At 38.8% G+C, this 1,072,329-nt stretch overlaps 8 protein-coding genes, 2 non-coding genes and 1 pseudogene across 18 annotated transcripts; 5 read left to right on the top strand and 6 right to left on the bottom strand.

Annotated features, from left to right (window-relative positions):
* Positions 1–30,880: 30,880 nt before the first annotated feature.
* On the bottom strand, positions 30,881–197,005 carry LOC124164339. The gene is made up of 8 exons (XM_046541619.1): positions 196,680–197,005; positions 98,820–98,905; positions 44,741–45,196; positions 40,660–40,896; positions 38,004–38,159; positions 35,708–35,871; positions 33,688–33,843; positions 30,881–31,753 (listed from the first exon to the last, which is right to left on the bottom strand). The coding sequence occupies exons 2-8, from the start codon at positions 98,895–98,897 to the stop codon at positions 31,312–31,314; spliced, it is 1,689 nt and encodes a 562-aa protein (XP_046397575.1). The 5' UTR covers positions 98,898–98,905; positions 196,680–197,005; the 3' UTR covers positions 30,881–31,311.
* On the bottom strand, positions 37,143–37,214 carry Trnam-cau. Its single transcript has one exon. It is a non-coding gene; the product is annotated as a tRNA-Met (tRNA).
* A 62,919-nt stretch (positions 197,006–259,924) lies between the features above and the next one.
* On the top strand, positions 259,925–718,739 carry LOC124164198 (segmentation protein cap'n'collar). Of its 4 annotated transcripts, none has more exons than XM_046541418.1 (16): positions 259,925–259,996; positions 260,244–260,352; positions 490,129–490,320; positions 524,849–524,921; positions 595,536–595,828; positions 600,054–600,254; positions 672,076–672,418; positions 675,405–675,664; positions 678,193–678,373; positions 707,396–707,633; positions 707,916–708,112; positions 708,599–708,841; positions 709,926–710,135; positions 712,135–712,382; positions 714,537–714,710; positions 716,148–718,739. In XM_046541418.1, exons 2-16 carry the CDS (start codon positions 260,269–260,271, stop codon positions 716,331–716,333), a joined length of 3,123 nt encoding a protein of 1,040 aa, XP_046397374.1. In that variant the 5' UTR covers positions 259,925–259,996; positions 260,244–260,268; the 3' UTR covers positions 716,334–718,739. The 4 variants fall into 4 exon arrangements, with proteins under 4 accessions (XP_046397374.1, XP_046397373.1, XP_046397372.1 ...); XM_046541417.1 differs by lacking the exons at positions 259,925–259,996; positions 260,244–260,352 and adding exons at positions 260,585–260,977; positions 261,755–263,087 and having other exon boundaries at positions 678,196–678,373; XM_046541416.1 differs by lacking the exons at positions 259,925–259,996; positions 260,244–260,352 and adding exons at positions 260,587–260,977; positions 261,755–263,087.
* Positions 399,768–399,839, bottom strand: Trnaq-uug. Its single transcript has one exon. It is a non-coding gene; the product is annotated as a tRNA-Gln (tRNA).
* Positions 718,740–722,658: 3,919 nt separating the features above from the next.
* Positions 722,659–733,492, top strand: LOC124164154 (transmembrane protein 169). The gene is made up of 5 exons (XM_046541347.1): positions 722,659–722,908; positions 723,103–723,371; positions 728,042–728,300; positions 729,846–729,986; positions 731,154–733,492. Exons 1-5 carry the CDS (start codon positions 722,786–722,788, stop codon positions 731,334–731,336), a joined length of 975 nt encoding a protein of 324 aa, XP_046397303.1. The 5' UTR covers positions 722,659–722,785; the 3' UTR covers positions 731,337–733,492.
* Positions 733,493–740,354: 6,862 nt separating this feature from the next.
* LOC124164079 (mitochondrial import inner membrane translocase subunit Tim16-like) lies at positions 740,355–741,371 on the bottom strand. Its single transcript, XM_046541251.1, has 2 exons — positions 741,284–741,371; positions 740,355–741,118 (listed from the first exon to the last, which is right to left on the bottom strand). The coding sequence occupies exon 2, from the start codon at positions 740,944–740,946 to the stop codon at positions 740,569–740,571; it is 378 nt and encodes a 125-aa protein (XP_046397207.1). The 5' UTR covers positions 740,947–741,118; positions 741,284–741,371; the 3' UTR covers positions 740,355–740,568.
* Positions 741,372–741,407: 36 nt separating this feature from the next.
* LOC124164074 (exportin-6-A) lies at positions 741,408–777,938 on the top strand. Its single transcript, XM_046541246.1, has 20 exons — positions 741,408–741,612; positions 743,513–743,722; positions 746,119–746,322; positions 747,218–747,395; positions 748,996–749,160; positions 750,064–750,224; positions 752,108–752,295; positions 756,597–756,821; positions 760,705–760,813; positions 761,713–761,805; positions 769,146–769,429; positions 770,173–770,316; positions 770,900–771,068; positions 772,071–772,263; positions 773,334–773,486; positions 774,153–774,324; positions 774,406–774,517; positions 774,765–775,037; positions 775,647–775,898; positions 777,282–777,938. The coding sequence occupies exons 1-20, from the start codon at positions 741,610–741,612 to the stop codon at positions 777,381–777,383; spliced, it is 3,390 nt and encodes a 1,129-aa protein (XP_046397202.1). The 5' UTR covers positions 741,408–741,609; the 3' UTR covers positions 777,384–777,938.
* Positions 777,939–779,207: 1,269 nt separating this feature from the next.
* Positions 779,208–787,248, bottom strand: LOC124164078 (HSPB1-associated protein 1). Its single transcript, XM_046541250.1, has 5 exons — positions 786,728–787,248; positions 786,391–786,527; positions 784,307–784,538; positions 780,482–780,592; positions 779,208–780,114 (listed from the first exon to the last, which is right to left on the bottom strand). The coding sequence occupies exons 1-5, from the start codon at positions 787,070–787,072 to the stop codon at positions 779,668–779,670; spliced, it is 1,272 nt and encodes a 423-aa protein (XP_046397206.1). The 5' UTR covers positions 787,073–787,248; the 3' UTR covers positions 779,208–779,667.
* Positions 787,249–787,284: 36 nt separating this feature from the next.
* On the top strand, positions 787,285–847,299 carry LOC124164075 (probable 26S proteasome non-ATPase regulatory subunit 3). Of its 4 annotated transcripts, XR_006865955.1 has the most exons (12): positions 787,285–787,375; positions 787,900–788,010; positions 788,271–788,476; positions 791,113–791,320; positions 797,306–797,426; positions 799,460–799,571; positions 800,001–800,183; positions 801,447–801,561; positions 805,414–805,637; positions 806,272–806,478; positions 807,725–807,806; positions 846,507–846,589. XR_006865955.1 is itself a non-coding variant. In XM_046541247.1 (11 exons), exons 2-11 carry the CDS (start codon positions 787,902–787,904, stop codon positions 846,582–846,584), a joined length of 1,563 nt encoding a protein of 520 aa, XP_046397203.1. In that variant the 5' UTR covers positions 787,285–787,375; positions 787,900–787,901; the 3' UTR covers positions 846,585–847,299. The 4 variants fall into 4 exon arrangements, 3 of the variants coding, with proteins under 3 accessions (XP_046397203.1, XP_046397204.1, XP_046397205.1); XM_046541247.1 differs by lacking the exon at positions 807,725–807,806 and having other exon boundaries at positions 846,507–847,299; XM_046541248.1 differs by lacking the exon at positions 807,725–807,806 and having other exon boundaries at positions 787,295–787,379; positions 846,507–847,299.
* On the bottom strand, positions 808,526–810,135 carry LOC124164076 (annotated as a pseudogene).
* Positions 847,300–915,426: 68,127 nt separating the features above from the next.
* Positions 915,427–1,072,063, top strand: LOC124163282 (NGFI-A-binding protein homolog). 3 transcript variants are annotated; one of them, XM_046540078.1, is made up of 14 exons: positions 915,427–915,950; positions 926,907–927,434; positions 1,014,370–1,014,471; positions 1,018,554–1,018,691; positions 1,032,487–1,032,686; positions 1,037,303–1,037,422; positions 1,038,371–1,038,504; positions 1,041,866–1,042,082; positions 1,047,064–1,047,254; positions 1,053,242–1,053,347; positions 1,057,150–1,057,266; positions 1,061,417–1,061,548; positions 1,063,996–1,064,445; positions 1,067,924–1,072,063. In XM_046540078.1, exons 2-13 carry the CDS (start codon positions 927,029–927,031, stop codon positions 1,064,149–1,064,151), a joined length of 2,019 nt encoding a protein of 672 aa, XP_046396034.1. In that variant the 5' UTR covers positions 915,427–915,950; positions 926,907–927,028; the 3' UTR covers positions 1,064,152–1,064,445; positions 1,067,924–1,072,063. The 3 variants fall into 3 exon arrangements, with proteins under 3 accessions (XP_046396034.1, XP_046396036.1, XP_046396035.1); XM_046540080.1 differs by lacking the exon at positions 1,057,150–1,057,266; XM_046540079.1 differs by lacking the exon at positions 1,057,150–1,057,266 and having other exon boundaries at positions 1,061,408–1,061,548.
* The last annotated feature ends 266 nt before the right edge of the window (positions 1,072,064–1,072,329 follow it).

The following is a 1,072,329-nucleotide window of genomic DNA, read 5'->3' as shown; positions in this document are numbered from 1 at the left end:
GCATAGCGATGGGGGTGGGGGGGGGGGGGGGGGGGTTCCGATCCCCGAAATATAAAAACTATTTACTTTCCTTCATAAATGAAAATAAAATATTGAAAAGTCATGAAAATGATGCTCAGTATTCTAATCAAAGTCTCCTAAAACAAAAGGTATTCAATATAACAATTGAAAAAATCTCGAAGGGAAATTATCTGTTAGATCATGTTATTAAAAGTGATGATTCTGAATTTCTGCTTTAAAGACAGGGTCATCCTTATACCGAATGGGCACAGAATATTAGACTTAATGTATAAATAGCAAATGTTAAAATTACAAGTTTTAAACTTTGAGGCTGAAATAAAGTTACAATTAATTTTCAGTGCTACAACTGCAATAACTATCATTTAATTATTCTCGTGGAATTAATTTGGCTGGCGATGAATGCGTGAGATGATGTTAAATTGTACGATTAGTGTAAGCAATGTCACCGTCAACAAAGAGCTCAACCTTTATGATACCATTTATCACAAATGCCTAAATTAATGGCCATTAATAGTTATTGAGAGTTAATTCAAATCAATTAAGAAAAAAATCATAGTTTTTTTTACGCTATTGTAATCATAGTTATTTTAATTTCAGTAATTTATCAATATTAAATCATAGTTAATGCAAACTTCTTGTCCGAAATGCGGCCTTCTTTTTTAATTCGTAATTCTTTTGTTTTTTACGCAGAGTTGTTTTGTGTTTAGTCCTGCCCTTACAAATAGCATGGCGAATCATACATTTTTCTACGATCTATAACTTACTTTAAAAGAAAACAATCCTCAACAAAACTTGCTACAGGCTAGTGGAAAGTGCCATATGTGTAATTGACTAAATTCTGCTGAAGAAAGTTGAAATACGACCATTGTATTGTTCGAAATCGCTGCGTTTGCTTAGGTGATGTTGTGGATGGTATTTTAGGCTATGGATGCCTTCCAGTGCAGCCGCTTGCCTTATTGAGAGTTTGGCTCCGCTGGAATACATTTACTGAAGATGTGTCAACGTTTTATTCGGTTAGCGGTATTGCATGGCCACCGCGTCTCCAGCAACGGAAAGAGGTATGTATGCTTAAGTTATTAGTTCTCTTCATCTCGTTTGGGAAGTGATGGTTGGTTTGAGGACGTTTTTGTTAAGTTAGCAGATAAATAAACTCGAATATTCACGAAAGCTGACAAAAATAAGCAGTCGTTTGTTCGAACTCTTAATAGTCATCATCAATACGATGTATTTATGCATTTACCACGAAATGTGAACTGATGGCAGGACATCATTGAAGGAAACCTATTATAAACACACTGTGTAGAACACGCTAAATTTATGTGCACATTATTTAGAACGATTCTTGAATTACTGATCCCAGATGTTTGAGTGGCTTTTTTAAATCATCGCCATATACCTGACTGACGCTGTTGTGATGTGGTTAAACTGAAGGTTGACGTTAAATAGTCGGTGGTTCAAGTCCACCAACTGGAATTTTTATCTGCCCTAAAATTGAGTATGTTAATTACTGTTGTTTTATTTTTATAAAATTTGATTTAAAATTCCCCTGAGTGAATTTTTTTAAATATAAATAAGCAGAAAAATTCAACCGTTTTTTCCTTAAAATGCCAAGCTTTAGCAGTCTTTTCAATCAGGGTCTGACACATCCATTAATTTTAGGGAGGAATATCTTCCAGAAAACGAGGTAAAATTTTATGCATAATTAAATCCTTAGCGATGAGCAGTGGATCCCCTGAATGACAAATATTTTTATTAATTTTGCGTTTTATCTTCGGAGCGTCGTCTTAAAAGCTAAATTACTAGCAAGAATATTTTTCCCAGGACTTAAGGTTGAAGACTGCTACTCCTTCCTCTTTCTCCCTCATTGCTTTGAATCCTTCTTTCATGCAGAAATGTCATATTCTACCGAGTTCGAAAAAAATTAATGGAACCTATGCGCTGTCGCAATTTTCGTCGTAATGAACGGAATTAGTTTATATTGCATATTTACGTATATCGTATGTCTATAAGACATGAATGACTGCATGAAGTAGTCAAAGGAGGGTGCATCAGAATCTAATGTGGGCTTCTATGTGAAATAAAACTTCCTAGTTGGGTTAAAACCTTGAGGTGAGAAGAGAGAATGGGTTCCTAAAAAAATTAATGTCCCTTAGAATGTTTTTTTTTCTGCAAATGGACTAGGCTGAAATGTTTCGACAAGAATTCACATTTCCGAAAAATTATTATTTCTTCATAACATGGTTAAAAACATGCAATCTCATATTAAAACTCACAAAATGCCGTTGATCCGAGGACATTTTAATTTTTTGTTTTCCTCTTTAAGTTATCCATTTCATGATTTTTTTTACGATACAATACTACAATGGTGACTGAGGAGCTTCAGAGGTCAGGTAAACTTATATTCTCATCTCTTTCCTTGCTATAAAAGCCCGTTTGGCCAGTAGAATAATAATTAGGTCATTCACTCAGAACCGAAATAGCTATTCATTAAAATACGGTGAGTGGAAGGTTAAGATAGCTATGGGGACAAAAAGTATTCCTTATTCAGCCATTATCTCATCAGTTAAGAATAGTAAAACGCGAATTTTGACACCCTCGTTTCACGAGTGGGTGGCGCCATGCAAGTTTTGTTTCATTTACACATTCAGGTGAATATTTCATTGAGGAAAGGAACAGCTCGTGAGAGTATCAACTAGAGTGAGGCACTCGCGACCCACGCACGAAGTCGAGGGTTAGTCGAGAAGCGATGACGTCTCGGCTTTTTGTTCGTGTCGCCATCAACTCACCTGCGAAAGGGTTAAGGGTGTGAACCAGTGGCGTAACTAGGAATATGCTTTGGGGGGGGGGGGGCGATGGGGAGTGTTAGTGGAGGTTACCCCCCAGGAAACAGGGAGTTCAGGAAATTTTTTGAAAAATAACATGCCTGAAAATGCATTTTACATCAATTTGGCACTTACATTTTAACTTTAAGCATATGCAGTTATTATCTAGAAAAGATATTTAAATAAGTTTTGACTTCTCTGAGGCTTTGGGGGGGATCTCTCCCCTCACCCTTCCCCCCCATAGTTACGCCACTGGTGTCTACTGTTCAACTGTGAATGGCTCGATATGCAGAAAACTACTACTTCCAAAAAAGAAAAACATGGTGCTCTTTATTTTTCAAACTATACCACTATACGGCTGCACGCTAGGATGGCGCCGCTAGAGACACGGAGGCTGAGAGCTAGGCTTAGTTAGATTGCTTGAGCAATTGAGACTAGATAACTTTAAGATCGACACGGAGTACATCATATTAGAACCGTAGTATATATCCTAGTCTGACAGAAACGATAAATTAAGAGAGATATTTCGCCGAACGAATAGGTATGGGAGTTCTTTTTTCCCCCGAACAATAAAGGGTTTAATAAATGCCAGTCGTAATTTCGTTAGAACATTTCCTTTTTATATGTTAACAACTGCAGTCCTAACACTGCCCACCACACGCCCATTAAGCCGGCTTGCGCTGTAGTATGTCAATTTACCACAAATGGCAATGTTAAAAAAGAAAGTGTGAGAGCTCAATGCGATATTCAAGTAAACAGGGGATGAATGATAAGGGGATGTATTTACCAACGCACTAGCAGCTCGTTCAGTTGTACCAATATTATATAAGTAATATTTAAAAAAAATAACGTATCATTCAGGCTTAAAATTAGGTCGACCTTAAGTCTACCAGGAATCCGTAAAATTTAAAGTGTACTAAGCGATGAGTTGAGCCTACATCTAATTAGCATATTTGCCAGCAGTATATATTTCGAGGTATTCCCAATATTTCGAGGTCAAACATGCTCGACGCCGTCTCTTTCCCATATTTGTTTAGGGAATGGAATTTTCCCCGGGAAGCCAACATCACCGCTTGGTAAAAAGTTCCACGGCCCGCCTCACTGAATCTTTGACCATGGTAATGATGTGAAAAACTCTTTTGGACTCTTAAGCCGGAACACAATAGTGCTTCCCTCCAACTCACTCTAAACTCAAACGAGAACTTTTCAAACACGAATCTTCCAAATTTCCGAACATCCGAGATTCTAAAAAAAAATTAATAAATAAGCTTTTTTTATAAGCAGTCCGTTAATTATTTTTCTTCTCGTGTGAATTTCCTTCGAGTTTAGATGAGAAGACGTATTTCTTCCGCTCCATCAGTCTTTTTTTGTGACGTATTGCTTGCTTAAAACTTAAAATTTTGAAATATCATTTTGAAATTTTCAGCTCATATAACTAAAACTTTTTGATCATTATGGGCCCCTTTCATTTTATCTTTACGCCTTTCTTAGCCCTCCGTTTATTATTTGTCTTCGCATATGAGTTCCCCTCCATTTTAGATAAGAGGACGTATGTATTTCGCTCCATCAGTCTTTTGTTGTGACGTATTAGTTGCTTAAAACTTACCATCATCTTAAAATTTATAGTCTACATAACTGTACATTTGTGATCATTATGGACCCTTTTCATTATCTCTTTACGTGTATTACACCAATGAAAAAATAAAACAATTAAAATTTGTTTGGTTCAGTTTTATACTGGGTGTTTCTAGAGGAATCTTCAATACTTCATGAGGTGGTTAGCGATTAATTTGTGTGCTTAATTAAACGGGAGATTTAAGCGAGTATGAACAATACGATTTCGAAATCTAACCCATTTTGAGATTAATTGCTTTTGACAATCATACTCGCGCATATTCGTCCAACCTTAATTATTTAATTCCCTTAAAAATCTGGAGTATTAAATAAAATCCTGAAAATGCTACATACCCAAGAGAAACCGTTTCCATGGTAACTGCAAGTCCATCCAGAAACATGTTCGCGTTGTCACAGCTCAGTAATTAAGGAGTTGCGACCACATGTTTATGTACAAAAAACGCTTTAAATTATCTCCCCTAGCACCTCCTGAAGTATTCCAGATTCCCCCTGAATTACCCGAATACCCTGCATAAGTGAACTCTGCACATTTGTGGTCACCATTGACCTTGTGGCGTAGCGAGGGGGGAGGTCCAGGAGGCCCGAAAAATAAACATTAAAAAAAAGTATAAATTTACAAAAGATTTCTTTGACAAGTGAAGTTTTTTCGGCTATGAAAAGTGTTAAAATTAGTGCAAACCCTCTACGTTTTTCAACCATTTCCCACCCTGGTTTTGGAACCCCCGGAAGAAATTCCTGGCGACCGCACTGCATGGACCCTTTTCATTTTCTCTTAGCGTCTACTGCATTTATGAAAAAATAAAAGAATAAAACTAAGATAGGTTCACTTGTATATTTAAATAGGCACGGCCCGGGTTCGTTATGAAACATGGCTATGTTGTGAAACCTGGGTCGTGCCTATTTAAATGTACAAGTGAATCTAACATAGCTTTATTACTATGTATTTCGGTAATGGAAAGGTTTCACATATATTTAAACCTGAAATTATCAGTTTCTATTACATCTATTGATCAAAACTACGGTTCGACGTTTTTGAAATTTTCATGTAAAGGGGCTTTGAATACTAATTCTTAACTTATCGCCATTTTTCCTCTCTATCTGCTTCTGTTGGATGATGTGCCGTTTTCGGTAGATGGGGTCGTTTTGGCCCCTCTGTTAGATGCAATGATCCTCACCGGAATTTTATTTATGCATCCAACTTTGACTAATGCCCAAAACAAAATACAGTCGGCGTTGTTCACAATAGAGAAGATCAAAGAACGCTCATCAAGATGGGAAGAGGTGCTATTAAGCTTCGAAAACTGCCACGCGGACTTGCTATAAACTATTAGTTATTCACATTTGCTATGAGGTGGCGTAGTTCTGCTTACTTCTTCGGGAAACACTAAACTGCATTATGGATGTGATATGACCCCTAATTTATGCAAAGAGCGTTGTTGAAGGGCAGAACTCCCGATATAAATATAGACGAGAAGGAAACACAGTGTTCCAATCCTTGGAATATTTTTCATGTCACAAATGAGGGGGTGAAAAGGGGTACAAGTGATTTTTTTATGTTTCAGAGTTAAGTACAGAAATTAACTAAAGAAAACAATCGAGATCAACTGGTTATTTAGTAGTGCATTTAATTGTCCACCTAATGTCAGCACATATTAGTGACTTATTCGGTTCCCTAGGCTCACAAGTTTTTGTACACTTGTTTTTATCAATTTTCGTAATTAACTCTCTGTAAAGAGAAAAATTACTTGTACCCCTTGTCTTATCCCCTCTTCATATGCGTTCAATTAAATTTCAATTCATGGACATTTTTGTCCCTTTAAGCCATTAATTTTCCTCAAGTTTACCGAAAAACTTTGTAAATTTCACGTTTTATTTTAGTAACAACCAGTTTCTCCCTGTATCCTGTATTTTAATCAGACGATGGCGCACAGCGACGCAACTGTTTGTTACTCAATTCATATGAGAATTTTACAAAGTTTTTTTTATTTAACATGAAGACATTTCACCAAGTCAAGCCTCAAACCATCAATTGCATAATGTCATTGCATAATAATTAGCAGGTGTCACTTTTGGCATTTTTAACATTCCCTTTTTAATGCATCGCCGAAAAGGAAAAATACGACCGGTCGAGAGTGAGGTATGTGTTCTCTTTATGTCCTGACGTTCATTTCCGTTTGTTGCATTCCACGCTCCTTAATAGCGCGTCTCACCTCAAAACCTCGCGGATATAGACGATGTGATTTGATAAGGTAGCCCATATAACCATTCGACGAAAAATTTAGACCCGTCGGTGACGTCACTTCCTATTAAGGCAAGGAAATCTTGGAGGAACTTGGGCTAAAAATGACCGAAACATAGCGGGAATCCGCTCAATTAACTCGCGTCTCTTGGTGAAAGCATTAATTATACTTTTATCGGACCACTGCTTTTCTGCAGTTCTGGGCATTCACAGAATAAGCAAGTTTAGCAACAAGAGCTTAGGTCGGAGGAATATTTGTTTATGAGTTCTATGGTGCCCCCGACCGTTCATAAGGTCCTAATACACGGAGCAGGTATAGCTTCAGAGATGATTCTTCCTCTAGGGCAATTATCTGAAGAAGCAATTGAAGCACGCAATAAAGATAGCAGAAAATATCGAGAAAGCTTTAGCAGGAAGCACTCTAGAATATCTACCAACGATGACTTATTTCGTCGGCTCCTCCTGCCCTCGGATCCAGTAATGTCCAACGCCGCACCTCTAATTACAATGAAATCCCGAAGAATGCCGATAGAAGTGAGGTATTTACTATTACTAAATGACGATGCCCCAGAAATCCTGCAGCCTCGGAGTGATGAAATTACATGTACATAGGGTTCATTTAAATATTCATTGATAACCTTTTATCAAAATGGAAGGACTGAGAAAGAAGCCTAAAAGCCTATACAGTTAATGATAACATTAAATACATCCTCAGCAAGGGCTTTTCATTCATAGCGCTTATAATCTACGCTGCGTCACGACATTCCATGAGCCCAGGGAGCAGCCGCGGACTGCGCGGCACGGTAAAAACATCGATTTTATTTAGTTTGTTGCTAACAGTCGCAGATTATTTCCGTGGATGAAGACTCTAAAAGGCTTGATGCAATTACGATGTAAATATCTGAGAGCAACTCGGTGTCCTCCTTTTTATACAGTCACACACGGGCAAAAATGTTACTGAAATTAGCGTCCGCCATTTTGTACTGCATCGACGATAAATATTACAAGACAGTAAAGAAAACAGGTTACAACATAAGGAAAATAAATGTAGTAATAATATATCATAGCTTTTATTCAATAAATTTGCTTAAAATGATTCACTATCCAACATCCGTCGAGTACGGCAATTCCCGTGGCCTGCAGCCAGCTCCGGGCGGTGCCGCACGTTCGAAAAATCGGTCTTAATTTCGGCATCGCAGGTGGTCGCAGCTGTACTTCCGATTATCATAATCTATATACTTTGTTGTATATGTGGTGCAAATATCTCGAGGTAACTCGGTGATCCTTTTTTTAAAATCCTACATAAACACAAAATTTCGACGAAAAACAGGGTCCGCCATTTTGTATCGTATTGGTCACAAATACAACAATTAAGTCGTGAAAGTTGATGGTAATCGATGATAACAAACCGTTTAACAATTTTATAAATTTTTGTTGCTATTGAATTACTACTAAAGGTGTGACATTAGTTTATACTTGCTGAATTTCGAAAAAAAATTCAAATCGGGCAATTTGCGCCAAATTTGTTCAACTTTGAGGCTATGTATTTTGAATAAAAAATTAGCCTAAGAAAAATATTTTGCTCAAAAAATGCACTAATGTGTTGGCAACAGCTGTGCAAAGTTTCAACTTCCATAGTCAAAAAAAACCATTTTCGAGGTTTTGTCCAGCTTTTTTCGATTTCAGCCCACTGTGTGTCGGGTCGGTGACGCTCACGCGAATTCTTTGCTTTTTCCCCATCCCCCAAAAGTGCTTAACGCCGCTAAAGAAGTTTTCACTTAAAAAAAAAAACATAAAATCTAAGTAATTCTGTTTTCCAAACCATTCTTTAATGGCTTTTGCGACTTCATTTCTTTCAACTTATCGCGAGTTTATAAAGGAGTAAAAACTCTTAAAGGAGGCTTCGCAATTATCTATCAAGAAAAATATGAAATTCCTTATGGGTCTAACTTCGCTTCGGTCAAACATCTTGGCTTTTCGTTTACATTATGGCATGAACGGTGCTAAGAGATATTTGCGATTTAATTATGCCTCATAATGAAGGAGCTGCCTTTCGCCAAAGAGTAGTGCATTGTGGTAACTTGGAAAACTATTCGACATTCCCTCCGTTCAGGAGGGCCGTTTGTTAGTTTATGAAACTAAGTTAGTAATTTTAAACTGCACCATAGAAGAGGCCTTGGGGTATCCTTGTTTTCAATGCGTACATTAACCTCATATTCATCTAGGCCCTACCTGACATCACCGATCTGTCAACACCAATTTAGATCTAAGCAGGATACGAGTATGAGATAGGGAGAGGAAAATCCGAGGCGCCGAAATCTCTTGAGTGACTTAAAATATATTTCTGCAGAGTCCTGACTGGCGAGATCATCTCTTGTTAATGTGGTCGTGCTTTGCATTGGCACCAAAACAATATTTATAGCTGCTAATGGTAGTCCTCTCTGTCTCGAAGATGAAGGAAACTCCTCCTCCGCAAAAGAATCGGTGTACGAAATTGACTTTAATGTTGTACTCTATCTAGACATATGTGAAATACCCTGGAAGAAGAATAAAAAATTCACTAACTCATGATTAAACTCTGGGGAGCAGTTAGAAATTTTAAAAATTATTGCAAGTCAGGACAGTACTCTTATAAATGAATATCTTTACCCATCCTTTTCCCCTTTTCTGGCGTCCGTTTTAAAATTCATCAAATAATTAGGTAACAATAATAAGATAATCAAATCATTATTTGCGGCTGAAGATGATGATAATTCATTGAAACTCGGGTCGCGCTTTGTAAAAATAAGTGGTAAAAGTAATTGTGTGATATCCAGGAAAACATAGAAGAATAATATGCAAAGAAATAAATGATTGGTTCGTCAATAAAACTTTTCGTAAGTAAAACGGATACGTTGACTGTGGCTTTGGGCTGTGGAATGTGGTTTCTACCATAGAATGTGGTAAAACAGTAGATTGATTCAATTTTTAGTGCATCTAAAACTTTTGTCGCAGTCTTATTAGGTGATAAAATTAATAGTCCTCTTAAGAATCAGTGAAGAGTCACCCTTTATTGTTTTGTAAGCGGTCATTATCATAATTAAAAAAGCTTATGAACGAGAGGGAACCGTTAGAAGTTATTTTGAGAACACATTGTCTGACCTTGCGCCATATACCGATATTTTACGCCACGTGATGATTTATTTAGGGTTTAGTTAAAGTATACATGAGGGGTTGAGAAGCCGAGGGATACGAGTGATTTATTTCTCACAACCGAGTTAGGTAAAGTTAATTGTTAGAATGAATACACAAAAACTTGGTTGCCAAGGGATACGAGCGAGTCTTTGTTCTGTGCTGACATCGAGTGGAAAATCAAATGCACTACTAAAAATCTAATTGATCTCGTTTGTTTATCATACCTAATTTCTGTACCTAACTCTGTTTAGAAAATAATCACCTGTACCCCTTGGCTTCCAACCCACTCATATGTTGTAACAGTTGATTTCAGGCTTTACTGTGTGAAACCTTTATATTATGGAAAATGGAAGCATGAACTTTAGGTTCAGTAATGTATTTGAAAAACTACGACCCTGATTACATAGAATAGTTACATCGGGTAAGTATGACGATTAAACTGTTATAACATTTGAGTCGTGCTTTTTCAAATATATTAGTCAACCTGACAGAGTTTATTCGTTCATTTTCCATACATATATTGTGCATATGAGCAGTCTTCTTTCCACATTTACCCTTGCCTATCCTGTTGCTATTACGCTGCCATCCGTAGGAGTGGAATGAATTTGTTTCGCTTCCTCGATGCTGAGACGGGATTTTTTAATTGGAGTGCAGTTGACGTCGATGGCATCGATTACGTCACGCTCTGTGCCTGCATAGCTGGACTTGCCACTATCGGGCACGAGCCGGTGGTTTCCTGGTTCGTGATCATTTCCGGTCGAGTCGCATGCCTCTGCTGCGTTTTTGATCCATTTATATTCTCTGTATGGAGGGCACACTGTGGGGAGAATAATTAATTGTAAAATTAATAGCATTTAAAACGATGCTGACCACAGTAATGAGTGACCCATTGATCCGTGAGGGTGGGTAAAAAAATCTTTGACGAGGCTTTGGTTCGGCCATGGTGACAGCATTGGTATCGATTTTCATTTCAAAATCATTTCTTTTAAATCAGTTTCTTCGTCGGTATTAATATAAGCCTTCTTATTTCCAGAAAAAGTAATTCATAATCGGCTTGATGTTCTACAATGGTGCAATTAAAGTTGCAAGTTTGATATATATATGTGAAAAGTTAGGGGTTATCAATTCTAGATTTTTTTTCTTCAACTGAGTCTCATCATTTATGACCTATTTTTCGACGTTACACATTATTATCTGATACATTTTCATCTAAAGCATAAAATTCATATTCTGTCTTTTCGATGCCAGATGATGACGTGCCACATCGAAACCTAGGTCGCACAGTATTAAATTTATCTTTTTTGGGGGTTGTCATTTCGCATCAATGTTACTCATTCTTGTTCCTAAAAAATTCTATTCCGAAGGCAGGCTTAAATATTTTGCAATGCTGCGCTTTAATTCGAAATTTAGAGCCCTTTTCTAGTTTTAGGCACACGTAAGCGTAGAATAATAAAGGCAATTATCAATAGAAATTAATGGCATTAACGCTATCCATAATTATAAGTGACCCATTGATCGGTAAGGGTACGATTAAATCAGTTAATAAAGGTACCTATCTGATCTCTTCCTCGACGTTACGTCCCTCTGTAGCCTTTACACTCATAGTCTCATACAATCATGGTCTCACACACATCTACATACTACCCCGCAAGCTGTTTAAAAGGCTTGTGGCAGTGGGAGTCAGTGCGCCAGCCGTTTACGCATAAAAAGGAAATGCGAAGTTACTATCAGCATTTATCGAAGTCCTTTATGGTTCGGGGGAAAAACCATTCCCATATCTATCCGTTCGGCTATATATCTCTCAGAGTTTATAGCTTCTGTTCGACCGGGAAATATAGTGGAGCATTGATATTATGTTCACCGTGTCGCTCTTAAAAATATCCATTCTCAATTGTTCAAGCAATGTAAGCCTAGCTCGCAGCCTCCGAGTCTCCAGCGGCACCCAGCCTAATTTCTTTAACATCTGGGTAATGCTGTCTGTACGTCCATAGTAGTTTTTGACGACCCGCGCAGCCTTCCTTTGTATTTTATCCATTTCACGGATTATGTCTTTCTGCACCGGATCTCATATGCTCGCTACATTTTCTAGGTGTGGTCGGACGAGTGCGAAATAACATCGCTCTTTTACTTTCTCATCCTAAAATATTCCTAAAATACGCTTGACGAATCCGAACTTCCTCAGGGCTGTTCCGCAAAAATATTCCTTATATGTATTCCCTACGAGAGGTTCAAAGAAAGGGTATTTCGCCATTGGCTAAAATATTTTGCTATAGTGCATTGCGATTCGCTTGTTGTACAAATATCTGTGAAAATTTACAATTTCTGTTCCTCTAAGTGCATTTCGTCCCTGCCTCTGCCGAATTTCGAAATGTGATACTAACGCCATCAGAGCTCGGATATTCGTATAAAACAATAAATTATCAGTCTTCATTGATCTTACGCAATCTTTTAATGGTCTAAAAATAGAATAAGCAATATTATCATGAACGTTGTCGCGATAGTGACCTTAAAACGCCTTTGAGAACTACCAGCCTTGTTTCACACCGAATGAAACAATACTTGATTGAAAAAAATGCATCTTATTCCCTTCCCTTCTTTTTTTGGGCATTTAATCATCAGTCCTTATATGTTTTGAAATCTTTAGTCTTTAAGTGTTCCACGGTTCATTGGACATGATTTTAATTTAATGTAACGCGGAAAGAATACTGCAGTTCCCAACTCAGATATATTTTTATAATTGGGGAAAATGTTTGAGATAGATTTAAAGTTGTTGCCTAATCAATTCCCGTAGTTTTTAACAGTTCTCATCTAAATATTTCACCATCTTTTTCCAGTATCTCATATCAGTTCATATTTTTCTAATCTTCCTAATATATGCATAAAAATACTCTATAATGTAGCCTGGTGGTTTAGATTTGCTCTCTTCTTCAGTGTAAAGTGAAGGGTCTGACGACACCGCAACATTATCCCCAAGGTGCAGATTCTAGAATTCCCAAAAATGCTATGCAAGATGCAGTTCGAGTTAAAAAAGTATCATTACATTCCCCGTGACAGTTATCCGAATGAAAGTCATTGTTCTTGTTCTCGATTCTCTCAGCCATTCCTTTTGCCGCACCAGCGGCTGTACCTGCCAGCGCCGTAACCTTTTGCTATATAGTTCGGAGGTCGGTCACGTTTCCGCGGTCGAGTTGCACGATCCGTGAATTGCGAGTGCTTCTTTCCCGAGCCACTTGCTTCTTTTCCTCCCCGATGCCTCCCCATATTTTCTGGCAAGGTCAACCTCGGTCCCACCCTCCCGCGGATAGCGAAGGACTTTAAGAGCGAGCATTGTCTTTCTTCCACGTAGATTCTTAGGCGTCCTCCAGCGTTTGAGTTTGGTGACCCCAATCGATGGTGTTTTTGGTCCTGCTGCCACGACTAGCACGACTAGGGGATAGAAAAACAACAGTTAATAAAACCAGCAACAATCAATACTCAGTTGCTGCTGGTTGCATTCAATAATCGATTTGGTTCGAGTATTTGCTTTTTATATGTAGATGGCTGGTGTCTTACTATCCCCAGTCACACCTTTCTTTAGGCGGCTTGCGGGGTAGTACGTAGATCCAGATGAATATGAGAATAGCCAACTTTTACCATTTGTTGAAATGAAATATTGTTTTCATTTCAATATATATCTTTCACTGTATCAGGCTTGAATCAGTTGAACTTTACCAACTGTTATTATTCGTTGCCTCGAGTGAGACTTCATGGAATCGACTAGACATAATCAAATGTAAAAAAATATAATTCCACATAAATTTAATACTGTACGACCTATAGGTTGCGACGTGGCACGTTTTCATTTGGTACATTTTTATCGAAGGTATATAATGTGAATTCTGTGTCTATGATAGCGTAGGGCTATAAGAGCGAGCATTGTTTGTGCGTATTCCACGTTCATCCTTAGACGCCCTCCAGCGTTTGAGTTTGCTGACTCAAATCGCTTGTGTTTTTGGTCTCAATTCCACGACTAGGCGATAAACGTAAAAACAGTCAATAATACAAACGAAAATCAATACGGGAACAACCAACTTTTACGAAATGTTATAACTCGTGGCTTCGTGCGTGACTTCATGGAATCGACTTAACTTAAGGGCGCATCCATAAATTGCGTGAGGCGTTTAAGCCGATCCTTATCCAATGTGAAGGTGAGGGGAGTCCTGGTATGTATCACGTATTTTTTTTCGCATGAAACAAAGTAAAAATGCGATCGATTAAACACTAGATAAGTTATTCTTAAATAAAAAATAATTAAATAAATTGTATTTTTTAACAAATCCAACGCAATGAAACATAGATTATCGTATTTACACTGAAAATACGCATTTTGAACAATCTGACGTGATAATTGAGGGAGGGGAAGGAGGTCGAGCCAAATCTCACGAAGAGGGGGTCCCAAAATCGCCAAAATCACTTCATGTTAGAAGGCTTCATCTAGAGACTTCATCAATCAACCCCCAATTGTAAAAAAAATTAATTTCACAAAAAATTAATACTGTGAGACATAGGTTTTCACGAGTCACGTCATCCTCTGGTGCCTTTGCATCGAAGACAAAGTCTGACACTCGCGATATTCCCAGTTATAGCTGCCCCCCCTTGCAAGAGACATTTAAAATTGAAAATCGGCTATAATGGCAGTCTTTGGAGAGAAGTTACATGAAATCTTTATCATAAATTATCAGAAATACGAGCCGTGTGAACTTGTTGATTTAAACGTCGATAAGAAGGATACAAGGGTACAAAACTGTGACATAAGGATACTAAATGACTGAATCATTTTTTTTAACTATCCTTAATCGCGTGAAGGTTCAATTACCTACAGCGATAATTTCTCTGTACGAATAAGGATAATCATCAGTATTTCCATTTACTATTGTAGATATTACTCAAACCTAATCTCATAACATAAAGTTTGAAGCCCAGCTTTTGGCTTTCGGGCTTGATAAATGCGCCGGTAATAGTGTTTGCCGAATTTTAGTTATCATATCCATCGCTGATCTTAGAAGAAAAATGGCGCCAATGTACAAATGTTTTGTTTTTTTATGTCATTCAGTACTTATATGAAGTAAAGTAATAAAGACAATAAAATTATATCAATAATTTCAAGTTGTGTTGAAACTGCTCGATGAACAGTACCTTCTGAGTAATTACACGGGACACTCTCAAAATCTCATCTGCTAATTCATCACCTCTTGATGTACCAGACGAGATACGTTAACAATGAATTTCAGTTATCATGAAGTTTATCAAATACACATACAGTTTTTATCACGTGGCGCATTTCTTAAATACTCAAAATATCCTCAAGACTTCAATACCGCATTGCGTGGGACTCGAGAAAATTAAATTCGCATTAAAAGTACCGGCACGCATCTGTTCGCACGCCATTAATTAGCTTGCCAAGTGTTGCACACATAATGGTCATGTTAATCACTTGTCTGTACGGTCTCAACGACCGACGCCAAGCCATCACTTCCGGCGGAAATAACACGAGATGTTGCCCTGAATACGCTCGGTAGGAGTACCTCGTTGGTTCACGTGCCACCCGACCGCGGCGCCACAAGAGCGCCCCGATGAGAAAGGTCCGCATCACGAATGATACATGTTGTCACCGACCGCGTAAGAAAAATGCATTACAAAAGCCGCCGCTCGCGTCACTGACGGACAAAGTGATCGGTATTTTACGGATAAATGAGGTGTAATTAGTGGTTTTAACCAAAATTTATATGAGGGGTTGAGAAGTCAAGGGGTACAAGTAATTACTTTTCAACAGAGTTAAGTAAAGTTAATTGTTAGAATAAATACACAAAAACTTGGTTTCCAAGGGATACGAGTGAGTCTCTGTTCTGTACTGACATCGGAAAATAAAATGCACTACTAAACACCTAATTGATCTCGTTTGTTTATTATCCCTAATTTCTGTACCTAACTCTGTTTAGAAAACAAAATCACTTGTACCCCTTGGCTTCTCACCCACTCATATACATGATGACAATCTATAACTTTAAAATGCTATTTATAATTTCAAGTTGTGTTGAAACTACTCTTTGAACAGTACCTTGATGTTAATCTATAACTTTAAAGTGTTATTTATCGCAATGAAAAACAAAATAATGCAAAATATTGGGAAAAAATCGAATCGCATTGCACTCATCACAGCGCCGCGGACATTTTTGAAAACTGTTTCAAATAGACTGTAGCGGCAACAGAAACCAATCTTCTATGGGATGGAATGGGCTTCATCTATACAGTTCTCTTGGTCCTTCTCAAGGGTACTTCGTTACTACTGTAATACTGGCAGCCTTTTCAATGAGATAACCGCTGCGATTCATTCTCCCGTTCCTCACTACAGTCGCCAGCATGTCGTCACCGCTGTAGAGCAGCCGAATGAGGTTCTTCCGCCTCCTCGCTCGGCGATGAACACCAATGCATGTTTCTACTAATCGCGCACACACATTGCACGCGAAAGACGCGCCTTGCGGCGTTCAGCTTGGATTTTATCACGTGCGATCCAAACGCCCACGTTTCGCGCCTTATTTGGGCCACGGTGAAGAAAGAAGGGTAAAGCGTGAGGAATCTTAGTGTCCACATGCCCATTACAGCTCCTCCATTTATATACTGTACTGTGGTAGACAATCGAAGGGAAATAAACAGGTATAGAACCGCGTTTTGGACACTACAGTCCATCAAATCGATTCCCAGGAGGAAAAGTAGGAAAGCTATACCACGAAAGGCGTGGCTAACTTTAGCAATAAAAACTTGTGGGCAGCATGGAAAACTGTCATTTTTCTCATCAAAGAGAGATAACCGGTGCGATTGATTGATTGATTCTTTGTGTGATTGTTATTTTATTGTCTTTTATCCAGTAAAAAATTATTGTGAGACTTTGATTACGTATTAAGCTTAAACGTTGTACTCACACAATGTTAACGGGGGTCTCCGCGGAGAGATACAGTAGGCGCAGTTAGGTCTCCGGGTTGTTCTCCGAGTCGATTCCTCAATGTGGCGGCAAACTGAACAATCAGGACGCACTTGACAAAAACTAATGCCAGTATGAGACATTGCAAAAGCTTACATCGGACACTTCAAACCTGAAGACGCTTACTGCAATGCCGTCAAAACTGTCGTCACGAAGATAAATCGACGCGGAGGACAACCCGGAAGCCTAGCTGTGCCTGTACACACACTGGTTTGAAAGGCCTGAAACGAAATTGCAGAAATGCGAAACATTTGCCTGAGAGCTAGGGGATATTTATGAACCGTCAACTGATATTTTTTCAAAAAAAGGGCATTAGTTTACGTGACGGAAATCAAAGCAATATATTTTTGACAGAACGTGTCCTAGCATATCATCAATCGATTTTTGAAACTTGACAATAATTCATATTGAAAGTATGACGTGAGGAAAGTATATCATATGACAGAAAGTAAAGCAAATTATTTTTAACAAAATGTGTTCGAGCATATAATTAATCGATGTTTGAAACTTTACAGTGATTCATATTGAAGGTATGGCGTACTGCACCCTGATGGGTCTTACACTGTAAAATATGCTACTGGTATGGTATTTGGAGGAGGGGACCGACAGCTGTGGTCATTTGCGCCATGAGGGTAGGGTATGGAAGGAAGGGTGGAGAGAAACCCGGCGTCGGAATTACCCTGCTCTTAACGAAAGGCACCAAGGTGACCACGGCTTAACGTCCCATCCGACGGACGGAGTGTTGAGCTTGAAATGTCCTCCACACAACATTCAAGCAGGGATCGGGCAGTCTCTGAAAATTCTCTGCCACTGCCGGGATTTGAACCCGAACCCGCCGGGTGGGAAGCCAACACACTAGCCACCACACCAACCCGATCCCCAAAATATCCTACTCTTTGCCCTATTTATTAGACTAAATTTAAACGTTTTGCATTAAAAAATTCAACCAATTAGAACCAACTTCCAGAGTGAAATACGAAATGATAGGTATAAAGGTTTTTTTATCGGACGATGAGGTCAACACCATAATCAAGCTCATTAGGTGTGCATCTTGAATTTTATTGAATTTAGCAGCACATACTATACTCCATATCCAGCTTCAGAGGCTCTGGGTTAGCGACCTCGACTACTGAACCGAGGATAATGGACTGAAATCCTTGAGTGGGTTTTTAATACCTACCAATACTTTTCTGTGTACGTGCAAGTATGAGTGGACTGAATTGTTTGAATTCCTCTCTCAATGATGGCCAAAGGCGGCACTGTCTCGAAATATTTTTAAAACATTTAGCATCGCAAACATGGTCATTAGTAGATCCTCATGACTGTTCTTGCGAATTAAACCACATTTTCTTGACAAAAAAAAATGAAGCGTCCTCCAATTTATCGATGTATCTCCATGATTCTGGCTAACTCCGTTAACTTAAGCAATGTTTTTATTTCTGAGCCCTCTCAAAAGACGATCAAGCAGAGGAAAGAACCAAGATATCGTGTTTTTCTGCCTTAAGAGGCAATAAATGAAGTCTTATCAATTATTTCTCTGTGTATCTCCGATTTTTTTTAAGCCCGAGTTGTTTTCTATCTCTCCCCTTTGCTCGTAGTAGTAATCTTCATAATTCATGTCTCTTGGCCTCCGTATACGCTTTTAATCCTCAGGAGAATTCTTCTACGGTGGCCACATTCTTCGCATGCCTCAAGCCTTCGTCATTAATTCATCCTAAAGAACTGTGTGGACATATGCATATATTTCCGTGGGCAAATGGAAGGGTGGTAGATAAAAGTTTCCTGCTGGGATCCATTCAAGAGTGCCCATTAGTTTCTGAACGGTACTACTTACCACTACATCGAGGTCTAATGGCCATTTCATTCAGTATTTTACAACCCGCGAATCTTCTGCCGCGGCTGCAACATTAGATATTCTCTGAAAATTGTAACTTATTTAAGAAAAGTTTAATACATAGGAGAAAGGATATGCATACGCAGAGGTAGCTTGGTGGCAATAGCAATGTACGAATGAATGAACGATTATTTGTACTCCGGGTTTCCCAAAAGAGCAAATACAACAATTTTGGGCAGACAACAAAATAAAAAAATAGTTCCTAACATTTAAATATAACTGACACCAAAAAATAAATACACCAGGCACGTCACTATTTACAACAAAAAGCAGAAAAAATACATCGAAATCAAAAATAACTCCTAGGTAAGCAAAGACAAATAAGCAGAAACAAACAAGACGAAGAAAAAAATCATAAAAACACCTCAGGTAACTTATGATCGCTCACCATAAAAGTAAATAAAGTATACTGGCGTAAATTATAATTTCCACCCTGCAAATATAATTGACACTTTAAAAATGAATTTAATTTAGTTTTTTTGTAATTTACAGGGCTATCAAAAAAGAATTATGCTCTCTTGAACATAGTTTAAATTAAATCAAAATTGCTTACAGTTTCTTTCTTTTATTTTTCCGATTAGTCGTCTCAAATAGTTTTTTTTTTCACACAAATAAATTTAAATAGGAGCATTCTTGGACGCTCGACTAGAGACAAATCCGGCGTTGACATTAACCTACCTCTAACAGAAGGCGCCGAGGGGGCCACGGCTTAACGTCCCATCCGACGGACGGAGTGCTGCGCTTGAAATGTCCTCCTAAAGACACTTAAGCTGGAATAGGGGAACCTCTTCAAAATATCTGCCACCCTATCCCCATTATCTTCCTATGAATTGCTGAAATGGCACCATTATTTTAAGATAACCCAGTATTTCTTCATTCCAGCAGCCTTGGTGGAAATAAGCTGCATTGGTATATAGCCAGACACATTAAAATGAACACCATCAATTTCAATAAGGGTAAATGTAGTGCCTCCCTTATTCCTTGATCCTATTTTATTAATGCGTTTGATACTCACCACCGAGTCATGCCACTACCATTCAATAAATTTCAAAATGAAAAAACCACCCTTGTATTTACAAAATAGTTAAGAGAAAATAGTATCCGCCCATAGCAGGCCCGCATGGCCTAGGGTGAGGCGAAAAATGTAATTTTTCGGGATCATATATGCCCTATGCGTAAATGTTGCCAACTTATATCAGGAGATCAGATCCAAAATTTCTTTATCAATCGGATTTTATTAATTACCGCTGCTCAGGCCCCATAGTTTAAGATTTTGCGTACTTTTAACGTTTATTTTATTAATGCGTTTGATACTCACCACCGAGTCATGCCACTACCATTAAATTAATTTCAAAATGAAAAAAACCACCCTTGTATTTACAAAATAATTAAGAGAAAATAGTATCCGCCCATCGCAGGCCCGCATGGCCTAGGGTGAGCCGAAAAATGTAATTTTTCGGGATCATATATGCCCTATGCGTAAAAGTTGCCAACTTATATCAGGAGATCAGATCCAAAATTTCTTTATCAATCGGATTTTATTAATTACCGCTGCTCAGGCCCCAAAGTTTAAGATTTTGCGTACTTTTAACGTTTATTTTATTAATGCGTTTGATACTCACCACCGAGTCATGCCACTACCATTCAATTAATTTCAAAACGAAAAAAACACCCTTGTATTTACAAAATAGTTAAGAGAAAATAGTATCCGCCCATCGCAGGCTTGGGGTGGGCCGAAAAATGTAATTTTTCGGGATCAAATATGCCCCATGCGGAAAAGTTGCCAACTTACATATGGAGCTCAGATTTTTCAAAATTATATTAAATTAATCACCGCTGCCCAGGCCCCAAAATTTATTTTACGAACATTCAGACTGATTTTAGATAGAAGCACCTATGGAAAATAAATCATTAAGCCCAACTACTGGCTCGTTTTGGCAAACATATCAGCATTAGTATATATCAATCAAGGTTTATTGACGAAGTTTAAATTTTATCTGAAGAATATTATGGTTACATGATGGGTGAGATTTATTCAGTGGCGCCGACTCCATGGGGCCTGAGGGGGCCCGAGCCCCCTCAAAGATTCGTTTGGGGGGGCGGAGCCCCCTCAATAATCCAAGAAAATAATTAAGTTATATTATGCTTTGTGAAATCACAAAAATATATTGGTAATTTCTTTCCCATGTTTGACGATAGTTACCTTTTAAAATAAATTCAACAATGTGTTGAAACAAATAATTATAAGGTTAAGCAGGTTAACTGAATCAGGTGGTGTGAATCATGATAGCTTTTCGGTGCTGCGACACACTTTGAATTTAACCTCTTCCCGGGGAAAGACCTCCGATATGGGCCCCCCCTATATTTTTTATAAGTCGGCGCCCCTGGGTGAGAATGACCAACTCTTATTGAGTGTGTGCAACCCTCGTGCGACCCATAAATGACTGCCTTGGGTGGCACGCGCGATATTCCGGGAACCAAGGGGCAGAAATTAAAGATATTTGAGGTGATACACTACAAATGTCTATCAAGTCGTTATAATAAATAGGAAAGAAATAGAATAATCCGTGAGTGACACCATCTTCACTCATGTCCTAAAAATACCCAAAAATATCAAAATTTCAAAACTTTAAGTGCGATGCGGCACGTTTTACCGGTATCCGATTGAAAAAATAATTTTCGCAATTTATTTTCTAACCAAATGGAACAAATCTGGGGGGCGCTTCAAAACAAATTCGAAAACTTTAAAAAAATGAGGATCGCTCCATTGGAGCATGCATAAACCTGCTGAACAGGTCTGGATGGAAACCAGAAAAAAGACCAATTTAATGATGAGAAATGTCGACTGAGGTTAATTTGACGTTTCCGAATCAAATGAACAGAGAAAAATTGTCAAAACTTTATGAACGAGAATCAAAGATAACAGTCTATTGTCCTACTTTTCCATCGCATCAGATTTTTATCTTCGACTTCCGTTCGTAAAGTGCCGATAATTTTTCTCTTTTCTTGAATTTTGAAACGTCAAATTTTACCCAGTTGACATTTTTCACGGTCAAATTGGCAGTCTCTGGTTTTTATCGTGTTCTGTTCAGCAGGTTTATGCATGCTTCATAGAAGTTCCCATTCCTAGTCATTTGACACAAATTATACGGCACTTATTAACTGGGGTTATTGAGAACTTATTTATCTATTATTGAGCTTTAGTTGATGAAGAGCTTCTCCCAGCTAATTTTTTACGGCGGAAAATTAAAGAATACTGTCCTCATTTTGCTTTAATTTGCCATTGAATCATTATAACTCTGAAAATATTTTTTAAATTGAAATTAGTTTTTTAAATGAATTCTAGATGTTTTTCCTTAAGTGGTATGTAATAAAATTTAGCATAAGGGTTTATTTGCTTTTTAGAATGCTTTCCACCAACTACGATATACCTAAAAATACCAATATTAGTGAGAGTAAAAGTTATAATTTTAGGTAAGTACGATCATCACGTGACTTTAAGACGCGCTAAGGTTTAATGATGCATATTTTCACTGTGTAGGATTTAAGATGAGCAAAAATGAAACCGTATCATTAAAATCAATGCGCTTAAATTTTAATTTGCGTTGATATCGCCCTCGTAAATGTATATATGAAGTATGAACATTAGCATGACCCAAACTTTCCTCAGCATCACACTTCATGCAGAGCTTAAAGCCACATATATAGGCTATAAAATCTAGTTCCGACCACTGACTGACTGATTCATACAAATATTTGGGTTGAACGAGTTGAGATACGACAAAAAGTCTTAGAATCAACCCGTTCTAAAATCATCTGAAACCAGGGGAAAAATTGTCGAAACATTTCATTTTCGATATATTATAGTGTTGCCAATTGCCTCTACACCTCTAATATTTCTATGTACTAGCAAGGCTAAAAAGTCAGGCAAAGGGCAGGTAGTAGTAGGCAATAATTATATGATTCGGCAGAGAGATGTGAAAAGACCGCAGATGAAAGCAAGTTAGATCTTAAAGTCGAGCTTTTTGAGTAATATGATCATTTATCAAAGAGATAGATTGTGCAAAGGTATGCGCGAGTACTTGAAAATTCGAGTCGAGTCGAGTAGTTGGTACTCGAGTAGTCGAGTAGGTGGTACTCGACTCGAGTGCTTCGAGTAGTATCACGAATTGCGAGTCGAGCAGTTTGTGTTACAGAGCTGTCGAGGCATGTAAGTTCAGAAATCTGCCGACAGGAGGTGCTATCAGAAAACTCATCTAATAAAACCGTTTTTATGGTCGATAAGCCGTTCTAATCCCGTAGCCTATGAGCTTATTGTATACGTATCAATCAACCAGCGTAGTAGTTGACGTGGGCGCCGAATACTTTTTTGTCAGACGCGGTGGCCGACCGTCTTCCAGCCTGTCGGCGTAATCGGAGTGCACCGCTGTACTGCCCATACATTCTTATGCGATACTTTAGTTTCCCATCATTTTTTGCTTTGCTAATTCTGACACGATTTGCATTAACGTTCCTTATTATCTTTTCCTTTTCACATCAAGAAAATCATTCAGAATAGAAAATTGGGAATAGGAAAAATGTGAATATGTTGGAGCATACTGAATTGCCTGGTTAACAATTGCCATACTTGACTCGATACTCGACTCGAGATGAAAAATTGCTACGCGCATATTCCTAATTGTGCATGAATAATGAAGAAATGCATTAATTTTTCTCTGACAGATTTGCATAGCTCGTAGCTGTCACTCTCGAGGGCGGTTTGTCTCCCCTCCGTGGAATCGCTCTTTTCTACCGGCTGTAACACTGGCGTCGAAGATCCTAGGGATGCGAGGAAAAAAGTGAAATTTCTTGCTCTCCGCTGCTCCCGGCCGCAAACTTACCCGGTCAATTGTGCGATGCTAATCTCTCTCCCCGTGTGAATAATATGCGGAAAGTTCTCAGGCGGCAAAAAATTATAGACATGTGCCTTTTGTTCTTTCCGACGAAAGAACTCGTTAAAATTCAACGTTCGGGAAACGGTTCTGCCTCCCCGAGTGCATTTGCCTGGTTGATATACAAAACCATTGGGATGGCATCGCTAACATTGTAGGTACTTGTGTACATTTCCATAAACCACGAGTCCATTTCCATATTGGCGATAAATATTCGATAAGGGTAGGAATTGAACCTATATTGCTATTCCTTGTACTTACCTCATTCTACCGGCTTTTCTTCTGGTTCCTTATCAAGGTGGCCGACTTCGTTCTGTACTTTTTTTTATCACCGCCCGCGTTTAGCAGCGTCGGGCGTCCCTGCTCACAATTACCAGCACGGGGTTAATGGTTATGGAGAATGGAGCAAAAAATTATTGCAGCGAAAATAACTCCGGAGAGATCTTTTATCCTACAAACGACGGCTTTTTTTCCTGCCAATGTAAATTTCAATGCACGATTATCTCGAGTGCTTACAACGCTCTCAGGCATTCGAATGCAGATTTTTATTATTTAGGATTTACAATGAGCACTTAAGAAACCTTTTTCTGGAATGGATAAAACCAAAGTTTAAATGACCTTTGTTTGAGTTTGGTATATTTATTTATCACCTTAAGCAGATAGTAAAGGCATTTTTTGGTGTTTCAGTGCGCCTAAATTGTAGTGTGTCGACCGAACTTGTTACGGCACTGCAACTTTTTTGTGGAGTTAAAAGAAGAAGAGGAAAAGACTTTAATATGGAATGAGCATTTTCCAAAGTGCTATCCAAGGCTATAAATGCTAATGACCAATAAAAATTGTAGAATACTCTTGGGGAAGGCAATCTTGCATGTCACAAACGTCTATTTTAGCACAATGACAAACAAATTTGGAGAATAAATAATTTAAGACATTTCCTTCGCCTTTTTAAGCATTGAAGTTTTACTTTCCCTCCGTTGTTATTAAAAACATCATGGTGACAGTGGAGTACCTGTCTCACGTTTTCCGTTTTCATTTCCTAGAATTCCTTGAATTGAAGACGGAAAACGTAAGACAAGATCACTGAGTGGAACAAGGGGACACTTCCCATCCGATATTTGTAAAGGTTCTACGAAAATAGATGAGTTTCAAGTTTCATAGCTGAGTTTACATATTTTAATTAACTTCCATAAAAAATTACTTGAATTTAAAAAAAGGTATTTAGCCTTGCTATAATAGCTTCCCTTCCTTCCTAGCAGAAAATTTTCTAAGGGATTAAAATTTTTTTACTTATTTCAAATTTTAACCTTTTTCCAATTTCAACATGAAAGAAACGAATCCATTACATTTTACCATCAATTGGCGTAATGAACCTTCACGGCAATTAGATTAAATTATAAGGAGGTTTTATTAATCTTCTTCAATGAAATGGAAGCTGAGTAAGAAATGCAATTTTGATTAATTGAATTTAAGTATTGATATTTTCTTTTCCACGGGCGTCATCACCGCGCGGAACAGGGGGACACATCTCATCCGATAATAGTAAAGATTCAATGAAAATAGCTGAGTTCAAAGTTTCATAGCTGAGTTTTTATGCTTTGATTAACTTCCATAAAAATGTACTTAAATTTAGAAAAAAAAATATTTAGCCTTACTATACTGGCTTCTCTTTCTTCCTTGCTGAAAATGAAAACATCCTCTTGATAATTTAATCCAATAACCGTGAAGGTGCATAACGCCACTTGATTATAAAATATTATGGAATTATTTCCTTCAAGCTTAAAATGCTAAGCTACATTTAGTTAATTTCATCTCGTAAATGCGTAAAAAAGTTTTTTGAAAGATATTTTTAGCCTTTTACAACACAGAGCTGTTTCTGGGAGAAATTTAATTCCATGACTTCTCATTTTAAAAATGGGAAATTTTTCTATTCAGTCATAATTATTGTATACGTAATTCGCCAGTAAACTTAACAGGACAAAAGAACAAGTAGTTAAAAACTTTCCTGAATAGACCTGAAAAATATAAATTTTTGATGCTACTTAGAAGCACTATTTGGTTATAATGGGTTAATTACCGCTAGAACTTTGGCATAAGTCGCCCAAATAAATAATAACTGACGACGCCAATGATTAAAAGTAGAAACTGCGTTGGCTAAAAAAAAGGGGACTGGGTCAGTAGTTATTGCACATAAAGCAAAGAGGTTAAGAGAAAGACTGTACAGGTACGCAGTTAGAATCTGATGAACCCGGTCAACTTATATTCTCCGGCCCTACTGGGTGAAGGGGGAAATAAAAAGATCGAGACTCTCTTAGCTGTCGTCGCTGATATTGAGAAAGCTTTTGACGGCGGAGGGTTGGAATATGATGCCTCACATCCTGTTGGGAATGAGGAAGGACAAAAACGATTGATCGATGCTCGTACGTAGTCGGGTGAGGAAAATGAGGCGGCGGCAAGCCATGAAAAGTGGTGACGGAGTGAAAATAGAAGAGGAGGAATTGAAGCAAAGAGTGGAGAAAGGTGGTGCTTCTCATTATCGCCAATGCTGTATGACTCATAGATGATCGTGCTGGAAGGGATATAGAATATTAGATGAAAGGCGGACCGCGAATGGAAGAATGTTAACATCTACTAGTTAATAGGCGGCTGCCATTCACGCCGATACAAAAGAAAACTTAATCGGGGCTGGGGTAGCAAGGGAAAATTAAGTTTTTTTTTTTTAGAAATTCCACGCGTAAAAAAATTAATTAGCTGCTATTTGTTCAAGAGATATGTATCAATACCTTGATGTGATCGGAACGGTAGTTGATTGATTTTAAAATAAGGATTTTTCTCTATTAAGAGGGTCGTGACATTGTTATCATAGTGACGATAGTGCAACCTCTTCTCTTTGAGGATCTTTAACCAATGTTTAAGGTCTCAATTTGTCCATAGGTATATTTTACTCCAATATTCTGTTCTAATACGCGGCGTTCCATGTAAGAGTAGTTCAAATATAGACGTTTGAAATCGTGATACAGTTGCATTTGGAAAACATTAAATATTAAACAACTATACTTAAATCCATTTTAATCCTTCAACTCGAATATTCTTATGTAAAATGCCACCGATTGCCTCTTTAATTTCAGTATAAGTGCAATCATGGTCGTATTTAATCTTCATGACGTCAAAACAAATTTCCAATGATATTTCTGAGCATACGTCTAAAAACAGTGTAAAATTTAAGTGTTATATGGGTTGAGATGCATTCAGTGTTAGGTACCCATTTCCCATGTATAAAAGGTTACACCAGTTACAAAGATCAGCTGCTTCAAATGTATGTTTTAAAGTATAATCGTTTTTATGGATTTTTTTTCACATATGCACACATAATTGAAGTCGTATACTACTGCTGCTTATATATCCTTCAAGAAGATCTAGCTTCCTGAACCAGAGAAATTTTTCTTAATATATAGTAAAAGAGATACAATTATTTTGTTATTTCCATTTTAATATCTGGTACAGTCCTTCATGAGACACTGATCTCCATACACATTGCTTCGGTGGTATACGTAGATCCTTATTTCGGAGGGGGGAGGGAGGATCACCCTCCGTTATATTGACTCCACGGAAATTAATACTATATTTTGTGCAAGTTATACTATATTTATCACTGATTTGTCCGCGCCCTCGTGTGTAATGCATTTAACAAATAGGTACGCATTATCGCACCTAATTTTTTTATTTAACTCCCTCATTTGGAGGTAGGAGGTGCGCACGGCCCCTTTTATCCCCTCTAATACGTCTCTGAATATATTTAATAAGATTTATATCTTATATTATTGTGTATAATTTTAATTACGGCAAAAATATTTCACTTCGAAGTTAGTTCATACATTTTCCCCTTCATGTTGTCCATTTTATTTTAGCAAGTGAGGATCTCAAACAATTCTCACAACAATATGAATTTTATCAAATTCAAAAGGATTGATATAAGTATTTTAATACTAATATTGATCTTAATTGATCCCAAATGGATATTTCATTGCATACCCTTTCCTCTCTTCGTGGCTTCTTGATTTATATACTGCTGTGTTTTCAGTTGATTTATTGAAAATAAAATAACCTTTCCAATGAAATTGCGGCTCAAATACTGACTTTTTGGGTACAATATGCAGCAATCTCTCTCCAAAATATATATGGGGCGAAAAAAAACAAATGAACCTTTTTTTTCGTCCCATATACATTTTTATTCATTTACTCATTATAACTCTATGTTGTTTCTAAGTAACATCAACAATGTATACATTTTCAGGTCTGTTCAGGAAAGGTTCAAACTACGTGTTCCTTTGTGCTGTAAAGTTTAATGGCGAAATATGTAGCTGTAAAAATAATTATGATTTAGTAGAAAATGTTCATATTTTCAAAATGAGAAGTCTTGAAATTTAATTTCTCTAGAAGTAGCTCTGGGCTAGAGAGGATTAAAAATAAGGAAGGGAAGAAATAAAAAAGACAAAATAATATTATTCCTATAATTTTATTTCAAAATAACTTAATTTAAGACAGTACATGACTTATGCTTATTATGTACACAATGGCATTTCTTATCATTCCCCTGTCCTTGCAGTTTATGTACATCAACGAATAGCTTGACTTGAAATGTTTGTACCTTTATCCGGGAGGGTTTAACCCTAAGATAAAGCAGTTGTTTTAGTAAGACTCAAAACCGTGATATGGTTTCTGTCATACTTCTTCTCATATTAGTGATTCATGCTGTAATTGACCTTTTTTTGTTCTACTGGTTGATCAATCCCGTTATTTCATGGAACTCTTCGTTTAGGATTTGTTATTCTGAGGGAAATGGAAAAATATTCCACAGTTTCATTGGAGCGAAACCAGCCTTACATGCAGCTTTGTCTGACCAATACATTTGAGGGAAATAGAAATTTCCTATGTGAATGGATGTATGATTCTATGGCAAACTAGAGCTCAAAGTATGTCCTAGCATGTCATAGGAGTGAAAAAATGGATTATGGATGATTTATAAAATTCTCCATTCATAATTGAATAAATAAATAAATAATTATTAGACACCATCAAAGCACAAATTACTTTCCCTGTCAACAAAAAGTTTAGAGAGAGAGGATATGTAAATTGTTGAATTTTAGTGAGGAATAATAGTCTTTGCTTCGGGTTCATACTAATTGTGAGAGGTTGCTAACAGCACCATGCTAATCCATGTAAGCTATCAATGACAATTTTTTTTAAGCTTTAAGCTATCAATTGTCATTGATAGCTTAAAGAATTGAAAGGGATGACATTTTTTTTAATTTTACGAGTCATAAGGTTATCTCTGCATGTACCTAGAGCAATTTGAACCTCGCATCAATGTCTTGTTGAGACTTTTGCCATGTCTATTATTATTCTTGATATTTTAATCATAGAGGCTTTTAAGGAAATTGTGTAAGCCAAAATCGTTACAAATAATCTTCTAATTCCCTAGTAAGCAAAAAATTTTCAATTAACCATGATGAGTCATTCTTTTTCACAAATCATCCAATTTAATGCTTAAAAATTTTAAATTATATTCTCACAGAATTAACAAGAACCTACAATTTCATTTTTCTTGCTAGCAGCATTGTATAGAATTGGTTTTCATCTGAGGACTAAAATGTGTAATTTCACGATGAAATCCAAAATTAAATTCAGCGATATAATAGTTACATTCTTCTCAGTGTGCTAAGTTTTTGCATGGAAAGCATTTGGTACTCTCTCTCTCTGATAAAGCATTACTTCCTTTGCAACTTGAGCAAATGAAAATTTCCTCATCTTCGGGAAACTCCTTAATTCCCATGATCAATTAGCATTGTAGTATTGAGCTTTGGGTATACATAATTGCGCAATCATACATTATTCTGGCGTTCAGCCAATGGATAATGAGAAAAATAGAGGGAAAAGTGGCTTTACTTTTCCCATCAGGCCCGTAGGATCGCTGCCATCTCTTTTCTGTACAGAGGTAGGCATGTCGCCTTTATGATGGCAGCGAGTCACATGCCAACATTTTTTTATGATATCTAGTTATATTCCCTAAGCTGTTGCGTCAATGAGCACTACATTTAAAATAAAAACTAACAAACTATACGTCTGATAATTATAAAATACACAAAATTCTGATGCAATGTTCGTCACAACACCAGCTTGAGACACTGATAAGCATATTTCACACGTGAAAACGAGGACCATTTGTTTACGCTGGGCAAATTGGCTTTATATCATGCTCAAACACGTTTCAAATAATTACTCTATGAGTATACAAGCCCAAGTTATTAAAAACATGAAATAAGAAGGTAAAATGTGTGTAAATAAATAGTGAAGGCACTTGCAATTCCCATTCATCTCACCAACAGAATTCACCCTAGATATATGATTTAATGTTACCCGTAAGGAATGGGCCAGCTATTCTTCTTTCCAGCCTTTGAGCGCAAATACCAACCTTTCAATTGAGCTTGGAAGTGAAAAAAACGATTAAAAGTAATGTATACAGCAACAACCATTTTCATCCAGAAGTTGGTAACTCTACTGCTCATATTAGTCAAAAATAGTATTTGTCGTTAGTAATAAGCGCCCATTATTATACATTTATGTGCTGAAATGGTAACCGTAATTGCTTTTATAAAATTATTTTAGCGGCAAATATTTAAGGTATCAATGTAATAATTGTAATATTGTGCCCTCAGGGCGACCTGTCAAACTTTTACGGCAAACACCATTGGTTAAATATCTACCAGTGTAGGAACAAGGCAAATTTAACAGAGGAAAATGTTCTTTTATTAATCTACCGCATGTATAATCCCCTATAATTTCTATCCTTTTAAAATATGGCCAATTTGAGACATAATGTCAGCTTTGCGTAGACAAAAGTGCCTCTTTTATCTCGTCGCGAGGACGATATCGTGTGAATTACACTTCACGACTCAAAGCCGATGACGGACGAAATAAACCATGCGTCTATTTCGTGATAAGTCGTTTATCTTCCTAACATATACGTCACTTAGTTGATGTGCTTGATGCTGGTATGTTTTCTTTACAGAGAAATTAGTGGGGGAGATTGTTGTGTTTTTTTAGCACGGATAATCTTGAATCATCAACTTTCCTTGTTTGCTTATACCGTTAAATCCTCGTGGGACGAGGGTGTATTTGAACAAACCGTTTACTAATGAGGAGAAAACAATGTGCCAACAGAAATTACAGCGGACGTCGTGGACGACAGAAGATGACGAATTAAAAAAAAAGAATATTAAAAAAATCCTCTCGAAAATAGTCCAATATGCTTTGCGCACCGGACAACCTAAGCTTCATCTCCGCATCGCACGACGTTCGTCGCTTGTTTTTCCCCATACCTCCCTCTCCTGTTAATGTCCATGTTTCTTCATCAGATACAACCATCTCTCGGCACTCTCACGTGATGAATTTACAATAAAAAAAGAAACATTGCCAAAACATCATTTTTAAACTCGACGAGTCAGACCTCAGACGGTCCTTATATGGAGGTCAGAGTGGGGCGATCAGGAGACGTTGGCCACCCCTTTTTAGGGGGCAGGTCACAGGCATGGAGCGATCCTCTTGCCCCCCCTGGGTCGCATGCAGAGTAGAACGGAGAGCAGCGCGGAGAGCAGTAGTAACGCCAGGGGCAGGATGAGGGCCGCTGCGAAGCCGGGGGTCGTCATGCAGACCAGCCCCCTCGGAGGCGGAGACGCGCCGAAGGTGAGGGTGGGAACTGCGGAGGAGGCGGCGGAGGCGGCGTCGGAGCCTCCTGGGGGCGGCACGGGGAAGGAGAGGTCCCCGGGAGAGACGACCCTGATGGCTCGGTCCAGCCCCACCTCGCCACCGTCGTCGGAGGCCCTTCGCACGCGCCTCCGCTCTTCCCGTGGGCGTCCTCCGCGGTATCCCTCGGGGGGAACGCCGTAGATCTCGGGTGGGGGCTCAAGTGGAGGCAGGGCCGCCCCTGGGGTGCCATCCGCGCACTGGTCGGGACACTGGTACCTGCGAAGGGAGAAAGGATAAAACGTTAGTCATGCGTATTTCCTTTCCCGAGGACTACCACCAGAGGCGCAGCCAGGAATTTCGTTCGGGGGGGAATCCAAAATCAGGGGAAAATTCTGAAAAACGGGGTACTAAGTAGAGGGTTTTAAAATAATTTTAGCAGTTCATAATAGGAAAAACTTAATTTTACAAAGTAATATTTTGTAAATTCGTGATTTTAAGATACCATGCTTTCTTTTATGAAGCAAAGTAATTGTGTTTTTATATTTCGGGGGGCTCCGGACTCGCTACGCCACTGACTACTGCCTTGTCGCGGTTGAAAGGCCTGCGCGTTCCTATGAATCCTATATTATATTATTTTTGCAATATGTGAATAAAAGTCTCGATTATTTTTTGTACATGTCTTTTAATATCAGTAAATGTATTCAGCCTTCCGTATTTTCATGTAACTTACATTTTAATGAATAATTTTTTTTTCGTATAAATTGAAAACTTATTTTAAGCATTCTTCTTAAAATGAGTCGACGCGGCGCTAAACTGAAAAACAATCAGCAATTTAATCACCGCGGAAGCCTCCGTAACAGTTTTAGCATTATTTCGAGATGTTGACATTTGTATTTTACCTGCTCAAAGCTTTTATGTGAATACATTTTACCATGTTCCCTTTCCGTAAATATTCTCTCACTAATTATGAGCTCCATATTATTCGGTATATGATCTTTATTAATAATTTACATGTACCTTGGTATATCAATTGACGATGGTCATGTTATATAAGCATTCTTTTAATGGAGCAGCATTACTGATGCATGTGCTACGCTATGAATCTACTCTACATATCCTTAAGAAAATACAGAATAGACAAGTTTAGTTTCATTTCCACTTTTTCTGAGGAATATAGTGATTGTAGCATCTTTTTTTAGGCAATGGATATATAATTCTCGAGAAACATGAATTCACCTATTTTTTCAATGTCCTGCATTTATATTCCCCTAAAATTTCTCTCCTTTCAAAAATATGGCCAATTTGTGACATAGCGTCAGCTTTTTGCTGACAAAAGAACCCCGTTCATCTCGCCATGATATAGTTATCATTCAATTGATGATCGTTACCCTCAGGGACTTGGAAAAATTTCGCATACTTCTGATCTCGGGCAGAGTCATACTATTATTGGAATCTAAGTTTCATTTTCATTAGCCTGTGGGTATTAATCTGGATAAATTCAATAGGCGTGTCTGATGGTGTGGGTGGGAACTCTGAAGGCAATGGTAGCAGGTTTGAAGAACGTGCGCGACGTAGTCAAATCAAGATCATAGACTAATAGTAGCATTGTTTTGCATATACATGAGGATTCTTTTGAGAGGAAAAACTGCATGAAAATAACTTACAGTCCGTCATCTATTTAGGATTAATGACATCGTGCTATTAACTAAGAAGTACCAAAATAATTTATTTCGAATATTTTACGAAATATATTATTTTTCAACTTTCTGCATGTGCTACTCTTGGATTTCAACTCCGATATCCTTTATTTTCATCATGCCCATATGAAAAATGACAAATTAATTTAATATTTAAAAAAAATGGTTTTGAAAAATTCTTACAAATAAACAATTATATTATATTTCATTTGAATTACATGGTGCTTGAGTCTTTTATGAGATGCACTAAGCAACTCACCATGTTAACTTATTAAATTCTATTAGCCTCAATAGCGTTGATAACCGTATGATATGGAGATGGATGCAGTTTGAAAAAATGCATAAACTGCTTGTAATTTTTAAATATTGGATTTCGCCACTTGCGAAGCATAAATAAGGTGCCATGGGCTAACAGTAGCTACTATACTGAGGACTTGACCGTAAAGTGTTTATTTATTTATTCATGAATCTTATATGGGACAGGATGACAGTCATCCCTGCCATAAGACTCACCTGCAGATTTGAATGGTACACTGGAAGTGTACTTCCATGGAGTCTGGGAACTTGAAGGCCTGGAAGTGTGCGTAGGACAGCACAGACGCGGATGCTCCGAAATTCTTGATCTTCGTAAATCTGGACATAAGCTTAGGCCTCACGACACAACCCCTCCTGCAAAAAAGAGCATAATTAATACCAGGAGTACTATTTTCCCTCGTTAACCCAAAATAGATTTTGCTCATCTCTTGCATTATTTTTAAGGAAGATGGTCACGAATAAGCACTATGAAGCAGTGAATTTGTGTCTTTCAACTGATTTATTTCCTTGCCGCAGCGTGTTTCGACACATCGGCGTAATTATCATTTTTCCAGGACATAAATCGTTGGAAGGTAACAACGTTACTATTTCATAATTCACAGTGTCCGGCGATATATAGTGGAATTTTTTAATATTCATGAGGATAAAATAAAATGGTTAGCTTCCACACACTTTTTTATTAACAAACTACCGACCCGGTTTCGATACCTTGATAATGACACTACGTGTCGAAACCGGGTCGGTAGTTTGTTAATAAAAAAGTGTGTGGAAGCTAACCATTTTATTTTATCCTCATGTTACTATTTCATTTGTCAAATATTTTTACCTGATGTAAGCCAAATTTATCTCAAGTGAATCAATGTGATAACTTAAGAAACACTAACGTTCTACATGCACTATCTTTAAAGAGAATGATCTCGGTGGATTGTGCTGACATAACATGAATGAATTCAGTCATAATTATTTTTACAACGGCAGTCGTAGCGAATTTTTAAGGCTCCTAAATATTAGATAATCACTAAGAACACTCTTTATCTTCGAATGTATTAATGTGCTCATATTGCATCATTTTTGGGCAACTAAATAGGTGATGAGGTAGAAGTTCAAATCGTTAAGATAATTTTATCATCATCATCATCATTAGTCAACAATCCTAAGATTGGTTTGACGCAGCTCTCCATTTCTATTTCCTATCCGCTAATCTTTTCATAGCTACATATTTCTTCCCTTTTACATACTTCATAACCTGTTAACTCATTCGGGGCCGTCCCTTGCCCTTCTTCCCTTCCACTAGCCCTTCAACGATTGTCTTCATCAGACCATCGTGCCTCAAAATGTGGCCAACTAAGTTGTCCCTTCTTCTGCATGAGGTTTTTAGGAGGTTTCTCTTTTCTCCCACTCTTCTTAGCACTTCCTCGTTACTTACACGGTCAATCCATTTTATCTTCATCATTCTTCTGTAGCACCACATTTCGAATGCTTCCACTCTTGACTTCTCTGCTGCTGTCAACATCCAAGCCTCACTTCCATAGAGAAGATAATTTTATACCTTCTTGATATTACGTGGTTATAGAAATTATATACATTTAGTTTTGCTCCTTGTTTACAGTATTAGGCGCGATATGTTGGAACAGCATGATAAATAAATCTAATAACACTTTTCGTACTGACCAGTTTCTCGAATGCAAAAACTTATTACGCGTTTCGACGCATATCGTCATCATCAGGTCTTTAAGATATTCTATATAATACTCTAGGTCAATATCAAATGGACCTATTGATGGTCTATCATACTGTATATGAAAGTCTAGGTCAGTATTTAATAGACCTGATCATGGTCTATCATATATTCTATACATAATATTCTATGTCGCTATCTAATAGACCTCATCATGGTCTACAGGATTCAACATAAAACTCTAGGTCAGTATCTAATAGACCTTATCATGGCCTATCAGATTTTCTATATAATACTCTATTTCACTATCTAATAGACGTAATCATGGTCTGTTGGTTACTACATAAAACTCTAGGTAAGTATAAAATAGACCTGACCATGGTCTATCGGATATTCTGTGTAATATTCTAGGTCAGTATCTGATATACCTGATGATGCCGCTATGTGTCGTAACGAGCAGTTAATTTTTGATATAAGTTGGACTGTACAAAAATTATTTGATTCATTCCTTTTCTCCGGAATACATAGAAGAAGGCTCACCTGTCGACGAGTTGGATCGGAGCTCTCTTCCCGTCGTGCGCCATGCAGTTCCTCACGAGCATGTCGAACTTCGAATCGTCGTCCTTGATAGCCAACACCATCGTCATGGTCTGCCCAATCTTCACCAATCCGGAAACTTCTGAAGCCCACGGACCTCGCCCAACCTGCAGGCCGGAAATGAAACACAATAATGAGCAACTTGAAAGGCTCGTAATTGAATGTGGATTTCAACTTCCAGTGTCTTACAAGTGACAGGTATTTTAAGTCCAATCACATTAACCATTTTTCCGTATATATATCGCACAAACTTTAGGAATGCTTAATGATAGTTACGCATTTCTTTCTGAAAATTGGGTTAAAATATGGTTTTATAGTTTCATATAGTGGGAATTTAAGTCATATCCAACTATCGATAGTTAAAATTGGTGCAATATTTTAAGCACTTAAAAAATGAACTGATAATACTGTGTTTAGCATTTTGTATTGGATGAAGAAAATAACAAACAGATTTAAAAGTAGTTTAATAGTATTATAATCAGTTATCAAAATAATATTGCTTTAAATAATTCGGCCATTGGCAGATACTTGTAGTCAATAGAAATCATTTAGTACATTCAAAGAGAAAGTCTTAAAATTTCGAAATTTATTATCCAATTCATCGAAGATTATTGAGCAAATTTTGATGGCTTGAAAGAGGACTAATCTTAGAAGGATTGATTTAGGATGAAGGATGAACGGTCAAATATTTGGTACGTTACTTGGCGGCATTCTTCGGAGTTCTAAGCAATATTAAACTTTTAAATAAGAATATCATTACTATTAGTAAATGGTATTTCTAGAATGCCTTCTGTACAATTGACCGGCCCCTGTAGACTAAAATTCGGAATTTTTGCAATTTTTCTTAATGCATTATTTTTACACTCTCAATATGCTTACCGGTCGTAGGTTTATCTGTGAAGAAATTTAAAGTTCATTCAATTGATTACTATGTTTTTATTATTTCCATTCATACAGTTTTAGGTTTACTCCCGAAAACCGATATTTAAATATCGAGGTTTTCTTTGTATTCCGATGACTTTCTATGTTCGTGACAACAAATTAAAGAGTGGCTCAGTAATTTTACGATATACCACGTTGAGCCATTATACTGTTCGAATTCGTTTTATGTGTTACAAACGCATATTTACACCCTACAAAGATAGTACTAAAATAGTAGTGGCAATAAAAGTCTTGTTTCAGGATCTTTTCAACCTAGGTTTCTCATCATAATTTATCTAAGTATTTCGATGCTCCTTAAAATAGCATTTTGGGCCTTTCTGCATCTTGACTAGAAGCAGATAAGAACGGAAAATATACGAAAACCTTAAATATTATATCGGCTTAAGTTTGTCAGGTAAGGAATTTATCCTGTCGCCAGCGAGGTCGGCAAAAATTTTAGCAGAGCGTGGTTTCGATCCACGGACCTCTGGGTTATGGGCCCAGCACGCTTCCACTGCGCCACTCTGCTAATGAACGTCAGTTAAGATTTTATTTCTGCAACATTTTAAGACGCTTTTACTGAATGTGACAACAACTCATATCTGTGAACATCCAAAAATTTTTACTTTGTCCGAGAAAGTGTGTAAATCCCGAATGCTCAAGTTAAACTTAGCACCTCCATGAATTCATTCAATATCCACTGGTACCGTGCCAACTGATGCGTCAAAAAATCCTTATCATATCTGTATGAATACATATATAGTTAAACAAAATAGAACCAGACATATTTACCGTCATATTTATAAGTAAAAAAAACTCGTAATTAAATTGTGAATGGTGAAGAAATTCAATTGAACTTTTCATTGTCATAAACTTTTTGGAAGAGATATCGCAGATTAGCATAGTAAAAAAATACACAAAGATATCTCACTGTCTAATTATATATGTACGATAAAAATAACGATAGATAAATATTTTAATTATTTATTTATTGATAATTGTAGACTATAATTAGGTTATTACAAAAATATTTATATATTAATAAGTAGACAGTGCGATATCTTATCGTATCTTTACAATTATGCTGTTCGACGATATATCTCTCCCAAAAAAAATTGATGTCAATGAAAAGTTAAATTAATTTTTATTATTAAGCACATAGTGCGAAATATTTGTGTACCTTTTTCATTGAAACCTCAGCCAGGCCATGCCTCGCTTTTCACAACTTTTGTTCTGAGGCACATGGATTTGCTCGTATTTTCACTTCGGCTCGATTGGGGGCGTACGCACACATCGTTTGTTGTGGCTGGTGACTCACCTGAATCTGCATCCAGCATCCCACGTTGTCTCCGGCGAAGTCTGCTCTCACGACGTCGAGCATGTCGACGGGGAAGGGGCGGAAGGTCACGGACTTCTCGTACTGGTCGTGCCAAGTGCAGCGGAGCTTGCGGGCCTGGTCCCACACCTCCTGGACCTGCGCGGTGGGAATTGCGGAGATGAGACACGGAAGGTATATATATGCGGCCGCTGCGAGGGTGTACCTACTCGGAGGGTCGCGTGATTAATCTCCCTATCGTGAAGTCAATCGTAGACCTACTATGAAAACTACTGCGTCCTAACTCAACTGGTGTTTGGTTGGGTAAGGAAGGAGGTTAATGTGTCCCAGCACCAGTATTCCTAACCTTAAAATAGCTAAGGGTTTTGAGCGCAATACGAAAAGGAGTCGAGATTTTGTATATTCCATGCCTGTGCTAAACATTTACACACCAGACATGATGTAAACCCCATTTTTAAGCGTGTAATATTGGTTCTTTTAATCGCGAAACGTGATGGAGTCGTTATTCAGGAAATATAATGCGTAATAAATAATGCCTTGAATGGTTAGGTTGAATGGTTTGGATAGTGAATGAATGGGTAGGATGTTGAATGGTTTGGAAAGGTTTGATGGTTAGGATAATGCCTTCCCAGGCAGCAATAAATATCCCAACAATATCCAAACAACATTGCCGGCGTTAACATGATATCCGTACAATATCCATTTTAATCCAATAATCCAATGCTTACACACCTGTGTCTTAATTCGGGGTGAGCCCTGCCATCACCTATTAAAACCAAATTTTTAGTTTAATCATTGATTGAGTGAAAGTTTTAGATCATTGAACAGATCAGGTAATGTGTCTCCAAATGGTAATTAGATTCTCTTAACTCTTAAAGATAGGAATTAGAACTCTTAAAGATAGGAAAGCATCGAATGACTGGAATAATACTTAGCAGCACTACAAGTTCTTGTGTGACAGTAAAGAGCAAATCCTTACCCTTTCTTTGTTAAAAGTCTCATGCATTAAGAAGACTTTTGAAAAATCAGAGCGACTCACTCTACTTTCAGGCTTAGATCCTTAATTAGTGCATTTTAATTATTTATTGATGTTCAAATCCTACTATTAAAACTCGCACATTGACGTTATCCATAGTACTCTTAGCTTTTAACTAAAGGATTGAATTGGTGAGGATTTAATAGAAAGCTTTCCTATCTATTGTTGACAATTTCTAGTAAATTGAGACTGATTTCGAAAAATTATAAAATACTCACTTTACTCTAAAGAACAGGTCCCAATGTTGTGTATTTTACACATTTACTTAGCTGAAATCACAGAACATGAAAGCGTTATATTGGCTTAGGCATGGGAAATAGCATAATATTGAATAGCTGGAATGATACTTTGTGATGCTACAATTTCTTCAGTGGGTTAGTATTAACAAAAACTGACATTTATTTAGTGTATAAGGCCATATACAATGATACTACACTTAAAAAAATGGCAATGGCTCTCTATTTGAAAAGGCCGCGGTGCTATTTTATTCTTTCTAACATACTTATTGAATATTGCAATATGTAATTTCAACAATATTACGAACTTCCACCACATCGTGCCGAACATCATACAAGATATACTTATTGAAATTAATTTTTTTTAACGCGTCATATTGTCTTAAGCTACTGTTTTAAAGAAACTTATGCTGGCTGTATGACAACTTGCACTTGCTACTGCAATTATGAAGCTAATAAATTGGATATTTCATAATGTGCAACAATTGCTACTTTTCTGATTCAAATTCAGGGCATACAATAATCTATTTTGTATAAATTTCTTCTATGCTAAGAGAAATTAATTATTAACACAAAAACATTTCATTATAAATCAGAGCGTGTAATTCATAAAGTGCACGTAGTGCGTGTAATTCATAAAGTGCAGAATGCATCCATACTCTTTGTTTAATCATTTTGAACTGTATATGAGTCACGAAAAAGGTAAATTTTCTCTAACTAGCATCATTGAGTTGTTATTCTTTCAGTGAATGACAGTTGCAGGTGTCTAGCTAAGGTGAAAATTAGGAGAATAGCGTGTTAAACTGAATGTAAAATAATAGTTTCCCAGCATTCATTACAAGTCTAATGCAATATTGTCCTATCAGCTACAGTTTGGGATATCAGCCGATATTTTGACGCAATCAAGGACTATGAAGTAAGATTACCAGCATGCATTTTGAAATGACAACGGCCTCTAAATTCTGAAATTAATACTTCTGCAATATGTCAATATTTTTGAAGTAGAAATTAAATTTTACATTAAAAAATCACAATCAGGTCTGGAGATAATATTTTTCTTACTATTGCACTATGCAAATTTTAAGCACCTAATTCTGTTTTCGTCGTCACAAATATCTTCGATGTAGATGTTGAGGAACAGGAAATGTCATCATATCGTTAAAAATGAGTCGATCTGTGATACTTTATGACTTAAAAACTGAACGAATATCTATCGGTAAGAAACCCTTCCACCGTGATAAGCAGAGAGCTTTTAAGCGAAAACATTGCCGTTTAGCTTTCATACACGAGCAAAGTTTACGCTCGATATGGAAAAAATGAGAAGTAGGAAGCGCTGAGGAGGGAGGGGTTGAAAGCGCTCACTCACCTGTGGGTCATATTGGATGACAACTGTATTCTCGAAGTACGTCCCAGAACCGGAATCCGCTCCGTATCCGTACAGGCCGTTCTCCGTGTTTCCAGTGGTTCCGCAAGACCTCACGCCGATGTCAAAGGTGGCCGACGTCCTGCCCAGTCCGGCCGGCAGATGGACACAGTGGCCGTTGGCGAAGTGGCCCTTGGAGAAGACGATGCCGAAGAAGGGCTTGTCGAAACCCAAAAACACCTGAAATTTGAGACTCATATGAAATAATGGAAGACTGGTTACATAGCTATAGCATGATACACCACTTGAAACCAAGCACCTATATTTAGCACGAAGGCTGAGGTATTTTATGCAAATTACAATATTAAAATATCATGAAATCTTTGAAATGTGTATATAACAGCTGATATATTTACGCAATCAAGTTCTATGAAGCAATCTCATCAGCCTGGACTTTTTGAGGATAAAACTCTCTCAATATTGTAGAAGTATTAATTAATTAAGTATTAATATAGCTAATATATATAATAAAATATACGGCTAATATTATTCCGAGTATTGTACTGTTCAAATTAAAAGTACCTAGTACACTCTTTTTCACTCCAAATATCTTCAATCTAGAGGTTGAAGAATATAAAAAGTCAACATATCCATTTATATATTTGATCGAAGAGGAAGTCCTCTGTAACAAGATAACAGATATAGGAGAGTTACAGAATTACAACTTCTAAAAAAATCTGAAGTAATAAAATGAAAAAACTTCATCAGTCTCCTCATATGATATGATGGCATATGATAGTGATTGGAACGTAAGTGGGCGGCTATAAGAGAAAAGGAATCCCTCGAATGAAATATATGGAATAAGTGAGGATAGATGTCAAAAAAAACCTAAATGTGAAATAATTAGCTGGTAGGATAACTCGGTGCAGAGTTGGATGAAACCAAACTATAATTTCCTAATTGCTCTGATGAGAGAAAATTATAACTTTACATTTTAGAGAAATCATAATTTATTCTCTAATTTTCGGAAAAAAATAATTCAATTTGTTTAAAAATTTTAAAAAATTTTAAAAAATTAAATGAAGTTATACATTGTTGCTAACGGCTTTCGGGTGCAGCTGCGAGTTGCGCTTTGTCGTGCAAGCTTTCGCGACCGTTACAGGGCGCATCATCAGGCATTGAATGAAATTACGGAATTGGTTGTCAATTAATATACTCGTCCAACCTCCCCCATCCACCGGAGTAGTGATAGATATTATGAATAGAGAAGTTATACATTAATTAGTAAATTCATGTTACGTAAACAATTCCATGACCGATCCCAGCTTGGGTCCTTTGTGGAGGCCATATCCTGATTGCTCTGATTGCTTTAAGTTTTTATTAGGTTAATTTTATAAGGTTATAATACATTAGGTTATAAAGATTTTCTTAGGTTTCTTCGGGTTTGTTAATCATATTTCGGGCCCATTTTCCGAACGCATTTTTTTCCAGTAGTATAGAAGTACAGCACACAGTCCATCAAAATGGAAGTAAAGCTGAGGTGCCTTTGGCACTTTTCATTAACGAAGGGGGCTAATGTCGTCACCGGGTTTCTCTCCACTGTCTTTCTCTACTCTTGACTACGAAAAAAATAACCTTCGCAACGAGTCACCTCATCCACGTACCTATCTGCATAAAAAATTATTCATAATATCTATGTATATAAAAGAGAATGTTTGTCTGCCCGCTATGAATTCCCATGCGACTGCAAGGATTGCGACTTTAGGTAGTACCTACATAGATGCATTCTCCTAAATTCCGCAGTGCTACTTTCGCTAACGTCCGACGTGTCCTTTTTTTGTCGTTTTCTCATTACTGTCTGCTACGTTATGCGGTTGGACATCCTGCCGAGTAGGCACACCTCTTTACATGCTCAAAGAAAACATTTAAATCCTATATGATTATGAAATCCATGTCTCCGACTTTCTGGGGACTATCCTTGCAGAACAAGGCCGGGCGATCTCTTAGTTTCTTAATCAAATTGCATTTACGGTGGTAATAGCTTTTGTAAGAATCATCCGAGATTATTCTAACAGCTTATAAGCTGCATAAGTAGTGCGTAAAGTATTTCTTGTCTCGAACCCCATATATATCCATGTATATTCTCACGTTCAACACAAAATGTATTATATCCATACTCCACTATCATTTTACATTTTTTAGGGCTTCCTTGAAGAGTAGCGGTGGATGTTGTATGACCTCTCAAGATAATGAAGCCGTATCAATTTTGTCGAAGCTACATTGCCTGCCTCATGAGGATAAAGCATGAAATTTATAGATGGCAAGGGTACTTAAAATTCTCATGGGATATCCAAAGGGGACGAGAATGAACTTGAGCAACTAAAGACACTTTGCCTGATACAGAGGAGCAAAAACTTCAATTGGCAATAGTATTGGGTCCGCGGCTCCCTTCCGACCCATGCGGTGGTAATTCTAAGTCTAGTCTTTGGCAAGCCAAACTGCCAGCGTCAAAATTTATTGGCGAGGATAGACGTTCCCGGTTTCGCCGCCCTGGATTCGGGCGCCACTGTTTTGCTCGAGCGATGCTCACATGAATCTACCATTAACGAGCCGGAGCGCGTGATGAAGTGGAAGAATTGAAATGCACTGTTTACGCTCCTCACTGGAAAAGTGGAAGAGCCTACATCCACATATAGTGACGTTTGTTGCACCGTAAAGAAAGACATCCAGTCCTTTTGTTACCTACCACTTTACAAAATAACCCCTTGTTGAACGAGATGCGAATAGCAATTGGATGAAAACCTCATTATAATGAATAAATTGAGATATTCTTGGCATTTTACCTCAAGCAATGTACCTCTATTACGCTTATCGGCCAACCGAGTTATGTGAGAAGTGCCAATAAACACATGGCCCATATAAATGTACGTTTTAAACTCAGTTTATTCCCTTCTAAATTTATGACTTTATTTCTGGAGATTCGTTCACAATTTGATTTTATTGAGCGGCAAATTATCTTTGATTTGACTGAAAATTTGCAAACAGGTGAGTCAGAGATAAAATGTGATCAGATATTTTGTTTTGGTAGTAATCAGCACAGAGTTTTGGCACAACATGTTGCCCTCTTAGTTTTTTCTAAGAGCAAAGCTAAAACTTCCTTTTGCCCCATTTTTAAGCTAATATTAAAAATCGCATAATTTTCAAAATTATAAATGTATTGCATATTACTTGAATTGATTTTTATTTTTTCATCGGTATCATTATGAATAAGTGAAAATGTTACTAATATAAACTTTTTATTTTCTACTTTTAAATATATTATTACTGAAATTCACACTTACTTTATTTGCCTTTTAAAATAAAAATTGCGGTACAGTAATTTTAGATAACGTTTCGCTCGTCTGAACTAAAACACAAAATGTCTCCTTTTGGGAACGGAAAAAAATTCATCTCATCGCACCGAGATAATTCAAACTTATTTTAATGCTACTTTTAAAGTCTTCTGAAATAAAAGAATGAAAATAGTGAATAATGAAATAGAAATTTCATCACCGGACTTTACCATTGCGAGTCCTGAGAAACATAAAGCATGGCAATTTAAACAAACTTCGTATATTCCGGAGAATTGCATTCAGTTTAGCTGAGTTCCGGAAACTATAACCATCACGCATCAATTAAATCCTAGAGTCATCCTTCTCTAATCAATTCTCCAGTAAAATCTAAACTAATGTAAACTCAACCTGAATCAATCCTAAAGTAATATAATTTAAATAAAAATATACACAATTAAATTAAAATCTAAAGTAATTTAAATGAATACATGCCTTTCAAATTTCCCGCTAATAATTATCTATGCATTGATGTGCCCAAAGTGCAATTGAATTTTAATTTTATTGTAATTCGCTGCCTTAAAAAAATTTTTCTGTAATTTAAGAATTTTTTTCACTCTTCGGAAATGTAACACAAAATAAAACCCTGAAATCAAACCCTATTGGGTGCTTTATTTTCTTCCAAATGCACCCCCAATAACACTAGAAATAAGCCTTATCGAGTTGTATACACCCTTGCACCCGTGCACCCTCACCTTCATGGAGTTCTTCTCGCACTTGACGTCCAGGGAGATGATCTTGGGCATATCGGTGGCGGGTGCAGGCCACGTGTCCGCCCCCGACGCGGATGATGCGGGCAGCGGCGGCGGTGGCGCCCCGTAGGTCCCCACAGCCGTGACGCCGTTCACCGAGAAATCGGCCACTCCGTCCTCGGCCACGTGGATCTTGTTGGAGGCCCCGTCGGCGCCCTTGGGGGCGTAAGATGGCCCCACCGAGAGAAGAGGGGGGTTGCCGATGCCTGCGGAGAGCGCTGAGGGCCCGAAGAAGGCGTCGCCGTCCGCAGACTCGAGGGCCAGCTGGTCTCCGTTCGAGTCCTCGCGGTTCTGCGCTTCTTTAGGTGCTAGGTCCATTGCGGAGGCGGGGACAGCCTCCACGACTTCCACTTTTCCGGAATCATTGCCGCCATTGCTGCCACCTCTGCTGTCCTCGGCCTGATAAAGGTAGAAAGAAATATTTTATTATTATTTGTAAAAAACCTATAGCTCGGCATCTCCATTTCAAAAATCAAAGACAATCTCTTAAGTACAAGACATGTATGACAATCTAAGACAAACACCCAAGACACTAACCAACCAACCACATTTTTACCAGATTTTTATTTTTGGCGTATTTATAACAAATTTTAGCCTGATATACTTTAATTATTTATTTCTCTCTGATTTTATAGTTCTAGTATTGAATGAAAAGCTAATTTACAAAGTTTCGTATTTCTTTATTGTAATTTTTCATAATATATTCACGGATTAAAGAACTTCATACCATTACGACTTATCACTCACATTTGTCATCATGCGTGAAAAAATACAATGCAAATTTTTTATTCAATGCAATACTCTTTTCAGTATAATAAAGGACATATTTAGCTTTAAATATTACCAAAACCACGTTATTAAAAAGCTATAAAAATAAAGCTGAAAGAATACATGACTTAGTATCAGCTCATAGTGGTCATTTTCAGGTGAAAATGTCATGCGTGCAAAATTTAATCATGTGCATTCACCAATAACATGTCAAATGGTTAAATATGGAAAGAGTCGAGAGAGTCTGTGCTAAGGGGTAAGGATTAATGATTTATTTCTAATTTAATTAACCCCATTTTATACCAAAAAATACAACTAAAAATTCGTGGTTGCTTATATTAGCGCCAAAATTAGTGCCGACGTGTCGATATTTAGTAGTTTTTCAGAGTCTTCACTGTACATGAAAATTCAGGTGTCAGGCATTTCTTACGATCTTGCAAGCGCTGAATTTGAAATGTCACGTCTCGTCGCTCAAATGCTTCGGGACGAAATGTAAATAATGGTTGGGAAATTTGGAAAATAGTTTTTAAAATAAATCATAGAATCCAAGAGTACGTAATTTTTTTATTACGGGAGCATCTTAAAACGGTCCTTGACTATTATCGCTTAAACCCACGGTACTTAAACCCAGCAGGGGCTTTAAATTGAAACTAATTCGTAATGCATGTGCAATTTCGTGCGCATGACGTGGAGACTTCGACGACCGATTTTTGTTGTCGTGCAATAAGCGCGGAAAAACTTGATGGTGTTGATTTTCTTTAATACATGTAAATCATTGATTTGGATATAATTCATGAATTAGTATCATTTAAATTTACATGCAATATTTATGTTTCTAATTGGAAGATTCATGCTCTAAACATATATAGTGTTGATGATGTAAGGCGTTGAAATATATTTTGGAATGTCTAATTCTTTTTGTATGGTCGATTATTTGGGGAAAATTAACTTCACCTACCAATATACTTAACAAATACATACAAAGTAGGCCTGTTCTGCACGAATGGCAAATAACTTACCGTCTTGTTAGGAATCATTAAATTCAGACGTATGTGTTTAAAGATTCTGCTGGGGATTACGTAACTGTGACAATCTATGACTACATCCGGTGACAATCTTTGTAATACGCAAGGAATAACATATCCGTCGTGTAAAGTTTTGCGTACATCACTTTCCTTGTAGTTCAATATGGACATGATTGATGGCATCGGTATTTCCAAAGAGAAAGTATGCCCAACTAAGAACGAGTTGTCTGGGGAGTATATCAGGTATTATTTAATTAATTATCGATAATTACCTTTAGGTACACAATATTTTCAAAGTGAAATAAATTCGCATAAAGTTATAACTATGCAAAATTATTTTCTCGTCTTTACCTAGGAAACTAAAATCAATCTATTCATTGTTATTTCAAGTATCATGTATATTTTACTAGAACTATTATTTCCTTTTGACTGTAGTTTTAGATTTCAAAATAATTATCAGGTATGTTTAAACCCCATGTGATGCCCGCGAGAGGCGAACATCATTAAAGATACTCATGAGATAGCGATGAAAATGAGTCAATTTGTCTTAAATGTGAAAATGGCTGTAGTGGAAATGGTGGAAAGTGGTCCATCAATCACCAGGAAATTCCCTGGTCCGTTGGAATCAGCCACTGGTAATTAGGGTATGTCCTTATAGGAAGCCCCTCGAAAATTATCCCGTAAGATAGGTATGCTGCAGCGGATCGTCGGGATAACTCCGTTAATTCCGCGCCAAATATCTGTTTCGCGGAACTTCTGCTGGTGCCTTTGAGTCGCGGTACAAGGGGAGTGGTCGCCGACAAAGGTCAATTCCCGAATGTGTAATAGCCGTACAAAGTACCTGCCATCATTGAATTTTTATGTTTTTCTCAGCAGATGAATGCACTTAAAGAATTGAAAACTAAGTGGTCCAAAATTTCCCTGTCTTTTATCATTTTCTAGTTAAAAAATGGTTTCCTCAATACTTTTTAGTTTGAAGTATTATGAGCAGAATATGGTTTTTATTGGTATTTCGAATTGAAAGTGAAGATGCAAAAAGTTTTATTAAACTTTGGAATAAATCCGCATTTTCAAATCATATACCATTAACTTCTTTTTCCCGTATTTTAACGCTTTGGTAGCATACCTTTCAACTTAGCTATAACTATCACGAACAGAACAGCGAGGAAATTTAATGCATTAATGATCTCGCCCAAAAATTGTATGAATTAAGGAAAATATAATTCGCGTAAACATGCAAGGATAGATTACAAAATTGGAACTATGCAATACTCTTTTCTCGTCTTTACCGGGGAAACTTAAATCAATTTATTCATTATTACATGTATTATTAGGTCTTTGTGACTATGCATTAAGTATTCAAAGAAGTGCTGATGGTATTGATATGTTTTAATGAAAAATATATCCCAAATATGCACTTAGATAGAGACGGGATAATATTAATTTCTTTTTTAATCGAACTCGAGATACGTAATAATAAAAAAGATATTTATTTTACTGCGCAAAATATACTCCTGGATAATCAGAGAAATCAGGCACCCCAGAACATGTATCTTTTATAAGGGTATTCAATCAAAATAAGACAACGCTAGGTAGTACATTTTACAAAATAGTTTTTAAAAAAGCAGCTCATCTACGATTCACTACAGTAACATGTGTCCATATAGAATGATAAAAATGAATAAAAAGTATGAGAATAAAAAATATTGCAAAATACAATAAGAATACAATAATAGGAATATGTCATGCGAATTTTTCAATATATCTCATGAGATTTTCTGTGGCATTTACCACGATTGCTTTAACTCTCTGATCGATGCTATTTATCAGTGAGATGATGTAACGTACTACATAAGTTTGAGAATATTTTGTCCGACTGAGAAATAACTGATCTTTGTAAATGGTATTACCTATTTGATTATCATATATGCAACCTGATGATGTTTTTCAATAAGTTTAAAATTTATAGAAAATGTTATATATGGTCCAATTTTGTTAGATAAAAGTGAAATGCTACATGAGAATGCATCCAAAAAACAAAATAATACACAAGTATAAATGAAAAGTTGAGTTTTATATGTTACCTCCTAAGCCTGCACAAAAATTACATTACTTAATCTGACAGATGAATTGAGTCTGAACGTGGTAAGATTTGTATTGCGTCAATGAGAAGGTTAAGAAGTACAACCTCAATGAGTCATCGCCCGAAAATACAAATTTCACATGTTTTGAATCGCAATATGGAATCTCCTTGAGAAAATCTCCCTTCGGACTCATGAATGGACCGGAGGAGGTTGCCGAAGGCGGGGAAGGGAGAGGAGCTGTTTTAAGACGATTCCGACGCGGAAATGGTGGAAGGGGAAAACCGCGGAGGAAGAGGGGAAGTGGAGTGAGAAGTGGAGAAGGAAGAAGGAGATAGGAGGAGGAAGGTGGAGAGAGAGAGAGAGAGTGAGGAAGATCTTTAAAAGCAGAAGGAGGAGGAGGAATTGAGTTTAAGAATCAAAATCCGGTTATATTCTCCGAATGAGATACAGTTAAGATCTCCCCGAGGGTTATATGCCTCCCGCAGTACAAACCGGCCCCGTGCCCATCTCCAACTTCCTGTACCATTTCCAGACTGAAAAGAGTTAACGGAATCCGTCGGCGAGGCAGACGGGCTAAAAGGGAAAGAGGCTTTGGAATGGGGGAGAGGGGGACGTGCGTGGTGCAGAAATGGTAGGAGGATGAGGAGAAGAGATGAGGAGGAGAGGGCATATGACGGGTTTTTTCGGGCTTAATTATCGAGGGAAGGGGAGGAGAGAGAGATACTTTGAAGTCGGGAATCCGTCGTCTTCAAGTGCGTGGAAATTTATGTGGGATCGCGCAATGTGGCGAATCTCAACTTCGTCGGTTCAGTGTGCTGTCACATGTGGGATATCAAACTGAACAAGCGTTAAATGCATCGCGTCAGCAATTGTGTCTGATCCTCCCAATCTACAAAAATATATCGAAATATATATAAAAATATAATATTTTAACGAGATGTCGGAATGTGGGACATCAAAATAAACAAGCATTAATTGCATCGCGTCAGTAATTGCGTCTGATCCTCCTAATCAACAAAAATATGTATCAATATATATAAAATTATGATATTTCGACGATATGCCACAATGTGGGACATCAAACTAAACAAGCATGAATTGCATCGCGTCAGCAATTGTATGTGATCCTCCCAACCTGAAAAATTATCGCTCACGATCATTTCTCTTGAGAAATAATGATAAATCGTTATAAATTTAAACCACTGAATAGAACAAGTAACTTTGTACGCAATCACGCGCACTGATACAAAGTTATATACCGAGGATGAAGTTTGCCTTGAAAAAAGGCGGGATTCTAACCCGGATTTCCCAATTTTCCGGTCAGGCGTGGTAGCCAGTTACACCACCAAGACATTTTCTCAGAGCAAACTTCAAATTCATTCCTTTTCAGTTAATACTTTGTAAAGGCATTAAAAAGCGGCAAAAAAGTTCGTGGGTATGTATATTTTGCTTCGAAATTTAGCCTCTAAATATTAACTAAATCAATACAATACAAGTGAAATCTTGACGTTGTTTAACGAATTAAAAAGCCAAAACAAATGTTCGTGGGTGTGTATATATTTTGCATAGAAATACAGTCTTTGCAATTTGCTTATATTGACATTTTATCGATTTCTACTTATTTACAAATTAATATGAATAAATTTTGCTCGGGTGGGAGTTTACACTCTTAATAAAACTTTTCACTTTCACTCATTTCATTTCAAGACATAGTTCTGAATTCTTTGTTTTATCCAAGTAAAATGCGGTTTATAGAAATAAATTTGCTGTTAAATATATTTTATCACTTGACGAAATTTAGCTCCGCAACATTGGGATCATTTTCCTGAAGAACTGACCGAAAACTGATTTGAGTGACTACTGAAATGTCTAGGTTTTCCGGAGTTCACTTCAACATTATATATTATAACCATGATATTATTCATCCCAAGATGCCTTCTTTCATGATAAACGGCACGAATATTACATAGGAGGATTCTCAAGCCCGCTGCCAGTTTATTTTTGTAGCTACGCGCGCATTAAAATCATATTTCAAAAATCACCGCTTGCGGCGCTACCAGTCATTGATATCCATTTACACAAATATTCCCTTATAATTGCTGTTTGCATAAAAAACCGCAATGTGCTCACACTTTATTTAGTTATCTCGTTTGAAGTACATCAGCATCTACATACTATAACGCAAGCCACCTAAATAGACGAGTGACGGGAGATATTAGAAAACCAGCCCTTATCAACATATTATAAGGAAATACTCTGACAAAGTTCCTTGTCGCCTACTAAAGTTCTTTATAGGTGTTGGGTGGAAGAGGTGACTTTGAAGTCTCAATCTCGCCCGAATAAAGGTATCTATCTATTATTATCAGTATTATTTTTCGGGGGATAAACGAAATCCCATACCTATCCGTTCGGTAAAATATCTCTCTTAATTCATCGTATCTGTCAAACCTGGATGTGTAGTTTTGTTCTAATGTAATATTCTCCGTGCCAGTCTTAAAGGTATCCATTCTCGATGTCTCACTCAATCTATAACCCTAGAGCGCAGCCTCTGACCTCCGATATTTGTGTAACTTCGACATACGTAATATGCCAAACTCTTATCCCTTGCGAGAGAGGCAAAACATCGAAAGCACAGGACTGTAGTGAGGGGGATCGGAGCGGTGAAATAACTCCACCTCGGAAAGTGGGCCAATGGAATTCTCACGACTGTGGCGATGCCTGATATATTTGCCTGGGGGCGGGCGGCGTGCCTCTGCCTTTAGTGCGTGGATGCTCTCGCGGACTTCGGTGCGTGCGTGTGGGAAGGATTGCGGGTTCTCGACTGCAATGCTGCGACAACTGACTCTCCGAGATGGATGGGTAACGGGCAGGCCAAGGGCGGTGGGGTGAGGGTTTCGGGGAAATCTTTGCGGTGCTCCTTTAATGACCGACCGTCCGTATGATGAGAGGGCGAACGGTTTGGTTGCATATCTGCTGGATATATTGTCATTATAAATTTTAAAAATTTGCTGTTTACTTATTCAACAATAGAGGGGGTGAGAAGCAAAGGAAAAAACTAATTCCCATATTTGGGCTTCTGACTTAATTGCTATTCTGGCGACATCTGTTGCTTTTATTGCTGATGAAGTCATTCTTTAATTCATTGTTAATCTAGTTTCATCATCTTTAAAATCTCTATCAGGAGGAGAAACACTATGCATTATGTCAACGGGGGTGAAACTTTGGCTGTGCCCAGCAAAGGTGAGAATTCTTAATTCGACTCTTTCGAATTAACTCACCCATACCTATCCGTTCGGTAAAATCTCTCTTAATCTAACGCATCTGTAAAACCTGGAAATATAGTTTTGTTCTAATGTAATATTCTCCTTCTTGATTTGAAAGGTATCCATTCTTAATTTCTCACGCAATCAAAGCCTAGCGCTCAGCTTCTGACCTCCGATACTTGTGTAGCTTCTAAATACGCAATATTCCAAGCTGTTATCCCGGTAAGGCCGGTGGGGTGATGGTTTCGTGGAAATCGTTGCGGTGCTCCCTTAATGGCCGACCGTTCGTATGATGAGATGGCGAACGGTTTGGTTGCATATATTTTATCACTATAAATAAAGAAATCGGCTGTTTACTTATCCAACAATGGATGGGGTGAGAAGCCAAGGGGTACAAATTATTTTTTTTTCTGTACAGGGTAAGTTACAGAAATTGGTAGAAAAAGTTGTTAAAAACTTAATGGCCAAGGGATGCAATTGAGTCTTCATTCTGTGCTGACTTCGAGTGGAAAATAAAATACACTCCGAGGTATCTAGTTAATCTCGTTTGTTTTCTTAACCTAATTTCTGTACCAAACTCTGTTTAGAAAATGAAATCACTTTTACTTTAATACTTTATTAATTCAAATTTTATAATAAAAATGATTTATTTAGTCAAATGTATTGTTTTTGTTAATGTTACATGCTCTTTTTTCCGCTATTTAAACCAATGCATGGAAGGTTATTATATAATTCTGGTAACATAAACACAGGTCCGCCTTCTAGGTTACCTAAAGCTCCTAATATTTTTTCTATGTCTTTGTTTGTATTTAATATGGAATAATGGACATTATTACTATTATTTATTATTATTATTATTTGTAATATTATTATTACATTTTACGTAAGTAAACGTCAAATTTTATTCAGAGAACACCATTTCACGCATTATTTCGGATCGACTGACCAGTTGCGAGGGAATCTGGGTATGATATGTGAGTGACCTAGCGATATAAAATTTTACGTAATTATTTTACAAATATCCGTAAAATTTTATGCAGCGAACAACATTGTAAGTAAAATTTCTAATCTTACTAACCGGTTGCTGGAAGGGAATCTTAGAGGGGACAACTTAGCGTCACGCGGCTCAAGGAGACCTGGATGGCCACCCGCGCGTAGCCTCCACAGAAGATGGATGGAGCACCGCTCCGCCATCGGAAAGTGAGTGACTCGAGACGGATGGGAGCAGGGGGAAAAGACTGCTTGACGACTGAGGAGTCGCCTCCTTCACCACGTGGTTTACAGTTAATGCTAGGTCCCCCGGCTCCCCTTATTCTCCGCGAATAAGAGGGGGTTGATAGGGTGGCAATGAGTCAGCAATCGCGGACCCCCTTCCTCCGCGTCTGCAAATCTTTGTTCCACTCAGCGGAGGCACTCGCGTGAGACGACGTGCTCAAGAAGTAGGCTTCCGAGAGTGCTCACGGGTCCGTGCTGATGGGGTGACGTTGCATCGTACAGCCTTTTGTGTCGGGACGAACACAGCAATCAATCTCTCTCTAGAAACGATACGATCCCGCGACCTTATGGTGGTAAGATTACCCGGTGCAATACCGCCTATGAGGGCTACCTACTTATTGGCTTAGGTGTGAATGTACGCGATACGCCATAAACAGTGTGTCTGACGGATGGAAGAGAAACATTTAAAGGGGATAGTGGAATACCAACGACGAACTTCGAACGAACCCTGGAAATTGTAAAGACCTTAATTTTTGTTTAAATTCATTTGTTTGCACAATTACTAAGGATTATATGATGTATTAGTTAGCGTGAATGCGTGATTTGAACAAATAAATTACAAATAACTGCAGGAACAAGTGACTTTGTACTGCAGCAACAAGTGATTGCAGTGCTTTGAAATTCGTCGTCTCAGACCAGCGACAAAATAAGGGTTTTTCACCCCGACAGTGGCTTAGTAAGCACGACCCTCGCCACATGTGCCACAGTGTGGACTTGTGACGTCAACATCTTGTTCAGTAAAACCCATCCCGAAGTTCGCTCAGAGAAAATGGCTTGGTGGTGTAACTGGCTAACACACCTGACCGGCAATTGGGAGATCCGGGTTTGAATCCCGGCTAAGTCAAATATTTTTCATGGCGAACTTCACTCGTTAGAGTATTTACATAAATTCCAATTTTGAAGGCAATGATTTCCATCTGTTGCCACTGAAGTTATAGATTTGCGGAGTTAGTGATAAGATAATGGGTGCCAATGTGGTTATCCACAGATCCGCAAAATACTGCCATAGCGATGGAATAGCTAGCTCTGCATCATGATATCCTCTTTATGAAGAACTAATTTCGTTCCCAGAACCTCTCAGCTAGTAATTCCAAAGATATAAAATTCTCTTTATTCCAACTTATTACGAGCGATGTTCGACATATTTTTAAGTAGGAATTCCACACTTTTTCTGGCTATCTAAGTACCTTTTTACCTCAAAATAATAGAAAGTAAAAAAATTTCCCCAATAAAATGCACAGGTTTTTTTTTAGTTTTCCAATTAAATATTTGTAGCAATTTTTTTAGGGCAGTGATTCTACTAATTCGTCACTTGACTGGTTGGAGTTAAGAGTAGTTATCTATCATAAGTTATGAAGCGGTATGCCTAGTAGTATCAAATCCATTCATAATGACAGAATGTTTGATTCTGGAAAGAATGTGTTACCGAAAGACTTTGGCATGCCATTGATATAAAAAAAATGCTGTTCTAAATCTTTGATGCGACTAGAACCGGTGTTAGAAGCTTTTTTTATCCCAACCATAAACATATGCTCCCGTGATGCAATGTAATATCTGCTGCCCTTCGATTCAGTGAAGGCACATTTTTCATTCCTCCTCTCACGATAACCTCGTCTAGATTTGCCGAACAAATTATACCCACCACCTGTCGGACTTTTCCCGTAATTACATAAGCCTAAAAGATTCACGATCGATCGATAGTCACGAAAACACCGGATATATATCGCGCGCAAATCTCGAACTGCCAGTATCAATGAAGGAATGATGAATAACCATGTGCTCGCTGGGAGCAAAAAGAATATGATCCCATCGTTGGCAGACGAAAAGGTGGGAAAGAGCCCGTTATCAGCTAGGATCCTATTTCTTTCACTGGGGCGAAGTTAAATTTCAGTGGGCACGTACCTTTAAACCCCTTCAGTGGGCCTTTAAACCTTTTAGTTTTTATTTCATACTAGCAGGCTACCTGGCGTTGCTCGGGAAGGATAGTACCCATGAGAGGTGTAAAAGCTGTATCTTGGAATTCATGGTCACATGGCAGTATTTTTTAGGTAAAGGAAGAAATCAGGCATGATGATGGTATACATACATAAATTGAAAACAATGGAAAATTCGATTTCCGTATGCCGCGCATGGGATAAGCTTATTCCTCAGTCCGAAACATTGATCATTATGTACCCATACGTGAGTCGACCAAAAACGTTATGTGAACGCATACCCCAGCAAAACGGTTTGCACCGAGAGGATTAATATAAGTGTAGAATCCTTACAGTAACATTTTCCCTATGAGCGTGTCAAGAGTTGTGCCTGGCCGGCAGTATGTCCAACCGCAGACGTTGTGTGACGTGACGTAACAAACTTTAATGAGAAAACGACTCAAATTACGCGTCGGGCACATTTAAGAACATTAGATGCATGTATGTGCTAACTTTGATAGTAATCTATGAAGCCGTATGGAAATACAAAGCGGACATACAAACAGACATGCTCTTATCCATATATATAAGATCATGTCTGTATGTATATACATCGAACCCAACTCCCCTTCAGGGGAAATAGTTGGCAATATAGTCACCGTAAACTGGACGGCCACCGTTACAAATTATTAAGCATTGGCATTCCACCGTTCATTGTGACGTTGCGATTGTTGCGATGCCGCGGCATGCGAATGGTGCGATTGTTGCTGAGCCGCAACGCACCACACCTTCGCCCAACCAGCATCTTCCTTCTCACCTCAGCTCCTCATCTCTCTCTGCGGTCCACCAAAACCGAGGAACGGCATGCGGGGAATGCCGATTCAGCAATTTTTCATCCTTTCGCGAATGATATATGGGCCATCTACCTCTTTCCCTCATCTCTCGCCCTCGACGTTATAATCTACCGCGAGGTACCGTGGGAAATCAGCAGTACCTACATACCGGCTCGCCTCTCAGGACATGTTGGTCTATAAATCCTATATGAATTGTAATTTCTACGCACAAACTCGCAAGCCGTTTCAATAGGCGTGTGGCGGGGGGGGGGCTTTATGGCACCAGCCGTTTAAAAATGAAATGTACATACGAAGTTCCGCCTATCATTTATTGAAGTCCTTTATCGTTTGGGGGAAAAACTGATCCCTATACCTATCCTTTCGGCAAAATAACCGTCTTAATTCATCGTTTCTATAGGACCTGGAAATGTAATGGGTTCAAATATGATGTTCTCCGTGTCGCTCTCGAAGATATCTATTGCTCTATCAATCTAAGCCCAGCACGTAGCCTCTGAACCTCTAGTGGACACCAGCCTAAATCGTTGAACAATTGTGTAAAGCTTTCTGTGCACCCATAGCAATATTTGGCCAACTAAGCAGCCTTCCATTGTACTGTTTTAAGCTCATTGAGTAAGTTTTTCAACGCTCAATCCCACACGATTGCCACATTTTCGAGATGCGCGAGAGTATGATGTAGCTTATCTCTTTCACTTTATCGCCAGAAAACTTTCCCATAAGACACTTGAGGAAAACTAACTTCTTCATTGCGCTCCCACAAGTATCGGAAGATCCCCTGAGGATGATCAGCAAGTCGCGGATCGAAACGTCGGGAGACATGGACGACATCAACCGGTGGAAAACCCGAGAAACATTTCTGCAACTGATACGCAGGGAAAACCTAAGATCATACAAGTATTTTTTTGTTTGCGTTCCCCACTACAAGTTTGACTTTGTCGTAAATCCCAAATACTAGACTTCATCTGGCACCTTTATGTTCATCACTCACGTCCATCATCCACAAAATATCTACATCTACATAATACCCCGCAAGCCGCCTAAAAGGCGTGTGGCAGGGGGTGTTAGGACACCAGCCGTTTACAAATAAGAAGGAAGTGCTCCAGGGAAATTACGACTAGCATTTCTTGAAATCCTTTATGGTTCGGGGGAAAAACGAATGCCCATATCTATCCGTTCGGCAAAACATTTCTCTTAATTTATCGCTTCTGTCGGACCTGGAAATATAGTGCGGCTCTAATATTATGTTCTCCGTGTCGCTGTTAAAGATATCTATTCTCAATTGCAACCTAAGCCTAGCGCGCAGCCTCCTAGTCTTCGGTGGCTCCCAGCCTAATTCGATTAACATCTGGGTAACGCTGTCTGTACGCCCATAGCGGTTTTTGACGAACCGCGCAGCCTTCCTTTATATTTTGTCCAGTTCGCGGATAAAGTCCTTCTGCACCGGATCCCATACGCTCGCTGCATATTCAAGGTGCGGTCGGACGAGTGTGAAATAGCAACTTTCTTTTAATTTCTAATATATGTAGGCATAGTTGGATAATTTACCAAAAATGTACTGCCGTACATTTTCTGGGATTTATCTCTGGACCCCAATTTCGGCTCCACGCATGAACTTTGTTTAGGTCTGGTGAGAGGCTTTCAAAGTCAGAGTGATCACTAGAATTCGCGAAAGATGAAAGAATGTACTCATCTTTCGACCTAGATGCTATTGCGCACCTCGAGGGACCGTGGGAAACCAGCGGGAGCATACCAGCTTGCCTCTCAGAACACGTTGGCAAGTATATAAATACTAATTTAAACTTTGGCGCGAAATTATCCCGCGTTTATTTTTATTAGCCTGACTGAAGAGGGTGTGATAATGGGTAGCAACCGCGTCACCGGCAGTGTTCATTCTTGTTTATATATATTTATTGGGATCCGAGCCACGCCCAATCGGCCGGTTGCTCGCTTGTCCAATACATCACGTGATCGAGTGATGCCCCGTGCTGACACTAATCACATGCCGCGGCGCCACTGCCGACGGTTAAATGGGACGAGTAGGAGACGTACCCAACTACCCCGGTCAAATTGGTCCTTTAGTAGGTACACGTGTGAAAACCGGTAATTTTTCGTCATATCGATAGAGTAAATTTCCCATTCTACTTGTCCTTTGTGTCCCCTGAATTGGCAAATTCAAAAGGAATTAGGAGAGGGTGTTCACATTGTATAATTAAAGCCTGAATCCAACGATCATTTTTTCCATCCCTCTCGAGGGACAGCTCAAGCGGTCGCTTCAGTGATGGCAGAAAAATGACAGTTTCACACGATCATATTCACGCGATGGCGCGAGGGATGGAAACTTTTTTTAATTTTTTTCCATTCATCGGCATGCCTCTTTTTTGTCGCTTGTACAGTCATTCAGCCAATCAGTGGTACTCCCGGATTTTAATGGAGGAATTCCCCCATTACAGTTTCAACCTTTTCATGTAATTTTTGTGCCATGCATTCTTAATTTGGCTTCGCAATAGAATATTGTTGTTAAATTCAAATAAGCTGGGTTCAACAAATCTAAATTGTTCAAGATAAATTATTCCGCTGTTACTAATGTATACATTACTTAAATAAAAGGTTACTTGAAAATTATCAAACGAGCAATTTCCTAATAATGCTATTTTTCAGTTACGAATTATGACCTGATTTCATTGTTACAGTGTAGGTACATATCTCTGTTTTTTATATTTTTCTCGAGGTTGGTTTAATATGTAAGGGTAGAGCTCCAAAAATGGCCTTTCCATGGCAGTTTTGAATCACATGTCTATGGTACCGGAACCACACTTAAGGATTTAAGCAACTTATCTGGGAAAGGAAGAAACGGAGAGCTTGCGGTATACCGCTCTTCATGGATAGCAATGCTATGAATATTTTTCCTAGCCCATCTTCTTAGGGGAGCAATTCGACTCTTTGGGCAGATTATTAGAGGAAAACGGATAAAGCATTGAAAACGTCACGAAGAGAATTATGCTGGAAAAGGAGTCGTTCATGAACAGGAAAGAGCTTATGAGAGGATCATTATGTAAGATATTAAAGAAAAGGTTAGTGGAGAGTGATATCTGTAGTGTAGCGCTTTATGGTGCGGAAACGTGGACACTTAGGAAGGCGGACGAAAGAAGACAAGGGGCGTTCGAGATTTGGGTGTGGAGAAGAATGGAGAAAGTAAAGTGGACGGAAAGGAGGAGGTACGACGAAGTGCTGGACATGGTGGGTGACGAGAGGCAGCTTTTAGATGAGATTCGGAGAAGATAGAAGGTATGGATGGAGCGAGTGCGCGCCTGGCCAGCTGCTAGTTGGCTGGGACTGAACGTGGCCGCGAACTACAAGTGGGCGCAGGCAAGCTACACCTCCGCCACTATATGTCTTATTCCTTAATTTATTATTCTTCTACTACATAATTATTTGAAACATTCTGTATTTTGTCATATAACTGTGTTCCACTACATTTTATCGTCATCTACCTCATTATGAAAATAAAAAATAGACGCTACAAAATGCGATAAACTGTTATTGAAAGTGCGATAAAATAAAAATGAAAGTGCGATTTTCACGTATCTCTGATCATGACCAAATGATTGAGGGCTCTTTGTTCTAGGCGGACATGGTGTATGTGCAATGGTTCATGGTCACTAAACTTCCTTACTTGCGCGCCTAACTTGACGGTAGAATACTGTAATAATAATTTCCTTTCGGAAACAAATGACGACTTTTTGGGTAAGGCAATGCGACGGAAACCTTATCCAAACCTCCACGGATGCGACGCCTTCCGCTAGAATGTTTACCTGGCCGTTCCTCTACATATATGTTTTCTGGCTGTTGAGTACCCACACCTAACCGGTTGCGGTTAGAGGAGAGTAATTTATGTCCACACCACTCACTATTCGAACGGTCTTCCTACGTAGTTGCGGTGCTTCTCTTCAGATGTGTCGAATCCTTCCAGAAGATGCGGCCTTATAATATTGGGGGGAGAACGATGGAGGCGAAGCTGTTGACCTCTATCGAAATGTTGCGGCGGTGAAATACGATGAAAATTACCGCGATGGAAGATTCAACCGGATGCGGAACCCAGCGTCGGACTTGGTCGCTGAAACAACACAGTTCACAACCTCGAAGGATGAGTGTTGGAGACACGGCTATTTTCTCATACGTTAAACGGTAAAATAAATGTGGAATTCAGTAATAATTCAGGAATAATTCAATAATAAAGCTGTGGAATTTTAGAATATACAGAGTGAGCATAAAGTCTTGACCTGATCATGAAAATTTATTACAGAATAACCATTTGACACAAAAATTTAAATTTGAATGGTTATATCAAGGACAGAAGGGGGAGCACGTTGAAGTTAACCAACATAAGCGGTCTAAAAAAATAGTAACACTGACCTATGCAACAGCATCAAATTTGAATTATTATGTAAAACGGTTATTCTGAAATAAATATTTATAGTCAGGGCAAGATTTTATGCTCCCTTTTATATTAATTTTTTTGTACTCAAGTTTATGTGCTGAATTTTTTGAATGCTTAACTATCATTCATGGATGAAATCGATTATTTGTTTTACATTTTGTTCGTATGTTGTTTTTAAGATAAAATTTTCCGTGATAGTAGTTTTATGGCCAATACTTCTTAAAAGAATTATTTAGAGAAATTTTATTGCTAAAATTTTTGAGGATGAAAATTGATTTTGCCTTGGGACGGTACGTTTAAAATCGTTCCTCTAATCTCATCACATCCAATATACTTAACGGCTTCGTGCCGTACTTAAAACTGCCTATATTTGCAACCTATCGTAATTTAGTCGTTGTTAGCAATGACAACGTCTATTTATGCTGACGAAAACTTGGCAGATACCACACATTTTATTGTCAAATTTTTAAATTATTTAATTTTTAATTTATTTTATTGATTGAGAGCCACCTGTTTATATAAGATTCATTGGAATCACATAGCCACGTATTTTTATGCTTCTCAATAATCAATTGAGTTATCATGAATTCACTATTTAGTCCTTAAACCTCTCTCCGATTTCAATGGTCGAACTTAATCTGGCATAGAAAAATATTTTTTTTAAAAAGCTGTAAATATTTTAGAGCTACGCATTTTTTTGAAAGGAGTATGAAAAACTATAGCTGAAAATTTGACAAATCCCACTGTCCACATTTCTTTGACAGGAGATTATACTTCGCACGAAAAGATAGGAGTCACCAAATGTAAAAAAGAAATAATTGCTATTATTTGTAGTGACGTTAGCGCAGTTGAAGCCAAGATAGATGCCGATCAAAATCCGCAAAAATCAACTAAATTGATATATTTTAATGTTTCACTGCCAGATATTTGTTTTGGAGAGTTGTTCAATATATTTTATTGCTTTAACTTTGAGGATGAATATTAATCATTTCCTTGGGACGACACGCTCAAAATCGTTTGCGCAACATTATCATGTTCTTCATCCGTGGAAAAAGTAAGTATAATTAATTTTCGACAAAACTAAGTAGGGGGTGATCAAAATTTACATGTTATATTTTAAGCCATTCATAAGGGCATAAGAAAAGAATTGAGAAAAATAGGACCATATAATTTTCCATTGAGTATGTTTATGAAAAATCGACGTTAGATATTGGCCAGTGGGTTACTGCAGTAAAACTAGCAATAAAAGAGAGACAAGATACTTGGAAACATCGATAATGACGATAAATATTTCAAATTTTTCGAGTATAAACCACTTTGTGATCGTCCGTCCCATTGAAGCTTGATTTAAGTCGCCATTAAAGGCGCATTTCAATCGGCTTTCAAAAATACTCCCAGCATGGGGATGAATATAGACTACGCAGTCCGATTCATATTTATTCCCAACATTTCCAATTGATTATTTGCATTCACGGGGAATAGCGTTGAAAAGTTATTTATTTGATGTATGGTATCAAAAATATACATCAATCGGAAGCTATTTTATATCTTATTGAAACACCCTAAAAATTTACTCTCGAAATTACATTTGCTATACTGTTCAAATACGCGAGAGGCGACTTTTGTAACCCCATTCAAATGCACGGATGGTAAAAGCAAATTTAGAGACCGATTGGTGAGTTCTCTGCTGTAATATTGTTTCACTATTTATACAAAACTCTTGTCGGGGATTTTCTCAGAGAAGTTGAAATACCGATGGAACCGTTTTCTTGCGGAAAAAAACTTTTCTCGGATGGACGCGGAACGGGAGAATAATATAGCGGGGACATACGATTTGAGGTGATGTCGAGGGTCCCTTTGTACGCCAATGACTTCGACCGGTGTAAAGGAAGCGAAGAAGATTGAGGTAAGATGCACGCGACGACAATTTTGTGCCCGTCCTCCGAGAATGGGGCCATGAGTTCGTTTCCAACGGCTTAAGGGATATCGTTTATAGGGGTTACCGGGGGCACGACAGCAAGCCGTCACAGAATCGGTACCCTCGAAGAGCCCTAACCGCGGATACTTTACGTGATAAACATTTTCGTGCCATCGGATATGCCGTTCTTCTTACGTTGTGCTGTCACGGGCGTTTTAATACGGCCGACTTGGAAATCTGGTCGTAAAAACCGACAGAATACGAGTTAATGTGTATTGGTGGGATAAAAAGTTTAGCTAACAGATAACTTGATTGGAAAGCTATGCTTGAACGATCTCAGCATCGTTAACCGTAGATCATAATGAATTAGTCCGAGGTATGATGTTAGCGGAGTACGAGTTTTCATATTGAAGGTAATTGAAACTTAAAATTACTTTTACCTAAGTTACGAAATCAATTTTATGAGGTAGTAATTTTTTGTTAGTTCAGATGCTAAATAAAATCGAATTTTCAATTCTCTTTTTCGGGATTTTTATTATTTTCATCGTTCATGTCATCAGGACACGTTCTTGCTGGAGAAAAGGAGGTTTGTTTTTGTTTCGTAAATCTGTAGACAGTTCAAAATTATTAAGTTTTAGCAACAGGAAATTTATGTTCCTCGATGCAATAAAAAGTGTAATACCTATGCATTGGTGGGATATAAAGTTTAGCTGATGGAAAACTTGGGTGGAGAGTTCTGTTTAAATGATCTCAGAATTGTTAACCATTGATTATGATGAAGTGGTAAGTGGGTTTGCGGAGGTGACTGGCAGCTTAAGTTTTATCTGTACCCCTTTCCACAATTGACTCAAATAGAGAGCCTCCATCACCGCTGAGATTTCAGCTTAGGGTTTACTAATGAATGGCCAGAAAATAATACCAACTAAACCCTTTAATCTTTTGGTTTAATTTTACTTTGTCCATCACAGAATGGTATTTATAATAAAATTATTGTAATACTTAGAGATTTTTGGTCACCAAGCATTAAGACTAATTTTCCCAAACATTGATGAGAGTGTTTTACCTTTTCTAGATATAAGGTAAAGAGAAATTCAAACGGGACGCGGAATGTGGGAGATTAATATCTTAGAAAAGAGCCGCTTCTATTTCTTCCGCAGCGTACAAGCACGGAATCATGTCCACATTTAAAGATTCTAGATGACCCGGCAACAGAAGAATCGTAATATCCGTTGACCTTCCACGAAACCTTTTGGGGTACATGACAGGAAAATAACAGAAATTGGTTTTTGAAAATACTGTATACGCCGCGCCGTCTTTTAACCTTCTCGTTTATAAGTGTCTTCGGGATAATATTACCCAAATGGTATACCTTAAACCTCCACAGCCGACTTTTTTCTCCAACGGTTTAAGAAAAAAACGCTTAAATTGTCCCTACTCACATTACACTAACTCACATTTGTTTGAAAAAAACGCGGAATATTGGGAAGTAAACAGCAGAGAAGAGTGTTTTTTCCTTGAGTTAACATGCTTTGGATCCTTACGACAACCTATTATGGAACTAAAAAAATTTAATATACCCGTAATCCCGTGCCTTAAAACCACGTATGTTTGAAAACATTAAACTTCTTCTGGATGCCACTATTCAGTGCGTTGGCCGCCAGGAAACGCTCTCTTACCCGTTGAAATAGGCCCCCAATATCTTTCTCTAATTGCTGTCCAATCATTGATATTTTGCGCCCATGAAAATTTTCTCCCTCTTGGTCGCCTTCCGTCGACTCTCCCTTTCAAATATGTATGAAACTAATGGAAATAAAAATGACAGGCAAGTGATTTTTCCCTTGCATTATCACAGTGGCGTAGCTAAGGGATGGATTGTTTTCCGGGTTACAACTCTTGAACCTTTAAGAGAGGCGGCCAAAAACAAGTAAAATTGCCTCGATGAATTAAAAACATACCTTATTTTAATAAATAATCGTACAAAGTTACTGTTTTTGAGTCCTAATGATCACGTTACCAACATTCAAAATCCCAAAAATCTTACGTTGCCCTGGGAAGCTTTCCGTACTCTCCGAAAGGGCCCCGAATTCTCTAGCAAACCCCTCCTCCCCCATTTCAAAATCCAGGATACCTTACTGCCTAATCATACTTCCGCTTCTTTCTTCAGCGCTGAATGGATCACAGAAAAAATAAGCCCAACCATACACCCGTATATCCAGTGGCGCCGACTCCATGGGGCCTGAGGGGGCCCGAGCCCCCTCAAAAATTCGTCATGGGTGTCATGTGTCAGGCTTTTCGATTTTCCCTGCAGTGTCGAGATATCGAGATTCGAGTATCAAAGCTCTAATTTTGATCACATTACTCTTCTAAAATGCTTAAAAAACTTAAAACTCTCTACTTATAAAATTTCCCGGAGCAAGATCCCTGGTTTGGGCTCCCCCAATATTTTTTTAAGTCGGCCATATTCCTGCGCATATCGCATTAAAAAAATGAAACGTTAATCAAAATAAAATAAGGATAGAGAGGAGAGATCCTTTCCCGGTTTTATCACCGCTCCCTCTCGCCTTATTTCTCTTCCTTATCTTCATCACTTCCTCCTTTTTCCATTCATTCTGAATCTCCGCGCCCACTTCCCGTAGGGTCACATTTCAGAGTAGAGGATGGGCCATCTCGGGCCTTATTTCAAAGCGGACGCGGCGGAGCAAAGACTCCTTAGATGGGAATCGCATCGGCTCGGCGTGACATAACTCTTTGAGTCAGTCGGGTTAACGTCTAGCCCCCAGGGGGTAGGATGGCAGGGGAAGGTACCGGTGAGAATAAATATAAAAAAATATGCGGAGAATATGAAATGAACGTGGGGAGGCCGAGGCTAGTTTGTTTGATTGGAAATTTCCTTCTTCTACTTGACCTCAAACTAGCCAACGCGTATAGTACTAAGCCAGCTTTACAAAGGAAATGTACTTGCTCAACCTCACGAGTACCGGCGAGAATGCATTAAATATTGCATCGTGTAAATCGGTGATTTGCAAGAGCACATGTGAGAACGCGACGTGGAATAATAGCGTATTTTCCGATTTCTTTCATACTTACTCGCAAATGCACGCCTGAATGAAACAAAACGCAGTTCTGAACCTTGGCATTTCATGCCCCGAGTAAGATAAACTTTGCATTCTCGTAGCTGAATTTACAATTACAATTTTTGGCTGCGAGTCAATAGAGTAAGCATTTTAAATGTGTTCCTACCAGGAATGATGAAGATAAAATGGATTGACTGAGTAAATAATGAGGAACTGCTAGGAAGAGCGGAAGGAAAGAAAAGTCTTCTAAATACCCCTAGAGGAGGACGGGTCGATAAACTTAGTCGGCCTCATCACAAGGCATGATGGCATAATGCAGACAATCGTAGAAGGACAAGTGGAAGGGTAGAATAGCAAGGGTCGTCCCCGAATGAGTTACATAGGACAGGTTATTAAGGATGGAAAGAAGAAAAAATACGTCACTGTGAATAGGCTAGTGGATAGGAGAGCGGAACAGGAGCATCATCAACGCATTCTAAGGATATTTGATAAATGACGATGAATTTTTTTTGCATGTTACTAACTTCAAGACATCTACGGCTTGCAGTATATCCTAATTTTTCCCGGCTATTAATGACTATTGGGATTTCCCACCGGGTAAGTACACTCATAACTGCCGACAATTAGGAGTTTCAAGTTGAGTTCAAACTTCAAGGCTAACTAAGGCTTCTACATGGTGCAAATACTCTTACTCATTCCGGAGTGGCAATAGTGAAGGACCTGAAACCAGTTCTTGGAGGGTCCCCTTCTTCACGAAGCGCGTCGTGCGAAAATAAATTCAGTTTAAATTATGCAATGTCTCACTAAACTAATAATTATACGTTCGATGAAGTATCACTTCATTAGCTGGCCTCATACGTCTCTCATTTTGAGGGGATACGGGCCCATCGTCCCCCTATATATAAGCCATTAAGTCATAGTCGAAGAGAGTAGGGCTGAGAAATTTGTCTTCGGCCACTTCTTTCCTCCAACAGTTTTGTTTAGGCACAAGGGCTAGGGGAGAAGAGAGTTAAGTGCCTCATATGATTAGAGAAATAGGGTTTGCTTGGGCAGGGGATATAAGGAGAGGGGATGTGATTGGTCGGTCGGAGTCTTGGCTGCGTGTTATTTATCCTTCTCTCTCTCTCCCAAAGGACCATCTCCGTTTCCTCACTGACTTGACCTACTTAAAATCCTCCACCATCCATCTTCGCCTGCCCCGACCGAATACTATCGGCTTCCTCCTCACAACCCAACCCTCCTCTCGTTAAGGAAACAAAACGGCCGTTCGCCGAAAAAAGAAACAAATGAGATGAAAAAAGCGGTGGTGCAAAATTGAATTTCGGCTTCCATTTGTATCGGAGTCGCAATTCGGGAAGCGTCCGGGAAGGAAATTTGGCGAGGAGTAAACATGCCACCTACCCCATTCCCTTATGCTCAAATGTTGGGCAGCGCCACGCCGTTTTTGAGGAAAATAGGAAGCTATATTCATGCTATACGACCCGTTGTGTTCAAGGCTCCCGGAAGTTAGTTCTTATGATAAGAATTAATGTGCACAAGAACCTTTTGGCATTTACAAGCGTCTTTAAATATCTCTTGAACAAAATTGAGACAATTAATCGGAAAATTATGATTCTCTATACCTTTATTGCTGCTTAAATCTTTGGTTGGAGATATATAGTACTAGACATTTAGGCTTAAAAGTGTTAGGCTCAAAGAGATTGTTCCATTTCCATTCAAATTCATGCAGGAGGTATGGGGAGACATTTAAGACATTCTTCAAAAAAATAATAAGGTTAAGATTATGGTTAAAAATTAGCTGTTTATTTATAAATTTACTTTTTATAAACTTACTACATTAATTTTTCAAGAATTCATGAGACCAAAAGAACACCTAATGTATTTTGGTGTTTTTCAAATAGGTTCCAATTAATATGCCAAAAAATCAACAAGCGGAATAAAAAAAGGATGTTTGCATTAAAGAGAAACGCAAATGACAAGGTTTTCCGATTACGTATTGAGCTTTAATTTAGTAAAAGAATTAGGCCATCTTCCCGCATTATTGCTGAGGGAGTTAATTTTTAACTGTATAACATATTTAATTAATTTGATTTAGTTTTATTTATTTGTACTGTGCCCTGTTTTATGACAATAAGTCATAGCGTTGATGCGAAAGGGTGACCTAGCTCTATGCAAAAATAAAATATATAGAAAAATTAATCTATAAATATAAAATAATTTAAAAACATCAAAATACATTTCGTGCCTTATAAATGGCTGTAACTTCATGAAAAATTAATTTAGGAAATATAAGAAGCTAATTTGACAATATTTCATGCCGAGCACATTACATTGATTAGATTTAGTTTCATTTCTTTATTTGTTTTGTGACCTGTCTTACGTGATAAGTCTTGCGGACCTTCCCCAACCTCTACAACCTACATACATTCCTTCACCATAGCGTACTCCTTTTTCTCTCATGCTCAACTCTTCCTCCTTTTCCCTCTTCTTCACAACTTCCCTCGACTTATCACCTCTTACCTACTAACCACGGAGTCTACAGCCCTCTCCTCCCCATTTCCACCTCCCCTTCGTGCCATTATAGCACCCATCCCTCTATCTTTTCCTCCACCTCCCTTGCTCTTGTAGTAGGTTTCCTCTGCCCTTATTTCCCCCCGGGCGAGAATCACGACTCGAATGGAATTCCTTATTTTTTTCCCAACCCCAGACCGCCTCTTTCAAAAGCCATTTCGCCCTCCAACATCATCCCTTTTGCCGTCGATGAAGGCCTTCATTTAAGCAAGTAGTGCCACCTGTGAGAGTACACTCAAAGTCTCCTCTTTCGTGGGAAACGTATTTTTAGAGTGACTCGTCTCAGCGCAATGAGCTTTCACGTTACCCTATTTCTTCTTTTTATTTAATAGATAAATATCAAATGGATTAGAACGAAGATTACAACATAAGATACACTTCTCGGTATCTAAATGTGTATTCACTCACTATTTAAGTGCGTTCATATGTCCTACTCGGGGCTCTGACGACAGGGCGATCCGAATGTCACTTCCCAGGAGTAAGGCTGGGTCAAGGAAGACAAATTAGCTTCATCTATATGTCGTGGAGCCGTGTTTTTAAATATATTTTTTTTCATTAATAGAAAACAAAGACATTGTTGCCAGTTTATTTATAGTATCTGATTTATCTTTTAATCTAGAAGATAAATTAGTTGTCACGCTTGTCGAATATGAAAATACCAGCATGAAAATATTTCTTCTTTCATTAATAGCCAAACTTTAAAGTAACCCTGGTACGTAGTACCTACCTAATGTCAAATCTCTCCCAGATAGAGTGAATAGTTAAAAGCCACTTTCACGGATGCGAATCAACAGATTTTATTACCCTTTGGTCTTCGGATTATTAAATCGTTTGATTCAGCTTCGCTTTGCGTTTGGCAAACGTAGCTTTTGCAGTGAATTACCGTTGGGTTATTTGAAGCACGTCCTTTCCTAAGATAGGAATCGTAAACATTTCACCGCTGGAATTTTTCATTCATTAGGTGCTGCTCCGTCATACACCTGCATGCGTTCTCAGTGATGAAAAGCATAAGGCTAGTTATCATAACTGTGCTACGACACTAATATTCACCCATCCCTAAAATTTACTCTCAACCGTCGCCGCCTGAACATGCGACTATAAAAATCCTGTTATTAGACGCGGTGGGATGGGAAAATATGGCATGAAGAAAGGTGCACATCTCAGATATATCGTGCTCCAAAGTAACATCGCCTATTGCTGTTCCATAAGAGCAGAATTGAGTTTTTTCTGCATTTACGTCCCCCCAATATCTCGGTCAACCGTTATAATTTCACTGCAGAGGGAAAAATGTGTGACATTCCGACTTGTGCTATGAAAAGAATATACGATAATTCATCTTTAGCGAGGCTGAGCAAACGTTTGAGGACTTTTTCTGCAATACTTGCTTGGGGAAAAATTGAGACAGATGTCATGCCAGACGTCAGCCGAAAAAAGTTACTGAATCCAAAAATACATGTCGACAATTGCTTAAAGCTTTAAGTTTTACAAGCTCTTTAGTATAAGTGTATGGTTCTCATGGCCTTAATTATACTCACCCTGTGTTTGATAGCTCTCAATTCATACATAATTAGGGCGTGTTAAATAATTATTCATAATTGGTATTCACACTTAAGACGGTTTTTTAAAATTTTATCTCAACAATCATATTATTAAATCCCTTTCCTTGATATTGAATTACCATTCTTTAAAATAGGGTAAAAGGCGAGTTATTTTTCATTTTACTCCATTGGAGTTTTTCATACTTGCAATGTATACTTATATATGCAATAATAAATATCCAGGCTCTATTTCAATTAACCTAGCCGTGCAGGATTCGAACAAGTGACCCTCTGGTAAGACCGTGAGGACATCATCCCTGTAACTTCGGAGGCTCTCTATTTGAGAGTTGAGGGACCAAATCATAGCACAATGTGTAAAAAGCCACAAAAAATAGGACCAGTTTTTGCCCGAAGTAACTTTTCCTACCTAAAGTATCATTTTATTCCATATTTTAATCATGAAATTGCATACCGGGACCTTCAGCTGAAAGATTGGTTTGGACATTATTCAAATCAATCTTAAGCGTATGGTTACCAATTACTTCAAGCTTTATCATGTGAAACCTCTCTATTGTTGAAAACGAAACATTATACTTCGTAAGGTTCATCATTATTGTTTTATGGGTAAACCGGAATATGTAACTATATTATAAAACACAGGTAATATCAGTTAAGCATAAACAGTGAACTATACAATGTTCAGCCCATTTATTTTCTTTAACTTAATCGCACTAACTTCATTTACGTATTGCATAGGTGAGGTCAGAGTTCTCCTAAGACCAAGCAGCGGATATGGGAATTTATCAAGTTCAGGGATGTGAGGCCAATTTCTTTCCCTGAGTCACCTATCGACTTGAGGATTTTCTGTTCGGGACCTCCAAAGACTTCGCCAGGGACGTTCATAATGGGATGGTGGAAAACTTACATCCTAACCACTAGGCTTCCACTCCTCAACGGAGGTAACTCATATTAACATACGTCTTGCATGCTTAACCCATAAATTGCACCGTTTGGTATTCCAATTCGAAAGAGAACGATGTTATTTAAACCCCGCTTCATATCAAATATGATAATCAACATTTATGTAATTTTCATCAAAACAATATTGATTCACTTGATGACGGTCGCATACTGTTGTATCATGGTACCTACGTGGAAAAGTGTACGTAAGATCTGAAGGGTGAAAATGATAGACGAAGAACGGAAAGCGAGCAGGTCGGGCACGCTTTTTCCTCTCGCAAACATCTTCTTGATAGTTGCGGGTCCAAGAGATGTTCCGAGAAGGCTTTTCTTCTTTTAAAGAAAAGGAACGAAGCCAGATATTCGATCTAGGACAGATGATGTTAAGAGAGGCTCAGAACTGAGAGAAGGAGCTTGCAAAGAAGAACAGATGGAGAAAATGAAACGGTGAGCGAAGGGAAGAACTCCGTTTCGATATTTTTAGGAAAGAGCACCTGTATTTTGCAAGCAGCTGCCAAAGAGGGTAAAAAAAGATATAAATGGGCGCAAAGCGCTTTCATTTCAGGTCTAAAAAAAGGTATTGAAATTCACAAAGGTACAAAAAGGTATTATAATTACATTACTTGAAAAAAACACCCTTGCCTTTACCCATACGTGCAAAACTCTTTGCTCACATATCAAAGAGGATCTAAGAAGCCAGAAGAAGAATGTAAGAGTGTAATTTTAATAATTTTGGAGATAAATGGAGATAATGGTTGGTGGAGTACACAATATTTTTATGGCAAAAGGATGTCTAAATATTGGGATATATTATAATAAAATAATGTGTCTGATATAAGTGAATCATTGAATATACATATTATAAATCCCTTTGCCGCAACAATTTTGTGCATCCCACCAATCATAATTAGCACTCCTAAATTATAAAAATTGCACTTGCACCCGTTGGCTTCTAGGGTCCTCATTTGAGGGTCCTTAGGGTCGTTCTGTCACACAGTGATTCAGCCGTAAGGTTGGCTTGGATGAGTGAATATACATATTATGCATACACACTAGAACAAGTCAGGGGAATGAAAAGTTCACCTGCCCTGAACAGAGGGGCCAGTTCCTTTACTTGGACCGCATCGCGCTTCGAGGACTTTATTTCGGGGGTATCAGAAGGCTTCACCCGAGATTTGAACCCGTTACCCTACGATCAGACGCCCTACATACTAGGCCACCACACTCCACTGCAGTTAGCTACATACAAAATCAATTTAAAATAATAATAATAATAATGACATCTATGCCCTGAAATGTTTTTTTTTTCTCAATTGAAAGTCACTTTGAAGCGATTTCAGGTTTTCACGTAGGTACTCGATTTGAGCTGATGTTGAAATCAAATGCCATTACGTATGAGAGTACTTGTTATGAACGTGAAAAGTGTTAGTAATGCAAAGGGCGATAAAATCAGTAACGGACAAAGAAAACACTCAAGACGGGGAAGCAAAAGATATTTTGAGCTACATTTACTTTTATCGTGATGAAAAATAATCAAATTACATGCAAAATTAAAGACTCATTATTATTTTTTATTTAAACTGATTATACGCATGTACAAGAAAATTCTATCCTATAATATAAAAAAGCTACAATTGTGGTTCTGCAATGTACGGCAATGTGGGCAGCCCGTATTATTAAGATGCTCCTGCAGTCAGGAAGTTACTCTATAGTTTCAGATTTACGATAAGTCAATCACTCTTGTTTTTACTTTCCTCGAGGATATTATTGGTACTTACAACCCTTAATTTATGCAGAGGGCTCATCGGTTCTGAGCACGGAACTAAAATTGAAATGGAGAATCCGAGATCAGGCAATGGATATAATGGGCCTATTTGGCTAACGTCGATAACCTTTAACATTTTGCATTTCAGTTGGAAATGTTATTGTAATGATAATTAATACATTTTGAGAAGTATAAGTATCAGGATGTTATTTAAATCTATTGTTAAGTAATAAAATTCCCATGCATTTCCATTTCTCAGAAAAAATAGGTAAGTTAGAGTTCTATTTTTTAACCTCCGTTTTTTATTACTGCCCTGCCATCAAGCGCGTTCCTGTACATATTTCTTTTGAGATCCACGCATTAACGAAGGGTAGGTATTACGACTATAGGCGGAAAACGAAATAAAACAGGGAAAGGTTTCAACAATTTTTGGCACCTGTATTTGGCAAACACCTGCCGTTGGGGAATTAAAAAAAAATATGAAAAAATAAAATTTGAAGGGGCGAATGACGCTCCCATTCGTGACACAGACGTCTTTCTCCCTTCTTCTGTTTCGGCGCTGCTGAGGCAGCAAGCAGCTGCCGGCGCGGGAAAATTGCCGGCGAGGAGGTCGGAAGGCCGACAGGAAAGAGATGAGGGTACTCTCTCGTGATGGAATCCCTTCGTCACGAGATCATGTTCCAATCGTCCGTTGTGGGCAATCCGAGTGGCACGGGTTCTTCCCTTCCATCTCTGGTCGTGATGTTTACGATCTGGAAATGACCGCACTTTGCGCCCGCTTCCTATAATCCCGCCCGCTGCTATTTTTTTTATATTTTTTTTAACTCTAACCTCCGACCTCATCCGGTTCAAAATGTGAATCTCGAGAAAGAAATAAACCTTCGCTGCCTATTTGGGCGAGAACGTGTCAAGACTGCCCCCTTCTGTGTTTTCAAGACGGATATGGATGGAAGGAAAGTCCATTTTGCGCCGCAATAGTCGAATATATGTCTGGGTTGTAAAAAAAATCGTGTGGATCGGAAGGAATGTTCATATTTTATGATTTTTATTTATTCAGTACAGTCTCAAACAAAACCATGCACCCACTTAGTTTTGATTTTTTTAACGAACTTTTTCAAGTTTAGGACTTTGAGGTTGTAACACTAACTGGTCATGCAGATGACTATGAAACGGATCAACAGTATTATTTTTTTGTAAATGACATTTAATTCCTTGTAAGTAACATTTCATCATTTATACGCATTGAAATAATGTCCAATGTGTATAAATGTGTTTATCATGTGCACCAGGCATTTTTTTCTCGGATTAAATATAAATACATCTCTTCGCATATGTAAGGGTACGTTTTTGATAGATTCAATCATAGATAAACTGTTTCCTAACAATAAGTTAGGCACTCTCCATTTCACGCAGTAATGTGAAACTTCTTTGTCAGATCATGAAGGCTGACCACCCAGATTTATACATTTTTTGTCTTTTGGAATCCAAATTTCAGATTCCTAAAAACCAGAGAACGGGAATCATAAAGTGACTTGTTCTATGAAGAGAGATATAGGGTTGTGTCCTAATTACGTCACCTTATATTATTTTTACTGTTATTTTTAAGTAGAAGCAGTAAGTCATGGCTGCAAAAGCTGGTTCAATTGTAAGAAGCGAAGATGACAGATTGGATTGGATTATTGGATATATTGGATTTATTGGATTGGATTGGATATATTGGATTTGATATATTGGATTTGATAGATTGGATATATTATTATTGGATATATTGGATTGTCGATATTATACATAGTGTACTTGATAATGACGCCTCAGCGTCGAAACGCGTCGTACAATAAATTTTCCAGTGAAAAGTTACCAAGGTTGTAATTTTCATTTCAACATGGATTTTCACAAAGTAAAAGCCGAATCAATTGAATTCAAGATGACAGAATTTAATTCATAAATGTTCGACCATGAGATGATTAACTGATAAGGTGTCTGTCTCCATTGCGCAATAGTTGTGGTCAAAAGGCTCTTCTCTCTGATTAAGTTGAAAAAATTGAATAAACCTGTAACGTAAAAGCATGGGGAGAATTGCTTCAGGGTGCTAAAAATTTAATTTTGACGGAGATTTTTCCTGCCCAACCGCCACTTTTTTTTTGCTCCTAAACATTCAGCGGATTGTAACGTGCTCTGAGCGCCAAGTTGTGCTGTTTAACGGCGCGCGAAAATACCATTTGGGGATATCCGGCGATATTTTTTCCGAAGGCCTTCATGAAACAAGGCGGTAAATACGATGCCCAAGAGGTAAAAATAACCTTCTCGGGAAACCGCATGTCAACTATGTAAAAACTTTTTGCCTCGTTTCCACATTTGGATTACCACAAATCGCTCTCAATGTCGTGATGTCTCAGGGCAACATTTGATGGGGTTTGGTTTTTTTCGGCTTAAATTTATTCTGCGAGTCGAGTAAGAAAGAGGAAAGCTTTTTCCTGTTCATAGAAAAACATATGGGTAAATATCATTAAATCTTAACAATATTGTCCTTTTTTACCGACCTTACAAATTTTCTTTTATAAATACAGCTTTGAATATTTTTTTTAGTTTAAAACAGCTTTGGTCATTAAATATTTTTACTCGAAACTTTTGCTGAGTATTTTGTCTCGGCTAGGGACGAGTTTATCTCGTCCCATTTTAGAGATAAATTTTGCGGAACAACATTAGAAATAAGTTAACCTCGGCAATATACATTAATGTTTTCTTGAAGCTAATCTTCCGAGAGCTAATATCTTCCGAGAGCTTCGAATATCGATACACGTATATCGTTATGCAAATTTTTTTTCATAGTGACAAAGCGCAGTAGTACATAATCCGAAAATAGACGGTCAACAGATAGCCCTAAATTCATTTTTTTTCTAACTAAGCTAATATTAAGCTCTTTTACGAATGTTAAAAGGTTAAATGCTGAGACGTAATACGCCTAAATTATAACGGCCGGTCATAGTTCATCATATCGGCAAAAAATTGGAACCCAAATTTTACAGGAGAAAGCAGTTTAATTGTTCTAATTATTAAGTACTTTTGCTATGCTTTGGGTGAAGAAATTATGAAAATAATCCCGTATGTTAGAGGGAAGAATGTTTATAGATGACTTCGAAATGTAGAGAGAAGTTAAAATTGGTATGGAAGACAGGCCGGAGTGAGTTCTTATCAGTTAATATCGCTTCATTAGAAGCTAAATGTTTTACCTTCTTATTTTTATTTTTATTTTTATTTTTATATTACTCTCAAACCACCGGATACAGCTCGTATTGGCCATTTTACACCGGGGTGTTCAACAAATGTAACAATTAAACGTACACAAACGACCATACCCTTGATCGGGAAAACCTACCCAGGCGGGACTCGAACCCGCGACCTCTTGTTTGGCAGGCGAGAACGTTACCCCGCCGCCACCGAGGCGGGGGAGAATTATATTATTAATATAATAATATAATTCTCCCCCGCAATAAAAAATTTTAGTATCAACTTATGGCTAATGCAGTTCTTCCCATCTACCCACTATCCACCGTCTTTATTATTTTATATTTAAATTAAAATATAAAGTATCATGTGTTGCGCATATTTAAAATACTATACGTATCCTTACGTTTATCTTGGTCATCCCTTATCGAAAATTAAATCTTATAGCCCCCCGTGTGGTATCCAATTTACATTAGATAAAATGATTTTGTGCTTTCCCGGCGAATGGACTGAGTGAAGAGTTCTCGGGTTCGCCACCGGGTCAGGAACTCCATATCTGCCGACGTTTCGATGTCCGACTCGGTCATCTTCCTCAAGGCTGTGAAATTCACATTCATTCACAGCCCTGAGGACGATGACCGAGTCGGACATCGCAACGTCGCGTCGGCAGATATAGAGTTCCTGACCCGGTGGCGATCCCGAGAACTCTTCACTAATTAGATAAAATGTTAGTTTTATGCAGTAGTCGAACGCATTCAGGAGATGAGAGCCCCGAATACGAATAAAAACGTAATTTATTATAGAAACACACTTAATATGCCATTTAATAACTAAAACTGTGCATTAATGTCATGGGCGTGACCAGCGAGGGGCAGGAGGGGGCAGTCGAACCCCCCCCCCCCCAGAAGCAAAAATTTCAAATGTCTTTAAGGAAAATAATATTTTCTTAAGGAAATAATTTTAAAACCAAATATAGAGCTGTTTCAGTTTCCTTAAAATGTTGATTTCATTCACCCTTTCCATGCTTAAATCTTACCTACAAATTGAACAACCATGGCTTGCCGCCCCCCCCCCCTGGCTTTGATCCTGGGTACGCTCTTGGTTGATGTTTGTTTTAAAAACTTAACTCTTTGGCATATTAGTAATGAGACAACCTTAAAAAAATTGTTACAAGCCTCGAAATTCTCAAACTTTTCGTAACCTCCTGGAACCCCACTACTGCTGGCAGATTTCTCCCTAGGCCCCCTACTTAAGCCCCCCCTTGTCCCTATCCTGAATCCGCCACTGGTATACGCCACTATCTCCAAAATACTCGGGCGCAAATCCGACCCCGCGAAAAACCCACCGGGCGAGAAAATGTGCGCTAGATCGCGAACCCGCACGTCACGCCAAAGGTGGCCGTTTCGTGAACCACTTAGTCCCCTCGGTGGCGCTCCGGTTCCTGCTCCGAGCGCCACCTGACGAGTCTACTCTTTCGGCGAAGCCAAGAAGTTTTGAAATACGAACTTTCGCGCCTCCAACCGCTGGCTCGTGGAGTGGGACATCTCAAGGCCAATCACGTGCACTTGTTGTTACGTATGCCGCGGAATGGGGTCTTCCTCTCTCTCCCTCTCTTCCACCCTCTTGTGCGCGTGGGAGTGTGGGACCTCTTCCACTCTCCGGGTCAGCACCCGACCGCCGGCGTCTGCCCACCCCCCCGGAGACGACCAAGTTCTCCCCCCCAAAGAATACTTCCACCCCCTCCTCCTCGTTACATAAAACGTGCGCGCAACTCCCTCGCCCCGTGGAATGGGAGATGCGTCTTCAATGGGGTGGGATGACGGATCGTGACCAGTCTGATGAGGATCTGCTATTCGGTCGAGGTAACATCCGCCGTCTGCCGAAACTGTGTCATTGGCGCCGCATCATACTTCCAGTCACATCAAACGAGGGCCCAAACGAGGGGGGGTTACAGGAGCAACTAAAACTGGGGTGCTTGGGGTATTGCATACCCGCCAGGGTAAGGGGGAGGTGCGGAGGCCTTCCGCCGGAAAAAAAAATAAGATTAATAGTTCAAAATGGTGATTTTTACGGCCTTCTGAGGGATATTTTATTAATCCTCACACTATTCTATAAGCAATATTAATCCAATCAAGTAAAATAGATTTAACTTAAAAATTTCTGTGAGCTCTGGAGGTTTTACCCCCAACAACCCCCCCTCGCTGTGCCACTGCACACCAGGGCCAGCACCCAGTAATTCAACTGACATGCCTGATCACCGGGGGAGGGTAATAGATGGGAATGAGAATGGGAGTGAAATTTTATTATTTAAGAGCAATTTAAAAAAATCCTTCAAAACGCATGAAGTGGGTGCATTCAAGAGAAAATGGCCAATGAACCGACATCCTTATCAAAAGAAGCTCGTTGGGAACCTTTAGATTCTATTTATCTAATCTAAACTATCACGATTTCTCAAACGTGCATCATGTCAAACTGCTCCTCCGTACGAAAGCCCCCTGTCAGAGTCTACAGTGATTTTTAAATCTTCCCTTGAATACCTTCTCTTTGCCAGATTTGCTTTATTTTCTTTTCCTCTCTTGCCATCCAAAACGACAATCCAATTCCTCTTCTTCCTCACTTATCTGGTATTCAATCTCCTATCACAGCCGTCATCAAAGCATTCCTCTACATCCATTTATCCATCCACACCTCCTTTGAATATTCCTCACCTCTACCAGTCCTGTTTCTTGACCTATCATATATGAGGTACACACACGACACGTTTTAATTTCAGTTCCTTCACCATTTCTATTTGGGTGAAAAGTCTCGGCAAATAATATCGCTGCTCTGACATTAAATAATTAGCTGTTTAAAAATAAGATATATATATACTCGGTCGCTCAAATGTTACGAAATATACTTCCCAGCGTTACGTGGTTAGCTCTGGAAATTTACTACTTGAATTCAATGCAAATCTTACCTAGGAAAATTTTCCGTGGAGGAAAAAGGAGTGAGGCGCAGCCGCGATAGGAGCCGTCGACGCCTCCAGGGAGAGGATAGGGGTGCAAGGTATCAGTGGCACAGCGAGGGGGAGGTTTTGGGGGATAAATCCCCCCCCCACAGAGCTCAGAGAAATTTTTAAGTTAAATCTATTTTACTTCATTGGATTAATATTGCTTAAGGAATAGTGAGAGGATTAATAAAATATCCCTCAGAAGGCCGTAAATCTCACCATTTTGAACTATTCATCTGAAAATGTTTGTGGGGTAGGGCCTCCGCACCTCCCGCTTACGCTAGTGGGTATACCACACCCATAACCCCCCCAGTATTAGTTGCGCCTCAACCCCCCTAGCCTTAATTCCTGCAAGGTATAGCATAGGGACAAAACTGCGTTGCCATGGGGACAACGGGGCCCACTATTAGCGAAGCCGTCACTTAATTTACCAACGAAAACGAAAGATTTTTGTATGAGGTGAAAAATCCACGATCATTTCGTTGGATACCTTCAGTCACAGGGACATCAAACTTCTAGCTGTTTAAATAAATATAAATAAAAGCTGTTTAAATAAAATACATTAGTTTGGAAAACAAAACATTATTGTGGAAAAGTGTTACCATCTTTTATTTAAATTAGTCGAACTTCCACCATATAACGCCTGAATCTGTTTAAACTTCTATCTATTATTCTTTAAGCATTCTACCGATTATTATTATTATCCAACCATCAAACCATTTCTCCCCACCGTAGCCATATAGTTACATCTCACTACTCTCATCATATGGGGCTCTTGAAGTGAGACCAAATTCCTTATTGCTGTCGAATTGCCACATATGTTTTATTGAAGATTGCAATAACTTAATAGCCCTCCTTCACGTACTTCCCTCTTCAATTCGCAATGAGGTTTGCTCCCTCTCACTCTATCCATAAATTCTATTCTCCTCCATGCTCTCCCTCCTATGCCCAACATTCTACTCTCTAACGCTGTTTACCAAATTCCCTCCCAGCTTGGTACTATCACCATCCATGCCTTCTGTGTCTCCTTATCTTATCTAGAACCTGCCTCTCCTCACCCGCCATGTCCACTAATTCGCCGTTCCTCCTCCTCTCCGTCCACTGCACCAGAGAGGCTCGACTGCACCTTCTCCATTCTTCTCCACACCCACGTCTTGAACGCCTCCAGTCTTTACTCGTCCCCCTTCCACGTTTCCGCACCGTAATGCGCTTCACTCCAAATCAAACTTGTTCACTAACCTTTTATTGTAACTCTTGGGAATTAATTTTTCACTCGAGCAATAAAGGACGGTAATGAATTCTAGGTAAGACTTTTCAATTCGCACATTTCCTTTTCCTATTTTTCTCATTCTTCCTTTTTTTTGTTAAACACTGGTGACCCCCGCCACTAGTCTATTAGGACGATTTGCGGGGTAGCATGTAGGTATTGATGCGATATTAAAAAGGGGAAAATAAAGAAAAAATACATTGCTCGGCAGATAGATGGTACCCGAGAAACACCCTTGGTATTGAGAAATACATGTCTTGTAGTTCAATCGGCAGGTCAGAGCAATTGGTTGGGTGTAAGGAATATTTTGCTATGGTACTGTATTTTGGTATGTTTTTCTGTGGGAGTGAGGGTTGCACGTTAACAGCTGCAGAGAAGTCAAGTCAGGTGGAAGCATTCATAATGTTGTGCCACCGAAGAATGATGAATATAAAAGGGATCGACCAAGTTAGTAAAGAGGAAGTGCTTAGAAGAGTTGGAGAAAAGAGAAGTCTTCTAAAAACCTTAAGGAGAAGGAGGGACACATAGTTGTCCAAATTATGATGCAGTGAAGTGTAAGAAGCCAATAAAATATATACCTATCAAAATTGGCTCATTGAGATGCTTAGATTATTTTTATTCAGTTAGTTTAATCTACAATCACATATATCACAATATCTTACAGGATGATATATCACGTCAAATGACCCTCCAAATGATTTGCGGCTCTTTGAAGATTTTTAAGAGTCCTTTGTGACTTACTTTTATCTAACTTTGCTTTTGGCTCCTCTTTGTCCAATTTATTCTCTATTTTTCCTCCTATGCTATCCAAATCCATTACTAATAAAAAAATACTCCAAAGCACATTAAGTGGGTGCAGTCAAGAGAAAATGGCCAATGAACCGACATCCTAATCAAAAGAAGCTCGTTGGGAACCTTTAGATTCTATTTATCTAATCTAAACTATCACGATTTCTCAAACGTGCATCATGTCAAAATGCTCCTCCGTACGAAAAGCCGCCTGTCAGAGTCTACAGTGATTTTTTAATCTTCCGTTGTATACCTTCTCTTTGCCAGATTTGCTTTATTTTCTTTTCCTCTCTTGCCATCCAAAACGACAATCCAATTCCTCTTCTTCCTCTTTTATCTGGTATTCAATCTCCTATCAAAGCCGTCATCAAAGCATTCCTCTACATCCATTTATCCATCCACACCTCCATTGAATATTCCTCACCTCTACCAGTCCTGTTTCTTGACCTATCATATGCGAGGTAAACACAAGACACGTCTTAATTCCAGTTCCTTCACCATTTCTATTTGGGTGAAAAGTCTCGGAAATAATATCGTTGCTCTAGCGTTAAATAATTTGCTGTGTAAAAATAAGATATAGTTACCCGATCGCTCAAATTTTACGAAATATATTTCCCAGTAATACATGGTTGGCTCATGAAAGTTACTACATGAATTCAATGCACATCTTACCTGGAAAAATTGCCAACATTTATCCATAAAAATTAAATTTTTTATATAAATACGAAAATAAAAAGCTAAAATAAATATATTTTCTGAATTATCCTCCTGAAATTATTATGATTACCGAATGAATATCAACCGTTTTCTAGCGTATTCAAAGCCATTTGATTGACAGCAGAAAATTAATTACTAATTAGATATTGTTGAAGGATAATTTCCTACTTCATGAGTCAGGATTTAGATTTAAATAGCTAAATTTATATTAAGTAACAGATATAACATGTTTCCATCGGGCCTCAATGATGACGAGGAATAGGCTTCTGAAAGGGTAAACCAGTGACTAATGTGCCCTAATCGGTTGACCTTTGCTTAAATTCGTTTTTAATGCCAAAAAAATGATTTTTCGCACTATACTCTGTGAAAGCAAATGTTTAGAATAATAGTATTGCTAATTATAGGTCTTTACTACTGTCTTAGTGATTTTGTAATATATATAATGTGGATGGGAGGAAAAAGCGCTTCAACAGAAATGACCACGACGTTATGTTCAAATTCTCACAACCAATGCATGAGTTTTATCCAAATGGAAGATGCCTATAATGCAGCAATAGGAAGTGAATATTGTCTTCGAAAAAATACGTTCTTCTCATTGTGGTCTACCTCTCGTGCAATATTAACATCTTTATCGGCTTTTACTTTATTGTGGTTTCGATACTTAAGACTAAGGCAAAATATAAATAACAGCTATAGCATATATTTTGTATTAAACAAAACACCATTTCTCAGTCCCAAAACCCCATAACACGATAATCAAAATGAAAATATAATTTAGGGCTCTTTCCATACTTTACAAGTTTTTAGCAAAGATAAAGCCTGACGGAAAAATCAAGAGATAGTTGGATGACAAAGGTGCTACAGTTGGCACAAACTGCTGGACCATCCACTAAAATTTTACATTTACTAATAATAATAATAATAATGTCGTCTTTATTTCACAAGCGAATTTAGGACTAGATAGTCCTCTCTAACAATTAACTTGCTTGACAATCACATACATCCATGCCCTGGATGGTGGTCAAACCACCCAGGCGGGATTCGAGCCCGCGACCTCTAGGGTAGCAGTCGGGGACTTTACCCCGGCGCCACTGAGGCCGGCTAGTCTGCATAGCAGATATAAAATAGCCATTTTTGAGCAAATATGTTTGCAATTTATGGCAATAGTATTTGTTTGAATTGACGAACAAATTGATCCGAATATCACGGGGAAATAAGATGCAATTCGGCGCATTAACCGAAATTTATACACATGATGATTTGATCTATCAAATTCATTACCTTTCAATGCTATTCCTCGACATGACAAAACATTATACTGTAAAATATTGGAAAATAGTCGACCGCATTACACCCATCACCGCGCCGCAGACATTTTTGAAAACCGATTAAAATGCGATCGTAGTGACTACAGAAACCTGTCTTCTATGGGTGGAATTGTGCCTCCTCTATGCGGCCCCCTTGATATACGCAGTCAAAGTTATGGCGGTTAAATTTGTAATCGATACTGATTTCTCATACCATAATCACACCACTCAACCTCTTCAAAATTAAAACTGATTTCTTCAGGAGTAATTTTGTGGAAATTTTGCGCATTTATAATGGAATAACCTTAGCTCAGCAATATCAAACACAGAAATTAATTTCAACTTGCACTTGGGTTACGAATTTTCGATAAAATTACGATGCTAGGATTTTTCCATCATCAGTGAAATAATTTTGAACTATTTACCACCTTTGTATTACTTTCATTGAGAGCAAAATGTCATTACATCGCCACCGCGTAAAAATCTCATTGGTGATAAATTTTTAATCAATACTTATATCATTTATCATAATCCTGCAGCTCAACCTCAGTAAAATTTCAATTTATTATTCCCGGAGTAATTCTATGGATATTTGAATATTTAAAATGAACTAGTCATAGCTGAGTGATTTCCCAGGAATTTTATTTTTACTCGCACTTGAGCTTTAAAGTTTTTGCTAGGAGTACTATGTTTGGATTTTTCCGTCAGTGAAATAATTTTCACGGTCTATTAACTTTGCATTAACATTATGAAAGTAACGTAATGAATAAACTTGTCTATTTCCACGCTTGTGTATTAAAACTGACCCAGATTTCAGTACAAGGTTTTTCAAGGTTCCCGTTGGCGTTGTGTGTTATTATGCCAAATTTGGATGAGGGAAATGGATATATCGTATCATATTCCTCGCTTCCTTTTACAAGGTTTATGTGCCGAAACCAGGGTTGATTGCATTAAATACGAGGGCAGTTATTTTTTCAACATCCGATCGCTCAGCAAAAATGCCATACAAGTAGCAGACGGGCACTGCGCGCGTAGAGCAACTGCGCATCCTCCGCACCACACGCTCAAGTCGTTTCTGATCGTAAGTAGTAACTTTAAGGTTATTCATAGGTGCATTCTCATTAACTACATTGCCTCAATTGATTCTCCCGCCAAGTGCTCATTGTGGAGCGACAGCCATAAAACTCGCCGAATTGCTTCAGCATTGACTTGTAACCTTTATGCAGATAAAAGAGAATTTATTCAATACACTGTGGAGAGAGTGTGATACAGTGCTAAACATTACGCCCATTCCCATTCAAAACAAAAGAGGAGTCGTGCTGACCTCCGGAAGTGTTCTGACCCATGACAACGCCCGTCATCTCGGCACTGATGTTGCCCAAACACTTCTTGAGCAATTTCAATGGGACATTTTCGATCGCCAGACGTGCAATTCCAACCTAGTGCTTCCATCTTTACGCTGAAATGAAGATGTGACAAGTACGGAAGCGTTTTTAAACGGAAGATGAGCTTAAAGACAAAGGCGAAATTCATTGGAAGTCATCGGCGGCAACATCCTATGAAAAAGGTACAGAAAAGAATGTCCGCAGACACGACCAATTCCTCAATCGCCGACGCCATTATGTCGAAATAACACAAGTGTGCTCAACATTTAGCAATAAATTAATTTTTAATTAATCACTTCGTCTTCTGTTTACTTAATTACTTCGTCAACACCCACCGAATGTTGAAAAAAAACCGCCCTCGTTAGTGTGGAAATAGACAAGTACTTTCACTATGTTAAATATCAAAGATTTACACCGTATTGCGCCGGAAACTGCACCTTTTAACCTTTGCATTAACTTTTAATTGAGAATAAAATGTCATTACATCGCCACCGAGTAAAAATCTCATTGGTGATATCGCTTCATGAGGATCCCCTGGTTCGCGTGATGTGTGGGGTGGGTGCAGCATATTTGTGGGTTTGAGGGGGCCCTTTGGACCAGAGGAGGCAGTTAACAGTCCCGGTTGAAATCCATCCCCGAAGGGGGCAAGGGGTGGGGACACGCGAAAATGCTTATTATGACCTCGGCGGGGAGCCTAACGGGAAGAAGGCCAGGCAGGACTCCGCCGCAGGCACACTTCATATTACGCAGGCGCATGCCTCATTACGATCCTCAGCTCCACTGCGAGTTATCTAATATATATTTAAACTTTTGAGGACATTAGATGCTTTCTTAATCATCATCACGGGTCAACAAAAATTACAATAATTATAATAATGAATCAAAATTTTTAAAGCCTAGTAAGGGGTTGAAGAAATAAAACTTGACTATTTCCACATGGTGATTTATTATGATCGACCATGGTTTCGTTACAGCGTAGCATTTTCAAGATATGTGTATGATACTCCTTGATAATGGTCCACCTCCTTGGTGTGGTACACAATGGTCGGTCATTATAAAGCACCATGTGGAGAGAAGCATTATCAAGGTGTTACGCTGTATCACATATCTTGATAAAGTTACACTGTGACGAAACCATGGTCGGTCATAATAAATTACCATGTACAGCGTAATATTATCAAGATGTTACGTTGTATCATACAGTAGTGCAGCGAGGGAGGGGTTTTGGGGGAATAAACCCCCCCCCCAGAGCTCAGAGAAATATTTAAGTTTAATCCATTTTACTTAATTGGATTAGTATTAATTATAGAATAGTGTTAGGATTAATCAAATATCCCTCAGAAAGCCGTAAAACTCGCTATTTTGACCCATGAATCTTAAAATTTATCTAGAGGAGAGCCCCCGCAATTCCCAATCACCCTGGCGGGTATGCAATACCCCCAAAACCCTAAGTATTATTCGCGCCTAAACCCCCCCCCCTGGACTTAATTCTTAGCTGCGCCCCCTGGTATCATACATGTTGATAATGTTACGATGTAATGAAACCATGGTAGTTCGTAATTGATCACCATGTGGAAACACTTTTTATTTCTTAAACTCCTACGATAGAGGATTTCCACCAAGTTACGCCCCCTACTAGTAATCATCTTGGTAAAGAATTGTTAAAGTTCGTATGCTTTCCCGGCAAATACTATAGATCGAATGAACAGCTAACGGGTAAATTCAAAAACACTATTTGCCAGCACTTAATTTTCGTCATCATTTTTAACAGAAAGGAATCATTCTAATATATATTGAATCATTCTAATGATGGCCATTTATCACAATGTTCAAATGCAGAAATCAATGGAAATATTTTTTAACTCTATAACAATAGATAAAATATTCTCGTCTTTGGCTCCGGGCAAGGCTGTTCAAGGCCAATGTTTCCATGAAAAACTTCCTCATTGTCATCAGATCTAAGACTGACTCATTGCTCTAACGTATATCGTCTGAACGTTGGTTTTATCATGGCGAATGTATTAGATGATTTCTCCATTTTTCGGGTTTTCGCCGTGTTGTTTGTCATAGGGAGACAACAGTTTCGTCGGGATTCCACCAGGCGTCATTAGGTTGAAGTGCCGATATCGGTATTTTCGTCGTGTTCTTGATAAGGAGGAAAAGTCATCTAACCCAGAATGCCACGGAAGACTACGAGATAACTTTAGCTATAAGGCATATTTTTAGAATTATTACTTTCCGTTGAAGGTGATGACGAAAATTAGGTGTTAGCAAAAAGAGCCATTTTTTAAAAACCTGTTATCTGTTATAAAAAAAAATTCTTAAATTTTTATTTCTTTGGATTGGCAAAGATTTGCATGATTTTTTAAATGTTTGGTGAGTTTAGTGTCGTTCCGTATCAAACTGAACTTATTCGTGAAATAATATCGTTATCATCATCCCTGTTCAGAAATCCTAAGATTTGTTTGACGCAGATCTCGCATATTGCATTCACTCTTAACCCTTTATAACCCAAAGTTGCTTCCAAGCAACATCAAAAATGTTTAAACTTCCAGCTCTATTTAGGAAGTATCTCAACTACCCATTATTTTGTAGAGTAAATTATAATGGCGAAATATTTATCTACTACGATAATTAAAATTGAGTGTTAAATTTTCATGTTTTCAAAATGAAAAATCTTCGAATTTGATTTCTCCCATAATAAGTTCTGGGTTAGAAAGGGTTTAAGTGTGTCGTCCGAATCTCTCTTTTGATGTCAGCGCTAACCAAATGTTTTCATTGAAATCTTTCCGATCGTGTAAATCAGACCTATTTGTGATTCGGCAAATTCAGCTGATCACTTAACAATAAATATATCTGTTTTTTCTTTATCATATTCGTCAAAGGCGGGGCTCAGGGCCCAGACGCTTGAAAAATAGACAAGATTTTAATACGGTCATCATTATGTTCGTTTTCGGAGCCTCAATCATTTAATTTAATATTGATAAATTTTATTTTTATACAAAGAGAATATTTTGTACAGTAATTGTTGCATGTTTTTTTAATCTCAAATATGAGAAGACCATTTTTGATAGACGTCCGTGTTAGGAATGGTATTACATGCTCCGGGAAAATTTTGACTCAAGTCTTTATTAAAAGGAATTATTCAAATCCTCGACCAAAATTTAAAAGAATAATTAAATTTTGAATAAAACATTTTTGTAAATATTGATGAAAAAAGATTTTAATGACTTCCAGTATTGCTTGGATTTTATGAAACTATCCATTTCTTACAATAAATTCGTCAAACCCATCAGCTCTTCAGAAACTCCATCGGAATCTTTTATTCTCAGTCACAAAATCCTAATAACTTTTTTGTGACCTTCAGCGTAAGACTATGCAGGGGATATTCAGCTGGATGACCAAATGAATTCTCGGGGAGAAAGTCTTCTCCCGTTCTTCCCATCGATCATTTGCCAGAGTTGACGAATATCGGCGCCTCCGTCCAAAATTATTAATACATTTCTTAACGGACTTCGCTGAGTGATGCACCGGGTTGAATTCCTCCCGCGTTCCAAACAAACGGCCGAGGCGTGTTTTTTAAAGCTCTAAAATTAAAATGCACGGCCGATGCCAAAATTGGCTCCAGCTACCCGGAAGAAGTGGAAGAGAGAGAACTGGGGTGGGGGAGGCTGAGGAGGAGGGGATTGGTAGCCTGTTACAAATCGCTGCACGCTGGGACCGCTGCATGTTTTAAATGTGGGGGGGGGGAGGAGGGGTAACAGGCCCCCTCCCTCTAGTCTTGGCCTTGAAATGGTCCTTCATACGACAGTCGTACTTGGTCCCCTTCTGATTCTTTTGACTTATCTTTTTGGTTAAAGGTGAAAGGGTAGAGAGCAGGTAATACTAGATACCCCGATATTGTTTACCCATTATTTAAACGATAAATTATTATTACAATAAATAAATACATAATGTATTTATATACCAAATATTATATAAGCCCGCTATTGTTTACTTATCATTTAAATCAGTTGAATGCTTCCATTCTTCCTTCCTTATTTGATAATACTGTAGAATATATCGTTTTTTTCATTATTGCATACGTTTTTCTTACTATTTGTTGACTATTTTCTTCGTTATTGTTAATCCTCTGTATTTGGCCTCGTGCTGTTTTTGGACCGCATTAAATAAATAAATATGATAAAACGCGGAAGTTATTACCCATTTTCTCAAAAGGTGGTGGCGTCATTACTTATGATTCATTTACTTGTTCACGGAGAAACTTCATATAGAGAAGTCAGAGCCAACAGAAGTGTCAGCAATAACAATGGAATAGAGGTTCATGCACGAGGCGAAGAAGTGGTCACACTCTCTGCGTGAGTTCGTGACGCCATCAACTAATCTGTGAAAGGGTAAAGGCTGTTGTTTAGCTTTCCCGAATACTTTGAGAAGTAGAAGGTGATGGATCAAAAACGGAAAATATGTGAGTTCCTTCATTTTTTGAAACTCTTAGATAATCAAGTGCAAAAAAATTGTGAACAGCGCAACTGTACTACTTGCCCAAATTTTTTATACTAATCTATTTTAACTCTTTTATTGCTTTTGCTCCACTGGCGAAAAGTGCCACGAGTGCACGATATATCGGCTTGCGGTTAGACCGGATTTATAATCACAATAATTTAATATATATGATTTTATCCTTTATCTAATGTATTGGAATATTATTGACAACAAATAACCCTTTTCAGTAAAATTTTAAAAATTACATTATTACCTAAAAAAGTAACTTCCTTTTCTATTTTTTCATGAAAGGCTACAAAATTCTTAAATTTACGCTGGCACTTTTCGATAGTATCACCAAATTTTCTGTGGCACTAACAGGGTTAATAGGTGGGTTGTTTTAAAATGGGATATAGTGTCATTGCCCAAATTATTACCGTAAATTTCACGTAAATTGTATTATTATTTAATATCTATAGTGAAATGAGCATTACACCATGTACTTAATATAATATTTGGCCTTGTACGAGCAAAATTCGCTCGATGATATTCGAATGAAACAGGCATATCACTGCGGTAGTGTATTTGTATGGGTTTTCCGCGGACTTGTTCCACGTGTCTATCGCAGCCTTACGTTCAATTTTTTTACTGTGGTGAAGCGAGGCGAATACGAATTGGAAGATTTGTGTTTCGGGACGGGGTCGATTGTGTGAAGGAGGCTTCCAAAAAAGATCCCGGGGCCGGTATCAATCGACTCCCGCCAGGTTCCGGCATGAGTCACGTTTTTATCGTCCCATCCAATCGACTGTGGAAGATGCGGCCTGAAAATAACTCGAGTCGAACTTGCTTCCCCGCCCGGCCTTTCTTGTTGGAAACAGCACCCGTCACATTCCGATCCACGAGCCGAAATATCATTCATTTCTCAGCAAGCAAGATGGATTAATCCGAAACTACATCGAAGATAGCCTCCCTTATTCCCATGCACGGCGCGCGGATCAGAAAACATCAAATGTTATCGGCCGAAAGATGAATGATATGAAGGACTCCGATGACGGGAACAACAATGAGTGGAATCTCGCGGTCGGTGTGATGGAAGGATAGGAATGAAAATATTTAGATTTCGATGGGGAAAAAATTGTTTCTCTGCGGACAGGATGAATTAATCTGGGACAGTGGTGACATAACATGCCCAAACCTATGAATGCACGGGGGAGAATCGGAAACATCAAGTGGAGCAAATGAATGAAAAGATTGTTGAAATGATTTATGACGAATGCTGGACTGCATTGAAGACAGGGATTCCGTGCGCTGATGCCTGAATGAAAGTCGGTGGTCCGTTATATGTGAGGAATGTTGTGCAAGTCATTAGAAAATCTACATCTGCATAATTCCCCGCAAGCCGCCTAAAAGGCCTGTGGCAGGGGGTGTTAGGACACCAGCCGTTTACAAATAAAAGGGAAGTGCTCTAAGGAAATTACGACTAGCATTTATTGAAATCCTTTATAGTTCGGGGGAAAAACGATTTCCTATATCTATGCGTCCGGCAAAACATCTCCCTTAATTTATCGCTTCTGACAGACCTGGAAATATAGTGTGGCTCTAATATTATGTTCTCCGTGTCGCTCTTAAAGATATCTATTCTCAACTGTTCAAGCAATCTAAGCCTAGCGCGCAGCCTCTGAGTCTCCAAAATGGGTCTTAGAAATTCTTAATGAATTCAAAGTGAGACTCAAAAGTGTTTGATAAATGTGATAAGTAAAGAATTTAGCGTATTTAGAATGAAATTTTACTGTTTTAGTAGTAAATCGCATGTTTTCAATTAAAGATTTTCTCACATGTTACAGTGAGTGGTTTTAACAAAACATCAAAATGCCATCTTCTTCTTTTCTTTAAGGCATAAACTGTTAGTTGAATTTATTGACTTAATGGGGCATTGTAAAAAATGCCCACTATTTGTATCGTGGAAAGACGCGTTGATTTCTGCTGGCTTCAATGTGTTTCGTAGAATACAAGTATTATTATTAAATTAACCCCGAGAGGCATTTTGATTTAAGGAGAATGATAAGAGCCACACTCAGTGCGGTGTAATTAACACTGCAATTAAACGATAAGTAAAACATTGGTGATTGCTTTCTAAAATAAGTATGGGGAAATTTTATGAAGATAATAAGTACACACTGACACTGACACAATCAAAACACAAAAGTATGCCACCTATAAGCCAAGACCAATCAGACCTAAAAAGTGATTTTTTAAACTCTAGAAACTTCTAATAATTATTTAATTATTATATAAAACTAAAATAGTATAATCCCTCCAGGCGTGCGTGATGTACTATATAAAAAATTGAAGGAACCTTTGTCTGTTTAAAGGATTTTTTGGAGGAGGACGCCTCTAAATTCCAAACGGTCCTTTCCGCGCGTTGAAGTTACCGACTCTGCTGAGGTCGACAGAGAAATATTGGCTGAGATTTTAATTTCAGCATCAAATCGCCATGTACACGGTCGTAAGAGTGGTGATATTTCGCACGCAATCGCAAGATATCGTATGAAAAGCGTTGGCGGAGTAATATAAATATAACACATGGTGGCTGACAATTTAAAATTAATTCTACCCCTGCTGCTTAATAGAACTCTCAAAAAAGTAATTTAACCACCTAAAAGAGAGCGCATCAATTCAACACAACCTGAATAATATGGTTGAGTGTAAAATTGGTGCAGTGTCTCATTATTCAAAATATTAAAAATTTCCACCATACCATACCGCAAACCGTATATAATGTTAAATGCATTTTAAATGAGTTTTCTATTGACGTGTCAAGCTAATAACATACACACAATTATCCGTAGTCATCTGCGAATACCTGCTGATTTGAATCTTTCATGATGCACGCATCATATTTTGCGTTCGTGGCTTATTCATACTGTTTCCTATTCTTGTTTTAATTATTCAATTAAATAAAGTAAATTATTCAATTTTTTCACCATTTCAAAACAATTCAAAATTTTCACCATTTTTGACGAAATATTTTCTTAATAACATTTTTAACTACCTTTCTTTCCTTAAAAGAAATATTTCACTATCCATGTAGAGTAGAAAAAAGGCTGTGCAAAATTGAACCTACAATACTCGTTCCATTGCAGGAGAATAAAAGTGAATTGCCTTCTCGGGAGAACATTAAAAGTTTATCATCTCCAGCGCTACAAGAAGAAACGGCGTGGAAGAAAAGAACGGTTTACGACTTCATCGGCAGAGGGCCAATTCCTCCCTTGCCCACCGACAGTTTGACTGCGGAGTCCATTCCAGCCCCTCCTCGTTTCCTCGCTAATACGCCGGCTACATATCCATGGCTTTCCCCCATGTCCAATAAACCCACCGCACAGCTGCCGTCCTACAGTGGATTGGCCATATCGTTCTCAAGGAGTCGTAAATTAGCCGAATTCAATGTGTACTTGCCGCGAAAACAAGGTCATTAAAACGCCAAACTTCAAGAAATGGGGCTGCAAAATGGGCGAGCTCGAAATAATATTCTGCCCATAAGATAACGATCATCGATAGGCACGTTATCAAGTATATGCACTAACGCACTCACATAGTTGATCATTCAAATGCATATTTAATAATTTGCGCCTTTAATAATGAATCTTTCAGTCGGTTATCAGTCACACTAGTCACCGTGACTTTTAGATTAGCATAAAATTAGAATATGAATACCTTTATAAACATTTTATGAAATTTACTCTTAAAAATGTAATTAATTTTCATGTGAGTACTCTAATCATCCTGCTTTTTCCCTTCTTTAACTCTTGATTTGTAAATTAGAGTTTGTAGCGCAGTACCGTCTCTACGAATGCATTTGATAAATATAATTATGGTAGAAAATATACTTTGTCTCATAGTCTTGGGATATTTTCAATAATTTCTAAAATACTTTGAAAGAAATAAGTATTAGATGGCTGCATGTAAATAATTAAGCAAATCATTTTCTTTTGTATTTAAAAAATAATTTACTACATGTGACGATAAAAAACATGGAAACGGTATCTAAATCGTTCTAAGTAAAGAAGGAAATTCAAAATAACTTTACCATCCACGTCTACATGAAATATCAAAGAGCACGTATGATCATGGGGGAGGCCTAGTGAGTATAGCATAGGACCCTGGGTGCTAGGTAGCCCGTGGATATATATTACTGATATTACGCAAAAGCAATCTCCTTCCTTTAATCTCTGAAATTCAAAAGCCTATGGATTAATATTGGATAAGTAATCTGCTCTGCAATTACAATCAGCCTTTTAGTTGACGGATTGAATAGATCATCATATCAAGAACATCTCCCAGCATCCTATATCCTCCTCACCTTCTCAATAAGAGTTCTTTGTTGTTCTGAATTCACTGCTTCTCATAAAGGAAACAACTTGAAGCCACGGTTGATCATAATCAGGCCGGGCATGGAAAATAGTGGGCTGATATTTTGTCTTTCTCCTACTTTGCCTGGATACCATTTAGCTACGCCAGCCACATTTCAGTGAAGCAGATAAGGTGTGCTTCGTTGGTTCTCTACGTTTATGTGGCAGCCCGTGACTTCGTGTAAAATACCACCTCCGTTTCGACCATGTACATTGCAATTTAATGGTGAAATTCAAATTCCTATTATTCCTCTGTTGACCTGGCTATGTGAGTCGGAGATAGCAACCCGTGGATGAACCATTTATAAGGTGGAAACGTCTCTTACACCTGATCGTCCTTCTCTTGCTCCGGCAGCTCATTTATTTTCTATCTCTTCTACTCTAATGCTAAAATAATTTCTTATAAACTAGCTTCAATATCGAAATATTTTATTCGCCATTCAACACCTAGATTAGCGGCCAAACAATCCGCATTAAAATGAGATTACAAAAGTCGCTACTGTGAGAAGAGAAGGATCACCCTTGGGTCATCGTCGCGATGTGGACATTTGTGTAAAGCTATGTATTTGAATGCGCCCTCAGAGGTAACGTAATTTAAGCTTCCACGAGACCATCGAAGGGCTCCTTTAAAAGTTCACTTTCCCTCCTAGGCGAGAATATTTCCTTACCCAATATATACCCTCCGTCACTACCATTTTAAATAGAATTCTCCCTGCTAACTTCATCGTACGAATAAATTATGGCCGGTAATGATAAATTCAAACACGGTGGCTGACAATTTAAAATTAATTCTACCTCTGCTACTAAATAGAACTCCCACAAAGGTACGCTCACCACCTAAAAGAAAGAGCATCAATCCAACTCAATCCGAAGTATTTGACTATGCTCGTCAAATGTTAGTTTATGTAAACTAAAGCCATGATCTTAAAATTTTAGGGCAAGCGGAAAACAGCCTTGCCAAAAACATTCCTCTTCCTCTATGCCAAATACAGGAATTTTACTTCTGAAAAAATATTGAGCTGACATTTTAAGAATTTGAGAAATGAATAAAATTTATGTAGGATCTAAATTATATGACCTGGAAAAATCATGAGGCCTAAAGTTTTAAAATAGTAACACGTCAGGAAAAAATACCGGTCGAGTGAGAGAGATGTAAGTTACGAACTCATACTCTTACCGAACCATCACGCTTTTTATACGGTACCTTGCGATAACGTGCGAAATATCACCTCTCTCACGACTATGTACATGGCGATTTGATGCTGAAATTAAATTCTCAGCCAATATTTCTCTGTCGACCTCTGCAGAGCCGGTGACTTCAACTCGCGGAGGGAGCCATTTAAAATTTAGAGACGTCCTCTTCCAAAAGGTCTCTCACACAGGCAGCAGTTTACTTCATTTATTTATAAAGTACATCATGCACGCACGGAGGGATTATTTGAGGTTTCTTGAGTTTTAGAAATTGCATTTTAGGTGGCTTAGAGGTGGGGTATTCATTTTTTTTTCCTGAATATATTTTTGACGAAGCGTGTATTGGTGACTATTCTTCTGAGAATTTTGTTTTCAGCTTGAAATTGGTTTTGTAATCAATTATGATGAGGTAGATATACAGACAAAATATCCATTTGTTTATAGATCGTAGTATTGAGGGATAAACTGTTTTTTTTTTCAAGGACCAGCCACCTCTTACCGTTGAGTAAAGGGTGTGTACAGCCGAGATAGTGGATATTGTTTTCTGAACGGCGCACTGTAGGTTCGAATCGAAAACAGCTGGCCAAAACCTGAAACATGGTTTTTTCAGTACGGAACTTGAAACCTTGCACAGTTGTCCCTGGCATACTCGTGAACGTGATGGCGCACACCATTTATCAAAGGTTTTCATTTAAAAATGCCGTACAAACTTTGGCAAAAATTGTATAGTGAATTCTTTTCCGAGATTCTTCATATTCAAGATAACCAAGAACTTTTGTAGCATTACAATTCCACTAAAATTCAAAAGTACTATTTTTCGGTTCTTTATTATTGTTAACCATTGGCGATGGTTAACAATAATAAATTCTGGCCGCATTTTTACAGATACCACACAAAATGGAGGACCCTACTTTTCGTCAAACTTTCGTGTTTATGTAGGATTCTTTAAAAATATCAATCGAGTTACCTTGAGATGTCCACACCACGACTACTACAGCAAAGCCGGATAAGTGCGAATCCGGAGGGACTATCTGCGCACCGAATATAAAATCGATTCGTCATCGCGGCGAATGGTGTCATAAAAGTTCTGCATGCTCACGCTTTTTATGCAGCACCGTGCGACAACGCGCAAAATAACACCTACGCGCGTTAAGTCTCTCGGGTGACTTCAACGCGCGATTTCTAGAGAGATTTCAATGTGCGGTGGGACAATTCGTATGGCGGAAGAGTCCACATCGTCCTTACCCACACCTGCATGCCAGCGGCAGCCGATTTGTATCCATATTTTTGGAATCCAAAAAGACTATTTACGTCACCGAAAATACCATAGATTATTCACCTCGAGGCATAGTGTCATAAAATTTCTGCATGCTTACGCTTTTTATGTACCGTCATGCGACAAAGAGAAAAATATCACCTCCGCGTGTTAAAGTCTGCTGGGAGACTTCAACGCGCGGAGGTACCATTTGGATGGTGGAAGAGTCCACATCGTCATTCCTCGCACCAGCGATTTATATCCATCGTTTTTCCTCTTACACGGAAGATTCCTTGTACCCTTGACCTCGTGAGAGAGCAATTGCCTCGTCATCCTATTCCCTCCCACCCTCTGCCCTCCGTCTTCACGAAGCTTCCCAGTCATTTGCCTCGCCGTGATACGGGGCGAATGTTTACCTGCCCCATCTCATTCCCGGCCCATCGTCAACAATCCCGCATCTTTTTACCCCTCCTCCCTCTCCATCCAAGCGTGTGTAAGCCACCGGAACGAACGAGCAGATTGCGTTGACTGGGTCTGTGGTGGAATCGCCTATCTCCATCTTGCTCTCGGGACTGTAGCGATTATAACCATTTGGAACGGCAAAAGGAGAGTAGAACACACCGTCGTGTAATAGTTATCGCATCATTCATGGAATAGATAAAGGTATAACTCTGAAACTAGCGTGTTTTGTCATTCATAGCATAGGCCAATCGATCAAATCTATCTATATATTATTCGTAGGAGTAGAAGGAGTAATAACTTTGCTATTTCCACCAGTGACGCAGCGAGGGGGGGGGGGGGTTTGGGGGATAAAAACCCTCCCAGAGCTCAGAGAAATTTTTAGTTTGATCCATTTTACTTAATTGGATAGATATTACTAATAGAATAGTGTAAGGATTAATAAAATATCCCTTAGAAAGCTGTTAAACTCACCATTTTCAACCATTTATCTTAAAATTCCACAATTTATTAATATTTAGTACCTAACGCTTATCCTGGAGGGTATTTCATACCCCGACACACCCCGGTATTAGTTGCACCTAAATCCCCCCCAGACTTAATTCCTAGCTGCGCCCCTGATTTCCACATGGTAATTTATTCATCCATATCCACATAGTAAATTCGAGATCGACCATGGTTTCTTTACAGCGTAACATTGTCAAGGTGAAGAATTACAGGTAAATTGACGATTATATATAGCAAAGGGTTGGGTAGGGAAATTACCGAGGGCTGTTGGTAGGAGAGAGAGAAGGGTTGGGTTTGGAGCTGGGTCAGGCGTCACTGTGGGTTGGGTGTTACCTTGACAATGTTACGCTATAGCGAAACCATGGTCGGTCTCAATAAATTACCATGTGGAAATAGCAAAGTTATTATTCATTCTATTCCTACGATTAAGGGTCTCCTAGTAGCTAATATTTTTACAACGATATAATTATTTAGTATGCTTGAAAAATTCTCGAAAATTTCATACTGATGGCTGATTAGTAGCGATTTATTGATTGTTTTTAATCAGGTTTGTGCTTCTCACGGTGATCGCTGATTACTCAATGAGTTTTTGCATTCCATTAAAACCATAGATAAAAGGAATTGCTAACGGAATGCATTGTAATACGGATAGAAGTAATTACGAAATGAAAGTGTGAATTAATAGTGGTTCGATTATTTTTCTGAATGTCGTGCCTATTTTTGTGATTTCTTTTCTAAGTAAAGTTTAATTTTTCCTAAATATTAGTCACAATATGGCTTAGTTAAAATGCTCTATCTTTGAAAAATGCATGTATCTGATAAAAATTACTACAGCGATTTATGCGTTAATGTTTCCTTACTTATGCATAAATATTATAACCATTTAAGAAATCATTAAGTTTCATTCATGCTGTTCTAGGAAAATTGATTTTTCAATAAATTTTAAATAGTTTTCACAGCTACAATATAGGCCGCCGTAAATAATACTTTGAATATTTAAACCTGAATCTTTATGATTTCCATGAGAGATTCAAAAAGGTATATGAGTCTCATGAATTCCGTTTAAAACAAAGCTAAAACCCGTTACTAAAACGACAATTAAAAAACATTAACTATATCATTCGACAAAGCTCGGCTTATCCATTTGGTAATTGATATAAGGATGAATTTGATAATAATTTGCCTTGCATTTTCGACCTCCACGAAAATAAATCTAAATATCAGCCGTAATATATTTTTCTGAGGTGATCTTTTCTTAGTTGTCCGGTTTTGTGGCAACCTGATACTGCACCTTCTCGGCAAGACCGGTCTTCCATGAAGAAATAAACTACGAAATATACAAGGTTAAATCCCCGATTCCTCTACATAAGATGCTTAAACTTTAGCGAGATATGGAACAAGTTTTCCATGATAACCTCAGTTGATCCAAATCTGTTTTTACACGTACCGAAAATTCTCGCATACTTTGCGAAGTAAATTGTCTTTTAAGATGGACATTTCAGACTCAGTACCTCGCGATTTGGAAAATATTTTTTGCGATTGAAATATGTTTATCTGAAGAGAATTTTAAAATTAATTGGCGCGATCTATTTTTTTGAGGCCATGTAAATCAATCCTAGAATTTCAACATACCCATGTACTTCCGCACTACGATGTATTGATATACTAAGATATTGTTTAATAATATTGCAAGGACTAGATGCTGTAGAAAGTTATTTACCATTTCCTTTTATCACAAAATTTAGATACAGTTTTTTATTCAAAACTGTGATATCTGAAGGATATAGCCGTCAATGCGACAAAAATTCTAACCATTAATTTATATATTATTGTATTAGGAAAACATACTTGAAAAGTCACTACTGTGTGTGATCCTTTTTGTTGTCTACTTATATACTTATGAGGTTCTGTGAGTGCTATTTCCCGTTATTTTGGAAATTGAAACCTCAGCGGCATTTCACTAACATCAAGGAGAGCTTCACGCTTAATTTTGCCGTGAACAGTTAAGTGCTCTATCGGGCGAAGAGTGTTATGCTCTCGTATTACTGGCCTTGAGGCTAACAGGTGTGAAGACGAGACAAAGTAATTTTTTTCGAGAAAAAAAAGTATTTTTCAGCTCAGAGTATCATCTAAACCAATGGGTGGCCATTTTGGTCGCATTTTAATCTGTTTTCAAAAATGTCCGTAGCGCAGTGATGTGTGCAATGCGATCCACATTTTCCAAATATTTTTCAGTACGTATTTTGCAGATGCGAGTATTTGTATTGAAGAGTTATGAAATTGGATTAATCACATCATCATTTACATAAATTACGGTTGAAACCGCTTATTATAGCTTGTTTCCCAATGAAAACTCGGATCAATTTATCCGCCAGTGACGCGGGTGGCGAATTTTGTAAACCCATTTAAATTCGGAGTGGTTGACAACACTTTTAGAGGCCGAATTGAGGATTCTCTTTTGTAATATTGGTGCTCTTACTATCCAACGATTTGCCCAATCCGTCTCATGCTAGTGACGGAAAACGCATATAGGTATCAGCCTAAGCATTTAGTTCAACGTTGTGAGTGATGGGAGAAGGGTCAGTAATACTCACGGAGGCTAAAGCGAAGGCGAGGATGAGCAACGATGTGTAGAGGATACTCCGGCAGGTCTGCCGGGAGATTGGCGTCATTTCTGCCCCTGAGAAGAAGATAAAATAACATTATTACCTGCCGTACATGTGGCACACTTAATGATAATATTTCAGCAGTGAAATTAAATTTCAAGATAAACAATAACGCTAGAAAAAAGTTTATCCATTCATGTGAGTCGAACTTTTTTTGTGTGTTCTTCAACGTTTTTTCTTCTATTTGGCTTTGTGGGAGACCTGAAGATGGGTGCGGAAAGCCACCTGAAACGTTATTCGCATCATCAACTGTTCCAAGTGCTATTGAAAGTTGGTCTTCATTGAGGCAGTAACACCAAATACAAATGCTCACAGGAGATACAGCTTGCAGGTACCGTGAGGTAATGTCTGTGAATAGTTTTGAGAATTTTCTTTTATTGCTAATTAGAGTCGCTAAAACCTTCAACTGTCAAAGGACAGAACAATGGGACCCATTAGACACTTTTATGTTGGTAGTAGCGGCGAAATATTGAGTGCACTATTTGTTTTACAGGCATGAGGCCACAAATGCGCGTCAGAGAGTGCTGGGGAAGCATGTAGGTTGAATATAATAATGTTTTAATATCAGTTCGCATGCATCAGAAAACTATACATTTCATTGAGTCAGCAATTTTTCGTTCGAATAATTCTGGAAGTTAAACTCATCTTTCGTCATGGGCAGGTATTAAGAAATTTAACTATATTTAAAGTAGGAGAAATAGGGATTTGACGATCCTGAGCTAGTGGTCTCCGAGGGTCGCTTAGGCAAATAAATCAGCGGGGTTGAAACCTTAATGCCTTCCCCCAGTTATGTGCCATAAGAGTCTACTTCTGTAAGAGTCTACTTCTTCCCCCAGTTATGTGCCGTGTAGGTAAGGCTGTAGGCCGGGAGATTGCATTAAAGGCATAACCATGGCAGATAGGCCATAAAGGATAAACCATAATGGATAAACATGGAGGTTGAGCGTTACATCTATTACCATTTTGCGCGCATTTTATTCGGCGCTGCCATCAGCTGTGTCTCGTTCAGTGTGACTTTCGCCGGAAACCGTAGTGGAAGTGGTCTTTTTAAGTTGACAATCGTCTCGCATACGTTAAATGTATGGCTTATATGATTTATTAGCTAAGTTACGTATTACTGCTGTGATTTTCCTCGTGAAAAGTGGAAATCGATGATGGCAGCGAGTGGCAGTTTTGAAATCTGATTTCAGTGCGCGCTGAACGAAAACAATTCCAGCGGCGGACTTGAGAACTCTGTAAAGGCCGTTGCACACGAAGCACGTAATTGCACAATTTGGCGTGTATGCGAAGAAGCAGTCAAAGTTTCGTCGTGTAAAACGGTGAATTGCTTGAACGCATGCGAGAATGCGTGGACGTGAGATGGCAAAATAGCCCCTGTTCTAATTTCTTTCGTGCATTCGCGTAATTACATGCCATAATGAGAAACTAATGCAGGTTTAACATGCGCAATAACGTGCCCCTAAGTGAAACAGCCGTAATGTAATATTCAAGGATACTGCATACATTAGGCCCAATTCCATCCCACAAAAGGTTGATTTCTGTTGCCATTTCGGTCGCATTTTAATCGGTTTTAAAAAATGCCCGCGGCGCGGAGCTGAGTTGAAATGCGATCTTCTTTTTTTCAATATTTTGCATTAAGATGTCTGTAATTGCAAGGAATAGCATTGAAAAGTTATGCATTTGATAGATTGCATCATCATGTGTATACATTTCGGTTGATACCCCTAATTATACCTTATTTCCCCGTGAAACTCGGATCAATTTATCCGCCAGTGACACGAGTGGCGACTTATGTAAACCCTTTTAAATGCGCGGTGGGTAACAACACATTTAGAGGCTGACATGTGGATTCTCTTTTGTAATTTTTTCGTGGCTGTAGACACGTTGAGCGATGATAACTCGGCCAGTGGATTTGAGGGTATTGCGGAGGTAGGTGGCGGATGTGTCGTCTTGGTTGGTTGGCTTCGCGTGGTGGAAGAATCAGGGCCAAGGTCACCGCGGCGAGGAGGAAGCGCGGATCGGCTCATCGACCTCGGGACTCTGGCACGACGGGCGGCATGCGGTGGTATCACTGCACTCACATGCAGACGCCACCATCAGAATTTTAGATTCGTTTATCACGGTGAATGAGAAGGGCTTTATATTTAGGTCATAAGCATGAGAGCACAGTTATGGACAGTATGGAAAACTTTTATATCATACTGATTTGTGAGGTAAATATTATATATAAGTTTGCCGGGGCGATCGGAGAAAACTTTCCTTGTAAACCTACCTTGAATGGTAGAAAAATTTTAAAATATCTTTAATAAATGTAAACGTTAATCTTTCAAAGGTGTCCAGGAAAATATATCAATCACCATTCCTCTATGAGCAATAAACAATGAGCGTAAAGTAGGAAAGAAAGTAAGAAGTTATTTTTAAGGTAAGCAGGGGAAATGATAAGTTGTTTTGCTATTTTAAGGTTTAGTAGTAAAAGAACTTATAGCTTCCCGTGGCTGTTATTGTTCAGTAAGGCTTGGTAACACATTATCAGCGTAGCAATGGCCATGAAGTGCAACATAATCTGCGGCACATTTTCTTTTTTACCGCTGGACTGCTGAAAAAATGCAATGTGATTCACACATATTTAATGAATGGCCCAAAAATTTTCAACGGAGTTATATAGGAAAGCAAATAATTCCTGCCAAAAAGTTACCGACTGCTTATTGCAGATAATTCATCTGCTTTCACGGTTCGAACCAAGATACCTAGACATGAATTCTGTACATAATCGACAAATCGATGTCGATTGTGTGTTAACCCATGTTCATCTCTTTTCATAGACATGACTGATTACCAGAAACTTTAACTAAAGATTGTACGGTGGAGCTGTTCCTCTTATAAAAATGATCATCACTGCAACTGTTTACCCAGGATATTGTTGAAAAATAAAACTTTTAGTGACCATAATTTAAATTTTGGCAAGTTTTCTTCATTAAATTCTCTTCCTAATATAAAATAAGTGCTTTCTTTTACTTCTTAGCTGGTAAACCTTTCTTGGTTCTAGCCCTTAACGTCATTTCATTATTAAGACAAATTTAAGTAGGAACCCAATCGACCGATACTACAAGGTTATCATTTGATAAATACCCCATATTATGAGGCGAATGGTGGTGACCAATGCACGAATGTATGGAATGGGAACGAAAAATGTTTTAATTTATTCTCGGATTCTTAATGATACGCTCTTTTTAATACATCAAATTTAAGAAATAAGAAACAAAATTTCTTTATATTTTGCGATTCAATTAGAGATTCAAGTTTGTCAGCGGCTACGGGAGTTTATATCACACATTGATTCACAAATCATGAAAATCTCTGGTTAATTGGAAGTAATACTCTTAGGAAACTTATTTTCAATTCCAGCAAAGAGGTGAATTTCAGCCCTTACAGTCTATCTCAGTCACAACCTTAACGCAGCATCGAGGATTGTATATCATATTTTAATTCATATTTTACACCATATTTCCTGAATGAGAGGAATGTTTGATCAGCTTTAATCTCCTTGGAATGAGGTAGAGAGGAAGCGAGAAGCGGTTACTCTTTCATAATACGATACACTTGAACGTCGCGTCATAATTTACAACCCTCGTTAACTTGAGCATCGGGTAAACATTAAGTCAAACTCAAACGGGAAAAGTATACATATTAACCGGAGCGTTCCCGAGAAATGCGAAGGTGGTATCTGTTAATTAACCGGACCCGCAACAAGATATTCTCACTGAAAGGCCGTTTAATGGATTGCCGGCGGAGGGATAGAGGGGAGGTCTTCTTTCATAGCATTCAGATGGGAGTTTATGGCACAATTCTTCACCGTCTCCGCGCGAAAGGGTATAGCTGGGAGGGCATTATTATGCAAATACTTGCATCGCTGGCTTTGCGGTGTTCAGCGGGAACTTGTGAGCGTGCGAACCCCTTCCTTATCCAAGCATTACGGGAAATGGGTGGATTTTAAAACGAAAATCAAAACACGAGTAAATTTACACTGCATTGAGGGCTAAGCGTTGTGACCTATTTGGTGTAACGATTTGCTACTGATAAAGGTCCTGAGGTTTGCCCGGGATTTGTATAATATTGTGTGGATTTTGAAACGAAAATCAAATCCCGAGTCAATTTACTCTGCATTATGGGCTGTCGGGTAAGCATGGTGGCTTGTTATTTAGACCGCTTTGCTACTGATGCGAGGGAGGGTCCTGAGCTTCACCTGGGATTAGAAAAATCCCACGTGAAGTCTTAGAATATCCCAAAACAAATCTTTAATGTTCTTGGCAGCCCAGGGTGAGGAATTGGGTCTCCTATTCTGATTTTGTAATATTCACATACCTCTGGCATAATCTGGCAAAAAGCTGAACCCTTAACTCTTGAAGACAACCTCTGCGTTGAATCACCTAGTGAATGATTGAAATGACTGCCCTATACTAATCCTATACCTCTATCCTCGAATAATAGGCAAACATAATAACGAAAAAACTAAAAATACTGTATCTAAACTGTATATGAATGAAATGATAGAACTATATTGATATTAGTGCCGGAACACCTTTTTCAGGTTTCTTCACCTCAAATTTGACAATTTTTTCGCGACCTTCAATAACAGTAATGTGCACTGGGGAAAATCTTTAATTGTTATTCAATGAACAATTATAAATAAACAAGGTAATATTCCCAGGATAAAAAAAAACAATGTATTTCAATATTTCGTAGCCAGAGGAATGACGAAATTGGATGTAAATTTAAAATTTACGCACACCAGCATATCACACCACAATCATTAGTATTATTAAAAATGAATTTGTTTGCTTCATTTGTAGTTTGTTGCATATATCTCTTTCACGGAAATTATGAACCTTTGAGACGGTATTGCTGATAATTTTCTCATGCGACTCCTCAATTTAAAATTCACCTCCTTTTCTTTGTCGAAAGCGAACGATTCTAGTCAATTAAAAAGAGATCCCCGACCAGATTCCATTTTCAAAATTTTATAGATTTCATTGAGGTTTTTTCACATGATATATCAAAACCGCTTAATTATATTAAGCCAAAGTTTTTTTCACTTCTGGGATTTGCATCTCCAAAAGAATTAATTTTATAAAACAATACTAAAATAACTATTAAAACTAAGGAAATCGTAATTGCATATTAATAAGGTCTTCTGTTCTTTAATTCCATCTTTTATTTACTAGTATGCAGTAGCCAGATTTTTCTACGCAAACGGCCGCAATGATTCTACCTTTTTATAAATAACCAAACCATGACCTTGCAAATGGAGAATACAATTGAATCAAATATAATTTGGGCCCTATCAACCAATTTCATTCCAAGCCACGCAAGGTGTGAAAGGTGTGAAACAATAATCCTTCTTAAAGCTTTGGTTAACGATTAATCCCGATAAAATTTACTTTTTACATATCATAATCCAAAATATATACTGTATAGGTAGTTCTACGACCATGTTCATTGCACCCGCGACTTGATTAAGGCTGAGTTTCGTTGAAATTCTCCAATTATATCAACGGAAAGAAATCTCCACAAGTACTTCTCACTTCCTCCGGTGTCGCACGAGTGCGAAAAAGGAAAAGGGCTAGCTATCTAAATCCCATATAGTTATATAAGGTATCAACATTGCTACTCAAACATAGTAAAAAAACTCAAAATAGATGTTTATATAAAATAGGATCTCCTTCTCCCGCTTCATCAATAAAAGATTTATCAATATTACGACCAGTTAATAGTATTGCGATTAGACTAATATTGAGTAGTATTGTGACCAGTTAATGATATTGTAATACCACCTCATTTCTCACAATTAGCGCCGAATTATGCTCAGCAAACTTTCGCCAAGTGACCATCGATTTGACTCAACTAAGCGAAGCAGAGCGGCCCCCGAGAAAAAAGAACAAAATTACTCTCGGGCATGTTTCTCGTTGGAGAAACATGCACCCGGGGGCAGCTAGGCGGCATGTCGTACATAGAAGTAAAGCCTTCCGTAATGGCGTGGTTTGCAAGCCAGAACACTAGGGGCTTGTTCCATTGACAAGATGAATGGGCAATCACCCCAGCAGTCTGTGGTTTGGTTTGAATATTGCAAACTAGGGGGAATCTTGTGGTTTTTTGACGCATTGAACTTTAAACGTATCATGTATTCTTCACATGTAAGTTTCTATGCATTTATACTTTCGCCTGAAGGCTAATAATAAAGTAATGTGAGGAACAGCGTTGATAAAGGAAGGTAAATGCATTTCAAGTTCGCAGAGGAGAAGTCATAATAAGAAAATGTGTTTGGGTGAATGGCTGTTCCGTTCCAATTATCTCTGAATTCTGACCGTGTAGATAATAGGCATGTCTTGTAGGTACCTGATTGTCGTAAATCAGCATCTTTCTTATCCAAATTGGTCTCACACTCTGAAATAACGTTGAATGAGTATTGATCATTCTCTTTGTGAACAGGAAATCATGCTCTTTTGATATTGTCTGATCGAACTCATGCAGAATCTCAAGTCTTCCCCTCTTAAAACGTAATTAATATCCAGCTTTTGACAAAATAGATCTTTCTTGGACATTCTGTTTGGAAGGCTGTTAACCTCGAAAAAATACAGAGAGATGGTTTTGGTTCTTATATGTATGACCAATATAAAAGTTTTTATCATTATTTTTAAGCTATCATGATTTATTTTCATCTTCTCTACGAAAAACGGCCAATATTTTGCAGCAACTGCGTGTTTTTTGGCGTACTTTCAGCCTTGAATTGACGTCCAAGTAACTGGCTAATTTTCCGTCTGTCATATACTCCAGCCTCTCAGTATGCTTGGCTATGACAAACGACAGAACTTATAATTCAATAAATTTACCAGAAAAAATGCCACTTTGTATATTAAACACACTTAAATACATTGATTATTTACGTCCAAACGGTTGAAAATTTCCTTTCTAATATTATTTTTGTAATATTATCATTTAAAAATATGCGTTTATTATTCGTTCTATCCGTGTTCGAGTTGCAGTATGAATTAAACAATATAACTTATTGTGACGTCTTAGTAATAAAATTAAGGACACCAAGTATTGAAAGGTAAGTAAGCCATTAATTCATCTGAGAAAATGTAAAAAAAACATCCCGATTATATTGATGGAATGGCTTTTTTTAATTCTCTCAGATGGATTAATGGCTTACTTCCATTTCAATACTTGGCGTCCTTAATTTCAATACCAAGATGTCACAATGAGGAGCCCTGCGCTTTTCTCAGCTCTGATTAGAAAATTTCATTTCTCGCTGATATTCAACCCAAATTTTCTGAATTCTGCATGCATACTGTGAGTCGAAGAAAAAACTTTTTCTAATTTTTTAGATAAAGATTAATGAATTTTACAAAATGAAAGATTTCTAAATATTTTAATGTAAAATTCATCGTTCTCCCGGAAAAAAATGAGTTTTTAAGCATATGCGAATATGATGTTATGAGAATGGAGTGAAGATCATTTCTCACAGATGCCTGATAGGCTTCAGAGTTTTTGAAAAGGACACCCGTTATGTTGCAGGGCCACCCGTCATGGTGTAGAGCAGAGCAGAATTAGTGCGGTCTCATTAATCACATTATAAGTTCTCACCTGTGCGGTTGAGCGGATTCCTTGGGCTACGCCAATCAGAGACGGCAATTTTGCCGAACATCGTAACGGTAAGGTTGCATTCATTTTGGATCTGGAGACAGTGCGAGTGAATCGGGTGATTTCGTAAAACTGTTCCATATTGGTGCGAAAATTCGACTTCCGTCCCAACAGGCATGAGAAATTAGGGTAACGAATGCTCACCGTTAGTGTATAAACGAATATAATCATTCCCTTGAAGCGATTCACAGTCAGTCAACACTCATGACTTCTGAGGAGTTCTTGGTCTTGAGGGTTGAATAATTTATTTAAGGAAAATTGGCCCAAAAAGCATTTATATTTCTCAAAACACCATCCTTGAATCTAAATTCCTGCTGGCTGTCTCATATCATTTTCTGCTAGCTTTCAAACATGTTTATGCATTTAATTTTAAATTATATATTTTCTCATTATATCATTTTATCCACAAGAACTATTTATTTAAAACTTCTCTAATCAATATTACCTGAACAGACGTCACAGACCAAAGAAATATCCGTACATAAGATGTTGTCAGACTTCATTAAGGTTCGCGAGAATGATATGTATAAAATTTAAAGGAATACAATTGCCATTCAACCTTGACCATCCTCTTGTTATTTTAAGAATATTCCTAGGTTAAAATACCTAATTTTCATGTTTTATTAACTTCTGACCCTAACTAAATTAATAGATATGCGTCGGTGCCTAAAATATGTTTAATTACCTTTTAGGTCCCATAAGTCGCAAATAGGTGTGATTTTTACAAGTTTTTTTCTCTGAAACTTCATATAGGTGGTATATTTAATCGCATTCACCATGTTGTCTATTTTTAGGTGCCTCTATTTTCTATAAAATGCTGAATTATTTTTAGTATGTCCGCTATCCTGGCATATCTTCCCTCACAGTCCTAGGAATTAGTCATCCTTTTATTCACTAGTCATTGTAATATCGCGATACCTAATCATTGGTTGCTCTATCCACATAAACAGCTAATTAAAAAACTGTCAATTATCTAACCAAAGCGAATGAATTTTATCAATTTCTTTAAAAAAATTCCTTATGCAGTATAAATAATTACCGTATGTAGCAAAGAGAATTTTAATTGATGTTTCAACGAGGTCTCTAATCAAGAAATTTGTACATATTCGACTGGCGTCTGAGGTTCACAATGGATAAAGTCCTTTGCCTCTCAAAATGAAGAACGTGGAAGAAGATACTTAAAAGTTTTCGGGCCAGATGTTACCATCAGTCGTTCCACTAGTGGGTCCATATAATTGGGAGCCATCGCCCCGGATTCGCAAAGGCTAATTTGCTCAAGACACAGATGAACACCCGTCATAATACCATGGCGTGGCTGGGATGTTCGTTGTTTCGTGGAGTAAAATGACTCGATGCTCTCACGACATTTGGGTGAGGAGAATTCCACAGAAACGGCGTCATTTCGTATACTAGAGGGTAGTACATGAAATTTCTCTGGAGATCTATAAATAACTCTTTCTACTTGCACTCTGCTGACTATCTGTGGTAGTAGGTAGGTTCTTTTTAAGTTAAAAGGATAATTAATTTAAAATTCTTCATATTTCCTTTGAAACGTTTAGCATTACGTGTATTTACATTGAAAAATAGATTGTTATTATCAAAATACTATATTTATTTCCTAATCAATGGTGTAATACACTCTATATTTTACTACCTACGCTTTTTAAGTGCTTATTAATAAAAAACCTCCAAAACTCAATTCTGAATTACTTTTAAAAATTCATAATAGTTGATTATTCAGTGAATGTTACCCCTCTTTCGTTCAGTCTCGAGTTCGAACCTTGAAAACGTATAAACGGCTATTCTTGTACCGACTAAGTTGCGCCATCTTTGAGTTAACCCTCTGTTCATAATGTGCGCTGAAAAATGTTTATATTCTAAATTTTGAACATTTTAAGGCATTATAGCATTATTTGTCATGAGTCAATATAAAAGGCGAATAGAAAATTCGACGTTTGCAGCATAAGATGGCCCATCCTCACGAATAAATCACAAATTGTGACGTTCTCTTATATTTTTCATGACCTCTAGTGAAATAATGCGAGGGCTAGACGTTAAACAAGACAACATTTTCTACAATGTAAGAGCTCATCATTTCTCTGCAAAATATGCCGTTTATGCGTGTTATATGATATAAAATTTGAAATCATCAGAAATTATTTCAATGGTAATATCAATAGTAAGTGTTTCAGTGCTAAATAGCTAAATAAATAAATAAAGATCAAGGCTTTGATTAACTTATAAATGAAGAAATCATCTATTTTTCGTTTAAATAAATTATCCATAAAAATTGATTAGACTACTCGGGTTTGATTCACGGAGAAGGCAAACAATTATTCCAACGATGTTACTTCACACTTGCTCCGAAATGTTTTACCACCGACTAGCCCTTTTCTACAGTTAGTCTCAGTGTGTCGTAATACACCCCACAACAATTTTACTCTATTCGACCATTTTAGACGTTCTTTGGCTGGACTAAAAGAATAATAAACAAAGACATAATATTGCCCAAAAGTTTAATTATAACAGGATACAACACGTGTTTTGAATCATCGTTAGGTACTCACCTGTATACCTGTACAGTGGGGCGAATCGGTATGAAAACGTTTATTTTCTCAAATCCATCGGGCCCACTGATAAAAAATGGTGGGATTGATCAAAAATAAGGCCTAAAAAATGTGAGACCTCTAGGTGAACCCCTGACCCTCACTCAAATGCCATTAATTAAAAAAAATCAAAATCAAAAACTAAAAATCAAAATCAAATGTGGGGGAGGATCAAAATTTGAAAAAAAAATATTTTATGGTCATTCCCTATAGATTTTGCCGAGTTATTGCCCCGCTTTCGATGCCCGAATACAGCAAAATTCACCTTGTGTGCTCTGCGAGGAAGGCTCTCATCTTTGACAGTATACATCTGCAGATGGTTAAAGGTGAAAAGGGCTGCTTAATGGGGACTTGTCCCTTTTTTGGCGTCTCGTCGGCATGAAACAAATCGATGTTACCAACTTTTAGAGAAGTGATGAAATATTTTTGTATTGTTCTTGATATATTTTTAGATTTGATAACGCAGGCAAGGTGTCTAACTGATGATGATTGTGTAGCAATCGAAACACGTGTTGCAAGCTGTTATGATTAAATTAGTGGGCAGTACTTTATCTTTGTTGATCATTCGAAATGTGCTCGACGATATCTCTCGGCAAAAAGTTGACTATAGGGCTAAAAGGGCTGTCTTTCCATTGACTCCAGCTTTTTTAAGCCCTCAATGCTTATTTTCCACGTGTGAGGTGTTCACATGGTGTTGTTGGGTGGGGGGAGCGGGCTATTCAGGGAGTGGCTGGTCGCGTCATCCGGAGTGGACCGTTGGGAGGAGAGGGCGTGGAGCATCCTAGATGACCACATTAAATCTCTTTCAGGGAGAGAAGAGGGGATGGGAATGGAATGGGCGGGAGGGTGAGAGCCTCAGGGATACCAACCGAAGACTTTTGCCGCATTTCTTGGTGGAGTTGGAAAAAAATCGCATTAACTTTGCCAAATGTCCGGCGATCTCAATTGCCTAAAATTCTTAAGTATAAAGCGCGCGTTGTTCACGTTTTTTAATGAACAAAAAAGGAGCAAGGAGCAAGGCAACCGAAAAAATTTCCCATATTTATTGGTAATGAAAGAAAGGCTTAACTTGACGATTGCCGACCCTTCACAAAAACTTCGGTAAATGCAATGACAAGGTATCTCAGGGAAGTGGAAGAGAAGTTCGTCTAGCTCTTAGACGAATTTGATGCCCCATGAAATAGAGCCAGTGGTCTCAGACGCGAACCTTCTCATTGAAGATGAGAAAATATTCTGATTTAAGAGAGAATATCACAGATTGGCCGCTGGTAAATCTTTACGCAGTCATTTTCAAATAAAGTCAAACAGCCAAAGTGTGCCCTAGAAAAAATAATTTTCATGGACTTAGGCTCGAACCTTGATCCCACAAATTGACAAAGTTGATTTACTAATCAACTACTACAAGAATGGAACATTATGTAGCATTGCGCGAAACGTTACCCGTGATTTTTCAGCCCGGTAAAATTCTAAAGTAATACCATAAATCAATTCGTAGAGCTTTTGTCTTGGGATTTAATCTCTCTGGCGAAAAAGCAAACAAACTTAGATGATTTAAACGTTCTGATTTTAGAGAAAGCCGACGACTAGCCAGCGATGAGCCTTCTCGGACTTTATCATCGAAAAATTATTTATTACCTTATGGAATATTAATCGATGTCTTATCTTATTTTTATCAGTATTGCGTGATAAAATACAAAAATTTGGGGAAAAAATAAGAATTGTAACTCTCTTGAAAGAATATGAACAAGAAATTACCAAAAATCACATTGAATTGGTGCTCATTCCTTGTAATTTTTCGTATGGTACGGGAAACGCATTCAAATAAACCCAATATATTTTTAATGCAATCAATAAAAACTGGGACTGGTGAGGAAATTTCCATGATTTTTTTCCTATTCTCTTTTTTTTGTTGAGCATAATATTACATAAGGCAAGGTGACTCCCGAGGCTGTCAGTTTTATTCGTGAATTCCATCGTTATTTTCGTACTTAGCAAGAGGACTGCGTTTTGCTCTTGTCTGTCCTCTCTGCTTTTCTCCTGAAGCCCTGAGGTATGTCTGACTTGGGCGATGTCTCCTGTTTTTTTTATTAAACCGCTATGGGAAGGCAAGGACAGAATGATTAAAAGTGAATTAGCTTCAAAGGGAAAGGAAAGAAGAAGAGATGACTCCTTTTGCGCTATGAAGGGGAACAGGGAGACTGGGATTTCTCCGAGTAAGAAAAAGTTCACGTTGCTAAGGGAGAAGATAATATTTCTGATGACGAGTCGACAAATTATCTTAGAAAATATTTATTTTTAATAGATTAAGACACCAAAGCATTGTAGGGGAACAATGTAAAACAGTACCTCACGCGCAAAATAATTGCATATTATATTTTCATTAATTCGAAACCACTATTAGTATGCTTCCTGAACAATATTTTTCTTGAACAATTTGCAATATAGAATAGATTAATTTATTCTTCAATGTCATCAAGAGCAATGGTAATCTAAAAATAATAAAATCGATAGGTTTTTTAATGGTGGTAGTAGTCTGTTAAATATGTTCCCACATTTTTAACAGTGGTAGATTTTCACTTGGTGATAATATTTGTATTCAGCTGAGTCATCGGTTTTGCCACTAATTGGTATTACTTGCATAATGAATTCTATTCTTCATAACCTTGTTCTTCATTTACTCCATTTTTGCTCTAAAACATTTAAAGTAAATAGGAGAATTCATTTTGAATGATTTTCCTAAAGAAAACATAGAACTATAATTTTCACTGACATAAATTGTTGAAAGTTATGACGACCATTACTTCACATAATGAAAGTACTTTTCGAATTCCACATGTATTTATTTCAACCAACCCAGGTTTCGGTACATAATGATATTTTCAAGGCCTATTTCTTAAGCTTTCAGTCAAGCATCGGGTGGTGAGCCTCAACATTATGATAAATATCAAATATTTCCACCGAATGATGCCGGGAACTTCATCATTTAACCATTATTTCATTGAAAAGCTCCTTTTAATTCCAGGTTCTACCCGTCATAAAATACCCAGATTCAAAATCCAACATTGTCTTTACTCCAAAGGGAACAAATGAAACATTAGTAATTATTTCAATCAATCCCTCATTAAGCTTTTGAACTGTGGTGAGTTGGTAGCTGAATTGCTTTGAATAGTAGTTTGCTGCAAGTTTTGAAGATATTTTCCTCGGTCTATCATGCTTCCTGCCTTGAGTCACACATTCCAAAAATGCCTATCCCCTTTTCCCCTCACCGCCTGGCCACAAAAATGTTGCGCGAACTCCGGTAATATTACAGAATTCAGTTGCTTATGTAGGCTTAGCTTAGGGAGCGCCCAGGATGACGGAACGGGAGGGGGAAAAGGCTAGGGGTTTGGGGGAGTGTTAGGGTGACGTCTAAGAGATGAGGGGGAGCAACATCCCAAACCGCACCCCAAAAATGCAAAACGCGGAATGGCCCCAAGGGATAGTGAACGGCACCTCGGCCCTCCTCGGCGGAAGGCCCGCCAACCACCGGGAGGCAGGACCCGGGCCAAGCCCATTAGAGCCATCCCGTTCACGAGTGAATCGCTCAAGGTGAACGATTCGTGGGCATAGTAGACCGAGTGAATTGAATGATACCTTTCGATTCGAATCAATGAATCATTATATTGATAACTAGCAGGCCAACCTTCTCGTTTCTCGCGAGGGATAGTATACAGAGAAATGGGAAACCTTGAACTTGGATGTAGTGATATTTTATGTTTTCTCTTTGAGCTTGTCAAGAGGTGTGCCTACCCGGCAGGATGTCCAACCGCATAACTTAAAATTAAGTGACGTAACAATCGTTAATAAGAAAACGACCCAAATTCTGCGTTGAACGCGATCGAAAGTAGTACTATGGGGTTTGGAAGCATGAGATTCACCTATGTAACAACTTTGGTTGCAATCCGTGCTACCTTATAGAAAGCATAGCGGACAGACAAACAGATATCCTCCTTTATATGCATAGCTGTGCTGTTGGACAAAACGAAATTTTCCACCATACTAGTCTAGCAAGAAAAAAGAGGAAGTTTTCATTTCATTAAACTATATATGATGGAACAGTCGCACCACTTCAGCCTTAGTGCATTAACTTATACTATATTTCTTTATTTAAAAATTGCATTTTTTTCGGGTGGAACGCTAATCGTTTTATATCGGGTCTGATATTATTTTGGTTGCATCAGATTTGCCTTTCCTTTAAAAGTTGAAGATTATCCGAATGTTCTACTTTCGTATTTTAGATGCAGGCAGGTACTTAGGGAGATGGTTTGGTTCGACCACACCATGCGAGTTTGCAAGGTACAATATGGAGATTTTATAAGTTGGCGATCCGGCTAGTGCAGTAATGATGATGGTAAAAACAGAGTGAAAAGATTTCACAGCCGGTCGGAGGCTTGTTCACACGATCTGATGAACCGAATCACACGGACCGAGTCACAGGGATGAGCCGAAATTCCCATCTCCGTTGGCAAGGCCCCCCTCTCCCATTTTATCACACTCGCTCGCACGGCATCTTGTGAAGAAGAAGCAGAAGATGGAGGAGAGAGAGAGAGAGGCCAATAACCGTGCATTGGGGCAGTGGGGTGGCCCGTTAAGCAGCCCCCACCTCCTGCACACTCCCAGGCCGGCCTCCGATACACGCCGATACGCGGTCCCCAAAGGCCACCGCCTCACGCGACACTGATCTCAAGGGGTGATGTCAACAGGGTGCTGGTACAAGGATGCTCGGGGTGTAAACAATGGAACGAATGTAGGTCTTCTAAACTGACCATTGTTTTCGACCCCAAACCGGAGGATTTTATGTGGCTTCTCTCGCCGTGATTTAACACAGCCGAAAATGATTTGATTATTATGTTGCTGCTTTAAAAATGTTCACCATTGACATCTTTTACCGGTACTTCCAGTATCACTCCTCGTGCTACGAAATAACCACTTTTGTCCTTCGATTACTTTGCCTCCTTACCCAACATCCCCATGTAAATGAAACTAATTTGTGCTTTCCGCACAGTTTTTTAATTGCGTGTTCAACGTGCGCGAATTCCATGAATGAATTTCATCTATTAATTTACTTGTATCTTCATCATATAACTCAACCCTATTATCCTTCAAAATCTTTTCCTTTCCTGATATCCTCAATTGTTTTTTTTTTGTCTCTATTAAACAATAACATTCACCTATGATTTTACTTTGTAATGTAACCTACAATTGTTTTCTCGTTGGATAACTTCTCACTCAGTTTCCTTATCATCCCATTGAGGGGCCCTGAGTAGGGTTAAGACTCTTGACTTGTTAGATCATTGGAAATGGCACAGGAGTGCTGACATTTTTTTGGTAGTAAATCACTGAGGAGCAATACAAATTCTATTAATACCTACCTATTATTTTACCGATAAAGTGGCTATGTTCATGAATTTAAGTTTAAGAAAGATAATAAATAATTATACAAGTTTGGTTTAAATTATGAAAAATATATATTTATTTTTCCTACCCAAATTGTGCTACTGTGTTTTTTTACATGCTTCATTAATATTTTTCATCTTACGCTTTTCAGTTTATGAGCTATGTAATGTTTTGTCCTACTTATTGTAGAAAAAAATGATTGCGGAATTATTTATGAGGATTCTGAAGCCATTCTTCTTCGGAGTATATTACTTTTTTACCCTCACAGGTGCTTACATCGTATTTTGGGGTAGCTAAGCCGATCTTCCATTATTGTCAAATAATGGGATATAGGCTTAGATACCACATAAAGCTTGGGCTAACACGCGTGGGAGCTAGGATATAGCGTTATTATTTGTAATTTTATTTAAGAAGTAATAAAATAATTATTATTAAAAGTTGAATAAACGTTTCGGGCACATTTCGGTGTGCTCTTTTGAGGGAAATACAGGCGGAGAGAGGGGGGAAGTGGGAATGTGTAGAGCAGGAGATGTGTTGCGTGCCGTGGGAGAGGGGAGTGGTCTGTGGCGGCGATCATAAAGATACTCTCCCAGCGGTCTAAACCCCCCTCCCCCTCCACTGCCCATCCTTCGAGAGCATACCCACTTCCCCTCCAACGATTAAGGGTGGAGTGGGGAGGCAGGGTAGGGAATGTCGAGGACATTGCTACAACGGTCGCAAAAGCTTTAAGGTGTAAGCATGATTATTTCCAAATTGGACATATGTATATATGAATGGGAATATAGAGATTTGGCTCAGTGCCTCTGGTGGAATTCTAACACGTGTATTAAAGGATGATTTTAATTTCTCTTGGTGAATACTATTGATGAATTCTTCTCGGGGTTTTAGCCAGGTTAATTCTGTGTTATGAACCGACGTTTCGAAATACGACTTGTCTCCCATCTTCAAGGCCGTGTTACTCTTTTAAAGTCCAATTTCACACATTTTGGGTGTAACTTGTGTGAAATTGGACTTTCAAAAGGCCATTTTACACGGCACACGGAATTGCGCATTCTGACGTACGTGCGAATGCGCAATCAAAATTGCGTCGCGTAAAGCGGTGAATTGCTAGAACAAATGCGTGGATGCGAGACGGCAAAATAGCCCCTGTTCTAATTTCGTTCATGCATTCGCGCAATTCCACGCCAATTTAGAAATTAATGCATCTCTAACCTGCGCAATTCCGTTCCCCGTGTAAAACGGCCTAAAGAGTCGGAGCGGTCTTGAAGATGGGAGACTAGTCGTCCCTCAAAACGTCGGCTTATACGGCAGAATTAATCTGGATGAAAATCCGGAAAGAATTCATCACATGTATTAAAGAATTAAAATTATTTAATTAATGATAATTAATTAAATTACTAATCAGGCGTCACTTTGTGGGAGTCCATCATGCTAGGAAAATAATGAAAAGCAAAAAAAAATTACATGTCACTTTCCCACAAGAAATTTTATGTTCCCATCCGATTTCAGCACTTCTGTGGCATTCTCAAAGGACTTGTGAAGTGCTGTTTCCGGTCGCGAAAATAAAAGTTTTTTTGGAAAAGTATCAAGTATTTTTCTTCTTAGTAAATTCAAAATTAACTTCAATTTTCCGTAAATATTTTAACTTCGCTTCACCACCACTTTCTTTACATTTTTTATTATCTAAAACTGTACAATCTGCATTAAAACCGGCCGCGAAGTGAAACTAAAGCATTTTTTTTTAAATAAGCCTTAAACTTTTAAATTATCAGAAGCATGTGATGGGGAGAAATGGATTATGTTCCGGCTGATAGTAAGCTTTAAGACACCACACTCAGTCTCCTTTTGTGGTCTGGCTACGTCACAGTCTACTTAGTGGTGGAGGGTGTCAGGATACCAGCCATTTGCAAAAAAGAAATCTATAGTGCACATTGGAGTCATTTGACAATAAGGCATCGAAATGTTACCTCTTTCTCGGGAAGTGCCGCAATGCCCTTAAAATTTATCCCGTAGAAACCCTCCATTACACCTCAAATAGAGAAATATCTCTGGGTCATCTCTTCAAAAAGGCGGTCTTCCCTTTCTCCAGGAATATTTCATCCAACTTTGCTAGTGGTAGCTCGGGTAATGATAATTTTATCATATCTAAAAAATCTTTGTAATATTTTTTTCCATTTTTCGGTACTTATATTTTCTAAAAAAAATCTAATGTTGAAATAGAAAATATGGCCATCAAAAAATGCATATGTTTGAGTAGTAAGATATATATTTGGAGAATAGACAGCGGTACTTACCAAAACCATAGTCAACTGTAAATAATGACGGACAAATGGATTAAAGCCGGAGAGAAATGCAGAGCAAATCTGAAGGGTGCCACAAATCACTCCTGGATTTTCCTACTCTTTCCAAGTGATACATGGTGGGCGTAAAACATTTCATCGCAATCCGATATGGAGAGAGGCCGTATAATATCTCAGGCGGCACAGAGCGGACACAAAGGAGAGAATGCAACTGGAACCACAATTCATCCATCTCACAAGATACGAACTCACCATTTGGAACTCTACTAACTTGTACTTTTGGACCACTGGGAATGCATTGAAGGAGGCCCAAGAACATGGCGGTTGAAAGTTACATCTGTTGCCGTTTCGCGCGCATTTTACTCGGCGCCGCCACGAGGCAGCTGTATCTCTTTCAGCGTGACTTTCGCCATTAACCGTAGTGGAAGTGGTGTTTTTCAGTTGGCAATCGTCTCGCATGCTGATTTATATGATTTATTGTCTCAGTTGAATATCACTGCAGTGTTATTCTTCGAGAAAAGTGGATATAAATGACTGGTAGCTCCGCGAGGGGCAGCTTTTAAACATAGGCGTGCCCAGAACCAAAACTTGGGGGGGGGAATAGCTGTGGTCGTTCAAGTTGTAACTTTTTTTTGCACAGAAAGGTTAATAAAACCAAAATTTTAAAGAAATTATCAGAGCAATTTATTAGTTTTTATAATTATTTGCTTGAAAAAAAGATTTTTTTATTTTAGTTCCATGTTTTATACCAATATCATTTTTCTTCAAAAGGAAAATTTGTTCATAACTTTTGTTTTGCACTAAATTTATTTTCGCTTCTAGGGGGAGGGAGTTACCCCCACACCCCCACCCCCGCCCTCCGCAGGGTACAGGCTGGGAAACCATGCTTTGAAATCTGATTTTCATACGCGCGGAGCGACAACAATTCTAGCGGCGGACTTAAGAATCCTCTAATGTAATACTCGTGCTTTGAACACCGTAGCGGACACCCACCGTCTTTTTACCCAAGAGGACTACGTGGAGGAGGCATTCCATTCTGTGGAAGCCTGATTTAAGCTGCAATTTCGATTTGTTATTTAATCGGTTTCAATAGTGTCCGAAGCGCAGCGATGATCGCAGAGTTATCCAATTATTCCTATAATTTCCAATTGACTACTTGCACTTTCGAGGAATATCATGGTTAAATAGAAAAATGTTATATGTGATAAAGAATTATTTTTAAAACCATATTTATTTTTTCACTTTTGAAAATTTGGTTTCAATTCCATTTTTTCTTACTCTATCTTTACTGTAAGGTACTTTTGTATCAAAAGTTAATCTGGACGAAATATTTTAATATTGCAATAATATAAACATTATTACGATTGTTTTCTGAAGGTGATTTCACCATAAGACATTATCCTCTGGGGTCACCTTAAGCACCAAATTGGTATATTTCAAGGATATTTTAAAATGTTGACATTTTTCAAGAAGCAATAAATACATTATTATATATTTATTAAGTTATGAATTAGCTTATTTCTCCATTGTATTCGCTTCGCGCTGCCATTAGCGACAGCAATTAATGGCGACTTTCGTAAATGTACTAAAAAGATAAGTGGATGAGAACACATTTAGGGGCCAACAGGAGAATCCAGAGTACCTTTTGTAATATTCGTGGTTTTATCTATGAACTCATTCATGGGGGAACGTATTGTCGGAGGGTTAGGAGGGTTCTCTTACCGGCCTATAGATGTATTGTCACCCACCGCGCATTCAAATTGGTTTACCAATTCGCCACTCATGTCTGAGCGACCCGAATTTCTCGGAGGAATGAGCAATGACTAGGGCTGTTAACCAAAATTAATATCCTTCTTGGTGGTATGATCTATGAAATTCATGACTTTTAAATCCTATCAAGTTCGATTAAGAATTAATTTCAAATATTCGTGGCCTTAACTATGATTTCCTTCAGGGCGGAGGATTATTTTCTCCATGCTTCGGCCTTGAATGTTACAATAAAAGATTCTCCTTTCGGCCACAAGATGCATTGTCACCCACCGTGCATTTAAATTGGTTTACTAATTGAGTGAACCACCCGTATTGTCACGATCCGAATTTCACGGGGAAATAAGCAATAATTAGGGCTGTTAACCACAATTCATATCCTTCTTATCGATACGATCGATCAAATTCATGAATTTTCAATGCTACACATTCTTATCGAGAGCAAATAATCAATTTCGAATATTGAGGATAAATAGAACACCCTGCGCTCATCGTTGCTCTGAAGATATTTTTGAAAACCGATTAAGTTACACCCGAAGTGGTGACATAAATCAAGCTTATTGGGCCTCCTCTATTTGTTCCCTTGTGTGCACCAATGGTATCCATATATGGCGGAACGGATTGTTTCGGGATGCCTGTCAGGGCGTGGCTTTCGAGCATTCGTCATCTTTGTCGCCTCTATAAAAGCAATTCCTTGCTAGATAATTCTCAACAAAGCATTCGATTGTAATACAATTCTGCACCTATTGTTAACAACTGGCGGCGTGGTATTTTTCCTTGGTGAAACGACATCTTGCATTCTACTAAATGACACTTTGATTGATTGTGACTGACTCTTATTTTGATTATTTTGACGCAATCCTTTTTCTATTCCGTGTAGCACGCCAAAGCTCAAAGAAGTTTTTTTCGTGATCATGACAAGGTGTAAAAGTTCTTATAATTCAATTTTCTCTGTTGACAGTGACGTACATTGCCTTTTCTTCTTGTGTAGAATCGTCAACATATATATACGTTCGTCAGTCTGTCTTTTGTGAAAAAGTTGACGCAGGTTTGTGACTCTGTCCTTGTAGTTAGTTGTATACACTTTTTTGATCCTCAATTTCGAGGAATTGTATTTTTGTGGCCATGGTAGGGAAAACAATTCTTTGATTTCTATAAGCGTACATTATATTTTCTACTTGTTTGTTATCACCATTAGTAACGCGAGTTTCTCTTGTGCTGTGGTGCAGTCTCTTGTCTATTTACCGTCTTTGCCCTAAGCTCTCCAGGCGTTCTATTTTGACAGGGTATAAACATAATACGATTTCCTTATTTTTTCACCTCTCATTCATCAGCTCAATCTTTTCCACTCCGTCGCCTGTAAACGCGCTTGTCAATTCAGTCGAGTCATAAGTTCTCGTCGGCGCCAGCGCATTAAGAGATTTGTGTTTAAAAAATTTCAAGGCCCTCCATAATTGTCGGTCAGAACTTATGAGTAACTGTAATTCTTTCCTTTGGGGCAGCCGTCGACAGGGTCAGCGGAGAATAAATAGCTCCCTTTGCGGTCGGCGCTCCTATAATTCTTCTCACGAGAAAAGGGCCCCTTTGTCAAGATACACACCGCCTACGCACCGAACCCACATCTCACGCCATAGCGCCCTCCACCTTTACCTCCCTCCTTGTGGGAAAGAAACTGAAGAGTTAATCACGGGAACCCTAACTACTTGGGATGAGGTCTTCATCAGGACTGGACCAACCCTCACGTCCTCAAAGACATGGGGACTGGGTATTTTTATTCCTTGCCATAAAGGAGACGTATCTCTCCCGCTTGATAGGTCTTTCTTAGTGACGTCTTGCTTGATTAAAATTTATGCTAACAGCTTGAAGTTCTCGCGTTTCACAAAATAGACCCTATGGACCAATTTTATGTGGTACATCAAAATTGAAAATTTTCCCTCAGTATTTTCTCATTAGTATTTCTGTAATATTTGAAAGGTAAATATTGAAAAAGGTCTAGGCCACCTACAGGGAAATTTTCAAGATGATACCGTTTACTTGTAAGTCAGTAATAGAATAACAAAAAGAAAAAAATATGACCAGTGTAGAGGGAGGTATCCATTCACCCCTATTCTACTTGCTTCTCATAAATGAGAATTTATTTACGATATATCTTATATAAAAGCACATTTTTAAACCAGGAATCAAGTTTTACAACGATCAAATCTTTCAATCTTAGTAACCTGGTAGTTTATATATGAATTTCTCACTTTATAACTTACTTTCAAGAATTTTAGTTCTTAGTATTTTTATGACTGGCTGTATTTCTTTTGCACAACATTGCTGACGTAATATATCTGGTCAATGATGATATTTACTTTATGCTCTTTCTTCCTGCTGGCTCTTGTTGGCGTATTGTTATATTATATACCATAATTTGAGCATTCTAACATGGCATTCAAGAAATATGACGATTCTTAAGATTTTCGGGAAGATGTTCCCCTATAATTTCCTTGGCCAAGGTCACCGCATCGTTGTACCACTTCCCAGTTAGTAATTGAAGAAGTCGTGCTCGAAAACAAAAATGGGATGGAATGATTTAATCGGGAAAAAATCTGGAAACGCCCAACGATTCCAAAATCCCAGGTGTCTAATCGGTGAGCTTTCAGAAAAAAAAAAGATCCAAAAATTTCGTGTTCGCAGATGATTTCAGTTCTCTTGTTCAGCACCGCATCACGATGTATGTACCTTTCGAGGCACAAAACCAATTTGGTTTACCACTCGGAAATCAGTCTTATTGCCTTCATACCCCTCGGCCTAAAATTTCTCAATTTTTCCTTTCAAAACTACCCGTACTCTTGCCAATTCCACGGGCCTATCAGGATTATCGATCGCATTTTGAAGCCATGCTTGCTTTTTCGTCCAAGAGTGAACCATATCGAAGAACCCAACAACCAATAACCATTGAGTGCACGAGGTATCTAGATAGCTCCTTTATGACTCCTTTCGTCATCATATAACCTAAATCCCCTTTTTTCGTGTTTACAGCATTTTTATGGACGCTTTACGTTTCAAAATGAAATACGTAACGTGTATTAGTATTCAATATCGAATTAAAAGAAATATTTTTTATGAAATCTGAGAATCCTAGCAAGATATGTAAAATAAGGACAAATTGGATGTAGTAACTGAAATTTTCAACAAAAACACCTGTGAATCCGTTCCAGGCTTAAATTTCACTGCAACATTTCATCACATTATTTCATCATAAAAAAGCTTTTTGATGATTTTGGCCAGAAGAACTGATACATTCAATAATCCCTAGAAAAATCAAGGAGAGAATACTCTGAGGATATGAAATTTCTCTCATAGGGTGTTAATGACAATATTCCGCTTTTGAGATGAATATATTTATTTTAATTTTTGTCGCACCCTGTAGAATATGGGTTAGTAACGTGTTACTCAATCATAGACGGTAAAGGAAACTTCTTGATAGCATACGGAGGAGACATATTTCGGATTAAGCAAGTACTTAGTGAGAAGAAGATACTGAAAACCCTGACAGAAAGGAGGATGTCGGGAAAATAAGTTAAAACATAGATAGAATGAAATCATCGTGAATGAAAGAGGTTTGGGAAATATGGGAGGAAGAACAGGCCGGTATAATTCTCAAAATGCTCTATGTAAACCAACCTCATACGGTAGAGTAATAAATAAAATAAAAAATAGGACAGAATATCTGAGATAAGCATTTTGTTAATTCATTAGGGGCGAGCTATACCCTAACCCACGACAGTCAATATCCTTAGGTTTTTCCCACGTTCACTAACATCTTTTTACACTTGGTCAATGGTAACTATGTTAACTTATAATTTTATTTGTTAATTGAAAATGGAACTTATATTTCTTTTCATGTAATTTCTCTACATGCAATTTCATGAGCAACTTGACAATGTATTTAACTGCATATATTTCATGTTTGACGAGGGGTTAGATCGAAGATGGGACTTTCTAGTCCCAATCTCGCCCAATAAAGACGTTTTTTATTATTGTTATCATCATTATTATTATTATCATTAAATATATTTTCACAGCATTTTTGCTGGTTTTAGGCGAGGTACGGGTATCACCAAGTAGGTACTCTCGTCTTTTTATTCTGTGTTGAAAAATTTTCTGTCAATCCGGCAAGTATTTAAAATTGCTGCTTTTTGTATTGTAGTAAACAAGTTTTTCGGCAGTCCAATAGTTTGAAGACCTTGATGGATTGAATGAGACACTACTCCAGTGGCAGAGATAATGATTGGTATTATGTGTAATTTATCTGATTTCCACAATCTCTTGATTTCATTTTATTATTATTAACCTTTCCAAATTAATCCTCGGGTTGAATCAGAGAGTGAGTGTATCTGGCGGCTTCCATCCGAACTCGTAGCCCAGAATGAGATCTACCTCCGCTGCACTTTCATGACGTCATTCTCCATCTTTTTATTCAAGGTACAACATGTCGAAAATAGGGAGCGATGGCTCGAGTCCCGTCTACCCTTATAACTGGAGGGCGGCGGTAGGTTTCGTGACTCGCGGAATGCGGGCTTCCGTCTTGTGTCCGGTAGAGGGAAGGAGGGTGGCCAAGTCACGTGACCCCTCCAGATAACCCCTCCCCCTCTCCCTTCGATCCCCTTTGATTCCCAATCCCCCCTTGAACGACAAGATCCGTGTCCATCCAACCAGCAACCCCTCCTGACGCCTCTATTTCGGGTGCCAAAATTCCGACACCAATACGCTCACTTTTGAGAGGCGATGAGCCGTTAAAACGTCGTTTCTGACGCCACAGCAACGGAGGATGCAGGTTGAGAATGCGGTGCAGGGTGGGCAATATAGACGGTGTTTCAGGAGGAATTTGAAATACTTCAGTAGGTATAAAATCGTTTCAGGCTTGACTTAATGCAAGTTCGATATATCCATGGTAAAAACTACAAATGGTAATTTCCACACTGCAATACAGAACTCAACTGCCGACTATGGTTTCAACATATAATGTCATTTTCAATGAAAATTTCCATTTTCATAATCTTCAACAAACGTGTTGAAACCATGTTTTCATGGAAAATTGCATAATATTTTAAAACCATGGTCGGTAATTGAGTCAAGTATTAAAGTGTGGAAATCAGTATTTGTAGTTTTTTTCATGGATACTGCAGGAGGCGATATAGGAGACAATTTTAAGCATATTTTGTCCATAAACAAGGGGTAGCATCTCCTTAGTTACTGAGCTATGGCAACGAAATTATTATTTTTTTTGATGCGCTTTGCAGTTACCATGAAAGCGGTTTTTATTACGCATCCAGCCGTTTTGGTAATTTATTTAATACTGTGGATTTAAAAGGAGATTAAATAATTAAGTTTAGACGAAAAAGTGCGATTGTAACCAGCAGCGACTACCTATGGGCCACACTTACGGGTCCTCCCGCATTGCCGAACATTGCAGAACCACATTTCTAACATTTTTATATCATAAGATGTCACCCCACCACCCAACCACCACTTTCCTCTTGAAGCACTCTGTATACTTCGTTTTGCTCATTACGATCATTTTAAAGAATTTCTTTACCAATATCAAGAATTACGATGCCATTTTTTCGACTATGATATTAGTACTGTTTGATTTGCACAAGGTAAATTTCACCTTTGGCGTAAATAAATTCCTAATATTGCTATCGTGTTGCAGAAAGTTTTTGGTATCACCAGAGAGATTTCAAAGCACAAAGAATTAGAGATATCATCGCTGAAAAAAGGGTAGTTTATCCTGCATCATACCGGATTTTTTATTGTAAAGTTAGAGTATCTCACAATCAATTAGAAATCAAGGCAAATAACTTAGAGGAAAATCATAATCTTACTCCTCCATAGATTTAAATTGTTTTACTCTTTGTTTTTGTAGGCTTTCATAGAGCGATGTATAGATGAAGACTCGTTGCTGATGGGGTTTACCCTGAGCGTCTTCCTTGTCTAGGTCGACAGTTTCGCCTACGTAGCGTTCGGCTTCTTCCGGTCAATGAAGTTTATTTTTTCTCGACTCGTTCACCCAACGCCTTTGTATAACTCACTCAGTAAGTGGCCTGAAGTGGGTTTTATAGTATAGATATGACATGATCCATCAAATTTATAACTTTTCAATTTCAGATTTCAAATGAGGAACTTAGAATCCAAGGGGGATAAGTGCAATTATTGTTTGGAGATATTTGCAGATTATGGTTGGCGGGGTACACAATACTGTTATAACAAAGACTTACACGTAAATCACTGAATCTATAAGGGATACAAGTGAATCACTGATAAGCATATCGATGGCTAAGTCCTAAAAACACGTAGATATCTCAAAATTTGGCCGACTTGATACAGGTATCTTAAACTAAGTGTAAAAACACTTAAAAATAAAATTCAAGCAAAAAACAACTCTTTGTTGGCAAAGCTTCTTTTTTAGTTTTATGAATTTTTGGTTTTTAATTGTAGCGTACAATTAGAAAAAATTAATATTTTTTTTGCTCTCCTGAAAAGTTGCTATTTTTGAGATAAGTACGTGTTGTTAGAACGCCATCGATATGCTTATCAGTGATTCACTTGTATCCCTTTGCCGCAACAGTTCTGTGTACCCCACCAACCATATCTGTACTTTCTGTACCTTCTCCAAAAATAAAAAATTGCACTCATCTACCTTGGCTTCTAAGGTCGTCAAATAATCTGTTGCAATTATATCTGAGTTTGTGAGAAGCCAAGGGGTACAAGTGATGTCTGTTTTCTGAACAGAGTAAGGTACGGAAATCAGGTAAAGAAAACAAAGGAGATCAATTAGATAATAAGCAGAGCATTTTATATTCCTTTCGATGTCAGCACAAAACAAAGGCTCTCTCGTATCCCTTGGCAACCATGTATTTGTATAATTCTTTAAATAATTAACTGTACCTAATTTTGTTTAGAAAAAAATCACTTGTATCCCTTGCCTTCTCAACCCCTCATATGATAAATGTATTTCTCTGCACACATTACCGCTCTGCGGATATTTTTGGAAACATATTGAATGCGCCGTATATGGTGGCGTGAATCCAGCTTCCGAGGGATGAACTTGAGCCTCTTCAGTGTATTCCTTTTGGGACCGAGGATCGCGAGGGGACATTCCTCCACCGGTCTTTTTATGTCTCACCGAGCCAGCGCCCTCTTTTATAAAGGCCACGATTGGGTGGGAAGGCGCCGCCAAGTTAAAAACGCCAAGGCGAGGTGCACATGTTAGCAGTCCTTAGCGGAAGGGATCGGGCGCGGTCATATATAATCCTCCTCCCCCTCGCAATTCCGCCTTCATTTTTTTTTCTTATTTTCGTCCGCCTTTGCTCGCGTTGTCCTCTCCCCAAAGGTGTCCCCTCCTTACGGAAACTACTCGTCCACTCTCATGGTCCTCTCGCACACTTCTCGTCTTGAGACGCCTTAATCCCATCACTTCATCCCCGAAAAGGAACGAAGACTTATTTTGAATATATTTTACCCCACGAACAACTACTGACTTAAGTAGCAAAATAATGATCTATATCTAAACTTGTGATAAAGTGTAGACTAACCATTGCACGGATGAATAGTTTTTTTTTCACCAGCCTTGCAAAAGAGGGATTATTTAACATAGATGTATAGGATCAATTATATTCAAAATGACCACAACCGTGGTAATAATAAATTATTAAACTCACAAAATGAAAGTTTTTTTTCTCGTAAAATGTTGTTCTTTTCTAGCCCAGCAACGCAAAATAAGTTTAGCTGCTCACTTTTAGCCATTATATTCACCGTTTCTTAAAAATAATACATTGACAGCTAAAAGCCACTGACTGGCCTTTTCACCCAAAGTATAGCTACCTCAACAAGAGTAGAAACATATTTTTTGATCTCTCCATCTTTCGCATTTTCACCGCGTCGTTTCTCATAGGGTGACCCAATAACATTGGTGACCCGATGACAAACAACGCGGCGAAAACCCGAAAGATAAATCAACGAATCAAAAAAAAAAGACTGAATACAATGAAACAAGAGAAAAAACATATATTTTACCAGCAAATCATGTACGACCTATACTCTAGGAATTATTTAATCATTAATTAAATGAGATCAAGATAAGGAAAAAAAGAAAATTTTGATTGCATCAACGGACTCGTCGTTTACGCGTTGCTTCACATTATAATGCATCTTTCCTTTTTTATTCATAGATATATATGGCAAGACCCAATTATTTGTGAAAAGGAATTTAATTTTAAAATAAAAAGCTTACCAGCATAAAGTATTTACTATTACAAAGCTTGAGAAAACATTTTCGGAAAAAAGCATATTCTTGGCTTCTCACCAATGAGAAAGTAGAGCAAATATTGTTGAAAAAAATTATGTAAAAAAGTTCTTGATAAACAGGTAGTAAGTAGCATTTAGGCAGGCATTAACATTTTAAAGAGATGTCATGGTATCACTACACGAGTTATATGTTTCTTTCAGTGAAAGCATATTAGCTTGAAACTGGTTCTCCTTCAAGGCAACCTAAAATTACTTGATACTTGTCATTGTAATGTATTTTATTGTATGGAGTAATAAAACTTATTATTATTTTATTCTTGCAACCAGAGCTTTAATGACCCACTGAGCTCAAGTCGAAACTCGGCCGTACACATATGAAAACACGTAGGATCTTGAAGAATTTCTGGACTCAACACGGGGAAAGGAACTTTTTTTCTCAGTGCCTATTGAGTGACTTCATTTCTTGAGGTAACATCTCCTCTAACCCTTCTTGACTAATTCCGTGTGTCACCTCGAAAACATTAACGCGCCTGAGATGGCTGCGCGGCCGGAGTAGATGTTCCAGGAGTGCGACCGCGCGTCCTGAATAAAGAAGGCTCATGGGCATTATTAATTTGTCGGGCAGGAGGCCTAGCGTCGGGCGGAAGGTGTGTGGAATGCGTGAACAGTTAACAAGTGGCAAGGGAATTGTGGGAAGGGAGGCGCCCGAGGAATGGTCGGCCATGGAGATGGGGGGAGAGGCGAGATTTAAAAAAAAAGCAACGCGAAACTCCAGAGATGGTTCTCGTGGCGGGGTGAGTGCAAATTTGGGAGGAAACCCGAATTAATTTATCGCTATTACAACTTTATCTGGGTCGCCAGGCGCTACTATTTTGTATGAAAGGAGCTAAGTGTATGGAATACGTACTCAGGTACTGGAATTCGATAAGTTATATTGGTAGCGTAACTATTAAGGCCGTTTTACACGGTACACGGAATTGCACAATCTGACGTACGTACGAAGGCGCAATCAAAATTGCGTCGTGTAAAGCGGTGAATTGCTAGAACACATGCGAGAATGCGTTGATGCGAGATGGCAAAATAGCCCCTGTGCTAATTTCGTTTATGCATTCGCGCAATTCCACGCCATTTTAGAAATAAATGCAGCTCTAACCTGCGCAATTCCGTGCCCCGTGTAAAACGGCCTTTAGAAAGGTAATCACTTGGGTCGCCAGGCGCTACTATTTGGATAGGACGAGCTACGTGAGTGAAGTTAGAACTCAAGTACAGGTATTCGATATGTTATATTGGTATTTTGACGCTTAAAAAGGTGCTAAAGTTTCCAGGTTATTATTTTATTCACCTCGGTATCTATGTGCTACGTCTTAAATTGCGAAATTAACCATTATAAAATATGACAATTATCTTACATAAAAAGATACTGTGCGGTTACTTTAATTTACCATGGTTTCTATGGTTCAGGTTGACGTTCAATTTACTTCTTCCAAAGGTGAATTCAAAAACGATGCGTGTCTGTTTAGTTATACGTGATCTACCTGCCAAATGAAATTCAAATATTTACCCGAGCACCCAGGTATGTCACCTAGTTCTTCAATTGATTCTCTTGTTCCCATTTATTAGTTAGGGTACTCGAGCAGTCACAGGAATCCAAGGAAATACAGCTGTATTTTGAGGAAATTGCATTTGAAAATCAAAATGTTCAACTTTAATTATATTGCAATGATGGGATATCTAATGGTAGGAAATTTTTTATTACATCCAGAATCTAAATTCTGTTGTACGAATAACCATGTAAAAAAAATCGGCTAATATAAGGGTTATGATCAAAATTAACCATAGACATGTAACTTTAAAGGTAGTGCCTACTTCATGCGAATTCACCTTAGTTATTTAAAAGCAAGATTTTAAATATATATCGTTGCCGTATTTTCCCCATTTTTATTGAACTTACATTGTATTAGCATCAATAAATATTATTTATAGAAGCAAACGTTGCTGCACAATGTTCGATTATATTATAATAATAAATTGTTTATTACTCCAATATTATTTCATTAAATTATTTCATCATGAGTTTCTCAATCACGACGAAATATCAGCTTTAGGTCGGTGCGAATTTTGGTAATTGTTTGTGAATTCACCAAGTTAACGATTATCTAGAAGAGTACAATGCCACACGACTGTCTGGGTAATCGAGTAACCTACCTATCTTTCGCTGCGTACGTACGTGCGATTACCCGAGTACACTTGGCAAGCATGTGGAAGGGGCGAATGAAATGCTTCTTCCCCTGAACAAACTGACCGGAGACTGGCAAAAATTTTTGACCTTATCATGTTGGTATGTAGCGGGAAACACATTTTTCGGGCAGGGCTGAAGCCGTTATCATTGGCGGACTGAAATATGCAAATTCTGGATGAGGAGGATCGCATATTTTTGCGAGCTCTCTTTTTCCTCTTCATCTTTTTTTATTTAATCGTATTCCCGCGGCTATTTCGCGCGCGCGCGGTCCAATTCCGTGACCGTTCGATGGAGTCTTTCCCCCATGAAATATTAAACGCCGGCAGCCACGCCGTCAAATGGCGTCAGATAGGGAGGGTGAGATGCGGTCAGAATGTGGTAACATTTCCTGGAGCGTCTGATAGACCAGGACGCGGTTTCTCACGCACCCTCAGATAGGACTTAGGTCACTGGAGCGAATTTCCAAGGCTGAGAATTTTTAAAAAATATCTGATCACGGTAGAATAGTGGAGAAGGTGAAGTGGACGGAAAGGAGGGATAACGACGAAGTGTTGGACATGGTGGGTGAGGAGAGGCAGCTTCTAGATGAGAGACGAAGGAGACAGAAAGTATGGATGACGGGCGTAGTACTTAGCGGGGAGGGGATGTTAAAAACTGTGTTAGATGGCAGAATATTTGGTAAACGAGGGAGCGGAAAGAGGACAAAGTGATTTTTAGACAGAATAAGAGGGAGTAAGTCTTATAGTGTTCTGAAGAGGGAAATAAGAGAAGAAAGTGTAGGCTCTCAAATTGCTTAAGTATTCCATGGAAACCGACCGAAATCGGTGGAATACTTTAATCTGATCGCACTCGTATAATTTTGTAACAAAGGGAAAAAATTACATTTAAATAAGCAAGCGCGTCAGAGAAAAATACTCATCCATGATAAACTCTAATCAAAGAGAACTGCATTGAGATTTTAATTAGAGAAGGGAGAGAAGTTATTTGAATTTATTTTGTGCTATTGCCGTTGAAACCTTTAATGCACCTTCAAGTTCTTTCCATTAAAAATGGGTTTAAAATTTTAAATACTTTGGTTAACGATAAGTTTACCATTGGAAAAAGTTTACCATTTTGATCCATTTTGTGAACACATTAGCCTTAATCTTTCTCTCACTTCTCGTTTTAGATTAAAACTATTCAGCAAATAGCTTACGAATCCCGTTCATATCTTTTCCCGAAAAATATAAATTTATGAAAAGTAATATTCGTTTCAATATCATTATAATTATTACTAATTAGCAATTTCCTGGCGTGCTCATTGACAAAAGAATTGATATTGTAGAATTAAATTGTTAATGCTTTTCCACTCGAGGAAATATTTTCCAAAATGTGGCACCCAGCGTAAGTTATGGGCCAGATGGATAACATCTTCAATAAATTATTTTCTTTCCAGGGCGGTCGTTGGCAAAGTTTTTATTCCTGATAAGTGTATTAATGCAATGGTATGAAAGCTCGAGAAATCAGCAATTCACCTGGCAAAATGCACCGTAACACATGCCTACTAGTTGATTATCAATTGAATATGAAAAATAAAAGTTTACGGCAAAAAAAAAAACTTTGCCTATCATATCGCCCATTTCACGAACTGAAAAACGACCGCGTCCATATCACGGATAACACCAACATTATGTATAAAAAATACATGATTATTCTAAATGATGGGCTCATTCAAAAAAATAGTATTTATTGATTGCTACAAATTATTAAATTAATATAATTAATTGATATAAACATTACGCAAAAAATTGAAAATTCCTCTTTTCATTAGTACAAAGCTTTTAAAGTTGGAATTTGTACTTGAATAAATATGAAGTCCTGAAATGAGTCCATCATTTAGAGTAATATATCACGAGAAGATTATGTTTGGACCTTTGAAAAATTGGCTGGCCGGAGACAAGATATTTGTTGGTCGCTCGGTCGCTTTGTCCACGTCTTTCTTCGTTTAGCCACGCGCCACATAAGAAACACATGTATGATATAGATTGATGCAGACTGGTGGTACCCCGGGCGACGTGGAATCAATCCTCGCTGTAAAATGGATTGAGATCTCACGACAGTATGGTACGTGGGCGTGAGAGGCGTTTATCAGTCCACGAGTTGAGGTGCCAGGAATTCCGACATGGTTCCGCCCATGCTGTGATATGTTCACGGCTTCTTTCCTGCCCCCGTATGCTGGTCGTTACATCAGCGGCCAAAGATACGAAGAGAGGTAACTCCCATGCCAAGAGACATTGTGTCCCTGCCTACGTGCGCTGTATTCGTGTTTTGCGAATAAAGGAGACTTTAACGTCTGTTGTCACCATTGGAACGGTGTCCTCTCTTCCGTTGTTGAGTAGCGGTTCGCCTTGGCGCGGATTCAAAATAAATAGATGCAAGCGCAAAATTTTGAACTTCATTACGGATGTATTTCACGTTCCAGTGATCACATTTATCGTTACTGTAATCTTAGGAGTCTCATAACCTCTACTCTTTTGAAATTAGAACAATTTTATGGGTTTAATTTTGATCTGAATATGTATTTATTCAATCAATCTACGGCGTAAAACGAAGTAAGTTATGCATGTCCCTTATCTCTTTCACTCTTTTAGCAATTTTGTTTCTGCCGGCTTAAATTCGCATTGCTATTTCGCATGAAGATGGTATTGGCGGAGGGGATAATGTTTACATTTAATTTTTACCGATGAATTTTGTGCTGCGGTGTTGTTTTTACCTATAGTTAATATTCAATAACTCTCTTCATCTATGGTCAAATGATATCCTTAGGTTAAATTTTATCAATATTTTATCAATTTTCAGTCTGTCTGCAAAATGAAAAGAACGAAGTAACTCCTCCACTTAAATAGTGTGTTGCTAATATGAGAGACTTTAACGTCTATTGTTTCCAATGGAACGGTGTCATTTCTCCCGCTGTTGTATAGCAGTGACTCTCTCCCCTATTCTGACGGAATCGGAGAATACCCAAGTTTTGTGCCTGATAACGGAAGTATTTTGTTTCCAACTTTTACTTTCAACCCTTACTTATACTACATTTTTTTAATTAATAATGTTCACTCAATCCTTACTTTATGCTTAGGCGGGTTATAAACTCTTTTATTTCAAGATTCTGACATGTTTATATGATAAATTTTGACGTAAGTTTGTTTTATTCGTTGAGTCTGCGATGTGTATTGAACGGATTGAATCATGCAAAATGTTTGTCTAGTCCACTCTTCGGCATATTTTTTCTACAGTGTAATTTCTTCGTAAAATAGAGAAATTCATGTTAATTGTTTAGGTAATAAATGCAACATACCCACAGTAAAAATCTTGACCTTTGATTTTTGATTTATTTTGATGCTTTGTTTTTCTGTTAGTAGTAAGTCCAACAGTAATGGTGGGTAGCAAGGGAAAGTTGCAAATAAGTCGAGTATTTAAAGTATGGGCTATATTGTGATTATGGATTTTTGAGGTGTTAAGTCGCGTATTTTTTCACAAAAACCTCGTCAAAATAATGCAAACTGTAATGGGCCTTGGTAATGAACATAAATATTTATAAAAAACTTTGAAACCCTCTGCCTCCCAAGTTGAAAAAGTTTCTCGACTTGGTTTATTTTGGAATTAAAAGCAATAACGCTAATACAACTTTTACTTTCGTCAAACTTTTTAATAGAGCTTACATATGTTCTAAAGGCTTTAAAAATTAAATTATTGCTATCTTAAACTTTCATACATTGAGTTGCGGTATTTATTTTTCACAGCTGTAATCATCGTCTCAGAAAGAGCATGGAATTCTAATTTAAAAAACTTATAGCTTTCCAGTCTTGAAAGGTTTTACTAAACATATCCATTGTGACCTCTTTTTGAAGCATTTAAAAGCAATATTGATGACTATATTGGCGCCAGCTCTTTTTCCTTATCCTCCATAAGATGTGAGTCCCATTTACTGACAATACTGTGAGACGTGTGGGTTAGTCTTCATTTGTGATGACGCAACCCATAACAGCTGGTCTTCCATCTCTTGTAAACGGGTTGGACGAGGAAATAAAAAGAATGAGACCCAAATATTTAAATTGCCCGATCCGTTGTGTCAACAATGTATAATGAAGAAAATGTCTAGCGTTTTTTTTATCGCCTTCGAGTACCGTTGTCTGATGCCCTTGAAATTTTCAGTACTCAAGAACACACCTATATGCTGAAGTGACGTGAAAAGTAATCTCTTAATGTTTATTTCTTCAAATTCTAAAAGATATGTATACTTGGTGGCAGTATAGTTTACCGTACGAACTTTCATGTATTTCCGATTATTTTTCTATTTCCAGCGCAGTTTAATGTTCATTTTTAGTTTTTTGAAAATTTAGCACATAAAAACGGAATATTCCAGGTGGCCAATTGGCATTATTGAACAGTGGAGAACGATATCCCTTGATGGAGAGTTATAAAATATTATGCTCATAATATCAGGGCCACTGAATACTAAAATAATGTTATAAACTGGGTTAATTATTCAGGCACCAAACGTCTTGACTGAGGTCAGGACAGAATTACCTCATATGAATCTATATTTTTAAATTGTCTTGAAAGTGGAAACATACATTCAACGTTTTAAATGATATGAAAAATCAGCACGCGAGAATGCAAGTATTCCTGACAATTATTTGCACCCCATGAGTGAAGGGAAGTTCAATCTTTGTGATATGATGATAAAAAAAGGTTTCACTTACAGACCTTGAATTTCATTCCAAAAATTAAATGATAGCCCAATGGAAAAAAAGACCAATATTATTTTTAATTTTTCGTTAAGCAGCGAATTTGTGTATCAAACTTAGTCCTATATCCGTTATTTAATGCTAGCTGAGGAATGTGGAGAGTAGAGGATATTTTAATCTACGGATTAGGACTCAAGATTTTATTTTAGCTCCTCTGCTGGATGAATTGACTTAAAAATTGGTTTAGAAACATTTAAAAGTATTGTCAATAAAAATAATATGTCATAATCTTAGGAATATTTAAATGTACGGTATATGACTCAAGATTTTATTTAGCACCTATGCTGGAGGATGGTTTACAAATTGGTTTTAAAATATTTAAAATTATTGATTAATTAAAATAGTGTTTCATGATGGAAATTTTTATAGAGTACTATCTGTAATTTATATTCTTCGTAAATCCATTGAATCCACTCCCTACGGAAAAGGTCTTATGGCACAAATCATCAGCAATTTTGAACCTATCGTGAGCACTCTATTCGTCCGAAGAATAGCACAGGTCGACAACGACCACGATTAAGGAAATAGAGTTGTAAATTCGACTCATTCCGATCAATTTGGTGAGAAATCGGAGGCGAAACCTAATGGAAAACTCCCTACCGTTTCATCCCGCGCCGAATAACGCTGTTTGCACTTCCCTCTCGCGCGATAACACGGCGTTAACTCATTAATTCCCTGCCCTCCGGTACTCTCCTTGTCAATTTTGCTCGTCCAGATTGCCATCGTTTCGTGAAATGTTAAATTATAGCTTCTCCGGTTTTTCTTTTTCTTCCCCACCCTTCCAAGACCGCGGCTGCCCGGATAAATACGAGAAAAGGGGGCCGTCTTAAAAGCCATAAATCTTTCAAACGTTGCAACCGCATAGCCTTGCCGGTCAGAGGGGCAGAAAAGCAAGAATATTTTCAATTATGCCCGTCTCTTCCTTTTTAATGCGTTATAAATTGGCCAAACTTGACATTTCATTCCTTCTGCCTTCCTTTCCTGCGGACTCCGTGTTACAACCACTCCCATTCTACTTCCATGAGGACCTGGAGCCTCTCCCACCTTACGGCTGGCCCCGCCTAACGGCTGCGACGTTCCTTAACGACCGTGCGATTACTAGCAATCGAGCCGGTGATGGGCTTAGCGAAACGGGCTTAAAAAATATGAAAAAGAAGAAATACGATAATAAAAACACGGTCGGGATTGCAGAGGAGAGATGCCTCGTTCAAAGTACGATTGTCCGAGCGATCGTCCTAACGATAGTTGGCCGAAATAGCAGTGTAAATGCATGTCCTGACAATAGTTCACGTAGTTCCGTGGTACTAGTCACGTAGTACTTTACGATGATTAGGCCCTGGGAGACCGGAAAAGGAAGCGACAAGAGAAAGACGAAAAGCTCGTGAAGCTCTCTTCGCTCTAATTTTTTTCATAGATTTGTCCTAGGAAGGAAGAATATGGGCGGAAGGAAAATTATTCGGTAAATACACGTTGGACACAGTAATATCTTGTCCCTGCATACCTCAACAGCTTTGCTAACCAACAACTTCCCGTTCGTTTTAGATGTCAGCACAAGTGGGCAGCAAAGGTTTTAACCATCGTCGTGTGAATGCACGATAGTTCCGACAATCGCTGGAACAATCGTAATGTGAATGAGGCAAGAGGAATAGGACCGGATTTGGGCGAAACAATGGAGGAATGGACAGCGGATAGCTTGAATGGAGAAGCTCATGAAGGGATAATTATGTTTACCCACTGTTTTGACATTATAGGGAGCCTATATGAGGAGCCTAGAAGCCAAGGCGTACTAGTGCAATTTTATAATTTTGGAGATTAGTACGGAGAATGGTTGATGGGGTACACAATATTGTTGTATATATCACAATATTGTTGTGGGTATACAAAATAGTGAATCACCGATAAGTATGTATTTACAGATTCAGTGATTCAGTTGTATCTCATCGCCACAACAAGTTTGTGTACCCCACCGACTATAATCTGCCCTTATCTCCACAATATTTAAATTGCAATTGTACTCCTTGGCCTCCAGGGTCACCATACATCCCCATACATGACATTAGAAAATCACATACTCGGTGAAACTCCCAAACTGAATCATTTTAGTGGATTGTGGATGAGCAGTACATTGTGCACGCACTATGCTGGTCATTGTCTCTATTTTTACGTGAGGAGCAAGTATACCTAATTGTGATCGTAATTTTATTTTTAACAATGTCAGTTAAAATGCTCTTAAAAGCATTATAAGCAATCAATTTTAATTTTCTCATTATATATTGTTTGAATTCGAAAATATCGAAACTATTACTTTATTTTTTGTGTAGGCTTTCGCGGTGTGGCGAAGATTCAGGGTGGAGGTTTTCGGGGTTAGCACCGCGTAGATTGGTCTCTGCATTGGTCTGCAGGGACCAATCTACGCGGTGCTAACCCCGAAAACCTCCACCCTGAATTACTTTATTGTTCGTGTAAATTTTGGAGAAGTACGATAAACCGTTCTGTCTGCGCGAGAAACGTTTTCAACCCCTCCCCAAATATGTCTAAATATATTTCCACGACAGTAAAAAATACTTCATTTACAATAACGATTTAACGGCATGTGTTCTGGTGTAAGTATTAGTGTGTGAGTACTAGGCATAAAAGTGATGTAAATGCAATCAAATTATTCATAATGTTTTTTAAAATTTGGGCGGCATGTAGGAAATCACATGACGGTTACACAAAGTCACGGTGAATAAGAGGACCACTATATCAAGGAGTTCTCCTCAGCTCAATATAGAACTGGTAGAGGAGGTTATCAGGAGGGTCAAAGGAGCATCATGAACTCGCTCCTCCTGTCTCGTAATAAAGCCACGTTGTTGAGAATTTCTCTTCCAGTGCAGCCGAAAATAAGAATATAATGAGTCGCCGGGTGAATAAGCCATTACACAACTGCTCGGAAACTGAGAAAGGGGAGTTATTAACATTATGGGGGGAGAGGCACCTGGTTCCCCCTTCCCATTTACATCAGCCTTACTATCGACCTGTCCGCGCATTTCCTGCGTGTTTAGCGAGTAAACGAGCACTTTTCAAATCAATATTAAATTGCTAAAACGCGGAATATATCTAAAATGATACTATTATGTAATTATTCTAATGTAAATTATTTTATGCATAAATTATACTAATGCGTAAATTTATTGTTCATTGAATCCACGGCAATCCACGGCACGATAGTCATTGAATCCACTGCAGCCTTTAACTTATTGATACCTCTGATTTACGGGTGGTTCTAAATTCCTTTGTATGATTACAAATGTTTTTCGATTGTATTTAACCTGGGGATACCTTTCACCAACAAAACTTTTCTCCTAAACCGTCACAACTAACCTAGTCGAGCCTCACTTGCGTCCGAAACGACAAAAACAACAATTATATTTGAGTACAGAAGATTTTCCATAGCACACGCAACTTCTGCAGCAATATCATTTAGCTATGTAATTTACTGTACCACATAACTCATAACTTCATTCAACCAGTGTACTAGTTTTACATAGAAGAGGATAAACCGCACTCCAGGATAGGCTACAGGTGTGTGAAATTTAGAATACCAGGTTAAGAGGCAAATTTCTTTCCCTTAGCCAACTAACCATCCGAGGGTTATTCTTTTGGTGGAACACCAGAGGACTTCGCCTAACATTTGAACCCGAGACCTTTAGGTCAGTTGCCCAATCCTCTATCCACTTCAACTGTGCATACATGATTCATAAAAACAATTTCATAAGTGTTTCTTGGATACCTCAGAATTGCGAACAATTTTCAACGGCGCTCATATTTTTCCTACCCGATGCTGTCCGTTAGAGAAAGGTTTCACCATGACGACTTGAATTACCTCCGTTTATTTCAATAACTACACCGTAATAGTTTATATAGAATTGTGAAAACTAAATCGCTGTCGTATTTTTTATAACGATACTAATATATATATCTTGGTTTATTATTTTATTCGAATAATTTTCGTGGTATTGTCGAAAATATTCCGATTTTCCACCACTGAAAACCTCTCCAACTTCCATGCTCATTTCTTGTTTGGCCGTTTGGGTCTTCAATAAACCCCTAAGCCTGGTTAGTGATGACGAAGAAAGAGTGTTCATTAGTGAATGCCAAGAAAATTACTTTTAAAAACATCAGACCACAATTATCTACATGAGCAGATGATTATTTATTCAAGTAGCATATTTAGGGAATGGGTCACTGGTAACACGGGGATAATATCAGCTACAAGCCCCCTCGCAACTTCAGATGTTTAAAATTCGTTAAGCAAACGGGTCTTCGCACTCATTTCGGCTCGTCAAATTGACCCACCCCATACGAACACATCATCGTCGACGTCGACGCGAATCATTTCCCGACAGGCCCCATTTTAAAGCCGCCTGGCGCCCCTTCGGACATCGTTCATGCAAATATCACTCATGCAAATGGGAGTGCGCGGGGAAGATTTCGGGCGCCCGACGATGTTCTTTTATTTATTTTTTTCTCGACGCGTTAAAGATGGTGGCCACTCGACGACATGACGGAAATATTTTCGCGGCGTTTGCCCTTGACCTCTCCCATTCCTTTCCCGCTTCACCCCTTTCCGCAAGGGCTGCCCAACCCTCCTCCCACCCCCTTATCCCAGATGGCCGGGCGAAGAGTCAGTTCTTCCCGCTGTTAAATTAATTCCGCCGACAGTGCTCCTGCTACTCTTCTGAGGGGCAGTGTTCAGGAATGACGTTACGTTCTCCACTGACCTCCTTTTACGCCCCCACCCATGCCCGGACTGTTATAAAAAAATTTAGACTAAAATTCGGACCGCAAGAAGGTGTGCAGAAAACGTTGTCCGAATATTTCGCACTTTAGGATGGCTAGAGGTTGGGGACGGGGATGAGCCGTTTTGATGTACCCCTTAAACCTCTCTAACCCAGTCTGGGGGGGAATTTAATTTCAAGACTTCTCTTTTTTTTATATATGAAATTTTTTACCCAATCATTATTTTTGTGGCAGCTACTACTTTCCCCATTAAACTTTATAGCACAAAATGACATGTAGTTGAAATCTATCCTGAATGGAGCTGAAAATTTATACATTTTTTATGTTACGTAAAAGCAGCATTGTGTTATGATGTGTTAAGGGGAGACAAACTTCGCGAAAAGAGTCAAGACCAAAGATTAAAACAACGATTTGTGATGTGGGCTGACTTTTCTCGGGATTGTCAGCAGGTCAAATAATACATTTTCGCCTACGTTTCTAACTCCCACTAAGGGATCATCCTCAGGGCTGCTTATGTCGTCTTAATCCCGAGAAAAGTTTACCCACATTATTTGCCGGGAAAGCATCTAATCTTATTTCACGGTTTGTACTGTTTATACGTAGTAGCACTATGTAATACTGCGTTAATACTGCAGATAACAAACATATAAACGCATATATCACTAATATCTTGCTACATTAAAAATTGATTTAAAAATTGCGCAATCAAAACTGCGAGAAAATGTTCATCGATTTTATTTATTTTTTGCGGTAAGTTCGTGAAATGTGCTAAATTTATTAGTAATAAATTTTAAATTAAAATTTGATGATACAAAATAGTTTACCGTAATAGTAATGTATATTGAATTATGATGACACTGATGAATCGTAAGAGGAAAAGGTCAAAATATACGCTTTCAGATTTCACCCTTTAGATTTCATGTGATTATAAAACGCAGCTATGCATGCCGTTTACTTATAAAGTTGAAGCGATAATCTTTGCAGTTGTGACATAGTTCCTTGGTTTTTGGCCTTAAACTAAATGAAATCGTATTTAAAAACGGAAAAGGAATCGTTATTTTGAAGTTTTTCTCCACTAATTTGGTATCAAAATGCAGTATTTTTCTCATAAATATTTTCTTTTCTTTTTCCACCACATCGTTATTTTTTGTGTTCGCTATTTGTTTTAAGCGTTTTCATAAAGTTACAATTATAAATTACCTAGATCCATGTGAACTATTCCTTGTAACAATCAAAATATTTCAGTTTTATGTTACTTGTATACCTAACTTTGCACAAAAACGTTGACTTGGCTGGTGACCTAACACCCTCTGCCACACGCCTTTTAGGCGGCTTGCGGGGTAGTATGTAGAAGTAGAAGAACTTATAATAAAGTACATATTTAATCATCTGCACAAAATTCATTAAGAAGTATCATGTATCTAGCATTCGCTGGTATTTTTTTCTAGACCCATTGTTTCCACTCCCTAATTAAACTGCACGTATCTCCACTGTTCAACTCGTGTAAAGTTCCCAACGGCTCCCATTACAGATGCATGACATGGCAGGCAGTAGTCTCATCATTATGCACCGGACACGCGTGTCAGTCATCAAGATATAACTAATTGCACCCTGCGTGAAATTGTTTCTCCCATGCTCTTGAATTGGAGGAAGTCCGAATGCTTTATGGTATAACTCACCATTCTCATTCGCCTTTCGTTCGTCCTATCACAAAAATCACGAAGCATCATTCTAGCGGCTTTCTGAATACTACTCTAAATTGTAACATGAGTAATTGTCTTTCGCGGTACATGTGGCAATTAAGGCAGCAGGGCAATGAATGCCAGAAAGTGATACTAAATGCTTCTCATTATGGAACTGATACTGTACAAACAAACTGAAACTGTACTGTAGTGAAACAATATCGTTTGTCGTTTTGAAAATGCTTGTACATAAGTGAAAATTGGATTAAAGATCTACCTCCCAAAATTTAGTAAAATGTTTTATATTCATGCAACAAATACATATAGATGAGTCCTATCGACTTTTGCTAGGTTATTATTTTCCCTAAAAAGAAGAAATATCCAAACGAATGTGCAAGCATATGCCTATAAACACTTTACCTGAATGATATCGCAATAGCGGGAGTGTACTATCGAGTCTAGAAATAAGAGGAAAGGCTCCACACTGTTCCTGGTGATAAGAATGCATAAAATAGGCGCTAGCTTCCTAGGAATGCTTACAATGCGACCGAAATAGAAAAATTCATTTTACCTGAACGTATTGCATTAACTTAAAATATTATTTAAAAGCACATTTTCCGCATACCCGTGATTATCTCGAAATTATTAAAATTTTAATTATTTTTGATCCGAAGACGGGCAACGCACTCTGATTTCCTCCAAGATCAAAAGACATGAAATTCGTATTGAAAAACATGGAGTAATATTCAAAATGGTTATAAATATAGTTTTAAAATTTACTAAAAAAAAAGTTGCATTTGCTAGAAAAAGTGATAACGCAAAATGAGTGCAGAATAAATTAATGTAAAATTATAGTCGTTAGCAGTGGCGGATCCAGGATAGGGATAAGGGGGAGGAGGGCTAAGTGGGGTTAAAAATTCCAGCAGTAGTGGGAGTCGGAAAAAATTGCCATTCTATCTGGTGTAAATTGGATACCCAACGGGGGGATATAGCCCCCTTAGCCTCCCCCCCATGGATCCGCCACTGGTTGTCAGTGATTTTCATGGATGCATGAAAAAGGGGAGGAGGCTGACAGCTATTTTAGCAGTTTAAACTCAGTACGCTATCCATTATAAGGAGCAAATATTGTTATATCTACTGCATCTCTCACTAAGTATTTGGCAGTTTTATCGATAATTTTAGTGAGAGGAATGTTAAGGAAAGATAATCATAGATAAAACTTTATCCTGCATCATGTCCCCTTCTAAGCGTCTCTGAGTTAGACATTTAGAACTGCTTCTTTATTCAGACAACTCATTGGTATTACTAGCAGTATTAGGCGAAACATGGGGTGAATAACTTTTCCGTAGCTATGAGTATTAAATTCAAGACACCTTTTAGAGGTAACAGTTCTAGACGCAGCCGCTAAGTCTACGCCACAAGGCTCAATTTATATCACTCATAATTCGCGTAACCTTCATCCCTTTAATCCCATTATGGCCTACATTGCACGCGGAAGCCTTGCGGCGTTGACTTTGTATCATTTTTATTAATTCCCTTCGTTACTGTCGAGGCACACTGTGAACCCAGAGCTATTCTTATTGCAGGTGGCCATTCGTTTTGAGAATTATTATTAACATTCCTTCCAAGTTTTTTTTCACCAGCTGAAAGTAACTCAACTTATGACGTGGCTGTGGATGTTATAGACCTAAAATCACAGTATGGATGCGCCAAAAAATATTTTATGGAGCAATTTAATTGTATTCCTTGAAAAGTATTACTGAAGTCAAACTAGGATTTTGCAGGCTATTACTGAGTTTTTAATTTTACGCTTGTGATGAAAGGGAAGTAATGTTTCATCTACACTGAAGGTGAAATTTTCCATAAAAAATTCAATTATCCGGGAATCGTTGGATCAGCCACTGGCCGGTCAGGTACCCGTTACACTACTAATACATTTTCCCCTGGCACCAGTTTCATGAAGAAACAGTAAGCAAATGGGAGTTATGGCCTTCACTAACCCCAGCTACGTAACATAACTATTTTTTATAGTGAATGTCTCCTGTGGTGTAAATAGCATTGCATCTGTTCGTAAACATTCGTACAAACTCACTAGTAGTTACTGTCAAAATTTACCTGTATCTCAAATATTAAAAACATCACTCAAAACTTACTGTGGAAAAGTTTCCTATTTTAAGTAAAGGAAATTTTTTCCCAGGATCTTCTTTGCCCAGCGTAAAAATTTCAAGATGATAGCGTAAGTTTCAAGGAAGTAATGGAGCATTTAAGTTATTTTTTCGTATCAGTGAGGTTAGTTTCACTTCATATATTGATTGGACTCAATGATGTCGTAGTAGAAGTTCACCACTTTCGCGATTGTTCCCTTAAACCTAAAAGCTCCCAGCCCACCAAGCTTCACACCTGTTCACGATGGTGATAAGAATCTCATCTGTTGCTCAGTTCCCTAAATAACCAACAGACGAGAGAAATGAAGGAAGAAGAAGAAGAGAAGAAGACAGATGGCATATGATGGGAGCTGCGAGGAAGAGAGCGATTGCCGTTTGCTTTCTCAGGAGAGGTTTTCAACGAAAACGGGATTCCAGTAGAGGCCGTTGGTCAGTTGTTGGCTCGTCCCTTTACTTGGAGAAGGCGGTTGGATGCTCCGAGTAAATATGAAAGAAACACAGCAAAACGCAGCTAAGGTCAACGTTGAGGACTTCAGTGTTATTGCGGTAAATGGAAAAATTTTGTAACATTCTAACTAAAACTTAGCTTACCTCCGTGTCCACCTTTAATATTTATTTTGGTAAGTAATCATTCGTTAAAACCTCATGGTATCATCTTCAAGAGTAGAAGCATTTGGAACGTGGTGCTGCAGAGGAATGATAAAGATATAATGGATCGACCATGTGAGTAATGCGGAAATGCTAGGAGTGGGAGAAAAGGGGAGTCTTCTAAAAACCTTTCGGAGAATTCGGGAAAACTTAGTTGGCCACATTGTGAGACATGATGGCCTGATGAAAACAATCGTTGAAGGGCAGATGGGAGGGAAGAAAAGCAAGGGAAGCCCCCGAATGAGTTACATAGGACAGGTAATAAAGGATGTGAAGCGGATAGGAGAGAGGAATGGAGAGCTGCGTCAAACCAATCTTATCATTGTTGACTGATGATTGTATCATCTTCAAAATGTCAGGGTGAGTAGAGTAAACTTTTTTCAACATTTGCCTGGTTTATGAACACAAATACAAACAAATTACGTCAAAGTATGCTGGGGATTTTTTTCCCAGCATACTTTGACTTTGAATTTTCAAAGAACAATTTCACTCATGGGTCGGCCCTGAAAATTTTTAAGATGGTAGCACAAGTTCCAAGCAAGTAATGTAACACTAAAAATGGCGGTTGAGCTAGGTAATGCATCCTTTCTTAATGCGTTTCAAAATCTTGCTACTCATGAGTCGGAACTTCATTTAATGAAAATTCTATTTCCAATCGAAGCAAGCAACACGAAAACAAGCTTTATCGTCGCAATCAGCAAATATGCTAAGTTTAATGAGTAATTCCCATAGTTAGCTAAGTTTAATACATCAGGCCCAGAACTAGGGCATAAGATGCACGGGCCCCGGGCGGCAGATTTTTAAAGGGTTGGCAAAATTTGAAAAGTTTATTTAAAAAGTTATCAAATTTTTCTAATTAAATTATTTAGCAACAATTATTAATTCTATATATTATTACCAAACAAAAATATTGATAAAACTTCTTATGAGCAAACCTTTGATGCGTAATTTTAACTGCCAAATCCCAAATCCCAAAATAGATTACGAATTTATATTATTTTAGTGGTGGAAGAGGGGGCGGAAAACTCATCTTTGCCCCATGACAAGACTCCTAGTTCCGACCCGTCACTGTCGTCATATTAAAATGGATAGTTTGAAGCGTAGCTCCGTGAAATTCCAACATGTTGAAGCAAAAAATCTTGTAGATTCCATATAAATAATTTTGATATTGGCCAGTTTTGCCGCTGTGCGATATCGTTAGAAGCAAATATAAAAGGAAAGTTTTCACTGGCTTATTGAAACTATTTATGTGAAATCTACAAGGTTTTCTGTTACAACTATCGTCAAGCAGCCTATATTAAGTATACCGGAACTAGCCACTTTACGGTGATAACTTTACGGAGTCACCCGCAATGAACATATTGTGCGAGTAAACGCATAGAGAAAAAAATCATTCGCCTTGACCGCGATTCGAATTCATATAGTCCTCAAATTTTCTCAAAGGATAATAACACCTCGGTAGCTAAACCCTTTCTAACCCAGAGCTGCTTCTGTGGGTAATCAAATTTCAAGATTTCTCACTTTGAAAACTTGAAAAATTTGCACTCTATCATAATTATCGTGGCAGATAAGTATTAATTCGTTATAATTTACACCACAAAATAATATGTAGTTCAAATAATTCCTAAATAGAGCTGATAATGTGTGCATTTTTTATGTTTCCTAGAAGCAACATTGGGTTATGATGGGTTAATTAGCTAAAGCAATCAACCGGAAATTGGGGGATCCGGGTTCGAATACCGATCGAGGTGAATAATTTTTCCTCTATGGATTTTTCGCACTATCAGCTATGCTTAATGTGTACTCCCTATGATAAGGTAAGGTTAGTGCGTGAGCAAAATAAAAGGGGTCAGCATGTGTTTAGTGTTTGGCGTGTGACCGTGTGTGGAGAGAAATGATGACGACCCTGCGTGAGCCGCGTGAAGCAATGGAATTTCCCGTTCTGTTTTATTATCCTCAAACGGCAGCCAGCCAGCGAGTCTTTGGCGGCCAGCGCTTCCGTTCGACCTCATACCATCCGTCCTCACCCTACGTGACTGCATCTGTATTATCTTCCCTCCCGGGCATAACTATGCAGCGGAGACACTTCACCCTCGCTCGGCTTCGATCGATCGAACGAGTTGTGTATTGACTAGGTATATTGGTGTTCCAGTTGCTCAGAATTTGTAACAATTTTAAGCATATCGAATATCCCACGGGATTATAGATGATCGTATCGATTATCTCAGGATCGACTTTGTGGAAATTCATTTGAACGGTAATGGATTAAAAAACTTTGTTGTATCCCACCAATTTATTTATTACCCTGTGCCTATTAAGTAACCTGTAGTACTGAAGTACCTCAATCATTACAAGTTCCTGTAGTACTTGAGGATTACGCCACTGCGTCGAAACTTAAAATAAATATGTGGAAGACAACAAAGTTTTTCATTTCATGATAGTATCAATATTTATTAGAGAGGGGAAAAGTGGAGAAATTTAATCCTTAGTAAACTTCGATATGTTAAGTGAGTTTTCAAATAAATAGATGACATATTTTGATTGTTCAGTAATTAAAAATTTGCATACATTCAATACCTCACGGGTTGCCAGACGATCATTTGAAAAAGGGTATTAACGCATAAGTGGTGCGAAGAAATAAAGGATAATTAATGCTTATTTGTAACGTCATTAATGAAGTCATTTGTTTAATAGCATCAAATACTTTTTTCTTGAAACACTCAATGTTTTTCTTTTAAACATTTTCAGGCAAATGAGTTACACTTATATATCAATCTTGATCTCAAATTACGGAGACGAAAATTCTCTGATTATGAATCAAATTGCGACGCTCGATTTTTAACACCGTTATTTCGTATTTTATATGGATATTAATCATCAAATTACACTTATAAATAAAATACCTTACCTAAAGGGTGTGAAATTTTAAAAAATATAAAATATTCATGAAATTAATATTTTAATAAGGTAATTGGTAAATTGGTATTCAGGTGGCATAATAATGGCAACTATTTAACCGTAATTATATTGCTTGAATTCTTCCTAATTCTTCAATTTTTTCCTAAAATCAGTCTCACATTTTCAAATAGCTTCGAAACCCTGGCGTGAAGCTTCATATGTATGAAACAAGCTTTGTTATGATATTTAGGAGGAAAAGTAGTCGTTTTAAATAATTATTGCCATGGCTCTTGAGTAAAAAGTGACGAAACTTATACTCTTTGGAATCAAGTAATTACTGTTCCGACATATTAATGTAAAAGTTGAAACCCCGAGCAAAGAAACCCATCTATTTGGATAATCTCATAGCATTCATCTTATCTCCTTTGCGGCAAAAGTCTCACAAGTAGAAAATCAAACTGTATTACTTTTGAAATGTTGCCTGTCCTTAATTGAATTTCCGAGCCATGTTCCTTCCTACTTCACGCAAAACAATGGCTCATCTCTATTCCCCTTCAAGGTCGTCAAATTCCTGCTTGGAGAACCATGAGAATTTTTAAATTGGAGCCTCGGGTGATTAAATTTCGTTTTCCTGAGACTCTACCGTTAAAAAATTAAAATATTCATCCCTCTCCCTCCATCACTGAGGAATTCCTCCTGGTAACCCATATGCATGTTTAGCGTGAGTTTTGGGAAAAAAATCTTTTCTTCGTAATTTGACCTCACGCTTTTCCTTCCCACCTCTCAAATATGCTATATAAGTTCTAAAAATATATAATACTAATATTCCGTTACACTCAAAATATGCACTAGCAGTGCAACGATGAGAAATTCCGGTTTTCGTAAGATAATGAATGTTAATGGAGTCGTAAATTTGAATTGATTCAGATCTCTGTGACTTGATCAAACTGTTTTCCTAAGTAAGACGAAATAAAAATGCTTGGTGTGGCTCAAACAATGCATTTACTCCACCGACCTAAATTTCAGTCTGCGAAGCAGGTGAAACTATGGTAGTTGCATTAAATAGTTTGGTACAAAGCATACCTAACATTTCCTTTCTACCATATTTCCTACCTTTACACCTATTTCCTACCATATCCTTTCACAATGTCAGATAAATCAAATTATCATAAATAAATGGTTTGCACTTAAATGCAACGTCAAAAATTATTTGGCACTTTATTTCTGTTTCTAAGTTTATCGATAAAAATGCGTACCTTGACATTACCTAGAAAAACTTTTGATCAATTATTAATATTATTAATGCTCAATGACATGAATAATTAATTTTAGTGAGCACTTACAGCACAACCAACTCAAATGCTAATTTCATTTCTTGGTAGTTGGCAAAGATGTACCCGAATCCTACAGTCTACTTATTTTGATATTGACTCCAAGACACAAAGTTAAGGGTTTGCTAACCCTGAAGGGTGAAGCATCATTTCGGTTGTTCTCATAAGTAGGTGGGTTGAAATTTCGAGGGAGGTAATTTCGAAAATTCGAGGGAGGAGGGAGAAAAGATGCGCGGTTATAAATTATTGGGTGTATGCATGGGAGTGGATTGGATGGAGAGGAAGGGGATGGTAAGGGAAGCCCGCACACCAGCCATCGCATCGAATCAACCCCTATTTTATATTATTGGAAATACGGTCTAGAGCCCTGAATATGCCTAAAACTGAAGTGGTAAGTTGCCTTCAAGGAAAAATTATTGATTTAAAAATTAATCGAATCCTAAGGCAAAAAAATAATTATTTGTAATTATGTTTTTATGACCCATTTTAAACTCTCATATTATATATACTGAATTAGCATATTACAGGGCATTAAAAGGAAGCACACGTTTTTAAAACCAATTCAATTTGGAAGGAGAGAGAAGTCTTGTAAAAATTGCTATAAGAAGCTAAATAACTTTGCAGGCAAAATCATAAGGCACGATGACCTTTGACAGACAATCTTAGAAGGACAAGTGGATGGAAGAAGGAAAAGGGACGTCCCCGGATGAGTTTCTTAGTACAGGTTATTTACGATATAAAAGAGAAGACAGATGCAAATACAAAAAGCGATTCATGAACTGAGTAAGCTTGAACTAAGCATCAACGCTATTTTCTTGAAAGGAAAACGTACTTTTTTTGAGAACTGAGTAAGAATACCCATGGCGATAGTGTCCATTTGAGAGTAAAATTGTTCCAAAAAATATGTCCGTATCCACAAGTTAGTGAGTACGTATACTAGCGATTTGACCCTTACACAAATTCATTTACTTCTTCTGGGGAATTGAATATGTCCGTAAGTCAGAGGTGTCCGTGAACCGAGGTTTCACGTTACCTGGATTCTACAAATTAAGTCAACTTTTTGCGGAGAGATGTCATGGAACAGAATATCGAGTGGTAAACAAAGATATCGAACTGCCCACTTATTTTATTTTAACAGTGTACAGCACGTCAAGTACACGATGATCGTGTAGCACTCGAAATACCTGATGCCGATAATAGTAATAATTTCGTTTATTTTCGTGAGCACTGAGACCCATGAGAAAATAAATGTACTACTTTTTACATTTTCAGCATTGGTACATGCAGAGAAGAAAAGGAATAAATAAATATAACTAAAGACAAATGCACCCTAGGCAGATCGCCAATATCATGAAAACAATTCAGCAAAATATTATTTTCAGCAAAAGAAAAAAATTATGATTTAGTGAGGAGTTCTCGGGATCGACACCGTGTCAGGAACTGCATAACTGCATAAAAATTATGATGATTGTGTAGAAATCGCAAAACGTCTTGTAAATTGTTAAAATAAAATAATAAAAACTGTTGATAAAATTAGTGGGCAATACGATATCTTTCTCACTCTTAACTCTACAGTTCGGTAAGCATAACTTAACATTAACTTATAATTTACGTGGCACAAAAATTTAGGTTTTGTTTATGCCTACAAGAGGGCCAGAGCATCATTTTAGTTTTCCTGTAGGTAGGAGGGTGTTTGAAGGGTTGAATTTTGAAACGGTGAGGAGAGGCGTGGTTTTAAACTGTTGGAAGGGTGGAGAAGTAGGGGCACGGGGGACGTCCGACACCGGAGATGAAGGCGAGACGGCATTCTTAAACCCCCTTCCCCTCCCACTGCCCCCGTGAACAGCCTATGGGGCCGATATAATTCCTCATCTTTTAATCGGCCTTTAGCACGCACGCCTCTTATCAAAAACGAGGATGGAGAACCAGTCCTTTTTGGCATTCCATGGAAATGAGCGATACCGTTGAAACATTTCCGTAATGCCCTCCTCGTCCAGAGAATAAATAATTAGTTTGCGTGAGATGGCGTCCTTTGTTACCGCTCAACGTTCCTCTTTTTTTTCCAACTTTTGATCCGTGTACGAAAATTCATCACCACCTACTTTATATCCTCCCTTGACAAGTTTCCGTTGTATTCATTCCGTTAATTACACGTCTCCACACGGGAATGTTTCTTGAAAGTCATTCTGGACTTGATTTTCTTTCCTTTGCCGAATACAGGTTGACGGTCGGTCTTTGTTTTTAAGCCAGCCACTTGGGAAGTGGGGACTAGTGGGTAAAGATTATGCTTGCTTACCCAAGAGTCCTGGGATCAAACCCAGAGTGAAGCCTACTGGGACCCCAATAATATCCTAAGTGTGAGCGGCACAGGGAAAAAAATTGTGCCCCACTACGCTGTGTGATGTCCACACGCCTGTGGTTTAGTCTGGGATGAGCTTTACCCTTTCCGATCCAAAACAACCTATTCCGTTTTTATTTTTATACCAGTCACTAGGGAATCTTAGAGTCTAATGGGGAAAGCAGTTGCCAGTTTATCGAAGAGTCGAACTAATTTTCCGAGCGGAAGAAAGAGAATCATGGAAACATCAAAAACCGCAATTTATTACCTAATCCGATGGAAATGATAAATTAATTTATATCCTTTTCTTGATAAATTTGTATAGGTATTCGATTTTATCCAAAAGGATAATTAGCTTTAACTAATGCTCGGTCGAATTCATGTAATGAAATAGTTTTGAAAGCAAAACTAATTATTTAATATTCTCAAACAGCTTCTAGGCTGGCGTTCTAGCATCTCCCGCCACACACCTACCCAGACTATTGGCGGGGTAGTATAAAGGCCGTTCTACACGGGGCACGGAATTGCTCAGGTTAGAGCTGCATTAATTTCTAAAATGGCGTGGAATTGTGCGAATGCATGAACGAAATTGGAACAGGGGCTATTTTGCCGTCTCGCATCCACGCATTCTCGCATGTGTTCTAGCAATTCACCGCTGTACACGACGCAATTTTGATTGTGCCTCCGCACGTACGTCAGATTGCGCAATTCCGTGTACCGTGTTAAACGACCTTAAGGATATGTTCACCAGGGTTATTTGTGAGGCCATTTCCGAGTTTTGAGGGAACATACAGAGGGTCATCCAGAAACAATTAACGCCTCCCGGTATTGTGAGACTCTGAAGAAGCTTCGTCGGGCAATCCAAAACAAGAAAAGAGGAATGCTGACCTCTGGTGTGTGCCTTCTTCACGACAACGCAAGGCCTCACGTCGCTCGATCCACTACGAAACTTTTGGATCAGTTCGGTTGGGATGTTCTGACCCATCCACCTCACAGCCCCGACTTGGCCCCTTCAGACTTTCATCTGTTCACCAAAATGAAGGAGGGATTAGCCGGAGAACGTTTCACAAGTGACGAGGAAGTGAAAGAAGCAGTCACCAACTGGACCAAGGTGGTGGCGGGAAGCTTCTATGAGGAGGGGATTTCAAAGCTGATTTCTCGGTATACGAAGTGTATTGAGGTCTCTGGAAATTATATGGAAAAATAATACATATTGTCAAAAACGTTTCCTGCAAGTTTGAATTTTTTTCAATAAAAACTCGATTTAAAAAAGAAAAACGGAACTTATTTTCTGGATGACCCTCGTATTTGTCAGGAGAGAATTCGCCCATAGTTTTGATGAGTTTGATGAGGAAGGGTTGATGAGGAATCAGTTGTCTTGTGTCTCTCTGTATTCTTAGCCGCAATCCTTTCGTGGGAATGCCGATCATAATGAGGACTCTTTTCAAGTGTCGGTCAAACGCGTGATCCCACCCGGAATCCGAAAACAAAGGACCATATGTTTCTCCGACAGGGCTAAGTGGACCACTCCTCCCTCGCTACGTCACCGCCCACCCTACCCCCACCCCCCCTTACGCCATTGGCGGAATCTCGTGATTCGCGTGATCGATGTCCCGGATTGATCTGGAGGTCACGTGGTCTCCCCCACCCCGTCCCTCCCCCCAATCGCTTTGAACTGTTGGACCCACATGCCTCCCCTCCCACCCCCCTCTCTCGTCGACCCCCTGGAAGGTTTGGCGGACACTACTACGCCGAGTGCAAACACGTGTTCAATCTATCCCACGTGGTAGTGCACTCAATAACAATGGACGGTGCCTTGACGTCACCACCAGATCGTTTTCAAACTTCGCAGTGTTTTGGGAAATAAAACTTTTAGTGGAGGTGCAGAAACTTTAAATAAAACTTTTGGGGCCCAATAGCAGAAAATCTCTAAGATAACTAGCCGCCGTGTCTTATCTGATCTCATGTTTCTTCATGGAATCTTTAGCGGTTCTCTCCGTACAAACGAAATTCTCCCTCTTTTCCGATTTTCACGTTCCTCCTCGCCCCTTATGTACTAACTCTCTGCTTCAATTTCCGCGATTCCGTCTTTTCATCTCTCAACGCTCTCTGCTCTATTGAATCCAGTCCTTATTTAACTCCATGGCTTCAACCGGACCTCTTTTCCTCTGCCACTGTTTACAAATCCTCATTAAAATGCCATCTGAATTATTCACCGCTGTCTAACGCATAATGTCCCATCTTATGTTCAAAAGTTTTGTTTTCTATTAGTTTTTATGTATTGTGCCATCTTTTAGCTATTATTAATTCACGTAAACGGCCAATGTAAAAGCATTTGTGCCGTTTTTGGTGGTGAAACAAATTAAATAAATAAACTGACTCAACCTTCAGCCCTCACGTCGTTGATCTCTCAATCTTTCGGGATTTTGCCGCGCTGTTTGTCATAGGATAGTGTTGTTTGTCACCCTTTGACAAACAACGCGGCGAAAACCCGAAAGATTTGTGGATCAACGAAGCAAGAACGCCACGGGAGACTATGAGACCACCTTGAGTCCTCACTCTACCTCCGTAGTTCACATCTCGAACTCAAGTTCCGTTTGAGTTAGAGTTCGTATTTTGGAAACTAATTTCAACTCAAATAACTCGAGCTAGGATAACAATACTAAAATATAAATTACAACGCATTTACCTAAACTATTTCCATTCATGGTTTCCTGCTCATCAAAAACTAACATTACTAGAGAGCGAAATCACACGTGAAATTATTTTTACGAGAGAGATTTCAATTTTAAAATATGATGCGAATGCGGCGGACATCTTGGAAGTTGATAACTCAAATTTGAGTTGGAACTCAAGTGAGGTCTCGTAATAGTAACCTGGAAACCGAATCGAGTTTGAGTCAAGATCAGGATTTGAGTAATTTTCAAGAATATGATCCTTGGTCCTGCGTTCAAAAGGCTTTATTTTTCGATATATTATCGCAAGAACACACTGATAAAACGCCTGGATTAATGCCACTCGCGATGCTACAATATCGCAGTGTAATGTCATTCACATAAACGATACCCCTCTACTCCGCTCCAAACCTTGTTGAAGAGCGCGGAAGGGGCTCCATTGGAATTATATTTCGTAATGTTGAATTTAAATTTTATTAGTATTTTGTATCAATTGTAACTCGAAATCACAGGTCCATTTTTAAGCGCTTAGATCGATGAATTTCACTCAAACCTTTAAAAAAAACACCCTCTTTTCAACTGTTTCCTTTTGCTTTTAATAACAAAGTGGCATGATATCCACGGCTAAAATCTAAGAGCACGATTTACAAAAAAATACAACTGTGAAGGTATAGTATACGTGTCAAGGCTCGAAACAGGAACAATGAGTAAATAAACAATTACGGGTATGCCTTGGTCCTGCGCTAAATTATGCTCTCCTTGATCTCATGAGACGTGCGTTCACGTGAAAGAAAATGTAAGCTGTAACCATTCGAGCGATAAATCTCAAAAATTCGATACAACCCTATAGTTGAAGTTTTTTTATTGCCTAACTATTGCCTTGATACCCAGAGTTTCAAATCCTCAAGAGCTCCAGTAGCGGTTCGCACAAAGTAAGCCTGCGTTCCACGGACGCATAAAAAGAAACTTTTTTCCTCGAGAACCGAATTACTTTACCTCATGCTGAGTATTTTTTTATCGGAGGAAGAGAAAAAGAAACGACTTGACCGTTCGAACGGAGGCATTGGCTGTTTACGGATCGTTACGCTTCACGGATAATGCGTACTTTAGAAAATATATTGCGAACTTTGCATGTTCCAGTGCAAAAAATATATATACACTCAAACGGTTTACGCACGAGGAACCTGATCTCCCGACGTTTTCCATGCAAAAAACGTGAATTTACGGCACGCGATTGGCTGATAAAGGGCGGGGGAACCTCGTGGGTGCTCCAATGTCCTCCCACTGGACTCTCTACGCTGAAATTTGACCCACATGAATACCACATCGCCCGTATTTTTTTAACACTATCACATTGGGTGGCATTATTAAGCCTGCTTGTCTATATTCTCTTCGGAAGCGCCATTCAGGAGAGATGTGACTTTATTTGCTGATGCTAAACTAATGGTTTGCGAGTTCACTTCGTGGAATGGTTGCATACTAGAATCAAAAATAAAATTTTATATTTCACACAGTATATGCTAAAACTTCTATTGGTTTCGACCGTAAGATCGGTGGAGACATAAAGTAGTTACGTTTATCTCATATTAAAGTATTTCAGCGTTATCTAGCTTTGAGTACCTAATCTGCTATTTTAGCTTTCTGGGTTTTGAAACCCACTAATCTAATCTTCTTAAAAGTACCCATTTGGGCGTTGAAAACATGATGAAAGATACTGATTGCTTATTGATTTTAATCAACACAATTTTTTGCTATTATCGAATTCTATCACATGTGTGTGATGAATGAGCGAAGGGAAGATCAGATATCCCCCGACTCCAGGAAATTGTTTTGTGTTCAAACTGTATATCGCCCACCGCTTAGAGCTATCATGGTACCTAAAATTCATATATAGGTACTTTTTTATTAGCGTGATTTCACTTTTATAAATATAAATATCATGGATTGCCCAAATGCAAAATTACTGAAACTAACCGTTTCTTGCAACCAAAAAAGTCTGAGAACGCTATTGTAAAATGAATGAAGTAATCGTTATTGTCTCTGTAGTTACATAGGTACAATTGGCAGACGAAATACTTAAAAACTTAAATTAAAAATTTGCAGACCGAAAAGTAAAAGCAATTTAGATCTAATATCAATCTATGTATTCGTGCTGTTCCAAAAATATACCCAATTTCCTTCCCACATCACAGAGAACATCCTCACACAGAATTTTCCACAGGCAAGTTCATTGACGGAAGTATATCACTTTGCGCCACTACGGTTCGCTTCTCCCGTAAGCTCCGGTCACCAGATGGCTGGAACGAGTTTGCCTGGTTTCAGATAGCCAACATAAAATATCTGGACGGTAGTTTGAATGAGCTCAGGATTGAGACGACTTAGGCCGATGAACCGAAAGGTAAACAGGCTTTAGGATTAATTTCACGCCGACATATATAGGTATTCAGACTGACAATTGGGCGGGTTGCTGAATGAAGACGTGGATCCCATATACCAGAACACGGGTGGTTAGCCTTGAGTTTATCGCCTGATTTTGCAATTGTTTTGGCAAATACAAAATTCAGTAATAGTTGAGAAAAAAATAATTTCAATCATACTTTTTTGCTATCGATGACTGAAAAATACTTTTTGATGCCAACAATTAATCTTTCACTTCATGGATAATTTTAGTGTTTACCAGGACTGTGGTGGAAAATGGCACCTTATATAGCATTAAACATGCAACTTACACCATTTTTCAAATGTGCTTCCTTACTTTCCGAAAAAATTGATAAATATCATGCAAAATTACATGTATGACGTGTTTCCGTAAGAAAAATTCTCTGGAATTGATTTTGAGACGAAATGCTAGATAAAATATATCTGCTTAGCGCAGTCAATACATTTTTACACATGATTTCCATAAACAGCCAGTTTTGTACGTAGTAATAACAAATATGCCGTTCATTTTTATTATTATCTTGAAGTTACTTCTCGGCCTGTGTTTTATTGTATTTGTTCTATTGCATTTACTCGCAGGTATAGCAGAATATAGTGAGGCTGAGCCTCTTTAGATGAGAATGATAAATTTGAGTAGAAGATGTAGTTATTACGACTTTTTGATACACCTGGGAAGATAGATTACCCCTTCTTGTACTTCAAATTTCATCTTAAATGAGAATATGAATATTATATTTATGCCCTATTTTTCGATTTTATTTTACATATGTAAATGGATTGCTCGGTGGCCCGAAAACGAGGCATTTAAGGAGTATTCTCGGGCGCTTAGTTACAAGGTTTTTTTCTCATTTTCAGATACTGCTGTTGATTGATGGTAAATGGAATATATAAGCAAGTAATGTCAAGGGGTATATTCGCAATTCATTGTGCGACGCCCTGATATCTCCAGAATCATTCCGCAACTAATTACGGGAGTTAAGTATCTCTTCCCGTCACGTATGCGAATAATTATGCGGTTGCAATGCGTCACTTCAATTTACTCCCCTCTTGCAACTCTTATCCTCTCGTGCCTTGAATTTCAATTTTTTGAGGATAGTTTAGCACTCGCAATGGTCTTAAGAGTTAATTTGATTCCCCCTGTGCTCCCTCTCTCAGATGAAAGTGGAACGTGAGCGATGTTGTTTCGCGAAGCATGAAATCGGCCTTTTAGGCATTGTGATTCGTTATCTGTCCTTTCATTAACAAGTGCAGTGCGCGAGACGTGGTTACAGTCTGACGTATGAGAACTGCTGTGTCTGGAAGCGTCATTAAGCCTTCAAGGAGTTCTTCTTCTTTTTTTCTTATCCTTGTAGAACGGTTGCAGTTAAACTGCTGCTCTTCGGGATATCTCACTTGATTAACTGGATCTTCCTCCTCGGGCAGTCACAAGTCGAGGAGGAGGATAAAAGTGACTCTCTCGAAAAAAATTGAACGGTTGAGAATCGAAATAGAGGCATAAGGAAAGCTTTTGCTTTGTCTTTTGATGCCAAAATGTTTTACGGATGTAAATAAGGAGTAAATGAGTAATTTCAAGGGTATATGCTTACATTTTTGATAATTTTTTTGTGAAACATTTCGTGTCATAAATGATTTCCCGATGATATGCTGAAAATTTTTGCTGTCTGAGTGAAGGCGTTTGATGTGACTCGATCTGCGAATGAAATTAATAATCTGTAACTCCGAAGGTTTTTCAGTTATTTTCATAGTTTTTTCCAGTTATTTGAAGAATTCCATGAATGCTCCGTATCAATTTAAAATGAACGCCTCAAATTATTCAGCATACAGTTTCGTTCATTCTTCATTTCCTGAATGTATTTCTTATGTAATACCCTAAAAGAATAGCTGAGGCTTGATTATGGAAGAAACAGATTCCGTAACGATGATTTGTGGTGTGATTCACGATACTCAGTTCATTTGATGCTCAAAATGACTTATATTTGTTTAACAGTCGTAAAAAAATTCAATAGAAAATATTTAATATTGAAATATCTGAATTTCGTACCCATGACTGCCCAAATGATTAACCTAAAAATTAAAAAAAAACACCACATAAATGCTTGAATAAAGACTCATTTATAACAAAGCGCATTATATAATAAATATTATAAAATTTTCTGTTCTGGGGAAACAGAGCAAAGAATGGTAACTCAAAATTAATAGTTATCAGTGTATTAGCTTATTAATTATATACGACCTGAATCCGAGGCATCTGAATTCGAAGAGGAAGAGCAATTAGTTAAATAAACAACTATCAGTATATGAGCGTTTTCACTGAGTCTTTTCATCCATACAACGTGAACTCTAGATATAATAAAATGAAAAAACATCGTTTGTCGAAATAATTCATACCATTAAAAATTGGTGGAATAAAACATTTTTTTTTTCATTTTAATATTGAAATGAACTTCCACAAAGTTTAGCCTGAAGCGATAGCGATAATGAACTCTAGATATCTGAAGTTGAGGAAACATAGCAAAGAATGGACATTTGGAAAATAAATAATGACCGATGTATAAACTTTTTCAGTGAAATACGACCGGAACTCGAGATATCTGAAGTGTTATGGTTAAGATAAGGTCAGATATACGTATTAGTAGCTGGATAGGTATCGTTTCGCTGAGAGATTCCATCCCATATATCTCTCCACAATTTCTTTCCACCGAGTCCGTCTCCGATGCAACCTGTTACTGCATCTGCCTTGGGCTTGAGAGGAACCGTTGTCAACGAGGGTGAACTTAGAGTGAAGGAGCGGGACGACGTTCATGACGGAGGAGCCGTCCATAGCGAGCGATATTCTCTCGTTTTAGAAGCGTCTCCGAGGGCACTCACTTCCTTCCCTCTTGCCCCACACTGCTCACCGCAACGAGTCTCCGGTTTTACGGGATCCACTCTCCTTCCGAAGTCTCCTTCCTTCCCCCCGACGACGTCCCCGCTATGCTTTCGCTGTCCTCTTCCGATTCCATTTCTAACTTTCAATATCCACTTCCCTTTTCCGCCCATCGAGACGGAGGTAATGTCCTTGGTCAGCATGCTTCGTTGTGTCCTCGACGTCAGTGAGTTTACTCGGGAACTTACCTGAGGAAATAATAAGAAAGCACAAAATTAATTTCAAACGCACCGAATTGTTGAGGTCTTAACCTTGCATAATTCCATTTTAAGTTAGGAAAAATAGCAACATTTGATTAATACAGTGTAGTGAAACTATTCGACGATTAAAGGATAAGTTCTAGAAAGCAAATTTGTTATTTTTCCTAACTTAAATTCAACTGATTCAGACATGATAAAGTGAAAGTTCGGCACATTGAAATAAAAAGTAGTTGTACTTCTCCAAAATTATTTCAATGCGTACGACACGGGCGCATTACTGGGAATACTGGCAGAGCCATTATTTATTTCAAGACTTCATCTTGTACAAGATGATGGCTCTGTGAGCCGAAGCGCGTCTTACGCATTAAAATCACTGCGGAAAAGTACAAATACTTTTTATGCAAATGCGAAATAATATAATATCATATTCAACAACTCATTACAAAGTGAATAAGTTTTTTTTAAATCTCGGTCCATTGTTTTCTTAAAATGGCTCATATTTATTTTGAGGAATTAAAAATTTCACAGGAAATATTTAGCATAGTAGCAACTGAATTTTGTATGTAATTTGCCCAAGTGGAAATCTTTGTCATCATAGCGTCATTAAATAAGCATAATTATGATGCGAGGAAATACCTATTATTAAATTATAGACATGAATTCATAAAGTCTGGACTGAGGAAACATTTACTTTTAAATTTGATTGTAAAATTACTGGATTGAGGAAAATAAATGTTTTCGGAAACGCAATAAGCAAGGTAATACTAGTCATATTCATAAAGTAAAGGCCATTTGGTCACAGGAAAAAATATTGTTTTTGCATCATATGTACATGTTACCACCAGGCCAATGGCCTACTTGTAACAATTTGATAATAATAATAATAATACCCATATAAAAAACATTTTTTTGGCACTTTTAGTCAGCTAGAAACCTACTTCATTTCTCTACCTAATCGCCGTTCACTTTTAAGGATTTTTTGTACCACGGCACCAGCATCTTTAACCCCTCTACATAGAAGCTCACCGCCTGAGAGTTGAGCCCATTGACAACGCCGATGATTTTCTCTTCGGTTTCGAAATTTTGACCACCGAGCCACTGCTTCCAGTGCAAGAAAAGGAAGTAGTCGCTAGGTGCAAGGTAAGGACTCTAGGGTGGGTGGTCAAAGAGTTTCCAACGAAAATCTTGAATAGGGTAGTTTCCTTCATCAAAGAAAACAAAAGGCAATAATTGCGATTCGCTACCCACCATTAGTGTATTCATAATATACAAATTATTTCGTTTTATAAATGCCGGTTTAGACGAATGGCAATGGTCCATTTTTATCCTCATTTGAAAAGGGCCAGATTGGCGCCCATGCGATGCCACTCCACGTGACGTCACAGGGACCTAGTTTCTATAGGAGAAGATAGGAGTTATACATCGTCTGAGGTTACCAATGCATGCATGAGTCACAGATCTCAGGGAAACATGTCTTAAAAATCACTTATTAAAACTGGCCAAGGTCGGAAAGTTTTCCTCGTTTGATAAGGTATTAATAATCCTTATTTAAGCCAAGCGCTACCAGGCGGCAGGGCACTAGGCTACCCGCTGGCAGCCTGCGACGTATCAGCGCTAAGCCTCGCCTCAAGGTCACCTCACCGGGCGGAGGGGGAACCAGAAATACAACGTACGGAGAGATTTCCCATCATTCCTACTTACGCGTCGCGTTTTCGCGCTCTTGTAAATTTTCACTTTTCATTTAATCACGAAAAATAGATATTGTCATTTAAAAATCTAAAAGCGTGAAATACGTACTCCAGGAGTAATAATCTTTCGATTTAGGCAATAAAAAAATAATAGGAAACCACCCTATTTTCAAATTGAAGCTCGCCGCCTTAGAGTTGAACCAATTGACTAAACAACACGCTCACACTGCCGTTAAAACCTTAGCAATCATCATCAGGGACTTCAGGAATTAGAATTGTAAGCCAATCGATACACGTGTAGTAAAGTTTCGGAATTAAATTAAGTGGGCGGTACGATATATTTGCGTATTATTTGGCATGCTGTTCCTCAGTGGCGGATCCAGGGGGGCTAAGTGGGGTTTAAAATTCCAGCAGTGGTGGGGATCGGGTAAAAATAACCATTCTATCTAGTGTAAATTTGGTTACCCAAAGGGGGGAGCTATACCCCCCCATAGATCCGCCATTGCTGTTCCATGATATCTCTCCGGAAAAGTTGACTTTATTTAAAGTTATGAAAGACTGATGATTTCAAGGCAATTGAAACACGAGTTGAGAGCTGTCGAATACCTTATCTTTGTTTGTTATTTGACTTTATTTGTAAAATTTAAACTTCAATTCGTAATCTTTCATATATCTATCCACAATTTCTTTTACAATTTTCGGCATCCTCTAGCCATCAGGCCCCCATAACGTAAATGTGTGATAGTCGCACGTCTGTGATGAAGCCCAGGTTAAGCTTTACCCTCTGAACCATCTGAACTCACCAATCTGAACCATCATTCGGGTGATATAGCTGAGTGAGCGAAGGTAATATATTGCATACTCATATTGTATACATAATTTCATCTTTGTTTTGCATTTCATTAAGATTGGAATTGGGGTAAAATGTAAACTTCAATCCGTAATCTTTCATACATATATCGATCCCACGTTTTGACATCCTGTAGCGATTCGTGGACCTCCCCTCCCAATACAGTCCCGAACAAATTCGCCAATCACGTTTCCTAATGACCCGATCACCGTCAAAAGAAATAGACAGGTTGCGTCAGTGACCTTCGCCTTTTTCCCTCGGATCATATATTTTTTCTCTCCATCCCTCAAGCAGCACTACCCCGAAACTTCAACATTCCTGACTCTGACCCCGTTATGAGTTCAAGTCCTTCCGGCCCGCCCAAGATTCACCCAATTAGTAGCGGCGAGTGGCCCAGCTCATTCCATTCCGGGCAAGAAGGAGAAGAGCGGGCATAAAGCGGTCCCGAAGACCATTTTCCCGCTTGTTTTTATTGCGGGGGGGAAAAAAAGAAGACGGTCGAAATTCTCGCCCGTTTTGATTGCATCATCGCCTTACCGTCTGCTGTTTAACCAGGAAAATCCACGTTTTGTTTTAATATCGTATAACACAGAAAATACTTTAATTTTACGGCAAAGTTGAGAGTTTTAATTTCTTAGCTCATGGCCACTATTTCTTTCTTAGTAGGTACCTCTTTTTAATTTTATTTACTAATAATTATACAGCGGCAAACAGCTCAAATTGGCATTTTACATCGGGGTGTTTCCACAAAATAACAATCACACGTGCACGAACGACCACGCCGTGGATAGGGGCAACCTTTCCACACGACACTTGAAACGTGACACACGCGGCCTCTTGCATAGAAGGAGAGGAAATTACCCCGCCGCCACCGAGATCACTTTTTTGTAGTACAAAATTTCATAAAAAATATTAAAATTTGTCACAGTTTTTAACAGATATTTTTGCTTCGTGACTTCCTAAATCATACTATCTCAACTGATAACAAACGTTATAGTTAAATGAATCTTTATTTTTTTTAATTCCATTAATATAATCAAAAAACACTAGCTTGAGAAAATGTTTTCCGGGGAAAATGACTCGCATGCAGAGTAAAAAAGTTACGGCCTGCGCATTAAGACGGTTGATATCTTTATTTGATGGAGTTATACATATCTCACTTGAAATATAAATCTACCAAGGAAATCCACTTTATTCTTTAGTGTCGTATGAAAACTGAAATTAAAAAGACTAGCGCTCGAGCTATTTTGTATTTCGGGTTAGTTTTATTTCCGTACAGATCGCGCTTTATACGAACTGCTGCCTCCTTAACACAACAAATACAGAACCGGGAATCCTACATTCATTACGAGTATGGCGGTGGAAACCTAAAAAATGATAACAAAATGGTTACCATCTTTCCGCATTTGTGTATACCCATCGCACATGGCTCGCTGCTTACGTTTTGGGCTCCCGAGGATAATGCTCAATGATTTATTTTGATACATCTTTGTCCCCAGGCTCATTGAACTCAATACAATGAAATAGCGATACCCAAGAAGAGTGGGACCAAATAACTGTCTTATAAAAACCTCTAAGAAGGTGAAGGCACGTCAAGGGACAGCCTCGAATGAGTTACATAGCGCAGGTTATTAAGAAAGTAAAAGAGAAGATCCATGATGAGTCTTCAAGTCTTCAAGCAAAATCAGTACTGAATAGAAATGAAAGTATTCAACAAATTTCTTTAAACCCACGAAAAATGATATGTATTAGTATAAGATATATAGCTAAAATAAAACCATATTTGCAAATGTCACAACTCCTAGACCATGGCCTGCCCCCTCCTAGACCTTGGCTTGCCCCCCTTCCTAGTTATGATCCTGGATACACTGTGTCATTTTCAAAGTGATACAAGCAACACTCTCTCAGCATTTATACCCAGGCCAAGGCAGGAGCATAAATACTGAGAGATTGTTGCTTGTATCACTTTGAAAATGACACAATGTGTTGAAACCATGGTCGGTTGTTGAGTTTCAAATTAAAAAGTGTGGAAATTACCAATGTGTTCTTCGTCATGAATATAGCGAACTTCCAAAAAATCAAGCCTGAAGTGATTTTATATATTTTAAAAGAGAAGAAATACATCGATATGAAAAAAACTATCTGACAGGAGAATGGAGAAAATAGGTGTGACAAACAAGCCTTCAGATTTTCGACCCATTATGATGATGCTAAGGGAATTTTTATGTCATATATTTGAATTTTACGCATTTTTTTACTTAAATAACATCGCTATCACTCGTATTGCGAATACCGGTCAAAATTCAGCTGATCCCATGCGTGACGAAGGGAGATCGTCCTTCTATTGAATTGAGATCAGTGTACCCGATAATCGTTGCGGGAGATATTGCTCTCCCATTTGAACCCTGTCGTCAAAAGTGGCATCAACCGAATTCATTTCGTAATCGACGTCCGTTAGGTCTTGTTGCTCTTGCTAGCCGATGGAAAGGAGTTCATCTTCACAGCTCCCATTGTTAAATCTTATCAGATTTGGAACTTGTTGAATGGGATACGATTCATAATGGATATTTCTCCGCGGGTGGGTTCAAAATATCAGGCCCATCGGCAATCGGTGGTCGCATTTTAAAATATTATTTTCAAAGTATCGTACCGGTTAATGTGAGTTTGCAAGGAGCATATTTTGTGAACCGATCAGGCCGTCTCCACTCCCATTTTTGCCTTCCTCCTTCCAAACACAATACGGCATACTCCCTTTCATACTATCAATGAAACCTCTTCTCTTCCTCCCCGACTACCAAGCATTTTTTCCTTAAGCACTGTGTTTTAACAGACCCGCTCACTACTCGCTCAATCCAAGCCGTCTGTATTTTCCGTCATCATCACTGGCCAACAATCGTAAGATTTTTTTATGCAGATCTCCACTCAATTCTCCTATCAGCTAATCTTTTCACACCTACGTATTTTTTCTCTTTCACATCTTTCTTTACCTGATCCACATATTAAATTCGAGGTCTTCCCTTTCCCTACCTCCCATCTACTTGTTCCTCAATGATTGTCTTCATCAGACCATCATGTCTCATTATATGTCCTATGAAGCTGTTCTGTCTTGTTATTAAGGTTTTCATGAGGCTTCTCTTCTCTCCTACTCTTCTTAGGATTTCCTCGTTAATAACTCGGTCGATCCATTTGATTTTCATCATTCTTCTGTAGCACCACATTTCGAAGGCCTCTACCCTTGCTTTTTCCGCTGCTGTCATTGTCCATGCCTCACTTCCGTAGAGAAGCAAACTCCAAATGTAAGTTCTGATGAACTGTTTCGTATTACTTTTGTTTCGTAAACCCCTTTTGTTTGTGTTTTCCGTGTATCATTTAAAATCTTTCTCTCCTGGCCCACCATTTCTTTTGTCGTGCCTCTTCCTCTCCGTCCCCTTTACCTTCTCCATTCTCCTCAATTTACCTCCTCCATTTACCTTCCTCATCCATCTCCACATTTCGATCCCTTCTAGTTTCTTTTCCTCCTCCATCCCAAGTGTCCATGTCTCCGCATCTTAAAGCACTACACTCCAAATCAGACCCTTTACTAGCCTTTTCTTTAAACTCTTGGGAATTCGTTTTTCACTCGATAAATTAGGGACTGTAATGAATTCTAAGTGAGTCTAGCCAGTACGCGCATCTTCATTTCAGTTTTACTTTCTTATTTATCCTTTTTTGTTAACGTCTGATTTCCTTGCACCTCAGGCCAATTGGGACGCTAGTGGCATGCAGATGTAGAGGTGATGTTAAACAGGCAAAAAGGAGGTAAAACAAATATATTGCTCTCCTGAACGTTTGCGTCTCTGCATTGCAAAGCTCTACACTTCCTATCAGACACTTCACTTGGCCTAAGAAGTCTATCTAGGCCTATTCTCAAGTTCTTAATTAACGATCCTCTCATCAACTTCTTCAAATCCATGATCGCCTCCTTTGCTAAAGCAATTAACTTCTCGATGCCTTAACTACTTTGCGCGTTTAACATATATAGCCGAAAATTTTCACACGGAAGTTCAGGAAAATTACTTGTGATCATTATCCCCGTTTCTTTTCCATTGCATTTCATTTGCATGTGACCACCGCTCTTTCGGTTAGTTGTTGTTTTATGCGATGTCATTAAATAATACTCAAAATGTTGGTTTTCATGTTATTACTCCGCTTGAGAAAATATTGACAGTTGCGATTTCATAATGCACAGGATCAAAATGAAAAGTAACCAAATTCTCATTGCAATTGCAATATTACTGATTACTTTTCAAAGATCCACATTTGATTGCAATTATTTCAAATTTGACGGTATAATTTTTATTTTGATTCGAGCCCTATAACATTTTTGATACTCTTCTCGTCACTGAAAGTCCACGCGATTTGTTTCACAAACTTTTTTTAACGTGGCTGTAATGGAATCCAACTGTGATACATTTTTCATTTTCCCATTTACAACACGATGATGAAGGCCCATATATTAAAGTATGCCGAATCAACATACTTTCTATGAATTTTTATGAATTCACTCGTCCATTTTAGAGTAATTATATTAGCCAATTGATGATTTAAGGATGACATAGCACTTAAACTTGTGGCATTGCTTTTTAGAAACCTGAAATAGGAAATGAAAATTTACTATTTTTCAATAGTAAGTCATTACATTCAATGAGCTTGATGAAGACATGCTATTATAGAATCATGCTCGTAAATGAAGTAACACTGAGGAACGTGTCAAGTGAATTACCTATCAGATAACATACTTAGCTTATTGTAAATTTACACATGTTGGGACCCACAGCCGCATTATAATATAACGAACATCGTCGTCAGTAGTTAAAGCGATAAAACTATCAAGGATGTAATTTTTCTCCTCTTGACAACTCATTTACATGTTAATTTCCAACCGCAGTGTGTATAGTGTGGTTTGTCAAGGTTCCCATGGAATCAGAGTAGAGGAAATGAATGGACGGTATTATAAATCGGATCTCCTTTTCGCACTCTAATGAATATGTTACGATACGGATCTTAACAATGCGTGAAATTCACTTAAACATTTTAAGGTCTTGACTGCACGGCACCCGGCACACAGGGCAAGAGATAAGATCAAGTCGGAAAAGCGAGTTGATTGGGGTAGACTTGTAAATACTTCCCTCTTATTTGGCCGCCATTTTTCAAACCGGTTGTAAAATTGCGGGTCCATAGACTCAAAAGGAGCCGACTGATCTCTTGTGGAATTTGGACCCCTATTCGCGCTCGTGTAACAGCCGGAGCACGCTGACGTCATTTCCTGCGAGGAAATGCGTTGCTAACGGAAAAGCGATAGCATTTGTTATTGCTGAGCAATCTAAGAGTCTATCCTTTTCTAATATCCCCCAGAGCATAAATGCCAATCATTAAATTATGAGTCATGATCGCTAGAGAGTTCATATAGTCATTGAAAACACAATACCACCATTTATACCCGTATATAAAATTTATACAAATCACTTTGCGTTCATTTTAAAGCCTATTATTTCCAAATTTCCGTTAATACAAGCAATGGATTAAATTTAAAGACAATATTAAAGCTAAAAAAACGCTTATTTATCATTAAACTCATATTTTCTATTTGCTACGCACAACAGCCCACGGAATACACGCCACTGACGAGGTTAAGTATTAATTAGAACTTTTATGAATTCCTCTGCATTTCTAGGTTTAAAATTCTATGCTTTTCATAAATCAAAAATTTTACTTTGTTCAATCATCTGTGATTTGTTGGTAAGCAACGAGAATTCAAATTTTTACTTTTTAGCATTTTTCAAAGGAATTAATGCCTTAGTTATCGAAATGTTTAGTTTCCACATACATGGAATCGACAAAAAATTACCAACATAGGCATCCTGATACAACTACAGCACCCCCGTAGTAAATATCAGGCTGCGCGCCTGATAAGGGGGATATTGATGACGATGTCACTTGCCGAAACGTATCCTTTCATCAACTTTGCTTCAACAGCAACGCGAGAGCGAGTTAAAAATATCATTTGTTGGGAAAGCCTACGGTATTTCATCATTCACCTTTTCGGGGAGTTGATGGAAAATAAATGCCAGTAAATTTGAATTGAGACATTCAAAAATTAATGGAAAAATATCACCAGTAAACTCGAATCAAGCACTTAAAAAATTAACTTCACGGCTCTGAGACGTTCATAGAAAAAAAAAGTAGACGCATACTCGACGCCATATACAGTGCAATCTAACGGCAAACTTCCGCAAACACGGTTTTGAAATTGAGTTATTTCTCAGTCGCATCGAAATCGTTTCCGGAGTAGGTATACTTCTCAATTACATATTACAACCATGTTATTTTTCATCCTGAGAGGTCTTTTTTTTTCAAGATTTTAAGGTCTGAGCGAACAATTTATGGATAAAATAGCGTATGGCTACGACAAAGCGCGTTCCAAAGTTTCACACTAATTTCCCCTAAATTTCACGCTAATTCAAAATTTACTAAACCCCTAGATAATTTTTTCAGTAAATTTATCAAGGTTCTTCGCCAAATTTCTACTAAAGTCGCCATTGATGTGTGGGTGCTGGAATTTCGTGCCAAGTGATTTATTGCATTTTTTCAAATAAACCAGCCATAAGTAATTCGACGCCGAGCCCGGGAACAGTTATATTCATAACTACAGATATCTCCAGGTTATGAGTTACATGGTAATATTTAATTTTAAATATTGTCCTCTAGCAGCGTTTCGTATTTCAACCTCAACCATAAGATACTTCTTATCTAGTTGACAATCCTTTTCAGGATATGTCGGCTCTCCAACTCTCTCTCTCTATTTTCTACCATTCTCTACATTTTCACATACGATCCATATCCCATATCCTCCATGAACTCATTTACAGTGTTCAAGCCAAGATTTTCATTCACAACTTCTGCCTTGCAAAATACCTTCAAAGATCTTCACATCACTCATGCCATAGTTTACGCTAATTCCATCCATTTCCTCCTCTTTTTAAAATTCCTCGACAGTTTCCGCATTTCCTTCACTTTTCTCAAAACTTCTTGATGATTGATTATTGTGTCAAACTTATGTTGCACATTCTCCTGCAACTCGCCATCTCAAAAAGCTCTAGTCTTTTCCTCTTTGACCCGACCCGACGGCCCATGTAAAACATCTGTACGACAAAACAATCCACGCAAAAGTCTTAACCAATTTTTTTCCTAAGCGACAATTTCAATTAGTTGGAATTGAAAAGTTTTCTTTTACTGTTAAAATATATCTTTGTTCTAAGTATTCTATTCCTTATTTGTACTCCTTCTTCTCCAATCCTTCGACTTCAGATGTTGTTTTGCTACCTAAGTAATCAAACTCTCTCGATAGTCTTATAAACTCTCCGTCCAACATAAACCTCATCTCCTTATGCCTCTGCCGGCAGCTATGAATTTTGCCTTAAGCCAATTCACCCCGAGATTGTCATCTCTGTTTAAAAATGTTTCAATACTCCCTGCGTCCAGGGTATGCGTCAGCTCTCCCTCACTATCTGCTAAAACCAATGTAACATCAGCCAGTCGAAGCATCCTTATTAAATCCATTAGGTAAAGCCAATCAAAATGAAAATGTACAGATAAAAAAACCATTGAAAATTATAGTACCGGTAATACTTAGGATAGTATAATATATCAGATAATATTTGTAAATTCACTCAATATAAGGCCCATGCACCATCATGTGATTTTTAAAACTATTAATCGGCGGCTAAAGCAATTTTAATGAACAATCCTACCAGGATTTTTGTAAAAACGACACGGCAATATAATGCACTACTTTTAATTTTTTATGAATATGAGTTATCTAACTATATTGAACAGTATCGTAATTAACACAAACGAACATTTTTATCGAGAAGTACAGTACTTAAAGCTACTGGGAACGTATCCCACGCAAGTTTTGACGGTACGTTTTATTTGCGAGCCGTTTCTTTTATTTTTTCGCATTACCAACCTATACTCGATCCATTCATCGATTCCGCTCTTGAATTCACGATTCCATTTCCCACTCTCATTCTCCGAGTAACCGCTATCGCATCAGCCATAATGACATAAGTGCCCACATCACCGTTCGCCGCCAAAGTACATACCATAAGCCAGAATACGGCCTCCACCTGCCTCTCGTGGTTTAGATCCGATGGGAATACATTCAAAGATGTTCCACGCCCTGTCTCTCATTCGCGAAACATTCGATGTTCGATCAAGGTGAGTCACGATTCTCGTTATTGAGTCCATCTTTCGGAATCCTCCAACGTTCAACGATACTGACTGATTACGACGACCTCATATGCTGGACGAATATCCCTACACATTGCGTCTTAATGTTCCCAGATTAATCATAGATAGATGGCTCAGCGTTATAGTGCAGTTCTCAAATGCTAAGTCCAGGATAGAAGAAAATTTACCTCTGATATTAGGTGCTAATTCCTAAAATTCCCATGCTTTTTATTATTTATACTATCCTGTAAAATATCAGCGAAATCTGACCTCTAAGGATGTGATAATGATATATAAAGAAACACTACTCGATTGAATCCACGTTATTCCCGAAACACGCTGACATAACTCGACTTTTTATGACACCCCGAAGACCTTGAAGGAGCATTGAATTCGCCACAAAATATTATTGCATTAGTAACATTATTATCCTGATGATAATGTGGTGCATATGTTTCAGCCGGTGAGAAAAAATCAAATAGTAAAGAAGTGTTACCAAAAATTCCGACGTATTTGATCATGAATACAATATTAATTCATTATATCCATTAAAATATCCATATTAGTAAAGAAAATGGAGAAAATATAGTGAAGTTGAGCCTTAAGATGAATAAAATTGTAAACTACATGACTACACTTCTTCTCGAGTGCTGAATTGATTGGAAATTCATCCTAAACGAAGAATGCTGGGGTGAAAACGATTAAAATGGTGGCTGGGGTGAATAAGAGGGACAAGGGGTAATGAAATTCATAAGTCAAGAGAGATTGTCGCAGAAGTGAGGAAACAGTGACGAGTACATGCTTGTGGAATGTGGTGGAAGAAAGACACGACGTTTCCCTCACTAAGTACACAAATTGTTAAGGGATAATGGTATTTATCGATTAAAAAAAAGATTTCAGGAAAATTATTAGCATGTTGAGATCACAGCTGGGAAACTATTTTCTTTCAGTAACGCACTAAAAATCACAATTTTTAGCTTTAATCTAAAGAGAAAACCCAAATTAAAATTAATATTGTATAGATTATTTTGATTTTAAAAAATCGCTTTCCTGTTCTTGACCTTCTCACCATGGATTACTGATATAAGTAACTTTTTCAGTACATATGTAAATAAGAGAGGTAAATAAGGGTAATAATGAGAGAAGATTTGCAAGGAACAGCAAATTCTCCTGTTTGGTTTGCGTTTTCACGCATTGTTCTAAGATTACATAGGTACTGGTGAACGTGAGGGCATCCGTAGTGTAAACGTGGTATTACTATGGCGACGATGATTGCCAGCATCAATGAGCTACGATACTGTTTTAAGCCTGATGCAGGTTAATGATATTTAAGCGGATCTACGGAATGCCGCGTCGGTTTTATGGCATGCTTAAAGACTCGGCTGATTGCGTCGTTATCCCGTGGGAAGAGACCATTCGCGGGTGGTATTCTCGGCGAACGGCCGATTCGCGACTCAAACCGCTGGCGAAGGCATTACGAGCGCCTCTAACATGTGCCGGAAGAAAAGGCGGCCCCTAGAGGCCTACGCAAGGGTGCGAATTCATGAAGGAGGCATTAAAACGAAGGATTACGACGGCTTTTTTTGTGCAGAATCCACGAGGGGAATTTTTGGGTGCAAAAAACTTGTGCCGCGGTGGTCTTCAATTGAAGCGGAAATTCCCTCCCAACGTCCCGATGATTTTTTTTCGCCCTATATACGGAATGGCACTTAATGGAATGGAAATTAAATGGCACATCTTGCCGTCGTGGTGAAGAAATGCAGCGAATTTTGCCAAGGAGATTGAAATACAACTTACAAGCGCTCTATATCTTCAATACCATCAAGCTGTATAAACTTGTAAGTACTCAAATTTGACAACCTAATTTTACAAACTTTAAAGTCTTATGTATAAAGAGGTTTAAAAGAGTCATGGAAATTTATTCCCAGTACGTTTTCCTTTGCAAAATATTACACCGAAAAAACAACCTTTGATTTACAGTTTATTCATTTACGCTATTCTTGAGTCTAATTTTTGTTGGATTTTGGGGCATGTATGATATTGACTATATAATACATTTGAACTTATTTTTATTTTCTATAACCTTTGACTTTCTATAACCTTGACATTCTATCTATAGGCACTCCTTGAGTTTTTGTTCGATTTTGTGAAAAGTATATTAATGCATTAATTATATCCTATAACATAATAGGTAACCATTTATTTTCATCCAAATAAATATCTTAAATGCAGCGTAGTACTCATATTTGAATCCTTTAAACATAACATTCAGAAACTATTCATTACTATTTAATCGTATGCAGTTCCACCATTGCAGTGCTTTCGAGAGAGAGAATACGTCGTAGGAAACAGTGATCGGGTGTCTTGCGATGAATTTTCAGGTTTCATGTAATTTTCTGACTGGCTAAAATAAGATTTAAAATTCTTTCTTTTAAGCATATCTATATTGCCAAAATAATTTGGCGACAAAAAAGTGCACTAATAAATTAAAGAGCAATATGACAAGGGCTTACTGCAATCTTAATCTAATTAATTCATGGATATGAATGTACCCCGCTGGTCTATTTCGATCAAATTTTATGGGCCAATTTCTATCACTGGATGGATAACCAGTTGTGGGCATTGCCCTACATCATTTAGGCGCCAAGGAGACCACGGCTTAACGTTCCATCCTCCGGACGGAGTGTTACGCTTGAAATATCCTGCTCACAACATTCAAGCAGGGCTTGTGAGGGTATGCATTAGAGGACGGCAAGCGAGAGAAAAGGGATCTTCCTGAGACCTGAAGAAGGCACCCACTCGTTCCCTTACCATTAAAGAGGGGCACCGCTGACTTCCGCCTCTCCCATTTGCATCACTCGGTCGCATTTTGTCTAGCTTCTCAATATACAGCGTCAATATATGTAGTACAGGAATATGGTATGGTGAGGTATGCTATTTGTAGGAGGTGACCGACAGCTGAGTTCATTTGTACCATGAGGAAAGGGTAAGGAAGGAACGGTGGAGAGAAACCCGGCGCGGCGTCGGCATTAGCCTGCTCTTAACGAAATGCGCCAAGGGGACCACGGCTTAACGTCCCATCTGACGGACGAAATGTTACGCTTGAAATATCCTGCACAAAACATTCAAGTAGGGATTGGGCAGTCTCTAACAATTCTCTTCCACCGGGATTGAAACCTAATCCCAGACGGTGGGAAGTCAACACTCTCTCACTAACTCTAGCCACCACATCAACCCGATCACCAGCATAATTCATAACCCTTCCCATAAGCCAGTTACTTCAACCCTTCACTGCATTTTTTATCATATGTATGATACACTACACTAAGTGCCGGTTACTATTGAAGGGAGCATTTCTTCCTCTCTAACGAATGGTTGTATAAGATATGATACAGCCCGTCGTTATACTATACGGTTCTCGAAGCAGTCTGTAGGTGCCATAGGAGATCAGCTTCTAATTATGTTGACGGAAGTCTTCTCCCCGTATGAGAAACGAGTGAGAGGATTCACCCGAGTGATATCTATATACGAGGGACGTTTTTTTCGACCTCCAATGGGTCATGAACAGAAGATGAAGTGAATGACTAAAAATTATTTCATTGCTAAGTATTGAGCACACTTGTGGTATCCTTTCGACATAATCGCCTCGTCAATTGAGATATTGGTCGTGCCTGTGGACAAGTTTTTCTATACCCTCTTCAGAATATGTTGGCGCCAGTGACCTCTAGTGAATTTGGCCTTAGTTCTGAAGCTCAAAGCCTGTTTGGAAACCCTTCCCTCCTAGCCACGTCTTCACTTCAGTGTTAAGATGGAATCACACGGCACTATGTCGACATTGCGCGGCGGATGATCAACAATGCCCCATTGAAATTGCTCTAGGAGCAGTTTGGCTGTATCAGCGCTAAGATGACGGTCGTTGTCATGGATCAGAACACTTCCTGAAGCCAGCATGTCTCCTCTTTTGTTTTGAATGGGAATCGGTGTAATGTTTCGCCCTGTTTCACACTCTAGCCACAGTGCATTAAAAAATTCTCTTTTATCGGTATAAAGGTCGAGACATGTCAATTCTGAAGCCATTCCGCGAGTTTTCTGGCTGTCGCTCCACAGTGCACACGTGGCAGGAGAATCCATTGAAGCAGTGTATGTAGTTAATGAGAAGGCTACTGACCTTAAACCGAAAGCTTAATACCAGAAATGACTTGGGCTTGTGGTGCGGAGGATGCGCAGCTGCCCTATGCGTGCAGTACCCGCCTATCGCTTGTATGCTGTTTTTGCTGAGCTATTGGAGGTTGAAAACTAATGTCCCTCGTATGTAATCATTAAGGGTACGAGCGCCAATGAGAAGTTTTCAATGAATATGTGAAATGAAAACCTCTTGTGAAAAATTGATAAATCTCAGATACACATCCATTTAATGTAAAAGTTGTCTATAACTGTAATGAATCATACGTGAGGCATGTTAGATCTAAGGATTCCGCGGCGTTTCTCCATGTGAATCACGGCTTTTGGGTGTTCCTGCGCGATGTGTTGTCCAGAGGTGGCGACAGTTTCTCCAGCTATCCTGCCGGCGTCTGCAGATCAGAAGACTTCACAGACAGTCAGAAGGTCACCTCTGACCTGAAGACGCCAGCAGGTTGGTCGGAGAAACTGTCCTCACCTATGGACAACACAACGCGGAGGAACTCCCAAAAGCCGTGATTCAAAAATGTGATACATATTGAAATCCTTAAAAATTAAAAAAAATATTTGATTAAGTTATTAAAACGAAGCGTTCAATGATATATTTTATAAAGAAAAAAGTTTTTGAATGTATTCAGAAATTCATGCAGTTACCTAAAGGCCTGTTTACACGATGCATTAACACGTACGATTTAATTTCTGTTTGCATGAATGATTTTTGTGGAACGGAACATGCACGAATGCTTGAACCAAATTAGAACAGGTTCTATTTTCTGTGCATGCATTTGCACAAGTTGGGTGGTTACGTGATGCATTTTGGCGTTCATTCTCGCATTCATACATTTAGACCAACCTGTACGTGTTAATGCACCGTGTAAACAGGCCTTAAGGGTTCATTTTCCCATTTTCGGCTTATACGTGACCCTGACAAAAATAAATGATGAAGATTGGCATTCATCAGTTTCGGGGAGATGTGACTCGAGGGAATGGGAATGGTATTTTTTTACGCGAGTTTGAAGCGCCGCGTTTCGGAGGTCCGCGTCCGCTGCCGTTAAGCGCGCCCACGGAATAGGAGCGTCCCTTCGCCGGACGGCCGGCTGTCCCAAATTCCAGCGGTGGCATAATCGCTGTCGACCGTTAGATGAGTTACCACACGGAGGTGGGGCGACAAAAAAATTGGCGCTAATAGTGAAATATTACTGGTCCAGGAAGGGGATGATATTAAGCGAGTCGAAATGACTGCGGAGGAGGAAGAAATTCTCATCCGAGCCAAATCGAACCTTACATTACGTATCTTATGCACACGGAATCACAATATACGCAGTGTAATGTGATGGAAAACGACATGGTAGTGATTATAATCAATATGCACTCTTTAAGTTTTTCTTCAATTTTGAGACAAGTATAATAATACATTTTTATATTCTTTAATATAATAAATCTATTATTATATTACCATTTATTTTCATGCAAATAAATATCTAAAATTTAAGGTAGTTCACATATTTGAATCCTTTAAGCATAGCATTCAGTTGGTAACTATTCATTATTATTTAAGCGTATGAGGTTTGATCATTGCAGTTCTTTCAAGAGAGAGAATACTAAGTAGGAAACCGTGATTGAGTGTCTTGCGTTGTGCTTCAAAGTAGGTATTTTGTAGAATTCCCCAGACACTATGTTGTTCTCTTGATTCCATATGGTGCAAAAATGTTTTAACCAGAAAAGTGACTTATTTATGTAGTCAGAATATCAAAGATTTCAATTAAGTCCATTATGAAAATTAGCTTTATCGGAGGAGACTCTTTCACAGCCTTCTGAGATCCCCTACGTTGTAGCTTAATGAATGCGACCGAGAGAGGATTCGGAGTAATTTTGCGGTTTCTCATAATTAAAAGAGGGAGTTTAAAAACCCATTTACGGAATGCTTTTTGCAATTTATTTTTAATTTCATAACATCCATAACAACCATACGAAATTAGATGCAAATTAGGAGTGAGATATTTTTGGAGTGGGGCACGATAGAGCAGAAACTGGAGGTCTTGGAGTATGCAGTACCTAGCGTATTACATATTTATGTACGCGGAATCACAATACACGCCGGTGCGGTGATAGAAAAGGACATGGGGGTGATTATAATCAATTTTTGGCCAGCTGAAAATTGCCATCTAATTTAATTCTCCAGTTATATTTTACCTTGCATGCATTGAAGGATTTCTCAATTAATCGCTTTTCAATTAATTTATTCGTTAATGTTTTCTACACAACTTAAAATTTCTTGACGGTGAGTATTTAGGTATCCAATCGTGTTCTAAGTGTTCATTTATCCAACCGGTCAGTTACGTGCCAGAGAAAATCATAGAAACACTCTTATACATAGAAAAGTTCTCCGTCAAAAATAGGAAGGGAATGGTTAATTATGGCTGGATTACTGGCAGATTCTAACAAATTTTAAATTGATAAATGGTGTAGTAGGAAACATAATATTTTAAAAGTACATAGTACGCTATTTTTTATTATTCGAATGGGATCATATTATACCCCGCTAAAAACATTAATCATTATGTGCATCAGACCAAAAACGTATGTGAACGCATATTCCATTAAAATGGTTTTTACTAAGAGTATTAAAGGTTTAGTGTAGAGACCTTTGAGTTATCATACCCGGCAGGATGTCCAACTACAAGAGTTGTATGACGTGACATTAGAAAGCAGTAATAAGAAAATGACGCAAAGGACCCGTAGGACACAACCAGAAGTAGAACTAAGAGCTTTGGGAGCATGAGATGAACCTACATACCAACTTTGGTTGAAATCCGTGCACCCTTGCGGAAATGCATAGCGGACAGAAAAGCAGACATCCTTTTTTTGTGTTAAGTAATGGTGTTCATCAACTTCCACAAACGTATATGCTCTTTATTTTTGTTTAATACTCTGCCTCATGGAATATTTACATGGATTATCTTGTGATTAGTTTTGATTCTATTGATTTATATCTGAGTAAATGATTAAGCTCTAGCTACACTAAGTCAGTGGCGAATTCTGGCTATCGAACTCGTACAGTTTCATATAGTCTTTGATAAATATAAAGGCTTTAACTTTGTATAAACTGAAATCATCCACATCTAGAACTAAGCAGAAGTTAATAAGATTCTTTCCAATGTGAGAATTATATCATTTTGCGTTTAATCTACTTGTGAGGGACTTTTCTTGCTGTCTGCTTTACAGTTTTTTTTCTGTTTTTTTTTCACATCCTGTTCAATGAGCCGTGAGATCTGCGCTTCGTTTGAAAAACAGGAAGCTTATTCAATGTAAACAGAAGGATTGCCTAGTAACGATGCTTTTTTGGTGAGCAATCATCATCTGAAAATTTATACAAATACCTGCGTACAAGTTTTAACACGAATTTAACGGCCCGAAAAATCTAACTCTATCATTCATATTGATAGAAAACGATTTCATAATAATCAAAGGTTGTTTTTATCAATGAATATCTAAATACATTTTTATTTAATTAATTAATTATAAAAATCGAGTATTAATGTTAATCGAATCGACTTTATCGATTTTGAATGAAATAATCGGATTTTGGGGAATATCGATTGTGAAATTCTGGTTAAATCTTAAATTTAGAAATTTTTAATCAATTTTCAAATAATGGTGGTTATTTTTTCTTATCTATGGGCCTTGTAGTAATAGCTTGCACGACTCTTAATAGTAGAAAGTGAAATTGAAAACATTCTATGCCTTCCTTCTTCACATATACACTACAGTGTCGTGCTATCCTAAGGCGGTTAATCATAGATATTATCGATTTTCAATGTAAGATATCTAATAAATCAATGTCAAATGTATCAGTTCATCTGACATATCATCAATTGCACCACAGAAAATCGCCAAAATGTGTAAACTTAATATATGTAAAAACTTCTTGTATGTGTACCAGCATTTGTTAAGTGATGAGAAATTGTTTAAGTATTTTTTTACATTTGCAGTATTATCAGGTGTACAATAAAATATCTCCATTATGAGCAAACTTAAAAGTCACACCCAGGAAGTAATACTTATTAAGTTGGAAGAAGGTGACGGGGTTTGGTATTTTTGTGGTACCCAGGCATCTATTCACTCATAACCAAATATTTTCACTCATTATTTCTGTAATGGTCTTCCGCTTTGTTTGGACATGTGAATGTGTAAATTTTTAACTGGGAAAATACATTGATGCTACAATTTTAAAATATGTCGAACCTAGAGTCCGAAGAACTAGATTCTTTAAATCAATACTTTTCTATCTTATAAATCAATATCAGATAGCAATCATAAATCGAGAAAAACACAATCAGTCCTATCTGACAGAATTCATATGCCATTAATTTTCCACCCCAATCCCTGTAGTGCCAAGTCTAGGGAAAAATCGAAGGCAAAAATCACTCATTATCTCATATTCGCCACTCTTTGTGTCTGTAATGGTCTTCTATACTGTTCGCATGTGTGAGTGTGTACATTTTTAACTGGAAGAGTACATTTATTTCACAACTGTAACATAAAAGGACTCTAGGTTCAACATATGTTAAGGTATGACTCAATATGTCAATTGGGTTAATGTTCATTTGTTAGTTGTCTTCTATTAGAATTAATGTATTTGATGGATTGTTTGAAATTGGTTTATTGGAAAAATGTTAAATTCTTAGTAGTAAGATATTAGAATGAATGTATTATTTTTTACCATGGGTGTCTTTTCTGTTTCTAAACTTTGTATTAGATTTTAACTTTGTATAAGAACTTGTTATTCATGTGTATACATCTAATGCTGCCACCAGGCGATAGCCTACTTGCAGCAATGCGTAATAATAATATTATGTCGTCAAAATGCGTATGCCATCGATTTTCCGCCCCATTCTCCACTTTGCAGTAGATTATTCAATGCTTTGTCTAACGAAAAGTCTAGAGGCAAAAATCGACCATCATGGAGCGAGGAGTCCACACCACGCACGCAAGGAGAACACATTCTCAGCAAGAGTGGCCATCCCCCTTCCTCGCGGCCAGGAGCCCATCCTCTTTCATAACAGTCCCCGATCGCCCCATCCCCCGACCCCCACACGCCCGTTCTAAACTTCATCGTCACCCGGGTCGAGGCACCGTTCGAAGCCGCCAGTGCCGCCGGCGGTGGCCGACACACTCACATCCCAGCTCTGCGGCAAGACCCCATCCACCACCACGCACGCTCTTGCCCACACGGCGGCCGGCAGCACTTATTCCACGCATCACGTTCCTTCCCATCATTCCTGCTCTTGACCGGACACCGAACACCCCCCCACCCCTATCCCCCCCTCCGCCGGAGAGATTTGCCCCGCCCTCTCTCTCTCATTCCCCTCCTCCCCCTCCTCTTCTCCCCCCTTCCCTCCCCCACCGACCCAGCATCACGTATGCCTTCAGAGGTCATCTCATCGACCCACTGCCCCCTTCGAAGCTCTGCCCCGCCACCGCCGCTCTGTGCAGCCTCCCCTGATTTCCCCATACCACACTGTGCCGAAGACTCTTACCCTCGCTACCAAACAGTGCTATACACACTGGGCCATCCGAGGCACTGATATATCGTTTATCGGTGGTTGGAGTGTCTTCTGCGAGTTAAATTTAAAATTTCACGAGAAAAGACAGGTAAAACTATTTGGGTTTTCCAACGATTTTAAACGCTGCTTTGTACAGCCCCCGTTAACTTCCCGATACCACCACCGCTAACACGCTATATAAGATTCTTACCCTTGCTACCAAACAGAGCTATTCACAAGCACTGGGCCATCCGAGGCACTGGTACATCCTTTTTCGGTGGCTGGAGTGTCTTCTGCGAGTTAAACTTAAAATTTCACGAGAAAAGACAGGTAAACTATTTGGGTTTTCCAACGATTTTAAACGCTACTTTGTACAGCCTCGGTTAACTTCCCGATACCACCACCGCTAACACACCCCTGAAGACTCTTACCCACGCTGACAAACACTGCTACACACACTGGGCCATTCGAGGCACTGGTTATATCGTTTTTCGGTGGTTTGAATGTCTTCTGCGAGTTAAACTTAAAACTTTCCGCGAATAAACAGGTAGAACTGAGTCGGTTTTCCAACCGATTTTAAGGAAACAGGATTTTACTTTGAAGGGATAATTCTAGGGTTTCCAAGCGTCTTTAGGGGTAGAATGTGAAGCCAAATTCTTGTCGGTATGTTATTTATTTTTATTCTTGAGTTTCCTGATTGGTTCTCTCTCGATTGTTGCTTTTGGATATTGTGATTGATTATGATATTCCACGTAAATGAAAAAGGAGACTTCGTTGGTTTCTACAGATTTATTTCGTCCGTACGACATGATTCGACCATAGAGGTCAATATCAAGATTTCGAATTTTAGGCAAACATATATACTCTTGAAGGGATTGGGGGAAAGAGTGGAAGGAGTGGGTGTCAGGAGGGGGGGGGGGGGAAGGTACTGGGTTGGAAACCCCAAGTGAGGGGTTGCATTAAGAAAACAACCGTTGGAGGACAGCGAAACATGTCGTACGGACGAAATAAATCTGTGGAAAGCAACGAAGTCTCCTTTTCATTTTCGTGTATTAATTTCCACAAAGTTGAGTCGAAAACCATTGAATGATATTCCACGTATTGATAAGTTGGAATCCTTTGTCCCTATTTGTATTCTTTTCTTCAAGGCTAATTTCAATCGCCTCTTTTACAATTCGTGCAGCATAGAAACTTTGTATTTCTGAAATTTATTCTATGTCCGATGTCCAAACAATGCTCTGCTACCGCTGCTTTCAGCGGTTTAAACAAACAGGACACTCAAGGATAAAATACCGACAAGAATTTGGCTTCACACTCTACCCCTGAGAACGATGGCAGATCTAACCTTCCAAAAGTTCGGACCAATTACCCTACCACACTCCTGGTGGGAAACCCGAAAATTATTCCCTAAAAATATAGGCCGGAAAAAACTCCAATTCTACGTGGTTATACTTACAATTAGTATCTATAATATAAGATTGGGTATTCGAAAATGCTCCAATAACTTTCTAACCAAAATATCCAAAACTTCTTTGCATGCTTTTGCACTTTCTCGGAGAGTACAAATAATAAACTTCCATCAGGTTTGCACGCGGGGAAGAAAAATAATGGCAGCGGATGTTTCGGGGTCCGTCTTGAAACGCATTCTCATTTAGTAATGTGGAGAATGGTTAACGAGGCGAAACCCGTAACGTCATCGACCTTAATTTTTCTTACCCGCGCGCAAACCTGAGAGAAGTTGATTCATTATCCATCACTTAATATTTAACATATCAGAAAGCTCACCCAAAACCTTTCCATTGGGATTCTCCATGAAATCCGGAGGATTTTTTTTGCTGTATCTGTTGTTTCAGTAATATGGATTCCTTCCCATGTTCATTTTTTTAGTTTAGTTATTGTTAATAAATTCCCTCAAACGTGAATACTTAGTTGGAGGACAAAATTTTGCAACAGATAGTGGAACCAATTGTGGCGTACTGTCGATCACTTTTACATTCCATACATGGTCACCGCGTAATCCTCCTCTGAATAAGAATGTGAAATTCAATTGACCAATCACTGCATGACCTATGTCATTAGTCGCACTTAAATGGAAATCGAAAAGCAATCTGAAGAGCAGGTCCAAAAACGGAAGAAATCACCATGAGATATGAATTAATTTAACTGAAAATATATTTTCTCCTGGTATTGAAAGGCGTAACTCAAATGTTTCTTGACCTTTTGCGTGGAAAAATTCGTGTATTCAGGATTCAGCGCGATGAATCTCGTTTCGACTTCGCTTACTCGTTGGTTTTGATTGAGGTTCCACCAACAACGAGAATGAAAGTTTGCAAAATACTGTTTTGTTTGATCACTAAGGTGTTTAGGAATGTAATTTTTAATTACATTCCTAAACATCTTAGAGATCTGAAAGGAATGGCAGAAGCAAATAAAGAGGTATTTGTATGGTTACTGGAGGAAATTAAAAATTTTAACTAGTTATGTTTTACATGAATGCTTGTGTGTTTCAAAATATGGAATGCCTAAATGTATCCCTATACTTAATTTTGGCTAGTAATATTAATATAATTTGTTGTAAAGTGTTTTTTATATCATTCTGCAATATTCCGCATGATATTTATAAGTGAGGAAGCATCTGACAAGCCATGTGGCTTATAAGGACCGTGTATGCTAAGCGTAGCAAATGGATATAGCGAATAAAAAAATAATCTTTCGATGGCGGACGATTAAATAGCATTCAATCAATTAGTAATGCATATTCAGACTCCTTTTATCGCACCGTTAATTAATGAGACAAATTCGTTTTCTTAACTAGCCCTAGGTTTTATTAAAAGTTCGAAGATTTGGAAGCTTTTGAACATTCTCCTTATCCTCTATGGATAGCCGAGCCTTCAGTTGAACCAGCAAGTATAAAGCTAACGACTTGAGGCTCAAATGAATAACGTGTGATAAACCAGATATCAAATCAAAATCCACATCTCATCACAATTCATTGATTTTCAAACTAACTTGAAAATGGTACAGTGTAACCGGAACTAGTCGGAAATAAAGTGTGTGTTTTTGTAGAAAAGCTAAGTAATTTCCTTCCAACCATAACTGACTATTATTATCATTTAATTATATTCGAAGCATATTAGCGTTGTTGAATTTATAGATACTACACACGCCCGTATCTGAAGCGAAGAAATTATTTCCTCGTAATGATGAAATTGAAACTGCACTACTTTCTTCGAAATGACATTTAGTACTTTCCCTTCTATTCTCTTTTCGTTTTTGCGTCTCACTGTTTTTCATTTGCTTCAGAATCTATGCTAGATGACTTCCCAATTTTGCGTTACTTTAAATGAAATTGAGTAAGTGAATTTCAACTAAAAATTATAGTACAACACCCATCAGAGTGACAGAAAAAGGGGAAAGAGTCTGAAAAGAATCTTGGGTTTTTGATATGCTTATATAAGTCCGAGGTACTCTTGATCCTTTTAAACATTGGTTATATTACAATATTGAAAAAATTCAATCTATCGTGAAACAACAAATTATCTATTATAGTTATGTTTACAAGTGCCACTTGCAACAAATCCTTGGCCATCAATTTACACAGCTTTCTTAGTTGAACTGCTTCAACGTCGCTAATAGACCGAATACATAATATAATAATCGACCTCAATCGATTCGTGCAATTTCCTCTATGCTTCGCAGTCGCTGTCCATACGCACGAGTCCAGCCTTGCTGTTGCAGATGATAACCTCTATGTTAAATATCAACACCACCCGCAAAAGTTTCAATAATTTTATTTACGAGGATGATTATCAATTCAATCCATCAAATTCCTTTCAATCCACCATATTCTTTTATTTTTCATTAGGGATGGACGGATCCAGGATTTTTTTCGGATCCGGATTCGAATCGGATCCTTGATTTTCGGAGCCGGATCATTCGGATCGGATATTTTCGGATCCAAATGCATTTTCAAATTCCTGTCGCTGAGATTCCCCCGATGATTGTTCAATTTCTTGGGAAAAGTCACACTATGTGCCAGTCGTATTTTGCTTTTTTTTATTTTCCACGGCTGAAATTCTCCTGCGTAACCTCTGCGAGAGCTTTCAAACAAAACGGTTCATGAGTAGGACAAGAATCGCATGCGACGGCGCATTCGAAGAGAGAATCGGAACTCTTTCCACCCTTATCCACTTTGATTGGCGTTGATTCCACTGAAGCAATTATTTAAAATTTCGGATCCAGATCCGACGTCTTCCACGACTTAGGATCCGATGTATCCGATGAAGGGCAATATACGCGGATATTTGGATCCGAGGTATCCGATCCGGCCATCCCAATTTTTTATTTATTCCTGTTCAGCCGAAGACAGCACCGTTGGCCATTACATCGGGGTTTTTATCGCAACAATGAAACTCACAACGAAAATCTGTGGCCTGGATAGGAGCAACCTACGAAGGCGGGACTCAAATCGGCGACCTCTTGTGTGGCAGGTGAGGACTTTACCCCGCCACCACCGAGGCCTGAAAAATTTACATCAATTCATTTATCATCGTGGGCCTTGCTGGCCCATGTGACATTTAACCGTAACACCACAGTTCAGGAGAATCAATAAATAGGGGGTACTTAAAACCACGAAAAAAAGGCTCAATAAGTGTAATTACGAAGTAAAAAATGAAAAAAAGATATACACCTATAAAAACACATACACACACTTGCATACATATATGAAATACATTGGAAACACTACCATTACTTATTAAAACAATTTGTTCAAGGCTAAAATCAAAACACAACACTGGTAGAAAATAAAATCCAAAGATGCCAATCCAAGCATGATGGAGTGGAATTTTTCCATGCTGAAATAAACACTTGCAATTTTCCGCGATTATATTATAATTCAGGAAATATATAAACAGGAATGGTAATGTATGTTTTATTTAAATCGTGGAAAATTGCTAGTGTTTATCCCAAAACTAGTAAAAAAACTCATGAAAACCATATCAAAAATATTAAAATATATTCTCCTCTCAATCACATCGGTAAGCCATCAAGCCATTAATGAATTGCAATTTGAGGTTTGCCTGACCGACCCCATTGCATAACATACGACCCAAACTCGAGCTATCGTATGTGCTGTGATTATTTCATTAAAATATTTTTCAGCACACCCTTCCCTCCCCACCTCCCACCCATAAACCTTATCCTCCCGCTGGGAGCGCTACCACTGGCGTCCGCGTATGTAGTTACACGCCTACTTCCTTGGTGGCCTTACCGGCTTGATCTCAGGGGCGTTCCGGGGTCACATAGAGGGCTGGACCCGTTCCCGAGTGCGAGGAAAAGGAAAGGGGCATTCCCTTATAGGAGGTTGCTCACAGCACTGGTTCAAGGAAATTGCCAAATTGAAAGGATAAAAAAAAGAACGACGATACTCGTATTCTTCACGCACGCAGTCTATTGATTTGATTCGCTCGGATACGCACGGAGCGAGTCTTTTTTTTCTTACTGGGACCACCCGGTAAGAGGGTGAATTCGATATTTTAAATTTTGACTTTGCAATTGGCCCGGCTGTCAACGCACCCATGAGACTGATCAACTAATTATTAGATAATTACATAGATTACATGAGATAGATATATATATATACTAATTATTAGATGGATTTACAAGCAGATAAGTACGATGGGTGCGTCTACAATTACTATCTACTGATTTAATAGTTTATCTTCACTTAAAAAAATGACGAAAATCGGCAAAATATGATGTAGTTTTTTTCTTGTATGATTCCACTGAACTCATTGGTAACGGGGTTAAATTCTCAAATAGGCAACGTTAAAATATTTTTATAATTAGCTTTGCCTTCGTATCTCCTAGGCTGTGTTGATCTATGTTATTTTGCATCATTTGAATGATGCAAAAAATGATGCAAATAAAAATATAATATATATAAAACACGACGTGGTTAATTTATCAACTACTATCCGAAACTAAAAATAAGTTTTTCAACAAATTACTCTTTTTAATGGAGGAGATGTTTGACTCACCTTCAACAATTTTTGGACTAACACTGAAAGTGATAGATTGTATATATTTAAAAAATTACCGTTAAAGTGCGGCAGCGGATTTCTGATAACCTGAATATGTATTGGGTTGAGCGTGCTCCGCATAAACTTGAACTCATGTTCCCGTCTTTTCCTAACTTACATTCTTGTTCTCTCGTCCTTCTGTTGCTGAATGGTGAGCTTCCCCAGTGCCATCTATTTGTCACTCTTGTGGGCCAGAGCAAATGGGGGGTTTCTGTTGCATAAAGTCCCGCCAAAATCATCGTGAGCCTAAGCGTCCTGGTAGCCTAACATGTAGAGCATACGACGCTTAATCGGAAGGTTCTAGTTTCGAGTCCCAGTCAAGGTACATGTTTATTCTCTGATGTCTGGCTTTTTCCATCTGCCAAACACTGTTGTCTTCTTCCATTCTCCTCCATGTGCTCCTATCCCCTTTTTCCCCTCCTATGAATACTGTCCTCTTCGATTAATGTATATTTGCATTTATCGCGCATTATTAATGAACAATGGATCGGATTATGTTAATTATTTTGGATTTGAGGTTAGGAACTTGATGCCTCGAATCAATATTGCTAAAATTTCAATCTTCTCAATGTTATTGGAAGTAGTTACTACGTCTTGAAATATACGTTCCTTCGTCACGCTATGGAGTGATTTAGCGATTATTTATCGTGAAGACAAGGTTCAATTTTACAAGTAGAATTATTGATTCAACAGAGACGGTTGGCTATGGAATCAGGTCATTTATGTAGCACTGTGTATAAAATATCGTGTAGTTAATGAAGCTCAATTATTAATAGAAATATTATTTCGGCATACATAATGTAAAAGGAAGCTCGGATATCTGTTTTTTTTAGCAAGACTTCTCCCCTTATAACATTTTGTACCTTTATTCTGGGAAACGCCCAAACCCTCTGCGTTCTAACAGTAAAATTTTAATACCTCCGTTAATATTTAGATCATATATCATGGTGGTTGGTGCATCAAAATTTACTGTTCATCAGGGTAGAAGATATATGGGAGATATGCCTATTTATAAGTGACGATCTCTGCTCCAGATCAAGCGATAAAACGTTCTTGAAAGTTTAGAATCATAAGCAGTATTTAAGCAGAGTACCAGAAAACCTAGTCACGCGATTGATCTAGGAGTTTTTTTATATAAAGTAACAGAAGCCTAGACTCCACGGTTTCACGATGTCATATTAATGAGGGCTGAGAAGATTGAGAAGATTCTTCTTACGTTGGCCAAAATAGTGAATTATGCGTATTCCTTGAATTGAACAATAAGGTTTTTCGTGATGCATCTACTCTTGTAGCCATACAAACAGTTGAAATATCTGATCTCGCGATAGCGTTCAAAGTTACAGTATTCTTCTACAAAATCAAATTTTTTCTCTTTACCGCAGCCATTAAAAGCGCGTTGCTTGGAACAAATATTTCGGCCCCTGAAGTCACTCTCACAAACGCAAGTGAACATTCTAATATCAATAATATGTCTTTAAAACTTTAGGCTTCACTGAATGAAAACTGTACATTATGGAAGAGAAAAATATTACACCTCGTAAGGTAGACTATTTATATTTAATTGGCGCGACCAGGGATTCATATCATAATAAAATTTTCAGGTCACACGAGGTAACTTATTGACTTAGGAGTATAGGGTGATATTTGAAAGTGCAGTGCAGCAGGTAATCTAATCAAAGACATTATATATTTATGTCACTCAATTTAACTATTTTATGTAGTGAAAGTTTTAGTGAAAACGTTAAATCTATTCATTTAAATAAAAGATATAATTAATAAGATGCAATAAAATAATATTTCTTGATAATTATGAGGGCTGGCATCGTTTAAAATCGACCGCAAATATTTCCTGGTCGATTTATCTTCGCTGGAAAGAAGGATCGAGTTTCAGACAGGGATCTATCGATTTCGTTAGCTGAAGTCTTAATAAGCCTATTGATGAACGAGTGACTGAAATCTGAGGAACAGATATCCTCTCCCGTTCTCATGAAAAAAGGGCTCCATTGGAATTCAGGTCAACCGTTAATTTTTGCTCCTTCCTATAGCTAAATAAGTATCAATTAATTGCGGTTTCCACCGGTGATTTTTAACTTCTCGCTTTCGGCAACGGACTAAAAAAGGTACGCAAAAAATGATGCTGGAATAATCCAAATTAATACCCTACAGGGAAAATATGCGGAAAAGGTTCTGAGAGTGTTGAAAATAATACCACTCGGTCTCATTTCATAAGGCTCATACCTCCCGTAATTACAAGGCATTCGAAGCTATGTTAATTACATGAATGGTAATAATAATAATGATTATACCATGAACCTTTTAATGAACTGATTTTACCGATCAATATTTAAAACTTTTAGCGGTAACGAAGCGGTAAAAAAAATTTCAAATTTAGCAGAAAGAATAAATGCATGATAGAGTTCTCTATGGCATTTAATTAAAACATGGGAACAAAATATCGTGGAAATATGCTCCTGTAATGTATGGATATTTACAATTTGCAAAGTGTGTTTCCACGAATTAAGTATTAATGAATACTCATTCTGGGAAAATGTTCCGAGATCAGTGAAGAGCTCGGAAACTACATTTTAAAAGACACCCTGATAACGTAGCATTCCCTCATTCCACATATAATTACTAGCATTATCGGTGGATTAATTAACCCTAATGAAATTACCGCTGGCCACTTTAGGTGGCGTTGACTGGCCCCGAAATCGAGCGGTAGACATACTGTATTCCGATATACTGCGTGGTCTACAAAAGGATTTAAAAAAATTATGCTTGAATATGATGGTATGAAAGCGTTGGTAACATGTCATTGTCTTTCTATGAGGACTGGTGAACTCGATATAGTACACCCGTAGATCAAAAGCCGGTCCAAGTGAATTTTACCACCGGAAATAAGTATGAAATGCGGCTTTCATCGGAATTTAAATTCCATTTTCACACTTAATATGATTTTCCTCTTTCACAGTATACCATTGCAACATATTCGCACAGAAAATTCAAAGTAATCCACTCTAAAAGGACCAATTCTATAACTTTTAATGCATATCTAAAGATTTTCATGAAGATGGCATTAAATTCTTAAAAATTATGGTAGAGAAACTGAGACATCTTATTCAACTTGCACGTGGAGACAGCCAGAGACCGTGCTTCAAGATAACTCGTATCTAAAAGTTGATTATCGATTGAAAATTATCACAGCTGTTAATATTATTTATTAAGCTATAAGTTCGCCGAGCCAAAAAATTCAGATTGGACATTTTTACGATCCTAATGGTGTAAAGTAAAATAAATATATTGCAAACATTATTTAATCTCTCGAGTACGATTGGATCTTTGGATGCATGAAAACGATCGTATCTTTTCCAAAACTGAAAGCAATATTTTGGAGACTCGAGCGACTGCATGACTTCGGAGACACAATCTAAATCCTCGAAGTGCGAGGTGGCCCAGGGATAGAAACTAAACCCCTCTAACCTTAATCTGCGAGGTTCACACAACTGTGGCTTCATCGATTCAAATCAATGTTCCGATTGAATCGCGGAGTGCGTGACCACTACCAGATTCTTTTCCGCACTGTCGAAACATCGTAAGCTGTTAGCCTAACATGGCCTCTCCGCCCTTGACCTTGGCTTACGGGTTTTACGAAAGCGCCTGTACTCAACATCACTTGATGACCAAGAGCAACAATCTCATACAACAATGTGCAAACTCCAACTGTGGCAACATCCAGCGGTCATCGCCGAGTTTAAAATAATGAGCATCGAATTTCTAATTGTTCCCATGGTACCGGATTCATTAATTGCCATGCGAGATCGTTGTCCTCAGTTATCGAGTGAACTCCGAATTGAATTAACTCGATTATTGGCGCTTTTAAAAAGACTCAGACTGATCAACAGCCACGCATTCGTGGGCCTTGCCTCGTTGGACCCATAGCATGGCGCAACAGACGTTGAAGTCTCCCGGCGAGCGTGACGCAACTGTTCGGGTTTTATTTTTATTTTTTCTTCTCGTAATCATTTTCGGATTTCTCTCCACACTTAAGCACAGCTCGATGTTTCCCTAACGGAAGTAACTGTAAATTTGCGTGTGCATCATTCAGGAGATTTGTAAAACGGCTCTCGAGGCATCGTGGACCTCCGGGACAGCGGTCGTCCCCGCGCGCGCGCATAACAATGGCGTGACTCTGTCGCCCTGAATGCTAGGCCGTCGGCAGAGTAATCTCCACATAAGGTCAGCGTCTGTTAAGGGCTGACCCACAAACTTACTGCTCGAAACAGCATGGCTAACCTCCCACTTCCATGCAAATGCCAAGAAACTGTGGGTTGGATGTGGGATGTGGGATGCCAATTCATTTTATTTTGCCCTTAATATCATCTTTGAGATAGTGAGCTTTTCTGCGATTGAATTGATCTAACTACGTTTCATTCAGACATTAAAGTGGGAACTTACGATAGGAATTGGTCAATACAAGTCCTTATGTCTTTGCAATAACTGAATTTTTGCTTATTAACCCCTTGCACTGTAAGTCCCAGTTCATGACGAGACTAGCTCGTCATGAACTTTCTACGCCAAACCGCGCAATGACGAGTGTACCTCGTCATCGGATTTTCATAATTTTAGCACTATTTTGAGGAACAATATAATTATTTAGCTTAAATGCTTAAATATAAAGAAAGCTTAAAAATGTGAAAACATGCATAGTAAACATTAATAATTAATTTTTCATTAAACATGATGCATTGGAAGGATTATAACGATTTTATTTGAGCAGCGATAGCTGTGTTCTCCATGGTTAGTAATCACATTTTATTTCACGGTTGTACGTTGGTTACAAATTACAAATTATCATTTCATAACCCACCATTTAAAAGAGAACCATTGAAAAAAATAAATACGGAATAGTAGCACGATATTCGGAAAATGATCGAAGTGGAAGGGGTTAAAAATAACAAATAGAAAAATTTTAGTGGAATTTATTCTTCAAACGCATGAGTGAAGGTTATCGATATCATAAATCAATAACACGTTCGAAAAGACTTCCTAATTTTCCACAAAATGACAAAAATTTATAATTTCAACTTATTTGAGGAAATTTTACATCATAAATGTAGAATTTTGTGCGTCGGTTAAGGTTTGATAAGATTTATAAGCATTATGGAGGCTAAAATAGGTTGAAAAATGTATTTTTTTTGCATAATAGTTATATATAGTAGTGGTGACTAAGAAAACTGTCTTGTTTAGAGTAATTTATTGGACTGCTTCATATCTGTCATTTTATATTTAAGTAATTAGTTACCCATATATATTTATTTAAATCATTGAGTTCAATTATATGCGTGCAGCACAATTAAAGTCATAAAGTATAAAAAAAGAGTAAAAGTTAATATGAAAGCTCCTAGAAAATACTTCGTGTCCTTTTTAAGTCTTACTCTGTTTTTATCCGTTACGCCTTATGAAAAACGTTCCCATTGTGCATTAATTGTCATTTCCTTGTCAATAGTATTGTTGAAATAAAAGGTAGTTGCGCTTTTTCACAATTATTTAATTCCTACGACGCGTTTCAGTGAATAGAGCCAACATTTTGTCTTGTACCACTTGGTGGTTCTGTGAGCGAAAACGCATGTACGCATCAAAAAATTGTGGAAAAGTTCTGCCACCTTTTATTTCAATATGTCGAGCTTCCACTATATCACGCCTGAATCGGCTGAACTTATTCAATAGTATTGTGGAGATATCCTATTCATGCTCTAAGCGTATTACAGGCAACGTAGAATAGACCTTTGTCTCTCTGATATCCAGTGGTGTAACTAGGAATATGCTTTGGGAGGGGATGGGATGGCCTGAGGCGGCACCCCCCCCCCCTCCAAGGCAACGGGGGGGGGAAAAGTTTTTAAAAATGACTTGCCCGAAATACATTTTACATCATTTTGTCCCTTAAAATTTAACTTAAAGCAGATGTAGTTATTATAAGTCAAATTTAGACAATATCTTTAAATATTTTTTTTTATCTGAGGCTTTGGGGGGGGTGGATCTATCTCCTCAACCCCCACCTCCCTCAACCTCAACCCCCACCCTCCGCCACTGCTGATATCCAAGGCACATGCTAGAACAGGGAAAAGTGTATGGGGATGTGAATGGATGTAGCAGGAGAGTCAAAGAGAGACTGCACGGGGAGAGTGAGGGGAGAAGAGAGGAAGTCTTCCCCGGCAGGTGTCTTTCTAGTGGGCGGCACCGCAGCATCGGACGGCGACAAAACGAGTTGCACTAGCGGTGGCAGCGAACTCGAGAACGAACGACCGTCTCGCGATGCGTAAATCATCTTCCGGAGAGCCATTCGGGGGAGGAAATGAGACATAGGACGGAAGTTTATGCCCAATGCGAATGGATTTCCAATGCTCACCTACCGAAATTCAGTCATTCATCAAATGGCAATACAATCCATGCATTCCCGACATAATTCATTTTGAAATATTCTACCAATTAAGGTAGATATTTGTAGAATATATAAGTAATATCCTGGCAGTCCTCTCTTCCATTTCCCTCTTCAATGAATACTTAGACTTTCATTATAACAAAATAAAAAAGTGAACTTTGTTGCATTCCACACAGAATATAATGCAACAAATTTTACTTCGTTATCTATCGTTTCACCATTCCACAAATTGAACTAGCAATCGATTGATTTCATAAGACCTACACACTCTCATTCTATCTAAAAACCCTATTATATTCCTATCTCTCCCTCGCTTACCCAACATTCTAACATCTTTCACTGTCTTCAGTATGCCCTCCCCGCTCAGTACTCGCTCCACCCATAACTTCTGTCTCCTTCGCATCTGATGGAGAATTTCCCCGCATTAAGTAAGTTAATTAATCAACTGCTTCTCTACGAAAGTGAGGCGCGTACAATGACAAACGCGGAGAAATCAAGGGGCGGAGGCCTACGAAATGTGCTGCAATAAGAGAAGGATGAGGATGAAATGGAACGACCGAGTAAGTAATGAGTAAGTCCTAAGAAGAGTACGAGAGAAGGTAAGCTTCATGTAAACATTCATAAGACGGAACAACCTCATAGGCCATATCTTGAGACATGACGGCCTAATGAAGACTATTGTTGAGGGACAATTGAGTGGAGAGATGTGTCAAACCAAGCTCAGGATTGTTGACCAGTAATGATTATTATTTAAGGATTATACCGATTAAGGTAGGTTTGTATGGAGTATTTAAGTAGTATGCTGGGAAAATATTTTTCTACTACATGAAATAAATCAAGGAATAATTTATAACATAGAAGCATCAATTGCAGTTGGAATGCACCTTCGGACTCTTCCTTAATCAGGTCATCAAGAGAATAAATCGGCATAAACATCTATACTTAAAATAAGTTTATACCAAAAAAGGGGTAACTTTAACCACTATAAAATTTATATTTCCTTTTTCTCTTCTTAAGATTGAGCCACGTCTCCATTGCAAGTTAAAGAAAGACTTCAAAATAATACGAAGCTTTCACAGCGTATATTTTTACATTTAAATCTAAGCACACCAGGACTTAAAGCGTGAAAGATTACTATGGGCTATTGTGTTATTGTATATAATAATTCAAAAAACACTTTAGGTATTATATAGGGTTTTCCTCGGAATTATTGGAGAGACCATTGAATGCTACACCAAAATTCAGCCACTGAAAACTTTAATCCAACTCCGCAGCAAATAATCAGTCATGATTTTGAGACTTGGAACACTTTCCTATTTGTCCATTTAACAGACCACCTTAAGCATTACGGTTTCCAAGAATAATTATCAGTGATGCGGAAAAAATGAGAAAGTTTACTCAAGAACTCGTAAAATCAACGTAAACAAAATCAAATATAATGCAAGTAAAGTTAATTTTTCATTTTTTTCCGTGGGCAAAATTCTGCTTATTTTCAGTGGTAACGGATTACATGTACAGCCATTTAAATTCATTATCCCACGGTACTTTCATGTGAAGGCTTACGTTAGCAAAATTGTTTCCCAAACAATAACTATCGGTGACACAATTTAACTTAGCTGATCCACCACGATCATAATGTGATGGTTTCCCCAAGTAGTTCGTACATACTGACCATTCTCTTATCGTCAGCCAATAACACTGAGGTTCAAACTGAGATTTTTTTCGGTCATTGATTTTCGCCGAAAATTTATCCCAGCTTTTTGAAAATATGCTGAAAGTTGCTTGTTGCATCGACCATCGCCTTTTACTTAGGTTGTCTTTATATTGAGAAAGAATTTAATTTTTGTGCATTTTCAATGAACAACGCTATGAATAAATAAAAGCGTGAATATAACGTTTTGAGATCCAACATCTCTGTCGCATTCCTTTTAATGAATTTTATTTCAGCTTTAGCTAAGTAACTATTCTTATTATTATTTTTTGTTTATAATTTTTATTGCTAATTAATAAACATTAGTGTCGTGTCATGAGATTAGAATTATTTTGTGGGATGGGAATCGCATAATTTTCTGCAATAAGTGCAAACTAAAATTTAAACTCGACTGTATACAGTTAAAAGGAGAAATAATGTTGTATCATAAACGTAATTGTTTTTATGATTTTTTTCTGATGGGCTATCAGTGATGCCTGCCGTCTTAGACGTACTGTGTATTATTATGATATAACTGAATCTGCAAGTAGGTTAACCATGGTAAATTTGCCACAACACTTTAAAACATGTGATTTATGATAGCTATGATGAAAAATTTGCTCATATTTATGCGCGCGAAATTATTCCGTGCGATAGTGAGAAAGATTCCGACTTTAACCCAGAAAACATATAACCTTCGCGTCTATTTGAGAACTTCCTGTTGTATTACGGCTGTATTGCATCATCAATAACCTTCTTCAGAATCGGGAAAAAGCTTTTTGCTGAGAACAATGCGTATATATAACATCACACAGGCTTCATAAATCAAAAGCGCCAAGTTTTTTTTTGGTGTAACGATTAGGGACATCATTTTCAAATATTTTATGACCAATACCGAATGAGTGGTTGCTTGCCTCCCGGATGACCGGATAAAAAAGCATGCGCCATAAGTAGACCATGAAAACAATCGCAGAAAGTATCGCTCCATGACCGATAACATATTGCCACTTCAATCTAACCTGGTGCTAAAGGCCGTGAACGGACTGTTCGCTCTTACGGAGTGAAGAATGATATCCCTCGTTTAACCATAAAATATCTTTCAGAGTTAAAAAGGGAAGTAAATTCGCTCGGAAACAACGGAGGAAAAAGGAAACTTTTTTTTGCTTTCCGAAGTCGAGATATTACATTGTAAATTTAGCAGAGACTAAGAATTGAATGTTCAGGAGAAAAGATAATCGTTTTCGCTTATAAATCCTTGAATTGAAAGTTACCTACCACCTTCAATGACGACGATAAACTACGTTTTATATCGAATGAATAAAATTCTCACGGGTTTGCGCGCGGGTAAGAAAATTAAGGCAACCTAGGTTTCTGGTTACGTCAAATCTAACTAAAGATATTTCCTTGATTATTTATACCCTCGCACAAATCCGAGAGAATTTTTTTATTCGTCGGGAAAGTGCAAAATCAAACTTAACGTACTACCTCGATCACAACTTAAATATCTCAATATCTTTTGAGAATTAATTTTTGCACAAGTAATATTACGTGGCCTCGGTCAGGGGTCGACACATAATCATACCCCATCGTGACGTAACTAGTTCTCGCAAAACTCGATACCGGTCTCTTCATCAAAGGAGCCGCCTAATTATCACTTACGAAGCAAGTTTTTTTTCAGGAAAATTGAAACTGTTTATCCCTTAATTTCCGGCGACATAAAGAGTTGTATATTTCTGGCTATATCGTTCTTTCACGATAAAAATTATTATAAAACAACTCGCTTCCCCGTGAAGAAAAAAATTGAATAATTGAGAAGTTAAATTCTGCAGAAAATTGAACACGAAGTTTTGGTAATTTCTTCCGATCGCCACTATGCACAAACTTTGATTGAGACTTGCATACCGCCTTGATGCATGCCTAATTACAAGCTATTGCTCTAGTATTGGGAAAGTGGCAGGCTGGTTAGTTTTGCTACTGTTCATTTCCATTTTTATCGGTTAGGTAAACAATAAGAATATTTTTCTGAGCCATTAAAAATTCTTATCTTATATTATTGGAACAGCATCAACTCAAGTAAAGAGATAACTTCATGTGACATCTCCTGGTAATCTCAGTGTAACTTACGTTATGTCATGAATTATCCACTCGTCCACAGGTAAGTTATTTCTTCACCTTACTTTGACATTACTTTTATGGAGAAGGTTTAACTATATTTCCGGGCATATAACATGGCTACTGACCGAAAGATCCTGAGATCAAATTTGGGTAGTGTTTCAGACCCCCAAAACAATCCCCGTGGCGTGAGGGAACCAAGGAAAGACAACCGCCCCCCTCAAATATAATTTGACCAACTCACTCGTATATAGGTTATTTCAGACTGAGTTCTGCCCTTGTATATCCAAAACAAGAACCAAATAACTGAATTAATTAACGGGATTGGAAATTAAATGGATACGTTAAAAAGAAGGCATGCGTTTGCTGGGTTACAATAATCTATTCTTTCGATTTTTCTTTCGTGCGATTTTGTCATGGTCGGAGGAATATATCGATAAACTTTCCAGCTGTCTTTTCCAGGTAAAATATATGCCTGAAGAGTTGCAATGGAATTTTTCGAATCGTTTCAAATATGAAAAAACTACAAAGGATTCCACCGATACACCAGGTTCTTTAAAACCATGAGACGCATTCCCGGGAAACTATCTCACACAATTGCTCCTGAATAGAATGAGCCTAGATTAGTAACGAGGTTCAATACAAGCTGACTATCTCGATAAAATCACCTTTTCACCGAGATTTCTAAGGCAGCTCCTCGCCCTGTAGATTTAAACAAGGAGTAATTTATGAGGACGCTTTAATTCCTTGGCCAACACGTGCGCGAGGCATCTCCACGCTCACTAGCGGTGAACGAAGACAGCGGTCACCTCGTAAAAACCGATCCACAACCGCAGCCTCATACGAGCAGAAAAACGGTCCCGTACTCACACGGAAAATCCCATTGGAGAACGTACAGTCCGCACCTGTTGCCCCGGACAACGCCTGTCCGTCACCAAAACAGCACCACTGGTCGAATATACCACACGCGAAGGATGTCGGGTTACTATGGTTGCTAGAGGCAGTAAGTTCTTCTCGGGATTTCACCCGGGTAATTTCCTCTATCTCCATCCCTGCCGACGTTTCGACTGGTCATGATGATGCGGGTAAAGGACTTCTTCGAAACGACGGCAGCGATGGAGATTGAGAAGATTACCAGGATGAAATCCCGAGAATAATTTACTGCCATCATTTGTCGGGAAAGAGTGAAGTCCTACATAGTAGCTTGAGTGTCAGCTTCCTACCCTGTGGTCTCGGGTACGAATCCCGGGCGGTGGTGAAGATTTTTCAAGCACTGCCCGAGCGCTCTTTGCGGGGTACTCCTAGCACAACTCTCCATGCGTAGTAAGGGACACTGAGCCGTAGTACCCTGTTGGCTACTGCGGACGCCAGGATTTATCCCCTCCCTCCTTTTCCCTACTGCGCTTATGACCTGAACGTCAGTAAAATTTCACAACACAAATTCCCACTGTCGGTCAGATTTTCGGGGAAAAAATTATCGATATGTATTCTCGACCTTAAAACTTCCAAGTGTCTTTGAGCGGTACCTTACGTTCGTCAGTGAGCGAATAAGTCGCGAGCCACCACGCCGGGGATCTGTATAGATCAACACCACTACGACCACCGTCTGCACAGTCACCCGTTCATGTCTCCGAATGCTGGACGTCTCCTCAAAATACGACACCATCAACACGAGTAACGATTGGGATTGGGCGATTTGTTTTTCGTTCTCTCACCTTTTTGTGGACGACGAATCCTTTATAGTCGGCAGGGTCCGATCCCTCGGCGCTGTCGGCCGCTGCTGCGGTTGTTTCCGGGAAGGAGAGCAAGTCCTCAAGGGTGTTTGGGAGGAATAGTGCGCCGAAAGTGCACAGGGGAGATCACTTGTCTCCTTTGCCCAAGGAGGAGTCCGAGAGGAGATGCACGAGTCGATCTTTGTGCGGCTCCAATGAGGCGAATGCTTTTTTCCTGTGAGAAACAAGGCAAATTCTTCTCCTCCTACCACTCTCTATCCCCCACTCCTGCCTCTCCGACACCAAACGGTCCTCAGGTTCCTCCCCTACCTTCTCTCCCCACCACAAGAGCCCCCTCCTTCTCCTACCGGCGCCAAGCTTACCTCCCCCTGCTTCTCCTTCACCAACCCCTTCAGCACTTCAACAGCACCCCCCCTTCCTTCAAGGTGACGACACTTATTTCGGGTGAGGGACCACTCTAGCTATAACCACCCCCTCTCATTCACTTCCCTGCAATCCGAAGTGGTGATAGAATGTGCCACTGCCCCCCTCACGTTCGTTCTTAACCTTCACGTGCAAATGTTTTGGAGAAGCGCGCCACTTTTTTTTCAGATCCTTCACGAAATAGTCTTTTCCTTCCTTCTTCCTTTATTATGTTTCCACAACTCTGCCCTCCTGAGTACGTGAAGAATATTCCACAAGCCCCTTCACGAGCGTTAAAGTCTCCTTTGCCTTCTCTCTCTGTGTGATCCACAAAATCCTACCTTACCACTTGAATCCTTCAGGACACACACCTAGTCAACTGGGAGATGAAAGCTATGTGACCCTCCTGATGGGAGTAGTTTTTCATTATTATTTCACCAGTTCAAGGACGCCTCAGTAAAATTTTCCACAACACAAATAAATCCTTACCCACTGTGTCGGTCAGATTTTCGGGAAAAAAATTGATCAACGTGTATTCTCGACCCAAAAAAACTTTCGGATGTATTTGAGGATGTACCTTACGCTCGTCAGTGGGCAAATGAGTCGCGGGCCGCCACGCCGGGGGTCTTTATAGAGCACCACCACTACGACCACCGCCTCCACAGACGCCCGTTCATATCTCCGGCAAATGCCTCCACCTCCACCGATCCCCCCCTCCTCACCCTCTGCACCAGCGGCCGGCCAGTTCCCTCCCCCCTCTAAGCCCCCCCCATCGACCCAGACGCGCGGTGGGATCGGCAGTGGGGTGAGAAAAAATGGATGCGAAGGGGAAGGACGAGATGGAGTACAGTTATTGACGGAATACTCTTTAAGAGAGCGATCCGATCTAGCAACTCACACTACCCCCACCACCTGCCGCTCCACCCCCCCCCCTCCTCTCTTTAGCGTGCGCCAAAGGAGGTCCGTAATCCCCCCACCGACTTCTTCTTCTGCCTCCTCATCTTCCGAGTCAGTTCGCCTTCCCCCCGGTTCCGTTGGTCCGCGGGAGAGGGGACACTCTCCACCTCGTCCATAGAGCCAGCCAAGCGACCCACACCGATCCCCGCGTGTGTATGTGTGAAGGGCGCCTCTGGGTAGGGTAGGGCGTCACGCGAAGGGACATTTTGCTTCCCTTTACGGCATTTTGATTTTTTTAGTTTATTCAATTATCCATATGTAGGGGTGAGAAGCTAAGGGAATCTCTAAATCTGCCTTCTCCTAAATCTCAAAATACAACGAATTTGGAAAATTGAATTAAATTTTATTATTATTTATCTTCACCACCCCGAAAATATCACATTTAAGGCATTAACAGATGCGGAATTAAGCAAAGAAAATTGTATGATCATCACAAAAAGCCATGTCCTGGATAGGAGCTACGCAAGTGAGATTCGAGCCCGCAAACTTCGGTTTTGCAGGCAAGAACTCTCCCCCCGTGGTATTTATATATTTTTTATTTTATTTAATTATTCATATGAAGGGGTGAGAATCCAAAGGGTACAAATAATTTATTTTTCTAAACAGAGTTAGGCAGTGTATTTGATTTTCCAATCGATATCAGCATGGAGCAGTGACTCACACGTATCCCTTGGCTACCAAGTTTTTGTGTATTTCTTCAAACAATTACTGTAACCCTCGCTGTTTAGAAAAAAAGATCACTTGTATCCCTTGGCCTCTCATCCCCCTCACGCACCCCGAAAACAGCACAAGTTTGGCATTTTATGACGGAGAATATTCAACAATGAACAATGAACGATCAATTCGAAATATTAGTTGCGTCGTCGTACGACGAACGATTTCCTCTTAATTAATCTTTCCCTCCTACAAACTGATTTCATGAAATGAAATGCGACTTGGTAAATGACCATATCGTTCCCAAAGATCAAATTTTCTTGGCTTGAATTAGTCGTGAATTTTCTCGTAATTGAAGAAGAAATAATTTAATTTGTCTCCTCCTAAAATTTAGAATTTCAGCATTACGAAATTGTAACATTAAAATCTATTTTATTTTTATTTATTTTCACCATCCCGAAAACATCGCAATGAAGGCATTAACAGGTGAAAATGTAACGACTAACAATGTAGGACGATTGCAAACACCCGAGTCCTGGAAAGAGCCTATCTTCCAAGGCGGGACTCGAATCTGCGACCTTTTGTTTGGCAGCCGAGAGCTCTACCTTTGCGCCCCCGAGGCCATTAGCTGAGGTTGTGTGATATTTTTGAGGAGGAGCGTGGCTGCTGAGGTTGTGAGGGTATTCAGGTGCTCCACCGGGTAATCTCCTTCATGGCTGCCGACGTTTCAGTGTACGAGTCGTATTCTATCCTCACGGATGAATGGCTCAGAAGGTGTTCGTCTTCTTATCGTTCCAGAAACGTCGGTAACCATGGAGGAGATAACCCGGCGGACCATCCGAGCAGCCTTCAATACCAGCATACGCCGGGAAAGCATCAGATCTTTTTTTGACAGCTGAGTTTATTTTCCCATTTATTATTTATTTATTTTTTATATATTTATTTATTTTATTTATTTTTTATTTATTTATATTTTTTCATTTATTTATTTTTTATTTTTTTTATAATTTTTTATTTTTTATATTTTTTTATTTTTTTATATATTTATTTATTATTTATTTATTTATTTCCACCCCTCCGAAAACAGCACTATTCGGCCTTTACATCGGAGTTTTTTTTATATATCCTTCAAACAATCGAAATAGATAAGATAGATAAAAATATATAAGATATAGAAAGTGAGTAAAACCTACATATACCAACCGAAATTAAAATCGGCAAGCGACTACCAACCTCAATCATTGGATGTCATCAATAAAAAATTATAATTTTTTCTGCAATTTTTCAATTTCATATAGTATAGCCGGTGTTGGTAAAAGTCCCGCGTAAGACGTAACTGGTCTCAATTATCGTTACTTAGTACAAAATGAATCAATTACGATTATAAAATACCAAAATTTTAATAAATAATCAGTGTAATTGGAGTAACAATTACAATTAACTTCTGGTAAAATTGTCCGCTCAGGATACCGCATGGCGATTTTTTTAATATTACAGAAAAAATTAGAAATAATTGTGACATAGAAATTGTTTATTTCCATTTCACTCTCGGTACATACAATTATAACTGATGTAACAACAGTAAGGGTGTCACATTGTGTACCCATCATAAGTAGGCTACAACATAAAAACGGCTAAACCTAAACCATCAAATTTTGGTAGTCAGGGACTCGAAGTTATTTGTAGACCTTGGTATGTCAATGAAACCACTAAGGTAATCGTCGATATCGAGCAATTAACGGTTGCAACGGAAGTTTTGATTTCTCTCTCACTGTATGTAGTAATTTACAAATTAAAAATTACATTTCGTAGGAAGTAATGGCAAAAAGTAAAAATTACTGCAAAAGTAATCGGAATACTTATAACGTTATAAGTATTCCGATTACTTTCACTCGATTACTTATCAACACTGGTAAGGGTCACTATTGGCATTAATTAGCTTAGGCATCCAATCAACATTGATATTGGATGACTTAATTTAAAGAACTAACGCCAATCATGAGTGTATGTGAAGGCAGCCTTAGTTGAAGGCGACATGCAACGGGAAACTTTCCCTCCATCACTTGTAATTACAGTCATAGTCCTCGAAGTCAGTCTTTCCTTCTCCATCTTGGACCAATATTTATATCCAACATTTCTTTCTTTTTTCCAACATTTCCAGTCATACAAGTTAAATATAATGTTTAAATATAGTTTACATTGGTTAAAACCAATTGAAATTGTATATATAAAAACATGCCTGTTGTTTAAAAAATCATCATATCCTCTTTTTTTGCCAAATATCATTTAAAGTGCAATCATATCATCATCATGTTTCCTTTACGAAAATTTAAAAAATGGAAGCATTGGGAAAAATCAAAACTATTAGGTATTTTCCTAATTTGTAATGTAATTTACAGCTTTTTACGCATACCTCCCCACTTCTTCCTGAAAAATTATCTCTAAAATTAGCGCGACCCTCTAAAACCATTGCCCCTTCAAATAACTTTGTAATAAGAAGCATAGTTAATGAGTATTTTCACTCAATTTACTTAAGCTTTTCCAATGGCTCCGATTTTCTTCAGACTTAGTGAATTGTCATGTAAAATGAAGAGGGAAAAATGTTTACAATTATTTCCAATATCCGTCGTGTATACAGCCATTATTGTTCTCTCTTTTATTTTATTATCGACCATTACGTAGCTCAAGGACCAACCCAAGTGATACTATCACTCCTGTGAATAAGGGTCGCCTCCTTTGAGGACACTGCGCGAAGGCTCAATTCCTTCGAATGACCAAGTTTTCGCCGCTGACAATTTACCACCTCCGCCAATCAGCTCAGTACTATTATATTGATCATTATCCAGAAATCGTCTACCGTCGCTAATTAGCAACTATCAGTAATCGAATTTGGGGGTGACATACCTGATTTTTGACACTAAAAGCCACAATTGCAATTCCAGTGGCCACTTTTTCTGTGATGTTATTATTGTATAGTATCATCTTACAACCCTCATAAGATAATCTACTGGTAATGCACCACATATAACCCTTGCAATTTAAGTGTTTATCGCTCACTTTTTAAAAACTGTACGAAATATATCTGAATCCATGTACTTATGTAAAATAATTTTCGATAATATACACCTGTTGATTAATCACTCCATATGGATCTGATGGACGAGTCTCAAGTAGTAAAGCCAAGGAAATGCTCTCTTGATCTAATTTTATTTTTATGCACGCTAGTCTCGTATGAAAAGACCTGATTTTTATTCATAGGAAGACTTAAGTATTTCCATTTCTCCTTGGATTTCTCTTTCAGCGGAACTCTGGGTAAGCATAACTCTATTGCCCGAAAGACGGCCTAATACCTATTACCTAATTGAAATTTCCGAAGGGATCGGGTTGGTGTGGTAGCTTGAAATTTGGCTACCTACCCCGTGGGCTCGGGTACAGATCCCAGCGATTTTTCAGAGAATTTTTAGAGATTGCCATAGCCTTACTTGAATGTTGTCTGGAGGACAATTCAAGTGCAACGTTTCGTTCGTCGGGTGGGACGATAATCCGGGTGTCCTTCGTCAAGAGCAGGTTAATGCTGACGCCGGGTTTCTCTCCACCCTTCCTTTCATAGCCATCTCTCATGGCGCAAATAACCTCAGCTACCGATCGCCTCCTCCAAACACCATACCGAAACTCCCGAAAGGCTTCATTAGGCTCCCATGTGATTACATATCTGTAACACTTTCCACCGAACATTTTGTGTTCATGAGAATTCGTCAATTTATAAAGCGTGGATCGCAAGATGACGCCTCCATTGTTTCTGATGACCCCATTCCGCGCATCAACGAGGCATCGCCGAGCAATATAGGATACTTATTGTTCGTCTCGCCCTCAATGAAGTCGATTATCTACCTATCTACCCCCTTTATCTCCAGCACGCCTTCCGAGGCGCAACGGCACACTCCCCTACCTTCCCCAACGCTCCACGCTACCCTCTCGCGATCCCGCCAACATCGCATCATCAACCGTCGCGCCTGCCACCTGGCGGGAGGCGAACGAAGCAGGAGGAAGGCTGAAGGACGCGCGGCGCAAGGCTCTCCCACATCTCATTCCTCGCGCGCCACGCCGCCGCATGCCGACCCTCTCTTGTTTTCTTCATTTTCTTCTTTCGGAATTTCTTGTTTTATTTCCTACCCCTCACACCCTTTCTCTCTCTCTCTCCGGTCCAAATTTTTTTACGTCATTCCCCTCCTCCATCTTTTTCAAACTCCCCCTCCTTCCGCAGTCGTCCTCAACTTTTTTCATTTTGTTTTTTTAATTTTTTGGGTCAGGAGTTCTCCTCGTCATGTAGTGGTGTTCGTATACGAGTGTGTTGTCGACCTACCCCTCCTCTGACTCCTTCGTGGGCTTCGCCTCGCGGGAAACCGAGCCATTCCCAATTCACACCCGAAATATTCTTCTCCTCCTCTTCAAAACCTCCCCAATCCCCCCTGTCTAACCTTTCCTGCTCAACCAATAGCGCCACTCGCGGTAATCTGGTCAATGGAGGAGGATGGTGGTCAGGTGAACAAAGGAAGTTATACTCCTCTTCCTCGTGTACAATCGAAGATAATACCTTCCCTATCGAATGCAGGCGACGAAAGGGAGCACAGTCGAGAAGTGGCATCTGCTCTCTTTCCTAACTTGCAAATCATCACTTATGAACAAATCGAGCAAATACGAATCCAGAGAGGGGCTAGAGGGAGTATTTTGAACATTAAACTGGAATTGTATTATCAGTAGCAAACTTTTCTGTGATATAATTTTTTTGATAGTCCCATCATACAACTCCCGTAAGATAAGCCTCTAGTAATACACCAAATGTAGCTCTTGCAATTTAAATATACATCGCTCGGCTTTTAAAAGCTGACGTAAATATATCCAAATATATCAATGTTAAATAATTTCTGAGAATATATTCCTATTTTTAAACCTACTACGCCAAATGAAATCCACATGGATTATACTCGGAATTTTACAGCGAAAAAAGCTATATTGAAGTTGAAACAATTTAAATTTGAACGCAGTAGGAGGCGATGGCTGAGGATATTTTCGAGTAGAAAATGTTGATTGAATTAGTCAAATAATAAAAAAAAAGCTTACTTATTTTTCATTTTATTGGGTATGAATGAGAAACGGCAAGGTAGAGCGCTATTTTAATTTCTAACAAAGAAAAGGAGATGAAAAACTTTTCTTTTCACCCTCATAATTTGTTTTTTCTACCACTGACGTTGCGATGCGTTTTCGCACTCTTTGTCACTTCTATTTTGTATATATCGTTTCTGAACCACTGCAATAGCAATAAACTTCGATGCGTAAGCCAAAACTTTTGGCGAGAAATCATTGTTGAAATCCTTGATTACTTGATAATAGAAATCTTAGCTGTACGGCCGAATTGGTGTTTATTGATGTTTATCAAATTACTCGATATTTCTTTTGATATTCGTCAATTTTCATTCATTAATATATGTCAACATTTTTTATTCTAAATTGCAATTGATTTTAGCGGATTTAAATGAAAATTTAAACGATTGACCAACGTGACTGTTAAATGAATATCTTGAATCATGGTGAAACGACTTATGAATACAAGGAAAAGGTTTTTAAAACAGCTAAGTTTGATTTTTCACTACTTTGATACCCTATAAGTGTCCACATTATTTAGAACATAGTAGAAATGCCAAGATCAGATTAGGTGTGCAGCTGCAATGAAATTGTGATTAGAGATGCCCATATATCATTTCGAAGATAAACGTTAATAATTCAGATATTTACTCATAAAATGTGGAGACTTCAACGCCCAAATTTAGCTGCAATTTCTGGCACTAGGAGTATATCGAAAGAAGACACAAACTTATGCCATGAATGTCGATCAAGCATGTACAATATTTACTGCCATATTTTCTATAGTATGTTGCTCAATAATATCTTCGTGTATGCCGGAATTCAAGGATATACTGGAGGTAAACCGTGAAAGTTAATCTTCCTAATATCCATTATAGTATAGTCTTTCTGACTCTCCGTCATTCTTCTGTCCATGGTGAAACAGAGCTAAGAGTTTAAACAGAGTTTATATTAGCCTTTTTTCAGGTGAGATCTGGCGGATACGGTTTCTTCCTGCGTTATATCCGGCAGGTGTCTCTGAGCAGAGTAAAAATATACAGAACGGACAGATTTTGTGGTTTTACAGTAGCCGAAAGCGGAGGCCCGCGTTAAAACCACGTGACTTAAGGAGTAACACTACCTCGGAGGACTTTATAACACTTAATGAATAATATCAGCGCTGAATAAATAGTTTAATGCGCGCGCATTAAATTATTGTGGAAATTATCTTATTATAAATTAAATTATATAGTACGAATTAAATTATTGTGGAAAAGTGCAACTACCTTTGATTTATTATGTACAACTTCCACTATTGAACACCTGAATCAGTTGCACTCATTTCTTTTATTTATATTAAAAATTCAAAGCTACATCTATAATTGAAGCGTAAAATGTAGACTATATTGACACACCTTTTGATTTTTGTCAAAAACGACGGAACAAATTCACTGAAAAATCTGGATTGTAGAAAGAGAAAAGTATTTTGTAAAGTACTTTGGATTAATTAATGACTAAAACATGAAGATAAACGAACATTTTCATCTATTACGTAATATGTTCATATTTTTGGTCAAAACTCAATGAAAATATGTGGTGTAACCAGAGGAAAACCTTAGTTATAAGTCAATTTTTTTCGAATTCTATTCTTAGATAGAAACGTCTCTAAATGGCGGCGCAAACTCATCGTTGCCAGAGAATCTATTAAGAAGTATGAGTGCAAAATGGCCATTAATTAGTGACAAAAGGGTGAATTGTGATTGCTCGTGGTGACGATCTACCGATTCGATCGATAGGTTTTTCTTCCTCGTTGGAAAATCTACTAGAATTGGTAGAATATTAATAGCGTATGCTTGGTTTCGCTGATGGTAGGACCTTCCCGCCTTGTGACGGTGCAGGATTCCTCGTCCCCTCCCTTCCTTCCCCGTCCTTCCCCTGGAGGCGTCGTCGGGCGCTCATCGCGGCGGCGCCTCCTTTCCTTGATCCTTCCCGTCCTTCCCCTTCTGGTGGTAGAGGAGAAAAGCTAACGCTTACAGTCCCTGCCCCAGGAGTGTACCCCGCGAGCCCGTCCTAAGGGTTTCGTTCCACCTGCTCGTGGTGACGATCACGTTCATCTAACGATCTGATTGTTGGATTATTCTTCCTCATGGAATAATCCTCCAAGATCATTAGAACAATAATGGCTTTGCCTGGTTAGCTTTTTAGTGGGGCCCTCTTTGCTTCTATAGCGTTGGGGTGTTTTTCCCTCTCACGTTCCTTCCGCACCTTTCCTCTCCCAGAGGCGTCGTCGGGCTCCTATCGTGGCGGCGCCTCTTTCCTTTTCCCTTCCTCTCCTGCACCTCCCCGGATGATCGGGTGTATAAGCCACTGGCTTGGCTCCCGGTCCCGGTGCGTTGTATCCTCGAAGGGTTCGCCCAGAACCCTCATACTATCTGCTCGTGATGACCATCTACGGAAAATCGTTGAAATTTCCTTCCTCATAGGATTTTTTTCCTTTCTGTAGAAACATTAAATCATGGTTTCGCTAGTAATGGGCCCTAGTCGCTTCCATAGCGGCGAGGGTTTTTTTCCGTCCCGCCCTTCTATCCCTATTTCTACCCCGGAGGCGTCGTTGGGCTCCTATCGCGGCGGCGGCGCCTCCATCCTTTGTCCTTCCCTTCCACTCCCCCCCCCCGGGAGCGCGGGAGAATCAGTTAAGTCCTGGCCCCGGTGTGTTGTAACCCTCAGAGGACCCCCCTTAGGTCCTGATCTCTCTACCCGTGGTGACGTAGTGACTCGCGCCTGACGAAAATGCCAATATTGTTGTGAAAAACCAAGTGTATAAAAATATCTAAATGAAAAGATTCTACGCACATTTTTAAATCTTATAACTTGTATGTGCTTAATTTAATACTTTTATTTATTACATATTGTCGCAAGTGGACTATCGCCTGGGGTAATATGAGATTTAAAATTAATGAATGAAAAGCCTAGCTACCTTAGAGCAATGGAAAGGGAAAAAAATACATCTACAGGAAAAACATCTAAAGGCAAAAAGTCACGTATAAGTACTAATAATTCATTACAAACAGATACAATTTGAACCAAATAACCCAATTTCAAATGCTCCCTAATGAAACTCATTGACATCCACCAAGAATTGAGGAACACTTAAAAATTAAATATTAGCGGGGAAGATCGTAAAATACCTTCAGGTAAGTTATTCGACTCCTTCATTCTTTTATGCACGAAAGATTTCTTCAAAATGTTCCTTTATTGCTTCTTGAAATTAATTTTGAATTTGCGATCGTTCTTTCATATGTAGCAGGTCGAGTCCAGCTTTTAATCAATTCCTTCCATGCCCACTCTTTTATCAACGCTTTTTAGATCCCACATTACCTTTATATGATTCACCTTAATTTCAGTGGCTTCCATCCCAAACACGCTATCATAGCCATTAAGTTGTCCCCCCTTTTATGTCTCATTAGAGCAGTAGCTCAGCGTGGGGGGTTTTGGGGGATAAACCCCCCCCCCCCCAGAGCTCAGAGAAATTTTAAAGTTTTATCCATTTTACTTAATTGGATTAATATTACTAATAGAATAGTGCAAGGATTAATAAAATATCCCTCAGAAAGCCGTAAAACTCACCATTTTGAACCATTTATCTTTTTAAATGACGCAATTTATTTATCTCGCACCTACCGCTTATCCTGGTGGGTATTCCATACCCCCACACACACCGGTATTAGTTGCACCCAAATCCCCCCAACTTTAATTCCCAGCTGCGCCCCTGCATTCGAGTATGCCTCGGTACATTTCTTAGAACTTGTTTAAGCTTTGAAAAATCTGTTGTGCTATGAGGATTCAATACTAAAGAAGCATATTCTAGCTCAGGACGGGTGATAACCATGCGGTCCATTGCTTTGGTTTCTTTTGCACGCTCTTCCATATTTCTCATGACCCAACGCAGCATATCAAATGATATTCCCGCCACCTGATTAATTTTTATTCGCCAATCTAGTTTAACTGTGCAATTAACCCGCAAATATTTGCAATAGTTGCAGGAGGAAATATTCTCCCCGAAAAAATGTACGATCTACTATCCTTGTTTCTTCTTCTCGATTATAAACGAAATAAAATAAATCAACAAATACACAAGAAAACTCATCGAATCAATTCTAAAACTGCTTTCGATGTAATCGACCAACCGACAAACGAGGATAAAAAGACAAGGTATTTGCACGCAGGCAGGGAAACCGTGGGTGGCAGAAGAAAGGAACGGAGTAGCTTTAGGAAAATGGGTTCCTCCCAGTGCCACCACATGGATATTCTACCTGGGAGGATCAAAATTAGCGTTATATCCTATTATTCATAAGAAAATTAGGTTTTTTGAGAAGTCATTGCAGCAGAAATATGTATGATTGATTAGATTAGGGTGAGTAGGTACTCCTTAGTGAGTAGTAAATTTTGGTCGTATATGCCTCGTTACTTAATTAAACTCCTCGTCTTTTTAAACATCCACACATTTGGAAACGATATTTTTATGCAAAAATAAGCCACTTGATTAATAAACTCTTTTGGAGGGTTCTCCTCCTCCAGCAATTTGATCCTCATCATTCTAATATAGCATCACATTTCGAAAGCCTCTACGCTTAATATCTCCGCTGCTGTCATTGTCCACGCCTCACTTCCGTAGAGAACCATAATCCAAATGTAAGTTCTGATACATTGCTTCCTTACTTTGATAGAAAAATAAAATTGGAGGTATTTCCCAGGTCTCCGTGGCACTGAATATATGAAAACGGCAACCTCTTCCACTCACCGTGTCATTGACATGGGCTTGTCCGCACGGAATCCGGCATTCTTTCTTTCTCTTCTTGGAGGGTCTCCATGACCAGTGGCGTCACGCACTGTGGAGGGAGGTATCGGCATGTCTGCAGGCACTCATGTTGCTCTCAGCTCGGACAAATTGGCGTGAAATTAGCACAAAAAGCCATCCCGGTGCAGTGTCCCGCTTCTGGTCGAGGAATTAATTACGCTAAAATTGCCCAAAATGCAACTTTTATTGCTATACCGAGAGAGACGAATTCCTCCGAAGCAAAGATTACGTTGAATCTGAGATAATTTGACATTTGAGGCGCAAAGGCGTGTTTCCGCGATTCATCGGCCCGCGTGGATGCTTAAATATATTCACCACCTTTCACCGATTTGATACCAAAAATTGCAAAAATGCATTACTTCACGCTCAAGAAATTGTCCCTGTTCTAATTTCGTGAGTTAATTTGATTATTAGTCCCTCCGAATCGTTGCATTGTAAATAAATCGAGTGAGCATTGCTCAATATCCATCAACCATTTACTGTCATCTCGTTCTTAGCCTGAAGACGAAATACGAACCATTTCGACCTGGAATTGAACCAACCTCCCGAAGTTTAGCATCACACACTTAAATTAATTGACCATTATTTACTCATCATGGGCTCGCTTACAAATTTTTTCAGAATGCAAAAGGTCAGTGGTTAAATACCGGGTCGGGATGAAATTATTTTCATGTATTTTCGGTCATATTTTATCTCCGCGTCCCATTTTTTGTATTTCCATTTTACCTCTGTGTTCCGCCTCCTGTTACTATTGATTCTTTTTACAAAAATTCATTCTATTTACGATGTCATTCATATTTTCTGCAAAGAATGGAAGGTCATTTTGATGTTACTGCAATTGAAATTCTTGGTAATTCTTTTGACATAGTACGTATTGCGTGAATTCCTTTGACATCTTCAATTAGTATTGAATATTAATATGCTAGTTATAGCTAACGCACTCTGATCATAAAATAATTAATGCATAGTTGAGGAAACTACATTGCACGCAGGAGAATATTTCCATCATATTGAAATAAACACTTGCAATTTACTACGATGATAAAATTTATTCCTATATATTTAAAATTATTGGAATAGTTTTTATAATCATGAAAAATTGCAATATGGAAAAATATCACTACTAAGATCTATGACAGGATAAGAGAATATAATAATAGGATCTTCGGATTTTATTTGTTCCGTCATAAATGAAATTAAATTTTCTACTTTTTTTGACTTATTTGCTTAAATTGCTTTAAAAATTGCATGATTGCATTTCATTCACCAATACCTAAGTTATACTGATGCAATGTCTAATTTTGAAGTGGATTCAGCTGTATTGCCGCTGGAAATGAGTTGGACTTCGATCAAAAAAATATCCTACAATAATTTGTTATTGACGAAGAATGTTATCTTTCCCGCATCATCTTGAAGATTTAATTTGCCAGCTGCGATCGTATGGAAATCGCATGGGGAGGGGTCATTAGGCCCGAGAACGATGGTCCGTTTTGAGTTCCGTATCACGCGAAAAGTTTTGGCGCAGCCTTGGCCTTCGAGATGTAGGGGAAGGAGGAGTAGGGGGGGGTTGGTGGGTTAGCGTCGCCAGTTAGAGCGCTCAATCATCTGCTGGAATCGAGGCCAAAGGGTGACATAAGAATGAAAATGGAATGGCTCCCATTGACGACGTCCGAGGGTAATCATCATTTCCAGGAAACACTGCGATTGTTTCCTGACCGAAGGATTGAACATTCCAGCTCACATACTCGATTGCTCAATGATCTGTGATGGAAAGCGGATGCACGAGTTGTGACAACAAAGGCTGTATAATTTTACTCGGGGACTGTAATATAATATTATAATATTTATTAGCTCAGGGAAATGCACCTGAGAGCTCCAAAATTTACTAAATATTCCACAATAGAAATTCATTTTTGATTTCACGAATCAAATTATCAAATAAATAGAAATGAAGATTGTTAAATGAAAGGAAAAACTTTGCCGTTATCCTCCAATATATTTTTAGGTACGACTAATTTCAACGCAGCACCTGAGGATGACGGCGTCGGAAATAGTCGCGCCTAAAAATAAATTGGTGGATTACAACAAAGTTTCTCATTTCATTTAACGATAAATTGAACTTCCACAAATTTTAACCTGAGACGATAGAGGTGATGAACGAAGATATAGAGGTGATTATAAAAATCAGGATATAGAATAATAATACTTTTTGGAGCAAAATTAATATTAAATACTGTCCCTGCACACTGAGACAGAGAAGAATATAGGTCAATAATATTCATACCAAGTATCCAAGGCTTAATTCTCGGGGATGGAAATACACGTGAATTAATCTCCAAAAAAAACTAGCCTATAAAAACCAACATCACGGATCCATAAGACTCTCAAAACTATATTATAAAATTATATTTTTTATGAAGCAGATGCAAGTGAAGTATCGATTTCAATGTCCGTTTACTCTTACTCAGGCTTAGATTTACTCTCTCTATTACTACAACAGAGCATTCTCCAGTCCTCCACTACATATGCTGTCTCCTACCGCGTATTTACATGAGTAAACATAGTTCATTGCTTACATTTCTGGCGGTAGAACGATTCGAATTTCACGGCGATACAGGTGACGTGTCTGAGTATTATTTTTTCATTTTTGCCTGCGTTATGATGCACCTTTTATCAGTCAAAACGATTCATATATTTCGGTTTTAATGCAAATTTTTGGTGAGCAGGCGTTTCCCGTGAGAGCCAATATTAAAGCGTGAATTGAAGTCCAGAGTGCAAGAATCTGATAAAGACTAATTTTTGCAAACATGAGATTTCCACAAATATATTAATACCTTATAACATAGTAGCGACAAGAACCACTGGCTACATTTTGACGACGCCAAATTACTTGGCCGATCCAATGGCTACTGGGACCGGATAACGAAGGTCCGAATGGAAACAAAAAACTTCAACCGCGTCACAGGCTACACTTTAAGTGCCGCGCCGCCTGGAACCCACCACTACGGAAAATCAAGGAAGAAAGGCAAAAAATAAGTTCGAGCCAAATAGGAGGAACCTGACAAATTTTGGCACGAAACAAACTCCTACATAAAAAGGCACCATTTTTGCATTGTCACGCCTTGAGGATGATGGCAGAGGCAGTCATCGAAACTTCGGCTTACAAGCAACTCACCCGTTGAAAAGCCCGAGATTTCACCAACATGAATATTCTCCTTCCCTTTATAATAATAATAATGCTCAATCATCGGGATTTCGCCCTTTTTTACAGATTACAGAACAACATTAAAAATTGTGCATATTAAATTTAATTAATTTGATAATATTATCATTGAAATTGAGATCTAAACTGAATTGACTTATTGACTTCAAGCGCGTCTCCAACAGACTTCTACTACTTTCAAACTGGTCTGGTCGCACTTGCAGAGGGATACGTCATGAATAAGTTGGAAATCACAAAAAAATTGAAAAATAGAAAATTACCAAAAAATATTTAATTACAATAATAACTGTCGATTTATCAAATATTAGATATGTACTTATGAAATGCTTTTGTACTCAGTTAAAAATTTTAGATTTAAGATTCTATTTCTCACAAGCAACACGATACACCAACAACGATACACTTGCGCTTTTTTGCATCAACTATTGTAAACTGGCTGGTTGGGGTGAGCCAAGGCACTCCGGTACAGAAAGAATATTCGCGCCTTCGGCGGGGTCATACAGTGAGATTTGATTTGTTTCATAGTTGAATCCACAATTCACTCTCAATTCGCGTTAAAAAAAAAAGTCTATTCCTGAACCGAGGTGTCTACCTACACAATAACCTGGATCAAATTTTCTGGCATGGTATTTAAAGGAGGCGGCCCACAACTGAGGTCGTTTGCACCATTAGGGTAGTGGAGAGAAATCCGGTACCGGCATCAGCCTGCTATTAATGAAAGGCGCCTGTCAGAATTAATGCAAAATAATCCATTTCTCAAAAATAATATACAATTGACCTGAGTTTTACTTTGCATAATTTTTCTATCATAAGGGTAAAAGAAAATAACTACTCCATTCTCCCGGCGTATAAGTTGCGGAAAAGTTTCTCGGGTTTTCCGCCGGTTGATTTCGTCCATGTATTCCGACGTTTCGATCAGCGAATTGCTGATTCAAACGTCGGGAGTCATGGACGAAATCAACCGATGGAAAACCCGAGAAACTTTTCTGCAACTACTCCATCACTTAACCCTCAGTTTTTTGACCACTCTAAGATGTATTCCACACAGAGTTTATTAAAATACTTGACCGGTTTCAACATTTTCAGGTCATTATCAAGAAGTGAACAAATATATATTCAGACAGAGCGGTGTATTTACTGATGTAGAGTCTCAAAACTATTGAACGGGGGGAAAAATGGGGGAAACTTCAAGTACGGTGGTAAATATGTGATCGGGAGCTACGAAAATGGTGGTAGGAAGGAAGGTCATGAAAGTATGTGAACAGGCAAACAACTGGTGGGTAATTGACAATCTGACTATGAAGGTGGTGGTAGAGGAACGGGTACTGAATGGAAAGGTGAGGGGTTAGAAGGGATTGGATCGTGTAACAAATCATTCTTATATACCTGCAGACATGATAAAATTCCAAATTTCTCTATCAAATGCATTTTCTTTCCTTTATCATAAACATGTAAAAGTTTTGGGAAGTTTGTCCCGCCTCTTTTAAAATGCCTCTAGGCCAAGCACCTGGGTGCGTGGGCCTCGGGAGGTTTTTCATTGCTTACGCTCTTATACGGGGATTGTTTTCCCAGTGCAAGACTCTCCCGGAAAGAATAAATTTACCATACCTCTAACTATATCTCCAACTCATGAAAAGTGAGCGAAGTAATTTTATATTAAAATTTGTCATATTTCATGTCATTTTATGTATGCATGATATGGAGAGAATGAAGTGGATGGATAAAGTGATGTATAAGGAGGTGCTGGAAAGAGTTGGGGAGAGGAGAATATTATTGATAACTATACTAAACAGAAAAGGGAATTAGAAAGGACTTGTTTTAATAGGGAAGGAGACTTTACGTGCAGCAATCGAAGGAACGGTGAAAGAAGAAAAGAGAAGAGGAAGAAGAAGGCTGACGATGACAGAGGAAGTGAGGTCACGAAGAATGTATCAAGAAACCAAGGAGGAGACCTTGGACAGGAGGAGATGGAGACAACTTCGCTGTTTGGGACCTGCCAGTGGGCAGAAAACCAGTTGGTGATGATGATGTCATTGTTCATTAGTTACGTATACAGTGCCTTTATGAGTGAGAAAACATAAAATTGTGCAATCATGTTGAGCTAAATTATAGAAAACCCTGGCAGCCTGCGATATTCTAACTGAGAAAAGTAAGATGACCTCGAAGAATTAGTGCTGTCAAAGTAAGGTTCCCAAGCTTCACCAAAAGATCGCAAACTTCACAAACTGTGATATAAAATAAAATTTTAAGTAATGCAATCATGTTGAGCTAAATTATGGAAAACCCTGGCAGCCTACGATACTCAAATTGAGACAAGTAAGAAGAACTCGAAGAAGTAGTTCTAACAAGGTAAGGTTCCCAAACGTCACCAACAGATCGCAAACTTCACATACTATGGTAGAAAATAAAATTTTAAGTAATTTATTTCTCAAGCTCCCAAAAGGGCCTTACATTTCGAGATGACATCAATGAAAAGTACATTTGTAACGCCTGGATTTATGAAACCCGCGAGACATATATGACGCTACTCAGAGCCACATTCATATTTACGGAAACTTTTCTATCCCGCTGCCAGGATCGAGGAATAGCGCGGAATGCATGGTACCACCAATACAAAATGGTAGGTCGTTGCGCATCAAGTGATGACGTCATTGGAGTATATTTACAATATTGTTCAACAGGTGCATATTAGTACATTGGTATCCAAGGAATGCTGTTTACTTTCACGAGAAAAAAGAGCGTTAATTCATACTTCCACCAGGGTTAACCTACACCATTAATGTAGCTGACGGAGAAATTTAAATAATTCTGCATTATTTTAGATTCAGAACTAATAGTGGAAGCTACTTTGAATGCAATGGTTGGATCTGTGCGTTGAAAATTATGGTATTCGTACTACACAAGCATATTAATGTCGTTATGGCCTAGACTCGATGCGGAATAAAAAGAATTCAGAAGTGAAATTTTCCCTAAATAACATATTTTTTCTACTAATACAATGACTCAGGAATTTTTAAGCAACTAATACCATAAACCAGGAGAATTTTTGACGAATCGCACAGCCTTTTATGAACTCTTTCTGCTCCGGATTCCATATGCTCGATGTGGATTCAAGATGTGACCTTAGGAATGCGAAATAACACCTCTTTTTCTCTTTTTCATCCGAAAACAATATGCACTAAAATGAAGTTTTAAATCGGGATTGGCTCTCTTAAGATATAAACTCTCGCTGACGACTCTATATCTCCTTCACTCAGCGCTATTTTCTAATCCTTACGAATACCCCATTTTGGATAGTGCCAAAGTTCTGAGCAGGCATAAGAGGACTGGAAGCTTGATATAGATGATGGAAGGGAGTAGGGATAAGGGGGTAGGGAGTTCACGAAGTACACGGAAATAAAGTATAATTTTCAGGTTATAGAGCAATTAAGAATTGATTAATGGATTAAGAATAATTAGATTAATGGAGTCTGGGGCGAGACTCGAAAAGAACTTGAAGAAACTTCTTCGGCAAAAATGGCCAAACAGAGATACTAAAAATACTATTGGCCAAAAGTTCTCATTCCTCAACAGGGAAATTATGAATTGGTCCCAGTTACCGGGAGAGTTTGTTTAAACCCTTACTTTTTAGCATAGAGGCATTTGAAAAATAAACTATGATAACTGTATGCACAGTTTATGAGCACCATTTTTGAAATTATAACGGTGATATTAATATCTATGTTGGTGTGTCATAGTATTTTTCTTTTCTTCCAATGTAACCTTAGATTGCCTCATGACCATTTTCAATTCGCAATAATCTGTGTAATAATTAAATAAATAAATAAAATACTGTTTGTTAGATTCAAAAATAAACTTTATAATATTCCATTCAGTATTTGTTAAAAATTCTACCGGTTTCGACCATTTCAAGCCATTATCAAGGGATAACAATTGATGTGATTGAGGTGATTCTGTTTCCTCTTGATAATGACCTGAAAAGGTGGGAACCGGTGCAGTTTTTAATGACTGCTGTGTGGAATTTAGCAAAGTTTATTTTGGAATCGATCCCCCAGCAGCAGACGATATCCATCGGGTATCTAAATGAGCGTGATATATCCAAAAAAACGTTGTTATTGCACGATGGATATTTTAATAACTTTACAAAGTTATCATATTTGTAACATCCACGATGAGTAATAAAATATCGTTTATAGATATCCAGCAGTAACAATACGTAGCACATGATCAGCAAGGAATTGAAGAGGACAAAATGTTTTGTTTGCATGTCTAGGGATTGCCAAAAACCAAATTAACCCCACCCATTATCTACTCATTAAATATTGTGAAGCAACCTAATAGATGTTGTAATATGGACCTCCATTGCTGGACATCGTTGCCAGTGGCGCAGAGAGGGGGGGATTCATCTACATCTACATAATACCCCGCGATAAAGGCGTGTGGCCGGGGGTATTAGGACACCAGCCGTCCGTTTTGGGGGATGAACCCTCCCTCCAGAGTTCAGAAAAAATGTTAAGTTTAATCCATTTTACGTATAAATATTAATGATGGAATACTTTAAGGATTAATAAAATATCCCTGAGAAAGCCGTAAAAATCACGATTTTGAAGCATTCATCTTAAAAATGTTCTGTGGGATGGCCCCCGCACTTCCTGCTTACCCTGCCTGGCGGATACTCCATGTCGCCCAGCCCCCAGTATTAATTGCGCCTAAACCCCTCCCCCCTAGCCTTAATTCCTAGCTGCCCCCCCTGATCGTTGCAACGTTTTTTGGCGGGTCCTTCGGATATTCGTGCAGATGACCTTAAACCGCTTATTGGATTAACATGGATATTGCACGGATGTCATATATTAACACCGATATTGTTGTGTGGATGTTATTGGGATATTGATTGCTGATTGGGTCATGCCACCATACTATGAAGTGAACTCGTGAACCATCGATTTGACCCTGCTAGCATCGATTTAGAGACAAAAGCAAGAATTCTTAGTGCGTTACATTTTTCTGTGCCTTTGATAAGTGTCCAGGTTTCGCTCGGACGCCAAAAAACCTGCGTGTAAGAGGGGAGTGGGGGTAAAGGGTGTTTTTGGAGTGGAGTGGGGAGGGAGGGTAGGAGGGATGGGGGGGGAGTTGGCGTGGAGCGGGATAGACACCGTTCCTTTGAGAAGAAGACGAGGCGATGCGCGTAACGGTATAGTTTAAAGGAATTTCATTAGTGGGGCGGGGAGAAAATTTTTTTTAAATTTTCGGTCGGTTGTTGTCAGGTTAGCTACAATTGCCGAAACAGGATTACCCGAGGTGTGACGCGTGATCTAAACTCGGTTTTTTTTCGTCGTCGTCGTCGGCGATTTACGTGTGAGAATACAAGCACTCATGTGATGCACATCATTTCCTCACAATGATAGGAATTATCTGCGGTGAAAAATATGGCGGAACCGCATTACCATGACGATTCATCCGCGATTTTCACTCTATTACCTGGTCGATTTTTTCTGGCTACGAACATGTTGCCTTCAAAACGAATTTAAGCCCTCCTTTGAGCATATAATTTGCTATGGAATGGTAATGAAAATATGAGAAAATAATTTATTTCACATTATAAATTAATATATTCCAAGAAACTCGTGCGAAATTTTCGTGGACGTTATCTTTTAAGGTACTTATAAAAGATATCTCTTCTATAGAACGTTCAACGTTCTTCATACTTCTTAGATTTTATTTTTCATATTTTTTCCCACTTATATTACGTTTCCTTTGTTTAGTTAATTTTTTAATGGGGTTTTAAACCTTATTTTAACCTTTAAAAATTTAAAATATATAAACTTTAAAAGTAAGAAAATATATTTAAAAATATAAATCCATATAATTAAAGATTAAAAGGAAAAATATGTAAAAAAAAATATAGACAAAACTATAAATTCTAATTTAAGTAAAGTAGATAATAAATGCTTACGTTTACTAACAAAAGGAAATAGACCAGAAAAAAATAAAAAAATCTTATAAAGCATTAACATTAGTTACAGTAGTTTATTCAAAACATTGGTCTTGTAAACCAAAATTGAGAACAAAGTTCTTATCATAAAAAAGGTGTGGAGTCTATTTACCTTGATCGAGTAATCGAAATGATAAAAACGAAACTTTTAAGCCAAATCAATTTATATTTGTTATTGTGTGGTTATATTGTTTTGATTGAGATTGTATTTGTCATCAGAAGCCGGTGATTTAGCGTTTAAAATGATACCTCATTTATCACTGTAGGTGCCGCATTAATGAATGAGAGAAAAACGCCTTTCTATAATAATATATAAGATGATTTTGAAGGTATCACCTAAAATATGCATTGTAAGTGGAAACTGGAGCCTGTAAAATTTATTTCATTCATGACGGAACGGCTTCAACACATCTCACCGGATGTTACAAGTTTTATTCCACATTCCTGTGATTCATAGATCATTAGCAGTAATTATATTGAAACTTTATATAAGGCAACCGTGAAATTATTGCAAATAGGATCTGACATTCATTATTTCGCAGGTAGAATTTATTATTTTCCGGTATATCCATTGTATTAAGTCAACTCTTCTTTTAAAGCGAATTTTTCATTTAGGCAATTGTAAGGATGTTCCAGCTAGTATTAAGCCCCATTTTTTTAAAATCAGTGTGGTAGGTAGAGAGTTAATATTCATCTTCACCCTTTTGTGAAATGGATGTTATATTTCATATCTGAACTAATAGTTATGCATCCCATCTAATTTCATGCTCAGAATAATTCATATTTCAGCTTAATATTGCCTCCGTTTGATAAGCTTGGTACCTAATTACTTAGAGATTAAATTGCTGAAACCAAAATAGCAAAAGCATTAATCCACTGGATAGAGCAATCTGTAATGAACAGTTTTTGACATCATGAATATTGCAAATACTGTCAAACAATCTCAAAATAAAATTATAATAAATACCGAGATAAAATCAATTGAAAAATTTGCCGTTCTATTCTAGTAACTGTTTTATTAAAAATTCAGTCTAGGAAGATTAACTGACAATGCCCTTTGATAACATATACGTATTCTTCAAATTATCAACTTAAGTTATTTTAGACGTGATTCTCCATATAATTTTAACGAGATTCGATAAGTTATTTTCACGGTCTTCAATATACATGTTTATGTTTTCATTAAACTATTTTTGGTAATGAGGTCGATAAATTTTAATAAGAAAACAGCAAGAGCAAAGGTCAAGAGTATTTAATTAAATGAACCAGAATTTTCATTTTATCGGAGTATTAATATTTCCTCCCGCGTGAAACTTTATTTCGCCAAGGAAACAGGTTCCGACCGAATGTGGAGTTCAGCGTGTAAAATTCTTCGCGAACTATTTTTTAAACGATAATGACCTCAGGGATGTGACCACTTTGGCCTTTGGAATCTGGGTCAATTCCTTTGACTTAATATCTCGCGGGCAAAATCCTCGTCCAACAGCATAATCATATTAAAAATCTGCTTGTTCTCAACATTACAGTCAGAATTTAGATGAAAATATTTTGATTCTTACAAGGGCAGTTCCCCAAGTGCCACCACCGGATCTCGTTAAAATTTTGATAGGTGATCGGAAATGGGTACTCAAGATATGTAGTTTTTATTATACCCACCAACGCTCAATACTTTTCGAGATATTAGCGACGTTTAAATAAACCAGGAACAATCCTAAGATTATGCAACCCACATCACAACAATACACTGTTGATGCTTCCAAGTAAGCTTCCGCGGGTATTATGACGGTACGCAGCGATTCTTCCGGGTTTCCTTCCGCGTTTATCCATTTTACTGGACAATATTTCTCCAACTCTCCAGTTGGCTTCTTCCGGTCCACTGAAGTTTCGATGCAGAAATTATGTGGTCTTAATATACACCCTATTTGGCGCCTATTTTGTGGAGGTGTGCCCTGATTGCTCAAGATCTTTAAAAGACCCGTTTCCTCGCGATGGCGAGAGTCTAGCCGTCTTCACGGTTGAAGTTCTTGGGTGTTTTGTCGATTTCAATTACCTCACTCATGATTAGCGATACGTGAAATCGCATATGCGATAAATGCGATATTGATGCGATACTAGTGAATAAATGCGACATAGGCGTGATGACTGGACTTTTATGATATTTAAACCGCAAATTTGCCTTTCCGATGGCAAAATTCGTAAATTTAGTGCCGCGCCCACCCCTCGCTACGCCATTGGACGTTCATAGATGGTTACTTGTATTTTCATCCGCAGCTACTAGAGAGGTTGAGAGAGAACCCTGGTGGCTTCTGCGATGTTAAGCAAATATTTCTTGCCATCCTGCTAGAAAAAAATTGAGTTTGGTAATGCTGCACTCCACACTATCTGGACACCAGTTAGCATCGTGGATGCAGAGAGGTTTATTTTTATTTTTTATTTTTTTTTTTTAAACTTTATTAACAACTTTATTTGCAATATACAGCAAAAAGAAAATATGATACAATGTCTTGCATGAAAATCATTATTATATCAGCCAGTACAATCTAGTTGTGACTGACAGACGCAACGGGTTGAAGGAAGAAAGTTTTGAAACTTGTTCAATGTTGATGTTCAACTAGTGTAGATGATATTCAGGCTACTAATATCATTTTAAATTATTTACTTTATATCTTATCCCTTCATTTATATTTTATTGTATACCCCATAATTATGTACTCTATTCCGTATTTTTTCAAATAACTCTGTTTCATCACACTTTTTCGTCAACAACTAGTGCTACATTATGAAAATAAAGAAAAATATAAATACTACAAAATACTATAAACTGAAATTGAAAGTGCCCTAAAATTAAAATGCCTTATATACAGGTTGAAGAAAAAAGATATCACGAAATTTTTACTTTGGATAGCTGACGCAAATAGGAGCTAGGAGCGCAAATGATTTTTAGGTTGTAAATACTTTTTACACTACAGAATTTGTGCCAAGTGCTCCGATTAGTCGCGAGTTGGGCCTACCGGATGCCTTTGATACATTGGCGATTTCTGGAAAAGTATTGAAAGTCATGAGCTATCTAGAGCATTCGTCAATAGGGCAAACTCGTGGCTAATTAGAGCGCTTTGCTGAAATTTTCTGTAGTTTAAGAATGGCACGTTTTCGACCTAAACATCTCGAGTAATTTTAGTTCCTTCTGGCATCAGGTCCAATGAAATGATCTTTGGATTTTTCTCCTCATTGAATAATCTTCCAATTTCGTTGGCAAATTAAGTCATGGTTTCGCTTGTAGTGGGCCCCGTTGTCCCCATGGCAACACAGGTTTATCCCTATTCCTAACGCAGGTTTGTCCCTATTAAGTATGCAGCGAGCGTTGCAGAAAGACTTAATCCGCGAACTGAATAAAATACAAAGGAAGTTTGCGCGGTTCGTCAAAACTGCTACGGGCGTACAGACAGCGAATTAGGCTGGGAGCCGCTGGAGACTCGGAGGCTGCGCGCTAGGCTTTTGTTAGAGTGCTTGAATAATTGAGAATGGATATATTTAAGAGCGACACGGAGAACATAATATGCGAGCCCCGCTATATTTCCAGGTCCGACAGAAGTGATAAAATCAGAGACTTGTGTGGAAGGTTACTCGGGAATTCCACCGGGTCAGGTTCTCCAACTCCATCTCGGCCGACGTTTCGATGAACGAGTTGTCCATCGTCATCAGGGCATGGCGATGCCCTGCGCTGGCTGGCCCTGGAAATCCCGAGTAACCTTCCACAATTCTATACGGCGGGAAAGCCTGCAATCATTCTAAAGAGAGATGTTTTTCCGAACGGATAGATGTGGCAATTCGTTTTTCCCCGCACCATAAAGGACCTTTTATGAATGCTATTCGTAATTTCCTTAGAGCACTTCCTTTTTATTTGTAAACACTTTTTCTGGTGTCCTAACACCCTCTGCCACACGCCTTTAAGGTGGCTTTGCAGGGTATCATGTAGATGAAGATGTACCTTTCTCCCTGGAAGCGTCGACGGGCTCCTTATCGGGCGGCGCCTCCCTCCTTCCTCCCTTCCAATCCAACCCCCCTCCCCGGGTGATCCGGCGTATTAGTTTTTGGTACTTAGTCCCCGCCCCGGCGTGTTCTATCCTTGTAAGGGACCCTCATTCGTTGGACTCAGATATCCAGGGTTAAACTTTCGCGATAAAATTTTTCTCCCCCCTGTATACATTTTTTGCTTTTCTAGCGCACAATTATTTACCCGTAGTTTTTTCGGTCTAATTTTTACCTGCTAATGTGATTAAAAAGGCCATATATCATTACATTAGCGAAAAAAAAGTGAAATGCGTCTTCCTCTCTCTCTCTCACTCGTCATACTCTCTTGAATGCCTCATAATTAATGACACGTGTGGTGGATCATTGATATCGGATTGGTGGACAATATCGGAAATGTTTTCTCTGGTATGCAAATTGAATACTTGGGAACACATCAAAGGATAAATAATAACCCCAAATGGAAAGTAAATAAACCAAGATAAAATGATATAGTTGATAGAAAAAAAATATCCATATGGGATTTTCTATGATAATGGTATAGTAACTAAAACCACTGAATTGAAACGGATTAACTATCATTGGAAGCAGCAGAAAAAAATACGAAGTATTTATATAATAAAGGGAAGATCCCCGAGTTATATTTTTTAATGGTTCTTATTTCATGGCGCGTATTACATAAGTTTTCGTCGCATTGATATTTATAATATAATATAATGATAGCATGGTTAATATGGGTAGGGTAATGGGAAATATTAGCTGAAAATAAACACAAAAAAAACGAAAATATTAGTATAGAGTAGAAGAGAAGAATTCAAGACTAGCATTAACATAGGGAAGCAAAAACTGGGAGAGGTGGATGAATTCTGTTATTCGGGAAGCATGGTAACTAGTGACGGCAGAAGCAAGAAAGAAACTATAGTTATGATGATAATTATCAGCAGAATAGCCCAAGCGAAGAGAGTACTCCACCAAAAGAGGGACCTGATTGCAGCGGGAAACTTAAATATGGAAGTAAAGAAACAATTTACAAGAACCTACATTTGGAGTATGCTCCTATACGGAAGTGAGGCATGGACAATGACCGCAGCGGAGAAAGCAAGGATAGAGGCCTTCGAAATGTTGTGCTACAGAAGAATGATGAAAATCAAATGGATCGACCGAGTTAGTAACGAGGAAGTCATAAGAAGAGTAGGAGAGAAGAGAAGCCTCATGAAAACCTTAATAAGAAGACGGATCAACCTTATAGGCCAAATCTTGAGGCATGATGCTCTGATGAATACAATCGTCGAGGGACAAGTGGAAGTCAAGAACGGAAAAGGAAGACCTCGAACAAAATATATGGAACAGGTAGAGAAGGATGAAAAAGAGAAGAAATACGTAGGTGTGAAAAGATTGGTTGATAGGAGGATTGAGTGGAGATCTGCGTTAAACCAATCTAAGGATTGTTGACCAGTAAGGATGAATGATAACTTAAATTTTATTTGCATATAAGTAGTCATTCATTTTCTGTTATAACCAATGGAGATTGATGGTATTTAATAAATATTTTCAAAGTTAAACAAAGAAGGCCAAATTTTTGTGATACTCCACGAAACATTGCCACTACCGTAAATAGTACAGAAAGAAACTGGAATCCTTATTGCATAAGGTTCGTTCACCAATTCTATTTTATTGCCAATAGTGATAGTGACTGAGTTTGAAAGATTAAGAGACAAGAATGTATCCATTTTTTGATCCGTTACCTATTTATACAGCTAATCGCGATAAAAAAAATGGGAGCCTGGACCCTTTCGCAGATACTTCGATGATGTAGCGAACGGACGTTTAAAAGTGTGTAAACAGAAACAAACGGGCGTTTTTTGAGCCACTCTTTTGAGTGAGTCCTCGGCTCAATGGTTCTCCCTGAACGTGCACTCTTCGGTGAATCTGCGCCTCACCAAAAAAGGTTCTCGGTTCACGGGAACGGGTAAATGAACCAGAACTCTAATGACGTCACCAACTCATGAAAAAGGGGCGGCAACTTTGGCATTCTTTCGTTAGAATGGCTGAAAGGGAAAGACTAATTTCGTCGTTACCTTACCTTTTCCTTCCATTCAGAACTACCATACATTTCCCTTTCATCCCAGAAATTGCAATAATTTGCGATTTCTGGTTTGAGTGAACCCCAGGAAATCTTCCTCAATGAACAAACGGGTAGGGTACCGATATCAATACCTTAAATAGTTGAATTTTCCTATACGAGAGTTAACGAAGTCATTTTCAAGCACTCGATATTATAGTATTTCTGTACCCATCACTAAGGCGGGCATGACCATCATCTCCTCGATATTTAAATACATTTTTGGTCGAAACTATGGTAGTTGAAAATTATCATTAGAATGCATGTACAGATAAGCTTGCGGCATGCTATTGAAGACAATATTTTGACATAAAATGCCATTCTATTTTAGGAAATAAGTTTTCTGTGCGCCAGATTTTTTATGCATTTGTTTTAACACTTATAAGGTCACAGGGCCGAGTTCTTAAGGAGTAGACAACAGTCTTTTCTTTGAATGCCTCGCCGGAATGAATGACAATGTTTTGACTGGAGATATCAAAGGTCATCGCTAATTTTTCGGTCAGTGGCACTGTTTTCTGTATAGATTAGCGTCTATTTACATGTTTCCGACCCTTATCTCTTCTCGTTTTTCTCTGGACTCACCAGTTAGCGAGGTTAAGAGAGGTTTTGTGTATACACGCCTTGTTTGGACGGTAGGAGTCTGCGCTCCCGAACACCTTGTGACGAATTTGGAATTTTAAATGTTTATTCTTTCATCGACAGTAATCAAGGGATCAGAAACCATTAGGTGCATTTCCGGCATATCAATTCCATGAGCATTGAGTACCGAGTATAAACATCCTCTCAAACTCTTACATTACAATCATCACATTAATTCATTTCTATCCCCAAATTACTCTAGAGATTCTACTAGAATTTCTAACGCAAGTTTCTTCCTGATACTTGAAAATGATGCAGCAGTATTTCTCTATTGTTCTGCACATATACATGTATGTGCATGTATATAGGAGTATGTAATTAATTATATATATTCTTTATAATGGATCTTATTTACGTATTTATTTCCTTTGTACATAATTTAAGTATACCGGGACTAGCCACGGTGATAACTTTTACGGGAGTCACCCGCAATGCACAATTGTGCGAAAAATCCACAGAGAAAAAATCATTCGCCTTGACCGGGATTCGAACCCGGATCCCTCGATTTCCGACCGAGTGCTTTAGCCAGTTAAGCTACCGAGGCGTCATTCTTCCTTGTGGAAATTTGTGGACTATACCGGACAAGGTGGTATCGACTGCTGAGCATATTATGCGACGAGCAGTCCAAATCGTGCGCACGGCGCCACAGCCGGAGAGTATAGTCCGAACTTTGAACACATATAGGTGTTCTCTCTTTGACGAATTTAAGTATACCGGGACTAGCCACGGTGATAACTTTTACGGGAGTCACCCGCAATGCACAATTGTGCGAAAAATCCACAGAGAAAAAATCATTCGCCTTGACCGGGATTCGAACCCGGATCCCTCGATTTCCGGCCGAGTGCTTTAGCCAGTTAAGCTACCGAGGCGTCATTCTTCCCTGTGGAAATTTGTGGACTATACCGGACAAGGTGGTATGGACTGCTGAGCATATTATGCGACGAGCAGTCCAAATCGTGCGCACGGCGCCACAGCCGGAGAGTAAAAGTTATCACCGTGGCTAGTCCCGGTATACTTAAATTCGTCAAAGAGAGAACACCTATATGTGTTCAAAGTTCGGACTATACTCTCCGGCTGTGGCGCCGTGCGCACGATTTGGACTGCTCGTCGCATAATATGCTCAGCAGTCCATACCACCTTGTCCGGTATAGTCCACAAATTTCCACAGGGAAGAATGACGCCTCGGTAGCTTAACTGGCTAAAGCACTCGGCCGGAAATCGAGGGATCCGGGTTCGAATCCCGGTCAAGGTGAATGATTTTTTCTCTGTGGATTTTTCGCACTTTGTACATAATATAAATTCACAATGTCATGTAAATATACTTTTTCCGCTTAGAACTGGACTGGACAAACGAACCCTGAGGTAGAAATGCTATAATTACCAGTTACAGCAGTGATCAAACCATCCATTTTTTTGCTTTTCTTTTGTTCTTTTCAGCCGTTTTAGAGCATGTATTTAATTTCTGTTTCAATGTAAAATTTGTGTACGTTTTCTTTTTTTCCTCTCAAAATGTCATGTAGGTTATGTATTTGATGCTTTTAGAGGTGTGTACCCAGAAAATTGAATAAATCTTTTGATTATAGCTGATAAATGCTCACCTCCCGTTTTTGACCACCTACTTCAACCTTGAGCCTCAAATTCCTGGTTCGCGATGGGTTCCATAAGGTCACGCCTGAAACAACTAGTTAAATAAATGCTAGGCTTGATTGTGTTGCGTACTTGACACAGTGTACTTGAAAATGGGCACTGGATATAAATTGCATTTGAAAATGAACTAATGGTCGAAAAGCAATGTGCATTATCCAATAAATATGGGGAAAATTTTTCATCTTACTATTTCATTAAATCATAATGTCATTCCACTATATTACGCCTGCCTAAGTTACATTTATTAAATAAAATTCATATTCCCAGCAAGATAAACTCATCGAAGTGCCGCGAAATGTTGAACAATCTATATCCATGAAAATTTATAAATCCATTCCGAACAGAATGTATGAGAACGCCGAGTAAGATGACAAAGCGGGTAAAATGACGAGCTGGGTTTTACTCTTACGCATTTTATAGATATCAGCATGAGTCCTAGCTCCACCTGGGACTCAGGCGATTAGTTACGAAATTCTCCCCGATGAACGGCGGGCCAGATTGATAAGCGAGCATGATGTGTTGTTTTTACTCTCTCCGCCAATAGTCTCAGAATATAACTTGCCAAGTAAGGAACCATGTCAGAAGTAGTAGCGTAGCCAGGATTTTGAAATAGGGGGTTTACCGAAGATTTCGAAAATGTAGTATGGAAAACTCTCCAGGGCAAATGGAGGTCCAAGAGTCCCCTTTTGACGGCTCAAGGGGGGTTTTGTAACCCGGATATTTTAACCCCCGTAACGGCTCCGCCATTGGTCTGAAGTAGGTTTTAAAGATAAGCTAGGGTAATGATAAATAACTTGTTAACCAAAATGGCGAATTGGGTTAAGATATTGGGAAGTGGAGATGACGGGATGCTGCATGCTCTGGAGTAATAGAGAAGCGAAAGACGTCCTGGAAATGTTATTTTTCTGTGCAAAGTGTATTGCCCAGTTACCGGTGTAGTTCGAAAATTTTTTCCAAGACTGAGGTTTCAATGTTTCTTTCCATTAACTTCAACCAGTTCTTGTATTTTTGTTTTTAAACTTTGACATTTTTAACTCATGTCACAGGTTAGCAAGCTGGATGTTTTAATGCATTTTTTAAATAAAATTTTTCTGTCCTTACCTACTATTTCTATCTGATCGTCATCTTACCCCTCATATGGGGATATATGACGAAAATTATTCTGTTATTTTGATGATATATTTTTCATAGCTCAAGGAAGGAATACGTGGTATCAATTTTTTTTTATAGAATCTTAGGATTGATTGAATTGTCCATTCAAAAATCGGGCATTTAAACCTTTTACCTTTTAACTAAGGGAAAAACTCTTAAGCTTAAGTTCGCCATCTTAGCCCATCTTCCGCTACTGTGATACCGAATTCCATCAACTTATTACACTCATTAAAATGAATAAACCATTCAGCCTAATTCATTCGAGATGTCATTTCTAGCTTCCCTGATTATTCGGCAACGGTATCACGGGAATGGGAGTAATTTTGACGTTTAATCGTCTTAAAAAAAAAGTGTACATACACACATGCTCACGCACTCCTCCCTTGTGGACAAACCAGGGAGTTTTTTTTAGAGTCGGAAATAAATTCAAATGAATCACTCGAGGTTGAAGGACAGCTATTCACCCCGGAGGGACACTTCATAATCCGGCGACGAAGGATTCAAGGACGATTCCGAGAACTGAGGCCCATTAGGGACGGCGAAGTCCTGCAATGTCGGACAGAGAACGATGACTGCGAGGTAAGCCGGAATATCCATTAGCCCTCTGTCCGAGGTGAAAAATCGCGATAATCTAGAATTAAGGGGGTCCCTTATCCATTGGCCGGCTTTAATGTATATTATATATATATTCGGCAATATAAGAGTCCATTTCAAATATCTTTGCGAATGAGAGGCAGGCCATAATATCCGGGAGAATCTCACGAATACTGGAGAAACACAGCATACAGACTGTGAATTTACCGGCGAATAAACTTAGGAGCCACTTAGTTCGTGTAAAGGGCCTTGCCGGCCTGAGAGTACATGGTGTCTACCGCTAGGAGGGCTAAGATGGTGAACTAAATCTTAAGATATTTTCCCTTAGTTTATAAAAGGTTTAAATCCCGATTTTTCATTGGACAATTCGATCAACCCTAAGATTCCAAAAAAAAATGATACCACGTATTCCTTCCTTGAATTATGAAAAATATTTCACCAAAATATAAGAGTAATTTCGTTTTGTTTGCACATCAGGGTAACAAACATAGAGATATTTTTCAAAAAATGAAGTTTAGACTTTCGCGATTTTTTGGCACTTTTTGAGGGTAATATGCATACAACGAACATAAATAAATAAAAATGAGTGAACATATTTGGGTACCTAGGCATTCTAGAGCAAAACTATGCAACTTTTGAATCAATACAAAATGGTAAAAAATTAAGTTTAAGCCAGCTTTTTTCGATTTCCGCCCACTGCGGGGCGTTGCCATGTTTTCTCAAAAAGCTTTATCAGTGTATAGAAACGACTGTCTCAAAAACCCTTTTCCCACTTGAAAACACAGCTAACTTCACGTCAGTAATATTTAAAATTTAAATTGCTGGATGTATTACAAAAATACAATGCTTTGTAGGGGATGCCCTTTTCAATTCAATTCCATTAATTTATTATCGTGGGCTTTTTAGTCCAATGAGATATTTAACAAGTGCACAGCAATTCAGGAAAAAGCATTTGACTGAGGTAAAAAAGAAAAACCACGATAGCAAGGCTCATTATATACTAAAAATGAAAAAAACTAAGGAAAAAGTACATAAGGTTACACCAGGGTAAGCGATTTTTTTAAGCGCGAAAAAAGGTGCTGCGCAAGCGGCAATAACCATATCTAGTCCAGATTGGTGTTGCTTATAAGTTAAGCAACACCAATCTGGATTAGTTATAGTTATTGCCGCTTTTTTTCGCAGTAAAAAATCATTACCCTGTTCCTCCCTCGGTTCCCCTGCATACCATTGGATCCCGCATGCGGTTACACGAAAATCAAGCCGCGCAACATTTCCAGACATTTTAATACATTTAAAATAATATCACTATTTATTGGAAGGAAATGTTTCAGGTCTAAAAGAAAAACGTTTGTGATAGAAATAATATCATGGATAAAAAATATATTCTCCCCTCATCACATCAACAATAAATCACGACAGCATGGCTAGTTAAACTGGGAATTGCCATGAACTATCATGAAACATCTTATACACTATAATTTTAAATACATGTATTGTTGGCAAATTTCTTAGTTCTATTGGTAGTTAGTTCCATATTCGACGCGTCGCTTAGTTTAAATACGGCTATTTCTTTCTCTCTTCGATCATTGTTGGTCATTCGGCTAACTTGTCCTCCCCTACTCCCATAGAACCTCCTTATTTCCTAAACTTAATTTATTAATACGCTTATCTACAAGTGGACTATTGCCTGGTGGTAGCATGAAATTTAAAATAAATTAATGAAAAGTCTACCAATCTTAAAGCAAAGTAATGTGACAGAAAATACACTAATAAGATACAAAAATATATTAATTCGAATGCCATACATTTATCAAATCACGTTTGGACAAAGCGACCTAATATCCACTCTAACAAATCACGATGGCATCAACCAAGAATCGATGAACACTTACCTAAAAATTTCAGTGTTTGCGGGGATTATAGTTTCCAAGTTTCAGGTTGGTCTTCGCTCTTTAATTGTGCGATGCAGCACGGAATCGAAAATCGATCCTCTAAATTCGATTCCGACTCCGTTGCTTCCAGAAAGATAAATAATAGACTGAGTTTGGGCCACGCACCTGAGCCATTGTGCAATTAACGTTATTAAATTAACAATTTAAGTATGGAAGAGTTAAAGCGTTTATTATTTCATTGAAGCTGAGAATACATTTTTATAACACTAATACACTATTTTTAATAGATATACTTTTTGGGCAACTTAATTATCTATGTTATTTTATTCCATTCGATTCTTAAATTTGAATGGCTACAATGCTACAAACAAATCAATATACCCCCAGTTAGTCAGGGATGACAAAAAAAACTAAACGAAAGGCAAAACCAGTAAAAATTTAATAGTTTCGTTCCCGGTAGCGAAATATAGAAACGAAACGGAATGGATTTAAACCTTGGGAGCTAAACTCAGGATTGAAACGAAATCGAACTCAAAACTACTTCGGGTCGAAACTAAAGTTAACCTCCGGGACGTAACGTAACTCAGATAATTTTCGCACAGGAGGGACCACTGGCTTCACCTTCAAACGGTTTAGTTTCGACCAACACACCGATTACGAAGTATGGTTGAATGAAGTAGAGGTTCGGCCTACCGCCATTAGATGCATAGGGCGCTCATATTTTTACCACAAACAGGAGAACGGTGAACGCAAACTGGCCATTCGATTTTTAAACTCAATGTTTTAACCTCTCTACACTTATGTCAAACGTTATGGGTCGAAACTATTCCCTCTTATCCCCATCCACTCAACTTCTGGAATCGAAACTTAACTATGAGCAGCGGAGTTTCGATTAATTTAGTTTCATTCCCGGGAGTAAAGTTTCGTCCCGGGTCGAAACTGAACTCCTTGGTGATTATAATTTCATGCGGGAACGAAACTAAACATAGGCCTCGTATTTTCGTTTCCCTCCGGGTCGAAACGAAGTATTTTGGTTTCGTTACACTTGCCATCCCTGCTGTTTAGATGATCTAAAGGGTTGAAGCACGTGTGACCCAATTCCCTGAGTTGAGGGTGTCACGGGGAGTCGCTGCAAGGGAGGAGGGTGCGCAAAACTGCCCCTCCCCTCCCATTTTGGGTGACCAGGTCGGCCTTGAGGCTGCTCAATTTTTAGGTTCGCCTCCTTCCCCCCCTTCAACTTGGTTCGCGAAAATCACTCTCCGACATGATCGGCCGCGCTCTGGAATTTCAGGGGAAGAATGCCTAAGAGGTATAGGGAAGAAGTTCGGTCAACACATTTGTGATGAGTGAGGATCAGTCATAAGCTTAATAAATAGCCTTTTCATCGGACGGAACGAATATTTAGAACCCGAGTTACAGAAAACTTAAGTTCCTATCAAGGGGACTGCATAGAGGAGGCCCAATTCCATCCCATACAAGGGTGATTTCTGTTGCCGCTTCGGTCGCATTTTAATCGATATTTTTTTATTTCCGCAGCGTAGTGTGCGATCCACTCTTTTTCCTTATATTTTTCTGTATGGTCTTTGCAATTGTGAGGAATAGCATTGAAGAGTTAGGAATTTGATAAATAGCATCATCATGAATGTAAATTTCGGTTAACACCCCTAATTACACCTTATTTCCCCTTGGAAGTCGGATCAATTTTCCGTCAGCAATACGAGCAGCGACTTTTGTAAACCCATTTAAATAACCTATAAAACACATTTAAATGGTGGGGGACAACACATTTTGAGGCCGACTTGAGGATCCTCTTTTGTAATATTCGTGGTTCCTTATAAATGGAAATGTTAACTCAGCAGTGGATGAATATTTGTTTTCACAACCATTTTTACAATTTGAACATGAAATTTTAAATACTGCAGCAGTATGACTTGTGATCATGCGTATTGCAGTGCTGATTTCGGGCAAAATTTGAATTTTTAGAGCATTTTCAAATTTTTAACTGTAAATTTATTTTATACAATTACCGTCTAATTTTCTCCACACAGTCACCTCTCCTTGTAGTCACATCTCCCCTTCCCTACAATCTTCGACCCTTCAGCTGTTTTCCTTACCCCGCTTGCTCATACTACTGCACAAACAACTTCATGATGAGTCACCTTCCGTTTCCCTCTTTCGGCCCTTATTCTCTTACTACTTCATCAACTCCCACTGCACTTTTGCTTTGTTGCATCCCAAGATACGCTTTTAAGCAGCCTTTCCCCACCTTATGTTTTAATTAAATCAAATCATTTTATTTTCTGTTACATTTGCAGATTTAGGAAAAAATACATATTTATTTTGCCTATAAGCATAGGATAAGTTTTTTTGATTTATGCTAAAAAAAACCGCAAACTGTTTCTCTGTCATTTAGTTTGTGCATTTAAGAAAAAATATTTATCAATACCTACTGTTCAAGACCTAACCACTACATGACTTTTTGGCTTTCTCCTGTTCACTCAGCTGCCAAAACCCGGGTCTGTCTGTTTTAAATTAAGAGTGGAGCTTAAACTACAGTGAAGCCTCAGTTGAACGACCTTAAGTTGTAAATATCTCAAATATGTAGGACGAAAGTGGTCTTGCCCGGTTTAAATGTATGCATTATTACAGTAACGAGTTACAAGCGAGTCACTCTGAAATCAAATGTACGACCTTCAGTTGTACAACTTTCCCAGTTGTACGACGCAAATAGCCTAACCACGCATATCCGTTTAAAACCATATAAATGTTAGTTGTACCACGCCGCTAATTCACTTTAAAAAATTTCGCCTTTCCAATGGAGTAAGATGTCTGAAATCTCATCATATGCCTACAGTCTTTGAGATAGGGTTTTTAAGCAACCTTTCCCCGCCGTTATGAATTTTTTAAATCCAATAATAAAATGCTTTACATTTAGTGATTTTGGGAAAAATAATTTTTTTTCCAAAAAGGGTAGGATGTTTTATTAATTTCTTTTTTCCAAAGAAACGCGCAAACATTTTATTTTATTTTTTTTATGCATTAAAGAAAATTTTCAATCAGCACTAATCAAGACTACCAAAAAGGTAGTGTCATATGGTGCAGTAAACTTTAAAAATACTTTATTATGCTCTCCGTATCCATTTATATAGTCCAGACAGCCTATAGTATAATATTGTTTCCAATTGATATTATCTTCACAGTAGAGTAGGGATCTGAAAGCAATATTTGTCACTTGTACGACTTTTTTTCTTTTGATATGTAACGTCGTGCAACTGAGTGTGTTTCATCATGAGGGCTTTCGTCCAAGCCCTTACCTCTTATGAAGAATGATCCAAGTTCTATATTTCCGGTGTGCTGCTTGAAAAACTAGCATCAATGCCACACGCTTGTCTTTTGTTTTTCGATGAGGTCCCTTGAGCCATTTTATGGTCCTCCGCATGACGTCACACTAATCAATTCCAATCTGCTCAGGATGAACTGGATTTTTTCGTCGGTCAAAAGTTCGCCAGCGACGATAAGGTGGAGAAGATTACCTCAGCATATCGTAAATAAATCACAACCGGTGGAAGTAGATCGTCCTTTAAATTAGTCTCTCTTCGTCATAAATGCATCAATTTTGGCATAAAATATGCCGAAAATCAGATGAAATGCATAATATTGAGCCCTAATAAAGCTATCATTTTTCAATCTATAACTAATTTGATGCAAACGGTACTTCGTGGACACACAATTGACAATAACTGTGAAGAAATCCGTTATTTTGACATCGTATAGCTCTGAGACAGTCCTTAGGAACTCATAAATTTGCTCTCTGGAATTTTGGAAAAATATGAAACTTGGAATAAATGCGTGAGATATTTTAACATGAATTCACCATGCAAAGTCCAATGGTGTGCTATAGCTATTGTGAACTCCTCCCGATGAAGTAATCCTTTCATCCCTTGATTGATATTTAAGCGCGTTTAACATTTTAACAATCTCATGAAGTGTTTACAAGAATTTTGTGACGGAATATTTTTTGCATAACTTCTAAACAAAAAAAACTCAAACAGATCTGTTGATGATGTGTATAACTACTTGATGGCATTGCTATATTACCGGCTGAAGTAGATTTACGTGAAGTGCTTTGCGAATTATATAGATCTCGTCCTCCCTTCCACATGAAGCTCCAACTTTAAAATTCGTAATCACGCCTAATTTCTTTCACTCCGCACTGCAGTGGCGGATACAGATGGGGGGCGCAGGGGGCGCGCGCCCCCCCTTTGCGGGGCCGCCCGTATTGCCAAACATTGCAGAACCACAATTATAACTTTTTGTATCATAAGATGGCATTGCATTTTATATGTGTGTAATAAATTTTATTAAAATTGTCTCAAACTCTACATGCGACTTGATTATTTTTTATCAGGATAAAAGTAAAGGTAACTCAAGATATATTTTGCGCCCCTCCCTCGAGTTTTTTCTGAATCCGCCACTGCTCCGCAGCGATGGGTAAATTCGTTTTGGCTACTTAAGAAGACTCATCACTCCCTCTTGACCCTTCTTTTTCCGTTATTTGGAACTCGTTTATGACTAATACCATCATTCTGACATTTTCAAGGCATAAGGAAGACTTTTGTAAACATTCCATCTGTACCACCAATTTGACACAAATGCATATCTTTGTTTTTTCCCCCTTTTGTGGTGTGGGCTTGTTAGTCCTTATTTTCATTTTCGGTATATTACCAGTTACACGCAGCTGCATGGATATTTATTCACTTATATAAAAAATACAAATTATTTTTTATTTTTTTTTTGTAGGTTGGTGTCAACTTGCATGGAGCAATAGGGTGGTTTCTTATTTTTTTTTTATTGCCTAAATCGAAAGATTATTACTCCTGGAGTACGTATTTCACGCTTTTAGATTTTTAAATGACGATATCTATTTTTCGCGATTAAATGAAAAGTGAAAATTTTCAAGCGCGCGAAAACGCGACGCGTAAGTATGAATGCCGGGAAATCTCTCCGTGTGGCGTATTTCTGGTTCCCGCTGCCACCCTGTGAGGTGACCTTGAGGCGAGTTGAGCGCTGATACGACGCAGGCTGCTAGCGGGTAGCTGAGTACCCTGCTGGCTGGTAGCGCTTGGCTTAAATAAGGATTATTAATACCTTATCAAATGAAGAAAACTTTCCGACCTTAGCCAGTTTTAATAAGTGATTATTAAGACATGTTTCCCTGAGCTCTGCGCCTCATGCATGCATTGGTAACCTCAGACGATGTATAACTCCTATCCTCTCGTATAGAAACTAGGTTCCTATGACGTCACGTGGAGTGGCATCGCATGGGCGCCAATCTGGCCCTTTTCAAATGAGGATAAAAATGGACCATAGCCATTCGTCTAAACCGGTATTTCTAAAACGAAATAATTTGTACATTATGAATATATTAATTGTGGGTAACGAATCGCAATCAATGCCTTTCGTTTTCTTTGATGAAGGAAACTACCCTATTCATGATCGGTTAGAGCTCACACCGCCTACTGGCATGTGTTATGGCCATTTTTTTTCGATGACTTCGACAACTTAGCGATTTGCATGCTGCATGTTGGTGCACACTCTCTTCCCCTGCCAAATACCCTTGAGGCGTCAAGCATGTTAATACGTAAATACCAAAACTTTTACCTCAGTAGATGTAAAATCTTCATAAGTCAAATGTATGCCAATTCTGGCGAAGGTCTACTCTATGAAGCCTGACAATACGTGATGAAAACTTGAGTCATTCTCGGGTTTCCGACCGGATCAGATCGGACCGGAACATTTACGCAGAAATAGAGATCTTGACCCGGTTGGAAGCCCAAAAAAGATTCGTCGCCGTAGATCAGCCGGGAAAAAATAAAATCTTTCTAAACAAGCCATTACGGGGAGTGATCGTAAAATTAAGTGTAAAAATTTCCAGCTCTGGTCATTAAAGTATTTCATTGAAACATTATCATCCTTCAGCAAAAAATGAGAGCCGGGAAAACGTCACAACCTCATATGTATGAAAACGTAAACTTAGAGTTAAGTAAGTGGTCGTGAAATAATGAAGATATACCCACCCTTATCTGTAAAACCGCAACTCCTCCAATTGGTCGTGAGCGCAGTTTATCAACCTATACTAGCACCTAGAAATGTACAGAGTATAAGAATATATTAGACCGTTATAAAGATTAGCCTTTACCGATCTCTACAACCAAAGCTTTTCCTTCCATTTGAAGCGCAGTAATATGCTGAAAAAGGTGTATTTTATGCACCCAGGACATTTTGGTGATGTAAACCTAGGTTTACAATGAGCAATATGTTACAAAGTTTTTTTGTAATTATAGACGGCATCTGCAAAGCTGATGCGAAGGTTTCCGCATAACGCATAATAATTAAGGCCCGGAAAATGCAGCCTCCATTCGGCATCTGTCGGGGCTAAAAAGCTAATTAAGGGCATACATAATGTTAATCATGTACTCGTATGTTGAGGGGAATTTGGAAATTGTCGTTACTTTTCTTATATAATGAAGTTCCACAAAGTATCGGTCGCTTTTCCCTTATCAATTTTTTCGTTAGCAATAGAATATTTTCTCTCACAAGAAATATAATTGAAATTTTTAAAATTTGATAGAGTATATCAACACAAATACTATTTTCTTTTGTGTGCAGTGTATCCGTAATTTTCGGATCGCTCTCCCGTCAGCGTCGCTAGTGGCGATTTTAGTAAACCCATTTAAAGTCGCGGTGGGTGATAACATATTCCATTTCCAATTGGGAAATCGTTTATTGTAATTAGAAATAAGTCGATTCCAAATGTCGATTCTCGATTAACCGATTCATGGAATCGCAAATCGGTCTCCTCGAAGTTGAATCCGATTCCATCGATTCTAGGAAGATAAATATAATGAAAATGTACTATAAGCTTGATGCATAAAGGCCGCCACACAACTGAGCCATTGTGCTCTGTACGTTACCAAATTAAAAATTTTAGTATGAAACAGTTTATTATTTCGTTTTTAAACAGTTTATTTAAGTCTTAGTATGAAAGCGTGTATTATTTCATAGAATCTGAGAATGTATCTATGTAACACTAATTCGCTATTTTTAATAAATATACTTCTTTTTGGGCGTCTTAAATTTCTTTGTTATTTTATTACATTCGATTCTTAAATTTGAATGACTGCAATACTACAGACAAATCAATACACCACCTGTTAGTATGAATGAGATTCGACGGAATAGGAATTGTGAATCGGGAATAGATTTGAAAGAATAGGATCGGAATCGAAATTGAAATCTTAAATTCGAAAGAATTGGAATCGGATTCGAAAAGAAGTTGAACGAACTTTTTTGTCCTAATTGCAATACTTTTGTCCACTTGGCACACTATGGAGGGTGGACTTCATTACTGCCTTTCCCCCCACCTTCTTTCACAGTCGTGGGGTTGATACACAGTTATTCTCGCAGTACTTATAAGACATTGACCGTTCTTTTGCACCGGCACTTGAGAAATAGAACCTTTTAATTGCTTCGGATTTTTTGGCTTGATAGCTTGGTAAAAAGCCCCGAATCACATCAGTGCGCAGAAGTAATGAGATTGCACTGGCGTTCATACCGGATTGGTTTGGGAACCAGTAAATCGTCAATATCGAAGTGACCCCCGAAGAGGGTGAATACATTCAAAATGCCGGTACGTCCTCTTTTCAATCACAATTCAACTGCTGATAGTTTAATGACGAAACGCTGTTTTTCTACCGAACTCTTGCTTTGCAATAAATTCAATCGGTAATTAAAAAATCATTAATTTCAATTATTAAATCAATCAAAAAATAAAAATTAGTCAATCAGAAAACAAATGTCTAAGCTAAATTTTAGGTTTCCAAAATCAAATGCGCTCGTGAAATTTCTGCTAATAGTAGTTGACGTCATCAACTTATTACATTAATGAATATGTCAATCATGAGTGAATAAGCAATTGGTTAATGTGCCTCGTAAACACGTAGTACTGTGAAATTTTTATGACAATAATAATTTAATTTGCCTTTATTGAATTTATAAATCCGGACCTTCTAAGCCACATGGCTTGTCAGAAGGTTCCGTAGTATTCATACCAGCGGCAGGTTACATGGTGGAAAATGATATTAACATGCATAAAACAGAACTCAAGACACACCTCATTTGAAAAAAAAAACTTTAAAAACCTGTAACATGAATAAATTTGCCATAGTATAACATAATATTGCAATGATATAAGTAAAAATAAATTCACAAATGATCACAAAAATGTAACACATTCATAAATATAGTGCTTAGCTTTCAGAGATTACAAATTCTTAATTTCATTAATTAACCACTCCTTGATACTTTTTTTTTATTTCTGCCATTCTTTTTAAAGTTCTCAATTGCTTAGGCATACAATTAAAAGTATATGGTATAATATGTGTAGGCAACCTTTTTCCATATAAATGTTGATGATTATAAGTTATCAGCATATGAGTATTTCTTTTAGACGTGCAATGTGTATTCATATAGGGAACTTGGTAATCTTTCAATAATTTTCCACAATGATTAACCATTTAAATGATGTATATACTGTCAAAACATTATATTTTACACAAAGTGATTCCAGGTCAATATGAGAACCCATCCAAAGCAATTGATTTTAAAATTCTTATTTGGTTTCTAATTATTGTACGAGTATTAAACAGTGTATTACAGGCCATTCCCCACACTCAGTATGCTCTCAACCAATGCAAAATAAATAATTAATTTGGTCTTCGTTGGTACAATTTGTCTGAGCATAAACATTTGATAAGCCACAGTTCTTAATTTTTGTTAATGTGAGGAGGGAATTTGAAGTGCTCATCAATGATCACACCAAGGTAAGTGTACTTTTCTAGTTGATCCAAAAATCCAAAAGTTGAGAAAAAAATTAGGGTTATTATTGAAGATTTATTAAAATTCCTCAAACTTGCGAGAATTATTTCCAAATGCGTAACTCATTTTCGTATTCCATTTTTATCTGGTTGGCTATGCCTCATAATGAGTTATTGTCGTGGATCAGAAAATAATCACGCCCCGCAACATCTTTAAACCAATTATCTTAACGGTAACTCACTCTTAGTATGAAGGGAAACGACTTCTTTTTAAGCCACTGCAGTCAAATTATCCGGTCATTTTCAATCGTGATTACATCGTGGCATTCCGCTTTAAATGCCATGGTTATGTCTGTGCCAATCCAATCGATATGTGCCGGATACCTACACATAAATATGCCTCTAAATTTTTATCATTCGATTCCTTTTATATTTGAGAATTAACCAATACAGCGCCCACACATCAATTGCCAAGATGTAATCAAAGGACCTCGTATTAAGTTAGTACCTCCTGGGGATGGGAAAAGACTTCGGACACCATAAATTATGATCTTGACGCACGAAGAAATGTGTTACTATGTGCTACTAATATTCTGGCGGGCAAGTTGTGTATTCAATTGTACGTTCATATCGCATGCGATCTGATTCAAAAGTTCTTCCGTTATATTTCCATGCAATATCTCCGCAATTTAGAGCATAACCCAATTATCTCTAGCTACTTTTTCCTATCTATTGGGATAGAGGATAATGCAATTTTATATGGTAAGTATTTGAGTGACGTGATGTAGGCAAAAAGTCATCAGTAATTTTAGAGTTAAATATTAACGCGTATGTTTATGAAAGAAGAATGTAAAATAATCGCTAGCTCAATTTTTTTTATATTTGATGCGTCATCAAAGTTTAAAATTTGCCAAAATTTTCCTTGCAAACAATTGATTTCAAAATGGGTAAAATTTCGCAATCGTAATTTTGATACTCGCACAAAGGTCTCGTTTAAATAAGCTCAAAGATTATTTGTTCAAGACAATCATAATCGCACATTTTCTTCCACCCTTAATTTTTGATGTCCTTTAAAAACCTAGAATGTCGAAATGTGTTAAATAAAATGCCGAAAAGGTTGGATACCAAAGAAAAACCGTTTTCATGGTACCTGCAAAGTGCACCCATCCGAGGAATGCAGCATAACGGTCATGACATCACTTAAGTTTCCATATCATCCGGGCGAATAATGATATAGAAATGATGTTTACTGCAATAAATAAAATTAAATTTTCAAAGACTTAATTATGAAAATTTTAACGTTATCTTTGAAAATAAGGCTTTCTTCGTAAAAAAAAGTCCACCTTTGAAAGATGAAATGTATACGATTATTTGGAGTCCGTTCTGAAAATAAGCTGCCATTCTCTTTGAGGATAGCATAATATGAATGAAACGCATCTCTAGCACAATCGCCACAAGTTTCAGATCCCTTCCATCACTGCACATTACGCTCTTCAGCATTTTCAACTGCAAAGTGAACCCAACAAAATGTTTACGTTGCCATAGCTCAGTAACTAAGAAGTTGTGACCTCATTTTTATGTGACAAAAATGCTTAAAATCGTCACCCCTACCATCTCCTGAAGTATTGCAGATTTTTCATGAAATACCCTGCACACTGTTAACTTATGGGGTACGCAAAGTTATGTTATGGTGACGAACAAAAAACATTAAATATGCTGCTGATTCAATATCGATCAAATGGAAATATGCGCAATTCCAGGGGCGCAGCTAGGAATTAAGGCTAGAGGGGGGTTTTATGCGCAACTACTACTGTGAAGTCTGGGGGATATGGAAAACTCGCCTGGGTAAGCGGCAGGTACGGTTGCCCTCTCTCAGGAACTATTAAGATAAATGGTTCAAAATGGTGATTTATATGTCTTTCTGAGATATACTTTATTAATCCTTACACTATTCTGTAATAATATAATCCAATTAAGTACAATGGTCTGAACTTAAAAATTTCTCTGAGCTCCGGGAGGGGGGTTTATCCCCCCCCCCTCGCTTCGCCACTGCCCAAAGCAACAACTGTGCATCAGCATTGTGATTCATATGTATGGAGCGCTGTAAACAGCGTTAATTTTGGTATCAGAAAGAGACTATAATATTTAGACTTGCAAAATACATTATTTTGATGCAACATAAGACTGCATCCAAATAATGTTTTAACTGCATCCAACTTAATGTTTTAAATAATAATAGCTCGGTAACTTAGGAGTTGCGACCCCATGTTTATGGACAAAAAAATTCTCAAACTTGTCTCCCCTACCACATCCTGAAGTATTGCAGATTCCTCATGAAACACGCTGTATACGAATGAATGAATAACATTTGATTAGCCTGATGTGCCGTTTAAATTAATGAAGTACGTGCACTGGGACTATTCCCGACATAACCTTTGATTGTATTGTTATGGCTCACACCTTCAATGGAGCGGGATCGTAGCACAGTTATTTTTATGACGGTCCAATGAAAAACTCGGTCATTATCTTCTTCCCAGACAACCAATTCGACAAATTTTCCCTTGGACGTGGAGCATGCATTAATTACGTGAGAAATTTCGTGGATCAAGGTCATGGGCAATAGGATTTTATTGCAGGCACTGGATGAAAAATATATATGCTCGGATGAGCAGATTCTTTCCTATTTCGAAGGCAGTGGGACACAACGATCGCTGAAAAAGGCAGTTTTTTTGAAAAACCGACAATCCGATGATATATATGATACTGCATTCAATCATTTAGATCAACGGCCTCCGAATATTTCAGCCAAGGAGCCGCATTAAATCTCCTAACAACAGTTTAGTGCCAACGACACATCGACATCCAAATTTTTAAAAACACGTTTTTATGTATCGGTGCATTCTCATTTTATTCGGCTATAATTTAATAATACATCTACATCAACGAGGCACTGTGCAAACCACCACCAGGGTGAGTGGCATGGGGTGATTCCACGCCAGACATGTAGCAGTGCAGCACTCATCCAAGCCTTATTTAAAAACTTGCTGGTATATTTTTCGACCTCATTTGCCTCTCCTCCCCTATAGATCCGCCAATGTAATTTTACTGACTGTTGTCGCAAAATCGAAAAAGCTCTATTCACACCGGTAGTTAGAGATCAAAACCATTGCGGTAACATTTTTTCACTAGATGATACGGGTAAAGCTTTTGCTAGGGAATAGAGGTGTTTCCAAACGACCGGTGCCGCAATTAAAAACACCTCATTATCATTACGAATTCTCAGTGAGCGAAACGAACTTGGGTAATAGGAGTAAAGTTTCATGATTTGACCATAATTGAGGCAGAGTACAGTAAAAGATATTTTGGATATCACGCTGAGTGCAACGGTAAAGAAAGCAAAGTAACTAGCGCATGACGAAAAAGTAAATATATTATTAAGAAAAAAAGGAATAAGTCACATTAAAGTAGCAATGCTAGCCACTGAATTAACAATTAAAATTTATTGAATTGATCCAAATTTATTATATTTACTAGCATCAAACGGAGGTCTATAATTGCTAATTAAAAATTAGTCGTTCCAATAAGTTTTATTTTGATTCACAATTCAAATCTGCTATTTGATTAAACAAATATAAAATTAAAGTCCTTTAAAAAGTCCATGAAACTACCACTCTACAAAAATGAGAATAAAATAAAATAATTTACACATTTCGCAGTTCGACAAAGAAGCAAAATGTGCATCCCCCAGCAAAAAATAGTGTACCCTGTGAGCCATGTTGCTACAGCGTCTCGTTTATTGCGAAATTTGCGCAGTTAACTGTATTAAATTAATTAAGCACAGTAATTAATCACGTTACCGATGCACACATTGTAGCAGAGTGAGTATTTCCATTTAATAGATATTGCATAAACATAATAACAAATTTGCCATTACACTGTTCTGCAAAAAAAGAAGTTAAAAAAATGCCCGGCTACAATTTAGGGTGTTTCTGGCTAATTTTGGGTCGCTGAATCCGAAAATGACCTCCGTTTTTTTCTATCACCCTCCATTTTTCCGAACAACCCCTAAATTAGGTAAAACAACCCCGTATCTAAACTTATCGCTTTTCAAGGGACTTTTACTAATGTTATCTGCTTCTGGTTAAAAAAAAATGACGTTTTAAGGCTATCAGGATAACGAGTGAGACAAACTTGACTGGGGTTGAAAAAATTAAGGGGGTGAAAATTGAAAAAAAAATTGAAAAATCATTGAAATAACCATTTTTCTTTCATAATTATTTGTCGTTCGTCTCCATAAAGTAATATAACATTGCCTAGCCTAAGAGTTAAGTGTATATGTATCACCTGTAAAAATACAATGATCGGTTAACCGAATCAGTTATCTCACTGAGTCAATGGCGTAACTGAGAATATGTTTTGGAGGAGGTAGGATGGCTTTGGCGTGGGAACCCTAGGTTCGGGAAAAATTTTGAAAAATGACATTCCTGGAGATACATTTTACATCATTTTGGCACTCAAAATTTAACTTTTAACAGATGCAGTTATTATATGTCAAAACTAGACGATAGTTTTTAATCATATTTTCATTTCTATGAGGCTTTGGGCAGTAGCGGATACAGAAAAACTCAAGGGGGGCCTAAAAGATATCTCCATCATTTACTTTTATCGTAATAAAAAATCAATCAAGCCACGTGCGAAGTTGCAGAATGTTTTATTTAAACTCATACCATCTTACGATATAAAAAAGTTACAATGGTGGTTCTGCTATGTTCGGCAATGCGGGCGGCCCTGCAAGGGAGGGGGGATCTATGTATCCACCACTGGCTTTGCGGGGATCTACCCCGTCATCCCCCGTAGTTACGCAACTGCACTGAGTAAGTTGTTACATACGTTTGAATGAGACAGAAATTAATGTTAGGGTACGTTTTCAATGTATCATATAATTATTTGAATGCACTTTTATGGCATCTTGTCGGCACATATTCTGCATTTTTACCTTGATGGATTTCAACTACAAGTAGCGTATTTACTTTTAATCACGTATTTAACTCTGCAAAATCTTACACTTGCCTTACATTTTGCAAACTTGCCTTCAATTTCTCAAACGCGCCTAGATGATAACTCGATGGAAACTAAATATCCTGTTATTTCAACCGCATAAATGTTTTGGCGGAAATTTCTTTGATAGCTCTGGTTAAATCGATTACATGACTCACCATTAAAAAGTAGAAAATAAAAAAAGACGTTTTTTTCCAAAATCATTATAAAATTCACCTTAAAGTAAAGAAAAAAAACTTTTCATCATCCGGAGATGACGCTGTGTGTGTGCTGTTTAGGTGTGGATATAAATTTTGCGGGCCGATCCTAACTCACCTATCAGGCTCTTCTTTGCCCACTTCAAACAAACCTATCAGAACCGACGCTTTCTTCTCCGAGGGATGAAAATCTTTTTTATTAAACTTTTTAGTGCACATTCCACTGTTTTTGGAAAAAAAAGTTGTTTATTTTTATTTTTTTATTTTCATTTTCTTCAACCTGATATCGTGAGTTTTAAAGGAGTAGTGCTTGACTAAAAAAGACTCCGTTCGGAAGTGATACGTCCTCCCATGCATGCTCCTTGCCAACTTTTACGGAAACCAAGGCAAAATATACGGAAATGATTTAAGTGCTAGAGGTGTTTCGTACTTAACGTGGGGTAACCGTAATGCATCGGAGCCTAATCTTTTTTAATGCAGAATCAACAAAGTGCAGTCAGGAGAGGAAAGAGCGGGGAGTGTGACCTTTATCTCTCTCCTCACAACGAGTGGAGGCGCAGATTGTGAATCCAGCGGATCCTTATGGTAAGGAAAGCCATCAACTGTTATTTAACGGAATCCGGAATCAGCATGCTCAAAGTATCAATTTCAAATGTAATGAATGCCCTTGCTCCGAGCACCAGGGGAGCAGCTAGGAATTAAGGCTGGGGGGGGGGGGGGGTTTAGGTGCAACTAATACCGGGATGTGCGGGGTATGGTATAACCACTAGGATAAGCGGTAGGTGCGAGGTTAATAAATTGCGGAATTTTAAAGATAACTGGTTCAAAAAGGTGAGTTTTACGGCTTTCTGAGGGATATTTTATTCATCCTTACACTAATATTTAAGTAAAATCAATCAAATTAAGTAAAATGGGTTAAACTTAAAAATTTCTCTGAGCTCTAGAGGGGGGGTTTAACCCCCAAACCCTTCCCCTCGCTGCGCCACTGCCGAGCACTAGTAATTGGTATGCGTCTTGAAGTTGTTGGACTTCAGAATCCGAATAACCCTTTGAGAGCAGTTAATAATAATAATAATTTTGTCTTTATTATTCAAGCGAATTTAGGAGAGCATTGTCCTCTCTTACAATTAATTTGATTGACATTCACAAACATCCATGCCCTGGATGGTGGTCAAGTCACCCGCAGGCGGGATTCGAACCCGCGACCTCCAGGTTAGCACACGGGGACTTTACCCCGGCGCCACCGAGGCCGGCAAAAACTTTCCGGTACTGGGTATCGAAACCGGGTCTCCCGGGTGAGAGCCGGGTATCCTAAACACTAGACAATACCGGATCGTAGTTGTGGGTTTCTTAAACGTCCCGCCTTATTAATGTGCTTTATCTTCATTTTAATACGCTACATAATGGGTGCTTTCCATTCGTCGACGCAAGTTGACAAGCGTCGACACAAGTCGTGTTTTCTGCTTTCAATTCGTTGGAGTTGCCGACACAGGTGGACTCACACCGACTCTGACGAAAAGCTGAGTTTGAGACAGCGGACAGAGGAATTGCGCATGCATAGTTGTTTTGGCGCCTTTCACCTACATTGGAGATAACACTATTTTTATAAGAGATCAATTTTTGTACTGGAGTTGAAACATTTTTTTAATAAGTTATTGGCAAGTGTGCGATATGTTCAAGGTATGACGTTTTAAATAAATAGATTATATGCAGAGATAATAATATATTTTTTTTAAATTTGCAAATGACCAATGATCAGAATCCAATATTGGTCAATAATATAAACAAAAAACATTCCTAGAGTTGACTAGAGTTAACACAAGGTGACACGAGAGTCGCCTGAATGGAAAGCACCCAATGTCGGATGTTTACAATGTTGAGGAATCTTATGATATTTTAAAGAAAACTAGCCTACCACCCGGCATTGCTGGGGAAGGATAGTACCCAGAGAAGGGGAAATTTAGATCTTGGAATTAATGGTCATATTGACCTCCATATGGGAAAATATGAAAGATTGTGAGAGGAAATACGATTTGTTGGAATGCACATTAAAAGGGCAACAAGGTTATTCGTGATCCATTTACCTGTGAACTGTGAAGTTGCGAGAAAAGGCAGTATTGAAACTGGATGTCGCAAAATCGGCCTTCGCCTCGCACACAGCGCGCACAAAGATATATACAAACATGGCTGAGATAATGGGGATTTTATTGGAAGGTGGGGGAGTAAGCAGAGGGTGGGAATGGTTGCTAGGTGGCGCTGAGTGCACTTGCAGGGTTCGGCAATGAGAAAACGAACCAAAAGATGAGTTGGACGCAACAGAAAGTAGCATTTAAGGGTTCGGGAGCATGAGATGCACATTAGTACTTACTTTGGCCGCAATCCATGCCAGTGACGCAGCCAGGGGGGGGGTAAACCCCCCCCCCCCCCCAGAGCTAAGAGAAATTTTAAGTTTAATCCATTTTCCTTAATTGGCTTGATATTACCAATAGAATAGTGTAAGGATTAATAAAATATCCCTCGGAAAGCCGTAAAACTCACTATTTTGGACCATTTATCTTAAAATTCTGCAATTTATTAATCTCGCACCTACCGCTTATCCTGGTGGGTATTCCATACCCCAACACACCCCGGTATTAGTTGCACCTAAACCCCTAAAATTATATTGATAATAATTTTCACAGTAGTTATAGAATAATTATCATTTATTTTTTATCCAAATGTGATCAATTTTTGATGAATGAACTTTTTGGAAATCATAGTTCATAATAGATAAGAAATTTTATAATTTTTTCTGATTTTCTTCTTCCTTTTTCACTAATTTTTAAGCATTAACATACAAGCCATTATTTCATTGCGATTTATATCAAATTACAGAACTACATTAGCCAAGGAGACATTCATGAATTTGAAACAGATGATGAGATGATCGTTATGCGTGAGTGCAAAGGAAAGGCTGGTGAAGGGTCTCATCTGTAGAGTCATTTGGCAAGGACATACCCTGGATCAAAACTAGAGGGGGGGAAGCCGAGGTCATTCAGGTTGTAACACAGAAAAGGGTATGGTAACCAAAATTTAAAAAAATTATAACAGCGCTTTATTAGATTTTATAATCATATACTCAGAAAAAATATTTTTATTTTTATTATAACACATGTTTTATACAAATATCATTTTTCTTGGATTTAAAGAAGAATTTACGAAACTTTCTTTGAACCAAATATAGTTTTGCTTCTAGGGGGAGCAGCTTCCCCCTCCTGCCCCCCGCTGGGTACGTCCATGTCATCTGGACCATCTGTAGGGTAGGGTGTGGATTGTGGAATCACCCGGTGCCATACGATGGTAACTTGCATGACACCTCGTAGATGTAGATGTAGCGCTTTTGGGTGCAGATAAATGGGCACTTCATAGGATAAGAAGTTACTATGGAGGCTTTCAAGATATGGATGCGGAAAAGATTAGAGAAAAAGATAAGAGGATAGAAGTGCTGGACATTATGAGTGAGGAGAGGAAGCTTCTAGTTGAAACATGAAGGAGACTGAATATCTCATCTGAGTGAGCAGAGAGGAGGGAGAGAATTTAAATAACAATTTAAGTAGCATGGGCAGATTTAGGGGGGGACAGGGGCACGTGCCCCCCACCCCAGACACTTAAAAAATAGGCAAGATTTTTAATACGGTTATCATTACATTTATTTTATTTTGTTTATTACAGAGCCTCAATCATTAAATTTAATATTAATAACTTTCATATAAAAACAAAGAAAATATTTTCTACAGTAACTGTTGTATTTTGATTTTAATCTCAAATATGAGAATACCTGTCATATCCTTGTGCCCCCCCAGAAATAAATCCTGGATCCGCCCCTGGTAAGAAGGAAGAATATTTTACAAGCTAGGGATATGAAGGAATATATTTTGATTCATAGATAAAATAAAAGTGAGGAAGCATCATTGTTAATAGAAGAGGGAAGTCTAAGTTGGGAGGGGAGAAAGGGCGGAGGGTCTCAACGGAGTGGTCTTTAAAATGCTCCATGCAAACCTACCTTAACGAGTAGAATACTTAAAATAAATATGTACAACATACAAAATAAAATACAAATACTTGTAGGAGTACAGCCAATGTTTTTACATTGAATGTATAAAAATGTATTCAAATTAGAAGAATTTCAGAAAGAAAATATTGGTAAATTTAATCAGTTGACCCTGAAAACACAAAAAATAAATATATTTTTATGATAAAAAATTTTTATACAAAACTTTTAAACAAAGGAATTGGAACCCTGTTCCCATTCATTAGTGAGAACAAAAAAGCATGGATCTCAAAAAACAATATGATGAAAGGTCTGGAAACTAGGTATTGCGACTAGGGTGCTCAAGGATCCCTGCAGTGGAGCCCTCTTCTTTAGGAATTGCACCCAAAGCTGTTTCCACAGCAAAAATCTCATCTGTACACTCGCTGCTTATGGGATGTAGCTTTATAATGATTATTCCCAGCACAGACAAAAATGTAGCACATGAACACACCAAATTAGACTTTATCTCATAAGTGTACACTAGATGAAAGTCCAAATTTTACCACATATTAGCTAAGAAAAAGTACCATATGACTTAAACAGGAATAGAGCCTGGATCTCTCAATTTCAATTAACAGATACAAGAGTAAGTGATAGCATCATATCGGGAGACCCAGAATTAATTCCAGTCTTATGTATGTATATTTTTTGCAGCAAAGTAACTTCCATAATCAGTATTTTTACCTATAATTAAGTAAGTATGCATTCTAGTGTGACTCTGCCCAGTGAGAAATGGGTGGTGGAATCCACGTGGAACCCACGTGGATATGTAACGTGGATACCACGTGTTTTTGGTCGTGGAATCAACGTGGAAACCACGTGGAAATTTGGTGGAAAAATTAAAACAGCAGTAGGTGCTGTCCTAAAACCATTAAAACCTCAACCACTCTATATCTAAACCTTCTATATATGTGTCTACGATTTTTCATGTGCTCTCATGGCTGCCTTTCCACGAATTATATAAAAATAGAATGTGCGATACATTTTCACATAACTAGCGTGGTTTCAGGATGATAAATGACGCAATGTCACCAGAGAGTTAAGTTCCACAAATTAGAAATTCTGTTTAACATTTTATGCTAATCACCACAAATCCACTTGAAATCAACGTGGATTCCACGTGGGTCCAACCACTCAATATCCACCACCACCATATATCCACGAGTCAATGTGGATTCCACGTGGGTTCCACGTGGATTCCACCACCCATTTCTCACTGGGTGATTAAGGCATTAGTTAAAATAACTCTAAAATTATTGATTAATTTGAGTTTTTCAATGCAGAAATAAGATATGACTGGATATGTATTTCCCGTCGCATTAACAATGGAACACTTCACCACTCCCCAAGTTTTAATTCGATTAGCAGCCCTAACCCATGTTTTCCTCATTCTCCCTCCCATTTTACATTCTTTCCAATGATACGTTTTACCATTTCCTCTTCAAATTACAGACTAATCGAAATCGTACCACAGAGACTTCCTTCCATCAACTCATTAATCTCTTCATTTCCTCTGAATTTACATAAGCTCATTGTAAGCGTTGAAGCAACAACAAAGGGCAAGGGCAGCAGTTACGATAAGTACCACGGATTTTTGAACCAGGAGGTCTGCAGAACAACTTTCCTTGGAGCATAAAATGGTGAGTAAACAATTGGGACACCTTTTTGCACAAAAATTGAAACTATTTCTCCATAGTGGGAGAGCATGCTAGCCTAATTTAACCATTTACCACAGAAATTAAGACAAAAGTCAGTTAGCACTGCTAGTTGCCTAATGCCCTCCAAAACAATCTGCTGGGGCACATAATTCAACATCATCAACAGTAAGCAATCCAAAGATTGGTTTACTGTATTCCGCCACTCAATAACACTCTTATCAGCTAATCTTTTAGCACTTAAATTATTATTCTGTACAGGGGCGCAACTAGGAATTAAGGCTAGGGGGGGTTTCAGGTGCAACTAATACTATGGGGTGCTTGAGGTATTGTATATCCACCAGGGTAAGCGGGAGGTGTGGAGGTCTTCTGCCAGAAAAAAAATTAAGATAAATGGTTCAAAATGGTGAGTTATACAACCTTCTGAGGAATATTTTATTAATCCTCACACTATTCTGTAAGCAATATTAATCCAATTAGGTAAAATAGATTTAATTTAAAAATTTCTGTGAGCTCTGGGGGGATTTTATCCCCCAAAATCCCCCCTCGCTGCGCCACTGATTCTGTCTGCATCATTGAACAACTGCTCCAGATACCTCATCCTAGGTCTTCTTTTACTGTAATAACCTTTTACCTGCCATTTAAAAATTTCTTTCATGTGAACTTCATGTCATATGATGTGGAGGACTTAGTGGTCCAACATCTTTTCGATACAGTGAGCATTCAGAGTATATTGATAGTTGAAATATTCTCTAATTTATCATTGTAAAATTTTGGTATTTTATTGATTGATTCAAACTTTTAAGTGAAAGTAGGTCAAAATATTAAAGTAATTGTCTTCATGATCAAAGGGGACAACAGAAATCACATTTATCTCATGGCCTCCGATGGCCTCATAAAAATCACAACAAATAAGTCTATAGACACATTGCAAAAACAATTTCAGCAATTCTAAAATTTCCTACTGATCTGGAATTCCATTAAAAAATTATGCGTATTTGAATATAGGTATTACTTCTGATACAAGCTGCATTTTTGCCTTATGTTATTGCTTTTGCAGAGCTGTGATAATGATCATCCACTTGCACTGATTGACTTATGAAATTATTTGCATCAAAAGATCGCTACATGGGAATCCAAATTGTTTTAGTATTATTTTCACGCCAGCGTTTGTTCACAAAGTGCACTCTGGTTATGAGGCATACAAATTGATAAATATTTCTTCAAGGGCCAGTGTTATTAAAGATAAAAAAGGTAACTCCCTATTGGAAAATTATTAAAAGAAAATTCCTATATAATTCAATCCAGATGATTCTAAGAAGAGGCTTATCGCTGTTATTGCTGACCGGCCACGTTGAGTGCTGGGACTTGTTAAGTAAAGCAGTTGCTCCATGTCCCACGTTGGTGTTGAAGTCAGCTAAACGTAAAACTTTGAATTGAACCAATACCAACTCCAGATAAATGTGTTTAGGTTTGGCTGTGTTTGAAGACTGTACTTCAGAAGAGTTCCTACAATCTATTCTGCCAAATATTTTCTTTGCTGCATTGCAGGCTGACGAAATTGAGACGGCCTCAGCAGACATCTTGATACACCTTCTCTCCCATCACATACTGAGGGCACGCTATACGGGTTGTAGAAGAATCAAGGTCCTTTCTGTAGTAGCCTACAGTCACAGCACTCAATGTGGCCAGTCAGCAATAACGACAATAAGCCTCATCTTAGAATCATCCGGATTGAAAGGAAAATTTAGGGAAACAAATTGTAGATATGCTAATGAGCCATTTTTCCACTGGTTCACAAGTTTTAGCTCTAACAGAAATAGAGGGTATGGTTCTGAACTTCTTAGGCACACACTGGAATATCCAAAATTCAGTTTCTGGGCTAACACCAGCCTCGCTGGTCAAGGGCGTACCTTGGATCAAAACTGAGGGGGGGGGGGGGGGGGGGGGGGGGGCAAGCAGTGGTCGTTCAAGTTCAAATACCATTTTATCACAGAAAAGGTTAATGAAACCAAAATTTTAAGGAAATTATTACAGCGATTAGTTTTTATAATCATTTGCTTGAACAAATAATGATTTTTATTTTAGTTCCCTCTACTATACTAATATCATTTTTCTTCAAAAGAAAATTTGTTCAAAACTTCCGTTTTTCACTAAATTTATTTCCGATTCTAGGGGGGGACAGCCCATGTCCTTGGTACTTAAGCATCAGCCAAGGTCGTATTTGTCAATGTTGAACCCCAAAGCCGACCCAACAACCCGACAACCATGCCAAAAACTGGACGTCCCTTATCTGTGGAAATGCCGTGCCTTCCTAAATATTCCTTATTTGAACAAGTGTGGATACAAAATCCCAAACCAGGTCCAATGCGATATGGGAAAGGTCAAGTGTTAGGGTGATTGAGTGCCTCTAAATACCAGGCCCAACTCACCATGGGGGAAAGAACAGTGCATGGTGATCAGCTGAGGAAATGTTCAGTCCGAAGAAAAAAACCACACAATTCAAGGTCCTCCACCAGCACTGAAGGACCCCTTGTCCCTTTAGTGCCCAACCCCCTCTGCTGAACCAGACACCTCCCCCACTCCCAATTTTACCAGGTCAGGAACACTGCCTGATAGACAAATGAACTGTGCATCCGAGAAACATGTTTTGATTATTAAATCAGCAGTGGATAAATATGGACTTATCCAGAAGGAAAAGAAAAAACACACCAACTTAGGAAACCATCACTGGAAGACGACACTGTTTTTTTATTGACAAAAAAAACAGAAGCACACAAATCAAAAGAAAGTGCTGAAACACACTGTGCAAAAAGAACTTGGCACGAGGTTAAATCTAGATTACCATTTCCAACAAAACACAGCAGCCAACCCTGGTGTTCAGGAGGAGTGGGAGACAGCAAAAGCTGCTGGAACGACTTAACTTGTGACATGCAAATTGAGCTTCAGAAATTCTGATCGTGGCAGGAAAATGTTCTAATGATTGATATGGGTTCTTCCCCTCCTTCCTCTTCTGCCTATTCTCAACAGTTATTTTTTTGTTGTTTGTCTTGTTCTGATGTCTTTCTTCTCCTCCCTTCTCTCATGCTCAGTGGTGTAACCAGGAATTTTGTTTGGATTTGGGTCCAAAATCAGGTGGGAAATTTTTTTAAAAACAGGGTATGAGGTAGAGGGTTTTAAACTAATTTTAACACTTTTCATAATCGAAAAAACTTCATATTTGAAAGAAATCTTTTGTGAATGCATGATTTTTCAATATTTGGTTTTCTTATGTGATGCAAAGTAAGCATGCTTTTATATTTTGAGGGGTCTGGATCCCCGGACACCCCCTTGCTACGCCTCTGCTCATGCCTGTCCAATTCAGTGACCAATTGGAGTATTAAGTAGCCATTTTTTTATTCATCCAGGTGTGTATAAATGCATACATATAATATTTCTCTCTTCTATCGTCTTGTGACACTGATAGGACCAATGGGCTACTTTGCTGATATGTGATCTTAAGGACATTCTATGGAAAATGACTAGCCGCATCTCTACTTTTTGTGTATGTTAGGAATAAGTAAGGGTATTTGAAGGGCCGCCATAATCTACTTGAATCAATCATATTGGACAGTGGAGTATCGATGGATCAGCAACCCGACGATTCCCGGAATCAAGAGCAGAGCACATGGACAGAACTTAGACATTGATGAGAGTATACATTTAAAATCTGGTGTCAGCCATGTAATGAGGGAGTATACAATAAGCACCTCTGATCCGTTTGTCTTTGTTTTATTGAAGTGCAATGTCACTGCAGCCACTATCACCACTGTACTTTAGTTAGCTCCCCACAGCATCTTTGCTTCTCAACTATGTAGTGATACCATATTGTGGGTGTTGGCCCCTGCATAAAAGGATACTATCGAAAGATTCTTGGATAGAAGATAATTATCTCATGGATATCCATGATGACCTGAAGGTTATAGAGACCAAAATGGTGGCATTGATTGATACCCAAACGGCACAGAATCCTCCGTATCTAATTCGTATGCAGATAGTATCCATTGACAAAAGGTGATGGAGCGGTAGTCAATGGATACTATCTGCATACGGAGGATTCTGTGCCATCTGGGTAGGAGGGGAATTCTTCCCAATCTTTAGCTATGTAATATACTTCAAACCAACCACATGAATGATGGTGAAATTAACATAAACTGCCATGAAAAAATAGGACTGGGAATCATACCATTGACTTTTGACTTTCTGATTCTCTATGTAAGCCACAAGGATATAGCCAGAATAATATTAAGGGGGTCATTTACTTGGAGGCTAAATGCATTTTAGGTTATATGTGTTAAATCTAAGGCTGTATCTCAAGAATAATTCTGGAGACTTGAACCACTTAACCCCACCTTATATTTGCAACATATGTTCATATTACAATCCTCCTTTGTGAACAGCTGTGAAATTCACATTAATTGCCATGGAAAAAATTACCTTGGACTAGGAATTGAACCATGGACCATATGCTATCCAAGGCACTGCACAGACCAGGGACTGATTTAGGGGAGGGGGAGGTCACAGGGATCATGATCCCCCCAAATTTTATCAAAAATTTTCATTTTTAATTAGATTCGTAGTTTTTCTATACTCATACAGGGAGTGTGTATGCAAATGCATGGATACAAGTCTCAAACATGAGAGAAGTTTGAGTTGTATTTATTGTAGAATGCAGCAGTCACTACTGTGAAAATGCCCCTCTCTTCCAGGGCGTATTCCATACTCTCCAGGCCCAGGTCATTTCCCCTCTCCTAAAATCAGTGGTGCCGACTCCATGGGGCCTGAGGGTGCCCGAGCCCCCTCAAAAATTCGTTATGGGTGTGAAGAAAAAATGTGTCAGGCTTGCTGATTTTCCCCGGAGTGTCCATATATCGAGATTCAAGTTATCAGGGTTCCAATGTTGATATTGTGACTCTTCTAAAATGCTTAAAAAACTTAAAACTCACTACTTATAAAATTTCCCGGGGCAAGATCCCCAGTTTGGGCACCCCCAATATTTTTTGAAAGTCGGCGCCCCTGTCTAAAATTGATGCTAAATCCACCCCTGGCACAGACCACTGGCTTCTTTGATTCCCATGGCAATTCATGTATTGAGGTCATATGCTTGTCTTGTGGTCCATCAAATCAAAGGTCCATGGTTTCTTTCCCTGCCAAAGGGATTTTTTTCCATTGGCAGTAAATGTGAATTTCACCGCTGTTCACACATCAGGATTGAAGTATCAACAACTGCAGGCAAGGGCAGCTATGGTGCTGATATGAGGTTCATCATTGGTAGTAGCTCCGTGTAATCCCATATTCCCTTGCCTTGCCATCCCTGATGGATTGCAATGGCCAAATGTCTAGCACCTCTAACTGAATGTCTCAGTATAATGACATAGGAATCAAAGACCCTGGATAGTGTAGTATTCTGTACAGTGGCCTGGAAAGCTCAGGGCCCGTGATTTACTGATAAAGGGGATTTTTTTTCACATGATAATCTTACTTTTATGGCATGGAAGGCAATTGACAGTGTTGTTTTTGTGATTATGTATGCAATACAACAGCTGCTAAGCTATTTGTAATGTATGCCATAGTGCAGTGCCTCGGCAGCTGAATTCTGCATCTATATTTTAACACTTACTTGTCTTTGTGCTGCGTCTCCTGTCTTCATGTGTGTGGTGGCGTTGGTCTCATGACCCACATGTATAGATTTATGTATTAAGTGTCAAATACATCCATTAATAGTTTGGAATGGTTTTCATTAGTTTTTCATTTCCCCTGCCATATCCCTTGACAGCTAGAGCCCCGAGCCTCCAATACTTAATCCAGGTTCCTTAATTCCCATTGCAATTTTACCTAAGTTCATGGTTCGGTCAGAATTCCCCAGCTGTCCATCAAAGATGGCAACTCATAGGAGAATCGACTCTGAATACACCACAATGATTGCTAAACCTCAAATCAGCACTAAAGCTGCACATGACAGCAGCAGCGCAGCAATAGGGTTTGGGGCATAAACCCCCCCCCCCCCCAGAGCTCAGAAATTTTTTAAAGTTTAATCCATTTTACTTAATTGGATTAATATTACTTAGAGAATAGTGTAAATATTAATGAAATAAAATATCCCTCCGAAAGCCGTAAAACTCACCATTTCGAATCCTTTATCTTGAAAATTTTCTAAAGGAGTGCCCCCGCACCTCCCGCTTACCCTGGCGGGTATTCCACACCCTAAGACACCCCAGTATTAGTTGTGCCTAAAACCCCCCCAGCCTTAATCCCTATCTGCGCCCCTGATGACAGTAAATGTGATATATTGTAGTTCAAACCTGCAATGAGGACAGAAAGTTAAATTCAAGCATATAAATTATTTTGGTACTCACGCTAATCGCCATGAGAAAATATGCTCCATGCAATGACTCCAAACTCTGCTTTCTGATTCAATATGTAAACCAATTCTCCACTCATTTTCATTCAATACCAACAACAGAAATAGGCAATAATCAAGAACAGTGGGTATCTGTGATGGAGACCCTTGATAAAGTTGCACCGGTAAGTCTAATTCTTAATTAATCCCTGGAAGGCTACTCACACCTGCACTGCACACAGCAAATGCAAAGAAATAGTTGTCCCCACAATGGTATCACTCCCAAAACAATGCCACAAATGACAGAGTATGAAAGTATGGCAGATGAGGACATATCCAGGGTATGCATTAGAGAAGATATACGATGATGAAAAAGGACATGAAGTTCAAATTAATGCTGCTAAATGGCACTGAATGTATTGACAGACTAGGATCCTGAGCGCAATTAGTGTAGGTGGCAGCTGCACTACGTGCGAGTTACTCACCAAATATGCATGTGCACACTCTCGTCGTGATGAGTCTGCTCCCAGCACCCATTTGAACATGGCATGCTTACCTCGTTCCCCCCGAGCACCCACAAACGATCGCATAGACCGAATATGCACCCTGCACGATGCCATGGGATCGCGCACTTGCAGAGCAGTGAATTCGCCAAGGAGATAACAGTAGCGTTTAGAGCTTCATATCCCATCTTTGTGTGGACAGGATTTTTTATCTTTCCCTTTGGAAAGGAATACATAGTTTCCTTTTATAATTCTTTCATCTTTGGGTTTGCGGTTGCTAATATAGGTACGTCTATGCATGCACTGCCTCTGATTACAAAATATGAAAATTTAAATACTTTGAAGGGCATATTCATAAATCAGTCTCCTTCAGATTAGCACAAGTGTCTGTGGTTATCACAGAGGCAGATTCAGGTCATGAAACTTTGGAACTGAAAACATATGAAGTTACAGGCATCCCTCGCATAACATAAATTTTCTTAACAAAGTTTTTGATATAACATGATTAGGTCTCAAAGATAGCTGTCATTTAGTTCAAGGAATCTTTCTGCTTTACCTCTACTAAACCAGTAAACTCTCACATCACTTTTTAACCCTTTTAGTGCTGCGGGCTGATATATCGGCTTTTGCCACTCGGATGAAAAGTTCGGCGGGCCGATATATTGGCTCTTAAGTAGTAGGTACATTATTTAATTTGTTATAATTTTCTACTTTGATATATTTTATTTCAGTAAAGGTAAAATTATTTTGTCTATATTAACCAGTTTAACCTCCATAATTTAAAAAAAATGCTTATGGATATGTAATAATATAGCTTTGTATTGTTTTTTTTCCTAGTTGCTGCATTTTATTACATGAAAATAACCTCTACATTTCTTGTGAGTACCCCAAGAAGAAAGATATCTATATCTTAGTGCTATATAGCACTAAGAGGGTTAATAAACTGAGCAAAAGCAAATAAGAGGGACTGATCATCATTTACCAAAATGTATTCATGAATTGCTTCAGAGTGACTCTATGCCTTAGTAGCACAATTTGTGTTCAGAGTATGCTCAAGGCATTTTCAACACATATGTAAGATGTGTTCAACATAATTTGAGCACATGCTGAGCATATGTAAATGTCCGGCAAGGCATATGCTCAACATATGTTCAACACAAGTTTTCAACATATGCTCAGCATGTTTTCCACACATGCTCAACATATTTTTTTAACATATGCTCAGCATATTACCCACTTACGCTCAACATATGTTTTTAACATATGCTCAGCATGGTATCCAATTATGCCCAACATATGTTTTTAACATATGCCCATCATTCTCCCAAAATATGCTCAGCATACCCTAGTGAAAATATCTACAGGATTTTTTTCCAAAAGTAATTTGACAACGGGAAACGTTTGTTTCTATAGGAAATTTTTATGTTCCTACAGGAAAATTTTATTTTCCCATAGGAACCTAAAATTTTCCTATAGGAACAATCATTTCCCATTGTCAAATTACTAAAGGAAAAAGAAATCCTATGGAAATTTTCACTTGGGTGAGGTTGCATCCATTTATCCCCCTTATGAAAAGTATTCCCTTACAACCTTGCAATACCTATAGATGCACCATGGTGACTCAAGAACAGTGGAGGATCCAGGACAGGGACAAGGAGAAGAGGGCTGGGTGAGGGTCTGGTGGATAACCTCTTAGCAGTAGTGGGGTTTCAAACAAAATTGCCATTTTATTTAGTGTAAATTAGGTATCCCAGAGGGAGGATCCTGATTTGACTCTCCAAAATATAAAAAATTTTCTGATTGAATTATCACCATACCTTAACCATTAGAGTGAAGCACATGCGCAGTGATATCAAGAATGTGAAATCATCATGAAGAGGGCATGAGTATGTGCAGACTAAACAACACTGTCAAATTATGCACACTTGGCATGCTTTTATTATATGATCTCTGTCACAGGCTATTTTCCACAGGATATGGTATGATTAAGCAAAAAAAAAAGCAAGCAAAGCAACCATCCCATTCATAGATGGATATAGGGGGGGGGGGGGGAGGTAACCCAGATGCTTAAAAAATAGACAAGATTTTTAATACGGTTATCATTACGCCAGCGGTTATCATTACGTGAACCGGATTCAGAGTGAAGGACAGTAATGTCTTAAAAGTTCCTTATTGTATGCATAAAAAGAGATTGTAGAATTAATGAAAAAGGAGTCAGTCATAAATGTTTTTGAAAAAGTGAATTGTTATATATATTATGGTTGATTTTCTTTTGGATAAAAGTGGCCAATTAAGTCTCACACATTCATACTGTTTTCCTTACCTTCTTGTTATGGGTAGAGGCGATCACTATATGATATTATTTTTACATTTACTATCTATCTCTCAGGTGCCATTTGAACAAATATCAAACTTCCTCCTTTGATAATATTTGCTAGTTGAATAATTGCATTGGATTTCTCTCGGAATTTTCTTAAAACAACAACGAGAAATATACTTGGACTTAAAAAAGTAAAATTTTAAAATATTAAAATGTTGACACTAAAACATTTTTATGGGATTGAATGAAAGAAACTGGAAGAATAGTAAGGAAGTAATGAAGCAACGACAATAACCGTTGATATGAACAAAATTAATGAATATTAAAATTTGATAATGTAAATCAAAGTAATTCGAAAATATTGATTGTATACCATTCTTGTGAGTTACGAAAAATGAGTATTTCAGCCATTTAAGGTTGAAAATACCGCCAAATGAAGATACCGTCCTAGTTACATTTGATAATGACAGATGGCAGTCACTGAGCTACGTATGCTGCTGCCACCTGTATCCCACATAGCAAATGCAAGGCCGTTGTGAAAAGAATGGACAGAAGATCATGATCTCATATCTTCATTAATTCCATGTAAATTATGCTCGATATTTCAACTGCCATTAACATATGTAAATATACAAGCATTGAACTCTATTGTCCTGGTTGACCGGCTAAAAAGAAGAGTTCAGAAGATCATGTACGGCGAATACAATTAGCAGACGCAAATCTTGCTCTTCCTTTGTTCTTTTATCCACAAATCAAACAACTTTAGTTTAGTAAATTATTAAGCATACAGAAATTCCAAAAGATTCTAAATAAAACATAATAAATAAATTAATTACATGTATCAAAAAGGTTTTCTGATTTTTGATCACTTGCGGAAGAAAGGAAATAAAAATGACGTCATTCCGAAGATCATAACCTTGGTAGGAAATCCGTGAGGAAAGTCAGCAGCACATGCAGGTAAAGGCATTGTCAACTAGATTTAATTGAAATAACTAAAGTTTGAATCAAATTACTGTCTTAAATTAAGCGAAACGTAAACTGTAAGGTATACACTAAGAAATAAAGCCGACAGTGAATCATATCACGTCACTAAAGTCTGGAAATGTGGAAAAATATTGTTCAATAGTTAACGTCTTCGCCGCCCATTGGCGCTAACTTGAAATCAGTCAGACTTTTATCGTGTTTGTTTATTCATTTTAAACAGTGACAGCTCTTCTGCATCTTCCAAGATGTTGGAGCTAGAAGACCTCCCTCGAATGCGAAGTCTTTCTCCGGGTTCTCCGGTTGAAATTACAGAAAACATCACTCGCAAGGTATGTGCACGGCAGAAGTGGTTCCATTATCAGTTTATTTTGTTGGTGAAAGCTTTCAACGTTTAGAACGTCACACAGTTAAATATGTTTGATGAATTTTGAATTATATTTTGGGTATTTTTGCATGATATGCCATTGTGTGCGTGTGTGCATCGATAACGTTTCTTTCTGTTTACTTGGTTTCGTCATCTGCTCTCCCATGATTCCATGCGCGAGGCATGTGGTGGGGGAAGAGGTAGTTGGGCGGGTTGCCTAACCAACTGTGCTGAGTCATAAAGCTAGTGAGCGTGCCGGGGTTGTTACCTGATGAAGGCGGGCTGCCTGTGGAAGAGGTTGTTGGTCGTAGGCAGTGTTGTTGTGGTTGTAATATTGGATTTATTATCGTGTGGTGTTATTGTTGAGCTGTGGCGAGTTTAATTTGTGTTGTATCCATCGCATGACAATGCGGCGTTTAGCAGGACCGTTCATATGTATTTCATCATCAAATCGTCTGCTGTCTTTATTGAAAGTTCTGGATGGCATACTCGAGTGACCGGGAGATGTTTTTCCTCAAGTGAAGCTGAGAAGTGAGTAGTTACTGGCCGTACTTTTGCTGCTGCATGGAAGAAACCATCGTACTATAGAGGTAAGATTTGTTGTACTTCATAACTTTGGAGCTACTTTTGCCTCGTGATTTCTAGACGTTAAGCGTCGAATATTAAAGTTTATTTCGTTTAAATGTAGTGTAGCCACCAACTTTATCTACACCTTCCCATATTTTTAACTAAAGATTATGTTTCATGCTCTATATTAGTCTTGAATGCTGTGTTCTCGTGATGGATTATTCCATTATCACCCGATGTTGCTTTGTTATTGTTTAGATAAACACAATTATAATACTAGGTTGTATGGGAGAGTAGTTACATTTTGAACTACTTTTTATGGGTTGCAATTTGCAAATATTATTCGATCAGAAAAAGTTACGCAGGTGAGCTTTTATTTTTGTTTACATTGTAGCGCTCTCAGTACGATTGCCGGTTCCGTCTTGGCGCTCCATCGTGTTCGTTATATTTTTAAGTAGGGATTTTTGTTTGCTGTGGCCCATGAAACATAATATTCACGTTATTATATGCTAACTTTACTCTTGTGATAATTTTTCCTCCCTGTTGATTTTTAATTACTGTCGTAGTCGATTGATCAATAGCTGTCATCTCCCGCTTTTGTTATTAACTATAGTTTAGTGTCAGGGAATGTAAATATTGAATTAGGTTCTTTATCTTAACTTAATATATGTGATTACCTTTGGCTAACTCTTAGTTCTTTATAAAATTCCAGGGTTTGATAATTCATAATGTGTTTTTCGAAAATGGTAATAATGCTGTTTTATCTAGAGCTTGAAATTAACGGTTGGTTTATTTTTCAGGTTTATCGCCTAGCAGTTATTGTGAGAACAGTGTCTACGTCGTTTGGTGTGTTGTGGTGGATGTTATAGTGAATCAGAGAAATAATTAAATCAGTATATTAGTCTGATAACTAGAACGTTGATGGTGTTTAAGGTATAGTTTTATATCATCGTTTAACCATCAACACTCGTAGTCAAGTTGTGTTGTATCTCTACAAGTATAGTGTTTACTTGTGCTTCATTCTGTGGATTCCACATTAGATTCTGCTTTGCAGATTTATCAAATTGTTAAAAGTGATGTGGCATTCGCCCCAGTAATACCTCAGCTATATTTTTAATTGAAGAGTATAGTTTAGGGTGTACTGTGGTCTCCGGGGCGCCACTAACTTAGAAGTCCCCGGGGTTGATGCTGTAATTCACCAGTTGGCAAAAGATACTTGTTACAATGATCTTTCCTAATCCCAAGAAGATAAGAGGAGAAGATGTTTTCCATCTTGTGTTGGCACTCTCCTTGCTTGGTGCTCAACATCCATTCCAGGGTGTCATGTATGCTGGTACGCTCAAAGATCCAGCCGTTCATTCATCCCTCCTGATAGGTGCTTACCAGTCGGAAGTGTTCCATGATCTCATCGCCCTAGGGCGTTACTCTCGCTCAAACTCACCCTGGTCCAGGAATTGCTGGGATCCCAGGAGTGATTACTCAAGAACTACTACCCCTGGAGGGAGGGGGGTGAGCAGTTGGCCATCTGAAGTCGAAGACTTGAGTAGTAACCGAGGAATGTACCACAATGGAAGGAATAGCCCCATGTCAGAATACGGTTGTGATAATTACGATTCTCCTCACGAGTATGCCTTGGGTGGCAGCGTGACTGCGTACCTCTTGGATGTGGAGACAAGTGTGAACAGTGAGGATGCGGGGGAAGGGGAAGGTGGTGGTGAAGCCACCGGTGGTGGTGCAGAAGCACTTAAGGTTGAGGAAGAACCTCTCGAGGACCTTCAGTTTGGGCCGCCAGCAAGGGAAGAGGAGGTTGAAGATGAGGGTTTTGATTCGTCGCCCCTGATCAAAGTGGAAGAGGAATTGGAGGAAGAGGTTGTGGTTAAGGAAGAAAGTGACGATGAGGCTGTCGGTTGGGACCTAGCGGGCCCCCACTGGGTTGTTGACGATCCCTCTGAACGGCTGGTGGACTGGGGGGACGTGATACTGAAGACCGAGATAGAGGATGAAGAGGAAGCTGTGCCATCCTTTGGAATGAATTTGTCCATTGACGAAGAGGATCATTCCTATCTGCCTGAGGATGATGTGCTGTCTCCAGATATGTACGCGGCCTCGCCCTCTTCGGAACTCAGTCGAGAGGTACAAATTAAACTTATCATTGACCAATCCATGTCTATTTTCAATATGTTATTCCTAATTTTCTTACATGAGGGCTAGTTTCCTCCTAAACACCTTACCTTAGTGTGATTTTAAGGTGTTATTATTAGGTGATGAAAGCGTTCATGGACACTTGCAGTTTTTGTGAATTGATCATTGAAAGATTTCGTTTGTGAATGTTTAACCTACGTTTCACTTATAAACTAAATTAATATGATGATAGGAAATCCAAATGTCATGTAAAGATGGAAGAAAAATATCGCCTTAGACAGGTTTATGAATATCCTAGGAAAACAAAAAAATGTATTTAATAAATATTTTCCTTTGATCTTTAATTGTCATTTGGTTTCATCTGTCTTTGGACTTAATAACTATAGCTAATTAGCAGCTCAACTTCATTAGTCTATGTATTGTCATAACATTCCTTGAAATGGATTTCAACTAAATTTTAATCTCTCTGATTCAACTTTGAAGAGAGAACCTACCATTTTGGTCATTTAGTGATTATCTGTCTTTTATTTAATGCTAATAGCTTTATACACATAGTTACAGTGGGTGCAGTGGTCCAAGAAGTACATAAGTAGTCTTGAAAACCCGAACAATTTAGTATATAAAATTGAAACATATTCGTTAATACAGGAAGCAAAAATATATTATAAATTGTTTATTATAGGTCAACAGAAGGATGCTAACTTCAAGATTATTCATATGAGGGGCTAAGTTAATGCATGTGGGTACTCATAAGAACTCTTGTAACCCATGTGGAGAAATCTCAAACACCCCTACAACATCACACATGGTTTTTGGGTCAAATGTTATCCATATTATTGTGATTTTTATTATATGTACTTATCTGACTCATATGTGCATAGCATTATGCCACCCAAGACATAATCAATGAAAAAGTGAATTATATTGGTTTAAACCATATTCTTATGCAGAATTATCCCTTGTATTATATTCCTTCGTCACGATGTGAGTCCTTGACATCTTTTGGCCAACCGCTTAATTCTCTTCCATTAGGGGTAATAATTCTAGTTATCACCTCCAGGGTGCTGGGGTCTCTTTATGAACTTAAAAAAAAATTCTTCAGGAAGTGAATATGATTTACCTCTAAATACCATTACATAACCATTCTTTCAGTATAGTGCAGTCGTGACTACCTGTTGACATCAATTATGGTCACACGTTATAGTGTTTATGGAGTTGCAAACTAGGCATGAAAATGGCCCTTCCAGTGTCTATCTTATATCTACTGTATCATTGAAAAGTCTTTCAGTGTTGAAACCTAATCTTCTTTATAATTCTCTCAAATTTAATGATTAGATTTGTAAAATTGGCAAACTCAAGATATTTTTTTGGATTTTAGTATACATTACCAATTTTTAGCATAGTTCAATTGAGTATTTCTGGTAGTCAGCATTATGCTTACTGTGTCCGAACTCATTTTACTTTATAGGTATGATATTATGTCCTGTAAAATTTATTACTAATCGCAAACTTCACCCATAATCAGTTTATTACCTACGTCTTGTGACAGTTTCTAATGAAAATCAATTGAATTGTTTAGGTTTAAAATGAATTCGGTTTTTGCAGTTTTATTTTAAAGTATCATTCTAACAGTTATCTTCCCTGAGATATTTTTTCTATTATTTTTCTTATTTTTTTCCACTTTTCTTATTCTTACTAGCCATGCAAGGCTAATTCCAATGCATGCATCAAATTAATGCAATATGTAATTGTTTTTCATTATATGCATTATGGCAATCATTTTCTTAGTTCTAGTGTAATGAATGATAACTCTCTTCATTCATTTTACCATAGGCTAATTTCTTCTTGCTCCTCTATGTCTTATTCATTTTAAAGTTATTGTAGGGTCGGTTATTAAATTATGTAATCAAATTTGGACATTGTTACACCTCTTCATGACAGTTTTCTCAGGGAAGTTATGATGATCAATTATGATGAAATACATAGTTGTACATGAGGTATGTTGTTGAATGGAATGAGCATTGATGATATAGTTTTCTACAAAAATGAAGTTACAATTGTCTAAAATACAAGAGTATCAATAGTTTTAGCTTATGCAAAAGAAATCCAAAGAAAAAAATTTCATACGCCTTGACCAGGATTCGAACTCGGATCCCCTGATTCCCGGTCAAGTGCTTTCGCTTAACTGTCTAAAGCGCTGATTTTTTTCTGTGGATTTTTCGCACAATTTGTGCATTGCGGGTGACTCATAAAGATATCACCATGGTATTCTTAAATTAAAAATTTTTTAGCTTAGTTTTATATGTTAGGATATTGAAATTGTAAGGTTTAATAGTTTGATCGTTTTTATGTCGGTTCTGTGTACACTGCGTTTTCTGAGGTATTTCCCTTTCATGTCATAGTAATCAAATATATCACCCTTACTCGGGGCTGTTTGCCTTTGGTGACTGTTTTACATAAGACTCTGAATGTTACCCATTGGTAAATAGATTCCATTGTTCATTTTGATGACCAAGATTTCACTCATGCATATTAATGCTTCCTATCACTGTCTTAATTCTTTCATGAGAAAAAGTGGTGTAGTTGGTTTGATGTTTGTCATTTCAATACTCTCAGTACCATATTCATAATGAGAATATCTCCACATGTGAATTTTTAAGCTTTTAACACCTCTCGATGTTCAAGTGTTGATCTTAGCGTCACTTTGCTCTTGTCATAGCGCAGTCTCATGTGGGCTAGGACTAATGAATAAAACTATAGTTTCTGTCATCAATCTAAATATAAAAATAGTTGTGCAGTTGATTGAGTAGTGCTTTGTATCATTCCTCTAATTTCTGGTAATAAAATGTACCTAAATATCTCATATAGCTAGACTGCATATTTGATTTGTGAGCATATAAACTCCTCGATATTTTTGTAATGGCTTAATGAGATAGTAAATCGTCCAATGATAAGGTACCCTGTTTAGTAAGTTACCTCTCTGTGAAGAAATTGTTTTTTGCATTCTATGGTTGTTTCTTTGTGTATTTTTATGCATACAGAATACTTTGAAAATCCCCTGTTTGGCAAGAGATATAAATTAAATTAGAACAGTGTAAATTTATTTAATTGATGGGGATGTTTTAATTTTTTTACCAGCCTCTTGCACAGTTTCCCATCTGAAAGATTATTCTTATAGGCTGGGTCATATATCTCTTTATGTACTGTGTCATTGATGTTTTAATTCAAATTTAGGGCAGGGAAAGTTCCTTTCCCTTGATTATCCTTTAGCACTCTCATAAACTTCTGAAATGAAAATTACACAGCAGGGATACATATTTGAGTCGTGTGAATCCAAGACCCTGTAGTCCAGTGGTTTTCTACTATTGTGCTGGTGGTCTCAAGGAGCCTCAGTAATATTTGGCTGGAAAATAAAATAGTAGCCTGTAATGAGGGGTTTTGAAATCAATGAGCATCAAATAACACGAGATGGATATCAGTCATAATCAAAGCTGTGCTGCTTATGTCATTAACGGTTGATTACAGTCGTAGCTCTTCCACGCTTAAATGCATTGGTGGTACGTTGATATTTTTGAATCTGCTAGTTTTACTTCATCAATTTTTTATTTCATTATGTGGAAGGTCATCTCGATATAAGAAAATTCATATCATCCTTCTAATGGGATGAACAAGACCGAGGAGTGGCTGAGAAGTGGGGTCACGCTCTGCATCAGCTCATAACATCATTTACCTATCTGTGAAAGGACTGTAAGGTCTACAAATTTTTCTTTTTTTTTTAGGAGTAGGTGACGAATTGAGGATCGGGAAAATAAGGGTCTTTTCATTTTCAGTACTTAAGCAAAATTGATCATTAAATATGTTTGGTGAACCTGCCCATCGGTTGCCGTTTCACTGGTGATACATTTCCAGTTAATAGACCAGTGGTGGATCCAGAGAGAGGCTAGACCCTTGTAGGGTATCCATTAGATAGAATGGTAATTTTGTTCAGTTGTCCAATATATACAGGATAGGAGAGCCCCCTAAATCCGAAAGTTCACGGATAACTCCGTGAACCGCGCCAACGCACCGATCCGATTATGCCGCTGCTAACCTTTTATAACAAGGAATAGAAACGTAATGCATTATAGAAACTTAGCAAAAATGTACACTAATGTTTTTTTTTTAACTTCATTCTTTGGAAAATTAGTTGTATAGTTACAAGCCTCGAAATTCTCAAAATTTTTGTACCTTCCCGGAGCCCTATTGCTGGGAGGTTACCGCCTAACATAGCCCCCGCCCCCTTGTCCCTATCCTGAGTCCTCCATTGATGGAGACAGAACTTAATATCTCTCCTGCCCTATTGAAAAAAAACTTCCCTCCTATTTTAGCAGTCTTCACATTCGCTACTGTAAACGGTTACATATTCTATAGAGGGCCGACCTTGTTGAGGTAATTGTACGTATTCACTCCCCTTCCGTGGGAGCCTTGAAGATTCTCCCAGCTCTAGTACTCATTGGCGCTCTTAAAATAAGTACAGCTGACCCCTTTCTCTAAAGTGAATCTCTCCTCGACCCCCTAGCACTATCCCTTTCTCTTCTAGTCTGAATGGAGACACCATATCGACATGATTGTTTCGGCGCCATTGTCTTTTTATTATTTCATTATTATTGGTGTCGGACGCATTCTGACTGTTTATTCCTGTATTGTTCTCATGTAGCTCCGCATTTCAGTTTTGTCCCGTCATTGGATTTCCCCGTGGCCGGAGACTCTATTATTTGATGAAATACTCGGCGCTCTCGCATGTGGTTTACATTTACGGAGTCCCTATTTTCGTTGTCGATCGGTTCGCAAAAGACACATTTCCTTGGAATTCGAAACTTGTCGCAGATGAAATATCTTGATGTTAAAATATTGGCTTTCTGCATAATTCACGTCTTCCTGTATTGACACTTTCAAGCCGTGTGACCCGTCCATTATTATTACTTTTCTTATTTGAATTTCGTATTTTGACTTCAATGTTGACGTTTATTTTTACAAAAAGTAGCAAATAATTTTTGCTATTTTAATGATGTACATACTTATCTTGATTTTCATTTTATCATGCGTGTTAGGTATTAGCGAATCTTGCCTTTTTTTATTTGAACGAGTTTTATATTCGTATTGCACTTAGCACTTCTTCGACGGAGAGACGAGCACTAGTTTTTTGGCGAGAAATGCAGCCTGGGAATACAACGCAGTCTGCTCCAACTAAAATTCTAACTTCGGTCTGCCACGCTGGTTTGCTGGATACGTGGGGCATTATCATTAAAAAGGTTACCAATACATGCGTGTTCATGTCTCCGACTTTAAGTTAGCCGCTAGCTTCACGGGGTATACATACATTTTTCCGTCTTTTGACCAAATTTGGGGTTAAATTCCACTTTCTCTCCTTACTCTTTGGCATTCCTCCGAGGTTTTCCCTTTCAATAACGTTCTGTTGGCATGATAATTGCCCTGTAGGGATGGGAACGAAGCGAGCGATGGATAACGGCCAGCAGAGGTGCGAATTTGAGCTTTTGAACGTGCAAAACCACAAATGATGCTGATAGGCAGCGATTTTTTCCTGTGACCCCTTTGTGGTTCCCAAGAAGTGGTCGGTGTGGGATCGAATAAATGCGGTTGTTAGAAAGCGTGATTCCCACCCGAAATGACCCGGGTTCGACTATGCGTTAGTTATAAAAAATTTCTAGCAAACATTTTTACTTATCCCTCATATTTAACTTCAACAAATAGCGTGTACTTAGTATGCTGGGTTTAATATCCCCCAGGGCAATTACCCTTGCTCTATATCGAACATTTCCTGATGTTCGGGTCTTTGAACTTGTCGAATGTGACTCATAGTTCCCTTCTGTTGCATTGTTTTCTCTTAATCCGTCATTGGCGTTGCCTTTCAGGTTTTACATGCATCATTGTCGGGGTCGTTGCATTTCAAAACCGGTCGTTCGAGTCATGACCCTTCGTTCCTATTGTATACCGTGACGAATATTGATTTCCCTTGCCCGTGCTTGTGGTCTATATATGTGGCCTTATAGGTACTCTTTAGGTAGAGTACTACTCTGTGATACTTCCCGCCTGTGGTTATTGCTTCGTTGATTCAGCTTTCTTGGAATTTTTTTTTCCTGTGAATATATTTTCTTCTTTTTAGAATAAATACAAATGTGGTTTCTTAGGATAATTTTTTAATTTTTTTGATATATTTTTTCAATTTTATTTCATGAAAGGGAGGCCTATTAGGTTACCAAAAAGCTTATGACAGGGGGTGAGAAGCCAAGGGGTATAAGTGATTTTTTTTCTAAACAGTGATAGGTACAGAAATTAATAGGTAGTAGAAATATACCAAAACTTTTTGGCCATGGGGCACAAGTGAGTCTCTGCACTGTGCTGACATCGAGTGGAAAATGAATGCCAATACTAAATATTTACAGTTGATCTCGTATGGTTTACTTACCTGATTTCTGTTCCTAACTCTGTTTAGAAGAAAAATCATTTGTATCCTTACGCTTATCACCTCCCTGTATATAAAAAAGTGCGAAATACGAAAGCCTAAATCGATGGAAGACGCGCAAAGCCAATTTGTATGAAAAAATTAAAGGATGAGAAAAGCATTGCGACAGTGGCTGGATACGAACCTGAAATTTCTGATCCGAAAATTCATCCTGTCGCTAGTATACCGGGGAAAAGACATTAGTTCCGTACTCCTTTTTACGTTATAAAGTTGTATCGAAAACTACCCTGAGGTTTTCAGTTAAGCCCTGTTTTGTTTTTATGTGAATTTTCTTATTGTGGTATTTCTTTACATTCAGTACCATCGATTTGAATCAGGTAATGCGTTTAGGTCAGCTTAAAAACGTATGAGTCAATTACTGTATTTCTTTTTAAATTAAGCCGCGTCGATTTTGGAATAAATGCCGTAAACCGCTTCAACGTATCTGGGATTTACATTACTGTGACCTGTCATTTTGAGCACTTGCGTGCTGATCTACGCTACTGGTCAGTGGTTTATCCGAAGATTTTTCCTATTTTCATTTCCAAACCCAAACGCAACAGTTTAGGTCCTGAGCATGTAAAGATGTTTAAAAAAACAACTTGAAAGCCTATAAAAATTATTTTTATTTTATAAAAATATTAAAATGTGTATGAAAATCTAAAAAGCATTCGATTGTAAGTTTGTACGTTCCCAGAGTAAACTTGAATAATTACTTCGATTAATTGCAGGAATTTGAAAATACATTTGGATCCGAAAATATCCGATCCGAAAGATCCGGCTCCGAAAATTAAGGATCCGATCCGAATCCGGATCCGAAAAAAATCCTGGATCCGTACATCCCTAGATCCAATATTATATTCTAAATCATCTATAATCCAATCGCTATTTGCATTAATATTTGCAAGTATAAGTGTTTACTAGGCGTTTGCTTTTTTCCAGCATCGTCCTTGCGTGTCTCATGTCATTGACCTTACGGTTCTCATCTTCATCGAGCCTTGACGCGATGGAATGCTTGGAATTGCGCGTACATAATTGTGATCTTTCGAGGAAATCGCCCCTAATTTCCCTCGTTGAGTTTTTTTCTGTCCCACGCATTTATGTGGAGCTTCTTTAGTTTTTTTCGCAACGATTCCATTCGATGAACCATAATTGTAAATATTATTTGGCAAATACTTTTTAAATTGAAACTGGTTGATATTAAGGTTAGTTTAGGTTTATTTTTTAAATAACTGTTAATAGAGATATAGGAATCGGCTTTATTAGTTCTTCATAGTATCAATGTTTATGTTGATGTTGTATTCTACATTTTTTTCCAAGCGGAATGAATCAATGCCATAAGAGCTCAAAGGAAATTGTGGGCATAAAAATGCTATTTCAAAGAGAATAACAATCTGAGAATTCTTTTTTGGACGGCAGTATGCAGAGAGAGACATTATCCAAAGATTGGTTTCCCTCAGACCTCCATTCTTTTTTCCAATCAGATAATCTTTTCCCATTGACGTGTATCCCGTCCCTCTTTACCTTTAGCAATGTTTTATCGGATTCATTTTATTAATGTTTATGGTGTAACTCGTCTCTTAGACGGTTTTCTTCATTTTCCACTATGTTTCATATTGTTGATTTTGTTGTTCCGTCTTAATTTGAAGATATTTCTTCGAATTCTTTCCCCCAGTCTTCTTATCACTACCATGTTGTTCACTCGGTCGATCCTTTCATTTTTGCCCGTATTTAATCGTACCTAATTTTTTAGCCGTTTGGGGGATCGGGTTGGTGTGGTGGCTAGAGTGGCTTCCCACCCGGTGGGCTCGGGTTCAAATCCCGGCGGCGGCAGAGAATTTTCATAGACTGCCCGATCCCTGCTTGAATGATGTGTGGAGGACATTTCAAGCGCAGCATTTCGTCTGTCGGATGGGACGTTATGGCGTGGTCCCCTTGGCGCCTTTCGTTAAGAGCAGGCTAATGCCGACGCCGGGTTTCTCTCCACTCTTCCTTACATACCCTTCCCTCATGGCGCAAATGAACTCTGCTGTCGCTCGCCTCCTCCAATGCCATACCATAAGAAGCTCCGAATGGAAACAAAAAAATCAACCTTGTCACTGGCTACGCTGTAAGCGCCGCCTGGAACCCACCTCTACGAAAAATCAAGGAATACCATACCTACCATTTTTAGCCGTTTATTTTTCTTTTGCTGTTATCGTCCAAGCCTCACTTTCATTTGCTGATGATGTTCCTATGAAATTTTTCAATACTTATAAACTTCAATTTTCTCCTTCCAGTAGATCCTATGTAGAATTTTCTCTTCGTTTGGGTTAGTATGTTTTCTTTCCCATTTCTTTCATCACTCGCTGTCCCACTTCTTAGATTATAAAATTCTTTCAACTCTTCAATTTTTTCTATCCTTGTTTGGATTTACTGTTTGCCTCTTCTCATATTATACATGCTACTGACCCCTTTAAGTTTTTTTGCTATTGATAATCAATTAATTCCAGCTGATATTACGTTTCATATTTGCTATGACCTTTCAATTCTTCTGTCTTTCTCACGATTGCTATCTCTTAGGTAAATAAAAGTATGCGACATTTTTCCCTGTGAATATTCACATCACCTATTTTCGATCTCAATGATGGAGTTTGATCTAGAGATATTTTGCCTTTTACTGAGACTGACGTTAACTTGGCGTGGCGGTAAAGCTCGTCAAAGCTCTCCCACGGTGTCTAGTATCGGAAAACAGGGGTAATGTAAGACATTATTTTGATTAAAAATATCTGGGGAATTTCACTGTCTGAAAGGTATCTAATTGACTGTGGAACTTGTTTGTGGTGTCAATACATGAAACAGCTGCGGAAACAATATTTATTTTTCGCTTATTCGTTACGTCAAATTCCCTTTTTTCTATCGCATTTTGTTTTTGTTTGTTTTCACCGTATACAGGTGCAATGTTTTTTGTATAAGTTCATTATTTTCTCATTTGTTATCGTCTGTTAATTTATGGCGTACCATGTGACTTTATCGGCAAGTTGTGATACCAAATTTCCCTTGCGTTTTCTCAGTTTTGTAGCATTTTTTTATTACTAGGAGCACAGTGTATTTTTTCTGATATCGGCAATTTTTCTATTACTAGACCCTGACAGTTACCCTGGAAAAAATTTCCTTAATTTATTTATTGTTTTGTATCCTGTTACATCAAGGCTATTTTAACGTTTTATATTATGCTTTTTTTGTTTTCCTCCAAATGTGCACGTTAAAATTTTAATCCATAATTTTAATCGCTCAAAAGATTTTCCAATCATTGTCTTGTTAATCTTATCGTCTTGTAAATAGCGAGGCATAAATCAGCGTTTCTTTGGGAATATTGAAAAAAAATCCTTTAATCGACCCTTGACGTCTATTCTGGAATAAATTTGCCATCATTTTTTTCAAAGATGTGTATCCTTTTATATCAATGAGATTGCTTCGGCTTGTTCACATTGCTTGTTGTAGAAGGAACCATTTTGTACCTTGAAGATGACGTAGTAACATCGAAACATAGGTTGAAATAAAATTTTATAACCGTGTAAGATTTAGTTTTAATTTCAGTATGGAAAAATTCCATTCCATCACGCTTGGATTTTCAGATTTTTCTTCCTTGGGAAAATTGTAGGATTTTTTGGATTTGGCGGAATTTTCAAATACCCAGCCGTCGGACATCTTATCGCCGCTATCTCGTTGTGCTCCTCCGCGGTCAACGGCTCGGCCGATGCGAGCAGAAATCACGAGTTTTTGCCGCCTCCAAGCCCTCCCATCATCCACCTGGCTCCTCTTAGCGTGTCACCCGAGTTAAGTCGGCGAGCTCTGTTTGCGAGCGAGCGCGCGCCAAGCTAGGAGCGCCCTCTGCCGGCGGAAATCTCGCGAATCGATCTCGAGGAAACTCTGGGGTCAACGTCTCTGTTGACATCCTCTCTCGCGCCTCTTCGTTTTCGCTTCGTTGGCGATATTAATAGGACTCTCGGTGCCCACTCTGAGAGTCAATGGATGCTTGAGAAAATTCTAAAAAGTTTCCTCGCAGTATCGTTAACCAACATTACACGTAATATTACTGAATTCCGTTTTACACGTGCTTAATATTTGCACAATCTAAAGTATGTTCGAACCTACATTTCGAATTTCATCGTGTGAAGCGTGAGAAAATTCTAAAGAGTTTCCTCGCAGTATCGTCAACCAACATTTCACGTAATATTACTGAATTCCGTTTTACACGTGGTTAATATTTGCACAATCTAAAGTATGTTCGAACCTACATTTCGAATTTCATCGTGTGAAGCTTGAGAAAATTCTAAAAAGTTTCCTCGCAGTATCGTCAACCAATATCTCACGTAATATTACTAAATTCTGTTTTAACACGTGCTTAATAATTGCACAATCTGAAGTATGTTCGAACCTGCATGTCGAATTTCATCGTGTGTAACTTCAAATTGCGTGAAACCATGAGGAAAGTGCGTGAACGCAGGTTGAAAAATAATCCCCTCACCGGTAAAGGGTTTTTCATCCGATCTAGTGGTATTAAAATATATTGAAAATTTAAACTCTTGCAATTTTCCATAAATAATTTAATTTTCTTTGCACGACTGGTTTCATTACATTTGATTCAATAATTACTGATTTATATGAATTTTGACCTGACGATGCCACACAATGTATGGAATCCGGTCGTGTAAAGATAATTGAAGTGCAGAAAAGTTTCTCGGGTTTTCTATCGGTTGAAGTTCTCCATGTCTCCCGACGTTTCGAGCAGCGACTTGCTGTTCATCCTCAGGGGAAACGTCGGGAGACATGTGGAAACACATCAACCGGTGGAAAACACGAGAAATGTTTTTGCACCTGATACGCTGGGAAAACCTAAGATCAAACATTATTGAAGTATTTACGGAAATTTTTTATTAGCATTAGTTTACAACAGGGTTGATTGATTTAAATCACTTCGATTTAAATCATGATTTAAATCACGATTTAAATCACTCGATTTTTATTTTAAAAAATCAGGTGATTTAAATCATAATGTGATCTATACGTTTGATTTTTAAAGAGTCAAGAAAAGGAAGCTGTACGTGTATAATTTTGATTTTTATGTTTTAATTCATACAATGATTTGACAATTATCAGCACAGTGGTAGCTGTTAAATACAGTGAGTCCTCGTTTAACGTCACTTATCGTTCCTGAAAAATGTGACGATAAACGAAATGACATTAATCGAAACATAATATCCCATAAGAAACAATGTAAAAAGTGAATGTTTGCTCCTAGACCTCACAATTAATACGCGAAAAAATGTAAGCGTATCATATCTGGGGAATTTTTTACAATGGGAATGCCAAGCTATGGCATATATACGAGTTCCTGTCTTCATTGACGACAATATCAGCAGTGACGTAAATCCTTCTCCATTTTTGTATCTCCCCGCATTTGCTCTTCGGCTTCGTTATGGTGGTCGCCCGAGCGAGCGTCGCCTGGGCATCATCAACGCTGAAACATCGTCGCAGTTACAGGAACCAAAATTATAGTGAACACGGCGAAAAAAGTGGCAACAAAAACTCCAAGTTACACACGGAAAAATTCCTTGAAATGACTTTTTAGGTTCCTGAAAACCATTATGTCAAGTAAAACCTTGCGCACCTACCTAAGAATTCATTTTGCAGAAAATTTTGCTAAAACCGTAATCGCAATTAACAATAAACGCACCGTTTTCCACTTCGTTTAGACTGACTGTATTACCGCCCACAAAACGAACAGCCTGCTACGTCCGCCGCTTCGCGTTTTTTCTCGCGCGAAATTTGAAAGCCTTGACGTTATCGCGAAGCGAAGGTGCGATAAACCAATGACGGTCTCAAAATTTTCGTGACGTTATCGCGAAATGACGTTAAACGGGGTGACGTAGAACGAGGACTCACTGTATAAATGATACTGTAGGAATGCATGTAACATGAAAATTTTTAAAAATCTTACATTTCAGTTTTTTAATAGAAAATACAATTAGCGCAAAGAAAATCATCAGTAAAATTGACAGATAATAAATTGAGCCACATTTTATTCTAAGAAAAATTCCATGACCTGCGTCAATTTTTAATGAGAGTGAGTGTAAGTGAGTAGTCGGTCTGTCAGCCCAAAGTAAATGTGGGATCAAGGAAAAAATTGTTTTTTCTTCTAATTACAAGGGGAAGGCAGTGCACTATGTCACATAAATGAAGGCACAATAAAGGAAAAAGACAACATTCGACAATTAGATTAAACAAAAATTTTACAACGAAGTTGCATATTTTACAGCATGAAGAGCAAATATAAGTTGTCATGCACTATAATGATTTAGCCAATTACAGACAAAGTGAGTGATATAGGATATTAATAAATACCTCATGTCACTCACTAATCATGGTTAACAAGTGTTTTTATATTGGGAAGTTCGTATATACAAAGAGAAAACCATGTACTTATCATATAGTATTCCTATCAACACTGTGCAATGAGGACACCTACATTGGATGGCTATCATTTAAATGCTTCTATAAGACAACTAACGTTGCAGCTTTATTGTGTCCTAATTTATTCTGCAATTTTGAATGAACTAAGTTAAAAGTGGATAAGACTTTCACCTCCAGCTGATGATGCTGGGAAAATGAAAAGCTGTTCAATTATTCTAACGATAGAATTTCCTTGGTGCTTATCTGGTTTAGAGTATGTTGCCTCTTATTGTTTCTGCAAACGATCATTCTCCAATATGCTGCCCAAAAAATTAGTTTTGCAAATAACTGAATTTTTGGTGAATGGAGAATCATGAAGATACTGTTACATTTTGTATTTTTGGGTATTGGAGGGGTGAAGACTTCATATTGCATCACATAGCTAGTTGGGGCCAGAGATCACCTTACTTCGTCTCCCTCTTGATTTCTTAACTGCTGAGATCACATTATCTATACATTGTACTGCTTTAGCATTGCCATTTCAACCCATACTACTGGTTCATGGCTCACAGTCGAAGGCTTTGGTTAGAATACTAGTGTATCCATTGAAAAAAAATTGTTTTCTGATTTAACTTCTAAGCGTAGGCACCGTACAAAGTTGCAATAACAGAATTTTTCTAAACTTAATATGCTTTAGAACCGCGTCATATGTATAGCACATTTGATACTTCCAATGACAATTTTGTACTATGCTGGCCTAATTTGTAATTTGATACCATTTGCATTTCCATAGTTCTCTCCCCTGATTGACTAAATGTTGTATCAAGTTTAGAGTCTGTTGCCTCTTATTGTTTTAGCAAACGATCATTCTCCATTATGCTGCCCAAATAGTTAGTTTTGTAATTAACTGAATCTTAGATGGATGTAGAATCATAAAATCTCATTTAAATCAAAAAAAATCCGATTTAAATCAATAAAATCCGATTTAAATCAAATAAATCAGCAAAAATGATTTTTTTGAAAAAAATCATGATTTTTATCAACCCTGGTTTACAATAAGCCTCTGATCTAATTTTTAATTATCACACGCCCGCTGGTAGGTATATAATGCCGACGCCGAAAAAGGACGCAGCTTCATGATGCGTAATTTCATACGCCATGTGAAACAGACTTGCTTATTTTTTCACAATTGTACCATCAGTGTATACTTAGACAGTTGTATTTCCATGTTTGGGTGTTTTTGTATATTTTATTGAAGTTTTGTTTCTTTTCTCTCGATAACATTTTGGGACTTCGATTGAGAATTCTTTTAAATTACCTTCCATCGTCAACCGTACTTTAACGTAATACCTCTTGCGTCGGTCCTCATTGTGAAAGACCACCATCATAGCAATACGTTCGCTTTATCATAGGTTACATTATCAGTTTTTGTGATTGCGTACGCTCAACTTGCCCTTTGTTTTTTCTTCCCAACCCTTTGCAACTCGGAAAGTCTTTGATTTCTCCAAAGAATTCTTTGAAATTTCTTTCCACCATCTGCTAAATTCAATGTAATATATGTTACGTCAGTCATCATCATATTTGACGACAACATTTTGTTTGAAGGGTGACCCGCCTGAGGAAAATATATTGCTCGGATTTAAATATCGTGTTTGCATCTATTTCTCTCGTTGAGTGATATTAAATCATTAAAAAATGCGTTTCTGTTTTACGTCGCCGAATTAATCATGAATAACTGTCGGCTGCTTCAACTTATTTTGTCTCTTATTGCCCTTTGAATTTTTATTTTTTTGCATAGGCTGAAAACGGATACATTTTTTAAATGTCTTGGCTCTGCTGGTACACACTGAATTTGTAAAATTAATAGTAAAGATTTGCCTGGCAATTAAAAAGCTGGGGTTATTTTATGTCCATAACTATGTCCATATCCAATTATGTCTGAGGAAGAAAAAGGGATTATGATATAGTTTTTTGTATAAGTGATTAAATGTGATTACCGGCGTGATTATTTTCGCTGTTGGAGAGACAGTAATTTATCTCTGCTTAAGAAGATAATATCAATCAACTCAATGAGGCTAATAATGAATGCCTACTGATAGCAGAACTGGCATTGGTCCTAGAAAAATCAGGCGTTAGTAGCGTTGTCGGTATCTACAGCAACATAACATTCTGTGGGCTACCTGAAGATGGTTCGGCAAGAATCGAATTTATTTACCTAATACCGCATGCGATAATAATGTAGAGAAGAAGCAAATGAGGTCCTCTTGCACTTCCTTGAAGTGTACCTTATAATTTTTATTACAGTATTCCAGATAACGTCATCTAAAACAACCTCTGCGTTTTAGTAATCTGTGATCCAGCCTGTTTTGTGGGCGTCATGCGTTCTTATCTTTCTATCTCACGCTACCACCGTGTTTTACCCCAAAACTCGCAATGGGAAAGGTCTGTTGGAATTAGGAACAAAAGAGGTCCCCTAGCACTCCCTTGTAGTATACTTAATAGTTTTTCTTAAAGTATCCCAGGTAAGACATCTTTAACAACCTCTGCGTTCGAGTAATCTGTGATTCAGCCTGTTCTGTGGGTATCATGTGTTCCTATCTTTCTCTCTCACTCTACCACGGATACTTTTTTTCTGATGTTTTCCGCCGCGGCTGCTGAGCTCTCTCACGTCAGCTTCTGCGGGGTTGAGTGTCCCCGTAGCCTAGATATTGCGCGCGTACGGCCCGCTCTTTTCCCCACGAGCAGTGCCTGCTCTCTTCGCGGGACTAACGTAAGGTCGCCTGGGAGCCCGAACACGCCTTTTATGCCTTGTTTCTACTGCGTGAGGTGTACAGTGGTTAGAAGATTATGGGTAACCCGACTAGCATGCCGAGTGATCCAAAATGGGGTCGTTAACTCAAATCCGAAATCGCAATCCATTTAAATAATTTGGGGGTTGGAAGTGAAAGATAAGTTAAGGCGAAAAATGCTCCTAAATCAGCCATTCTCTCGTAAGCTTCAAATACGGTGACGCGAAAGTTGCCGCCCATGTTTCATGAGTTGGTGACGTCAGTAACGTTCGGGTCCATTTATTCACTGAGGGGAAACCTATCGTTGTGAGAAGGAACCGTTCAAAAGAGTGTGGGTTCTTAGTGGGTGCGTTATAATGTCACTCTGGGAAAATGTTCTCCGCTACAAAGATTAAATGTATGCTACTTATTTTGGGTATGTGGCCCAATGTGTCTTGATACAGGATAGAAAGTTTGACTTTTATGTGAAAGAGAGCTGCCTATTGAAGTACTGGCGAATGTAAGTTTTTCTTTGGGCTAGCATCCCACTTGTGAATACCTATCGAGGTAGATGGGAATGAATGAATTTGAAAGCAAGCGCTATCGCTAGAGTCAACGTGCTTGATCGTACTTGACCGGGAATGTTGAGAGAAGTTTGGGATCCCGTGTTCTAAGATGTAATCGCATGCGCGGAGTACGAAAAATTTTCTTGTTTATTTTTTATTGATGATTCTGGCCGCGGTTTAAGTTGCCTTTGTTCCTGAAAAATATTGCGCTCTTCATCGATAACTAGCGTTAAATAACCGTTTTGCATGTTATGCTGCATGGTGTGGCGGAAGTGCATTGCAATATTTCCACTGAATTTATTAGAACACCACGCGTTTTGTTGTTACAACAACATTGTGAATAATTGCCATGGGGATTAAAGAACCTGGATAGCGTAGTGGTGTGCGCAGTGGCCCGGAAAGCCAAAGGTCCGTGGTCCGATTCCCGGTCCTGGGGAATTTTTTCTTATGGCAATTCTTGTATATATTTCACCGCCTTTCACGCGGCAGGGTTAGAAATATTACGACATTATCAATCGTTTGGCACTTGATAATGCTTTAGAAACAACCACGCGTCATGCTCGCATAGTCCCTGTGAAAATATTGCTGTTTCATTAAACTCCTTCCCTTTCAATTTATTTTCGGAATATCTTGTTACTATCCTCTATTTTAAGTCGGTCTCGGTAGCGGCGGGGATAAGTCTTCCCCTACCTTACCGACGGTCGCGGGTTCGAGTCCCGCCTGGATGGGATGCCCCTTATCATGCCTGTTATCGTCCGTTGTTGATTGTTTAAAATCCCGATGTAAAGGCCTCATTGTTTTCAACAGCACGTTTTCGGGGGTAGTTGAGATAAATAAAAAAAATTGGTTCTGTGGTTCTTTTTAAATGGAATGGTGTGTAATTAAATTTTGTATTTTCTAATCAACGTAGAATGGTGTAGTGAAAAAAGTGATAATTAAACTATGAGTACACAGCTATTGCTGCTCGTATAAAATCATTTTGTTCCTTCCAATGCATCATATTTCATGGAATATGAGTTCTTTATGTACATTATTGAAGTTTTAACATTTTTAAACTTTCAAAATATCTGTGTTGTACCAGTAAATAGTGCTAAAATTGTCATAATCTGATAATGAGCTACTCTCATAATTGCGCGATTTGGCATCGAATGTTCATGACGAGCTAAACTTGTAATTTTAGCGCAGGGGGTTAACTCACATTATCTATAATTGACCGTGATGAAAATGGGTAGCCCCCTCTGCTATGCCGCTTCGGGAGAAATGTCTCATAGAGCGCACACTCGGCCTTCCTAGCATAGCGGGCGTCTTTTAGAAAGAGTGCGGAGTTGTCACCGTCGTCTAATTATGGTCAGCGACCTCCTTCGAGTCCGTATCGGTTCCCTTCCCCCTCCGCTCAACCAATACCCGATCCGCAATGGTAACGCGGTGTGTGAGCTTTCGGTTTCTGTGAGAGGACTCGCGATTCGCTGTTGGTAGCCGAGACCGTCTTGAGATGTGCGACTCTAGTTTGCAGAAGCAGCCTTCAATCATTTGTTATATTGTTATGTTTGGAAAGTATTGGATCAATTTTTAGCAAAGGTGACTACCTCAATTAATGCATGTTTTTCAAAATTTCTCCTCTTTATGCAAGGAGAAATTTGGCACACGTTGATTTTCTCTGAACTATTTTGACTGTGGCAGTTGACTGTACCTGTTCCTTAAGCTTAAAACCTTGCGCTGAAATGATGAGGCTATCTCGTCATTAACTTCTGATGCCAAATCGCACAATGACGAGTGTATCTCGTCATCAGACTTTAGCAATTTAGGACTATTTAGGGCAACGAATAGATATTTTGAAAAATTTAACAATGTTAAAAACATCCATAGTATACATTAAGAACTAATATTTCATGAAATATTATGCATTGGAAGGAATAAAATGGTTTTATACGAGTAGCAATGGCTGTGTTCTCGAGGTCCTTGAGGGAAGAGGATTCGTTGGCGAACAAAATGAAATAATAACCATTTTTTATTTCAGTGTTCCAGGTTGATTACAAACTACGAAATATTATTTCATTAGCTACCACTCCATTTAAAAAGAACCACAGACATATAAACAGAGGATAGGAGCACGGTATACAGAAAATAAATTGAAGTGGAAGGTGTTAATAAGCATTACTTTCCCTACCCAGAATCAATAGTTGCAAGCGTGACGGTACGTTCATACGTTAACACACTCCACTTTTTCGATGTAAGTTCGGAAGAGAGGACATCACGCGGTTGTGGTCCCTTAACTGGGTGATATGGGCGGCTAATGTCTTTCTAGATAATAATCCAGGTAGAAATATCTTCTGTGATTCGTGGAGGATTCGTAAAGAGTGGACTACTTACTTTGCCTGACTCCTTGTCTATAGTAGGTATCTTTTTTTTTCATTTTAATTATTTTACTATACCTCATTTTTGTATACTCTGTACTTGAAATTATTATAAAACTTGTAATTGAGGTCCTGTGGCGGATTCATATGGGAGGCGTGGGTGGCGCCCCCCCCCCCCTGAATTGCCGAACATTGCAAAACTACAATTGTAACTTTTTGATATCGTAAGATGAAACTGTCTTGTTTATGTGTATAACCAGTTCAAACCAAAGCTTCTTTATCTTTACATATGACTTGATTATGATATGTTACGGTAAAAGTAAAGGTAGCTCAAATATATTTTGCGCCCCCCTTGAGATTTTCCCATATCCGCCACTGTTGGGGTTACCTGATAGTGTGAAGTACGTTAATATTATTAGAACTTTACGACGAATAGGGGTATTGACTTCAGGATTATCACAAATTATCACAATTCACTCTCTGGATAAGAAAAATCTCTGGGTGCGTTTCACACTCGTACTTCATGATCGAATACGGTCTCGAATATTGTGGTTCCACTGAGTAAAGCCGCTAACGTTAAACAGAAACCGCTCCTATCTTTGTAGCAGACAAAATAACTGAAAATGAACCACCCTCATGCATGTATATACGCATGCATACATATGTAATTGAAATCAATACTAGCATTCCATACAAATGTGTTGAAAGTTAACTTTTGGGGTTTTATATTAAGATGCATATAGCATGAAATGTTTCCATCACTTCAGCTATAATAATCGATAAGTTTTTTTTTGGAATCACGATTATTCCTTAGAATATGCGATTTTCGTGGGCGTAAATAAAAATTCATGTATTTTTAACTATGTTAGAGCCAGGCATTTTTTAATTGAATGGTGAAGGCTAATGCTTTTTGGGAATCCATTTTAGGATATGATGTAAAATACTTAAGCACTTTACCTCATAAATATTTGTTTATCCTATATCAGTAGAGTCCTGTGCAGTGCTCTGAAACATGCTGACTCCTTTTTAAACAAATATATAAGTGGAACATTACTAAGTATTTTACTTCATATCGTAAAATTTTTAATTTTTTTTCACTCTTTCGGAATCCAAATTCAGTATTGCGAACCATTATATGAAAGCTTAGCTCTACTTTCATAATCTAGCGGCATTCATAATCGGCACGCGTCTACCTACCCGGGGATCGATTTGCCATATGGGGCCCAGCCTTCCGGGCAGGAGTCAGGGCCGGGCCAACGCCCCTGGCTCGCCAGCTCACGGAAATCCTCGGGCGCAATACTTACCGGCGTTCGTTAACCTTGCGCGGGACACGCATTTCCCTTTAACCCTTCCGTTCCCTTCACCAATTGTTAAGTGTAGTTTAAAGTATACCGGGATAACTTTTGATAACTTTTACGGGAGTCACCCGCAATGCACAATCGTGCGAAAGATCCACAGAGAAAAAATCATTCGCCTTGACCGGGATTCGAACCCGGATCCCCCGATTTCCGGTGCTTTAGCCATTTAAGCTACCGAGGCGTCATTCTTCCCTGTGGATATTTTTCTGACTCTACCGGACAATGTCCGAATTTTTTCTCTGTGGATCTTTCGCATGTTAAGTGTAGTTTTGCATATTTATTAATGTATTTATTTTCACACGTTTTAACGCCGACTACGATGTGATTTACCTAATAAATTTCTTCCCGCTCTCTTCCCTGTTTGCAGGGGCGGATCCAGGATTTTTTCTTGGGGGGGGGGGGCAAAAGAGTCTGACAGACAAACGATCTTCTCACACTTGAGGTTAAAAATAAGATACAACAGTTGCTTTACGAAATATTCTCTTTATTTAACGTGAAAGTTATTAATACGATATTAAATGATTGAGGCTCCGTAATGCACGAAACAAAACGAACGTAATGATAACTGCATTAAAAATTTTGTCTATTTTTTTAAGAGCCTGGGGAGGGCACGTGCTCCCGTGCCCTCCCCCCTAAATCCGCCTATGCCTGTTGGCATTGTAATATTTCATGAGCATAATATTTCGAATAAAAAAAATTATTTCATCAGCTCTAGCTTTCATAGGACAGGAGATATTTATATTTATAATGAATAATTGCTGTTTTCGATCCCGTATTTACCACCTTAGGTCGAAGTTTCGGTGTAAAACACCCCTTTTTAAGGATACTACCTGATTAAGTTCAACCGATTCAGGCGTAGAAGTTCGACATATTGAAATGTTAGGTAGTTTCACCTTTCCACAAGTATTGTGAAAAATTACAACTACCTATTTGTATTTCAATGTTCTACCTTGAAATTAATATCTGAAGAATATACTATGATAAGGTAATACGCAGAACACCTGTTCAGCGTGTGTTAGTTACGATTACCTTGTTACCTGTATTTATTTTGAAGAAGGCGTGAGTAATTATTATCCGCGTAGTTGAAAACGGAAATTTTCAATCACATATGTGTTTTATTTCGTATGGCGGCTTTTTCCCCCCCGTCGAATTAATGGTAATCTCCTTCCTTTTTTAGACTTCCTTATCAATGGAAGCATCACATACGGCTGTAATTCATGGTCGTCTTCCACATTTTAAGCTTAGGAAAAAGAGCGTATTGTCTAACTCTACGTCTGTGACTTTTAATCCTCCTACTTTTTGGGATTCCATTGGATACGGTATTTATCGAGCTGCGGTTCGATACAGCCAGCTGTAGCGCTTCAGTTCACACAGTTGGTTTTGATTCGATTTTTGGGCAGCTGTGCGCAAGTGAGATAAGGCATAATGGCGAAAGTTGTTGTTGACGATGGCTTTCCTTAGACTCTAGCTTCATACATTCGGGAAATAAATGACCAACATCAAAAAGTATGCTATTCCATGGCCAAATATGTCCATCACCTATTATTTTGTAAGAATGGCGGTACCTCCTTCAAAGCTTCAGTATTAATCTTTCTTGTTTGTAATGTTACCGTCATTTTATTTTGTGCTCCAAAAACAAATAAGTATATTTGTTTTTCTTATTTGGGTATATCTATGTTTTCGCTGTGAATAATCGCCATTACTCGTGACTTGACCGCTACCGTACGGCCATAATAAAAGGAGATCAATTTATAGAAAGTTTTTTACTGGGATTGCATGGTCGATTTGCTATTTTTCTCCGATTCTGTCTCCCACTCATAAGAAATTCCATCTCAAATGTTTTAGCCCTTTTTATTTAAATTACCCAATCAGTGAACGCCCTTATGCTTTGACACAAATTTGCTGTTTTTGAGTGGGGCGAGTGTCTGGGGACTGGAGAGGCCGGCTCATATTTACTCGGATGCATATTTGATTTTTTTCTCAAATGTTATTTCATAACAAAAGGAACGCCACCATACAGAGCAATTCCTTGCCCACGTTTTGGTGTATCTATGTGATGTAATTGTCATTAGTCCCTTATTATGTTATATTAGTTAGCCCAAATAAGGGGTTTAAACTTGCCCCTTGCGTGCAGGTTGTTTTTAATCCTTGATAGCGCAGAAATTTAACTTTTGTGACTTCCGAGTGCTTGTAATAGGATAGATTTTTTTCTGTTATACGTGCTCGAATCATGTGAAGGCACCACAAGAGTTGTCTGTAATCACTATATAAATATGAAATTTTCACGTGTATGCACGTAATATGTCCATGATTGTGTACGCTAATACTCGTAATAATAATATATAAACATCTCTCGCGTGTTCGAGTGCTTTTAATGGGAATGGAATTTTTTTGTACGTACCCAGGCCATCTAAATATAGGCTGAATATTTTCGTTACGTCATTCAGTTGCTAAGAGATTTTTTTCACTCGAGTATTTCCATCAGAACATACCTCATGAAAATAAGCCTTAGTGTGCTGATTAGTCTCTGGCGCTCCAAGGCGCCATCTGTAAACCACGACTGGCTACAAAGTGAGGGAGATAGTAGGGGAATAAAAAATCTTTGACATCAACTGCGTCTCGGAGAATTAAGCTCTTCCCTCTTCACAAGCGTATCACTGTATCGGAGTTATGTAACGTATTTTCTCCGACATCTGTTATCTTCCCGCCAGTTGTCGCAGGTCAGTGGTTTGGTGACGTTCTTAGGTATAGCTCTAATCGAATTCATTTCGTGTTTGTCATTTCCTCAAATATTAAGTCTCATTGTCTCCTGCGGTCGCCTGGTTTTTCAAAATCTCGATTCTTGTGTTTTTGGCGATTTCGGCTTAGTAAATCGATTCTTTGCTTGCCGAGTTGTCCTTCCGTCCAAGTGAAAGAGTATACGCGGACATATCCTTGCGGTTAGGTACCTCCTGCGGAAGATGACATCCCATTGTGGGTTTTTCCCTTGAGCTGTTTGCTTACCCCTCCATTCTCCCTTCCTCATTTAGATTCCGGATATCCTCCTCCAACCTAATTCAAGCCGCCATTTTGGGTAGGAATCCGGACTAGAGCTATTGATTGTAATCATTTTCGAGTTTCTTAAATTCTTCTAGCACGACATGGTTTGGCTCGTGCGTCCTCCATTGGTTTGTTCTGTGCACTAGTGACTCTGTCCCTGTTCCTGAGTGTCGCCTTTGTTGACTTTTCTTCCCGGAGGCATTATCTTCGTTTTGAGAACCTAGTGTGAGTGAAAGAGGGGATATCGCTGTCTTGGTGTGTTTTGATTGCGTAGTTGGAGTGGCTGTCGTATTTTTAGTCGCCTGTCGCGAGGATCCACGGATACATACTCTTTTTTCCTGCGTGCTGGATCCCTTGCAGCCAGATTTTCATTCGAAGAGGTACGTAGAATAAGAAAAATTCCCGAGCGTATGGATAATATGAGTTTGGATAGCGGTTAGTTTGCGTCACTCAAGGGTACCCGGCTCATCTACGTGTCGTCGGTAATATCCCCGCTCCGTTTTAATACTTTTTCTCTTTAAATACAGTACTTTGATCGAATTTAGAATACTTCAACTAGCTAACTTAAATTATTAACTAAAAATGTGTCCGTACCAGTCAGACTTCTTGGTATGTGCTTTTCAAAATTCATGATCCCTTTCATTACCCACTGCGTGTGTGGGTTTTTCAGGTACTGATTTTTCCGCGAAAGAATTCAGTCATTATTCCTAAGAATTTATTTTGATCTACGTAGATATTGCTCTTTTCTGTTTAAATAATTTCCATTTTTTATTATATTAATTTTTTAATTTACACGTCTCTCTCTGGTTTCCTTTATATTAAAGCTTCTTTTTTATTTTGCAAGTTAATATTCCAATGCGTATATTTACATGTTTTGTCAGTATGCATTTATCGACAAGGGTTTTGAGGAAAAGGAGGGGATATAAAGTATAATTTGAACCCGAATAATGGTGCACTAAACCTTCCTTGCGCAGACCGAATAATATCTTTACCTACCTGTCACTTTCGAAGCAGGTTGGGCGACTTTTTTATATTGGGTACATTTATTATTTGAGCATCACCTTGGCATTCATTTTAGGGAATAGTGTGGAGAATACAGCCATTCAAAACCAATATTAAGAGGGCATCCGCCTTTTTTAAATCTTGTTCCACTTACATAGTCACATCTACAATGTTTACTCCTCTGAGCAATCTGTCATGATAGTTTATGAAGGTGGGGAGATTGAATTATCTTTCACTCGGGTTGTTATCTGGACATACAGCAGAATTTACGCTTCACTTCGTATCGATGAAATGTTTTTGACGTAATGACTGCCCCGTCGTATTTTCTATCGTGAGAGGAGACAATATCCTTTGAAAAATATGTAAGGCATGCTGTATGTTTGGTTGAAATAAATAATATCAAGTTTGAAATTTGTATGTGTACGATATATAAATGTGAACATGTGAACAATGTAATACTCTAATAATCACTTTTCCTCATAAAATCCGCAATAATGGCAAAAGGTGCTGAAATCATGATCGCTCAGGCAGAGGTTATATTTAGCGTGGAATAATTCCCAGTGTTTTTATTTTTGGACTGTTTGGCACGTTCCGATATTAGCACGCCATGCTGTATGGGTTCGGGACAAATTTAGTAACAACAAAGGGAAAGTGGTTCTGATTGTGATTCCTAATTGATTTTTAAAATGATTTTTTCGAATATATTTTTTGACCATTTACTCTCCATTTTCTTTTGGCTGCTTGATTTTTTGTCTCTTTACTTCGTCCTTATGCTGTTTATCCATAAAATTGTATCTCGTTAGCTGAAGTTATGATATGCATGCATCACAGCGATTGAATGAATTGCTCCGGTCGCGCTATTACGTTTAGTGATTTCAGTTTGCTTCGCCGCAGCTGATGATTCCTGCGGTTTTTTCTCCTCGTTCGCAGTGTACACTCTTGGATTTGGCCTTTAGTTTTCGCACCGTAAGGCTTCCTCTGGTGATTGACGTCTCACTCCGTTGTGGGGATTTTCCTCGGTGGATGGAAAAATTCGACAGACATCTAGATTGCTTGGGTTTTTCGAAACAGCGTGGCTTATGTGAGGTGGTGAATGTGCTTTGCATATACATTAGGATATCGATTATTCGACCGTGTATCGAACCTAAAGCCTTTTTTTACCGGCATAGCTATCGACTTTGCTCGTACGTGTGGACAATGACTGTGAGTACGATGTAGGACGCGCTCGATCTTGATTCAATGAATTAATGTGTTTGGAGCAGTTAAACTTTGAACGCAGTAGGTATCGATGGCTATGGATATATCTTAAGCGGCAAACATTAACTGCGCAGACGGTGAATATATTTACAGCTTGCTGTTTTAAAATCATAGCTTATGAGGGATCAATGGCAGGCCCAAATATTATTTAATTTACTCTCGAAGGGATGAAAATATTTCTCTTTTGCCTCTGTCATTTCTTTTTTTCCTACATCTGACACCATTAAGCCTTTTACCGCTCTTGGGAAAATTTCTACGTTGATGATAGTAGTGAGAAATCGTTTTCGGGATAGTGCTAAAGCAGTTAACTTCTATGTGTGAGATTGGCTTTGGATGATAGGAGTGGAAGCCTTCTCTCATTTCTAAATTGACTGCGGTGGAGGTACTTATAATCAGTGTCTTCATCGGTACAATGAAGTTGTGTTCCAAAACCGTGGTTGATTACACAAAGCTAAGGTGTGGGAGTGAAAAATTGTACATTCTCCTATCACCGTTGGTCAATTTCAAGGTCTTAAAAGAGGGATGCCTTTGACTCTGTCTTCTGGAAATTTTCTTATCGTGAATTTTGTTGTGTGTGTGCTTCTGAAGAGTTTCAACTACTTATTTGATTGCCATATTTTTATATTGATCATGTGGTGTTGGAATTGCTTTCCTTTCGTCGGTAGTGAAGCCACATCGAAGACTATAACGCCTTCATACTTTAAATAAACGGGTTCCTTTTTTTTACAATGTCTACCATGTGTATATTACCGTACATATGCGGTGTAATTGCACTGACAGACACATTGACTGAGCGTTCGAAATCAAGTTTTCCTTTGTCGTTTGTGGTCCAGAAAATGGCGATTGCCTATTTTACCAGAAGGTGGAGGATTGGTGAGCGCCTGCCAGTGTAGTGACAATTGAGAACAACGAAGCAGAGATATCTACATATTCATGCTACTTCGCAAGCCTCCTAAAAAGGCGTGTGGCTGAGGGTGTTAGGACACCAGCCGTCTACGCATAAAAAGCAAATGCTCAAACAAGATTACGGCTAGCATTTATTAAAGTCCTTAATGGTTTGAGGGAAAGACAAATGCCCATATCTATTCGTTCTGCAAAATATCTCTCTTAATTTATCGCTTCTGTCGGACCTGGAAATACAGACTGTCCCACAGGTCCTGTGTCATTTTTGACCTCTAATTTTACTAACTTCGCATCGAGCAATATTCATGAAAATTGGCATACTTATGGTTAAAGTTACTATGTTTAGTTGAGTTAAGCAAAATATTACAATTTTGATCTTTTGACCTCAAAATTTGTATAGTGTATATAATAGTAGGATATAAAGTAGTAGCCTGTTTCCCTGGTCTACACGTTTGTGTATCAATGCATGCACTTGCGGGAAAAATCACATGGCCAGTGAACAGAAAATTTTGTGTTCACTGGCCATGTAATTTTGGAAATCAATCCTGGTGGCCATTTTAAATCATCATGGAGCTAATAAGGTAGTTTCCTTCATCAAAGAAAACGAAAGGCATTGATTGCGATTCGTTACCCACCATTAGTGTATTCATAATATACAAATTATTTGGTGTTAGAAATACCGAATTAGACGAATGGCAATGGTCAATTTTTATCCTCATTTGAAAAAGGCCAGATTGGCGCCCATGCGATGCCACTCCACGTGACGTCACAGGGACCTAGTTTCTATACGAGTAGATAGGAGTTTTACATCGTCTGAGGTTACCAATGCATGCATGAGGCACAGCACTCAGGGAAACATCTCTTAATAATCACTTATTAAAACTGGCTAAGGTCGGAAAGTTTTCTTCGTTTGATAAGATATTAATAATCCTTATTTAAGCCAAGCGCTACCAGCTAGCATGGTACTCTGCTACCTGCTAGCATCCTGCGTCGCACAGTGGGCTAGAATAGAAAAAAGCTGGCCAAAAGTCGCTAGAGTCTAAGTTATTAGTAAATTAACGAAACATTTTACAAATTGTGTATTGTAAATGTGCAATTTAACTTATTTAGGATTATGTAGGCCAAAACATTGTTTAGAAGGGCGATAACAATTAAAATAGGCGAATGTGATGCGGGAAGCAAACTCTACAGGGGCACGCCTATCTTCTGCTCAGGAAATATCAAGGGAAAAATAGAATTTTTTCTACTGCTAACAACGTTAAAGCTATCAAATAGTTTTGCATAAGGTAAATTTTGAGTAAAAAAGTCAACTTTTCTGGTATGTTTTACCCGATTTTTTCTAATCTTCTAATGTTCTAATCCTTGTGTCGGGCTTCCAATGCCTCTTCGAAAAGCTGCCCAATAGGAAGAATGTCATATTTCACGATTCCCGCTCCATGTATAAAAATTTTGTGAATAGTTCCCTCTCTATTTGCCAAGACGACACTATGTAAATCTTGACTAGTCACTGTCGTTGTATCCATAGCTGAGCAACTACTCTGTGGACGTCCTTCGGCAATTCGTCGAGGAATACTGAAAGGAAACTGACTCGGCTAGAAATGAGCGAGCCAATCGCTTAGACGGCTTATTTTGGGAAAATTAAACTTCTAGATTGGGAAAATTTGCACGTGTTCAAAGTAAAAGAACAAATCTGGGGACACAAGTGGGCAGCCGCCGAGTGAAAAGGTCTAGGAAAGCTCGCGAACCGTTAGGTTTATTACCGTCCGCACGCGGCCTCCGCGCGAAGACCCAAGGGTAAAACCGTCAGATAACGGTACATACCATTAAGTCACCGCAAATAATAAGTAGTTGAGTGCAATGCAACATAAATATAAACCAGTGGCAGAGACCATAATAATTTATATTTTTAATATTGAAGAAATACTAGCTAATAATTTCACTGTCAAAAACTTGAATCAAAAAGACATTAAAAAATATCAGGTAATCAGTTCCATCGAAAACCGAACTATCATCATTCTTACATGGGTAGCAAAAAAAAAATTGCGGACTACAACTAGGAATCATTTTAAAAATTTTGCTTAACTTCGAACTGCTTCTCGCTACAATGGAAAGTAAAATCTTTTTCGATGGATGCGACGAACACTTATTGAAGTCACAACGAAACGGAGGTGGGTGCAAGGAGGCTTTGGTTCCCAGGAACAAGTAGGTAACTAAATCCTCTTTTAAAGCGCTTCTGACGTTGAACAGATCAATCCAGTGTTATAGTGGATGTTCACTCGACACTCTCTCTAGGACAACTGATGGATGTGGTACGCAAAAACAACCGAAAAACCCTAACTAAGAATTCCATTTGTCGGAACAAGTGGCGGTAAGGGTCGGCAAAAAGAGACAAAAAAGTGTAAAAAGCATAACATGGGATAGCTACCGATGAATTAGGGGAAGTAGAAAAGAGTCATTACTGGTAAGGTTGTAAAACCAGCATTGTCGGGCCAGTAAGCACGGAGGGTCGCAAATCCTCAACCATTCGGCGTGGGCGCCTGTCGCTGCACGTGCATGACCTTCTCAAACCCCTCGACCGCAGCCTGCCCATGATGCTTTAGGGAAATCCGAAATTCTGAGAAAATCCTTTCAAATATATTTTAGCCATAACTCTGCCGAGGAACCTTCCAATGACCTAATCGTAGAATTGCCAGTCACCAATATAGCAAGAAATTGTTATTTGCGACAAGATGTTCGTTGAATTTAGCCATTTACAGTATAATGTGCAAAAACAATATGACAATTATTCATAAAATATGTATTCAAGTGACAAATGTCATTGGACTTTTAGTATTCCGTAGTCTTCATGCACGGATATCATATCCTTTCTTCGCTTAGTCCCGCCGCCGTTTCGTGGCCGCCACAGTGGACCGTGCGGTCGGGGTGGATTCACAGAAATATGGTTGTTAAAATTAGGATCGCAAGTTATCGCAAAAACTGCATTCTGGACGTTATTCTATATGCTTTTGTCTATCTCACAGTGCAAATAACTCCGTGTATTCTGATGTATAAACAAACGATAATTGCCGTTAAAAATGAAATTCAATGAAAAATCAACACAGTTTTTGAAAAATTATAAAAATATGAATTAACAAGTAAAATCAAACAAACACTGTCCATATTCATTTTATGAAGACAAATTTTATGGATAAAAATACATTGAAACCAATATTCGTAACAACGACACTGTAATGAAACTACAAATTTAGCAATTTTCAACGGAAAAAATTTGGTCGCTAAAATCACTCCGACATGCTCTACTTTAAACAGCTGTAAAAATTATATTAACGTATTCCATGCTCTGTATGGTATCCTATATTATAGAGTACATGCTTAATAATGAATATCAACTGTTTTTGGTTGAATTGCGCTAACTTCATTTTTCGACTTTTGGCCAGCTTTTTTGGATTTTGGCCCACTGTGCGTCGTATCAGCGCTCAGAGCCTCGCCCCAAGGTCACCTCACTTGCGGCAGCGGGAACCAGAACGACGTCAGACGGGAGTTTTCCCGGCATTCATACTTACCACCCTATTGACATTTGTTCTTATCCATCGTAGTTGAAACAGGCACGTAGGGGATGTTACTTGAAACTACGAGTCGCCTGTCTTCCTGTTGCAGACGATATGCGACGCTGAATAGCGACATGTTTCCTCCTACTTACAGACAGCGCGGAGCATCGCCCTTACTGGGATACTCACTAACAGTTTTATGTGGCACAGTTCATATAAGACGAGGCTACTGTATGCTAAGCGCCTTCATATTTTCTCCGCGACACACTTATTGCATTTCCTTTCTTGTTCCTCTGCGATGAGTGTCTTGGATGTCACGCGTCACCTTAATAAGAATGTATGTGTCGTTTAAGTGGAGAACTTTCTCTTGCAGTTCTGTATATTTTTAAACATTATGTTCCACCTTTAATGAATATAACGTATTTCTTTATATCATTTAATTCTTTTATCGTACATATTTAGAAGCCGCGCAGCGTTTCTCCAGAAATCCCGGTGAAAAAAATTGAGTGCGCGGCTTACACGAATCCTCCAAATTTTAATAATAATAATAATAATTGTCTTTATTTTTCAAGCGAATTTAGGACAGCATTGTCCTCTCTTACAATTAACTTGATCGACATTCACAAACATCCATCCCTGGATGGTGATCAATCCACCCAGGCGGGATTCAAACCCGCGACCTCTAGGTTAGCAGTCGGAGACTTTACCCCGGCGCCACCGAGGCCGGCGTTAATGTAAGCCATGTACCATTTTCCCTCTAATTCTTTTCATATATTTCTTCAGAGTTTAGCATTGAAACTAGGAAACATTCACGGGAATTACACTTCTAACATAAGTTAACCTTATTCATCACAGTGACGTAAATGTATCGGTTTATCAACGAATCTCGAGTTCCTATATTAGACCGCACCCAAAAAGCACTAGAGAGTTTTTTTTTCTCACGAGCCGGCCCAAAAATGGGAGCGCGCGGGATACAAGAGGCGCGGCTTACACGAGTACATACGGTATTTGGCGGGTTTTTACGATTACACGTTTCATTGTGATTTTTTGTACAATTTCTTGGAGTCGAGAATGATTTGTGATCTTTTCAAGGATATTTCTCGCTTTCAGCAATGGTTATCACTATACGGTGATGCCAATTCGCTCTTCGTCATCAGGGCTTTGAATGAATATTAATGTACCTATTGATATAAGCAGGCGTTAACTTAAGTCAGTGAATTAAATAAATTTGCGATTTCCGCTGCGGTTGTTGCATTGTCTTCATGCTGTTTGATAGCGTTATCCGTGGATAACCCAAGGTGACGAAAGAGCCGGAATAAATGCCCAATATTGGAATCGTGAAAGCTGATTAACTCCCAACTTATGAAAATCTTTGAAAATTTTAAATGTCATCAATGGGAATAAATCCTAAGGTTCGTTTCAAGCTACTCTCCACTTACAATGAGTTGTCTTTTGGGCTCTTCTTTTAAAATAATTATCTGATTCCGTCATTACCTGTTCCATTTGTGTACACAAATTTATTCGGTTGCAGTTCATGATTTCCCCTTGTCCTAAAAATCTGTCTTCTCCTGACCATGTAATAATTTTCAGAATCATTATTTTCATTTATAGTCGATGAAAATGAGTGGAATATGAAAACTTTCCTGCCTAACGATGAATCAAATGTTTAGCTATATTCCGTGGGGAATATAAACTCCTTATATAAGTTTTCTTAAATTGTTTCCTAAATTCTATGCTTAAATTTCCCGCTGTAAGTGGCTCTCTCTTTTGGTGGAACGTCCTTCGCCTAGCGATTCTGCTGATAATTTATTTCCTGCTTCTCCCAACTGTGGACCATGCCAGCGTTTTTCTATCATTATGCTACCTGTTTCATAGTTCCACAACAAGGAGGATAAATATGCTTAAAAGAATTGTTTCTAGTCGGGGACATCAGTCGTAACAGCTTTAAAAGTTTTTATTTTATTTTATCTACCTTCTGCATTTGACTATGTTAAAATATTTGCAAACGGTGGAAAATATGTGGATTTTCATTCTTATTGATCTTTTTTCATGGCCATAATGTGTCTGTTTCTTCACGTAAAAGTGTTTGAGTTTCATTTGCACGTTATATAAGGTCTTTTAGCTATTCGCGTGATTCAGGAGACTTCTTGACACTCGTGATAATGCTAGGCCGCTTGATGAATCCGGACAGGGTGATAGTTGATGGCGTGATTTCTATTCGTTCATGATTTAGCGTACTTTCGGTTGAGAGTTCAGCTCGATCAAGGTTAGAGAGCAGAGTCCCTTATCTTGAACGAGTAATTCATCGCCATGCGCTAGTTATGATCTAGGTTTCTTTTTATTTTGGATCAACCTGTGTAGTAATCTCTGCAAAAATGTTTCCTAGAGCAGGTTTCTTCAACCTTTTTTAATCCAAGGGCCAAAAATCGAGTTCACATCGTCCGGAGGTGCTCCACATAAATTTACCACCTCATTTTTTCTTAAAAATATAATAAAAAAAACATAGTTTCAGAGTGCAATAATCTTTATTGGTTAAAAAGTTCAATCAAAAAATGCGGTTTTTGACAATGTTTATTTTTGATGAGTGCGTCGATATATATTATATATTGTGTGGCGCACTATTTTCTTCAGCCTCTTGGGGCCGCAAAAAAAATCAGCCGTTGGGCCGCATGCGGCTTGGGGCCGCGCGTTGAAGACCTTTTTGTGAGAGCTTATTTGGTGGTGTGAAATGCCCACGTCTCAACAACTCTGGACCCAGAATTCTAGTAAAACATAATATTCAAGCAATTCACCTTACTCTTACACTCACCTCACTATAAACTACGGAACCAGTTAGCTCAGACCATGGATTGATGTCAACGTACCAGGAGTCTGCATCGTTCCATATGCATGTGGAAAGGAGTCAATAGGGAACTCTGAGAGAACCATAGAGATTAATACGGAAGGAATATCAAAGAATCCACTGATTTGGACAATTAGAAAAATCGGCCGTGGTGGAGCTCTGTATATTTGAAAATCGTTGCTAGCATTGGGAGGATTCCACCTAAATTGGTAGGACTAGCATTGGGATAGCATTCCCGAAGACCCTGTTTAGGTCCGGCTAGTCACAAAAACTGATTAGATAGACCCTATCTTAAAAAAGGCGGGGAATTTCGGAAAAAGAGAGACCAATTCGGGGCGATCACGGTGAAGGAGGAGGTTATACAACACATCAGTCGCCAGCATTCATCATGCAGACCGCAGGCGGATGGAAAACCCGATTCGAATTCACCCGTATGATCTCCTTAACTACGTTTTTGTTTTCACTGTACTTAAATTGCATGTAGTACGTAAGGAGGATATTTTTGTTTGCTTGATGAGCGTCAGATATCGTAAAACTTGAGAATCACACGATTCTGGTTATATTACATCCTTTTTTGCCTTTTCAACCTGGAGTTTGTTCATTGAGATCTCTATATCTTAGTGATGCGCTCCCGAATCTTATCTTCAGTTATCCCATGTTGTCAACAAGCGCTGTAGTCTACTCTGCGAAGAGGTTTCTAGAGGCGCGAATTGATATCTTAAACAAATATCGGTATAGCCTTCAACGCTTCCATAACAAGCCATTGTCTTCAGTGATAAATTGTCGCCGGACTTAAGCCTCAAATAGGTATTGTATATGGAACCATTATACTCTTTCGCTTAAGATTCGAGTTGTCTTTTGGAGACTCTGTTTGTTACATCTTAACCACCCCCTGTCTAGTTTTCTCGGCATTTATGGTCGATATTACTTTAAAGTTTTAAATACTTCTCTACCTTGCGATTCGCTGCTATTTTACTTTGTTTGCATTCTACCTCAATTTTCCGGAAGTTGACTCCTTCCATGTAATAGTCCAAATAAATAAACTCGTGGTTTTCACTAAATTTGGATGGATGGTGTTTTCTTTATCAAATCACTGACTACGAATATAAACTCGATAATTTTATGTGCGTGAAAGTGTGAAGAAATTTTTGCGTGAGTGATCCCTGACACTCCATGAGACACTGAATGTGCCAGGGTAATAGCCTAGATAAGAAGAAAAATCCGCCGTAAGACCTCAAAAGCCAAAAGCAAAAAATCACAAAAAATACTGTTGAACAGTAAGAAGTAAATGTTTATAATACAAAGGGTTGAATGTGGCTCTTGATCAATGGACTGTTATACGTACATTACACAAATGTGACAGTCAGTTGATGTGAATACAAATTACGCATGCTAAAGTTACATTGAGTTTCAAGGTAACTGTATTTAACCAACCTAAAAACTTTACAGATATTTCACATGGCCTTATGCCTTATTGCATAATATTGCACAGAACCAGGGGCAGTCGGTGGTGATTGGAGGCCCTCGACTGGGCCTGCCTTACCGGGGGTCCTACACCGGAAAATTTTGGGAAATTGCATGCCCCGAAATGGATTTTGACGCTATTCTGGCTCCTAAAACATAGAGAAATGTAATAAAAAGTAGAAATTTCGTATGAAACAAATACTATGGAAAGTGAGAATTTTACATCTTGTAAAATTAGAAAATATTGTGGTTCCATTGTCTATTTAGTGAACTTGTTCCTTGATACTTCACTGACATCCAATAAATGTCTAAAATAACCTTTTCGAATAACGCTTTCAAAAAATCATCAGGTTCTCCTTCATCTTCGGACACCTTCATTTAATGTATTTTTTATATAATCTTTTTCGTTGTGTATGTAGGAAATAAAGTGACTAAAAAACTTAGAATTTTATTATAGCAAAAGAATTTTGGTTCGAGTAATCTAAGCCTTTTTTTATTACACCTTTAATATACGTTACACGATAGACGAGAGCGTTGTGGGGACCCCCTAAGCTCGGGGCCCTCGGCGATTGCCGACTAGCCGACCTGACCAGACCGCCCCTGCATAGGACTGTTAACGAGTAATATTACACGAAAAAAGCAAAATACGAGTGATCGAGGAAGGTTATAGGATGTCTCACAAATTGGGTGGTTTCCTATTATTTTTTTATTTTCCAAGATGAAAGATAATTACTCCTGGGATACGCATTTCACGCTTTTAGATTTTGAAATTACGATAGCTATTTTTCACGATCAAATGAAAAGTGAAAATTTTCAAGCGCGCGAAAACGCGACGGCTAAATATGAATGCTTGGAAAAGCCCGTGTGACGTCATTCGCCGCCGTGGGAAGTGGCCTTGGGGCGAGGATATGTGCGCCGCTGCGATGCAGGCTGCTAGCAGGTAACCGAGTACCCCCCCAGTGGGTAGCGCTTGGATTACATAAGGATTATTAGTACCTTATAAAACGGAGGAAACTTCCGACCATAGGCAGTTTTAATAGGTGATTATTAAGAGATGTTTCCCTGAAGTCTGTGCCTCATGCATGCATTGGTAATCTCAGACGATGTAAAACTCCTATCTACTCGTATAGAACTAGGTCCCTGTGACGTCACGTGGAGTGGCATCGCATGGGCGCCAATCTGGCCTTTTTCAAAAGCGGTTAAAATTGACCATTGCCATTCGTCTAAGCTGGGATTTCTAAAACAAAATAATTTGTATATTATGAATGGTGGGTAACGAATCACAATCAATGCCTTTCGTTTTCTTTGATGAAGGAAACTACCCTAGTGTCCGTATTTTACGGTTTTCAGGTGTAGGCGATTTGTGGGTATCCGAACGCTTGGACTTTTTGTAGCGAGGTTTACCGCTTACTAATAGCTAACGCGTCACCCATGTGTTTGCTCTTTGCGGGGCATTCACTGCTCAGCCTCGAGATACGTTGCCTCTTATCACGAAGCCTTATCTCTCCAGCACTGCTGCACGCAGTGAATGGCTTCGCCTTTCCCTTAGATTAGGTATTTGTGATCGAAGGTTAAGGCATGCCATACTTGCGCCTGTACGCTGGTTCGAACCAGATCGCCCCAGCAAATTCGTTTCGATGCATCGTTACTCGATTTTAGGCGCGGGGAAAGAGTTGTTGAAGGAGGATCAGATGAGCTTCATGTGATCGTGTGCTCTAGCGTTTAGTGTGGAATCGATATTGGTTATCAAGTGAAGGGAAACACAGCCTCAGAGATAAGCGTTAAGCTCGAAAAGTAAATCTAGCGTTTGTCCTCTCTATTATCAAAAACACAACATTTATATGTTGAATGTGCTCAACATAATGTACGAATTATTTTTTTCTTAATTTTTTTGTAGAAGTCTTGACCAAATCAGGTGAAGCAATTTTATCATTATGCTATGCCTTAGTCAATGTTTTCTCCTCTGTTTTTAATAAGCATTTGTTCTCCAAATATTTTCCTATATTTATTTCATGGATTTTTTGTTAACTTCAACTTGTCTCAATCTCTACTTATAAAAATTGACAACCATATTTGTTGTCAATGCTAACAGTCAGTTTCTCACATTCATCTTTTCGACCACGTGGGTGTTTCTCGGAGCATTTTAACGCTATATGTTTATATCTTTTATTTCTCCGATTTTTTGTTATATTTTTCCAATTTTAAATTATTCTACGCGGAGCACGTAAGACGGTTTATGTAACGATAATAAAAACAGTACTTTTTCTGTAGGACGGTTTGGCTCTTTCTCTTTGCTTTCACTGACGCTTCAGTGATGTTGTTATATAGTATTTATACCTCATTATATCGTCTATGTATGTTTTACTGGTATCACCAAGATAATGTTGTACGCTACACGCAGGAACGAAAGGTTATGAAATCTTGCACATTTTTACAACTTCATTCTCCGCCTTGAGTGGCACTCAAATCTTCAGTGGTCACAGCGGGTGACTACTTCCAAAGGGTGCCTTAAGCTCTCCTTGTGCCTCTAAAGTGGGTTGCTTATATTTAGGCTAAAATTTCTTCACGCTTTGTAAGAGCCAGGACTTCTCAAATGGAAACGCAGAAATCAAAAAGTCGACCCATATGGGACTGGGCGTTTGCTCCAGTTCCATCTTCATGCAACCCATTTCTTTCCCATGTTCATACTTCGGTGATGTTGCGACGGCGTTTTTAGTGCCGCATTAGTTTCATTCGCTTTTCGGTCGTTGTTCGTGTGCCAAAAACGTGGCATAATCCCATGTTGCATTTAATGGGCTCAGACTGGGGATCTCCCTAATGAATTCAATGGGTGGTGAGTCAAGTGATTCACGCCCTGTGTTAGGATGATTTATCTCGGACGGATTTGGGAGTTGGGACTCGAAGAACGTTTTGTCATTCGGAACATTAGAAGACAAATGCCTCCCTAAGGACCTGAAGAATTTTTCGTTTATTGTGCCGCATTACTGGTTTATAAAAATGACGAGGAGGCATCGCGAGAGAGATGTTCGGGATCTGAATGCCGATGTTATTTTCTAAAACTATGCATGTAATGTTAGAACGTAGGTTTCCGCGGCGATGGTTTGATCTTTTAATTTCTTTAGGGCTTTCTTCCCTACTACTACTTCCTTCTACTGTTGTCTACAAACAAGCTGACGCGGAAGAAAACCCTATAGTCATGCATGTAATGCCGAAAAAGTGTCTCGGCTTTCTTCCCTATTGACCTGGATTCGAGATATAATCGCAAGTGTATATTTGGCGCCCCATTACTTCCCTCGGGCAGGCACTTATCTCCAGCTAGTGGTAAGGGTTGCTTTGTAAAAATGATGCCTCTAGTAATAAGAAAGAAAATAAAATTTTCTACTCTGGTACTTGAACCTATGGCGCCCGTGGAAAAATTAATGGGGAGCGCAACTCAACGCACTCGGCTACGCAGGCATTCAGTTGGCAAACATCACCCTCGCGATGCCTCCTTGTTAGGATATCATCTTGAAATTTTCACAGGTAATTGAGTAGGCCTTCGCAATACATTTGTTTGCGTCTCAAATGTTTAAAACATTTCATTTGAGAAAATACCCAGTTAAAATTCTAATAGCTTGCCAATACCTACCAGGGTCTACTTTGTGTAGTCTGAAACTTTCAAGATGATAGCATAATTTTTATGCGAGTGGGCTTTAACCAAAAAAGACAGATGGAGCCAGAATTGACCTATCTCCTAACTCACATTTTTATTTGAAGAGTGACTTGAAGGTTCTTACCTCCGGATTGTATGTGGAAAGTACGCCCCGATATTGTCAACTAGTGATTATTTATACTACTTAACATCCAAGAAATATTATCCTGTGCACATTTAAAAAATTTCACCCCCCCCCCCCCCCCGAATTTGTACCCCGACATCTCGGTGCTCATGATTCAAATTGTGTTTTTAACTAAAAAAATCCTAAATATCGTATAAGTTATAGGCGAAAGCATGAAATTAAAAAATGCATTCCCTTAGAAGCACCGAAGTTTATATCACTTAATCAAACAGATTACATCTTACGTGTTACATTGTAAACGCTTAATAAAACAGTTGTCCTGCTGGTCTGCACAAGGGTGGAAGAGGTTGATGTACGTAACAAGCATTTTTCTGTCATTGCATCCCATTCAAATATGAATAGCATAACATTTAGTTTCATCCCCATGTATCGAAGAAATCTCATCTCACTTCTCTTACTATCAACGATGGTGGTATTTAAACTTATATAAAATGTATATTTTGATCATAAATGTGTTTGAGATTAAAAAATGCTTAGTGCAGATATTTTAGTTAAAAATGCTAAAAAAATAGTGTTTCCGACTGGTACTGCATGTTGTAAAAGAATCCTAAATAACGTATTTCAAAGACATGTATTCTCCTTAATGCCCATCTGCTGTAGTCAGTGGCGTAACTAGGCATATGCTTTGGGGGGGAGTTGAGATGGCCTGGGGTGGCGCCCCCCCCCCAGGCAACAGGGGTTGCAGGAAAGTTTTCTAAAAACGACATGCCTGGAAATATATTTAACGTCATTTTGGCGATTAAAATATAACTTTAAGCAGATGCAGTTATTATGTGTCAAAACTAGACAATAGTTTAAAATAATTTTGCTAATTGCGTCAATCTTTGGGGGGGATCCATCCCCTCATCCCCCCCATAGTTACACTACTGCTTGTGGTCAAAACTTTTCCTTGGAAAATAGAATTCTGTTTGTCTTTTATCGACCATGCCTCTATTAGAGGAGTTGTTGGGAGTTCTTATTTTTGTCTCTCTCGTTCTTCACCCTTTCCTCAATCCATTCCCTCCCTTGGATGCTCTCGAGTTAGGAATATCTCCTCAATTTTTTTTCTCCCGCCCGTTTCTGCCTTCTCTAAGTGGCTCCGGTGATTCATTCAAGGGTACCGTCCTCCAGGGACGAACCTCGTTCCTTTTGCTTGCACCTGTGGGGATCGCGACACTTGTGACGCTGACAGAGAGTAATGTTCGTCTGAGGCGATCTGATACTCCCAGGGTAGTGATGGAACAATCGAGTTTTTAATCCCAAATATCGAAGAAATAGAAGTCGATCCTTACCCTTAGAGTTTCGATCAAAGCTCGATTTTTCGACTTCGATCTTGCGTATTTCATTTGATCTCAGCAGCGTAACTTTGTACGAACCGTGCGTAAAAAAAGAATCATTGATTTATTCGATCAATCGATCTTGCGATTCAAATTTCGTTTTTTTATGCACTTGTTTCCACCTTTCTTAAGTAATTTCTCACATAAAAACGATAGCGAAAGCCTAGCCTCTTATTCGATGTACAGGAATCGAGACGAATTCTCGACGATTTCTTTCGCCCTTGGAATTCTCTGTTAAAAAATAACTAGTAAAACTATCAGGTACATTTAGTGTTACTTGTTATTTTTTCCTATCTATACGTGGATATATATCGGCTCTCAGTATATCCGACGAACCTAATGGATATCAAAGCAGTCTCTTTATATATGCTGAAAACACGTCTCACATTATTACCGTGAAAAATAAGGGTTCAAAAGTAGTGCATGAAATTTAAGTAGCTATTACTTAAAAGGACTTGTCTGAGTAAATGATACCTAAAAGTAATTAGAAACAGAGCTTTTATGTATGTTTCTATGTTTTTGACATATTTCATGAAATTGAGTTTCACTTTTCAGTTAACCTTTTAAAGTGATTCTTTTATTTATTTTGATTTCTTTCGCTTAATTTCACCATTCTTATTTTAGACACTCATTTCAATTCCTATCAATTTATTTTTTGTTACTTCGTCAACGATTATTTCCAGATAATCTTCGGCGTGGTCTTCCTTGTCTTCCTCGTGTAAACTATGGGATTGTGACTGAAACGATGTGCCCATAGGGAATGGATGTCTTTTCTCCTCGATGGCCTTCGTGTGTCAGATGAGTATTGATAGCTCTGGAGATTGAACCCGCTTATCAGTTAATTGAGCGGCCCTCGACTGCATCTCGGCCGCATGTTCAGTCGTGATTCATGAGCAGCTTCGAGCTGTGTGGTTTGTGGATTCCGGTTCGAGGGCCAATGAGGGAGAAGCCAAGCGTCGATCGCGATATCGTCAACCGTCATCGAGATCGCGAATTTTAAACGAACATAATATGCATATTTCTTGGAAGTTTTGGAAACGGGAGAAAAAAATCTTCAGCCGATTTTGCAAAATTTAGGTGCCGTTATTTTCAGTGCCGATTTATAGAAAAAATGGGCTAAACATTAGGTTAAGCTATTTTGCGAAAAGAAATACCTTCACAGCTTTGGGGCGTTAATAGAAAATATTAGCCTGAGGTGGACGCTATGTATTATTCCTCTCCAGAACTACAGCAAACTGCCGAACACAAATGAGTGAAATTGAATGTTGGTATGGTATTTGAATCAAGTGACCGACAGCTGAGGTCATTTACGCCATGAGGGAAGGGTAGGTAAGGAAGTTGGAGAGAAACCCGGCGTCGGCATTAGCCTGCTTGTAACGAAAGGCGCCAAGGGGACCACGGCTTAACGTCCCATCCGCCGGACGGAGTGTTGAGCTTGAAATGTCCTCCACACTTCATTCAAGAAGGGATCGGGTAGTGAAAGTGAAAGCTCTTCTTATAAAACTTGCGATGGATTACGTGTTTTAACATCATCAGGCAGTGAATTTCATCTGCAGGAAATAGAAACAAAGGAACGATTTATGATGCATCCGTTTACGATGGTGTGGGGTCAATAGATCGGGAAGATGAGTTCTTGTAGAACGTTGTAATAAAACCAGGTTCCGTATTATCAATAACAGACACTTTGTTACTTCCACAATGTATTTTTTTTTAATTCCGACCGGCTTCGGCTTTTACACCATTATCAAGTGCAGAAAATATATCTTTAAAATAATAGATATTTTCTGTACTTAATAATGGTGTAACAACCGAAACCGGTCGAAATAAAAAAAAATGCTGTGAAAGTAACGAAGTGTCTGTTATTAATAACATGGAGCCCTTCCACCACGTACAAGCTTAAAGTTTCGATTTAATCACCAGGTTCGGCGCCATTTTTTTTTCGCTGCCCTTAAACTTTAACGAGGGTTAAGTTCTATCAACACGTTTAAAAATAGCAATTTTTCAGGAGAGCAAAAGAAACGATTTATGTTTTTAATTGGACACTGAAATTAAAAACCAAAAATTCATAAAGCTGAAAAAGAAGCATACAAACAAAGAGTTGTTTTTCACTTGAATTTTATTTTTTAAATTTCATTACACTTTGTTTAAGATACCTGTTTCAAACCGGCCAAATTTTGAGACACGTCTTGTTAGAACTTAGCCATCGATAAGTAATTTAATCACACGCTAAGTGCTTCGTATGGGTTATTTATCGCTAATTTTATTCTATCCACTTCGTTTCGTTCCTCTAACCTTACCCCTCCCCGCGGTCGTGTCACTCTTTGCGCCCACCCTGCATCCGACTTGCCGCTCCTCTTTCATTCGTGAGTCTGGGAGTGGAGCGGCGCCAATTTCCCAACTGCTCGCAGAGGCAATCCCCCTGTACTCCTCCTCAACCCCTCGCATTGCGTGTGGAAATTCTTTGATTTCACTCGCTTTTGGCCGCTATTCTAGTTCGGAAGGAGATTATTTCCGACGGGGCCGCTCGTGCGGCTTCGTCTGTTTTTAGATCCGTCGAAGAATGTCCTTGCGACACTGATTAATTCTTTCCTGCATTCCCTCCAATCCGACACGACCGACTGAGTAAAGAGTTACTCTAGTCCTCCTTTGGTCTCAGTTTCGGGAATATAGCATTCGTTATGCTTTAATAAAACTGGCCTATAGGTAATTTTCCACGGATATCCTTATCCTAGAAACTGTTTCAATATAGTTTGTATCACATCATCATATAATTCTCACTTTATTGAAGTTTTTCCGCGTTCTGGCCTAGCCCCATTTTGTCCCTTCTTTGACCTCCATCAGGTAGATTTTCAATTATTTTTATGGATCAAATTCGCGAAAGTTAAAAGACTATAATTCGGGGAAGGAGTTCATTTTAATGGGAGTATATTTCTAAGGGAGAGTATATGATAATCAACTTTCCTGTATTTTTTATTCCCAGGGACATTATTATTAATGTATTCCATGAATTAAAGCAAAGAAAATATTTAGGAGATTTCAAAACGCAAGAGGTATCTATACAGCGCTAATATGCTGAGGGAGTTTCAAGGTCCTAAGATCATAATGATACAAAATGTATTGAACGGATTGTGTGATTAAACTTTTTGTTGAAATTGCCAGTCCGTTATATTAATAGTTTTATGTCCACCAGATAAATCCTTAAACTTTCTCTATGTTGCACTAGTATTTGAGTGGAGAGGTTGCAGACTTATAGCCATGAATCCTTCCTTGTTGCACGTAGCTCTTGCGGTCAAACCGATGTGCCACCCTTGGAATATTTTTTCTTTCAACTTAAGCTATAGCGCAGACATATTATTAAAATAGGCAGGGGAGTTTCTCTCAGGTAATACAGTAAATGGTCATATTAGCCTCCAGATCCTCCAGCTACAAACCCCATTACTAGGGTGTCTACTTCCTGAGGAATGATGGAAATTGAGTAATAACATCGCTAAGTCAATTTGATAGGTCACTCTGCTGTTCGGATTATTAAAAAAATGTTGGAGATTAGTAATGAAGTACTAGAATTTTTGTAGCAATTTCTATAATCTCGTATCTCTTTTGATGAAAGCCTTCGAATTCACAATCCCCTTAACAGCGAATTAATTTGAATTGAGTTGCGTAACGATGGAGTCGAGCGCTGGAGAAAAGTGATAGCTAATTTTAGGCAAATTAAAGTGGCGTAATTCGATTTTGCACTATTATTAATTGGTTATAACTCAATATCCTCTTTATACGTAAATATTAGTTGGATAAATAGCAAAAATTATTCGGAAATTTGATTGGTGGAATACATCTCATATCATTTTGGTCCATAAAAAGTAAACTTGAGTCAAGAACACGGCATTCGGGACTTCAATATTCACAAATAATTTCTATCAATGCTCTTATTCAATTACGTTGTTTTGAAACTATTCTTGGACTCATACTGTCTTGGAGATGTAAAATATGGACGGGCTCCCAAGTGCCCGGGCTGTGTGATGACGTGGTAAAAGCGGAGAGTGCCCGTTGCGTAGGTACTGAATTTCTCACAGCTTTATAGGTTAGGGAACGTCTTGTTTCTTCCTCGTTGAGATTCCACGGCAACATGTTGGTGTCTTAAGTGACTTTCCTCCGTGTCGTAAAGGATATTAGTGGCTTGGCACAGGTCGCGTACCAATTTCTCCCACTGTTATCTACGGCCCGCGCCTCTTAGTGGGGCACGTGAGTAATCTGCTCATAACTCGTTACTTGTTAGACTTCTACGTCACGAAGTTTGTTGCAGGCATAATTTGAGTGGAGATCATAGGATGCGTAGCCAAAGAGGTTGCACCCCTGCCGGTATGGTGGCTATTCGGCTCACTATTAGCCAGGTTCTTTATCACCTACCCATTGGAATGGATTTTGGGAAGATCACGTGAAGCGGCTTTCTCCTGGGAACCGTTTAGCACGATTGCTTTGGGGTGAATGCTATTGGCAGCAGCTATTCTTAATGGGGCATTTTCTACCGACATGTAAGGATATTTTATTGGCTTGTCTTTCATTTTTGTCGGTAAACTTCTGAGGAATGAGAAGAATTCAAGAATAAGGAAAGGAGTGAGTCAAGGCTATGCTTTGTCACCCGTAATTTTTAACGTTTACATCGATAAAGGCATCAATGAAATCAATAACAAGGCCTCGGGAAAAAGAAAGGGAAGGTTTTTAAAAAGATTCTTGTTGATAGGGGTACGGTAATGGGTTGATATCGGCACAAAATAAGCACATAAGAAACTATGATATTATAATGCAAGTCATCAAGTATTACTTACTTCAAGTCATTTATATCAAGTACCTTTTTCCCCATAGAGATCGCTTATAGGTGCCAAGTCAACCATTAACTGAAGTTGTCATCTTGTAAATCAAGCAATTTCTCCGCAATTATTTACTGCTGTACGACTCACGTCTCTCTCAATACCGCTTCTGGACTTGATTTTGACGCAAAAGTTGAAACGCTACGTAAACCAGTAAAATTTTCGGGAAAAAATAATTCTGCATAATTACCATTATGATATATTTCCGCTTTATCTCGCCTGCCACTCAGCTCATATTTGGTTAATCCCCTTTAAATATATATTTATTCCTCGACGGGTGTTATTGAGAGGATTTGAAGGGAGAGTGATCCTCCTTCCTCGCCTCTCGGGCGCCGAGAAATCTCCATTGCCATTAATCTCGAACAGCTGGAGTTGAGCCCCTCCCTACTCCCCCGGTAGCCGCTAAAGGGGACCTCGGTCTCTGGTGTCACTCAACCCGCGCTGGAGAGATGAGTCGCCGCTTGGCTGACAGTCTACTGCTTCTCAGATGGAGGGAAGAGAAATAAGAGGCTAAAGACCGCCACACGCCGAGTTACATGACTGAATCACTCGATCACGTTTTCTGTCCTTTTGGGGATAGGTCCTGCTAGGCTGATGGTTCCTGATAGGCTGTACCACATGTTCTCTAGTAAGAGGTATTTTGGTTCCCATGTATGTGTACTGGTTATCAAAAATATCGTATAAACACCCAGAGGAGTTAACAATCGATTCCTGACCGTCTCTTCTTCCATAATTTTCCCTCTTACCTTTATGCTGAAACTTCTCTTCTGTAGAAAGAGGAAATTCTCGTTGCAAATGTGATCTATGGGCTTTGATTTGCAAAATGACGTAGGATCTTGTTATAATGCCGGTCAATTCATACGAAAAATGTTTTTGTCAACTAGTTGATAAATATTTTTGCGCCTAAAATCGATCAATAGTTCATAGTACTATAAGAATTAATGATAAAAACGGGCGCACCACCTAAGTTTTGAGGTTTCAACAATTATCGTAGAAATTGAAGTAAAGTGATGCTTTTTACATGAAAATGCTACTGAGATCAGCTATGAATATTGAAAAATCATTCATTGTAATGTGTGCGCATTGAATATGATCGTCCCCCATTTTTTTTGTCAATTTTCGATCATGATTGTGAGTAAAAAATACAGAGATCCGTATTTTTCCTTTTCTCGATACGTCGCCTGCTTCTTGACCTACTCACGGCGAAAAAGCTACCTCCTGAATCACTTCGTAGATAAGTAGATGATGCCTCGAACTCATGCCGAACGGTGCATCGGTGGTTCCTTGGTGTTTATACTCTTGTGAGAGACTTCTTCCCTCAGTGGTAGAATCTCTACGGACGCGTAAAAGTGAACCGGAACAATGAAGACGTCATGCACTCCTGAAAATTGGGCGGCATCTTTAGCGTTTATTTATATTTAGCTCACGAGAGAATGGCTGAATGGTCAAGATGTTTTATTTTATTATGGTATAAAACACTGTTATAACCTTTTTTATTGTTTTTGTGTCATAATTGTGTTCATATTTTCATTCCCAGCCTCGGTGGCGGTGGGGTAAAGTCCTCACCTGCCAAACCGTAGGTCGAGGGTTCGAATCCAGCCTGGGTAGGTGATTCCTATCCAGGGCATGGATGTTTGTGTTGTACTTAGTTAATATTGGAAACCCTCGTTGTAAAAGGCCGTCATGTGCTGTTTACGGGGAATTTGATAATAAATAAAAAAAAATAAAAAAATAAATTAGCGAAACGTTTGCAATATTTTCATTTAAAATTTATCACGACCTACACTCCAAGGCGCTGATTGAATATATAATAAACCTTGCTGCATTTTTCCATAACATTTCTATTTTTGTTAGTTAAAAGGTTTTGAGCTATGTCGTCACGTCAATTTTCGGGTGACCCCAACGTTTCCAGATCGATGCTGGTCGCTTTTTCCAGGGTCGCTGGAATTGTTTTCCCTGCGGATTTTTGGCAGGCCGTAGATACAAGTTGTTTTCGGATCCTGTGGGTTAATTCCTCTTCTATCGGCGAGATATGGTGTTTAAGTCTTTATTATTTCGGTCACTGTCCTCTTGTATCCGGAGGTTTGGTTTCGGTCGATCTTTTTATAAGAGCCCTTAGCAAGTAGTTGTTCCATCTTCTTATCGTAATTGATCAACAGATTCACTTAAAAAATCGACCAGCATCTGTCGGGAAACGTAAGGGACACCCGAAAATTGACTCTGCGGCATTGTCCAAAAGCTCACTAACAACTCGGGTACTCGCAAAAGTTTTAACGAAGAATTATTTGTATTTGTGTCTGCTTTTCCATTGATATAAAGTCACGGAAATTTGTTGGTAATAATTATAGCGCGGAAAAAAAGTCTTTCGACCTTTTTTAAAAGTGGGAATTTTGTGATTTTAATTCAAATCTTCACCAATCTCATCAAATAAAACCGTTTTTAATGATTTTCTTAGAGACTTTTTGGGACTTCTTTTTGCTGTGGCGGGACTTTTTCGATTAAATAGACTTTTCTCGAACTTGTTATTGAAAATACCTGCCTAAGTTAATGTCATTTTCGACGTATAAACTTATTTTGACCGAACGTCGCACAACATTTACCATGGAAAACATATAAAAATACCTTAATCTGTCACTACTTCATTAAATCATTTTTTGGCAATACAACTCAGAGTGAATGAAAATACGTTTTTTTCCTTTATTTTATATCATGCATTTAATAAATAAAATCTGTTATCCAGAACCTGTACTTTGACTTTAATTTCCCTATTTCAAAATAAAGATAGATATTGATCAGCTAAAAAAAAATTACAGGGGTCAACTATATTCTTGCTGATCATCAAAGAAAGTGCTATTCAGAATTTAAAAAATATTTTGTAAATTATGGCGATCTCCTGTCTTAGAAGTCCATAAAATAACACGTAAACCCACGAATCCGCATATCTACCCTCTTTTCTCCATCAATTCAGTTGAATTCAGCCACTTTCTCATGGAAATAACTCAGACTTTTAAAGAGACTTTTTTCAAAAATATTGACAATTTTTAGGCGACTTTTTTTTTGAAAAATTGGAGTTTTTTCCGCGCTCTAGTAATAATATTGAAAATTTTGACTTGACATCAGGGAAACGTTCAGGGAAAATTGAAAAATTGGTAAGAATCCAGTCAGTGTGCGCGCTGCTTCGCTTTGCGTCGCATTCGGTTAGTGGCTGTTTCTGAGGAAATAGGAAGGGAGAAAGTATTTTTTTGAAATGTATTTTCTGTTGGACGTCGACCCCTTTCCGTAGCGAAGTCTCGCGTTTCCCCTCGAGACCTCTTGGAAAGGTGAATAACTCTCTCACCTTCCCGTGGTCGTTCGTCTCTGCCACGGGTAAGCGCTCCTCTGTGCCCCGTAAATTATTTTTAGAGCCGGGGTTGTTGTCAGGGGTGGCGAAACTTTCCCTTCGCGGGCGGTGGGGACATCATCCCTTGTTCCATCGTTTGCGGCAGGGCCTCGCGCAATTCTCCCGAGGGCCTTGGCGCGAGGGGTTTGGATTTGGCAATTTGTCGCGGAAGCGATAATGGTTCCTTCGTTTGCCAAAATTTATGTGATTATATTGATGTTAGGGGTGTGATCAAACTAGAAATTGCTCATCTACATCTATAGGGTACCGTTAAAGCCATAACCAGGGTGTGTGGCGTGGGGTGATTCCACACCAGGCATGCAGCACTCATCCTAGCCAATGGTCTTGACCCTTTCACAAATAAGTTGATGACGTCACAATTGCCGAGCGGGTCTCTACTCCTCGGTCTCGCACATCGTTCTCACATGGCTCGTTGTTGTTTCCGTTCTTGTTAACGATCATTTCCCTTAATAAGCGGTTTTTCATAAACGAGTCAATGAACCGGAATTCTAAATGACGTCAGCAACTCGTCATATGTGGGTGGCAACGTACGCATTTACTTTGTTTGAATGTGATGTGAGAATGCCTGAATGAGAAACGCTTTTTTGCTGACTTTGAAAACCTTAGCATGTTTCGCAGTAAAATACTCACCTCTCGTCCAGGTCATATTTTATCTTTTGTACTGTTCCGTACTTTCTTCAGATTCTCTCGTCTTGTTTTCAGTATGCCCGTAAATAACAGATGATGCTTCAACCACATTGTCTCTTAAAAGTAAATTTCGGTTAAACATGTTTATTAAACATTTTAAGTAGCAAAATCGATAATAAGGTGGTTTTCAGCGCCCAGACTCACTTCGTACATTGTTGCTATTCCTTAATGCCATATGACCATTTGCCTGGTCAAAAAATATGTCATCAGACAAATTTTGATTTTTTTTAAAGAAAATTGGTTAATGAAGAAACTTGGTGCCGCTGTCGTCTTATTTGGTTATTAGCTAGGACATTTTTGTCAGTTTGTGAGGTTAAATTCGATTTTTTTTCAAAGAAAAATCAGTCGTTTGCTTTAATTGATTGTTCACTTAAATTGCTGCTGAAACAAGTGTTCGTCGAAATTAAATTCTTCGGCTTGCGCTCTGCGGCCATTTCACGCTCACTAATTGTGTAATAATTTGTTTTATAAAGCTAAAGAATACGATGGGAAATTGCGCCGTATTCTAAACCGTAATAGCTAAACATGTGTTTTGTTTTATACTGAAGTAGGTACACCAGCCTGCTAATTTTATCACAAGAGGGCTAAATTAGATGTTTGTTCCATTTACTGCCTTCACTGTAGATTCTCTTTTATAAATGAGGAAAACATTCTCATTTTCGCTGGCGTCGCGGGGGTGTTGTATTTGGGTTGTGTTTTAATTAGGAATATGCGTTATGTCTTTCTCTAAGTTTGCTCCTAATTTACCCTCTCGATTATTGTACCAACATTACGTTACAATTCCCACTGCTCTTTAGCTCTCCGTTCTGTTCGGTTGACCTCTTCACTTCCATATATTTTTGTGTGCTCTCATTATGTTTTCTGTTTAATCATTTTTCCTGGCTGGCTTGACTCTTCGTTTCGTCTCCTGAATCCAAAATTTTTTGATCAATTCAGCAGATATATTCTGCAAAACATCAATGGCGAATAAAAACATATGCTTTCATTTCCTAATTCAATTCATTGAAAAGAAAAAGCGAAATTTTCGACCACTCCAAAAAATCTGTGACATCGTGAAAATTCTTCGTATTTGAGCTTAGATACACTTTTTCCCGTTTTACGTGAAAATTCAGCATTCTCCTCGGTTCCTCTGAACTCTTTCATAAGTATTTGATGCATCCATCCGTATATAGTATTGGTGTTTTTAACGTACCCATTTGGTAGTGTAATCCTGCTGATCATATCCGTCTTTGTTCTTCTATTTTTGGTAATTATCTATCCGTATAACTTCTTGTTCCAGTTCAGGCCTAGTTTCCCTATAGCTAAGAGATTCCTCACAAATATTTTTCTACAATTTCCTCCATTAACCCTACTGATTTTTATATATTTCTGCAACGTCTATTTTAGGTTATTTTCCGCATTTTATGTGCGTATTCCGCTGCTACGTTGCGGGAGGAGGAAACTAATTGTGCTCAGCGCATTCGGAAGAGAGAATAAGATTCAAAGCCTTCGCTCATAAACGAGTGACTCGAAATTTTATCCAGTCATTTTGAAAATTTTAAAAGTTCTGAAAATTTTAATTTTTTATAGGCATGCATCTTTAGAAGCAGCATGGCAAAAAATGCCCCTCGGTTGAAAAATGGGTGGACGTGAAAACATTTTATAGTATTTCGCATCCCTTGGGTTGGCTGTGGAAAACGCTCAAGGGGTAAAAGGCAAGGAATTCAGAATCAAAAAAAGAAGTATGAGTGCCCACGGTCTAATGAACACTTGAACTATTTCGCTGTGGCTACTTCTCGTCAATGCCCTGACATTTAAAGCTTCTGATTACAATTTTGATAGGAGCGTGCACTTTAATAGCATTGGAGTACCGATTTCTGAAGATAGGAAAAAAAACTCGTTCATAAATTTTGCGGGCCACGTGATAGGTCACAGGGTTGCTGAGTTGGGCAGCAATCTTTCAGAGTACAATGGCCTCTTGCACTAGTATAAATAAAAAACATATTGTCTTTATGGGAAGAGGATTTTGCATGTAAACAGCATATTACCAACATTGTTAGAATCCCTTAGGTTCTCCCGCCTCCTCCTGGCCTTCGAGATTTTAACTTTATTGGCTAAAACAATATTAATTTAGTTATTAGACAGTAAGTCTTATGAATGAGAAGAATGAAGTAACTTATTATTCATTTTGATTATATGAGACCATCACGATTTGGTATTTATTGGCCACTGTGCAAATACAGTTATCAGTATATTTTAATCTAAAAATGAATTTGTGCATCGAATCAGCGTTTAAGTTGAGAAAAAATGGGCTTAAACTTAGAATTTTCCCCTATTTATTACTTATATTTATGCATTTTCGACCACAAAAATTCACTTTTCACTCAAATGCTGCAAATATCGGTTCTCCATCGTAAATTATAAGCAGCATGCATTACTGCATAAATGATTAAATGGCTACATTTTAGAAAATTCCTACGGATATTTCGCGATTTTTCACTGATGTTCATGCGGCGTTGTCGGCAAAATTTTGCAATTTGCAAAAAAATTTATTTTATTGTACTCTTGTATATGCAAATCCAGTGTGGCAGAGAGTTTTTTTTAGAAAAAGAGGATTTATCGCTGCTGTGACTTTCCCAGCGTTACGCTTGCCGTCGAGGTAGGGGATACTTCACGGTTCCGTTCGGAATAGCCTCGTTCAGAAATTGTCGGCCACGTTGTATGGCGAGGTGTACGCCGACGCGCCACCGATATCGAAAACTTGTTTTAGATATATTTTTGAGCTTAGGATTGATAAATTATGATGATGATGACCGCGTTACATTTATATTCGATCTTCGATTTATATTCGCAGAGATGATCGTGTTTCTGAGTAATTTGTTGAGCACTTGAAGTGGCTACCTATTTGCTCCCGAAGGAACTACTTCATGGGGTCTTTTCTGTTCTCCCTATTTCACACTCATATTCCTAAATACCTCTACAACCTATTCACTCTCAGAACTACTGTTTCTGTCAGAAGAAACCGGGTAGACCTTAAACCTTCTCCTCATACCCCAAGCTCTTACCAACCAGTACCTAAATTCCTTCCCGATTATAGTATCCAAGTTTTGGAATTCATTACCATCCTCAAAAAAAATTCTCCTCCACCCCAGAATAATTTAAAAGGAAACTGTACGGATATTCAAAACAGCAGCGCTGTTGTTTTAAAATGTAATAAACATTGTGCTGATTAAATTAGTTTTTTAACCTTTGTCATAAATTACTCTTGCGTTTACGTTATGCTTATTCCATAATTATTGCATTTTAAGCATAATGTTGTCTCTACATATGTTTTTTGCTCATACGGGTTTCCCAGGGCATAAATAAAATCATTCGTTAATTCATAAGGGACAACTACAGAAGGAGAGTTCGGCGTGGACGCCGGCGTTCGCCGCACGCAGGAAAAATTCCATCCGCCGCGCTGCCGCCATAGAATTTTTACTGCCGCCTCACATGTGTAGTTATACGTCAAGGACTGAAGAGTTGGGCTTTTCTGTCTGGCCCGCCATATCACGTGTTCTCCCTTGAAGTGCCGGTCAATCTCAAAAGCGAGGCCTTCAGCGATGCGTGCTCACACTTCTCCCCTTCGGAGAAGATAAGAGTGCGTTAGAATTCCGGGCGACCGTATACGCGGGGCAGCCGTGCGTTACGAATAACCTGGGAAGTATCAAAAACGTTCGCCCCGTTGATGGAGAGGGCACCAGGAAGGAAGTGGTGCCACGTGGGTGTACGTGTGTACAGTGGGTGCTGCGGAACCCACCCGGGCGATCTTCAAGCTATGGTAGCTTTGAAAACCTACAGAATCTAGTATAAAATGTTACCGTGAATCCTAAAAATCCTAGGCAAAAACAGGCAAATACTTCTAAATGGTAATCCCCGCTTCATTACCTCAATATCTGCGATTAGACTTGCAATTAGTAAGTAAAATTTGTGTGAATTAACTTATTGGAGCATTTTTTCCTATTGCCAAGTTGAAGTTTGTTCCATAAAGAAAGCGCGTGCATTAAATTGTATTAAAATCCAAGATTAATGTAGGCAAAACTGTAAATTGAAAATGGCAGCCTGGAAACTCACACGCTTCAATATCTCAAGATCTGCAATAAGGCTTAGTTAGCAAATTATGCGTGTATTAACGTTTTGGGTCATTTATACCGAATTCAAAGTTAAAGCCTGCTCCATATGAAATGAAATACGATAAAATGAGTGCGATCAATAATTGCAAAAATTATGTCTCCATTATTCTCAAACTGTCATTATCTCGTTGCTAAATGTAACCTCTTCCTCCGTTGCCTTTGCACATTTTCTGTAATGTGTTCTTGATCCATTTATATCTCCATCTGAGAATTTAAATTGATTTATCAGTAGAAAGAGTTTAAAATCGATATTGAGTACATGATATATGGGTCTTTTGGAAGCAGTAGTCTGAATTTTGTCCTACTGATAACTGGTAATTCCAAACATTGATGATCTCATTCGCATCCAAAATGAAAATTTATCGTATTTTTCCTTCTAATTTTGTCATCGTATTTTAGCTCAAGTAAAAAAAAAATATTCTTACTTATCGATACAATATTAATGTGCTTAATTTTATTTTTATTTGGACCTGTTACATTGTGTACTTGTGAAAGAAACAGTGGGCAAATATTCCATCAGACTTGGTTGTGTTTGCATGCTATCAAACACTCGCGCTGTAACCCCATACTTCCCAAATTAATCAAACGAAGAACGTCTGTGTAATATATGCTACAGACTCTAATTACCTCTCTTTTTCATGTGAGTGGAAATTTAACTTCTCAACAGTTTGCCATCAATATTTTTTATTGTAATCAATCGGGGTTGTATTTATATACTGGTTCGCAGGCTTCCGAGGCGTTGAATAGATGAAATCAAAATTTTCCGGTTCCGTCCGCTCAAAGATTCACAGCAATTTCTTCGCCTGGGGATGTTAGCAGGATAGCTGGCGAAACTATGTATTGAATATTTGTTTATATACGCGGTCGGCGCCCGAAAATTTTGACTTCATCCATTATGCATTCTCACGCGGGAGGATTGGTATGTAGAACAGTGCTGGAAATGATTAGCCAGTTTATTAATTAAAACTGCTGGTATAGTTTTCGTTATCTAGTTTCCACTAGTGTGTACCTGTTACGATCATTTTGTCGATATTCGATGAGGGCATTACATGGATTTGGCTTCAATGTGGTACTCAAACAAGAGATTGTCCACAAGCCTGCAAATTCCTCATTCATTATTTGAATTATATGTTTTATTTATTAATTTATATTTATGGTTTTGAACCATAGACTTGAGTTTATTTAGTCAATGGCTGGTATTACCTAATGAACTATCTATTGTTTTATGGGAATCGCGTTGGAGGGGTGGCTAGAGTGTTGGCTTCCCTCCCGGGGGGCTCGGGTTCAAATCTAGACAGTGGCGGAGAATTTGCTGAGGTTACCCGATCCCTGTTTGAGTGATGTGTGGAGAACATTTCAAGCGCAACACTCCGTCCGTCGGATGGAACGTTAAGCCGTGGTCCCCTTGATGCCTTTCGTTAAGAGCAGGCTAATGCCGACGCCGGGGTCTCTCTCCACCCTTCCCTCCAAACCCTTCCCTCATGGTGCAAATGACCTCAGCTGTCGGTCGCCTCCTTCAAATGCCATACCTAATTGTTTTTTTTTTGTGGCTTTGATGAAATAATGATTAATTTGTACTCTTAATTTATCTTCGCAGGTAAGACTCGGACTCTTTATTCTGATGAAGTAGCTGTTACCTTGAATGCTTTACCTTTGGTGAGTACATGACGGAGGAAACGTATTTTAAAAAATATTCGTATTCACATTTTAAGAAGTTACCGATACGAATATTACATTCGGAGTCCACTCTAAGCTATACTATTTCGAAAATAATCTATTTTAGCTTGTATGATTCGTTATTATCTTCGAATATTAACTCTTGCGTCTTCGACATTTATGAAATTGACTGAAATCTTGAAACTTGAAGGTGAATAGAGCAATGCATCTGAAATGTTTTGTAGTTAATATTGAATCTCACCCACTCGCTCCGTGATTCAACTCGAAGGTTGGTTTGCATATGTGAGAGAAGAGCTCACCTCAGACTAACAATAAGTCATAGGCGTGTGGAATTCAGTCAGGCGTCGCAGGCCTTAGGTAAGGTACGCCGCTGGCAAGTATGCGGTATTTCCTTGATTGAATGAAATAGGCTTGTGTCTTTTTAAATTATTTTGTATGAAACCGTAAATCGAACTTATTCATTTCAATAGTGTACCTCAACATACACACCTTTTAAACAAATAGGGTTTATACAAATAAATTCGATTATTTTAACCGTCTTGGAATGTTAAAATAAAAATCTTCTCACTCAAGAACGGAGTATGCATTGCCGTAGAGCGATGCACAATCGAAATTAATTAGTTTTAAGATCGCTTGAGAATAAAAGAGCGTGTTTATGATCGAACCCTTTACTCTACTTTTTCGATATGTGAGTCATATGCAGCCGGTCTTACCGATATCTTTATAAATTTTCCTTTCTGTAATCAGCCGCGAATACTCGGGAAGCGAGGTGCCTTGGGTAGGAGGAAAATTCGTGGAAATTATCGCGACGCGACGCCAAACGAGAATGCATGGGCTAAGTCTCATATAATCATTTAGGGAGCTACCTCTGGCCAATTTCCCCGAATCGTATTATTTGGGTTTCCCTCGAGACAGTGATTAACATTGGGAGTACGAGGAAATATTGCGACCCGAGCCTCATAAGTAAGATTTTTATGCGACACTATTGGAATACAGTAGTGGCGCCGCTTTAGTTATTGTCTATTTTGTTAGAGTTTGATGAGCATAGTGAGCCTTTTTTCGTTTTTCTATATTCTTCTATCTCTTGCGCTATTCGCGACGAAGAATCGACCGTGTTAAACCTGAGCTGCTCATGAGTCATGACATCACTAACTAATTCCGAGTGGGTCACCGCTTCACAACTACACCTCAGACTTCTTCATGGACCACGCATGGTTCATTTTTGTTTACCCTCTTCTCAGAGATGCCTTCAATGAATGTAAGGCTCTGCATGAAAGATTGTATCAACCAGAACTACAATGACGTCACCAATTCAAGAAAAGTCGACGGCGATTTTTGTGTTTTCTTATTTTGAATTCGTGATAAAATAACCGATTGAAGAAGAGGATTTGATTTGTCGTAACTACTCTAACGCTTACATTTACCGAATTGTTTTCATTGATTGCGATGTTTGGGCTGAGCGAACGACCCCATTTGAGTTCTGTCGCTAACCACAATCTCTTTCGAACAAACTCGTTGGATATGCCGTCTGTAATGATGTTAACACTTTTAATTATTGAAAGATTTTTGGATACCTCTTACCAAGAAATGCTGTTTGCCTCAAGATTTTATGTTGAAAAAAATTCTCTCATTGGTAAACGAAATAACCGTAGTATTCTTCGATTTAGCATTCGTAACGAAATGATTCAACAAGCACGCTGCGGTCATGTTTTACATGCCTTCACCATGTTTATTGTTATGACGACAGGTTTTCTTTCTGAAGATGCCTGCTATATTGCCGGCGAAACTGTCGTCATCAGTCAACAAACAACGAAGCGGAAACCCGGAAAACATGATTGCATTAGCCACTTATTTTGGAAATATCTGCAAGAACTAAGAGTGATTTCTAGTAAGTTGAATTTTTAATTAAATCTAAATTAGCTTTGGTACTCATCACTTGCCCGTATTTAAAATCAATCATTCGTTTCGATATAAATGTCGAAATCTATAAATAATCCTTCATTTTTATAAATACGTTAATTTTTCATCCATCCTTGCAAAAGCTATCGGATTACTATCCTTTCGAGGTGTACATTTTTAAGTGAACTTATTGCTAGAACGAGCTAAAACATTGCATTATATTGGCGCCATGCCTGTGAAGCAATGACCGTAAAATCTTGCTAACACCCAGGTATCAGGATGTGAGTTAACGTGAAATTTCTATTTTTGCGCGGCATTAATTTGTTTTTGGGGTCGCTTAGAATTTGTATCCATTCGATAGCGTGTTCAGTAGTAATGAGATTACCGAAAAACTCCTAACCTCCGTGGTATTCTATGCGCCCATCATCCCGATTTTTGAAACCATGCTTATTTATCACCCATATTTCTCAAAATTTAATGCATTTTAGAATAATATAATGCAGTTCGCGGTTTAGAAATGCTTAGTATAATACGTTTAGTGAAAAATACCTCTTTCACGAATCAGAAGTATGCCAATGTAGGCGGTAGAATTGTTTTTGGTGCGAAAATATCTCGGTTACGGAAAAGGTCTCGGCTTAATAAGTTCCATTGGGTCGTGAAATTGCCTGTAGGCGTATTCCAGTGGAAGATATTTATACTCTCTGATGATTTTTTCCTCTGACTTGATCTCAGTTCGTTGCCTTTTGAGTGTGCTCTCATGTCATTTATTCTGCTGGCGTGCGATAAAAACAGTCGATAAAAATCATTCAATCGAGAATTCATGAGATTGCGAGGTTATCGTCGAAAACAACCAGCAGGGTTCATCGCTTTGGAAAGTTGAATCGAAGGTACTCGCTCTTGCGACATATCCCGCTTAGGTTTGTGTTTGTTTATCCTGACATGGACCGTTCCATTTGGTCTTCTTACTTTCCTTTCATGACAGCGTGTGGGCAGATACCCTTCGATGATGTATATTTCCAGTCTGTCTCCGTTCGGCGGTCAATATCCAATCTTTTGAATTCCTATCTGTTGATGAATTGTGCCACTTAGGGCCAGTTTTATAATGTCTGGTTAAACTGGAGTTTAAGCTAAGCGTCGGTTAAGTCCCAGAATTCTGTTTTATAATCGATGGTTAAGCCAAATCTGAGCGTTAAAGTGGTAGTCAAGCTAAACCATGGATTTCCCTTGGGTAAAAGGTTAACGTGAAGTTTAAATTGTTGAAAATGGCGGATGTTTTGAAATGCTGAAGTACCCTACGATAATATACGGAAGAAATAATCGACCAAGCGCAGCATCCTCCGTTTTTATCCGTGTCTACGATATCAGCATTCAATTTCCAATATTTTTAGCACCATACTAGCAATTTAATAAGTGAAATATTTCCATAAGACCGGTGATATATCCGGAACGGACCACTGTTTTCATGCTATTCGACGTATTCTACGGTATACGCTACGAAATCCTTACAAACATCTCAAGTTTGATAATAATCACCATCCAATAAATAATATTGTCTATTCTATGGACTGCAGTCGGAGATCGTGTGCCAAACCCCTGAAAATGTTGAAGTTATGCAATATTTGTGCCGGTGTAGGAGTTTGTTATGATTTGTGCCAGCCAAGTGAGATGATGAAAAATATTAGAATTACATATCGGAGAGAAAGAAGGAGGTGTAACAGGAGTGTTGGTATAGAAATCTGTTATTACCTGGTTTTGCTGACTTCATCAACGAATTAAAAATGTGTCGGTGTTTACAAAGACAGTTTGAATTAGAAGAACAGCCAAGTTTCGTATTTGGCAATCGAAAGAGAGAAAAAGATCGTACTTACTAATTGCATTCTGATTTACTAGCATTTGATGTCACTATAGAATTTATAATTAATTGTGAGGATATATGTTATGAGGTGAAAGTATTTTCGTATTTCTTTTTCCAAAAGATATGTTTGTCAAAGTACTACAAAAAAATTGTAGGTAAGTCCATTAACAATATCTGGTGTACGGCTTGGTATTTCTTGGAGATAAATATGTAGGAATAAGTGAGGCAAGTGAAAGATTGCGTGAAAAAGAAAGGATTTTGCACGTTTCGTACGTAATGTATACAAGATACTGTTTGAGTTTTCTTTGGAGGCTGAGAAAGGCAAATTGATGCAACCAATACAGCTCGTGTGGGTAAAAAAGTAAGAATGACTGATTTGCTCATGAGATGGTATGACATATTAAGGAATTTGTTAGGCAAATGAGCCTTTAGAGTGTGGAAGTTTACTAATTATTGTACTTTTTGTGACTAAGTAATGACCTCTCATTATTTTGATAGAAAAAGATTTGGAAAGGCACCGTAAGCAAGAGAAGTCTTCTCGTCTCTGAGTGTTCTAATGTGTAGCCTTCAACGGAAAAAAATGCGACTTTATTGCCTAAGTGCAGTTCGTAGCCAAACATAGGTTATGTACTATTAAAACCTCCTAGCAAATTATCTACCATCAAAAGTAGCTTCAGAGCTATAGAATCAGTGGTGCATCTGCCATCAAAAGTAGCTTCAGAGCCGTAGAATCAGTGGTGCCCATCTAGATACCTCATGTTAAAATATAAGAGTGCCAATTTGGTTACCAATACTTATCTTATTTCAGGTTTGAATATTTTAATATGGTGAAAGTAAACAATTCGATACTTTATCCTGAAAAAGTTTGATTTTATTCCACACATTTGAGCCTTAATTCAAGGAGAGAATTTGGACCCTTGCACCTGAAGACTCATGGAACATCAAAGTCAGATTAATCAAAGAAATATTATTTTAAGGTTCTTAAGCATTGTCTGCTAAGGGAATATATTTATTGAGGTTCTCAAGCATAGTCTGCTAAGGGAATGTTTGAAACAATCAGAGTCAGTTGTATTTCTTACAATATTGAGCCAGCTGGGCTACTCTTGCTTACAATTGGGGATAGCTGTTGTCTGTGTACATATGTATTTGCTCATGAGGTTGAAATTACAGGAAATGACTGCATTCACCACCATTACATTCATTATTTTCCATGCTTATCAGTGACTACTGAAATTTTTTCATCGATAAGCTCTTTCAAAGTATTTTGTATGATATTGAGCAAGATATGGTGAAGGTCTTCATATTAGTAAAATTAGACATTGCAGTATTTCCACTGAGTTTTATTATAATAAAATCAGTGGAAATATTGCAATGTCTAATTTTACTAATAACTCTTTCAAAGTCTTAAGTGGGATCCTTGGTATGGTTTCTTCCTAAAATATTAACCCTTACTACTACTTGTCAACGTTTAACTAACTAATGTGTTTAATAAGTCTTCAAAGGATAAGTGAAGACATATTCCTATAACAGCCAATTTATATCACATATCTGGTACACTCGTTAGTTTCTTGGGATGTCAATCCCATACGTAGCTTTTATTAATTTTTTCATGCTCCATCCATTGAACTGTCACTAATGAGTACATACGTTCAAAAAATCTATTAGGTATAATATCATCAACACTTATAATAATGCATGACTAGATATCTCATTCCATTACTTACTGTTAGAAGTGATCTACTCATTAAGGTTGACATAGTTTTTTGTAACATACATGGTTATTCCATTTATTCCAGAACCATTGTCTCCCTGCCCTTGCTTGTTACTCAAAATCCTTACCTTAATCACTGTTGTCAGCATTTCAAGCTTGATATACACTTCATCTACATCATTTATGTATATCTAATTCATCTCCTGCAATTATTCCCTCACCTCACTTATCAGGTCTAGCTAGCACTTCCTACTTCCTTTTCCTGTCAATATTATCTATACATTCCTGTATACCTCTATTCTTATCCTCCTTCTGGGTCAAAAATACCAGTTCCATAGCAAACCTTACTCCATATGTCTTAACCAGACTTCTATTTGCACTTTGGTACTGTGATTATCCCTTTAATTCTCCTCTTTTTATTTATTCCAAGGATTATCTCTGTCTCATCTGTCTCGCTCCGATCTGCATCACTAGAGATATATTTTAACATGCATAGCTGCAACATATGTAATGAGAAACAGTCTATGTTCATGTCACAAAGGCAAATTTTCTTAATAGATTTGTGAAAGTGGTGTGGATGTAAGGGAAATTGCTCCTATAATCACTTCATAAATAGAACATAGTACGATAAAATTCTGTGAGGAAGTCATATTATTGCATTTATGATAATGGAAGCACATATATTAATTATAAGTGAGTGATGTCAGTGTGGTGCATTCAGAGATTACTTGGTACAGCATTCATAAGGATTACCCCAGAAGTAGGTAGTAAAAAAAATTACTTACTGTGACAACATGTAACAACATAATTCCATTGAAAACCCATATCCCAAAAAGACAGTTGCAATGAAGGAGTCATCATGATGGAATCCTTACGCTTTGCATTTGATACAAATAAATTCTTTAAATGCTATATAAATAACAGAATATTTGTACAGTGACGGATACATGGGGGGGGGGCTAAGGAGGGTATCCAATTTGCTCCCCTTGGGTACCATCCACTTTACACTAGATAGAATGGTGGTTTATTTCCAACCCCCACTACAGCTGGAATTTTAACCTCACCTAGTCCAACCCCCTTGTCCCTATCCTGGATCCACTACTGTCTTTGTATAATTTAGTACTCAGCTAAATATTTAAAACATGTTCAATGAAAGCTTCATATTTTGTGCGCTGAGAATAAAAGAAAATATCTATCACATGTATAGTATAGTATTCATAAACACCACTGAGAGTTGAAATTTAATGCTTTCATTCTGATTAGATATGTTTTTTGACAGATTTTTTATAAATTGAACCCAGCAACTTTAATATCATTGCACCCCATCTCCTTTCCTTAAATCTTAAATACAATACAAGCCATTGCTGTTGATTAGATATGAAGTTAGTTATGTTAGCACTTAAAACTTATTCTTACACAAGGTTTTTCAAAAATAGTATTAACATAAAGAATAGATCCCCCATCCCAAGCTATGAGCCAAAAAGAGTTGCAATATTTGTTACAGATGCATATTTTTATAACAACATGCAGCCTGCTGGTAAAGTATGAAAGGTTTGCTGCAAACTGTACATTTATTTAATAATTGGATAGCAGGAGCCCTTGAAGTAACTGTGGTAGGGTTATGCATAAGTTATTCAAACTTTATTCATTCTTCTCTAATTTTAATGTTAGACTGTGAAGCTATGTTCATAATCAGTGATTTCTGAACATTCATTCAATTTAAAATGGCAATGAATACATTCTCAATGGCATTACCATAAAGACTCACAGTCATCCCTATTACAATATCAACTACACTATTGGCAGCCAGTAACAAAATATGTTTCACTTTATACTTCAATGGTAAGGGCTACTTGGTGTCATGCAATAGATTTTGGTCTCTCTAATGAAGAAATTTAAACTTAGTTCTGTCCCTTATTGAAAATTTATTTGCCAGAGATTATGGATTTCATGAAACATATTGCTTCTTAACAGTATATAAGTATATAATCATAAAAAAGATGAGATAATTTAAAGTTATGAAATATCTGCTGCTAGCTGACAATTATATGGCTCAATTCTTTTCGTGTCCGTAACACGAGTGGCACATGGCTGAATATACCTCCTCATTGTGAAAATTTTAATAAAACTGAAAATGCTCTATATAAACACAAAAATCATCAAAGGAATTACTATGAATTGATCATAACAATGACAGCATTGTGACAGAAGCCTCGTTATCGTTTTAATGAACACTGGTGAATTTTTCTATTAGACGGTGGTTGGTTATAAATTCTGTTATTTAAATTATGGCCATGGTGAGTACTTTGAAAACGGGAAAGGCTTTGATTATTCACAAATTGCAAGTTGTTCCTAATTCCGTAGGGAACACAGAGATGATAATAAATTAGCGTAGGGGCCATACTAACGCTAAGAAGATATATCTTACTGCAAAAGTATGATTAAAATTTATCGTCATTATGATTAAATTGTAGCCTCAAAATGCTCCTAAAATCGCTCTGGTGGCGTACTCAATAGAAAACCATTTCAATTGGTTTCATTATACAAATGAGAATCTTCGTTCTCGAATAATAAGCACAAACAAGGTTAATTTACCACTATTTCTTGCACTCATACAATTAACACTTGTACTTGCCAAATATTCACAAATCGAGGCGAGTATTTTTATTTTAACGACACACTGATGATTGACCATAAGATCGTCAACGATTAAAACCGAAAATATTGGCGTCATCTTCGTTTTCAAAGCTAACCATCACTTCTAGACAAACGTAAACAATTCTTTCACCACTCTCCAACTCGATTTTTTTCAATTTTGACTTTCGTCTGTTTCACTTTTCGCGATCAATTGTTGGTATGAGAATTACAGTAGCTGCGCTTTCCTCTCGTTAAAGTTCCCATCAGCCAACCGGCGGTAGGATTTGCTTTATAAAACACAACCTCTCGTTAAACTCCACGTTACCGTAATCTCCACGTCAAATTAACGTGAGGTTTAACCAGACATTATAAAACCGGCCCTTAATATAGTTTGGTTTAATTGTACATTCGCTTAAAAACTATGCCTCTGATCGATCTAATCTCCTCCTTTTGCGCTCATACGTAATGGCCCTGGTGAAAAATAGTGTCTCAGATTAATGTTTGAGGGAAATGCTTAAATGGTCAACCTATTCAGAGGTGATGTAGTGGTAGCTCGACGTTTGGAAATAGAAGGCATTTGTGAGCCGAAACTGGTCGTACCCATTAAATAGTGGTGGAAAAAGGCAACTACCTTTTATTTCAAAATGCTTACTTCCTTGCTCCTGGGTATTCTTATACGTGTGAAAAAACTTATTTTTAAAGACTCCGATTAATAATTAAAACTTAAAACCTATGAAATAATGTGAATAACTTGCTGGCTAAGGTTATTGATTTAGTCCTAAAGTTTATTTTGTAAAAATTAATACAATATCTTGATAATTTCCTCCTAGGTTAATTTAGTTTTTATGCATGGGCTAAAATTGTGGTCGGGGGAATGAATTTTGTCATTGCTGCCATTTTTTTATGTTTACAACTTTTGTGACTTCTCTCGAGTGTATAAGAGCACTGAGTATACAGAGATCCGCCCTTGTTGGAGAAATGATTCGCCTTTTTTCTTTCTGCTATTCTCAGATAGATGTCAATAATTTTCCCGAAAGATTTCCACTTGTTTTCTAAAGGAAAATTGCACTTCTCTTCCTTACCCGTGCTCTATGATAATAACTACAGGCTTGATATAAGTCGAGTATTAAGGCGCGAGCAGCGACGCAGTTCTACGCTGTCGCCGCTCTCAGCCACTGAGAATCCATCGCGTATGACTAAGCGCCTGGGACTCCCTGCGTATTCGTATTCCCCGTACGAGTGAGGCATTCGGATACGGAATCCTTTGGCAACTCGCTAGTATATTTTCGCGAGACATCGTGGAAGCTTCTGAAAATGACAATGGCCTTGTTCCAGCCTGAAATTGCTATGCTCTCATGGGAAATCCCGTACGAAATCGGGTTGGAGAGTACATGTTTGTTTTAGATTTTTGCTTCGTAGATCTTTCAGTAACTGGGTGGAGTTAATCCAAATATTTTTATCATTACGTTTTTGTATTGATTTATTGCTTAATTTTCTTCTCCTGTGCTAGGTGATTGGACTCAGTCATATTGTGTAGGTATCCTACCTGGGAAGACGTTTAAAAAAAGTTATTTATTATAATTCGTCTATTTTTCACAAGACTTTTCAATGTAGGTCTTTAAATTTCAAGGAATCAGTCTGTATGTGAATGAACGATTTTTTTAAATTGCAAGGATAAAGTAAAATACGCATTAGCCGAGTTCCAATCCGTGGTTATGTTAAGACAAAGAGATGTATAAAATGTTCGTGGTGGACCAATAAAATATAATATTGAGTGAGCGAACCCATAAAATTTAATGCTATCTATTACCCGTTGTAATTTAGTTGTTGGGAAATTTTTCCTACAACCCACTCAGATCTTTTTCTGATATTTGTCTCAGAATTATGTCGAATTTCACTTTGGTGAATAAAGGAAAAATGATTACCTAATCAAGTCGTGAAATTTACTGAAGTGTAATTATATTTCACATTATTTCGTTGCACTTCAAAGACAGATTCGCTTTATTTGCTACGCCCACGTTTTAAATCACAACTTTAATTTCCCTTTAATAGAGGATTCTATCATATTTTTTTGTTTTGCCATTTTCTGTTTATCAAATTCAAAATATCCAGGAATTTTTATTCCCTTCTTTTTTATGGCCTTCGTTAGCAATATAATGCGTTTCGAAGGAATTTATTTTGGGTTTATTTTTATGAAAAAATCTGCCTCGCAGAGTTCACACTCGCACTCTAACGAGAAATTCTAAGAATTCTCTCTCTTTCTCTTTATAACGCTTTCTAAGTTTTTAGGCTCGTAAATATATGTCTAGCGGATTCCATTCTTGTGCGCTGAAAGCATTTCGAGATGTCGACGCTAATGAAGTATCTTGAGCTATTCCAGTGGGATAGCCAGTTGCGGTGAGGTCAAAATTGTTTGATGTGCTACGTGTATCCTTATCATTTTCTTTCATTTCCTGTACTTCTTACTTTACCCGCTAGACCGGTCCTATATTTGGTGACCTATCATTTGTGTAAAAACTTACGCCACTATCTTGAAAGGGTCTAGCAGGTAAAGATTGTGAAAAGTGTCCCCAAATGTTTTGAAAAATAAGGAAAATACACTTCAAGTGCATCCAAAATTATGTGTTTCCCCAAAATTTCAGGCCTTAACAATGGATAATAACCCCCCAAAAAATTGAAACACGATTTTTAGTTTCCATATCTCCAGTTTTTTTTATCGTTTTCTTGATTTTTAAATGTAAATAATATTAAGTTCTACCATCCTGATTTTTTTCAAAATTTTTTGACCGTAATAGGGTAGGGGTAACAACATATATTTTTTTCGCCGTGTCTATTGTTTCCTAAAATTTTAAATTTAATTTTGAAATTTTCAAACTTATGTCTAGCAGTTTAGTATACGGTCAACAAATTTTGAAAAAAATCAGGTTATGCATTACTCCAAGGTTCTTCAACGTGCGGCCCGCCGGCTAATTTCTTGCGACCTCTCTAAAGAAAATATTGGCATTATATTGACACATTCGTCAAAAATATACAATGTTAAAAATCGTATTCATTGATTGAACTTTTTAACAGTAGGCCCTCGAGGTCCATTAAGGATGGCAACGCGAGGGAGAACATCTAGTGCCATGACCCTCGGTACAATTGCCATCAGAATTAATGAACCTGGATAGCGTAGTGGTCAGCGCATTATCCCGGAAAGCCGAAGGTTCGTGGTTCGATTTCCGGTCCAGGAGAATTTTTTCTCATTGCAATGCAGGAAAATAGCGTAAGTTTTTACAAGCATTACGTTACGATAATGACCGCTATAGGGTCAGTGATGCGTCGACCAGTGAGCCATTCCTTTCTTCAATGAAATTTTTCTCGAAGTGGGTGGCAGCATCGCGTTTTCACTATTTTTTTAACCTTTATTGTTAAGAGAATAAATGAATTGGGAAGGCTTTTTTCGCCGTAATTTATCTGTATCCAAAAATATTCCTTTCATCTACAGAGTTCTTGTTGCTCCGCTTTCCGAGCTCCTTTAGTCTCTTGTGATTCAGAAGTACCGTATTTGACGCCATATAATAAGGACCTTCATTTCAGTATGGCACGCACAAGTAAAAAATTCCAGGCGCGGCTCCCCATCAATTTCAGTTAGTTCCTTTTAGATCTTATTCGATCACATTAATCGAAGTGAGATGTAGAACAAGCTGATCATATAAGCATATCAAGCTCGTTCGATGTCTCGCTCCCAAATCCTTCGATATCACAGGAGTGAGAAAAACGATAGTAATATATAATATAAATAATACACGATAAATAACGCCAATTATCAGCGATGAACTTAATAACAATTCTAATAACCACAATATACTTGAATTACATTATAAATATATTTTAGTAAATATAATGGTGTGAATATGGAACATTAACCAGTGGAGGTCGAACCTTCACATAGAAGACGCAGGTGATTATTTTGAGCTATTATTTTTGAAAAAGGTGCGTCAAATATGGTATCTTGAATTTCGGGACTAACGTCAAACCAGGATGTGAGGTTGCGCTGTCGTCCGGGGCCTCACTCCAGATCATCTCTGCGATGGAGTGGATCGCCTTGGCTTTTCGCTCTCTTCTCAGACCGACCTCGGTCGGGTTTTATGCCCGCCCATGCATTTGTGCTCGAATTCTCGGTTTGGCCGGAGCGGGCGCTATTCCTGCCCGCGTGGGGTAGGTCGGAGGCGCCGAGCGAGATCAGATGTTGGGAGTGGGGAGGGGTTTTAAGCCCTTGAATCCTTCCCCCCTCCCCTTCCCCTGGACCGCCTGGGCGAGGGGTGGGGAGAGATGAAGTCGCTTCGGCTGGAGTGAACAGGAGAGAGAAGGGGAACTGTTGGCAGGCGGCCAGCGGGTCGACGCCCTGATTCCCTGACCACACCAATCTCTCACCCTCTTCCTTTCCCCTATCCTGCACTTTTTTTTTAGTTTTCCTTTTCGCGCCTTGGTGTGTTACCCTCTTCCTATTCCTTCGCTTCCAAATATTTACGCGTCAAGAACAGCAACGCTGCAGCGTGCGTTGTGCGCCGTGCGTTTTTCAAATTTTACCGAAAGTGTAAATCGACTAATATGATTTTTTAGGTAACCCGTGCGAAAATTTCGCATTTTCACGCTATAAGGGAATAAGTATGTTAAGGAAACGGTGTAACTGGATATTAAATAGAGAAGGTGTACCACAAAGTACTTTCTTTGTACTTGTTTTCTTGCAAACTCTAATCTTTTAATACATCTCTCTTTTTTTCTCTACATCTTTCCTTACGCACGATGTCTCACGTTTAGCAATCTTCATGCTTGTTAGCTTTTATTTTTAATATTTTTGCCAGCTTTCTTACGTTTCTTTGGTTTATTTATGGATTTAACCTTTTTTTTCAACCTATTTTTTGAAGTTAAGAATTTAAAAAAATGTGTGAAGTCGATATACCTCGAGCGAGCATTCGACCTGGAAAATTCGAAACTTTTAAGTCAAATTAATGAGTGAATAGTGAAATTTGATACTGAGATTGTATTTCAGTGAGAAGCCGGTGATTCAACGTTTCTTCTCTGAGCTAACATCGAGCGTAAATTCAAATACACTACTAAATATCTATCTGATCTCATTTGTTTTCATTACCTAATTTCTATACGAAACTCGGTCTTGAAAACAAAATCATTTGTAACTTTTGGCTTCTCACCCCCTCTTATATTTTATGATAGACTCTAGGTTGTCGTCATCGAAATAGGCTAAAAAAATTTGAATCTTTATTTGTTTATATTTGATGGTTTTCCTTTGTAGTCAGTCGTCATTGAGTTTAGATAGTTTTGAATGATGAACAAAGATATCCTACTGCCCACTAATTTTATTTTAACAGCTTGCAACATGTGCTTCGATTGCCACAATCATCATCAGGTGCTGATTTGTATCTGATGATGTTTGTGATGACATATTGCATGATCATGATTGTGTAGCAATCAAACACGAGTTGTAAACTGTTAAAATAAAATAAGTGGGCAGTACGATGTTTGTTTATCATTCGATAAGTGGTTGCATGACATCTCTCCGCAAAAAGTTAACTTAAGATGGTTTTGATGGACTTCGATAATCGATCACTATCGACATTGTCTTTGTTTATAATATGATTCGCTTTGATTTACGGATATCGATTGCATTTCGTCTTTATTTTCGACTGTTTTCAATTCTATCAGCTGTTGATGTGGTCATCGACCTTCAGGAGTCTTGATTTTCTCTGGAGGTCGTTAGTAGAGGTTCAACAAGCGTTGGCGTCAATTTAGGTCATTCATTTCGAAGCGAAATACGTATGAGTACGATACCGGTACCATATGTGTGAGTTTAACGGCATGCTATCGACGTCCATTTAATAAATTGGAAATCGAGTTTTTAATCGAATATCGTAAATGGTTTTTGAATTTCGTTGGTTGATCGTTTTTATCGGACTTATATTGTCGGTTAGCTTCGATTGCAAAAAAGACATTATAAAAACCGTAGCCTTTTGTCAAAAATCGTTGTTATAATACTGTTTGATTTCCGGGGTTCATCATCAGATGTGCTTTATCATAATATTTGATAAGCCTTCAATTATCACTTGGTGGTCTTCGATAATCGATAGTATTCGGTCATCTTTATTGGTCAGTTATCTAGCTCATCGCTTTTCGTTGTTTCATATCAATTTTTGATCTTGGGTAGTCATCATTGTTTTACGGTGGCTATTGTGCTGAAATATATAAAGTTTCATTGATTCACAGTTAGTGTAGAATCATGGTGTAGTGTCAGGTATCAAAGGCCACTTATGCGGCTTTGTTGAGAAACATTGATGAAGGTTTCGATAAATCCAGTAATCCAATTACAAAGATCGTAAGAGTTGGGAAAAGTTTTCGTCAAAAAACCAAAAATTGGCTTAATATTTCATATGAATGTATTTCATGCGTGAATTACATTGTTTCGCGATTTAGGGAACAAAGTTTAATTTGTATTTCAAAAATCGTAAGCGTATTTTTGAGGGCGATGCGTCTACATTGTTGCTAAAAACTTTAATTGTGACTAATGGAAGTGAATGTTTAATGCCACGTATGAGAGAAATTAAAAAATCGATCTCCTGTCCTTTCACTTATCACCAGCGCCATTATTAGGTGCTCTATCTGTTTTGTTATTCATTCTTGCATTTTATGGGGCATGCCAAGAAAAACTATCAGTGCACGATGTTTGGCATTCATGCTGGAAGATGCCTACTCCTGCCCTACGTCAACTGTTTTAATGGGGCAGATGAGCCAAATGGCGACATATAACCATCAAATGGCCGTCATGTTTTATGTTATTAATTACTTCCTTTACGACTTGTGTTTGCTAACTCAGTCGTCAAATTTTGTAAATGGTGCATGCGGGAAACATTGCTAAGTCTTTAAATTTCGCTGGAAATATATATTCAGAGCGTGTAACTACTCGTCGGGTTACAGAACCTTCAGCTTGGATAATGTACCGGTTTGGCCCCGATGATAAATTGTTTAGCTTTTATACATGACGAGAAGTTTCTTTAATTGTTTTTTATCATAAAAGATGCAAATTGATCAAATGCATTTTCTTTTCATCATTGGCTGAACTACTGTAGTGACGGATAAAATACAAATAGGACGCCGAGTAAAAAAAATATTTGAGACCGTGGAACCTAAAAACTGTGCTTATTGAGGCTATGCGATAGTATGTGAGAATGTGTGGTGGAAGTCCAAATGAGTGCGAAATTTTAAAAAATACTGTCATTTTAGTTTCTGTTGGATTCGGTATTTACGTTTGTATGATACTCGTTCCCAGAGTGGCAATGTTCCCGTGTTCCACATTGACGTAATTGTGAAACAGGTATTCTCATATGACTGTGGGATTAAAAAAATTTTTTTTCATTCTAGATTGAACTGCTACTTTTATTCGTTATCTGCGGGGAAAGTTGAAAAATTTTCGGTCGATTATTCACTATCATTACCTCGCAAAGTTTGTAACTAACAAACTTGTTGTAAGATCATAATTGTAATCTAACTATCTGGTTAAATTTTGACTTCTTTAACTTTCCTTGAAATGAATTCAAATGTCTCCTACTTTCCGAGAAAATATTTTTTCTGGTCGACCAAAAGTGTGCCGTATTTTACCATGAACTTAAAATTACGGAAAATAATTTTTCGATGGAGAGATTTAGGCATCACTTTATTCCGAGAACAGAAAACATTGGAGCGCTTTTCACCGAGTTTGAGAACCGTTCTCTGGAAATCAGTACCTGTTTGGTCTCTTCTGAATTACTATTTTCTGAAAAATGCTCTTATTATTACTGTATGGGTTGTTGCTATTTTTGAAGTACTACTACGAAGTCAGGATAGCGTTTATTGTAAATGAGAGTAGGGTGTCCACTTGTGTTGGAATTCAGGTCAATATGCGGGTGGAGATTTGTGTTTATCGCATACATTCCGATTAGATCGGCTAGATCGAAGATACTGGATAAGAATTCCATTTCTATCATTCCGAGGAGAGCGGTGTTATTTTTCATGTATTCGTTGATCAGACTTGTTGATGGTATACACCTAAAAATCTATTCAAGTCGAATGTTTGGAAATATCTCGGCGTTTCTGTTGTTATGACGTTCGTTTCATTGTTCCCACGCCTCCCACGCTATAGAAATGCAGGCCAAAAACCTCTCGCACGCCTTCCCTCCTTCTTCTGTTTTCAGTCGCCACTCCGATTCTTTTCGCGCAGGCGCTGGTCTATTTTGGAAGAGGAGGATGGGGCATGGGGGAGGAGGGGGAAGCGATTTCGTTATGGTGACATTGAAAAGGTTTTTGACGCCTCCTTCAAAGATCGCCAGTGGTTAGCGCTTAGATTTCCTCTTCGTCTCTTCTCGTATACCAACTGCCGCACATGTTTGAAACCCTAAAGTTGGTCTTTCAACCTCGAGACAGTGCAGCGAAATTGTTATTTTCAAACTGTCTTAGGCATTTTGTTTTTAAGGGGTATTAAAACTTGTGCTTTTTTGTGCATTGCCAGTACCATATTTCTACCATGGTAATAATATATTCAACTGCATTAATTAATCCATAGCCTTTTCTCTCTTTTCTCATGGTCTATCATGTTTAATGTTTTGTGGAATCTTTTTTTGTGTAATTGGTGTGATTTTCTTCCCTTTTAGCTTCATACCATTTACTATAAAAACGGGATGATTAGTCTTTTGATTAGTAATAGTTGCATCAACAAAATAATTGACTTCACTCAAAGCTTTTTTTTTCAATCCAAAGGATATTTGAAGATGATCTCTCTATGAAAAGGTTTATCTCCAAGTCCTGTTAGGAGCTGGAAGTATTCTTTTTGTAACATCGATAACGTTCTACAGCTTTGGAAAATTTTGAAGTCTTTTAAGATTGTACAAATTAAAGTGAGCGGAAAAAAATAGCCTTCCATTTCACACAACAATCCCCCCGCAGTAATCCCAATCCCAAACAAAAACCTGCCAATCTAGCGTACATAAGTCTCATGTCCTCAAAGTCAACACAAATGCCCACTTGCTGAGAGCAACAATTATTTAATCCCAGGAGTTGCGACACGTGAAGTTGTGGTAACCTACTCTCCTTGTCGAGTGTACATAAGTTATGATCGCATTACGGAGTTCTTGCGTCTCAAGGGAACCATTATTAAATGCCATTATTTATTTATGCCGTGTGATCATTCTCTGAAGTGATTCATTCCCATATTGTGCCCATGGTGGTAGCTTACTTAGAAATATTCTCATTACTTTTGCAAATTCATCGGCTTTCTTTCAAAAAGTATAAATTATAACGAAGATAATACCCCCTACTTCATGTGATAGAAATGCTGCAGTAGTGCAAAAACTGATGTTAAAGTCCATATTTATTTCTCCAAAAGCGTCCTGGTTTTTCTTAGGTGAATCCTCATAGCATATCCTAGCCCTCAATGAACTAATTCATGCTAGATGGAATAAATCTATATTATATACAACCCGATGTGTGACAGATAGCTCACGTACCACTCACTGACTGATTCACGTATACAAATTCCCGACCACTTCCGGACGTGCTGGGAAGACGAAATTTTTACAGGTCGTGGAGAAAAAATATTCATCGGGGGGAAAAGTCCGAAAACTCGAAAAAGTCGATCGGTTTTCGAGATATATCGATCCGAATTAACATTGGAGCCTTATGGGACTAAAACATATTCCATTTTTTGCCTACTTAAAAATGTCACGGGAACATGAAATGTCACTGACGGAAACTAGATTTTTTGGCCGAGTTTTTGATGTGAAACATTTTGCCATATTTTGTTTATAAGTATTTTTTATAATTTTTTTAAATTTCCAATGCTTTTCTTATGGGCCTATTTTTGGATTTTTTTAAAACCAACTTATAATCGTTGTAGGAAAAATTCCTTAACGTATGAGATACTAGATTTTTCGGTTGATTTTTTAGTGTCGTTTCCTTTGCAATATTTTGATTTAAAGTATTTTTTTTAACTTTTTCAAATTTTCAATGCTTTTCTTATGGGCCGAATTTCGGAATTTTTTTCACCAATTTGCAATAATCGTAGGACAAATTCACTTAAATGCAAGATACTAGATTTTTTATTCAATTTTTCGGCTATCTTCATGTATCCTTAAGACGAACGAATTTCGAGTTATTAACGATTATGTATTTCCATTGAAATTGCGACTCCTACAACGTTTGGTAACTTACAATACATCCGCCGTGAAGTTTGCATTCCCTCAACACACGATTTTAAATTTTTCCGAATTTTTTTTTACCCTTTCCCTACGTGGTACGGACACCAAATTCAGGTGATTGACGTCTTTCTCGTGCCCCTACGCGCCGCTACCAGGAGAACGCAGAATATTTAATATTAACGGGTGACACCGTCGAAAAAGCATGCTTACACTACAGCTACAGAGCAGAAATTTTTATCCAAGGTAAACGATGCCGCGTTATACAGAACAAGCACTTTAGGTCCCCCGAAAACCCCCTGTGAACCCCCCAAAAAAATAAAAATTACCTAATAAGTCGTATATTTCGTGTACCATTCATCCCAGGTGTATCGTTTTTATTGATTCCGAATGGGAATTGTGTCCGCTATATTTACGCGTCATGTTCAATTATCCTGCCCCAATTACTCACCCGCAATAAAACTTCAAATTTTTAAATGTACATTTCTTAACAAAATAGTAGAGTAATAAAAGGGGCTCATGGACATGGACACCTAAAGGCGAATTTTTTAAACCACTTCCCCATAAGGTACGGCTACGAAATTCACAGGAGTTATGCCTTATTAAAGCGCCTATGCACCGCTATGTGGAGAACACAGAATTGGAAATCTAAATATTATTAATACGGGAAAATTCATTGTTTCCCTACAGCTAGATCGCTGGAATTTTTATTGTAGGTAGACAAAGACCTTTTATGCAAGAAAACCCCTCTAAATTTCACGTGGCTTCCTAGAAGACCAGGGAAAAAATTATTTTCTTTCTGTAAATAGCATGTTCTTTGGTGTTTTAGCATATTTTAGCAGTAATTCCCTTCTCCTATGACTCATCGCTAAGTAATTTCTTAGGATGATTGTGACCGTAGTCAGTACACTCACAAAAAAAACCCTGGAAACTCCCAGGACCGCCTTAAAAACATCGTTATAAATTAAAAAGATGCCACAATCACGGCTAGCATGCGTCTACATACTCCAATATTATCCCCCGGCAGCCTTCGTAAACGATAGGGGATAGCCGGTAGTTCTCACTGCTTGGTAAGGAGTGAAAACCCGGGCGGCGAAGCTCCCCCAGCTCCAGGAACGTCGGACGCACTCCGAGGAGTCAGAGGCGAGGAAAAACTCCGAGAACCCTCGGGCGGCGAATCCGCCCCGACACGCGGAGCACCCGAACGTGTGTCTTACGAGGGGGGAGAGCGACGATACCCCCTGGGCGGCGAAGCCCGATGGCCCGGGGGTACACAGGTAAACCTTGGGCGGCGAAGCCGACCACGGGCGAGGAACGGCTAAGCCGTTCCCAGAAGTCGACGGCGCGGAGGGACCCAGGTAAACCTTGGGCGGCGAAGCCGCCCCATCACGACGAAGGGCGATGCCGTTCCCAGGAGTTGACGCCTCGGGGGGACTTGGGTAACACTTGTGCGGTCTTTCTCGTGCCCCTACGCGCCGCTACCAGGAGAACGCAGAATATTTAATTTTAACGGGTGACACCGTCGAAAAAGCATGCTTACACTACAGCTACAGAGCCGAAATGTTTATCCAAGGTAAACGATGCCGCGTTATACAGAACAAGCACTTTAGGTCCCCCGAAAACACCCTGTGACCCCCCCAAAAAAATAAAAATTACATAATAAGTCGTATATTTCGTGTACCATTCATCCCAGTTGTATCGTTTTTATTGATTCCGAATGGGAATTGTGTCGGCTATATTTACGCGTCATGTTCAATTATCCTGCCGCAATTACACACCCGCAATAAAACTTCAAATTTTTAAATGTACATTTCTTAACAAAATAGTAGAGTAATAAAAGGGCTTCCAGGACAAGGACACCTAAAACCGATTTTTTTTAACCACTTCCCCATAAGTTACGGCTACGAAATTCACATTAGTTATGCCTTATTACAGCGCCTATGCACCGCTATGTGGAGATCACAGAATTGGTAATCTAAATGTGAGTAATACGGGAAAATTCATTGTTCCCCTACAGTTAGATCGCTGGAATTTTTACTGTAGGTAGACAAAGACCTTTTATGCAAGAAAACCCCTCGAAATTTCACGTGGCTTCCTATAAGACCGGGGAAAAAATTCTTCTTTTTCTGTTAATAGCATGTTCTTCGGTGTTTTCGCATATTTTAGCAGTATTTCCCTTCTCCTATGACTCATCGCTAAGAATTCATTTGGATGATTGTGACCGTTGTCAGTACACTCATAAAAAACCCTGGCAACCCCCCGGACCGCCTTCGAAACATCGTCATTAGCTAAAATGCCACAATCACGGCTAGCATGCGTCTACATTCTGCCTCATTATCCCCCGGTAGCCTTTGTAAACGATGGGGGTTAGCTGGTAGTACGCATTGCTCTGTGAGGAGTGAAAACCCTGGCGGCGAAGCTGCCCCCGCCCCAGGAACGACGGAGACATTCCAAGGAGTCAGAGGCGCGGAAAACCTCCGAGAAACCTCGGGCGGCAAATCCGCTCCAACACGTGAAGCAGCCGAATGGGTGTCTTACGAGGGGGGAGGGCGCCGATAACCCTTGGGCGGCGAAGCCGCCCAAAGACGAGGAACGCCGAATGCGTTCCGAGGAGTCGACGGTTCGGGGGGACACAGTAAACCTTGGGCGGCGAAGCCGCCCCATCACGCGGATGGGCGATGCCGTTCCCAGGAGTCGACGCCTCGGGGAGACACGGGTAAACCTTGGGCGGCGAAGGCGCCCCATAGACAGGAAGCTTACGGGGGGAGGGCGCCGATAACCCTTGGGTGGCGAAGCCGCCCACAGACGAGGAACGGCGAAGCCGTTCCGAGGAGTCGACGGCTCGGGGGGACACAGTAAACCTTGGGCGGCGAAGCCGCCCTATCACGTGGAAGGGCGACGCCGTTCCCAGGATTCGACGCCTCGGGGGAACACGGGTAAACCCTGGGCGGCGAACCCGCCCCATTACGAGGAAGCTTACGAGGGAGGGCGCCGATAACCCTCGGGCGGCGAAGCCGCCCCCACGCGAGGAACGGCGCAGCCGTTCCGAGGAGGCGATGGCTCGGGGAAATAGGTAAACCTTGGGAGGCGAAGCCGCCCCATTACGACGAGATAACCCTTGGGCGGTGAAGCCGCCCACAGGCGAGGAACGGCGCAGCCGTTCCGAGTTGTCGAAGGCGCGGGGGAACACCGGTAAACCTTGGGCGGCGAAGCCGCCCCGCCACGAGGAAGGGCGATGCCGTTCCCAGGAGTCCACGCCTCTGGGGGACTCGGGTAACCCTTGGGCGGCGAAGCCGCCCTAACACGATGAACGGCGAAGCCGTTCCGAGGTGCTAGCTGGTGTCTGTTGGAGGGCTGCCTCAATATATGGGCGGCGAAGCCGACCCACAAAGAGAAACGGCGAAGCCGTTCCGAGGAGTCCCGGGTGGGACGGCGAAGCCGTCCGGTGGGGGCGGCGAGGAACGGCGCAGCCGTTCCGAGTTGTCGCAGTCTCGGGGGAACACCGGTAAACCTTGGGTGGCGAAGCCGCCCCGGCACGAGGAAGGGCGATGCCGTTCCCAGGAGTCCACGCCTAGGTGGGACTCGGGTAACATTTGTGCGGCGAAGCCGCCCTCACACGATGAACGGCGAAGCCGTTCCGAGGAACCAGCTGCTGTCTGTCGGAGGGCTGCCTAAATATATGGGCGGCGAAGACGACCCCTTGGCGAGGAACGGCGAAGCCGTTCCGAGTAGTCGCGGGGTGGACGGCGAAGCCGTCCGGCGGGGGCAGCCGGCGAAGCCGGATGCGGGGGGTTTTAGGGGGCGTAGCCCCCTAACGAGCGCGCGCAGCGCGGCGAGTCCTATCTATATACAGCCGGCGTGGTGACTGACTGACTCATGGATACAAATTCCTGGCCAATTCCAGAAGTGCTGGAGAGCTGAAATTTGGCAGGCGTGCGGGGATCCCGAAATGATCCGGAGGAAAAATCCGAAAACCGGAAGTTTCCGCCACGTGTCGTCGCTAGGTCGACAAAATGGCCGAAATCGCGCCTTTTCCGGGGACCGTCTTTCGGTTTTTATTTTACTGCGCGGGAATTGTGCGTGCCACCCGAGTCGTTAATGCATTTTTTAAAAGCTGATAAACGTGGCCATGTGACTGTGTAATGCTCTTAGTTTCATTTTAAGAAAATTGCAGCCAAAATGGCGTCCAAAAAGTGGTTTTTCGAAAATATTTTCATAACTTCCGCTCCCCTCGACTTAATTTCAGGTGTAAGATAACGAAAATGATTATTATATATGGTCATAACATCGTTTACGAAATTATGTTAACAATTCTTTTTCATCGTCCTTGGTTACTGAGAAAAAAATTAAAATATTCCGAAAATCACCGAAAATTACGATTTCTAAAAGATCAACACAACATTTTGTCTATTTCAACCTAACCGATTTCTTTCAAACTTTGTAGTTACATACAACTATGCATTGTCTTTCAGAAAACATAAACATTTGATAAATAATTCAATGTATTTAACCGCGAAAAATTAAAAATGGCGGACACTACTCACTTTTTTCAGGGACTGGTTTGCATTTTTATTGTATTTCTCTCGAAATATGGTTGTCATAGGGCACACTTCTTTTAGACATGACAGTAAATTAATGTCACCATATAGTATCGTCATCTTTAAACCCCCTGAAACCCCTTAAAAAATTAAAATTTCCATATAAGTAGCCTTTTCGGGTACTCTTCGTCCCAATTCCGCCGCTTTTCCAATCCTTACCACTCATCGCTACGGAATTGATGTGGACGATTGATGACCGCTGGCAGTAAAAACTATAAACCCCCTGTAAACCCACATACACCCCCCACCCCCAAAAAATAAAATTTTGCATATAAGTCTACTTTTTGGGTACTTTTCGTGACTATTCCACCGCCCCCAACGACTCATCCCCACGGAACTTATGTGAACGGATGGTGACCGCCAGGAGTACACACTTTAAAACCCCCGGTATCCCCCTGAAATCCCCCCCCAAATGTAAAATGTGTCATTTAGCCTCCTATTGGGGAACTTCTCGAAAACATTACGCCGCACTACCCGTCCCCTCTGAGCTCTAGATCCGGAATATTTGGTGAGAGCAAGCCACCGTAAACCATACAGGAAAAATACCAGAAAACCCCCGATCACCTCCTGGAACATCGCCGAAAAAAAAAAATTTTAAGTCGCCTTTCCGAATAGTTTTCGTCACAATTTAACCGGTGCCCCTACCACCTATTAAAACCCCCGATAACCCCGTGAAACCTCCCAAAATAAATCGCCGCTCTAGGTAAAAGAATCGTCAGACCACTGTTCCGGACCCCTAGGACATATCGGCACGGAATTTATGAGAACGATTTGTGACCACTGGTTTAACACAAGTATAAAACCCCCGGTATTCCGTTGGAACCCCCCGCAAAAAATGAAAAACTTGCCATTAAGTCTTCTTCTATGGGTACTTGTCGCTACTATCACTCCGCATTGCACTACCCTTTACAATCATCGCTACGTGATCACTGTGGACGATTAGTGACCGCATGCATAACACATTAAAACCCCCGAATCCCCCTGGGCACCCCTCTCGGTGGAGAAGAGCATTAATGAGGACTAAGCGGAGCAGCCGCGGGGGGCTCCTCAACCCCAAGGCGGCGAAGCCGCCCCGGTGTTCAAGCGGCGCAGCCGCTGTAGTGTCCCCCATCTCAACTCACATTCAACCCCTGGGCGGCGAAGCCGCCCTTCAGCGAGGAACGGCGAAGCCGTTTCGAGGAATGAGTGGGGCGCCTCCCTACCCCTAGGCCGGCGTAGCCGGCCCCTAGCTGAGGTGAGATTATTCGAACTTTAAAAGTCTTCGAGCGACCACAAATGTAGACGGCGAAGCCGGAACCGGGGTTTTTAAGGGGCGGAGCCCCTTAACGAGCGCGCGGAGCGTGCGAGTCATCTATTATGTAGCCCTGCGTAATAGTAGCTGGAACCTCTCCGCGATGAGAATTTCATATTAACCTAAAGGTGCATAATTCGTACTCGTGTGAACTCGTAACTCCCCTAAAGAAGGAAAAAACATTTTCCCTTACGTTCACACGCCAAAATCAAGCTCTTTTTGAGCTCTTACCTTTACCCACGAAACCAACCTTTAGGTCGCAAAGCCAAGTTGGTGATCTGAAAAAGCGTAATAGAAAAAAGGGCTCGTTTTGTAGGAATTCTTTTTTTGTAAATTTTCAACTCCAGTGTTCGAAGCAAACGTGTATGCGATTTTATTTCAAAGGTTCGTTTTGAAGCGAAGCACGGTTCGACGCGCTGCCCTCAATTTCGTCCGCACACCGTCAGGAATATATTTATCCCGTAAACTTGTTCCCACTCCTTACCTTCGCACTGGTAAACTCGTCCCCCAGTCCATATCCCGAATCTTGCTATATACGCGTATGTGCGTATGATGGTTGGAACAGTCACTTTACACTTCGGCCTTGGCTGCGGAGGCGAGCGAACGCTCTTGGAAGGGGTTAGTAGTCGGTTCAGTGGCTCGTAGATCATGCTCTCGGTGGAGTCGTTGCCCAATACATGCCCGCACCTTCATCCCTTTCTCATTTCCTTTCGCTTGTTGACTGTGCTAGTCGTCACTTTCCTCATCCTTTCCCACCATTGCACCCGTATGTCTTTCTCGTGTCTGTTCCTACCGTGTACGTACACTTTCGTTACCCTACTCAAAAGCGTTAAACTCTTCTCAGTCATCAGTGTGGTTAATTTTAATTACATACTATTGATGGTTTAATCGATAATATGTAGTTTCTAGGAGTCCATTTTAATTACTACGTCTATTCAATGTTACAGAAGGAGGACAGGTAATCATTATTCTGTATTGATCTCGTAGATATGGTATTTTATCATACTTTTGTATGATTTTTATTTTTAAATGTCAATGATCTTGGTTGGAAGTTCGTGTGATGTGTTTCTTTAAAGTAGATGTATACCTACTGCTCATACAATCTAATGACTGAATAATTGTCCCTGAAAATTTGGAAGTAGGTTATGATACTATTCGATGCTATTAATCGATGATATGTTAAAATTCACATACAAACTGGGGAAAAATCCCCTATTGGCTAAGGCTAATTTTCGTTGTACTCAAGCATTTCGAGGCTTTCCAGTCCTTTATGCAATCAAAAGTCATGTTTTTACCTGTAAAGTTCGGTATCATAAATAAATAAATCGGGCTCGGGAGTACTCCCAAAGATCGTATCAAGGGACGCAATAAAGTCCGTTGTTACGGTTAATGTGCGGTTGATTTCGTCCGTTTGAGTTGAAACGTTAAGAACATACTACTTTTCGCTTTCCTGGCGTACAAATCGGGTGAAGTCTTCTCTGGGAATACCACCAGACATTGCCGACGTTTTAATTGCTTGCTCCGTCATCTTCTTGACTCAACGCCCTGAGGACGATGGTGGAATTAGCCTTGCTAATTCGGCAATCCTTGATAAACTTACCTGGTGGTAAACCTGAGAAGATTTCATCTTCCATTTATAACTATTTTTCAATTTCAACGTCACATTTGCTCCTTAAAGAGCATTGGGAATTCGTTTTAGGGAACAAGATGTTTGTCTGCAGCGGTCCCGGTAACAATAGAATATAGTCAGAATAAAATCAACTGATTCGGGCGTTACTTGGTGGAACGATGAAATGTTCATGGTGAAACAAAACCCAGTACTGTTCCACAACCTTTTTATTATTAGCTGTCAACTAGTTTCGACGTCTATACCGTCACTGTCAAGAGTAACAGAAGATAGCCCTGAAGAAGCCCTGTTAGTCTTGATAATGGCGGTATAGACGTTGAAACTAGTTGACAGCTAATAACAAAAAGTTTGTGGAACACGACTGGGTTTTGTTTCAACATGAATATAGTCAGCACCTGTTCTTATACTCGCTTGTTCAAGTCCCGCCTGAGTGGGTTTATCGACATTCACGGCAATTCTATATGTTTTGTAGGTGGTTTCCGCTAGCCCGGTCGTGCGAATGTACCTCATTTTAATCCAAGACTAGGAGATTTTCTGTAGGGACTGATTGAAGAATCAATGCCGCTCCGACTTGAATGACTCGCATTTTTAAAATGAATTATTTGAAAATATCTAAGCTTTTTTGTCAACATTATATCCTTTTAGAGACTTTGATATTCGGTAATAGTCCTAAGTAGGCAGCCAGATGTTTTTTTCTTCGATAAAATTTCTATTCTTCGTTTTCATGAGATATGTGTTGGGTGACATGAGCAAGAATGTGAAATTTTTGTCAACATGACGAGGATTCCATCCGGGTAGAAAGTTTTTGAGGAATATATGCAAAGAAGTGGTCTGAGAAGTCGAGAAGGCGAAGCATATGGCCGCGGAAGTGTTTGTTTGAGATTAACGCTTGTGCCATTAATCCAGTTGTGCAGTCGTGAAATGAGAGTAAGTGACAGAATCCTCCATTATGAAGTTACAGATGAAGTTACCATCTGTTCCCGTTGTATGTTCGTATTGGCCAGCCTCCAGTTCTTCCCTTTCGCATTACGAGCCGAAACTAACAATCTGAGAGAAAGATCTTTGGAGTGCTGTTTCATCTGCTCTTTCTGATTCCCGAGGCCAAGCTTTCGCGCGCATGTTCGGTTTTTTCTGCAATCCCAAAATGTAAAATGGGAGCATGCTAACCTGGTGATCAGAGCGCTGCTGTTGTTGCTAGTTATAGACCGTAGTTGCGGACCGAAGGGTCTCGAGTTCAAACCCGGATGAAGTACTCCGGTTAGGAATCCTCAAAAATGTTTACCGTCTCAAATGACTTCGTTATACATTTTCGTCGCAGGATACGAAAAACTCCCGATTTCCGTCATTTTCAACTACTAATTCCAATTATCACTATAAGTATCGCACATATTTGTAATCTCCAAGCCTTCAATTTTTTTCTTGAAATGCAACGGTTGTCCGGAAATTTATATTCTACTGACGGATTACGAAAGCTTGTATCTACCATTTGAAATATACTAGTATCTAAACCCGCCTGTATCTACTGTTTAAAAGAGTTTTCAGTTTTTCAATCCGTCCGCGTCGCCGTTAAGTATGCATTAAGTTGCACAAATTACGGCAAATGCTGTCTTTTTACCTATTCTATTGTTTGATCTATCACCTTCTCGTCTCAAAGTATTGCTGCTATTGTTTAAAAGGTCCGATGTGCAAATATTTTAAATAAGCTGCTACCATGGCCAAAATTTCGAACATTCAGCTTTCACAACTCGTGAAGTGAACAAAGTGTTCTTTCTCCCTATTTTTCAATAGTGCTAGCGGAGCTTAATGTCTGCTGTACGTGTGAAAGTGAATTGTATATGATACGGTATCGCTGCATCTGCGATTATTTCAGACATTACAAAGGCTATTTCAACATGGTATAGAAACGGAATATTCATAAAGCAGTATAAAAAACGTGAAAGTATTAGCATTTTTAATACTATGGGACAAGATGCATTCAGCGAAATGTACAACATAGTTTTTCGTTTTATATATTTGTCACTAGCCATCTAAGATCTTTTATAATTTTTGGAAAGTATTTTTTCCAAAGTAATTTCGTTTACTCCACATGTTTCACGATGTTTGTGCATTCTTAAATATCGCTGCGATTGCAATAATGAAGAACATTGTGGTAACGAAGGAAGGCTATTTCAACTTGGCTAAAAAATAAAATATGCGCGAAGTAGTATAGATAACTATGAAATATAATTAGTAGGTTTTTCAAGCAGGACTGGACCAAATTTTCCAAGAAACATAAAACCTATTATGTTGCACGTATTTTCCACGAGCTATCGGAGATTTTACGATTTCCAAGTTTTCAAAAAAATCGTTCAATACTCTTAATACTTTAAAATGAAATTCGTAATGGTTTTGTAAATATTTTTACAATCTTTTACACTTGTGAAGCATCATTGAGGTAGGAAATACTCTGTGCTACACAGGTGCGTGGTGCCTATTTAAGGTCCGCGCTCATTCTGATGCGGTGGTATAATGGCGTTGAGTTATGAGATACAAGTGCCGTGCCGAACAGCCCTTCAAAGTTTCTCACGCATCGTGACTATTTCCATTCGGGCGCTCCCCTCCGTCGACTCACGTCATTCGTTCGTTAATCATTATTTTGGGTTTAAGTGTGTCACACACTCATCGGGCGTCAGTCTCACTGTTTGACCCCTCACCGTTTTGGCGGCGGAAAGTAACTTGTGAAGCATGTTACCGATATTATTGTGGCGTGAATCCTTGTCATGCTTAGAGCATACGTCATCATAATATCTAGAACATACGTCAGCAAAGTATGTATTATGATGACGCTTTTTCCTAGAATATATGTTTTACGTGTAAAATATATCGATGGCTATTCCTATTAAAGCAATTGGAAACTTGACCCTAGAACCTTATACTATTTGCAAGATTCCACGTGGATTTAAAATGAGAATTATTTTTTTCTGACCATTATGGTTCCCGAGAAAAATATTCTTTTTCAGCTGGGGAATTTATTTTTCGGATGGGGATGAAATTTGGAACTGCCAATTTTGAGTGTGACTGCTTCGTAAGTATTTGCTTGAAATACATGGGAAGTCATCAAGAATTGTCGTCATTCGTACAAAAGATAGTGTTACTGTTTGAAAGGATAGTCACTCTTTCGTTCTCTCTCTCTCGCCCCACTTGAATTTGAATTTTTCGAGAATTATACCTAGGAAATTCTCAGATTTTTTAATGAAAAAATTATGGATAAAATATTCACGATTTTATCGCACTTGCAGTCTTGGATTAAATATCATCTTTATGGTCACCATAATTGTGAGGAAAAATCGCGGGTTTGAGATTGAATAGTGAAAGTGCTTTCGTTCGTGCACGTTAAAGCTGGGAAAGTTCTACCAATGCCGTAATAGCCGGAATTGAGAAGAGAAGAATGACGACCGGCTTCTCTACAGATAATAACCAGCTGTTGCGGAAATTTGATACTGATAGGAGAAGAATCGGCCAATTAGTGCTGACTTGTGACAATTACGAAGATATATGAGAAATGAATCATCATGCAAAGAACAGACGAAATGTTATGTTACGATAACTTGTGAGAACAGAGATTTCCGCTGTGTGCGGTAAAATTCTTCATTTTTTGTTACTGCCGCGTCGGTTCCTGTGGCGAAGACAGCATTTTCTTCGACCTGAGGTCGCTGGTAGTGGTGCTAGTATCCTCTTCGAGTGAATTCCAATGCTGTGTAATTCCAGTGTAAATGGGGAAGTAGGTTGATAAGTTATAGATGATGGACGCATTTAGAAATTGATTTTCAAAGGTAACCATTTTGACAATGGCATTAGTAAGTAAATGCGAATTGCTGCAAGAGAAATTTTTAAATAAAAAAATGTTTTCCTGATTTTTTCTGCCTAATTAAATTGTCTGCAATCTGTATTTCACTGGGTAAAGTTTAGCTTTACTTTGATAGTTCTACTTCGTATGTGACACTGAAAATGAATATCTATCATATTACTCAAATGTTCCGTCATATATCGTCGTAAATTTAAACATAATTATATAAGTAGATTATATGAAAGCCTTCTATTTCTCTTCTTCCATAAGTTTTAAATTCAATGGAAATAAAATGTCAAATCGACACCAAGGGTGTAACTCACCGTGAAAATATCATTTGGCTTAGTCTGAATTCAAACGTAACTGAAAACCTAGCATGTGGGTATTTCTCTTACTTGTTTCATGTTACCGGCATTCTCCGTGAAATAGTTGTTGAAAAGTTTTCTCATAGGAGCTAAGGAGATGGTTGCAGATGTAATTTTTGTTTTGATATTAATATCTGATGAACTCTGTGTGCACGCTGCTCGCACGTCTATGTATTACTCTTCTTAACCGGCATGCTTGTTAATAGTCGTAGGCAAGATAATTTAGGAGTACCTCAAGGTTATTGCATGGAGCTGCATTGTTTCCAAGAGTTATGAACCGTGTACCGGCTATCGCCATGTGCCTGTAATTTAGTTTTTCTAGCATATACCCCAGTCTCAATTTATCGTTTACCTCCCCCCATACTGATCCCAAGTAGCTTGTTGACGTTCCAAGTTTAGCATTTATTCGTTTATACTCGTTCCCTGCTCTCTACTCTTCAGTTTTTTTCTGGGCTACAATTCCCCGTCGTTGTGAAATAGAAACGGCTCCGTGCCTTCGCTCTTATCCGTTAAAGGTTGTCCTCGTTTTACGCGTGTAACCAGCGACCGCTTGTGTGCGGGCTGTTATTCCTCGCCACTCCATCATACGCGCTCCTTCCCCGCTACTCCCCTTACGTCTCCCCCTGCTTCGAAAGAGGTTGGATGCCTTCCGTTGCCAGTCAGCTGTTCGATGCTTTGATTCCCCCTTCCGCAAGGATCATCCCTTTGCGACTTGTGTTCTCTAGTAATGGCACATCGATGATGTGTCACTTCTGGAACGATTAATCGCGAACGAAAATTAAATGAGAGTCGTTACGTATGCTTCTCCGTGATGTGTGGTACATTGCATTGTTGCACTGCAACGAAATATTTTGGCACGTAAAACTCACCAAACGCGAACTTTTTAAGAACTGCAAATGTTAGAAAATCGGTAATCTGTTTAGGGGCCTGTGATTAGCCTGTACAGTGTACACTCTACAAGCCATTGCGTATTTAAAAATTGTTGGAGCCAGGTTTTAGTGGAATCCCTCGATCTTCATAGTGGAATATACTAACTCCTTAGTGTTCGCAGGCTTTTATGCAGCTTGTATTACGCGTTCGCAACTCTTGTACCATCAAGTGTCTCAAATGTGTACAGCATGCCCCCTCATTTGTATAAATATTCATCTACGGTATCTCATGGGCTTCAATGCCTAGTAACCCGGCTCTATACGCGATTATAAAGTTCTGGTATTTCGTCGTTCGCGTAAAAAAAAACAATTACTTTTTCACATGGCGAAGAGAGCGTGTTGGCTCGATTGGTGGAGCGTTTGGCTGCAGAAATAAGGGCCCCTGGTTCTAATATCTGATGCTTTCCACCGCAGGTGGCGCCTATTCAAACTCGCATTCGATTTAAATAGCTGCGTGAGTCAACTTTGAGCTGAAGTATCTGAGGTTGTTATCTTCGATGGCTGTTTTGGGCATTACGCGAGTCAAGGCGCCAACGGTCTCTTCATTTGAGATCCTCGAAAGCGTTTTCATCTGCGTCGATCGATTTAGGTTAATCTAAACCCCGTCCGTCTGATTCTGTGCCAGGTAGGCATGTGGCGTCCGAGAGGCCATTCATTGCCTAGTATGGAGTCGGTCGGTCGCCGATCTTTTTCCCTCCCGGGGGGGATCTGAGTCACGGTTCACGGGGATTGAGGGATGGAAGAGGAAAGCGAGAACCTCACACTCCCCCCTCGGAAACTACCTCGTGCTCACTCCCTCGATAACTAATGTGTGATATCTCAGAGTAAATATGAACGTGAGCCCTGCGTATTCGACGGAGATTGAAATGGCCAAGTAGCGTTTGATGAGTGCGATTGACATCCTTCTACTATAGCATATCTTTTCGTCTTGTTTATTACGATTGAAAATTTAAGTTACTGTACTGGCAGTGAGAACCTGCTTGTTCCACACCCAGGTGAACTCTGCTGCGCTACCGGCCGTAGTCTTGTCGCATATCGTTGTGGCGCTGTTGCCTGTCATAGTGTTGCACCAGTAAGAGGCACAGCTAGGAATTAAGGCTGGGGGGTTTAGGTGCAACTAATACCAGGGTGTGTGGGGATATGGAATTCCCACCAGGATAAGCGAGGTTAATAAATTGCGGAATTTTAAGATAAATGGTTCAAAATGTTGAGTTTTACGGCTTTCTGAGGGATATTTTAATAATCCTTTCTATTCTATTAGTAATATCACTCCAATTAAGTAAAATAGATTAAACTTTAAAATTTCTCTGAGCTCTGCGGGGTTTATCCCCCAAATTCTCCCCCTCGCTGCGCCACTGGCACCAGTTGGTTGATTGAGTTTTTGCAAAGGAGAATCACTGTAGTTGGGAGACAGGAGTTAACTGTGGCTTGCCGCTGTTTGTCTCCCGTTTTTTGGACAGACTGATTTTGGTCCGTATTTGCACGTTTTTTTGCCCGCAACTTAACGTAGTGTCGAGTCATAGCTCTGGGAACAAGTCTAAAACGTGCGTGCAGAGATTCTACGTCGAAGGCACCAAACCCCATCCCTGTAGTGCTCGGTACGTCAGACATTCTCCCTGAAGTGTGACTGCGCAAAACTCAGACAAACTGATGCACTTCAAACGTATTATAAACGTAATATGGAACTTAGTATTAAACGTAATATGTAACAAGGAACTTAGTACGCAGTCACGTACACTGGTGCAAATTTACACAGATGGGGATATTAGCCAATATGAAATCAATCGCATCAGCCGGGATTCGAATCTCCGATCTTCCGAGCAGGTATTTACCAGTTTCTCCGCCAAAACATCTTCCTTCAACGCAATTTCAGGCTGAGTTTACCTTTGGACCTAGGTTTACCGTTTTTTTCGGTAACCCTGTATGAAATCCGCATTGGAAGGTTTTATATACATGTCAACTATAAAAAAATCGTAAAATATGTGGGTACCGTAAATATTTCATCAGCCGGTAGACGGCTCTGGGGGGTGTTTTCAGCAACGGCTTCCATATTTTATATTTCCGTGCGTGTCGTAGGTCAATCGATCCTTATCTAGATATGGTGACGCACACATTGAAAAAGGGGGCCCTTTTTCGCGTGGTCTCCAAGTTTTTTTTTACATGCAGCACCCCCGCCTCGTGCGTGGAATGTATAATAGACAAGGTTTGCTTCCTTCGCGCGTATTGGAGACCCGTGTGATTTTTAACTTTTTGTGTATCGTTTTTAAACATTTTTGAATTGATTTTTTTGCCGAATGAATGCTTTGACCCCTCTTTTTTAATTTTTTTCCTTCTTTTTTAAAGTATCTTCTATCGGAGGAGTAGTGAACCTGTACTTTTGAATCTTGGAGAATGCTCATTTTTCTCCAAAGGCTGAAATACTCATTTGCTCGGCGGCAGTGACGCTACGGAATTTCCATTTTCATCAAATTATTAGCGATATAGTGATTTGCAACGGTATAATTTTTCCTCTGTTCAATTTTCGCTCTTCCAAAAATGTGCGAATCTTTGTCTTCACTCTGGGTTGGGATATCATCATCACATATTTTTCAGTTCAGTGGTATGTGTGGAATGTTGTCACTTTTCAAACTCAGCTCGTCTCTCCCGACTCTCGGTGGTAAAGGGAATGCGCAAGAGTGCATGACGCCTTTGGAAGATGGGAAATAATTGCTCCCGGTTATTACGCGCTGCTTCGTGACTTCGAGGAGCGGCGTTGACTTGGGGTCAATTCGATGTTTCCATCCAATATGCGAGCGAAAGACGTGCCAGAGGAACTACCCGTTCGTCCCCCGTGAACTTTACCATCAAGCCCGTGAACGCAAGGGTCGGGCAGCCGCAGATCGATGGCAATTTTGGGTCGGTGTCCCTTATTTTTCTCCACTCCTCGACCCCTTTTTAATGTGACCCCAAAATTCAATGAAAATATGCTGCCTTAGGACGTGTGCTGCGATTTGTATACTTGAATCTCTGTCCTTCGCCACGTCATAAAAATGAAATATTTATATAATATATAATATCCAGTTTTTTCAATGCCGATCCATTTTCAAAGTCAAATTTAATGTCTTTTTCTGCTTCGGATCAATTTTTCACCGAAAAGCTACGTATCTTATGTTTACGATTCATTACAAGATTTGATTAAGTTTTATTGATTTACTCCTTGCTTTATTGAAAGTTATCTTATTTTATTGATTATCTTGCCATGTATCTACTCTTAGTCATCGTTCCATTTCGTCAAATGATTTCAAGGAAGAATTTCCGGGGAAAATTTATCGTGAAACATATAAATATGACGGAATAATTCTTCCTGTTGTAAATGTATCGACTATATGCCTGGTAACATTAATGGCTAATTTGTCTGGCTATTTAATCAACCCCGATTAAATTATATCCCGCTCAAAGTGGCGTCTCAGATTGAGACAGCTTAAGTGAAAAATCCCACTATTTGTATGAGTCTAATGTGTACTGCTAACCGAAAACGGCAATAACGTCCATTCGAGCAGATTTGATGATTCCGCGGACGAAATCCTCTTTACCTTAGTCGAGGTCTGATTGCCACTGAAAACTCCTTGTACGTTGTAAAAACTCGTTGTTTATTTCGTTGATGTTTATTATTATTTTAACTGTTCGTGTGTTTGTCTTATATTTTATCAAAGCATCGTATAAATCACGCTATTCGGCGTCGGCGGATATTTCACGATACTGTGCAGCGGACAATGAGTGATCCTACCCTGTGTTTAACCGATTAGCATCCGAAGATGTATTGCCTATATAAATCGATGGACTTACTATTGGGTCCGTAGTTGCCTTCTCTGCGGCATCTATGAGATTCTTCCTTATGTGTACTTGGGGAAATATTTATTTTGTAAAGTTATGAATTATCGACGCCCTATTTTGCGGTGAAAGTGCGTTGCGAATACGAGCGAGCGTAAGAATTTTGACTTGGAGGCTTAGGTCAGCAGGCCTATCCTTTCGTAGGCTTTTATCTAGTCGGCACAAAGCGTGGAGTGCCTTTTTAGAGCATACTGACCTCAAATACCGTTTTCATCCCTAACGAGCGCATTGTTGCTGTATAGCATTGGCTATACCTTCCACTTGAATTCGAATGTTCGCATTGTATACCATGTGTCTGGCATACGAAGCGTACATTTCGTAACGTAATCGTGTCGTGACCAATGGTGTTTCGCCTATATTTGTGAGATCGTGATATTAATTAGCTAGCAAACCCGTCAGGCGTTGTCCTACATGAGTATATCTCTTTACCCTGGTATGTATGGAAAACCAATTGTCTGAAGAGGAATAGTAATAATAAAGAAATCTCTAGTTGTTGTAAAAGAAAAACGAGTTATTTTCCAGTTAAATGCATAATTTTCCGATGAATACGAAGGGTAGAGCAGTATAGATTAAAATTATTAGAAACTTCATTTATGCATTTATTTTGTTCTTGACGTCTTTTTTTTAATTTGTTTACAGATGGAATCTTGAGCTTTAGATTCTTTTATGTAAAAATCTTATATGTAGATGTCTCAGAAATTTATTTCTATTTATAAAATTTAAAAATTTACATCAGAAAAAGAAACGAACAGTAAGTAAAGCCTTTTTCCGTGAAAAGCAGAAAAGTGAAATTGGCGGACACTATTTTTTTATAGTGTGAAAAATTCAACGATATTACAAACGCGTATGGATCAGTAGCTGTTGAAACTAGGAAAGGCCACTGGGGTTACCCAACTGGAAAGGGAAGCATGTCAGTGCTCTTTGCTCGCGTGGGCAGTTTTGTAGTCATTGCAGTTGCGGATGAAATTTTAATCCGAGACGACTCAGGTGACTTCTTCCTCGCATTGTAGCAAAATGCTTCCCACACAAATTATTTCTTCCATGAACATACCCCATACTTCGCAACGAGATGCATGGCTTCGTGCGTAGAATATATCCATGCATTTTTTAAGCATTTAACTTATCGTTTTTTTTACAGGTTTTTACGTTTGTATGTTTTTGGTCGGTATTCGAAATGATTACCGACTGCATGGTTTCGTAGAGTAGAATAGAAATAGAATATATATTATCATACTCTTGAGCATTATTCTTGAAGAAAATTCCACTGCAAAAAAGAATATGCCACAGTGGAAAAAATGGAGCAATTCATGAAATCGAATATTAGTTTAATGGTTTTATTACATCAGCAAAACGGGTCCAACAAGATACCAGAATCACGTTTTTCAATTGCAAAATTTGCATTCTGTAATTTATTTAGTTCAACCAGTCCTCGGTGGCATCGAGGTTATTTCCTCGCCTGCTGATCCAAAGGTCACGGATTTGAGTCCCGCCTGGGTAGATTTCTCCTCTCTTGGGCATCCGTTTTTTTGATTGCTCGTTGCTACTTGTTATCAACCCTCTCTCCCCTTATGTAAACGCCTATTTGCGATGTGTTCGGGGTAATAAGAGGAATACAATAAAAATTAATAATAGTACTGAATTGCAGTTTTCTCTGCAATGAGTGTCGTGAATAATGCATTTTTAACTGCGTAAATGAAACTTTTAGCTCCAAGTTGGTTTTCTCTTGTGGTAGCTTTTAGCGTTCTCATGTCATTCGCTTCGCGTTATGGGCTGAAGTACCTTTGATTCAGCGTGTGATTGCCCTCCGGGAGTTGAAGACCGCTTAATCACTTCGCGATCTCCGCAGTGTCTTTACCTGCCCGAGGCGTAAACGACCCTGGTTGTTTGTCTGCCGGCGGCGGCGACTATTGAAGAACCCACGGTCTGCGGGGTGCATGGACCCTGATGTTTTCTCTCCTTTCCTCCTACGCCTCCTTTCCCTTTCCACCCCCCTCGTTCCCTCCCCACCTCCGGTCGTTGCTTTATTTCTTGCGACATGCATTCATGCGCACATGTGCCTTCGTCAACTTAAGGCGATCATTGTTTTCGTCCCCGCCCACCGCATCTCCCCCAAGCCGATGGACTCTCATGCACCCACGCCCTCTGCATCCGTCGGGGTGCGCCAACCTTGGCGTCTCCGAATCATCTCCTTGGTTTGGCGGTCGTGAGGTCGTCGTCATCTTTCCGCAGTCCCCATCAAGGATGAGTCACCATTACTTGAAGCTTATAAGTCTCTCATATAGCATATGAAATTCATCGTTCCAAACAAAGCAACTGCACAAAAAAATAAGTAAACATTACATAAACTGAAGTCAACTTAAGGGCAGATGGCGTTATTTGGTAGAACTGTGTAACTTGAAACATAATAACAGATGCACTATTACTGCATGTTCCAAAAAAAATGTTTTATTAGTATGACCATGTATTGGCACCGTACTCTATGTTATTCCCAAATCTTTGAGAATGACGTAGTGTACGGTATCGAAACCTGGGTCAGACTAATAAAAAAATTTGTGGACGTACCATTTTAGTTTATCTGTGATTTTGTTGCATAAACTGGAGAATTAATTTACTAGATTTCTTATGAATTTTAAAAATGTATGCTTGTGAACTTCTTTTGAACATTTGGTTATAGTGAAATTCATCACTCTAATATCTGAACTTTTGAACTAATGAACTGTTCAAACTGCGAACCTTTTTACAACTTACAATTACCAAATTATTGAACCACTGATGTAAACGACTAAACGTTAAACAATGAATAATCAATAATCTATAAAATATTGGTTTGATGGTCGTAAGGTTGTTGTCATATTCCCGCAATCTCCATTAAAGATGAGTCACATTACTTGAAGTATGTAAGTATCATAATTTGAAGTACATGAGTCTCTCATTCAGCATATAAATCTCATTGTTTCAAACCAAAAGACTGCACAATCAGATAAGAAAACATTACATAAACTGAAGTACTAATTTATTAGATTCCTTATTAATTTAAAAATGTATATCGTTGAACTTGAAAATTTTATGATAGTGAAATTCTCAAATCTGAACTGAAACTGAGAACTTTTATGCAGCATAAAACTACCAAATTAGTGTACTGATGACTTTCTAAACAGCGGAACTTAAAACAGTGAACTATCAATAATCTGTCAAATTTAGACTTTTTAATTGATGTTTGCTGTTCTACTAACCTTTGGTAGTGATTTAAAAATTAAAATATTGAAATTTTATTTATTGATTTATAAATTTAAAATTTAATGAACATTTGCTAGCAGAATGGGTTATAATAAATATCAAACACCCTAGAAAAATGTCAAAGATTTTGTAGCATATAAGTGACTTGTCCTCAAGTGTTTCGTCTACGACGCTTTCTACGACGGTGATTACAATTCTATTCTAGTGGCAATGTGATGCCTAACAGCTTTAAGATTTATAAGAGTCAATATTAACTGAATTTCTACACGTTTCTCACTTATAAAAGATAACTTCTTGTTTCTTTTCCACGATTTAAAATGCATTTTTTAATGTTACATACATTAAATGCCGAATCACTTTTTTTCAACGACACGTAATGCTACGCTAAATGCGATCTGATGATGGCGTATTTGATTCAGAAGCGTTAAAAAAAATTCTTTTAGGATGAGTAAGATTATTAGATTTGTTCGATGATTGACTTTTATCAGCGATTTTTAATGGGTATATTAATCTACGCTTCCTAACGTCGATAGCAATTGTTATCCCATTTAGACGGTGATATAAAGGTTCAGCTGATCGTATGTTATAGCTATCTGTAGGTGAAGCTCGCACAACTATGGCCGTGGATGGTGGGATTTGAACCATGACGTTAGGTGGGCGAGCTAGAAAAAAGTTCATGTATCCGCCTGAAGAATGCACCCAACACGGGGTCCATTGCCTATTATTGTTGTTTATGAGTTATGAATGCTCGTCAACTAATGCGAATGGGTTGTTATTGCCATCTTGTTTCAATCTCTGATCGTAATCGTTCTCTTAATCAGTAAAAAAATTTGAGGACAACCAGTTACTACCAAAGTTACAGGTAGTCTTAGGAGCGGGACAGTCGACGACGATTGGCTGCCAAAATAGAAAATGGATAGAAAATTTAGTATTTCGACAATTTTTCCTACGGTTTCAGACGATTTTAGAGGTTGTCGATCCCATGACGTTTTGTGGTATCTCGCCTCGTTCACCATAAAACATTTGTCTGAACCAGTAAGTCAGTCAGTGGTCGGATATGTGTTCAATAGGATGGTGATTTCGATGTATTCCAAAATGAGCTCTTCGTCGTATTCTTGTTTTCGATGAGATTCCCAGTGAGTCTCTCCTTGACCAACCTCATTTTTCTCGGCATGGTCAGTGATCGGCGCGAGTAGCCGAGTCGAAAGCGAAAAAAAAAACTTTTATATCGCTTTTCATTGAAATGCATCGACCGAGCGGATGTTGCCCAACCGTTCCTACTCTTTGATGAATTATCTCGTTCTTATTGAATGTTATTAAATAATTACGTTAGTCATTACCTTATCTGGGAATTTTCTTGTTTCAAAAGAATAACTTTTTCTTTGTCCTCTTTCTCCTTTTTAATTGAGAGCGTCCCTGATTTCGCAATCTACTCTTGGAATCGATAAATCCTTACTAACTATAAGAAAAAACGGGTTTCTTTCACTAGTGACGAAGATCGAAGTTATTAATACCTTGTTCGGGATTTGACTTGTGAACAAGAATCCCCCGGAATAGAGGTCCTGTAACCTTTATCGGAGGATTAGAGTTTATTTGAATCGTATTTATGCAATATGGGATGTACTTACCTTCTTCCACGTATAATCCTGCTGGATATTATCTTAAGGATGACCATAACGTACACAGCCCGTTATTTTTCACTTAGTCTACGGATAATATTGATTGAGATCCCAGGAATTAGCCTGCTGACCAACTTTTTCTTTCTTTCTATGTTGAAAGAATTTGAAAAGGAAGAGACATTTATTATTCCGTCTATTCATTCGTCGCGTCTCATACTTTTCGAGCTATTCGCGATTAGTGTCAACGCCCGTAACTCTTTTTCTGATAAGTATATGATGTCACGAGCGCCAAATGGATATACGCTTCTTAGTCACTCCTCTGTTTTCTGCATGAGACTCGAATGATTCCTTGTTATTATTACTCTTGTTAGCGATTCCTTCTCTCAACGAAATCTTCCTGATCAAGTTAATGAACCAGATCGCTAATAACCTTTATTCAACAATTAAAATGCACAGAGGTTGACTGCAAATTTACTTTTGGACTGGAGAATCCTAGTATACGTGGCTCCGTTCTTGAAGTCTCAAATTGTTAGCATTTTTTTCATTCCACCGAACTTCCATGCGGGCTTATTTGAGCCCTGATCCAAATGTTTCGAAATTCAATGGCCTCATCGCTTCGCGTGTATCGGAAATGAATGACAATGGTTATTCCCACGCTGACTGCTGAATAACTACGTTGCCGTCTTAATAGTATTGTGTATTGGGATATTTTCCACCCGCCACGGGGCTTTGAACCTTTCTACTTACATACCTTGTCTCCACGTCCTCACATCCACGACGGTAAATTCTGCTTCATCCATTCCTGCGATTTTCTCTCTTCAGCTTAGGCCATCATTTCTATCAGGTAACCTATTGTTTGCCATATGATGCATCACTCTCGATGGACCGGTCATTGTTGGCGTATTACACGCTTTAAATTCCAACTATCGTTTTGAAATTTTCATATTATATCAAGTAGACCCCAGGTAACATTTGCCTTTGTCTCACATTTGAACACTTGAGGTCAGTATTGTAATTTATTGTAAGATATAATTATTTCATATTTGAGATTGGAAAATGTTGGCACAGATCTGTTAATTTTAAGGCGATAGTATAAGTTTAAAACAAGAAATATGACACTGAAATAGAAAAAAAATACGACCGGTCGTGATGGAGATAATAATTATTAAAAAAGGTCGCATTCTTCCCTTAATTATTGTATTATTATTTACTGTTTCTCTTTTGAGACGAATTTTATCACCTTGAAATCACATGAAGTACATAAAGTAGAGCCTTGAAAGCATTTTCCTAAGCACTGCTTGAAATAAGTGACTCCGTACGTAGTCACGCGCAGGGGTGCGAAGTTATATACACCAAGGATTATGATACTAGTATTATGACATGAATAAATATTTGGCTTAGCCGGGATCCGAACTCCGATCTCTCGAATTCCGGTGAAGCTTGTCAGCCAGTTACACCACCAAGCCGCATCCTCGACTATAGCTTAAGGATGGGTTTTACCGAATAAGGTTTAACCCAGTTACAAGGCATAAAGCCCAGTACGCTTTGAGAAGATGGCTTGGTGTTGTAACTGGCTAACACACTTGACCGCCATATCGGGAGATCTGGGTTTGAATCCCGGCTCATCCAATATTTTTTTCATCGCGAACTTCATCCTTGGTCTATTTAGCATTTTCCTAAGTTTACAATTTCAAGATTTTACTTCAGTTTTTCCTCAGATATTTTTTTTTGAATTGGAGGTGCAGACGATTGTTGAATCATGGGTCCTGCCCTGGTAATTTCAAGATGAAATCGTAAATTTTAAGTGAGTAATTCGTCAACAAAAAGAAAATATGGCTCACCAAAGGGAGTGATGAATCCCCTCGATTTATTTAATTTTCGGATGCTAGAAATCTTTATCCATTTCGGATTCTCTTCATCCCACCAGTTTTTTCAATGTTTTCTCAGTGATACGGTGTAGATTTTTTACGCTGAAGTTTTTTCACGTCTAATTTTTGATCAAATTGACCTGCTGTGGTGATGCGGGAGGTTGGCAACTTAGAAAAGAGGTCGCCCTTGTGCCGATAAGATTGATGCAAGAGGCCTGTTTGTTTTTATTCAAGCACGTGTCGCCTCGAGTTCGTTGTACCCGTCTAAGGTTGAAAGTTGTTCATGGACGTAACTTGCTCCCCGCCGGATGGGATTGATAGTTCCAATAACCTTCCTGGCGGGTGGTTGTTATTGTAACCGAAGAACGAAGTTAATGAACTAAACGTAGAACCATTTTGTGTGTATAGAATGTAAACGCACATATTTATAAATTTAGATATTAACAGATTTTATTCGGTTGATTTTTTAAAAGTTGTATATTTTGAATTTTTTAAGCTCATTGAATAGAATGACTCAATAATGTCTTAACATCTTTGATCATGCACGGCTAAGTACTCAACGCCCTGTTATGATTCGATCTTAATTCGTATTGTTAGTTATTTTTGAGTTTTATTAAAATATTCTAGGTTATAGAATTTTCTTTTGCTAAAAGTGAGGTTCAAAGTTGAGGAAACAGCGTGTACTAGGGTGTGCGGGATTCGTTATTCGATTTTTGTATTTGTATTGTATTTAAATTAAGAGTATAAAATAACAACGGCAGATTGAGCGCGCGTGATAATGACATTAAAAATTAATAATCTGACGGTAAGTAAGTCAGACTTTAAGGTCGATTCCTCGTCACCTATTTTAGTCACCTATCATCTCCGGTACTTCAATAGTACATAAAATCCATACCTGAATTATTAGATATATATCTCCAATATTTTCTTCACATTAATAACTCTGTTCGATATTGAGTACACGATCACTTGTACAGTAGGCCGGCCCTTATTTTTCAGAATTGAGAAAAGTTATGTTTTCCTAGTCTCAAAATGATCCAAATGAGGCTTATATTCACGTGTTAAAATTTGGTTACTTTAAAATAACGGGAACCCGTGCCCCAAGGGCCCTAAGTACTGAGGACCCTCAATTGAGTTTTTTGGGGCCGAAAAAGTGATATCCCTATGTTAAACGTAAAAGTAGAGTCCTTACATACGACGCACAATATCTCGTAAACTATTAGAGATAGGTCAAAACAAACAAAAATTCGGCTCTAAAGGACTCTACTTTTACGTTTTACATAGGGATATCACTTTTTCGGCCGCAAAAAACTCAATTGAGGGTCCTCAGTACTTAGGGCCGTTGGGGCACGGGTTCCCGTTATTTTAAAGTAACCAAATTTTAACACGTGAATATAAGCCTCATTTGGATCATTTTGAGACTAGGAAAACATAACTTTTCTCAATTCTGAAAAATAAGGGTCGGCCTATTGTACAGTATCACTTGATTTCACGTATGGAATGGGGACCATTATTTACATTTTTACCTACTAGTAGCTAGTGTTCCAAACATTTAGGACCTCATTCCTATCCCAAACGGAAAGTATCATATCTACTCCCTATAAATTTATCACAGTATATCAGCTTGAGTCGAATAAAATATTACTGTTGTGTTTTAATGTATTATGATCTTTTATTATGTTTAACTATGATTTTGGATTGGCCAGCAATCTTACACACTTTTGAAAGAAACAGTCGGCTAATTTTGCGTCAGACTCGAGTTTCCTGTGGCATCCGAGCGAATAGTCAGAATTCGCCGTTGTAATCTCATTCTCCTCATATTAATCAAATGATGAGAGTCCAAAATAGATGCGATTATCACTTATTACTCCTCGAATAATTCTGTTTTAGGATGTTTCTTTTTATAGCTCTCGTATTAATTCTTTTAACTTCGATATCTTTTATTGAATTAAATGGAATGCCAGTGTTGAAACCTGAGGGTGGATACAGCAGTTCGCCCGTAACGTATTTTTTGTCCCATATAGAATTTGAATGTTATTATATCCTAGAATGCTCGAATTTTATGTTCCAATTATCCTGTGGTATTTTCATCTGAAGTGATCACCGAAGTGACCTTAAAAATTTTATTTGATGCTTTTTTTTAATTGACTCCTTGTCATTGCACGCCGCGGGGCGCTACTGCAGTTGGAACATAATCGAAAAAACAGTCGCTATTACGAATGCGGCAGATCGTTACGGAAGCAGGATGACGAAGGCTTTTAGTTATTTGTTTCTTTGAAGGCTAGAATTCCTCTCAACAGTCTTCGCCTCAGGGCCCATGAGTCGCTGTGGATTTAGTTACATCCGCGGACGTGTGTTACAACTGCGTTAAGAAAACTTTGTTACGTATTTCTTTGGTGTTCCTCCTTACGTAGTAATAGTGAGTCTTCGGAGACTTTTAGCAAGGCTACACGTTTCCTAGAATTATCCTCATTTCTGATTTTATAGGTCTAGCCTGAAGCTGAAATGCAAAATAGAAGAATATCCTATTTATATCCCGTTTTGATGCGTTTATTTGGAGTCTAACTGTATGTCGCACTAAGCTGCCTATCAAATTCAGACAGGGGAGACGCAAGCTTATACTGGGGTATAACTCCCATGGGGCCTCTTTGTTAGCTAAGTGATCTGGTTTCTATTTTTTTGTTTTTAAATTGGAATAAATTGTTTTTGGGCAGAACCTTAAATCCATATTTACGGCGCCATATGTAGCACTTTATTTTAAATGGATTAAATATCCCCTAGCCTCTCCTCACTCTTAACTAACCACCTAAGGCCCCTTCTAAACTTCTATACAAATTCTGGGATAATTCATAATTCCCGTGCTTACAGTTCATACGTTCCTACTCGAGGAGCGCAATCATTGTTTAGTTTATAACTCTAGTTGCCGAGAATTTCTCCGGGTAGCACCTCCTTTCTTAAGCACTGGCCGTAATAACTTAATTTTGGGTAACTCGTCACAAACCACACTCATCAATGACGTATTCCATCAGTCACTGAAAAAATCGCACATCACTCGTGAAATCGATGTTAGAGGACTTACGGTATAATTATTACGGTAGTTTTATACATCTCGATAGATACACATATCGTATTTGCCCTTGGCTAATTTAGAAAAATATTTGAACACTCCTTGCCATTGGCTGTTCTGACAATAAGTCGAAGTCTGCCATTTTAAGTTGTTGTGAACCAACTGATGTTCTGCTTGTGTGTTCAACTCCATTGTCCTGGCAAGTTAAGTCGTGAACAAGGCTTTAAGGCTACAATTTGCTTATAATTTTAAGGTTTCCCCCCCTGACCAATTTGTATGTATTTCTGTTTCCAAAAGTTTCAATGGGCCGTGTGAATGGTCTTCCGTTCCGCTTCTTATCTCACAATCAGTTTATCTTCCGAGTGAGCGCGCCCACCGGTGTTGGGCTCGACAATAGACCTCTGGACAAAATTTTAATTTGCCTTCAAATATGTTCTAAAAAATCAATAAGGATAAATATATACGTAAAACGTTTATTATATATAATAATTTTCCATGGAATGTTTTTTAATGGCAAGAAAAGGAAGCTTTTCTCATCAGCAGACACTCCCACCTCAATACGTATTTCCATTGGCTGACGGAAATATGACGTCAGCTCATGCAACCATGCGGCGGTCCCATGAAATTCATGGGGGTTCGGCGGATTTGCAAGGAGATCTACAGCACGGATCGGCACTTTGTTACCGTTTCACTTTGAGAAGTGAACATAATATCGCCGTGACGTGCTTTTCCGAAGAGTGAAAAAGTTACTGGGGATATTATTTTGCTTCCGTGGGCATCATGGATCCTGGTTTAGATAAGGGAGACGCGAGAAACTTGCCTAAATTTTCAACTGCCTCAATGTTTACATTCATATGTATAAATAGTAACTACTGAATTAATAGTAACTACATAAATTCTGAGACCCGGGGAGTGAAGATGGCTAGGTGAGTGTATCACCACGAGTGGAAATTGATTTTCTTAGGGTATTAGTTGATGTCAACGTTTCTAAATCCTTTTATTCACATAGAGTCAGACGAGAAGAATACGGCGATGATGCTATAAGTTACGTGGTAAAGCGTGATAAAAATGAATGCATCGTCCGTGATCGTATTCGTAGGTTCGATCGAAGGCCTATGTTGTTGAAGCCCGTCTTTTGGAGGAGAGCGGCGAAAGCGAAGTTGTGACTCTTTCGTGTAAGGATTGCATAGCCTGTTTGGGTACGTAAGACTTTACTCTAAGCGGTATTGTATCTTTTTTATTTAGCATTATAAGGAAAACAAATTTTCCCGTTATTTATTCGTGTAACAAACCTGATGAAATTTTTAAGCGGTGAAATCTCCGATTTAATAGACATAATAATTAGTATTTCCTGAAGTGTGGAAAATATAATATGGAACTTCTTCGAAGTAGCCCACTTGCTCAAAATTTCACTTTTAAGTAACTTAATGGGATAAAAAAATTCCCCTTTTTCTGTTGCTGTTCCTTACATTCTTTACCTACAGCAAAAATATAGGAGATAAAACTATCCGCTTATTATTATTACATTTGTTACCTATCAATGAGCTGTAGGGTTCTACGGTACTTATTCATTTGGTTTTGTAAGCATATATTCGAGTTACTCTAACATTGTCCAGTCTTTCCCTAGTCTCAAGAAAGAATTACTTCAGTTAATTATATTAGAGTTTTCGTAGTAAGGACCAATAAATCAAGAGACTGAAATTCGTCGGCACTTTTTCATCCGAACAGTTCGTCATTCACCGTCTTGGGGGACCGTGTGAAAATACTTATTTGAGGCATTTCCACTAGTATTACTGCACATAGGCACAATACAGTACTTAAAGCTGCGCTTCGACAAATCGACGAAATACGTACGACAACAGAAACGGCGTGATATCCACAAAATCACTAATTCTTTACCTCCTCTACAGTAATGCGCACGGACGCGAACAACACTATTGCATGAGCTGACGTCATTCAAGATGGCAGTGGTGCGAATTACGTTCTTCTTGCATGGCAAGTGACAGCTATTTAAAATGCTCGAAATAAAAAAATGCAAGATTATACGGCCAAAGTGCTACGCCATTTAGATTAATATTTACACGTACTTTTCAGAAAGGTCTTTACCTTGATAGGTGTCCAGAGGTCTATTACCCGTTTTGTCGGCAAGCCGCCGCCGGAAGTCGTCGCCAAACGACACGTGGACTCGGTTGTTCTTGTGGGCACCTCAAGCTCGGCCAATGAGAGGTACTTGGTGTGGTCGCTTCGCTTGCAGTCCTCTGGGATAGGCAGTCGTCAGCGGTGCGAATTCCTCCTCTGTCTCCTGTTCCTCATACTACGGAAGAACTCACTTCCTTTCCCTCTCCAATTGCCCAATTGCGTAGTGGATTAATGGAAATAGTGAAGGTGGCATGAAGTCATCGGCATAAAAGAAATAGACTGCAAAACAGAGAGATTTAAAATGTCATTCCTTCCTCGCACTATTAAGGATAGCAACGGTGTCTTGATTAATGCAATAAATGGTGTTATTCACTAGGTCGACTTATTGCTTGTTTTTACGTTTTCCATTGTTCTAATCTTGCATATATTTGCTCTAGAAATTAGTATTCGTTGGCAAGTTTTGCCTCTTCAACAATTTCTACGTATTTTTTGTTATTATGCTGAACATTTTATGACCGTTAGTTGCGCATGTGGCGGTCCTCTTGCATGCTGCATGTTGGTGATTGATCACCTCCTGCCAAACACCTTAGATGTGGCTCGCAGGGATACCAATGAGAAACGCTGTTTCACGAGGTTAAGGCAGAGTGGGATGGGTAGCTCCAAAAAGATTTGCACCTCCAATATTGATTGCCCTTCATATTTTTTGTGAAAACCTGTATTCTAATGAAACAATAACACATTTTTATGGTTTTAATTTAAAACGTGCAACATAAAATAAATCCGCATCGTGTTGAAATAAATATTTTCTATAATCGTAAATGAGAATAAAAATCCTATTTCTAATGCCGGTGTCTACAATAGATGTTAATCGGAGTGCAAAAGCAGTCATTTAAAAGTAGCAGAAGTATGCGAGGTTGATTTCCTCTGCAATTTAATGAATGTATCAACAAAATGCTGACGAAATCATATTGTATTCTCAATAAATCCAAGAAAAATTATCGATGCTGACCTAATCATCCGATTAAACAAAAGCCGCTGTATTTGTTTAGCAAGGAGTCCCTCCCATACCTCACCCCATTTTATCAAACGGGCATCTAAGGTCTTCACCGATTGGCGAACTTGTTAACGGCCGAAGATCTATCTCCGTGGTCTCACTATGGTAATAAATTAAAAGGTGTCATTGACGTTTTTTATCATTATTTATTTATCATATGTCGTGCACATTTTCATCGCGCACATTTACCCACTTTTGGCTATACTTTTAATAATTATAATTATGAAATTAGCCCCCATATTAGCGGTATCTACTCCTTCTCAACTTGTTTAGGTCCGTTAATAGGATTTCAAATTCAATGTGTTCAATCTCGTAATATTGAATATTTTCTATATCCATTCCCAGTGACGTAACTATGGGGGAGATGAGGGGATAGATCCCCCCCACAAAGCCGCTGAGAAATTAAAAAAAAATATTTAAAACTATTGTCTCGTTTTAATACTTAATAACTGCATCTGCATAAAGTTAAATTTTAAGTGGCAAAATGGTCTAAAATGTATTTCCAGGGATGTCATTTTTTTAAGTTTTCCCTAACCCACTATTTCCTGGGGGGGGGGGTCGCCCCTCAGGCCCCTCATCCCTCCCCCCAAAACACATTCGTAGTTACGCCACTGTCCGTTCGTATGGGATCTTACAATGGATTGCGTTGAAATTATTTTGTTCATAGCATTTCTGCTACATTCCCTTTTCACCCGCTCGTCACATCCTTATAGTCGCGTATCCATCTGCTCCCATCATAAACTTTTCCTTGGAGTTCCGACTCGCTACCTTTGTGTAAAAAATTGGACTGGAGGAGGAGGAGGAAAGCGGCAATCGTCACGCCAAAAGGCTTTTCCCCCACCCTTCCACTTGGCCCAGCACGCTTCGACGTTGCCAGGTCGAGCCCACCTTGTCGAAAAGTGACAGCCAAGCACTTACCTATCCGTTTTCCTTCATCGTGCGTTGTCGTCAGGGTAATAGACAACTTCAGAAGAGTCGCGTCCAGTGCGACCCGCTGCGCCTTTGTCGTAGGAAATAAGTATCCCAGAGTCTATTTGAGAAAAAAGACTGTGATATGAGAATAGCTTGTATGTACTCGCGAGATTTCGAATACATAGTTTTTCCTTATTTCCCCAGTAAGTTGGTAAGACGGTACACTATGCGAGGTACTTCTTGTGTATGTCGACCATAAGCGATCAAACATGAGTTTTATGTTATTTGATTCGATTTGAAAACAGTTCATACGTGGTGGATTGAATCCGCTCTTTTTTCAATCTTGGGAGGGTATCGCTACCTTAAGTTACAATTTATTTTTATTTACATACATATGGTTTATGGCATGCACTTACAAACGTATGTAGAGGAGATCGACTTTCAGGTTGCAGTTGTAAATGTTGCGATTTTATTTTAATTGTGAAATTTTCGATATGTACTCATCGATAATAAATTTATTTATTTATTTTCAACTTCCCCGTAAACAGCACATAGAGGCATTTTACAACGGAGGAATTAATAAAGCACGACACAGACATCCATGCCCTGGATAGGGATTATCTACCCAGACGGGCTTCGAACCCGCGACCGGCAGGCGAGGACTTTACCCCACCGCCACCGAGGCCAGCAATGGTTCACTTAAGCCTATCTTATTATTACTGGTTGTGGTAAATTGTTTTGTTTTTCAATATACCGCGTGAGATAATATAGACTCTCTTTCGTGGCTCCACGAGTGTCGTCTGGGGGAAGTCGAATTTGAAATTGAAAGTCGACCATTTGGAATTGAAAAATGGAAACTTGCTGAGGACATCCGGCGTGATCTTTTCCCGCCTTCTTGCCCTACGCGCTTGCAGCTCTCATGAATAATTTTAATGTGTCGCACCGAAGCTTTCGCTTGAGTGAGGGTTCGTTGTGCTGTTTTTAGCCTCGGATATTTTAAATACCGCGTGCAAGGGTTCGATTTCATCGTTCATTTGAATGGAATAAGACTGGTGAGTTTGCCTCAGCTGCCGACAATCGGCGTGAAAACCTTTGTCGGAACTTCAGCTAGTTAACTCAAAGTAGGTTTATCACGCGGTGTAAGAAACTGAGAGGGAATATAACTTGGTGTTTCAGGAGGATACTAAAATATTTCAGAAGTGGTAGAGGAGACAATTTTAAGCATTTTTGACCGTAAACATAGGGTCGCCACTCCTTAGTAACTGAAGGCTATGGCAACGCAAAATTTTTTGGAATGCACTGTACTGTTACCACGAGAAATTATTTTTTCTTGTGTATCCAGCCTTTTGGACATTTTATTTAATAGTTTGGATTTTTAAGGAAATTAAATAATTAAGATTGGATGTAAATGTGTGATTTTATTGTCTGAAAAAATTAATATTTGAGCTTAATTAAGCGAGAGCTTTTAGCGAGTCTCATCAATAACTTTGCGCAATCTCTCCCATTTTGAAATTATTTGTTTCAGGCAATTATAATCACACTTTTTTGTCCAACCCAAATTATTTTCTGCTGTACATATACAACAGCGCGCATGATCATTCAGCGCTAGCCAAAAGATGAGGGAAACATCAGATTCGTAAATTCTGTACTATTATAGGTAATGGAAAATGTTGGTAGAGTATATACTTATATTTACTCTTTATTAATATCCTGATTGTTCTCTTTTATTGTGCGCACTCTCCCTTTTGACATCCTTGTTTTCTTATGCAAACTAGAGCTGTGCTGCCTTCTGGCAAATCGGAATTTTCATTTTATGTAGGGCAACTGAAGTTGTAGATTTAATTTTGTTGATACAGTGTTAGGAAATGTGGAAATTACGGTCCTTCGGGGGTTTAGTCGAGCGTAGTTTTCTTCACGATAGGCGATTCGAATCCGGGTGTAACGCCAAGGGTGTGCTGTCTGTTGGAACCATACACTGTCCTTCGTATCCACCGTCCCTTTCGTTAGTCTCCAGGTTCCCCAGCAACCTTGGAACTGAAATAGTTCCAAAAATCGAGTAAAACGGTCGCTTACATAATCCTCATGCGTAGTTATTTCGGGCTCACAATTATCAATACTTCTTCCATCTGTCGGACGATTAGACCAATTACTTAATGTTGTGTGGAACCTCCGAGGTGAGCGCACAGGTCGGAACACTTCGTCCCCCACTGACGGCTCACGAGAAGGGCGGGAAATACGTTTCTTACGATATTCTTATGGCACATTTCAGAGACATTTTACATTTTTATCTTGTCACACACCTCATTTTATGTGAAAATCCAAGTTGATTCAATTGTATTTATATTTATACGCCAAGGAAAGAAAGAATTTAGTATTATTCAAGGCGGAATTTGGGTAATTATCACCGGAAAACAATTAAATTTTCGTCAATTCTCACATTATTATTATGGGAGAGTTAGAAAAACATAAACAGTTAAATATTGTTGTGCGGCTTAGTTCATTTGCCACATCTCTTTCATTTCATATATCGATGCATTAGGAATGACTCTGGTATTATTATTTCAGAAGAGTTTTTAGGCATTATTACTAAAGTTATTTATGTATACTTGAGGGCAACCACTTTAAGGTCAGCCGATGACTATTCCGCGGTTATTTCCTGAATAACTTAACCACAGTGTTGTAAACATGGAACTATTGACACATATTGGCTGTCGGGATGCATGGACTTGTATCAGGTGCAGCATGCGGCCCGCGTGAAGCGTGTTGCGTAGTGATGAAAAAATTTTACAAATGCACAAACATTTATGTTATGGGATCACCGCTTAGAACCATTCGACTCCAGATAATTTTGTAAAGAAAGATCAACTGATTGAGATTCTTTCTTGATGATCGAGGGCGTGTCTTTCCAGTTTTACCGGCCCTAAGTCTTTCACTTGGGACCATGGGCGTACCCAGCGGGGGGCAGGAGGGTCAGCTGCCCCCCCTAGAATCAATAGTAAATTTAGTTCAAAACGAAATTTTTGAACAAATTTTCTTTAAATCCTAGAAAAGCGATGGTATTATTAAACATAATTAAAATAATTTTTTTTCCAAGCAAATAATTTAAAAAATCAAGAAAGAGCTGTTATGATTTTCTTGAAATTTTGGCTTCATAACATTTTGTGTGTTACAACTTGAACGACTGCTCTCCTCCCTCTAGTTTTGATACTGCGTACACCCTTGCTCGGGACGGATGACTTTATCATAGGCCGGTTGTTACGCTGCTGAGATCGAACGAAATGGTCAAGATCGAAGTTGAAAAATCGAGTTTGTATCGAAACTCGAAGATTGTGGCTCGGTCTCGATTTCCTCTTTGACTAATAAAAACTCGTTTTTCGATTTTAATCGATCCCGATTTTTCCTACACTTGTGCTGTGGTTTCTTAGCGTATAAAGTTTGTGGTGTCTTGGTGAAGATCTGGTGCTTTTAACACTCATGTCTTTTTGCCTAGTTTTTGTTTCTGCTACTCGCCAGCGTAGTCATATTGTGTTGGATCATTCTAGTTTCCTTCTCGACGGTCCTGTTTCTGAGAAATACCCTCCCGGCGCAGTTTTCCGCCGAATTTTCTCCCCCGCAGAGTGTGACGTGGAGCGGAAGTCTTCCCCTTCCCACTCCCCTCCCCTCTACCCCCACCCCTTCCGCTTTTGTCCTCCCGACCAGTGAGTGAGAATAAAATCTTTCAAGGTCGAGCACACCTGCGAACGTTAGCTGTTTTAACTCCTCATATCGCGGTCATTTCTCGGGGTAGGGTTGGCTTTTCCGGGTAATATCGGAATTATGATGGTTATTAGTTAGAACTTCTCGCAATGGCGAAAGGACATATCATTTAACTCCTATTACGTAACCAACAGTGATACCACTGTTGCGTCTCCAGGATTTACATTTGTGCAGAAGAAGGGGGAGAACTTTCTTTGTATGGGTTGGGTTATCAACTTTTTTGAAGTAAAATATGGAAGTAGACATTTGGTATAGTCTCACTTGAAAGCGCACCGTTTTAGAGGTGTGAACGGAGCTTTTATAGTGGCCTATTCTCTCAAAACCCGTATGAGTAATATGGTTCACTAATACCTAACCGAAGTTTAAATTGACGATTGGAAAGTAGCTTCTGCTGTTGGAACTCTTAGAAAGTAATTTTTGGATGCCGGAGCTACCGCAAAACAGGGGAGGATACGACGTTTTTCTGCGCCTTGGAGATAATCATCGCAATTTATTGACTAAGTGTGTTTGATGAAAGGTTACACCCATACTCGAAAATTTTAATTGGAAATTGCTTTTCTAAATGGAGCAATGCTCGATATACTTAAGCTGTATTATCTAAAGAGTCAAATAATAAACATTTGATGTTTTGTAGGCCGTAGATTATCGAACATTGGTCAAGCAAATACACAGATCGAAAATGCGTAGCATTCTCGAATATTATCTTTATTTTTCAATATGTAGTAATCAACTTCAGCCATGCCTTAATGGCTTTCATATTTTTGGTTGAGTTCTGCTTTTACCTAGTTGAGCCTGTTTGATGGTCTTTGATGATCATGTTTTCGCTATTGACTTGATCATCCTGTATTCGGACACACTATTTTGGAACCGTCTGTTTTTCATAATTGTAATTAGAAATTGCGATGATATTGACATATTTCGTTTTTATCTTAATATAATTTGGCAGGAAACGTTTTTGTATCGTGAGATTTTTGCTAATTCTTTGCGGTTGGCGGCGCAGATGACATCGTAATGCTCTGTGAACCGTCATCTTCCTCACGTGCGGACCATGACCCGGAAAAATGTTCTCGAAGGCCTTCAGTCGTTCTTCGACCTTTCCACCTCCGCCTTGCTACACCCCAGCTGTTGGCCTCCGTAGTCCGTCGCTCCCCGAAAATCGCGATAATAAGGGAAATCACATAGCCTTATATAATGGCTCTCAGCCAAATCCTTCTCCAGCGGTTTAGTGAAAATGAACGCGATCTATCCATCGAAACGAAGGATAATGTCCTCAAATTCCTCGCTGGTTTTGGACATTTCGCAATTTAATTTTTCTTGGAGTCTTTTGGCGGTCTTAGTGTCTTTGATTTCGTCATATTTTCGATGCGATTGCTTGTGAAAATTTCCTTCTTGGTGTCGTGTCTTCATGAAATATCATTTTTCCAATTTTGTCGTTTATGGGCACTTGTGGTGACTAATTTGTTAAATGAATTTTCACGAAATATTAACGAGTAATTAATTTCGTTTTTCCAATGACTTCACTGTGTAAGTGAATGTGTGCGAACTGTGAGGACGTCTTGTTTATCCCTAAGAATAACAAATTTTGATGCATATCATAATCTTGGTTGTGATAAAGACTTCTACGTTACGTTCAAATTCATGGTGTAATCTACGACTTATTTTACTACGTTGTTCCTTGCTTTGGCGACGATTTTTCAATTCATTCCAGCTAGCCTTTTCAGATATGAGCTCTTTTTTACATTCACAGCTTTATAATCTGCCTCACTGCTTTTTCATAATGTTCAATCGCAACAATTTTTGTTTCATCGTCAAAGCGGTAAACTTGCTTAATCGCGTATTGTCTTTAGGTTTCGCGTTAATTGCTTTCTTAAGCAGATGCGTTTCTATTCTTGGTACGTTATGCTCGAGTCATAATCTTATTCTCCTTGCTCAATGGATATTTTATCGCTGACAGATGTTTTCTTAGGGGTTTCTTAATGGAATGCATTTTAAATTCATAGCCTCCCTGCAGTTTCGAGGTGTGATAACCTCTTAAATTAGTATAGACGTGTTTTTTATCGGTAGCTTGGCCGCGCTTTTTATGAATTTACTAAATGGTCTTGCCATTTTCCACTCTTCAGTGTCCATTTTGCCATCAGCGTACGATGTTTGTCAATTAAAATTTTACTAATGTCCTGAAAATCTGAAGGAGATCAGTAACTAGGTAAATTTAATATCTCTCATGCGTCTACGATGTTAAATGTGTTGTTCTTCATGCTGAAAATTGTTTTTTCCCTCGGTTACTCTAATCATTATGTTCTAAACTGAAGAAAATTGGAAATTTTGAGGAAAACGTGTAGAGGCTTGAAGACAAAGTTCTCAATTAGAGACCTTGAATACCGGAGGAAATATCAGGTTTGACATCACTGTGAAAGTGATGATAATAATGCATAAATAAATGAGTGGAACGTAGGCTTGGAAACAGTTTTTTTGTATTATTAAGTGTTCATACAGCTATATACGTAAGGAGCTTTTTTGTAATAATAGATAGCGTGAATGATAATTTATAAAATTATTAATCACGTGAACACAAGATGTATAACCGGCCACTTGCTATTATTATTATTTGTATTACTATTATATTATTATTAGTATTCAAATACCGAAGGTTGTGAGAATTTTTTCTTCTTCACAAACTATATTGACTTGATTATTAGACAATAGATTAACGCAGCTGTGATAAACTTGGTCAAAATATTAGTGTATGTCGCGTAAGACGACGTGTCTCCACTCAACCTGCTTTGAATTCGATGAATGTCCGTAATAGTTGTGAAAATAGATTTCCTATTCTTGCCGTTAATCTTCATTCAATGCCATGCCAGTCTCTAATTGATAGCAGCTGTTCTGTTTCATTTTGGGATGAAGATTTCTTTGCCACGCTTAAAATTCCCAGGATTAACAGAAAGAATGTTTGGTATCGAACTAGTTACTGTATGGGGACAGCCTTGTAGTATTAATTGTTAGAATTACTCAATACTTGAGAAACTATTTTTTGATCAATAGGCAGCTTGAAAAATTACTAACAAAAGTAAAAATCACTCGAACAAAGAATGTACAAACATCACGTACTATTATTATTATTCAAATTTTCCAAAATATTTGTTTGAAATGTGGGTATATATTATTGGGCGGGTAATTCATCTTGAACACCTCGCGGGAAAAAAATGCTTTAATATTTTAAATAGCTTATGAAAGCACAAATCCCCTGTATGAATAATGCGCAACCGGCCACCTTCAATATTTTCGGGAGTCGGTGCGTCCAGCCGAGCCAGCCGACTCCAATCGAACGTGAGGGTGAGCAGTGCTTTGTGCGTCACGGAAAAAAAGTGAACTCGTCTCAATCTATCCCAGACGTCCTTGCCATGCGTCCCTTCAGCAAGACTGCCCGCGTGTGCGTCTGTCCTCCTGAACCGGGCCCTTATCTGTACTTCCCTCTCACGTCCACCCCCGTATACTTGCGATAGAGACTCGCTGGACTTGCTGCCTGTTTTCCCAGGTCTTGTCGCGATGAAATTATTAGGGGCAAGTATGTAAATAGTATCAAAGTCTACAATTTATTTCCATATGAGTACAAAAGGGAAAATTTCTAACTTTTTTTTCTAAAAAATGTTAGAAATTTTCTTTTTACTTATCCTGCAATTGAAGTAATAATTTGTGAAATCAAATTTGATAATTATATCAATTTAATCATTCGAATATATATTTTTTGTAAATGATGGTACATGCCCTTTTTTCTACTATTTATAAACCAAATGCATGGAAGATTATGATATAATAAAGGTAACCTAAATGCAGGTCCGACTTCTAAGCTACACAAAGCTCCTAACATTTTGTATACGCCTTTCTTTGTGACTCATATGTAATAATAAACATTATTATTAAAAATTCCTCCTTTTTGTGAATTATGTTAATAACAAACGATGTTACAAGTTAATGGTTAGTCCCCACTAAATGTAGTGGCTGGTTGTCTCATACAAATTTTCAGTTCAGCTATCGCATAAGGCAGCTAACGCATCGTCAGAAGCATATCGGCAATAGTACTGATAGCAAACAAATATTGACGGCGTTTAATCATTGAATGCGAAGCTGAGGTGAAATGACCTATATCATTTCTTCGGCGAAGGGACTATATTAAAGTGATATTTTCGTGATGAATATTGGTGGTAAATGCTCTCCTTTGTTTATTTTTTAAATCTTTAAACTTATTTTATGGTTGAGTATTAAATTTGCTTCTGTTAATTTTTTTAACTCCCCAGGAGACAGATATTGTCTGGAACTTTATTCCTATGAGTAGTTGGTGCAAGTACGGGAGTACGCTCTCATATGAGGGGTTGAGAAGCCAAGGGATACAAGTGATTTTTTCTCAGCAGAGTTAGGTTAAGTTAATTGTTAGAAGAAATACACAAAAACTTGGTTGCCAAGGGATACGAGTGAGTCTCTGTTCTGTGTTGACATCGAGTGGAAAATCAAATGCACTACTAAGCATCTAATTGATCTCGTTTGTTTTCTACGCCTAATTTCTGTACCTTACTCTGTGTGGAAAAAAGAAATCACTTGTACCCCTTAGCTTCTCACCCACTCATATGTGCTTTGATCATGATTTCATATTCTTTATTTTCTTCATTCAAAGGTCATTAGTAAATAGAAAAATAATCGAAGTCATATTTTTTTTCTATTTCCCAGAGTCGAATAAGGGTTCTCTATGAGAACTTCAGGTTGTTTAAGCCATTTGTGTTTACGCTGGGTTTTAAAACATTGAAAAGAAGACCTATTTGTAATAACGGAATTTTGGATGTTGCAACTGTAGTTTTTACGGCTTGTTGCGTGAATGAATCCATTGAATATTACGATTTGACACCAAAGCAATCTCTTCCGCGACTCGAGATGAGCCAATAAAGGTGAAGTCTTGTTTGCTCATTCCGTTATGAAGTGTGGCTCTGTGCATCCGCCATGTGAACAGAAACTGTTTGGAGGTTGCCAGCATTAATGTTACTTACATTAATGATACTTAGCAGGAAACACATTGGGTTTTTTCTTCGCTATCTATTCAACTTTTACAATGTGGGTATTTATTGGGTGAGGAATTCAATGCGTTCTTTTTATTTGCACTACGATTTTCTTATTTGCTTGTGAACTTTCTCGTGTTTCTTAGAAGATGCGGGATGAAACGTATTTGCGTCTTAATCCCTGTGGTTTCTTCTTAGAAAGAATAGGCGTACTTGTATGCCTCGCACGTTCCTTTTCAAACACTTTTTTAGGGAACTTATCCAGCATACCGTCTCATACTGTGTATATTCCGCAGATAGCCTTTTTGGAGCTAACGTAACGCAAAACGTAATATTCCAATTATAACTATGCATCAGCAATATTAAATGTAATGATTTTAATATTCATGCCTCAGATAATATTTTTTGATCATGTTATCCACTTTAAGAGTTCTGGAATCTTTTGTCCGAGGTCAGGAACACACATCCGGTATGAGCGCTTGTGATGAGGACTAGCTGAGCCCTCGAAGTTACTGTGCTCAGAGCAATTGCATGCGGGTCCATAAAATTTTTTCATAATTTTTCTATCCCCACTCCTGCTGTATCAGTGGTATTTTCTCTTTTTGGGGGACGCATTACTTGTTTAAAACCCACACCATCATTGAAAATTTAAGGGATCATAGAGAGAATATTTTCCTGTAAATATCTCAACATTTAATGTGCAAATTTTACTCCAGAGTTAATCATGACTTAAAATTTTCATATTTGAGACCAAGTAAACATTGTTAAGGATACACTTTGTGTACGGGACGTGTTTATTTATTCGTTTTTATCTTACACTAAACCCTTGAAATTTTTAGGCTACACGCAATAGACTTTTGTCTGCGTTTACCTGTATCTCTGATGCATAAAAATTGAGGTAAGGTATTCAAATTTGAGTGACAGGGTCTGCCTAATGTGTCAAGGACAGACATAATTATTCGCTCAGTATCTTCCTTTTTTTCTCATTTTCCTCTTCAGAACCAAAATATTTAATAGGTATGTTGATACACCAACCACAGTCCCGGACTATGAACACATGAAGTGCGTCATCTGACCTATATTGCCCCTCCCAAAGAACCACCTAGTATCATCACACTTTCCTGTTCGTATCTACAAAACTAATGAATTCCTTCCCTATTGACCTGAAGACTATTTTGAATGCGCAGACATTTAAAATAAAATTTTGCTCTTACCTTCAACATGAAAGCATAATTCAGCATACACAAAAAATGAGCTTGTGACGCTGTTGGTCAGTTATAGTTTTTCGTCTGTTTATGCCGAAAAGAATATGCGAAGATTTTCTTTACTGTTTTGTTATTGGTTTATTATTCATTATAACATCATTGATTGTAAATCTTTATTTATAAATGTGTTTTAAAGAATTCTTTCTTCAGTTAGCCAATTCAATTTCTGTTTTTGGTTATGTTCGCTCTAAAAGGAATATGTCATTTTGTTCATTATTGCACTGTACGCTTGGGTTTATTTTATATGATATATTTTCTATTGTATGTTAATATATCATTTTCATTTTCTTTTCTTTTTTCATAATTGCTTAATTCTGTTATTTTTTCAAGAGAATGTTAATTACCTTAAGCTCACCACTTTAGTTAAATTGGTGCTCGTAGGGGTATTGTACCCAGAGCAAATAAATAACTGTTGTCCTCGTCTTTTTCTGCTATGTGTTCTTATCTTTCCTTCTTTATGGATTTATTTGAATTCTTATTATTATTATTAATATTCTCTGAAAAAGTCATTACGATGGTATAAGTTTCAAGCGAGTGATACGTCTTCAATTTTAGTCCAGTAGAACGGCAGTGATACGTCATCTCAACTCCGAGAACATCTCTTTGTGAATTCCTCGCCACCATTTGATGTTCCTCCCGCACCGCCTCTTCGTGTATTATAATCACGCCCACGATGGCAATGCCGTGAGGACTGAAGCCCGCAGCTCGGGCGTAGCTCGTTTGATCAGCTGTTCACTCGCCGCCGTTTCGTTTCCTTCGGCGGGTTGTCACATTTCCCCTGTCGCCCCCGTGTATAATGCGCTGTCCCCTCCTTTGAATAAAACCAACGCTGCCACCGGATGAGTCGAGTCAAAGGGCAAAAGAGCAAGCGGGAGCCGGATTGTAGGAAAGGTTTGGAAGTGCCTTCAACCCTTCAACCTCCACTTCCCCTTTAGGCCCGCTCAATAATGTATAAGAATGCATTAGGCCACTTAATGCCTTGTCCCCTCATTGAGCTGTCGTAGATTTCTCTCAATTTCCTACTGGCACCTACGTATGTTCCTACTTGCTTCTTGAAAGCATTGTAACTAGATGGTTTTGTGTCATAGAGATCACCAATATTCCATGCACTCTTGGGTGAGGTTGTCGGCGAACAATTATCTTCAAATTTTTGTGCATTTTCGAGCCGTTTAATACTGTAAAGAAACGTTTAGATCATTGTAATTGCACTTATAATGGTTTAAGCGATGCAAACGTAAAATGGAAATGAATTTTAGTGGTTGTCAGAAACAGCAGGCGTGATCAATGATTTAATTCGATGAATACTTATTTCAATTTCCAGATTGGAATGATATTTAAGTTTTTATATTTCGTATCTCAAGTTAACCAGGGAGCATAGAAAGTATTATAGAAGGTTCCTGTTTTACTCACCGTGGTCGTAAATTCTCCCTTAAAAGACTTCCGCAGAACAGTGGCCAACGTTGGCGAGTTATGTGCGTAGCATTTTCAGCGTTGGATATCCAACCATGAGTAGTTTTTAGTATCGTACCCACTGCATACTAATGTTGTGCGGTTTGAAAGTTACCCTCAATCCGATAGTTGGTTTGACGCAGCTTTTCATTCCACTCTCCTATCAGTTAACTTTTCAAATTTAAGTGCGTACTATCTTTGACATCTTATATAACTTGTCCTAAGTAACTCATTCTTAGTTTTTCTTTTCATCGTTCCTATCTGCTTGTTCTTCGACATCAGATCTTCATGCATTATGTCTAAGTTCTTTGCACGAACCTGGGCCTTTTTGTGTAATTTTTTTGTTCACCAAGTTGCCACATTTTGAGACTACGAATTCATAAATCGGATCATTTTTTAAATATAAGCGCTGGCCTAATGCCTCAATATATGGCCGATTTAGCTGTTCCGTATGCTTCTTAGGATTTGTAGATCTCTTCTATTTCCTCCAAATCTTTAAGTATCCATTTTTATCTCCATTGTATCTATTTTTCTGTACCGCCACATTTCGAATGCCTTGACCTCTCTCTTTCAACGTCCATATCTTTGGAAAATTAGCCGTGTTCACAAGGCATAATGTCCAACAGAAAGCAGTCAACTACCGCTGACGCTGTCGATACTTACATTCGCCCCCATCTCTCCGCTTTGTTTCAGCTTCCAAGGGGTCGACGACCCGGCCCTCGCCGCGATTATTTCGACGATGCTCGAGTGGAGTTTCGTTTCCTCTCAGCTTTTTCGTTGCGTCAATTAATGGAAAAGGTCTGCAGTGATTTTGGTAGCCTATGGGACGCTGCAGTGGTGCCTATCGATGTCAATATCAGACCTCGTATGGTTGAGTGAACGCATCTCCCCCGCTCCACTGGTCGTATTTGGTATTTCTCATCACTTAATAGGATTTTAAATGTGTCTTATCTTGAAATTTTCAGAGTTCATATGGTGGACCCTTTTCTGCGTGTTCCTGTTTCTTAATTTAGGGATAATTTTGCAATTTCCATGGTCAAGTTATCAAATTCGATTTCATGCAATTGTTAAGAAGGGTGTGAATTTTTTACTTCCTAAAAATGTTAGTATGATATTTTAAGTGTAACAAAAGTTATATGCCATTAAAAAAGACCTTTCGAGCGGTAGTAATGCGTACTCTTAATTAAAATATGCCGTCTGAATCACGGTGTGATTCCCATCGGTCGCCTCTTGTAAAAATTAACCGGAACCGGGGTTCGAACCTGGTATCGTTGGATCTCAGGGCAACTGTGCCTACCCTTTCTCTATCCGGGTTCGGTAATTCCATTTCCGTGCTATAAAAATTTCCTAATCCTCCATGACTTATTTAAATTTTTTTTTTAAATAATAATAAACCTATCTTAATCGGTAGAATACTATAATAATAATAATGATAATAATAAAATATTCTAGTTATTTATTATTAGCTGCTTGAAAAGATGTGAAAAACTTGTGGTTACCATGGTTAATCAACGGAAAAAGAGTTGAAAATTTGCTTGCACTCCCAGATCAAGGTTTACAAAGCAAAATTTCTGGACTCGCCAGATAGAACTGCATAGTTATCATTAATACAAAGTACAATGATGCAAAAAAGGCAAAGAAAGAAACAATTTTAGTCTGTTACGGGAAAAATATTTCTCTTTCCTGAGATGTTGATCCCTTAAATTTGGATATTTCACTCACTAGTGAGGAAACGGAGTGGCTTCGAAGTAAAATCTTACTTCAAAGTAGATAGCAGAAACGATTTTTATCATGGAACACTGAAAACCTTTCTTTCATTCGCCATGTTGAGCACTTAAGTTCGAATATTTCACCCGTTAGTGAGCAAACGAAGCCGTTTCGAAGTAGAAAGCTTACTTCAAAGTAGAATCTCCTCAAGTACACGTTTACGCTGTCCTTGGTCCGTTTCCAGGCGAAGACAAGGGGTAGTGCTATTGGATTGATGCCTATATCCCTTTCCATTTTCTAAAAACGTCCACCGTTGTGAAGTCGTGAGCTCATTTGCGTCTAGGCGTTGTTGAGCGCAGTTGAAGAAAGGGGAGGAGGTTGGCGGGGAAAGAGCGAAAGTATTCATTGTGCAAAAAGGCATTTTCCCTTCGTCTCTAAGCCAGCCAGCTCTTTTCAATGTCGTCCGCTCGCTGCACGTGGGATTACAGCTTCTCCGGATCTCCGGCCGGTGTTCTTTCCACCTTTTATTTCAACTCGTGCATAGTGGTTTTTGCTTGTGTGTGGCTCCATCCGTTGCTATGAAACGGGTTGTTAAGCGGGATTCTTTCTTCCTCGTGGTTGATTTCCTTCGCAATGAAATATTGCCTCTCTCCATGCGGAAAAGTGCCTCTTTCCTTGCAGTATAACGCGTGGTACCATGTAAAGTCAAGTATCAGGAAACAGGTTCATTGGAAGAAACAGTGCATTGGTGTGCTGCCATGAGGCCAGTCAGATTAAGATAAATTTTATTCTACTTTGAATTTCGTTTAGCTCGTATTACCATCAGCCACCTGAAAGAAATGTAGCAAACTGATAAAAGAGCTGCACTTTTACTAGTAGAAATCATTGGAGTTCGAGATTAATTAGACGGTATGATTGTAAAATTCGCTAAGCCAAAAACGTTCTGATTAAATGATGTGGTTCATTTCTCATTTTGTTAAAATTTTATCCTCTCGTATCCTTGGTAATAATGTCAGTTCTCGAATTTAATTATTTTCGATATTTTAGCGTGCGTGAATGCTCCTCAGAAAGTTGACTGATCTTGAAACTAAATGGATATACCGATATCTGTTGTAAGTGAATTTTAATATTTTGCAAGGTGTTGCAGCCCCGAAGAGCCTTCTCAATGGCACTTTCTCGAAAAGCAGGTTTTATTTTTACCCGGTGATGGGCCCATTATCCGAGTTTTTTTTTTGTTCTTATGAGGAAACTCCTCCATTATGCGCGGGCACCGGTTTTTTTTTGCACATTTCTAAGCATCTTGCTATAGCGTAATATCTTGACGATTTTTTTCTTTCAATTTACATGGAAAGGTTTTTTTTTGAAGTTCTGAGTTTTAATTTTCATGCAAGAATAAATCATTTATTAATCTCACATAATTCACTGGCATGAAATGCATATACTTGATCATAATATATTGAATGTTTCTTTTAGTGGGGCATTATCAGATGTAGTGCTTTTGTAGGTACCTCTCATCCTCATTGATGGCACTAGGATTCTACGCTTCAATTGGTGATACATTATGCTCGGGTGCTCGAATATTATATTGTATGAGATTGATGTTCTGTATGACTGGCAAAAGTACTTCTGGGAATGTCTCTTTTCTGTTTACTTATTTACTTAGGCAGTCAAAATATCTTCAGGGTGCGGTATTTTAACCTTAACAATTCCATACATAAATTTATGTAGTTCTCTTGATTATGACATCAAATTTTCGTCTTCCGTAACTTTTTATTCATATTTGCATTTATAAATCCAAATTATTCTTTTCTCGGGCCAACAAGTTTTTTCTTTAGTATCCGACGTGTCCATTCATTATCATCCATCATTGTAGCGATTCTCTTTCTACACGAATACTTAGTTAAAAACTTTTCCACTAAGCATAGACGTGCTCACGGTAATTAAGAATACTTTTTCTTAGAAGTTTTATGTTGCAATCATGAGACATTAAACGTTACGGACGAATCCATGTATATAAATTGAGTACGTGTGTTTATGAGGTGATATAAATGTTCGCAACAACTTATCTTTTTTCTTCTTGCTCTAGGTGACGTAAATTATTGTGTTTTTTACTTTCTCGTGTTCTTCACGGCCTGCGATGAGGCTCTCTTTCTCTCTCAAGGTTTTTCTTACGACCCCCGAGGACGGTTATTTGAAGTGGGGCGTGCCATTGACGTCACCGGAGAGGTACGCTTTCTCATTGAACCGCCTGCATGTGCATTTTATGACTGCGGTCGTTATGGGGATCGTTATTCCATCATCATTGCATCGAAGCCATTTGAAGCAATCAATATCCTACAATAACGTCTACAAGCCTATACTTAGGGATGTATACCCGCTTTGTGAGCCTTTTCCGCTGCATTTTGCTGCCTTTTGCGTTTCTTTGGCCGGTATTTTGTCACAAAATGGTGTACAGTGCGATCTCCCTTATCCGATAAATATGCAGCCGTGGCATTTCCGGATTATCGAAAACGCCGGATTTATTGTAAGCGTACGGGAAATTAGCACAATGCACAGGAAACTTTTTAAGGTACTTATAGTTTTGCAATTAAAATTATATGTCGACGCCAACTCTCCCTACTGCTTAGGATGTGAATCAAGGTAGAAAACGAAGTTAATAATAACCATTATGGTCGATAAAGGCAGAATAAACCCTGGAATTTCTGTGACTCTGCGAAGAACACTACTTTTCCCGATTCAGTGGGTCATGTAACCAGAACTTCATGCAAATTAGGAACTGACGAACACCTACTTACATAATAAAAAAACAAATACTTACTTTGCATTGAAAATTTTTCATTTAAAACTGACGAAATTACGTTAGACGAAGTGAGGTCGCCAGCCCTGCACACCGGAATACTGGACGTGAAGGATTACCGCAAGGCCGACTTACAGAGATTGTACTGTAATAGATTTCTTGAGGACGCCTTCAAACGATAATATGCTGTTGCTAGTTCAAATTTTGCTGAATTTGAACGATAACTTGTCCCCTCGTGGGACATTGGAAACTAATGGATTCGGATGGTATCAAGGGATTCTTCTTCTCATGATCGCTCCGTTGGGTTTTATTTCTCTGCAAGAATATTTATTTTGAGATTTTATTCCTCTGTTAACATGTAATTTATGATTCTCCCGTGCATCTTTCCGAAGTTCAATTAATGCCATAAAATTCATCGCATATTTTTTTAATGTTCAATTTTATGCCTTTCAGGTAATGCTCATTAATTGTTTAAAGTAATTTTATGTCTTATTTTTAACACGTATTATTATAGGTTTGTCTTATATAGGACTGGTTATTATTAATGTTACCATTGTATAGACGTAATATGCCATGCATGAATTGCCATACCATTTGATGAGCGCCTTGAAAATTGTGAAAATAGCCTGTGAAAGCAAGGGAAATTCAGGTTGTCCCTTAACTTAGCCATCACAGTTAAATGATGATGCTGGTTCGAAAAATTCTACCTGTCGCTTGTGATATAAGTGTGTTAAATCAAGGATATGTGACGAAAAAGTTACGAATTATTGCCTTTAAAATCTTCCTTCTGCATAGTTTGAAGAAAATAGAGAAAGCGCTGAGATTTGAATGAGGTTTTCTAGGAGTCTTGGATGTCGGTAAATAACGGAAGCTTCCAGCTGCTATGTTATGCATACTTATTGGGAACTCGATTTTTGTGGAAAAGTTGGCGGCCCAATGGGATTGGTTTTGGTTTTTGAAGTACGTGAAAGGGAGTCGTGGTGATGCTTACTAATGAGTTTCGATAAGGATGCTTTGAAAAACTGGTGAGAGATTTTGGATGTTGTTTGTACTCTGCTCGTGTCTGAGTGGATTACTTTATTCAGGGCCTAACCCAAGAGATCTCCTAATTATAGCCAAGAGACGAATTTCATTGTCATGGCTTTTGCTAGGGAAGTTACTCCACGAAACAAAGTAGTTGTCATCAATCTGAGAATTTTAAATTTCAGTACTGAAAGGCTGTTTAATTCAAAGTCGTCTCTCTCCATCCGAGACTCGACCCGGACTCTCCACGTAATAAGTCAGTTGGTGGTAATATATATTCTTCCATACATATGTTCATGCAGGTAATTATTTCCTTTCAGGGAAGTAAGGTAACCTGTTAAGTAATAAATCTATAATAAGGGGAACTTCAACATTCTTTAATTCGAAAAAGGGAAAAATAGATAGAATCAAAAATACTCATTGCCTAAAGAAAAACATAGAAAAGAATTTTATGGGTTAAAATTAGTTCAAAACTGGAATGACTGTATGACTTACGGCATAGAATTTACATCACATACGAAGGAATAATGCTCGGGTTTACCACAGGGTTGGTTTCGGGAAATTGGTCTCAAGGTTTCGAAGGCTGACTTTGCCATCATCTTCAGGGGTAGGATGTGGAGCCATATTCTTGTCAGTATTTTAGTTATTTATTTTTTTAAACAAATAAAATCCCGACAAGAATTTGACGTTATATTCTACCCGTGGAGACGATGGCAAACTTAGCCTACGAAACCTCGGGACCAATTACCCAAAACCACACCCGATGGGAAACTCGAGCATTATTCCTTCAAATTTTATGCCCGTAAAAATTCTAAAACACATTAATTTAAGCATTATATGCACAATATACAGACCCGTTAGGTACAGTAGCTATCGTGTTGACAGTTTCCTTACTCGAGTCATTCGCTTTGTAGACCACTGTATTCCGTTGCCTCGTGTGTCCTTCTCCGAGGCTGATGAGGAGTCCGCTGAGGCCGAGAGAAATTCGCTGCTTGACCAGTTTCTGTAGAATGCAGGGACGCGTGCGCTGCGCTGCCGCTGGTAACAGGTGTTGTTGTGCAATGCCCATGTGTGGAATGGATTCATAGTTGCGGTGGTGAGCCGGCTCAGCTGGCGCTCTTAATAGCGGAGATATGATCTTCAACTGCTGAATGCTTTAAGGCTTTCAGAGCTTTGGTACGTATAAAAATTTTAGCGGTTTAGAGTCAGTCTTCATAAACCCAATATAACCCAGTGTTACTTCTAAGTAACATCAAGAATGTATATATTGTCAGCTCCATACAGGAAATATTGAAGCTACGTGTTCTTTTGTGCTGCTAGGTTTAATGGCGAAATAACCCACAGTAATTATGATTGAGTAGAACATTTTCCCATTTTTAAAATCAGAAGTCTTCAAATTTAATTTCTCCCATAAGCAGCTTTGGGTTAGAAAGAGTTAAAGTATAAGCATTATTCAACGTGAAAAAAAATAATTACTCATATGATATAAGTACAATAATGATAAGAATCAAATGGATCGACCGAGTAAGTAATGAGGAAGTCCTAAGAAGAGTAGGTGAGAAGATAAGCTTCATGGAAACCTTTATAAGAAGACGAAACAACCTTATAGGCCATATATTAGGGCATGAAGGCCTGATGAGGACAATCTTCGAGGGTCAAGTACGGAATGAGAAGATGGCAAGAACGGAAAGGAAAGACCTCGAATTAAATATATGGAACAGGTAAAGAAGGATGTGAAAGAGAAGAATTACGTAGGTGCGATAAGGTTATCTGATTGGAGAATTGAGTGCAGAGCTGCGTCAAACCAATCTTAGGATTGTTGACCAGTGATGATGATATGGTATAAATAAGTACCTCGAGAATTCAAACTAATGTCATTTATGTTAATCGGGTAGAGATTTTTCGAAAACGAGTTCTCCGGCTTGCGAAAAATTAATAGAAATTCTATTTTTCATCTTTGTATATATTATGGCTTCTATGAGTTATTTCATGCTCTTTCATTACTTACAGATAATGCATCTGTGTTTGTGAGGTTTACGCCTCTCGTAGCGCGGCAAATGGAGGGATTTGAGCTGGAATCTCAACTCACGCTTTGCGAATTTTCGAAACCCATCTATGAATCTTTTTTTTTTCTTTTTATGGTGACTCGATGCTCATTTTTTATTATCCTTTTTATGTCAAGATTAGTATTGGACTTAAAATAATGTTTACTTTTTCACTTACGAAGAGCGAGTTTCTCTTTCAAGTTTGAGAATTTAGCTCAAGAAACTATCCGCATTGCTCTATTGATGGCAACGTTTCTTTCGTTCCGATATGATTGCTGAATGGCTCTCATTTCAGCTCGCTATTCCGGCTTTAAATGTCTGCCCTAACTGGTCAATGGCGGTTTGTAAGGCTATGAAGCTTATATATCAAGAAACAGGGTTGCCACTGTAATGGAATCACGGAAAATCGAAAATTGTCTTGACGAACGTGGTGCGTGGATAACTAGTATTCTCTCCTGCACCTACTTGTATCTCTGAGCTACAGGTGAACAAGCTAAAATATTCTGCAGGAAGGCAGGTCATGTCAGTTATTGAACGGTAATCCTCAGCCCCACAGTTCGCTTGTGGTTTTGGTGAGGGTTATTGAAGGCTCTAAGTCTTCTGTGTCCAATTACATTGGATTCCCCTGTAAGACTCGTGATTTATTTGAAGTGTTTTAGTCAAGTATTTAACATTAGTAAAGGATTCTTAAAAGGAACTCGAAAGATTTCTATTGAAAATGCTGTTTTTCCTTATTTCGGGTGGAAAATTTCTTTTTTTTTCTGAAGTTAGTCTATGTTGTGACATAAATAATGAAATTTGCCCTTCATTCATTTAATAATGCATGTTGTGGTTTAAAATCCTCAGGGAAAACAGAAAATTTTGGTGTAGGAATCAGGGAAAACTCCGGTACTTTTTGAATAAAAATGTGTGACAACCCTGTCGGTATGATAGTGAAATTATTTTAATTGAGAATTAGAATGTAGCATGTGGAAAACTTGGATGAGGGTATAATCTCTCAGTCAAGAATAAACCAGCATTGAATTATACAATCGGTCATGGGTTTCTAGTGCATGTAACTGGTCGGAATGCATCTCATTGCAACTCTTTCGTGTTTTGGACGAGTGAAGGAGTGACTGAAGTTCTAATGTTGCAGTTGTTCTTGGAGAAGAATCCGGTCTTGAAAAGCAGGTTATGCAATCTTTGCCAATGCATAAAAACTTGTTTTCACGGTTGAAATACTCTTCTGATAAGTTGCGGCAATATTTCTCCGCGAATTAGTGCATACATGTTATCCCTTCGTTAGCATAAGTAGTGCGACTGGTTAGGTGACGTTGATGTTTTTGTTATCGCTCAAAAATGTTTCCCGTTTGAAATCTCAATTTGGTTAATAAACAGCGATAGTCTTGTTGAAGCCACAGTGATGTATTTTTGGTCAACAGGCATTATGCTTAAAAGATGGCTGGAATTTTCTTTAGGTTGTTTTCCAAGAATTTGGATCAACGTATTTGAAAACGGAAACTAATTTCGTCACATGCGATTTGATGCTTTCCCGGCGAATTATGTGGGTAAACTGTTCTCGGGATTCCCACGGGGTTAATTCTTTCATAACGGCCAACGTTTCAAGTTCCGTCTCGGCACTCATCATCAGGGCTGAATGTTCTACGCCGAGCTGAACATTCAGCCCTGAATGCATGAGATTGAGGTTAATGAGCCCTGAATGCTGATGATGAGCGCCGAGACGGAGCTCTAAACGTTATTATTATTATTACAGTATTCTACCGATTTAGGTAGGCTTCCATGGTGTACTAAAGAAGTGATCTGGGAGCCTCCCTTTCCTTCCAGCGCTGCCTATTTCAATTCACTGTAAGGCCTACTCCCTTTCAATCTTTCAAAAAATCCTATTCTTCTCCTTTCCCTCCCTCGTTTCCCTAAGATTCTACCCTCTAACACCATTTTCAACATCCCCTCCCCGCTAAGTATTCGCTCCATCCATTCATTGTCTCCTCCGTACCTCATCTAAAAGCTGCCTCTCCTCGCCAACCATATCCAGCACTTCGTCGTTCCTTTTCCTCTCCGTCCATTTTACCTTCTCCATTCTTCTCCATACCCACATCTCGAATGCCTCCAATCTTCTCTCGTCTTCTTTCCTCTATGTCCACGTTTCCGCACCGTAGAGCGCTACAATCCAGATCAAACTCTTCACTAACCTTTTCTTAAAACTCTAACATAACGATCCTCTCAGAAGCTCCTTTCTGTTCATGAACGCCTCCTTTGCTAATGCAATTCCCTTCCTAATGTCCTTACTACTGTATCCGTTTTCTTCTAACGTACTGCTTAAATAGTTGAGCTGCTCAACCTGATCAAGTTTTTCAACACCCACCTTTAGTTTAAGTCTCTAATTCCTCGCTCGTGATGCTTTACAAAACCGCCTAACCTTAGTTTTCTTAGACGTTATGAAAGAATTAACCCGGTGGGAATCCCGAGAGCAGTTTACCTACAAATTTCGTCACTCTCGAACGATTTCTACTATTATTCTTAACCCTTTAAAAATTCAAATCTGTCAGATAAAATTTGCAATAGACGTGGTACCAAAATGAAGCTCTGTATCTTCCGCGTTGTCCATGAAAACTTTCTTCTTCCATCGGGATTCGATCTTATAGGCATCTCATGGGAAAACTTGGTAAAGCATAGCGTTCCTGTCGTTCTCATCTCTATTTGAGTCGAAACGTCAAATCTGTCTGATATAATTTGTAATGGGCGTGATACTCAAATTAAGCTATATAATAGGGTGGTTTCCTATTTTTTATTACCTAAATCGAAAGATTATTACTCCTGGAGTACGTATTTTACGCTTTTAGATTTCTAAATTACGATATCTATTTTTCGCGATTAAATGGGATCTTAAATTTCACGGTTTAATTTTCACGGTTAAATGAAAAGTGAAAATTTTACAGCGCGCGAAAACGCATCGGCTAAGAATGAATGCTGGGAAAAGCCCGTGTGACGTCATTCTGGTTCCAGCTTCCACCGTGTGAGGCCATCTTGGCCCGAGGCTGTGAATGCCGCCACAATGCAGGCTGCTAGCAGGTAGCAGAGTACCCTGCTGGCAAGTAGCGATTGGCTTAAATAAGGATTATTAATACCCTATCAAACGAAGGAAACTTTCCTACCACATGCAATTTTAACATGTGATTATTAAGAGATGTTTCCCTGAGCTCTGTGCCACATGCATGCATTGGTAATCTCAGACGATGTATAACTCCTGACTTCTCGTGTAGAATCTGGGTCCCTGTGACGTCATGTGGAGTGGCATCGCATGGGCGCCAATCTGCCCTTTTTCAAATGAGGCTGAAATTGACCATTAACATGCGTCTAAACTGGGTTTTCTAAAACCAAATAATTTGTATATTATGAATACACTAATGTTGAGTACTGAATCGCAATCAATGTTTTTTTATGAAGGAAACTACCCTATCGTCGCTTTGTCCATGAAAACTTGCTTGCTCCTTCAGGGTTCGATTGTATAGACCTCTGCTGGGAAAAATTTGTAATATACAGCGCTCCTGTCGTTCTCATCTCCATGTGGGTCCGGGGCCGTTTATGTTCTTGACATTTTCAACCGCTCCTGCACGCCAGGAAAACTGGGACCTGACCAACTAGCCCACTGCTTCTTCTAAATATTTCTTCTCTGTTGACGTCAGGGGTCTCGCCCAACGGAGATGCTGACCTAGGTCAATGTGATTCCCTCCTATCCCAGCTCTCCTCTTCTCACTTGAGCCACTTCCCCTCGATTGATTCCTCTGAATGGACCTCCTCGACATGGACTATTTTGAGCACCAGATCCAATTGAACGTTTCTCCGAAATTTTGATATTTTTTATCCAGAAGTTGGGACTATATGTCTACTATAGGACTATCTATTGCGATTATGTCGGTGAAAATCCGAACACCAATTAAAAAAGGGATTCAAACCACCGAAACGGATTTTTAGTACAGCTATCGTTGCCGTACAAGTGTTTTTAGATGGTTGCTTCAGCTTATCGAAAAATCAGTCCCGGAGATTCTATTTTTTTCTGTTGTTTTTCTTATTATCCTCTCCTCTAGGTTTTGTTAAGCCAATTAGTTAATCACCTAGAATTATCAGCAGCGAAAATTGTCGTAATATTTCGGAGTTAAATGGAATAAATGTTATATTCCTTCCCGAAGTAAAGGCAACAGTTTTCCTACGGTATGTATCATCATTCCATTCCAAGTGAGACTCAGGAATTCTAGCCAGTCAATAACGAGTATGACCGCGCTGAAGTATCTAATAAAAGAAAGCATACGGCATTTATCATCATTTCGTATATTATCATGTATTTCTAGAGTTTTCCATGTGAGATTCAGGTACACTACCCAGCCAAGAACGAGTATGGCCGCGCCGAAGTCTCTCATAGCAGACACCAATTCCCAAATGATTTTTAAAAAAATGTAACTTCCAATATTATTATCATGTCTCAACGTTATATCGTTGAAGTTGTTTGTTATTAACGTACTGTTCACTCGATATTGTCTTAACGTTGCTCGCTCCTACTCTAGTAGGTATATAATTTTTCAAGCGGAATATTCGGTCAGGATCTCAAAACATGAGAATATATGGTGTTAGAAAAGCAGGTAAATGTTAGCAGTGGTCTATTGTATATGCCCTGAAAATTTCAATGTGATAGCGTAAATCTTAAATCAGTAATGCGACACTAAAATTCGACCTGTCGCGAGAATGGTAGGCGTCCCATTGTCCCCTTCCGCTTCCATTTATTTTCTGAATATCGAGCTCCTATACTCTATTTATTTTCTGTGTTTTTTTTTATGTAAGGGTAAGTTATGAAATGATATTTTGTAATCAACGTAGAACAGTGTAATATAAAGTAATTATTATTTCATATTGTTCACGAACGAAACCTTCATGAAATATGAGTTCTTTGTGTACACTATGGATGTTTTAATATTGCTAACCTTTCAAAATAAATATATTGTTCCCCTAAATAGTGTTAACTTGAAAAAAATGAAAATGTGATGACGATCTTTACTCGTCGTTTCAGCGCTAAGGGTTAAATAACAATGAAAAGTTCTATCTATATCTTTCGGAAGGGGACTTCATAGAGGAGGCCCAATTCCATCACATAGAAGGATGATTTCTGTTGCCACTTCGGTCGCATTTTAATCGGCTTTCAAAAATGTCCGCGGCGCAGTGACGAGTGTAATTCGATCCACTTTTTTCCAATTTTTTGCAGTATGGCCTTTACAAATGCGAGGATTGGAATTGAAAAGTTATGAATCTGATTAACAACATCATCATGAATGTAAATTTCGGTTGAAACACGTAATTATACCTTATTTTTCCGTGAAACTCGGATCGATTTATGTTAGATTTAATTATTTATCGATCGATTTGTCCGTCAGCGACGCCAATGGCGACTTTTGCAATCCCATTTAAATGTGCGGTGTGTGGCAATATATATCTGATTTCCTCTTGGGTATCCTCATTTGTTATATTCCTGATCTTACGAATAGGTGGGGACGGAAATCGCCTTTCAGCTGTTCATCGTGTATGCATAAATCCATTGCAGAGCAGGTTTCAATCGATCCGGTGGTTTTGAGCGACGTAGCCGGTAATCTCTCTGTCATGCTGAAGACTCCGTTAGCTCGTACAGATCATTCTCCAAGTCCGTAATACGCACCGTTCTTCACGCCCCGACGTTTTTCTAGGACGCGGAGGGAGTAAAACTTGGAACATCATAGGAAACTCGATGGTCCCTCGCCCTTTAGCCTTCTTTCACGTTTCGTTGCTCGTGGTTATGCAGTGTACTGTACTGTAATGAAGCTTTTCTAGTCTTGACCACCATTCATCATCCCTCGCTTTATTACGTTGCGTTTCATATTTACCATGCTTGGCTGATCGGGTGGACATGGTGGTAATTAAAACGTCTTCACGGGCTTTTAATAAATGTGTTCGTCCCCGGAAACGCATTAATTTGCCTCGTGATGATTCGAAAATGATTCGTTTCTTAATTCGGTATTCTCCACGGTGCTTATCTGTGCATCAAAAGTTGCCCTCTTCAGTTAATCATAATGGCAAATAGTATCGTTGGTACGTTGTCGAGATTTATTTTTAAGAAAAATGATTAAATATTGTAGTAAAGGACAAAGGAAATGTGGACACGAATGATCGATGAAATTTACTGTGAACATTTCAATTCATTTGCTTTGGCTATGATAGAAGATTCGTAAATATAGGGAAAATTGAAAGATTTAGGTTGTGTCGACGGTATGAATAACATTGAAGAAATATCTGCAATCTTGAGGTAGGTCAGAGTACATAATTTTATAACCGTTTCAAGTTTCAAACTTAAATGCTCATTAACAAGTTCTTTTTATTCTTTATCCTTGAAAGTTTATGACGTAAGTGTTCGTGATTGAATTGAATTCATGGATTTCTCTGTGGAAAAATACCAGCGTCAGAAATGGAAACCTAATTTATAGTGTAATATTTCGTGGCAGCATATGAATGTGAATGTTTTTTTGTATTCTCGGTATTGGTAGCGACTTATTTTTGCGTACCTGTGAGTCACTTCTTCAATCAACTTCTTCACTTCTTCATGAATCTTATTGGAACTCATGGAGGAGTAGTGTGTTTTTAAAATTTAAATTCGAAGCCTAATAATCAAATTTTTATTTGAATAAAATAATTGTACGTGCTAGAATTAGTGCAACTGCTGGTGGTTGAAAGGGAGGCGTGTCATAGTTTTCACTTTCTGGCTGAGTTTGTACCCAGAGTTAATTTTTAATCTTCCGCATTTATTAGCGAACAGAAGGCGCTGTGAAATTACAACTTTCGCAATAATTTGGCTGGAAGCCGCCACAGACTCGATGGCTACGTGTTACGCTTAGGTTGCTTGAGCAATTTCGATTATAAATCTGTCGGAGTGACTCGGAGAACATAATCTTATAACTAATTGTATTTATAGGACCGTCTGGAACGATGAATTAAGGGAGATAGTTTGTTGAGCGGATAGGTGTAAGAATATACCCCTCAGCAAGAAAAGACTTTAGTATATTTTAGGTTAGAATCAGTACGCCTATCTCGTTTTCCTTTTTTAAATGTTTTTTGTTGCCGGCTAGTGTCCTAACACCCCCCCTAGTGAGATGGCTCGCAGGGTAGTACGTAGAGGAACATAATCAAGTGATAATCATTTGATGGTGTTGTATAGTACTCCGAAACGTTTCACGTCATGCAAGTACAGGCGTGTCTACAGTGGGTGCCATAGCACCCTCGCGCGTTCTCCAATGGGCCCAAAAGTAATCATGAAAATCCAATAATTCTTTTATAAATTTACACTTTATGCATAAAAGATTGTTATAAGAAAGATAAAAACGCTGTAAACGATGTTCAAATATTTCCTACCCGCGAATACACTTGCGGCGTACTATTTTATCTAAGAGACTAAATTTATCGGAAGGTTGCCCATGACCCTTTTGGAACCAATGAAAAAATAATGCCAAGCACGCCAATGAAAGCAACTAAACCTTTCCATTGAAAATTCTGCGCGTTCCTCTTTAAATACTATTATTATGAAAATGTTACGTACACGCACATTTCATCTCGGCATAAACATTAATTAGCGATTCTATGGTTTCGTGGGCGAAATATGCGTCGTTGATGCGCAAACGTTTGCAATCGCCATCGAGGATAAATGTCGTGAGGGGAGTTGGTTGTGTCGCGAATACAGTATACGCCCGCGAAACTTCAAAAGAATCGAGGAAATCGGGTCGGATCCAAAGCGAGTACATCCGAAGTGTTTCACAAAGGTTATGCGTTCGTGTTTTGAGTTGTCCCTAGTGGTAAATGGGTTATTTGGAAATGGCGCGCGTTTATTTCTGATGCATCCATTGCAAGATCTCAACTCCTCCCTGAGAGGACGGAGAACTTGTTTCTCAACATTTCCACGATGCAAGTACGTTCGGATGTGCTTACTGCTCATGAAATAAAAATTCTTCGTCCACGCCTAGATACTTAAACCGCCAACCCCATTCCATTCATGTTTGCTCCATTTTGCTTGAAGTCTTGCGGCTGGTTCATAGAAAAAAATAGCTATAAAGGAACCGTAGGGAGCACTTAGTGCGAGAATCCAGAACCCACAGGCCAATGGAGGCGTTCGTAGAAAAACTTAGAGCGTCTCGTGGCTAAAATAATGGTGGTCGTCGATTTTGAATTATCGTGAACTTATTTCTGAGTCCAATGTAAAAAATCATAACATTTTATATTACCTAAGTGATATTGGCCAATTATATCATTTTGATACAAAATAAGTATCACCTGATGATATATATTTTAGATAAAAATTTATTTAAAATTTAAATCCCAAAAAGAAGAAATGATGTTTCATCAATTTCTGAAAATTAATTTCGCACACTGCTATGAAAAATATTAGCTGGCCACAGTTGGCATGGTACTATCAGTTTACCTCGAAATATTTTTGGTATCACTATTTCAGCACTTCCGCTCGTATCAAATATTGATACACAGGGTTATTTATTTAATCAATTTTTCATCATTTTTCGTATTTTCCAATTTAACTCTACAAATTTGATTTTAAATGATACCACTTTCATATTACCCTCGCGGTAGGGACGTAAAAGTGGTAGGTTTGATGTAAAATTAATATCTTTTTGACTTCAAAATTACGTATAAACACGCTTGGTTGCTGTAGCGGATCCAAGATAAGAACATAGGCATGTTTTGCGTGTGTTTGGTCGATTTGGAATTAGTGTGAAATTATTTGAAAGAAAGTCAGTGTTAAAAATTATCACATTTTTTGTATCGCGTAAGTGATGTTTACCCGTTATATCGTTTTGATATAAAACAAGTATCAGTTGGTGATATCTGTTGTAGATTTTTTGTATTTTTTATTTCGTAGCTAGGTGGGATATCTAGGGGTAATCTCACAGTAGTAGGGCGGGTCCGAACAAAACGAACGATTTTATCTGGTGTAAATTCGATACCACAAAGGGGGGGGGGGAGTTAAGCCCCACCTAGCCCCTATCTAGATCCGCCACTGTTTGGTTATTACTTAAATTTATGAAGCCGTTGAACTTCGATATGAATTTTGAAAAAACCGCTAAGATTTAATGCATGCATGGAACATTTCACGAAAGTGGCATGTGGTAGTTTCTCTTTGCGGAGCACCTCCTTAAGAAATTCCTCGCGGTGACTTAAAATTGACATATTTTTGACTTAAAAATGAGGTATAATCACGCTTGGTTAGTACCTTAACGTATTTTGCTATTTTGCCTCGATATGAACTTTGGAAGAACCCTTAAGGTTTGATGCATATATTGAACATTTCGCGCAAGTGGCATGTGGTTGGTTCTCTTGACGGAGCCCCTCCTAAAGGAATTCCTCGCGATGTTCGCTGTTCGTCTCGACTCGCGCCTTGCTCTCACGGCGCTCCGGCTTCCTCCTATTTGGGTCGCCGAGGATGGAGGAGACCCCCTCACTTATGGACACGTGCTTGGGGAAGATCGTAAATGGTGTTTACTATGGGGCGCCGCTTGGCCGTTGACTCGCAGTCTCTCCTCCGCTGCCTGTTTGATCCGCTCAAGACTCGCGTGTGTGCCGGTTCTACTACTTTTACCACTGATTAGTGGGGCATGCATTACAACTGCGGATAATGGTGCTACGGAATTCGTTCAAGGCCTCTCTCTAATACTGGGTTCTTACTAGATTCACCCTCTTGAATCGATTTCACCGTCTGTTTGATGTTATACTTTTCAGTGTAATAAGAGAGGGGATCTTTTAAGTGGTAATGTGCGTTACCGGAGCGGATTTGTGGTGCATCTTATCCTTAGTGCTCCCTCTGAGGATATGACGGAGGAGGTTTCAATGTCTTCCTTTGAGTAATTGAAAACCGCACTAGCTGCCATCGATCTGTAGATATCATATTATTTGAAAATTCAGGAAGTTGTTTTTTGCCTTATGTATCTATTCCCCTTTTATTCTTGTGATCCCGTTGCACTATATCGCTCCTTCCTGGAAAATGAATTACTTTACCTTTTGTCAGTTTCTTTCGTTCTGAATGTGGTGCTACCAAAAACAGTGATAAGGTGTTTTTAGTTGGTGAGGTTGAGCTCGTAAAATTTTTAGCTATTGGCAAGTGAATCTTACCCATTCATGTAAGGGTACAGTTTCTATCCGTGAGCCACATACGATTTTACTCAACTTTTTGTTAATCAAAAGCCTCGTACCGATAGTTATGTACTTTCTATAAAATATTAAAATATCTGGAGCCACATTGCAATTATTCCTATAAGAAATCGATGTTTTTATTTATTAACAGTTTGCAACAAAATGAACCAGGTTTTTGAGAAAAATTGAGGTCCCTGGAGTCAATTGAAAAGACGAAAGTCCAGAATGCGCTTCTTTGAGACAGACTCATTTACCGTTTTATCCGTAGACCTACTATCCTCTAGCTCGTCCTGTTTTCCTCCACTTTACCTACTTAAAAGAACTCACGATCCACTTGGTGTCGTGCTATCATTAGTTTGGATTCTTGGATGTATGGGGACGAAAAATGAGCTATTTTTATATCATCCGAGTGAAATGAGACTTAATTTCGAGGATCGCATGCGTATATGTTTGAATGGGATCGTATAAGCCGTTTCAGTCTTGCCCTCAAACTTAGAGTTGTCGATTATGTGAAACTGGCTGTAATAATATTCCGTAATAGCTGAATTTTCCCTCTATCTGTACAATGATTGCATAAGTCGTTCGGTTAGCGTATTTATCCTAACCAGTTTTTTATTTGAATTTATCTCCTTTATGTTACGCCTCTATCTCTTGAATTAATCTGGTTGATTTTAGTGGCCTTTCTGCTGAATTTTTGTATGTTTGACATTTCTGTGCTTTTGATTCTATGGCGGTGCTGGTTTTGTATTGCATTCGGCTCCTTTGGCCTCGTTATTACCTACTTTTATACTGTTTTTGATCGTGAAGTTACCTCAATTCATGTAGTCCGTGAATAATTTCATTGAAAGTGTTACGCGTAATATGTAAGAGATTTAAATTTACTCTTAAGTGCATTTTATTTTCACCTATACTTACTTATAATTGGATGAATTTTCCTGATACGGATATTCTCAGTTGATTTTTTAAGTTTTCAGAATGTTGAATTTCAGTTGAGTGTTACAACAGTCGACTGTTATGCTCATCTCGTACGTGTGGACATTGACAGCGAAGCACTGCGAAGAGGAGAATTGATTAAGTGCATGGTACGCGATTTAATCAAATAGCCAAATTTAACTCTGAACGTAATAGGGATCAGTGGTTGTGATTTTATGGCAAACGGCGAAGTGGGCTCAATTGCGGAGACAAGTAATACTTTTAAACGTCCTTTTTCAATTTATTAATCGTGAGCGGTAGCTTGGTAGACCAGGTAGAGCGTTGGACCATTAGTCGGAGGTACTCGGGTTCTAATCTCCGGTGAAACCTTCGGACACCCCTTACTAAATCCTCAGTGCTAGATGGCCCAGGGAAATTAACTGGACCCCCATCGTGAATCTGTGATTTTATATGCCTATTGCGTGGTCTGGGATGAGATCTACCCTCATCTAACCATACTCACCTCCGTGGTGAATCACTGAGTGAGTGAGTAAGTGAGAGAGACTTGTGACGGATCAATAGGGTGGTTTCCTATTATTTTTTTATTGCCTAAATCGAAAGATTATTACTCCTGGAGTACGTATTTCACGCTTTTAGATTTTTAAATGACGATATATATTTTTCGCGATTAAATGAAAAGTGAAAATTTTCTAGCGCGCGAAAACGCGACGCGTAAGTATGAATGTCGGGAAATCTCTCCGTGTGACGTATTTCTGGTTCCCGCTGCCGCCTTGTGAGGTGACCTTGAGGCGAGTTGAGCTCTGATACGACGCAGGCTGCTAGCGGGTAGCTGAGTACCCTGCTGGCTGGTAGCGCTTGGCTTAAATAAGGATTATTAATACCTTATCAAATGAAGAAAACTTTCCGACCTTAGCCAGTTTTAATAAGTGATTATTAAGACATGTTTCCCTGGGCTCTGCGCCTCATGCATGCATTGGTAACCTCAGACGACGTATAACTCCTATCTTCTCGTATAGAAACTAGGTCCCTGTGACGTCACGTGGAGTGGCATCGCATGGGCGCCCTTTTCAAATGAGGATAAAAATGGACCATTGCCATTCGTCTAAACTGGTATTTCTAAAACGAAATAATTTGTATATTATGAATACAGTAATGGTGGGTAGCGAATCGCAATCAATGACTTTCGTTTTCGTTGATGAAGGAAACTACCCTATTGCAATCTCATAGTTTCTTTTGTTTTCTCAAAAAGTAGAGAAGATGGACACACATCTCTTTCGCCACCGTCATTTCTTTAATTTTTTACCCCTGCCATCACGAAGGGTTTATTATAGCAATAATAATTAGGGTTCGTCAAGCGTATTGTGGGAAGATTTTCGGATAAGAAATTAAAAGAAAGGTGCTGTTTCGCACTCGTCCGACCGCACCTTGAACATGCAGCGAGCGTATGGGATCCGGTACAGAAAGACTTAATCCGCGAACTGAATAAAATACGAAGGAAGGCTGCGCGGTTCGTCAAAAACCGCTACGGGCGTACAGACAGCGTTACCCAGATGTTATGCGAATTAGGCTGGGAGCCGCTGAAGACTCGGAGGCTGCGCGCTAGGCTTAGATTGTTTGAACAATTGATGATGAATATCTTTGAGAGCGACACGGAAAACGTAATATTAGATCCCAACTATATTTCCAGGTCCGACAAAAGCGATAAATTAAGAGAGATATTTGGTCGAACGGATAGATACGCGAATTCTTTTATCCCCCGAACCATAAGGACTTAAATAAATGCCGGTCGTAATTTCGTTGGAGCGTTTCCTTTTTATGTGCAAATGGTTGGTTTCCTAACACCCCCTGCATCACGGCTTTTAGGCGGCCTGCGGGGTAGTATGTAGATGAAGGGTATTGGCATTCTTCTGCGATGATAGGAAGAGGATCATGTTGTTTTGTGCCACTATCATATTAGTCTACCTCTACCATGCTTAACTATCATACATCATTCATCGTTCAAAGCTCTCCGATCCCGAAGTGCGCTACATATTGCGAGTTCAGATACGCATATGTTTCTAAATGGCATCCAGTGAAAGCGATGGGGCGTGGAACGAGCATTCTCGGAGGCGGTTACTGCACCGCAGTCGAAAAAGCACTTACGCGTATCCTCTGGTGGTTCGTTCAAGAGGGAAGCGTATGGCGCGGAAGTTCTTGATGGGCAAATTTGGCTCGTTCCCCAGCAGTCAGTCACGCCTTTCCACGAGACGGAAGACATTACCAGTCTCGGTAGTTTGTTAAACATGAAGAATCTGAGCTTTTCCCGGTGAATAGCATGGATGAAAGTTTCTCGGGTTTCCAACCGGGTCAGGGTCTGCATGGTGTAGGCCGACGTTTCGTTGGGAGACTTTCCCAACATCCTCAGGGATGATGATTTTCATCATTTTGGGATTCGTATTCTCTATAGCGTAGAATGGATAATCCGAATTTTAGTAAATCGCAATAATTCTCCGTTCAGTTCGACACAGTTTTTCACCATAATTGTCGTTCAAACTAGCATGTAGATATTTTCTATTATCAATTACAGTTTGAAAAAAAATCTATGAAAATTGTTGAACTGAACTTATCGCTCCATCACTGAAATATGCTCGCGAAAATGTCTTACTGCTCAATTTTAATTCGTATTTGATGAAGTTTGAAAAATAGAGGAACCCCTTACCTATTTATTTAGCGTACGCGGCGAAAAAGTTGATGACATCAACAACTCCTATCGAGCGAGCCTTTACTACTACCCCACGTCCACATCGGTCTCGCGTGGTTCCTTGTTGTTTTCACCCGTTAGAGTGATTCCTTCCTGTAGCGAACGGTTTCTTCTGTGTGAGTTAGTGACCCGAAACTCGAATAACGTCACCAATGTATGAAAAGTGGGCGGTAGCTTTCTCGTTTTTTTATTTTCAAAATGAATGAGGAATGGCTAACCTTGGGAAATTTGTTTTCATCATACCTTGTCATTTTATTCCATCTACCGAATTCTTGTAAAGAATTTCATTGTCGATTCTGAGTGAACGACCTCGTGCGGTGCTTCTCAAAACATCTGTAGCACGGCGCTCGGTTTGAAATCTACGGATTATTCATCAGGCTTTGGTCAGTTGAGCGGATAAATCATGTCTATCACGAACAAATTGGAGGTAGTTATATTGTCAGTTCCACCAGGAATTTTTACCACTATTTTGGTTGTAAGATTTTATTTTTTCTTGATATAATATTCTTTCCATAATCCCTTTATTTATAGCATCATTTTTATATCACTTTTTCCCCTTCTATCACTTCTTACCCTTTTATCTCTGGCGGAGTGCCTGGGTACCTGTTTCTTTGAAGATAATAAATTTATTTTATATTGAAAACCTTCAATGCCATCCATCCTGTGCCATCTTCTGCCGACCAATTGGTTTAAAAAAATGTATGCTTCATCTACATAATATTCTGCGAACTGTCTTGATTAGCGTGATGAAGACCTGTGCTACATTAAAAAAAAAAAAACTTTTTAGCGTGGGCATTGTGGTAGTTTTGATTAAGTACCTTAGTTTGACTTATATTTGCGTACATTACAGTCCTTTATTATGCGAGGGATAAATGAGTTCCTATAAAAAACCGATTAATATATATTTAGTTTTAATTACAGAAAAACATAGTATGGTTACATATGTTTTGTATCGCCGAAGTGCTTTTAAGAGAAGATATTGAAGAAGTAGGCGATTGCTTAGTATAAAATGTTAGGTCCCACCGAGATTTGAACTCGGATCGCTGGATTCAAAGTCCAGAGTGCTAACCATTACACCATGGGACCGGTGTTTTTGTCTGTTTCTTTTTGAAACGACTCTGCCCAAGTTACACTCCCCCCCTTCATGACCTTTGTGGTATAGCATGCCAAAGTGAATATTTCATCGAATCGCTCATTATTACGCGTGATATATGAAGATTTATCTAGTCTACCAATCCTTCTCTACTTAATTTATTTCGAGCTAGTTTATGGGAATCTTATCTTTGCTTATAAATTCAAATATACGCTGAAATTAATAAGGCAGCTTTTATTATGGTGGGAATTCGTTCATGCAAATTTTATAGCCTTTAATGGAATCATATCGCGATTATACAATGAAATGTCATTCATTGCAGCATAAATAATTCTTCGGTCAAACAGCATTAATAGCTTACAGGGCAGTTATGACAGAGTTATTTTGATTCGGACTTCAGTCCAAGGTCATTGGTAGAATAAAAAATAGTTAATTATGGATTATCAATTCGGATGGCTTGCGAAGTTCTATTTTCAATTCCCGTTACAATAATTCGTAATGAGCTATTACTTTTTCTACATTTATTTAACATCGTGTGCATTTTATTCCTAATTATAGAAATTATTTCTTCAAGTTATGAAATGTTGTATAATACAATATGCGTTATCAAACTTTTTTCGCGCTTGGCTGTGGCCATTGTTATTGCATTTTCTTGGAGCGCAGCGTGTCCATGATTTCTTCTCTGAATTTCATTTCAAATTCAATCCGTAAGCAATAGTAATGTGGTTATAATGCTTTCATCGTTATTAATCGTTATACTTATACAGCCTATTAGACAGATGTGGCCTCCCTGGTTCACTTTTCTCTCTTTCGTAGTGCATTAGATTTTGGATGATTTTTCCCCTACTCATCGGTATTGTCTTTTGTGTGAAATAGATGTAGCTGCTAAATAGCCAACGGTGTATCTTAGTCCTTGGTATCGGGAGGCTTTCTGATGTGCGCTTTATCTACAATTTATTCTTAGAGGACGATAATAGTTTCCTTATTTGTCTGCTTGGAATGAGGATACGTGATCCAATCTTTGCCCTTCCAACGTTTTATTGCTGATAAATTTCTGAGTATAGCGTCAAGTGTCTCAAAAATCAAATACTGATTGTTGTTTGTATTCGTTCCAATTCTTTACTCAATATTCAGGTAGTTACACATGTAAGCTGCATTTTTCCCATGTAGTGGTAAACGAAATATGCTGTGGAAGAAATAAGTGCAATGGAATTTTTATTATTCGTTGGGGTAGTGCAACGCCAACGAAACTGAAACCATGAAATTCATTTCATAGTGAATGTAATGACTAAAAGTTGTTAATTTCGTTCATTTATACTCCAAATAATTATGGCATGTTAATTAGAAATCATAAGCTGCAATAAGGGAAATATAACCCATTCGTGTAGGTATAATGTAGGGCAGTTCCATGGTGTCGGACGTAGAATTTTTACAAATATTCTCATTGTTTTGTAATGTTTCATTTACTTAAAAGTATTAAAATAAGTTGTGAGTTATATCACTTGAAAGACCAGTTTTCTAGGAACATTTTGACATATAATCCATTACAAAAATATGTTTAATTATTAGTGGAATAAATAATTTCTTTGGTGTCGGACGTAAAGTGTACAAGTTTCACTTTATTCTTTTTCAAACTTTTATTCAAAACTCTACGATTTGTGAATGCCTATGCAAATGACAAAAATAATGAATATTAAATGGACTATAAGCTTCAAAATGGGACCATTTTCACATTTATTGATTGAGTAGTTATACTTCAAGAAATATTTTTCTAAGGTGTCGGACGTAGGATTTTTGGTGTCGGACGTAGAATGTACGCATATTAAATGGATTTTTGAGGAAAAAAATTGTAAACCCTTATTATATTTTTATTTTTACAATATAGTACTTATTAAAACAGATTATTACACAGAAGTAATTGGTATATCAATATTTAAACCCTAAAATATAATTATAACGTACTTATAGCTAGCCTGAACTAAATGAATCTGGTCCTATAATACTTTTAAATTTATATTGTTGTCTTCTTCTTCCGTATGGTTCAGGAGACACAATTTTCTTTATAATGTCTGTTTTTAAAGACTAATGCAGTCTTCATCGGCAGCCCAGAAGTAGTTTGCACCTGACTTGGAACAGTGCATTACTTTCACCACGGCTTCATTTTCCAAAACAGATTGAACTTCGCCCGGATAGTAGGTATCATCATACCAACAACCCAGTCCTGCATTGTTACTAGGTCCTTAAGACTTATGATTGTGATGAGTGTTGCGAAATCTTCACAAACTTCAGGTTCTGACATTTTACTGTCAGAATCAAGACTTGGTACTAGTCTTTCTTTGCGCTTCATAGTGTCGTCACTTGTTTCGCCAACTAGCACTAATTAGTTTGAACCAGCTGGTGTCGCAGAGTGCACTTTGTGTGTATTCAACATCGGAATGGCTGACTCCCAGACATGTTGCACTTCATGTGCCTTTTCTTGCACATCATTACTAGACAAATAAATTATCACAATGTTGGGGTTTCTTAAGGTTGCATCAGCAAATTTATCTGAAGAGCTGAAAACGATTTCTGTATTATTTGCTTTGGCATTATTCCAAACAACTCTCTTCATTGTTCCTCCTATCCAATCTACTACCCCTTTCCCATGGGAGGTTGCGAAGTAGTACCAGTGTAAATTAATGTCAAACTTACTCTGAAGTAAAGGAAGAACAGAAAAAATGAAACGATTCTTGAACTGGGCTGATGTTCCATCAGAAAAATTGTGTACCGTCGAAATATCCGCATAAACAGATTTCAGATGTGCCAGAAGAAAGCTCACATAACAATAAATTTGATTTTTTGTGTGACCAAGGTCATTGGATATAATAACAGAGCTCTGGCTGATTCCTTCAGAGATCCAAGCGTGTGTCATGAAAACTGTAGCCTGATTGTGAGTCCAATGGGCCGAATGAATTTTGTTTTGATGAATAAGGGTGACATTTTCCGAAAAATCCATCTGTATCAGTCTTTTACTTCCATTTACTTTTGCTTTAAGTTTTTGAAATACCTCAGCTTGTCTTCTTTTGATGTATGTATAAGAATATATTTCGTCTGGGGTTTTAACTCCTCAAATGCTTCATTAACTGAACTAACTATTTCAACTTTCTGTATCTGTCCATCAAACTTTTGCCATTGAATGTACTTCAAGGGTTCGTTGTCACCCATACGCTTGAACAGATATATCTATCTGATTTACGCAATCATTGCATTTTCTTGCATACAGGTTTTAGATTCTTAGTTACAAATAACATGGCATAAAAATGTACTGTATTTTGTTGATAGCCCTGTATGTGGCTCTAAGGCTGTTAGCAACAAGCGAACATTCTCGTGATAAGAGCAAACACAAACGTTATGTGGAATGTTTGAGAAACATTTAACATGTTTAGGACGAAGGCTGCAAAATTTTGATAGCCCTATTTTAACATTTGGGTTTTTATCTTTGAAAATTGTCCAAGCTTGTTTTAAACTCACAACTAGGTATCGAGTGTGATCGTGTATTTTATTTTTTGCTCATATTTTTTTCTGTAAATAACACGGTCCTTCCAACCCGGAACCTGCCAGGTCACAACATCAATGTTGTAAATTTCTACAACTTCATTATTATCTACAACTTTGCAGGTTGAAGGTTTATTTATAACTGAAATACCAACATGCTTGGCTTAACAATGTGAGCCTAATGTGGTTTACAACATTGCTGTTATAGTGAAGTATTTTTTCTTAGAGTATAATAAATTATTAATACCAGATTTCACTTTTAGGTTATCCTTTATGGATTATGCTTAACTTTAGTTTAAATAAACACAATTCCTACCAAGGACGATGATAGTCTAATAATTGAAACTTAATACAGCCAATATAAATTAAGTTTGCAGCATTTAAAGGCTGGTGTCGGACGTAGAGTCGGACGTAGACTTCTTTTTCTACGTCCGACACCAGTATAAAAACAAAACTGTGGGGCATAATATTTTTCAACTCCAGGATCCTTTAGCTATAAATAAACTCACTTTAAATCTTAACTTTCATGGTTTAAAAAAATTTTGTGTGACTGCTATAAAACTTAAACTCCTTTTTTGGTGTCGGACGTAGAACGAATTATAACTCAAAGTTAAACTACTCTATCATGGTAACTAAGAGAGTTAAAAAGTTGTAAATGACAAGAATGTTTTACTTGGTTCCTTAATCAACCAAAAACATTAACTTTGGTTTGATATGATTTTTCTTTTTTATTCCATTTATAGTAATATGACGTTATTGCAAAAACCAACTAGAAAAACACTAAATAAGATTGAAAAACAAAGTACCATATCTTTTTATTGTGGAAAATTTTCCTAAAACAAATACTAGAACTTTATAGCTGGTACTTTTAGCTTTCCAAAAATGTATAATACATAGGGGTTTGAAATTTAAAAAATAATAGTGTTGAGGTTTACCATTTTGTGGAATTGCCCTGTAGATCCTGTAGGTATGCTGTTAACTTGGAGTCATTCTCCCACCAAGTAAAGCTAGTAACTCTCATATTTATAGTTAGGGATCCAAGTAATTAAATCACTCTGTGGGTCAAAAAAGTTACTTCCTAGGAAACCATGTCTTAAATTTTTCCTACACATATTGTGCATGCAAAGTGCACTTTAACTTTCTTCCAGTCAGCCACAAGTTACAAGAAAACATGACCAATACATTGCTCAATTTATTTATATTTTCTTGTATGTACTCCATTTTTCAACCCTGCAATATTTTCATTAAAATATCGCCTGCTCTCGGTTCCCAAGTACAACCTTGTGTAGTAATAATAATGATTCATATATAAGGTACGCAAGTGGGTTTATTTTGCAAATTTTAAATAACTTTCGCTGCGTATGTGGGTATATTTTGAAGTCAGTAACATGTTCACTGTTCCTTGGTTGAAGTGCTCAAAATAAGTGATTGGCCCAGTTTCAATAAGATTTATGATTCCCTTAATGTACATACTTAATCTGTAGTATCGGCGGTGGTAATGAAATTTAGTTACTGCGCTATACAAGTACCTGTCGCAAATGGGTTACATTAAATTTATGAGCATTGTATTTGCCCAATGGGAAAGTTATTGTCGTAGGCCAGCCCACGTTGTTAGTTGCCCGTGTCATCTTTCGATGATCATTCCTTCGCGACCGTAGATAACCCTTTTCGTGTGGGATGCGGTGACCTCGGCACACTCACCCGTAACCTGCAGCTGTCCACCCACTGTCGGTCGGAGTACTATGCGGGCTAAACACCTTTGACATTTCCCTCGCCATCAGCTGTTGCTTGCCGGAAGCTTAACGATCGCGAGTATTGCGTTTCGCGTCGAGTCTTCGACCGCTTGCACGCCGGGGGAACACCAACCCACTCACCCTAGATTGAAAAATAGACTAAACCTTTAAGAAAAATTCAAAAGCAGTGTCTTTTCTGACGAAGTTAACCATATCTTACGGATGCGAACATACTACGGAAGATCAGATCATATAAAAAAAAAGAGAGATAGATTGTAGAACAGACAGATTCAGAATGTCATTTTTCCACGATCGATAAGAGATTATAACGTCAGCGATAGAACTCATAAATAGATTGCATGACTTGTGGTGTAGCCAACTAACCTATGTAAAACTTACTGCGTGTTTCTTAATTTTATTATTATTTCTAGCAGCATGTAGTAGCATAATTTGTTAGTATGCGTGACGTTTTTTTGTACTGTGTGGTTTGCATGTTGGAGTCCAATTGCATGCTGGTGATAGATCGCCCCCTGCCAAACACCCTAGAGGTGGCTCGCAGGGTATTATGTAGATGTAGATCCTGCTTAGCTTTCTTCTTCACGGTTACCCTTCGTCTCTTATTATCTTTCTTAGGTAAAGTTATTAGTTAAGCCTCTTTCACAACAATTGAATTTGGCGCAACTTTACTTACTGGGAACCAGATCAATGAAGTGGTTCACTTTAGTCCGAAATCCCATTTTTTAAAAAGTAATTCGCTCTAGTTCGGAAAGAGAAGTGTCGACACGAAAAAGTGTTCACCCACCTACTATTTTCCCTTGAATTTAAAGTGAAAAAATGGGCATTTGCAGCCCTTTTTTCATCAGTTGGTGACGTCATTAGAAAACTCTTTCACTCCTTTGAGGATTTCTTTTCACTGGGGGAAGGAATCACTCTCAAGAGTGTAATCAACATTGAAATCGAAGAGTAGCGGAGAAGCGGGGAGATACTCGACACGATTAGTGATGTCATCAGCTTACATGTGAAAGGGTAAACTGATGACGTCACGTTATGCTAAAGACCGTTGATTTGTCGTCCCAAACTGGTAGAGAAGAAGGCGATGGACCAAAAAACTTAATTATACGGGTCCCTTTATTGTTCACACTGTATTTAACTTGATAATCAAATACAATTGGTGAACGAGCCCATTTTTTTCATCATTAGGGCTATTTGCAATTGTTATACTACAATATAATTGAAGGAAAACTTAGCGTTTACATGATTAGTGCTAATTTCAACGCATGTGGCTAAGTCTGGGGTGAGCTTTGCCCTCGCCTATTCAAACTAAATTTTTGGTTTAATAACTGAGCGGGTATGTTGGTTTCTTTGGCGGATCTGTTGTAGCATTATCGCTCAAAACGTATTGTATTTCGCCAGTTAATATACGGACGAGAGTCTCTAAGTTTATCTATTTTCCATTTTCGGCTATGTATTTTTGGAAGTAGTTCTGCGATGTATTTGGTGGGGTACGTAGTAATTTTTTCGATATTTCTAGTAAAAATTAAGGAGCCAATACTATGAAATTGTTGTATGTGTATTGTTGTCAGATACAGGTAACATGGTTCAATGTTTTTTTTTAGGATATCCACTGCTCGTTGCTTGGATAATACATCAAAGGCATAGTGTGTAACTGATTATTAATATTTTCAAGGCATGCATTTTTCAAAATAAGCGAGCAAGTTTGAATGTTTTGCATCGCATTTTTTCTTTTATGACTGTATAGCAGTTTCAAATAGTCCTGGTGGTGCAAAACGGTGGCTAGAGGATTCGTTCATTTTTTTTTATACTGACCTATCTCCAGTAACTTCAAGATGTAAGTCTTTGATATAATTGGTTTTACCGTAATGAATCAGAATATAAGAAGTGAGGCAATAACTGTGGGAAATGGCAATGCCTTCAGCTCTCTGCGTTGGAGAAAGTGGTTCCCGCGTATGTCACAGCAGTTTTCATTTTCATGTTTCCTAGCTTGTCATGTTGCGATGGGCAGATAACGGTTCCGAGACTGTCGACTGGAGCTCGAGGAAGCCGAACCGTCTCATTTAGAATGGGCTGCTAATATTCTGGGACGTTATGAGTTAGGCCTTATTAAGTTAGAATTTGTGCAGTGAGGAGTAGCAAAGATTGTTGATTTCTTTGGTGACTCTTTTGTAGCATTATCCCAGAAAACGTATATGCAGATCATCAGGTAATTACGAGAGCCTGTAAGATCTCTTTTCCATTTGTAGCTATGTATTTGCGGAAGTAGTGCTGCAGCGTATTTGGTGGTTTACGTTATATTTTTTTCAATATTTCAAGTGGTAATTAAGGAGTTGTTTCTATGAAATCGTTGCATGTCTATTATTGTAAGATATAGTTGACATCGTCCGATGACTTTTTTTTTAATATCCTATACTTGTTGTTTGGATCATACATTAACTTTATATGCGTGAGCAACTGTAGAGTTTTCCAAAACCATTTAAGTTCAATGTTGATTCGTGTATGGCTTGTTTTAATCCCCGCTAAGCCAGCCAACCGCCTTTAATTTGACGGTGAGGGCACTGATGTTTAGTGTGTGTAGCTTATAGCGTAGACTTATCAGAGCATCGAATTCCTATTTTAGAATTGATTTCGGCTGAATGTCTGTTGGACCCAAAACGTACTTTTGCGTATATATTTCCTTGTTTTGGTTATTTAAAAAATAATAAATGGCTCGTCATATGCTTAGAAACTTTTCAGTAATCATTGCTTCGTGCTCAAGTTTATCCTTACACCCACTCACTCCTTGATTTAACCTGTAGTCTTAGTTTCAATTGGTGAGAGTAGAACTCAGACTTGTTTAAGCCTCAGTACTGTGAAATTCACTCATTCACCGCGAAAATTCTGCGAAGGAAAAAACTAATAGATTTTAGAATGTATGTTTGATTTTTCGCCTGCGGAAATTTCGCCTTTAAGTGCACTTGCAGGTGACACCGTAAATGTACGTTTCTGGATATTCCGCGGTTATTTCCTTGAATGGTCACATATTCAGGGTAGGGGAAGGTCTCATACTCCGAGGATTATAGTGTGGGGTGCCGAAGCTTTGTCTGGGATTTGAAGCCATGACCTTTCGGTCAATGGCCTGTTGATTGCTCTACCTACTGGGTCATCAATTTTTCATCCCTTCCAAGCTGACGTTCATCCGGGTATGGGGTGCTGTAATTGCGCTAGCATATTCCCTCGTGTTCAGTTCTGTTATAAATTTAATTCGATTAAGCAATCGGCTATTCCATTAAGCACTTCGCGATTCCATTAAGCACTTTGGTATTGCATCTAGTCCCAAAATATTTACTCCCACGGATTGGCTTCTGTTGCAACTCGTCTATTCCATTGGTCAAATTGAGATTTGAATTAATGCTGTAAATTACAGTCCCCCTTGGCTACTAGATTTTTCCCACCTAATCAAAAATGATCACTCCCATGCCACGAGATTTGTATTGTCTGTTGTTCGTTTTTTTGTAACACTTTATCTAAAACTCCCATATATTTATTATATTGTATTTATCATAGCAACTTTATTTATTATAAAATAAATTGGCGGATGTATTTATAGCGAAGTGTAACTTTTAGAGGAAAATTGAGAATAAACTAGTAAGCTAGTGGTTTGAATTACAATTAAAATCGATTAAGCAATTTTATGTTATGCATGTTGATGGCACATAAGTATTACGGCTTGCAAGCTACACTATTTTTAATCTCGTTTGAAGATGTAGATTCATGCTAACAGTACGATCTAGCATATAGTATGATCGCATTAATTCTCTTGCTTTTCTCATTACAGGTGAGGATTATCCCAATTCTTCTGAAGTGTCTGTATTTTCCGTTGTGCTGAATTGCTGGCAAGTACCTATTTACTTATGCAATAACCTTGGAGGTTCATTTTATTTCTTGGAACGATGTGGTGTAATTGATCAATGTTCCATGAAAAATTGCAGATTTACTGCGGAAACTGCTTTGCGTATTCGGTGGTCCATGGAGGCATTGCACGTTAATCGCTTCTTATATTTATTTAAGAAAACGTCTCAGGAAAATAAATGAGAAAACAGTGGTGTACAATGTTGTAGAAGTATTCTTTTGGGAAGTTTTAATGTTTATACACACTTTATAATTTCACCTTATGGATATGAATTTTGTCATATGCATTTGAAAATTCTTTCAGTCCTGAGACAATCTTTTGAATAGAATGTTTTGTTTCATTCCATGAGTGAGAACGTCAGAAGACATACGTTTCCTTCATCGAAAGAACTGACGAACGTTCGTCGCTTATCAATTGAAACATGATCAGGCTTGTCTGTGGAGGATAAGCATCTGTTTTGGGTGCGACTCGTTGTAGTCATTAAATGAAGGCTGAATAATAGCCTCATATGTATTCAACGGTGTTCGGCGAGATGTTGTGGAACATAATGATACAATGATAAATGAAGAGCAAACTTAGTGCATGTCCACAGTAATTTTATTTGGTACGACGCGTTTCAGCGACCTTACTTCCCTATCATCAGGTACAAAATGCCCTGTACCTGATGTTTTGTACATTTTGTACACAGGGCATTTTGTACCTGATGATAGCGAAGTAAGGTCGCTGAAACGCGTCGTACCAAATAAAATTACTGTGGACATGCACTAAGTTTGCTCTTCATTTATCATAGCCTCATATGGCGTTCACTCGCTGGCAGAAGTTCTAAGAGGCGGTGAAAGTCGAAAGTTTGTCTTTCTTGGCCGACGTATTGCTTAAGCTCTAAGTTGACAAGTATTTTCTGGTATTCTCCCGGCGTATAGCGTCTTGGGCCGGCTGGGTTCCCGAAAAGAAGGCAGTGACGTTGAGTTATCATGATCCTGTAAAAATTTTAATCCGTTGAACATAAGAACTTGAAGGTATTCCATGTTGAATAAATTTCATTCAAGTACGATTTCATTCAGTCTTGTTTAGTGACGAAATAAAATTCTTAGCCCAACTAAAATTTGTACTTTTTCATGGGACTAAATTATCCTCGAAAATCAAGGAAACTAAACCTTAATGAAAAGTGAGATTTAATCCGTTGTTGAGAAAGTATATGTCATACTGTCTTTGTCGCATTGTTGACTCTGATGCTGAACGCCCTGCCCTCGGGTCATTGCATCGTGTCGTCCACTTACGCAACACCTAAATCATAAGTTAAAAGATTGCACATACGAAAAACGATCTCTTCTGTAGCGTGGCATCGTCCTCAAATACCTTCTATGGCAATCAACCACTTTCTTTTCAATTCGGCGATAACATAATAGAAATACTCTCTCTGGAGCACCTCGAAACTTCACAGAGCTTTCAATAAGTCTTCTTGTATGGAATTTTCTTTGATGGAATACTGTATTCCATCATATATATAATTTTTAACTTTTTACTCCTTTGTCTTATCGAATAGTCTAAACTAGCCATTCCAAAGATAACTGAGAATTGGTAGTTACCTAACAAAAAAATAAACAAAAAATGTCACTGAGTTAACTCTGTGCCATGTGTAAGTTTATCATGTAACGAAAAAAATGGAGGTCGTGTATTTCAGCGGAATAGCAATTCCGTAAATTTTATCATTTTATGGTAAATGAACTATATCTCATATGGAGGTAGGGTTTGAAATTTGACATTTTTGGCTGTTACAGACACATTTTCTGCTCTGCAGAATTTTAATTTTCACAGTGTAGAGTTTGAAGGAATAATTCCCGGGTTTCCCACCAGGTGTGATTTTGGGTAACTGGTCCCAACGTTTCGAAAGCTGAGTTTGCCATCGTCTTCAGGGGTGCAATGTGGAGCCAAAGTCATTTCGGTACTTTGTTTATTAATTATTTATATCCTCGAGTGCACTAATTGGTTCTTTCTTGATTGTTGTTTTCTTATTTAGTGATTGATTATGATATTCCACGTATTGCTTAGTTGGAAGCCTTTGTCTCTATTTATAATCTTTTCGTCTCGGTTAATTTTAATCGCCTCGTTTACAATGCGATTCCAATAATTATTCTCGCGGTATATAATCTCTGTATTTTATAAATTTATTCTGTAACCGAAGTCCAAGCAATCCTCTGCTTTCGCTGATTTCAGTGGGTAAAACAAGCGGATGCATCTTCGATGTTCTGTCAACCGTATTGTGCGCCCAGTTTTCCTAATGTAGACGTGACCGCATTCACATGGGATGCTGTATACTCCTGAGGTTTTGAGGCCCAAGTCATCTTTCGGTGTCCCGATATTTTCTGTAGTTTCCCAAAAGCGAGCCAATGTTCTCCCTTGGCTCGTGCGTCAAATTATTTTAATTTCCTTGTAATCCTCATCTCGTGGAACTTGCACTTGTCGCTCGAGCCTGTGTTCTCGCATATTGATCCTGGATATACTGATAAGGTAAGTTACTTTGGTCGATGATGATCGTTGTTTTCGTGAATGACTGGCAAGTCTGTCCTTGTAGCGAGAGAGTCCACGGACCTCGAGAGCACATCTCTTTCTCCAACCTTCTAAGAATCTATAGTCATCCTGCATCTGCGTTTCATAATCCTCTCCCATCTCAAGGTCACAGCCTGTTGGAATTAACTTGTGTGCGGAGAAATGCGTTTAGTTTTCTCGATATCTGTTATAATTCACTAAGTGGTATTCGTTAATCTCGTGAAGAAATGCGTGTCTTTGTTTGTGAACACTGAAAGGTGGGCATTTCTTAATGCACTTTCATGCAATTTTAAGTAATTTTACGATTGATGTTGTTCATGTATGCTCGTTGAAATCTTTTGCACGAAATTGCTTTTAAGTGGCGACCATAATTTGTTTAAAATCTTCCATAATATTTTATGGCATTAAATCATGATCGAAATGTTCACTAACAATAAGTACCTACAGGAATAATATGTCTTGACCTGGGATTCCATTTTTAACTTCCTTTTTTATGATATTTTGCTCCTGTAATAAAGTTTGGTAACAGAGGGTCGAAAAGTTTTAGAAAAAATATATTTCCCTATACGTGCGTTGGGATGTTCAGATATATATCATTTTAATCGTAGCTTTTAAATCGTAGCTTTTAAACCGTAGCTATTAATGTGAGTTAGTCTACTTCATAGTTCTTTTGGCACTTATTTTCGTAAACGTAAGTATTACGTAAATTATACGTAAAGATTTTATTCCTCATTTCCCAGCGCTCCCATGAAATAATATTCAAGCGATATTTGTCTCAAGAAGAATTCGTTATCAAAACTTGACGGAAGGAGCAGTCATGCGCATTCTCTTCCTTTATTTCTCTCTTCTCCGGAGTTATCTTGTTTCCCTTCAATCCAGATAAACGAACCGCAAACATCCAGCTCGGAGGCCAAATTGATAGCCAAGGGTGGAAATCGGTCAGGACAAGGTGCGAAATTGCAACTCTACTCCTTTGCGGTTTTCCTTAAAGTTTTGATAGGAGTTTGCTCTGACACACTTCTGGATGGGCAGTTAAAAGGATAAGTTTAACTCAAACAAAACGCTTATCGCTTAATTGCAAATGTTTCGTCTATCAAATATTTTTATAAAAGTTATAACTTGTATAAAACCAGAGTCTTGTACCTTGTGTCCAAGCAGCAATACATAGAATAAAAAAATATCAATTGTACTAAGTAAGTTGCTTGAATTATGTATTTTGAGAGAACAATAATTTAATAAACGAAAACATCGCTGAATAAACTTTAAATAAGGAAATAAATTTGTCTTCACTAAAAATTACACATAAGTACAAGAAATTATATTCCATAGCAATTATTATTACAATATGTGGTAACGATTGGATAGAAATTAACTTCATTGTATAAAATATGATATTGTGTCAGATCGAATTATATATTTATTATTAGTTACATTTATTTTTTGTTTTAGCTTATTGAATTAAGGAGGTATTGAAATAAATTTTACCGAAAAAATGTTGCTCAAATGTTTTAGTGACTTGAGTATATATGTCTTCAGTCAATCGTCATCAATACACTTGCAAGTAGTATTAATTCATCATCACTAGGTAACTATCCTAAGATTGGTTTGACGTAGCTCTCCACTCAAGTCTCATGCCAACTGATATTTTCACGCCCCAAGTATTTACTCTCTTTCACACCCTTCTTTACCTGTTCCATGTAATTTATTCGAGGTTTATCTATACCGTATTTGCCATCTACTTATCCCTCGGCGTTTCTCTTCATCGGGCCATCATGTCTCTAGATATGGCTGATTAGGTTGTTTCGTCTTCTTATCAAGGTTTTTACGAGGCTCCTATTCTCTCCTATTTTTCTTAGGACTTCCTTATTGCTCTCTAGTTCGCTCCATTTGATCCTCATAATGCTTCTGTTCACCATATTTCGAATTCCTCCACCCTTGACTTCTCTGCTACTGTCATTGTCTTAGCCTCACTCCCATAGAGAAGCATTCTCCAGATGTAAGTACCGATGAATTGTTTCCTTACTTCTATTCCTAAATATCCTGTGTTAATTAGATCCTGTTAATTGTGGAATGATTGCCTTAATTATTATCTTAAGTTGGGAATACATATCTATGCAGGGACACAGACACAGTGTACATTTCTTGGCGAGTGAAATTCCTTAATTCTATGCTTCTGCATCGACGTACCACATATTCCGCTTGTCTAACGGAACTGTTTCGGTATGTCTCATTTAAGGCAATTAGAGATAGTTTAATGCTCAGCCAACCCTTGGCCCTTTCATTGCCGGTTCAAGTAAATTATAATCTCCCCAGCCTGTGAGCCCAATAATCCCATTAGTAACACAAGTACATTTAGGTATTTACAACGCTAAATTCTGCCAACGGTTAGCAATTAAAATAAGTCCTATCAGGAAAGATTTTATTTAAAACAAAGGTTAACCTTTAAGAAATAAAGTTTAAAAAATATTTTATGTACTCAAGAGTGATGAGATAAAAAAGCGTTGAAAATGCAAAGAGCACCAAAATAATTCAAATGGAAAGGAAATATAAGCAATCAGTCGCTCTGGCGAACTCCCCAATTAATTGCATGAAATTTGAAACTATTGCTATCCCTGATTGCACGAGCAAAGAGTTAGATCTTAAATCTGTCTGTTTTGAATTCTATTTCCTTTATCTTCTTCTTGTTATACCTCCTGCCGTAGTGCGTAGGTAAGCCGCGGATATTTATCGCGCGATCTTATATCACAGAAAATGATACGAATTCCATCTTCGTTTGGTTGATTGAAGTGTTTCTGTCGAGTTAGGTATAGGAAACGTATTTCTTCTTCTTTCCGATGAGGAAAAGGAGCTGAAAAGTTTTTTTTCACTCCGCCACGGATCTCTAGACCCCAAAGGCGCTTGCGTCATTGCTTTGGGATTCCCTGAATCACCGTGTCGTGATCATACCTCAAATTATTTCGTGTCCTCCCGATGATTTCCGACAAAATATTCGTTTCCCTCGAGATTTGCGTGGCACACAAAATGTACTTGTTGGTGATTATTATCGATCCTAATCCATCCTATTTCCAACGCAGCCGTCTCCGTATTTTTTTTCATTCACATTTGCCCCATGCATTTCGTAACGACCATTAAAAGGCTCACAATGCGTTACCTAATGATTTCCTTTTTTTTCGATAGCATTAGCTAACATCTCAGGATTTTTTTCTGTCACGTGGTGTTTTAATTTAATGACGGATTGTTCTAATCCTTGCCTTACGCCGCCGTAATCGGGGAGGGCTGGCCATCGCCAAACGTTCGGCGATATCGCAACGCTGTACTGTTCCTTGAAGAGTCGCGAGTTTCGTCGTTCGCGTGATGTCCGTTTGGACTCGAGATAGGATGACGATCGACAAAGGAACACATTGCGTTTGACTAACATTCTGACTATTATTTATTCGACGTTCTTGCTGTCTTAAGTTGCTACTCTAGACTTGAAATATGTTCTGTCTCCTAACCATGGCATTTTTTTTAGGAAGAATAGGAGGTAGAATGAATGAATACTTTAAAGTTCTCTATCAGTGAGTAAAACTCAATTTACCTGCTACTATTGAATCGGTAAACCCCAAGGTAAATCCGATGTCACCAGCGTAAACATTACCTACTACTTATAGACTACTTCATTTTTCAAAAAATCGCCAAATGCAGTTTAGCTGTGTTCTCTTGAATTGGCGCTGCTATGAACCGATGATCTAGCCATTTAGCTTTTGACTTCTTTTACATTAAGACTCTGTCTTTGCCTCAAATTTAAACGGTAATTAGTATTTTGGATAATATATTCCGCTCTTTTATTTTACTTAAATCAATAAAATTGAAATTCCATGGAATGCATTTTATCCTAAATTCCGCTGTACATAAATGATCAGTGCATACCTTAAATTATATTTTTGTTTATAGTATTTCTTCCGGCTATACGTTATGTCGTGTCCCGTATTGTCCACGCATTCTTCCTTAATTTTTATTCTAAGTTTATTATTTGCTACGGTTGACTTTTAACGCGGAAAGCGCAATAGTTTGGATTATTGTGTTATTTTCCAGTCCATTTTACCAGTACTTATGTTTGAAGGATGTGCTATTCAGGCCAATATTTCTAAAGTAATAATCTATTTGACCCTGTGTTGGATTTTTTATCTCATTCTGATTATAATCATCCATATTTCACCATATGCACTATGCATTATGTTGTATTATTTGCTGTAGTTCGTGGTTTCATGTGGATCTCGTAGGTTTTTTTTGCATTTTTCAATGCGGTTTCCGTTGATTATTTCCGTCAAATCAGGTTATCGGCTTCCATAGTAGGAAGTATTCCACATTCTTAGAAGTGAAAGCTTTCACCCCTGGTAACTATTCTCTGAAATATAGATTCACTGCGCTTTTGTCCAGTGTATACCTTGCGAACGCTTTATCGTGTATAATATTTTTTTTCCTCGGTCAGCTAAACATATGATTGTCGAGTATTGCTAAATTCCACTTTGTTTATCCGTCCTTCTCCGACGTCTAATTCCCCGGGGCCAAGGTCGTCTCTGTGGGAAGCCGAAGTAGTATGAGCCTCGGACGTGTGGCGGCGCCACTAGGTAGGTCGGTCTGGGAATTCGTTCACGAAGCAGCCAGTAGATGGCGAAGGTATTACTCCTTCCATTCTCTGTCAGGCAAGACGCGGGACTCCAGGGTTTTGAAAGGGTTGGTGAAGGTGAGGTCTTCGAACCTGTTTGAAGTACGAATATTACAGTAGCGGATTTTTTGTGGGCCAACTGATCAACTGTCACCCAGAGCGCCTTCAAATTGGTTGGCGGAAGTCGCGATTCGCATCTTCCTAGATAAAAGTTGTAAAGGTTGTAATGAGCACAAGCGCTGTTAATATTTTTCTAACCCAAGGAAAAGTGTAGTAAATATAAGACATATTTCGTGTGAAAAATCATGATCTAAATAATTTAGTTTTTTACAATTTAAAAGTTATCATTGCCAATTAGTAAAATCTAGGGCTATGAATCTATATCGCAAACCTTTCTATTTTTTTTAAATAATCTTACCGAAAGCTTTGCAGCGTTCCTTGAACATGTTCTAAGAATTGTTTTAAATTTGAGAGGAGAGGCATAAAATGTGGTCTGTCCTAGGCATCATAGCTTTAGAAGTCATTGGAATATCACCCTGGGTTTTTCTTTGGTAAAATCATTGGGCAATGACATATTTATTAATTAGCTTGATCCATTAATATTTGTCTAAAAATTTCAGGAAATTAGAACCATAGCCTTAAATTATATCCAAGAGGGGGCGTGGTAGCGTAGCAGATGGGAAGGTTGGCCTCCATCTGAAAGGTATCGGGTTCTGCTCCCTGTTTGTTTCCTGCGGAAACCCCAACATAAGCCCCCGAAGTACGAGGTGGCACAGGAAAATGAATTATCCCCGTTACCCCAGTTGACTGGAAATTCATACGCCTTCGTCGTAGTAGAGGGCATGGTGCACCTTCACCTATCCATACCAAACTTTATATTTAATCACTTGGTGGGGTGATATGAAATTTTGTATTTGCATTTTTTCATACTCTGTAGCTGTGCATGGAGCATATTTAATTTTCAATAAGTCATAGTTCATTCTTGAAAATTGATTTGAAACGTATCTACTTGATGGAATAGTCATAACGTCGTATTCAAATCTAGATGAGATTCTTCCATCATGGGTGTTCAACATTTCCTCAAATATACCCCTTCAAGTCATCAATTTCATTTAAATGGTTCGATTAAATGCATTAAAAGATATATTCCAAGTATATATTTAAGATTTATATCAAATATGTAGTGAAATCAAATATTTTGATTGCGTTTCAATGCTCTGTTTAAATTTTAAGATTTTAAAGTTGCAGTCGAAGCAATGCCTTTGAAGTTAGAAAACAATTATGTCAAACCTCACTTTCAATCGAATTTTGTTAATTATTCTTCCTTCAGGTGATTTTATGGCATACCAAACCATTTTCGCGTGCCTTTGATAAAACCACCAACTCTCCGAAGGTTCTAAAGGTCGGAGCGGATAATTTGTCGAGTTATCTGCTGTGGGGTGATACAAGTTGCTCTCTGGTCAAAAATCGATGGATAAAGAGCACTTGATGACGAAGAACATTTCAGATTTTCTTGTAAAAATTCGTCTTTATGCCTGTTATACCGTGATGTCTGCATACTTCATTTCATTTCGTGGTATATCTCACTGAGTTCTTTTGGTTGAAGGGAGAAAAATTTGCCATTAAGAAGGTAAGGGGTATTTTAAGTTGTTATGTGTTTAAATATAATTGGTGAAATGCCTTTGATGGGTTTTTCATGAGTGTTACTCTTGTGGAATTCGTCTTTTGGCGAATTGTATCTTGGTATCCGTACACTTGGGTAATACGTGGCGAAAAGTTAAATTAGCACTTAATGAAAAATTAGCTTCGTAATTCTGGAGAGGTTTCTGAGAAAAGTAACGCCTAACGAGCCCCAGATATCATTCTTCTAAGAGCTAACAAAGAACTGCCGCAAAGACTATATTATAATAGAGTAGACTATATTATAATGGAGTTCCTAAGCTGCCGCGAAGTCTTTTCCGAATCTTAATTCTCTTATGCGTGATTACTTCCTAAGTATTTTTCGTCCTGTTATCTTCTTCCTTGGTCTGAGTTAAGTCTGAATCACGAGATTGTTTTTTCCTTCCCTCTGAGAGGTAGCTCCAGCGATAGCTTTTCAGGGACCAAGGAAATGATCGCTTGAACCATCATTTTCTGAATCACTCGTTCATTTCCGCCGTCCTTCCCTTCGCTTTCTCCGTCACTTTCCGTGCTTACAACTGTATTTAATTTAAACCCGAGCGCGGCGTTACATCGCTGCTAGTGGCCGTAGTTTCTGATTGGCTGTAGGACGGTGCAAGCTATAGTTTCAGCAACGAAAAAAGGGAGGCGCCGAGTGATGGAAAAATGGGATGGAAATCCCATCCCTCGAACCATCGCGGAAAATGATGGCGAGAAACGGTAATTTTTTCATAATCGATGGAGCTGTCCGTCAAAAAGGATGGCAAAAATGATCGTGGGATTGAGGCTTTAAAAAAAGCGCGGGATAAAACCGCATGAAACGAATGACTACGATACTGCACGTTCCAAAAATCCCGCGCTAATTCACAATCAATTAAACCTCACGCTAATTTTCCCGCCCATTTAACTTGGTTCTGCGTTATTGTTTTTTTTATCGTCATTGGTACTGGAATCTCACATTAAGTGCTCCGTGAGACTAATTAACAGTCTTTTTACTCTTTAAGCTGGCCTTTATCAGGTATTTAACCTGTTAGTCGTAGAGTGGTACCTATCTTTTACATATTCCCCTCCCAGGGCGCCGGCTCTATTCCGCAAACATGGATAATTAACGAAAACAATTAATCTCGTGTCGAAGACGTGACGTGGGACGAAGCAATGGGCTCTTGCCTTCATGCGTTCTGATTGATGCTTCCTCTTAGGGCGTCGTTGACCCTTTGATGAAGACGGAGGAATAAATTCACTTCACTTCCTCTGCAAGTCGACCGAACGGAATGCGATTTGTTGCAAAAGTTAATGTGCGTGTACTCGTTCTATCTTTCCCGTCCCTTTCTCCTTTCCACGCCGATACTCCTTTACTGTCATATATTCTTTTCCCTCCTCTTCGCCATTACCTCCGTGGTGATTTATGAAGGGCTATATGTCGAGGCATTTGACTCGCGTCCGTCTGCGTCGCGATTGGCGCGTAAAGTCTGATTTACGCCTCGAAGCTGACCGCTACAGAAGTCGACTCATAACCCCCTACGATGAAATTACGAGTCAAGTTTGTCATGAACTTCCAATCCCAAGTCGAGCAATGACAAGTTTAGACCGTCATCGTATATTTATATTTTAATCACTATTTAGAGGAACAGTATAACTATTTGTAAAGTTTAACATTGTTAAAGCATCCATGTTGTACATTAAGAACTCATATTTCATTAAATATGTAGCATTGGAATTAATAAAATGATTTATACTAGCTTATAGTAGTGATAGCTTTTCGATGAGTATGACTAATAATTTACAATATGACGTAATGACTTTTTCACTCTTATACCTTGATTACTAGCTACAAAAAATAATTTCATTGCCCACCATTCCATTAAAAAAGAACCACCGTAAAAATAAAAAGAGGATAGGAACATGATATTCAGGAAATTTATTGAAGTAGAAGGCGTTAATCTTGACTCGCTCGTGCGCAAATCGAGTGCAAGACGCTGTTAAGAGAGTACATGTACTAGATACGCCGCGGACCGCCTAAAAAGGCGAGTTGCAGGGAGTGTTAGGACGCCAGCCGTTGACTCATTAAAAGGAAATGCTCCAGTGAAATTATGACTAGCATTAGTGTAAAATCACATATTGTTCGGGGGAAAACTAATTCCCATGCCCATCCGTTCGGCAAAAGATGTCTCCTAATATATCGTTTTTGTTGGACCTGGAAATATAGTCAGACTCTGATACGATGGATATGTGGCGATCTTAGCGAAGTTGAATCTGTACAACTTTGAACGCCGTTGGAATCCATGGCTATGGATATATATTGAAAGCGGCAAACTTTGAAATCAATACGCAGGGATAAATTATAATTCTATATTGCTTTTGTTTAATTTATTCCTGACGAGAGATTAATCTTAAACCAACTTTTAATTTGATTTTCTCAAAAAGAAGAGAAGATGAAGATGTTTCTCTTTCGTCTTCATCATTTCAATTATTTTTCTACGTCTACCATCACGAAGATAATGGCAGTCTAGAGAATGAATGAATGAATAATATATTTAATGTTCTTGAAATCAAAGAAAAATATACATTATATGAGTAACATAAATAGAAATTTTGGAACAAACGTTAAAGGCCTGGTTACACGGTACATTAACACGTACGAGTTAATGTACGTTTGCGTGAATGATTTTGGTGGACCGGAACGGAACATGTACGATTGCATGAACCAAATTGGAACAGGTTCTATTTTCCGTTCATGCATTCGCACAAGTTGGGTGGTTACACGGTGCATTTTGGCGTTCATTCTCGCGTTCACTCATTTAGACATTAACCCGTACGTGTTAATGTATCGTGTAACCAGGCCTTAATACAGTTTTCACAATTAGAATGCTAAATGCAAAATATTTTAGAAGTGATATAGCAGAATTCATCTGCATACTTTTTAAAAAGTGAATCATAGAATAACTGCACTAAAATACCATTATTAAATATGCAAACACAACTACTTAAATCATTCACTACGATATGCAGAATAATAGCATTTAGTGGCCAGAAAGTGACATATTTTAATATTTCATCTTAGAATTAGAAACGGAAGAACTATATTTTTTGTTTTGGGCAGGATGTTCCAGATATGACATGCAGTGACTAAGAAAGAATTTGAAACGATAGCTGTAGCGAGATATCATTTTTGAGTTACCTGCATAGGGGTCAACTTCGACGTGTGAACCAACTTTTAGGAACTGTTCTCGGTCCCATTTGCGCGAGAATCACCGGTAACCCCGATCCAGGGTAGAGAAAGATGTTGTGGTCATCTAGGTTTGATAAGCTATCAAATAACGCGTTTTTTGCTTGCCTTCCGAGCAAGCCGCGGTATTACAGGGAAAGGAAATCACCACCTGTGTTGGTCGATTGATTGACTGCGCTGGGGATCTGCTAACTGAATCTTATTCCCGTTTTTGCACTGGCTGGTGTGTTTCATAGAAGGGAGCCTTACAACAACGATTTTGACCCGGTAGAAAATATGATATATTATTAAATGTCTCCAAATATTTTTGTTAGTATGTAGGAGTATACATTTCTTTTGTTCTTCGTATGAATAGTTAAAATAGTAATTATACTTTGCAGAAATAGATTTATCCTTACAGACGTGTAACTTTTATTCAAAATTTGATCAAGAATATTGTTTTGGTCAGCTGTTAATAATACTTAATTCCCGTAGTTTTGTGCAGGAATCTAATATGTATTTCTATGATAATTGGGCATCCACAAGATCAATTTTGGCAGCAGCATATTGTGATTAAGTATTTTGTTGTGTTTTATGTTTATTAAACTAAATGTCAACAGAAATTTAGCCATTAATTTTAAGCCGAATCGTTTCGTTCGCTTTTTCCGTGTCTCCATTAAAATACTCTTGGAGCAGAGAAGCGCCTTTTAAATTATTTATGTCGGTTTGGGCTTTATTACAATGAGCAGCATCCATTTTGAACATATATTTTTTTCACTAGGAGTAAAGTGTTGAAGCAACATTTATAACGAACATTAAATACTTCCTATCATTTGAAGGTGAGCTCTACCATCACCTATCAAACCAACCTTGGACTTGCAACACTTGGAGGGTAAATCTGAATAATGTGCACGCATATTGCATGGAATTATTCCTCGCGATTGCAAGACGTAATGATTTATCTGTCAATTTGTTCCTTAGGCCTTTTCCCGCTCGTTACGGGTAACATCTGCATCTCTTTATTATAGACACTGTCATTAGCGATCGCCTTGGAGGCTCGCCTAACTCTTTGCACAGAGTTTAGATGTTCTGTGGGCGTGTTGGCTGGAGTTTCTTTGTTCTCCTGAGGCGCCGACCGTGAAAGTCATTAGTGCACTCATATAGGAAGGGTAAGTGCATTAGGAACAGAGAATAAAGAAAAGGAAACTCGGCGCCGGCGCAAAAAATTATTCCCTAATTCACTTTTCCTTGATGACTCTTTCCCGTCTTGTTTGCATGCATAATTCTTGATCGGGGACGTGTCGTCAGTCATTCAGTGATGTATGTTTCCGCGAAAGTTGTTTTTATGAATAACTTTGCCTGTAATATGGAGAAATTCAATATGTAAACTGAGCCTCACTCGGCGGGTAATTATTTCGGTTTATCTAATTATCTTATGATTTTTTTTTCATTAAAGGTTTATTAAGAGTTTACGATATAAGTTATTTTTGTTATTAATTTAATGAAATGAGTTTTTTCTCCTTTTCCTGATCTCTAAATTTAATCTCAAATTTGAATCTTGTAGTCTAAGAGCAACATTTAGTTTAAGGTTAGGTTATACCTACACTCTAATATTCAAACTATCGGGAACTGCTTAAAAGTGCCTTAATAGCTCGTTTTGGCAATTCTAGTCAACGGTGATCTAGTTTTTGTTTCCTGTCCAGAGGAACAACTTAAAAATATAATCCGGTCGGTAAGAATTTGTATTATATAGTTGATAATACAAGTTATTTGTGCCTTTTTTCTTTTCTTATGCTATCATCTATAGCTTGCTCTCTAAAATTTTAGACAAAGGCCTCAATTTCAATTATGATTTATTTTTATTGTTCTTTTAAATATCCTCTCGGCCGGTTGTTTTTTCGAACATTTTTGCGCATATTAGCGAAGTGTACTGCTTAAAAGTGCTATAATAATTCGTTTTGGGAATTCTGGTTTGGTTTTAACTTCTGCAACTGAAAGACGACTTATATATACAACCATGTTGGCCAATGTCTTTAGCGTTGTTGAGCCCGGCTAGTGTAAGTGCAGCATTATAATTCGTCTGAACGTAATGAGTGAGATATTCCTTTGCTTAGTTGGACGACTCAGTACATATATTTTTCCGGCTAAGTGGGATGACTGGCGGGAAATCCGACAGTTTATGTAAAGGAGCGTCCCCTGAAAACAGTTTACAAACCCTTGTCCTTGTAAGTGCTGCACTCTTGTTAAGCATTCCATCTTTTGATGAAATTAGTAAAACTTTTTTGGGAACTTAACAAAATTAGCTGGTGACTTGTGTCATGAAGGATATAGCGGATAACCCAAAAACTTGCAATACACTAATGAGAATATCAATCCATGAAAATAAAACACGGATGGTGTCTGTCATATTCATAGAACATGTTTAGATTTTTTTCGGTATAATTAGTTTCCCTATCATGGTGCGTTTATTCAAAGCATACCACGGATTTATTAAGTTGATTTTTATTCCTTATAAACTAATTCCACTATTACTCCTTAATTTTTCCATTCGGAAATATTTAATGTTGCTTCATATTGCGTATTTTAAATGTTCGGTACTCGCGGTCTGCAAATTCGAAGATGTAATTTAACGAATGATACAACCAGTATGTTTATTTTGTCGTAAAGTAGTCCATTTTATTGCCTAAATCAACGTAGCAGCTAGATTTAATTAATATGAATTCAGTTACATCTTAAAGATCGCTTGTGAACAAAAACCTCCAAATACTGTCCGAGTTTATGCATTGGTGATGAATTTTAGAGCTAAGCAACGCGGAAGTGAAAATTTTCCTTGATACTAGCGTAAGTTTTTTTAATACAGTACTCGATAGTTCTTTTATGGCAGCCTTTCCTTAACCTATTGACCATCTGTGCGTATTTTTAGTGTCTCGTGCTCTTGAATGGTTACGAACCCTGGTCTTCTTTGTGGGAGATCAATAACCCTACCTCTTTATTTCTGCATTGAGTTTCACCTATAAGCGTCTACCTTCGGGCTGATATGGGGCTGCTGATGTCCTGCAGGCGTGAATCGACCCCGTTAACTATGGTTGGCGAATATCCTAGAGAATTAGAGAGCCATAACCATTGTTCTATCCCTCCTTGTAGGTGCATGGAAGAGTTTTGTCTGCATATGGCACCCGGTTGACCTGTCGGTGCATCCCTTAGGCCAAACACTGTGCCGGATATGGCCATGTGCGTGACTTACCCTCGGTGACCTGCTCTTTATTGGTTATAAAAGTCATTTCTCCTCGCACGGCGGTAATAATTCATGCTGGAAGAAGTTTAATTGTTAGGTGTGATGAAATTACTAGTTTTCGAATGAGCTATCCCGCTGATGAAAGCTACCTTGTAGTCCAGCTTCTATGGCGTCGTTTTTGTGCCTCCTGGAGTGAATTACTTGAGTTTATGAGATGTTCTTCATGTTGTGAGCGTATTGTTGAATCGCGCGGCGGGTTTTCTCGTGTCTTTTAATGGCTTTTCCTGGTTTTTATAGGTATAATATGTGCTTATTCTGCACCAGCCCCTTAGGAAAATGTGAGCGGTGATCTCGCATTCTAAATCACTTTCAGTGAAAAATCTACTTCGATGAATTTATCTCATGCATTGAAGTAATTACTAAAGATATATGCACATTCTCAGTCTCATATGAACAGACTCTATTACGAGAAATAAGTAATCGATTCTATTGTATCACGGTCCTAAGCCTTTTAGAGATAATACAATTTCAAATTGACATGTTTTTAAGCCATCTATCAAGATTTTCATCTGAAAAGAAAGCTAATTTGTCAGAACCTGTGCTGAATATAAGAACCTGTGATATGGACCCTGTGAAAGTCATAGGAAATTGGGTCAATATGGTTTTATGAAAATAAAAGTAATTGATATAAAGATATGAGCTAGCTTAAGAATTTCAATTTACTTTTTTTCTATAATGGAATAAGTTGAATTGAGGTGCCTCGAATATTGTTTTCTCTTTATATTACTGTCATTCCTCATTTCTCTGTTATCTAATGAATTTTGATGCAAAGAATGTTTACCTCTTCAAAAATATTTCATATTTTTGACTCGGGGACGGGAAGAATCGCCTACCTTGGGTAAAATGGAATAAAAATACTAGGTGTTTTCGGAATAGACGAAACTAGGATACGGAGATTGAGTTGTGATTTGTAGAATATACCAAGTAATTAATCTCATTGTGCATAAGAATGCTGTTCCATCATGTAATCTTAATCCGTCCAGCGCCTACCTCGGATTTGCCGCTAGTACCTATCGCCGTAGACTTTCATAATTTAGACATATACATTTTATATTGAATTGCATCATGGAATAGTACAAAATAAAACTAAATTCTTATAAAAAGAACGTTTTTATCGCGAACTAAAAAGAATATGTATGAGAAAATTTTTGTTCATTCAATTTTTCAATGAACTTGATGCAAACAAATTTGTTGATATGATTACCTACCTCGTTCCTTTAAATGATCGCAGCTCCTCCATCGGATTTTGGTGGCCGTTTTTGTACTAATCTCTATAATTAATTTTAAACTGTGAATAACAATCGAAATACAGTTAAAATCATGAAAAATAAGTTAGATTATTGCGTTGTCATCTGGTTCTGAGGTATCTTGAAAATTTCAGCGTGATAGCTTATCGGAAATTGGGTTAAAATTGGGTTGCAAGATTTGACCCGGACAAAACGTCAAAGAAAAAGCGAGTTTATAAATGCGTTATGAGAATGATATACATAACAGCTAGGTAAATCGTGTTCATTGAATTGATCCTTTCGATTTTCCTTAGGAAATATATCTGTTTTCAATCCTCGCTTGTGGTTTTGATCGTCAGTGAGAGGTTAATGGCTTTACCTCTATTGTTGGAATTCGAAGATGTTTAAAGGGGTGTGCGACAGCTGTGGTCGCCGCTGGCTGAGAAATGTATAATAATGGGCAGATATGTTGGGTGCTTATGGGAGGAGGAGGAGTGGGTTGGATGCCAGGGATACGTCTGTAATCACCTGTGCGGAAAACGAGCCATCGGATCAATCATAGTCCCTTCCCAGGTAGGGGTTCTCCTTCTCCCCCCGCTTCGCATCCACCCCTCACGATAATCCCCCCTCCCCTCGCGTGAATAGCAACGACCCTCCCAAGTGATTAATCCCCAAGATGTGGATTCTTCCACTCCCTTTCTCGTTTCCTGGATACTGGGCCTCGTACCTTAAAGCGTACCTCGCCGTGATTCCATAGAAAAATGGAATTTTTTTCGTCTGCCATATAGTGGTCGGACGTTCTATTTAAGAACTTGGTGTTTGCTGTGTAGACAAATTATTGACAGGAAAATTTCAAATTTTCGATGTTAAAAGTTATTTTTGTGGAAAGCTGCTTCTCGTTATTTCCATAAGTAAGACAATTTTTAATTATATTCCGGGAGAATCCTTGGTATTATTATGATCTCTAGTCTGTCTTGCTTGTGTCTTGTCAGCTATGGCTGATATGGGCAGTAACTAAATAACTTTGCCGGCCTCGGTGGTGGTGGGATAAAATCCTCGCCTGCCAAACCGTAGGTCGCGGGTTCGAATCCCACCTGGGGAGGTGGTCCCCATCCAGGACATAGATGTTTGTGTTGTGCATTGTTTATCCTCCGTTTTAAAGGCCTTAAATTGCTGTTTACGGGGAAGTTGGAAATAAATAAAAGGCCGTTTTAGATGGGGCACGGAATCGTGCAGGTTAAAACTGCATTAATTTCTAAAATGGCGTGCAATTGCGCGAATGCATGAACGAAATTAGAACTGGAACTATTTTGCCATCTCACCGCCACGCATTCTCGCATGCGTTCTAGCAATTCACCGTGTTACACGACGCAATTTTGCGTTCTGTGACTGCGCGTTCGTACACTCATCAGATTGTGCAAGTACGTGGCCCGTGTAAAACGGCCTTAGGATGTCACACAGGGGATCACACTAATTCGTATTTTGGTCGCGCTAAACTGCAGGGTCGTAGGTAAAAATATCTTCGGAGAATTTATCTTTTGGATAGAGTACATTTAGAGAAGGGATTACGTTTAGAAGGAGTTTATTTTGACGGGGTTTTCTTATGCCCCGTTCAGATTGCGATTGTCCCAGCGATCGTCCTAACGGTCGTTGGCAGAACGAGTCGAGTGAATGCATGTCCGGACAATAGTTCACGTTGTTCCGAACGTTGCCACGATGTGATGGTTAGGCGCTGCGAAATCGAAAGAGGAAGCGGCAATAGAAGGGCGAATAGTTTGTGAAGCTTCCATCGCTCTATTTTTCTTTCATAGATTTTTCCTAGCAAAGAAGAATATGGGCGGAAGGAAATTTATACGTTAAATATACGTTGAACACATAGTATCTTACCACGTAGTATCTTAGCCCTACATAACTCAACACTGTCAACAGCTTCGCTAACCGTCAGTTTCTCTTTCACTTTAGATTTCAGCACTGGAGGATAGCACAGGTTTTAACGATCGTAGTGTGAATTCACGATCGTCCTAACGATCGCTGGAACTATCGTAATTTGATCGAGGCATTATGGGGTACCATATCTCCCAAGCGTAACGGGGGAGAGGATTGAACCGTCCTCCTCCTCCACACCCACTCACTAATGCCTTTTAATCTGAAACAGGGTGTGCTGCGGTTATGTGACAATCGAATATTTATTTTGGAATATAGTATATTTCATATCAATATCAATAAATAATGTACTCATTGGACATTTGTGAATAAAAGGATTTGTAATTCCACATAATTTTGAATTACGTAGAATTATTAAGTCCTTCCTTTTCAATCAGAATGATTATAAATTTCACCGAGTCAAGCTTGAGACGATTGGATAAGTTATTTACATATTAGCTACACTGACTTAGGAAAAACAGTGCTTTACACCACTGTGATAATTGTGGTATTATTCATTCGCGTTGAAGAAGCGAATATTTTCTCAATAAACTACGAATGACTTTTTTATTAAAATGGCTTTGTTTATTTGTATAAGATAGGAGGTACGCACAATTTTTATTCTAGTTTTGGTTGGTAGCCAACTTCCGTATCAGTTAGGTTGCTGCTGGTCTTCTGCGGAAAAAAATGTTTTGCCGGTTTCGTTACAGAGTTAGCCCAAAATCCTGTATCAATCGTTCATCATTACTACTTAATAAATATTTTTTATCCTAGGAATTGATTCGGATTCTCGGTGGATAACTTATTCCGGTGGGTCGGGAATCACGTGTTGTACTACTTTAGTTGAGAATTGTACTTAGTTTCAGTGGAGAAAAATTGACTCATCAAACGATCACACACATACGCACAATCTATAATTATTGATAACCGGGTCACTCAATGTAAATGTTAAATAAGATGTTCCAAAAGCCGTAACAAGTAGGCTTCGTGTTAATTCGTGTTACAAATCTCTTAAGGAAATCTTTAAACTACTATGAAGGGTTATTTTTGTGCGTATATTCGAATTCAAAACCTGAGTTTTGTATGAATTTAAGTTTTATATTGCTTATCAGACTTGACCAGCGTAAATTTTGTTTCCTATAAATAGTTTTAACGTTAAGTATTTATCTTAGCTATCTTTCACCGTCTCAACAGGTATTACTTTGCTTTTAAAATGGCATCGCACGCAATGCTGAGATTCCTAGCGTTAAATATCTCCCCGTCCGACCTTCCCACCCGGCTTTCGTTGATCGATGTTCAGTATCTCCACGCTTCATTACCTCACAAGCTCATCGCCAATTCCTCTCCTGTTGTGAAAAACTTTCATAACGTCCTCCTGTAGTATATCAATATAATACTCCATTATTACTGTAATATCTACCGGAAACTTATGTAGATCCCATAACATGTGACGTGTATGTTATAAATGTAATAGAAAACCCTCAATGACTCCACATAAAAACTTGTCATGGAAAAAAACAATAATGAGTTGTTGTTTATTTTTGGGACGAAAGAGAGAGAACACGGAAGTTTATGTAATTTTTTCTACTTAAAAAGATAAAGAGGAAAAATAATGAGAGTAAACAAAACTGTAAGTAGTGATAAGATAATTAATTCTATCGCTACAATACGATACACGACAGTGAACTCCCGAGTCTCTAGTCGGTTGACTCGGTCGGGTAATTGTGGAGAATTACTCACTATGACTAGAAAATGGCACTGAGCTTCCAAAACCCGTTCGGTTGGTATTTCATTGAGTGTTGAGTGTTACTACCTTGTTTCATTGTGAATATTAAAAACCTCCAAAAATTCACGCCTGAAATATGCTGATGTACAGGCCATGAAGTTCAGGCATAACGTACCGGCCATGTGAGCTCATTTTTTTATAATTCGTTTGTGTTATAGCTCTATTGGAATTTTAATCGTATTTTGACAATTCCGATCGCTGTCCAAAGTAAAAATGAATCAAAATTAATGCCGTGGAAAATAGTATCACAATATTTTGCTGTAAATTCATTCTAGAATAATTTTTTTTGTTTAGATTGACCAATCGTTGAAAATCGTACGGAAGTGTGAAAAACGTGTCCACTGCCCCATAAATACGTTCTCTCTTAGTAATTACGTCTCATGTCGTCATGTTTTCTCCTTCTCCGCTGAAAAATAGTATTTAAGAGGTATTTTTTTCTCATCAATCTCGTTTCAAAGGCTTTCCATCTTGCCCTTTTTGTGCTGGCCTAGCTCAAATGGTGATTAATACAGCATTGAGGGTATTGAACACCCTTGATTCCAGTTATTCAATTCAGCACGATGGAATTCATAAGTGGCTGCTCTTGCATATTTATAGGTCCTCGCGAATTTTTTTTCGCCCCTTCTCGAAAATGTTTAGTTATATTTTTTGCTCCGCCAGGCATCAATCGTATTGTCGCGTAAATTACACGTTGCGGTCCATTCGGGAAAATCTTTCATTGAATTGACCGGCGGGTAAATACTTTTCTGAGGTGTGGGGATATATTAAATGGGAACTGTGGGCGATCATCCCTTGGCCCTGTTAATCGGCCGCCCCTCCTGCACTGTGCCTTGTCCCGCCCCCTACCCTGGGGGTCTCTCTCTTAACGAGCACGAAGCCACACGGAATTCTCTTTAGTTTCCCTTCTCCTTCCTACTCTGTCTTCTCCGTGATAACTGAAGCTGAGGTGATGCTTCGACTCCTTTACTTTCTCCTCATTAAGTACTGAATGGAACAAAGTACATGCCGTTTTCGTAAAAATCACAATGGGTGGTCCGCAATGGGACCTATGCAGGCCTAAGCTATAAGACGCCGTAAAATATTGCTTATCTCTAATCGGAGACGTATGAAAATAAATCAAAATAAAATATCATTGCTGGCACTCTAGATATTGTGCTTGCATTTTTTTTGCATGATTATGAAGTTTTCTTTGCTTATTTTTGCGTGTAATAATTTTATGATACGTTAAATATTAATAATTGTTCAATGTTTTTAACCACTTCGAGCAACTCGATACAAGTACCGTCGTTGTTTCCCACTCAGAATGTTGATGTATTTTTCTTAGATGCTGGTCGACATTAAACTACTTAATGTATTAATATAAGATGCATTTTTTCACTCATTGAAGCTCTAACTTAATTTTCTCTCTAATATCTGTTTTTTTACGGTGTACCCGCCATGATTTTTCCAGTAGTTTTCATCTCTTGGACCTACGACTGTGCTCCATTGAATCACTTACCCACCCTCTTCGGGTTTGGCGAGACGTTTCAAGAGATTGCTAGCCGATATTGATTATTTTGATGTTTGAGTTTTAACTCAGTTTATAGAAATTTACGTCTCAGAATATTTTTAAAACCACTCGTTAGTGCCTTAATCAATGATATACAATCCGCAAAACAAGATGGTAAAATTTGTTTGGAAAGAAATCGTGGAAACAATAGTTGAAACTTGAAAAGAATAAACTGATAATAATTCATACAAATGACTGCGGAGTGGATCACATCCACCTTGTGTACTCCAATAAAGGCGATTATCCGGTGTCATTGGGCGGAGAATCCTTGATGATAATGCCCGCCCCTGGTAATGCGGCCCGCGCGCCCATATTCTCCCCCCCCCCCACCCCGCGGTGCCACTTCCCCGCCGTGCGCCCCGCCCGCATTAATTCTCTCCTCTACAGCGCCTCTTTGTATCGGAATGGTTTTGAAAGGCGTCCCCACCCATCCCCAGTGGGAAAATATATTTTCCTTGTTTTTTTTAACCCCAAGACTGATTTGAGGAGGCGTGGACTACAATTCAGGATTATTATAAAAGTGTGGTGCGGTTTTTAACAGGGTTAAAATGAAAACAGAATTACTTACAGTTTTTGTTTTTTTCGTGTTTTTCGTCTTTAGCACTTTTTTTTACTGATGTAATAAATTTCAAAATTTCATAATAAAATGCGGATTTTGACTGCTCAGAAAAGCGCCATTTTCTAGGTCATAGTAAAACACAGAAATAAATCTCTGTACTTACTATAATATCAACAAATATAATATCAAGACCTGGGTGTCGGGTAGTTCACCGTCATTTCCGAGGTTCTGTATAAGATTTCGGTTGATATTAAAGTACGTAGAAGTATTATATTGTGTTTCACTATAAACATAAAAATAAAATTTATACATGGTCATCATAAAAGGATAGTAATTGCCATTACATTACAGAACTAATCAATGAGTTGAAGCGTTTGAGAGAGCTATGATAGAATGGTGCAGTTTTAAACGTGGTTAAAATGAAAACAGAATTACTTCCAGTTCATGTTTTTTTATTATTCGAATTTGTCGTCTCAAACAGTTTTTTTTTACATGATTAATATATTTCAATGCGCGCACCCTCATTCGCGCGACCCAGCCTCAATATTAGACAACTCCTAACGAAAGGCGCCAAGGAGACCACGGCTTAACGTCCCATCCGACGGACGGATTGCTGCACTTCGAGTGCCCTCCTCATGGCACTCGAACAGGGATCGGACAGCTTCTGAAAAATATCTGCCACCCTATCCCTGCTATCCATCTTCCTCCGAATTACTAATACCGCACATTTTCTATGACAACCCTGTACAATAGCATTAAAATACTGAGATTTATATTTCGCAGCCTTCCGTTTCCCCTACAACGTATTTTACTTCCCTAATGTTTTACTTACTATTGTCCCAAGTTCACTGCGAATCTCGGTTATTTACCCTATCACAGAATTCGACAACCCGCGCTCTATACAGTTTCATTTTCTTCGCTAAAACTTTCGCGGGTACTCGTCCTGTTAAATAAAAAATTTTAGGCTATGTCGCCGCGTCAATTCCCCCCCCACCCCCCCCCACCCCAAAATTAACGCGGCGTTAATTTTTTTTAAACTGTTAAATAAAAAATTTTAGGCTATGTCGCCGCGTAAATTTTTTTGTGCCCCCCCCCCCCCAAAATTAACGCGGCGGCATTGCCCAAAAGTTTTTATTTGACAGTTTCATTTTCCCTGAAATGCTACCCCGCAATCATTCTGAGTAGGCGTGCGGCAGTACTTAGATGTTAGGGAATAAGCCGTGAACTTATACGAGAATATAAAACATTAGATGCGCGTTCTAATAGATTTGACTGGCTAAGGCAGCTTTAGCATTTATTGTTAAGTCCTTTATTGTTTGGGAAAACACGAGTTCTTATACCCATCGATTGGGCCAAAGATTTTTTTTTGTTTTATCGTTTCTATTGGACCTGTCAATATAGTGTAGTTCTGAGATATTGTCTCTTTGCCGTTGTGAAAGATATCCGATTCTGAATTCCTTATTTAATGGTAATGTTATCAGGGGATTTACATTAGTTCTTTCTCGATAAAAAATTGGATTGTTAAACATTTACTAAAACCGCAACACTGTCTCTTTCTTATCCTTAAACATATTTTAATAATTAAACGAGTATCCTGCTATTATCACTTCTTAATTGCATGGGGGTCATTTAAATATCTTAGTTGTCAAGGTATTTGATAGTCGAAAATTTATCGTATTTTTGTGAAATCCGATGGAATCTAGGATGGGCTCGATCCCGTGGGCTTGTAACACTCCACTGTGAATGAAGGATTTCCTTTTGATTAGGATGCTAAATTTTTTTTGGGCCAACCCTCTTAGCTTATGCAATTTTTTGTTGTTTTCTTATGGAAATCACCTCCTGTGGTCTTGCTACTCTTTGTAAGTCTTAAAACGAGAGCTTGGCAAACATTTTTCTTTCCTTGAATCTCCGTATGAAAGTCACGTCGCCAAGACAACACGATGGTCCTTGCCCTAAAAAAGGAAATGTGTTGCCATGCCGGTCTACGTGGGAGTCTGTCACTCACGCGGCTCGATATTCATTTCTTTTTTTAAATAAACGTTGTGGAGAAAGACTGCATTTTCGGGCAAACAAAGCGGTTCTTTTTTTTAAGTGAAAACATTCGGTCTTACGACGGTTAAAATTCCTCGTAGAATGCCTTCCTGTAGATGCCACTCGTAGTATATTTTGCGATAGAATGCGTGGATTGGTATTTTGTCGACCTCGACGCTGATTGGTTAAAATATCCGGAGAAACACTCGATAAGTAATCTATCACATTTACATTTGAATTGCTACCGTGCATGCTTTTGTGAAGTGCACGTCAGTTAACATTGGAGAAATTCACCTGTACCGGAAATCGAGCACCTGGTCTTTGATTTTATAGAGAAAAATATTAGGATTATCTGACCTTATGATGTCACAATTTAAGGTTATTAAAGAATTAAATAGGGGGTCGTAGTAGCCTCGAGGGTAGAGAGCTCAGCTTCCTGCTGTAGGGTCCCGGGTTCAATCCTCGGGTGAAGCCTTTGAACCCGCCTAGCCTAAATCCTCCGAGAGCTAGGTGGCCCAGGGGAAAGCTCCCTTAACTGATTTTATGTTTCTTACACTTCTGTGTGTCTTAGAGCCTACCTTCACTAATGCAAGCCAATTTTCGGGTTGCATCGCTGAGTGAGAAATAATGATATTACAGAAGATATCTGAATGCCATCTTTAATAACATAGTAACGTTGCTTTATTTACCTAAAGCTTACAGCTGCGTAATAACTTTAATCCCGATGATGAAATTTTCTTGGGTTTGGCACCGCGGTAAGGTTGTTTAAGGTCAAATAGATACAGCCTTTAACAGCCTTATCTGGTGCCAAACCCTTGAAGGTTTTATCTATAGTATTCACCGGGAAAGCCTACAATCTTTTATCAACTTTAAACCCGATTCGCATACTTTTACTGAACGGCATTTTACGCTGATGTTAAATATTTGTTATTCCATATGGATGAACTTCTATATGAATAAGGCTGTCCATTGTTGCCAAGTTTGAGTGATGCATTAAGCAATGCTACCGTCACCTATTGCCGTGAAGGAATATAAAATTCCATTCTCATATTAATTATTATGTTTCTGTTAAGGAGACCACACGTTGTCTTCTTCAGGTTTTCCTCCGTCCGCATCTCTCCCGCGTGGTAGCCTTAAGCAGTTGTCCCTTCATTAGCGCGGGCGTAAAAGCCAATTTACATCTGACAAGGCATTCGTAGAGTCGCCCCGTGAGAAATTTTCATGCCTCAAGAACGTGGCTGAGTGTAGTTCATATATTCATGCAATTGTTAAAGTTCCCCCCATGCTGCGCGAATCTACTATTTTTAATTAATTTTAAGCCTTTTTTGTTGGAAGAACCGTGCTCGCAAACAAAGCGATTTTATTTATTTTTTAAGTGAAGTGTTGGGAGTGAATCGTCACATTCGAGGCCTTGAGTTTTCTCGTCTCTTTAGTGTCGCCGGATGAGGGTTTGAAGTTTCTTTTTTTTTAAAGAGGGATTTGTATAAATACCATCGGTATAATCTTCATTTGAAGGCAAAGACATCGAATTAATTGCGTCGTAGAGGTCTGCCCAAGCAAAGAATCGAAAATTTTGATTGAATTGGGAGGTCAGGAAGGTTTTTTTCGTATGTATTGAAATAATATGTGGCGAGAGAGCACGGAATGTCACGATGATGGTTAGTTAAATCATCCGAATGTTGGTGATTTACCTTGATCATTATAATAAAATTTCTAAACTATTGATAATCGATTTTAATCTTTTTTTTTGATACACTTAATTTCTTAAATACCGTGGAAACTACTCAATAATATGTGAAGAGTGCAGTTTTTAGCGTTTGACGTGACTTAATCGTTCTTTGTGCTTTTAAGTGATCTTTATACTGGGGAAGTCCCTTGCAAGGGAATGTTGCGATTCTAATCCTGAATAATATTCGCAAACTGCTAATTTTTCCCTTCGGACCAATAAACTAACCTTAAACCTATCCACGAACCCTAATTCTAATCGCATTTTAACGTATGTTATGATGCTAAGCGTTAAACGCCTTGACTTAAAAGGTCATAGATAATTACGTAACTAGTGATAGGTTTGCTGGATGATAAGTTTTGGACAAATTATTGACAGAAAAATTTCAAATTTTTCGATGTTAAAAGTTATTTTTGTGGAAAGCTGCTCCTCGTTATTTTCATTAGTAAGACAAATTTATTTATATTCCGGTAGAATCCATGGTATTATTATGATCTCTAGTCTGTCTTGCTTGTGTCTTGTCAGCTCTGGCTGATATGGGCAGTAACTAAATAACTTTGCCGGCCTCGGTGGTGGTGGGGTAAAATCCTCGCCTTCCAAAACCGTAGGTCTCGGGTTCGAATCCCGCCTGGGTAGGTGGTCCTTATCCAGGGCATGGATGTGTCATACTTTGTTAATTCCTCCGTTGTATGGCCTCTATGTGCCGTTTACGGGGAAGCTAAAAATAAATAAATAAATGCTCTTAGTTATATACATAAAGTGCTATACCAATAATGAAAATACTTAGCTAAGCGTTCGTGAATGACGCATGTATGTATGTCATGTATAACCTGTGGCTGCCCAACCTTAATCTTAGTACCGCATGGCTTGTCCCGGCATGCACGTCCCTTAGGAGTGATTGGGTGTTGTCCTCTTTCGTTTCGATCGCATGTCCGAGTCTTCTCGAATGTTTCGATCGCATCGAGGCCGCCTTTCCAACGAATACAAAGGTAAAAATATAACCTCTTTACGCCCACATGTCGAATTATTGTTGTCCGCGGGCGACGCACCTTACCTCCCTGGAAGGTGACGCCCCCCTGCGGCCCTTTTCCCACTCACATCGACCTTACGACCTTCCTTGTCACTCTTGAGTTTCCGATTGTCTCCTGCGACCGTATCCACGCGTATACTAAGGCTGGAGAGGTGGTATGCGGTGCGACGGGGTCGGAGTCTAGTGATGTATGAATAAAAGAGTGACTGTAACATCACGTCTCGGAATTTGGGTGAGCTAAGTGACGTCACGTGCTATTTAGAGTTCGGGATAGTTACGTTCTCCAATTTTATTTTCGTGTGGGCTGTGATGGAGTTTGACAGATAAACACTCCTGTATTTTTCAGCTTTTCACATCCGTCGCACACTCTCGAGGTGTTCCCGGCGAAAAATCAATTGCCTTAACCCTTACGAGAATTATTTCATGACGTCACGAGATAGTGCCGATAGGGTCACCGCTTCTTCGCTCCTCTGTTGTTTTTACTTTTGTGGCGCGTATCACTCCCTCAATAAAAGGGTCTTCCTTAACGAGTGAATAGTGAAGGAACCATGACTCAAATGATGTCATCAACTCATAAAGTGAGCAGCAAATTTCGCGTTTTCTTTGTTTTAACTAAGGGGTAGGGGAAGATTGTATTGTCGCCGTACATACTCCTCCATCTACCGAATCCTTTTAGAGGGATGCGATTTCGAGATTGAGTGAACAACACGATTATTTTTTTCCATTACCCCCGAAAACAGTGCATTACGAAATTTTCCATAGCAAGATATCGCAAATAGCTATTTCGATCGTAAACACCTTTGCCTTGAGTATTGGTAACCCATCCTGGTAGCACTGTATAGACTTTATATTTAATTAATCAGATTCAAAGTTGATAGCCATGCCGTCTCCCGTTTGGCTCGAAAACAATGTTATATATTTTCTGCCATCGCGTGAAAGTAAAAGTAGACGACCTGTATTACCTTAAATGTGCGTCCAAAAGTCTCAGGCTGATATAATGAAAGGGTTCCCGTTACGTCGAAGTTACCGTTATGTAAATATGGTGGTGCGGAGCGCCTCATCTAAGGAATTTTTCCTTAGGAAATTCCTCTCTGCAATTTCCCAGACATCACCGCGAAGTTGAGTCGCAGATTTCTGTGCTGATGTATAAATTTTCTGATTCCAAATTGAATGTTGTGTATTTCTTCTTCAGCCATTTAGGTTAATGTCGCTCTCGTGGGGACCACCGACGGTCAGCCGCGCTAATGAGGGTCCAACCTCGACTTCGAGCCTAATCCGACCCTTTTCGGGGACCCGAGCTCGCGAGGGATGGACCCAAAACACCGGGAGGGCCCCCACCCATCTGAACCACGTGTAGTACATTTTGCATTTTACAATTCTTTTAGTGCTATCTACAATTTATTGGCTTTATCGTCTTCTTGATCACACCAGGAATACGGGCGTTTTTTGATCGTCTTTCTACGATGATTTTTAAGAATTTTATCCAATCAGCGATAAAAGTCCCCTTCTGACTTGGCAACGCTGCATCCAGCAACTTGGGGGTGGGGTAGGAAAGGCCTCTCGCTCCACGCTGAACAATGGCATTCTCAATTCTGGGAAGTTCTGCGAGCCATTTCTAGGGTGTTTGGCAGGGGTGATCAATAACCAGCATGCATTTGGACTCCAACATGCAACAAATTATGCTACTATATGCTGTTAGAAATAATCCGTAGTATGTTGGCGACCGTAAGATATGGTTAACTTCGTCAGAAAAGACACTGCTTTTGAATTTGTCTAAAAGATTTAGCCTATTTTCCAATCATGAGGGTCCCAAACACTGGCAGCGTATTCCAAATGTGGTCTAACGAGGGAAAAGTAGCTAATTTCTCTCACTTTGTCGTCGCACTGTCCTAATATTCCTTTAATAAAACCCATTTTACGATTACCTTGACCGGTTATTTCTCGAATATGTTTATTCCACGATAGATCATTATTGAGTCTAACTGCTAGATATTTCAGGGATTCAACAGTCTCTACTTGGCTCCCCCAATAATATAGCTGCGTTGTAGGACGTTATTCTTCTTCAAGAAATTCATTACGACGCATTTTTTCCAAATTTAATTCTACATCTACATTTACATTATACCCTGCGAGCCACCTCTAGGGTGTTTGGCAGGGGGTGATCAATCACCAGCATGCAGCATGCATTTGGACTCCCACATGCACACCACACCGTCCAAAAAACGTCCCGTATGATAACAAACTATACTACTATATGCTGTTAGAAATAGAATATAGAATAGAAATTCAGAAACATGCATTAAGTTTTACATAGGTTAGTAGGCTACACTACAAGTCATGCAATCTATTTACGAGTTCTATTGCTGCCGTTATAATCTCTTATTGATCGTGGAAAAAATGACATTCGGAATCTGTCTGTTCTACAATCTATCTCTCTTATTTCATTTATATGATCTGATTTTCCGTAGTACGTTGGCGTCCGCAAGATATGGTTAACTTCGTCAGAAAAGACACTGCTCTTGAATTTATCTAAAAGGTTTATTCTATTTTTCAATCTACGGTCCGACAGGGATTCCCATCCGAGTTTATCTAAGAGGTCAGTTACACTAACAAGACTATCGTAACGACCTTTCACATACCTAACTTACACCATACTTCTAACTGCCAAGCATCGCACCACGCTTGGATAGCAGCAAGGTCATTCGTTAGTTCATCTATATATATATCTCTGCTGGGACGGATGATTTGTTACACGTCGTCTGAGGAAACATTTCCTCCAAATTTACTAATAAATTTATGCATATACTTCGATCTACGCTCCCGTAAAGAATGAGTAACGCTGTTAAGCCTTGAGATTTTGCAGCTATAGGCAGCGATGAAGCACGGAGGAATTGCACTTCATTGCATGAAAAACAAAAGCATTCCATAGAACCTTCACCCTCATACGACGAAAAAATGCACAGAATAACACTTTCTAAGGGGTGCTAATATTACCCTAATGAGAGAAAAACCAGGAATAGTGAAGGACACAAATTAATGGGAAAAGGAATTAGAAAACATTGATTCATCACCAGCGCTGGATTGGCCATAACTTTGTGGAATTCCGTATTTTTTCCAATCTACATCTACATTGACATAATACCCTACGAGCCACCTCTAGGGTGTTTGGCAGGGGGTCATCAATCACCAGCATGGCATGCATTTGTACTCCCCACATGCACACCACACCGTCCAAAAAACGTCCCGTATAATAACAAACTATACAACTATATGCTGTTAGAAATAATAATTGAATTAAGAAACATGCATTAAGTTTTACATAGGTTAGTAGGCTACACTACAAGTCATGCAATCTATTTACGAGTTCTATTACTGCCGTTATAATCTCTTATTGATCGTGGAAAAAAAAATGCGTCGTACCGTAAACAGGGACAGCTTTGCCAAGTGGGGCAACTTTGCCAGGTTTTGAAAAATATTATGTTTGGTGCCCTACTAAGTTTCCTAATTATCCGAGAGAGGGCCTATGTTTTCATCACTCAGACAAGATATTGAGTGATAGCCTTTCCACACACTTGTAGTCTTACAAATTGTTTTCAGGTCTTTATTAGTGTTTTGTTTTTGTAGGGCCAAACTGAATATTTTTGGTAGTCTATTTAAGTGTCTCGCCCTTCCCATTTACTCAAATGTAAGTAAAAACTTCTGGTATCGTTCAATAGAGCATATAATTTACTTTCAGAATCGCTTTAAATGGTAAAATATTTGTTGTATTTAGATTTAATAATTTAACTTGGCAATGTTGCACCAGGAAACTTGGTGGAAATGGGACAACTTTGCCAACCGACAATATTGTTATTTCTCCACTACCAGTACACTTTTTCCTAAGGGTGCGTTTTTCATATTCGTTTTATAGGCCTTTCAAATGCCAAGACGCTTTAATACCAAGTTGGGAGGCCGAAGGTATCGAAATTATGATGACAGTACGCTGCCTTTTGCTGTCTCCGCAGTGATTTGTAATGAATTGAGCAGTGGAAAAGCAGCCCAAAAGTACAATATTCCGCATAGGACAATTGAAAGTAAGGTGAAGTGTCACCATACAAAGAATCCAGGGCGCCATACGGCATTGAGCAAGGGTAAGGAAGAAGAGATACTCGAACATGTGCTAGTTTGTGCTGACTGGGGAATGCCTTTTAATGCCATTGGTTGACGATTGATTCGTTTTGTGTTCTTACGCCATCGTCCAATCATTTATGTCAAACCCTTTGATTTTTCGGTCTTCGCTCCTTGTAAAAAACAAATGGAGAGCCATACTGACAGACCATAATTGTGGAACTTTAATAGTTATAAAACCATCGAAAAGAATGTATTTCCAACACTTTTGGCAAAAATTCTCAGTGCTTTGGATGAAGAAAGTAAAATGAACTCAAACATGATATCAGGGTTCGAGAAATGTGACATCGTGCCACACAATCCCGGAGAAGTTTGGTCTTGAATTCCGGATGCATAGAAAACTGATCGTAATGACACTCCTACAAGAGTAAGTGATTCATTTTTGAACTGTCTTCAATCCTGTCGTCACAATCAAACAAAAGTTCGCCATAGAGAAGAAGACGGAAAATTAATGTGGCCCGTGGAGAAACCATGGACAAATCACACCTGGTCACTTCCAAGCACCTCCACACAAAATCTTGTTGGAGGGACTTGCCAAAAGGAGAAAAATTAGGGGAATGACAATAGCATTCCACGTTCAATGCATTGGGTATCTTGGAGTACCATTCTATATTTAAGAGTTTTCTAAATCAACATTATTTTTCCGTTGTTTTATTGAGGTTTCCGCTGGATATAACTCCGTTGGCAAAGTTGCCCCAGATCCATAGAATCTTTGCTAACTACATTTTCAATTTTTTTAACATATAAACTTTTACTTAAGTTGTCATTTTTGCACAAATTTTGAAAGTAGAGACCAAGAATAATGGCTTAAAATGGTTTTAAACCATTTCCGTACATGAACTTACAAGAATGCGGTTGAAAAAGAAAAAAAAAGTGGCAAAGTTGTCCCGGTTTACGGTAATTAATTTCTGGAAGAAGAATAACTTCCTACAACGTAGCTATATAATTCGGGGTACCCAATTAAAGGCAGTTGAATCCGTGAAATATCTAGGGGTTAGACTCAATAATGATCTATCGAGGAATAAACATATTCGAGAAATAACCGGTCAAGGTAATCGTAAAATGGGTTATGTTAAAGGAATATTAGGAAAGTGCGACGACAAAGTGAGAGAAATTAGCTACTTTTCCCTCGTTAGACCACATTTGGAATACGCTGCCAGTGTTTGGGACCCTCATGATTGGAAAATAGGCTAAATCTTTTAGACAAATTCAAAAGCAGTGTCTTTTCTGACGAAGTTAACCATATCTAACGGACGCCAACATACTACGGAAGATCAGATCATATAAATAAGATAAGAGAGATAGATTGCAGAACAGACAGATTCCGAATGTCTTTTTTTCCACGATCAATAAGAGATTATAACGGCAGTAATAGAACTCGTAAATAGATTGCATGACTTGTAGTGTAGCCTACTAACCTATGTAAAACTTAATGCATGTTTCTTAATTCAATTATTATTTCTAACAGCATATAGTTGTATAGTTTGTTATTATACGGGACGTTTTTTGGACGGTGTGGTGTGCATGTGGGAGTACAAATGCATGCTTCATGCTGGTGATTGATGACCCCCTGCCAAACACCCTAGAGGTGGCTCGTAGGGTATTATGTCAATGTAGATGTAGATTGGAAAAAATACGGAATTCCACAAAGTTATGGCCAATCCAGCGCTGGTGATGAATCAATGTTTTCTAATTCCTTTTCCCATTAATTTGTGTCCTTCACTATTCCTGGTTTTTCTCTCATTAGGGTAATATTAGCACCCCTTAGAAAGTGTTATTCTGTGCATTTTTTCGTCGTATGAGGGTGAAGGTTCTATGGAATGCTTTTGTTTTTCATGCAATGAAGTGCAATTCCTCCGTGCTTCATCGCTGCCTATAGCTGCAAAATCTCAAGGCTTAACAGCGTTACTCATTCTTTACGGGAGCGTAGATCGAAGTATATGCATAAATTTATTAGTAAATTTGGAGGAAATGTTTCCTCAGACGACGTGTAACAAATCATCCGTCCCAGCAGAGATATATATATAGATGAACTAACGAATGACCTTGCTGCTATCCAAGCGTGGTGCGATGCTTGGCAGTTAGAAGTATGGTGTAAGTTAGGTATGTGAAAGGTCGTTACGATAGTCTTGTTAGTGTAACTGACCTCTTAGATAAACTCGGATGGGAATCCCTGTCGGACCGTAGATTGAAAAATAGAATAAACCTTTTAGATAAATTCAAGAGCAGTGTCTTTTCTGACGAAGTTAACCATATCTTGCGGACGCCAACGTACTACGGAAAATCAGATCATATAAATGAAATAAGAGAGATAGATTGTAGAACAGACAGATTCCGAATGTCATTTTTTCCACGATCAATAAGAGATTATAACGGCAGCAATAGAACTCGTAAATAGATTGCATGACTTGTAGTGTAGCCTACTAACCTATGTAAAACTTAATGCATGTTTCTGAATTTCTATTCTATATTCTATTTCTAACAGCATATAGTAGTATAGTTTGTTATCATACGGGACGTTTTTTGGACGGTGTGGTGTGCATGTGGGAGTCCAAATGCATGCTGCATGCTGGTGATTGATCACCCCCTGCCAAACACCCTAGAGGTGGCTCGCAGGGTATAATGTAAATGTAGATGTAGAATTAAATTTGGAAAAAATGCGTCGTAATGAATTTCTTGAAGAAGAATAACGTCCTACAACGCAGCTATATTATTGGGGGAGCCAAGTAGAGACTGTTGAATCCCTGAAATATCTAGCAGTTAGACTCAATAATGATCTATCGTGGAATAAACATATTCGAGAAATAACCGGTCAAGGTAATCGTAAAATGGGTTTTATTAAAGGAATATTAGGACAGTGCGACGACAAAGTGAGAGAAATTAGCTACTTTTCCCTCGTTAGACCACATTTGGAATACGCTGCCAGTGTTTGGGACCCTCATGATTGGAAAATAGGCTAAATCTTTTAGACAAATTCAAAAGCAGTGTCTTTTCTGACGAAGTTAACCATATCTTACGGTCGCCAACATACTACGGATTATTTCTAACAGCATATAGTAGCATAATTTGTTGCATGTTGGAGTCCAAATGCATGCTGGTTATTGATCACCCCTGCCAAACACCCTAGAAATGGCTCGCAGAACTTCCCAGAATTGAGAATGCCATTGTTCAGCGTGGAGCGAGAGGCCTTTCCTACCCCACCCCCAAGTTGCTGGATGCAGCGTTGCCAAGTCAGAAGGGGACTTTTATCGCTGATTGGATAAAATTCTTAAAAATCATCGTAGAAAGACGATCAAAAAACGCCCGTATTCCTGGTGTGATCAAGAAGACGATAAAGCCAATAAATTGTAGATAGCACTAAAAGAATTGTAAAATGCAAAATGTACTACACGTGGTTCAGATGGGTGGGGGCCCTCCCGGTGTTTTGGGTCCATCCCTCGCGAGCTCGGGTCCCCGAAAAGGGTCGGATTAGGCTCGAAGTCGAGGTTGGACCCTCATTAGCGCGGCTGACCGTCGGTGGTCCCCACGAGAGCGACATTAACCGCCATTTATTTATGCCTTGAATTATAGAATATCCCATATTATAGAATAACGCAGGATTTTTTTCTGCTGAAGAGGCTGCGGGACAGCGGTTTCCCATCGGGAATGTTCTATTTATAATACTCTCCATAAAATCCATCGTTTAATCCAGTACGAGGGCTTGTTAAAACCATTTTTTTTAACTCCTGAAAACCAAAAACATTTTTTCAGGCTTCAAAAAGACAAATCTATTAGTTGAACTCTGTTTGTCCCATGAGAATCTTTTTGCGACTTTTAGGTTGAAAAAGTCTGTAAATAGCCAAACTGTTAAGAAGCTGTGAAACATCATTCCCTACAATAGATGAATTGTACTGATTGCCTTATGTGATATCCGTTATTCTTTCTTACTTACCAGCAAATTATTTTGTCAAGTTTATTGTGATGCTTTGAAACTGTACCAATGCATGTGCTCACTGTATAGATTGTTAAAAATTATAAATCTCTAAAAGTACTTGCAAGATGACTGTAGGATTGCTGTCGATCCTTTGGACTTGTATGTGTTAAATTAAATTTCATTTTACGGATAGAGGCGTTCTGGTTTTTTAGGAAGAAGAAGTCAAGGTTCTACTGCTTGGTATTTTATAGTACATATGAAAGCCTATTTGTTAAAAATAATAGCCCGTGTTTTTTCTCCGTGCAAGAATGAGTGACAGTTAGAACCCTCTTAAAGCTTTTCGTCCCAAATTGGGCCGAAATAACTCTCTTCGCATAATGCATATGGGTATCATTATCCTCTCTCTCTCTTTTTATTAAATCTCTGCCGATTCGCTCCGGATTGTCTTGATCGTCCCACTTGCAATCCTCACACGCGTACCTATCCAGGTACCATTCCGTCTCCCTCTCCCCTCATCGCGTGAAATTCATTAATAACGAATCTCTCTCGTCCCCTTACTTCTCCCATCTCATTCAATCCTCCCTTCCACGGGATCGGGCACTTTGTCCATTAGCGCTCTCCGTCCATTTCTTTTCCGCCCTTTTGTCTCGGTCATTCAAAGCTCCCATTTAACAATTCCGCTCCGCGTTCTCTTCCGGGGTCTCCGCCGCAGAGATCGGATTTGAAGCGAAACGGTCCCTGTCCGCTCCCTTGTGGTACTCCCTCCGTCAAGGAAGTGGCGCTGAGCCTTGATCGCGTGCCTTTAACCTACCTCAGGTGCGTGCGTGGCTCAGAGATACTTAGTGGATCGTTGCATGATTTATTAATGAACGTGTTGGGTCACATAATGCCCTGAAAGGCTGATGGGGAAGCACGTGCGTTGCTCGGGTTAGCGCGAACATCAGGAGCTAGTGCTTCTGTATCCCTGCTGTGATTCGGAACCCTTTCATGAGCGTATCTGAAATGTGTCTAGAGCGTCGGGAGGATTCACGCAACGCCGAGATTACTTTATCGTTTCGGACCGTAAGTGTTTTGAGATTGGTAGGGGGTGCTCGAGAGAGCGTAAAATTGCTGTTTTTTGGGGAACGAAAGGTTAGACCTTATCCCATTCGTGAAAGGTTTATTCAAACCCGAGTCATCTGCAGAGAACGAATTTGGTTTAAATATTCTTACCGGGCTGAGATGCCTATAAGTACGAAAATTCAGTTTAGAATTTATTATGTGTCTTTCAAATTTGGCGAAAGATAAGTCGACTGTTTCGATCGACTCGTACGTGTGGGCACTGACTAAAAAGCACTGCAAAGAGAGTACGAATAGATGTAGGACGTCGTCGATTGTACCGAAGTTGAAGAGGTTCAACTTAAGACAATAGCTATAGATATATCGCTAATGTTTATTTAACTACGTCGGTTAGGATATAGTTGCATCTTGTTTTGTATTAATGTATCTACCACTTACGAGGGACCAACGGTAGGCCAAAATTCGATTAATTTTCTCTTAAAGCAGACGAAATGAAAGAATTTCTCTTTCGCAAACGTCATTTCTTTTTTTTCTACCTCTGCCATCATCTTCTCTTATTCCTTCGCTATCATTAAGCATTTAGGCCCTCTTGGGACCCTACTGTGTCAATAATAGTTACCTGATGTCTTTAATAGGTACTTGACGTTTTTAAGCTACTACTCTTTCGACGCGGTAACCATTCGTAATGCCGGCAATCACAGAAGCAAGGGGATTTCAATAAGGGAGGGCCAAGATCATGGCGGTTAAGCGTTATATGTGTTTAGATGTTGCCGTATATTTTATTCGGGGCGCCTCTAGGCAGTTGTATCACGTCACTTTCGCCATAAGCGTAGTGGAAGTCGTCTTGTTTTAGTTGACAATTGTCTCGCATGAGTGAAATTTATTTTTTATATGATATATGGGCTCAGTTACGTATTACTGCCGTGTATTTGGTTGTGAAAAGTGTAAGTCATTGTTCTTGAAGGACAGGTCATGGCAAGCTCCCAAGATGCGATTTGACCATCATGTTTCCCGCCTGACTGCTGTTAACGTTGTGCCTACGATAAGCGTGTGAAAATTTCAAAAATGGTGTGCTCTAGTGCTCCCCATTTCTCCAAATCTACGAAAAAAAGTAAGACGGTTTCGTTTTCCATCTGATCCCAAAAGAAATTGCCGGAGAGACAAACGGAAAACGACAACAGCATCGCGATTTTGTAGGGCAAATTAGTGATGATGTTAGTATGTAAAATTTTAGGTTTTCCCGGCTTATAGATTGAAGAAAAATTTCTCGGGATTCCCACCGGGTGTGGTATAGGGTTAATTCTCCCAACGTTTCAATGGCTGGGTCTGCCATCGTCTTCAGGGGTTCACTTGTAATGGTTCATTCACTTGTAATGAACTATTACAAGTGAACCCCTGAAGACGATGGCAGACTCAGCCATTGAAACGTTGGGAGAATTAACCCTATACCACACCCGGTGGGAATCCCGAGAAATTTTTCTTCAATGTTATTAGTATGTTTTTCTCGTGATTGCTCCTTGTAATTACTTAAACACCCAAAATAATACTAAATAATGTCTATTACAATGTATCTCATTGAGGGAACGTCTTATAGTAGAAAAATAGGCTTCTTCAAGTTGCTGTTGCAACTTCCATGACTCAAGCTCATGTTGACTGGAACCTTTAGGAATCTTAATGGAAATGGATGTCGGGTAGCGCCGCGATTGACAATTTTGAAACCTGATTTCAATGCGCGCGAAGTGACAATTCTAGTGGCGGACATGAGAATCCTCTAATGTAATATTCGTGCGCCAAATATCGAAAGCACCCAACATATACACATATTCAATTATAAAAAAATAAAATAAATACACTTTGTACTTTCCACACAATTTTAATATTTAGCGACCGGTTTCGACGTGTGCTACGTCATTTTCTAGCTAAACTACCTAAAACCGGTCGCTAAATCTTAAAATTTTGTGGAAAGTACGAAGTGTTTATTTTATCATGTATAACTTCCACTAAGTTTACTCACCTACCACCAAATTCATTATACACATGTATTAGCTCCATTTCGTTCGTCCTCGCCGAAGTCTCCCTCTGGCGACCGCCCGCCGAGGGCTCCAAGCCATCTCCCGCGCACGTATCATCTCGCCGACGGAGTCTGCCCCCCTCCCACTCTCCGCTTGAGATCCTTTGCTCCCCCACCCATCCGCGGCGGCCGCGCATTCCCATGGTGCCCCGCGGGCCAGAGACCATCACTGCGCCCGTCAGTCTCCGTAGACGGCCCAACGGTTTCCCTCCTCCTCTTTTTTCCTCACGTCCACCTCTCAATGTGGGACAGTCAAGTCTCTCCCTAGGATCTCTTCTCTCTTCCACCTGTTCAGATCTCTGCTTCTTTCTTTGTCGTCTTTTCGGGACAGCGTCTTTTCACCATCACTCTTTATTATTGCGGCAATTCTCTTGCAAAACCACTCTGAGTAGTATAATCTAAATGAGTAAGGGACCACTGCTGCATTCCCAGCTTAGCGGAAAGAGAAATACTTAGTGTGGGTATAAATATCGAGCGTTGATGCACTCGATATGGTGTATCGAAATCTGTCGCCTCACATAAATATTTTGAAAAATTGGAAAATCGCTGTGCCAGTCACACTAGCAGATGTTGGAAAAGATTCGCTGTGTCGATCACATTACCACAATATAAAACGTTTTAATTAGATATATTGAAGGGGTGCCTTTGGGAGCCTTTTTAGAATTGTTGAGCGAAGACAGAGGAGCTTTTGTTTTGATAAATAGGAGTAGAACGTCTAGCGAGATGATATATGTGCAATAAATGGGTATCCTAAACTGTGAGGGACAAAAAATGAGCCTCCAGCAAATGTGCTGTTAAAAGTTTTTACTGAATCGCCTTTGTTTTTAGTATACTTATAATAGGCAAAGCTATCGGCTAGAATTAGGTACTGGTACATACAATGCGACATTATAGGCGTGTCGCGGATAATATTGAGAACGTGCTTGAACCCCAGAGAAATCCATGATAGTGTCAATGAAAAACCACCGGATCTCATTGAGAAGTGTAATGATTCAAACAATTATCAATTATTTCGTTTTTTTTAATATTTCCCAATATTTTCCATTTGTCCAATTGGCTAAAAATCCATATTTCCTCCGAAAAAATATCAGGGTTCTCTAGTTTAAGAATCAATAGGTGTTCGCTCACCTGCTGCTAAATCTATTGCCCGCAATATACTTCTCTCGGCGCTGGCGTCGCGTCAAGTGTGCCCGAAGCTATGCTGGAACCAACGGCCTTTGACAACCTCACTGCCATTCCCAGCTCGCCTCATTTGAAAGATTGATTGTAATCGCGTCGAATAGGGCTGGCTGATAATCATTCTCTGATTGGTTATGGCTGATTAAAAAAGTCACAGAATGGCTTTTTGCTCAAGAGAGGCATCTGAAGTACTCATAGAGCAATGTTAAATGCGTACAAGTAATTGTATGTCGGCGCGAGTGACCGATGATTTCCGATGGGGTCAACTTTATTAATCATGATTATACATCCAATTTCATCGCAAATGGCAGTAATTAATTACCTCTAAAGAATTGGCAGTATTCCTTATCTTCTCATTTCATCTATAAAAAATACTTTTTACTATATTGAGTTAATTCAAAAGTTTTCCTCGTTGCCTCAAGGGATAGCTAGAAAACTTCGCGTGCCTTTTATGTGAGGCAGGGTTAATTGGTTTTCCATCTTTGTCAAGTAAAATCGGGTTGGTTCATGCCAGATTCATTGCGTGAACCAGGCGGAGTAGAAATTCAATTTTTTCTGTTGTGGAAATTAATTCATTCGCTATTCATGAGCTAATACATTTGAATGTGCGGACATAAAGTCAGTGATAAGCCACTTTTTAAGCGAAGTATTGCCTCCCTTAACGCTTCGAAGCAAGAGAGGCTACGCGGCGGTAATGGTCCGACATAATGAATAAGCACCGAGATAAAGCACTTTATAGTTTTATATTCCTTCGGAATCTGACGTGTAGTAAATAACTAGGCTATGGTGCTACTATCTACACGTTGCAAATGCAGTTCGAGTGTTTATTGTCTTTACCCCGGCTGAACCAAGTCCTGGGCTTTGACTGAAAATATTCTTTATTTCTTATCCTGAACAGCTTCGTATCCTTAAGGTTTTATTGTTTTTTCTTGTATTCAAAACTTTCTTTTCAATGATAATATGTATTCCAATATTCGGTTTACGTATCGAATGGGGGTAACTCAACGTGGCTACTATAAAGATAGAATTTGTAGACTTCAGCTTATGTACCAAGAAAAAATTTCGAAGCGAATTTATAAAAAAAAATCAGATATATTGTGAATTTACTTGGATAGTTATGGGAATTTTTTTAATTGAAAAAGGAATGTGTATATCGTTGTGAACCATGAACTATTCAGCAGATTGACGTATTACAATTTTTGCTGTGTGACGTGTTAACTCTCTGAAAGATAATTAATTCTCGTCTCACACGGATATTCTGTCGCCTATGTAGCTCCGTCTCGAACGCTCCATTGTCCTCTCACGCCTTTTACCCACTTGACACACTTAACGGTAACGATCTTTTTCGCACAATTAACTCGTCGAATGAGAGAACCGGTGGATGAAAAATGATTCCTAGCTCAGACTTTGTCGGATGGGTAAGACAAAGGATTGTTTATGTTTTGATTATTTGGGTCTGCGTGGCGAAACAGCTGTGTAGGCCAACACATTCGTCTGTCCGGACGAAAGCTCCGTGAGTAACGAGAAAATTAACTCGGCCTAACGGGGAGATGTCGAATTCCGCGAAAGTCGCGGGTTGGTTGGTTGGCTGTTGTATGTCGGTGTTTGAGGTCTTCGATCATGCAAACAGTAGATGCCTTACTGGAGTGTAAGCATTGGTCCCAACATCATAACTTTTTCGTGAATCGTCGTAAGGAGTTGATTGATCAGTTGAGGGTATAAGATATCTCAAAGAACGACACGGAAAACATTATGTTTAATCCCTCTATATTTACAAGTTCGATATACACGATAAATTGAGAGAGATATTTTGCCTAACGGATAGATGTGGGACTTTTGTTTATTCCCCGAAAAATTAATTACTTAAGTAAATGTCTGGCGTAATTTCATTTGAGCATTTCTTCTTTTAATGTAAACTGCTTGTGTCCTAACATCCCCCGCCTCACGCCGATTGAGGCGGTTTGCGGGGTAGTATGTACATGTAGATTAGTTTGCTCTGAACCACTAGCGCCTGTGATAACGTACAAGAACGCCTTTCAGGATTGATTGGTGGAATGCATTTGTTAAATGTATGTTTTTATATGTTGCTAGTTGACTTCTCTCTCGTGCATCCATCATGATGAGGAAAGTATTATTTTATGACGATGATATTTATTTTTTATGCTTTGATTTGTAATTAATGGTAGGTAAGGTAGTAGCAGGGAAAATTTTGTCTTATGTTTTAAATAAAATTATATTTTATCATTATATTCAAGCTTCACATGCTAATAATTACTGGCTTAGTTGAGACTGAGCTAGGTAGACAGTTTACCTTTCATCCAAACGCTTTTTTCTTGTAATGATCAATTTTTATTTCTCTGCATTTAACAGAAATCGAAGTTTTATTTCGACAAGTTTTTTTTATATATCGAAATCTGTTGCGAAATCCTTCGAGAATCACCTGGTCGCGGCATCGATTTGGTCACCGATTTGAGTTGTGTAGGTAGCAAACTCTTTCACTCGTACATCAAGGGTAGCACTTCCTCGTTCTGCCATAGGTGGATAATGAGAGCTGCTTACCCGCGACTGTGAAGCGTACCAGCGACCTCCTTCCTTGTCTCCAACCCTTAGGGCCAGCACGCCGATCACAATATAACTGCCGCTTCCATCTCCACGAGACAGCTGTCTCGTCTCTTGGATAGCAGACGGATGAAATCAGTGTGAGTCGATTGCAACGCTTTCTTCCGTGTGTATCTCACAATACGAATTCCTTTCGGCGTCGACCCATCTGTCGTGTGGGCGGGCCAGAGATCCAACCGTGATGTTTTGATGCTTCGGGAGTCGTAATAAATTGCACGGAGAGCTCAAAGCGTGTCGCCGGGCTCCAGGCGATAGTTGACACGATTCGCTTACAAGTTGAGTACGGGTGTCACCTGCTAGACACGGATCCTAGCGAGTGGTATCCGAGATACAAATTGTGAGGGAAGCCGGATTGGTGTTTGAGATAAGTAAGAATGGCGTAGCACTTAAGTGTATTTACAAGGGACTCCATCAAGGTACACTGATAACTCGACCGTCTCTCCACAGTTCTTTTCTATCATTATTTAAATAAATGTTTATAAATAACTTATAATTTATAATATAATTATAAAAATATCATTATTTAAATAAATTTTTGTGGATAGTAGTTCATAAGTAATATGACTTATGGACTACTATCCACTAAAATGGAGGGTTAGAAAAAGAGGAAACAAGGAATTTGGCGTCCATGGAGTCTTTTTAACCTTTTGGGCTTCTGAGTTATCCATAAAAAGTTACAGAAATGGCTAGAGTTACAGTAGAACAGGTGTAGAAAATCCTTAAGACTTCCTTCCCGTCAACTTGTTCTCGATAATTGTTTTCAGGAAACCGTTATGCCTCGTGGTTTGACCGATTAAGTTGTACCGTCTCCTTCTTAGGGTTTTTAGAAGTCTTCTATTCTTTCGTACTCTCATTACTCAATCAGTCGATCCATTTAATCTTCATCATTCCTCGGTGGCACCACATTGCTAAGGCTTTTGACTTCTCTGCTGCCGCCAACTGCCGTGGATCACTCCATAAACATGCTCCATATGTAGCATCCGATGAATTGCTTCCTTTCTACTTTTGAAAATATTAACATGCTCAAGAAATGTAAAATATAATTTAAAGAGACCATAAATTATATCATGTCACATTTATTACGCAATCAATAAAATTTCCCTCTTGTCTTTCTGTCAAGTTTTCAATGCACTGGAGCAAGTAGTATATCATTCGTATATTATATCAACCACCTTTTAGCAAGCAAAAATGAGTAGAATACCCTAGAATTGGCCATAGTGATCTGAACTTCAACCCTTCCCCCTCTTTCCTCCCCCTCCGAAATGCTATAGACATACGGTCATATGTTTTCCCCCTCAAAATAAACTCCCCAAAACAGTAGCTCATCTCCTTAAACCCCTTAATTTTTTCCAGGTTACAGCCTTGAAAAAAAATTCACTGGGGTCATTTTTTATATCTCATTTGTATTTTTAATGGGATACTAACACTAAGCTTAGATTTTATAATTATTTACCTTATTTACAGCTATCCCTATTTACCTATATGTGCGCGGAACGTTATTTTGCGAAAGGGCAAAAGTTGTCCTGAGTGAGAAGCAGTCGGTTATTTACCATAAGGGTGAAAAAATGATTTGGCTAAGACGTGATTCCAACCCGAGTTACCTGATCGAGGGTTGGGTATGATACATGTTGCACCGCCTAACCTACTTCGTACTACCAATTTTTTCTCCGGCATAGGGCGTAATACACGTTAAAATGGGAAGGCACTATTTTAGACTATGTCAAATGCATATTATTCAAGGATTCATCTCCACAGTGGAAGTAGCTATTTTCATTTTTGTGAAACTATTATTTACCGCACTTTTTTGAGAAATAATGTTTCTAAATAGAAAAGTGTATACGGTGACAATATGGTTGCGACGAAATAAATTTTTAATGTTGTTCACGGCTGTGTTGTGCTATTTACTTTTTAACCGAACACTCCAAATATATCTTGAATTATGTAATATTAGGACTTCAGGGCATTTGATGAACTGAGTTTCAAAGTCATGCTTAACGGTTTGCAAAATAGGGCGTATGTGTTTATTGTGCTGCCATCTCTATGAAAACATAATAAAACGACTAAACGGATGCAACACTACCTTCAGTTGCTGGAGAAATCGTTTGAAAATCTTACTACCCATGTTAACGTATAGAGTGTGTTGTAAAAAAATGTAAGTACATGTTCGCTTTTGGCGATGATTTATTTTTTTTTTATCATCATGAAAAAATTGATTAAATCAAAAGTTTTCTCCTCAAAATGGGAAAAAATTTTACTTGAATTTTCATTTTTTTAAATTTCTAAATGCATTTTAATTATATTCAACAACTTTCCAAAACCACCCTCGTTCTTAATAAGAATACTTCTTGCTTGCACATCTAACACTCTTTTGGTTCTCGAAGTATGCATTCCAGAATGTAGTTATATTAATTTAAAATTGTGATTAAAAAAGAAATTAACTGTGGTTATCTCGTTGTAATTTTTTTCGGGATTGCCAGCTGGTAAGAAGATACATCATCCGACGTTTTGGGTTCCGATTCGTCACAATGTATGTGTTGATTGCTTTGCGAACTCGGTTGGTCGTACACCTCTTTTCCAGCATCCCGGGTCCCGTTACGGCCGTCGCTAGCCATATCCTCCTACGTCAACCTTTCATCCCCTTCGCCCTTTATCATCTTCCATCTCAATCAGAACTCATCACCGCCGCCTCCCTCCCGTGGTGGTCGTCTCCCGGTAGTGGTCGTCTCCCGGTAGTGGTCGTCCTCTTTTCCCTGTACTTCCGCCCCCGTTCGTTAATCGGCCCGCACGGTCCGTCTTGTGAGCACTTGGTCGCTCACCTCTACTCTAGAGCCGTGCAAGCTCGAGCCTGAATCGTTATCTATCACAGCCGTCGCTATCTTGCCTAGGGCCTACTGACAGCGGAGCGAGGAAGTCTTTAGGAACTAATTCGTTGTTACAGGCGTGACTTCCTGGAATCGACTTGACACAATGAAATGCAAAAAACTCGGTAACTCCAGATAAATTTAATAGAATAAATAATAGTACTTTGCACTTTTCCACGTTAAAAATATGGATGGATTTTATGTGGAAAAGTGCAAAGTACTATTCTTTCAATGGATCTCCAGAAAGTATCCACTTCTTCAGTTTAATTTATAAATTTAATACTGTATGACCTACGTTTTGACATTGGACGTCATCATCTGGTGACGACGTGCCACGTCAAATGTTTTCGTGCAGTATTAAATTTATGGGGAATCATGAACAGGGGCGGATCCAAGAATTCTTTCTGTGGGTGGGCACAAGGGTCTCACAGATCTTTTCATATTTGAGATTAAAAACAAAACGGAACAATTACTGTAGAAAACATTGTTTTTATTTTCATATGATAATTATCATTATAAAATGAAATGATTGAGGCTCCGTAATGCACAAAATAAAACGAACTTAATGATAACCGTTTTAAAAATTTGTCTATATTTTTAGCGTCGGCGGGGGCACGTGCCTCTGTGTCCCCCCCCCCCCTAAATCCGCCTATGATCACGAAGATTTTTGCATTTCATTGTATATTTACGAACTGATCAATTCTGCTATCTAAGATGGTGCGAACTTGCCGAATTTAAGAAGATAGGCTCGCGACTGCACATTCCAGAACGAATGTATCTTGCCTGTTACACAATGCCAATTTTAACCTGCTTTCTGCAGTTTTTAAAATGGTAGCCAATCGTTGACTGCGATGGTAATGGATATTTTTGTTGAGAATTTTTATACCTACTTTTTGGAATCAAATGATTAAGGTTTTTATCCAAGGAGGGGGTTAACTTGAATTTCTCAGTATTGATTGTATTTGCATCTCGATTAAACCTTGACAAATTCTCCAAATTTTTATCCTTAGACATAAATAAGCTCCATGTGTTTTCAAGCAATTCGTTTCCTTTGAAAATGTGCCTGTGAGGCCATTAAGCTGGGGATTTCAACCTAATACCCTTTGCTTCTGATCTCTGCTTGGCAAGTTTTCTTTCTTACTTTTCTTCGATGTAATAATGCATCAATATAGCAAGGACGCTGTGAAGGATTAAACGCTAAAGACGTGTTTGCGTCAGAGAAGGAACTGACGTCAAGAATCTTGTGTCACAGTGTGACGAAAATGCTGAAGTTAATGAGGATCGTTGCATTGTACTTACGTTGGTGCCGCGTGAACTCAGGAAAGAGACTAAAATAGGCATCTGGCAATCGAGAACCGAGTTTTTATGAAAATTGATCGGGGGTTTTCGCCATGAGAATGACGAGGAAGTGCAGGGAAATAAGTGAAAAGATGAAGAGGAGATAGAGCGATTAGATGGAGTGTGGTGAACAGCCTGAGCTACGGGGAATGGTGGAAACTGTGATAAAATGAGGATATTTTCTGGGAAATCGGATATAAAAATGAAATGATATAAAAATGAAATCCTTGTGTTCCATCCTTAATGCACTATACCACTCCCTCATATGTGATCACACAATCTTCTTTTGTTTTATATTTTCCTACTTTTGTTTTCTGCGAATATTTTTATCCCATAGGATAGAAATAATAGCTTTTGTTATAGCAGTGCATCCCTTCGTAATTCTGTTTGCAAACGCTTGATTACTATTATCGCTTTTGTCCAAGTTATCATTCCTAAGTACTAAGTTGTTATGTACTCCGTTTACGTATTAATTTCCATGTGGTAGATCCGGCATTTCATTTCTTCCAATCACCGAGTATTCGTCCTTGTTTTTGGTCATAGTGAGTCCATGCATCTCAAACGTATCCTGAAGTTTCCTAACTGTGTAGTTCACGTGTGTTGTCTTTTCAGGATTCACAGTTTGGTCATCTGCGATATATTTGAATTTAAGATACTTTCTCCCTCTCACAATAGTCAACTGCTAAATTTTCTTTGCCGCCCTTGCATGGCTCTGTCTAGGTACATTTTCAAAATTGTTGGAGAAAAACCACATTCCTCACCCAGACCTTCGTCGTTTAAATTTATTCCGTCAGTTGACCACTTATTTTTATTCTAAGAACATTCAGATGAAGTGGACCACTCTTGCACCCAACCGCCACGTCCCTGTAAAGTGGGCAAACTTATGTAATTTTATTGTCAATATTAAACCTCCCACGACCACCCTCAACGGAAAAGACGTGATTGGTGTTATTCCACATTAAATATTGTAGAATCGTCTTGCGTGATGACATCAACGTTGCTGAGCTTCCTCCCAACCCAACTATACTTACCTCTGTAATGTACGCATTCACGTATTTATACCTTTTAAATCGATATTATACTGAATTTAAAGCCGATTCGCGATCTCTAAACAGTGTCCGATTGAGCTCAGTTTTTTTTATGTTTTCCTTTGAACGAGATTGGAACCTGTATAACGAAAAGTCTGATAACATTGCGAAACTGTGCATTCTATTAATCACCCTAATTGGCTTCACGTCCATAGTGTTTCTTGTTGGTTGCATGCGGGAAGATTTTTAATGGTGGAGCCTCGACTCTCCCATCCAGTGACATCATGCGCGCGAATAGCCACCTCCGAGGACGGCCATCGTCTGTCCGTCACGTCTCCAGCGTGGATTCGAACCCGCCCCTTTCATTGTCGACGCATCTTCTCCATATGGAACCCAGACGTCCCTTCGCACGGATTTCTCTCGGTTCAGGACTTTGCAAATGTGGGAGCCAATTTTCTCCGACTCGTCTCGAGTTGTCTTCGTCCCGTTTGGATCTGCCGTTTTTCACGAAGAACCTTGCATTATTTCCCTCATAATTCGATTAAAATGTCCCCTCTCGGTGCCTTGTTGGTAAGATAATTGCAGTACTGAGATGTAAGAGTAAATTAAGAACAATACGCAAAAATGAGAGTGAAGTATTCATCTAAGTTAGCTTTAGAAACTGGGTGCTCGCTGATTTTTTTCCATGCTGTCTTTTGGTTTGTTTACGTGAGTCTCTCACTGCTTTTGTTTATAATTGAGAGTTCGGAATGATTTTTGCTGGTGAAAGAGTAAGTATCGAAGTATTTTTGTCTTGAAAGCCCCTAACAGCTTTAGTATTCGATGGACTAAAAATATGTTCCGTCAATCATGAATTAATACTTAATTACTAAGCTAGGCGTAAGCATTTGAGAAATTATTTGAATGACGTCGATGATCGTAGAGTAATTTACATTTTAAGCTTGAGAATCAAAGTAGAGTGAGCGAAAAGTCAACTTTAAAAATGGATATAATGTCAATTCAGCAACACAAAGGAGAGGATTCTATATACTCTACTCTGATGCAGTCGGAGTCATTCTATGTATGTTGTTACTCTAAACATTGGCACTATCTAGTTTTGATGAAGTAGTCATCCTATGAATGTCGAAAAAATGAACTTTCCGGTGCATCTCACAACTGGTGCATCTCCGGTGCATCTCTGGTGCTTTCCGGTGCATCTCACAACGAATTTATTTTCTTTCGATTTTAGAATCTCATCCATCTTGTTCGATAAAATTTTGCCTCAATACTACTAATCACTCTACCACGAAAATGTTCTGGTGATTTCACACTTAAATAATGTCCATTCATTCTGCTGCTGTCAAACCTAACGAAGCATGCTGCTGTGTTGAACAGGCTGTGCGTATTACATGATTCTTGGATGTTCTTTCGCGAGCATTCAAGTGTGTTCTCTTCCTTCAATCGGATTTTTTCCATTTTCAAGCGCCCGCTGCCGAGAGTTGAAATCTCTGCTGGTCGAAATCCCCCATCCCTTCTTTACCTTTCGCTGCTTTCTGTGCGTTCGTTGCCCGGGCGACAGATGGCAGGCGCGTATTCTCTGGCTTCGCGGAAGAATGAGGAAGTCTCTTTTGCCGCGTGAGCCAACCAGCAGGAGAAGTAGGAAGGGTTGAGGACTAATTGTGGGGTGGGAAGTCCGGGAGATGAGACTAACCTGGCCAAGGTAAGGACCAGGACCTAACGAACTCGGAGAAATGAAGTAAATAGTATTTTCGTGTATTTCAAAATGTACTGTTCCTTTTTCACAGTACAGAGCACTAACTGGTATGTGTCTTTGGATGCTAAATATATTATATTTCGATGAATAAACTTCAAATTGATTTTTCGTGTCGGTATTGATTTTTTATATAAATATTTTATATTTTTAGCAAAGGAAATTAATATAGGAATCCGTATTTTTTAGCTTCAAGTTTATGTTCACTTAGAATATTTGAAATACATAAAAATATTGCTTGCTTATAAAAATATTATTATTAACATAAAAAGGGTAAGCAGTTTTTTTTATTAAGAAAATACTAATGGTTGTGAATATGGCTAGTATTTTGACGCCTAAAATAAATAAAATAACACGTCAAATGAAAGTGTCAAATTGTGTGCAATCGTGTCGGTGTCTAATTTTCTTAAAAATCTTTTGCCGTTTAGGCAAAATCCCTTGGTGTTAAAATTAGCTGTTCGTTCAATTCGTCTAAACCCTTTATCTGTGTTCCGAGTCCAAATGAATTTTCTGAACAGAATGTCTCAATGGAGTAAGATTTTCACCTCTATTATATATCCTCCAACATCTATTTTATATCTGGGTTGGTGCTTAATTTTCTTGGACGAGAGACTAAAGATTCAGTTATCTACTTTGGTAAAATAATCCTCATGTTTTTTTAAATATATAAATTGGTAAATATGTGTTAGACTACAGTATATGAAGACTAAAAGTCATATTTTAGTTTGATTATTTCCCGAAACAGTTGTTAGGACTGTATTCGTTTGTACCCTTGTTCAGTTCCCTCCCGGCTTCCTGCCTGGCCATTACGCAACACTTTTTAACGTATATGATTTCTTTTTGCGATATTTCCTTTTAACGCTGTGTTAAATTGTGTGAGTTCCATTATTAGTAGAACTTTTTGATATTTTTCTTTCTATTTATCCCTGAATTATGGCGTATATCAAGGTATTATCTTTGCTTCCAGATGTACCCTCCCAATAGGCTTGTGCGTCACTATCGAGGAAAGAGATTTCCTGCTTTCAATACCTTGTCATTTTGTTATTTCGTGTTGTGTTTATTTTCCAGGGTGATGCAAGGGTTACTCATATCTGCATGATGAAATCTCATTTGGTGTGGGTTAGTAGCAATTCCGCTCATTTGCTAGAAATGACCGTGAAGTGCATTATTTTACTTCCTAAGAATCTGTCATTATATCGGTCATTAGTGTGGCTAGGTATCAAACATTCGACGTGTTTAATTCCCAACTTCCAAGTAGTGCTTACGAATTAATGGTCAGTAATGGAGGCTATGGAGGAAAATATCTGACTTCAGTCCAAAGGATGTATTCATAAATGATGCCTCGTAGAATTAAATACAATAATGCTCAGGGTCGTAGTATATGAGTATATTAGAGTAGAATGTGATATTTATTCTGAATCAGAATTTAATGCTATATTCAATGGCATATGATACGTAGATAGTGTTAGAATATGATGTTAATTGATCAGCCCCTCCTTGGGTAAGGAGGCAAAGTACCACTTGACTTGGGATTCAGTCAGCGTAGGTTTTTAGCTTAGAGGAAAAATGCTGTTCTTTCAACGCGAACCTTTCCTTGAGTCTCGGGTATTCTCACGCGCAAAATTTCCTCGTAAATTTTCAAAATGGCAGAAATGATGCACTTTTCAATCTTACTCTATATTATAAATAATGAACATATTGACACCGTATCGTTTATCTCGTCGTGATGTCGTGACGTCGATATCTCTCCTTTTGGGGTGCGCAAAAATAAGTTGGTTAAAGTATAATTCACTTTATTATTTTTTTACGAAATATCTAACGGAACAATCAGTTTCTTTCGCAATCACTTTGTAATCTTTTCTTGCACGATTTAAATCCACATCTCCGTTTCTTCATGTCAATCACGATCGTGCATGCTCAGTTCACACGTCAACTTGATCTTTACGCGCGGAATGTCATATTCAAATTTTCATTAACGCTTGTATTTGTTCATCAATTATTGCGTCTCTCCTCTTGCTGGACATAGAGATGACTTCATAATTAGCAAGTTTCCCGGGATTCGAGACGATATTAAAATTTTCAGTTCCTTCATTAATCTTCGCAGCTGTCGAAGGAAAGTTTGTTTTTACTATCCATCTCTACCGCAAGGGTAGGCTTCATGTTATTTCCTCGCCGTGTCAGTTTCTGGTACTTGTTGCGCAACCGTTGATTCTCCTCGTCGATTGCTTAGACCAAAGTGGCGTGAAGGAGACCCCAGTCCGTCGCGTGATAGCTTTATTTTTGTTACCTCTTATGGGGAATTTTTTAAATCCGTTTTCAAATGTGTTCGGAGGGTGGAGATGAGTGCAGGGCGATTTTTTACAGTATTTGCCATCGCTAGGAGTAGCATTGAAAAGCTACATATTTTATTGGTAATATCGTTTCAACTATACATTTCGGTGATTGCCGGTCAGGCCTGCTACAGCTACGCTTTCCTGTCTGAGATTAGCCTTGAAAGAAGATGACTTAGTTAATAAAATGGAAATTAGTGAAATTGGCAGCATTCCTGACCGTCAATCGGGATATCCTGGTTCTAATCCCGGCTTAGCCAAATTATTGTTTCATGGCGAATTTCATCCTTCGAGAATATAAAAATAATAACGGTTGCTAATTTAACTTACTCTGTTTTCACGAACGATCACGGCATGAGTTGTTTTTTGTGGAATTTTCCCATTTAGGTCTGGGTGATAGTAAGTCAAGTTACGCTAAGTTGAGTTGTTGTGAACGTGTATTTAAAGATGTAGCACCAGATATCACTCTTTCTCTTGATAACAGTCCCAATCGAAGAAGCGGAACGTCGGGTGTCGATGACTCGGAGCGTAAATAGTTTAGAAAGCACCTTTACTGATGAAATTGAAACCATATATCTTTAATGTTTACTCCTTCTTTGACGGGGAAAGCCTCTTATTTCAAATCTTCCCTCCGTGAATAATGTCAAAACAAGCCTTACCGTGGATACCCGGCTTCTGCTCCTACCGCACCTACTCTTCCTTCGATATTTATATTTATAATGTGTGTGTGCGCATTTTCCCATATGGCTTCCGCAGCGTGCGACCTTTTTTCGTGCGTGTATTTGTACGTGCATTCCGCTCGTGAGCTTGTGTGCCTTAGTGTGACGTAGTCATTAGCTTCCCCTTTTTTCGTTCCGACTTCTATTTTCTTTTCCCATAATTCCCCGCGCGGAAGTCGTGCTCTCGCTACCGCCGCCGCTTGGGTCTCTTTGCATGCTTACATACCTACCCCTGCACCCGCAAATAATCTAGTAGAATAACAAACAACCCCTTGTCGATGAACGAAATTTTACAAAATTAAAGTTCATAAATTGCCGCAAGCCTGTTCGTTATAGATCCATGTGACACCTGTTAGTGTTAAACCGCATACCATGGCGCAATTGAACAATCAAATCTGTTAACTAGAGCAATAATACTCTACATCGGACCTTATGCTAACAAGCGTATAAATGATACCAAATCATCATATTCATCACTGGCCAGCTATCCTTAAGGCCGTATTACACGGGGCACGGAATTGCGCAGGTTAGAGCTGCATTAATTTCTAAAACGGAATTACGCGAATGCAAGAACGAAATTAGAACAGGGGCTATTTTGCCGTCTCGCATCCACGCATTCTCGCATGTGTTCTAACAATTCAACGCTTTACATGACAAATTTTTGATTGCGCCTTCGCAAGTACGTCCGATTGCGCAATTCCGTTTACCGTGTAAAATGGCCTTAAGATAGTTTCGACGCAGCTCTCCACTCTATTCTTCTATCAGCTAATCTTATCACAACTTCGTATGACGTCTCATTCACACCCTTCTTTACTTGTTCCATACATTTTATTGGAGGTATTCCTTCTCCGTTCTCGCCATCTACTTGTACCTCCACGATTGTCTACATCAGGCCATCATGTCTCAAGATGTGGCCTATAAGGTTGCCCCTTGTACTAGGCAAGATTTTCATGAGACTTCTCTTCTTTTATACCATTCTTAGGACTTTCTAATTGCTTACTCGGTTGATCCATTTGATCCTCATCATTGTTCTGCAGCGCCACATTTCAAAGGCCTCTATCCTTGATTTCTCCGCGGATGTCATTGTCCATGCCTCATATCCGTAGAGAAGCATTCTCCAAAGTTCTGATAAACTGTTCCCTAACTTCTTTCTTTAAATTCCCGTTGTAAATAGATATTTCTCTTAATTCCAAATATACCAATAATAACTTCAACGAATCAATGCAAATTATCGCTTAATAGGGTAGTTTCCATCATCAAAGAAAACGAAAGGCATTTATTGCGATTCGTTACCCACCATTAGTGTATTCATAATACACAAATTATTTGGTTTTTGAAATACCGGTTTAGACGAATCGCAAGGGTCAAATTTTATCCTCATTTGAAAAAGGCCAGATTGGCGCCCATGCGATTCCACTCCACGTGACGTCACAGGGACCTAGTTTCTACACGAGAGGATAGGAGTTATACATCGTCTGAGGTTACCAATGTATGCATGAGGCACAAAGCTCAGGGAAACATGTCTTAATAATCACCTATTAAAACTGGCTAAGGTCGGAAAGTTTTCTTCGTTTGATAAGGTATTAATGAACCTTTTTTAAGCCAAGCGCTACCAGCCAGCAAGGTACTCAGCTACCCGCTAGCTTCCTGCGTCTTATCAGCGCTCAGAGCCTCGATCAAGGTCACCTCACAAGGCGGGAGGGGGAACCAGAAATGCGTCGCACGGACTTTTTCCCATCATTCCTACTTACGCGTCGCGTTTTCGCGCGCTTGAAATTTTTCACTTTTCATTTAATCGCGAAAAATAGATATCGTCATTTAAAAATCTAAAAGCGTGAAATACGTACTCCAGGAGTAATAATCTTTCGATTTAGGCAATAAAAAAATAATAGGAAACCACCCTATTGTGCCACAGCAAACTTAATACTTAAGTAATATTTCCGTTATTCACGGATTGATTTATGCCACTTCCATTACTTCTAGTATTGCTCCCGCCCACGTGAGGCACAGATGTCGGGTCCGCCCTCAGTTCCATCAACCCAGTCTCCCGGCTATCTTTCTCGAGTGCCTTTTCCCCTGGGGAAGCAAGTGGGAAGAAGAAAGCACATTTCGCTTTTAATTGCCTCTTGTGCGGCGGCCTCCTGATGATTGTGGAGGCTTCCCTCTCGGCAAACACTGTTACCCATAAGGCTTTCAGAGAGTTTCATCCGCATTAAGGTCCTCTCTATCCGTTCCGCCTCCACTGCAGAGCCTTTCTCCACCGATTGCAGCGCCGCCTCTCGAGAAAGTCTCCGAGGCGTTCGCGGAAGAATGGAACCGAAACGGCCCCAGCTGTTTAATGCCATATTCTCAGATGGATGTGAAAAAAATCGTGTCGCCCCGCTATGGAGTTGGCCGTGAGGCAGTGTTTCCAAGTTGATGAATCGTTGGCCGGGGTGTTTTTATTAGTCCTACCCTGTGGGCTTAGTAAATGTTTAACGTTTTCCATTTATCGCGGGAGTGTTCTTGAAGTACGAGTTATTTACAGACTTCGTCTGTTCCGCAATTGCTCGTAGAGCTTTAATCTCTCTTCTCTCATAAGAGAATTGGTAATTTTCAACATTTGTTAACGGCTGGACTTCATTTTTCAATCACATTGACGTAACAAAATTGAGCTAACTTAGAATTTCATTAATATAAATCGAAATAATTACTCCAACGAATGAAGTTCGCCATGAAAAATTATTAGACTTAGCCGGGATGCGAACCTGGATCTCCCGATCGATGGTCAGGTGTGTTAGCAAGTTACACCACCAAGCCATTTTCTCAGAGCAAACTTCGGGGTGGGTTTTAGCGAACAAGATGTTGACGTCACAAGTCCACACTGTGGCACATGTGGCGAGGGTCGTGCTTACTAAGCCACTGTCGGGGTGAAAAACCCTTATTTTGTCGCTGGTCTGCGACGACGAATTTCAAAGCACTCCAGGAACAAGTGACTTTGTACGCAGACACGCGCACGGGTGCAAAGTTATATACTTGTTCGTGCAGTGCTTTGAAATAATTACTATTTATAGTTTAGATAAGAGGTAACAGCAGTAATAATTTAAGACAATAACAAGAGTAGTGAATAAAATAAATTAAATGGTAAAAAATCAAGGTAATGATAGCGGAGATATATAGAATGAATTATAAACAGAGATGATTTTTGACAGAAAGGCAGTGTTAAAAATATTTTTTTATGTTTTTCAATCATAACAGGGCTTTAAATATGTTTTCTCAGAACCTCACAGCAGACAAAAGCCAAAAAATTATTATAATAATTTAGCAATAAGAAATATTTAAACTCAAACATGAAGTAGAGAGCCTCTTCAGAACGTACTCCTTGGCTACTCTGTTATAGATCCCATGATGCCTTTTCTCGAAAATAAGTTCACGATTCCTGTGTGGTTCTTGTGGCTTATCGCTTCAATTAATTCCGGTATATTAAACGGATAGTTACGGAAATCTTCAGAGACTGACCGAATTTCTATTATCCTCGGAATTCCTTCCTTTAGTTACCATCTTTTTTAAACAAGTAATAATTGTCTGTGTTATTTCACTTACGTAATAATATAGACATGCTCAAAAAACCTTGTATCATGATATCTTAAAATAATTCAAGACTGCATTTTTGTGTTGAAAATTGTTGCCCACGAAAAAAACGTACATTGAATTTGTTACCAGTTGAATATATTATAATTAAATACATTCTTATACCATGCTATTCCCTTAATGTTCCCTTAATTTTTTTATATGAAGTTTAAGCTGTTCTAGTGTATGTAGGTAGACTAATTTTATTAGGTGGATAAGATTGAACTCATGCTAGTGTTTCCCATAGTTTTTAATTCGGTAGAAACGGTTCGTAATTTGAACCAAAGTTCCCAATTTTGTCGGGTTTTTCATTTTCTCACAAAACCTGTTTTGTAAATAAGCTTGCTCATTAGGGTCTTCGGAGCCAGTAGTCATTCACTTTAATATCTAAAGTGACTTTATCTTGAAGTTATAATTAATGGAACAAGAGTACATGGGAGGGAATGAGTTGCCATATTTCTTAGCTATTCTTTTACGGAAAGATGCTCTGAGAATTTAAACTGGTTTGTTACATTTGAACTTTACATTTAGTTTGCTGTCGTATTCTGACTTGATTTAATGAAACCGCCTTGTCATAGCGAAAAAAGCAACTTGGTATTATTTGAAAATCTATTTCAAAGTCACTGACCTGCTTAATTTTCAGCTGATATCCTGTGGGATGGTCCTAATGACTAAAGATCTCTAAGTTTTCGTGCCAACGATTCGACGACATTTGACTAGAATGTTATTTGCCTTAAACATTCTCTCAGTACTTTTAGTGGAAACTATGTCCCATTCAGTATTAAGTAATTGCATTATCTACATTGGACCATAAACATATATAAATGGAACTAGTGAGAGAAAACAAAACGGGTGCATGCAAATAGATGGAGTTGGTAGTGGAAGCTGAAAATATAATCAAGGATAGGTAAAATTAACTATGTACTATAACCCTCATATTGGCCTGTGGGTTAATGTATCAAGCACACTGACACAGCAAATTATATTTGAAAATGCTCCTACGAATCGAATAGCACGGTTCGGATATCTGAGCAATTGAAACATTAATTTTCTCACATGAAAATTCGAGATAAACGCTTACTTGTGTTGAGCTGATATTATGAAAAAATGCTTTGTAATAAATATTCATTAAACTGGCGTTATGTTGTTCTGAAAAATTAGTCCATTTTAATAAAATGTAAAATATAACTCTCTTTAAGTATAGAAGTTCCTGTGTTACGAGAAAATGTATCGTGCTTACATTGCTAAATGTATTTGAAAAAGTGCGCGATATCACTTAGTGGCTAGTTGCATGGTCGTTATGCTGAGAAAGAATGCTTGACGACCGGAATATGCCCATTCGTTTTCGTAGCCTTCCAGGCCCTTGGAGTTTACATGTTGTTTTCTTCCCAGATTTGTCTTTTTTCCCCCTAATCTTCGAAGCGGGTCGCTTCATAAGCGAATGTAGCGGTCCGTGTGGATACCTTCCCGACGTCATTTACCATCCTCCATGGGACATTTCTGTGAAGGGACCTTTCTTGTCCGATGGGCATCCCCACCCGCGTAGTCCATTGAGCACTTGTCGGTAGGTCGCCCTCTGATGCCTCATGGGAGCCGGGAAGCTTTGGCTGCCCTTTGGGAACTTCGCTACCCCTTTTACCCTTACCCGCGAATCTCCGCCTGTATTCCCCTAGGCTCACTGATGCCTCCAAGCGGGGGCCTAGCCAAAAATTTACTCTGGGGGAGTTTGATTGGTAATTGGGTTGTCTAATCTGATATTTTGTTGTCAATTTGCATCCTTGAGAATATCATAAATTCCACTAAACCAGCTGTACATGGTGTTTGAGGAGGAATCTACAATACTTCTGGAGGTAAAAATTGATTCTGCATTAAAATTTTGTTTCCATACTGCAGTTTACATCTACATATTTGCATAGTGAGATAGTATAAAAGCTATTGATAGTAAGGTTCTTTTTTTATAAAAACATTTCCTCTTCAGGGTTTCAGGAAGTGGTAGGGGAGACAATTTTAAGCATTTTTGTCCGTATAGATGGAGTCGCAGTCCCATAGTTTCTGAGCTGTAACTACGCAAGCAAGTTTTTGGTTGAACTTTGCAGTTACCAGAAAACTGTTTTTGATGATGCCTTTTCGACATTTTATTCAATACTCTGGATTTTTAAGAACATTAAATAATTAAGTTTGGACGAAAACGTGCGATTGTAATTTTCTGAAGCAATTGATCGCGAAATGGGTGAGATTTCGCAATTTGGATTTGCATCGTTGTTTTGCTAGTTCCAACCATGAATCGTAAAATTAGTCACCTCGCAATGAAATACGGAGAGATTCAAAATATTACCACAACTTCAAAATTTAGATGTAATCAAAGAAACACAATAGAAACTTGTGTTATACATAATTATAAAAAGTATTTAAGTTAAGAGCGTTTTTCCTTAATCCCGTGGCAATGCACTTCATCACTGGCCTGGAAGAACCTCTGGCCTAACCCCCTGTGATTTTTTTCTTATGGGAGTATGATCAGGATATGGTGTTCTACCACTTAGTATTGAAGATCTGAATCGAGAAATGACAGCAGCTATCCAATCTGCTGCGATATGCTGTTGACTAGTGTGGAACTAGTTGGAGTATCGGGTTGATATCGCCCGAGTGTTTGGAGTGGGTCATATTGAACATTTGTGAACTTGTTTTCGACTGAAAAAAAACTTTTGAAAATACTCTTTATAATGATGTAAAAAACAAGTTTCTATTATGTTTCTTCGATTAAATAAAAACTTAAAAAATGTGTGTTATTCTTTATGAATCACGCTGTATAATGGGGATTATAATGAGGAATTTTTGAAGTTAACTCCGGAAAAGATATCGATGCGGCTATTAATCAACTCAGGTCAATTTCAATGCAGTTAGCGAGTGCTTTCCGTTGTAGTTCTGCAGAAGAATGATATCAAGAAATAGAATAGAAAAGGAAATTAAAATTTATTGTTCCGGGACAAGTGCGTCCCCTATTATACATGTCTTAAGAGTCAACAAGCATTACATGCAAAAGTAGGATTTACATGATGCATCAGGATCACAGTATCCGAAATAATATTTAAGGAAACATTTAATATCGAAAAACTAATGCATGAATACACATAAAACATATCTCATTTTTACTGTGTATCACAACATTTACTTCACCTACAATATTTAGTTCATTTGAAGTAATATTTCATGGTAGATGGATGCAGGGAGTCCAGTCCACACAAAGTTTTTCTATCGATTCTCCGAAGCTGTGAAGGTAATTTTTTCCTTAGTGTTAATTTATTCCCCGTTTTTCTTTAAGAATTAATTTCCTGATAATTTTTTCGTTAAGTATTAATTTGTTGTTATTTTTTTCTCAATAAATCGACCTGCATAACCTTAAGTGCAACTGAAGGTTTCTTCTCCGTGTTCAGCCCGTCTACCCTTTTGCACCGCCTTTCTCCGTTCTCCCTCGCCATGTCCGTGCCTTCGACCCCGGAGTCCGCGCACCCCTTTTCCCCCCCCCTCTCTCCCCCCCCCCCTCTATCCCCCCCCCCTCTCAAGAGAAAGTCTCGGGACCTCCCACCCCTCCCAGAGGAGGCCCCCTTTAGCTGCGGCGGCGGCGGACAATGCCCCCCCTTAATTCGGAGCCGCGGGGGGCGGCGTGTCTCCGTGGCAGCTGACAAATGATCCTGCCCCCTCCCCTCCCACCACCCTTTTCGCAGGTGACACGCCCCCCTCGGTCCTTCATGAGGGACCCTCAGGCCCTCGAAAGGGATCACGCCTAGAAATGCATGCGCTCCCGATGGTCCTGGGTGTTATTTTACTTTTTTTCCAAAAGAGAAAAATAGGCATCCATAATGACAATTTTGTTTATTTTTTCATAATTTGTGTGATAAATATAATATTTTGTGTGAAATATTGATATTTTGTCTAAGTTTATTTCATCTAATAGTAATATAAGAAAGGGTTTTCGTGAAATTATGATACAGTTTTGAATATGGATTAAATGAAAACAGAATAACTCATACTTTATTTTTTTTTAGAATTAGTCGTCTCTAACAGCTTTTTTACCTAATAAATTTCAAGGTGTGCTTTCTCAGACGATCGACAGTGGAGAAACCCGGCATCGACAGCCTACTTGTAACAAAAGGAGCGAATTTGCGTATAAAAATACCAAATAATGGCTAGTTACCGTAAACGGCCCCAGGTTTAAACAAATTGTATTCGACACTTGGCGTCTCTGTACGCGGCGTATCATTCCTCACGTGGGAAATGCGTTTGTTTCCGCGTCGGAGTGTTTGAGGTGACATTGGAAAGAGATAGATACTTTTTTCGTCCGTCGTGTAGAACCATCGAGACATGCCGTGGAACACTGTCTAGCGATGCGTGCCGCCTGACACGCGTCTCACGGGTGGCCAAGGCTCGTCAAGGCGAGAAGTTTCCATCAGGTTCACTGATCATCTTCGATTAGGTCGCCCCTTGCCCTCTTCCATTGTGGATTGTCTCTCGTGGACACCAAACGATTTCCTCAGGAAAACAGGATTTGTCAACTTGAAGACGCGTCATTCCTTCTCGACCATTCGTGTTTTGACTTTTTGGTGACGTATTTCTCAGTTATAGATGGCAGTGCTGTGTGATAATATGCATAAATGGGCAATTAATGGACAGTTGTCCTTGTCGTCGGTTTGGTTTTGATGTGAACACCTACAGTAATCGAGACCAAAACATGCATAGGATATCTAGGAAAATTCTGAGGATCTGTATTGACAGTGGGAAAATTTATTTGAGATTTCACTCGGGGAAAAAATTGTGATAGACGGGCATAGTACGGGACCGCAACTTTTGGTGTGTCAATAAATAATTAGTTGTGGAAATTGGCAATTATTCACTCAGCCGTCAGTAAGATGAAATGTTATAAACATTAAATTGATGAGTAAATAAAGTATCAGATAAATGAAGAATGTCATATTTTTTCCTAATCTAATAGTAAATGGCTGTAGCAAATTAGATTCATAGTATCGAGACTGCTCTAAGGGGTCGCATATCTCCTACTCCACCGGTCTCTTTTGGTGACTGATTGCTCGCGTATTACTCATGTATTCATCTTTTAATTTTCAAGGCATGCAGAGTAGGCTCTGCCCAATACTTCTCTGTATCTAAAATATTGAAAATTATATCCGAGAAAATAAGGAAGTGGTAAAGTTATCAAATTTGAGAACCAGGTGAATGAAAGGGTCTACATTATATACCAGGAAAATTTCAAGATGGTAGCTTTATGTATCATTCCGGATAGCGGTTGTAGATCCTTTGATGAAGCTTCAATTCTTAGCTATCGTTTTGGACTTAATCAAGTTCCATTCTCCGGGATACGTAAAGAATATTATAGGGTGCAACAATACTTCTATTAAACAATGGATACAAACAAACGTAAGTACCATGTACAGATAGTTTACACTACGTTAGAGGTACTTACCTAATTCATTTGTGCCATGTTGACAGCCAAGTTTTAGTCATAATTATTTTTTTAAATAAAAACCTTTTAAATACTAGCAATACCTGATCAAATTTATATCATAAGGACCCGGTCGGGCTATCCCAGTTGGAAGCCTGGAGATATTTCATTGAATTAGTTCATCGGGAAAGCATCAAATCTCTCTTATGCTAGCATAAGTTTTAGAAAACAGTAACTAATGAGGAAATATCGGTCGAGCGGATGTGATACGCCCTCCGAAGAAACGATATTCCAATCTCTAATGGTCGTCGCCGTCAAAATCAAGTGTGTTATGCTAGATTTAATTTATTCGAGTATGATATATAACCTTATTAAGGAATTGCGTGTGAAAAAAAAACTGAATTTTATGGCGGCACGGTATCTATCCATAAGTGTTAAGTTGAACTATAAGTCACTCAATAAGAGCTTCATCCATTGGTTTGGTTAAAGGTTAGAGTTAATCTCAGGCTAAGACATTGGCGAGTGGAGTTCACGCATATGATTAAGTACATGCACCTTATCTGTGCATACTTTTTTGTATTTCCATCCCTGACATCGTAACCAAGTATGTCATTAAGAAAGTTGAAAATTGTCGTCAAAATAATGTTAAAGGGTTTTGGCCATCATTTGTATCGACTGAAATGCCCTGTAAGGCAATGCACAATAAAGCTCATTTTGGTTTTTTTTCCTTTCCACGTGAATATTTGATTATTTTATCTCTAGGGCTTCGGCGACGTTGCTAAATTTTACCCTATATTGAAAAAGCTCTGTGCTCGGAATTTTGAAATAGTTCTGCAATGTTTCGGAGTTCGGTTCCCATTCATGTTTACACTAACTTCCGTAAAAGTTACATGTACCTGAATGTATAGTATTGACATGCCAGGAAGGGCAATGTTTCGGGAAGACATTTCCATTTTCTTAGTTACCAAATTGTTTGTGGGACATGTAACACTTTGCATGTCTTTAAGCTGAATTTAACTGTCTGAGGGGAAGTTTTGATTGTGATAAAGAGAGGCTGTAGGAGTTCTACTTATTTTTAATGCAACGATCGCTATTCGGTATGAGGCCTTCTCCTATGATTTTTTCATCCTACCATATTATACACAATAAAAATGTATGGTACTTTTCCACACAATTTATTTAACACGACCGGTTTCGTCGCAGAGGCGACATCTTCAGGTACAGAAATCGTTATTTTTATAGTTATTTTGTTGTTTATTCGTTGCTATTACGCGTTGGTAGGGGAGGGTTGCGATGGGGTTGGAGCGTTATTCAACTTCAGGGGAATTTCCAAGAGTAATAGCAACGAATAAACAAGAAAATAACTATAAAAATAACGATTTCTGTACCTGAAGATGTCGCCTCTGCGACGAAACCGGTCGTGTTAAATAAATTGTTTGGAAAAGTACCATAACTTTTTATTGTGTACAATGGATTTTCACAAAGTAAAGCCTGAAACGATCGGGTCTACCATATTATAGTTTTCAAGGACTAGTTTTCTGTCGTGATAAGTATTAGGGATCTGTTCGCACATTGTCTACTGATTGAAAGGGTAATGTAATAATGAATGGTTTTTCATCCCGCTGTAATTTTTTCATTGAGTGCAAAGTAAAAGCTAAGATGATATTACCTCATCCCTCGTTTTCTGTTTATATAGTTTTGCTTTGGTGATCATCCGTTCTCAACATTAAATTTCAGCATTTCGATCTCTATACCCGGAAAGCTCTTATGCCTTCGTTTGCTAATTGATTGTGTCATACGATATTTTCCAGCCACTTTGTATGTGGCCTAATTTAGTTGAGAGCTTGGTGGCATACTTGATTGCCTACGTTTTCAGAACGTTTTTTTAAATCCGTCTGTATTGAGCTGGGTCTGGAACAGAGACAGGGAGCATTTTGTGTTATTTCTTAATTTCTCGTAAAATAGAAGTCATAGTCTCCTCATAGTCCTCACAGTTTCCTCTCAGTTGAGCCTCTTTTGCGTAATTGTTTTCTCTTTGAATTACAAAATTACTTCCTTTCTTCATCTGGGGCATTTTAATGCCATTATTGAATTTTAGACCTTTCCTGCGCAAATAGGCGCTTCAGGCTTGCATGCGTAAGAGAATGTGTATGCATGGAACTTGACAATAACAATAATTAGTGTCCATTTCCGGAGTTCGTACTGGGTTTTCTAATTTGTGGGATTCGAACCTTAGCCCTCTGCATTCTTGATCATTGCTTACATAACGCTTCGCATACAACTTAAAGTGGTTGTTTTTTATTTGCTTCATTCGGGATTAAATATGAAAGGTAATGAGTACCTTATAAGAGTAATTCCGATTTATATTTTTATGCTTTCTATTCCTTACCAGTGTCTTCAGTATTATTTCCAGCATTGTTTTTATTTTGGATTTTGAAGCATTTTATAACCAATTTCTTTCATCTAGCAGAGTTATCATAGAGTTCCTCGAGGTGAACTAGTTTTCTTGTTGGTTTTTTTGATCTAGCTCGTGAAAACTCTTAGTTACGTCATATATTTCCTGGTGTTTCAGAAAAAAAGTTTCTAAATATTTTTATGTCATCAAAGTGATTCAGTATATCCAATTGATATTGGATTGGATTAATCCGTGATATCCTCATAGCGTATTCGTCGGGGTAAGATATAATACGGCTTATTTTCGCCGTAGAGTTTCTAACCATTGATCCACTTTTCGTGGAAGGTTATTCGGGAATTCCACCGGGTCAGGTTCTCCAACTCCATCTCGGCCGACGTTTCAATGTACGAGTTGTCCATCATGACGTTAGGCATGCCCTGATGACGATGGACAGTGGATACGAAACCCTAGGGCGGGCTCGCTGGATTACTCTCCAAGGCCAAAGTCTGAAGCTATAAGCTTATCACCTCTGCACCGCAGGAGGGGGAGGACAAGGCAGGAAAAAGGAAGGAGGCGCCGCCGCGATGGGAGCCCGACGACGCCTCCTGGGACAGGATAGGGAAGGAAGGGAAGAGGAATCCCGCACCGTCACAGAGGCGGGGGTCCTAGCACCAGCGAATCCAGGCAACGCCGTTTCTGTTCTAACGATTTTGGAGGATTATCCTATGAGGAAGAATGATCCAACGATAAAATCGTTATATATAACATATAATACAGCATATGACTCGCAAACATTTAAATGTACCATGTCGTGGGGTGTGGGAGACCGATAAGTTACAATTTTTTGGCGCCTGAACATCCTACTACTAACGAAACCATAATTTACTGTTTCTGCAAAAAAGAAAGATTTTCCTATGACGAAGGAAAATCCTACGATTTTTCGTAGATGATGACGATGGACAACTCGTACATCGAAACGTCGGCCGAGATGGAGTTGGAGAATCTGACCCGGTGGAATTCCCGAGTAACCCTCCACTATTCCATACGCCGAGAAAGCCCGCGATCATTCTTCATTGATCCACTTTTGTTTGGCCAGAGGGGTAATTCTTCAACTGATCTACGCCCTAGTTAGTGTTTCGATTGAGCGCTTGAAAACTGTTCGTCGCATCTTGTGTTTTTCAATCATTTCTTCGTGATTTTTCAGGTTGTAAAAGTGGGCGCAGCTTTTGGCCTCCGAGAAACCTATTTTCCGACTCCCCATGCGTGCGGGGCACCCTGAGGATTTTTGACGCCATCACTGTCAAGGATTTTCTTTCTCCGCAAGAGTAATGGCATCGAGGTCCTTCCGAGGTCGATTTCTCAAAATAGGTGCCACCCTATGGCGTGCCCTGGAATTTCGTCGCGTTGAATATTTTTCCTCTCCCATCCTTCCTTAGGTCTGGTGTGTAGCATGAACTTTTCATATTGGAATTGTAACGGTACTCCTCTTGTACCTTAATTGAAATATGATAAGTATCGTATTTGTCCCAATTCTAAGTAGTATCCATTTTTGAGCAAACTTTTACCCATATCGGGGATACCAGAATAAGTTTGGAGGGAAAAATTATTTATGAAGCATTGTATTACAGGATTTTTCAAAACGAATAATTTTTATTAGTAACCAGCGTTTTAAATCACTTTAATTTCCTATTCAACGTCAAACCTAAGATTTTCCGAGAGCCTGATTTTAGAATCTTTACGATATTCTCCTTATGAAATTAAAAATTGACACCACTTTATTTAATCTTAATGAGTCATCTGTTTTTTTAATATTAGGGTGATTGTAGATAATTGTCTAATAGAGAAAGATATGATATTGTTTTTATCAAATTATTTATCAAAGATAATTTATTTAGTTGTTAATCCAATTGTTTATCTTACATATCGAGGTAGCTATTTGTCGAAAGCTTTTGCAGAATATGACCCAAAATTGAATGAGGATGAGTTTGTGTTATACGAGGCTGTGAATTATTTCATCTATGCATAATACCAGGATAGAGATTCATCCGTTTTTTTATTCTGTGATGGTACCCACTCAATCATAATCAGCTTGAGGTAGCTGTAATCAGTGTCCGCCAAAATTAGCCGATTGAGTGGTGGAGTCTGAACTTTGCTTTTAGTTTCGGGTGAATTGTGTTATCTTTTGTCGTGTGCAATCGCCTTGTGGAGATATCGTCGAGATTGTTTCCGGCTAATTCAAGTTAACGCCGGTAAACAGAACCTTCCGTCCCACACTTCCTGGAAATGGTCACGGTTTTCTTGTTGTTTTTGAATGTATTTTAGGCTTTTATTTGAATCTTTAATGGCGTTGGAAAGTTTAATGTGCGATATACCGGTAAAAATTCACCTCCTATGCTTGACATCGTAATTGCATCCGAAGACTTTTCGTAATTCACCAACTATATAGTCATTTGCTCTTAGGAGCTTTCCAGTGGGAAGGAGGCCAATATCTTTTCATGGATAACAAATACTCTCTGTGAACATTTGTGTACACGAAATTTTGTTTCTGTGTAATATTAAGTTCAATGTTAACCTTTTCTCTTGATATTTTCATCATTTTTTCCCGGGAAGAATAATCTACGCATTTATCTTCAATTTATCTAATGAGAGCAATACAATATTTGATTTCGTGATCTTTCTTTCATCAGGCGTTTAACATTATTTAGTCGTTTTCCTTATCGGTCCAGAATTTTTTAATGCCATTAAAATTTAATGTGCTTGCTTTTCATTTAATCCATTTTCTATGTTTTATAAGTGAAAGTAGCTTGGCTTTTATTTCATCACCCATTACCATGGAAGTATTTTACGTTTAATTTTAAAATATTTCAAACTTTGATAAATTTCTTACGAAAAAATTCTTATTTCACGTCGACTTATTCACCAAAAAACTCATGTCGACGAATCATTGATGGTGACAAGATCGGGTCATGGATCGTGGCCAGAGAACCAGGTGATGACGTGCCAGATCAAAACCTTGGTCGTACAGTATTAAATTTATGTGTAATTAAAAAGTTTTTTTTATATTTCATTGTGTTAATTCGATTCCATCCCGAGGCAACGAATTGATTAGTTAACGTTTTTTATGTTTTTAATTATTCATTTTTATCGCTCGTTTCTCTAATCTATAGTAGCAAGTTTGGTGTCCATTTCCGCGGCACTCAATGACCCGTGGCGTTTACTCCCGCGCATCAATATTCTTTCGATGAGTCCAAGTCTCGCCCCCTTTCCCTGTCGACCCCAAGGCGAGGGAAGAAATGACAGCCGAAGAGGCTCTTCAAGATCCTTGACACGAATCGGAATCATTTGTCATCAGCGGAACATTATGCGTCCGTCTTAGGACAGGACCCTCCTACTTTTCCCTCCAAAGCGTGATCTCGCGTCGCGTTCCACCTATCTTGGTGTATTTTTTAGGTTTTTCTCTCGTTATTATTTAAGGAGTCAACGTGCTAACTGCGTACCTTTACGATGCGCCTTTAGTAAACAATTGAGTAATTCCGTAAAGGTACGCCGCTGAATGTTCCGCGGTTAATTCCTTAAATTAAGTCTATCGTAAATGCCTACATGAAAAGTTCTGTCTTTTATGAATTACACAGCTCACTGCCCTTAACTAACTTCAATGCCCAGGCGTTGCGCTGCGCGCACATGCATGAATTAGCTAAATTAAATGTAACAGATTTAATGCGCCTTAAAATATTTTCTTATGTATTAAGTTGATTTTCTACGTGTTAATTTCATTTTATTTGATTCTTGGGAAATGTTGTATTTCGTGTGGGATAGGGGTGTCCAAACTTTGCAGTGCGAGGGCCGCATTAGCTATCGAACTGCACTTTTGAGGTCGACTACACACTGTATCATTGACGTCATGGCAAAATAAGCAGTTCCAGAACGCATTCTTCTTAACTCTTTTTAGAAGTTTTTTTTTCTAAATACTACCGTATGTTTTTATGTCAAGTTATTATTTACATTTTATTACAATATTTTGTTTTGGTTACGAATATATGTCAGAAATTTTGTGGCAACATAATTGATGAAAATTTTATTTGACTATTACGTTTTTTGTTAATAATCAGTGCCGGAATGGCGTTACGGCACCATGATACCACTGCACTAGCTCCCAATAAAAGGTGTGAAAACAATGTAGTTTTTCATTATTTATTTGAAAATAAAAACATCTTGTAACTACAAACTTGTATTTTAATTCGATTTAAACGTACAGTCCATGTAAGCGGTGACTGATCCTCGCGGAATATCGGTAAATTCTTAATATTTCTTCGTTTAGAAAAAAATGTTCTCTCGGGGCGCATGACAGGTCTTGGCGTATCACAATTGTGCCGCAGGAACTGAACTCTTAAATAATTTTATGCTCACAGCCACTCACCAAGCGAAGCCCAAGAAATTGCGCATCTGGCCATCTTGAGAAAGACTTGTTGCGATCCATTCGAAATCGGGCACCTTTGAATTTTTTCTCAGCTCGCACATTTCGAATGAGATTGCGAATTGAAATTTAAATTACTGAGATCCAATACGACAGCTTTTGCACATCAAAATGCCCTATCCTTTAATATAAATCATTCGTATTTGAAATTTTGCAGTGCCACCTCTGAGCTAGCGAGATGCCTCGATACGTCGCGATCTCCGAAAGTCTAACCATTCGAAGTCATGGGTTGTCTTGACTATCCGGAAACAGGAAAAGCTCGCGCCCAATCGGATTGCTTGGCGCAAAGTTCCAGTAGTTTGAAAATAGTGCATTTTTAAACATAGTTAGTAATTTTGGTTCCTACTGGCATCAGCTATCGTGGGTTAAAATTTCGTGACACGATCTTTCTCCACCCTGTATATTCGTGTGATGTTTCCATATGGGCATGTTTTAACCGGTTGACAACTTATACCTTATAGATGTAGTGTGTTAGAATGAACTAATCATTTTTTTCCGGCAAGTATCCTGTGATGAGACGCTGAGTGTTACATGTATCTGCTATACAGTCGCTCACCCATGGATCGTAGGCATATTCTTGGGTCCAGAGAGCTGATGGACCTAATGTGGATTCACGTTAGGGGTCCCGGAAACTTTGAAAGGATCGAAATTGAGACCATTCTTAGGTTGGAGTGAGTGATTACACAGGCTCGCATTCACTCTCGTCGTTTTATAAATGGCAGGATTGGCGAAGGGTTGCGTTGGTTTTGCGGCTCGTTTGTCAACGCTAGCGCCATGAATACTTTGGTGCGTAGTTGGGAACGAATGAAGTCCACAATCGCAGTGGCGAGAAGAATTTAAAGAAGATCGTTTCGTCAACTTTGAAGCGTTTCCGATTCCGGAGTGATGATTTGCACTTTTCGTGTGCGAGTAATGGTTCAGACCCGAACGCACCGTGTGTCTAGCCCTCCTAGCCGTGTGGTTCATGCTTCATGGCTGGGTGCAGGGTAGACGGAAGAAGGATAGTTGGTATTGATGTCATGATTTTATGTGCAAAGGTAGAGGAGGGTTCCAGCTTTTTTCTTTGAAAAAGCTATATCAGATACTAAAAAAAATCTTTGGAAACTATTGTTTTTTTTTTTTAACTGCGCTTCAGTAAGCTGGGTACACTAAAAAAGTACACTCATACCTTCCAAAATGTATATTGAAACCATGAAATACGAAGGTATATTTGTATATATGATTATAGGACTAGTCCTAAGAAATAAATTCATGAATATGGTAGCTCCCTGGTTGGGAGCCGTTTTTAGGACAGTTTCGACTCGACTACAACTGTGAAGTAGTGTCGCGGAGGTCGATGTATGGAGGTAAAAGTTGGGGAGAAGTGGAAGTACATATATTCTAACGAAATATGTATGAACATTTCCATTACTTTCGTATGAAGGATATTCCATTGTCCGATGGTTCTTTGTTATCATTCTGATGTCATTAGATTGGAGTCTTTACTCAGACTTTTGGGATATGTTTGACCAAATTATCGACTAGTTTTAGCCTCATCGCGCTTTATCCCGGTTTGCCAATATAGAGACTGGTCACGATTTTCGCGTTAATTGCGTCTTACAATTTCCTATTTTCCCTGAAGTATGTTAATATTTTGTCTTGAATTGGCCATTTAAGATAATTTGATCCCATGGGCGTGAAGTTGGTCGAGTTATATTGAATATTTTTTGTTTGCTAAATTACTTGTTTTGTGTATCCAATGAATTTTTAAACTACTTGATCACGTTATATGCATACATTTACATTAAAAATGCGCGCAATCGTGAATTTACTTTTTAAGTAGTGCAAGCGTACATTACAAGTGACTTTCGCAGTTCGAGAAAACTTCAATTAAGAATAGCCCGAATAGGTCAAAAGTGGTTGTATCAAGTGAGAGGTAATGAAGAGAGGTAATGTAATACAATTTTATTTTTAACTCAATTTTTCACGTCCAAGGAATCGTGCGTGTCTCTTGACGTTCCCGATTCTGGGGCAATGATTTGCACTTTTCGGCTGAGAGTAATGGTTTGAACCCATGCGTCCGTGTCTGGCTCTCCTCCGACCGATCTCGCTTCGTGCCATGGTTAGCGGTGCCGCTGACATAACCCCGGGGCGGGGTTTGTGAAGAAAGAACCCCTCCGTGTAGATGCACGATGCTTGCAGTTTTCAGTCCATGCTATATAAAATCCCCTTCATATTTTATGCCTGCCTTGCGTTTCTCCGGCCGTTTGTTGAGCTTTGGTGATTTTGACGCTCCAATGGTCGGCGACTTCATCGCTTGACGATATTCTCTTCTTTCAGCCTTTCTTTGCGACTCCAGCCATCTGCTTGGCATTCACGAGGCCCGCTTGAGTTTATGTCTCTGTTATAGGCAGTGGAACGAGAAAAACTCAGACCGTCAGTTATAAGGCCTCAATTCTTGTAAATTGAGAATTTTTCCGTGTCTGGACATTTTTTTCAAGCAAAAATTTCAAATGATTGCGCGCATTACTGAAAAATGTCAACGGTAATTTGAATTTCTGGTAACGGGTTCGTTGTATATTTTTCTCCCTTAATTAAAAAAAATATGCATGAAAACAAAAATTTCTTTCTTTGAATTAGTGAATACTTTTTTCGTAAACTTAATTGAACCTGTACGTTATGGGATCTTTCCTAAAACTACGTTGCATCTAAATTCTAGCCTTTTGTGTATCAAAGCAATCGTGCGATGCTAATGAAACACTTAAGCCTTATAGTTTAAATATTTATCCCTGAAAGATTGCAGCCTAGATTTTTTTAGTCTTACTTGGTCAAGTGCGTTTTCATTGGATATGTACTACTGGCAATGTCATTAAATATTATCATAGATCAGTCAATGAATAGTGTGGATGTTAATTAACCATTTTCCACTATCGTTGAAATTAAGTCCCATGTTTTCATCTGTGCACTGTACAACATCTTAAAGTCGCGTTCAATATAAGCTAGTTTCTCCTCTTACATCTCGTGGTCATCGATCAAAAATGCTCTCGATTTTCAATATCATGGATGGTTCGATTTGCCATTTCTAGATTTTCTGTTATCTCATGCTATCATAGCCCTTATCTTCGGTATCGATTCAAAAAAATCCCTTGTAATATTTTCAACGTGATTTAAACTCTAAAATTTGAAAATGTAGCCACGGAGATCCTTCATGACCATGACTCGCTTACCATTAAGATGTACCATGGATCTTGACTTATATACTATGCATGAAGGTAATGCACTGGTAGTGAGGTTCATTTTATACCCACCGAACCTAACGAGGTCTGCTCAACTATGAATTTTTACCCATATTCTCAAAGAAAGAAGAATTTGAGATGAAGTGGCGATTGATTATTTAGCAGTTTGGTGCTCGCTATTCTGTATTTACTAGCCGCTTAGGAAAATTTTGCTAAGATAGAAATGGATGAAGGAGGGACGTGCTAACAGTCGTCACTTCATGACCCTACCTAATAATTTAGGTACATCTGACGGCATACCTCCAAATAAGTGCCAGCTTGTTATGCTTGTCAATTGTATCGCTAATTGGTGTAAAATTATTATACATGTGTTAGTGAATCATTTTATCCTAAATGAGGCATCTTTACCTGCTATGCATTTTTAATAGATTTTATAATATAAGCGTACAAGAAAATTAATAATTAGCTATTTGTTTCGGCAATTTAAGTGTAAATGGTAAGCAATAAGTAGGTAAATTCTTCTCGGAATTTATACTTCCCGATATGTCAACAATGCAATACACCCAAGCTACTTGCTTTGAACATCTGATGCCTTTCATCTTGTATTACTTCACTAATATGCCAATTTTTTCTAGGAACCGAAAAATTCACATTTTATTGCAAAAGTCGCACTTACTAAATACCATATCAATTAATGTATTATTTAGTATTTATCGTAATAAATTTAGTTGATTTTGTTTGCTCCGGCTGAAACTTAACCTTATTTCATGGAAAGTTGTAATAAAACTGCCGATCTTGTATTTTTAAAACTCGAATATTCGATGAGTCAAAGAAAACTCTTCCGTAAAAGATGTCTGATAGCTTCTTTAACTTATAATTTCTCTTTACCTTATTTACTTGCGGTATCTAGGCATATCCTTGTTTAATTCTATGCCGAAATTTAACTTTAGCGAGCATAGTATGTTACATCAAGGACCAACCGCAATTTCGCTGCAAGATACTTTCCCTCGCGACTATCGTTCTGTTATCGCACTTTCGATCCGACCGACCCCGCGGGTGATCTAGACGGCCATTTTGTGGAGCCTTTAAAAAAAAGGAAAGGAGAGATTCCATCAAGAGGCCCTTTTGTGTCCGACCCCTCTGTTTTCTCATCAGGGCCTTGGACAGGGGGTTGGGTGGGGCGGTGTTGGAGGAAGGAAGGTGTGGGGTGGTGTCGGACATGAATCCCCTTCCCTGATGATCCAAGCCCTTCCGTGCCATTACCCAATGAAACGAAGCCGCTAACCCCACCCCACCCAATCCAGCCGGCCCTAAGCGTGCGGCGTTGCCAGCTTGATCTGATCCCCTTGCCGGGGTAGCCTGGTGCACCGAAATTGAAGCTATCTCGCCATGTCCTTCACGCATTGAATACAATAAGAGCGTTTATATAATGCGTTTTTAATCTTCAGCTGCACATCATAGAAGCGAAATTTTTACGTAACTGACGTGATTACTGGTAAAGTCAATTTTATCCGGAGAGATATCGTGAAGTATATTAAAGCTATCTCCGCATGTTCTTATCGTAATGAATAAAATAAGAACGTTTACATAACGCGTTTGTAAGCTTGGGTGCACAACGTAGAATCGATATTTACATGTAAATAACGTGATTACATGTGAAGTCTAATTTTTCCGGAGAAATATCGTGGAACAATGTATCAAATGATAAACAAAGATATCGTACTGCCTACTAATTATATTTTACAACTTACAACTCGTGTTACGTTTGCTTTACAATCTCGTACCTGATGATGATTGTAAAGCTATCGAAACACGTGTTGTGAGCTGTTGAATAAAATTAGTGCGCCGTAAGATATCTTTGTTTATCATCAACGTGATTACGTTGAAAGACGATATCCATCTAGGAAAAAACCAAGAGTAATGGTGCTGAGTTCGTGGATAAATCACCCCATGTGTTTTAATTTAGCAGCTTTTCCAGTTTTTTAGACTCCTCTTGGGCATCTTATTATAAATAATGTTTTTTTCACTTCAATTGTGACTAAATCAAAAAATGTTAACATTTATTACCTATCCATTTTTTACTCTTCTATGACTGTAATGGTGTTTCCAACTTTTTACCGATTAATGATCGCAAAGGTATATATTATTATAGTTGTAATAAAAATTTTCCTATCCCCAGACCAACGTCCCCATAAGAGCGTTTGTAAAAATTCTTATTTTCTTATAACATTTCCGGGTAACTTAGCATGGAGAACACAGTTTTTATTGTTATGTAGAGGGGGTGTCCAAGCACCCTCCACACGCCTTTTGAGGAAGATTCGGAGTAGTAAATGTAGAGCTACTTATGTAGATGTAGGTGTGTAAACGAGGCTTAAAGGCTGGAGGAGCTCTAGCGTACCCCATCCCCTTCTCTCGCCACCGTCATGGAAACGAAAAATGTTTTTTTCTCTTCGGTTCGGTACGCTTCCCATCCCATCTACTGGCTCCTCCTTATATCCGGCAGGAAATAACTCGAAGCCGCACGCTCGCCTTGCGATCATATTCGGAAAAAAAGTTCCGAGGGCGCGGCTGGAACAAGGCGAGTGTTTTTATCTCGTCCCTACTTGCCGTAATGCTGTTAATCAAATTTTATTGTTGAAGGCCCATGTCGGGCGTAGCGAAGCAACCGTCTCTTTCTTTTTTTTGGGCTTAGCTTGCGCATAGATAAACATTTGTAAAAAAATGTGCTATCAATGACTATTGGCAATCGGTTATCATTCTAGATTAAATATGCCTCGACATATTGTGCCACTGCGAGCAGTCAAAGATAGGCCCCGAATAACTTTTTTTTCTGTTGAGAAAACGGCAAACGGATCCCTTTAGCGACTACGGAGCTAATTTCCTTTCACTGGATGTTTGATGATTCAATGACTCCGCACAGCATTGATACTATAGGTTGTACCTATTGTTATGCATTAATTTAAATTTTTGAAAAAAATTATGGAAGGATTGTTTATTTGATATTCCACTTGTTAAAATATATTTACTTGTCTGATATAGTTACGATAAGGTTTTTATTTCTGGTCCTAATGAAATATATTTTTAAGAATTGGTTTAACATCAAAATGCGTACTAACAGTTGCTATTCAATTAGCTGGACAGTACAGATTTGGTCGCCAATCCCTGTGTAGATAGATATTAATTCCTTAAAAGCGTTGAGAATATTGGTCGCATCGTCGCATTGAAACAGCTAGTGTTACATGGTAGACAAAGCATGGATATCCTTAGATATTTATAGTTATTAAATATAGAATTGGTATTCCCTTGTAATTGAATTTGATGATATTGCGTTTACATTCTATGGGTTTTTGATTTCAGCAATCCTGCTCTGTTAAGAGTTCCTCATCTTAGCGGAACTTTCTTCCTATGAGTTTTACGGGCTATTTCGATCTTGATGTCATTGCGATAAAATAAATAACTCTCGCTCCCTATGGTATTCACTTATCGTTGTCAGTCAGTGTACCCAGCCGTCTGAGAATTATCTCCGAAGTGTTCTGAAGCCATAATCCATATAATATATTGGCTTCATGTTTTTAATAGTGACCTCATCTTCTCAGCCGACTTGTGCGGAGATGATACCTTCCCTTTGGATGTGTACTCGTATAGATAGGGAATATGGAATTACAGGTTAATCTACACTACGCATTTTCAGTGTTGCGCAAGGGCGCCTTCTATCGGAAGTGCCATCTGTAATGCACAATGGAGTGAAAACGATCGGAAAGTTGTGTCCCGCTTATGTTAATGCGTATAGCTTCAGTATTTTGGTGTCCTTCAGGAACTTAAATTGTTATATTTCCTGTAACAATAGTCAATAATTAAAAATTTAAATCTCCTTAAACAGCCGTAAAATTATGGCCTTAGTGTTAGTAATTCTTCAAATATTACAACGTAAAAGCTTTCAAATTGATCTTTTTTATCATTGTATATTTCTGGCTTGGGATTAATAATAGCAATTTCCAAGTTAATAATAGTATTTCCAAGCTATAGTTTAAACATATTTTTATGCAGGCCATTTTTCGATTTGTGATGTGTATTTGTGCTCAAGTGTCTAAACGCAGGCTGGTAGAGTTATAAGCTGTAATTTTGGAGCTTTCTAAATAACGCATGTAAATAATAATAACTTTTCGTCTAACATGTATGAAAAATTTTCCCTTTTTCTCTCTTAACTGAATTTTGCTATCCTTTTTACTCCTAGTATGGAAATTATGAGTCAATTGAAAGCCTGTTTACCCAAGATTTTTCCAGGCATGTCACATTCGTGTCGTGAACATTCTGCGTGTTGCAAGCTTTATCTGCTTCATTATCGTCATTGCTAACATGTGATTGAAATATTCCCTTGTCTACATAACATAACTTATCGAATTGTTTTTCTTGGCAAATATTTGCAGTTATTTTTAAATCAGTGGATTTCAATAGTGACATTTTTGTTAAGAGCAAAGAGCATTGATTTTTCGGAAGAGCTCCTATAGTTATTATACAGAATTAAAGTTCGCCTATTTTCTTTATACCTTTGGTCATTAATCATATTTGAACTCATTCGGCGGTTCGCCGTTGTCAGTTGTTGATTTTTGGAAGCCAACATTGAAAATTCTGAGTGACACTATTTTTATGATGGTGCTGTATAAATTTTGGGTAGGTACTGATATTGAAATTCTGAAGTAAGCCTCTTACCATTTCTTCTTGGTAAATAAAAACTTCGCTTGAGTTGATCTAGCTATTTTGATTGAAAAATGCTATCGACGAAATCAACCATCCAGCAGTCCCTGTCACGGTAAGGTTGGAGGTGTTGATCCTCACGTGATCACGGGTTTTTAGCTACACCACTTGTACGGAAGCCAATTAAAGCTCTGTAGTATTTCTTTCGTATTCGTTCGCTGAGATCTAAATAGCTCATATTTATACCTTGTGTATACGTTTGAGGAAATAGCCGCAGAGCTCTGTATCTTCGTAATATCGAGATTTTATATGATTGTGAAATTCCCTTTCGCCGGCCTCTTGTGCTTCCTCTGCGATTTCTCAAGTCACGCCGATTGCCCCTGGATCCATAATCCCCCCACAATACTCTCTGCTGAGGTCGTAGGTCGTCTCAATCATTGGTTTGCCGCCTCAGCTTTCGCAGTGGCCATTTTTCAGACAGAAAGTGTTTTCTCCGCGTCGCCATTGTGAACGCAGCGCTGTCGTCATTTGCGCCAATCCGTTCGTCTTTTTTTTACACTCCATCTCCTCCAATCAACCTTTTGGAATAAATATTAATGATGTTCGCTGATAGATGGGAAAGAATGGGTGAAAGTACGCCCGTAGCTATTTTCTGCCACCTTTTCCCGATTCGATTCGAAACTCATTTATTTTACTGCTTGCTTTCCTCCAAGGTATTCATGCGTTACTGTTTAGGAGCTGATGATTCATGCATAAATAGATATTGGATTGTGTCGGAGGGGTCGTTCTTCATGTTGAGAAGTGCTATTGATCGTATCTATGTCTTGTTTTAGCCATACCTTTGTTCTTTTAATTAATTTTTTTCATTATTTTTGGGCTTGCTACTGGGAATCAATTTACTGTCCATTCTAGCGTGACTGTAGTTGGGAACTGAAAAACGTAGGTTTTTCGTTTTCTTTTTTTTTTTAATTTTGGTGCATTAATTGAAATCTGTCGTGATAATTTTATACTTATTCTGCATTGTGTTGCAATTGCACTTACATAACTTATGATTGATCAATTATTTGCTCGCTGTGGAGAATCATTGAGAAATTTTTGTGATAATACGCTCATTGAAGCAGATAAAACGCTTAGAACATGTTATATAAGTTAATCGATTTGGTATCATAAAATAGTTGGGAATCAGCTTTTATTCCGAAGGAAGACCAGTTGGGTGTTGTATTCAAGCACTTTAGGGTTCTTCTGGGCTCTTATCTATGGCTATTTTCTAAGAAATCAATCTTACCTTTTCCTGCAAAGGTTTGTGTAAGAGAGAATCATCAATGGCTATACTAAGACCCGAAACGTGAAGAAACTATTCCGTCTTTCCTTGGAAAGGAAATCAGCTATCGATCCAAAGTCATGAGCAATATTTGCTTAGTCGTGAGATATTTCCCAGCGTTATATAATGTCTTTTCACTTCGTTGCTGTTGAATGGACTTCGGTAGTGTTTAAAGCATACTTTACCTGATTGAAATATCTCGTAATATCCGTTAGCATTTTAAATAGAGTAGTTTTTTATTCGTAGATATTAGTTGATACTGATTAGTTGATACCATGCTGTTTTTGTTCAACGATATAGGGCAAAAATTTGTAGCTATTACGTGGTCTTAATTTTTAGGACCATAACAGCATAAATACATATTTTAACACGAAAATGAAATGTGAATGTCTCTCATTGCCTTGAAAAAAGTTATTGCACGATGGTCATGGCAAAGTAATAAAATGGGAAATCGGTTACATGGGTAGACACGCTCTGCGCCGAGTTTGTGAGCCTGCTGAAGACGATTAAAAGTTACTTGCATTAATAAATATTCCTTTTTCGAGGCAGGTATCTTCAGTGGTATACGTGTTGCATGGTAAGTTTCACTGTAATTTCAGCGGTAACTTTTATTATGGAATTTATGGAATTAATAATTATTATTAACATACTAAAACTTTCTTAATTCAAAATGTATGCAGTAATGAGTCGTATGGATGGCAGTTCTAATCATAATGATATGGGTTACTTACCAACCTTTGAAAAACTTTTCATGTTGGTATGTACTTGATCCCTGTGATTTATTAGATCTCGTCCTTGAAGACTCTTGAAGTACTGATAAAGTATTCAAGTTCGAATATATAGCGAGTTCGGCGAGAAAACATTCAGTTGAATAAGTATGTAAAAGTAGGCGTACAACCTATCGGCAATAATACCTCACTCACGATGCGCAAAGTCTCAAGTATTTTATTATTATTTCTATTGTGAACATGAATTTATCAAAATATATATTTCCATGCGATGTTGCGGTTTACGAGTACATATTTTGTCATTTCCTTTTTTTGCTCCTGTGATTAAGATTTTACAGTAGCTAATTGAAAGTGGTAATCCGTAGCCCTGTCCAATATTTTGTCAAATATTGCTGACGGAAAATGCATTGCTTAAATCGCTCAGTCCTTACATCAATATTTCCTCCGTAACATGAAAAACTTATTTTTGAGTTGTTTTCTTTAATTTCCTTTTTTTCGGTAATCAAAGACCTCTGAGTTTTGACATTGTCTCTTCAACCTTATCTCTTCTCTCTACAATCATTCCTCCTGAAGATAAGGTTGTATTTAGCATTCACTTCCACGATTACTGGAGGTGTTTCAGGCGTAAATTATGCCTTGACAGGCTTTATTCAAGTGATTATCCGCGGACTAGCAAGCGGTGTACCTTTACGGAGTCACCCTCAAGTAATTTATATGATGAACACCCTAGTGTTCAAAGTTCTAGCAATGTCGGAATGCCCTGGTTATACGTCTAGTAGCACATCATTTTGTCCTCTTAAACCATTATAACTCCGCTGAGGGAAAAGTTGGCTCGGCAGATCCGGGTTCGAATCCTGATCACATTCACTCAGTGATTCAACGCGAAGGTTGGTTTTGAAAGGTGAGGGTAGAGCTCACCCTTGGCTTAGCCACAGGCTTGTGAAAGCCACACACCGAGTAGGGGGACTAGTTCATTTCCCTGTAAGAGGAGCACTAAAGAGGAATTTTGTTTATATGTGTGTGAAGAGTTTACCTTGAAAGTGGTATTCTTCGATTGGCAGCTGAAAGCTACTGGACCACCACGCTTCTTAAGGGACATTAATTTTCTCTCTGAAATTTTTATGAAAAAATTACCCTTTTTTTGCGATGATCGAAGAGATCTGCGTTTTGACATTGCTTCTTCATCCTTATCTTTTTCCCCGCCGATCGTTTTTATCGGAGATAAGGCTGCTGCATCCACTCTCGCGATGTCTGGGGATCTTTTAAACCTAAATTATGCCCCTACAGAAAGCTCTCATTGGGTCTTCTCGCTTTAGGACCGTATCCTATACTATAATTACCCCTGCCTCATAATTGTAAACAGAGGCACTATCTACCCCTTACTACGTGGGGGGGTTTATCTGAAGGAAATGACAAAACCATCCGATGATTGATCTTATCAGTGGAACGTGGTCGGGGGTCTCTCGAGATTACACCACGTGCCTCGTTACAATGGGTCGGGGAGAGGACACGCGAAAAAGAAACGCCAGTGGTACGACTCTGCCTATCCGTGGACGCATGTGAGGCGCTCTTCAGGAGCCCTGGGTGTACGGCTGTCGAAGAACAGGTCACGTATATCCCGTCTCACACGATACTCGATCCTTCACCAGACCCAGTACGCATGCTGGTGCATACTTGGTGTTGTGCGGAGAATTTAGCGTGGTTATCATCCTAGGTGACGTCATACAGTTCATTGTACTAGTGCTAGGAAGTGTTTGTGTTATTCCCTCTCGGAGCTGATGAAAGTGAAGTGGAGATAGAAAAGAGTCTGTGAACTTGAGTGTGTGAATCTGTGTGTAATAACTTTGACGTTCATGGCTCCGAAAAAGTAGTCAATAACGTGCACTTCTCAACATTAATTTAATTACCCAGACGGTGTCAACACTTCATTCCTCGGCATTTTCAAGGGAATTGTGAAAATCGTTCGAAGACTATTTTATTACTGACTCAATTGTGCTTAGTTTTGCTTGTCAGTTGGCGTGCGGAAACTATTTTCGGCTATGTTGCACATCTACCATGCTTGTCAGCGTCTTTAAACTTGTGCTTGCTCTTGTGTCGCATGAATTGGATTGGTATTAGAATAATATTACTAATTAGTAATAGTTGCAGGTTTCACTATATCGAACTCCTCCAAATGGGATATTAATGTCACTCTTTGTAATTTTCCAACAAATTTGTTTATTTTTTGTTTCCATGGTTGCATCACCTATCTGTAGATGACGTTATGTAATGAAACCTGGGTGTTGAGAATTAAAATTACCCCTACGTTTTTTAATTGGCAACTTCTTCTCATTGTCAGCGTTGGAGGACTTAAATGTTTTCATTATTTGTAAAATAACTTTTAAAGGTAAAATTTATTAATCCAGGTATACCTTGGTGGAAATGTTGTACATTCGTCATGAAAGAACAAACTTTATTATCCACATAAATATTATTTTTACCGCTCAACGCGTTTCTCCACCCTTTTTTCTGCGAATATACTTTAGTTTCTTGAATAGCGTAGCGCGGTTTACGCTAAGTATCTATTGGTAACAAAAACTTTGTCCTTTTATCATAATTAGCTATTTAACCCATTATAACCCAATGTTGCTTCTTAGCAACATCAAAAATATATAAACTTTCAGCTCTATTTAGGAAATATCTAAACTACGTATTACTATGAGGTTTAAATGTTAATAATGAAATATTTATCTGCCACGATACTTATGATTGAGTGCAAAATTTTAAAGTTTTCAAAATAAGAAATCTTGAAATTTGATTTCTTCCAGAAGCAGCTATGGGTTAGAAAGGGTCAATGTCCGCATCTACATGTAAAATACGACTCGGGTTGCGTTTCTGTAATCTGTGAAAGTGGTCGCATTTTTTTATATCAATGGAATCCACAAGTTTCCTTTAGTGTTTCGTAAATGTTGTGAATGAATTCGCATGATGATGGAATGTCTGTCTCTCTTTCTCTCTGCAGGATATGGACCTGATCGAGGTGCTTTGGAAGCAGGACGTGGATTTGGGGGTGCCGTTCGACATCTTCAATCCGAATCGTCTAGAGGAGGGCGTGGGTTCGACGTCGCCGCTGGCCAGACAGTCGGATCAAGATGACGAGGACGAGATCGAGAAGCTCAAGGCTTTGGCAGAGAAGCTGCACGATTGCCCCAAGGTGATGTCAAAGCTAATATATTTGAATTTAATAGCTAGCATTTCCTTGGAACAGTGGCGTAGCCAATAATTTCGTTCGAAGGGATCAGGGGGAAATTTTTGAAAAATAAGGTACTAAGTAGTGGGTTTTTAACTAATTTCAACACTTTTCTTAATCGAAAAAACTTCATTTTTCTAAGAAATCTTTTATAAATTCATGATTTTTTAAATATTTTTTAAATTGTGAAGCAAACTAATTTTGTTTTTATATTTCGGGGGGTTCCGAGCCCCCTCTCCAAACCCTTACCTTGCAACGCCACTGCCTTGGAAATCAAACGTCGAATCAACTTCAGAGAGTATTGAATCTGATTCTTTCGATCCTTAGCGTGCGTGCACTCACGGTTTTAAACGAAACCATTTCATTATGTGAAATAAATACCTTGTTTGAGTAGGCATAAAAACTGTTTATCTTTCTTACAAGGCTCTAATTTTTCAAGTCCTCATTGACGCTGGTATCTTATTTCAAATTTAATTACTAAAATTTACTTCTGCTGAACTTGATTCGTAGTCATTGCTGGAAAGGTTATTTGTACGTGGCGGAAGGTTTACTAAAAATATTTCAGCTCAAACCGTGACTTACGAGTTCAAAAAATTGCATTGAATATGATTATGGGGTGATGGGGTTATGATTATTGAAGATGCAATGTCAATTCAAATTAAAGTTTAATCCCTGGTAAGCACTAGTTCAATTGTATATACGCGGTGCTTGTCATAGGGTGATTCTTAGGGATTTCCCCCCGTGAATGACTTTAGATATTTATCTTCTGTTTGCACCTTGAAATATCTGCTTTATTATCCGCTCATGATAGGCATCGATCAACTGCACAGATAGTGGCCAGTTTATGTTATAAAATAAGTAGAACTCTGTGTATCTGCTCTGAAACAACTACAGGCTTACGTTCTTGTGTCATTTTGGTTTTATGGAATACTAGAGTTCCTATATTGCCTAGAATCTCGCCTCTTGTCTTGCCTCATGAAGTTGATTTGGCGTATTTTCTATATTCTACTATTCCAACCAGTGGCGTAACTATGGGAGGGGATGAGGGGGATAGATCCCCCCCCAAAGCCTCAGAAAAAAAAATTATTATAAAACTATTGCCTAGTTTTGATATATAATAAATGCATCTACTTAAAGTTAAATTTTAAGTACCAAAATGATGCACAATGCATATCCAGGCATGTCATTTCCAAAACTTTTCTCGGACCCCGATTGCTTGGGGGGGGGGGGGGTAGGAGAGAAAGAATAGGAGGGAACGCCCCCTAGGCCCCTCATCCCCCCAGAGCATATTCCTAGTTACGACACTGGTTCCAACTAATAACTCCTTTTTTATATCTGTGATTAGAGCGATGTTATTCTCAGATCATAATAATTTGGTGTCGTTTCACAGTCAGTACCTTCCCTCCTTTCACATTTTTGTGTTCTCATTTGTGGAGCTACGATTTTGAATCTAACAAATCCGTTTCACTGAGGATTGACCTTGCGGGACATCAGGATGCGAGTATTCAAACATTTTTGTAATATAAGGTGACCTACCGTGGATGAAATGCCTTAGACACATTTAATCGGAAATTCAGCTGTTCCTGGGATACCTTAAATTGGGTCACATCCACGGCTAAAACTATTTAGTGCCTTAGACTTTAATTTGTGAAATATCGTACTCTTTTCGGAATGAAAAGTTTAATATTTCCTGGGTTTGAGTCTCGTGCGGAAGTAAACACACGTTCCTTTTCATTTTCTCATTAAGTTTTGGGAAGGATTTAATGATCCTTACTATGGGATATTTAAAATTCATTTAATTATATTATATATTTATAATTAGTGCACTTATATGAGACTACGAAGCAATCTTATACCAAAACGATCGCCGGTTTACATTACCAATAGGCTTAATTCCTCTTCCCTGGTGTCCTAAATGAATTAAAAATATTTGATTCCATGTTGTCTCATGTGCCCATGAACCCTGTTCATATCCTTTTCTCCTTCATACATAACTTTGAATACCTACCAAGTACTAAGTAATACTTACCAAGAAATGTATTTGTCGACTTTTGAAATAAGTCATTTAGTTAGCACCACAGCGCCTATATTTTCGTTGACATTCATTAAAAAGTTTCCCTTTTTACACACGTAACTGAAGACTACAATCCTTTCAAGTCTTAGTATGTAAATTCTCAAGTCAAATGAAAGCCTGATTAGCCAGTACTTTTCCAGGGATGTCACATTTGTGTCATGAGCATTTTATCGCCATGTCGAAAGTACGGAATTGCATCCAATTCTGGGCTCATCGTTTTGATCAAAATGTTCCGTAGTAGCCTCCGTCCAGACACCGTATTACATCAGCCGTGAGGTGCAAGTTGCATCATTTCAGTCGATAAAAATAATTCAGAATTGGGAGAGCTTTGGCTTGCGAATGCCAGACGTGATTTCGTAGGGGAAGAGGATCTGATAATATTCTGATATATCTAAAACTTCAGATTCTGATATCTCTGCACATGGAGTCCGTTACTTGATTAACCCCAGTCATCATTATTCCTCGTATTGGGTCTACCTCATGTGAACAGATAATTATCAGTATTTTGTTAATTATCCCTCCAGTTTGAAGTGCACAAAAATGGGTGCGGAAGAAAGACGGTAAATTTTTAAAGATTGAAATTAAAAGCAGGATGGTCCAAGATGATAAATACTGCGTATGGAGGTTTATGATCCAGGATTTCTCGTAAATTTAAAACTATCAACGGATAAGTAATGATCCCTCCTGGACTGGATGCACATACACTCTTGCCATAACCCTCCGATGTTTCTAAATTTAAACGTTTGATACTACGAAAATCCAGGGTCAGGAATCGAATTAGTTTATAATATTTTAATCATAATGGGTGTTTCTTTTTATTGTCATATCCGGTGAATTTAGTTATTTAAATTATTTAGCTCATTATTTTAACCTTGTTTTTTTACATTTTGTTACATTTTCCGCCCTGCTGTCTCGTTTTTTTTCTAATTCGATGCTTTATTCAAATTTTGGTTAGTCGTTGTCTTTAGGTTTTCAAGTTTTCATACAAATGTTTACATTTAGGATCCACTATTATTATTTAGGTTGTAATTCTTTGCGACGTATTGGTCCGGATTCTATTTCATTCTCGTTATAATGGTGCCGCGGGATCTATCTAATAAGAGATCAGAAGTAGCTAGTTTATGAACATATCTTGAAATTTATTTTCGGTCACAAGATCGATTAGTACTGCGTACGATGAAAGAGGGCGCTAGTTCTAAAAACGGAAATCATGCGAACGGTAAAGATTACGTCGTTTTAAAGTAGTGCACTGCGTTATGAAGAAACAGAATCGCGCCCATTGTCCTTATGTCCATGACATTTCCTTATCGATCACTTGCTGTGGCATAATAGCATATGCGCTTTCGAATATATATTTTCCTTCTCACACATACTCATGCGTACAGTATTAGTTGCACTTGTATATTCTACATTTCATGTTTAAGATATAAAGTATTGATTATTGGCAGATACTTTAATGCTTACAGTTAGATTTGAACTGCTGGAATTCGAATTCCTAAACTGCGCGATTCGCCAAAAACTGATACAGGCGTACAGAAAGCGTGACACAGATGTTAAACGATTTAGGCCGGAAGCTGCTAGAGACTCGGAGGATCTGTCTAGGCACAGATTGCTTATTCAATTGAGAATAAATATCTTTTAGAGCCCTATCATATTAGAAACCCACATTATTTCCAGGTCCGACAGAAACGTTAAATTAAGAGAGATATTTTGCCGAACGGATGGGTGTAGGAATTCGGTTTTTTCCCGGAATAATGAAGAAAATGAAGAATAATGAAGAATGGTAGGAGTAATTACGTTTGAGCATATGCTTTTTATTTCTTAACGGATGGTGTTCTAACACCCCTCTAGCGTATTGAGACGGCTTTCGCGGTAGAACGTAGATGTTGATTTTTGGGCCATTGCATCATCTTCGTATTGGGCTTGGAGAGGAATATTTTTTTTCCTGTCATCGCAACTATAAACTAGTCTCTCTTACTATCCTACTCGTTTGAATTATAAGCTTAGTTTTTGACTTTTCTATACGTACCTAACTTCTCATTGAAAGAGAGAATAAAGCTGTTTCGTTTCCCATCGTACAAGTAGTTCTAATATTTGTGCTGAAACTTGCAAGTCATGCTTCGTCCCCATGAATGTTATCGGCAGGGAATCATAATAATGGCGCGTTGCACTGTTTTCGCTTGGTGTTTTCCCTACGATCAAAATATCAGTCACGAGGCCCTATGTATGCTTGATAATGGCTATCGGTCCACTGGAGTTTGGTCACGCTCTTGGTGAGATCTAAACCATTAATCGGGAATAATTAGTCCTAATCGTTTCATGCAAGGAAACTCGTCGGCTTGTCCGCCTTTTTGGTCATATCTCACCACCGTTTTTATTTACTAGAAATAATTTTAAAGTATTGATAATTTGGATAACGGAAAGGTCTACACACACTCAAGGCGATTCGGTCATTTCATTGTGTTTCTCCTATTCATAAACTTACTGTGTATTGTCGTTCGTCATTATTAAAAGAATTCGGTAGCTTGAAGGGAAAAGTAACTTGCGACGAAAACAAAATTCAGTCTGCCATTGTGCTAACCTACCTTAACGTGTAGAATATTTTCAGAATAATAAAATAATAATCACGATCGATTGTAAAAATATGTAGGCGTAATAGCCCAAGGTGATCTAGGGTAAGGAACTTATCCCTTCTTTTCTAATTTGAACTCCCACGCCGATGGCTAAGAGCGGGCTGGATCTTCGACTCTTTTAAAAGCGCAGGGAGCTCCATCTCATCCGAACAAGTGTCGCTTCTCCTATTATTGGCTCCCGATAATGGCTCACTCTAGGGGGTGTTATCTCTTCCGGCGGCTGGGACAAGTAGTCATGACAAAAGAAGGCAGGAGTGCGGTGTTCGACGCACGAGTGGGGACGGTGCTTATGAACCGATTTCTTGCAAAGGCCGGCGCCCGCAGGTCGGGTCCGTTTTGTTGACGCCGTTGAACACCTACCATTCGACGCTAATGGACGCGGAGAAAAATTGAAACTCGGATGGTTTTTGAGACCCTTCAAAAACGCCACGTCAAAAAAGGACAAGAAGGACCATCTTTTCTCGTTCTTCGACCTTTATAGTTCCCTTTCCAACCCTCCTCCCACTCATCCTCTTGCTCGAGCCTGCCTCAGGCTTTGGGCCTCCGCGAGGGGGGGTGTTTTGTGGTCTCACCGTATACCAAACTGCTGGTCCCTACTGATCAGGGATAGACATTTTTCGGTTCGTTTCATTGATATCGTATTTCACGACCCAAATTTAAGTTCATGGAAATGTTTCATAAAAAGCGGATAATATTTTTACTGATCTGGGATAGACATTTTTCGGTAAGGTTTCATTGATATCGTTTTTCACGAACGAATTTTTTTAATTCTTAAGTTTGGAATGATTCATAAAAGGCGGAAAAAAAATTTCCAATTAGGGATTGACATTTTTCGGTTCTGTTTCATTGATATCGTTTTTCATGAACAAAATTTTAACACTTTGAAGCCCAAGTATACCTCGGGACGTATTTATCCTACCAAGGACCCGATCCCGAGAAGAGCCCGTGCTGTAGTATTTGATTTCGGTGAAAAGTATTCCGTGTGTTTTTCTCGGGTCCGATCTATGTAGCTTCTTTCTTTAGCTATCTGGTCTTCTTGTATGGAAGGTGCTGCCTTTTAGCACCTAGATGCATGTACTTACTTCTAAATGTGCTGGATTTTATTAAAAAATATTCAAAACCCTGGATTTCACGCAACCCGCACATGAAAATACCAGGGGCTTCAAAGTGTTGAATGTTGAAGTTCATGGAAATGATTCATAAAAACGGATAAATTTTTACTGATCAGGGGTAGACATTTTTCGGTTCGTTTCACTGATATCGTTTTGTACGAACAAATTAATCAATTCTAAAGTTCATGGAAATGATTCCTGAAAAGTGAATAAAATTTTTATTGCCCTTGTCCTTTAACAAGTTCCGTTGCTAGCTTAACGTACGGTGAGTCTATCAATTTTTTTTGTAAATTCGTAGCTTCATAAAAAATGTGAATAATATCTTAATCGCTGGAGTTAAATACAATATTACCTATATTGGAATATTAACGTTAGAAAAATCTTACATATATTTTTTAAGATAATGAATGCATTAACTCTAGCGTAAATAAAATTATAAACACCCCAGTCTGTTTGTTGTTTTTCATTGCCAGAATAGCGGTCGTGGATGTCTTTATTTCATTCCGGGTACATAGCTCGTTAAATTTAATGTATTGAATCGAGCATTTTTCATCGATTTCCTAGTGAGACTTTCCACTAATTTCTACTATCGTTAATTGCATTCATGATTCTGATTTCAATCGACGTCATCCTGATTATTTTCTTGCAAGATTGGCACTACTGCCTCGCCTAACAATCGCCTTAAGTGAACGTAGAATGTTTGCCCGAACCGTAGACCATGGCTTGTGACCATTGGATATTTTCAGTGCCTACTGCCGGCAGGTGAGTCATTGTGATGCTAAATTTCGCCAGATAGAACCCTTAAGTGCCTGCCCTAAAGGCACTCACCTGTGTACTGTCTTGTGCTGGGCCTGATCCTTCGCCTATGTGGCCCTCATCCGTTTTTCTCTGCCCCTGACCCTCATCTATAGAAAGGGTCGCATCTCTCCAAGGTATCTTCTTGTCGTCTCAAGTACTCCTCAATTCTCCGCCTTCGTTAGAATTCACATTCTCAGTTCAGGATATTAAAGGCTCGTGCAAAGAGGCCACCATAAATGACAGCACAGTTCTGAAGTCGTGATGTTTGTTGTGTGTTCATTTAATTTTCTCCTCTCGAATTATTTTATAGCTGGGTGTATTTTACGTATTTTTCACTCCGTTTCACCGAGCTGTAATCCATGTAGGTGTGTCATACCTGATTATATCGCTTCTAATAAAGTCACTATTTATTCCCCCTTTCTTATGGGCCGTAGCTAGTGGCTCTGGTGGCATAAAATCTTTTTTTTTTCTTTAAAAAATACCCTTAAATTCGAACTATAAACATTCATAGAAACATATACTTTCTAAGCTAATACTTTAAGCAATTTTTATTTTAAAATTCAAACCAATTTGCATTTAACAGATGTGTATTTTTTCATTTTAGCGAAAGCGACGTTGTATGTTTCTCGGTCAGAGGATTGTTATCCTGGGATAGTCGTCTTCTGAGCGGATGTATCGCCGGTAGGCACCAGAGAAGAATAATTTTGGGGATGGGTTTTATCTTATGTGCCTGGCTACGCGGCTGCTCAGCGAGCGTATATTTAGTCTTTCGCGGAGCGCTTTACGTGTCTTGGCCGATGTTCAGGCGCCAAAAAATTGTAACGTATCGGTCTCCTCCACCCCACGACATGGTACATTTAAATTTTTGCGAGTAATATGCTATATTATATGTTATATATCTAATGATTTGATCGTTGGATTACTCTTTCTCATAGGGTAATCCTCCAAAATCGTTAGAACAGAAATGGCGTTCCTGGTTTCGCTGGTGGTAGGACCCGCCCGCCTTTGTGACGGTGCGGGATTCCTCGTCGCATCCCTTCGTTCCCTATCCCGTCCCAGGAGGCGTTGTCGGGCAGCTATCGCGGCGGCGCCTCCTTCCTTTCTCCTTCCTGTCCTTCCCCTTCTTCGGTGCAGAGGTAGAAAGCTCGCGGTTATAGGCCCTACCCCAGGAGTGTATCCTTGCGAGCCCGCCCTGGAGTCTCGTTCCATTTATATTATATTATATGTTTTGAGTGGAGAGGCATCTCTGCATGCCGTGACCAAGCCCTCACGCGCGATTCATCAATCTAATTCAAATTACGGTGCTGATTTTGTTTCTTTATTTCCTCATTTAGCCTCAGGCCTCCCCATATATACGCTCCTGCTATGAAGTGTTTGAACGGAAACGTTTCCTCATCGGATGTATATTTCATCCTTGACGGAGCTCTTGAGATGCCTTAGCCGATGCTCAGGCGTTGCCCTCGTCTCAGTCCTGTCCCACCACTCGCATTGACATTCCCCTCGGAATAGAATCCGCGCTACCCAATCGCTCCTCCACTATCTCTTATCTCCTCTTATCTCGCTCTCAGAGTGTACCAGCCGCCTAGTGTACCACGCCGAAGGCCGCTGGAGCCAAATATAACATCATGTGTTTGATCAGTCCCGCCAGTGCCCTGATGAGATGCTTCTGGCATGCTAGTGCACACAATTTTGGTTACAAAGAGGCCTCGTGGCATACTAGTTTTGTTTTCAGGTCGATAACTTTTATTTCGCCTTATGAAATACTACTGGATGAAAGAATAAGGTGATGGGGTGATAAATCCTGTTTGAATTCCTGTAACTCTTAATCTAATCAATATTATGCCAATTGACAAAAAGGGACATTTTAATCATTCTACTTATAAAGATTTTAAATTGTGTCACTTGTACGTCTTCACGTTTATTTATGGATAGTAATGTTCGAAGAAATAAATGGAAAAAGTGTAAAAATAACTTTTTTGTTAGTGCGGTCCTCAATCGAGCTTCTTAACAACTAAGTTTGTCCAACCACATTAGGGTATCTTACTCGTTTGATATTATTTTTATTAATTTTTATTTTATTTTCAAACCACCGAATACAGCTCATATTGGCCATTTTACATCGGGGTTTTCAACAAATTTAACAAGTAAAAGTACACGAACATCCATGCTCTGGACAGGGGAAACTACTCAGGCGGGACTCGAATCCGCGACCTCTTGTTTGGCAGGCGAGGACGTTACCCCGCCGCAACCGAGGCAGGCTGTACCCTTATTAAGAATTAATGCCCGAGGCAGGCTGTACCCTTTCACACGAATTTTGTGAATATTTTAAGTAAATTGAACCATGTAAATCTCGGCAGAAGTTCCAACCATTTTTTATATATTCCATCATCAAAAACTTTAATTTTATGAAATCTATATGATCATTTTAAGCGAGAGAGATATCCAGCCCTTTATCCGTGTAGATGGTCATCAAAATTTTATTTCTGTTTCCTAAAGACTTTCTCATTCCATCTAAAATATCGAGCCTCTTTTATCAACGGTTTGTAATGTCTGAAATACCAAATACCCCCTTCAAATCTAAATTATTGAAATGTACCATTCAGTTGACTTTATCACAATTCGTATTCAAGAAATGTGTTCCACCCCAACATTTGCTCCCTGTATTGTTTTATTTCTGCCCCTGTGAAGCCTATTGGGAAATTTCCCTGGCACTATCATCGCTTATCTCTTCGTGTAGTTATCAGAGAATTCAAGATCAAAGAATTCTACCTCCGGAGATACTATCACAATTTCTCGTCTGTTTATTATAAAGAGAGGTACGTGTTTATTACCTTCACGCTGTTAAATGAGATACTACGTGTTAGCTCATAGCTATATTACTATTTTGAAATCGCCCTGTGGTTTTCTTCATTCAGAATCCATAATCCCGTAATTCACTATCAAATAGTTTTTGGAGCGAATAAATTCTCGCCGTATTGACTGAAATACTATAATACTTTTCGCTAATGAATTGAAATTTGTTCGTAAATGTCTGTGGCTGTTTTAACTCGTGTCTTATCTTTAACCTAAGTTCACACAGTACAGTTTAGTTTGTAATAATTCCCGAATAGAACTCTCAGTCCTCTTTGCGTTGACTTATAAAATTTTCAGTGTCATTTGAAGGTGATATTTGAAGATTGTGTGTTCTATTTGGTGATAAGTTCCTTCAAACCTTCGATTTTTTGTTTAATCCCGTCCTGTTCGTTGCATTCTCTCGTAGTTGAACTTGCTTCTAACCGTAGGGTTTTATCTTCGTAGTCGTGCAAACCAGCGTGTCAGTCGTAGAAGCTGTGTCTAATATTATTCGGAGTTAATCCTGGAAGCTGTTCAACCAGTGCACATCACCTGCCGTAAGATATTGGTTTAACTTTGGTTTGCTAAAAATTCAACGCACCAAGTTTCTTTGAAATAGAATATTAAGGGGTTTCATATAATTTTCCATTCCTCTTGTGAACCTTTTTCTTTAATAACTCGTGTGAGCAAAATTGTGTCTATTGGTACGAACAGTTCGAAAGTTGGAATGTATTCGTTCAAATGATTTTAGTATCATATAAACGTAATAGGAACTACCAGGCTTTTTCGTTGCTATCTTTTATCGAGAAACTCTTTGTTTCGTCGTCTAACAATGTTTCTTAGTACCTTTTTCAATCGCAATGAATCACGAATAGTAATAGACTTTATTCAATTTCAAGTAATGTTTTGCTAATGAATTCCAATGTAACGATCGTTTTGAGAACTTCTGGGCCTTGGTGGTATAAAATTCTTTGTGGGAGTCTCTTTTCTGAAAGTCATCTCAATGTCATCGGGTTGTAGTCCATGCTGGTGTTGACCTGCAATGGGGAACATGCATGAAATTTGTTCATCACGCTAGTTAGTCTCATTGAATAGGAAATTTTCTCACGAGTCCAAATATATAAGCCAAAACTCTCCTAGTACTCTGCAAACGTCAATAATTGGTAATTAAAAATGCTCGAATATCGCTTGAAGGCACGTGACCTGAAACGCCTTCTGCCGTCATTGCACGGTACACCATTCACTTCGCTAAAGAGAATTGAGTGGTAGAGCCTTGAATGCAAGATATAGAGGTAAAAATCTTCGTCGAACTTTGTAGTAGTTCCTAAAAGGGCAAATTGACTTAAGAGGGATTTAAGAAAGCAAAATACCTCCGTTAACTTTAGCTCGATTTCCTTATGGCGGCTGATTTTTTTTCTCACCAAATCTCCCCAAACAATCCCCTTTATTTATTTCAACAACGCCTTGGCAACCCAAAATATTCGCAGTCTGCATTTTGTCGTTACAACAGCAATTATTTTCGCCAAATTTGCATTTGAGCCCTAGTAGATCGATTTTCTATCCACTTCTACAGTCTGTCATCAGTGGATTCCGTGCCGTGACGTCACGCTCCGATGACGTCGTGTTTTCAAGCAGCCGATAGAGATCAATTTTTAAAGACTCATAACTCAGCTGAAAAGCATTATTCATACGCGAAATTTTCGGCGAGCACATTTGAGGTAGAGGCCTTCTTATTCCAGTACTTAAAAAAAATTGTGCATATTCCCCATTTCATGCAGCCCATCACTTCAAGATTCAAAATTCATCATCTTTCCTAGCGCTGGAGCGATTCTGAAAACTATCACTCTCATTCCTCTCGGCATTTCAATGTTTCACAATGCCACTCCCCGTAGATCGGTGACTCACGCCCTGGAAATTATGATTTGCGACGCTTCGATGTAGGATAATTGATAATGATTTTCAAACTGTTGCGATATCGGAAGTGCATGTTTTTCTCAAGTAAGACGATACCTTAACTGCGCGGAACATTTTTGAACGTGGCAGTCGCCATTGAGGAGGTAATTATGGTGCTTAAAAATGTACCAGCTAAATGCGAAAAAATGAAATAATCTTAGTCCTACCGATATCATTTTATCGCAATATTATCTAATGAAAGTGATCGTGTACTCTACAAATTATTGACTTTTTGCGAGTTAACCTTGCCGGAATTCGCCTCGAATGCGTGGATTTTTTTGTAAACATGACCCTCTTCTGACCTCTAATGGCAACATCACATTCACATCAGATTGTACAACATTCTATCCTAAACTATTTTCTCACTTTTGGGGAAAATGTCCGCTAGAACCCTTAAAAGCCAATTTAGTGAATGGTAGAATATCCGGTCAGCTCCGATGCACGCAGTGGACCTTCCTTTCGGGCCCTTAACCAGCTGGGCTTGGCGACTCATTTGTTAATCCTCTGAGATGTACCTACCTCAGCGGTTGGGTTTGCGGCAGCCTCGAAGTGAGGTAGTAGTGGGTGTTGTCTCTGGAAGGTCCTCTCTTCTTGCAGGGCCCGTCACACAGAGGGTCCATTAGTCTCAGTCATATGTCCGAATATCTGAAAGAAGAAAAAAGTTATGGGTAGATCTGACGCTCGGGACGCAGGTCGTAGACTACAAAACAAGCCGCCTGCTTTCACTCTTTGCGGTCAAAACCTTTCTCTCTGCCAACCCTTGGATTCAACCCTTTTCCTCTTGGCTTTCCCGTAGAGTGGTGGTAGGGTACCGTCAACGGTGGTAAGCATTTTCCCAACTTTTCATGGTTTCTTTTAAACATACCAACTTATTTAACTCTAAAATTAATGAACAATTCACGTAAAGTTGTTCACATTATTAACGGATATATTTACCTTCAATTTAATGCTGTTTCTGGACCTTTCAAATATTTTAACAACCAGGATTTTTTTCCCAAAAGTTTAGGCCAAAGTTACCGTGAATGGGGGTTCCCTTTCTAACCCAAAGCTGCTTCTGGGAGATATTAAATTTCAGGACTTCTGATTTTAAAGATATGAAAATTTTCTACTCAATCATTATGATTGTGGCAGCAACATATTTCGCCAATAAACTTTACAGCACAAAGAACACGTAGTTTAAATATTTCCTGAACAGAGCTAAAAATGTATACATATATGGGTTAAATTACCTTGCTTCGGGATGACTTTGGCCCAATCAAATAGAAACGTACAAATCTAGTTCTAAATCATGAGCTTAAGCGAAGATAACCCTCGCAAAATATCTCTTTTTACACTGTTTTCAAGTGTTCCATGATTTTAACCTGTAAATATATTTTATTTGGGTCCATTTATGGATATTGATTCAGGAGTAAAGTCAGTAAAGCTCCCTGTCGACTGATGCAAGAACTAAGCCAATAACTCATTGCAAACGTTAACGCACGGAAATATGAATCTTTATTCGTCTCTGGGCCAAAGTTACTCTAGTTGATGGTATACACTTCACAGAACCACGGTTTACGGTATGTTCTCTGTCGTAGAGTTCGGGGTCACTTTTTTTCCTTAACCCAGCGAGGGAGTAAACCCTTTTCTTCTTCTTGCCCAAGGATGTTTCTAAAGAGGCTTTAGTGTATAACAGTGACGTCAGCAGACGCCTATTTATTTATGCGGCCTTAATAGTGATCTTCTGCGTAGAAGAATAAACTTTGTTAGGTTCACTAATGTATTTGAATCTTGCGAAGTTTATTCTTTCATTTTCCACAATGGTAAGTTTTCACAAAGTTAATCCTGAAATCATCAGTGATCTTCCGCGTTGGTTGCTTCCCATAATTAACGTGTTAAATAAATCGTAAATTTTACTGTAAACCGAGGCTACGGAAGCATTTGGAGTGCACGTTGCAATCATGAATTTCATCAATAGAATGAATAATTTTGCCTTACGCATGCTTTTCAGAAAGTCTTATTTATAGGTTACGCTCCCAACTAGCCTTCTTCGTATATGTATACGTAAGGGATACTCGTATTATAGTTAGAGAAAATTTGAATTTCCGTAAGCATAAAGTAGAGATTTTCATTTCGATTAAAAATCGATTGCTCGAAAAATTGATTTTCAAGGGCATTTTTCCATCGCTAATCTGGTAGGATATCTTGCCAAAGCGCTAATCCCACCCCTCTCAGCAGTTGGAGCATAATGACTCGCTGGTATTTGTGGTTGTTGACTTGACATTGGAGATTGCGTGTCTGGGTGTCTCTTTGCCAGAAACCCGTTTGGTTACGCAGATGCGGAGGAGTTATTGGTGGATTTCGGACGGAAAAAAAATGTCCCTATTCTCTCTCGTCCTTGGTAGCCCACCCGAAAAAGTACCGGCCAGTTTGACCCGTCAATGGTGACGTCACGACCCGTCAATGGACGAGTCGTGACGTACGGGTTGTTATTTTTTCTTGCGACTCTTCCTCTTGCTGCCTAATCATCGGGCGAGTAGCGTAATGACAGTGCAAATATTCGTTTTTGCTGTTCAGACTGGAGGCGAGCGGTTAAGGGCGGATTTTTTAAAAGGCTCCAATCTCGTCTTTCCCTCGGTTGACACGCTACATTGGCAGGTTCGAATCCACTTGTCCCATTTTTGTCAACATTGGCACCGTATTCACACCTTTTCCGTGTCGCAGTGGAACAAAGGCCGAGAATTATTGCTCGTTGGTGGTTGAACCGTTAAAAGTAGCCGAGGATCGATTTGCATGCTTAAGAGGTAGAGAAACGGTACGCGAAGGCAGGACAAGGAAAAAAGGGTTAAAGGAAAAGGATATTTGTATCCATAGTGTTAAGGTTCTTCAGTATTTTTCATAGCTGCGTAAATCTACGTTTTTACATCCTTTATAACCTTCCCTATGTAGCTCATTCGGGGCCGTCCCTTACCCTTCTTCCCTTCCACTAGTCCTTCAACGATTGTCTTCATCAGGCCATCATGCCTCACTAAGTTGTCCCGTCTTCTGCTTAAGGTTTTTAGGAGGCTTCTCTTTTCTCGCACTCGTCATAGCACTTCCTTTATACTTACGCGGTCAATCAATTTTATCTTCGTTATTCCTCGGGTATATATATCATGGGTCATTAACGCCCACGATAATAAATGAATTGAATTGATACAAATTTAGCTATGTCTATGTTGTTAGAACGTAAGTTTCCGTGGCGATGGTCTGATCTCTGCATTTCTTCAGGGTTTTCTTCCACGTCAGCTTGTTTATAGACAACCGTCAACCAATAGCCGTCACCTTCCACCTGAAGACGTTGGCAGGACAGCCAGCGAAACTGTTGTCTATAAACAAGCTGACGCGGAAGAAAACCCTGAAGAAATGCAGTGATCAATGTCTATATTGTTTGGCGGCACATTTTTATCCGATTATAATTTAGATTATCTGACTGAAACCCATAGTTGTGACCACAGAAGAAGTCTTTGTGCAACCCATTCAACTTTCTTTCTTGTACGCTGTTCTTCAAAATAGAAAACGTCTTGTTTTTTCCTTGTCGAAGTTCGTCTTAATGGCCACTTTTGTTTCTTAACAATTCAATTATTTTTTTCTAATTATTTCAGGCATTAAGTTTTACTTTTTGTTTATCATTGGCCATACTCTATTTCTCTCCCTCTTATTATCTACTTACTGTGAATACTTCGATGGTTTAAAGAATTCGGGCAAAGTTTGCAGTTCTGCTTAGAAAGGTTGGTTACAAAGAGGGAACAATTTGCGGTTTTGAGTCGCCTGAATACAGCTGGCTAAATTTGGCCTGTGAACATTATTATCGTATTTTAAGTTGCCTTAAAGGAATATGGTCGATGCTCAGTTGCTTGTTTTAGGTTTTAGATTAGATGTTTCCAGTCGACACTTCGTAACTTTGATACTGTTATTAGGGTCTCTGCTATTTACTTGCGTGATGTAGGATTGGATCGAAAGAACGTAACGCAATTTTATTTTATTTTATTTAAAATAGTTTTGTTAATTTATACTTAATTGATGGAATTGCTTTTTTGATTCACTAATTTAGGAATATCTGTCTGTGCTTTGCAAATGGAATCGGTTGTGGTAGGACCCTCAAAAACGGGTACTTATTTGTTGCATTTGTGGTATAAACTATACAATGATTTTTCGTAAATAAAAGTGTTATTTACGATTTTCTCGTGTCCGAAAACCTAAGAATTGATTTCTTGGTAAATAAAATTTTGACTTTTTTCTATCTCGATTTTTTTTTAGTTGAAAACCTATAAAGCAAATTCAAATTTTTGGTTTAGACCCACATTGTGAGGTCAAAATTATAAAATTTTGCTTGCACTCAACAAAAGTTTGAACCTTTCCTCATACGTATGCCAATTTTCATGAATATTCCTCGAGAAGAAGTTACCGCAATTAGAGGTCAAAAATGACACAAGACCTCTGGGACAGTCTATGTATACGCGTTTTCAATGCAACAGTTAAGTCGAAAGCAATGCATAATTGAGTACGGTAAATTATGGTATGATTACATTTTCTGTGATAATTTTCGTTACTTAGTTATTCCTGCTCAAACTAGAGTGCGTATAATCTATGCGCTGTCTGCATTTCTATTCTTGTGGGCAGTGGCTTAGCCAGGACTTTCGTTCGGGGGGGGTCCAAAACTAGGAGGAAATTTTTTTAATCACAGGGTAATAAGTAATGCGCTTTAAACTAATTTGAACACTTTTCATATTCGAAAAAACTCAATTTGTTACATAAATATTTTGTAAATTCATGATTTTTCAATATTTTGTTTTCTTTTATGAAGGAAAATAATTGTGTTATTATATTTCGGGGGGTTCCGGGCCCCCCCCCCCCCCCTGGCTACGCCACTGGTTGTGGGAACACCTGTTCTGCTCACCCGGATTCCAGAGCCCTCTCGTTCGTTCTTACCCATAACCTCTCACACCTACGCAACTCTTGTGGCCCTTCAGTATTTCCCTGTTGACACTTTTTCGCCAGCCCTCCTCACCCCCCTTCTCAGAAGTCTTCCAGTCGTCCTCTTCAGCTCTTCCCTCTCCTCTCTTTTCACTACCCCTCCCCTCTCTTCGCTAAACCCTCGAGGCGGGAAGAAAGTATGGGTTTCTAGAGGGTGGAGGTGGAAAATTGTTCTTTTTCCATTTTTTTTCTCTAGGATGTCTGATGCGCTGAAAAAAATTCAATTCCAATTTGAAATTGCTGTCCTCATATATGATTGGGTGAGGAGACCAGGGGTGCAAGTGATTTTTTTTCTCAACAGAGTTAGGTAAAGTTAATAGTTAGAAGAAATACACAAAAAATTGGTTGCCAAGGGTTTCAAGTGAGTCTCTGTTCTGTGCGGACATCGAGTGGAAGTTCAAATGCATTACTAAGTATCTATTTGATCTCGTTTATTTTCTATAGCTGATTTCTGTGCCTAACTCTGTTTAAAAGCAGAAATCACTTGTACCACTTCGCTTCTCACCCACTCATGTGTATTCTGTAAGAATATAATATCCTAATATTGTTGATTCAGTGTTTTGTAGTGAAGGTCTTGAAGAGTTTTAAATGTCAATTTTTGCCAACGTTTCGGTATGTTTGTTCATTAGGACTTTTTTCCAATGATTTGGAATGGTTTATTGACTGACAAATAAAACTTTAATAACTAAATAAATCCAAATTATTGCAAAAGCCCATAATGAAGGTGTATTTATAGACCGGAACGTTTGCAAAAATTCCCATTTAAAATTCTTCAAGACCTTTACTCCAAGACACTGAATCAATGTTAAACATAGAGGTCAAGAGAAGAAAAAAAATCCTAATAACTAATTTCCTAACTAACCTCGGATAAGTAAATAATGAAAAGTATAGCAAATAATGTAATCGCACCATAATTTAACATACTCAATTATACGTTATTTATGACTTAACTATAGCATTTAAAAGGCGTATCTAGTTTATGTCACATATTCAACAAAATCAATACCCGTTTTTGAGGGTACCATCACAATTGATTCAATTTGAAAAATACAGACAAATATTACTAATAAGGTGAATCAGAAAAGGAAGTCCATCGATTGGGAATAAATTATCAAAAGGGATTTTAACTCAAATTTAATCAATGCTTTATTATTTCGATCCAATCCCACCTCACCCAATTAAATAACCATAACCCTAATACAAGCCTTAAAGTAATGACATTTCAACAAAAACTACAACTGGCGATCAGGGACAGCTTTTACGCGAATTAGGCTGGGAGCCACTAGAGACTAGGATGCTTCGTGCTATGCTTAAATTGGTGGGGCAATTATGAACAGTGATCTTTCGTAGCTTCACGGCTAATATCATATTACAACATCATTACATTTATAGGTCCGACAGGAACGATAGAATACGAGAGATATTTTGCTGAAGGTATTGGTTTTGGGAATTCGTTTTTTTCCTGAACAATTATGGACATTGGTATAAATTCTGGGCCGAACTCAGGCTATTAAATTACTCTCAACGAGCCCTACTTTTTTTAAACCGATTTTCGGAGGAGTGTGTAGATAAAAATCTAAAAAAAATTCATTAACTTTTTTCGGTCAAAGTGACCATTTCATCACGCAAAGTTACAATAGTCATGATGGTTCATCAGTCATCATTGTAACCTGAATTCACCAGTTTTATTCCCATTTTTCATTGATTGGATGATAGGGCTCGGGTTGGTGTGGTGGCTAGAGAACTAGATAGGTGGCTTCACACACCACACCCTTGGTTCAATTCCCTGGCGATATTCCGTAGGTTGCTCTATCCCTACTTGAACGTTGTATGAGGGGGCCCCTCAAGTGTAACACTCCGTCTGTTGAATGGGACGTTGAACCATAGTCCCCACGGCTTCTTTCGTCTAGAGGAGGCTTAAGCCGACCCCGGGTTTCTCTCCACCTTTCCCCTCGCACATGACGCAAATAACCTAAGATGTCAGTAGCCTCGTCCAGTGCCATAGCATCAAGTAGATAGATGACTTTATATAGGTCCCCTTAGTGACTCCATAAAGCATATAGGCAACCTATTGCACGTAAGAGGTATTTTTTCCTCTCTTCCTGGTGTACCAAAATAACCCGATGAAGGTGTTTTTTATTACTGTAGACCTAATCACCATCATCATCACTGATCAACAATCATAATATTGATTTGACCCAGCTCTCCACTCAATTCCCGTATTAGCTAATCTTTTCACACCTACGTATTTGTTCTCTTTCACATCCTTCTTTACCTGATCCATATATTTTTCTTGAGGTCTTCCTTTTCTGTTCTTGCCATTTATCATCCCTCGACAATTTTTTTCGTCAGACCATCGGCCTAAAAGGTTGTTCTGTCTCCTTGGCAAGGTTTTTATGAGGCTTCTCTTCTCTCCGACTCTTAGTACGTAGAACTGTAGAAATACTTAATACTGTGTGGTAGAAATCATGGCATAAAAATTGTTCAGATGGTTGAAAGAGTTGGAGAATTTGCTGGATGTACCATAGCTGGGAGTTATTCCTTCTTTTCCACGTCATATTGTTTCTGTCGCCCTTGAGAATTTTTTTCTACTATTTCTCGTCCCACCCTCTCTTCGCTTCCTGTTTGCCAATCCTCGGTGGTTATTTATTCGAGATATTCTTTAATTTCTCTCCGCAAACTGCCGAGCGAGGTCCTGTCGGGAGAAAACAAAATATTTTTACAATCTCGAAGAATTAAGAGAGTGGGTGAAAGAAAAAGAAGTGTGTTCAGCGATTGTCGTGTATTAGAGAGTTCGATGCGTGGCTGTTTACCTTTCCGGGGGCGTTTTGAAGTTGACAAGATAGCTATTCTTCGAAACGTGGACGTCTTCCCATTGTTGCTTCTCTCGTCGAGGCTCGAGACCAGAAAGTTTTTCTTTCTCTGAGGAAATTCTTGACTAATTTCATAAATTAAGGAGTGTTCTTTGGAACGCCCCCTCGATGATATTTGACACACATCCTTGAGTTCAACTGTATTTGGCGAGGTATGGTGGAAAAGCATTCTGGATAAAATTATATAACTATGGTACTGTGCACTCGTTTATCAATTATATCAGCGTGTTTCGACTCTTAGCGTCGTCATCAGGTCAAATAGAAAAGGCAATTGTGTAAATAAAAGATAAAAATGATAACTCACTCGTTATTTCCATTTGACGTTATGATGATGGTATGCGTCGAAATGCGTTGTCGTTATTAATAATCCAGTGGACAGTACAATAAGTTTTATCATTTTATTCACACATCCTTGATTTATGCATTGACGTGAATGAAAGTGTATTGCGGATAAATTTATATTATTTATTTTGAGCAGTAGCTCTAAATTTTAACTTATTTACAAATTAGACACATTTCTGTGAAATTTGAAAGCTTTTGATGTGCCTAATGTTAATAATAATTTTTAAAAATTTACGCAATAATAGTAATTTAATTACCTCAGCACCCATTTTGTAAATAATTATGGGATGGTATTCTAATGTGGTGGGATCTACGGGACTAGGGGACGTACTTTTTAGTCTTTCACGTACAGCTTGTTGTAGCTGTCTTCATTGCGTGAAGTGTATTTACAGTCTTATTTTACACTGAATCGATGAGAATTATTATTACTGCCGTATTTCGTAGCAATAGCTAAAACTGGGATCAGTTTCGTGAATTTTTTGTTAGATAACCAATATATACAGAAGTTATTCCTTTATATTACACCTGTAGTCTGTAGGTATTATATAATCAATCGCATGGTGTTAGTTTTAACATTTTTATTGCCATTGATAACTCACGTATAAGCTTTCGTATTCTCAATGTATTTTAAAATTTTATTTCATGTATTATTTCGATTCATAAAGATGATGCAAATAGTCCATATTTTACGTTTCCTATCATAAAACGCGATAATGTTTCCAGTTTGAGATTTTTATCTTTCTATCCTTTGCTTTCAGTAGATATATCTTACCGAATTTTGAAAAGATAAATTAAATTTTGAAGTCGGGTCGCACTCCGTGGCCCGTGTAACCGTTAACCAGAAAGTTGCGTGTGTATCTCCCCCATCCATCGGAAGTGTGTGTATTTATGATAAGTCACGGTGGGAAACTCTTTTAAGTGGTGAGCGAGGAGAATTAAATCTTTAAGTGAGGCGTGCGATAAATTAAATACAGTCACGGAGCGAACCTTGTCCACTCGAATTGAGCAAACCGAAAAGTCCGGCTCCGAATTTCTCCCGCATCCTCTGTACGGAAACATGATTCCCTTCGAGCGATTCCCTCTTGAATGCGTAATTACATTGGAAATCTTGAAGTGAGTACCTACCAACCTCCGCATTGCAAGGCCCCGTTCACCAGTTTTTCTCTCGCTATTACCTCTTTTGCTATTTATTTTAATTGCCTGACTTGAAGGACTTCATTGAGGTCTTTCACCTTGATCCAAATGCGCAATTTAAATGCATAATGAACTAGATAAATTGATGGCGAAATTGGTCCTTGGCAAAATAATTCTCTTCCACGTTCAGCCGTTATGTCCATCTGTTTATTGTAAATTTCGCTTTCCCTACATCACTAGTTACAGTTTTCGATTTGGGCGTTCCCTCAGCGTTTATCTAAAACTTGATGAGGTTTGCAGGTCTAGCGTATCTCTCTCTCTCTCTCTCTAATTTTCCTCGTCTGAAAATTATATTGCTGGTGATAATTTTTTATTTGTTTGGTAACTTAATTTATTTCGTGGATTCCCATTGATTATGAATATTGAAGCTTTTTCATTTTGCAATGAAACTATTTTTAACATCAATAGCTGGTATGAAGTTTTAGCTGGAGCTATTTTATGCGCTGGAACTTAGGAATCATATCTCATTTTCATATTCAAACGTTTAAAGATATTATTTTTCATTCCTTGTTAGTGGTAAGATGAACTTAACCATGGAAAAGATCCGCACCTTTGATTCAAAATTTCCTTTTAACTATTCAGATAAAAATAAATTGAATCTACCAGTCAGTGGAAAATATATAATTTTTTTCTTTGCATTTGAAAATTTTCTACTTGTCCAAAAGCCATAGAATTATCCCATCTCTTGTGGAGAAAAGAAAAAGAGAAGTGGTTATCCTCTCTAACGGATGTTGGCGGTGTGAAACTGTTGACCTTCTAGCTGTACAGTACAGTGCTACCTGCCTTCAACTCCTGAGTTCCACTTCAGAAAACGCGTTAAGAACATTTCAAGCACCGCAGACCTTCGTCAAAAGCAGGAAAATAGTCCGAGTCCCTTATTTTCTCGTCTGTGGAGTGTCACAATTATCTACTGCGGCGCGAACTACATATGGTCGGCGCTTCTGAATAGAGTTGCACGTGGAATGTGCAAAGATACAAATGCTTACCCACGCTCAGATAAAATATTATAATTGGCATAATCCATCCTTTTTTATAATCGACATCATTGCTTTCGTCACGATATCATGCCGTTAACTATTTATATCTAAGTCGTGTTAAATTAAATTTCTATGTAATATACCTGAATTTAAAAAACTAGAGTTGTACTTCATTATGATAATCTTATTTCTTGCTCTTTTTTTTACTCCGTTGTCTATTGAAATATGCATTTCTTATTTTCCTTCAATTCTGCGTGAAGGGATTGGAAAGGATAGAGGTGCCCACTTTGTTCCTGTTATTGTAAAGTGGTATTCTTTGTATGTTACGATGTCAAAGTAAATTTTTGGTCGTGTCCAAAACATTTTTAAATTTGACGTCAGCGTCTCGTATTCTGATATTTTTTGTGAATATAAGGTCTTGGTCAAATTGAAGGCCTTGGAACTAATTCTTCATTGGGAATTAGGTACTTGTGCTTTATGTATTTTCTGTTGCAGTTTCTCACGGTTTAACAGAATTAAAGCCTAATTATATGCATCTGTGAAAATTGTTTTGTAGGTTAGTGACATAATATTCTTTCATGTTAAATGTTCTGAACTGTAAGCAATGGACTTCTGATAGCCCCTCCCCATGTGAAGCCAACATATTGTCGATTGGACCGACTTGAGAGAGAGGACCTCTGGAATTGCGCACCATTTAAATACATGGGAAATCGCCCGACTTCGAATCTTTTTCAGCTCATACATTACGTTTGAGGTTGCGAGTTGGAAGTAATATTACTTGGGTCCCCGACGGTAGATTTTACATCTCAAAATGCACAATTTTTTGCTGAATTTTGCTCATTTTCATGTATAAAATACGCGCGGGTCACGCTTTCGATTAATCGAATTTAGATTGATGGAAAGATATCCACCGCTAATCGAGTAATCGAAACCATCGTTTAACCACTGAACTGGAAACAATGGTATGCTGGTGGCCACGCACGCATATATTTTAAGCCAGACGTGTAACGGTGAGCATTTCATTCTTTTCTGTTCAGTGGTTGCCTAATGTTTTCGATTAATCGATTTATCGAATTTTGCGCATTTTCCTAATACAATTCATGGGAGTCAAGTACCTTTGGTCTTCAGCTTAGACCTTATTAGTAATTATATGGTCTAAGGTCTTCAGCCTGGCTTAAACTACGTGCGTGCGTGGTGCCTAGCGACTAGTATTCCATTCTTTTCATTTTGGTGGTTAAACGATGATTTCGATTAATCGATTAGTGGTGCATATCTTTCGATTAATCGAAAGCGTGTCTCCCGAAGTCATTTCCTTCTTCAGGGAAGAAAGGAAGGGAATAGCCCTCCTCACGTTCTGCCTCCCTCCACAATACCCTTCACATTCCTCGCGACCCTCCGTCACCACTTCATGTCGCGGATGCGTCCCCCCGCCCCCACCCACCTTTTCCAGGTGCCCCTTCCCCCCGCCCTTCAACCCCTTGTGTCAACAGCGCCACCCCAGTGTAAACACGGCTCTCGGTCGAGGCTCGAGCACGAGTGGATGGATGTTGGTCGGTTGGGTGGGCCAGATACCACGGGGGTTCCCCATCCCTCTACCTCTTCCCTTGCACCACCTTGCTCATTCCCGCTCTTCTACTTTCGCCTCGCTGGATGTGCGCTCTCGCGTGAGTGGTTTAGGTCCATTCGTGATTGCACATGATTGCAGATCGCTGGTAAAGTTGGTGGTTTCCGGCGATACTTTGAGGAATTTGCTGAGCATTTTGAATGAATAACTTAAACTTTATTTTTTCGCAGGATTTTTTATTAAAACACGACCATTTTAATATTAATTTTTATTAATAATAAAATAGTTACTTTTTTATTAATTTGGGCCATTAACGTCATCTTCTGGTTAAGAATACATTGGCGCACCATCTTATCTACAACAAGTTAGTATTTAAGATACTGCACCAATGTATTCCTCGCCAGAAGATGACGTTACCCGTCGAAACCATGGTCGTGTTTTAAGTAAAAATTCTGTTGAAAAACAAAGTTTAAGGTACTCATGCAAAACTGTAGATCGCGGTTATATACTATAGCTTTTCGTTAATCTCCCTTGAACCCCAGGTAATTTACGTGAACAATTTTTGAGGTTGTTGGTAGGAAATTGGCCGAAGCGTTGCTGAAATTTTGGTAAAAAGGGACAAATTTGGACTTTAAAATCCGACGTTAAGAGATGGTTTATTTAGGCATGTATTCCTCCGCCGCGTCTCCGGCAACGAAAAAATTAGCTGGTCCACCGACGCCGACTTCATGATAAATTGGGCCTTATCTTGGTATTTTCAGAACATATTAATGTTTCTTCTTCATCCCACTGGAGCGGTAAGCTCAAAGAAAGCTTTCGACATCATGAATATACTAAGGAATAAATTATATACATTATTCAGTTGATCTCAATTTAGTCGGAAATTGAGTATTTTGAATGTGATTATAAACGACTTTATTCGTGGTGAATACATTATGTATCAGAAAAAATATTAATTAAGCTCCAAAAAGAGCGTACACGCAATTCATGTTGTCCCTCGTAAACGCTTAATACCTCATGATTGTGCAACTGAGAGTAGAAAATTTTATTTGTCAATCAATGTATTGTTACTAGTTTAATGAGGAGATAACTAGGGTACGTCGCGACGCTGTTCCCGCTACGCCGACGACTATTACTGACCATATGAGTCTGTGAAATTAATAGCCAACATGTGAAATAACTTGATCGACGAAATATTCTAACAGTTAATGATAGAAGTACACGTGGCACTCGTTCAATTTTTGTGATCGAACATGATGTTTTCATATCCTTCAGTCCATCCTGGGAAGGGGATTACTCGGTTTCCGCGGAGTACTAAAGCAGCATTCTGGCAGCCTCCACTTCAATTGTCTACTTCCCTCTTCAACTCATTATAAGGTCTACCCCCTTTTATTATACCTAAAAATCCTATTCTCTTCCTTCCTATCCCTCGTTTACCACACATTCTACACTTTGACACTTTTCAACATCCTCGCTCCGCTAAGCACTCGCTCTATCCATACCTTCTGTCTCTTCCGTATCTCGTCTAGAATCTGCTTCTCCTTACCCATAGTGTCCTACATTTTGTAGTTCCTCCCAGGGGCGCAGCTAGGAATTAAGGCTGGCGGGAGTTTCAGGCGCAACTAACTAAGGCGCTACTGTGGGGCCTGGAGTACGGCATACCCGACAGGGTAAGCGGGAGGGGCGGGGGGGCTCCGCCAGAAAAAAATTAAGATAAATGGTTCAAAATGGTGAGTTTGAGGGCCTTCTGAGGGATATTTTATTAATCCTCACTCTATTCTATAAGTAATATTAATCCTAATAAGTAAAATAGATATAACTAATAAATTTCTCTGAGTTCTGGGGGGAGGTTTTCACCCAACCCCCCCCCCCCCCCCCCGCTGCGCCATTGGTTCCTCCTTCTCTCCATCCACCTCACCTTCTCCGTCCTTCTCCACACCCACATCTCGAATGCCTCCACTCATCTCTCGTCCTCCTTCCTAAGTATAAACATATATTTTCTGCGCACCAAGGTGCGACAAAATTTCCGCAAAAAAACTTTCTCTAATCTTTTTGCAGCGCACCCCTTCCTCCGTATCATATCCGAAACCATACGCTTTTGACATCACACCGTCCACCAGCCCACTGTCAGTTCTATGTTTTTACTTTCTCTGCACTCCAACGAAAGAATTGTTTTCGTGGAAATTACGAGTTGAAGATTTGAAAAGGCGGGGATTCATCTGCCGTCTTGAGAATACTTGTCACATCAATTTTTAAATATACGACCCCTTTTCAGAGGTCAAAGAGGACAATTCTTTGTTCAGTGATGGACGGGAATGAAGAAAATCGGTTGTAAGTCACGGGATACGTAACGTATTCCATTCAAATTTTGCTCATTGAGAATATCATAGCCTCCCATTCTACATAGTGGTATCTCAACAGGCACAAACCATGGAAAAAACTTTTCCAGCTTTCCCAAAAATATAGTTGACGTCCGACTAAAGACAACATTGGTAGGCGTATGATCATTTTTTTATTGATACATATTTCAACAATTAAGCGTAATCCTCTCAATAAATTAATGTATTTAATGACTTATCTCTTCCTCTCCCCACTCTTATCGCAATAAATTTATGTCGTGTACCTATATCAGAAGTGTGAAAGTATGGAAATATATTCGCTAAGCAATGGAATCATCAAAATTTTACTGTACAGAGATTTGTATAAAATTCTCAGTATCGCAGGTGTTTAATCTGTAGATTCGCTTAAAAATTCCATTTTTTTTCAAAACAAATTACTCATTGAATATTTTATTCATGAATAGAGGGAGAAAATTAGGTTGGTGCATGCATGATGATTTTTGGTAGGTACGCTGTGGAGGGTAAGATTTTCTACCCGATTACTTTCATCTAAAGCTTTCATTTCAACAATTCGGCCCTTGATTTGATTTGTTTTTAGAGTTAAAATAAATATCATGGTTTTACAATAAGTTGTAAATAGTGGCAACCGTTAAAATAATCCCTTGATGCTAATTTGGCTGATTTTCAACTTTCATGGAAAATAATTGTTTCTTGCTACAGAGGTAGCATAAATATGTAGCATGCTTCCTTGTAAGAAGTTTTCTCGGTTTAACTAATGAATTTAAACATTGCATAGATTTTCAAAATGAATTGTCTCTTTCAAATAAACGTATTATGCTCATGTTTTGTGGAGTTTCGTGTCCTGAGACTATTTTAATTCTCTGAAACTATTTGCAGTATTGTTACCTTAACTTACCATTCTTTCAAATCAATGGATATTTTTTTCTGGTATCCGTTATTTTATTGCGCTTAGCTTTTCGCTTAATTCCTCGACCTCAATTTGCTGCAATTCGATGACATGTTTTTGTGTTTACCTGGCTAGCTAAATTAACTATTACAAATTATAAGAAAATTGTCTTCGTGGTAAGTTTTCCTACGTTGATTGTAGTATACTTAGTGTCAGAACGTATTGATTAATGACTTTTCTCCTTGTAAAAACTACTTTCTATTTCCAATACATCCTGTCCCTTCGCCGGTTCTAAGAATTTACCATCATTAACTATCGCAGTTTCAAAATGAAGGTTTTTTTATGCCATTGACGTGATGAAGCAGATTGCATGGTGTAATATTCTTCCGATGAAATTTTTAGTGTCCATTTCTCATCGAATGCATTTTTGATGACGTATTACTACTTCATTTGTTTGTCACTCATGACACGTGTGAAGACTTCACCTTTCAACCTTAGTTATCCATTATCCGAATCTTGTGAAACTAGGCTCGAAATAAATAGTGCTGGATTTTCCCCTACGTCATTAATAGACTTCATAAGCGTCGACATCATGAACATGGTGAAGATGCGTGCCAGAAGCAAACGTCTCAATCGATTCGATTCCCTACGTTAGGAATAGGTCAGTTAAAGAGAAGTCATTAGTGATAATTCACGCGTTCAGTAATGTCGTAATTTTTTGATTACGCTGTCAACTTCCTGCATTAGCTATTATAGGCAATGTACCAAGGAGATAGATTCGAACGGTCCCTTGAAAATATTACGCGTCGCCTTCTGGCGTGATGACGCTTATCTAGGTACTTCCAACAGATTCTTCTTTTTCATCACATCATTCTTGCAATCCCTGCGTCTAATTCATCAATGTATCCCAACGAATGGATTTTCTTCGGATTTTCAGCAATCACATCCACTCCGAAGGTAGTGCTATTTGAAGTGATCATTTGTCTTCTTTTCATGCAAGTATCTGGAAGTGAACAAAATTTATGTGATTACGGTGGTCTAATATTTCCATGTTGATTAAAATTCATATTTTTTCGGCCCTGAACACCATGATGTGTTTTTTTTTCTCTTGTGGCCTGACCTATCCTCTTCGTGCTCATGATGAGTGTTTATGAAGGCATTGCATGATGTCTGTGGCCCGCTGTTATCCTTAGCGAGGTAGCATCATTGATTGTCTATGATACGAATTTCTCAAACTTCGAAGGCCGTACATTTCTCATAGAAATGCATGCATCCCACTATAATAATCCTAAACTTTTACTGTAGTGTACAAAAAGATTTACCAGTTGTCCACTATGAAAATAGTGAATAAACAGTAATAAAAGACTCCGTTTTCGTACATGTAAAATCGTTTCAGGCTTAATTTTGTAGAATAATGCTATATCCATGATTAAAACACAAATGGTAATTTCCACACTATTTTATTTAACAATTAATGGCCGACCATGGTTTCGACACTTTGTGTCATTTTCAAGCTACCGTTTTCGTATTTCATACCCTTAGTTTGTTCCTTCATCTTTCGTTTGCTGGTTTCCTTCTGAATCTTCTTAAATAAGTGGAAGAACTCGATGGTAATAATAAAATCGCACGGTTAACTAGGCCGGCTTTTCCTGTGGTACGAAGTGAGCTCCTTCCCGTTTTAATTTCTATGGTGACTTCAGTTTCCCCCGCAGATGGAGATCCGCTGCAAATATTAGTTCAGTTTTCTTTATACACGACTTTTTGGAGTTTTTTTTTCTGCGCTGCCAACGAAAGGGGAGATTCGGTGAATTTCCCCGCGTTTACGCGCATTCCGTTTTATTTGCTCACGGCCTGGTTCGGGAGTCGGGAGGAAGCCAGGAGGTAAAGAATTAGAAAGAGGGGAGGGACGAGCCGAGCTTCTTTCATGTATTTGCATCGAATGTTTTTATGTCGTGTCTTCAATCTCTGGCTCCGCGGACTGTTTTCCCTTCCTCTGCCCCCACACGACCAGAGCCACGGGGTTTATCGTGGGCAAGCAAGACTCCTCTGTGTTCTCTTCGACAGATGTGCAAGCCGTTGGCGTCATCTTTCATCTTTCTACCTTCCCTTGCATTTGTTCTTTCTCCCTCGATGTCCACGAAGTCGACGCCCTCCTCAACGTCTATGCCTTCCTCAGCACCAGAAGGTCGTAAATGCCAAGGATGAAGTTTGCTATAAAAAAGATTTGACTTAGCCGGTATTCGAACCCGGAATTCCCGATTGCCGGTCAGGCGTGTTAGCCAGTTATACCGCCAAGCCATCGTCTCAGTGCGAACTTCAGGATGTGTTTTTTTTTATTCCGAGGGTCGGGTTGATATTGTGGCGAGAGTCTTGAATTCTCATCTCGAGATCTCAGGTTTATATCCCAGCAGTGGAGGAATTTTGCAGAGACAACGTACCAATGCCAGGCCCATAAAACATGGCCAGAAACATATTTCTGGTAATGGGAAGGGGGAGTAATCTGTGCCTTCATAAGCACCTTAAGGCCATAAGCACCTTAGAGGAACGGATTTGTGTTTTAACGTGAGTCTTGAATTCTTATCGCGAAACCTTGGGATCATATGCCAGTAGTGGCGGAGATTTTTCAGAGTCATAATTTACCAAAGCCAGAAACAAACAATATAGTCAGAAATATATTTCTGGGGGAGGTTAAGGGGAGCAAGTCCCCTTGTAATACCAAAAGGGAAAAATTCCTTAAGGTGCCAAGGTCGATGTGATGGAACTGTTCCATAATGTACAATGCAATAATTTGTAATTTTCCACGTTTTTGTACAATTTATCTGACTTGAAAATGATTCGGTGAGTCTTAACTAGTCATCGTTAAGTTACTTTACAAAAGTGGAATGTTGCAAATAATTCTGTTGTAAGTGAATAAATTTTCATTGGTGCATAACCACTTGATTGATACATTAACGAAAAGTTGTAGAAGCAATAATTCATTAACAAAGCAAGATCTTATGCAAATGATCGTACGTTAACTTAAATTTGTGTTTACTCGGTTATGAACAATATTTTTGGTGAAGTTCCAAAAATTACGGAGGATCCCTAAAGTACCCATTCTGGCTACGTCCCTGAGCAAAGCTATTTAAATCTACAAAGGATAATTAAATGGTCTATGTTTCGATTCCTAGTACCGCTGGAATTCCTCTCATGGTACTGTTTTAAGTACACAATCTATAACCTTCATTTCGATTTACTTACATTTCAAAATTCAGTTTTATGGACGTGAAGATGTCACATGGTTCAAAGATATCAATTTTTAGATCTCTTTTAGCGTGTTGTGTTTTTGGGTTTAGATCTTAGAGATATTTTCGGTAAAAATTTATATTGAATTAGATCAATACACCCGAATCGAATCTGGGTAACTACGTATAACAAGCAGCACTCGAAGCGCATTTTTTTATATTCGTCTCACCTTCATCATTTACATCTCAAGAATGGCATTTTAAATTTTTCAAAGCATTATATCTGGGAATATGGGTAAATTTTTATGGGTAGCCAATCGGTAACCCGATGTTCGGCGTATGCTTCAGTCAACTTGTTCTTATCAGACTATTTTATTCACTATTTCTTTCCGTCCATAGAAATCCACATCACAAAAATGATTTTTTTAGTTTCCATTAATCCAGTTTAACCGTCTCATACGCAGGGTCACGCATTAATTAATATTCTTTTGAAAAATTTTAAGCCTCATACTTGGGAAATAATCTTGTTTCTACGACTTTGAAGATAACTTGTCAATTTTGTCTAACTCAAGTTTGTAGTAATCCTGCTTCTGTCCTCTAGGTTAATGACTTCCACGTAAGAAAAAAGGTCCTATGATTTATTGAAAGCTGTTTAATTTCCGTCTTTTATTCTTCAAATCTTTTTTCATATTTGCACCTGGAAAACCAGTCCTTCTGGCGCTTTGTAGTATCAAATGTTGTCCACAACCCAGCCATCTGGTTCCTTTGATTCCTCATGGTTGTCTAATGAGATTATGTCGTAGGTTTTTTTATTCCGAACTCCACCTACTTATGATTCTAAGAACATTTTGGGGAAGGGGAAATCTCGGGCGGTTGGTTGCTATTCATCATGCATCATCACTGGTCCTAAGCCATTAATCTGTTGCTCAAAGGAGGCGTCTCCTCCTCTTCATTTTACGTCTTCATCGCATTCCCTATTTTATACGTGAGATATGGACGTTAATAAGAAGCCACGGTGTATGAATCGCAGGGAAATGAAATATATAATTGGACTTTTATCTTATTTTCAAATGATTTCGGTGGTACGAAAACCTTTTTCCCGGAAGCAGGAATATTCGCGGACTTCCTTGAAATTTCTTGATATTTCAGGTGCGGCAAATGCTTTACTTCTGTTTTCAAAGAGTGAGAGAATCGTTATTCTTAGTTCACGATTTTGTTCTTTCTCAGCTTACGATACTGATGAAATCTTCTCGGGTTTTCCACCAGGTGAGTTGTTAGTAGACCAACGTCGGCCTAGCAACTCATCCTGTTGAAATCCCCTCAAGATTTCACGTTATTTTTAGTGATCATTGAATTTTCGGAGGTCTATTCCTGTGGTGCATGTGTAGTAAAAAATTACTCTTGATTTTCGATTAAGGTAACTGTATCAGCGTATGAATTTCTTATTGATTCATATTCATCAACTTATCGTACGAGAAATAATCAAGCGTATGAGCTGCCGGAAAACTATGCCGAGAATATTGTGAAAAACTGCAGGAGTTTATCATAACTCAGTCGTATCGCATTAGCCGTAATGTATCTGTTGATATCATAATTTAAATATTACTGATGTGAAAACCATTTCAGCAGAGAATTACACTGTGCACTCTCTATATATACACTTAAATATCAGCCACAATTTTCAACGGGAGGAAATTGTTTATTTGATTTTTTATAGCATTCAATCCTAAAATACTACAGGCCTCCATTTCCCAAGCTAGTTCCATCTGTTCCCTGACGTTCTTCCTTGTCCTTCCATGTAGGCCTTGGGTACTTAGCTCTGGGTTTCCCTGTTGTGATTTACTGCTTAAAATTTTATTTTGAATCGCTGTAATCAAAACTAAGTATATCATGTACCATATGACCAGATATTTGTTATCAATAACTATCGCAAGGGGACATAGTAATCTGAAAAGGAATATTTCTTCAACGTTGTTAACATCTCGATCTTTGACTAATGTTTTCTGTGTTGAAAATCCTTCTCAGCGTACTTATATATAAACGTTCACTATTCCATTTTAATCGCCCCCGAATTTTTCGTAGGAGTAGCGTCTACTCAGGTTAAATGATCAGCCGAATTTAACTATCATTAATATAAACGTGGATTGTCGTGGACCCACAAGGTTCTAAAGTCTTAATAGAAATAAAAATCCATCTTGCTGATAAGTTATAAAACAATAAGAAATAACAAATATCGAATAACTACGACAGAAATATTACATTCAAATATTTCGGACTTGTTTGACCCGCGAGGTTTTGTAACCTTGACTGAGCGGCTACTGCCAACGTTTGTGGATAGAATGCAATTTCGCAAATTCATTGCGGTAGGTAGGTGCTTGCACCCGTGCGTCAGTAACCGCAAATTTTCTTGTAACCTGGATGTCACACCTCTATCGTACAATCACCGTGTTTTGAACGTTCTTGCTTCGGACCCTCCAGTTGCTGGCGAGCCGTAATCTTGTTCTTCTCCGGTGGAGCTAAATAGTCGCACCGGTTTTACATATACTGAAGTGGAGGTCCTTTTATGTCACAGTCCTTTTATGACTGTCTGTTCTCCGACGTTTGCGTAGGTGCTAAATTTCATTCCATTTTTTTGCTCACTTCAGTCGTATACAGTAGCAGGTTGTAATGATAAAATCGTCATTGTGTTGGTGAATACGTTTCAGCTGTGAATTACGAAAAAAATCATAGATGAATAAGAATAAAGGAATTTTTCATAGCTTAGGAAATTTACTTCTAAAGATACCTCCTTTCCAGCCACTGTCACATCCCAACAGATATGATGAAACGACTTAGATCTGTCAGCTTAGTATTTCGCCCCACTGGTGAATATGAATCTTGTAGTCCATAGATTACCGCCCAAACCGCTGGAAACCAAATCCCCGAATTTTGCGTAGTTAATCCGAAGAATTGTGTCGATTGTGGAGTGACTAATTAACATATTTCAGTGAATTTTTCGACTGTACTTACTATTTCATGCAGTCGTCCTCCACTTTCTATGCATGGAACTCGATGTATCCATTCCATTTGCTAATTCAAAACATCATGTAAAATTTGTGTAAACATTCTACTTCGTAGTGTAATATTTCTTAAGTTCATTACTATGCATTCAATCCACGAATCTTATTCTCTGCCTCCCCCTTCCCGCCTCATCTGCCATCTTTCACTCTAACGTGGTTTTCAGTATCCCCTTTTCCCATTGTCAGAGTATTGGTCCATCCCTACCCTCATGTCTCTTCACTTGTAACTAGTGAAAATTCTGTCGTAAAGGTTGTAAAAAAGGTTATAAAATAGTGTAAAATGAGTTTCGTTTACCTGATTCGGGCCCCTTATGAGAAAAATGCTGTACTTTCGCCGTTTATGAATTTGAAAATGAGTTATAAGTGAATGCAAGTGCATTTTTCAGGAGGAATACTCCCCCACACCTGTGGTATTTTGGCGAGAGTTGTAGCTTTGTGCGTGCATCGCTTGGCTACTGAAAGAAGGATCCTGGACTCCTTCCCTGGTCAAACCGAACCTCTAAATAAGTTTTCGTCAGGCGAGGTGCCCCTGAGAAAAGTAAATAGTCCCACACTACAATTCATACCCCTGTAGCTCGGTCTGGGAGGTGAGTTCTACCCTCGCCAATCCTAACCATAGAGTTGAGCATTTGAGTGTATTATAAAAATATTGGGCGTTTATGGTAATAACTCGTACTTTTCCACATTTTTAGCAAATCGTGTAACTTGTTTCTCCAATTCATTGTATGTTCAGACGCAAAATTCAATTCAGTTTTTTTCTTGCGTGATCATTGTTACATTTAATTATTATTGATGATAAACCGTATCCGTACCTGTTGATGTAAGTCCACGTGGAGCATTTTTCGAATCATCCCGCCTGGCTCCCATACCCAAATTGAAGCCGACAATGTCTTCAAAACATTTACTATAAATTTAAATTCAGAAGATCCTAGCGTGGTTGAGTTTTTCCGTATTGAAATAAACACTTTCAATTTTCAATCGTGGAAAATCGCATGTGTTTATTTCAATAAGCTATTAAATTTTACTAAACTGGAAATCTATAAAAACGGTGAAACTTGTGGCCCGATTCACTAAAATATTTTATGGAAAATTACAGTTACTCTCATAAATATATGAGAGACTTCCCCAATGTGACGCCTTGTTTGATCGAACATACGAAAAAAGTCATCCTTGTGCAATGTCTCAACTTTACTCTTTTGAGTATATGTGGGTGCATTCATTTACATGTACGAGTGCATGTCTTCCACACCTGAGTTTTGAGGTGATCTGCCGGGGATGGACTAGGGGGGCGGAGGGGTCGTTTGGGCGGGCAGCGGGCCCCTTGCGAGGCGGGGACCTCTCCGAGGGCCGTCCCATCCAATCGCGGGCCGTGGAAGGCCGTCGGGAAGGGGAGGGAGCGGACACTCCGACACCTTCGAACAACCCCCGGGGAGTCCGTCCGCCAAGCGTGACCGGTGTTGTCGGCCCTCCTGCCCGCCAACTCTGTCCCCGCTACTACCCCGTGTATGTGTGTGATTTGCCCCGTGATTGTGTGCGGTGTACCGGCCGGCCCGCTTGCTTCGTCGGCCAAGTGACAAGTTCTCATTTCGTGTCTTCTCCTTTCCCGGCGTCTGCAGATCGACGAGGACTCAGCCGAGGATTTCCTGGGACCCTGGGCTGGGCTGCCGTACACAGTCGACCTCGAGACAGGTGAGTGTTCTCTGATTTTTTTTCTCACTACCTTATCCTGCAAAAGTTACTAGTTTCGACGTTATATTTGTGTCTTATCACTATGGTTTCTTGAGGTTAATCGTTTCACGTTTCAGTGAAATGGTATCAGCTTCACCGTTCAATTTGATATGTCTCATCCGTAAAGTCATGCAAAAGAAGGCTTAGAACGAATATTAGGTGCTCCCATGGAACTTGTCCATATTCCTGTTGTACTTAGTCCGGGACTTCGTTTTCCCCTAACTACGGGCTTATCCTCTTGCGCTGCAATGACGAGTCTAGCTCGTCATGAACTTCCAATGCCAAATCGCACAATGGCGAGTGCAGCTATCATCAGATTTTCATAATTTCAACGCTATTTATTGGAAATATATAAATATTTTGAAAGTTTAACTATGCTAAAACATCCATAATGTGCATAAAGAATTCATATTTCATGAAATATGATGCATTGAAAGTAACAAAATGATTATATTCGAGTAGCGATAGCTTTGTTCTCGATGTATTCAACTAGATACTTTACAGCATGAAATAATAATCACGTCTTCTTTCATTGTTCTACGTTGATTACAGACTACAAAATATCATTTCATTACATACAATTCCTTTTAAAAAGAACCACAGAAAAATAAATAGATGATAGGAGCACGATATTCAGAAAATAAATTGAAGTGGAATGGGGTAATCATATTGAATTGTCAACATTCACTATGGAAAAGAAGAATATTCCTCGCTTAATTCAATTTCAGCCTATCCGGACTCAGACTCAAGGTTAAATTCGATCCAGTGTTATGTATTCGTGTTCATTTTCAATTCAATTATTATTAATAACATATTACCGGTATATGTAGGTCCACATGGAGCATTTTTTCGAATCATCCCGCATGGACCCCTTAACCTGAGTAAACTTGACAATGTCTTATAAACATACACTCAAGCGTAATACTTACCTGGAAATGAAACAAAGCGGTGTAACTTGTCGTTCGATCCATTGAAATGTTTGGAGAGAAGGACATTTCTTTTAATTAATGCAGGGTGGGCTGCTGAATTCCATTTGCTGGATCAAATACTGTCACGCGTGAAACAATTTCGTATATGAATTGTTACGACTCTCATTTAAGGTTTTCACAAACCGCAATGAAGCGTTTCTTATATTACTATGTCCACCATTTCATTTTTTAGGCTCAAAGCCAATCCGCGGAAGAAGAAACTCAATACAAATCATTCCTTTATCCTGTGGGAATGAATTTGCTAATATAGGCATTGATTGGGAGCTGAAATGAAGTCTAGGTCTAGTGAAATCTACAGTGGGGGTTGAAAAAGCTCAGTAAATGTTTGCCTGTTACTTAGGGCATCAAAAATTCTTATCTCGAGGAATGATTTACACCTCTGTAATTATCATTGGCAGTCCATTGTGATCAGTTTGTATTTTTATATGCTTTTATTCAGCGACAAGGATGAAATTATGCTGTTCTTTATAGTGTACCAATTTAGGAGTAGTGAATATGGTTTTGCAAGGTTTCAAAATTTTCCTTTTACATTAAAATCTCGAATTAAATGAAATATTGCTTTTAAAACAGTTTTATCTTTCAAAGTGTGTTTTAGTCGTTGAATTTTCATTTTCTCGTCATTTTGTGATGATAAATTTCATTCTCTTCATCTTTTCACTGTCCAAAAAGGTATTAGATGCTACGTTAAAGCCTTATTGGCAAATGGAAAGCTTCCAGAGTTTTTCACTGCGGATTGAATTTAAATGGAAAATAGTTTCGTTGGAGGAAAATAGGTGTTCTATCTTCAAATGATTTAAATCTTCAAAGTTCTCATTATTGGTGTGATAGTGTATCAACGGCTGCAATCCTCATTCATGATATTACTTGGAAAATAACTTCCTTCAAAATTTATTTAGAAAACGCTGGTATTTTCAGGCTGCATTTCATCCCCTATCGCCTTTTTTGTGCTCTGAAACAAAAGCAGAATTTTTGAAATCACAACTTTCGCAACAATCAACTTTCATTGACTACCTTTTTGTAGGTATATTTCTGAGAAGTATTTCCTGAGCACGAACGTTGTCCATAAATACAAATGTGGTTATGAATGTAACTTAAGAAAATTCTCTGGCTTTTAAGTTTCCCATTGGCCCTGTTATGGAACCTGGGTTTGGAATGTAATACACATTATGATTATTATATTTTCCCTCGGTTTCAAAGTTGTATTCGCTTTCGAATTTAAGGAATGCTTAAAATTTCTCGTGATCATAAACTCGTAGATGAATCCCTAAAGGAAAAACTTTGCCTATTCGTAGTTAAAAAGTTGCCGCTAATTTTTGATTCACGAATAACAATGATATTTTTTTATTTATTTCTCTGATTTGAAATCTTTGCTTGCATTATTTTCTATTCTATGGCATTAGTTAATCGTGCATTAGTAAGTAACGTAGAAGTGAAGCTTAGTAACATCATCGTATACGATGTATACACTATGAAATGTTTCTAACAGAGTCAATTTATTTAATGGTAACTTCATTATCTACATTTAACGCAGTTTTAATTGTGCGTTCCTGATAACTATCATCAAAACCTATTCTCTGATCCTCCCGATAGTGGTCCTAATCTCGCGAATAACTCTTCTTTGCAACAGTAAAAAATGGCTGTATATGAGATGCCCTTTCTTTATTTGCGGTTATTTTCTGGCATTCTTTTCAATAAGCGTGGAAAACTTTTTAAGTTGTGTGAGTTCTTAATCCTTAACCGCTATGTTTTACGTTTTGTTTTTTGCTCGAAACAATTTTCTTTCACATGGCTATTGAACATAGCTTTGAACTCTGAAAAATCAGGATGTTGAGGAGGATATTGTAATACCCACTCAGTGTGCGTATAAGGAATGTGACGTTATCATTTTGCTGGTAACATAGCAGGTGATTTTGGTATATTTGTTTGAATCATTGTGAAAGAAAATGATTTTCTCACCGCATATGTCGAATTTGAGCGAAAAATAGGAGTGGTAACAGAGTTGGTGATGAAAGTATAATGGTGAAGACGAATTATCTTAGGTGTCTTGCGTGATTCCTTCGAACTTCACAAGTATTCATGCAATTTCTCTGTTTTCGTCTCCTACGGCCTCATAAAGTTGGGACTGATTTGTCGAATTTTAAACTCATTTTATTCGTACGCATTCAAGTTTACGGATGGTCAAGAGTATCAAGTTTCAGATTTTTTTAGCGCCAAACTAGGAAATCAATAGACAATAAACATGCGGAAATTATGAACTAAAAGTGAATTCAAGTACAATTTTCTCACATAAGCTTCTTTGCTGGCATTCTTGCGAAAGTTTTCGACGAATAAGTTCCAGTTAATTCTATTTATATTCAGTATTATGATGTTAATCCGCAATTTATAATCCAATAATGAAAACTCAGCCGGAAGAAATGGAGGCGAGGATTATCGGATCATATTTCATGGTCAAGACAATAAATATCGCTTGTTTATTACTTTCCATTCTTAGATTATTTCATATTTGCGTTTTTCCTCATCAGTGAACGTTTATAACGTCAACATAAATAGTATTCTTTCAGGTGTTTGTGTTGTTTACTCTTTTGAAAGGTCTGTTGCGACAATAGGTTGTCTCTCCAATACATTTGATTTGCCTTGCCTTAACGGGGCATATCCTAGGTTATTGGAAATTTTTGTGCGACAATAGACTCTCGCGCTCATCCGTCATCATGTCTTATGCGATTTCTGCTGGGGTATGTCATTGCTGTGTGGGTGAAACCGCTCGTTCAAACTCCATTTGTGGGGGTTCAAAATATCCGCCCCGTATTTATTGCCACGGGTATCGCTAAATAAAATAATTATATGCGAAAAACCGTGGAAAATATACAAAGAATCACGGTAGGTGAAATATGCCATTCCTTATAATTAATACTTATTTTTAAAAAAAAATTAAGGGCGAGTATGCATGGTTTTTCCCAAGGGCAAAGCTGAGTCAGTTTAATATAAGGAGAAAGGCTTCAGGAGGTGTCATTCTTTGATGAAGTCTCTCTCTCGGAAATTTTTAAGGTTTACCATTAACACTTCAGCGCCTGGCGTACCCATCTGGGCACAGTTGCAATCGCTTAAAGAAACGAGTATAGTGTCCCCAATCCGTTTCACTGAATGTTCTATCTCCACTAGATTAGTTGGCAATACATCGCCACTTTCAACGTCTGTAGTGAGGGAAAACCATTTGACTCGTACTCAATAGAAGCGCGTTATTTGACGTCGTGAATTCTGTAATAGTGAGAAAAAGTGGGATAATGATGGAGAAGTACGCATTATTTCCTCTGTTTTATCAATATTTTCCTATTAATTACAGCTTATTCTTATTATGAATGTTCTTATATTCAGTGGGTTTATTCGACATGGTGATATAGTTAATAGCGACTAGGATTTTTTGAGATAATTTTTCAATCATTTATGCTAGTGATTTTCTGTTTAATGCGTACTCGTCATTGAGAAAAAAATTTTCAATCATCTATGCTAGTGATTTTCTGTTTAATGCGTACTCGTCATTAAGAAAAAACTTTGCTAGTTCTTTATCAATTAATTTTTGTCGTGGATTCCAAAAATTTATTCTAACATAAGAGATTGATAACTCACTTCTTTGTCTTCTTTTATTTTTCTATGAATACCCTCGTTGTCAAAAGTGATCCTTCTAGATGACTTCCCGAACGTAAACCTTAATTCAGTCGTTAACTACATATTTTTTTATGAAATCTTGATGTTTTTTAAATTACATTTTTTTATAGAGGTACTGATTTTGAGAGTGATAGAGTCTTCCGTTACATTAATAGCTATACAATCGAAGTAAAATAGGGTGCTTAAAATATTTTCTTAAATTACTTAGAGGATCAAGCGTTGAAAAAGAGGCTAGTTAACCCTAAATGTTTTATCGTTAAATGATATCGAGCCGTTTTTCCTCCAGAGTTCAGGTTTCAGATTTTTCTGTGAACTTCGGCAAGCTCTTTCCAGTTTGCTCAGCAATTCACGACCCGGGCTAATTGTCTTGTTTCCGAGCTGCAGGAAATGGGTTACATGATATTTACTCACCGATCTTGTGCCAGCAGTTACCTGAGCTCTCGAGAGCTCACGGCAGGCGTGGTTCCGCCACACCCATTCAGGGAGTATTAGGTGGTCAGTCCTGTGGGCCTTAAACAAACCGTGGGGTTGAGGACGTGGTGCCTGTTCTTATGTCAACACGTCCGTTCAGAAAGGTTGAAGCAAGATGGCATATTGTATTTCACGCGCCAACATTCTCCATGCATTGGACTCCATTCTTAAGGTCGTAGTTAACGTTGGGCAATCGTGGCATTGCGTCGCCTAAGTACGTGATCTTTCACAAATTGACTCCTTGCTTCAATACTTTCGGTAGTCCTGTGCATTCTACGCACTTCAGTCAAAAATCGACGATTATCTATACTTATCAGGGTAGTTAACCCGCGAGCAACATACGGCTTGAGCATTTTTTGGCCCGCGAAATCCATGACACTCATTAATAGACGCAATAATAATTATTCACTGTTTCTATAACACTCCAAAAAATGTTTAGTTTGCTTAAATTTAATTTGGGGAAATAAAAATGCCATGTGCGACCCGCATAATGATTGAAATTGATGTTGATGATGCATGTCTAAAGTGGCCCGCAAGATTATTTTTGCTGCCCTGCCTCCTGCTGTATATCTTAATCAATAAGAGTGCTCAGCGTACTGGAAAACATAACGCGTTTCGATTACACGTAGCAGATACCCTCATGCGCAAATTCCTCATTTGTGGCTAATTAAATGCTTCTCTGCGATTTACGTTTGTACCGAATTCCTGACACGAATAGTTTCTTTTTGCTAATTAAAGAAGTATGCTTCAAAAGCCAGACTTTGTAGCGGTGGTATTATATCATGAAGGCGTATCCAAATATTTTCGCTTATCAGCGACTCTTCCATCACTGATCATTCTAATAGGTGCAAATGGAAATCATTCCAGCATCTCAAGAGCAGAACTAGAGAATTCGTGTTAAATGGCAAGAATATTACTTTTTAAATACCATTATTTCAACGCCATGCAGCATATTTAGGGGTCATACCAAGTAAACTATTTGTGCTTAAGTGTTCATAAATCTTGAAGTTATTGAATCTGATTCTTCGATGAACTTTTCACCTGTGCATGGTGCACGACACTGGAAAGCCTTGTAGTAATCTATGTTGACCTGGTATCGCTGTGCTTTTTTCTTCTATTTTCTTTGAAAGTGCTATTCCCTTTATGGAAAAATGTCGTTTAAGTAATAGAGTTAATATTAGTGTAGATAACTATTTTGGAAGATAAATATTACGAATGAAACCGCATAATAGCCAATAGTGCGTGGTGTGATTGTTTATTCCATGTAATAGATGAGTTGAGCTGTGGTAAGAGCGATTAAGCCTGTTTTAAAAGAAGATATTGCTTATAGGTCAATTCTTGAAACAGGCGGAAGTCCTATTATATTGTTCGTTGTCAAACGAATTTACCGTAAATTTGAGCCCTGGCTATGCCTTTTACATTAGTACAAGTTCCTATCTAATATTTGTTATTTTTTCTTTGATAATTCATGAACTTTTCTTGAGAGGCATCATGTTAGCTTTATTGCTTAGCTACTGCACTTAGGAAAACATCAATTTCAATTTAAGGCTTAGGCGGATTCCTTTTCACAAGTAGGGATGGCGAATTTTGTGTGCATAGAAAATGTTGCCCACTTGGCCGTTCCACGAGGTTCAAGTTATTTTATTAGCTAATTTGAATGATTTTGGAGCAGGTTTCATTTCCCGTTCAGTTATTCAGACGATTTGGAAATCATTCCTTCAATTGTCCATTTTATGGAGCTAGTTCACTTATGCTACAATCATTGACAGGGTTCGACCTTGCTCCGTTTAAAGTAGTCTTTAGACGATTTATTGAAAACCTATTTTTTATAATTTTCCTAGGCGTGTAACTATGGAATGCTATTCTTTCCGTGGTAGGCAGCATCCTCCCTTGCACGCAACTATGTATTTGGACGTAGTTCCAAGTAGGAAGACTCGCTAAATGCTCGTCACGTAGTGTACAAGCAACGTTAGAATCCGGAGTGAGAGCGTGTAAAAAAAATAGACGGGTTGTGACCATCTCGCGATCCTTATCGACGTCGTATCGCTCTTCTCTTTTTTTCTCTCTCAATGCCTCGAATCTTTGCCGTTTACACCGACAACTCCCTCGCACCCGCCAAACAACCACAGACTCACCCACTCACGAGGTGGCGTTTTTATCGCTGACTCAGTGGACGGTCGCTACAACCACGCTTGTCGACCACGTGGTCGCGGTCGCGCAACTCATCCAGGGACCGCGCACTCCGATGGGCAATTGTTTCCAGTGTCCACCTCAGTCGTAGTATGCGGGAGGAACCAGACATTGTGTCTGTTCCGTGGCTACTCGCGTTCCTTTTGACCTCCTCCTGCAAGTTGTCGTGACTTTGCTCTTGGTCTCACTGTTTTGGATCGGGAGCATGACTGCACGGGAATATCTGACCCACATTTCCCTGGCTTGCTTTTGCACCCCCGTCTTCTTCTTCTTTGCTGTTTCCCTTGGTCAGCACCCTTAAAGGCCGTCTACCCGTCCGCGTGGCGGTGCGTAGGTCATTGGTTTCTCGTAGAAAGTGAAAATCATTGACCAGGAGTCTGGACACACGATGAGTTTAAGTGGAGTCAGTGCCTCTCATAAATGACACTGCTGGTTTGTCATGACTGAGCTGGGTGTTCAACGGTAGAACGGTAGTTCAATTTTTTCTGCTAAAGGGTTGTTTTTTTCTGTAATTAAATGTAAATCTCCTACTTTTTCATCATATCTCACTTTCCTTTCATTCTCTAACCAAGTTGTATTCCTGCCTCATTGACGTTAGGTTAATACGTACCATCCAGACCTGAAACTAAAAATTATGTTCACACTTTTCAGGGCAACTGTTATTTTATATACTTTATCTGCTATTTATTTTTTCTGAACACAGTTATAGCAAATTTTAGTATTATTTGCATTCTGAAAAATAGAATCGGCACTAACATTTTCTGCTAGGTCACTTGTGTGTGCAATGACGAATCTAGAATTCTGAAACCAAATTGAGTGAAAAAGTACAATTTTACCTTTATATTGTGCTAAACTTACATGCATAACCAGTAAATTCTGTAGTAATTGTCACAAATTTTTCCCAAGATTTTTGGTTTTACTTCAAATAATATTTTTCATCGCACTGTATTTGTCCATTCCTTGCCCTTATTCATTATGCTTTGCCGTGGTAGCTTGATTACTTTGAAAGCTTACCCAATGTATCATTTGACTATAAGATTATGCCCTCTTCCTCTCTCCATATTGCCTCCCTAACTGAAATTGTAATCTTCTGTTAACATTATCTTTGCTAGTGTTATTATTGAATTGCTTATCGATGAATTTAAGAGCTGAAGTAGAGTGATGATAGGAAATCCTGTTTTACCTGCATGAAGCTTGATATTATTGTTTGTACCAGTAGTTAGTACTGTTTGTGACTTCAAGCTGATCTTTACTAAATTTATATAATTTTAATTTGAGGCAGTTGTTTTTCACCAGGATTGGTGAGCCATTACTAATGGGACGGTATGGAATTTGTTCATAATAAAAGTAATCAAACCTATCCAGTGTAGTGAGCAGAGTGTATTTTTATGAATTGTTTTCAGAAATCAATGGGTTACAAAGAGGCACTAGTGTAAAACAGTGGCTCGTGGTAGCAACTTGTGTGTAGTAACTACACGCCATGTAGCTCTGTCCTGTAGTTATCATCGTTCATGTTCAGATAAAAATAGTTTTTCAATGAATTAATCCGAGTTCCTTTCTGAGTAAATTCTTGAAGACTTCTTTACAAGTTGTTGACTGTCTGAAAACCTACATTTTAAATAAAGAATCAGTTTTTCATTGAGAATATCAAGTATAGTGCATGGTTTGAACTAAAATTTCAATTTTTTATTTTTATTTTAGTCAACCGTTGCAAGAACGTTGATTACTTTTTGCATTGTGATGTTCATTCATGTTTCATTCATTTCTCATGATTGAGTTAATATTTTGTGAATCACATTCTATATTTTCCGGTGAAGTGATGACTCTCCAGCCTCACAGCTGATGAGTCTGGATTGCACAATCACTGTGTTATGCTTCACTTCTTCACATTCTGAGGTGTTTAGATTCCCTTTACCTGCTATGGTTACCATCATTTTACGAGCAAATTTTTCAAAAATTCACTGTTTGAATTCCATGTTAACAACATTCCATTTAGCATTGGCATATAAAATGCGTTGGCATAAATGTGTTGAGTAGGTGCATTGCATCTATATTTTAAATAATGAATTTGAAGTTTGCTATCAATGAAGTAAAATTCAAATCATAAACTTTTCAAGATCGAATTTGTTGCTATTCCAGCCTGAATTAATTTTAGTGATGAAATTTATACATTTGATGTCCTCAGATAGTCTGCATTACAGCATTTCTTAGTATTTTCAGTACTGGTGTAGCCTTGGTTCCCACTATCATGGCCCTTATCCCCCACCATCTTCAAATTCCCCTCATCATCACCCCTCCACCACCCCAGTCCAGAGGGCAGCACCCATCTGGTTTGATTGTGTGGCACCTTTCTTACACCCAGAGTGAGCGGACGCTGTCAGGGGCATACATGAGACCGTCCCCCCCAACCCAATGCCTCCTGCCGAGGGGATTTCCTATCCACCCACCCAATATCCTCCCACTGCACCGCCTTCCTCAAGATTTCCCTCCATATCCTTGGATTTTTTTTCATCCCTCTTTCTCCCCAGTTTCTTTTTTCCACCCCCATCTCCTTACACATCCATGGAACCCCTCAGACGTCCCTCCTTCCTGTTTGAGACTTCCCTAGGGGGTTGGGCCGAGGGGGTATGGACAACCCCTGTGCCTTTTTAATTCCTTGCTTCCATTCTCTTTTTGCTGTGTCACCTCTCCCTCCATTTCCTCTCTCCACCCCACCTCATCCCGATCTGCCCTTTCCTGTGTACTTCCCCTATGGTTCCAAATGGCAGTCTTCAATTCCTCCTCCTCCTCTTCCTGACCCTAGCCAAGCCCTCAAGACCCCCTCCCTCTTGTTCTCTTACACCTCCTGCCCATCACCTTCTCCTCCTGATGCTCTCTAGAGCATTCTGTTCTCCTATGCCACTTCACATTGTATCCTTGTTGCCCGTGTTGGCCCTGGAAAATTTGAGTCCCAAGGTCCCGATGCTGCTATTGGTCTTGAGGGCCCTCATGATGCAAGGGTAGTCAGGGAAGCCTTTCATGTGTACATGGTTATTTATACTTATAAAAAATTGCAATTGACTTTTTACCTTTTTCATTCAATGCCCATTGTTGTATGTTGGTGCTCTTATGTGTTACATCATGTGCAGAACTATTCAGAATCTACATACTTGGAATCAATATCTTCCAAATTCGTTTGCTGTTACTATTATAATGCTAACAATTTCCTTGTGCTCAAATTTTTTATCTCTTCTGCTTGTGCTGAATGAAGGAGAAAAGAGCTGAAAATTTATCTCTCATAACACTCACATGGAATAGTTTTTCCTGCTTTTTATTCCTTTAAATATTTCTGCATTTCATGTGTAATCAAATTTTTTCTAAACGCATGGTTTCCATTACATTTTTATTTCTCTCAAATACATTTACTCTTATTTACTAATGAACATATGATCCTGTGTGGTAAAAATGAGTTTTCATTTTTGTTGAAGGGAAATTTAAAGCTGTGATTTTTTTCCCTTCCATTCCTTTACTTGATTGAAGAGTAAATCATACCAATTATCCATTCATTCCTCACTAATGACTCAGTTCTTAGAACACATTCATTGCTGATGTTTGAGTTTACCTTCATGCTGATGATTCCAGAGATTCTTTGGGAGCCTTTCCTTATCATTATGGCTTCAGATTCCCATTCCTCATTTGATTTTGTTACTCCTTGCTTGTTATTATACCACGGTGGAGCGCTTTTCTACTCTCGAGAACCCAAGGCTGCTATTATAGTTGTACATCACAGTTCGAAATAGCCCTTCTCTCCAAGTCGTGGGACCTTAGTTTTTTTCAAGCTATCCCCTCCGTTCCCCTCTTCCAATGTTGGAGGTGTGCCTCTCCCTGCTCTCTCAAAAGCTTTTCATGTGGCCTTCAAGTCCAGAGAGTCCGGGACGTGAGTTCCTCCCTGGGTACCTTCCCCCCCCATCCTTTCCCACCATCATCTTTCCTCCATTGGTTGCACCGCCTACCATGGCGTCTCGCAGCGAGAGGGGTGGCCACCATGTTTCACTCCTTTCCTCTCTGCATCTCCGTAGCATCCTCCCCTCGAACGTTTCATCTTCCTACCCCCCACTCCTACATTCCCCCAACCCACTCTCGAGTTCTTTGTCTGCTCGTTTCCCTTCTGGTGCCCTTCCATTGTCCTTAAACCCTTCAACCTCCCCCACTCCATCTAGTGTTCCGCTTTCCCGAACTCCCCACCCTCATTCCGTCCCTCCGGATTCCACCTCCTCATCCTCCGTCTATCTTATCTCCTTCTCGCAGTCTTCTCTTTCTTTCTCTCTCCGTTCTCTGGTTCTCTCCACCCCTTTGATCTCTCTCTCTCCCGCATCGGTATCATTTATTTCTCATGTCCACGATATGCGGCGGGTGATCTGAGGTTGAAAAAATTTGAATTCATAGCCCCCAGGGTGGAAATTCTTAGCGGAGCCTTTACATTTTGAAATAGACTATTTAGCATTGTGAGATTTTTGTGATAGCTATGAATGATGAATGTTTCCATAAGTAAACCTTCACGTTTATGAATCTGCTGTAATTTTTCTGAGGAGCAAGGACAGTCATGTTTGCGATGTGGCTACTTTTGCTTTTTTTAACCAAAATATGAGTGGAAAATATCTTATATGGAAACTTTTAGTCATTTTCGTTGATATATCCATCATGCAATTCTCACTAGTATGAATTGTTTCAGTTTGTTACTTTAATTGCAAAAAGGCTCTTTTGTATTTTCCACAGATTTTTATTTTGTTGCCTAGTTTTTTAACACGCAATGCCATTGTCATGGTGATTAAGGTTAGTTGCTTCCATCCATAGAATTTGCATTTCATGTTTTTGGAAACTATCTTTTCATTTTGCTTTGGTATTGTATCCTCTGCTGAAATGAATTTTCTCTGTCTTGAGATTTCAAGTTGAACAGCATTCATTTTGTTATAATATCTATGTTAAAAGCTGTGATGTAGGATGCACGTATCACTGTGGAAATTATAATGCATCGTGTTAGGATATCATCGAATGGCTCACTTGACATTCCAGTCATGTCTTCTCTTTGGTCTTGTTTGTTGCCTCCACTGTCTTCCAAAGGTACTATTCCTTCTCTTGCCTCCCAGCTACAGGATGCCGTTTCTTGATACCTTCCTCTGTTGACGTCTGACCACCCGCTTGGTCTCTGCCCTTTCCCCCCTGCCATCCTATCTTGCCTTACCATCTCATGGCGTAGGTTGTGCCTGCTATAGAATGAGGTGTCGAGGCACTGTAAAGTATCCGTGTCCATGTCCCATCTCACCCAATGTCTTTTGATAAGCAGAGGAAGGGAGAAATTGCCGTTGACATGACACGTCGTGCTGGACTCTTGTGATGTGATAGTCTTTTCATGCACAACTTGGAAGACCTCCCAAAATTCATGAGAGATACATGCATAAGTAGCCAAATTTATGTCCTATGAAGACAAGAATCAGTTACTGCATTATCTAAAGCCTTTACTGTCGTCATTTCAGTCATCACAAGTGAGATAAGAGCTTTGGTGAGGCACGTTAACATGGCTGTGTCATGCATGTGATGTTAATTACCTTTTTTATCCCATCTTGGGAGCCTTTTGGCGTGATGGATGATAAATTTGACTTTTTTTATGCTTGAAGGTTTTGATAATGTATCCTTATTTGCATATTCTTTCTCTGTTAGAAACATTTTATTTTTCTTAATTTGACCAATTTATATCACCTTTAAAATATTTTCAATTTTTAATATAATTCCTTTGAATTCCTCTATTAACTGAGTGCTCAAGTTAATTTTTTATATAACAATGGTGGCACATTACTCATATATGGTATTTTCAAGGTTCTTTCTCTCACTATCCATGCATCAAGATTTACATTCAAGGAGTCCTTTCAAAAATACAAACCCCATTTATATTCTACAAGTGGCAGAATATTCAAAAGTGAATGGTTGTAGCTTCACATTCAGTTTTAGGTGTTTGTGAAATTTATTTTGTTATTTGGATGATATTCTAAAATGCTCTATGTTATTTTTGTGTTTGTGCTCTATTTGTTTTTCCACTTTTATTTCTATATTTTGGTGATGACACTATTTGACTGCTTATGGTACTCCAAGATATAATGGTGATTTTCTGTTCACAAAAAGTTTTATGGTCATGGTTAAGTCATCTGGTTTTACATTTTATGCTGGTATTATTGAGTCTCACACTGATTATCCTTGCATATAGTGGTGTGGATGCAATTTTTATGCCAATGTTCTGCCTGTAACCATGATTAACCTTAGAGGCACTCAAACCATTCTATGTACCACCATTTCATTTACAACAATGGTGGCTCCCTCACAAGTTAGGCCCGTGAAGTTTCTCGATCCTCCCTTTGGTTGGTCCCCTCGGTCGTGGCATCCACACTGGCCCCACGGGAGGCCCTCGGCCCGCCTTTGTTCAGATCTCGGCATCCTATGCCATCAATTTCTCCTCCACTCCACCATTCCGGCTGGCCTTTTAACCATTTATCACTCGGTGTGTGCCATGCCTCCCCCCCAATGCTTCTTTCAAATCCCCTTCACCGCACCACTCTGTCGCCCCAATCTCCATCTTGCACGGAACTCTTCAGGGTATGATGTGGCAACATTGCCTCATGCTCCGCTCCAGCTCCTCCCCACCTCCCCGTTACACCCTTTCCACCACGCCATTCCGATTCCCTCATCCCATTCCCAGAAGGCCCTGACATCCGTTGCTCTAGCCTCAAAGGTGGCGTCTCTCTGCTTCCCTCCCCACCTCCCACTCCCCACTCTGTTATTTCCTATGCTCCCTCTTGCCATTCTAAACTCCCTCCTCCACCTCTCGTTCCCTTTGCGTGGCGTAGGAGATGGTGGATAGTAGGAATCCATCTGCCCCACACCACCGAGGGAGTCCGTCGAGGCCCCCAATTGTAGCTCAGTGTTTGGCCCTCCACGATCACTCAGCTGCCTGTTTAATTTCGGTTGGCGGTGGTGGGCAGTGCAGTCTGAGCCCCCCCCCCTCCCCACTATCTTTCCCCCATTTCCCTTTGGGAGCGTGAGAGGGGAGGGACGTGAGAGAGAAGGAGAGAGACAACGTCCCGCCAGTCGTTCCACGGCCACCGTTCCGTGTAAATGGTTGTTGTTTAAAGGAGTTGCCACGTTCCAAAGTGCCTTCCCAATGTGTCGGGCTTCATTTCCTCCTTACTGATTCTCTTTATTCCAAGTGCATAGCAGTGACTGACATACTCTCTCCTCGTTCCCCTCTATGAAGAGGGAGGTCCCCAATTATTAGTTTTTGGTAGAAGTGGGTGCCGTGATTCCTTGGATCTTTGGATTTTGAGAATAGTTACTCTTGGGGGTTCCTGATTTGTGCATCACCCTGGTTCAAGACCAAGTTTTACCTTAGCATCACTTTCTGGTTCTCGTGTGACATGACCATGTGTTTCTGAGTACTACTTGCTCCAAGAGAAAGGTTGTTTGTATCTGCACCATTTGTGTGATAGTTAAAACCATCATCCAGGGACAGAGGAAGAGGGTGAGTTTTTATTTTCATGTGCTTCTGATAGATTTTTTTGAGCATATATTATATAATCATCCATTTTGCTGTGAGCATGTTAGTTGTGTTGCATCAATACAGGGGTAGGTTATGCAAACTGCAACTGTGCTGTGGTAAAAATCATAATGCTGTATTAATGTTTGTATGAGATGATAGTTTTATTTTTTATGTAGAGGAGCATTTTACTGTTTTACATTTGTGCCACACAGCTTTAAAATAAGTATGTGTCTGTTGGCATTTAGCCAGTGGTAAAAAATTTTATTCATAAACTCATACTATTCCAAATATCAGTCCATTAATGATTTCTCATTGGTCAATAAATACATTTTAAGTGCTGTGTAACTTTGAAAGATTGAGTATTTGCCACATTAAATTCACTTTAATATGATGTAATGGTTCTTGAAAGTCTTGAGGCCTTTCACACATGATGGTCTCCTTGTTTGAGTTGTGACCTTCTGATATCCCTTTATTTATAATGTTATTGGTCTGTATTATTATTAAGTGCAGTATGGCTGGTAAAGATTTTTTTAAGTGTTTGTCCTGGTGAATTCACTTAAAGGTGAAGTAATGGTCCGTACAACTTGTTCGGCTTCTCACGCGTGATGCTCTCTCTCCCCGTTTGAGTTGTAACCTTCCGACCAATTTTCTATTATTTTCTGCCTCCCTGGCTCCCCATTCCACTCCACTCTTTCCATTATTTCCTTCCTTCAACTCCACCCCTTGACGCCTGGGACCCTCCCACCTGCCCCCCCAGTCCACCCACTACCCCCCATTGCTCTTCAGAACCCCCTCCATCCTCCTCCTGCTCCCACTTCTCCCCCTCTGGAGGCCATCTTGTCTCCTCCATCCCCTGAGCCCAAGCCCTTCGTTCTGCATCCTTGCTCACAGTCTCTCTCCAATGCCATTTCACTGACACAGGGTTTCCCCATCAACTCTCTGCTTCTTCTGGGGTGTTTCTATTGGTTCTTTTAGGAATGTTACCCATTTTGTAATTGTTTTCTTTGGGTTTTTTTCATCAGCACCACTCTTTTGTGCAATTCGTCTGGGTTGAGAATTCCAGTGGGTTGCCACCAAGCTAATTTTACTTCTTTTTTAATTTTGAGGAAATAATCCATCCTCTTTGATTATTGTTTATCTATCACCCTTGAATCCAATGTCACTATAATTATCACAATTTATTGGAAAGAAACGGTTCTCTGTGATGATTTCTAATCAATGCCATCGTATGGTTTTAAAGCTACTGTTTTATCTAGAGCTAAGTCTTTAAGTTTTCTTAATGGGTGTAGAAATTGTGATATCCTTTATTCCTAACCCTTGGTCCTTCCTTGCTCGTTATCTCTACATTGCCATATCACTGACTCTGGGTTTCCTCATCAACTCTCTACCTCTCTGGAGTGTTTATATTGACGCTTTCAGGAGTTTTTCCAAAATTAAATTGTTCTCTCAGGCGTTTTTCATCAATACCACTCTTCAATGCAATTCTACTGCCACTGAGCTGCCCCCAGCTGTTTTTGCTTCTTTTGGGACATCAAAATTGTTGCTTTTTGAACATGTGTGGAAATAAATCTATCCTTTTCCATAATTGCTCATCAAGCACTCTATAATTCAATCTCACTATCATTATCACAATTTGTTGAAAAGAAACTGTTCTTTGTGATGATTTCTAATCTATATCATCATGGAGTTTGCAGGTGATTTAACTTGGGAAAAATATTTAAGTTTTCCTAATTGATGTAGAAATTTTGATATCCTTCATCCCTTCCCCTTTGTTATTCATCCTTCATCATAGTTATCGCTTCAATGCCATTTAACTTCCGCTACGTTTCCCCAACTATTTTTAATTTTTCTGGGTGCAGGGCAGAATGGGTGCATGTAGGAAATATTTTATGTAAACAGTTTTCTTTGGAATTTTTCTCATCAATACCGCTATTTAATGCCATATTTTTGCCGTTTATTTTTCCTCTTAGGTCTTCTTTGATGTTACAGTTTAAACTTTTAGATAATTTTCCAAAATATGCAGTCGTCTGTAAACAGGGGCGCCGACCTATAAAAAATATTGGGGGGGGGGGGCCATATCCGAGGTCTTGCCCCGGGAAGAGGTTAAATTCAAAGTGTGTCGCGGCACCGAAACACTATCATGATTCACACCACCTGATTCAGTCAACCTGCTTCACCTTATAATTATTTGTTTTAACACATTGTTGAATTTATTTTAAAAGGTAACTATCGTCAAACATGGGAAATAAAAATTACCAATATATTTTGTGATTTCACAAAGCATAATATAACTTAATTATTTTCTTGAAATATTGAGGGGGCTCCGCCCCCCCAAACGAATCTTTGAGGGGGCTCGGGCCCCCTCAGGCCCCATGGAGTCGGCGCCACTGTCTGTAAATAATTGTAATCGCTGTTAACCTATAACTTAAACCTATTAGTGTTTTTGTATGTTTAAGTTTGCTTGAATGATATTAATAATGTAATCCCCTCAGCCCAAACATCAATCAGCCCTGGTTCTGTTTCTTTGATCTTAATCTCTTCAATTAGTTATGTTTACATTCTCCTGATCTCTGTTTATAATATTTAATTTGAATCTTGAAGTGTTGGTCTTATTTCCCCCTGGAAAGTTTGAAGGAATGTAAGGCCTACATTACCAAGATTCAAATTTAATATTGTCTCTTCAGTTATTTCTCATTGGGTATCCTCTGCCACTCATCTTGTGAGTTAATATTGATGTCTTGAGGAAATTTTCCATGACTGAGCAGTTCTATTTGTCCAGTTTGCATTTGAAGCGTTTTAATTTGAAATATATCCACTATATAAGGTTATCACATGGATTTGCTGAAGTTTATGCACACATTTCTCAAAATCTTTTTACCACTTTTAGCAAGTAACTTTCTTGTCTGTTTGTTTTTTCTCCTTCCGGGCAAAGTCTTGCAACTCAAATTTAGCACACTTCCCGATTAGCTATCGGCTAAAAATTTTCAGTACAAAACAGAACCAGATGGCCAATGCATTCTTAAGCTATTTATATTCCTTCATAGGCAACATTAGCAGCAATTTTCAACGTTTAACATTTGTATTAATCACTCAGCAGTCCCAAAGATTTTTATTATTTAGTTCTTCGAATTTGAATATGGTTGTGGTGCAACGGATAGTGCTACAGATAATGAACGGCTATAGATCAGAAGATTCCAGCTTTGAATGAAGGCAGGGATTTACAAGTTGGCTCAAAGAAACCTTTATCGTTGTAGGCTTTGTTATTTCGTTCTCTTAATGCAGAAGGTTTTGGTAGCATTAAAGGCCACACTTTTATTAAATATAATTCAGAAAATGACATTATAATAGATTAAAAAATTAATTTAAAAATCCACGTTTTTATTTTAGTAAAAGAATACAATATTACAGAAATTGTAAATTTTAAACCTACGTTTTCGTTCAAAGTAAAAACGAGAAAATTTCCTGCCTTGACCCGTTCCCAGGTTTAAATTTTACAAATAAAAGACTAAATTTTCAAAACCAAAAGCGTGGTGCGCATAAATTTCAACATCTTGGAGTCTTTCTCTTTGAATATTATTTACAATACTTCAATTAAAGTCTCAACCTTATAATGATGAATTTACATCGCTCCAGATTCAAATTTAAAGCGCGTTCGCGCCACGTTTGTTGGTTTTGTACACGTTTTATTTTCTCTGAAAATTTAAACGTGGGCCTTTGGCCCAAGGTAGTATATTTTATTTCCTCATTTTTAGTTCGAATAATAACGTGGATTTGTCATTCATTTTTTAATATAATGTATTCTTTCGTTTTATGTCATTTTATTCGCCTTAAAATCTCTCGACGTAGCTTGTGGCAGTCGCCAAAGTCATACTCTAAATTTAATGTTATTTTCGTCATATTCATCTTCAAAATAGCCTAGTAAAATGGCATAAGGATGTCAAAACAATTGTCTCAGATGAGGTGCCAGTGTGGAACATACAAATTGAGATTTCTTCTCTACTCTTAGGACATTTTTTCATCAACACTACTCCTTCATGCCCAATCACTGCCGCTTCGCGGCTACATCGGAACCTCTGTGATGTTTCAACTTATGCTATTAGAAGAGTCATACATACAGTATTCTGTGAATACTTCTGATCATTGCTAGTTTATTGCGTCAACACTTTTCAGTAAACACGTAATTTCAGGCTCGTTAAGTAAGCTCAGTTGATATTGGTAATGTAATCTCCTCGACCCAAGCCATTGGCTATGCATTTCTTGATGATAGCAGCTTTAATGTCATTTTACTACCACCAGGTTTCCGCCATGCTCTTTGTAGTTCTTTTGGGATTTCAAAATTGTTGGAAATTAAAGGAAATAAACAGTCCTGCTTTAAAAAAATTGACAAATTTCCGCTCTGTAATCCCATTTCACTACCAGCGGACTCCCCTTCAAGTCTTTGCTCTTTCTAGGATGTTTGGATTGATGCTTTTGACTAATTGCTGAAATGCACGGTTCTCTTTTGCGTTTCCGATACTTATCTTTTTAAAGTATCAGTTGTTGGCTGCTTAGGTTTTCGAAATTGATGTATATTGTAATATCTTCCTAGCCCTTGATGTTGCAACCCTTTTAAAAGCACGGTAAATTAACCAGCACAAGTTGAAGTAAATATATAAACGCGGAAATGAACGCAAAAATGCACGTTATAACCATCCAACTTGTGTATATGTAAGTGGACAAAATAGAACCTGTTCTAACTTTGGTTCATACTATTGTAAATATTTCGTCCTGACACACTAAAATCATTCATGCATTTAGACTTTTACTTAGGTTTTTGCAGTCTCTGTAATGCAATTCCACTGTCATTAGTTATTCCTCCCCAACTCTGTGTTCCTTCTGGGATGTTTAGATGGTTGCAAAAAATATCCAAATAAAACAGACCCCTGCCATTATTTCTCATCAAAACGACCTACGCTCTCACAGTAGCCATGGAGTCATGGCTTTTGTCTCTTGATCAAAGCACATATTATTTCTTCTTCCTCAAATAAGCGTTTTATATTATTTCTTGCATTCTGTCGTTTATTTATCTGCCCTTATTCTCAAATTATCGAGTAATTGGATATATCAACTTCATACGTACTGTATTGGTGATTGTTTAAGTTTAGCTGTAGACGTAATGCTCATTATTCATAGGTTTAATGTGTCCTGATATCGGTTGACTGCCGATTCCCACTCTCTGTTTTACACGGGGCTCAAAATTGCACATCTTCAATCTGAATTCCTTTCTCAATTGGGCTTGCAATAGTTTAGTTTTAGAGTTATATCAGGGCTATTTCGCCATCTACTGTGCGTACACTTGCGCATTCGTTTATGTAATTTAAGGCTTTACGAGATGAATTTTGTTATGCGCGTTCCGACTTGTACAAGGTTTGGAATTAGGTGCGTACCTCGTGTAAAACTGGTTTAACTCCTTGTCGCCCTCATCTCCCGCAAGTCTGTCATCATTGCGATCTGGCCGATACTCGTTAAATTTGCATGGCAAATAGATTGGACGTTAATCAAGGCTTCAGGTCATTATGAGAGGAGGAGTGTTCTGAAAAACTGTTGTCGGTTGTAGATTTGTAATGCCTGTAATACCTATTGAGTAGATCGGAAGTATGGCGTTTAGCGGTTGCAACGAATAATTAATTTAAATGAGTATGGAAATTGAGTTCTTTGACTAATAATTGCAAACTTATGATGTTGAAGTGACTTTAAAGCGGCACTTCCTTGTTTGTAATTTATCCTAACGAAGACCAGTCAACATTTTGTACTTCAAATGTGAGCATTTTCACCTGTCTTCTCAGACGAAAAATATTTATATCTAAGATGCATGCTAATACCGTAAAATGTCTATTCTATTTGCTCTGAAAATTAAAAGATGGCATCGTGAGTTTCAAATAAGTAATGCCCATGAAATAAACAAGACATGACCAGTAAAAAGGGAGTGATGCGATATCTGAACTCTATATTTCCTTTTCATATTCTCTCCTGTCTTAATTGCTTGGGAGGTAGGTAACTGGTAAGCTTCCGAACAAATTTCTTTTATGAATTATCCTCTGTCATCTTCGGTTTTAATTTTTATTAATATTTTTGTTTTGTTCCTCCTTTCTATTATTTTGATCTCAAGTAGATATTCTAACTAGGCGATAGCCCTAACAGGCGTGTAGGAGTATATTAGCTTGTTTGGTTTTTCTTTGCTCTATGGCCATCTCGTTCGTAATTTTTGAAGAAATTTACTTTCAGAAAATGGTTTTATATTTTTTATAACTTTCTGTAGTGTTCTTTCCTCCTGACTGTTATTATTTTCTTTATTTTACCAGTAAAATTTATGTCATTCATAAGGCGCTCGGAATTAGTTAGGACGTGATGCATTAAAAAATTAATATCCATTTTGTACTGGTCTTTCGTTGAATTCCGAAATCAGATTTCATAGTTAGATTATGAGCTTTATTCTCTCCAAAATAGTAAATTATTTTTTTGAATTGAAGGCTAATTCGTCTCCATATTCTGAATTTTCTCACACGAATTCTCTGTCTCGTTTATTTGTGGATCTGTTCATCTATATTGGCTGAAAATTTTTAATCCAAATTTTAGTGGTGTAATAGTGAAGTAAAACTTTTATATCTTTGTTAGTCAATTTCTGGTGCGTGAAAATTTGTAATCCTTTAGAATAATTCGTTTGGTATTTCGCATGGCATAGTTTTACTCATTACTAGAAAATAATTAGAACTATCCGCCGTCTTGATCGCCATTATCAAGACTTCACTGGAATGCGAGAGTAAGACCTTTCTGAATGGCTGGCGTTGGTTGTAGTATTTTGATGCCGGTAATATAATTATAGGAATATATTTAATATGCTATATAATTTGGGAAAATATAAAAATGATTCCTTTGACTTATAATTCCAATATTGTGACGTTTCAATTTTTCAAACCACTTTCAGTCAGAAATCACACAAAATTTCAGTGGTTTCTCATTATTTAATTTCTCTTAGCAACTTTTCTTATCCGCTTTCGTTCTCTTGGTATCTCCTCTCCCGCAAAGTATTCATAATTGCTATACTGTAGGGTAATAAAACCACTCTTCGGATTGTTGACCAGTGTTTAGAATATCGCTTTAAATATGCTCTTGTTTGAGATCTATTTAATTTTATGTTAAATCATTTACGTCTACAGCTTTAACTTTTTCATGTAAATAAAATGCGTCATAAACCTTTAATTAGTTTTCTTTTTTTTTTAATTTTTACGTCACCTAATTTTAAACCTTTCAAATAGTTGTTCTCGAATAATATCATCTGAATTTTTTGGGAAGGAAGTTCAGGCGGTATAACAATTTTTTACATCTGTTTTATTGCATTGCTTACCTACCCTCTCAAAACCGAATTTGCAGTTTATTTCGTAAATGAATGGGAAATCAGATTTCAGCTTAAAAAAATATCCCTCATTCAGACTCTGTTTTTAAAGAAATTTGCCAAGAATACATTTAAGTTGTCTCACTCGTCATGTTCGAGAGGTCATCATGGATTCGGATGATACTCAATTTCCTCCATGGAAAATCGATTGGAAAGAAACCATTCTGATATTTCGGGGACAGCAAATTTCATCGACAATTTCAAAAGAAGAGTCCTTCTCTGTTCTTGCTGTGTGTGGCAATTGAACACAACACATACGGTATGAAAGTCGTTATTCGTGCTCCATCGAATATTTACAAATTATAGAAAATAGAACATAGAGGCCCAGTATTTTTTTTTATTTTCAAGTTCAGTGAGATCGAAAACCCATGATAAATGAAAACATTTACAGAGTTTTCATTTATCATGGAAATATTAACCGATTTTCATGGTTTTGACACACTTTCATTTTCACGGAGGAATACTGTAACGAAAATAATAGTAAGGAGCAATATCAATATTAGCAAGGAACAACTATGGCCTTGAAAATGACATAGAGTGTCGAAACCAGTCGGTCGGTAGTGGAGTTATATATTAAAGTGTGGAATTTGCCATTTGTGGTCAATATTTTATCATGCCTTTACCGCATTTACACCACGTCAAGCGTGAAACGATGTCGGTAAATGTTGGTACACGAACCCATTTTATGTCGATGAAAGCCATTCGTCTGTTCGACTCGCGGATCCACAACGATTTTTTTCATTAAGATGGCGGCTCTCTCTTTACTGTTCAACCCTACGTCTCTTGCTTCCGTTTTCGGGGTCCGTTTGACTGGGGGTGAGGGGGGGGACTTGGCGGGGGCAATGGAGAGGAATGGAAGTGGAGGGGGGAGGCGCGGGTCGCGCCCCCTTCGCCCCCCCCCCTCCCTCCTTCCCGTAGGAACAAACCCTTCCCCCCTCTCCCTGCCACGTGATTAATGGTGTCAACCCAGAATCCATTTGGGAGGGTGGCCCCGAAATATCCACCACCCCCACCCCCTACTCAGCCACCCTCCCCCATCCCACTCGCGCCGGTCCTTTTGACAGATTTATGAAATATGGGATTTCGCTCCATTTTGGAATTTTGTTTTTCGCTTCGCAGTGGAGACTCGCTTTTTTTTCCTACCCCCTCCTTCCCAGAGAAAACTAGCTCCCTTAGCCCCCCTAGCCGCCTATTTTCCCTTCATCTTCAAGTTCGTGCTGTTCCCAGTATCCTCTTCGCTTCCCTATTTCTTCTTCCGTCTTTTCATTGTATAGTTTCGCGTACACCTGCGTCCCGGCCCGCCGATTATCATATCCGGCTTCCGTGGTTAAAGTCTTTCTTAGACGAACCTCGAGGTAATTGTGGTAAAGAGCTTTTCTCATTTCGCCGAGTTTGGATAAGTAAATCCCCGATTTTAGTGATCTCTCACCCCACCCCGTTAACGGGAAGTTAGACGATTCGGTAGCATTGTTTCAATTGATGCTATGAGTTTGTTTTTTTTTTGCTTGAATTTATTTGCAGCACTCACAAAGAAGCAGAACTATGTTGTCCTCCTCCGGGGATTTCATGGATTCAATTCATTGGTTTCTTGCTGTTTAGATTTCAGGGAGCACCCAGTTCCTTTCAGGAAATATATCTTTCTCTTTGTCTATTTTCGCGCATAGAGTATCACTTCGTCATCGATATTTCCACTCAACTTACCATATATGTTAAGCGTTGATTAAGGTCTATTTAAGCCTATTTATTCCGTTTTCTGTATTAATATCGCTCTTATTGTGAGGTCTCGTGGCTCCCGTTTTTCGCCTCATATTTAGCTGCTGTGCAGCGACGCCTAACCTAGATTATACTTGTTCCGAGGAAAGAATTGGGGAATTTATCGCCTTGAGAGGATGCATCACTCTCGCTTGGTCTGCATTTTTTCGCGACTTTGTTTGAATCAATTCCATCATCATAAAAATTTCAAGATATTTGGAGTTGGCCTTTGTCAACATTTTCATGTATCTCAAATGGGAAAATTTCGCCTCAGTTTTTTTTGTTGTAAATCTTTTTCTATTTGGAATAGAGGCGAACGTTGACGAAGGCCCTACCTCACCTAAACCTAGTAAATCTTAACCAAAGTAGACAAAATACGACCGGTTAAGGGGTAATGATTCGTTCTCTTGATTTCCTCTAGGTGTTTCTATTTTCTTTCAACGTTGTTGGCTGGGAAACGGTAATAGATCTCGTTGACGTTACTTCCAATCAGTTGAACGCTGGTAGTATTAGTTATTATTAGAACGCTAGTAGTAGTAGTAGATATTAACGTGAAATCCCCACTCGACTCAAAAACTGACCGTTATAAAAATCTCTTCTGATTCACGATGTAAATCCCGAAATATGTTTTGTCATATGTTATGAAACCCGGGTCGTGCTTTTTCAAATATACTAGTTCACCTAACTATGTTTATCTCCAGTAGCTTTCAATAAATTTATCTCTTTCTTTGTTTTTCTTTTCGCTATCACTTATTCAGCACAACAAAATATCACTTATTCAGCTCGAGTACTGAATGCTGATTGTATTCATTTGTATGGCATTTAGTTTGGAATTTATCAGCCCCTTCGGCGGAAAGCTCTTTATTCCACCCTCCTTTGCGTCGGTGCTTCCTCTCCCCCCGTCATGAGCGCAAAGAAGAATGGTTCCTCGTTGGGAATTCCGTCTCTCCTCTTCACCTCCGTCTCGGCGGACTATTTCTTATTATTATTTCTCCCATCATCCCCTTCATCTCAGCCCGGTTTCTCTCTCTCCGACACGGCGAGGGGCAAAACCTCTTTCCCCACCCCTCGCCAGACGACTTCCCTCTCCGCCCCGCAGACCCTCCGTCCTCCCACTCTTCAAATCTCTCCCCTTCGTCGAATGCTCCCCTCCCTTCGCCTCGTTGAATCGAATTCTCCTCCCACGCTTCCCTCCCGACATTTCATGGCGCCGCCGCTGCGGCCATTTTGATCGGCTAGCGCGTCCTTTGAGCGCGGGAAAATGATCCGATGCGGAGGAAGCTATCCTCTCGCCGGACTAGAGATTATGCACTTCCTGACTAGGGTGTACATGCATGTGATAATGGGTTTCGCAGCCCTTTTAGTACCCTCGGCAAATTTTTACAATAATATATTTATTGCTCCTTAAAAAATTTAAACATTTAAATATCATATGTACAAAATCAATTTTGGAGGCTTAGGTGATGGTAGGGGCAAGAGCGGAACTAAAAATGTTGGGTTCGTCTTTTATAAATTGGAACTTTCTGTATTGAAATGGAGAAACAAAACTTTTTCGGAGATTATAATTGGGTGAGAACTGCTTAAGAAATTGATGGTTAAAGGTGGATACTACTTTTTAAATTACATGAGGATATAAGCGAACAGTAATAACTTCCTATAGTCTGATGTTCTGTATCGTAAGTGTCTATATTAGGTAAAGAACTTTCTCTGCCCGTATTCCTTTGTAATTCACTCATTTTACTGAAATGATCATGATTTTAATGACTCATTTTCTGAGCGTTGCTATTATAGTGGTATTTATATGAACTATTGGAGAAATTCTTCGTTGAAAAGTATTGAAAGGTTTTTGATTGAATTGTTTTTTATTATGCAATTCCTTTTACAGTCATGAATCAAATATGCTTTAGCTGGCCAATTAATTGCCTCGGAATTCGCTCGGTGCTTTTGAGAAAGAAACTATTGCTATTGGAACAAATTTTACGTGTATGCTGTAATTTCTTTAAATGAAATTGATAGTTTGAGGCGTGACTTGGTACAATTGCTTCATGTCGAATAAAAAACCTTGTATATTTAGCATAAATGATTTTAATAACGACCAGTTTCAAAAATGTTTAAATGCATATCTCTCATAATTTCATATTCCATATGTATCGTTTTAAAACATTTTGCTATGTATTTATTTCATTTGAGTTATTAATATTGTGTCTTCGGGTAAGATCATGCAAATTCTATTGTATGAAGAGATTCGAGTTTGATTGAGATCAAGGTATCCATATATGAATGAAGATATTGTCTTGAATCTGTAGATGGCACTGTGAGTTGTAACGTGTTGTGTGATTAATTAATTCTTGGAAAAGTGCAATAGATTTTCTATTAAGTAATATTTCAATAACTGCTTGCCCCAAATGAGAGCTGCCCCCGTTTTCCGCTTATCTCTTCAATTGCTACCGCGGGAATACTGAGGCCGCCGTTTTTGTGAGCTGGAGATAATACTTCTTTTAACTCTCCATATCACAGTATTTTATTTTCAAATAGTATCTGAATAAACAATAATAATGACATTTATTGACATTTGACATTCAATACCAAACAATCAATGTAAGTATGTGATCAATGTAGTATAACATATTACAAAGTTAATGCATAAACAAAATAATTTCTTATATTTATTAACCATATAAGTATCTTTTATAAATAATCATTACAATTTTGGTCATGCTGAGTCCTTAAGGACTTGTCGGTGGGTGTCAGTAAATCTGCTGCGTTGAATTATCATATTGATGTACTTAATCAAAGTGTTTACATTTATGATAATATCATTTTTGTTTATTTAATCATAAAGTATACAGTTGATTTATCTAATAATTTAATTCAATATTTCTCAGAAATGAATTTTTAAGGTTAAAGAAAAATTTCTCGATAAAATATGTGCATGAAGTTTGCGGTAAAGGTCCTACCCTATTAGTCTACCGTCCAGACTATTGGAATCCTTCGGTGATTCGTGTGTTGGATGGCGGGGAGTAGTGGTTCGGTCTGGCCGCCGAATGCCGATCGCCGTGAGTGCGTCTCACTACGTGGAATTCTCTTGCCGTGTTATCTTTGGACGCCCTCGAATCTTTCTGTTGTTGTTGTTATTTCCCAGTGTGAAGGGCGCGCTTTTCTGCTCGCTCTTGAACCGGTCACCTTCCTTCCTCCGCCAATGCTAATCCCCAACCTGTTTGTCCAGGAGGAGTCTCTTCTTAAGTTCCCTCTAACCCCTTCGGTTCATTTCAGCGACTTCCGACTCCAGTCGCTCGTCGATATCGCTGTAAACTGGTTTCAATCGATTGAACCTTCCATGATTCCTCTCGAGTTGATAGAGGCACGACTTGTGCTACGGATTAGTAAACATATCGTCAAGAAAGATCCCATGTTGTACGAATTCTTATAGCAAACACGGTACATGAGCGTATCTCTTCACATATGCGTGATTAATCTAAATCTCTCTCATCTAACATGTATGGGATTTCATTGCATTGAAAAATTTTATAATACCTTAGGTAATTACTGTGTGTATGACAATATCAATGGCAATTTTCTAACCGAAGGTTTAAGGTTTCATTTCATTCTATGCAATTGGTCTCATGCCCAGTGTTTTTACTTTGAAGGCGGCTAAGTGGCGGCGGAGTTAAGTCCTCGCCTGCCAATATAGAGGTCGCGGTTTCTAGTCCCGCCTGGGTAGATTGCCCTTATCCAGGGCATAGTTGGTCGTGCACGTGTAATTATTAAATTTTTTGAACGCCCTGTTGTAAAATGGTCAAAATGCTGTATTCAGCGTTATGAGAATAAATTAATAAATACCTAGTTACAAAGAGTCTGTTTACTGCATTGCTGTTTCCAAATCTTAGGAATTCTGAATTTAGTTCGAACTTGAGTAAATTTTATTGAAGAGTAAAGCATGCGAATGCGAAGATAGTCCTGAAATAAGTTGTCAGTTTTATAATTTTGACTGGCGTGGACGTTTGGAATACAGTTTTTTTAAACTTATGTTGGTGTAGGAACTGCAATTTTTGCTGACATTTTCTGATATACGTCCCTGAGATTGAAGGTTTCAAACATATTCTTGTGTGAAGTACATCAAAATAGGTTTCCACTCATCGTTAGTCGTAGAAAAGCATTAAACTCTATAGCCAGTTGTTAGCCGCCTATCAATCAGTTAATTTATTTATATTGGATTCATGGACCCAAAATCTTCATTTAAGGCTGATCCGTCGTCGTTGTGCTCGTGTCAAGCCGTGAACTGTCCCCAAGTCAATAATATCGTCTCCGAAACATATCCTTATTCGCTCCGAATTATTGAGTTTTTAGGTATTGTATAAATTTTAACAGCGCAGCTTCCTAGCAAGCTCTCTGCTAATCATAGGAATTCCATTCCATAGGCTGAGCAATGGTTAATATTTATCATGATCTTATAATTATAAGATCGTGGCTCATTATCGATATCTCAATAGGCATCCTGTGGATGTACAGCAAACACGACTTTGTCTTCTTGACGCTTCTTCCTCTGATCGTTTACCCCGATTTCCTCTTTATATATTCCTTCAGATCTTTGTTCTAGTTGGTGGGTAAAGAATTTTTCAATGATTCCTGGGATGGGATCTTTCTTGACATAGGTAAAGAATTTTTGTTCGAATTTTTGTTGTTGTTTGTTTTATTTTCAATGGTAGTGAAGGTTGCTCGGATGCTCCACTAGATAATCTCCTCCATGGCTCCCGACGTTTCGGGGCACGAGTCGTACTCCATCTTCAGAGTTGCGTGATGCACTGATGATGAGATGAGCTCTCAGCGGGAAAGCATCAGAATGAGAATTTCTTATTTTCAAAGTTTATCGCTCGTGAGCGGATGCGAGGTAATATTCAATTGCTCGGCCACATCATTGTAGGGGGCTCAATACAGCCACCTTCGGCAGTCTCTCGGGACTATGTCCGTGGCGAGGTTGTCGTCGACCTCCCCGAGGAAAGTGGATATCAGGGCGTGGCGTGCCAGTTTCCAGCTGCCTCCCGCGGGAATCGAACCGAGGAGCGTCGCTTTTCTTCCTCCGCTGCCATTGGCCTCCGCGGACGCACCGAATGTAACCATTTCCGCATGGCGAGGCCCGAGTAAATAACTCAAGCAGTTCCTCCGTTACGGAGGGAAGAGCCTCCTTTCCTTTCCTGTCGCGTCGTCAGGTGGAAAAGTCACCCGTCACCCTTTTTGGGTGGCAACTGTTCCCTTGCGCGCGGCGAATACTTTCCTGCGTTATAAAGAAACCCTCTCTCCCCGCAGCTACTGTAAACTGCTCCCGTGGGGATTCGAACACTTTTCTTCCTCAAATAGTCTGGGAATTCCCCTGTGGTTCCATTTCGTTCCGCCATTTTGTGTGCGGTTCCCCTTTTTTGTTAAAACGTCTCGGTTCGCCGGAACCTACGTGATCGTCTTTGTCGCTTTTGGGGCTGAAATATTGCTTTTTGGCGGGAGAGAATTCCTCCATCGATATAAAGGGTGAAACTTCGGCTTTAGTTGTAGTTCAAATTTGGTACTTTCATGCTGTAATTATTTATTAATGGTAATGTAAGGAGTAATTCAGTTTGCTAGAATGTTTCCGCGTGGACCTATACTTGAAGAAAATAAGTTATCAGAGCTTTTAATGCCGGTGTTTATTTTCCCGGACGAAAGCTCATCATGAACGTTGTCTCTTCATTCACCGACTTATCAGCGAACAACTTAGCTCTGCACATTTTCCCGTAAATATTTCTATGCATCACCGAGCTTTGCTTAGTTTTAATGTGAAGTGTATACTTTCCCAATGTGCAGAATTAATGTGATCGGAGCGCCATCAATATTTCTTTGGCTTTAAGGTCTCTAAATCGACCATATTGTAGGATTTTCTTATCGTGCTATATATGCGTTTACATTTGTTGAATGACTGATGGTTTTGCTAGAATTTATACAGAAATATGAACATGGCATTTGCTGCCCCTTTGGGACTTCGAAGTGTTTTCTTCCTTAAATATTCTGGGAAGTCCCCTGCGGCACCGTCTCGTTCCGCCATTTTGAATTCGGAAGCGGCTCCTTTTTTTTTAATGTCTCGCTTCACCGGAACCGATGCCACGTCTGTGTCGCTTTCGGAACTGAAATATTGCTCTTGAGCGGGAGAAAATTCCTCTGTCTTTGGAAAGTATATAATACGTCAATCGGTCGTTCAAGTTCTAGGCTTTCACGCTTGAATCGCTTATTTACGCTCAGCGAAGTACTAATCCAGTTCGCCATAAGATTTCCGCGTGGTTCTATAATGAAAGAAAATTAATCCTCATTTCTTCTTCTGCTTTATCCATTTTCCTTGGTTATATTCCACTCCGGTTATGTACTATTTCGCTAAAATCACTGCCATCTTGGAAAATAACTCCTTCAGAGTGCGCATATTGCCATAAATATTTCATATCATTGCAAAATTCTACATAATAGAAAACAAGTCGAATTTACTTTCATATTATTCAGACTTTATTTGATTCGATCGCCCTCCATTTTTCTTGGTTTGTTGAAGCTCCAATGCGTTTATATTTAAGGTTGTGGTATTTTGCTTCCATGCTAAATTTTCGTATGACCCTGAAGAATAGCTTTGGATTTAAACAGAACGTGTCCGAAAAAATTGGAAATTTGAATAAAAGTCGAATTTATTCCGCATTATTCCTTAGTAAAGTGATTTGAGCGAGCACAATAATTTTATTGGAGCTCTCATTCAACCATATTTTAGGGTTTTATGATTTTTAATCCAGAGCTAACTTTGCGTTTACTACAGAGGAATAACTGGTATGGTTATCAGAACGTATCCGAGAAAGTGAAGATAATTTTTTAGATAAAGGTATCCAAATCTTTCTCCCTCAAATATTCTGGAAATGCACCTTCGCTTCCTTGTCGTTGGAGCTCAATTGCTGAGCTTTTATGCCTGAATTATTGAATTGCATTTATAACTGACGGCTGAAATTGTACTCCTATCGACTGGAGATGTTTCTCGACCACCATGTAATATTGTAGTTTCGAAGGCGACGACGGAACTTCAGGTAGGTGCCGTTGAGCTAAGAATTTTAAAAAACTGGAACTTCTTCCGAATCCAAAATAGTGGAACGGAAAAGTAACAAAAGGTTAATTTGAAGAGCTTTGGAGGGAGAAATGTTTTCGCATCCCGTGGGAGCAGTAAACAATATCTTCGTATTTCCGGATACTTCTTGACAACTGTACCAGTTATTCCCCTGAAGTAAACGCAAAGTTAGCTCTGGATTTAAAATCATCAATCTCAAAATATGGTCGAATTTGAGCTCCAATTTGCACGAAGGTTTCGGGGTTGTCCTATATTTGGTTCTCTGATACTCCTCCTTTTCTTGTCGCTTTTCCTCGGCGACAGAGTATTATTTTTGATCTCACTTTCTTCATAAACTTCTTTACTTAGGACAAGACTCTTAACAGCTTCACAAGGGTTCTCATTTGTTTTCTTTGATAGTTTGCCGCTGTAAAACGACATCGATAAACTTACAAGTTTAACTTAATAAAGTAATTCATTCGCAAATCCGTACCCATCGTTTTTTTAGAGACATAATTTGCCGAGGCCATGAGAAGTTCTATCAGGTTTGACCACTTGGTTTCATAAAATAACATTCTGAGGTGAGGTGAAACGTATGTTTTGAAGAGCCTTTGATAACTTACTTCTTAATATTGCTTATTGTATTCCATGGTCATGATTCGGAATTTTAGGACAAAGAAAATTAAGGATTTTCTATAAAATTCAGCTTTATCTTCAAATTATTTTCAGTTTGATTCCTTGGCCCTTTTTGATTCTCCATTCGTGAAATTTCTGGAATTATAACTAGCCCGCAAATTGAAGTACCGTTGACTAAAATTCCTGGTTTTACCCTCCAGTCGTGTGGTGTTTTTTTCTCATCGATTTCGGCCAAATCAGCTCGTTCGAATTTCCGCGTCCGTATCGAAATAAGGGGCGATGAGTGAGATCGCTCACGGAAGCACTTTATGCCTGTTATTCCGTACCCTCCACACCACTTATCCCCCGACGAAAATTTAAATGTCTGGATCACGCCGTTTGTGCGTTCGTCACCGTGACGGAACTCGATCTTATCCCCGGTCATCGTGTTTCCATGAGTCGCAAAACTTCATCGCACCTGTAGCAGTGGGTTGGTACTCGATGCGAGAGCATTACGAGGGCCGTTAAAACCGGCCGGAGGACCCGCTCGTCTCCTCATTGAGTAAGGGATCAGGGCATCTTTTTTCGCCGGGTCACGATGAGACGCCAGTGGCTGGAGCCCCGTCGTAAGGGCACCGTTCCAAGGCGCCCGTCAATGGCCCAGCGCGGAAGGCGGTGAAGCTCGTAGTCCGGGTGGGAATCGTGTGTGCTCGGGCTGGGAATATTACTGGGAAAAAATCTACCGTTGAGTCTTTGAACAGTAATTGAGTAATTAGAAAATAAAATTTTACTCAAAGGCGCAATTTTTGTTTTTTTCTCAGTTTCTTTATGAAATTCTCGGCCCTGAAGAAGGAAATTAATTTGTCGTAACGTCGGGTTAGAATGAATTATAATTTTGTATATATAATAATATTATTATTTGACCAGCGCTCAAGAAAAATGAAGATATATATGTAATGCAAAGTGAGCAAGAGATACAATGCTTAATTTTAACAATTAAGTATTCTACTCATAAATAATTGGTTTTCATAGAGCATTTTGTACAAATCACCCCGGCCTGCCTCCCCTCCTTCGGTTTACTTCTCTCTTAAATTCATAGGAAGCATTATTTGCTTTCTTTCCATCTATTATTTCTAATATCTATGTTCTCATTCCCCGCTTACCTAACATTATTCCCTCTATCACGGTTTTCAGAATCCCCTCCTCGCTCAATATACGCTCCATCCAAAGTTACTGTTTCTCCGCATCTCCTTCAAAAGTGTCCTCTCTTTGCTCACCATGTCTAGTACTTCGTCTTTTCCCTTACACTCTGCCTATTTCATCTCTATTATCCACAACTCCCGCCAATGTTACGTCGTGTAAAAGTACATACGCAGTCAATCCCATATATCGTTGTAACTCTTTACACTTGCCTCGTGCTACACGTACATGGGTTTTATGAGATATAAATTGGATATCAGAAAGACCATATACTTTTTCTCAATGAATACTTTAGCTAAATGATTATCAATTAATATTAAGATTTAGAAAGTGAATTTAAACGGTCAATAAATCTGCTTCAATTAGCGTATACCAAATTGTTTTATAAGACTGAAGTTTATCGATGGTATTCAAAATTGGGTGTTTCCCATTCATTGACTCATTTAACTCGCCCCAACATACCATTAATAGTGTATTTCTATGAATCTGCTTGTATTTGGACCCCGCACGATACTAGTGGGATGAAAAGCAAAAACTGTGACCTAAGTCGATTTTGGACAAATTTGTCAATAAATTGATATTGCCCATCGTAGTGTGCTAAATCGAGGGTGCAAAGGCAAATAATCGATTTTGTGTCACATTCCTTATTATGGCGGTGTTATAGCTGGGGCGGTCTTCGGTCGATGGCTTGACGGCTTCCGTTGAAGGGAACGATCCGACGCTGGGCTCATAAATGGTGGTAGTGAAGAAGCGTTTCATTCCGTAGGGATATACCCAATACGTTCAATCTGTACGCGAGGCTGTTTTCCTCTGCATTTTTCTAGGACGAGTGAATTCTTAATGATAAGAAAAAAGCGGTGTTATATGTCTGAAGTTTAGATTTATAATATACAATAACATTCTCAAAATTTACGGCAACATTTTCAAGTGCGTCAAAGTTTGGCCTGATATGCTATGCTAGCTACGAATATTTTGTATGATATGTGGCACGATGTGATGGAAGTTATTAACATTAGTTAAATGAAACTTTGCGGCATTTCCACTGAATTTATTCGAGCACGACGCGTTTCGCTGTCGCCACACTTGATAATGTCGTTGAAACCGTTTTCTCTCTTCTCAGTTAGGAATTTTTCGTATGGCGGGCTCAGTCCACATGTTGTCCGCTTTTCTAGCCTTTCCAGTTATTTAGCCTCTTTCAACGATAGATGGAGAATTTGCACGATATTTAATCGTACCTGTCCCGGGAGCGTAAGATTTTATATTCTCCTTCTCATATGGGGTCTAACAAGATCTGCAGTTGGTGGAATGAAATCGTTCCCTATATTTCTTATCTTTCGCAGGCTGCTGAAGCACAAAGGAGATATCTAATATTCTGAAAAATACTTCAATTGGCCACCTCCTTGTCCCTAAGCCGGATGTGAAGCTACAGCATATTTTGTCTCAAGTATCTACGCCACCATTAGCTGCGTTGTAAAATTCAATAACCTCTGGTTTCCATGACTATATCGTCATTCACTCTGTAGTGCATTGATGAGAGCCGTGTAAAAATAAATTCATTGGAAATACTGCAATGTTTCAGTTAACTAATGTCAATAACTTACACCACATCGTTCCACTTATAATACAAGATGTCCCTACGCTTTACTTACCTGAGGAAAAGTGTATGTTTTTCACCGCGCCATAAATATGATCGAGTTTTAAACGACAGTAAGAAGTAAACTATGAAAAAATGGTACTGATGATGTTGGGTGAGCTTCGACACACTCGCAATAACGTGTAAAGTTTTGCCTCAACTTACTTAGCGAATGAACCTGAAGGTATGTTGCAATATGTGAGGGTTAGCTCTCATACCAGACCAAGCTACAACCCACGGGTTCCCTCACATTCAGGACTAGTAGCTAGAGGGCAGAGGGGCTAGTTCCTTTCCCGGAGCGATCTTGAAATTCAAGGAAGTTTATTTTGAGTTAATGCATTATTTCTTCGAATAAACAGATCTTTGGATTTAAATACATAAGCTGGATATGAGGCCAATAGGGAAACGTTTATTACTATCGAGGGAAGACTGAATACTGAATAACAAACAAGAGGATACTCCCATGAACTAACAGTTACATCTTTTAGATAACTTTCACCTATAGAATTCCAAAAAAAATACATTAAGGTTAGACTGTGAAGTAAAGCGTACGGACTCCGTAAACAGAACGCATTTAAGTACGAAGGGTTGGGGAATGTTTTTTTTTTGCCCTAAAGGGGTGAAATTGACATGCTTGTGCCTTAGTGTGGAGTGAGATCTACCCCTCACATATGCAAGCCATACTCCGGATGGCTTAAATACTCGTGTAAATGTGAGTGGGATGAGACTTATCCAGTATCTTTTTCATAGTTTACTTCTTCGCGTCGATTAAACTCGATCATATTTCGTGCTGCGATGAAAAAAAATTCCCATGCCCGCACTCGTATAATCGTCGATTATAAGTTGCCTCCCTGCTTGTGCTCGGCGGGCACCCTTCAACTCCTTGTCGCCCGAATGATATGCGCTGTCAAGGGTTGCCACCCATGATGCGGGTATTTTTCACTCTCGCCAATTCGAATGCATTATAGCCATGCACTCGCGCAAAGTGCCGAGTAATCGCGACGTGTGGTTGTTGTTTGCTGCAAAGCGAAGGAAGTCGTCGGCCGCCAGACACCGGGGGAAGAGCCGGCCCAGCTGAGGCCGTGGCGTCGGCGCCGGTGTTCGTAGGCGTGTTCTTCCCTTGGCTTTTGCCACAGAATTCTGTTTATGATTAACGCAAAAAAATATGTCGACATTTTCAAACATATACTCGAGATATAAATGCGATTATGGCGTATGACGATCAATCGTAATTGTTGTATTTTTTTAATCTCAATAACCCCCGAAAAAAGCGCAATGTGAGGCCTTATCATAGGGGGTCCAATTAATAACAATAGACGATCACACGCATCACAGCCCTGGATCGAACCCGTATACCGGTATGACAGGCGAGGACTTATCTCCCCTACCACCAAGGCCAACAATGTTAAGGCATGACAATGCCGAGACTTTATGTTTGTTGTGTCTTAGAAATAATATTGTTGAGCATTAATTTTCGACATGCCTCTGATAAGTTAAATCTATATCCTATTCAATTTCGGAAGAAAAAAACGATTTCCTTGAAAAAATAATTTTACTGCTGCTCAGTTTCTGTTTAGTATTATTTGGTTTGTCATGCATAATGGTTTTGAGAAGTAAGTTTCCCTTGGAAGTGCAATGATCACGACTCAACGACCACGCGTTAAATAAAGCGCATTGCTCGAGGCCCAGCTCAAAAGGGTCAGATTCGCGATTTCATAGTTTCACTAGGGATGGAGACATTTTATTCCAGTGCTATTTTAGTTTATTGAAGATACTTCGTCTTCCATCAGTAATGGTTTTCATTCATCGAGTATCGATTAGTTCGAGTATCCTTGTTAATGGGATTATGAGAGATGACTACGATTATGTCGTTGCAGTTGTAATAGCTGTATTTAATGCTTGATGTGACTTAGTCAGAAATTATATTTTGGAACTACAATTTTCGATATGCCTGTGACAAGTTCGATCTAGATCCTATTCGCTTCGTCAACAAAGGCGTCTGATATGGAGTGCAGCACTTTACGATACGGAAACGTGGACGCTGTGGAAGGAGGACGAAGAAAGCTAGATACATTTGGGATATAGGTAAGGAGGAGAATGGAAAAGGTGAAGTGGACGAAGAGGAAAAAGAACGAAGAAGTGCATGATTAAATGGCCTTAGAGAGGAATATTCCAGAATATAAAAGGAGAAGAAGAGTCGATTGGAGCAAGTAAAACTAATCGGGAGGTTTTGTAAATTTTTTCCACTCAAGTCGGCGGTAGCGGGGCATTGCTTGGACCTCGGTCATAGGATGGACTTCAAAAGTACGAAGGTTTTGTGCCGCACTAGTTTCTATTAGGATCGAATTGTAAAGGAGGTGATTGAAATTAGCCTGGAGGAGAAGAGCATTGACAGATATAAAGGCTTACAACTAAGCAGTGTCTGGAATGCCATAATTAATCGCAACATCTGCACGCAACAATAAGGGCAACCAAGGATATGAATAAGTACCGTAAAAATTTCCATAAAGAGTAAACCCCTGAAGACGATGGCAAACTCAGCCGTTGAAACGTTGGGAGAATTAACCCAATACCACACTCGGTGGGAAACCCGAGAAATTTTTCATTAATCGGGAGGTTGTATATTGAGGAAAATATGATGAAACTTAATCTAGATCATATTCTAATTCCAGCATTATGAATCAAGGCGCCATATCCGAACCTATGGTATCGCGGTTGGACTGTTTACTTACGACTGTTTACAGAGCTTCATCCTCTAACTTGGATTCTCATCTGAAGAGTCGGATTGCAATCCCGGGCGTTGGCCCAAGAACGACTGTGGGCGCTTTTTTGCATAGGCTGCTGACTCCTGCGTTTGTTTGTCTTGCCCTCCTCCCATTCTGCAATCCCTCCAGCCACCTTTTCCCTCTGCTGGAGTCGAAGAGATCCGCACTGGCGGGAACCGCCCTCGACCCTTCCCGGCAACGAATCCAATCTATGCGCGGTGTGCACTTGCCGTCCCGATCGGTTCAGTCTGTCGCGTGCAGTTCGATCCTATCGTGAAAATGTGGTTGTTTCGATGTTAATTTTTCTTGGACAATGCTATTCTTCAAATGTTGTCAGCCTTGGTGGCGACATAGTAAAGTCCTCGCCTGCTAAACAAAAGGTCGTGGGTTCGAGTCCCGCCTGGGTAGGTTACCCTTATCTAGGAAATGGTTGTTCGAGCTTTTGTAATTGTTTACAAGTTGAATTATCCCCGATTTAAAATGGCAATATGTGCTGCTTTCGGTGTTATGGGAAAAAAATGCTTGTTTTCGTTAAATCTCGATTATTTGGACTTTCGAATAGGATGAGTTGATCCCTAAATAAAAAATAGATATAGAGCAGATAAGAAAGACAGCTCTTGTATGTCTCAAAAAAGCATGTGATTAGGAATCGAGTACTTTACTTCTACTACTTACTTGAGATATTACCTATTGGCTGCGTTGGGTTGGGAGTTAGGCAATAGCCCATACCTACGTTTCATGGGAAGTTGCTAATTTACTGCCAGCATATGATATGTTGGCTCTTGGTATGATACCCGCAGTGCGGCGAGCACCGAAGTAACAACCTCATTGATGCTTGTTTTAACGGGCAAAAAATATATTAATTCAGTTGTAATATCTACAAGTGATAGTATCCAATCAATAAACATTGTGGGGAAAGTTCTTTCAATCTTTCCTATTTATAAAACCTCCCGCTTAGTATTACTCGCTCCTTACGAACCTGAAATCTTCTCCGAATATCTTCCAGAGGATTCTCCCTAGCTCATCTTGTCTCGCACTTCTTCGTTCGTTTTCCTATCCGTCCCATTCACCTTCTCCATTCTTTTCCTTACCCATATTCCTAAAATTTCTAGCATTTCTCGTCCTTCCTCAGCGTTTTCCACGTTTCCGCACCGCAAGGCGCTGGAATCCAGATCAGACGTTTTTCTTAACAAAGCATCCAAAAAATTGTTTTTAGTTACTCAGTCACGATGGACCCTCTCAATCAAACTGTGAGACAAATGTACTCCGGTTTTTATTTTTATCAATAAGAATAACTTAGTTTTTCCGGATATATTTATTTCGAAACAACCTAGGTTACGACGACGGTCGTCTTCATCAGGATCATTTGTAATAAAAGATGTCTAGTTTAGGTCTACCTCTTCTCCACTATGTTCTATACCCTAAATCCATCCTACCCAATTTTACCTCTTCAAAGTTTGAGTAAATACAAATTCGATGTCTGATAATTCGATAGTAATGTGACTGATGATGGTGATCCTGGTCAGAAGTCAGGTTGATATAACTGATAACTTCAGGCTTTATTTTTATTTTTTTATTCTCAAACCACCGGATACAGCTATTATTGGCCATTTTACACCGGGGTGTTCAATAAATGTAACAAGTAAACGTACACAATCGACCATGACCTGGATCGGGGAAACCTACCCAGGCGGGACTCGAACCCGCGACCTCTTGTTTGGCAAGCGAGAACGTTACCCCGCCGCCAACGAGGCCGGCAGGGTACTTTGTGAAACCTCTCCATATTGGAAATAAAGAAATAAAACTTTGGTCCTGACGATGTAACCACGTTACGAAACCCGGTTAAATGCCCATATTAAAATAATAGTGAACCTTATAAAGTTTTATTTCTTTATTTCCAAGAAGTCAGGTTGTTTTCGGTTAAATCAATGTGGAAAACGAGGTCATTCTGTTTTATAATGAGTGCATTCCACGGAGTTGCACTTCAGACAACTAAATTTCCTCTAGGTAGCATCGGAACGAGTTAGAGCCTTTGCTGGCCGAAAGTCACATTATGCGGCGATGGAGTATGATGAAGGCCGTGAGGACAGCTCCTCACGAAATGTAGCTCGGTGAGGAGGTGGAGGAGAGACGGACAAAAGAGAATCTTCTCATATTTTTTTTAGAAAAAGGCAGGAAGATGAAAGTGGGTAGGGAAGAAATGAGGCGGGTCGCTTCTGTTCCTCGGGCACAAAAAGTCTCGAGTGAGGTGGAAGGTGTGGGGGTGGTGAAGTCTCTGCGTCTTCTGAAGGAGGCAGCGGTGAGAAAGATGTCATTCAAGGAGAGGAAGGAAGGACCCTCTCGAGTGGGGTCTTTAAGGGACCCTCGGATGGTGGGCTGGTATTGCAGGGTTGTGGAATAGGCACGTTAGAATTATTTTTTTAATGTACTGACGGAGCGATAAAAATATACCATTTTACCAGTGTTTACATATTATGCAATTATAACACCCTTTTCCGGTATTCGGTACCTATTTTTATATTAAGTCTATATTATTTTGTCTATTCACTTTTATTTTCTGTATGAAATCTAAAATCCTTGGCCGAAATTTAAAGAAAAGTGAAACAATGGTTAATTAGCGAATCTATGGACATGTAATACCTTTACACAACCTTAAACAATATACATACTCATACGATACTATACAGTACAATACTTATACTAATATACATTCATATACAGTACTTTATAGGCAATATCAAATTCTATTGTATTTGGGTTCAATATTCCTTAATAATTTTAATATTTATCTGTTCTGAATTTATTTATAAAATTAAAATTTTTAATCTATTATAAATGTTATGGTTGCAATATACACTATGCAATGTAAATGGAACCTTCTGAAAGCTTAATGGATTAGAAGTGCTAAGCTGTGTATGCAAATAAAGGCAATTATTATTATTAATCCGGGGAAAGAATTGACGTAGCTCTACGTTCAATTCTCCTATCAGATAGTCTTTTAACGCTTATATAAATCTTATTTTATAAACTTCATCACCGGCTCTTTGTTTCTCATCAGAGGTCTTCTTGTGCCGTTCTTCCATTCCACCTGTTTTATCGTCAGTTTCATCAAGCCATCATGTTAAACTTACCATTATGACCGATGATTACTTAGTCCCGTATTTTACCCAAGATTTTCAAAAGATTTCTTCCCTAATCTTCTTAAAACGTCCGTGTTATTCTCACGATCTATCCATTTGCTTATCATCACTCTTCTATAACACGACATTTCGAAAGCTTTCAGTTTTGAGTACTGTTATTTTATCATCGAATTTAATTCTCAAAATTTCGTTTTAGTTCTCAAAACTTTGTTTAAATTCTCAAAATTTTGTTTTAATTCTCGAAATTTTGTTTTAATTCTCAAAATTATGGTAGACTGGAAAGCTCAGCAGAATGATGCTACGTAATGGAAATGCAGGGAAAACGAGCGGTAAACAGGAAATTTACTTTTCTAATTTAAATGTTCAAATGAACCATGACGACTGTGATCGTTTTTTTGAAAATATCATATTTTGGACTAAATTTCGTTCCCCCCGAATCACAATGAATTCTTAAAATAATAACATCCAGTTCAGAGGAAGGCCGTCTCGTGGCGTATTTGTACGGTACAATGCTTTACGTGAAAAGGTAAAGTAACGTTGAACCGGATAAATTATTCTTCAATGAGAAAACGAACCAAGGTGGAGTTCATCTCACTTTGTGAAAACTTACATATTAACGGTAAAAACATTGAATTATTATTCTCATTTTCCTTTTGTTAAGGGATTTTCAAAACATTATCTTTATATAAGGTAATTTCCGCTCCTTAAATTCATTTACCTAACTTAGTTCATTACTGGAACTTCGGTGTCATTATCACAAGTCAATATTCCTTTGATTCATTTTACGCAGCGTTACACTCCAGTCTCTTATCAGCTAACCTTTTACGTATTCCTTATATCTTACAGCCTTATTTACTTTTCCGAAATCTCATTTGAGTACTTCTTTTGCATTTCGTCTTCTCTTCTTGTCCTTCGACGATTGTCTTCATCGGGATATTATGTCTAATGATTTGGCAATCTTTTTATAACATCTTATTCATATGATTGTCGCACTTCTTGTTTCTCCCGCTCTTCTTAGGACTTCCTCATTACTCACTAATTTCCATCGTTCTTCTGAAGCGCAACATTATTTCGAATGCTTCCATCTCTGAATTCTCTTCTGTTGTCAGAAATCCTATCCCCGTATCCTCCTGGACCACTTCGCCCGTGGCGCTGACAATTGAGGAGATTAAATTCCGAAGCGTTTGGAGTGGATATGTTTTTCTTTCATTAAATACGACCGAAACTCGAGTTAACTTGTTGAGTGTTGTTGAGGAGTACCGATGTACACCGTATATTGCTAGTGTAGAGTCCACCGTGGGCTGAAAGAGGTTGGTCCAAATAATTCTACTCCCGGAAAGATGACGGTCACGAAGATTGTTTCGTCGTTACGGTCGTATGAAAGGGCCTTCTCCCACTGAATACGCGTCTTCTTCTTTGGGGCTAGCTCTGAACCGACCGCAGTCTCTCATACATGGACATTTTTTCCTTCATTTCCTTTTTGGCTGCTCAAAATCATTGTCCTTCGGCGTTTTTGAGGTTTTACAAGAGCGGACGGATGTGTTAAGGGGTTTTTGAATGGTTAGGCGGACGGTTTCAGTGAGGGATGGCCACTTCGGGATAACTTCATCGGCGTCAGATGGGTTCGGAGATTATTTTGCTGTTTTTTTTCCTGCAGACTTTTTCATCCCTTGCATTTTTGTCTCATTACGTTGATATTCTTTTACAAGGAAGAAAGACTTTTAAGAATTGCACATTTTATTTATGCTCTATTGTTGACTTCAGTCTAATTTTGTTATCTTCGTCATGGCTAAATACTCTCGAAACAAATACGGGAAGCATCATTGGCAACAGGTGTACATTGGATGAGTACAACATTAGTGATACTAACAATTACAGGTTGGAATTTTAGTAATTTAATTTTCCGGATGTGTATCACATGTTATATTTTAAATCATTTACAAACATCTTCGAATAATTTATTTTTTTGTTAATTGTTGATTGTTTTGATTGTTAATTGTTGATTAAATTTTAATCGTTAAATGTTGCGATTCGTGTTGTCGAAGGAAGGGACTGATATTTTACCACCCATACCAAACCATCCTTCATCAAAACTTATATTTGGTATATAAACTTATATCCTGGTATACATGTTTTGCATTTTTTCGATTTATTCGACAATTTTTGGTTTATTTAAGTTTTATAATAAATTCTGTGAAAAAATTACCATACCTTTTTAATTTTTTACTGTGGATTTTCACAAAGTGAAACCTGAATCCATCGAGTTTTTTCAAGTTTTATTTCAATCCTATGTTGTACGTTTCCTTGTGTCTTTAGTGACATTTTTCCTCCATTTTGCCTTTCGAGAGGTCAGTTGAGTTCTCGCAATGCATTCAACGAGTTTTGCTCTCATTTCCCGGGGTCCCTTTTGATTCTTGCCCTCGATTCTCTTTCGCCCTATGTCAACTGTCGTCTCCATCGCCATCTTTGGGAAGATACAATCCCGCCAGAGACATTTGACGTCGCGCTGAAAAGGGCCGTGTGTAATTGAACAGTTTATTCCTTTAACTCCGCCGAGAGCCGCACCCAGACTTGATGATTGCCTCCTGCGGTAGCGGTTCTTGACCACACCGCTCTTGTTTGATGTCGGAGTTGTAGAACATGCCCTCCTTGCTTCATGTCGATCGTGACTCGGCATCGGTTGGAAAGTCTCCGCGTGCAAAACTCTTTGTGTTGTGCTTTTTTTTATTTTTTTGTGCAAAAAAGGAGATATATAAGTACGTGAGCACCGAAAAGATAGGGCGAGGTGAGATAGAAGTGAGAGGTGTTGGTTCCAAAATTCCCTCCCACTAGGGGTCGGCTGTAGGACCCGGGGTAATAATTTTGGGATACCGCGTGAGGCGTGCGAAATTCGTGAAAGTCGGGAAAGTGCGATTGCTTAAAAATTGCGAATGGAAATCTCAATAAAAGAAACTTCTTGAAAGACCCCTTATTGTACGGATGTATTTGGAGTTCGCATTTCCCCCTTCTTTTTCCTCGTATTGTTGGCTGGTTCAAATTGGGAAAAGTGCAGTTGAATGACGAGAGAGGAACGAGGACAACTTGGGTCCAGTTCTTATTTTTTTCGCCCAGATTTAGACTTCGAAAGTGTGAGATTCAAAACTTGGGTCCGTTTTATTTTTTTAAATAAAATTGTATTTTTTAAATGAAACGAAAATACGCGAGTATCTTTATTTTGCAAACTCTATACCATCGGAATATCGCATGAGGCGTGTAAAATCCGTGAAAGTGTAAAATCCGTTAAAGTCGGAAAAGTTAGATTGCTTGAAAATGGGAATGGAAATCTCAATGAAAGAAACTTCACCTACATCTACATGCTACTCCGCAAGCCGCCTCAATATGCTTGTGGCGGTGGGGTGGGGGGGTGGTGTTTTAACACCAGCCATCAGCAAATTAAAAGAAAATCCTGTAACTAAGTTTCACTTATTATTTATCATAGTCCTTTATTGTTATCCATCGAAAAATATTTCTCTTAATTTATCGTCTCTGTCGGACCTGGAAGCGGTGTAGTGAACGAGCCCATTGTAATTACTTATACATGTATTGTCGCTAGATATGATTTGTTCTCAGGATGTATGCGATACTTTTCTAGTCGAAAGCGAAAGAGCTAGTCGAAAATGTTCACTTTCCGTGTAAAAGGATTCACTTTTTCCAAAGTCGAGCCCTTTTTTTCCAGTCTTTATATCAACTCACCAACCTGTCTGTTTGTCTGGTACAAATCTTGTAACTCAAATTTGACTCACTTCCTGTGAAGCAAAAACGCTGAAATTTTGCACACTTCTTCATTTCCGATGACAATACATGAAAATATAACTTTTTCTCTCCAACCCCCCTTTAACCACCCCCCCAGTCAACCTATAGCCCCCCAAAACATGTTTTTGATCTAAGAAGTTCCAAATGGTCGATTTTCGTGTTTTGCGACCACAGTAAAAGTTATCCACTTTAGGCATATCCACATAGTAGGCATTTAAAAGCATAGGGGTGGCATTTTGAAACATAGGGGGCTTACCATTCACTGAAAATTTAATAAATATAGTGACTTTTTTAATACGTCACTTTTGGTTTTTCGGGGTCACTGAGTTTTTTTGCTTTGTGTCATATATAAACGTTGCTCATCCCCTGTAATCTAAATATAAAGGCTGGTTTTTAAAAAAAAAATTTTATAAGAGCTTATTCGTAATATTTTTGACTGCTTCAAGGGTCAATTTCTTCCAAAAAAGAAGAAAGAAATCAACCCTAGGACCTTATATGTCTTTCTTTTTCCTAGTATTATTGACTGGTTCAAGATTTGATATCTTCCAAAGAAGAAGGAATAAATCAACTCTAGAATCCGATAACTCTTCCGACTATAATTTTTCGTGTGTTGTAACTATCATATAAAAAACATTGAATTGAAGTTAGGTGATCGCATTGTCTCAGCTCGCTAAAATTCAGTGCCTTTTGGTGATTTGGCGAAATCAATCCTAGGACATTTTATTTCCTTCTTTTTCCTAGTATTAATGATTGGTTTTATGATTTGATTTATTGGAAAGAAGAAGGGAAAAAATCTTAAACTTAAGGACCCGAGAACTTTTCCTACAATTTGTCGTTCATTGTAACAATTTTATAAATGGTTCAAATTGGGAATAGTGTAGTTGAATGACAAGAGAGGAATGAGGGCAACTTGGGTCCAGCTTTTATTTTTTTCGCACAGATTTAGGCTTAGAAAGTGTGAGAGAGAAAACTTGGGCCCGCTTTATTTTTTTAAATAAAATAGTATTTTTTTTTAATAAAACGAAAATACGCGAGTATCTTCATCGCGTGGTCGCAGTTCGCTAATATTATGTGCTTGTGGGCCGTTGTATTTGTATGGTGTATTACATTGCCACTTAGGTGAGCACCACTATGGCTGCGTGGTAATAGGAGGGTGCTCTAAAGGGTGTGTCTATGAAATGGGAGGGTGGATGCGAGACGGGTTGGATACTTCGCATACTCGGTGCTGTTTGCGCTTGCGCCTGGAGGGCAGGGCGTGGTGGCTGAATGTCAGGAGTTGAGTCCTTCCAAGGGTATGGGGAGGGGAGAGAAGTGCCCCCTCTCCCTCCATCTGTAGACACACCATTCATTCTGTTCTGTCCTCATCCGTACCCCCCCCCCCCCCTTTCCTTCACTTCCGTCGAGTTTCCCTCCCCCACGTGAAATTCCCCCTCACCCAAAGACTATATCCAATCCCTCTTTTCTCTCCTCCCCCGCACCTCACCCTCAGGTTGGCCAACTTCGTGATATTCCACAATTCCGGATATTTTTGTGGTGGATTGGTGGCCAAAAATGTATTACTTTTAGATGATTTGAGTTTGGGAATTCGTCCTGAGGAAAATATGTTTTCATTTATTGACACACGCAGAATGATGTAGCTCTGGCAATTACATTTCTCCAGAGACAGTCAAAAAATTAATTCTATTTTGTACCATTCATTTTAAAAAGTTTACTGCGATTTTGCGGGCAAATATTTTGGGATGGTAAACGCCTTCATTAGCACTTTAAGTACGAAAACTTTTCATAGGGATTTATTTACACCATTTAATCAAATCACAGTTCATATTCCAAATTATTTAACGCAAGTGTTAATAGGTTTTTCAATCCTTGTAACGAGGTTCCATGGTCAAAGAATTTTTACCTATTTTCAATTACTGTCGTGAGATATTCAGTGAAGAATTTCAATTCCCATGTTTGATGAATCATACATCGCATACTTTCGCATGGGCTACAGTATAAGTATTGATTACGTTTATTAGAGACCGTAGAATCAAGTATTCTTTTCGCAAATCAATATTTAGCATGATTTCTTTATCTTCGGTGTATTAGTCCCCAAATCCCTTCATTTTACGGCAAAGGTTTTTTATCCTCTTGGCCTACCTACTCCTGGTCATTTTATCAATTACTTGCCACAGTTAAAAATATTATCCACTACCACTTCTCTATCGAAAATCGCTCAAAGGCCTCATTGCATATATTATTGTGGTGAGCGAATTTTCTTTTTGGACTCCGTCTGCTTTTCGCTGATAGTAATTCTGTGATGCTCAACATTAGTTGACTAAATTCGTTGTCAGCAGAATAATTTCGGGTGAATTTTCATAGTTTCGGAATTCCAATCGTTTCCCCATTGAACCATCAAGCGTTATCAGTTTTTGTTCTGGATGAAAAACTGACGGAGGATGGGTTTGGTTCTTAGGTTTGCTTTGCCCGTATGTTTTTTTTTCGATTTTACTATAATTTTATATGGTCGGAAGCTGTCGATGCGTCACGCCATTGTGTTTTTAATGTCGACTCCTCCTTCCAATGCCTGATCTTCCTTCCGGCCACCACCTTCATTGTAATCTCCTCCTTCCCTCACCACGACACCAAATGTTCTCTCGTCTCCTCGAATTCGTTTCGCCTGTTATTTTTATCCATACCATATAGTTTGCCGTATCCTTCCTCAATGTTTCCCCTATTTCTTCCTGTTGGCTATTTCATTTTTTAATATAACTGATAACTTCAGGCTTTACTTTGTGAAACCTCTCCATATTGGAAATGAAGAAATAAAACTTTTTAAGGTTCAGTATTATTTTAATATGGGCACGACCCGGGTTTCGTAACGTGGTAACAAACCTGAAGGTGTAGAAGATGTTCGTTACCACGTTACGAAACCCCGGTCATCATAACCTCGTGGTTACATCATAACCACATCACGTGCCCATATTAAAATAACAACGAACCTTACAAAGTTTTATTTATTTCATTTTTTAATATTGTATGTTTTTGAAGTTGTAATCCATTGCCATCAAATCGAATCGTGCATTTAGTTTTTTTTATTTTATTTTAAGCAGTACAAATATGACGCTTTGGGAATCCGAATAAATTGGTATTGTCACTTTATCATTTATTAACAATTAGGTGCTCAAAATTATAAAAATACTGCAAGAGTGTAATTAGTGAAATATAAATTGATCCTTAAAATTATTTTATACCATTTGCTATACTTCAAAATAGAAATAGTAAGCCATACTCGGTTTTGACGAGTGACCGTTGTACTAGCAAAAATGTCGAATATATGACTTCGACTAACATGGCTTTTATACCGATAAAATATTTTACAGATGCCGAGTTAGTCAATAATTAACAAGTTAATCGATAAATTGAGGTGTCCCTATATGTATTTAGAATACTGAAATCGGTAGTGAACTATATCAATAACACAGTTTTCTCCTTGCCCATGTCTTAAATATTTTGTAAATGTGTTAAGGCCGATACACCGTACATTAACCCGTACGAGTTAATGTCTGTTAGCGTGAACGATTTTTTGGAACCAAATGAAACATGTACAAATGAATAAACCACATTAGAAAAGGTTCTATTTTCTGATCATGGATTCGCGCAAATTGGTAAGCTACGCGGTGTATTTTCGTTTCATTCACGCTTCATTCAATTGAACATTAACTCTAACGGGTTAGTTCATCGTGTAACCGGGCCTTTATAACTTTTCTCTTTGAGCACTATGGTGTTAACCATTGTTTTATATGCAAAAGGAATTTCATATTGACTAATACTACGATCAGTAGGGTAGCCAGGGATTTTGTTCGGGTGTGTCCAAAACCAGGGGAGAAATATTTTTAAATTCAGGGTGCTAAGTGGAGGGTTTTTAACTAATTTTAACACTTTTCATAATTGAAAAAACTTCATGTTTCAAAGAAATCTTATGTAAATTCATGATTTTTCATTATTTTGTTTTCTTTTGTGAAGCAAAGTACTTGTGTTTTTATATTTCGGGGGGGGGGGGGGTCCGGATCCCCTAGACCTCCCCCTAGCTACGCCACGGACTACGATTGAATTTCGTTTATGTTTGCCAAATTCCACTTTATAAGCCACTCTTTACTGCCACAATGACAGTCGCCCTCCATTTCTTAAAGTGTCCTGCCCTTTCCTTTCCCTCCAACCCTGTCGACTCATCCTTCTTAACTTCCTCGTCTTTCCCAGTCGAAAGTCACTCCGCCATCGATTCCTTGACATACCCTCATTGCCCCTATCTTGGCCACCCTGCGCCTCAAACTCCTTGCCTGCCCTTCTCTCGTCAACCGGAGGTAATCGGTATTAATGCTTCCAGACATGGGTACCGGAAACGCGGAGGAATCGACCCCACTATCCCTCATAGTATAGCTAATGTTTTAGAACGCAATGGGCGCTTCTGCTGTCGACTTGGCTCGCATTTATTCCTCCTTCCTTCTCCGAATTCCCGCCGTCGAGGGTGGTTCAGGATGAGCACTGATGGTGGTGTTGATTCAGGATCATATATCACCCAACGCGTCATGTCGTCGAGACTTACATGCATCTCGAGTTAATGGGGAAGAAATGCTCGTCGGGGCCGTGATGAAGTGGATGTCTGAAGAGCAACTGGCTAAGTTTTGCGTCACTAACTTCTCTGGTTAATGTGATTCAGGAATGGTATTGATGTTTTTCAATATGACTCCTTTTTTCGTAAAAAGGAACATATCTTCTCTACCTCATGACCTGATAATCGATAAGCGGACTTCTTTTGGCGTATTTTTCATCAGTGTTTACCAAAAATGATTTTTTTATATTATGTCAAACTTTTATTAATTCCTTGCAGGTTTCAGTTAGTTCCTTTAATTCTAAAGGTTTTAACTTTAGGTGAGGGCTTGAGCCTTTAAACGATGTCTTATTAGAGGATTTAATAAGTATATCGATTTAAGCTGGTAGAAATGCACGCCACGGTCATGATGAATTTTTTCTTGAAATGCTGCTACGAAGCGTTTTGGTTTTTGTGAAACGTATTTTTTTTTCTTCGAGACAATTCAGGTTAACGCAATACATTGTTGTAGTCAGGAATTTTGTTCGGGGGGGGGGGGTCCAAAACCAAGGGGGGAGTTTCTTTTAAAAAACGTGGTACCAAGAAGAGGGTTTTAAACGGATTTTAACACTTTTCATTATCGAAGAAAACTTCATTTTTCAAAGAAATCTTTTGATTTTTCAAATATTTTGTTTCCTTTCACGAATCAAAGTAAATGTATTTTTATATTTCGGGGGGGAGGGGGGGTCTGGACCCTCTGGACTATCCCCCTCGCTACACCACTTACACTAGTAATTTTTTTTTGCTGTTGAGGGGAATATCTTTTAGGGATATCGTCATCGTCTGATCTTGATTCAAGTTTGTCGACAGATGCTTGGATGATGCCCTCTTTTTGCCAGTCTTCTCAGACCGCCGAACCCTGAAAATAGTCCCAACAAATGTAGAGAACTGTGGAGGTCGCGTAGGTGTACCCCTGCGGGAGTAGAATCCCATTTTCTCCGATACCCTTACAAGATACCGCCTCGCTTAGCGGTGCGCTGGAACCCCGAGTGAGGGAAAATATCCACTTTTCCACGATTCCATCTGCCTCTCTCTCTCTCTCTCTCTCTCTCTCTCTCTCTCGCTGACCACTCCTGATTCCTTTTGTGGAGATATCCCCTCCCATAGTCTCGACCCGAAAGTCCATTAGTCTACTTCAGTCCTTCGCCGCCGCCATTTCCACGGCTATCTAGATCTGCCAGTTACCCCTTCTCTCTTGCCGCGGGAGTCGAAGGCGGGGGTGGAGGAGGCTGGAGGTAGAACTGCCCTCGCTATTTTGTCTTTCGAGACGCGATGGCGAACCGCTACCAATATCCGGTTCAAACCGAGTCTTTTTCCGCTTTGTGCCAATATGCATAACCAATCTTAAAGCGACCTGTGGTTATTTTAATTCATTTCGACTTTCCCACTCCTTCCCTGGAGGCGATTAACTAATATAATTGTTAATGATGCATACGGTATTTAACGTTTGTATCTTCTTTGTGCGCCTACGGAATGGAAAAAGAAAATTCGCTCTTTACGATCCACACTGACGCATTATAACTGACCATAGTTAAGTCGTGTACTCCATTATCTAGGTAAATAATGTTAGTTTTGAACTTACCTAGTGAATTTTCGTTTCCTAATAGTAGATGATTTTTTTTCAGTTGCTTGGATTGTATTGATTTTAGATAACCTTTTAAGTAAATTGTTATTTTATTATTTATTCTTCTTGAAGTTGAATTTCTACGCCCTTTTCTTGAAGGTCTATGTAAACTCGGGCAGTTTTATTAGTTCATTTTCTAACGACTGGTGTTGGCCTAAGGAATGGCTATTTTAGACATTAATTGTTTTAAATTTCACGGTGTTATCTCTTGCTCTGAGATAAAAAATGGGTACTTAGCTCTAATATGACTATTCTTCATAAAACGAAGCACGAGTGGCTCCTTAATAATTTATCTTATTATCAGTAATTTATTTGTCTCTTTCTACCGGATCATGCTGCTTTGTGATAAAATTAAATAAGCACAATGAGAAATTTAATAATTACTCTATCACTTATTTACTAGCGTTTCATATAATATGAAATTACAAAAAGTGAAGTCCCCCTTTTTGTGCACTTTCGTAGTTGTATGGGCCATTTGCGCACTTACAAGTATCATCTTTTGATTCTTACTGGAGTTCGATATTATGCTCCGTAATCGATCATCATTCAGGTATGAGAATATTTGTGCAATTAATTTATACTTATTCACAATCTATAAGGTGGTCTGCACAGTAGAGGCCAGTGCAATTTTATGCCGTATGTTAGCGTTAAAGTTGCTGTAGAAACTATCCCTAGCCATTGTATTTTTTAACCTCTACTGCTAATCAAGAATCAGTGGTATTGCAGTGCCATTATTTTAGTATTTGCCTAATTTTTGGATATGCGTCATAAGTCTGCTTTTGGCATCCCATTTCAGTATTTGTATTGAAATTAGGGTCAAAATAATTGAGTACCAAGCCAGAGTTATAGAACAATGGTTGTCTAATGAAAACCCCGCTCCCTAAGGCGTTGATCCATTGTAGTGATATTTACTGCACGTTGCGTATCTTTTTGGGCCCCCAAGCCTTCTAAATATTCCCGGTCGGTATTTCCTTTGAATTCCAGCTATATATCATGTGCATATCCTTTTTTTTACTTCCTCGAAGATGTATATTCTCATTGAAAAGTCCATTTTCTTTTTCCTTCCACGTCCCATTCTTTGCTGTGACATTTTCACATCGCTGCGTTTTCCGTTTGGGATGCATATAATAGCATGAATCTAAAATTGTTCTTCTTATCTTTCTGTCGGGATGTCGTGTCTGTATTTTCGTTTTGATGAATTGCTTTAATCCTTTTGTATCTCGATAAAAAAGTTTCCGCACATCTCAGCGCCTTCTATTAATGTGCAAATGCTTTATTATTCGAAAGCTTTTTTGCTTAATTAGGTTGGAGAAAGGCTTAGTTGCGTGATGAATTTTGTGGCGATGAAATTCCATTTCCTTCCGTCGTATGCACTGCGGAATTTCATTGCGTCCTTTTAGACTCTGCTATTTTACATACAGGCCCCTTTCACGTCACGTCATGAACTTTTTCGCTCTCCCTGTGAGCTATTCATCTTTCCTCATCTCTTTTCGGGTTGTGCGTAATTTCCATCATTTTTTGGGGCAATAAATCACGAAAAATCGCTTACGTTAAAGTCTTGTTGTTATGTTGCGTCTTACAGTAACCCGTGGAATTTTGTCGGGTCATAGCTATTTTTAGCAGAGTTTAACGTGTATTTTTTGCCTTGACTGGATGCTTGATTAATTTATGGTATCATGATTACGGTAGTGTTGGTCGTTTATTATCCCTAACAGTACATTTTGTTGTCATTTAAAAACGAGAGCAAAGAGTCTCACATTCACATGCATTTTCCAAGCAAGAATTCTTCGTAAACATTTGCGCCATTAACTTATATCAGTTATTGTGAAAAAATAGACCGTTTTTTCCGGAGTTAATGCTTTCCTTATTCCAGAAACTTCGACATTGGTGTTTATAAATACCCTCCAAATCTTTGTTTGGGAAAAAAATGTATCATTCTCATTTATTTTCACTTCGTGGACCTATTCTATCTGCGCACCTTGAGTGATTTAAGTGATACGAATTGAAGGGTTTTGCCTCATTAGATAGAGGGTGTACCCGAAAAACGTTTTTCTTAGATGAAATTTTCATTACACTGGCATCGAAGATGTTATTCTAGATTTTAGTGGACTTTTTCCTAAGACTGATTCAGAATTAATGCCATCTAACAGTCTCAACTTGAAACCTGATTTGAAAAAATGTTAATAATTTTTTAATATCATGCGTATTTCCCAAGAGTGTATTCCTAATTTCAGAATGTAGGACAATGTTCAACTCCAAGAGTTAATCTCAATTCAAGAAAATATTATTGAGACTACTATTTTCGTGGGATGCTCTCTTAGATAAATTAAATATTCGGGTCACATATTAAATAGGGGCCTATTCTCAAATAGACTGCGCGCCTCTCGATCACAGAAAATCTTTTTATCAATGGATAATTTGAAAGGTGCTCTAAAGGGTTGATCCAAGCGACTCCCAACACCTACCTACCACTTAAGATGTTCGCGGCCTGGCATTTCAGTAGCGCCTGCATAACACAAAGGGCCTTGTACTATACCTGTAACTACAGAATTTCTTCTCGGGTTGTAATCCGGGTGAATGGCTCCATCTCGGGCGTTTCGGCAGCTCACTCTTTTAGCGCCTTCGGGGTTGAAGACTATTGAGTAGGGATGAGTTGATTCCAATGTCGACTCTTGAGTCTTGGATTCTCGGGCACGGAATTGGAATCGAGAATTGATCGCCCAAAGTCAACTCCGAGTACATTGACTCTAGGAAGATTACTGTTTTGAAAATAGACTTAGGGCATAAATGCCGCCGGACACCTGAGCCATTAAGCAGTGTACATTATTTAGTTAACAATTTATGTCTGAAGCAGTTAAAGTGTTTATTATTTTTTTAAACCTGGGGATATATATTTACTATGGTTAATTAGCTATTTTAAATAAATATACTTGGGCCACTTTGTCTTTGTTATTTTATTCCATTCAATTCTTAAATTTTAATGACAGCTATGCTACTGACAAATCAATTTTCCCCACCTGTTAGTACTATGAGTAAGAATGGATGGAATCGAGAATCGATTTGAAAGAATTGGAATCGGAATCGAAAACAGGTGGAATCGACTCATCGCTAGTCTTGAGTGACGATGTACACTTCTCCCCTGTAGACGATGAGTGGTGTGAGCTTCCGAAACGTCGGAGATGGATCCATTCACCCGATTGAAAACCCGAGAAGATAGACGGATCTTATTGCTTACGTGCTAAGTAGGCGCTGCAGAAAAATCAGGCCCAGAGCTTCTCAAGTGGTAGCAGGTGTTGGGGGACGCTCTGCCTAACCCTTTCGTGGCCGCGTATGCATGTGTGGCTTCTTCCTTGGGCCACTCTCCTCCCACGGGCCTTGGCCTGATGCTTGCTTCGGCGGGCGTCCGCCCTGTTTGCGGTGTGACGTCACGCCTCGCGTGGGCGATGCACGCGGCCTGTTTGCCAGTCCTCGGACCGATAAACACGGCGGGCCGTTCCCACGACATGCTTCGCCTCTTCTCTTTGTCTCTCCCCCACCCCCTCACACCTAGCGTCAACGGAAGGGTTTAAAGGAGGTTGAGAATCTGGAGAGCTGTATCCTGTTGTTCTGTTTAATTAAGGTTACCTCGAGCTTGTAAATCCTGGAAATTGAGGGGAAAATGGTGGCCATGTAAATTTCTGGCTGATTCTGGAAAACTTTAAAATGCTCTCGTTTCTTCCTCAGGCCATAGGATCGGATGATCCTCGCTTATTGCCCCGATTTCTTCCTGTCGTGCTGGTTATTTTGAGATATCAGACTTCCCTTCTAATTAAGCAAAAACAAAACTTCCTGGTTAAATGGAAGAGTTTCTCTATGGTCGGAATGGATAGGATAGTTATAAATATTGCAAATAAGTTCACTGTGGATGGCTGGCTGGGCATCACTTGGTTTCCCTTTGCTAAGAGCGCGGTTTCTCGCCTAGTTTTGTTGTTTTTAAGGGAATAAAAAGGATAAGAATCTTGAGGTGTAGATAATAATGTCCGTTTTTTTTTCAAATTAATCTTTCTCCGCCGTAATTTTCGCGGCGTTATGCTCGCGATATTATGCCGCTTCGTTATAATTTATCTATCGGTGCTAAGGGATTATTCATTACTCTTATAAAATTTCTTCCTTTACTAACCTTCTTTCTTTCGTTTTCTCCAGAAAGTTTGATATTTTTGTGGGTTTTATCAGAAAATAAATTTTGTGTGAAATGTAAAGTTTCAGTCATTTTTCCGCCGTAGGTTTCTTAAGTAGGTAATTGTTAATACCAGTAAAAGTTATTTGATAAGTAAACCGTTTCTTTTTTAAGATAAGTAAACATGTGTTGGTACTTAATTTACTCCTAGGTTGAAATCCGCTGTTAATTTTTTTGTTCTATTTATCTGTATCAATCGAGATTCTGTTAAGAGTTTTTTTTTTAATTCCAATTCATGGCTATGTCCGGCTTAAGAGGAAACTACGTCATCAACCATTTTTTTTCTTCGAACGACAATACGTCAATACGCAATCATTATAGAAGGGAATGGAACAAATTAAATGGGAGGCGGACGCGATTATTTTATTCGCGTAAAAAAACAACTCGATGATACATAATTTTCTCTGCAATACCTTCGTCGCGACGGAGGTGTTGCAGTTGAAGTGAAGTATCATCGAGCGATCCGTCGAGGGATGTGCTCGGGTGGTTGGGTTTCTTTTCTCAGCCGTGCACTTTTGCGTCACCCTTTCGCTTGTTTTGCGTGCTGGAGATCTCATGTGTGTGCCGTTCGTCCGGGCACTCCACATTGGCGGAGTTTGCGCCTCGGGAGGGCACTCAACTCGGACACGGCGAATGGCAATCCAACTGCGCCGTCCATGTTTGAAGTCCCTTCTGCAGCCCATGCTTGTATTTGTTCCACTATGCCTCTCTCTTTCCTCGCTTCGCTAATTCTCAACCCTCTCACGCGTCTAGCATTTCCTGATTTCTTCTCGGCCCATCGAGAATGGTCAAACCCTCACGTCTGCAAGTATCCGGTCGCGTCAAGTGCGCAAATACTCGTGTAAAGGCTCGGACGGATAATCCTTGGGAGTTCGCTGGGCTCCCGGATGCCCCTCCGGTGACTTTTAGAAATCGTTGATGTTGTGAGGGGATGTATTAGTTATTTGCTTAGTATCTCGCGGAAGTCCCATTTCCTTTGTTTGGTTTTATTTTTTCGCACGAAGAGTTTTTTTTTTTTATCGTTCCACCTTGGACCGAAAGAGTGTGTGATGAAAGAAAGGAATTGAGCAAAATGTTTAGGCAAATTTAAATCTATCTAGCTCTAAATAGGAAGAAGTATTTGATTCCACCCCAGTTTAGTTTAGATTTATTGCCTTAATCGATGAGTTTTTTCAATATCGTTCCACCTTAGTTCTAAAGTGTGCGCGATAAAAGAAAAGGATTTAGTCAAATATTTTTGCAAATTTAATTCCTTCTAAACAGGGAGAATTATTCATCCCGGTAAACTGATATGTTCTCTGTATTGAGACCAGGTTAGGCTCTTCGACGTTTACGTGTAATAATCATTGAATACACTTCTCAATCGAAACGTCGCCGACATATTACTTGTTGACGCAAAATATAAAATTAGTCTTGGTGAACGTGTGGTCAGGTATAAAGATGGTCTACACTACCGCAATCGTTGTACCATAAATTAGAAAAGAATCTAGTCTAGCCTCTAAAATGAGGTGGTTAAATGCTCATAATAGGGATGACCGGATCAATTTCAAGGTTTACTGTTGGACGCAAAATAACTGCAAGACTTTTCAAATGTTGGCCAATGTTCGCGATTTATAGCCGCTTGAAATGAAGATATTTTGCAAACACTAAAAAACTAACAGGAAAGATAAATAGCTCACAGGAAGACCGAAAAAGTTGATGGCGTGATGTGAAAGAGGTCTTGACGCAACATGACGGAGTTGAAAAGGATGTATTGAAATACTGCAGTGTATACGACATAAGGAAAAAGCATTTCACCGTCTGAAATTAATCATGCTGTAGGAGCTGCCTTTCACCAATCTAATTTAGCAAAAAGCTGTCAAACTACACGAAAGGAGCATGGGAATATGCTGAGATGTGCGGAAGCCTTTTTTTAATGGCAATAGAGATTTCAATCTCTGTAAATATTTTTTTTCCTTAAATCGCGTTTCGTTGAGCACATTCTCTTGCGTTGAATGGAATGCGTTTTATTTAAATGGTACCCCAAAATATAGAATACAGTTTAAAATTTTCTGCCAAACATGCCGTCTTTACTTTTGTTGTTGCGTACAGAAAGTTTTCAGGTGAATCGCATCATTTAATTTTTACACATACAAGTATCAATACATAAAAGTAGCTAATGAAATAATTTTATAAACGTTTCTGTCTTCAGGAAGTTTCACCTCGTTGTGTCTGAATCATTAATTTAGAGATTTGAGACGTTTGAATTAGATAAAAACATGTTTTAATCAATGCCCCGATGAGATTTAGAATCCAGGGACGCTTTTTAATCAGTGTTCCCACTTTAAAAAGCGTGGGAGGGGAAAAAGAGTGTTACCAGTGGTAATTTTGCATGTAAAATTGCTTTTATTGACATTCTCCTTTTGCTTCAACGTCAAACAGTATTACATACGCATATTTTCTATGCGCACACCGCTTCGTTGCGACTCGAATGTAGTTTAGAGCTCATGAGAGTTCCGCCTCTCTCAGCACCTCGGCCATCGCATTCTCCCATTACTCCTGTTCAGATGACTTACTCCTGTATTCCTCATTCTTCTTCTAAGTATGTGCGTAACGTCAAAGGAATGTGGTTAACTGCTTCGCGTTTTCTATATGCTTTTATGAGTTGGAGCGGGAAAAAGTAGTGGTATTTCGGTTAATGCTAGTAATATCGTTCATGAAATTCATTTAAACTTTATATTGCTGTAAGGTTAGGAAGCTACATATCCATTCATATTCCTCCACGTAATCTTGGTTTTTGTATAGTCCACTCAAGAGTTCAATTCTTTCTTTTAGGAGAGGGCGTATGCTTACTAAGGATGAATGATAACCGACTTTTAATTCATGTTACCAATAAAATTTGTTAAGGTGTTCGTTTACAGCAGACGTGGATTTTTTTGCGATGTAAAGAGGAACTTCATTTAGAATTCCGTAAATTCGAAACATCCATGAGTCGCCTTCTCTAAGTGCCTGAAGTGTTCTTGCTATAAGCGGATGCTAAAGCTCATGTAATAAATAATGTTAGCAGTAAGAAATTCGTTACGTTGGCCATTATGGAAAAATAAACCCGGTGGGAATCCCGAGAAGAATATACCCCCGCAGTAATAAATAGTTTTCATCCTGGCTTAAGTCCTCGTTGAAATGCGTGTTATGGTTCTCCCGCCAAAATGGCATTAAATTTGGCTCCCACCAATCTTAAATATTCTACCTTCTTTGTAAAGAGGCCCTCTAATGGTTTTCCCCCGTTAAAAATACATGTTAATTCTACCACCGTAAAGGTATTCTTGTATTTATGCCCGCATTAATCACTATGTTATCTCTTCGGATAAATCTTTTATCTCCTTCCCGCGAGAATAGAAAAATCCAGGTTGAATATCGTGTTGCGAAGGGACATTCGTTTTTCGGGGTGCTAATTTTAGAGATTCGAAATTTCCCCCGAAGGACCGCGGGCTACTTTTCATTGTGTCTTGGACGCGTGCGATTTACATTTAATTAAAACCTAATGACGGTCTTTATCGCGAGAGGCCATTTGTTAAAAACATCGCGTGGATGAATAAAAAAAAATCCAGTCAAGTCAGCCATGCTTGTTTCGGCTCATGTTCCTTTGAGCTGGCATACCTCGTTCTCCCAGTAGGGTCCATCCATCTAGACGTCTCCTCCCCTCTCCATGTCCTTTAACCCTCGAGGGGTGGGGTAGAATGTATCTCCCACCCTTTTTCCCCCTCACGAAATCCCTCATTTCCACCACTGGAAGGGAAAAAATCCCTTTCCAATCCGCATTTGCCGCCTGTGAAAAAAAAATAACCACCTCCTCTCCTCATGGCTCCCAGCGGGAATGGTCGATCTGACAACGGCGCGCGCGACGGGAGGGTGAGGATCACCCCAAGTCCCGCCCCTTTCCCGCGCTCCCATTGGTCGCCCGGCCGCCGTAGCCCCTCCCACTTCTCCCTCTCCCTCGACGCCGCCCGACATTCACGTAACATTTTACGCCCCCCCACACTGGCGGCGCGACCTCTCTTCGTATTCCCTCCGACCCATCCCTCGTTTCCCTTCCCCTCGGGTGGGAAGCAGTCTGTGAAGCCCACCCCACCCTGTCGTTCTTTGGCTCGGTTTACTAGTTTTTCACCGGAGAGGGTCGGTGTTCTTTTCATTCACGAAATGTCAATACGCGCTCACCACCCCCCCAACGTATTGTTGCTGACTATTGATGACTTTACCGTGTCCGATCGGATATTATCGCGACTCTTCGATTAATATCGTTTGTTAGACCCCCGAGAGGAATTGGTTTTAATCGACAGAGTAGCTTGTGTGTGTAGAGGGCCGACGCTTCACGGCATTGTCCGGCCATAGCGAGGAAATTTGAATACAACAATGTTGTGGGAATAGTGGTTATATCATGCTTCATTGTTTATTGCTACTTGCCCATAGGAGGTGTGCGCGTCGTAATTGCATGTAGGACGTCCCTTTTGTAATGGATGCCCAAGGGTTGCTTCAAGGTGAAGCTGTCAGTTTTTCATCGTCTGGTCGTGGTGTTTCTCTAGCGCTACCCACGCACTGTTTGTAACGAGTTTTACCCACTTGATCCCCGGAGTAATTAATTTTCCTCTCGCATCGCTTTCTCATCCGCTCCTAATAATTATTACTTATTGAAGTTATGGCGTTGTACGTAACGACACTCTTTAACGGAATGAACTTTATAAAAAAAAATACTTGCTATTGGAAGATGGCTTTTTTATGTAGAAGTGTGTAGGCTTGTAGGGAAAGTGATCGAATGCAGTAGGTATTCTATAACTAGAGAAAACAGTAATTAACTGAGGGTTTGTTCAAAACACCTCGTATTTTAAGGAAAGGTTTACTTCTGATGGATAGGTATTTGCTATAGTTGTGCCTTTCCTTATATGTCTACATATTACTTCCTCATTCTGTAATTATTATATTTTAGTATGTAGAAAACCCTCTGGTTTTTTGCGTCTTCCCTTTTGCATCTCATTCAGTGGAGATGGGTTTCAATAACTTTAAAATCTTTCATTATCATGATTGTATATTTTTTTAAATTATCGTAAATTTCTGCTTGAAGATAGTTGGAAATAGCGTATGAAAAAATCATTTTTGCCAAGGTTACTGTTCACCCATCAAGAGGATATCTAATCGGAGATTTTATCTGGGAGTCATCTACAAAATTGTAAAATCGTCATGTATCCCAGAAGAGTTTCACTGAAATGCCTCCATTTCTGCCATACTTACCTTGGCCGTCGACTTAGGAAACAAATTAGGCACTTGAATACCCTTCAAAAACCTCAATCTTTCGCAAAGGAATGTTTTTCGCATTCCTGTTATTTAATCCAAATGGTTTCATTCCAATTTTTTCCTAGCTAACATTTTGACCTAGAGCTACAACCTCTGCGGGGAAATCTGGCCTTTCGCGTCTCCGCTTCAAACCCGATCCTCAGAATTTTATGACTCTGGTGTATGAGTGCTAGTCACGTCGCATTTTCCTCTTTCTTGCAACCCCAACTTAGTGAATAATGATTTTTAGTCTAGTACACTTCGAGGTATACATATGGAGAAGTGGCTAAGGTAAAAGTGACGTTATCTGATGAAATGTCGCCGGTGATGGCAGGAATTCACCAAGGGTGCAGTGGAAGTAAATAATCTGCTAACGCTTGAGTGAAAAATATTTTATGTTGTCTATGGGTTCTTGTAAACCTTCCCTTTTAAAGATTTATGTTCACAACTGTGCGATTAAAAAGAAATACTTTTCGGATACGTTATCTTAAAAATGTTATGCCATCATAGAAGATATCCGTTGAGGTTAAATAGTTAAATTGTGGCGCGAGTCCCCCCCCCCCCCCCCCCCGAAATATAAAAGCTCAATTATTTTCCTTCACCAAGGAAAACAAAATATTGAAAAATCATGAATTTACAAAGAATTTTTTTAACATACGAAGTTTTTTCGGTCGTGGAAAGTGTTTAAATTAGTTTAAAACCCATTAATTAGTACCCTATTTTTAAAACATTTTCCCCTCTGGTGTTGGACCTCCCCGAACGAAATTCCTGGATACGCCACTTCACCCTTTCATTATGTGGTCAACACTTTTAAAGCAGTTTGAGCAAACTTCAGCGCCATTTTCATCTTGCTAGCCTACGCCTGAGAATCGGAAACCTTAATCGTTGGACCCCGGTGCTTAGCCCGGTTTTGGAAGATTCAATCCCTCCTGAATTTTTTTTCTTTTTCAGGCGACTATTCGCGATATAGTTACCTAAGTACCTAGTAAGCTGAGGAGATCACGAGCTCCGGCCCATCTACTCTCGGACGCTCCATTTTTTTATATTGTTGCATTTTATAATGCTTGCTAATAACGAGCTGTGAATTTAACTCTCAGCACTGTGCAAACAAAATATATGTAGCGGACTAAATGAAATATCTGCTTTTCCTATGCTTACGAATTGACGACAGAACCTCAGGATAGGCAATCCGCATTTCTCCCATGCACCTCGAGAAGCAAATTTCTGGATACGTGCCTTATTAGACGAGCGACGTCTCTGAATGAAGGACCTTTCGGGAGAGTATTCATTAGTGCTTCAATTGATTAATGCTATGCATATGATACCATTTAGGGGGTGATTCGAAGGCAGCATCCGATTGACTGACAGTCAGCAGGGTTTGATTGAATTTTGAGACACGGTTTTTGGACAATTCCCTTGTCAACTGCTTAATTATTCAGGCTTAACTATTTGAAACATTTCCATCATGCAAAATGAAAGAATAAAAATTCGTTAGATTCACTTGCGTATTGAAATAGGCACGACGGGTATCATAACATGATTACATATTCACCTGCGGACTATAACGTAGTTAGATCTTTATCTGGAGATTTAACATTGTTATGGAACTCGAATCTTGCCTATTTAAATATACGTGAACCTAATAACTTTTTAGGCTTCATAACACAGTTATACATTCCCTTAAGATGTAACTATATTTTGAAACCCGGGTCATGCCTATTTAACCCTTTCTAACCCCTTTTACTGCTTTTGGGAGAATTCAAATATCAATATTTTTCATTAAGAAAACTTGAAAATTTTGCACTCAATCATGAATATCGTGGTAGCTAAATTATTAGTCATTACAGTTAACACCACACGATAATGCGTAGTTTAGATATTTCCTGAATAGAGCAGAACATTTATATATTTTTGATGTTGCTTATAAGCAACATTGGGTTATAATGGGTTTAATACACAAGTATCACCGGAAGATGTAACACAATTATGAATCCCGGGCCGTTCCTATTTAAATATACAAATGAACTAAACAAAGCAGCTTTGACAGCTTGAAATCGTAGTTACGGAACTCCCACGAAAAAAATCTTAATGGACCCAAGGACCGCGCTAGAAAACATCGGGGAATAAAGTGCCTAGCGTTGCCTTGGGCGTCCTTGCTCACGCATTAAGTGCATGGAGCAATGCTTACTCGCGTTTCCAAAGGTTGCAGCCTCTTATGGACTTCCCCCTGTGGGAAATACGTCCTTAATATGCTTCCCACTCCCCCGCCATCCATTATGCTCAATCTGCGGTGGCCTCCGTCGGCTGAATCGCGGCCTTTTCTCGGCTTTCTCGCGCTCGCGAAATAACAAACAAGCGGGGACTATTAAATAAAATTGTCGCCGCCGTCGAGAACCCTTCAAGTGCGTCTCTTCAGTTCCACGGCGCCGTTAGTTATGGGGTGCGACTTCTATACCGCACTGTGCAAACGCATTTGCGACTGTGGCATTTGCGGGCCAGGAGAAATAATGGGTTAGGAATGCGGTTTTCCTTACCGATGGAGCGTGGTGAATAGAGATGTAAGTGTACTTTCTCAAGGAGGAGACCCACTTAAAGGAGAAAGATTGGCCAACTGTAAGCTGTCCATGGGATGTGTTGGTGGCAGCGCGGAGTATGATGGGATGTCTTCCAGCATCGTCGTCTCGGGTTTGATTCTCGTCTGTGTAACGTGCGAGGAACGCGGAAGTGGACTTATTTAAATGGAGATGTTGCATAATGAGTAGTGATACGTGAAAATCGCATATGCGATAAATGCGATACACGTGAATAAATGCGACATAGGCGCGATGACTGGACTTTTATTATATTTACACCTCAAAATTGCCTATTCGGTGGCAAAAGTCGTAAATTTAGTGTCGTGCCCGCCCCTCGCTACGCCACTGGACGTTGGGCCTTACTGCTTCATACATGGTTACATGTATTTTCATCGGCAGCAACTAGAGAGGTTGAGAGAGAATCCTTGTAGATTCTTAATATTTCTTTCCATCTGCCTAGAGAAAACTGAGTTTGTTAATGCTGCACACCGCACAATCTGGACACCAGTTAGCATAGTTGATACAGCGAGGTTTTTCAGCCAGTACAATCTAGTTGTGACTGACAGAAACAACCGGTTGAAGGATTAATATGCTGAACATCAACTAGTATTAATGATATTCAGACTACTTATATCATTTATAATTATTTACTTTATATCTCATTCCTTAATTTATTATTGTTACACCCCATAATTATTTAAACTATCACGTCTTTTTTCAAATAAATGTGTTTCATCACACTTTGTCGTCAACTACCAGTGATACCTACATTATGGAAATAAAGAAACAAATAGATGATACAAAATGCTATAAACTGTAATTGAAAGTGCTATAAAATTAATTGAAAGTGCTATTTTCTCGTATCTCTAATAATGAAGCGCAGGGCTATTGCACTGGAAATCTTTCAACTGGAAAGAGTTGGCTCCACATTTACGTTTCTACAGCTGTCTTGGCTCTCGTTCTCAGGGTAGTGAGTGCCTCCGCAAAATCTATAAGACTTATTTCGCTAAAGTCGTCCGGATTTGGTCTACGCAGTTATCATTTTCAGGACCACTATATAATCATCTGTTTAAAATCGGTATGAGGCTAACTCGTATGTTGTTGGAATAGGTACCTTATTATAAAAATACCTTAGCAAATATTCATGCCGTCCATCAATGAATGTGGAGGTTTACTCTTGTCCGATTTCGCTGTTTAATTAATTAATTCGTTGTACGAGGTTTACGAACCAAGCCCTTTTTGCAGTTCGTGAATAAAAATGCAAAATGAGATGATGTACGAAATTTTTATCACCCCCCGTATTTTTTTCAAATTTAATTATTATTTTGTATATTTCTTTGCCTCGATCTTCCTGTAGTTTTTTATATTCCATTTTATTCTGTGAAATAGGATTTTCTGTGACATAGCTCAAGAACCCCTGTAAATTGACCATGTTCAGAATTATACTTTTCCCACATTTGATATTTAGAGTCCACCTATTTTTCCCCATCTTCGTGAGGATAATCAAATAGAAGTTCGATGACTAAAGGCGAAGTAGTCATCTATTGTAATAATTAGGTAGTCGACGTAAAGAAAATGTCGTACTAGTAGTCCTGTCATTGTATCAAAAAGGACATTGATAGGAGATTTTTGGGGTAGTTTTGATTAATTCCTGTCGTCATATGTTTTGAGGTGCTGGATTTGAGGTTTGTGAGCAAAGTTTATGGATGCAACGTAGCAAAAAATGGCGAAAAGGCCAAAATTTGTTCTTTTCAGGTTTCTATGTTCATATCTCTTGAGTCTATTAACTTTTTAGGAATGAATTTTAAGTTCATAAGTCAATTAATTATATTTTCCGACAGATTTCATCCCGAAGATTTATCCCTGACGACCCTTTAGACTCCCGCGCCATTTGAAAATTTGCGCTTTTTGCTCATCTTTAGAAAAAAAAACAGTTTTTCTATAATTAATTAAACAAAACGACGTTGGTTCTATTTTTTCGTTGAAAGTAACTGATTCCTTTATATTTTTTGGCCGTGAACTCGAAAGTAACCACCATATTCTTCCAATATGGCAAATATTTTATATATTTTAAAATTTAAAATTTGTAAAAATCTTTAGTTTAATGAGTAGTAGTAGTCATTTCCAAAATTACTGAAACGTTTTCTCTTTTGACAATATTGCCGGGTGTTACCTTTTGCGTGCCTTCTAATCGCCCAGTTTTTGAGAAGCCTTAAGGAAGTGGCTAATTGACGCCTCAATTCCAGATAAATTTTCTATTTGTACATCTTCGACAACATAGTAAAATTTTACCTGTATTCCTTAACACCTTCAACAATAACCCTCGTATTTCGAGGTAATCGAAGGGCGGGAACTTACCCCTCCCACTCTGAATGTGGAAATCCCCATGCCTTCGTCTCAGTCTGGGATGATGTCTACCCTAACCTATTCGAACAATCTTTCGCTTTGAATCCCGGAATGTGGAATACTAAGTATGTATGTCATTTATAGGAAAGATTTCTAAGCCTTCGCATCGTGCTGGGCTATTATTCAGTTGCTGCTGAATTTATATGCATATAGATAATGGCTTGTTTAGAATATATTTTCTTGAGGGACAAGATCAGTTTAAGGCTAATTTTAGTAGGTAATAGTAAATAAGCGCTCCGTAATATATATGATATTTAAAAATTAGCAATTTAATTAAATAATTTCACCGAATCATGAATGGCCATTTCAGGTCTAACGACATTCTTCCTCCGTTTCACTCCCCGTAAAACACGGAGTTCGTCTCTTATCAGTGTACTTCTCCGCCGGTTACCTGTGACCTGGAGATCCCCTACGTACAGGCTACCTCTTACCCACAATTACATCAAAACCAGTACTGTCGACATAGCGTCATCAATTTCATTATTTACAACCCCCAACAGTAGACTTCCTCTCTAGCATAAATCCCTCTTCCTTTTCCCCACCCTGCGTGAATTACGATAAGAGCGGATGAGGCAGCCGTATTAGTGAAATAATACGCGATATCTGAGTTTATGAAATGAGTGTATATTTTTTTTATTTATTGCACTTTATTAATTATGCCATTTATTTATAATCCAATTTAAAATATCTTCTTGTCTGTTTTTTTTATTCAATGCAAATCTATAAATATAAATAAATTCCGAAGATTCAAGCGTGAAATTTTTCCATACTGAAATAAATACTTGCAATTTTCCACGATTATAAAATGTATTTCTCCCTAGATTTCAAATAAGTGCATCATCTTAAAGGTGAAGTTGAATGAACACCTTGAAGAAGATGGAGTGATATTGAAATATGGGTCGTAATAAATTTTATAATCGTTAACAATTTGTTACTACATCACCTTGAAGGTGTTCATTCATCCTCACCTTGAAGTGATGAAGTGACTTTTAAACTTAGGTCGTAGTAAAATTTATTATCGTGGAAAAATGGCAAGTTAACATTTCATTAAGTAAATTAAGAAACGATTGTGCCAGGGGATGTATTGAAAGTACTACAATATCTCTATGCTGCTGGTGGTTTAATCTTAATCGTAAACAGTTTTTCCTTTTGGAGGGGAGCTTCCCCAAACCCCACCTATATACGCTCCTGCGCATTGAAGAACGTTTGTTTGCGTATGTTAATTAATGTTTGTTATAAGTGGGTGTTTCATTGTTTTCCGGTTCTGTTGGCTTGAATTAAACGGGGGTCGATGGGCAATGCGTTTGCACGGTTGTGCTCCCGACTGGAAGGAATATGAGAGTGCCTGCGGTACGTAAAAGCATTGCAAGTCCATTTCTCGACATCGTGAGCACAAACACAATATTTCTTCGACGGCCTCGCCCACCGCTTCGCCGTGCGAGAGTGCAGCTGCCGCATCGTTCCGCGCGCTACCAAAAGAGGTCTCCACCTGCCGGAAGAGATGGCGAGGAGGATCTGGCTTGCTGGTATTCGCGGGCGCTAATTAGACCATCTTGTCGGGGGCGTTGAGGCTATTTGCCCGGGTCGGAGGCTTGTTGTCCCGGCTCGGGCCAATAAGCGGCTTAAGTGTCGCCCGAGGCCTGCGAACTAAGTACGAATACAACTGCGAATAGCGCTCTTAGCTACCTGATGTTTGCCGACCCATTTACATCCGTTTCGGACTTGCACCCGCGGCTTTTCCTTTAAGATCATTGCTCCGCATCCCTTTTAAGAATCCTTAGTGTGTCCCCATCTGTGGATGGAAGCTATGAGAACAGTTGTGATGTGAGGAAGAAGCTAGCTGATTCTCATGGTATTATATTTTATTTAAGAATTTTTTGATTACAATAGGTTTGCATGGGGTATTTAAGAACTATTCGGGTATTCTCCCCACCCTTGATGGACTTTCTCTTAAATTCACAAGAAGGCCTACTCCCTTTCATTCTATCTAAAAAAAAATCCTATTCTCTTCCTTCCGCTCCCTCGTTTACCCAACATTCTACCCTCGAATTCTGTTTTCAACATTCCCTCACCACTCAATACTCGTCCCATCCATACCCTCTGTCTCCTCCATATCTCATCTAAAAGCTACCTATCCTCCCCCGCCATGTTCAGCACCTCGTCGTTCCTCCTCTCCCTCCACTTCACCTTCTTCATTCTTCTCCGGAATCACATCTAGATCACCAAAATATTTTACTCTCTTTCTTGGGAACGAATTGGGTAACTTCCTTTGTTTATGTACATAAAATTATATTTTTTTTGCTTCAGTGAAGTAACTATGGGGTCCCGAGGGGGATTCATATATCATAACCCTAAAATAGAAATATGTACGCATCACCGCAATCCTATTTGTTTGAAATACAGTAATATAATGTTTTAGCTTTACTTTGGCCTCTTGAGCTCTTTCACATGAGGAGTAAATTTCTAAACTGCATCACTAAGAAGCCGAATGTGGCGTCCCACAACTCTTTCTGTTTTTGCAATTGAAATACGTGCCCACTAGTCCATCTTTCCAATTGTTCATAGTATTAAACAGCTTTGGAGAAGTGACGGCAATGTCTTACGTTCATTAACTATGGATAAGACATTCTATGTTTACTTTAACCGCACCGCATTTGGGGTTACCCCATATTATATGTCCACGCCAACCTGGGTCGTATTTCTCCTTCATTCATTTGCATACTCTTTCATCCTTTTTGCTCAATGTCCAAGAGCTTATTTTTATTTATTCAAGTGCCCTTGGACTACGGCCTGAATAAGTTATCAAAATATCGCTTTGTGGTTTCTAATTTGTATTGTCCTCTCTGATCACGGAACCGGTTTTCGTGCGTGTTTTTTTTTTCGTCCGCTCAGTATTTAAAACGCAATCTCGAGCTTTCCGTCATTAAAATGCATTCACGAAGGAGTAAAAACTCAATTTGCGACCTCGCCGCTAACGTTAAGACTCCCAAGGCTCGTGAATTATTCACCTTGCGTGATCACGTGACTGATGTTCACGTGGAAACTATTTACGTTATCTGGATCCCTGTCCGTCTGCTAGGGATTGTATCACCGAGAAGCTCGTATTTCTCATATATATATTTACCTGCTTGGAGGCTAAGGGTTGGTTTGCTGCTGCTTTCCATCTCGTGTAATTAAGCTTGTTAGTGTAAACAGCCAGTCTCGTATTGCCTACCCATACGCTGCATTGAGCTCAATTGGGTTTTGATGAATGACTCTATTGTTTTATCGCTCATCGCCTCGTAAAATCTCGACGCTTAAAAAGGCAGCCACCGCATTGTTTTAGTTCCCCGTCATCCTATTATCTCTCTATTTTCCTTTGGCTATATCATTTGTTACATTCTGGTATAAATCCAGCCGCTTAAAAAGTCGGCGTATAAAATGGCAACTGCTAGATTTTTTTATTTCTCTGTTCTATTTTATTCTTCCGTTTTCTCTTGGCGGCATCATTTGTTATTCTCTGACATAAGATAATGCCGTGATACAGGGATTTTTTTCTAAAGTCATATCATCGCATCTGCGTAATTAAAACTACCTAAATATATTGATCGGTGCAGAGTTAGTATTTGCTAAAGTACTTTCTCATCACAACCAGCTGATTGGACCATAATTGTCGATAATATTGGATGATAATTTTATCATATTTCTATGCAGCTCTAATTTATACCTTAACAAAATTAAATACATTTATATTGAATTGTAATATACGGTGCCTTGTCCTTCAAGTACAATCATTAGAGTTTGAATATTTTTTCATACATTAGAAGGGGTTAAGTGATTTTAATTAGATTTTCTAGGGCCGGAAATAATGCATCTGATCAAAATTACCTACAACGAGGTTGAAAGTAATGACAACCGGATGTTTCCCACGTATTACGCTTCTGCTACTCTGACAAAAAATTACTACTTCCAAGCGTCTAATGCGGATTTGTGTGCATTAATTGCTTAAGAAACATTTCATGTTGCTTATGTGTGTGAGAAAAGACATTAGCGATATGGAAGGGCAGGATGAAACTAGATGAGAGAGTAAATGAACTCTAGTTGTGTTTTTCGTCTATGTATATAGATGGAGGCCAGGCATTATCTCCTCCGTGAATCATGATATTTTTTTTATTTTTTTATGATTTTGATATTTTTTTAGCCTTCAGGGGAGTGGATAGTATTTACTAGTATATGCCCACTTTTACTCAATTTTCTTTGTTATATATGTTCGGATAATTAAAAAGAACATTTTTTCTCGATACATAAACATTTACCGTCGCATATTTTCCCACTTTTAGACAAGGTTTGAAGTCTGCAAATTCAAAGGTCTAACTAAATAATTTCATTTTCTTTCTCTTTTAGTAGAAATGGCAATATATTTTAAATAAAAAATGCTTTTTGACTACATACAAGTTAATTGCAAGTTTCTGTTTGCTTCTTGAGTTACTTACTTCATTTAAGCTTGTGTCCCATTCGCTAGTAACATCCTTATGCAAACCATGGCATTAAACCCCGATGATGCTGACGATCTTTGAAATTATACAGTATTAATTGTGTATTGATTTTATGCGTGTCGTAACAATTCTCAGATTTAATTGTACCCAAGTCTAAATCGATATCCGTAAACAATGCCTGAGTAATCTTCCCACGAGAATTAAGGATCCTAAAAATCGTTTTGACCTGCGAATTGGCCCGTAAAGCTTAAGGTTTTTGAATTCAACTTACTTTTGCTGCAATGTAGAACAAAGCGAAGGCAATTAAGTGTTGCCTAATGCTTAAAGACTTTTAAATAGATTCCAAGAAACTTAATATTCCGGTTCAAAATATTAGGCGCTGAAACTTCGTTTCTCAAGGTTTAATATAGTAGTTGATAGTAATGTTTGATTAGCATACAGTAGTGTGAGATTTTTGGGCTGAAGGTACTGATAGATCATTGGAAAATAGCGTCATTAAACCTTAAGTCGTGGGCGATTGTCTAAAATTGAGTAAGAGTATAAATTTTGGGTTCTTTGAATACCCTATGGAATTGATAGGTACCAACTGAAATATTTTTTCCTTTATATTCGAATTCCTACTTTAATTCTCTCATTCATATCTAAGCTCTCTTGTGCCATCTGGCTACCCGTACACCTGTACCAGAGTACGTTCATCACACTCCGAGTCTCTAGCGGCTGCCAACCTATAAATTCGTTTAGCATGTGTGTAATGCTTTCTATACGCCCATAGCAGTTTTTGACGAATCGCACAGCTTTCCTTTTTATCCCAAGTTCACTGATTAAGTATTTCTGCTAAGGATCCCATATGCTCGCTGTACATTCACAGTGTGACCGGACGACTGCGAAATAGCACCTCTCTCACACTTTCTCGTGTGTGTACGCTCGTATGTGCGCGGCCCTAGCCATTACTGATAAACTCTTAAGTATTTGAACTCTTTAAATGTCTTCACAACTGTCGTTTTCAACGTGATTATTATTGACCGATCATTTTTGCACATTGCAGGCGAGTACGTGTTCCAGGAGGATGCGTCGTCTGCCCCGGAGGGGAGCTCTGTGGGCGAGGAACCTTCGTCTTCGAGCCCCGCCTCGGAGCAGCCTGCGCCGCTGCTCGTAGACGCCTCCGCCGAAGAGGATCTCGGCGCAGCCGCCGAAGAGGAGGAGGCGGCCGAGGAGGGCGTGGAAGGTGTGGTTGCCGGCCTCTCGCTCTCCGGCTTCTCGCTCGAGGACGCGCTGCAATTCGTGGGCATCGACGAGGACGAAGACGACGTCGAGGCCAAAGCCGCTGTCTCGCCAGAGGTGAGAACACTCATTTGTATTCATTAAAGGGAAAGGGGCAACCTACCCAAGCGGGACTCGAACCTGCGACCTTTTGTTTAGCAGGCGGGGAAGTCGTCGCCTGCCAAACAAGAAATAGAAGGTTCGCGAAGTTGAGAAGCGTAGAGGACTTTACCCCGCCTTCCAAAGAAGAGGTCGCGGGTTCGAGTCCCGCCTGGGTATGTTGCCCCTATCCAAGGCATGGTTGTTCGTGAACGTGTAATTGTTAAATTTGTTGAAAACATCAATGTAAAAGGCCAATATGTGTTGTTTTCGGTGGTCAGGGAATAAATAAATAAATTTAGGCTCGGTTTAATAATGCTTAGTTGACTGTAACCGGGACATTATACAGTCGTAACCTCACCTTAAGAATATTTGGAAGTTATTGTAGATCAAAGTTGTTCAGTTGTCCCGACTTGGAGTTCCCTTTTCATTTCCCAGTAAGGCCTACTCCATTTCACTCCTATTCTCTTTCTTACCCTCCGTTGCTTAACGGACATTCTTCCTTCTAACACTTTTCAACTTCCCCTCCTTGCTCAGTACTCGTTCAATCCTAACCTGTTGTCTCATCTAGAAACATCCTTTCCTCGTCCTTTAGATCAGCGGTTCCCAACCTTTTCTTCCTCCCGTACCCCTCTATATGTGTATTACTGTTACTGTACCCCCGAACATGAAACGTGCACATTTTATTACGTAATTTCCCTTCGGGTAGGTGACGTTTTTTGTTGTAAATAATTGTACAAATAAAACTTTGTTTTAATTGCCCCACATAAAATGTGTACATATTTTCTATTTTAGAGATACTTAGTTCCTGGCGTGCGCCATTACAGATTATTTATCTAGAAAGTAACTGAAGCATTATGATACGTAAAGTTTAAAAGCTTTACTAGACGTTATAAAACTGGGCCGTGGTTCTCTGTTCCATCTTCACAAATATTTAGGTTTCACATGAATAACGTTAGGCTGAAAAAATATGAATACCTTTTTGCTGAATGGTCGTTTTGATGACTGTTGACATTATTAAAAAAAAAACAAAGAAATGCCTAAAACGTTTTTTTTAACAAACTGCTATAACATAAAGGCTAAGCATTTCTTGATTACTTATCGTTTACTTTTCCTGATACGCGTGAATAATTTTCCTCTGTCGCTCTTTTGAAAGAACTTTTGTTTCATCTTCAGAGGTGGAATTTGTTATTGATTTATCATTATGTAAATGAAAACTAGACCTGAAGTAACCGCGTCGAGGTATTATTTTTTTAAACTTCATACATTTATATCAGTAGGAATCCGTTTGTGGTGAATAATACTTTCTTTGCCAACATTTTTCGCTTCTCATTTTGTTTGGCATCAAGGAGGAATGCGTATTAGTTTGATGATCGGCGTTGGTTGAAGCCTTCGATTATAATATGTTTTCAATTACGTGTGAAATGTGGTCCCATGGCGACGGACGCTGCCGCTTTAGATGTGAAGGAAGTACGCTTTACGCTCTGTTGGCGCAGCGTGCAATTGGAAATTCTTCGCCTCGGGAGGATTTAGCAGTCTGTACTGGCCGTGGGTGAACGAAACGAAAATTAATTCTTTCAGGTAATGGGGTGGTACGGAAACGATTAAATCCGCATTTAGGTTAAGCTTGAGAATTGAGCTGGATAGTACTTAATTTATGATGTTTCTCTCAGAATTCATTATATACCTTGAGCAACATCATGCTTTCTATCGGAGAACTCGGTTTCGGAGCTGTGGATGAGCATGTTTGGTAAATATGAGCTGTCGAAGGAAATGCTTTAGCAGTTCTACCAGCATACCCCTGGCATTTACTTTTTTTTTTGCTTGCATTCATGGCACCGATATATGTTTCATAGTGAGACGTACACATCACTAGAGCCAATACATTTTAGGATACCTGTACTTTTTTATGGAGTTTGCCTTAAAAAGATATTTGGCTTAACCGGGTTCGCCTTGAAAACCTTGAAAAGATGGCTTGGTGGTGTGATTGGTTAACACGCCTGACCGGCGATCAGGAGATCCGGTTTCGAATCCCGGTTATGCCAAATATTTTTTCATAGCGAACTTCACCCTTGGTGGACACAGTGGAGGATACAGATGCAGGGGGCTCGCGCCCCCCTTGTGGGGCCGCCCGCATTGCCGAACATTGCAGAACCACATTTGTAACTTTTTTTATATATTAAGATGGTATGAGTTTAAATAAAACTTTCTTAAACTTTGCACGTGGCTTGATTATTTTTTTACTACGATAAGGTCCAAGTGGTGCAACTTCAGTTCTTAAGCATTCATTCAAAGTACTTCTCTCATAATGTAGTCGAGCTCTGTCAATCTACGCCCATGCAAGTGGCCTCCAAATTGAGGACCCTGCTTTAGGCATAGTTTTTAAAATCGCCCACGTCTATGTATTTGAGTCATCCGGTCTCAGTTGCGTCTTGCTGACGGTGTGTATGTGTGGGGGGATTTCTTCGCGTCTCCCCTCACTGTCGCGTCACCGCCTCCGCTCGCCCGTCATCCCTTACGCATCGTGCTCAGTCTTTTGTTTTCCCCCTTTGAGTTGGACCCCCTGCGGTCCTTTGCACCGGCACCAGGTTGAGGGTAGGGCGCGAGCGTCGGATGCAAAGGTGGTCCACGAGGGCGGGTAAGACTCCAGTGACGTCACCCCCGAGACAGATGCCTCGTTCAGATTGCGATTATTCCAGCAATCGTTATAACCGTTGTGACTATCGTGCGTTTACACAACGATTGTTAAAACCTGTGCTGCCCTCTAGTGCTGACATCTAAAGTGAACCTGAAATTGACGGTTAGCAAAGCTGTTGAGGTATGCTGGGCCAAGATATTACTTTGTTCAATGTGTATTTAACGAATAATTTTTCTTCTGCCCATATTCTTCCTTGCTTGGAGGAATCCATGAAATAAAAAATAGAGCGAGAGGAGCTTCGCGAACTTTTCGTTTTCTCGTGTCGCTTCCTTTTCCGGTCTCCAAGCGCCTAACCATCGTAAAGTGGCAACGTTCGGAACTACGTGAACTATTGCCAGGAGAAGCATTCACACTGCTAGTTCGGCCAACTATCGTTAGGACGATCGCTCGGACAATCGTAATCTGAACGGGGCATGAATGTGTGAGTTTTAAATCAATACATTGTTGGCGATGATTTATTATTCTTAAAGTTGTCTACTCGTTAGGATAAGTTCCATGGAGAATTAGGCGGATTACCCTGGCCTCTGGTAATCGCTAGAAACAATTTGGAATTTACAATTTCATGTTAAGCCAAAAAGGTTACGAATTCCTTCATTGGTAATAATCCTATAAGAGACGCGGAAAGAAGGACCTCATCGAACCGATTTTTGTGGCTCAAATTAGAGTAACGAATGCCGGAAAACCTTTCGGATGTATGATACCCTGAAATAGTGGGTAAAAGTTCTTATAGTGGCACTCGGGAAGGTGATATTCAGCTCTGGCGCTCATCTCATTCTTTTTCAATCTCCTTTTATTGTGATCACGTTAGTGGGCTTTTCAATCGTCATATTCTTGTGAATAGTTAGAGATTTTGAAGTTAAAAACGTCAAACCAGATTTCGTGTTTAGTGCAGCCGGGATCCCTGCGGATTGTCGGAACATGCTGGGGAAGTGTTTTTGGGAAATTTTGGGAAACATCCTAATTTTGAGGGCTTTGATAACACGTTTTTGTCATATTATTATGAAAATTGAGGATGTTCAAGTAAATTACGTGGAAATTGAGAGAAAAAAACTTTGTAAGATTTACTTATATATTTTTAAAAAGCACGAACCGGGTTACATGACATAGTTACATCGTCAGATGTCCTTTTTTTTTAAACTATGTTATGAAACTCGGGTAATGTCTTTTCAAAAATATCAGTGAGCCTTGCATTGTAGTGGCCGCTAGAAACAATTTTCAGGGTTCAAATTCATGTTAAACCAAAAAAATAATAAATTACTTTATAAGTAAGAACCCCTTATGAGACGCGAGTTAAGGACCTTATTGAAGCTATTTTTTTTAATCAAATGAGAATAGCGATCGCCAAAAAACGTTAGGAATTTTTGAAATCTTGAAAGAGTGGGTAAAAAATCACACGGTTAATCCTTAAATCATCAGTAATTATTAAGTCAAACTCCAATTCTTCTCCTGCGCCGTAACTCATCTTCTCATCTTCCTTTCTCCCGTTCTTGGTTCGACCCTCGGCAGCAGGTTGAGGGTCGGTCGTCGGATGCGAAGGCGGCCCTCGAGGGCGACGAAGACTCTGGTGACTTGAGTGACGTCATCTCCGAGGAGGCAGACATGCAGGCGTCTCACTACGGCCTCCACCAGGTGGCGCACCAACACCCCCACCACCACCTCTACCACTCCTACCACCGAGGACCCGTGCCCCAGCAGCACCAGCAACAGGTAAGGAAAGTGCACCTCGGTGCCTCACGACTTTTATTCACGAACAATATACGGTGCAAATTCCACCGATTCAGGAGGTATATAGCGAAAGTTCGACGCATTGAAGTAAAAGGTAGTTGCACTTTTTCACAATTTAATTATTTTCTATAATTATGGAAAAATTCATCCACCTATTATTGTAGGAGATTATGGCAATTATGGAAATTATTTCAAGCATGGAAAAGTACAACTACCTTTTATTTTAAATTTACGGTTTTATGCTGTTAAGTGGGCTTCGCGTTTGGTGTGGTGGCAAGAATATTGGCATTCCTCTCGATGTTCTCCGGTTCAAATCCCAGTGGTGTGGATACTTTTCAGAGAATGCCCGATCACTATTTAGGGCTTCGTGTTAGACGCTTATGGTACAACTCTACTCCATCCAACCAGATCACAGCAGCACCAGCAACAGGTAAGGAAAGTACATCTCGGTGCCTCGGTGTCATGACTTTTATTCTCGAGCAATATACGATTTAAATTCAACCGATTCAGGCCTGATAGGGTGCAAGTTAGACATATTGAAATAAAAAGTAGTTGAAATTTAATTATTTTACCACAATTATTGGAAATAATTTTCCTTTTATTTCAAATATACGGTTTTCTACTGTTAAGCGGGCCTCGTTGGTGTAATAGCTGTAATATTATCTTCCTTTCCAATGGGCTCCGGTAAAAATCCCAGTCGTGTTGGAGACTTTTCAAAGATAGTTAATAAGGTTTTTGTGGGTGGAATGAAAGCCAATAGACCTTAATGTATATTAACGAAGTTCATTGCTAGTCGAGTGACAGCACGGGTAATAATTAATTTAGTTTTCCATAATTTTCCACCTTTGTCGATTTTTTCTTATAATTTCATACAAAATTATAAAAACATGTTTTATAAAATCATGTAGAAATTTTTAATGAACCACATTTTTGAATTGTACTTCCTAATTTTATGAATTAGTTTTTAAACATCTCAAGTATGAAGGTGTTATTTTTCATACCGGCGACAATTGCCATGGGAAAAAATTCCTTGGACCTGGAATGGACTTTTGACTGTCCTGGTCCCTGTGCATCCCTCTACGGTATCCAGGTTAATATATTCAGGATAAAATTACCGAAACTTTAAAATCTAGATGGCATAATGGTGTGTGCGGTGGTCGCGTAAGGCAATGGAAATGGTCCGATTTTCCCGGTCCTGGGAATGAATGAATGATGGCAAGGAATGAATTGCAAACTATTTTCTTTTATTTTTATTACCGTTACGGACGGCGTTTGTTAGTCTTGCGCATTAGTTGTCGTCATAAAGATCCTATAGCATTCTCAAACGTCCTTAACCCGAATACTCTTTCCTTGATGGATTTTTTGTGCCTTGCTCCCAGATTCATTTTTAATAGATCGTTCTCCCCTCCCGTCTCGCGGAACTCATGAGTTTGCGAACTTAAATTTTGTAATAATAGCGAAACCTTTTAATCGCAATCTCGGACACGCCGGCCAGCGTTTCATTTTTTCTCTTAAATTTTAATTTCGTTTCCTCCATGCCAATTGATATTTGAACGCAATATCTACTCTTCTCATTGTTCAATTAAGCTCTTTTTTCCCTCTCGGCGTGCACAGATAGAAATTAGGAGGGATATCAGTTACCTTACCGTTGAATGTAAGCATTGTATTAAAATCTCATTATCAACTCTTGCGTAACGTTACTCGTCGATCGTGACGCCTTGCGATCCATTTTTCATGCGAAGGCGTATTAGTGAGAGCAAGAAAGACGATTATGGTTTTTGCGGGCTCCTGAGGCGAAGAATGCCCACTGTGAAAATATCTTATTAATTCTTGCGCGGGGAAGCCGAAGTCGCCCAGAAATCCTTGGGATTTTCTTTTCCTCCTCCTGATTTTCTTTGCTGCGGTTGGCCTTGCATGCCCCTCTGCGCGGGAGGCGTAATATGCAATACGTATTTGTAGGTGTAATGAAATCCTTAAGAGGGTAGATGCAAAAAATGAAGTTTGTATGGTATTTGGAGGAGGTGACCGACTGCTGAGGTCATTTGTGACATGAGGGAAGGGTATGGAAGGAGGGGTTTCGAGATACCCTGTATCGGCGTTAGCCTACTCCTGACGAAAGGCGCCAAGGGGACCACGGCTTAGCGTCCCGTCCGACGGACGGAGTGCTGTGCTGAAATATGCATACGGATTTGAAAAAAGTGAGTAAAGAAGAGATCAAGAAAAAATTGCGAGGCCAGGGCATTGGGAAATTGAAAGCCGAAATTTTGTTATGTCAGGAAGATTATCGCGTTTGGTATTGTGCTACCATCTTAGCCAGCCAATCAGACCAACAGATTCATCACGGGGTATATGCTATCGTCATTTCAATCTCAGCAGCGTTTTGGCATATACTTCCTCTCACTCCTGTAGTTAATCAACCCGAAGGTTGGTTCGGACAGGGAAGGGTAGGGCTCACCTCGAACTAAACCACAGGCGAAGCGGGCCAGAGCCTTTCGCTACACCACCTCGCACTTCGAGGATTTGCGTTTGGATTTCTTTGACCGAGAGCTTCACCCGGGATTTGGACCCTGGATCCCGTGATCAGGAGCCAAGCCCTCTTATCATAGTCAAACTGATTGTTGACGAGTTGGCTTCGTGGAAGTCCATGAATAGTGATAATTGAGACATCAGTAGTATTTTTCCACACTTTTTTATTCTTTCTCGACCGGTTTCAATGCTTACGTATCATTATCAAGAGCTGTCTGCTCCTTAGTTTTGACATCTCTTGATAATGATGCGTAAGCATTGAAACCGGTCGAGAAAGAATAAAAAAGTGTGGAAAAATACTGCTTCTGTTTCAATTTTATCACTCTTATCATAAGGCTACCTTTATGTTGCAGATAAAGGTTGTCGACCCGCGTTATATTGCAGTTTCCTTCCTTTAATATCTATCAGGATGACCCACGAAGGAAGTTGGCGATGAAGGACCCCGTCGAGTGGCTTAAGCGCGTTTGGCAATGAGACTGTGGTCACTTTGCGCCCATCACTCCACCGCTTAATCCTTTCTTCCGCTCTTCGCCCACACCTCGCGACTGGACCTTTGACGCATCACGTCTCCTCCGCCGACCCGCGCACATCTCCCGCGGGATAATGATCCGCCGTCCGCAGAAATCCCCAGACCGTGCGGGAAGATTGCCGCTAATGCCGTGATTGCGGGTCGCCCACATCGGCGGTCTTAACAAGTGTCGGACGAGGCAACGGAACTTCAGACGCGGGGCTCAAATATCTCCATCTGGTCGGATTTCAATCTCCATCGCCCATCGTCGCCAATTTAGGCGTTCTTCCGGAATTGGCACTGGTCCAGCGTCAGTGATCCGTAGGCACGTAGACTGAATATGATAGAAACATCTGCAGTAATTTTTCACATTATTTATTAATTACTACAGCTGTTTCTATCTCATTACAATGAATTTCCGCGAAGTGAACTCGTCAGCAATCGATCTAGTAAGTAGCCTGAAATTTGCTTCGAATGAATCTTGTGTGGTATGCGGGTTGCGTTTAGTGATATTTTGTTGTCAGTTGGCTCGCATCGGAAAAGCAAACATTTCATAATGTGAGCTATATGTTTCGATGGGGTACTGCTGGAAGTTAAATTCAATGTTGGTTTATAGCAGGCATTATGAAATGTGACTAAATCGGAAAATTCACAGTCACGGTGCTCATGGCGTAGCGGTCTCCTAACAAGCTGTTTCACGGTTTATTGCCGCATGGGGAAAAATTTCGGGGGCCTTGTGTCCCTACAAACATTAAAAATACGAATTTAAAAATAATTGATGACCATCTACAAGCCACTTGCCTGCGCATAACAGAACTTAAGTCACATTATCGCTGGGAGCTATTGCATACTACCTAGGCGCCGCGGAAAGTGATATAAGTGGTAAACTCCCAAAACAACAACCTCAATCCCTCTTTGGGCACAGGGTGTGGTTTCCGTATCTATGAATTCTGGAACTATGAAGGATGGATAGATCACGGTGGAAGACATAGCCAGTGGCGCAGCGAGGGGGGTTTTAGGGGAACCCCCCCCCCCCAGAGCTCAGAGAAATTTTTAAGTTTAATCCATTTCACTTAATTGGATTATTAGAGTAGCGTAAATATGAATAAAATATCCCTCAGAAGGCCTTAAAACTCACCATTTTGAACAATTTATCAAAAAAAATTTAGGGTAGGGCCCCCGCACATCCCGTTTACCCTGCCGGTATTCCACACCCTCAGACACCCCAGTGTTTTGCGGCCAAACCCCCCCTAGCCTTAATTCCTAGCTGCGCCCCTGGACATGTCTATTACGTGGAGGGGAAAAGTGAGGGTAGTACACCTCGAGGGAGACCTAGGGATAAGTACTTAGGAGATGGAGAAGGACACAAGGAAAAGAGCATCCTGGAACTGAAGATACTAGCTTGGGGAAGGAAGAATTAAGGGACTAGATTATTCCAATTTTAGACTCTAATTGTGAGTACTATGAAAGGATTTATGGATAGATTCATCTTTGCGTATTATTGGAGACTCAAATCGCTATGGCAGCGCTGTAGGCGCTGACCATAAATAATTATAAACTTTATGGCGCTGACGTAATTTTCCAATATGGCCGACGCGTGGAGAATAGTGTTGTGATGATAACAATGGTAATAGGATGATCGTTGAGCCATTGCGAAAAATAAAGTAGATAACCAGAGATCAGAAAATACTCTACAATGTCAATAAATTGCCATTGTGGTTTCCTAAAGATTGCTTGGTACCCTCGGAGGTCTACTTCCAAATTCGGTTAGTTAGCATCCGACATTTTTTTGGATTCTCGAATAGAGATTCTTGATAGGGTGTAACTTTCAACTCCATCCAGGCTTAGCGTAGGATTACGTGATATTAGTGTTGGATCGTTTTCTTCCCCCTTAAGGCGCCATCTCTTCTTGTCATCGGCAATCAGCGTTGCAAGTCACTCCCCAACCCACCGCGCAGATAATGATCTCTGTTCGCTATGTTGGTTCTGATTGCAGGAAGTACTTCGTATCATTTCTCTGTCGGCTTCCAGGATCTGGTCTCAACGTGCGTTTTTTCTTTGGAGAACCATTTCCATTGCTTGCCTCCCGCGGTAAGAAGTATCATCGATGCGGGAAAAAACGGTCCCCGTGAGAAAGGAAATACAATAGTCGGCGACGAGAGCACCCTTAGGTTGAAAAGAAAATTATGCATTCGCAGCAGAATGCTAGAGGGAAAGTTCTCGTTTAAAAAGAATAATTTAGTGAGCTTATTTACCAAATTTAAAAAAATTTCTGTTGTGATGGAGTTTAAAAAATAAAGAGACTTATTTTTCCGTTTCTCGAACTGTTGCCTATGTAGTCCTCGAGTTATTCGTGATGAAATATCGACGGCCGTAATCCTTTCCCGGGTAAGTTGATGACGCCATTCAATAATGCTGAGTCGGTCACCGCTTCTCAGGTATGGTGTGATATTTGAGGAAGGCGACCGAGAGCTAAGATCATTTGTGCCTTGGGGAGGCAGGGGTGGAGAGAAACTCGGTGTTAACCATTTGCCTGCACCTCAAATTTGATAATTTTACGTTTTTATTATTTTCTCGGATGCCTTTAATATTTTAGAATCAGGACCTACTCTGATAACCCTGAAAATTACAAGGTTAGTGTGAGTATTACACTATGAGTTATACGAGAGTACTCCGTCATCAAAAAAGATGGGTGGGGAAGGAGGTATGCGTCCTTTTAGAGCAGCTGTGATTCTATGAATCTAATTAGCTACAGTCATTATCTATTAGATTTGTAAAAAAAATTAATATGCTTTATTTTGCTGATTCTATAGGTACTCATCAATTTAACAATCCTAATACTTCAGGTAAAATAAGGCTAATGAACGACTCATTCCAACATACTACGCTAAGTTATTAATTGGCGTGTTAGGTAAGCCTGAATGAGGCGCCCGACAGCTTAGGCATTTTCGCCGTAGGGAAGGGTAGGAAAATGGGGTGGAGAGAATCCCGGTGTCGGCATCGGCCTCCTATTAACGAGAGGCGCTAAGGGGTCGAAACAACGTCCTATCGGACGGACGTGGTGGTGTACTTCAAGCTTCAAGTGGTGTACTTCCGCAGAGCACTCACGTAGGGTTCAGACAGTCTCTGAAAAATCTCCGCCTCCGCCGGGATTTGAACCAGGTCCCAATGGGTGAAAAGGTAACTCTCTAGCCTCCATACAAACTCAGGTACTCCTCGACCTTGAGCATGGGCGGCGTGTGAGTCGTTGCTGTTTACACTCTTGTGAGATTCTTTCCCTTAGTGGAAGATTATCACCAAACGATCAAAATTAATCATAACTGTAATGTCGTCACCAACTCATAAAAAGGGGGCGGCGGCAACTTTTCGCGTTTTCTTATTTTAAATTTTCGTGAGAAAGACCGAAATAAGAAGACGTTTTCGGCTGAAATTATCGTTTCCCTCCTCTTATCGAATCGTTTTAATTAGGGATGGACGAATCCAGGATTTTTCTCGGATCCGGATTCGGATCGGATTCTTGATTTTCGGAGCCGGATCTTTCGGATCGGATATTTTCGGATCCAAATGCATTTTAAAATTCCTGACGCTGAGATTCCCCTGATGATTGTTCAATCTCTTGGGAAGAGTCACACTATATGCCAGACGTATTTTCCTTTCTTTTATTTTCCACGGCTGAAATTCTCCTACGTAGACTCTGCGAGAGCTTTGAAATAAAACGGTTCATGAGTGGGACTAGAATCGCATGCGACGGCGCATTCGAAGAGAGAATCGGAACTCTTTCAACCCTTATGGGGTGTTGCATTCACTGAAGCTATTATTTGAAATTTCGAATCCAGATCCGATGTCTTCCGCGACTTTGGATCCGATGTATCCGATGAAGGGCAATATCCGCGGATATTTGGATCCGAGGTATCCGATCCGACCATCAGCTATTTTAAAGAAATCTTTAGTAATTTCAAAGAAATGTCTTTCCATCTTCTTATCGTTTTGCCATATACACGATGACTTAGTACCATTCTCAGTGACCTGAAAAGTAAATGTAATTGTGACATTATGTAAAAAATTGCCGTTCCTATCGGTAGTATTTAAATTCTTCGCCAATGAAATCGTTTTTCATGATTGAATCGAATGAAATACATTTGGAAAATAAACAGGATTGCAACTCACTCTTCGGGAATAACGTTTTAATTATACTACTCGCTAATATTCGCATTAATCATTAGGATAGAAGTAAAAACTTCCCTAACGCTGATTAATTGCTTAATGTGAGAGTTGCATGTTACTTGTGAGGAAAGAAACATTTTTTTCATTTTTCTCTTTCTTTTGGTACTGATTTGTCTAATTGAGTCATTACCGCCAAGCCTCGGCCATAACCTCCCGGCGAAAGAGGTTAATTGTCAATGATTTTACGTACCTGGTCATTAGAGTAATGACCCTGGAAGATGATTAACTAAGCCGTTATCCGCGGCACATCCTCTCACAAGGACACTACAGCTCATGTTCTACAATCGAAGACTGCGTGGACTCAGGTAAAGATTACTAATGTTAATATTTTTCTATCATTCATGAACTACAATATTCGTATAAAAATAGAAAAACTCTTTTTAGAAAATTTCATGGATTTCCAAACATTTCCGATTTCCGCTGTAATGCTGAACAGCAGTTTTGAGAGCCGTCTTTACAATTGAGGTCTATTTAAAAGATATGCCACTAGATGGCGTTTCTTCATCTCGTGGACATTGAATATTTAAAAAAAGGATTCTCCTGACGCCCTCCAGGTGTTAATGTAGCACATCGATTATATAAACGAAAAACTTCAATATAATCCACCCTATTGTATCTTTCTTTATCCCTTACATATCAATTGGGCTTCTTCCACAGCCATCCCTTGTTTTTCTCTCTGTAACTAAGGCGCCAGGTCAGTTACTTCAGTTTAAATAATGTAAAAAGTCGCGTATATAATTCTAAGAATAGTTTCATCATTTTTTTGCTATAGGGTACTACATAGAGATGGGCGAAATTCCGCCGTAATCGATTAATCGTATCAAATGATCATCGGTTCCCTAGCCGCGATACAGTGTAAAAATCGGGAAGTCATAATCGATTATTTTGAAAATCGGTGGAATCATATGCTTTTTTAGTAGGCATGAATCATATGGTTCTACCGATTATGTGGCGGCAAAAAAACATACGATTATACCGATTCTATGTTGGATAATCGCGAGGATATCTTACGATTTTTCGATACGAATTTTCCCTATCACTGGCAGATCATATATACTGCGATATAATTGCTATGTAAAAATGTTGCCACCGGTACTTGATTATCACGCGATTAGAGATATATTAAAACAGCAACTAAAGCCGCCGATTTTTTCAAGTGAAGAGCAAGCTTAAATAATCGATGCAACGATTAAATCGACACCCCATATTCGATCACATAATCGAAAAAATCGGAACACAATAATCGATTATCATCGAAAATCGATTATTTTCATCCATCACTAGTACTACATTTCATTAAATTTCCTTAGGTATTTATCGCTAGTATTCCAGTGACAAGGTTAGCCTTAAGACGGTAAGTTCTCACTCATACTGGCATTTATTTAAAATGATCCACTTCTGGTAAATTTCATTAGTTGTGACATCGTGGGCGTAATCCTTGTTAAAGTACGGGAAGTAAATTTCACGGAGTTTTCTTTTCTTGAAGATCATATGCCATCATTTTTCAATCCTTCACGTCAAGGGAGAGTGGATCTTATTCTTGACATTGTAAAGAGATGGTTACCATGGGAATAATTAAGTTCAATTACGGCTTCGCAATCCGCTGGAAGCATTGTTCAGCGCTTGACCGTGACTTTGGTTGTGACAGTGATCGCTGGTGTGATGGGAAACACCTCCAGTTACATTAGGAGCAGTGAAAACACTTAATTAAATTCTATGTTAGTTATAATGTCTGTGTAAATATTTGATGATAGTTAGCAGAACCCGGTGGAGGATTTTGGAGCGTGGCTTTTAATGATGGAGTCACAGACATTGGTGAATTTACTTGTGAGCCTCTGAAAACCATTGAGTTACGCTGACAATGTTACATGAATGTAATATCCGTTGTGAAGTAGTATTTAAGAAACATCGGAAAAATATTTAAAGCATTATAACTCCATATTCATATGTTTACCCTTATTTACTTCGTACCAATTCCTCAATAATATTTTTGGGGTCGAACTTCAGATCTTGAGATGAATTTAACGGTCGCTATTTTTCTCACAGTTAGTGACGTAGGTAAGCCTTGCTGGCGCTCACTCTTGACTTCTGCAGGCCTTGTTTACTTTCGCTTTGTCCGTTTTTTTTGTATTTAATCACTGAGCTTGTAATTTTACAATCACGTTTATATACATTTTGGAAAACCCTGACAGCCTACCCATTTAAAATTATGGCGAATAAAATGGGCTCGAAGGAGATTTTCTTCGTGCCGCTGTCCAAATTACAAATAAAACATTTCGTTGCCTCCCCTTTGTCATTATCGTTGTCATTCTATCTATAACAAACATAAATATTACCCGATATCAGGGCATATGATGATCGGGTTCGAAAAGTTCAGCTTTGTGCTATTTTATCTAAAATTCTATGTAATTGTTTGTTTACTTTGATTGTTTTTTATTTTTTATGCTAAGTGTTTCTTTATTTATAATGCTGGTTAATTTTGAACGCTGAGGGCGCAAAAATTATGTTTGCGAAGCGTTGGCTATAGGATTGCCTGATTTCGAAAAGTACTGACATATTTAATAATGAAAAATTATATCTCCATATTAATAGATTTAACCGTGTACCGCATTTAAATACCCAGTCTTTTAAGAATATTCTCCCTTTCCATGTCGCTAAGGACTTCTTACGTTCGAATAGAAATATCTAAGTCACATTTTCTTAGTGGAATTCTTTTTCTGTTACCCCCCAGACGTAATTTGTTTCATTCAATCTCTGTCTGTAATATAAAGTAACCAGCCGTCAAGGTCACTAACATTCCAAATTGTTTCTTCTTTATACCACGGCAAGTGCAAGTTTGTGATAGCTCTCACTGGTGATGCTTAATGATTCCTCAGTAAAATATGAAACACTCCTTAAGAAAATGCGCTTTCCGTTTGAAGGTTGCAACTTTTAAGCCTAATGAGATTATAATGTGTTTGCATTTTTTTTAACTGCCGCCAGTCTAAGGCTCTGAGGTCACATCCTTTCAATGCAAGTCCCCCATTCTCTATCCTAGCTGCGTAGGTCAATCATGGAATATGTCAGATTATAGATAAATTTATATGTAGATATGGATGACTTTCTTTGGCTTCGTGGTTGCGGCAGGATATCTGTGGCACCCTTAAGAACAAATTCAGTTGTGGGCATTGAAATGCTTTATTCTGGTCAGTGATGGTTTATGTTTTCCAATCCTTTTTCGACCAGTGTCTTGCAGTAGGTATTTTCCATTAATCGATGTTTTATCGTGTGTGTCGCATTGCGTTTTCCGAATCTATGTCCAGCGAATTTTCTTTGTGCCAACCTGTCTAATCCGGGATGTAATAATTTCTCTGTAATTTTGTAAATATCTCATTAAATCCGCTCCCCCAAAATATTTGTCTCATATATTGGGTTTGAATATATGCCCATGGTAAAATTTATTGATTCATTACGTGGACGTTTTTTCTGTATATGGTATCAAAAAGTAAAATATGATGTGAATGATGAAATTTAAGTTTTTTGTATTATTTTCGTGTCTCTAATTATGTCATTCTTTAATAATATTATTAAATGGTCTCTCAGCGCTTAGTTATAACAACGTAGTAGTGTCACGTTCGGTGTGAAACGTGAAGGTAAAACTGTTTGAATTGCAGTGAAAAGGGGTAGTGAAGTTTCCTTTATTTTTAACACCAAATATTTTCACGCTAAGTGGATTATGAAAGAATAATCATATGATGTGGTTAGGAAATTCAACTTAAGATATAAAATAGTGAATTTAGAGAATCATATTGATTTCCTATTCGACTCAGGTTGACGTTACAAGATATCAATCAGTAATAAATTTAAATGGACCTTAAGAGCTTCTGTAGTTCTGAAGATATGTCGGGGACCGTAAAAAATGCTTAAAACAGCTGTCGATGAAATCAATGCCTCATAATATTTTGGAGTAAGTGGGCGAGTATATTTTTTTGTTTCACACACGTGCCAAGCACTCATGTCTCATCCTCTCCTTTGTTTTTTTTTCTTCCCCGTCTTCCCTCCGCCCACACTTTGAGAAGCGAGGACCTCCCAACGGTGGCCATTGTTCAGTCTGGCCCGTTTGATGAGGGCTTAGGAAACACGACAATGGCGTCTAAGTTGACGAAAACAGGTTGCGCCTTCGGCGTAATCACCCTTCATATCCCAAGACTAGATGGATATAAACTGTCCTGCTTGGAAACGTTTGCTGCCATTGCTACCTGTGCAGTGTTTTCCTTTTTTCGCTCTTCACCTTCTTCGCGACCTTGCTTCTTTTTGTGGCTGCCAATTTCTTAAGAGAATGATGGTTGCTGTGATGTAGTGTTTAGTTTTCTTTGAGGCCATTAGATACTATAAATGTTTTTTTTTTATTTATTCCCATACCACCAAAATCAGCCCATTAGCCTTTTACATCGGAGTTCTCGAGAAATTTAACAACTACCCGTGCACGAACAACCATTCCCTGGTTAAGAAACCTGCCCAGGCGGGAATCGAACCCGCGACCTCAATATTCATCTGCACTTACACGCGACCCTTTTAAATACATATCTGCATTTTTTATTCATAAATGATTCTCGGAATTCTAACCGTGTAAAACTTTTTGCGGCTGAAAGTTCAATCGAACGTAACACATATTAGGCGGATAAATTAGCGACGGAAGAAAGTTTTGCTAATCTTATTGCATTGAGGACAATCGAATAGTTTTATCGTAGAATTTTTAAGGGTATTATTCGTCGAGAGAGGACTTAATCTTATATTTATATGTAATTACATTTTCTCCCTACCTTATTATGCTGTTAGAGTTTCTAAGTCGAGCACTGTGAACGTTCTAACTATTACGTCTTTATCAGAAAGAAGATTAGTGATCATAAGTTTTCTACTGCTTTTCCTGAACCCACTTATGCTACATGTAGGTATTCATTAAACTTGGGGTCGATATAAACTATTATGTTAAAAAAGAGAGACATTTTGGTATTTTAAGTCCGTTAAATTAGAATTCTTTAAATATTATTTTTATTAATTCAAGCCTATGCTTACTATTAAACATCAATTTAGTAATGTTAAAGTATAAAAGTGAATCAGATTGTCCTGTAAAGCCAATTTAATTTTATACTGACGGTGAAAATTTGGAGGAAATGAGGATAGTTGCTGGTCCAATTGGAAAAATAATTTAACGGTGACCAACTGGAATTAACACTTCAGATGTTTCAAAAAATGAGAGAAATGACGAAAACCGTTTTAGTTTCGTGATTTATGGTGCAAAATTTGTACCCAATGCTGGAAGAAACAGGTTGAGAATAGACTGGGGCAGGACTGTGATCTTAAAGTGTAGTAGTGTTGAAAGTACAAAAGATAAATTGAATGCCAAACGAGGAAAAGTTGTGCACAATGGTGGAGGAGAGAAAACTGTTCTTTACGTATTAGAAAGAGGAAGTAATTGTAAGGAGAAAATAAGTGGGTAATTGAAAATTGAATGACGATGAAGGTCGTGATAGACGGAAGAATATCGTATTAGTGGTGAAGTAGTTGAAAGGAAGCGAGCATAATGGATGAGACGGAAAAAAAGAAATATACGCCCACTTAAGTGATGATTTTGCCTCTCCTCGTAGTACATTGAAAATAAAATAAATGTTCCTGTTATTTGTTTGCATTTCAAATCGTCATAAAATCAAGAAAATGAATTGCTGTGTTTTTTTTTGTGGACAAGATTATATTTTTATCTGAACTACTATTAATAGAAGGTATTTGAAAATGCGTCTCATTAGCGTGTTCAGGATTTTGTATGAGTGATGATGAAACAAGCGTCCTAACGAATAAAAAATAAAATAAATTTTCTCGTAAATTTAACTAGCCGTAAAAATTAAGCCAATTAATTTAAATATTATGGTCAGTCTGAAATATTATTGGTAATATTTATTTAAATGTTAACTGCTTGTCAATCCCCACTTGTCGCCTTACCTAGAAGAAGGCCTGGAAACGGTCGAAAAATTGAATCTACAAGTGTGAGTGTTTATTTTATTTGTGTCTTCGCTTTTGTGGTCCCTCTTGGCATTTATTTACATTTATCACTTGTGATGCCCTTTCAAAGTTCTCCTTTTGTTGATATTTTATGGTGCATTGTGAGGGATTTCAAAACTACTTTTGCGCCTCTATGAGAGCGCGCATTGGTGCCGTGGATCACTCGACACCCTCTGTAAATACACCAAGGCCCGCTTAATCCCAATAACATACTTGAAATATTATTTTGGCTTCATGATTACCATCACACAGTAAAACGCGTGAAAACTGCTACAGAAATTTTCCGCGCACGGCAATGTCAGTGTATGGATCAAATGGGGTACTTTCCCGCGAATATGCTGCGATGAACATCGAGTCAAAATGATGGTTTTTCTGAGTCCACTTATGTCAGTCTTCGTTATCTATGATCGTTTTCTAAGATGCCCAGTGTACCGTTGGGTTTTGATCCTTCTTCAAGATACTTGAGTGGATCTCTCGTCTGATGCCTTAAACTCAATGTGATAGCATCCTTATATAGCATCAAAACAGGCAGGAATTCACCCTCTCTGTGGGTTTAGTAAGTGGTTACTAAAATAATTGTGATCAGACGTATTAAATTATTTCCTCTAGTGATATATTTTCTTTCTTTTCCGTAGGAGTCTTCACAATCAAACCAGCAAATCTGTCACATAATCTCTCTGAATATCTCACTGTAATTTTATGATGTGGATCAGTAAGGCAAAATGGAATGTATCGCAAAAAAACCATCTTCACCTTGCGAATATCGGCTCTATCCTTGAGCAGAAGTTTGGGCACCTGAATCACTTTACGCAGTATTGTGAGGTCTAGGCTCGAACCCCAATTATTGCTGTTAATGTTTAATAGAGAAATTCCAACAATAATTTGGCTAAATAGGGAACTGTCTAAGTTTCCGTGACACGAATTTCATAGTTCTTTTTACTGGAAACGGCGTAGTTGTTATATAAGTGGTTTAGCATTACTGATTGGTTTCAAAACAACTTTTTTGGTTGAAATTCTTGTTAATTATTCGCTCAGCTGTGACCAATACCATTGTTAAGGACGGTGCTAGCAAGTTTTTCAATCAAACAATACGAATACTTTGCCACGAATCCAAGAATGCTATGCTACGAATTTCCCAGTTCTTTGACTGCAAATGTTATATAAATGGTTCGGTATTACTGCGATGTTTGAAAACACCTTTTTTGGTGGCACTTAATACTGATTATCAGCTCGGTACAAACCAGTACCATAATACTGGACGGTGTTGGCAAGTTTTTCAATCTAAGAATACTTTGCCTCATGTCACTACGTATCCGAAATTCTTTTCTGCCTGAGGTGTTGGCTTCAAGGGCATAACGATGCGGATTCCGTGTGTTTGTAATGCGTTTATTAGACGGGGATGAAAGAAAATCCATTAAGAAGAAGGTCGGGTTGGTCTGCCTTCCCGGGGAGATAATCGTTGGCCGTGTGTTGCACCACTCCGATCTCGTATGCCGGGAATATTGGCTGCGGTTGAATTATTGATTTGCGACGTAGAAGTGTCGGTGGCATATCGTATCTAGTCGAATAAATGAAATATTGTAAAATGATGGATGATGTTGAGTGTGGCGAAATCGGCACCCTCGTTGCGCAACAACCATTTCCTCTCCCAGGCCGGGGGTAATTGCAACGGCTCGAGGAGTTCATTTGGTCTAGGTCAGTCCCGCGGACGTACATCCTTATTTGATGATAGTCTTTTGTCTGAGTGGACGGTCGTTTTGCTCCTCTCTTGAACCCATGAACAATTTACGCAAGTTATTAGCGACGTTTCCGTCATATCTCACTGCACGTTTTTCTCTGAGGAAATTCAATCTGCTGAAGGATTACAATGCTAAAACATAATTTTCTTACGTCGTGTTTTTCCGGAAGCGCTACCAGAAAGAACTTTTTAATGTTTTTTTATATTATTGTATTCCTTAAAAGCGCCAACGGCAAATGTTTCCTGTTATTGTGACTAGATCGTAGAAATATCTGAATTTTTATCGGCTGTGGTTCTAAATACGTTATATACAAAAATTGATGATTAACTGATCCTGAATACTGACCGTCTCCTGTAATCATAAATAATAAATGGAAAACATAAGCGATGTTTCCGTGTTATCTCCTCTTTCTTCGTTTCTCCTCAAATATATCCCTCGCGTTATAATTAGGCCTTCTAAAGTGGCCTATCGATCGGGCCTTCACTCGTACGTTTGGTATTCCATACTTCCGATACTTCTCCTATTCTTCCGTAAACCTCGTTCTAGAATATTATCATATACTTTCGAAACGCTAACGGAAAAAGCATATTAAGAAATTTTTGTTTATGCTTGTGGAAAAAGCGATAAAGTGACTATATCATTGTGATGTCCGCACCAACTATGCTTTTAAGTTCTTCATCACTTAAAGTTGCTGACTAACTGTTGCTTTGATGAATAAAGTCGTTGCAATTTGTAAATTACGTTGATTTGTAAAAGTCGTTGAAATGTGAAAATTGGACACTATTATTAACCCTGTCCGGCCTTGTGACATGGCCTTTTGTTTGTAGTATTTTTATTAATGCTTTTTCATGCTTGGCGAGTGGCTTGTCGCAGATCTGAACGAAAAATCTCGTGAGTCGTGTTTTCATTGCATGATCCAATGTAACTACCGTGGAAATGAGTTTCCTTTCATCCTTTATTCTTAGTTGCTGACATTGAGTGACGCCAAGCGTTGAAGTCTCCAAAACAGGACATCAAATTGCGTGCCCTGGAAGTTGGAGTATTGTAGACTACTAATGATATTTTAATTTTTTCACGTATATTTTTACAGTACTTAACGTAATACTTATCCTTCTTGTTGGATGGTGATGATTTATGTCATACTTCATCATATATACTTCGTGCTTTTCCATAAAGTAAAAAGTGTGTAAGCTTTTTAAGCAGTTTTTCTGTTAAGATTGGAAAAGTATGTTGTTCATGCAATGAATTTTATATGCTTTCACTAATTGAGGCCAAATATATGGAATACATGTGTTCTTCTACTTGTTTGTGGCGTAAAAAGTTCGTTGCGGTACCTTAAGAGCCTCGTCTTTGGCTGAATAATGGTAAGTTCTAGGAGGAGAAAATACAAAAACTGAGAAATAGTGTTGACTATGGTTGAATTGTCGTAAAAAAAACATGTATGAGCTCGAAGTAAGGACCTTTAAGTATGGACTGACAAGCAGGTAACTAAGCTGCGGAATTTATGCGTTTTTTCATTGCCACTGCCTCAGCCGTTTCAAAAATAATTCTGTATTTATGTCTCTCACTGTTGTTTTTCGTTGGCTTTCCATGCATTTTTTCTTCGATTCAGTGGTAAAACTTAAACGAATATATTTTATATGGTTTTGAAATGTCACCATTACACTGCAACTGTAATTTCAAATGCGGTCTTGAGTGTCCTGATGCACAGCCGAGACAAGTACTCCCGTCAATGTTTATGAAAACCTGACTAATGAATAGCGGGTGCTGTTCCTTCTAACACACTGACTTAGTCTGAAGCAACAAATGCATCATATTCTACATCTACATCTAAATAATACCCCGCCAGCCGCCTCAGAAGGCTCATGGGGGTGAATATTAGGACACCATTCGTGTACAAAATTGATCATAGAAAAGAAGCTGCACTTATAAGATGTTTGGCTTCTGAGTCCCACTTAGCTTTTATAAAAGTCCTTTATTATTGGAGGAAAAACGAGTTCCCATGCTCTTATTGTTCATACTCCTCAGCAATTTTCTTTCTTGGACCTAAATAATTTCTGTGGTCCTAAGGTCTCCGTGTCGCTATGAATGATAACCGTTCTTCAAAGAGCAAGCAAACTAAGTCCAGCTCGTAGCTTCTGAGTCTCCTGCTTCTCCCGGTCCAATTCTTGAAAAGGCCGTGTAACGCTCTCTGTTCTGTCGTAGCATCGTTCATTGTCCTGCTCCGGAGCCAAGACATATCGGCGGTCGATGCATATGAAAACCCGGGCAATGAATAACGGGTCATGTCTAGCGTGCATGCACGTCGACTTGAGTCTGAAGCAAGTCTTTGGTACAGAGTCTATTTGTATCCGCGAGCTGCCAGTGCATCGCGGTGCCTTCAGTTGTCAGTCGGTGCGGTGCAAGGCCTTCCTAACGGGTTCACTCCGTTCCGTTTTTCTCCGCGTGCCCACACCCTTCACCATTCGACCAGATTAATATTGTTCGCGCCGGGTTTCGGGCGCGAAGGCCTCGTTTTGCGTCGGCCGTCGATTGTGGTGGCCAGTCAGCGGGAACAATCTTCTCTCCCTTCCTTTCTACTCATTCCCACCTCAAGCCTCCATTGTGCCTCGGAGGCCTCAGCATCTCCGGATCCCTTTTGAAGAGGGAGATGGTGGTGGAGAGAAAAAAAAGAAGATCGCGAGGCGTTCGAAAGTGACGTGTGGCCTGGATTGTGGACGCGAGGGCTGAAATAGGGCCAGCAAGCGCTGTGAACCCTTTCTCCGTGAGTCGGAGGGGGTTGGGGCTGGCGGGGGACGGTTTCCGGGAGGCGAAGAGTCACTCCGGGGGGTCCGGTTGATGAGTGCGGTGGCTCCGGGTGAAGGGCGCAGGCGTTTCGTTTTGTGCTGGGTGCGGCTGGATTTAATTCGGCGGAGGGCGTAAGACGGATCGTGAACGGTTACTATGGGGTTTCGATAATAGAAAATAGTGGAAGGAATACACATTGATTGCCATGATGAAAAATACCCCTCGACGGGAATCAAACCACGGACCTTTGGCTTTTCAGGAAACTTCGCAGGCCACTACGCTATGGAGGCCACCACGCTATAATAGAAATTAGTGGAAGAATTCACATTAATTTCCATGATGAAAAATACCCCTCGACGGGAATCGAACCACGGACCTTTGGCTTTCCGGGCAAATGCGCAGGCCACTATGGTATCCAAGTTCTGGCAACTCCAAGGGGATTGCGTAGAGGAGGCCACATTTCATCCCATAGTAGGCTGTTTTCAGTTGCCACTTCGGTCGCATTATAATCGGTTTTTAAAAAATGTCTGCGATACGGTGATGAGTGCAATGCGATCCACTTTCATCCAAATTTTGCATTATCGAATGAATGAATTTATTACTCCAACCTTGAATGTACACTTTTTTTAGCAACACAAAATTAATGGAGCTTTAGGTGGCTTCAACGGTTAAAATAAGAAACCAGCATGGAAGCTACCATCTTAAAAATTAAATTCAAGGCAGGCCAGAAAACAAAAGAAAGTGTATATAATTTTTTGAAACATTATCCTTATGAAACATATATGTGACAAATAACTTACAATAAACAAGAACAAAGTATAATATATGGACAGAAATAAATTTCTTTTTTCTCCTTTCACAAAAATATAAAAAATAATATATAATAATATGTATGTATTCACAAACACATCAAAAAAGAACATTTATAATATCATGGGATAGCAACCAATCTTTGACCTTTTTACAAAATTTATTTATACTCTTTAACTCTTTGATCGAACAAGGTAATTTATTAAAAATCTTGGGCCCCAAATAAAGAAACGATCTTTTAAATAAAGAAAGATTAGGCTTAGGAACTAGAAAATTAACATATCGTATTTGCAAATGCAAGGAATCGCATTGAAGTGTTATTAATCTGATAAATCACATCATTGTGGATGTAAATTTCGGTTAATTCCCCTAATTACTTATACCTTATTTCCCCGCGAAATTCGGATCACTTTGTCCGTCAGCGACGCGAGTGGCGACTTCTGTAAACCCATTTAAGTGCGCGGTTGTTGGCAACATATTATGATATTTTGAGGATCCTCTTTCCTGATATTCGTGGGCAATTGTATGGCCACTGCGCACACCACTAAGATACCCAGGTTCTTTTGTGCACATGGCAATTAAAGAACCTAGATAGCGCCCTGGTCTGCTCAGAATCCCGGAAAAATTAAGTTCCGTGGTTCCATTCCCGTCCAAGGGAATTTTTCTCGTGGCAAAAACTGTGAATTTCACCGCCGTTCACGCGGCAGGTTTAAAATAAACCACATTAGTCTAAGGAATTTGATTTCCAAAAGTATAAAAAGATTACCTGAAACGCTAGTAGATTATCGATTTCCTTCGAATATCGATTTTCGGTGATCCGTTGCTTGATTAGGTTCCGATAGTAGAAATTAGTCGGAAAAATTCACATTAAATGCCATGAAAAGAAATTCCCCAGGAATGGGAATCGAACCATGGAAATTCTTATTGCTTAACTTTATTACCGCATAAGTAATAAATTGAGCAAAGCAAGCCATGGCTCTATCCTTTCTAAGTAGTTACATGAACTTTTGCCGCTTGCGATATATCCATCCCAGCTACCGATTTCTGCTGCGTTCAAAGTTGAACTGCTTCACCTTATAGTTTCCTCCAGGTGATGCGTAATAACATCTTATTTTGTGTTATCGGCTACCGTGAAGTAGCGATACTCCTTTGATACCACAAATAATACATTGATTGTAATATTCCACCTTTTCAAAGTTAACAAAGTAGATATACTGGTACAATAAATGAAACAATACAGTGTAATACAGGTACCTCGTAGGTTAACCTGAATTAAGGTTACCATCATATATTACCTTAAGGTAGCGTCAGGAGCAGATTTATGAACATTAAAAAAAATATAATATGACAAAAGCAATTTGGACATTAAAATATATTTTGTTTTCTGTACAAGAGTGGAATGAAGGAAAAACATTTGAATTGTATTTTAAAGAAATACAAATACAAAATAAGTCATGGATTGGAAGAAGAGAAAAAAAAATCAAGTTAAATACTTCACGTTTTGGCTTATGTTTGTACCAAACCGTGCAAATCTTACCACGTCTCTCTATGTTGCAAATTTCTCCATTTAAATGGCTCTCAATAGATTACGTGCCACATGGCTCCATCGGATGTTATTTTTTTAACCTTTTGAAAGCTCTGTTACGAGCGTTGGCGTTCGTCCTTGCCAGGGAGATGCTTGGCAAGATGAATAGAACGGCTGAGGCCATCCGTGCCTCTTTATTAACGCGTACTAATTGGATTTTTTTGGCAGTCCTTTGGTCCACGAGAACGGGGGCGACCTATTCACCAGATACCCTTGAGTGGTCACATTCGTGTCGCGGCCAAAATCACCGTTCCGGTGCGTGGAAATTTTGATTGCTGCATTAGTGGCGAAGACTTTCGCATAGATGTATTTTTAATAAACTTCCCTTTCCCTGATAACCTGACCAGAGACCTAGGACTTGTTGCGCTTGCCCGCCTATCACCGCGCCAGCCATTTTCCCTCATTATCGCGGTAAATTTAACGATTTTTTTTAAGGATTACGTATGCTCCCTGGTGAAGCCTTCGGACACCCTAAACCAAAATACTCGAGGTGCAAGGTAGCCCACGGAAAGGTACTGCCCCCCCCCCCCCTATCCTGACAGTTTAAAAATTCACCCGCCCTTGAGGTAGCCCAGGCTTAGCTATCTCCTCACCTATCGAATCAAACCTCTGGGTTGAATTACTGCGTGAGTGATGTATGAAGAGGTCATGTCATGAAATCTACAAGGTTTCAGAAACAAGTGATTTGTTGTAATATCATTTATTTATTTATATATTTTTGTTGCCTTGGATACATTTTATACACGACTGGAAGTGAAATATGAAAGTGAAATCATGAAATGCAAACGCGAAAATCTGCTGGTCTGTGTGATTCTTCTTCTAGTTTCGATTTATCCTCGTGGCAATTCAGCAGTCCTGAGATTGTAATTTAGTTTATTAGGACGTTGAAAAAGGACTAACTAACACTCCCGTCTCCATCGTCTTCCTTCTTTCATCTCCCTTTGTATTTTCACCGAATTGAAATATCAACTAAATAATTAATAATTAAATATCAACTTTAAGCATATTATTCAACTTCGATAAATGTTAGGTGGGACTTGGTAGTCCAATCATTCCAACGCGTTTCCTCTTTTTTTGTTAATAATAATGAACGTAGCCATAGATAAAACCTAATTCTTTTAGTTTCTTTACAATTGGTGATTTCAGGTTAACGCAATGTTAACTACAGTAAAATTCACAAGAATCGCCTCGGAAGTATCGTAAAATCGAAGTGCATGAAATATCAGGCACGAAAATCTATACTGATATAAACATTTTCAATTTTTAACCGTGAAAAATTGCAAGTGTTTATATCAATATAGATTTTATCAGTATAGAATTAATTTTCAATTCAACTTTCAGTTATCCACGGTCCAAAATTGCAAGTTTTTATTTCGATGTAGAAAAATTCCACTCCATAACGACTGTTTTTTCTGATTTTATTCCAAAATCTATAGGTCCACAGTTCGTTCCCCGATTCGTATTTGTTTCCTCGTGGCAATCCAGTAGTCTTGTGGTAGTAATTGAGTCTTTTAGGACGAGGAAGAAGGGGATAACTACCACTCCTTCCTCCTCTCTTCCATCTCTCTTCTTGATTTCTCCTTCTTCCTCCCATTTTTATCCTCTCCCCACATCCCTATTCCTTCTCGCCTCTCGCCGTAATGACGCAAGAAACACGCTAATGCCCTCCCCACCCCCTTCCCCAATCCCTTTCCTCGTCCACCCCGCCCCCTCGACCACCGCCACCACCCCGTGGCATGCTGTCAGAGTGTAATTGATGATGTCTTGATTGCACCCCCCACCTCCCTTCCCCCCTATTCTCTCTTTGTTCCCCTCCCTCCTATCCATCACCCATCTCCCTCGTTTCTTTCTCCCATCTCTTGGATTTCCACCCTTCCCTCTCAGCCGACCCAAGATATTATTGCTATACATTTGTGTGCATGCATAACCTTGTGTCCATGTCTCTTCGTTTGTGATTGTCACGGCGTGTGTATGAACATACAATGCTTTCGATGTGGCTTGTTTTATACCTTAATCGTAAATATTATACTCGAGCAACGAAGGCATAGTTCTATATTTTACATAGATACAGTTACGTCGCACTCTACTGTGAGGAAACGAAACCATTTTTTCTTCATTAGCATTCTAGTACGAAGACGGTATTGCATTCGATGTAGCCTACTTAATGGCAGATTGTGAATACCGTAGTTTGGCAACGATTACGTGGGTACATATCGTTTGAGGCTAGGATTATGTTGATATAAATTGTGTGCATCGGAAATATTTTTCGATTTATGCATTCGATAGTTCTTGTGATGACATTGTAATATATAGCTTGCGTACTTCTTTCGCGAACTTCTTCATGCAACTCAAGGTAGCGGGATATGGCCGCGATACTTCCATGCGTGCTTGTTCAGCTTCATTATGCATTCGGATGTACCTCGTGTAACATATGAACTCCGAGAAACGCTTCTGGCAAGTTGCAGTATTTGATGAAAGAATGTCAAGGGTTATTTATTTCACGAGGAGATTTTAGTATTCGGTGATTTAATAAATGCTATTACCCATGTACTTTTGTAGTTTTTTATTTAAATTGGGTTTCATTATTTATACATTTTAATTAATTTAGTATCATGGTTTGAACGGAATAAATATCAGTCAGGAAGTCTGAGTATGTTTTGTAGTTTCGGGTATTTTGTGATAGAGAGTTTTTCCGAAGCCCTTCTTTAGATACTTTTTAGTGTATCTTTTGATGGCTTTTTGTGATTCTATCCACTGTTTTTCCTCATCCCATTGGCCGTAGGCATTTGGGAAAACACTGTATGGATAAATTGCAAAAATTCCACATGACCGAGGTTCGAACCTTGATCAAGTCAAAAGATTTATCCTCTGCGGAATATTCGCACTTCAAGTTCAGTTGCAGGTGATTCCTAAAGGTACGTTGCTGGAATATCTGCGGTTCATTCCTTGAGTACTGCATAGTTACCTATAAATTAGTTATGACAAAGTAAAGAGAATAATGTATCAAGCAGTTCTCACTGAGTTGGTGCGTACCTTATGTAATTATCAATTTTTTTTAGTTCATACTCTCCATAAGTGGAAATATCTGGTTTGTGTTTAACATCCAATCGTGGTTCTCTCCTTGCCTTTCGAGTCTTCAAAAAGTTATCGCCCTCGTGGAGTACAATTGCGAGAAGCATCAGAGGAGAGGATTTTTTTCTCACCAGGCTCACTGGCAGCCGCATTTCTCTACCGTGTTATTCATCGAGCGTATCTAATTTGTAACTAGGCTTATATTTCACTCGGCGATTGACGAGCGCTCAATTGTGAGCCACCGTATGACGGCCACTTCATGATCATTCGTGAAAGAAATATAGTTTTCCCCGTATGGAGTTTCTCCATGCATATATTCTTAGCGACAACTTCTAGTGAAAGGAATGGTGTTGGTCTCATCCCGCATTCCATGGTACGTTTGAACAAACTACAGGATAAAATAGACTTCAAATTCTATTCATTTGGGAGTTTATCGAATTTTCAGTAATGAAGATTAAAAATTCAATATTATATTATTCTCTGGTCTCATTATTTGTATTTGTAAGGGCGAATTTTATGAAATATATTTCTAATGAAATTGTACTGGATTGAACGTTGAGATAGTATATTGTATCGAAACTAAATGTAATCCCTAACGTATTACTTATTATTATCAACGTATAACTCATTGCCGTGAAGCCCAAATTACTCTTTTCAAATCTTGCTATCGTTGCAATTGAATATATGCCCCGTACCCTGACAAAATGTCCTAAAACTCCGCTTTAAATTCAATTGGTGGTGGGTTTTATATCCTAAGGAAGCCTAAATATCTATTTTCCTCATGGATTGCGGTTTACGTTTCATTTTTTTCACAAATGGTCTTATTTTTTTAATCTCTACATTATTAAAAATCTGCCGGCCTCAGTGGCGGCGAATGTTTATTAATATCTCGGGCGAAGTCCTTGCCTGCCATAAAAGAGGCCGCGGGTTCGAGTCCCGCCTAGGTCGGTTACTCCTATACAGGGTTTGGATGTTCGTCAGTGGCGGATCCAGGATAGGGACTAAGTGGGGTCAGTAAAAAATTACCATTCTATCTAGTGTAAATTGGATACCCAAGGAGGGGGAGGCTATAGCCGTCATAGACCCCCGCCACCATAGATCCGCCACTGAATTGTTCGTGTACATTCGATTATTAAGTTAGAAGCCCCGATGTAAAAGGCCGAATGGTACTGTTTTCGGTGGTACACGGATAAATAAAACTCTCTCGTCTCAACGTGTGTACACGACAAGACTGATTTTTTTTAGATTGTTACGCGTTTATTTATGGCATTACCTAAAGTTATTATGCATGTGCATTAATGAAAGCAAAGCTCCAAAGAGTCTTCCTTTTGTTACGTCGGAGGCTGTTTTATCATTTTCCTCGCGTCCGTTTTCAAAACTTTTGTCCTCGTCCCCATGACGATCACAGCTTCTGCGTTCCCTCCGAGCGGCGCGCCAGTTTACCTTTCCATTTTCATGTGTGTATCCTTGGGTTTTTTTTATCCCTCCTCCTCCTCCCTTTCCCCGCCTCCCTTCAGATCCAGGCCCAAATCTCCGTCCCCTTGAGCTATCCATCTCGGCCGCTTATTTCATTCCCTCGCGCGCGTCAATGTTGCAATTCTCACTTTTGACGGCCGACTCTATTGCGTTTCTAACCTGCGGCTTATTGACAGGCGGGAAAGAGCGGCGCGTATTTATAAGGCCAGCCATGTAGTATAAGAAATTAAACGGACCGGAAAATGCATGCGTGAGTTTTTATGTTCTGTGTGGCGTATGAATGATGATTTCTCCCTTTGATGTCCATGTAAATACTTTCTGCAAAGGTGAATACTGAAAGTATTCAGTGTCTTCGCGGGAAAGGAAGCTAAAAAGAGTCAATTTTCCCTGCATTTTTAAAATATGTATTTCTATATCAGCCGCGCGCGATAATTTGAATCTTTTAGGGAACCCTTTTTTGCATGATCACCTTCGTCATTCAGGAAGAGCATCCGGAAATAGAGTCGTTCGATAAGTCGATAAAATTCCCATGCCGTGGTTGTGGTACATACTTTCCGAACTCTGAGTAAGCGCAAACAATAGGTTTAATATCGGCTTCTCAGTAACCGAAAGCTTAGGCTATCATTTAATTTTCACAACTGTGGATTTGATGATAGAAACTCCAAAATTTACATAAATTCGAGTTTTAAAAACAGCAGTTCGGCAAACTTTCTCCTTCTCTTCCTCGCGTGCCCTAAATTCAAGGGTAATGTGGCCTCCAATTGAAACACCATTTTTCAATTACAAACCATGCTATCTTTGTGATTATCCAATCACCAAACTCACCGGTCACGGAAGTAGAGTTTGAACTCATAACTGCGGGGTTTTTAATCAGCTTCGCTTGAATTAAAGCGAATTATCTTATACTCGTATCGTTATCTGGAGAATGGTACTGGAACGATTGCGAGAGATTCCTGCCGAGCTTTGAAGTCTCCTGGCAGTATTGTGCTCTCTTTGATAACACGGTGTCAGCGGGAAGTAGTTCACTTCCTGCTATCCTGCCTGATCATCGAGTCAGTAGCAAATGTAGCATTCATGTTGTTCATTAATTAAGTCTAGACAATGGAATTAACTGGTCGCTGAGCATCCCGCATGGAACAATTTGAAGGCAGGCCGAAGTCCGTCCGGGCCCCATTCAATGTGTAATAAATAGGAGAATAAGATTATTCCAATGCGAGGGAAGTTTATTTTGAGGTTTAAAAACTGTGATAGTGATTCCGAGTAATTTATCTTCAAAGTCAAAATATCGTCCTAATTATATGGTATGAGAAAAATAATCAAATTGGCTTGATTTTTCCATGTATTTAGTTGAGCCAAGTTCTCTAAATCTTTCTAAAAATAGCTATACGCACAATTTTGGCTTCCCTTCGGGAGTTCATTATTATCTACAATATTGCCTATTCGATAGATGGATAAAAATATCTCTATTTTACTTAAATGGCGCCGGAACGAAGATGAGTAATGCCCAGCGAGCATTGAAGTCTCTGAACAGCTTTTTATTCTTCTCGGTCGTAATGGCGCATCCGGCTGCGGAGGTTGGAAAAAATGATTTAATCGTCTCTCCATTTATGATTAGCTCTGGAAAAAGAGGAAGGAAGATCGGGCAGGGAAGAATACCTTAAGCTTTTAACGATTGGCATTTAATCCGAATTAAGTTCCGTCGGTGAGGAAACGGTCCCTTTCATCCATTGAAATGGCGGAATGGTTAGTCTTCTTTAAAAGGCTTTGTGGTATTTTATGAAAGCTTTCGGTCGATCACTTCCATGTCCTTTTCTTAGTACAGATGGAACAAGGCAACCTCCGGCAGCTTTCCTCTTTTCCACTTCCAAAGTACATAACTGGTCGGTTCGTCCATTATCCGCCGCCCTTTTTTTTACTTGTACTTGCTAATATCTAATATTGTATGCTTGTATTTTCTAATATTCTAATCTATATGTACACACTACCCCGCAAGCTACCTTAATGACCGTCACCAGCCGTTGAAAAAATGAGGAAAGGTGTGCATTAGAGATAATTTACCACTGACTCCACTTAACATTTATTAAAATCGTGAATGTTCAGGGAATAATTGCAATACTTATTTGTTCGGCAAAATGTCCCTTATTTTGTCGTTTGTGTCGGACCTGAGAACATAATGAGGTCCTAAAATTATATTCTCCATGCCGCTCGGAAAGATGTATCTATGTTGTTGATTGCCCTAGTACTTATGTAACGTATAACGATTGCTGTGATCTATCAAATTCATAAATTTCCAATGCTATTCTTTACGATTGTAAATTATGTATTGTAAATATTGGACCTCTCTCCACTAATCACCGCGCCGAATTTTTGGAAACTTATGGTAGAGTAATCGAAGTTGCAGCGTAAAATAATCCTCAACGGAATGGAATTTAAACCCCTTTTTGTTGTCCCCTTGATTATCATCTTCGGACGTAGGTAGCGTCGTGGCCAGTGGAAAATCCGTAGCTTATCCGCAGAGAGAGAGAGTTAGCATCGCTCCGGAGAAAGGTTAGTGTGGGGCCGGAGGCGTAGAAATGCGTCTCGGGGGCGGAGGAGGAGTGAAAAGCAAAGATTGAGGCGGCGTTGGGACGGAACGCAGCCTCGGGCCGTAACCTCGCACAAAAGGACTCCTCTTCCTCATATAAAGCTGACATCACGGGGCCACGCGGGGAAGCGAAGAGGTAGGCGTCGAAGCAGAGAGGCGACCGCGCGTTGGGCGCTTTCCCGTTTGATTGATAAAGGGTCTTTAAGAGGTGAAGTTAGTCCTCGATAGGCGTCCCGCTTGCACCAATCTCACATGCTCATTCACGGGTGGAAGTGTCGGCGGTGTGGGCTGGCCGGGGGTTGGGGCGAAGTCCACGCTCAAACGGTTGAGCAATGTCTCCTCTTTTGATTCTTCGAAAGGACTCTTTGGCGACGGGGAATGAGCGCCCTTCTCTCAGCCTCCCGTTGTTTGGTTTGAGGTGGGGATGAGGTGCAAAGAGGCCAAACCCATTCTCAAGGAAATCCCTTTCCTATCCCACCCCTTCCAACTTTGGATCCGCAAAACACAATCTCTTCTTCTTCTACGAGTGGAGAGATCGGAATGAGGTGGTGGTGTTGTCCCTTTTGTCGTCCTGTTCCCCAAACAGCGTAGGTGTGTCCAAGCATGGGTAGAGGGAATGGGGTCGCCGGCGTAGACTCGAGATCGCGATTCAGTAAAAGATCGGCGGGTGGAAGGGAGTGATATGTTACAACTATAAGCAAATCTTTCTCAGTCAGCCATCTATTTTTAAGATTAGAATAAAAAGAAAATTCAAGCGATGCCATCCACTTTTCACGATGGTGATGTCAGTTTCGGTTAAAATACAACCGCTCAGTGAAGTAAGGAATTGCTAACTGAATTACGGACAACAACGAACTAAGTGAGGCCCATGCATAAGGCAGAGTTGCTGAGAGGCGGTGACCCGCATGAAAAGAGTTCGTTACGTCATCAACTTGTCTGCGAAAGGATTGAGGCCGTCGATGTTCATTCGGGAATACTTCCACAAGGAGGCAACGGAAGGATATGTTTCTCCACATTAAAATTTTTATCACAATCGGCAATTTTTAAAATTGATGAACAATCCCATTTTTCCCCGAGTGTCTTCTGCTCGACTCGTCAGTGTGTGTTCGTCTCCTGATCTCCTCTCCCTCTATCGCAGTAGGGAAAGCGATTAGTCAAGCTTTGTCTCTTGGGCGTCCGCGGAGGCCATATTTAATTTCCCTACCTCTCCTCGGCCTTCCCGTGATGTCTTTCGCACCTCTCCCTTCGCCTGAGTCGGTATGATTCAGTTTCTTCGATCGAATGCATAAACAGGTATGCCCTTTTTTAACTTCACCATTGATACAGTTGGTCTCAACATCAAACCTGACAAGTTCAACCGATTCATATGTGATGTAGTGGAAGCCAGACATATTGAAATAAAAGGTAGTTGCACTTTTCCACATCATTCAAAGCGTACGACGCATTTTGGCTCACAGAGTCATAATCTGGCACAAGACATTTTTAAACGTCAGAATATCACATCACTCTTCCTCAGTGGTATAAATGTGATTTTCTCATGTAATGTAATTTCTTGTGCTAGAGTATGGCTCTATGAGCCGAAACGCATCATACGAATGAAATAATTGTGGAAAAGTGCTTCTATCTTTTATTTAAAAATAATCAAACCGAACCACTAATTTCACATTTTATATTTGCTGAGGACCTCATTTTCTTACACCAAATTTTCACATGTACTTGTTTGTCTTGTTTGACAAATCACTAAAGGTGTATATCGTATCGTTTTTGTATTGCAAACGTTTATTTACCGTTTTTAAATATGTTTGCATTGACGCTATCACGGGAAGAGGGGACTTATTAGTCTCAACCTCACCCAAATAAAGAAATCTTATTAATGACATGGTTCTCAGCTAGTCGTTCCGTGCTGCGCATGCGCAGTGCGACTCATGTGGCACATTACGCTAGTGTTTCAGAGCAAGCTCCTCATGGAAAATACTTAGTGATGGTTCCATAATTTGCCCTTCAGTGTGCGTCAGTTCTTCCCTTCTGTCTTCCTTGAACCACTCCTTTGGAGGATTAGCCTCGTTTTTAGTCCCTTTATGCCCTATTCTGTGATGACGAGATAGCAAGCGTACTTATTTTTAAAATAAAATTTTAAGAAATTTTGTAAAAAAAATACTGTGAAATTCGTGAATAAAATATAGTTTGTAGATTCACTGCCAAATATCGATCGATACATACTACATATATTTAATGATTTTATTTCAAAGATAAAAGATAAGCATTGGAGCATTTTAATCAATTACAACCTTTTAAATCAATAATTTTCTTATAACGAATATTTCTCGGGTTTGCAGCCAGGTTAATGCTTTTATACAAGCCGACGTTTCGGGAGACGACTTGTATAAAAGCGTTAACCTGGCTGCAAACCCGAGAAATATTCGTCAGAAGTATTCACCCGGAAATATTAAAATCGTTTATTAATTTTCTTGTAAATTATCATAGGAAGAGATTATTTAGAAAGTTATTTAAAAATTGCAAAATCTTTGATCGTAAGTGACAGCTCCCTTTGTTATGATTCAATTTTTCCCCTACATTACTCGGGGACCTCGGCTGCTGGATTGGTGGCGGATTTTTGGTCCTCTTAATGGATTGAAGGCGGCCGCTGTTTGGATGCTCGTCCATTCTATTTTTTTATGTGGCTCTTGTACTGCCGAAATTGAGGGCGACCGATTTTCTGCGCCCTACCGTAATTGCATTTGGGCCACTCGTCCCAGGTGATAGGAATCTGAAGGTGAAGCAGCCATTTACTCGAGAGGTTGGATTTTTTTAAACAAAATATAAATTAATGGCTTCTATAAAACTTATGTGGCTCTTTATTCTTAATGAGGTCACTAAGGTTCGGATGGTGGTACACACTCTCTCTTTAGAAATCCGTCTTGAACATTGAAAAACATGGGGTGGATTTTTCAATTGAATGTAACGTCTGAGAATAGGTGTTAAATATTTGACAAAAAAATTGAATTGATTGGTTTATTAAATTAGTTGAATTGAATGGTTGAATTTATAATATTGTTCGAAAATATTAGTGTCATTGGGTGAATTTTTCAATAGAATGAAACTTCTGAGTGGAAGTGTTAAATATTTGGCCAAAGAATTGGATTGATTGCTTTATAATATTTGATAAATTTATAATATTGTTTGAAAGTATTAGTTTCTTGGGGTGAAGTTTTCAATTGAATCAAATGTCTGGATAGAGGTGTTAAACTTTTGGCCAAAAATTGCGTTGGTTGGTGTACTATAGAAGAGGAAATTGGGGGATTTAAAGGGCTCTATTAGATATTCTTGTGGCGGACACAACAGTGGGATGAGAGAATTTTGAAGGACGAATTCGGATGAGGAAATAAATGAGACGTCACGGTGTACATACTGGAATGGGAAATGTAAATATAGATAGTGAGGGAAGTATGGTATAGCTCCGAACTATTCGGGACACCTTGTGTTATATAAGCATAGTATAAGAGGCATGAGAAATACTATGGTCTACCGAGCTGCGAATTACTTACAAGGTGTAGACAACAAGTATTAGGTAAATGGTAACTTTACTGGTATTCTCTGTTGAATATGTTGTAACACCCTTTTATATTATATTTCTGTACTTGTTTTCCAAATGACTGAGCTTTTAGTGAGGACTTTTAATCACTGAATGTTGTTTGTTGTTTCTTAAAATCATTACTCTGTATCTATTTTACCGTAATTGACTGCTTTTAATTTCTAGGCCGGCCTCGGTGGCGGTGGGGTAAATTCCTCGGCAGTCAAACCGTAGGTTGCGGGTTCGAATCCCAAATGAGTAGGTGGTCCCTATCCAGGGCATGGATGTTTGTGGTGTTCTATGGTTAATGTTGAAACCCCCGTGTTAGAGGCCGTTCTGTGCTGTTTACGGGGAGGTGGGAAATAAATAGAAAAAAAACGAGTAACTTTGGCAGTGTATCAAACTGCAAATATTTAATGTATGACTAAGGGTAGGATGGAAATGGGGCTTTCTAGTCCCAATCAAGCCCAATGATGACCTAATGATGATTATTATTTAAATCAGACACATGCCGTGACTGCTAATGATACCAGTGAAGTAACTTCACATTGATGTTGTATACTTTGTTTTCCATATTTTTTCTGTATTTACTGCTACTAAAAAGCAAAACTCCGTTTAGTTGCAACACTTTGAGAAAATTATCGGTATAGAGTGAATTCTTTGCGAAATGCATAACCGTCGCTGTACTCGTCTGAGCCTCTTAGTTTGCACTTGACCGCTATTTTGCAGAGGTACGCGCTACGGTAATTTGTGGGCAGGTGTTGGATCAAAGTAAGCTCTGGAACTTAGAAAAAAAAATCTGAGCTAATCTTTCCTAGTGATTGCTTTAGTTATTTTCCGTGAGGTGAAGTGTTGAAACTGGCAAGTGCACATGATGGTATGCTTCATTCAGTAATCGACCAGGAAATGGCGCTGTGACGAGGTGAGACTAATGATTTTTGCCGCGAGATTGTATCGATTCCGCGGATTATAGGTGGCGATCCCCCCCCCCCCTCTCCAATCTGGGAAATCCCCCTCTTGCGCACTGCCCACGAGGAAGCCTTCGGAGAAGAGCTAAGTGCTCGAGGAAGGAAGAGCATAGTGGAGACTTGAAGTTGCCGAAGATATGGCGTTGGAATAGGAACGAGGAGCTAACTCGGGGATCGGGTTGGTGTGGTAGTTAGCGTGTTAGATTCTCACCCTGTGACTTCAAGTTCATACCGTTATATAAGGTAAAATTTTTTAAACTTTTGCGGTCCATATTTTGTCTGTGAATAAAATTTTTCGATTAACATTAGTCCAGAAGAGGTCCCCGGCAGAGGGGAAGAAACGTTTACTTTAAAGCCGTAAGACGCGGGTCAACCCAAGTTTTTATTAATCAACAACGCTGTATAAGGTTTGCTGCCTAACCTTATATAACCACAATATACGGAAATAACATTCACTTTTCATCGTCCACTGTGCATATATATTAACACCAACCATTGTTTCGATACTGTTATTTCATTATAGAGTTCATAATGATGTAACAATATTTTAACCATAGTCGGTTTTTATAACATTCAGTGTGGAACGTGCAATGCGAATTTTATTTCCCTCCAAACCCCTGCGGTTGCGAAGATTTTTTCAGATCCCTCCCTGCCCGAGTGCTTTGCGGAGGGCTCTTCAAGTACATTGCTCCAGCCGTCGGATGGGACGATATTCGTGGTCCACTTGGCTCCTGTCGTTAAGAGCACGCTAATGCTGACTCCGGGTTTCTCTCCACCCATCCCTCATGGCGCAAATGACCTTAGTCTTCGATTGCGTCCTCCATTTGCCATACCATACAGTAGCTAGCACTCAGGACAGAGGGAGCTAATATATTCTCCTCATTATTTTTGCGATTATTTGAAGTGTTTAATGGTTATCTAACAATGAGTAATATGTTTATATCTTGGCCTCCAAAGTACGCCAGCCATAAATAATAAAATTTGAACTGCTTAATCAAATGATTTTCAAAGTGGTCTCTCCTGTTTCTAATTTAACGTCATCAAAAGGTGATAGTCGGCTCGTAATTTCTAAAATAATCACCGTATGATTTTAAGTTTTATTGTTCATTTTTTAGGTGTCATGACTTCATTCGGTAAAGCTACGGGAAAGATGAAAGTTATTAAATTAATTAGTCAAGGCAAAAAAATTGTTTTACTTTTTTCTGAATCCTCTATAATGCTACGAACTATTTTTGTCATGCCCAATAAAATTATAATAAGCTGGAATTGTGAGATTTTCTCAGGCGTAAAGAATGTTTAGAGTGAATTATTGGAATATGTCAAGAAACTTTCACGTCCGGCAAAATTCGTTATCTACTTGTACGCCTCGAGTTGAGTCATAAAATTTTAACTATATGGAAGGTAAACAATTTTAATTTTTCCTAGTGAATAACATTTTGGTGTTCATCTTGGGGTCTTCATCAGGGTATTGCAGTCATACTAGCCGACAGTAAATTGCATGAAAAACGTAAGGAAAGTACAAAAAATATTACAGAAAAACATCAGCCAATCAGTTGACATCTGAGCTTACTTGTAGTACTCGTCAAACGGTCAATTCAGTTCAGTGTGAAATGCTACATAGAGACGTCAGCCTATACGACTCCAATAACCTGGAGCAGGGTCCGAGAAGAATATCTGAATATGGAATGCATTTCATATCCTAGCCGCTCAATTGCGTCACTATTCCCTTTGGAATCAAGTTCATTCGTTTAATGCTGTAAGCTCACCCTCCCCTTTACACGATTACACGCGCATTTCCCATGTGTAGTGGGTTCCATTCCGTTCCAGACGGCTTCGAGAACCACACGGCACGCCGCCGCGGGTTAAGGCCACCTCCGAGGTCCACTATAATGCCACCTTCTCCCACCCGCGGTCGTACCCCTGGACCTGCTCCCCAGGGCGCCTGAACCGCTACCGTCGATGTCGAGTCCATTCCCTGCATCCCTGTAGCTGTGCAATGTAAATCGCTGACTTTCGAATCGATATCGATGTTAGTATCGATAGCATTTGCTGGGGTGTGTAAACTTTTTCGCCTATTAATACCAATTTCTATATTTATGTGACCTGCTGCCCCACATTATACTTAACAAATTACTTCAGACTGATTTTAAACCCCAAATTTGACCTGTTTAAGATTTACTTCATTCTTCTTGACGATAAAATTATTACTACCTCAACGTTAAATTTTAGCAAATATCTTCCAAATTATCATTGCTGTCTCCCACGCAAAATTGTTTCTCAAATTTTTACCGTATAATCTTTTAGTAATTTCCCAGGATGAAATAGTTGCCTTTCTTTCGTAGTCATTGATTCCATTGTATAGTTAGATGTAATTAATGAAAATAATTCAGTTGTCCTTTGATAAAAAAATTCACCATCATTTTCTGCTGAATTTCTTCTGTTCAAGCATGTTTCTTTAAAACAACGGACCCTCTTTTAAAGTTTTCAACTCCATAGTTACGCCAACTTTAGTCACGTTGTTGTGAACGAGGTTTAACACGTTCCCTTCAAGAAAAAGTTGACCTGTCCTCAATTCATGACTTCTAGAGTTACGCATTTTTAAGTTTCTATGAATCTTTAGACGGTCTTTTAAAGTTTCGAACTCGATAGTTATGTCAAGTTGCATGTTGTGGATAAGGCTCCACGCATTGAAGTCTCCAACGGTGGTCGTCGGAATCTGTGGCGCTGTTTCCCGCCTTTTTCTCTCCCACGGTACCTTCCCGGCATGCCCCGCGCCCATCCTTTCTCCCGCCCATCCATCTCCTGCGCCCCCCCGCGTCCACGCGATTTTTAAAACCTCTTTGCATCCATAGACGCCGTTCGCCTCCTACGTTGACGTCCTGCCCGTCGTTGGAAGTACGTACCGGCGAGAATAAATTCACCCCCATCGCCTCATAATCCCCGCGGTGTAATATGTTTGTTTTTTGATGGGCTGTTTTGATGACCCGTCCGTCGGATTAGAGGCGATCTCTGCCGCGCTCCGCTTTGATGGTCGTGTGTGAACCCCATGTTGAACATGTACCGCGTAATGCAGCGGGATGCCCTTACGGACCTCTCCCCGACGGGTCGGGATTTGAATTTATTTCGTATTCTACCGCGAAAGGTGAAAGCCGCTTCCAGAAGGTTAAGATTCCGAACGGTACGCAGCCTTGGGTGGAACTGAGCCCTTTGCATGCAGCGCCCTCCGGATTTTTTAAGCTTAACTTTTCATGTTTTCTCGTCTGGTGGTACGTTATTGAGTGCCTCAGTGGTTGTGAATAATGAGATGATAGCCGTGCTTTATGTTTATTATGGTTTTCCTTGTTCGTGTTCTTCTCGAGTGCCGTTTTTTGTCGGCGGTGAGAGTGTATTATAGCCAAATGTTCCAATCACGTTTTATCCCGGTTAAAATTAATTTTACCTTTCTCATTCCCACTCTCAGCTTCAGATTTTTTCCGTATTTTTCATTTTTCTATTTCATTTTTTGCTTGTGTTTGATCTTCGAACAGCGCACTGAATCGACTCCGTCCTCTTTATTTACGATTAACACAGAGTTTTCGGCACTCACGGCCCAGGGAGAACTACCTTACCTGCTTTAGTTACTGTGCTTTTTTCCAGATATTCCTAGTAATGATGTTCAAGAATTTTCGTTGTTTCCGCAAAATTCCACTGGTATGGTAGTACCTACTTCCGTAGCTTTGAATGTATGACTTTTTTTTTCAATTTTTGTAAATTCTCCTTAGCGCGCTTTATCGGTCTATATCTCTAAGGAGAGGTCTCTTATAGGTAAAGAAGTAGGTTAATCTGTGACATTACTTCATACTATCTGTATCATCTATAAATAAGAATATTCCGTGCCTAATGCCTTCTTGTGAGTCTTCTACGTGGAACAGTTCTGTCTTCTAATTGAATACTGAAAATGGGTCATCTACACGAAAACCCATTTGATTGCACTAGAATTTTTAAGGTGATTGTTTTAAATTGTGGTCGAAGAAAACCAAGTTATTTTAATTAAGAATATCGCAAACTTCCACAAAGTCAAGCCGGAACTAATTATAGTTATATTAGGAATTTACAAAGTTGTTAATGCTCAGATTCTTTGGTCCTCGTCTCTTCCGAGGGCGCATATGCCTCCCCAACCCTACCCTCCCCTCCGCCCCCCGATATATATTTTCCCGTGGGCCGACTCCTGCCCCACCCACCCATCTCTCCAACCACGAGTGCCACGCCCCCTTATCCCGGCTCTACCCTCGCCTCGCATTTGTCTCGAAGCCGCGCTCCACGCCTCCCACACCTCCAGGCGGAGAGCGGCGAGTTTGTAGGCGGGCAAGCATCCTCACTCGATGGGCAACGAGAAATGCTTGTGTAGTTCGATCAGGGTGAGGGAGAATTCCCTAAATCTCGCGTCGTGCATTTCAAAATTTTTATTCCTGAGGTCATTAACGTATTCCTGTAATTGAACCGGAGCTTCAGTCTGGAGGTTATGGTGGTAAATATATTTATTCCAACTGTATTTTGTGGAAAACATCTGCTCCCCTTCTCAATTGTTTCACAACCTATTGTTACACGCTTTTCCTTAACTCGCTTCGTCTGTTTCATCGATGGAATCTTGTAATTGATTTTTAGCCCACCTCCCATTGTCTGATCGGCTTGAAATTGCACACTTGCTTGCCTCTGAAGATAATACAATATTCAATGATCAGACATTTGTAATTAAGTTCCATTGTGCTCTAATTTATTAACTAAATTTCCATCTGGAATAATAGTTTTAAATTTTCTCAGTAGATGGCAATAATTATGACTATTTTAGCAGAAATGTCTCTAGCAGTCCTAGTTCAAACTATTACATGATTACACGATCATAGAAAATGAACATTTAAAAAGTATTTTTTTTGAAATACGCTTTTTTTTCAAAAATAGAATAAAAGTCACTGCAAAGTAAAAAAAGTAAGACCCAATTTAGGTGTTTAGTGCTTGGAATGTTATGCAATAGACATCCTGGCTGGCAGATTTTTTCCATCAGTAAATTTATCTTCACATTACTCGGAATTATTCGCCTCTCTGCCCTTGTAATTTCGTTTCCTGTCCCCAACTACAGCACCTACTGTGTACGTAGCTCATTTATTCGGAAATTTCTGCTGGTTGGAGTTGATGTGTTATTGTGACCGAAATAAAAATTGCCCTTGACGCTCTATGATTATTCAGACTCGAAGCTGTGCGGAGGAAGAAAGGGAGATTCAAATGCAATATAACGATATCTTAGAAAGCATACAACAGTGAAGCAATCTAATGATGAGCCGTGACAGCTCCGCCCACTTGACCATCTTCCAGTCGAAATGTCAAGGACTCTAATCAGGGGTGTTTTCTAGCTGTTCTCCGTCCTTTTTGCTCCCCTGTACATCCTTAGAAATCTCCATATTTTCCATTATATATTCTCTTGTCACGATCAGTGATGAAATTTTTTATCTAATTTTATCATTGTTGTTATTCATCTATTTTTACGTATTGAGTGACTACTTATCGTCATTTACTTGTCATGCAGTGCATAGTTTCGGACTCCTCTTTAGTTGAGATGGCTGGTTTTAGTTCGATCAGGTGAACCTGGGTTAGAGGAAGGTGAGCCCTATTCATAACAATTTAAATTGGCGTAACTTAATGTGATATCACCCAGGCCTATGTGTGAAATATTCTACCGATCACAGCTCCAGCCGAGTATTAATTTGGAAATCGATTTATTGGAAAATTTGAATTTGATTTATTGGAACTTTCGGAAGTTCAAATGATTGTCGATGGGAAGTTTTACCTTCCCTGGTATTGGCTACTCGCAAGAAAAATTTATTCTTTTCTCAAAAATTAACTTTTCCTAGTTGAATTATACCGCTTTAAGTTGTGGTGAACCATTAGACACCCTTCTTAAGTTTGCAGCACCTGTGTTACGCCAATTTCAGACAAGTTGAGTTGTTGATAACGAGGCCTAACATCTGTGGTTCAGTCTGGGACGAGCCCTACCCTAATACGCATACTCAACCGTGTACTAAAAGGTGCTGCTTACGTTTGAACAGTTAACCCATCCTTCGTTATCGGACTCACTCGTTTCTGGTAAAATTTATTTTTCCTGGAGTTCAGAGTGCTACTAAGTATCACTGTTTTTCTCTTTCCTTCCCTCTGAACACTACTTGTGCATTCGCCGGGCTTCAACCAGTTGATGAGAAAAGAGAGAGAGAGAAGCAATAACTCATTAGCGCAAGTCTGCCGTCTTTTTTTTTACTTTTCCTCAAGCCTCATACCCTGCCTCCATTTCGCTTTCGCTGTCTCCCCATCCCTTCCCTCGTCATTTTCTCGTCATCGTTCCATCTTACTGTTCCCCCTCCTTCCCCATCCTCCTGCCTACTTTCCCCTATGTTCCTTCTGTTCCCCCATACCCTCCTTCCACAACACCATCAGTTCACCTGTGTATCTCTGTGGTTTTATTTTCTTTCGCCTCTCCTTACCCACGGAAGAAGTTACTCATTTTTTTCCCCGAAGTTCGATTTGTTTTTATTCCCGCCATCTATTCGTGATCGTGATTTATGATGTGCGTCTTCGAGATGGGGTCTAATGGTTCCAGTGTCGCGCTGTCAATGGAGGCATCTATCTATACCCTCGTATCTCTGTATGCGCGCGCATGCCTTGTTTGCATTGCGCGCTGTTCTTTTATTTTTCTCTGCGTTGGTTCTTCCCGCTCTTTTTTTTTAGATTCGTGTTGCATTGCTTACCTTGCAAATGTGCGGGTCTGAGAATGTGTAGTGATAGAGTCGCGGTATGCTGTTGATTTAGGGGTGGAATGGGTATCTGTCGGACATCCGATCCTGGGAGTTTCACATGTAAATTGTCGTCTGGACTTCGGGAAGGTTCTGCACGAGTCGCCTTGATCCTGGTGGATATGGGTGTCAGAGGCAGGCAATGTGGATTTTGAGTCCCCGTTGTGGTTTGCTAATGGGGACGCATGCCTCTGATCGCCCGGTCGTATTTTTTTTATTTTTGGTGACGTATGAACTATTACTTATTTTTAAACTTAACCGTCCTCTGGAAATTTAAGTATGCCGGAATCTCAAACGTGAAGGGTATCCATGTGAGAAAACACTGGGGAAATTTTCATTTATAGATTCTGGAAAATTGGGCCCAATTTCTATTTTATCCAGCCTTAAAATTTCAAATTTTTTTAAAAATTCTCTTTAAACGTATCTGTATACTTCTGTGGGCTCTTAAGGATATTCTTAACTGTGGGTCAATTAAATGTAGACATAGCAATCAGGATATGAATGCCTTATTGGTAGAAAAACTTATGTAGTGTGGGTCATGAATTTAGAGTCATGTAGATAACAATAACTATAGACGCTTCTCCATACTGCGTTATAATTTATTGGGCATTTATTAATGCTATCGAATGCACTTTCATCTAGAAAAGAACTTATTTAAATATAGTTTCACCTGCTATACTATGTCCTTGCAATTATCCGTTTTATTAATGAAAGACCTCAAATGTGAAAGCAATATTTTTAACAGAATATTCACTCGAAAATTTAGAATCCAATATTTATTTTCGATTTCTCATCCGCAGCGAAACTTTCGTCAAGTATTTGTGATGAGAGGAAAGTCATCTTGAGGTTTTACTACGAAACCCCGAGTAAATTATCATCTTGCGCCTACTGTTTCAACACACTTGTAACGTGGCCGTGCTTGTGAAGTGGGTTTATCCGAAGGCGATGCCTTGCTACCTCCCACGTTAGTCCCGCGAAGCGTCGGAACGTTAGGATCATTTGGTGGATTGTGAGAGGAAATGCCTTTGGCAGGAGCTGAACGTTAGTGGACTACAACTTATTGAAGGATGGAAAAACTATATGGCGTTATCCAGGTATGGCATGGTATTTGGTATTTGGCGGAGGCGACCGACAGCTGAGGTCATTTGCGACATGAGAGAAGGGTGTGGAAGGAAGGGTGGAGAGAAACCCGGCGTCGGCGTTAGCCTGCTCTTAACGATAGGCGCCAAGGGGACCACGGCTTAACGTTCCATCCGACGGACGGAGTGTTGCGCTTGAAATGTCCTCCACACAACATTCAAGCAGGGATCTGGCAGTCTCTGAAAATTCTCTGCCACTGCCGGGATTTGAACCCGAGCCCGCCGGGGGGGAAGCCAACACTCTAGCCACCACACCAACCCGATCTCCGCGTTATCCAGTGTTTTTGTTGACATCCAACATGGCATTTAATGTATTATCTACTCTTTTACTCTGCATTCAACCTTATCCTAGCTTTAAACATTGCATATTGAGATATTCTTGCTGATAAATCTTCTACTCTTATGGAGATTCGGACTATAAATAAGTTTCAGGGATTTACAGTCATAATGGAACTGCAATTCATGACTCCATTATAACTATTAAAACAATGCCTTTTACATTATATAATTTTCATACATAGTTTTGGCAGTGTATATTTTGTAGTATTTTTCATAAATCACCTTGGTTAACTCCATATTATCTGAATAGGGATAATGGTACATACTTCCTCAAAAATTATTGCATATGTAGCTGATTAAAACGATAAACCATCTTGGACTTTCAATTATTCGCCAAATGCATAGCTGTGATTAAAAACTGATGTGCACTGGGAATATGATTTCCATGGTACTCGTTTTGGTGATATTTTAATCATATGTGTAAATTTAATTTAATAGTGTATCATTTCAACGGCATTGCTCGTCTAAGGGATGTTTCCCCATGTTCATAATGAATTAAATGTGTTATTTATCTTGTGAATAGCTGTTGGTACATGCTTTCTTCTGCTTCCGGCTCAAATGATCATTCAACTCCCATACTTGTTTGTTCGATGATCATTTTGAAAGAATTGGAATTAATTTTACGTTGTTATTCCAAAAATAAATATTCCTTAAAGTGGATTTCAGTCTTATTTAAAACTTTATATTATAGCTTCTGAACATGGATACAAAGTACGAACCACACCCAGACATTCGCGACGTATAATTTCTTTAAACTATTTTCTTAGATTAAGCTCATCCTTTTCCATTAAAGTAGTGAGGTGATCAATGCATTAAGCGACAGGAAATCACTTAAGATATTTTTAAACCAAGGATTTGGGCGTGAGCTTTTGGTAACACCTCTATCCTTTGAATTTGTATGCTTAGTAGTGGGTACATCCGGAAACTAATTTTTTTCAAGAATTTTTCCTGGTATAGCCATCATCTGTGACTGTGCGGCATTTGAAGATGGAGATGTGTAGTGACCAATAGAATATCTTGAGCACCAGGAAATCATTGTTTTCTTAGGGTGATTCATGCTACATCTTTAACCAAATCGTGAGTGATCGAATGTCGTGCGCGTGGCTTTTAGTCCAATTCGTAGAATTTATGGCTTTTTTTTCATTTCTTTACCTATGGATTCCAGTTTAGATACAGGTATAACAAAAATATCGTTGAAGCGTTAATTTATTTTAAAGCTACGATTGATTTCGGAACACTATAGCTATATTTTCGAAAAATATTAAATAGCTTTTCTAATTTACCTTTCAAAACAAAATTTAAAATAAGTTCTTGCTCCACTTGAAAATCATTGCTGGTGAGACATACAGGCTTCGCCGGAATTATCATCTTCCTAGTATCCACCAACTCCTGGTCTTTCCTCAGTTCTGTTATCTTCTGTCGTTTCTGCCTTTTTGTATCTATTTTGCATTTCCCTCGAGGTAGTACAAAGGCATTAGAAATCTAATCCTTCCCCAGTTAGTAGTTGTGTGGAGAACGGGTTGGTTTTGTTTAATTTTGGTCGTCACTGTATCCAGAGACGTTGTAGACGCATGAGGCACACACAGTTAAGTTCTAATTATTTATCTCCGTTCGAATTGAATCGTTTTCGAAAAAAAATCCTGTCAAACCTGCAAAAGCCTCACCCATTACCAAAATTCTTCCTTGTCTACAATTGTAATTATTCTTCATGTTGTGAGTTTTATGCCGGTGGTGAAGATAGGTACCCAAAATAGTCAGTCATGGAGATTACTACGGTCACTAATTAAAATATATTCTAACTGAAAGTATCATTTACAAATTTATATCGATTAATGTTTATCATGGCTCTTCTCAGGAAAATCTTTCTCAGTTCCTTTCCTCATGGTCTTAGCGATAATTCTGTCTTTCTATTTAGTAAATTAGCGATTGAAAGTTGCGCGTAACTGATAATGCATGTGATGTAATTTCCTACAGTTCTCGCATTTGTTTATAGCATAAGGTATGATTGTATATAATACAGACGTCGTTATCTCCCTTCAGAGTATTCGTCCTTGATACTGAAGTTGGCAAGCTCTTGGTGTGTATTTTTTTTCTCTGCGCATTAGCATTCCCCACCGCTGTTTTCCGTGGAAAGAGGGGCGGGGATAATGGTTTGTGTTCCCTCCCGGAAATGAAGTCAGTCATCATAGTCTTTGTGCTCCTCCACGCGTACACTGACTTCGCACGTCCCCGTACTCCCCTCGATGTACGCTATTTTTCGTAACTCCTTTAATATGTACTCTGTTATGCTGTTTAATGTTTACGATATCACTTGCCCGATACCTGCTTGAGTGCTTCGTGGAGGGCACCTTTAGTACAGCACGCCGTCCGTCGGATGGGACGCTAAGGTCGTGGTCCCCTCGGCGCCTTTCATTAAGAGCAGGCTAATGCCGACGCCGGGTTTCCATCCATCCATCCTCCCCTACTCTTCTCTCATGGCGCAAGTGGGCTGCTGATCGGGGAGTCTCGGGATATAATTTCGCGTGAAGAACTGTCTGAAAACTTCTGACTTGACTGAATGATATCTTCCAAGGTACTCAAAATTCCCCGGGGCAATAGGGCGATATACATTGCAGGTTGACTACTAGGCTCTAAGCAAGAGACTACTTATAGTTTTAGAATTCTGTAAATTTACTCCTCCAGACTACTCATTTTCATTAATATTTACCCGACTCACTGTACTCCTCTGTGAATCTGAGTTGGAATCCAGTCTTGGCGAATGTTATTCCCCGAGTGAAATTTTCGTATTTGCAGCTGTTATTAATTTAATGCGTACATCAATGAGTATCAATTCCTGCGAAACGATTTAATAAGATTTTTTTAAAGAATTCAAAATAAAGAATATTAATTTCATACATAAAATTCACAATTCAAATATAAAAATGCTAATCATTGTGTCTTAAGGTATTTGTACCGTGTTCTCTTTGTACCTTTCTTATTCGACGCCAATTATTCGCATTATTCGCGAAAAAATGAGTGCTGAGAGTTTTATGTAGTCGTCATGCATCGTCTTATAGCTTCTTAGGTATTTTATTAAGTATTTTACTTCCTTTTAGCTGAAGCAGCAAATTTAAAAAATTCTAATTGAATTTGATGTTATCACGTTTTTGAGTGCTTGCAATTTCTAATCAGGGATAATATAAAACTTTATTGATGGTAGTATTCAGTCTCCCTGCATTAGGATTTTTTTGAAGGATTAAGTATTTGTTTGTTTTTCATAATAATGATGTAATTTTAATGCAGTGCAATCATTTCTTCGGTGTGTTCCCGGTGGTGATTGTAATGGAAGCTCGAGCGGAAATTGTGTTTCGACTTGATGTTGCTGTGGGGTTGTATTCATGCTACCATTGTTTATCAGTGCTGACAGGAAGTTGATAAGGATTTCTTAAAACTTTCTTGAAAACAAACAAACGCAAGAAAAATTACGTGCTCATGCAGTCTACCATCTTTTACGCATTAAATATTGTCAAAGATAAAAAGGTGGCATTCGAAATTGTTTACACTTTGACAAGACGTTTTTCAGTTTTATCTCCTGTAGACAAAACATATGAAGGGTATATGAAAAGTATTGCTATGATTTCTGTCTCACCATTTACTACTTAGTTTGAGTGCCTTTCGCCTCTCCTGTGATACTGAGCTTCCTGTAAGCATATTACTGCCAAAGAATGCCACCTTTTGTATAGTTTTTGCAACGGCAAAAAAAAATGTTTTAGGCGTAGAAACTCCATATTCAAAGTTTTTCCTAAAAATGTTTCTTTCTCATTCATGAATAAAAATGAAAAGTCTTATTACAAATACTGCGCTGAAATTAACTAATAGCCGCTATCTTCCCCATTTATCGACGTCAGTAAACCTTAACAGCACTTGATGCTAGCTACTGCTAACTTTTTTTACATTCTTTCTTTTACTTTACACAGAGCCTTGAATTGTAAACATAAATTTTTGCAATCGTATTTAACTTCATTATGAAAAGCTCACTTAGCCTGCGATACCAAATTGAGATAAGTTGTTAGGGATATAAAGAAAACTGCGCAATGCTATTGCGCACAGTACAATGAAAACGTTTCGTCTTCAAGCCTTGGTCACTCTATTGCTGTCAATAAAGAATATAAACATCCCCCAAGCAAACAGGGGCCATAATGTCAGAGCACGTTTGCACTCCTTCTATATTGTTTCGAAAAAATTGCAACTTTAATGGCTTATATTATTTTAAATATGCGACAAAAAGTTACGCCGGTATTGACTCCCTTTAGTGGCGAAATCTTCTCGGGTTTTCCACCGGGTGAGCTGTTTGTAGGCCGTCGTTTTGATAGCTGCCTCTGCCATTGTCCTCGGCGCATATGACATCGTCCTCCAAGGCAGCCATCTAAGTGTCGGCCTATAAGTTACCCGTTGAAAAACCCGAAGATTTCACAAGTAGAATAAAGAAGAATTATAAGTGAATAAAGAAGATTTCACTAGTATCACGCACCGGGGAAAAAATCTTATGTTAGACTCCCTTTTGACGTTAATTTTCTCTCATAAATCTCACATTGCTCTACTGCGACCCTTGCAAATATCCCATTATCGCGTTGCGAAAGAGTTCAACAAGCTGTTTTCAGAAGTTCCTTGTGCGGTTGTCACTGTTGATCTGGCATATGGATTGCATCCTTTCTTTGCGCTTCCGCAGCCAGTGGTATTTCTCAACCTAACCGGTAAATCCACCTCATGCAGAAGACATCTGTTTAACCCACGAGCCCTTATTAGGTAAACTTCTGTTTTATGAATAGTAGCCGATTTGCACATAATTGAAAAGCAGAAAATAATTACCTGACCTCTTGCTCTCTCTTTCGTCTAGGATCACCGAGAATTGCATTGCATTCACGCTAAATTATCTTGGCGTCTGTCGCTCTCAATTTCAGTGCTTCAGTGCCATATTTTATTCCATTGGAAAGGTTTTTGGCATGATTTTTTATGCATTATATTGTTGAAATTGCACTCCAAGGAATATTACCTTGCTCCGCATATGATTTTCGATAATTTTTTATTGTATAAGTATGGAAGTTTATACATAATCGTTATTTCAAGCAAATGTTTACTTCAATTCGGTTGTCCGAAGGTCGAGTGTATTCTAAATATATCATCACTGTCCAAAGAGAGCCCTTCAGATTTTATTTTCCCTTGCTCAAAATTCCTTTCATTTAGAGTCTACCTTGCTTCCCTTAGCAGAAGCACTTGGTCTATACTGTATTTAACTATAATTTAACTATGGCTGAATTCCAATTCCCACTTTTTTTATTTCTCCCAGTCTCCCATTGATTTACCCAGCCGAATAATTCGATAGTTTCCGTCGCCTTACCAATTAGTTTTGACTTTGCAATAGACGGCGTGAGAATGAATCGTAATTCGTGTAAATTTGCGTGGAATGTAAAATATAGACGATCGTTATAACAGTGTATGCGCTGCGTTGTTAAAAGCGTAGACACAGTCAACTGCAATAATGGATGCCTCCATTCGCGATTGAAGGCTTCCTCGCTCCAGGAAGTGGCCTCGATGCACGAATAATTAATAATCTCGTAAATGGATGGGCGTAGGGCAAACCCCACGCGCGCAACTTTAATCCAGTTCTTGTCTACTTAATGCCCCATTATTTCCTCGTTGTGATTCAGGAAACACCATGCCCTTCCAATCCTTGCGTTTGGTTGATGCTGTATGTATGTGCGAATCCAATCAAATTTGTGAAGCACCGAGGACTAACATGTGTTTAGGTTGGACTATAGAATTCCCAGGCCCGTGAAATGATATGCTTGATGGCGTCAACGTATTGCTACGCGGAAAATTGCGATGATAATCAGTCCTTAAGGGAAGCATAATTATTATTTGTAACCACTTGTGTGCCTTCGGGTGAGCCAAGCGAGGTATTGGTCATTAGAAAATGTTTACGGAGAGGATTGATGATCAATTTGCGGAGAGCTTTAGTTACGTCCTGGGTATTGTATCGTATGGTATCCGATTGATATGCACATAATTGTATCCTCGTGCGTATATTTAGACTCCTTGCATATTGCTGCCATTGCAAATAAGCTTCCATCTCTTCACGGGCATATTTGGTTCGTTTCCTCGAAGTTGCGGGAAAATATCTCGTACATATCCATATTCGTTGGAGCCAAGTGAGCGTTTTCATTCTTCGCGAATGACGTACACGATAAGTGATACCATTTCATTTTAATTTTAGGAACACGTTGAACTAGGAAAGGGCTTTTCTTTGACGTCATAGTTTCTTTGAAGAAAACCTATCGAGGAAAATACATCCTAGAGGAGTTTAATCCAGTAAAATCACCTGAAAATGGTATTGCGTTGGTTACGTTTGTTGGTAATAATATTTAATCGTGGAGAATAGAAATTCTCAAATGTTTTTGCTTCTAACTAAGCGAAAATCATCTTAGTCTAACGCGTATTTGTAAAACAATGAATTTCGAAGATTATTAAATTTATAAAGGTATAACTACAACCAAGCTAAAACTATATTAAAAGGAAACTGACTCAAAATATTTATGTTAAATCATAAATTTAAGACCAAATGACAAAGTTTTACTCAATACTTAGTTTAATTTTTTTAGTAATACGCTACCAGAAAAGGCAAAAAACGACTGGCCGAGGAGAGATGCATCCTGTTAACCTTTCCCGTCTGTAATGAACTGTTAATTGTTCTATATTGCTACGTCACCTTCATATTTCCGAATCAGTCGATTAATTGACCATCGAGACTCGAACGAGAAAAATGCCCAGCACCACATTAGTGATGGAAAAATCAATTTCGATAAAATCGAAAATCGAGATTTAATTCCCAAAGATCGCGGAAATCGAGATTTTGCCTTGATCTTCGAGTTTCGATCCAATCTCGATTTTTCAGCTTCGATTTAGACTATTTCGTTTGATCTCAGCAGCGTCTCTACCGGCCTATCGTAGCAATGCGTCTCATGTGCAAAACTTTTCTAGAAGGCCAGTAAATTGGAAAGCACGCCCTCCATCGTCAAGAAAACATTGCAATCAGTTCATATTTCTTAAAAATTTCATTGAAGCCGAATTTTTCCAAGCGGTGATCCCAAAACTTTATTGTGCGTGCATTTGTAAATTTTTACGTCTATCAATTCAATCATGTGTCCTAAGTCTATTTTTTGGGATTTTTAACGCCTTAAATGTGTATTTTGAGTTTTTCCGAATGTATATTAAAATGGTTTTTGTACTGTATTTTTTAATGAATGTTCGATTTTTTCGATTAATCGATCTTTCTATTTAAATTTCGATTAATCGATCTTTCAGTTCTAATTTCAATATTTGTGGAAAAGTCGAACTTTTAGTTTAGATGAAAAATTGATTTTGACCGATATTTTTCCATCGCTACACCACATGACCACCTCCAACTCTTCACTTTCCCATATACCTCCTATTGCTACTACCTCGACGTATTCCCTGATTCTCCACCCCCAATCCTATGCAAGCACTCTTTACTCCTCCTCCCCCGCCCCACTCTCACCCCTTTCACAGCCCCCGGTGACATTTGGGGGCGGCGCGTGGGCGAACCGAGGAGGTCCCCTCAAGTCGGAGGAGGATGGTGGCATGACGGTGGAGGAAGGGGGAGTTAGGAGAGTCAGGTGGCGGGCATTAAAGGGAAATGGAGAGGGGGTGAGAGGAGAGGAGGGAGGGATGGTGGGAGGGGGAATAGCGGCGCTCAGGAGAGCGGAAGGAGGTGTGTAAGCAAGCAAAGCGCTCTTTCCTCCTCTTATGCCCAAGCTCCCTTCAGTGCCCATGAGCGAATCGTCGGCTCAAGACGGACCGTGCACATATCTCCGTCATCGACGTGATCACCCCGTGTTTTTATGTCTGTGCTCGTTTGTTTTAATTCACTCTTCGTCGATTGCGCCAATTATATCTTTCGGGTATAACCGCGGAATAACCAGAGGTGTACCTTTACGGAGTGCGCTTGAAGTGCTAAAATTACGCGGAGGAAATTTCGTTTTCCTTGACCGCGATTCGAACCCCGGATCTCTCGCCGCATTTGCTGCAGGTGTTCCACCATTCGGACTACGGTGGCATCTTCTTTCTCGACGGAGTCTTGTTTGCTTTAGAGTCCGTCTCTGGTCTCCCTGCGGTGGAATATACTGTGTGGTGTGAGGTTGATTGGATCGCATACGGTTCGCACCTCTGCCTTTGGATTATTCTTGCCTTTTTCCTCGATTCCTCTGGAAGATTCTTTCCTGGTTTGGCTCGTCTCGTCCCCTTCCACCCCTAAACAGTGTTGTAATACCATTCGTACAATCTCTTATTCACCGGTTTCGGCGACTTTTAATCATGTGTGTTGATTCCCTGACGTGTGACAGTGTCCTAAGAGTTTCGACAGGGACCATGACACGTCTTAAAGGGGTATAGTGTGTGTGTGAAAGCTCTCCCTGCATCCCAGGAAAGAAACAAACTTCGCACGGGGGAAGTCTTGGTGGAAAGCGCGCGTTTTCGACCCGCTTGGGACCGCGTAGCGCCATGGGTGGATTACCGGCGAACTGGACGGCGCGCGGCGCCTGACTTCGTGGCCCGCTGAAATTTCTCACGGGATTACGGCTCGCACCTGGCGACATAGCGTTTGGTATTTGGAAGTGTGTGATCTCAGTGTTCTGTCTGTTTTAAGATTTATGTGGTTTGGATACGCTTAGTGATTGTCTCTCTCTTCCCTTGGAAGTGTTTTCTTGTGCCCCATTCGACGGTGTCACCCTGATTTCTAGAAAGACAAAAGAGTATCGCGTATCGTGTGTGCTCAAGAATTTTTTTTAAGGATACATGTATGAGCGTCGCTTTGCAGTAATTGGTGAGTTTTCGGTGTATTCATCTTTAAGCATACCTAGTGAAAGTCTAGTTCCCCATTATTACTTCCGTGAGTGAACTCTATCACGTTTCTTTTCTTGGTGTGTATTTTTGGGGATTGTGTTCAATATACGGGAATGTTTTGTTTAATTTTGTAGCCGTCAGTTTGTTTGAGATTGCATGAAGCGCATAACTGATCAGTGTTCATGACGATTCCCGCATAATATGTACAAATTGTTTCGTGAAACATATTTTTCATGTTGCTACAAACTTGAAAAACATTTGTGTAATTTTCAGCTAAATCTTTGACTTTAATTTTGACTTTTTAACTTTGACCAAATTTTGCGGATGTCTGCTATGTTGGAGTTAATTTAAATGCGAAATTCCATCTTCAGATTAAAGCAAAGGTCTTGTCATTTCCCTTAATTTGAGAGAATATATCCTCTTCAATCATCTGAAGAAAGCATTACCTTGGCTAGCGGGGCAATATTAGGTCGTGATATGACTTTCCAATTCCAAAACTTTTACACTCTGCAGCAATTTAGCTGAAATAGATATTTTGCGTGATATTTCGAAATTGTCCTAGATATATTTGTTGATGGATTTTGGAAACATCACTTGTAAGAATAAGAAACCTATATAATTGTTGTTTGCACGTGTAATTTTTTCCTTCCACATTAAATTTGTTTTAGAATAATATTAAGGAAATCATGTAATCATCTAAAGTACTTATCCGGATGATATTTGAATGAATAATTTCTTATTGGTAGATGTCGATGAATAAGTAAAACAATGTTTGTACAATATCTGATTAAAATGCATTCACCTTACATACGATACATTTTACGTCATCTGTTTTCTCCTAGATATTTTCACGAATATATTTTCACCAACTAATGGCCATAAGCGTTTGGTCCTACAGCATCGTAGAGCCGGTACGATAGGTTAGAGCTCAATAAGATCGACCTCATCGCTACATAGAGTTCCTAAAAATAAATCATTTTTTTAATTTGATCTTCAAAATCACAATCTCTAAGTTTCAATTTTCATACATTGCATATTAATCGATGCTGAAGTATTTTTTAATTGGTAATTCCCTAAAATAAAGCATTACTCCTGCGAATTTGCTTTAGGGTATGTAGGGATAATAATTTTGAATTGAAGTTTCCCTTGGTTATTGAATAATTTTTACCGGCTCACTTTTTAAAAGTCAGTACAATGATAAAATTGTCTAATAAATACTATTTTACATTGTTGATTATTTATTCAGTTTTCATTATGCCAGGTTGTTAGAATTAGTGTAATTTACCTCTTAAAATAATTCCCATTTAAATATAAAGGAGAGGTAGATTTTAATGGAAATTGGAGGAATTTTTAGGAATTGATTCCCATTTTTAAGGATAATTTGTAAAGTAGGGCATTTTCGGTTGGTGATAACAGAGTACATGACGGAAATACATTTCCTTCTCTCGTTGGAAGTATACTCGTTATATTTTGTCCTTTTTGGTGGCGTATTACTCCTTTAAATCTTAAGCTATAATAAAAAAATATAAGCAAATTTAAAGTGTATAAATAAGGCCTTTGTGGGAGTTTGCTTTTCAGATATTAAAAATCGGCATCTTAAGATGTAATTTGTGAGTTAATAGTAAGGTAAATTTTACAAATTTGAGATAAAAACAAATATTGGTCTATTTTATGCAACATGACAATTTCAAGGTGAGAGAGAATATTAGTTTTAAGTCAGTATTCCGTCGTCGAAAAAAGACTGATCGATTGGTTATTACACTTCCTCTCTATGGAACGAAATAAATCTTTCGCCCGAATTTCAGTCTGATCCGCGAGTGGATGTGGTCAGCGCTCTTGGGCGCGAGGCTTGGCCCGTTTAATTAAGCTCGCGTTAAAGTGAGTAGACGTTTTTACCTTCGTATTCTCTTTCCCATGGCCCTCGCTGGACCTTTATCGCCTCATTGGGTGGCATTGTGAGAGAGCTGGAGAGCTATCGCCGCTTTTAAAACCTTGAATTCACGGACAAGATTGTTATTCCCATTGCTGTCAAAGGATGAGGGTCCAGGACGATCAATCAAATGCCGTCAAACTGCAGAAGCGGCGGCATTAGGTCACAGTTATTCTCCGACAATTACCTCTAAGAAAAATAACGGTCCCTTCTCTCTCTCTCTCTCTCTTTTACTCTCTCGACTGTCGTTTTTTTATTGCCGAAAAAAAAACACTAGGATGCCAGCAGGGTGTCCCACCTTGCCGCATATTTACGCATGCCCACACATGCCCGCTTTGAATTTGCTCAATTTGTTAGCGCGCGTGTAGGTAAGCTTTTGCGTTGCGGTCGCCGCGAGTTCGTTCGCAACTTTTCCTGAACTGCGGCGTTTTTAAGTGCCACACCTCCGCGGATACCGAAATATTAAAGTGTAATTTCGCCCGAATTGCTTCCCCCGTCCGTCAGAATAATATGTGGTCTGTCTCGGTTTCGTTTGTTTTTTCGAGAGACGCGGAGGAAAGAAACGAGACATTAATGTGACGGTTGGAGAAAAAAAATCTCCAGCAACCAGAACGGAAAGGAAAATCGTATTTTTGTGAGATGGCTTTCGGCGCTCACGATTTTACTCAACTTCACTCTTTTGAGTGTATTTGGCCTCGGACTAATTCGCTTAAATACACCAATTGGTTGATTAACGGAGGGTATTGTTCTGTGTGGAAATAAATCTGGTGTAGCGTGATGTTTTTTGAAGAAACTATTGGAGTAACAAATTGGAAGTTTCCTATATTTTTTCGTATAATCCATAAAATTTATTTTCATAACCTTCATTAGGAATTCATTATTCTCCTCGACCCTGTACTGTTGGTTTTCTTCATTCAAGCTTTGTCTTTGAGGCCAATGTCTGGCAGCATGTTTGAAATATTGAGATGGCATGCTTTTATCCTTTTTGTCCCACCAACCATTATTGCAAAATCAATATTGCAGGACGCTCTCCATTATAATCACAATTCTGTAAGTGATAAAAACATGCTGCCATGCAAAAGTTTTTGTTATTTAGTATTACTTCAGGTTATCATCTATACTTATACATCTGATTCAAAGTCTTTTAATGGCTGTAGCTGTTGGTAGGGGGTTATATTACTACTAATATATACGCATAGAAATATTTTCACATGCATTGAATGTACGATTTATCTTCTTGTCTCTTGTATCTTTCCTATTTAAAGATTGGTAACGAGGGTTATTATGCAATGCAGCTTACGTTTTGCATGTTTTCATCGATCTGACTCTATGGCCTCCTTCCTGAACAGAAAAATAATTGCACGTCGGAGACTTCAGACAATTGCTAGCGGCATGCGCAGTTATGTCAATCGTTCACTGTACATATTATTATTGGTCACCTGAGTGAAAACGTCCATCGGCGTGATTAATCGTTGGCTTTTAATTCTCTATGGAAATGATCTAAGTATATAGCATTTAAATTGCGGTTGTGACACTATAAAAAGATATCTATTAGTTATCTATCACGTCTCTTGTCATTATATCTCTCGTTTTATGCCGATCAATCCCTCATTGGATCAAAAAATGGAATGTATTCATCATTTAAAAATGAAATTCGTAATTAATTACATAAATGGCCATAGCCTTGCCTTACAGCATGACGGGATCTGCGACGCTAATGAGTGAAGTAATGAAAATTTTATTTTTGAACTCATTACGAGACCTCGGGCTACATTTTTCTCAATTCAAGCGACTAAGTGTAATGCTGATGCAATGGAGCGTGCACCTACCTCCATGTTAGGTTACGTACACTGACCTACCTCTATCGGTTTCAGCAGATTCGCAAACTGTTAATTTTATCGCGAAAGCGTTTCTTCATGTTTTGAAGTCAAATCCTTTGGAAGCGACTGGAATCTGTATCGGGATTCGTGACAATAAATATCGTCAAAATTAGTGTTTATCGTGAAAGAAGGTTAGTCTTTGCCTTAGACAGTTTTACAATAAGCATTTAATTTTCCCATGAGATATGTTTTCTTTCGTTAATGACCAATATCATCGGTCTCCTTGACGTCTCTTTTTTGTAAATTCTATTTAATGTTTTAATTTAGCTGTTGCTTGTTGAATATAACATTTTTATATAATACTTCAGTTAAACGTTTTGCAAGATAAGTAGTTCTGAACATCGCCAGATTTTTAATATCATATTTTCCTAAATCGCTGCTTACTATACTATATACGTATGATATCATACTTTTCTAAACTTACGTCTTCATTGACCATGTGTCTCCTACCTCAACTGAGGGTCTAAATATTCCCGCTTAAATATCACTAACGGTTTCATAATTACTCAATATCTTCAAATCTACGTCAATACCTTCAAATCTAGTCCCTCTTTTTCTCTTGCAATTTGGCATTTTCTCATACATTCAGGGTGTACATTTTTCTTTGCTACAATATCTCTCAGATCCTAATTTTACATTAGCCGGCATTTAAGGGAATTATGACCTAATTTTTGTAAATAATATGTTGATAATACCTTCATTTTTGTCATATTCTCTAAATTCATGCTGTCTGTTCATATCCCAGTTAATCTACTGGGCACCATTATCAACATTATTACACCATTATCAGTCCTTGTAAATTTAATTTCTCTCTTACATTCCAGTATTTCTTTTGATGCTTTCACCAATACTCTGAGTGTATAATGAGAGATTCTTTAATTTATATATCAGTATTTATACTAATGCAATTGTCTCTTTGCATTTTTTATGAAAGACTAAAATCGAACAGATTAACGGAAATGGTACTTCTAACCATTTTCTCCCTTTATGAAATCACATTATACTAAGCGAGAAAAAGGATGCACAAGGTTCTAATGCAGGAAAAAGATAGCCATATGCTTATAATGTCCAGAACAAATATCAATTCGTGAATGTAATTTCGGTTTTGGTGCTTCAATGAGCTACGTTGACGTCAATCTAATCAACGTAGGCCGCGGGGAAGTGTCATTTTGATGCAAGTTAAGAGGGTGTAATGAACTCGCGGATTACACAGAAATCACGAAAAAATACTCGGATGCAGGAAAAAAAATCTCCAGACAATGCAGTGGAGACATTTCTGCTCCCCCTACTGCAAATGTTCTCCGCGCGATAATTTACCCACACAATCGTTCCTTGTGTGATGCTATGTTATTTTTTTCCACCACACGGGTTGGGGGGGGATCAAGATGATGTATTAGTCAATTTTGATGCGTGATTGCGTTGTCTATGTAGGGGAGAGAGCCGTTGTGCTAATTTATGGCTTAAAAACTTCTCCTCGGGGATTTAGCCAAGTTTTCCCAGGGTGATAATCATAATGGAATGGGGCAGAGGCGGGCCAACAGTCCGGTGACTACCTTTGAGGTCCTCCGGGGGCCCTTTAGGACCTATTCCGTCGCAACATTTTGCTTTTTTTTATGCCCTTCCATACGTGTGTGTTGATTCTGTTGTCTCCTTTCTCTTTCTCGACAATCGAGCTCCGGATCCGAAGCATTTCTTTTTTTTTCATTAATTCAATCCTTTTTCATGTCCGAAGCCCCATTCTCTCTCTCTCTCTTACTCTCTACCTCGTCCGCCTGATTGTGCGCCTCGCCTCTCTAATTGTTAGACATCAGGCCGGCTGCAAATGTCCGCTTAGAAAAAAGTCTCTTCGGGTGGTGGGAATTGGTGGGTGGCTGTGTTGGATTAGGAAGAGAGATTCTTTAACAGCCTCTTCTCTCTCCCTCCAACCGCGTTTCAACCATCCCGCGAGGAGACCCCGAGGAGGTAACATTTATTTTCTTGAAGGATCGCATTTAATTCGTCCTCTAATGGCTCCCGGGCTCCATTTTAAATTGTTTTCTGAGTGCCGGGTGCCTGGAAAAGTTGTGCGCAAGACGCGAGTCTGTCCATCTCGGTCCATTGTGAAAACTTCATACGTCTTGTCAAAGGAGTCTCTTTTGTGACCGGCTGTGGGTAATAAACCGATAAAAATGTCGTCAGACTTTCATTTTTAAACTGATTTTAATTGTAAGTATTGAATTAATATTGGAAGAGAATTAATCATGAGACAATTCGGTGTATTTTCCTTATTTACAAATTATTCTCATTGTCAGTATATTACGAGGTTGATGATAATACTAATTAGCTTATCCTGGGGTAATTGCTCATGATTAGGGATGCATATGTTGAGAGGCAATTCGAGTAAAAACCATTGTCTTTCTATCTATTTTTCAACTGTAGCTAATCGAATGATATATATTTGTAATATTAATCAGAGTTGCGTTAATTTCCAAGATGAACCATCCCCTCTAATTCTCAACATCTACTTTAAATTATTTTCTGTTAACAGGGGTGTGGAAAAGTTGCGCGCTAGATGCGAGTGTGTCCATCTTGGTCCATAGTTAAAACTTCATACATCTTGGGAACAGGATATCTTTTGTGAGACTATCTAAGAGTAATAAAACGATAACTATCTCATCAGGCTTTCATTTTTTAAATGCTTTTAAATGTAAATATTGAATTGTTATTGGAAGAGGAATGTTTAAAAATGCTTTGCATTAACCTTCCTTACACATTTTTCTCAGTATATTAGGAGGTTGGTTATAATACTATTTGGTTTATCCTGGTATCATAGCTCATAATTAGGGATGCATCGCGTCATTATTTATAAATGTACATTTTCATTCATAGAATTAAAGTTACCTCTGTTTCGCATTCAAAAATTCCTCTATGATGTTAATCCATTTGTTGAAAGACAATTCGAGAAAAATACATTGCCTAATGATTTATTATTCAACTTTAGATAATCGAATAATTTATATTTGGTGGTATTTTACGGATTGGCGTTAATTTTCAGGGTGACCATCATTAGAATCGTTCCCCGCTATTCTTAAGCTCTAATTAAAATTATTTTCTGATTAGCAGGTATCTGAAAAAGTTGTACAGTAAACAAGGGATGCGCAGTCGGAAGAGGCTTTCTGATTTTTTTGTAATGTTTCCGATCTCGTTTCGTGGCGAAAAGTTAATATAACTTTCCTTTCCCGGCTGACTGACCGTGTAAAAATGTAGTCGATGTACTTCATTTGAACCTTATTCAACTTGAATAGGTGATAATTGTAATAAATATATGGTACATGTTCATCATATGCTACATTTCAAGTATCAAATATGCTCTGTATCTGTGATTATAATGGTTATTTCCATGAACAGTATTCTAGACCTTGCTGAAGTCCCACGGGATTAGGTTGTAACCTCGATGTGTTGTGGTTAAATGAGTTATCTAAAAAGAGCTAACGTACTGATAATCCCAGAAAATGTGTAGAATTGTAGCTGGTATTCTTGTTTTAATTATAGGTACGGAAATACTTTATGTTTGCTAACTGTGTAGCGTAGTTTCCGCGGACTGATTGAATTTGCTGTTTTCAACCTTTGTAACATAATTGTCAATTCTTTGCTTCTATACCAATGCTAATGTATGAATTTTCCCAAAGTAACTTAGAATAAAACCTTGTATTGTGTTTAATATCTCCTAGGAAGGTTTAGAGTGTTGTAGGCATGGTCCTGTTGTAGGTTTTGTAATGGGAATGCTGTTTTTACCGTGAATTCTCGGGCTTAAGTGAGGTCTATCAGCGTGTGAGCCTGACTTTGAACTCGGCAGGTGCAGTCTATAGACACTGATCGAATACCGATGCTTAGTGGGGTGTTATGAAGGGGTTCTACCACCTACCAGAATTATTACAAATACTGAATGCAGATTTTGCAAATATTTATGTGAAAATTAACTTCTTCAACTAAATACATGCCTGGGCAATGACAAAGAACCAAAAATCATTAAGTAATTGATGATTAATTGATGATTTTTATGAAAATCTTGGAGCCAGTTGAATCGACTGCAGAATCACTGGGTGGAACTATCGCCATCAGCAGAAATACGACCTTTATTATGTATTTATAACCCAATACATGTGCTATTTCATAAATATTACCCGATTTAGTTTCTAATATAATATTCTCTCCATTTAAACAGTATTCCGTTAAATTGGCATTTATGTATGGTAGAGATAAACCCTTGTGTACAGTCGAACATCTCATTTAGCGCAATTCAATTTGAAATCCGATCCGTTCAAAACTTACTTGAAAAGTAGGCATTTTTAGCCCTAGCTGTTAAGAGAGCATTTATTTGTCATGATATCTATAGTTAGTGATAGGAATAATATTGAAGACTTCGTGTTTCTCTGGGAAATTGTCGGAGTTACGAGGAGGCAGTAGATACCGATATCCATCTTTATGGATATGGTCTACCGTAGATCTAACTCCTCATATGGATATACATCAATATTCAAAATATTTTCAATTAAAATTTCATCGTGTTGAAGGTGTTACCAGAGTTAATTTCTTCCATTGGCTACTATTGCCTGATTTCATTGTCATGATACTCAAGATTATCCACTATATTGATTATTTCGCAACAGCTATTTTGAGAATTTTAATACATTTTGATTTGTTTGCTATAATTTGTTTTTCCCTTGTCGAAAACCGATCGATGTGGTGATCAGTATAAGATCCTGAGGTACAGTTTTTCGAATCATTTTTCCCCTGCTGAGGCACTTTAAACCTCGACTGAATTTTAAAATCTTTAAACGCCCGAATTTCACGAAGCCAGGCATGTAATAAAGTAACCTATCGTAGAGTTCCCTCACGGTCGTATTTTGTCTTTGTGGTGTTTTGTTGTAATTCATATGCTTTGAAAACTCAATGATTTTAGGGAATTTAGATAGAAGTGATTTATAGAAAAAAAAGAGAGAAACGTCTCAAATAAAGATTGGTCGAGAAGATAGGATGCGTCTCCTTATGGAAGTATAATTAAAGGAAAATTTTAGTTCATCATGTTAAAAAAAATTGGTGAGGCTGACATAGTCATTCTATTAAAAATTTGCAATTATTTTTTTTCACTTTAGTGTTGAAAGATTAAATTAAATGACATCGAAGCGCCATGTTATATGAAAGTTAAGAGGCATTTAAATACTGGGAAGAGCATCCGTGTTCGCTTTGGGGAAGAAGAAAGGGTTGATTCTGCTTCCGAGGTCATTTCCGTTGTTAGGGTCTTTCTCGCCTCTGTCTGCGTTGCCTCGGTTGGATAATATGGCGCGCCGTAAATACCGAAGGCTTTGTATTGCCTAAATTCAAGGCCGGTGCCTTCTCACGCGAATATTACAATGCAGGATTCTATAGTCGACAGTTACACGTAATGTTACCCACCGCGAATTTAATGGATAACCACTCACGTCGCCGATGGAAGGCTATCGGAATTTCAGGGGAAAATTAGCTATAATTAGGGCTGTTAATCGCAATTTATATTCTCAGTGATTTATTATTAATCGAAGTCATACCTTTTCAATGATATTCCTCGCCATTGCATATACTCTATAGCGAAATATTTTGAATTCTCTGCATTCATCACCATCCTGCTAGCTTTTTTGAAAACCGTTTAAAATATGCCATGAGTGGCAGCATATGACAAGCCTTTGCGGGAAGGACTGGGGCCTCTTCTGCTGTCGTGCTTTTTTGCCATTCCCTTATTTTCCGCCATTTTGAATCTCAGATTAAATATGTAAGTGAGAACTCATGGTGGCTGCGCAGTAGTCTCTAGTTGTGACGAACTGCAGTGAATGTAAAATGACAAAGTTTGCAAATTAAATACTTGTAATTATTTATCAAAATTCTAATAAGACTCTGCTTCCTTCCTTTGCGAATTTTGAATCAAGTGGAGATAAAATTCCCCAGAAAAAAAAATTAATAAACGATGTCGTGGTAGTCAGGCAATCAGACCCATCACGTGGTCTCGGGTTCTGTTTTTTCTATTATCTATCAAGCATAATTCCAAGTATTCAATGCTATGTGGGTGGTCCATGATTTCTCCTTTTCTCCAAGAGGTAAGAATCGCTACTATTTCTATTTTAAGCTAGTTTTCTCAACAAAATTGTTGTGTAATTTAAGCTACATCTTCGCAAATCCACGATTCATTGCATCGGGCGATTTCAGCTATGTCGGTTTTATGCCATTACTTCTAAAATGTAAAGCTATAAAAACGTTATACCGTTTTCAGAGAAGATTTGTCGAAAATCAATTGAAATCTACGTCGTAAAAATTCAAATCACTTGATCTTCACACAATAATGTGGTAATTACGTTTTGAGAAAGGTTGAAATCAACCCTGCTAAAATTTGTGATCAACGTTAATTTTTTTATCCCCTGCTTTCACTGCTCGCCGTTTTTATACTTGGTGTAAAAACTTATTGCAGTAAGCATTTCCTCTGCTAATACTCAGTCAAAGTGCTCATACATTCGTTTATGAAATTCTCACAAAAAATATACCGCTAATGTTTCTCAGAAGATAATGCCACCTTGATTTTCCAAGATATTCGTCACTTTTATGGCCCTAATGTTTTTCGCAATTTCTTTTGCAATACTTTAAAAACTGCCGCGCGTGGAATGAGGCTCTTTTCTAGAAATATTCCGTTTGTTACATTTTCGTCCTTACTCTTGGTGCATTTATGTCCCTGCTCATAGGTTCTACGTGCGTATTAGTGGTCATTACTGACATGAACTTGTGCATAATTCATAACCGCCGCGTCTGCCCAAGAAGTGTGGGGTAGTTAATGCTTGCGCTCAGCTAGCGTATACACTTATTATCTGATATCCGAGGTCTACTCAGTTCATTCCTTCCTTCATTTTTTTTCCCTCATATTTATTCCAGCCAACTTTGATGAGTTCCCCTCACCCTCTCCCCACGAGAATCACCCGAAGATTTACCATTTCGACAAAATTTAATCATAAAGTTAGCTGCGTCGAGTCGCCATCGATATGAAATTGCCATCGCTAGGGAATGTGGGTAATGAATGATCTCATTCTCTAAACCTATCTTGCTTCCTTTCCTCTTAAGGGATTTGCAGCTTTACGTCATTCGTAATGGCTGTCAGCTTTCGCCCTGTGGAGAGGCATTTAGAATTTCTTGCCATGGTTGATTTATGAAAGTACATTTGTTGTATAAGGGTAAGCAATCTTATGGAAGCGTTTTGTTGCGCTGCAAAAAGTCTCCCATGCATCTCGCCTCCCTCCCTCCACGACCTGCAACGACTTTTCTCTGTTTTTCCTCCGTGTAAAAGCTTGGGCGAACCGTAATGGAGGATGTGGGAATCATGGTGGCTGAAACGATGTACGTGAACCAGTAATTATGGAACAAGGTAAAAATATACCCAAGATTGATAATTTTTTAACTTTAGCATTGAAATTATCCATTTATGAGCGTAGGCGAGGGATATTTTTACTCACATCTTACATTTTTATTTACATCTTTATGTATTTACTTATTTATTTATTATATCACCCGCTTCTGATTTACATATTTCCCTGTCCGATCGAAAATAATTACAAAACATTTGAAGATGCTCATTTTTATTATTACAATTGATAAATAATTTGGGAATTTCACTGACGTCTTGGTCGCCGATAAAACCTTGTGACATTTGCTAAATTTATTTCCTTTGTCTATCACGGTACAGAATATGTCCCAGTTAATCCTGACATCGCGCTATAATTTTTAAAATTGTTTGGTTAATAATTATATCTTTTCACATTTTTACCGTATGACATCTTATTTTTATTAGTAGGTATATCTAAGTTTGAGTTTCAGTGATTACGTTGGAAAATCTCCTTTGATTAATTTTCATAGTTTTTCATAATTTTTCAAAGCCACTTCTCCCTTGGAATCGTTTTCTGGCTATGACAGTCATCTACTTGGAAGATAATTCAGACAAATTTTTCAAAATATTTTCAATTGCTTTATTATAGTTATTTCTATTTGCAATTATACTCTCGTGTTGGGTAAGGTATTATTCCAGATAGCGATGACTATGTACTAGATTTAATTATTAATGTTTTTCAATGTCATTTCTACTAATTCAATTAAAACCGTGCTATTGAAATGTTACTAGCTGTATTTCCTTACCTGATCGTCCGTTTGTTGGTACTTTTCAAATTGAGGTACCTACCTCTTTAATCCATAGTTGAAATTTTAAGCATTTATCATGGTAGCTATTACATCACGGGACTGCTTGGAAATAGGAGCATAGTGGCTTAGTGGCTAGAGCGTGGGTCTACTTATCGTGGAGTCCCGAATCCAGATTCCTAATGAAGCGCACGGAAATTTTAAAAAAATTCTCGAATTTCAAGGTAGCCAATTAAAAGGACATTTTCCCTACCCTACCCTAAATGGGTCAAAATTCCTCACCCTTAGTGAAGTCAAGGATGAGCTCTACCCTTGACTATCTAGAAACCAACTTACTTCTTTTATCACTGATTGCATTGGCGCCTTTTACTCCTTCAATATTTTTTTAAAAGTTAGAAGATATCTGTTGAGAATGCTTTCATGCGTTAATTTAAACATTATTTTAACTAGTAACTTATTTTATTTTTACTTTATAATGGAATTAAAAAGAATAATCTGTATACTACATAATTAATGAAAATCATCAATTTGGCTTATTTTAATACAGAGTTTCTATACCCTGAATACATTCATAAATAAAGCCTAAAATACATAGAGCGAAGCTTCATGTACGCTTTTATGTTTGTGGATAGACGGTGTAATTTTTGTGCCACCCACTAGTGGAGAAGGATGATCCAAAGAAATGCCTTGTTATTATTCTTTACCTACAACCTTCTTAGTATGTCATCCAGAGAAAAAGCTTGTGCGGCTGAGTAGCGTTTTCCTCTAATGAGCGGTTATGCCTAGCATATTAGTTGGTATTCCTGCTTGCACTATTTTGTCTAGTATACGAGCTGGATTTTGGAGTGTTAACTGTGCGAAATCACTTTTATGATTTTGAACGTTACCTTATTTTTTCACCTAATTTTTTCCCATAGTTTGCTGTTGATTTTTTTCCCTTATTATTTTTTCCAGAGAAAAGAAAATTTTAGCAGAGTAAACATGTTGATGTAGAATGGTTGTGGACTTGGTAATTGTAATTTCAAGAGTATTAAGTAGATTACGTTTAGTTCTAAATTAATCTGAAAAAGATACATAATGGTCGTGGTGACTTGAATGTCGGCATCCCATCTTGTTAGCCCGGGTTCAAATCCCGATGGTGGAGGATGAAAATTTCAGAGGTTTCCTATTCCCTGCTTGAGTGTTGTGTAGAGTGTACTTAATAATATGTAGGACTAAGTCTGGGATGGAACTATAGAACTTAGGTTTCCCTTGGAGTCTTTCGTTAAGATTAGGCAGGTGAGGACGCCGTGGCGCGCCGGGTTTCTCTCCACAGTACCTCTCTTACCCATCCCTTTTGGTGCAAAGATGTCGGTTGCCTCCTTCAAATATCTAGACATAGCGAGAATTCTCTTAGAAGGGTTATAGTCTTTTACAAGTCACCTTTGAATGCCGAAATTGAGCTGATCCCGTTGGCTGAAGGACCACTTAATCGATTTCAACTGTATTTGGCGAGATATGGTGTAACTCCATGCTGAATAAAATGATAGAACTTATAAAGCTTGCACTGTCCACTGCTGTATAAAAATAATAGCAAAGCGTTCTGACGCTTAGCGTCATAATCAGGGTAAATAGAAATAACAAGTCACTTATTGAGTTACCTGTGCATAGTTGTAAAAATATTATGGATTTATAAGCAAAGCGAGTGTGTGGAAGTGTTCATCCTTACCTTGTGGTGAATCGTCGAGATATCATTCTTTTTCCACTCATACTCCGTGGGGTGTCTGTCACTGTATCCGTGAGGCTTCTCTCCAAACATTCTGGAAAGTAACTAATTAATCTCAAGACGCCGAGGCCGCGAAAAATTTTGAAATCCCGGCCTTTCAATGATTTCTCGGAACTTCACCGCTTGGGTGCCTACCGCCTAACATTCATAGAACTTCTCATCGAGTGATTTATTTGGAGAAGTCTTTGAATGTCTCCTTTTGTACGTCATCTGTTCGCGGTAGGCCGCGAAACAGTACTGCGGAATTCGTATCTTTTTTGTTTCCGAGCGAACGAAAATTATGGTCGGTCTCCGGTGACTACCATAGTATTTCGTCGGTTTCTTTGAAAAATACGTACTTCAGATGGTAATAAAAGCATCCCACTTGGTGGGAATGTTCAAGAAAACAGTCTATGCGATGTTAGCTGTAACGCCTCTTTCTTTTTTCTTTCTTTGAATTCAAAATGGCAACCGATTTCCAATGTGGCGACTTTTTGTAATCGAGGTATAATTTTTTACTGTTTGGATCGAGCAATACAATGATGAGGTTTGCTTTTCCTCTCGACCAGTATTTGTTTTCATTTGAAAATTTATAAGCAATTGTGTTATTGTTAAAGATGTCTTTCGGATGTATCCCGCGTATTCGTACGGTTTTTGCCCGATGTGTCGTGGTCTTTGCTGGTCACTTTTTCATAGGGAATGAAAAAGTGACCAGCAAATATATATATACCCTCCACACAAGAATATCCTCATTACCTATGAAAAAGTTACCAGCAAAGGCCCCGAAACGTCGGGCAAAAACTGTACGAATATGCGGATTACACCCGAAAGACATCTCCAACACCTACAATGACCCGAAAGAGCTTCAACCAAGATACAAAATTGTGTTCTGTTCTTAAGTTTTTATGGACAGTGGCAAGGAAGAGGTCATTTTCATCTATATCTACGTCTATCACGTGCAGCATGCTTTGGGAAAACGTGATGCTTAAATGGCTAGTAAGGTGCGCGACCCTTATCGTGTTAAGAAACAGTGGAACGCCGGACGATGTTGTTTTTTTTTACCTTTCGCACATCCGGGGTCTTGGATATCGATGGAAAGCCAAGTAGTGGTAGATATTTGAATGACACACTAATCAACCGACTGAGGCCATACGCTGACGTTCTCCGAAATTAATGAGATAGACTCAACCTTCCTTGTCGTCACCTGCGGGTAAGTTGAATGCGCCTGTACCGCATTACACAGCTTAGCAGCACTCGAGATCATGCCCCTTAATTTCGTCCCGTAGCTACTGCATCTCTATGCCTCGTTCTTTTTTTCATCCCATCTCTCTGAGGAAATGAAAGTTGTGAAGGTTTTAATTGCGCAGCCTCTCCGAAGATTATTTATTTGAGTGAAGTTTGAATGACGGCTTCCCTTTTCCATGCCTCTCTCCAGTTAGTTCTGACAGAATGTCACCTCAATGGGAGGTTGATTGTTGTATATTGTTGTTTCCTTCCCTACTTTCTCGTCAACTCTAGCATCCATAGAATGAGGACAAAGATTTTTTTAAATGCATGTACCACTTATCACTGTTGTAACAGTTGACTTACGTGAAAATATAGTGTTAGCTTTTTAAGAAGTTCTGAATTTACGTTGTTCCGTTATTGGATTGCCCTCAATTCTTCATCACAGAACCTTATTTTTTGCGCAAGAGGTATTTAGGACCTGGATACAATAACAGCCATCGTATATTTTAGCATTTTAGGAAACGAACGTTGAATAATTAAAGTGGAATGACTAAAGAACTGGATAAATGGATTCTTTACTCGCATGTTCATGTGAGGAGTTGGATGTGCCTTTAGAATAGCGGTTAGTGTAGCAGAGGCCCAGTTATATCAACATTTGGGGTCAAAAATTTAAGTAAAAGAGTGTAAAACGACATAGACTCTGTTATTGAAACCATGTGATCATTTGCATTTAGATTAACTGTATAAAAATAAACAAAATGATTTTACTACAATCCAACGCATGAACTTATATTTACGTGCAAGTGGTTAAGGCATACGCTGAGCAAATCGAATATCTACGATTTTTTGTATAAGATTCGCCTTATCTTATTTGTTTCCAGAATTACTAGTCATTCATTTTACATTTAAACCGAAGAGTGGGCCAATGTATTCAGTACTCTTCGTTTAATTATGGTAGTACAACGATGGAAAATTGGGGATGAAGGCTAATTACTTTAACACTTTGCGTGCCATGGACGTAATATTACGTCCTGTTAATCCTTCTGAAGATTGCCATGGACGTAATATTACGTATTTCTATTAAATTGGCTTTGTATGCGTGAAGCCGTAATATTTCGCCCATGGTACCTTTACAGTTTACTGCTTCGTGGCCCTTTTATTTAAAAAATCACTGCTCAATGGAAAAAATAAAGAGTTCGCTTTATGTCTTGAGGACGAAAAGTCCTATGTAGCTACCGGCATCCTTATCTTTGGCCATTTTGTGTGAAAATTCTTTTGCGGAAAGAACCGTTCCTTGAGGGTTCAGTGACCCTTTTTGTCATCCAGGATTTATCATGCTTTGCTTGGAACAATGCTTTTTTATGATTTCCATGCTTTAAATAGTTCAAATTGAGCGTAATAAATAATTATTATGCATGTTTTGGCGGTACATCATATGTATTGCAACTTTTTTTTATTTTTCAAAAACAGTAGGTTTTCATTGTTAAATTATGCATAAAATTAGCAATAAATGTTATTCAACTTAATAATAAAGAAGAGAAAAGTCCATTTTTACTGAAATACGCATCGGTATAAATATATTTTTGCTGCTAATGGTTTAAAAAAAGTACGAATTTAGTAAAAATGGTTGGATTTTTCAGTAGGGCTTTAAATATTTAAAATTAGCAGCCGGCACTGAAAGTGTTAATTGTGTCCCCATGAATGTCTGTCCAAGTACCCGACTATCATTGCAGTTTATCAATGTTGCTTTGCGTCTTATTCGTCAACTAATTTTTTCTAAAACTTAGCCTTCTGAAATGGTGATTACTTCGTCATCCTCCTTGTGGTTTATACTTCTATCATTCCGATTTTATTTCATACTAATTTCTATTTTTGACATCTGAATTGAATCCTTCCAAGAAAAATTATGCAGAACCATTTCTTTCCTATCTCTTGGCCACTTCATTTGTATCAGCCAGTATTAGCTCGAAATTCCTAGTAAACGTAAAAACACGGGCGATTTTCGGCAACTGTGCTTGCGAATATGATTGAAATAGTAAAGAAGGAGATCACGGGATGGGTTTGATTGGCAGACTCCGACAATAGCGTTTGTTTGCATGTTCTAATATTTATATTAGAAATGTCATTTCAATTAGGTACATTTATCACTCACTGAAAGGTCAATTATCATGTGGATAGTGAAATCTTATGATAATTATTTTATTTGCCATTTTTTCATTCCCCATAGAAAAACCGAAATTGGGGTTTCGATGATTTCAATATTGGCTTGAGCTTATGGTTATTGCGCAACAGCGAGCGCTATTGTTTGTATTACACCGGAGTCGAAATAGACTGTGGACGGTGTTCATTTCGTGGCAAAAGTATTTGATAAAATAGTGGTACTCAACTGTACAGGATATAACAACGACATTATGGATGAATCTGTGGATCTAGTATTTGGTCAGTTGATTTTGTTCATGTTACTGCGACTATGACTTCGGTGATTATTCTGTCAAAAATGTCAGTCAAATATACTGTACAGAGTTGAACTTGCACATGAGATTTTTGTATTTATATTTGCATTAAGTAGCTGATCAACCCTAAATGATAATATTTTTCTCCTTTTAAGGCTAGTTAAGTATTTTTTAAATGATAAATCTACTTGACGTTCTGGTTTGTCTTAGGGCAATACCCGTACCGTTACGAAAGGAAAATCTAGAGATAGAGCGTTGCCTATTTATTTAGACGTTCGGTTTATTTACAGTATGAGTGATGCAAATCAATATTCTCCCTTTATTGCGGTTAGACCAACCCTTAGCCTGACGTAAATAAAAAATCTCATCGTTTAACGGAATTGAAAACTAATCTCCAAGTTTGCATTTACGTATGGTAGCAACCTTCCGAAGTGCATAATTTAACCGTAGTAGGTATCAAAGCGACTTCTAAGACCTGGCAACCTCTGCGGCCTTCATAAAGCCTTTTAATTCTATTTCTACCCATGATCACCTCTCATAAAAATATGTTATTAATTATTAGCGATTGTGTTGGTGATAATTTTCCATCCACAATGGGTAAGAATAATGTTGAGAAACTTCGAAAGGGTCTTCGTATAGAAAAGAGCGTTTTGTTACGAGTCATAAAGTAATAAAATGTGTAATTTTATAGCCCTTGGAGCACTCATAGTACCTATTTCACGTTAGCTGGTTGCCTACGAAAAGTCATATGCATTCATTACATTAGAAGATTAATGAGGATACTTTGAAGTGGGGAAACCTTTGACACGATGATTTCATGTTCAAGTTGGTGTAATTACTCGTGCAGTACGTACTTCATATCCATAAATATATATATAGCTTCATATATAGCTCGTAACGATGAAATCGGACAGGTAGTCTTAACGTCTGACAATTAGTTTATTTTCATAATGTCTTAAAGCGTCAGGGCTTTGATTGGCCAATGTGAAAGCTATAGTGATTCAGGGGCTCTGAATTTGATGTGAGGCTTGGTAATGGCTTCTCATTTAAACGGGGCTAGTTTGAAAATCAACTTTTGTGCCGGTTTTACACTGAAATTACAGACGTGAGCTGTTTGAAAATTTTTAGTGATTTGTGATTGATTTAAAAAGAAATTGAATCAGTTAAACTGAACTTGATGTAGTATTTATTTTCGTTGAGGAAAATAAGAGTTTCTCAAATGCGCAGTTGGTCGTATTAAATGGTGACATAGTGGTGTTAATGTGCTCAGTGGGTGTTAGTATTAATCGAAGAATCGCCCCAGCCTCGTGTTAGTAGGTATACAAAGTTTCTGAAATATTATTGTTATTGATATTCCCTGAGATATAATGTGTTTATTAGCTGTAGCATGTGAAGCGGATGATATTTTTAAATAAAACTGTTTATTTTTCAATCTAAGGTTTTTATAGCAGTTAATGTTATTTTAAGCGTCATTTTCATTCAACTGACACATTTTGGCGTAATTTATAATATCAATATAATAATAATGATTCATGAAGTAGTTATGCGATGCCCAAGTACTTTTTATCATCTAGTTGTCATCTTTTGACTGCTCTTGGTCGTCAAAACAAAATTTATATTGAATTTGTAAGCTACATTTTTTTACTCATGTGCAAGCGCCGCTGCAAAAGGATATTGAAATTTGTGATGTTCAAATGATTTTTACTAAAAGTGCATCGTGCTATGTTCATATTTTTTACCGACCGTGGCACATTTTTAGGTAGGTTGTTTTTTTTTAGAAATTTTCACGAAAATGGCTTTGATCCTCTACGTTATAAAATCCACTGAAGCAGTTTCAATTAAATACCATGTAGAAATAATCCTTTAACTCTGATATTTTATTATACTACTCACCTGTTGCGCCTAAAGTAAGCAAAATTTAAATAGCGTATTCAACTGACGAGTAAATTTTAACGAAACACGCCCGAAAACAATAAATCACTACAACTTGTCCAAAAGTGCTCAGCCAACCGCATTGGTCATGCAGAGGGAAGGGAACAGTGCTACCAACCTGCTGATTGATTCCTAATTTATGTATTGTATGAACTAACTGGACTGGGCCATGCTGCCCCTATGGCACACGTGTCCCGGTCTCTCCTACATGCTTCGTTTCGCTAATCCAGCATATCATTTCATACGCTGTGGAATTTCTCCTTCGACTAGTAATTGGCCGCATTGGATGCCTTCGGAATAGGGAGGGACGCGTGCGCCATTAGTGGTGAGGTAAGATTACTGCTGATGGAGCCCCCCAAAAAAAAATTATAACGTGTTGGTCAAAGTGCGTGCGCTGAAATGTGTATGTGCCCAACACTGACACAGTTTACGGATCGCGAACCGTAGTCGGGCAGTTGCGGAGACTCGCGTCAAGTAGTCAATCAATAATTGCCGTATCGGCACGGCTCTCCCTTCTTCTGAAGCGTTTGAGGGTCGCGGGGGTCACCGCCAAGATTGCCTTTCACTCTTACTGATCGGAACGTATCAATACGCGGTTATAAGCCATTAAGCGTTGATATTGGTAGAGAGCGGATGCCGTACAAGACCAACATGACTAGGACTACTTGTTTCATTATAGCTGGAATTATTATTAACATTCGCTGTTTGTTGTCTTCCTTCACTGCCGCAAAATTGATTATTTTGATTCCGTGCCAGCTGCAGCCGAAATAATAAATCCAAAGTGCTTTAAATGATAGAGAATCGCATAACTTTTAAGGGGCTTGATGATGGGAAAATAGAGTGGAGAGCTGCGTCAAACCGGTCTTCGGGTCGCTAGCTGACTATGATGGTAAATTTACTTTTAAATAAGAAATGTATAAAATAAATACTCATTGAAGTATAGAAATAAGTATGATATGAATGATACTTTGAAATGAGAAATATATAAAATACTTTCTTCTAAGAGTATAGAAATCCTCGTTCCTCAATAGTGAACACGATGGTTTTCAATAAAAAATTTGTAATTTTTGCTGAAGAAATTGATCGCCTCTGACTTCGCTCCCTTGTTTCTTGAAAGTGCTTGCTACGCAAGTACAGTCACGTAGCTAGGAAGAGTGCTGTAGGGGCTTAAGCACCCCCAAATTTTTCCAGCGTTCCTAAAAATATTTAGTACACCCAACTGAACACAACCGTAAGGAAGGCTCTATTCTTTTTATGTGACTTTTTTGGGTATAAATGCATAATTATACAATTTAGAGGAAATCTCTCAATCAAGTGACCCATGCCCAATGGAATTTTTTGAACTTTAGCTGTCTGGAGGAGACGGTTGTCTTTCTTAGAATTGGCCTCCTCCTTCGAAATATATTTCTTATTATGTGCCTGCACAGTGGAATTGCTTGGCATTGCACTGATGCTCTCTTGACGTCACGTGGTTTATGTTGGTCTAATTTTCCTGTAGGGCTTTTTGTTTACGACCCAGCCTCTTCTAATCTCACTACCGAATGGTATTCTAAGCTTTGTGTCGCTGCTAGCGTGAGTTTTTTTGTCGCGAACTCTGTATTTCTTTTGTGTTGGCGGCGTCAGGGCGCTGGCGTTCCTTGTTGATGGCGTTTCCATGGTACCCCGCCATCAGTCCCCCCACCCCCTTTCCGTCCGCCCTTTCACTTACCCCCACCTCCCTCCCAAGGCCAGGCCCACAGGCCATCATCAAGCGGCAACCTTATTGCAAAATTACATTTGGACCGATTCCTCTCCTCCGCCATCACTTTTTCTCTCCTCCAAGAACGAGATAAATTGAGTGGGTGGAGATTCCGTGGCAGTCGTGGTATCCACGGCGTAGATACGTCACTATTTCTCACTCAGACGGTACGATGGATAAACTTCATGGGGCCGCTGGGGAATCGAGGAGAAAATATCCCCATAATTGTTATAGTTTTATAGATCACTTATTTTTTCGTATGCGTTTTGTAAAAATTTTTAGGGTTTGCAAACTTACCCGGCCAACGGTTTGCTGGTCGCTAATGAAGAGGGGAGGCGGCTGCCACCCCCGTAAATTTTGGAAAACTTGGACAGATATTGGCAATATGAAGGAGGTATTCCAGTGGAACTTTATACTTCGTCAGCTTATCAAACGATCTTTAAAAAAGTTGATGAATATTTAAAAGCCACTTGTCCACGCATATGAGACCTCTGGCACATTATTGAGAGAATTGTTGCTTACCGCCAAGACGCAGCGGAAAGTTATCACCCGTTCCCCAAAACCACGGCATTAAATACGCCCCTCAATCCCCATTCATTCTGAATAAATATTTTCAAATTATTCAAATGTTGGGAAACGAGTTATAATTTCATGCCGTATTTGTGTACGTAATAATTATTTAACCCCTCATCTTAATTATGCTAAAAAGTACTTTCGTCTCTTGAAATCCCTTTTCCTTTTCAATTTAAATAGATTTTACATTGAACACCTATTATTTGTAGCCTTTGGACTCCTCCATGTAATTGATCGCTTAAATTATTATTGTGAAATTTTACAAATTTTTACTTTCATTGTTACATTGAACACCCATTATTTGTAGCCCGAGTGAATTATTTTCTTTGACGGTAATAATTCTGAAGGTTGGATTTTTGAAAAAGTTGGCGGTAAATTATGCGTAGGGATAATTTATTGCTAATTGATATTTATTTTACGTATAATGTTGATAATTTATTGCTAATTTTCCAAATAGCACTCACTGTCAGCTTGAGATTCCAGCACCCGCACGTCAGTGGCGGTGTTTATAGAAAAAATATATTAGAATGTGATGAGATTAGTGCAAAAATTAACGTGGGGTTTGGTTAATTTTGAATTAACGAAAAATTAGCGTGAAATTCTACGCACGCACAGCGTCATTGTCAATCGCTTAAGGGTTTCATGCACTTTTTACTCGTTTTCTGTTAATTTAAACTGCGAATCATGGAAAAAGACATTTCGTCATGAAAATTAACATTGATATTATTTATAATGGAGAACAAAACTCAGGAAAATACACCGAGACAGCTCAGAAATCGCTCAGCTCAAACCCAATACAGTGTGCGGGGTAGACCGCGATTAGTTCTTTAGAAGAATGACAGATGGCGCCTAGTTAACACTATTTTTTTCTATCTTTTTTTTCAAAATTTTGTGACAATTTTTCTCCACCCTTTATAAACATCCCAAAGCTGTGCATCTAATTTTTCACTTAGCTTTAATTAAAAATTATTGCAATATTTTTTTTATATGCACCAGCCTTTAGTATTGCATCTCTACCTCCCTACATGTATTCAATGGTTGTGTTGCTTGCTGTCTTTGCAGGGCCGTGCCCCCCTGGTGCGTGCAGTGAGTATGGAGCAGCGCTGGCAGGACCTGGCCAACCTCCTGAGTCTGCCACCGCAAGGAGGGGGCGTTTCAGTGGAAGGAGGCTGCATCCCTCCGCACCTCCAGCGCCTCCCGGGCCCCCAACAGCAACAGCAGCATCACAGAAGTCACCACTATGGCGCACAGCCGCACGCTCCGCTCCCCTCGTCCCTCCTGCACCACGGCTTCAAGGAAGAGGGAAACATGGTGCCCATGAATGGAGTGCTGATCAACAATGCAACGCTGGCCCCTCCGCAAGGAGAAATCGAGACGGGACCATCTCCATACCCTTCTCTGCTCGGTAAATATCCCTTCCTGTTCATGTATGTATTTACCTATTGAATAGATAGTCAGGGTTGGGATAAATACAGGCCGAGGAGTATTTGAAATGCAAAATACCGCCCCAAATGTATTTTAAATATGTACAATATACCACTCCAAATGTATTTGAAATGTAAAATACAAAGTACCATTGACTTGGGTATTTGAAAAACGAACTAAAAAATAGTATTTTTTATACCTTTACAAATACAAAATACGTGTGTATGGAGACTCTGGGATCTTAAAAAAATATAACTTGCCTTAGCACATTATGGATAGTTGCAAACATGAATGAAACGATTCTAAGGAAAACAAAGTAATCTCTGAAGCAAAATGTCACAGTAGTATCTGAGCTACTTCAAAAGTATTTTATGATTTTTTTTAGAATGGAAAAATAAAAAAAATCTGTATTTTAATACAAGATACATTCAGGTCATGTATTTGAAATACAAATTACAAATGTATTTCAAATGCGTATTTTAAAATACTTGTGTTTGAAATAATGCTCAGCCCTGTTGATGGTTAGTTCACGGCAGAGGGCATTCTCGGGTGAGTGGGGGCCCTCCATCCCGGGGGACTTATCCTTCCCAGGAAATTTTTAGGAAATTGCATGCCCAGAAATGGAATTTGACGCTATTCTGCTCTTAAGAAAGAAGATAAAATTTAAGCAATGAAAAATGGCAATTTCATTGCAAAAAATACTATGAAAAGTGAAAATTTCACAGCTTATGAAATTTAGTAATGTGTTATTTTTCGATTATCTATTCATTGAATTTGTTCCCTGAAACTGAAGTGAATACTAAAAAAAAACTCTTAAATAACCTTTTCGAATAACCCTTTCTAAAATGTGCCACATTCTCTTTTTTCTGACACTTTTTTAGATATATTTTTCATATAATGTTTTACTCTGATTATGTTGGAAATTAAGCAACTAATGGAAACGTAGAATTTTATAATAGCCAAAAAAACTTTAGTTTAAGGATTCTGAGTCTTTTATTACACCTTTCACATCTGCTTCATGATAGTCGTGAGCACTGAGAAGGCCCATGAGTACAACCAGGCACATAAAACTTATCACTTCCAAGTTATCCCCTCATTCGATGAATGGGATTTCCTTGGAAAATTAATAGTAATCTATAAGTATGGGGACTGATGAATAACTGCCCAGGTTGTGATTAATGATATGATTTATTCATCTTCAATAACTGACCTTCACTCCTGCATTGTGGAGTGAGCAGGATGCAGTATATTTAATCTTAGTGCATGAGTCACCACTGCTTTTTTTTCGTTCTCTTTGTTTTTCATTTTTGAAGTCAAGAATTATTCATAAGGTATGCAGAATGCATCACTTATTCGAATAGCGTAATTTTTTATGCTCCCTCCGCCTGAGGAAATATATCCTTGTTATTGAGCATGTCTAAAAGCAAAATAGCTCCCTGTAATACGTAGGTTGTTGTGAGTTTTGTGGTTATTATGTTTACTCTTTTGAGATGGTTTCATTTTTAATATTTTTATGTATAATATATTTTAAAATATTTTCTTAGTTTATTTTTCTGCATTTTCAGTTTATTATATTGAACTCTTAGTTGTTAACATACTAGCCTCTTTTTCATTGTAGATCAGAAATGTGATTTCTCATTTGCATAAAGAATTTTATTATGTAAGAGGACTCATAATTCCCGCTTAACCAGTTATTTTGGTGATGTATTAAAAATTATGATATGATTTATCTTGAAATTTTCAGGGTATATGTAATAGACCCTAGTCAACAGCAGCCTCTATCTCAAACTTAAAAATTTTTCCTTAATATTTATTTGCTCTTTTGCATTGTTTTTATTTGAGAGACACCTGAACTGTACTCTATATTTCCTAAAAATGTCATGATAGTAGCCCAAGTTTTGAATGAGTAATGCATTGCCTAAAAAAAACATATAGATAGATTATATGTACTTTTAATGGGCATTCTTGCCTATTAAATATGATAGTGTTTATTTATTCTAAATCATTCTTGATGACTCCTGAGCCCCTTGAATACTGACAACCTCTTAGCACAAAATATATGCATAAATATTGATGTGCACATCAGTCACCTGAAGACGAACCTAATTACGTTTTGAAAGAATTAATTAAAACTTTTTCATTATTAGTCCTCTTTCTATTGCAAAAATTGACTACTCATTTGGTTGCAGTGTGTCATCATCAATTCAATTATATAATTGATAACAAATGTATCTAATCAACCTGATGATGAGTTAATTTTCACGATAAAACGTCAGTCAAAGTACAAAAAAATTTTATTTAATTCATTCACCATGTTGTTCCACTACATCTTGCCTAACATTGATAAACCTCTGTTGTGAAACATCATGCTCATTAAACATAATTAGTGAATCATAGGAAGTATATTAATTATGTTTATTTGTTTCCCATGAATATTTTGTGATATACATGCTATGAAAGTATGTAGTTTTGTGAAAAAAGCCTGGGAAAGTCAAAGATTTAGATCTGATGCTACCGAAGAATGGTGAAGATAAAATGGATTGACCGTGTGAGTAACCATGAAGTGCTAAGGAGAGTAGGAGAAAAGAGAAGCCTCCTAAAAACATTAAGCAGAAGAAGGGACAACTTAGTTGGCCACATTTTGAGGCACGATGGTCTGATGAAGACAATCGTTGAAGGACAAGTGGAAGGGAAAAAGGGCAAGGGACAGCCCCGAATGAGTTATATCGGACAGGTTATAAAGGATGTAAAAGAGAATAAATATGTAGCTATGAAGAGATTAGCGGATAGGAGAGAGAAATGGAGAGCTGCGTCAAACCAATCTTAGGATTGTTGACTAATGATGATGATGACGTATATTTTATTGGCCTCTGTGTGCGTTAAAGTTTATTTATTTTTCAGTGTTTTGAATCTTTAACTGACCTTAATTTGGCTCTCAACTGATCATTTTATTCCTTGCATTTCAGGTGGCACTCCCAGTGCTTGCTCAGCTGCTAGCGACCTGGGCTCTGCGCTCGCCACCTCCATGAGCCTGAATGGTGCTGGTGGTGATAACGTGTCTGGGATGGGCAACAACTTGGATGCAATGGGCTGCTTCAAGGCGGAGCCGTGTGCGATGCCCCCCACGGGCCCCACGCCCCCGCACCACATGCAGCACCATCACCACCATCTGCCGCCAAATCACCACATCCACAACCACTCCTCACCCGATTTCCTCTTTTACCAAGTGAGTGTGCCAGAGGAGAAAGAATGGCTTGTGTCATTGATAATTTTATAAATGGAATGGCAATGATCGATGTAATGTTATTCTGTTGCACTGAATAGTAGAGGCCTTCACGTTGTAGAAATCCATCTTACTGATTTGTGAATGAAAAACTTTGCTGTTTCTACAATTTGGAACTTTATTTTCCTCACTAGTTTTGATACACTGTATCATATTCTAGTCTGTCAGGGCTAGTCCTATGAATATGATACAGTGTATCGAAACTAGTCAGGAAAATAAAGTTCCAAATTGTAGAAACATCAAAGTTTTTCATTCACAAATCAGTAATGTTATTCTGATATACAGTGGACCCCTACATTATGATAGATTTAACTTAACCACGCGTTGGGGATGTGATCCGAGCTGATTTTGTGGACACTTAGTAAAATTTCAAATTTTTCCAATTTTGTTTCTACTCGCTCAATATGTCATCATTTATGTAATTCTATGACTTATTTTTCATCGATACATTTTATAGCATATCAAAATTCTAACTGATGCTCTTATGCATTTTCCCTATTTTAGAAAAAGAGGAAAATAGAGAAAAAATCGAGCAGGTACTGCCACAGAGCTTAAACTATCTATCTCCTGAAGCTTAGAGCCATTGCTGTGCTTTTTATCCATATCCAATTACTATGGTACTTGCTAATTTTTGTCATTTTAAATATGAAATATCATCGTGTAAAGACTAAACCGATTGACTACCAACGTAAGCCACCATATTAAATGGCTGGACAAAATTTCTCTAAAAAATTATTTGTTTTTAGAGCCGTGAACAGAACGAATATCATCCTGTATATGTACTCTAAGACAAGTATACGTGTACATACCTTACAAGTCTCAATTAATGGAATGAACTTGCTTTTTATAATAATTCATGAAGAAAGTGATTTCACTGTCGTGAGAAGTCTTGGAAAAATGGGGGTTGGCAATCCTTAGCAGACAAATTCTTCATGAGGCAACAAATTGGTGAAAAAGATGAAATCTGATATTTTGATTATTAGCTTGGCTTGGTATGGAATACTTGATGGATATCAAGCCAAACCAGCTAGCTGAGAAAGCTATTGAAACATTAGATTTCAAAATTTTCAAGTAAATGCCATTGTGAGAGAAATTCATCAATTTTATTTAGCACAAAAACAGCATATCCTACATTTGCGTGTAGAGTGTGTTAAATATTATTTCTGTATATTGTAGTTCAAGTGAAGAGGGCCTTCTAGGAAAGAATAATCCACTTACAGCTGAGAATACAAGCAAAGATTTAAGGAAACAATTTGCTACATGTGGAGCATATTTTTGTGTGTGAGGTACGCTTGGGCAATGACAGTGGAAGTCTGGAGTGAAATCAAGGGTGGTAGCATTGAAATGTGGTGCTATGGAAAAATTATGAAGGGAACATAATGAAGGGACTGAGAAAGTATTTAGGAAGGGCTAAGAAAAATAGGAGAAAAGAAGCCTTCTAAAAATTCCAAGGAAAAGACGGGAACACCTAGGTAGCCGTACAATGAGATGTAAACAATCTTGATAAAAATAATTGTCAAAGGACAGGTGAACAAATGGATTGGAAAACCAAGATATTAGTATGAAGCAGATGTGAAGAAGTGAAGTACATAAAACATTAAAATAGGGAAAAAAAACTGATAGAGGTGGATTAATTCTGCTATTTGGGAAGAAGGATAACTAGAGATGGAGATAAGAGAAACCTCATGAAAACCTTGACAAGAAGATTGACTAACCTTACAGGCCATATTTGAGACATGATAGCCTGATGAAGACAATCATCGAGGGACAAGTAGATAGCAAGAATGGAAAAGGAAGACCTCAAACAAAATATGTGGAACAGTTAAAGAAGGATGTGAAAGAGAATAAATACTTAAGTGTCAAAAGATTAGCTGATGGGAGTATGGAGTGGAGAGTTGTGTCAAACCAATCTCTAGGATTTTTGATCATTCATGATGATGAAATGGCAGGTTGATAGGAAGAGGATCAAGGGCAAAGGCGTAGCCAGGGGGAGGGTCCGGGGGGTCCAGACCTCCCCCGAAATATAAAAACAAAATTATATTCCTTCATAAAAGAAAACAAAATAATGAAAAATCATGAATTTACAAAATATTTCTTTAGCAAATGAAGTTTTTTTCAACTATAAAAAGTGTTAAAATTATTTTAAAACCCTCTACTTTGTACCCTGTTTTTTTCCCCTGATTTTGCCCCCACCCCCCCTCCGAACGATAATCTTGGCTGCGCCACTGAGCAAGGGATAGCCCTGAATGAGTTACATGGGACATCTTATCGAGGATGTAAAGGAGAAGACCGTCACTGTGAAAAGGCTAGCAGAAAGGAGAGTGGGATGGAGATCTGCAATGACCAATCTTAGAATTGTTGACTTTTGATGGTAATGATGTCAGTACCAAAGAGTAATTATTGTATCTAATCATGAATTAATGTTATCTTGAATACTTTATTAACTCACTGTGTTGTTTTGAATTCTTCAGCAGAACTCCTCTTCGTCTGGAGCTTCTTCACCTAGTGGTGGTGCTCCTGTGACTCCCACATTCCCTCCTCCGGAGCTTCACCATGGTGCTTGTTCTGGGGCTGCACCATCGGCTGATGGCCTGCTCTCATCCATCCTGAATGATGAAGAACTCCAGTTTATGGATATGGCTGTGAATGAGGGTGAGTGTCATATTTTCATTTTTCTCAAATTAGGTTCTCATCAGCAGTAAGGGTGTGAAGATAAATGGACACATTTTGTTAACATTTTTTTTTACTAGTAATAGATACTCCTGAAATGATTCATGTAGCTACATAGGCAAGCATTCTATAATGTATCTAGTCTCTATACCTGTAGTCTCGCTTGTAGGTTGGGTAAAATGCAACCGCGGTTATCCATCATGCCAAATATAGGAATAATGAATTGTAATTTTCAGCAAAAAATTTTAGAAGAACTTTTTATTTGACCCAAGTTTCAACGTTAGTACATCATAAGTTAATTTTGAGATTTTTTTCTTGAAGAATATCTCGTGAAAACAATGAAGAAGTGTAAGTCTTCGGAGTCAATCAGAAGCCAACCACGGAACTGCAATTCCCATGAAAGGTTATCATTGTTGAGTCACTCTGACAACGCATGTGTTAGTTGCCCCTCACATCTCTATGACTAATATATACGTATTTTGACTCAGACTCTCAAAGAACCCTCTTCTTCAATTGCCTCCTTGCATGCCTACGTAATCCATTTGTCATGACTCATTAATGTACATAACCTAGCACCTTTGTAATCTTATTGATCTTCAGTTCATCTCTCCAAATTTTATCAAATTCTCTGTCTGGTGTAGTTCTCTTATCTACATTTTCCCTAGTATGACCACCCCTTCCATTTCTTTAGGTACCTAGGCATGGATTCTGATTCATGCCATTACTTTCACTTCTTGGTTGGAATGGGTTACAAAATGGATTCTATAATTTTTCCTATTTTACGACTGCTATAGGTTTTAAGTGTTATGGTATAAACTCTCTGCACTTTTTAAAGGGTTCTGCCCCATAATTGTGCTTCCAATTAGCTATTTTTTTACTATTCATTCTATTCGACAATGTAACTGCTTCAAGATACTCTGCCGTGTTGGAGTCTTATTGCGAAAGTGGTGAGTAAGCATTTTTCCTCATTTCCTTTGTCCCTTATCTTCTCAATGGTGTATAATGTTTTTTCAGCAATTTTTGTTCATTATTACTACCTGGTATTGTATTAAGTCACTTTGTCTGATTGAATTATGAGATAGATAGCCAATTGGAATGCTGTGGCAATCACTTTTGTTATATCTTAATTTAATTTTCATCACTTCCTTAAGGTAATCTCAATATGAATTCGAATGGGATTCATTGTTGCTTTAATGCAGTTTTGTCAAGTTAACCTGGTGATAGTAATTTATTAGAGAACATATTTAGATGTGGACAATATCATTATTGAGACCAAGCAGCTTGTTTCTTTCAGCTAGATTTCTCAGTATCGTTTAAAGGCAGGATTAAAGGCCCCTGGAAGGTAATTGCCCCTAACTTAAAAATATATGGAAGGTCTTTGGAAAATTGAACTGATACTCAGAAACCCAAAGTAACACACACACTGACATTCAGGAGTTTCCTATGCAACTGATGCATACCACATAGGAGGAAAATCACGGGGGTAATTTTGAGATACTTGAATAATACCTCAGATATGATAGATAAAAAGGTGAGCTCTACGGCCTCAAGTTCAACTGGGGAAAGAAACACTCCAATGGCCGTAACAAAAATGGCCGTTTGTTACGGCCATTGGAGTGTTTCTTTCCACAGTTGACCTCAGATATGGTTCCTCAGCCTGCATTCGAACCCTCCAACTGGGTCTCATTCTTAGGGCTGAAGCGAGAGCTGTAACCACACCTGATGTACCAATTGTGAATCTTGTGATGAAAATTTCTGCTGAGAAAGCTTTTGATCATTTGTCAAGCACAAGTGCATTCGATGAGAATATTGAATGGATGCTCAATTTCATGAAAAGTGCCTTAAACCTCATCCCATGATCTTTACATTTTATGTATTCATTGAGAGCACTGTTGACTAAGTGCCACTCTCCTGAGGATGGTGGAATGACAGTCTAAAATATCTAAGCATGACTTTATTTTGATGTGAGAGAGTTGTTTCAGGCTGAATATGGTGGGCTTCTAATGTAACAGCTCATTAAAACTTACTGGCAATTTTTCACAAAACCTGTACATATTGTGGAAATGTGTTGTACTTGTGGAAATTGAAAGTAACTTTTAGGGCCGGTTTTATAATGTCTAGTTAAGTTTTTTTGGAGCATAAAAATCAGAGTTAACAATATCTTCCACTTGAAGTCACCTGCTAAACTAACCGTTATCCTGAACTAATTTTCACGACATTAACTTTAAAATACCTTTGAGTTAAGGTTACGACAGTATCATGTTCTGGTTAACGCTAACTAGACATTATACAACAGGTCCTTAATGTTCTACCGTCTGTCTAGAGGTTTCTATGCACTTTGGATTTCTCAAGTGGTAGCTAATGCCGCCTGAATGACTGTGTGAGACCCAACCAAACCGTAGAGGGTTGTCTTAATCCAGGGGCATGTTCATCATGGCAAAATCTCTCTCCTTCTACCCTTTCCAAAATCGAACTCTTTATGAGAATGTATGGTAAAAAATTCCGTTTACTAGCACATGCATTTCTACAGTAGGTGCCATGGCACCCATACACGATCTCCAAGGGGCGCAGAAGTAGTAATAAAAACTCAAGCAATTTAGCATGAAATGTAAGCTTTAATGCTAAAAACCCACTACTATATACAGGCAAACGCTATAACTTAATAAAAAATAAAATAGTAAACTCGCGAAGTCGGTGGACTGCGGTAACATTGCGGTTTGGGAACGCTAATAATAACATGGTTGAAATAGTACCATGGCTTGGACTCGGTTTGGTAATGGCTCGTCCTCTCTCTGTCTCTTAAGGCCGTTTTACACGGGGCACGGAATTGCGCAGGTTAGAGCTGCATTTATTTCTAAAATGGCGTGGAATTGCGCGAATGCATGAACGAAATTAGAACAGGGGCTATTTTGCCGTCTCGCATCCACGCATTCTCGCATGTGTTCTGGCAATTCACCGCTTTACACGACGCAATTTTGATTGCGCCTTCGCACGTACGTCAGACTGCGCATTTCCGTGTACCGTGTAAAACGGCCTCTATATGTTTATCATACAGAACTTACCTTTCGACGCGCTTCCAGTCCGTTGTCCGATACGGCCGCCTGCCCATCGACGTCTGCTCGCGAATCAATACAGTTACTGCACTCGACGTCTCCGCTGGAAATGTGAGCCAAAAAGCAGCGAGTCACTCGCCAAGTCAGGGCAGGGTCGCAACCAGGCCAGTGCGGAGTCATGGCGAACGTGCAGAAATCACCGTCGCTTGTTCCTCTTCCCGGGCGACGAATCGGCGCACTCTTTTTCCCCTCTCCCGCCATTTTTACCCCTCCTTTTTCCGCCTCTCAGCACTGGCTATTGCTCCACGCCTTAAATTCCCGCGCCCCACCCGCGATTTTGATGTCGTTTGCGTTTCAAGTCTCCTTTTGCCAGTCATCGTCCGAATAAAGGGAGGGACGTTAAAACGGACCTTTAAGTTTTATCCCATCTTTAAGAGTACGCGTCACTCCTGCTCGTATGGTCTGATTTCCTCGCCGATTACTTCAATTGAAACCAAAGCGATAATGTTGACATCTTATAGGTAGATAAGTGTTGGCCTTTGTCGGTAATCAATCGTATCTTTACCATATAAATTTTAACTGTCTTTACTGTCAGGTACATGGGCATACCCAGCGAGGGGCAGGATGGGGAAGCTCCCCCCCCCCTCCCCGAGAAGCAAAAATTGCAAATGTCTTTAAGGAAAATAATATTTTTTCAAGCAAATAATTTTAAAAACTAATAAAGAGTTGTTACAGTTTCCTTAAAATGTTGATTTCATTCACCTTTTCCATGCTTAAATCTTACCTGCAACTTGAACAACCACGGCAGCCCCCCCCCCACCCCCTAGTTTTGATCCTGGGTACGCCCTTGGTCAGGTAAGTTTTCATTTTCGAGGTATAGTTAAATGTTGGTATTGGTGCACTCGATGTATCATAAATATTTTTAGATGACAGCGTTAGATTTAAGAGGAGTAGCACGTCAAGAAATTGAGCCAAAATACAAACGGTCTAGCACGAGTGGTACATTGTCTTTAAGGAGCTCGCTACTTCTGAAGGAATAGTAAAGCTCGAAAAGTTATGGCATCGATTGGTCCTTAATATTAGCGTGAAAACAGGATTCAATGCTGCATTAATGAATATGGAACCTACGGACGGAATGTTTTTATATTTCCATTGTGTCATGAACATTTTAATGGAAGTATTCGAGGCGTACGTTCGCACATTCTTTTCGGTGTCTTTAAATTAAGAAATACAGTGTCCATACTATTTTCTTTCTAAAATAAAAGAATAGTCTTTTTGCTGTAGCGAGGTATAATTCTTTTTTTAGTACAGAAATTGCATGGAAGCATGTTGATAAACGACTATTGTATTACGTTTGTTTAAAGTTTTCTTTCTTCAATGTCAACTCCGAAAGAACAGTGTCTCTTATTGGCAGCACAGAGCCAGAATTTTCTAGGAGTATACTGAAAGCTAGAAGTATCAAAATAGAAGGTTAAGAAGACCCTTATATTTAGAGGAGACCCCTGTCGGTCTCATTGAAGCTTGATTTATAATGTCACTTCTCGCTCTTGTTTATTAATTTTCAAAAATATCCGCAAAGGGGCGATTACTTTAGTGCGTTCCATTTAGTCTTAATATTTGCGAAAGAGTACTTGCTATCGCGAGGCAGCGATTTATTTATTTCCATACCACCGTAAGCAGCGTACATTTGCCTTTTTCGGGGTTTTCTACAAGTTAAGAATAACTAGTAATCGAACAACCATGCCTTTGGACGGGGGCAAACTGTCCATGCGGGACACGAACCCGCGACCTTGGCAGGCGAGGAATTTCTCCCACCGCCACCGATGCCAGCCAATCTACATGCGTATGGCATGTTTGAAAGTGACAATACTGACCAAGGACAACGATATAATAAGACAATTTACATACTACCTCCAATGGAGGATATCTAGCAGTCATTGGCAAGTTAAAAATAATCTGCATCGTATTCCTTATTTTACCTTTTGTACCAAAGTATTTAATGTAATGTGGCAATTACCACTAGATGTCTCCCCTGTTACGCAGCTCATAAATCATCAATCGAGATCGATGTCCTTCATCGTCAAGTAAACTCGGAATCAAATTAACTAGATTATTGGTGCTTGTGAAAATGCCCTTAGTCTGGTTCTATACCCTCGGTTATTTTGCCGAATATTTTCAAAGCATTGCAAAGTATTCGAAATATTATATCATCTCAAATTTGAGTTTCAGTTAGTAGCCCCAATTATAATTAATTAATTTCCGTATGAACTTTTTATCGCTCGCCAGCGATGCAAGTGGCGGCTATTTTTAAAATCCATTGATATGCGCGGTGGGTGACAACTCATGTGGTGGCCCGTAGGAGAACTCTCTATTTTAATATTCGTGGTATCATTTCTGCTTTTGCCCAGTCATCGTCCGGCCAAAGACATTGAAACGGCCCGCTCTTTATGTTTTTTCCCGGCTGTCTCATTTTTAGCCTTATCTCCGACGGTCCCGCTCACCAGGTTGAACCTCCGTAACTCGTATACGTGTCTTTTTTTTGTTTCGTTCTGGATAACCACTCGCGATAGAATGCCGGCATCAGAATCCGCTTTCTTCTGTTAAATGTTATTTTGGGATGCTTCATATCGATAAGAATCGCGTTATATAATTTTAGGGTTTCATTTCAATTCATTGCCACTAGTTATCAGAGAATGTTCTGGAAATTATTATAACGCCCATTATCTCAGTTGAGGATGTATTAGCGACTTCATGAATATTACTCCCTGTTTGGCCTCTGGATGTGTTTTGACCCACCGCTCCTTTAGATGGATTTTCTGTGGTGTCCACTTGCGTCGCTAGCGCCAGAACGATCTGAATTTCTCGGGGAAACAAGTTATAATTAGGACAAGGGGCGGATCCAGGATTTCTTTCTGGGGGGGGGGGGGGCACACGGATACCTGGTAATACAAAACGAGCGCAATGATAATGGGACCGTATTAAAAATTTTGCACAGTTTTTTAAGGATCTGGGGGGGGGGGGGGCACGTGCCCCCTCGCCCCCCTGCCTAGATCCGCCTATTATTAGGGCTCATCATCACCATCAGTCATCAATCCTAATATTGGTTTAAAACAACTCTCGACTTAATACTCCTTTCGGATAGTCTTTTAGAGTAACTATTATTATGCATTTGCACTTGCGAGGAAAAGTAGTGAAACGGTATGAAATTCACGCATTATATCATAACGGATCCATATCGGTTAACAGCCCCAGTTGTAAAACAATTACTTAAGTTTAATGCCTGTTTTTTCCCGGCGAACAATGGCAGTGAAGATTTCTCGGGTCTCACACCGGGTAAGGTCCAGTGCTGTAGTTGGAAAAAAATTAAGGCGGTACTCACCGAAAATTCCAACAGCTGAACATGTAGTATACATCTGGCCGCGAAGGTATTTTAACCGGTACGCTCATAACGAATTTGGATTTTAGGGGGTACGCCGTACCGGCCCAACTACAGCACTGGTAAGGTCCTCCATATCTCCTTCGATGTTTCGATATGCAACTCGCCCATCGCCCTCAGGGATTCAGGAACCCAAGGATTGGAGGACGAGGACGATGGACGAGTTGCACTTCGAAACGTCGAAGGAGATATGGTGGACCTTACCCAGTGTGAGACCAGAGAAATCTTCACTGCCATTGTTCGCCAGGAAAAAAACATACATTGCACTTACGTAATTGCTTTAAAATTGGGGCTGTTAACCGATATGGATTCATTATGATATAATGTGTGAAGTTCATACCGTTTCACTACTTTGCCTCGCGAGTGCATATGCACTATTGCAAATATTTAGAATAAATTTGTCGCTCGTCAATCATCGCCACGGTGCGAATATTATAGGAAACAGATAAAATAGCGTCCAGAAGTGGCTGCATAAATGGAACCTCTACGGGGCCGACTGAAGCCTCTTCTATCAAGTTCCCATGAGCTACTCATTCAGCGTTACGAACGCATTCGGAACTTGGAGGCTGGTTGAATGAGCGAGGGTGGAGTTCACCTGGAGCTAAGTCCATGGCGTATGAAAAGATCACTTTCATGGGGTAACTAGTTTCTTTCCATATGCCATATGCGATGTTGACCGTGATTTAATTCGAAGACGTTTGTCTTGCGTGCACCGAGGCTTCTCTGGGTTCAAACCCAAGATCCTCTGGTCCGTATCTCCACACGCAAAAGTAAGAACGATTGGTAATAGTGTAACATCATCGCAGAATTTAAACTAAACCTTCGAAACGTTGTCACTGACATCATCTGTCATTGTTAAGGACACGCTATGAGAATTGTTGATTAGCCCACAAACCGCCGCCGAAATAGGTATGAAAAATATCCAAATTTGGGGTCCAACGCTCGACCTATTGGGCCTTTGCCCCCCCTCCCCTCTCAAATAAACTATTCATCCCCCTCCCACTCGATATTTTTGGAAAATATATATTAGGTACTGAATTTATACATGCATTTTCAATGCTATTCCTTATTCCTGAATTGATACATACATTTTCAATGATATTCGTTATTGAAATGTGATATAGTAATTAATTAGATGAACACCTCGTTTTAAATCCCCTGCAATGCATTCTACCCTCCTAGTGAAATAATCAAATTTTTAAAAACAATGAAGATTCCCCTGGAAATTATTCCTGTCTATGGCCTAGATGTATTTCATCACATTGAAGAGTTGAATGCACATTCTTTTTTTATGTGTGTACGATTTCTTTGTAGGCTATACGTTTCTGTGTCCATAAAGAGTGATCCAGAGGATCTAATATAGGTTTTACGGGTTTTACCTTTCGTCGCGCCGGCCGGCCGGAATAGCACCTGGGGTGTTGACACTCGCGAGAGCCAGCCACAATAAGCCAAGTCATTCAGAGATCCAGTTTCCTATACGCGACATTTCTTGCTGATATCATGCTCCGGTTGAAACCACGTGAAGCCGGTCTCGCCTTCACCTTCTCAATTTCACGTTCCAGCGCCTCCGTCAGGACTTCGTTTGTTGTAACTAACGCACAACACGCTAAATGCATGAATTTAATGTAACTATTTTTTTAATAGAATAGGAGTATAATTAATAGAAGCGGGCGTAACTTGGTGGAAATCCTTTATCGTAGGATTTTAAGGAATAAAAAATGTACTTTTTCCGCAATGTTATTTTTTCTGTCCGACCATGGTTTCAGGAATATATGGTGTCCTCGAGTTAAATGTGGTTCTTGAAAAAGTAGACTTCGTACCGTTCCACAATTATTTCATTACTCAACCGGTTTCAACTGTTCAGTGCTATTTTCATGATACCCTTGTGAGTTTTTTTAATTGCTCTAAAATTGTTGAAACCGCATGGGTAGTAAAATAATTATGGAGTGGTACAAATTGTATCTTGTTCAAGTGCTATTGACTACCAAAAAGTGACGGCTGAAGCTCGGTACAAAATGAAGATGGTTCCATTTGAAAGGATTAAAATGTCGAGTAGGTACTAGATTCTGCGCATTAGTAATATAGAGTGATATTTTATTATTTGTAATGGAATAAGATATTAAGTTCATCTAAAATACATTATGTTGACACTACTTTTTAACTAAATTTGTATTCTGAGTTATATAGCGACCTTTTGCCACTACTCAGCCGGCTACGAAATCTTGTCCTATTGGACTTCGAGTGGAATTTGGAAGTGTCTTCAGACCCATCATAACTCTCACTATGCTTGCGCCTGGATGATGTAAGATTCAGTTTTCCGGGAGCAATTTCGCGGAACTGCCACGCGTGTAATGAGGGCCGTGACGATATCTTATGCGATATAATTAGAATGGCATGAAGACGTGAACTAGTTACGCGCAAGTTGGCGATAATGCCTGAATGTACGTAAAATTTAGAGGTCAAGTGATTGCTTGGGATGACAAAAAATGAACGAGGTACTTATTTTTCACATTTTTTTTGTTAATTACTTAAATGTCATGGAGGATTAAGAGGTTTTGACAGTGTAGCATTGGGGTTAAGATGAATTCTCGTGCGTTTCTTATGTGCTGATGAGAGCCCTCTATGAATTCTCTTTTTTGAACGATTGTGGAAAGTTGTGCCCTAATGAATCCAAAATTAATTATATCTACGACTTAGAAGTTAAGGCCTCTTTTTTTCTATCTCTAATTCCGAATGGCATGTCCGTTTGGGGACATATTTTCATGCCTCTTGCCCCGTTTTCATGGAAAAATTTAGACGATGGCACACTTTAAGACTGGCTCTCCAATATTTTTTAAAATATCACCGGCTTTAAGAACAATGTTTTAAAAAATGTATGGTATCTAAAACCCACTTGTTTATGCATATCAGACTTTAGACCTCTCACGCAATATCGCCAAGAGGTGTTGTCTACTACCAAGGCGCCGCGGAAAATGATGTGCCCCCAAAACAACGACCTTAATCCGCCCCTGTTTGCGGGTTTGGTCGAATAATGAAAAGACTTGCAGGGCCATTTCTTTTTGTTTCCATTGTTGCTGGTGAATTAAAGGAAGGATGCTGTCCGTTAATTGTGTTAATCCTTAGCCTATTCTCTGAGGATACTTTATCGTACGTTTGCCAGGCGAGGTTATTTTTTAATCATTTGATCAAACTGTCAAGAAATCTGCAAAGGAAATCCTAAAATTATTATTGAAATTGCATTTTCTAATTTTACGAATCCTAGTAAGCAGTGCTACGCAAACTTTTCACTATTCTTTTAAATAATAGTAGTTAACCAAAATCGTCGATTGTCATGTTATTCTAAGTGGTCAGCGAATAATTTTGCCCATGGTGAGATGCCTTATATTAAATGGTTCACATTGATGGTTAATTACGTACTATATTGGTAGTTAATGATTCGTTATATTTATTAATCTTCTAATGTGAAGTGATACGGAACCTTTGCGCCAATATAATTCTCCATTAATTTTTAAAATAATACTAATAAACCGATAACGTCATATTTCACCTTTAAACTGGTCGGCGTAGAAATTTCCCAATGGTGATATGTATTATACGATTCAAATTTATCATTTTTTAAGCATTATAATTACTGTTAATGATTCATTCTATTTTTAACTCTTCAGTCGTGTATTATTACTCCTCATGCGGTCGATGAGATTTATTATTTGCTGAACCATAGTTCAACCTTTATCGCGGGATGTATTTTTTCCCAACCTATGGCTTCAAACGCGCTTATCTCTTTGGAATATTTTCATATTCTACGTTTGTGTACGATCGTCTTTTATCGCTTGTTGAGTCAGCGCGTGTTGACAGAGCAGGATTTGTGGGATACGCTCGGTAATTTTGTTGGTTCGAGGATGGGCGAAAGCTCATTTGACTTGATCAGATGGTATGAGGAACATTTGGGTGTTTCAGGTGTTTTCGCGTGGGTTTCAGATTTTGCTATGAATTGAGTCTCTTTTTTGAATGATTGTGGTAAATGGTGTCCTGATAAATGTAAAATAAAATATTAATAACGACGGTTTAGAATTTATTGTCTCTTTTTCCTATATCTAATTTTAGGGGCATATCTGTTTGGAGACATGATTTCGTGTCTCTAGACTGAATTTAACATTTTTTTAAATCACAATTTCAAGGCTTGCAAATTTTATTGACAACTTGAAATGAAGAATAAGAGATTTATTACAAATTCTGAGTGTATACTAGGATTGGCGGTAAATAACTTCATCACTCAGCTACAATTACATCTACGTGTTTTACTTGATTTGAAGCTTAGTTAGCATTCATAATCCCATTTTATCATGATTATGTATAACTTTTTATTATTTGACTTTACGCCGCCGCCACCGAGGCCGGTAACGTTGGATGTTTCATTATGTGAAACGTCCAATATGCATAAATCAAATTAAAACCATCCGCCATGCCCTTCCTTTTTCGCAAGAACCGTAACATGTCCATGAATGCGTGGGACCCAATTGCTTTTTCTTTTATTATCGCCTTAGCGTCTCGATAATTTTGTCCCTATCAGTGATTACCAAAATATTTATCAATGTAATATTTTCGTGGCGAGTCTTTTCTCCATGAATCTTTCCTCGTAGACACTCTGTCGGTAATAATCTGTTGATAGGCCTTGAATTGCATTATAAAGATATTGGCGTGGAAATTTTTCTGTCGTCTTTGTAATCATCATTCTCGCTGTCAGATTTCGTGGAATTATATCGCTTACCTTACTTACCTGGAATTATATCGCTTATATTACTTACATTTCCCCTTTATGATGTGTTTCTCTCACGTATTTTATCAGCGTCATTATTTGTTTTGTCCAAGATTAATGCTTATGACCCACGAATAAGCCCAAAAGCAATTAATGGCTATTCTCAGTACCATAATCATATTCCTGTACATACATGCATACTGCTTTTCAAGCTCTTAAGGTTAAAGAAAGAAAGATAGTCTGGGTAGAATACTGCCTTTAAAAATCAAAGATAAATATCCAAGTTTAGGGCCTGTATCACCTTGAAAAAGTATCTCGGCAAATAGGAGTAAAATATTTAATCTCATATACATTGGCATACTTAAACGTTCCACATCTTCCCCCCACATGTTATTCAGAAAACAGGCTAGGCAATATTTTATCTTTCTCGTTCGTTTTCTATTGTTCAGATATTATGTCAATAATTTCTAGCATCGTAACTCTCGTCACCGATTGGCTTCCAAAAATATCAACTTCATCATTTCACTGCAAAAAGCGGGAGCATGGTAAGCCAGTCGATATAGCATTGGGCTACTGATTGGAGGGTCTTAGGTTCAAATCTCGCGCGAAGCGTTCGGACAATTCCAAATATACTCAAAGGCGAGGTGGCCCGGGGAAAGGAAGTCCCTAATCATTGTTTGGTATGAGAAGCTGAAGAGCTCTATCCTCGCATGTTCAGATGTTCCTTCATTTGGGATGACTGTGTGATTTCATCCTTGATATCCTTGTATCGAATGTGTTATTCGGACTTCAGGTCAGACTTGGTTTCTTCTTCAATTTTCTAGGTTGTCATTCTAGCGGTAAATAGTGTAACCAGGTGGAGGCTAATTATGGCTTTCATTTCAACTAATGATATTAAACTTGATAAATGGTGGGAATCAATCAACTCTATCTTTCGTCATTTATGTCAACCCTTGGAATCCCGGTTTTCACTGGTTTAAACGGCTTTTTTTTAATGATGCATGTTATATGCGATATCAAAAGACGTATGAAAATTATGCAAAAATTTTGCGAAAATCCTAATGGGAAAAAATCGCAATTTTTTTCTATTTTTATTTACAATTAATCTATTGCCATTTTTTTTATTTCTACTTCAATATTTTATCTTCAGAGGGAAAATTCACTGCTGTTGTGAATTTTTTAAACGAAGAGTTACTGTGTTTTTCCTTAGTGTGGCTACAAAAGGATTTTTTTATTCGGGCCTTGTTTTATTTTGCAAAAAATTATAATTATCAATGCCAGGGAATCAAAAGTCTATTCTGAAGCTGCCATAAATGACGTCGCCCGCTATAAATTTTCAACTCTCAAAGTTCTTGGTAACGAAGCTCTGCATAAAGGCATATGTCATTGTGTATTATCTGTGTTACTGTTATCAGCTGAAAACTATTCATGGAAGCATTCTGAGATGAAAGTGGCCTTATTAGATCCTGCTGGTATTATAAAGTGTTGTCGTGAATTTCAAGGGCCTATCTCACCCATATGGCACTTCGAGTATCTGGAAATAACTGGTTTCGGATTACTTCTCGACGCTGATGGCGGATATTATTTTTCTTTTATATGCAGTGCTTGGGTTCAGTTATCTTTATCGCGAAAAGTCTTATGGTCTTTAACGTGTCATTAACTCATGAGGATTTGACCAATTTTGTCTCGTCCCGCGATTTATTTTACTTTAATCGACTCATTGAAGTTAGTGAGTGTCATAAATTGCTTTTTTTTCTTTTCTTAGGCCCATTAATCCTTCTACTCGCTACATGCAGTCACGTATTCGTTTCTTTGTGTTATTTATATGTAATATATGTATTATTATCAGTAACATTATATTATTACTGTCCCATTGCCGTGCTATCGCCGAAACCGACCATTCTTATATAAATCATGATGCTTGAAGTCTTTGCCAGTGCCTTTATGGCACGATGATTTTTTTTACATTCCACTTTTAGGTTACAGTTATAGTTATTAGCTAAATTTTCATATATTTGTGATTATGCTTCGATATCGACCCTTAATACTAGAAGTTGTTGTCATTTATCTCCTGAATTGTGAGTTTTTTACCCTGGAACTTACTTCAATCACTATGCTCGACCTGAATTCACCATATTTTTTGGACGATTGGTTTTGTCTACATGATATGTGGCTCGCATTGCTTCTATTGAAGATGAAGTGTGAAATTGTGCATATTATGTTTTTCTTCACGCTCATATCTCACATAGATGAGTCATTGAATGATTCATTATTTCGAACTAGGCTCTTGCGGCATTATATCTTTTCGAAATCGCTTTAAGTTCCAAAAGTTTTCCAAAAACTTATTTATTTATTCTTTCTCTCAATTTTCTTCCATATTTATTCTTCGCATAATTTTAAAATGAAAAATCGTGAAAGTTGCCGCCCACTTTTCATGAGTTAATGACGTCATTAGAGTTCCTAGTATTTTACTCTTTCTGGGAGAATCCCACATTTAGGGTGTGAATATTTCTCAATAATGAATACTATAAGGAACCGCGTTGGCCCGATTGCGATACGAAGAAGCGGTGATCTTATCGGCATGAGTTCGTGATGTCATCAACTTATATGCAAAAGAGTTAACGCCATCGATATGTAGCTGCAATTAATCTGAGAAGTGGGCGACGAATCGAGAAACGGAAATATACGGATATCTGTACTTTTTTACCCTCTATCAATATCCCCATAAAACAGCGAATGAGCCCATTACGCTGGTTGAAAGTTACCGTCGTAAATACCTGGTTTTGTATACTAAGCATTAATGTGGAATTGAATGTATACCATTAACGTTATAAAGAACTTAATGGTCGAATATTTTTGCTCACTCTGAACCGTGATAGTAAGTTATTCTCACTAGTTCGTTGGTGTTATCGCAATAGGGTAGTTTCCTTCATCAAAGAAAACGATAGGCATTGATTGCGATTCGTTGCCCACCATTAGTGTATTCATAATACACAAATTATTTGGTTTTTGAAATACCGGTTTAGACGAATGGCAAGGGTCAAATTTTATCCTCATTTGAAAAAGGCCAGATTGGCGCCCATGCGATTCCGCTCCGCGTGACGTCACAGGGACCTAGTTTCTACACGAGAGGATAGGAGTTATACATCGTCTGAGGTTACCAATGCATGCATGAGGCACAGAGCTCAGGGAAACATGTCTTAATAATCACCTATTAAAACTGGCTAAGGTCGGAAAGTTTTCTTCGCTTGATAAGGTATTAATAAACCTTTTTTAAGCCATGCGATACCAGACAGGAAGGTACTCAGCTATCCGCTAGCATCCTGCGTCCTATCAGCGCTCAGAGCCTCGATCAAGGTCACTTCACAAGGAGAGAGGGGGAACCAGAAATGCGGCGCACGGACTTTCCTACTTACGCGTCGCGTTTTTGCGCGCTTGAAATTTTTCACTTTTCATTTAATCGCGAAAAATAGATATCGTCATTTAAAAATCTAAAAGCGCGAAATACGTACTCCAGGAGTAATAATCTTTCGATTTAGGCAATAAAAAAATAATAGGAAACCACCCTATTAACATCAGGAACTTCCTCCATTGAAAACTGTTTACCTTCACTTCACTGTAGACATCTCTTTAGTGAGAGAAAATTGATTACACGCAGTTTGAAAACATTTAAGACCGTTGATCAGATTGCGTCAGTTACACAACCTGTGAATAAATTGTGATAAAGCGAAGGTTGTCGTCATGCGCCGATGTGATCTCATGGCTGACTGGCTAAAGCGGTACATAACTGTATTATGCTTAGCTGTGTGATAATTCGGTTTATCCTTATAAAAAAAAACTTCGGTAACTTCGACGAAAATTGTGTTGGTCTTTGTGGAAGTGAACCATTAATTTTTATTCTTGACGAGTCTTGCGGTTCTAATTATCCACTTACCGCAATCGGTTTCTGTTCAGTTTGATGTTATTTGTCAGCACTGATCAGTAAAATTTGGAATAACCAGCTCCATGCGATACGTATACCGTCGAGTTGTCTACGCACAGGACCTCATAATTATATGGGATGTCAAAAAGATGAACCTGATATATTAAGCAATAATGCATATTAACACTTTTTATCAATATTATATTATCGTGCAATAGTTACTAATGCTGAAGCATTTTACGAACCGTTCGATATGAGCTTGTTTTAGGACTGCTCTAATTTGAATGAACACTTACCAGGATCCGTGGTATTAAAAGTCTGGCGGAAGAGTTCTCGGGTTTCCAGCCGGGTCCAAGGGTTTTTCTGCACTGACGTTTCGAAGGCTAAGGGCCGATTTCACCAACGCCGATCAACGCTTGATCTTGGATCAACCGTACAAATAATCTCAAATCACGCTGATTGAGTTTCACCAACGACAATCAGCGCTAATCGGGGATCAACATCCTTGATCAAGTTGATCGTGGATTTTCTTTGATCAAGCCATGATCAACCAAGATGGCCGACGTATTGTCATCATCTGACGAGGATTTTGATATAATTATAGGTTATTTCAACTTACGTGCACACCACAGGTCTTTGGAAGTAAATGCGTATGATATATACGAAGAATAAGGAGTTTAAAAATGAAATTTAGATTATCCAAACCTGCCGTTGATTTCGTCCTAGAGCGTATTCATAACAGGACAAAGGAAACAGAAGGAATCATCCATATCACCCGTGGAACAGCTTTTAATAGCTCCGAGATTCTACGTAACGGAAAGCCTGCAGTTAAATTGAGTGGCTTGAACACACGGTATTTAAATTTAGCGGGTTTTCAACATGAGAGTAACGAATATCGAAACGCTGAGTTTGACGTTGTTTATGAAGACACCGGTATGTTGTTGGAAGATATTCCTACTGTTGTTCTTGTTTCGTTGATGGTTTTGTATTTACATCATACGTTTTATTATAACTGCTATGTGTGTGGTAATAGTATATAATATAAAGTATACTTCCATGGAATCAAATGGTAGTTCAATCGGTCAGTAGTTGCGAAGGTTTGTAACGTTAAATTTCAAGTTGTTTGTTTGAAGGATATTATCTTGAGGAAAGAAATTTACTATATTAGCTAGTATTAATATCAGTGCTGCTGTTAGAGTAAATAGCATGTAGAATTATACTGTTTGTATGACAATAGTCGCGTCAAGTTTCCACTTAAGTACATAAGTTAACCTCGATTTCAAGATAAGCATTTTGGTACCTCAGCTTACATAAGGAGTTCACTTTTAAATTTTAGTTTCATGTATGTAAATCAAGTGTAATGGTCATACAAATCAAAACCATTGAAAAGGTAATTTCAAAATTATGTGTACCTTAACCTTCGCTTGATCGATGTTGGCCTTTCGGTGATGTTGGAGATGACACATGTTAATTAGAAATTTAATTAGTGAACTTAATATAACCTTTAGTGGTTATTTTAACTGTGGCAAATATGAAAATAGTTCACGATTTTTAAGGTAACCGAAGATAATGGTATTGCAGTATGTTTATACTATATTGTGGTACTACAAATTCTGGGTAGATTTTATTAATTAATGGTCAAGAGATAAGAAGTAATGAACGATGTAGTCTTACTCATTATACACGGTCAGGTGTCAGTCATATTCATCTAGGTGATGTACTTAGATAACACTGCTGCACAGGATTTGGAGCAAACTGGTAATAGTGTTTTTTTAATTGTATCCTAAAGATGATTAATGTATAGTAGTGCACTTTAAAATATCTTACTTAATGAAGGTGATGTAGGTGAGGGGGTCACATAACCCACAATGTTATGTAAAAGTTAGATAAATGGCTAATCATAAACCAGTGAAGGAATCCTATTAATTTTCCTAACTACCAATTGAATACTCAGCTTAGTAATGAATACATTAAGGTGTAAAATCATGGCATCGACAATTTAATTGCATACATTACATTTGCAGCTGTGGTATTAATAAGATATTGGAATGCAAATTAGAGATTTTAAACCATAATCTTAAATGAAGTATATTATGTATCAATGACATTAAATTGTTTTTTAGTAATGTCTACTGCTGTTGGATGTATATCACAATTTATTTTACATGAGTTCTTGGGCATGATGATTTTGTCGCTCCTAGTATAAGGAAGTGATAAATAGGTGTCAGTGTGTGATGTGAGGTAAGATCGTGGGTGCAAATTCATGAATTGTGTTAATATAAAACTGTTGTTTAACTGTAGCATGTGATGGTTCACAACAATTTAGATATGGGAAGTATAAATTTTAACACGCTACATTGTTCACACATCAATTATAGCTTGATATATACTACAGCTTTGTTAGTATAATAAAATATACTTGATTAGTTTATTTTGTTGTGTCATTATTGTTATCATTCTATCATAACCATCCTCTGTATGCATGTTCGGAAATTAAGTTAAGGATTATCTTTTAAAATAAAAGCATGAAAGTGGAGCAATCTCTTTCTTTATTTGGTCTACAATCCTAACATGTTATCATTATAAAATACAAGTGAATAAAATAAAAATAAAAAATTGTTGTTGGAATTTGTTGATGCTAGGACCTTTGTAATGCTAGTATGAGTTGATTAGTGTTAGGCATGGAAATAATTATGTACACCTAAAAGTGTAGCTCATCACATAGCTAGTAGCTAGACTGTTATTAAAATGAATAATACAGATTATTGCAATTATGTATTGCGATAGACTTCTCACTAAACAATAATAAGATACCAAATGTAGCTGGTAGGTCAGTTGCTAGTTCCCTAGGGAGCACCTGATTTAGGCGATTGAAATTCTTACCAACCTTTTATATACATATTTATAAATTCTTCTTGGCAATATAATATCCTTCAGATCTATTTTTCATCATAATTCAATGGTGGTGGGAATAATTCAATGATAGCAGTGGTTACCAATTGACTCTTGATATTTATGTTGAAAATAAATTTTGAAATTTCTAAATGCATTGCTCCAGTATATCTTAAAATGCAGTCTTGATTGTGTCTCATTAAAGTATTTTACAGGGCATTGTAAATAACCTAACAAACTATGGTCTGAATGAGGTTAATTGACTTTTTTTATTTTCACATTGAGGTTTATTTTATGTAGCTGACAGTCATTTAACCTGCCTCAAGTTGCAATATACATTTATGTAATTAGGTAAGAGGAAGCTATGAAGCTCCTGAGATTTAAAAGTTTTTGCAGATACATAGTAATTGGTGAACTACTTAGAGTTAGTAAATCAAGCAGTCTAATTTAAAGGTCCCATTTTGCAATGCAAAGCTGTACCAAGAATTCATACAATTTCCTAGTGGAAGAAAGGAATTTGTGAGAATGGAAGAAGAATTTTTTGGGATTGCTGGATTCCCAGGCATCATTGGGGCAATAGACTGCATGCATATCCCAACAACTTCATCTGGAGGAAAAAAATGTTGGAGAATTATTTGGAAATAAGAAGTCCTAATTTTCTATCAATGTCCAGGCAGTTTGCTCCCCTACACTATAATTGACTAATTTGGTGGCTTGGGTCTGTTCACAATAGCACTATTTTCAAAATTTTTCATTTGAGGGCTAAAGTGTAAAGTGCAGAGATACCAGATGATTATTTATAAGGTGATAGCGGTTATCCCTTCAGGCCATACCTCCTTGTTACACCCTGTAAACAGAGGAGAGAGGAAGTACAACCTTGCTCATGAGCAAAGCCTAAACCCATTTGAATGTTGTTTTGGGCAAGGACGTACCCAGTATCAAAACTATGGGGGGGGGGGGCAAGCCATGGTTGTTCAAGTTGTAGGTAAGATTTAAGCATGGAAAAGGTGAATAAAATTAACATTTTAAGGAAACTGTAACAACTCTTTATTAATTTTTAAAATTATTAGCTTGAAAAAATATTATTTTCCAAAAAGACATTTTTGATTTTTGCTTCTAAGGGGGGGCAGCTGCCCCCTCGCTGGGTATGCCCATAGTTTTAGGGTATTGAAACAGAGGTTTCCTTCCCTCTCCATTGGACTAAGAATGAAAAAAATACATATTTCCTCATCATTGTGACTACTGGGGTTTTACGCAAAATTTCAATTATATTCAAAGAGAAGGTACTCATTCAAGGGTCTCATTCAAGATGCCGATGTGAATCTTCATCAACTCATGGGAGAGGTATCCACAGGAGCAGCTGTTTGACTAGCCTTAATTAATGGCATACTTTTATGAGTTTTTTTTAAATAAATTCTTCTTTCATGATAACCATAGCATGGTTCCTCATGGTAAATGGTTTTCTCTCATTTTTACATTTTTCCTGAGCATAAAAAATTAAATGGTAAATGTCATCTATTTTAAAAATTCAATAGCATTTTAAACCTGCAGATAAATTACAGAAATAATTTTTTACCTCAATTCACGGATAGTATAACTTGGAATTTAGATTTGATGACATTAATAGGATAAAAAAACCTAGGATTTGAGAAATATTATTTATTTATTTTCCTTCACTTTGGCTAGGGCAGCCTATTTTATCTCAATTTATATTTTTCTATTTTCCAAAGCTAGTACATTATTTTTCAGTTTATTATATTACGCTTATGCTTTCCATGCTTTCTTCTTCTCATTGCATGTACAAATTAGAATCTGTTCTTTTGTTCCATATAATATTTGAATGAGTTTCTACGAGATGAGATTCCTCCAACTCAGAGAAATTATTCGCTTTCGCTGTTTTCTAAACTCGAAAGTCGCGGTTTTCACGTTGGCAATAGCAAATGCCGTTGTAATGCGCTGTAGACAGCCAATAGGAAAGCTACTTACAAATCTATGAGAATTATAATGCTACGCGATTGCCGATCAAGTGATTTTGATTGTTGATCAAGGATCAGACGTTGGTGAAACGGACGCGAGACTTGATCTCGGATCAGGGAATTGATGCCGATCAACTGATCGCCGATCAAAGAGAGGTTGGTGAAATCGGCCCTAAGTCTGCCATCGTCTTCATGGTGAATTCACCAGAGAACTCTTCCTCCAGTCTATTCGCCGGGAAAACCTTAGATCCTTCATATGGTATTAAAAGCTGCAAGATGATGGATTAAAAGCTCTTTGATCACACCACGGGAGTTAATTTTCGATTACTGTTATTAATAACACATTTTCAAGCCGATACTCGCTTGGATACTGCTTTCGGTTGGGGATTCCCACGTTTTATATATTTTTGGTTCTGGAACATCTGGTGACGTACTTCACCAGCTTTCTTCTAAAAGAAAACTTTTTTTTTAATCAGGCATTTCCTCTTCATTAGGGATGGACCTGTATCGCAGATTGTCCAGTGGCCTTACATGTGTATTATATGATAAGACTTTATAGTTGGCTTTGCCACATCATTTGAGTAACTGTGTTCGTTCCTAGCATCGTAAAGATCGAAGGGGTCAAAGAGTAGCGGGCTAGAATTTGCAAAATCGCAAGAGTAATGATGTAAGCTTTTGCTGCGGAATCACGCGTTTTGCAAAATGTTTTATTTCGTGTTTACATTGTGCAATGCAATCTGATGTTGAAACCTTGGCAGTTTGATAGTGGGGTATTTCACTCAAGCCTAAAATCGCAATTAGCTAAAAGAATTCGGGAGATGTAAATGGCTGATAAGTTGCTGCGAAAGAAAAAAACCTGTCTCATTCAGCCTTTCTCTCTAAGTTTAAATTTAATTAATCAGCCACTTTTCATGATTAAAGCTTTCGCGGCTCTTGAGGATTAAAAAGTGTCCTTACTGCGCCCACCTTTCCCACTTGGAATAAAAGTCAGCAGCGCCAAAACACCACCACCATTCCCTTGAAGAAGTGGCCAGTAGTCAGTCACGAAACGTCGGGGCAATTCCGATATACCACGTGGCATACACCCGAATATCATAATTTAATCACTTTTCATGAGTTGGTGAATTCACTACAGTTTTGGTTCATTAACACGATTAGGAAGAATTTCACTGTGGGAGAAATTTTCCAACAAGAGCGTGAACTGTAGCAAACGACAAGGATACGACTTAGACCCGAAATATAAATTCATTAAGTAATGCGATAGAAAGAAGGGAAACATTTTACGTGACGAAAAAAATCCTAATCAGCCATTGTTGTAAATAAGAAAATACGAAAGTTGCCGCCCTTTTTTCAAGAGTTTATGACGTCAATATTAGAATCATATTTTATGTACTCGTTCAGGCTGAAACTTTCACTGGAGGAAGGAATCACTCAAAAGAGTGTAAACAACAACCAAGCAAGCCAGCATCTCATATGTATGATCAAGGAGTAGTTGAGACACCGGCATGAGTCCGTGACATCATCAACTTCAGTTTAAAATTAAAGAAGAACGGGAGAGTCGACTCCCTTTTTTATGAGATAATGATGTCATTAGAGCTCTAATTCATGCACTCTTTCTGGGTGATCTTTCCATTCCGATAATGAATCGCTCATATACGTGGAGTTGCTGAGGAGAAGTAAAACGCTCACCATGAGCTCATGACGTAATTTACTTACAGCGAAAGGGTTTTTGAGACCGTCGATTTTTTGCTGCATAGCCCGAAAAGTAGGCGATGGACCGAAAAACGGAAATATTATTAGTATCTTTATTTTTTATCTCAATCGTTAGCAAAAAATATTCGTTGACGTTCCCATTCCCGCGGAGAATGGTAGTTGTCTAAAGTTGTAATGTAAGTATTGAGGAAATTCATTGTCCATTTCTTGTTTCGAGCGTGAACGTGTGGTGTTAGTGGAGACAGATTACGGTTTTCATGACGTCTTCGCGTGGACTCCGTGTGGAATTCGAAAACCCTCTCAACTTTTTTACCATTATCATACAGTTTTGACTGCAGTTAAGTACCGCTCGCATGATCGACTTGCGTTCACAGTCATTTATCACTTTTACACCTGCTCAAAAACTGACGAGAAATTCTCGCGATAAGATCCCGCTGGTCTCCTTTTCCTGTACGTTTGATCAGCGGAAAACTTCTTGCATACAGGTTGAAACTACGAGTCGTGTTAAACGTAAGTTATATCATTCAACTCAACGGTCGAAGTTCGGAGTTCCTAATCCGCTCACTTAATAAAGCAGTGGAGGAATTACATTATAAGAGCGGGTTAAATAACGTTAATTAACTTCAACTCGAATTAGAACAAAATAAATTTACATACCCATGCGAATTTTAAATTTATTCACCGTATTTTAACTGCGTTAATAATTCTGGTATTTAATGTGAAGTTGCTATTAATGTAGTCTGAAGTCTGCGAAATAATTAACAGGCGAGGTATTTGGTCCCTCACGAGTATCAAGTAGTATTAAGGGTCATTAGCTTGGTATTGATGGGTCGGTAGTCCGACTAACTTGGTCTTGACTCTTTGGTGGTAATTTCCTAACCAGAGGAACGGTTGTGCAGAATCGCCTTTTTGGTTATGTCCCTCATTTTTGTGTAGCACAATGTTGAAAGTTCTCAGTCGAAGCATTTGATTTGTGTATTCGCTTCGTTACTTTAATTAAAGTTAATAAGAACAGTCGCCTTTGGTAAGATCCGTCTTTTAAAAACTTTGAGATGGTGCAATCGCTTCTAACCAATCAAAATACCAGTGACACTCATGATTGTGTATATGAAACCGAACAGCGATGATTGCACTATTTAAATAAACTTTCCCATTCTTCCACAAAAGGACAAATTCAACTCACCAGTCATATCAACGTTTTTTTTTAAATCACCCTGAGTTGCTGTTATTTTGAGTTTTTTTGGAGCATGAAATGGCCCGTGCTCAATCTCATGAAACTGCTCTGGTTCTCCTTATGTATTAATTAGTATCTCAAACATATCTGCTCTCTTGCCTCGCATCTCCCTTGATTATCGCAAAAATGAAAAAATCAACCTCATTCCATTTTCCATCTGCGTCATATTTCCGCACATTTGAGGTTATTGGGAACTTTGATTAGATAACTGCAAATGAATGAATAATGAGGAGAGGAGACTTTAAGTATGGGGTGAAGATCGATTTGTGTATAAATTCTTGACCAGTCTGTGTTGAGAGTGTGTCCATATCAAGGTTTCTCGGTTATATAACTTTTTTCTTATACTAATACTAATTAATAATAACTATATTACTACTATCAAGAAGCTTCTATTTCGTCCGCTCTTGAATTATGGAGTGGCATTTCGTATGTTTTGACGCCATAATTGTGTCATTTCCGTGTACAGTAAGTATAAGTAAAGGATAACTAAACAAGAAACCTTGTAATGGAATGTAATACCACAAAATTAAAAATGAGTTGGTAAATTTTGTGTTCATATCGCTTTAAATCATCAATTCCGTGGCTAATCCTAGTTAACAAACAATTTTTTAACAAATTTCGTCAAAAATACCAATAATGGGTGGATTATGGGGATAAAAATGGGTGAGAAATGAGGAGGTTCATAGAAGAATAGGAGAAGAAGGGTCACTGTGGATCTCTGCACACCAAAGAAGAACGCCGTGGATTGGCCACGTAATGCGAAATAGCAATTACGTGGGAAGCATAACGGAAGGGAAAATTGATGGAGAAGTCCCCGGAGGGTGACCAAGGGGCAAGTACCTAGAACATCTCAAGAAGAATATGGGGAAGAAGAGTCTTGGGGAGTTATGATGACTAGTATGGGGAAGGGAGTAATGGCGAGATGCATGCCATTCTTAGCATTGCAATACTATGTATGTAATCATAGGCGGATTTTGGGGTAGGAGCTCGGGGGCACGTGCCCTCCCCCCCTCCGAAACCCTTAAAAAATAGACAAGATTTTTAATACGGTTATCATTACGTCCGTTTTTTATGCATTACGGAACCTCAATCATTTAATTTCGTATTAATAACATTCGTATTAAATTAAGAGAATATTTCGTGCTGTAATTGTTGTATGTTGTTTTTTAATCTCAAATATGAGGAGACCGTTTGTCTGTCAGATCCTTGTGCCCCTCCAGAAAAAAAAATCCTGGATCCGCCCTTGTATGTAATAATAATATCGGTTAGCTGCTCTAATTCTTGCTTATTTCCCCTTGAAAGAGCCGTTCTGTGACGCGAGTGGCTTTATTACCGATTTAAATGAGTGGTGTCAGACAGCACTCATAAGTGGGCGACTTAAGAACCATCTATTGTTGTATTCGTTGGCTTCAGCCTGACTTCTTGATCCTGTGCGCTACGTTCAGTCATTGTCACTCCATTTTTTTGAGTTTGGTTCACCCATTATGTGTTCACCCACTCAACCCCGAGACATATCTAACGTTAAATTTGGTCTGAATTTCATGTTTTCTGATTTAAAAGATTTTAACGAACAACATTAGCGATTTCCGTGAATCGTGTTTCTGTGGGATGCCGTCATCTGTCAGGAAACACTGAGCTTGTTGAAATAACGACATTTCATTCAGCCAAGCGTGAAAAGAAATCAAACGTCAATGTATTTTATACAAGGCGCCAGGACCGTGGACGTTATTCGAACCCACGAATATTACGATCCTCAAAACGACCACTGAATGTGTTGTCATTCACCGCGCATTTAATTTGGTTTACAAAAGTTGCCACTCGCGTCGCTGACTGACAAATTGATCCGAGTTTCACGGGGAGATAAGATATAATTAGGAGTGTCAATCGAAATATACCTTCATGAGTATGTGATTTATTAACTTTATGGATCTTCAATGCTATTCCTCGAAATTACAAATATTATACAGGAAAATAAAATATTGAAAAAAAAAGTGGATCGCATTGCACTCATCACTGCGCCACTGACATTTCGACACCTCCACTGCATAAACGCTCAAAAATCGCCCACCGAATCAAATCCGCTCATCTAGCACTATGAGGGCGATGTAGATGAGCAGATTTGATTCGATAGGCAATTGTTGAGCGTTTATGCAGTGGAGGTATCGATTTTTTTAAACCGACTTAAATGCGACCGAAGTGGCCACAGAAATCAGCCTTCTATGGGATGGAATTGGGCCTCATCTGTGCAGTCCCCATGGTCGAACCGTTCAACAAACGTGTACTCAAGATGCTGCATACAGTCTGGACCGAGAGCATGTCGTAATTTTGCCCGCGGGACGCTGAAAAAGGAAAACATAGTGAGCCAGCAAAAATGAGGAAAATGTGTGTGGGTGGTGGCGAAATTCCATTCCGTTATCGCTCGCGCCCCCTTTCGTACCCAGTTACCTCTTCCCGTCGTCTCGCTCATTCGTCTTATCGTACGCCACGAGTATCTCGGCCATCGAGCGCGTGCGACAGTCAGAGACGACGAGGCATCTTTCCCCCGCCCTGGCATTCCTCACACCGCGCACGCCGGACCCGTCTGCATTTGTCAACGCAATTCGAGCCGGCGATCTCGTGCACGGCGGCGTGGGCACGTTGAGCGTGATTCGCGAAATCACGGGAGGCGCGTTCAGTTAAGACTCATCTTGGCAGTGACTCGAAAATTTCGTGTACCTACGTGAAGTGTCTATTTCGACCGTTCTGAATTTTTTTAATAGCAGTCCATGGTATTTTGGAAGTCCTGGCGTCTAGTTATGTCTTTTTCAAGACCCTAGTGAATGTGGCGAATTAAGTGACTTTTCGTTGCGTTGCCTCCAAGATTTCCTGATGGTGAAACTTCAGCTTTGTTCAATCTAAACTTCTGAAGTGACATTTTGGAGGTCTTTGCGCCATAATTATGTCATTTTCGTGTATGTGACGAACTCAGTGACTGTACGTGGCGTAACCCGTACATAAAGTGTCAAATGTGCCCAATATAAACTTTGCAGTGACATGATTTGACATTTTGAGTTCCCCAGGTTAAATTTATGTCATTCACTTGTTCATACTGCATTGGATCTTAGGACCTGCATTCAGTGGGTTTACGTGGCGTATCCCGAACATTTTTGTGAGCGTAAAGCCTCAGTCAATGTGAATAAAATAAAATATTTGGAAATTTTTCTGTTCCTGACTTGAAAATGACATAATTTTCGTGACTCAAAATCTTCGAAGTCATACCGACTGGTACTCGAGGTGGAAGGCCTTAACAAATGGTGATCGACCCTTAGAACTCTTTTTTCCCTGCATTTAATAGATCGAGTATGTTGTCGTACTACTGGTGTATTTGCAGTGAAAGAAACTGTCGTCTCCCAAAAATCAATATTTGTGGATTCCTCTATCATAAAGGACGAGGATTGTGATCCCAATCCCCGGCGCTTAAGCTATCGTTGTTTGTGCTTCTGATTTAAGAATCATCGGGATTAATGTTCTGAAATTGATGAAAGTCGTCAGGCTACCTAGATTTGAATACTAAAGAGGATAAGACTGCCATAATGTTCTCACCGATATCTCTTCCTGTTTCTACATGAACTGATGATCACCTCTGTGAACGAGATGCAACGATGGAAAACCATGACTGAGCATCCCTAATCCTTTCCACCCAGAATTTGCATGTATCCCACGGTGGTTGGTTGTGATTTGGCGGACGGGGTATAATATTCCCCAATCGGAACAAAGGAGCTATCGATGTCATACGCTGTATCGATTTTTCAACTCCCACTACCAAGGAATAAAAATATCGACAACTCTTGGTTTTTTCTCACCGCGTAGTTTGCTACCGATATACCTGCCATCAAAGAACTGTGCAATTTGCGGACTTTCTTCCGAAATGCTTCGTGAATAGCGCGCTTCCTGAAGTCTATTCTTCTGGGTTGGATTACCTCGAGTTTGCTCCATTGTGGTGTAGAAAGTGGTAATTGGCGCACCTTCAAGGATCCTCCATTGTCCTCACTGATTGCCGACAAAAATGAGGATCATCAGGGGGGAGTATTTGGAGGCCCTGGGGGGGCGGACGTGCGCTCAGCGGCCGCCAGGGGCCTCCGGCGGTTCGGCTCATCTGGCGCTGCAAGAAGGGGGCTGCCGCCTGGAAGAACCCTACACATCGCCTCGCTGCGATGAAGCACGTGGTAAATGGTCGCATTTCCATTCTATTCTCAAATTTTCCTTCCCAGCTTTTGGAAATCGATGATACCATTTGACTTGGGGTTTGGACAAATATGCATGGCTTAGTCATTCAGCGCACTTTTTGGAACCATGGTCGGAAAAAATTAAGGGAGGAATGCCTGTCGCAAAGTTTCTTCACCAACTCAGCAGATCCAATTAGAACAACCAGAAACCCAATAGGGTGGTCCCCAATTTTTTTATTGCCTAAATCGAAAGATTATTACTTCTTGAGTATTTATTTCACGCGTTTAGATTTTTAAATAACGTTGTCTATTTTTCGCGATTAAATGAAAAGTGAACATTTTCAAGCGCGCGAAAACGCGATGGCTAAGTATGAATGCTGGGAAAAGCCCGTGTGACGTCATTCTGGTTCCGGCCAGCGCTTTGTGAAGCCACCTTGGTGCGAGTCTATGAGCGCCGATACGATGCAGGCTGCTAGCAGGTAGCACTTAGCCTAATTAAGGATTATTAATACCCTATCGCTTGTCGCATAGCTACCCACAGGTCGAAATGTATGAAGTGTTGCCTATATTTAGGTTCCGAAGTTATCCACCCATAACTTGAAGAGTATTTTCTAGTAAATACAAGATATATCCATTCGTACTTTGCCTTACACCTTCCACTTCTTTACCAATTTTTATGTTTCAGGAATGTGGCCAAAAGGAAGGTTCTAGGCAGCTTTAATCCCCTCTCCAAGTCATCCCTCATACTTTAGTGACTCCATTTCATTCACTTGCTTTCTTATTTGGATTATATTGGGCATGAATCAAGTGCTAATAGTCTTTGAACATGATGAATAGTGTAATTGTGAGTGAAATCACTTTGTATACTTTATTTTAAGCTTACTTAGAAACTACCACTTTGCTTCAGTGAATATATTCGAGGAAAGGGAATACAAATGGCAGTTTAGAATTAAAATCATCTTAGCCAGTCATTAATGAAAAGGAGAACAGGTTTCAACCTGCGGCATCTTTGGGTCTGAGGGAAGGGTTTGATTCCCGTTCTGCTGTGGGGTTACCAGATGTCTTAAAATATGGGAGAACAGCTGAAATTCAAACCTTGGGCTGACATCTTGTAAGATTTGATAATTAGTTGCTATGTTCCTCTTTTTTTTAATCTTAATTTAATGAGAATTTTATCCTAAAATAAAATTTTATTATCATGTATTTCCTTTATGAAACATCTGGGTGGGAATCAAACCTTTCAGTCGTATCCTAGCCCAGTAATTTATCTCCTGTTCTCTTACCCATTGATGATTGACTATAACAATTGAAAAACCAGTTTTGGAGATATTATTTCTTCTAGCTTTTCCCTAAAGTCTCTAGTATATTTCGTGTACTACACATATTTGTTTTGCAAAATTTTCTAAGTTGATTGACGCGTGTTATATTTAAGTTGTAGGAGTGCAAATTATGCATAAGAATTTCTTGGTGGGTACTCTATAAAAATATCTATAAGCATTCTGGTATTAAATGGGAAGAAATGAGAATTTCAGTATTCCTTGTTCTGGGGGTATCCTGTACATAATATAGTAGTGTAGATTGTACTTGAAATTTTGAAGACATGCGTATAACGGCCATTGGTTGGTTGATCTACATGTTATGAATTAGTGCATGTTATTTATGGGAATTTAAGGCAATTGGCATATGGATTTCCAGTCTTCAGGCATATTCCACTACAGGCTGAACAACTTATAATTGGTGAAACCTATAATGGTGATGGAGTGCATGAATTAATGTTTTTGTAATGTCCTAATTATAATTTTTTCTTTGACCATTAGGGATGTACACGATGCGAATGCTGGAGGGAGCCACTGGAGGGGCAGGAGCAGGAGGTGGCATTGGGCGTGGCAGCATTTCATCTTCCTCCTCGACCGGAGGCCCAGTGGATGAGTCAAGTGATAGTGCTGTGAGCTCCATGGGCTCCGATGGAGGGGAGTGGGCCGAGGTGACCTCCGGCAGAGGACATCAGCATTACCCGGTGACCCCATTGGGTCAGAGCGAGTGCCATGGAGGAGGGTGAGGAGCATTTAACTGTTCTCTCCAAAGAAAACGTTCTGTAACAGTAATGGTACAAGTTCCTCAGGGAAAATAACTTTATCTTAGAGAAATAATTAATTTTCAACAAATTTTTACTATTTTTTATTTCATTAATTTATTAAAAAATCCAATTCATTGAGAAAAAAAGCCCTAATTAAGGTATATAAATATACCGAGATGTTGGCAAACCATTAGCGTTGTACTGAATGGTGGACGTTTCTATTAACAACTATTTTCTTTTGTTCCTATGTAACGCTTCAGGAAGTTTAGGTCGTATGAGTTTGGCTTCACTCCATCAGTCTTACCTGGAGGTCCACATGGCCTTTCTGGAGGCGATATGCACAGTCGTCGTGGTAGTCGTCATGATCCATCACACCTTGGTGCTGGCCTCTCTGATGGACCTCCTGTTGCTCAGAAGAAACACCACATGTTTGCCAGGAGATATTTCCAAGAGCAAGGTAAATATGTATATTTTAAATCTTGAGGAGTATGAAGTGTAATATTAGTAATAATATTTATTGTTCTGTTTTCCAAGAGAATTTGAATGTGATGAGGAAAAACAAATAGCAGCAAAAAAAGTATTTAATGCAAAGGACTTCAAAATTTGTTTTATCAATGTCAAATTTATTTATTAATTATAATTATTTATTAATTATCTGTTATTGCTGTGGTTTCTCAACAACCTCCCTAACTTTTCCTCATGGAGCAAATGACCTCAGCTATCAATCACTTCCTCAAAATGTATCGTACTATACCAATATTGTACCTTACAGCCTTTGCAAGCTAAGTAAACGACATTAATTGTGGGGCTACCAGACATAAAAACCTGTTTTCAGTATCTGGCTTGTATATATATCAAAACTTTAAATTATTGCAGCTGTATCGATCAAAATTTTTTTTAGTGATTAGTCTAATTTTGTATTTTTTTTATTTTTTTTTGACAGGCCCTCAACCATCTTCACCAGAATCTGGTATATCTGGTGGTCCACCTATGCGGTCCAATTCGCCTGCTGGGGGCGCTCTGGCTCCGCAGTCATCTGGAAAGTATGCATTTGGAGAGACAGCTGGGGCTGCAAGTCCCGATTTTCCGTCTGGAGGTGCTGGTGCCCTCAACTCTCCCTCGCACCCAGGCCTCCGACACGCTCGTGCTCCTAACCATGGGGACCCAGGCCATGGACCTAGGCCAAGTGAGTCGACAGCTTCTGTCTCATACTGCATTACAGATTCACTAAGGGGGCAGGTCCGTTAATTACGTGAGGTGATTTTGGCGATTTTTGGATCCCCCCTCTCCCCTGAAGTGAGATATTGTGAGATATGGCTCGATCCCTTTTCCCCCCACCTCTATCTCATGTGAGAAGTTTAAAACACACATTTTCAGTGTAAATATATTAATCTATGCTTCATTGAGTTGGAGTTATTAAAAAAAATTTAACTATTTGTACATAAGATTAGTTAAGACTAGTATTTAAGATTACTATAATCATAGTCTAGAATCAAATTTTACTCTGTTTCTTGCTGAAAAATATATACGTGATACTTGCCAGGACCCCCCTATCCCCAACACGAGATTGGGTGAAAATCGGCTTGACTCCTTCCCCCCTAAATGCCTCACGTAATTAATTGATGCCCCTTTGAATGAATACACCTAGTCAAGTTTAGCAATGTATTTTGCTCGCTAATTGTCATGCAAAGATGGTTGGTCACTCTTGAGTAGAAATCATAATGGGGTGGTTCACTCAAATCCAAAATCGCAATGCAGTAAAATTATTCTCTCCATGAATGGGAAAGATAAGTTATGGCAAAAAAAAAATCTTCCTCATTCAGCCATTCTTTCATAAGCTTACAATAGAAAAAACATCTAAGTTACTGCCCACTTTTCATGAGTTTGTGACGTCAATACAGTTGTGGTTAATTTACTTGATTGAGGAGAATCATTCACTGAGTGTAGAAATTTCTCGCAAGAGTTGTAACTATATTAAATACAAGACTGAGGTGTTGAGGAGACGCAGCTATACACTTAGCATGAGTTTGTGACATCATCAACTGATTTGTGAAAGGGTTAATGTCGTCAATTTTTACAGTAGATATCTCAAAAATTTGTGATCCCTTCTTTCTTTAAGTAATAAATGCATGGCTAGATGTTTTCACGTGATGAAATTTTTTAAATCAATTGAAAGGTCTACATCATTTTACGAAAGAATATCATTAAACTTTTAATGTTGGCATCTTATTTATTGTAATAGGTAAAAAATTGTTTTTTCTTTATATTAGTGCACAGTGATAGCACAGGGCTGATTCCTGGACTGAGAGATGGCACCACAATGCACAATCACTCCTACTCGTTGCCGCCTGAAGGGGCATCAGCTCCCAGAGGGCCACCCGCCAGAGACAAGATGTCCTCCCCACGTCACAGGAGTCTGGAAGTTCTGGCATCTGAGAGGGAAATGGTACCCTTACATCATATGGACCATTCTCCTGCAGGTAATTTCTCATCACATGGAATTTCTGTTTTTAATACAAGGGTAAACTTAAAAGTAAGGTCTCCAATTTTTTTGTCTTTGAACATGACTTTTATTTACATTGACGTATACATTGTTGGAAAGGTCAGAGCTTCAGATATTTCTCAATGTAATCACCCTGGCACTTGATGACTTTCCTCATCCACAAAATGAACTTTGAATCCCGTCGTCATACCAGCTTCCATCCGCATTGCGAAGATGTTGTCTCTTGCACCTCATCATCGTCCGTCGCGAACTTCATCCCTTCTAGGTGTTTCTTCAGGGTGAGGAATATGAGGTACGATGTTGTTGCTGTATGGAGGGTGCCCAATCACTTTCCACCTAAAATTTGCACAACTTCTTTCACGCTCTGACTCTGATGGTCTTCAGTGAGGTGTTTGGGCACCCACCTGGCAGTGGACATTTGCACGGCCGGAAAGGAATTCATGGCACCACTTACGAATGTATTTAATATCCATACATTTTTTAACATAAAATTAAACCAATTGGCGATGAATTTCACTAGGTGCCACCTATTTCGTGGTCAAAACTCGCATGACAGACCGAATTTCACAACAGATGGGAAGCTTCTTTTAGACGGCTGCTATTTCAGCAATGAGAGGTTGATAATGCTTCCCGGCGGTCAAGAGTGGTAATGGAGGAACCAAGGAACACAATGGTGTTGGCGAATGCAACGACTTAGGAGACCTTACTTTTAAGTTTACCCTCGCATATCATTATTTTTTTTACTGCTAGCATAGTCATGTCTACAGTGGGTGCCGAGGTGCAATAGATGTTATTCAAGGAAAAAACTGGGGACTAGCCAGCAGCATACTTTTATGGAGTTATTAGCAAGTGCACTGAATGTGCAAAAACTTTACAGAAGAAACACTTGCCTTTACCCATGCATTCAAAGTTCTGGGGTCTAAGTCTTGGTACTGTGGTACTATGTTATAGGCACACAAACATGCTGCCCTGGGGCATTGTATGCCTGGCAGCATAAACCATGTCTTCTAAACCCCACTGAGCTCTGCAGATGAATACGATGCCTTGGCAGCTCAAGTAGTAGAATACCTGACAGAAATTCGGCAAATCCAGGTTCAAATCCTGGTCAAGGCAAATGATTTTTCCTCTGTGGAATTGAGGGTGACTTCATTGATGCGCAATTCATGTGCTATTTCAGAGTCTGTAAAAAAATTTTTGGAAAATGTATAATCATAACTTCTCACCAAAGAGAATATAGAGCAAATATTTTTCTAAATAATTTATGTAAATGATTTATAAATAAACTGTTAGTAAGTAGCTTTAAGGTACGCACTTACACTATTAAGAGATGGTCATGGTATCACTACACAAGCTTTATTTATCTTTAAGTAATAGAAAAATACATTATTATTTGTTGCCATCCTTAAACAGGTTCTTCTTCGAGGCTACCTAAAATTACTCTCCATTTGCTATTGAAATATAATTTTTTGTATGCAGATGTAAAACTTTTTTATCATATAATTATTATTAATTGCAGGTGACTTTGAAAGGTACGCCCCTGCCTAGTCCACAGTTATTTCCATGTATAATAGAGTTCAAAACAATCGCGGATACAGAAAAAACTCGAGGGAGGGGGGGGTCGCAAATGATATCTTGAGTTACCTTTACATTTATCCTGATAAAAAAATAATCAAGTCACATGCATAGTTTAAGAAAATTTAAATGAAATTTGTTACACACACTTACAAGATAATACCATCTTATGATGTAAAAGAGTTATAATTGTGGTTCTGCAATGCTTGGCTATACGGGTGGGCCCGCAAAGGGGGGGATGGCGTGCGCCTTCTGTGCCTCCCATCTGTATCTGCCACCGATTCAAAAACCTTAAAATCAAGCAAATAACCTAATCTTTGAATAAATATTGTTAAGTAGACTTCAGGCTTTAGGATATAATTTTTCTTTCTAGTCCTTATGGATCAAATTGATACCTTTTCCAGAGAGTACCCACAGCTGTGTGGAGGAAGTAACTCCTCGCAGGAGGCATACTCAGCATCACCATTCCCATATGTCGCAGCACCAACTGACTCGGGATGAGAAGAGAGCGCGTGCCTTAGGGGTGCCCATTTGCGTCTCTGACATCATCAATCTGCCCATGGATGAGTTCAACGAGCGCCTTTCAAAGCATGACCTGACGGAGGCCCAACTTGGTCTCATCAGAGACATAAGGCGCAGAGGAAAGAATAAGGTGACTATTTATTGTCATCAATCAAATCTGTTGACATTTTTGCATGAAAGAAATGTTTCTTGATTGGTCATTCGCTCAAACAAAGTTTCATTCCCAAGAGTCGTCAAAATAACTGAGGGTAGAGGACCAGACTAAGGGCATTTTCATTAACACCATTAATCAAGTTAATTTGATTTCCAGTTAACTTGATGATGAAGGGCATCGATCTCGTTTGACGATTTATGAGCTATGTAACTGGGGAGACATCTAGTGGTAAATGCCACATTAATGACTTAGTTACAAAGGGTAAAATAAAGAATTCGATGCTCATTATTTTTAACTTACCAAGGAGTGCTATATATCCTCCATTGGAGGTAGTTTGTAAATTATCTTATTATATCATTGTCCTTCGTCAGTATTGTCACTTTCAAACATGCCCTAAGCCATACACATGTAGATTTCTCAAAGTCAGGTCCTTTCTGTGGACACTTTAAGGATCGTTTTTGGGGAGTTCAAAGATTTCACTTAGGCTTTTTGTATAAAGATTTTCACAGCTTCTTTTATCAATGTTGGTGGTTGCTTTTGGTAAATGCTGCGTAGGTAAATCGGGTCAACAATGGGTCAATGAAACTGATATAAGCTCGGGACGGGAATGGTTTCCCTCCCATTCTCTTGAAAATGCTCCCAGTAGGAGGAGTGAAATGTGGAGCAGATAATGTTACCTACCCAGCATTTCCCGAAAGCAACCACCAACATTTCACTCAGGCATTGAACCTTGGACCCTTCAATCGATAGCCAAGTGTTTTACCCACCTGGCCACCTCTTCATTGATTTTGATGGAAAATCCTTGCTTTTAAAATAAGTCCCCATCAGTAGTGACTTTCACAATAGGTATCAAGGCTGTAGCATAGAGTAGATGTGTACAGAGGGGACATTATGTGGCTGTACCATAGGTTTCTCTGTAATGAAAAATGCGCATGGCAGCCATATTGAAATTAAGTAAAATTATCTGGTAAATTCAAACCAAATAGTGCTAACGACTTACCATCCACCGAAAAAAGAGGGTTTCAAATTCAAAGTAGCCTAATTATTTCTTTACTAAAGGTAGAGCAAGGAACGCCAAATCGCACGCACAAATCCGGCAGTTATTATGTAAATAACTGACAGTCTTGTTTTCTAAATCCGACCGACGACATCGAACCACCCATGCGCCAACACCACAAGTTCTTATTATACTTTTTCGACAATTTCATTTCGCATGCAAAATAATGCTCGAATATAAGTTTAGTTTATTCGATCGGCAATGTAACTCAGAAAAAATATGAAATTACTTACCTCACAGTCTTTAGGGAAAGTGAAGAAACTCAACTTTGCCTCCGTCATGCCCGCGTTATATTTGCAGTTAATGGCTGAACACCAAGCAAAACCTTTTCTTCTCATTTTATTTTCCACTTCCTTCATTTTCCACGTTTCTTTAAAACACTAGCACACTACGTGAAAGCATTGTAGAGTGGAGGAATTTAAAAAAAAATTTGTGCGACAACACTCCACGCCAAGTGCGAATGATAGCAACGACTGCACCCAAATAGCAACTCAAGCCACGTTTCCTTATTTAGAACATGGTGAAATGAGCAATGAGATTACCACCTTCAGCCGTTTTGTCCTCTCTGTATATCCCTACTCTGTGGCTGTAGCCAGAAGAATTTTTTGGAGGAGTAAAACGGTTTAATTTTGATAGAAGTTCTATTTTGAGGGTCTCATTTGAAGGTGGTTTTCCAATAACTTTCTCCCAAGACTTAAAACCCTTTGGCATCAATTGCTCGCTACAATCTTAACTGGTTTACTATCTAAGCCTGTGTAATATTAGCAAAAAATTATATTTTTGCTTTGTGTGAAATGTGTACTTTCTGCATTGGTAAACTAGTATTTCTAATTTATCTTCAAATTTTGTTTAATTAATCATAATAATTACTCATCTGAGATGAAGTTTTTAACCCAATTTAGTTCACCGTGAAAGAGATCTCAAACAATGTGTATGTAATTTCTTTTCCTCTGGTCACATTATATATTTATGAGTACATATTATGCAAATATGGGAGAAATCATGTGCATGAATTTTCATGATATTCTGTTATTCAAAGTTTAATACCAACATTATTTGCCCTGAACTCACAGGTGGCAGCCCAGAATTGCCGCAAGAGGAAACTGGATCAGATACTTTCTCTTGCTGATGAAGTTCGTCGGATGCGAGACAGGAAAGAGAAGCTGGTGAGGGATCGTGAAACAATGCTGGAGCAGCACCGCTTGGCCAAGGAGAAATTCTCTCGATTATATCGACATGTTTTTCAGGTTAGTTTAAAGCTTTAACTCACTCCTGAACCATTAAATTAAGTTTGCTGACAGTCTCTTGGGTGCTTAGTGGTCTGTAGGGTAATTAAATGTTATGTACACTAAGGATTGAATTTGCCATGAAAAAAATCATATGGCTTAGCCTGGATAGGAACTCAGATATCAGAATTTCTGGTCAGTTTTGCTACTAGTTACACCACCAAGCCATCTTCTTCCTAGGGTAATTCAACCCTTTAGTGCTATCCTTCTTCCCGGGGTACAGTCGAAAAATGCGGAGGGTATGTTAATAAAATATAGCAACTAGGAAAAATAAATATTATATTGTTAATTTTTTAGATATCTTTAAGCAGTTTTTTTAAATCCATGAGATTAAATTGGACAATAATCAAAACATTTTTATACGGTTACTGATATATAAGTTCTTTTTATTTCAATGTCCTCAAATTTAACAACAATAACGTAAAAGCCGATATATCGGCGCGCCGTACTAAAAGGGTTAAGACCAGGTTTCCCAAGCAAGCTGTTTGCATCTCAAGTGTACATTGTGGCACAGGAGACTGAGGCTATATTCACCAAGCCTCTGTGGCAGAGAAAAGGTTTTTGTCACATATGATTTTTTTTGTGTTGAATTTTGGCCCAGAAGGAAAAATAAGAAATGTCATCTTTATCTTTACTAAAACTTTATCGTCACTTCCAGTAGTTTTTACTGAGTTACAGACATTGGCTCTTCCAGGGACTAGTTTTACTCATTTTTTACGTTTTAATAATGTTTGCCCCCTGACATTGATGGTGCCTGTAGCCAGTTTGATTTTGGATGGGATTTTAAAAAAAAGTATTTATGTAGAATCAAAATGTAAAAAAATCTTTTCCGGATCCAGCCAAGTTGGGATGCTTAAGAAAGTGTGCATATAAAAGCATTGGAACTGACTGCCGGTGTTTGGCTCTGGGACTCGCTACTTCCCTTCCCTTTCACACCACTAAAATATAATACATCAGTGAGCTATTTTTTTTAGATGCAGTTTAAATTTAACTTAAACACAGTGTGTTTGGTATCAACAAGTTTTATTAATATTATTGTTTAATAATTTATAAATTAATAATTATTGTTAAATAATTCGATTAGAAAAATTAAATAACTTACATTTAATTAACTTTCCGAATTTTGCCGCCTGGGACATGTGCCTTTTCTGCCCCACCCTAGGTCCGGGCCAGCTGGCATCTGACTTGCCTATTTTATGTCCACCTGGGCTTGCCAGTCCCGGCACCAGCCGGCTGGCCATAAAAGCTCCCATTTGATTACATTAAATCTGGCATTGGTGCCGGCACCACCTCACCCCTGTAGCCCACACCCTACCCTACAGCCCCAAGGGCTGCATGCCTGATTGGTATTGTAGTTTTCCATTGACTCATTGTACATCTCTCTATCAATACTTGCAGGCCCTGAGAGACCCAGAGGGTAGGCCGTACTCCCAGTTTGAGTACAGCCTGCAACAGTCGGCAGATGGCACTGTACTCCTGGTTCCCCGAGCTGGCGGTCCACCTCCCGACTCTCAAGGGGGACATGGCCATGGCGATGCGCCCGGCACAAGCGGTTCCGGCACACCTGGCAGGAGTGGTGTGTGACGTGAACTCCATTGAAGACATGCCGAATGTGTCTTGGGTACAAATAAAAATAAACGAAGCAACAGTTGGTGGATGGGCTGAGCCTTGAAGAGAGTGGCCTTCATGCTTTTATTCGTCATCAATAACAATAACTCATGACTTTTTACTAATAGCAATGAAAATATTTTTATTGATAACTTGAAATGGAGGGAATGATCCCTCATTTAGGGGGGTTGGTTGTAAATAATTTTCAGATTCTTGGAGAGTTAGAGTGGGAGACATTTTGAAATTGGTGTTTTGGGTTCATGCAGAGCGAATGATGCACCGTCGAGTCTGAAATTTCTTGCAGCTGAAGCTGCTCTTCCATGCAAAATGTTGCATTTGGTGCTTCACCTATCTTTCAACGTGGTTTGGGTGAGGAAAAACCGTCAGAACTTCTGCTAATTAATTTGTTGTTGACAAAAACAAGTGATTTAGCTTATCCTGCATATGAACTGTTTTCACAGATATGATATGGTATGCTTTTGAAGGAATCGTTTTGTATGACTACAAACCTTCTCGTTTGCACATTCTCTTCAATTTTTCATTGATATCACTGTGTACTGAATGTGGGGCATTCTCAAGTCAGCGGTGCTGAATGCTGATTTGGTCGCAGCAGTGGGAAAAGGAGTTGAGAAAACGATATGCTCACTGTGTGATGAAATTAATAAACATCGTATGATGAACTGGGAAGGAAAATTTTGTAAACTTAATTTTGAAGTTTAAATATTGTACATAATTTTAGCAGTTATGTTTCTCTTAATTCCTGACTAAATATCTATGTACATCTAAAACTCAATTTAGTCAAGAAGGATGTTCATTTAAATATTTGATGGCATTTGAAGAAATATTTATGCAAATATTCATGGGTATGCACCTTTCGGCATATGTTGTCTTGTTTGTACATATATATGCTTCTAATGTGTACACATACTTGTGTATAAGAAATTTGTTTTTCTTTTTTGTAAATTGTAAACCGTCCCTGAGCTGTAGCTCAAGTTTCTTGAGTGTACAAGCAGCTACAGAGGCATTGGTAAAAATTGAGCGGGGATTTTTTTTTATGGAACACCATTTCCAAGGTACATATGTCGTGGATTATGATAGCCCGTAATCTTTTTTGTCAGTGGTAAAGGTCATGTGAGTGTACGTGTGTGTGAGAACGTGTATATGTTTGTAAATATATGTAAAACCATTATGTCATTTACCACTTGCCTCGCTCACTACATGCCATAATTGGGCTTAGAAAAGCCAAGTGCTGCTTCTACCTCCACAATAACATTTCAGGAAGAAGGCCGTTAACTTGTCTTAAGTAATTAAAAAACAATTGTTTGTCTTGGCATGGTACCTGTTGTATTATACTGCATTATTTGGTGTGATAAGTATCTGTCATTGTAATGTTTATTGCTACGTACTTCGTCTGTTAAAATTCATAAAACTAGCTTGGAATTTTCATTACACCATGAGGTTGTATGCTGTCATTCAAATGTAGAATGCCAGTGGGTTGTAAGTGGTGGCAGGTGTAGTGAAAAATACTGTATACGTAATCATGATCATATTTTCAGTCAGAGGTAACTTCTTAGCAATAAACATTACAGAAAGAAGCAGACAACCTGTCTTCAGAATGCTACCTTGGTTTGGGATAATTTTATTATGACAAATATTTTTAATGAAAACTTGTATTGGTGGTATTCTTAATGAAATATGGGTAAGCAGTGTGAAACTTTACCCCCTTATTTCCTTAGTTAATGAGCCAAAATAATATGTATCGTAAACAAATCTTTTTTTATGCTTTACTTCCAATAGTGATGTTACCATTATGATGGATGCCCACAGTTAAAAAAAAATAGTTTCAGTATTGATAAACCTTTCAGTGTGTATTTCAATTATTGTCTTACTCAAGACTTCAACTACGAAGAGGACTTCAATTGAATTTTTTCATGCAAATGCAATATTTTGATTAAATTTCTAGTAAACTGGGTGTTGTAAGGTTATGATATTTTCAGGAGATGAAAATTTGTTGTGCTGTGGGTGTTTCTGGGTAGCATCAAATCTTGGCATTAGTTTTATCTCTCCAAGCAGTAAATTTTCCTAATCCCAAGTCAATCCGCTATGCTTCTATAAAGTGGCAATCGCAGAATGACAAAGTTAAGTTATGAAAACATTCCTTTGACATTCTGCCTACCATACAGATTTACCATTGGTGATTATTTTTAGATTTTTACAGAATTCAAAATGTGCTGATTGGAGTGGATGGAGGCCTCAGGTGTTAATTTGCCTCAAACATTGTGATAAAGAAATTATATTTTTGTTAATCATACATGTTTGCCAAAAGAAATATTTCATACTTGATTTGTAATTGATTAGTTCAATAAATGTGAATAGGAACAACTGTATTATTTAATTTGTCAGTATTTTTCTTCCAGGGGCTGGGAAAAGTATTGGGGTGACAATATTTTGTCTTCTAGTAGTTTAAAGTCAGGGTTTTAAATATATATTAGGGACCAGTGGGGCCAGAGCCCCACTCAAAAAAGGGGAAAATACTAGAAATATGTACTTGCAGGCCACCCGGCGTTGCTAAGGAAGTATTCAGAGACAGTGGTGCAGTGAGGGCGATTTTGGGGGATAAAACCCCCCCAGAGCTCAGAGATATTTTAAAGTTTAATCCATTTTCCTTAATTGGATTGATATTACTGATAGAATAGCGTAAGGATTAATAAAATGTCCCTCAGAAAACCGTAAAACTCACCATTTTCAACCATTTATCTTAAAATTCCACAATTTACTAATCTCGCACCTACCTCTTATCCTGGTGGGTATACCATACCCCCAAACACCCCGGTATTAGCTGCACCTAAACCTCCCCCATTCTTAATTCCTGGCTGCGCCCCTGTCCAGAGAAGTATAAAACTTGGTATTCATGGTCACATAGTAGGATTGTTAGGTAAAGTAACATAGCAGATATGATGATGGTATACATGTGTAACAGCAAACAATGGAAAAAATTATTTTCACTTACCGCACACAGAATCAGCTAATACCCGGCCTCACAACAGATTGTTGTGTGTCTGTACGTGCGTTGATCAAAAATATTGTGCTCGCTTACCCCAGGAAAAAGGTTTGCTCCAAGAGGATGAATAGTCAAGTGTGGAATCCTTTGCGTTAATTTTCCCCTTTTAGCATGTCAAGAGGTATGCCTACCCGGTAGGATGTCCAATTACAGATGTTGTGAGACGTAACAAACACAAGGACTCATAGGACATAGCCACTACAGGTTTTGGGAGTATGAGATGCACCTACATAGTAACTTTGGTTGCAATCTGTGCAGCCGAATGAAAATGCATAGCAAACAGACATCCTCTTTTAGATATGTGTATAGATTGTAGTCTAAATTTGTGTCCTAGGGCATGATAAAATATTGTGGGGTGACTACAATGAAGGGGTCTGAGAGGCCTCCCTGAAATGAGGATCTATATGTCACTGATAAGAGCAATTTTTGGGATAGTAGCTTTCTGAGAGATAGATTTCAGAATATCAAATCTCTGAAAATTATGTATGTACTCTCATCTTAACAACAACAACATTGTCACAGTACTCCATCTCAGAAAAATAAAAAGATCCCATGCTTAGTAAAGATCGTATATTTGAGTCCCGATGAAACTTCAATATTGATCCAAAGCACTGCATAGAACAAGTGACTTCATATTCAGTCATGTGAACAAGTGCAAAGTTATATACACCATGGATGGAATTTGCCTTGATGAAATCATTTGGCAAAGCCAGGAATTGAACCTGGATTAACTACCTATTCCAGGTCAGGCATACAACAAGTTACACGACTAAGCCATCTTCCTCCAAGGTGTATCTCCGACAGGATTAACCGAACTAGGAGTTGACGTCTCACATTCACTCTGTGGCACAGGAGATGGAAGTTGTGCTCACTAAGCCACTACCTCCATTCATCTTTAAATGGCCAGGGAATATATTGGAGGCATAGTTCATTTGGAAAGGGGGTACTTATTGTAGTGGAAGTTCGGTGTGGAGAGATGTACTCAAGACCATATCTCTAAAATATATGAAAATTTTGAAACCCTAGACCCTCACTCATTCCTTATTATCAATCCAGAACATAGAATTTGCATGCATTAAATAATCCCCTCAGCCATAATGACCCAGGAATTCAATGCACAATGATCATCATTTTCGTGAGATTGGTTTGATGAGCTCTCCTCTCCACTCTCTTAACTGCTAGTCTCTTAATAATCTGTCGTATGTAACTCATTTGGGGACGCCACTTCCCTTCTTCCATCCCTCTACAATTGTCTTCATCAGGCCATCATGTCTCACAATGTGGCTGACTAAGTTGTCCTGTCTTCTCCTTGAGTTTTCCACCATCTTTTCTTTGCACTTCCTCATTACCTTATTGATTGATCCAATTTATATTCATCAATCTTTGGTAACGTCACATTTAAATGCTTCCACTCTTCCACTTCTCTGCTGCTGTCAACATCCAAGCCTCCCTTCCATAGAGAAATGTCCTTCATATGTAACATCTGATGAATTGTTTCCTTCCTTCTATGCTAGTATTTTCTGCTGTTAATGGATTCTTCTTTTTGTAGAATGCCCTCTTTGCCTGTGCTAATGTAGGTACTTATGATTTCTATTTTGCTTCACCGATCATTGGTCAATCAGCTTCCTAGGGAGCAAAACTCTATCACCCCTTCAAGCTTTTGTTTTCCTAATATGATGGATGTTAATTCCAGTCTCATCTTTTTTGCTGGAGACTAATATCTAAATTTTCTTCTTGTTGATTTTCAGCTGATATCTGCCCATTGTCCTTTCCATATTTGTCCAAGTCTTCTTCAGATCATTCTCTGTCTCAACTATGACTGCTATGTTGTCACCAAACTGCAGCATACTAATTCTTTCTTGATGGATATATTCACCTGGAACCTTCTCTTTGATTTCATTGACAGCTTTCTTGATGTAAATATTAAAGACGATGGTGACAGTGCCACCCAAAGGGGCAGACTGCCCCGGGCCACAGAATGGTATGGTATTTGGAGGAGGCGACCGACAGCTGAGGTCATTTGTGCCATAAAGGAAGGGTAGGTAAGGAAGGTTGGAGAGAAACCTGGCGTCGGCATTAGCCTGCTCTTAGCGAAAGGCGCCGAGGGGACCACGGCTAAACGTCCCATCCGACAGACGGAGTGTTTCGCTTGAAATGTCCTCCGCACAACATTCAAGCAGGGATCGGGAAGTCTCTGAAAATTCTCTGCCGCTGCTGGGATTTGAACCCGGGTGCACCGGGTGGGAAGCCAACACTCTAGCAACCACACCAACCCGATCCCCCCGGGCCACAGAGTTAAGAGGGCTATCTGTCTTTGGGGGAGGAGGGCTTCACACCCAAACTCTACTCAAGGCCACAAGACGTCTATGGGCGGCCCTGAGTGCACACCCATGTCTCAGTCCTTTCCCTATTCTTGCTTCTTCGCAGTTGGGATCCAGATTTTATCATAGCTACTTGGTTATTGTATAAACTATATCCGAATTAGTCTTCATCCAAGAATTCTTTTGCTCACGTTCTATTCTTCATTAAATAATTCTTGTCATTACATATCTTCGTTGCATACTTTTTTAGGGTTATGGTCCTAAAATCTTCTCTCTGCTCTTTTCTATTTGGGAATGAAAATAATGATGATCTTCTCCAAGTCACTTGGTAAATCTCCTTTTGAGTACATTTTTCAGAAGCTTTTGTAAAGCAAATTCTCTCACATTTTTAATTAGCTCTGCTAGAATGTATAATAATGAGATAAATGAATACCTCAGAATTTTTAATTGAACTCCAGAATGAATATCGATGAGAATTGTGGTTACGACAAGTAAATTATAAAATTAAAATATGATATAATTAATTCTTCTTTGTCGGTGCACTTCTTCAACCACCTCAACTTTATTTTAACATGGATGACGGTAGGCATAAGCATAATCTTGCTCCAGCTTCGTTGGTGATAGACTACGAATGGACCAGTGTCAGGGACTGAAGAGACCGGCAGACATAACGCTCCCTGGCCCGACAAGGACGGACCAAAATCTAATTTCAGGAATATTTTTATAAAAAAAAGCACGGGGGGAGTTATTAATTGAAATATTATTTTTCTTTCAGGAATAAATTCCTATAAAAATATTTAATTCGGCTGTGCTAAAACGACTGATTTTAAAATTTGGCGCAAATTCCTGGTGTAAATTCATTGGTCAATATCTCGCTCGATTAATGCGCAGTATTCGCCTGTGCTCGTCTGCGCAGCAATCCCAAACACACTTGAAACAAGTGCTGAAAGACTGCGGTGACATGTTAGTTATAAATGTTGGAAAAATTTGAGGTTTTTAGGTCTTCAGCTCCACACTTAATCCCATAAATAAGTATTTTGAAAATCATGGACGACCTGAAACCACCTTCGGCTTTCGTGCCGGTGAAGAACGGCCAAATGAAGATAGTGTCCAACGGTGCGAGCCCCTCCCCAGAAATACATCAATCGGAAAACGGAGTTACTCCCAAGGTATTTTACTTTAAGGTGTCATCTTTGGCATTGACATAAAAAATAGTTAGTTGTGTAGTGATTTCGAATGTTGTTTCTGCTTTAATAAGATTTTTATTGGCTGGATTCAGCGGTAAATATAACCTAGCTTTCTTGTGTAATTATTATTCCGTGATGTTTGCCGCTTAATCGCTTTTCGGTATTGTTAATTTCAGAGTATTTCGGATGCCAAAATTGATGATGATTGCAAGAAATCTCTCAACGATGACCTCTCTGCTGACGAGCTGGAAAAACAGACTGACCAAACTGGCACAGGAAGGCGGCATTCCGGCAGACGTCGTCGTAGACGAGGTTCAGCTCCAGGTCGAGGAATTGGAATAACAGATGGACCAGTATCTGGGACTGAAGATAACGGCAGACAATACCTGACACTCACTGGTACAGTTAGACGGGGACGGAGAGAATCAGGAAAAGAAGATAATGGGTAAGAGTGAGGACTTCTTGCGACAAATATTGCAATGCTTTTCTCTCTCTCTTCCTGAATCAACTCAAATATTTTCATTTACTCTATTTATTCAATGTCTTTTAACAGACTCATTCTGTTATTAAGTCCGTAGTTTTCCCTGCCTGTATTAATTTTCCTGTAGCACCCTTGCCTCTCAAAATTGTGAATTTTCCTACTGTTTTTGTGGTGGTTGCAATCATAAAGGCTTGTCGATTTTATTCTTTACTTTTGGCTTACTTTTATTATTTACTTATATTAATCAGGCAAGGTTTCAAGGATTTCATGATGTTGCACTTCAGCAACTTTTAAGTTGTCATAGCTGGCTTACAGTCAGTGGCAAGACTGAAAAAGCTTGGCTCAGCGCGTTTATTGAGCCCTGAACTCTAGCCCCTTTGTCACTTCCGAGTCTTGGCTTGTAATTCAGAGAGGTTGAGACTGGTCAAGGAAATGAATAGCCGCTGATTTAAGACTTATGAAAAATTGCTGCTGATGGTATACTGATGAAAAAGTAATCAGCATGTCATTGTAATCAAAAATATTTACTTGATACATACATCCTCAACTAGTATACAGATCATTTTTGAGGGCCATTCATGGGTTAGTATACTCAATGAGATTCTTTTAACTTGGTTACTGTTATGTGTCAATGATTGTTACATATTCATTTAAGGCAGTCAATGATAGAGTTCAGGATACCATAATTTAGTTTTAATTCTGTGGGGATCGGGTTGGTGTGGTGGCTAGGGTCTTCTCACCCTGGGGGCTCGGGTTCAAATCCTGGTGGTGGTAAAGAATTATCAGAGACTGGTGGATCGCTGCTTGAATGTTGTGTGGAGGATATTTCAAGCGCAATACTTCATCCGGATGGGACATTAACCCGTCAGCGCCCAAAGTTTTTTTAAATTAACACATATTTCACTTTTAAAAAATATGATACATATGAGCTCAACACAATGAACACAATTCAAACTGACTGAATAATAGAGGAAACCTTCTACTAAGTATGTGCACCGAAATGAATGCTAATAATTCACATCTTAAATGCATTGCAGGAGTATTAGCTCAGCACTGCACTGGGTGCCATATGGCACCCGTGGGCATTGACGGGTTAAGCCACGGTCCCCTTGGCTCCTTTCGCTAAGAGCAGGCTAATGCTGACACAGGGTTTCTCTTCAACCTTCCTCACCTACCCTTCCCTCATTACACTAATGATCACTACTGTCGGTCGCCTCCCCCAAATACCATAGCATTTAATTCTGTGAGTCTAAGGTGCCTTAGACCCACGAGCTTCGGGGCATGCTAATGAAACTTGCCCCAATAAGGTGGTTTCATATTTTTTTTATTGCCTTAATCGAAAGATTATTACTCCTGGAGTTTGTATTTCTTGCTTTTAGATTTTTAAATGATGGTATCTATTTTTCGCGATTTAATAAAAAGTGAAAATTTTCAAGTGTGCAAAAATGCGACGGCTAAGTACGAATGCTGGGAAAAGCCCATGTGACGTCATTCTGGTTCTGGCTGCCGCTGTGTGAAGCCACCTTGGTGTGAGGCTATGAGTGCTGATACAATGCAAGCTGCTAGCAGGTAGCGCTTGGCTTAAATAAGGATTATTAATACCCTATAAAGCGAAGGAAACATTCTGATTATAGGCATTTTAATAGGTGATTATTAAGAGATGTTTCCCTGAGCTCTGTGCCTCATGCATGCATTGGTAATCTCAGACGATGTAGAACTCCTGACTACTCGAATAGCATCTGGGCCCCTGTGACGTCATGTGGAGTGGTATCGCATGGCCACCAATCTGTCCTTTTTCAAATGAGGTTAAAATTGACCATTAAAATTCGTCTAAACTGGTATTTTTAAAACCAAATAATTTTTATATTATGAATACAATAATGGTGGATAACAAATTGCAATTAATTCCCTATATTTTTCTTTGATGAAGGAAACTACCCTATTCATTGATAGTTCACTGACTTTAAAAATAAAAGCTGGACAATAATATATCTTCCTTTTCATAATAATAAGGAATTTTATTGTGTTTTTGGAACTTGGAATTTGTAATTTTTTTGTTTGCAATAGAAAACATAGCCTCCACTGTGTGCATGACTTTGGCCCTAGTACTGAAGAGCCTAGTTATACATAGTGCATGTATATATTCATTTTCATAGACACTCTTGGTGCTTCCACGCTTAGGTTTGACTGGATAGATGAGGGTGGAGCTATTTCAGTACTTAACTACAGGAGGGCAAATTTTTGACATTCATTTTCATAATCCCAGTATGCCAGTGGTGGGCTCATATGTTAAATGATGATTTCTTGAGAAGTATGTCTGGCATTTTCATTCTAACAATTCTCTCTTGTTGAATCATCCAGTAGTGATGTAGACATAGCATAATTCTCCCAATTTATCAATCGATTTAATGCCTCATTTTCCTAACTAACCTACCATATGGTTATTCTCCTCATCAATGGTTTTAATTTCATGGTGGTTAGATTTTGAACATGCTTTTAAAGGTCGGGTATGATGGAAGAACATGTCATTTGATTAGTGAATCATAATTATCAGTGTCTTGATGCCCTAGTGGATTGTCAAGCAATTGATATATTTATATATTTATTTCTTGGTTTGCATATGTACAGTCACTTTAAAAAAGTTGGTCCACAAGCCCGGTGCAGCTGTCTCTGTTATTTTCCGAAGTCAACCTTTGCGTATTGCTTATGCTTTCCTTGTCCACTGGGGGTCAATTTGACTTGAAATGGTTGTGCAAATGGTGCAACTTGACTACTTTAATCCCTGCCAAGAGCTTTAAGCATAATTTATGAGGTTTGGAAGGCTTCGTGACCCCCCCCCCCTGCAGCCAAACAATTCCACCATCGAAGAAAGCAGAGAAGAAGGTTTATTTTTTCTTTGTGGATTTTTTGCACAAGAATGTAAGGTTTTGCTGGCTAGTTACCTATCGCGCAAGGAAAAGAGAAGAACATCCAAATCGTTTGGTAACCTTATGCAACACATATGCGAATAAAATTTTCGGACCATTTTGAGCGTTACACTCTGATATTTTTTCTCCTCGTTGTCTTGTGAAAAATGCATAAACATATGCACCAATGTTCATATTGTTGTTTGTATGACGGTTACCAACAGTGTTAGTGTTCACCTGTGTCGGTGAGGAAGGTTTTCAGTTGTTTTTCAATGTTTACTAGTGAAATAGGCATTGCCCCCCAAGTTTAAGGTTATTCTTAATACAAGTAGTGCCTATATTTTGAATACCGCAACTTATTCTGTAAATAGGAAATAAAAAGAAGTATTTTAATCTTTTACCTAGCAAAAACTACCGGTAAGGCAATTGATTTACGAGAGAAGATAATTTTTGCATTATATATTTCAGATGAGCAATAGCATGGGCTTGAATTGCTTTGATGATAAATATAATTTTTTTTACCAAAAGAAGTAGCGAGATATTTATGGGTATTGAGTGAAACCCTCGTGTGATAACACATGTAAAAAACTGTAGGATAATATATATCTCAAGAAAATGGTCAGGAATAACGAATGCATGTATCAGAGTGCTGTTAAAAAGCATCTAAAATACTTCTAATAATACTTAGAGCAATAGGCATTGATGGTGTTTGGTAATCATGTGTTAAAGACATAATCTAGAAGTTCATTTAGTGGGCAACTTTTTGAATCCTCTTTCAGACATGAATTCCAATTTTCATTTCTTCCTTGTATGTGTGTTGCATCTCAGATACGTCTCGATATCTTTTAGCACAAGCCCGACTACTCAGACTGTCAATCGTAGCATAATATCAGGGTGAGAATCACATGACTGAGAACTTATGCTTCGCCTTGTGTTCTGACACTGGAAGTCAGGGAAGGCACAAGGAATTTCGCAATGGTGAAGAATACTCGGTATTCTTCACTATTGCAAAGGGAAGGACTTGAGCAAACGGTGAGAGTAGGTCAAACTGACCCTTTCAAAGCACAGAAGGTAGAGGCAAAACCCCAAAGTTAGAGCTCAGCGGAAAATGTAGTTTCTGGTGCCAGCCGTGGGAACGACTTTTTAAAGTGAACGTACACTTACTAGATTTGACTAGGCCATGATTTCCGTAGAAAATGGAAATATTAAACCATTGAATTGAACAAATTGCTGTGTATGCTGTCATTGGTTGAAAGATCATTTGAATATTTCTTCCTTTGGTGCATAATGAGACAATCTAATTATTTTTTTTCATTTGGTTTAAAGAAGTCAAATTTTTTACATATCATGTTGTTCAATTTTCTTTATTATACCGTATATTATTTTGCTTAAGTGGTTTGTGGATAATAATTGAACATATTTTGCTAACCTTGGGTTGAATATCAATATGCTTCACCATTTAATAGGATAATGGAAAGGATTTTTTTTTTTGCTTTAAAGGAGTTACACATTTTTCTGTAAATAATTTTCATTTTAACAGTTCTTTTTTATCCATGTTTCTTTTTCCTCTCATTACTTTTCATCTTTTTTTTTTGTATTTGTTTTACCCCCTGTATTTGCATGGTAGTTGATAAAAAAAGCATGTCGCTATGCTTTGTGGAAGATCTCGTGGTGAGGCATTTGGTGGTGGTGCCCTGTGTCTGATGATGCGAGGCCGCTGCACCGCAGGGGGTCGCCAGCTCTCGTACGTGTGGACGTGTCCCGGGAGGAGCTGGAGATGCTCGAGGCGGCCGCAGGGGGAAGTGGAGGGAAGGGAGGAGCAGAGGGCGCCCCTGGTGGTGGGTGTGGAGTTCGTCACGGGCCACACATCTTCCTCTTCACTCTTCTGTTTGCACCCATCGCCTTCCTTTCGTCAGCGGCTGCGTCATTTCATGCTGGGACCATCACTTGGAATGGACTCCTCAATGGTGTCTCATCAGCTAGGAAGGTCAGTTATTTATTTGTATCTTCAATCAAGGAAGTTTTGCAAGCTAACTTCGTGGTACTTAGAAGTTAAGGCTAAATTAATCCACACAATCTATTCTGGGGTATAAGATGGCTTTAGTCCTCTATTTTTTGGGATAACATGTAGATTTTTGAAGAGTGTGATAGCCTGTTGGGTGGAGCACTTGACTGCTGACTGAGGAGTTTGAGGTTCAACTGTTAAGCCTTTGGATGCCTCAAAGCAAAATCATTTATGAATGAGGTGGCACAGGTTACAAATTTTTACTGCAACTAGGAGTTGCTGGGTTTTTGGATGAAAGAAGTAAATGAGAAGCTCAATGAAATTTCACAGGAAAACAGTAAAACCTAATGGATGTACCCAAAGATGTACTAAGTACAGAAGTACCTTTACAGACTTGAAATATTTTACATACTACAGAATTGTACTTATGTGTGTGATATGCATGCATTTCAGTTCATGCAATTCATTCCAAAGTCATGCATTTCATCACATAACTGCACCCCTTTCACAGAACACAATTTTACTTTGTAATAGCAGTAAAATATAGTAGATGGCTGGTTTACAATTATGGTGCAATTACAATTAATCTACCTATTCCATTGGGCTCTTTGTGGTGTTAAGTCTTTCATATAGTGACCTTTGTATTGCTAGGAAATAAATCAGTTTCATTGCATCAAAGTCTTTACATTCAGTGTTGAAAATTAGGAATAGAGATTTGAAATATGCTGGAATGAAATTATTGAAATATGTAGTTAGCCAACAGAGTTTCAAATTTAATCCAGGTATTGGAATATTTCATGAAAAAACAGAACCCTTCAATTTTCTTGTAGATTGCCTAGCAGAACTATAATGAAATGGAAAGTACTCCAATAAAAATCAGAATTGTCTATAATAAATATTTTGTGAGTGAGTATTGTGGTAATAATTAGTATCCAATCAGGAAAGTTTTGTGTTCCACGATTGTTAGTCCATGAATTTATCAATATATGGATTATGCAGCTTCAATTTCTGTGATAGACCATTACAAAGAGAGAATTGGCCTAAAGAGCTGTTTGAAGAAACCGTAAGAAACTCTGCCTTAGTTTCTTTTCTTGGGGTAATTTTCCCTTCTTTGTTGGGTCGCTGTGGTGGCTAGATTGTCGAATTTCCTTCTAAAGTTTTTGTGACAAGCCTGTGGCTCTGGGTTCAAATCCTAGTGGTGGTGGAGATTTTTCCCAGAATACCCATTCTCTGCTCGAGTTCATTGTAGATGGCACTTCAAGCACAACTCTCAATCCGTTGGATTCATGTTTAGCCATGATTCCAGTGGCACCTATTGTTAAGAGGAGGTTTATAAAGGGTTTCTCTCTACCCTTCCATCCTTACCCTTCCCTCACACCACAAATGACCTACCGCTGTTGGTTGCTTCCTCCAAATACCCTACCATACTCTTCTTTGTCATCAAATCATTAATCCCATAAATTCTTTTATTCACTGTATCTCCCTTGTTGTATTTAATTGTTTATGTGTTGATTGCATTTTTTTCAGAGTGAATCAAGAGAATTGTCCCATGGGAGTCAAGGTGGGAGGTGTTATTTGGTATTGCTAGCCCCTCTGCTGGTGCTCTCTTATCCTTTTATGATTGTCCTTCTCTCTCTGGGACTTGGACTCTATGGAGCATTACATCAGGTAATTTGTAACTTAAAGCATTTCCCTTCTCATCCAATTGCATGAAAACTTATTTGTACCTCGCAAACTTCTGCTGAGAATAACTCTGTTGAATGAAAATATGCAATCAGTGCATGCATATCTCCTAATATTGTACTCCATCTTAAATGACAACCCCTTGCATTGAGATTTTGGGCAAAAACAGGGGACTGCATTCATAAGTATATTTATGGTTTTATTTGTGCTTCAAAGTGACTTGAAATGTTTTTATTTGCGTTTGTTCCCCTGTTAATTCTGTTTTTCCATCTTAGTAGCTGATGTAGGCTCTTGTATTTCAATAAATGATAAATTCACTGCCTTTACAGTAAAACCCTTGTATTATAAACAAACATTTAGCAAAATTTTACGAAAACCTTCAAACAAAGCATCTATCCCGGGCCTTTTCGATGCATTGTGCTTGAAGAAAAACCTCTTGTAAGGTATCAATATAATTATGAAACTTCCCAATAATATATAGCTTATTAATACAACTTGTCTGTTTCCACACTATTTTATTTTTACCGACCATGGTTTCGGCAGCTTGTGCCATTGTCAAGGCACAAGCTGCCGAAACCATGGTCGGTAAAAATTAAATAGTGTGGAAACAGACAAGTTGTATTAATAAGCTATATATCAAAGATTTCCACCGCATCACGCCGGACACTGTATCTTTTATTCCCAATAATGAAGTCAGTACGTGAGGTAAACTATGTTGAATGAAAATATAAACTTCTCAGAGTCCAGAAGCTTGAAGGATATCAAGTGATACCATAGGCAGATCTTGGGGGGGGAGGGCATGGGGGCACGTGCCCCCCCCAGAACCTTGAAAAATATGGAAGATTTTAATAAAGTCCCATTATCATTGCGTTCGTTTTGTATTACGAGGTAACATTGTGCCCCCCCCAGAGCAAAGTCCTGGACATGGCCTTGGGTGTGCCCCCCCCCAGAAAGAAATCCTGGATCCGCCCCTGAGTGATACTGTTATCATCATAACAGCATGTTCAAAGAAGGTCAGCCGTCCTAACAGCTGATGTTCATATCTCTTATCCATGTAATTATAGGAGCCCACCAAATATACTGATACCTTCCCTATCTTTTACTCCTCCAATTCGAATGTCACAGTGATATCTTCCCCCTTTATTTGGACAGATGACTTGTTCCCTGGCATGTTGGCGGTCAGCCATTTCTGATCCAGAGAAGGGATTCTACGCTTGGCTGTGTTCACGTCTTGGTGTTCCAGAGTGCGCACCATACACAGTTGTAGTCATCACTGCCGTTGTTGGTGCTCCTGAAGGAAACGCTGAAAGCACTGCCCCAGAATGTATGGCTTAAATGTCACTCCAACATGAGCTAATCACCTATGTGCCGTTCTTGGTGAGGCGTGCTAGTTTCATTTTGATATTAGGCTTTGGTTATAAAAAATCGAATGATAAAAATTCATTTTTCATGTGAAAATGTGATAAGTTAGATACGTGCATGCCTTTCAAGGTTAGGTAGCATGTACAAGACCATAAAGTAATGACTTATACAGCGGAGGAAGGGTATTAGTGATAACCAACAATTTTGAACGGCATGCCGACCATGAATTTGTTCCTTGCTTATTACCCGTTATTAGTTTGGTTGTGACTCATTGATTCGAAAAGGTACTGATCTCCAATTAATTACGTAGAATTGGACTAAATGTTTTTATATTTTTGAGAAACTATTACACTTAAAGCTTGAAGTTTGTTTTGTGATCTCCTTCTGCTACCTCTTTTCTAATGTGATGATCATGGCCTCTTTCAGAGTAGGTAGACGTATTTAATTGCGTTAGTGAATATTAGGGTTCATTACATTTACACTTTTATGTACAAAGGAACTCAAGTCAGTGAAAGTTCAAATATCATGAATGAAAATTGAAGATCTTTTTTATTACTTGCATTCTTAGATAAGGAATGATATACAACAGCAAGATAACTAATGTCGAGTTATCATGCACTAACAATATAGGTTGTCTTTTTGGTGTACGATATATTATCTTTCTTGTGAAAGTTCAAATTTTGATCGATAGACCATTATCATAGTGACCATATTATGGTGTTATTTCTTTGCAACCAAGCGTCAGTTGTTCTATAAGGATTCTTGGGCCTTATTTGGCATATCTTTAAGTATTGGATGGCTTTTGAATTTCTATAACCCAATTTGTGCTTCTCAGGGTTCTTAATTCTATCTTAGTGCTTATTTTGTAATATGGTCCTTCATCCCATTTCAGCCTATTTTTCACATCTTAATCAACTTATTTTTAATGAATGCTTTTATCTTAGTCAGTCGTTTGTATCCATATATTTATGGTCAATTTTCAAATTGCAGAATAGTAATCAAATCATACTCTTAGCTTATCTTTCTCTGGCAGCAAATTTCTGATATATTCTGTTAAAATTGCCATTTTTATATTTTATCAGGACCATCTAAATGATGTATGTATTATCTCCTTTGTTCAAATATTCCCTCATCCCTCAGTGGAAACTTGCGTTTTTGATATGATTGCATTATTGTTCTATAATTAATCTAATTGTCATTAGGTCTGTTGATGATATTTTACCTATATTACTGCAATTTATGCTATGCTGTTATTTTGGTGTTTCATTCATAAGTCATAGGAATGAGATAAAAATTAAAATATATCCATAGTTATGCAGTCTTCAGTTGTGACATTCACCTAACTCATCATCATCAAAGAGTTAAAAGAATTTTTCAATTAAAGTGACACCAGACTTGTCAGGTGAATATGTACTCTGCATTATCAAAAACATTGGTTTTCATTACTTGATACTTTGAGTTTGTCAAAATGTCACTGAAGAAAGACATGCAGGAGAGATTCTTTTGTAATATTGCAGTCCTCTTTGTTGAAGTACGTAGGTATTTTAATGAGTTCTCATGAATATATCCAATAGGAAAAAGCATCCAATGTTTGATCATCTGAACATCTGAGTATGTAGTATGATAATTTATGAACTGCCTGATCAACATTGGTGTGAGAACAGTTGCTGGTTGCTAACTTTCCAGCAGTAACTGTTGGTATTGCTAGAAAAAAGTGGAAAACCTCTGAATTAGGTAGCAATTACTCAGATGTTGAGGTCAGTGTGGTGGAATGATTATACCCTGGGAAGCATAAGTATCCAAAGCAAAGAAATTTAAGCTGTGAATTCCAAAACAGCACAAGTACATTAAACCTAGCTCAGAGAAAAACCACTTCTATGTACATCTTGAAAGCTACCCAAGCCATTACTTTTGGCTCTTCCCATTGAATGGACATGTTTCTGGTTATATTCAAGTTGAGGTGGTAATTGGCTTAAGTGAACTAGCTGGAAGCCAGAAAATCCAAATGCCAATTGAAGTTGGAAGGAAAACATCTCCAGAACTGTTTTTTATCATAGGCAGTGAGCATAGTGGAGGAGAAGAGATGGTTGGTCGTCAAGCACAAATTGGAATCATTGACACTGATCTGTTGTAGGAAAAAAAATCAGATCCTTATAAAAGCTATTCGTTCATACAGTCTGAAATAAAATATTGAATAATGAATCAAGCTACACCGTTGTAGAACTTATGATGCAAATATCTGAAATCTGGGAATGATCCACTCGGGGTCTGTCACAAACTTCGACAACTTTCCCCAACTTGACTGCTGATGTCAGCACTCCTAAACCATGCATCACCTCCCCAATGTGATATCGTCATACAACCGCCAGGTGGGAATATCAACTTTCCCTCTTATGCTGGCCCTCTGTGACTTAACTCTGATTCTCCTCCGCATTGATAATTGCTTTAGGCTCTCGAAAAACTGGTTTTAAAGATATTTTATCCTTCCAAACTCAATTGGCATTTTGATTTCTTGTCTTTGAAATAGAAACATCACTGAATGCAATTTTTATTCATAGAAAAAAATCCAAGTAAGAGCCTTACCAGCCATAGGAATACATAAAACCTGTTTGTGTCTAATTCCTTCCAAGTGGACTTTAACTGTTTTGGAATTGATGGTTATTTGATTCCATTAATTCTTTTAAAATCTCTATTTGTAATTTAGTTTTATTGAATGTATCTTATAGAGCTTGCTTTTTATTATCTCCAGTCTGGCATCATCTCATTCCTTAATGGGGCAAGTTTAATTACATTATATTTTAACATATTTAATGATTATGTTTCAATGATATTTTTGCTGTGTATTACAATTATAACAGATGGATATATCAAGAGAATGAATTTAGAATAGATTTAATGACATTTTCCCAAAGTCACACACCCGTTTCTATCTTGCAAATAAAGATTTAAAATTTGCAAGTTATCTACAGATTTCAGGAACTAGGGTGAATAGACATAATCTCATCATGAGAATTGGAAATACAATGAAATTTATGATTCATTATGTCATATACCTGGTCTTAGTGTGGCACAATTTTTAATTGAGAAAATAAATAAGAATAAGAATTGGGAAGTCAACCATGTATGTAATATACTCATTAGGGCTTATTCTAACATTTGAACTCACCCCACTCTACCGTATTGATATTTTTGACCCTGTCTGAGAATTTGTTCTTTACATATATTTCTTATCACTCACAAGGGGAAACCACGAAACTTGCTCCGCCTTTTTCAATGCCGTATTTTTTATGGCCTTCGGAATGGTGAACACATCCCTGAACTAGTAGTGGTTCCGTTGAATGGGCCTTAGTTTGGCTGTAATTAATTAATTTTCATGCGGTACTTTTCACAAGCCACGTATAGTTCCATGATATCGCACCACTCAGCAGACGGGTCAGGTGGTTGAAAAAAAAAGGTGGGGTAGTTGTAGCGTTTAAGGCTATAACCCAGGGGACCAGGGTTCGGGGCTTCGTGATGGCTGTATATTTTGTTGCCTTCATTGTGATCATACGGCGTCAACTTTTTCATTACTTTAATTGCCACAAGCATAGACATGTGACTATTTTTCTACTACTACCCCACCTTTTTTTTCAACCACCTGACCCATCTGCTGAGTGGTGCGATATCATGGAACTATACGCGGCCTGTGAAAAGTACCGCATGAAAATTTATTAATTACAGCCAAACTAATGCCCATTCAACGGAACCACTACTAGTTCAGGGATGTGTTCACCATTCCGAAGGCCATAAAAAATACGGCATTGAAAAAGGCAGAGCAAGTTTCGTGGTCTCCCTTGTCAGTATTAATGCATTTGGCGAGCATGGTAGTCGATTGGGCGGTTTGGGTGACTGTTGATCATGGGGTCCTGGGTTCAAATCCCAGACAAAGCTTTGGAAATCAATTCTCAAAGAGCAAGGTGACCCTTGGACCCCTGAATTCGCACTCCTTTGGCATAGTTCAGGGTGAGCTCAGCTCTCATCTATTGAAACCAAACTTAGGGTTGAATCAATGAGTGATATATTTCTTTGAGCTCTCTAAAGTGAATGGCTTATGGTATCATATTTATGTGCCATGCCATTTCTCCCCAGAAGAGGTGAATGCTATATGCAAGGGTGCGAGAAAAATTCTAGATTTCAGTGATTAGAAAAAAAAAGGATGGCTGTCATTATAACAAAAGTTACAGTGCTAAGAGCATCCTTTACTATTGATTTCGGGTGTAGACAGGATTTATATTGGACTACCCTCGAGGGAGGTGACTACGACATGCTATTTCTGGACCTTTTTAGCAGATTTGGAATGAGATGTATCAACTAAATGCATTTATTTTACCTAACTGCACCCATATTTTACACAGCAATTTCATCATGGAATTCTACTTTGCCCAATTAAATGTCAAAATTTTGTTTGCTTAAGTCTACAAGTTCTCTATTTATCATTATTTGGTTTCTGTGGGACCAATCACAGTATCACACTTACAGTGTGAAAAATTAATTATCGGTATTCCTGTTAGCATCAAAAATCTCTTGTTGGGAAAGAATTTTTTGTTTTTTCATTTTGTCTCTAAGTAGCTTCTGATTAGTACCACATTATGATATCAGCGCCTTTGGCATATTGCATCGGCATTTTTGTTGTGGTGGAACTATTCTTTGGTTCGGTCACTTTCTTATGAATTGATTTTTTTGCAGTCAGTCATGTTTGATTATGATAAGGATGAGTTACAAGGCTGTTAAATTTTTATATAACTGGTATAATAGCCTTTATAAAATTATGATGGCCCAGGAATGGAGCTGTACCAACTTTTTAATGCCGTGTAAGTGAGGTGTGAGGTAGATATTAGTAATTTATGTTTTATCAAGGCTTAAAAAATAGTATTCCCTGCTTAGCCCTTCACCTTGCTCAGTCTTCCCTGTATTTTTTTCATGGGGAAAGTTCTAATATTTGAAAAAAAAAGTTGTTCAAGTTTGAGGGATCATGTTCATGGCATTGGTACTCACAAATGGCAATGGCCATAGTGTGTAGGCACATCTCTCAATGCTGTAAAAGGACGATACAGGGTTACAACCTGCCCATGTACAAAGTCCTCACCTGTGGATATGTATACTACGTATGTGGAGTTGTTAACTGTGTTTTCTTGTTTTTAAAATTCTAGTTTTAGAAAATTTTATAGATATACATCATTTTTTGAATATGTATACTACATGCTCTTATAGTCATCACTTGGGTAGACGTTGGAAAAATTTATAGTTGTAATAACTTAGCCAATGAAGGCCAAATAAATTGTGGAAAGCTTTTCAATTTTGAGGTTCCAAGTACCTACTTAAATTACAGTTCTTAGGTGTGGTTGGAATTTCAAATTCAAATTGACGATTTTTCTACGAATCCTGAAACAATATTTATTCTGACTACATCAAGGTTTTTGTTAACTGTGTTCTACTCTTAAACTCTGAACTTTTAGAACATATTTTATTATATGGGTAAGCTGAATAAGTTTACTTATTACCAATGTAAAGACTGGGTGATGTTTAAATATTTAAAAGTTAGCTATAGTTATGCACATAGCTGTGACATTGTGATATCTAAGGTTAGATTTTCATATTCAGTTACTGCTCATTACAAGGCATGCTTTTAAGGTGAAATCTTTCCTGCAATATATCCCTAGTCATAAAGGAGAGATATGAGCAGTAATGTCTGGCTTACTCCACAAAGGGTTGTGTCTGTATATACATGCAATTTTATTGTATGTGCTTGAATCGTGAAGTTTATATTGAATGTCATACATTTGTTACGTGTAATCTGTATTCATTTAACAGTGATATAATAGATGGCTGTATCTCATTGATTTATTTGGCAAAGCATATGATGATCTCATAAGTATATTTTGCTTTTCACTGCCATTTTATGACAGTTTTTCTTATATGTATACAGTTTGTACATTTATATTTGTGGTGAGTGAGAAAGGAATCTGTAATAAACTTCCTCGTGATGCAAGAAATGTTTTATTTTGAGTGTATTACGTAAGTTGGATTTTCAATTTCATATTGTGAGCTTTTTTAGACCCAAGATCTTAACCTCTGGTTATCTCGGATGAGGTCTTTCGATTGTTTCACATCCACTCCCATCTTTACCATTTGCCTTTATTCACATTAGGTAATTTGTGCTAGTCTCAGCTTATTTCAAGGAAATAATCACGTACTACCCTACAGCATGCCTTTACATAGTTACCCACAAATTCACATTAAAATATGGTAATTCTTCCTCCGCGGAGTTTTGTCTTGTCAAAGTTTTGGCTTTAGCCTCAGGACTGTGGTGCTTTACACACTAACATGGTGCCCTGTGGCATTGTACGTCTGGCATCTTCAACCGTCTCACCTTTTGAAGCCAACAAAAATCATTAGATGAAGAGGATGTCTTAGTAGTTCAAGTAGAGTGGTATGATATCTTTGCACATCATTTAACATGATTCAAATCATGAATCTTTTAAATAATGAGACTAAAGTTTCAAAATTTTGGCTGGAAAATCACTTTCCTTGACTGGGATTTGAACCCAGATCTCCTGAATACACACTAGGTAACACTGCCACAGGGCAGCATGTTAGTGTGCATGTAGCACCTAGCGTGTATTCAGTAGATCTGGGTTCAAATCCCAGTCAAGGAAAGTGATTTTCCAGCCAAAATTTTGAAACTTCAGTCTCATTTTCTAAAAAATTCAAGATTTGAATCATATTAAATGTTGTGCAAAGATCCCATACTGTCCACTTAATTTTAATTTCACAAACTCTACAGCATGTTATGATTGACTTGCAATCATCCTGCTCAATAGACAGAATTTTCTATATACTGCACGGGTAAGTTTTCCCTATAGCCATAAATTCAACCATCAAATCAATTTACTCAATGATTTCAAACAATTACTTAATAGTAACTAAAAAAGGAAATAGTGTTATTATACTCAATAAAAAAGACTATTAGCAAATGTTTTCAATTTATTAATGATAATTTCTTTAGTACTTATATCCTAAGATCCAACACGGAAACATTAATCAGAAGTCAAAAGCTACATAGAATCGTGCTCGGCTATTTTGAGTGACAGAAAGAAACTATACTTCAAATGAAGTCTAAAATGTATGAACTACGAAAAATGTTCCTATCCGCCCAGTGATATCAGGAGTAGGTTCTCCATATCATAAAATTGCCGACAAAATTAATTGCACCTTCTGCCAATTATTGAAATTTGTACCGAAGTACAGTATTGTATAAAATTCAGTTAAATTAATGGAGCATCTGAGCAAGATCACTATTCCAGTTTTATATTTTCCAGAAACTTATATATTTGACTTATTGAACTTGTTCAATTCTGTTGCTGTTAATGAAACTTTGAAGTTAGTGCAAGATATTTTTATTGATTCTGCTGTTACCCAAAGATGAACTAATCACACTTACGAGTTTTTAGGTTTATAGAGACTAAAAGAGTGATTGCTCAATCCAGCATTTTCTGAACCACACTGTCATTCCCACCATCCTTTTTCTGCAATTCAAACTGCCATTCAATTAATTGCCGAGTGCGGCCTCACATTCTGATTGGCTTAAGGACTGGTCCAGCTGTGGAAAAAGGGATGTGCCGAGTGATGGAAAGCCCTTACAGCTGTCACAGGAAATGATCTCGAGAAACAGTCATTTTTTCTGCCATCGCTGGAGCTATCTTTCCAAAGGGATGGAAAAATGATGTTGTGATTCCGGCTTTAGGATTGCTGACCAGTGAAGTAATGTTTGTCAAATATTCAGGCTTCACTTGGTGGAACCACATATCTATAGTGCAAAATAACTCACTTCATAATGTTCCACAAAACTTGAGTTTTGAAGATGAAGTTAGATGCCATACCTTATAGAATTTCTCTGCTCCTGAATGCTATTTTTATGATAATGTGGTTATTTTGTCTCTCATACCAGGATGGTGGATTTTATTTCTGAAAAAATCAACATAATTACTTCCAAAGGTATTGGTATGGCTTTTGTATGGACAACCTCCTACTGCTTGTAGAAGACTGGATTCCATTTGTGGTCCTAGCCAATGCCCTGCATAAAATAATCCCACCTAATCCAAAACTTACACTGAAAATTCTCTATAATATGGCCATGGTCGTTGTAGTCCATTGAATGGAATTTTTTCTCATTCATGGAGGCAAAAGAAGATTGTTCACATTCAGTGTGGTGTAATGTCACTGTGGTAAAAAAAATGGATCTCATAGAGGACAGCAGAGTACATTATTCCCATGGCAATGCTTGGGAACTGATATGAAAATTGTGGTATGATAAGGAATGCAATAAAAGAGTTTCATTCTGCCCACAAGTTCCACATAAGGAACTACAGTTGTATAGCTTTTCCAGATCCGAGCTAGCTCAGATAATTTCAGTTTTGATTATAAGTATGAAGTGGCATGGAATTTTTATCAGGAAATTATAGCAATGAATTCCATCAGCTGCTGCTCTTTTAGATGCAAAGATCAATTGTGGTTGAAAACATTCCCTATTTGTGCCTTCCAAGTAATCAATATAAGAAACAAAAGACTGCTTTCTGCAAAATGATCATATCCTGCTGATAACCCAGGTGAGTGACCAGTCTCACTAATCAGTCACTGTTCCTATCTCCCAGATATGAAAAATTATAGTAGATTGACTGGCCAGTGGGTGTACTGTACGGTATACAGCGCTGCTTGGAGAAAGCTAAATATAAAGGATGATCAAAACACTCCCAGGAATTCACTCAAGAGGTCTAAGTATGTAGCCTGATAGATGGATCTTTCCATAACAGGTTCTTATGCCAGCGTCGAAAAAGAAATAAAAATTTAAATCTTGAATTAGTTAAATGGTGTACATGAATGTAGCTCTAGTATTTAAAAAATTACAATTGGCAGCACAAAGAGAAGAGAACTAAGTTATTTGAAACAAGAAAGTGATTAAAATGAAACTTTTTATTCTACACTATACCTTTAACGCACAACAACTGTACAAATTTATTTCATAACAAAGGCATCAGACATCTAAGGTCAGGGCATCTAACAAGCCTGCTAGAAACCTCTCACAAACATAGCACTTGATATAGGTGAGTTTTTGTTGATGCACATGACCTCGCGTATCCGGAAGCCGTAAGAATAACTTCTACACATTCTACTTAGGAGTCTCTGTTTTTTCTTCAGCCGTTGTGGAACCATACTCTTGATCGAGTCTCTCCTTAGCACGAACAACCTTAGACTGCAGATAAAATGAACCACCTTTAGTTCTATCGTTGGCTTCGAATAGAGTTTGATAATTTCTCTTAATCTTTTCAGGATCCGGGGGATTTCCGTCCACGTTTAAGATTTGCATCGCTTCTTCTAAAGATATGCCAGTTCTAATGTTTGACTCGGACGTTCTACTGCTCTGACTGCTAGCCTTGTTCCTTGCAGCTTCTTGACTAGCAGCGAATTCTTGTCTGATGGCTCGGGCAAAGGCACGGCCAATTACTTGGGTTCCTATAACAATTATCTGGGCTATATACTTCGCCATCTGCGTAATTAGTCAAATACGCACTTCAGTATCCAACCGCTTCAACACTCGGCAGGCGTACAAATTGCATTCACACGGGTGATGTACTAGATTCCCGTATTCCCCATCGCAATTCCAGCGCAGATTCTTCCGTTAACTCGGATGGCTATTACGATTGTTGATTCATGACGACCTAAACATTCGAAATAACAAACAGATAATAATAATAAAACATTCCTGAGGCGTGCGAGGATTAACAGGCCACAGCAAAAAGCACTTAGCGATAACTCTTAGGCAATAAATGTATTACATCAACCATATCATAATTACATTCTACAAGCATGACACTTGCACTTACATCATTCAAGGTCCTCAAACTTTCGTGGGCCATGCGTGATATTAGCGAGTCAGTTGTTTTTAGAATTCGATTGGAAACGAGAGTATCGATATATTAATACCGTGAGATATCGATAGTAATTCAATGTCGATAAGTTCGATTTATGCCCGTGTTCAGCCGCTCATCGTCGTTGATGATGTTCAAAGTGTCCCAAGTTTTCATTTTGAGCTCGTAGGATGAAGCTGTAATTTTTATCATGTGTTTACTGTATCGGTAATAGGTGTTATGATGTCACCTTTCACCGAAGAGATGCTTAAGCCGTGAATTTCGGAGCTTGCCCTAGAACTATGGTAACATACATCATTTCATGTTCTCAATTCTTTTCCTTCTGAGATGATGACTATCGTTTTTACCTTTGAGTGATTCTCCATCACAAACGTTTTAAATTCTGTGATAGATATTCTATCGTTTGGATCACTCGTGGCCTAGTTACTCGAATGCATCTTGAATAGTTGTAACGTGACATTGCAAGCCTTCGTTAATGAGGAGGAGCCCTTTGAATGTTACCGTAGGTAGCTCTAAATGTTTCGGTCGGTATATGCAATTGGTATAGTTTATCTCGAGTCTATGTTGCTTCATTTATTGAGTGAAGCTGGCCTAGAATTCTGCCGATACTTATTAGGACCACTTTTTTGGCTCTATTAAGGTCACAAGCCTCTTCTTAGGCAACAGACGTTGGATCATGTATTCATGCTCTTCACTATTGTGCTCTTTTATCAATTATCCTCTCAGTTTTTAAACCATTGTTTCTGCCAGGGGATAGCTATGGCGGGTATCGGGAAGTGACCTATTCAATGTTTTCCTGCTCATTCTGCTTAACTCAATCTGTACTTTTTTCTTTGTGATAAATGATTCTTTGATATGGCTTGGGGTCCTTACGTAACTGTCTCTTATATCATGCTTTCAATTTTGGAACCATAATTTTGAATAGAATTAGTTTTAACTACTTCCGTGGTATAGGTTTTGGCCCCGCCCTTGGGTTTCTGACATTGGTCTATTATGTCTGCTGGATAGTTTTCCATTAACGGAGAGGCTCATGTCAGGTCAGATGAATGTATTCCAAATTGCCTTTGATTTTACCATGATGTTTACAGTAGGTTCACATTTGGTCTCAATTCATGTGTAAAATTGATTCATTGTTAGTCCTAACTACTGTGAACTACGATTTTCTTTCCTTTAATCCAACTACCTACTTGTTATCTTTCAATCCTGCTTCCTTTTTTCCACAATGCGTAGCATACTCTCCATCTATATGCATTTTTCCGATAACATTGCCATTTTTGGCCTGACCTATTGAGGCGAATAAAACATATTTTTGATTTTCAGTTTAATTTTTTATTCTCAGACACATTTATTGATTATTATTTTCAATTTCTTATTCTGAGTTTTCCCTGAAGTTGATGAAAGATATGTAGCCAACGAAGGTGTCGGAGGCAGGCAATTGTGTTGTGCCGTTAGGAGGCAATTAACCCATTCCAGACGGTGCATCTCTCCTGTGCACGCTTGCTGAATTGCCTGTGAATAGACTCAGTCTATCTGTACGGATCATTTTTCAAAGCATGCAAAGCAAAGCTCTCAATAGTCTTCTACCTTTCTTACCCCTGCTCCTGGGGATCTTGCCATTATCTCGGACTCCTTGGGACTTCAGGCTCAGTCATTCAGATGCATATGCCCTTCCCAGTGGTAGGGGTTCAAGAAATCACCGAAAGTCCCCAGACCTTTGGTGCAAAGAGGATACCAGTAAAAAGAAGAGGTTAGGTATTTGCTCCATGTTTCCCAGTATTAGGCCTGACACCATCAGTCTAGGTCCCGTAAGCTGGAACTGCTGCAATTAGAAGGCCAAAACAAATCTACAGATTCATCCATTATTTGTTTGCTGGTGTGGAAAAAGTCTTCGATGTATATAAGCGTTGTTCGTTCTCTTGGTCAGGAAACTGACTGACATGTATATATTTGCCCTTAGTTGCTGAAGGGTTAAAAGTTACCTGCATGCATGAACAGAATATTTGGCATTTCAATTTTCTTTATCCCCCCTCTCCTAAATGGTCCATGTATTTTCTTCATTGTTTAGGCTGTGTCAAAAAGAGCATCATTTTTTCTTTCTCTACCTCTTGGGGTTTAAGTTTCTTGAAAGGTACTCATTTATTCAATTGCCTAATTTTTGGTGCTTTATATTTTCTTTTTTTTCAGACTTCTGCCATTGATCATGCAACATTGGGAGCTTTGGAATCATTGCTTGAAGAATTTTTTGCTCCCGGAACCAGTGCACAACGTCGAAGTTACATTGAAGATCGTTTATCTGCCTTTGGTTCTCAACATCAAGCATGGAAGCAGTGCCTGGGATTTGCTGCACATTCCAACAACCCTCATGTGGCCATGTATTGCCTCAATGTTGTGGAGGTGGAGTATTTATTTTGATTGAGTTATCACATGTCTTGTTTGATTTTCCTTTTAAAATCATAATCATTGATCAATACTCCTGAAATTAATGATTGTAGGGTTCTAGGTTCTCCAGCCAATTTTTTTTTACTTTTAAGTGGTAACACTTTTGAAAGCGATACTGTGCTTGACTTTAGGTTGAAGGAAAGGTAGGAAATTTCTTTTGCACAGAAGTTTCACGCACGAATTATAGCCAGCAAGTACGAAAAATGTGAGGGAAAGTATTCTCATTGACTTTTCACATTTTTGTTTCTCACATTTTTCTATTAAACAATAATTGGGAATATTTTGATTAAGACAGGGGCAGGAGGAATAATTTGCCAGCCTCCTCAGGGCAAAACTTAATTAGTTTTTACTAAATAAAATGTTCCACGCAGTTAATGGATTTCTGAGAGATGACTCTCCTGAGTCTTGAAGAGTTTATTTTTTTCATGCATAGTTTCTATCACTTGTAAATTTTCCTGTACTTGATATTGATAATATTTTTTACCAATTAAATTTATATTGCCAATTTTTTATTAACGTAAAACTTGTGATGGAAAATATTACTACTTATATTGAAGTGATTATTCCAACTAAGTAGGTAAGCACTTCTTCTTTTGTAACCGTAAGATGTGTGCCTGCATTTTCTTTTTTTGACATGCCATTTATCGGTTGTATATAGAGTAGAACCTCTTTACATCGTAATGGAGGGGACTAAAATTTGGGCAATTTGATGTATGGAGGTTCACTATAGAGGTTTTAGAGATAGGCACCATTTTTTCATATACTTTGGAAATGAAAGGCACTACTGTCTTTTAAACCATTATATTTATGTGTTAAAACAAACATGCAGGCATCAGTGAACATACGTTTATTATATAATAATTACAGAAAGCTAGTGCTATCGCATGATTTTTACCATGATTCAAGAGAAAATGATATGATCTCTCTCAATTCAACAGTCACTTAAAATGATTAGGATAGTTGTATACCTTTTTTCTTATTCACTGTTAGGTATGCTCTCATTTTGAACAAAATGGCCACAACTAATGATTGACGTGAAAATTACAGATTATTAAAGGTACGCAAGAAAAACTAAAGAGCGAAACATTTATTGCTGAAAATATCATTCCATGCACATAATCGAAGCTGCACTAATGGTCTCTTGTTGTCTTGGTACGATTTGCGGAGGTAGTTAGGCCGTCTCGGGGGTATCTCCTTGGTGTGATAAGTGGAGGTTTTACGATATAAAGAGGTTCACTACAAAGAGGTTTGCCTATAAATTTACATGTAAATCAGACGGGACCGTAGGGGTGGTATGAAGTATGGAGGTTTACGATGTAAAGAGGTTCACTACATAAGAGGTTTTACTGTACATACAGGCGGTCCCCGACTTTCGTACACAATGCGTTCCCGAAAACTTGTACGAAAGTCGAACCATTGACTTCCATACTAATTAGGGGTTACGTTCCAAAAGAGCAGAATATACGTACTAAAACCTTTTTTTTCCCGGAATTCATTTCAATTGACTTAATTTTAATAATGTTAATAAAACTCCTCAAATCATCTAATTTCTTTCGAAAATACGCAGAAAATGCAAATAAAAGTTTAAAAAACAAGAACTCCATTGGCTATCGAGTGAAACTTCCTCTTGGCGTTTAAGTTGACATTCCACTTATTACTTCCACTATAAATAAAAAGGCATATCAAGAAGTATAACAAAATGTAGTTGTTGAACCTGCACTCTGGATACCTTTTAATTTTCACACCAAAATTCGACATTTGGCAGGTGACATTAGTGATCCCGTATATTTCACATGTTATTCAAAAAAGACAAAAGACAAACAGAATTCGGGTGATGTTTCGTGCAATATCGTTGCTGAAGGTGTACATGAATTAAACAGCACTCAAACGAAAAAACACTATTAGAAAGAAGATCTTACTAGTTTTATTGAAAGCTATTTGATGATGTCTAGTCAACTTCTTTTGAAAAATATCTTCAATGAAGGCTTTCTTCTTCTCTTGATAAAGGAGCCTATAGCAGGCAGTCTCTCTCCCAAATAAATCACCTAGATTAGAGTCAACTACCAACAATTCCCTTCATTATATACGTTCGTATTGTTCGCATATACTGCCATTTGAAACAATTGAATGTTGGGATGCGCAATAAACATCGCGGGAATTTAAAAAAAAATTACAGACCAACGTCCGAAAGTCCAAATTTAGCGTACGAAAGTCAAGTAAAAGGTGTCAATTTTGAACATACGAAAGTGCGAATTGTACGAAAGTCGAGGACCGCCTGTACATATTTTTTATGTAGCTGATCTAACATGGCAAATAAAGCATTATTATTATTTAATTGTAAAATGTTCCAGGGTGTTGTTGCGAGAAGGTGGGTTGGCCTGGAGTGGGAGGAGCGGGCTGAGGCCAGAGCCGCCCTCCATGAGTTGGCGTTGAGTACTGTTTGCAGAACTGGCCGGCCACCATTTCTGGGGGCAAAAGTTGCCAAGGTACTGGTTGGGGTGGCTCGTCACGACTGGCCTCATTTCTATCCAGACTTCCTCACCAATGTTGTACAGGTTGGTTGCATTTTATTTTAGAATTCATTTTTTTTTAATTCCTGGATTGCATTTAGCTCTATTTTAGGGGAGCTAAACCATGAATGCGATTTTCTTGGCTATATCAATCTAAACTTATCATTTACTGTTAGACATAAGCTAAGTATTAATTATGAAGTCAGATATAGACTGCAGAAGTGGGTTGGTTAGAAAGTTGAAGATTGTGGAAAAAGATTGGTAAGAAAGTTGTTGGAAAATTACAATGTACATTTAAAAACCATGCACTTTTGTCTTTAGTTTAATTGCCATGTATTATATAAAATTCTCTCTATTTTTCCCTTGAAATGGGAATCAATGGGAAATTATTTTCAATGTGTGAAACTTATAGAATGAGCTGTGTTAAACTATTCATTTTGATGAACCTTTCATTTTCATCCTGTTCAGTAAAAAGAGCAGTTCTAAATATCTGCTCTGGAGGAACTGACAGGGCGTATTATATTTATTGCCCTTTTTCACGTTCTTTCCTCTCCTGTGTAGCCCCTGCTTGAACGAACAACACAAGTTGATTAGACTATTCTTGTATTAGTGTGACTCCCAGTGAATTTACCTCCTTCCTAGAAGTTTTTCCGTATTAAGTGCTGGCAATTTGAAAGTTCACAGTTCCTATTGCTCTTAATGGCATCCATGGTTCTTAAATGTTCCACAATGTTGTTTTTATGGTTCTACAGATAGTTAATTCTGCAAAGAAAATGATTATTCATAACTTCCTTACATAATTTCCTCAACAACTCTATAGTTTGATTACTATGCCTATATTTTAGGAGAGGTTATTGAAATCAAGGATTTGAATTGCATTCTTTGGTGTGTGTTGCTTGCCATTTTCATTAAACCTGTCTCCCTTTTTTACATTTTATAGTTGATTAGGAGCGATGGTGAGCGCTGCCTTCTCGGTTTGGTGCTTTTGAGGACAGCATCCGAAGAATTGGTCGGGGAAGGGGGCAGTGGGAGGGAGGAAGTGCTAGGGAGTGGCAGGAGAGAAGAACTCCGAAGGCTTTTGCTTTCCCACCTCCCTGACATCATTTCCCTTCTAACAGGTATGATTAATACTTAATTAAGCTATGGAGAGTTGTTTCAGGCTTTAGCTCGTGGAATATTAATACAGTGGAAGCATGATTTAATGAGTGTGCGTAATTCCTTGGAAATTTATTGTTAAATAGAGTGCTCATTATAGGCGAAGGTGTTGAATATACATTTTGCCCATGCCCCTCCCACTGATGACTGGGCGTAACGAAAGAAGAACGTGAAATAGTAGCACACAGATTGTTCTCAAGGCTGTAAAAAGCTTAAGTTTCGTGACACAGGGGCACAGCTAGGAATTAAGGCTGGGGGGGTTTAGGTGCAACTAACACCAGGGTGTGTGGGGGTATGGTATACCCACCAGGTAAGTGGTAGGTGCGAGATTAATAAATTGCATCATTTTAAAGATAAATGGTTCAAAATTGTGAGTTTTACGGATTTCTGAAGGATATTTTAATAATCCTTACACTATTATATTAGTAATATCAATCCAATTAAGTAAAATGGATTAAACTTCAAAATTTCTCTGAGCTCTGGGGGGGGGTTTTATCCCCCAAAACCCTTCCCTCGCTGCGCCACTGTCGGGCCACTGCATAACTGTCTTTAGGGTTTCTAGATATGGTGCACATCTTATATTTTTAGTATAATGAAATAGATTATAAAAACACAATAGTTAATGTTTTGGTCACTGGTGCATTACCCTCGAGAGATATCTTTTATAATTCTGAGTTGTCTCTGGCATCAGCGAAACTTGATCATGATGCAGGAATCAAAAGAACCGTTGGGCTGTAGACTGACTTAAGGATTGCATTTTTTACAGGAAAAATGAGGTAAATTTGCCCTTCTAGATATACATATCAATTTAAGTGAAACCCAATTTACTTATTAATCATTAAAATTAAGTTCATGATAACATTCCATTGCATAGCATGTGCAGTGCATTTACTGAACATATGTACTTACTGTTTTCTGTAAAGAAATCTGTTGAAAAGGGGATTAAAAATATGTATATGTTTTAAATGGATGTTTGTATTACATTGGCACTTCAAAATTTTTAAGTAATAATAGAAAAAAGCATGAAAAGGTCAAGGAAAATGAAGGTTTTTGTTGGGAATTTGAATTCAGGAATCTCGTAACGACCCTGTAACAGGATTTTTTACGTGTACATATTTTGGTTGTTGGTGAACAAGGTGTACTTCATAGCTCGCATGTTAATTTAAAATAATTTTTTTTAAACCTCTTAAGAAGAAATTTAATGAACTTAATCAAATTTTCCAGTAAATACTGTGACAATGGACCACCACTAAATAATTTAAGAAAGAGTTTTTGTGCTTTAGTAGAAAGTTGTTGGAAAATTACAATGGATGTTTGAAAATCCTTCACTTTTGTCTTTAGTTTAATTATCATGTATTATATAAAATTTTCTACATTTTGCCATTGAAATAGACTCCATTAGGATATTATTTTGATTATGTGAAACTTATGGAATGAGTCGTGTTACTTCCTTAAACAGTGGCATAATGGTAATCTTGGATCCTTTGCAAAAGGGTGATTGATTGACTTGTAGATATTTTTGGGGTGTTCAGTGTATTCATTGGAGTGTATTGTTGCATGTAGATCTGCTGGAGGCATCTGTGGTTGCTTTAACTGCTGAGCAGGATGAGAGGCGGCCAAATCCTGTGTGGGAAGGAGGAGTGTTTCTTCCCGACATGGAGGGGGCAACCGTTACAGCTACTCCTCCTCCATCACCAACGGTTCCTGTGGGTGATGACTCAGCTGACGGTGAGGAAATCTTAAAGTCGTCATTTGAATGTTCGGAGATTAACCCTTTTAGTGCCAGCCGGCCGATCTATCGGCCCGAAGGGTATGTGCGAAGAATGCCACGGGCCGATCTATCGGCCGGGTGTATTTAAATTAATTTAAAAATTAAATATTTTTCCCAAGTTGTACAGAAGAGATAACAACATAGGTGAACTTTTTAATCAATGACGTAAGTATTAGAAGTTTAAATAAAAAAAATTGTCTTCAACACATTCATATTAGAATTTTTATAAAATTTTATGTAAAATCGTGCAAATTCATCAAAAAAGCCCTGGCATTCTTCGCGTATACCAGGTAAAAAAGGCTGGCATATAAAGGGTTAATCATTAACTCTTTGCACTCAAGTATTATTGTTCATATTTCCTCACAAGTGACAAACTCTCATTCTTTTGATTAAATTATTTTTTGAGGTTCATTCCACACCAACGTAGAACGAAGTTGATTCTCAACCTCTCAGGTTTGAATGAAAATTGAAGGCTTTGATGCATAATATGCATGAGATGTGGTAAAACGGACAATGAAAGGACATGGCTGTTGACTTTCTAAATAAATATATGCATATAAATATTAATGTGTAGTGGAAGGGTAGCACAGAATATGGAAAGTTATATCATAGTTTGCAAAACTAGCTGTAAAAATTCCATTTTGTGTAATCAGACACTTAAATAATTTAAAATAAAGTTTGTCATTTAGATCTTCATTACTTTAAAGAATCGATAAAAATTGGAGAATTGTTATCTCTCTTAAAAGTAGAAAAATATTGGTTTAAAATGGTTGCCCGTTGTTAAAGAATTGTTATTTTCAACCTTAGTACTCTTCAAGAAAAGCTGGTGTTTTTATAAGGCCAAACATTTTTCTTTCCAGAGCGTCAGAGGCCTTCCAAAGGAACGGTTGCACGAGCCACTCATATTTTGGAGGCATTGGCTCATCTCCTTTCTTGGGCTCCTCCCCTTCCTCAGTGCTTGCGACCTGAGCTGCTCTCACCTCTTTTTGCATTGGCACGTCTTGACACGAGTGGTCGTGGGGTAAGAATGGGCTCATTCCCAAGTTTTTTTAAAATAGTCCATTGTGAGTAAGTTTGAAAAATGTGGAGAACTGTATTTTTCTATTTCCCAATCCCTCACTTATTTCTCAAGCTGTTCCCTTGATAAAATTGATGGCCCTACCCTTTTGCAAATAATGTGATGGTGTCAGAAGCTCATGCCGAGTATGTCCCTGTTTTTCAAATAATCCTGAGACTTGTTTTTAAGCCTTATGTAGTTTATTGATGTTGACAACTTAATGGAAATTTCTTCCCTTAATAAAAGGTTTTCCTGAATGATTCAATCAATTGTTGTCACCAACTTATTAAAAGGAAGACTTTTGCATTGCCTTAGTTTAAATTTGTAAAAGAATGAATAGGAGGAATTTTAATTGTAAATTATCTTTCCCTTCTATCTGCCTAATGCTTTCAACGAATTGATATTTGGAGTGCGGGTAAAGAAAAACCATTATGCCTTTTGATGATTTTGGTGGGAATTACCACCACCTTTGCCTCCTTTACCTGTCTCATTTAATTTCCTGACTCTGAAAGAAATCTGAGCTTCTTTTGATAAAATTGTATGCATCATGGATATAGTTTTATTTTTTTTGTCAATGTTATAGTCTAGGTTACTGTTTTTTGGCTGGATTCCATCTGGCTTTATGTTACTTTGTGATACATATGTATTCATTATGAAATTATAATACTTTGTGCATTCCAAACTTCTTTAATCGAAATACTGACTGTGGCTGACACAATCTAGCTATTTGATCGATGGATTTTTCTTCCTCATAGGAAAACCCACTAAAATCGCTGGCACATTAATTGCGTATGCTTGGTTTCGCTAATAGTAGGGCCCTCTTCGCTCTGTAGCGTTGGGGTGTTTTCGCCTCGTCCCGTCCCTTCCGTCCCTTTCCTTTCCCAGAGGCGTCGACGGGCTCCTATCGCGGTGGCGCCTCTTTCCTTTTTCCTTCCTCTCCAGCCCCTCCCCGGGTGATCGGGCGTATAAGCCACGGGCTTGGTTCCCGGCCCCGGTGTGTTGTATCCTATGAAGGGTTCGCCCAGAGCCCTCATACTCTCTGTGGCTGATACGATCTATTATGCCAAATGGGGAAAGAAACACTCCAATGGCCGTAACAAGGGACCTCGTCACAGGTATAAACAAAACACTGTGTGGTATGCTGGAACGGAAAAATTCACAGCAGTGACCAACCCCAGCCTCTCAACCGGAAACCCTTCACTAACACACGATCAACAGTGTAGAAACCTTCGCGAGGATTTTGGGGGACCTCGCTAAGGCTGCTTACGTTGAAACCAATCACTCGGTTAACTATGACGGAACCTTCGCGAGGGTTTTGGGGGGCCTCGCTAAGGTTGCTTAAGTTAAGGAAACACACAATCATACAAACAACACTTACTCCGTGGGTTATACCCCGGGAGAATATGCTCAAAACTGAGCGATGGAACTGCCACCTGGACGGGAGAAGCATACCAGTTTCGGAATCCAAGATTCCCTTCTCAACGCAACTGAGGTTAAAACTTCACTTCAACAAGGTTGAGTGATGCTGTGACACTGTTGATCGTGTGTTAGTGAAGGGTTTCTGGTTGAGAGGCTGGGGTTGGTCACTGCTGCGAATTTTCCCGTTCCAGCATACCACACAGTGTTTTGTTTATACCTGTGACGAGGTCCCTTGTTACGGCCATTGGAGTGTTTCTTTCCCCATTTGACCTTGAGGCCATAGAGCTCACCTTTTTATCTAACGATCTATTATTTTTAGTGTCAAATTCTTTTTGGCCTTTAATACTCTTCTCACATTAAAGTTGAGTTATCACTTCAATGCTGGTACTGATGTTTATTTGCACTTCTGCATTGTGTTTTCCCCTCAGGTTGGCTCTTTAGGAGCTTTGGCCATGGGTGCTGTGAATGAGGTGCTGTATAGGCAATGTCTGCCACTTGATGGGGGACCTTTCATATCAGCAATCGTGGAAGGTGCCCTCTCGCTACTAGAAGAAGCCCTTGGGCCACCTCCTGGAGGGACAGCTCTGCGAGCTGCTCTCTCTGACCTAGAAGACAGGCAAGTTTGGTTTGATCAAGTTTTATTTTTTACAGCACAATGAATATAATTGGCTTTGGTGTCATGGATGTTCACTTTGTGTAAGTTCAGTGGTAACCTCATGTGTATTGGAAGCTTGGTTTAACAAGTGCGCATAATCTGTGGAAAATCAATTGCTTACTCCCAATCACTGCGCTCGCAATAGAGTGGGTAATTGACTTGATACATAAGAATATAGTGAAGTGCCTCTTGTAAAATGGCATTTATTGCTTTTGAATACTTACTATGTTAAATTTTTAACTGCTTCGGTTGCTCCAAAATGAATATTATGCCTCCTGAAGAATCTAGCCATTCTCATATCTTCATGATGAAACTCAGACACTGAGAAGGGGTAGCTAATGCTAGCTGGTTTCCAGCTTAACGGTGAATGGTAACACTCTTTAAAAATGGCTGAAAATAGAGTTTGTGCGCCCTGGCCAACTAGGGGAGAGTAGGATAAAACAGGGTGATCTGATAAAACGGGGTATCGTGGTTTTTTATTTTGGTATGTGCTGACATCTTCCATTCAACACTCTACCTTCTTCGATAGATCCTCACAACCATTTTGACAGTACGAGCTATCCGCTATGTGCACGTGTGAAATTTCTGCACTAAAAAATACTTTTTCGTGTGGTGCGATGTAATTTTTGACTCTGAAGTGGGTGATTGTATCTGGAATACCTTCATTTGAAGATTTAAAAGTAATTTTTTTGCAAATTAAGCATTGTTTTCTCCATGTAACAATGCATATTTCAATATGAATATTCCACTCCTTTTCTCTTGAGGTCGTCTGCTTCATAAAATGGCTTGGTTGGATAAAACAGGGTACTACTAAGCTGGACAAAACGGGGTAGTACCCCGTTTTATGCAACCGACTTTGAGTTTCAGTTTGAACGATTGACTTGAATTACAACTAGTTTAATACCACACTAAATTATCATAGTTATCATAATTGTTATCACTATTGTTTTAATTAGTAATACATTATATTATTAATGAGCTTGGACAAGGCTTGGTTGTGCCATAGATGCCGATATGGCTCCTTATAAAAGGAAGACAGAAAGACAGTGGAAACGAGACTCCAGGGCGGGCTCGCAAAGTTACACTCCTGGGGCAGGGCCTGTAAGCGCGAGCTTTTCACCTCTGCACCCAGAAGGGGGGGAGGACGGGAAGGAGAAAGGAAGGAGGCGCCGACGCAATCAGACAGAAAGACAGTGGAAACGAGACTCCAGGGCGTGATCGCAAGGTTACACTCCTGAGGCAGGGCCTGTAAGCGCTAGCTTTTCTCCTCTGCACCCAGAGAGGGAAGGACGGATAGGAACAAGGTAGGAGGCGCCACCGCGAAAGACAAGAATTCTGAGGGTTCAAGGCGAACCCTGCTAAGGGTACAACGCACCGGGGCCCGGAACCAAGCCCGAGGCTTATACGCCAGGACACCCGGGGAGGGGCTGGAGAGGAAGGAAAAAGGGAAAGAGGCGCCGTCGCGATCGGAGCTCGCCGACGCCTCCAGGGAAAGGAAAGGAATGGAAGGGAGGGAAATAGGGATAAAACACTCCAGCGCTATAGAAGCGAAGGAGGCCCTACCTAGCGAAACCAAGCATACCGCGAAAGACAGTCATGGCTACAAGAAAGCATGAAAAATGCCGTAGCATAGGTTCTGGACGGCGAAATGGGTTATTTAAAAGCTTCATAATCGTTCGCCGTCCCGCAGACTACTCTCGAGGCCAGGGTTAAATAAAGCCCGAACTGGGCTCTGGTTTCTGCAGAGAGAGGTGTCCTAGTGACTGCAGAGACCTGTATGAGTGCTTCAGGGATTTATATGCCCACAATGTCTGTGTTCCCCCATCAGAGAGCTAAACTGGAACTGCTTGATAATGCTTCACCAGGGTCAACGGCAGAATATCTCCCTAGTGGATGGATGCAGAAGGATATATTCCTGAAATGGTTTGTGCATTTCATTGAATTTTCCAAACCAACAAAAGAAAAGCCAGTGCTTCTGCTTTTGGATGGACATGCAACACACACCAAAAGCATTAGGTTAATTGACATGGCTAGAGAAAATTACGTCCATCTATTATGCTTTCCACCACATTGCACACATCGAATGCAACCCTTAGATGTTGCATTCATGGCACCATTAAATAATTATTACCCTCAAGAGGCAAGGAAGTGGCTTCAGTCTCATCCTGGGCGTGTGATCACAATCAGTCAAGTTGCAGGGCTGTATGGAACAGCATTCATGAAAGCTGCCGGTAAGTCTCCAAAGCCTCATTTAGAGGGTAGGAAGAAGAAGACAAAGAAAACTGCTGAGGAACACTAGTCATTGGCATAACAGCAAGAGGAAGAAAATAGAAACACCTCTTGCATTCACAACAATGAACTTAATTCGAAGTCCAAATTGGAAGAAGCGTGGATAAAATGCTTTAATCGCAATGAATGGGCTCCTGAAGAGTGCGCTGGTATTGATGATGTATATGATAAACTAAATAAATGTGGATTTTGTGACTAGGGTATATATTGATCGCTTGAAAAACAATTATTTAGACATACTATGCCTACAAATATATCGTAAAACCTATTACCCCGTTTTATCAGACCGGTCTGATAAAATGGGGTACTTGACATATAACAAGAAAATATTAATAAGCTTTGTTTCAGCTGATTAAAATTTTATTTCATTGTCGTCAACTTCTAGCAGAAATATTAAGCATTTTTTCAACAAAAATTACGAGAGAATCATTGCCTAGTTTATGAGATATGGCAATTAATTTGTTAAGTACCCCGTTTTGTCCAACTTTCCCCTACTACTGGTCTGACTCAATGGAGGGCCCTTTAACTTCCTGGCATCTCCTGATCAGAACTATTCACATTAAAGATGATGACAAACAAAACCATGTTGCTAGTCAAGGAAAACTGGGAAATGGCAGTGAATATAAAACCTATCAGAGAAGTCTGGGTAATGTCAGGAAAGGTCTAGAGTTGTCTGAGATAATTTGGATTGGATTTAATCCCGGTGAATTGTTCTGAGAGCAATCAACCCCGTGGTAATAGAATTATATTCACTGATGTTCATTTAGTCATTGTTCCACCACTTGAATTTTGCCAATACACTTGATGGATAAAATAAATGTTGATGTGTTTGCTCTACTTTCATTTGTACTTATAATTCTCACCACTCTCTGAACATCAAACATGAAGTGGCCCTCATAGGGTGTATCCAGTTCTAGCAGTTTGTGTCGTCCAGTGAAAATTCCTTAAAATCCCTCAGTAAAAAGTACTCTAGCCCAGTGAACCATGTCCCTTTCTCCCATGGATGAGTATGGTGTGGGCAAAATATGGCTTTATGTAGATATACATTAAAGTTCCACTGAAATTTATTTATTTATAAATATATTTTTTTGTGCTAAGCTTCTGCAAAAAAATTCACTTTGTAAGTGTGGGCAAAATATCTTTATGTAGAAATAAATTTTATCAGAAATTTGTTTATTTATAAGTATATTTTTCATCGATTAGCTTCTGGAAAAACATTGGTTTATAAGGATATGAACTGACCTGTGGGTAATAAAATGAAAAGTTTGACCACAAAGCTAAAATTTCTGACCTGTCCACCCCTTATACAACATGAATAGGGTAGTTTCCTTCATCAAAGAAAACGAAAGGCATTGATTGCGATTCGTTACCCACCATTAGTGCATTCATAATATACAAATTGTTTGGTTCCAGAAATCCCAGTTTAGACAAATGTTAAAGGTCATTTTTAACCTCATTTGAAAAAGGCCAGATTGGCGGCCATGCCATGATAGGAGTTTTACATCGTCTGAGATTACCAATGCATGCATGAGGCACAGAGGTCAGGGAAACAAACTTAATAATCACATAATAAAATTTCCTAAGGTCAGAAAGTTTCCTTAGTTTAATAGGGTAATAATAATCCTTATTTAAGCCAAGCACTACCTGCTAGCTGGGTACTCTGCTACCTGCTAGCAGCCTGCATCATAGCGGCGCTCAAAGCCTCGCCCCAAGGTCACCTCACACGGCAGCAGTGGGAACCAGAAATACGTCACACAGGCTTTTCCCAGCATTCATACTAAGCCGTCGCGTTTTCGTGCGTTTGAAATTTTTCACATTTCATTTAACCGTGAAAAATAGATATCGTCGTTTCAAAAATTTAAGAGCGTGAAATACATACTCCTGGAGTAATAATCTTTCCATTAAGGCAATAAAAAAATAATAGGAAGCCACCCTGTTGTTTCATGATGTTGTGATTCTGATCCTCTATGCAGGTTCCCGGATCGCTTGACGGAGACGGTTCGTCTGCTAGTGGCACAACACTTGTCTCGGCTGGAGGCATCGTGCCCAGGAGGCAATCCTCTCGTGGCACGTCTCCTTCCTCCCCTCTTTGCCCTCACCTTCACGCAGGCCCCCATCGAGCGATTCCTCTCCTGTTTGGATGTCTGGGCTGATCTCGCTGAAAGGAAGAGCGAAGGCCGTGGTGCTGACGTCAGGCTGTAAGTGCGGATAAACTGATTGTGTTCTTTCAGCAATTTTTTTTACTCTTTAATCCTATCTGCAGGTTTTCCACTTTTCTGAAAAACCTGAATGATCAGGGAAACCTTTGTGTCTGAAAAGTCCTGGAATGTTAGGGAAATTGAGGAATAATTCTGGTAAAATCTTTGCAATAAATATGAAATTGTGAAGGAAATCCACAGTTTCAAGCTTAATTAAGCAGTAAGCTTAATTTTTTTAGAATCTTTATTTATCTCTTTGAAAAATATTTTGTACTTTTCTGCACTTTTTCTTGCTTTTAAATGCACAACTTATCTGACCATCTGTATGGTATAATCAGCTGCAGTCTCCAAGTTGACATTATCTTAAGGAATATTTTTAGAGGATAGCACCAAAGAAGATGTTTGATTCACCAGTCCATGTTGTAGTAGAGGCTACAAATATGTGCTTGACTTGTCGGTGTGGAAGGTATATATTCAACTTTTTACTAATATTGTTGCTTAGGTTTCCGTGGGGGTTGAATAAAGCCTTATCTATTCTTTCGGTTTCATCCATATTTGTGTTAATTTTTGATAAACAGGGCTTTTAACAGTTGGAGGTGTCATAAAAATGTCAAGGAATTAAAAATTGGGATTGGATGTCATGGAAATTTGAAAAGTAGGTCATGGTCTGGGAAAAACTCCAGAGGCGTAGTCAAATGAAGAATGGCTAAATACATTGAGTGTTGCTGGACTCAAGCTGTGAGGTGGACATTATACTTTTCCATCCTAGCTGTGCAGCATGGGTTAGCACCTGCTTGGCTTATTTCTACTGCTACTTCTTGAATTGATTTCAGAATATAACTTTTTGCATAAAGCCGCTGTTTACAACGGCTTTGCCTTTGATACAAAGTATGGGAAATTTTTAAAATTTAGACGTTAAATCAGGGAAAAGGGAAATTGAAAATGGAAAGTTGGTAAGAATCCGGGTTATAGTTTCATCTCCCCTGCATTTCATTATGAAATAATTTGGAAATTAGTGTTTTAAACTTAGAAGCAAATATGAGTGTAAAAAAGCACAAAATATGTTCGAAATGTATATCAAATTGTGATATTTCTACGTTTGGGTGCAAAATTTTACTACTGGATTCCCTTCTCTAAAGCACTGGGGAATATTTGTCATTCTATCCTGAAATTAAAAATGCCTTCTCATCAAAAATTATCATGATTCACTTACATGAGGACTAAATGAGAGAACTCTCTCAAAGAATCTGGGACAGAGATACTCAAAAGTATTTGTCCTTGCTGATATATGTATATGGTAGAAGGGAAACACCCCACCCACTGCAATGGATTTAATTGTATCAAGTAGATTAAGGGCCCCCGCGCACTGGCAACTTTTACAAACCAACTTTTTAGTTGCTTTGTGGAAGTTCAAATGAAACACACGGCATTGACCGTGGCCCCGTGCACGGGCGACTTTTTAGTTGCCGCAACTGCCGTGTGTTTCATAGGGACTTCCACAAAGCTACTAAATAGTTGCTTTGTAAAAGTTGCCAGTACGCGGGGGCCGTAAAAGAGATTGTTATGGGAGGCAAAATGTCATGGCTATTGTGTCAACTATCATTTTTTGATAAAACTTCAGCATATTGATGGAATACACATGATTTCAAAGCTTCAGAAAAAATTAAAATTTTGGTAATGTGTTCCATAAGTGTTTATATTAGTGATGGGTCGGTTCGATTCCTCGATTCTTCGATTCCTCGATTCTCGGCCAAGAATCGGAATCGAAAATGAGTACTTGTCAATGTGAAAAATCGATTCCGATTCCAGTAGTACTTCGAACCCCAAATTTAAATATGACCGCGTTTCCAACAGTCATTTGAATTTTCGCGCCGCGTTATCGTAACAACAAAAACCATTATCTTCTAGGGATTTGCGAGTACTCGAAAGTTCGAGTAGAGTCGAGTAGTTGGTACTTTTATGCGCTTAAGTAGTTGGTACTCGACTCGAGCGTTTCGAGTAGCATTGCAAATGTCGAGTCGAGTAAGTTACGGTTACACGGCTTTCGAGGCTAGTAGGTCCAGCAATCTGCCGACAGGAAGTGCTATCATGAAACTCATGTAGTAATACAGTTTTTAAAGCCGATAAGTCATTCCAATGTCTTGGCTTGGTAGTTTTAGCTTGCTGTACACTCTACAGTTGTCGACGTGGGCGCCGAATACCTTTACGCCAGCCGCGGCGGCCGATCGTCTTCCGACCCGGCGCACACCGCGGTGCACCGGTCCGAAATCGGAAAAAGCTGGAATCAAGTCCAAAATCACCTTTTTGGGGATATAGGCTTGAAACTTAGCGTAAATACTCATAAATCATTACCAGATGTATACTTATATGCCATTTTACCTAAATACGACGCTTTAGTGATGATACAGTGGCCCAAACATGACCAACTTTTCAAAACCACGCGCGATCTCGTTAATCCTCGAAAATTTTTAAATTTATCCAGGTGGTGTTGCGTTGGTATGATTTTTATGGAATAAAAAATGCAATATTCCTTACACTTGGTGCTTTTTCTATACTTCTAATGACTTTTGAAGATTTTGGCTTTCATCTGTCTGGTTTTACAACGCGAAATGGTCGACCCGTTTTTCACTTGAAATTTGACATAAAGTAGAAAGTATCTTTCGTTTGCGAAAAATATAACTCGGAAAATTGAACCACAATATATAGTAGAGATTTCTAAAAAGTACTAAGCAGAAATCTTGGAAAAACACTTTTGAGAAGAAGGAAAAAAGAGCGATTTTTTAAAGGCGCGTCAAGGCTGAGCTACACGCCGTGGAACTCGGTAACTGAGGCCGATTTTTCAAGTTTTTTAAAACTTAAGTCTTGAAAATCGTCATTTAAAGCACGGAAAATCGTCTTCATTGACTTAAAAAACTAAAATGAGGGTGTTAAAAAGGGTAATGTATAGATCGACTTGACCATTTAACGCATTACTCGAGTGAAAATACTAAGGATTGGATATTTTTCGGGAACCATCCCACGCATAAGAAATATGGCTCGGGTATTGAAGTAAAGTGAAGAGATAAATTCGGCATGCTTAAGAGAGAGGAAAATGAACTGTTTCCTCGAAAGGCAACAGCCGATACCCTTTTTCCCTCTCCACCTTTGCAGAGGTGAGTCGCGCGGAAAGCAGAGTTTTCACATCACAAGGCATCTTTTAGCCTTTTTTAATACTGCGTCCGTCCAATGTGATATTCATTTGTAGCGTTTAGTTTCTTTCTTGAACTTAAAAAAGCAAGAGTTTTAAGGCTGATTAAACGACGTGAGAAGTATAGGTATTTTTGGCTCTACAAAACTAAAGCTAAGTTCTCTAGTTCATTTGCTTAGGCAACTTGAGTTCCATGAGGTTTCAAGATCCACAAAGATCGATGATATACTTCAAGTTTCCGAAATCTTGCAATTTAGGGAGGAAAGTACTTTCCCAGTCACACAATTATGTAGCAAAAGGCAATTTTCTGCAGGCAGTAATACTGTAACATGGAGACATCAAAACCTACTGGCTGAGCATGAGCATGTTTGTTTTTCTGCTTGAGAATTTGTAAGGGCCAAATATTACACGATTCATATAAGCAGTATTTAATCTTAATTATAACTGTGAAAATGACTTTACTCAGGGCTCTCCCTTGTATTTATAAGTGGTCTTTTTCTTGGAGCCTATGTCGTCAGAATCGATGGAATCGGTATCGGTAGAATCGGAATCGAAATGTCAGAATCGGAATCGGGATCGGAATCGATAAAATTTTGGAATCGACCCATCACTAGTTTATATATTATAGTTTTTTCTTCATAGTGTTTTATATTGAGATTTTATATCATAACATTGTTATTGCATGCTTATGTTTAGATATGAAGGTGCATTCTTGGGGATTGTGGAAAGGATATTATGGAGAATACAGTTTCGTAACAACTGGAGTGAACTTGAAGACATTGATGCAGAAACAATTGATGATGATGTGAGTTTTTTTCTGTGCAATTACATTGATATAAAATAAAACTAATCATTAAAGGTGAATATTGGAATGAAGGAGCTTTGTCATTCATCTTTGAATTTGACGAGCACCCAATATAGAAGGTATTGTCCAGGTATAATGAGAACGTAGCATCCAATGTACTGAAGCTTAAACCAACCATCCACTGTAGTATGAATGGATCATTTAATAAACTAGGAGTTAAAATATTAGAAGTGCAATAGGAAGAAGGTTAAAAAGATTTAAGAGACAACAGATTAACAAAAGTAGGAATTGGGATTGTAAACAAATATTGTATATTAAGACAAATGTTCATTTGTATATGCATTTTTTTCCAGAGTCCTTTATGTTGACATTTGAATTAAAGTATGTAATTGTTTATTGGAACATATTAAATTTGTGAATGATTTCTGGATAATAAGAATTCTGGAAAAATTAGAATTTACATTCACAGTGTAATATAAGGCAAATGAAGTATAATATTTGAAATAATTTAAGTAATCCTTTTAACCACTTTCTTCTGAAGACATTAATAGCATCATGATTTATGTCAATAGATGCCTTGATTGGATTTTGCAGTATTATAATATGTACTGCAGGCTCATTGATGGAATGATTTCTGTGACAGTATTTAACAAAGAATAATTTAATACCCTGGTGCATGTGAAAGTAATAATGGTAATAAAGCCAGTAAATTGTAGCACTTTATGATTTTCTTGACTTTCATCTTCATAGATTACATGTAGGTACATATTGTGCACATATAGTAATGCAGCTAGTTATCTTCTCATTATATTTTATAGATGTTAATGTGTACTTATTTATGGAAATAATTGTGGCATATTTTTTATGTTATCTAAAACTATAATACCGATAATTTTCAGGGGCAAACACAGTGGGAGCATTACTTGGGTCGATGTATAGAAGTTGTTGCTCGTGTTGGTGAACTTTTTCCAGATGGAACTCTGGGACTAATTGTGAGTACCATTTGCATGCTTTTCTCTTATCTTTAATGCTGCAAGAACCGAAATAAATATTTTTATGATATCATTTTTGCTTTGCATTTATATTTTTAGCTGCACCTGGATAAATTTTTTATCTGTTATTTTTTGTCTAATATGTATTTAAATAAATAATATATTTCCCTTTTATTAAAAATTACTGCTATACCTTACCAATATTGCATTTCAATCAGTTTTTTCTAAGTTCAACTGATTCAGGCGTGATATAGTGAAAGTTCGGAATATTGAAATAAAAGGTAGTTTACAGTTTTTGTCATTTTTTAAGTTACTCGAACCTTGAGCAGGACTCATTTGAAACCTAATACTATGCAAACATTATAAAATAACCGAACTTAAAGAATACAGTGCAACCTCGATAAAACGAGACCCCATGGCAGTGGCGGCGCGTGCGTATACGCATGTTAGCAAGTGCACACCCAAAGATGAATAAATTATAAAAGAAAACTATTCCTTTGCAACGCGAAGGATAAAAGTACTGTCTGCATATGCAAGAAACATGAGCCTCCGAATGCTACAGCTATCTCCTTTTCGAATTCACCGCTCTAGTGTGCGATCCCGTGGCATCATCCCGGGCACATTTTCGGTCAGCGCGATCGCTTGAGGGAGCTCTGGTGGGACAAGGTAAGCGTTCTGTATGTGCTGTTCAAAGGGGCGATGGGAGCAGACTCAAAACCATGCGAATGTGCACGCGCATGTTTTCGGTGACTGACTAGCAGGTAGTGTAGTGGTGTAGCCGCCACCTACACTACCTGCGCCCAGGATCCTAGTCTGTCTACAGAGCCATCTGTATAGCCGTTTTCTACACTACTTCTTCATAGGGTGTAAGGAAAAGAGAATGAATTTCAACTACCGACACTTGTAAAGGTGTGTTGAGAATAATTATTTTCATACATGCTAATATTATTTCTGTTCATGCAATTTTAAGGGTAGAGTGTACCAGTGATATGTTTTGCTTGCTATGTATTCTATTACGACGAAATATGACGCTCATGGATTAGGATTAACATAATATAATTAAATCATCCTATATCTGCTCTAATGCACACCCTAGATAAATTACCACCAGCCGCCACTGCCCCATGGTGCTCCGGCAAAGCGAATTGTCGCTTTACTGGGAGTGGAGAAAATATGTAATAGCCAACAAACCTATTGTCAACACTTATATAGAAGCAGGATTGGTGTGGCAAAGGAGATGTTTCTATCCCTTAAACTTAAGCATATATCCAGATGAAAGGGAATGTTTTTTTGCATCACTAAATTTCCTTACCTTAATAACAAACTAGCCATTCAATTTATAAGCACTATTCTGAATAATAATAAAGCAACGTATAGCTTTGTCAATCATTATCCCAATTCACAACCGACGAAGCCACTTTTCTATGTACTTTATGCATTTACATGATCTTTCTATTATTTTGGTATTTTCCCTTGGAAATTCAAACAATTACTGATAAATCTGTATTGCGGTTATTTAATGCCTCCAATGCATCTTTATTGTTCCTGTAAGTCTTGCGGAAATAATGTGAAATAACGTATCGCATTTGTTTCTGCAGAGGAAAACGGTGGAGGGTGGTATAACGATCCTCCCCCGGAAGACTTTCTATCATCCAATATCAATCCAATTACCTAATTATCAATATTAAAAGTCGGCTAAGCATGAATAATGATATAATTAAAATTGCTGTTGTTTAAAAAAAAGTAAGTTAACAAAGTTACTAATAGCTCAAGGAGGGAGTGGATCACAAAGTGGAAAAATACAAGTCTCATTATTTTTGAAATTGCATCATGATCAGCTTTAATTAAGCTTTGCAGCTCTATTTCTCATAGGTGTGAATGATTAAGCAAATTGTGTGGACTAATGTTTATCTGTTGCTTGGTTACCAGAAATATTGTAATGTGCAAATTAATTTTGAGCAAAATTGCCTGTAGGTAAAGCGAACAACCTAATCTGACGGTTGCGTATTTCCTTCATCCAAGAAGAATTGGTGGCATCCCTTTTATTATTTTTTTCCCATGTATATACAGTCCTGTCATGCTGTACTAATGACTTTAGGGGTGGATCCTGACAAATAGATTGATTTTTTTACTGAAATCACTTACAAAACTTAACTAACTCTGTAAAAATGTCTGCACAACCACCATACTTGTACAGTTTATTTGTTTCTGCTGCATTTTTAATTTGTTTTATTGCTCTCTTTCTTGTTTTTTTTTAAGACTTGTAATGAGTCGCTCTATAGGCACTTATAGGACCTATATAAAGTTTCTCAATGTAAAGCTTTCCTTTACCTCCCCCATTGTAAATACGTATAATTGGCATTTATGCATGTTCTTTTTTACAGTTGTACAAAAGAAGCCTGATTATTAATCAAATGACACCTATATATGTAACAAATAATTTGTCCCTTAAGTACCGTATAAGCTTGTGTAAGAGGCGCACACGTGTAAGAGGCGCACCCCTATTTTGAGGATCGAAGCTATAAAGAAAAACAATGTTGCGACTTTTGTTCTATCGTGTGGTGTTGCAGACGTATGCCTGGAATTTCGACAGTTATCGAAATGTCCTTTTTCAGTACTATTTGAAAGAGGAAATTTTGATAACTGCGGCGGCATAAGAGGGAGTAGAAAGAGTTCCGATCCTCTCTTTGCTTACGCCATCGCTCTACGTTGCTTGTTCTACTCACGAACAATTTTGTTTAAAAGCTCTCGCAGGAGTATTGCAATAGAATTGCAGCCGTGGAAAATTTGAAGGCAAAACACGACAGGCAAATGGCATGAGCTTTCCCAAGAGATTGAACAACAATCGGGGCAATCTCAGCGCCGTAGGATAATAACCACGTCGTAGATTTAAGGCCCCTTGCACACACACCGATTTTGGACGGCCGGTAAAATATCGGCCGTCCACATTCCAATGGTAAACGATGGGAGAGCATTGGAGCTTGCACACGTACCGACCACACGCCGGCACCGGTAAAATGCCGTTTAGCTGCCGGCTATTGTCACTGTGGATCGCCGGCGCCGGCTCAAAAACTTAGCAACGTATCGTTTGACCGGTAAAAATCCGGCGTGTGTGCAAGCATCGCTTTGCCGGTAAAATATCGGCCAATATTTTACCGGCCGTCCAAAATCGGTGTGTGTGCAAGGGGCCTAACGGAACTACACTCGGCTCTCCATCAGCTAATGCCTCTGCCGTTTTTTTCCTTTCCGAGACTCCACAGGGAAATATCAAGTTCCGGGGGTACAATGGAAACGTGTTTCATCCCTACCCCATTCCACCAACTGACCTTTTTCGGTCTACCAGGTTCAATTCCCCGAGTTTCTGGAGGTCAAATGCTACGTGAGTCACCTTCTGAGCTCGAAGATATCTCGATATATCTTTCTGCAATTGTATGACACGCACGAAGTTCTAAAAAGAATTAGACCTAACGCGACGTATATCTTACAGCATTTAAGTTTTTTGAGCTCTAATTGATTGACACAAAGATTTATAGTTAAAATAAGGCTAATAATATTCAACATAGTCCAACCAGCACTATTTCGGAAGAAACAAGCGTAGCATAAGCGCATTCAAACAAGACGAGACGGACTGGAAACTCAGGCAACGCAAACTGCGTATATCACATTGCTGCGCCTTCACCCCTTCGCTTTAAAGGCAACGATGTCACATGCAAGATCGGACGTGTTCTTCCCTTGCTCCTTCGCTCGTAGCTTTAAATACGGAGGGGAGGGAGCCCTCTTCCCCTCGATCTCTCCTTCAGCGCTCTTCACTTATAAGCATTTCCGATTTATTCAATCCACCATTAAGTCCAACAATGAGCACTCTAGTTCGAAATTTTTCAACCGCAGGTTTTGACACCAATATTACTATATGCAGTATAAATGCCGCGGGATGCCCACTCGTGGCAATAAATTTAGCGCGCGCTCCGGAGCAAAAAACCCCGCGCGATCTTTTCCATGTTCACCTCTGAGGTACCGACGTGACGGCGCGATGCTTGCAAAAAATTCAAACAGGAGCATTTTAAAAATACGTCACAAAGGGAGAAACTCCCCTGCCTGCCGCTTGATTTTGACCCAGGGTTTCAGATAACTGACTCACGCTGAAAACCAAGGCCACTCAGTTCCCCTTGAACTTGCAACCGGTGAAGGGGTGGGGGGGAAGATAAGAAGTTTGTGTAAGAGGCGCACCCCCATTTTCGGCTGCAATATCTGGGAAAAAAGGTGCGCCTCTTACACGAGCGTATACGGTAAAATGGGACTCGTGGATGTCTACATATGTATTATTGAAAAAGACAGAACTTATCAGGCTTTTTTTAGAGTTTAATGTCTTACAATCCTAAATAAAGAATTTTCTTCACCTTCTTCATAAACCTAACTCCCTTTTCATGAAGATATCATGGAATTATTGGCTTTCATTTAAAGTTTATTTTACATGTACGTACATTTTTCTGGAAATAACTTCGGAATAACTGGTGGTGTACATATACAGAGTCACCCACAAGTGCGCTTAAAGTGTGAAAATTCTATTGAGGAAAAATCTCTCCCTTGTCCAGGATTCAAATCTGGATATTGTGAATTTGGTCTGGTGTTATACCACTTGAACTGTATGGCATCTTCTTTCCCTGTGAAGTTTAGTTGCCTTAGGAGAGGAAGATTTAAGCTATCAGATATACTATACCAGAGAGTAGCATATTTGTGTCCATAGTGTTACAGTCTGGAAAAAAAGCCAGTACTTTGAATCTTAGGCTCTTCAGCATAGACATTTTAACTGTGGACTAGTCAACGGTATACATTAAAGAATCAACCACAAGGTCCGGGGTAAGCCTCAGACCTGGTTCTTTGTGCCCAGACATACTGCATTGTAGCTGCATAAACTGTCTTATCCTCTAGATCCAACAAAACTCACAAAAGAAAGCAGATGCCATGGTAGTTCTTGTGGTAGACCACCTAATGTGAATTTGGGAGATTCAGGTTTAAATCCTGGTCAAGGAAAATTTTTCCTAAGTGGAATCTTTGCATGTACAATGCTCGTATTTCACTTCAATGTTGGAGAGGATATTCTTTGTAGACTGTATAATTTAACGTATGGTAATGTTGCTTAGAAGAGCTGGAGTTCATGGGATATAGTGGAGAATACATCAACATTTTTGGCCCATGTTGACGGAATGGATATGTTCCAAGTTTTTCATCCTGCTTATGTTGGCCATTTGATCCAAGAGTGCCCTTTTTTGGTGCTTAATAATTTAATTTGAACTTCTTGTTCCTTGGCCACCTTTTCTCGTGAAACAAGGCTCAACGCTGATGTCCTTCAGTTCCACCAAGCATCCCTTGTAACTCTTGTGGGCTCCATTGAAGAACTCTCCCTCCATGTGGAGATCAAGGATGGCTTCATTCTGCCCACTTGGCCATGGCTTTCAGGTGCATTTGCTGATGGTTTGGTTTTCCTTGTGGTGTGCCTACATGTTTGTGCGTGTATTTGTGGGTGGAATTAATGTGTTCCAAACTGCATGGCAATTCACTTTTGCCATAGGCAGTGTTCGGCATTGGTTATGTATTCTACTTCAGAGATAAAGGGAAAAGATCTTTTTTTTTTTGTTTTTATGAAAGAAGAAATATCGCACATTTGGCCCCAACTGGAAGTATCTTACCCCTGTAGGGTCAGGGACTATGATCACTAATAAAAAATGCTCCCTAGGTTGGAATTGTGTCTATTGCGGCATGCCCAACACAAATGAATTTCTTAGGAAAATGGAAATTCTGGGCAAAAAAATTTGGAAAAAAAGGAAACAAAGAAAGAAAAGAAGAAGCTGTTTCCTATGCTCTTGAAGCAAAGCATTCAAATAGATTTTTAGAAATGGTGGATTTTCTCTCTAACATTAAGCCTGTATTGCCCAGATACATACACTTCCAGATATCCCACACTTTCTGGACATCCCCTTCAAGTGAAACCAAATTCCAGGCATCCACAAAATTCTCAACATGTCCTACCTTTTTTCAGGTCTTTCAGAGTAAATTTGGTTCATGTGAAGAATGGTGCAAAAAAAAATTGAAAACCTCTCACGATAGTATCTGAAAGAATTTTGAATGTCTGAGATTTTATAAATACATACCTGTTGTTATGTTGTAGAAAATGACATTTAATGAGGAATATCTTGTTCTATCAATGTCACTGAAAAAATAAGTCATTTTTTTGTGTAATCCTCTTTCTATTACATGGTCCTATTCTTGCATATGCCAGCTTGTACCATTTTATACTCACATTTATCTACATAATTTATTAAAAATTGCTGTTGTTATATTTTCAATTGACAAGGGGTCCTACATTTTTCCCTGATGACTTATATTTCAGCCTTGTGTCTCCTGTTTTTGTGTTGTGGTCATGTGATCACCTTTTTTATATCTTGAGGTTTCAGTTGAAGTAGTGGTTTTGAGGACACGCTCACAGCATCTGCATAGGTAGGGGCAAATAGGAAGGAGCATCTATTGAAGTTCTCGTGTCTTTGAGCACATTTTTCAATGCTTGGATTTCATCCATTGCTTGAGATTAGCTGTTAAAAAGAGAGGCATGTGCCCTTTTCTGTGCGAACAAATTTTTCACTGGGACAGTAGATGGGATGGATTCATCTATTATTTGTACTTAATGATTGAAAAGAAATAACATTGTTCCATATAAATTTATTGTTATAATATTTTCTGGAGTTAAGGTCAATGTAAGATCATATTATTATTATTAAATGTCAATTATTATTATTATTATAACATATATTAAACAAGGTCAAGATAAGAAGAGAAAAAAAAATAATTATAAATTTATTTCAAAGCCATCACATGTCATCATCAGGTACAAATAAGTACTTGGGTTTCTATTTGCTTTTACCTGAGTGTTAACTCCTGATGATTATCTGCAACCTTGAAATTTAGTTCATTTTAATTAATGTGGAATTACCAAGTCATTGCTTTTCAATCATGTGGTAAGAAAATTCCACCAAGCCACAACTTAGACTACAGAATGTACATACATATTTGTACTTTGTTTAGAAAGGCCTGGTTTTTGTTTTCCATTGTGTTAGATGTTTTTGGATTTGTAGATACATACAAAGCTTGTGATGATGAAGGTCTTTTATTGACGATGACGATGGTGAAGGTCTTGTATTATATCTCATTCATTTTTAAAGCTGTTTTTATAAATCGATTTGAATTCTAGTGCTATAATTTAACAATCCCTTTAGGAAATACATATTATGAAGATATGTTAGGGTAAATAATTAATATTACTTTTCATATTTTAATTACTTGTTTAGGGAGAAGCTTGGTCAGGATGTGCGGAATCATATCTTCAAAAGCATAATGTTTCTGCGCCTGGGAATGAAAGCTCGGAGGTGCATCATTTGCGGAGGGACTTGGCGTCGTTAACCCTTGCAGTGGGTCGTGCCGCCTCTTTTGGTGCCCTCTCCAGATCTCCTTTGATGAATGATGGGACCTCAAGGCTGGAGAACAGGGCATCGGAGTTGGTATCTCGCCTTGTCTCATTGGCATCACGTGGTGTTAATAGATCTCCAGTTCCTCCTGCTGATCTAATTGAAGTGTAAGTATTTGGAAGACTTTATGTGTGTTGCCTTCCCACTACAATTTCGCACACTTAACTTTTCCACTGGCTGTGGTATATGTGAACTGTGCTATGTTTATGAAGATGAAATTCACATTATTTGCCGTTGGAATGAATTCTACTGGACCAGGAATTTAACCGAAGACTGTTGGCTTTCAGAGTCACTGTATTGACCAATCCCTATCCCTATCTATCATGTCTTACCAATTAATGCTCATCCCTAAAAGTGCCATGGGAATCTTGGAAGCTGGATTGTGTAATGGTTTACACAGTAACCTGGAAAGATAAAAGCTCTTGTTCGATTCCCAGTAATGGGGAATTTTTCCCCATAGTAATTATTGCTTTCCATTTATGTTGGGTATTCATTGCCTTTGAGGTTTTCCAGTGGATTTCTAATTGGATCTATTTAATTTTATGGAAGAGTTACTCAAGTTTTAGCTATTTATTTTCATGACTTTTGCAAATTGGTTTTAATTAAAAATTACTATAGGAAACATTTTTTTTCAAAAGAGGAAAATTGGATTTAATTGAATTTTTTGTGGTTATATTTTTTTTGTGTAATCACTCACTAACATGCATTTATATGTTTCATGTTATGATTATGTTGGTGATACTTAGGGGAGGGGGCTCTTCATGTAGAATTTTTACCATTTACCCATTCATTAGTTTTCAGTTGAGGGATATCTTATAATCTGACAAGAGTGTTTTTTTATATGTTATAGGCATGCTCAGACACTTGCTGCCTTACAAGCTTGGTGCCATTGGATGGCACAACGAATTGGACCAGCTGGTGAGTCCCGTGCAGCAGAACTTGTGTCCCAGTCTGCAGCATGTGCGGTCAATGGCATAATGGCTGGGGCTGAATGGTTAGTTTTTACTATGTATTTGTACATTTAATTTTCCTGGAAGACACCGTTGTTCCCATTTTGGTTGGTTGCGATTCTGGTTCAATTCCCTGAAACGAATCTCAGCCCCCATATCGGTTCTGGTTCTTCATCAAGTCTTTCATTTTATTGCTTGATTTTCAAAATATATCAATTATTTTTGTTAGATTATTATGAAACCTCTATTTCAAAAGGGTTTTGGGTAAAAAATGCGAAGTAATTAAAACAACACATAAAGTTACCTCAATTGTGTTGTATTCACAACATCACTATATTTATAGTTTGTGATTGTAATTATATTTTTCCCATGTTGATCTGTCATCATTTAAGCTTTATTTATATGGAGACCTTCACCTGAAGGTGACAATTTCAAAATCTACGTCGTGAATAAACATTTTAAAGTGAAATTTGCATAAACCCTTAGCTATCATGGAAAAAATTATATTATTCCCCCTACTACTATTTGGTTTGTAAAAAGAATTGTTTACTTTGCCCTCCTCTTTCATTACATTGCTAATAATAATAATAATACTAATTAAATCTCTGCGGTTGACTTTTGTGATAGGAATGCTGGCCGAGGAGCCGTGGGGAAAGCTGGTCGTGTTCCTCATGCCGCTGCCCATCTGTTTTGCACACTGACTGCTGTTGCAAGGCCTCCACGGCTATGGCAGAACCCATCAGTAGCACCCCTTTTCTCTCGCGGTCGAGATGTCCTGATGGCTCTGCCAGAAGAGGTCAGTCAAATGATTATCACATTGCAGTACATGATAGGATATCTGCGCTAGATACCTATAATCTGCTTTTGTAAGAATGCTTTCAGGGATTAACTGTGGATGACTTTTGCAAAGTTTTCTCCCATAACCTCTTGGGTCAGTTGTTCCATGTCCTTCAATTTGATTCTCCTAGTGATGCAGAGTTATTTTCTGATTGGCTCTTCCTTATCTAATCATCTTCAAGATAGGTTTTCACTCTCTTTCAGATCTTGCGGAGGTAGAAACCATTTACTCTATTCATCTTTCCCTCTTATTCAATCTACCTCTATGATCTTGGTTCATTTCTTAACTTAGTTCTAGTCATCACTTTCAATTATTCAATTGTTTCTTTTTCTCAAAATAGGTTTCTTACGTGAAAAGACCACGTTCCGTAGGTTGATGTGTCCATCAGTTTTAGTATATGCATTACAATTTCACTCAACGTTGCCATTTCTATTTTTCCATTATTTCTTCATATTTCTTAATTTTTACTGCACAAGTTGCACTAGGTCCATAACCTTTTGGGGTTATTTGCAGTACTTTCAGTTATTGCATTATGAAGTTGTACGTTCACCACTTTATTTACTTTTCTCACATTATTGTTGTAAATACAATACAACCTCAAAACCTTTTTACTTATGTCTTAACAGTCTCATCATTCATCTTTCTTGGTTCCCGCTTGATTTCAAATTGCCTCCCTCTCGAGTCTTTCCCAGAAATTGTTGGTTCCTCTCGACATTTTGGTGTTTTCTAACTAAACCTTGAAGCTTTACTCCACGACTGTTGACTTGTATGGTTGTGGAAGTTGTATATACCTTTCATGTTCTTTTATTTGGGTCTCAGTAGTCTTTCCTGTTTCCATTTCATTGAACTTTTTTGTGTTGTGTTGTTAAAACAATTGACCTGTTTTTTTTTAATAGTAAAAAATGATTTTTATAGCTCTATTTTTTTTTAGCTATTTCAAAATTCCTTGTTTTTTTCTAGACTGGGCATTTAGTGGCACGAGGTTTGCAAAATTCGTTGCTACTGGCTCCAGCTGGTGAGGGACCGTCTTCAGAAGGGCCATGGGCTGAGAGAGAAGCACTCTATGCATCTCTTCTATCCTCTTTAGTGGACCAAGATAGTCTGGATTCTTTAGGAACCCATGGATCTCAGCAAAATGCAGATTATGCCCGAGGTAAGGTGTCAAATTGTCGAACACTAAGAATTTAAAAAAAAATCATCCACTGTTAACTCTATATCATTCCAATTTTCAATTATTTCAATGGAAGTAGCAATGTACAGGCTCATTAGTGTATGTTTTTGGTGCATTAAAGGAATTGTAGAATTAAATTACAGGAGTTATTTAAAAAACTGTCAAACTGAAAGTTGCAAATATTAGCTCTAGTTGTAACATTGAAAGTTATTCTCCCTTGATTCATAATTATTTCATATTCCTGTTAACTCTATATCATTGCTAATGAGGAAACAGTTGATTGTAAAGCACTCAAGGTGGTTGTATATGTTTACCAGCTGATGAATGTTGTATTCATATTTGCACCCCTGTCTAGAGATGTCAGACTTTCCAAGAATTCATTTATCTTAGCCTCTGAAATGTTATTTCAATCATTTAAGGGTGGAGAAAATGCCATAGATACACTAAAGAGATCATCGAGAATTGAGTCATCAAGATTGTACTCTAATTCATTTCTATCAGTATATAGTTTGACTAATTTTCATAAATAGTGAAGTCTACCATGTGTGCCTTCTGTCTCTAAAGCCTGGGTTACAAGTCAAAGCTGACTGCTATAGCAGTCAACTGTTACACTAGACTTGTTACTTGACTAGCATTGTATACTGCAAAGCACTAGGAAGGAGTAAGAATTGATTGAGGATGTGAGGTCTGTATTTGATCTTTTAGCAGATTTAAAGCTGTTCAACTTTGACTGCAGTTCTAATCAATCATTTGCTTATTTATTATATCGTAATTGAGGGATCAATCTTAAGCCAAAATTTCCCTTTAAATGTTTCTCAATCAAAAGGGCTTATTGAAATATGTCTATTTTGCAGATGTCATTTGTTTTGTTTTCCTACATAAGCCATCATAAGTCTAATTTTTACTATTGGGACACTACTCTGTTGATAATAGGTGTGAGATATTTTTATTGTACACCTACTATAGCTTCCAACTTTGATTTGTGAACTAGGCTTTATGTTGCTCTTATGATTTGCTCTAACAAATCATTATTTTTTTCCTCCTTCGTGAAGTGGGTGTGGCTGTGAAGGCATGGAGGTTGCTGGCTGATCAGTTGGAGAATGGCAGAGGCATGGGAGGTCGATCCAAGAGAGCCCTGCACGCATGCCTTGTCCCTCATTTGAACTTGGCCTTGCGTCTGCTCCCTCACCTTACCGGGCATCCAGGTCAGCAAATATTGTATTTCTTTTAATATGGTCCACCCCTAATTTTGGAGGTTTCATTTAAGATAAGTAGAATAATAGTAATAAGTAGATAACTCTTGAATATTGTCATCTCTATTTCTATTCTCCCAGAGTTTTTGGGAAAAAATGGGGACTTTATTTGGAGGTGTATTGTTAAATGTTCCTATGTAAATGATTATAATGTTGTCACTTCATTTGGTGTTAATGTATTTGAATACTAATTTTGTGAGCGTATCATGGCCATTGAAAACCTAGACTTAATTGTATGTTCTACTCAAAGAATGTATTAAATAGAATAGTCTCATTTTATGTGCTTTTATCCACCCTTTTCTCTGCTTTATATCTCGATGTTAGTTTTAATGTAACTAAATTTGGTGAGATTATCAATACATTATTAACGTTTTAAAAGTCTGTCAACCAATACATATTTTACTACTGTGTTAGGAGTAATCTAAGCTATTATAAGCTATACATTTGACGTATTGTTTGAAAAGGGATTAACCAAACACACAATATGTTTTATTTTTTTTATTCAATGTTAACATTCTACAAATTATAACATGAAAGTATTAGTTCATTTGTAAATTTTCAATGATAAACCTTAATGAATAGAAAATAATTAACATGGGTATCTCATTTTTATTTCAGGTGCTTGTGAGGCTGGTCTAGGATTCTTTAGAGCTGCATTGTCTGTCTTAACTCCTCGTCTCCTTGGAACCTCTTTCTCCTCCTCATTGTTGGATGCTCTACTTGGACCAGATTCTCTCAGAACTGCTCTTGGAGCTACATCAACTCCACATGGGGCAGCGCTTGTTGTTCGGTGAGTTTTATGAATTGGTGGTACATTTTTCTTGTTCTCATCTGTAAGATTCCAAATCGAAGTCTTATGAAATTTTCTCAGATTTTTGCAGTTGCTTCAACTGGTGGTTGTGGAGCCTGGCCGTACATTTGAGCGTTTCGTTCCCACTGCCATATCTCTGTGCACAGATCATATTCATCCCCTTCTTGAGCAGGTGAGTTGGTCTTTTTACAGGTTTTTGAAAGATTTAAATAGGGTATTCAAAGTATTATACTATTATTATATTTAAGTAAATATTTGAAGGTACATATATACTATTCCATGCAATTTTTAGGATCTTTTCTCTCGATTTTTTGTGGAGTATGATATAGTTTTATGTCCAAGTTTCCTCTATGATTAATGTTTGAGTGCAGGAATTCTGTTGCTACCCTGTGACTGTCATCTCTCTTTTAATTGACTAGAATCCATCTCCAGACGTGAGTGCTGCCCTCTTGGATGTCTTGTCAGACGCCTTGTTCCACCAGTGGCATCGTTTCTTTGTTCCTCGTGCCGTGCGAGATGGTTCAGTGAATGGAAATGGGGATGATGTGGAGTCAGTGCCAGAAGGTCGTGTGCACTTTTTGGCTTCAATGCGTGTATTTGGGCATGCATTGCTCGGAGAAGACATTGCTCTCTTTGGCCGAGCTCTGGCTGCCCTTCTAAGGCTTCATGAGAAGTGGGGGCTATTCCAGAAGGTAAGAGCCTACAGTAAATCCTCAACTTACGAACTTTCAGACGTATAGGAACATTCAAAAAATTCAAGTGTGACTGAAAATTTGGCACCTTTGAGATTGGCCTATATAATACGGTGGGACATGTAGGAACTTGCACTTTGTGCACCGTCTAAACGCAGTGTCAGGTAAAGTCATACCATTGTGAAGTCAGGAACTGTTCAGTTTTTTACCCGTCCTTCTTTCCTGTGGTCAGCAAAATTTTTTCAGCTCCAGCCACAACCCGTGTACAGCTAGATCAGTTCGTCATCAGTTAAGTACTGCATTAATCAAGTGCAATTTCATATTGCAAATATTCATACGAGAGATTTTTCATTTCAAAAATGTAAGAGTATGTTGGCAGAAATCTTGGAATTCAGTGACTCAATTTGTGTTGGGGCTATATTCATCAATACTGGAGTAGAGTCTAATTGAGCTTTGGTACTCGAATGAGGTCTTGTAACATCAACATGGCAACCGAGTCAAGTTAGGATGAGAACTTGAGTAGCATTTTGGAATATGGCCGTTAGTTTCTAAAACATTCCAATAGTATTTCTTCATCTCAACCGAGAATGTTTTATTTTTATTTTACAGGCTCTTTTTAGGCGTGAAGTGATGCCACCTCTAGTCTCGGCACTCTTGTGGGTCGGAGTGGCTTCAAGAGGACCCCCCTCTTTACTTCACGCTGATGATCTTGCCTCAGTATTGGGTGCTTTACATTCCTCAGATCCGTGTGCATTTCGTTCGGCATTCCTCCCTACCTTTTTATCCGATCCTCGCCTGGGGTTGACCCCAACACAGGCTGCATCCCTTGCAGATGACTTCTCATCGGTGGTGGGTCAACAGGTGAGAATAATTTTTTAATTAGCTACCTCCATTTTATTTGGTTGAGAATTACTAATTGATACCTACATATTTACTGTTCACCGGTCTCTTTGTTGTATGTATTTCTCTGTCAAGTTTTGAGGGGTTTACTCTGTCATATTGGGTCACTACATTTTTTCTATTGTTAAGAATGGATTTTATTTAACTGCTTATTTATTGTGATACGATCAGTGCATTCTGAAATGTTATCCCTGCAATATCAGCACTGCAAAGGTGCAAAAGCTGGGGCAAAGGAAATTTTGCATAGTTGCTATTGTTTTTGATTTATAATGGACATTATATGAGATTGAAGTAAGGAAGGTATATGTTGAAATAATCAGCAATGAGAGCTGAAATCAAGCCCCTATCAAGTGAACCTGCAATAAGTGTACGTAAATCATAATATTTTAGTGGTTATATAAAGGTGACTTATAATGTGTAGCTGCTATGATTTGAAGAAATATTCATGTTTTCTCAAGAAAGCAAGGAAAACTAAGTATGTAGTGCTGACACGATCACCTAATCTGAGCTAAAGCTGACATCTCTGCTTTGTGTTTTATCATACCATGGGAGTGTCTGTAGTGCTCGTTTCAGAATTTAATCAAACATTGTAGTGTTATAGTTCATTGGGAGCTGTCCTCGAATTACCCGATATGGATTATATAATCAATTATATATAAAATAAATGACAAAAAAATTTAAAGGTCGTATGTATACCGTTATTAGAACTATTTCATGATGTGTGAGTGGTACAGTGGTTACGTGTTCGATTTACATGCTGATGTCCCTGGATCAAGTCTCAGTTGTGGCACTTTTTTCATAATTTCTTTTACGTAATCCTGCTTGTCACCATTATTTTCATTGAAAATTTTATTTTTATGCACCCTCCATGTGCAGAAAACATTTCCGTGCACGAAAGTAAAATTTTTGGTGAAAATCATGGAAATTACGGTGAATATCAGGATTCATGAAAAGTAAAACTGGAAATATATAATGAAATAAAAGTGCTGAAACCAAGAATCGATCCAAGGACGTCTGCATGTAAATGGAACACCATTACCACTGGACCATGGCTTACACATTAGGAAATGGTTCTTATAAGGGAATACGTATGACTGAAAATTTTTAATGTATTTTTTTGTTTGAACTATTGGTTATATAATCCACGAGGACAGCTGTTGGACTGTAGCAATACGAAGTTCGACTGAATTCTGAGATGTGCATTTCGGTCACTCAACTTAAGACTATTTGGATATTATATGAAAATTTATCCATTTGGTTCTTTTCTGTTCATCTTAAAATGTCCGTCTGTCAACCCTTCATTTTTATGAATTGTGGTTATAGTTGATTCAAACTTTCTTCCAGGTGGACCACAATTCCTTTTCTAGGGCTCTCATCCACCTCGGTGAGGATCTACGCTGCCATCGACTTTGTAATGCTGTGGTTCCTGGTGGGGGCAATTTGTGAAAGCTCCCATAGAACCTTACTTTGTTAGTCACTCGCATTCATCTGTTGCTGTCAGACATAAGAAGCTGTATTCCTTCTTTGCTACTTTATACTATGAAATCTTCCCTGAAGTTTCAATTTCAGGGCTAAGGTGACTCAACTTCAATTGCATTTTTACAAAAATGAAGTGTGGACATGTTTTCAATCCTGTATTCTTAAGCATTTGCAATCCTTTTGGTGCATGAAGACTTATGAATGGAATTTGTTTTGTGAGTGTTGATGTGTGTGCAATTAGGCAGTAAACAAATGAAATTTTGTTGCTGGGCAAGATTTGTACATTTTTAGATCTAAAAGATAATTTTTGTTAAGCGTGGAGAAACAATCATGATTGGTTTGTTGGATTCAAAGTATTTTAAAGCTGTAATTTTAGAAGTGATTATTGAATCACCAAGGGGAGAGTAACTTCTGATCTCATGCCAAAAACTGCCACTATCCACTGTTTTTTACGTGTGTCTTTATGAAGTTTTGTAAAAAAATTTGTTATTTTGAAATGAACTAAACAAATGAAGTTCCTAATGTTGGTATATTATTATTGAGTACTTTCAACCATTGAAAAGCTGACCTACAGAGCAAAGGATCCATTTGGCCTAATGGCTCTGGGGATGTGTAAAATTGAACGATAGTATGGTGAAATCTACAAGAGGGAGACTTGGTGAAATCTATACTCTACTGAAAGATCATAATGAACATTTCTGGTTCAATCAGCTGGAAAAATCAGCAGTAGTTAACTATGTATAGCTTAAGTCATGACCAAGTCGGTTTGCTGACAGAAAGAGACAACACGCATAAAGTTGAAGAGGAAAAAAAATCAACAAAGATAATGGCTACTCAATTAGCAGCTCTTGGAATAGAATTCAAATTGCCAGAACTAATTCTTTGGGAAGTAGCTGGATGAGATAAACATATTGGAGAAAAACATTGCATGTAATTGTTCCACTGTGGTATTAATATAGACAACGATGTTAGGTCTTTTGCCATTCTTTGCACCTAATTAGAAAGTATATTTACTACAGCACTTTAATGGGTCTTTGCTGATTATTACCAAGCTATGAAAGGAGATTATAACTTCTTTTTTTGCATTGACATGATTTTACCATTTGACATATTTTTCATTTTTTAGGCCAACGTATGTCCTTGATGCCAAAATTAACTTAATGCAACACTTTTTTGTGACAGCTTAAATTAGTTACTAGGATAAACGTTTTAAAATTACCTAACTGCTCATCAAAAAGAAAAAATAATGTGACAGCGAAGGCATTTCATAAAAGTAGTATCAATGTATGGATTGCCTTCAAGCATATTCACAGATCATTTTCTAATTTTTCCTCTAATTTCTTAGATATGTATTCACAGTGAAACGTCAGTGTTGTTTTTCATATTGCTCCGGAATAGCCTCCCTTCCTCGTTTGTGGCTGACATTTTGTCTAACCTGTAGGGCCAAACAGACAAACACGTACGGCTCCAAAACTGAACATGCAATCCTCACCACGATTTTTCCAGCATTGAATTTCTGCTGGTATCAGAGTCACAACATGGTTTGTGGAAAGATGATGGGGATGAAATTTATCAAAATAATAGAATTGCTAAATGTAGATTCCTGCAAAAAGTCTGTAAAATTTTAAAATTATCATTGAAAAATCAGGGGAGGTCTGTACATTTTGAAACTTGAAAATTGTATACATATATCTTGGTCTGAGAACATAATTTTTTATATAAAGCTTAATATTGGATTATGAAAAAACTAGCTGGTTCTGGGTAAGAAATTGCTTAACTTTAAGGAAAAAATTATTTTAAAATTTATTTTTTTTTGATAAAACTTTCCAGTTAAAAAATGTGTGATGTTTCATGGCATGTTTTCACACAGTGAAACATGACTCATTTAACTCTATAAGGTATTGTGCTTACACCATTTGTTACATAATGTATTCTTTAAAAAGATACCTACCTTATTTTCAAGTATTTCAACTCAACTAAATGAACTTATAATTATCTTCTATTCCATTGAATGAGGGTCAAACTCAAAATTTCAATACATAGCGGCTGAATTTTACTGGGCATGGTAATAATGCATCAAAAAATCCTTCACAGAATTGAAATAGGTAACTATACTCCATCCAAAAAATTTTACGGCTTTAAAGCATTCAACGATTCAAAACAAATATTAATAACCTGATCTGACAACATGATCTCAGGCTAGCCTGTTTCAATTAAAATATGGTATCATAAGCCCACAGAAAACTGACTTTCATGGCTTATGAAATCCTGAGGAAGTCCTATCTGGCATATAGTTTCCTGAAGAGGATGAAAGCATCTTTTGTGACACCAGAGAAATCACATCTGGGTGACAAAATGCATCGAGTATCCTTGTTAGAGTTTCACAATCATCTTGTGGAGGTGAGGATTCCTTGTTATCCCATGAAAACCAACCAATTGATCCCACTTGGGGAACTATTTGTAATAGCGGCTTCGAAGCCTCTCCAACACACTGCATGGTTTCTGATTCCTCCAAGGGTTTAACTCTTTTCGTTGGTGGACTGCTAGTTATTTGCCCAAAATTTTCACTGGAGATATTTGCTGTTCTCATAACTTCAGAATGTGGTACTTTGCCGACTAGAAACTGTGACACACAAGTTTTGAGGGTATGTTTCACCAAACTTAAGTTTTCAGCGAGAGAAGTTTGTGGAAGATCATTCTGCAATTAAAATAGAGAGAGATAAGAGATTTTAAATGGGGAAGCATCTGGTGTACTGAACCCAAGTCTTAGCAAAAGAAAAAGGGATTTGAATTCAAAACAAAATTAATTGCTTTCTAATAAGAAGCAGAACATTGGAAGTGCCTTAATTGCAAAAGCTAAATGCCACCAAATTAATGCTGAAACACTTCGTATCTCTTTAAAAAGAGTGATAGTAGCAAGTACTGAGGATTTGAATGAACACCAACATATCTGGTACACGACATGACTCACCAGTTCATGGACCCTTACAAGAATTCATTTAAGGTTTCATAATTCATAATTAAGGTAAATATTTACCTCAGGAGAGTACATAAACATAACTCACCTCATTTGGATTAAGTAGAGCCTTTTGCCACTCCCTTGGAAGACTTTTTACAGTTGTAGCAAAAATAAAACGAACCAGTGATTCCTCAAGGCGAGCATAATCATCTTGCTCCTATAATTCAAATGAATGAATTACGTAAACCTCAAATTACCATCCAAATACATAACATAAAATAAAGTTTAATATAAAAAAGGTCATTGCAATAGAGTAGTTTCCTCCATCAAAGAAAACGAAAGGCATTGATTGTGATTTGTTACCCACCATTAGTGTATTCATAATATACAAATTATTTGGTTTTAGAAATACTGGTTTAGACGAATGGCAATGGTCAATTTTAACCGCATTAGAAAAAGGCCAGATTGGAGCCCATGCGATGCCACTCCATGTGGCATCACAGGGACCTAGTTTCTATACGAGTAGATAGGAGTTTTACATCGTCTGAGATTACCAATGCATGCATGAGGCACAGAGCTCGGGGAAACATGTCTTAATAATCACCTATTAAAACTGGCTAAGGTCGGAAAGTTTTCTTCGTTTGATAAGGTATAAATAATCCTTATTTAAGCCAAGCGCTACCAGCTAGCAGGGTATTCTGCTACCTGCTAGCATCCTGCATCGTATCAGTGCTCAAAGCCTCGCCCCAAGGTCACCTCACTTGCGGCAGCGGGAACCAGAACGACGTCACACGGAGTTTTCCCAGCATTCATACTTAGCTGTTGCATTTTCGCACACTTGAAAATTTTCACTTCTCATTTAGTCACGAAAAATAGATATCGTCATTTTAAAATCTAAAAGTGTGAAAAGTGTTCTCCAGGAGTAATAATCTTTTGATTTAGGCAATAAAAAAATAAAAGGAAACCACCCTATTCATAAATGAGTGGTGCAAGTGAAATTAAAATAATATACAGTAAAACTTCGATTTTACGCACTTTGATTTTACATCAAGTCTCGTTTTTACGCAGTGACACTCAAGTCCGGCCGGAAAGCATAGGGAATTGCAATGGTGAAACTTCGATTTTACATCTTTTCTTGATTTTACGCAGTTTTTCGATTTTGCGCAGCATAACCCCAGCCCCAAAGAGGCCGCTAATCTTGATTTTACGCAGTTGTCTTTCAACTTGTTTTGAAAATCCCGATTGGAGTAATATGAAGTTTGGTTATTTATTCGTCTCAATGAGTTGCAAAAATGAATACAGGAACGGTTGAAATGACGTCGCGCTGTTGAGCAAGAAACTAAAAACATCGCGAATCTAATTATTGCTTCCCCCTACGCCCTCTCAGTAATATTTCAGTCTCCTTTACGAACGCTAATATCGCTCTTAGTTCAAATTTGCCGTTGAAGGATATCGAAACCTAAAACATACGGCAATCGCCGTGTATGCGTAACTACTTTTGATTAAGGCAGATGATCACCAGAGATATTAACATTATCACCTTTCGTTTTTTTTTCGTTATTCGACTCATTGATCGAAGCTGTTTATAACATATTTATTGTAATTACAGTAGATGGTCGTTAATCCAGAATTATGAACTACGGAATATCTATCCCTAACGGAAGGTTTTCTAGAATTTTGCCAACGCTATGTTTTCCGTCGCCCCAGCGAAGTATCATGGCGAAATGAGCCATTAAAAATCCTTCCGTGCCAAAATTTTGGCTTCCAAGGTGATCCAAAAAAGAAAGTCGTACTTCTAGTATGGACGTAAGTCGATGGTGATTCGATGCGATGGTAAAAGCAGCATGCATTGTCTCATTCCACGGGCTAACCCCACATCTGCGGGACGAATGGAGGCGAGGGAAAGTTGCTTGCGCGGAGCGCTTATCAGAACTGACTCAACTTGTATCTCATTGTCAGTGGGTTTAAATGAAACATGCTTGAAACTTGAATAGATACCAGCTTAACTCCGCTAGGTGGAAAGCGTTTATTTTTAACGGAACGGGAGTTAATGCCTCGGAGAAAAACTCGCGTCGTCAATCGTCATGAAATCATTGAAGTCAAATTCAAGACGTGAGTGATAAGGCAGTCCCTTTAAACTCAGGAATGGCTTAGCACCATTAAATCGAAATACAAAAAGTGGCCGGTGTTGTTATCAGATGTGGGGAAGCAAAATATTACGTGAAGATGAGTCACACGGCTTGTAAGTCGAAGGTCCCGGCGCTGAATTCGCGGAAGAATGCCGACAGAGAAGCTATACCCGGTAGATTCTATCTACTGATGCTAAAATTTCATGGGAAAATGCTTTCTTAATGCGTAAAAATTATAAAGAGGGAAAACTTCCGGGCTATTAATCATTTTTTCATTCATCACTGTATGACGGTAGTTGCGCGGTTATTTAAATAGCTCACAAAAAAAAGTGATCTAAACACCGGAAAAATCTGAATTTCCGAATATTTTCGGGTCCTGTGTGCTCCATATTATCTATGGTATGCTATTTGGAAGGAGGTAACCGACAGCTGGGGTCATTAGCACCGTGAAGTAAGGGCTGGGGGCATAGGAACCCTATGTTGGCATTAGCCAGGTTGTAATGATAGGCTCCAAAGGGACCAGGACTTAATGTCCCATGTGCTGGACAGAGTGGTGCACTGGAAGTGCCCTCCACATTGCTCTCAAGTAGGGATAGGGCCACCTCTGATAAGTTTCTACTACTGCCAGGACTTGAACCCAGGCCCACAGGGTGTAAAGCCTTCGTGATGTATTAGCACAATTTTGCTCCCTGTTAATGGGGCTAATTTGAATGACTATCCTCTGATATCTCATTTCTTCAATCTCCAATCTTTGTCTGCAGGTGGTTAAACGGATTTACTGAAAACTGCTTTTAATGAGATTATTTTCGAAAATTAGCTTCTCTGCGAGCATTTAGTATCACCATTCGGAAATTTCTCCTGGGTAACAGAAGTAATCTTAGTGCCAGAAATGGGAAATTCAGCCATGGGAAACATTGCTCAGGAATGCAATGTTGTTTCTCTTAAGGTAACACGTCATCTGTGGTGTTGCTTGTGAGTAAATAAGATTATTAGGCTTCCTTTTCTTGCCTCCAAATGAGTATTTGAATCTGGGAAACATATATCTGACGGAATTGAAAAGGATTTCATGCTCCTTTACCATGAAACCTCACTTATGAGACTTTTTCTGGTTCTGTTTCTGGCTTAAATCAGAACTATAAAAAAGTGTATGACTAGGCGTTCTAAAAATAATGAGCAAGTGTTATCCTGAAAACTATACTCCTCCTCAATACCAACTCTTGATTTTACACACTTTGATTTTACACAGTGCCCAGATTTCGGTCCCTCCAACTGCGTAAAATCAGTTTTACTGTAAATGTTTATGTACATAATGAGCTCATTCACAACTTTTTTAAATTGCACCATGAGGGAGGTTCTTTGGAGGGGAAGGCAAAGTTTCCCTTCCCTCAAGGTCTCAAGACGAAAGGAGGGCCATAATGTTGGCCTACCCCAGAATGATTATTTTAAGCAGTTTACTAATAGAATCAAATTTCAGGCGAGTTCAAGCATTCTCAATGGAGTTCTGAAAGAACATGATCACTTTCACCTAAACCCTTTTTTCCCTTAAGTTTGTCAAATTAGACTCGCCTGGACCAAAATAGGATTGTGAACAGGGTCCACGAAGTTTTAAAAAAAGCTCCACCTTTCCCAGCTTCCATGAAGATGAATTAATCAAGGCTCAAATATGGCACGAAGAAAAAAATAAATGAAGAGAATGACACCTTAAATGGCAAAGTTGAATTAATTCAAAGCAGAGGTTAGTAGATCTCAATGAAATGTTTTTATAAAATATCTAATTTTTCAGAAGAAAAAACTTTTCTCACGGAAGAAACCCAGGTGTTCACGCTGATGGAAATTGGCCCTTCAGTGTCAACACGATGCCACCATCCTCTTGGCACAAGTAACACTTCACCTGGGGAGAGCACTATGCCACGTGCCCCTCCTTTCCCACCTCCAACACAGCCCTTCACGTAAATACTCGATTCCTCATACGGCACACGCGTCACATGATGAAGAATCTCTGGAGAGTCGGGAGGGAACAAGAGCCATCGTTTCCTGGTCAAGGGAAGATTTACAATATATAGTTATAGACTAATTAAACACTATTCACATGTTCCTTTTTCCTCTTCATTCCTGCCCTGCGATGCATTTAGTGAAATCCCAAGACATCACATTGTAAAGGAAGAAGGAATAGGATAGCTTTCTACCTTGAATAAAAATGAAAGCAACGATTGGCTACTTTTAAACGATTTTAATTTTTCCTGGTAAATACTATTGATGAATTCTTTTTGGGTTCTCTGCCAAGTCAATTCTTTCATTTAAGCCTAGCCTAGCCAAGGAATTGACCTGGCTGAGAACCCGAGATGAATTCATCCTTGGCTAAGTTTATTTGTTATGTAACTGACAGGCATAAGGAATTTAAAGGAATGAGTGAATAGTGACTGATTACTCATTTTAAAAAAAGGTTCCTTTATAAAATATAGCTTTACAGTAGAGCCTTGATTATAATCTGCCTCTTGCTAAAGCTTTCATTGGACCATGGACTTATTTATTTATTTCCAATTTCCCCGTAAACAGCACATTGTGGCCTTTACAATGGGTTTTTAACATTAACAAAGCACAACACAAACATCCATGCCCTGGTTAGGGATCACCTACCCAGGTGGGATTTGAACCCACGACCTACGGATTGGCAGGCGAGGACTTTACCCCACCTCCACCGAGGCCAGCAAAGCTTCACTATTCCCCTTCAACACTCCCTTACTCTTCCTTTCCTACCAGTGGTGAATACATAAGAGGGGCGTGGGGGGATGCGCACCCCCCCTTGTTGGAGGGACCCCATTCCCGAACATTACTGAACTATGTGACGGACTAGCAGAAAGAGTTTCAACGGTTTTCCACCAACTGCCACAAGAGGGCATTGGGGAGAGAGGATGCCACTGGGAAGAAGAGAATGCGACATGTCATGACGTGAATGCCATGACAGTCCGGATATGAAGAGAGTTTTGGTGGAGATTGTAGAGCTTGTCCGTGCAACCCTTTGACCGAAATAAACCAACCTGGTGTTAATTAATCATTCAATTGTGGTGGTAGGTGGTTGAATTTATTTACGATGCTCCTAATCATCCCCATGCAACAATGACCTTGATGTGATCTCCCCCTACGTAAGAAAAGTGATATCATTTGCACAAGATGGCGTTGTCTTGTATATGTTAGTAAGCAGTTTAAATAAAACTTTGCATACGACTTGGTATTTTTTTATTGTGATAAAAGTAAAGGTAGCTCAAGATATCTTTTGCGCTCCACCTCCTTGAGTTTTTTATGTATCTGCCACTGTTTCCTACACTTTACTCAGAACAACTATTTAATAAATGAATTACAAAGTATAAAGAGAAAACATGGGATGCAAACAAAAATTAAGAATCCAAAGAAAATCACTATGAATGGGTTATCATCACTTCTGTTATTCATCTGTGCTTATGCATTAATTAGGACAGATAATAGAAATAATACTGTAAGTACTTTGCATAGTATTACTCTGATAGGATAACATTCTTGCTTCAAATTTTATAAGGATTTGAAGTGTTAATTTTTATATGGTTTCAAAGGCTACAAACTATTATCTTAAATCCAATTCAAGATACTTATGGTTGCAAAAACAGAGTAATTTTAAAATGAACAGCCACCAGTCAGATAAAAATTGTCACAATTCATTAATTGAACGCTGACATAAGGCAGGAACAAGTAAATGATTTGAGGTAGCATACTGATATTGAAAGTAGCTAGATTTGATGAGAATTAAATATATATTACTCATGTGCGAACTCAACGTAAAACTGAAAGACTTTGATTCATCACAACATCATTTAAATAGGTCCCATAATGGACTGAACCCACCAATACTAACCTCCCTTGCAATTGAGCTACTAGGTTGAAACCATATGTATCAGCATGGCAAGGAGTGTGGGCACCATGGCTTCCAATCCACAATGTTGAGTCTCGGCCATTGCGACCATAAAAACCTAAACATCCCCAGTCAATTGCCTGTGGAATGGAACGCACTGTTTAATTGCCGATGAAAATTATTAGTTCAAAGCTAGAGTACACTTCAATAGACATTTATAAAAAATAATTTGACTTCTAAATAGGGGGGTCGATTACTCCGACAAATACCCATAAAATTCTTGGTAAGGAGACATTAAAATAAACTGAGGATAATAGAGGAATGTAATGTCATTAAACACCTTCAGAAATTCTTCATCATCTTTGAACCATTCATACATATGCTTATAATCATAATACATCCACTTGCTCCTCATCTGTCCCTCATAACTTGATTCCCATTCAATAAATTCTTTCAACGTCATATATTCCACAGGGCAGTTCCTTTCCCATATCGGTTCTCCCGCAGCTGTGCCCTCATTAATGGAACCAAGACGAAAAGGCAACGGTTTATCTCCAAACTTCACCGCCCAGTCCTGTAGACTCCAGTTTAATACATTCCATTTTGTAATAAGGTCCTTCAAGACCACCGGATGACCAATCTTTCGAATGGATAGGCTCTTCAAAGAGGGGAATGTGGTAGGCATTGTATCCTCAAAGACCCGTGTCAGAAGTCAACAAACTATCAGTCTTGAAGCACAAGGCACCGCATTCCTCAATCGCCATAAACTTTGAAGTAAATATATTAACTAACAACCACATCCTAATTTCTTTTCACCAAATAAACTTGAAGTTTATTCGCCAACCCCAATTCATAAATGATGCACTTTACACAAACGACCTCTACAATGCCAACTAAAAACAATTGACATTCGTCAGCGCAAAGTTGTGTTGTGGAAATCATTGAGTGACTCGGCGGAAGGAAAATCAGTAGGAATAAACCTTCATAAGTGAGTACGTTCTCATGTTTTCCATAAATATAGCTTGGAAATCTGTAACCAGCTAGTCAGAGAAAACATCAAAAATCCTGTTTTAAGCGTGGGTCTTTTCGGTGCTAATGATGCCTGATTTTCGAACGGCTTGCTCGACCTGCTTTATTTGATTTAATTGTATCTGCTCTATACCTATCCTTTTTTGCGGAAATTTACTTGGAGGTATATGTGTTTTTTAAAACCATTGTTATAACCAGTAGTAGGTTGATAGTTCAAAGGAATGGTGCCCTCATTATTGACTCACTTTTTTGGCTAATCCTCATAAGGCATTGTTTTGTTAGTGAGCCTGTCGTCATTAAATGATATTATTATTATTGCTAATACTTTGTGTGGATTTATGGGAATAGATTTTTGTTATCCATGGTAATTTCTGATGAGAATTTTTACATGCATCGCATTTAGGTTGATGTGAGTGGTAATGATATTAGCAATGATATCATATCTCTTCTCGTAATAATTTTTATATTTTCAATGAATCGTAGAAATGGTTGCGGCTACGGAAACAGTACAAGATGTGGAGATGAAAAGTGCTGACAGTCCAATGGCTGATGATTCAGGTGACAAGAAAGAAACTGATATTGTCACTCTTGAAGGTGAGTGCGTTTAAATTTACACCAATCTAATCCCCATTCCAAGGTTTTCTATGACTTTAAATAATTCGTTTTGTATTTTGTGTTATATGCTGTCTACCAACTATCCTTTGACGCACCTGTTTTACTAGACTTCCCTATTTTTAATATACTTTGTGTGTGCTGTTTTAAATCTGCACTTATGAAATAATTTAAAGAAAATGATGGCATCATTAAATACTGCATATTCTAATCTAGTTCTTCTTTTCTCTTCTTTACTTCAGATATTCGAGAACATGCTAGGCAAATGGAAAGGGCTGTGCAGAGCAAAGAACCTAGGTTTGCTCTACGTGTGCTCCGAACACTGCCACATACTCGCCGTCGTTTGACACAGGCCACTTTAAGGCGAATTATCCATGCATTTTATCCAACAGCAGCAGCCACTGGAGGTGCTACCCAGCGAGATGTGTTATTGTCTTTCTTGGATGAAGTGAGTCTATATGAAATACCTTTCCCCTACATTTTGGTATTTTATCTTAAAATTTAACTAACAGGCATCATTCAGAAATTATTTTCATCAAATTTTCCCTTTGTAAGCGAGAAAGATGCTTTTGTGTCCAGGAAATTTTCCAAAATAATGATTAATTTGAATCAATTCATATTTTATAATATTTATCATTGCTCCATTTTTTGCCCGTCGCCAATTAGGCAATGCGGTCTTGTTTGGAGCAGTCATAGCTCTTCATGTGTTGGTGTAGGTGAGCTGTTGAAAGAAAGGATATTATCAATCTCATTCTAAAATAACCTGACTCAGAGAAGGCTAAAATTGCCTATGGGCTATGTTTTGAGACATTAATGGAAACGAGAATTAATGGAATACTTAGTTGTTATTAGTGGTGTAAGTTATGAGTTTTTGGTAATTTTTCTATAAAAAATATTTTTTTATTCATAGAGGAATTCTTCTTTTGTGATTGGCTTCATGAGCTCATAGAAGGCGAATGTTTTGGTAGTCTCCCACATTGTATAGAGAGGAATTCAGAATAATTCTGAAGACAGGATAAAGTAGTCAGAATATTTGCCTTTAATCAGGTCAACCTGTAGAACAATCGTCGAAGTTGAATTCATCATTAATATTAACTCATAGAACATCAAGTCTTACCATGAGTTAACGAGCAATTAGCAGTAAATTGTTTTATTTTATCTTCTAGCTCCCACCATATTTGAAGTGGTTAGGGATATGTAGGTGATTAACCTCACTTCAATAAATTAAACGGAAGTAAATCCGACCACGTTTATTTGGATGGTTATTTTTTTATTTATTTATTTTATTTTTTATTTTATTCTCAAACCACCGGATACAGCTCTTATTGGCCATTTTACACCGGGGTGTTCAACAAATGTAACAAATAAACGTACACAAACGACCATGCCCTGGACCGGGGAAACCTACCCAGGCGGGACTCGAACCCGCGACCTCTTGTTTGGCAGGCGAGGACGTTACCCCGCTGCCACCGAGGCCGGCAATACAGTTCGTCTATGTCTCAAGTCCTTCTCCCTTGCCGTTCTGTGAGCGTCTCTCTCTCGCGGCGCCTTGCTGGCGCTATGTTCCGCGTACCCTGGCAGCAGCGGCAGGGACCTCAGGGTCCCAGGGCAACAACCTCAGCCATGTGGCTGACCTCGGTGACAGCGCTCGAAACGAAGGGCTCCGCCACAATATTCTTTATTTTCATGTATTTATTTTTTAGTTATGGGTGGCCTGAGATAATTCTTTTGAATTAAAGTAACATCTTTCAGTATTCCATTTTAAATGATAAGTTGAACATTATTAGTTTAAAACATTGCCTTAAAAATACCCATTAATTAAATCCTAAACAAGCACAATCAGGGCTACAGTACCTCATCTTTTGCTCTGATGATACCAAAATATTGTGACTAGGGCAGCCATGCAGTAGTTCAATCACGACCTGATGATATGTTTAACATCAACATTGCAATGGTGGAACTACATGCACTTCTCAATATGCGACTTGTGGTTTGCCCCATAGTCTTGCTACCAAAATTTATGGATTTCGGTTGTGTATGACTCACCAGTTTTACGGCCAGAATTAACTATCTGTGAAACCTGTGTCTAGTAACTTGAAAATATATTAATTTTGGTTTTAGTAAGATATTTTTGCTTCGCCTCTCCATACTTAATTATGTAATGCTTTTTAGGGTTATGTCCTAATGCAGGGGTATTATAGGTTGGGAAAATCAATGTAATCAGGAAATAGTCATGGCATTTTAAATGGGAAGGGGCAATTATGGAAAAGTCAGGAAGTCACATGAATTTGAAAACGTATATGTTAGGGAAAATTTATGTCATGATGTGTTGATCATAAGAGGCATCACTCTTTAGGCTGGCTGAGGGCTTGCATCGCTGACTCGGAAAGGCGTGGTAAATTTACATTTGGAAGAACCTTAATTTTATTTAAGAAAGAATGTTTGTATATTTTCTGAGGACTTTAATTTTTGTTGACTCTTTTGCCAAATAAAAAAAAGTAACAGAAGCAGGCGAGATATAGTGGAATGACATCCCGTTAAGTACTGAAAGATCATAGAGATGGCACTTTTCCACAGGTTTATTAATTGTAAGTATGATGCGTTTCGACCATGAGGTCATTATCAAGTAAAATGAGGATTTTTGGTTCCAGAGCTGTATTTATACAAAACGAATGGGTGTCAGGTGGAATGGGAAAGTTAGGAAGGGTATGTGTCATGCCTATTGAATTACAATGGGTTAGCACAGTACCCAATGATGCATGCCCTTACTAACCTTCCCCTTCTACCCATCACCCATCCGTTTTGTATAAATACAGCTCCAGAATCAAAAATCCTCATTGAATTTGATAATAACCTGTTGGTCAAAACATGTCGTACTTTCAGTAATAAACCTGCGGTAAAGTGCCATCTCTATGTTCTTTCAATACTTAATTTTTTTGTTATGATTGGAGGGTTTGGGTGAAAAACTCGGAGGAAGTGAAGATATTTGTGTGAAAAAAGATGGATTTTTGATTATCTTGTAATAATCCTGCAATTTTATTTGTTTGGCTTCCTTACTACATGCCGTGTATTGCTTCTTTGTAGCCTACTGAGTCTGAGCTGCCCCTACCTACACCTCCCCCTGTGGGCCAAAGGACTGCAGCTCGATTGCAAAGGGCCGGAGGGACAGCTGGTGGTCTATCTGCCCTTCAGCAAGCACAGCCTCTGCCTGAGGTGGATGCCTATCTGCATCTCCTAGTGCTGGTCAAACTCTTGGATGCACGCAAATATTCAGAGGCTGTCAGGTGTTCAGGTGAGGTCTCATTTTACTCTTTCAAGATACGAGTGAGATAGAAATGTGGTGGGGATCGGGTTGGTGTGGTGGCTAGAGTGTTGGCTTCCCACCCAGTGGGCCTGGGTTCAAATCCCGGCAGCGGCAGAGAATTTTCAGTGACTGCCCGATCCCTACTTGAATGTTGTGTGGAGGACATTTCAAGTGCAACACTCCATCCGTCGGATGGGACGCTAAGCTGTGGTCCCTTTGGTGCCTTTCGTTAAGAGCAGGCTAATGCTGACACCAGGTTTCTCTCCACCCTTCCTTACCTACCCTTCCCTCATGGTGCAAATGACCTCAGCTGTCGGTCGCCTCCTCCAAATACCATACCATACCATAGAAATATGGTGCAAGCCAAGTCAATTAACCCAACTATTTTGTTGTCATTGGATTTTACAGTTTTTATTTTATTTCTGTGGTATTTTAATAAGGAAAACAGCCAAAAAGTCATTTCAGGCATAATGTGGTGGAATATCAACATATTTAACCCTTTCCTGCTGGCACCTATCAGAGAAAAATATTTTCCATGGTACAAGTTGCACAAGAATAATTTCTATTGGTGAAATAACGATATCGGGCAAATTCGTTCCTCAGGTAATCATCCCAATGCTACTTAGCTTAATCAAATAACCATAAAATTCTCTTGGTAAAACGTGAACTTGCACTAACTACTCACGAAAATACTCGCATTTCTACACTCATGAATGGTATTGTTTGCCTTAAATCTTTTTTTTTTGTTTATATATTCATCGAAATCCATTGCATTGCAATTGCATTGCAATGGCCAAAAACATTACTCGTCATGCATCTGGATTGGCGACCTACCTGAGTAATTTATCTCATCTCCTTAACTGAATAGCATTTGTTAATTCAGAGCATTGATCGAGTTTGTAGCCAGTGGAAATGAGTTTTTTTGAAAGCAATGCGGTTTGAGATGTCATTTTTGCCATCATAGGTTATTGGGCGAATTGACTTCTGCGTAAAGGGTCCACCCTAAAGTCTTCAAGGTAATCGGTGATCACAGGTGGCCGAGTTGCATATGAATAGCATCAACACATGAAAGGGTCTGAGAGAGAGTCTCAATCACATTTGCTTCATCCCGTCCAGCAGTCCTAGGCCCTCTGCATCTCAGGAATACAGTGCGGATATTGTTCCGCAGTAAAAGGTGATTTTAATAGAGTGAGAATGCAGAGTAAAAAGCAATCATGTAATGATAAAAAATAGGAATGCAGATAGAAAATTAAGAAGTTATCAAGTTATTGCTTTGAAAGTGGAGAGTGTCAGAGTGATATTGCTCATAAGTGTTAGCTCACGGCATCGAGAGTTTGCCCTATTATTCTGAATAAAGACGAGGTTAGAGCATCAGTGATATCAGCCGCACCAACTTCAGCCAAGGGGTCAACATGTACACAAAGTTCATTGCTAGAAAACAACGGAAAGACTTCTAATCACCTGGATTTAAAATAAACTGTCAAATGATGTTTCTCTATCACAGGCAGTTATTTTTGCATAAGCTGTGGCTTTATTTGAATCCATAAAACAAGATTAGGGTGGTAATTGCTCTGAGACATTTAGTGGAAGCTCCAGTTGGTTCCAAGGTTTTAAATGGTGAGCTGGTGTTTTAGTGCTGCGATATTAAGGGAATCTGCAAGTGCTGATCACAGTTGCCACAACAACTTCTGATGGACTCCAAGCTGTGATTTAGTGTGTCTCCTTTCCCCCTTGACTAGTTTTTAATGTTAACGAGATTGGATTGTTTTGGAAGAGAATGCAATCTTGTTCCATTCATTTTCAGGGAATAAAAACCTGAGTTAGGTTTCAAGCCATTAAAGACATTTTCATGTTGCTGCTTGGTGCTAATGTGTCGGGATACTTGAAATTGAAGCCAGTTATTAATATCATCCACAAACTCCTGGAGCAATCAAATGATATACAAAGTAGCATTTTCCTGTCATTTGAATGCTCAACAAAAGGGCCTGAGTGACATAAGACTTGTTTTTAGACTGGTTTGAAAATTTGTCAACTGCCGGCAATGCATTACGAACCCCTGAGATAGCATGTTTTTTTCCTAGATGTTAGCCCACCCGCACATAAGGAGGGAAATTCAAAAGCACATACGAATATTTTTTAACGTGAAAAAATGTCTTTGAATGCATACCTACTATCTTTAAAGATATTTTAAACTATAAATGTTTTTATAAAAAAGGTTTTCTAAGGCTATCAATAGGAATATATGTATGTATATGGTTTTTAGGAAATTTGCTACCAAACACCTATGCTTCTGGGAACGCATCCCTATCTTCCCAATATTAAAGTGGTCTCAAATAATGCAAATTCGATTAGTGCCAAGACCCCTAGGAACGCTTCCCTTGAGCAAAGCGAGGCATGGGTATGTATGGATGTTGATTCCCCTTAATCTCTAACTCTTCATTCTAGCAAATTCTCTTCCCCATTCCATCCTCATATTCCTTTCCCTATTTATTTTTCTATGTCCTCACTAAACCATCACTTTAACTTCGTGTTGTTGTGAGTACATTATACTACCTGTATTAAAAAGGGCCTCTTGGGAGCCGAAATACTGCTATTCATGCATTATTTGTCCCAATCTACATCTTTTCCTGCTCTTTTGAGCTTATTCTTCTGGTATCCATAGCCCATCTGTCTTTGTGTGTATGAGTGAGCGAGTGTCAAGGCTTGCCAGTTGAGATGCTGTGTTTGGTCCCTGCGGTCACTTGCTCCATCCCCACAAACGCATATGGTAAAATATGGGTCTGTGCAAAACAGACGAGTGCAACACGCTTCGGCTTTTTAGCATTTCCTTATACCATTTGTATTCAAGGATCTAGAGCTCAGATCCTCAAATTTTGTTTAATGAATATTCTAATTATTATTATATAAATTCATGGCTAATGGTGCTTATCAGTGGCTTAACATGATGGAGTAAACAATTATAGGGGGCAATATCAGCTTTTTGCAAGGTTAACTCATTTTAAGTAATGACACGCCGTGATATTTCAAACTTTAATAAATACCAATAATCACTTGTATAATGGAGTACATATTACCGCATACTGTGGTTACAACCTCTCACGTGATGAATTAACACTAGGAGGACGGGAGTTTCGCGCTACCTAGAAGGACGGCTAGGGGTCATTTGACCCCTAAAATGTATTTTGGAATAAAACGCCTAATTTTCAACCAATATTCAGTTTAATCGTAATAATTGTTGAATCAGTTCATTAAAAACACTATTTAACATTATTAATTATTATTTCCATCGTCAAAAGTTAATAACAGTTATTTTAAAGAATCATGAATTAAACCGTACGTAGTAGTCGATTGCAAATCAAATAATGAAAATACATACACTCAATACAAAAGTTGTGTTACATGTTTAAACAATAGGGGTACTGGGTTTACAAAATTTGCATTAAAAATTTTAAAACTTATTACTTTGTTGTAAATCTCAGATAGTATTTTTTCAGCGCTGTTTCCACAAAATATTTTTTTGTGCTGAATGCGTTCATTGGACGATTTATTCATCTACATCTAAATCTACACACTAACCCGCAAGCCGCTTAAAAGCGTTTGGCAGGGGGTGTCAGGACACCAGACATTTGCACATGAAAAGGAATTTGGAAAATGGAAAGGAAATTGGTGCAATGATTCAATTTGATGGTATTTGGCACCTTTTAATTTTTGTGCCCGTGGAGATATGGTTGTTAGATTTGGAGACGTGTAAATAAATTGATACATGCTATACATCATATCTACTCCCGCTTTGTTTTTATTATGAAATAGGATGGTCTCTGGTATCTTTTATTCGTTTCGGAAATGGTGTCGTCTGAGATCATGCTGCTGAGTAAAAGTGCATTATTGCTCTAGTTTGCCTGATTCTACGTAAGAGTATGGCCTAAGGTATTTTTGAACGCTCGCGTTGGAATGGATTACATGGCTATTTTAGGGGTCATGGATATTTGTGCGTCACGCCTGTTTTTTTCAGATCGTCCATGCAAGAGAAGTTTTCCATTTTTTTATTACTTCCTGCCAGCTGGATGGATGGAAAATAATTGTTAAAAATTACATTTATTCCTGACTTCTTGTATGTTACGGTCACTTTAGTAACTATTTATTTCCCCAACGCTTGATTTGATGGCCAATCATCATCTTTTCCACAATATGGAAATTCATTTAGGCTGTATTTTCATTTCACATCTGTCAAAACCCAGTACTGGATTCCAAATTTGTCTGGTTTATTTGGAATTTACCTCATAAAAGGACAGCTGCATTTTGTTGGATAGAGCTGTGCATTTGCTGTGACGCCAAAGTCGCCATCGGATTCACTAATTTGGACTTTGTCGCTTCCATCACACGCAGATGTTGATGGATTGGTCAGAATTTCCTTGAACTTCCTCGATGTTTACGATTCACTTCCAGACTGATCTTCAATATTCCCTACAGCTATTTGAATCGTGACGATTCTCTTCTCTTGATATATTTCTCGACTTTTTACTTTCTTCCTCAACTCGCTACTGATTTGCATGCAAAATAATCCACAAACGAAAGCGCATTATGGTAGAATATTCTCTAGTTGCATTGGAGGCATAGAAAGCTGGAGAGAATTAGAAATTCGTACAAAAGGACAAACTTTTCAGAAATAACGCTAATTGCCGTTCGAAAGGCAGGGACTCAACCGCCAACCGTATCCTGATTCGTATATCCCAGGAACTTGCAGTAATGCTTCTTCTCCGACCTACGTGCGGATCCCAAGGGTAGGATTTACAGTAGAATTTTACAGTCCACCCAATTCCTCCGCTCTCTCAAAAAGAGACAGGATTTTTCCCCAGGACACAGCGTGCTGTCAACCCGCCTCAAACCCCGACGGGGTCAGGCGGCAGTAATGCTGGACACACGGCAAAGGGGCTAGGTCAAGTGACAGTGCCGACAGGCCAGAAAAATTAAAGTTATTCGTAAACCTGATGAGTCGATATTGAAAATAATGTCTGTAAGAGCTCTGAATCTTGGACGACGGAAAACAATTCTTGGTATACGTGACGATTTTCCGGTGTGGGTAATACAATAATCATTGAACAATAAATAAAACAAAATTAAAATATCATAATTACATGAATTTACGCAAATCAAGGATTGAAAAGGTTTAATTTCCTTTTGCTGCCCAAAAAATATCGAAAGATTGTGCACAACAAGTCGCTATGCCTAGGTTTTCGAATACAGATAGGAGCCCTTGGGATGAAACTGGCATTGAACCGGGTACTTCCAGATTCAAAATGAAGCAAATCATCTACCACTCTAGCCTCTTGCGAATTATATGATATACATGGCACTAAAGTGCCCACGGGCAAGAAAATAGTGCGAAAACCAGTTGTGGGTCAAATGACCCCTGGCCGTCCTTCTAGGTATAACACGTCATAAAAATTTAAAACAAATCATTATTGTTGAATTTTCACTAATTTATCAAAATATAGACCAAAATGAACAAAGTCAAAAAGTTTCAAAATTTAAAAAAATATTTTAATAAGAGAAAAATAAATTTGAATTCTGAAAATGGGTCAAATGACCCCTGCCGTCCTTCTAGTGTTAAATTCATTAAAATTGTGAATCTGAACTTTTTCTTTAATTTTCCCTTTAATAGGGATATCCCAGCCCTCTGTCCCTCCCAAAATGAGGAATAGAGACACCCCCATCCGAAATTTTACTCGCTCTATAGATCAAACTATACTTAATTTCAGTGCCTCGGTATCATTATTCAGGGACATGAATAAATGGTGATCTCACTTTAAATGTTTATTTAACAGCTTCAAGTTTGTGAAAATTTACTCAGCTCAGCCTTAATGAGAAAATCAATGATACCTGCTGGAATTCATTTTTGGTGAATTATGGTTATCATTAGTGCTGCTATGTAAATGATTTTGTACTTACAATTTATATTTTTCATCGTTTCAGACCTTCTGATGGCCAAGGTATCATCACAGAACCGGAGGTCCATTGATCTTGTTGCTGCAAAATGTTATTTCTATCATTCACGTGCTTATGAACTTACAGACCAGCTGGAAAAGATACGAGGGTGAGTGGAGTGTCTATGTATCATACTAATGGGTGATGAAATCCTCTCACTTAACTTGATATACTTGTCTGCATTGTTAACACTTGCTGGACAGGAGAATCGCTGGAATAATGTGAATGGGCCATTTTTATCCATTCCTGTCTTTCAAGCATCATGCATGTTAATGTTATCAAGATATCCTATTTCAATCATGCTATTGTGGAATGAGAGTGCGGGTTACGTAATTATATCTTATGTTATACATTAATGGTTCTACAGCAGTCTCCCGATTACCCAGCTGCGGTTTATCCCTGCATGATTTATACTCTTGCTCAATTTTTTCCACGATCATCATAAAAAAATAAAATCGGACGCAAAATCATCAGAATTACAGCATTAATGCTAGGATAAACTGGGCTTATTATTTCTGTTAGAATCCTTCGTAAAATGGAAGCAATCGCGCGCTAGCTGCATTCATGGGAGCACTGTGCTCCTGTTTTCCAAGCCTCGCAGTGCACGACTGCGCTCCGCTAAAAAGATAGCTAACTGGCAAAGGAAGCTCTCATTGAGTCCGGGAAGCACTCTAAAGTAGGGGTTCCCAAACTTTTTTGTACCACGCCCCCCCCCTCCCCTATTTCCACGGTGTCGTACATTCCAACTCCTACTTGTACAAGTACTTGTACTCGTGCAAGTATGTGCCTACTTGATACGGTGAGTAGGTAGATTTTTTTGTTCACTGTTGAATGCGGTAACGCAGAATGGAAAGATTCAATAATTGTACGTCTGATCTGAGGAAATTATTTTTGTAATTTTTTAATTTATTTCATTTGGGTGTCACGCCCCCCCCTGGACTTTCTCCGCGCCCTCCAGTTTGGGAACCCCTGCTCTAAAGTAACAGAATGACTGCATAAATAATAATGGTATTGTATGTTTTATGTAAATTAGGAGCATTGCAAGACATATAAGTGAAAGTTTGGGTTATCCGTGTTTTCTGATTATGTATCCGTGCCGTCTCTTCCCATCATTAGCCCGAATAGTCGGGAGTGCACTGTATTATTATTTTAAAAGATAAAATATATCATGTAAAATTCGTGGGAAGCGTGGATAAGGATTTGTGCATGCTATTAATGGTCTGGTTATTTTTCCGAGCTATCTATTGCTTGGTTATTTCCGGATCTATTTATTGCCTTGCTCCAGTCAGACTACCAAATCGCTATATAATGTGATATGGAATTACAACCCACCAAGATTGGGACTCTCCGTTCAGAAAAGCAACACTGATGAGGTCACTTGTCAGCCTTATCCAATTCAATTCATGTGTATTTTCAGTTGTTAGCATCTCCATGATAAAAAGAAGAACAGGTAATTTCCATTGTGTTCTTCTTTTTATCATGGATATAAAGAACTTCCACAAAATCGAGTCGGATACGATTTTATATGTTAGCATCTCATTTATTGCACTTCTACCTGTACCCTACATTTATGAAAAATCATTTATCTCCTTCAACTTTTGTGAGCAAAACTGATCTCTTTACCTTATGTTATCACTAGATGCAATTTAACTATGATCACTTAAGAATGATAAATATAGTCTCTTGAGAATACACCTGATTCCACATGGTATTTTCACTTTTGCTGTTGTTGTGTGGCCTACGTTGCCAAGTAAATCACCTGTGTGCATGAGTGTTTTAATTAAACTACATGTGTAAGAATATTAACAAAATACTGCACAATGAAGAAATTTATAACAAGAAATGCTTTTAAGTTAAGGAATGCTATTGGCTTCATTGAAACTCAATGTATAAGCAACTACATCATGGAAAATTTTGGAAGTAAATTTTAGACTTATGATAGTGCATTTCACAATACTTAATATCCTATTTTTTGAGCTCTTTGAATTTGATAATATGTATTACATTTCTGTGGAGTTAGTAACATTATTAGCCATTGGCAAAGTTCATTCATGGAATGCAACTTCCATTATTGATATGGTTTATGCATAGTATACATGAACAAGTGTATGTAATATGACTGTTCTTCAATTCTTTTCATAGTTTCCTTCATGGGCGTCTGAGGACTGCTACTCTTCGGAGTGACTATGAAGGACAAGCTGTTCTCATCAACTGCCTCCTCCGGAATTACTTGCATTACAACTTGTATGATCAGGTGTGTTTGAATTTTTCACAGTGGTAGATATAGAATTGGAGTCTTTCGTTATGCATATTCATGTGTTCTTTAGAAAGCTATAGTAGTGGGAATATAGTTTTCTGAAGGAATTCTCTCCCTGGGCTGAAATTGTATAGAATAGTGGTGATCATTGCAAGATATATATTGACATTTTATTTACTATGCGTTATATAATTTTTATTATTAAACTCAAGAAATTAATGTTTTCTAATTTGGTAGACAAAAAATTATTTGTATACCAGTTCTTCTTCACTTCAGTACCCATTCTGGTTTCTATGGTCATGAAATGATGGATCCAAGAACCAAGCCCACCCATCCCTAATATTTTATAAATTACATATTTATCATGATAGGTGTCTGAGATTAAGATTTGTGAATTAAAAGTCTTGATAAAATATTCTCTTTCAGGCTGACAAACTTGTGTCCAAGAGTGTCTTCCCTGAAAGCGCAAGCAACAATGAATGGGCTCGATTCTTGTATTACTTGGGCCGAATCAAAGCCACTCAGCTGGAGTATTCTGCAGCTCATAAGCACTTAGTACAGGCAGCTCGTAAAGCTCCTCAATATACAGCTGTGGGATTCAAGCAAACTGTGAGTACTCCATTTTTGACTTGAGTATAATAAATGTATTGCTGCCTCCATGGGGTGTTCATGGGGTATACTCAGATGTTCGCAGCAGAGGAAGATGATTCCTTGGTAGTTCAAGTGGTAGAACATCTGGAGTGAGTGTCATCAACATGTCTTCATCGATATACTACCCTGCAAGGTGCCTAAAAAGGCATGTGGCTGTGAGTGTTAGTATGCCAGCCGTTTAGGTATAAAAAGCAAATGCTCAAACATAATTATGAGTACCATCAATTTAAGTCTTTTATGGTTCAAGGGAAAAACAAATTCCCATATCTATGTGTTTGGCAAAATATCTCTCTCGAGTTATCGCCTCTGTTGGATCTGCAAATATAGTGGGGCTCTAAGATGAAGTTGTCCATGTTGCTATTAAAGGTTTCTATTCTCAATTGCTCAAGCAATCTAAGGCTAGTGTGTAGCCTCTGTGTCTCCTAGCTTATTCTGCTTCACATCTGGGTAACACTGTATGTGCACCCATAGCAGTTTTTAACGAATGGCACAGCTTTCCTTTGTATTTTATTCAATTCATGGAAAGTCATTTTGCACCAGAAAAGTTTGGGAGATCTGGATTCAAATCCCATTCAAGGCACATGATTTTTCTTCTGAAAATTTCATGCTTATAGTGCATCTATGGGTGTCTGTGTATGGTACACCTCTGGCTAGTCCCTCTTTATACTTTAGATAATATCTTTTGTGAACACCCTAGAATTCAAAGTTATGTCTTAAAGTTGCTTTGCACATAAACATGCTTCCTAGTGGCAATGTATGTCTGGCAGCATAATGCATCTTGTCCTCGAAAGCTAACGATGAAATCCTGTTTGAAGATGCCTCTGTGGTAAAACTGTATGTGGGAAATCTGGGTTTGGATGCCAGTCAAAGCCAATGGTTTTTTCCTATCTGGAATTTTATCACATTATGTGGACCTGCAGGTGAATCTGTATAGTTGTGCCTCTGGCTAGTCTGTAGTTATTCCTTGAATAATACGTGAAAAACTGGTTTAGAGAAATTTTGCTCATAGTCGCTTGGATCTCATTTTGATTCTATATGGTGATCACGTGTATGTGTGATGCTAAAGTGAATAATAACGTATGGTATTGCTGTGCTTAATCTCACGTATGAGGAACTTCAAAATCATTTGAACAGAGATAAGAGTATTGAATTTTATCTTAGTCACCAATAAGATTCTATAATGGTATTTTGGTTTTTATGTGTGTAATATTTTAATTTCAGGTCCAGAAATTAGCAGTCACTGTGGAGCTTCTTTTGGGAGATATTCCTGATAGACAAATGTTCCGTCATGCCACTGTCAGAAGAGCATTGGCTCCATATTTCCAACTTACCCAAGGTAATTTTCTCCCAGCATCAAGCTTTTAAATTTAATCTGATGTTAATTTTGTTGGTGCACATTCTGTTAATGCCTTGCGTGTGGTATCAGTGCATGCTTGTTTCTCATTATATTCATAAGTTTTGCTGATGGCTGATCAGTCTCAACAAATTTTTTTTGTCTCTCTTGTGTAATTCATTAAAGTTATAACTATGAGGGTTGTACCAAAAGTAAGGTTCCCAATGAGCTACAATGTTGAGGGAAGGTGCTAGGCTAAATCCCACAACTCTGTTGTGCACAGTGGTTCCCCTGCTCTCTAGTCCGCCAGTCCGCAATTCACTGTGTCTCTCATTGTTGCCTTAGCAACCGTCAACAATGAAAGTGATGATCCCCATTCCCACCAAGTGTGAGGATCGAGCAGTAATCTGATTTCTCCACGCAAGGAAGATACCGGCCGTGGAGATTCATGGGCAAGTGACTGAAGTTTATGGTGAAGAGTGCATGTCCGTTCAGCACGTTCGCAAATGGAGCGGGGCTTTTACTGAGGGCCACACGTAAGTTCACCATGAAGAACGGAGTGGAAGACTGCAGGTTTTGGATGTGATTGTCCAGAAGATCAACGGTGAGCTGCTCAAAGATCAGAGGGTCACTGTCTGTGAATTTGTTGAATGCATTCCTGAAGCTTCCGACAGCACAATTGAAAGAACTTTAACAGAAACGTTGGGTTATTGCAAGATGTGTGCTCGCTGGGTCCCCCGAATGCTGACTGACGAACACAAGGAGCAACGCTTTGACGTGTTCGCAAATTTGTTCAACAATGTGAGGGGAGGCAACAAGGAGAAGTTTCTGGAGTCTATCGTCACGAAAGGTGATATGTGGGTGTTCCATTACACCCTGAAACAAAACTCTTAGGTGGCAAATGCTTCAAGAGCGACGGTGAAGTCCGAGCAGAGGTCACACGCTCCCTCAAAGGGTTGGTGGGAGACTTCTTCAACTTAGGGATACAAAATCTGGAGCACCATCTTCAAAAGTGAGTAGAAAAAAAAGGAGACTTGAAAAATAGGCAAAAGTCTAAGCTTTTCAACGATGTGAAAATTAATAGCAATTAACAAATTTTTCTATTCGTAAAAATTATGGGAACCTTACTTTTGGTACAACCCTTGTATGTGATATGTTATGTATTCCTAATTGGAAACCCTTATTTTTTACATATATGTTTTAGTCACATGATTTTCTATCAACTGTAATAAAAAATTCATTATGTCACTGTCCATTTGGGAGGGGTGGGTATGATTTTTGATGATAAAAAAGTGCTGTGTGTGTGAAGCATAGGCACTGTAATTTTGCTTTGTAAAATTTTTTGGGGCTGCTAGGAGTCCCCTACGGCCATAATTGTAGTGTTTGATAATTGTGGAGTTTCACTTTGAAATGCAGCTTTTCATGGGAGAGTGATGATTTGCATTCACAAAAATAATAATTCCTGAGTAAAATAATTGAAAATGAGTGAAAAATGTGCAGGACTCTACCGCAACTACCACACACAGTATAGACCTAGTCAGCAACTGAGCCACGTATTAGTGGGGTAAATGGTGAGTCCAATTATGAATCTAAAAATAGGAAAAACCTCGCCACAAAGCCAGTAAGAAAACACTGTCACGGCCCAACATCTCTGGAGACGTGAATTACCTGAGTGCATTCCATCCGCTAATCTTGATTTTGATGGGACATTTGCTCCTGGTGTTTGACTCCAGCTTCGGTAGCCCGGTCGCATCCATCCTTGTAGGCTCTTGGTGCCATGAAAGCACAGAATGCAGGTTGCTACATGTGCCAACCTTTCAAGTTTTCACTGACCCAGCCCCATCAGTAAAATGGATCTTGTGAGTGTCTACATATTGTTGAAAATTATAGAACATTTGGGTATTACGAAAACAGACTTGATGAAGGAGAATACCTGAATGAAATATTTGCCATATTATTTGTGCATTGAGATTTTGATAAATATGAGTAACAATATCCATGGAAAACAAAAAATGTATTTTCTCCGTTCAAAATTTTATAATGAAAGCAGTGGTTAATATGTGTTAAATTGGAAAGGATAAATATGATTCTGCCATAATGTACCCCTGAAAAAAAATTCTTACAGAGATGCTCGAACCACCGAATTCGTATTGCTACTGTGGGAAATCCTCTGCTTTACTACTATGCCAACTCACTCACTTCTTCTGAGGGTGTTTCATGACGACCTTCCTCAAGTCTTCTAGTGTCACTAAATCAAGCTGAATTTTAACTTGCAGAGGCATTATTTGCAGTGATATTGCAGCGGATATTTTTTGTGTATGTTATGTTTGCTATCTCCCTTCGAAAAACTTCGGCATTAATTTTGAGAAAATATACATAGGCGGATTGGCCAATTTACAAGAGAAAGTGAATTGAAGTTCTGGAGGAGGATTTGTCATCTAGCATGAGCTGCACGATTTATGTGGCACTTAACATTGGACATATCCTGCATAATTTCCATTTAATGATCTTTTAATAAAAATACTGTGGGAGGTGGGATTGTTGTTCAAATTTCTCTGCTACTTGTATGATAGAAAATACCGAAACTCAATTTCCAACCTGTGGCAAAATTGCGTTCCGAGAGCTTGTTCGTAAGTTGGTAAACCTATGCAAGGCATCAAAAAGTGTGGTTATCCTGCAGAATGCAACACCACATAACAATTTTTGCGTCAACTCACGGCCACTCAGTTTATCCATGGTGTTACTGTACTGGCGTGTTGAGAAGTTTATTGTTGAGGTCATAAGAATTGTGAGAGGGAAGCATATGAATAAGTTGTCAATTAAAGCAACAGTTTAAGCTACATCGCAGATTATGGAATATATTTTAACTGAATTTGAACTAACAATAAGTTACAAAAAATTTACAGGTGATGTCGTCAGAAGTTGAGGGAGTTTCACTATTGAACTATTGATCTTGATGCTATGCAGTATGCAAACGTTGCTCCAAACATATTTTGCACGGCCCTTCAAAATCAACATTCACTGCTACGTATTTGCCTGTTCAGTACTGCAGGCAATATTTCTGCCAAAAAAAGAAAAGATATACCCAGATAGGGTAAATTTTTAAATCAACAGATGTAGAAAGAATCAGTGGCTGCCTCATGCAATGTGGCATATTGGTCGACCATGCATTCTGTAACAATGTGCTATTTAAACTTTTTTGCTTGGCAAATAAAATTCTGGTGACGATCTTAAGTTTTTTTTACAGAGCTTTCCTGCTAATTTACATCTTAAGTGAAATTATTGTCATTCACTTCTTGTGGTTGTTTTATTTCCCCGGCGCTCGCGGACCTGCACGGGCCCACAGCTACCTGAGTAGGTCCCATAGAGTTTTTATGGTTGGTCCTTTACTCCCCATGGGACTTGTGGACCGACTCAGGTAGCTTGCATGCCCATGTGCCACCCTACGGTATGCAGACAATAAGATCCAACTCATCCTTAATAGAAAGCATGAAAATCTACAAGAATAGTACAAAATAGTAGTATGTATAAGGTGTGAAAAGATATGAACATTTGCAGGAAAAACTTAAGGATTGGGAAAACTGTAAGGTAGGAATAGGTATTTTTTGGGTCTAGGAGGTAATGGTAGTGGCATGATGGTTGGATGTGAGATATCATTGTATCTCTTGCGGCAGCTTGATACAGGAGGGAGAATCAGCTTTACTAGACTCAAATGATACACCATATTGAAACTAGCTGTCTCATTCAATTCTTTTAAAAATGTAGGAAATTGCATTTCCTTTGACATTACATTACTATATGTATTAAAAGGTTTGTTTGGTGAATTAATTCATTGAGACATCTTTCTTTGTACAGCTGTGCGCATGGGAAATCTTCGCCGCTTTGGAGAGGTCTTGGATGCACATGGAGCACAATTCAGAGCTGAGCACACCTTCCCCCTCATCCTCCGTCTTCGTCACAATGTGATCAAGACTGCTGTTCGCTCTGTAGCCCTTTCATACTCAAGAATATCCCTGGCTGACATTGCTAGGAAACTAACCCTGGATTCTCCAGAAGATGCTGAGTTCATCGTTGCAAAGGTAACTTTTTTATTGAAGAGATTCCATCAGACTTTGTGGAACATACTCATTATGAAATGATTATACTCCCTCACATACATATTCCAAACAACATGTATATTCCACACATTTTTATTCCAAATTATGACCATGGTTTTGTAGACTAAATATGATAGCCATTGGACTTTATTAAGCATAATATTAAGACATTAATTGCATTATCCATTACCAATTGGGTCCATTAATTTGTGTACCATGACTGTGGCACTTGTCATTGTCACATTACAAGTTATATTGTCATCATCACTGCTGTTTTGTAGCCAAAGATAAGCTAAAAATTATTGTTTAAACTTAGTAGTCAAGAAACGTATTCATTAAATAATCATAGAGTTTTTGATAGCAAGTGAATGTCTCCTTTATTTCATTCTATTAGTATGTTATTTAAAATATTTTTGAGAGAAATTTGAAACTGGGTTTAGCACAAGTTCTCTTAGTGTCAATTCTTAATGGCTCCCATTCCAATTCTTCTTCAAAGCTCAAGAACCAGTAAAACTAAGAACTGATTAACTGAGTCAACCCATCCATGAAAATTGGTTGGAAGTTCTCTTTTTGTGAATTTAGCACTGCAGCTAACTGTATTCTTTTCTTTTGCCAGGCTATCCGTGATGGTGTCATAGAGGCTACCGTAGACCATGAGAAGGGTTTCATGCGCAGTCGGGAATCAGCTGACGTGTATGGCACTAGGGAACCCCAGCTTGCGTTCCACCAACGTATTACATTCTGCCTCCAAGTCCGAAATCACAGTGTGAGGGCCATGAGGTATCCACCCAAGTCCTATTCTAAGGATCTTGAGTCTGCAGAGGTGAGTTGGTGTTTTTTCTGATTTTTATTTAGGACTTCCTTTTAATTACTATGTTTGATGGCATTCAAAATATATTGCATGCAAAAATTTAAGGAAGCATGGTAGACTAGTGGTTCCCTTGACTGCTGGCCAATTGGTACATGACCGGCCTCAGTGGCCTGCCTAACCTTGGGTCGTGGGTTCGAATCCCTACTGGTTAGGTGGTCCCTATCCTGGGTATGGATGTTTGAGTCGTGCTTTGTTAATCCTCCATAGTAAATGTCTCCATGTGCTGTTTACAGGGAATTTGGAAAATAAATAAAATAAATAAATCCGGGGTGAAGCCTTAAAACAAATATGCTCTTTGCACGAGTTGCTTCAGGGAAAGGAAGTGGCTCTCATTACCTAAATGTGTGGGAAGTCACCAGCCTGTAGCATACTCTATGGTGGGCTCTATCCTAACCCATCCAACCAAACTTTGGGTTGAATCACCTAGCAAGGATGAGAACCAAATATAACCAGAATAGGCAATTGAGTTTTCTTAAAAAGCCTCTGTCATGCTTAACGAAAAGGCTAATTGCTCATTTCCTCGCCAGTCCTCACAGTGTGAGTTAAGTTTGGAAAGGAACTTGGTCTCTTAGCCTCAGTCTTAGTCCAAGGATAACTCTACCCTCATCTACCCAAACAAAATTTTGGGTTGAAGTATTGAGTAAGTCACAGAGGCAGCTCTTATGTATGGGCTGTATCTGGACTCTAACAATACTCGAGAGCTAAGGAGACTTGGGGTTAAGCTCTCAAAATAAACCTGGTTTTCTGTCTCAGATTTGGTGGCAGTGATAGCATGGCCATTTCATTTTTTCTAATTATTTTCTATGTTGGAAATTTATGCATAAAAGAATATATTTTATGTGCTGTCAAGCATGGTTGTTTTTAGGACTTTAACTAAGTCTAAAAGTACCACTTTAGTAAAAGCTCATTTTTTCTAGTTATATTGGGTGTAGCATGTAAGATTATGTTTGTTGCCTTGAGCATTCTATTTAATCAACAGTGGGTCTTACCCTTATATTTGCATGATTTTGACCCCATGAAATTTTAGTAACTTGTACCAAGATTTAGAAGTTGGGTTTTGATGCTCTACATTTCACAATATACTGTTCAGTCTAAGGCACTAGCTCTTAATTTTTGCCCTTACCTCAGGGATAGTTTTAGATAGCTGTTTGAGGATATTTTTTTCTTTTATCATCTATATTTTATGTTCTTTTGACAGTGAAAATGCTCATTGTAATTAGTGGAATAGAGGATGGAGAGATCGTCATATTCTTTGGGATTGCATTGCTTTCATAAAATAAGTGAGTCATGTGAAATGCTTCTAGCTGGGCATAGTTTGTAGTGCCTTTGCAATGCATTGTTGTAGTGGGCCTCTGACTATTACTTGTTCATGATATATTCTATCTATTTTCAGTAAAGATATTGTGTATTGTCCCTTGTTGTACAATCTTAATTGTCATAGTTATTTTGCTAAATAACCTTTTACAGTGATGTTTATTTCTGAGGAAAGTTATTTTTACATATTTTTGTTCTTGTGGTTTTCACTGTAAATAATACTTTCATGAAACTGTAGCTCATAAGTTTATAATTTTTGAACTTTGAATGTTGATGGTGTTAAGATGGCTTTACTAAAATGGTGAAAAAAAATAATTTATCCTTTCACAAAATTATAATTTATGTCTACCCTCACTCTGCTCAGTATACCCTTTGATGTGGAAAATTATTCTGGATGAGTGAAATAACCCAAAGATATTTTAATGGCAATGACTTCTGTACATATTGGTATCATCCTTTAACCCATTTATGCCGAAGGTTTGAAAAATGCGAATTTTACCCTGATGTTTACGTATTGTTAATAAAAATACGAATGAAAACAATATCCGAAAGAAAAAACAATGCATCTCTTGCCAATTGTTAATTACGAGGTGTTCCAAAAATGGAACACTAGGCAAATCCACTACTATGACGAACTCATTAATAACATGCAAAAAAATTTCTTCAAACTTTTATTAACTAACTATTAAGAATGATATCCAGGTGAGCACTTAATATTCAAAGATAAATTGCAATTTTTAAATTGAAAAGTGGTATTTTTGTGACATTGGACACAGCGAGTTTGCTTTCGCTGCTTTACATTGTAATGATTCATGTCGGCATGATGTGAGTCAAGTTTACTATTCATGGATGGTCTCCCTTTCCCATCAGGCTCATCAGTATTACCATATGTCTCTACATAGTGACAGGCCACACGGCGACAAAATTCAAGAAAATTAATTGGCTTTACATCGTTTATATTATGCAATTGCCAATTATTTTGTAAAGCCAGCTCAAAGCAGAATAATCGGAGGGCTCGAGCACCATTTCTTTCCACGGATTGATGCTTGATACTTGTCAATATTTTCATCAGCTAGGTCCACTCCTCCCATGTGCTGATTATAGACCTTGATTAAATTTGGCTGAGTAACTTGTATCTTTTTATCTGCTTTTGAGAATAACGGCTGACTGTTGCATAAGATCGACACCGACACCAGAAGATGCAACAGTCACATCACTATTATCGTTCAATCTATGAACAATCTTGTCTTTTCCATCAATGCGGTAATCAAATGTGCCCCTATCTTTTGTATTTAGGGTAGCATCACATAGTGAAGGAAGTTTGTCTACGCGATCTTTTCTCGCTGTGCCTGTTGCTTGGTGGCCCATTGAATGAAGTTTATCAGAGTTCAATGCTTGTGAAAAAGTTGTCGAACATAAAATGGTATATCAGGATGCTGCATCGTGAGTGCCTCAGTAAATTGCAAAACAAGTGAAGCACCTACCCCATATTATTGGTATTGGGTGTTCGGTTTCTTTCCTTGATAAGGCTGAAACCAGCAAAGGTAGCCTAGACGCGTTGGACCACACCAGATAGGAACCCAAATGAACTGTTTGCACCCGTGAGGACCGAAATAGGGAATCATGGCCTCATCAAAGCTGAAGTATATTTGATTTGGTACAAATTTCATACATCTGTCATTCAGACGCTCAATTTGAGGTCGCAGCTAGGAAAGCTTGTCCATGTGGCTCAAGTTAGAATTGTCAGCAACATGCAAATTTGAAAATATTTTTTCCAATCAGTCACGTCTCATTGCACCACTAACTAGAGATTTATGCAAATCTGGTCTTTGCTCCCAAAGCATACGTCGTCTCGGAACAGAGACGTAACCACTCAGAAAAATTATTCCCAAAAAACACAGGCAGTCAGTTCAAGGTTCACTTCAATATCCAGAAAGAGTTCTAAATATTCTATTGGGGTTTTCATTTTCGTGATTTTTTCTTCTGACACTACCTCCAACTGGCTCGGCAGTCAGATCGGCATTCTTCCATTTTTGCACAACTTTGGTTACCTTTTTTCTTCGAGCAAGAAGCGGTTGAGGCGAAGCAGAAGCCGATGCACAATCATTTTCAGTAGTATCACCATCCGGCATCAACAAAAGGTCAGCATTGTCAAAGTTCTCGTCAGAAGACCATGAATAAGAGGAGCAGAAGCGCGCAGCAATGAACCCGGGAAGGTTATTAATTGTTCCACATCTAATTCCTTACTTGATTGAAAATTAAAGTGAATATATCAGTGCGCCTGAATGCACGCATAATAGTAGTGGATTTGCCTAGTGTTCCAAAATTGGAACACTGTTAAATAAAAGCTTATAACTAAAACAAAATACGTTATTTCAAAAATTTCGTCATTTAGTACTAAAGGTTAACTATTACTGAACATGCAGGGAAAAATTTACAGCATTTGGGCGTAATGGCAAATAGTTATTAATATAAAATTACAGTTGGTCTCGGAAAAACTGCCTTGAACTGGCTAAATTTTTGCGCCATATAATACATTATATCTTTATAAAGAAGTATAGAAAGAAAAACTGTGGCATATTGGTGTATAATGAGTCTTAGTCATTAAATTAGGAAGTCGTGTCAGGTGTTCCAAAAATGGAACACTAGGCATAAATGGGTTAAAGGGTAAGTCAATTCAGCAACTGTAGCAAAAAAATGGATGTCATCAGTCAAACTTTCCTTATACATATAACCATATAAGAGGCACATCCATCTTTTTATGCATTGAATTGAAGTAAAAAATTTGGGGCTCTTTTTCTCCTATTGTGAGGTTTTGTGGGCCAAAATTCGAACCTCTGAGTTTTGAATTATCCATGTGTGGAACTTTTGGCCATTATTAAACCCTTCGACTTTTGATATTCTCTTAAATATATTACATATAATGTATTTAATAGGCATTTATGGACCATGGTGGTAAGACTTTAGTTGTGGCCTTGGCCTTATAATCATTAATTTTTTTGCCAATTGGTACGAGTGAAGTAATCAATATTCCTTTGAAGAAAACAAACCTGACCTCTCTACAGTTCCTTTTTAGTTGGGAACTGCAGAATGTTGCATGGAACTCATTTTTCATGCCGTTTTATTCCACCATTTTTCTAATGCACAAGCTATAGTCATTGTGATTAGGGGTCTTTTAAACTGCATTTTTCGTATAAAAATTATATTTTGCTGTAATTGATGACGAGCAGAAATGCGAACATGTAAAATGCAGAATACCCAAGTGTCAGATGTGTTAAGAGCGAACAATAAGGCGTATATAAGACATCAAATTCTTAAAAAATCAAACTGAAAGAAAGTTTAACTAGTACATAATGGAATTTACAGCATTTGTTTTTCCAATATAGCCAACAAGCATCTTCAATTAATTACAAAAGTAATTGCATGGTATATATTATAACGACTGACTAGTGAGACAGTTGTTGCAGTATGTAGTATGTGCGAGCATGTCCTGTCACATCCATTGCGAATTAACTCTTTGGCAGTAGAAATTATGTAGGATTTAGAAGGCAAAATAATTGTAGAAGCACATAATATCACTTATCAATGAATATTTATCTTTTACACTGACCATTGTTCTTTGTCACTCTCTCCAGAGGAAGTTAAACTGTCTTCTAGTATACCATTTCATGTGGTCTTACCTCACATTCAAATCATTGGTAACACAGCACTTTTTGAAGCTTTTACAATCATGTCTTCAGGAATCGGTTACCATGAATTAATAATCCACTGGCGTATCTGGCTCAGTCCTGGTTTTCCTGTCGGCGTGGTTTCATGCACGGTTCCCGCCGTCTGTGTATTGCCCTTGTGTATTCTTCATGTATTGCGTCTTCATGTCTGGAAGGGAGGATTTATGCATGCATCTACAGGCTGCGGCATTGATATCATCCCCCCTCAAGTAATGAATTTGTCCATTACATGATGCTTTAAGCTGTTTTTTTTTAAAGACTAACTGATAAAAAGGAAACTGTAACTGCCATTTATTAGATGGCTGAATAAGAGCTGGAACAAAGTCACGCAAATATTTCTGTTCCAAGGACATTGTGTGTGTTCCATCGAAACATCAGCTGTAAGTATATGTACTCCGCTAGAATTCCTAGAGTAATTCAGGATGAATGGCTGATGCAAATGATCGAGAATATTTTGTGGCGAAAGGGATCATTGTAAATCATTTCCGGTTATAGATATGCATAATTCCATCTCTATTCAACAAATGTTTGTCCCTTGGGGTCTCAGATTTAGATGAAAATTTCTGAATTGGTCTTAATTTACCCCATTTCAGTTTAGACCATTTTTCGATTTTTTTCATTGTATTTTAATTTTTTCCTACTTTTGCCCAAAAAATAGTAAATAAAGTAATATAGATAAAATTGTGATTGAAAACTAAGAGTTTTGGAATCAAGGGGTAGTATCGTTGATCCAACATGAAGTTTTGCCTATATCGCTGAATTGCTAGTGATACTTATGCTGTTTTTAACCTTCAGTCATTGATTTTTCTTCACATTGTGATGTGGTGTATCAAAAAATGATCAGTTTTTAGTGTCTCAGAATCAATCAAAAATGTTCATGCTGGAAACATAACCACTTTTGGTCTTTTTGGTACATATGCACATGGCTTTTGGTCCACTGCAAGTTCCTGCTCCAATCTCAGCACTTATTGTTAAAATAGGTTTCTATCTCTGTGAGTATTCATTGCTATGCCCCAGATATTATTTCTTCTCTTTTCTGATTTAGCAATTGTTCTCACTAAAAATTCGAACCCATTGACAAACAGAAAGCAAGAGAGGAATCAGAGAAACTAGTTAAAAACTCCTTAATTTCCTTTGTTCAATGTTACGTTGTTCTGGAAGAAAATTCATGGTTTGAGGCGTGACTTGAAAGAAGTTAGGTGAAAGAAACTTCTAGAAAAAAGTTAAACTTTCAAAGATGAAGAAATTTTCCTTGCAAAGTCAATGCATTTGCGTTTCTTATTATTTTTTTTGGCATGGGTATTCAAACGCAAAATCCAAGCCTGCCTTTGCCTCTTCAAGTTAAGATTTCAAACCGTCCTTGAGGTACAGATCTTTCATTGGGATCTGGAGCGTAACCTATATCCCTAATAGAGGGAGAGTTCAGCGGGTTGAAGGTTGTGAGGAGCAAATAGGGGTGATCTTTCTGGGAGGATATTCTCAATGAAAGGGATAGGGATCTGTAGAATATTTGGAAATCGGGAAGAATTTCTTTTGTCGACATTTTAGGAACCTATTGAGAGATTTGAACCCTCTGATCAGCCTTGCTGTTTTCCAGACCTGATATGTTAGGTAATGGTAAGTAATTAATTGGCTTCAAAACTAAGTTGAAGATTTTCCTGTGGTCTTACGAAGAATTACGTGGAAGAGACAGTTCTTTGACAAAATTGCGCGTATTGTAAATAAATAATGAATAAAATAAACCGATTCAGGGATGATTTAGTGGAAATTCGACGTATTGGAGCAAAAGGTAGTTGCGTTTTTCCGCAAATATTGTAATGCGTGCGACGCGTTTCGGATTAGGGAACCATCGTCTGGTGCAATGCGAAATCGCAAAACAGGTCGTGCGCATTAAAATATTCTTGGAATGGTGCAACTTCCTTTTATTTAGAAATAATAAATATCGCGTTATTCGTATTTTATCGGGAAACCAACCGTCGAATGAGCTGAGGTAATAAGATCGACGTGGTGGAATTTTTCCATCACGAGATATTGAATGAAATGAAAAATTCCTGGTAAATAAAAGAATCAAACTTTGTAAGGTTCACTTGTGTATTTAAATAGGTACGACCCGGGTTTCGTAACGTAGTTACATCTTCAGTTCCTCTTTTTTTTTTACTAGAAAATGGCATTTAATTTAGCATTACATGATTCAGCCGTCAGTTTCAGGGTATCTTTTCTCCGCTAGTTCCTTGTCGGACTTTCAAACCTTCGATGGACGAGTGATATTCCTTAAGGATCGGGGGTTTTCCTGAAGAGAGAAAAAGAAGTTACTTGGTTTGGGGTCATATGGACGAGATAGACTTGTGGTTAATGAGAGAATTTTCTAGCGTTGAGGAGGAAGGGCGTGTAGAATTTTTAGCTGTGGATGAGAATTTCTTCTGCAGGCACGTAGCTACCTTTGTGGAGATTTGAACGCTCTATTGAACCTTCCTATGTTTTGATGACCTGACACGTAAGGTAATTGTGAATAATTGGCTTCAAAACCTCAAAACAGAAAAAAATTTTCAATGGTCGCTTGAGAAATTACGCGCAAGAGTCAAGTTTTATTGAAGGAATTGGCGAAGGATATATTTATGAGGACGGAACAGCAACTACAGAGAAATCGTGCGTAGATGAGATACCTGTTCCTGCGGGAAAATTACGTGGACGATAGTGAAAATTCACTAAATTTAGTAGAAAAGTACGTAAGTAATCAATGTTTAACTTAGTAATTTTGTCGGTCTGGGTGGCGGAGTAAAGTCATTGCCTACCACACAAGAGGTCGTGGGTTCGAGTTCCGCCCGGGTAGGTTGCACCTATCCAGGGCATGGATGGTCGTGTACTTTTGATTATTAAGTTAAAAACCCCGATGTAAAAGGCCAATGATACTGTTTTCGGTGAGTCAGGAATAGCAAAATATAAAAAATAAAAAACTGTGGTATTCAAACGTTAGTTACAGCGGCTCCTCTAGTCCGCAAGTTCTATTTCAAACTTTCAAACCGCCTCTCGGCTTGTGATATTACATGGGGTTCGGAAGTTAAACCTAACGTTGGTTAGGGTTTTATATGGACGAGATAGGCGTGCACATAGTGGGAGAATTTCTGGTTTAAGAGGATGAGGGACGTGTGTAAAATCTGTTGGGGTGGGTGAGAATGTCTTCGGAGGGCACCAGTCGAGAGATTTGAACGATCTTCGGGTCAAAGCGTTAACGTTCCTCTAGCTGCGTCGTGGAGACCAGGGCGTATTATAACCTGAGGTATTAGGTCCTTACCCTCCCCAATATCCTTCCTCCTCCTCCTTTCATATTCCCTCCCGTGGTTTTCGTCGCTACCAGTAGGGCGAAGTGCGTAAGGAAATCTATTTCTCATCCCCACTTAAGTTCCCCCGCGGAGAAACCCTTTCCAGGGTCTCCATTTTCGTACCCTTATCCTCCTCCCTTCTCCATCATCACCCACTCCCTGAAGTCCCCCACCGATATCCATCGGTCAACCTTTTCACAGCATGGGACGAGGCAAGTCGCTCCTCCCGGGACGAACCCAGTCCTCTCTCGTCGCAGGCTCAATATTGCCGGAATGGTTTACGCGAGAGCTATTGAGTTTGTTGTGGAAGGGGTAATGTGGCACCCGCTACATTGCCTACCCCTTCCCGCAGTATTTTAAGATACGTATTTGAAATACATTTGTATTTGGTATTTCAAATACACGACCTGAATGTATTTTGTATTTCAAATACAGATTTTTGTTTATTTTTCCATTCTAAAATAAAAAATACATTCGTAAAATACTTAGCTCAGATAACACTGCTGTGACAATATGCTTCAGAGATTACTTCGTTTTCGTTTAGAATCGTTTTCGTCTTGTTTGCAACTATCCATAATTAGCCAAGGCAGGTTATATTTTTTTAAGATCTCTGAGTTTCCATGTAAGTGTATTTTGTATTTTGAAAGTATTTAAAATACTATTTTTTGGTTTGCTTTTCAAATACCGAAGTCAGTGGTATTTTGTATTTTGCATGTCAAATGCATTTTGAGCGGTATTTTGTCTTTCAAATACTCCTCGTCTTGTATTTTGCCCAGCCTTACCTACCCCCCCCCCCCCTCCCCGTGCTTACCTGCGATCGAGTCCCAATGTCCGTTGCGATGGGCAAGACTAGACGATGAGGGAGGTTGAGTATCCCTTTTCGGCCGGTCAACCTAGGATGCAAATGGGATGCAGGAGTCGGAGGAAGTCTTCTTATTCCAGTTACTCTACGCCCCCCTTCCGTGACGCTTTCGCCCCAGGAATCGTTGTTGGAATGGCCGATACGTATTCACTTTCTCCCCAATCTCTCTATATAATGGAATAACGGTCCGCCTTGATGCGTAGGGAGAAAAAGCATCCGAATATCTTTGGCGTCGCTCAAGTTATTCCTTCCTCGTATATCTTCTTCACCGTTTTACTTCCAGGGGTTGGAATTTTCCGTGTAATTTTTGATGTGACCGTTGGGAACTTATTCGATGGTGTTTGTTGCCAGTTATTTACTCCATCGAGAGAATGGCGAGGAAAGGGTTGAATTCAAGATAAACCGTCGGAATTTCCCCGTGAAAGTAGTTCCGTCCGTGTACCCCTTCAAGAAGAGAGCATCTTCCGTATAATTTTTGATGTGACCGTTAAAAATATTATTCGATGGTGTTGACGTTATTTACTCCTTTCAGAGAATAATGGATGAAGGGTTTCGTTTAAGGAAAGTTCTTCGGTGTTGTGTGCGTTGGTCCTACCTTAGATATCTCTTTTCTCCAACCCCTCCAGAAGATATCGTCTTCTGTGGAAATTTTGATGTGACCGTTGGGATGCGACGGTGTGGTCAGTTATTTATTCTTAACAGAGAGTAGTAGATTGGGGGTCGAATTAAGAAAAACCGTCGAAAGGTCCTTTGCGTAAGTTCTCTGTAACCTTCCATGTGTATTTTATTCCTCTATTCTTTAAAATGAGAATATATTCCGTGTAATTTTTATGTGGCCTCGAATAAAACTTACGGTTTTCGTCAGTTATTCACTCCTTTTAAAAAATCAAGGACTGAATTCACAGAAAATCTTCAGATGCTGCCTACCAAGTTTAAGCGATTCCTTCGTCGTACTTATCCCTCTCATATTTTTCGAGAGGAGCTTCTCATTCCTAGAATTTTAGTGGTGACCGTTGAAAAATTATTCAATCTTTTTGACAGTTATTTACCTCTCCCATACACTGGTGAATTATGGTTTGCGTTCTTAGAAAACGTCCGATTTTTTTGTTGTTACCTGTTCCACCTCATTTGTCTCTTTCCTCTATTCTTCCGAGATTAGTGTCTCTTCCGTGTAAATTTTTATGTTGCCATTGAAAATTTATTCTGTTTTGTTGTAAAATATATACTATCGTAAGAGAATTGTGGCCAGAGAGTTTCGTTGATATCGGGACATTTTAAGTTATAGCGCAGAAGTAATGGCTTCCGTTGGTTCTTTCGTGGCAGCGCAGTGATTTTAAATATACACATGGTTGTAAGGCGTAATGGTTAGAAAGGTCGGCGGCTGGTCTAGGGTATTTTTTTGACAGTGAAACAGTTGCCCAGTCGGGTGTCAAACGCTGTCGTAATATCATTAATGTGGCGCTGAAACGTAGGTTGCGTTGGCAATGGCCATCATTGACTATGCTTTTTTAACATATTAGTTTCTTTATGTGATGAGGACATTGCAAGTATCTTCTGAATTTACACTGTCGCTATTTTTTCTAAGCAATGTGTTATTAATTAAAAAAATATCCATGTAGCAAGTGATCATTTTCATCGTTTTCGTCGATGATTTATCGTTTTAATCACCTATCTAAAACACGAATGAAGTTATTTTGTCATTCTTTTTTGGTCTCGAATTATGTATCTCTGTTCCTATATTTCCTCTTTGTGGAAAATCTTCTACTATTTTTCTTGTTTTTGCGTTCATTTACGCGTTAATACATTTAAATATTTTTTCATGCGGGTTTATGTACCATGTAACCAGGACTAATCGAACATGCAGTCGCAACTTTTAATACAAAACACTCGGAATAATATTTCACTTGTAAAAAAAAGTTAAGGAAGGTGCGTTTCGGAACTGATAATTTTGCTATGGCACCACTGTGGTAAAGTCTAATAAGAGTTTGTGTTCCGCCAGAGTAGGTTTCCCCTCTCCGGGGCATAGTTGTTCGTTCACGTGTAATTGCTAATCTTTTTTTAGAAACGCCGATTTAAAAGGCCAATATTGGCTGTTTTCGGTGTCATGCGAATGAATAATTTTTTTAAAATTGTCTCGTTCGTGTGGACTCGTAGAAATGCTTTCTTCGCAGTGACAAGAAGTCTTGTCCACTCCTCAGAGTCGATCATAAAAGCTTACTCCTGTTGCAGTCAATTTCGACGTGTAAATTAGGCGCCAGTCAATCTTTTTTTTATCGATTTTCTCAGCATATAGATCGTAGTCCATCGATTAATTTTACCCGCCTTAAGATCATCCGATGAGCAAGCGTGGTCCTGTGGGCTTGACTTCTTCCCACGAGTTGAATGCTCCAGTGAGCGTTAGGAACCCTTTTTCCGCCTTCAATAAAGAGAGTGCCTTAGTTATTCCGCAACTGCCCTTCGAATTGAAGTTTTTTTTGCCAACGCGTAAGTGCGGGTCCGTGGAAGTCTTCGAAATTTTACGATGGTGTGCGATTGTCCCGCAACCGGTATGGCCACTGGTCAGTCCCTTTTGAGTCGCTATGCGTTGCACCTTTTCCGTGGGACCGTCTTCCTTGACCGCTCCGGAGAGAAAGGTCATCTTTGTCCGGTCCGCCCAAACCTTTCGCCCCGGCATTTCATCGTCGCTCCGAAAACCCTTCCATGGCGTGGAAACTCCTTTCTCCCCCTACGTCTTCTGATCCTTTCTCCTCGATGTACCCTTCTTTGCACGATTTTAATATCCACTCCCCAATTTCCTCTACCCTTCTTTCTCAATACCCTTCAAAAGATTCGCCCCTTCCGATGAATCTCCATCATCCTCCCCTTCCGATATTCCTCCGAATATCTTAAACGCTGCAGTTTGAATGTATATTGTACGAAGCCAAGATTTCCTCCTAAGCGTCACGGATATCAGGAGGACAACGGCTGTACGGAAATATTTTTCTCCAAATATCGCCTCTTCTCGTTTCTAAGGATTTGGGAGTTTGAAAATATTTCTGCTTCTGTGGATAAGCGTTACGAATTTGTGCTCAACATCTTTCGTGATCTTAAGAAAGGGAGAGGTTACCTCACACGGATGGGAAATTGAATAAATTTAGAGATTTTTATGTCTCATAAACCCTTGGTTACGCACGCATGTGCGTATATCCATTTGGAAACCTACGTTTGTGGTCGCATAAAATTTTATAGCTTTATAATTTGGAAAATTATCTTTTATATTCCATTTGACTCGAGTTTTCACGTCATAAATCTTTTGGCGGTTTTAACCACGCAGCAAGTGTCGTCGAATCGTTTGGCGTTTTCGCGCTTCGATCGCAATATGAAGTCATGGCTTATCAGCATAAGTGCCAATTTGATCAGCCTATTGTTTCCAGCGTGACAAAAGTAAGAGCATACCCTTCGCATTGAAGTTCGTTGTAAGAGAGTTGTAGCATTGGAGAAATGAAAACCAATAAATTTTCTCAATAGATGCCGTTTATTATAAATGCTTTGGAGTAAATTTCTTTAACAGCACTGGTTAAATGGATTGTATGATTCATCCCTAAAAAGTAGGAAATAAAAATAAAAAAGGACAAATAAAAAACATGCTTTTTCCAAAAACAGGCTACAAGCATATAAAGGTAAAAAAAAATAAAGTTTCATCATTCGGAGAATAATGCGCCTGTAATAATTAGATTTAGGTATTGCGACCCGATCCTAACTCACGTATCAGGCTCTTCTTCACCCATTTCAATTAAATCTAATAAGCACCCACTATTTATTTTCCGAGTTATGAATTCTTATTTTATAGTGTATTTTACACTGTCAATGGGAAAAGCGTGGTTTTTTATCTTTTTTTTTAAATTTTATTTTACTTTGATTTCTTCTTATCTCTTAATGCTGTGCCTGTTATGTTGTGACCTGGAGTTTGAGCCATCATTTGTTTAATCATTCGCTGTAAAGACAAATGGTAGACCCTGGCTTTACGATATTAATCCGTTCTGGAGGACCGATCGCGAAGCGAATTCCATCGTACGTTGAATCGTCATTACATCCGTACGGGAAATCATTTTTAAGTGCATCAGCCAATGTATTTTTTTCCGTATAATAAAATGCGTTTCGTTTACAATAAAAGGCGTAGCTTGCTTTATTATTAACACTGTGAGTGGAACAAAATCGGCCAAATTTTACAAAGCGCGCGCTTAAAAAGTCGTAAGCTGAAAACGTAGACTCGGATATGTACAGGCCGGAACTCTACTTCCTTACTTTTATTTGGTGGGCCTAAGGGAAGCGCGGGAACTGCCCTTCCATAGGTATTCTTAAGGTAACAATATAAAGAGTTCATTAAAGTTTAAATTAAATATCTTGCCGCACGCTTCATTTTATTTGCCAGTTCAATTTCATTTAAAATATTTATTTATGCAGTAGGGGAAAAATTAGTAGTATTTAAAGCGGAGCATTAGGCAATCATTACCAGAAACTGATAAAAAAAGTTTGTCCCTTCCTTCAGTATTCTTATGGCAGAGTGTAAGAAACATAAACTATTATACACTTTCATACGGCTTATTTTATAGGCGACTCATCTTTTATTTAAAACTTCAATGAATTGTTGAATCGTAGGGGAAAAAATCAAACAAATGTTCAATAAAAAGCATTTTGAATGATGTATTTGTTTGAGCGACTTGCTAATACATTGGATAAAATTATACATAACGCTACATTAGGTATATGTGGCGTTTGCTTGCTTACTACGATAATTATTATGTAGAAATTTACGGTGATAACCAAATATTAGCGGGAAAAATAACTCTTTAGAAAAAACATTCATAGTGTCTCCATTGTGACGTGCACCAAAAAAGGTGAAAATCGAAATTTCTATTTTCCGTAATTAGACTTCCGCCGAAATCATCGTAAGTCGAACCCATAAAGCTGTATCTATATAACTTGTCAACTGGTAATATATTCTAACATAGAAAAGTTATTTGTAAGTACGTATGAAATCGTTTCAGGCTTAATTTTGTGGAATATTGCTATATCCATGATTAAAATACAAATGGTAATAGCCCCCACCTCCTACCTTGGCCTGGGTATAAATACCGAGAGAGTGTTGGTTGGATTACCTTGAAAATGACACAAAGTGTCGAAGCCATGGTCGGTCGTAAAATTAAATAGTGTGGAAATCACCATTTGTGTTTTAATCTTGGATATTTGTAAGTAGTTATGGGAAATGTAAACATTTCGACGTTGGACATAAGAGAAGCATCCTGTTAAAAAAATCACGCATCACTTCGCGGTTCGTGAGAAGAGGTATCACTCCCTTCTTGGTCCGAATGAGAAAACTTGCTCTCAGTTTTTGTGACCTCCAGGCAGTGGAACTCCGCGGCGGGAGTTGAAAGAATAGAATCGCTGGCCGCCTCGCAAAAAAATCGACGCATTTATATTCTCTCGAGGAGTATTATGACTTTACGTGACCGTGAAAGTGCCATATTTTCAATTAATTTTCTCGTCAAATTCATCCCCCGAACCCTCGCCGACCGATCGGCTCTCGCAGAAAAAAATGGTGAGCGATCGCAAATGCGGACCGGATCCTCGGTGAGGTCTCCTCGTTGGCAAGGGTCCTCTCCCAGAAGCCCCTACTGCGTTAGGGTCTAACCCCTAGGGTCCGATAGCCGAGGGGGTGGGTGGGCAGACTAGCCGATTTATCGGGTGGACACCTGAGGTATGGTCATAACGCGCGGATTATGTGGGATGCTTTATGTTCGGACGTTGGTTGTTTTTCCATCCGTCTCTTCGGCGGTCTGCCATTTTTTCTAAGTCTTCCACTCTTTAATAGTCATGGTCTTTCTTCGATTGATGATCTTCGGCCCTCCGAGGACAGCTCCGGATGGTCTGTCGGCCCGGATGCTCCCCGTAGAGGCGATCCAGTCCTGTATCGGTGCCCGTCAACTGTCGTGCGAAAGCGTCCGCCAAGGTGGTCGTCGAAGTTTTTCTTCGACGCGTCTGTTACACCTCGTTTGTCTGCGCGTGAGAGTGTCCTGCTGCCCTCGGGGTCAAAGAGCGGACGGTTCATCGGAAGGTGTGCGGGGTGGTTTCAATTGACGGATTAGTCGTTATTTTTTCGCCCATGTGTGATGATCACTTGAGCAGTTGGAGTGTTGAGAGGTGCGTGGGATAATTTTTTTAATATTCGCACCCAATAAGGTGCTCCTTCAGCACCTGGTTTTAAATTTTCAAGGGTCGGGTTTTTTTTTAAAGTTGCCTTGTGGCACATCGTAAATATATTTATATAAATCACCGCAGACCAAAATTTTCAATGGTGGACGCTCTCGCGAGTGGGTCGATAAATATGCTCTATTCCGATAAATTTTATTTATTAATCAACCATGTTTTCTAATAATGTTACATGAACTTGCTTGCTGAATTTAATTTAACCGAGAGAAAGTCATTTTGAGCTGCAATTTTCTTTAAAATTGGTTATTGATTGGTGGTTTTATAATTTACCTGGTTCTCACATGAATTCCAATTTTATTTTATTTTTAGTGATCTGAGCATTTTGAATAAAAGATGCAGTGTCCGGTGTGATACGGTGGAAATATTTGATACTCAGCTTATTAAAACAACTTGTCTGTTTCCACTCTTTTATCTTCACCGACCATGGTCTGTTACACCTCGTTTGTCTGCGCGTGAGAGTGTCCTGCTGCCCTCGGGGTCAAAGAGCGGACGGTTCATCTGTTTCACCATGGTTTCGGCAACTTGTGCCATTGTCAAGGCACCTTGACAGTCTTGACAATGGCACAAGTTGCCGAAACCATGGTCGGTGAAAATAAAAGAGTGGAAACAGACAAGTTGTTTTAATAAGCTGAGCATTTTCCTTTCTTTCTGTTGGTGTGAGCTTTCAGTTCTTTAACGGAGTGTGTTATGCTCTTTGCAATTCTTGAAAATGAAATTTAGGGTTTTGAATGTTAAGATCTTGGTATCTTGGCTTGGCAATCCTTGCATCCTACAGGTAATGTCTCTATACGAGACGGTGCACCAGATAGTAGGAGAAGAAAGGGAATTGTTGAGCACCATACGCTAGAGAAGAACCCAATTGAAAGGGCACGTCTAGGATTTAGCGATTACGTGAGTGCAGTGAAAAATCAAGGAAAGGCCCCTCGATTAACACAGAAGAGAATGCTCTTGGGGAAATCAATGAAGAATAAAAAGGAAGAAAAACATCAGAGCTGAAGGAACTAGCTTTGGGAAGGAAATAGCGGGCTTTAGTGTATCAATCTTATGATTGTTTTAATATGAATGAATTTCTCTTAGGTGTTTTACCTCATTCTTCCCTAGTACTCCAAGCAGTGTCCTAGAATCAGCTTACTTCTCAGTTTGTGCTCATATTCAATAGTTCTTGTGAGCGTCGATTTTCCTGCCCTATTCACGCGTTGAATTTCCCGCCATCGGCTCTGTCACTGGTGGCGGGCGTCGGTATCGTGCAAGAAAATCCCTCTAGAGTCAGAGCAATCTACTTCCCATTCTAAGGGTCGGTTTTACAATATCTGTTTAACACTAACCGTAAGATAATACAGCCTTTAACTTTTCCAACAGGTGGTTGAAAGTTCTGGTTAACTTCTGTTTAAGAATTGACTTCAAGCTAGTCAGAACTTTCAGCCACCACCGGGTAAATTTGTATAATGTTATGGTTAGAGATAACCAGGCATCATAAAAACGGCACTATGAGTTGCCGAAGAACGTGTGAAAAAGTGTTGTTAGTGCATCCACCGTCGATAATGAAGGAGAAAAATTAAAAGAGGATAGAGCAGATCCGAAAAACTATTGAGTTCGATCTGAGGTTTCCTATTGGGTTTCTATTATTGAGTTCCTTTTTATTCATAAACGATTGCGCAGGTGTGTAGGACTTCTTAAGGAAGACTTGCATTATCGAACTGAAATATAATTTTGTAGAAATGTTTTGGTGTATTTGTGATGAATTTGTCATCCAATTTAAAGGATCCGACTTCCGACCTCGTTGGTGGTGGAGATTTTTCATTGGATATCATCAGGTTTACGTGTTTCTTTTCTCAGATGTTTATTAAATGCTCCTTCCGCCTCACCTTCAGTTTTCATCTCTAAGATCCTTTATGAGTACAATAAATTTGGATAAAGCGTTTTATGGTCCTATTTGAATTCAGCGCTCAGAATTATTTCAGGTGCGAACGCTTGGGTAAAATTTACTGAAACATTTTACTAGAATAACAGGTGAGCCATTGGCGTGAGATATTTGTAATTCCATTATGAAGATGCTAGGGAACTTTGAATTTGTTAATGAGTAGTCTTCCTTAATAGAATGGTGCTTTTAGGTTGATCAGAAATAGTATGGTATTTTATTCGATGGTGATGGTCATTGTGGTCAAGCGGGCGAGAGTTCCAAATCATCGGTTGGAGTGTGTCCACTCCCCACTTTTCCCGTCTTACTTTGACCCTTTAATGGTCACTTCCTTCCGCCTGCCCTCGCATATTGTCACCCTGACCCCTTTCTATCCTTTCCCTTACTCCAATTCTTCAAAAAGGTTCCTCGTCCGTTAAGCCGTTGAAGCCTTTCCCTTGATATTTTCCTCTACTCCCTCTCCCAAAACTTTCTCAATGCTTCAAATCGAATTCTCAACACTTTCAAAATCCCTCCCCCTGCACTTACTGCGATTACGGTGCTCTGAGTCTCCAACTGTGCCCTTCCTGAAGATGCCCCTCACTCCAGTTTCAAAGAAAAAGGGATTGGATAGCGTTGGATCTAACTTGTATCTGTTGAGGTGTAACGTTCTTGGGGAATAGAATGACTGCGGATGTAGGGAATGGTTGAATCGTTGGGAACTGTGAATATGATGGCTTATTCAAATTATTCAGGGTGCCTATTAATCGGTATTTTATTTTTATTTTGAACTCGACCATTTCATTTCGAGGGAGTAAGCATACCTCATGCTCGACCTTTATTTTTTAGTGACTGATTACTTGCCTTAAGCTATTGCTATAATATTGAAATATTCAGGGTGTACCTGGTCAACATTTGTTCGTACCTCCAGTTTGAAAAGTTTATCTCGGTGTTTTCTCGGATGCAATGTTTATATTTGAGAAATAGACAAACGTTAAAAATGCACTACTGTGCTTTCTCTGAAGATTTCTTGATATTAGCGTTAGCTTTCCCCTAGTAATGTGTGATTAAGAAGACAAAATGCGACCGATCACAAGAAGGTGTGCGTATTATTAATTACGTTTTTATTTTGGCCGTGTGTGCTTTTTGCTATTTCTGCCTTCGTATTATCATGCATGTGCGTAAATGAAGTAATAATTTACTTATATTTTCCTTTTGTATCGTATGGTTAACTTAGCCTTCAAAATAATGTGCAGTCTTCGTCGAACAACGCAACCGTCTTCTAATGAAAATTTACGTAGATAAATCTGCCTCTCTTTGCGATGGTATGTTTTTTTTGTAATGCCTTCTGAGTGAACCACAAAGATTACAATTTAAACAAATATTAACGTACCTATTCAAGGTTCGAATGATTTTTAAATGTTGAGTAATTATAAAGAATAAAATGGAATTAGTGGAGAGGTTGTGTATCCGCAAAGTCTCTTAGATACAAATTATCGTGATTTGGCTAATTTCAATTTCTCTAAAAAAAAGCCCCTGAAAGCCAAGTGAATCTCTTTGCTTTTACCTCTTGCAATTATGTCACCGGTAGAAGCTATATTTTCGAAGTATGATCGAGTGCGAATTATTATAGTTGTAATGTGTATTTAGTCTCCCGCTGAAGGAGAGAAAAAACTGTTTGTGAGAAAAGAGCATCAAGATATTCTCATTTATTCCATGCATCCATTATTCGAATTTCGATTTCTGTAGTGTGTTCTTGAGCGTTATTACGCTTGGTGATAGTTTAGCCTGGAGAACATTGAGTCATCATGCCCTCCTGAGTTTTATGCTTGCTGCAAGTTGTAATGTGATTGATTTGTATTGCGCACTTTAGTCTTCCATTCATATAAAAACTAATAAAGAAGTCGCAAAAACTTGCGCAACTTCGATTTCACGCCTTGAAGCTGACTGAGAGGCACTTCAAAGTGATTGATTGTATGAATTTAATGGATGGTTAGGTACGAATCTGTTACCACTTCACTCTTGAGTTTAAATATTTTTTGTGCGCTGTGATCGTTACTTGTGCCTGCTTTGAAAAATAATTGTGATGCGTAGAATTGGTGATGCTTCTTTTTCGGTATCAACTTTTTGATGTGGGATTTTCTCTCTTCAGGATTTACTCTCAGTTTTATGCTTGACTGGTTCAATTATCTCCCATTTCAGTTGCGTAACACTACTTCTTCTTGAATGGTCACGAATCTCTACTTAGTCCATTCTAAACTTACGCAATAATTTATTCCACATCATGTTTATCTGCTGTGTCAGTTAATAGCGATTTGTTTTCGTCAAACTTCGGTTTTTTACTTCCTCTCCACATCTCAGCTCCAGCACTCTCCGTCGCGAGCAAAAAATGGGTTCGGTGCTGTTTTTCCAGGTAATGAATGTAATTTTAAGTCTACAATTTTTTCCTCGTCTTGGTGCATGGATAATAGTGTTTATATGCACACATTTTTTTCGCCTACGTCATTTTTACCTGGTGAAAATCTCGAGTGTGTGTCAATCAATAAATGTCCTTAGATTCGTCACTCTAAAAGTTCAAGCTCCTACTCGAGTTTTTAGTCGTCAAGATCTCCTTTGATGGACACCTTGGTTATTAAGATCCGTCCCTCAGGTTTTTTTTACGAGTATTCTACCTCCCCATATTTGCTTTTCTCTAATGATTCGTAAGAAAACCGGGGGAGTGCTTCGCAAAAAGGTGTTCGGAGCGATGCGGATGAGGTGTTTGAAGGGATTAAATCTCGCCGGGCAAGTGGCTGGATGGTCGCGCGCAAAAAAAATCCTTCCCACCTCATCGGAGCGGAGGCGGTGTCGTATTGATGGTGAAATATGCAAGTGTCCGTCCGGGTGGTCATGGAAAGGCTTCCTCAGCCGTCAGGTGACCCTTCGGATGGGCCTCTCTGCCGTGGCGGGAAGCGCATAAGGACTCGTTATGAGGAGGCATACTTCTCGCTCGATCGATCTTTTTTTGTGACGCCTAAAAGTTATGCCATCATCTTGAAATCTTCACGGTGCGTATTGAAATAAGTACTTGCAAATTTCCTCTGTTATTGCTAGTATTTATCTAAATCTATCATCCCTGTGTAGTGTATATATCGTACGCCTTTAGTGTCTTCTCGTCCTCTTTCCTCAGCGTCGAAGTTTCCACTCCGCGGAGCGCTACACCCAAATGAGACTATGCTCATGCCTTTGATTAACTCACTTGTTAATCAATACTTAAGTTAGGAAGTGTTCCCTATGTGTAAACCTATTCCTCTCTTAAAGTATTCTCTTCCTCTTATCCTTACTGCTGTGTCCATTTTTCTCTATTGTGCCATTAACTGCTATAGCAGTTGAACTCCTCCTTGAGCTCTATTTTACAACCACCTATTTTGAGCCTAAAGTTCCTTGCTCGCGATGCTTAAAGAGACGATATTGCTGAGGCATTCTTGTGATAAATCCTCGTGCCATATTCCCCGTACAGAGTATTAAAAACTGAAAGTGCTCAAACGAAAACATGATGCTCAAGTGGAAGTCGTGATGATGTGCATCCACGCTTTCCTCCAAAGTGCACTCGAAAAAATTACTCAACTTACCTCTTGAAATTTTCAGAATATACGGAGTGAATCTTAATAAAATAATATAATTAGTAATTCAGCGTCCTTAGAGTAGTCATCTCTAGACTTGGGCGATATATCGACTTATCTTGAAATATCAGCGAATTAAAATATCGGGGACCAGATAATGAAGATTTGTAATTTGTAATGAAGACTGTCCGGTATATCGGGTCCGGTAAAATATCGTCTCCTTTTGAATTATCTCGGTATATATCTCAATCAAAATTTTCCTGTATCTTAAATACATAAAAATTCGAATCTGAGAATATAATTGGGCAAAATTTTAAATTTGAGGTACGTGCAATGTTGAACGGGGTTTATTTTACGGGCCATGAAAATTTCAAGAGGACACGAAATGTTTTAAGCAAATTATTCGTTGCCATATAGACCGGTCGGGCGGGAAGTATGCATCCCCTTAACCTCTTGTGGACGCTGAAGTTTTTATGTGTTTGTGGGCATATCACTCTGCCGTCTCGCGTGGCTACCAAACAAGAAACTTTTCCTCATCTTCCCGACCAGTCGATATCAACGAAGCGTGAGATTCGTTTACACGTACATAAGTATGAGGAGGTGGGGTCGAGGAAAAAAATTCCTTTTTGGCGGCCAGATATCAGGGTCCTTTGGCCGGTCTCGCTCGTGGTCGGGGGTCGGAGGGTATTTGCACACGCGGATTAAGAGCGGAGTGCCCTATGTGGGCCCATCGGCTGGGCCACCTCGCAAGGAGGCGGTCCCTTACCGCTTCCTTGAGGTACCTGATTAATGAGCGGGTCGGATTTCGGCAGTCTGCCTTGTCTGGAGGTGGGTATCAGGGTTGTGTAAAGCGTCCTCAGCGTAGTCATCTCTAGACTTGGGCGATATATCGACTTATCTTGAAATATCAACGAATTAAAATAACGGGGACCAGATAATGAACATTTGTAATTAATGACCCTCAGGTATATCGGGCCCGGTAAAATATCGCCTCTTTTTGAATTATCTCGATATATATCCCAGGATAAAAATTGCCGTTAAAATATCAAGGTATATATTTCGATAAATAATTTCCTCCCGAAAAATTGTTTCGTCTGGTGAAAAAAAATTATTATTCCGGGCCTGATTTGTTATCGTGCGCGCGATATTTATCGTCCGATGGTAGTTATCGTTTTCGCAAGTTATTGATGTTAAGATGTTATTGTAATCCGATATTGAATTTTTATTATCACTCAAGCCTAGTTTTCTCGGGTCCTCAGCCAGGTGAGGATATACGCTTTTGCTGACGTTTCGCTGCCTGACTCGCTCATCTGCGCTCTGAAATAAAAGTAATCACTGGACAGACTTAGCCAGGGAGGTAGGTGTTAGGGTAATATTTATTACCTCAGTATATTTTTCTCGGGTGCTCAGCCGGGTTATTATCTCCGCCTCCACTGACATTTCGCCGCCCGACTCGCCCATATTATTCCTGTAGACTATGAGACTGTCTGTATTCGGAAATTCGTACTTGGTGAATAGTCTCTACCGATTTTGGTACGGAATGAAGAAAGAATTTATTGTTATTTTGAAAATAATGGACAGATTTTTATATTTATTTCCATTCCACCGAAAACAGCACATATTGGCATTTTACATTGGGGTTTATTCAACGATTATGCGTGCGCGGAACAACCTTGCCCTGGATAGGGGCAAACTAACCAGGCGTAATACGAACCCGCGACCAGGCGTGGCAGGCGTGGACTTTACACTGCCGCCACCGCGGACGTTAAAAAATGATTCATATTAGAAGACAGTCCGTATGAAATTAATTAATTTTTAAAATTGAATTGAAGTTATCAGTCCAATGTTTTTGTTGCCAGGCATACATCAGAATGATGTCATAGCATGAAATTATCATTATAGAATACATTTGGGCGTCATGTCAAAGGGAATGACGTATATAAAATGGTGACTAAAGGCATTATCGCAATATTAGGCATTTGTTTACATCCATTGAGGATATTTGATGGGAATGTCCTTACTCTTTGATGCAATGTGATAACTTTTAATGGGATGACCCTGAGGAAGGAAGAAGACGTAAAAGAATTGATCTGGGATTTTAAACGTAGTTGATAAAAATTGTACGTATTGTTATATGTACAACTGTGTACATGTATTGTTATAAATAACTACACTTGAAAAAATATGAAAAGTTTACTGCGTAAGTACTGTCTCTCTTCTTAAGTAATACAATACAAAGGATCTTCTATGTGCTGGAATTATTCTTTTTTATTTTCATCTCAACCTAAGTATTGAAATTTGTTAATTTTTATCTAGTACTATTTGGAGTCTGCGGTTCTAGATGTGGATTTGGGTGATATTTGATCGATTTATCCGTTCTCGCGGATTTATAACTTTGCCTTTTCAAATTTTATTTCTCCATTAATATTTCCCCGAAGTGACATAATTTTTTATTCTACTTCATTATAAAGGAACGTCTTTGTGTAGGAATCCTTCTTCCTTGCATCGAAACATTTCAACCTTTGTAATAATAATCCGTCCGTATTGTGGAGAGAGAGGTTTACTGTGAAATAGTGCCCAATTTAAGTCAACCTGCGATTGTAAACATATCAACATTTGCATACGTCAGAAAGTCGTCACGATAGAACGGTCATAAAATTATGGAAGGCATATATTTGAATAGAAATAAGAGATTATAATTCGGAAGAGGATATATTTTGATCCAGGTGTTCGTTTTAGTGGGTTCCTCACTCATAAAAACCCGAAATCTGTGGGGAATATATCAATTCATTCAATACAGGTTATATCTACGCTGTGTATTTTGTAAATTCGCAAATATTTTTTCTGTATTTTCCGATTTTGTCGCCACGGATTTTGTGAACTGATGAAGTGTTATAAGGTAAACCTCAACAATGACGAAATGATTTGAAAAATTGTGTACCTGTGTTTTATTGCGCAATATTTCATTCGATTCCTTCCTCTTTACATTTTAGGTATTTAGGCCATTTAAAAAAGAAATCGTTTGGTTAAAAGTGGGAAAAAATGAATAATATTCCGAGAAATAGGAGTATTTGTTTTTTACGTGAAATAGGAGTAATTGTTTTTTACTCCTACAACCCGCGAACGTGTCGTTCTCTTCCTCTATTTTTGTTTTAGGCATGATGTTGGCGATTTTTTTATTAACCTACCTGGTAAATGAGTATGGGTGTGCCTTCTGTCGTTTCCGTATTTTTATGCGGTATTGTACACCGTTAAGGAAGTAGGTATTCCCTTAATGGACTGGAGAGTTAATGGAGAGGAAACTGGCGGCCTTTTTTATGTTTCCTGCGCGGAAAAAATGTTTTATATCGTTTTGTGAGAGGAAATGAATTTTTTCTTGTGGCGTTTCCTTTTTTTCCTCCGACTAGTTTTTTTTAAATTATCTACCAATGTTTGGAGGAAATGACTGAGAATGACTCGTTAATTTTCACTCCATGTTAGGAATTATATTTTGTATGGTTTTTAGCATTATATGTTTTTTGCATTGATGATTCTTCGGCTCTATATTATTTAACGAACTGAGTCCAGTAAACTGGCTTCTCATATCGCCACCAATGGCAAAAGTCGTTGGATATCAGTTCATTTTAGGAAGAATGGAAATCTTCAGTTTCTCATGTTGGTACTTCCCCATAATGTTACTTTTATTGACCGTGATAATGAGCATCCTCTGCTGTGTAAACGTATTGTAATTTTTAGGACTTTTTCGTGTCGCTCTTATATATATTGCTCTTGACAATTGCTCTTCTCTTTTTTATTTGATTCAAGGAACTTTTCTCCAGTTCTTCGGTAAACCTCTTTATTTGTGATCCTATTCGTCCAACTTTTTTTAGCATGCTTCTTTAACACGATGCTTCAAAAGTCTAAATTCTCAAAATTCGACGACTGGTAATAAAGACTCTTTGAAGCCTGCGGGTTATATTCTGGGTGTAAGGGGTGAGACAACGATACCGACCCACCAAGGAAAGCTCTCAACTTGAGGACCTTTTGCGGATGTATGGAAAACGGATGTGAAGGGTTTGAAGGTGGAGAGTCTGTTACTTTGTTTTGCTAAATTTAATGCTAATTGATGCTTACGAGTGTATCGTCACTAAAATGGTTAATATTCTCTGCGTATTTTTTCCTTCCTTGCTTTCCTCGTTGAGCCGAAACAATTTGAAAAATTGTGTACCTGTGTTTTATTCCGCAATATTTCATTCGATTCCTTCCCCTTCACATCTTGTATAGGCACTTTTTAAGAGAAATCATTTGGTTAAAAGTGGGTAAAAATGAATAAAATTGCGAGAAATAGGAGTAACTGTTTTTTTACGAAATCGTCTGCATTCTCCCTCGCAAAATTGATGACCATTTATACCTTTTAGTACTGGTTAGAGTCCAGTTTTATCTAATGTATTGCAGAGTAATCTGTGAAGTCCTTTCGATTTTCTCATAGGAAGTTACCAAAATTTGATGGAGTGTAGGTGAAATATAATTTACCAAACCGAAATCCTACTCTGCTATTCTTCAGTTGACGCTTCGAGGATCTGCGAAAAGAAAGGGCACCTACCTTTTGGGTTGCCCCAGCGCCTTGTCTTGTTCAGTTAAACATTTCTTGTGGACAGTGCACTAAAGATGAATAGCTATATGTATATTCGACCACAGAGCCCATGTGATAAATTGTTTAATTAAATGTTTCGATTCGTATATATCGTCCTTAATCATTTCGTACTCTCTCCTCAGTGATTCGCTATCCACGTGGACAAGTAGAATGTAACTTCTATTGCAATTGCCAATAAGACTACACAGAGGAGGCCCCATTCCAACACATAGAAGCTTGATTTCTGTATCGAAAATGTCCGCTCCGCTGCGATGAGTGATCCACTTTTTTCCCAATATTTTGCGTCATAGTACTTGATACTGCAAGTTATGGAGTTGAAAAGTTATCAGTGACGTCATGGCAAAGTTAGCTGTGCCGGAACGCACTTCCCCAAGCCTTTATTAGAAGTTAAATATTACTCTGTGTGTTTTTTATCACAAGTTATTATTTACATTTTATTGCAATTTTTTTTGCTTTGGTTACGATATTAGATATTTTGAGGCAAAAAAATGGATAAAAGTGTTATTTGACAATTATGTCTTTTGTTTACCAGTGCCGTAACGGCGTTCCGGCGCGTTCCGGTTCCATGACACCACTGGAAGTTATGACTCTTATAGATAGCATCATCAGAAATAAAAATTTTGATCAACAGCCCTGATTATAGCTTATTTCTTTGTGAAATCCGGATCGCTTTGCCCTTCAGTGACGTATGTGGCAATGTTTGTAATTTAAATGCGCAGTGGGTGACAACACGTATAGAGGCCAACTGGAGAATCCTCTTCTGTAATACTCGTAGCCCTTGTAGTCAACGTCGACGTGTTTAAAACGCTTTACCGGTGTCGGTTACACAGTTCGTGAATGTTCGTTCGTCTATAGTTCAAATATGGTCTGGATTTTTATTTTTTATACTGAAGCTAGGATCGAAGGACCTCCGCGTGGTGTGGGAACATATTTCGTATCCTCCCCGCCCACCCACCAGTGCATTTCATTTTCAGTTCCCATGAGGTCTAACACTCTAGGCGATCCTAGCCAAGCGGGATATACGGCCGCGCTGTCCTCGATTGTATTTTGTAAGGTCCCTCTCGTATTCCTCTTCACGGGTCGTGACCTACTCCACCGATATATATCCTGTGATTGATCGTCCCTCTAGAGGACAGCGGACGGAGTGGCTGTGGTCAGTGGTCTTCTGTGCACTTTTTTCGACATCCTTCGACAGGGGATGGCTCCGAGCTCTACGACGCAACCCTATCCCTCGCGAAGGGACGTAACTCAAGGGTTCCGTGGGAAGAAGGCCAGTGGATGGTCATCCGGGGACGGACCAAAGGATTTACCAAAGTCCTTTCACCTTTTCTCCTTCCCGATACGACGCGTTCATGCCCGCCCACTTAAACAACGGAAGGGTCGGAACCGATTGCCGGACCTTACGACTTCCTTCTTAGGCCTTTGTTGTCCCTCTTATTGCGCCTTTGACCCATCGGAATATAAGGTGATCGGGTCCTTACCCTCTCCCCCCTCCTCCTACCCGGGCCGTATCCTATTGAGGCCCGCCGATGTGGTCCGAAAGGGTTCAGGGACACTGTCCGTCCGTCCCTGCTATCCGAATCCTTGACCCTTGGCCGCCCCTATAGTCGTCTCCTACTACGTGACATCATAAACATCGATCCTCTTTTCATCCAACCAATTTTTTGAAAGTGTCCGGCCCACGTCTGTTGAACCTCTCGCACGGTGTGGGAATCGAAGGTGCTGGCCGGCTGTCGCTCATCCAAGACGGTCCACCGATTCCCACGGCGGCGACCGAACGATTTTGTCCCCGTAAAGTTTTTTTTTAAATCTCTTGCTTCGTTTGAATATTCTTCATATTTTTTCCTCCGCCTACCTTGGGCGACGGGAGCGAGTGGGTCTTCGATATTTGTCGATTCATCGGTCGGTCTGGAGGTGATGGGTTCGAGCGGGAAAGTGTGCGCCGTAGTCTTCACTTTTTTATTCCTCGACGACTTCACTTGCGTGTTTACTCAAGTGCGCGCCAAGGTTGTCCAATCCATGGTTTCTTGGCTCTGCATGAGACACGTTAGGTTTAGAGGCGATCTTGAATCTTGGCCATTTCTTTCGGCTGAAGAGGGCGGATTACTCTCACTAGACTATTCTTTATACATGACGCCTTACTCCTTTAAAACTGGGAACTAACAAGTTAACATTTACATGGTATTCAGAGTAGTGTGATGTATATATTTCCATGATAAAATACAAAATGCTTTTAGTAATTTCCACACTTTAATACTCAACTCCATTACCGACCATGGTTTCGACATTTTTAGATCATTCTCAATCTGCTTGAGAATGGCCTAAAAGTGTCGAAACCATGGATGGCGTTGGAGTTGTGTATTAAAGTGCGGAAATTACTATTTGTGTTTCATATTTCATCATGGTTGTATCGAATTTCCATGATAAAAAATAAAACTCCCAGTGTAATTTCCATACGTGAATGCAAAACTCCATTACCGACCATGACTTCGACGCGTTTAGGCCATTCTTATCCACCTTAAGAATGGCCTAAAAGTGTCGAAACCATGGTCAGAGGTGGAATTGTCCATTAAAGTGTGGAAATTACTAGTGACGTTTTATATTTTATCGTAGATAGATATAATTTCCACCACGTCAAGCCTAAAACGGTTTCAAGCGTTGATTATATTTGCCTGTAACTCTAATTACTGAATTTTACATCTGTATTTTCTCGTATATTAAATTTTAATGCTTGATCCATGACTACACGATTTCCATGATGGTACAAGTACTAACACGTGACCGGAATTTGGGATGAATATCTTATTTTCCTCTGGGGTTACTTTTGATGTCGCTTCGATTTTTTTAATATTCATCCATGATCAGTGATCAATAATCCTGAGATGGGTTTGACGTATCTCTCCACCTATAATAAGTTCTGTCAGATAGTCTTTCCACGCCTACGTTCTTATTCTCTTTCACTTCTTTCGTTACCTTTTCAATATACTTCATTTGAATTCCTCCTTTTCCGTTCGAGCCATCCACTTTTACCGCGACGGCTGCCTTTATCAGGCCGTCATGCCACAAGAGATGGCCGATTAAGTTGTTTTTCCTCCTTATCAAGATTTTCTGTCGGATTCTCTTCTCTCCTACTCTGCTAAAGACTTCCTCATCACTCCCTCTGTTGATCCATTCTCATAATTCTTCTTTAGCACCACATTTCGAATGTCTCCTCCCATGATTTTTCCGCTGCTGTCATTGCCCATGTCTCGCTTCCATAGAGAAGCATTCTGCAAGTGTAATGTTTTTGTTTAAATTAACGGATATATCAATTTCTTACTTTTGTCGATTGCCTTACTATGGGGATAAGTTGTGGCGATGGATTTGGTAGCACCGAAGACGCTTTGTTTCGAAACTTGGCTAGTGTTCTGGAATTCACGTCTTCAAATATTGAAAAAATCTGCTGCATACACCATGACAATTTTTGAAGGGGATATGTCAGTTTTTAAACAAGGTATGCGAAACGTCACTACGCTATAAAACCCACTTCCGACCACTGATGATATAAATGATTCATGTAAATGTTTGGGGTGAACGATACGAGATACGAAAAAAAGTCGGCCCCCTTTAAAACCGTCTGAATCCCTTGGACAAATTGTCGAAAGGCTAAATTTTTTATCTCATTATAGCCGACTGTCTCTATGTCTGTACTTTTTGGGCGCCAAAAAATCGATGTTAATGAGCAGTTTGAGCATCGCAGAGAAGCTTGGCGCCCAATTCATTGGATTTCAACTCGTCATTTCTCAGAGTTGTCTCAAAATTCGCCCCGAATTATTTCAACGCTGCCGCGTGTATCCCGTGTGAGGGCTGGTGATCGGTGGAGTCCACCGCCGACGTGAAGGGGGCAGGGAGGAAGTCTCCCCCGGAAAATGGTCGACCTCTGCGACTCCTCTGTCTCTACGGCCATCGTCGAAGAGGGTTTTTTTACGTAATGGCGTCAACTCGCTTGTTTTAGGGGATGATGTCTTGATGGTCTCTTCCGTGAACCTTCAATTTGTTTTTTAATCTTACGTTATATTGTTTTTTCACATATCTTCATCTTTAGTTATCAGAAATTCAATTTCCTCCGGTAAAATCCTCAATATTCCTACTTTCAAGCATTCTGAGTGAATGTTATTTTTATTTAAAAAATTATCTTAACAGTATTAGTGGCTACTCTTTTAAAGTTTATATTATCTTTTTGTGCGTATTTATTCAGTTTTGTCGTACTTGCTCGAGGGAGCTACCGTGAAGAATTGGTAGAGATTTGTTTCGTCACACCCATGTCAATAGTGAAAGACAAAATCTGAGATCACGTGATCGGTTTGATGTATCCGATCGCCTGGTTCTGATAGAATTTGTTTTCGTGCTCTTTATTTCGATTTTTAAGTTGCTCCAGATTTAATTTAATGTTAAAGATGGAGTAGACGTGTAAGAATGCGAAGTAAATCTGTTTTTAAATATTTCATTTGGTAACGTTTTTCTATTTTCCCAATTAATACTAAAGTTGGGGTTTTTGCTCTCCTGTTTAATGTAATACTCACGATGGATGCGAAGTATCGTGATTTAAATTACATATAAGAATTATTATTTCATTTACTAACCATCACCATTCTGCACAACAATACCGGTGTTGGGATATTCATTATTTAAAAAATTTCATCACGCCGAAGAATGATATATATATTAGGATTTTAATAAAATCTATAAGATTATAATCCCTTTGTTTTAGTTCATGACCATTGTTTTCTTTATATGTGGTTTATGATTTGTGGAGGTTAGGTCGTTTTGATTCGTCAACTTTTGCCACCATTTCGAACCTTTCTTAGAGCATCTCCAGGACTAATGTTAGCCCACGATAAAAGAACACAAATGGTAATTTCCACGCTTTTAATTCAATATTCAACAACCGATCTTGAAAATGACACAATGTGTTGAAACCATGGTCGGTTGTTGTGTTTTGAATTAAAAGTGCGAAAATTACAGTTTGTGTTCTTTTATCTTGGATACATCTAACTTCCGCAAAATCAAGTCTGAAACGATTTTATTCTAATGTTAAAGTTCTGATTTTTTCGATAAATGCCCAAATATTTGTAATTGCGCAATCCGTTACCAAAACAATCGGAACGTAGCCTTAAATCCTGAGGAGCAAAGCGATGATAGTAAAAGGTGGCGGATTATCATCTAATTGACCAAATTTAACGCAATGAATGCACTTATCAATTTCCACACTCCTGTATTTCAACCGACCCAGGTTTCGGCACCTAATGCCATTTACCTACAACCTTGAAAATGGCATTATGTGCCAATAAATAGGAAAGGTGCCAATAAATAAATGTGCCGCTAGGAATGAAAAAAGTGCGGAAATACATAAGTGCTTACGTTATGTTAAGAATCAAAGATTTCCAGCGAATTACGCTGGAGACTGCATCTTTTAATTGACCCTCAATAACTGTATTTAATGTTCCCATTATGTATTTAATTTTTTTATCAACTTTATCTATTTCTCGAATGTTAATGCTCCATGATTACAATTTTGGCCACGGGTTTTGGTCGCTACGCGCTTGGGCGCTCATATTTTAGATCTACCGTGAGGCTGTTCTTACCTCCGCCATTTTCCTAAACGATGTGGGGCGTCCCTTCTTCCCCGCCCTCTTCGTCCACTACAAGCGGTAAAGAACTCGGCTTACCTATTTTTTTAGCCACCGCTCTCTCCTCCACATCGGCGTCAACTCTTTTCCTCGCCCGCCATTTTGGATCCATCCCCCGCCGTGGACTCCTCTCTCTCCCGGCACAACTCCCCATCCGTCCGCATCTGCTCTTTTTTTCTCGCTGACCGCTGTCCAGCCCGCGTCTCTTACAAACCCTTTCGGTGGCCTCCTCTGCGACGTCGACAGTGGCCACCGGCCAGCGGACCCTTCTTGACCGTTGATCCTAGGGGTTTTTGGAGGGAGGGGAATGGAGCCCTTGTATCCTCGCTGCCCTCCTCCCCCAAAATTTAGCGGGGGTATTTTTTTTCCTCTTCGCTATATCCTAGCGTCCATCCTTTCCAAACAAGGCTGAGGTCTCGGATATAGTTTTCCTCGCGGTCCGCTTCCCATATTTTCTCTCCACCCTATAGTTGTGTTCCGTCCCGAGGATGTCTTTCCGACGGAATAAATTAAAATTCTCTTCCCCCCTTCCTCTTTTGGTCTCCAGGGTGTTTTGTGGAATAATTAAGTGTCAGGGTCCTCCGCTTTAGCCCCTTCCCCTTTCCCCATAACCCTCTACGGGAGTCTCCATCTTTTTACCCAACGAATTTTTCCTTGCTGTTCGTCAGTGTTAGAGTTCCGGATGTAACCTCGGACAATATCAATCCGCCAGCATTCCTATATTTTATGTTTGAATTTTGAAATTTTTAAGAGGCATTAGTCTTCCTTACTTATTAATGGTTTAAATTTAGATGTTACGACACTTCTAAGGCTCTGTATTGTTTCTTTAGAAAATGATTTTATTTTAGGAGCAATTCTTCAAGAAAATTGTTAGAAAACCTTAAAAGGAGTACGTCATGCTCATTTTTACGGCATTGTGGTTCATATCAGGAGCTTGTTTCGCTCATGGGGCGTGGCACATTTGTTTTGAGAATCTGTTCTGCTGGCAACTGGAATTCTCAGCGTTTATTACTATATCTTTCAAGAATCTTATTTTTTGTTTTATTTTAGTGGAATTACAGATGTAATTGTCTCATACCTTGTCGTTGGGTACAGCGAATGCGGTGTTGGGTAGATAAACTTCACACTCCATTGAGAATACCACGGCCGAAGCTAAACGAAAGGTCCTCGCGGAGGTGGCGCCTCTCAGCGGACTTCTAGCGCTTGCTGCTGCTTGCGTCGTACCTCTATCATGGTGATCTTGCTCCAAATACTACTGCGTGCTTGAAATATAATAATCGACGAATCTTTCTAAGTTTTTTTTTCACAAGGCATTATTTTATGATGTTTTTTTTCGGGCACACACACTTAATTAATTTTCCGTGGTAACGGCTAGGTTTACATGGTTACATGCCCTATCTTTGGTCCCACTATCCTCCCGTAGGAATTTCCATGATATTTCCTTCATTTACAATGCCTTAAATGGCAAGTTCCGATCCTCAGATATGATGCCTTTCTTTTCACTCCACATTCCCTCCCGCTCCGTCCGTAATAACCACCTACTACACCAATATATATTCCGTCTTTCTCTCTCTCTCTCAGAGATCACTTTTTTACAGAATCCCTACCTCCTTCAATGCCATTTCGAGTACTCACCCTTCCCTGGATCTTTCAATGCCCATCAGATCATTCAAGAGGCAGCTTCGGAAAGCCATCTACTGAATCCCTTTTTTTCTTTTTTATATCCTTTTTATAGTTTACATTTGTTAAAGCTGCAGATCTTATGTTTTGTATTCAATGTAAAGGCCATTTTGGCTGTGTTTGAATAATTTAATAAATAAATAAATGCCATTTAATCTCGTTGATAAACGTATTTGTAGATTCCCAAACTGAATGATTTGGAGGCAGATTCCAACTTTATTTCTATCTTACGTAAGCGTGGAAATAAACAATGGTATACTTTTAAAGTTAACATCGGTAGGATTTAACCGTGGAATTATTTGGTAGATCAATCTGTAGATGTTAGATAATAAATATTTAGTGATTTCCAATTCGTCATTGGGAATTTTAATCTTTCATAGATAATCTTCCTAATCCAGTGGTTTCTTCTTGGGTATGCTGTCCCCGCCTTTCATATGAAATAGCCTTTGCCGTCTTTTCAAGAGAACTTTTTAACATAGCCACTCAACTCCTTCATGGTGACAAATAATTCTTAAGATTTCTTTTCATGGTGGATTTCATCCTTGCTGTAAATGACTTCTCAGCAGCGCGCGACCTCGTGCAACGTTATTTGTTAAATGAGGGACTTTGAGATTTTGCTGCTCGAATGTAATTTTTTATGTTAGGATTAGCGTGAAGGTTCGATCGACCTAAATCGATTGACCTAAAATGCTTATTTTTCAGGAATCTTTAAAGTTAACTTTATTGTTGTACATTTTTTTAAAATTTCAACGTCCCTCCCATTGGTGATATACATCATAACCACCACAACTCGCTAGCCAGGTAGGAAGCGTTTTTTGGTGCGACATAATGCGTAACAGGTATTCACATTCACGTCCAGTCGATATTTTTATTAGGCAGCCTAAGTCTGTCCCATGCATTGCCTCTGGATGGTGAGGCATTCGTCAGGTTATGTGCATGAAAAAATAATATATGTGCTCCCCTTGGTAAACGGCGTCTCGTCTCCCTAGGACACCCTTAAGCGTGAATCATTCGATAATTTTTTTCGTCGCGAAAAGTGATCACTTTTCGTGACCGGAGAAGTGATCGCTCGAGTGATCATTTTTCTGAATCACACGGTCCCTCCCGCCATCATCTTTCGCACCGTTATTTTCGATATCACAGCTCGTTGTTATAGGACCCGCATCACGAAAATAGATAGCGTGTTTAAGTTTGCCTACGTCGTTCCTGCGATTTTCAAGTATTGCGCTGCAATCGCTCCATACGTGCATGCGTTCTGATTGGCTGATCTACATAATACCCCGCAAGCCGCCTAAAAGGCGTGTGTCATGGGGTGTTTAAACACCAGCCGTCTACGCATAAAAAATGAAGTGCTCTACGAAGTTGGGACTAGCATTTATTAAAGTCCTTTATGGTTCGGGGGAAAAACAAATTCCCATATCTATCCGTTCGGCAAAACATCTATCTTAATTTATCGCTTCTATCGGACCTGGAAATATAGTGTGGGTCTCATATGGGGTATCAGTGACGATTTCAGCGACGGAAAAAGGGACCAGACGACTGATGAAAAAAGTGATGGGAATCCTCATCATTGAAGTGATCGCGAAAAATAATTGCGCGCGACGATCATTTGCGAGTGATCGCTAGAGTGATCACTCGAAAATGACGAAAAAAAAATGATCGTGTGATTCAGGCTTTACCTACGACGGCGACATACTTCCCCTGCTTCACGCTCATCATTCACGGTTCAATTTTGATGATGAATTTCACCGAAGATCATGATAAGGATGTACAAAAAATAAAGGGAATTTAAGTTTTAAAAAAAATATATTAATTTGTCTACATTAATGTTGAACGGGAAGGAGCTTCTCGGAGGTTCGCTATGTAAGAATTTAAAGAAAAGGTTATTGAAGAGTATGCGCTAAGAGAAGCTATTTTTTCGCCGAAAAACATTTATATTGATGACATTGTGAAGAGGAGCTCTTCCCCATGAATGCATTTCTGTTCCAGAACTGGGACAATACGAGCACCAGTAGGGATAATGTTTCGTTGAGATATATTAATAGTAGATTTTGGTGGATGCTTATGTTAATTTGAATCCTTTAGTGATACTTTTTAATTCTATTATGTTCAGTTGCACTGTCGAATAGGTGACGAATCCAATCCCTAAATAAAAAATGGTGAAGATATTCCTTATCAAAATTAAAAATTCTCAGGTGGATTTTACCTCTAGTTAAACCTGATACGCATGCATACTATCTTTGATTGTTTTTTGGTTGCAATTTATGATTGATATCGAATAAAAAAATTAATTAGTCAATAACTATCTTCAAGCAGTAATGACTATCGAATCATCGATGGGCGAAGACGTTTGGCGGCATTATTTCTCTTGAATAAATTCATCCGATTCAGGCGTGATGTAGTGAGAGTTCGACATATAGAAGTAAAAGGTAGTTGCGCTTTCCCACAATCATTTTAAATAAAACTCCTATTTTGGAAAATGGTGGAAAATGCAATAGCTTTAATTGCCATATTTTAAATGAAATTTTCCTGCGAGCTGAGTGGCAATTTCTCGGGAATTCCAATTGCACTATCGAATACCTGCCGCATTCAAAGTAAATATTTAAAAAAAATATGGATATTCCAAGTTATCCCTCTATAAACGAGAGCCTCTACTGGGTGAAATTAAATTTCATGACTTCTCATTTTAAAAATGTAAACATTTTCTGATCAATCGTAATTATTGAGGGAACTACATATTTCGCCATTATAATTTACAGCACAAAAGAATACGTAGTTTTATATATTTCCTGGATACAGCTGAAGATGTATACACTTTCGAGGTTACTTGGAAGCAAAATTGGGTTATAATGGGTTAAAATTTTAAAAAAATTCTCATGTAGCTTTTCAGGTCACGTTTTTTACGGAATTTGCTATTTTAGCATAGAGCAGGGGTCTTCAACCCTTTTTAATGCAAGGGTCAAAAATCGATTTCACATCGTCCGGTGGGCCACAATTCTCCACGTCACTTTACCACCAAATCAATAAAATAAATAAAACATAATTTCATAGTGCATCAATCTGGAATGGCTCAAAAGTTCAATCAATCAATGCGATTTTTAGCATTTTTTTTTATTTAGGACGAGTGTGTCGATATATATTTTATATTGTGTGCCGCGATACAATATTTTCTTTCGCCTCTAGGGCCCGCAAGAAATGAGAAGACCCGTGGCCCGCCGGCTAAGTTTAGAGCTTTTCTCACGTAGCTATTACTTCTCATGTAACATGATAAAAACACGAATTCTAATTTCCACACTATTTAATTTAACACTCAACGACCGACCATGGTTTCGACACTTTGTGTAATTTTCAAGGAGAAATGACACAAGGTGTTGAAATGTCAACCTTGAAAATGACGCAAAGAGTTGAAACCATGGTCGGTCGTTTAGTGTTAAGTTAAATAGTGTGGAAATTACCATTTGTGTTTTTTTCATGGATATAGCAATATTCCACAAAATCAAGCCTGAAACGATTTTGTACGTTCTCATATAACTTTTACAGTTGAGGCACAATTCGGGTGAAGTCTTCCCGGTCGTGCTACCGAGAAGGCTTCGCTCGAATTGTACCCCAGGAAAGAGTAAAGTCTTGCGTTTCCGGCAATCCCATGGCCATCTCCTCACGCATTCGTTTCCCCAAGCGGCAGGTGTGGGTCCACTCGGTGCGTCTTGCTAGGATGCGTACGCCCCTCTCCTCGCGGCACGCTGCGTTCTTGTTTGCTGGGGGTGAGGCTGGTCACCCCACACTCCCCACCCCATTGTCTCCCCGCGAAGAACCGTGAGGTGGTACCCCTCATCCGGCCCCCCCTGATGCCCCCTCCCCCAAATCTCAGACCTTCGCGTATATCGTCTGCAGAGAGAGTGGGGGGGGGGGGGGGTAAGTAAAAATGTTCTTAAACCCCTTCATACCCTTACCCACCGTCAAACTCTTTCCCCCTCGAACTGACCGCTGTCCATCCCAGCGGACAACTGTTGCTTCGTCCCTGGGGGGAACAGGGGCCCCCCTCCTTGTGTGGGAACGCTGAGGGGCCCACCGTAGGGGGTCGCGTCCCCAGCCGAGGTTTCGTCTTGCCCCCCCACAGAAAAGGGTTATACGGTGGATGGTGGATGTATGTGGCAGGGTGAAGTACGTGAGGGTAAGGTTTGACCGATGGCCATCTCTGCTTACCCTTCCCCCCTCCCCCTTTAGCTGACCCCTCGATTTTAGCGTCCAGACCCTAAGAGGGTCACCCTGGCCGAGGATGGACCAGGGTCAGGGATGGACCCACGAAATTTTCGTTCGCCATTGTCTCCAAACCCTTCTAAACCACCCAGTCCAAGGTTTTAGCCCCGTCGAATCGCTATTCCTACCCCTCGGAACTGCTTTTTTTTTGCGAGTTCGGCCCAAAGCGTCCAGCTATCGTTATCCGGCCGAAATCCGCGGTCGCTCTTCTGTTCTTCCCCCTTAAACATTCCCGGTAATTGAGGCGATTTTTCAATTTTTTTCTATCGAAACTCATCCCGTCCTTCGTGTCCGAGGCTGACCTTAGCCGTGGGATAGTTGGACACTCGGTGTAGGTAGCCCGGACCTCACAAGTGTGCCCAAAGCCTTGGACTAACTTTGCTCCCACCCTTACGAAGTCGATTCTCAAAACGTTCCCAAAATGGCCGCTACCCTGCTATGGGAAAATGGATTTGGTGGAAGAATTGTCTCGGGAGTTTTCAGCCGTGGTAATGTATGTGTGTGGTCCGAATCTTGCCAGACTCTCTTTTTTTTTTAGAAGTCTTCCATCGAGTACTGTGGCGGTTGATTAAAAATTCGTTAGGCTTCCGTCGTGTTTCAAAAATGGTCGGTGCGACACTTTCTCTCCCTTTATCCGAATTCTTCGTACGAGTTTCGATGCGTTGGGTATTTCGTATCTTTTGAATGCCTAGGTTGTGATTGAATCGGTTGTGATTCGTGTGAGGTTGAGTTTTTTTTTGGACCGTTCGGTTGCAGCTGTGGTGGGGCACCATTTTGTCTGATGGGAATTAGTTTTTTGAGAAAAGCCTGGCCTGATAATGATTTTAATTTGGTTGCATTTTCTTGATTTGTATCCAAAAAACGATTTTTGCTCTCTAATTAATGGTATTGTCCAGTCATGTTCATGCAGTTTTTTTTAATGTGTTCGTGTTATGTTATAATTACTTGGCGAGATAAAGCTTTTCAAAGCATGGCCTTCATTTTTACATAAAAATCATCTCTCCAATCATGGCTTCTGGTACTAGCAAGTCATTTTTAGGTCTTATTCGCATTGTTTTCTTACTCTATAAGTTAGATCTTGCAAGTTAGTGAATGCGGAAAGATCTATTCGGAAGATGAAGTTCGGTCGCATGGGAACACAACATTCAACTGCATCGTAATTTTGAATTAGTTATACCTTAGTATACGATGTGAATTAGTATAGCCTCAACACAATTTTTGACAATTAGCGATGTGATGGCGAATTTATTGCTGATGGCATTATGTGAGAGATTTTATAACGGCGCTATCGTCTTGTGTATTATCAACTTCAAATCAAAATTTCGATGTGGCCCCATTTAACTATGTTATTGGCTACTTGCAATAAATCATGAGAGTTTGCTCCGCATACTTGGCTCCATATTATTCCGACTTCATTAAGATAAATGGAGCCTCTACTTTGATAGATGTCAGATATATATCGGTTTTATCTTTAGTGATATATGTGTGGAAGGTACAACTGAGGTTCATCTAGCCGAATAAATTTCCATCCTAATTCACGCTCTTTTCTTCGCTCGTATTCTATTGTTGCAGGCCAGAATAAACAACAGTGCCAATGCCAAATACATGTAATAAGTAATGGTAATAAGGGAAGTTGTTACTTTTTTATGCAATATTTTCAATTTTTCTCTATAAGGTTTGTTTAGATGACTGTAGTAATTTATCATCCTTTTAGGGTGTCAGTGAGGCAAAACGGTAACTTCTTTCAGCCGTATAAACAAGTATGCATTGGTATCTATGGATATTAATACAATAAATGCTCTTTCACGCTTGTTTCCCGAGGAAAACTATGGACTTCAATACTTGCTGAAGAAAATAATTATTTAGGCTTTCTTGTAAATACGATCTTTTTGAATTTCAATTTGTAGCTGAGAGAAAATATTAATTGCTTTAAGGAATAATAATGAATTATTATTAAATAACTAATTTATGATTTAAATAATTATTCGCAATTAGGAACTGAAAATTAGCAATACATCATCCACTCTTGTGCGTGTAAAAATTGGTATCCTGTGCTTGAAAAGCAAATGGTTAATCGGACGCCCATAGAGGTTTAATTTCTTTAAACTTATCGGAGTTATTTATTATAAAAATTTATATAAATATTTATTATCGGAGTTATTATTTATAAAAATATTTTTGTAACTTCTTCCGTTGGAAACGAGGGACATTAACCTTAAAATATATTTTTACTCTTCGTGAAAAATAAATTTTTCCTCTCGTGCAGAATTTGCATCCCGTTAGGAATACATTTACATCCTTATTGTGGGTGCTTTGTTGGAAAATTCGACGCTTGTGAACGTGAGTATTATTGGAAACAAATCAGAATTATTTTTTCCGATTTGTGAAGCGTCGGCTATTTTGTATATCCGGGGTAAATTGACCTTGTAATATATTTTACGGTTCCACTTGGCGTGATACTAATTATTACCATTTACAGGTGTGGTGCAACCTCTTCGGAATAAATTTACGCCCTAAATGTTACTTTGTTGTAAAATTGTGAGGGCAATTGGACGCGTATGGACGTGAGAATTATTGAAACAAATATGAATTATTTTCTATGTTTTGTGAAATGTCGGCCATTTTGTGGATCCAAGGGGCATTGACCGCTACAATATATTTTTACGGTTCCACTTGGCGTGAAAATGATTATTACCCATATGCGTGGAAGTTGCAACCCCTCGGGAATAAATTTCCATCCTAAATGTTGCCTTTTTTCCTTTTTTGCAGGAGCGGCGAGAGAGGGAGCAGCAGGACCTGGAGCTGGCCAAGGAAATGGCGGAGGAAGAAGAAGATGGCTTCCCGTGAAAGGTCGGCGGGCCCCTCGCCTGCTTCGTCCCTTCCCGCCGCTACCCTTACAAACCCCCCTGCGGTCCTAAAAAACACTTCTTTTGGGACACTTCACAATCTTTTCAGAATACAGCATCGTTGCTTGAACACGTTGACAAATTTTGGCCCTCGTATCCATGGAAAAAAACAATGGAATGAAGAAAACAACCGAACAGTGCCTCCTTCGCTCGAAAACAAAACACATACAACAAGCTTTTCGTTTTCAACTCGTTTGCAATACCGGGCCTAAAAATTATTCATCATGAACATTATTTTACAATCGACCGATATTCTATTCATGTAAAGGTGATCTACCCATTTTATTTCTTCTCCATAGTTATTTTTTTAATGCAACTCACAAGTTTCTCTGCTGATTGGATGCTCATTGGTGTTGATGAAATCAGCCTTTTTCTTTTTTTTTATCGTTCTCTTTCTGTTCCTCGTAGCTGAGCAATAAGGTGAAAATATTTCTTTTGCGTCTCTCATAATGATTTCCTTAATTTTTTGTCCAATGTTTGACTTAATTTGTGTTTAACCCATTCATTAAGGTATTAACCTTTCTTTAGTGGTAATGATATAATTAAATGTTTCATGGTTTCTGTATTTATCTGTCGATGAATGTTTTTTAAGATGGAGGAAATGTTTGCGAATGGAATTCTAATGAAAAATAAAGTACTTGCAACTTTTGTTTAAATACCTTTAAGTTATTTGAGTGATCGATCTGATGCTTGCAGCTGACTACATACTCATCAGTTTATCCCTTCCTGGCATTTCCGGGTACATATTTCTGCTAGTCCTTATTGGTACGAGTGATATCGTAATATGTGTTAAATGTGGCTATATACTCATCCCGTTGTATGACGGTGTAGGTGATGGCTGTGACCTACAATGGTTTTTGTAGGATACGCCTCAGGCTATATTTCATTGTCTTGTGCGTCGCCTTTGGAATGCATCTGGCTGTCCTGGAAATTTATTTCGTTTTAAAAGTAATACCTATAGGAGTTGAACTTCCTACGATATTTTACCGGAATTGGCTCCAATTTGTTTAATACACCCCTCCGGCTGGTTCTCTATAGCACTACCATGAATCCTTAGTTTCGTTTCCCCATTACATTGCTTCTACAATGGTGATTAAGTACAGCAGGATCGCTTAAATTCTTGCCGGAAGTACTTGGCTTATTTGTTGATAGTTAATTCATTTTCTTCATTTCCCTTCATACTTCATTTCAAAAGGATTTTCCACGTGTCTTTCTAGCTGAAATAATGTGCATAGGATTTTCATTCCAGTTCCTAAGCTTAGCACCTTAAATACGCTGTCAATCGATGAATTATTTTGTACACAACGAGGAATTTTTCAGGTAATGGTAGTCTTGCTTAATGAGTGATTTCTGTCGTGGACCTTACGATGGTTGAGATCAGGGGATATAAACGGGATTTTAGATTATCGTTGTTTACTCTCAAGTTTCGATCGTATGTTCATATCATTTATTTCTAACTGAGTGCGGATACTAAAATAATGAAGCAGCCTATGCCTGCCAACGAACTCTTTAGAATGAAATGCAGGTACCTCTTCCCAAAGTGAAGCAAAAAACTCGCTCATTAGACCATCTTGAAAGGACCTCTTAGAAGGCCTCCGTTGAAAGACCTATGGGAAACCGAGAAAATTTGAAAATTTTTCCTCATCTCATATAATACGGATGAGATTACTTAAAAGATAGATTACTTCGAATCACCCCAAAAAGCACTATTCTTTCAATCGAAGTTAGCGAATTTTCTACAAAACAATGCAATGTTGTAAAACTGAAACTTTCGGAATCATCCTCACATTTGACGTCATATTACCAAATATAAGGAGGATAGAAAGGCATGCAATGGCTCAGTTGAAAGGTTTTGAAATAAGGAGATATATTGTGGATTATTTTGTGAAATTTAAGCAATGTAATGCATTTCATGACTTTCGACTTTTTAAAACGATTTCAAAGGGAGCCATTACATTTTGGAAAGTATATATTAAAGCGAAAAGAGGCTTCGAAAAGGGAAAAGACGTTATACTACTGCCGCAAATTCTATATGTGCGGAGCAGCACCTTCGAGAACATCCCGTGAGAAGCCTTCGGAGCCGATTTCATGAACTAGTTCAATACAATAGGCGCTACTGTCGCAATCCACTCTGGGAATCCACGCTCATATTCACATTCAATCAATTAATTCTCCAAATCAGGTGTTAATATGCAGCGCAGTGAAGTTCAAGTAGCTTCTTGAAAGTAACTGCAATTCCTTTTTTCCACCTCTGCACCTCCGGAAGAGACTTGTCATTATTCTTTTTTCTTCTTGATGTACGTCAGCCCCTGATAAGTATTTGTCCTTTCAACGATTGCAAAAAACGGTGTCGCAAACATTTTCGTATGAGTGTTTTGTCACTATTTTCATCCTCTTTAACCCTTAGGGTTAATGCTACTCTTCCCCCTTGTAGTGGTAATCTCTCCAAGTGCCCCCATGGTGCAATGACATGCAAGGTCAAGGGAAGACATCGTGGTGGCCAGCCATAACATTGAGGAACCCACTCCATTAGCTCTGGGTTTGGTTGAAACAACGAAAAAAGAGTGGAAGAGGTTGGGGACGATTTTCCTTGACGAGGGAAAAAACTAATTATCTACGTAATCTTTGTCGCGTGTCATTTGTTGTTTTTTTTTTAGATTTCACGATGATCTCCCAGCAGGGGACTCCTATTTTAATGCACTGACTCTGGGACTAATGTGCATTTAAAAAAGGTCACATTCAACAAGTAAAATTTTTAGTAGTGCTCAAGGGTCCTGACCCTTCAACCGTCCGCGTGGACATAGCTTTTCCCCTAACTGTTTAGCATCCACAAGAAGACACCGCTAGATCCCCTCTTCCGGGGCACCAACGTATATAATTAAGGTTAAGGGAGTCCCGTGAAGACTTGGGAGAATCGTAATGAATTTTTTCGGTTTTCGTGGTTCGTGGACTGTGATAGGGAGAGCACTAGTGCGTTCTCCTCTTGACCATCCTGACATTCAACATCTATACTTGGAGTGAATTGACATTTTTTTGTAGTGTGTTCGTAAGAATGGCCTTTTTAATATTTTTTATTATTTAAAATATAGAGTTTAAGGGGAACCCGTGAAGGTACTTTGAGAATAGTTATGTTTTTTTTTCGGTTTCCATGCTTCTTGGAGTGGAGCTATGATGGGGTAGCACTGCTATGTTCCTCTCTTAACATTTTGGCATCTCGGTTACCCTTGAATTGACATCGCTTGCGATTTGCGCTAAGTATGGAGAAGTCAAGAGTGGAAGAATTTGAAATGTGGTGGTGTTGAAGGATCATGAAGATTAACTAGATCGACCAAGTAAGTAGTGAGGAAGTGCCAAGAAGAGTGGGAGAAAAGGAAAGCCTCCTAAAACCCCTGTGAAAAGGCAGGAAAAATTGATCGGCCTCATAAGTATGCATAATGCCCTGGTAAAGACAATCGTACAAGGGCAAGTGGGTGGTAAGAATGGCAGAGGAAGGCCTCGGTTGAGTTATATAGGACAAGTAATTAAGGACGTGAAACAGAACAGAGGCGTCGATATGAAAAGGTTAGGTGATAGGAGAGTGGTATGAAGAGCTGCGTCGGATCATTCTTCAGATTGTTGTCTCATGATGGTAATCACAAATTGGATCATTGAACCATTATTTTAATGGCTAACTATTTTTGGGGAAATAATGAAATTCATCTACAATAGAGGATGTCAGGAGACAGTGGCGTAACTAGGAATATGCTTTGGGGGGGGGGGGAGGGATGAGAGGGGATGGGGAAAGGCGACCACCCACCCATTTTAGGAAAAGTTTGGAAAAATTACATGCCTGCAAATATATTTTTCATAATTTTAGCACTTAAAATTTATGTTTTATTGAAAGGTTACGTTAAAATTTACTATAAGTCAAAACTAGACAATAGTTTTGAATATTATTTTTATTTCTCTGAAGCTTTGGGGGGGGATCTATCCCCCTCATCCCTCCCATAGTTACGCCACTGTCAGGAGATATGTAAGGCTGTTTGTTTCAAATAACGACCTTGTATAACCATGTATTAGCCATGCGTATTATAGCAACGCACACTGTAAAAGGGAATATTCAATGATTTATTAATCTGGCGCGTTATTTTTTCAGCTTCTTCCACGGCATTAAAGGTTTTTCGATCTATTATAAAATAATAGCACCTTTTTATGGGGACTTAGCTTCATTTATCGCCTTTACCACATGTTGTGAATGTGGCATTTCTTTGTAAAATCGTTTTGAAAGTATTCTTTTCTTTGCTTATCATATTCCGAAAATTATCGTCATCCCTTATGTCAACAAACCAAAGAACCTTTAATGATAATAGAAGAACAAGAAATTTGCTTAATCTGGATAAGTTAAAGTTGTATTTTATGAATTAAGATATACTATTTAGGTGTGAAGATTGGGGAAATAGAGCGTATTGTATACATCAGAGGTTAGAGTAAAACATATACAAGGGATAATATTTTTATTTACACTAATTATGGCTTGGGACTTAAATTAGCATAACCTTCATGCATATTGTCAATTATTACGGTGGAATTTAGTTGTTATCCAATTTTCTGTCCAAAGGTATTGTTAAGGCGTTTTTGTGCTATTGGAATAAAATATTTTCCTGTTATTACTTGCCTGAACATTTTTCGCAGTTAATTTTTTTGCTGACCTGATATTTCATTATTTACCAAAACTATTCGTAGAAAAGCCTCATGCTAATCCGTAACTTTGAAAGTTTATACATTTTTCATGATAATTGTCTCTGCATCTTTTTCTCACTTTCATTTTTTATCCAATTTTTTTGTTAACGTCTCCCCGAGCAGAATTTTAATAGGCATAGGTAGCTATTTACTCATATGGGTGTTAACGGCATTGAAGTCGTATTGTTCATTTAGACTTGTCTTAGCTTCCGTCCTTCCTTTCATTTTCCCTCTAAAATATAGCAATTGACATAATTGACGTTTCATATTTTACCATTTTCTTTCCCTTCAAAACTTGAACACCGGTTAAAATTCCCATAATGGTTTGTTGTTACCATCAAATTTTTAAACATGTCAGGCCATCACCTCAAGAATTTTGGGCTCGTAAGTTTGGTTACTATATCCGTAACGGAATTTATATAAGAATCTTCAATCTTAAATTTGTTTGTGATGAAGTTGGTTGTTCCTTAGTTCATTTGTGGAAATAGATGAAAAATTTGTTATTTTTTGCCGTTTTGAACGTTGAACACTTAATAAAATATAACCAATTTTCCGTAGTCATCAATGGCCCAAATTATTCCAAGTTAGATAATAAATTTGATAGAAATTTTGATAGCATAGATCACTTTCAAAATTTCACTTTTCTGGACGCCATCAACTATAAACTTTATCACAGATTGCAAGTCTGATGCATTTCCCGGCGTATGCTGGTAGTGATGGCATGGAGGAGATTACCCGGTGGAGCACTTGAACAGCCTTCACTACCAGATTGCAAGTCGTCAGCCTAGTAAAATGCTGTTGCTATTTTCGCGAGCAGAAAGTTGATGGATAGAGGAAGAGAGGAAAGACAGTTAGTTGGATAAAGTTAGAAGATCAATCAATTTAAATAAGAAAACATGGGAACACAAACGACTTGTTTTTGGAACACTGCAATGAATACACAAGATGGAGTAATGTCTGTTTTAGCAATTCAAACTCTTCGATGATGAACATAAAATTGTATTGAAACTCACTTCATCGTATTTTGATGAATTGGGTACATGTTTTATGTATTGTTGGATTTTTAGAGCAATATATTTAACTGATATATATCAGGTATAAAAAAGTTTACGGAATATATAAAACTTTGTAGTTAAACAATTTTCCGATCCAAAAAATCAGTTACTGTGATTATTGGCCCACATCTATTAAAGAAGAAAACTTGGTAAAATATGTCGCTCTCAAGAATCACTTTTTTGTGGTCCCAAATAGAGCAATTTTAAAACATTCCGCAAATGGCAGTGCCACCATAGTAATTTTCGTCCAAAATTTTCAAATTTAGTTTGCCATGGACACGGATGGAATACTAACTGCGCCCCATCATCTCCCAATATGGATTTTGGTGGTAATGAAGTCGTATGGCTCCCTCCCTTGTCTTCTCCCCTGCGTTCCAAATTTTTTTCAAGTTCCCAATCACCCCCGTTTCTCTCCGCGAACCCACTTAAACTCATCCAGAATTCGCAGTGATTTACTACATACTGGCCATTCAGCCTTTTAAATGGTTAATATTGTATTAATTTTTTCACTCTATTAGTTCCAAATCGTTGATTTTGCTTTTTATTTCCTTAAAAATGTGTATATATTTTACTATCTTAAGGGATATACCCCTAGGACAATTTATAAATTTCATTGATCCATTATAGTCCCAATGACAACTTGTACTCATGCATAACGCGCAAGTCAACCTGTGGCTATTATTCGCATGCCTTAAAATTTTCAAGGCAGGCTCATTTATTACGCACAACATAGCCGCAGAACCTTCACTATTGAAATTCAAATTCTCGGAAATATTGAATTTTATGTTTTTCAACAGTTTTACGCTTCAACAGTTTTCAACAGTTTTACGTTCAACTCGACATACACTCCACCACCTCCTGATATGGTTTTCGGCGGTAATGAAGTTGTGTGGTTCGTTTCCTTACCCCCTCTCCTGCGTTCTGCCATTTTTTTTTAGTTCCCACTTTACCCCTTTTCCCTTCCCATACCCACTTAAACTCGTCCAAAAGCTTACGCCGCCCGTCTCAAATCCATCGTCTCATAATATTCCTTGCATCCCCGTCCAACTCCTCGTAGAACATCCGTGGAGGAATCCCGTATTCTCTACAGAAGCGACTCTCACACTTTCCTCGGGGGCAACCCCTGCCACTTACCGTCCCAGGGCCTCGCGTATGCGGCGTGTGTGGGGTGAGGGTCGCGGTATCTCTCGCTGTCACCCCAGCCCGTTCTTCTCTTTAAGTCCTCATTGCCGCATCAAGTTGTTTTTGCCTCGACGCTGGAGTCCGCAACGGTATTTCCTCGCCTGCCACGTCCTCGCTTTGCCCTTATATGGGTCGTCTGTCCTTCTCATTGTCTTGTTATTTCCTCCCCACCCGTCTCCCTGGGCGACCAAACCCTGTTTCTCCGTCTCCATCCGTGTAGCAAGAGTGCGCTTTGTTGTTTTTCTTCGGAATTTACCTCGGAAATATACAATTTCAGTTATCTCGTGTTTAGTTCGTACCAAAGTTCTCTCTTGGTCACTGCGTGTCATCACTGGAACACCCTGCCCAAAAACATTTAAAAAAATGCTCTTCTGTAGCTTTTTTAAGATGAAAAATTGAAATATGTTACTTTCTGACCACTTAAATTTGCTATTATTTTGATTGTAGTAGTTTTGTTTGCATATTAAAGAATTATATTTAAGTGCAGTTCTTATATTGTCAGCTTTAAAAAAATGTGCATATGAATTTTGTTGAATGATTTCCTAAATACTGGGCATTCAGTCTTTTAAATTGTGAATATTGTATTAATATATGTTTGACTTTTTCACTTTATTAGTTCCAAAATGTTGAATTCTCTATTTATTTTGCGAAAAAATGCATATATTTTTTATCTTAAGGGATATACCCCCAGGACAATTTATAAATTCCATTTATTCATTCATACCCACTATTCCCAATGACAACGTGTAGGTACTCACGCATAGCGCGCAAGTCAACCTGTGTCTGTTATCCGCATGCCTCCAAAATTTCAAGTATAACGCCTGCTCATTAATTGCGCACAAGACATCCGCAGGACCTTGACTACTGAAAGCCAAATTCTCGGAAATATTGAATTTTGTGTTTTTCAATGAAGAAGATGAATAACTTCGAGAATTTTGCTAAAAAATCATGAATGACGCTCGTTATACTTGAGAATTTAGGTTTTACACTGGAAAATGTGAGCATAGTGGCATTTGCCTTCGAACAAATGGGAGGAAATTTGGATAGGCTTAAGCAATGTTATCATTTCGCAGATAGATTTTAATATTTTATGCTTAAATATGATATTTTATAAAAATACCTAATTAATAATGCGTTCACTTGTTCACCTTACATGTCCTCAGATTTGAGGAAGAGCTGTTTCATTTTATCTGCGACGGTTTTAGATTCGAAGTTTATCCACGGTTTCTCCTATTACTATTCACACATGTAGAAATTTAATCTTCACTATCTTTATACTTCGCCTCGACCGTAATCCCGGTCGAGGAGAATATTTTTTTCTCAGTATATTTTCACACAATTTGTGCATTGCGGGTGACTCCCGTAAAGTTATCACCGTTGCTAGTCCCGGCATGCTTAAAAATTCACTCTATGTTCGTCTGATTACAAGTTAAATACGTACTTGTGGACTGAGAATTCGGGAGTGATTGGCTTCCAAGGAAAATGATCATGCAAAAATCCATGATCCATTTGGCAAAAATTGGTGCCGAAAATTACTATCGCGGAATGTATATTTGCACAAAAACATGTATGAATGAGAGCCAGTCACTTGTACTCTCATTCTCTGTCATCAACCTTTGTTCAATTCCTTCAATTTCACTATTGTATTTTTCTTTTTTTTACTCACACGTCAAAGTATTCCATCTACCCTCAATTAATGTTACTCATAATTTACAATTTTATTTATTTTCATTGTTCTACCTAGATAATTTGTATAGAATTATTCACGCTCACACTTGTGATCTGCAATTTGAGTGCAGTGAATAATAATAATAATTTCGTCTTTATCAAGCGAATTTAGGACAACCTGTCCTCTCTTACAATTAACTTGATTGACATTCACAAACATCCATGCCCTGGACGGTGGTCAAGCCACCCAGGCGGGATTCGAACCTGAGACCTCTAGATTAGGAGTCGGGAACTTTACCCCGGCGCCACCGAGGCCGGCTTCGCTCGAGTAAATGCATAGTTTTGACCTTCTAAATGCACTAAAACCTTGCTGTTATTCTGATTCTTCTCGACTATCACTGGAGTTATTTTACTTTCCTACCTCAGTTAAAGAAATATCAAATATTCGAATAGATGCTTTACCATTATTCTAAAACAAAATACAGTTAGCAGTTTCTTCCTCGCCAAACGCTTCTCTCGCTAGAAATGATGCAGACTTTTACGATTTCCTCATTGCACAAGATGTAATTAAACATAAGATATCAAAAATGCTGCACAATAAACGTTATTGATGAAGTTTGAGTAATAATAAAATCCCTATAGTTTTTTGATCATGGAAACATTTAGGCATAGTTGCGATTAGAATTTTTCTGAGTGGGTTCCAGTAGTGTCTATGAGCGCCGCTTTTAAGCGAAGGTTTTTTTTTATGTATAGCCTCGTAATGAATATAAAAAATTTCAAATGAAAAAATATATTTCCGGTCTCATCTCTGCAATACAACTTGCTAAGATAAATCAATAAAATTACTTATCTTGGTTTTTGAGACTGAGCCACACACTTCATAAGTACTAGAAGTTTTAGGTTTTCAAGCTCTCTTTTGGGCCCCTTGGATTTCACGTCTAGGAGTGCCACAGCACGCACTATGGACACGTATATGCATTTAGATAGATAGATGCATAGAAAAAATATTTACTGTTCAGGAAAAAAATCATGAGAACAAAAATAATGTAATAAGTTTGCAGTCTCATCAATAATTACAAAAACAGACAAACTTTTCATTTTTTGAAAACTTTATGTATAATGTACTCCCATTTCAAAACATAAAAATCATAAAATTTTATTATAATAAAATAAAATGTTAAATACTAAAGCAGAATATGATCGGTAGGTGTATCTCACGAATACCATGTTTTGAAAAATAAAGCATTGCTTAATAGCATTGTTTTATTGAGGCCCATGAGAGTGATTCTATCTCTACATTTCCTTCTTTCTAGAAAGTCGTTCACTATAGCCTATTTGTTCCTATAAGGAAACCTGTGGTAATCACGTTGGGTATGACAGCAATCTTTGAAATCTGGAACTTTTCCTGATGATTTGTGACCCATAGCCTTGATGAATTATTCTCTATTACCCATTAGCCATTTAAGAAAGCTGGTAGTTCGTAGCTTCCAGACTTTTTTGCCGGACGCGAGGCTGTTAATATCCATAAATGAGTGAAATTCCTTCGCTCGCGCCATCTATCAAGCGCTGAATTCGCGCCCTCGACGACGTCTTCCCACAATGCCCCACGTGCATCCCATGATCACGCACTTGACGTCTGTTTTCCCCGGAGCATTTCACTTACAGATATTTGCGGCCATATTGCTGCAGGAAAACGTATAATTACTTGGCTTCCATTCAATGACGACAATCAGTAGACCAACGAAAAACTACGGAGTCGTTGTTGTAAAAACATTGCCAGTATATTTTTACTCTCTACTGCCACATTACAAATATGATCTTTAGGGAAAGAGATTTTTACTTTCAATTAATGTATGACCTCAAATTCTGGTGTCGTATTTTCCCACCTATTATATGAGCGATTTTTTAGGTTTTTATTGTCAAAGCGTTGGCTTCAATTTGAAGTTAGATAGGTGCATGTAATAACTGTTGTGGATTGTCTGTGAAGGGACATTAACAGGTGATAAGAAATCGGGAGATGCACTTTAGGTATTGTTGATTTTTGCATCCTTTCCACCCCAGAGTAATAGCTTTAATGGTAAATATCTCGGGAATGTTATTCTGCTACCCCATGTGTGGGTAGCGTGTAACCTTTCAGTCTTGCATTTAATGTGGAGTTTGAGTGGATTCCAGTGATTGGCGCATTCATTAAGACAAAGTTACATACTTAGTGTCTTCAAAAACTATATGCACATCCCTAAGGCTGATCCATCAATTAATTTAATAACTTCTTCGCAAATTTTGATGGAATATGGTGGGAAATTCCACAAACTGGAGTACACGTGTGGTGCAATAATTGTGGCGTCGCTGACGTGAAGTTCCTTATCTGTATATTGAGGGAATCATGTTGGCGCTGCGGCTAGAGTGTTGGCTTCCCACCCCGTGAGCCTGGGTTTAAATCCCGGCGGCAGTAGAGATTTATCAAAGGCTTCCCAATCCCCGCTAGAATTTTGTGAGATGGACACTTCAAGTTCAGCACTCCGTTCGTGGGAAGGAACGCTAAGCCGTAACGACTTTCGTTAAGAGAACGCTAATGCCGACGCTAGGTTTCTCTCCAGCCTTCCTTCCTTATCCTTCCCGCATTGCACAATTTACTTAAGCTGTCGCTCGCCATCTCTGAGTACCATACTACCTACACCTCGATTGTACCCCAAATTTTCTACGGCAAATCGTAGAAATTTCCTTCCTCATAGGATATTTTGTCCTATCAGTAGAAACATTAAATCATGGTTTCGCTAGTAGTGGGCCCTGGTCGCTCTCCTAGCGGCGAGGGTATTCCCTATCATGGGCGTACCCAGCGAGGGGCGGGGGGCAGCTGCGGAGGGGCAGCTGCCCCTCCTCCTAGAAACAAAAATCGCAAAAGTCCTTAAGCAAAATCAGCACTGAGTTGAAACGAAAGCATTCAACAAATTTTCTTTAAACCCACGAAAAATGACATGTATTAGCATAAGATATGTAACTAAAATAAAACTATTTTTTCAAGGAAATAATCTCATAAACTAATGTTACAACTTGGTTTGCCCCCCCTGGACCATGGCTTGCCCACCCCCTAGACCATGGCTTGCCCCCACACCCCTGGACAATGGCTTGCCCCCCCAGTTATGATCCTAGGTACGCCCTTGTTACCTATCCCTCCCTTCCACTCCTATCCCTTCCTTGGAGGTGTCTTCGGGCTCTCATTGCGGCGATGCCTCCTATCCTTTTTCCTTCCTCAGTACTTTCCCTCTTGAGATGGCGCGGGCGTAGAAGTCTCTGACTTGGTTCCCGGTCCTCAAGAGTGTACCCTATGCGGGCCCGCCCTGGGTGTCCGATTCCACTGTACCCCAAATTGTCGAGTAGGCATTTTTCACAAGGGCAGAATAGACATTCAAATCAATCCTCGGAGTGAAAATCACTGGTGAATATTGGGGACGACATTTTTCAGGGCATGCCTACGCTGCGCCGCCCTCCTGTTGTCTTTTCAAGCTTCTACAGATACTTCTTAAGAAACACTCCCCCCACCAAATGTTCACCTTTAACTGCCTCTAGTTAAGGATTATTCAATCATCCGTGTTCGAGATGTGGGTGTGGATAAGAATGGAAAAGGTGATGTGGACGTAGAGGAGGAGGAACGACGAAGAGGTGGGTGAGGAGAGGCAGCCTCTAGATGAGATACGGAGGAGACAGAAGTTATGGATGGGGTAAGTATTGAGCGGGGAGGGGATGTTAACAACAGAGATAGAGGGTAGTATGTTTGGTAAGCGAGGGCGAGGAAGGAAAGGAATAGGATTTTTAGATGGAATTAAAGGGAGTAGGCCTTATTGTGAATTAAAGAGAGAAGTCCATGAAGAGACTGCCGGAATACTTCTTAAATGATCCATGAAGGACTAATTTAATCGTTAGAATTATCTAAAAATAAAAATAATAATTACACTAGCAGTAATGAAGTTCCCTTTGTTAACACAGAAGGAATATGGCTAATATTTCTTTTCCATCTCCCTAAAGTATCCGTTGAGAAATACCTGCCATTTCTTGTTTCCCATACCTCCCAGTCGTCCGCGGCACGGCGCCACCTCCGTCCGCGCGGAACCAAAAACAAGCCCGACGAGCGCTCGATGGGGATCGGCCTCAAGGGGATCGGCGTTTGATTAAACAAAAGAGGAACGAAAAAAATATCCGTTGATTTCTTCCATCTGCCTTCTATACATTGAATTTCGGATCACGGACGCATCCCACAGTCCCTTCCTACCACGCCGTCTCGTCACGTGACCCTCTTTTCCCTCGCGATCATTTTCACAAACTCCCCCTTCAGATAATTTTTTCTGCCGGTTCATCCTCTGGAGTTGCAGCGGAAGGATGAGGAAGTCCATTCCACACTTACCCATCCTCCCCTACTTGCGCGTAGTGTTTAGGGGAGTGCTTGGGTGTTATGCGGATTGCCTACCGTAGTGATTTGCAGTCAATTCGTACGCGTAGTAAACCCGCAGTAAGTAGGGAACAATTTATCAGAATAAACTACGAAGATCCAAGCATTATGGAGTGGAATTTTTTTCCATATTGAAATAAAAACTAGCAATTTTCTACGATTATAAAATATATTTCGACCTCGGTTTCGATATTACTACATCATATTCAAGGTACAAAATGGTGTTAGGGCATTGAATTAAATGGTGTGCAGTGCATTGAATGCATTACAAACCGTTTGTACCTTGAAGATGATTTGGTAATACCTAAACCCAGGTCGGAATAAGTTTTGATAATCGTGGAAAATTGCGAGTGTTTATTTCATAACTTATCAGAACTTACATTTGGAATGCATGTTTCTCTGTGTAAGTAAGACATGGAGTATAACAGCCAACAGTGGCGCAGCGAGGGGGGGGGGGTTGGGGGATAAAACCCCCCCAGAGCTCAGAGAAATTTTTAAGTGAAATCCATTGTACTTAATGGATTAGTATTATTTATAGAATAGTGTTAGGATTTATCAAATATCTCTCATAAAGCGGTAAAACTAGTCATTTTGAACCATTAATCTTAAAATTTTCTGGAGGAGGGCCCGCGCAACTCCCACTCACCCTGGCGGGTATGCAATACCCCCACACTCCAAAGTATTAGCCTAAACCCCTCCCCCCCAGCCTTGATTCCTAGCTGCGTCCCTGACAGTCAAGGATATATTAAGGGTAGAAGCCTTCGAAGTGATGGCTTCAGAGGAAAGATGAGGATCAAATGGATCGACCGAGATAGTAATGAGGAAGTCTTAAGGAGAGTAGGAGAGAAGAGAAGCTTCATGGTAACCTTAATAAGAAGACGGAACAACCTTTGGCCATATTTTGAGACATGATGGCCAGATGAAGACAATCGTCGAGGGAAAAGTAGATGGCAGGAACGGAAAAAGAAGGCATTGAATAAAATATATGGAAGGCGTAAAGAAGGATATAAAAGAGAAGAAATACGTAGGAGAGAAAAGATTAGCTGGTCGGAGAATTGAGTGGAGAGCTGCGTCAAACCAATCTCAGGATAGTTGTTAACTCTACACACAGTATTTCATCAGTTTCTTTGTGAGGTCTAGGTCAATGCTGCTACATATCACCTTTCTCCTCTTATTAAAAGCTTCTTTCCCCATAGCTATTCTTGTCTTGATCTCTATCTCACTCCTCTAGTCTTCAGCCAGCATACTGTTCAAACATCTATATCTTTTTAAATTGCTCTATATTTTCTCCATTCATCATAACTTTTACATTTCCGCCATCATTTACTGATTTACTGTCATAACTGGCGTTTTCACAACATTTATTTTCATTCCGTAGTTTTTCATTCCTTCCTCTAACATTTTTTATCATTCCTTGAAGTGCTCGGTTGTCATCGGCTAGAATCACCATGTCATCGGCAAACCCGATGCATTTTATCTTTTGCCCTCCAATGCCTATCCCTTCTTCCTATCTATGCATATATTTAGTGATCCATGTATATCCAACGATGATGATGAGTAAACACACACATTTCGTTAGGGCTCTGGCGGCATTAATTCATACTATCCGATTTTGAAAAATTCTGTTCAATTTTCGATTTATGCACGGACTCGTATTGAAAGTATGGACATATTTAATGCATCCCCCGATGCAAGTACTGGACGAAATAAAAAAATGCGTATTTTTTATGTTCTACTTGCAGTTTTAGTGAAGTGTTTAGTGTTATTCTACAATTATATTTTCTTTTCCAGGGAAGCTCATTGAAAAAGATGATTCCCTCACTTTTTGGGAGTTCAATTTTATCGTTCTAATAATCAGCGAGGGATCGCTGTACTTGCCAAAAATGTTCTTACTTAATACTTGAATATTCCCATAACCTTAATGGAATACGTAATACTTGACTACTTAATACTTGAGTACTTAATGCTTGAGTACTTAATACTTGAATATTGAATGCGTGAATGCTTAATACTTGAATTAACCATACTTGAATACTTCGATACTAAAAAAATTGATTATTTAATACTTGAGTACTTAATACTGGGATCTTTTGTACGTTTATTTTATCCCTCCATACGTCCCTTCCGATTTCTTTTCCCTGGAGATAACAGATTCTTGTCTCACAACTTAGGAAAGGGTTTGATCTTGAGGGCGTAATTTCCTTTCTTTCTGGAAAACATGCTCTTCTGCCATCTCACCCCACCGCAATTTAACCTCCCCTTGCTAGCTGTCCGTCCTGCCAGCGCGGTTACGTGGGATTCCAAAACGCAGAGAGAAATGCTGCCATACCCAGAAGGTAGATTGTCACTATCATTATAATTGAGTTCTTGTCAGGTGGACGAGGAGCGACGAAGTGATTAGTCAGAGAAATTAGTCGCTCGGAGCGATCGAGAATGGAAAGGATTCCGCGATCCTCAGGAGTCGATTCGCTTTATTTGTGATTTATTTGTCCGCCTTAAGAATGTGCTATTGTGATCAGATTCCTTACATCAGTTCTTTCCGAAGAATCAACCGCTATCGGTACGTGAAGCGCATGAGGGCATCTCAAGGCTTAATTCATCGGCACTGAAAAGCATTATGATTTATTTTGATATAAAGTTATCGGCAAATCATCATGTATACATTTTCATCAACATGGTAAACAGACGAAGTTTGCCGTAAAATTGTGCGTAAAAGGGCAGCGGTTTTTTCTTGGTCTAGGAAATTTTTTTCCGGTAGTCATCGTATTTTTTATGGCTAAGAAGAAAGGATATTCATACATTAACGATGCTGGAGATGACTTTCATCCCTGTCATACGTGATACATCATATTTTTCCAGAATGTTCCATTGCAATTTTTATTTTGTTTTTTTTCTATCTAAATCATGCCTTTTGCGTTAGAACCTCAGTTGTCTGTGCATTACTCGTTAGTTATTTCATCAGGGATGTGCCGATTCGGTTATCTGATACAATGGATTCGATCGAATGTCGAATCCATAGGTTCAATAGTAATCGATCGAATCCATTGAAATCATGTCCCATCCATATGAAGAATCATCGTTTCCTTTGGTACCCATAGCTGTTGATTGAACCCTCTTCCTTATTTTTGTACTCGAGCCTGGTGGCTAAAACTAATCAATAGACTCCGAATCCTACTAATTTTACGCATTAACATTGGTTGACTGATGCTGATAACCTACCAACATATATTATTTAATGTCCATCACGATTTCCACTTCATATTGTAGTCAGGCATCTATCACTATCTAAAGATGCTCAAGATTTCCAAAGAAAAGCAACTGGAGAGGAAAACATATTTGTGAAGAAAGTATAAGAAGAAAATGTATGTGAGAGAGAAAACGCAGAATTATTTTTCTTTTTTTCCCACGCGTAAATTGTTTTTTTTTTGTTCTCGAGATATAAAGCTTGCCTTCTCAAAACTCGTTACCAAAATAAACAAAGTTTTGAACAATTGAATTGAACTTGAGTTGTCATAAATTTTATTTCATCGTAAAAGAGAACCAAATCTTATTCCTACTCATCCTCGTGCAAAACACGAGCATTTATTTTAACAGAATAATTTTTTAAAGTATCCTTCCCACCTCTTGGATATCTTTTTGAATCCGTCACGAACAAAATATCCTTATGTATACAAATTAAATCAATTTGCAAACTCTGTCGCAGTGAACAGTACTTAAATCGTACATCCTTGAATAAAAAAAATGTATGAAAAAAAAAATGAGAGAAGAAACGTCGGAGCATCAAAACATTTTGTATTTTATCATAAATGGCATTAGTGTTACTGTTATTTACTTTGACATTTGATTTTTAGCAAACTTTAAAACCACGAGTGAAGTATTCAATCACCATCTCCAGAAACAAAATTTTTTTAAAATTTTTTTGTCGAACTTTTTTCTAAATGGAGTTTAAAATTGCCTATTCCAAGTATCACCCATAGTATTAAAATGAGATATTCCAATATTTCCACTAATAGTTTTATTCTTACACAACGCGTTTCGTCGTTACAAACGACATTATCAAGTGTGAAAAGTTCTTAAAGAGTTTCTCCTTATATATCTTGGTGCTTGAAGGGAGGGAGTAAGGTGGAGGATGGGATAATACTATAAGTGGAAATATTGCAATGTCTCATTTTAATAATATTACGAACTTCCACCACATCGTGCCTAACATCATACCAGATATCACCCATAGCATCAAGGAAAGAAAAATATCGGAAAAGCACTATTAGAGGACAAAACTATGGCACAATACATGCCTACGGTTACTAAACAGGAAATTACGTGAAGACCACTCATTTAATGTATTACTATCCCCACCTGCACCAGTAGATCAGTATTTCTCTTGAGGGTAGATCAGATTTCATAGTCGCGGATATCGGGTCCATGAAAAAAAATATGAATATTTTTTTAAGAAAATAATGTAAAAGTTTCATTACGTTTTCGTACGCCAGGAATACGTGCAGTCCACGTTCAAAGAAGACCAAGATGGGTACAAAGCAAGAACAGGGAAAGATTTCCTTGGTAAAAAAAACCTGTCTCGAGCATATATCATCGTCATATCTCGGCTTTCCGCCGCGCGGACGCCTTTGTGCATTCCTCTTCCGTAAAATGATGCACGCATATTTCTTCCTTGCATTCCTTAAGCGTTTGAGTGTTTTTTTCTTTTGAATATCTTTCTTTAAACTCCGTATACTGCAGTACTGAATGTACCATATAAGATAATTTATTTGGCGCAGGCTATCCATTTTAAGTATAAAACATTTAAAATAAACATTTTCATTAGTTCATTCGTATGAAACCTCAGAAAGAAAAACTGGAAATTTCTACGAAAATAAGCCAAAAAGATGGCTGAAGAAATAGTCGTTGCATCTAATAAAACACCCGAACCCAGAAGAACACCCGAAAAGCCTCTTTCGTTATGAATAAATGATACGGTACCTGAAATATAAAATATAATAACATCCTTGTATGTGAGAAATACTGTCTTTCTTTTAACCGCGGATACTGCAGTACTGTATGCACCACGTTTTGAAGAGATTTTATTTTGCACACACTCTTCATGTTAAAGTATAAGAGAATTTACAATAAACATTTGTATTAGTAGGTTAGAGTGAAACTTAGACTGGAAAACTGGTAATTATTACGAAAATATGTCAAAAAGATGGCTAGAGTAATAGTCTTTGCATCTAATAAGACACCTGAACGCAAAATGAGGCCCAAAATACTCTTTCGCTATGCATAATTGAGAGGGGGATCTGAAGGGACTCATCATTATACCATAAAAAAAGTTGTGATTATCAGAACCATATAACGAGAAGAACACCTCCAAGAAACCCTGCCGAGCAATCTATGAACGAAAGAATGAATTTTCTATCCAGTTTTATTACAAAATAAATACGCCTATAAAATTTTCCCAGTATTTTTATTCCCCTGTTACAAGGAATGGTCATAATACCTGAATGAGGAATTTATTATTTGTAAAAAAATATTGACTAACTATAATCGAGGATCTCTCCTCTTCTCCTCCCTGCTATAATTTACAAAATTATGTTATATTTGATTTTGAATGCATTGGAATTTCTACCATCCATGTCAATGCAACTCGATTTAGATACCAAAAATACATATTAACCCTCTCGTTCAATCACCAACAAAGGACAACATTTGATTTCTTCATACATATTATTATAGTCAAAATTCAATCAATTTCTTGTGCCCTTGCATTTTCCATGAAATAATATGAAACAACCATGTTTGAAAAAAAAACTGAAATCAATCATTCAACTATACAAAAGTTCAACTATTTAGGAGGAAACATAATTTTGAAAATAAAAACCGGCAATAATTTTGATATCACCATTTAGTTTTGTCAACTTGAGCAGTTGTTCTGAAAAAAGAACAAAATAGACCAACAAAGCGCAATGTCCCTCTTTTGTCAAATTTTGACAGTAATTAAAAACTTTCTTTCCGACCGTAAAACAAACCCATTTTTTGCAGAAGTCAGAAAAGAAAAAAATAAATTTAGAAAACTTAATTGTAATTATTTTTTCGGGCTATTGATAATATCTATATCGTTTTCGATTTTTTTTGCGTTTTATTTTGCCAGAATTAACTGTTGTTTCATTAATACGTGAGAACCTGTCAGGGAGGAAAGAAAATAAATCCTGCCGACCGTGCAAAAATCATTGTGATCCTTCGTTGAGGTTTTGCAATTATGAGTTCTTTTCGCTAATTGACTTGTTGAGGCATAAATCGTTTATTTCCTCCCGAATCAATGAACCATGAGGAATGAAGAATTATGCGGATGCGTTAGGAACTATATTGAATCCTGTGTTTCACCCTTTACCGAACGTTGACTTTTAATTTTACGTCATAACTTGAATGAACAAAAAAATGGCCATTTTATTTTATTTTTCAATATATTATCTCTTGAGAATATATTTACCAGCATCACATATGTTCAATCAACTGGAACATGTGAAAAAAAAATGATTTCAAATCGTATGCTTTGCTGCGACTTTAATTTATTGCTTTTTATTTATTGAAATGTAAAACAGTTTTATCAATTAATCTCAAAATGGGTGATTTTGAAAAAATGCATTGAAGATACTCGCTCAGAGCTCTCGATTAATTCAGCTCAATGATTAATTTTTTCATACAGTCGTAATCGCACATTTTCGACCAACCTTACTTATTTAATTTCCTTAAAAAATCCAGAGTAATAAATAAAATGTCATGGACACCCAAGAAAAACCGTTTTCATGGAAACTGTAATGTGCACCCAAAAAAATGTTTGCGTTTCCATTGCTCAGTAACAAAGGAGTTGCGACCCATGTTGATAATAAAAAAAGCATGAAATTGTTTCTCCTACCACCTCCTGAAGCATTACAGATTGATGACGGGGGAAATGAGCTCTACGGCCTATATAGGTGGATGATTCAAAAGGAGGGGGTTCTCAAATGGCCTTAAATGGGTTACTTATTAAATGTCCTTAAAATATCTAGAGTAGTAAATAAAATGTCCTGGACACCCAAAAAAACCGTTTTCATGGAAACTGTAATGTGCACCCAAAAAATTTTTGCGTTTCCATTGCTCAGTAACCAAGGAGTTTTGAACCCATGTTTATGATAAAAAAAATGCATGAAATTGTTTCTCTTACCACCTCCTGAAGCATTACAGATTGAAAACGGGGGAAATGAGCTCTACGGCCTCTGTAGATAGATTATTTAAAAGGAGGGGGTTCTCAAATGGCTGTAAAAATTTGACACCACTCGTCACAGAAGTGTGAGTGTGTAATAGTTTGGCATCCTTAGGAGAGACCATACAGCTCTACGAAGGGTCCCAGGTTACAACCCAAGATCACCATAGCGAGGTCCGGCAGCCTTGCGAAGGTCCATTAGGGGGTGTGCTTGTGTCTGTAGTAGTCCCTTTTGTGGAAGTAAATCCCGGAAACTGCCACAGGAGGGTATCCTGGTGAAGTGTATTTTGATTTATTCCTCTGACGAGTGGTGTCAAATTTTTACGGCCATTGGAGAATCCCCTCCTTTTGAATCGTCTACCATTACAGATTCCTCTTGAAACACACTGCATTTTAAATTATTCTGCTGATTTGTTGCATCATCATTTAAAATGTATTTGTTATTCTTTAGCCCTCCATTGATTCCTTTTTTGTGTATATGTTCGTCTACCCTGTTGAAATTCTTCCTTTATTCTTTCCTTGCTTCACCCCGATATCTACCGCTTGATCCTCCATGTTTCATCGGGAAAACTTTTTTCAAGTACTTAAGAGTAAAGTGCACCCTGCAAAGCGGCTCGCAAAGAGTCACCCTGTCAAGCGGCTCGTGCACTTCACCGATATATAGAAGAAAAGCGGCGAGACACTGGGCATGGGTTTGTGACGTCATCAACTTACCTGCGAAAGCGTGAAAGCCGTCCAATTGTCGTGGTTTAGTAGGCGACGTATTGATCGGCGTAAAATTATTGGTCTCTTTAATTAGAAACAAGATCAGAATTAGCGGTGAAATTAAGAGCAAAAAGTTTTTTTCAGTGTTGGTTCATATGTTGAAAAAATTAAAATGCAATTTTTGTTATCGGTTCGAAAAATGTATTTTACGTCGTCAGGATGGAAAGGATATAAATTTTAGATATAAGCAAATTATTGGGTTAATGTTTCTCTATGGAAGTGAGGCTTGGACATTGACAGCAGCAGAGAAGTCAAGAGTGGAAGCATTCGAAATGTGGTGCTACCGAGGAATGATGAAGATAAAATGGATTGACCGTGTAAGTAACGAGGAAGTGCTAAGAAGAGCGGGAGAAAGGAGAAGCCTCCTAAAAACCTTAAGCAGAAGACAGGACAACTTAGTTGGCCATATTTTGAGGCACGATGGCCTGATGAAGACAATCGTTGAAGGGCTAGTGGAAGGGAAGAAGGGCAAGGGACGGCCCCGTATGAGTTACATAGGACAGGTTATAAAGGATGTAAAAGAAAAAATATTCTGATTTTTTATTGAAAAGTAGACTAAACCATTTAGATAAATTCAAGAGCAGAGTCTTTTCTAACGAAGTTAACCATATATTACGGACGCCAACATACTACGGAAGATCAGATCATATAAATAAAATAAGAGAGATAGATTGTAGAACGGACAGATTCAGAATGTCTTTTTTTCCACGATCAATAAGAGATTATGACGGCAGCGATATAACTCATAGGTAGATTGCATGACTTGTGGTGTGGCCTACCAACCTATGTAAAACTTAATGCATGTTTCTTAATTTTATTTTTATTTCTAACAGCATATGGTAGTATAATTTGTTAGTATACGTGACTTTTTTTGTACCGTGTGGTGTGCATGTGGGAGTCCAATTGCATGCTGCATGCCGGAGATTGATACCCTGCCAAGCACCCTAGAGGTAGCTCGCAGGGTATTATGTAGATGTAGATGTAAAATAGAAGAAATACGTTGCTTTGAAAAGGTTGACGGATAGGAGAGAGAAATGGAGAGCTACGTCAAACCAATATTAGGATTGTTGACTAATGATGATGATAATGATGAACAATGTTTTACGATAACTTAGAGCATAACCAAAAAGTAAACAAATTTCAGTAGTAAATTAAGAAAAAAGGAAACTAGGATTTTGGTGCATACCTTTTCTGCAATGTTTGCTAATGGTTATAAATTTTATTAGCTTACATTAGTATCGTTGAAAGAATTTCCCAAATTTCCTCAAGTAAACGCCGATCTCATGATGGTACCGCCCATCAGAACTGGTCCGTAAGGGTGCATAGATTACTTTAGTATTCAGGATCGTTGAAGTTACCAATCAATTTTGATTTAATTCATGATAATTTTCCACAGCATATGCAAAAAATAGCATTTTGTTTCAACACAAGACCTACACTAAAAAGGCTCATTTAATAGTATGCCAATAACATTTATTACCGTATTTATTCGTGTAAGCCGCGCCCTCTTGTATCCCGCGGAACTCCATTTTTCGGCTGGCTCGTGAGCAAAAAACTTCTTAGCGCTTCTTGGGTGCGGTGAATGGTGAACGATCATGTGAATGGTGAACGGTGAATGATCATGCGAGTGATCATGCAGAATGATCACGAGATCATTCACAGGATCATGCGAGCAAAATAGAACATGTTCTAATTTTCACTGAATGATCATGCGCAAGAAGGTTCATCCGCGAATTTTTCCGTCTTACACGGTGGATGATCATGCGCAGGATCATGCCGAATGATCATGCGAATGAAATCATTCGCCGTGTATAGCGGCCTTAATGCAGGAACTCGTGATCCATTGGTGAATCGATAAATTTAAGTTATGATGCCATGATATTAAAGTTAAATAATGTCAAAACTTTAATTCTGACATTACTTAACTATGATAAACTCTGGAGAAATAAACGATAGGAATTTGAGGGAAAACGGTGCGCGGCTTACATGAAAATATGGATGATTCGTGTAAGACGCGCACCCCCTTTTTTCACCGGTATTTCCGGAAAAAAGGTGCGCAGCTTCTATGAATAAATACGGTATTATCATTAAGAGGTCAAAAAAAAAGAAAAAAAAGCTCATTTTAGTAATATTACATCGCCGAACGATCCCACATTTCCTTCTTGATCAATAATTTCCGAGAAGAACTCGATTGCGAAACGAAGGGAATATAACCAGATCTCTTCCCTGTGTGTTCTCACGTCTTCGACAATGTCATCCTCGCTTCTTCGGCCGCTGATGTTCGTGTTTGAATCGCTGCTTTTCCGATACGTTTTACCACTCGTTAAAAACAAGCCCCCACCCCACTCCGCAGCTTGCTGCATAATGCATTCGCTTACTCCACAGAATTATTACAAGTCGGATCCCTTATCTTTATTTTACGTTATTTCAATCCTAAAGTAATGTATGCACATATATATCACCGTGGAACTTTTTCTTTTACTCCCCGCTTTGTATGCTCAACAAATACTTCACGAAGAGTTTTTTTTGCCTCCAGTTCCTTGCTATGCACATTGTTTGAGATACGCTGGCTTGCTCGAACTGACGGAAGATGCGGTCGGGGATTTTTTTGCCTCGCGCCGGCCTTAGATGCATTATAGCCACATATGGTATTTTTGTTGTTAATAGGCATCGTGGGGGATTGGAAATTGGTTCTACCGATACACGGCAAAGTATCTTTGAACGAATTGCTGAACGAGTGTCATTTGCTATGTATAGTCGCCGTTATTTTAGAGGCAGACAGGCGTGCAAGCATGACAAACAAATCTTTCAAAGGTACGGTTATCTTCGGTTTTCTTGGAAGATCTTAAGGATTAAGTACCTGCTGACGCTAAAAGAATATTTCAGAGGGATACAAAATGGTATCATTTATTAATATGATGCTTTTTTATTTTAATTCGATTTCAATGATTTTAAACACTTCACTGACTACTTTAGGTATTCTAGGCAAAAAATCGGCTCTCTTGATCACTAAGCAGAGAAGTCGATGACGTCACCGACTTCTTTCGAGCGAGTCACCGCATATCATTTATTCCTAGGTCTCGCGCACCGACCACGCCTGATTAGTTGCTGTTTATACTTTCGTAATGGATTTATTTTAATATTCGTAGGGGCTCGCAAGTTGGTTCTACCGATTCACGTCAAACTATTCTTGTGCTCTTCTTGATTGGATTGTTCTCAAGGATTTTTTGCATGCACCTTTTTCTCTTTATTTGTGGACATTAAAAAAATAAAAGAGAAATGAAACTTAAAAGTAACAGCGTTTCCATGCGGGAGAAATATTGAATGCGTATGGTTACCTATCAATTTTGATTAATTAAGGATCATTTTCAGAAACGTTCGCAAATACTTCATCATAATTGTTTGAACACAAGACCTACTTTCGAAAAAAACTAATTAACTATTCAATGAGGGGTCAAGACAAAAACTCATTTAAGTAAAATTAAATTGGCGAACTATCCCATTGCTGTATATTTCCTTCATGATCTATGGTTTCCAAGAACGACTCGGTAGCAAAACCAAAGGAAAAGAACTATATCTGAGATTTCATCATCAACGATGCTGGATTCACAATATCGATTGTCTTAATGCTGTGGTTGCAATCAGTTTTTCAATTTGGTGAGTAGATAGTATGGACCTTGACACGGTATGCTATAATCCATATTAGCCATGATATGCAAAGCTGACTACATCATCATCAGTCAGCAAACCGAAATTTGGTTTTACGAAGCTTTCAACTCGATTCTCCTCTCAGCGAACGAGTTGATGAGTCGAAACACTAATGACTTCACTCATAGGCGGATCCAGGGGGGGGGGGCACGGGGGCACGTCCCCCCCCCCCCCCCAGACCCGTAAAAATATGCTAGATTTTTAATACGGTCCCATTATCATTTCGTTCGTTTTGTATGACGAGGTATCCTTGTGCCCCCCCCCCCCCCCTGAACAAAATCCTGGATACGGCCTTGCTTGTGCCCCTCCCAGAAAGAAATCCTGGATCCGCCCCTGACTTCACTAATTCAGAAAAAAGGGTGGCAAATTTCGAGTTTATTTAATTTAAAAATTATGAAAGAATGTCTGGATGAGGAGGATCCTTTTTTCGGACTTACCTATCCTGTCCATATTCCCAAAGCATTTGAGGAATTGCGACCTTAAGACCTGAGTGAACGACCTCATACTATGGTGATTGCTGACCGGATGGTCGCGGGTTCAGTTCCGGGCGATGCCACCGAATGCTTCGGACTATAATCGGAACAGTTCGACTTTCCGAGAAATGGCCTCTCTCCTGGGGAAAATGAACTGCTCATCCTGAACGCGAGAGACTTTCACACGACTCCCCATATACGTAAGTCGTCAATGGAAAGAGAGCTGCCTTCGAGGTTTGATGGGGTATTTTTTCCCCTCAAAATGAATTAGCGCTTGCTTAATGCTTGACCATTTATCGAAGCCGAGGAATCGTTTCAGTTATGATGATGATGCTGTTTAATTATTTTTAATGTTCCCCCATTCGGCCGCAGTAACATGTTAAAAAAAAAATACAAAAGAATACACGTTTCCCGCAACTCTCGCGTCGAGAAACGCATCGCGGAGGGGATGGGATGGAGGTGGAAAAAAAATAACCTGAACGATCGAGGTAAATCGATATTTTTCTCGGTCTCCCATCCTGGAAATGTGTCTCCTTCTTCTTCTCCCCCCCCCCACTCCACTTTGAGTTCATTTCTTATTTCTCCCCCACCTCCTCCGGCCACTGCAACCGACCCCTTCCCGATCGAATGTCGACTTCACCGTCAGAACTTGTCACTTGACAATCATTTTCATTCTTTTCCTCCCTTATATTTTTTTTCCGGCCGTCGTCATCTTCTTCTCTCCTGCTCTGTCTCCAGCAAACCCGTGGGAGCGATCCTTGTGATTCCTTTTCTTCATCCCCATGGAAACCCGCCCTTCTTCTCTCCTCGTTTTTCTTTCAAACTGCTCTCTCTCTCTCTCTCTACTTCGTATCTCCACGATCTTCCGCGCAAAACCGGTCGCCGATGTCCGACGATGCACTTTCCTCCCCTGTTGTAGACTTGTGCCATCTTTATATTCCTCCACCCGCGGGCGTCAGGGTTTCACTGAAGGGTACATTGCATATATGGATCTAGTGAAATGCGTAGAGCATATTGCATTAATATTTTCGTGAATATTCGGAAATATTCGTGAATATTCGAATGTTCGTGAATTTTCATTATGCATTGCATATAGCCGGTGAAAATTCAAGAATTCATGTAAACTCGTGCATTTTTATAATTTTCACTAAATAAATAGCTGAGCACAATATGCTGCCTAAATAAGAGAATGTGCATACAATATGTCGATAACAGTATAAAATTTGAAGGGTCGACGGTATGGAACTAGTTTACAGGATAAGTGCCGGGGAAAATTCACGAATTCCTGTATACCTGTTCATAAAATCTTATTCACTAGGTAAATAAGAGAATGAGCACATTATGCCAGGAAATAATATACAATTTTGCTCGTTCTCATTAAAATCGAAACTATCGGCCCTTGGTGTAAAATTTTCACGATTATCTTTATATTCCTCCAGCCGCGGGGGTCAGGGTTTCGTTGAAGGGTCGATTGCATAGACTTATTTTACGTGCATAATGCCCACTTCAATTATAAAAACTGGCTCGATAGCAGATTGAGCACTATATGCCGGGAAGGAATATAAAATTTAATGTTTATTCATTAAAACTGAAAATATCGGCACTCAGTTGAAATTTTTCGCGATTTTTTCCGCAATTCTCCCGTTATTATTATTTTTATTTTGCGCTAGCCTTATGGGGGACATAAAAAATAATTAAACAGCATAAGTAGAGAATAGAGTTGGTGGTATAATGTTTATATTCTTCCACCCGCAGGCGTAAGGGTTTCGCTGAAAGGACGAATACATGAAGCTAGTTTACAGACTAAACGCATGGGTGGAGTTCTGTGGGGGTCAGGGCAAGAGCAGATCAAGATTTGGGGGATGGTGGGAAACAAGGATCTGAAAGGCAAACGGTGTTCTCATATTTGAGATTGAAAACAACAGACAACAATAACAGCACAAAATATTGCCTTTATTTTAATACGAAAGTTAATTACATGGCATTAAATGATTGAGGCTCCGTAAAGCACCAACAAAACGAATGTAATGCTAACCCTATTAAAAATCCTGTCTATTTTTAAGCGTCTGGTAGGGGGGCGCAGGTGCTCTTCCGCTAATTCCGCCTATGGGCTAGGGGGAGCCCTCCCCTCCCACCATAAATGGTAATTTATCCGAAAAAAGCACGAAACCTGTAAATTCATGTGCAATGGAATAAAAAATATCAAAACTTTAAGTAAACTTAGTCTTAGGTAGTACTTGAAATGCTGTTTTCAGAGGAAAATTTAAAGAAATTGTCCATGGGAGAGTTCCGGGGACCCTCCTATTGCACTGGTGGTATTCAATACCACCAGTGCAATAGGAGGGATTTCATGCACCTGGTAATATTAAACACACGGCGGGATTGCTGCCCTCCAACATTAATCCCTAATCTTCGGCTATGGCTAAATTCCGGAAATGATTCACGATTTCATGTAAATGCACCCGCTTCATTCATGTTCATTATCTAATTAGCTGATTGATTATTACATTATTATTATACAGGTTACAAGTTGGCTATTTGTCAGGTGGTAACAGTTTATATTTAATCAAAATTTATGAAATGAAAATGCAACACCAAAATGAAACTAGATCAGTGAAAATTTAAATTTGCAATGAAATTAATTTTCCAAGATAAATTTTTCACGACTCGTTTTGAAAATCTTTATTTTGCTATGATAGGGATTGCACAGTTCTGCAGGGAGTCTATTCCATTCATTGATCGTCCTGTTGAGGTAGGAGAACTTTTTTACGTTAGAACTTTGAGGCCGGCATTTCATTTTGTGTTGGTGATCTTTCCTAACTATATAGCTGGAGTTTTCAATCTTATTTCGTAGTTCCTCCTATGCCTTTTCTCCCGTAAGTTTGCGGAAGAGTTCGCACAGCTTATTTATTTTTCTTCTCCATCCTAGTACGTCCCATCCCAGTGTTTTCAGCATTTCAGTGACACTTTCGGTCTTCTTATATTTACCCAATCTATACCTTTCTGCCTTTTTTTACACCTTTAACCGGGAAGGAATATGGAATTTTATTCGTTTTCATTCGCATTGACAGTATCGGCACTCAGTGAAAAATGTCCACGATTATGGGGTTGTTGGTGGCGTATTTATATTCCTCCATCCGCGGGCGTCAGGGTGTCGCTCAAGGGTCGATTGCATGGAGCAAGATTACAGCCAAAATGCCGGAGAAACTTCGGGAATTCATGACGTAAACTCGCCCACTTTAATAATTTTCACTAGATTAAAGCTGATTGAGCATAATATGCAACCTAATTAATAGAATGGGCACAAAATGTGCCTGGAAATAAAATAAAATTGTATTTCTTTTCATTGAATTAGACAATATCGGCCCTCAGTGAAATTTTCCGATGATAGCGTTGGTGGTGCCATCTTTATATTCCTCCACTCGCAGCCGTAAGCGTTTTGCTGAAGGATCGATTGCATGGAGCAAGTTTACAGTCAAAATGCTGGAGAAAATTCGTGTAAACTTTCCCACTTTATGCATGTTAACTGACTAAATAGCAGATTGATCACAATATGTCTGCAAAGATGATAAAATTTTATTCGTTTTCGTTCTAATTATTTTTTTTGTTATACAAGCTTTCTATTAATATAAGTGTTCGTTTCGATTTCTTCAAACTCATATCATTGTATTATAGATTTTGAATATTTTGCTGTGTTTTTGTCGAATCATTTTTTTTCCTGTAAAGCCTAGCTATGATTTATTTAAAACTGATAAATTTATTTTTTGTACATGGAATATTTTCTTAAAAAGATATTTGTTTTCGAAGATGAGCATGACATGTAATTTCTTTTCTTTACTCTGACTGGTTATTCTGTAGCATTAATAAACATTCATTCAAAATTGACAATATCGGCTCTCCGTAATTATTTTCCAAGATGATGACGCGTACCTATGGAAAATTGAACACTTTGATGCACGACCTAGGTTTCACCGTTTTTCACGGCGTTTATTACTTTTCTTCCATCGCTAAGGGTAAACTACAGCTGATATTTGCTCGCCATAGTAAAGTGGCATAACATTGCTCAAAAATCCTACAACTTTTGTTTTAGCCACAACGTTAAAAATACATATTTGTTTTAAGCAACTTAGTTTCAACTTGAAAAGACGTTTTTTTTAAATCTCGTCTGTTATACTTATGACATTGAGGAAGCCTCCTGTTTGAAATAAGGAACGTAAGTTGTTACTTAAATGTACAATGAAAAATGGCAATAGATTATAAGCGATAAATTCATCTGCATTTAAATGCGGGACCTTTTAAACCTCATAATTTGCCTTCATTCAAATAGCATATAATTAAATTTTTATTTACTTGTGATAATTATCCTTTATAGTGTTACATAATCGAAAAAGGGTACCATGGCAACTCCGATAGAGGGACGAGGAGGGGCCGTTGAGGTGAACGGGTGGTCTCCATGGAGACAAAAGTAAATATTTGCCATGGCAACGATGCTCCCGCTCTGCTGTCTAAAGACAACATGGAGACGTCTTTGTAAAATGCTGTCCGTAGTACAGTACGCTCAATCGGGCAGCTGGAGAAGTATTAAAGCTTTTATTTTAGGGACAGCGGCTGCGGAATCGAAGGAGGGATTTATTGCTTCAACATGCGAAGAGGATGAGGGAGGAATAATGCTTTTAGGATGCGTCTTGCCGCAAGTTCACCGCTTAAGGAAAATGGAGGAAAAACATTTTACTTGCTGCATTCCTGGGCACCGTTATGTGAGTTTCTTTTGCTTCGGTATTAGTTTATGCGAATGGTCCTTATTATACTCTCATTAACGTCACAATCGGCCAATTTATCAGATATAGAATTATTTTTATCATCCTTTTACGTGATGATTATCTTTCTGCTCGTAACTTAAGGACGGAGTCCATTTTAGCTTAATAAGTAATTGTTTAGATTTTTTCTAGCCATTGCGTATGATTGAATACAGTTATATTTTACTGAAATACTATTGGCATTCTGTTTTGTATGAATTTGAGAGAGTTCCCGAAAAATATGTCAAAATTCCATGTTTGAGAGTTCAACACGCCATGGAATAAAATAAATTTTGTAGCTAAAAAAGTGAGCACTTTTAACTTGGGTTTAACTATTAATGAAAATGCCATGGTTAATATATTACTTTCACAATGACTCGCCAGCAATGAAATCTGGAATATTTTCTCAGGTATTCTATTAGGCGTAGCAACTTGGAACCTGCAAGGTTGTTAACTTTCATTATTTTACGAATATTTATATTCCTGAGAGTAATTTTATGGACTTCAGTTAAATTCGTTAAAATGCGTTCATTCATTCTACCTCTGACACTTATCATGTGATTATAAATAGTGGTTAGGATAACAGCAACACAATCACCTTAGTAACTTTTAAATAGGATTTTCGTAGTTAATAAACTTTAAAAAAATATTGTTATACTTTATAAATATTGTTACACAATTCAAAGTATCTGGTAATGTTTTAGTGGTTAATGTCGCTCTCGTGGGGACTACCGATGGTCAGTCGCCCTAATGAGGGTTCACCCTCGACTCCGAGCCTAATCCGACCCTTTCCCGGGGTCCGAGCTCGCGACGGATGGACCCAAAACACCGGGAGGGCCCCCACCCATGTGGGCCACGTGTAGTACAATTTTGATTTTATAGTTCCTCTCGTGCTATCAACAATTTATTGCCTTTATCGTCTTCTTGATGACACCAGAAATACGTTCCTTTTTTTATCGTCTTTCTACGATGATTTTCAAGAATTTTGTCCAATGTGCGCTAAAAGTCCCCTTTTGACTTGGCAACGGCGCAGCCATCAACTTTGGGGTGGGATAGGAAAGCCCTCTCGCTCGACGCTCAACAATGGCAAACCCTGTTCTGACCTGGGAATTGGAAAGTTGCAAAAAATTGAAAATTGCATGCTAACAAATACGTCCACATTCATGCAAAGGAAAAACTTGCCAACTGCTCATACAGACAAGATGAGAAGGCATAAAGGCCGCTTTACACGGTGAATTTTCATTCGAAAGATCATTCGAATTAAATTCATTCGTCTTTCGGTGGGTTATGACGTACTAAGTAGAGATTAGAACGGTACGAATTGATAGCGGAAAACCACTTTCATAAATCGTGCGTTTTGTGAACTCGTAACGAAGTACATAATAAGTTGTTTTCGCTGAAGGGCAACGATCATTCTGCTTCAAGATAGTGCGCTCTAGAACATGATCACAAGGAAACTTACTCTTCAAATGACCATATCATTTATATTATTCACGGAATCATTCAAGCAAATTGGGAAATGCTTGAAATTCAATTCTTATGTTTACCTTCAATGATGAGAGATAGGCAATATTGTGATTTCATAGGGGAGCCAAGATAACGTAACGGCTCATTTTCGTTCTACTGTGTTCACCGAATAAACAGAGATTTTGTCATTAATTGGGGCTCTCAACCCAAACTTCAGCGCTCATCTCATGTAATATATTTTAATAATTGTAAATTACACAAAATATTGAAGCAATCGAGGAGAAAAACGACGTTTTTATTCATTGAATATCCCGAATGTCATTTCCGAATTACCCATTTTAGACAATTGATGTTTGTGAATTTATGTTCTCTCAAAGTACATATTATTATTTGAGCTTTGCATATGGTTACTTTGCTTCCAAAATTTTAAATATGATCTTAAAATTCCGAGGTGTATGCCAACGGCAAGATGGACGCCGTGCGCTCATATCATTCACGGAAATCATTCAAGCAACCGTAAACTTGGATTTGTAAAAAGAATTCTCGGTAAATGCCCAAAAAAGATGAAAGAAATAAGCTACCTGACTCTAGTGAGGCCTCACTTGGAATATGCTGCTAGCGTGTGGGACCCTTACGAGGTAGGACTAACAGGTGAAATTAATCGAGTACAGCGCAGGGCGGCCAGATTTGTGATGAGTTGTTACGACAAAAAGTGCAGCGTTTCAAGTATGTTAAACGAGTTAGGATGGGAATCTTCACAGGAGCGTAGATCGAAGTATAGGCTTAACTTACTTAGGAAACTCGAAGATAATATTTTCTCAGACGACGTGAAGCATATCCTTCGTTTACCATCGTACTATAGTAGACGCGATCATGAGAAAAAAATAAAAGAAATAGACTGCAAAACAGAGAGATTTAAAATGTCATTCTTCCCTCGTGCTATTAAGGGTAGCAATGTTGTCTCAATTGAAAGCATTAATGGCAACGCTCGCTAGGATCACCCATTGCATGTTTTTCGTAGTTCTAACCTTGCATGTATTTGCTCTAGGAATTACTAACCATTAGCAATTTTTTAATGAATAAGCATGTATATTTTTCTAGTGTGCGTAATATTTCTTTGACTGTGTGGTGTGCATGTGGCGGTCCTCTTGCATGCTGCATGTTGGTGATTGATCACCCCCTGCCAAACACCCTACAGGTGGCTCGCAGGGTATAATGTAGATGTAGATGTAGAAGCAAATTAGAACAGGCCTAAAATTTTCCTCAAATGATCATTCGATCGCAGGAAATTTCCGTTACACACGGTTAATGATGGTCATTCGAAAGATCATTAGAATGATCTTGCGAAATAAAATTCACCGTGTTAAGCGGCCTTAAAAAAGGAAAATTTCTGAAACATGAATTAAGGAATACATAAGTCAGTAGGATACACAACAAGTCAACCTATTAGTAAATTCTAGATCTACACCTAACACCATGGTGTTTGGCAGGGGGCGACTAATCTTCAGCATGCAGCATTGAAGACGAAACTCCATGCAAGTGTAAACCTAAAAAGAAAAACAAAACATGCAGAGAGTCGTCCGAGGGAGTGACGCGAATAATTCTAGTAATTGAGACACCATTGCTATTGTTGATAGTACGAGGGAAGAATAACGATTTCAATATCTCTGATTTGCAGTCTATTACTACCGAGTCGTCCGAAAATAATCGTAGCCTACTGTGTACTACTTCGCCAGTGTCGTTCATGTAAAGAAGGAATATGAGTGGGCCAATGACACCACCCTGGGGGACGCCAGAAATTACCTCAACCTTATTGGAGACTACACCATCTAATACTACTCTTTGGACGCGGTCGTTCAAAAGCTCTCTTATCCAGGAAATTACATCATCATCAGATCATCTAGACCATAAGATTTCAGTTTTATTATTAACTTCCCGTGGTGTACTTTATCAAATGCTATTTTGAAATCAAGAAAAATCGAGTCTACTATTTTGACTGTGAATTACCACTGTAATAGGGGATATAGCTGAAACGAGCAGAGAACTACCACTGTGAAGAACACGAACTCTCAATCACAGATATATATTTTACATATTTCACCAATTTTGCGTAGTCCGATACGACGAAACAGTATTTCACCGGGAAAATGTACGGATTTTACGAACGGACGACATGTACTAAAGATCGCCAGTGAAGGAACGTAAAACAGGACAGAGGACCGTGCGATAATTATAATATTACTCTAAGAACACTCACACAGTGTGAGACGACTGACAGTAGGATAAGTAAACACAACCCCATGATAAAAATTTTCTTGATCACATGTTACACACACATAACGTCAATGTTGGATTTTCAAAATCAAATAAACAGCATAGCATCCAAGTATCCTATAAGAAACTTGATTGTGGGTGGAGATTTCAACGTACCTTCTATAGATTGGGAGACTTATAGCTTCATTCCTGGTGGGAGGGATAAATAGATCTGAGAGGCTTTAATACAAACTTTTACACCTATATCATTGTTTCAAATAGTATCCGCACCAAACAGAGGAGAAAATATTCTTGATTTATTAGCGACAAATATACCACATCAGGTAATAAATGTTGGCACTGTCGAAGGAATAAGTGACCATCGGGTAGTAACTGCAAAATTTCTCTAAATACCGCTGCAAACTTTAAAAAAGAACGTTAAGTTTTCATTTTTAAAAGAGCTGATTTTGATGGGTTTAAGAGCCATCTGAAAAATGCTTTCCCCGAGTTTCAAGAATCAGTATTAAAGTTAAATGTAGAGAATACTTGGAAAGCTTTTCTTTCGCTCGTAACTTCGGGAATAAATATCTACATCTCTAGTAAAATAGTAAAAGAAGGCAGCGAACCGAGATGGTACGACGCGGAAGTGAGAAAATCATTGAGGCGACAGAGAGCGTGTCATGCTAAAATGAAAAAAGTCAGCACGGATTTATCCGCTAATGAACGCGAGCTAATAATTAAAAAATATAGGTTGACTAAAGCCGCCACGAAGGAAGCGTTCAGGAATGCGTTCACGAATTTTAAAAGAAAAACACTAGTAGAGCAGTTACAGGATAACCCAAAAGCATTTTGATCATATGCTAGGGAAGTTCAAGGTAAACGATCTACCGTATGTTCGCTGAGAAACGGCAAAGGAGATGTGTTGACAAGCAGTTACGATAAAGCCAATTTATTAAATTCCTACTTTAAGAGCGTGTTTACGGAGCCTTCCGAAAACTCACCCGAGACCGATGACAATCCCAGTATACATAAGATGCCAGCTATTGACATTAGTACGCTCGGAATAGAAAATATATTGAAATCGCTTAGTCCAAATAAATCACCTGGTCCAGACGAAATCCCTTCTCGCGTATATAAAGAACTAACCTCAGAAATTGCCCCCTACTTGCAGTTAATATTCAGTAAATCCATCAAGCAACACGAAGTACCTAATGACTGGAAAATCGCTAATGTAACGCCAATGTTTAAAAGTGGAGACAAGGAACAGCCATCTAATTACAGGCCGATATCTTTAACGTCCATCTCTTGGAAAGTCCTTGAACACATCGTAGTCAGCTCGGTAATGAAACACCTAGACGCGCAAAACTTATTAATGGGAACTCAACATGGATTCAGGAAAAGCAGATCGTGCGAAACTCAGTTAGCGCTTTTCGCCCACGGTATTTTAGTCTCCGGGGAAGACAACATTCCAGTAGACGCGATTTTTCTTGATTTAAAAAACGCATTTGATAAAGTACCCCACGGAAAGTTAATAATAAAACTGAAATCTTATGGTCTCGACGAAGATGTCATTTCCTGGTTTAGAGAATTTTTGAGCGACCGCGTCCAAAGTGTATTAGACGGTGCAGTCTCCAATGAGGTTAGAGTCACTTCTGGCGTTCCTCAGGGTAGTGTCATTGGCCCACTCCTATTCCTTCTTTATATAAACGACATTGGCGAAGTAGTGCAGAGTAAGTTGCGATTATTTGCAGACGACGCTGTAGTTCACAGAGAAATCCGTTCCAGCAAAGATATAGATGAACTAACGAATGACCTTGCTGCTATCCAAGCTTGGTGCGATGCTTGGCAGTTAGAATTAAATTTGGAAAAATGCGTCGTAATGAATTTCTGGAAGAAGAATAACTCCCTAGAGCGTAACTATATCATTTGGGGCACTCAGTTAAAGGCAGTTGAATCCGTGAAATTCTGGGGTTAGACTCAATAATGATCTATCGTGGAATAAACATATTCGAGAAATAACCGGTCAAGCTAATCGTAAAATGGGTTTTGTTAAAAGAATATTAGGAAAGTGCGACGACAAAGTGAGAGCAATTAGCTACTTTTCCCTCGTTAGACCACATTTGGAATACGCTGCCAGTGTTTGGGACCCTCATGAAAAAGGCTTAATAACAGAGTTAGAACGAGTGCAAAGAAGAGCTGCCAGGTATGTGAAAGGTCGTTACGATAGTCTTGTTAGTGTAACTGACCTCTTAGATAAACTCGGATGGGAATCTCTGTCGGACCGTAGATTGAAAAATAGACTAAACCTTTTAGATAAATTCAAGAGCAGTGTCTTTTCTGACGAAGTTAACCATATCTTGCGGACGCCAACGTACTACGGAAGATCAGATCATATAAATAAAATAAGAGAGATAGATTGCAGAACAGACAGATTCCGAATGTCATTTTTTCCACGATCAATAAGAGATTATAATGGCAGCAATAGAACTCGTAAATAGATTGCATGACTTGTAGTGTAGCCTACTAACCTATGTAAAACTTAATGCATGTTTCTGAATTTCTATTCTATATTCTTTTCTAACAGCATATAGTAGTACTTATAGTTTGTTATTATACGGGACGTATGTTTTCAACCTCCAATGGTTCATGAACAGAAGACGAAGTGATTGATTAAAAATTATTTCATAGCTAAATGTTGAGTAAAATTGTGGTATCCTGTCGACAGAATCGTCTCGGCTATTAAGGATATATCGAGCCTGTGGACAAGCTTTACTATACTTTTTCATAGGTTGTTGCCTCCAATGACTTGCTACGAATTTTGCCTTTCCCTTGAAGCTCATCGCCCGTTTGAAAACGCTTCCCTCCTAGCCAATTCTTCATTTCAGCGTAAATATGAAGTCACACGGCGCTATGTCGACATTGAACGGGTGCTGGAAAACGTACCATTGAAATTGCTAAAGGAGCTATTGGGCTGCATCAGCACTGAGGTGACGGGCATTGTCAAGGATCAGAACAAATAGATTACATGACTTTGTAGTGTATTCTAAATTTTGGGGCCCTACGTAACAATTACTTTTCACCACTAAAACCCGTTATCCATTTTCGTCATTCATTCCGAGAAAGCCCAGTAAGTACATTCAAAAGCGTGGGTAGCTGTGGATACGGATAAAAATTACTTCATGAATGCTTTTTCCTTATCTTGGAAAATATCATCTCTGGCCAAATGATATGCGTCCCGGATGCCATGTGGTAATATAGTTGATTTCCACCTATTTATGAAAAAGAAGGATTATAACTTGTTCATTTACTTCTCTTTACCTTGCAGAGACTGAAGAGTAACCTTACTAGTTTATTTGGAACTATCAACAGATCGAGAGGGAAGATTCCGACTGAAATCAAAACCTGTCGGTTGCAGCTACACAAAGCAAAAATTCAGAAATAGGATCATATCACATTCGTAATACTGCAAGCAGTTGTGCCGACTCCATGGGGCTTGAGGGGGCCCGAGACCCCTCAAAATTCGGTATGGGTGTGAGAAAAAAATGTGTCAGCCTTTTGATTTTCCCCGGAGTGTCCAGATATCGAGATTAAAGTTATCAGGGTTCTAATGTTGATCATATGAGTCTTCTAAAATTCTTAAAAAACTTGAAACTCAATACTTATAAAATTTCCTGGGGCAATATCCCTGGTTTGGGCCCCCCAATATTTTTCCTATGTCGGCATCCCTGATTGCAAGGCAAGGAAACTAAAAAATCTCCTTATACGACCAAGTGTGACCGTTAATTTAGGTACTAAACGTAAACCAGAGACTATTAATTCATAATGAAAATGAAATCGAAGAATGTAAAGTAGACCAAATGTCGAGGCTTCTGCTCATTATATCCAAACACGCCAGGACACGAATAAAGCTGAAAGTCTCCCATTCCATATAAGTTATGTTAAAATCTCCACCTACATTCAAGTTAGTAAGCATAAAATTTTCCAACTCCAAGGTCAGGGCACAGTTTGGCATTCTTGGCTGTCGGACGCTTTGGGCCCGATAGGGCTTTCTCACCTCACCCCACAGATGATGGCTGCGCCGTTGCCAAGTCAAAAGGGGACTTTTAGCGCACATTGGACAAAATTCTTGAAAATCATCGTAGAAAGACGATAAAAAAAGGACCGTATTTCTGGTGTCATCAAGAAGACGATAAAGGCAATAAATTGTTGATAGCACGAGAGGAACTATAAAATCAAAATTGTACTACACGTGGCCCACATGGGTGGGGGCCCTCCCGGTGTTTTGGGTCCATCCGTCGCGAGCTCGGACCCCGGGAAAGGGTCGGATTAGGCTCGGAGTCGAGGGTGAACCCTCATTAGGGCGACTGACCATCGGTAGTCCCCACGAGAGCGACATTAACCGTTTTAGTCATTTAGAAAAATTTATACTTAAAATGGAGTATTTTTGTAACGGGAAAGAAAGACATGCATTCTAAAAATTATTATACCTCGTAATGTTTTAATCTTCCTAACAATATAGAATATATTTGGTTTCCATGGATATGCTCCTTCTTAGAGATATGATATCTAATGCAAAGGTGGATTTAGCATTGGAACTGAATATAATATCTCTTGCGAGATACAATATTCATGCAATTCAAGTATATTCCACAAAGAGTTTTGAATTGAGAATTGTGCAACTTTATGTACGAGCAGTGATAGTGGTAAAATAATGAGCATTGTCGAAGGGATTTATTGTACAAGCCTACATCGTATCTAAGCAACGCGATTCAACAATGAATCGAAGCAATTTGCCAATATCTTGTGGAAATGTGATAACTTATAATATGTGATAACCCATGACTTACATCAGATAGTTGTATTTTTTTATGATTTTAGTGATAGGTTTTCCGCACAGAGCTTAAAAATGACCACGTGTTTACTTAATGACTTTTTTCTACTTGTTGATACAAATAGTTATTCATGCATTACCTTTTCTTTGAAAATATTCTCATACAAAACACTCATTACTTACCCTCTTGTCACGAAAATTTAGGCGTGGGGTGGTTCCGTCTCCATAGTGACACTTGATACCTACAGTCGTAAGAAATGGCTGATGGTTCAGATCTCAACCGCTAGCATTTTAATGCCCCCTAGTTTCTCCAAGGATAGTCGTATTATTCTTTTGAAATTTTTAATTAACAATACTTTATTATTTCAACGTTTCAATTATTTTTACAGCCATTATTAGGGCTTCAAAATTTATTTTCTCTCTTCCTATTAATCAATTCTTTGGATTCATTGGGTGAAACATTTTCGTTTCGTTTCACTTGCCATCCCTGCTTGTGAGGCATAATGTAGCTGTAGATATTGCTGTGAATACCATGGAAACGGACGGAAAAGATGGTGGAAATATATGCTCATGGTTAGCATAGCACCCTCGCCGACAAAAGTCGCGGAGGGGTCTAGAGGGGACGATTTTGTGTCCCGTATGAGGAAAAAAAAATAGGGGTCGTAAGCCCCTACCCTCCCCACCCTAGGACACCCTCCCTAGGTTATATTCTCCCCTCTATCTGTCCCTCTGCATAAAGACTTCATACGCCTTCCAGCAAGTGGTTGGATTCTACCTCTGAAATAATACCTATTACAATACGCAGGTAGAGGGCAAGGTGAAATACTTTGGCTTTTTTAAGAGTACTCGCTGAATCAACTTGTCAGATGCTATAATTAATCGAAATTACATAGTGTACGATTTTGAACGTCAGCGGTGCATTTAAGCCTTGATTACGCGTCGAAGTTGATCGCTGTAATAGTCTACTGTCTCTCTCGACTCATACTTGTGGACAGTGACTACGGGCAGGCTACTACCCGATGAGTTCTTGATTCCATCTATCGGGAAAGTTGAACCAGTGCAACTTAAAACGCAGTAAAAATGGATGAATATGGTTCTATCGCTAGCGGGTACCGTTGATGTTACCAGGGGCGGATCCAGGATTTTTTCGGGGGGGGCGGGTACAAGGACCTGACAGGCAAACGATCTTCTTATACTTGAGATTAAAAATAAGATAAAACAATTACTGTACGAAATATTCTCTTAGTTTTTTACACGAAATTTATTCACACGAATTTTCACAAATTTAAACAAAACGAATGTAATGATATCTGTATAAAAATATTTGTCAATTATGTAAGTGTCTGGGGGGCACGTACCCCCGTGTACCCACGTACCACGTCCGCCTATGGATGTAACTACTAAGAATACTGTTCCAGATGGCTTTTTAAAATTTATTACTTGCGTGCGATCAACGGGAAGCCAAAATTTAATCAAATATTTTCAGAAAGAAGAGGAAATGAATGTACTACTTATAAGCATCCGTCATTTCTTCCGATTTTACTCTCTCTGCCATCACGGAGTGTACAGGCACTCTTGAGATACTTCTGTGCTGATCATTGTAGCAATTTATCATACGTGAGTTACTGATATAGAAAATTCATTTAGGCGTATGAACGATGCTTTGTGACTGCCGAATTCGATCGCAAGTATCACCCTCGCTCAGTGAATTAATTCTGAGATTGCTTTGGATTGGTGAGGGTAAAGCTTACCCTGGACCAAGCTTCGGGCGCGTGAAGATTAGGCACTTAAGTAAGGGGAGCCATGGCCTTTCCCTTGGCGACCTCGCACTGCAAGGTTTTTATTTTGAAAATTTTTAACATTACCCGGGATTCGTTCCCAGGGCGCTTCGATAAGTTTACCTTTGTAATTTCTCAGAGTTCAGTGACATAAGACTCATCTCAAAGTTGAGTGGCATCAGAAAATGTAGATATTTGAGAATATTTTTCCATGTGGGATTGAAATACCTGGGATATTTAAATGAGCAGTTGACTATGTAGTGCTTTGTCCACAATTTTAATACTTCTTTCAATCATCATCGCTAAAAATCGGTGGCAGAGTCCTGATTTAAAAAAATCAAATTGGCTACCGTAATTTTCTGAGTATATGGAAGTAGAATAAAGGCAATAAAAATATATGCTGCTCAACAGAAACTAGTTATGGAAAGAAATGGTGAATATTTTGCAAAATATTTTTAACGTGTACCGCTATTGGTCCGGATTGATTTCCCAAATGCAACTCCTTGGGAAATCTCAGCATATTTTACCCATACAAAATTAAAATATTTGCGTATGTTTTATTTTTCCACATTTATCTCATGGAAGAGAAGAAAGATGAGGGACGGCCTAGAATGAGTTGCATAGGACAAGTTATAAAGGATCTTATAGGGAAAAAACGTCGATATGAAAAAGCTAGGGAATAGGAGAGAGGAATGGAGAGCTGCGTCAGACCAATCTTAGGTTTGTTGACTAATGATGATAATGTTTTCTTTTCTTCGTGAGATAAACTTAATCGTGATATAGAATAAAGTAAAATAACTTTGTTTTATTCCACACTTTATTTTAAATAGCACGGCCCGGGTTTAAACATCTAGTGTTGTCATCAGGTCTTGTGTATAGTGTTATCATCAGATGTTGAAACCCGGGTCGTGCTATTTAAAATAAAGTGTGGAATAAAACAAAGTTATTTTATTTTATTCTATAATGAAGCAATTCAACAAAATAACGCCTGAGACCGTGTCTTATATTTATCGTGATGCCTGAATGAACGGCTGGGCTGGATTGGCGAGGTTTACTTGTTCAATGGATATTTGTACGACAGCAAGTGTAAAATAGATGGTGTAGTTTCGGTTGTAAACTTACTCTTACCATAGCGTCAGCAAGTTGTCCTATTAAAGCTGTTTGTGGATGGAAACTCTGTACGCTGGTTCCCGTTTGACACCTACTACTACTCGCTGGAGAAACTGGCTTCCCAGGTGACGCCCTACCTTACGTGAGCTCTGAGTGTTGAAGGTACCGGTTCGAATACCGTGACCGGTTCCGATCTCGTTTGGACACAGGGGAGTAAACTTATCATATGACTTTTCTACGTCATCAATACGGGAAGTATTTTCGTATTTGGAGACCTACGGGACAGGTGCCATCATATGGAACACATGATTAGCAACATTCCAGATGCTCGAAAGAAATACGCCAAGGGAGGCTAGGGTGTTGAATTTCCCATTTGCAGAATTAGGTTTAATGGTAGTTTCGCAACAACGCCATTCTAAAGAAATACTTTTGGATTGCATTGCGTTTAAGAATTTTTTCCGTCGCAAAAGAAATGCATCGAGGTTAAAATTGAAATAGGCTAATAAAAATTTGAATAATTCAAACCTTAATAAACATTTTACTAGCTATTTCTGCCTACTGCAACGTCATAATATTTTTAATAACGTGATTTGAGTTCAATCACAACTTTAATTTTCTAATTACTCAAAAAGTAGTCAGGTGGATAGTCCAGATTGCATTTTTCTTGTTCTTTTTATCATCCTATGCTGTAATAGACATTGTATCCGCTTGTTGGCTACACGAAATATATCACACAAGTGATTCAACCGGAACGTTGGTTTGTATACATACGATGGGATACATAAGCGAAATATATATTCCAGCGTTTAGTAACATTTTTCGTATGCATAGACGTGAGGACGTGTATCAAATTGCGGACTTACAAATGCAATATATGTGAATTTTAATTTGGAAAGCCTTTTTTTTGTTGTTGTCACTCGTAAAAGTACCATTAGAAGATCATAATCTAAAATTATCATGCTTCGTTCTTCGGGTCTACCCACTGGGTTTATACCCCGAGAAATTTCGTTATAGAGGAAGTTAAATCTCCGTTGCGAGAAGCGAATCTCCGTTGGCCCGTTTCGCATTCATAAAAGAGGCTTCGATTGCATCACTCGAAGCAGATACTTAATCTCATTTTTTCGTTAATATTGAGTGCAATGTGACTCCTTTCACGTGTGAAATTATTTTTCGTTGGTAAAATTCAATGATGGGTGTACAGAATGCTTTTTATTCAAACATCACATTTTTACAGTATATAGTTGTACCAGTTGTTTGCTCCGTTTGGTGAACTTACATATTTTGATATCAGTGGTAGTGTTTATTTGCTAATTTGTGATGAATTTGTGGGAACAATTAAGTTTTACTTTTTATTTATAATGAATTTCATTTTATGGCACTTATCAAATGATAATTATGTCAAATGGCTTCAAAATTCTGTTAACTATTTTTTTTTTGCTCATTGGCGAGCATTTTTTGTAGAAAGAACAGATATGTGCAAAATATTCGTACGTAAAATAAGTACGAAGTTCCCAAAAAATTACGATTTTGAAAGCCCAAGTTTTTGTGCGCCAACCCAAGAGTCAAATATTTTTCACGGCAAACTTCATCCTTCGTGTGTATATAAATCTGCACGTGTACACGTGATTGCGTACAAAGTCGCTTGCTTCATGCAGTCCTTTGTTATTAACATTTTGCAATGTTGTCATGCGTTTATATAGATTACAAGATGACTACTTTCGCATATTACATTATGTCACGATGGTAATAAGTCAATTTTGGATTCAAAGCATGCTTTTATTTAAAAAAATGTTTCAGTGCACATTAGCACCAGTTGTTTGGTTTAAACGTTGCTCCATTTTTCTTAACTTGAGAATTTTTCTCAAGTTGAGAAAAATGGTAAGTTTTCTCAAGTTGATTACCCACGGTCACCTGCATAACTCATTGTAGGGTCAAAAACAGGCCGATGGAATTTTGTACATGGAATTCCTAGTAATATTTTTTTTCTTTCCTCCAAGAGACTCCCTTACCTTGTAAGGAGCGATGGGTACGTACAATTTATCGAACATGGGAAACGAACCAAAGCGATCGAAATTGAAGTAAAAAAAAGTCCTCCTGAGAATTGTTCATTCTCTCTTACTCCAATTTACTCGGCCTCATTCTTGCTGACCATTCTTCGCTGCTGTCACCTCATAAAAGCGTTGATGACCGAAACCAGTTGACCCCCCTCATAGGCGAAAAGGGCCCCCTTGCTCACGGATCCGGTCCTTTGCCTCAGGGGGCCACAAGGCGGGCCCCTCAGGGCCTCCGACAACCGGTAATCCGTGAGCAGAAGACGGTGGGTGATCGCGATTTTCGCACGAATGGGTTAAGGAGGGCAACCCATTGGGAAACGAAAAAAATGCAATTTTCATGAAAATTTAAAAATTAAATTTTCTTATTTGTGCCTCTTCGACTCATATGAAGTCATGCGGTATATTTTTTACAAATAGAACTCTAGAGACTCGCGCGGGCGTGTTAAAAGACTATTAGAGAGAAACGAGGAAAGTATAATTTTCATGAAAATTCAAAACTTTAATTTTCTTATTTGTACCCCATCGATTCATATGAAGTCATGCGATAATGTTTTGCAAATTGAACTCTAGAGACTCGCGCGGGCGTGTTAAAAGACTCTTAGAGAGAAACGAGGAAAGTATAATTTTCACGAAAATTCAAAATTTAAATTTTCTTATTTGTACCTCATCGACTCATATGAAGCCGTGCGGTATTTTTTTACAAATAGAACTCAAAGAGATTCGCACGGGCGTATTAAAAGGCTCCTAGAGAGAAACGAGAAAAGTATAATTTTCATGGATATTCCAATTTTATATTTTCTTATTTGTACCTCATCCACTCATATGAAGTCGTGCGATATTTTTTTACAAATAGAACTCAAGAGAATCGCACGGGTGGGTTAAAAGGCTACTAGAGGAAAACGAGGAAAATGTAATTTTCATGAAAATTTAAAAATTAAATGTTCTTCATTTTACCTCATGGACTAATAAGAAGCCAATATCTATTTTCCAGGGATGGTACTAGCGATTTTCTCTCAAGTGGGTTAAAGAGTAGCCATTGGGAAATGAAGGAAATATATTCATAAAAATATTGAACATAAAATTCTCCCAAATTTCCCTCATCAGTCAATGCCTATTATTTAAGAAATTGCACTCGCGATTTTCGCACGAAGGGGAGAAAGAGCTCCGATTGGGAAACGAAATATGAAATTAAAAAATTAAAGTCTCCTCATTTTTCCTAATAGATTCACTTGAAACTATTCCCTATTTTCTAGAACTTGCACGCTAAAACCAGGACTTTTACATCCGCTCTTACAGCAGTGCTGGTCTAAGGGTAGGAGAAATGATTAACGTTACTAGAATATGAATTTCAATGTGACAAAAACATAGTAAAAAGTTTGTGTTAGAATAAGAACCATGATAGAAAACTAAGGTACGTATTTATGGCCATTTTTTAAAAAAATATTCGCAAATGGTTAATTCCTTCTCAAATCAATAATCGTTTCTCCCGTCTGGTTTCTTATTTTGACTAAATTTTCTGTATGGGTCTAAGCTTAATAGTCCGAGTTCGTATTGCGAAAAAGCATTTGCATTTATGCCAAGAAAACGTACCTTGAATCATGTAATTTCCTCTCTTTCTCTACCAAATTGCCCTAGAGCCTTGAGTAATGGCTTATTTTTTAAAGCTAAATATATACTTAAGGGATTTAACATGTTAAAAATTAATTATTTCCCTTTCCAATGACTGCTTTGTGAAAAAGTTAAAAAAACTGACAATTAACTTCTCAAATATTCCATACCAGACTTGACTTACGAATATATACCATACTATTGCAAAGTTAAAATTAAGTGGCAACTCATAAATCGATTTTTATACATTTAAAAATTTTCACTTACTCCGGTCCACTAGAAATGTATACGGTAGGCTTTTTTTTTTTTACAAGTATGGGTTTTGATAACTTCTCCAGACCTAAGTTTTCATATTATTACCCATAGATTCAAGAATGAAATGTACAAAAACTAAATACTTGACGTTTCGCTGTTTCGGCAGCTCTCCCATCAATACTCCATCAAATTATTTTTCAGACGTACAGATTTCTTCTCTTTCACATCCTTATTTACCTATCTCTTTCAGATATTCCTCTCCCGTTTTTGCCATTCACTTGTCCCTAGACGGTTGTCTTCATTTGGCCATCATGTCTGAAGATGTGGCCTACCAGATTGTTCCGTCTTCTTATCAGGGTATTCCTGATGCATCTATTCTTTCCTACTCTTCTGAGGACTTCGTTATTACTCACTCGGTCGATGCATTTGATCCTCATCATTCATCTAAATCGTCATGTGGCGTTAATCTAAGGCGTGTGGCAGGGGGTGTTAGGACACCAGACATTTGCACATAAAAGGAAATGCTCTAACGCAATTACGACTGGCATCCTTATTTAAGCCAAGCGCTACCTGCTAGCAGGGTACTCTGCTACCTGCTAGCAGCCTGCATCGTAGCGGCGCCCATAGCCTCGCACTAAGGTGGCCTCATAAGGCGGCAGCCGGAACAAGAATGACGTCACACGGGCTTTTCCCCGCATTCATACTATAATTAGCGATTGCATTTTCGCGCGCTTTAAAATTTTCACTTTTCATTTCTTCGCGAAAAATAGATGTGGTCATTTAAAAATCTAAAGTGTGAAATACGAACTCCAGAAGTAATAATCTTTCGATTTAGGCAATAAAAAAATAGGAAACCACCCTATTGTGTTGTCTTCTCGGGACTTCCACGGGTTTTTAATTCGTTGTATGTCGCCAAAAATTCAATGAACGACTCGTCCACATTCATCGTCAACCCTGATGACTCGTATATATAAACGTTGGTTATATACAACGAATTAAACAGGTGGAAAACCCGAGAAGACTTCACGCAATGCTAATAAATTGTTCCCTTACTTCTATGCTTAAATTTCCCGTTGGAAAATTAATTCAAATTTTAGAAATTATCCTTTGCCTAAATCCATTTGACAAAATAACTGCGTGCGCGTTTTATACGACGGCACGTGGTACTTGAAAATATACGGTGATCAGCGATAACTCCAAATCGTGCATTCGTCATGGCATGGTGCCACTGATCCTTCATCCTAAGGTGGAGTGTGGATGAAGTTTACGAAAAAAACTGAATGCCTCCTTATCACCTGCAGGGTCACCTGTGCCGTGAATCGAAATGAGGGTTTACAGCCTCTTGGGTGAAAAACTCAGGGGGAAATCTTTAATTTTATTCTCAAAAATAAAAAAAACTAAATGGGACGTGTTCCATGAATGTTGCGGCTCACCCCTTCTTGCGAGGTGAAACCTGTGAAAAGTTAACGAAATACAAAAACGCCGCCTTACCACCTTCAGGTTTGTTAATGCTGTTTATATGCTTATATATACTATACTAATATAAATATATTAGCGATGGACGGATACAGGATTTTTTTCGGATCCGGATTAGGATCGGATCCTTGATTTTCGGAGCCGGATCTTTCGGATCGGATATTTTCGGACCCAAATGCATTTTCAGATTCCTGACGCTGAGATTCCCCCGATGATTTTTCAATCTCTTGGGAAGAGTCACACTATGTGCCAGTCGTATTTTGCCTTTTTTATTTTCCACGGCTGAAATTCTCCTACGCAACCTCTGCGGGAGCTTTGAAACAAAACGGTTCATGAGTAGGACAAGAATCGCATGCGACGACGCATTTGAAGATAGAATCGGAACTCTTTCCATCCTTATGCATTTGTTGATGCATTGAAATTGTTGTTGCAAGTTGCATTCGTTGAAGCTGTTATTTAAATTTCGGATCCAGATCCGATGTCTTCCGCGACTTTGGATCCGATGTATCCGATGAAGGGCAATATCCGCGGATATTTGAATCCGCGGTATCCGATCCCACCATCCCTAAAATATATGATTATGTAATTAACCCTTTATAACCCAGTGTTGCTTCTAAGCAACATCAAAAATGTTTCAACTTTCAGCTCTATTTAGGAGATATCTAAACTAAATATTATTTTGTGGTGTTAATTTTAATGACGAAATATTTATCTGCCAGGATAATTATCATTGAGTGTAAAATTTTCCAGTTTTCAAAATGAAAAATCTTGAAATTTGATTTCTCCAAGAGACAGATCTGGGTTAGAAAGGGTTAACAGTGTCCGGTGGATTCCGGCTCAATAACAATGTCCGACGAAACTCTGTCTCGATTGCCCTCTAACCCGCCTGAATCTTCAGGAATCTTCATATAAATTATCAGAAATCCCAATCAATGATAAAAATGTAGATGATTTGTGGTTTCTTCCATGAGGGCAGCAACAAAACTTGAAGTTTATAGTGGATATGCTTGAGAAAGCCCTGATTCTATTCAGTTGTTTGCTAATGTTTATATGCTTATGTATTATGTGTTTAATGCTGTTTTGGCTTAAAAAATCCCTTCCCTCGACATATTTTCCTCTGCCATCGTTTACAAATCCTCCTGAAAATGCCATCTTAATTATTCACCGTTGTCTAATGCCCCTTCTTATGTTCAAAGATTTTGTTTGCTGTTAGTTTTAATTTATTGTGTTATCTTTTAGCTATAATTTATTTACGCAAACAGCCTATTTAAAAGCCTTTGTGCCGTTTTATTTGGTGAAATAAATGAATAAATTATAGAAACGAGGAGCTTGCCCGCATAAGTCCGATTTTCGCCTCAAGCCCACCATTAGCGTACGCTGTTTTAATTCACCGTGCGATGGTAAAGTAATTTCATGCTTGACGCATGGATTAACTGTTTCTGACTCGTTAAGGCGAAACCATTGCGAACATGGTATAGGATTCGGTCGTACTTCTAAATTTTAGAGCCTACCAAAATAGCGAAAAACTTCAACGCCCTCTCAGTATATAAGTGAATTGGTATGGTATTTGGAGGAGGCGACCGACAGCTAGGGTAATTTGCGCCATGAGGGAAAGGTGTGGAAGGAAGGGTGGAGAGAAACCCAGCGTCGGCATTAGCCTGCTCTTAACGAAAGGCGCCAAGGGGACCACGGCTTAACGTCCCATCCGACGGACGGAGTGTTGCGCTTGAAATGTCCTTCACACAACATTCAAGCAGGGATCGGGCAGTCTCTGAAAATTCTCTGCCACTGCCGGGATTTGAACCCGAGCCCGCCGGGTGGGAAGCCATCACTCTAGCCACCACACAAACCCGATCCCCTACAAGTGAATTTCTCTCGGGTATTTCAGCGGGTAGTGGAGACCATTGTAACAGACGTTTCGAGCTGTGTCTCGTTCTTCGTCCTCATTTACTGATTCGGCGTCGGACACGGTATATTTTCTCACCCGATTGGAAAACCGAGAGAACTTTAATGAATAAATTTTCTGGGAAAGCACCACATTTATATACCTCCTAATTATCGTATAAGCAGTCTATGCCGCATATCAAGGATTCGGTCATTCAGACATTCCACTTGGGTGAAAAACTCAAATAGAAAACACTAATAATTATCACCGAAGGAGCTAAATGATATATCCTTTTTTGTTATTGTGGCTACGTGGGGCTCACCCTTTCTTAAAAGGTGGAACCTAATAACATAAAACCCTCCCTTAATATCGTTAGGGTTGTCTGTTAAGTACATTTAAACGTTTACCCTCCGCTACACCACTTGGGCGAAAAAACCGAGAAGAACTCAATAATTATAATGTCCAGGAAAAAACTAAATGGTACATGTCCCACCACGGCGTGGCCGACCCCCTCCTAGAAGGGTGACCTGTGAAAAATCGACAAAAACTAAAAACACCACCTTAATATTCACAGGGTTACCTACATCTTCTATGGAAATTTCGACCCTCAGCTATATAACACAGGTGAAAACTCTTAGGAGGACTCACTAATTATATTCTCCTGATAGAAAAACTTAATTCTGCATGTGCCACCATTTTGGATGGGCAAGGGATGTTGAAAACATCGTTAGAGGGTAGAATGTTGGGTAAACGAGGGAGAGGAAGAGGGAGAAAAGGATTTTTAGATAGATTGAAAGGGAGTAGGCCTTACAGTGAATTGAAGAAGGCAGCGCTGGAAGGAAAGGGAGGCTCCAAAATCACTTCTTTAGCACTCCATGGAAACCTACCTTAATTGGTAGAATACTATAATAAATAATAATGTGAAATTGCTTGCTTTAACTTTTTGTAGGCCTTATTATGAATTGAAGAGGGAAGTACATGAAGGAGGGGGATACTGCCAGAATACTTCATGAACACTTTATGCTAACCTACCTTAATTAGTCGGTAACTTTTAATAAAAACCATTTTTGCATGGTGCTAATGCTGTCTTTCGGGCAGCGATGGACTACGTAAAACCATAACGGGCCATTAAGACACGACTTGCTTTTTTTGAAGGACAAAGATGTTCTTACTTTTACTTCAAACAAGAAACAGATAGTCAACAATATAATATATTGATACAAAGTATCAACATAATAAACAAGCAGTTAGCAACATAGCAAACGGAGATGAAAGTGACGCGGAATTATAAAAACCAACATTTCCTACTTGACGGATTCTGCGAGGAGCTCGCGAAATACCAAAACGCCACCTTACCCCTTCTTTCTTACCCCTTCTGGATCCCCACCCTATATCCCCCCGATCCCTGACCCCCGCTGTCCCTCGGCCAAAAGGTCTCGGCGAGTTTTATGCAAAGCAACACGTCTTGCCCCTCCCCCCCTCCCCTAATGGCCACCCCTCATACCCTCTCCCAGAACAATCCTGGGGTGGCCCTCAAAAGCCCTTCTGCACCATCGCAACTACACATAGGTATTACACTTAACCCTTTCCATTCGATTTCTCCCATCCCCCTCTGCCCGTATCCTAACTAACCACTCTCACCACGGGCACTACTCTTTTAAACCCCTTCCCCTTGTTCTAGGGGGAGGGAATAAGGGGCGGATCCCCTCCTGACCCCCCTAGTCCAACATCGTCCCCTAGGGTCAGTGCTTTGCACACCTCGGGACTGTGTACACCGCTCACGTCTTATCGACGAAAAGAAAAAGAGGACATTAGCAATCCAAAGAGGCGGGATAGTGAATGCGATATATATTCGCTGTGAGGCCGAGAGAGAGGTGTCGGGTGCCCCTGTGGTACCACCACGTCGGCCGGGAGATATCGAGCTTGAAGGCTTGGAGCCGAGTTTTTGGACACTAAGTGACTCATCGCGAGGCAAAATTGGTGAGTAGATGTAGTTCTCTTGTGAGGAACCCCATTAAGAACGAAACAATCGCTGATAATTCCAAGTGAAAGATATTTTATATGGGTTTTGTGCAAATATTCGCAAATATTTTTTTCGACATTTCTAATTGTGTGCTAAAAGATTCTTTGGAGTTAGGATTGAGATTTTGGAATTACCCCGTTCCGAACGAATCAATCGTCAATAGTATGAAGTGATAGATGTATTATATGGATTTTGCGCAAATACTAGCAAATTTTTTTTCACATTTTTTTCAACGTTTGTCGATGTGTGCTAAAAGCTTCTGTGGAGTTACGATCGAGTTTTTGGACACTAAGTGACTGATCGCGAGACTGGCGGGAAGTTGGTGAGTAGATATAGAATTCTGGCGATAAACCTCACTCCGAACGAAACAATCGTCGATAATTTGAAGTGGTAGATATTTTTTATGGGTTCTGTGCAAATACTCGCAAATATTTTTTTTCCTTTTCTTCGACGTTTACCATTGTGAGCTAAAAGCTTCATTGGGGTAAGGATTGAGTTTTTGCTCAACCAATTGATGAAGTCGGAATAATGCGGAAGTTAAAAAATATCTATCAGTTATGCAAGTCTAAAATTAGTGGTAACATTTGGAACGAGGTTTTACGTGTTTACGATAAAGATTTTTTCTGGTCATCTCGAAAATAAGTGATTGACGTTTTTTTGGCTCAATGTTTTATATGTAAGCTCAAATGTTTTTACGCGATCGTGTTTATATCCAGTGACTTAGTCGAGCTCAACTAGTGCAACTTTATTCGATTATTTTTCGAAATGAATGCGTGAGTGATAAGCGTGTGTGAAGATGTGGTGCCTTAATGAGTAGTTTCGTGCTTGTGACCTTCGAGTTCAGGTTTCACTGCGGGTGACTCCACTTGAAATAGCCATAAAAAATCCTCGAGACGAAATTTTATTAACTTCTGAAATTGCGGGCGAGTGAAGTGCAGTGATGAACTATCCTATCTTCGGGTCAAAACGCCTACTTCATCATACCTTCTACTTGTGTAATCAAAACTTGCTTGGAAGCAATAAATAGTCATTCGTTTTCAAAATTACTTTTTCTGAGGGTTAAAATCCAACGACATGTATTTTTTTTTAAAGAAAATAACAGACTTCCAAGCCAAAGCGGATTCGTAAATATTCCAAGATGAATGACCGAGAAAACTGCTTCTGAATTATGCAAAAAACATGGATGAAAGAATTATTTTTTTATTTAACATAAAGTAATCGAATGAGAGCCTCTTAATCTGTGCTACAGAGATGTCCGTGCGATTTTCTTTCACATTTCATTTTTGTTAATTGCTCCGTAAGTAGCTTTCAGTTTTATGCGGGCACGAGAAAATAACTCGTCTGGATACTGTAAAAATATTCGTGTACCATTGAGCTTAAACATTATTGAATAAGGGCAATTGTTCAGTTTCTAGATGGATGATATTATAATAAATTCATTACTATAATGGAAATAATTAATTTAATTACTGGTTATTTAATACGCTTCTTGAGGGACTAGGGTTGTTTGAATGTGAACTATGGTCGGAGATTTTAACGCATTTGTCTGGCGATACTTGCGGCGAGGAGACGGAGATAATTAAAACCTCTCAGGAACCAGAGACTAGTTTTGAGTGTCCGTGGGCCTACAGTTGCCGAGTGATTTACCGGTATATGTGAAGTTAGAGGAGAGACAGAATCTTTAACCCATCGTAGGAAATTTTAAATTGGCTAACTTATACACAAGATTTGATGCTACATTAGGTATTTCAGTTCCTCCGACATTATCACTATTTTATTAAGTCCGTGTCGTATGAAATGTTCGTTGTCTGGGTAGGTGGGATATATCCTTTCCTTATTAACCTACAGTTGCTCTCTCCATGCTGATGTTTCGATAATGGAGCGAGTACTTCTCCATGTGCAGATAGCGAGCGATTTAATTTGGGTTGCTTGGTCTCCTGTTGCTTTCTGATCCGTTGAAATGAACTGATGTAGCGATACTTTTTCCTTTTATATTTTCCCCAAAGATTTTAATGTTTTTTGGATCGATTTTAGGAATGAATATAAATGCATTCATAACTTATGCAGTTACAGTAAAAGTCTTCGGCCAGCTAATCTTATTGAAATGACCTCGGATTTTGGATCTATGCAGAGATAGGTTTATACAATATTAATATTTTGGCAGAATCCGGAAAAAATATGTGCCGACTCATGCTTTTCTGAGAAGTTTTTCCTTAATAGGAGATAATCTAGAAGATTTTTTTTCTGCCAAGCAAAATGAAACACCCTGTTTATGCGACATTAATTTGAATACCTGAGTGAATTTTACTCATAAGTTTAATTATTTTGGAAACGTTTCATTTTGGAAGGTTAAAATGGAAAACTATGCTATTTGTACCCTCAGGTAATTATATCCATATTTCTATCACAGTGAGCTTGTGCAAGATATGACTTGAACTCCCAGGGGTAGTTTAACCCGTTCTGTAGCTTGTTACTTGTATATCCACTCCTTGTCGTGTGAATGGGTTGTAACTGTCCCTTCCATTGATGTAATTTCATTGACAAATTCACGGTAGTGGAGGCAGGACACACCTCGTATAGATAGCTGCCCTTGAAACCCGTATTTTTATTGATTTTTAAAGTAAAATGTAAACATTGATTGCTAAAAGTGGAAATTCTTGCAGTTGCAAGGCAAAAATTTGTAAATTCTCAAAACAATGGCCAGAAGGCTATCCTTATAATTCGTGTGTATATTAAAGTATGTGGAAATCTTAATTGGCTGCTGTTTTTAATTGATATTATCGCATTCGGAGCAAACAGCTTGGAGTATGGTGCTCGTCACTGCTGAAAAAAAATTGTGTATTGGAACCTTTCTGCTACTTGGAAACAACCCGATAGACAGTGGAATAGATATGAAGAATACTATGTAAATTAAATCTAAGATCACCAGGGAAATTGTTTTTCGGTGTCACCGGTTTGTACTTAAAGTGATGGAAACTGTGACCGTTGGAATATTTAATTTTTATAATTTTCCATAATCATTTTCACGTCATGATTGCCTCATTTTATTGATGAAAAATAAGAATTTATCTCTCACGCTGGATGTCCTCCGTGAGCATTCATGTTCTCATGATGTGCATTTTTTCAGCGAAAAAAAAACTACGTGCAACCGCTGCGTTGGTTCAAAACGCCACCCTACAGTCGACGACGGAACTGTTAGCGAATGTAATAATTCAAATATGCGTCCTCTTCCCGCCATACGTCACTGCACTCTGGCGGGCAAACGCCAAACTAAAGCTTCCGAAAATCGGTCGGGCGTCGCTTCTGTCGTCGCCGAATAAAAATTCATTTGAATTACAATTGTATGCACAGCTCCATAAGTTTAGCTACCGCTTTCCATCTGCGTGCGTTTAATTTTTTTTTCAATGTTATTTTGAATTACGTAATATTCTTGCGTCAAATTATTTCAAAATTCGTGGCACCTTCAGCTCCAAATGTCTAAACTATTCTTACTCAGTGGCCATGACAAATAGACATTCGGGAAAAACATGTGTATTCAACGATAAACCTGAAAATTAATTCAGTAAATTATGGACGAAGAATGATGATTATAATCGGACGAAGAGGACGCGATTACAAGGGGGCTTTTATACCAGTATACAAGTCTTTTATTCTAATGCCGCAACTGATTAAAAACACACGATTCGAGCGAAACCCCCTAATATGAGAAGTTATCGCGAGTAGAGGAATAATTTGTATAAGCTGCAATTAAAAACTTTTCGGTTTCAGTTTTCGAAAAATATTCTTCTCGTGCAACATTTGAGGGATTTTAAAGTGACTCAGCATAATAATTCTCCTATGTCAGCATATATGTATTAAATATGTTTAAATAAAATGGAAGACAAGTTTTATAAAATAACATTTTTAGATTTCATACATTTTCGATCTGATTAATATAGATATTATTAGATATATATTAGGTATTAAAGATGAAATGGAGAATCGAAAATACTATATGATTTACCGTTAGTGATAAAAATCAAGTGAGGAGTGCTTTCTTGTGATATATTAAACGGACTGCTTTTTTCACTGTCCCTCATGTTCAATCTCAAATTTCATGCCAATTACTGTTCGAGGTGTCGTTTAAAGAATAAAACTGCAGTCGCGCCCTATTTCTCGCATAAAATTGAGCGATCACTCTGTTTTCTTCATTCTGCTCACCATCGCATACCTACCTGTGGAGATAGGTCAAATCTTCCGCGTTGAAATCTTCGAAGATGGCTTTTTCATTTCAAGTGCGAGCATACATCTTTAAAGCATGAAAAAGAAACACATTTTCTCTCCATTTCTTATAAATCCACCCTTAAAACAGTTTACTACAACACTGAATCAATTCTCCATCACTGCATACCCGGGTGTCTCTCGGAAAATCGCCCGTTTGACGCGAAGCGAAAAACTATCCCATTTTGGTCTTGCCGGGGTGGGTGGCCATCCCAGAGACCAGTTGGCATCGTGCGGGGGTGTAAAACGAAGGAGGTATATCCCACAACCACCGATAGACGCAGCAACCTGATTCATTCCCGCATCTCGATATAAACTTCCTCGGGAGAGCAAAACATCCCCGTTTATAAGACCGTTTACGGTACGGAGTGTAAGACCGATTCCCACGATTCTTTTACCTTCCTATAACACTCGCTGTTAGCCATAGTTCTTACGGAAACGTTATGGGCGGGAATAATGCGACGACGACAGAGCCCTCCCATCGGCTGCCTCTTGAACTATCGCCATTCCCTCGCATATCTTTATGCCCGTCACCAAGCAACGATTATTGCGCATCGGCGCTTCGTACCTCTTGCGTTCGCGCGCAAACTTCTCATTCCTGTCCTCCCCGTTTCTTCTATTTTTTTTTCAAGACATCGTCCGTTTATCTATCCGTATCTCATCTGACTCACCCATGCTGTATCTCGTCCTTCATCTGCTCCAATCGTACCATTTTTTTCCCTAGGCTTATATCGCTATTTCCTCAAGACGCTTGAATTTTAGCCATCCAAGAGCATTTATCGAGGGTAAATGGAGATTCATGTCAACGATTGCGTCTCATTGGTGTTTTTTATCCGCTCAAATATACTATTCCACTGCGGCACTCCACTGATTTCAAGTGAGATTGTGGGTTAAACGGATCTGCTGAAATCTTGATTGCATTCGCTATTTTTTTTGCTGATTTTAAGTTAAGGAAGGGAAGTGATTCGTAAAAAAGACGATTAAGCGTGTATTTTTGATCAATATCAGTTTATGAAAAAATAGGCACTGATTCAATCTTGAATGTATTTTTCTTTACATTTCATGCAACGATTAATACCGTCAATCAAAATTCCATTTCAGAGTAGGGTTTTTCGAATAAAATTCATTTCCCATGATTTAATTTATAGCAAATTATTTAATGTCTTTCATTTAACCATAATTGCAATGGATTTTGGTTGTCTTTCTCTGATGTAAAATAATAATTATCATAACTATCTGAAAAAAGTCATTCTGCGACTATATTACGAGGAGGATAGAAAAAGGTTTCGTTTCCATCTGGATGGTTAATTTTGCCGTATTTATATTGATTCAGCTCAGCCGATGCGCCAGTCCATTCAACCTTGGTTGTAGATTACAAAAAAAACGGCAGGGGTAAGCTTTTCGTGGGATTCGTGACTATTAACGACAAAATACCCCTCAGGAAATAAATTTTTAGATCACACTGCCCCTTTAAAGGTTGTCAATTCTTTTTATTTGTTTCTCGCGTTGGGGTCGGCATTATTTGTACGAACTAATTTTGAGAAACTTATAAAAATTATTTCACTTTGGGTGAACCTCATTATCTCAGCATTGAAAATTCGTATTATATTTTCATTAACAGGAGTAATTATAACAATTTTCCACCGTTATCAGCACTTTATATGAAAAATCTCATTTTGCGACTATATTTTGTGGAGGGTGGCAAAATATTTTGTTTCTATCTGGATATTTAATTTTGTGAAACCAATATTGATTCAGTTCAGCCGAACGCCACTTCATTTTACCTTGATGGTAAATGTAATGAATTTGTCATTTTTATTTTCGTGTTGTTACTTACGATATAATTCTCTTTTCATCGGCTGTAAAAGTCGTGTTTGGTTATCTGGATGTAAAAATTTCAATTGTTTATAAAAAGCGTCTGGGATATGCTTTTTCTTGGGATCTGTAACTAACCACAAAATACTCCTTAATGAATACTTTTTCAAGCTCATAACGCCCTTTTAAGGGATGTCCATAATTTTTATTTGTTTCTAGCGATGGTTTTGACATTATTTGTATGAACTAATTTCGAGAAAACCTATGTAAATAATTTTCCTTTCAGTGAACCTCACTATCTCTGCATTAAAAATTCGAATTATCATTTTATGAACAGGATAAATACAAAAATATTTCCATCGCTATCACCAAGCTGTGAAATTTAAATTTCTCAATTTATCTATATTTATCTAATTTGATTTCTCTAACAAAGGTAATTTGTGGAAAATCTCCAATGAGCATTATTTTCTCAGCGTCAAAAACTCGAACTATCATTTTATTTACAGGATAAATGCAAAAATATTACCATCGTTCTCAGCAAGGCATTCAACAAAACCCTGAATTTTAGATCTCTCAATGTCTGTATTTGTTTGATTTGATTTGTCCGACAAAGATTAAGTGCGTAAAAACTCTCCTCACCCTGTTGATAACATTTAATCATATTCATCAAAGACCGTACGGCACATTCTTCTTTCCAATGTTTTCTCCCGTACTTTCGTTTCAAAGTTTCATTCCTGTCGGGACAGAGTGGCGGAAAGTAAACGCACGATGACTGCGAAACGCGAAAGCCATAAATCCCTGTCAATTGAGCGACTTAATTAAAAGCATTTCCAACGTCGTAGGAAGTTTCCTCCTGTGCTGACGATTGTTTTTAGTCCATTCACTACGAAAGTCGCAAATGGGGAGAAGTAATCCTTGCATAGATAGTATTTAACCTAAGTATTTTGTATTAGAGCTTCAATCGTTTTACGATTAATATTCTAAGTCTTATTGCTTCAGTTGAATTTAATTTTTTCCTACAGATATTGTTTTTATCATTTAAAAGAATACTTATTTAGCTTTTTTTTGGGTTAGAGCTTCAATCGTTGTATAAATAATATTCTAACTTTTCTTGTTTGAGGTAAATTTAAACTTTGTTTTTTCATAAAGTTACTATTTTTATCATTTGAAAGAACTTAAGGTTTGACTGTGCCAAAAATTATCCTCTTGAATAGTGCTATGGGTGTAAGAAAATTTATAAGCGATCCATGATCTTCAAGTTTCGATCCAAACTCCATTTTTTAAATTCGATCTTGGTAATTTCGTCTAATCTCTAAAGCGTAACTTCTGACCTATGTAAAAGTCATCGGTCCTATTTGAAAGACGTTTCTTTGAGGCCGGTAAAATTGGAAAGGCACGACATCGACCATTAGGAAAGCATCGCAATCAGTTGATCTTTCTTAAAAATTTTAGTGAATCCGAATGGTTCCAAGAAGTGATCCCATTAAATTTAACATGCGCGAATTGGTAAATTTTTTAAAAGGATGTATTTTTGGTAGATTTTTTTCTACATCTCAAATGTGTATTTTGAGCGATTTTCGAATATATAATGAACCTTTTTAATAAACTGCATTAAAAAATGTCCATCGATTTTTTCAACCAATCGATTTCGATAGAACGATGGATAATTTCGATCGGTTCAAGTTTCGATTTTTGTTGGAAAATGGAGCTTATCATTTCGATTAAATATCGATTGCTCGAAAAAACGATTTGACTGACATTTTTCCATCACAAAATAGGACTTACTGCTAGTTGAAATGATCCTCTTACCTTCATTATGTCCGTCCATTTCGCCTTCTCTGTCGCCTCTCTTCAACGGACTGTGGCAAAACCATTTCGTTCGGCGATCGGCAAAGTTTTTCTGCAATTAGCAACGTGGGAAATCCAATGACGTTCTCAACGTCCAGTCGACTATTTTTCTCGTAAAATTCCTCCCTCTCTCTCTCTCTCTGCCTCCCTTTTCCAGCTAACTGTCCTCTCCTTCACTTTTTCTCTCCCTCTTCTCGTCGTCCTCTTTTTTTTATTCGGATCCGATACGTGACGTTTCCTATGCGAAGCCAAACGGTTCCGTCCTAAAGGTAATCTTTTCTGTCTGGGATGACAACAGCTTGCTTGCATCCCTGGAGATGGGCGTGGGACTCACTCCTTGTTCGAGACTCTTTCGTAGATGCTCAGTGAGTTCGAATCACTGCCCACGCACCTATAAAATTAAGTTCCTTCGCCTAGGAGGACGTATTCATTCCGAACGAGTCGGTCCTTTTTTGGTGACGTATCATTCTTTTCAAGATTTTTTAAAAACATTTAAGTTTGGTCGCACGAGAATTATTTGAATTACAGAATTCGCTAGTAAGTGAAATTCAATAATTGCCGTAGGTAAAATGTTTTCGCTGTTTTTTTACGTGCATTTCTTACGCAAGTGGCGTTTTAACAGTAATCATGAGATGATTATTCACTATATCATCTCAAAATGTGGAGGTTATATAATGACGAAACATTTGCATAAAAAATTTCCGGTATTTTAAATTTGAAAAATTTCACTCATTGTCAGTATTTTCTAGGATATAATTTTTTATATATTTGAGATAGATATATGTATTATTTTCACAAGCAATTCATGTAGAGTGAAAATTCCCTATATTGTCTAATTTTAGCATAAATGTGCTCTATTATTCTGAAATTTTAACATATTTTAAATGAGTAATACGCTACCAAAAATACTAAACGAACCGGGCGACAGGGAGTAGGCAACCTGTTTTGGACCTCGATCGCGTTATTCGTGATCATAACATAAAATTTATGCGATAGAGAGACGAAGCACTTAGAATCGAAAGGCTTATTAAAATAACTTAAAGCAAAACTTTATGCATTATAATATTAATTTGATGCCCGCAAGATTGGTCTTTTGGTAAAGAATGGATGATGATGATGGAGAAAAAAGTTTTGTAAAATAAAATCCAATCCCATTGAACGCTTAGGTAAGCAGCTATTTTCTGTAAGAAATGCGTCATTTCCTACATTCCTTGAGACCTGTTGAAACATTAAATCTTCGCCTATATAACTTTTGCCACAAGAGGCCAATTGGTGTGAGCAAAACATTTCCGGGGCCTTATTTACGTGCATTTTCTTACCAAAGTAGTATTTTTATTAGGCAGTAATTAAGTGATGATTATTACATTCCATTTTTCGGGTGTACGTCTGCGTGTTTAATACACCCGAAAAATGGAAATTAATAGTGAATCTAATCGCTGTGGAAACCTTAAAACCAAAAATACGCGATGATTATTTACGTGAACAAGGCATGTAGAGTGTAAATTCTCTTTAACAAATTTATCTGAAGTTTTTTTTCGATTAGTTTCACTGTAACATAGCATCATTCAGATAATTTCTAATGATTATGCTGTGCAAGAATATAGTCGTCAGTAAATTTACTCGAGTGGGGAACGTAGTCTTTTTATTCATCTAACTATCAGAATGTATTTAAATAAGGCCTCGGCCTATTTGGCTCGTAGTATTACTTCTTTCAATTTCAAATCTAATGTTCGCAATGTTTTCGTTAGGGTACAGAAGTAATCGTTTTGTGTTCCATTGTTTTTTTTTAAGTAATGAGAGAGGAACGTACACGGATAGTGACATCATCGTACGTCAATGCCATCTCTCGGCGGGCCGCTGTAAACAAAGGAGCTGTCTGAATGCAATCGTTTCTCTACTTAGGCATTCGAGTTACCCAAAAATGGAGTGGAAGGAAACTTTTTTAAAACTCTGCTCCTTTTATTTATTTTTTTGGGTAATTCTCGTTCAGGTCCGACTCGGAAGCGTCAAGGGTAAGAGTTAAAAGGGTTGGGGAGGGTGAGGTTGGTACGCCTGGACCAGCAGACGCCATTTTTTTGCCCCCTGTTCGGTAGACGGGCAAGGGACTAAAACAATGGGGTTTCGCTGCAACGTATGCAGACTAAAAATTCCGAAAATAAGAGCCGAGAGAATGCACGCTCGCGTTTACGATGTTTTTTTTCGTATTCCGCTCTTCTTTTTTTTCTGGTTTTCTTTTTTTTTCCCGTGAGGAACCTCCACGATGCACCGCTCCGAATCGGCAATTCGTTTTCAGGACGAGGCCAGTCTTTAAGGGGTTGGGATGAGGGGGGGGGTAAAACTGCCCAAGAAGTAGACCTACCCCCCCAATCTACAAGACGCAGAGCATCTTCTTACCTGGTTGAAATATTTTTCAGCCCTAATTTTACTTTTTAACTCGGAGAAGTTGGGGGAAGAAGCGTTTCGCGATGCGCTTTTGTCAGTTCCCCTAAAAATCCAGGATGGAGGGACTCGTTAGGCACGGAAAAAGAGCCGAACGACCCCGAAAATGACTCCAGCCCTTCAATAATTATTAGCACGAGAAGACTTCGTCTCGAGACAAAATGAAAAATAAATTGTATCCCACACCAATCACTCGCAACGAGAATGAAAATTACGAGTTGAAAAAATCTACTTGTAAAAGAAAGGCAAGCTGCCGGTTGAATTTTTCACGAGATCGTAAGTACTTCAAATTTGAACACGTGAAATGCACTCGACGCTTCATTATTCTTGTAATTTATGGACCCAATTAAGAGTCTCGTCTCATCGACGATCTCATAAATACTTCAATTAGCTCTCCTTTATTGAACTCGATTATGAGATTGTGCACGAATTTTTATCCTATTTATATGCCGTGTCTTGCTTATGAATTTTTTGTCACTAAAATACTATTGTCGTCATCGTAGTACTTCTCAATGAAGGTATGTAATGAAATTACTCAAAAGTTATCTAGAAAAAAATAGAAGAAGAGTACCATCGATCTTGGTATACTGTTGTTTCAGGCTTCATCTGGCGGAATAGGGAGGTTTTCTATTATTTTTTATTGCCTAAATCGAAAGATTATTACTCCTGGAGTACGTATACTACGCTTTAAGATTTTTAAATGGCGATATCTATTTTTCGCGATTACATGGAAAGAAAAAATTTTCAAGCGCGCGTAAACGCGACGGTCTTTTTCAAATGAGGCTAAAATTAACCATTAGTATTCGTCTCAACTGGGATACATAAAACCAAATAATTTGTATATTATGAATACACTGATGGTGGGTAACGAATCGCAATCAATGCCTTTAGATTTCTTTGATGAAGGAAACTACCCTATTCTAATATATTTGCTATCTATCAAATTTCACCAATCAGAATTTGGCAAAAAAAAATCTCTCACCTTAAAAGCCAACCCATGCGTACCTTTGCACCATGCGAAAATGCACATACACAAATGCACCAGTGCACCATGTCCTAATGCATCTTCTTAGCTCTTCGTTTTTTACCCAAATGCTGCACCTCCCTCCCATAGTGAACACATGCAAATGAACCAGGGGTCTTCCATCTCCTTACCCCTTGAAAACCCTTCGACCCCATCCCACCCCTCTCACCCCGATAGATCCCTAGCCTATCCCTTCCCTCAAGACCCCATCAGGCAGTCAATACCCTTGCGAGCCCCTCCCGCACCTAAAATATGCCTCCTGGGAGACACCATTATATGCGCCGCCGGGAGCTCCCTACGAAGGTCCGGGCCAAAACTGAGGAAGGCACGAAGGATGGGGTGCCCTGTGTTTTTTTCGCCGCGCTCGTATTTCTTATTTAGTTTTTCTATCTACGTTTCTTCCCCTTCCTCCTCCATCTCTCCACTCAACGCGCCAGTCCTCCGCCCTTATCCTGGCGATAGCACGCGGAAAAAAATGGGATGGCTGCATATGCACGTAGCTTCCGATCTGCCGTGCCCACGGATTTGTGTATGTCGGGTAACGCCTCGCCTTCCCACGCGTCGTGGAGGTGGAAACAGGCCCGGTGGCCCATAGGTATTCGGCGTTCTCGAGCCTATCTGTGCATATAAGTGTGGGCCCATACACTTCTGTCCTAATCTCTCTCCAAGTCGAGATGTCACGCTCCGTATCTATCCCGTCATATAGGGTTCATTTCCGCTTTACTTACTCCGGTTTGTTTTACGATACCTCCACTGCATAAACGCTCAACAATCGCTCACCGAATCAAATCCGCTCATCTAGATAAACCCTTATAGTACTATCCGACGGCGTTAACTGTATTCTTGGGATGAGGACAATCTTACCGGAATCGATTATTTTTTTTATTTTTAAAAACCAATTTTAGGAAACAATAGCAATATTTAGGAAGTAAGATATGCCGTCGCATGTTCTCTGATAAATTCTGTGCATTTTGGTACCTCATTGGTAGAGTTTGGTTGCGTACAAGTTGAGAAAAAGGTATCTATACAGTAGAAATAATGAAGAGAATTGTCAATAGTTGGGAGATACACAAATCGATAGATACGGGTTCGAATCCCGGTTAATTCAATTGAGGTTTCCACGCAGAATTGAGGTTTCCTGGTTAGGTATTTATGGCATTTGGAAATCCCGCATAGAATGAAACTACCCCTCCCCCGAGCAATAGCAAGACATAAGCATCAACGGCGTGTTTGTTTAATCTGTTAGAAGCACGTAAATCCAATGGTCCACTGTGAATACCAGAATTCATTAACTTTTTCCCAAGATACATCCAACCATTGTACACATTACAATAACGTGCCAAGGCACTATCTTTCTTTTTAATTATATAATAGAGGTTGTTCACACAGTATGGAATCTAGTTCTCAAATTAGTACAAAATATTTATAATATCGGATAAGTTGAGAACCCGAACCAATCAAAGTTTCAAAGAGTAGTTACGTTAGTATTACACACTCAACCGTATTCTAAAACGTATTCTTATCTTGAATTCAAAATGCTTGGAAAGTCTTGGTGATAGGTAATTATTACTCTTATACCCTGTTTAATTTTTAAATTAATAATGTCGTGTTTCATTTACATTACAAGATTGGGAATCATAGAATGACGAAGTAAAATGGCCTAGATTTCTAAATAGAGGCTAAAAGTTTCAAATGATAATATCTTCTGAGCCATCAAGAGATAATGATACAGTAATTAATGCCTGCAAAAAAATTGCACTGCTCGATGAAGAAGCTCACTAATACCTATTTTAAGATAAGTGGCTCACACCCACCCCAGGCAAAATGAATATTTTTCATCATTACCGCCGCAGGTGAGTGGATAATCGCTATTATACTATTCCTGGTCGGTAATCGATTCCTTATTTGGCATTGAATATTCTACCTCCATAAATCGACCCTCATTTTTAAGCTTCTTTAGGCTTAAGAAAAAAATCTGCTCCGTATCTGTTTTTTTTCACAATCGGAATACATTTGTTTGAGCGGGAAAAATTTTTCGGCGTGGGAAATCGAGATGGTGGTCTTGAGGTTTCGTTGCGTGCATTTTAAATGCTTCGCAATCCGATATTCCTACTACTTGATGAGCATTCCGTGAGGTGTATATTTTTTTCGTAAGAGGGAAGGAAATGAAGAAAAAAAACACGACACCGTCCGTAGTTGCCTTCATCTTCCTCCCTTAAAAGTCTACCTTCCCTCATCCCCCTGACCACCAGTGACTGGCGAGGATCCCTGGCAACCCAAGAATGAAGGGTGTCTGCGGTGAAAAAAAATTAGGGATCACAGAAGCAAGGGTTTTCTAGGGTATGGGGGAAGAGCACTTCTTCTCTCGCAGACCCTTACTCACGCGGTGAAAAATTACCCCCCCGCGTTCAACACCCGCGAAACAAAAAAATGGACAGATCTCGTTCACAGGTAGTGCACGCCAGATATCAGGAGCAACACCTTCGATTTCAACAGTTTTTAATTTCGACACGGATAGAAATTAAGGAGACTAATGCACCTCTGTCATTCAGTCAAACGATTGAGTTTTTGTGTGCATTCGATCACCATAAAAGAAGATATTCTTCGCTTAAAAAAGGTAAAAGTTGGCCATTTCCGAATTGTTTTTTCTTACGCATTACGGTAGTTAGGGCTCATTATCACGGCATTTTTAATCGACTAAAGCATTTTGACGTAATCTGCATAGTTCCGTAATGAACACAAAACCTAGAGCAGTAAAATATCTGAATGTTTTATTTTTTCGTAATATACATGGTTATAATGCACTTTAGATCAATTCTAAGACATTACAAAATTTATCCAGAAAAGGGGTAGTCTTTATATTCTCTTACTCTTTTTTCGTCAACGTTATTGCTTCAGCTTGGCCTTGATTTGGCACTGAAAAAGAATACTTGTTGAAGTGAGAAACACATAAAGTATTGGAAGCATGCATAATTTTTCACGGGGTAGCTCCTTTGAGGTCGAACTACCGCAAATAAAACCGGGTTTCGGCCTTCGGAAAATATGAATTCCTATGTATTTAGTTGATGCTACTGTTTGGAATTTTTAAACAATAGACCTTTATCACTCAGGAATGCTGTAATTCTATTAGTTTATGTGACTCTAAGTTGTATCATTTTACCTTTCATGATAAACTCCAGTTCATTCTCTCGGTCCAAACTTCATGAATTCGACATAGCGTAATGAAAAGTAAAACTTTGTAATTCCTAAGAAATATATTCATGGTCAACATAGGTTTCGACGTGGCACGTCATCATCGGTTTGTCCATTAATAAAATTATATGGAATTGTAAATTTTAAACTTAAGGGTGGATGGTGATATTTGGTGGAACTGTGTAATATGAAACGATGCAAAACATAATCATAGATACACTAATATTGTATGTAACACAAATTTTCTATTAGTCTGACCCAGATCTCGACACTATACACCATGCGATTCTCACAGCCACCTTTGCGAATGACATGGTGTAGAGTGCCGAAACTTGGGTCAGACTAATTAAAAAAATTTGGAAAATACAATATTAGTGTACCTATGATTTTATTTCATACCATGTTTTACTTTTCGTTGTAATAAATTCTCTTCCCTTTTAAGAATACTTTTCAACCAAAGCCGCAGTGACTTAGCCAGGAATTCCGTTCGGAGGGTGGGGTCCAAAACCAGGGGTTGAAATTTTTCAAAAACAGGGTACTGAGTAGAGGGTTCAAACTAATTTTAACACTTTTCATTATCGACATAAAATTCATTTCACAAAGAAATCTTTTTATTCATGGTATTTCAATGTTTTTTTTCTTTTATGAAGTAATTGTGTTCAAATATTTTGGGGGTGTCCGTACACTACACTACCGGGGGTACGACCGTACACGTTCATCACTACGCCACTACAAAGCCGAATTCTCGCATAACTACACTTTGAAATGAGCTACAAAGTTCTTATTACAAATGGATTTATGAGGTTGGTGTGGGCTCATCTCACGGTGCGTTCTTTGCGTTGGTCCCACCTTCTGTTCTACCTTTCTTCTGCCCTGATCTCTTTCTTTCTCCATTCCAACCCTCCCCTTGAGGCAGGGGCGTTGGTTTTGTCTCCGTTTTCTGGCGGCAGAGGGCGTGGGATGAGGCCGATATCTTTTGATCGCTGCGTCGGGCGAGTGCATCTCCCGGACTTTAAAAGATTCCACCTTTTGAATCCGCGGTGCTTTTGAGATGCTTATCCACGAACTCCGCCATTCCTCCCTCGCCATCCACCCCCCTTACATTCAACCCCACACGCAGACCTGAAGAAACCAAGTACCAACTCAAGCCTCGGGTTTCTTGAACATCTTTAAGACTTTAGTACTTTCCTCGATTAAGAGGAAGCATCACTCCCACTCGACCGGGCCTATCTCATAAGTCATAACTTGTTTAAAGAATCATATTCGTATTCGTAACATTCGTACATGATATAGAGTTGTTTCGGGCTTAATATCGTGGGATTCTAAGGCATATATAAATCATAATGGAATTTATCCACAAATACTTCAATTTTACGACCTGTTTGAACACATTTTGATTTATATTACAGTGACCTACTGCTATTGTGGTTTTATCCCGGCAGCTATTGGTTTAGGGAATGATTTTTCCAGTGTAATTCAGGATAAGTCTACAGGGAGATACCTGCTAGGCCGCATGTATTTGAAAGGGTGGAAAAAATTCACTGGGGTATTATTTAAATCACAATCCGGTAATGGCGAAAAAAATTGCGTAAATGGAAATTTTGTGCAATGCATCAACTATTTGCATAAAGATAGTGAATTTATGTCCGCTAGAATAATTATACATCCGACGAATACCAAAAATAGCGTCTGTCGAGATGATGGTAATCAGAGTTCAACTCTTTATCTGGTGTGTTTTACTCTCAAGTAGGGTATAATTATGTAATATGCTTAGTGTCATTTTAGGATAGATATTTAATACGCTGTTTCCCATGAACTTATGTTATTTATCAGCAGACCCAAGAGATAGGGGTCCCAGATTCGAGTCCATTTTGCGGCCAAAGATTTTCCTCTGTAGCATTTCTGTAGATAGAATACCACTCTAATTTACCAGTTGTCCTGTGGAATTTTTACTATTTAGACTACTTACTCGTTTAGGCCGTTATCCCATGTTCCCAAAGCATATAGCGAAGTTTCGAAATATACTTCCGAACAGTAATTATTATCGCCACGCTTGATCAATTCGTTTAAAATAATGGGTGACGATTCACGTGCGAAACATTATGGTATATGTAATAGTGTGACGATGCATTTTTAACTATGACAAGATTTCAAGCCTTCAGTTGTCATACGAAGAGCAGTTAACACGGCGGAATAAATACCTTTAGGATGGAGACCATGAGGATCAGTGGAGCAGCGAGGGGAGGATTTGGGGCGGTTAAGCACCACCCCCTCCAGAGATTGGAGAATATTTATTTAAAAAATATTTTAGGATAATTTTAATGACAAATTTTGCAAGTAATATTAGGGAGACGGATGATTCACAAAGAAAACATCAAGCTATTCAGTCACCATTTTGAAGCATTTATCTTTAATAAAATTTTGCGGAGGGCCCCTTCCGCTTATCCTGGCGGGTATTCCATACCCCCAGTATTAGTTGCGCCAAAAACACCCTTAATTCCTAGCTGCTCCCCTGATGAAGATATATGCATCTTGAGACTTGGAAGGAAATAGCTGCTCCCGGGGTACCCCATATGATTAGAAAAACCGTTATGAATTGCACCGGTGTGGTTAAATGGCTTCTACGATTAGCGAATAGATAAACGAAATTTTTGGCAGTGCATGTTGCATATGGTGATTAATCATGTAGACATCGTGGTTTACAAGGTCATTATATTTATCTCCGTAAATCATTTTACCTAATAATTTCTCTATTTCATTACGCTCACCGTCTTCAGGGTTAAATCCACTTTTTAAACTCGTAAATTCGTCATTATTAATTGCTATTTTACTCGTAGATTAGCCTCAAAAACTATTCACGAGGCACGAGTCATTTTTGGCCTTTAAAACGGTGATAGAATTTTCCGCTGAAAGTTGGAATCAAGAAGCCCTACAAACTCGATAGAAATTCATTAATACGATTCATTAGGTAATTGTGAAAGAAAATATTACTATCTTATTTTCGTAAAATGTGGCGGGATAATTCAAGAGTACCGACTTCGTAACGAACTACATGCATACACTACGAGGCCCGGGGGGGGAGGAGAAGGAATGGGTAGGGTGGGGTGGGGTAGGAGGGGAACATATCGCATGTGGGGTGGGGATTGGAGGGGAGGGGATAGAAAAAGAGTTGAGGAGGAGTCCTCTCCAAGGGCGGGGTGAGGGGGGTGGGGGCACTTCCCCGCCTCCGCCTTGTTCTTCTTCTTCTTACACACTTCCCCTCCATTCCCTCTCAATTTTTTCATCACACTCCCCTCCCCCCTCAACTTCCCCTCCAAAACCACTCTCCCCCCTTCCCCTCCTCGCTCCCTCCCTGTCCGTGCCTCCCCTCTCTCCTCCCCCCACCTTCCCCAATGCCCACTCGCCGTCAGTACACCGTCTGCTGCCGTAGCTGTCGGACATTGTCCTGTACAACGTCGTTCGCGTTCTGTGAACACTAAAAAATATAATAATCGAACAAAACACAAGCGGTGGTGGATACGCAGACGCGAGGATTAAAAAAGTTTTACCGTAAAAAAATTACGATTTTGATAACGATCGAAAATACTACGTAAACACAAAAGAGAGAAGAACAATCGACAAACGAGTGCGCGCACTCCTTCTTTCCCTCCTGGTGATTTGTACTCGACATCGTTCCGTGAACACAGTTCGTGAACGCTTCGAGATCTTCATCTGTTCTTCAGCCTGAATCCACGAGAGGTGTCTTTTTATATGCATTTCAAAGACATCGCACCCGCACGTCCTGTTGGATTAGTGTCCTGCGCTTGGAAATCCCAGTTCCAGCCCCCGCTGAGGCGCGACCAATCTCCCCGCGGGGCCGGTGCCGCGGGGGCAGAGAGCCCGAGGAATAACGGGGGCTTCAGCGGACACAGCCGGACCCGTCGGCCCGCCTGAAGACAAGCAGTAGGTATCACCAGAGAGTGTGCGGTTGCCGGCTCCAAATCCTGTGTCGCTAAAGACCTGAAAAGGTCTCGCTAAATGGTTGATGCTATCACACTTTTACTGGAGGTGGTACCACCAGAGAGTTCGTGGGTGATAGCTCCAACTCCTGTGTTATCAAATTCCTGCGACGGCTTCCAGGGTAAATGGTTTCGGTGATCATATTTTCCTAACTCACACCGCGTTGTTCATTTTCTGTTGACGATGGTTCCGGCGGCAATACTGCCAGCGTCTTCAGGTCAGCAGTGGATTTTCGTGCAGAATTGGGCTGTTTTTAATGTCGCATTGGTGTTAATTGACGTCGTTTTTCCTGTCAGGTTTGGTTGAAGTAGTATGGGCTTTTGAGAGTGGGTTCCGTTGAAAAATCTTTTCCAAGCATGGGAGAGCGGGTGGTAGCTGTCCTTTCGGTCAGTTAAATGAGACATTGCAATATTTCCACAGGCTTTATTTGAACAAGACGCGTTTCGTCGTTAAATGGACCTTGATTATTGTTGGTAGTGATGATGTAATAACAAAACACGTCGCGTTAAAATAAATGCTGTGTAAATACCGCAATACTTATTGATTATTGGCAAAATTTACTGATATCAAGAACTTCTACCTAATCGTGCCGCATACCTTACAAGTCATTACATTGGCAGTTTCTCGGCGTATCGGCAAGAACTAGTATCTAGTGGTAACTCTCATCTTTGGCGATCACTCTCGAGATGTCAAAGGCTCCTGCCCAGGTGAAGTCCACGCACTGCGATTGCTGAGAAACGGAGTATTTCTTCTTATTGGCCCTTGTTGGTGCTCTTGTAGCATGTGTTTGATACAGCGATGTTATCATTCCAATCCTGTGTTATCGCGCCGTTCCTCTCAAATGTGTTAGCGTGTGGCGTCCTTTGCTTTCGGCGAGTGTTAAAGGTGGGTTGGATCGCGTGGTAAACAGAGAGGGGGCGGAATGATGAGGGAAAGATTCAAAATTAGTAAATTACGTAAGTGCTGGATGGATGAGCCACGTTTAAATGGGACAATGGGGAAGCGTCTATCCTCTCTTTGACTTCGGTAATGAAACGAGTATTAGAGAATTGATAAGCGATTCGATAGTCTAGCTCCAGGCTTATAACCTGCGTACAAGTTTCCAATGTCGCTTTAGTTCATTCTTTAAGTTTATTTTATTTTATGACACTGATTTCAATCATACATTTTGCTCTTCTCCCATAACATATGGCCAAACTGGACTCTCTAGTTCATAACTAACTCTCTTATCCTGACCAATAACCTGCCTAAAAATTATAATGTAGATTTAATTTTAAATATTTGTATATTTTATTTTTTTACTGCTGATTTCAGTCAAGCAGTGTGTCCTTTTTTCACACAGCTTGGTCAATGTGAACACGCTATCAAAATGTTATGCCTACAAGCTTTGTTTAAGTTCGTTTCCGGCGTTTTTGTTTTCTTTAACCGATTAAATCGAGAAGTTGGTCGTCTCAGTCAAAGAAGGCACAATTCCTGGTACCTACACTATCAAAATATCGTGTTTGAAAGCTTTTCGCATCATTTTTCTTCGATTACCATATTCAAACTGTTTACATTCGTCATCTGATTCTGGAATTACTATTCTTTTATCTCAAAACGCTTTCTTTTCAGATAAACCCACATATTATCCCAGACTTGATGAAAACATGATAAATTTCCTATATTATAACCTCTACTGTAGGTTACTTGGTGTAATTTCTTCTGTAATGTTGATTTTTATTGTCCTCCTAACTCCTATTGTCCTCCATTGTCTTCTTCTCGCAACTTATAAATCCTCAAATCACCTTAATGTTTTCTCATTCTTTTTTTATAAGGTGGTAAATAATTTACCTTCAAGCCTCTAATGTAGTTTCATTTTGTTTTTTTCCGCAATGCTTTGTGTTTATCCCATCCTAATTCAGTCGGGGATGGAATTTCCTAATTAGTTGCTTGACCATTTCGGATATATCTCGGTATTTAACTCTTCCTTGGTTCTCATAATCTTCCCTGAGATAAAAATGCCCAATCCACATACCTATGATGTATTTAAACAAACAATTGACTTGGAAAATTGATAAATGCTTGCCAAATTTTGTCACCTGACATATTAATGTCACCCTGGTAGTTCCTTCTGAATATTTAGGAAAAAATACATTCCTAAATCGACTTTAAGATAGAGTTTAGACACTTGGTTAATACTTCGATGTTGACTAAAAATAGATCACTTTTCTAGGATTTATCGTCCTTCTCGGTAAGCATATAAGAGGGATTCCCATTAATTGCGGTCTGTATTAACTTTACTTTTGAATTGGAAGTCATACATCGTTCTCAGCGATCTTTGAAGGAAAGTTGAAGCTATCAAAGAATGTTTTCTGAAAGATTATGACATCTCCCAGCTTCATGGCAGCCTATTTAATTTACTTTAAGGGAAGAGTCATTATCCTCATATTTTTTCAGTTTGAAATTCTCAACTATCTAAACACGAATTTCCGCGTAAAAGTTAGGGAACTTTTTACCTTAAAGATTTAAAGCATTCTTTCCCGTCTTCTTTAATTGTTTTCGGCAAAACTTACTTGCAGTACTGATCGCACGCGAAGTAAAAACATTGATCGATTATGCAAGTCCTTCATTTCTCGCGTACACGACAATGGAGAGTCAATTATATGCAGTGACCCTGGAATAGCATTTTGGCAATTCGTTGCTCGATATCATCCGTTATGGCCTATCTTCATCTTGCGCAACGCTAATCGTCTTTTTTTCCTGATCTCTCTCTCTCTCTCAAGGCGTTGTTTTTTTGTTTCCAACACGCATATTTCGTTTCTCCTCGGTCCCGCATTTTTTGTCCTGCCCGTCTTCTCAACGGTTGGTCAATAACTCGAAATCTGAAGGATTATAAGAAAACATATATGTACCTCGACTCTCTCGGTCTTTGTATTTTTTTATGAACATACTATTTCGCTGCCGCTTTTCTTTCGTCGTTTAGTCAGTCCTATCATATCGGTGGAATAGTTTTGTTCAAACAAGAGAGGAAGCAATGGGAATGATCGCCCATGGTTGCTCTAACCTTTCAGCTAGCTAGCCGTCTAGCCGGTGTTTGGATTCAAACATGGGAGGAGTCATCAAGTAACATCACTCATAACTGGCGACGTTTTTCAGGCTTGAAGCATATCATTATCTGAAGAGTGCATCCTGCAAACCACCTCACTTGGTTTCAGAGATCGCTGAATAATCAAAAATTAAATAAAAATTGCGGAGTAGTAATTATTTCTTTTTTCTTTTCAAGACGCCGTGTTAATCTATTTCGCTCTACAAGAAAATTAATTTCAATTGTTATATAAGAAAGCAGTTGTTTGGATACAGTGGGTTAAGTCAAGAAAACGCGCATCTTCTGTTTGACCGGCCGTAAACTGTGATCTTTGAAGTTTTCATAGTGCATAGATGAGACCCTTGGTAAAATTTACCTTTATCTCACATCTGAAACCTTAACATGAGAGAAAATGTTGAGGTTATATTTTAATATTTGATGTACGGGTAAATTCTGCAAGAGATCAACTGTAAATGCCTCGAATATTTGAAGAGAATACCGTAACTTTTGTGCAAACAATACGTCAGGAAGAAAGAATAGCCGAGGAGGAAGTTTATCTTTTAAATTCAGCCTCTTGATTTAACAATTTTGACCTAGGCCTCATTATCATTAATCTCTCTCTTATGGCGTCTTTCTCCCCGGTGTTTTTGTTTCTGAATATAGCCTCTTAATTTTATAATTTTCACTTCAGTTTCTTTTCGATTACTATCCGTCTTTTCGTGTATTCCTTTCAATGTATTTGTGCTAACGTTACGTCCATCATGTTCGTCGAAATTTGCATTTCTTCAATTCAAAGGATGGCACGGCTAGACGTATATCGTCTTCGAAAAAGCATTGTTCCAGTGTAGGAAGAGGCATTAAAAATATCGCTCGTATCTTCCTCGGTTTTTCAGCCAGCTACATCACGTCTTCTTGCCCATTGTATCATCTACATCTACATATTATCCTGTAAGCTACCAACAGAGGTGTTTGGCAGGGGGTAGACCATCACCAACATGCACCAGTGTATTGATTATTACTTCCATTAACATGCACTCTACTACATTGTCCCACACGCTAAGGGATTAATCTATATGGTACTTATGAAGGCAATCTGTCTACAAAGCCAAAAAAATGTTGTTAGAAACTCTAGGAAAGTTCAGTAACATGCATGAAGGCTGTTCAATACCCCCGTAAAGAGCTGCTTTTGCAGGCTATATTGAAGCGGCCAATTGTGAATTAACTATTACCTTTATAGTACTCATTTTCATATATCGCTAGAAAATGCATAAAGGAATCAACTCGAACGATTCCTTCGATCGAATCTTGTATAATTAGTAATATTGATACTAATTGCGAATACGTAAGTTTGTGAACATGCACGCTACATATGACACCAAAGCTATGGAATTAATCAATATCCTACTTGTGAAGGAAATCTGCGCATGAAGCTAGAACTTGCAAAAATTGCTGTTAGAAGTGCTAGGAAATTCAGAGACACACATTAAGGTATACACAAGTTCAGTGGCGCAGCGAGGGGGGGGGGGTTTGGGGTAAAACCACCCCCAGAGCTTAGAGAAATTTTTAAGTTTAATCCATTTTACATATTTGGACCAGTATTACTTATAGAATAGTGCTAGGATTTATCGTATATATCCCTTAGAAAGCCGTAAAACTCGCCATTTTAAACCATTATTCTTCAAATTTTTTTGTTGGAGGGCACCCGCAACTCCTGCTTACCCTGTACACCCGTAAGTATTAGTTGCACCTAAAACCTCCCCTAGCCTTAATTCCTAGCTGCGCCCGTGCACAAGTTAGTGAACTACACAACCAGTCAAGTAACGTATCCGTGTAGTCCTCCCGCGTTAAGGAGTGGGACGGCTGGCCTAGGTTGGCGCGTCACTCTCCTGACTAGTCCAATGCCAGCTTGTTGTTGGCCAACGGGGTGGGATCTGTTTTTTTGGTCGTTCCTCCCACTCTGGTCGCTATAGCTTCCTCCTCCCCTGCATTATCTACCCCGTTCCATTACCCCTCCACGGCAGCGTATGTTCCGTTCGTGTGTTTGATACTCCCACGTCTCGGGATAGCCTCTCGCCGCTGCGGAGACGCTTTGGGAATGAGGATGAACGCTTTAAGGTTGAAAGTCGCCGTGGAAATGTAGCGGGGAAATGAGGAAAGGGCGGGGGGGTGTTGATGGGGAAGGTTAGTTAGCCCGGATGGGAGAATTGGGCAAGCCGCGGCAAGGGTGTCAACTGTTTTCGTCTTGAGGCGATTTGCTCCTTCCTTCCGTGCACCAACGTGCAGTTTAAACTGTTCCCGAGTATTTAGGCCACATTACCAACTCATTGGGTACACTTGAAGTTAGAAATACTTGGGTTTTATGTGGAATAACGAATTTTTACCGCAACTGGCTTCAAACGGCGATATATTAAGGACGTTGAATGGTGAAATATTTAAAATCATTCAACGAGAATATCATTAGTTTTCATAAAATGTGGTGGGAATATAAAGAGAGAAGATTTGGATGTTACATGTTAGTTTTGTCTAACTAAATCCGATATTTCACATAAAATAATAACTGATATGCTCTAATTATTTTAGAAATATGGTCTTTAGAAGTCGCGAAGTCAATGACACTGTTCGTGAATTTAACTTGTAGGTATTCTTTCTTAAAAAATTGGTGCTTTGAATAAAAAAACGTTTGGGGAAATAATACATTTTTACTTCAACTGGCTTTAATCGGCAATATTTTCCCGACGTTGGATTTCTATCATTTTATTAGTGGAAGAATATTTCCGATTATAACAAACATCAGTGATATCTTTCGCATGCTGGGTAAAATACACTTAAAAGGGCCCTCCAGAAAATTGCAGCTTATACTAAGAAGAGATTTAGATGCCCTATCATAATAATCTTGTCCGCACTTCCTTATTGGAAGCCTGATCTCAATTCAAGCGTCAAAAAAGTCCAAAAAATAGCCCATTAACAATAGAACTGATTCCTTTATATTCTTCGCCAATAAAATGCATAATCTAATTTTTCTATCAACTATGGCATCTCATTTGCTCGCTGGGTAACGGAACTGCTCACGGATGGAAAACTTAAATGTCTGTCTGGTCTTTGATTGGCCCAGAATTTTTTAGCATTTAGATCTCGAAATGGATTTCGAATTTGAATGGAAAACTTCCCACAGCCATCTCAAGATTTTTATGGCATTTACTGCTTTGATCATGTTATGCTAATCGGAGCAACCGTCCAGGGCACTTAATACTTAAAGAGGAAACTCTTTTAAAGTCGATGCAAATTTTACGGCTGCATTTGATAGCCTCGGGAAGGGATTTTTTTTATTCCGCTCGATATATTTTTCCATTTTACAAATCGTGAATTCACTACTCCGCATCAGGTGTTCCGAGTGTTTTCTATAGTCAATGTTTTTTGCATATTCCAAAGAATAGTCCAGGTTGATCATATTACGTCTTAATTTACACTTTCATTCTTTATGGAAGTATTTGTTTTTTATTAGAAAATTTAGTGCTCCTGTTTTGTTTATTGTTAAATTTCTCTTTCTAATAGAATTACATTGGTGTTAATTACGTGGGCTGATAGTCTAATTTCCTTTGCGCAGGATATTGACGGGAATTTAAAAATTCATGACTCAGATTTACAATATTGTGCCTTGCTTTGTCTTTAGTTGGATAAAGTAGAACTTTTTATCTACCACGTAATTAGTGAGGGTTAGCTGATGTGATTAATCCCAAAATTTGGTTATGTGAATAATAATGTGGAAATAAAGCCATTTAATTTGAATTTCCCGGCACATTTTTGGAGTGCGGTACCATAATGTTTTATTAACCCTCAAATAAATATGTATTACTGTCAATTCGCCAGTGATAACTCAAATTCTAGGAGTATGATCATTGCTCTGGATCAATTCACTATGGAATATCATTCTTAATTATAAGTTGAATATTTTTGATATATTTGAACTAAGATGAATATTTTTGGATTATATTTTTGGCAGGTTTAAAAGAAATATATACATTTGAAGCGATGTTGGGTATTCCATTAATTGTAAAGGATTTTAGTTAATTTTGGGATTCGATTTTGGGATTTTCATTGATTAATTGAAGAATTCATGACAGAGAGAAGAATTTTGACAAGCTGGGGCACTTAATTTTTATTGTAGTTAAATAATAATGTTTTAATCATTTAAAAATATCATATCAATTAAATATTTTTGATAATATAATAAATATTTTTATTAATATTTATAATTAATCTCAATATATCGAGCGACGTTCCTTTAGGTAACTGCCACTATATGCAGGTGATATTATTTGCTTGACAGAAAATATTTTATTATAGAAACTAATGTACCTGTTAGTCTGGAAGGGAATATACAGTATGTAAGGGAGTAAGCCTAGCTGTTAATTGAAGATAGAAATCCAATTTAAGATGGGAGATAGGCCGAGCTAATTAGCAAAACGTTCTGCATCCATGACTTAGCCGGTAGAATATTAGAGCAGTAATTGTGTTCGAAGGTGCGGCTTTAAAAAAAAAAGCCAATAATTGGCTCAATTAAGGCATCAAGCGAGGGCACGAGAAGTAAACAAGGGGAAAGAATGAATGAGGAGGGTCATAATGAGAGTCCTTTCGGGTTCGCGGGGATTGGGAAGGACATATACAGAAAGAGCGAGGCACAAAAGCATGCCCACGTGGACCTAAAGCTGACCCGACAACCGTAATGCATGCCCCCATCTTACCTCTCCTCACTCCCCTTCCCATGTCCTCTTTCAACCTCTGCCCAAACCCATCGCCTGACCTCGCCTCCCGGTTCTCTCCTCCTCGCCGAGTGGCACTCGACTTGAGAAAGGTCAGCCTGTTTGTTATCCGGATCTCCTCCGTTCCACTGGGTCAATTAAGCCCGCCAACCGCTCAAAGACTGGTCGCCCACCCTTTCATGGGTTCCTGTATCGTGTGTCACAGGAATTCGCGAGGCAGTCGAAACGAAACCGACATTCATTCACACTAAATCCAGCACTGGTCCACGTATTCCAGGATAATTTATTTAAAATCGACGCGGGTATCGGCAATGCCATCACGTAGGTAGATCGTTAATGAAATGAAAAACACACAGAGGATGGCGCTACTGCGTCGAAACTAGTCGTAACTAAAACAAATGGTGGAATATAACTTTTTTTTCATTTCATTAACGATAAAATGAACTTCCACAAAGTTTGAGTCTGAGATGATAGGGATAATGTAGGTAGATAAGTATTATAGGTAGGTAGATTGTTGTATTTAATATATCGAATACGGCAAGATAGTTCTCTATGGGTGTTTATAATAAATAATAACTTTTACTGACGACGCGCCTTCTAGAATTTTTACAGATGACACTCAGTTCCTTACAGAAACATCCTTTTTATTACCAAATTTGCCTTAATTACTTTCATGTAGTTAAACAATCATAATAATGGCATAAATATTCACATAGGGAATTTAAGCAATTCCATTTTATGAGTAGATATTATAGATACATAGATTATACCATATACCATCGAATATGGCGAGATAGATCTCAATGCATGTCTATTAATAAATACCCTTTTTCCTGACGACGCGCCAGTTGGAATGAATACAGATGACACTTCCTTACTTCCTTACAGAAAAATATTTTTTGCTCCTTACATGAAGTGAAACCATCGAAATAATGACAAATATTCGCTGCACGTTGTTTATTTTGTTTGCCAATTTTTTAAATTTTCATTCCTGTTTTGCAGAAGAAATTGCCGTAATTTTAATTATTCTTAGAGTTTTATCGACAATTTCAAAATGTTATTGTTTTATCGTGCTCTTGGAATTAATGTATTCCTGTAATTGAGTCTTTAAAAATCCATATCGCATTGCTATTATATTTTTTGTGGCCTTTTTAGAATTTGCGAACAATATTAAGTTGATTCATTGTATTGCACTGGATTCCAGTCAATTTTTTGTTACTTAAGCGAATCAGTCTTATATTGTGGACTTAACTGAGTGAAATGTTCAGTAAAAGGAAGAAATTAATGGATAAAATGCCGTAGGTTGACTGATATTCTCTTGCTTTTAAAAAGGTTGATCTACAATTATAAACTGCAATTAAAAATGATTTGTTCGAAGTTTTATAATTCACTTGAAGTGTTTCACCGCCATAATGTTTTATTAATGCAGTATGATTTATAGCCTTTTAAAGAAAAGCCGCTAAATGCTGGTGACATTATCTGCTATATTAGGATCACCAGTTAACCTTTTATGGAAAATATTTTATCTGAAGAACTAAAAGTTTCCGTCAGTTAGTTTCTTGAGGAGATGGATCGAAAACAAAGAGAACTCAAGTGTGCCCTGAAAAAACTGTTTCTTCAAATGGAATGTTGGCAGCTTGAAAATATTGAAATTATCTAGTACAATAGTAGGGATGGTGATGTGTTTCGTAATAGTAGGAATGTTTATGAAAATGTTATTTTTATTTTTTCATCTTTTTGAAAGTTATTTTTTTGTTTCAATAAGAAATGAAGCATCAACAATTGGTTTTTTATATGCTTCAGAAGGGCTATGTAGTTTTGATCGCAAGTAATTATTTAAAAAAATTCAACTTATTGCCAACTTTTCGTTCTCTAAGGCGAGCATCATTAGGGCTTCAGTTCCATTCAGTTGTGTCCCGGTGAAACTGAAGCCCTTATGATGTCCGCATTAAAACAAAACATTGGCGATATATTGAAAGTATTTTAGCATGACCTACGACCAAAACTAGATAACATTTCTGCATTAAAAAAGTATTTAAAAAGGTGATCAATAACAACAAGATACAAATCTCTACAAATAATAATTCTCGATACTCGATTTTCTTAACACTTCAGATATCTCTAATTTACAGAGAAACGTTTGTAGATAGTCAATTTTATTACTGTACCACCATATAAACTAGAGATATCTCAATAAATTGGTAGGCATTTTGAATGCTCGGCGACTGTGGCTGGTTATTTTTCCTGTATTGAGTATCGTTTAGTAATATGCCTCGCCCTCTTTCTTGACTGCCCTGTTTTTAGGTTTATAATCCATGAATAAACCTAAATTAAAGTACTTCTTGATGTATGGTTATCGATACAATTCTGATTCCTCTAGTTCACGTCGAAACTTTTGCAGAAGGTCAGTGTTATTCCTGTATTACGGTCAAAATTAAATATTCTTTATAATTCAGCAGGCAATTTGAATGTTGATGAATGTAGTTGGTTTTTTGTTGTCTTGAATATCGTTTAATAATATGTCTCGTCCTCTTTCTTCGCTGCTCTTTCTTTTAGGTTTTAAATAATATATGAACTTAAAATGAATTACTACTCGATATCCTGTTTTCGTTACAATTGAGGTATATCAAGTTCACGTAGAAACGTTTGCAGAGGGTCAATTTTATTCATGTATTACGATCTAAACTCGAAATATCTCATTTAATTATAATAATATTATGCCTTCATTCGAGCGAGGTTGAGACTAAGAAGTCCCCTCTTCCACCTAACCCCTCGATAGCGTCAATGTGAACTTATTAAAAAATTACAATACAAAAGATATACAATATACACTATTTGTGAAATGTCAAAAAAGATAAAAAAGTATGTGTAAAATTTTGTGTAAAAATATTTCTGTTTTTGGGAAAAGACATGAGGATAAGGGTGTAATATCATTCAGCGAAAAAACCACTGCAGGAAAACGCCCAAACTAGAAAAATCAGGAGGTATTTAAATACTTCGTGTCTGTTGTTGTTTATTTGTTGTTTTTATTGAATATCGTTTAATTATATTTCTCTCGCCTTCTTCTCTCCGCAGCTCTCACGACGTGTCCATTGGGAGGCGTCGAGCCTTCACCCGTCTCCTCCCTCGTGGACCCCACTTCGACTCCCGCCTCCGGGCGCAATGGCCCCCGCCTCGGGAGCCGCCCCCGCCGCCTAATGGAAAACCACGTGGCGCTCACCTCCGCCTCCTCCCACCTCCAGCAGCCCCCCCAAACGAGGCCCCCGGCCGCCTCCGCCTCCTCATCGTCCATCCGACCTCCTGCTTCCATAGTCGTGCCGTCGATCGTCGCCTCGCGGCTCCCGCTGCCCTCGACCGCCGCCTCCGACGCCGCACTCCTCGGGGGCGAGGGGTGCGGAGGCAACGGGATGCCGGTCCCCGGCCCTAGCGCCCCCTCCGCCCCCCAGCCGCCCTCCGTCGCGGTGCCGCCCACCACGGCCCCGCCCCCCCTGCCCCCGACCACCTCGTCGGCTGCAGCAGCCGCCGCCGCGGCCGCCGCCGCCGCCCTCCTGCACCAGGCGACGCCCGCCACCAGGATATTCGGACGCAACGCCAATGGCACCCGTAAGTACCACCTACCATCTCATTAAATTCCATCCATACAGCACACATTCGCCGATATGCAATTCTTAATTGTCGTATTTCATTAGCGAGTTAAGAACATAATTTAGTCTGCTAGGAATTAAGGTTATAGCACTCGTGAGTACCTACCACCTACTCAAGTTCATCCATACAGCACATATTCGCCGATCTACACTTCTTCATTGTCGTCCTTTATAAGCATGTTTAGGGTATAACATAGTACGCTATAAATTATCGTTTGCATCAATGACAGCCGTGAGTACCTACCGCCTACTTAATGTCCATACATACTGCACGCATTCGCCGATCTACAGTTCTTATTTTTGTATTTAACGGGCGAGTTTAGAATATAATCGAGTCTCCTAGAAATTACTTATATTCACTTGTTTATGAATTTCCTTAATGAGCGTGTTTACAACATGATTTCCCTATTTCGCCAACTATGATAGAAAGTCTAAACATGATAAGTTTATTTCATTTAATATGGTTTTACTAGAGATACTTTCAGTATTAGATTGCACTCTGAAGCGTTGATAGAAGCGAAGTTACTTCATTACATATGATTTAAACTGGATATACTGAAGCTAGAGATACTGAGAATAGGTTTCTCTAGTTTAAATCATATTTAATGAAGGAAATCTATCTTCTATCAACGATTCGGAATGTAATCCCGTCCATACTCTGAGCTATTAAAAAATGCCTGCAAAAGATAAAAGAAACCACGATAATAACTTAGGGATCACATGTACCACAGAAATTACCGAAATTCCTAGGATATTTTTCTATGCTAGTGCCGTCATTAATTAGCTGATAGTTTATGTCCTTTTACGCTCTTAGAATAATGACCATGCACCATAATGAGCATGTAATACTTTAATTTAGTGAATTCGTGAATCCTAAGTTGGTAATTCTGAGGAAATCGCCGTCGTTTCCTAAAAGCGGTGTTCTTTTCTAAGACATCGTGCGGAAAAAAGGTATATTTTCAGTAAAAATCTTATGGAATAGCTTTGATTAAATAACTTACGAACTCGCTGACTGATGTCGCACAAATTGCTCCGTAGAATATGATATGCGTAGTTCTTTTTGTAAGGAAATTTGTAAAACACAGGGCTATTTTCTGTAGAAATTAATGCCTTATGATATTGAGGTGAGCCCTTACTGACTGATTAGGCATTTGCAATCTGTTGAGCAAAACTTCAGGAATGTCTCATTCAATGGTGACAAGTTTTCTTTTGTAACAATTTCTTGGAAATAAAGGAGTAAAACTTTATCAGGTTCACTAATATATTAATATGGGCACGACCCGGGTTTCGTAACGTAGTTACTTGGAGATGTACAATCACTTTCAAAAATTTTAGGACAAAGTTTGTGGCGCCACTTCTGCTTCTAGAGAAATTTTAATTTCCCTTACTCCCTTTGGTTTCCTTGGTCACTCACAGAAAATGTTTCGTTTGCGCGTGAAGTTATATTCACTCCGAGGGAGATGTTACTTGCAAATTGATCATTTTGTTTCGATTTATGTCGGATTTAATTATTATTTCGTGTGCATTTACTGCGCACTTGCACCGGTTTTCACTGAAGATGTGCCCACATTAATATAATAGAGAACCCGACAAAGTTTTACTCATTTATATCCAATATGGAGAGGTTTCACAAAGCCAAGCCTGAAGTTATCAGTTATATGTAATTATTTCTATTAAACTTTATTTGGTACCGTTTCAGATATATTTTATAAATATGGTCGTCTACAAATTCGCATTAAACTCAAAAAGTCGTTTAAGGAATAATTTAATTATTCCGCTACCCGATGCCCCAAGCACCTAAATAGTATGAATATGTTTAGAATGGGAAGTAATGAGGGGCTTAAAATGTAAATTACTCGTTGATTTTGGAGATAATTTGCCCAAAGAACGTTTGTTCCATCCTACATTATTTATTCAAAATACGTTTGAGCCTTCATCAGCAGATGGTTGCTTGAGGGCGGAGTCCGTAGGTTGGAGGAAATGAATAAATTTCAAAATCCTTTGCACAGATGTTTCCTGGAAAACCTCATCAACAATTATCATTATTAAGTTTATTAGCATTCGTAATTGTTTGATGAAGACACAGGAAAATTAATCAGAAGATATGGTTACTACTACTGACATTATTCCTCTCATGATCTGCTTCGGCTGATTGACTTGAATTTTCTGTTTCGAAAGTTAATATTTTCATCAGTAACCAGTGAGACGTTATCAAAATTGAGGACGAACTAAGAAACGATTTTTTTCCTTCTGTTAATTATTTTTTTCTTTACATGGACCCAATTCTCAATTCCAGTCATTCCTTAATTTGCCGAAAGAACTAGTTTATTCTCATACTTTCACCATCTTAATTTCAATGTCTGTGCGTGTGTCTAAATATTGTAAATACCAGCCGTGGGCGTTTTTAAGTTTTAAAACTTTGAGGCAACTCGCGACTCATTAGTATCCTACAATTTTTTTCAGCTAAAATTCACTCTTAATCGCTTATTTTCGGTTTTCAATTTGCTCTTGTGAAGTCTTTCTTGTTTTTGCACATTCTGGGCATGGTCGCCATTATCCAAACCCGAACTATTGAACGCCGAGTTCAAACAGCCTCGCGTTCAATTTTGCCCTTCGGAACATAATTTCGCGTCCTCGTTTGAAGAAGACCCGAAATGTTAAGTTGGGCGAATCCTAGAGTCTTCTTCGGACTTTGAATAATCGCGTCTCTTATCCTGCAAAAACGGATTCGCCTTCGCTTTTTTCTTCTTCGAGATCACGACTTAGATTGCTACTTTTCAATGGCTGAGCATTGAAAGTTTTTCCGAAAGAAATAGATAACAAGTGCCATCCTCGATGTGATCGACCTGTATTGCAAATTCTGTTTTTAATAATATTCGCGATTGTTGATATAACTCGGTGGAATCGCCGTATGAAATTTTGTTACGCTAATTACTTACATAGTTTAATTTTGTTGTTGTTGATTGCATTGATTTATAGCAGTAGTTAATTTCAGTAATTGCATTTTAAATCCTTAGAATGAACTCTTTTATTCCTTTCTAAATTGATTGGATGGCGTGGCTTTATTGCAATGGCAAATATTAGTCTCAAAAGGAAGTAATTAAAGACAGATGTCGTTATTTATATGGAGATTTCACTACCGTTGGCTCGAATACCTGAAATAAGTATTAATTAAAAAATTTATGATTGAATAATTGACAATGATAAATGAAGAGCAAACTTAGTGCATGTCCTTCATTTATCATTGTATCATTATGTTCCACAACATCTCGCCGAACACCGTTGAATACATTTGAATAATTGAGATTATTTATATCCTAATTTATGATTTTTAGCCTCTATGGATCTTTAGCGATAATTTTCCTTATCACGTCTGCGAAAACTATTTGTTTTGAATTGCATAGTAGCGGACTCAACTCAGTATGATTGGGGGAGGACTGGAAGTCACTGCTGGACTAGTGAGTCCATTCGTACGAGGCAGAGAGCGTAGACGGGCGTAGAACATCCCTCGCGGAGGGCAGACGCTTGGGTTGGGCGGGCGGAAGGGAAGAAGACGGGCCCCAGGATGACGCCTTGAGGGACGCTTTGAAAAACGTCGGCGGGAGCAACAAGGGAGTTTATTTTCGGTCGAATCGAGACGCGGCGAGGGAGACAAATGTATCGGCCGACTCAAAAATTTCTCCCCACTTCCACGCTCGCGATTTTTGCTCTTGCCGCAGAGAAAAAGGCCCACGGATTGTGGAATTCTCGTTCCTTTATTTATCTCTTTTTTCCATCCCGCTTTGCCCCATGGGACGTCATCGACCAATATGTATCTATTTCAGACCAAACCCGCTTGGTAAAGCTGCAGGACCTGCTTGATTTTTAGTCGCGGGCTTAGATAACCGCAACCGTTCCGTGCAAGCCCTACGGGATTAGCGGAGACTTTACTTTTGCACAATGTATGCGCCTGTTCTAAATCTCGAGCAAAAAGTTTGTGCTGTCTAACTTCGGATTACGGACGTGAAATGAATTCGTGAAAGAGATCGTGGTCCCTTGAAAAGTGGATGAAAATTATTTGTGGAATGATGCAGAGTCTCAGTTTATAACGAATATGATTTAAGCTTTGTCTTGGAAAAAAATCTGATGGAATTGTTTGGAATGAAAACAACGTTTAAAGCGGGGAGTTTATTTGATAGAATCCAAATTAGAACTTAACTATCATCATATTCTCCTTAGCATACTAGGTGCTATCATTTTTTAGTAGGTTATTTTAATTAAGGTATTTATTTATGCCTGAAATTGTCAGTTCTCTTGCTTGCCGACAATGGTTGAAAGTTGTACCCACCGTTGACTTTAATTAATTACATGTTTGCAATATATGTTATGAATTGAAAATTTCTATATTTTAAAATGACCCACTGACTTGATAGTACGTAATATCTCATAATATTACGCCGAAAGAAGTAAATGTCTCTTACGGACTTCTAGTGTAACATATATGGACTTATTAGTGTCTCTTTTTACGTTGTTATCAATATTCCTATCCTGTCATACCAAACCCTTGTCTACACCGTCAATGCGAACATCCTTAAATATTTCCTTGTTGATGGAAACAGATGTGAATTCAGTTTTTATTTGAATTAACGTTCTTTTTCAAGTCTGATTGCAATCGAATGTAAAAATGGTTTCCTCATTTATACGGGTGCCTAATCACGCTGTTTTCTTGGGAGCATTCTCTTCCAGTTTTCCCGGGTAATATTTTGTGATATCTTGCGCTTTAGCGTTCATGGATTTTACTACTCACTGGCAGTCTTCCCGACCTAATCCTTTCATAACACACTCACAGCAAACGGGAACCGGGTGATATGAGCTTTCGACTCGTTTCTTCCTTTTTTCTTCGTAGGCACTCTCTATTTGCTTCTACTACTGACACGTACTGAAACATACTGGTGCTTAAGTGCGTTCAGTGGTAGAGAGGAAATTTTTGTCGTTCTTTTTTTCACAGTGCATCACCGATAGAATGCGAAAACCGTTAGTGACAGCGCCGCATCATTACTATTTTATGAGCTCGCTCAAAAATACTTTCGCCGCATCATTCATTTGAATAGGAATGCTTTCATCAAGCTTGGAACATCTAATAATAGCAAAGTTGTGCCAGGGCAATAGTACCAACATGCTTTCGAAAGTATGTGAATCGTTCCACTTCTCGAGGTCATTATACTTCGATTTTTTAGATGATTATATCCTTGGCTATCTACAGATGAACTAGTTTGGCTAGTTGAGCCAGCCGAGTGTGAGATTAGCTCCATCTGTTGGTAAATGCCAAGAATTCTCTGATCGCTGAACTAGTTGAAAGTTTCATCGGAAAATCGTGAATTATATCATGATGGAGAGGATAAGTACAACCTTTCATATTTTTGAAAGAAGTTTTTTTTCAACGTCACGCCAACGAATCACTGTGCACCTGGTACAAACGGCTAAATTAATATTAAAAGGGTATGTTCGAGCCTGAAGACACTGGCTGCTGCGTCGGATATTACTATTGCTCCCCTAAAGATGAAAAGAGTAAAAGCCTAAAGTCTTAAGCTTAACTTTATCCCAAGAGCAATTTTATGTTTTATTGAAAAGTTTAAATTAAAGGAGGGTAGTTTGTTTAAAACCCTTATTCGTAACGTTCGCGAAACGCTATATGTGTTCAATTGCGCTCTGTGTTATTTAATATTTTTAGTCAGATTTTCTACCTCCATTTCCAAGTACTTCCTCTGGTTGACTGCTGGATCCGAAGGAGTATGCAATTAGGTGCATGGGAATATGCAAAAAGTTCTTCGATGGCATTTTTCCTAGTGTTTTTTTGTTAGCCCTTCGAACACAATGTGCGGAGTAAAAAATCGCGAGTCTGTATTTTTTCCTTCTTGGTATCGACGCAATGGCCGACAGAATTTCCAGCCCTAGCACCACTTTTTTATCGGTCTCCCTCCCGCCCGACTTTTAGTTTTTTGTCTTCTTCCCGACCAGGCCTTGCACGCATGCGTGGGAATGGAAGAGGTGGAAGAGAAAGAAGCTTAGCAGACGGGAGCAGGGCGAAAAATAATGTAGAAAGGCAAGATGAAAAAATCGGCAGTCGTGCTCCGCTAAAGGAAAGGGTTAAGCCTTGGTTGAGGGAATGGGTACGTGAGGTTTGACGGAAAAAAAGTCGGAAAGATTCCACATACGCGCTCATTATCACGTAAGAAAAAAAATAGCCGCGGTGGGTCGCCAAACTCACGTCATCTCACCTGCCCCTGGGTCCGCGGTGAGGGTACAGGGTGGGCAGGGTCCCACAGGGGTGTTTGGCACAAAGGAGTCCATCCCCACCGCCGCCGAATACTTTCTACGAGCCTAGTGGCCGCCGCGCATGTGTTACCCCCAGGGGCCCTCCCCCCCTCAAGAAGGGTTCCCTGCCTTCCGGGTGAGCAGAGAAAGGGGTAAGGAGGTGGGGGCAATACAGGGGATAGGAAAGGAATCCGAATGCAGATGACGGGAGGCGTAAGGAGAAGGGATGAAAGAAAGAAGTCCCAGGACGGAACCTTGGGGGACTCCCCCGCACCGTTTCTCTTACCGCACGAACCTCTTCCCTTTTTTTGGTTCTATCAACTACTCCTTGGGTCCCCTATCCTTCTCCTCTCTCGTATACCTTCCCAAGGGTTCCCTATACCCTCAAATGACGAGGCATGTCCCAAGTCGCGTGGCTGTCTCGGGTCAAACCGACCTGACGGTCACGCAGTTTGTTTAGTGACGGTGGATCGGCCGAGGCGATGCCCATTGAGTCCACGTCACTGCGCTCCCTTTAAGAGGATCTTAACGATCATTGAGCAATATACCTGCCGACTTTTGTCCGTCATCGGCTTACGTAGGGCATCAAAAAGTTATTTTTTCACGGGCATGGTCAGTCTAGTTGAAAGTCAGTCTGTCAACGTTTCACTTTTTATGTGAGGGTTGCGGCGGTAATCTTTCGATCATTGGTTTTATATGGATCCAATTTGTTGGGCATTATTTTCATCTAGATAATTGGTGTTTTATGGCACAGTAAAGTAATACTATATCATGTTTTCTCATAATGAGAATGGGTATTGTTAGCTTCAATTCGTGTGAGGAAGGACAAGAGGGTTGGCTCACGTGTAAATTTAATTGGCTTTATATACTCAACCGTGCATTTTATGGCTATTGATTTCTTAAAACTCGTTTCGATTTCCACTTCTTGAGTTTCCGCAGGTTTATTCTCCCCACAAAGGAAAATTGCAGTGTTATTTGATTTAATCTTTATTACCGCCTCGGATTCAAACAAAATGTGTCGTTATTGTCAAGTTGTCTCACAGTAACTCTGCACAGTTTTAGTAACCGGTTGAGTCAATTAACACGGATATAAATTATTATGGGCAATTCGAATGCCATTGTTCGTAGGCTATACACCTTGAATTGCGTGCAGATATTTTGCCTCAACTTGCGTCACCAGTTTGGCTAAGGCCGGGACGTCTGCCCTCACTCAAGCTGAGGAAGTTAAGGTATTGAGCTTAAGACTTTAAATTCGCGGCAAATATGCTGCAAATAATGTCAATAGCTTACGACGTCTTTGTTACGAATTCCTTCGAGTTGATTGTTTAATGTGGCTTGTTTTATGCTTGAGAAAATTCAATTCAGTTTATATGTCAAGAAGTATTTTAGAAATCCTGGTGACCGGTATTTTTGTGAGATGCTCTTCATTGAATTTATTTTAAATGTTTACCTCAAGGCCTAATTTAGGTACCTAATCTACATTGTATTTGCAGTTTAAAGCAGTTTAAAATATCCATATTGCCTTATTTATTGTAGACTGAAATATCATCCGCGGTGGTAGTAAAAGTTAAATAAAATAAAACGGCAATTTTCCTTTTTTGGGGGAATAAACAGAGTAATACTCAACGAAAGTCAAGAAATCCAAGCCGAAACGAGTTCTTACGAATAGCATCACTAAGTCTTAACAAGAATAATAAATATTACTATAATAAATGAGACTAATAAATGTAATATGACTAATTATTGCTTTTCAGTGCCTTGCTCAAACATTCAGTACAATTCAGAGCTCAGATAGTATCTAGGCATGAACTATTTCACGGTGTCAGTCACAGAGGATCTGGTATCCTTTTGAAAGGTTGTCTTCAAATCAATCCTCAATCTTCGAAAGCGGTGATTATGTTATTGAGTGCAGTCCGTGTGACGTTCGATTGGAGTGAGCCAATGCATTTATGGAGCGAGAAGGGAGAGTTATTGCATTGTCCGCCATAATCCCGTCCTTGCGAGCGAGGAGTAGGCGAGCTTCGAGAGTCGTAGAAGGAAAGTCGATGCCATTTTGAGGGCTGTCTCGGGATTTTAAAGCCTTTGCACGCCACGCTCGTGCGAAGCGTTTATCTCTTCGAAGGGAGGAAAAGGATGACACCGCAATTGATCCGTCTGTTGTTACCGCTCGCTTTGCTTTGCAGGGTTGTCAGTCGTTGCTGCGATGATATTCATGCCGGCATTGTTAACGTGGGCTCTCTCTTCCGAGTGGAATCATTATACAGTTGTCTGTGTGACGGCTTGGGATATCACGATCATGGTTGTCCAGTATTTTATCATCAAAGTCAACACGGAGAAGGGGAATACATAGAGACCGGCCTCAATCCGTTCGTATAAATTGCCACTTAGGGTCATTTCAATCGGTTTTAAAAAAATAACCCCAACGCAGCGATGTGCGCATACCAATCCATAATTTCCAATATTTGCATTATTCAATTATTTTTTGGCACGATAAATGGCATGGAAAGCTTTAAATTCGATAGGTAATATCATCATATACCAACATGCCACGATATTGAGTGAACAGATTCGTTTTACATATTCCTCGGCTAGAATAGTATAATAAAATGCTTAAATACTATTTAAATATTAATATGGTATTCCAGAAAATTTCTCTCGTGAGAAAAAATGAGCCTCAGAAATTATTAAGTTGATGACCTCTTTACGAGAATGAGTAAAACTCTTTCCATTTCTTGATTTACATGGTATCATAATGTTTTCTCATGAGTAAGATACTAAGTGCGATTCATTTTATGAGGGCCACCTAACACTTGCTCAGGCAACTTTGTGGTAATATGATATGTTAACGGTTAGAAGATTTGAACTTTTCGTCCAACCGTTGACGAAACTCCTAGCTCTAACTTTGAAAGCTTTCGCTGTTTAAACCGTCTCTCGTCTTTTGGGCTCGCTAATATTCTCCTTCAGCTGACATTAAGGCGAGCGACGCTCTGTTCTCCTCTTCGATTGGTATCTTGGATCTCTCGCCGGTGGCGGTTGAGCCTGCTGGTGAAGGGCTAACAACACACCGTTGTTCTTTAAATGCTTTCATAAGTTCGTTTTAAGGGCGCCACCCTTTAACGTCCTCCTTCAGTAAACCCATGCGCGAACATCGCCTTCCATCGATTGTGAAAAGGGAATGGTGTCACTATACGGTAACCGCGGGCGTTGTCCCCGCTTACTCCTGCCGAATGTACATACACACCATCTTCAACTTTCCCATGCATTATAAAAACACCTCTCCCTAAGGAGAAAGGAGGGGACGGGAATAAAAAAAAACCTTGCGCATAAAATAACTCCTAACGTCTGGTATATCCTTGAGAAGTTTGATCGTAAGGAGAGTGAGGTGAAGTAACGATTTTTTGATTTTTTTTCTCATCACGCCGTTCCCATACTGAAGTTTTTTCCTCTCATTCTCACGCACTGGCTTACTCCTCATGCATGGACGTGTACGTGTGTTTTTTTATCATTCGAACTCTCCGCAGATTAACAGCTCTCTGTGGGGGTAAGATATGCAAGAAGCATGAGAAGACAAGAAAAAAACATTAAGGGAGGCATATAGAGAGAAAGGAATGGTGGTGTGACGGTATGGTTGAAAAAGGAGTGCGAAAGAAAAGTGAACGGCGGTTGTTGAGCAGTCCTCGCTGAAAAACAGCGGCGCGACTGTTTTTGGTCGGCTGGGAAGGGGGAGTAGGGGGGAGGGTGGGATGATTAAGGACAAAGGGAAGTAGGGGAGAGGATGGAGGGGAAAGGAAAGGGTTGGAAGAGAAGTGGGAGAGAACAGAAAAAAAGGGAAATGATAAAAAATCTCAGCAGTCAGGGGGAGAGGACCCTGTGTTCCCCGGTAAGGGGCGGGAGGAGGAAAGGGTTGAGGTCCGCTCAGGCAAGGCTAAAGTACGGTTACCTAAGGGAACTAGGATAATGCGACCATTAACGGAACAGGTATATAATTAGAATATTTAATAAATCGAATCGAAGTAGAACCTTGTACCTTGAAAATAAAAAATATTCTAGGATTTTAAGAAAACAAATAGGGAATTATGTCAACAATTTAGCACCTGTATTTGGAGCTAAATTGTTAGAATATATTCATAAACCTTGTATATTTAGCTGGTTTTCGTCAATTGAGTCACTGTGAATAAAAAATTATAAATTATTGCAATGACACTGTCTAGAGTTTTAGGTACCTGGTTCAAAAGTACGAATTAAAGATGATTTCGAATAATTAGAGCGTAAATTATTCAATTTCCACTGTGGGAAAACTACATGGACCCTTTAATGGTAGGGCCTATTGCATTTTACTGTTTTTGAATCTTCTCTAAAGACTGTTTTACTTGTAGACATATAAATCAACTGTTACGCTCGTCTCGCAGGTTTCGATACTTCTGAGAAGTACTGCGAAGAGATTACTAATCGATTGAAGTCGTCGAACTTCCTTCGACTTATTAGCGAAGATGAAATAGTTCAACTCCTAGCGCAGTAAGAGCCGATGACTATTGATGTATTGCCAGTGGCATACGTTGATTTTACTACTTAATCGAAGAATATAGTCCCAGATAGTTTTATTAAATGTATTACATAATGTAGATGAATTATGAGCCGCAGTTTTGTTTTATTGTCCCACATAGAGGAGGAATTGAAAATATTTCTTTCGTTTATTCTGCCATCACGGAGTGTATTCGCACTCTTGGGTAACTTCGTCGTTAACAATCGCTAGATATCGTTATGCTATCGTTAGATACTACAGCTATCAAATCAAGCATATTGCATACTAGGTTTACGCCCGCCCCGTTTGGTAAACGCTCGAGCATAAATGCAAGAAAGCGCTCATGAAGCAAGCATCCACTTCTTGAAGATAATGGTTGCTTCTTTTCGCTCCGTTCACTGCAAGGGAAGCGAAGTATTTTTCACCGGGGCACAGAAAAAAAGGAAACGATGAAAAAATCACGGGAGATAGGAGGAGGTTCTTATATTCCGTGGGATAGGCGCGGAGCGGGGAAAGAGCTTAGTTCTTCTGCACCGTAGCCCTTCCATCCATTCCCACACTGCTTGTTTTTTTGCCTTCTGTCTTTCCATCAGCCTCGTGTGGTCGACGGGTATCCATGCAGATGAGGAAAGTCTCCCCCGTTTTTTTCCCGTATTTGTTCCAGCGCTCGACTCTCCGCTGCCTGTACCCTTCCCCTCCCCCCACTCCTAGGGTTCACCCCCTTTCCCCCCTCCGGAACCCTTACATAAGGGTACCTTTCCCCCTCCACCTCCGAAACTCGCTTGTTTTTTGCAATCGTAAAAAACAATGGGTAGGGCATAGGGTGTATGGATTGGGCAACCTCTCCTGCTTGCGTGAGATTTTCAACCCTTTCTGCCCAGTGCCCCTGAGGACCCTTGCCTAGGGGCCCTTCCCCCCTCTCAATCCCTTCAAGGGGCCCGGGCAGCGTCAAAAAACCACCCCCGTAAGGGAAGGAGGGCCTAGGAGGTAGGGGACGTCATCAGGAGGGGTTCTCGACATATCATCGTCTTTCGCACCCCCTGCCCAGCTCCTTTTTGTATCCCCTCAACCCTTTCACCACAGCTCTGTCTTGCTTCCAAGTTGTCGCGTCCAGCCCTTTCCTCTCCCAACCTCCCATGCCTATTTCCGAAGCCTAGGGAAGTTTCTCCAACTGCCTTAAACATGGCGCATACAGACAGATCAACGAGTAGCTAGCTGTTAGTTATTTAAAAATTAAAGTATGCCGCGTATTCCTCTATCCGCTTCTTAGAATTTTGATGAAAACTGTTGTCTCACGCTCCTCTTCAAGTGAATGTCTAAATGGTTAAGAATTCCGTTCACTTGATCCTCAACAGCGATTGGTTAAAGTTATTTATTGAAAAAATTAAATATTCCGCACAGTATTTCATCTTGTTTTTTGTAGTTTTTTACAGAACTTTTTGTCTCATATTCTTCTATGCTATTTTTTAAGCTATTATTATCGTTGGTTGTATTCTGCATTGTCGTTTCACTTGTTTTTCGACCGTCTTCTGTAGTGCTGAAAAATTCTGACTCATTAAGTATTTTTCTCTCCGCTGCATTTATCCTCAATGTTTAAATTATTTCTATGTGATCGACCTATATATTATTAAATATGTCTATCCTACCTCCGAATTAGTTTTTGCTTGTAGTAAGACCGGTATTTTTGCTACAATACCCAATTGTTCATTGGATATAAAATAAAATGAATTCATGGGTTTTAATAGAACACGTTAAGTTTGAATAAACTGGAAATTAGGGTTACTAGAAAATACCCTGATTATTTATTGATAATTAAGCGATGTATACTATTACAGAAAAAGATGGGGTTAAGTCCTTCAGTCTATTGCTCTCAAGCCCTTTGGTCGTGCGTATACATGGAGGGATTTCTTTGATTCAATAGTTCTTCTCCTTTAATGCGAACTGTGTCTGAGGGATGCTCGTATAATTATCATGCTCGCAAATCGTTTGCTAACTTCATTATTTTTTCTTCCGTGAACTGTGCCCGATAGGCTTATGCATACACAAGGGGCTCTCTTCGATTTTCCAGTTTTCCTTAAATGCTAACCCTGTCGGATAGCCGTTACGTTTGGCCCGATTTTGGTACAGTTCTTTAAAAATTTGAGGAAGCTTTGACTGTGGGCCGTCTGGATAGGAGTCAGAAAATCACATAACTTAAAAGGACAGCCATGTTTTCGAAGCGCTAACTCAATTGCGCTAACGATTGGGCAAAGTAAGCGGTTATAATCCACCTTCGGCTCTTCATAACATTTCTAACTATTTATTCTCCTCTCCACTATGCATAAAAATCTCATTTTTGTGCGATATTTTTGTTTGCCTAAGTTTCTTGGGTATTAATGACGATATGTAGAGGAGATATTGTTTGGGGAAATATATCGCGCACGATCAGAGGATTGAACCATATATTCATAGATTGTATTCCTGAACATGTTTAATATATTCGATACGGAAGTACTTCACTCACCTTGTCGTCATTGAGAATAACGCTTTATTTCGATTTGCTGATTGAGCTTTATCATCTTCAAAATGCAATTAATTCCTATGGATATTTATGAGTACAGCGGCGTAACTAGGGGGGGGGGTACGAGGGGACCCCCCTAAGTCTCAAAGAAATTTTAAAAATATTTAAAACTAGTGTCTAGTTTTGACATTAATTAATTACTGCATCTGCTTAAAGTTAAATTTTTGGCGTCAATATGACGCGAAATGTATTTCCAGGCAAGTCACTTTGAAAAACTTTCCCAACCCCCATTTCATGGGGGGGTTCGCCGTCCTGGGCCATCCCGTCCCCACCAAAGAATGCTCCTAGTTACGTTGCTGTTTGAGTAAATATAAACTTTTCGGTGCATTAAATTTTTAGACGAATATATTCTAAGAATATTATAATTAGTATGCTCGAAAATCGCTGGAAAGTTTCCATTATTTTTCTTCCGCGATTTTCTTATATTTGGAAAAAAATCAGAGTTAGAGCGATTCATTTTTCTTTAGAAATAGAAGCAATAAGACTTAGTTTCTCAAGGTATTAGAACAACAGTGTTAGCAAGTGTTCTTTGAATTCTTCAATGATTTTTTATCATAGAAATACTCGTAAAGAAATACAAATAAGGAAAAAAATTGATTTCCACAATTCAATAGACAACAAAGTCTCCCAGAGATATTGTTTTTTCTTCAATATATTTTTCTTAGTATGAATGAACGTAAAGAAATATTTATTTTAGTGTGGTGAAAATTGTCTAGTCGTTATAAAGAATTTTTAAGCATTTTTTTCCAGATTAGTCTATAAATTGGGATTAAAATCATGAAAAATTGCTCTGTAAAAACTAGACAATTTTACCCACCTTACTATTAATAATTCTTGTTGAAATGTCAACGTTTATCCCTTAATCCATCATGTCACCTTTTCACGAAGTGAACTAGCAAGCCATTGATTTGGTAATGTTTTTCTTCCAACAAATCCTTGCATTACGGTCGACAATGCCGCTTTTATTTGCGCCTTGGCTACTCCCACCGCTTTCTTTTCTGCTCCTACTCCATCCGCCAAAAGTGCTCCTCTTTCTTTTAACGCGGTCCACCCAACCCACCCCTCTACTGCCAGCTGATCCACCCTCCTCCGAGCAATCTGGCGCCGGCTCCTGTGCCCTCATTGGCCGCCATGAGGCAACTGTCTTACCCTCCCTATCTCTCTCGCTAAGTTACGCGACGACCGGGGATGATCAAAATACCAATAAAAAGTAACTCAGCATTTTCGGTGTAACTTTTTATATTTTATGCATGCAAATTTGATATCTGTCATGGCTATCGATTACGATTGTAAGATGGAACCAATTTAATGTACTGTCACTGTAAATGAAAAAAATTCGAAATATTATTGAATGAATAACATCGGTAATTAGTTAGGGAGCAATGAATTACTCTCACTCAGAGAATAAACCCATGAATAGGTGAGGGACGAGCTCAACTCAGACTAACATTAAGCCAAGCGCTCACAATCATGCGAATAATACTAAGGGTAAGAGGGCCAATTCCTTTCTCTTGGCCTCCTTCAATTAAACTATACTGTACTATACCTTTCACTTCGTTTAGGGGTGTCTAATAGCTTCCCCCAGAATTTGAACCCGGCATCCTGCGGTCAAAAGCGCTCTACCCACTAATCTACCACGCTTAGCCATTAAAAATCTCAAAATATTATCTCCTTAAACGTTATTTTGCACAGATAAAATATTTATAAATGAAACAGTTGATAGACCCAGCGGAGTTTCCTCTTGGGTCCAACGCCGACGCCAGCGCCAATTGCCGGTCGCCGCTGCGACTCCTTTATAATATTATTGGCGGGTGGAGAGAGGAGGCGCCCGCTATGGGTGACTTCCTTGTCTCTCCTCCGTCGAAGCATTTAGACGAGACCGCGATGCATTTTCCGTGTTTTTTTCTTAGTAACTGCTCACTCCCTCTGGCGCTGTTGTTTTTTTTCGAACTGCTTCTTCCCCTCTCGTTTTTTCCCTTCAATTACTTGACGAATTACGAAAACTCCGTCTGCAGTGCTCGGGTGGCGGAAAGTTGTGTTGCTTCAAGCGTGTCTGTTATTCTGCGTCAAACAGCCTGACGGCCAAGGCATTGTTATGATAGACGACTTTAATAAAGCCATATGGAATACGGCTTTCCTTGAATATAACTTATTCTCTCTCTAGTTGCGGATAAATATTTATTCTCTATATATTTTTGCTCATTCAATTGACAGAGTTCAATAGTGTAATAACAGAATCAATCGCATATTTTAACCAGTTTTATTTAGCAGTTATTCCCAATTCGTTTAGTTTTCAAAATATCATTAGATACTCCCGTGTGATTTAATGACATCCGAGAGGTTTCCTCGGCTTACGATAAGTTGTTGATTTGTGTGAATTGAGGTCGATCTTGCAAATTGAACTTATGTTCTTTGGATCTCAAAAAATTCTGGCATCCGTTTATCTGGTCATATGTGTGAATCCCTCCATTTTCATAGGCAGCTACCTGCATTTTAACGGGACGTAAAGGCCGTTTTACACGGTACACGGAATTGCGCAATCTGACGTACGTGCGAAGGCGCAATCAAAATTGCGTCGTGTAAAGCGGTGAATTGCTAGAACGCATGCGAGAATGCGTGGATGCGAAACGGCAAAATAGCCCCTGTTCCAATTTCGTTCATGCATTCGCGCAATTCCACGCCATTTTAGAAATTAATGCAGCTCTAACCTGCGCAATTTCGTGCCCCGTGTAAAACGTCCTTAAGAGTTTGCAACATAAAGGATACCCAGAGTTTCCATTAGTTTCGGGTGTTCATTCAAAAACTTTTCTGTGCGATCTTCCGGTGATGGTAGCATGCAAACTAACCAGTCTTCCCGGACTATACTCCAGCTCACGACAAAAACGCCTTGAAAATGACAGAACCTCTAAGTAGGCGCTACAGAATGGAGTCATTAACTGGAAATAGTAGGATTAGAGAGGAGGCTGTCGTAGTAAACCTCTCTCTCTCTGCGAGAAATTTGCGTGAACTACCGGTATGATGGTGTTTGAGGGATTTCCGATCGACGACAGGGCATTGTGTTGAAACTGTTCAAGCGTAATGAATTCCCTGTTGAATGATGCATCGAACCTCTGCCACTGCAGGCCATTATGAAGAAAGGATCATTCAGAATTTTAGGATTAACTTCGCATAAATTTCTTCCCATCGCTCCGTTTACGTACATTCTTCTGCGATACGCACATCCTTCCTAAATGCCTGGTTAAAATATGGCGGTTATCTCTCATAACCGCAGTTATAGTATCGACGTGACCACTGTGATTGGACAAGAGCGGTAAGTGACAATAACTCGACGACTTGATGCCAGTTAATAAATGAATAAGTTGGTATTTAAGTTATTTTTTAAAACTACCAGTAAGTAACTTAATGTGGCGACAGAGCTTTATTTTGTTTAGCTAATAATTCAAAGGATTATAATGACACTGAAGGCTATTTTTTTGGCTTCTGAGCTCTCCTTGTCATGAGCAATGTTAAATTCAAGCGCATGCATTGAGAGAGGACTAGTCTGACTAGACGAAATATGGGAATCGCTATAAAAGGGTTATAAACAGGTGGAGGTCGCGAGATTTTGCTCGGATTTAGATTCAAAACTCTCGGCACATTCTCTCAAGGCTGTAGCCAGAAAAAAACACAGGAGCTGGATCATTTGAGGAGGTGACAGGTATATTTAAGGTAGGTTTGAACAACTTGACCTCCCGCTGCTACGGCCTTGTATAGTATACCGATATATTTGTTGAGTAAATACACCTTTAAACTATTACATATTCTATGAAAGTGAACGATGTAAAGTTAAGGTATAGATGGCATGTTACAATACTTTATTTTTCCATAAAATATATCTGTCATTTTTTACAACCACCATCGCGTCAGTCTTTTGCACCCATTTTTTCAGATCGCTCAATGGAATTGTTCTTTTGTTGCGCCAGTAGCATTACTGCAGCTCATCTCCGATTTGGGAAAAGAAGCTTCACTTTGATTTAATGTTTCGGTCTTGCTCGAGAGGCCACGGAACATTTCTGGAAATCATTGCCCCCGTCCTTCGTCACCGACAACTTCTCTCCGACCGTCGAACAGACACACAGGGAGCACAACTGGTGCCATTTCGATCCTGTCATACAATCCATAACTCGTATTTTATGTGTGTGTGTGTGTGTGTTGATCCCCGGTGATGTGCAAAAAAAAGAAACGGAGAGGAGTTTCGTGGATGTAAAAACGAGGAAAAAATAATGAAGACGCAACCGGCCACCTAGTATGTGGAACGGTTGCTCAAATGGTCCTTCCCCCTTGTCTAGATAGGTTGGAGAGAAAAAAAAAGAAGAAGAAGATGGCTCCATTTATCTATCCCTTATCCATTCCATTTCTCTCTCTACGCTATCCCCTTCCTATCCCCACGCTCCCAACCCCATCTCGCGGCCGTTTCCGGAGTTTCGTATTTTTGTGGATTCCGCCTCAGCATTCGGGGCCGTTTCCTCTTAGGTTTTTTTTTTCGTTTCCATGGTGTTGGGAGGACTCCCTGTTGGCGCTCCGGGAACTTTTTGCCGCGTTCAAAATTCTGCGCTACACGAGAGATACCCAGATAGGAGCGGCGGAGAGGGGATTCGGAAGGTTCCTGGAGCGGGGGGAACGGTTGTAGGGGGGAGGGGAATAGTATCTGGAACTCTCGTCGGGGGAGGAGTGGTAATGTTTTTTCTTGCAGGGATACAGTGCTCTCGGGTGGTGCAGAAGGGGGGAAGAAGGGACTCAAGGGTAAAAGGGGTAAGGGTACTTCCCCCTTCCCACCCGTTCGGCGATTATGACGGATGACTTCGTCGTAAGAAATCGCGATAAATTTGGCGCCCGGAGGCAAGGTTCGAACCGGCGGCGAAAAATCGCGAATTTTTTTTTCTCTTCCTCGTCCTTCCTCAAGCGTTTTCCCTCACCCCCAGTTGCTCCAATTTCCTCCATCGTCCTTATCTGCTCGAGAAACAGCCAACATAACCCTTACCCCAGCTATATCATTGTCCCTCCATCCTGTCAATTTCCTTATTACCAATTAGCTTTAGAGGTTACAAACTGTTTTTGCGCTACTTGATGTAAGTAACTTTTAGCTATTCTGGTAAATTCAGATTCTTCGGACTAACGTTTCACAAATTTATTTTCACGTAATATGAGATTGAGCTTTTATTCAGTGTATAAATATCCCACAATACTGCAAACTTTGAGGATTTAGAGCTAAAAAACAATGTAATATTTATTGCCATTTTTGAACCGTCATTTTTCTCAATGTCAAAAACATACCCTCTCCGATCTAATGATGACGAAACATTTTTATAGAACACCTTGATGAGAGGTGGTATCCAGGATAATTTTTGTAACTTTTGGGATGGAAGCTATCTTTAAGCTTAAAGAGTGAAAGTACCCAGAAATAGTTGGAGTTTTAGGTCCTTTAAGGTGCGAGGCGTAATTATTTTTACTTATTCATTCAGTTGGGAGCAGCAATGCAATTGTTGGGTTGCATGCATAAATATACAGGGTTATCATAAAAGAATGGCATGTACTTCATCTTGGTTCATATGAAAACATGATTACTTACAGTTTATATTTTTATTTTTCGAACGTTTTTTTACATAATTAATAAATTTCAATGTGTACGCCCATAGTTGCTCGACTAAGAGAAACCCGGCTTCAGACATTAGCCTACTGTAAACACAAAGCGCCGAGGGGACCACAGCTTAGCGTCTGAGAAATCTCTGCCCCTCTATCCTATATTTTCCAATGAATTACTGAAACCTCATCATTGTTTAATGATAAGAGTGAAGGTATCCAGAAATAGGTGGAGTTTTAGAATTTTTTAGGCGCAATACGTTTGTTTGCAATTATTTTTAGCTTTCCATTTAATGCGGTGCAGCGGGTTAATATAATAATATACTGGGTTATCATAAAATCATTCAGGAATCATATAGGGGAAGTTTCACCGAACTTCCCCGATATGATTGAATTTCATATTGTTACGCTCGCTCTCATTTAATCTTTTTCTTTATTAGCTCTCCCTGGTCTTGTGTGATCGTTCTCTCCTCCTGCGAGGGAGTAATGGATTTAGGGGCCTAGAGGAGAAAAAGTGTGTTTTCGCGCTTGGCTTCACCGCGTGTTGCAGTGTTTCAAGCCCTCCCCGCTTTTGTAGGGGTGGTTGATGCATCGGCCGAGTACTACGGCCTTTTTGGCTCGCTTCCGGCTGCCGTTTAGATGTTTTCGTGCCCACCGCGACCGGAGGCGTCTGCGTTTTCAGTCGCCACCACGGTGGCATGTTTTTCGATTCCGCGAAAGATGTTTGACCTTTTGTTGTAGTCGCGTTCCACTCCACTAGAATAATCTGCGTACGAGTCAAATCAAAATTGTAAACGGCTACTTTTACTATGGAAATGCCTCACCATAAAAACTATACTTCCGATCCAAGTTTCCGTTTCTCCATCAATCATTTGATATTCTCAATTGGAAATCAACCAATGTTTTGAAATGTGACTGCGATAGCACACAAAGTTTTTGTGGTATCGTATTATGTTTTTGTTAAATATCTGTATTGTTGGGAAAAGACTCCACAAGTATTTGGCTGTTATAATATAACGTATGTTAAACCTTTGTACATTCCTAAAACTTGGAAAGCTTAGACTGATAAGAGTCGTTAATATAAAGTAGGTGGGATTAACAACTGTCAATTTTTCAATTAAATATCGACCATAATTCGAATATAAGCGCTTATTGGTCGACAATCGTAGGGTATTGAATGTCGATGGCGCAGTAAATAGGTAAATCAGCGGGTTTTCGAAACCTATCATTGGCTTAAAAGTCCTGTAAGTCTAGTTGATGATTGCGTCCATTTTTCCGACCATCGAGAAAACTGGTGAATGCCTCATAGATAACCGAAATGTCATTCCACTATCTCAAACTGCGTAGCTTTTGCACGATTATTAAATGGGCGTAGTCATTCATTATAGTGGGAAAGTTTTTGTTGCCATAAAATATCGACAGTATGAGCGGATGATTTAAGCAAAAACTCAAGTGGATGGGCACGAGACTTTTCTGTCATGTATCGATTCTCCCCATCGTGCTGCATCGTCTGGCTGAATAAAACGCACGTTCGTGGGTTTTGCGGCGCGTCTGTGGCCCAGAACGGGGTCAGACGCAACGAAGAAAGACTCCAGTGCGCCCAACAGTCGTCGCTCGAATACGCGGGCGCGCCCGCTCGGTCGAAGTTCGGAAACGATAAAAAAAAAATGACGGCGGCGAGGCGCATTGTTTTTTCGTCTGGAGCCGTTTCGTGGAAGGAATCGCGTCGCTCGGTATTTTTCGGATTAATCTCTGAATCGAAACGTGGTAGGACAAAGTTTGGGATTGCGCATTGCTAATTATCTCGAGGAATCCTGCAAAGGAAAGCTGAATAGAATTGGAGGAAGTAACTGGAGGGTGCTATCAGCTTGGAGCATATGCCAACGAGGGAGCAGGGATAGTATTCACTTCATTTTTTTGCATCAACATTAGGCATTTTTCGTGAGGAATTTCTTCCTGTTTTGTTTGGAAAGGATGATTCTTAATTCTCTTTGTTTTCATTTTTCCTATGTCGAGGAAAAAGGCCCACTCATCTTGGCTCTGATTCTCCTGTTTTTTTTTGAACTTGTGTTTTAAAATAGCTTTGGTGGGAAGAAAGAACAGCTTCTACAGACCAGCTCAAAGAACTCAAGTAATACGAAGATTAATTTTCATTTTTCTTCAATAATATTTGTGGTAACAGCGATGTTGTATTTTTCCATTTCATAATAATCGTTTCCAATGAAACAATTATTTTAAAATACTTTCCCGTTATCTTAGAAGACACTATTGAGTTTTGGACCATTGGAAAATCTTTGGATCTTGGATTTTGGATTTGGAATTTGGTGCGTTTGGATTTAAAATTATGCTTTACTTTTAGGCTTCAGCAATCAGCGTTTAAGTTTAACAAAGAATGCTCAAATAGAATATAAATGTAGACGTAAAAAATAAAATAAAAGTGATTGTAGAATCATTTCATATGCAGAAGTTGGCGACAGAATTTTTTGCCGTGTGGTGAATGCGAAACTGAAAAAAAATCCGCATTTATGTAAGACCTCGTTGGGCGTCTTTTCCTCGTGATGCGAACGACCGCCGAAAATGCGTCACGCAGTTGACTGACGGCGGCCGCTGTCCGCGCCGGCGCAGACTGCACCCCCGCCCCCTCTTAAAAAAACTCCTTTACTTTACCGAGTGGAAAAACCGGTCCAAGCGAAAAGTGCACCGCGGTTGCAGCCCGCAAATATTCCGGCAGTCTCCGAATAAATAAAAATAAATTTAAAAATAAGTAAAAATAAAACCTCCTCCTCGGAGGTAGTGGGGTCGGAGGGGGTGACGTCTGAGTTGCAGTTTTTCGTGGGCTGACGGGGAGAATTGGTTCCCTTCTCAGAATGCACTGCGGGACGAAAATTCGCCTCGAATGCTTTCGGACACTTGATCTTTCCCTCCCGTCGATCTGAGTGCAGCTGGTGGAAATTCGATTACCCCCTCCTATATTTCAGCTTGTCATTAACGACAAAAACAATGAAAGGTTTTTGTCTTTGATGAGCCGATGGAATAACCGGTAACGGCCAGGCCTTCATTTTTCTGATGTATTTTTTTTATTATTTTAAATATGTTCAAAATATCGAGAGGGAGTCGGGCGTGCCTTTTTTTCCTACATTTTCTACTTTTTTATTATTTCAAATTTAGTAAAAATAGTGGAATGGAAAAAGTGCCTAAGAGATGTTTGTTCGTAATTGGTACTTTATTTTAGCTCTAATCGTGAATAAATATCCGTATTTCCCGCCGTAGATTCGATATGTAGTCATATTCGATATTTTTGAATAGTCAAGACTAGAGGTGGGGCCAAGTGTTGTTGATAGCTAAAAATATACTGGCCTTTTTAAGATGCATGTAGAAAAATCAAAATAAAGGTATCAGTTGTGCAGAAGGTACTCGCGATTTCTGATTTTATGCCACCTGTTAGTTATTTTAAGTAGGAATCGTGAGCAAAGTGAAAGTGGATATTGCTAGGAATCGCTGGTATCAAGTAAATCTTGCGTCTCTAACTGATTTTGTTTTTAATTGAGTTTTTTATGACATGCCGAACTTAGAAGGCATCAGTAATTTAGAATCGAAGAAATGTCGTCGATTTATGAGAGCGTTTACTTCCCCATTCATGATTTGAATGAGAGACATTGTGAACAAGGGATATAGTGTCATTTTTTGTCGATGTTTTTAGTTAAAAAGATAAAATGTCGCATGATATTAGGGTTTCGGGGCACATAAAACTGAGCACGAAAAAAGGAGTTTGGCCTCCTGGTTGAATCGCCGGACGTGGAGACGTCTTGGAGCGAGCCATTAAAATTATGAGTTTCGGAGAAAAAAATCCACTCGTTAATTTCACGTTCGAGAAAGCTCAGCGTTGAAGTCCTTACGAGGGAAACATACAATGTGCGTAAAAGAGATACTCTCTGTTAATTTATGTTACTGAAGACCGGTTGGTGACCCTTTCGCGTCAAAAGAACTCAGCTCTCTCAAATTTTCTTTCGTTCTACTCTGATGTACTTTGATTGAAACGAGCTCTCGCTTCAGGGGTACATTTTTGTTTTCAATAATTATCGCATCTACTACGAATTGAATGCTTATGCTTGTAACTGGGCGATGGGCCAACAATCTGTGTTCAATTATTTTATATTATTAGCTATAATATCGTCGAATTTTTGTACCCAGAATCATTTCATTAAGGTGGATCTGGGTGGAACTCAGTGGAAATTGGTTAGATTCATTATCAACAATAAAAAATACTTAGATATTATCGAGTATTTTTATTCGTTTGATAGTACGGTTCCGTTGGCTGGATGAATGTAGGATCAAGGGGAGTTCGAGAGTAAGATCTTATGTCGGATTTGCCGCGCCCTATTTGTTGAAATAGACAACATGTTTAAAGTACGTGTCAGTTCTCTTCTTCAGGTCTATGTTAAGAACCTGATCGCAATATATGCTATTGTCAGTTTCATCAAAACAACGCTGAAAATGCCCGAAATAAGATCTGATGATATTGTTTGTTATTTTCTGTGAAAATTGATAATGGAAATAACCTATGTTGGCCCAAATAAATAATAAATGGCGTAGAAATGAATAATGTATTTTTACTATTCGTTACGGTTTAGTTCTCCCTGATCTTGTCAAAAGGCCGTTTTGCACGGGGCACGTACTTACGTGTCTGATGTGTGTACGAAGGCGCAGTCGAAATTGCGTCGTGTAAAGCGGTGGATTGCTGGAACACACGCGAGAATGCGTGGACGTGAGATGGCAAAATAGCCCCTAATGGTCTAATTTCTTTCATGCATTCGCGCAATTCCACTCCATTTTAGAAATTAATGCAGTTCTCACCTGCGCAATTCCGTTCCTCATGTGAAACGGCATTAAGTCTTTTCACTGCGCATTTATTTCACAACGCATGATTTTTTCACCTTCAAGTTAATAAATTCTTTCACTTTTTCACGTTATTGAAGTTTTTTAAATTCATGTTACCCGGTTGTACGCTGTAAAAGGATGAATTGAATCACTCTTCGCTCTATGGTTTTCTCCCATTCTTAAGCTCACTGGTACATGTTTAGTAATCGGTCCCGCAAGTGGCGATGATGTAGTCCTTGCCTCCCCGCGGCCACGCCATCCGCGTTTGCAGTGCTTCGTCCCGTCATCGCTGGAGGGCGGCCGTTGGTGACTCCTCATCGCGAGAGGAGAAGAACTGGAGGAAAAAAATATGGAAAGTAAGAGAAAAAACTTCTTTATGCGCGGAGGCCCCTTCTCTCACTGTCGCGGTTCGCAGAGGCGAAGGAGAATGGGGAATCATGGATAAGGGTGTTGGCGCAAGGTGGGGCAGAGGGTCAGGGTATACTGTAGTGAGCATATCTTCGAACCTATGGCCACCCAGGGTCCAAAGCGGGTAGGGACCCTTCCCTATACTCCTTTCCACTTGGGACGGCGAGAATTGGAAATGAAGTCTGTATGAACCTTCGAATTTATGTCGGGATTCGGAATTGACTGCTATGACAGTCGGCTGTTAGTCTCGAGTCGTACATGTAGACAGCGACTGCGAGGAGAGTACGAATCGATAGAGGTCGAAAATTCGATATATGAGTCAAGTCGAAGAAGTTCAACTTTGAACGCCTTATACGATTCGATGGATTTGGATAAATCGAAAGCGGCAATAGTTTATTTAACTACAATGTAATCGACTATTACCCTTGATTCGTGCGTATATGCACTGCCATTGGGCAGTCACTGTCATGCTCTTCGCAATCAATAGCAGGTACAACAGTCAACGACGTTTAAACCAGGGTACAAGCTTTGTCCCTCCTCAGTCTCTCGATTCGATTCCATCGAGTTTCATCGAGCATATTGTAGAGTATTTGTCGTTCTCCCTTTTTCATCATCATCATCATCATAATAAATCAGCAATCCTACGAGTGGTTTGACGTAGCTCTCCATTCCTCTCTCCTATCCCCTAGTCTTTCCATAACTACGTATTTATTCTCTTTTAGATCACTTATAACCTGTCCTATGAAACTCATTCGGGGCCATCCCTTGCCCTCCTTCCCTTCCACTTGTCCTTCTACGATTGTTTTCATGAGGCGATCATGCCTCAACATGTGGTCAACTTAGTTGTCCCGTCTTCTCCTTAAGAGTGTTAGAATACTTCTCCTATCTCCCACTCTCCTTAGCAATTCCTCGTCGCCTACTCGGTCTTTACCCCCTCAAACTCAAAAGGAGGAGCACAGGTGCTCATATACAAAATGAAATAATGAACTTTGTTAGGTTCATTGATATATTTGAATAAGCACGACCACCTATCATAGATAGTTACAACCTTTTAAATAAATCATTGAACTTACAAAACAACATTCTTTCATTTTTCATCATGGAAAGGTTAAGTTAATCCTTAAACATCAGTTATACAGGTAGGTACTCATAGTTCGGAGTGCAAGGGCTTTCACACTATATAATAATTTTTGTTAGGCTCACTGATATATTTGAAAAAGCACGACCCGGGTTCTAAACATAGTTATCATTCAGGTCATGCTATTTCAAATACCTACATTAGTGGACCTTACGAAGCAAACTCTATTTTTTCATTTTTCATAATGGAATGATTTCTCACCATTAAGCCTGGAATAATCAGTTACAGGTACTCATAGTTCAGTGTGCAAGTGCTTACACACCCTGTATGCAGTCCTATCCCTCCCCTCCCTGTTCTTCGTGGGGTGCGGCGCCTGATGACTCTGGAGGCTTAGCCACCATCACCGCCGCCGCCGCCTCTCCCCGTCCCCCCCCCCCCACTCCCCAGCCTCATCTGCATTCGCCCCTGTGTTTTTTTGCCCAAACACTTTGTCCCTCCCCTCCTTCTCTCCCGGCGCAGCGCACAGCGTGGGAAGGATCCTCCGTCCTCCACTCTCTTGAGTTTTTTTCCCTCTTCTCCTCCGCCGTCGCCCCGATGGCCATAAAAACACGGAACCCCATTTGCATCCTCCGGCATCAAAACCATCCCTCTCTCCTCTTTCCCCACCCCATCTGATATCCACCCTCCTCCCCACCCACGATATCCAGCGCTTCTTTCCTTCCCCTCCCCTCATTCCTGCGTCCAAAAAAAGGATGAAAAAGTCTTCCATCTCGTCGTCTTCCACTTCTTCCTCCTTCCAGCCCCCTTCCTCCTCCCACGGCTTCCTCGTTCCTTCCACCACTGGAGGGTGGGTGGCCTTTTGTCTGCGCCCTTTGTGTACAAGGAAGGCGTTCTCCAATCTCCTTCCTTATCCAGTAGTATTCTACGCTTGGTTTCGAGTAATCGATTATAATTTCGATGTATCGATTGCAATTTCGATGTATCGATTACAATTCCGAAATCGATTGTTAGTATCGAAATATTTTCCGCACATCTCATTTTGATCGATAATTTGTGACTGTCAATGGTTGTCTTTTCCCGTGTGTTGCGTACTATCTTCGATGTTCGGCGGCCATTATTGCAGATAAATCACCGTATTATTGATGTCGTATTATTGTACGAACATCGCATTTGGATCGATAATTTTCGATTATCAATGGTCATCTTTTCCCGTCTATAGCGTACGATCCTCGATGTTCGGTGGCCATCATTGCAGATGCCTTCATTTCTCGATTATTGATATGGCATCATTATATGTATATTGCATTGGATCGATAGCTTACGATTATCAATGGCTGTATTTTCCTATCTCATGCGCATTATCCTCAACTTTCGGTGGCCGTAATTGCAGATGCCACTGTCGCTCGTATTCGAACATTGCCGATCTTCGTTTTTGGTTTTTATTTTAGGTTCTTGTATAATTTAACAATTTTACACGGTTATCCAGAGCAAAGGAGCTAATTTTAGTTAGTATCAGCCATCAAACGTCAATCCCTAAGTATACCGGTATGCAGTGGCGCAGCGAGTGGGGGGGGGGGGGGTTGTGGGGGCTAAACCCCCCCCCCCCAGAGTTCAGAGAAATTTATAAGTTTAATCCATTTCACTTCATTGGATTAATATTACATATAGAATAGTGTAAGGACCAATAAAAATATGCCTCAGAAAGCCGAAAAACTCACCATTTTGAACCATTTATTTGAAAAATTTTCAAGGGGAGGGCCCTCGCACCTCCCGCTTTACCCTGGCGGGTATTCCACACCCTCAGACCCCCCAGTGTTTGTTGCGCCTAAACCCCCCCCCCTATACTTAATTCCTAGCTGCGCCGCTGTCGGTATGAGATGACCTTCGATAATTATCGATTGCAATCAATGTACGTCGCTAATCGACGACTTTCGAGAATCGACTGCAAATGGGTCCGAAACTCCTCCCACAGCCCAGAGCTTCTTTTTTTCTCCGCCCTTCATTCCTTCGTCCAAAAAAAGATGAAAAAATCTCCCATCTCGCCCTCTTTCTCTTCTTCCTTTCAATCCCTTTCCTACTCCCATGGCTTCCTCCTTCTTTCCGCTGGGGGTTGGGTTGTCTTTTGTCTGCATCCTCTGCGTATGAAGAAGGCCTTATCCAATATCCTTTCTTCTCCAGTCACATTTGATAGGCAATCTCTATTAATCCATTATTATTTTGATTAATATATTAAAACTTCGAGCAATTGATTACTATCCCCAATGCGAGTATCGATGTCCCATCTTTGTGGTTTTGATAGATAGCTTTCGTTTGTTTATGGTCGTCATTCCAGCCAATAGGGTGGTTTCCTATTATTTTTTTATTGCCTAAATCGAAAGATTATTACTCCTGGAGTATGTATTTCACGCTTTTAGATTTTTAAATGACGATATCTATTTTTCGCGATTAAATGAAAAGTGAAAATTTTGAAGCGCGCGAAAACGCGACGCGTAAGTAGGAATGATGGGAAAAAGTCCGTGCGACGCTTTTCTGGTTCCCCCTGCCGCCTTGTGAGGTGACCTTGATCGAGGCTCTGAGCGCTGATAGGACGCAGGATGCTAGCGGGTAGCTGAGTACCTTGCTGGCTGGTAGCGCTTGGCTTAAAAAAGGTTTATTAATACCTTATCAAACGAAGAAAACTTTCCGACCTAAGCCAGTTTTAATAGGTGATTATTAAGACATGTTTCCCTGAGCTCTGTGCCTCATGCATGCATTGGTAACCTCAGACGATGTATAACTCCTACCCTTTCGTGTAGAAACTAGGCCCCTGTAACGTCACGTGGAGTGGAATCGCATGGGCGCCAATCTGGCTTTTTTCAAATGAGGATAAAATTTGACCCTTGCCATTCGTCAAAACTGGTATTTCAAAAACCAAATAATTTGTGTATTATGAATACACTAATGGTGGGTAACGAATCGCAATCAATGCCTTTCGTTTTCTTTGATGAAGGAAACTACCCTATTGGTCACTTTCCTCGATGTTCGATTGCAGGTACCATTGGCGTTGATAAAGCGCCTTATGTTGCTCGTTTTCGATGTTTGCTGAATTCTCTCTTGGTTGTATATTGTGTGAGCTTGGAAAATAATGATATTGTTCAGGTTAACTTTGGATATTTATCAAATATTACTTGGAATCAATCCTTAAGGATACCGACAATCAAACACTTTGAAAAAGAGTGTAGAATAATATTAATAAAATCTTTTTAAATAACTTTAAAACAGCACGAATGAACTGACGATAAGTATGTAATGTAAAGTAAGGAATAATCAAAAGTGCAATTGAATATGGACATTTTAAAAACTAGAAACTGATATTTCGGTTTACTCAAGCAACCATCTACGGGGAGGAGAAATTTGTTTTTAGCCCAGCAAGATCCAGACTCTAAAGAACTTCAAAGGCACAAGGCGGGAGGGGATCGAAGACGCGTGTATTCGATCATTTTCGGCGAAAATGACGTCGGAATGCTTTCTTACGTTTTTTTTCATTCTAACTTCCAGTCTCCCACGCGAAACGCGCCAGCGTTTTTTTTTATCTTTCTTTTGTTTCGTACGTGCGCACCATCGCCGCGGCGCGCCGCCCTTGCGTCGGTTCGTGGCCAATGACCCCGTGCTGGGGGTTCTGAGGGAACGAGGGGAAGAAGGGGGAGGGAGAAGAGAGGGGTCAGGCCAAAAAAAAGGAACTCTAGCCGACCCTCTTGAGGAGATTTCTGGGGAGCCATCATCAGAGCAATATTTATACTGCGTCTCAATTATTCTTTATTACCCGAGTGTTAGCCCGAACGACAAAAAGTGCTTATTGTTAGTAACCTGGAGAAAAGTTTTTCTATAAATGAATGGTGGCATGGTTTTATAATAATATTCATAGAAGACGTAACCGTAACGCTTATTAAAATAATTGATGCTCCTATTAATCAGTGATATTCTTTAGCGCCATAATTCTTTCTCTCATTAGTGTTATATTGATCGCCTCTAAGGAAACATTTTACTTGTTTGAATTTATTAGTATCATGTCCTCAGGACTAGAAAATGTATAATGAATACATTCAATTTAAAATTAATGTATCTTGATTTCGCTCCCTTGTTGCCTTTAAGTTGGCTTGATATTTTTCTTCAACGAATTAAAATAAAAATGGATCAATATGCATAGGTAAATATCAACGTTAATAACAGTTAAACAGTTGCTGTAACTGGTCTTAAATGCGAAATTAACGGCTGAAAACATATACCCTGTATTATCTAGGTTAATTATTAGTCGAAGGTTCTTATTGATAAAAATTTGACGTACACTATGACTTCAATTTACCATTTTGGATATTTCTGAGGCTTTCATTTTAGTCTTATTTCTGCATTATATACTACGCGAGGGAATTATGGGATAATTATGTAATCCATGCCAATTTTGTGCAAAGAATCGTTCTGATTACATCCTGAAACTTACAGGAAATGGTTTGGTAATATATAGTCTCGTTTCCATCGCCCCTTTCCTTGACGTGTAAAAGATAACTTTACAACTGTCATTGCTGAAATAACAGAAGAGCATTGCTCCCGCAATCATGCACCATGTATTGCACTTGCGCTCTCACTATGGGTGCATGCTTCAATTTCCATTTTGATTTTAATATAATATTTATTAACAAATTAAACCATTTAATCCTAGTGGTTAATAAATCCAACACCCTTCCTTCTTCTCCCTCGATTACCCAACATGCTCAAATTTACTGTAAGGAGTAGTGTCTCAACCAGCATAGTTAATGAGCGACCCGCGTTAACCGTGGGTAATAATAATTCTGACTCTCGAAATAGAAAAAAAAAGACTCGCGTCGAGCTCGCGGGAAATGAGAGTCAAGCTCGATGCTTGGTAACTTCGTTTTATTTTTTTACCAACCTCAACGTCAAGAGGAGAAATAATTGCGAGGCATTGGAACTGAAGAAAAAAATAAGATTATGTCCAGGGCGTGGAACAAACTGGGGGAGCAAAAAAAAAAACGCTCGAAAAACTAGGATCAGAGGAAGACAGATTTGAGTCGGCGGTAGGGGGTGAGGTTTCGGGGGGGTGGGGGGTTGGAGAGAGAGGGAAGAGGGGGGCCTCGACCTTTTCTCATGGGAGGAGAGACCAGGCCTTCCTCCTCACGGCGAGCCACCGACGGATCTCCCGAGGGAAAAAAATGAACATCTCGGGCGGAGGCGGAATACATATTTGGGGGCGGAGGTGGTTGAACAGGCTGGGTGGAGTAGTGACGAGGGAGGCGTCCAGTCCAAGAGGTGGTGAAACTCAAAACTCCGAGGCTCGGAAGAGAGGGGATCACGTAAGGAGATACGTGCCAGGCTCCCGTAATCTTGTCCCTTCTTCTTATTCAGGAACTAATCAAGATTACCCATAGTCTCGACTCTGACGAAATTTCGTCGTCGCAATTCCGTAGAGATAGCATATTTTAAATTCTATTTGTTTTGTATGGGTACTTCAGATTTCAGCGATTCCCAATGAGACCACAGCAGAAATTGGACTCATAAGCAACTTATATTATGGATAATGATAAGAAATAATAATATTAATATCAATTATTAACATTATATCTTCTTACAATATAGATAAAAAATAAATAAAATGAACAAAACTCTTTGATCAATCATTAAATGAATTATAATAAATAAATAATGTAATAAATATAACCAATTGATGGATAAATAAATAAATAAAATAAAATAGATATAAAATAAGGCTGAGGGTTCGAGCTCCTAGAAAAATTACGTTTAAAAATAAATATCGTGCTGTTAAATGCGAGTTTCTTTTTAAAATGATTTGATGCATTTATTTTATACCTGCAATCGGTTGGCTAATTACCTTATCTACAAAATTACTTCAATTTTGTTGCCAAAAATCCTTATTTACTAACACAAGGATACCCTAGGCGAAGCCTTCCAAAATCCTACATCGAAAATCCTGAGAGTTCGAGAAGGGCCAGGATAACTGGCTTTAACCCTTAAAATCTTTGTCACTCAATCTCACGGGGATTAGTCTGGCAGGGTAGGTGAGTTTTATTAACTTCTTATAAGTAACTTATAAGATTAACTAAGTATAACTTACTTCTTCTCTCACTTACTAACTATAGAAACTAACCATCTAACGGACCATAACTAACCATAATAATACTGAAGTTAAGATCAATACTACATTTAAGATCTATTTCTCCTTTCTCGATATCCGACTGTGACCACGAAGGTGGGATAAGGTCGATAAACCCCTGCGAAAATATTTCCTAGGCCTCCGGGCGCTGAAAGGCGGTGATTACGCTCGTATTTCTGTCTTGAGGTGGGCACCAGCGTGTCTGCCGAGCGAGATCTGACGGCATTTCCCATCCTGCTTTGGAGATGGTGGGTGGATGTTGGTGGTGTGCCGTAGAGAGTGTGAAATATGGGTATTCGAGAAAGGGATATGCGTAGGATAGAGAAACCTCTATGGTAGGGGGAGAAAGCCCAATGCTTTGAAACGAAGGCGGCCTCGGGGAAATAAAGTGATGACCCATCTCTCGAATTATAGGGTCTCGTGATGGAAAATGAATCCCCACGGCGGTGCATCGACATTCTTGCTTTAATGTGGTGTTCACCCTTAGAAGGTTTTCCTTGTCGCTGTCACGGATTCCATTAAAAGTCATCTTCGTGATCTCTTCTAATATCCAAAGGTGTCACGGGGAATCCTTGATTTCCTTAGGTTGTAGTAACCTTGTCAATGAACATTTTAATTGTTGCCATAATTTTCGTTGAAAAACTAGGTGTCAGATATTCCATTATTTGGGAAAAGCAGTGAACACTCACCAGCGATGTGGAAAGGAAGAACTAACATGCTTCTCGCTCAGATCTTGAAACCGATGGAACCCAGTCCGAGGAGAGCTCTACCCTCACCTAACCATACCAGTCTCAGGGTTGAATCACTAAATAGGTGACCTAAAATTTAAACGGTCCATCAATTTTAATTAAAAATACTTCAGGAAAACAATATACTTATTATAATGAATATTTGGTTAGCGTATCTGTACCCAATGTTTCCGCAATCAATGTCTTAAATTGAATAAACGTAGGCGCAATGAAGAAGTGGTGAGGTTTATCTCAGTTGGACACGATCTCGATCCAGCCTTTATCAGCCCAGTCCCCTCTACCGAGTTGTAGGTGGTATCCCATCTCGAGACAGTCCCGTGGATTCGGTAGTGGATGGGGTTATACGGCCGACCATTCCCCGCTCCATCCCCCCCCCCCCCAGCCTCTACCGTCCCTCCCATTACGAGTTTCGGTCCCCGGATATTGATTCCCTGAACCAGATTTGGAGATGGGTGGTCCATTACAGCTGGGCATACTAATTCCAGGAGTTCATCCTGTCCCTTAAAGCCATCCGCCTCATCTGTCAGGCTTAGGTGTCAATGTGGCCCTAATTAAGAGCCTGGATCTTCATTGGAGGAGAAGGTATCATTCAAAACCAGAGAAAATTTTTGTAAAGACCTAATTATGAAATCAGTGTGCCCGTATCTGTAGTCAAATTCAACATTCAAGGATGATAATGAAAAGGAGAGTAGTTATTTAAACGGAATAGAAAAAAAAGATGTACCCCTTAATCCGAATATTAGTATTTCTTAATAGAGTTCAATGCTGGATTTATATTTTGTGAACATTTTCAATCACTTTAGGCATTTAGAATGTTTTATTTCTCGAATTAATAGTAAGTGGGACCAAACAACCTTTCATATAGCATGTTTTGGAAACCTATATGGTTTATTTTTAAAAACATTGTTTTTCAATATGTCAACAAGTTTCTCGCTAATTAATGTTTCCTTTTGATTAGAGCCTTTCCTATCTATTTCCGAATCCTCAATATTGGCGAAACTTCATCTATTAAATTGATCATAAATAACACATTATTATCAATATTTTCATGGTGTGATTTATGCGTATTTAAGGCTTCAGGATAAAATAAATGTCTTGATATATAAAATTAAATGTTAAAAAACTAAAGTAATCTAACTGAGCTAAATCAAGTTTAAATTCACTTATTCACTAAATTATTCAAAATTCACTTTGAATTCACTAGCACAAATAATTCAACCCTATCTGTATTACTTTAGAGCTAAATAAGTTTTAACGATTATGCTTGTATGATTCTTAGGTTTGGGCGTCAAGATTTTCAATTAATCACGTCAGCAAGGCAATTTTTCCTCATATGGCAATAAATATTTTTAGATAGCCTGTTGACTTCTTATTTACACTCACATTGATAGCTTACATCGCTGGCTTGATCTAAATTTTATTGTGAACGGAGGTAAGAGAGACTTCACTGTAGTTCTTTCAACTACGTCTTTGCATACAGCACCTTCACTTGGATATAAGACGATTCCGTGTTCCACTGCGTAGGTGTCAAAATTACTTTATGAATCAGTTTTTAGTCACAAAAAGATGCAGCTGCAGCCGTATTTGGTACGTATTTGATCATTTCCTGCTTGAGATAATTTTATTTCTCACTCATCTCCCGAACAATTTTATCCATTTGTTAACTTTCAATTCATTTGAGAATATAAAAGGACCGTATTCATTCCATTTTCACCAAGTGGATCACGCTCTCCGATAGTCTTTTGTTGTCTCAAAACGATGTCTCTGGGTACGAGATGAAAGCTTTCGAAAAATGTTGTCGAATCGCTACCGTAGGTTTTTTTTTCGCAAAGGAGAGCTGTTTTTCGGTCGGATATATGTATCGGCTACATCTATACGCCAACTTTTGCAGACAATGGTCTTTCAGGGGGCTAAAACCACCCCTTTCATCCACCTTTCTGGTAGCAAGAGGTACGAAGGCGATGGCCGGGAGTGTTAAAGAAATGGAGGCAAGGGAGGTTTTTGTCGGAAAAGTTTTAGCAGTAGCCCATAAATTCCGTCCTTTTGAGCAAGAAATGAATCTGAGGTGGTAGGTGTGCTAAGGAGAGAGTGTGGAAGGGAGGGAGAAGAAGGTTGGGATGGGTTATAGGGAGGCAGGAACGAGAATCTCATGGCTACGCAGCTTTTTAACGCATCTTTGTGGTCGAGTCTCCCGCTGCGCGTCCGTGGTTTGGTTCTCTATAAGAGTGGAAACAGGCTTGTTCTTCCGGCAATGTTTTTTTTTTATAATCGACTTTCGTGACGAAAAAAAACAATCGCTGAACGACGATATCGATGATGGGTGTCGAGGAATCGAATGTTGAACTAATGATCGCGGACTATTTTCGATTGTCGACATTCATCGATTGCGATTAAAAGCTGATTGGTGATGGTCGTATACCCCAATTTCGATAATGTTGACTTCTAAATGAAAAAACGCTATTAGATTCACCATACCGATATTTGCAGGTTCATTTTTATTCATCTATTGTTATCAATCGTAGATTTCGTATTTTTAAAGGTCGCTGATTGTCAAGGATAGTTCTTGACAGCATTTTCCTGAGAGTTTATACAGGTTTTTATTTATTAGGTTTTGATTTATTACGTAAGAAAATAATGCCTCCTATTGGAAAAATCTTTGATCTTGATATCGAAGATTTCCACTTTTGGCGATCGTAGAAAATGGACGAGTGGCGTCCATCAAATGAATGACAATAAACAAAAATATTTATCTTTCTCCTTCGTTACTTCTTTCGTTTTTCCATTTCTGCCCCAACATGTTTGGAAAACGAAAATTTATAGGGATTGCTTAAACCCCTAATATAATAGTTCCTAACTGGCAACATGCCTGTTTCTATCGCTCTCATTGACGTGAAATAGCCACGCCGATTGATTAAAAAAAAGGACTGTGTGGAGTTCGTGTAAATGCGTGCAATTTTTTTTTCTCTCGCAGTCTACGGTCCATCTTTTTTCGGTCAGTGCAACAGGACGCCTTTGGGCAGATGTATGGAATTCTCCGAAGAAGACGTATTGCGGACCATCTCGACTTCCACCCCACTGGGGTGGAACATTAAAGGAAAGAGAAGGAAACAGTTGCTCCGGGCGACTTCCGTCTGAGCGGATTCGGGTTCGAGGCTTCGATGCCAGATGAATTGCAGCCAGTTTCCCACGCTTTTGGTCCGTATCTCGGACTAATCCTTTACTTTTTTGCCTCCTTTCCACAACACGGTCGTGTGGTTCCTTCAGCGATCGAAAAACCAACGTTCGGGAAAAAAATCGACTAACTGGGAGGAAAAACCGTCTTGAGCAGGCACGAAGCCAGAAGTTTGTTTTGAAGGAATAGTTTAAGTAGTTTGCCTTGTTGAATGCTGAAATGTAACGAATCCGTGGCTAAAATTTTGATGACTATTGGCGTTCATTTGTCGAACTTGATCTCTTGGTCTTTCTGATAATTATTTTGTGTGTCTAGAGCGTCCAATGTATATCATGTCATTTATAACGATTTCTGGTTATTTTTTCATGTTGATATGAACATTTACATACGGTTTAACACCTGTGGTATTGGGAAAACCATCGAATAGAATTCACCTGAATTTGGATACGAGACCTTTTTTAAAAAAAAAAATCTATTCTACTCGCTAGGCGAACAATCTCTCCTTGCTCTTGTCTAGCTTAAGCTGAAAAAACACCAATTATAGCACTACAATACACTGAGAGTATCTTGATATCTCATAATTTAGATGATATTTCGCGCTTATTGTCTACCTCCGTTCTTCTCTTACTGATAAAGTCTTCCATTGTGAACAGCATCTATTTCCGTTCGCATTACTTTCAATCATTTGAAGTTATTGCTCATATTAATGTATACTGACAATCAGAAAATATTTTGAATAATTATTTTATTGATTATCTCGGCGATTTGAGCTGAACGTTGGAATGAGTGAGAAGCCTTTAGTGCTCCACTGTTCCACCCTGAAATGCATGTCTCCGAGTACTATTTTACACTTGGTAGGATGTAGGTTGTATTACCCTTTCTCCGCCGGCTGAGTCTCGCGATGACGGAGCACAAACCGTTGGCCGCCTTCGACGCCACCTTCGGAGGGTATTTTTTTGTGCGCGGCGGGTCCTACCCACCACCCTTTCATCCTCTTACCCGGGAGAGCGAAGATTTCTTACACCTCTCCATCTTAAGGGAACTCACTGCATCGCTGCAGACATCTCTATATCCCATTTCAGTACTTTAACGTAGCCATGGTGCTCCTAAAGGTAGTATATTTAAAGAAATCAAATGGTTTGCGAGTTCACTTCGAGGAAGGGTGACATACTAGATAAAAAATAAATTTTGTTATTTTTTCATGTGAATTATACGGTTTAAGGGTAAGGTGGGCGGTAGCACAGTGCCTTACCCACTACGCTACCACACTCCCCAATAGATACTCCTTACCAAGCAATAATTGGTCCGTATCATTTAGTGTAAAAACAGCCATAATTAATTAATTATATTTAAATTCCGCATTATTTATAATTTTTACTCTTATTTCAAGATTTTTCACGATGTTATAAGAACATAAGCGGGGGTGAAAATAAATTTCATGGTAGAATATAGGTCCAATCTCTGCTATTACATTTCGAGTATAAAGCTTTCTGCCGAGGTAATGTGCCTTCGTAATGCTCGCGATACCCATCAACCTTATATATGTACGGTCGTGTATGTGTAAGCCCACATCTCTCCTCACATGCAAGCACCACCTCCGTATGCCTGCCCCTCCTTCGCCTCGCGTTATTCCTTTGTTTTTTTGTTCGCCCTTACCCCGTTGGCTTCCCCGCCCTTCCTTCTTTCCACACACTTCTTGCTCTGCTCCACCGACGGTGCTCCCGGGCCCAAGGAGATTAGAACCGCTCCCCCCCCCCCCCCCCCCCCCCCCCCCCCCACCTCCTTCCATTATATGAGCGCACTTTTTGCTTCCTCCTCCCCTCTCCTCTATCGCCCACCCCCTACCACCGTTTCCCCTACTTTCCCCCCCCCGAGACAGCGGATCTTCCCCCCCTCCCCTCCCTCCGCGTTCGTGAACAGAAAAGAGTCCTGCCTCCCCCTCCCCGCCACACCACGAGACCCAGGCCAGTCCACACTTGTGTGCACGGTTAGTGTCTTTTTGCCTCGCCCGTCGTCTTATCTCGTCCTTTTCTTGTCTCTGTGTCTCTCTCTCTCTTCCCGGGAGGGACCCGATCGATAGTTTTTGCTGACGATTAAGATGTGAGTATGAATCGTTTCCGTTCTACATGCACCAAAAGGTTTTCCTCTCCCCTTAACACTCTTCAACTTTCTGAAGTCAATCGATCACTAACGATTCGATTAATCGAAAATCAAATCGCAATTTTGCGTTTCATTATGATAGCTAATGATCGATCATTTCGAAATCGATTGTTCGAAGAATCGATAATAAAATCGCCATTTTTCGATTTATTGCGATATTTGATTTGTGCCATTTTGTCTGTAAATTTTTTATCGAGTGTAATTTAAATTTAATCAATCATTTCGAGCAGATGTCGATGATAATTGTGAAATAAGTAGAGATATAATCGAGATTCATCAACGGACTGTTTGAAAAGAGACCTGAACCTTCTGTTCTCCTCACTCCTGTTCTTGGTTCTACTCCACAAAACCCCGGCCACTCCATACTCGTGTGTACGGCCAGTGTCTTTTTTTTGCCTCGACCGTCTTATCTCGGTGTTTCTTGCCTCTCTCTACACGGGCCCGTTCCTGATCAATAGTTACGACTCCTGCTGATGAAGATGTGGGTATGATGTGATCCAGTGGAGGAATTCCGTTCTACATCGACGAATTGACATGCTTCGTGCAAAGATGAAATTTTTATCCACTTTGAAACGTTAGAAACCATTCGACTGGCTTGCGATAGATTAAATACAGCTAAATTCTGTTTAACAGATGGACATTTTTCGATTGCCTATAATCCCATGCATACAACTAGGCTTCTGGTACATCTGCGACGACTTTTAATCGCTATAATTAATGGATCAGCTCTGATTTGACAAAAAATATCGACGGAAGCGATTCTTACTTATACTTTTCAATTTGAATCGAGAGAAATTGCATTTGATTGAACTCTCATGGTCTCATATTGATAAAATGTATCTTCCAACGGTCAAAATTTGAATGGAATTATTTTGATTATTGTCGATTGTCGTTGGTGGTAGATTTTTCTCGGAGTTTGATTGTCAATAATCGCCATTTACCGATGGCCAAGGGCAGTCGATAAGATAGTTGTCATTCATCAATGCTTAGTCACATGATATTCTGTAACCGGGAATTAACCTTCATTTATAAGCTTAGTTTATTATCATCGCCTTGTAATGCATTAAACTCACCGTGAAGTTTACGGTTAATTTTGCTACATAACTGAATATTTTAATTAATGCTTTATTTCTAGTGCTCCACCCCGGCAGATTAAGTTAATATCTCCGAATTTTTTATTGCAAGCACAAGCTGAAGTATTGGGATGAAGGTTGTTTCAAACGAATGCATTTTTGAAGCTGAATAAAACCACCTGCTAAATAAATGCTGCACCTAATAAATGCAACGCATGATCGGCACAGGGCGATCACCATTAGATTACGTAATATTAATAAATCCATGCGATAGTATCGCTCCTAATTATTCGGTCCCCGAGGAAGTGGCCTATTTGTCGCCAGTTTTTATAGGTCCAACCCATTTACAGTCTTTTTCGTCGTGTCCTCGGCGATATCGCATGAGAAGATACCGAATCGTAAAAACTGAAACCTAGTTCCTCCTCACCAGCGTGCTTACAGTAAGCAAAAAGTGATGACGTTGATTCCGAGTTGGTATTCATGCACACCTGGTCACCTGGTACCCGCTATGCATTCGCGATGAATTTTTTTGATAAAAAATAGCAAAAAAAACTTTCTTTCGTGGCTATTATTAGAAATATTTCTACGAATTTTCTCCCTCCCTAAAGAGCATATCTTATATGAAGTCTAAAAGATATCAATTTTACGTCTCTTTCTCTTAGGTGATGTAAAAGTGATACCATTTATATGTAACTTTAGATATTAGCTATACTTTTTACGCGGAGTGATATCAAATAGCTATCATTATGCTGACACGATCCCATCAGAATATCTTGCATTATATTTCCTTAAGTTTCTGAGGGAGTGTAAAGTAAGTATATCCCTACAATTCAAATTAGTGTGCTCATGGGAAGGTTTTCAATGTAGACTTTATGCTTTGGGTACCTTCTAAGTATCTAGCAACAATGAGGTACGCAATGACGATGTTTGTTGGCTTTGCCGAAGCGCCAAGCATATGAATTGATATGGTCCTTGCCAATGACGAGTCTTATCTTTAAAACGTCGCTTTATGCAGTACGTAAACGGGAATAACCTAAAGTAGGATGAGGCTAATGTCGTCAGAAATGTGGTAGTGATGTAAAACATTTTCCAGTGCTGGATGACGAATACTTCGTTTTCATGGCTCAAAAATTTCGAAACCACTGTTCATAACTGAATGGGACTCGGTTTAGGCGAATCAGAACGGACTTCGACATCAACATTTAGGATTTTAGCTCCGTAAAGTGGAGGATTTTTGTTATTCAATGGTCTGTAATCCGGGGATAAACGCGCGCTTTCACGCAACTGTTTGGTTGAGCACTCGAGTGGAAATAATTTTCATTCCGTGGCGACAGTGGGAAAAAAAACTGACGGAGTAGAACAAGGGACGATTGAAAATGCATGAAACAGGAACTGCAGGACTGTTGAAAAAGAAGACAAGAAGGATTAAAGGGGTGTATTTGGATCGAGTTGCGATGGAAACCGACCGGTCCAATGATTGATGCTCCGTCGATGGCGCGACCACCCGCGGATACATGTCTTGCTTTCTGGCACATGGAAGAGGCCTAAATCAGTGCCCGATCCAGCATCCAGAGCTTCCACCAAGTGTCAACACGTGTTAGGGAGAGCTCTACCTGCGCCCGGGCTACCTAAGTCAAAGCATTTGGGTCCGTCAGGCATTAGATATAGAACTTCCAGAAAAATAGTTGATCATCGATAATATTACTTGCTGAAAATGCAAACACGATGGTGTGAAAATGAAAGTTTGCGGAAGGGTTTGGGCTGGCTGCTAGAGCCACGAATATCACAGTAGATGATACTCAAGTCGGCCGCTATGTGTGTTATAACTCCCCGCGCATTTTAATGGATTCACAAAATGGCCACTCTAAAATGCGAATTTACGACATGAAATATAATTAAGGCTGTTTATGAAAAATATTTTCGTAAATGACATATTAAAAATTCGCTATCTGCTCTGTCTGATACTAGATGAGTTAAATTTTGAGATCCTCAAAGGAATGGAAATTAAAATATCCTGTTACTGTCCATGAATATAGCTGTTTTCTTTCATACAACCCATGGTGTTAAATTTCTCTGATGCATTCTTTTTAACGGCTTAGTTAAAATTAGAGACCCTAAAATGTATTGTAAACAAATCTTTCGTAGACAGGTTTAAAGTTATTCTTGTGTACCGGCACTCGGCCTTTTCTTATCAATCATCTTAAGCCCTTTCCTTACCAGGGGCTTCCCCGCTTTTGAAGAGAGTATTTAGGCTCCTAATTGGCGAGTCATAGGGCCCTTCAGGTGATGTCGTGGTCTTGTCGCTCGCTTGTCAATCACCAGTCTTGCGGCGCATTTCCTTTCGGCGCGGTGGCTTTCATTCCGATCGAGGAATAATCTAATAGCTGACGGAGGAAGGAAATCCCACACGATTTTTCTGCTTTCTTTGACTGCTTCAGTGAGTGTTTTTGCATAGCCTCGGCGTCTTCTGTCACTTGTTATCTCCGGAAAAATCTAATAATACGTTCTTCGGTGGTCATCATAGTTGAAGGAGTAATCACCATGGCCTACGTCCAACCCCATATCTTATTCTGCCAACGCTAATAAAATGGAATAGTTAGAGGTTAAGAGAGGTTATGGTTATAGATTATCCTCCCGGGTCCCAGCATACCCCCTTATCTTATGACATTTAGGGGTTAGATAGAAAAAAAGAACTTCATAGTCTCAATCCGGCCACGGTGAAGGATTTTACTTATAATTATTATTGAAGAATAAAATTTAATGCTAACTTCATCGATGGTGTTCATTGTAGAGATCTTATTAACATTAAACAGAAACCCTTGCATCAAGTATAACTGTCCCAAAAATTAAATGCTAAGTTTGTTGTTTGTTATGGTAAGGGGATTAGCCTCCAAATATCCCTCTCATACCTGTGTATTTTGTAACGAGATTGGTTTGACGCAGCTCTCCATCTCGCTCTCCAATTGCCAGCCTTTTAATACTGACTTTCTCCTCTTTTACATCCTTTATATCCTATTCTATGTTACTCATTCGGGGCAGTTCATTCCCCATCTCGCCTTCCAATTGTCCTTCCACGATTGTTTTCATCAGGCCATCATCCCTCATAATGTGGGCTACTAACTAGTCCCGTCTTCTCCCTAAGGGCCGTTGTACACGGAGCACGGAATTGCGCAGGTTAGAGCTGAATTAATTTCTAAAATGGCGTGGAATTGCGCGAATACATGAACGAAATTAGAACAGGGGCTATTTTGCCGTCTCGCATCCACGCATTCTCGCATGTATTCTAGCAATTCACCGCTTTACACGACGCAATTTTGATTGCGCCCTCGCACGTACGTCAGATTGCGCAATTCCGTGTACCGTGTGAAACGGCCGTAAGGTTATCAGAAGAATTGTACCACCAAATTCCGAAATAGTTGATGTTAATTTCATCGGTGGTAGTCATCGCAGTGGGATTAACCATTTGGATACCCGCCATAACCTCGCATCTTTTGCCCCGAAAATTTTTAAGGTTATGTTCATCGGCGGTTGTGTCTCCATGCCTCCTGCACTTATTCGTGCGTGCAAGCATTCCGACCGACTCCTCGGATCTTGGATACGTAGAAAAAAAAAAGTTTCATTCTCTCGTCCTATCTGGCGAAGGAGGAGCGTGACTCGGGCATTTGCGACGCTCTGTGGAGGGGGGGGGGGGGGGGAGAAATAAGAAGAAGAAGCGAGTGGTATGAAGGAGGTGGTGGCCGGGTTGGCTCTCCCGCACTCGACGAGAGGGGGCGCGCTCAACAAAAAACCGCCGCTGCCGCCATTTGGGGGCCGTTTTTTCAGCGTCTCACGAGCAGAAAGCTCCGAGGAGGAGGAGGAAGAGTTAGTCGGTAGGTGGGTGCTATTTTCATTGCTGTGTTCGATCCGGCAACGAATTCCAGAGACTGTTGGAAGGCTGTTGCGAATCGAATAGTCTTTTAAAATAACCCCATTGCCGAATGGAATGCAATTTTCTACCTTTTTAAAACACCAAAAGTCTTAGAAACACCTAAGGCGTAAATATGTTCTAAAGTATTAAAAATACGTAATGCAAAACTATGCACAAAATAATGACGACTTAAAATTATTTGAAACAAGTTCAACATTTAATGTTCAATTATGCATCAGCAATTCGTTTCCTTTCTTAATGTTAGAAATCATTCTGGGAACGTGAAACGGTTGTGATGGTCATTATAATGTGTGTCTCATTCGCTACGTCATCGATTTACTTCCCACAATGACTATCTGAGACTTCTATTTTTGGAGATTTGATCTATCGAAATATTAGCCGTTCCATGAAATTTATTTGCTAGTGGAATCCACTAAAGTCACTTTCATTCATTGTAGTAATGGTCTCACAATCAGTTACATGTAAAGTTATTGAATGGTGAATGATAGATTTGAATGCCCGTATGTATAAATGGCTCTTACAAATAATTAGATATAGCAGGACAAGGATATCGGAAAGGAAAACCATTAATATGCTAAATTACATCGCACAATTAAGATTGAAACTAATCACAAGAAATAAAATCTGAAGATTCAAACTTCATGGAGTGAAATTTTTCCATATTGAAATAAGTACTTGCAATTATCCACGATTATTAAATTTATTACGATTTCGGTTTCAATGTAACTACACCTTGAAGGTGATGTAGTGAAATTGAGACCTAAGTAGTGATAAATTTTACAATCGTGGAAAATTGCTAGTATTTATGTAACAGTAACCACAACAATGCATCCTTGAATGAAAGATGGTATTATTCCAATGGTTGACGTACACTGCAGTAAACACGTCGTACAGTGAGGACTTGACATCAAATTTCCCGCTTGCATGGAAACTCACTCTCCATAGGAAATTTAAAACAATCTATAAGTAAAAAAAAATACCGAATGCTCTTTGCGCACGGGATTGTGGGATGCAAAAGAGGAATGGGCATGAGGAGGAACAGGTCCCGCGCGAAAACGAAGCGGAAGAAATTAAGAAATTATGAAAAAAAGCGGAATACGCGAAAGCTCACCTTCGCTGGAATCGATGAAATTCCGAGGTTGATTGGAGAATGACGTGTGGGCGATTCGATGCTATTCCTCTCCATGTGCAATTGAAACGAGGAAAAAAACGAATCGTGACTTACGATATATCCATACACCTGTCGATTGGCGCCTGATTTTCACTTCGCCATTAGTCCGCTTAATCGCTGTACCACTCAAAAACAATGTCTCGTTGCTGCTATCTCCACAGAAGTGTCTCTAAGGTGCCAATGCGGTTTCAGTTTAATCAAGGTTTACCATTTGCGAAATATCCATATCTCATCATCGATTCCGACACAAGGTAGAACTGCTTCAAGTTGAATCAGTCAAATACTAGATCGAATCATTATCGTCCACGTCCTAAATTCATTATTTCTCTCTTTGTATTGACTTTCAGTGCACACATGCGAGTTGAATATACTAGCCATGTCAAGCCGAGGTTACGCATTGAAGCGAATGCTATACCTCGAATCATATGGCTACTTTCAAAGCAAAACTGCTCACGCGGAAATATGGCGAAAGCAGTTCATGTTCCATTCTCCGATGGCAACAAATGAGTAGTGAATTTAGGATACCAATTCCTCTCCATTGTTTTACGCAGAAATACTATGCTTATAATTATTTCCTCGTTGAGATTTACCTTTAGGTACCTTATTAAGCAGTATTATCCTTTGTTTAAATAAATTTTATTCCTGATGCATCAGTTTGCGAGTTGATTTTTAAAAATACAATGGACAGAATACAGAAAGACTATTAGCGCCACTTTCATGATAATCACTTTCTTGTTTAAACCCGGACTCAGTCCTTTTCAACATGAAAACCAGGCTTTAAAAGTATAGACTATTTCGACTTCGAGAACAATCGTCAGATTTTTTCAATTCCATGAGATGAAGGAAAAAATGACGTAGATGTATCCCGTATCTTGTTTCCCGTCCATAACCTCGCTCTTTCATGGTTTGGCCTTATGGAGCGGCTTTCTTGGTTTTTGCTGCTCGTCCGTAGATGATCGCACGATAATAAGGGAATGCGAGACGAATCGAGATGTCTGGTGTGTCTGGTCGATTCTCTCTCGAATGCTCCAAATCGCTCGGCTAATTCCCCCCTCGCTCCTGAGGTGGAATTTTTCTCGTGCGGACGACAGGAATGACAACGTTTGGCGCCTGTTGATGGCTAACGCGAGAACATTGCCTCCATTACGGGTGTCAACGTGTGAATTTAGTCAATTACCAGATGGGGAAGCTCCTACGAGAAGGAAAAGAATACTTGTAACTGCCATCATCAGTGGTCAACAATCCCGAGATTGGTTTGACGCAGCTCTCAACTCCATTCTCCTATCAGCTAATCTTTTCGCCCTAACGTATTTCTTCTCTTTCTCACACTTCTTTATCTGTAACATATATATATTTCATTCGACGTTTTCCTTTTCCAATTTTGCCATCTACTTGTCCCTCGATGATTGTCTTCTCTAAGACATGGCCTATGACAGTGGCGTAGCCAAGGGGGGGGATCCGAGGGGTCCGGACCCTCCCCTCCCCCCCCGAAATATAAAAACACAATCATTTTCCTTCATAAAAGAAAACAAAATATTGAAAAATCATGAATTTAAAAATATTTCTTTAACAAATTAAGTTTTTTCGATTATTAAAAGTGTTAAAATTAGTTAAAACCCGTTACTTAGTACCATGTTTTTAAAAAATTTCCCCCCCTGGTTTTGGACCCCCCCTCCGAACGAAATTCCTGGCTACGCCACTGGCCTATGAGGTTGATCCGTCTTCTATTCAAGGTTTTCACGAGCCTTTTCTTCTCTCTGGATGCGTGTAAAACTTGCTCAGGATAAAATGAATTTTCCTTGAAACCACAGATGTATTTCACCTTCGGTCAACGTTCCCCTGTGCAAAGTTAAGAAATCCTCACGAGTGCCTTTTAATTTACTTTTAAAGAGAGTTTATAGAATCAGGAAGTACTGAATCTCTAATCTTCGTCTGAAAAATATTGTAAGTCTGCCATGTATCATAAGGATTTTTTGAATTCCTACACTCAATCTTTAATTAGGAATTATTAATGGAAATTTAACTGCTAACATGATTGGAATTTATTAATTTTTACCACCTATTAAAAATCTCTTCAATGAAATGGGAATCGTTAAACTTTTATCACTCACGCCGAAATATTTTAACTTTTCTGAAATAGGATTAGTTTACCATTGAAACTATTTCCTAAGCTCTCTCTAAATATCAGTTAATACTATGCATTCTACCATTTTACGCTCTGCCTTGGTGAATCTTTGATCCGATCACTACCTCTTCTCCGTTTTTTACTGTTGAAGAATTTATAGTTGACTGAGTCACCTTTATTTCCAACGCCCGCGAATTGCCTTTATAAGGAATGTTTATTTCATTTCATTTCACTACTATTTGTGTCAAGGATGTCGTGTTTAAGTGATTTGATGAGCACCTTTTCCGGGGATTGCAACTCGGCGTTGGCTCGTTTATTTTCAGTAGCCATTTAAAAATTGTGAGCGTAATGTTTTCCCCAATTCCAAGTGGTAATCTGCGTTTTGTGATTTCAATATTTATTGATAGAACCTATGTTTGAAGAAGAATTCACTGGTTTTTCTTTGCCAAGCTGTCTTGCTACAAAGGCGTAAAATTACATGCCAAAATTAAAAAAGGGAAATCCAATTGAAATATTGAGGAAACGTTCTTTTCCGAGAAATGCTTACAGGGAAATAATTTTCATCCTTATGTACCTTGTACCATTGCTCACACGATGATTCTGTGTATGTGGTAAAGGCGTAGCAGGAAGATACCTGCGAAAAAGCCTTAACTGTAGGCGGTAGAAAGGTATATTAATTCTTTTAATGTGATTATTTCGATTAGGTGATAATTTTTCACAAAATAATTTTTTTTCACGAGTAGAAAGCATGATAGAGACTCATTAGGATTTCAAACCTTTCAAGCCTAAATAAAATTTGGAAAGAGTCTTCTCTTATACCCCTCTCCTCCTTATAGAATACATTTTCTTTTGAGCTTAACCGTTAACCTTCGCTGTTGAGGCTACCGGCTACCGCATCTAATGACAACATTTCGCCTTATATGGAGGAATAAACGGGTACTTTCCGACTTCTCTTCGATTTTTTCTCATTGCCCTCTGCTTGGAGACCAATGTTTTTTAATATCTCGTCGGCCTTGGTTGCTGGTGTCACCTGTAAAATAATGCGCAGATACGTCGGCAGGGAGACTTCAACGCACGAATAACACAGGAGAGTATCCTCTTGTCGGCCTCTAGATGCGTTTTCACCCAACGCGAGCTTTAATATGTTTACAAAAGTTGCCACTCGCGTCGCTGGCTAGGAAAGTGATCCGAATTTCACGGATAATAAATAGTAATAGATAATAATGAGTTATAATGAGGGCCCTAGACAAAAATTCATATTCTTGGCAATGCGATTTCTCGAATTTATAACTTTTCTCTGCTATTCCTCGCAGATGTAGATTCTATACTGAGCTATATTGTAAAAAAATAGTGGATCGCTCCGCACTGATCACCGCGCTGTGGACATTTTTGACAACCGATTAAAATATGAGCAAAGTGGCCACATAAACCAAGCTTCTATCGGATCGAATCAGTCCTCCTCTACGTAGTCTCCTAGCTTCAACACTCGACTCGGTTTTTTCCGTCAAATTTTCGTATTCAATTCGAAAAGTTTTCGCAAACGTATAAATATTTTTTCGTGCAACAAAAAAAATGAACGTCGGGAGCGCACTCATTTCGAATTTTTCTTTTCTCGTCATCAGTCATTCGACACCGTAGACGATTTCTCTCCAACTTCTTCCCCGGAGGCTATATTCTTTTATTCGATCTTTTCTCCGATTGAATTTCCGAAGCCATCCACGATGCGAAAAAGTCCGCAATTCTTTTTTTGCACTCCCTTTTCTCGACCTCGCAATCGGACATAAAACCGCGCCGCAAAATCGGGCGCAAAATCTCTTGCCACGTTTTAAAAGTTTTCGTTTTTTGTCCTTGTCCTCCTCCAAGATGCTTTCCTTTCCTCTCCCCCGTAATGAGGTGTTTTCATTTAACCCATAATCCTCTTTCATCGCAAATGAAATTTCCCGCCGCTGATCCTTTTGAAAGGGCTTGCTATTCATCTGCAGTCCCTTATTCCCTACCACTTTTTTGGTCCAAGGAATCCTTTTGTCACTCCGTCTGTACTTCGAACGAGAAATGACATGTTATGCATGCAATAACATTAATAAGCATTTTGAAAATCCGGCGTATATTACATCCTCCTCGGGGCTAATAATAACAATTAGAATGTATGCATCAATAATTAGTGGTCATTTTACTCCATACCTCTTTTAAATGTTTTGCGCTCATTCCAAATTGATATTATTTGACCTGAGGAGGACGTAAAAATACGTCGAAATGTTGGGAAAGTAACGAAGATACCTCGACGTACATATATCCGTTTTTGAACCAGCACAGCATTTTATAGATCGCACTGCCTCTGGGAATTAACACGCGAATGGACATCATGGCCGTGGAATCTTAAATCTCGAATGAGCTAACAGCTCAATGGAGGTAAAAGTAACGATAACCTAATTGTAATGAGCACTAAAAATGTCCAAGGAGTTGACTTAAAGTGTACTTACCATTCTTTCTCGATCGAGTCTCGATTCCAATTTTAAAATGCAAATAGTAAGTGTCGCTGTCAATTCGATTATTTTTACTTGAAAACCAGTCATCACTACGGCTGAAATTGCCTGAAAACTCGCTTTATTACAGCTATTATACCTTATATATTACATATTATACCGTAAGGAATCAAATACACCCAGAAATAAATCAGTGCCTTTGCTTACACTTCATATCTTGTAGAAACATCCGCCAAAAACATTTGGTGAAAACTCTTGTGTTATTGAAATAAAGGCAGTTACGCGATGGCTTTTCTAACTCTGTCCATTATTGTACCCGCTGCAAGCCACGAATCCCATGAATTTAGCAACAATTATGCGGCAAAAACTTCACCAGTTACCGTAAGGAATCAAATATCTACATTTCGCGCCGCTTACCCTTACGAAAGGCCTTTTATTCATCTCGCTGCCCGACCCCTTTTTCGGCTGCGTTGTATCCTTTTGTACTCGGATCGCATCTCTTGATGGCAAAGTTTATAAGTTTCCCAGCGTGCGTAGTTCCGCTTCGATAATTTCCTTCTTCAGGCAAGAAGGATGGGGTTGCAGCAAAGGGGTAGGAGGAAGATATCGGACAGGGAAAGAGCTAAGAAGCGGAGGAAGACTACTCCGTTTGCTCCCGCAGGGACAAAAACTCGCAATCGCTTTGCTAATGACTGCGACGTGAAGCCAATGACGAAATGGAATGGTCGCTCGGCGATTTATTATTGGCTCAAACCAAATTTAAAACCGGAAGAAAAAGTGTCCCGTCGGATTTCTCACGATGTTCTCCATCTCCTCTTTGGTTTGCCTTGTTTTTTTTTCTTCTTACTCGTTATTTCCCCTTCTTCTTCTCTTATTCTCTCCTTTCTTTTATTCGCCTTATCCCCTTTTTCTCTCTCTACTTACCCTATTTCCGTATTCCAATAGGCGATGGTTGTGTGACGAACGATCGAATGTATTATTAAGCGATTTGTTTGGGATTTTAGATTAGAGATGAATTCCTAAGGTTCTAGTGCACCTCCTCTCTGCTTCGATTCATATTCTGTGTTGTCAGGGACGCGCCTACCTGACGAACGGTTCCCTGGTGTCGAGAAATATCCTGCAGTTGAAAGAGCTACATTTTGTCGCAGCGTAGGCTAATATTTTTGGCCAGACTTTTTATTATTACCCCTCTTTTGTTAAATTTTTTATACCGTATTTCACCTAAGATATCTATATGATGCATGAGTAGGCTGAAGACTTTAACACATGAGTCAAATTTTCTAAGCTTGAACGTTGCGAGACCTTATTGGATAAATATCCTGATCCACTGTGCGTTGAAAATGTATTAAAAATTAAAATTTTTTATTTACACTCTTTAATGCATATAATTACTCAATTTGGGACTCAATATATCCGTCAGTAGAACGTGGAATTTCTTAGCGTGGATTGTTTTACCTCTCACCCCTCCACTATCGACTGTCACTACCCAATGCAGTATAGTAGTCTCCTTCGGAATGTCAGTTGCCCAGCAACGGACACAATGGTATCACCTTCATTTTGGTGTTCTCTTCTTGTTTATCCAGGGCTCCTTCTTCTTGCTTTTCTTTTGTCTGTTCGCGTCGTCTCGATTCACTTTTTGCTTTGCAAATACACTCGCGAGTTGTTCTGCAGTGGTGCTGGACAATGTTCTGAAATATCCGCTCCTTTTTCTATCCTCTTGCTCTTCCCTCGGCGACGGCGACGCTCTGGCTTTCCTCTTCGGATCGAATACCAATCGCCAGAAAGAAGTTTTGAGGGTGTGTGTGTAAGTGAGTTCGCCCGCGGTTTTGCTTTTGTTTTTAAGTCTCCGATTCTCTATCCCATGTTTGTGTGTGTGATTGCGATTGTGTTTGTTCGGTCGGAAAATGAAATTTCAGGCCAAATGTTTTACCTCTCACCCCTCCACTATCGACTGTCACTACCCAATGCAGTATAGTAGTCTCCTTCGGAATGTCAGTTGCCCAGCAACGGACACAATGGTATCACAATCGCCCCACCCACTGGCATCTTAACCCGAACGTACTCCATATCATTTCATCTCTATCTTTACAAATTTTCTTATGTCTTTGGGTGTCGAGGGGTTGGTCTCCGTTGAAACGATAACATTATTCTTGAGTTGCCAACGTTTTGGCGTATTTAATCGTCCTATTCAGGGCTAATTTATTATAATTGGAATATTTGCTATAATAATTAGTGGTTATTTTCCAGCATAATTATTGTAATCGATTTGCGCACTTTCCAAACTGTTATTATTTGACCTGAGGAGGACGTATAAATACGCCGAAATGTTGGGAAAGTAATAATTATAATTTCACCATAGACCGACCATGGAGACATTGACCCGTTACAAAACCCGAATAGAATGCATTCTGTTCTCCGGAAGTTCTAAATTATCTTAGATATGTAGCTATTTAAATGAATTACCATAAGAACAAATTCCAGCTGGATCGGGAATCAAGCCACGGGCCGAGGGCTCTCCGGGCCACTGCACAGACCACAACGCTATCCAGGTTCTCTAAGTCCAATTGCAAATTTACCTAGTCTCATAGTATTAAATTGTCGTTTTTCGGTTCACGTTTCATGTAATAGGGTAGTTTTCTTCATCAAATAAAACGAAAGGCATTGATTGCGATTCGTTATCCACTATAATATACACTATCCATTCGTAATATACAATTTATTTGGTTTTATAAATCCCAATTTAGACGAATGTTTATGGTCAATTTTAACCTCATTTGAAAAAGGCCAGATTGGCGCCTTCGTCATTCCACTCCACGTGACGTCACAGGGACCTAGATTCTATACCATTCGATAGGAGTTTTACATCGTCTGAGATTACCAATGCATGCATGAGGCACAGAACTCAGGGAAACATCTCTTAATAATCACCTATTAAAATTGCCTAAACTCGGAAAGTTTCCTTCGTTTGATAGGGCAATAATAATCCTTATTTAAGCCAAGCGCTACCTGCTAGTAGCCTGCATCGTAGCGGCGCTCGAAGCCTCGCCCCAAGGTCACCTTAGACGGCGGCAGCGGGAACCAGAATGACGTCACACGGACTTTTCCCAGCATTAATACTTCGCGTTTTCGCGCGCTTGAAAATTTTCACTTTTCATTTATTCGCGAAAAAAATATCGTCATTTAAAAATCTAAAAGCGTGAAACACGTGCTCCAGGAGTCTTTATTATCTTTCGATTTCCTGATCTTTCGATTTAGGCGATAAAAAATAATAGGAAACCACTCTATTGTATTAATTTCACCGCCGTTCACGCGGCAGGCTGGAAATATTAGATACCTAACTGTGATGGTTTACATGGAAACGGTGACCCGGTGCAAAACGAGAGAATAATCCACCCCGTTCTGTGGACCTTCGTCATGTTCATTGCGTGAAGACTCTGCGGAACGAGGTCTTTTCTTAAAAACGCGTGAAGTGGCAAAACCGTTGTTCGAGTATCCTGCGCAATGAATCGATGAGCTGCAGTTTCCGCGATGTGTTTTTGTTCTCTCCCGTCGTAATTCTTTCTGTTTTTTTTTCTCTCGTCAAATGGCCGCAAAAGTAGCATTTGATCCAGCGGGATTCATTCTCCTTACCGCGGGGTATTTTTTCCTTAGCCCACTAATGCTTTTTCCTCCCCCACAGTACGTAGCCAGAGAGAAGAAATTTCAGTGGGAGGCTCATTAATCTTACGGGATGGGTATTTGCTAAGGATGAGTCGATTCCAAACGTCGATTCGCATTTCTACCAATTATCGCGGGCGCGGAATCGATGTGAATCGATCGCCTGAAGTCGATTGCGATTCCATCGATTCCAGGAAGACAACTACTTTGAAAATAGACTACAATCTTGGGGAATAAAGACAGCCACACACCTTAGATATTGTACACTGTTTATCATTAAGTTAACTCTCTGTACCTGAAACAGTTAAAGAGTTTATAATTTATTTAATCTGAGGATATATTACTATTATACAAATTCGATATTTTTTATAAGTGCACTTTTTGGAACACTTAATTGTCTTTGTTATTTTATTCAATATTCTTAAATTTTAATGACAGCACTGCTACAGACAAATCAATATTTCACCTCTTTGTATGTATAAGAATGGATGGAATCGAGAATTGGGAATCGATCTGAAAGAATTGGAATCGGAGTCGAAAAAAAGTGGAATCGACTCATCCTTAGTATTTGCCTTCGATACGGCTCTGCAGTGCTATACGAGGATCGTATTCCGAAAATAGATTCAAAGAATACTACAAAAGAGGATCCTAAATGTGTTTTCACCCACCGCGCATTTAAATCGGTTTACAAAAGTCGCCACTCGCGTCGCTGACGGACAAAGTGATATGAGTTTCACGGGGAAATAAGATATATTTAGGGTAGTTCACTGATATTAGTATTAATTATTGATGTGATCTATCAAATTCGTAATTTTCCATTGATATTTTTGGCAATTGCAAACATTATAATGAAAATTCTTGGAAAAAAGGTGGATCGCATTGCACTCATCACCGCGCCGCGGACATTTTTGAAAAACGATTAAAATGGGACCGAAATTGCAACAGAAATCATCCTTCAATGGGATGGAATTGGGCCTCCTCTATGCACTCTCCTTGATCAATATCATTCCCCTCCTTTAAGCTTTTCAAAGTCTCTCCTCTACTGAGGAATTGTGAAAAAATAATTTCGAACGGGAAACGGATTCCTACCGTTTACGAAGTTTCGAGACTATTTCCGTGCGGTTCCGGTGGCGCGAAACTTATTTCAACTTGCTAGCAAAACTTTTCGACTCTATCATTTCCGAGTGAAAAGGTGTCAAATGACGCATGTCGTCTTTCACGGGGGCATTACTCTACTCGACATATCTCTGTTGCCAACGCGACTATTCCAATCTTCAACAAGTATTACAGACGTTTAGCAATCATCATGAGTTTGAACATTAGTATCATTTTTGTTCGGTAATAAATGAAGGCAACAGAATCCTGCACGTGGATAGAGCCATCCATACGCTGCCACATTGTCTGAATTTATTGTTACTAGATCGGAATATAGAGTACGTTGCAAAACGAAATGTAGCAATATGCTGGGAGTATTTGGAATATTAAAGAAATAAATAGCGCAATTACCAAATTCCTTACTTAGAATTGGGATTTTATCGTGACTGTTGGTTATTTTTTTTGTTATAAGTTGTAAATGGGTAGAATTTGTTTAGGAAAGAAAACTTTTTAATTTCCCAGATTTGACAGAAAAAAGTAAAAATAAAGAAAATTGTCTTATTGATGAGATAAATATCACCGATCGGCGTCTGTTGCGGCCAATATACGGCCGAGGTAGTTATTTTATTTTGTGTAATCATATACGGCCAAAGATGATGTCAAAATTCCGTTAATAGCACAGGTAGTACATTATCGGGTCGCAGAAAAACGAGGCCTCTCCATATGTTTACACCATGATAGTTCATTTTTCCCTAAATTTGTACGAGTAACATTTTAATCACAATATCCGTTGAAATTCTGAAGGACCTGACCCCAAACCTGAATGTATGAATTTCATACGCCCTTGGCTAGTCTGAGGTGAGCTCTACCCTCGCCTATCCTAACCAATATACGGATTGAATTACAATCAGAGAATAGTCTAGCTGCGGTTAGTCCATTGGTGGCGTGCGGACTTTTCGTCCAGCGGTCATTATGTTTTCTTCCCTCCCCTCTGAATGAGGGGGACGAGGATGGTGTGGGTCCGAATGAATGATGGATGTGCCTCGCGGGGGCTTCGCTCGGAATTTCCACCCCTCCCGGTGAGGAATGAGACACGGAGACAAAAAAAGACGCATTTGGGGGTCGGACAGGACGAAAAACCGGCGGGATGGATCTCTCCCCTCCCCCTCCTTGAGGCTGTTGGCGGGGAGGGGGTGTAGGGGGAGTTAAGGGGTGGGGAAGTGGACATGACGACGTTCTCTTCGTTGCACCCGACTTGAGTTGCACTCTCTACCCCAGGATAACCTTTTCCATCTGGACCGCACCCTATATCTCTCCACCCCCGTCCTTCCTATGCTCTGCAGTTTCCTATTACCCTCCACTATACCAGAAAGGTTTTTCGAAAATGTGTGGAAATGCATAATATTTTTAAATTATCTACAGATACCTATTAATTGAAGTCTTTTTTTAATTCTGGAAACCTGCTTTAATCGGTAGAATACTTTAATAACAATTATTTCTTCGTTTCAACTGTAGGCGAGGAAAGCATATTATCAAAAGAAAGACCTACTTACAGCGGGAAATTTAAACATAGAATTAAGGACACATTTTATCATAACTTATATTTGGATTATGTGTCTCTCGGGAAGCGTGGCATAGAATATGACAGCAGCGGAGAAATCGAGGGATGAGGTAGTCGAGGTCTTTGAAATGCCGTGCTACCCTGGTCGCAGAATGAAATGCAACTAAAATGGAATTCCGACTTTGTGGATCGTTATGCATCGAAAATCTGGATAGGGTGATAGACGATAGTGGTGAGCGAGAGGTCTAGTCACATTTTACGGTTGGTGGTGCTATGGAAATACGTCCTTCTTTAAGTAACTATCGTCAGCAGCAGTTCCTATGGCTACAGTTTGTAAATTTGAAGTGGAATTGGGACGGAAAACTGGTCATAAGTAGTTTAGTAGTACTCCAACGTTTTTATGTATCAGTGAGTTAAACTCATATTTATATGCTATTTTTACCTATAAAGTGAATTAAAATCCTTCAAATATTGTTTTAATACAATTACTATTGCCTTCATCTCGTTCATTGAACGATTTCCGTCCGTGCGTCGAAAAAATCGGTGATATCTTATAAAATTATTTTCGCGACGGCATTGTTGTATTTTTAGGGATTTTATCTCAAAATCTCGACAAGAAAATAAATAAGTTTTTGCTGAAATATTAGACTTGTGTGATAATGTGTGATTTGCAATTCCTTCATATTTTTTCCCTCTCTTCGCGAGCGACAAAACGAAGTCACATCGAACATAGCGGGCGAAAGAAGGGCAGCTGAAGAAATGGCTCTAGACATGTGTGGAGGAGAAAAAAGTTGATTTAAAATGCAAATTTTTAACCCTCGGCGCAATCGACTCATTTAAGAGTCAAATTTGTGTAATTGTATCTGCCCCGTGGTTTCTTTTTTTTTGGGGGACTAATACGGTATCTGTAAAACGAGAATAACCATGGGCCGATGCAGTGGTACCAAATAACGCGACATCCGTGCGCTGAATAACGCATTTAAGGCACTAATTAGTGAGCTCAGATATTTCGGTTCTTCCGAACTCATTAGATCTCAACTTGTCACCACGATTCCTCCCAGGCGAAAGAATGTGAGATAAATTTATTGAATGAATTCGAGTAGTTGTAGTGTTTTTTGTGCATATTTTAGCGTGATATGATTTTTTGAGGAAAAATTATCATGAAATTTAAATGAAATATCACGATGATTATTGTTGGAAAAATGAAGGGAAAATAATAATTGTATAATGCATTGTGATTAAAAAAATTTCCAGGCCCGTTTGACAGCCATACTCTACAGTTATGATTTGTATTCGCAATGTAGAGAATTAGAATTATTCTCTGAGACATGGCATATTGATAAGATGTACAATTTTGGGAAATATTGCAGGGGAAGCCTCAAAAGCAACATATTTAGGTTAAAGAGATGTTGTATGAAACAATGTACCCTACTCTAATTTAATATAAAAGCTGTACGAGTTCAAAAGGATTTCAAATAGCCGCTGTCATAAAATCTGTGAATAAAATACTTTTTTAATAGTGCTAATAATCAAAACCATGGATTTCAATTCAAAGATCCATCACCTGGTTCCAGGAATTTGAAAGACTTTCTCGATGGAAACGCGTTATGTGAACGTACAAAATGTATAAAAAATGAATTATGTAAATAATAGGGTTCCCCGGCCACATTGAATTATATTCGTCAATATTAAGAAATATTTCGATTGCATTGCTGAATAAGCATGCAAAAGGCCGAGTATCGAATAAATTTGTCTGATTGAACGAGTTACGGCTGATATACCCTCGAAGGTATGCCTTCAAATTAGTAGGAAGGAAGTTAACGCGAGTAATGAGAGCTATTGCCACTAATGCATGGCTATGAATCAGCTGGAGAATAGTAAAAACCGACGCCTAAAATCAATCAATCATAGAACTGTATGGCTTAATTCAAAAGGTGGCCGGAAAAGCATTAAAAAATGCTCGTGCATTCAGTTGAAGCATTCCCGAAAAAAATCAGGAAATAATTCGTGGCTCGGTTGGGGGTCGAGAAAACGGGTGGGACAACATTTTCGCTAACGAGCTTCAATAAAACGTCTCACGTTTCGATCTCATTTCGCCGACGACCATTGAGAAAAAGGCAGTTTTCAAAACTTTTTTTCCCCTCAGTCCACCGGAATCCACCCTTTTGCGAAAGGCTTAAAGTCGACGGCTAAACAGCTTATTTTTTTTATTTCTCCTGTTGGCCGTCGTCAATCTCCGGAGACTGCACTCCTTTGCCCTCTGCTCACTGCACTTCCCCCGCCAAAAGCAAACATCTCTTGCCCGGTTTCCAGGGACCGGTAGGATGGGAGAGGAGATTTTTTTCTCCGTGGACGGTTTTCCATCGACTTTCAATTGCGAAAATTCATCGCTTAACCCCAATGCACTGGGTAATACGAGCGCGCTGTAAGATTACATTGCCTAAGTTAATGATGCGTTCGTTGAGACTAAACAGGAAATGTTATTAAAGTACTCCACCGATGTAGGTAGCTTTCCATGGAGGACTTAAGAAGCATTATAACAGTCTCTCCTCCCTTTATGGTCTTCCCTCTTCATTTCACAATATGGCCAACTCACTTTCATTCTATCTAAAAATCATATTCCCTCCTATATTTACCCAACATTCTACCAACTGAAATAAACACACAATTTTCCTCGATTATAATATGGAAAAATTCCACTCCATCGCGCTTGGATCTTCGGATTATATTCAGCATTCTACCTTTTTGCATTATTTTCAACGATGAAAGAGAATATTCTTTCAAATACAGAGAAGCATGTCTCTAGTGATTGTATTGGACCAGATGTAATCATAGGGACACGAATAATATTCATTTCCATGCTGTAGTAAATTTTTTATTGCAAGTTTTCCTAACCAACCTTACAGTTTTATCATGTATGTGTTAGCCCCAAAGAACCAACCTTCCACCGTAGAACCGCCACTGATCTCTGCCCTAAGACTTGACTTCTCCCCGACTTAAGACTTGAATTCTCCACGAGTTGCGGCTGCAATACAGCGCCACCCCCTTAGCCTTCCGTAGTAGACGACCCCTTTTCCTCTCCCCAGAAAACAACCCCTCCTTCAATTCTGCCGCACTCGCAAAATGCACGTCCCGACGGACCACAAAAATAAATGAATAACTGCAACCGCCTCGGCCACTCCCACTGCGGGACGACCACATTCCTCGGTGAACTCTTACTTGACTGCAAGCCTCCCTCCCTCTGCGAGAGCGAAAAAACAGCACGAAGCTGCCAAGTAAAAAGGGGCGAATTTTTATTTTCAAGCCATCCCTCCGTTGCGTGCGTGGACCTCGAGACGCGCTTCTTTTGTCTCCGACTTGATGAGCAGCTTAGGTATTTGGAGGACGCTGAACGACAGCTTACTATCGGCGCAGAAATTATATGCACTGGTGTTATATAGCTGAATGACGCTAAGGGACACAGGAAAGCTAATTAAAATCATCGTTTTCTTTGTGCAAATCATCATTGTTTTTAACTATATTTTTGCATTAGAAACGCATTTTAACAGTAATTGTCATAAGTGCTACGAAAAACATCTTTTTTCTTGAGGGTGTTTGAACGAACCACCGAATTCAGTAACCAATAACTCGAATACAAGTGATTCTATTCCAACCAAACTTTAGCAATAGAGAGACGGTCATATTTATCACATATTTTGCGAGATTAAACTATGTCTACTCAAAGTAGCTACGTCTATTCAAAGGATATAGTATGCTAATCAGGTAACCTTATTAAAGTTCCCGAGTGACTGTCGGTTTTCCATGCGAAATATTCCTCGTGTACTGGGATTCGAACCTTAAATATTGGAATGATGTTCCGACACTTAAACGTAGAGAGTTTTTCCGAATCATTTTTATTAATTAAACGAGTGAATTGTTTGATTTGAGCTCAATCTGACCTTAATTACCTACATCCCAGCATGGTGCTTAGCTTTCTAAGCTGGCTGGCTGTCTTATTGGCCGGAAGCAAACCCTGTTTTTCCCGCTCAATTCTCTGAATATCTTCCAAGGTTCCCTTTTTTCTCAAGCAATTACCGGCGGTAATGATGAAATGATTAAAAAAATTCAAAGTCGTAGTCGGGAGTGCCATCTTCTTGTGGTCGGTCGGTATGAAGCAACTGGCTTGACGGTTCAAATGATGGGAGAAGTGAATACGAAGGCGTCGGAGAATATTCTTCAACTTTTTTATACTCACTCGAGCGTGGTGGGATACAGCCTGGAGAGTGAGATAAAAAAAAGTTGGAAGGGTGTGGGTGGGGGAGGAAAACGAAGTTTCCAGAGGTGGGAGAGGGGAATAATATGGGAGTTGGAGTGTAGTGTGTAAGGCTGGCTGGTCGCGTAGGAAACTGGTTACCGCCGTTTGCTGCTGCACCGACTGTCTGTGTCTTCTTCTCCCTGCTTCTCTCGCGCAAGGAGGAAGATGTGTGGTCCGAACTGTAATCTCCACAAGTCCGTTTTACACGGAGCACGTAATAGGGTAGTTTCCTTCATCAAAAAAAACGAAAGGGATTGATTGCGATTCGTTACCCACCATTATTGTAATCATAAATAAAATTTATTTGGTTTTAGAAATCCCAGTTTAGACGAATGTTAATGGTCAATTTTAACCTCATTTGAAAAAGGCCAGATTTGCGCCCAAGCGATGCCAATCCATGTGACGTCACAGGGACCTAGATTCTATACGACTGGATAGGAGTTTTACATCGTCAAAGATTACCAATGCGTGCATGAGGCACAGAGCTCAGTGTTAATTGCTATTGCAGTCGACTATTACATCTACCCCTACATAATACCCTGCAAGCCACCCTACAGAGGTGTTTGGCAGGGGGTGAATCATAGCCAAAAAGCCACTGAATACGCTTCACGACAGTAAAATATGAAAATAAGAAATGGCAAAGTTTGGAAAATATGACAGTCGACGGATTGTAGTTGATTCGCGATGTTTTCCAATTCTCAATGGTCGACTTTCTACCGTCGTGCATGCTCGATTTTTCGATATTTTCCCTCGAGTGCCGATATTTTCCTATTTTATAAATTTTATAATATTCTATTTTCATATATAGGTACTTGTCGCAGAGCTTATTCTGTGGCCTTTCGTAATATTCCACGATGGACAGTAATAATTGGCAAGGCAAAAATATGTATGATCGGATGTAATTGATAAAGAATGATTATTTTGATGCATAGGTAGCTCTCTAAAATTCACCACCTTCCGAAATTCATCCGAAAGCAACCACTATCCAGGACCAACCTGAATCGACCATTTAAAACATGACTCGATACCGTTACTCATCATAATATCGGTCATCAGCGGCATCGATTGCATTTGCGATTAATCCATGTAGCCTACTTTCGCAATAGATGCTGCTGGCGAAGGGTAGAGGGGAGAATTGCTTCATATTTTTCCTCCCGCCTTCTTCTTTCTGGCTGTTGGGTAGGTGCGCATCCGAAGCAAGGCTGGCCGTGAGGGAGGACCTCTCTCCAGCCTCCCTATAAAAAAAGCACTCCCTTCGCTGCTTGCTTGCGAGATGTATGTATACTCGCCTCGAAGAATGAGGAGCTCGTGGGGGACTTTTTTTCTCCTAGCATCGTTCCTCAAGGAACGGCAGGCGGGCAAGAGACGAGACGATAGTAACGACGCTAACGAAACATACACTCTTCGGACGGTATCGTTGTAACTTTCCGTACGGCTCTTTAAATTGCGAGAACGAGTGTTTTGTGTGTTCTAGCTTTCTAGGCAGATAACCTTAATGAGTAGTTCGCAAGTTTTGCCTTTGCATAAATGCGGTAGTATAATTTGTTAGTAAGCGTAACGATTTTTGGACCGTGTGGTGTGGGAATCCAATTGTATGCTGGTGATTGATCACCCCCTGCCAAACATCCTGAAGGTGGCACGCAGGGTATTATGTAGATGTAGAGTCTCTGAAAGGATGTCACCAATTAAACGAAAGAGTGTGTTCTTCGAGACTAGTCACTCTTTGGACGGTATTTTTTTTAATTTTTGGGCTACAAATTGAAATCTCTGAAACGGTTCCGGTTCTTAGATGTAATATGCTTAGAACGTAGTCAACGAGAGAAACAGATCAATATTGCAAAATGTCTCAGTGTCAATGTTTACCTGTTATAAACATGTTACGTGTTGTCCATTGCTAAATATACCTTAGAATTGAATCGGTCACAGCGGCATATAAATCGGCGAAAATTTAGAGGTTTACTCTTCATTGAAACTTCAGTATGAAAAGCTTAGGGAACATATCTTATTATTCCTCTTAGGGAGGGATTGTTTCTACGGAAACATTCAAAATTAATCAGCCAGAAGACTTTATTCTATCTAATGAATCCATCATTATAAGTTTTTCCATGTATTTCACGCTTCCTGAAAATCCATCACGCTGAACCATCACCTCTATCCGCGTAAGGACCACACAGGTACATCACAAGTGCTTCGAACTCGATTTTAAATTGGAGATTTTAGAAGGCAATATTTTTTATAGTCAGAGCTCCCCTTCCCTGAATGTGTGGAACTCCTCGAGCCAGAGGCTTAGACCGTGGTGAGTTCTACCCCCATCTATCCAAAATGTCGCCCTCAGTTCTTGCCTCATGTGTAAAACGATATAAAATACCGCTCAATAATGTTTTCGGGGGAAATTGTGGTGTATAAAGGGAAAATAATAAATAAAACAGCCCCCGGGGTTGAAACACTGATTGAATGCACTGAAATAATCACTGGAAAACATTTTACGGACGCTAATTCTGGCGGCAGGAACATTCCATGCAGCAATGGGCGCAGCGTTGGCTTCAGCGTACGTTTTTTCTGCCCCGAGTATCTTTGGAGACGCTTCCCTCAAAGGAGAAGATGAAGAAAAAAGTGAGGCGTTATCCCCTCCCAGCTTCCATTCTCTGAATGTGTCTCGGGTGGTGAGGCATTTCAATTGACGGGGAAGGAAAGGGTTGAACGTGGGGAGGGGGTTGTTGGAGGGGGTGGCGGGGGGTGTCTCAAGGACGCGTAGGGCGTCGTCGCACCACCAACGCCCGACCACCCCTCCCGCTCGGGATCTGCCGGGTTGGGAATTGCAACTCATTTTGATGTTCCGGTTCAGACGTTACGTTTTAATGGCTGGAATCGATTATTATTGATAGTGCAGGTTGGAGACAAATTGTGTGTCGAAATTTTAACCCAGGATATCTGATACCAGCAGGAACCAAAATTATTAATTATAGTCTGTATACCGTATGGTGGCGCACGGGCCCGCCGGCTACCGGAGTCGGTCCCATAGTTTTTACGGTCGGTCCTTTCCTCCCCCCGGCACTCGTGGCTCGCCGACCGACTCAGGTAGATACAGACTATATGTTTTGGTCGAAAACGCAACATTTGTAAACTACAGAAACTTTGAGCCAACCGCTCCGATTGGCCGCAAGTCTGCCCTGTTGCCGGATGCCTTGGATACAATTCGATCCCAGGCAGGCTATACATTCGAAGTCATGAGTTGCCTAGAGCATCCGGCAACAGGGCAAACTCTCTCGGCCAATCGGAGCGCTAGGCTCAAAGTCTCTATAGTTTAAAAATGGTGCATTTTCGACCCAAAAATATTTGGTATTTTTGGTTCCTACAGGACTTGGATTTAACTTCCCAAGGTTAAAACGTCGTTACACATTTTTTCTACACCCTGTATATCAGACCACCCATAAATAATGTGCGTAAGCAATCGGCATCTAAATTTCTTTTTCCATCCTCGATCGAAAAATCGAGGATTAATCGCCTAGTTAAAACAATCGTTTGTTACTGCGTCACTGTAAATTGTGCCACACGTGACGGGATACTTAAATAAATAAATTCGGTTCTTCAAATCGTACGCTTTTGACGAACGAAAACATAGAAGTACACAAGTAAGTAGATTAGGAAAAATACACGTCGAATGCGCAATGAATAGTTAAGCACGCATACAGTGATTCAACCTCAAGATTGGTTTGAATATGGTAGAGCTCCTCGCAAAGCCACAAGCGCGTGAATTTTACTTATTCATGGTATAGTTACTTTCCCTTGGTAACCACGCACTTCGAGGTGTCCGAAGGCTTCACCGAGATTTGAACCCGGTACCTCTAGGTTTCAAGGTTTAAACTTCTTCCCTGGTGAATCACACGACTCCCCGCACAATTGGTACATTTTGAATGAATTCAACTCGAAGTTCATGTAGACTGGAGCTCTGAATGTGGATGTGTGGAAGGGTTCGAATTGAAACCACACGATTGCAAGAATATGGCATTGTTATTAAAATAAACTAAAAATACAGTCATTTATAGCCTCAAAACATTTTCAAATAAATTGATAATATATTTTTGTCTAATAAAGTGCAAAAAGAAACGGAAATCTTATTGTAGATTGAAACAAACATACTCTCCACTGCAACTCAAACTTTTATCGGTGAAATCAGCCATCATCGGCCATCCTGGAAGCGCGGAAACGTCAGAGATGGTGGTTCTTCAATCTTAGTCGCATGTGTAGAAGTCAATTTTGGTCATTGTTCATCGTTACTCCTAGGCTTATCCCGTGAATCGTTCATTTTGTTCCATGCGATCATGAACCTCCAGCTTTGAAGTCTTGAATGTTGCCTCTGCGACCGGGAAGGGGTTGTTTCAAGTCACGGGATGGGGGGGTTGCCGGGTTGGTTTTTCCTCCTTCCCCCGGGGTGGGGGCTGCAGAAAGACATCCCCTACCCCCACTCCCAGTTTTAGGCGAGTTTTTTGCCTTCTGCCCGCTCGCCCGTGTTTTGTTTTAATATTCCCCGCTCGATCCCCAATGCGTGTCATTTTTGTTTCCTTTTCTTGCCCTCCTCCCCGTTCCCATCTTATCTCTCCCCCCTCCCACTCCCTCCAACATGGATGTTCACCGTGCGTCTGCGATTATAATTGCGATTATTTGTCGAGGCCTGCGTGGGGAGTGGCTGCCGGGTGGACAGGGAAGGGGAGTGGCCTGGAGAAACGCCACACAAATAAAAAACGCTGTATTCCCTTTTCACCTAGCTAAAATGTCTCGATTTTTCGATTAATCGAGAGCAAAATCAATTATTTTCAACAATCGATTTTTCCATTAATTTATTCGATAATCTTCGATTAATCGATGAAACCTCGATTCCTCACTCGAGGATTGACAAAGAAATTTTATGTTGATCGCAAGCGCACACTTTTTATGGGTGATGTGATAGATAGTCAGCGATATTCAAACGAATGTCAATATGCAATCGATTAAGTCTGGAGAAGAAACTTTCGATGCCAATGGCCGATGGTGACTGTTTTATTTCGTCAGTCGTTATGCAAATTGACAGTCAATGGGCATTCATTAGCCAATGACGAAAAACGGCAAAAAAAAATTTATCACCTATGTTATCGATATTTTGGAAGGTGGATTGGCCGATAGTGTACCTACTCGTTAGATAAAATTTAGTACAGTAAAATCCATTCTTGTTTAAAAACCACCATCGATAGTTGATGACCACTTGACAAAAATTTTCAATGTACTCCATCATATGTCCATAGAGAAATCTATTAAAACTCGATAGAAGATATCGTCCATCGAAGAAGCACTGCACCTGGGCGTCTGCTCTCTGGACATCACTAAGACCATCTGCCGATCACAACCTCCAATCATCCATCGGAGGCACGTAAAATATCACTCCTCCTTGACACCTGCTGGCATTATTGAGTTGCTGGGTGAGAACTTGATATTTATTTATAAATTTTCTCCGGATTAAGGATCCACCTGCTGGCACCATCTTCCGTTGAAGCAAATAACCTTTTTCGTGCCGTGAATCGATTATATTTAATGCGCACATTGTAAAAAAGCCATCAAAATTACCTTTCTTATAACCGAGTTATGTGTGGTATGTTTCAATATTATCGCGTGAACGGCAGTTAAAATCACCTTCATCGACCAAAATGAGATCATTAAAACAATGAATCACAACATCGGCCATTCCTCGTATCATACAGATTTTCTCTTCGTAATAACTTGGTTTAGTTATTTATCCTTTCGCCTCTCAAGATAAAGTGATAAGCAGCAATTCTTCTTTCGGAAAAGCTGACACTAGTTTTCATCAGAAGGGCAATTATGCGGATGTATTTCGATAAATACTAGGGAAAAGTAACCTTTAAAATTGAAATTGCAAAATGATTAATGGCATACTAAGAAATATTACGTGGCAAGATCCTTTTTTTTTTAATATAATTTTTCTCGACGACTACGGAAATACTGATACATTGAGAGAAAAATCGCAATTTCTTTTTTGGAGAATTTTTCAACAACAATAAATACTGCCTGACCTGATTTGTATCAAATGATACTCATGCGGGCGTGCAGACAATACTCAGTTACAAAAAGAACCTCGCCACTTTACCTTGCACAACATTGCTGCGTGATAAATTTTCTGGTCCCATATTTGTGCGGAGACTCACGAGACTTTCAAGAAGCTTATAGGGTAAAAAAAACCAGCGTTCAAAGTGGTAGAAGAAATCGATCAAATCTTTATGACCGTCTTGACCGTAGGTCGACCTGTCACAAATATTTTCGACCTTAAAAGCTACGAGCGTTTTAGTTCCACTCTTCACCATCACCCCTTAGGGTGGAGTTTTTCTGTCCCAACACACACACACGACTACACCGCAGTGACTCCGTGTCCCCTGATCTATTGTCGAATCCATCTCCGGTGACAGGGACTGCCTTCCGTACCCTTTCGCGCGGGGGCGCATTTATGGGGGGGATAGAATGGGGTCCGGCTCTACCCCCCACGATACGAGGATAATAAAGGAAAAATTAATTAGGTAGCATAATCTGATTAATATAAAGAATAATCCGCAAGGGCATGGCTGAGGCATGCAGTGATACATCATCATATATATTGCTGTCCTTTTGCATTATTAGAAAAAAATATCATGGTGTGCCCTTGGTTAAAATGGTAATATCGATAATAAACTTGATCCACCAACAACTCTCTCCCACCCGAAATGAGGATCTGTATTGGTGGAACATTTACGATTTGTTTTTTTTTCGTGAATTACATAATTACTGAGTTCCCTTAGGTTTTTCACCAAACGGGAATGGCTGATGGCCTACTTTTTTATGTACGATATTGACAACCTAGGAGGTCAAATTACTAAAACTTTCGTATTCCAACTAGTAGAAGGAGGAGTCGGACGCATCAAAATAAAATGATGAGACATTCACGATATTATATTTTCTTGCAGAAATTAATTAGTGAATTCTAGCAGGGTTTCTATGGACACATCACTGTTTCCATATATGTATGCCAATATTTCTATATGCTTATACCCCACTGCTTTCAAAGATCTTTCCGTGGAAGATTCTGAAAGGCGACTGTTTTTGCTCGCCACGGCGTTTGCTCATCTTCGAGGGGGGTTCCGCCGATGAGTAGGTAGCGGCGTGGGGAATCGCTAGGCTTTTGTTTTTGTCCCTGCAACCCCCTCCGCGAAGCCTCCCTTCGCGAGCGCTAGTTCTCCTCCGATCTTCCGATTTCCCACGACCCAAATACGAGGAGCGGAAAAACTCGCGCTTGTTCTGCACTGCACTCTCCAAGTCAGCTACTAGATCGATGGACGACCAGAGGGGAAACCTGTCTGAAGAATTATTTCAAACGGGGTTGAAACTTGTCCATCGGTCGCAGTGGGGGAAGAAAAATTGATGTTCGAAGAATGTAACTGTCACCATGATACCACTACTGCAACTATTTTAAGCTTTTTTTTGTCGTAGAGTGATGGCTTTGCGAATTCCATTATCATAGATGGGCACCGGGTTGGTTTGGTATATTTCTCTACGTTTCCCTTCTATTTTAACGTGGTAGATTGCCCGAGAAGGTTTTCTTTGGTCGTTTTAAGATGCCTTTTTCGAATTCCATCATCATCGATGGGCACCGAAATGGTGCGGTGAATATCTTCCACGTTTCCCTTCAATTTTAGCGTGGTAGGTTACCCGAGAAGGTTTTTTTTAAATGATTTTTAATATATTTTGGTCGTTCTAAGATGCATATTCTGATTCTATTACCATCAATGGGTACCTAAACGGTTTGGTAGATTTCCCCCAAGTTTCCCCTCAATTTAAACGTAATTGGTTACCCGATAAGGTTTTTTTTGAAGGTTTTTGACACTATTTGGTCGTTTTGAGATGCCTTTGCGAATTCCATTATCATCGATTGGCACCAAATCGGTTTGGTAGATTTCTGCCAGGTTTCCTTCGAATTTTAACGTGGTTGGTTACCCGAGAAGAAGCTATAGCAGAAATCCCATTCACCTTGAAAATTTGACACGTCTTGTTGACTATTATATATGTTTCCAAGGTATATTAAAAGAAGATATTAACTGGCGGCAATTTATTTTTCCTCAAGACTTGTTCAACACTTAATTTCTTCAAAAACGTCAGCGTCACTCATGCATGGGTGAGAAAGTTATCCTCTGCCCCATTTTACTGAAAGAGGGCGTTGTTTGACTGTTGTTTGCTCTAATGGGTACCTTTCAACGAGTGAAGTTCATTCGCCACTAGCGTGATTAACGGCGGGCCAGTGGAGAAATTGTCAGATAAATACAAGGCAGCCGTATACGAGTTATTATCCCCATTGGATACGTCCAGGACGAGGGAAATGTGGACCCTAGGAGTGTTCTTTTTTGTCCTCTGAAAATGCTCGAGATAACACTATCGCGAGTTGGTAAATAAGATGGAAATATTTATTTTTATTTTTTTATTTTATTCTCAAACCACCGGATACAGCTCTTACTGGCCATTTTACACCGGGGTGTTCAACAAATGTAACAAGTAAACGTATACAAACGACCATGCCCTGGACCGGGGAAACCTACCCAGGCGGGACTCGAACCCGCGACCTCTTGTTTGGCAGGCGAGAATGGTACCCCACCGCCACCGAGGCCGGCAAATATACAACTTCTTTTACGAGAAGGAGGCAGTCCTTTGTCTTTTCTTCTTCCTTCTTTTCACCAAAAGTCACGCTTCGTACTGTATTTCTGACTTTTGTATGTGCTAATTTGTTATGTTTTTAAAGGCTTTTTGCTGCTTTGTTGATTGTTTTTGTACGGTGAATACGTATTTTCTATCTAATATGGCCCCGTATATTTGAGTCCATCGAGAAACAGAAAACTCTTTAATTATTTATATATTTTATTATAAACAGAGCTCAGTTTGGAATGTGGTTAGTAAAGTTGCTGAAAATTGTGTTGCTAGCCTAAGAAATTGAATAATTAGATTTTTAACAGACACAATTATTTCATCCGAAGGGAGGAGGCGACGAGTCAGATTATAGGACGTGTCAGATTATCAAAAGGCCGGATTACAGAGATTTTATAGCAGTTATTCATTTATATTAAAATATAAAAATACGCGGGGTGTGATAATTGAAAAAGAGCCAACCTTAAAGCTATATACCTAGGCATGGAGTTGCAAACAGTAGTCTCCTCAGGAGCTGATACGAGGGATGGAGTCCGGTCTTCCTGGAATCTATATACGCCTTTAATGTAGGGCCGAATCAAAGGGGGGGACCCGAGGGGCCGGGGCCCTTGGACACCCACAAACCAAGGGCCACCAACCAAGCATGAGCCTTCCGCCAACATAGAGGTAAATCTCACAAAATCGGAAAAACAGAAAAAAAACCTCTTGTATGTGGGGATTCGAGGTGAAGCTGGTTTGTATTTGGTTAACATGTATTCATCAACAGTGACGTTGATGAATGCTTAACGCTGCTGATAAAAAAAAACTTAATCCGTAGGCGTTGTTAATGTAGCTCTGAATGCAATCAGTGGCACACCAAGTAGTGTCGTCGTAAACACAAGTTGCGCGCGCAACTCTTTGTGTATTTAGGAAGAAGAAGAGCTCAGTTTGGAGTATCGTCAATGAATTTGCTGAAAATTGTGTTGCTAGCATTTTCGTTTATTGGGTACGTTACAAATTGCAACACCTTAAAACAGTAGGCCTCCCACCAAAATGGGCCCCGGGCCACCCACATGCTAAATCTGGTCCTACTGTGACGGTGGCACTTGTGGGTGGCTAGGTTACGCTTCTTACGGTGGAACTTTTGGCTGAGAGTCGCCACGCAAGACATCACTTGTGCACTTACCCCATCCTCGTCTTCCTCCGCTCCCCGTGGGACGCGAAGAAGAATATCTCCGATGGCGTAACCATGGGGATGCGAAGAGTGGGTTGGTCGGGTGGTTTTTCTGGCACGCGCACAGACAAAACGGCTGACTGGATCTCTCTCCCTCGGGAAATTTTGGCTCCCTGCCGTTTTTAAAGGTTCTCGCGTGTTATATTGGCTCGTGCGGACTCGTCTTTTTCCTCCCTCGCCGATTTCCTTCCATTCTCCGCGCCTTTTGCCACATTCAACTTCCCTTCGAACGTTGTAGTAACTTCCCGTGCCCGCGGAAACGTCTTTTGGCATCGATATGACGAATCCATTAGCTAAGAAGCGCTCGCGTTTTGCAAAACACGATGTAGCGGAGGAGTCCACGTGTGCTTTATTGACCTGCGGATTTCCATGTTTCGGCGATGAGAACGTGTGGTGATTTCGTCGAAAATTTTCAGCCCCTTCTACAGAAAGAAGGATCTTCTTACCTCCGAGAACACGAGCATAGAAGTAAGGAAACAATTCATCAGATGCTACATATGGAATATGTTTCTCTATGGGAAACGAGGCTTGGGCGTGGAAAGCAGCAGAGAAGTCAAGAGTGGAAGCATTCGAAATTAGAGGCTACCGAAGAATGATGAAGATAAAATGGATTGACCGTGTAAGTAACGAGGAAGTGCTAAGGAGAGTGGGAGAAAAGAGAAGCCTCCTAAAAACCCTAAGCAGAAGACGGTACTTTCTAATTTAGTTGTCCACATGTTGAGGCACGATGGCCTGATGAAGGCAATCGTTGAAGGACAAGTGGAAGGGAAAAAGGGCAATGGACGGGCCCGAATGAATTGCATAGGCCAGGTTATGTAAAAGAGAAGAAATACGTCGCTATGAAAAGGTTAGCGGATAGGAGAGAGAAATGAAGAGCTACGTCAAACCAATCTTTGGATCGTTGACTAATGATGATGACCAATTTTCCTATCAATTTGGCCTCATTTCTATATTTAACTGTTAATGACACTGTTGTTCCTCTGTGGAAAACAAAATTTTTTGAGATTTTTGAGCTAAAAATAAGCAACGTTTCAACGAATTACTAATTATGATGGAAGCTAATGTGTCACCATTTAATACCGCGATAAAAAGCAACGCATTGTTCAGAAATATCTTTAATAGGGCTGAAAATGTACACATTTTAGATGAGGAATATTCCAATTTTATTTTTTATGAGAAGCAGAAGTAGGTTTAAATGGATTGAACCATCACACGAAAATAGAAAAGTACGTTCTGGCTTCCAGATATTTTCCTCAGTCATGAAGTTCCCATAAGTTTGACTAAAATCAAGGGGTTTGAATGTATAAATTTTTAACAATTTGAGACTTGCTTTATCCCTTGCACAACATTTTAAGCGAATGGTACAAATGTATATTTTTGCCTATGACATATGAGTAAAGGATGGGGATTACAGGCTTCCCGTTTCTGTAAATTTATTATAGTATGGCAATTGTTTTAGCAACGTCCTAATAGACTCTACGGATTTTTTAATGGACCAATCGGCCAAATACCCTCTTTGATCTCTGCGGGACGGATGACGATCTAGGCCTGCTGATATCAAACTCAATGGTCATGATCGAAGTTCAGAAATCGATTTTGGATCGAAACTCGAATAGTCATGGGTCAATCTCGATTTCCTCGACCTTTCACGGTGAAAAATCGATTTTCGATTTTAATCGAAATCGAATTTGCCTTTACTACACCCCGTGCCACACACCCTGGTTGTTGCTTGAACGGTACCCTGTAGATGTAGATGAATCTTCACGTCTCGTTCCTCATTTGTATCACCACCTCCTCCGTTCCATCCAATCCCTTTTCCTCGATTTATTTATTTTTTTACCGCCTCTACTAACGACGCTCCGTTCCCACCAGACGCGGCGGGGGAGGACCCCATGGATATTTTTCATGAAGCGTCTTCCTCGAGCCACTTTCAAGGGCCCGTTTTTACAGCTCCCTTTGAGTTTTCCGTCACAAGAAACGCTGGAAAAAATTCAGATCAGTCAGCGGACGGACAATGTGAAGTTTGGCTGCCAAATATTGTACGGCCAAGGAAACAGGTTGGCTATCGTTAACGGGTTTCAAAGTATTCTTATTTGATACCTATCGTAAAATCAAAGTATAGCTCGTTAAAAGAAACTGTCGCAAAATTCCGCCCCAATATATATTTCTGACAGTCATATCGGTTTATTAAATTGTAAATACCTGATGAGTATTCGAATGAAAAATAAATGCATACAAAGTCCACGTATTAAATTGATAATGTCATCTAAATATGGACAATTATTATTATTTTTTATTTCAATCTCAATGTTAACACACACTAATGTATTATCAAATTAATCATTTTGTAATTAGAATTTATATTTTTCATTCTATCGGTTTTAGAGACATTATTTACTGATATATGATTCTTTATTTATTGAGCAGGTATTTACCACACCTCTCTATAGTTTGTAGTGAGAGAGCTGCATTACGTTTGGCGATACATACTTCATTATCTAGTATGATCCTTAATGAAACTAAATGTTGGCTTGACAAATGTTTTAATAAAAAGTCTCTCTTGAGACGAATTTAAAATATTTGAGCATGTTCGAAGATGTATTTTAGTTAAATGTTTTTAAGTAACTGCTTGTTAAGGTTAAGGGTACGGCTAATTTTTCAACCAAGCATTCCCGCGAACAATACTTCGCATTGGTGCTGCTGGTAAATTCCGCAGTGATTGATACGCAGAGGATTACACTGTTTCACTTTATAGTCTTTTGTTTGTCGTCTAACTTGGCGCCTCTCTCAAGCAGCGTAAAACGACAGTGCGGCACAAATGACTCGGTGGTACTTGCTCCAGATTTCACGCATAAGCGAGTATATCACGTTCATTAAACTTCCTAAGTTAATATTGTTTGTTCACATTTGTATGTTTATCTTGCTTTTCGAATTTTCAGTGCGCACATCGTGTTACTACTTTTCTTTGTTATCTCGATTTCGTACCTATTATATGTTGCAACGTCTTTCATTCAAGGTACTTCACCGAACGAAACTTATCTCTATCTATGCAACCGTAACTAACCCACTTTATAATGAATTCCGTTGATACTCGGATAATAGGGAAACCTTCAAACACCATCTTTATCCTTTGGTGGGAGGAATCGATTTAGGCTCAGCGCGAAATTTGAAACCCTGTATAAATTTTTATAAATTATCATTCATGCAAACCTATAATTTTGAATTTTCCCATAAAGTTTTCATTGAATTTTCTTTATACATCTCCGGCATTATTTGCATTGACGCTGCAAACTTCTGATTTCATTCGGACAACCGAATGACCTTTTGATTCCATTTATAATTTTTCTTTCCTAGATCTACAAAAATCAATAATGAAATTCATAGTTCATTTTATACAACATCTATACATATATATACACCGTTGTAACTATATATACTTATAGGTATTAGTTATTTTTCTTACTATTGAAGAGTAATGAAGGGGGTTCTGTACGTCTCAAATGGAGTACCACGGTAAAATATCACTATAGCGACTATTTAAAGACGATGATTTGTACATAATTATTTGGTCATTTCATATGTATGCAATTTTGTAGATTCGCGTCTGCGCGACCTACTCATGTAGTGGATTCCTCAACACTACTCCAGTGGTTTCTCCCTCCACCACTGGCCTGCGGCAGGCGTTGCCTGAGGCCCCTTCGCCTTTTCTCCCACTGAGGGCCCACGTATATAATTCGGCAGTCGTTAGATGCTCGCAATTTTTTCCTCCGGACTCCTGCTACAAAAAATATCGCGAATTGCGCGTGAGAGGGCGCGGTTTCTTGCGGTGTGGCAAGCCGGCCTCGAGTGGAACGGTAAGCTCTTTGTACTCTTTGTTTCGAATGTTCTGTAGTTGACAGTAGCTATATACCGCAGGTATTCGAGTAACCAGATGGTTACTGAGTACCGATATGGGATTTGAGCATCCAGATAGATAATCGAGTACATAAATAGGTAACCGAGTCTAGAGATACGTTATCGAGTACAAGGATAGGTAATCCAATACAGGGATAGGTAATGGAGTACAGAGATAGGAAATTGAATACAGAGAAAGGTGATCGAGTACAGGGATATGTGATGGAGTACAAAGGTTAATGATCGTGTACGCAGACAAGTACTCAAGCAAAAATGTCTGGATACTCGAGTAATCAGAGGAAGATATGGAGCGGCGGCGATATTTACTGTAGTATTGTTCTCGTCGGCGTAATCGAGTGCTTACGAAGACATTGAAGTATCTGCCTCCTGAGGGAAGTTATTTCACAACTCGTTCTAGTATTAATCTATTCGTTCTATTCGTACACTCGATTACTCAAGCGAATACATTGATATACGCTTATTACAATGGAGAGTTGTTTAGACGGCTTCTAAATGAGCTGTCACTCAACAAGCATTTAAGTGGGTTTACGTAAGTCACCACTCGCAATAATGACGGTGGAGCTATACGATTTTAGCGATCAACTAAAATATTTTATGGTATTTTAACTGAATTTTTTTAAATTCGAGATGATATAAGTTATCGGAGTTATGATTTCCAATTTTTATCCTCGCCTTTGCAAATACTCTAATTGGGATTAAATTATTGGGTTTAAATCGATCGCTTGGAACTCATGGACGCACTGTGGACAGTTTTGCAAACGGATTGAGGAGACACCGAAGTGGCATGAATCAAGCTTCTAGAGGACGAACTGGTGCTCCTCCATTTATTCCCTTTGCTTGGGTTCGTAAGTATCTTTCTGGATACTATAGTATCGTGCAAGCATTTACTTATGATGGAGTACGTTTGGACCTCTGCTACCCAGTCGGGATATTGGTTTGACGGCTGTTCCTTTGGTCTTGTCCATACCTGTCCACTCACTCCCCTTGCGAGTCTTCCACGTCCATCGCCGCCTTCTCGTTTTTCTGGCCAGACCGCTTCTTCATCTTCCTCGCGCGAGAACGGCTTGAGAAAAGGTGTTGTTCCGTTGATGACCATCTCCTGTTTTTTTTCAATCCATTCCACTCCGGTAATCTCATAAAAGTTTCGTAATTATTCTTTTGTCGCATTTTTCTCTTTTTTGTATCTATCTATAACCTGGTCGTCTTTCCAGTTTTTACTGCTCACGAGTTTTAGAGGATGCTTGTGGGGGCCGATGTGTATAGATATTTTTTTTCCTTAGTTTCCAATCTCGGGTCATCAGAATCTAGTATCCAATCCCACCGCTCGGGGGCGGTATACGCTCCTTTGTTGTGTTCTTCTTATGCGGCAGTCTGATAACCTCACTTCCATCACTCCACAGTGATTTGGCTGCATCAACAAACTCATTATGCATTATGCTGATTTATTACGCGTTCGGAAGCGGCCTGAATTCTTATTTTATCATGAAGGCGATATTAGTGCTTATTGATACTATTCAAATTTTGGAGCTTGCGTTGATTTTTTCTTGAGTTTATGACGTTTACTGTAATTTTATGGCGGTCGGTGTTTAATGATTATTTCGCTTCCGTTTCAAAAGTAGTTTTATAACTGCAATGTGCAACTTTAGTGAAGTGGGTCTGGTTCCAGCGAATATTTGAAGTATTATTTTACCTGAGAATCCTTCTGACTTAGCACTATGTTGTTACTTTTGTGTTCCGTTATCAATTTACCCCAGCATAGTTATCATTTTATTGCTGAACTTGTTAATTATCATGACTAAGCCGTACGGTCCGAAGATTCATTCACAACGGTCCTATTTTCAAATTTTGGCACTGCCATTTTTTCTATTTATTTGCAACCACGGTGTTTCAGATACTCCTTATTTATCGTAATAAAGAATTGGCCCTCAGTATTTCTTTAAAGGGATTTTCCTTCCAGCAGGATAACAGCTAATTCACCATCGTTTATACTAATATCGTAAACTTGAATTCTTGACAGTACTCCTCGTTATTGAGCTGTAATTTTTTAATCGAAGTTCATCCTGTTTCTCTTCCAATTTTCTGCTTTTTGTCTCATTGTTCTTAAATTCAATATTATATGACACGTCATATGATGATCAAAAAATTCATTAGAACTTACCTTGAGGACAGGGTCGAGATGGTGGAGAGGATTCCAAAATTTGAAGTTTTCACCTCATTTTCTTTGTTCTTGGATGAAAAACCAAGTATGACATTATACTATATCATGCAATAAATCTATTATCGTATCTATAATTGGGATTGCAATGCTTGACTCGGTGAGCTGCCAAAGAATTTGTGCTCTCAAAAGGAACTAGACGGATTTGTATGATGCATAATGCTTATAATTTTGCGGCTCCGCTTAGCTCCTCTTTCGTGACGTTACTTCGGGGATGAACGCGAGGTGGCTGGTCACATGATCGCCTTTCTGATCGAAAATTTTGCGTCTGCCGATCCATCTCACCTGCCAACTTGGCAATCCATTTGACTGACAGGTGGAATAAATAAACAGAAATTTCCAGTGGCGGTAATCTTGATTAAGTGAGTTATTTACTTTAAAAAGTGTTTTCAGTGGATAAGCAGGCCAATGAGCTGTGAAATAAGGAAGTCGTGAAAAATATTATTTCGCTCAATGATAATTGGTCCGAAGTGGTCGACCCATAGCCTGAGTTTTAAATCGTAAGACATCACAGTTCAAATTAGCTGGCGAATTTGCTAAGTTCTCGTTGAGTTTCAGTGATATTTTTAATAGAATAGACTTTGATTCCTGAAAGTAATTGCCGATTATTTTTTAATATGCTAGAAATTTTTTTTCTGAAATATTAGCTGCTATCGATTACCAGTAGAAGTATGCTATTTCTTTTTTTAGGCTATTTAAGTTGAATGCCGTTTAATATTGCAACTATTCCAGGTTTTAGCATTTTAGTCGCATGAATCTGACCGTTACCGCTCTTCTTGCAATTCTGATGAATAGAAGGGATGATGTATTTGAAGCCTAGGATTTTCAGAAAAGTATTACTTTGCTTGTAGCTTGGCCTCCGTCAAAACAACAACAAAGTTGACATTTCGGACAAATACGATGTAACTGATAGAGAAAATTATATAATATGGGCAGCTAGAAGCGCCTTAGAAACCAAAAAAATTTCTTTACTCCAAGTACTCCTTTCGGGATTCGAATGGTCTCCCAGATGGGCTGCCGTTTTAGAATCGTATGATTTCCTAGGCGGGCCTAGGGATCACCCCGTGGAACATTGCATGGACTTCACGGGATGGCCATATGGTGTCCAGGAAAAATGGGTTGTTGGCTGGGGAGTGTTTTATATGGGTAGAATGCTACGTGAATGTGAGTGCACTTTTTTATGCGGCATTATAAACGCCCTGGGGTACACCCCGCTCTGCGTCACGGCAACGTCGCATTCGGACGGACTCCCGCGTGTCCGGAGGGGAGGAAGTTTATATGCTGTAAAATGGGGCTGTTCCGTTCATGAATGAACCGTTGAAAATGAACTATTCATGGGCGTGAAACGAATGAATGTATACTGATGATCACTCGTAATTTTAATTTCGATATCCATTCAAAATAAACGAAAGATACGCGTTTCAAAGTATTTGAGGCCTTTGAAGAGTTTTTTTTATTTGAAAATTATTATTTTATTGCTGAATTTACTAGCATAAATATTTTTACTGGTATTTTCGCAAGATCGTGGGGAATTGTTTGAACTACGAAAATGTTTCGGAGTAGCGAGTAGTAATTGGCGGCTGTTAACAACCAACGGAAGTCTTCCTGAAGCATCAGGCGAATTTCATAATATTTCCATAATTTGCTTTGGGACTCAATTGCAGAAGGTATCTTGCTCCAAAATTTTCCTGTATGTATCCAGCTTGTTTCTTCATGAAAGCGATGTGTGATATCCGTATTAATTTACAAACAGGGATGCCGACATAGAAAAAATATTGGGGGGGGCCCAAACCGGGGGTCTTGCCCCAGGAAATTTTACAAGTAGTGAGTTTTAAGTTTTTTAAGCATTTTAGAAGAGTCATATGATCAACATTAGAACCCTGATAACTCGAATCTGAATATCTGGACACTCCGGGGAAAATCGACAAGCCTGACACATTTCTTCCCCCCCACCCATAACGAATTTTTGAGGGGTCTCGGGCCCCCTCAAGCCCCATGGAGTCGGCACCACTGTGTACAAACATGGCTAATAATTCGTCGAACAGCGATACACTTGATTCGTTCATCCTAATTCGTGGTTTTGATTCGAGTTACCGAATCGTTTTACTCCCTACTGACGGTTCATTTGGAACGGATAGGATGACCGAATCGTAGCCGCGATCCAAATCATTTGTACCGATTCGTCGAAACGAACCGAAATTCCCACCTCTGCCGTGAAAAACTTGGACCACCCCTTTCACCTCCTCCCACATTACCCCACTCCCTTTCGGCCACTCCCCGCCGGGAGACCTGGCAACACCGCATATTTATCTCAAACCGTGGGGGTATTTTTTTGCAGGTGAATGCAGGCGAGCCTTGGCGTAGTGGTAGACGGCATGAGGTTAAGGTGGAAAGGGTGATGTTTGAGGGGGAGAGGTAGGAGTAAAAAAAAAAGAGGGATGGGAAGGAAAGGGTTGCTTGGATGTGGGAGTGGAAGGAGGAGATGAAGAAACAAGAAGAAAGAAAGATGCGAGGCATAAGACGAAAAAAATGCAGTGTCTTTGGATAGGAGGGGTTTGAGAAAAGGCACGGCTTTTCAGCTTTGTATCCTAGAATGATACAACCCATGTATCCATCCAAAATGTCACCTCCAGATCGCTAGTAAACTAAACAGTGTGGTATAAAAAGAAAGTTTAAGAGGTGAATGTTCATGATAAAGCCTCCGATGGGTCTTGCAAGTTTGTCTTGTTAGTTTTATTTATTTATTTCAGTTTCTCCAACAATATGAATCGATGACAGGTACAGTAAAACCTAAAGACTATCACATACTTACGATAAATATAGAATTTCCCCTGACAGATTATATAAGACACGGTCTCCGCCGTTACTTTTTGGAACTGCTTCATCATAAAATAAAAATGCTTTGTTCTGTTCCACACTTTATTTTAAATAGTACGACCCGGGTTTCTGCATATCATGCTATCATCAGGTAAGGATTCGATTATGTTCGAACAGATTATGTTGCACACCCTCTTATGAAGTGAGTTATCACCAAACTTAGTGAGCACCCCTTCCTCAGAAACAGTCAGTCAGTTGTTTCTGCAGCACTCTTTGGGAACATAGAAGTCAGTCGTCACAATATGTCGTGAGTCAAAGAGTTAAGCTGAGTTTATTTCCTTGGTGAATATGACTCCATCCCTGTGGTTGTTTATGAAGTCTCTTACACATGCAATGTATTTTTTAATTCATAGCATCTGTAAAGTGGAAGTAAACTGGCCAGATTTATCCAACCCGCGATTAAACAATACCGCTATACAATGCAATATATCCCCTTCAGCTTTCTTCCTCGAGTATTGCTACAAAATTGAATCGTACGTAAACGTGAATGGGAGTATTGTTTTCGTATTGGGTACTCATGTTATATTTTATTTCCTACATTATCATATGGTATATATGTACTCAATACTTAACAATATTTCAGGCTCGATGGCTCGTAGAAGTACGTAACAATCGTGTAGTAAAAATAACTCGTAAATTCACCCGGTAGCATTTGTTCAACTGATCCAGATATCAGCAAATTACCGACGCTATCGAGGTGGCAGGATTAACTAGATAATAGGTTAAGAGATTCCTGTGTCAGTTGGGTTGAATAAGCTGTGGATTTATTAGGTATTGTTATGTAGGATTAATTTTTTCATTCAAATGAGTGAAAAATGAGTGGTTACTTTGGGTGCAACCACCGTATAACTCGCACCAGCTCAATCCTTTCCTCATCTTCTATATGTATGTGGTGTAAAGGGTATTCACGTGCAATCATGGGAGAAGCGGAATGGTGGTGTTCTACTATTTTAGCTCAGCCTTCTTCCTTCTCCGTTCTATCGTGGCGGACTCTGGTGTTGAGAAGTCGGCACTAACGTATCAACCTCACCTCCTCCCACAGCCCCTGATGGACAATGAGTGATGATGCTCTTAGAGTTGAGACGGAAGGTCTTCAGGATGAGGGGAGAGGCTGCAAGAAGTCGCTGGACCGTCCGTTTCATCTCCGGCCCGATCGAAATATCTCTCCGTGGGACGATATAATTACACGCTGTCGCCTAATGACCAAGGGTTTTAGCCAGAAGCGAATCGAAGTTTGAATATCGTTCAAAGCGTGATAACAATAGTATCCAGGAGCCAATTGTTAAACCCAGTTTTATAGTTTTATGCAGAGTAATTGGTATTTTAAATCAAAACTTTTTCCCTGCAAATAGAATATCGCCACATTCGCTGTCACTGAAAATTCAGCTTCCGCTATCGTGTGATAAACAAAAATATTGCAGAGCCCACTAAAATTTATTTCATAGCTCTAGTACACGTGTTTCGATTGGCTTGGAATCATAGTCAGTAATTTTATATTTGTTTGTCATTTTTATATGATATATGGGCCAAGATATCATGGTTGCATATTATTACTTGGTCTCGTCGCGACGACGGAACTTAAATGAAGTAACGCGAGTAAATTCTTAACGAAAGGCTTATGTAATATCAACGAGCGACTCACCAAATCTTATACTTGATGAGGCAATTTGTTTTCACGCGAAATACTCTCTCCAGATCACTCATAATCATCCAACTGCATTACCGTTTGCTCGCGTTAGTTGCATTATCGGGCGGATTGAATTTTCGTTGAAATATGTGGTTTCATCGAACATGTCCAAGTCCCATGAATCCGCATTAATCCGGAATTCTCTGAAAATGTCTTTGGAATGAAGTTATGACCAAACTGGTTTGAGTCGGAGAACCAGGTGGAGTTCGAAGAAAAAAGAAATTTTATTGAATTATATCTTTTAGAACGAATAAAATTTTACTCCTATTCGGATGACATTGGAATCCATTCGCCCAATTTTTTTGCTCAAAATTTGGCATACAAAACCACGAAGTTTTGGACGCCTATAAATGCTAGTATTGGAGAAGACCTTTTCAATCTTTAGTAGCAAAGTGCACTTTTACAATGTATGATTTATTCTAGCAAACTTTGGTGGTTTCAATTGTTAATGGGCTTCATATCGATCATTGGATCGAAAATTGAGTCGATTGTGGCCGGTTTTTAATTGCAGTTAGTTTCAGCGATTCCTCCATTGTCGATGATCTTCGATTATTGACACTTGTTGAAACACGACAGTCAACTGTTTGGGACGTTGAATAATTGTTATTGATGTAGTCACTTTCTAATCTTCAATAATATTGCGGATAAGCCCTAAAAAAAATTCTTTGTCTTAAAATTAATTTTCTCTCATTCTAATTCCTTTTTTATGAGCCATGTTTCTTAACAAAATAGGGCAACATCACAACACCTTTAGCAATATTCAGGAACGATCATTGAAATAATGCTCCTCATGGAGATTTTTGATTTCGAGCTTCAGTGAATTCTTTCATAACTTTGTCGCGTTTTTTTTTTCAATAATGAAGGAAGCGTTACTGACAGTTACTGATTAAACTTCTACATTTTTTTACGGATAATTTCTTTCGCATGGTTGATTTTCTTCGTATTATAGTTTTTTTTTTCATCTGACTTTTAGTTCTCAATCTTTTTAATGGCCTGGAAACGCTTCAAGCCTTGATAGTTAAATACGCAAGAGTTTTCGGAGTTTAGTTGGAGAACTTAGGTTCGAACCCAGGTCGAGGCGAATAGTTTCATTTTTTCGGAGCTTTCACTCGCACTAATATTTGATGATTCCAGTGGGCTTGAGTTGTCAATCTTTGTTACTATATTTGGATCCTTATCACGATAGAGGGTAGAAATGGTCCTCGAAGTTTGAATTCAATTCATCCATTTCAAATGATCAGTTACTATAGCCAGTGGCGTAACTAGGAATATACTTTGGGGGGATGAGAGGGCTTTGGGGGGGGATTAGGGGGGTTAGTGGAGGCTACCACCCCAGAAAACGGGGATTACAGGAAAAATTTTGAAAAATAATGTGCCTGAAAATGCATTTTACTTGATTTTGGCACTAAAAATTTAACTTTAAGCAGATGCAGTCATTATATATCAAAACTAGAGAAGATTTAAATTTTTTTTTGATTTATCTGACGCTTTGGGGGGATACATCACCTCATCCCCCCATAGTTATGCCACTGATTATAGCCTTTTGTCTACTATTTACGATAGCATTGTCATGATTTTCGCGCGATTTCAATATATATTCATCAATTCTATTTAAGGAATTCCGACTAACGGTTTGGTTTATGACAATCGATGTGGATTACTGGTCACGTGTGTTCACATTTTTGCGAATTACTGTTTGCCGTTTTTGTTCCAGTTTTTTTTCCTTTTGTCCTGGCGATGCACGGGCGCTGATTGAATCCTACGGATCATTTTACGCGCGTCGGAAAACATTTCTCTGAATTTCACGCATGGGTACCCGTAGCAGGTGTTTTCTCTGTTATGAGTGTTCACTTCTTTGGACTCCAAAAACAGCTCCTGACGACATCCATGCTTACTCTGGATAGATTTCAACCAATCCGTATCTACTGGCGAAGGGAAGTTTATGAGCTCACCGCGCCTTTAAGTCCATCTTCACATCACGGTATTCCTTTTACGACCGCATCGTCAAACGCGATCTTCCCTTTACTCTGCAGAAAACCTTCTTCAGTCTTTCCCTTACAGACGGTTACCCCTGTAGAAGAGAGTATGCCTTCTCCTTCAATGTCCGGGAATATAAATCATCATTCCCTCGACGTTTGCGATTTTACGTTTAAACTAGTTTTTATCTGAAAATTTCTCGCAGATTACGAGGGTGTAATTCATATCCCCTGAAGATGCTGGGAAAGACCCGGAGGAGGAGTCATTTTTCTATCTTACCTCATGCATTTTCCGCCGTAGCTAAATTTCTTTGCTAATTATCCGCTATATTCCTAGGTTAATACCTCTTTGAGATACACCTTTCAACCTTCTATCCAGTTTTTTAACGTGGTGGTGCTGCTGTTGGAATATTGGGGTAATTTACGCAGACCACCAGAATGTACCACTCTACAACCTTGAATAAGTTGACTGTGGCTCAGGAATCGAATTACCACTATATTAAGTTGGTGTGTTTGATGTTTAGAATACCCTAAATCTGAAGAACACAATCAAAACTTCCGCATGCGTCACTAATCTATGAGAATATTTTAATTTCTGAAACTTTTCTTGGTAATCTAGGTATATTGTGTTTTGTTATTCCCAACATATATTTCAAATCTTCGTTGCCAGTCCACCTCGTGAAACTTAAATATAGTCGAAAAGTTTGTAAGCATTATGTATGCCTGAGTGTAATACGGATCGGGGTATGTTATTATCCAGTTCCTCATAATTTCCCAATTATAGCAGGAAAGTATATCAGTCGACAAAGAATTTCAGGATCGTTGTTATTTTAAACGTTACATTGGACTAGTATGTACGATTAATTGGTTGAGTATCATTTTAATTCATTTTGCCGCGTAATAGTTAATGACAACCTTTCTTCTCCCATAACACTGATCCAAGTTCCGAATTTTAAAGAGACTTTATTTCGAAAAATTTCTTAAAAGGAAACCTGCCATCACACTACGTTGTTTCCAATTTTGATGACTCACAGGCACGTTAGGAATATTTATTTATATGTTTTTTTCCTTCCCAGCCTCCCGGAACTGAGGAAAAAGTAGAACCGAACGATTGCCTAGAATTCTTATGCGTTCCTTTTTCTTTTGTCATTTTTTTTCTTTACACCAAAGTCTTTCGGCTCGTCTTGAACGTACAGCGTTGCAAAATTTGTGGTTTTGAAACGCAAAATAGACCGCAAGGACTTACATCGTAAGGCGTCGTAAAAAAATACCACTTCTTCTTCTTCTTCTATATACCTCTGTTACAAACTCTGACACATTAACCCGTTTTCTTCCGGGAAAATTGTCCTTTTTTCCTCATCTCAAACAAACCTCTCTTTTTTTTCTCTACGCCATATCCTTCATTACTATACGCTGCTTAATATCGCCCCAATTCGCGCAAGACTTTTGGTCGTTTATGTCCCGGAGCAGCAAAGTGGGAGAGGTACGACGAAATCTTGAGACGAGAAAAAAATTGCCGCGCGTTCGGCGATAGCGCTGCGTACCCGTCATTTTTTTCTGTCTCACACTCTGGAAAGCCTCGTTTTCCACATACTGCCCCCACCTATGCGCAGCGCAGGCAAAAATTACACAATGCGGAAAATCGCTCGCGATTTAGGACCGCCTCTTGTGCTTCATTTTTTTTCCGCCCGGACACAGAGGGAATATGTTTCACAATTTTTTTCGGCCATAGCTCACGCGCAAAATCTTAGAAGATTAACCGCCGTTATAAGCTCGAGGCTACCTCGGCGGCTGGCGATTGCACTAAATTTCTCGTGTCCCTCGTACCCTACGGGGGTTTATGATCGACTGTTTTTCTTCCCAGAAAACACCCCATATTCTTGCATCCATATTGCGGTGGTTATTGAATAAAAAATTGAGTGGGAAATTTTCAGGTGAATAACAGCGTGCACACGAGGCGAAAATCCCTCTTTCTCTTCTTATATAGATAATGACTTAACAGCTTCCCTTCGGCGACGGATGCTGTGTTCCTGAATAGTGGCTGATGCGGTCATCATTAGTGATTGAGTTCACAATTTTTTATATCATGAAGTACCATCTTTGATTGCAATGAAATATTGTATTTAGCATGGTAGATGTTATGGGCATATTTGGTGAAAATCACCATGCAACTCGCTTCAAGGAAAATTTTTACGCGATAAGTTTAGAAGTATTATCTTTAAGTATAATGAAAATTTTGTATTTACGGTGGAAAATATAAGTGCATATTTGGTGAAAAAAATCACCCTACAACTCGCTTTTTGGAAAAGAATAATGTGATATATATATCAAAGCATTATATTTAAGTATAATGAAACTTTTTTATCTATGGTGGTAAATATAAGTGCATATTTGGTGAAAATCACCATACATCTCGCTTTTAGAAACTTAATTTTCGGTGAATTCATTTATAAATGAAATCTCGGAATGTGTTCGCGAAACGAGGAATATTGAAATATAAAATTATAAATCAACTTAGTTTGCTGGTCGTAGGTTTAGCAATTTTGTTTCATGAAATATGCATACTTGCATGATTCTAAAAAAATTCTATCTAGAAATATCATTTGAAAGCTAATAATTTTATTTTTCAAGTTATGCCTTTTATGTTTGAGGGAATTCTCAGGCGTGCAAATTTATGTAAACAGATGTTTGTTCGAACTAGTGACGCGGTTAGATACCTAGATTTTAATATGTGACAGTTCCGAGGGCTATTCTCCGCAATTTTTCTTCTCACGTAAAATCTGTGCCAAATCACTCCATTTTCCAATGTGTATCGTATTCCAACTGCGATCACTGTTGGAAATGAATTCCAATTGATGGAATGAAATTTTTCTCATTTTCTGTAGATGTTGCTTCTAACGGATTGGATGCAAAACTTCTCGCATATGCAGTAAAAACTCACTGCTGCCGCCTTAATTACCGACCTCTATGTCCTCGTTAATTCATGGAGTTAAGCACTTGTAGTATTCGTCGGCGGAATTTCCAAGCTGTTAAGCATGAGCCATAATGATGTGGTCTTGGAATTACTCTCGTGAAATATAGGACTATATATGCATTCGGAGAGTTAATGAATGCGGCGGTCGCAACATAAATACTAAATGATTGAGACAAAATGTGTCAAGAGTTTATTTTCTTCGGTAAACAAGACACATGCGAGATACCCCGCGCGCTTTATTGTATTGAAAGCTTCAAGCATTCGTCATTTTGAGGAATTATACCGGCTTTTTCTAGCGGAGACTTTGCAGAAAAACTAGGCATTCAAAAAATACTGCATTGAATTGAAATGTGAAGAAAATGAGTCTATTTTATTCTAGGGTAAATAACACTTACTATAGTGGAATGGCTCCGTACATCACGGCTCCGACTGATTCAGAGGCTCGTTCTCGAGTAGGTGTATGTATCTCCCCTGGGGAAATTTTATAGCCGTAATTTCTATACCGTAGAGATACAATTTGTTTTGCAATATAGGAATCTAAGTGAAAAAGCATTCAATGAAGTCGCTGGAAACCTAATTTCGTCACTCCTGTAGCTAAGAGTGAGAGTAGCTGGGGGGCTGGAAAGAAATAATGGATTTGTGATACAATTTGATGTGGTCGTAAAAAAATGTAATTGCGGAAAAACTGATGTGAAACTTCTTTTAGATTCCGGATCTAGAAACTCCAACGATTATCTGACTCCAATTGTGAGATATGATCATTCAGTATATAAATGAATATTAGAGTAGGTCATTTCTGATACTCTTAAATTTGTCATTATTAGCTATAAATATTTTATAAATATAATTACTTATCACATCATTAAGGTTATAGTTTTTTTGGTAAGGTTTTGTTTGTTCATCCTAGAAATATGTGGCAAGGTTTAGCGATATCATCCCTTACTAGTTGTACAAAAGTGTTGAAATTAAGCAGGAAAATTCTTCACGGACATAAAATTTTCAGATTAAAAAATTGACCTCATTTGCGTAAACAAAATTGAAGAGAATGTTCCATCACCGACTGCTATCTTTAAAGGGTTTTTCTTAAAATTAATCAATGCCCATTATCGCCATTGACTAGTTCTTTGACTGATTTTATCCCTTGAAAGTAAATGGCTTAAGTCGTCCAATGAACTCACTTAGCGGAGGAAAAATTCCAGTGGTGGTGTCATCCATACTTTTCTCGGTCGAGATACTTCGGAACGATGTCACTTCCGTTTCTCATGGTTACTCTCGCGATTGACCGCTGCCAGGCCATTGTGCAGGCCGCGAAAGTGTAGCCGAGGGAGGGATGTTTTTACCCATCATGCCCAGGGGGGAAGTCAGCGACGCCTGGGGTTTAATGTAGGAGGCGAGAGCTCTGAATAGGGTAAAACCTGTTGCCTCGCTCTCAGCCGTCGATAATAACGTCTCCTTGAGCGGATGGCCTGCTTCTTTGTTAGACGACACGCTTAGCATGGGCGCCAAGTCGGACGAGTCGTGAGATGATCAATGGCCGAATGAGTAATAGTCCGACATTGCATGGGATTAATTTCAAAGATGGGTGGGTTAATTCTTGAGGGCGTTACATTTATATTCTGGATTGGGTGCGCAAAAATGGGAATATTCGGGTAATAATATTATATCCCATATATATCCCATTTCTTTAAATGAATGATGATACTCCACTGTTAAGGCTGGTTTACATAAGGGCTTTGTCATCCCAGTATTATTCATAGTCTACTCTACATATATGTATGTAACCTTAAAAAGATAATAGAAATAGCATAATGGTTTCGTACGAGAAATTCGTCGCGGGGAAAGTAACCGTGGAGTGAGAGTGATTTGCCTCTTAGTACTGAATATTTCTCGTTCATTCTGAATGGTGACAATCCCTTATAAAATAGACATCTCGTCATGCTCAAATTTTTAAACTTGGATATTAGCCTTACCCGATGTCAACATCCTTTATCGATTGAAATTTTATATATATTTTAAATGTTTTTCCGCTTGACTGAGAATGTATTAATATATTCTCTTGTAAAACATCGATATCAAAATTAAGCGAGATTTTTCTTAAGAAATCCGTCTAATATTAATAACAGGTATCGCGTTTTTTTTTCAATTTTTATGAGCTTAATATTTGCCTAGCCTGAGACCAACCTTATTTTTAGAGTGTATTTGTTCAATATATATAGCGTTTTTCCTCGCGACTGTGAGCATGTGATATGTTAATTATGTTGGACATATCGTTTTAGAATAGAATCTTGATTTTTTTAAACATGCAATCTCTAAATCCTTTTCTCTTCTTTTTCTCTAGTGGTGGCCACATCAGCGCCGGCCAATGAGGCGGAGCTGCAGCTATACAGGGTGATGCAAAGGGCGTCTCTACTCGCTTACTACGACACCCTCCTCGAGATGGGTAAGTGTCCTGAGTTTTACATTTATAGCGTTGGTCCGAGAAACGAATTCCAAGCATGTCATTTTCACGAATGGATTTCTATGGCTCTCTTATAATCTTGGGGAAATTTTTATAATCTTTCGCTATTATTTTGGCGTCATGAAACATAATTGTGGGTCCGGATTCTCTGTAGACGTGCTCTGAGATTACCAATGCTTTGAACTGTTCGTTTTTAGTTGATAGAGAAACATTATTTTCCCCGAATTATAAAATATGCCATAGAAATCGTCCAAAGACCAAATAATTTCAACGGGTAAGATGGGTGGATGCATAGACATTCGAGGATATTCACTGATTGGACGAAGAAAATTCCTTGTTTTTTGCCTAAAATCCACTATAGGAGAGAGAAATGTTATTACTTAAACCGTATCATTCTTTTTAACCCTTTCTGACCCAGAGCTGCTTCCAGGAGAAATTAAATTTTAAGACTTCTCATTTTAAAATTGTGAAAATTTTGTACTCAACCATAATTATTATGGCAGCAGCGTATTTCGCCATTAAACTTTACAGCACAAATGAACACGTAATTAAACAATGATTAATAATAGCGGACGTAACTTGATGGAAATCCATAATCGCAGGAATAGAAGTTGTTGATCCTTCTAGTCCTACGTAGTTTAAATTTCTCCTGAATAGAGGTGATAATGTAAACATTTTTTATATTACTTAGAAGCGACATTGAGTTAAAATGAGGTAATGATAAATATTATTATATGGGATAATGATATATATTATTATATGGGGGTAGTGATGAAATGAAAATACACAACCCTGGTAACTTTTCAGTGGAAAATTATTTATTAGTACGACGCGTTTTGACGCAGAGGCGCCATTCTCAAGGGGTAATGATGTATATTATGAATGGGGTAACGCTGTATATTGAGAAACTAGACTAAATACGACCGAGTGATGCAAATGGGAGAGGCGGAAGTCAGCGGTGCCCCTGTTTAATGGGAAGGGAACGAGTGGGTGACTCCTTCAGGTCTCAGGACGGACCCTTTTCCTCCCTCCCGCACCCTAATGCATACCCTCACTAGTTCACCTCAGAAACCACTCCCCCCTCCCACTTCCCCATTCCCAAGTCAAGGCTCCCCATCCCCACAAATCATCTTGTTTTGATTCAAGCCCTCCTGACAAAACACTCTCGCTCTCGTACCCTCGAACGCATTAGCATCCCCAGGGACCGACCCTACCTCAAGGGACTGGCCAAACAAGGCGGTGAGACCCTGGCACGCGTGTCTTCCCTCGCGACCCTAACCTTTCCCTTTCATTTCGGCCAACCTTTTCCGCGGCCGATCCTTTTTTTAGGGGCGGAAGTTCGCTATAAATCAGTAGGATTCCATCTCTGCCGGGGGGTGGGCCGGAAAGGTAGTATACCTCAGGCAACCGGCTAACAACTCGTCACCCGGCTGTTTGAGATTCGGCGCTCCATTTGCCATGCATCCGATAGCTCTAGGCCATCAATTCGTACCTGTGGTCTTGATTTCAGGCATCACTCAATGGGAAGAAGGCGTAATGTAATAACAGCTATTGGGATAATGAATATTCCTTTCGTAAATTCTACCCTAATACCTCATTCACGATTTGCGAAATAATTTGGGCAATGAAATTCCATTCATTAAAAACCCTTATTAAAAGCCCTTAAATAAATTACTGTCCTTAATTAAAGCTATCCTTTACGAAAGGAAACAAGATCCTCTGTAAATATAAATCACTTCAAGAAGCAGTCCTCTTGTCACCTGATGTAATAAACAAAGTGTTATTGTACTAAGCTCTATGAACTGGAAACAAGAAACTTTCTGTTTTTGCCAATTTATCGGTTTCCATAGTCTCATAGGAAAGTTTGAATAGTTTTATATTTTTGTTTCTTGAGTGCGAGATAAATTCATGTACCTACCTCATATTTATTAACTCTCATTAACTCTTAAGGCTCTCTTTTTTACCAAAATCAATTTCATTTAAATAACACCAAGCATAAATCTTGATAGGAAAAGGGTAAAAATAACTCTCTACTTTTGAGTAATTCTAATAATAATAATAATAATGAACGTCTTTATTGGGCGAAATTGGGACTAGAAAGTCCCATCTTCCATTTAACCCCTAAAATGAAATGTCATGACGAAGACCATTCGAACCTTTAAACTTTCGAACCTTAGCCACATAGAGGGGCCAAACCAATCCCACATAGAGGGGCCAAAAAAACTTTCAAAAATAAGCAGGGTTTTACTTAAATTTCGCTGCTTTAGTGTTAAGGTATCATAGCAGCGTGAGTTCTTAACTATTAATAATCGTCAATCAAGCGCTTGGAATTGCATTAAGATGTTTAAACACCCTTCTTTGTTTCCCGTGAGACCTGTCAAGAGGCCCTTCGCGTTTGAGTAATGAGAGTGAAGGATCGTCGGCTTTGCAGGCTCTTCGATATTCGCGGCGCGATCGTCAATGTTCCGCACCAGCGGTGCCCTTGCTCACAATCAGTGCGAGAGTGGCACTTGGCTGACTTGAAGCTGGACTTGATCCTAATGCCGTAGCAAAAAGTCGAGATACCCGAGTTCGAAGTGTTGTATCTCGATAACTAATCGATCGGTTTTAAAGAAAGGAACTGGAAGTGTAAGGAAATTAATATCTACATTTCGCGGAAGGCTATTCGGGTATTCCACCGGGTCAGGTTCTCCAACTCCATCTCGGCCAACTTTTCCATGAAAGTTGTCCATCGACGTGGTGTGTCGTGGCTGGCGTCAATCAGCCCTAAGGACGATGAAAAGGTATTTCATCGAAACGTCGACAGAAATGGATGCCTAACTCGGTGGAATGCCCGAATAATCTTCCACGATTCGATACGCCGGGAAAGCCTGCGATCATTTTTCAATATCTACATTTCTTTAACATCATTAGACACTCATCTTTAAATTAACAATTTTTTATTCAGCTTTGAGTGAAAAAAGTAAAGCTGGTGTGAATGTTTCTCGGGATTCCCACCGGGTTAGGCACTCCATTTCTGTTGACGTTTCGATGGAGTAACTTTTCATCGTCCTCAGGGCTGGTTGATGCCTGCCACGTCGGAATTTCTTTTTACTGTCTGTAAAAAAAAGCAAGACACCTGAGTTTGAAGAGTTCCAAGCGAATCAATAAAATTTAATGCAACAAAAAGCAACCAATTGAGAATTTATTTCTACGTAGGATCATTTGATTTTTGAAAAATTTTGGTCCCATATTATTTCCTGTACTTAATTTTTTATGAAAAAGTACCCGTTTTTTGCGCGTATAATCAGTGGCCCAACTTTGAGCGCTTGGTATTCCCGCAGTTTTCGTTCCAATAACTTGGAATTTTGATATAAGAAAGACAGATATATTATTAACAGTTTGCAGAAAACAAATTGTATATACCAAAAAAATTGATGGATTAGTTGTAAATAACGCAAATCTCTGCTGAATCCGAAATTAACAAATTCGTTATTCTTAGCCTTCAGGCTGTTTGCAATGGGTTTCTAGAGATGTGGTTTCAGGAAAATCATTCATGGATAAGTTACAGTGTGGCAGACATGTAAATAAGGGGTAGGGGATATAATGGGGAAATAAAGCATGTTTTGGGGTTTTATGTTTGTCACTATTGTTTGGTTGATAGAGCCAGAGATCCGTAATGGTACTGTTATTGGTTGACGCCAGAGATTTTTCAAATATATCAAGCTCTCCTTAAACTCGGTAAGGACTAGAGTAATTAACAGATACTTCCGTAAGTATAGGTTTCTTGGGAACCACGGGGCCGCAGCATTATTCCTAATTAGCTTATCTCGTATCGCGGGCTTGTATACACTCTGGGTCAATTGAGGCCAGTTCTGATCGGAGGGGCGAGAGTAGTTTTTTCTCGCCATTTTTATGATGGGATTCCAATTGTTTCTAATGTTTACCCCCTTTTTCTTTATTGTAGTTATTATTCTTTCATGCATTTTCATCGTAAAACCATAACAATTCGATCGGAATGTCTCATTACTGCATTTATTGTCGAGTGTACTTTCTTTAAGTGCTATTTTAACTCCCTGTTTCAGGTGGAGATGACGTACAGCAGCTGTGTGATGCGGGCGAAGAGGAGTTTCTGGAGATAATGGCGTTGGTTGGCATGGCGTCGAAGCCCCTTCACGTCCGGAGGCTACAGAAGGCGCTGCAGGAATGGGTGGGAAATCCTGGTGAGTCACCAATTCTCCATTCTTTCAACCCCCTAACTATCCTAATCTACATCTAAATACTTCCCTGCCACGCGACTCAATAGGCGTTTGGCGACTCAATGAACGATTCACTGTAAGATACGAATCAAGTCATTTTCATTCGAAACAGCAGAATAACCACCCAGACGTTAACCTGTACGCAAACACTAAAAACATTTATATGCGCGTTGTCGATTTTCTGCCAGATTTCGACCTAGCATGTATTGAGGTCCTTCATTGCTTGGAGGATAATTGAATGCCTAATTAACCTATTAGTAAGGTAACAACATTACTTTTAATTTATTGTTTTTGTCGGACCTTGAAATATGGTGAGTCTTCAGCATAATATTCTCTGTGTTGCTTTCAAAGATGACTGCTTTTATTTGCTCAAGCTTTGTACGCAGCCTTCTAGTATCTAGCCACACCCAGCCTTATTAATTTGGGAGCAATATAACGTGCTCTTCGCTTACAACTGTTTTGACGTATCATTCGCGAAACCATAGCTACCTCACCTAAGGTCTGTAGCCAAGCCATCTCCATCCGCTAGGTTAACATGCTCCTAAAAAGGTTAAGGACTTTAATTGAGTTTAAATTTTAGTTTGGTCCCATTTCCTGACTTATCGTTTGGAAAATTCGGGTCCGCAAAGGATCGCGATGGTCACCTTTCCAAGGGTTGGAGGAAGGAAAAGTGCCACGCCCACTCTTGGGCCCACTGACGACTGGAAAGCCGCACGCCGCCGCTGGCGAGGCGCCAATGACCACTTCGAGAATCCTGCCAACTCCCTCCGGAAAGAAACGAAAAAAAAAGATATGCGATAAAAATTAACCGAAATTTAGGGGTGCTTCCGGCCTTTCTCCCCCGCGAGCAGAGACTGCATTTTCCCCCGATGACCTGCATCCACGCTGCACCGCGCCACAGCCGTTGAAGGAGCGGAAACGAACGGGGACACGTTTCACAAATCTTTGGGATTAAAGCTTCGTGACCGGTCCATATAGGGTTATCATAAAATAATAATGCAGATTCAGTAATTAATAGGAAAATAGTAGGGATAGGATGGCATAGACTTTTCAGATGTTGCTTCAGCCAACGCGCGTTTAAATGGGATTACAAAAGTCGCCACCCGCGTCACGGCGAGCAAAGCGATCCGGATTTCGTAGGTAAATAAGCTATCATCAAGGCTGTTAGCTAAAATTTATATTTATCACGATGTGATATATCAATTTAGCTATTTTTCAATATTATTCCTCGCAATTACAAATACCACACTGAAAATAATTGGAAAAAAGTGGATTGCTCAGCGCTCATAGCCGCGCCGTGGAAATTTTTGAAAACCAATTAAAACGCGCCCGAGTGGCAACATAAACTCAGCTTATATGGGATAGAATGGGGACTCCTCTATGTACTCTTTTTGGTTACAGTACAGGTTTTTCATATAATAATGGTGCGGTTTCAGTGATTCATAGGAAGATAGTAGGGATAGTGTGGCAGAGATTTTTTCAGAGGCTCTGCTTGATCCTGCTTGCGTGCCTCGAGGAGGGCACTTCAAATGCAGCACGTTAAGCGCCTTTCGTTATGAATGGGTTTATGTCGAGACCGGGTTATTCTCTTATCGAGCGACTAAGGGCGCACGATTGGAATATAATTGTTATAATCAATAAATAAAGTAACAGAAAACAACCCCTTTTTATACAAAAAACTTTCAACCTCTCAGAAGCAAACGTTACAATTCTGAGATGAAAATTATTGGAAACAACTTTTGTAACTGTTAAATTTTTCACCAAATTCAAATCAAGGAAGAGAAGAAATAAAGGAAATCATCTACATCTATGTATACTACCCCGCAAGCCGCCTAAAAGGCGTGTGGTAGAGGGTATTAGGACACCAACCGTTTACATATAAAAAGGATATGCTCTAGCGAAAGTACTACTAGCATAATTTTTAAAATCCTTTATCATGCACATAACTTACACGTGAATTTCCAGGTAATGTGCTCATCTTCGCTGGGGTGGTATACTTTTTTTTGTAAGTAAGAAAACACTTGTAAGCGAGAAAATAATGACTCCCATCTTCGAAGTCTTCATATTTTTTTTTCGTTTCAACCGAGCAACTCAACGACAAAGAGAGAAAATGGGCGTGTACCTCTATTTATTCCTTACGATGATTTTTCTATCTTCTTTCGGGTCGTCTCGTCGATTTCCTTTTTCGAAAGCGAACAATTGCCTCCTTCCTCATCCCCTTCACCGCAGTAACACCGCTTCTGCCGCCGGTCTTTTCAGACGACAACAGGTGGGACCGGAATCTCGCGTGGAAACGAGACGGGACGGAACTACATGTCGATGAGAGGTAGTCTGCGAAAGCACGAGCGTGATCTTCTCTGAGAGGATACGATTGCACTTAATTACAGCAGCCTACGCCCTGACAACGAGAATCAGAAGAAATCCTTAATTGCATTTTTTTATGCATATATTTCTTGAATATAATTTGAGTTATGTTGGGTTATGTTACATGCAAGAGTAGCGCATTTTTTCGTTTTGAAAGAAAACAGTAAATGGGTACAGTTTGTCGATGAGAGATAGTCTGTGAAAGCACGCGAGTGATCTTCTCTGAAAGGATACGATTGCACTTAATTACTGAGTGTACGCCCTGTCAACGTGAATTAGAACAAATGATTAGTTGTATTTTTATGCTAATATTTCTTGAAAATAATTTGAGATTGCTGGGGTTAAGCTATATGCACTAGAAGTAGAGAGTTTTTCCGAGCACTCATCACCGATGGGCAAAGCTTCAACCAACATAATTTTTGTCGCCTGTTATTCTGGGCGTTGATTACCAGGGTTAATCGTAACCGATTGCTAGGACGCCATTTTAAGACATCGAAGCTTTTGAGAAGAAACTTTTGCTGGTGATCAATAACCAATAATATAGCTAGAATATATCCGCGAGTGATAAAAAAAATTTATTCGAGTCTACCTTATTTTTATCTTTATCTTATTTTTTTATCGCCGATATTAGGAGACTATGGAAGTATATACGCCTCAGTGGCGGATACATGTGGACGCATACACGCTAAGGGCCCCTTGCAGGGCCGCCTTCATTGCCGAACATTGCAGAACCACAATTGTAACTTTTTTATCTCATAAGATGGCATTGTATTGTATATGCGTATTATCAGTTTGAATAAAACTTTCTTAAACTTTGCATGTAACTTGATTATTTTTCATTACGATAAAAGTATGGGTAGCTCAAAATATCTTTTGCGCCCCCTCTAGAGTGTTTTCTGTATCCGGTACTGATACTTCCTAATTTATTTATTTTAGCAAATATTAATTCATTAATTACCTATTAAAATTAATATCACTATAATTTTCATATTGCTTCATTTTATCTCGTCAATATAAATTGATCGAAACCACACAAACTATAATTGGGTCACACATAATCCTTTCCGAAAGGCCACCTAGACTTCGTGGGAATGATAATGGCCGAGCGGGCGCGTGTTTCAAATTATTCGGGTATTTGACGCCTTGGCACTAATGCACCGTCGGCGGACCTCATTAAATGGGATCGTTTGCCTCGAGCGCATATTTACATTCTGGTCTGCACCCAAAGCGTGATTGGGAGCACGGAATGACTTAATCACCTCGCCGCAGGATCGGTCGTTTTTGTTTTCCCTAAAAAGGGGAGAAGGGCATGGGGTGCTTTCGTTTTCTTCTTCTTTTCGGAGTTTTCCCGCGTTCGGTGTGGTGGTGGAGGAATCCTTATGAAGGAGTGGAATGGGGAACAAAGGTAATAAAGGTCCAGTCAGTGGGAGGTTCTACCTCTGTTTTTGGGAGAATCCTCGCATTTTAAGCAGGATGTTCTTTCATCATCAATGAGTAGGACAAAACTGGTCCTTTACTGTTGTTCGAAATCCCCGCCGTGCTGATTAAATATATTCTGTAATGAAAAGTAAACAACTTTGTAATTCGATATTAATTTATTAATGTATCACCTATGTTTTGACGGTGCATCTCATCATCTGGTACATTTGAAATACTCATTGAAACGTTTGCGACTAAAGCGCTTTACATTCATGTTGCTCGTGATTTATTACGCATTATTTTTGGAAATTATTTATTTGAAAAACTGATTCATTCAAATTATTGGCAGAAATTTCCCTTTTCTCAATCTTTGTCAGTTTAACTCCGCTTCGCGTGACTAAAAAATATGATTTCCGATGGTCAAGCATTTTCATTGAAACGTAACTAAAAATGTCGTGATTTTTCTCCCCTCACGCTGTATAAATACTGAAAATTATTTTTTAACTGTTATACTTACGAGGGAAAGGTAACTACGAATCCCTGATTGATTTATTCTCTTAAGACAACCATAAAAAATGTATATTTAAAATTTTCTGTAAAAATTTCCTTCCATTCGAATATTTCGTAGCATTAAAAAAATCTCTCTCCGTTAGTTTGTGCTCTACATGTATGTGCCCAGTAGAAACTCGAGGGAATTTTGTTATTACTGGACCCAAAAGTAAATTTGAAGAAAAAAATATGTGGAACGTGATTTTTATTGTTACGTCAACCAAACCCGCAATTCCATCGCAGGGATTTTCACACGACAGTAAAAATGCTATCGATACCGTTTATAAGCGAATGAAAAAAATCAAAAACTCTTGGATTGTGGTCGCGCTCTTCAACTCAATTTGTCTCGAGCGATGTGCTTGGTTGGTTCCCGGATATTCCGGACGCATTCCGCCGTCACATTCCCCGCAGTCGCCGCGAGAGATCTAAAACAGACCTCCATGTTCCCTCTCCACTGTCCTGAGCAGGCGGAATCTCTTGCCCTGTAACTTTTAAAGCATACAATGCAAATCCCTGGATGCCTTATTCTCTCAAGATGATATCCTATCTTTTCTCCCAACTTGGACGTCTCTCTTTGATAATAAGTCTCATACAATAAGTCATACTACCTTTCGTTGCGTATAGATCCTATTCTCTTCCTTCCCATTCGCCGTGTGCTTAACATTATTCCATCTAACTCAGGTCATTACATGCCCTCCACGATCAGTACATGAGGGAAGTTCGAAGCATAAATTAAACATGAGAAAAATTCTGATGAAATCCCTCCTCGAATTCTCATAATAATGTCATCGATATACAAGAACTATTTGTAAAATCTTGCCTTGTATTAATTAATTCTTAATTGCTCTTATTAAGTACTCTTATTTTCAAATATATTTATAACCATAAAAAAACTTAAATTACTTCTTAGAAATGGTCCATCCGTAATTATGGCTAATATTATATTGGGCATAGAAATTAACCTCGCTTATCCCAGTCTGAACTCACAATCAGGCCTGTCAGGTCATGTAGGAAATTGAAGGCCAACTGACCTATTAATTTAAGTTGAAATATATTTTATCAACATACTGATGCATTTCCATCTCTATGGGTAATAAATTTGATGCTAATAAAATGTTTATAATTACAACAAAATTAGACCTAATATACAACATATAGGCATACGCTAATCCAGTATTTATATTCTTCGCCATGTCCCTGAGGGCGTGATAGTTACTCACGCCAATTAGGGCCATTTAGTGGAGGTGGCCTTAGGGGTTAGAATTTCTCGTACGGGAAACTTCATGAGGCCGAGAAGTTTTTCAGTGCGATCGCTCGTGTGAATCGCAGTTTTTAAGCCATCGGGATCAGCAGCCCATTGAGACCAAGTAGTGAACGGATTTATTGGTACTTCGCCTATTCACGCTAGGGTTTGTAGGTTTTTTTTTACTTCCATCTTCAAAACGCCCCTTGGGCAGTTGTTTGGTTTATCCAAGCGAGGATATATATCTTTGTTTTCCCGATCTCATACTTCATCTAACGCTGTCAAGTTTTTCTTCCGTATCTTTCAAACCTCTTCACTCTTCTTCTGTTATGTCCCCATGGTTCATGCGTTTCTTCTTTCCTTGAAGTTACAGTACGGATACCTCTTTTCGTTACTTCCCTACTTCATAAAGTATCTGATGTTTTTTCTCCGTTTTTGAAGTACACGCAATTGTTTTTCCTCGAAGTTTTAACTGGGATAAACATCCACCGACTCATAAAAACATGATCTTCTGATCGAAGAGTTCGAGGGAAATTCATTCCGATGCGTTGTTATAAGTTTCAGTACATCGTCCTGTGCGAGTTGGATTCCTCATTTCACCATTACTAAGAAACACATATTTGTGTGTCGAAGGTTTAAATAACAAATAAGGAAAATTTCGAAAGGCTTTTTTTGCTAATACGGTGGGCTACAAGATCCAGAATTCAGAAAACCGCAAAGTGGTTACATGACGAATGATGCATGATCTCTTGATTAGTAATTATTTGCGAGTAAATACGCGATGCTTCAAGTTTGGTGACCATGGATCGGTCGTTTTGGATTTACATTTGGATTTCTCACGATAGTGACATCTATACGATTCAAAACATTGGAGTGCCATTTCTTTAATATTTCCATTTAAAAACTGGAGCCCAATTATTCCGACACAGCGAAATTTATGAAAATGATAAATTCGTTCTCTGATTTCAATAAACATTTTTTTCCTTTGTCTTTTAATCTTTTTGTTAACTGTATCCAAGTGTTGAACATTAATTTCTCATTTCTTTTTCTCGTTCTCAAGTCAGTAGCCTGGATCTAGAAAAGTTTTTTTTTGTGAATTTCAGTCTTCAATTCATGCTTTGCTATTCTTTCATGAGAGATAGTGCCTAAACGCAGGATATCTCGCGATAAACCTGTTAATTCTCCGCCATTCATGGAGCCGATCCGCAGATTATTTTCAGTTGAGCACTATACTAGGGCCATCTTGATAAGTGATCAAATTACCTTGGAGTAAAATCGGAGTGGAATTTTTTTTACAACGTCCAGTGGAGAATAAACGGTTCGATCTATTTTACCTCTTCTTTCCCCGAGTATCTTTTTGGCCTAATTCAGTGCATTTCTTGACGCATTTTATTTCAGTTTTTGTATCCATCATAAGAGTTGAATTCTGATATGAGTGTACCATGGTGAAATTCGGAAACTGCTGCTCTTTTTTTAGTCCATGTGAAGGACTTTGATTTGTTGCAGTGTCGTAACTATGTGACGTTTATTCCCGCTTGGACCCTTGAGTTTCATGAAAATTGTGCAGAGGTGGATGGGAAAAATGACAGTTTCAATTTGAAGTAAAAAAATAACTCGCTTGCCATAAAAAAATCATCGGTGACCTAGTTTGCGGATTTTCTTGATATATGTTTTGGTGGTATGATATTTTTTATTCGAATTCCCTTTGTCATTGCTTTTGTGGATAAATTTCTCAATTTGCACGTACAATTCTGTCAATATCCTAATTTATAAGAGAAAATTGGCTGTAAATCACGTGTGATACAGTAGAAATTGGCCTTCCGGGCAACATAAGCATATTGCATTCATGAAAGCCCCGCTACATATCTACATGCGTAATATCTCCATGCCAGTCGCAATAAAATTTAATTTATACTTTGTGAGCGAAAACCTTCTCAGACTTAAGTAATAGATACATTTTGAACTGGAAACGAGTGATATGAAAACTATCAAATGAATACTCTTGAAAATTGATAGCCGGTTTTATAATATCTAGTTAACGCTAACCATATGATAATTCAGCCTTCCACTTTTCTTGGCGGTGGCAAAAAGTTCTGGTTACCACGAAGTTTGATCTTAACCTGAAGATTACCGCAACTTTCAACTACCTCTAGGTAATGCTGAGGGCTGTATCATCTTATGGTTAGCGTTAACCAGAAATTATAAAACCGGCCCTTAATGAATCAGTAAATGCAGGAGAAATGAGGATAGGAAATTTTCCAAAAACCACAAAAAATTCCTGCTTATGGTCAAAAGGACCGAGGGAAAAATTGATAAAAAATAATGAATAAACTTTTATAAAAACCTTTTCCCAGTTCACGGGTCATATTAACCCTGAATCCTTGTAGTACATATCGAGGGAAGAGGGGGGGTGTAGGTTGGTCTAGGGGTCTATAAAGTCTTAGCTAGGCTGCATGGCGCAGGCTCCTCCTCCTTGCAACATATTGATTTTTTCCTCTCGCCGTCTTATTCTTCTTACTGTGGGCTCCACTTTTTTTTCCTTCCGTATCCCTCCCACCCTAGCGATGCACTATCCCCCTCACCCCACCACCCATGGGAGGCGGCCCGAGAGGGGTGGTCTGGCCCCCGCTGGCTGGCGCCGCTTAACAAGACGTAGGGAAGGGGGGGAAGGCGTAAGGGGACCTCTCGATACGGACTCATATCGATACGAATCGATATTATACTTATGGACGACTCCGGATAAACCGGACTTTCGAAAATTTTACTGGACCATAAACAATAAAACGCTGATATCCCCTCGTCAGGTGAAACCAAGTAATTGCGCATCTTGACAAGGATCTCTAGAATTTAGCTCCATTTAAATAAATAAAATCGCGTTACTTCGAAATTTGTTATCCTCAGCTCATAAAAATCGGCAGTTTTGTCCTCAGACTTAAAAGAAGAATTAATTGGATTCCAGACGGCAGTATTTTTCAAGACAAAATTATCGATGAGAAGCAGAGAGCAAGTAGACATGTGTAGGTAATGTGATCAACTTATCTCCAAAAGGGTTTTGGCCGTAGATTTTTCGTCAAAAATAGTTCGAGAAGTAGTCGAAGAAGATCGAAAAAGATAAAGATGCGGGTTTCTTAATGTTTTCACTGGATCACGTTCACAAATACTATACGGCAAAATATTTTTTTAAAGTGGATAGTTTAGGCGTTCGCTTGCTTGAGCCAGTGAAAGGTCACTCATGAAAATTCCGACGGCGGATTTCACGTTTTCTTTAATTGAAACGCTTGAGAGGATAAGATAATAATTTTTTCGTCGTCGTAATTCTCTTACTTGCATCTGAACTCCCGTTCCTGAAATGCCGAGAAGACAGCCCTTCGGCTGAGAGCTTGGAGGAAGAATATAAAAGAAAACTCTGCTTGGCTTGGCTGCATCTGAACTATTTGAATTGAATCATCCATCAGAGTGAACATTTTCTATCGGAGTGATAAACTGAGAAAAAAGTTAAATTTCGTGAATATGCCATTCATGAAAATTGCGACTGGATACCGTGGTACGATGACCTTTAGGGTTTACGCCCGCTTAAGCCCGGCACAGGCCTTCATATTATTGTAATCTCACTCACCTTTCCGTCGCTCGAGAAAGAAAGATGTAAGAAAAAGGAAGGTGGAAAGCGGTTGGATGAGGCGGCGGTATGGTCTTGGCTCCTTCTTCAGAAGGGTGACGGTTGGGTGGCGAGGGAGAGAGAGAGAGAAAGAGAGAAAAGCTTTTGTCCTTAAGCAACGCCACCGGGTCGGATAAAGCGTCGTAAATCTGAATCTAAATCCTCCCCCTCCCCTCATCCCGTTCCTTCCGCGACTGTTTATCCCTCCTACTGGCTCTCCCCGACCTACTCCAAGGAGCGGAGGAACTCCGCGCCCGGGTACAACAGCCGCCAACCCCCCTCTCCTTAAGGGGTGGGGGGACTTTTCCCCCCAAAACACCCCTTCCCATATACGACACCCACCCCTTTCCCTGTCTTCCCGAAAAGGCTGCGTGATACACAGCATCGGTCCAGGGCACATCGATACTAAACCCGTCGATCCAAGATATTGCCTATCAGCATTGTGTTACATTTTTAAATTTCGAAGGTTCAAGCATGATGAATTGGAATGAAAAGCTGTTTCGAACGACGACACGACATGTTTCGAACCATAGAGGTCATTATCAAGTACTTGATACGTACGAAACATTATCATGTACGGACGAAATAAATCTGTGGAAAGGAAATAAGTCTCCTTTTCATTTTCGTGTATTAATTTCCACGAAGTTGAGCCGAAAACCATTGAATGTATGAATAGGAATTTTTCCACGTTGAAATAAATACTTGCAATTTTCCTCGATTATAAAATATTCTATGTCCTATGCTACTTTATCATCTTCAAGATACTACGTTATCTTCAAGATAATAGAAACATTGAAACCTGGGTCGCAAAAAAATTTCTAATCGCGGACGTAAAAAAAATTATAGTTGCAATTAATAATTTCAATACCTCTTTATCTTTTTAATATCACTTCTCGTCAGAAAGATATCACTATTGATACCCTTTATGCGAATAAAATGGTAACAATTTCATCACCAAAGTGATAGTTAACGGTTACATCGCGTGGGTATACTTATTTTAGATCAAAATTGACGTACCTTCAGGCTATTAAATGCCAAAAAGAAGAAATCATTTTCACATAAATGTATGCAACCAGCTTTGGCACACTCCAATGAAAAATATTTACCTGCCAAAGTGTGGGCAGTAAATATTTTTCCGTGAGCGATAATGTTTTCTCACGGAGTGTGTTGGGAGCCACTAGAGCGTGGGAGGATACGTGCCAGGTAGAGGTTGCTGCTAGTGCAATGAAGCACGATTCAGGGTGACTCTGAGAACCCTATCTGAGAGCCTCAGGTTTGAAAAAAAACTATAAAATAAGAGAGATATCTTGAACGGATGTGTATTGGAATTCGTTTTTCTTGCGAACAATTGAGGATTATACTAATAAATTCCAGGTCATATTGAGGAATCACTGGTGCAAAAAATCACGCGGCACGCCCTGTTCGGAGCGTGTCTTCGACCAATGGTCGGTCGGTCACGCGTTTGGCACGGGTGACCTTAGAACCAGCGTTAATCACTTCGTTGGACCGCGGTATCGTATTGCTTAGGGTGATGGAACCTTTCCACCAAAGGAAGACGCTTAGCATTTCATGGCTTTGACGGGAGATTCCCTTTCTAGCTCTCGAGCGAGCCCTTGCGGCGGACTCTGGAATTAATACGCCACGCGCCCAACGGCCTAATACAAGGACCCAGAACCCTGTCGCTCTATCACCCTGAAAAGACACCCCTGCCATCCCCTCCCATCCATTCGACCCTGAACCCCGCAGCCCCTCATCTTCGACCTTAAGGGTCCAGAACGAACCGTGCCCAACCCTCATCCAGGATGAAACCCTAGGTAGAGGAATATTGTGCACGTACCAGAACTATGGTTCTTTCATATCTTTGGTCCCTTCCCTTATCCAGTCCATATCATATAGCTAACCATCCTACCCTTTCACTCCCCTTTTACCCTTTCAGGGTATGGTCTTGTAGCACGCTCCTTATGCCCTCAACTCGCCGCTTACACCCTTCAATTCTTTCCCCCCGACAATACCGAGATCTGGACAAACAATGGAGCGAGCTTCTTTCTCTCATTGTTCGGACTCGCTCGCAACAGGGTCTGTCATTGTTGGCTACTTCATTGTTGGCGTCATCCCTGCTCTGCCTTTGTTTCTATCCCACCAGCCTCTCCCAATCTCTTGGTGGGGGTTTGCCACTCCCCTACCTTACGCCCGACTGGGAAGCCTTAAGGTCCATCCCGTTCGGACACGAAGGCGACGCTGGGCGCCATATTTGATTCAAGTATCCGATAGTGCCTCGATGGGAGATGAATGAGCTATTGGTGTGAGTTTTATTTCTATTGGGTTGCGTCCATGGTTTCTTTGTATCGTTCACAAGTAGATGCATTCTTTTCAGTGTTTCAAGTTAGAAGCGAAAGATTCATCGTAGCAAAGGGTACATTGTAACTGTTTTCAAATTCCATTCGTTGGCGCCGTATGAGAGGGATTTTTATTGTTAATTTGGTCGTTTAAAGAAATTACTGTATCCAAATTGATAGTTCTGTAAGTTATTACGAAAGCCTCTTTGTTTGTGGATGAAATTTTGGGTCCCTTATTGAACTGGTCTTTGATGCAATTTTCCTAAATTTCATCATCTACTCTCATTTTGAATATTTAAAAATATATTATACCTTAAACAGCTAATAGTTTTCCTAATTAGCGGTATTTATTAAGAAAAATCGAATCAATGACTCATTTGCATTGGCTATAATGGTCAGCGGCCTTCAATCAACCTCGGAAATTCACTTACAATTGAGTATCGATTAATATTTTGCGATCGACTTAGCCATCGAACATTGATGCCCACAATTGACTTCGAGAATCCCGATCATATCGTTGATGAATCCCTTTATTCGATATTTTTTTATACGATGTCTGAGTTGAGTCTTCAACATTTTTTCGAATGGGAGGAACATATCTGAGCCAAATATTATTTAATGGTTAACTTCATCCTTGGTGTAAATAACTTTGCGCGTTCAAAATCACGTGTTTCATGCAGTGCTTTGGAATGGGTGTAGTCCATTTATAGTTCGTCAACCCATACGCAGCCACCTTCGTCGTCCTGCCTTATAGTGTACCCCTTCCTCTTCTGTCGGGACGTTGGCCCTGGGTGCTAGGGTCGCCCATTAATGGTTCGCAAGATGGGAAGGAAGGGAGGATTGGTAGTGTCCCAGGGTCGGGTGGAATGGCGCCGAGTTGGGGTCCAGAGACGTTGAGGTGGGAGGAATAAGGGTTTGCTGACAAGATCAATACTTTCTTCCTTGTGAGGAGCCCCGAACCCCGAAGGAGGCGATGGACGATCCTGGCCGTGACGTAGCGGCCAAGATGGGGATTGGGTACGCAAGGTTTCAGAGAGGGTGGTTGATTCACTAATTTTAGTGTGCAGGAGAAAAGAATCGGATGTGCGATTGATTAGAATTAAAATTTAAAAAAAAACAATATTTTGACTCAGTCTGCATGTAGACACTGATGAACACGGAGCTCCTTACTGAACATTCGCTAGTTCTTCCATTTCCTGCCTTGAAAATACGCATGAAACTCACTTGAGGTAAATAGAAAGGTTGAAATTAAAAATTGAAAATTTAACCCGTACAGTTATTAGGGGCTTCAATTACTTCCATCAGTGTGCTCTTAGCTATAATATATGCGGCTCAGGTACTGTACTTCTGACTTTTAGGAAGCTTAACTTTTTTTACTCGCGGAAATAACCGAGTTTCTACCGATTGCGTAGGTGGCTACTTAACATATTCTTCCTATGATTTCACGTTGTGCATGTATGTCAGCTAGGCAGTTTTTTCAATGCATTTCATTGAAATATATAGCATGTAGTTCTAATTTCCATTACTATTGAGGCCATGAATTTATTTACTGTAGCTACTATTTCGATAATGCTTAGCTGACTCCCTACATTAAATACCATTAAAGCTTAATTATTTTTATGGATATTGATGATCAAACTTTGTAGCTTTCATTTTATTATTGACGCTTTGCAAGATTCATAATTTATGGATTCTTAGACTATCTTTTGTTGCATGCGAAAGAGTCCACACAAGTGAAACAGTGTTACATAGGTGATAAAATGGTCAGTGAAAGCTGCAAGGCTTAACCAATGATAGTTCCCTACGCTAAGTATCCATGAAGCGACTCCAAAGTCAAAGTATTGAATACCTGACGAATATGGAGGCTGGGGTATTGATATAGTATTGTATTAAGCCAAGATTTCATTGACGTGTGAACCGAAAATTGCCGAGCTCAACAAACACGCCTAACATTAACGGCTGCCACAGATAAAGTAAACGATGAATACAGCTGTAAATTTTATCATAATTCAGGGGCGTGTATTCCAACATGATATTAAAAAAATTGGCAATCGTTCTCTCCAAACACGCGATAAATTAAATAATTTACTTTCTTAATTTATTTTATGAATACATTTCATACGAATAATTGCAATGGTATTACTTGGATGTGTTTACTTACATTTCTCCCTTCTCTTCTTCTTCCTTCGGCAGCTCCGTTCCAGACGCCTCTGGTCCCTGGCGGTCCATCGGGCCCTCTCGTGTTCCCGCCCCCAGCCACGGGGCCCCGCTCCATCCCTGGAGGCCCTCCGCCCCTCGCCGCACACACGGCACCTCCGCCCCCGACATCCCCCGGACACCAGCCCCCGCCTCTCCGAGGGCACCCCTTCCTCGTCGTCCCCCCACCCCCACAGGTGAGTACCCACCTTAAAATGTATGCACTAGTACGTAGTTAAAATATAAGGTAATGAATCACGCTCTGGTTTGTACCCATTAAATGTATTCTTTTCTACTATAAACTATATTATATGAGGGGATGAGAAGCCAAGGGTTACAGGTGATATTTTTCTCAACATAGTTAGGAATAACTTAATTGTTAGAAGAAATACACAAAAACTTGGTTGCCATGGGATATGAGTGAGTCTCTGTTATTTGCTGACATCGAGTGGAAAATCAAATGCACTACTACATATCTAATTGATTTCGTTTGTTATCTATACCTAATTTCCGTGCCTAACTCTGTTTAAAAAAAAAAGAAATCAACTGTACCCCTTGGCTTCTCACCCACCCATATTATTAGCTCTATATTGAATGAGCATTGACTGTATTCCCTCATCGCATCCTTCCTCATTAATTGTATCTACTAGGTAGCTTATAAATTATGAGGATGCTGTTATGGTGGTTAGTTCGGTTTGATCATCATTAGTGCGAAATAACTCACGTTGTAATGCTCCACAAAACTGTATTATTCTGACCCGAGGATAACTTGATACTGACTATCTAGAAGTTGAAACCCAGGGTCGGAGTAACAAAGTTTTGTGGAACGTTACCAATTGTGTTATTTCGCACTATAGATATGTGGTTCTACCAAATGAAGCCTGAGCATTTGATGTATAGATAATCATGAATTAACTCACTCAGTGATTCAACCAGAAGGTTGGTTTCGATAGGCGGGGGTAGAGCTCACCACGAACAACGCCAGAGGCGTGTGAATTTTACACATGCTGGGTTGGGGGGGGGGGGACCAGTTCCCTTCCCTGGGCTATCTCGCACTTTTGTCAACTAGTGTCAATTTATACTTTTCGACAATTTTTTCCAGGGCACTACAAAGCTTTAAGTTCCCAGTTGCAAGAAACATTTTCGTTTCTGCTTCTTGCTATTTTACCTTCGGGTTGAAATATTTTCGGGATTCCAATATCACCTTTTTAGTCTCCAAGAGTTATGATTACCGGGGTTTTGACACTGTTTAAAATGTCACCTAGGTTTAAAGAATTTCAAGTATTGAATATCAAGTTCGGTCTCCTTGGAATTTTTACCGTTTTTTTTCCTTAAAAAAATATTAACTCTTTGAAATTACCTGCGAAGGCCTTGGAAGTAAATTGTTGAGAATTGGATATTTTCTTTGAATGCCAGAGCTGTTACCCAGTCATCGTGCAGGAAGTAATTCTGCTTCTGAAGTCACCCTTGTGGAACTACGGTAGTTAAAATTTATTTCAATTGGTGGCATTCACACCCCAATTGGGCTTCATTGCAATACTTTCCAAAATCTTACTCTGACTTCCATTTCGATGATTCTTCTTATCGAAAGTATTTGTTGTGTCCCTCCATTCAGTTCAAAATCAAAGGGTATTTTTATGATATGGATTAATATTTAATCGTTTTCATGAGATGGTTGGTGCTGTAATTAAAGTTTCATCGACTCAATAGCAACATTTTCTTATCGTAAGCAACACTGGCGTTTTTGAATAATTGATTGTGCAAACATATAGCCTCTATTTCTAACTTTTATATACATCATATTTCACATTCATATTTCATCGCATGTTTCAATTATTTTGGAATTCACTGCCTCGGAAAACCTACAACTTCCCCAACTCATTGAATGCTCGTGGCCGTAACTCGGGTGCTAATCTCCACATCATCTTCAACCTTACGAAGCCGCCTTTTCTCCCAAGTTAACATGAGAATCGAATATGAACTGAGGAGATGAAAATAGAAATTGTAATACAAATTGAGGATCATTTTGATGATGAGTCCGAAAAATTGTATGAAATACGGTAATGATCGATAAAAAGATATCTTTTAGACGTTGGAACGTATGATATCCGTTTCGGCAGCTGCTACAAGGCACTAACATGAATGTTATATGCATGGGCAGGACTAACTTAGCACTGATTACGCTACCAAGATTCATTTACTTTCTTCGTTATTTTATGAATCTAAGAAAAGAAACGCTTTTCTTTTTTTTATTTACCGAAAATTTCCAGTGAGCAAGTTTCAAAATTTTTAAACCTCAAGGAATTTTTTGCACCATGATTAGAATATAAAACTTCGATTCACAATGGAGCCTTCATCAGAATTATTAGATCTGCATGCACCATTACGCGCATTTATCTATGATCTATTCTCAGCGTCTAAGTTTTCATGCATTTATGTACGTAGGGATCATCCACCTTAGCTGCCAAAGGCCTTCAACTATTTCAATGAACAAGCTATTGTTAAATTTTTATGCTAAGGAGATTATCATTGGCAGTATTTTTTTTATTGCTTTCAGCTCAGACTTTATCACTGCGCTGTCTTTACTGAGAAAATTATAATTAGAATCAGTACATTTTAAAGAATAATCATTATATGCAACGTCACTTCCAGTTCATGCCAGAAGTGACTCGCAATTGCTGATACACAGTATAAATATTAATGAGCAAACTATATTTTGACTCGTTAGGTTCTTTGCAGTACTTTTAGACTGTATTTTTTATTTAAAACTACTTCCGGTTTATACCGGAAGTGGCTCGGTAACTGTTGATTAACTGCATCGATTTTCATTTGCAAACAATAGTTTGACTCGTGCATTCATTGTAGTATTTTAGACTATGTTTTTGTTTACACATCACTTCCGGTTAAAACCGGAATTAGCTCGTAGCTGTCGATTCACGGCACCGATTTTTATACACAAACCATCGTTGGAATTGTTTAGTTTTTCATGTTTTTACTGGACTCTTTTTAAGTAGTACTATTCTTATAATTTCTTCATCTCCTCCCCGCAGGTCGCGGTGCAAGCGGCGGCCAACCCCACCCCGCCTCCCCCGCCCCCACCGCCCCCTCCGTCCACCACCACCACAGCCTCCCTCGTCGCCGCCGCCCTGCCCCCGCAATCACCCCGGCCCCCCGTCTCCCCCGCCGCCGCCGCCTCCGTCACGCAGGCCCCCGACACGGTCCCCGCCCCCTCATCATCCGGCCCCTCCCCCTCGCACGCCTCCCCCGGTTCCTCGTGCGGGGACGGAGGCCCACCCTCGCCCCCGGACGGCGGTCCCCCGCCGTCGCCGCCCCCGCGATCCGCGACCGCCCCCCGCCTCCCCGCGAACAGTCAGGGCTGCTGGTTCGGCTCTGAGGAGTCCTCGGGGGACGGTCTTGGGGGCGGCGGTGGCGGAGGTTGGCCCCCGCCCTGCAGCCCGGAATCGCCGCCCCCGGGGGGGCAGCCCGTTCTTCTGGAAGCGCAGGTGGCGAGGCTCGCGGAGGCCGCGGAGAGGTTGTCGCGCTGCCTGCCTCCGTTCGAGCCGCGGCCGCACAACGCCAAGAAGAGGATCTGCAGGGATCTGGAGGTGAGTAATGCGCTTCGGAGGGCGGAGGACAACGCTGGAATCGAGCGTCATCGCGCGGGAAACTCAACTGTTTTTAGGCGAACTTTATGCTGAATATAATCATATTAAGTGATATAGAAGAGTTGTCGAATATGCCCACTTTAGTAACTTCACCGTACAACTTTCGACACCGTGATGAGTATTCTTTAAGTATTATAACATTCAGTAATAAATTAAAACCTAATTAACTGAAACCAGTTGCAATGCATGTTGAAGCATTTGAAGAAGACGCATCTGGCTGTGGACTAGATAAGGTGGAAATATACAGCAAATATTTGTTGTTTTGTACGGGCCCTGCGGAGTTACGCTTCTGAAGTCGGGTTTACGAGTCCAAGGACTTTTTTAACCCGCATTTTTTGAAGAAGCTGGAATTTGGGTATCCTCGTGGGTTTTGTTTGGCCACTGAAATATCTATATATAGACTTCGCTCGAGTGTTTCCGTGGTTTTGGGTAACATAACGGGTTACGTTAGACGGATATAATTAATAATGCTCCGTTGTTTGCCAAAGTAGGTTTTCATAAATGTCCTCAAACTTATTTAAAATCAAATTCGTCAGTGTTGTTTACAACGTTCCCCGTTGGTATATTTATACCTTAATGGTCTAAGCGGAGAAAATGTTGCTTCTAGTTGTTTAGCATCTCGAAATCCTCGGCTCTTTAGGTTTACATCAATTTATTTTAATGGTGTAGTTACAGAATTAAGCTAACTGACGTCAACTTAAATCCAAATTCACCCGCATAAGTTTAGTACTTCATAAAAAATATAGTTTCATGGTTACTCATTATTCATATGGTATGAATTTATAGCCGATTTTGGTTGAAGTTCCAACTTGATCCTTTTCCCCAACCTTAATGGCCTTCAGCTGTTAGATTCAAAATTAATTACTGATGCGATATATTTTAACTATTTTCAATGATGACATAACATAAATGCTAATGAAAAATAACTTAATTTGCTCATGAATCCATTTACATTAAGTGATCTTGTTAAAAAATAATCCCGATATTAAGTTTTTTATATTTTGATCCAAGCTCAAATGGCATCTTTCTGGTGTTGGAAAGGATTTAACATCGAGTTTTTAGATTTATTGCTATCCTTGTACAATTTGTGTGTGCATAAATCCAGAAATGATTTTGTTTGACTAATGTGATAAAACATTCGTCCACAGGCTGTGATGGCGATGTCGGAGGACGACCCGAGGCGCATGGATGAAATCCGGAAGTACGCTGCCATCTACGGACGATTTGACTGCAAGAGGAAGCCAGAGAAGCCGCTGACACTGCACGAGGTGAGATTACGCGCTAGCATACTCGAAAATTGAACAAAACTTTGTTCGAGAAACTTCCTGTACCAGTCATAAGTATTGCAATGAATGTAGTTGTCTCTGGTGTGGCTTCGTGGGATTTTCTAATCATTGCGATTGATAAGCAAAGACTAGGTAAACCTCATAATGATATGACACTACCAAGTCTTTGATTTTCAAACATATTATTTAGTACTGGAACCCATTTGTATTGGTAATATGCTGTCCTCAATTCCTCCCTTTACTGAGCCAATATATTAAACTAGTTTTTCGTCATGGTGTCCTTGTTTATCTGCCACAAATAAGTATCTTCCAGCCTTCCTCGGGGAGAGTTATCCTTCTATTTCCCTCAATTACATTTCTCACGTAAATTACTGTGTCCTATACAATAGCCTGTCAAACAGGACTTTGTTGCTCCAGGGCCATAACTTCAGCGAGGTACCACTAAAATTTATGGAAGACATTGAAATCGGAGAATCAAGCCAGCAAATTATTTTTTAGAATTTCAATGACATTCTATTTCAATAAACGTATTGAATTTACGGTATTTATGCAATTTAATATTTGTTCAGCAGAGAGTTTTACGTGATATGCACCAGCGATTGTCCATTTTTGTGAACGATAGCTCCGCCGGCATTGCATCTGGCTTCTTCAGTTTTGCATAAATGTTCTCTGCACTTCATCGACCTGAAGAAATCAGTTGCAATGCTGGCGAAAGTGTCGTCTGGAAAGATAGATAGAGGTGGTTAGTGTCAATTTGCTGAGAAATGGCAAACCACGATTTTTTCAAAAGACGGGTGGGGTAATATTACGCCCCTAGCACGCAAAATGTTCATTTTTGCATTAGTCACTCGTCAATGATTACACTAAGTCAGGGAGTTTTTTTTGCTTTATGGATGTCGCTTCATCCCAGTGTTTTGTTTCTTGTTCCAGGTTTCGGTGAACGAGGCCGCGGCGCAGATCTGTCGGCTGGTGCCCGCGTTGCTAAGCAGGCGGGATGAGCTCTTTCCCCTGGCCAGGCAAGTCGTCCGAGATTCCGGATACCAGTACTCCAAAGGCGCCTCACAGTGAGTATCCGATTGCACCAAAGTTTTTCTAAACGGCCTTGGACCAGGAGACTACGGAGGCAGATATCTTCTGCAAGGATCTATTTGTTTACTGCCGCGGTCTTCATCGCCTCACCCGTTCGGTTTTGAACCAATATCGGCGAATGTTTTTCCCATACGTCTTTCGAGGTTTATGAGAAGTTCGAGGATGAAAGGCCATTCAACTCTGTTCTGTAGCTATAGCTTTTATAGCTGCTATTGAATTGAATAGCTAACGTTGAATAACAGCTATAGCTTTTCTAGCTGCTATTCAATGTTAACTTTATCTACGAGATGGAACTGTAGAATAAGTTAAATAAAGCAGCAAAATAGATCATTTTGTCTACCTTAGAAACGCTCGTTATTGTGTTAGCTTTTCCACTTAGTGGGTCTAAGCTCCTATATCTGGCGAGGAGAATTTTTTAAGGTATTATCTGATGCCAAGTAGAGTACTTAGTCTCTTTAAGTAGAGTATTGCCTACACCCACCTTCGCATTTGTCGTTAAAGAATTCATTCCTTAGCAATCGACCGTTAAATAATAGGTATACCAATACCAGTGGCGTGCTTCTTTGCACCATACTCCTGAAGGAGAGATCGTGCTGAAAGGACTTGCAAATTCGTACATTTCTATTCATATCGAGCGATTCTGGTAATTCATATGCTCCTGTGATTCAAGCAAGCTTTAACTTGGTTTCTCTAATCCGGAAACCACCAAGAATTTACAGAGCGTCCATACTTAGAGCACTTCGGCCCTAGCGGGACTGGAACCCAAGACCCTGGGAAGAGCAGGCGAGGTCTTCACGTATCCCGGCCACCATGGAGCCGGCAATTAAGATGACGTGATGTGTAAATATCCGTATTTTGATAAAAGTCTTTTAATAGTGCTTTCTATTAAAAAATTTCATTCCGGTCACATTTTTAGATTAAGTTCTACTTGAGATAGGTTTTCAGACGCATATTTAACTATGAGTAGCTCTACTTTTTTCTGTAAATTATTTTCAACTAGCAGTATCTGTAGCCTATTTCGTGTCTTCTAAACATTTACTAAATATATAGTACGTATTCCAACCTTTTTAGTAGTACCGAAAATTTTCGCAAACGTTTAAAATAGGGAAATACAAACAATTACTTAACTAAATTACGAATTGATACGCATATCACTCTGGCTACTTAAAATTAGTGGACTTGATGCATTATGTACGATGTAATCGAATTGCAATGTCAGCGATCCGTTCTGCCTCTATCATTGATTCTCTGTAGGTATATGGAGCGAAGTTTTCGAAAAACCGTGAATAAAAACTTCATCGCAAAATCTCCACTTTTAATAGATGGAAAATAGATTTAACTGAAGAAGATTTTCCGGTTGTGGTTTTTGCGAAAACCAAACTTCATATAAGTAGTTTTTAAAATTCATCTCTAGTTAAAAATAGTGGTCAGAAATAACTCCTTAAACTACTGTTTAAAGGCACGTTTCTATCGCCATTGATTAAATAACCCGATAAAGATTTATGCACAACTCCTTAGCAAGATTAATTGCAATATTTCAATTCACATCTCCAGTTTCCATCTTTTGAAAATTCACACCTCTTTTTCCATCTTCCAGTTTCGTTCCTTAGAAAATTGTTCTCGCGTTAAGATTTTAAATGAGGGTTGATGAGGATATTTTCTTCTAAATGGTGGTGGCTTATCCTGATTTAACATTTCTAGTGTTATTAATCTAATTTTAAAATATAAATATTTCATGTACTTCAGACTCATAGGACATAAGGTTAAATTTTGTGCATCTGCAATAATTTATTGGCTTAGTTGTGACTTGGAATTTGACAGTAATTTATCACTGGACCAGCATATAGTTCATTTGTATCATTTCAGTGGAGTCCATAAACGTACAAATGCCAAATTCATTTTCCTTTACTTTAAAATTGTGAAATGTCTCTAGATTTTTAAAACGTGATTTCTCTATTCATGCTGTAATAAACTGAGACTAAAATAAGTTTGCTACTCTTAAGTATTAGCTTAAATGTCAATTCTGGAAGTCATTTATGTCAAGGCTTGTTTGTGTAAGGGTTTCATATGGCGAGCTATGTCTCATGATGCGAGAAATAGGCTTGTTCGACGGACGATTTTTACCATCGACATTGGGTGGATAACATTTATCGATGAACTACTTCATTGAATGAACCATAATCATTGGTAGACGATAGTATTAAAACGCCATTTTTCGATGGTGGCTTTTAAGCTATAGTTGTTAATTTTCACTTGTTGTCGATTCCCTTAGATAATTTTTCGATAGTAAAAAACTTATATTTATAGTAAAATCGTTTATCAAAATTTTAAATTTTTTAATCCGATAGTTTGAAAAGAAAACGACCCGTTCTGTTCATTTTTTTTTATCTTTTTGGGTTTTCGATTTGTCAGCTCTGAAATACCTTCCTTTTTGTCCCGTTCACGGAAGTGGGTTTAATGGGATTCTAAACCGAATCTCCAATGTGGATAATTTTCAAGTAGGTGGCAACTTTTGTAATTTTGCTTACATCAATTCACACGGTGAATTTGTCTGATTTTGTAAGTTTTGCCTACTAAATCAATTTTATCATCACTGTCGAATTAATTAAATGCTCTCCTGGGTGTCTCGGGTTTTTAGTTCCTCGCCTTCCTTTCTCAGGGTCGCTAGTAGACTCCTTCCTGATTTTCCTCCTCTCAAAGCATAGGTAACCGTAACCTTATTGTGGTGTCAGCCTTTGAGGAAGTTTTGCCGGGCCACAGGGCCTCAGGGCCACATGGACCACCAGGATTTATCGGGAGCAAAACACATCATAGAGAGTTTATCTGTTCGATTGGTTGTAAAAAAATAAATGTACTTACCAGCGGCTGGCCACTCACAGTCGATGATAACCGACAATTGGCAATCACCGATTATTGATGATCATTGTTTATCAAAGATCGTCGATAATTTACGTGATTGAATGCCGAAAACCGTGACTCTTGATAGTGAAGAAGTCGATTCGCTGTCATTCGACACAAAATTCAATGGAGAAAAGAAAGGAAAATTATCTACAAAAGGCGCATATCGACTGGAAGATGATCGATAATCGATTAGCCTCGACTATCGATCGAATATATTCGATTATCGAAACACGCAGAAATAAAAGAGGAAGTCTATTACTTGTAATCCACAACGAAAGTCGCCATCGGCACGAAGTCACCACGGAAGCCATCATCGATGACGAAAGCCATCGACGATAGTTTCGATTTATCGACCATCGAACAAGCCTCACTCTCGCTCGCATTGGGTACTCTTAAATGTTAGTGATGCTGACTGTTCCTGTGTTTCCTCCGCAGCCCGTCGTCTGCAGTCTGTCCGTCGGAGTCTTGCTCCGGCGGCGTCCGCCTCTGCATGTCCTCTGGGGCCAACGGCACTTCCCTCCCCGTCCCCGACGAACTCTCTGCACTGGCCGCCCACCACGGCGCCACGGCGCTGCTGGCGGCCGCCGCCGGCAAGAGGCCGCGGTCGGACATCGGGGAGGGCTCGCCCACTCGCGTTGCCAAGAGACTGCAGGTGGGTGCGTCGTGGGCGGCAAGCGTCAAAGGCAGGTGACCGATCGCGCGGCCACCAATCACACACATAAACACCAAGGGGCAAGGCCCGCGATGCGTCAATGCGGAAGGTGTGGGTGGATCGTGTGAGGCACGCGTCTACATAGGTGATGGCGCGGCCACCAATCAGAGGCACTCGCGCACCATGAGGTGATTCCCGGGTTGCGTTAATGCGGAAGACTTGCATGCGTCATGTGCGGCAAGCTTTAAGGTGACCGCGGCCACCAATAGCAGACGCTCACGCGCCATGTGGCAATGCCCAGCGTGAAAAGTTCTCGGGATCGCCACCAGGTCACGAACTGCATTACTGCCGACGTTACGATGTCCGACTCGGCCATCGTCCTCAGGGCTACGAGTGGTCCTGAGGACTCCTGACCCGTTGGCGATTCCGAGAACTCTTCACGCAGTCAACGCACCGGGAAAGCACAACATTGGACATGCCCAAGTTGCGTTAATAAGTAAGACCTGTACGTTTCATGTGGGGCGAGCTTCAAGTTGACCGCGCGGTTACCAGCCTACCGCGCCATTCGGCAAGCCGGCGTTAATGCGGAGGCTTTCGCTTGCAAGTGTAGAAGGGATTCTCGAGTTTTTCACCGTTTAATTGGCTGCATGTCTCTCGACGTTTCGAAGAGCGTTTCTTCATTCCCAAATGTCGGGAGACATGCAGCCAATTGCCCGGTGGAAAACCCGAAATTCCTTTCTGCACTTGATAAGGCGAGAAAATATAAGATCGTACTTCCGCTAATAAGCGTCTTGCGTGACACCTGTTAATGGTAGGATCCCGCTCGGTCACCAATCATAACGCATTACTTCACGGCATGCGGCAACACCATAGTTGCTTTGACGCAGAAAGCCTTTTGCCCGCGGGTGTTGTGTGTGGTACCTGTCAAACGCTGCTGGCTTCACGGTCACCAATCGTAACACACTATTGCTCCTGCCTTGCGGCAAGCTCCAGAAGATTTCCTCAGCTTTTTTATCTATCTTGTTATTTCCTTTCGGGAAATGCATTGGTAACATTTTATGTTCCAAAATTGCAGAAATCGGAGCAGAAAATGTTACCAACGCAGCATATCGCGAAAGGAACAAACAAGATATATTTAAGATGCTTTCCAAATATCTTAGGGGCTTGGAGGCGAACCTAATACTTGTGGTGATGGCCCTTTTCAGGAAAGCTCGTAAGAGTCAATGTATATTGCATTCACCTCGGCTTTGAGATAGTCTAGTGTCGATCAACTATCTCTTCCATCAACCATCAACTCCAAATATCATAGTCGTTTAATGTCCGTATTCTTCCCGACAGACAATGACAATGATGATTTTTCGGGTTTCACACCGGGTAAGGTCCTCAATATCTTCTTTCAAAGTTTCATGTGCAAATCGCCTGTCATTGGGTTCCTAAATCTCTGAGGACGATGGGCGAGTTGGATATGGAAACGTTGGATGGAGATATGGAGGACGGACTATCCGGTTTACCAATTTCTTTCGAGAATGGTTGGGGTCCGCTACGTATTAATGCTAGACCCGCTGGAGTGTGTCATTAAAACCTGTAAATTTCCTATTTTTACTGTAAATATTTTGTTAGATCTGGCAAAGTCCGGGACTGTACTGGGAAGATGATGACAGGCTTTTGCAGATCGCCAGCACTATCGGCAGCAACTTTTGTCCATATCATGTCTAGTGTATATAATTTCGTAGATGATGCATTAGCTGCAGAAGCATATGCACGTTTCATAATTTGTGGGTATTAATTGAAGGCATAAAATGTAAATCAATAGCACTAGTTGTAAGTCCTAAGATTTTAGGATATTCCTGGGATTCAATCAATGTGACCATTATTGGTCGACATTTATGTGTAGAGAACGATAAGCGGATCGGGAGAGGCTCCTAAGCCCGCATCATGCGATATCGTCTCGGCAAAAGGGTTATATGGAACCTAAAACTGGTAATTCATTGTGTATAACAGATTTTTAATGTTATCATACTCATCCCATCGTTCAAAGTTACTTCACATTGTTTATTGCATTTTATTATTCGCCACCTAATTGACGTGAAACGGGAAAATAGTTCACATTTTGTCTCAATTATTGAACTTATTTCCATTGTATTACCCACATCGAATGTGTATTCGGTTCAGAGACCGATGCAAAGATAAAAATACATGTATAGAAATTTTTAACGAGCTGTAAATTGTAAAATTAATTGTAACTAGCAAAATATGTACAAATTAGTGTATTTTAAAGTGAAGCGTATTATTTTCGAATTTATACTGTAACCTTATTGTCAGATCTCGCAAGGGTCGGAACAGAATTTTACCGATGAGTTTCAGGCCTCTGTAGATCACCATACAATTCCAACGTGGTATTGTTTGACGAATTGTAAAATCAAGACTATTTTTGTACTTTGTGTAATATATTATGTTGAACGTTAAGGCCCCCTAGTCGTTATTACAAGGTTGTACGGTCGTGGTTGACGGCGGAAAATGTGTATGTTATGAGACGAAATATATAATTAATGTTGTTTATAGTCGAAGTTGTTGAACAATGTGCTCTGCGGCCAGGCAGTGGGCGTTCGGCATCTCGCGCTTCTAGTAAGCTATTCCAACATCGCATCCTAGAAGCTTTGAATCGCTATATTATTATTTGCCCCGGGACTATTGTCTTTGAAGAATAGATCCTGTCATTATTCTCATGTCTCGCCATTGTATGCTAGTCTTGAAAGTTCTTTGATTAATTTAGATGTAATATATGCCCATAATTTTTATGATGATAAAAGGATTTAATAAATTATCATTTTCATTTAAACTAATTGGCTTTACTTTGTATTTATTTGCTCTACAAATCTATAAAATGTATTTATATACATTTGTTGTATGGATATCGTCCATGCCTATGCATCATCCATCTCCCCAAAAGTAATTCCTTTACAATTTCTCTTGGTACACGACCTCGTAGACAAAAGACATCTGCGTTGAGAATAAATTTATTTGCGCAGGTACGTCTCATACCTTTTTCGTGATTATTTTATTATTCCTTGGTCTTCGCCCTCTTTATTTTGTCTCTGGAGCACCTCCTGACAGGCTTTCAACATTTTTATGACTATGCGTCTAGGTCCAATGCCGTGGTCTCAAGTCTCGAGATAACGGAGTTGTAGAGAGCGTGATGATTTATGGGAAAGAAAAAAATCATCTGAAGGACCTCTACGTGGTAAAAAATTTTGGCATTTCCCCAGTTCTCCTTTACCATAGGTTGTTCTTTGTGGAACACAAATTTGCTCTGGGCCGAGAAATATTTTGGTGAGGTTTCAGTTAACAGCAAAGATAAGGGGAAAAAGCTCCATTTAATTCGATTAGAAAATGTAATCATTGCTCAATCTTTTTAAGAATTTAAGAAGAATTCATGTTCATGGTATTGCGAAGTAAAGAAGAGATTTAACCTGTAACAGGAAAAAACTGAGCGATTGTTAGTGTTTGTCATGAGACGAAATAAATGACTAATGTTTTAATGAATTATGTATTAGTTGATAAAAATGTATGAGTAAAATGTTGTAATGATACATTAGTCTAAGTTGTTGAAGGATGCGTTCTGTATTTACGGTATCACGCACTTCTAGTAAGCTTATTATTTCAACATCCCATCCGAGAAGCTATGAATTTCTCCTTTATTTGTCCAGAAACGATTCAGGTACTAGTTCCAGTACTTTTCAGGGATGGTCAGTGGACAAACCTAAGGATGCGACTGATAATATGGTCTGAATACATCCTTTTGGCTGTTCTTTTATTTACGAGGTATGTTCAGAAAATAACGGGAAATAAATTTGTAAATTTATCGCGAATTAGGAGAGCTCAAGGCGCTAATCAACGTTGATTTTGAAGTTCTAATGTCATGTTTTCATTAGATAAAGAAAATGACAGCCATGTGGCATAAGAATTATAAAAATAATGATTTATTTACTCCAAAAGTTTTGATTGTACGCGCCGGTATCATCGAAGGAAAGGGAGCTTTAGGTGGTCTCCAAGGATTTAAGACAATAATTGAGCCACCAGCAAATAAAAAAAATTGTATACCAAAAATTAATGCAGTAACTATTACATAAGTGTTTTTGCAATGAGATAACATCAACATTTAATATTAACATTTATGTGCAGAGAACGATAAGCGGATCGGGAAAGCCTCCTAAGCCCGCATCATGGGATATCGTCTCCGCAAAAGGTTATATCGAACCTGAAACTTAGAATTCGTTGTGCATAACTGAGATTTTTAATGCTGTCATACTCATCCAATCGTTCAAACTTCCTTCACATTGTTTATTGCATTTTATTATTCGCCACCTAATTGACGTGAAACGGGATAATAGTTCACATCTTGTCTCAATTATTGAACTTATTTCCATTGTATCACCGATATCGAATGTGTATTGAGTTCAGAATCAGATGCAAAGATAAAAATACACTTATAAACATACATATCATGTATGTGTGTATTTTCGCAACGAAATAACATCAAAATTATTGATAAATATTTTCTTGATATATATATTTTTTTATCTATTTAAATTAAAAAAGAAGAACTTTGTGCTTTCAAATTAATATTTATTCACGACCATTGTTTCAACGTTAGACGTCATCATCAGGTGTCTAACGTTGAAACCATGGTCGTGAATAAATATTAATGTGAAAGCACAAAGTTCTTTTTTTTTATTTAATTATGAATCGCTTTCACCAAGTTACGCCTCAAACAATCAATTTTATTATCTATTTATTTTGATGTTATTTTCCGTTATTTTATGAGCACACTTCGTATTGCGTTGTGATTTCCTTGTCGGGCATGTGTGTCTCCGCATTGCGGGGGGTGTGGGGTGGTCGATGGTACCCCCTCTCCGCGGTGTCTCCTTCGGGGGTGTCCAAGCGGCCCTTCCTCTTTCTCTCCCTCCCCCAACCCAAGCAGGAGTGCTCCGGCGAGGTGGGAGCAGCATCCACCGAGGCTGCGCCATCTTCGTCCTCGACAGCCGTCGGCGCCCCCTGCCGCGGCGGCCGCTCCCCACTCCGCTCGGGCTCATCCGCCGCGTCGGAAGCGGGCGCCCGAACATGCACACCACGCTCAGCACCATCCTCGGAACACCATCGCACGCCGATAGGGTGAGTGTGGTGAGAATTACCTCTACTCTGGGCTTTTTCTTTGCCTTCTTTTGGAGGGGATGTGGTTGTAATATGGGTACGGAGAAATGATCTTTACCAAGAGACCATTGTCTTTGAAGAATAGATCCTGTCAATTTTTCTATTTCTCGACATTGTATGCTAGTCTTCATATGCCTTTGAATCTTTCAGGTATAATATGTTCCCATTATTCTTATGATGATAAAAGGATTAAATAAGTTGTAATTTTCAATTAAACAAATTGGCTTTAATTCGTATTCATTTGCCGTAAAAATCTACGAATATATTTTTATTTATTGGTAATAAAGATATCGCGATGACGATGCATCAGCCGTTTCTCCTAATGTAATTGCCTTTAAATTCTCGCGTGGTGAAAATATTATCTCAACGGAGATTTGAGTGGAGAGTTGTGTCAAACCAATCTCAGGATTGTTGACCAGTGATTAAGAATAAGATAATCCCGGGTGAAGCCTCCGTAGACCTTCAAATAATATCCTCGAAGTACATGGTATCCCAGGTAAAGGAACTCCCCCTCCCCTTACCCGTGATATCCTCACGCCTGTGGCTTTGTCAGGAGTGAGATCAACCGTCAAGCATCCAAACCAGCCCTGAGAGTTAAATCACTGAAAATCAGTAAGAAAACCATTTTACAAGCAATATCACAATCGATGAGAATAAAATATTGCCTTTTCGGAGAAATATGTTATATGTTTTTTTGTAGAAGTACCCAACTATAATTGCGCATTCAGCAGTGGAACTAGAAGAAGCTCTTCACAATTGAGTTTATAGGAGGGCGAAAGGTAATCGTCTTTTATAAGTCATTTGTTCTGTATTAAAGTAAATTGCATAGCTTCGTTGTTACTTACACTTCCGGTACAATGCTTCCTACGCTTTGAAGTAGCCAACTTAAAAGATACTAATTTAAATCGATAATGAGTTTTCCAGATTTTCTGTTTCACTAATCGGGATATCCGGGGTAATATCCTCGTTAGCAAAACCAAGTCTTTTCATGATTTTCATTGTAGGTGTACTCATTGTGCAGGCTTTTTCTCTGGTGGCTTCAATAGTCCAATATCCGCGTAAAATATGACAATGTAATGTTTACCTACAAAGTAATGCCTATACGTGATGAAACAGAACAGTATTTATGCTGAGCTCATCAAAATTGGCGAATGAGTGTATCGCCATCTGTATATTTGGTTTCTAAGGGGTAGAGGACAAGTCAGTCTTTAATTTCGGCCGGAACGACGTTCTCCCGCCTCTTTAAGAAAATTGGGTACTATTAATAATAATCATTTGTGATTGCCGTACATACGAGTACTATAAGTAGATCTCATAAATATTTTTTTTTAATTTCATCGTTCATTTTTTATATTTGGTAAAACACGTTTCCCCATCGTAACTTTAATTCAGACCGTTTTACACGGGGCACGTACTTGCACAATCTGACGTGTATATGAAGGCGAAATCAAAATTTCGCCGTGTAAAGCCAATGGTGGATCCAGGATAGGGAGAAGGGGTGGGCTAGGTGAGGGGTCTGGAGGGTCCCAGCAGTATTGGGGTTCCGAGCAAAATAACCATTTTATCTAGCGTAAATTGGATACCATCAGGGGGCTATAGCTCTTACTAGACTCTCTCTGGATCTGCCACTGTGTATAGCGGTGAATTGCTGGAACGCATGCGAAAATACGTGGATGTGAGATGGCAAAATTGCGCCTGATCTAAAATCGCTCGTGCATTTGCGTAATTCTAAGCCATAAAGATAAATAAAATACAGTTTTAACCTGCGCAATTCCATGCCCCTTGTTAAAACGGCTTTTACTAATTAAAAAAATCGGAAGTTTGGAATTTTTTCTTGGAAGAAAAAAGCTTTTGTGGGAGTCGCATTTTTCGCTGTTCAATTCATTTTTTACTGTTAAAAAATTGCCTTAGTTCACCTAAAATAATTGGCGAGAAAAGAGAAATTGTTGTGAAATAGGAAAGACACCTTATGTCATGAGAAAACAGACATTTTTACGCGACAGATTTGGTCAAATTATTAAAAAATGGAATCATCGAACGGGCGAATATTTGTTTGATTTCGGGGGTTTTGGAAATCATGTGTGGGCACGGGTTTGGATTCCCAAAATTTTATAAACTGAGCACTGGGGCAAGTGTGCACACATTCTCCGCACCGCCCGCGTCGCTTCCGCGGCGACTGGTTAGGGGTTAAAGGCGCGACGGACCGTGACGTATCTCCCGCTGCTCTGTTTTTTTCCCGCAACTCTTCCATATTTTATGACGACGGCGCTGGGGGCGAGAGACATACCTCTATGGCAGCGTTCCAGCGAGCCGAAGTGTCAACTCAGAATGCTTGGCAGGTCTCAATTCGCGAATGAGAAAATGGTTTTTCCTTTTGAAAAAAAAAAAAAAAAACATAAATGCGAAGAAGAACGTTTTGCTCAGTTGTTTTACGGCCACGGCATTGGCGAATCCTTTACCACTTTATCCCGGAAATAGAGTGGAGAAAAGTCTTCAGAATTTTTCAGTAGCGTGAAGAATCTCAAGTATTTTTTTGCCCGGAATGTAATATTTCACGTATCCATTTCGGGTGAAGAAGTCTCGCGATTTTGGCTTCATCAAAATAATATTTCGCGCGAAACGAAAAAAAAGAAAACGTTGCGGGTCGAATTAGATTTCGTATTTTTTATTTCGCTTACTTACCGGCTTATCTCTCTTTTTTAGTTTGAATTTTGAAAAGATAATCTTAATACCTCGGCGTGGAACTTGAAAAATTATCACTAGGCTTTTGCTGGAGCCGCGTTTTTCGCTCTAAAGCAAGGGCTCAGCTCACCTTAATAATAGGTGAAAGAAGAGAAATTATTATTATTGAAGAGAAAAGAGACATATTGTCACAATAAACAAGACATTTTATATGACAGACGTGGAATGATAGAGAGGGCGAATATTCAATTTTTCGAATATTCATAATATTTAATACTCAATGAATCATCGTCAATCATCGGAGATCATCGCAAAATACGGAAATATTTTTCCATGCCGTATTTTTTGATGAGTCAGGCCTCCCTACTGATGCATCATTTTAAGAAATTATCATTCTAATACTTAATTAATGTATCATTAAAGTATTAATTCCAATCTTACATTAGGTAGTATATTATGGGAAGTTTACCTTCCTATTGAACTGTCGTTCTTAGGCTCAATTTTATGATGGGCTAATTGCTAAAATTATGATATCATCTCGAAATTGTTTTGGTACCGCCGTATAAAATAAAATGTAATGACTGCCGCATAAAGAATTAACTCCTGCAACAACATCAAATATCTATGTCTGCAATTAAAACCTTTATCTGAAATATGAAGCAGATTCCCATAGGAAATTGTGAGGTGAATGAAGATGCACATTATTACTAAAAAGCAGAGGTTCCCATCCACCCCCAATTCCAACTCCGCATTCTCCCCAGCAAATAAACAGTCTGTTTATAGTTTACAATTTTCCACCTTGCATTGTGAGGATTCTTACTTGGGACTGTAGTTGTCTGAGGGTTTATACCCAGGGGCGGCCTGGCCAGGTCGACTGGTCAGCGATGGCCGAGGGCCCCGAGATTAGGGGGTCCCCGCAACGCTCGCGTCTATCGTGAAGCGTATATGAAAGTTATATGACATAAGAAAGACTCAGATTACTTGAACCAAAAATTTTTTGCTATTATAAAATTCTAAGTTTTCAGTAATTTGCTTTATTTACTGAATACTTAGTCTAAAAGTTCATATAAAAATTAATAAAATAAAGGAGTCAGATGTATAAAGATGACCTGATTCTTTTTTGAAAGGGTCATGCGAAAAGTTTACTTTTGAGTTTTTTTTTAGATTTTTGGTATTAAATTTTATAACTTGTGAAATTCTCATTTTTACAGTACTTGTTCTGACGAAATTGCTATTTTTATTAACTTTTATCTAGTTTTTAAGAGTCAGAATAGCGTCGAAATCCATTTCCGAGCATAAGATTTCGCGAACTTTTCCGGGTGAGGGTCCCATCATGAGCCCCAGCCGAGGGCCCCCGTGCACCCCAGACCGCCTTGCTTATACCTGGATATGATTTTCGATCAGCGATGCCCGTACGTTGAGCGTCATGTAAATCCCTCACCCCCATTCAACCGTGTAACATCCTCCCCGGATAGTCTAATGGGGCTAGTGGCGCTACAATCGCGGTAAACCTTTCTCACTCGTTCGCAAGACGTTCTTGCGACCTCCGTGACGACACGCTAGCCCGCCCGGAAGACGCCTCGGGGAGCAAGAAATGGCGCAAAAAATTATTTGGCAGTCCCGTATGAAGAGGGGAGGGGAGTTTATATGGATCCACGGTTATTGCGCACGGCCGCTGGCATTGTTGCGTGGTGGCGGATAGGACTTGCACTACAAAACTACCCCCCTCCTCCCCACCCTTTTACGAACCTTCCCCCACACCACTCTCCCGTTCTTACACACAACCTCCCCTCGCCCCCTTCCCTCCCTCCCCACCCCCCATTCGTCCATCTCTTGCCTTATTCCACTCCCGCATGCGGTATTTATTCTCAGTGCAGCGACTAATTTTAGAATGGCTAGGGCGGCACAAGCGCGCTCTCTGCTCGTGGGGAGGGAATCTACCCACGGAGACCCTACCCAGCCTTCCTTCCTTCTCTTCCACCCCTTTGCCTCCCAGGGGCCGATTTTTTTCCTCCCCCGACTGAAAGCAGGGCCCCGCTAAATCCACTCAACTCAATACAATGGGATGGCCGCACGCCTCGCATCGGGACTTCTCAACATGGTCGATGACAATTTATTTTCCAACGGAAACTTGCGCCAAGGGAAAACAGTCAATGTCCAGTTTTTAACATAATGAAATGTACTTGTCTATGTCCACACTTATTTATTTCAATTGACCCAGGATTCGGTACATGATGCTATTTTCAAGATACATGAATTACTTCCCTCACTCCCATCGCCTTAAACCTAAATCTTCAGCAGTGGTTTGTTTATGTATACCCGGACTACCCACGTTGATAACTTTACGGGAGTCACCCGCAATGCCCAAATTGTACGAAAGATCCACAGAGATCCACGAATGATATTTTCTCTGTGTATGTTTCGCTCTTCAACAGTGAATCCAACCATTCTCCCCGTCTCATTTCTCGTTACACATATACAAATAAATTCATAAGGTTGGTTCAAGTCCCTACTCATGGCTGCACGGATGACCGTTTTCCAGGTCCAATAAGTGGATTATAAAGTCCTAGCCTTCATTAATTTCACGATAGATGATAGAGCCATCAGCAAATAAACGCAATTTACTTTTAATTCGAGAGAAAAATGATTTTTCCTTCATGAAATATTAGCTAAATAAGTTCTTATTACGGGTTGCTTGTAAGAGATGGGCAGCTGTGGAGTCTGTGATTATTTCTTGAAATAAGGCCTACCCGTTTCATAACACTTAAGGACTAATGTAACATGACAGGGCCTATAGCATGATGTCTTTCTTATATGTAAAGATAAAAAATGTATGAAATCGTGTTTTTAAAAAAATCAATGAAAGTTCATTTCAAGTATGTTTTTTCTCAGCATTCACTTACTCAGTGATTCAACCGGAAGGTTGGTTTGGATAGGTGAGGGTAGAGCTCGACTACTCACTGGCCACAGGCGGGTGAACGTAAGACATTCAGGATGGGGGAACCAGTTTATTTCACTGGGGCATTGTGGTTGTCTGAAGGCTTCTACCGGGATATGAACCTGTATCCTTCCGATCGACAGCTCAATGCGATACTATGTTCCTTTAGTCTACCTCGTACCGCTCTAAAAGCAGAGAAATGAGTTGCTACTGTAATACTTCCATTTTCTCCTGTGTATGTGATTCAAAAGAGAGAAAATTGTTATTGAATCAAATGTGACTTTTTCGAATGCGGCGTTAATGTGTGTTCAACGATTTCTTCCGCCAGATGGTGCCATCGTCGCAGCGGCCGCGTATCCTCTTCCTCGTCCTGCCTCGACCCAGAGAGGCCAGACACCGACGACACCGATTCTGGAGGGAGCTCACCCTACCAGGTAACTTAAACATTCTAATACTATCGTGTTTCAACCGCCATTGAAGTTGTTCCCGCCATTGTTGATAGCGAATTCCAAGATCAATCCACCCCTACAGGAGCAAAGTGCGTTGGTAGCTACTCTCGGCGGCAGCATGGTCAAAGGGCCGCGAACGGTAAATTCACTTCTAAAAAATAAAATTAAAAAACTTGTAAAAATATTTGGATATAGCGAATAAATCTTGTTGCTGTTTTCAAATCCCCCCAAATGTTTATTCCATGGTGCTGGCTGGGCAGAAATTCTTTTCCGTTTTGCGCAGACATTTTCTTCTACCAGCCTACGATGGTGGATTAAGCTCGTTGTTTTGGAGGATGATTGGACGTGTCATTACTCTTAGCGGCGTCTTTGTGGTATGAAATACCTCTCACAATCAGCGCTGATGCGTAAGAGGCCCATATACATAGAAAAATGGCATGTAGATATTCATCAACTATTTTTAATCACTTTTTTTTTAAATGTAGTGAAGTAAAAACTTTCAGTGGAGAGCTACCATCTTATCTATTTATCCAGTAATTATAGGGGGGGGGGTGGGTGGCCGCTATCCCCGTTAATCCGCCGCTGGTTTCGCGACACTCTCCTCAAACGGCGTGGATTTCTCTTAATTAAAAGACGTGGGTAATGTCGGTGTGGAGAATTTCCTTCTTCGGAGTGGCCACCGTTGAAGTCTGTTGAGAAGGAAGAAAAAACTTGACTTATGGCATTAATGAAGTCTGATGAGCAAGCTATGTCCTGTTCTCTTATTGCGAGGCACGTAGTGGCTATTCTTCGCGAGAGAAAATGTCGACCGTCAGTGGACGACGAGAATAAAAAAAAGAACAACGGAATAAGACGACCAAGTCAAGCAACTCTGACGGATGTGGGAGAAGTAAGGAGTGATTATCTTTAACTTAAAAATTATGTAGGGAAAGCGATGGAAGAATTATTTTTTTTTATTTTAAGGAAGTATTCTTCTTGATGTTTCATGTATAGAGTATGTTTCGGGAGCATCGCACTTCTTAGTTTGGGAAATTCGCTGATTCAGTATGTGGGGACAACTTTCATGTCTGATCAGTGCTGTAGTTGGGAAAAAATTTAGACGGTACTCACCAAAAATCACTTAAGGAGGTTCCATATGGACTCATAGTGGACTTCGTCGAGTGGGTTACATTTTCGACACGCTGTTTCTTCAGCTGGTCTTCTTCCTGATCTGAGCCAAGGCTGCGCATAAATTTACGCCCATTACGTACGTTTTAAAAATTTTTAGACCGGTGCATTTAAAACAAGTTTGGATTTTAGTGGGTACCCCGTACCGGCCCGTACTGTACCAACTACAGCACTGTGTGTGATTATCCAAATTAATATTGAATCTCTAGGAATATCAAATAATTAAAGTCAAGCACTGATCCAAAATTTAATTTATGAAGACATAATTCGGAAAAACGTTTGAATTTGACAATATTTGGCTCATATCATAATTTCCAAAGATTATGTGGGATTACAGAAAATTTATAATATTAATTTGAAACTGCGATGGTTGAAATGAGATTTAACGCATTTCATGGTATGCGTAATTTTATCAGCCCATGCCCAGAATGGATCAAGAAATAATTTGTCAGAACTCCTGGAGATCATAGACAGTATGAAATGCATGGGCACTCAGAATTTGGAAATGAATATAGTTGTACTGTCTCTGGGTGACATATTTTCGATTTTATTCCTAATACTGGGCTTTCGCCTTGGTGAAAATTCTGACTAATTTGAAATCTTTTAATTAGCATCAGTTTAAAATCTTTTTTGTGAATTAAGAGTAGTTTTACTTTCCCTTCAAACCCACTTCTAGCTCATACAAATAGCTTCTCTCTTTTGTACAAGTGTAAAATGAAACTATTAAAGAAAAGCAATAAAAGTTATTAGAGGTGTCCTAAGCCAATACTACATATGTTAGAGCCTTGTGCAAAGTGCTGGATTTAAGCCTGGGTGGCTGACACCCTCTCACCCCTTCCCATTATATTTGGTAAAATTGAAGATATATTTAGAAATATTTTAGGTGGCTTTCCAATTAAATTTTTCTTTTCTACAGCATTGGAAACAATTTTTACAAATCATTGATGAATATCTAAAAGCAATTTCTCTACTTATATCAGACTTCAGGAAAAAATATCCCTGAGATGTATTTCAAACCATGAAAGCACATAGGAAAGTAATAAAACACCCACCTTCAAAGTAACGGGCTTAATCCACACCTGCATGTGCGTCTAGAAAATTCATTTAACTAATCAATCTTAGGACTGCTCCAGAGAAATTTCTAATACGTTCTCTTCATCTCGTCCGCATCTTAAATAATGCTGAAAACATTTATTGGAGCTTGGAGCAAATGAATTTTATCCAATCTAGCACATAAATCAAAATATTAAGTGTTGCTCCCTGTGTGTTCTTGGCAGCCAATATTTGAAAAAAATCACTGTAACAGGCTGGCTTGCAGGGCACGTAAAATTTTGTATTTTGTTAATAGACCCAAGCAGGCATCCAGCTAGGAATTAAGGCTAGGGGGGGTTTTAGGAGCAACTAAAACTGGGAGGTATGGAATGTGGGAGGTATGGGTGCCCTGCCCCAGAAAATTTTTATGATAAATGGTTTAAAATGGTGAGTTTCACGACTTTCTTTGCAGGATATTTTTATTAATCCTTGCATTATTCTATAAGTAATGCATATTTATCACATTAAGTAAAATGGATTATATTTTAAAATTTCTCTGAGTTCTCGGGTGGAGGGAGGGGTTATCACCCAAACTCCCCCCTCCCTCCACCACTGCCAAGCATTAACAGAGGTTAGCAAATTAGTAGCCCATTTGCAGAGGCCTGTCATCTGCAGTCTGATATCAATCCATATGGTTTCCAAATTTTTGAGAAAAAAATTGGAGATCAGGGAACTTTTTGCAGAAAAATACATTTTTTAGCTGTTAACAGAATGCACTTCATCCGACATGATTTCAAAGACGCACAGTTTATTTACATCGTTTATTAAATTTTGAATTGATAGCATGAAAGGTCATTCAGCCATTGATGCTACAAGATGATAATGTTAAAAAATTTGGAAACTGTTTAAGGATTTTATATTATTGTAATTATTATATATTTTGGAAACTATTGAAGAAATTGGAAAATATTTTAGGGTTGGCAACCCAGTTGGCACAATTTTGTGGAAGGTACTTTGTTTCCATGGATGGTACTTGATTTCCATGGATTGTACTTGGTTTCTTTAAAAGATGTATTAACTATTGCAAAATGGGATTTTGCATTGGTATCAATATCGTATTTCATGAGAGGGAGGGTATCTATGGAATCCAAGTTTATTCTGTGCATATGTGCTACTTGTGCTACCTGAAACGCTTATACCAGTCAGATCCATGATGTCAATCTGATAAGAAACAAACAGCCTTAGTCATTTTCCAAACTAATTTAATTGCTCGACTGGTTTTAACATTTACACCTCATTATAAAAAACTGTCTCATTAAGGAGCAGCTATCCTGGTGTATGACTCTCACTGCAATAAAAGGTGAATATTTACGGCTGCTTGTTCCTTATAAATATGAACTTCCACAAAGCGAACTCATCGACATTCGATCTATCACTCTGATGTTGGACATAGCACCACCAAATAAAAAGGTCTGTTCACCCCCATGGTTGAAAATTAACCCATTGCACGACTAATATCACTAAATGTCTTTCGGCATGTGCTTGGCATAATCTTAACTCAGATCTCCCGTTCCCGTGGTGTTTGCAGGAGGGCGTCGCAGGTGGTGGCGACTCGAGGGAGTCTGGGTTGGAGGGTAGTGGTGGTGTCGAGGGGCCAAGGGGTGGTAAGGGTGGGAGCCCATCGACCAAGATCATCTCCAAGCAGGTGGGTGGAGGAGGCGTGGTCGTGGTCAAAGAGGAAGCGGCTGCATCCGATGCGACGAGCTGTTGCTAACAAAAAAAAAAACGACAATCCAAACTTACAAGGGGGAAAGAATGGGAGAGTGTGTGAATGAATGGATGTTAATAAGACCTCCACACAGCACAAAGTGAATAATATGAGTAATATTAAAATATTATGCCTCATAAGTGGTATAAAATGTACACATTTAAGGTATAATGTCCCCATAAATTGCAGTATATGCACTAAATAGAATGGCATTACATTTGCACATACATATATGCAATTTATGACGACATTATACCATATATATGTACCTTTTCTGTACATATTTTGCACAATTTTTGCACATTATTCGTGTATTATGTACATAATTGATGGAATGTAATTTATAATTTATGCAAATCTATTCATGCAACTTTTATATGTAATAAATGTTGAGTGTGCTGTGTGGGGAGTTTGGATGAATGGAATGGACGATTGTATGAGTGAGTGAATGTGTAAGGATGCCTGGGCGATTGTGTTCCTTGTCTTCCTTGGTAATGGAGAGAGGGTGGGTTGATGTATTTCCTCATGAATCCTTTGGCTCAGAGATTGCTGTGGATTTTGGGTTGTTTGCACTGACATAGAAGCATCAAAATGGTTGGAAATTGGTTTCAGGAACTAGGGCAGGGTTGGGGTTTTTGACTTGGTCCTCCACCCATATTGGTAGCACATCTATCATTGGGTAAGTGGCAGCATTTTAATGTTAAGGCTGATTCTCTTATTTTGTTTTTTTTTCTTTTAATTTTTGCTTTGCCCAACCTTACTAATGCAATGTACATTGAATGTGACCAAGCATGTAAGAAATGGTTGAATTTCCAATGGCACAGTTATTCTCATGACACCTTTAGTTATTCTATATAAATTCTAGAAACCCTGAAGAGAAAATAATATAATTATCATTACTGAATTAACTTTTCCAAACCATGGGACTGAGTACTAAGCTTTTTGCTCACAAGAAAAATATACTTAGTGTGTTTTAGTATTACAAATTAATCACTAGTTAGGTGTAATTCCGTCACAAAATACGTTATTGCTGATGTTTGGTGAAGTGATCTCCGTTTCATTTCAGATATGCAATTTTGGCATGTGAATGTCAATCTGTTAAATTTTGCCTAATCCTTTCAATGTGCTTATTTGTATCCATTTAAAAATTAAATGCATAGAATGACGCTACTGTTAAATAAAATTAAATTTTATTCGAATTAATTTTTAATTTATTTCAAGTGTACAAAATTTTTTCCTGGAGAGCTACTTTTTGCGTTGAAATTGAATTTTTTATACCCTTACCTTTATCAAATTAGCCTCAATAATGTATCTATTTAAGTAAATTTGTGGAAATAACTGTGCCAAAACGAATTTTAATCTCTAATCTGTCGCTGCTTTTTGGTGTTTTCATAATTGTGAAACTTATGCTATGGTTTCTATGAAGGAGCTATGATTTGAAAAGTTGCTTTCCAACAAAGGCAACTAATGAATAAATGCATTCCTTAAGAGATATGTTTTTGAGTTCAGATATTGGCTCTTAGAGTGGTTTCATATACACAAATATTCTTTCGGCGAAGTTTTCTTACAAAAACTGAATGGCTTGTAACTTTAATTGTTATGTAAAGGCAATTTGGGAATGCATTGATGGCATATTTTGCCCTCATGAGCTTTAAAATAGAAAGCATAGCATCAAGTCACTGTATCATTACTTTTGGGCTGAAGCATGTTTCCTCTTAGTATAAAGATGGAAAAATTCTATCAAGTGTTTTGCATGTGCTTCCCTGCTTTTCAAATGTTTAGTTTTGTATTTCCAAATTTTCATTCACTCTTATCAATTTTTTCAGGACCCAAGCAAAATTCATTTCAGCATTTACCTTATATTCCATATTTGATACAATTTTCATGTGAAGTAGTTTGTATTTAGCTATGTGAAATAATACGTCAAGTACCTTGACTGTTGTTCAGCCTTTTGTGAATAGGTATATATTCATAAGTTTTAATGTCCTATGTATTCACTTTTTAAGAATTGGGTTGATTTTCTTGAAAAATGATGCAAAATTTAGAAGACAAATGCACCCATTAGCTATTAATTTTATTTGCTGCACTTAAAATACGTAATTTAGAGGTACATATTCCATTGAAGTCAATTATCAGGAATATCATCCGATACACTTTAATTATGTCCTACAGAAAAACTTCCTGTCAAATAAAATTTCTACCATGAATAGCATCATACCTTCAACTTTATACCCCACTCCACGAGCAGATAATAAGCAATAATAATAAACAATAAAGTCATGATTGCAGTTGTTCGATTAATCGTTCAATGGATTATTAGTTTAAAATCTCTCTAGCCCTCTCCCATATGATATGTATGAAATATCCCCTGAGAATTTAATAATGTTTATCATTAATTAGCACAATTTAACTATGCAAATTGGATTGCTTATCATTTGCCCAAAAAATTTAACCTTATATTGTTTTTCCTCCTGATGGGATATAAAATTGGGTGGAAAATTTTTTAAAGTCAACATTTCGTGGATTTATTATTTTTATTTGTGGGCCCACCTCCTGCTGGGAGGTATTCTATACCCCCCAGACCTCCCTGAAGCCCGTCCCCCACAAAGTTTTACAGCAATCAGTGCCCTTTTGTAATGAGAAAAAACAGTAAGTGTACTTACTTACCTCATACTACTCAACTGCCTTTTCCCACAAGGGCGTACCCAGGATCAAAACTGGGGGGGGGCAAGCCATGGTTGTTTAAGTTGTAGGTAAGATTTAAGCATGGAAAAGGTGAATGAAACCAACATTTTAAGGAAACTGTAACAGTTCTTTATTAGTTTTTAAAATTATTTGCTTAAAAAAATATTATTTTCCTTTTAAGACATTTGCGATTTTTGCTTCTAGGGGGGGACAGCTGCCCCCTCCTGTCCCTCGCTGGGTACGCCCATGTTTTCCCATGCTATTTTCGTCTCAGCTCCCCTTCCCTCACCTATGTGTTTACACTGCATGTCGACCCAAACCCTTGTGCTGCTACCCAGATGCCTTAAATGTACATGCCTTGTGGTGGTCCTGCTCTGCTTTTTGACCTAAATGTTGCACGCAGAAAAATCTTGGAGCGTCTTTCGATGTTGGCACCCCCATCACAAATGCTTTGGGTGGTGGGGACTAACCCCAGTGGGCCGTGCTGTCTCGCTGGAGCTCAAGAAGGTTTGACGTCGTTGGGACGAAAGGGTTAACCGTGAGTGAACAAGTCCAAAACCGCTCCCTCACAAGTGATTCTGACCACTTTCTTGGTAAAAAAAATTGATATAAATCCCTCTTTATAAAAATGAATGGACTCCTTGGTTATGCACATATCCATTTCACCTAAGTTACTTTATTTTTATAATTACAGTCTAGAATTTATTCAAAATATGAATGGATTGATGTATTTAAGTAGTTGTTATGGTAAAATTATTGTTTTTTTTCCCGGCGAACAATTGCAGTGAAGTTTTCTTGGGTTTCACACCAGGTCAGGTTCTCGAGATGGGCGAGTTGTCCAATCGAAACGTTGGAAGGAGAAATGGAGGACTTGACCCGGTGTGAAACCTGAGAAAACTTCACTGTAGTTATTATGGTGTTTTAAATCTAGTATTAATTCACAGATTGATGTATTTGAGTGTTTACTGTAGTATATTATCACTAAAGAATTTTTCAATCATATTAAAAGCATATCAGTGCAATATCATAAGCTATTTCATTGAGAATTTTTTAATTCAATCAATACATTTTGCCTTCTTCTCAATTAGTGGTATGAAATTATGGATCATTGATGAAATGGCTGAAGATAGCTACTCTCACGTGTAAAATTGTGTATGTATCAATGAAATATTATAAGGATTTAGAGCTAATTAACTCTAGAATAGAGCAGCTTTGTAAAATATCTCTCATTTTATCTCTCAGAATTTTTTAATGCAATGAAGTGGGTAGCATATAACCGACACCAGTTTATCTGAATAATATTGTTAAGTGCCTGCTTTTCATTGTGAGCAAATTCGAGTAAGTGAACCTTTGTAACATGGTCTCTCTATAATTTCCTTTTCTTCGTCCTGAGGTGCAACAGATGGTGCGTGAGACGCTTATAGACGAAGGCTTGAGGGTTGTGAGGGAAATGGTTGCTGGAAGAGGACGAGATGGTGGAGTGGACCCAGGTGGAGTGTCTCCAACTCAGGACTCATTCTTCCACGAGAACAAGGTTTGGTTTCGTTCTTGTCACATTCTCAGCCACTCTCTGAAAGAGATGGCTTTTTGTAGCAATAATTTTTGGACCTCATCCTCCCCTCTCAGTGATACATCATGAGATTTGGCTTGACCCCCTCCCTCTAATCTCACATGAGATTGTTCAAAATGCATATTTTCAGTGAAAACACGTTGATTTATGCTTCATTGTCAGTGGCGTAGCCAGGGGGGTCTGGACTTCTGCACCCGAAATATAAAAATACAATTATTTTTCTCCATGAAAGATAACAAATATTGACAAATCATGAATTTATAAAATATTTTTTCAACAAATGAAGTTTTTTCAATTATGAAAAGCATTACAATTAGTTTAAAACCCTCCTCTTAGTTCTGTGTTTTTCAAAAAACTGATTTTGGACCCCCCACGAACGAAATTCCTGGCTACACCACTGTTCATTGCACTGGATTTGTTAAAGAAAAAACAATTTGTTTAATTATTTTATTAAATTTTAGTTAATACTAGGATTTAGGATTACTAATATTGCAATTTTACACTTTCATTTTCTTTTCTTTTCTCGTGGAAAAAAATTAAGTGATACTTAACAGGACCACCCCTCTCTCTCACATGAGATTAGGTGAGAATCAGCTTGACCCCTACCCCCTGAATGCCTTACGTAATTGATGGATGTCCCGTAATGCTTATGTACCTTTTCCCTTTCTTTGCAGACCTTATTCCCTACTGTCCTTATGTACAATTGAAAATAACCTTTATGTATTCTGCTTATGCCCACTACCAAATGTTAGTTCCCGTGTATCATATAGGCTCTTTAGGTCTTAGTTTATTTTTTAACTATAATATCTCGTCACTCAGCATCATAGATTAAAAAATTTTACATTTAGATTACGATAGACCTTATTATACCTCTGTTACACCTCTTATCAATAACAGAAGCATGCATAATAGTGACAACTCTGCTAAGATTCCTCTACGACTCCTTTATCGGAACTCACTACTATATTCATAACAAAAAACAAATAAAAAACACAATTGACTGTTGATTTCAGACTCACTTTCAACACTTCTCCTTGTATTTACACATAGATTAACATATTTACACTGTCATTGCCATGCCTTGATGTCACTGACCACTCTTCTTGCTACTCCTGCCACCACTTTACATCTGTTACCACTCTCCCCAGTTATATTATCTTACTGGCATCATTACAGCTCTCCCTCCTGTATTGACTCCCTGAAGTGTTGACTATGGTAGTTAGTCAATTCATTAATCACTGATGTTCTCGCTACTATTCCTGCTGCCGTCATTTATTAGATATTCCAAGATAAGATATATGGTGCAGAGTCATAAATTTGCTTTGTGGGAGCTTGGGTGTTATGAAAGTTGCCCATACTAATATTTTGTAAGTTTATCAATTTTCACTGATCAGAAAAGCATACATTTCAATAAGTCAGTGATATAATTCATTAGCATAGTAATGAAATTCTGAAGGGGCTGAAATCTGTTTATCCCCCCTGGCTATGTGCTGTATGTAGATATTTTATCGTAGATACACTACTTCATTCATTCACGTGAAGCCTTAGGTGCAAGCAAACAAATAAATTTGCAGGTAAGGAAAGAAAGGGATAGGAACATAAAATAGAAAAAGGACGAGGACAGTGGTGCTGTGGTAGATGGAAAAAGCCAGAAATCAGAGGGTAAAAATGTCTTGGCCTGACTGGGACACGAACTCAGAACATCCTGGTTGCCAGTCAGGTGCTCTACCAATTGCACTATCAGGATGCTTGGATTTACCATGATTTAGGAGGGGTTTGTACTCAGAAAACCCCCTTTGCTTTAACCGAAAAGAGTAACCAATGGATGGCACTGGGGCAGCTCACCAGGGGCACAGCTAGGAATTAAGGCTGTGGGGGATTTAGGAGCAACTAATACCGGGGTGTGTGGGGGTATGGAATACCCACCAGGATAAGCGGTAGGTGTGAGATCAATAAATTGCGGAATTTTAAGATAAACAATTCAAAATAGTGAGTTATACAGCTTTCTGAGGGATATTTTATTAATCCTTACACTATTCTGTTAGTAATATCAATTCGATTAAGTAAAATGGATAAAACAAAAATTTATCTGAGCTCTGGGGGGGTTTTTCCCCCAAACCCCCCCTTCGCTGCGCCACTGCAGCTCACCACTTGCCAGCAGAAGAAATGGAGAAGGACAGAAGAATGAAAGGAATAAAACACAGTCACATGGTAGCTGAAAGAGACAGGAACATGCGTTTCGGGACACGCTGAGCCCTAGTGAAATAAGACAATGTGGCTATTGTAGATATGCACTGTTAAGAGTGCATCTATTTTTATGCTTTAATTTGTTTTTTAATATCGTTTGATTGGGTCCTGTGAATGTATTAATATAAACAAAAATTCAATTTTTTTTTTTTTTTTTTTTTTAGGTGATAGCTTCAAGTGGGAACAATATTATTGCCGTGGCCAACCCAGCCCTTTCCATGTCTCCGGCCATACATTCTCCGCCAGCTGATTCAGGAATCATCAGTACTGTCCCAGTGTCCCTCGTCAAGAGAGAACCTCCCTCACCCTCCTACGAATGAAGACAGCGCATCCTAGCTCCAGAATGCAACCCCGGAATACATACCGTTACTGCTGCTGTGACCTTGTGGCGATGTTTTCAGCAGTTTGCCATTATGCTTTCTTGTTGGAGTGAATTCTTGCATCCTCAATCAACATTTGGGACACTATCCCATCTCCTTGAACAATCTGTCGTATTCCAAGCTGCATGGTGATTGGTACATGTGTTTGAAAAAGTGACCTCCTAATGCCAGCTACCCAGTTATTCTTGAGGATTTCATCGCCTTGGGAAGAGGTGAAAGTTGACTCTGAAAAATGTAAGTATCTGCATAATCTACTACCTTGAAAGGAGGAAATAGCCTCGTAAAAAAGTAGTCCACAGAGTAAAATTCATTTTCCTTATGGCCTTGGTGAAATTTAGATGAAAAGAAGCCCTAGGCTATTTCACATATGAGGCCCTTTCACTTCCCATTTTTAAGTTTGTCAACTACATGAGAAAGAGTAAAATGCATCATTACTGTGATATATATCAATATGTTAAATGAAACATTTTGTAATTGGTACTAACCTTTATAAAAAGTTAATAATGGTGTTCACTGTTTTTAGAGCAGAGTAATTTTAACCCGCCAACGCCCACAGGTGCCAGATGGTACCCAGTGCAGTGCTGAGCCAATACTCCTGCAATGCATTTAATATGTGAATTTTATCGTACATTTTGGTGCACATACTTAGTAGAAGGTTTCCTGTATTACTCAGTCAGCTTGAATTATGTTCATTGTGTTTAGCTCATATGTATCATATTTTTTAAAAGTGAAATATGTGTGAATTTAAAAAAAACTTTGGGCCCTGACGGGTTAATTTTTTTACAATTTGAATGTAGGCCCCTCCTGAATAGAAATTTGCTTTAAGGGATGCTTGGGAGTTATGCAGGTTGCCTACACCCTGCATTTATTTTTACTACAATTGAGGACCTCAAATCCGGAAAGCTTGGAACCAAAGAGTTTCTGGATTTCTGGTCTTCTGTGCAAATTCTTCTTTATTTTGTTGATTAATTAATTTATAAATGCATTCAGGCTCTTGTTCTCTATATTTGAGATCCCCACGTGTCCCTGCCTAGGTTGTTAGTATACCTATGTTCACAGCATGTGAACATGCGCTACCTACCAGTGGCGCTGACTCCATGGGGCCTGCGGAGGCCCGAGCCCCCTCAAAAATTCGTTATGGGTGTGAGGAAAAAATGTGTCAGGCTTGTCGCTTTTCCTCAGAGTGGCCAGATATCAAGATTCAAGTTATCAGGGTTCTAATTTTGATCATATGACTCTTCTAAAATGCTTAAAAAACTTAAAACTCACTATGTACTTATAAAATTTCCCGGGGCAAGATCCCCAGTTTGGGCCCCCCCAATATTTTTTGTGAGTCGGCATCCCTGCTACCTACTCATTCCAGAACAAGGCTTGGAGAGTGATGCCATGAGGTGGCTAGTCAAAACACTACACAGAGGAATTTTCAAACATTCCAGATTTCTGGTTTTCCCGGTTTCTGGATACTGGATTTGAGGTCCTCAACTGTATTTGCACACTTCGGAAAATGACGCATTTCATTTAGTCATAGCTATATATGTATTTTGTTTGCAAAATGATGATAGTTAAATTCATTTTTCGGTACTGGCAAACCTCATTGAACTATAACTATATTGGAAAATGGATTGTTATATGATAGATGCCCCTGGGATTATGGTCTCCTCAATAGATGTGCCGTAGGTTGTTGTGCTAGGGAAAAATTCCTGAATGGCTTAGTACAAGCCTTGATGACTATTCAAACCTGGATATCCTCCAATCGCATCAAGTGATATAGCACTTGAACTACAGGATGCAGGAAACGAAGGATTCAGATCCTGGAGTGGGGAAATGATTTTTCATCTATGGAATATATTCAATCCATGTCCAGTTGTGGGTGACTCTGTGAAAGGTACACCACTGGCTAGTCCAAGGTTCCTTGAACTTAGAGAGGCTAGTTTCAGGTGTTCCAAATTTTGCCATGTGTTGCTCAGAGCTCTAACTTGAAATAACTAACCATACTGTACATTCATACAACTAAGAATCTTTTGCCTCATTTTGGGCTTAGAGATCAAGTAGACTTGCTTTCTCTTCCCTCCCACTGAGTTGGAACTTGAACAGTGACTGAGTACTCTTTCGAGATGCTTTGGCTTTAGGCATTGTCTTAGCATTTGGCAAGACAGAGGTTGATACTTGTTTTTCTTTGCAAGAAAATCTCTGACGTCTGTACCTCAGTCATCTGAATAAAAAAATTTGCAATGTCTATATCTGACCCTTGGTGTAGAAAAGTAAAACATGTTCCCCGTTAAAAACTTAATCGTCAGGACTTCATTTTAAAAAATTTTCCTTTTCTTTTGGGTGTACTACTTTTTGGCAATGTAGTGATGCCTATAGTGTCTCTTTGTGGACGGCCTTTCTTCTTTGCCGATCCTTTCACTGCCTCTTCGGAGATTTTGTTGGAGGAAGTAGTTATAAAATCAGAAAATTTGAATTATTGCAATGAGTAACCACGGAATAGCCTGATAATGGAATTTTTTCATGGAGTCACCCAGGGGTGCAGCTAGGAATTAAGGCTAGGGGGGGGGGGGGGGGTTTAGGAGCAAAACACTGGGGTGTCTGAGGGTGTGGAATACCTGCTAGGGTAAGCGGGAGGAGTGGGAGCCCTCCCCTTGAAACATTTTCATTTAAATGATTCAAAATGGTGAGTTTTGCGGCCTTCTGAGGGATATTTTATCAATATTTTCACTTTTCTATAAGTAATATCAATCCAATTAAGTGAAATGGATTGTACTTCAAAATTTCTCTCAGCTCTGGGGGGGGGGGGGTTTTATCCCCCAAAATCCCCCCTCGCTGCACCACTGTTACCCACAACTTCGCACAAGGTACTAAAGTTCCTGGTCAAGGCAAATCATTTTTCTACTGCAGAACTCTCGCATAATGAACAATAGGGTGGTTTCCTTCATCAAAGAAAACGAAAGGCATTGATTGCGATTCGTTACCCACCATTAGTGTATTCATAATATACAAATTATTTTGTTTTAGAAATACCGGGTTAGACGAATGGCAATGGTCCATTTTTATCCTCATTTGAAAAGGGCCAGATTGGCGCCCATGCGATGCCACTCCACGTGACGTCACAGGGACCTAGTTTCTATGCGAGAAGATAGGAGTTATACGTCGTCTGAGGTTACCATTGCATGCATGAGGCGCAGAGCTCAGGGAAACATGTCTTAACAATCACTTATTAAAACTGGCTAAGGTTGGAAAGTTTTCCTCGTTTGATAAGTTATTAATAATCCTTATTTAAGCCAAGCGCTACCAGCCAGCAGGGTACTAGGCTAGCCACTAGCAGCCTGCGTCGTATCAGCGCTAAGCCTCGCCTCAAGGTCACCTCGCAGGGCAGGAGGGGGAACCAGAAATACGTCATGCGGAGAGACTTCCCGACATTCATACTTAAGCGTCGCGTTTTCGCGCGCTTGAAAATTTTCACTTTTCATTTAACCACGAAAAATAGATATCGTCATTTAAAAATATAAAAGCGTGAAATACGTACTCCAGGAGTAATAATCTTTCGATTTAGGCAATAAAAAAATAATAGGAAACCACCCTATTGGAATGTTTGTTAACATCTTAATAAAAACTGCATATTTCATGAAAATATTGGCAAAATTTTTTCAATCGGTGTGTGCATATTGTGTCTGCTTTGAAATGATTTTCATTTTTTCTCCATTTTTTTCAGATTTTGGTCATTGAGAGTGTGGTTGTTCGGTGGCCATTTTCAAGCATCAGCCATGTCAAGAACCTTGGGTTTTGGGATAATCCAGCCATGCTGTGTGATTCTCTGGATCTCAAGTGTAGCTATTGTAGGAGAGACTGTGCTCAATGCTGGCTTTGGAATTGCAATGCTTTCAGGGAAGAATTGGCTTCTTTGTTATTTTTTTGGAAAACCACATTTTATTGCGGTATGAGGTTTTGTGTTTTCTTCAAGAGTGAAGTGGATGTCAAGGACTAAACTTGTGAGACCTCTTATCACTCTCTGTGAGCATCTAATGAAAGGACAATGGATATTCCAGAGGTGGTAGGAGTTGAACTCCTGTTTAACATTCTTAACTCTGACTTTAAAAATTGGAGTAAAGCTTCTTTGACTGTGTCTTCAAGTGCCATGTCAGCCAACTACTTTGGACAATGCACATCTGTTGGTGATCTGTTGATGCATGCAGTGAAAGTGTCTGCTATAGCATTCATCACAACTAAAATTTCGCTAGCACCAACTCAAGACTGTGCCGATGATTTACGCAGTGATGTGGTGCACAAAAAGCGCAATTATTTTTGTAAATGGATTGGTGTGAAAGTGGATGATGGATTCTGGTGCTATAAGGCTGACCATCTGAAGAAAAGGTCTCTTGTGATTTTAAATCCATTCAGTCATTACACTTAGTATAAAATTGTTATTATGCTTACATTAAATGATTATAACTATGTGATTACACCATGGCAGTGGTTGGACTGAGTGAATACTTATGAAGTTGTTGTGTAATTAAAAATGATTTTTCTGTTGGATATGAAGGTAGAATGAAAAAGAGTTTCTATGTGACAAGAGTAATGAACGATTATTTGTTAAATAGGTATACAATATCATATGACACTCCTGAAATGAAATTTGTAGATGGTGCAAATTTTAGTCTCTTGGAAGCTCTCAAGTCAAAACTCTTAACAACTTTGAATTAGGCTGTACATTAGCACAAGAAGAATTGTGCATACATTTTGTATCCATATTTCCATTGGCAGTTTAGCAAATTGAGTGATAGTTATGATTTTAATGCTGGACTTGATGGGGATATGTGATGCCTCTTGTGATGTTAAGACTTCTGATAGACATAAACTTCTCATGATAAAATCCTATGCTGATCTCCTGGAGGTAGTATTGCTAATTATTCTAATTCTGGACTCCAGTATTTGCTGATCTTGCTATGCTGTAGCAAAGTTCTTTTCCCTTCAAAATTACTGTCGCCTTTTCTTAAATTTTCTTTTTGAAATCCTTCTGCTGTAAATTCAGTATCTGATGATCATACTGTTCACATCCAATCAAATCTGTAAAAATACAGGGAAAATGCCTCGTAGTTTTACAGAACTCTTTGTGCTCAAGTCACAAATACGACAAGTGAGCATAAAGTAGCATTTGCTTAAAGTGGATTCTGAGACTCAAATGTTCAGTTTACATCAGAACCAGGCTTCCTACACTATTTTGCCAACGCACCACAAAACCAACTCAATAATCAGGCCTGGCTACATTTTAGGGATTACATCAGTTATTTGTGACAAAGATGTTATAGATGGCTCACATTATCCTCCTCTTGTGCCATTATAGTTTTGTCTATGGTGTAATCATTGATTGTTTTAACTGATGACATGCCAACCTATTTCTCACTCAACCAAATGTGGAAATTTTATTTGGTTACCATTCCATCATTACTTCAAGGCTCATCTGTGTAAAAAATCACTTTACATTAATTGGTATACTGAGCATTTTAAAATGCAAACCACCGATTTTCTCTGAACTTCATCTTAGTGAAAACCATGCTAGTATAGCTATAATGCCTTTCCTATCCATACCATCTTATTATAGGACATATGTGGCCATTAATATTTTTACTACTTTCATTATTGCTGTTACTTGCGGATTTGCATGGAAGAGGAGAAACTAAATTATGTGATAGTGCTTAAAGAAGAGTGCCAAGAAGACGAGGATAAAAGAAGGTTTAACAGCTTCAGTTTTCGTTCTACCATGAACCTTACAGTGACTGAACTTTAGTCTGCAGTGGTGACCATGAAGATAGAAGATTGCTTATTACCAATGCCTAACAGGGAACTAACTTAGGCTCTTGCTGCATCATAGACCATCTTTCCTGGAATGTTTCGGATCCACATGAACCCCCCAAAATTTTCTGGCTACATCTATTTTTGTTTTTGTGCAGTACTCAGCGTGATACTTGCCTTCATTTAAATCCCATGAAATTTATCTCTATGAATTTTCAACATCAATATTTTCCTCTTATGACTATAGGAAAAATTAACTCATTATTTAGCATAAATTCAGAGCAGGTTTTACATTTCTATGACAACATTGATTAGATGCACTCCCAAACACAGCTTGTTATGAAACAAGAGGCAGATCGCTTCATTTATTGCATATTTTTTCATAGTCAGGCACATACTTTGATGGTTCAAATAGTGAGTTTTAACAGAGAGGATTTGCTGTCCACTCCATTTTCTCTGCTCTTATGTCACTTACTACAACCCACCTTGAACATTTTCTTGTATTGATGCAAAACGATTCACAAAGAAATGCAGAAAAGTGTAATAGAACAATCAATATGAACATTTTGTGTGGCATAAATACAGGCTTAAAGCATGGTATCAACATTTATGGCAAGTTGAGACACATACATGTCAAAATTATCGTGAATTGCTGCTGAATACTTCTCAGAACATAGCTTAATAACCCTAATATTCTGCATTATTGTGGCCACTCCATTATTTGTTTCCCAGAGTTTTTTTTGTTTAAAAATTATAAATATCAATTAGAAAATAAGACAATTTCGTCAAAATTTTATACAGGATGAACCTATACCCGACTGCTTGTGCTAAATGCTGATTTATGTTAGAAATCTTATCTTCACGTGAAATCTTCTTCATCAGACAATGGCTTACTGGGTTTGAGCCATACCGAATCAGTGAACATGCAGTGATAAAAGGATATGTCCCTCTTTCCCGTCACCATTCTTCTCCCTCCAAAGCTATGTCACCACATTCCTAATCCAGAAGTGAATTATGCACAAAATCAAGGGATTGGTTGGTATCAAAAGCAAGCTTGAAAAAGAAGTCCAGGCTCCGTGATCATTTGCATGTTATGTACATCGGTTGTGGCTCAAATATAAGTAAAAAATGGAAAAATAGTGCAGCAGGGAGGTTCAGTGGGCCCTTGGAATCCAAGAACAGGTGGAACACTACATTTAGTGGCTATGACGTCTACTGTGGTTAGGTTTGTTCATACTCCTGTGGGTTAAAATATTCTCAGCATTACTCTGTAAACCACAACAAGAGCAGAGTGCAAATAATGTGGAACAGAAGAAAAAGTGTAATATTTACCATCTACAAAAACAGATTAAAACAGAGTTTAGATAATAGTCAATGGATACATGTTAACACTGAGCCTTGAAGGTGAGAAATAGGTTTCTTGTGGTAGTAAACTATATTTTTTTTTATTTTGGATGTTAAGAACTGATATTGCACCAGGATCTGGATTACATTTTCTAACGAAGCTACGTACGTACTGATGCAGTAGCTGCTGTTCCTAAATATGCCCCATTGTGAAACTAACTTAACTGTACCACATTTCACATTTGATGATAGTGTGGAATTTATTGCTTGTTTTCTGAAGTGAAACTGAGCGTAGGTAAAATATCGTCATTCAAGTAAATAAGTTCATTCTTTCAAGGAGTGTTTCCATCATCCAGAATGTATTGTGAAAGTATATCAGAGCACTTGCTTTTGCGCAGTCTCTGAGATTATGTAAAGTTTGCAAGGAAATATTGACTGTGATATTTAAAAGAGTATTTTTTGTGTTACGCTAGACAAAGGTATAAATGACACCAAGGTAATATTTGGGAGGAGCGAACACTGCCATTGTAATTTTGGAAATGCAAAAGCAATGTTAGAAAAAAAGGTCATTGTGATGCACTTGTCTCATATTTCTCTTTATATATTAAAAATTAATTGAGTTTATTGATGATATTTGTGCAGAGACAATACTCTCAACTGTTCTATTACAATGGGAAATCATGTGAAAGTCAGAGTAATTAAATTTTTTTCCAAATTACCATGTTTTAATGAATTACTCCTCATTTATTATTACACCCATCCCTTGCTTAGTGCAAGGGATATATTCCTTCGAGTCTTTGTGTTTATCAAATTTGCGTTATTTGAGACTCTGTATTTTAACACTGGGAAAAAAGGGATGCGTTCCCTGTAGCATAAGTGTTGGGTATTGAATTTCCAATAAACCATATATATGTACCTATATTGCAAGTGTATAATAGCCTTGGAAAACCATTTTTATGTGTGCATTTATAGTTTAAAATATCT

The sequence above is a fragment of the Ischnura elegans genome, chromosome 8 (assembly GCF_921293095.1).
Source record: "Ischnura elegans chromosome 8, ioIscEleg1.1, whole genome shotgun sequence".
NCBI classification, from domain to species: domain Eukaryota; kingdom Metazoa; phylum Arthropoda; class Insecta; order Odonata; family Coenagrionidae; genus Ischnura; species Ischnura elegans.
Note: the sequence above shows the minus strand (reverse complement) of the source record. Positions and strands in the feature narration are given on the sequence as shown.

Bases quoted from the DNA above. Each gene is read 5' to 3' on its own strand.
- LOC124163282 (XM_046540078.1), top strand. From the start codon at position 927,029: ATGGAAAACCACGTGGCGCTCACCTCCGCCTCCTCCCACCTCCAGCAG. The intron at 927,435-1,014,369 runs GTAAGTACCACC...CTTTTTCTCTAG, and splicing joins ACGCAACGCCAATGGCACCC to TGGTGGCCACATCAGCGCCG. The intron at 1,047,255-1,053,241 runs GTGAGTGTGGTG...TTCTTCCGCCAG, and splicing joins CACCATCGCACGCCGATAGG to ATGGTGCCATCGTCGCAGCG.
- LOC124164339 (XM_046541619.1), bottom strand. From the start codon at position 98,897: ATGACGCCAATCTCCCGGCAGACCTGCCGGAGTATCCTCTACACATCG. The intron at 33,844-35,707 runs GTGAGCCTTCTT...TCTTTTTTGCAG, and splicing joins CCGATCCAACTCGTCGACAG to GAGGGGTTGTGTCGTGAGGC. The intron at 31,754-33,687 runs GTGAGTCTTATG...CTCCCTTCGCAG, and splicing joins TGTACCATTCAAATCTGCAG to GTACCAGTGTCCCGACCAGT.
- LOC124164078 (XM_046541250.1), bottom strand. From the start codon at position 787,072: ATGCCTACCACATTCCCCTCTTTGAAGAGCCTATCCATTCGAAAGATT. The intron at 784,539-786,390 runs GTTAGTATTGGT...TCCCTTGACCAG, and splicing joins GTAGCTCAATTGCAAGGGAG to GAAACGATGGCTCTTGTTCC. The intron at 780,115-780,481 runs GTGAGTTATGTT...TTTTAATTGCAG, and splicing joins CTCTACTTAATCCAAATGAG to AATGATCTTCCACAAACTTC.
- LOC124164075 (XM_046541247.1), top strand. From the start codon at position 787,902: ATGGTTGCGGCTACGGAAACAGTACAAGATGTGGAGATGAAAAGTGCT. The intron at 797,427-799,459 runs GTGAGTGGAGTG...TTCTTTTCATAG, and splicing joins CAGCTGGAAAAGATACGAGG to TTTCCTTCATGGGCGTCTGA. The intron at 799,572-800,000 runs GTGTGTTTGAAT...ATTCTCTTTCAG, and splicing joins ATTACAACTTGTATGATCAG to GCTGACAAACTTGTGTCCAA.
- LOC124164198 (XM_046541416.1), top strand. From the start codon at position 262,179: ATGATCTTTCCTAATCCCAAGAAGATAAGAGGAGAAGATGTTTTCCAT. The intron at 263,088-490,128 runs GTACAAATTAAA...TTCTCTCTGCAG, and splicing joins CTTCGGAACTCAGTCGAGAG to GATATGGACCTGATCGAGGT. The intron at 707,634-707,915 runs GTGAGGAGCATT...GTAACGCTTCAG, and splicing joins AGCGAGTGCCATGGAGGAGG to GAAGTTTAGGTCGTATGAGT.
- LOC124164074 (XM_046541246.1), top strand. The intron at 752,296-756,596 runs GCAAGTTTGGTT...TCCTCTATGCAG, and splicing joins CTCTCTGACCTAGAAGACAG to GTTCCCGGATCGCTTGACGG. The intron at 756,822-760,704 runs GTAAGTGCGGAT...GCTTATGTTTAG, and splicing joins CGTGGTGCTGACGTCAGGCT to ATATGAAGGTGCATTCTTGG.
- LOC124164079 (XM_046541251.1), bottom strand. From the start codon at position 740,946: ATGGCGAAGTATATAGCCCAGATAATTGTTATAGGAACCCAAGTAATT.
- LOC124164154 (XM_046541347.1), top strand. From the start codon at position 722,786: ATGGACGACCTGAAACCACCTTCGGCTTTCGTGCCGGTGAAGAACGGC. The intron at 722,909-723,102 runs GTATTTTACTTT...TGTTAATTTCAG, and splicing joins AAAACGGAGTTACTCCCAAG to AGTATTTCGGATGCCAAAAT. The intron at 729,987-731,153 runs GTAATTTGTAAC...TTATTTGGACAG, and splicing joins TCTATGGAGCATTACATCAG to ATGACTTGTTCCCTGGCATG.